The sequence below is a fragment of the Oryctolagus cuniculus genome, chromosome 3 (genome assembly GCF_051225735.1).
Source record: "Oryctolagus cuniculus isolate XC-2025 breed Fujian yellow rabbit chromosome 3, ASM5122573v1, whole genome shotgun sequence".
In the NCBI taxonomy this organism is placed as follows: Eukaryota; Metazoa; Chordata; class Mammalia; order Lagomorpha; family Leporidae; genus Oryctolagus; species Oryctolagus cuniculus.
This window is the reverse complement of record NC_142869.1, coordinates 156,507,187-157,660,619: the sequence shown is the minus strand read 5'-3', so window position 1 is coordinate 157,660,619 and position 1,153,433 is coordinate 156,507,187. Positions and strand designations below refer to the sequence as shown.

General features: G+C 40.1%; 6 protein-coding genes, 4 long non-coding RNA genes, 1 other non-coding gene and 2 pseudogenes across 23 annotated transcripts; 9 read left to right on the top strand and 4 right to left on the bottom strand.

The window, feature by feature from the left end:
* Positions 1–38,686: 38,686 nt before the first annotated feature.
* Positions 38,687–38,793, top strand: LOC149127569 (U6 spliceosomal RNA). Its single transcript, XR_016232032.1, has one exon. It is a non-coding gene; the product is annotated as a U6 spliceosomal RNA (small nuclear RNA).
* Positions 38,794–329,897: 291,104 nt separating this feature from the next.
* On the bottom strand, positions 329,898–917,122 carry CPED1 (cadherin like and PC-esterase domain containing 1). Of its 7 annotated transcripts, XR_016231749.1 has the most exons (23): positions 915,990–917,122; positions 885,344–885,527; positions 842,035–842,141; positions 827,199–827,274; positions 789,476–789,608; positions 787,632–787,800; positions 762,213–762,355; positions 760,702–760,774; positions 759,225–759,392; positions 757,554–757,658; positions 755,828–755,997; positions 750,717–750,787; positions 750,076–750,120; positions 748,693–748,729; positions 745,121–745,307; positions 744,006–744,174; positions 629,487–629,604; positions 614,098–614,234; positions 601,335–601,555; positions 600,978–601,079; positions 600,496–600,583; positions 596,298–596,444; positions 573,336–575,307 (listed from the first exon to the last, which is right to left on the bottom strand). XR_016231749.1 is itself a non-coding variant. In XM_008258284.5 (22 exons), the coding sequence occupies exons 1-22, from the start codon at positions 916,236–916,238 to the stop codon at positions 575,092–575,094; spliced, it is 3,078 nt and encodes a 1,025-aa protein (XP_008256506.4). In that variant the 5' UTR covers positions 916,239–917,122; the 3' UTR covers positions 573,336–575,091. The 7 variants fall into 7 exon arrangements, 6 of the variants coding, with proteins under 6 accessions (XP_089185601.1, XP_008256506.4, XP_089185604.1 ...); XM_008258284.5 differs by lacking the exon at positions 748,693–748,729; XM_089329475.1 differs by lacking the exons at positions 573,336–575,307; positions 596,298–596,444; positions 600,496–600,583; ... (2 more) ...; positions 614,098–614,234; positions 748,693–748,729 and adding an exon at positions 329,898–329,977.
* Positions 394,253–402,811, top strand: LOC149127568 (uncharacterized). Its single transcript, XR_016231285.1, has 2 exons — positions 394,253–394,388; positions 402,603–402,811. It is a non-coding gene; the product is annotated as an uncharacterized LOC149127568 (long non-coding RNA).
* LOC127491544 (transmembrane protein 183 pseudogene) lies at positions 459,080–459,746 on the top strand (annotated as a pseudogene).
* On the top strand, positions 467,158–521,515 carry FAM3C (FAM3 metabolism regulating signaling molecule C). 3 transcript variants are annotated; one of them, XM_051848903.3, is made up of 10 exons: positions 467,158–467,285; positions 479,815–479,869; positions 484,639–484,743; positions 491,936–491,965; positions 492,666–492,789; positions 501,037–501,095; positions 502,612–502,662; positions 504,700–504,784; positions 518,740–518,866; positions 519,560–521,515. In XM_051848903.3, the coding sequence occupies exons 2-10, from the start codon at positions 479,857–479,859 to the stop codon at positions 519,647–519,649; spliced, it is 684 nt and encodes a 227-aa protein (XP_051704863.1). In that variant the 5' UTR covers positions 467,158–467,285; positions 479,815–479,856; the 3' UTR covers positions 519,650–521,515. The 3 variants fall into 3 exon arrangements, with proteins under 3 accessions (XP_051704863.1, XP_051704866.1, XP_051704864.1); XM_051848904.3 differs by lacking the exon at positions 467,158–467,285 and adding an exon at positions 467,608–467,685; XM_051848906.3 differs by lacking the exon at positions 491,936–491,965.
* Positions 530,285–542,096, bottom strand: WNT16 (Wnt family member 16). Its single transcript, XM_002712104.6, has 4 exons — positions 541,659–542,096; positions 541,212–541,462; positions 539,102–539,388; positions 530,285–532,369 (listed from the first exon to the last, which is right to left on the bottom strand). The coding sequence occupies exons 1-4, from the start codon at positions 541,751–541,753 to the stop codon at positions 531,905–531,907; spliced, it is 1,098 nt and encodes a 365-aa protein (XP_002712150.1). The 5' UTR covers positions 541,754–542,096; the 3' UTR covers positions 530,285–531,904.
* LOC108176819 (large ribosomal subunit protein eL39) lies at positions 554,971–555,356 on the bottom strand. The gene has a single exon (XM_089329480.1). It carries the CDS (start codon positions 555,299–555,301, stop codon positions 555,146–555,148), a length of 156 nt encoding a protein of 51 aa, XP_089185606.1. The 5' UTR covers positions 555,302–555,356; the 3' UTR covers positions 554,971–555,145.
* LOC149127567 (uncharacterized) lies at positions 596,421–626,989 on the top strand. The gene is made up of 2 exons (XR_016231752.1): positions 596,421–596,521; positions 625,555–626,989. It is a non-coding gene; the product is annotated as an uncharacterized LOC149127567 (long non-coding RNA).
* On the top strand, positions 912,153–920,302 carry LOC149127566 (uncharacterized). The gene is made up of 2 exons (XR_016231753.1): positions 912,153–912,601; positions 919,564–920,302. It is a non-coding gene; the product is annotated as an uncharacterized LOC149127566 (long non-coding RNA).
* Positions 920,303–928,443: 8,141 nt separating this feature from the next.
* Positions 928,444–955,103, bottom strand: ING3 (inhibitor of growth family member 3). The gene is made up of 12 exons (XM_002712106.6): positions 954,876–955,103; positions 954,555–954,626; positions 952,116–952,216; positions 950,495–950,560; positions 938,844–938,940; positions 936,994–937,065; positions 936,045–936,164; positions 935,601–935,758; positions 934,837–935,030; positions 933,270–933,462; positions 930,304–930,342; positions 928,444–928,759 (listed from the first exon to the last, which is right to left on the bottom strand). The coding sequence occupies exons 1-12, from the start codon at positions 954,901–954,903 to the stop codon at positions 928,643–928,645; spliced, it is 1,257 nt and encodes a 418-aa protein (XP_002712152.1). The 5' UTR covers positions 954,904–955,103; the 3' UTR covers positions 928,444–928,642.
* A 104-nt stretch (positions 955,104–955,207) lies between these two features.
* LOC103348672 (uncharacterized) lies at positions 955,208–965,662 on the top strand. Of its 3 annotated transcripts, none has more exons than XR_011387429.2 (4): positions 955,266–955,394; positions 955,714–955,870; positions 963,674–963,787; positions 965,275–965,662. It is a non-coding gene; the product is annotated as an uncharacterized LOC103348672 (long non-coding RNA). The 3 variants fall into 3 exon arrangements; XR_011387430.2 differs by having other exon boundaries at positions 955,288–955,394; positions 955,767–955,870; XR_016231751.1 differs by lacking the exon at positions 955,714–955,870 and having other exon boundaries at positions 955,208–955,394.
* LOC127491811 (heterogeneous nuclear ribonucleoproteins C1/C2 pseudogene) lies at positions 958,781–961,111 on the top strand (annotated as a pseudogene). Its single transcript, XR_016231750.1, has one exon. The product of XR_016231750.1 is annotated as a heterogeneous nuclear ribonucleoproteins C1/C2 pseudogene (transcript).
* A 78,998-nt stretch (positions 965,663–1,044,660) lies between the features above and the next one.
* On the top strand, positions 1,044,661–1,136,742 carry TSPAN12 (tetraspanin 12). Of its 2 annotated transcripts, XM_008258287.5 has the most exons (9): positions 1,044,661–1,044,788; positions 1,045,045–1,045,228; positions 1,046,104–1,046,239; positions 1,068,187–1,068,269; positions 1,070,724–1,070,859; positions 1,099,729–1,099,803; positions 1,103,833–1,103,940; positions 1,109,117–1,109,260; positions 1,135,173–1,136,742. In XM_008258287.5, the coding sequence occupies exons 3-9, from the start codon at positions 1,046,174–1,046,176 to the stop codon at positions 1,135,476–1,135,478; spliced, it is 918 nt and encodes a 305-aa protein (XP_008256509.1). In that variant the 5' UTR covers positions 1,044,661–1,044,788; positions 1,045,045–1,045,228; positions 1,046,104–1,046,173; the 3' UTR covers positions 1,135,479–1,136,742. The 2 variants fall into 2 exon arrangements, with proteins under 2 accessions (XP_008256509.1, XP_069927355.1); XM_070071254.2 differs by lacking the exons at positions 1,044,661–1,044,788; positions 1,099,729–1,099,803.
* The last annotated feature ends 16,691 nt before the right edge of the window (positions 1,136,743–1,153,433 follow it).

The following is a 1,153,433-nucleotide window of genomic DNA, read 5'->3' as shown; positions in this document are numbered from 1 at the left end:
TGCTTCATCTCAAAAAGAACTAATTTAAATAACCCACTCATTAACTGCAAGTGACATTCTCAACTTCTTTATTTAATTAATTCTATTAGAATTCACATCACTAGTATTATGATTCTGGTCCATTTATCCTCATGCTTTATTCCCATCTGTCAGATGTCAGTTGTCATCTCTTTCTTTCCTATTCTCTTAGTCGTTACCATCTATCATCTTAAGTTTTCCATTGCCAACTCTACAATCCCTTTATCCTTGTTTGGCAAAATTACAAATCATGATGAACCCAATTATCTGCCTTATTTATGACTTTGTGTAACAGAATACTATAGGAGATGTCCAAAGCATGTTAAATGGATTTTCACTATAAAGCTATTATCATCAAATTCAAATACATCTCAGGTAATGCAGCACTGTGTTATTATTTTTCAAATCAATTGTCTTCTACTACACATGACCATTCTATTATTTTCCACACTCCTTAAATCCCACCTGCATATTCTTATCTTTCAGCAGGAAACTTCCAAATAGGATATTGAAGCCACTTTCTGAACTTGCATCAACTGCACTCCACTGTATCACCAAATGTAATTCCAGTTTGTACCTCTTCAGTTGTCTACCTTTCTTATTTTAATGAAGGAAATACACTGCTCTGTTTCCATCAGAGACTAATATCTCCACATTCCTTAAGATTACATTCCTTGTTCTAGATCCAACACCCCATTCATTACCACCTAGTCCTGTTTCTTCCATCTTCCCCTCATTATCATACTTGACCTTTAGCATTACAATGTTTAAAGTCTGGGGTAATATTTTCCCCCAGTTTAAAATGAATCTTTCTTGAATCCTATGTCTTTTACCCATATTTTCCTCCCCGAAATTTTCTCATACATTCGTATCTTATCCATTTCCCTAGTAGTTGGATTTTGTTAAAAGTAACAGGATCTTCCCTTATGCTAACTATAATGAATACCATATTAGTCTTTCTTGATCTCTATCTACTTTTGACCCAGTTAAATATTTCTTCTTTCTTTGAAGGGATTTTCCCCCAATACTACAGTAATATTGCATTCTGTTGCTTTTGCTCTCATCTTTTTGGGAACAATTTATTTCTCCTCTGCCATCTGATTATAAGTCTGGAAGCTCTTGGTGCATTTCTCATCTCTCTATAGTCTATTTTTAAGCACTCTTATACCTTCTTGGCAGAATAAGGTAATGAAAGCTGTTGTGGGGGCCGCCGCCATCGTGCAGTAGGTTAATCCTCCACCTCCAGCGCCGACATCCCATATGGGCGCCGGTTCTAGTCCCAGCTGCTCCTCTTTCAATTCAGTTCTCTGTTATAACCTGGGAAAGTAGTAGAAGATGGCCCGAGTGCTTGGGCCCTGGGACCCACATGGGAGACTGGGAGGAAGCACCTGGCTTCTGGCTTCAGATTGGCTCAGCTCTGGCTGTTGTGGCCATTTGGGGAATGAACCAATGGAAGGAAGACCTTTCTCTCTGTCTCTCCCTCTCACTGTCTGTAACTCTACCTCTCAAATAAATAAATAAAATCTTTAAAAACAACAACAACAACAACAAATGAAAGTTGTTGTGGCACATAAAACCCTAATTTTGATGACTTAATGAAATCAAAGTATCTCTTGAATATTGTTACCCAGTATGGGCATTCCTAGTCTGTAGTTCAACATGTTCATCCAGAGATATGAACTGCTTCTAACTCGTGAATCATCTTCTTGCAGATAACAGACTTTCCCATTCTGTTGGCAAGAAAAAAAAAAAAAAAACTTTTGGGAGACACGGCAATCTCATAATCATTTCAAGAAGCCATAGACAGTTTTACTTGTATTTCTTTGGTGGAATCTAGTCTTCCTCCTCAATGCAAAGAGGGTTGAAAACGTGGCTGCTGGCTTGCTGCTGCTTCCCTGGAACATCTCTACACAATGGTCTATACAAGTGCTGTTTCTGATACAACTGCCTTGGAAAATCATAAGCATATCTGTATACTGAAATTTCTTCTGATTATAAAGGCCTACTTTAATTATATTTCCAGCTATTTTATTTCTAATGTCATATGCATCACAGATCTTATTCCTTATACTGTGTGCACCATCTTTATTACTAATTTTAAGTATATGCATCTACTATCTACCAAGTTTCTCACTCTAAAGACTGAACATCTTCTTTGAGGCTGCTTCCCTGAAACTCCAATTAATCTACTCTAAATCAAATCTTCTAATTCTAGCCAACTCTATTAACATCTCACAGTCCAAGAAACTGTCATTTCTCTCTGACTGCTACAATAGCCTTTTATTTGTTTTCCACATTCATTCTTTTCCTTTCCAAATAATTCTCTGAAAATTAAGATTAAAATACAATTATAGAGACTTCTGCTTTCAATTATAACAGAGTAACTAGAACCAGACTTGCCCTCTTGCCGTAAATATATACTAGTCAAAATACATAAAATGATTATTTGTGACTATTAGGCAACAGCACAAGAATGTGACCTCTGCAAAAAGGGCAACAAACTATGTGAGCAGCATGATTACACCAGTTCTGTGTCTAGAAATACTCTCTGGATCATGGTGTAGTAGAGCAACCATGCAGAACATGCTCATCTTCCCGAGTTGAAGACAGATTGCACTTTTGGGAGGCTGAGATGCCTAGAATTTGGGAGCTAAACTACAACACAGAGAGTAGCCCATCAACAAAGACCTGCAGAAATCAGCATTAAGAATGTATGTGAGGCCGGCGCCGCAGCTCACTAGGCTAATCCTCCGCCTAGCGGCGCCGGCACACCGGGTTCTAGTCCCGGTCGGGGCGCCGGATTCTGTCCCGGTTGCCCCTCTTCCAGGCCAGCTCTCTGCTGTGGCCAGGGAGTGCAGTGGAGGATGGCCCCGGTGCTTGGGCCCTGCACCCCATGGGAGACCAGGAAAAGCACCTGGCTCCTGGCTCCTGCCATCGGATCAGCGCGGTGCGCCGGCCGCAGCGCGCCGGCCGAGGCGGCCATTGGAGGGTGAACCAACGGCAAAAGGAAGACCTTTCTCTCTGTCTCTCTCTCTCACTGTCCACTCTGCCTGTCAAAAAAAAAAAAAAAAAAAAAAAAAAAGAATGTATGTGAATCTTTCAGCAAAAAAAAAAAAAAAAGTCAATTAGCCTAAACAAAGAAAAATGAGAGAGCTGAGAGATATTCAAATTTCATTGATATAGAGCTGACCTTGAATATTTGTAGTAGTCAGTAAAGGTTATAAAAGAATCACATTACTAGCAAAGTTAACCCAACTCAAGAATAAGGTTACTCTAAATTTAGCAAAGCATAAAAACCTCAGATTGGAAAGTGCAATGTACAAAGCTACCTAACTTCATCTGAGGGGTCTAGGATGGTGTCCTATGGGATCAGTTTTAAGCTGTAAATTAAACGTTGAGTAAGTGTTAGCAAGTTGAAGACATGGGAGGAGAACAGGGCATTATAGCCTTGCAAAGACTTGGAGGCAGAGAAAACACAGATGAGTTTAACAACTAAGGGAAGGACAATGTGCTTAGAGTATGGAGAGGGAGAGCAGGTGATTCATGATGATTCAATGGAGATAGACAATAACAATGACATTTAAGGTCTTGGAAACCATATCATAGAGTCGGATTATCATTCCAAATTGTGTCTTGCTTGCTTTTCTTATTCTTTGGATACACGTAACTCTAGAAATTATACATGAGAAAAGGGAAGAAAGGAAGGCAGGACCAAGGAATTATGGAAGAAAGAGGATTAAAAGCGCAAATGGCTATTGGAGCAACTTAGACGTGGAGGGGGCCTAAGGAAGAACAAACATGCTTTCCCTATCTATCTTCCATTATTTTAAAATCACAATAATCATAAAGGAAACAATCCTGAATGACATTAAATAAACAACATAAAATATATTTTTGCACTGAGTTATCCTGTTAACTTGCCTACATGAGCTAAAACTGTAAAATGAAGACAGTCAAAAGTCACTAAGTAGAAAGTTTATGTTGTTAGTATCATTATCAGCTGAGTACAACAAAAGAAGAGTACAAGTTTTATTTATTTTTTTCTAACATACACACTTTGTCAATGGCACAGAAAACCCAGAACTGGGATTTTGGTTTTACAATATGCACAATCAGTCTTAGGTTCAGAGGTTCCAGAATGCTTTTTACTGTTTTATTTTCCACGGCTGAAAAATTGTGTAGACAGGGTAGGCAGTGGTGGCATAGAACTCACCCTTTTCATTTTGCAGATTTAGGTTTGAGGTTCCTGAAAGGGATATGAATAAGTGAAAAGGCAGACAATGTTTGCAATAAATTAAAACAGTATTACAAAAGTGCCTTATTTCCCCAAATTATCATAAATTATTATGATACCAATTCAAATAACAAGACATTTTTCAAGCTACAGTAGTTGAATTCTAACATTTGTATGAAAAATAGATGTTTGTGAATAGCCAAATAACATCTGAAGAAAGAAAAATGAAAAGAAGTTAACCCTGCCAGTTATTGAATGTATTACAAAGATGTAGTAATTAACACATTTCAGAACTGACATAATACTAGATAAATAGATCAAAGGAAAAGAGTTTAAAGTTCAGAAACTGACAAAACACATATGGGAATCCAGAACATTTTGAAGATGACATTCTTTTGTTTGTTTGTTTAAGATTTATTTGAAAGGTAGAGTGACAGATAGATGAGAGACAGAGGGAAAGAGATCTCTCCACTGGTTCACCTGGGGCTGGTTCTGGCTGAAACCAGGATCCAGGAACTCTATCCAGGTCTCCCACATGTGTGGCAGGGGTCTGAGTACTTAAACCATCTTCTGCTGCCCTCCTAGTCACATGAGCAGGGAGCCGGATAGAATTGGAGCAGAAAGAAAGAAAGAAAGAAAGAAAGAAAGAGAGAGAGAGAGAGAGAGAGAGAGAGGAAGGAAGAAAGAAAGGAAGAAAGAAAGAGAATTGGAGCAGCCAGGACTCGAACCGGCACTCTGACATGATATCTAGATTCACAGGTGGTAGCTTAACCTCTGCATCATAACACTCGCCCAAAGATTGCATTCCTAGAGTTCTTTAGTATTGGTAAAATTAGCTAATTACCTGGTATAAGAAAGTTAATATCTGACTGAGTAATGTTAAAAGGCAAAAAAAGTGACATCATGAAAGTATTAGTAACAGTTACAACATAAGCATTTTGTAAACTTGGAAACCAAAATCCAGAAATCAAGAGCTAAATTGTATTTAATATTAATATTGCTGGTTAATTTTTATTATTAAAATTAGGACAAATAAGATAGGAAAAGTATTTGCAACTCATGTAAAACTCCAAGAGCTATTTTTAATAGAGGGATTTCATTAAAATTAATAAGAAAAACATTAGGAATTCAATATAATGTTGGATAAAGGCCAAAAACAGTCTCAACCCAAGCTCCAAAGCCCAGGTGACACAGTGGAGTAGTGAGAGTTGTGAACTAGAAGCTAAGGGAAGAATAGTGTCAATATCATCAAACCTGTCTGAGGTTAAGAGGGAATACTGGGACAAGGCTACTGGAAGTTAATTTGGGATGTCATTGCTGATTTTTCTCGATGAATAGAGTATAGCAGGGCAGAGTGGAGGTAGTGGAGGTCAGTTTCTGGTTGCTGATCCGTGTTGCAGAGTTAGGGGACTAGAGGGAGAAACTTAGATCACTGTTAAGAATTTTAGAGAAAACAGGAGTCATTGGAGAAAAAGCAGCTGAAAATTTCAAAAAAGAGTAGATAATTAATTAAGCAAGAGCTCAGAAGACAGGAAAAGGAAAACCTTGGAGTTCTAAGTAAAGATTAAGATGGTATAATTTTGAAAGTGCCCTTTAAAATTAGAGAAGGTAAAATTTATGATTTAAGTTAAACTGATACCTTTGCCATGTTTCCACGGCACCCTTCGATTTCATCCATCCCCCTCTCTTTACCACTGCAAACTCACTGTTTAAAAGCCTATGATTAGGGCCGGCGCCGTGGCTCACTAGGCTAATCCTCCACCTTGCGGTGCCAGCACACCGGGTTCTAGTCCCGGTCGGGGCACCGGATTCTGTCCCGGTTGCCCCTCTTCCAGGCCAGCTCTCTGCTGTGGCCAGGGAGTGCAGTGCAGGATGGCCCAAGTGCTTGGGCCCTGCACCCCATGGGAGACCAGGAGAAGTACCTGGCTTCTGCCATCAGATCAGCACGGTGCGCCGGCCGCAGCGCGCCAGCTGCGGCGGCCATTGGAGGGTGAGCCAATGGCAAAGGAACACCTTTCTCTGTGTGTCTCTCTCTCACTGTCCACTCTGCCTGTCAAAAAAAAAAAAAAAGCCTATGATTGGGGCTGGCACTGTGGCATAGTGGGTAAAGGCAACATCAGCATTCCGGAAGGGCGCTGTTTGAAGGCCCAGCTGCTCTACTTCCAATCCTTCTCCCTGATATTGCGTTTAGGAAGACAGCCTGAATGCTTGGGCTCCTGCCACCCACATAGCAGACCCAGAGGAAGCTCCTGGTTCTTGGTTTTGATCTGGTCCAACCCTGGCTGTTGCTGCCATTTGGGGAGTGAACTGGCAGATGGAAGATCTCTCTCTCTCTCTCCTCTCTCTCTCTCTCTCTCTCTCTCCTGTGTCTCTCCATCTCTCTCTATAACTCTTTCAAATTAATAAAATAAATGTTTTGTAAGAAAACCTATCCTCCAAGCCTCTTGCATCTTCTTGTTGAGGGAAGGCTCTGAGTGTTGAGAACCCTTAACATGGCTCAAATCCTTAGCATGTATAGTTGCCTGAGCAAGGTATTAACGAGTGACTGAGGGCTGAAGAAGCCCTGGCAGCGGCTGACCAAAATGATGCAGTCTGAGAAAAGGGAACCTACACAATATTTTATGTAAATCCAGAAAACACCCCAACCTCAAACAACGGTGAAATAGATGGGTGTGAGAGGGTAAGAAAACATGGAAGCAAAAATCTGTTAACAATGATTGAAGATAAAAGCTTTAATTTCAGCAGGTCAGTGATTTCCAGTGCCTGGTCTCTAAGGAACTATTTATCAAGTTACTAAAAACATTACTCTCCATTCTGGTATGGGGGTTCATCCCATCTTGTGTGAGAAAACTTATTAAATTGCCTTCTATAACTCTACATGTGATATTTAAAAAAAAAAAACAGACTTCTTAGAGGTTCCATTCATTTTTCAGTATATGACTGGTCTTACTATAGGGAAACAGGTACAGGAAATACATGAAGTGGATATTTAATGACATGCTTTGACTAGAACAGATAGGAAACCCAGGGCTGAACTGGAAAGCCTTTTTTTGGGGGAGAGGGGAGTTCCACTACCTGTGAATGTGTGGACATCACTCTCTGTGAATGAGAGCATGTGCACTTATTGAGGGAGAAGTTTGCTGAGCTCTGGTTACCTATCATTGGATTTCTGCAATGAGATAGTTGGTCAATGTTAAACACAGGGTTAGTAAAAACATAATATTAAGAATCTAGTAAATCTCTTAAAAGTGATTGTGATCATATAAAGCTGAAAATTTTCATATTTGACAAAGGTCACATGATAAAGGAAAATTTGAGAAATATTGAAAGAACTGGAAAAGCACTTAAAATAGCAGGATGTTTGGTGAGTGTTATTGGAAAATAATTGCAATCCAGATAATATCTAATATAAGCTTTGAGGCATCAAATTCCAATATGATTGATATGGTGCTTGCTTGTTATCAATTAAACAGAGAAAAATGATCTATTATAGACAAAAGGAAGATTTAATTGAATTGTAAATACCAATAATGTTTTGTCATTTTTATTGTTAGCTGATTTTGCCTTTTCCCCCATATATTGACATTTTGAATTCTGAAAACTTTGTGACCTGTCAATAAATCTGTAATCAGTCCTGAAAGAGTTATGTAGAAAAAGAAATTCCTCACCATATAGTAAGTGATGAGTCATTGTAGAAGCAATTTCTGTAAAATTTTAAGAACTAAAAAAATACAGAAAAAACTCAGAAGAGGCAATGCACGGGGTAAAAGATGCGCGGGGTAAAAGGCAGTCAGAGCATAGCAATAAATGCTGTTATCAGCATGACTAGACTAGTGGGATGTTAGAAGAAAAAGGCTGGAGTTTTAATCTCACATAAGAGAGAAGGCCTTGGATTAAACTGAGCTGGTACTAAACCCCACAATCTACAAAAATAGTTCCTAGTATTGCTCCCCAGTATCCAGGAGAAGTCTTGCAACTATTAGAACCATTATTCAAGATAAGCCAGTGACTACTATTAATTAGATCTTTTCTCTCTAGAGGACAAGAAATTAGGTGAACTTCATGGTCTCCACAGCAAGGCTACATCCTGATGTGAAGCCGTAACTGTAGCAAGGAAAATTTGGCCAAGTCCTGTACAATTCCCCTTCCTTCCTTCCCTTTGGTTCCTACTTTGATTCCTTTCCTTCTTCCTTTTTCAGAATAACACACATCTCTGGTTGAAGATTGTAATCCAGACTGAATTTCTGAATGGCACAACCTTGAACGTGATTGAAAACAGATGTGTAGATAATAATGCTTTCTATTCACCAACTGAGGGAATAGTAGGAGTAGCTTCACTAGAAGATTAGAAATAAGAGAAAATCAGCAGAAAAACTGGTGTAAGACTTAGGAAAATCCTTGTGTATGGCCATTTCCATGACTCAATTCCATGAGTCAGAGTCTCTCTCTCTCTCTCTCTCTCTCTCTCTCTCTCTCTCTCCACACACACACACACACACACACACACACAGCAACTTAAGTTATGTTCACCAGTAGAAACTGCACAAAAAAAGAGGCAAACTACCACGAGAGTTATCAAACTTGAAGAAAAATGAGAAGTTTTACCATAAGAAAGGTAAGTATTAGAACAGTTTAAAAGACTTTGAAGTTGAAACTTTAGTAGATTTTGGGGGCAGTTCCTACAACTTGACCCACTAGGGAACAGCTATGTCCGTTCAGTGGGACTCACATACGCCTTCAGGAAGGTGCTCACACCACAGCTACGGGGCACAGGGTCGAGAGATTTGGCTGTGAAGTCCATCGCAGCAAACCAGGAAGATTCACAGGACACCTGGCCAGATTTATGGATGGCTTTGTTGTAGTCCGGATAGATGATGCTTGAGTGATGGTCATAGTGATCACAGTGACACAAAATTTTCATGCTCTGCTCAGGCCTTTGGGGCTTGACAACAGACAGCTGCTACAGCAAGTGGAATTCTCACATACTCTCTTAGAAGAGAGGTTGGTTTCCCTGATAAAGAAATGGTTACAATGAATAATAAATGGTCCAATTAAAACATGTCTTTCCAGTTGACTAGTTCTAAAACAGACTTTCTATGCAACTTTTTGCTGTGTTAATGAACCTGATGTTTTAGGAAACAATACAACTCCTGTGTAGCCCTCTTGTTAAGGGATTTTTCTTGGAATGGGCATTGTTGGGGAAATACAATTAGGAATGATTGATGGAGGATGCGTTATATGCATGCAAAAAATGTTTTCTCCTACTTTGAACATGATGGATTCTGAAGCACTAAGAAAGTCAAACTGTTATATGAAAAGTGACTGCAAGAACTGTGTTACTGAATTTCTGCTACAGTATCTAAATGAAAGTAAACAGTCCAAGTCATACAGAAATGAGTAAAAGAAATTGCTGTTACCAAGTAGATAACTTAGGTATCATTTTCTACTTTATGAGAGGTTGTGATATACAGTCATCCAGTGGCTTTAGAAATATTTTTAATTTTAATTTTAAACGTTAACATTTTTAGAAATAGAGCTATTAAGCTATTAACAGACACTGTGGAGTAATGAAAGGAGAAACTGTAGAGCTCACTCCATATGAATATCCCTTCGATATCATTGAGTTTCTAGAAGTATTATTTTGACAGAATATAAGAGATATGATGGTTGCGATATGACTTCATTTCGTATTATTTTGTAAAGCTGACATTGTTCAGACTGTTCATGGACCAGCACTGCATTAAGCAGGAAGAATTCTAGCACTTTGTGTGATCATATTTGATTCATTAGAATTTACTGTGAAGTCTGGTTTTATTGCAATAGCTATAATTGGGGTAAGAGATACAAGCATTATGCTGCAGTATGAGTTTCCTACTTACACAACTAATGAAACTGATGAACTCATTTGTATATATAAAAGGAAGGCTGTACATGGTGCCCTGACATATCACTTTATGTAGTGTTGTTCATAAAGATTTTGCTTTCACCATGAAAGTTACACTTGAGGTTCCTTGAATCAAAACTGTCATTGTCTAAATTAGTGCTATCCAACAAAACCCTTTGTACTGATAAAAATGTTCCATGTCTGCTTTGTCCCATGTGGTAGCCACTTGCTCACATGACTCTTGATCTCATGCACTGTAGATGATAATCTGGGAAACTGAATTTTAAATTTATTTATGTTTAAACCTTAATTTACATAGCCACATGTACCTGAACAGCACAAGTCTACAGCATTGACTTCCTAGAACTGTAGGATGCAGGTGTGCTTCTGCCTTGTGGCAATCAATGTCATTAATTAACGAAACCAATCCTGAGGAGGGTACCACAGGATAGTATGATGTATATGCAGGAATTGTGGGAACTGGAGTATAAAATGGTGACACGGATTTTAAAACAGCTGATACCAATACAGGAGTAGAAGTAATAACACTATCTTAAGTTATCAGGGACAGCAATAAAAATTTGACAGAGGCCACTCAACAAAGTCACGGTGAAGGACGAGCCATAACAGACCATGAACAAGCACTTCCAAAGCCCCAAGCACTCTAAAATAAAGCAGACCAGCTGCAGAAACTGTTTAGATTACAGCTTTCAGAGGGATCAAAGTTGGTTGGACCAGGTAGATTCAGGTGAAAAAAAAAAGCAGCTATTTGTCAATGGAGTGAAGATGAATTTTCCATATTTGCATTAACCTATAATGCCATGCATGAAGCAGTGTCTTCGTTCCTGGGTTCTGTACAGATAATTAGGGTTTGCAATGAGAATGAGAATTGGAAGCAGTTTACATTAATGCGCTACATGACATCAGAGCCTTTGTGGCACCACTACACAGCATTCAGCTGTGTCAATGAAACATTAAATATCCCACTGCCTTACGAGTAGAAAATGGATAAGGAATTCTGGTAAGAGATTTATATTATTACTTTCCTGATGAAAGAGTGAGGCATTATTATAAAGTAATTCAGCTTTATGCTATAACACCTGTCAAAACTTCAAGTGATGGAAGCATTTCTATCTGCAGTAGGAAAGGCAGTTCTTCAACTATTATTGCAATATTCCTTCCCATGAGTTCTTGAAGAATTACCAAATAGAATTCACCTCACTGAAAAAGACAGTCACATTTCACAAAAATATCCTAGTGTTTGATTTATAGTCAATGCATACTAATTTTTGTTTAAAATGAAATAAAGGTATTATAAATGCTACTAGCAAAATATGCAGAGTGAAAGTCCTGACAAGGATAAAAGTGGAGCAGGAGTGTTTGAAATATAACCAACAAATTCTACAAATGAAATATAATAATCATTTAATTTGAAACAAATGCAATGGGTGGTTTAGAGAGCAGTTTAGTCAGCTGAAAAAAGTTAATAAATTGGAAAATAGATCTAAGGAAATTGCTGAGAGAATAACAGAAAGAGGTATAAAATATGAAATATAGGTTAAGATAGGTTAACAAAAATTTTTCAATTGAATAATGCAATTTTGTCTACAATCCAGCAAATTTTTTTGATGCAGGTTGATTAAAATGATCTAGCAATTCAGCATTTTAAAACAAAAAATGAAATATAAAAACTACAAGCAAGATCCAGTAGAAAGAAATTAAAGGATCAGAATGTATCATAAAATAACTTAGTGGGGCCAGTGTTATGATGTAATGAGAAAGGTCACCACCTGTGACACTGGCATCCCATGCGGGCATGGGTTCGAGTCCCAGCTGCTCCACTTCTGAGACAGGTCCCTGCTAATCTCCTTGGGAAGGCAGCAGAGCATGGCCCAAGTGCTTAGGCCCCTGAACCCATGTGGGAAACTCAAAAGAAGCTCCTGGCTCGACTTTGGCCTGGCCCAGCCCTGTCTATTGAAGCCAGATGGAGAGTGAATCAGTGAATGGAAGATTCTCTCTCTCTCTCCCTCTCTCTCTCTCCCTCTCTCTCTCTCCCTCTCTCTCTTTCTCTCTGTGTGTGTGTATTCTCTCTTTCAAATAAATAAAATAAATCTTAAAAAATCTTATGAACTGAAGTTCAAAAACATAAAACCACATCAATAAGCAAGTAACACAATATAAAATAATAGAACAAATCTGAAAAAATCAGAAATAACATTTAAGAAAGACTACAATCACTGAAGCTATCTGATGGATCTAAAGCAATCATTTAGAATTTTTTAAAAAAGACAAAAAAGAAGGAATATAGAACCAAACTGTTGTACCTGAGCGAGTGCAAACAGAGGAGCACCACACATTGATAAATTTGATGGTCCTTTATTGCTGGTGGTGCAGAACAGGCTCATGCCCTAAAGACCTCTCTACCCTGAAGCCCAAAGCAACAGGGTTTATAAAGGTAAAAACCACAAAATCAGGAGAGGAATACATGATTGCTCAGATCAGGGGGGAATATGTGGTCACTGGGGTCAAGCTAACCCAAAGCCTATGTGAAACTAACATCAATTATAACCTTAACAAGACCAGTTACAGTCTTAACAATTTCAATTATAATCTTGACAATAATCCAGGTATTGGCCTAAATCATATGTAGGACACAGACAAATTACAATCACATCATTAACCCAGGTGCAGCCTATCTTTTTTAAGGTTGAGTGATCATGGTAAGGGGTTTCTATGCTTTGCCAACTGTGATGTAGGGGACTGCTATTGTCTGAGTGCTTTAGATCAGTTTCAGACCAGAGTCTCACAGTTAGCGGAGGGGATGCTTTCTCAAGATGGAGTCTCAGATGCTTCAAAATGGAGTCCCTCTTGTCAAGGTGTTACTTCAATACACATTAGGACACGTGAAGACTGTAACAGGAAAGGTAGCATAAATCGAATCAGAATTCTGGAAGGGTAGAAATGCAAAGATGGTAAGAAATAATATTTGGAGAGATAGTGGCTGAGAATTCCCCAGAATTAAGGAGAGACATGCATTCTCAGATTCAGAAAGTATCCCAAATCCCATCAGGATAAATAAAAGCAAATCCAATTACAGACATATTAAGCAAATTGTAAAGAGATAATAGGATAAGATTCTCCAAAGATAATAGGAAGACATTAAATGCAACTTGAAATGAAGGACAGCTTATGTACAATGCAGCACAGGTCTTCAAAAATATTATTAATTCAGAATATAACGCAGTAGTATCTGAAAGAGCAGAGAAAAGAAGCATCAACCCCGAATCATTTACTAAGCAAAATATCTGCTACTATAAAGATATTTTCAAGCAAAGAAAACCAGAGATTATTTCAAGTGAATATTGTTAAGAAGAAATATTGCAAAAGGAAGAAAAAATCAGTTTATCTTGAAATTGTGAGTTTAGTAAACAACTACATAAAACTTGTTACTGGACATTATACAGGAAGTGTGCTGAAGGAGTTAATTCATAAACTATGTGCATGTTAAAAAGAAGACACGCACTGGTAGACCTGGACGTTGTTAAATATGCATGTTATATTTTAGAATGTCTGTTAATAATAAAAACGGAATATGTAACATCAATGTCAGTACAGGAAGAAAAATGCAATTAAGAAAATGACACTGGAAAACATGAAGACTGGAAAGCAATAAAGGTGAAATGTGTCAGCATTCACCTTAAATGTTAAGTGGATTAATCTTCCTTTTACCGGCACACACAGAGCAATATAGAAATTGCTGTGCTGTACACTGCCCACAGAAGATAAAAACACAACACACACACACACACACACACACTATTGAATATACTTAAAGGTGGCTGTGTAGATTCAGGAATTTCCTTTTTCTTCTCCTGGAAACCATTCAAAAGCAATTAGGAGAGTAAAAGCTAAACTACACATACCAGTATTTTTGTTAAGTTAAGCAGCAATGAACTTCCTAAGCTCCCAAAATTGTGAGAGAGCTGGCCAAGTAATAGTTAAAACAGAACTCGGGAACAGAGAGGACCTCAATTCTGCCAATTCCAGAATACCCCTTCTCTGGGGGTTGGTGTCGTGGCACTAATATCCTGTAAGAGTGCTGGTTCTGGGGCTGGCACTGTGCCATAGCGGGTAAAGCCACTCCTGCAATACTGGCATCCCATATGGGCACCAATTCCAGTCCCGGCTGCTCCACTTCTGATCCAGCTTTCTGCTATGGCCTGGGAAAGCAGAAGATGGTCCAAGTTCTTGGGCCCCTGCACCCACATGGGAGACCTGGAAGAAGCTCCTGGCTCTCGGCTTTGGATTAGCTCAGTTCCATCGTGGCCATCTGGGGAGTGAACCAGTGGACACCCCCTCTTCTGTAATCCTGCCTTTAAAATAAATAAATAAATCTAACAAACAAACAAACAAATAAAAAAAAGAGTGCCGGTTCCAGTCTCCGCTACTCCACTTCTGATGCAGCTCCCTGCAAATGCAGCAGAAGATGGCCCGAGTGCTTGGCCGCCTGCCACTCATGTGGTAAACCTGGATAGAGTTTCTAGCTCTTGGTTTTGGTCTGACCTCGCCCTGGCCATTGTGGCCATTTGAGGATTGAATAAGCAGGTAGAAGATCTCTCTCTTTCTATCTCTCCCTCTCTCTAAGACTATTGTATTTCCATCATATTGATAAATGATTTTTAAACTCTTCTATATTTTATCATATTGGAAGTCCTAACTCTGTTATATATATAAAAAAGGCCTAATATAGTAATTTTGAAGATTAAAAATGGATGGGCAAAGAAAATTATTAAGTAGTTTGAGGCCGGCGCCGCGGCTCACTAGTCTAATCCTCCGCCTAGCGGCGCTGGCACACCGGGTCAGGGCGCCGGATTCTGTCCTGGTTGCCCCTCTTCCAGGCCAGCCCTCTGCTGTGGCCAGGGAGTGCAGTGGAGGATGGCCAAGGTGCTTGGGCCCTGCACCCCATGGGAGACCAGGAAAAGCACCTGGCTCCTGGCTCCTGCCATCGGATCAGCGTGGTGCGCCAGCCGCAGCACGCCAGCCGCGGCGGCCATTGGAAGGTGAACCAACGGCAAAAGGAAGACCTTTCTCTCTGTCTCTCTTTCTCACTGTCCACTCTGCCTGTAAAAAAAAAAAAAAAAAAAAAAAAAAGAAAATTATTAAGTAGTTTGAAATGTTCACAATTTACATAACAAGAATTTTAGATACATGTATCCAGAAATACTAGAATACTTGAACAAGTTAAATGCAGTACCATTCTGAACTACAAAGGCCCAATTTGTAAAGATGTCAGTTCTCTCTGAGTTAATCAATAACCAGGCCAACTAAACAAGTTCTAATAGAATATTTTCTGAAACTAGACAAGCTGATTCTAAAATCTCTATGAAAACATAAGCCATAAAGAATATTTTTATATAGAGTAGTAATCAATCATTGAGAGGAGGACTAATCTTAATAGTCACTAAAACAATTCAGAAGCTATAATGATTTAAAAATTAGAGAAATAATGCATGAATTGTCAGAGATCTCAAGAAAAAAATGAAAAATATAAGCAATAAGGCTCAAATAGGAACATAATGTACAATAAATATGGCATCATAGGTGGTAGATTAAAAAGATGAATTATCATTCAAATGATGTTGTAACAACTATTAACCATCTGTGAACAACAAACTTCAATTCATACCTTACAGTAGGGTAAATATCAAGGGGAAGAGATTTTTAAATGTTTAAAAATATGAACCACTACCATACCCTAATAATGATGGGAGAAGTTTTTTATTTTTGGTTTTGTATATTCATTTAATATTAAAGGTTTAAATTACAAAATAGAGGATTTTTTCAAGATTGAAGAGCCTGTGGAACATTTGATGTTTTCTCCTAGTTACAAAATGTTGCTGATTCGAAAAGGTTATATGATGATTTCTTTTTTTAATTTCTTCTTTACTTATTGACTTTTCCCCCCAAAGAAACCTTTTATTTAAGAATATGAACTTCATACATTTCATAAGTACAGCTTCAGGAATACAGTGATTCTTCCCACCATACCCGTCCCCGCACCCACTCTCTCACCTCTTCTCCTCCCTCCCCATTCCCATTTCCATTCTTCACTAAGATCCATTTTCGATTAACTTCACACACAGACTACCAACTCTATACTAAGTAAAGAGTTCAACAATTTACATGGAAAAAAAAAAAAACAAACAAAAACAAAAGAAAACAAAACTGTTCTTCAACTGCCAGGACAAAGGCTGTTCAACATTATTGCACGCTGAAGTTAGTTTTACTTTTTTTTTTTTTTTTTTGAAACTTAATTAACTTTAAAGAAGTACCCAAGAATGATACATATTTTAGGAGCACATAGACATAATTATAATACAACTCTTTGAGAACAGAGGTCCTTCAAGGGAAGTTAGTGCACAATGACTCTTGTTGTTGATTTAAAAATTAACATTCTTATATATGATGTCAGTGATCACTGAGGCTCTTTTCTTTTAACTTTTATTTAATAAAAATAAATTTCCCAATTATAACTTTTGGATTATAGCAGCTTTTTCCATCCATAACCTCCCTCCCACCCACAACCATCCCCTCTCCCACTCCCTCTCCCATCCCATTCTTCATCAAGATTCATTTTCAATTATCTTTATATACAGAAGATCAACTTAGTATATACTAAGTAATGATTTCAACAGTTTGCACCCACACAGAAACACAAAGTATAAAGTAGAGGCTCTTTACATGAGCTACCTGGGCTATGGAAGCCTTTTGAATCTACAAAATCTGTCATTATTTAGACAAAACCATAAGCAAAATAGAAGTTCTCTCCTCCCTTCAGAGAAAAGTACCTCCTTCTTTGATGACCACTTCTTTCCACTGGGTCTCACCCACCGAGGTCCTTCATGTAGGACATTTTTTTGCCACAGTGTCATGACTTTCCATGCCTGAAATGCACTATTGGGCTTTTCAGCCAGACCAGAATGCTTTAAGGGCTGATTCTGAGGCCAGAGTGCTATTTAAAGCAATTGTTATTCTATGAGTCTGCTGTGTGGACTGCTTCACATGTTGGATCATTCACTCCTTTTTAATTCTATCTATTAAGATCCTTAATTCTATCCATATGATCACTTTAACACTAAGATAGTATTTTTACCACCCAGCTTAAGAGGATTTCAGGTCCTATGGCACGTTTTTAAAGTGTAACCAACAAGATGTAATTCTGTAGGAATGTATGCAGAACTATACAGCTTTATAGTCATAAACTTCATATAACAACCTCAACCTGGGACTATTTTTAAATGCAACACCAAGCAAAAAATGAGCAAATGGGGAGCATAACATTTTTCCTTGTAGAAAAGATTATCAACTATGTAAAAAGACAAGTAACAAAACAGAAAACTGTATTTGCAATTCACATAACAGGTAAAAGTCTTCTTCTCAACTCTTCTCTTTGCTGCTACAAAACATTTTCTAATTACTCAAACCAAAGACTTGTTAGCATAATGAACATAGGAAGAGGCAGATTACAGAACTGAAAATATAAATGGCTTTCCAAATTAAGAGATTTATTTCAAAGACTGGGCAACAGAGACAGGCAGTGACAGAGGGAGAGAGAACTATCCACTGGTTCACTCCCCAAATGGCTACAACAGCAATGTCCGCACCAAGTCAAAGCCAGGAGCTGGGAACTCCCTCCTGGTTGCCCATGTGGCTGGCAGGGTACAAGCACTTGGATCATCTTCCAATGCCTTCCCAGGTGCATTAGCAGGAAGCTGGATCAGAAGTGGGGCAGACAAGACTTGAGATTGATTGTGGGATGCTTGCATTGAAAGCAACAACTAATCCACTGAGACATGACTACTCACACAAATAGCTTTTAAATTTTTAAAAAAGCTATCAATTTTACTCACAATAAGGGAAATGCATATTAAAACCACCCAAGTTATCATTGTTTACCTAACTGGCAAAGATCTATCAGGTTGATAGTGTTTCTTTTATGATAGGAATCCTATTTGATAGGAGACTAGAAAGCAGTATTTTATACTTGGCTGATAGAAGAAGACAATAAATAGTTTGCAAACTTAGAAACATACCAACTCTTTTACAAATAATCCCACTTCTGAGTATTTACTATGTAGATATTCTCTTACATGTGATGTTATACACACGAATTACACTTTGCAGAGTGTTTTATAATGCCAATATTTAGAAACAACCTTAAACGAATTATATTATTTTTAAAGGGTACACTTTGAGGAGTGGGGAATTTAGTCTAGCAGTTAAAAAGTCCAAGTCTCATACTGGGGTGCCCAAGTTTGATTTCCAGCTGCAGCTCCTGACCCCAGCTTCCTTCCAGTGCAGATCCTGTAAGTCAACAGTGATGGCAAAAGTAATTGGGTTCGTGCTACCACATGGGAAATCCTAAAGCTTTCTAGGCTCTTAATGCTAGCTCCAAACTAACTCCATCCTCTTGGGAAGCATTTAGGGAGTGAAAAATTAGATAGGAACTCTGTCTCTCTGTCTTTCTCCCTGCTTCCTTGACTCTAAAATAAATTCATTTTTTAAAAGAAAGATTTAGTGGCTGGTGCCATGGCACAGTAGGTTAATCCTCCACCTGTGGCGCCAGCATCCCATATGGGTGCTGGTTCCAGACCTGGCTGTTCCTCTTCCAATCCAGCTCTCTGCTCTGGCCTGGGAAAGCGGTAGAAGATGGCCCAAGTGCTTGGACCCTTAAAAAAAGAGAAAGGTTTATTCATTTATTTGAAAGGTAGAGTTACAGACAGAAAGGGAGAGACAGAGAGATCAGTCTTCTATCCACTAGTGCACTCCCCAAATGGCTGCAACAGCTGAAGCTGAGCAGATTAAAAGCCAGGAGCCAGGAGCTTCTTCTAGGTCTCCCACCTGAGTGTAGGCGCAAGCACTTGGGCCATCTTCTGCTGCTTTCCCAGGCCATAGCAGAGAGCTGGATTGGAAGAGTAGCAGCTGGATACTAACTGGAGCCCATATGAGATTCTGACACAGCAGGCAAAGGATTAGTCCATAACCCCAAAGTTCTGGCCCCTCAAATAAATTCTTTAAAAATGTACAAATGGGTAAGTTTTGGCATTTGTTTACAGAGTGAAACTATAGTCGTAATCAGGATAACAAGTCTGTCACTAAATCTTATTTATATTGTCTCCAGCCCATCTCTCTGCTTCTCTATTCCCAGGCAGAGCAGTTAAATTGTTTTCTTTCACTATGTATTAGTTTGTATTTTCTAGAATTTTATGTAAATAGATCCATACATAAGTACTCTTATTTTATCTGGTTTCTTTCACCCAACATGATAATTTTGAGATTGACCCATGTTATCATTTCAGTTATTGAGAATCACTTGGGCATTTTTCAGATTTTAGTAATTATAACTAAAATTACTAAAAGCATTCATGTACAAGACTCTCTATAAACATATGTTTTCATTTCTCTTAGGTAAACACCAAGAATAGAATGGTTGGGCCATATGATAGATGCATGTTAAACTTAAATTTTAGTCAACTTCTATTTTACCGAATTATTTTCTAAGTAGTATATCAATTGACATTTCCATCCATATTCTATGAGAGTTCCAGTTCCCTCTTATCTTACAAAGACATGATATGGTCAATTTAAAAATTTTTTAATCATTCTAATATATATATGGAAATATCTTACTGTGATTTTCATTTTCATTTCTTTATTAACCAACTAAACAAAAATGTCTTTAGCATTTTGTCATGTATTCTTTCCTGTTCACTTATAAGAGGACCTCAAAAAATGCATGGAAAAGATATATTATGAAAAAATGTTTGTCTATAAATTTTGTTGTACCAAAATAAACTTCTCTTACTTCTATTTTCTATGAACTTTTGTAGCCCATTATATTATTCCTCACCATTTGTCAAAAACACTATCCTTTCATAATTGAATTTCCTTTGAAACTTTGTTTAAAAAGTCATTTGTCCCCATAAGGATGGGTCAATTTTGGTATCCTTTATTTATTATCATGTATCTTCCTTTACACTTATGTCACATTGTCTCACTACTGTAGTTCTCTAAGAAGCTTTTAAGTAAAAAAAAAGCATCCATATTCCAAGTTATTTATTTTTCAAAATTGTTTCAGCTATTCTTAGTTTCTTTGCAATTCCAGATAAATTTTAGAATCAGCTTTTCAATTTCTACAAAAATATTTATAGTGGGACTACATTGAGTCTGCAGCTCAAGATGAGGAAGACTGATTTCAGAATAATATTAAACAATATTGTTATATACTTTTCAGTTTATAGGCTTGCACAATTTTATCAAACTTCTCCCTAAGGACAACATAATTTTTGGCTATTGTGAATATTATTCTTTAACTTAAATTTCTGATTATTGCTAGTATATAGATAAAAGTTCTTCTTAATATTGATGCTTTTGAAAAAATGTATTTGATTTTTTATTTAACACTTTCAAAATAAACATTATACATATTTATGGAATAATATGTGAAGTTTCAATACATGTATACATTGTATAATGTCCAGTCAGGATAAATATATCTATCTCCTCTACATTTAAACTTTCTTTATGGTAAAATCATTGCAAATCCTATCTTGTAGTTTTTTAAAATAGAGAAATATACATTACATCAGTGTTACCTATAGTCATCCCACTGTGCAAAAGAATTTCAGACCTTTTTACGTCTAACTATAACCTAGTACTTGTTAATCACCTATAACTTGCTAAGCTCACTTTTTTTTTATCTGACAGGTATAATTATAGACAGAGAGAGAGACAGAGAGAAAGATCTTCCTTATGTTGGTTCACCCTCCAATTGACCACTATGGCCGGAGCTACGCCGATCCGAAGCCAGGAGCCAGGTGCTTCCTCCTAGTCTCCCATGCAGGGGCCCAAGCACTTGGGCCATCCCCCACTGCCTTCCTGAGCCACAGCAGAAAGCTGGACTGGAAGAGAAGCAACGGGGACTAGAACCTGGCACCCATTTGGGATGCCAGCACCACAGGCAGAGGATTAACCAAGTGAGCCATGGTGCCGGCCCCCAATTTGGTATCTTTCTAAACATAAAATTTAATACTCATACATTTTCTTCTAAATACTTTAGTTGCATTCTAATTTTCTTTCAGTTCAAAATATTTTCTAATTTGCATTGAGATTTATTTTTTGGTAAATGATTAATTTAGAAGTGAATTTCCTACTTTCCAAGTATTGGGAGATTTTCCAGAGATTTTTTTAAAATTTAGTTCAAGCTGAGAAATTGAAAAACAAGAAAATAACTGAGACATTTTGTAAAACATCTATTTAGAGAAGCTGTTTTATGCACTATGTATAAGAGCTTTCCAAGCTCAATAATAAAAAAGCAAGCCAATTTTTTAAAAAATGTGCTAAACATGTGAAATATCTCCATTGAAGAAAATTTTTAAAGAATATCATAATACATAAAAATCCTATTCACCCCCTTAAAATGGTAACAGCAATATAAACAAAATCCAGATGTATCTAAGTGCTGGCAAGAATGTGGAGCAACTGTAACTGTCACACAATGACTAATATACAAAATGATACAGTCATTTAAAAATAGTTGCATTTAAATATAAAGTTAAATATGTGCTTACTATTTTACCCATCATAACTATCTAGATATTTAGGCAAGTGAAATAAAAACCCATGTTCACACAGGAAATTGCATGCAAGTGTTTATATTGGTTTTATTTGTAATCACCAAAAGCTGAAAAATGTCTCTTTTTAAAACAAAAAAAGATTTATTTATTTATTTATTTGAAAGTTAGAGTTACACAGAGAGAGGAGAGGCAGAGAGAGAGAGAGAGAGAGAGAGAGGGAGGGAGAGAGAGAGAAAGATGTCTTACATCTAATGGTTCACTCCCCAATTGGCTGCAATGGCTGGAGCTGCACCAATCTGAAGTCAGGAACCAGGAGCTTCTTCTGGGTCTCCCATGCAGGTGCAGGGGCCCAAGGACTTGGGCCATCTTCTACTGCTTTCCCAGGCCATAGCAGAGAGCTGGATCAGAAGTGGAGCAGCCAGGTCTCTTGGAGTCTCAAGAACAGAGATCCTGGAGTTCTGATGTTCAAAGGCAGGAGGAGAAGGGTAACTTGGCTCCAGCAGAAACTCAGAAAATCCTTTGATTTCCTGTTTTTTTCTTTTTGGGCCCTCAGCCAATTTGATCATGTTCACCTCCATGGAAGATAGATCTCCCTCCCACAGTCTAAGTGCCAGTCTCTGCTGGAAATGCCTTACAGATACCCCACACAGTAATGCTTTACCAGCTCTGTATACATTCCTTTAATCCGTTCAGCTTGACACCTGAAATCATCATAGTAAGTAAAATTATATTACATTAATAGCTTATCTGCCATTTTTTAAAATTTAAATGACAGGTAGAGTTAGAGAGAGAGAGAGAGAGAGAGAGAGAGAGAGGTCTACCTTCCATTGGTTCACTCCCCAAATGGCCATTATGGCCGGCACTTCGTCAATCCGAAGCCAGGAGCCAGGTGCCTCCTCCTGGTCTCCCATGCGGGTGCAGGGGCCCAAGCACTTGGGCCACAGCAAAGAGCTGGACTGGAAGAGGAGCAACCGGAATTATAACATGGTGCCCATGTGGGATGCCGGCACCTCAGGCAGAGGATTAACCAAGTGAGCCACAGCGCCAGCCCCTTACATGCCATTTTATGTATTAGAGTATTTTTTTTTTAACTTTTATTTAATGAATATAAATTTCCAAAGTACAGAATATGGATTACAATGGCTTGCCCCCCATAACGTCCCTCCTACCTGCAACCCTCCCCTTATCCACTCCCTCTCCCCTTCCATTCACATCAAGATTCATTTTCTATTCTCTTTAGATACAGAAGATCAGTTTAGCATACATTAAGTAAAGATTTCAACAGTTTGCTCCCACACAGAAACATAAAGTGAAAAATACTGTTTGAGTACTAGTTATAGCATTAGATCTCAATGTACAGCACACTAAGGACAGAGATCCTACATGAGGAGTAAGTGCACAGTGACTCCTGTTGTTGACTTAACAAATTGACACTCTTGTTTATGGCGTCAGTAATCACCCTAGGCTCTTGTCATGAGCTGCCAAGGCTATGGAAGCCCCCTGAGTTCACTGACTCTGATCATATTTAGACAAGGCCATGGTCAAAGTGGAAGTTCTCTCCTCCATTCAGAGAAAGGTACCGGCTTCTTTGATGACCCATTCTTTCCACTGGGTTCTCACTCGCGGAGATCTTTCATTTAGGTTTTTTTTTTTCCCCCAGAATGTCTTGGCTTTCCATGCCTGAAATACTCTCATGGGCATTTCAGCCGGATCCACATGCCTTAAGGGCTGATTATGAGGCCAGAGTGCTGTTAGGACATTTGCCATTCTATGGGTCTGCTGTGTATCTCACTTCCCATGTTGGATCATTCTCTCCCTTTTTTATTTTTATTTTATTTTATTTTTTTTTTGACAGGCAGAGTGGACAGTGAGAGAGACAGAGAGAAAGGTCTTCCTTTGCTGTTGGTTCACCCTCCAATGGCCGCCGTGGCCGGAGCACCGCGCTGATCCAATGGCAGGAGCCAAGTGCTTATCCTGGTCTCCCATGGGGTGCAGGGCCCAAGCACTTGGGCCATCCTCCACTGCACTCCCTGGCCACAGCAGAGAGCTGGCCTGGAAGAGGGGCAACCGGGACAGAATCCGGTGCCCCGACCGGGACTAGAACCCGGTGTGCCGGCGCCGCAAGGCGGAGGATTAGCCTAGTGAGCCGCGGGGCCGGCCCCCTTTTTTATTCTATCAGCTAGTATTTGCAGACACTATTCTTGTTTATGTGATCCCTTTGGTTCTTAGTCCTATCATTACGATCAAGTATTTAAAATATCTTTTGTGTGAGATCTTAGGAACCAAGAGATTTCACTGTAAAAGGACTGGAGAAAAAATGTTTAAGACTGATTTTAACATTTAATTTCTTTTTTTAGATTATTTTTTTAAAGATTTTATTCATTTGAGAGCCAGAGTCATAGACACAGAGAGGGAGAGACAGAGAGAGAGAGAGGCCTTCCATCCACTGGTTTACCCCCCAAGTGGCTGCAACAGCTGGAACTGGGCTTTATCTGAAGCCAGGAGCCAGGAGCCCCCTCCAGGTCTCCCAAGTGGTTGTAGGGGCCCAAGAACTTAGTTCATCTACCGCTGCTTTCCCAGGCCACAGTCAGAGAGCTGGATTGGAAGAAGGGCAGCTGGGGCATAGATCAGCACCCATTTGGGAGAGGCAGCCTATTATGCCACAGGGCTGGCCCTGAATGTTTAATTTTAACACAATATAGTATATTGTATGCCTTTAGTCAGTTTTCTATAGTACAAAATATATAGCATAACTTAAATTTTAAACTTTTCTCCCCTATGTTGGATTTGCACTGATTTTCCCTATTCTTTGTCATTTGTCTTTTAACACATGCATTTTTTAAATGATTGTTAAGAGTATTCTTATGCATACTCCTATATTCATTATTATATAGACTGTAAAAATAAAAATAAAAGATGGCATGACTTGTATTTAAAAGAAGCACAAATTACAGCAGAGGATAGAATAGATGGAGAATGGAGGCAACATACATGAAAGCAATGAGAACAACTCAGAATCTGGAAGTAACTTATCCTAATTCAATTTAATATTCACACACATTGGAATACATATCAATTTTAATTTTATGACTTTAAAATCACACTTAAGAAATCTTTACAAAGTATGACTTTTTTTCTGACAATAAAAATTTAATTAGTAACTTTGACTGCCTTGTTCCTGTACCTAAAATGCAATCTGTCATGTGGGTGGGACACGTTATTATCTCATTGTGTCATTCACTGACCAGCTGTTAATTTACATTAAGCCAGGGTTATTTGCTTAAAAGAGCAAATGACTCAAGGAATCATCAAAATACTCCCTACTAGTTCCAGTGAAATTCCATCCTAGTGCATTCTGTTCATCAGCCCTGACTTTGCAAACAACAGATGGACTCCATGGCCCAAAGGAAGAACACATGTATTCGAAAGTCAACTACAGTAGAAATTCTCAAAGAAAAAATTAAAAATATGCAGTGGTGTTTGGAGGTAAAATTGTAAGGAATTTGCATGTTTTGTGGGTTAGATATAAATAATTCAGAAGTATATAGACAGAAATACTTTCCAAACCCTTGATAATAGTGGAGAAAGACAAATTTTTTTTTCAATTTTTTATTTATATAAGGTGAAAAAATTTCATGTATTTCATACATATAGATTTAATAGCATAGTGATACTTCCCACCCCAGCCTCCCTCCAGCCCAGTCTCCCATTCTCCCTCCTCCTTCCTTTCTTATTCTTTCTTTTAATTTTTACAATGACATATTTTAGTTTATTTATATTCATAAGCTTATTTTTAAATTGGTAACATCATAGTTTCAAGCTTTTAGACCACATTATATTCTTCTGGTTCATAGATTTGTTATTCCATCAAAAATCATTTTTATTTTAGTTAGATACTTCAGACGGTTCTTGGTCTCGTTTGGAGAGAGGGCTACTTGCAGTGCAAGCTAATATTTTTATGTCAAAGAGTGAGTAATCATATCGTTCTCTTCTTGTTCACACTTTTTACTAGGCAGGTGAAGTGTTTTGCAAATTTAGAACATATGTACCATCTGGCTTTGGTGTACATAATTCATGCACTGAAAGGTGGTGTAGTTATATGATTAAAAATAACTACTTTGGAGTCAGATAGACTTTCCTTTCTCACAGATTGTGTGAATATGGCTGTTTACCTTCTCTGGGGTTCAGTTTTCTCATCTCTAAGACTAAGGGCAACAAAACTTATCCATAGGATGTTCATTTGGATAATGGAGTACAGAAAACTGCTATCAGTTTAAAAACAATATATGTATCTTTTTAGAATGGAACACTAATTAGCAATTGTCTAAGTTTTTAGTTAAATATAAAGAAAATCTCTATGGAAAAAGAATTTTTTCCTCTCTACTCCAATATCTTGTATGAACTGATGCTAGGATCTTACAATGCTGAGAGAAACAAATGAGATGAGACACAGAGAAGGGGACATGCCAATTTGATGCTGGAGTCAATCAAAGACATAATGAGGCACATGGGTGCTCAACCAATAAGGAAAAAATTAATTCACTACATTTTTAGTGGTGTAGGCACCAAACCTATAGAAAGGCCTTATACTGCTACCATTTTAAACTGTAGAAGCCAGAAAGAGACAGTTTTCCATGAGATTAAGAAATTGTATGTTCAATGTTCAGACAATTCTGTGGGTTTGTGTACTGAATTTCAAAGAGAATAATGAACTCTATTTCTGTTTTGTGATGTGCTTTTCGTCCCAGGCCTCCTGTCCTTTTGGGATTCTGCAGAAGTCATTGATTGTATCTATCACATCAGTCATTAAGTATCCTTATTTCCTGGCAGTCATTGTGGTAGTGCTGATGTTAATGGATGTCTCTTGGCTGTCAATCAATTCTGCCAAAAGTGATCCCCATATAGTCTCCCAGGTGACAGATTCTCTGTACAATGCATAAGCCATACAAAATGGGTTGAGCCATGCTTGTGGATTGTTCAGGATTTGCACCTACCTCCTTGACTGCTAGCTATAAAAACCAGCACTGTGGAATAGACTCATAACGTGAGCTACACTTATAAATCCAAATTTTCCATCAGCTATATTTTTTTCAAAGTAAGATCATGCAGGTCAAATTAGTTTTAATAATATGTTCTACTTAATATAGCACAACCAAAATACTATCATTTTGACATGTAAGCATCAGAAAAAACTTTTCAATATTTATTCATATTGCACCCAGAAAATCCAGTATCTGTTTCACATTCACGTCAAAGTGCACTCAGACCAGTCGCATTTCAGGTGCTCTCTAGCCTCATCATGGCCAGTGATCTCCATACTGCACATTGTAGACACAAACAGCTTCAGCTGAATCTAGAAGAAGCAACCAGAAAATGCACTAGAACAACGACTTAAGAGGATATGACTAATCTGATTTAAGGAAAAATGCAATTACACAGCAAAACATATTCCCATTCAAAAATTCATGATGGATGATAACTGTTATTTAAAAATAAAACTCCCAAATAGGCAAACTTGGCAAGGGATGCTTTAATCAAGCACATGCTATTTCACCTCTTTAAAATTAAAACTGTGAGCACCTAGACATCCAAAACATAAGGACCAGATGTCATCAAATATTGATGTGACTTCTGATTGGAGTTGATCAGAAAGGAAAACTCCTATCACAGACCTGATAGTAATCAGGGCACAGCTCTCTCTGAATATTTGAAGGAGTCTCAGCAGAGGCCCAACACAAATCCTCTAGATTCAAAGGGACCTAATATTTTGCATTTATTTTGAAGAATTTCTGTTGAACACTCCTTTGTTTTCATTTACAGCTAACGCAGGGTCTCCTGTCTTCTGAGAACTGGCTTCCTTTATTTCCATGCTGACAAACAGAAGAAGCAAAGTGTTCAGTTTCCTCCTTCTGTAATTGTAATTCTTGTGTCTCAGTCTCCTTCTGGAAACAGTCCCCCATTTAAATGTTAGGAAATCATTAAGAATTCATCTACATTCAATCTTCCCAGTATCTGTCAAGATTGGTCACGGAGTGCCAAACAGCTCCCCCTCATTGGTGGAGCTGAGCTGACCTGAGCAGAGCTGACAGCCTGGCACTGAGCTTTTATTTCCCAAAGCAGATTTTGAGGTATCTGACTTCTATCAGATTTAATTCTGATGACTTCTACTGGATCCATTTGTGAAAGCCATAGGGGAAAATATGAACAACATGGGAAAATGTCTACAGTGTAATCACATTACTAAGATAGATATTTCATTTCTCAGTAGTTGTCCTGGTCACAATTTACAACTTATTGTCAGCTGGTTATTGCAATTTTCAACAGACACGTTTTTCTCTCTTGTGAAGTTTGTTGACTATGTTTTGTACAGCTGTTAAAAGTATAGAAGCATGTAACGGAGTAACTAAAATAATTTTGGTAATTTTGCTTTATTTCCTAATCATTAAGAAGATTGTAATGTTAAGGAGAGATAAATTAGACATAGTTGATGTGTTAGCACAATATAGACAGTTAATTGATACAAAGATATAAAAAGAGATTTTTTTATTATGAGTAATCTTGTGTTTTCTTGTATTGGAGAATTATACCTGTAAACAATGTACTATTCAAAGCACAACACTGAAATGTTCAATTTTGCCTAAAAAACCAAATTGTTACCATCAAACAGTGCATAACTTGTAAATTTATCAAGTCACATATACCTTAATGATAGAAAACCAACAAGCGAGTGACAGTTCACCATATGGAGCTATTTGGAGTGAAAAAGACAGTTTACTAAAAGCAGTTATTTAATTTCCCTTTAATTCTTATAAAGTCTCAGCATAAAAATAACAAATGAATACCAAAAGGGTCAAATGGCATATGCTACAAATTTTTACTTTTACAGAAGCCTGTATTAAAATGATTTGGGGAATGTATTGTATACTAAGAAAATATCTTTGAACACATACACTTCTTTTGCACAGTCCTAATCACATGCTATGTCAAAATACAAGAAATCAAATATACCTTCCCAACATGTCAGATCCTGGAGAGAGGGTGTTACGTGGTCTGAATATACTAGAGTGGAGATTAAGGAAATGAAATAGATAGATTGCAGTTGCAGTTTTTTCTGTGGTTCTTTCAAAAATAGAAGAAATTAAGTTGTGGGTTAAAAAAAGAGGCATTTAAAATACTTAACAAAAATGTAAACAAGACATACATGTGTACATATTAAGACAAGTCTGTGTATACACATTTTATATGTATATAGTATATTGCATTATGTATACATACTTGTGTATATACATATATGTACACACACATACACACATACATACCCACACATAAAACCAGTGCCACCTTAAATGCATAGATGCATCATGGGCTAACTTGAGCACTTCAGGTTTTGTAAGGTCGCTTTTCATGTAGACTACTTGGAAAATTACTGCTGGTCTCTCTTGTGCCACTTCCATGAAATCAGCATTCAGCAAGCCTGGCTTCCTGGCAAACAACGGAACATTCAGCTCATGTGTAAGGAAAGAGATCCCACCAATGAGAAGGGAGGGCACAGGGTGGGAAGAGTGACAGCTCTCCTACAAAAGAGCAAAGAATGGTGATTCCGGAGGAGGGCTGGGAGAGCACCGCCTCTCTCCATGCCTACCACACTATAGATTCCACAACTGGCTCCTTGGCAGAAAACTCACCCAGACCCTGACCTTGGCAGCTTTATAGAGGTAACCTTTATGTGAAGAGGAACTGTTGTTCAACAATGTCTCTGATACGCTTGGTATAAAATTTTTCACATCAAGAAAAGGAAAATACATGGAAAACATATTTTTCTGTCTGCTTTTTTATCCCTAGTGCAGGACCAACATTCATGGTTTACTACAGAAAATTTTCTACATCCCCTGTGTGCTTTACAGTCCTTAAGACATATAAGTAACATTCAATTATTGTACACAACAATGGTTTTTATTGATTGACTACATTTTCCTTTCAATTCGAGACCACAGTAGAACTAGTTCTGCCTAATAAGCTTTGAATGGATAATGCTGTGTGGTGCTCTCATTCCAGTGGGCTTGTTGGTACCTTCTGTGCTTGTTGCCCTTCATCCACAGCCCACTTTATGAAAATAGCTGCAATGGTGAATTTCCTGCTCCTGTTTGTTTGAATGTTAACTGCTTGTAACCTGTCATTCTCAGGACTCATATAGTGACCATCAGAAGGGGCAGGGTATATTGCACCTTGCATCTGAAAGTGTAGGAGCGAATTTTACACTCTTGTACTAGGAAGCATATATTCAGCCGAAGAACACAAAAAATGAGAATCTAACCTTATTTTTGTTGAATATGGAAAGACTTGGAATGTTCTCAATTCTGGAAGGAAAAACTGTATCCGCAGAGGTTACATGCCTGGGCATGTGTCGTTGGCTTTCTGCTGAGATTGGTGGTCAGCTCATTCAGAAATTTCAAGACATAGCTCCTTTGGGAATGATGTGCTATTGTGCTTGCTAGCTCCAAGTCAGAAAGGGTGTTCTCCCTTTCAGCTGGCATCAGGCATAGTGTTGAATCACTTGCCTATTTATGTTTTTGCCCTTCTTATTTTGTTGGAGATTACTGGCTATGATTGATGGCTCTGTGCAACTGGTAAAAGCAAAAAGAAAAAGAAAAAACTGCTCTAGAATGAAAAGGGGGAAAAAGCAATAATCCCAACAGAAATTTGTGACAAAGCTATTCAGTAATGGTTGCTCAGGAGTGAAAATTTACTTTCCTATTTTGTATCTCAGATATTATTGTCTACATGTAATAACCAGATCATACTATAAATGAAGGAAAATGGTTTCTACTAAATGAACTAATATTTTTAGAACACACTGAATACCACTCCATTTGGAAGGTTATTTCAGATAATAAAACAACATTGTCCCAGTGTGCACCTTCTATAACCCACACAGCACTTTATTCTTTCTATTTTTAAAATCCTTCATGAATTTGTTTGCGGTAGATACACACACTCACACACACGCACACACACACACACACACAGAGCGCAAGCTCCCATCCACTGCCTCATCCCCCACTCCTTGGCACTGGGCCAGGGTTGAAGCTAGGGTCAGGGAATACAATCTAGTTTTCCCACATGAGTAGCAGGGACTCAATTATTTGAGCCATCACTGCTATCTTCCATGTCAGCTAAGAAGGAGCCTGGAATTAGGAGCCAGAACCATGCATCAAATTCAGGTACTCCAATGTGGGTGACTGACACCTTAACTGTTAGGCTAAATGATTGCTCCCATAATTTTAGTTAATACAATACTTGTTAGTTGTCTGTTGATCAGTAGTTTTCCTTGAAACATTAAGCCCTAAGAAAGCTAGCATCAGTTAATCATGTTCCTTACTATATTTCCATCACCTAACATATATTATATGCTTAATAAAAATTTTAAATCAGTGAATAAATGGATAAAATAAGGATGCTTAATATAAAGTTTCATTATACTATGCATATTTTGTTATGAAAAATCAACTATGGGGCTAGCATTGTGGCACAGTAAGCTAAGACACGACTTGTGATGCCAGCTTTCCATATTAGAATGCCTGTTTGTGTCCTGGCTGCTCTGTTTCTGATCCAGTTTGCTACTGATGTGTCTGGGAAGGCAGTGGAAGATAGTCTTAAATACTCAGAATGGGAGACCAGGATGGAGTTTCCAGCTTTTGGTTTCAGCCAGTTCTAACTGTTGCCGTTATTTAGGGAGTTAACCAGTGGATGGAAAATTTCTGTCTGTCTCTCCCTCTCTTTGTTACTCTGAAATTTAAATAAATAGATAGATAGATAGACAGATATTTAAAAAGAAAAATCAGCAATTTATATATTCCTATATAATGTAAAGAACTGGTAAGAGTAATATTCACTAACAGGTCACTGCTGGTAAGGTAACCAGAAATATGGCAAACAAAACAATGAACCGATATGGATGATAATGTGATGAATTTAGTCTTAATCATTTTAGGTTCCAGGAATTGATGGGCCATCTGCTTAAGAATTGGAATTTCTGAGTTTAAAATATTGCTAGTAGAGCCTTGTGTAATACACCAGCAGGAGGAGCAGGGACAGACCAGCGGATTGGAGGTGAAAGTCATTGGAGGGAGATGAAAAGGTGAAGAAGTTCCTCAGAAGCGTGTTTGGGTAAAAGATGAGACACAAGAGTAGGGGGACAGAACGGGTATTTGATTTGTTCCCAGATCCTGCCCATTTAAGTTGGAGTGAGAGTGAGATTGTGAATGAAACACAATCAACTGCTACGCAAATATTTACTGAGCCTTATTATCTGCAAAGCATGGTGATAGTCTCTGAGAGGATAGAAGAAGGTCAATTCCTATGTGCCCCTCATGTGGATCTATAATGTAGTCAAGAGGATGCCCTTTCTTTAATCGTTGATCATTCACATAAAGTAAGCATATGTGTTGTAGTAGGTACAACCACTTTCTTGCAGTAATCTCTTCTCCAGGCTACACATTCCAATTCTTTCAGTGGCATCCAACCCTGTTTGCCACTCCGAGTCTCCTTTCAATATATCAACATTGCCTTTAAAGCAGGATATCCAAATTGTGTCAGATGTGAGTGGTGTGGCTGTTATTTCCAGAGGGTAGAATTACTTAGACATTTTATTTCTACTCATTCTACTAAAGCAAGCAAAAATTATTTTTATCATGTTATAACAATATATCAACCTATGTTAGCAATAGAAAAATTAGAAAATAGAGATAAACAAAAATGAAGAAAAAGTATAGAATTCCCTACCCCCACTATCCAGCCTTTGAATACAGTTTGTCAGGTATTTATTAGCCTTCCTATCCAGCAGCTGCACAACTACAGGCCTGATTTTCCTAACTTTTTCTAGCATTTCTATATTCTTGGGGACACCCCACCTTCACCCCTTCTTTGTCCAGCAGATGCCATTTGTGCCTTTCCTGAAACTTAAGTCCCAGATCTTCCATCTTTCTTGGTCTTCCTCTCAGATCAAGGCTTCTGTCACCAGCTCCACCAGCCTATTGCTTGTAGTGTTGGGTGTTGTTTATTCTTGCACTGTGGAAACCATCTGAATCCCTTTCCCCAAGTCGATTGTCAGTTGTTTTGTCTTTGTCAGTGTTGATACCAGTTATCACCTGCATCCAGAGCTTAAAGTAGATTTCCTCTTTACCTTGCACACTACTCACATGGCTGTTGAGGCCTGTGGTTGTGCCCAGACCATAAGAAACTGTTCTTGGAGAAAAACTGGCTGTACTCATTGCTATTAGAGAAGGCACTTCAGTGACGGATACACAGCTCAGTCTGTCAGTTCTAGTTAATGTCAATTGAAAACCAAAGTCCCCTTCTAGGAGACACTGACCTTGTGGTTTTCCTCTGATCACTTTCTTGCCTCAGGATTTTCCCACTGTAGTTTCCTCCAGCTCTCCACTCCTCAATATTGCTAGAGGTATAGGCTGTGAAGACTACCTTGAGGTTATCTGTCTCATCGCTAAATGACGGCCGCTCATCTGGTGTGTGCGGCTGGTTTCAGGGCACGGCAGCATCTTTGACACTGAGTTAAACAGTAAACTCTAGACTTAACTGTCAGCTCACCCCTCCTTATCACTCAGGATTATAAGAACCCAAAAGTCCTATTCAGATAGGCAAAACCAAGCAGGAATTTATTGCCTTAAAAAGCTGAAAGCTTAGGCTGGTGTTCTGGCACAATAGATAAAGCCGCCAACTGCAACATGGGCACTCCCATATGGGTGCTGGTTTGTGTCTAGGATGCTCCACTTCCAGTCCAGCTCTTTGCTAACGGCCTGGGAAAAGCCGTGGAAGATGGCCCAAAGTTTGGGCCTCTGCTACCACATGGGAGACCTGGTTGGCGCTCCTGACTTCTTGCTTGGGCTTGGCCCAGCACTGGCTATTGTGGCCATCTGGGGAAGTAAGCCAGCAGTTAGAAGGTCTCTCTTTGTCTCTCTCTCTCTCTCTTTCTCTCACTCTCTCTCTTACTCTTTCAAAATAGCTAAGTTAATCTTAAAAAAAAAGCTGAAAACTTTGGTTACCTTTTTTCTTAGGTGAAAATATTTAAGATATATTCTTTTAGCAAATTTCAAAAATACAATAGATGATCATTAACTATAGTCACCGTACTGTGCATTGAGTCATTGAAAATTATTCATCTCACAAAAATTTACACCCTTTGGCCAAGATCTCCCTGTTTTTCCAAATTCTCAGTCTAATTTACTCTCTGTTTCTATAAACTCAATTTTTTTTAGATTCCCCATGTAAATGAGATCATGCAGCATTTCTTTTTGCTGTGTTCAGCTTATTTCACTTAGTGTGCTGTCCCTTAGATTCATCCATGTTGTTGCAAGAGGCCAACTTTCCTTCTTCTTTTTTTAGTACTGAATAGTATTCCATTTGTGTAGGCTTATGTATATATTATTTCTTATTTTCTTATCTATTCATCCATTGATAAGCACAAATTACTTCCATATTTCAACCATTGTGCATTATCACAATACAGATATCTCTTTAGCATGTTGATTTACTTTCATTTGCATATATGACCATAAGTGAGATTGCTGGATCAGACAGTAGTTCTATTTTAATTCTTTGAGAATCCTCCATATTACTTTTTTTTTTTTTTTGACAGGCAGAGTGGATATTGAGAAAGAGAGACAGAGAGAAAGGTCTTCCTTTTGCCGTTGGTTCACCCTCCAATGGCCGCCACGGCTGGTGCGCTGTGGCCAGTGCACCGCGCTGATCCGAAGGCAGGAGCCAGGTGCCTCTCTTGGTCTCCCATGGGGTGCAGGGCCCAAGCACTTGGGTCATCCTCCACTGCACTCCTGGGCCACAGCAGAGAGCTGGCCTGGAAGAGGGGCAACCAGGACAGAATACGGCACCCCAACCGGGACAGAATCTGGCGCCCCGACCGGGACTAGAACCCGATGTGCCAGCGCCGCTAGGTGGAGGATTAGCCTAGTGAGCCTGCAGCACCGGACATATTACTTTCATAATGGTTGTACTAATTGACAACCCCATCAATCATGTATCTACCTCCTTACTAACACTTGTTGTCTTATGAATTTTTGATAATTGCCACTCTAACAGAATTTAGCTGATGCCATATTTTGGTTTTGATTTTCATTTAAATGATGATTAGTGATACTGATCACCTTTTTATACATCTTACATATTCAAATTTTGTTTCTCATTCATACCCCAATAAAACTGAAACAACCTGAAAATTTTGGGATTTGCGGTAGGGCTGTATACAGAGACTCAATGACAGAGTCAGAACTGGATTCTCTGTTCACTTCTGAATTCTATTTCCCTGCTGCTGGCTCCACTTTTGGACAGCCTCTGTCATGCCACAGAAAGATGGCCTCTGTATAGCTCGAGCCAACGTTCTTCTAGCCTCAAGTTTGGAGAATAAAAGGGCTCCATCCAAGACTCAGTCAGAAAGTTAATATAAGTGCAGATTTGTCCCTTCTTGAATGAAGACTGAGTAGAATTCTATAAAACAAAAAAGTTCAAATAAGGCTCAAATTAGTCCTGTGACAACTCCTAAAATAATGATTGTGACAGAGGAATAAAAGGTACTAATTGCCTCTGACCAGGGCCAACTCCTAGAGGCAGGAATGGAACTCGTCCCAGATGGAATTGGATCACTTCTACCAAAAGAATAGAAAATGAATGTTGGATTATTCAAACCCAACAAGTATTTACTACAACCTGCCATTGTCCTGTGGTATATTGGTGAAAGCACAAATGAGTCTGGTATTGTCAGTCTATACCTAGAAAGGAATCCCATACACATACATGTGGAAAACCTATTCCATATTCATCTTTATTTTTCAAAAATGAGTGCTTACTAGATGTGTTGTCTGGTAAACCTGCTATTTTTTCCCCAACATGGTATAATGGTCATCTTTCTATTCTAACCTTTGATAAAAATTTTCTGGTTTTTGGTAAATTCATACATTATTCTTTCCTTTTTTAAATCATTTTTCTTTTTACTTTTAAAGGAATTTATTAATATATCAGGGTCACAGAAAATGCATGTTAATTACTACATCATGATTCTCATAAATTCTCATGTTAATGTGATATTAATACAAAGAAAACAGATTGAATGTAGTTCATAGATCCAATTCTGTGAATATAATATTGTAAGAGAAAGTGTAGTTGTGATTTACTTAAGTCTACTTATATACTGATGTCAAATTATTAGAACATCAGTTCCTTTGAATTTTAGAATAGGAGATCAGCTTAGAACTAACAATCCAATGTTTAGCTCTTTCACCCAATTAGGAAACAGATCCAGAAAAAATTGCAAATGTTTACAAAATCACAAAGAATAATACAGATACATATTATTAATAATAATCACCTTTATTTCAAACTCACTTTCTTCCCTACTCTCCAATTGTTTTATACAAAATAATAATGTCATTTGAGAATCCATCATACATTTAACTAAAATATAAAAGTTTATTTCAATGACATTTGCCCATGAATCCATTAGCAGAAATGTAATTAATTTGACACATTTTATTTTTTGCTTATAGTAGCTTCATTTATTAATCCAGTCTACTATTCTATGAGTATAATTAGAGCTCTTCTAGGCACAAAATTATTCTCTTTTATGAATATCACAAAGAAAATTAAAAGGTGTCTTGTTCATTTGTTGAGAAAACAATAAATTGCATCATGGAGAGATAAAATGACTTGCATACTAGTAACGTTGAGTCAGTTGCCTCTTTATTTTGGCATCTGTGAATATTACATCAGCTCTGACACTATTTTCCTTTATACTTTAAGTATATCTTTGCAGTTATTTTTGTTGTCTTTGGTATTTTTGAGTCTCCTCTTGCTCAGTGAGGACTGTAGTCTTCCTGATGCTGTTCATGCAAGTTCCCACTAATCATTTGGCTGGGGACTGGTCACGTGCCCCACATTCCATGGTTTTCCTTAGTCTTTTTTAGGTGTCTTTAATTTCCCTCCATCTTAGATTTTAGAATGTTTTAAAATAATTACTGTGGGCGATCCCAGCAGTTAGCTGAACCCAGGCCCATTCCCTGACCCGCGCCCTCTGCCAATCAGGTAAATTGCTCCCCAGTGTGGCCCAGGCCCATTAGGCCCACCTGGAAAGCTACGTGACTTTCAAGTTGATTGGAGAGGCATATTGGCACCAGTATTTGTTCTGTCCTGTAGCCAGTGTTCCCCTGAGTTAGTTACACCCTTTCTATCTGCTCTTTAAAAGACTGTTAATAAACCCGGACATGTTCAGAGAAGCCTGTCCCCAGTGTCTTCTGGTGGGAAAGTGCACCCCTACCCGGCTCTTCCTCAATAGTGTGGCTTTGCAGGACTAAGCTGCAAATTACTATAACTTTAATGATCTGTCAGTATTTTAAAATGTATTGTATATGAATGAAATGGACATATTTTCATTTGATTATTTTTATAGCCATTGTTCCTATATTCCTGATGAACTATGTGTTTTTTTTTGTTTTATTTTTTTACTTGTTGAACTCTATTTAGTGGAACAGTAAGCCTTTGACTATAATGTAAATTAAAAATATGACTGTCTCAACAATTAAAAAATGAAGGGGCTATTGCTGTGGTGCAGTGGATTAAGCCACTGTCTGCAGTGCTGGCATCTCATATGGGTGCCAGTTGGAGTTCCAGCTGCCCTACTTCCTACCCATATCCCTGCTAATGTGCCTGGGAAGGCAGCAGATGACCCAGGTACTTGAGACCCTGCCACCCACATGGGAGACCTGAGGGAGATTCCTGGTTCCTGGCTTCTGACTGGCCCAACCCTGGTCATTTGCAGGCATTTGGGGAGTGTACCAGTAGGTGGAGGATCTCTCTCTGTGTCTCTCCTCTGTCTGTTTCTCTATCTCTCTGCAACTCTGCCTTTCAAACAAATAAATAAATCTGTAAAAAAATTAAAAAGGAAAAATAATTTTAAGAAACCCAATTTAAAAAGCAAAAAATGACTACTCTGTTAAGATTCCTTTTTCCCCAGCCCAGTTAAAAGTATCCTTATTATTGGAAATTTCATTCCTTTATAACATGTTTCTTCTGTGAATGTTTGAAATATCTTTTTCACAAATTCAGGCAGTAGTTCCTATTTTCATGCCTCATTATTACCAAGTGCTGCACAGCATTGTAGCTGTCACCAATGTTGTTGCCTTGCTACAATGTTAATTTGTTCTCCCGATGATTAAAATTAGGAGGAAATAATTTTTTCTCCGTGAGAACACTCATTAGGAAGAGTTCATTCGTATTTCTGGTGTTTTTCAGCAATTACTGTCATTGGTTTGTAAATCTAACTCAGTAATTCACTGCTGTAAACCAACTTGGATGCTAGCATAAGCTACATGCTGCACAATCAGCTTTATCAAAAATGAAGATGTTCTTCACCCCTCTTTTTTTCTATTTGCATTCTTTCTATCTAGGTCTCTGTTGGTTCAGGGAGGTGAAAAACAGGTTACCTCTTGAGCTTCATTAAATCCCAGGCCAGAGAATGATGTCTGGACACACTGAATACAATTTCACGGCCTTGTGTTAAAAGAATGCTAGGTAGCTGTCCGTCTAGTCCAATGCTGCCCTTCCCCCATGAAGCTCCCTAAAGATGGTTCTGACTGGGGCTGAAGAAGTTCACTGAAAGTGAGGGACTTTGTGTCTATAAATGGAAGAAAAGATCTATGTTTGACGGGGAGAAGATGAAAAGGAGTTATCAAAGGAAGTATAAGGAAGAAATGGCTAGAAATTGAGAAGTGGTGCAGGAAATTAGACATATAGGACTCATAGGATAAGTTTCCCCCAATAGCATCTGTTGTGTTATGGAGTATGCATATGTGGACTTTGATGGTAAAATAAAAGTGATTGAAAATAACAAAAAGGGTGCTCGCTTCGGCAGCACATATACTAAAATTGGAACGATACAGAGAAGATTAGCATGGCCCCTGCACAAGGATGACACGCAAATTCGTGAAGCGTTCCATATTTTTTACACAGTTATTCTTAAGTGTTGAAATTTAACTGAAATGTGATCCCTGTTAAACATAAGAGTAGGAATAAGAGAGGGAAGAGATGTACAATTTGGGACATGCTCAAGCTGACTTGCCCCAAATGGTAGAGTTAGAAACATACCAGGGGACTCCAATTTAATCCCATCAAGGTGGCATGTACCAATGCCATCTCACCAGTCCAAGTGATCAATTTCAGTTCACAATTGATCATAATGAAAGTTCTAAGAGTCAAAGGAAGCACATAAACAAGTCTAGTACCTGCTAATACTAACTGATAGAATAAATAAGGGGGAGAGTGATCCAACATGGGAAGCGAGATACTCAGCAGACTCACAGAATGGTGGATGTCCTAAATAGCACTCTGGCCTCAGAATCAGCCCTAAAGGCATTCCGATCTGGCTGAAAAAGCCCATGAGAGTATTTCAGGCATGGAAAGCCAAGACACTCTGGCAAAAAAAAAAAACAAAAAAACAAAAAAACAAAAAAAACCAACAACAACAAAAACAACAAACCCTAAATGAAAGATCTCTGTGAGTGAGATCCCAGTGGAAAGAACAGGTCTTCAAAGAAGGAGGTACCTTTCTCTGAAGGGAGGAGAGAACCTCCACTTTGACTATGACCTTGTCTAAACAAGATAAGAGTCGGTGAACTCAAAAGGCTTCCATAGCCTTGGAAACTCATGACTGGTGCATAGGGAGATTACTGATGCCATAAACAGGAGTGTCAATTTGTAAAGTCAACAACAGGAGTCACTGTGCACTTACTCCTCATGTAGGATCTCTGTCCTTAATGTGCTGTACATTGAGACTTAATGCTATGATGAGTACTCAAACAGTATATTTCACTTTGTGTTTCTATGGGGGCGCAAACTGTTGAAATCTTTACTTAAAGTATACTAAACTGATCTTCTGTAAAAAAAAAAAAAAAAAAGAGAAGAAATTATCAATTCCCAACTTGACTCTCACTGGGATTAAACATGACAATAGGTCTGATCTGATTTCATCATCATTTAAAAAATCATCTATTATTTTTCACTTTATGTTTGTGTGAGAGCAAACTGTTGAAATCTTTACTTAATGTATGCTAAACTGATCTTCTGTATATAAAGAGAGTCGAAAATGAATCCTCATGTGAATGGAAGGGGAGAGGGAGTGGGAAAGGGGAGGGATGTGGGTGGGAGAGACGATATGGGGGGGAAGCCATTGTAATCCATAAGCCGTACTTTGGAAATTTATATTCATTAAATAAAAGTTAAAAAAAAAGAAAATAACAAAAAGGGCAATATCAAAACTTTATCTTATTTTTAAATAAATGATAAATGATACAGATAGGAGGAAAGGAGTCCATGAAGAAAGAGATTTAAAAAATATTAGAAAGGAGAGAGAAAAGTGTGGAGAGAGAGAGAGAGAGAGTGACCGAAAGACACACACAGAGGGAGAGAGAGAGAGAGAGAGAGAGAGACAGACACACACATAGATATACACACAGACACACCACACACACACACACACACACACACATAGAAAGAGAGAGAGAGAGAGAGTGAGAGAGAGAGAGAGAGAGAGATCTTCTAACTACTGATTCACTTTCCAAATGTCCATGTCAGAATTGGCAAGGGGAGCGGAGCATTTGTGAGGAGGGAGTGATCCAAAGCTGGGAGCTGGGAACTAAATCCAAGTCTCCAACATGGGTAGCATGAGCTAATTGTCTGAGCCATTAGCAGGTGTGCATTAGCAGGAAGCTGGAAAAAGGAGCCAGAATTGGGCATTCAACCCAGGTCCTGCAATGTGTGGGCCTCCGAGTTGGCATCTTAACCATTAGACCAAATGCTCATCTTCTTAGAGCAATTTTAAAATGAGTATTGTGGATTCCTCTGTGGGCTCCCGCATCTGTATTTAAACATTCAGATGATTTGTAGGAACAATAAAGATTAAAAACCATTACTTAAGCAAGTTGGAAAGGGATGGATCTAGTGTCTGCAGGTGAATGGTGAGATTTACGTAAGATGTAAATTTCCTCTGACACTGGTTGGAATGATGAGAAGCTAGACATATGTTTAATACAAGGTTAAGTGAAAAAGATATATCAAGAGCAAGATCGGAAGACGTGCATTGTTTGAGTCGGCACAGTATTTTCACCTTGTTCATTTAGAGACAGGAGTGATGTTCTGGGCACCTCAGTTCCTGTGCTAGTTGTTTACTTCTGTGCTTTAATCCTCAACAGTGACTCCAGAGAGTAGACAGGATTGTCTCCTTTTAGCTTGAAAAAAACCTGAGGCTCATATAAACAGAAGTGTCATCATGACACATCCAAACAGTGGACAGTGGAGAGTCTGGCCCCAAGAAAATCTGTTTCCAAATCTCTGGTTTCTTTAGCATAAGATAGATAGGGATCAGCAATCTTTTATCTTAGGGACCAAAGAAGATGGATTTTAGGCTTTGTGGGCAATTATCTAACTTTTCCCCAGTTGTGCAAAATCAGCCATCGACAATATACAAGTGAATTTGTACACCTACTTCCAGTGGCACTTCATTTATGAATACTGAAGCTTAAATTCCACAGTGTTTCACATGTCATAAAGTATTATTTTGATTGTTTTAACCATTTAAAATTGTGAAACCCGTTCTTACCTCGGGGGGTGGAGAAAAACCAATGGTGGGATGAATTTGACCCATAAATCATGTGCTGAAATGACCAATCAGAGGGCAAACTAAGCCTTACATTATGAACTAAAAGTCTGAAGCAATCATTGCTTTCCAGAGGAACAATGATTGTTAGTTGCACCTAATTTTGCATCCTTTGATCCTGGGTCAGAAAGTAGAAAGTAGACCAGGATAGGGATTATGCTGAATAAACTCTAATTCTCTGTCTAGATTCATGTCCTCTACATCCCAGGAATGAGAAGGTTATCTGTCTTCTCATTTTTTGATTTTTGGTCGGAGTTGGCCAATGGGGAAAACCAATAGGAGTGGAGAAAAGTACAGTTAATTTTTTTCTTTCTGTGAGCCTTCCTGAAAAGTCTGCTCAGTGGATGTTTGTTATAAGAGTGCAGCTCCTTTGCTGGTGTACCCCGGAGTAGGACATCTTTTTGCCCAGGATCTAGGAATGCCTTTTCCTCTCTGTTCCCAGTCTAGGGGAAGCCAGTGTTCCCTGTGCTACTAGCCATGGGTACTACCATATCCCTCATATTTTTCCACACCTTTTTCACATCCTTATGTAGAATCCATTTATCAACCTCCTCTTAAATTATACAGTTTGAATGTGTCCCCTATGTCTATGAGGATCTTATTATACAGAGAGCTGTAATTGCTTTAGAAATTACTGGAAGGTCTTTCAAGAGTATCTCATCCTCTGCAGGAAACAACTTCTTCCTACAATATGTCTATATTGCACCCTTTAACTTATTTTTAACAGCTTTACTGAGACTTAATTCACATCCAATAAATTTCAAATATATGAAGTGCACATTTTAATAATTTTTTGTAAATATCCGTAATACTATCATCACAATCAAGTTAATGAGCATATTTATTATCCCCTAAAGTTTTCTTTTTCTCCTGAGAATTCCCTCTCTGCTCCTCAGACCCACCCACAAGTTATCATTGGTTTACTTTTTGTCATCAAAAGGCAATTTATAATTTCTAGAAATAGAAATTGAATAATGCAGTATGTATTCTTTTTGGTCTTTTTCTTTTCCCTTAGCAAATTATGACTTTTAGTATTTTTAATCATTGTAGCCGTGCTTATTACCTGTGTATGCCCCATATCCATTGGCCTTTGTTTAGAATTTAAGTTCTTCAAGGGACGCTAGGCATGTACTCCCAGACTGTAGCTCAGTATCTCTCATAAAGCTGGAACTCAATGATTATAGAAGGAAAGAAGAGGAAAATGTAAGACGACAAATAACCTCCATCCCCTGAAAGCCATTTGCCTTCATGACAATGAAATGTCTGAAATTCCTGTTTGCTGTTGAAGGCAGTCAAGAGCATTGTCCCCTCAGTTGTGAAATAAAGACTCTGCCACGTCTGTAGATGTCCCATGATGCCGTGTCTTCATCACTTTGTCCTAGTCAGGACTGAATTGGTACTTGTTCTGCACACTTTGGTGTGACCAAGTCTCATAGACAAGGCCAGGCTGATGCCCAGCTTATTCCAAAGGGACCCAGGGCTGAACGACTGTGTAAACAAAAGGTTTTAGATAGAGCTACCTTCAAATCTTTATAATTGCATAGAAACACTGTACTTGTCCTGTAAACCATTGACAGATATACTGTTGCTTAAATAGCCAATTATCCCTTAGAGAGTTTTACTTATTATGAACAAATTTAATCTACTCATTTGTTTATATTTTCTGGTGTTCTTCCTCCCTTTTGGTAGAAAAGGTTTCCCTCTAGCATTATTTTATTCTGCCTGAAGATCTTTCTTTAATATGCTTGTGATGAATTCTTTCATCCTTCTTATATATAAAAAAAGTCCTATTTAGTTTTGTACTTGGTTTTGAAAGATATTTTGTAGGTTAAGTTCTTTTTCCATTCAGTATAATAAAGTTGGTAGTCCATTTTCATTTACATTATTTCTAAAGAGAAATGACTGTTATATTTATCTTTTGCTCTTCTTCCATAATGTGTCATTATTTTCTCAGGCTGTCTATAAATTTTTATTTTTCTCACTAGTTTTGAACTATTTAATTGCAATGTTCCTCGGTGCAATTTTATTATTGAGTAATTTTCATGAAATTTGGCTTTTTTCAGGGATCATTTCTTCAAAATCACTTTGATTCTATCTTCTCTTTCCTTTCTTTCAGTGATTTCCATTACATGTATACTCAGCTGCTTAACATGACCCTTAACTGCTTGTTTTACTCCTTTTTTCTGCATATTTGATTTTTGAGTTTTTGTTGCTATGTCTTCAACTGCACTAATTTTCCCTTTTGCCATTTATTCCTTTCAATGCACTTTATCTCTAAAAAGTTTAGTTATTATATTTCAATCTTTTATATCTTAGTTTTCTCTATATAACTTTTGAGCACATGGAATACAATTATAATTGTTTTAGTATTGCTGTTTAAATATTGTATTATATGTGTCAGTTGTGGCTTGGTTTTCTGCATTGATTTATGCCTTTTTGATACATTCCTGCTTCTCTGACTCTCTTGCAATTTTTGAGTGGATGCAAGACATTGTGAATTTTACTCTGTTGGGTCTTGTACGTATATTTATTTTCATAAATTTTCCTGAGATATTTTCTGAAATGATGAAACATGGTTTAATATTTTTGAGGTACTACTTGTTAGATTTGTTATGAGTCAAAGCAGTGCCCATTCCTCTACCAATATTCCTCTATTCTTGAGGCTTTTAAGTTTGGTTTGTAAAAAATAAGCACTGTTCTCTCTGTCAGCACCAGGGATCATTGTATTTAATAATTTTAGGCAGATTTTCCTCATGTAGTAACCTGAATGATTACGTTAAGCAGTACACAGCCAAATACTTAAGGGGTATACTTTATAGATCTTCCAAATCTGTGGTATTCCCTCTGAACAGAGCTCCTCTTTATGCTACTCTTTCCTGAAAACTCTAGGTGCTTTGTCTTACAGGATCTGCCTCCAATTTTTCATTCTTTCTTTAAAAAAATTCACCTTACTTATTTGAAAGGCACAGTTACAGAGACAGAGGGGGGAGATAGAGCGAGATCTTCCATCTGTTGATTTACTTCCCAAATGGCCTCAGAGGCCAGGGCTGGGCCAGGCTGAAGCCAGGAGCCAGGAGATTCATCTGGGTCTCCCACATGGGTACAGGTGACCAAGAACTTAGGCCTTCTTCCAGTGCTTTCCCAGGCTATTGGGAGGGAGTTGGATTGGAAGTGGAGTAGCCAGGTCTCCAACTGGCACCCATAAAGGATGCTGACATTGCAGGTGGTGGCCTCGATCATTATGCCACAGGGCTGGCCCCCTACAACTCTTTAACTCAGGGAGTCTGCTAGTCCTGCCTGCCCTCTACTGCAGTTTGGAAACTTTCAAGTCAGTCATAGGGGTCACCTCATCTATTTTCCATGTCTTAGGAATCACTGTGCTTGTTTGATGTTAGAGTCTTGTAATTGTTTCTTGTATTTTGCCAGATTTTATTGCTCCAGGTGGGAAGATTAATCTTGTCCTTGTTACTCCATTTTTAAAATTTATTTGACAGGTAGAGTTATAGACAGTGAAATAGAGACAGAAAGAAAGGTCTTCCTTCCATTGGTTCACTCGCCAAATGGCCGCCACGGCTGGCGCTGCACCGATCCAAAGCCAGGAGCCAGGTGCTTCCTCCTGGTCTCCCACGCGGGTGCAGGGGCCCAAGCACTTGAGCCATCCTCCACTGCCCTCCTGGGCCACAGCAGAGAGCTAGACTGGAAGAGGAGCAACTGGGACTAGAAACAACGCCCATATGGGATGCCAGCACCGCAGGCGGAGGATTAACCAAGTGAGTCATGGCGCCGGCCCCAATCCATAACTTTTGGTAAAAGAAAAATATATCCACAATTTGAAACATATGACTTGGAAAAACTTTTGAAATTAAATAGTTCGGGGCGGAGCCAAGATGGCGGAATAGTGAGGGCGCACACCGATAGTCCGGGAAAATTTAGTTTAATAAAAGGGGAGTTACGGTAGCCTCAGAAAAAAGAACCAGGAAAATATTGCAGACAAAACTCTTCTGGATCCAGTGGGCGTGAATCGGAGGACCTACTGGGAGAACAAGGTCGCTCACCGCGCGCGAAAGCCGAGCCGCAGGACCGAGCCGCGGGACTGAGCCGCGGAAGCCGAGCCACGGGACTGAGCTGCGCAAGCTGCAGGGTCTGCGCGCAAGTGCTCGAAGGAGAGTGCAACAGCGGGGAGACTTGGGACGTCCAGGGCTCCGAGTCCACACATCGGCGCTGGAAGGGGAGCAGACCTGCGTGGAGAGCGTGGGAGCCCACAGTTCGGGACACCAGCGGCAGACTCAACACACCAGCGCTGGAACGCGAGGTGAGCCGAACCTCAATAACCCGAGACACCGGCAGGCAAGCGGAGAGAGGAGACTAGAGGGAACGACCCCCGGGGCGGGGGGGACTTCACCAAGCTAACTGGAAGAGAGAGAGAGGGAAAAAAAAAAAAAAGGTGACTGGTACGGACACGGGTTTCTCTCTCTCCGCTCACCTCTCAAGGGCGAGCAAGACAAAGAGCAGGCGCCATCTTGGACATACGTCATAAGCAGAGCGACCTCAGGTCTGCACCGGCCCAGAGCCTAGCAGTAAAACCTGACTCTGGGTGGGGCGAATTAACAGGAGATTAGGACCTAGTAAATTTATGGTGCTACTGAACTGAGACTGTGAAAAAAGAGACGGTGGGGGAGAGAACTCACGGAATTCACGTGAGCACTCTCCAGAGACGCTACAATTCCGTAACTTTGGCAACCCAGTGGGAGACTGAAGGAGAATTTGAGCCCACTCTAAGGGCCGAACAGATTCCCTGTGTGGTCCTTGGGAAAGAGCTTCTGATCTCTGGCTCCTGTGGGTATATCATTTGCCTGCTAACTACCTCCAACTTCGTTCAGCTGTGCAGAATAACTTCCCTTTTGAATCAAAAAAAGAGAGAGAGAGAGAGAGAGAGAGAGAGAGAGAGAGAGAGAGGTTTACCACGCCTAACCTGGGAGTGTCACCTTTGGCACACCAAACAGAGCTCTCAGGCCACACCCGTCTCAAGCCCTAAGGCTCCATCAAAAACAGATAGTCCACTTAATCTAGAGTCATAGTATAACAAGAAAAAGCACCACAGTGAAGAAACCAAATATCTCCAATATGACAAATAACAAACGCAAAAACCAAGGTAATAAAAACAAGGAAGTCACCATGAAGCCCTCAAATGAAAAAGACACCCCAATTCAAGATTATGAGGATGATGACATAGAAGAAATGCAAGAAGCAGATCTCAAAAAATTGATAAGAACATTAAGAAGTTCTCAAAAACAAATTCTTGAACTACAGAAATCCTTAATGGACAAGATAGAAAATCTCTCTCGTGAAAATGAAATATTAAGGAGGAATCAAAATGAAACGAAACAACTAGTACAACAGGAAACTGGGATAGTGACTGAAGTGAAGAATTCAATAGACCAAATGAAAAACACAATAGAGAGCCTTACAAACAGAATGGGAGAAGCAGAAGAGAGAATATCGGACTTAGAAGACAGAGAACAGGAAAGGATACAGTCAGACCAAAGAAAAGACGAGGAAATTAGAAATCTAAAACATATTGTCGGGAATCTTCAGGATACTATTAAAAAACCCAACATTCGGGTTCTAGGAGTTCCTGAAGGCATGGAGAGGGAGAAAGGATTAGAAGGCCTTTTTAGTGAGATATTAGCAGAAAATTTCCCAGGTTTGGAGAAGGACAGAGAAATCCTAGTACAGGAAGCTCACAGAACCCCTAATAAACACGACCAAAAGAGACCCTCACCACGACACGTTGTAATTAAACTCTCCACAGTGAAACATAAAGAAAAGATCCTAAAATGTGCAAGAGAGAAACGTCAGATTACTCTCAGAGGATCTCCAATCAGACTCACAGCTGACTTCTCATCAGAAACTCTACAAGCTAGGAGGGAATGGCGAGATATAGCCCAGGTACTAAGAGAGAACAACTGCCAGCCCAGAATATTATATCCTGCAAAGCTATCATTTGTGAATGAAGGTGAAATAAAGACTTTTCATAACAAACAGAAATTGAAAGAATTTGTTGCCACTCGTCCAGCCCTGCAAAAGATGCTTAAAGATGTGTTACACACAGAAACAAAGAAACACGGTCATCAATATGAAAGAAGGTAAAGGAAGGAAACCAAGGAAGGAAAGCTCACAGCAAAAGATCACAGGGAATTCAAAGCATATATTAGAACTTATCTTTGGCAAATGGCAGGGCAAAGTTACCACTTATCATTAGTCACATTGAACGTGAATGGCCTGAACTGTCCAGTTAAAAGACACCGTTTGGCTGATTGGGTTAAAAAACAAAACCCATCTATTTGCTGCTTACAAGAAACACATCTTTCCAACAAAGATCCATACAGACTGAAAGTGAAAGGCTGGAAAAAGATATACCATGCCAACAGAAATGAAAAAAGAGCAGGCGTAGCCATCTTAATATCAGACACCATAAACTTTACCACAAAAACCGTTAAGAGAGACAAAGAGGGACACTACATAATGATTAAGGGATCAATTCAACAGGAAGATATAACAATTATCAATGTATATGCACCTAACTACAGGGCACCGGTTTATCTAAAAGATTTGTTAACGGACTTAAAGGGAGACTTAGACCCCAATACAATAGTACTGGGGGACTTCAATACTCCACTCTCAGAAATAGACAGATCAATAGGACAGAAGATCAACAAGGATACAGTAGATTTAAACGACACTATAGCCCAAATGGATCTAACAGATATATACAGAACTTTCAATCCTACAGCTAAAGATTATACATTCTTCTCAGCAGTACATGGAACCTTCTCTAGGATTGACCACATACTAGGCCATAAAGCAAGTCTCAGCAAATTCAAAAGAATTAGAACCATACCATGCAGCTTCTCAGACCATAAAGGAATGAAGTTGGAAATGAACAACTCAGGAATCCCTAGAGCATACGCCAACACATGGAGATTGAACAACATGCTCCTGAATGAACAATGGGTCATAGAAGAAATCAAAAGAGAAATCAAAAACTTTCTGGAAGTAAATGAGGATAACAGCACAACATACCAAAACTTATGGGACGCAGCAAAAGCAGTGTTAAGAGGAAAGTTTATATCAATAGGTGCCTACATCAAGAAATTGGAAAGGCACCAAATAGATGAGCTTTCTATTCACCTCAAGGATCTAGAAAACCTACAGCAAACCAGACCCAAATCTAGTAGGAGAAGAGAAATAATTAAAATCAGAGAAGAAATCAACAGGATTGAATCAAGAAAAACATTACAAAAAATCAGCCAAACGAGGAGCTGGTTTTTTGAAAAAATAAACAAAATTGACACCCCATTGGCCCAACTAACTAAAAAAAGAAGAGAAAAGACCCAAATCAATAAAATCAGAGATGAAAAAGGAAATGTAACAACAGACACCACAGAAATAAAAAGAATCATCAGAAATTACTACAAGGACTTGTATGCCAGCAAACAGGGAAACCTATCAGAAATGGATAGATTCCTGGACACATGCAACCTACCTAAATTGAACCAGGAAGACATCGAAAACCTAAACAGACCCATAACTGAGACAGAAATTGAAACAGTAATAAAGGCCCTCCCAACAAAGAAAAGCCCAGGACCAGATGGATTCACTGCTGAATTCTACCAGACATTTAAAGAAGAACTAACTCCAATTCTTCTCAAACTATTCAGAACAATCGAAGAAGAGGGAATCCTCCCAAATTCTTTCTATGAAGCCAGCATCACCTTAATTCCTAAGCCGGAAAAAGATGCAGCACTGAAAGAGAATTACAGACCAATATCCCTGATGAACATAGATGCAAAAATCCTCAATAAAATTCTCGCCAATAGAATGCAACAACACATCAGAAAGATCATCCACCCAGACCAAGTGGGTTTATCCCTGGTATGCAGGGATGGTTTAATGTGCGCAAGACAATCAATGTGATACACCACATTAACAAACTGCAGAAGAAAAACCATATGATTCTCTCAATAGATGCCGAGAAAGCATTTGATAAAATACAACACCCGTTCATGATGAAAACTCTAAGCAAACTGGGTTTGGAAGGAACATTCCTCAATACAATCAAAGCAATCTATGAAAAACCCACAGCCAACATCCTATTGAATGGGGAAAAGTTGGAAGCATTTCCACTGAGATCTGGGACCAGACAGGGATGTCCACTCTCACCACTGCTATTCAATATAGTTCTGGAGGTTCTAGCCAGAGCTATTAGGCAAGAAAAAGAAATTAAAGGGATACAAATTGGGAAGGAAGAACTCAAACTATCCCTCTTTGCAGATGACATGATTCTTTATTTAGGGGACCCAAAGAACTCTACCAAGAGACTATTGGAACTCATAGAAGAGTTTGGCAAAGTAGCAGGGTATAAAATCAATGCACAAAAATCAACAGCCTTTGTATACACAGACAATGCCATGGCTGAGGAAGAACTTCTAAAATCAATCCCATTCACAATAGCTACAAAAACAATCAAATACCTTGGAATAAACTTAACCAAGGACGTTAAAGATCTCTACGATGAAAATTACAAAACCTTAAAGAAAGAAATAGAAGAGGATACCAAGAAATGGAAAAATCTTCCATGCTCATGGATTGGAAGAATCAATATCATCAAAATGTCCATTCTCCCAAAAGCAATTTATAGATTCAATGCAATACCAATCAAGATACCGAAGACCTTCTTCTCAGATCTGGAAAAATTGGTGCTGAAATTTATATGGAGGCACAAGAGACCTCGAATAGCTAAAGCAATCTTGTACAACAAAAACAAAGCCGGAGGCATCACAATACCAGATTTCAGGACATACTACAGGGCAGTTGTAATCAAAACAGCATGGTACTGGTACAGAAACAGATGGATAGACCAATGGAACAGAATTGAAGTACCAGAAATCAACCCAAACATCTACAGCCAACTTATATTTGATCAAGGATCTAAAACTAATTCCTTGAGCAAGGACAGTCTATTCAATAAATGGTGCTGGGAAAATTGGATTTCCACGTGCAGAATCATGAAGCAAGACCCCTACCTTACACCTTACACAAAAATCCACTCAACATGGATTAAAGACCTAAATCTACGACCTGACACCATCAAGTTACTAGAGAACATTGGAGAAACCCTTCAAGATATTGGCACAGGCAAAGAGTTTCTGGAAAAGACCCGGGAGGCACAGGCAGTCAAAGCCAAAATTAACTATTGGGATTGCATCAAATTGAGAAGTTTCTGTACTGCAAAAGAAACAGTCAGGAGAGTGAAGAGACAACCGTCAGAATGGGAAAAAATATTTGCAAACTATGCAACAGATAAAGGGTTAATAACCAGAATCTACAAAGAGATCAAGAAACTCCACAAAAACAAAACCAACAACCCACTTAAGAGATGGGCCAAGGACCTCAATAGACATTTTTCAAAAGAGGAAATCCAAATGGCCAACAGGCACATGAAAAAATGTTCAAGGTCATTAGCAATCAGAGAAATGCAAATCAAAACCACAATGAGGTTCCACCTCACCCCGGTTAGAATGGCTCACATTCAGAAATCTACCAACAATAGATGCTGGAGAGGATGTGGGGAAAAAGGGACACTAACCCACTGTTGGTGGGAATGCAAACTGGTCAAGCCACTCTGGAAGTCAGTCTGGAGATTCCTCAGAAACCTGAAGATAACCCTACCGTTCGACCCAGCCATCCCACTCCTTGGAATTTACCCAAAGGAATTTAAATTGGCAAACAAAAAAGCGGTCTGCACCCTAATGTTTATCTCAGCTCAATTCACAATAGCTAAGACCTGGAACCAACCTAAATGCCCATCAACGGTAGACTGGATAAAGAAATTATGGGATATGTACTCTTTAGAATATTATACCGCAGTAAGAAACAACGAAATCCAGTCCTTTGCAACAAAATGGAGGAATCTGGAACACATCATGCTGAGTGAAATAAGCCAGACCCAAAGGGACAAATAGCATATGTTCTCCCTGATCGGTGACAACTGACTGAACACCAAAAAGGAAACCTGTTGAAGTGGAATGGACACTATGGGAAACGGTGACTTGATCAGCATAGCCCTGACTGTTAATGAACAACTTAATACATTATCCCTCTTAGTAGCTTTTTTTTGGTCTGTTCTACTTAATATGACTGGTTTAATTCTGCAATTTATACACAGTTATTCTTAAGTGTTGAAATGTAACTGAAATGTGATCCCTGTTAAACATAAGAGTAGGAATAAGAGAGGGAAGAGATATATAATTTGGGACATGCTCAAGCTGACTTGCCCCAAATGGTAGAGTTAGAAACATACCAGGGGACTCCAATTTAATCCCATCAAGGTGGCATGTACCAATGCCATCTCACTAGTCCAAGTGATCAATTTCAGTTCACAATTGATCATAATGAAAGGACTAAGAGTCAAAGGGAGCACATAAGCAAGTCTAGTACCTGCTAACACTAACCGATAGAATAAATAAAGGGGAGAGTGATCCAACATGGGAAGTGAGATACTCAGCAGACTCATAGAATGGCAGATGTCCTAAATAGCACTCTGGCCTCAGAATCAGCCCTAAAGGCATTCCGATCTGGCTGAAAAGCCCATGAGAGTATTTCAGGCATGGAAAGCCAAGACACTCTGGCAAAAGATCTCTGTGAGTGAGATCTCAGTGGAAAGAACAGGTCTTCAAAGAAGGAGGTACCTTTCTCTGAAGGGAGGAGAGAACCTCCACTTTGACTATGACCTTGTCTAAACAAGATAAGAGTCGGAGAACTCAGAGGGCTTCCATAGCCTTGGAAACTCATGACTGGAGCATAGGGAGATTACTGATGCCATAGACAGGAGTGTCAATTGGTAAAGTCAACAACAGGAGTCACTGTGCACTTACTCCTCATGTAGGATCTCTGTCCTTAATGTGCTGTGCATTGAGATTTAATGCTATAACGAGTACTCAAATAATATATTTCACTTTGTGTTTCTATGGGGGTGCAAACTGTTGAAATCCTTACTTAATGCATACTAAACTGATCCTCTGTAAAAAAAAAAAAAAAAAAAAAAAAAAAAAAAAAAAAAAAAAGAAACTATCAACTCCCAACTTGACTCTCACTGGGATTAAACATGACAATAGGTCTGATCTGATTTCATCATCATTAAAAAAAAAAATCATCTATTATTTTTCACTTTATGTTTCTGTGTGGGAGCAAACTGTTGAAATCCTTACTTAATGTATACTAAGCTGATCTTCTGTATATTAAGATAATCGAAAATGAATCTTGATGTGAATGGAAGGGGAGAGGGAGTGGGAAAGGGGAGGGTTGTGGGTGGGAGGGACGGTATGGGGGGGAAGCCATAGTAATCCATTATTCGTACTTTGGAAACGTATATTCATTAAATAAAAGTTTTAAAAAAAAAGAAATTAAATAGTTCATAATTCAGACATTGACTGTATTTATAAACACTCTCATCTAGAATTGGAAAAATGACAAAATCAAGACAAATGTATTTTTGTGCCACATTGCACAGTAAGATGTATTGTTTTTATGAGACCTTGAGGTGTTTAAAATAAGCTGAAATATCTTTTAATATATGAAAAACATGCATTCTACACTCATATATAACACTTATATGGTAGGCTTTCACTGAAGGAGACCACTTGTTTCATTTACTCTTCTCTAACAAGTATATTTTCCCTTTTGTCTGTGTGAGTCTTGGGTGTTTTCTTTCTAATTAAAAAAATTTATTTATTTTTGAGAGAGAGAGCTAGAACGAAAATACTTATTCTCTGATTTACTCTTCATATGTCTGCAAAGGGTGAGGATAAAGCTTGTAGCTGAGAACTTAATCCAGGTCTCTTACATGCATGGCAGAAACTAAACTCTCTGGATAATTGTAGCTCTCTCCCAGGGTCTGAAAGAAGAAAGTTAGAAGACAGAGGCAGAAATCCAACCCACTCATTCTGACATGAGATGTGGGCATCCAAACCAGCATCATAATTGCTAGGCTAAACGGTTTACCTCCTGGGTGATTTTTATCAGTTAAAAGTAATGGGGAGTTGGAACGCCAGTGCAGCAGGTAAAGCCATCATCTGCAGTGTTGGCATCCGATATGGGTGCTGGTTTGAGTCCTGGATGCTCTGCTTCCAATCCAGCTCCCTGTTGATGTGCCTGATAGGGCAAAGGAGGACAGCCCAAGTCCTTGAGCCCCTGAACCCATATAGGAGAATAGAGGAGGCTTCTGGCTCCTGACTTTGGTCTGGCCCAGCCCTGGCAGTTGTGGACATTTGGGGAGTGAACCAGTAATTCACTTCTCTGTCTCTGTCTCTCCTCTCTTTCTCTGTGTCTCTGACTTTCAAGTAGGTAAAAAGTAAAATTAAAAAAAAAAATACAACAGTGATGGGTAAAGCAAAGATCAGGGTATTATTTTAGATTTTCAGGGTTTTTTTTTTTTTTGCTCATTTTATTTTAAAGATTCATTTATTTATTCAAAAAGTAGAGTTACAGAGAGGCAGAGTCAGAGAGAGAGAGATAGGGGAGAAAGAGAGAGGTCTTCCATTCATTGGTTCACTCCCCAAATTGCCACAACAGACAGAGCTGTACTGATCCTAAGTCAGGAGCCAGGAGCTTCTTCTGGGTCTCCCACGTGGGTGCAGAGGGCCAAGAACTTGGGCCATCTTCCGCTGTTTACCCAGGCCACAACAGAGAGCTAGCTTAGAAGTGGAGCAGCTGGGACTTGAACTGGCACCCATATGGGATGCTGGCATAGCAGGCAGTGGCCTTACCTGCTATGCTACAGCACTGCCCCAACTCATTCTTTTTCTTTAAAAATGTTTGCTGTAACACATTTTCAAGTACTATTTCCTCCTAAATGTTTTTGTAAAATAATAAACCCTATCCTAAACTACTAAGATAAGTATGTAAAGAGAGATTTTGTGTTTGGAAAATACAAAAGTTTTTTTTTTTTTTTTTGTAGACATGTATATATGTGATTTTTTCCCTCTTCTCTATGAGAAGGGTCACTTTGTTGCTAAGAAACAATGACTGCTTGGCAATAGATACATACAATCCTGGTAGGTGTTAGGTTTTGTCTATTTTAGCTTTGAATGGCAAAATCATGCTTTATTTTATTTTTAAGAATCATTTCATTTATTTGAAAGGCAGAGTTATAGACACACACACACACACACACAGCAAGAGAGAGAGAAAGTTTCCATCCATTGATTCACTCCTCAAATGGTCATAACCACCAGGGCTGGGCCAGTCCAAAGCCAGGAACCAAAATCTTCTAGGTTTCTCACATGGGTACACGGGCCCATACGCTTAGGTCATCCTCTGCTGCTTTCCCAGGGTCATTAGCAGGCAGCTGGATCAGAAGTAGAGCAGCTGGGACTCAAATTGGTGTCCACTTGGGGTGCTTGTGTTGCAGGTGGCAGCTTAACCCACCATGGCAAATGCTGGCTCCAATTAAAAACAAACAAAACCAGGGGCTGGCGCTGTGGTGCAGCAGGTTAATGTCCTGGCCTGAAGGGCAGGCATACCAAATGGGCGCCGGTTCTAGTCCCAGCTGCTCCTCTTCCAATCCAGTTCTCTGCTGTGGCCTGGGAAAGCAGTAGAAGATAGCCCAAGTCCTTGGGCCCCTGCACCCACATGGGAGACCTGGAAGAAGCTCCTGGCTCCTGGCTTCGGATTGGCACAACCTCACCCATTGCGGCCATCTGGGGAGTGAACCATTGGATGGAAGACCTCTCTCTCTCTCTCTGCCTCTCCTGTCTAAATGTAACTCAGACTTTCAAATAAATAAATATTAAAAAAAAACCATACAAAACCAACCAACCAAAAACCCAGCTCATAATAAAACATATGTCCAATAGATGTAGAACAAAAAATGGTAATAGTAACATTAAATTGATCAGGTTTAATGTTCAAAATCTGAGAAAAAATTTAGATGTCTTCCACAGCCACTTTGTGCAAAAGAACAGCCCTTGATTGAGTTTTAAGGTGAATGTTTAGGGACCTGTCTCCCTGGTGCTGCTCCTCAAATATGCCCAAGTACTAATATTTCATCACTAAACAGCAACTATAACTTTCTAATTCAATTCTTTAATTATTTTTGGAAGTGATCTAAATTGCAAAAAACATGTATTGTTATCTGGAATGTTAGAAAGTTGCATTCAGTTTGGGTGAAGAAAGAAATTGATCCTTTGGGGCCTGCTCTGTAGCATAGTGAGTAAAGTAGTAATGCTGGCATCCCATATGGGCACCAGTTCGAGTCCCGGCTTCTTCCATATCTGATCCAGCTCTCTGCTATGGCCTGGGAAAGCAGTAGAAGATGGCCCAAGTCCTTGGGCCCCTGCACCCATATGGAGACCTGGAAGAAGCTCCTAGCTCCTGGCTTCGTATCGGCGCAGCTATGGCCGTTGTGGCCAAAGGGGAGTGAACCAGCAGATGGAAGGCCTCTTTCTCTCTGCTTCTGCCTCTCTGTAACTCTGCTTTTTGAATAAATAAATAAATCTTAAAAAAAAAGAAATTGAACTTTTGAATATTTTTATATTTTATAAATTAGTTTTTATGCAGAAAATGTGTTTACAATTAATATGGGTTATTTTATTTAATATCACAGAAGTAAGCTAATCAATCGTGAATCTAAGCCGGCGCCGTGGCTCAATAGGCTAATCCTCCACCTTGCGGCGCCGGCACACCGGGTTCTAGTCCCGGTTGGGGCGCCGGATTCTGTCCCGGTTGCCCCTCTTCCAGGCCAGCTCTCTGCTATGGCCAGGGAGTGCAGTGGAGGATGGCCCAGGTGCTTGGGCCCTGCACCCCATGGGAGACCAGGAAAAGCACCTGGCTCCTGGCTCCTGCCAGGATCAGCGCGGTGCGCCGGCTGCAGCGGCGGCCATTGGAGGGTGAACCAGCGGCAAAGGAAGACCTTTCTCTCTCTGTCTCTCTCTCTCACTGTCCACTCTGCCTGTCAAAAAAAAAAAAAAAAAAAATCGTGAATCTACTGTGTAAAGCATAATTTCATATTCAAATTCTGCAACTTTTGACCTTGTAAAAAGTGTTAGCAATAGGCAAACCCATTTAGCTGTTTGAAGATTCTTATGGATTTTCATCATATTTTCCTTAAATATTATCTTTGATTTATTCCTACTTATATTTTAAGAACATTTATAAGACATAATATAATTTATGCAAGGCTATTATATACATTATTCCTTATTTTCTCATGAGCTAAGGTGGTCATGCAATACTGTTCACATTTTCAAACAAAGAAAACTGGTGTTTCCCAGTTTATTGAATGGTCATGTTCCTACAGTATTTGTGCAACCAAGGTCTAAATGAAGTAAATGTCAATGAAATGTTCATTATGTTTGTGATCAATTATTAAAATTGCTATCCCTTTATAAAAGATTCACTGTTTATTTTGTTGCAAGAATCAAGGGATTATAAAAATGAACTCAGGCTTCAAACAGGATTTAAGATGAATCAATATATTTAAAAATTAATATGTGAATAGGGACAATTCACTTTTTCTTGACATTTCCTTCATTTACTTTTAATATTTATCACTTGTTTTGCTTGTTGCTTTTTCATACATTAACAGTATATAAAATAGCATTCACATTGTTACACTTAGGACTTTGTTAGGGTCACAACTCACTCATGCTATGATTAATGATAGTGAATTCCTTCAAGTAAAAGATTAGACCTCCAAAAATTATAGTGAACTATAAACAAATTGTATGACCATAAGCCCTTGTTGTAAGCAGAAAGTCTGTACATAATTAGAAATCAGAAAACACATGAAACACAAAATGCTTGAATTCCGTAAACTTTGAGGAAAGACCTCATTTTTCCAAGTTATAAATGATATATGGTTCAAAATGTTTTAAGAACTGAGCCTTGTTCCAAATTTGTTATAAATGGGAGTCAGGTTTTGCAGTTAATTTTAAAATATATCCATCATTCAATGGAACAGGAGTTGAAATATTCCACCTTGAGTTCTGAGTCTAGGGCACAGGGCTCCACACAGCAGTGAATATTTCAGTGCAAGAGAGGAGAGAGAATGGAATGAGGTTGCAGGAAGGCCATGATGGTGAATGCCGCAGAGTGGGTCTGGGACAAAGAATATGCTTATTAGTATTGGTAGGTTTATCAAGTAAGGGAATGAATTCACTGCATAAATGAACATATTTTTTCCATTTTAACTTAGACACTTTTAGCTTAAGTTGACCATGACCCTTATTAGATGTTAGTTCACAAAGATCTTTAGATTTGTGATTACTTTATTGTTCCATTCCATTATAAAGTTACTCTCCAGAGGGCCCCCTCCCCATTTACTCCTTGTATATGATTACATCAGGGCAGTAGTCCACCAGAGAAATGGAACAGTGTGTAGGCTGCAATGGCTTTCCACATGCTACATTTGTCCTTCAATTAAAAGACGACATAGTAAAGTTAGATATCAAAACTAGATTTTCTGAATTACAGAAGGACTCATAGGAGATGAGATCTAAGTAGGAACTGCTCTCTGGCTTAATTTAAGCCTCTAATTTGATTTGATTCTATTCCAAATGTACTACAAAGGGGCACTGTTCTGAATATTCTTAGCAGCACCAAATGAATGTTAGGCCATGAACTCTGTCTTCAAGGAGTTTATCATTTATATGAGCAGAAAAGAGATGCCTGACCTACTACAATTTTTTCAAAATTCAGAGCATGTTACAACTTCTTGACCAGAACTCTGGATAAAGGCATCAGATACAATAATGTTTATGTCATTTTCCTACCCCTTCCACAAACAACACCTACACATCTACCCACACACACAAGCCTTTGATGCTTTATACAAAAAAACAGTGCAAACAGACATCAAACACTTAGACAGCAGTTTCCCTAGGACTATAATGGCATAAGTAGCAGAGGAAGCTGAAAGTCAGTGTGTTTTTTGTATTTTGAAAGGATGAACTTTGTAATATCAAAGAATATAAATTGCAAATATTGCAGGCTTCTGGGGACTGACAGGCTGTCATATACTGGACAGGATGTATGGGAGAGAGACCAGTTCAAATGACAATCTGTGTATTTTCCATGGATTTTGAGAATCATGGAGAGATAAATAATTAGAAAAAAAGTGCACAGGAAAATACATTTGGGGTGGCACTGTGGTGCAGCTCCCTGCTAATGCCTGGTAAAGTAGTGGAAGATGAACCAAGTGTTTGGGCCCCTGCAGCCTATGTAGGAGACCTGAATGAAACTCCAGGCTCCTGGCTTTGGCCTGGCCCTGCACTGGTCATTGGGCCACTTGAGGAGTGAACAATTGGAATGAAGATCTCTCTCTCTGTCTCTGTAATTTTGATTTTCAAAATAAATAAATAAATAATGAATAAAAATAATTATTTTTAAAAAGAGGCAGAGAAAGTTAATACTTTAAAAAATCATGTTGTATACCACAAATATGTACAATTTCTATTTGTTATTATACTTCAATAAAGCTGAGTGGGAGAAAGAAGACATGCTAAAAATAATAAAATCATTAAAATGCTGCAAAGGTGAAAAATATTGAATAAACAAGATGAACATATATCCTATTGGGGTACTAGGAGCATGCTGAGTTTCAAAGCTTGTATATTGCAAGGATGTACATTTATGTAAAGATGATAAAATTCTACAGCTAACTTAAGTAAGCTGCAACTGCAGAGAATCAAATCAACGTATTTCAGACTCCAAGAATCCTGAAGATCTACAGAAGCAAATACAGTTTCTTCTCTGAAATTTTCCACTTGACTGTGTCTGGTCTCAATCTGATAAAATCATTCATAGGTCATTCACCTAAATTCACTTCTGGATACTTTCCCAAAGTCCCAAAGCAATTACAGGGAAATAGTCTGTTTACTCTTAATAACAATTTCCTGTACACCAAAAAAGACACTCACCTTAGATGCTAGTAAAACAGTATGCACTGATACAGAGCTTATGTAATATCTTTCAAGACAGGAATTTACACCATGGGAAAAGTATCCCTGAACATAGATCCTATAACATCAGAGCAGTGTTTGGTAACTCTGACTGGGAGATACTCATTCAAAGGCTTAGCATGCAATGAATAATTGCTGAGTCATTAAAGAGGAAAATACCAAGAGAATTAACACTTTTTCTGGGTCCCAACAGAAGGAGTCTTCTTGGAACCAGGCCTTAGGCACATGCGACAGGTACAGTAAGTCCTGGCTACCTCACCTATACTCTAGAAGAAAAAGAGCAAGAGTACTCTCTTCCCCCAAGTCAAGAGGTCCCAGGATTGGGGCTGGTGAACAAGGACTAGTGTTCACAGAGGTCAGTTCTGTGAAAGCATTTCAAGGCAAGGTATCAGAGATTGTAGTGACACAGAGTCTGCACCTGAACCCAAGCCATGGCCATGGCAGGATGCTATAGCTTAGGGACATGCCCACCTGAAGTCACCAACACATCTTTCTTGCTGCATTTTGCTGTGACTTCCCAGGTGTCCACCAGCCCTCCAATTATACATTTTATATTGATTCCTCAACTGACATTTAACTGCCATCATACTGATGATAAAAAGACAACTTGGGGCCAGCGCTGCAGCCTAGCTGGCTAAGCCTCTACCTGCAGAGCCAGCATTCTATATAGGAGCTGATTCATGTTGATTGCACAAAACAAAGATATATGACTTCAAAATCCAGTATCTTTAAGTCTATGAATAGGGTGCAGTCTAAAGCACTCCTTGCAGGGCCAGCGCTGTGGCATAGTGGGTAAAGCTGCTGCCAGCACCCAGAAAATGCATCTGGGAGAATAACGGAAGATTATCCAAGTACTTGGGCCCCTGCCACCCATGTGGGAGACCAGGGTTGAGTTCCAGATGCCTTTCTTTGGTCTGGATCTGCACTGGCCATTGTGGCCATTTGAGAAGTGAATGAACTAGTGGATGAAAAGTTCTCTCTCTCTCTGCCTTTCAAATAAATAAAAATTAAGTCTATGAACTCTGCTTCTTTCTCAACTGCATCTCTATTAGTATTTCCCCACCACATCATTGTGGCAGACTTAATAATATTTATTTAAATGATTATCCTGCTTGTTCTTGCTATAAACAGGGTCAGAGGAAACATGAAAGTGAAATACCTTGAGTTTCTGTGTCACCTGCCTCAATTATTGAGGTTTATACTGCCATTTACAAAGAGTGATTAGATCCAGTTACCTAATATTTAGCGACACATGTTTTCTAAATCCATTTTTACTTCCCTTGACAGAGAAAAGCATGTGCAAGAGCTGGGCCGAAGACTGGCTGCTTTCCTAAACTGAACTTGTCCAAATGGCACTTCCTGATGAGTCAGAGAGAGTCTATGGGCAGGGTGCTTGTGTGTCATTACCAAGGTTACTGAAGCTCTGTACTCTCAGAGCATATTTTCAGCAGTGTTGATTCTGTATTGAGAGAGATGGGATAATTTGGGGGCCCCCAAAAGGCTAGTCTGAAAACAAATTTTATTCATATTTACTTCATCTGAGATTCATGCCATAAACATCATCAATAGATACACATCTTCTAAACAGATATGGAAAACAAATAAGGATATTTTTTTCCTCGCTTAATGCCAAGGTTACAAATTACCTAGTTGACACAATAGCAGGAGTTAGTTACCTGATCAATAATTCATTGCATGTTTCTTCAACCAAGGGAGGACAGATATCTGACAGGTGAATAGACAGTGTCCTTTTATTATGAAAATTAAGTAATGCATTGTATATAGAGTACCTGGAACTCAGAAGATACTGAATATACTTTGGTTATAATTAGAGAAAAAAACAGCAAAAGTAAATTGTTTTAAGTTTCCAAGAAAGTGTTCTTTATGATCTTTTTCTTTAATTCCCTGTAATTGTGGTGAGAATTGAGGCATTGAGTACACAAAAGCCTTGATAATCCCCGGTACTCTTGAAAGAAAGCCCTTTTTGGCTTTTTCTCTATCATTCTTTTTTTTAAGATATATTTATTTATTTATTTATTTTTGACAGGCAGAGTGGACAGTGAGAGAGAGAGACAGAGAGAAAGGTCTTCCTTTTGCCGTTGGTTCGCCCTCCAATGGCCGCCACAGCTGGCGCGCTGCGGCCAGCGCACTGCGCTGATCCGAAGCCAGGAGCCAGGTGCTTCTCCTGGTCTCCCATGGGGTGCAGGGCCCAAGCACTTGGGCCATCCTCCACTGTACTCCCTGGCCACAGCAGAGAGCTGGCCTGGAAGAGGGGCAACCGGGACAGAATCCGGCGCCCCGACCGGGACTAGAACCTGGTGTGCCGGTGCTGCAAGGCGGAGGATTAGCCTATTGAGCCACGGCGCCGGCCAAGTTTTATTTTTTATTTACTCAAAAGACAGAGTTAGAGAGAGAGGAGGAGAGACAGAGAGCGAAATCTTCCAAATGCTGGGTCAAGTGGAAGCCAGAGCTTTATCCAATTCTCAGGTGTGAGTTCAGGGGCCCAAGCACTTGGGCCATCAGTCACTGCTTTCCCAGGTGCATTAGCAAGGAGCTGGATCAGAAGAAGAGCAGCTGGGACTCGAACTTGTGCCCATTTGGGATGCTAGCATTGCAGGCGGAGGCTTAACCTGCTGTACCACAGCACCAGCTCCTGCTCTATCCTACTAATTCTGAAGTATTCACACTGAGATTTATATGATTGATATTAGATCATTCTTGGATATGGAAAAGAGAATACAAAAATACCAGGTAAAATTTAGTAGAAAATTTTGATTTTTCTATTTGTTCTAATTACCTAAATAATTAGAAAAGGAAAAATAATTTTATGTAGGCCACTAAATGGACTCTCATTTCCTATGAGAAACAAGATCCAGATTCCTTTGGAAAATCGCCAAGTCAAACTCTCTTCATCAAATTTACCATTGCCAAACACTCCTCAGAAGAATTAGGAGGACAGAGTGCTTTCAACTAATGCTCTTGCCCTTGGGAAGCCACTCAACCTCCATTGAGTCTTGATGCTCTGATCTGTAAGAGGAGTGTAAAATTACCACTATCCACTTCACCAGTTGTTATTAAAATCCACTGAGATAATGTGTAACCTCTGGTTCAAGAAATAGTTGTGGAACTAAATGTTACAGGCAATCTACTGGGCATTGAAGGTACAAAAATGAATAAGCCACATCACTCCACCAAAGACAGAGTTTGAGAAATAATGGGTGCTCAGGCTAGTAAGCACTAAAAGAGACATATGACAAAAACCCATTTAGCCATTAAGTCTGCACTCATAGAAGATGGGTTATGAGAAAAGTTTATTCAATAGAATATGTGTGACACATATACAAGTTCACCTTAACTCCTATAATTCTGCATTTGTTGGTCAGTACTTAAGAGTTATTTATCAATTTGAGAGGCAGAGAAACAGAGATATATCCCATTTCTTGGTTTACTCCGGGTGACTGCAACTGTCAAGGTCAGGCTGAAGCCTGGAGCCAGGAGCTAGGAGCCAGGAATTCAATCCAGTTCTCCCACATGAGTGGCAACAACCCAATTACTTGAGTCATCACTACTGCATCCTTGGGCGCACATTAGGAGAAAGCTAGATCTGGGAACCAAACTCAAGTGCCCTGATGTGGGATGTGGGCACCTTAATCACTGGACTACATGCATGACTCTTGGTGAATTTTTGGTAGCCTATGTGTTGCTCAGAGTATAGATCCACAAAGTGGAATTCTGAGTTTCTTTTTTTTTTTCCTAGAAACCACACCGATAAGACTTCCCAGTAAGTAGAATTTTCTTAAAGTAGAATGAGAAATTAATGAAACCTGGAAAAAAGACAAACTTGCCAAAGCCCGTAGAGAATCCTGGAGATTGAGACAGGCACCACATAGAACATGTCACCTGTAGGTGGTCATAATCAAATTCAACAGGTTAAGGGTAGGGGAGTAGCTGTTAAAGGATTGGGAAAGGTAGGAGGACTTTCAAGTCACAGGAAACAGTGTATAGAAATCACAGAAGGATGAATCATGGAAAATATGCTACAGTCACTGCTTCCTAATACCCACTTGAGAAATGTGACCAAAGGATAAGGTACTGAGAAGAATCAAGTGTATAAATATGATCCTAATCACTATGTCCTATTTTTTTTTTTTTTTTTTTTTTTTTTTTTTTTTTTGACAGGCAGAGTGGACAGTGAGAGAGAGAGACAGAGAGAAAGGTCTTCCTTTTGCCGTTGGTTCACCCTCCAATGGCCGCCGCGGCCGGCGCGCTGCGGCCGGCGCACTGCGCTGATCCGATGGCAGGAGCCAGGAGCCAGGTGCTTTTCCTGGTCTCCCATGGGGTGCAGGGCCCAAGCACCTGGGCCATCCTCCACTGCACTCCCGGGCCACAGCAGAGGGCTGGCCTGGAAGAGGGGCAACCGGGACAGAATCCGGCGCCCCGACCGGGACTAGAACCCGGTGTGCCGGCGCCGCTAGGCGGAGGATTAGCCTAGTGAGCCGCGGCGCCGGCCACTATGTCCTATTTTTCAACAACTCCACTCTATTCACACTGGACAACTCAAGCTTTCTGAATATTCAGTTCATCTTTGTAGCTCCTTGTCAACATTTATGAACAGGGGTGCCAGCACTGTGGTGCAGCGGGTTAATGTCCTGACCTGAAGCGCTGGCATCCCATATGGGCACCGGTTCTAGTCCTGGCCATTTCGGCCAATTGGGGAGTGAACCATCAGATGGACGACCTCTCTCTCTCTCTGCCTCTCTTCTGTGTAACTCTGACTTTCAAATAAACAAATAAATCTTTGAAAAAAAATTTATGAACAAGTTCACGTACCAAACCAACTTACACACAAGGGAAGTCAAGAAGGACATCGGTAGGGGCACACTTCTAAGCTGCAGGATTGAGGGTCTTCACCACCTGTGGGCTGGGAGATCCAGGGCCAATTGCCTGGGGCAAGGCACAGTGCACGTGTAAGCTTACACCAGTCACCCTGCTGAGAAATGGATTGCAAAAGGTGTTGCATAGCGCCTTGTAATTTTAGGAGGATGATTCCTTAGGCATCATCCTTTACTCTTTTGTCTACCTGGGCTCAAATACCACCTGTCCACAGCCAGTGTTCCCTGACCTCTATCACACTGTCCATTAGTCTGATAACCATGCTCCCTTTGCATCTTTCCTGAACTTCTGTTAGAACAGTTCTTTCATTATTTTTCGGTTACAGGTCTCTATCCACAAATGGACTGGAAGCTTCCTGGCCATCAGGACTCTCTGTGAGACTCTTTATTTCCCGCCATAGTACCTTCCATGGTGTTCTCAGGAGTTACACAGTAAGCACTAATTTTCTCAACAGAAGAAAGGGAGGTGGTGGTGGTCCAGAAGAGAAACCCCATTGTATTTATGAAATATGCTCTTAAAAATGACAGCATGATTTAGAAGAATAAACAATTTGCAGAAAGTGTAGGGTTCATGTACTGGGTGATAAAGAGCTTTGGAAAATATGAACTTGGAAAAAAGGTCAGAGGAAGTGGGATGTTTTTGTAATGAAATGGGAGGATTTAGGGGAATTAATAAGAAGCTTTAAAGATGTGCATCAAGTGATTAAGCCAAAGAAGATCAACAGTTGCTTTATGACTCTACTAAGAGGAATACCATATAAGTGATCTAATTTTCTTTCACATGTGTCTTAGTATCAGGGTCTTTGTCCACAGTGTTTCTGTGTCACTCCATAGAAACAACAAGAGCAATAATACTTCACAGGCCACAAGGACTATTTATTGGGCTGATATTGTCTTTGAAAATACAGTTTCTAGGCTATTGACAATGTGTATGAGTTTCATTTAAAATTAGCTGATGGTACCTTTCAAAGATAATGATGACAGCACTGGTCTAACTGACAAGAAAAAAAAAAAAAAACAATGAGGCACTGTATACTGAGGGAGGACATGACAATGGAACCCAGAGAACTTTCCCCATCTATCAGAATAAGGTTGGCCAATCCCTTCGAGGTCTAATCTCTGAGACAGCAGGGAAGCAGGTTGGGTCACCTTTCAATCAGACTGCATTTGTACCCAACCAAGTAGGTGTGATTTGAAGAGCCACCTTAGATCCCTGTAATATGAAAGGCACTTTTCACATAAGAATTACTTTTATATAGTTTGCCTAGTGTAACACTGGGTGAACAGGCTCATTGTGTGTGTGTGTGTGTGTGTGTGTGTGTGTGTGGTGTGTATTGCATCTTTATTTGTTGTCAGAAGACAAAGCCTCCCAGAAGCAGAGGAGGTAGTCTGTGGCCAGAGTAAGCTGAGTGCAGGGGAAAACCATTTGCATAAATACTTTTCCCTACCCTGGGGCAGATTTGCAACTCATCACTAAGGAGCTGTAGTGGGAAGGATGGGAAGAGAGGATTATTTCTTTCACTTCCGCAGCCTGTTGACCTCGCTCTTCCTTTGAATAAGTGAGCTTGTGGTGGTGCCAGCATTCATGGTTTTCCACACCCTGAGCTACAGAGAACCGCAACTATTTTCCATAGACTCAGGCCCCAGCTGAGTAGCATTCTGCCTCGCTTGCTTTTTTCCCAGAACTGCAGAAATACAAAGTGACCTGGAACTAGACATTAAGAACAAACACACTTCTTCAATTCTCTTTTTCTTCCTACAGCATATCAAGAATAATAACAACAATAATGTCTTATTTCTCCATTCCAGACACAGTGAAACACAACATTTACTGTCTGGATGCGTGACCCAACATTTTGATTCTTGATGGAAATAAGTTAGCATTCTGATAATTATGCCCTTGGAATGGGAGTAGTGCTATCCTTTCAAATAAGAATTTCAACAATAATGAAAAATGAAGAACACACAATCATTTGAAACCAAGCACCAAAAAAATACTCCAGACTGATTAAATCAAAATAAGGGAAAATTAGCTGGGATTCCTTCTTGATTCAATTTGAGTTTTCAAAATTATTTAGTAAGGTTTTAAGATTCACAGTTACGCATATTTTATCAACTTTGAGTTCATCACAAATCTATCTTTTGATTTCACCTTTTAAAATACTAAAATTGAAAGTCTTGCCCAGATTTAAAACGGTATTAGCTCTCTCCTCACATATTCTGTCTGGACTTGTGAGAGTGGCCCATTGTGCCCAAGTACAACAGTTTCTTTGCAGGGCTGAATCTTAGACACTAAAGACAGCCTCTCTTCAATGGGGTTACTACAGGGGAAAAAAGAAAATTTCAGTGCCTCATAGAAGGGACAGTCTAATCCTCTTTGCTGGTACATCTGCTGTGGCAGTTTTGCTCTGCAAATCAAAAGGCATCCCATTAATTAAAGTTCCCCTTCCTTTCATTTTTATTCAGCTTGTGAGATGTGACCAGTATTCACCAAAAAAAAAAAAAAAATGTTTTTTCGGGACACTTTGCTCACAAATATCCACCCAAAGGGTGTGCACTCTGATTTGTTATGTGATTTCCGATTACTGTTCTTCCTTTTTTTTCTTTCTTTTTTTTTTTTTTTTTTTTTAAGAAAGAGTCCTTCTCCTTTGGCAGAGTGCAATACATTCAGAGGGCTTTACAAAACAAAGCTTTCAGCTCTGAGTCAGCAACAAACTCATCTTTGTTCGTGTGTTTCTATTAAGGAAAGAAGGCCAATTTTATGCAGGTTTCTATGGCCGGCTTCACAAAGGCTTCTCTCTGTGTGCAAGCACCCTGGCAGGGACAGCCTACTCTGAGATCATCATTGTCGGCAATCACCAGCTGCAATGAACATCAGAGAAAGAAAATCATAAACTGGTGTATATAGTGATTTTCCTGAGCAGACTGAAATATAGATGCAGTCACTGGTAGGCAGTTAATAAAGGCAGCCCATTGTTGTGTTCCTGTGTACACCCTTATGCCAGCCCTGCATTTTCCTTTATTCCCAAACACTTTGATAGGATATTCATGTCATTTGCCTGGAGGAGGAAGTGTAGCTCATTTGCATTCCCTGGGTTTCCCTGGAAATTCCCAGGAATTCTAGTCTTTCATTTGATGGTGCTTCACTATGCTCAAGGTTATATTAAACTATATAATCTCACAGTGCATTTCCAGGTATTTCACATTTCTTGAACAGTACAGGCTAGGGCACTAAAAGATTTCCAATTGGCCCTCAGGGAGATGGTTTAACACTTCTAGGACTTATGGCAAATGTTCATAATAAACATTAAAAAACACGACCTATTTGTCATGAGAGTTAAGGATGAAGTTTGGAGAAAGGGAATTCACAGAGCAATCTGTGATAGTGTTTCCTTAAGAGTACTCTTTATAAAATACATTCATGAATAGTTTTATTTAATTAAAAGCATTACCAGATAAGTAAATTTGAATAGGAAAAGTGAGTCTGAATAAAACCAAACCTTTTTTAACTGCAGGACTTCTCAAAACCCTAAATACACTAATGTGCATAGTCATTTTCTAAGACAGATTCCTTCTATTACCCCTAGCCAACAAGAATGTCTTCTTGGACCAGTGCTGACAGGTCACACTTTGGGAAATGCTCACCAAGGCTTATCGATGAATGACCAGAAAAGGTATCAAAAGCTTAGGCTGGGTGGTACATATGGCAGAGTGATTAAGATGCTGCTTGGGATGCTTGCATCCCACATGAGAGTGCCTGGTTTGAATCAAACTCTGCTTGGAATCCTAGCTTCCCCCTAGCGCAGACTCTGAGGAGTAGCAAGTGATGGCCCAGGTATTTTGGTACCACCCACATGGGAGACCCAGACTGAGCTCTGGGCTCCTGGCTTAGGCCTGGCCCAGCCTCAGCTGTTGCAAGCATTCAGGGAATGAATCAATGGATGGAAGATCTCTTTTTCTCTCTCCCCTTTTCTCTCTCTCCTTTTTGCTCTCTTTTCTGCTTTCCAAATAAATAAAAATTTAAAGAAACCTTAAACTATCCTAGACTAAGATGAAATTTTCAAGAGGAACTTCACAGATATTTGTTTAATAAGGGTATATAAAATATTTATAATCAGATGTTATCTGAAAGTAACTATCCAAAAATCAATTATAATGTGAAACAAAAGAACACAGTATCCCTTCACCTCTAAAATGTTAACTCTTTCTACAGGTAGAGGATTAGGCGATTTCCATAGGTTGATTGGTATGCTGGTTTTATGATTCTCATTTCAGATCCATAATATAATTTAAATGTCAAGTCTGTGCTTCTTAAAAACATGGAAACCTAGCAGGTACCATGTTGTCCTTTCTCAAATCACTGCTACAAATTAACAAGGCTAGAAAAAATGTTTGCTGTATTTTCAGTGCCTACTATATACGAGGCAGAGTGTAAACAAGACAGACATGGCCCCTCCTCTCCTGGAATTAATAGGCTAGAGAACATGAAGAAGAAATGCCATGTTGTGTGATTTGTAGTCACATAATGGCTTGTTTATTTTACAAAAAGGACTTCATTGTACAGTTACTGTTGAGTGAATATGGACAAAAATCACTGATATTTTTGAAGATAAATGCATTAGCCCCATCCTGAAACTTGGCTGGTCAAGGAAAGTCATTGTCACAGGCACTAGGTTTTACATTTTGTCGTTGAAAATGTCTTACATGTAAGATGGCTGTACTTTGGGGCTGAAAATCATGATGGGGCATACTCGGTCTTTGTAATTATTTGCTCAGAAATCCTGAGCAACTGTTTCTATTTTTCAGTGACTGACAAGTCACAGTTCATATAAAATACAATCAGTGTGTCAATTGTTGAAAGAAAATAAGGGTGATTCCTACATCGGAATCCTTTGTACAAGTCTAAACTTATCTGGAGTTCAAAATAAACCCTAAAGGCACATACCTTAGTACCTGATCTACAACAGCTTTTAAAGGATCTTTTTGTACTCTTGAGGCAAGTTCAGTCTTGGTTTGGGGTGTTTTTGTTATGAAATAGGGAAAGATAATGGCTGATTCTAGAACGAGGCAGTGATTAGGAAGCTGTGATAAAATGATTTTAAGTTATAATGTTTGCAAAAATTATAACACAATCTAGAAAGAAATACAGGTTTCTTTGGCCTTATTTGGCACCAGGTCCTTAACCTACCAGCTTCTCTTTCCACCTCACTCCATCCTATAATTTCAGAGCTTATACATCCTATATTTTGAGATATTCCAGACCAACACACTGAAGTTCATTCTTATCTCTACTAACAGCTGCCCATGGGTGAACCTCTTGACTCTAGGATGAGCAAATTTGCAGTGAGGCCTGGCCCTAGACAGAGGGATCAAAAGGAAAGAGAAATTACAGCCCTACAATCAGATTTACAGGTAGCTGGGCAGGGGATTCTGGACCCCTAGAGAACTGGGGAATGTTCTGCAAGTGGGCTAAAGGCTCGAGTCGTGCACATTGTCTTGACCTGTAGGCTTCATACTTGGTGGTCAATGAGGTGAGGATGGAAAACTAGTAGTGCAGCTGCATAGAGACCAACCCATGGCTCATTCAGGTATATATTTCATGCATCTTTCCAAGAGTGGTAACAGCTGGCTTTGTAGACCTTGGTGAGGATTTTACTTTTAATGTAAGAGAGATGGGAAGGCACTGTAATATCTCACTTGGTGTTTTCAAAGTCTCCCTCTGGCTTCTGTGCAGAGTGGCCTAAAGGAGAGCAGAGTGAGAGGCCAGAGCCCAGAGAAGAGGGGACTGCAGAATTTTAGACAGGAAATGATCATCTCTATGGATTCCTAGGAACACATTAGTTATACCTTCTAACTCTTAGAAGAAATTTGGGATTCCAGAAAACACAATAATCTGTGAGAGAAAGGCAAAGTGAGGACTGAAAACTCTACTTTCCCAGAGATTTGCCATTTACATTAGCGAAGCATTATATTCTACTATCTTGAGTAACAGTTTTACTATTCCACTATTATTATCAACATGACTTTATTATATGAAGAAACTTTTTTTAAAAGCTTTTATTTATTTGCTTGCATGTCATAGTTACAGAGAGGCAGTGGCAGCAGCAGAGAGAGAAAAAGAGAGAGAGAGAAAGAGAGAGAGTCTCTGCACTGGTTCACTCCCCAAATGGCTGCAATGGCTGGAGCTGAGCCAATCAGAAGCTAGGAGCCAGGAGTCAAGAGCTTCTTCTGGGTCTCCCATGTGGGTGCAGGGCCATCTTCTGCTGCTTTCCCAGGCCACAGCGGAGAGCTGGATCGGAAGTGGAGCGGCTGGGACTTGAACGGGCGCCCATATGGGATACTGGCATTGCAGGCTGCACAGGTTTACCTGCTATGCTACAGCTCTGGCCTCTGAAGAAACTCTTGCCCTGGAAAATAGAAGTCACAAATTATTTTTTGTTCCAGGAACTTCCTGGAGAAAATTAAATATTTAAATTTGCATAAGATCTACTTTATAAGACTCTTCAAAACTCTTACCTAAAAAACATCTTCTTGCTGTGTCCATTAGTTCTAATCTATTATATTGTAATTCTTAAACAACCTCAAGTTGGCACCTGGTGCTAAAAGATCATCTTAATTAACCAATCACAAAATCTCCAAAAGTTCCCCATCTTTGCCCTCCTGCTTAAAAGGCTACTAAGACCTGCCAAGGTAGCATCCTCCTTTACCTCATGAGGAATAAACCCAGCTTTGTCCTTTGTAGGTTATCTAGGTGCCATATTTTATGAGCCAGTCTTGAGCAATTTTGGAGGCTTCCTGAAATGTTACCCAGACCTCCCACTGTGGCAACCAGACGATCAGAATCTGGAAAGAATGAGACCCCTAGATCTTTCAGCTCTTGGTTCTTGCATTGGGACCTCTTTCCTTCTCTTTTCCTTTGATCTGAACTTTCCACTTTACTTTGTTTTCTGTGAATAACAGTCTTCTTTAGACACTTTGGCCATCTAATCAGATGAAAAGCTGCATTATTTTATTATTTGCTTTTTTATTACTACCAATACTAAATTTGTCTTTGTCCTTGTCAATTGGGGAGACATATTATTTGAGATTTATGTCTGTAAATGTAAGGTTTATGGAGAAAATAACAGATGGAAGGCCCCTAAATCAGTTCCCCTGGTAATTCTTCAGACTGAGAAATCCACTGGCTTGTTTTCATGGCTCCCCCACTTTGGATAAAATTGACCCTAAGTGACAGATCACTCATTAAAAGCTCATGGGAGGGGCTGGTGCTGTGGTGTAATGGGTAAAGCTTTGCCTGCAGTGCTGGCATTCCATGTGCACACAGGTTCTAGTCCTGGCTGCTCCACTTCTAATCCAGCTCTCCGCTATAGCCTGGGAAGCAGTAGAAGATGGTCCAAGTGTTTGGGTCCCTGTACCCATGTGGGAGATCCAGAAGAAGTTCTTGGCTCCTGGCTCTGGATGGGCCCAGCTCCAGCCATTGCGGCCATTTGGGGAGTGAACCAGTGGCTGGAAGACCTCTCTCTCTCTCTCTCTTTTCCTCTGCCTCTCTGTAACTCTGCCTTTCAAATAAATAAATAAATAAATCTTCTTTAAAAAAAAAAAAGAAAGAAAGAAAACCTCATGGGAGACTTCCTTAGTCTTGTTTTGCCTGGTCCTGGGAGAGAACTTTTCTAAATAATTCCATCTCCTGGAAACTTTAAATCAGTCAGGTTTAGAACTAGAAATGGTCTGGTGCTCAGGCCCTGACCACTAGGCACAAGCAATATTACAAGCAGCTACTCCCATATTCTCTTGGGTTCATCTCTGAATCTCACAATGCCATATTCCTGCTTCTTATCTGTATTATGCTATCACCTAAATTTAGGTTGTTGTGTTTCTAAATTGCATAATTTCACTAGGAATAATTTAGAATTGCAAAATTCACTTTGAGAGGTTTTTTTTAATGATCAAGGTAATATTTATGGCTGAGATACTAAATGTCAAGAACTGTACTTATAACATACTTGGAATCTTAATAGAAATTTTGTAAATGTGACTTTTAATAAAATGTGACCAAGTACATTTAACATGAAATATACTCTCCTAATGAGTTCTTATGTGTTTAATACAGTGTTGTTCACTGACGTACAGACCAATGAAAAAGAATAGCACCCAGAAACAAATCCATACATATTAGTCGACTGAGCTTTGACAAGGGGTGGCAAAAATACATAATGGATAGTCTTTCCAACAAACAGTGTTGGAAGAAACAGATATGCACATCCAAAAGAATGAATTTGAGCATTTATTTTAACCCACCAATAAAACTAGTCTCAAAATAAATTAAAAGCTTAGATGTAAAAACTGAGACAATAAACTTCTAGAAGAAAACATAGGCTAAAATCTTCCAGACGTTGTTTGTAGCAATGATTTCTTGGACATGGCAATAAAAGTTAATGCAACTAAAGCAAAGTAAACAAGTGTGAACACATCAAACTAAAAAAATCCTTCAGAGCCAATGAAACAATTGAGTGAAATGACCACCTAAACACTGAGAAAAATATTTCCAAACCATATGTCTGTGAACAGAATAATATCCAAAATATATAAGGAACTTCTACAACTCAATAGCAAAAAATCAAATGCTCAAGTAAACTCATTAAAAATAGTTAAAGGACTGGAATAGACATTTCTCTAAAGAAGACATACAAATGGTCAATAGATATACAAAAAGGGAAATTTTCCCTTAACCAAAATTAGTCATTTAGGAAAGCATCTTAGAATAGAAAAGGAACAAAATCCCAAATATATGGTTGTTTGTATTTTTATTGACATAAAAATTCATTCCATAGAAATTCAGATGACAGAATTGCTTCAATAAGAAATCAGTTGGCCAAGGCAAAAGAGAACTATAAAAAATTCTCACTTACTTCATCATAAATCGTAACTCACCCTTCAAAGCCTTTATCCTACTTCTACTACTTTAACTTCTCTCTGATGAGCTCTTCTCTCTTACTCAGACAGAAAGCACTTACCTCCAACTCAATAACTTCTCAAAGTTAACACACTATCAGAACAGGGAAATCACTGGAAGTTGATTTTAAGCCTTGGTCTTTCTTTGAATTGAGAGCCATGTAAAAGACTTCCTAAAGTCTAACAGGATGTAAATATATGCAAAAAAATTATAATTATTTTAGGAGTATATAATTCAGGGATATCAGATCTGCATCAGTTAGTTTGTAAGTTATTGTGAGCTGGATACAAAATGTAGGACAGAAAGATCTGAAGTGTTTTTTTTTTTTTTCAAAGATTTTATTTATTTATTTTGACAGAGTTACAGACAGTGAGAGAGAGAGAGACAGAGAGAAAGGTCTTCCTTCCATTGGCTCACTCTCCAAATGGCTGCAACGGCCAGAGCTGCGCAGATCTGAAGCCAGGAGCCAGGTGCTTCTTCCTGGTCTCCCATGTGGGTGCAGTGGCGCAAGCACTTGGGCCATCCTCTACTGCTATCCCAGGCTACAGCAGAGAGCTGAACTTGAAGAGGAATAACCGGGACTAGAACTGGCGCCCATAAGGAATGCCGGCGCCTCAGGTGGAGGATTAACCCAGTGTGCCATGGTGCCGGCCCCCGATCTGCAGATTTAAAAGATGCCAAATCTCAGAAGAACCCAGGGGATTTATAAATGTTAGGCAAGGTATTTTGGAGGTTGTCCCCCAAACCTTGGTAATAAAGATGAATGGGCTTTCATCCAATCCTCCAAGCAAAAGATGAGTTCAGAGACTTTAGAGTGGCTTTTAGAGACTCTTAGACAACATTCAACAGTGTCTCTGAAAGAGGTGTAACTTTAGCTCTCTCTTCATAATGAATTTGTTAGTTTCCTGGATAACTGTATTCCACTGTTAGCTAACTTTTTAGATTAAAAAGAAAAAAAAGACTACAACAGCCCAGATAGAAGAAATCTAAAACTTTATCTCACGTTGTACTTAGGAAAGGAGATTCCCGTCTCCACTTAAATAACAGGTGGGGAACTTTTGTTGAAGATAGCTTTTGAAGCTGAGCTTCCACGAAAATAGAACTTAGAAGCAGACTAGGATACAGATGGTATATATTTGGAGATTCTCTAACTTTTACAGCTATTCCAAGTAAACATACTTTTCTTTTGCCTTAGTTCTACTTAAGGATCTCCATGTTACTAACTTCATCGCCTGATCTTGGGCTAATTCTTCAATCTTTTTACACTGTTTGACAATTTCTTGGGGCTAGATTGATCAAAACTAGATCATTGGCTGGCTTCCAATGACTGGTATTGAATTTATAAAAGTCTATTGGTAGGGGTACTGTGCTGTGGCACAGCAGGTTAAGCCACCATCTGCAGTGCCAACATCTCTTATGGGCACTGGTTTGAGTCCTGGGTGCTCTACTTCCATTGAGCTGCCTGTGAATGGGCCTGGGAAAGCAGCAGAAGATGGCCCAAGTTCTTGGGCCCCTGAACTCATATAGGAGACTCGGATGCAGCTCCTGGTTCCCAGATTCCATCTGGCTCAGCCCTGGCTGCTGTGGTCATTTGGGGAGTGAACCAAAGGATGGAAGACATCTCTCTTTCTTTGCCTCTGCCTCTCCCTCTCTCTAACTCTGCCTTTCAAATAAATAAATAAATAAATCTTATAAAACCGCTGCTCAATAGGTTAATCCTCCACCTGTGGCACCAGCACTCTGGGTTCTAGTCCCGGTTGGGGCGCTGGATTCTGTCCCGGTTTCCCCTCTTCCAGGCCAGCTCTCTGCTGTGGCCAGGGAGTGCAGTGGAGGATGGCCCACGTGCTTGGGCCCTGCACCCGCATGGGAGACCAGGAGAAGCACCTGGCTCCTGGCTTCGGATCAGCGCGGTGAGCCAGCCATTTGGGGGTGAACCAACGGAAAGGGAAGACCCTTCTCTCTGTCTCTCTCTCTCACTGTCCACTCTGCCTGTCAAAAAAAAAAAAAAAAAAAAAAAAAAAAGCTATTGGTGTGTAACTCTACAACTTGCCAGAGATTTCTTCAAAACTTGAACAACTTGGATACTAGTCTGGAACACACATGCAGACCCTGGGGAACACATGACATGGCCAGCTTGGCTGTCATGTCGACCTCCTCTGCACAATGCAACATAAAAAGGAACAGTGATAGCTTTGTAGAGATATATATCTCTCAGCACCTGGAAACTATGCACTGTTACTATCGGCTCATTTCATAAAGACAATAATTGCATTGTAGGATGCGCCGGAAAGGTCAGAAGCTTAATAGAAGGCCAAGACTAGCATAGAAGAAGCTACCTAAACAGTATTTGTTTATTTATTTAACTACACAAATAAATTTACCATGCAGCTTATGAATGGTTGTTTCAGGGTGACTCACTTGTTGAGTGTGAGTTTCAGGTGCAGGGGACAAGCCAAGGTGCCATTAAGGAAGATTTCTCTTGATATTTCTTGTAGATGGCCCAAAATATCATCAAGAACAGAGAGATATGCATCTACATTCATTTTTGGTGCTTTATTTGCTAAATGAGTATGCACTGTTGAATCTAATTTTAACTTTATATTTCTTATATAAGAAAAATAGGACACTGTGCTGACAGGCAACAGCTGGAGCCCTTCAGACCATTGACACTTGGACTTGTATCTTAAGCCTTTAGGGTGGACTTGGAGTTCACATATAATTGGCTTTGTTTATTGCTGCTTGGAGATCACGTGGCAATGCAGACAAAGGGTATAACGTAAGGGAAATAAGCAGATCTGTAACAAGAAACTATAAAGAAAATATTTCAAAACATATTGGGGTAATTAATTTGTAACAGGATGTATGGAGAAATTGTGGTATTTTTATTTTATTATTATCTTCTAAATTTTTAAAATTTTAATTAGTTTTTGACAGATTCAGTGTGAATTGTAGGTACAATTCTTTTTTTTTTTTTTAAGATTTATTTATTTATCTGAAAGGCAGAGTTACAGAGAGGCAGAGAGAGAGAGGTCTTCCATCCATTGGTTCACTCTCCAGATAACTGAAAAGGTCACAGCTGTGCCCATCTGAAGCCAGGAGCCAGAAAATTCTTCTGTATCTCCCACACAGTTGCAGGGGCCCAAGGAGTTGGGCCATCTTCTACTGCTTTCCCTGACCATAGCAGAGAGCTGGATCAGAAGTGGAGCAGCTGGGACTCGAACTGGCACCCATATGGGATGCCAGCACTGCAGGCTGTACCTTTACCCACTACACCACAGCATTGGCCCCTTGGCCCCTGTAGGTACAATCCTAAGAACATAATGATATTCACTCCCTCCCTCCTTCTCTCCCCCTTACCTTCTTTCCTTTGCCCTTTTTTTTTTTTTTCAGTTTTTGAGATAACACATTTTAAATTTACATTACAATGAAAGGTTTAATACTTCACTGAATAAAAAGTTTAACAAGTGAACAGCAAAAGGCCCTAGTTTAGTGAGAATATAGGCAATGACTATAACCAATAGTCGAATGGAAAAATGACCATTTCCCCCACATACAGTAAATTAGATCATTGAGACTGTAGTAATATAGCATTCTTAACCATTCGTTTGACAAGAGTAGAAAACAAGGTTTTACAAAATTATATTTTCAGCATTTTAAAGAACATTTTTAGTACCCAAAAGTTTTCTTTCAGATATAAATCTGGAATTTTAATGATGCAAGCAGCTAACCTGTAGAAAACAAATACTACATTCCTGGTATGACAAACCCACAGCCAGCATCTTATTGAATGGGGAAAACTTGGAAGTATTTCCTCTTTTACAAAGTTAAGAAAATTGCACTTTGCATTTCCAGAGAACTTTATGATATGGGGTAGAGAGTGGGAAAGATTTTGGTATGCCTTTTAGTATAAATTAGCTGCTATTTAGGCAGTTGGTACTATTATATGAATGGTATTTGGAGTTTTAGGTAAGTACAATATTACTAAAATGCAGAGTAATTTTAAATTTTCCAAAAGCAAGCACCCCATATCCTGATGTGCTGGGTACCATTTTTTAACTGTATAAAATGTGCTGCTTCTGACAGAGGACACAGGAAGTTGAAAACTCCCCCTGTTATGAAATTTATTTTTTCATAACGTTTAGCACCTTGTAGGTACTCAATAAATGTTTGCTAAATTACTTTAGCAACCTATGTATCCCAGATGTCAAGGGTTTATATTTAAATAACTCAATAATAATTGAGCTTCAGAAAGTGATTAGTGCTTGCTTATGGTCCAGGAAATAATTTTCAAGAGGCGCCTTCCAAATGATTGAACACGATTAATTTGAGGAGAGTTTTAAATTTTCCTCTCCCTCTTTTTAACCCCTAGCTGCTAGTATAGTCTGTGGCATGTGGTAGATGTTTGGTGAATTGAAGAATAAATTAAGCATTTTAAGAGTTCATCTATTCCTCTCAAGTTATCCATAGTTCGTTTACATCTAGGTTCACAATTTATTTGATTAATGATATGAGATTTTCAGCCATATTCGAATCATCTTTGATGTCTGCTAAACATGAGACCCCCAAGGAAAATCCAAACATAGACTGGAAGAAATGTAGAAGAATTTTATTGTCTCAAGATAGACACCCTGTAGTCATCTGTGGTCAAAGATAGAAGTAATAGGCATGGCAGGTAATAGGCATGGGCCAGTGGAAAGAACTAGGGGGGAATTTGGGTTTGTGAGAAAAACACATGAAAGGGATGATTAAGATATATGAGGGAGGTGATGGTTTACTCGATTTAGCTAGAGTAAGGTATACTGGAGAGTAATGAGTATTTGGTTAGAGAATATGGGATTGTGGACTCTGCTAATGAAGGGCCAAGATGCCAAACTCAGAAATTTAGCTGAGATGACACAGGCGAGAGATGATTCTGGCAGACTGACATTATATAAGCAGTGTTTGAAAAAGACAATCTTCACAGCTGAATGCTGAACACAATGATAGGTGCAGGGCCTAGAGACACAACATGTAATCTGGCCTGCTTCTGAGAAAGTACAGACGCACGAGGTGGAGAAAGGGAAAACTTTGGGCAGAATCAGGGTGTTGGTGAAGGGCTAGGGACATTTTGTTGTTTAAGATGATTTACATTTCAGATGTTAACAAACTCCAAAGGGATATGCCATCTGGCATAAACGATGCGCAAGTATGAGAAGTTAAGACATATATTGTAAATTTAGGGAATTATCAGCATTCACATGATAGCTGAAATTGTGAGAAAGGATAGATATAGAGAGTTTATAGAAAAGGGAGAATGAAATAAGAAAGGAAGCTTTGGGCTGGTGCCGTGGCTCTCTAGGCTAATCCTCCGCCTGTGGTGCCAGCACACCAGGTTCTAGTCCCGGTCGGGGCGCCAGATTCTGTCCTGTTTGCCCCTCTTCCAGTCCAGCTCTCTGCTATGGCCCGGGAGTGCTGTGGAGGATGGCCCAAGTCCTTGGGTCCTGCACCTGCGTGAGAGACCAGGAGAAGCACCTGGCTCCTGCCATCGGATCAGCGCGGTGCGCCGGCCGCAGCGGCCATTGGAGGGTGAACCAACGGTAAAGGAAGACCTTTCTCTCTGTCTCTCTCACTGTCCACTCTGCCTGTCAAAAATTAAAAAAAAAAAAAAAAACCTTCAAAAAAAAAAAAAGAAAGGAAGCTTTGGTTGGTCTCATAGTATGGGTCAAGGAGTGGGTGGAGAAATAGGATAGAGATAGGATAGTACCTGAAGAAATGGGAATATCACATTTGTTAAAGAAGATTGATTGATTGATTTGAGGGGCCAAGGTACAGATAGAGAGAAGCAGAGAGAAGAGAGAGTTCTTCCATCTGTTGGTTTACTTCCCAGGTGCTGGAGCTAGGCTGATCCTAAGCCAAGAGTCAGGAGCTTCTTCCAGGTCTCCCATGCAAGTGCAGGAGTCCCAAACATCAGGCCATTTTCAGCTGCTTTCCCAAGCCATTAGCAGGGAACTGGATTGGAAGTGGAGCAGCTGGGACTAAGATCCAGGGCCCAGATGGGATGCTGGTGCTGCAGGCCATGGCTTATCTTGCTATCCTGTAGCACTTGCCCTGGAATAACACATTTTAAGAGGAGAAGGATTTCAAGGAAACAGGGATCCACCAGGTCTACTGTCATCAAGGAGACTGAAAAGAAAGTTGGACATGCAAATAATCGGAGAAAATTCACTCATCCAGGTAGGGAATGAAGGAAAAGGAATGATTTTCTTTCTTTTTTTTTTTTAAGTGACATTTCTCCCTGAAAAATGGGAGGGTGGATATTTAACCATTAGTGTTTTCGCAAAGATTAATATAATTTCCAATACAAGAGGATTGCATAATGATATACAGGCTTGATTCTTATAGTATTAGTGATGAAAATTGTGCAATGAGAAAATTTGATAATCATAATCCTCAGATACTCTAAAAGGGAATAATTAGACTTTTACCTGTTCAAGTAGGAGCCATTTTTTCCCTCCCTCCCTCCCTCCCTTCCTTCCTTCCTCCCCTCCTTTCTCTCTCTCTCTCTATCTCTCTCTCTCTTCTCTCTCTTTTAGAGAAAATTCTTTGTTTATTGAACTTCCTTACAAACTTTTTGCTGGGGCTGGTGATTATGTGTCTGTTCTCTTGCTTAGTTTCAAAAGGACTGCATTACATAAACAAATTTAATCACATGGAAAACAGAAAAATGATATTTCTGAAAACACAAAAAAATACATGGTAGGGGGGCCACCGGCGCTGTGGTGCAGCAGCTTAAAGCCCTGGCCTGCAGCACCTGCAACCCATATGAGTGCCAGCTCAAGTCTCAGCTGCTCCAGTTCTGATCCAGCTCCCTGCTAATGTGCCTGGGAAAGCACTGGAGGATGGCCCAAGACCTTGGGCCTCTGCACTCATGTGGGAGACCCAGAAGAAGCTCCTGGCTCCTAGCTTTGGATCGGCTCAACTCCAGCTGTTGCGGCCATTTGGGGTGTGAACCAGTGGTTAGAAGACCTCTCCCTTTTTCTGTCTCTAACTCTTTCAAATGAACAAAATAAAAATCTTTTAAAAATAGATGGGGAGAGATGTGAGAATATGTCAAAAGTTGAATTTAGAAGGAAGTTGAGATTTACAGTCCTGACTCTGTGACTTTGCTATTTAAAGAAGATAAAACCAACATAGACGTCTACATCTAAAAAGCCTATATGTATTTGGTGACAAATAATAAATTATATTCAAACACCTTTTTAACATATAGTAAAGCATGTATTCCTACTGAATTGATGATTTGTAGATGATTTTCTTTCCCAAGCTTATTGGAAATGTAAGGTTAAGACAGCTGGAAGCTGTTTACAGTTAACTCTTGGCAAGTATCATTGTTAAACATGTATTTGGTGATGCTCAATGACTGTATAGGTGGCTGGCTCTTGACAGCAGTTTCAACCTGGCAAGGTATAAGCATGGAAGGGTTTATTTTTTCTCTAACTGCTATTCTCAATTGCTTCACCCACTGTGTCCCTCCCTTTCTAATGTTGTTTCCTTTCTTTTGGGGTTTAACGTCCTCCTGTTACACTGGAGCCAGTGAAGAGAAACATGAGACAGGCCATATGCTGGAACCTGCATTCCAAGGCTGGATTTCTTCCTGAATTTTTAAAGCGTTCTACTCAGATTCCTGTACTAGGCACATCTCAGACTCTCTCATGGTTGTGGTCTTATCATCATATCAATGACATAGTTCATGGATGGATGCCTTCTGGCTACTTCCATTGGGATAAGTGGTGAGAACACAGACTGTTTGAATTGAATTCATTTATTGATTGTCCAGTTAGATTTGCTTTGACCATATAGGCGAGGCAGTCAGATTCCTAAACCTATTGCCCATGGGAAACTTAGATGGAGTCTGTTTTTGCAGGTCATCCCAAATTCAAAAGAATTCCCTTACACTTGGTTTGTGGTGGTGGTTGAATAGGATCCAACCACCCTCTTTTCCTTTTTGCTCTTCAGGCAAGAGACAGCAACAGCTTCCTCCCCATCAGGGCTGGCTTCTTGGATTCATTGCCATCACCAGCTGGCTTCTCCTTACCCTAGGCACATCTTTGTGTATTGTTATTGGAAACTCTTCTCAATTAACCTGCTAGAGTCAGCCATGTGTTTCCTGCAATAACTGACTGAAATGAATGATAAACACAATCACTGATTCTATACTATAAATATTTTAAGGTAAAAATGTTATTTAAGCATAGTGTTTTACAAAGTATGCATATCCAAATGCCACTGGAGAGAGAGAGATGGAAAAAAAAACCTTTGGAACAAGATAGCTTGAATTTAAATATCATTTCTTGCATACATATACTCATTTGTTAAAGTGAGCTTATAATTTGTGCCTACTTCAGGGAGCTGACATGAGATTCAATGTGATAAAAGTATTACCTAATGGCTCATATTCAGCAAATACTTATTCTCTATCTTTCTGACTCGAGGCACTAAGTTTTTTCTCTATTGTTGGATTTTATATAAATGCAAGTTAATTTAATTCTTAATCTGACATATAAGAAATATCTTGCAACCATAAAATTATTCTTCAAGTGAAGCTAGGTATTTCACTGGAGGAAGTATAACTAACACTTTCTAGTCTCCTTCATTTGATTCTCTTGCTGTAACTTTGACATTGCAGATATCCAGTTTACAGCCTCTAAGATTTAAATTTATTGGCACAACACGTTTAAGAAAATGAAAATTGTTGAGAACTCATTTTATAAAAGAAAGCAATACAGGAAAGGAAAATGAGTACCAAAACAATCACATGTAGAATGTTCTTAAAATACTATTGTTAATAACTGAAAATACAGCAATAATATTGAGTCACAAAAGCCTTAAAAACTTAAGGATAAATTAAAATGATAAAGCTTGAATTAATTTTTAATAAGGTTTGCTTCAAAAACATTAAAGATAGACTATTGTGTGAATCATTAGGAGGCTTTGATTTTAGAACTGTTTCTGTCATTAATCAGCTGTTGGCCTTGGACAATAATTTAAATCTTTGGGGGGTCTTCTAGTTCCATGTTTCATTTAAAACATTTTATAACTCAGGACAGATGTTTGGCACAGCTGGTGAGTCACGGGTTGGGACATCTGCATCCCAAATTGAAGTGCCTGAATTCTCAGCCACTCCACTCAGATCCAGCTTCCTGCTACACTCACTCTGGGTGGCAGCAGGGTATGGCTGAAATTTATCCCTGCCACCCACTCCAAATGCAGTTCTGAACTCTTGACTTTGAACTAACATAGCCCTGGCTGTCACAGGTACTTGGGGAATGAACCAGCAGACAGAAGAGTTCTCTCCATCTGGTTCTCTGTCTTTCTCTCTCTTTGACTTTCTGTTCTTCAAATAAAAACTAAAATAAATAAAAATATTTAAAAGAAATAGTATTCCAAACCTAAGACTAATAACATTTCTAATGAAAATGTCTACAGGAACATTTGTTTTCTTTCTTGAGGAATATTAGATGACATTGCAGAATAGATAATGTCTATAAATCAGCCAATTCTAACTAAAAATTTGTCATAAGAAATATTGCATTAAAAATTTTTTCCTCAAATCTATTTTCAGTTCTATGTGTGGAGATAAAAAGAAAATATGAACTTCAACAATACTGAAAATTTTCTATATCTATCATAAATGAAAATATGTTTCTTTGGAAAGATCTTGATCTAATGACAGTCAAAAGTCATTAACACATCCAAATAGTGCTTTAACTGTGACAAAAATAATAATAGGAATGTTAACAGGGGGATGGGGTGAGGGGTATACAGGAACTCTTTGTATTACCACAAACAATTTTTATTTTGCAAATTTAAAATGATTCTGAAATAAATCATTAAAAAAATAATGCGTTAGAGTCAGTGCCAAGGTGAAGACATTGGCTTTAATATTTCCTCAAGGATCCCAGTTCCATATGGCAAATATGGTAGAAAATGCATTTGCTACAAGCTACCAAGGGATCCCTGCCCGATGAGCACAATAACCAAAATATGCCAAGATAATAATAATAATAACAATAATAAAATTAAAAACAAAAATAAATGGGGCCAGCATGATGGTGTAGCAGGTAAAGCTGCCACCAGCAGTGCCAGCATCCCATATGGGCGCCAGTTCGAGTCCTGGTTGCTCCACTTCCGATCTAGCTCTTTGCTATGACCTGGGAAAGCAGTATAAGGTGGCCCAAGTTCTTGGGCTCCTGCACCTGCTTGGGAAACCCAGAAGAAGCTCCTGGCTCCTAGATTCAGATTGACACAGCTCTGGCCGTTTCAGCCAACTGGGGAGTGAATCAGCACAGGGAAGACCTCTCTCTCTCTCTCTCTTTCTCTCTCTCTGCCTCTCCTTCTCTCTCTGTGTAACTCTTTCAAGTAAAATAAACAAACCTTTAAAAAATTAACAATAAATGTATTGATTTCATTTTTAAAATAATTTTGTTATTTTAATTTTGTTATTTGTAATTTTTTAATTTTTGTTTATTTAATTTTGTTATTTGTAATTTCTGTCTGAAAGGCAGAGTGACAGATATAGAGAGAGGGAGAGAGAGAGAAAGAGTCTTCTATCTGTTAGTTCCCTCTTCAAATGGCCATACAGCTATGTCTCTGCCAGGATGAAGCCAGGGATCTGGAACTCCTTCCAGGTCTGCACTTGGGTAGCAGGGACCCAGGCACTTGCTGCCATCCCATGCAAATTAGCAGGGAGCTGGATCGGAAGTGGAGCATCTGGGATTCAAATTGGCACTCTGATATGGGCTGCTGGTATCACAAGTGGTGGTTGAACACACGGTGTTGAACCCACATTATGCTCAGCATAACGCTGAGCCCCAAAATTAAAAATAATTTTAAATAAGGAAATAAAGGTGAGTGAAAGGAATAGAAAACCACAACAAGTGGAATAAAAAACATAAGTTCAAGACTCAACATCATGTGACGCACACTAAATGAAAAGAGGGCTGAATGCTCCGGTTAAGAGAACAATATTGGCCGGCGCCGCAGCTCACTAGGCTAATCCTCCGCCTGCGGCGCCAGCACACCGGGTTCTAGTCCCGGTCGGGGTGCCAGATTCTGTCCTGGTTGCCCCTCTTCCAGGCCAGCTCTCTGCTGTGGCCAGGGAGTGCAGTGGAGGATGGCCCAAGTGCTTGGGCCCTGCACCCCACAGGAGACCAGGATAAGCACCTGGCTCCTGCCTTCAGATCAGCGCAGTGCGCCAGCCACAGCTCGCTGGCTGCGGTGGCCATTGGAGGGTGAACCAACGGCAAAGGAAGACCTTTCTCTCTGTCTCTCTCTCTCACTGTACACTCTGCCTGTCAAAAAAAAACAAAAACAAACAAACAAAAAAAACACACAAAAACAAAAAACAATATTGTCTGATAGTAAAATGACCTAAAAATTAGGTTAGAGTGTATGAAGTTGCTTCTTTATTTATTTATTTTGGCCAAAGGGATTGCAGTGTCACATGTTTCAAGTTAGTAATGTTGTTTGAAAGACACATTTAAAAACAGCGATAGAGAAACAGTAAATAATGTTAAACAGATGGAGCAAAGAGATTGTGCAAACTCTAACCAAAATACAGTTAATTTATCTATATTAACAGTGGAGAAATATGGTGGGATGTCGCTCCCCCTCTTCGTGGAGGAACGACACTAAACCCTGCCTAGGCTTCCTATCCGAGTCACGGCACCATTATGTCGCTCCCCGTCTTCGTGAAGGAAGGACACAGGACCCTGCACTGTTCTTTCGTCTGCTCGGCCCTCCCCGGGTTTGCTGCTGGTTCTTCCCGGGTTGGCTACCGTCCCTTCCACCTCCGTGGAGGGGCGGGCCCCCTGCCACTTTCCCCACTTCCGCAGGGGAGCGGCACACCGCCGGCCGGCTCTCTCGGGGCCTGCACAGGTGTTCCTTCAAATAGATGTTCCTCTTAGATGTTCCTGGTGCATGTTGTCTCTCTCCTCCTTTATAGTCCTCTTCCACCAATCCCAACTCTGCTACCCACACGCCGAGTACGCTGCTCTCCTCCAATCAGGAGCAGATCCTACAGTTTATTGGTTGAACTGGAGGCAGCTGAGCAGAAGCTGTTTCTCCCTTCTCAGCGCCATATTGTGGGAGAGCAGATGCATAGAATAAGTCTTAATTCCAGTAACTTAGTCTAGTCTGAGTTGCTCCCCACAGTGGGAAATATAGAAAGCATTGGCTGATATAAGGTGGGTCAATTAATAATGGTCAAACTTTCCTTTCACCAGCAAGACAGTTTTAACACCATAAATACTTAAATAATGGTAGCCTCAAAATATAGAAGACAAAAAGCAAGAGAAGATTAAAGGAGAAATTGACAACTCCATGATCATATTAGGATATTTTAGTAATAATTTCTCAGTGATTAAAAAGATCAGAACAGGGACCTGTGCTGTGCACAGGTTAAGCTTCTGCCTGTGAGAACAGCATCCATATGAGCGCCAGTTGGTTTGTGTCCCGGCTGCTCCACTTCTAGTCTAGCTCTCTGCTAAAGGCTTGGGAAAGCAGTGAAAGATGGCCCAGGTGCTTGGGCCCCTGTACTCACGTGGAGACCCAGAAGCAGCTCCCGGCTCCTGGCTTCAGATCGGCCCAGATCCAGACATTGCAGCCATTTGGGAGTGAACCAGTGGATTGAACTCTCTCTCTCTCTCTCTCTCTCTCTCTGTAACGCCACTTCTCAAATAAATAAATATTTAAAAAAATAATCAGAACAGCACAATTGCCCAAGGAACAAATACTTCACATCCATTAGTTATTTAACCACCATCTCAGTTACCAGATCTGCTCTCAAGGTAGCTAAGTGCCTGTGTTCACAAAATTTTATTATGCTTAACCATGACTCCAAAACACAAGTGTAAGGTGCTGGAATTTCAGAAATGACAACAAGAGGCTATGAAATGCTTTCTTTAAGTGAAAAAGTAAAAGTTTTCAACTAATAAAAAAATCCCATATGCTGAAATTGCTGGGGTTTACAGTAAATTTTTGTGATTAATCACTTACTGTGCCTAATTTATAAATTAGTTTTATCATAGACATGTTTTAGGCATGGAAACCCAAGACACTGTGGCAAAAAAAAAAAAAAAATGACCTAAGTGAAAGATCTCTGCGAGTGAGATCCCAGTGGAAAGAACAGGTCATCAAAGAAGGAGGTACCTTTCTCTGAAGGGAGGAGAGAACCTCCAGTTTGACTATGACCTTGTCTAAATAAGATCAAAGTTGGCGAACTCAAAAGGCTTCCATAGCCTTGGCAACTCATGACAAGAGCCTAGCGAGATTACTGACTCCATAAACAAGAGTGTCAATTTGTTAAGTCAACAACAGGAGTCACTGTGCACTTACTCCTTATGTAGGATCTCTGTCCTTAATGTGTTGTTCAACGTGAATTAATGCTATAACTAGTACTCAAACAGTATTTTACACTTTATGTTCTGTGTGGGTGCAAACTGTTGAAATCTTTCCTTAATATGTACTAAATTGATCTGTGTATAAAGATAATTGAAAATGAGTCTTGATGTGAATGGAATGGGAGAGGGAGCGGAAGGTGGGTGGGTTGCGGGTGGGAGGGAAGTTATGGGGGGGAAAGGCCATTGTAATCTGTAAGCTGTATTTTGGAAATTTATATTTTCTAAATAAAAGTTTAAAAAAAAGAAAATAAAAAAAGAAAGAAGGAATGAATAAAAATATTTTAAAATTAAAAAAAACCTGGCAGATACAGGGCTTGGTGGTGTACATGGTTTCAGGAATGCATCTCCTTGGATTTTGGGGTCTGCTGAATGAAGGAATCAATATTTTGATCAGTGGATTTGGATGAGGACTCTAACTCCAAGGATGTCTGCTCTCTTCTCAGATTCTGTTGTTTTTTTGTTTGTTTGTTTGTTTTTGTTTTTTTGGTTGTTTTTTTTTTTGCCAGGCAGAGCGGACAGTGAGAGAGACAGAGAGAAACGTCTTCCTTTTTCCGTTTGTTCACCCCCCAATAGCCGCTGCTGATCCGAAGGCAGGAGCCAGGTGCTTCTCCTCGTCTCCCATGCGGGTGCAGGGCCCAAGCACTTGGGTCATCCTCCACTGCACTCCCTGGCCACAGCAGAGAGCTGGCCTGGAAGAGGGGCAACCGGGACAGAATCCGGTGCCCAGACCGGGACTAGAACCCGGTATGCTGGCGCTGCAAGGCGGAGGATTAGCCTAGTGAGCCTCGGTGCCAGTCATCAGATTCTGTTTTGATGCCAGTCATGTTAGTCTTCTGCTATTTGTTTCTCTACCATATTTTCTCTACCTTTGTTTTTCCTGGGGCTGTCCTCATGGACCAGGGATTCACCCCTGTAGTGAAATGCGGCTTTCTTAAATTTCTCTTTCATCCTCATCGGCAAACTTGACAGAGGCTTGTTCTTGAGTATCACTCCCTTTAGAAGATGTGGGAGCATCATTATTTTAAATAATTTGTTTTTTTTAATTTTTTTAATTTTTTTTTAATTTTTTTATTTTATTTTTTTTTTGACAGGCAGAGTGGACAGTGAGAGAGAGAGAGAGAGACAGAGAGAAAGGTCTTCCTTTGCCGTTTCTTCACCCTCCAATGGCCGCCGCGGCCGGCGTGCTGCGGCTGGTGCACCGCACTGATCCGATGGCAGGAGCCAGGTGCTTCTCCTGGTCTCCCATGGGGTGCAGGGCCCAAGCACTTGGGCCATCCTCCACTGCACTCCCTGGCCACAGCAGAGAGCTGGCCTGGAAGAGGGGCAACCGGGACAGAATCCGGCGCCCCGACCGGGACTAGAACCCGGAGTGCCGGCGCCGCAAGGCGGAGGATTAGCCTAGTGAGCCGCGGCGCTGGCCTAAATAATCTTCTTGTTATATTATATGTGTTGTTTAAGTACAGACATTCATATGTTTATCTTCACGTATATATCGTGATATTATTATAAATATATAAAAATGGTATTATAAATACCATACACCATCACATATTGTACATATGTACATATGTACTCACTTGTTCTCATGGGCATGGGGTAAGGTAGATAAATTTAAGAGGACTCTATGTGGGTAAGATAGTGCTTTGAACACCATGACAAAGTCTTCTGATGAAGGACACTAAGACTATGACAACCCATGGGAAGAGCAGAATTTTTTCAAAACAACAATCTTAGAAAAACCTACTGTTTTGTTTCAATTCTCTCTTACCACATCTTACTGTATGGTATTTTGGTAGCTTGTATTCAAGTTGTTTCTGCAAAATAACTGTGAGAAAATGAAACAAACTAATTAGGATTTACTTCCCCACTGAGAGTAGCATCACTAAACAGGAACATTTCACAGATCCACATGGTTGATGAATTAATGAAGGAACAATGCTTGCTACTACAACCAAAATGTGACTGACATCCAGTCTATAGATGCAAATCATGACACTTGTGACTGTCAATCAGTGCTAATTGCAACGGAATGACATTTGAATTAATATTAATATCTCCTGATCAGTATGAGGTACTGTAAATGATTACATCAACAACCATACTCTTCCTTGCAGGCTGTCAGTTCTGAGGAAAGCATGGAGCACTAAGTACAAGCTCATAGAGAGAGGGGGCTACAAAGCATGAAGGAGGCGTAGATGTGAAAGTCAGAAGTTATCAAAACAAACACCTCCACTTCGTTCTCTCTGGAATCAGCTCTAAGAATATGCAAATACCTCTATTGCTCCACAGAATTAGGCCTTCTCAAGATTTCTGCCAAGAGCACATATCCCCAACTCAATTTCCAATGCCTCACTTACTATAGCTGGGTTGGAGAGAGCTGTAGGGCTTTCCCTACATACTGAAGGCTATATTCCTAATTCCAAGGCATTTCTTGCTGGTGTTTCTCTGATGATACCTGTTTTCCCACCACATTGCCCATGAAACAAGTACACTCATCATTTCTTCAAGTATATAACTAGAAAGTGAGTAACTTTAGTGTTGTTAGATTGATCAATGCCATTAATTGCTACTCTCTATCCACATGGGGTCTCAAATGTGCTTCTATTGCATCTGATGGTCAACTGGAATCTTCTGCATCTATCTTCCCAGTCCAACTCATTATGACTTGCTTGTTCTCCATGTCAACCCTTTACCATAGATGGATACTCTTGTCATGGCCCTGCTGCATCCTAGGAACAAGATTTGGACATTCATTCTCTTTTACTCAAGCCAGTGGCCAAAAGAATCCACCAAGGAATATATCTAGAGATTCTCATATGTTCAGAGATCTCTGCTCTGATTACACTGCTAATCTAATGTACAAATCCAATTCCTTTCGATGTTTTCTTTACCCCAGGTATAGTTTCATGGTGAGGATCTGCTAGGCTCAATCTAGTTTCTTTTGTTGATTTATGTATTATTAGTTTTTAAAAAGATTTATCTATTTTATTTTAAAGGCAGAGTTACAGAAAGAAAGGAAAGAGAGAGAGAGAGCGAGAATCTTCCACCTGCTGGTTCAATCCCTAGATAGCAGCAATGGCCAGCGTTGGACCAGGCTGAAGCCAGGAATCAGGAGCTTCAACTGGGTCCCCACATGGGTAGCAGGGGCCCAAACACTTCTGCTACTTTTTCCAGGCAATTAGCAGGGAGCTGGATCAGAAGTGGAAAAGCGGAGACTCTAACAGGAGCCCAAATGGGATGCTGGCAGAGCACATGGCTACCTAACCCACTACATGGTCCCTATTTTCCTTTCTGTTTCAGTTTCCAAAGTTCATTGATCATTCACATCTTTCCTTTACTTGACCTTGGACCTGGAAAAGCAGCTTCATATTGAGTTAGGGAATCTGGTATCTTCTTCTAGGAACTAGATCTCATAATGGTAATGAAACTCACAAGCCTGAAATTGGAGGAAAGATCTATGCAGTAAAGGTCAAAACTTCAGTAGAACCCCACTTCTGTAGCATGTTGCCTATTTAATATTTAATTTTTTTATTTGAGAGACACACACAAGAGGTGGGCAGGAGAAGTAGGAAGATTCCAGCCACTGTTCACTCCTCAAATGCCTGCTGACCTGAAGCTAGGAGCCGGGAACCCAATCACTTGAGTCATTACCATTGCCTCCATGGTCTGCATTATCAGGAAGATGGAGTCAAGAATTGGAGATAGGAATCAAACCTAGGCACTCTGATATGGAACACCATTGTCCCAGCTAGCATCTTAGCAATTGGCCAAATGTCCACTCCTACTCAATGGATTAGAGTTAGCAACTTCTGTGGTTTTCACTTAGGAGCCTGTTTTGCCACTAGATGACCTGATTGAGCTTGGCTGGTAACCTCTTTCCTCCAATTCTTTTCAGGTCTAGCACTCAGGTTACCTCTTGTATTTCTAGTTTCTAGACTACGAACAACACCTTATCTTTGTTTTGAAGAACAAAAACATGGATTTCTAACAGGACAGTCCTGCGGTGTGCAGTCTAGGTTGTCTTACCTTTTTCACTCACCAGCTGTATGACTCACACAGCAATGTCTTCAGCCTCAATTTCTGCATCAATTTAAAGTAAAGTTGCCTTTATTCTCATAAGTTCACTGTAACAATCTTAATATGTGTAAAAGCACTTGATAAACAATAAATTCCCATACGGATATAGGGAGCACCCCAGTGGGTTGTTTCCTTGACCCCTTATTCTCAAAAAGGCTCTGCTACACACAAAAGAAATGTTTCATGTTAGTTGTTGTCATTCTACTTCTAAGGTGTGCATTAAGCACTTAAAGTGAAAGCTATGTAAATACCTTATCACATTTTGGTAGATCTTTAGCTATTTCCCTTGGAGAAAAAAAATTCTACATTCAGTCAAGGAATTTTTTTTAATGGAATCTTGAACAATCATATAAAAGGATGGTACTTATGAAAGAGGAAACCAGAATAAATCAGGATCCAGACAGAGTAATGCTGTGATTTTGTCTGATCTTCTGTTTAACTGAGTCATATCTCTAGAATATGATTAGCTGCCTGGAATTGTACTTGGTGGGTATCAGATATTACAAGCCAGTGTACATAGGTCTATTCCCTTCTCTTCTGTCACAGAGCTTAAATGTTAGATTATACTAAAATCATTGTATTTCAGGACTGGTTAAAATGACCATCTCTTCAATCCCAACTTCCCTGATTGAAAATCTTGTAAACAGGGGATGCTATTGTGGATCAGTGGATTAAGCCACCACCTGCAATGCTGCCAGCCCAAATGGGGTCTGATTTGAATCCTGGATGCTTAACTTATAATGCAATTTCTTGCTAATGTGCCTGGGAAAGCAGTGGAGGATGGCTTAAGTGCTTGGACACCTGCACCCACATGGGAGACCCAGATGAAGCTCCTGGCTCCTGGCTGCAGCCTGGCCCAATCTTCACTGCTGTAGCCATTTGGGGACTGAAGCAGTGAATGGAAGATCTCTCCCCCTCACCCATAACTCTGCCTCTCAAATAAATCAATCAATCTTTAAGTAGTTATTGGATATAGCTTGTATCTCTATATTGCCTGATGGAAGATTTAAAGCTGTCTGGTCCTTTTTGAGAAATATCATCCCCAATATTTTGCTACAGATGTTTGCCTCAAGTCAAAACTACAATTTATGTAGAATCATATTTGGGTTAGTAGTGAGAATCACTTTTAGGAAATAAGAAATAGTTTTAAAAATTCTATTTTCCTTGAAAGCTTTAGATCATTTTATTACAGATATAGCAATTTACCATGAAGGAGAAATGGTACAAATGCAAATAAATGCTCAAGAACATTATGTTTGATCAATAGGAAATTCTCCTAATACCAGAAATTCTTTGCAAATTCAAATATTTTTCCCTAAGCTACCATATTATACTAATTTTGTAAAATTTTCAAAATTATTTTAACTCAGAAATGGGCTATGCTGTCATATTCCCTACACACACATTTAGTGTAGCAGATAATTTGGAAGTTGCTATTTTTAAAAGAACAAGAACTCATTTAGCAAATTGGCAAGAGAAAACAACTAGGTTTCCTACCACAGTGACTGAGTTAATTTGATACATTCAGTGTAAACAATCAATAAAATATGATGTCATTTTTCTATACCAATAAATGTCTCTTCTTTTACCGAGATTGGTGTATTACTACCACTTTAGGATAATGGGAAATTAATTAATTTCTCTTTATTGTAGTTTCCATATCTGCTAACTGGTGTGATTTTGAAAATAAAATAATCTAACAGGAGTTTAAGATACATAGCAAGTACTCCTTAAATATCAGTCATTGTGACTATTGAAGACAAATCACCTTTACATAAAATATCATGACTTCAATATAAAATTTTACCTTTTTTAAATATTCATTTTATTTATTTGAAAGCCTTAGTGACAAAGAGAAGAAGAGGGGGAGACAGAGAGAGTGAAAGAGATCTTCTATCAGCTTGTTCACTCCCCAAAGAGCTACAACATCCAGGGCTAAGCCAAGATAAAGTTAGAAGCCAGAAACCCCATCCTACTGCCATCTTCTGCTGCCCTCCCAGTTGCATTACCAAGGAACTATCCCAGGAGAGGAGTAACTAGGACTTGAACCTGTACTCTATTATAGGACACCAGCATAGCAAGCAGAGGCTTAGCCCATTGAGCTACAATGCAAGGTCTAGCTATTTTGTTGTTCTTGATTTGTTTTTAATACTTACAAAGAAGTGTCATTGCAAAATAATTCTTTTTTTATCATCAGTGTTATAATGTTTAGTTTTTGCCAAAAAAAGTTGTTTTCAAGCGAAAAATTGTATTTTCAATAGTCATATTTTAAATAATTTTGGTAGCAATCAATATTCAATGATTTTTGTAGGTGTGTATTGAGCCAGGTATGTTATAAGACTCATTGTGTAGTTGTTTTTTACACTTCTTTATTTGAGAGGCAAAGGGGCAGAGAGCTTGAGCTATCATCTGCTAGTTCTCTCCCCAACAACTACGATTGCATTGGATCAGTCAGGAGTTGTGAACTCAGTCCAAGTAAACTGTGAACTCATTCCAAGTCTCTCATTTTTTAAAACAGATTCATTTATTTATTTGAATGGAAGAGTTACAGAGAAAGGAGTGGGGTTGGGGGAGAGAGAGAGGGAGAAGAGGGAGAGAGGGAGAGAGAGAGAGAGAGAGATCACCCATCTGCTGGTTGATTCCCCAAATGGCCGCAACAGCAAAAGCTGGGTCAAACCAAAGCCATGAACCAAGAGATTCTTCCAGGTCTCCCAAGTGGCTGCAGAAGCCCTAGAACTTGGAACATCCTCCATCACCCTCACAGATGCATTAGCAGGGAGCTGGGTCAGAAGTAGAGCAGCTGGGGCCGGTGCCACAGCTCACTAGGCTAATCCTCTGCCTACGGTGCCAGCACCCCAGGTTCTAGTCCTGGTTGGGGTGCTGGTTCTTTCCTAGTTGCTCCTCTTCCAGTCCTGCTCTCTGCTGTGGCCCAGAAAGGCAGTGGAGGATGGCCCAGGTGCTTGGGCCCTGCACCCGCATAGGAGACCAGGAGGAAGCACCTGGCTCCTGGCTTCGGATCGGCTCAGCACACCAGCCATGGCGGCCATTTTGGGGGTGAACCAACAGAAGGAAGACCTTTCTCTCCATCTCTCTCTCTCACTGTCTAACTCTGCCTGTCAAAAAAAAAAAAAAAAAAAAGTAGAGCAGCTGGATTCGAACTAGTGCACACATGGGATGAAAGTGCTGCAGGTGGTGGCTGCTGCAGGTGGTGGCCTTACCCCCTGCACCATAGCACCAGTCCCAAGTCTCTCATTTTTGAAAAAAAAATTTAACCTGGAAATCTTTTATTTAAGGTATACAAACCTAATGCACTTCTTACATGCAAATTTAGAAAGAGTGATTCTTCTTACCCCACCCTCCTTCCCACCCATGCTCCCACATGTCTTCCTCCACCCTCTCCTATTCCCATTCTTATTTTTTTTTACAAAGATCTATTTTCAATTAACTTTATACATATGAGATTAAAGCTACACTAAGAAAAGTGTTCAACAAATAGTGTTGAAAAGGGAATTGTTCCTCAACAGTTGAGAGAAGGCCTGTTAAAATCATCGAATCTCAAAGTGCAATTTCACTTCCATGGGTCACCTATTAGGTGCTCTATTAGTTACCACAGATCAGGGAGAACTTATTGTATTTATCCTTTTGGGATTGATTTATTTCACTAAGTATAATGCTTTTGAACATGACAAGATTTCATTTTTTTATACCACTGTATAGTATTCCATGGTGCACATGTACCATAATTTCTTTATCCAGTCTTCAGTTTATGGACATATGGTTTAACTCCATATCTTAGCTATTATGAATTGACTGCAATAAACATGGGGTACATATCACTCTTTATTATGCTGATTTCTTTTCATTTGGATAAATTCCCAAGAGTAAGATGGCTGGGTCAAATGGCCGATTTTTATTCAGATTTCAGAGGAATGTACGTACTGTCTTTCACAGTGTCTGTACTAATTCACATTCTTACCAACAGTGGATTAGGGTACCATTTCCTTTACATCCTCACCAGAATTTGCTGTTTGTTGATTTCTGTATGAAAGACAATCTAACAGGGGTAAGCTGAATTTTAATTTGCATTTCCCTGGTGGCTAGTGATCCTGAGCAAATTTTTAATAAGTGTATTTGCATTTTGGATTTCCTCTTCTGAAAAATGTCTGTTCAGTCCTTTGCCATTTCTTAACTGCACTGTTTGGGATTTTGTTGTTGATGTTGTTGTTGGGTTTCTTGAGCTCTCTATAGATCCTGGATATTACTCTTTTATCAGTTGCATAGTTTGCAAATATTTTCTCCCATTCTGTTGGTTGCCTCTTCACTTTACTGAGTGTTTCTTCTGCAGTGCCAAAGCTTCTCAGTTTGATGTAATCTCATTTGTCAATTTTGGCTTAGATTGCCTGTGCTTCTGGAATCTTTTCTAGGAAGTTTTTGCCTATGCCAATATCTTGCAGGGTTTCCCCAATGTTCTCTAATAATTTGGTGGCATTAAGTTGTAGATTTAGGTCTTTAATGCATTTTGAGTAGATTTTTTATAAGATGTAAGGTAGCAGTCTTGCTTCATACTTCTGCATGTAGAGATTCACTTTTCCTAGCACTGTTTATTGAAGAGACTGTCCTGACTCCAGGGATGGGTTTTAGCTCCTTTGTCAAAGATAAGTTGGCTGCAGATGCATGGATTGATTTGTAGAGTTTCTACTCTGTTCCATTTTTCTACTCATCTGTTTTTGTACCAGTACCAGGCTGTTTTGATTATAACTGCCCCATAATATGTCTTGAAATCTGATATTGTGATGCTTCCAGCTTTGATTTTTGGATAAGATTGTTTTAGCTATTCAGGGTCTCCTGTGTTTTCATATGAATTGAGCATCATTTTTTCTACATCTGAGAATAATGTCATATTTTGATAAGAATCATTTCAAATTTGAATATTGCTTTCATTAGTATGGACATTCTGATGATACTTATTATTCTAATCCATGAACATGGAAAATTTTTTTTCATTTTTTGTGTGTTATTTCTTTCCTTAATGTTTTATAATTGTCATTATAGAAATCTTTGACTTCCTTGATTAAATTTATCCCAAGGTATTTGATTTTTTTTTTTTTGTAGCTATTGTGAATGGGATTGATCTTATAAGTTCTTTTGTAGCCATGGCATTTTCTGTGTACACAGACTATTGATTTTTCTGTTACTTTTAAATCCTGCCACTTTACCAAACTCTTTTATGAGTTTCAGTAGTCTCTTAGTGGAGTCCTTTGGATTCCCTATATGTAGAATCATGTCACTTGCAAGTAGGGAGAATTTGTCTGGTTCCTGGTCTTAGTGGGAATGCTTTCAACTTTTCCCAATTCAATAAGATGTTGGTCATGGGTCTGCATAAATTGCCTTTATTGTCTTGAGGAATGTTCCTTCTATATCCAATTTGCTTAAGGTTTCGTAGTGAAAGGAAGTTGTATTTGATCAAATGCTTTCTCTGCATCTATTGAGATAATAATGTGGGTTTTTTACCTCAGTTTGTTAATGTGATTTATCACATTGATTTGCGAATGTTGAACCATCCTTTCGTACCAGGGATAAAATCCATCTGAGCCAAGTGAATGATCTTTCTGACGTGTTGTTGGATTCATTTGACTGGTATTTTGCTGAAGATTTTTGTGTCTATTATCATCAGGGAAATTTGTCTATAATCCTCTTTCTCTGTTGTATCTTTTTTTTTTTTTTGGTTTAAGAAATAAGGTGATGTTGTCTTCACAGAAGGAGTTTTGAAGAATTCTCTCCCTTTCAATTCTTTTGAATAGCTTAAGAAGAATTGGAATTAGTTCTTTAAATGTCTGGTAGAATTGAGCAGCACATTCATTCAGTCCTGGGCTTTTCTTTGTTGGGAGAGTCTTCATTACTGATTCAAACTCTGTCTTGGTTATTGATCTGCTTAGGTTCTCTGTGTCTTCATGGCTTAATTTTGATAGGTTGTATGTGTCCAGGAATCTATCCATTTCTTTTAGGTTTCCTGATTTTTTGGCATGCAACATTGTGCAGTAATTCCTGATGATTCTTTTTTATTTCTGTGGAATCTGTTGTTACATTTCCTTTCTCATCTCTGATTTTATTGATCTGGGTCTTCTCCCTCTTTTTTGCATTAGTTGAGCCAAAGGTGTATCAATTTTTTTTTTTTTTTTTTTTTTTTAAACCAGTTCTTGGCCGGTGCCGCGGCTCACTAGGCTAATCCTCCACCTTGCGGCGCCGGCACACCGGGTTCTAGTCCCGGTCGAGGCGCCGGATTCTGTCCCAGTTGCCCCTCTTCCAGGCCAGCTCTCTGCTGTGGCCCGGGAGTGCAGTGGAGGATGGCCCAAGTGCTTGGGCCCTGCACCCTATGGGAGACCAGGAGAAGCACCTGGCTCCTGCCATCGGATCAGCGTGGTGCGCCAGCTGCAGCGCGCCAGCCGCGGTGGCCATTGGAGGGTGAACCAACGGCAAAAGAAGAGCTTTCTCCCTGTCTCTCTCTCTCACTGTCCACTCTGCCTGTCAAAAAAAAAAAAAAAAAGTTCTTTGTTTCACTGATCTTTTGTATTTTTTTGTTTAAACTTTATTTCTTCTCTAATTTTAATTATTTATTTCTTCCTACTAATTTGGGGTTTGGTTTATTGTTGTTTTTCTAGGTCCTTGACATGCATTGATAGCTCTTTTATTTGGTGCCTTTCCAATTTCTTGAAGTAGGCACTAGTTGCTATAAACTTCCCTCTTAACACTGTTTTTGCTGTATCCCATAAGTTTTAACATTCTTTGTGGTCATCTTTATTTGTTTTCAGAATTTTTTTTTATTTCTCTTTTGATATCTTCTATGACCAACTCTTCATTCAAGAGCATGTTGTTCAGTCGCCATGTGCTTGCATATGTTCTTGAGATCCTTGAGTTGTTGATTTCCATTTCCATTCCACTGTGGTCAGAGAAGATGCATGGTATGATTTTTATTTTTTTTGAATTTGCTGAGACTTGCTTTACAGCTTAGCATGTCATCAATCCTAGAAAAAGTTCCACATACTAGTAAGAAGAATGTGTGTTCTGCAATTGTAGAATGAAAAGTTCAGTAGATATCAGTTAGGTCCATTTGGCCTATAATGTCAATTAACTATGTTGTTTCTTTGCTGATTTCTGTCTAGTTGATCTGTCCATTGATGAAAGTGGTGTATTAAAGTCCCCCATTACTATTGTATTGGAGTCTATTTTGTATCTAAAGAGAGACATATTGGAGTATTACCATTCATTTTAAATAGCCAGGCACCTGGCTTTGGGTGCATATATGTTTATTATAGTCACATCTTCCGATTGAATTGATCCCTTAATCATTACATAGTGCCTTTCTTTGTCCCTTTTAATAGTTTTTGTGTTAAAGTTTATTTTATTTGCTATTAGGACGGCAACACCTACTCTTTTCATTTGAGTAAGCATGGAATATCTTTTTACAACCTTCCACTTTCAGTCTGCATACATCTTTGTTGGCGAGATGTGTTTCTTGTAGGCAGCAAATATATGGGGTTTTGTTCTTTAATCCACTCAACCATTCTGTATTTTATAATTGGAGAACTGAGGTAATTTACATTCAAAGTTACTATCGATAAATAAAAACTTGCCCTTGCCATTTTTTCTAAAAATATTCCAATTATTTACTTTGGATTTCTTTTTTACTTTTATTGGGAGATTTTTCTGCCTTCACTTGCTTTTCTGGTGATGACCACATTTCTGTTTCTGTGTGTAGCACATCCTTAAGCATCTTTTGTAAGGCAGAAAGCTCCCTCCCTATTCCGCCGTCTTGGAATCCCTCTCCAAGGCTCTCATTTTTAAACCACAGTTCTGAATTTACGTCTCAGTTATTTTTTCTCAAATTAAGACTAGTTTAAATTATTTATTTATTTATTTATTTATTGTTATTTGAGAAGCAGAAAGAGAGAGGGAATGTGCATACCCCCATGCTCTGAATCATTCCCCAAATGCTAGAGCTGAGCCAAATAGAAGCTGGGAATCAGGAACTCAATCCAGGTCTCCCATGTTTGTTGCAGGAACCCTATTATTTAAACCACCACCACTGTCTTTCTAGGTGTGTATTAGCAGGAAGCTGGAGTCAGGAGTCATGGCCAGGGGTCAGATTCAGTGACTCTAATATGGGACAATGGGATTTTAACTGCTAGGCCTATCTATTTGAGAAGTTTATGCATGAAAAATACTATCACTTCCCTAAACTTCCCTAATTATACTGATAAGTGTTAGTCCCTTTTCGTTGTTAACAAAACACACAAGGCAGGTTACTTTATATAGAAAAGAGGTTTATTTGGGATCATATATCCATATATACGAAGTCCAGGGGCCTCATCTGGCTATGGCCCTCTTTTTGGTAAAGTCTCAAGGCAACCAAGAGGATTGCACGGCAAGAGGCAGGAGCACATGGGTCTCTGGCTGTGTGCAGTGTGTCTGTCTCCCCAAACTTATAAATCCACCAGGATTCAATCAAGGGAGCTCCACCCTGGTGACCTTATCTAATCCACATCACTTCCAAAAGGCCCCAGGTCTAAATACCATAGTCAGGTTAAGTCTCTGCCCTCTTAGCAAGTCACAATGAGGATAATTCTATACATTTTAACATATGAAGCCTTGGAAGACACTCAAAGTATATACAAACCATACCAGTATATTAATAAGCAACTTAGAGAACAATGCATTCAGAGACAAAGAGCATAATATTCAAGACAGTGAAGAAAGTATGAATTACATGATTAAGAAAAAAGTTAAGAAAAAGTTCAATATTTGAGACTATTTGTGGAGAAAATTTTAGGCCAAGGGAATGATGCAAGCAAGGAAATTTACATGTGAATACGCAGAGCACATTCACCGAATAAACCCTAAGCATGTGACACTAAAGCATGGAATAGAGAGGAAATCAGTCTGTTAGGTTTTGGAGAAGAACTTGAGATGGATCCAGTCCAGATGCAAAAGGAGGAGGCTAGGAATAGCAAGTTCATAGCAGCAGCAGGCTGCAGAGGTGGGTGCCTTAAGGAAACTCTGTAGAAGAAAAAGCAACAGAACTTCATAACGCATGAGACGTGAGAATGAAAGGAGGAGACGACTCTGCATCATTAGCTTTACCTGCCTGAAATACAAATGATGCCATGACTTGGAAAGAGACAGTGGAGTGTTGCTGTGTGACTGATGCATTCAGCTTTAACCACAGTGGGTTTTAAAAGTACTTGTCAGGGGCCAGGATTTTGTGATTAAAATGGTGGTAGGGGTGCATGCATCTCATATCTGAATGTCTGGGTTCAAGTTCTGACCCTGCTCCCTATTCTAGTTTCCTGCCAATACACACCCTGGAATGCAAGGGTGATGGCTCAAGTAATTGTGTTCCTGCCATTCATGTTGGTCCTGGATTGAATTTCAGGCTACTGGCTTAACCCCTGGCCCAGCCCTAGCCACTGAAAGCATTTAAGAGAGTAAACTAGTGAATTGGTGTATTCTCTCTCTCTCTCTCCCTCCCTCTCTCCCTCCCTCCATATCGCTCTCTCTTAAATTACTTGTGGGACTTTCTGGCGAAAACATTTTTAAGATAGTCAAAGTGTGGGTCTGATGACCAGTGGAGTGCTCAGGCTTCAAGGATTTGGAATCATCTGTATAACGATGATTGTGAAACAAAGATATTAAATGAATAAAAGCCCATCAATAATTCCAATAACCTGAATTGTAGATAAAACCAGTTTCAGAAATCAATTAAAGGGCTGGTGTTGCAGGTAAAGCCGCCTGTTGCAATGCCACCAATATTGGCGCCAATTTGGGTCCCAGCTGTTCTACTTCTGATCCAGTTTCCTGCTAATGACCTGAGAAAAGCATCAAAGGATAGCCCAAGTGTCTGGACCTTCACTATCCATGTGGGAGACCTATATGACGCTTCTGTTCCTGGCTATAGCCTAGCCTTATTGTGGCCATTGTGGTCATCTGGGGAATGAACCAATGGTTAGAAGATTGATTTCTCTCTCTCTCTTGCTCTCTCTATCTGTCTTTTCCTCTCTCTCTCTCTCTCTGTAACTCTGACTTTCAAATAAATGAATCTTAAAAAATCAGTTTCATTTCTAAAATTTCATGTAATTTTTATTTCAGTCCTTATTTAGCGATCATTACTCATTTTCTTGTGTATTTTTTATTTATAGTCTACAATCTTTTAAAAATATTTATTTATTTACTTAAAAGGCAGTGTGTGTATGTTTGTGTGTGTGTGTGTGTGTGTGTGTGAGAGAGAGAGAGAGAGAGAGATTTTGCACCTGCTTGTTCACTCCCCTAAAGGCTGGATGGCCAGGCTGGGCCATGCCAAAACCAAGAAGTCAAGAATTTCATCCTGGTTTCCCACACAAGTGGCAATGACCCAAGAACTTGTGCCATCTTCTGCTGCTTTCCCAAGCCCATGAGTGGGAAGCTGGATTGAAAGTGGAGAAGCCATGACCCGAACTCCTGCCCATGTGGGATGCTAGTGTTGCAGGCAGTGGCTTATCCCACTGCACCACAATGCTGAGCCTTGTATTTTAAGTTCTCTGTCTCTTATCTTTCTCTCTCTCCCTCCATTCCTTCAGACTCATTTTCTTTGTTCTTTCTGATCCTTTGTATCTCACCTTCTAGTATAAAAAGATTCTAATTTTTGTACTGTCTCTCCCCTTTGTGTAATTCATGAAGTTTTGAACATCAGTTACAAAAAATATAAAAATTTACTAATATCTTTTTTATTGAAGCCCTTCCAAACCTATAATCTACAATTTGAGTTGAATTTCGACCAAAGGGACTTAGCTGTTTCTGGATAAGCAAAACCTAGTTTTTCTCTTCAAGCATAACAGATATTCACCAAACATTTATTGTATGCTATGTCCAAAGTGCTTAAGGTTTTAAGCTGAATGGAAGATGTTCTCCTGTAAGCTGCTCACAGGGCTGACTTATAAACTTTTCCTTCCCAGACCCTTTATTCTAAGCATTAAGGTTTGCCAACTCATGGCATGTGAATACCTTCATCCCATAGTTACAATTGTGTGTAGTGATTCATCAGTCATTTTTGACTGGTCTATGCCATATTATTCTTGAAATAGATGAGCATGACTTCTCCATGTTCTAAGTGGCCTGGCAAGTACAGCCTCATGTAACCACATGCTTCAGAAAGATGACCAATACACAGGAAATTATAGTTCTTGGACATTTTCCTGTTTTATCTTTCTATCTTAGTCATGCTATTTCTGGAACTTCTTCTTTGTGCCTGATGTTAAATATTTAGTGACTCTTTGATAATCAAAACTTTCTGTTGAAATCAGTATGCTGGAATTTGAGGTAGAAGAAGCAAATCTCGATTCTCTTATACGTTTGAAGTCTTCACTAGAACTACAGTAGGTGTGCAGAAAAACAGGTCACTGTGAAATCTGCAGACCTGAGATATTTTTCCCTTCATTTGCCCCTCGTGGATCCTGGAGGCAATGCTGCAATGGGGACAGGTGTGGGCAGACTGAAGGCAGATGACTTTCAGAGCAAAGTGTCAGGCCCTCCCCCCTGACACTTGGTCTAGCGGACCCTAATGTTCCTGCCCAGAGTCTCTTTCCCAGAGCTTCCAGCTACTGGGAGAGCTGAGTTAGGCATTTTCCCCCTCACCTCATTTTAAGTGTTAGGATTTTAAAACATTACATTTCATTGAATAACTGTTACAATAAAAATTTTGGTGTATTTGTTTTTCTAAATGTTGTTTTAAGCCCCTTTTCACTATAGAAAGTCAAAAAGAAAATAAGTAGGATGGAACTGTAATAGTTAGCCATATTCATTAAAACACATGAAGCCTGAGAATCACATTCTATGCTATGAAATGATATTTGAGAAGAAAACGGCTTTTCACATTCAGGTGGTAACCTCTGTTGCTAGAAGGTTTTATTATTAGAAGTAAGTGTCAGCAAGGACACTACATTGTACCCAACTTACCCAAAAGAATACAACTGCTTTCTGGCCCCTCCAAAGCAACCTATTCCTCCTGGCTAGTGGCCAGGGAGTGCAGTGGAGGATGGCCCAAGTGCTTGGGCCCTGCACCCCATGGGAGACCAGGAGAAGCACCTGGCTCCTGCCATCGGATCAGCACGGTGCACCGGCAGCAGCGTGCCAGCCGCGGCGGCCATTGGAGGGTGAACCAACGGCAAAGGAAGACCTTTCTCTCTGTTTCTCTCTCTCTCTCACTGTCCACTCTGCCTGTCAAAAAAAAACAAAACAAAACAAAACAAAAAAAACCTTGAGAATGGATCCATGTATGCTGCCCAGATTATAACTGGTTCTGCATTTTTCTCCTGAGCTTGTTTCATACTTGTAGGTAAAGTGTTAGTCTCTGTTCATTTTGAACTTGATTTTGATTGTATACTGATGTGAACTATACTAAGAAGTAATCTTAATTAGAAAGTCAGAGTTGGATAATTGGACTATATTTATTCAGAACTGGAATTTGGGTTGAAGCTAGTATTTATTTAAAATTTACTTATGTATTTATATTTAAAAAGCAGAGTGACAGAGAGTGGTTGGAATGGAGGGAAGGAGAGAGGGAAGGGGAAGAAGCTGGGTGGGGGAGAGAGAGAGAGAGAGAGAGAGAGAGAGAGATCTTCCATATGCGGCTTCACTTCCTCAGTGTCCACAATATTCAGGCAGGGTCAGGCTGAAATCCGGAGCCAAGGGCGTTATCCAGGTCTCCCACATGGGTGGCAAGATCCCACGTGTTTTTTCCATCCAAGATCCCAAGTACTTGTTCCATCCTCTGCTGCCTTCCCAGGTACATCGCAGGAAGCTGAATCAGGAGGGGAGCAGCCAGGACTCGAACTGGCACTCTGATACAGGACGCTGGTATGTGGCTGCTGCTTAACCTGCTGTGCCACATGCTGCCCTTGGAATTAACACCTAATTGTATGTGACCTATGAAGAAAATGGTAAGAAGGAAGGAAATTAATGAATGTAATTGCAAACTATCAGAAGAAAGGTTGACTATAAAAATAATATTCTGAGGACTTTAATTTTTTTAAAGATTTATTTTATTTATTTGAAAAACAGAGTTACAGAGAGTGGTCGAGACAGAATGAGAGAGAGGCCTTCCATCCGCTGGGTCTCTCCCACTCTGGCCACAATGACCAGAGCTGCACCGATATGAAGCCAGGAACCAGGAGCTTCTTCCAGGTCTTCCACATGGGTACAGGGGCCCAAGGACTTGGGCCATCCTCCACTGCTTTCGCAGGCCGTAGGGGAGAGCTGGAGTGCAAGTGAGCAGCCAGGACTCAAAATGGCGCCCTTGTATTATACTGGTGTCGCAGGCCAGTGCTTTAAAATATTACACAATTCAGACCCCTGATTTATACTTTTTGTAACTATAAATTATTTTTAGTTGCCTTACTATGTTAACTATTTGCTTTGATCACACCTGATAATATATCAAGGTGCACATAGATGACAATTTATCATTCATTAAAGATTAGCAAACCTTCTATTTGGCCATATTTCCTTAAGACTCTCCAATGACAGATTTTTCACTTGTCAGAACAGACTTGGTTCTCATTCTATGCGTAAGTGAAAAGCTGTTGTGTCATCAGCTGGGCTTTACCCTTGCTTAATTTTGTTTCCTTCTCCTGCCATCTGCAGGGTTGATCCCGTCCCAAAGGTACTCATTAGTTAACATCCTGCACATCACACTTCCTATCAGAGTATGCCTATGGGAAGCATCCTGTCCTATCCATTGGAGATTTTAGGGTTCCTCTTCAGGGAGGATTTTCGTCCCCACAGGTGGCTTTTTTGTGTGTCTCTCTTTGAAAATGCTCTTTAGCTGCAGAAGCAAGTTCATTCCCATGGGTTCAGAAAGCAAAGCTGTGAGTTAACTTTTGGCTCCTCACCCCTTTGTGGGAGGACTGAAAGACAGGTGCTTCGGAGGGGTCTCTCCAAGAGTTAACTCCAGTTTCTCGGAGTGATAGCCTGTGGCAACAGACACTCTTTCTCCTTTGTTATTCCCCTGACTCCTCCACTGGAGGAGTGCCTTTGTGCCTCACTAGGATGAGTTTATTCCACCCAGTGCTTTTCAGGGTCTGCTCTGGGATCCAAATGGAAATAAGATGTGAGAATTTATAGTCTGCGATTGATTTCCATTTGACTTACACATGTTAACTGCCTCTCTCAGTCCCTCCTTGTTTATTATTGTTGGAAGTTTACATAATTGAAGTTATAAATAATATATGAGCAGCACAAGATTGTGAGTACAGAATATGGGAATAACACTTAAGGGCTGTATGGGGGGGTGTTTTAATACTTCTATTGCATCTGTTCACAGTTCATCCCAAAAGAACACTTTAAGAGTAGCGCTATTTAGAGCCGGCGCCGTGGCTCAATAGGCTAATCCTCCACCTTGCGGCGCCGGCACACCGGGTTCTAGTCCCGGTTGGGGCGCCGGATTCTGTCCCGGTTGCCCCTCTTCCAGGCCAGCTCTCTGCTATGGCCAGGGAGTGCAGTGGAGGATGGCCCAGGTGCTTGGGCCCTGCACCCCATGGGAGACCAGGAAAAGCACCTGGCTCCTGGCTCCTGCCAGGATCAGCGCGGTGCGCCGGCTGCAGCGGCGGCCATTGGAGGGTGAACCAGCGGCAAAGGAAGACCTTTCTCTCTCTGTCTCTCTCTCTCACTGTCCACTCTGCCTGTCAAAAAAAAAAAAAAAAAAAAAAAAAGAGTAGCGCTATTTAAAGTAGAAGTTCCTATTTAAACAAGGCACTGAAAAATCACACATATTCTTTTGTTGTTTACAATGAAATATATTCTTATGGTTAGTATTTTGATAACCCCATCAGAAAGGGAGATAGGATGTATAAAATTTATAAGATTTCCAAGTTTATGTACTGTTAACATTTGCTTTCCTTGAATCATCTTTTTCTGCATTCACTTAAGAAAAGAAAGGAAATAAAAATTTTGGTTTGCTAAGCTAACAAACCTAAATAAATGGAATATATGTGACATAACAAGGAACCTAAAATATTAGACTTTATGTGATCTTAGTTTATGCCTAAAATCCTTATTCATTGCTCATGAGAAACATAATTTGACACAAATCCATTGTGTATAATAATAAAATATGCAACTACGCAATTAGGTTATTTACATTAGTTTCCTTAGTCATGTTATGCGATGTCTCATATGTGGCATAATAACTGAGTTATTAACTCTAGAAGGAGTTCAAGATGAAGGAAATTGCTGGTCTTCTTCCTGATCCTACATACTATATTTGTTTTTTTTTTTTAAATTAGAGTGAAATCCATATACCATAAAATTAACCATTTAAAGTGTGCATTCGATACATTCACACTGTGCAACTGCCACCAATATCAGTTCTAAAACATTGACTCAGCCCAAAGGAAAACGCACACTCATTAAGCAATCCTTTCCCTTTGCCCCCTTCCAGCTTTGTCAACCACCAATGTGCTTTTTGTCTGTGAGAATTTACCTGCTCAGTGGACTAGCTTTTGTCCTAATGGTTAGGACAGCAGTTAAGATGCCCACATCGCATGTCACAGTGCCTGGTTCAAATCCTACTTCCTGCCAACACAGACCTTGGGAGGAAGCAGGTGATGGGTCAAGTAATTGGAACTCTGATACTCATTTGGGATATGGGAGACATGGATTCTGTTCCTGGCTACTGGCTCTGGTCTAGCCCAGGCTCAGTATTGTGAGTGCATGTTGTGGAGTGAACTGACAGATGTGAACTCCCTCTCTCTCTCTCTCTCTCTCTCGTGTGTGTGTCTGTGTGCATGTATCTGTGTGTGTTTCTCTTTCTTTGTCTCTAAAGATATTTCATGTAGATAAAATCAAACAATGTGTGTGATTTTTTTGTACGATTTCTTTGACTTAGGAAATTTTCCAAGATTCATTCAAATTAGAACATAGATCCGTACTTCATTATGTTTTTGGCTGAATATTATTCCATTCCACATATGTACCCATTCCGCTGCTGATGTAAATTTAAGTTATTTCTACCTTATTGTGAATGGTGCATCTATGAATAGCGTGTGTATAAGCGGTTGTTTGAGTATCTGTTTGCAATTCTGGTGGTATACACCTAGAAGTAGAACGTCCAGATGTTGAGGATTCTGAGGAACTGCCAACGTTCCACAGCAGCTGTGACATTTTATATTCCTACCAACAATGTATGATGGTCTCAACTCCTCTGCATTTTCCCAAAACTTGCTTTTTTCTTTTGTTAGTTATAGCCATTCCAGTGGGCATAAAAATGGCATCTCATTTTGGTTTTAATTTGTTTTCACTTAGTGATTGATGATGTTGAACATCTTTTCATGTGATTCTTGGGCATTATGTATTTTTAGAGAAATGTCTCATATCCTTTGCCCATTTTTTTTCCAATATTTTAAAATTTATGTGGCTTACTTGAGAGGCAGAGAGGGAGAATGAAGTACAGAGACAGAGATTGGGGGAAAGAGAGAAAGAAAGAGAGCAAGAAGAAGAGGGAGAAGAAGGGGAGAGGAGAGGAGAGGAAGGGAGGGAAGGGGAGGGAAGAGGTAAGGAGGGGAGGGAAGGGAAGAGGAGAGGAGAGAGAGAAAGACTATCCTATTCATTGGCCCACTCCCCAAATGTCCACAACAGACTAAAGTAGTGCCCAGGAACTGAATCCATGTCTCCAACTAAAGTGTCAGGAACTTGTCTAGTTGAGCCTACTCAGGTTGCCTCCAAGGGTCTGCATTAGTAGGAAAATGGAATCAGGAACAGAGCCAGGACTCAAATTCAGCATCATGGGATATGGGGATGCAAAGAAACATCTTAACCACTAGACCAAATGCTTGCCACTATCCATTTTAAATTGGGTTGTTTTTCTTGTTGATATTTTAGAGTTCTTTATATATTCTGGATTCTAGATCCTTATTAAATGATTTCAAAATATTTTCTTCCATTTGGCACATTGTTTTTATCCTTTTAGATAATGTTCTCTGATGCACAAGCATTTGGTTAAAGCCAAATTTATTGCTTTTTTCTTTAATTGTTCTTTTGGTGTCATATCTAAGAATTCATTGCAAAAATTAAGTGGGAGTGTTTTATTCCTGTGTTTCCTTCTAAGGGTTTTATCTAATTGTCTCAGTAGGATTCACTGAATAGATTACTCATTCCCTTCTTAAATGGTCTTGGTACCATTTTCATTATTTTTATTTATTTATTTATTTGACAGGTAGAGTTACAGACAGTGAGAGAGAGAGAAAGAGAAAAAAGGTTTACCTTCCGTTGGTTCACTCCCCAAATGGCTGCTACGGCCGGCACTGTGCCAATCCAAGGCCAGGAGACAGGTGCCTCTTCCTGGTCTCCCACATGGGTGCAGGGGCCCAAGCACTTGCGCCATCCTCCACTGCCTTCTCGAGCCATAGCAGAGGGCTGGAATGGAAGAGGAGCAGCCGGGACTAGAACCGGCGCCCATATGGGATGCCGGTGCTGCAGGTGGAGGATTAACCAAGTGAGCCATTGCGCCAGCCCCGGTACCATTTTCAATAAACAAAATAAATTTGAGTATCAGCTTTCACATTTCTGCAAAAACAGCTGGGCTGGTGCCGCGGCTCACTAGGCTAATCCTCCGCCTTGCGGCGCCGGCACACCAGGTTCTAGTCCCGGTCGGGGCGCCGGATTCTGTCCCGGTTGCCCCTCTTCCAGGCCAGCTCTCTGCTATGGCCCGGGAGTGCAGTGGAGGATGGCTCAAGTCCTTGAGCCCTGCACCCCATGGGAGACCAGGAGAAGTACCTGGCTCCTGGCTTCGGATCAGCGCGGTGCGCCAGCCGCGGCGGCCATTGGAGGGTGAAGAAACGGCAAAGGAAGACCTTTCTCTCTGTCTCTCTCTCTCACAGTCCACTCTGCCTGTCAAAAAAAAAAAAAAAAGTCACTGAACTTTTGATAGAGTTGCATTGAATCTGTAGATTACTTTAGGTAGCATTGTAATCTTAACAATATATAATCTTCCAATCCATGATCATAAGATGTTTTTCCATGTATTTAGGTTGTTAATTATTTTCAGCAATATTTTATAGTTTTCAGGGTATAAGACTTTCACCTCCTTGGATAAACTTATTCCTAGGTAAATAGAATAATTTTCCCAATTTTCTTTTAGTACAGTTTATCATTGAAATACAACTAATTTATATAGAAACACAAATAACTTTCATGTTTATTAGTTCTATCAGTTTTTATCTTAAAGGGAAAATGTTCAGATTTTCACTATTGAGTATTATTTTAGTTATGAATTTTTCCTATATGTCCCTTTGTCTATGATATTAAGAAAGTTGCATATTATTCCTAGCTTGCTGTGTGCTTTTATCTTGAAATAATATTGGGTTTTGTGAAGTTTTTTTTTTTTCATTAGTTGACAAGATCATGCAGGCTTCCTTTTTATTGTTAGATTAATATGGTGTATTACAGTAATTGATTTTCTTTTGTTAGATCACTCTAGGGTTCATGGGACAAATCCCACTTTGTCATGGTGTATAATCCGTTTAATATGCTATTGGATTCAGCTTTCTAAGATTTTGTTGAGGAATTCTGCATCCGTATTCATAAGGAATATTGGTATGAAGTTTTCTTGTAGCGTATTCACATGGCTTCAGTGTCAGGATAATGGTCTCATGGAATGGTTTAGGAAATGTTCTGTTCTCTTTTATTTTTTAGAAGTGTTTGAGAAGATTGGCATTGTCTTTTCTAAATGTTTGGTACAATTTGCCAATAAAGCCGTCTAGTCCTGAACTTTTCTGTTTGGAAGATATTTTCAAGTTATCTCTTTACTTTTACCATGTTTACTCAGATTTTCTATTGCCTGTTAAGTCATATTTTGTAATTTCTGTTTTTCTAAGAATTTTTCCATTTCATCCTGGTTGTCTATCGTGTCTATTGTGCTCATAAGCAGTTGTTGATAGTATTCTCCTATAACCCCATCTGTAGGACCGTAGTAAAGTCTTCACTGCCATATATGACTTTATTTATGTGGTCTCTCTTTTCTCCAAAGTCAACTCAGCTCATGGCATGACAGTTTATTTACCTTTTCAAAGGATCAGTGTTTGTTTTTTGGTGATTCTACTGTTCTATTCTTTTTCTCATTTATCTGTTCTAATTTTTATTTTTTCTTTCCTTCAATAAGACTTGGATTTAGTTAACACTGGTTTTACTAGTTCCATATAGTGTTGCTCATTTGAGATTTTTTTCCATCTTTCATTTACTTTTTTTTACATTTTTCTTTACATAAAGGAAGCAAATTTCATATATACAGTTTTTTATGCATTCAAATTTTAATAAAAAGATACCATTTTAACATGGTCAGATATACTTGGCTTAGTTCAGATTTTTTTTAAAAAATGTATCTATTCTAACAGTACATTCATACAGGTTTGTACAGAAAATTCCATAGATATACAGTTTTAAGAGCATAATGATACTCCCTACCATACTCCCCCTCTTTCACTTAATCTCAGCCTTTCTCCTCCTTATTTTTCTCTTACTTTTTACAATGACATACTTTCAATTTTCTTTCACAAGCTAAACCCTACACTAAATGAAGAATTCAACAAGTAGTAAGCAGAAAAGCCACTGCTCCTCAAGAGTTTAGTCAAAGCCATAGACCATAATAAAATCTAAAAATGTCAATTTCACTCATATACATTATATTTCTTAAATACTCTGTATATCAGTTACCACATATCAGTGAAAACATATGCTATTTATCTTTCAGAGACTGGCTTTTTTCACTTATTGTCTCCAGCCACATGCATTTTATTGCAAAAGGCAAGATTTCATTTTTTATGGCTGAATAGTATTTCATCATATATACATATTACAATTTCTTTATCCAGTCATCAATTGATGAACATCTGAGGTTATTCCATATTTTAGCTATTGTAAGTTGAGTTACCATAAATATGTGTGTACAGATAACTTTTTCATATGCTGATTTTATTTCCTTTGGGGGAAATTCGCAAGAGTGGGATAACTGGGTAATGTGGTAGATCTGTATTCAGATTTCTGGGGAATCGCCATACTGTCTCCCATGATGGTTGTGCTACTTTATATTTTCATGAATAGTGTATTAAGTACCTTCTTCACATCCTCGCCAGCATTTGATGTTTGTGGATTTCTGTATGAGAGCCATTGGAACCTCATTGTGGTTTTTACTTGCATTTCCCTGATTACTATTGATCTTGAGCATCTTTTCATTGTCTATTGGCCATTGGTATTTCATCCTTTGAAAAATACAGATCTTCCTTCTTTTTAAATTTACAATTATAAATTTCCTTCTGAGCATTGCTTTCAATGCTTCTCATAAATTTTGGTATTTTGTGTTTTCGTTTTCATTTGTGAGGGAAGACCGGAAGTGAGGTATAAATTCATGCTTGAATACGTTGAGTTTGAGGTACCTGTGAGACATTAAACTAGAGGTGCTAGTGGGGGAGATATACTTGTGTATCTAATTCTGGAGTCAGGTATGGACTACAGACGCAGACTAAGACATAATTAGGAAAAAAATTTGAAGTCATATTGGTAGGTGGTATCCAAAACTACACGAGTAAGAGGCAGAAATTTAGACAAAAAGGGAGAAGCCCCCTATGAATGCCAACATTTGAAAACTGAATAAGGAAGGAGAGGCCAGCAAGAGACAAGAAGGCGTTGTCAAAGGACTAGATGTGAGGATGGGTAGCAGAGGAGAGAGACTATCTAAAGTAAGAAGTGGAACACTGTACTAAAAGATGCAAAGATGTTGAGCTGTCAAGAAAAATTAGGAGTGAAGAACACCTGCAATAAAAGGCAATCACAGTGGCAGCACTTTGGTGGAGCAGAGCAGGCTGTGAGTAGATTGGATGATATGGAGGTACTGAGAAAGACGCTGGATTGAAAAGTTTACCATAAAAGGCAGAAGTGTAAGGCAGCAGCCGAATAGTAACGTGGGGTTGAAGGAGTGAATGGGATCATCAATACTATCTTACAATTTTCTGAGAAACAAATTTTTATTGCTTCATCGCATCATTTAATTTTGTGGCATTTTCTCAACTAAATTTGTTCTTTGGTCATTTTCTTGTTTGTGTTTGCAAATTCTCAGCTTCTAAATTCAGCCTGTGGCACACACACACACACACACACACATAAAAACCCTATAGACATACTCAGGTGGGATGGGCACACTTGCACAAGTCACTGTGATGTTTGTGCACAGTCAGGCATCTTGTCCTCGTCTTGGCAGGACTGGGATTTGAACCTCTGTCTGTGTGAGTATTGGCACTTCCTATTGATCACAGCATTTTTCTGAGTGCCTCCTGGAGGTGAATCCTAGTGCTCAGGGAAGTACAGGGTTATAAAAGATACATCTAGAGTTTAAAAATAAAGAATTAAATGTCTACATAGACATTGGCCAAACATGCAATGAATCCAAATATTTAAAGGTTAGAGATCTGGGAAAGATATTTCTCAGGGACCACCAATTGCTTTCTCTTCCGTCTTAGTAGAAAATAATTGAAAAATGTTCACATGATCTCATTATATTCAGCAGCACTGGATGAACACCAAACCATCACTGAATAATTTATTAAGAAGTGTTTTCCCTCTGTTGTAACAAGTACATCACTAGAAAACTCCACGGATTCTATCTATTCTCAGAAACAAGTGTGTTAACTTGATTAACACTTTAAATGCCACATGAGACCCTGAGAAATGCTGCATCAGAGCGTCCACAGGAGTTTTAAATTTTTGTCAATACACCTGCTCCCATTCTCTCTCTACCCCCTTCCCTCCACCCCATCTCCATTTTTGCCCCTGCTATTGAAACCGTACCTGAAGATCCCTGAGATGCTATTGTCGCTCTCTCTGTCCATCTCAAATATGGATGGTTGTGAAGATTGTATTCTTTATTTTTAAACTCTAGATGTATCTTTTATAACCCTGTACTTCCCTGAGCACTAGGATTCACCTCCAGGAGGCACTCAGAAAAGTGCTGTGATCAATAGGAAGTGCCGATACTCACACAGACAGAGGTTCAAATCCCAGTCCTGCCAAGACCAGGACAAGAAGCCTGACTGAGCACCATTTCCTTGTTTTTAAAGTGAGAATGGCTTAGCTACTTAACTATGCCAGGATTAAAAATAAACGGCCTGGCATGCAGTGAGACCTTAATACATAATTACATTTCACTGGAGTAAGAAGCAGATTGCTTTCATCTTGTTCCTTTCTTCATCTTTATCAGGGAAATTCTGTGATTTCGTTCCTTCTCTCCCCTGGGTGTCTCATTTGGGCCAATTTCTGCTCAGACGTGTGATGTGTGACGGAAGGACCCGGGCCATTTTTCTTTTTCCTGCAAATGGAGATGATTGGAGCGCATTATGGAGAACTGACTGTGATTATAGAAACTTTACTCGGCAGCTGAATTTTTCCCTGCTCTTTTCTGTCCTACAAAGTGATGTTTATTAATATTTAACTCTTCTTTGTGTGTCTACTCGGTGGCGTGTTCTGCACAGATAATGCAACATGCCCACTTTCTGGTCTGAAGGAGTTTATTCTTTGCAATGACAGACAGCTCTATTCATGTCCTTGAGGGGTAAAGAGTGGAGAACAGTTGTGTGCTGGCAGGGGGTGTTGCTTTGTGATCCAATGTGCTTTCTGTCCCTGTCCTATATATACTCTCAGTCTGTTTCATGTGCACATTTGAGATCCCCGCAACTCAGCTTGAAAGCATTAGGTCAGCCCACAATGCAATGTGGTGGCCTGCAGGATTTCTTCCAGGCAACAACACAACAGAGGAGGTTGGTGAAGTTTTGTTCCCACCTGTGATTCCTTAAAGCACACAGTTCTACTTTAGGTCAGGGATCTTGCCAGGATCTCAGATGCAGGCAGAGTTTCCACACAGCCACTGAACAGTAGGCAGAGAAGACAGAAAGAGTCAGAGTTGAGGACTCTTGGGGACTCACAAAGGCGTCTCACTCCTAAAAGCCTGGCTGCAGACACAGGCCAAGAGCCGTTGAGAACTTGTCGCCTAGCAACGCGTGACCAGCTAATAAAGGGGAGTTGGAGGCTTTTCATTTTCCCAGACTGCAGGTAATTTTTCTAGGGGACTTCGGAAAGTGTGTTTCTGTTTCTTTTGTTTTCTGGAGTCTAACATTTGCTTTGTGTGCCAATTAGATAACAGATTGAGTGAGTTCTCCACGGTCTCAGAGTGATATTTTTCAAGGGGTTTGTCCCTTCAATGGTGTGAGCATAGATACTATATTTAAAACTGAGAGTTCAGGATTAAGTTGGTAAGCACCACTTAATGCAAAGTAGCAGCCAAGGCTGCATACATTTCTGAGATAACAAGGCGGTTGGAAACTAGCAGCTGTGTTGAGAGAGTGGTAAATAAAACATCGGCTGAACTGCTTAGAGTGATGGCATTGTGCACTTTGGAAACAGTTATAATTCCTAGGTTTCATTATCATTTCACTAAATAGGCTGTTCGGTGACAAGTTAGAACTGCCGAGAAAAATGAAAGCAAATGGGCTGTGCTCCTTAACCTGGAGCTGCTGAATGTTCCCTTTACAGGCTATTGCTCTTCTGCAAAATGTCATCAGGCCAAGACTGCTGTGGGAATTGAGAGTAATCAGGGTGCGTCCGTGGTGTGATCGGTTATGCCTCCACTTGCAATGCCTAAATTCCATGTCAGGGTGATGGCTTGAGTCCCAGTTACTCTGCTTCTGATCCAGGGTTCTGCTAATGTACCTGAAAGCACATGATGGCACAAGTACTTGTGCACCTGTCACCCATGTGGGAGATGGAGTCCCTGGCTTTGGTATGGCCCAGCCCTGGCTGTTACAGCCATCTGTGGAGTAAACCAGTTAATGGAAGATCTCTCTCTTTTTCTCACTCTCTCTCTTCCTATCACTCTGCCCTTCAAATAAAATAAAATAAAAAAAATAAATCTTTTAAAAAATAGATGATAATCAATCACAAACTTCTTAAGCAATTTGATAGAGTAATTTAAGGGCTGTTAAGCCTAGTGATTTTTTTTCACTCTGACTCATGTTTTTATGTCTTTTTGCTTTTTTTTTAAACAACTCATTTTCATTGTATTTACAGGAAATACTGATTCATGATATTTTGAAAATTAGGAACAGAAAAAAAACTGGTCCTTTGACACAGAGCTCAAGAAGCACTGCACAAGACCCAAGGTCAACAAACTTTTTGATGAGATCCACACTCTAAATATTTTATGATTTGTGGGTCATGCTTATCATGCTTGCCATGCTGTCTCTGTTGTAATACTAACTCAGCTACCAAAGGGCAAATGTAGCCACCGACCACCCACAGATGAATGGATGTGGTTATGTTCTTTTGATACTTTATTTGCTAAATAATGCCTGCACTAGGCCAACACTTCTCAAACTTCACTGGGCAATTCAACTTAAGAGGATTTTGACTCAGTGCTTATAGGTTGGGGCGGGGAAGGGACTGAGATGTTGCTTTTCTTTTTCTTTTTTTGACAGAGTTAGATAGTGAGAGAGAGAGAGAGAGAGAGAGAGAGAGAGACAGAGAGAAAGGTTTTCCTTCCATTGGTGCACCCCCCAAATGGCCGCTACGGCCAGAGCTACGCTGATCCGAAACCAGGAGCCAGGCTCCTCCCCTGGTCTCCCACGTGGGTGCAGGTGCCCAAGGACTTGGGCCATCCTCCACTGCCCTCCCGGGACACAGCAGAGAGCAAGACTGGAAGAGAAGCAGCCAGGACTAGAACCCAGTGCCCATATGGGATGCCGGCACTGCAGGCGGAGGATTAGCCTAGTGAGCCAGGGAGCTGGCCCGAGATGTTGCTTTGCTGACAATCTTTCTGATTTCCCTGGAACTTTGGATTCCTGGACTCTCTCTGAGAGCCAAACCTTTATCAAAATATCCTGAGCTGAAATTTGAACAACAGGGTTGGAACTCACTCTACTGTTTTTGAGTGGAGAGTTTTACTAATTGTGGGAAGAGCTATTTATCTTTCAAACGTCAATTTTATTATCAGAAAATAGAGATGGTAATTCCTATCTCAATTTCTGTGAAGTTGAAATAAAGTTATGTATGTAAAATTTTTATAAGAATTTTAAAAAGCAATGTTGAAAGGTGTTATATAGATATAAGACTGTCCATTTCCTCCTGAACAAGAAAAATCAAGCTGGAGGCATCACAATACCTGACTTCAAAGAAAACTACAAAGCTTTAGTAATTAAAATAGAATGGTACTGGCACAAAAACCAATACATAGATCAACTGAACAGAATAAAGAGCCTAGAGATCAATCCATATACATATAACCAACTGATTTTTGACAAAGTGCTCAGACCACACAGTAGAGTGAGGATAGTCTCTGCAACAAATGGTGCTGGCAAAACTGAATTTAACATGTAGAAGGATGAAATTAGATCCATCTCTCTCATTGTATCTAAAAATCAACTGAGACCTAAATTTAAGACCTGAGACTATGAAGTTGCTGGAAGAAAATGTCGGGGAAACACTCCAAGACGTTGGCATAGGAGATGACTTCTTGGACAAGACCCCCAAAGCACAGGCAACAAAAAGAAAACTAAATCTTCCATCCTCTGGTTCACTCCCCACATGGCTTCAATAGACAGGACTGGGCCAGGCCAAAACCAGGGGCCTGGACCTCCATCTGGGTCTCCCACATGGGTGGCAGGGATGCTAGTACTTGAGCTATCATCTGCTGCCTCCCACTGTGTACATTAGCAGGAAGCTGGTTTGCATGTTGGCAAACTTGAACCAGACAGCCATGTATGGGTAGGATATGGGTGTCCCAAGTGGTAAATTAAGCCACTCTGCAAAGCACCCACCTTTGCAAGTTAACTTTTATCTACACATGAGGTCAGTCCACTTTTTTTGAAGTTCTCTAGTTTGCAATACCTCCTCTGCATGTGGTTAGTTAACATCCTAACAGTCTTTATTATGAGTCTACCCCCCAGCAGTGATTCTGGGAAGCAAGCCACAAGGTGCTATGTAAATACACACTGGAGGCTTTGTTAATACTGATGCTAGAAACAGTATTTATCTTAAAATTGAGTGCAGTTCAATAAACAACTAAAAAAGTACAGGTCTTTAATTACAACCTACAAATAATAAACCTACCAGTTCTGCAGTCTAACATCTCAGAGTGGGCTTTATGTAGACAACACCTTCCAATCTTGTTCTTCACCTAACAAGCCACTTGGAATCCAAAAAGAAGTTTAGCTGGTAACACAGTCAAATGATATTGTGTGTGTGTGTAGTTCATTTTTATTGTAGGAATTCTTTCTTTCCAGGTTTTGTCAGAGTCCCTGAAAGGACAAAGAACTGAGATCTCATTAAGCTGATGCCTGCAAATATGTTTTTGTGTAACAGACAAGACACAAGATAAAACTTGCTTCCCACTGCATGGTGGTGAGAATGTAGGGTAGAGATACATAGCTCCGCCCACCTCTAATTTCCCAACCCTCACAATTGCAAATGGCCAAATTAGCTCCAGTTAGTTCTGCAAAAAGTTTACATTTGTTTTCTGTTCCCTTTTGTTTTACTAAAGGGAAATGTGAAGAAGCCATGTTAGATTTACTGAGAGACAGTACATCCACTTGTTTGAACTCAAGAGAGAGGCATCTTGAGTCACCAATGGTTCTTTCATCTACAGCATGGATTTGTAATGAGATCTTGGTTTCTGTCAATTACATAAAGCAGTTTTATCTAAAATAAGAAGAGGGGTGCTTCTCCAGGATTTAAAATGCCTAAAATGGAAAACCTGGAAGATCTACGCAAGAGAGATCTCTTGGGGACATAGAATGAAATTCAGCATTCTGAAAGTGGAAGATTACTGAGCCAGTTCTGACATGGAGTTCTCAGAGCCAGTAGCAGCCTTGAGTATGACTCAAGTGGGAGCACAGGAAACACAGTTGCCCTGTGACCTTCAACCCAGAGGGTAAGGACTCAGTCTCTGTCTTGGCATTCAAAGTTTGGATTCCTAGGCTCCTGTATGACCTACACTCTGCAGGAGAAAGAGAAATCTCCCCCTTTGTCCTTTAAAGTTTTCTGAAATGAATGGACAACAGGAAGATTTTATGGGGAAGAGGCACAGAAATTCATTAAGATGCAAAAGGGGATACATTCCCAGAGTGTGATCACCTACTAGTCCAACAAAACACACAAGTATATACAGTATACATAAGTATGTAAGTATATAGATAGACAGATAGATAGACAGACAGATAGATAGATATCTGTTTTCTATAGGAGCGGGGAAGAACGGAGAATGTGACAATTCTGAGGGTCCTAAATGACTATTAGGAGAATGAAAGTCCATGAGACAGAAATTAGTTTGTAAAATGATTCTTTTTGGAATTTGAATGAGGCCAAGGGACAGGCATCATCTTGTAAGGAAATCTTTGCAGGTGTGGTCACATTCCTCAACCTTTTCTGACATAGATAATGGGATTTCAGGGTGGGGATGGAAGGCATTGTGGGTCTGGTCTTAGTACAAATAAGGGAATACCAGAGAGAGCATTGTGGGGTCTGGTCTTAGTACAAATAAGGGAATACCAGAGAGAGCTGTTCTCTGGAACAAGGGAGGAGAAACAAGACAAGATTAGGAAACTATAATACTGAGGCCGCTCCTAAGGCCTCTCACATCTCAAGTGCCAGTCTTTGGGGTATGTTTTCTGAGCTCTGACAACTCCAAACTCTGCTTTATTTGTAGCAGAACACAGTACAAGCACAGTATTATCAATCTTTTTTTTTTTTTTTTTTGACAGGCAGAGTGGACAGTGAGAGAGAGAGACAGAGAGAAAGTTCTTCCTTCGCCGTTGGTTCACCCTCCAATGGCCGCCGCTGCCAGCGCGCCGCAGCCGGTGCACCGCGCTGATCTGATGGCAGGAGCCAGGTGCTTCTCTTGGTCTCCCATGGGGTGCAGGGCCCAAGCACTTGGGCCATCCTCCACTGCACTTCCCTGGCCACAGCAGAGAGCTGGCCTGGAAGAGGGGCAACTGGGACAGAATCCGGCGCCCCAACCGGGACTAGAACCCGGTGTGCTGGCGCCGCAAGGCGGAGGATTAGCCTAGTGAGCCGCGGCGCCGGCCAGTATTATCAATCTTAACTTTAGAGACAAGGTGACCTGTGAAGATTGAGCAAAACATATTATGTGGTCTAAAAACATGTCTGGGACTTTGAAAACTCTTTGTACAAATCCTAAGAGTAGGAGAGAAGGAAGGAGCTCTGGATGGAGACATTGCTGGTTTCACCAGTCTTCTGCTGATAAGTTGAGGGTAACTGTGCAGAGCCTGAAAATAAGGACTTTGAGCTGCAAACTTGGAAGTTCAGTTGAGGATAGCTCAATCTAAGAGAATGGGATTCACATCTACAAAGATCTATCATATCCAAGGAGGGTTCAGTAGCTCCAAAGTAGGACCAGTTCTCAAGAGTGACACCATGTGGTAGTATGAAGAAATACCATCTAGCCTTTATTCTCCATGTTCTCCCAATGGGGGTGTGAACTTGATTGATACCTTCCTTCAACTACGTCATCTTGACAATTTGTGGGGAAGACATAACCCTGAAAAGGCAAAGTCTGATAATGAGGTGGATGGGATTTTGTGTCGTTGATTAAAAAACAAAAGAGATGTTTAATACTGGCCTTTTTCATTTGTGAAAGAGTTCATAAGTGTTTTGTTTTGCAGAAATCAAGTGAAATACCCTATGTACACATTCCTTGAAAAGAACAAAATGAAAGAATAGAAATAGCAGTAAGTTACAATTATCCTATGCTTATAATTGATGTCCCCAGGTACCTGCTGTCCTTCCTGCCTCACTGTGCACATTTTAAATTTCCATATCTGTTCCCTAAAGTGATATGTTCAAGTTCACACACTCAGTAGTTTTGGATGTGGCTTGATTTGGACACAGGTATTTGGCAGATTCAACCAAATTAAGATGAAGTCATCAGGGTGAGCTCTAATAATCCACTATGACTACGGTCCTTATGAGAAGACGAGAAGAGACACATCAGTGGTTTTTCTACTTACTAATTGCTGAATTCTGTAATTAGTAGAGAGTAAAGCTTGTGATCACAATGAAAATTGAAAGTGTGTAATTGTAAACATTAAAAGAAGCATAAGAAAAAAGGAGGGAGGGTAGGGTGAAAAGTATCATTATGCTCTTAAAACTGCATATTTGAAATATGTGAAGTTTGTTCCCTTTTTATAAATAAAAAAAATAAAAAGAGACACATATAGAGACTGTTAAGTGATGATGGAAGTACAGATTGGCATTGTGCTGCCATAATGCCTGAGTCAGCTAAAAGATGGAAGATGAACGGGAAGACCCACTTTCAGAGGATTTAGAGCAAGCATGGTCCTGCCAGTACCATGACTTCTGACTTCCAGCCTACAGAACTCTGAGATAATGAATGTCTATTGTTTTAGGTGCCCAAGTTTGATAAGGAACTCATTGAAAACAAGTACCAGTTATAATCAATTTTTTAAAATGCAAAATTCCATCACTCAGGGAGAATGTTGCCAAGACAACACGGACAAGGTACTGATCAGTGTAAAAATATAAAGGTTTTCCATGGAGTTTGAAATTGAGAAATGAGCTTCATTGAAGCTGCAGTCTCCTTTCAGATGGTGGATATAGTGCTTCAAGGATAGTTAAAGGAGTGCAATGGAAGGGAGAATTTTGGAGCTTTTGAGTAAGTAAGTGGAGATGAGGTTGTGGTTCAAGCTTTGCCTCTGTTGAGATGTCCTACTCTTCCTCCCATGACCCCTTTTCTCACCATTGCTCTTATCTGTTCACCACAGACACAGGAACCTCTGAAACATTTCTCCTGCTTTCCAATACCTTTAATATACCATTGAAATGAGAAATCTACTTTATTCATCTTGCCAACTGAGAAACAGCCAACAATTTCCTAGAAAGCTGTCCTGGTGCCCTTCTCTTCTTGGGAACTGGCTTTTCCTTGGAAGTGTAAGCAAAAAACAGAAAATCACCCAGACCCACAGGATACCCTATGACTGCAGCTGATAAGGTCTATTCCTTCTTATTTCTCAGTTCTTATTTTTTGGTGACTGTACCACATTATTGGTTTCTTTTCCAGAGGAAGAACCTCAATCCTGGGTATATTTGTAGAAAGAGAATTGATTAACAGGTGAGTCGGCACACAGCTTGTGCCCCCGCAGGAAGAGATTTGAGACGTGTCAATGAAGAGAATGTGGAGCTTCATGGGAATAAAAATGAAACCCTACACACTTCCACGAACAGATCCTGCACAGAGCTGCTGTGGAAGGGAGAGGTGATCTCTGAAGCAAAGGAAAAGTGAGACAGAAATTCTGAGGTCCAAGATGGAAGGAACAACAAGGGATCTTTTGGGTTAATTTCCTAACAATACAAGGCCCATGTGCTTTGCAAATTTTGTTGTCATTCCTTGAAAACAGTGAATCCTGAAAAGAGCTTGAGCAATACATAAAAAGAAAGAAGGAGAAGCCTACTAGTGGCTCATCTTTTATTCAACTCTTTATCCTAACAACAGAAATAGATAATAATAAAGCCTGCATGCTCACTAATCCCTGAGTTTTCAGTGACTGGTTTGGAACAGAATCTGATTCTGAAATTAACATTGCCAAAATGTTAGATGGTTATTTGGGCCCTGGTGTTGTGAACTGACCTAAGACATTTTGTCCATTCACAGCTGTGAGACATGAGAGACAACCTGACTGTAGAAGCTGAGAGCACTGTTGGCCTCCTGCTCTATCCCCTCACAACTGGGAGAGATGTTGGAAATGTTGAGATAAAGCAAATGCCAGAATAAATCTGCCGAATGCAAACACTGACCAGCGAACAGAACCAAACATTAATGATGTAGTTCCATCCACTCCAAGTTCTAGTTGTTTGTCTTTATATGCATTCAAGCATTCTGCATGAAATGTTCATTAGGACAGGTGCAAAAATAGCTTATTAGCAAGATTCACTGGATTGAGATCCTAAGTATTTTTTTTTATAATTTTTTTATTTATTTGTTTATGCCTGAAAAGCAGAGTGACAGAGAGAGGGAGAGAATCATCTATCCCCTGGTTCTCTCCCCAAATTTCCATTATAGCCAGGGCTGGGCCTGGCTGAAATTAGGATCTAAAAACACCATCCAGGTCTCTCATGTGGATTGTGGGGGCCCAAGCTCCTAAGCCATCATCTGCTGCCTTCTAGGACGCATTGGCAGGAGGCTGGATCTAACATGGGGCAGCCAGTATTTGAGGTTGCACTCCAATATGGGTTGTAGAGGTCTCCAGCGGCAACTTAACTCTCTGCACCACAGCTCACACCACGGGTACTGGATCTTTTAGTGAGATCTCTGGTATCCTCAAGTGATGATACCCAGCACCAAAGGGAAACTCGTGATTCCCAGTGATGCAATAGCCTAAGCAAGGGTGGAGGTTCTTATACAGCATTTCTAGGCAATTTACAGGTATTAGACACTATTCATTTTATCAACTAAATAATTTGTAACATTTTTGTGCAATTAAGATGCCCTCTAGAGAGATGTAGATACGGGTTTTTGAACTTTGTAGAAGCTGCCTCTAGAACCTCATTTGTGTTTTCTAGATATTAGCAAACCATCCTTGGAGCATGTTTAGCTAATTAGAGAACTTAACATATTTACTAATTTACTTTCCACCCCCAGGTATACATGAAGTTAACTTATATACATATGTATCACAGCATTTTAAATGTGTTAAGCTAAATTTTGAGAATTTTCTTGTTCTGTCAATATGCTCATTTTCTTCTGAGCTACTAAAACCTGTTCTCAAGTCTATTCACAAAAAAGAAAAAAATAATAATACCTTTGAATATATATGTTGGGAAGGAGACAGAGGTAGAAATCTGTTTTATTTCAACATGTTGTTTTGACTATAGAACTGATAAAGCCAGTGAGTGTGGCATCTCCTACTAGTCACTCAGAATCCTCCCCTGGCACCTCGATCAATTTGTCTGCGACCAAAACCTCCTGTAAGCAAGCTAAGAAGGGGACAATGCATTGCTTTTATACAATGCCATTTCCATTTGGTATATAAAAAGTAAGATAAGCAACAGGACTGAGACATCATAAGCTGGGGCCGCTGCTATGTCTTACCATAACATTTACCCTAAGGGACTCACTGAAACCACAGACTGCTTCACCTAGCCCAAGAGGCTCAGAACTTGAATTGGTTACATTGGAGGCAGTCATGCTAGTGAAGCAACCAAGTGAAAAGAAACTAAAGCACCATGAGAAACACAATGGCCAAGGGAACCAAAGACTAATTAATGTGACCCACGTTTTTCTCCCTATGGGTGAACTACTGAAAACATCAAATGATCAAGCTTCTAGTTGAACAAGGAATTAGGAAAGTGGGGCTTCGTTTTATGAAGTTCATGTTTTATGCCGTTGGACTTTGCTATCAGAAAGACACTCTATGTCAGAGACTATTTCCATTACCTACAGGTAACCTCTTAACCCACCCACATAGGGCTTGGATGGACACTGACATCCATGGTCTCAAGAAATCTCCTGCTTCTATGTATTTATGCCTAAGAAAACTCCCCTCTAAAAATAAATCCTTCTTTGGAGATGAAGGCATCCTCACTCTGTTTAAGATGAAATACGATGGTTCTTGCATCCCAGTGATGTTGACATTTGTTTTGTTTGCTTCATGGTTCAATTTATATGGAAGCGTTTTTTTCTGATAGAATGAATTATTGCAGTCACCTCTAGTGACTCCATATATACTTCTGGCTAGTGATTCTTCTAATCAAGATGAAATATAAGCACATATGTCTTGTGTTAGAATAATGGTTAGAATGGTGACTTGTCTAAGAAGTAATAATATCTGCTAAATTAATAAATGAATGAATGCTGCTCATTATAGTTCTAGAAACAACTTATAAAAAGTGGTGAAAGAAAGGTGGGAGTGTCTTCTGATAACCAGGGTAATCTGTCACTTCCATCCATCCTGACTTGCAGCCCACGCACAGGGTCTACACCTGTGGTTCTGACTCAGTTTCTTCACTGTCAGAGATGAGGGATCACACCCAACTTCCTATGAATCAAATCAGTGAATCATGGGAAAGGATCTAGGAAATCAGAACGTATTAAATGTTTCCAATAGTCTCAGTTCTGTCCTTTAGGAAAGAGTGTGTGGTTTTTCCCTCTTACCCAGTACTCTGGCACGTAGCTTCTCTTGTCCCCTCTCAACAGGAATAGATGGAGAACAATAGTGTCCATGAATCAGAGACAGACAACAGTGAAAAATTTGTTGGAAAGTAGTACTTTAAAGATCAATTAGAAAATAAACATAAGTGGCTTTGTTAAATATCATAGCTGGGATAGGGCATTGTGACACAGTGGTAGACCGCCACTTGAGTTGCCCACATCCCAAATGAGAGAGCCAAGTCAGAGTCCTGGCTACTGCACACTTGCAGTCTATCTTTCTGCTTGTGTGCCTGGGAGGCAGGAGATGATGGTCATTCAACTACTTGGGCCCTGGGCTCCTGGCTTTGGCCTGACCCAACTGGGGGTGAAATGAACCAGGGGATGGGAGTGTGCTCTCTCTCTCGCTCACTCTCTCTTTCTATATATCACTCTGCCTTTCAAATAAATAAACAAATCTTTTTGGAAAAATCCCAGCACTCTAAGTAACCTACTTTTCAAGATTATGCATGCATTTTAGAAGCCTCCATTTAAGCATTTTTATTCCACTTTGCTCTCATTATTTGCTTATCCTTTGAAATAAAGTATGTTCTTTAGATGCTTTATCCTACTTGAAAAATCTTTTTTTTAAAAGTTCATTATGATACTGTGTTCTTACTTGCTTTGTTTGGAGAAAGTATGGTAACATAAAAGGAACAAATGTGTTTTTTTATTGTTTAACTTTTGTTTTTGTATTCTGGTTTGTTTTGATAAGCTCTTTCAACTTCATCAAGATCTTGCTTGCCCGAGTCAACAGCCACTTTTTCACAATCATGAATTCAATTATTTGGAGGCAACCTGGAGTTAACTGGGGTTACATATTAATAAAAATTTAAACTATTACTAAAAATTAACAACAATCAAGATAAAGTAAATGCGATTGCCTTCTCTACAACTTAAATTAAGCCAGTAGGATGTTTTCCAGTATTTTTCTTATCCTTGTTACTCCTGTTTTAAGCTCTCTGATGGCTTCCAGGTGGTTCAAGATCTAGGCCACTCTCAGGCCGGCGCTGCGGCTCACTAGGCTAATCCTCCGCCTTGCGGCGCCAGCACACCGTGTTCTAGTCCTGGTCCGGGCTCCGGATTCTGTCCTGGTTGCCCCTCTTCCAGGCCAGCTCTCTGCTGTGGCCAGGGAGTGCAGTGGAGGATGGCCCAAGTGCTTGGGCCCTGCACCCCATGGGAGACCAGGAGAAGTACCTGGCTCCTGCCATCGGATCAGCGCGGTGCACCGGCCGCAGCGCGCCGGCCGCGGCGGCCATTGGAGGGTGAGCCAAAAGGAAGACCTTTCTCTCTGTCTCTCTCTCTCACTGTCCACTCTGCCTGTCCAAAAAAAAGAAAAAATCTAGGCCTCTCTCTTGCTTATCTTTCCTGCCTCACCTTTTATCATTTCTCATCCCTGCTCCCTTTCTGTGCTGGTCATTCTGAAAACACACAGTTCCACACCCTGGCCTCCTCTGCTCTCCCTGTCTGGTGCAGTCCATGTATCTGCTGTTGCCTTCACCTAGCTCACCTGTTTCCCTTCATCTGTTTGCATGACATTTTTCTTCATTGCTTATAGGAGTCTACTAACCACGCATGATCGCTAATGGCATGGGACTCAAACTTCCTGTGGAGTTCAACCCCCTGGAAACACGAAATGAATGCTTCATTAATCCTTGCTTTGAACCGGTTAGGACTAGGAGTTTTCTATTTACCCTTCAATCTTCACAGAATTCACTGTTGCTGCCCAGGTCTTTGGTACTGGTGAGTTCCTTATAAATTTCTGAAATTTTCCTGCTCTGCAAATACCAGTTAAATACGAATTATAGTCTTAAATTCAGAGATCCTGAATTTGCATTCCTACCTGTAATAGTATTTATATGTGAATTTTGTAAACATAAGTAATAAGCGTTCATTCATTAACTCCTTCAACTGCATAGTGAAGCCGCATAAAGAGCCCAGTGGTTCATGACTGATTTTCAGAACTGTTTTTAGAGACTGTCTTATCATCACAGACTGTATCATTTCTCTCCATTTGTTATTTATTGCAAACTACTCCCTCTCTGAACTTGTCCAATACATGCAAAAGGATGAGAAAACTCATGTGTGTCTATCAGTTTCACTACTAACTCTCTCTGGGAAAACATAGTCTGAGGAGAATCACCTCCTTTTGGGAGAATTGTGGGGATTGTGAGAGAGTAGACAAAGAAAGAAATTATTCATAGCTTGCGAACTCTACCACTAGAAAAATTTAAATCATGGTGATTGAACTCATTATTGCTTGTCATCCCATATTTTGAAATTCAAATCTGAACTATATGTTTAAAAAAACATACTAGATTTTCCTAGTATTTTAAAAAAACAAATAGTTGCATGCTATTTCCTTTTGATTATGACTTAAAATTATGCTTTATGTTTTTTTGTAACCTGTGCCATCTAAAAACTGATTCAAACTAAATTACTGTATTTTTTTATTCTAAGACACCATTTGGATAGAAAAGAAAAACTGCTACTCCATTTTATGAATACATCTCAGTTTTAGAATATTAAATGCATAAAAATGAGCATTTTGAAATCAAAGAAACAGCATGTATTTTTTTCTTTCTGTCGGAAATCAAACTTGATTATGTGGCCCTTGCTACTCAAGTATATTCTGCATTTTTCTATTTCAAACTCTAGAATAGAAACAGAGAATTTCAACTATTTTCTAAACACAACAAAATAAAAGGCTTGATTCTCTACTGTGGAGAAATGGCTCTTGCCAAAGGCATGCAAGTTGGTTTTCCATCTGCACATGTACCTGTTACGCTGCCTCTTGCCTGGGACCTTCTGCACTGCTATTTTGCTGCAGTCAATCATTTAATTTTTTTTGTATTTATTTGACAGGTAGAGTTATAGACAGTGCGAGACAGAGAGAGAGAGACAGAAAGAAAGGTCTTCCTTCTGCTGGTTCACCCCCCCAAAATGGCCGCTACGGCCGGAACTGTGTCGATACAAAGCCAGGAGCCAGGTGCTTCCTCCTGGTCTCCCACACAGGTGCAGGTGCCCAAGCACTTCGGCCATCCTCCACTGCCTTCCTGGGCCACAGCAGAGAGCTGGACTGGAAGAGGAGCAGCCAGGACTAGAACTGGTGCCCATATGGAATGCTGGTGCGGCAGGCGGAGGATTAACCAAGTGAGCCACGGTGCCGGCCCCCATCATTTAACTTTGATTACTTTTTTTTAAATCATTCATTTTGTCCATAGGCATGTCAAAGCACAGGTTTAATTCCAGAATGGAACAAAAGCATATTATTGGCCCAATAGTATTATTTGAGAAACATGTTTGACTTCTCATTCATGTCAATCATTTTATGCAATGATCAGTTAATCAGATTAGTATATTTTCACTATTAGTCCCACTGGGTTAGGTGCCATCCACAGCAGAATTCCTAAAGAGCTGACAGAAATAGTGATTCCTGAACCCCACTGTCAACTGCCTGTGTTCAAATATCAAAGGCTGTGGCCAGTGCCCTGGCACAGCAGGTTACACCCCAGCCTGCATTGCTAGCATACAATCTGGGCACTGGTTCAAAGTCTGGCAGCTCCACTTCCAATCTAGCTCCCTGCTAATGTGCCTATGAAAGTAGCAGAAGTTGACCCAAGTGCTTGGGCCCCTACACACCTGGGAGACCGGGATGAAGCTCCTGGCTCTGGAATATGCATTTTTTACAAGCTCTGCAGGAGACTTCACATCCTCAAGTTGGAAATTGCTGCATAGTGCAGCATGGGCTCAGGAGATAGACTGAGTTTGCATCTCCTTTAAGAGCAGGATGACCTCAGGCAAATTAACTATTTGTGCTTTAGTTTCCTTTGTTGTAAAAATAGGATAATATTCATGTTATTCTATGAGGATGTCTTCAGGATTAAATGAATGCATATTTGTATAACACTTAGAAGAAGGTTTGGCATTCAATGAACACTGTGTGCATGTCTTTCTGAAGTGGTAGTAGAGACTGTGAAATAATAACATACATTCATTAACAAATACTCCTGAACTCCCACTACATTTGTAAGGAAAAGGGTATAGAATAGAGAGGAGACAGAATGTGAGCTTGCAGCCAGACCGAATTTATTCAGAGAAAATAAACTCCCAGAGGTCGGCCAACTGTCAGTGTGCACGCAGACCCAACACGTGGCAGAGGGCCCAGACCCCCGTAGGCTGGGCCGTTTGTTTCTTGGGTGGGCTAGAAGTGGGGTAGGAGGACAGTAGGCAGAGGTGAGCTTCCCCATACAGATTCTTCAGGTTTGGCCCACCGGCTTCCAAACCTGGGGTGGAATGCAGCGGGGTGGGGTGGGAAATAATACAGGATGTGAGACTGAATTAGTCTCTTGAAGAAGGCAGGGGTAGCAAGAACCTAAAATGGCTGAGGCTTATGTCCTTGTCCCATCAACATTTGTATTGGCCCAGCCTACAAATGCTTGCATGTTAGGGGAGGGCTAGCATACAAACACAGTTGTATTCACCATTTGTCTGTAAGGAGGTAGGTAATCATAGCGTCCTTCTCTTACAGATGAGGAAATTGAACTGCCAACGTTTAGGTAAATTATGCACAGCTGGACAGCTGCTAGGTGTTAGAGCTGATAACAAACAGGAATAGCCAGGTTCCACAATGAACTCATTTAGCCTTACTGTCTTGGCACATATATCAATTGACAAGAATACTCAACTGACCAAAGATATGTTGTCTTAGTTAAGTGAGGATCTATTTGAGGTCAGGAAAGAATGAAAGAACATAGGATTCAGCCGGCGCCGGTGCATCAGTAGGCTAATCCTCCACCTTGTGGCGCCAGCACACCAGGTTCTAGTCCAGGTCGGGGCACCAGATTCCATCCCGGTTGCCCCTCTTCCAGGCCAGCTCTCTGTTGTGGCCAGGGAGTGCAGTGGAGGATGGCCCAAGTGCTTAGGCCCTGCACCCCATGGGAGACCAGGAGAAGTACCTGGCTCCTGGCTTCGGATCAGCGTGGTGCGCCGGCCGCAGCGCGCCAGCTGCAGCGGCCATTGGAGGGTGAACCAACGGCAAAGGAAGACCTTTCTCTCTGTCTCTCTCTCTCTCTCACTGTCCACTCTGCCTGTTAAAAAAAGAAAAAAAAAACGGACATAGGATTCAAACTGAGAGTGTAACTTGTGAAGCATTAAAAAGATGTACCACCTTTTCTTTATCCATTCTTTGGTGGATGGACACTAAGACTGTTTCCATTTTTGGCTATTGTGGATAGTGCAGTAATTTCTCATAAATGTGGGAGTAGGGGAGATGATTACCGCCCCCTTGAGGGTCTGGCATAGATACTGTTGTATTCACAGTAAGTGAAAAGGCTCAAAAGTTGCATTTCAATTTGACAAAAATTATTTCTGAGTTAAATCTTGTTTAAACTTCAGTAATCCAAATATTAAACATCCTAGTGCTGCCAAATAGCTATGTAAACTGAGTTCATGATCAGTGTCACCTGATAAGCAGGCTTTTTGGCGTTGAGTTTTTTTTATTTTTTTTTTTCCCTATTGAAAAGAGAAAACAATTCAAGGTGTGGCAACTATGAATAGTACATTGTATTTACATGAAACCTCTCTCTGAGGTGGCCAAGACTTTTATCCATGCCCACTCTCTCTCAGTTTTGGGGTGTGTGGTTAGAGGTGATGACTAAGAATCAAGACCAGGAGTGAATCAAGGCTTAGTCTCATGATGCCATTTGTTCACATGTACAATGGGTGTTGCAATTGCAGGCCAGAAGAGATTATGAGAGGTAATTCACCCCTTGCTCCTAAAGAGAACTGTTTTCCATGGCTGTGTTTGAAATAACTTGTTAAAGAGGGAAGGAGAGGATGTCTTTAGTTAACTTTTTACAGTGTGATGGCTGAACACAAAGATGCCTTGCAATCTAAATTGAGGGATGGAGACAAGAAAACTAGAATTTCTAGCTGCTGTTTGATGTAAGAATTAAATTGTACATTCAGTACTCTTTTTTTCATTGTGAATTGTATTGAGCTTAAGAATTCATAAAATAAGCTTTATATTATTTTTAAAAATATTTAACAGATGTATAAAAACTGTACATATTTATGGGATGCTATGTAATATTTCATTATACACATACATAATATAATATCCACTAATGGTAAATAGATTTATTTTTTCCAACATTTAATATTTTATTATAGTGAAAGTATCCAAAATCTTATTTCTATGGTTTCTTTTTTAATACAGAAATATAAATAATATTATCATGCACATTTTAATTATATTGATTCTTCTAATTCATGAACACAGGATGTCTTTCCATTTCTTATTTTCTCTTCAATTTCTTTCACCAATGATTTATAATTTTCATTGTAGACATCTTCTTTGATAAAATTTATTCCTAGAAATTTTTTGTAGCTATTATAAATAGATTTCTTTCTTTATTTCTTTTTCAAGTGATTCATTATTAGTATATAACAATGCTACTGATTTTTGTACACTGAATTTGCATCCTACAAGTTTGCTGAATTTGTTTATTAGATCTAGCAGCTTTTTGGCGGAGTCTTCGGACCTTTCTATACATAAAATTGTAATATCTGCAAACAGTAGCAATTTGACTTTCTCCTTTGTAATTTAACTTTTATTTCTTTCTCTTGCCTAATTGCCTCTTGCCAAAGCCTGCAGTACTATGTTCAATAAAAGCAGTGGAAGTGAACAGCCTTGTCTTCTTCTAGACCTTAGAAAGTCTTCAGCGTTCCCCCTATTCAATTTGATGTTGGCTTTTAGCTCACGTATTTGGCCTTTATTATGTCAAGTTTTATCATGATGGAATGTTGAATTTCATCAGATTCCTTTCTCTGCATCTATTGAGATGATCATAAAAGTTTTGTCCTTCATTTTGTTGATGTGTCCTATCACACTTACTGATTCGCATATGTTGAACCATCTTTGTGTCCCTGGGATGAATTCCCCTTGATCACGTTGAATGATCTTTTAAATGTGATGTTGGATTTGATTTGCTGGTGTTTTTGTTGAGGACTTTCACATCCACATTTATCAAGGATACTGACCTGTAGATATCTGTTTTGTTGTTTTTGTGTCCATGGCTGGTTTTGGTATCAAGGTAATGCTAACCTCAAAATGAATTTGGAAGAATTCACTCCTCTTCTGTTTTTTCAAAAATAATTTTAAAAGAATTGGTCTTAATTCTCAAACAGTTCAATAGAATTCACCATTAGTTGAAGACTGTCATTTCTCCAGGGAGTGATTTTTACCTCATTTGTCAAGGAATATTTGTGGTAGATGCATATACTAATTTCATGAGTTTCTATTTTGTCCCATTGGTCTACAAGTCTATTTTTGTGCCAGTACCAGGCTGTTTTGATTATAACTGCCTTGTAGTATGTCTTGAAATCGGATATTGTGATGCCTCCAGCTTTGTTTACATTGTTTCAGAATATTTTTGCTATTCAGAGTCTCCCGGATTTCCATATGAATTTTAGGGTCATTCCCCTCCAAATCTGAGAAGAACGTCTATGGATCTCATTGAGTATGTAAATTGTTTTGAGTAGTACAGAAGTTTTGATGATATTAATTCTTCCAATCTATGAACAAGGGAAATTTTTCCTTTTTTTTTTGTGTTGTCTTCTATTTCTTTCCTTAATGTTTTGTTATTTTCATTGTAGGGATCTTTCACATACTCAGTTAAATTTATCCCAAGGTATTTAAAACTTTGTAGCTACTGTGAATAGAATTGATCTTACAAGTTCTTTCTCAGCCATGGCATTGTCTGTATATTCAAAGGCTATTGATTTTAGTGTATTGATTTTATATCCTGTAATTTTGTCAAACTCTCTTATGAGTTCCAATAATCTCTTAGTGGAGTCTTTTGGTACCCCTATGTGTAGGATCATATCATCTGCAAACAAGGATATTTTGATTCCCCCCTTTCCTATTTATATCCTTTTGATATTTTGTTTGCCTAATGACTGGCTTAAACTTCCAGAACAATATTGAGTAGTAATGGTGAGAGTGGGCTTCCTTATCTGGTTTTATATTTTACTGAAAATTCTTCTAGATTTTCCCCATTCAAAATGATGTTGCTGTGGGTTTGTCATATAGTCCCTTGATTGTGTTGAGGTGTGTGCTTTCTATACTGAATTTTTGTAAGGTTTTTTTTTTTTTTTTTTTTTTATTTTTTTTTATTTTTTTTTATTTTTTCTTTTTTTTTTTTTTTTTTTTTTGACAGGCAGAGTGGACAGTGAGAGAGAGAGACAGAGAGAAAGGTCTTCCTTTGCCGTTGGTTCACCCTCCAATGGCCGCTGCTGCAGCCAGCGCACCGCGCTGATCCGATGGCAGGAGCCAGGAGCCAGGTGCTTTTCCTGGTCTCCCATGGGGTGCAGGGCCCAAGCACCTGGGCCATCCTCCACTGCACTCCCTGGCCACAGCAGAGGGCTGGCCTGGAAGAGGGGCAACCGGGACAGAATCCGGCGCCCCGACCGGGACTAGAACCCGGTGTGCCGGCGCCGCTAGGCGGAGGATTAGCCTATTGAGCCACGGCGCCGGCCTGTAAGGTTTTTTTTAAATCATAAAAAGATGTTGTTTTTCAACTGGGTCTCCCACAGGGGTACAGGGAGCCAAACACTTGGGCTGTCCTCCTTGCTTTCCCAGGTGCTTTAGCAGGGATACAGATTGGAAGTGGAGCAGCTGCTAACTGGGCCCATGTGGGATGCTGGTCTTGTTGGTTGTGGCTTTACCTGCTATACCACAGTGCCATCCCACTGTATTTGAAGTTTTAGAACAATTATACCAGAGAATGAAATACATGGTATACATGTGGAAAAATAGCAAATCACATTATCTCCATTTTGCAGATGACATGATTCCATACAAAAACCAAAAGACTCCATCAAGAGACTTTCAAAACTGATTAATTTAGTAATTAATTACTAATTAATCGATACACAAAACTCAGTACATCAGTAATGAACTCCCTGAGAAAGAACCAACATGAGCAATTCCATTGACAATAGCTACTAAATAGATAAATAAATGAAACATCTTGGGATAAAGTTAACCAAGGCTGTGAAATAACTCTACAATGAAAATTACAATTACTAATGAAAGAAATTGAAAATTTCTTAAAAAAAGTGGAAAAGCTGCCCGTACTCATGGATTAAAATAACTAATTTTATTAAAATGCAAACACTACCCAAATTAATTTACCAATGACTTTCTTCACAGAACTAGAAAAAATAATACTAAGATTCATATGGAAACACAAAGGACCCAAAATAGCCAAAGCAATTTTGAACAAAAAAACAAAGCTGTAGCATCACAATACTATATTTGAAGTCATAATATGGAGCTATTGTAACTAAAATAGTATCATAGTGGCATAGAAGTAGAACCCATACAAGTAGAACAGAATATAAATCCCAGAAACGAATCCATGCATCATGCATCTATAGCCAATTTCCAAAAGCACCAAAAAACACACACTCCTTCTTGACCTAGTGATTAGATCCTGCCCATTATTAATGCCAGGTGGAATGTTGCTTATTGTTGGGCCTTTTAAGTGAAAGATATGTGAGGAGGTGGGTACAACTAACCAGAATAGAGAGCACAGGAAGAAAAGCAAAGAAAAAATTATCATCTATTGACTTGGTTTGCCCCACTTGATATTTTAAAAGTAGATTGAATACATAATATGGAGGCCTTCTTGCCTGCCAATTTTGCTAGGCACTAGAATTGTGAAAACTGAAAACAAGATCTCTGTCTTAAGTCTTTCACACATAGAACAGACATACCATCAACAATGTGAGTATAGCAGTGAAACACTTCAATGCAGTTTATTATAAGGTGCCAATGGAGAATAGAAAAAGGAAAGATAGGAAGAGCACCTTCAGGAGAAGACTCATGAGATGAAATGGAAGCTTTTCATGGGCAAGAGGAAGGGAAGGCATTTCAAGTAGAAGGAAGGGAAATTTCAAGCAGAGGATCCACATGTTCAAATATGAAAGCCTGGCATGAGATTGGCATGTTGTTTTCTAGGATTAGAAATTTGTATCAAGGTACCAAGTACTATCGAATTATTGCTATTGCCTGTGCTGTAGTTTATACAGGACTTGACCATGAAATCATTTTCCTGATGCTTCCTGTAATGAGGTAAAAGACCCTTTACTGAAGTTCTTAATGACTCAATTCATTAATAATGCTGATCAAGTCCTTGCACTATTCCCAAATTAAAGGACCAACTCCACCTACCTAAAGTCTTGTGTTAGTACAAGAATGCTTCTTTGCTTACAGGTTATCTCTTGATCACTTCTTTGGTTCAAAATGATGATGATTTCCATACCCAACTACCAGAGTTCTGCCGTCTGAAACTTTAACATTTCCTTCAGAAGTTTTAAATTAACACAATATAAATTTCACTACAGATCATTCATCTGTAGTACTTTTGTGATATTGCTCTTATTTGCAATATTTAAACTTAAAAAAACTATTAAATTAATGATTTTGCCTGGTTACTTTATCTGTAAGAAACTCATTGTAATGTTACATGGTTTGTAATTGGTGTGTGAACTACTTCAAAGAATTAGTAGCACTCTCTATAAATGATGTGGGTTTTATTTTTCAGTATAGAAAAATAAGAACCTCTCTCAGGTTGTATTCAAATAATTGAATGAGAACATGGTTAAGTACAAAAATGTTGACATATAAAATTGCAGACTTGGATTTAATTAAAAAGCGATAACCAGTATAGACTCTCATTGGCTAGAATAGGACACAGGACAAACTTGAAGTTGCTTAGTTCTCAAATGATGAGGTTTCACTGGCAAAGTAAGCCTCATTGGGTCAGAGTGAGTCAGCTCTTGAAGTCATTGAGCCATATTGTCACCATTCATAGCTGTCCCCATTACATTTCCTTTCAGAATTAGGTCAAGCGTAGGCATTGACTGTGTGAGGTACAAAGTGTCCTTGCACAATAGATGGAATAATCATCAGTGACATATTACCACCCCTGCCCTGGCCTCTCTCCTCTGTCCTTCTTTTCATATAGTATTTCTCCTTTCCCCACGCTGGTATTGTAGAGGCTGGCCAGGGAAGCCAGAGACATTAATTCACTCTGATGGGCAACTTGGATGAAATCCCCCTTGCTAGAGTTCTACAAATTCTCTGAAGGAAGGTACCATACCATTTTGCTTTGATTGCTTCAGTGTCTCCTTACTGCTAGCAGAGGGCTTGCATTTGTCAAATGTGAAAGAAAATGGCTTTTATTGAGTGTTTAACATACTCAAAATTCTGGCTGGACTCTGTGCTTTCTCTTCAAATAAATTTTTTAGGGGGTGAGCATTTGGTGCAGCAGTTGAAATGCCATTTGGGATGCCATATCAGAGTGCCGGGTTCATGTCCTGGCACCTCTGCTGGCTGTAAATACACAAAATTTTGTCTCCCTATTTAAAAAGGTAACAACTACAAATAAATTTAGATTTTCTAGTATCAACATTTTTTCTGGTAACCAACATTCTACTTTCAATGCCTATGAGATTATTTTTTTTAGATTCTATATTGGCCAATATGACATAGCCATGGACTTCCACATGAGATTCACTAAAGGAATTTTTGTCTACATGAAAGGTGGAGTGACACAAATATAGAGATGGAGATGGAGATGGAGATGGAGATGGAGATGGAGATGGAGATAGAGATAGAGACAGAGATATTCCATCTGCTGGTTCATTCCCCACATGTCCAAACAAGCCAAGACTGAGCCAAGCCCAAGTCATCTGGATTTACCACCTGGATGGCAGGGACCTAAATGCTAGGGTCATCATTTGCAATCTTCTAAGTGCATTAGAAGGAGCTATATTGGAAGTAGAAGAGCAGGGACTTGAACCAGTGCTCAGAAATGGAATAAGGGCATCCCAAGTTCAGCTTAACCATTTGTCCATCTTAAGCCACAGTTTTTACTCTGATATGACTGTCCCTTTTTGGTTTGCTATGGGTGTAATTTCCTTCCTATCTTGTCTGAACAAGGAATCTAGGTTGAAGTGTTTTCCTATATCCTCCTTAGATCTCTTTTTAAAACTAATCACCACTGTCTCTCACACCCTTTAGGTTTGGATCTTAGTGAGATCTTGGAGAGGGGCGAGTATTCAGGATGGGAATGGAACTTAATTCACCCTCTGATCAGTTTTCTCACTCCCTTTTCCCTTTCTGTCCTCCTCCTAATCTAGTTGCAGAAAAGCTTTTTATTTCTCATTGTTATATGTTAGGACTTACCCAAAGTCACATCCTCTTCTTTCTAGAGGTGGCATGAAGGAAACATGATTTACAGTGAGGAATAAAAGCTCATTGATTTAATATTTTCCAAGTATTATACACATTGTATTTATTGTACCCAAGAGAAAGCTAAAGCTCAAAGAGGTCAAAGTAACTTGCTTGCAAAAGTGGCAGAGTTTACATTCAAAGCACAATGACAGCACCGTAGTTTGGAGTTTCCAAGTGTTTAATTCAAAGTTAGGAGCTCCTTATATCACTTTGCAAGTTCTACCACCTGATATTGCTCCTTATCAAATTAAAAATATAATTTTATAGAATTTCTCCAACCTCATACAATGCTTGGCACATGAGACCAAAAGCAATTGCCCAAATTAATTAACTTAACAAAATACAGCTTATGTGTGAAAATGAATTAATGATCAAGTGCAATTAAAACCTAAATTTGGATGCATGCCTTCCACTGTTCACTTATGGTGAGAAGATTTGTTTCAATGGATTTTATCTCTGATATAAAAACAATTGTATAATTATAATTAACACAATTTCTTCCTTTTGATTCTAAAGAGAAACTTTTTCCATTTGTAACCACTGACTGGGTTATAATGAAAAGGATCCATACTGTTTAAAAAGTAATTGACTTTACACTTTAAAAATAGAAATGTAAGATAGCAAATCATCTTTTAATAATTAAAGACATGATTTTTCACCATATAAAACAAATGGGCAATGAGATTGACTCTTCCTCTAAGTTGCCCCAGACTAGTGTTAAAAATGATATCACAAAAACTGTTACAAAAGAGTGTCTATGGCTTTGTCACCACCAGTTCCAACCCCATGCCAATTTTCTCCTTAAATCAATTCTCATATCCTGATTTCACATGTCCTCCACCAGCCAGTTCCCTGATGATTCTGCTGTACCTGCTGTTACTGGCCTACCTATGCCTGTTCAGGCTCTGCTGACCTGACACTTTCTTTAAGGTCACTCATCTACTGCCAATGCTTGTGGGTGGCTGAGCCAAGACTCACTGGTGCCTAATGTTTCATGGACATGGGCTATGGCTCTTGAAGTATTGTATTTGTCAGTACAGCCTACTCAGCTGTTCCCTATGCTGCTGATTCCCTAATCTCAAAGCACCATGAAGCTTCTCTTAAAGCCATAATTTGTGTCTACACTACACTTTTAATTCAGACTTTTCAATGTAAAACCTGTGAGAGCTAATCCAAGGCATAGGCTGAAAATAGCTTCCAGGAGCATCTCAGGCTCACACAAAGACCTCTGTTGCCATTCTTCCTGAAATTCTAGTAATATTTATAGCTGCCCACTATATACTACTATTAGATATCCCACATATTCTTTGAATTTAGCATTATCTGAGTGAATTAATCATATCCTCTCCTGTTCTATATGGATTTTCAATTTCAATAAATGAAACCACCTCTAAATCAATAACCTGCACAAAAAACTGTGGCATTTATTGTGTCTTCTCCCTCAGTCTTGCCACTGTGCAGACCCACTTCCTCGAAAATCCTATTCTTCTGCTTCTTACATAATTCTTAAATCCTACCTCATGTCTGGGGATCCCTTTATGTATATATTTCTTCCATAACTGCTTCATGGTTTACCCGCACACTTTGTCTTGCCTCTCCCCTCTTATGTGCCTGCTACACTGGATAGCCAAAATAATTTATCAGAAAGTACAATATGATCATCAATTATTTGTTTAAAACACTCAAGTTTCTTCTTGTTGTTTTTAATTCCAACCTTAGTAAATGTCATGTTCTGTCTCACTTTGGATTTTTCCAAATACTGTCTCTCTATGCATGGAATGCTTATTAAATTTCTGTTGTATGAATGAACAGATGAATACCATTTTCCCAGAAAGAAATTCATTAAAAACCTTTCAACAAGCAAATGCCCTGAATCTATTTATCTTCAGTGGAAGTTTCTATTACATTTTAAATTGTATTTAATATTTTACAAAAAAGGCAGCATTTTCAAATGAACACTAGTTTTGATTTTAGTCCTAGCAGAAGTATTCAGCTATTTTTACTGCTTAAATGACAATGTGTTTCTCCTCTATCTGGCAGTATCACTGCCTTTGACTTGAGGGACACCCTAAAGATGCAGCCAATGCCTGTGGCAGGATGACAAACATAAACAGTGAAGGAATCACTGAACACCATTAAGCCAGCCAAGCCCCTCGAATCTAACCTGGCATAAACAGAGTGACAGATGTCACTGTCAGATTGCTCTAACATCCTTGATATGACCTACTGCTAAATGCTCTTATTTCATTTCAAAAAGCCTGAGTAATCTTTACAAGTTTGGACAGTGAAAAAGAGAAAATAATTTTATGACTTGGCAAGGCCAATGGCATGCAATTTATCTAGAAAGAGACCTACCTAGAAACCCCATCATTAGCGGAGCATCTAGCTGCCATCTACAGGATGCTGGGTAGAGGCCAATTTTGATAATTACAATCAGCTTGCCCACTTTCCCTAATCAACTGCCTGACACACAACTCTTTTTTAAAATAATCATGATGGTCAGTATACTCCACAAAGTACCTACCTCATCCCAGAAATGGTAGCATTTTATGGGACAGTGAAGTATAATAATTGCTCCAGGGTGGGCATTTGGCCTGGCAGTTAAGATGTCGATTAAAACGGAGTGAGTCCAAGTTCCTCTCCTGATTTCAGCTTCCAGCTAATTCAGACCCAGGGAGATAGCAGTTGATGATTCAGCTGATTGATTGGGTTCTTACTACTCCTGTAGATTTAACCCACAAAACACTCTCCTCCAGTAGACTTCATCTCCAGTGGATTAGAGGAGCATTCACAGATCAAAACAATCTACCCACTTGAACATTTTGTAAAATAACATGATTTCCACATATAGACATATAACTCATTTGTAGAAAAATAGTTTGAAACTTTTCAACCCAGTCCAAGAAGTACTCTTTTGGTGCCTACCATGAGCAAAGTACCAGGCTAGGCTATAAGGCAAGTGAATCAAGTTTAACTCACTCTTTAAGAGCCTCTTAGCGTCTTTTAAATGTGAGTGACTTCTTCAATGAGTTGTACTGGTTGTTATTTATTCTTTCACTGCAGGGGAAAAATTAGAAACAAATTAGAGACCATCCTCCCTTTCTTAATTAGCTTGCCTCATTAAATGACCAAGAAATTAAAGCTATGAAAAGGCAGAAATGAGATCAATGAAAGTGATCAGTGTCTCATATTAATCCTCCGCATGCATTTATTATTTTTTTTAGAATCCATTACAGTGTGTAAATGATCATGCCACTTCACTGATGAATAAGCAAATAAATGATTAAGTAACCAGAATTTGAACATACTGCTTTTTGAGATAATCAGTGGGCTTATAGTTGTTCCCCTCCAATTGGATAAAATCACTTGTACACTTATAAGAGACTATGAATCTCATGAGACAATTACCTTTCCTTTTCTTGAATAATTCCTGTCCCTAACTAGAAGATGTATGAATTGAGGAAAAGCGAATAGGATAATTCTATCACTGACAAAATTTCTATGAGGATGAGTACCCAACTCTTTCTTACCTCAAGTGTAAGAGACATGTATCTTAAACAAGTAAATACTAAACAAGCTCTTAAATCCAAACTTTAGCGTTCTAACAGTTGATACATTCTATAAGATATAAAAATTAAAGGAAATATTATAGATGTAAACTAAATAATATTCCTCTGAAGAGATGTTTTTGGATACATTGTCAATTGTATAGGAGAGTGGCAGTTTAGAGATGGAAAACCAAGATGAGTGAGTACAGTGACACATATGAAAAGGAGATTGATGTTGTTGGGAAAGGGGTGAAAAATTAGAATTATAGGACAAGGAATCTGATCTAATGGAATTTTACCTATGTTTTGAAAAAGATGAAATAAGGACCAAATCTCTGGAATATAGGAAATTTTAATTTCATTAAGTGAATGTGATTATTCAGAGTAGGCATTCCAAACTGATATATTTCTAGCTCTGCATACGTATTAGGGACTATGTGGATTGAGGGAGATTCTGCAGTTCTCTAAGACTAAAATCTGGGCAGTGTATGTGAATAAATACAGCAAAGTAGCATCTTCTATTTCTCATTCATTGGAATGATTTAGCATCAAAAATAAAAGATGGTGTCATATAAAACAGTTTTGGGTTTGTTTAAACCTTGGGTAGTAATTGTGTTTTGTATTTTATCACAACATGATCAAGTTTCAAAGTTAACAAACTCAATAGAATTAATATGAAAACTCATAAGGTGAAACCACACACTCAATTCTGTATCTTCTGCTTTTGATAAGTGTTATATTGAACTGTTTCACACAGACACAATCCTGTTTTAGGGTCTTTCCTTTTCTTTTCTTTTCTTTTCTTTTCTTTTCTTTTCTTTTCTTTTCTTTTTATAGGCAGAGTGGACAGAGAGAGAAAGACAGAGAGAAAGGTCTTCCTTTTCCGTTGGTTCACCCCCCAATGGCTGTTGCAGCCGGCGCACCACGCTGATCCGAAGCCAGGAGCCAGGTGCTTCTCCTGGTCTCCCATGCGAGTGCAAGGCCCAAGCACTTGGGCCATCCTCCACTGCACTCCCGGGCCATAGCAGAGAGCTGGACTGGAAGAGGGACAACCGGGACAGGATCCAGCGCCCCAACTGGGACTAGAACCCGGGGTGCTGGCGCCGCAGGTGGAGGATTAGCCTATTTGAAATGTTTTCTTTTTCTGGTTCACAGACCAGTATTTAGTGACATCTTGTACATAAAGAAACAGCTTTAAAGATGCCTGTATCCAATAGTTTCCTACGGAAACAACAATTACTTGAATGTGTCTAGCATTGTATCCCAAAGAGCAACACTATTGAGGTTGGGTCAGAAACACAAAGAGGAAAGTACTCCAGATACTACGGATGAACTGGCTCCCACCTTGCTGCAACTCAAACCCAGAGACTATCAACAGAGGTGCCCCAGCTGTTCTGACCTGCCTGAATGAAACAGAAGAACACAAGCCAGTTTCAAAGGGAGCCAAGGATCAGAACCTGCAGAATTTTAAATAATGAGTTATAAAGCTTCATTTATCACAAAAGACCCAATGACTATTACCAGATATTGAGCACAGGTACAGCGTGTTTCTCTTAGTAACGACTGGAAACAACCAAGTCCTTATGAGTGAAGGGATCCAAAGGAAATAATACAGCCAACAAAAGACTTGAGGTTTACTTTGGTGCCTTTGATGCAACTGTAGCAGGAATCATAAAAGTGAAGGGAATGGTTATTATTATTGTTAGCAAGAACAGTGATGGGAAACTTGAAGCAGACTTTTTGTTCACTTTTTGACGCTCTCCTCAAATCTGAAAATAACACTACTTGAAGGTTTCCATAAGTCTCTAATTTCCTTTTTCATCTGGAATAGATATATGCAATGAAGACTTAATAGACAAATATGGCAACATAAATTAATCATTATTTCCTTTCCTCTAAAAATAACTAAGAAAACTGAAGATGAAAGTTCAAATTCCATTCTCAGTGAAATTAGGAGGCAAACTGCAAAATAATTTTAATTGTTTCTAAAGATTTTCAGTAGAATGTCTGAGCCAAACTGAAGGAAGTAGAGAGAAGCTAAGTAGGTAAGATTCCAGAAATTTCCAGAAAATAATGCATTTCCTGAAGGTGAGGGGCATATACTGATACACCAAAAACTGTGCCGTTTAGTAGGACAACAGCTGAGAGAACAGGAGATGCCCGAGGCTAGAAATCTCACATGACTGAGTCATATTCAGAGAAGCAGAGATCTACTACATGAAAATACCACTTGCAGGAAGAGGATTATTTTCATGGTAACTTAGAAGAATGCCTTTAGGTCCTGAAGAATAAATATGCTGAGATTCTACTCAGCCTCATAAGCGAAGAATCACTTGAAAATAAACGTCCAATATGTTTAAAGGACAACAACTAGTAAAAAGCTGACATAACTCATGTCAAGGCAGTATAAAAAATACTTAGCATATATATATAGATGCTATAAAGAAAATGTCAATAAAATTTTAAACAAATCCTTCCTATCTCAGGAAAAATATTGACATGAGAGCAAATGAAAAATAGGGCCAAAATTTTTCTGTGAATTTAAACAAAACAAGCAAATGAGATTTAAAGAAGCTATTGAAACTATGAAAGAAAATGCAAGGACACAACCAAAATGTCAGAATTCAGAAAACGTATGGCCAGAGGGTAGGAAGAGAAGGAATCGTGCTGACTAAATTCGGGTGAAAAAACAGGAAAAATGGAATCAACAAATACATAAAATATGAAAAGGAGTGGAGAAGCAAATAGCCACAGTGGAAAATATAGTAAGAAGGCAAACAACAAAAAATGAAGTAGATAGAAATAAGAAATATAAAAAGGAACTAAAATTAAGTTAAAGAGAAAATACTCAACAAAAAAGAAGACAAAGGTGAAATAAACAGAGAAGTTCTCAAAGAAGTAAACAAAGGTTAGTGTAGAGAATTTTAAAAATTAAAATTTAAAGAATGACAAAGAATATATTATGTATATACATATATATATATATATGTAATAGTACAGGCTTTCAAAAATATCAAGGAAAACACATGAAACAATACTTTGCAAATATTTCAATTTTTTTGCACCAAGACAAATTTCTCTTTTAATTTCAGTTTTTCCTGCAATTTTTTGGAAGTACTTCAATATTTAAAGGCCACACCCTGTGCTCAATCTAAAATAGTCACTCCTGAAAAATAAGGGAGAAATGATGTTAATTTACAAAGAAGGAAGCTTGGTTTGCACAGCCACACAAAGTTACATTAATTTTAAAAGATGACCAAAAAAATGAACTTCCTCTGTTTCCAGAGAAATGTTAAATATCTTGATCATTTTTATGGGCTTAAAATTTAGTGAGCTTCTGGCTATAATGTAGCATTGATCCATGATCAAGATTGGCTTCATTTTTTATTATTTTTTTAAAAAGATTGTCTATCAATCACTGTGAAAGCAACTTTGAAGATGAAATAATTTTTTAGAAAAACATAATATCTAAAATTGTCTTAAAGAGAAAAAAAGAATTATAAGACATTCCCAAAGATTAAGCAGAGAAAGTTATCAAGAAATCCTATGATATTTAAAACAAAATAAAACAAAACTAGTGTGATGGTGAGCGTTGTGGTGGGGTGTGTTAGGATGCCACCTGAAATGCCAGCTTCCCACTGTAGTGCCACTTGGACTCCTGACTGCTCCACTTCCAATACAGCTTCCCTGCTAATGTGCCTGAGACAGCGCTGGAGGGTGGTTCAAGTACTTGGGCCACTGCCGCTCCTGTGTGAGACCAGGATGTAGTTCTAGGCTCCTGGCGTTGGCCTGGCCCAGTCCCAGTCATTGTGGCTTTTGGGGGAGTGAAATGGTGGATGGAAATTCTCTCTCTCTAACTCTGCCTTTCAAATAAATAAATAAATAAAATACAAGGCTTAAATATTTTAAGAAGGAAATTCTACAAAGACTAAAGGAAGAGAATTCCGATGGTATCCACACTTTTTCAAATCAGACCAGAAAGAAAGAAGGAAAACTTCTACTGCCAAAACCTAACCAAAGCCACACAAACAAGGATAGAACTCTGGATTCATGCAAAAATGTAAGGTAAAAAAATTCAGTATAAAATTTCAGTGAAAAGAATCCCACAGCATACTTGTAGCTATCCCTTTTCAAGAGAGGTTAATTCTAAGAGTACAAGAGTATTTTAAGTCTTATATAATATTTCACCATATTGATAAAAAGAAAATCATATGATCATGCCACAGATAATAAGAAACACTATCCGGGCTGGGGCTGTGGCATAGCAGGTAAAGATGTCAGCTTCAGTGCCAGCATCCTATGTGGGCACTGGTTCAAGTCCCAGCTGCTCCACTTCCAATCCAGCTCTCTGCTATGGCCCAGGAATGCAGTGGAAGATGACCCAAGTCCTTGGGCCCCTGCACCTCTATGGGAGATCCAGAAGAAGCTCCTGGCTCCTGGCTTCAGATCAGTGCAGCTTCAGCCATTGTGGCCATCTGGGGAGTGAATTAGCACTTGGAAGGCCTCTCTGTTATTTCTCTAAAAAGGCCTTCTAATCTCTTGTCTCTTTCCGAGCCTTCAGGGACTGCTAAGACCTATATGTTGGGTCATTTGATAGTATCCTGTAGATCTCCAACAGTGCTTTTTAGTTTTCTAATTTCTTCTTGTTTTTGGTCTGACTGTAAAATTTCCGGAGATTTGTCTCCTAGTCCTGATATTCTTTCTTCTGTCTCACCAACTCTGCAGGCTTTCTACTGCATTTTTAATTTGATCTATTGAATTCTTCATTTCTAATATTTAATGTGATTTCTCTAAGATCTCAATTTCTTTTTCTTTTTCTTTTTTTTAAATTTTTTTGACAGGCAGAGTTAGACAGTGAGAGAGAGAGAGACAGAGAGAAAGGTCTTCCTTTTTCCGTTGGTTCACCCCCCAAGTGGCTGATAAGGCTGGCACTGCGCAGCAGTGCTGCACCGAAAGGAAGCCAGGAGCCAGGTGCTTCTCCTGGTCTCCCATGGGGTGCAGGGCCCAAGCACTTGGGCCATCCTCCACTGCACTCCTGCACCACAGCAGAGAGCTGGCCTGGAAGAGGGGCAACCGGGACAGAATCCGGCGCCCCAACTGGGGAAAATCTCAATTTCGTAAGTAACTTTTCATTTTTATCATATATATATTTTATCATATATATATATATATATATATATTGTGAATTTGCTTTTGAGTAATCCAATGAACAATTTTTTGAATTCCATTTCTGGTATTTCCTCAATCTCTTCATCCTTACCTTCTAACATTGAAAAGTTGTAGTGTTCATTTGTCTGCCTTATTCTTATTTCCGGAATTTTTGCCTTTATTTTTTGTCATTTGTAGTTTTTTTTTTTTTTTTTCTTGTCCAAATGCTTTTACCTTTGGTCTGTGTCTTTGTGGCTTAGTGGGATGTCTACACTTAAGCCAATCTGTCTATAAGGAAATTAAGGTATGCCCAGAGCAGCTGTCTGTGTGTGGTCCTCCCAACCAGGTTCGTGTTGGTGGCCAAGGTGGGTTTTTCGCTGTGGTTAGGTCTGTGGTTTGCAGGCGCACAAAGCACATGCCTGCTGCAGCCCCACTCACTTCTTCACAGTGGTGGGCCTGGAAGGAGAGTTCTGCAGGGGTGCTCCCTGTCCCCTCCTGTTGCCAGGCAACTGGCTGGGTGCAGCTGCTGCTAGGAGGAAAGAATTCTTAATTTGCTGACTGGGTGGGGGACAACACAGGAGATGGGGCCGTAGCTACCTGCCTGTGTTGTATGCTCATCCCCTCCTGGCTGCAGGTCTCTGCTGTAGCAAGGAGAGGGGAGAGAGACAAGCCACCTCCCCCCACCGCACCTCTGTGTGCTTTTAGAGGGTCCGCGTGGAACTGTAAAAGCAGTTCACCAAGTACTTTCTCCCACTGTATCAGTAGTGCTGTGGGCCTGTGGGTTTCCCTCTCAGCTGGTTTGCTGGGGTGGGTGTCTTCCTCCCTGGATCCAAGTTTTGTTGTCTTTTGTTGTGTGTTTGCTCTTTCTGCATGGGTCTGCACATTCTGTTTTGAAGAGTGACTTTCTTTCTGCAGTTCTCCTGCAGCTTTATTCTGAGTGTACCTTATCCCCTTTTTAAAATATTAATTTTGCCTGCCGTGAATCAGACCGTCCTGTCGCAATTCTGCTAGCTTGCAACCTCCCAGGAAGACCTCTCTCTCTCTCTCTCTCTCTCTCTCTCTCTCTCTCTCTGCCTCTGCCTATCTGTAACTTTGCCTTTCAAATAAATAAAACACTATCTAACAAAATCAAGATGCATTCATCATTTATAGAAATAAAGAAACTGTCATAACATTACAAAATACGTCTACCTCACCTTAAAAGTAAATATTCCTATTTAGCAAATGTTAAAAATGCTTGGGGACAGTGCTGTGATGTAGTGGGTTAAGCATTCACCTGTGGCGCCAGCATCCCGTATGAGCACCAGTTCAAGTCTCGGATGCTCCACTTCTGATCCAGCTCCCTGCTGATGGCCTGGGAGAGCAGCAGAGCATGGCCCAAGTTCTTGGGTTGCTACACCCACGTGGGAGAACAGAAAGAAGCTTCTGGCTCCTGGCTTCGGATAGGCCCAGCTCCAGCCATTGCAGCCATTTGGGGAGTGAACTAGCAGGTGGAGGACATCTCTCTCTCTCTCTCTCTCTCTCTCTCTCTCTCTCTCTCTCTCCCCCCTCCCTCTCTGTAACTCAACCTCTCATGGGAGCATTAAAAAATGCTCCCATTAAAAGCAGGAACTAAACAAACATACAACTATACCATTCATCAGTGTGTTCCCTCTCACTCCAAATTTACCCCTCAGCTCTGGATCTGTAATAATGGACCAGCCTCATTTTTTTGTAGATATGACTTTTTATTTGTTTAATATATAGTGTACATTGACCCACCTGTATTTGAATAATAGCACAATTATATTCTGCTGTTGCCAGGATTTTGAATACAGCTTCCAGGCTTGTAAAGCATTTCTCCATTATGGGAGACACAAAGTTGAAATTTGTCATTTGAGGGCACCACACAAGCACTGCAGGAGGAAGGGAGCTTTTGTTCTTGCTTCTAGAAAGTTCTTGCTGTGTGGTCTGTCATCAGCATGTTGCGGGGAGGGAATCCTGGAGGGAGGTCTACCTCAGCACTTCCTGCAAGACTCACAGCTGTTGCCTGATGACCTCCTGTCCCTGGCCTTTGTGAAGTGGAAGCAACACCTTGGCCCTGTCCTTGTAGCACACTCTGTGTCTACCACCCACGAGTCTCAATCTCTCTGCAGTTATCCAGCGGCTTAACTCGCTTGGACTCTGAAGGTTGTTTCTTGCTTGCATTCCTGCCACGGTTCACTGCTTGCCCCTTTGAATCTACTTGCACTTTAGAGAAGGGATTCCTACTTCTCCCACAGCTATGAACCACAGATTCTCCACTGAAGTCTGATACCCAGATGTGGGAGACGCCCCTTCTAAATTTTCTCCTCAAACCTTGGTTACCCTTTAGAGTTCTCTTTTTGTCTACATAGTCTTCGGTTGTAGTTTACTTAGTTCTTTAAGTTGAACTGTGTGATTTCTATCACCTGTTGTGATCATTGAAGTTACTAATGTAACCAATGTAGTGGCCAATGTAGTTAGAAAAAATTAAAGACATCAGATACAAAACATGGAAAAAAAAGTAATACTAGAAATAGCTATTGATGGCTTCATTGTATACTTAGAGAATCAAAGCAAAAATGCTATCAAAGACAATACATTAAATCACAGGATATAAAATTATCTATCACTGACTTCCATATGTAAAACTAAATCAGAGAATATTTAATAAAAGAGAAATACATTACAATAAATGCAAAAGGCAAAATTCCTAGGAGTAATTTCAGAGAGATACAAAACTTATATGAAGAAAAATTCTTGTCATATAATAAAAACTTGAACTACTGTAAGATGGTTATATTCTTTATAGTAAAACTTGGCTGCCTAACAATTTTAATGTTATTTTTAATAAGCTTACTGATAAACTAGTAGGTGAATATAACATGATCAATGAGCATTATTAATATTTGTTCACCGCTACATAAGGTGATATAAACTTTCATCAAGAGTAAATAAGACTAGGCAATAAGAGAATAATGAGAAGGTTACATCCAAACAGGCATTAAAGCATACTTCAAAGAGTTGTAAATAAAATAGCATTGTGGCCAGTGCCATGGCTCAGTAGGCTAATCCTCCGCCTTGCAGCTCCGGCACACCGGGTTCTAGTCCCGGTCGGGGCACTGGATTCTGTCCCGGTTGCCCCTCTTCCAGGCCAGCTCTCTGCTGTGGCCCGGGAGTCCACTGGAGGATGGCCCAGGTGCTTGGGCCCTGCACCCGCATGGGAGACCAGGAGAAGCACCTGGCTCCTGGCTGCGGATCCGCGCGGTGCACTGGCCGCAGCGCGCCGGCCACGGCGGCCATTGGAGGGTGAACCAACGGCAAAAGGAAGACCTTTCTCTCTGTCTCTCTCTCTCACTGTCCACTCTGCCCGTCAAAAAAAAAAAAATAGCATTGTATCATATATAACCATACAGAAACACCAATAGCACACAATAGAAATTTCAGTAAATGACAAATGTGTGCATGTGTCTTTAATATAAAACAAAAAGCATTCCAAGTTAGTGTGAAAAACATCCACTATTGAGTTAGTATATTGGCCATTGGTGTAGCAGCTAGAAAAAAATGAAATTGAGTTCATGTCTGATACTACATAACAAGATAATTTGCAAAGGCTAAACAATTTTAACACTGAAACAAAAATGCTAAAAATACTAGTAAATCCCCAAAGAATTATCTTATAACCACAAAATGAAATGACTTCTGAAACTATTACAGAAATTCCAAAATGCACAAGACAATAACCCAGGAAATTCATTTCTGCAAAACTTAAAGCAAAAAAGCAGAAACCGTCTGCATTATGAACACACAATATACAAAGTCAAAATTCATAAGAAACTGGGCAAAAATTCTTTTAATCCATTTCATTGGTGAAAGGCTAAGTTTCTATGTATGTAAAGAACTCTCTTTAATGAGTAAGAAAAATAATAACACCCCAGAAGAAAAACAGATTTTATGGACAGATGCTTTACAGAAAATGAACTATTCCCAACTCTTGAACATGTAAAAATATCTTCTTCACTCATAATAAGATAAATACAATTGAAATTACATAGAGATATACTTTGCCTGGCAGTTTGCAAACTACAATTTCAAAATTAGGTAACACCATTAGGATGTGGAACACAGGTCCTTTCATACATGGGTCATAGGATTGCGAATTGGCACAATATTAAGGAGGGGCCTTTTAGCACTGTATATTATCATTGGTTTGTATCCTTCATTCCAGCCATTGCACTTCTGGGAATTTGCCTGAGAGGCATATAGGCAAATGAAGATGTACAGGAATATGCAGGTAAAACATTAGGACTTGTTTCTGACAGCAAACAACCTAATTTTCATCCATACAGAAGCAGTACAACAAAGTATGACTAATGGAAAAGTATTTAAATATTTTTTATAAAGGAAAGTCTTATTTGGCATTGTTTAATATGCTGCTTGAGATGCCCTGATCTGCCTAGTTCGAGTCCCAGCTGCTTTGCTTCTGATCCAGCTTTATGTTAATGCATACTCTGGAAGACAGTAGTAGGTGATGGCTTGAATATTTGGGTCTCTCTCATTGACCTGGGAAACCCAGATTAAGTTCCATGCTCCAGGCTTCAACCTGGCCCAGCCAGAGCTGAGGCAGGCAAGGGTATTTGGGAAGTGAACTAAAGATGGAAGTTTGTATCTCTGTGTGTATGCTGTATGCGCATGTGTGTCTGCCTTTCAAAAAAAAAAAGGAGGGGTGGAGCAATGGAAACTCTCATTATTCACAGAGAAAGATCTTCAAAATACCTTCAATAGAAGAGAAAAAAGTAACAATTCATGACAATATATTACACTGCCATCATGTAGTAATATGTATGTGTTTTCTTTATTTAAAAAATAATCTCTGAAAAGAAGGAATAAACTGTAGGTGTGCTTACCTACAGGAAGAGGTGATTAAGGGAGGGAAGAAAACTTTTCACTGTGTACCTTCCATACTTTTGATACCTGCTCTATGATTATTAAATACTAGCTGTTTAATAAACAATGCAATTTTAAAAGCTGATATAACTACTCCCAGACTGCCACAATACTGCAAAACTGAATTTCCTGCAAATCCAGCTTGGTTGCGCATTTATAAACCTGAAGTGGCACAGGATACATTGACAACTTTGCGTGTATTCCTTGGCCTCTGCAAGTTGGGTTCCACCGAAACAGCCCTCAAAACTCAGTAACAGCCTCCTAATCCCCACAACTAAGAACCACTTTTCAATCCTCCTCTCATTTGGATTCCCTGCAGCGTTGGATGCTGCTGCCCACCCCCTTCATGACTGAAACACTGCCTCTTTGTTACTGCTTCACTGTCTGCTAGTGTGCTGGCCCTGAGTGCCTGCAAAGCGCAGGCTGTCCTTCCTAGCATTCGCTCTCCCTGCGTCCTAAGAACTACAAAATAAGGATACGACTTTTTAAATTTTCTTTCCTGATTAAATGTCTTATGACCTCTGACACCGGATAGATGTTGTGTTACTCAATGTCTCAAGCTTCACTTGACCAAAGGACTTGCCCAAAACTGAAGATCCTCTTTGGTTGAAGAGGCGTAGAATAACTAGGATTTTATTCCTTCATTCCTTACAGTTTCTATTCTGTTTGCAAGGTGCCATAGAAAATGCTTAGAAGCCCTAGAATTGGGACAGGAACTTGGGAGGCAGTACAGAGGCACAGCATCTGCTGTATCACCGGGGTTCAAACCCTGCCTCACTCCTTTCTACCATGGAGCCTTGAGTGAGTTGTTAAACAACCTGGATGAGATACTACAGCTGTGCATGTCTTGGTCTCTTGGGCAGTATTCGTGAGGTACTAGATGTAACATCACCTTGAACCTTGTGTAGCATCATGTTCTTGAATCTAACAATCCTCCATAGAAGATGCTGGAAGACTAAATCCAGGGTCAGAGACCTTGATTCCAGTCTCATTTCTGCTACAATGTCTCAGCATTTTTTTTTTTTTAATTCATCTTGCCTCTTTATAAAATAGGAGGTTGAAATAACTCCAAAATTCTTTGTTGTCCACATAATTCGAAACACCAATTAGTTTGAGGAGCAATTTCTTAAGCCTGTTTGCCTCAAAACCTGATAGCCAAAGTGCTGCTTTGTGCATAAATTGGAAAGCTTTTCTAAAGGTCAAAAATTAATAGCTTCAGAATATGTGAAACATGAAGCTTTGCTTCATAAAGATGTCTTCCTTATTTTTCATTATAGTGATCACTTCTGTTAGTACAGAAAAAGAATCCTACTATAAAAAGATAATGTGGTCCTATAGTTGAATATTTATCTAATACATATAGGCACTTAGAAATTTCTGATATTGGAAAACAAAACCAAAACTGCCTAGATTAGAAATAGGTCAATCCACACAAAATCATTTATGTTGAAAATAATGATTCTTTTGACATCACTGAATAAAAATTTTAGAGTTAGATATATATTATCTCAACATTTTTTGTAAATAAATAGCTACTTATATTTCATCCTTTAGTCCCCTTGGAAAAAAACTATGAAATTCTATTTTTTCCCCAACTGATCCACTTCCCCAAATGCCTGTGATGGCCAGGGCTGGATCAGGGCCAAAGCCAGGAGCTGATAACTCAATCAGGTCACCCAAGTGGGTGGCAGGGATCCAAGTACTTGAGCCATCATTGCTCCAGTCTCAGGGTGCACACTAACAGGAAGCTGGAGTCCAGGAATAGAGCTGGGGCTCTACCACAGCCACTCCGATATAGGCTGTGGCCATCCCAACCAGCAGCTTAATGACTATGCCACACTAGCACCCCTGGGCTGTACCTTCAATATGAATTCTCACTTAATTTTCATTCCTAACATAGTCCTGAATCCTGGCTTCTTTGACTTCTTTCTGTTCCACTGTTGTCTATATCTTCACGTTTCAACCTGGAAGCAATAAACTGGCCAATCTTGATCTTTTTCCAGTCTTTCACAGTTCACTGCCAAGTACCTCCTCCTCTAAAGCACTTCCTCTTTTTTTTTTTTTTTTTTTTTTTTACAGGCAGAGGGCAGAGTCAGACAGTGAGAGAGAGAGACGGAGACAGAGACAGAGAGACAGAGAGAAAGGTCTTCCTTCCATTGGTTCATCCCCAAATGGCCACTACAGTCGGCGTGCTGCACCTATCTGAAGCCAGGAGCCAGTTGTTTCCTCCTGGTCTCCCATGCGGGTGCAGGGCCCAAGCACTTGGGCCATTCTCCACTGCCTTTCCAGGCCACAGCAGAGAGCTGCCCTGGAAGAGGAGCAACCTGGACAGAATCAGGTACCCAAGCTGGGACTAGAACCCAGAGTGCCAGAGCCACAGGTGGAGGATTAGCCTAGTGAGCTGCTGTGCCGGCCTTAAAGCACTTCCTCTTAATACTTACATCTCTAAAACTTACCATGATTTTGCTATTAGTCTGTTAATAAGTCTAAATTTCCCTGCCTAGCTGACAAAAGCCTTTAGACTTGGGCCTTCCTTAACTGGTTCAGCTTTTTCTCTTACTGCTTTCTTCTACATTATGCTCTCTGCTCCATATAGTTCATTTTCCTTATGGTCTGTGCACAAGCAGGAATTCAGTTCTGCTTCCTAAATACCTCTTTCTTATAGTCTGCATCAAGCCCCCCATGTTACCCACTCTTTGCAACACATAAAACTTTATCTTAGAGTGCAGGTTTATATATTTACTGATATTTTTCTATGCATTTACTATAAATAACTCAGTTTCATGACTCAAATTATTTACTAACTTCAGAGAGCTTGTGACTTGAATTTAAAAATCAGTTCTTCTATTGAACAGTTGTGTTTCTCTTGTCATTTTCCAAGCCTCACAGAGTTATTATAAATATTAAATAAAAAAAAGTGAAAGGCTATTTTGTAAGCTCTAAATGCAAGGCCAGTAGAATAGTTATTAGTTTATTTACATTTATAGAAATCTATCGCTTACAGTGTCACATAAACAGCAAGAAGGTGTGTAATAAGGATATGGGATATGCTTCAAGAAGACATAAAGCAAATATCTAAATTGGAAAATAGAAATACTTGAATTATATGTAAATCTCCTGGGACTAACATAGTTCAATAGTAACTACTGAATTGGGTGGCATTCTTCCAAGAAGAAATTCTCACATAAAAATGATGGGACACTGTTTATTCCAGCGCTCCCCAAAGAAACATTAGTATCAGCTGACTGCACCCATGGCAAGCTACAAGAGACCTGCCCTAATTGCATTGTGTTTTCACTGATGAAAGATCTATTTCGATGAATAGGGAGAACCTAATTAGGGCCTCTTTGCAGAGTAATTCAAATTCTATATATTTTTCTCTGTGACCATGCTGTGTGGTATTCACAGGCAACCACTTTGAAATCAGTGAAGCCTTGACCTATTGGGGAAGTTTAATGGGAAATGCTAATGGCCAGGAAATGTTAATGAGCTGGGAACATATATCCTATTTTAGCTAAGACAAGACATATCATAAGAGAATAACTAACATTAAAACTCACAGTTTGGTTGCAAAACTACTGTACAATAATTTAAGAATGAAAGACTGAAAAGAAGAGCCATAAAGCATTTTCCAAGATTATTTACTTACTGAAGTATGTTTTGTGAGAAACAGATAAACTAAGGATTCTTGAATATTCTCTTTTAAATTTCCTACAGTGATTTTGTACTGTTATGATTAATTCAAGAGTTACAAATGAAGTAGTAAGTGAAGTTTCAGTATATCTATGGAAAGCTGAGGTTTTTACTGTCAGCTACCTATCCATCAGAATTTGGGTTTCCTTTCTGTAGCTTAAGATTATTGTGGAGAAACAACTGCTCAGATAATGGTTACATGTCCAAGTTCCCCTTTATCCAAGTAGGATCACGTGATCACTGCTCCACAGTGAAATTTCGGCAGAAACAATCAGTTTCTGGCCAAGGTACTGAAGAAGCAAACGTGCTTTTTCTTGCCCTCCTACTGAGAAACCCTGAAGGACTGGTGAAGTTACCAGGTGGAAGAATACATGCTCTGAAAAGTCAGGATGAAGGAAAACTCCCATTTGTCAACTAGGAACACTACAAGCCTTTTATGTGAGTGATAAAAATAATTTTTAGGTGTTAAAGCCCTGAAATTTGAGGAAAGTAGATTAAATCTAACATAAACTAACAAATTAAACACAACCATAGACTAAAGAGTGCATTAAAAATAGTATACTAAGAGTTGATCTAGCCAGGTGTTTAAAGTAATTTCAATCATCCATTAAAGAGGCCCATTAATACATTCAAGGATATTTCCTAAATACAAATACTCTGAATTAAAAGTACAGGTGATACTTCTGTGCCATCATTACTAATTGTTCCCATTCTTCAAAAATCACTTACTTTTTTAAAATGTATCTTTTAAAAAATATCTGAAAGAGACAGTGACAGTGACAGGAACAGACAGACATACAAAGAGAACTCTATCTGTAGGTTGATTCCCCAAGTACCAGCAGTGGCTGGGGCTGGGCAAAGGTAGAAACTGAGATCTGGGAATGAAATCCAGATCTTCTATATGGGTAATGGGAATTCAATTAGTCCAGCCATCACTGCTACCCCCCAGAGTCTGCATTAGCAGGAACCTGTATTCAAGAGCCAGAGATAGTAACCAAACCCAGGTCCACCAATATGGAGTGTGTGCATCTTAACTGCACCCCTACTATCAAAGCCAAGCATTTATTATCTTCTTCTCAACCCATTCAACCAAACTCTAAATGTTGTTGTTCTTTAGGTAAACTATTACCTTCTGAATGAAGCCCTGCTAATCTGTTATTCCTATCTTTTGGTGTTTACTGTGTGTCGACATAGTTTCATACTTATTTATTTATTTTATAGTTAACTGTGTTAACTTCGAATATTACCAGAAAGAGCTCTTCCTTTTCTCATCTTTCTTGAAAATTCACAAATAATCTACACCATTTACAATAGTCTCTCAGGGTTTTTTTTGTATGTGTTACTTTTCAAATTTTTGGGTTGCAACACCTGCTTCAGGAGTTGTGTGGGATCCTAGTATCCATCATGGGTTGTGCATATTAGCAGGACCATGTGTGGAAAGCTTTGCTTTGAGAACTAAAGCTAACTGGTCCAGTGCTCTGTTGGTTGATGCCTGCCGAATCAGTTAGTTTTACCCATGACTGAGGGAGAAAGAAATTATTTGGGTTGTGTAATACACAATGGAAAGAAATAAGTTTGGGGAGAAATTTTTCTGCTCATAATACTTTTAAACATTTCAGAAAAATTTAGAATTCTTTGGTTAGAAAAATCACTAGCAGCAGGGGTGGTAATGGTTGTGGGCACTGTGACACAGTAGGATAAGCCATTGCTTGAGATACCCATAACCCATATTGAGTGCCAGTTCGAATCCCAGCTACTCTGTGTTTCTGATCAAGTTTTCTTTTCTTTTCTTCTTTTTTATATTTGAAAGATTTATTTATTTATTTGAGAGGCAGAGTCACACACACACACACACACACATGCGCACACAGGGAAGGGTGTCTTCCATCTGCTGGTTCACTCTCCAAACGGCCTTACTGGCTAGAGCTGGGCTGATCCAAACTCAGGAGCCAAGAGCCAGGAGCTTCTTCTCTGTCTCCCATGTGGGTACAGGGGACCAAGCACTTGTGCCGTCTTCCACTGCTTTCCCAGCCATCAACAGGGAGCTGTACCTGAAGTGGAGCAACAGGGACTCTAACAGTTGCCCATATGGAATGTTGGTGCTGCAGGCGAGGCTTAACCTACTACTGGGCAGCACTGGCACCTCTGGTTGCAGATCCTGGCTTTTGCCTGGCCTAGCCCTAGCTATCGTGGAGATTTGGGGGAGTGAAACAGCAGAGAGATCTCTTACTCTCACTGACTCTCCCTCTCTATCACTCTGTCTTTCAAATAAAAAAAAAAAGAGCTCTTAAAAAATCATTAGAGGGGGATTAGATATTAGATTTAAGACAAATGAAGAAAGCAAAGTATAAAACATTTAGTCAATGCTTAGCCAAGAATTGATTCAAGGTAAACATACAAAAGAAGTGGTTGAAGGAAGAAACTATAAACAATGTGTCTGCTGAGGCAGTGAAGGAAACATTTTCATTTCTTAGGCATTGGATAATCAGATTTGACACAAGCGTTTTCTTTATTTTTCTTTTGATCTAAATAGGAGAGGTCAAGGCTACACGAACTGTTTGGAAGCCACTTAAAAGTGGTTGTATTTCTTACACAGATAATTAGGAGTAGAGAGTAGAAAGTTAATATATTCCATATAATTAGTTTAAACTGAAGTAGGCAGGGTTGATCAATTGAAAGCTGGCTAGAGAACTGTGCAGATTCTAAATCAAACTCGAGAAACATTTGATCAAATGAGCTGAAAAAGTACTGATTCCTGGCCTCACTCCTGTTTCTGTTGCAGAAGGTTTAAGGTGGAAACCTAGAGTTTGAATATTTGATTCAGAGGCAGATGTTCCAGGGAGCACACTTAAAAAACACTCCAAAATGGTTTGATAAATTTATCATTTCCTTTTGAAAAAGTAAAAGGAGCTAAGTTGGAAGAGTGAAATGAGTGAAAATTACCATGAAATGTGAAATGTAAATTTGCCTCATTTGCCAGAATTGCCGAAGTTCTGCAAGCAAAGCAGATGTGCTTTGCATACTTAAAAGCATACATTTGCATATGTTGTAGAGCACACAGACCTCCTTTCTCTAATCGCCATTTTTTTTTTTTTAGTGTAAGAACCATTGACACAATTTTTACTCTGTACATATAGACTTGGACATGCTTGCATGTTGAGTATGGACTTTGGTAACACAGTGCCTGGGTTCACATCATGGCATCACCACATGGGTGTATGGAGCTGGGCAAGTCCTTTAACCATACTATATCTCATATTTTTCATCTGCAGAATAGGAACAATGCCACATCACATACATCATGGACATTACTGAAGACTGCCAATTATCTACTACATGTAAAATGCTTAGAAAATTTCCTGAAATATCATATGCTCTCATAGTCATTGACTTATTTTAAAAGTTGACTGATTAAATAAGTTAAAGATGAAATATGGGAACAATTTGAGGTGGATTGAAGTTTTATTACTTAGCCTACAATGCGAACTCATGTGAAGAGTGAAGTGAATACGATGCAGTTAGATTGAAGGCTGCACTCTGGTCATAAGTAAAAATGATCAATTTCCCATATTGTTTGGTAGCTGTATTTCATCAGTTAGCTTTTAAATTATTTCCTCTGATTTTAATAAAAAATTAGTATAAGTAATTTACAGATATTAGAAAAACTTCTAATTTACCCCCTCTTTTCTTTGGAATTCATTTTTTCCCTAGTCTCTGTTCCTTTCCCTTCTCAGGCCCTGTGAAACCAGAAACATTTTTGTCAGTTTAACCCTTTTCCATGTCCATATCAATTAGAAAAAAATTTTAAATAATTTTGCTTATAGTAAAGAAGAAAAACACAAATTCACAGAACAACATCCTCCCGTTTAGTCCCATGACCAAAAGTTTGTTGATTTGAGAACAAAAGATTCAGGTACTCTGTGTCTCAGGGAAAATTAGCCTGATCATCATTACTGCAATTTTGCGGTGAAGTGTGCAATTAGCAAGCAATGCTGCACTCAAAAGGGAGATGTTCTTTGTTAGAAATTCTGTCCATCAGAGGCAAACTCCAGTTGTGGAAGTGAGTCTCAAACAAAGGGCCTTATCAGGAAGAAAGTCTGAGGCGAAAGAACCTTCAGATGTGGAGCCAAGATTCAGAGGGAGGTAACAGATTAAAGCTCAGGAAAGGAAATTAAATTCTGTTTTAACAACACAAGGCAGCAGTAAGGCCAGGAGCAAATACCTACAGCAACAATATTTGGAGATGGGATTCCAGATCTGGCGATGAGCCCAATTGTAAGTCCTGGCATAGGAGGCATCTATAGCTGTTGATCACTTCCAGGTTGAGTCTGAGTCAGCTCGGAACTAGAACAGGGTAAAGCCTTCCCTGGGCCTTTTCAACACTAGGTGGGCCCAGTGAATTTTGTCAAATGGAGTAGAATTGAAGATTATGTCTGCAGTGCCTCATGGCTGTGTCATAGTGTGATCAGGTGATAACAAAGCGCTCTTGTGGGTAGAACTGCAAATGACCTTTGGAAAGGATATTGCCACAGTTTCCAAAATAATAGATCACAAATGAAGGCGTGCCTTGACAACATGTGTTTTATGTTATATAACTTCAAATGATTGTAAGAACTGCTTTAATTGTCCTGCTTAATAGAATAGCATATGGTCTCTTTGATTATCTAGAAGATTAATAGCTGAGTGATGTTTAAAAAAAGGAAATGCTTTATAAACATTATTAGTTATTAAAATGGAGATAAAATATAAAAGTAAACTTGTTGCCCGAGAGGCTTTCTAAATACTTGCAGTTTGGATGGCCAATGCTGCCTTAATTTTATGTCAATTAAACCGTAAAGTTTATCCTTTTCTTGGGATATAAAGCTTTTCCAAATACAAGGAAAATGTTACTATACTAATAAAAAAAACTCTGAAATGACATTTTAGTACAGAGATATTCTCTTGCTTTCTTAATTTCTTTTACAAGAGTCAATCTTTTCTAAAAACTGTTCTTTTGCACTAGCTCAATACCCAGAAAAACACTCTGCCTTTGACAACTCAAGGAGAGCAGTAAACTTTATGATATATTACTATAGGGTTTGTCTCATGGCAAGAAGCAGGAATGGCTGGTATTAATGTGAGCATGACAGTTCTGAAAGAAAACCAACTCAGGGCATTATGAATCATAGGGCTCTAAAACATTTATAAATGAATGAAAAGGCTTGGGGCTGACATGAATTATGAGCCTCATTAGGGCACTGCAATTTCTCCAGTAATGCGTCAGAGGGGTGTGACATTTCCCAAGAACAGTGGTAAGAGTTCTATTACATAATTTTTCTACTGGTAATTGGTTATTATCAAGGTGGAATACAGTATATGTCCCTGGAGTACATATAAAGAAATACCTCTGCACGTGAATGCTCCATCAGTAAAGACCCCACAACTCTACTTTCTTCTACAGGTCACACATTGCTTTTAAGCTTCAAGAAATAATAACAGGGGGCTGGCGCTGTAGTGTAGCAGGTAAAGCCGCCGCTTGCACTTCCGGCATCCCATATGGGCACTGGTTCGAGTCCCGGCTGCTCCACTTCCCATCCAGCTCTTTGCTATGACCTGGGAAAGCAGTGGAAAACGGCCCAAGTCCTTGGGCCCCTGCACCCATATGGGAGACCTCCGGAGAAAGCTCCTGGATCCTGGCTTTGGATCAGCGCAGCTCTGGCTGTTGCAGCCAGAGTGAACCAGCAGATGGAAGACCTCTCTCTCTGCCTCTCCTTCTCTCTCTGTGTAACTTTGACTTTCAAATAAATAAATAAATCTTAAAAAAAAAAAGTAACAGGCCCTAGCATGAGGCCAGCTTTTCCGAACTTTCCTTTTCTTGTTTTAAGTATTTATTTATTTTATTTTATTTGAAAGGCAGAGTGACAGAAAGAGAGAGAGGGAAAGAGAGAAAAAGAGATCATCCATTGACTGGCACACTCCCCAAATGGCTACAATGGCTAGTGTTGAGCCACACAGGAGCCAGGAGTCTGGAACTCTATGAGGGTCTCCAACTTGGGTCGCAGCGGAATAACCATGTGGTCCATCATCTTTTCCCAAGTGCATTAGCAGGGAGCTGGACTGGAAATGGAGCAGTCGAGACTTGAATTAACACTCAGATATGGGATTCTGGCTGCAAACAATGACTTAACCCATTGTACTACAACATTGATCCTTCCATTTCTTTAAGTTACATTGAGATAGTCTATATTGTGTAATATTCCAATTATTTTCTGTTGACACAAACTCAGAAACATTAACAAAAAAAAATTTCCTAGGGCAAAAAAAGCCTAGCTTATTTACATGAAATGTGGAAAGAAAAACAAGCAGAGTGAATTACTTATTAGTACAAATATATGCACTGTTAACATTAGCACATCCTAGATTTTCACCATCTCAGTACAAGCTGGCTAACATCATCACTTCACTAACTGATTGAAATAGGGTAGAACTCCATCTAAAATAATTTGATCCACACCCAAGAAAAATTTGTATTGTTTTCAAGTAAAAATTCTTATCAAAGCATGAATTTAAGTAAGGACAAATATCTTCAACTTAGTACTTTCCATTACATTTTTGTAGACACATAAATGTTTCTATAATACCTGAGGAAGTTAGATTAGCAGTGTATGTGTCAGGAATCAATTCCCCCCTACACACATATAAATGCATAGTTTGTCTATCAATCTATCCATCTGTCCATATATAATATATATAATCTACATAACTAATTATCTATATCTATTTCTCCATTCATCTAGCATCTCTCACCAATTGTGATGATGACAAATACAGAATTACTCTGATTCCAATGTATGGTAGCGATATTGCTATAGGAATGCTAAATTCTCCCCCCCACCCATAGCATAAGAGTTAGACCTTCTAGGCTCCCTACAGTGAGGTGGGGTCGTGTGACTAAGTTCTGGTTCATGAAGGTGAGCAATGGTGATGTTTGTCATTTGGAGGCCTGGCTCATAAGAACATCCCGGGCAGTCCTCGTTGCTTATGCTTTTGCTTCCCAGATGAAGAAAATCTGACCAAGGATTCTAAGCCTCAGGAAATGGGAAACTACCAGATCCAAGATTCTGGCCCTTGAATAATTGCACAGCTCTTGACAACTAACATTGGATGTAATGTAATCAATAAATAACCATTTCTTAGGTTAAACGATTGAGATTTAGGGATAAGTTCCAATAGTTGTTAGTTTACCCTGGCAAATTAATATTAAATAGAGTATTTCTATTTAAAATGTGTGAAATGTGAAATTAAAATATTCCTGTTTAAGACACAGACCAAAATTGCACATGTATTCTCCTTCTTTCTTGAGCCATGTGTTATAGAAAATTCCTCTCAGAGATTTGTGGATTCAATTTACTAGAAAATAGAGCTATTAGAAGAATAACCAACCTTTTGGACTAAATTAAGAAATTCTTAGAGGAAAGTACATTCAGGAAAGAGGTCCTGGCAGATGTTTAGAGGGACAAGCCAATCACTATTTAGAGCCCGACTTCCCACATTGAATGCTAGTTCTCTACCTCTGTCTCTGCCTCTTTGTCTTTTAATTCCATTATTGTTTTTAAACAGTAATGTTCACTATCTTTCTTTTATTATTATTATTATTTTTTTTTTTTGCTGAATCACAGCAACAATAAGTGTTTGGTGCTTAGCATGTTGATTTGGATTTGCTAAACTGACAAGCCTAATAGTCTACAGATTTTGAAAGGCAATTGTGTTTTTTTTTTTTTTTTTTGGTGATTAAAACCTACACTTCTTTTTTCCTGTGTGACTTATCCATATAATAAGTTTGAGTTCATTGTAGTATCCACTAAAGAAACTAAAGATAAGAGCAAGATTACATTTTGTCCTGAAAAATGCCATAGACTATGTTCTTTTTGGTATACTTAAGCCACAAGATATGAATTTATAAAGCACAAATATATCAGGGAAATGTAAATAAAAACCACAATGAGGTTTCACATCCCCCCAGTTAGAATGGCTATCATCTCAAAAACAAAATACCAGATGCTTGTGAGGATTTGAGGAAAAGGTACTCTAATACACTGTTGGTGGGAATGTTAATTAGTACAACCATTATGGAAGGCAGTATGGAGATTCTTCAGAAATCTGAAAATATATCTGCCATATGATCCAGCCATCATGCGTCTGGGAATTTACCCAAATGAAATGAAATCAGCATAAGAAAGAGTTTTCTGTGCCCCAATGTTTATTGCAGCTCAATTCACAATAGCTGGGATATGGAATCAACCCAAATGTCCATCAGCTGATGACTAGATAAATAAAATGTGGAATATATGGACTATGGAATTCTAGTCAGCCATAAAAAGAATGAAATCCTGTCTTTTGCAACAAAATGGATGCAACTGGAACCATTATACTTAGTGAAATAAACCACTCCCAAAATGATAAAAATTATATGTTTTCCCTGGTTTGTGGTAACTAATATAAAGAGGACAAAAAATGTAATATATATGAGCAAAATTGACATTTTGAGATTTGATTATTGTTTACAGCCTTTGTCTATACTCTTGAGGAACAGTGGTTTTTCTACTTATTACTTGTTGAATACTTTATTTAGTGGTGGGTTAAGCTTATATTCTTTATGATTATAACATAAACTGAAAATATAATTATAGTATTAAAAGAAAATATAATTATAGAATTAAATATTGATTATAGAATTAAAAGAAAAATAAGGAAGGAGAGAGAAGGGAGGGTCAGAGTGTGGGTGGGAGGGATGGTAGGATGGGAAATATCATTAGGTTCTTAAATCTGTGTATATGAAACACATGAAATTTGTTCACCTTATATAAATAAAAAATCTCTAAAAAGAAATAATCTGTAATAGTCCTAATAGTGTCATACACTAGGCTTAATTACTTACATGACAGTTCTCCATATATTCTTCAAAAAGAACTCTACTTGTTTCCCAGGGATATTCATTCCCCATAAAATTCATATGTTAGTGTTAACCCCTATCACTTCAGAATGTGACCTTATCTGTAAATAGGGTCATCACAGTTGTAAATTATTCTGATGAGGTTGGTTAAGAGTAGGATTGGTTCCCAATCCAAAATGACTGGTGTCCATATAAGGAAGGAAAAATTGGAGACCCATATTTATGCATATAGGAAAAGCGCTTGTATAAACATGAAGGCTGATGTAACCAATTGGTGAAAATCCCAAGCAAGAATATTCTGGGCAGAAGAAGGTGGGTACCATGACCCTAGAAAAGAAACACACTGGGTACTCCAGGAGCAAAATTAAGATTCATGGTCAGGCCAGCGCCGCGGCTCACTAGGCTAATCCTCTGCCTTGCGGCACCGGCACACCGGGTTCTAGTCCCGGTCGGGGCGCCGGATTCTGTCCCAGTTGCCCCTCTTCCAGGCCAGCTCTCTGCTGTGGCCAGGGAGTGCAGTGGAGGATGGCCCAAGCAGCGTGGTGCGCCGGCCACGGCGGCCATTGGAGGGTGAACCAATGGCAAAATGGAAGACCTTTCTCTCTGTCTCTCTCTCTCACTGTCCACTCTGCCTGTCAAAATAAATAAATAAATAAATAAATAAATAAATAAGACTCATGGTCAGACCTTAGCAAGGACAGGGGAGCTGGCCTAACCCAAACCCAGAAAGGCAAGTGTCATTTTTGGTGAGTTGTGGTACAGAGCTTGGATTTTAGTCAAAAGGTAATTGGAAGACTTTCAAAGTTTTTAAGTTGGATTGTCATGAGTTGATTCGGTTTTATTAGGTCACAGATATAGGAAATTAAAAATAAAAGAAGGAAAATCTGCTTTTGTAATATAGGTGATAATGTACATGAGTAATGGAGATGAGTGGTGATGGTGAAGCCAACCATGACAGTGTCAGTGGAGGAGGTGGAACCAATAGGATTTGCAAGAAGGAACAGGAGAATGGGAAGGATAAAGGATGATTGTAGGGTACGTCATGACAAACTGCATTGCATTAGTGGTGGTGCTATTATGAAAGAGGGAGGCCTGGCAGGTGAGAGGCATCATGGGAAAACAGTGGAATCAGAGATTTTAAGCTAGAATGTCTATAAAAGGTAATAGAGATACCAACGTGCCACTGTGAGAAGAAACCAGAGATGACAGTGTGCATGTGAATTATCAGTTTTAGAGAAAACATCGTGGGATTGGATAAAGTCATCTAAGAAGAGAATGTGGAGAGGAGAGAGAAGTGGTGTCTGGCCGAATCTCAGAGCAAACATTTAAAAGTTTGTGAGAGGGAGAGCCAACAAAACATACCGAAGGAGAAGCAGCCTGCAGTGGGGAGGAAAACCCAGAGAAAGGAGGTGTCACACAGTCCATGAGATGAAAAGATAGTAAGGTGGAGGTCAAGGACTACTGAGGGTCTGACTAAAATAAGAACTGGGAAGAAGTGATTGGATTTGGCAAATTTTGATGCATCATATGCAAGAAACAGAAAAGGCATTGAGATACTGAGTTAGAATAGAGTTGGTTTTGGTAAACTGATGGTAGTAGGAAGGTCTCTGCAGATAGGGAAAATAGCAAAACATTTCATATAAGGACCTTGTTAAGATTCAATTAAAGAGAAAAAACTGCCACAGAAGAGATTTAAATAGGTTTTTCAAGTGTGTTTATTTGCCTTGTTTTAATAATTATGGTGAGAGATCATTCCCTTTCAAGAAAACTATGAAGAGTTACATCTATTTGAGGATTTTTTTCCAGTTAAGAAATCAGATTGGAGGTACAGAAGGCCTATTATAAAAGATCCTCTAGACCGACTAACAGAGTTGGAATTTTACTCCAAGTGAATGGAGAGAGTCATTAATTTGGGAATTATATCTTTTGATTTATTAAAAATTGTGTTTATTAGAGTTTTCAAATTCAGAAATATTATATTCTACTTGTAATATTAAATTCATTGAAGTTTATTTTATCAACTTAAAAACAGCAAATGGCCTCAGAAATAAATTAAAGGCTCTATCTTATATACTTTGGAAATTAGGATACCAAGAAATAAAAAAAAAATAATTTAGGGATTAGCATGTAGCACAGCAGTTGTGTCATCTCTTGAGACACCCACATCCCATAATGTAGTGCCCAATTCCAATCCTGGCCCCTCTGATTCCAAACAGCTCCCCTACCATTGTGTATACTGGGTGGCAGTAAGTAATGGCCCAAGGGATTGGATCACTGCCACCTACATGGGCACCTAGACTGAATGCTGCATGCCTGACTTCAGCTTGTCCTAGTCGTAGCCATTTTAGGCATTTGGGGAGTAAGCTAACAGTGAAAGGTCCTCATGTGTCTGTCTGTCTGTCTATCTCTCTCACTTTCGAACAAAATGAAAAAAAAATTTTAAAAGAAAGATGTTTTATAATTGGTTATTGTGTTTTATCAAGAAATGGTTCGAGATAATCTGTTTTTCTCATTCTTATTGATAATAAAGTTTCAATGAAAGCAACTGAAGAGAGAAACAATGTTTTCTGGTCATGCAAATTTAGGGCTTTTGGTTTTTGTTTTTTTTGTTTGTTTGTTTTTATTTTTTTGCTTTGTTGCTTAGCAGGTTTAAAATTTTTAAATTCTTGGGATTCCAATACAATCCCATCAAGGTGGCAAGTACCAATGCCATCTCACTAGTCCAAGTGATCAATTTCAGTTCACAATTGATCATAATGATAGGACTAAGATTCAAAGGGATCACACAAACAAAACTAGCGTCTACTAATACTAACTGATAGAATAAATAATAACTGATAGAATAAAAAAAGGGAGAGAATGATCCAACATGGGAAGCGGGGTACACAGCAGACTCATAGAATGGCAGATGTCTTAAACAGCACTCTAGCCTCAGAATCAGCCCTTAAGGCATTCGGATCTGGCTGAAGAGCCCATGAGAGTATTTTAGGCATGGAAAGCCAAGACACTCTGGCAAAAACAGACAAACAAACAAACACCTAAATGAAAGATCTCTGTGAGTGAGATCCCAGTAGAAAGAACGTGCCATCAAAGAAGGAGGTACCTTTTTCCGAAGGGAAGAGAGAACTTCCACTTTGACTATGACCTTGTCGAAATAAAATCGAAGTCGTCAAACTCAAAAGGCTTCCATAGCCTTGGCAACTCATGACTAGAGCCTATGGAGATTACTGATGCCATAAACAAAGTGTCGAATTGTTAAGTCAACAGCAGGAGTCACTGTGTATTTACTCCTCACGTGGGATCTCTGTCCTTAGTGTGTTGTCCAATGTGAATGAATGCTATAACTAGTACTGAAACAGTATTTTACACTTTATGTTCTATGTGGGTACAAGCTGTTGAAATCTTTACTTAATATATACTGAATTGATCTTCTGTATATAAAGGTAATTGAAAATGAATCTTGATGTGAATGGAATGAGAGAGGGAGCGGGAGATGGGAGGGGTGTGAGTGGGAGGGGCGTCATGGGGGGGGGGGGAAGCCATTGTAATCCATAAAGTGTACTTTGGAAATTTATATTTACTAAATAAAAGTTAAAACAAATTTTTGAATTCTGACCGCTCTATCAAATACTATGGTGAAATTTTCATGATTTCAGATAGTCTATGAAAATAGTAGAAGAGTATTGCATAGATTAGTTATAAAGCCGCCTCATCGTCTGTTACACATAAGAACCCAGAAGTAAACTGTTAAGCACTACCTCAGAGTTGCATACCAGTTTGCTGACATTGATAACCATCCTCCTGCTATCATCTTCACTTCCTTCCCCTGGCTCTGCTCCTTGGTGACCCTCACCAGAGAATAAAAGTGAAATATTAGCGGCTGGCACTGTGGAATAGCCAGTTATGCCTCCACCTGATGTTAGCATAACATATGGGCTCTGGTTCAAGTCCTAGCTGCTCCACTTCCAGTCCAGCTCCATGCTAATGGCTGGGAAACCAGCGGAAGATGGCCCAAATGCTTGGGCCCCTGCACTTACGTGGGAGACCTGGAGGAGGCTTCTGGCTCCTGGCTTTGGCCTGGTCCAGTTCTGGCTGATGCAGCCCATTTGGGGACTGAACCAGCAAATGGAAGCTCTCCGTCTCTCTCCCTCCCTCCCTCTAACTCTGCCCTTCAAATACACAAAATAAATTTTTTTAAAAAAGTTAAATAATAGACTTATTTTTCTAATTGTTTGTAAAGAGCATGGTTATTAACTCCTACTTGGGTACAGATCCTGACTGTATCTGGGTCTAATCAGATACTATTTTGATTTATTAGCATAATGATTTCTGTACTCCAATTATGGGTATTATTGCCAAATTATATTTAAATGAGCTGAAATAATGCAGATTTAAATTTTTTCAGATAAAATCGTCCTGGAAAACAATTTTTTCTTAGTTTAAATCCACAGATTAGGTTTAGGCATATTTGGTGTAAGAACATGGAATGTGGAGCTAGAGTCTCTCCATTCAAATCTCATATCCACTGACCCCCGGTTGTGTGATTTCAAGGAAAATTCTTTTTCCCTCTGTACTTCAATTTCCAATTTACAAAAATGAGCATAAAAAGGTACCTGCCTCACAAAGATTATATGCAGGGCTATCAGAGCTATAATATAAAGTGATTACGTGACACCTGGCATATAGGTAACACTATATAAAGATCAGATCAGATATAGAAATAGACATTATATGATACATCATGAAGTATTATTCTTTAATCTTTGTTCAGTTGAAGATTCAACAAGTATTTTGGCTTCATACATCTTTGTTCATCTTCCAGTTTTCAAATTTTCCCTCTCAAATTTTCTAAGACAGATCATGAAGTTTCTCCCAATGTTCAGCTACAAGATATGGCACTGGGGCCAGCACTGTGGCATAGTGGTTAAGCCTCCACCTGCAACACCGGCGTCCCAAAAGAACACCGGTGTGTCCTGGCAGCTCCACTTTTGATCCTGCTAATGTGCCTGGGAAAAGGACAGAGGATGGCTCAAGTGCTTGAGCCCCTAACCCAGGTGAGAGACCAAAAAGAATCTCTTGCCTCCTGGCTTTGATCATGCCCAGTCAGGGTATTGTCACCATTGGGGCAGTGAACCAGTGGACAAAAGATCTCTCTCTCTCTCTCTCTCTCTCTCTCTGTGTGTGTGTGTAACTCTGCCTTTCAAATATGTAAATAAATCTTCCTTTAAAAAAAGAGATGACATCATAGGACTGTTCACTGGTGAGTGTATTATCTTCCTTTTTTGTCTATCAAGTCAGAACACCTATTCCTTGAAAGTTCCCATAATACTTAATTGATAGCCTTAACTGCCAATTTATAAAGTAGCATCACTATTAGGTGAAAAACTGTTAAGAAATTAAAATAAACATTTATTTTAAAATCACATCAAGAAATAGCTTTGAAGTATTGAAATAAAAGCATTCAAATATTTACCAGTAAGCTTTCATTGTCAAGACTATCTTCTCATACTCAATGGCAAAAGAATAAATGTGGGAAAACATATATTTCAGAAGAACAATGTATGCTATATTATAGTTCTTAAATGAACTTCGATACCAAGAAGACTTCCCTTCTCAGATATTGGAGAAACTCCCTCTTGTGTGTGCTCTGAACAGGCCAAACTGAGACCCTTGAAAAAAACAACCAGGTCTCTTTTAGGTGCTTCATAGCAGGGACACTGCAATTGATTCATTTCTTCCTCTTGTTTGTTTCTTTTTTTCCTATTAAATGAGAAACAATAACACAATAAAAATATTTCCTGGGACATTTTTTTAAGTAATAGTTAAGTGAGTCAAGTAAATTCAATCTACTAATAAGTGAGTCTGTTGCTTCCAAGAAAACCATCCAAATGAAATCTTTAAGTACAAGTGGAAGGTCTCTGTAGGAGGGATTACCCATAGCTGCAAAATACGCCTAAAAGTTAGTGAAGCCCACTGTCAGGAAGGAAAAAATGCATTTTTCATAATACACTTTATTTGAATAGATTTAAAAATCATCAGTTGAATTCTAACAAATAAAACTAATTAATTGCAACTCACAGAACTGTAAAGGTAAATTACATTCAAATTATTGGTAACTATTTTAGAAGCAGAAAACACAGTGCTCAATTCAAATGAAATCATTCAGGCTTATATATGAAAGACAAATTCTGAGACAAACATACTTAAAACATTTCAATGGCATGACATGAAAATCATTCATTTTTTTGAAACAAACTCAGCCTATGTCTCAATGATTAGAAACATATAGAAAGAAAGTTTACAAATTCTTTTCTAATAATTTTCTAAAAGCTAATATATAAAATCCAGTATAACAACATGGCAGTCAAGAAAGGGACCACCCCTTTTCTGCTCTCACACTTGTGACTTAGGCCCATTGAAAACTACAGCTTTCCAATCCAGGCAGGCACACGGTCCAGATTTTTCAGGAGTAAACGTTAGGATCCCTTCACCAGGCAAGCAACCATGACTAGGTATGGTGCTTTCTGAAGGGAAGGGAGTACAGATTGGGTAGTGGAAGAAAGTGCTTGTTAATACCATGTGACCAATTACAGAAACAAGAACAGCAACTTTCATGTGTATTTCTTCCTTACTTTGCTAGAATACATTTGGATATATAGTGAATATTTTCTTCCTTTTCATTTTCTCTTATAGAACATGAGATACATTAACTTTATATCATATCGTTTAAGAATTGTAACCTTTACATCACTGCATTTACTTATGAGAAATCAAGGAAAAGAATAAACATCACCCAAGGACCTTATCCCCTGTTTTGCAGGAAGGATCCATGTGTTTTGGATGTACACAGAATAGCTGCCTCATGTCAGGCAGAATTATGACCTTGTTATTGTCTATTTTTGAATTTTAAGTTTGGTTTAAGGAGATATGTATTAGTGCTAAATTGGCAAGCCATGGACTTTTGAAGGTGAATTTAATAGGTCAACTTGTGTATACATGGAGAGTCCATACATTTGATTAAGCTGTTTGCGAATACAAGTTCTCCTGGTTTGCAGGCCCTTGAATTCAGACTGGAGCTATACCATTGGTTCTCCTGGATCTCTAGCTTACTGACTACAAGTCTTGCGTCTTCTCAGTATGGATAATCACTAGAGACAAATCCTAATCGTAAGAAATTTCCCTCCTCCTCCACCCCATCCCTGTGTGTGTGTGTCCATTTGTGTGTATCCTGTTGGTTCTCTTTTCTGGAGAGCTGTTATACAATGGGATTATTTATTACAAACTGAGAAGAGTAATGAAATAAAACTTCAAAATTTACCATACTACCTAACTAAAAACCAATTTGAAATAATTATCTAATGCCCAGGATTCACTAGAATTAGTAGAACAACCATGAGAGGAAAAAAAAAAAAATAGTTAAAAATGGAACTCTTTTGTAAGCTAGTGCTATCATGAATAAGGATGAACCAAACACCAAATATGCAAAACTAAAAAAGAAAGCAGCTGCATGTAATTATTGATTTGTACTGTGAACTACAACCAAGCATATTAAAGTGAATTTGAATTATTTTTAAAACCTCCATAGGTATTATTTTATATCAAACTTCATCTTTATTGTTAGTTCAACTACACTTGGAAAAAAATTAACTTTTTTCAAAAAAAAAATTTATTTATTTGAAAATCAGAGTTAAAGAGAGTGGGGAGACAGAGAGAGTGAGAGAGAGAGAGAGAGAGAATCTTCTATCCACTATTTCACTCCCCAGAAGACAACAATGGCTATGGCTGGGCTAGGCTGAAGCCAGGAGCCAGGAGCTTCATCTGGGTCTCCCACATGGTTGGCAGGGCCCAAACACTTGGGCCATCTTCTGCTGCTTTTCTGAGACCATTAGCATGGAGCTGGATCAGAAGTGGAGCAGCTGGGACACAAACTGGCACTTACATGGGATACCACCTCTGCAGGCAGTGTTTACCTGCTGCGCCTCAACACAGGCTCCACGTTATCAGTTTTAATACAGCAAATGTTTTATATATTCCTTTAAGTTTTAGATTAACAGATAATACTTGTATATTTCCAAGGGAAAATGCAACTTCTCATCATAAATAGTTTCAACCAATCATATCAAGCAATCTACCTTTCTGTAAATATTCTTTAGAAGATTTCTGAACTTTGTTTTAGAAGACAGTAAACAGAGGCCGGCACCGCGGCTTACTAGGCTAATCCTCCGCCTTGCGGCGCCGGCACACCGGGTTCTAGTCCCGGTCGGGGTGCCGGATTCTGTCCCGGTTGCCCCTCTTCCAGGCCAGCTCTCTGCTGTGGCCAGGGAGTGCAGTGGAGGATGGCCCAAGTGCTTGGGCCCTGCACCCCATGGGAGACCAGGAGAAGTACCTGGCTCCTGCCATTGGATCGGCGGCGGCCATTGTGGGGTGACCCAACGGCAAAGGAAGACCTTTCTCTCTGTCTCTCTCTCTCTCTCACTGTCCACTCTGCCTGTCAAAAAATTAAAAACAAAGCCGGCGCCGTGGCTCACTAGGCTAATCCTCCACCTAGCGGCGCCGGCACACCGGGTTCTAGTCCCGGTTGGGGCGCCGGATTCTGTCCCGGTTGCCCCTCTTCCAGGCCAGCTATCTGCTATGGCCAGGGAGTGCAGTGGAGGATGGCCCAGGTGCTTGGGCCCTGCACCCCATGGGAGACCAGGAAAAGCACCTGGATCCTGGCTCCTGCCATCGGATCAGCGCGGTGCGCTGGCTGCAGCGGCGGCCATTGGAGGGTGAACCAACGGCAAAAGGAAGACCTTTCTCTCTGTCTCTCTCTCTCACTGTCCACTCTGCCTGTCAAAAATTAAAAAAAAAAAAAAAGAAGAAGACGACAGTAAACAGAAGTGAGTATCTGCAGTCTTTAATGCCTTCTTTGTTGTAAAAAGTTGTAAAAGCACAGGGTGAGAATCAACGTTTCATGGAAAAGAGAGATAAATGGAATTCCTTATGAGAAATGCAGAGATCATAAGCGCAATGGAAGCAATACCTTGCAGTTTTCAATACAGTTGTAGCAAAGCTCAAAGCTGTTCTGATTCCTACTATTTTAAATGTGTTTCTTTCCTTCCCTTTCTATAAACTCTATCCACGGTGCTAGGAAATTTCATGATGCCTTATGTAGACACAAGTGGAGTCTGTGACATGCAGAACTATTTGTCTACCTATTTTCTCTTCTAAAAGTGTAACATTAAACACTGCCATCCTAACAGTTTGTTCCTCTGTGTGATTTTATGGGCTTCTCTGGGTGGAGCAGGCTGATGCTTTAATTGAACCCAGGTGCCCTTCTCTTTGGCTTCCTTCTTCTTCTGATCATTTTCCTTCACACGTTTCAAGAAGCTATCTCGGCTCTTAGAGTGCTTAATGTGTTCAATACGCACATTTATTCTCTTGGCAAGAATCTTGCCCTTCACTTGTTTGTTTACAACAATGCCAACAGCATGCTGGGTAACATTGTAGACTCTTCAAGTTTTTCCATGGTAACATTTATGGGGCATTCCTTTTTGAACAGTACCCATTCCCTTGATGTCCACAATGTCACCTTTCTTGTAAATGTGCATGTATGTGGCCAAAGGAACAACTCCATGTTTTCTGAAAGGCCTGGAGAACATGTACCGGGTACCTCACCTCTTTCCCTTTGTGTTCGTCATCTTGGCGAATTACTGGAAGATGGCGGCTCCGGCCGAAAGGCGCATACATAGCTTCTAAGAACCTATTGTCTAAGATTATAAACTACAGTAAAATCCTCTAAATCAATAACAAAATATAGCTAATCACAGGAAGAAAAGGCAAAGAATTGAATGGGTGCTCTACAAATTGAAAAAATTTAGGTAGTCAGTAAAAACATCATACATTTTTGCTCACAAATGTCAAAATAACCCAAGAATGTGTATAATAACAATTCACATAAAAACGATCCACAGGTAATGGATGTATCACATTGCAGCAAGAGCAAACAGATGGCTGCTATATATAACACTATGAATGAAGCTCATAAAGATAATAATGAGCAAAAGAAGGAAGTCCATAATCATATATAGAAAATAATCCCACTTATGTGTAAGGGACTTCAAAAAGTTTGTGGAAAATGACATTAAAATATATTTTTTGGTTTAAAAATATTTTGAGCACCATCCATGGGAGATGACCTTAAAAGTCTAATGAAAAATGCATGTTATGAAAAAACCTACTTGATGTCAAAATTATTTTGCACTAAAATATAGGTAGATGATTGTGTTTCATTAATTATGATAAAATACTATTAGGAGATGTCAATAGAGCAAATGTGGTATGGGGTATATAAGAACTCTATGGAAACTACCTCACAATTTTTCTTTTGTTAATTTAAAACTATTATGAAATAAAATGTTAAAAATGTTTTAGCACTAAGGGAAATTTATCTTTTAATTCCATTTTCCATGAACTTTTCTAACTGCGTGCATATATTTCAAAATCCTGCAAAACTAAACTATATTTTTGAAAATATATACCTTGGTGGCAAAATTATAAAGAAAAGATCATTATATCAAAGTTATCTGTTTCAAAATACTCATGCAGGACATGCACTGTTTTAACTGTTCTGCAAATAATAACTCACAATCATCACCATCACCATCTCCTCCTTATCTTCACTTTTATCTCTAGGAGGATGTGGCAATATCATGTAGGGAGGCACATGAGAACTTTCATAGAAGCTAACAATGCAGAATATTTTTTTTTTCATCTGTAAATTTGCTTTGCTATCATTCTTGAATCACACTTAGGTGTTTTATGTATTCATGTAAACCTTTGCTATTTATCACAAGAAAACCACAAAAGAGCTAATATGAGTAGATGAATCTTTCAAAGAATATATATGAGGACAGAAACTTAGAAGGAGGGAAAAAAAGGCAGAGAACAGAGGAAGGAATTGGAGAGCACACATTTAAATAAACGCAACAAATGGTATTCAGGAAACAAGAGTTGACAGAAACAATTTGCAAAGAGGTCAAGGAAAAGGTTGTAATAAGTTAGCAATGAATTTTTGAAAGTGTTGGCTGTCAGAAGTATGCCAGGACTATGAACAGAAAAAAAAAAATCTGAAAATAAAAATGAGGCAGAAAACAAGTTAATGCATTAATCTCAAGAATTCAGAATTGTGAGGTATAGACAGAAAATAGACAGAATATTTCAATGAACAGTTTGTCAACCCAGTATGGTAAACAAGCTGGAATTTTCAGTAATCCTGTAAGTCAGCACAATTCCTAAAATTAACTAAATTCAACAATGACAAGAAAAGCTTTACACTCAGGACCCAAGACTGTGAGGGTCAAGAGCAGGCCACCCTGTAGATGGGAAACTTTTCCCACCAGGAGACAGTTTCATTTCAAATGGAAATTATATTAAACAGAAACTAACCCTCCATTTAAAAAATTCAGCTTATAAAATTCTGTTAGAAAAACAGCAATCTATAAAAGGAATTGTCTTGCATCTAGCAAAGAGTTTACTGGTTAATACATAAAACTCAAGTTCAAAAGGAAAGCAATTGATGTTTTGAAATCTTAATAGTGAGTTGCTATAGGATTTGGGGATTATTCAATATTTTCCCCATTCCCATACTTGCTAATGAATTCTAGCCTAAGCTCAGCCATTGTGTGTTCTATGAGTTGAGTCGGGCAGGGTTTTCTTCAGGATCTTTTCATTTCATGCCATGCCAGGACTGGAGACCAGGATGAGAGTGATGGGTTGAAGTTCTGACCACAAAAGAATTTTAACCTCAGCAGAGGGGTTGTGATGACTGTGTCCTGTATCAGGGTCCCTGATTTGATTCCTGGCTCCACTCTGATCCAGATTCCTCCTTAATGGACAGTTTGGGAGACAGTAGTGATGGCTCAAGTACCTGGGATCATACCACCTATATGGGAGACAAGGGTTGAATTTGGGGCTCTCAATTGGTGGCATTTGGGAGTGAACCAACAGATGAAAGATCTTTCACTACCTCAAATTAAATGAAAAATAAATAAATAAACTTTAAAAAACTATAATCGTCAAGAGTTTCTGAACTGTCAAGAGGAAAATCAAAATCAGCCCCTCTTCCCCTAGCACCACAGTGAGCTAACAGGAAAAGTCACGTGGGATCCCCTTAGGGGAGGACTCCAGCACGCTACTGAAAGTTTATTCTGTCAGTCATTCTCCCAGTCTTCTCCAAATGGTCCTATGATATGTTACTACAGTAATGCATTTGGGAAGAGGAAATGATCAGAACTTTCAGGGACTACTGCTGGACACTATCTCTGAGTTGATATTGATTCCAGGAGCACCAAAATGTACCTGTGATTCTTTAGTCAGAGTACAGGTTTGTGAATCCCAAGCAATCAATTGAGTACTGGCTCAAGTCTATCTCATAGTAGGTCCAGTGTATCCTCTGATTCAACCTCTGGCCGTGTCCACAGTTCTAGTATGTGTAATATGAGTGCATACACTTGCCAGTAGGCAGAGTTCCCTCACATTGGTTCTCTGGCAGAGCTTGACAGAGGCAGTGAGTCTCCATCAGGTCTGCCCTTGGAAGGATATGATCCCATTTAGCATAAGGCCTCCATCTTGTTCCTCAGCAGGGGATTCTTGATATGCACAGTGAGGAAGAGATCCTTTCTCCACTCTGGGGCAGAAACTTATCACCTGAATTTGAGCCAATGACAAGACCAAAAATAAATATCACAGCACATCCAAAGATATTTGCAAGAAGAAGCCAAAAGGAGCAATAAAGAACAAAAAGACAAGACCCTGATGAAATAGAACTTCTGGAGGACATTCACCTATAAGGGCACTTCTAAAAGCTCATGGAGAAATGGAGTTAAAAGACAAGTTCATTTTGGTGTGAAAAATTTTGAAATTCATGCTTAGTTCTTTTTCAGAATATACATTTCCATGAACTGTTCAATTCAAAGAATGTATCTTAAAATTAAAACGCTGATTTCATAGTTGACTTCAACAATGTAATCACTATTAAGACTCAATAAACTAGAAAATCAAGTAGGAGAACTATTTCAAATCACAAATTACAAAAACGTTGAAGTCGTTGGAAAAATCTATATTAACCCAAGAAAGCCAAATTATTACCAATATTCATTCTAGAGAGAGGAAAAATGCAACAGACAGAGAAGAGACAATATACTACCATTCAAAACCAATGGAAGTCTTTTCATGACCTGAATGGAGAGCTAAACCTGCACACAGAAAGTTCTCCTTGAGTGTCAGGTGAGATTCAATAAACCCACATAAAGTATGAAGAGAAAAATCTCACAGATACCAAGGAGAAATACAGGGTGTATATATAGCAAAAAGAACCCAACTTTTAACTAGGCTTTTGCCTTGCAACACTTGACTCCAGAAGATGAAATATTAAATATCTGCTGACCACAGGAGAAAGAAGTTCCAACCTTAGATTCCCATAATGAGTGAAGATGAAAAGAAGAAAAATATGTGATGGGATGCAATGATTCAGAGAATATGTATGATGAAAAAAACACTTGTGAAAGGATGCCAATCACATAACTAATCAGTGAAAGCAGGCATCTATTAGTTTCCTAGGGCAGCCACAATGAGTTATCACCTATTGGGTGACATAAAGCAACAGAAACTTATTAGAACACAATTCTGAGGGCCAGAATTCATAATCCAGGTCACAGTGTGTCTGTAGTCTCTAGGGGAGATAGCCTCCTTGCTTCATCCACCATTGGCCGCTCCTTACATTCTTGGGTCTGTGATAGCAGCACTCCAATCTCTGCCTTCATTACATGGCCATTTTTTGTCTCTGTGCCTCAAATCTCTTCCCACAAGGATGCTATTCATTGACTTAGGTCCCACTCTAAATCCTAGAGTTCTTAAAATTCTTAACTAATTATGTCTACAAAAACTCTATTTCCAAATAAGCTTACATTCGCAAGTACTGGAGTTTAGAATTTAAACCTATAATTTTGGGGATTCTATTCTACCCATGACAGCTTCTGAAAACAGGAGCTCATAAATAGGAGAAAAAATAGTGGTGAACAATAAGCTTTAGTATTTACAGAGTGCTGAAAATATGCAATGTAACTGCTAAACAAGGACTTTCAAAATAGAAGAGAATTTTTGGAATACTGTGAGGGAAACTCTAATAATAGTCTACAACCAAAAATGATAGTTTATTGCAGCAAAACCCAGGAGTAGAAAGAAAGAGAAAGTATTTCAGGAGAGTGAAAATACTTCAACATGCTCATTTGTTGGAGGGAGGATGAAAGTGTTGGAAAAACACAACATTTTGGTGAAGAAAGAGCTAGAGGTTTGTTTTCACATATCAGAGAAGTAAGTAGTAGACAATGAGACATAGCAAAGTGATTGAGATTTTCCGTATTTTAACAAGAGCAAAAAGTGATTGAGTGATAAATTGGCCAATACAACTCTCCTCAAAGAAAAAAAAATATTGTGAAACAAGTAATAACATAATAAGAATGTGCTCTGTCCAGCACAGCAGGTGTCAGGTTACCCTAAGGAAGAACCAAGTTATATAGATTAAGGAAGCAGACTCAGGCTAGAGATTTTAATGTGCGGGAAACAGGGGACACTCTGTCCTTTGTCAAAGGTGGAGATAGAGGCAGAGGCTTAGATGTCTTGTTATTCCAAGTATTTATTATCGATGATGACACGATTGATTAATCACAAAACATGTGCAGTTTTATGAAAACAAGATTTCCTGATGAGGGGATTTAAATACAGTGAAACAGGGAACAATGGGGAGTTTCTGTGTTTACAGGAAAGATGTGTTTGCTTGGAATCTAGGATTAAGAGAATAACCACACTGTGGAGGAACCTTGAAAAGGACTAATTTACTGGGTTGAACATCCCACTATCCCACTTGCTATTTACCGGAACCCAAAGCATTTCTTTAGCTGCTTCAGCATCATGTCAAGTGACCTTTGTCATTAACATAACTTAACTGTTCACCTTTGCAATCCGGCCAGGCATGCCTTTGGCAGAATTTAGACCATGCGGTCATCTCTGAAATCTAGGCCTTTAACAGAATTCAGGCCATGCAGTGATCCCCAACAAAAATGGTATTAATGTTGTCATTGAAATGACAGCTGTACCAAAGTTGTATAAGTCTAATATAATCACAGTTAAATAACCACCAGCAATTTTTTAACTGATAAATTTCAATAATCTTAGAGTTCAAAGGGAAGAATAAATGATACAAAAAGTAGTGAAGACCTTACCTAACCTTCTATCAAAACATTATATAGGCCGGCACCGTGGCTCACTTGGCTAATCCTCCACCTGTGGCACCAGCACCCCGGGTTCTAGTCCAGGTTGGGGTGCCAGATTCTGTCCCAGTTGCTCCTCTTCCAGTCCAGCTCTCTGCTGTGGCCCAGGAGGGCAGTGGAGGATGGCCCAAGTGCTTGGGCCCTGCACCTGCATGGGAGACCGGGAGGAGGCACCTGGCTCCTGGTTCTGATAGGCTTCAGAACAGCTGTGCCAGCTGTAGCGGCCATTTTAGGGGGTGAACCTACAGAAGGAAGACCTTTTTCTCTGTCTCTCTCTCTCACTGTCTTATCTGCCTGTCAAAAAAATTATATAAAACCACTAAAATCAAATAAAGGTAAAGCTACTGTTGGAAAAATATAAATCAGAGGAACAACATTGAAAATCAAAATTTAAACTCTGAATATATGAGAAGTTAATATACAACAACGTTAGTATTTCAGTTTTTAGAACGTGACTTATTGGGCTGACACCACTGCTTACTGGGCTAATCCTCCGGCTGCAGCGCTGGCACCCTGGGTTCTAGTCCAGGTTGGGGTGCCAGATCTGTCCCGGTTGCTCCTCTTCCAGTCCAGCTCCCTGCTGTGGCCCAGGAAGGCAGTGGAGGATGGCCCAAGTGCTTGGGCTCTGCACCTGCATGGGAGACCAGAAAGAAGCGCCTGGCTCCTGGCTTCGGATCGGCACAGTGCCAGTCATAGCAGCCATTTAGGGAGTGAACCAACGGAAGGAAGACCTTTTTCTCTGTCTCTCACTGTCTAACTCTGCCTGTCAAAAAAAAAAATGACTTATTTATTAAATATGATGTACATTTGCCTATTTAGAATAAGATTAGCTCTTGTCATATAGTATGTAAAAAAAATTAACTACCAGATTTAAAAATATAAGATTGGGGGAGACTTTCTTTATCAAGAATATAAAAACCCAAAATATAGTAGATATGTATGGTTGTATAATTTTAATAATATGGCAATACTTCTATAAATAAAGACTATGGATAATGATAAGGAAGAATTATTTCTGGCATAGAGGAAGTACAAAGGATAATGACACAGATGATATAAATAGAACTTTTACACTGACCAGAAAAAGAACTAACTCAACCTCCAAGTGAGTAAAGGACATGAATAACCCATTCCCCAGCAGGCATGAGGATGTAATGAAAAGAACATTCAACAGTGACATCTGTGGATAACACTCAGGTGGCTATTCACATGGCCACCGCACTCTTGGAAGTCTGCCCCATTAAACAAGCGCTCAGTATCTAAATGCTATGGATTGAATTGTGCCTCCCCCCCCCCCCGACAACACACACACACACACACACAGACATGCGCATTTATTTTTTTTTTTTTGACAGCCAGGGTGTTAAACCCACTGCACCACGTCGCCAGCCCCGATTGTCAATCTTAGCTGTTGTGAGCAGTGCTGCTATAAACAGTAGAGTAGATATCCTTTTTTTTTTTTTTTTTTTTTTTTTTGGACAGGCAGAGTGGACAGTGAGAGAGAGAGACAGAGAGAAAGGTCTTCCTTTTGCCATTGGTTCACCCTCCAATGGCCGCCGTGGCCGGCGCACCACACTGATCCAAAGCCAGGAGCCAGGTACTTATCCTGGTCTCCCATGGGGTGCAGGGCCCGAGCACTTGGGCCATCCTCCACTGCACTCCCTGGCCACAGCAGAGAGCTGGCCTGGAAGAGGGGCAACCGGGACAGAATCCGGTGCCCCGACCGGGACTAGAACCCGGTGTGCCGGCGCCACTAGGTGGAGGATTAGCCTAGTGAGCCGAGGCGCCGGCCGACATGCGCATTCTTATGCTGGAGCCCTAATCCCCAAATGTGCTGGTATCTGGATAAGGGGTCTTTGCTATGTAATTAGGTTCAGAGAAGGTACAGAGGGTGGAATAAGTACCCTTATAAGAGGCCACACAGAGAATTCTCATTCACATTCTCTCTCTCTTGTCTCTGTTCCTCTCAGTGTGTGTGTGTGTGTGTGTGTGTGTGTGGCCTTGTATGGTAGTTATCTATAATTCAGGAAGACAGCTCTCCTGAGATCCCAAACATGCTACCACTCTGATCCCAGACATTCAGCCTTCTAAAAGGAAAACTTTGAGAAGAGTTTCTGTTGTTTAATCCCCTTGCCTATGGCATTTTACTATAGCAGCCCAAGCTAATAAGCAGTAAGAACGTAAAAAGAAAGGTGTCTATTGCAGCCTAGTTTCGGTTGGGAAAACTTTTGAAAAAATTGAACACTCGGCAAATCATAACACCCTCACATCACAAAATACTCTGCATCACGAAAATTAATAATAGTACTTCTTGAAAGTGTTTGGTTAAATTGGAGGGATTTATACTGGAAATTCTTAAGAGGAAATAATCTAAAAAGCATGTGATATTTTCCAATTTTCAGGAAATACTTTGCTACATATATTAAAAATATCTGATAACAATTTAAGCAAACAGAATCTGAGTGTTACATTTTAAAATTAATTCTATTTTTTGATTTACCCTTGACTGCATATTTATGAGGTACAATGTGAAGTTTTGATTCATGTATTCACTGAGTAATGATCAACTCAAAGTAATCAGCATATCTGTCACCTTAAACTTTTATCATTTCTTTAAAGTGAGTTCATTCAAAATCTTCTTCTAATTATTTTGAGATGTACAATGCATTATTGTTAACTATATTTACCCTACTGCAATACAGTAGCAAACTCTTCCAATCCCCTCTCCTTAAGTCCCTCTACTCTTCCAAGCCAGTTGTGGTCACCATTCTAGTTTCAACTCCCATGAGATCCGCTTATTCAGATTCTGCATATATGTGAGATCAGGCAGTATTTGCCTTTCTGTGAGTGACTTATCTCACTTAACCCAGTGCCCTCCAGGACCATCCATGTTGTCACAAATGACAAGATTTCACTGGGGCTAGTGCTGTGGCATAGCTGATGGAGCCTGCAGTGCTGGCATCCCATGTGGGCGCCGGTTCAAGTCTTGGCTGTTCTACTTCTGGTCCAGCTCTCTGCTATGGCCTGGGAGGGCAGTGGAGGATGTTCCTGAGTCCTTGGGCCCCTGCATCCGTGTGGGAAACCTGGAGGAAGCTCCTGGCTCCTGGATCCTGGCTTCAGATTGGCACAGCTTCAGCTGTTGTGGCTAAGTGGGGAGTGAACCAGAGGATGGAGAACCTCTCTCTCTCTTTCCCTCTCTCTCTCTGTCCCTCTCCCTCTCCTCTCCCTCTCCCTTTCCCTCTCCTTCTCTCTCTGTGCAATTCTGACTTTCAAAAAATAAATAAATCTTTAAAAAAATATTTCATGCCCTTTAAAAGATGGCTGGATAGTATTCTGTGCATGTGTATGTGTAGGTATAATATTTATCCATTCATGTGTTGATGGACATTTGCAGTTATTCTATATCCTAGCTATTGAGAAGAGCTCTGAATTTAAGAAGAAAAGGGAGCAGATGTTTGCTCTACATGCTGATTTCAATTGCCTTGGGCATATACTCAGTAGTGGATCTGCTATATCTTATGGTGGTTCTATTTTTAGTTTTTGGACAAAACTTTATACTGCTTTTCATAATGACTGCACAAATTTACATTCATGCTAACAGTGTATAAGAATTTCGCTTCTCTACGTCTTAACCAACATTTATTGTCTTTTTGATAATGACCAAATGTGATTTTATTGTTGTCATAGAATGTTAACTGATGTCTTTTTACTTGAGAGAATCTGAAACAAAATAAACTTGGGTTGGGAATACATTAATACATCCTGAAAAGTTTTGGTATTCAGAAAGACAGGAAAGGAGAAACTAAACAACAGACTTATAAATTAGCAAAATCACACTAGTAAACAGCTTAACGTGTCCTGTCAAATTGCAGATAAGCCTGTAATCCAGCAATCCTTTACTGCATGTACATTCTAGATTAAATCAATCCCCTGTGTATCAGGGTACACACACAAAAATATTCACAGCACCATCTTGATAACTAAAAACCGAAATAATTAAAATCTCCATTAAGAGTGAAATGGATGGATCCTTGAAATTTAATGTATTCATTTAGGTGAATTCTACTCTTCATCAGGTATCAGAAGGACCCAAAAGTCTTGTTAAAGCACAACTTGCTGTTCCCAGCCCCAGAATTCCTGTAGATCTCCAGTAGAGATAGCTTTTCTAACAGGTTTCCAGGACGATGCTGATACCGATGGTGAAAGGACACAGTTTGAGCATCACTGATGTAAAGTAATAAAAGTGAACACCTACAGCTCCAAATAATAACAGTCTCAGTCTAAAGTAGAGTGGATAGGAGACATAACACACATCTCCGAACTATGTATTTTGTGAACCAATTCACATAGGCCTCAGGTATGTGTAACTACACTCTATTGTAGGGATATAATCTTTAATCACTGACATTAAAACGAAAGAAAAGTATGAAAATGGTTATCACAAAAGCTATGATAATGAACATGTCTGATGGAGATGAAGTAAGATATGAACATAGAAAAAGTCACAGTGAGGGCATTGAGTTCTGAAATGGCCTTTTTTTTTTTTCTGGTGAGTGTTTAAATAGATATTGCGTTATAATTATTGTTTTTCATTCAAATTCTTCTTGATATGCTTACTCTGATCTTCTGGTTATGTATTTCATTATAAACATACAAAATACAAACTGCTGTTATCTTTACACCTGCTTATAAATACTCTAGGTTGTATATCATTGGTATGAACAAAGGCCACAGTCAATAAAAGCACATATTCCAGATTTTAAACAATGATCTTTTTTTTTTGACAGGCAGAGTGGATAGTGAGAGAGAGAGACAAAGAGAAAGGTCTTCCTTTTGTCGTTGGTTCACCCTCCAATGACCGCCACGGCTGGCGCTCTGCAGCCAGCGCACCACGCTGATCCGAAGCCAGGAGCCAGGTGCTTCTCCTGGTCTCCCATGGGGTGCAAGGCCCAAGCACTTGGGCCATTCTCCACTGCCTTCCCGGGCCACAGCAGAGAGCTGGCCTGGAAGAGGGGCAACCAGGACAGAATGCGGTGCACCGACCGGGACTAGAACCCGGTGTGCCGGTGCCACTAGGTGGAGGATTAGCTTATTGAGCCGCGGCACCGGCCAACAATGATTTTTAAAGTGGTAGGCAGAAGCAGTGGCAGAAGTAATTTATTTTGCTCTTAAACTTTATTTTACTCTTCAACTCATTATAAGAGACATTTACTGCTTTTCTAGTTTGAAACTGTATCAAGTAGAGAAAACAGGAAAATTGGCTGGCTGGTGAGTTAACCAGTCAGGCCCTATATCTGGTGTATGTGAGCCCTGGGAAAAACCAACCCTCTGAGACTAAACCTGAGGGACTAAACGGGCTTGAATTCACAGTGGAGCCCTTTGTAAGTAGAGCTCATTCATGGACTCTGCTCTTTCACAGAATTCCTGGTTAGGCTCCCAAAAATCAGTCACCGCAGGGAAGTCCTATATACACCCAGATCTCAATTTTAAATATCAACCAATCAGGACTGAAGTGTCATGCCCTCAGCTTCGCAGCCCTCATGTCTATTGCAGACCAGAGTGGGAACTGGAACCAGAGTGGGCCGGAACTTTTTTTTTTTTTTAATTTTTTTATTTGACAGGTAGAACTACAGAGAGCGAGAGGGAGAGACAGAGAGAAAGGTCTTCCTTCCATTGCTTCACTCCCCAAATGGCCGATCCAAATACAGGAGCCAGGTGCTTTTTCCTGGTTTCCCATGCGGGTGCAGGCGCCCAAGCACCTGGGCCATCCTCCACTGCCTTTCTGGGCCACAGCAGAGAGCTGGACTGGAAGAGGAGCAGCTGGGACTAGAACCCGGTGCCCACACGGGATGCCAGAGCCACAGGTGGAGGACTAGCCAAGTGAGCCACGGCAAGGCCGGAACTTTCTTTAAATGAGACAGCCCCTCTCTTCATTCCTGCGGAAACATACTTCTTTCATTTGACCTGGGATGGCTACATCTCCAAGCTTGCTGAAATAAATGCCCCCTTTTTATCCAAGATTCCTTTTAGTGAATTTTTTGACATTGACTTTCTTATTTCTCTTTGTTTGTTGCCTCATTATGTAACATATTCTGCTCTTCAATTCCTTCCTTTTCTTGTTATATTTTTGCTAGAGATGTAAGTATGGTCAAAATTTACAAATGAAAAATTTATATTACTAGTATATATTTTATAAAATGGATGACATATATATATATATATATATATATAAGGTCTTTGTATCCACTCTTATTTGACAGTAATAACTTCATACACTCAGTGCAAACCTGGGTAGAATAAGAGCTAATGCTGTGCTGACTTCAGAAATATAGGGGGTAGCTAATAAAGAAGGAGAGGCCTGACCCTCAGAGCAGTAGTAATCTAGTGGGAAGGACAATAATGTTCCAAATAAAAGTAAAATTACAAAATCAGAATCTATGCTGCATTTGGGAGTGAGTATCCCAGAGCCTGGCTAGGTATGGTGGGAAGCATTTTACAAGCAAATTTTCTAAGAATTCCCATAAATCCTGTGGACTCGCAACACAATTATTTCTCTTTGGTTTAGTCTTAGAGGCATTAAAAACTGTACTCCAACCAGTGTAGCTAGTGAGTAGTCATGAAGCATCAGAGGTTAATCTGATGCCCATGCCTTTGCTATCAGCCATGATTTGCATTTACCTTTTACCTTGTACTTGACTCAGTCATATGGTAGGAAATAGAGAACTATGCCTGGAGTGGTTATTTATCCTAGCTGTTATGGTACCCATATACCACATCAAAGTGCCAGGGTTCAGTTCCAGACCATGTTCCTGATTCTAACTTCCCTTTATATCTAAGTACCTGGGAGGCAACAGTGATGACTCAAGTAGTTGGTTTCCTGCCACTCATCTGGGAGACCTAGACTGAGTTTCTGGCTCCCAGCTTCAGCCTGGCCATGTCCCAGCCATTGTGGGCATTTGAGGGGTAGAGGCAGATGGTAGCCCACTGTCTGACTCTCTCTCCTCTCCTCTCCTCTCCTCTCCTCTCCTCTCCTCTCCTCTCCTCTCCTCTCCTCCCCTCCCCTCCCCTCTCCTCCCCTCTTCTCTCCCTGCCTCTCAAATAAAGAAAAAAATTAAAGATACTCTGCAGACATTTCCAAGTTCATGGCTCTCCTCCTGCATTTCTGAATTTTTGTGATTTTTTACAGCCTCTTAGGGTTATCATTATGATAAATTGTTTAAATATCTATCCTCCTGCCTTGCTAGAGAGGAAATATTAGACAGTAAAGACCTTAAACACAGAGCCACGTTTGTGGATTCCTAACTACACACAACTAAATTGGTGTAATTGGTATAACCTTTGATAAAATGCAAACACTTTCAGGGTTGGTTCAACCATTTGCCTAGTAGTTTCTAGGCTGTAACTATAAGTCCATTAGAAAACATTTCCTCTTTCTTTCATTCACCCCATCATATATGTACTTATAAAATGTACATATTTCTATCTGTAGATGTTAACACGAATACATATTTGTCTCCCTCATTAAATGTAGTCCATTGTACATGTAAGTGTTGCTCTTATTGCAATGCAGAGATCTGGACTTTGCACATAGTAGGTACTCTAATTATTTTACATTTTTTTATTCATTCAAGAAATAGCTGAAGATATCTACTCTGCCTGGGCTAGGTGTTTGGAATACAACAACAAAGACAGACACAGTCTCTAGTCAAAGAACTTACGTCATGCAAGTGTTTTGAACTCTTTTTTGTTTTATTCCACCTCTCTCACTATATCCAGTAGACAATCTGTCACCAAGGTGAATATTATTTTTCTGCTCTGAAATATCCTACAGATACAATCTGGAACCTTAAGTTAATTTTTAGCATGTTGATTACTTTTTATCTTCATGAATTCAGCAGCTTATCTTTTTCAAAATGAGTTCTAGGGCTTAAGCTTTGCCCCATCACCCTTTCTGTTATAATGACTTTCAGAAAATCTACCTGAAGCCCTCAATGCTGAATATAACATACTTGGAATGGTTGACTGATTGATGTCAACCACACTATACACAGTTTCTCTCTAATCTCTTACATAACATTTAAATTCCTCAGCCTGAATTTCAAAGACATTGGGTAATCTAGACCGACTTCATTAGTTCCTAGTTACTGATTAGTCCTTCATTGCCTTCCAAACACAGAATCCTCATCCATCCAATTTACCTACTTTATTTATTCAAAAAGAAGAACACTGGAAAGTGAGGGGTAAATGCTGAGAGGGTGATTGGAATCTGTCTTCCCCTGGTTCACCTCTGACCTGGTTGCAACAGCTATATGTGGGCCAGGCAGAGCCAGGAGCAAGGAAGAACACGGATGGCAGGGGCCCAAGTATGTGGGCTGTAATTATTTGCCTTTTCAGGGACATTAACAGGAAGCTGAAATGGAAATGGAGCAGCAGAGACTTGAACCTGCCTTCCCATATGAGATACTAGCATCCCAAGTGGTGACTTAATCCGCTGTACCATCATAATGCCAGTGTCTATGACAGATGTACTTTTCTTTATTCTTTTAATCAACAGATACCATTTGATATACTTATCAAATGCAGCAGATTGTTTTTGAAGTATACAGGCATTGTGGGATGACTAAATATAGCTGATTAACATAAATGCTACTTCACTAGTTATTCTTGTGCTGAAAGCACTTTAAATCCATTCAGCATTTTATGCTAGACATTCTTAATCGATGCTTTTCCACTCTTTATTATTGCATATTCATTAAGAATTACCCACCTGAAGCATCCTTCTTTTTCTTCATGACCTTTCCAAAATGAGCAATCCTTCTGAGTTCTATTCCAACTAGATTACAAATTTTACCTATTCATTCCACAAGCCTATCTAGAGCATATTCCATGGACCAGAGATGGTGCTAAACAGTAAACATATAAATATGTCCAAAATTTAGTTCTTGGGGTTGGTGTTGGGGCACAGCAGGGTAATCTACCATTTGAGACACTAGTATCCCATACTGGAGCTCCACTGCAGATCTAGCTTCCTGCTAATATGCCTAGGAAAACAGCCAAAGATGGCCCAGGTGCTTGGGCCCCTGCAACCATCTGGAGACCAGGATGGAGTTCTGGACTCCTGGTTTCAGCCTGATCCGGCTCCAGACAATGTGGCCATTGTGGTTCATTCATCTGGGGAATGAACTGGTGGATGGAGGATGTCTCTTCATCTCTGCCACTCTGAATTTAAAATAGATAATATGGATCTTAAAAAAAAAGACAAAAGCATTGAATTCCCTGGAAACCCAGAACTCCTTTATAAATGGAGAAAGCTGTCTGCCTAACCACACTGATAAAGTGTATTAACTTTGCCCATGGTGACCCTCATCATGCCCAGCTGAAATGCCAAGGAATATTCATGTACCCATAAATGTCAACCTTTATAAGAATTAAGAAAGGAAATGAGACATGAAATAGTTTGCTTTTATACCTCTACCAATAACTTCTTGATATTTATATCATTGCATTTTGTGTTTGCTTTGGGACTTGGGTGTGTTTGCTTTATTGTCTTGAATTAACCATTTTCTTCATTTCAATCCACATTATCCTCATTGGTCGTTGCAGGAACCATCAGCATTGCTCTCTCAGCTGACCTCCCTCTAGGAGCTCTGGAGAGTTCCCTCTGACTCAGATCTACCCTATCACTTGGTATTATCCCACTTTCTACATTTGTCACATTAAAGAGGAGGGGTGCAATCTAAGAGGATATAAATTGAACAGTGAGTGATTAATTGTGGGGAGCAACTCTGACTAGACTGTTACTGGAATTAAGACTTATTCTATGCATCTGCTCTCCCACAATATGGCGCTGGGAGAGGAGGAAACAGCTCTACACAGCTGCCTCCAGTTCAACCAATAAGCAGCAGGACCTGCTCCTGATTGGAGGAGAGCAGCGTACTCGGCGTGTGGGTAGCAGAGTTGGGATTGGTGGAAGAGGACTATAAAGGAGGAGAGAGACAACATGCACCAGGAACATCTAAAAGGAACACCTGTGCAGCCCCCGAGAGAGCCGGCCGGCGGTGTGCCGCTCCCCCGCGGAAGTGGGGAAAGTGGCAGGGGGAACCGCCCTTCCACGGAGGTGGAAGGGACGGTAGCCAACCCGGGAAGAACCAGCAGCAAACCCGGGGAGAGCCGAGCAGACAAAAGAACAGCGCAGGGTCCTGTGTCGTTCCTCCACGAAGACGGGGAGCGACATAATGGTGCCGTGACTCGGATATGAAGCCTAGGCAGGGTTTAGTGTCGTTCCTCCACGAAGAGGGGAGCGACAATTAATCAATATGAAGAAGTCTGAAAAAAATCGAACCATTTTCATGAAATTGCCTAATACATATGCAGAAAATACATACAAAAATTGAATTTGGACAGTTTCTTGACGAAGTGTACTTATTCTAATCAGTAGTTCATTTAGAAGTTATTCAGCCTAATTTCTTCATAAGTCAATACTTTCCCCCTTTAAATTGCAACAGTTTAAAGCAAAGATAAATTTTATTTAATGGACATGAATCTATTCACGTGATACTTGAAAAAGTCTACTGCCCATCTGAAAATAAATAGAAATAATAAATATAAAATGAAAGAAAACCATGTTAATATAATGAAGATCTTTTTCTTACCTATAGTTATTTTCTATGTAGATTTTGGTCTTGAGAGCATAAGAAGAAGAAGAAGAGTATTCTATTTTAAAAATTAAACATTTAGCAGGAGGTTTTAATTAATTAAGGTTACCAACCTGAAAAAATACTTCAGATGTTAAAACAATTACTGCAAATAATTAGGAAAAATACTTTACAAAGAGTTATAGCTAAAGACAATTACTTAGTAATGCATGGAAATAACTATCTAAAACGACTCACTTAATTGGGTTGACATTTGAGATCAAAACTCTAAAGAAAGAGAATTTTAAATCACTTTCTGATTAAAATAGAATTTAGGTGTCTGAACTAACGTTGTTAAAAAATTATAAGAAGTTTCTTATGGTTGTAACACATAGGGAAGTTGGGTTTTGTGTTTTCATCTATGGCAAGAGAACAAAGGATGGATTTGGTTCCAAGAATGATTTACTATATAACTGCTCTGACTATCCAATGACTTGTTCCAGGAGCCAACATTTATATTCTTTTTCTATTAATTGACCGATGACATTAAGATGCTTTCCTGAACTTATCTTATGGTGCAGTGGGGCAATATCCTTGGATTTCTTTCTCTCAGTAGATTGATTAGGTTCCAAACATTTTCAGGCAGGTCTGACTACGTGTGAAAAGTAGTTTCCAGTATTCTACAAATGCTTCAGGAAATGTTAGAGGGAGACAGGGTAATGCAGCTGCAAGCAAATTCAACTTCAGACTTGGACCTAAGATCTGTGTGTACCAATTCTCCAAAAAGCAAGAATACCACTTTCTAGTCTGTCTTACATAAAATTAACATTGATGAGTTAAAAGCTGTCCAGCCTTAGGAAGTCGCCATTATGAAATTGCCCTGGCTAATCAGGAGATGTCAGCTTGGCTCTCAGTGGTTGCTATCTCAAGTCCTCCTTCTCTGACCCCAGATAGGTAGGGAGCAAAAGCCTGTAATCAAGACCGACCTTTCCCTTCTTACATTAACTAAGATGATAGTGAAGAAAGTCGTCTGAGTACCGTTGGCTATTTGGGCCTCTGTTTGAATTCCACAAGAAGAGCAAACACTCTATTTAAAAATCCTTCCATAGGAAAGAGATCAGACAGACCTGGGAATGAGAGCAGCTGGAGTAGAAAGAATAATCGATGCCAAGAATAAATATTTCTGTAGTTCACAATGGGAAAGGGGGAAATGAGAAAAGTCAGAGAGAGATGAGAAACATCCACCAGCATTCTTAGCATTTACCATGCTATTTGAAAACTAGGATGCAGTACTCATTCTTTTTCTAACAGAAATAGGTTAAATCCAGAGTGACTGGTGTGTCAGCAAGAATGGTTTCGCAGCTTGAAGTGGCTAAGTGTGATCTAATGCAGTGGAAATTTAGAAATAAAGCTACCAAGAAGAGAATAGAACATCATTCAGTGGTTCTCAAGTAGGAGGTATTTTCAGTAGAAACTACTTATATTATCCCCAGTAAATGCCATGGAGAAAGAGTGGTGCATGTTCCCTGGGACAGCATGGGGTTACTGTAGCATGGAAGTTGCAGTACTTTTCCCTCTTCAAGCTGTGAGGAGGGTAGTGAGCTATCAGCATCCAACTCCTTGCGTACGTTGACAGTCTGCCACAGCATGAGGTATGAAGCCATGCTCTCCCCAGGATGGCCCCGGCCAATGATTAAACACATGACCGTTTCTGGCGAATGCAGGACTCAACTAATGGATAAATGAATTCTCTGGAGAGCCTCTTGACTTGTGTGAGACTTTCAAGGAGCTACCATGCAGTCTGAGCTGCTTGTTACAAGACCTTCCTTCCTTCCCACCCTCTTTTCACAAGCGTCAGATGTGTATTGTAGCTACAGACTCTCTCTAGGTACTCCTACTCCCTTGTCCCAGGCGTTTTTGCCCATAAATCTCTGCTGCTTCTATTTTTGCCCCAGTGTCTGCTTCTTGGAGGACTTTAGCAGACACAGGGAGTGATCTGACAGTGCGTATTTTTTCAGTGAGAAAGAGCTGCTAAAGGCTCTAAATGATAGTGTTAAATAGATTCTTAGCATTTTATTGCTGGATCTGAAATTTCCCTGTCTAGCACTGTGACATACTACATATATCAACCACTTTTGTTGCCAGAAGTTATAGTGTTTGGTAAAATATTTTTAAATACGTCCCTAATTTCATCAATGACCTGGCACTTAATGATTAAAAATGTAGACTCCAAAACCTAAGTTCAAGTGGGAATCCAAATGGTTAAATGGGATGCTAAAGCTGATTTTCATCATGAGGACATTTGATATTTGTAAGACTGAACTTGGGTTTTCATGACCATTCAGGGTATAATAGAAGCTACAAACATGTGACCAAGCCTAGGTCCTGAGAAAGTAGAGAAGCAGTGATTCCATTATAAAAGTCATGTTGTAAGAACAAATGAGGGGGCCGGTGCTGTGGCTTAGTGAGTTAAGCCCTGCCTGCAGTGCCAGCATCCCATATGGGCACTGGTTCAAATCCCAGTTGCTCCACTTCTGATCCAGCTCTCTGTTGTGGCCGGTGAAAGCAGTAGAGAATGGCCCATGTGCTTGGGCCCCTGGACCTCTGTGGGAGACCCAAAAGAAGCTCCTGGCTCCTGGCTTTGGATCATGAGCACAGTTCCAGTTGTTGGACCAACTAGGGAGTGAACCAGTGATGGAAGACTCCCCCCACCACCACATCTACCTCTCTGTAACTCTGCCTGTCAAATAAAATAAGTAAATCTTTAAAAAAAAGAAAAAGTGAGAAATAAATATGCCACAACTGCACTGCCAGGCCTTTGAAGAGTCAAGGATTGGTGAAGAAGGAAGGAAGGAAGGAAGGAAGGAAGGAAGGAAGGAAGGAAGGAAGGCTCCTCTCTCAAACACTGGCACTGAATTAAGAAAACGTTTGCTCTAGGAAATAATGGGTCTATGACCATACCACCCTGAACATGCCCAATCTCGTCTGATCTTGGATATAATGAAAATTCAACTTGAATGCAGGTTGGATGAAAAAAATTGATTTTATGGCATTTTTTAACCTGAATTCTCATGGATCTGATGTATGAAGAGTTTTGGGTCATCAATTTGGGTATGAGGTGGCCTCAGGTTGATGCTTCTAAGTGCTCAAAGGAAGAAACACGAAATCTCCAGGAAGAGATAAATCAGACATCAAAAACTCTCACAAATCAGGTTATGAGATACAATACCACAGTAGAAAGTCACAGATATGAAAAAAGTCTCTATACCTGAGAATCTGGAGACACAACATGCCGTAGAATGAGAAGAGCAAACAGTAATGCTATATTGATCAAACAGAAAGGTAGAATAAATCTTTTTTTATAAATTCTCAGAAATAAGATATTGAAAGATGAATATATAGCAAGACTATATGAAGGCTCTTTTAATAAAATTCAACATTCAGCAATGAAAGATAGATTAGCTGAAGAGGAGTGAGTTAAGAGATAAGCCTGAATAGATCCATTGAAATTCAGCATAGAGAGTGTGATATTATAAAATATATGCTTGATCATTTCCCCCATTTCCTGCCATACATCCTAACATCCTTATAATCTCCAACGTGATAAATGTCTTTTTGTGGCCTAATAATTTGATGATTGGCAGCCCTTAGGTAGCTTCAGGATGGAGGCTGGACACAAGAAAGACAGGACAAGATTTAGAAAGTTGGGATGTTCAGCTTCATCCCTCAACCTCCATACAAGCAGAGGGCTGAAGACTGAGGTAAATCGGGACCAGAATTGTGGCAAAACACAATAAGTCTCCACCTGTAATCCTGGCATTCCATATGGGCACCAGTTTGAGTCCAAGCTGCTCCACTACCAATCCAGCTCCATGCTAATGTACCTGAGAAAGAAGTAGAAGATGGCCCTAGTACTAGGTCCCCTGTCACACACAAAGGAGATCCAGTGGAGTTCCAGGCTCCTGGCTTCAGCCTGCCCCTGCCCCAGCCCCAGCTGTTACAATCATTTAGAGAGTAAACCACTGGATGGAAGATCCTCTGTCTCTCTGTCGCTCTCTCTCTATCTCTCTCTCCCTCTCTCTCTCTCTTCTTTCTCTCTTCTTCTCTCCCTCCCTCACCCCCCCTCCCTCCCCCACTCTGTAACTCCATTTAAAAATTTTTCCCCTTTAGCTAGATGTTAGAAGGATGTCCATGTTTGTTATAATTTGTAAGTTAAACGCTTTCTACCATTTGCAGGGAAAAAGGCTAATGGCTTTGACTTGGGTTAAGTAAGCAAATAAGAAAAGAAAGTCAAACAGGGCAAAAGGAAACCTGATCCTGATGTCTCAATTATGTTAGAGTACAGGAACAGGACAAAGAAGAGGCAGATCACAAACTCAACAGCCAGAGCAAGTTTATTAGAAGACAGACCTAAGAGAGCTTCGCTACTGGCAAGGGTAGAGAATACCATTCTTGTGCAAACTGTCTTTATATAGTCGGTGTTACTTCCTCTTATCAGCTGGTTCTGAGTGAGTGGATGCTAGGTGGGGTTAAGCTGGTTTGCCCAGGCTCTGGGGCTTCGGGTGGGATTGTGTCCCTTGCTCACTCATGCTTCCCTTATAGGGGACTGTCCTAAGATGGTGGTGTGGCTGTAAGTTTGGCTGTACTCATGATACTCATGATCATGATCCATCATTCCTGGCTCTAAGGATGGATAGGGAGAAGGGATGCTGTTTTCTTTCTGGCTACTTCCTGCTGGTGAGGGATGGTATATAACTTGTTCCTTTGAGCAGATTAATTGTAGAAGTAGGATCATGTTGATACTTTCTTGGGTAATTGCCCTGGAAATAACCATCATCCATTCCCGCAGAAACCTGTCTGGAACCTGAAATGGTGGTCTGGCTATAAAGAGTGGGGCCTGGCCAGAAAGATTTCCAGTGGTGAAGACTCCTTGCATGGACAGTAGCTTTGGGTTTACTTATAGAGTTTTAATCGGATTTTTGAAGGACTCTAAGATTTTTAATGCCAGATAGTATACTTGTCTTACTTTACTTTGTGCTTTGAATAAAAGGCCTTCAGCTATGGTCCAAGAGCCCAGAGGTGCCAGAAAGGCTAACCAGCTGTGTGAGGAAGATCAGGCACATATCAAGCATGAGGAGAAATTAGGATTGGATTCAAGGAATAGGTAAGAGGAGGTGTTAATGAGTAGTATATATTGGAATTTGAAAGATATTATGTCATGTGGAGGGGAAGCCAGACTAGTAGCAGCAGATACCAAGAAAATATCCAGAAGAGGAGGAAGACAACCAGGAGGAATTTTTTCACCAAGATTCTAGCTAGTGGGAATGATTTCTGTAAACCTTACAGCTAAAGATAGTAACAGGGGTTGACAATGCATTATAGTAAGAGACATAAACAGAGGATAAAAAAGGATATATTAGTAGGAAAGAAGTCACAGAGACCACCCTGGAGCTACAGGTTTGAGATGAGTTAGAAGAGGTTAGACTGATGGGGTTGAATACCACTATCTTTCTTGTAGAATTATTTGATGGAATCTCTACAACTCAGGAATTGTCAGGGGCATGAGAAGGTGGTTCTTCCAGTAGTGCTGAGAGCCATGTCAACCTAAGAGTTGTAGGACCTGGAGTAGATTTATATATCGGTAAGTTACTAATTTTAGTGAAATAAAGTATACCCAGGAAGGACATCCCTTGAGGCTGGCAGAGGTGAGGGTTGTGACTTCTGATAGCATCTGATAGCATCCAGTCAATTTTGACTTCAAGGCAGCTTCATTTTGATTTTTTTTTTCAAATAGACCCAGTCACCAGGCTGAAAGACAGGAGTCTAACTGATGGGTAAATGGCGAGGTTTGGGTAAATATGTGGCAGCTTAGGTCCATAGGTGAGCGCAGGGCTCATTAAAAAGAGGGAACTTGAGAAGGAATGGAATAGCCGTAAAGCGTTGAAGAGAGATAAAGCCTGGATCAAGGAGGGGTCTTCCATAGAGAATTTCAAATGGGGTGAGCACTAGCTTTTTAGGGAGGAAGGATCGGTTCTTTAGTAGTGCCAAAGGAAGAAAATCTATCCAGTCCAGCTGGACTTGGGAGGGAAGCTTGATAAGAGCTTAAGATTTCATTCATGTGTTCTTCCTTTCCTGAAGATGTAGGGTGATAAAGGACATGAAAGTGCCACGAAATGTGAATATGGCTGAAACTGACTGGGTGATCTGGGATACAGATTTCAGGCCCATTGTCAGACTGGATAGGGCACACCTTAATCAGGTGATAATATCCCATAGCAGTATGGCTGAGATGATGGAGGCTCTTTTGTTGAAAGTTGTAAAGGGCTCTACCCAGCCTGAAAAGGTGTGGACCATGACCAGCGGGATATGAATAAACTCAACTGCCAGTGTTCTCCTGGAAGGGGTCTTCAGGCTTGATGGGTCAGAAATGGGGATGGTTGGATATTAGAGCCAGGATTAACAGTCTGATAAATAGTGCATCTCTAGGATATTTTGTGTAAAGTTTCCATACAGCCACGGTAAAGTATACTTGAGATTGAAGGAGAAAATTAGGGTTGGAGTGGTATAGAGAATGAAGGTTGTATAGGAGGGTGGATTGGATAGAGGAGGGAATTTTGAATTTATTGTTCATGAGCCACCAGAAGTCTTGTCTTATAACACCTTGCTATTGGTACTGGGATAATTCTGAAGAAGACCGGCTTTCCAGGAGCTACAATCTTAGCTACAAGCGTTACCTGGTTATGTGCTTCTGATAAGTAATGTTTACCTTTTTTTGTATCCTTTGCATCTTGGGTGGACAATTGGGCAGCATCAATGGCAGCTTTGACTAGTTTTTCGTGTATTAGGGGGGTTCTTCCAGTGGCCACCAAGAAGCCTCATTCTTGCCAGATATGGGCATTGGAGTGAATGATGTTATAACAGGCATATTTTCAGTCAATATAAATATTAGCTATTTTTCCTTTGACAAGTTAATGCTAGGGTTAGAACAATCAGTTTAGCTTATTGGGAAGTTGTGCCTTGAGGCAAAGATTGGACATCGATAATTTTCTGGGTGAGGGAGCCATGGTGAAGTCATCACTGTATCCCTCTATTATTACATGTCTGGCAGAAAAGGGGAGTGTTTTAGAGGCTCTGCCATCAGTAAGCCAGTCCAGAGCTTGGGGAATGTGTGTGTTGGTGAAATAAGGGAATATAGTCAGGGAGAGGTCAAGAATTTCAGGGCAGAAATGCAGTTTAGAAGAATCAAGGGAGTGGGTGGGAAGAAGGGTTATGGGTCTGAGTGAGGAGAAATGGTGGAAAGTGACAGTAGGCTGGAGAAGGGTTGAGTGGGTGAGTTGAGAGCAGGATAATAAGATTGGAGTGCCTACTGATTGAGGAGGTCTTCCAGGCCATGGGAAGACCAAACATGTACTGGTTGGTAGAGAGTGAGTATTTGAGCCTCAAGTGCAGGGAGGGCTGTGGTGGCCAGCACTCTTATGCACAAGGGCCACCCCTGGTATACCATATCTAATTGCTTTGAAAACTATGCCGCTGCAATGACTGAGTCTTCCACCATTTGGGCTGAGAGACAGAGTGGCTGTCTTTTGGAGCTGTGGATTTAGAGATAAAAAAGTTCACGATGGTTTGGCAGACCTGAACCAGGGTCCTGAAGGAGGGCCTGCTTTATGGACTGAAGTAGGGACTTTAAGGAAGAAGTATCTTTTAAATATTTGGTGATATTTCCCTTGATGGTCTCATAAAGGGGTTTGGCAATGGAGGAAAATGTTAGGATCCAAATACAGAAATATGGCACTATTCACTTTGTGAATAGGGAAGGAAGGGAATATATCACCTGTTTCTGGATGGGAGGAATCCCACAGGTGTTTGATAAAAGGAGGAGTCCAAGGTATGTGGCTGTAGGACAGATAAGTTAGATCTTCTTTTTTGATACTCAATAGTTTCTTTCTGGCAGAAAATTGAGAAGGGCCACCATGTGTTGAAGTCATGTCTGTTGGGAGGTGTTGCAGAGAAGGAGGTTGTCTACATACTGGAGTAGGGTGCTGGGGGAGAGGTTAGTGAAAAGGAATATCTTTTAGTGGATGGAAGTATGGTGGGCAGCAACCACAGGTGGGAGGTGTCCCATACAATGGATTGATCAGAGTGTGAATGGAGGGAGAGGAAGGAGTTAGGGTAGAGCTGGGGTGAGGAAGGTCCTGGAGTTGGAGGACAAGTATATAATTTTTGGTCTCCCACTGTAATGACAAGGGAGGCTCCTAATTGATGAAAGAGATTCCTACCAGAAAGGGGGGAGATGGAGTGTAGGTGGGACAGTTAGGGAAACAAGAAAGGAATGTGAAAGGGTGACATTTCCAAAGGTACAATATAAGGGATTTTTTTTAGGAGTTTCAATAAGGTCCTTCATTCCAACAACAGAGACAGAGGAGGGAAGGAGAGGGCCAGAATATTCATTTGAAATAGATAGACTGACTCCAGTATCCACCAAGGAAATCTGCTTCCCAGACACTCTACCCTTGGGTCCATGGACTCACTTTTGGCAAGGACTATCGAACCAAGGCCTCCTCATTTTGTAAGGCTTAGGAGGGAGGATGCATCCTGAGTTGGTCCTGGCTATGGTGATGCCTATCCCAGATGGGATATGTGTCCCCTCTGAGGGCAGTTCATCTTCCAATATCTCTATTGCCCATAACTAGGCCATGGCTTTGTAGAATGTCTCAGAATGGGGCAAGCCTTTGTCCAGTGTCCTGTGTTGCCACAGTGAAAGCAAGAGCCCAGAGGGTTGGGATTTGGTTTCTGGCTAGTTTTTCCTAGAGCCTGGTGGGCTAAGGAAGCCATTATTTAATATTTTATTTTAGTGGGTTTTTCTTTTAGGGTTTTTAACTCCTTGTATCCATTGTTAAAGACATAGAAGGCCACATTAGTGAGATATTTCTGGGGGTGAAATATCTGAGGCAACTAACTTTGTAAAGACAAAAATCTTTATTTCATGCATCATGCATGGTTCTGGAGGTTTACAGTCCAAGACTGAGTATGTCCCACTGGTTTAACCTCTGGAGATGGCATTTTGCTGGTAGAGTCCTGTGGTGGTATACAACATCACAGGGCAAGATACAAGAATACATGCTGTCTGTGTCTATGTAGTCAGTCTTCCTTTTTTTTTTTAAGAGGGAGGGGTGGAGAGAGAGAGAGAGAGAGAGAGAGAGAGAGAGAGAGAGATCCTCCATCTGCTGGTTCACTCCACAGATGACTACAATGGCCTGGGCTGGGCCAGACTGAAGCCAGGAGCTTGCTCTGGATCTCCCACATGTGTGGCAGAGGCCCAATAACTTGTAAAATCCTCTGTTGCATTTTCTAGGCCACTAGCATGGAACTGAATCAGAAATGGAGCAGCTGTGACTCAAACCAGTGCCCATAAGTGTTTCTGGCATTGTAGGCATCAACCACAATGCTAGTCCCTATATGGTCTCTTATAAAACCACTAGAAATAAATCATGGGGGCTCCACCTAATTAACAACCCAACCCATTCCAATAACCTTCCAAAGTTCTCACCTCTAAGAACTATAATTGGATATGTTTCTACACCCTTCGTACCACTAATATAAGACTTTGAGGCCCAAAGCCTGTTACCGGGAACAAATATTCAGATTACAGTGGCTAACAACTCTTCTATTTTCCCTCTTTCTGTATACTCTGTTCAATCAAACACAGTATTATTGTACAATGATACTGATGTTTCTTGGTGGGTAAAGTAATTGAAATAAGGTTCAAAAATGGGGCAACTTCACTTCTGTGTACAAACCTGAGCATGTACAGTTCTTATTAAGTCTTGTGAGACCATTAGCCTCTAATGACTCCTCTTAGGCATTTCACTGTATAAATACACCTGGGGGCTCAGCAGTGACACACCTATAAGGGTGTGTAAGGGCGTCTGTAAGGGTGTCTGCATGTGCGACTCTTTCCTCTTAACCATCTAAGTTATTTTTCCCTCCCCTATCAGCCTCACTAGTGGTTTGATATATAAACTCATGAGAAGTGAAATAGTCCAGTGATCAAGCATTGTAGTGATTAATGCATGTTGGAATACCATTTCACATGAGGCTGAAGAGAAGGTCTACAGAGATTAGAAAACCCCCGCTTCATGAATTCAATGTCCAGAGGTCAGAGTGGGCATCAGATGTAGAGTGAAAAGATCAGAAAATTCTCCAGTCAAGAGACTTACTTAGACATTAGCCAATAGCAGGAAGAATCTAAAATGGGGCAGATGACTGCTCCCAGTGACCAATGAAATCCATCCAAGACCGGTGACTGTGCAAGATAAGACAGAAGTAATTCTGGTATACTGCAGAGAGAAGGGCAGTAGAAGGCCAAGGTCAGCTTGTTGAGAACCCCAAGAGATGTTGAGAATGACCTGAAGACGTCTCTCTCCTAAGACAGAAGACCGTTTGACTAAGACAATTTTTGTTTATTTTATTCAAAACTTTATCTTTATGGAATTGGAAACAGCCCCTTCTCCATTTACCCAGAAGGCTACACTTTCTAGCCAGAGTGAAACACTAGAACACTCTGTTCTGAGAGGCCTGACAGGCTGGTGCAGAGAAGAAGGGATGATTTTCTTTCTGTCCTTAGAAGAGTTTCTTTCTTGGTGAACAATGGCATTCTACCAAGGACCAGGAGCTTGATAATAAGACCTGTGAGTTTTATCTTTACAGATTAAGGACAAGTTTTATAAAACCAGCCTCTACGTGAAACTTGTTCTATTCTCATGATCATTCCATGACTCTCTTCATGAAGCTTATACATCTGCTAAATCTGTCCCACTTCGATGAGCAGATTAACTGAATGAAACTTCATCCTATTCATGGTGCCAAGTAAGCCACTGGCCCCCTGACCTCCATCATATTAATTAGTCTTAATGAAGGGGCCATATTATTAAGTCGTTCAAGCAATTTCAAAGCATGGAGGGAAACTCCAAAACATGGCATTCAAGAGGGAAATGAAGGCAACATAGAACAGATAATGTGATGATTACTGAAGTTTCAATTTTAATTTTGTTTCATTTGTCCCCAAACATGATAGATTATAAGATCAATAAAAACTTTCAAATATACTCTAACATTCTAGAGATGGAAATTAAAACTTTTTGCCAATTTTACTGCAGTCTTTCCGTATTTGAGGTAAAATACAGGATGCTTTTAAAAATGTAGCAATTTGGGGGCCAGCATTCTTTGTACAGCAGGTTAAGTCCCCACTTGCAATACCAGCATCCCATGTCAATATTGGTTCCAGTCCTGGCTGTTCCACTTCCAATCCAGCTCCCTTTTATTGTTTCTGGGAAAGCAGTAAAGAATGGCCCAAGTACTTTGGCCCCTGCCACCCTTGTGGGAGACCTGGATGTAGTTCCAGGTTTTTGGCTTTGGCCTGGCCCATTCCTGACTGCTGCAGCCATTTGGAGAGTGAACCAGTAGATGGAAAATATCTCTCTCTGTGTGTGTGTGTGTGTGTATATCTCCCATTTTTCCCTCTCTTGCTCTCTCTCTCTCAGTAGCTCTGCCACCTAAATAAATATTTAAAACAAATAAATACAAATTATACCAATTTTTAAATTAAAACAAAGAGAAGTGGAAGTGTACTGTCTAAAAAGATAAAATTTCTCATTTAAATAGAACAAATTGATTCAAAGATTTTACAGGACAATTACCTAACAAGAATAAGTGTAAAACAATTTTAATGTCCATTTTAGCCTTCAAAGAAATGACTGGACAGCTCATCACCATCGACACAAAATAATGCTGTGTTTATGGAGATAAATGAACTAAGTTCTACTTTAAGGACCTAATATGATGAGATTAAGTAATGTCAAAAATACTCTGAAGCACAGCATATGTGACAAGAGATAGAAACATAAACTCAAAATAATGAACTGGACTGAATATGGAAAATGTGGAGAACACTGGATTATGATAGTTATAACCTGTGTTTTTGACTGAGCCAATATACCCACCTTTACAGGTTGTTTAGACTGAACCTACTTGAAAGCATTTTTGATTCTAACCCACAAATAAGAAGCCTGCAAGTCACCATTCTGTTCTAATAGTAGGTAAACAGCTGAATAACCATAGAAATCAATAAATTGTAAAGGAAGTGTGGTCACAGGGAAAATTGCCACCTCCTCACAGAGCGGGAGAGATAGCAAATACAGAAAATAGAAACTTACAAGGCAGAATCCCATAAGCAGCAATCCTGATGGGACCTCACGCTGATTTGTAATTGATGAATTGATGGAGGCTCAGGTGTGGACAATACTAAGAGTTAAAAATAACAGGGAGCCTCAATGGAGGTCCCCAACACATTTGTAATTTTACTTACGGGAGTTCAACTTCATTCTCACAACGAAATTCAGAGAACTATCCCCTCATGCTTCTGGCCGGAGAAGGGAAAGCAAACCATTTTGACAAATGCTAGAGCACACTGTTCTTACCAGGGTCTGCTTAAGCAGAGTCTAATATGCTGGGGGGTGGGGTGGTTATATCTGAGCCTAAGTGCCCTGGGGTGAGGGAAATACCTGATTCCAGCTCACCCTAGTCACCCTGTCCCATGTAAACAGAGGAGGGGAGGAACTGATTAGTGACTGGGAAATTTATAGGCCAGGGGTGGGTGCTTAGCCTAGCAGTTAAGACTTCAGTTAGGACTCCTGCACCCACATTGAAATGCCTGGGATGAAGACCCAGCTCCTCTCTCAATTCCAACTTCCTACTCATTCATACCCAAGGAGAAGACTGGCGATAACTCAAGTAGTTGAGTACCTACCTCCTATGTGGGAGACCTGGCTTGAGTTCTCAGCTGTTGTCTTCTTTCTGGCCCATCTCTGGCCATTGAGGGTATTTGGGGAGTGAATAAGCAGATGGCATCTGTGTGTGTGTGCCTGTGTGTGTGTGTGTCCATCCATGTGTGTACATCTGCTTCTCAATTACATAAGTATTTTTTTAAAGAAATGTACAGTGCAGCAGCACAGGCTCACTGAAAGACTGAGATCTAATCATGAATCTGGAACGTTTCCTCTCCTACATCTTACTATCAGATTACTAAAGTCAAATGCATACCAGCTCCTTTATAGAAGTACTTCATATCTGGCTACAAAGAAAAAATTACAAGGTCTACTGGAAGACAAAAAATTACAATTTTATAAGACAAAGCAACCATCAGATAAGACTCATGTATACCACAAATGTTGAAGTAATCAGATTGGGAAGTTAAAGCAACTACGATTTACATGACAAGAGCTATAACAGAAAAAGTATACAATATGCAAGAAAAATGGGCAACAGAGACATTGATTTTTGATAAAATAATAAAAAATGTTAGAAATCAAAAACATAGGCCGGCGCCATGGCTCAATAGGCTAATCCTCCGCCTAGCGGCGCCAGCACACCGGGTTCTAATCCCAGTCGGGGTGCCAGATTCTGTCCCAATTGCCCCTCTTCCAGGCCAGCTCTCTGCTGTGGCCCGGGAGTGCAGTGGAGGATTAGCCCAAGTGCTTGGGCCCTGCACTCCATGGGAGACCAGGAGAAGCACCTGGCTCCTCTCTCTGTCTCTCTCTCTCACTGTCCACTCTGCCTGTAAAAAAAAAAAAAAAAAAAAAAAAAGAAAGAAAGAAAGAAATCAAAACCATAACAGCAGAAATGAAGAATGGAAGAATGCCTACAGCTTACTTATTCATTCACTGGACACACTTTAGGAAAGAATCTTTGTACTTGAGCACATCTCAATAGGATCTCCCAAAACTGAAAATCAAAGACAAAAATACTGAAGAAAAAACAGAGAGCAACAACAAAAATTGTAACATATACAGAACTGAAATGTCAATAGGAGGGAAATGAATAGAAGAAATATTTAAAGCAATAATGACAGTGAATTTCCCCTAACTTAACATTAGATACCAGTATGAATAAACTGGAATTTCAGAGGACACCAAATTAATAAATGGCAAATATTTAAATATCATATTCAAATTACAGAAACATCAATGATAAAGAAAATGAAAGAAGACAGGATTCTTACATATATTGAATTAAGCAACAACTTAGAATTCTGCATTTGGTGACATTTTCCAACAAAAGTGAATGAGAACCCATGTAATGCAATAGCATGAAAAGTCAATTCCTTGACAATATACTAGAAATGAGTAAGTAGATTAAAAACACAAATCATTTCATTAACACTTAACAAAATGCAATCCTCAAGTATAAATCTAACATAATATGTACATGTTATAGATGAATAAACCTAGGGAATTTTGATAGAAAAATAAAAGAACTAAAGAAATGGAGAGATATTTCATGTTTGTGAATGGGAAACCTTAATAACTGTCAACATGTCAGTTTTTCCCAGATTCGTCTGTATATTAAATGCAATTTCAATCAAAATATCAGAAAATTATCTTGCAGATATTTACACAAAGATTCTCCAGTGTTTACAGAGAAGCAAAACCCCAGAATATCCAGCAAAATGTTGAAGGAGAAGAGCAATGTTGAAAAACTAGCATTAATGCTATAAAGCTACATTAAACAACATAGTATAGTATTGGCAAAAGAACAGAAAAAATAAAAGCCTAGTGGTTGAGATACCCATATCCCATACCGGAGTGCCTGGGTTTGACACTAGGCTATGTTCCTGCTAATGTAGATGCTGAGAGGCAGTGGTGATGCCTCAAGTGATTGGTTTTCTGCCACCCACTGGGGTCCTGGATTGAGTTACTGCTCACAGATTCAGATGCAGCCCAGAATGAACCAACACGTTGGAGCTCTCCCTCAACATCCCCAAAAGTAAGTAAAAGATTTTATAAAACCAGAAATAATAGGTCAATATAATAAAATAGGGATACCAGAAATAGTCTCACATTAGTATAGTCAACAGATTGTTGGTGACACAACAAAAGGATACAATGAGAAAATATTTTAACAACATGCTGAAAGAAATGGACATGCACATGCAAAATAATAACTCTAGACACCGACCTTAAAAGATCCACAAAAATTAACACAAAATGGATAAGGGAATTAAATCCAAAATGTAAAATTATAAAAATCCTAGAAGATAATATCAAGAAACTATAAATGACCTAGGATTTGGTAATGACTTCCTATAAAAAATAGAACCAAAGTCATATATATGAAAGAAAGAATTGAGAAAGACCTTGTCAAGAGAATAAAAAGAGAAGCCACATACTGGCAGAAAATATATGCAAAAGATGTTCTTTGGTGCCTATATCAAGAATTGGAAAGGCACCAAATAAATGAGCTATCAATGCATCTCAAGGGCCTAGAAAAACAATAGCAAACCAAATCCAAAACTAGTAGGAGAAAAGAAATAATTAAAATTAGAGAGGAAATAAGCAAAATTGAAACAAAAAAATACAAAAGATCAGCAAAATGAAGGGCTTTGTTTAAAAAAAATAAGCAAAAGTGACACACCATTGGCCCAACTAACCAAAAAAAGTACAGAGAAGAACCCAATTAATAAAATTAGAGCAATTGGTGCCTACATCAAGAAACTGGAAAATCACTAAATAAATAAGCTGTAAATGCATCTCAAAGACCTAAAAAAACAACAGCAAATCAAATCCCAAATTAGTAAGAGGAAAGAAATAATTAAAATTAAGGAAGAAATGAACAAAACTGAAGCCAAAAATAAAATACAAAAGATCAATGAAATGAAGAACTGACTTTTTTTCTTAGTTTTTTGTAATGGGAATTTTGTGACTCCTTCATGCCACAATAACAAAAGTTTTCATATATATCCTCTTTGTTCATGAAACTCATGACCACTCCATATATAATTCATTTGGCTCTTTTGGTCTGGCTTAGAACTTTATTCTAGTTTATAAGTCTAAAGAGACAAAACAATCCATTCCCTATGGTCCTGCTGTAGCAGGCAGTGGCACTTGCTAAAGAATAATAAGATCCAGCCATATTTGTCCTCCTGTTTTGTCTGTAACATTAGCTGAGTATTTTCCTTTGCACAGGAGGATTGTATTTATATAATGAGGATTAAAGGTTATTTATCCATCTCTAACACAGTAATACTGTGATTATTAAGTACTAAATGACTGAAAATGACATTGCCAAATATAAACAGAAACAGTCACTAATTTCTGAAATAGTATTGATAAATCAAGCATGCCCATATCCTCTAGCTCTGCAAAATGTATAATTGAATTTGTCATTTTCTTTTAATAACCATGTAGCACACTGAATTTTTCTTTAATCAAATATATTTAAATTCTGAGACCTCCTACTGAGATGAACTCTAAAAACATAAGAAATAATAAGAGAAATGGTAGATAATGACCAGAAGCTTGGCATATTTAAGAACCCATTGCAAAGTTCTATTTCATTACTGCACCATGAATCACTGTCCTCATAAAAAATATTTATAGATATATTTAATAAATTCTTTGAAATAGGAAGATACTATATTATCATCCATCATCTCCACTGGGTCCCACTAAAGTCCTTGGACTATAACTATAACAAATTGCTTTCCTTTCAAATGATGTAGAATTCTATTATAAAATATGTGTGCCTGTATCTCCTTTATATATCAAAAAAAAAAAAACTTCCTAAAGAATAGGAACCAGTGCTGTCATATCTACTTTCCTAACGCATCTAACACAAGGCCATGCACAACAGAAAGCTTTGAGTATCTTCTCATAGAACTCATGCACAAATTGAAATAAGATACCTTTTTTAATTGGGCATGCAAAGACTTCTGGGCAAGAGGAAAATTAGACAATGTTTCTAACTGGTAATCAGGAGATAATGGCTTGGACTCAGCCTGGGGATGGTCAGTAATAGATTTGGGTACTGGCTCAAGAATATAAGTATGTGAGCATAAGCTGGAGTATTTATTTGAGACAAATTATGGGGGTTGGGAAACAATCAAGGAGAATGAAATCGGAGTTCACACAAGACAAAATAGAGTCCAACATTCAGAGTGCCTCTACAAATGAGATGAGGGTGGGCCAGCAGGAAGCAGCAAAATGTACTTGGACGTGTGGGCAGTAGATGAAATAGGCGATCTGACATGTGCTGGAGGGACAAAGTAACTGAGATCTAGGACCAAGGTGCGGACTCGTCCTGCAAGACCCAAACCGTCGGGAAGAGTGGGGCGATGGTGTTCTTCCACAAGAAGCACCGGCACAGGCTTCAGTGAACATGTCCATCTTTGTTAATTACCACGTACACTTTTAAAGAGCAGGCAGGGGTATAACTAATTCAGGGCTACACTAACTCTATAGGACAGAACCGACACTGGCGCCAATACGCCTCTCCAATCAGCTTGAAGGTCACATAGTTGGGTAGCATTTCAGGTGGGCCTGGACCACACCTGGGAACAGTTTTCCTAGCTGGCAGAAGGCAGGGGTTGGGGGAAATGAGCCTGGGACTCTCCCAACTGCCAGCGGTCAGCTGCGGGGTCCCTCCCAGGAGGCATGGTGTGCCATGCCTTTTCAACCTCCTGGATGGGCAGGGCAGGGCAGGCACCCAACCAAGGAAATCAGCCACTGGGGAAATTGTACTAGGATGATAAGAATTAACCAGGGTACCCATCAATTGTGGAACTTTGGAACAGGAAGAATGAGGCTTACAACAAGAGTAATTAGATGCTGAGTCAAGCATCACAAAAATGCTTTCATAGAAAGTCTCACTGGTGATTTTTTATTGAAGACATCCCAGCTTTGTTATTTTAAAAATAGACTTTATGGCTTAATGCAGTTTTACACTCCCAGAAAAATTCGGATAGAGGTAAAGAGACTGCCTATATTTCCATGTGCTCAGTATGCATAGGCACCCCCATAGTTGATATCCCCCACCAGAGTGGTACATTTATTACAATATATGAAACTTCATTAACTCATCATTATCTGTCAAATGCTATCATGTACCCTATTGTGTTCACTCTTGGTGTTGTACATTCCATGGGCTTGTAGAAACATATATTGCCATGTATATAACATTATACCTTCTCATATAGAGTGTTTTTGCTCTGCTAAAAATTCTCAGGGGCCATAGCAAGACTGAGAAATACTTTGGCCTGGCCCTTCCAAGGCACCCACAGATGGTATACAAAATTCAGTAAACCTAATTCTGGTTACTTTTAAGTTGATAATTTTGGATATCCCACGAATGATGTTATAAATATCCAAGTGGTCCTTGGCAGAAAGAAGGTCCCTTCCCCTGAAGTGACTATCCATTTCCACTGTTTTTTCTTTTCCATAATGTCATATAGTTGGAATCCTATATGTGTAGTCTTTTTATATTGACTTCTTTCACGTATATATACATTTGTGTTTTCTACATGTACAAATGTTTTTGTGGCTTCGTAGCTTATTTCTTTTTAAGATTTTATTTATTTATTTGAGATGTAGATTTATATACAGAGAGGGAGAGACACAGAGAAAGGTCTTCCATTCACTGGTTTGCACCCCAAATGGCTATAATGGCCGGAGATGGGCTGATCCGAAGCCAAGAGTCAGGAGCTTCTTCCTCGTCTCCCACATGGATGCGGGGCCCCAAGCACTTAGACCATCTTCTACTGCTTTCCCAGGCCACACCAGACAGCTGGATTGGAAGAGGAGCAGAGAAACTAGATCAGGCACTCATATGGGATGCTTGTGGTGCAGGCAGAGGCTTAACCCACTACACCACAGCACTGGCCCCCAACATTTCTTTTTAGTACTGAATAGTATTTCATTGTCTGGATGAACCACAGTTCATCTATTGGGAGATGCCTTATAATTTCCCAAGTTTTAACAATTATGAACAAATCTGTTTTAAGCATCTATGTGCAGGTTTTTGTGTAGATGCACATTTTCAATATTTTGAGTTAGTATAATAGAGTGCTAGTCCTCAACTGCATGGAAAGAAAAGGCTTAGTTTAGCAAGGTACCGCCAACTGTCTTCCAAGGCAACTGTACCATTTTGCATTCTAGCCAGCAATGCATGAGAATTCCTTTTACTCCACATCTTCATCAGCACTTGGTGTTGTTAGTGTTCTGGATTGTGGCCATTCTCATGTATTTGTAGTAGTAGATCATTATTGCTTTAATTTGTGTTTCCTTGATGATATATAAAGTGAAACATCTTTTCATGTGTTTAAATACCATCTGTAAATTTTTGATAACATGTCTGTTAAGGTTTTTGGATTTTTTTAAGCTCTTTTTTCTTTATGTTGAGTCTTAAGAGTTCTTTGTGTGTTTTGGATATCAATCCTTTATCAAGAACATCTTTTTTTTTCTTTAGGATAACCAGAAGTTTTTTTTTATTAAAAGCAAAAATTTGAAAATAGGAAGATTGTGTGTCTGCTGAGGAGGTACTGAAAAATTCTGAACAGAGGCCAGCGCTGCGGCACAGTGGGTTAATGCCCTGGCCTGAAGTGCCAGCATCCCATATGGGCGCGGGTTCGAGACCCGGCTGCTCCACTTCCGATCTGGCTTTCTGCTATGGCTTGGGAAAGTAGTAGAAGACAGCCCAAGTCCTTGGGCTCCTGCACCCACGTGGGAGACAGGAAAGAGGCTCCTGGCTCCTGGCTTCGGATCAGTACAGTTCTGGCTGTTGCGGCCAATTGGGGAGTGAACCATCAGATGGAAGACCTCTTTCTCTCTCTCTGCCTCTCCTCTCTCTGTGTAACTCTGACTTTCAAATAAATGAATAAATCTTTAAAAAAAAGAGAAAAATTCTGAAAAAACACTGGGAACACTTAACATGACAGTCCTGTGACAATTTGGTTACAAAAAGGGTAAATATGAAAAGTATAATATTAGAACTTGCTGTGTCTGAACAGGAAGTTATTCAAAAGTGAAGCAAAATGAAAAACCTAGACCTGGTGGTACAAATCAAACCTAAATGAAGTTGTTGCAGCATTCCCAAAACTGCTTTGTACTCCACTGGTGATTTGGTTTTGTGACTTACTATTTTTTTTTTTTTGAGATATAATATCCTCCATTTAATACACTAAAAGAAAATAAGTCTTTGAGAACAAGTTTTATCATTAATTAAGGAAGCACCTAAGAAAACAAACAATGGAGTTGGACACTTAGGCATAACTAAAGCCTATGATATTTACGAATATCCTGCACTTAATACACTAAAATGAAATAAATCGTTGAGAACAAGCTTTACTATTAACTCTCATAATACCACTCCTTGAGAACAGAGGTCCTTCATGAGAAGTTAGTGCACAGTGACTCTAGTTGTTAATTTAACAATTAACACTCTTATGTATAACATCAATGATCACCCAAGGCTCTTGACATGAGCTGCCAAGGGTATGGAAGACTTTTGTGTCCACAAACTCCATCAGTATTTAAACAAGGCCATAAGCAAAGTGGAAGTTCTCTCCGCCCTTCAGAGAAAAGTACATCCTTCCTCGATGACTACTTCTTTCCACTGGATTCTCACCGACAGAGGTCCTTCATGTAGGACACTTTTTGCCACAGTGTCTTGGGTTTCCATGCCTGAGATGCTCTCATTGGCTTTTCAGCCAGACCAGAATGCCTCAAGGGATGATTCTATTCAGAGTGCTACATAAAGTGAATGTCATTCTATGGGTCTGCTGTATGGACTGCTTCCCATGTTGGAGCATTCACTCTTTTTAAATTCTCTCTATTATTATTACCAGACATTCAACCCTATCTATATGATCACTTTAACAATTAATCCTATCCATATGATCAATTTAACATTTAAAATTATATTTTTGCCACCCAGCGTAAGGGGATTTGGGGCCCCATTGCAAGTCTATAATCTGTACCCTTAGAAGTAAGTATGTAGGAATGTATGCAGAACTATATAGCTTTAAAGTTACAAACTTCATACATTTCATAATTACAACTTTAGGAACATAATCATTCTTCCCACCATGCCTGCCCTCCCACCCACACTCCCAACCCCCCATCCTCCTCCCCTTCTTAGTTACACACGTATTTTTTACTAAGGTATATTTTCAATTAACTTTATAAACATGTTTAACTCTAGGTTAAGAGTTCAACAAATAATATATTAAAAAAAAAAAACTTTTCCTCAACAGTCAAGACAAGGGCTGTTCAAAGTCACTGCTTCTCAAAGTGTCAATTTCATTTCTATAGATTGCCTTTTAGGTGCTTTATTAGTTATCATAAGTCAAGGAGAACATATGGCACTTGTTCCTTTGGGACTGGCTTATTTCACTAAGTATGATGCTTTCCAGATTCAACCATGTTTTGCAAATGATCAGATTTCATTTTTTTACCACTATTTAGTATTCCATGGAAAACATACCATAATTTTTTATCCAGTCTTCAGTTGATGGGTGTTTGGGTTGATTCCATGTCTTAGCTGTTGTGAATAAACACGGGGGGGGGGGCGTACAGATAACTCTTTCATATGCTGATTTCATTTCCCTTGGATAAATTACCAAGAGTGTGGTGGCTGGATCATATGGTAAGTCTATATTCATATATCTGAGGTATCTCTTCCACAGTAGCTGTAGCAGTTTACATACCCACCCATAGTGGACTAGGGTATCTTTTCCCCCACATCCACACCAGCATTTGTTGCTTGTTGAAGACAGCCTTTTCAATTTGACAAATAGGTATCTATAAAAAACATAGATCTAACATCATACTTAATGGTTTAAGATTGAAAGTCCCTCCTCCCATATGATTAGGAATATTTCAAGGAAGTCTGATCTTACCTTGTCATCTAACAATATTGTACATGGAATTCTAATCAGTGAAAACAATAGAAGGAAAAAAAATTTAAACTACCTTTATTCACAGATGATATGATTTTTTTAAAAAGATCCTAAGGAGTGCACATGTGAAAATTATTAAAACCAATGAGTGAGTTTAACAAGACCCAAAAAGCCAAGATCAATACCGACAGACATTGATTTTATATATACATGTGCTAATAGCAAATTATTCAAAAATGAAATTAAGAAAATTATTCTATTAATATAGCATGAAAAAAAGGGTACTTGAGAATACACTTAAAATAATCACAGGACCTGTACATGGAAACTACATTATACTGTTGAGAGAATTACAGGAACAACTAAATAAATATAAAGATATACCATATTCATGGATTGGAAGCCTCAATATCAATAAGACTACAGTACTTCTCAAATTGATGGATTCAATGAAACCTGTATTCAACTGCCAGCCTGTTTCTATCTATTTATTTATTTTGGTACACCAATAAACTAGTCATAAAATTTATATATGGGCAATCAAAAAATTTGAAAAAGCAAAATATAAAGAATATACACTACTTTACTTCAAAATTTACTACAAAGCTGCTATAATCACAACAATGTAGTATTGTCATAGGGTAGACATATAGATCATTGTACCCAACTAGAGAAACCATAATAAATGTCACACATTTATAGTCAGTTGAGTTTTGACAGAAAGGCAAAGATTTTTTTTTTTGGACAGGCAGAGTGGACAGTGAGAGAGAGAGAGACAGAGAGAAAGGTCTTCCTTTGCCGTTGGTTCACCCTCCAATGGCCGCTGTGGCCGGCGCACTGCGCTGATCCGATGGCAGGAGCCAGGTGCTTCTCCTGGTCTCTCATGGGGTGCAGGGCCCAAGCACTTGGGCCATCCTCCACTGCACTCCCGGGCCACAGCAGAGAGCTGGCCTGGAAGTGGGGCAACCGGGACAGAATCTGGCGCCCTGACCGGGACTAGAACCCAGTGTGCCGGCGCCACAAGGCGGAGGATTAGCCTAGTGAGCCGCGGCACTGGCCGGCAAAGATGTTTTAATGGAGAAATTACATTTCTAAAAAAAGTCATGAAATAATTAGATATACATTTTGAAAATAAGCTTAGTTTCTTTCCAAACCACACAAAACATTTACTTAAAAAGCATCATATATGTAAAAGTTGAAACTATAACATTCTTTTTATTAACATATTTTCCTGTTTATAATTCTTTTTAGTATTAAGAGAACAGGTTGAGTGCAATTCATAGAATATAATGCAATTCTAAGAATGTAATAATTCCCTCCCTCTCTCTTTCTTCCTTTTTAATTTTTAAAATAACACATTTTTAATTTCTATTATGTTCCTGCTGAAATATGGTCTTCTTACTTTCTACTTGTTGAATTATTTATTTAGTGGAGCCTTAAATGTTTGATTAGAATGTAAATTAAAATGATAACATTCTGGGAGGATACAATGGAGAAAACATCTTCACAGTGGGCTAGTGAAAGGCATTTTTGGATGGGACATCAAAAATATGTTTCATTTAAGATGAAATTGAGGAATTAAACTTTCCCAAAAGTGAAAATATTTACCAAGGGCTGGTGTTGTGGTGCAGTGGGTTGAGCCACCACTTGAGACACTATCACCCCCTATTGGAGTGCTGGTTCTAGTAGCTGAACCTCTGTTTTTGATCTAGCTTCCTACAAATGCACCTAGGAAGAGACTAGAAAATAAACCATGTACTTGGGCCCCTGCCACCTATTTAGGAGACCTGGATGCAATTCCTGGTTCCTGGCTTTTGCTTGTCCTAGACCCATCTAGTGTAGCCATTTTGTGGAATGACTCAGTGGATAGAAGATCTCTCTCTCTCTCTCTCTCTTCTCTCTCTTGATCTCTCCCTCTGTGGTACTGCCATTCAAATAACTAAATCTTTAAAAAATTTTTGCTATTCTGAAGTCTTCATTAAGAAAATTAAAAATAAAGTGAGTGTTTAACCTAGTGGTTAAGTTACCAATTAAAATGCCTGTGTCCCTTATAAGAGTACCTGGGTTTAGTTCATGGCTGTGGCTCCCAACTGTAGGTTCCTGTTAACACAGACCCTGGGAAGCAACGGCTATGGGAGTCCTGGATCAAATTCTGAAGTCCCAGCTTCATTCCTGGCTGATACACCCATAGCAGGCAGTTGGGGAAAAAACCCAATGGATGGTATTTGTCTTTTTCTCAAATATATCAAAAATTAATTATGGCAAAATAAAATTAAATGGAAAGTAAAACTAGTCTATAATAGTTGCAAATTATATATTTGATGAAAGATTTATATCTAAAATATATAAAGGGCACTAATCGTTTAATAATGATGCAAATAAATTTTTTTAAAAAAACTGTGTATGGGCCGGCGCCGCAGCTCACTAGGCTAATCCTCTGCCTTGCAGCGCCGGCACACCGGGTTCTAGTCCCAGTCGGGGCGCCGGATTCTGTCCCGGTTGCTCCTCTTCCAGGCCAGCTCTCTGCTGTGGCCCAAGAGTGCAGTGGAGGATGGCCCAAGTGCTTGGGCCCTGCACCCCATGGGAGACCAGGAGAAGCACCTGGCTCCTGCCATCGAATCAGCGCAGTGCACCAGCCGAAGTGCGCCAGCCATGGCGGCCATTGGAGGGTGAACCAACGGCAAAATGGAAGGCCTTTCTCTCTGTCTCTCTCTCTCACTGTCCACTCTGCCTGTCAATAAATAAATAAATAAAAAACTGTGTATGTTTTCTCTCACTTTTTTTATCAAAAAAATGTGTTTTACCTCACATGGAAAAGGAATTTTGCAGATATGACTAACTTAAACATCGTAAAATAAGAATATACAGATGTTATACAGATGAGCTCAATATAATCACAAAGGTCTCTTGAGAGGGAAACAGGGAGATTAGTTAGAGATGTGGTGATGTGGACCAGAAGTCAACGAATGCTGAAAACTTCTAATAGTGGAAAAGGATTCAGTATGGCAGCAGAGGTTCAAACTCTTGTGCCACAATTCCTGCCCAATGGCAGATATATAAATCATGGAGTAGTAACACTGTAACACTGACACCCTGAGAGGTGATGAATTTGAACAGCCCTTGTCCTGATTGTTGAGGAACAATGTTTTACTTGTTTGTTTGTTTTTGTTCTTTTTTCTTTTGTCTTCATAGTATTCAGTAAACCCTCTACTTAGTGTAAGGTTAACCTTATGAATATACAATTAACTGAAAATAGATCTTTGTAAAAAAGAAGAATGGGAAAAGGATAGAGAGGAGGAAGAAAGGAGGGAGTATGTGTGGGGCTAAGAATCACCATGTTCCCAAATTTGTATATTTTAAATGCATGAATTTTGTATTCCTTAAATTAAAAAAAATAAGATTACCAAAAAAGGTGTATTCAAAGAAATTGAGGCCCTTTTAAAATTAAATATACATGTATGAACTTACTGATTATAAATTTTACATATAGTTGTGATGTTATGTTAACTGATAACACTATAACATCCCTGATCAGTAACCTGTGGAAATCACAGAGAACTTCAAGGAGGTCAGTGATGAAAAGGCAAAGGACAGTCATGAGACTTCTCAGCATCAACCTCAGAAGAAAGAAGGTGCTAAGAGCATGGTTCCAAACAATCTTCCAGGGATGAAGACAAAATAAAATGCTTCAGGAAAGCAGTGTTGGTCCTTTTACATCTTACTTGTTAAATTCTCCATTTAGCCGGCGCCGCGGCTCAATAGGCTAATCCTCTGCCTTGCGGCACCAGCACACCGGGTTCTAGTCCCGGTCGGGGCGCCAGATTCTGTCCCGGTTGCCCCTCTTCCAGGACAGCTCTCTGCTGTGGCCCGGGGAAGGCAGTGGAGGATGGCCCAAGTGCTTGGGCCCTGCACCCCATGGGAGACCAGGAGAAGCACCTGGCTTCTGCCATTGGATCAGCACGCCGGTCGTGGCGGCCATTGGAGGGTGAACCAATGGCAAAAGGAAGACCTTTCTCTCTGTCTCTCTCTCTCACTGTCCACTTTGCCTGTCAAAAAAAAAAAAATTCTCTATTTAGTTGAATATAATGTAAATTAAAACCAGTACCTCAAAAATTAAAATTGAAAGAAGAAAGAGAGGAGAAGAAGGAAGGAAGGAAGGAAGGAAGGAAGGAAGGAAGGAAGGAAGGAAAGAAAGAAAGAAGGAAGGAAAAAGAGGGGAGGGAGGAAAGAAGAGAGAGGAAGCAAGGTCATTATAATTGTAGGACTGTATCTATGAACTATAACATGGAATCTGTTCTCTTTGTTGTAATATCACATTAACATGAGAACTGTCTTATAGTAGTTATCATGCATTTGCTGTGACCCTGGGAGTCTAATGCATTAATAAATATTTTTTTTAATTTTTTATTGCATTAATAAATATTTTTAAAAATAAATAAGAAATAACAAAAAGAAAATACTACAAAAAAAATTACTTCCCAAGCATTCTGCTTTAGGAAGTTACTAGAAGATGTTCTCCACCAAAATGAAAGGACAAACCAAGAATGTGGAAACAAGAAAGGGAAAGAAAAGCCAACACAGGGGTTGCAAGGGTCCGTAATGAGCTCAGAGCCAACCAGTCCCACTGGAGTATGTCCGAAGGTGTCTGAAGAGACTTCTTCAGTAAGATCAACCTGGCAGAACAGCTGGTACATCTAAATGTATACAGAAATGAAGACACAGGCCAAGCAGGCTGGGGTTGAATTAGTGATCAGAATCTATGAAACATATAGAAAACCAGTCAAGCAGCAATAAAATAGTAAGGAACAAACATTGTATAGAAAAGAAGAAATTAGCATAGTTGTCACATTGGTATACCATAAATTATATTTGCATAATTATACCAATATAAACACAAAGTAACCCCCTATACAAAATTAAATGAAATTAAATTAGGGATAGGAGTATAAAAAGGGAGTCACCCAGAGGTAATAGTGAAAAAAATTCTCAAAAAGTTTTTCCCCAAAATAAGAAGTCAATAAGCACAGCTTGGGGCCAGTGTTGTGGTATAGCAGATTAAGCTGTCTCCTGCAATGCTGGCATTCAATATGAGAGCCGTTTAATGTCCCAGCTGTTCCACTTCTGATCCAGCTCCCTGATAATGGGTCTGGGGAGAACAGCAGAAGATGGCACCAATACTTGGGCCACTGCACCCACATGAAAGACCTAGATAAAGCTCATGACTCTTAGCTTTGGCCTAGCCCAGCCTCTGTTATTGCAGTCATATGGGAAGTGAATCAGTGAATGGAAGATTCCCCCCCCCTGTGTGTGTGTGTGTGTCTCCCTCTCTGTCACTCTGCCTTTCAAATAAATAAAATAAATCTTTAAACAACAAATAAGCACAGCCTATAACTGAAATACCACAAAATGACAAATTAAGCCTATTATTTACAAACATTGAGGAAAATACCAAAATTAATGCTTAAGCTGATGAAAGGATTCTGGAAACAGAGAAATATGTGTGTTGGGAGTGATTCTACTTTTCTTTTTCCTTATGAAAGTTGTTTGGCCTTTTTCTATTTATAACTATCATAAAAACAATACTTTGATAAAGGACAAAAAAATTCTGCACTATATGTGCAATTTGTCATTTGCTTGCTTCTTGGCATAGCTTATTCTTTCCCATAATACAAAAACCCTATTAATTTTCCTTCTTCATCATTCTTAGTGACTTCAAACATTATTGAATGTAAGAAACTTGAAGCATGATGCTAGCTACAGCAGGGACTTAAAATTCATTTCCAAATAGTTTTATATAAGTGAGACAATTTTAGGTGACACACATTAATAATGCAATAGGTTGCCTGAGGAAAGAGTAGCAAGTTTTAGTTGCTCCACCTCCCAACAACTGCTGCAGGTCAGAAGCCACCAGAATCTAGCAGTAATGATACATTAATACCCAAATCTCACCTTTTAAAATCTTTTTACTCTATAAGATCTCTTGCTGAGAGGGCAGAATATAGTCAGAGAAGGAATGGGAAAAGAAAAAAGGGTAGCAGAATTTAAAATCCAAAGGGAAGATGATGAAGAACCATTCACTGTTTATTGTCATTGATCTTTCCTATAAAACACTTGTTCTACAAAGCAAAATCAATCTGAAATGGCAGCCACAAGCATATGTCAAAAAACCTACCCCTTTCTAAAGCTCAGGGATAGAGAAAGTTTTAGACAAAAGAAAGTCAATGGTGACTTCCAGAATTCTTAAAATAAACTCACAAAGATTCTATAGCTGTGAAGGGGTCCCAAGTTAAGTGCATTAAGAAAACATTAAGTATAGGTAGGATCCTGACATATTTAAAATAAGTGCATACGTGCATTAAACAAAGAAAAGAAATGGACGTCCTTGGCTCTCACTTGTAATTTGACACAGATCTAATTGAGTACAAAATGCTTAGGAATCTTAACTAAATGTTGAACAATACATTGTTATGGTATCACATATATTGTATGTGATCTGAGACAGCACTAAGGGGTTAGAAGTAAGCATTGAAAACACTGTTAAATCTATCTATATCTATCAATCTATATCTATATCTATATCTATATCTATATCTATATACAACATTTTACCCAAAAAGTTCACTGCTAGGAAATTTCTTTCCAAGTTCCACCTATGTACAAAGATACAGGCACAAGGATATTCAATGCAGCGTCATATATAACAGCAAAAAAAGAAAATGCCTAAAATGCTCACTAATTTTAAACTGCTGAATTATGGAGTATTAAAAATATGCACAAGACACACAAACACATAATGCCTCAAACACGTATGTGGTAATACATTCAAGATGTTTTATTAATGAAAACAAATTTTAAATATTTTACCCATTTATGTTTTTAAAAAAAATATACATATATATATAAATTTTAATGCATAGAATGGGAACAAGAAAAACACAGACCCTTGTTGGTAGTAATTACTTCTGGAAGCTATTATGGAAAGGGTGAGGGCATACAGAATCTCTATGGAGCAGCCGTTAAGGGCTGGACTTTGGTGCCAGATCTCCTTAGTTTCGATTCTGGCTCAGACACTCAAATACATGTCATTTCCCGTTTCCTCTTCTATATTTTATGCATGTGAGCATTACTTAGAAAATATCTGGCATGCAATCAGTATTATATCAATTAACAAGCACTAAACAAACATCTATCAGTATTTAGAAGCGATACTTGTAATTTTCATTCTATAATGTTTTATTGAATGCTTGATCAATGTCAATGTAGCATTATTTTATAATTTAATATAAGGAAAACCAAACCAAGAAAATTTTCTATTGCTATTCTTATGATCATGAAATCGTAAAACAACAAAAAAGCGTTAGAGCATTGAGTTCCAAGGTCTCCTGCCCATTCACTGGTAAATGAACAAGAGTACTCAGAGTAAATAATTACCCCTGTACTACCTCAAGGGCAGGAAATTATTGTTCTTTCCCCTTAATGAATCCCATAGTGCTGTGTACACAGCGGGTATGCACTAAATGTTTGCTGATAATGATAGTATGAGGATGCTGACAGCTGTGCCACACTCTAAAGCTTAATTTAAAAATCATCAGGAAAGTGTAACACAAAATGTGGTCCTTTTGAATTTTGTCTGCATGAGAAACAAATTCTGTCAGATTATTAATAAAGTAATTCAGTGCACATTGTACTACTGATTGCTTTGGTACCATCCTGAGTTTTTGCTCATTAGCATGACCTAATTATTATTACAGATGATTCAGAGGGCATAGCAAGGTCCATTTCTATATTTCAGCTTTAAAAGTTGGTCTCCAGTAAGCACTTCCTAAATTAAATGCACAACATGGTTGTTATTGGCTAAATTATATTTAATCCCCACGGCAAGGTTTGCAGTAGTATTATTGCTTCCTATCTCCTTAAATTGCAATGCTACTTCTTTGCTGAAATGACATACTCATTTTTTATGTGTTTAGGTACTGCATGCATGGAAAAGTTGACTTGAGGCCACCTCTCCACTCCAGCTCCATTCCAGCTTTGTAAGTGAGGGTCCAAGTATTTATTTATGTGTTATATTATCTCTCTCCCATAACTACTAAAGAATCAAGCACTTGTCCCTCCCATCAGAAAAATCTGAAATTAGTTTTGAAAGATGGAGCTCTGTTTCCTTGAGGCTGATGGGATGGTGAGTGCCGTGATAGGAAGAGCCTATATAGCAGGGAATAAGAGCCAAGATCACGGGGTAGAAGTGACTTTCTCCAATGGGAGGTGCTCTTTCCATAATTATACCAGGAAAAGAAGCCACATGGACAGAGAAATTTTAATATTGTCGAGAGCATAGTAATGGCATGGAGGCGGTGTTGGTCCTAATAAGGCTTTTGTATTATGCATTAGGAAAATCACACATTTTAATTTGTATAACACTGGATAAACCAACCACCCAGAGTTCCCAGAGTACCTCCAGTGTGCCCCACAACATGTCTTAGCCACAGAGGGTGGAGTTGTGCAGCATCTGTAGGGGTGTGCCTCTGAGCTGGTAGGCACAGGTCTCCAAGGGCAGTCAGAGTCCCAGCGAATGGCTGGTGGTTTGGCTTCAAAGGGGCAGAGTCTCAACTCAGGGAGAACAGAGGCTCAATGCCCCGTGAGCGCAGGGCTGGCAGGGAGAACTCTCTCGCAGCAAGATCTGAATGTGGTGGGTTAACCTGAAGCTTCTGCTCAGCCGCATTCAATAGAATTTGTTCAGAGATTCCCCACTGGCCTCCTCAGTCTTGTTTATATATATATCTGACCAGTCAGTGCAGGATTGATAAGGTCCTGAGGACACTGTGCTCAGGCCATGGAAAGTTGTTTAATTTTCTTCTCCTTACAAATACACAAATTATGAAAACGTAACAGGACTACTAACTCCTTGGAGGGATGGAGAATTCTAAAGGTGACTGGAAAGCAGATATAGAGAGCATCTAGTCTCTAGGACAAAGGCAGAGCACCAGGAAGGATCCAACTGGAGAGAAGCCTTTCTCATGAACAACATTCAGACCTTGCAGGAGAGACTGTGCGTGTGCCTTCTAGACTGCAGAGAAGTTTGCTGAGGTGCCCCAGTGGTAAGATTCATTAGGGAACTATCCAGTGCGGCATATATAAGACTTACTGCAGAGCCAGTGGTGCTGACAGAGAAGACCCACGTCTGTGGGGCTGGAGAGATTTCCAAAGATGTCTCTCCCTGGAATGCCTGTGAAGCCCACTGCAAAGCCAAACACTGGAGTGTGGCATGTCAAGGCTCACTGGGGAGTGAGTACCACTTACAGCCACACCCACACTGAGTGATTCAGAAGAAGTCAGCACTCCCTATCTAGGACAGGAAGTGCTTTCCTCCTGCAGTGTCACTCCGGTGCCCTCCAGGTACAATTCCAACAGGATATGGATCCAGAGACTAAAGGCAGTAAATTGATGCCTGGTATGCCAGCCAAGTGTAAAATACTGGAATTCAGTTTCACTGAAAGAATTTATAGTTTTGACTTTCTAATTTCTTTATCATTTACTGATTAATGTATCAACTAAACCAATAAATATTTATTGACCACATACTATATGATAGGTACTATATTATGGACAAATATATAGTGATCAATGGAAAGTATAGTTCTTTGAAGAGGTCTCTTATACTCTTATGGCAGTTCTCTCCCTGGTGTTGTGGAGTCTATCTCAATTTGCCCATTATTCCTGTTACTTTCCTGATCACTACTCTCCCACTAGTTCTGGCCCCTTTAGTTTCTATTTCTCTCTTAAGGTATGGTCTCTTGAATACTTTTAGACATTGATGGTCATTCCCTAATGAAACAAATCATACAATGTTAAAAAGTCAATTTGGGGCTGGCTTTTGGCAGAGTTGCTTAATTCACGCATTGCTTGGGAGCTCACATCTAGTATGCAGTGCTAGTTCAAGTTCCAGCTTCTCTACTTCCAATCCAGATTTCTGTTAATGCATCCTAAGAGGCAGCTTATTATGGCTCAAGGACTTGGGTCCCACCTATGTGGGAGACAGAATGGAGTTGTTTCGTTGTGGCACAGCCCTGGCTGTTGCAAGCGTTTGGGAAGAGAACTAGCAAACAGAAGATCTCTCTGTGTATCTCTGTTTTTCTGTTTCTGGTTGTTTCTGTGCCTTCCAAGTAAAGTGGAAATAAAAGTAATTTTTTATAAGTAGAATTATCTACTCAGCTAAATTTGTTTACATAAAAAAATAGAAAGAGAATGGTGTCATAAACTGGACCATTGGCCATTGGAGATTAGATAGCAGTGTAAGTGGGAAGATGCTTTGAAAGTAACATAGGGAAGTTCTGATGAAAGTTTTAAAGGAGACGCTAGGGTCAGGTCTTTGGCCTAGCAATTAAAGACACCTTTGTTCCATATTAGAGTGCCTGGGTTCGATTCCTGGCTCCAGCTTCCGATCTAGTTTCCTGCTTATGCAGACCTTGGTTGGGTTCCTGCCACACATGAGATACGTGGATTGAATTCCTGGCTCCTGGCCTCAGCTTGATGCAGCCCCAGCTATTGCTTAGCCTTGGGCAAGTGGATCAGAGGATGGGAGATCATTTCTCTCTCTTTCTCTCTCAAATAAATAAATATTTTAAGTGGAGGGACTAAGCAGAAACAGCAATAGCCAGTTTTTTTTTTTTTAATTGGAAAACTTCCACCAAGGACATTCAGGAAGAATAGGTAGCTTTGGGTGGTGACTGTATGAGGAGTGATGAGGTCAGCCTACACATCTGGACTCTTGCAGAAGGCCCATTCAAGGAGAAGTGTCCACCAAAGAATTGATCTCCGCTTATAGCCAAGGGGAAAAGTCCAGGAGACTTGATCATAACTAGGTTTTCCCAGCTTTGGAGAGAATGACTGAGTAACTGAAATGAGACCTGGGGCAAAAGGAGAAACAATGTGCATACATAGTATATCCACATTCTCCACCATGGTCTACTCCTAGCCTTTCTTCCAGGGTATTGCAGAAGAGAAAGTTATCCTCACTCTCAGAAGTTTCATTTCCTTAGCCTGTAGTCAAGGGAAGGTGAGAAATGGCACAAGTGAGGTTTTTTCCCCCTACACCATGGTCCTAAGATCATTCGTCTGAGCATGGTCTGTGTATCTGAGCATGGAGCTGTCATTTCTCACGTCAGCAGACTTGATTTAGCTGACATGTCCTTTCTTCTGTCTTGCATGTCAAAGTTCTTGCTCAGTTCAATAGGACCCCCCAATAGCTGAAATAGAATAGTTATTCAACAGCAGATAAAAAGGCAACCATTTTCTCTACCACGCTCTCCAAACAAGCTCCTGGAAACAGAGAACATGCTCAGAGCTGAGAGAAGAGTGCTAAAGAATCAATCCGAGGTGAAATTAAAGTAGCACTATTATTAAGGGATCCCTACTTTCTGCCACTTGTTTCTGGAACCATCTCTTCAGTTTTGTGCTTACACTTCCAAAACCATTTCCAATTTCAGAGCCATATGCCGCAATCCATATTTTAAAAGATATTCCTTAAAAAGCAACAATGCCACATGCAGGTCAAACTTAAAAAATAGCCAAACTGCTGGACTGGAGGTAGGAAGAATAAGAATATCTATACTGGCAAGCGCAGTAACACATTATAATTGCATGTACTAACTTATCTGATTTAAGAAAGATTTTTCTTTGATATTTTGCTTTTCTCTGCACTCATCTGAATTTCTGTCTTCCTGGACAAAGTCTTCTCAGAAAAGCTTCTCAGGAGAGTTTAATTTCCTTTTTCCAGTTAAATCTACCTAGTTTCCTATCCCAGCCTTGAATAGATTGAGCTGTCTCCTTTTATTAAATAAGATGCTTTTGGCTGTATCATGAGAGAATGCAACTAAAATGGATTGTTACACTGAAAATATATCATCTCATAAACAGAAATTGTGTGACAGAGGAGTTTTAGGATAGGCTAACTTGGCAGCTCATCAATCCCTGTTCTTTCCATCTACACATTCTGGCATCTCAAAGCTTGTTCCTGGGAGTAAATTTTTCTTTGGGAGCAAGTACACTTCCAAATATCACATCAGTGTGTGCAAGGTACTCCTCCAAGAGGTGACTGCTATAAGTCAGCCTAACATGCCTACTGCACTGGAAAGAAATAAATAACCAACTACAAATAACCCAAAAGGAAAGAAATTATCTAAGATGACTCAGGGTTGGGAAAGGGGAGAATCTTAGGAAGAAAAAAAACCAAGCCTTCCATATGGAAGCAAAGAAGTGCTTAAGTGTTTGAATGCTTAGCTACTTTTCCCACTATAAACAGGTAGTCTTGGGACTTGTTTCTGATTTCCATCTGAATAGTGAATAATAGAAGAAGAAAAATAAAGACAGAAGAAGCTAAGAGAAGGGCACTCTAATATCCCCCAAGGCTATAGCTCTAAAACTAGGGAATCTCATTAAAAACATACTTGAGGCTGGCACCACAGCTCACTAGGCTAATCCTCCACCTGTGGCACGGGCACCCCGGGTTCTAGTCCTGGTCGGGGCACCAGATTCTGTCCCAGTTGCTCCTCTTCCAGTCCAGCTCTCTGCTGTGGCCCGGGAAGGCAGTGGAGGATGGCCCAGGTGCTTGGGCCCTGCACCCGCATGGGAGACCAGGAGGAAGCACCTGGCTCCTGGCTTCGGATCAGCGCAGTACGCCGGCAGCAGTGGCCATTTTGGGGGTGAACCAACGGAAGGAAGACCTTTCTCTCTGTCTTTGTCTCTCTCACTGTCTAAATCTGCCTGTCCAAAAAAATTTTTTTAAAAAGATAAATATAAAAACATACTTGAGGCGGGTCTGGTGCCTTGGCATAATGGGTAAAGCTGCCACCTGCAGTGCTGGTATACCAGCTGCTCCACTTCTGATGCCGCTCTCTGCTATGGCCTAGGAGGGCAGTGGAAGATGCCCCAAGTCCTTGGGTCCCTGCTCCCATTGGGAGACCCTGGAGAAGCATCTGGCTTCTGGCTTCAGATCAGTGCAGCTCCAGCCTTTGTGGCCATTTGGGGAGTGAACCAGCAGATGGAGGATCTCTCTCTCTCTCTCTCTCTCTCTCTCTCTCTGCCTTTCTGTAGCTCTGCCTCTCAAATAAATGAATAAACGTTTTTAAAAACATACTTGAAGCACTTACCCTGCAATTTCTCTAGCAGGTGTTAATGGTCAAAGGACTCTAAATTAGGTGCCTTTCTCTGAAGGGAGGAGAGAACTTCCACTTTGACTAAGACCCTGTCTGAATAAGATCGAAGTCGGCAAACTCAAAAGGCTTCCATAGCCTTGGCAACTCATGACTAGAGCCTGGGGAGAATGCTGATGCCATAAACAAGAGTGTCAAATTGTTAAGTCAACAACAGGAGTCACTGTGTACTTACTCCTCATGTGGGATCTGTCCTTAATGTGTTGTCCAATGTGAAGTAATGCTATAACTAGTACTGAAACAGTATTTTTCACTTTGTGTTTCTGTGTGGGTGCAAACTGATGAAATCTTTATTTAATATATACTAAATCAATCTTCTGTATATAAAAATAATTGAAAATGAATCTTTTTTTTTTTTTTTTTTTGACAGGCAGAGTGGACAGTGTGAGAGAGAGACAGAGAGAAAGGTCTTCCTTTGCCGTTGGTTCACCCTCCAATGGCCGCCGCTGCAGCCGGCGCACCGCGCTGATCCGATGGCAGGAGCCAGGATCCAGGTGCTTTTCCTGGTCTCCCATGGGGTGCAGGGCCCAAGCACCTGGGCCATCCTCCACTGCACTCCCTGGCCATAGCAGAGAGCTGGCCTGGAAGAGGGGCAACCGGGACAGAATCCGGCGCCCTGACCGGGACTAGAACCCGGTGTGCCGGCGCCGCAAGGCGGAGGATTAGCCTATTGAGCCACGGCGCTGGCTGAAAATGAATCTTGATATGAATGGAATGAGAGAGGGAGCGGGAGATGGGAGGGGTGTGTGTGGGAGGGGCATCATGGGGGGAAAGCCATTGTAATCCATAAACTGTACTTTGGAAATTTATGTTTATTACATAAAAGTTAAAAAAAGGACTCTAAGTTAAGGAACACTGCCCCTAGGGGTTACAATACACTGCTGATACCCGCAGATACTTACTAAGAGGTTAGGGTTGTATAAACTGCGTTGATTTGGGTTTAAAGGAGTAGTAGAACTTAATCTTGAACTTGGAGAGAACAAGTCAGACTATTCTTATTAATAGAGGAAGGAGTATGGCGTGCTGGTCCAACAGACCTTGTTGCCAGCCCAGAAGCCCCTCATACCAAAATGAGATAGTGAAGAAGGTGGACTAATGCAAATGTAATGGGCATAAAAAGGAAGGAATGATTCTAAGATATGCTTTTAAAGAGCAATTTTAGGACTTTTTGAGAAATTTTACTTATGGAGGAAAGAGAATGAAGAATCAAAAAAGATCACAGGAAAGTGATGCTATTACTGATGAAAATAGAGATAAGAAGATCAAGCTAGAGAAAAGAGGGTAGAAAAATAGGTCAGAATCATCACCACGCATGATCTCACAGGCCATGTGAACAATTGCGAGCTTTCATTTAAGTAAAAAAGGTGTACCCTGAAGAACTCCAAGCAAGTGAGTGATGTGATCGAATTTGCACTGCAGGTGACTTAGCTTGCTCCACAAAGAATGGGCTGAAGCTGCCAGCCTGGGAGACAGGCAGGCAGGGAGAGCAGTCCTGAACACTAGGGGAGAAAGGAGTTCTGCAAATCTGTGAAAAGGCATCAGAGAGCTTTAGAAGGTGATTTTAAGTGGGGCTGGGTGACTGAACAGAGAAAGGAAAGAGGAAGGGGTCAATTGATTTTACCTTTTGTTTAGTAGGGAACTCAGTGGAAGAGAGAATTCATGAGTAGGGCATTGGTGGGTAATGACTTCACTCTTGGATGAGTTACATTTGATGTGACAGTGGAGCCTCCAAGTGAGGATGGGTGAATGAGAGAACTTCAAAAGGCCCACAGAGGACCCAGCTTATGGCACAGTGGATTAAGCTGCTATTTGTAGCATTGGCATCCCATAGCAGAGTGCTGGTTTGAGTTCTGGCTGCTTACTTCTGATCCAGCTTCCTGATAATGTGCCTGGCAAGGCAGCAAAAGATGACCCAAATACTTAGGCTCTTCCCACTCACACGTGAGACCAGGATGGAGTTCTGGCTCCTGTCATCAGCTTGATTGAAGATATTTCTCTCTCTCTCTCTCTCTCTCTCTCCCCCTTTGAAAAAAAATTCATAAAAATAGAAATTAAAATATGTTTATTTTGGTGTAGTATTTTTTAAATCCAGGCATAATTTTTTCATAATATATTGTCATGAACATTATAAAAACCCCTCATGTGTGTGCTAATTTCAGCCCAACATGGAAACCCTGGGGAATGTAGGATTTAAAGGAAGCTGGGCTTGCCTTCAGGCCTATAGGAAAGCCCGATGTGGATATATGATAACTCTAGAAGGTCATTCTTAGCTAAAGAGAGTTATACAACTTTGTCTCAAGAATTAATTCAAAAAACGAAGACAGAATTTTGAGCATTGCATAGTTTATGAATCAGATTATTTCATTGTCTATCTTTTAGGAACCTACCTCAGATTCTGGGTTATTAAAAGTCTTCAACAAACAGGCAAACAAAAAAAAAAGAATAAATAAATGCTTTATGTACTTTCTCTCCATATTTTCAGTGAACACTCAGGAAGAAGGCATTAAAGTGGATCACCAAGACATGAACGCCATGGAAAAGCATCAGCCATAAAGGAGGTGATTCCAGGATCATGTGCACCGTATACCAGCGTCTGGGACCCGAGTCCTCAGGAAAATTGATGGTGTTATTAATGGGCATTGGTGCCATTTGATGATTATCACACAAAGGGCCTCAAAAATACACCCCACCAGTTTGTATAAATACAAAAGTAGGTCTTACTGAGAACAAAACTTGCTAATGGCAGTCTACCAGGGCACACATGATCCCCTGAGCCATCAAGGTCCCATATAGAGCTATACCTAGACAAGGCGTAACTGGATGCAAACACAGTGAAAAAGGCTCCTTGAGTGCGCTCCTCCTTGATATTTATTGGACATATCTAGACCGGTGTGGCACAAGAGCTTCCTGACTCCAGACAGGAGGCTGTTAGAAGAGTCTATGGCACTCAGTAGCCAGTTTGTGAGGCCATTAAGAGGGAGGAGAAACTGCACCTCTAGAGCCTCATAGATTTATTTCTTTAATGTTAGTCTGCAGAAGAACCACTACCCACTGCAAATCTTAGCTGAAAAAAAAAAAAAAAAACAATAATGTCACATGCCAACTTATTCTAGGAGCGCTAGAAACATGCCTTGGGAGACCAGAGCTTCAGAAATGTCTATTACATGGCTGCCCTTGTAGCACAGTGAGTTAAGCAGCCATCTGCAATGCAGGAATCTGATATGGGCACTGGTTTGAGTCCTGGCTGCTCCATTTCTGATCCAGCTCACTGCTAATGGACCTGGGAAAGCAGCAAAGATGGCCCAAGCCCTTGAGCCGCCACATGTACATGAGAGACTCATATGAAATTCCAAACTACTGACTTCAAACTCTCCCAGTCAGGGCCATTGTAGCCATTTTGGAAGTGAACCAGCCCATGCAAGAAATCTCTCTCTCTCTCTCTCTCTCTCTCTCTCTCTCTCACACACACACACACACACACACACACACACTTTTATGAGGTGCTTGGACAAAATAGAAATTCCTAAGGGGGAAAAACAAAATTTAAAAACAAACATTAAAAAAAGCAAGCCAGAGGAAAGGAGCTAGAAAATACACCTGTGGAGATCCACTGGGAACAGGAATTCTCAAAGGCAAATATGTTTGGTAGTCTGTGGTTCAAGGTCATTTTTGCTGGCTCTAAGTGAGGCCTCCAGAACAAATTGAATGTGTTCATGTTCAAGATAAAATTATGTTTGGTCAAGAGATGTACTTCTGTGTACGAAGCAAAGAACATCCCAGTGACTCTTGGCAGAAAACCTAACAAAACCAGAGTAATCTGAAGAAAGGTCACTCGTGCCCGTGGAAACAGTGGCATGGTTCCTGCAAAATTCCTAAGCATGCTTCCCGCGAAGGCCATTCTGAGCACAGAATCCGAGTGATGTTTTACTCCTCAAAGATTTAAACTTGTAAAAAGCAAATAGGTAAAAGTGGATCTGTTCTCTAATAAAAAAGAAAAGAAAAAGAACCGTGTGGTCTAGTGATAATGAACTGTCTGTAAAGCATATATAGATTATATACAGAGAGATACTTGCCACAAAATGGTTTAAATACACATATATAAATACATATGAAAAAATTAATTATCATATGGTGACTTTACCAGCATATCAAAATTGAATCTGACACGATTTGATTTAAAATATGTGATATCAAGGCCATCTTGTTTCCAGAGAGAAAATTCTGATACCATGGAAACATTTTTATTGACCCAGTTTTGTTTCTGCATTGAGCTGCAGGGAGGAGGAAATGCAAACACCAGAGATCAAGAAAAAGGGAGACAAAATCATTTCTCTTTCTGTTTTCTGTTTTGTATTTCTGTGTTTCCTACACTACCTCAAAGTCTAATGTCATAATTTTTTACTTTCTTGAGAGTGTCAAATGATGACTAAGGATTAGCAGCTCACACCATTTTATTTACAATCAATATACACAAGCTCCATTCACACACACACACACACACACACACACACACACATATTTATCACATGTGCTTTTTTCCTTAAATTCAAAAGTTTGTACTAATAATATAACAAGCACCATCAACTGGACCTCTACACCATCTTCCCGTCTTTCTTTTATTGATAAATCTTACATACTCCCAGATCCATATGCGGACACTCAGCCAGAGCGCCTTGCTTGCATTTAGCTGTGCCACCGTGACTGAACATCCACTACAGCAATGTGAGTAGCAGTGATTCTTTTTTTTTTTTTTTTTTTTTGACAGGCAGAGTGGACAGTGAGAGAGAGAGAGAAAGGTCTTCCTTTGCCGTTGGTTCACCCTCCAATGGCCACCGCAGCCGGCACACTGCGGCTGGCGCACTGCGCTGGTCCAATGGCAGGAGCCAGGTACTTATCCTGGTCTCCCATGGGGTGCAGGGCCCAAGCACTTGGGCCATCCTCTACTGCCCTCCCAGGCCACAGCAGAGAGCTGGCCTGGAAGAGGGGCAACCGGGACAGAATCTGGCGCCCCAACCGGGACTAGAACCTGGTGTGCCGGAGCTGCAAGGTGGAGGATTAGCCTAGTGAGCCGTGGCGCCGGCCAGCAGTAATTCTTGCTGGGCCTTCAGTTCCTCTTTACTGGTCTACAGGGATGCTGGAGTACATAGCTACATTCTAGCAAAGTTAGTGACATACTGAGCCTTCCAAGAGTGAGCATACAATCTTTCCCTGGGTGACATCAAGAAACAGATACTACATACAAAAAACCATTTAATTTGAGTTCATTTATTTGGGGACCTCTGTAATAGCAACTTAGCTGGTGTTCCTGCTACAAATATCAAGCTATAAAATGCCAACCTGCCATAGTACTTTATTAGGAGGGGTACACAGTTCTGAGGTCTTAAACACATATTTTTAACCTACTTTATCTTACTCTTACATACTTTTTCATTATTACTTGACAGGCAGAGAGACAAAGAGAGATGCAGACAGTGAGATTTTTATTCTGATAGTTGATTTCCAAAATGCCTGCAATAGCCAGGCTAGGATGGGGCTGGAGCCAGGAGCCAGGAATGCAATCCAGGTATCCCACACGGGACGCAAGAACCCACTTACTTGAGCCATCCCTACTGCCTCCCAGGGTCTGCATCTGAAAGAAGCTAGAGTCATAAGCCAGAGCCTGGAATTGAACCCAGTTATTCTGATGTGGTATACAGCATTTTTAAATTTTTTAAAATTTTATTTAAGTTACACAAATTTCATATGTACAGATTCAGGAATATAGCAATAGTTTCCACTTTATTCTTCCAACCAACATTCCCATCCTTCTTCCTCCTCCATCTCACATTGCCATTCTCATTTTTTACAAAGACCAGTCTTAAGTTAACTTTATACTAATGATTAACACTACACCAAGTAAAGAGTTCAACAAATAGCATGAAGAAAAAAAAACTGTTCTTCAACAGCAGAGACAAAGGCTATCAAAAATCATTGCATCCCAGTCGGGGCGCCGGATTCTGTCCCGGTTGCTCCTCTTCCAGCCCAGCTCTCTGCTGTGGCCCAGAGTGCAGTGGAGGATGGCCCAAGTGCTTGGGCTCTGCACCCGCATGGGAGACCAGGAGAAGCACCTTGCTCCTGGCTTCAGATCAGCGCGGTGCACCGACCGCAGCTTGCCGGCTGCAGCGGCCATTGTGGGGGGTGATGAACCAACGGAAAAAGGAAGACCTTTCTCTCTGTATCTTTCTCTCACTGTCCACTCTGCCTGTCAAAAAAAAATCATCACATCTCAAAGTATCAATTCCATTCCTATAGATTACCTTTTGGGTACTCAATTAGTTACCACAGATCAGGGAGAGCATATGGTATTTGTCTATTGGGTACTGGCTAATTTCTCTAAGTATAATGGTTTCCAGTTGCATACATTTTGTTGAAAAAGACAGAATTTCATTTTTTAACCACTTGTGTAATATTCCATAGTGTATATATATTGTAATTTCTTAATCCAGTCTTCAACTGATAGACATTTTGGTTGATTCCATATCTTAGCTCTTGTGAATTGAGCTGCAATTAAACTGTGGGTACGATCACTCTATCATATGCTGCTTTTTTTATTTGGGTTAATTCCCAAGAGTGGAATAGATGGATCATATGGTAGGTTTATGTTCAGATTTCTGAGGTATCTCCATACCATCTTCCGTAGTCGCTGCATCAGTTTACATTTCCACCAATAGCAAATTAGGGTACCTTTTTTCTCCACATCCTCACCAGCATTTGTGGTTTATTGATTTCTGAATGAGAGCCATTATAACTGGTGTGAGGCAAAACCTCATATTTGATTTTGATCAGCACTTCCCTGATGGCTAATAATCCTGAGCATTTTTTCATATGTCCATTGGCCAGTTGAAGTTTCTCTTTTGAAAAACGCCTATTCAAGTCATTTGCCTATTTCTTAACTGAATTGTTTGTTTTGTTGTTGTTGAGTTTCTTGAGCTCTTTATAGATTCTGGATATTAATCTTTTCTCAGTTGCATAGTTTGTGAATATTTTTACCATTCTGGTGGTTACCTCTTCACTTTGTTCAGTGTTTCTTTTGCAGTGCAGAAGCATCTCAGCTTGATGTAATCCCATTTGTCAATTTTGGCTTTGATTGTGCTTCTAGGATCTTTTCCAAGACTTTTTTGCCTATGCCAATGTCTTGGAGAATTTCCCCTATGTTCTCTAGTAAGTTGATGTTATCAGGTTGTAGATTTAGGTCTTTGAGCCGGCGCTGCAGCTCAGTAGGCTAATCCTCTGCCTACGGTGCCAGCACCTGGGGTTCTAGTCCCGGTCGGGGCTCTGGATTCTGTCCCGGTTGCCCCTCTTCCAGTCCAGCTCTCTGCTGTGGCCCGGAAGTGTAGTGGAAGTGCGGGAGTTTGGGCCCTGCACCCACATGGGAGACCAGGAGAAGCACCTGGCTCCTGACTTTGGATCAGTGCGGTGCGCCGGCCGCAGCCCGCCAGCTGCAGCGGCCATTGGAGGGTGAACCAATGGTAAAGGAAGACCTTTATCTGTCTCTCTCTCTCTCACTGTCCACTCTGCCTGTCAAAAAAAAAAAAGATTTAGGTCTTTGATCCATTTTGAGTGGATTTTTGTGTAAGGAGTAAGGTAAGGGTCTTGTCTCATACTTCTGCACATGGAGATCCAGTTTTTCCAGCACAATTTGTTGAAGAAACTGTCCTTTCTCCATGGATTGATTTTAGCTTCTTTGTCAAAATAAGTTGGTTATAGGTGTGTGGATGGATTTCTGGAGTTTCCATTCTGCTCTGTTGGTGTATAAGTCTGTTTTCATGCCAGTTCCAAGCTATTTTGATTATACCTGCCCTGTAGTATGTCTTAAAATCAGGTATTGTGATGCTTCTGGCTTTGTTTTTGTTGTATAAGATTTTTTTTTGCTATTCGGGGTCTCTTGTGTTTCCATATGAACTTTAACAACATTTTTAATAGAGCTGAGAAGAATATCTTTGGTGTTTTGATTGGGGTCAAATTGAATCTGTAAATTGCTTTTGATAGTATGGACATTTTGATGATATTGATTCTTCCAATCCAGGATCATAGAAGATTTTTCCATTATCTTTTTGTCTTCTATTTCTTTCCTTAGTGTTTTGTAATTTTCGTTGTAGAGACCTTTGGTGTTCTTGGTTAAATTTATTCCAAAGTATTTAATTGTTTTGCATCAGTTAAGAATGGGTTGATCTTGCAAGTTCTTTCTCAGCCATGGCATTGTCTGTGTATACAAAACTTCCTGACTTTTTGTGTGAATTTCATATCCTACAACTTCACCAAACTCTTTCATGAGTCTCTTGGATCATTTATGAGTCTTTTGGGTCTCCTATGTATATATAGAATCACATCATCTGCAAATAGGAATAGTTTGACTTTTTCCTTTCCAATTAGTATCCCTTTGATTTTTTTTTTTCTTGCCTAATGGCTCTGGATAGATGTTCCAGGACTATACTGAATAGCAGTGGTTAGAGTGGCATCCCTGTCTAGTTCCGGATCTTAGTGTGAATGTTGCCACGTTTTCTCTTTCAGTAAGATTCTGGCTGTTGCTTTGTCAGAAATTTCCTTGATTCTCCTGAAGAATGCTCCTTTTATAATCAATTTGCTTAATGTTTTCATCATGAAAGAATGTTATATCTTATCAAATGCCTCTTCTGTGTCTATGGAGATATTCATAGAGTTTTTGATCTTCAGTTTGTTAATGTGATATATCACATTTATTGATTTCTGAATGTCAAGCCATCCCTGCATACCAGGGGTAAATCCCACTGAATTTATTGGTTCAGGTGAATTATCTTTCTGGTGTGTTTTTGGATTCAATTAGCTAGTATTTTGTTGAGGACTTTTGCATCAATTCTCATAAGAAATATCAATTGATCCGCAGTTCTCTTTCTCTGTTGTACCTTCTTCTGGTTTAGGAATTAAGGTCATGCTGACTTCATAGAGGAGGTGATGGTGTGACAACACCAACAGAGGTGACCATAACCCACCCTTTTATAAAAAAGAAGAGATCTAACACACCCAACTTGGGTGTCACCCTGGATCCTCACCTTACCCTGGAGCACTGAACAGAGCTCCATGGTCACACCCAACATGCACTTCTGAGTATTCACTGAAGAGCAGACATTCTTGTAAGCCACAGAGGAATAGTTCAAAGATATAAGCTACTAAAGGAATAAACTAAAAATATCTCCACAAATGCCTAAAAATAAATGCAAAAAATTCAAGAAACTAGATTAAGGAAGACAAAATGACCTCCCAAAAGGAATACAACAGTACTTCAAATTAGAATGTGATGATGGGGGCCGACGCTGTGGCACAGTAGGTTAATCCTCCACCTGAGGTGCCAGCATCCCATACGGGTGCTGGTTCTAGTCCTGGCTGCTCCTCTTCCCATCCAGCTCTTAGCTATGGCCTGGGAAAGCAGTAGAATATGGCCCAAGTCCTTGGGCCCCTGCACCAGTGTGGAAGGCCCAGAAGAAGCTTCTGGCTCCTAGCTTCAGATCAGCGCATCTCCAACTGTTGTGGCCATTTGGGGAGTGAATCAACAGATGGAAGAGCTGTCTCTCTGTCTCTCCCTCTCACTGTCTGTAACTCTACCTCTCAAATAAATAAACAAATCTTTAAAAAACTGTGATGATGAAGAGATTGATGAAATGCCTGAAATGGAATTCAAAAGAGTAATAATAGGATTACTCAGAAGCAATGAGAAGAAAATCAGAAATTATAGAAATCCATACAGGACATGAATGAAAACTTTTTCTATGAAATAGACATCTTTAAGAGAAATCAAAATGAAATATTAGAAATGAAGAATTCAATAGATTGAATTAAAAATCAGTGGAAAGGCTTAACAAAAGATTTTTAAGGCAGATGAATAACCAAGAAAGACGACAACTCTGGAAATATTATAGTAAGACAAAAAAAAAGAAGAAGAAATTAGAACAAATCAAAACATCATTGGAGATTTATGGGATACTATTAAATGACCCAATTTACAGGTAATAGGATTCCCTAAAGATGTGGAAACAGAGAATCGACTAGAAGGCCTATTTAGTGAAATAATTACAAACACTCCCCCAATTTGGAGAAAGAAAGGAATGTCCAAGTACAGGAGGCACAAAGAACTCCTAACAGGCATAACCAAAAGATCTTCACCACAATACATTGTAGTCAAACTTTCAACAGTAAAACATAAAGAAAGGATTCTAAAATATGAATGACAGAAAGACCAGATTACTTTCAGAGGATCTCCAAATAGGCTCACAGCTGGCTTATCAGAGACTCTACAGGCTAATAGAGAATGGTGAAACATATTCCAAATATTAAGAGAAAATAAATCTGTCAAGAAAGAATACTCTGCAAAGCTCTCATTTATGAATGAAGGTGAAATAAAGACCTTCCATAAGAAACAGAAATTGAAAGAATTTGTCACAACTTGTTCAGTCTTACAAAGATGCTTAAGGATGTGCCACACACAGAAATACAGATAGTCATCATTATGAAAAAATGTGAAAGCAGAAAATTTCTCAGTAAAAGCACAAAGGAAATTCAAAGTAAAATATAGAAATATTTATGGAAAAATAGCAGGGCCAAGTCATTATTTATTAATGGTAACCTTGAATATAAATGGCCTCAACTCTCCAGTTAAATAATATAGACTGGGGGCTGGTGCTGTGGCTCAATAGGCTAATCTTCCGCCTTGCGGCGCCAGCACACCGGGTTCTAGTCCCAGTCGGGGCACCAGATTCTGTCCCGGTTGCCCCTCTTCCAGGCCAGCTCTCTGCTGTTGCCAGGGAGTGCAGTGGAGGATGGCCCAAGTCCTTGGGCCCTGCACCCCATGGGAGACCAGCATAAGTACCTAGCTCCTGCCATTGGATCAGCGTGGTGCGCCAGCTGCAGCATGCCGGCCGCGGCGGCCATTGGAAGGTAAACCAACGGCAAAGGCAAAGGAAGACCTTTCTCTCTGTCTCTCTCTCTCTCTCACTGTCCACTCTGGCTGTCCAAAAAAAAAAAAAAAAAAAGATAGACTGGATGAATGGATTAAAAACCAATATCATTTATTTGCTGCCTACAAGGAACACACTCCGTCAACAAAGACAGACACAGACTGAAAGTGAAAGGATAGAAAAAGATATTAAACGCTAATGGAAAGCAAAAATGAGCAGGTATAGCCATCTTACTATCAGACAAAGTAAAACTGAATAGCTTCCAAATTTTAGCAATTATGAATAAAGTTGATTTAAACAGCAATATGTAAGCTTTAGTGCTGATGTGTTTTCAACTTTTCTGGGTAAATATCATGGACTACTATCATGGGTCATATGGTAGGAGTAGATTTAGCTTTTTGAAACACTGACAAATTGTCTTCCAAAGTGGCTATACCATTTTCCATTCTACTTGACAATGAATGATAGTTTCTCTTACTCTTGATTAGTATCTAGTCTTGTCAGTTTCCTGGATTGTGGTTAATCTCATAGGTATGTAGTTGTGTCTCCTCATTGTTTTAATTTATGGTTCTCCAATTACACATGCTATGGAGGATCTTTCCAATATGCTTTTCGGACATCTGTACATAATTTTGACACTGTGTCTATTAAGGTAATTGACCCATTAAGTTTTTTTTTAAAATTCATTTAATTTAAAAGGCAGATGTGAAGAGGAAGAGAAAGATTAAGAATGAAGGCAGGAAGAGAGGGCTTTTTCATCTACAGGTTCACTCCTCAAATGTCCACAACACCTGGGCTTAGGCAAGACCAAAGTCAGGAGCTTAGAATTCAACCTGACTCTCCCATGTGTGTGGCAGAGACCCAACCACTTGAATGATCACTTCCTGCCTCTAATATTATGCATTACATTAACAGCAAGATGGACTCAGAAGCTGACCTAGCACTCAAACCGTGGTATGCCAGTATGAGATTCAAGTGTCCCAAGGAAAGCCTTAACCTCTGTGTCAAATACCTGCCCCCTATTTCTTAGGTTTCTTTTTATTTATGTTGAGTTTTTTTTTTTTTTTTTTTTTTTTGACAGGCAGAGTGGACAGTGAGAGAGAGAGACAGAGAGAAAGGTCCTCCTTTGCCGTTGGTTCACCCTCCAATGGCCGCCGCGGCCGGCGCGCTGCGGCCGGCGCACCGCGCTGATCCGATGGCAGGAGCCAGGAGCCGGGTGCTTTTCCTGGTCTCCCATGGGGTGCAGGGCCCAAGCACCTGGGCCATCCTCCACTGCACTCCCTGGCCACAGCAGAGGGCTGGCCTGGAAGAGGGGCAACCGGGACAGAATCCGGCGCCCCGACCGGGACTAGAACCCGGTGTGCCGGCGCCGCTAGGCGGAGGATTAGCCTAGTGAGCCGCGGCGCCGGCTTATGTTGAGTTTTAAGCTTGTGTGTGTGTGTGTGTGTGTGTGTCTGCATGTTTTGGATAATAGTCCTTTATCAGGTATGTCTTTTGCAAATATTTTCTCCCTGTCAGTGGCTTCTCCTTTTATTCTCTTCACAATTTCTTTCTCAGAGTAGAAAATTATAATTTCAAATTAACTTATCAATTCTTTCTTGCACAGTTCTTGCCTTTCATGTTCTATCTTGTAAAAAAAGTCATAGCCAAATCCTAAGTCATTTATATTTTTCTCATCTGCTGTCTTCTAGGGTTTTTATAGTTTTATGCTTCAGACATAATTCTGTGGTCTATTTTGAGTTAATTTCAGTGCAACACGTAAGGTTTGTACCTAGAGTCATTATGTTGTATGTAGGATGTTCTCTTGTTTCAGCACCATTTGTTGAGAAGACTATCTTCGCTCTATTGCAGTTATTGAACTTGATTTGCAAGAGTAAATCCCTGGTAGGTTGTTCCAATGCAAAAAAATATTATCTATAACTCTAGAAAATTCAAATATGACAAATATTCTGTAAAGCAACAGGAAATACTTGTATAAGAATTTTCTAACCATATAGTGGGGGTAGTAAAAGACCCTGTGGTAAAAAAAAATGAAATACAACATACCAATTAACCACAGGTAAGTTGATAAGTAACATTCCTTAGTGTCTTAGTTTTATGAACAAACTGTGTAAGTTTTATTTCTACCAAACCGGCCAACAGTACTGTAATCCTCACACTGAGACATTTCTTTTGATGACAATCAACACAGTCTTGTCAGAATGGGAATCTTTGGATATCTTCTGGAAAGATAGAGATTTAATTTAATGAAATCATTCTATTCTCTATGAGAGATATAGCTTTAATGCAATGAATAAGATTTGATGTCCCCAGAGCTCATTGTTATAATTGAAGTGTCCTGAAAATTACTGGATTTGAAAAAAGCTACAAAATGTGGCAGCCAATTTTAAGTGTTAATGAAAAAAAACCTAGATTAAAAGAAGCTGTTGAAATTTTTCAGTGACTACTGTGTTGTTCTTGTCAAGAGGAGAATAACACTATCAACTATTAACTTTGTTATAAAAATATGCCATTTATTATCAACTTAAGTGTAACAATTTTTGAAAATAACATAAAATTGATAGCCTTCAAATCAGTGGAAGAAAAGATGTGAGATACAGAATGAAGGAAGGGAATGAGGGAGACAAAGGTTTATAAAATAGGTGGTAACATGAAAACAACAAATAAAATTATAAATAAAACTATATTAGTAATCACAGTACATGTGTATCTGCGCATGCACATATTAAAGTCACTCCTTAAAGGATATCAACAAACTAAAAGAAAAATAATTCCCCTATCTCTGTGCAAGAGAGATACTAAAACCACATACAAAGGTTAAAATAAAAATTAAAGAAAACTACATCAATCAAATGCCAATCAAACGAAGTATATCACCCAAAACAGAAATTAAACATGCATTTTAGTAGGGATAATGAGAAACACTTTTTTTAAAAAAAAATCAAAGCTAAATATGAAAGCTACTAAACAAAAACTAGCAGACTCACAAGAATCAATTGCCAGGCCGGTGCCACGGCTCAATAGGCTAATCCTCTGCCTGCGGCGCCAGCACACCGGGTTCTAGTCCCGGTCAGGGTGCCAGATTCTGTTCCGGTCATTCTTCTTCCTGTACAGCTCTCTGCTGTGGCCCGGGAGTGCAGTGGAGGATGGCCCAAGTGCTTGGACCCTGTACCCGCATGGGAGACCAGGAGAAGCACCTGGCTCCTGGCTTCGGATCAGCACGGTGCGCTGGCCACAGCAGCCATTGGGTGGTGAACCAATGGAAAAGGAAGACCTTTATCTCTGTCTCTCTCTCTCTCTCTCACTGTCCACTCTGCCTGTCAAAAAAAAAAAAAAAGAATCAATTGCCAAATACCAAAATGATGGTGAATTTTAACAAGACTATATTGGGAAAAAATAGCAAAGATTGTGAAGATTTGAACACCAGAATTATCATGAACAATCCACACATGTTACACACACACACACACACACACAAAACCCAACATATCAAATCAGGAAACACATTCTCATGTGCGTACAAAAACAGAAGTGTTACAAAAACAGCACATACTAAATCATTGATTCTCAATGATCTTTAAAAATTTTTATTTATTTATTTGAATGGAAGACCAACAGATAGAGATCTTTCATCTGCTGATTCATTCTTCAAGTCATCACCTTATGTCTCCCATGGTGCACATGAGGAGGAAGCTCGATCAGAATTTGGATCTGGCTAAAAAGCCCATGAGAACAGTTCACCCATGGAAAGCCAAAACACGGTGGCAAAAAAAAAATGACCTAAATGAAAGATCTCTATGAGTGAGATCCCGGTGGATAGAAGGGGCCATCAATAAAGGAGGTACCTTTCTCTGAAAGGAGGAGAGAACTTCCACTTTGACTATGGCCTTGTCTAAATAATGTCAGCATTTGTGAGCCCAAGAAGCTTCCTAAGCCTTGGCAGCTTATGACAAGAGCCTCAGGTGATTACTGACGTTATAAATAAGAGTGTCAATTGTTAAATCAACGACAGGAGTCACTGTGCACTTGCTCCCCGTGTTGGACCTCTGTCCTTAATGTGTTGTGCTATGAGAATTAATGGTAAAACTAATCTTTAAACAATACCTTATACTTTGTATGTCTGTGTGGGTGTTAAAATCTTTACTTAGCATAGAGTTGATCTTCTGTATATAAAGATAATTAAAATAAATCCTAATGAAGAATGGGATGGGAGAGGGAGTAGGAAGTGGGATGGTTTGGGGTGGGAGGGTGGGTATGGGGGGAAGAACAGCTATAATCCAAAAGTTGTACTTATGAAATTTATTAAAAAAAAGCTTTCTATAAAAATTTAAAAAATTAAAATGTTAATACAAAAAAAGAAATGGCGATAGGACTTTACTATTGGATGCAAATGTTTCAAACAGCAGCTTGACTTCTCTGCTGAATTCCGGCCCTTATCAATAAAGTAAAAAGGAACAATATTATGTATAAATGCTGTTTATCAAAACTCAAATGAATTAAAGTCCAAAGTAGAAAGATCATTACTCTAATTATATCCTATCATCCTGCATATAGAGAGGACGCCTATAAAAGCTTAAATTGAGCAATAAATGTACCACTCATGGTAACTTTGAAATAAATGTTATGTCATTGAAATATTCAAAGAAACGAGAATTTGGGATTTATTCGGTTAGGTTAAAACAAATATGCCTGGCATTACATAAGTGCATTCCCAAGTAACAGGATACCAATCCCAATGAAAAGTATAAAATATTTCAAAGTGAATGACAGTGAAACAGACATATAAAAATAGAGGAGATTCAACTAATGGTATGTACAGGTAAACTGAGGTGCATAATACTAATAATTTTCTTTTTTCCCAAAGAAACTATTTATTTAATGAGTAAAAATTTCATAAGTACAACTTTGGGAATATAGTGATTGTTTCCATCATATCTACCCTCCCACTCCCACTCCTACCCCACTTCCTCCTCCTTCATCATTCCTAGTCCCATTCTCCATTAAGAAAAACAAAACAGGGGCTGGCGCTGTGGGGCAGCGTTTTAATGCCCTGGCCTGAAGCACTGGCATCCCATATGGGCACCGGTCGAGACCTGGCTGTTCCACTTCCAATCCTCTCTGCTGTGGCCTAGGAAAGCAGTGGAAGATGGTCCAAGTTCATTGGCCCATGCACCAGCATGGGAAGGCCTGGAAGAAGCTCTTGGTTCCTTGCTTTGGATCAGCTCAGCTCCGGCTGTTGCGGCCAATTAGGGAGTGAGCCAGCAGATGGAGGACCTCTCTCTCTCTCTCTCTCTCTGTCTTTCTCTCTCTCTGCCTCTCCTCTCTCTGTGTAACTCTTTCAAATAAATAAACAAATCTTAAAAAAAAAAAAAAGAAAAACAAAACAAAACTGTTCCTCAAAGGTCAAGACAAGGGCTGTTGAAGTCATTGTTTTTAAAACCTAGAATGATTGAAGTAAAATAAATATAAGAAAGCTGAAAAAAGGAAAAAAAGCAGATAAGGTATAAGGAAAGAAGTAATAAAAATACAGAAATCAATGAAATAGAATGAGAGAGAAGAAAGAAACATGAACTTGGGGCTGGTGATTTGGTGCAGCAGGTTAAGTTGCTGCTTGTGGCCCCAGCATCCCATGTCGGAGTGCCAGGTCAAGTCCTGGATGCTCTGCTTCCAACCCAGCATACTGCTGGTGCACCTGGAAAGGCAGCATACGACAGCCCAAGGACGTGGGCCTTTGCCACCCCTGTGGGGATCAAGACAGAGTTCTTGGCTCCTGGCTTTGTCCTGGCCCACACCTGGCTGTTGCAACCATTTGGGAAGTGAACCAGCAGATGGAAACTCTCTCTCCTTCTCTGTCTCTCTCTGTCTCTTTCTCTCTCTCATCGATAAATAAACTTTGAAAAGTAAAATGATAAGAAAAAAAGTTGAAAATTAGCATTTTGTGGAAACTCAAATTTCTTCCAAAAGATACAAAGTTGATGTTACAGCCGAATTTTATGAACTTTTCAAGGCTCAAATAATCCTTTTGTTAAATTTAAAACCTAAAAGACCAGAAAGGATCAGCAACCAGAGTTATTTTATAAATCCAGTTTTTAATACCAAAACCCTTGAAGCAAAAGAAGGTTAAAAATATAAAAAAAGAATCATGACTATATTCAATATATTATTTTTTGCTGTTCTTATTCAGACTATTAGCAAAATTTGAATGGAGTCTGTGGAATATCATAGTCATGTATTTCTGTATACAACTGGGCTGCTTTACTCCTATAGCTATATTGTATATGTATAGGAGAACCGAGAAAATAGACACTAAACTATTTGGGGACAATAGGTTATCAGGTCTCAATCAGGTGACCCCAGGGAAAAGTAAAAAGCTCTTTTTGCCAGACTTGTAAGTATTGTACAAATATGTAATTAGCTCAAAAGATTTTAATAATAAAAAACATTGAAATAAATTATGCTTGAATGTTGATCTCAGCAGTGTCATTTATGTCTTTCCAGGAATAACTTTTGACACCCATTATAAAATACTCTGAAGCATAGTCTGTGGTATACCTCCTTCATAACAGAGAGTAAGAGTGCAGAATCTGCCTGAGGTTGTCTGGGTTTGAAAGCTTTGCCACTTGTCATCTAGGTAAATGACCTAACTAACCTCTGTGTTCTTCAATTTCCTTATTTACAAAAGTCAGGATTAAGTGAGATAATACATGTAAAGTATTAAAGTATTCTGGAGGGCATTTGGCTTAGTGGTTAAGATGCCAGGTGGGGTGCTCGCATTCCAGATCAAAGTGCCCTGAGTTCTTGTTATGGCTCTGCTCCTGCCTGCCGATTCACACCCTGTGAGGCAGCAGGTGATGGCTCAAGTAGTTAGGTCTCCATCATTCACCTGGGAGACTAAGACTGAATTCTTAACGCCTGGCTTGACTTTGCTCAGTTTTAGTTATTATGGGAATGAATCAATGTGTGAGAGATTGCTTCCTCTCTCTTTCCTTTTCAAATAAGTAAAGAAAGAACTTTAAAAAAAATTATGGACTAGTACATATTAATAGAAAAAATATATTAGAGTTGTTAGAATCCATTTTGTTATAGGGAATATTCTGAGTTTTCATTCTAAGTGCTTATGTGAAAATAAATTAAAAGATAATGTGCATTTTCCAAGAACTTTTTTGAAGATTTCTTTTTAATCAAAATATACAATAAATTACAGCAATAACAATTTTAATAATAATATAATACTAATTATATTCTAAGTCCATGACTAACAAAGAATTTTTTTGATTGTACCTATGTTACATTTTTGAATGTCATAGGATTGGCAATTCTATTTCATCTGTAAGGGCTTTGGAAGTGATGTACAACTGATATAGAATCAGCAACATTTCACTTGGAAAGAATTTGAAAATGGTTTGAGACTGCAGAGTTAAGGGCTGTGTGCTTTAGATAACAACACATCCAAGACAGGGCTTCTTAGAGGTTAGATGAGCCAGCTTAGAAATATAAAAGCAATACTAGCAGCTGTCTGGCAACAGCCTATTTTCTGGGAAAGCTGTGCTAATGAAATGCAGTTTTAGTTCTTTGGGCTGGTGATTTTTGGTTCATTATCAAAGAAATATAGAAGGTTTCCTGCCCAGAAGCTTTCTGCTGAGAATTAGATGACCTCCACAAAACAGGCTCAGCAAATTCCCATGACATCAGTCCACTGAGCCGATTTCTGAGGCAGCAGGTCGTGGCTGCGCCTTCTTAGCAATATTCTTATAAAAAGAGGAAAAGGCGACAGTGGGAGACAACTCACCCCCTTTGCTCACCAAATAAACAAATGAATCACACTGAGTCTGTCTAATACTACCTGCAGACTTTTCTCTAATTATAGAATACCCAGTTAAAATGTTTTTCTGTAGAAAGAGGTTTGTTTCTCCACTAAGCTTATACTGAGTTATTTAGATCCCAAAGCAGGTACAAAAAACTGGAAGACAGGAGCTAGGAAATTTGAAACACAAAGAAAAGATAAAGAGATGAAAGATTAGTTGCCTGGTTTGATTGGTTTATGCTGTGTGTGTGTATCTGTATGCGTGTGTTGAAATATTGCACTGTGCTACATAAAAATGTACATGTACTGTATGTTACTCAAAAATATTGGAGCTGGCATTGTGACACAGTGGGTTAAAGCCACCTCCTGCAACGCCAGCATCCCAAATGGGTGCCGGTTTGAGTCCTTGCTGCTCCACTTCCAATCCAGCCACCTGCTAATGCAGCTGAGGATAACCCAAATGCTCGAGTCCTTGCCGCCCACGTGGGATATCTGGATGGAGTTGCAGTCTTCTGAGCCCCAGCAGATGGAAGATCTCTGTCTCTCCTCTCTCTGTAACTCTGCCTTTCAAATAAACACATCTTTTGAAAAATTTTAAGTATAAATAATTTTACAAAACACAAACTCAGAAAATTAAGAAAATAAAAATATTAGATGACAAGACAAAGAGCATCATTTTCTGGTAAGGTGTGCTTCTTTTGGAATATGAATTAATTCAATTGGAAATGACTGGTGGAAAATGGGTGAATTTCAGTGCTGCCAGACTTCACTCTTGAGCGAGACCTGGGTTTATTGCACACACAGTACACAGACTGTTCAACTGGGAAAGTGGCAGAAGATTGCAGAGGAACCCAAAGTTGGTCTCAGTTGGAGACGGGAGAGGATTTGGGACTTAGTGGATCTAAATATAAAGAATGTTCTTCCTGCTCAGAACTATTGCTGTTTCAATTTCACTCTGTACCTCCCTCTGTTGAATGCTTTCTTGAACTAATCTGCCCCTCCTCTTAAACTGAAAGCTCTTTAAGGTGAATGTTCATTTCAGTGTTCTATATCAGGAGCACTTTGCGCCCGTGACTGCCATACCACAGTATTTGATTGCTCACTGAATTCAAATTTTATTTCATTTATTAATTCTAGTAAGTCAGTCAATGGGTCACAAGTGAACTTATTTTTCTTCCCTGCCCTCTGGAGTTACATCACTTTAAAAATTAGTTAACTTATAATTTTGTTTTTTTTTTTTAATTTGGATGAGCATGAAATATGTGTACTTTTCATGAAGTATATTGTGAAATTTCAAAAGATATAACCAACAGAAGCCAATCATATTAGTCTAATAACCCTTCTATTTCCTTTATTACAGACTATAACCACTCTATTGTTCTGAGGAACACCAGATCCCATTTCTTTTAAATGTGTGCATTTTGGTATGATCTTGGCCTCTTTCTGATCTCCCTTGAAGTGTTACCATTGCATTCATCAGAAACTTGCTCTGAACCATATCTGCCCTTGAGGCTTTCTTTCCACCCACCAGAAGCAGAGTCAGAGAGGCGCTGAGCTGAACATGGACAGTGTTTATACAATTATTGCCCAATGGAGGTGGCCAAGGCTAACGGTCTCCAGGCATTCTGATACTACTGACAAGCTAAACTGTACTGTGAAGCTAAATGCATCAGGTTACCTGACTCTGAGCCTGTTGAATATTAAATTCTGTATTTAGTTTCCTTTGCTTTTAATTATCAAATTATTTAATATTTTTATTATTATCCTAATTATTATTCAATATTCCATATAAATAATTATTTCTGCAACAAAAGAATATATTGACCATACGTACTTTAATATTTTGAGAATTTAAAAATTAGTATTTAGTTTTTACATATCAGTTTTGAAGTTTATTATGTCTCTGCCTCTAAGATGTGGACAACAGTACTAATTTTTTAAAGATTTATTTATTTATTTGAAAGGCAGAGTTACAGAGAGAGAGAGAGAGAGAGAAAGTCTTCCTTCCACTGGTTCACTCTCCAGATGGCCACATGGCTTAAGCTGGGCCCATCCAAAGCCAGGAGTCAGGAGTTTCTTGCAGGTCTCCCTTATGGGTGCAGGGGTCCAAGGACTTGGGTCATCTTCTACTGCTTTCCCAGGCCATAGCACGAAGCTGGATTGGAAATGGAGCATTTGGGACTCAAACTGGTGCCCATAAGGGAAGCCAGAACTGCAGGCGTTGGCTTTACCAGCCATGCCACAGCACTGCCCCCAAAAGTACTAATTTTTTTTTTTAGAAAATCAGGTTTCTGAAGGCTGAGAAAACTGAAAGCCTTGTCTAAGACTGAGAAACAGATCTCAATTTCAGAAATGAAAGTGACTATCCAGGAGATCATAGCTGGGAACAGAGCCCGGCAGCCTTTCCCGAGGTGAGCACAGCCCCCTTGGTCCAAGTGCTGTCTGCACACTCAATGCAGGTCACGGCATTTCTGCAAAAGACGTTACTGATGTGTTTTCTACCAGTACGTTTTTTCGTTCTAGGCATACACTAAGTCACTGGCTTGTCAACATTAAACTGTATAACATCCATTAGTCACCACATCTGGCTAGTTAAAAATGGACATTTGAGTAGTCATTTTTACAGTCACCATCCATTCAATCACTTAGCCACACCCATTTTTCATGCGTAACCCTGTGCATTCACTTTGAGATATTGGGAGAACCTTATCAGAATATGATTATTTATGCTCTTACTTCTTCCACTCTGGCTGCTCCCATATGAATGATGAGCAGTACACTACAGACTGACTCATTCATTTTACTCATTTTAACACTCAATGAGAGAGACATCTCCCCCAGAAAAGCACATGAGCTTTTTGAAGTTATCTGAATGCCCTTATGTGGATATCATCATTTACCTTGTTTGCTATTATCTTGTTTTTTTTTTCTCAATCTTAGTTCCAATAACAACCAATCTTACTCTTATTTATGCTTTATAGAACTGCTTGTTTATCCTTATTGTTTATTGGTGACTCAGATTTACAAATATAGTCATTTGATGAAAAAAGAAGCTTAGAAAAGTTAATTATGTTAAGCTACCCAATGAGAAAATGAAATGGAATTTGAAACTTGATCCAACGATGTATGAAAATATGAATCATGTATTAGTTTAAACTTTAGGATAGTGGCTCTTACATTTTAATGTACTTAAAAATAATTTGAGGCTGGTGCCGCGGCTCACTAGGCTAATCCTCCACTTGCGGCGCCTGCACCCTGGGTTCTGGTCCCGGTTGGGGTGCCAGTTCTGTCCCGGTTGCTCCTCTTCCAGTCCAGCTCTCTGCTGTGGCCCAGGAGTGCAGTGGAGGATGGCCCAAGTGCTTGGGCCCTGCACCTGCATGGGAGACCAGGAGGAAGCGCCTGGCTTCTGGCTTCGGATTGGCGCAGCGTGCCAGCTGCAAGGCGCCGGCCGTAGCGGCCACTTGGGAGGTGAGCCAAAGGAAAAAGGAAGACCTTTCTTTCTGTCTCTCTCTCTCTCTCTCACTGTCTAACTCTGCCTATCAAAAAAAAAATCATTTGAGAACCTGATTAGATATTGAACAAGTCCAAGTTTCCAGTTCCTTCTTTCCAAAACAACCATGGTGAAACAACACAGAGAAACAAAACTCAAAAAGTGGGCAACATGATTCTAAAAATCTAACTAAAATCTGTGACAAAATTTTGGAGCAACAAAGGTGAGTTGAGGGTTAGGGTACAGACACAAAAACAGTAAGATTTGTTAAATAAAAGCTTTTAAACTAAGCCAATTCAGTAGAAAATATTTTTTAAAAAATAATACAGTAAAATAAAGTTAGGAAGTAGATAGTAAAAAAGTGGAAATGCCAAAACTGGGATAATAGAAGCAAGAGTGAAAAACATAAGGCAACAAAGAAATGTTCAATGAAATAATGAAGACAAATTTTGCTGAATTAAAGAAGGAAGAAAGACTGTTGAAAGGCCTTGAAGAGACACAGGAACAATAAGTAAAAATTTACACCCAGCCATATTACAAAATCTCAAAATATGCCAGAGGAGGTCCTGTGGTGTGGGAGATTAAATCCCCTGTTTGGGACACCCCCTCCCATATTGGAATGCCCTGGAGCAATCAAGTCCCACCACTGTTTCCAATCCAGATTCCTGCGAATGCTCACCCCTGGAGGCAGCAGCTGATGGCCCAGGTACGAGTCCCTGCCACACATGGTAGACCCTGGTGCGGGTTTTGGCTCCTGGATTTTGCATGGCCCAATCACAGCTGTTGTAGGCATTTTGAGAGTGAGCTACCAAAAGGAAGATCTCTCTCTCTCTCTCTCACTTCCTCCCTCCCTACTCCCCTCCCTCCCTTCCTCTCACTTTAAAATAAAATTTGAAAATTAAATGTTTGAGAAAGCATTTAAACTTTTCTGAAAGGACAGAAGGAAACTTAGGGTGAGATTTCCTGGGCCAAAGACTATGTTTCACAGTGCTAATTGATATTACCATATTATTCTCCAGAATTGCATCAATTCATATATCCACAAATAAAGAATAAGAGATCTTTCCCTACATCTTAGTGTGTTATCAGTTTGAATTTTTGACATTTTGATAAAAGGTATTTCAATGTATTTTTAATTTACAATGATCTTATTATATATGAAATTGAGCATATTTTCATGTATCTATAAATGAATGGGAACTGCTTATTCATATTTTTGGTTCATTTGGTTCTTGGATTTTTTTCTCTATATTTTTCATTTGTCATTGCTTTTGGGCAGAAATCTCTCACTCTTACCTTGAAAAAATCAATAACATCATTTTCCTTTTATTAAGCTTATTGATTTATTTTAGTTGAAAGAGAGAAAGACAGAGTCAAGGAGATACAGAGATTTCCCATCTACTGGTTTACTCCCCACTTGCCTTCATTGGCTGGGCTGGGGTCATTCCAAAGCCAGGAGGACAGAACTCAGTCGTTTCTTCTCAGAACCCTATGTGTGTCAGGGACACAACTACTTGGGCTATCACCTTCTGCCTTCCAGGATTTGCATTAGCAGAAAGCAGGAATTGGGACAAGAGCCAAGACATGAACCCAAGCACTCTAATATGGCATGTAGGTGTCCCAAGCAGCATCTTAACCACTGCACCAAATTCTTGCCCATTAATTTATCCTTTATAGTTTCTGAATTTTTGTTATTGTAATAAGGACTTTGTTATTCCAACATTAGAATTTATGGGTATTTCTGAGGCTTTTTTTTTTAACAAATTCCTAAGTACGTGCCCTGGCATGTCTATTTTTAGGAATTTCATTTCTAATTCTGGTATAGGGCCAAAAGTCTGCTTTAGCAATCTCTGTTCAGCCTAACACAACTTCATGCTGGAAATACAGCAAGTGATTCATTAGTGACAGCAATCCCAATGTCATTTGAAACTTTACCACTCAGTGAAAATAAACTCTGATTCTCAAAGGGAGTAAAATCATTAACCCTCCCAAAAACAGAGTCATGATCATTTGAGGCATTTAAATATTCATGAAAGCATAATGTTACAAATCATGGAACTTAGAAATGGCAGCACATGGACAGTGTCTCTTCCCATGGCCCCATTGCAATGACCTCTCTCACCTCTACTGCAAAGAACTTTTTCTTTTCAAAGATTTGTTTCTTCATTTATTTGAAAGGCAGAATGACAGGGAAGGAGGGAGGAAGAGAGAGAGAGAGAGAAAGAGAGAGAGAGAGAGAATATTCCATTCACTGATTCACTCCCCAAAAGACCACAATGGCTGAGTCTGGGCCATGCTGAAAACAGGAGCCAGAAACTCCATCCTGGACTTGTACATGGTATCAGGGCCCCAAGCATTTGAGCCATCACCCACTGCTTTCCCAGGCATGTTAGCTGGGAGCTGAATCAGAAGAGAGCAGCCAGGACTCAAACCAGCACTCTGATACAGGATGGAAGGGTCAGAAGTGCTGGCTTAACCCACCACACCACAATGCCAGCCTCAGGAGTCTCATTGTTCATTGCGTTCTATCACCTGGTCATTATAGGCAAAATGATCTCCCCTGTATACATTCATTACATCAGTCAGAGATTCACTGATTCATTTGAGCACTCTGTCTGCCCCACCCCCACCCCCACCCCACACACTGAGGTTTAGACACTGTCTCTATCAGTCCCCAGAGAGGTTTATAAACATCCCATGTGCAAGCCTCAGACCAAGCCAAATCAAACGTCACAAATTAGCTCCCTTTTCTCATGTCTCTTGTTACTCCACAATCCCCCATCACCAAATACACATGCATTTTTCTTTCCCACATTTTCTAGACCCGAGTTCTCAGATATTCAACAGACAGAAATTGGGTAGAATGTTTTTTCAATCAATCAAGTGCATTCTTCTAATACTTAAAGACTTTTTGTTTTGATGAAGCAATTCGTCTCTCACTTCCTGCATGTTTAAATGTGAATGAATGGGCTCATGTGTAACTTGTATACCATCCCCACATCCTGGCCACTGATATTTATAGCTAACCTTGTGGACAATGACTGCTGTTCCCCAAACTAACAATCCCCTTTCTGTTTACCACAATCTTTTTCCCATCAGATGCATATGACTTGAAAATAGAATTCCCTTAATTCTAGTCATTTTCTCCATTTTCTGTTTTGCCGTTCAGTCTTCTTTCCTCTGTTCTCCCACATATAGTTTTTTCATATATCTACTCAGTCATACCAAACAAAGAATATCTTTCAAGGTAAAATTTACCTATACAGATTGAAAATATGATCTTCTTAATGTCAGTATTAATTTGGTTATTACAGACAAGGGAAATATCCCCTATATTTTTGGCCAAGTGTACATTAAATATACTACTCTTTTGTTCATATTCTTATTTTGTGTCACGCTAATAGATTCCTTTTAAATGTGCATGAAGCCTGTCTTCAGATTAGAGTCTTGAGCATGATTAGATGTTTATCTAGAGGTGGGTGTTTGACCTGGCAGTTAGGATGCTCACATCCCATATGGGAATGCATGGGTTCAAGTCCTAGCTCTGCTTTGGACTGTAGCTTCTTGCTAATATGCTCCCTGGGAGGCAGCAGGTAATGACTCCAGTAGTTGGCTCTCTGTCACCCGTTAAGAGACCTGGATTGTGTTCCTAGCTTCTGGCCAAAGCCTGGTCCAGCTTCAGGTGTGAACATTTAGGGAGTGAACCAGTGGATGGGAGATTTCTTTCTCCTGCCACACCACCATTCCTTCTCACTTTCTCGTTCTCCCTCACTCACTTACAAATAAATAAAACAAATAATTTCTTTTTAGAAAAAGAAGCTTACCTAAATACCAAACTCTAGTGATACCAAAAAGGCATACAGGGGGCCAGCGTATTAGCATACCAGGTTAAGCCACAGCTTGCAACCTTGGCACTGGTTCAGTTCCAGTTGCTCCATTTGTGATCCAACTTTTTGCTAATGTTCCTGGGAAAGCAGCAGAAGATGGCCCATGTGATTGAGTCCCTGCCACCTGCATGGGAGACTAGAGAGAGTTATAGGCTCCTGGTTCAGACTGCCCAAACCCTGGCCACTGTGGCCATTTGAGGAGTGAACCAGTATGGATGGAAGATTCTCTCTCTCTCTCTCTCTCTCTCTCTCTCTCTCTCTCTCTAGTTCTCACGCTGTTTCTCTCCCTCTCTCTGTAACTCTGTCTTTCAAATAAATAAATCTTTAAAAAAGGCATACCTTTAGGCCGGCGCCACGGCTCACTAGGCTAATCCTCCGCCTTGCGGCGCCGGCACACCGGGTTCTAGTCCCGGTCGGGGCGCCGGATTCTGTCCCAGTTGCCCCTCTTCCAGGCCAGCCCTCTGCTGTGGCCCAGGAGTGCAGTGGAGGATGGCCCAAGTGCTTGGGCCCTGCACCCCATGGGAGACCAGGAGAAGCACCTGGCTCCTGCCTTCAGATCAGCGCGGTGTGCCGGCCACAGCACGCCGGCCGCGGCGGCCATTGGAGGGTGAACCAACGGCAAAGGAAGACCTTTCTCTCTGTCTCTCTCTCTCACTGTCCACTCTGCCTGTAAAAAAATAAATAAATAAAAAAATAAAAATAAAAAAAAGGCATACCTTTAAATAATTATGGGTACAAAATACTTTGATTTTAATAAATAAACTGATAAAAATGTTCATAAGTTTTAAAACATAGACAACTAAGAAAATAGTACTAAAATTAGAGCCCCTTTTTAAAACTGCACTTCATTTATATAAAATGTATTTGTAAACTAGCCCTGATAAAAATCTTTAGCAAGTTGGACTGCTACTAATGAAACAATAAAATATTTCTTTTACCATTAATAATAATTTGAAATTTTAAGGGAATTTTGATTTTTTGATAATTAATGATAAAATAGAATTTCTTCATTAAAAACCAATTAAAGGTGTATAAATTCAAACAGTCAAAGCTTTTTTCATTTTTTAATTTCTTTTGGAGGCTGAGACAGAGAGGTTCTTGCATCTGCTGGTTCACTCCCCAGTTGCTTCCAGAGGCTGAGGTTAGGTTGGGGCTGAAGCCAGGAGATGAAAAGTCAATCCAGGTCTCCCAAGTGGGTGCAGAAGCCCAATTATTTGAACCTTCATCGGACGCTTTTCAGGGTCTTCAATGGCAATAAGCCCTAATCAGGGACCAGAGCCAGAAATTGAACCCAGTTTCTTAGATGTGGGCCAAGGTATGACAACCACTGTGTTAGATGTCCACCCTGAGAGTTTGATTGTGTCCTTAGCATAGAAAGAAATTGCCAATATTTTCCCAAACTTATCAGAATGCTATTCTGTATTTACATAGAGTATTTTTAAATATTTAAAAATAAAAACTTCCTGCTCACCTCAAACATTTGCTTTTTGTAGTAATATGTGACAAAAATGTAAATTAATTATTTTAAATCATATTTTAAAGTTTTTAAAAATTCATCCAAATGTCTTGTCACCTTCTTGTTTTATGTTGTGCTTTCTGTAACACTATTCAAATGAGAAATATCAGCTCTGTTTTAGCTTTAACAGTGTGTGGCTCTCAGATAGAGTTTAGGGTTAATTGGGATTTTCTGCCTAGTAACATTCTGAAAATTAAAGAGAGAGTTTATCAATAAATGAGTATTATCATTTCCATTTCTGCTGTTCCCTCGAATTAATTCTGGGAGTCTGACTTTATCTTTCATAAGAGTTATTGCAAAGTATAAAATTCTTAACTATAGTAATATTCTTGAACATAATTTTCTTTTTAATGAGAAAAGTATGGCATCTTTAGATGTTTTATGGCACTTTTAAAAGTAAATACTATGTGGCTACAAAAATTAAATGGAAAAGTTTTCATAATACAATTAAATTACCAGGCTGCAAATGTGCTTTTCATCCTTGGTTTAATGTGTATGTCAATGGCTATGAAAAAGACAAAGAATGAATTAAACAGAACAGAATCTAACAGAAATGAATGTTACCTCTCTGCATATAGTTTTACAAATATTTAATAAGAACCATACAGTAAAATTTCTGGAGAAAAATGTTTAGATTTAGTGTAAGTGAGTAATAGCTTTGAGAAAATGAATTCAAAGGATACTTTAGAGTTTGTGGAAAATGGTATTAAAAGTTTATTTTTTACAAAAATTGAAATGTATCCATAGTTTTTTCATAACACATTTCCCATGAACTTTTTGAAGATCCCTTGAATGCATGGATTTCAAATTTCTTTACATCAAAATAAATTTATTTCAATTCCATTATTCATAAAATTAAAATGTATTAATTTGAGAACAAGAGAGAGGGAGAGAGAGAGAAAGAGAGAGAGAGAGAGAGAGAAAGCTCCCAATTGCTGGTATTTTCCCAAATTCCTGCAGTGGCAGTGGGTGTAGGAAGCCTGGAGAAGGGGCTGCGCGCTTGGAGCCAACACAGTCACATCAGCCAGCACCACCACTTCTCAAGGTTTGCATTAGAAGGAAACTGGAGACAGAGATGGGTATCAAACCCATGCTCTCTGATGTAGGATGAGGGCATCCTAGTTGGCAGCTTACCTACTAGCCCAAAGGCCCACTCTCCATGAACTTTTAAAAACCTCCTCATATATATATATGGAGGTCTACCATATTCAAGGAAGAGTGTCCTCTATTCCCTTTGCTGATTAGGTTATACCTGAGCTGTTGTGTTTGATCTAATCATCGTGATTTATATTTCTTTTAAAAGTGACACAGACCAGGGTTTCCTATACCCTATTAACTGTTATTGAGGAAAGGAAGTTTCCATGACCATCTAATAAATTAAGCACTTTTTCTTTTCTGCAGTTCTTCTCAATGCTTTTAATATGCTAAGGATTTGGCATCTCTATAAGAGGACACAGTATGCACATTTTTTATTTATTTAATTTAATTTAATTTTATTTTATTTTATTTATCATTTTATTTGTAAGTCAGAGTTACACAGAGAAGGAAAGGCAGAGAGGAGAGAGGTCTTCCATCCGCTGGTTCACTCCCCAACTAGCTGCAACGGCCAGAACTGCTCTGATCCGAAGCCAGGAGCCAGGAGCTTCCTCCGGGTCTCCCACGCAGGCGCAGGGGCCCAAGACTTGGGCCATCCTCCACTGCTTTTCCCAGGCCACAGCAGAGAAGTGGATCGGCACAGCTCTGGCCCTGTATTCACATTCTTTAAAATAATTGACTATAGAAGTCCTTTTCAAAACAATATACCTATTTCCACCTGGAGAAGTAGGTGAGAAATAACTGAATTCTAGAGGATGTTTTCTGCAGAAAATGCTGATCTAGTCAATTGGAGCTCGGTTAAAGGAGAATAGGCAGGAAAGCACTCTGCAGGTCCCTGCCTGATCCCTTCAGCACACAAGTCACTCTCTGGTGTCTCTGTGTGACCTTGACTTTGTCTTCTATTGATACCGAAGGAAAAATATGTTTCTTGCCTTAAGGAATATCTGAGGCAGAACTAAGGACAAATTTGCTTACTACAATGTAAAAGTGTCATAATGAAAGGCCTAAACTGGGGTTGAGGAATGCATGCAAACTTTTGAAGATGACATCTGTTTAAATGTTTTCCATTAATACAGAAAGATTCTGGGGCAATGAGTGCACAGAAATAAAGTTTGTTATTGAATGGTTCATAGCTTCAGATCTCTATGAATGTGAAAGTTTTAATCACATCTACTTTGGGGGTATGTAGCACAATGGAATACCATAATTTATAATGCACAAAATGAGTCCAATAGATGCCAGATGATCTTCCAATCAGAGATTCCCAGAGCTATGGAGTACCCTCAAAAGCCAGCCAGTCCAGCCACTCATCTGACGATTGAATTCCCTGTAAACAGATCCCCGCCCCCCTCTCCCAATGGTTTGGTGGCCAGGAGATCACGATTTCCCCTCCTGTGGTAGTGTCCAAGCAGAGGAGGAAGGGCCATTTCAGAGGTGCAAAAAGACATTGTGTAAGACATTAGACAAAGGGAGCATTGCAGCCCTCTCTTTGCTAACATGTCATATCTCTGATGTGAAGGATGAAGAAGTACCTTTAAACTGCGCATATTTTATGTAGATGATCTTATGGTAATCTGCATAATGCAATTCTAGGCATTGTTGCATCAGTTTTTTTAAAAGATGCTATTTATAGATGGGTTCTGTTCACACTGCCTACACACATCTCAGAGGGGGAATGGTTCAGTGAGGAAATGGAGAGGAGCTCATGCTTGACAAATGTCCTGAAAAATCAATAGTAGGTCTGTTTTATCTTTTATTATTTCCTGATGTCTTATCAATATCTGGTCTGCTGCAGACATCTGTAATGCTGAGAAGTCCCTGCCTGAAGCTGATGCCACTTTTAGCTTAGCCAGCTGACAGATTCTGCATTATTGCTTTCCTCCATCTTTCGTTTCTCAGATACTGTTGATAAGTTTGGAGAGTGCTTGGGATTCCTACTTATACTAGAAAAGCATGAACAAGGGAACTTCGGATAAATTTAGGGAATCTAGAACAAAAAGAGATTGTACCTTAATGCAACGCCATACAAAAATGTCAACTGAGGTACTCTTTCAATAGATACCATACTTCACCATGAAGGACAGGGTTATGATGTAGGAATCGTGAAGGATTTAGATATAGAGAGAAATGTTAATGAGTCTTGAATCTTTTTCTACACTCTGAGTAGGTAAAGTAGGTAAACTTCCATTCAATTAGGAGAGGATTCAGGGGATTTCTCAAAGATGTTCACTGCATTTGCAGGGCACAGTGGTCTGGTGAGGAACCCCACCTGAGAACCATAAAGGGACAAAACTATGGTTGGTTTGTTGCCCTGAAAGCAAAGCAAAGCATGGTTGGGTCGGTTGGGTTGAGAACAACCAGCCTCCCTCCCAGAGTCTATTATAGGAAAAAACAAAAACAAAGGCTGATATTTGCTCTACTCATGCACTGGCTAATTTGAGAGAGGCTCAGGATATTGTTCTCAATGCCTTTGAAAAGGGTGGATCCCCCAGTTAGAGAGAAACTTGAAGAGCCCAAGTCCATTGGATGCCGTGGGCTGAAGAAGACAAAAGAAGTCAACCAAAATAAAGATGGACTGCCCCCTACAGGGAACTGTAGTGAAAAGGTGTGTCCTATGATGGAGGGGGAACTTGGGAGACACTATGACAGTCTACCCCATCCCAATTCCATAACTGAAAAAACAACATCTCAGTTTCAAAGAGAGAGAGAGCTCTTTGTCTACTCATTTTTATTTTCCTTCTTTTACTTCCTCTGACCATGGCGAGATCAAAGTGGTGTGGTAATATGGGCTGGGAACAAAGGCCGGGGTAAGATGGGATGGGTTGGGGCAAAAAAGTACAGACCAGAGCTGGGAAAGTTGGAAGTCTGAACTTCGAATAGGGATTAAATTTTTGTGATGAGGAAGTACACAACTGATGCAGTGATTAAGTTGCTGCTTGGGCATATCACATAGCATATTAAAGTGCCTGAGTTCAAGTCCTGGTTCAGCTCTCTATTTCAGCTCTCTGGTAATGCACACTCTGAAAGGCATCAGGTGATACCTAAAGTACTTGGTCTCTGCCATAGTTAAGAGACCCAGACTGGGGCCAGCGCCGCGACTCACTAGGTTAATCCTCCGTCTGCGGCACCAGCACTCCAGGTTCTAGTCCCGGTTGGGGCTCTGGTTCTGTCCTGGTTGCCCCTCTTCCAGTCCAGCTCTCTGCTGTGGCCTGGGAGGGCAGTGGAGGATGGCCCAAGTGCTTGGGCCCTGCACCCGCATGGGAGACCAGGAGGAAGCACTTGGCTCCTGGCTTCAGACCGGCACAGCGCACCAGCCATGGCGGCCATTTGGGGGGTGAGCCAACGGAAGGAAGACCTTTCTCTCTCTCTCTCTCTCTCTCTCTCTCTCACTGTCTAATTCTGCCTGTCAAAAAAAAAAAAAAAAAAAAAAAAAGAGAGAGAGAGAGACTCAGATTGAGCTCCCTGATCCTCTTGACCTGGCCCCTTCCAGGCTCTTGACGGTATTTAGGGAGTGAACCAACAGATGGAAGATCCGTTCTCTCTCTCTCTCTCCCTCTCTCTCTCTCCTACTCTCTCTCTCTCCCTTTCCCTCTCCCTCTCTTTCTCCCTCCCTCCATTTAAAGCAAATAAAATATATTTTAAAGATTTATTTATTTGAAATACAGAGTTACAGAGAGAGATTGAGAAAGAGAGAGAGCTCCCATCTGCTGGTTCACTCCCCAGATGGTCACAATGGCAAGAACTGCATGGATCTGAAGCCAGAAGCCAGGACCTTCTTCCAGGTCTCCCACGCAGGTGCAGGTCCTTGGGCCATCTTCTACTGTTTTCGCAGGCCATAGCAGAGAGCTGGATTGGAAGCGGAGCAGCCAGGACTAGAACTGGGATGCCTGAGCTTCAGGCCAGGGCTTTAACCTGCTGCGCCACAGCACCAGCTCCTAAAATACATTTTTAACTGTGGTAATTACGATGGCCTAGAAGTATGTACTGACCAGAGTATTTTTCATCATCTGAAAGTGAATTAAAAAAATCATTTATTCATGATTATATTCATGATTAGGAGTCTTTCATTGCTGCTTTTTCAGTATAATGGCTCCATTTTTTTTTTTTTTTCAAAAAGTGAGACCCAGAGTAGCAGCAGGATCCCAGAGGTCTCCAGACAAGGTGTGCACAGTGGTGGTGACATGTTCAGGAGAGAGCTGACAGGACCATCTGAAAGTCTCTACAGGAAAGCCTGGGAAGAACAAAGCAGTAGCAGCAGATACTAGAAGGGTAATTGATAATCAGGAACCAGGTATCCCCACCTAACTTCCCCTGATGCCAGGATTTTAGGTATAATTCAGGAAATCAAGGAGGAGGAGGGAATTCTGACTTGATGGAAAAACTCTTGAGTTGGCAGTTGATAGACTCAGTGGACTCAGAATTCATCTTTGCTATCTTCTTGAAATAGAAATTACTTTGAAGAATAGGAAAACTCAGTTACTTTTCAGGATGTCAGCTTGAAGCCTATGAAAATTCTACCTATGACATTCAACAAACCTCAACTGAATCCACAATCTTCAACACATTCACTTTCTCTCTTGATTTCACATTGGTTGAAAATATTTCGGGCCGGCGCCGCGTCTCACTAGGCTAATCCTCCGCCTTGTGGCGCCGGCACGCGGGGTTCTAGTCCTGGTCGGGGTGCTGGATTCTGTCCCGGTTGCCCCTCTTCCAGGCCGGCTCTCTGCTGTGGCCAGGGAGTGCAGTGGAGGATGGCCCAAGTGCTTGGGCCCTGCACCCCATGGGAGACCAGGAGCAGCACCTGGCTCCTGCCATCGGATCAGCGCGGTGCGCCGGCCGCAGCGTGCCAGCTGCGGCGGCCATTGGAGGGTGAGTCAACGGCAAAGGAAGACCTTTCTCTCTGTCTCTCTCTCTCACTGTCCACTCTGCCTGTCAAAAAATAAAAATAAAAAAATAATATATTTGAAGAACACATTTTCTGGGATGTTCATGTGGCATAGTGGTTAAGATGCCCCTTGGGATGCCCCTTGGACATCACTTCTTGTAGTGCTGGGTTTGAGTTATGGCTCTGTTTCCGACTTCAGCTCCCTTGAAGGCAGCAGTAAAGTACTTGGGTCCCTGTCACCCATGTGGGAGACATGGATTGAGTTCCCAGCTCCTGACTTTGGCTGGACCAGCCCCAGTTGTTGCAAGCATTGGGAGTAAACCAGCAGGTGTGAGTTCCCTATGTTTGTGCTGTGTGTGTGTGTGTGTGTGTGTGTATGGGTGTCTTTTCCCAACCCCCTTCTCTCACTCTCAATCTTTCTGCTTTCAAATAAAAAAGAAAAAAAAATTGGGATATGCTTTAAAACAAAAAAAAAATTCATTTTCTTCTATCACCATGACACTTCAATTCTTAAACACACCAGGATAGAAAACAATTGCTTCTGTGGGAAGAAGAATTGCTTTGCAACTCCCACACAAAATCTTGGCTGACTGATATGTACCAGAGAGATGGGGATGAGCTCCGATAAAGAATTCCATTTTATCTTTATAGCGCAGAGGTCTGAATTCTGGCCACACAGGAGAATTATCTAGAAAGTCATTTCAAAACCCTAATTCTGGAACCCTACAATCAATAAAATCATAATTTTTGAGGTTGAATACTGTAAATCCAGAAATGATATGCAACCAAAATGATTGTTTTTGTTCGGAGTCTACCATCAATTTTGATTGCACAGTGTCCAGGTCTTAACAATTTTTTACTATTTTGCCTATCACTTCTAATTATATCACATGGTACATAGCACATTGAATTTTTTCATTTTAATTTTATTTGAAAAGCAAAGAGAGAGAAAGAGAGAAGGAGAGAGAGAGAAGCAGAGAAATATCTTCTATCCACTGTTTCATTACCAGACAGGATTGGGGTAGGTCAAAGTCAGGAGCCAGGTTGCAAGAACAAAACCCCTAGAGACATCATCTGCTGCCTGCTATGGTGGGCATTAGCAGGAAGCTGGGTCAGAAGTGAAGGAGTCAGGACTTGAATTGGGCTCTCTGATATGGGATGTGGACATCACAAGTGGCAATTTAACCTCTGTGCCAGACACCAGCCCAGATATATTGATTTGAAATATTATTTCACCTTGTTTCTAAAATTACATCAGAAAACTAAAAAAGAACTAGGATGTGTTCAGTAGGGAACAGAATAATTAAGATGAAATGTGAAGTATTCTGCTTAACCTGCATAAATTGTCTAAAACACTGGTAATAGTTGAATTTGTAGACAAAGCTTCAATGTTTATTTATAGCCTCCTGTTTTCATATATTCATTCATAAGAAACATTTGTGATGAATTTGTGCCAGTTTTCTTAAATATATTCTTCACTTCCCTTAAGAAGTTTTGACAGACATAGCTGGTTGTCTTCCAATAATTTTTTTTGTAGCTCTTACTAACACAACTTGAATTTTTAGAGGGTAGCCATGAGCCCAGCTAAACCCTCAATTCTCATGTTTCCTAGTAGTGAGGATAGCCAAGTGACACAATTATGGTCAATGGTAACAGGAAAGATGGCTACCAGGTGGGGGATCCTGAAAAACTACTGTATTTTGATAAACTATTGATCATACTAATCTTGTGAGTATCTTTTTGCCTGTTGCTTTTTTACATTACTCCTGGTCTCAATGCAGATGAGATGAATGGAGGTGTGGCAGACTTTTTGTGACCAGGGATTATATGCTATGGATAAAGGAACAGGAAGCTAAAAGAAGCCTGGTTTCTTGAGTATCACCACTGGACTTCATCTGAATTCCCAGTCTCAATTATTTGGGTAAAATAAAGCCATCTATGCATCTGATGTTCTGTTTTTTGTTTTTGTTTTTGTTTTTGACAGGCAGAGTGGACAGTGAGAGAGAGAGACAGAGAGAAAGGTCTTCCTTTGCCGTTGGTTCACCCTCCAATGGCCGCCACGGCCAGCGCGCTGCGGCCGGCGCACTGCGGCCGGCGCACTGCGCTGATCCGATGGCAGGAACCAGATGCTTCTCCTGGTCTCCCATGGGGTGCAGGGCCCAAGCACTTGGGCCATCCTCCACTGCTCTCCCTGGCCACAGCAGAGAGCTGGCCTGGAAGAGGGGCAACCGGGACAGAATCCGGCGCCCTGACTGGGACTAGAACCCGGTGTGCCGGCGCTGCAAGGCGGAGGATTAGCCTAGTGAGCCGCGGCACCGGCTCTGATGTTCTGTTATGTGGAGCCAAATGCAATCATGGCTGATAGAAGAACTGAAATCCAGGCAATATAGGAGTCCTTAAAAATAAAGTTCTTGAAAATAACTATTATGAAAAAATTATGCATGGATTTTCAAATTTTTGAATCAAAATAAATTTATCTTTTTTCCAATTTTCAAGAAACTTTTTGGAGAATCCTTATCCCTCTTTGTAATCAGGATTGACACATCGCTCTCTGACTGTAATGAATAATTTTCTATTCCACAATATGTCACATCTTCCCATCTCACTTCTCCTTAAGAAGTTACTCCTTCTGCTTGGAATGTTTATTCTTCCCTTATCTCTTACTCTAATCCCTAGTCTTAGTTTAAATGCCCCCAGATTGTCTCTGAAACTAGAGCTAAGTGTTGTTTGCCCCATGTTCTCAAGACATTTGGTGTATAGCATTATTTTGGATTGTGATTATTCATCTCCTCACTATACCATGACCCCAAGGAGGGCACAAATGGTGTCATACCAATATTAATGCTCTATGCACCCTACTTAACACATGCTAAGCTCTCAGTAACTTTACTAAATGAATGCTGACTCAGTTATCTACTTTTCAGGGAAAACAAATTGCAGCTTAAACCTACGCAAACTAGCAACATCGAGTCAAGAAATATTTTTCCTGAAAAATGTATCTATCCACATTTGATGTTTGATGCATGCATTTTAGCCAGAATCTACATACAACTTACAAGTGTGAACACACAGCATATAATTCCTTCTTACAGGAGAGGAAATGCTGTTCCTGATGAATACACACAGTCCTTGAGCTTTTCACATACTACTCTAGGTATCTTAGCTTGGGCATCCCTAGAAGCAGACACTGAGAAAGATGTCAGTGCATGTAGTTTTGTTTAGAGGTATCCCAAGAAAAACCCTGGTAGGAGAACAAGACAGGGAAAGGAAGGAGGCCAATGAAGCAAGGGACCCTCCAGTCTACTCAGGCTCAATCCTTCCTAAGAGCTATGAGAGATGGTGTGAAATCTGGAAAAATATTGCATCCTCAGTGGAGGAAGCCAGAATCTTAGTCCCCAGCTTCCACCATCATCAGGTGAGGACTGCTCCATGAGGCAGTAACATTTCAGCATTTCTGGCCTGATCACACTTTGGCAGAGGGAAAGTCCTTAGGTGAAAGTTGCAGGTGTTTGCACAAGAAAGCCTTAGGCACAAGCTCGAAACACAAGTGCCAAGGAATGTGACTGGGGCAGTGACAACATATGTTTCATCAGGTAAGCTAGCAAATAAATGAAAAAGCATGTTCAACAGTCGTATTCCAAATGTTCCAAATGATGCAACGACAGTTTTCATAGTTTATGATTTAGATTGAAAAGCAATATTTAAGTAAGGATTTTAAGTACTGAAGTAAGAATATTTAAGATAAGATTTTATAGATTATTTACTGGAAAATATGGCCTTGGAGGGAGAATTATGAAAAGTTTAGAGTGAATAAGAGAAGCTAGAGTAGAGCTAACATCTTTATACAGGTAGCTCTTGGTGGACTTGAAATAAACAAGGATGTAATGCAAATGCATCCAGAGTTTCCGTACCTCCAAGCTGGGTGCCTACAGTGCTGCCAAACTTCTCACATCCCACTGTGAAATCATCCTTTGATGTACTCAATCCTTTCATACTCAAGTTGGACAAAGTCCTTTTTACTTCAGAGTATGCTCATCAGAAACAAATTCTAGAACTAAAGGGACTAAAAGGGCCCATGGAAAAAATGGAATTAAAAGATTAGCTAATTCTTAGCAAAAAAAATTAGAAATTTATGTATCTTTTTTATAACACACATTTTCCATGAACTTTTGAATGCTATTTGTATGCTTCCTGAACTTAGAATAATTATTCCCAGGTCCCACCTACCCATCCATAAGCAGGGGCCAACTTGTTCCCTACAGTAATTTTGGGGAGAGGGGATTATTGCTATATTCTCCACCTAAGGCTTGATCAGAGCTGTTTGAATCTACATTCTTTAAAAAAATATATGCTGGCCAGTGCCAGGGCTCACTAGGCTAATCCTCCTGCAGCGCCGGCACCCTGGGTTCTAGTCCCGGTCTGGGCATCGGATTCTGTCCCGGTTGCTACTCTTCCAATCCAGCTCTCTGCTGTGGCCTGGGAGTGCAGTGGAGGATGGCCCAGGTCCTTGGGCCCTGCACCCGCATGGGAGACCAGGAGAAGCACCTGGCTCCTGGCTTCGGATCAGCGCAGCACACTGGCCGCAACATACCAACCATAGCGGCCATTGGGGGGGGTGAACCAATGGAAAAATGGAAGACCTTTCTCTCTGTCTCTCTCTCACTGTCTAAGTCTGTCTGTCAAAAAAAATATGCCGCTTGTCAAAGCTTCTTTTTTATTTCTATAAAGGGAACAAATTTCATGTATCTCACATATACAGTTTTAACAGCATAATGATACTTCCCACCCACTGTACCCTCTCTCCCACCCTCCCTCACTCATTTTTCATCTCAAGAGGAAGCTCTTTTATACCTCAAATGTGCTCCCTTTAAGAAGACACCTAAACTCAATTGGAACTACTCCCTCCTGAGAACATCTGTACCCAGGAGAGAGGAGATTTTTATGACATGGTAGAGGGTGAAAATGGGTGGGGGCAGACTTCCCGTAATGTTCTTTCCCCAGGAACATGGTGTGTAATGGTTGTTTCCATCCTGATTATTTTTGTCTTCAAATACCATTTTAGCAAAAAGAAAGGACTGCTTGAGTTTGCATACCTGGAGGACTTCAGACTAAGAGTAGTTATTACTTGTCAGGAATGTTCTAGAAGTGATTCAGAGATGCTGACCCAAATGACCACTAAACTCTCCCAATTGGGAGACTGTTATCTTTATTTTTTTCCCAAAGAGACTTTTTATTTAATGAGTACAAATTTCATAAGTACAACTTTAGGAATATAGTGATTCTTCCCACCATACCCGTCCTCCCACCCCAACTCCTACCCTATCACCTTCTCCCTCTCCCATTCCCATCCCATTCTCCATTAAGATTCATTTTCAATTAACTTCATACACAGAAGACTAATTCTATCCTAAGTAAAGATTTCAATATTTTGCACACACCCCCCAAAAAAACTGTTTGAGAACAAGTTTTACAGTTAATTCTCAAATACAACTCATTGAGGATATATGTCCTGCATGGGAAGTAAGTGCACAGCAACTCCTGTTGTTAATTTAACAATTAACAGTCTTAAGTATGAAGTCAGTGATCACCTGAGGCTCTTGACATGAGCTTCCAAGACTATGGAAGCCTTTTGAATCCGCAATCTCTGTCAGTATTTAGACAAAGCTATAAGCAAAGTGGAAATTCTCTCATCCCTTCAGAGAAAAGTACATCCTTCTTTGATGGCTGCTTCTTCCCACTGGGGTCTCTCTCACAGAGATCCTTCATTTAGGACATTTTTGCCACAATGTCTTGGCTTTCCATGCCTGAAATGTTGTCATGGGCTATTCGGCTAGACCATAGTGCCTTAAATGCTGATTCTGAGGTCAAAGTGCTACTTACAGCGATTGTCATTCTATGAGTTGGCTATGTGGACTACTTCCCATGTTGGAACAGTCTCTCTTTTTTTAATTCTATCTATTATTGTTATCAACCACTTGATCATAGTTATATGATCCCTTTAACATTTAATCCTATCTATATGATCACTTTAATACTTAATAGGGTCACTTTAACACTTAATATGGCATTTTTACCACTAAGCTTAATGAGATTTGGGGTCCCATGGCAAGTTTTTAAACTGTACCCTTAGAAATAAGTCCACATGAATGTGTGCAGAACCATAGAGATTTACAGTTAAAAACTTTTTCCTCCCTCTGTTATTTCCACTCTTATTTTTTACTAAGATCATTTTTCAATTGACTATACACATATGATTAACTCTATGTTAAGTAAAGAGTTCAACAACTAGTATGGAGAAGAAAACAAAAAAACTGTTCTTCTGCAGTCAATACAAGAGCTGTTCAAATCATTGCTTCTCAAAGTGTTAATTTCACGTCTAAAGATTTCCTTTTAGGTGTTCTATTAGTTAGCACAGATCAGGGAGAACATAAGGTATTTGTCTCTTTGGGACAGGCTTATTTCACTAAGTATAATGTTCTCCATATTCATCCATTTTGCTGCAAATGACTAGATTTCATTTTTTACCACTGTACAGTATTCCATAGAGTATATATCCCATAATTTCTTTATCCAGTTTTCAGTTGATGGGCATTTAGGCTGATTCCATGTCTCAGCTATTGTGAATTGAGCTGCAATAAACATGGGGTTTCAGATAACTCTTACTTGTTGATTTCATTTCCCTTGGGTAATTCCCAGTGTGGGATGACTGGGTCATATGGTAGGTCTATATTCAGATTTCTGAGGTATCTCCAAACTGTCTTCCATAGTGGTTTTACCAGTTTACATTTCAACAGTGGATTAAGGTACCTTTTTCCCCACAACCTTGCCAGAATTTGTTGTTTGTTGATTTTTGTATGAAAGCCATTCTAACTAGGATGAGGTAAAACCTCACTATGGTTTTGATTAGTGTTTCCCTTATGGCTAGTGATCCTGAACATTGTTTCATGTGTCTGTTGGCCATTTGGATTTCCTCTTTTGAGAAATATTTGTTTAAGTCTTTTGTTCATTTCTTAACTGGATTGTTTACTTTGTTGTGGAGTCTCTTGATCTCTTAATATATTCTGGGTTTGACCCTTTATCAGTTGCATACTTTGCAAATAATTTCTCACATTTTATTCACTTTTCTGAGTGTTTCTTTTGAAGTACAGAAACTTCTCAATTTGATGTAATCCCACTTGTTAATTTTGGCTTTGACTGACTGTGCTTCTGGCATCTTTTCAAAAAACTCTTTACCTGTGCCAATGTCTTGCAGAGTTTTCCTAATATTCTCTAATAATTTGATGCTATCAAGTCACAGATTTAGGTCTTTAATGCATTTTAAATGGATTTTTGTGTAAGGTGTAAGGTAGGGATCCTGTTTCATACTTCTACATGTGGGAATTGTTTTCCCAGCACCATTGTTAAAAAGATGATCCCCATCACTGCTCTGCCTTTTGGCTAAGATCAAGTATAGAGACTGTCCCAGCTCGAGGGATTGGATTAAGCTCCTTAGTCAAATATAAGTTGTTTAAAGATGCTTGGATTGATTTCTGGCATTTCTGTTCTGTTCCACTGCTCTACTCATCTGTTTTTGTACAAGTACCAGGCTGTTTTGATTATAACTGCCTTGTAGTATGTTTTGAACTCTGGTATTGTTATGCCTCTAGCTTTGTTTTTTATTGTATGATATTGCTTTAGTTATTCAAAGTTCCTTGTGTTTCCAAAGAATTTTAGCATCATTTTCTCTAGATCTGAAAAGAATGTCTTTGGTATTTTGATTGGTGTGGCATTGAATATATAAATTGCTTTTGGAAGAATCTACATTTTGATATTGATTCTTCCAATCCATGAACATGGAAGATTTTTCCGTTTTTGTATCTTCTTCTACTTCCTTCTATAATGTTTTATAATTTTCATCATAGAGATCTTTGACATCCTTGGTTAAATTTATTCCAAGGTATCTAATTTTTTTTGTAGCTGTTGTGAATGGGATTGATCTTAGGAGTTTTATCTCAGCCATGACATTGTCTGTTTATACAAAGGCTATTGATTTTCGTGTATTCATTTTATATCCCGCTACTTTACCAAACTTTTCTATGAGTTCCAATAGTCTCTTGGTGGAGTCTTTTGTACTCCTATATATAAAATCATGTCATCTTCAAGTAGGGGTAATTTGACTTCATTTTTCCCAATTTGTTTCCCTTTGATTTCTTTTTCTTGCCTAATGGTTCTGGTTAAAACTTCCAGGACTATATTGAACAGCAATGATGAGAATGGGCATCCTTGTCTGCTTCCGGATCTCAGTGGGAATGCTTCCAATTTTTCTCCATTTAATAGGACACTGGCTGTGGGTTTGCCATAAATTGGCTTGATTGTGTTGAGGAAGGTTCCTTCTATACCCAATTTGCTTAGAGTTTTCATAATGAAAGTGTGTTGTATTTTATCAAATTCTTTCTCTGCATCTATTGAGATAATCATATGGTTTTTGTTCTGCAGTTTGTTAATTCAATGAATCACGTTTTGTGAATGTTCAACCATCCCTACTTACCAGCAATAAATTCCACTTGTTCCAGGTGGAGTATATTCTAATGTGATGTTGGATTCAATGGGCCAGTAATTTGTTGAGGACTTTTGCATCTATGTTATTAGGGAAACTGGTCTGCAGTTCTCTTTCTCTGTTGTGTCTTTTCTGAGTTTAGGAATTAAAGTGATGCTTGGCTCCATAGAAAGAATTTGGGAAGGATTCCCTCCCTTTCAATTGTTCTGAATAACTGGAGAAGAACTGAAGTTAGTTCTTCTTTAAATGTCTGGTAAAATTCAGCATTGAAGCCATCTGATCCTGGCTTTTCTTTGTTGGGAGGGTCTTTATTACTGATTCAATTTCCATCTTGGTAATGGGTCTGTTTAAATTTTCTGCGTCTTAATGGCTCAATTTAGGTAGGTTGTATGTGTCTAGGAGTCTATCCATTTCTTCTAAATTTCCCAGTTTGTTGGCATACAGCTCTTTGTAGTAATTTCTGATGGTTCTTTGTGTATCTGTGTTGTCTGTTGTTACATTTTCTTTTTCATCTCTAATTTTTTGACTTGGGTCTTCTCTCTCTCTCTCTCTCTCTCTCTTTTTTAGTTAGGCCAATCGTGTGTCAATTTGTTTTTTTTTTTTTTTTCACAAAACCACCTCTTCATTTTGCTGATCTTTTATATTTTTTGTTTCAATTTTGTTGATTTCTTCTCTAATTTTAATTATTTCTCTTCTCCTACTAGATTTGGATCTGATTTGCTGCAGTATTTCTAGATCTTTGTGATGCACTGATAGCTCATTTATTTGGTGCTTTTCCAATTTCTTGATGTAGGCATCAATTGCTATAAACTTTCCTTAACACTGCTTTTGCTATATTCCATAAGTTTTGATATGTTGTATTGTCATCTTCATTTGTTTCCAGAAATTTTTTCGTTTCTCTTTTGATTTCTTCTATGACCCAGTGTTCATTCAAGGGTATGTTGTTCAGTCTCCATCTGCTTGCATATGTTCCAGAGATTCCTGAGTTGCTGATTTCCACCTTCACTCCATTGTGGTCTGAGAAGATGCATGGTATGATTTTTTTTTCTTTTTTAATTTTCTGAGACTTGCTTTATGGCCTAGCATGTGGTCAATCCTAGAGCAAGTTCCATGCAGTGATGAGATGTGTATTCTGCAACTGTGGGATGAAAAGTTCTGTAGGTATCTGTCAGGTCCTATTGGTCTATAATGTCAATTAACTCTGCTGTTTCCTTGCTGGATTTCTCTCTGGTTTATCTGTCCATTGCTGAAAGTGGGGTATTAAAATCCCAAATTTTTTTGTTCTGGTACTATTGGTTGAACTCTGTAATTAACACACAATTATTCTTAGGTGTTTAAATTTTAACTGAAAAGTGATCCATATTAAATATTAAGAGTGGGAATAAGAGAGGGAGGAGATGTACAATTTGGGACATGCTCAATCGGACTTGCCCCAAATAGTGGAGTTAGAAACCGTCAAGGTTGCATGTACCAATGCCATCTCACTAGTCCAAGAGATCAATTTCAGTTCACAATTGATCACAATGATAGGTCTAAGAATCAAAGGGATCACACAAACAAGACTAGTGTCTGCTAATACTAACTGATAGAATCAAAAAGGGAGAGAACAATCCAACATGGGAAGTGGGATACACAGCAGACTCATAAAGTGTCAGATGTCCTAAATAGCACTCTAGCCTCAGAATCAGCCCTTCCTTAAGGCATTCTGGCTGAAGAGCCCATGAGAGTATTTTAGGCATGGAAAGCCAAGACACCCTGGAAAAAAAAAAAAGAGAAGAAGACCTAAATGAAAGATCTCTGCGAGTGAGATCCCAATGGAAAGAACGGGGCCATCAAAGAAGGAGGTACCTTTCTCTGAAGGGAGGAGAGAACTTCCACTTTGACTATGACCCTGTCTGAATAAGATCAAAGTCGGCAAACTCAAAAGGCTTCCATAGCCTTGGCAACTCATGACTAGAGCCTAGGGAGACTACTGACGTCATAAACAAGAGTGTCAAATTGTTAAGTCAACAACAGGAGTCACTGTGTACTTACTTCTCATGTGGGATCTGTCTTTAATGTGTTGTCAAATGTGAATGAATGCTATAACTAGTACTGAAACAGTATTTTACACTTTGTGTTTCTGTGTGGGTACAAACTGATGAAATCTTTATTTAATATATACTAAATTGATCTTCTGTATATAAAGAGAATTGAAAATGAATCTTGATGTAAATGGAATGGGAGAGGGAGCGGGAGATGGGAGGGGTGCGAGTGGGAAGGGCGTTATGTTGGTGAAAGCCATTGTAATCCACAAAGTGTACTTTAGAAATTTATATTTACTGAATAAAAGTTAAAAAAATAAATAAAATACTTTGGAAAAATGTAGTGTGTTTATTATGCTATTTAGATTCATTCATGTTCTTTAAAATATTTTAATGCAATTTAAATGTTTACTAGTTCTTAATTAGTTTTATAATGTAGCTGATAAAATCCCCCATTACTATTGTATTTGAGTATATGTCTATTTTTAGATCCCTTAACATTTCTTTTAAATAGGCAGGTCTCCTGTAATTAGGTGCATATACACTTTTTTTTTTTTTTTTTTTGACAGGCAGAGTTAGACAGTGAGAGAGAGAGAGACAAAGAGAAAGGTCTTCCTTTTTTCCATTGGTTCACCCCCCCCAATGGCCACTGTGGCTGGCACGCTGCACCGATCCGAAGCCAGGAGCCAGGTGCTTCTCCTGGTCTCCCATGGGGTGCAGGGCCCAAGCACTTGGGCCATCCTCCACTGCACTCCTGGGCCACAGCAGAGAGCTGGCCTGGAAGAGGAGCAACCAGGACAGAATCTGGCACCCTGACGAGGACTAGAACTTGGGGTGCTAGCGCCACAGGAGGAGGATTAGCTTAGTGAGCAGTGGTGCCAGCCAGGTGCATATACATTTAAAATAGTTACATCTTTCTGTTGAAATGATCCTTTAATCATTACATAGTGCCCTTTATCTCTTTAAATAGTTTTTGTGTTAAAGTCTGTTTTGTCTGATACTAGAATGGCTATACCAGTTCTTCTTTGGTTTCTCTTGGCATGGAATTTCTTTTTCTAGCCTTTCACTTTCAGTCTGTAACTACCTTTGTTGGTGAGATGTGTTTCTTGTAGGCAGAAAATAGATGGGTTTTGTTTTTTAATTTGTTCAGCTAGTCTGTATCTCTTAACTGGGGGGTTGAGGCCATTTACATTCAAGATGACTATTGATAATGACTTTGCCTTGCCATTTTCCATAAATATTTCTATTTTTTACTTTGGATTTCCTTTTTACTTGTACTTTACCTTCTTTCATAGAAAGAATGTCTGTCTTTCTGTGTGCAGCACATCCTTTAGCATCTTGTGTGTGGCTGAGTGACTTGTGACAAATTATTTCAACTGGCATTTCCCTTGTGCACATTTTAGAAGCTTTTCTTTATGTTTTACTGCGGTGAGTTTGATTACAATGTGTTGTGGTGAAGATCTTTTTTGGTCATGTCTTTTAGGAGCTCTATATGCTTCCTGTACTTGAAGCCCCTTTCTTTCTCCAAATTAGGGAAGTTTTCTGTTATTATTTCAATAAAAAGGCCTTCTAAACCTTCTCTCTTTCCATGCTTCAAGAACTCCTAGAATCCGTATGTTGATAATATCCTGGAGATTCCCAACAGTGTTTTTTATTTTTCTAATTTCTTCTTCTTGTGTTTGGCCTGACCGTGTAATTTCCTGTGCTTTGTCTTCTAAGTCAGATATTCTTTCTTCTGCCTCACCGATTCTGTTGTTAACACTTTCTGATGCATTTTCATTTGTTCTATTGAATTCTACATTCCCAAGAGTTCATTTTGATTTCACTTTGAGATCTCAATTTCATGAGATAAATTTTCTTTCATGTCATGTATGGATTTCATTAGTATGTACATTTGCTTCTGATTACTTCTATAATCATAATCCTATGATCAATTTTTTGAATTCCATTTCTGGCATTTCTTCAATCTCATCATCTTCACAATTTAATATTGCTGTGTTGTGTTCTTTTGGGAACATCATGTTATCTTCATCTTTTTCTTGAATTGGTGTATTTGTTATTTGACATTTGTGGAGAAACCCTTTGGTTTGTTCTTGAGTGTTATCTTTCTATAGGTACCCTAATAACACTGTTGGTGGGAATGTAAACTAGTACAGCCATTGTGGGAGACAGTATGGAGATTTCTCAGAAATTTGATAATAGATATACTATATGACCCAGCCAGCCCACTCCTGGGAATTTACCCGAAAGAACTGAAATCAGCACATTAAAGAATTATCTGTGCCCCCATGTTTATTGCAGCTCAATTCATGATAGCTAAGATATGGAATCAACCCAGATGTCCATCAGCTGATGACTGGATAAAGAAATCATGGTTTATGTACACCATGGAATACTACTCAGCCATAAAAACGAATGAAATCTTGTCTTCTACAGTAAAATGGATGCAAATGGAAGCCATGGTGTTTATTGAAATAAGCCAGTCTTGAAATATGAATATAAATATGTTTTCCCTAAAACATCACAGTTAATATGGAATACAAAAAATGTATGGGAATGAAATAGAAGTCTTGTGATGTGATTGCCATCTTGTTTATACTCCATTAGAACTATAGTCTTTATACTCTTTATTTGTTGAATATTATGGTTAGTGGTGAATTAAGCCAGTGATTACAGAGTTGATTGAAATTACGTCTTTGCAAAAATTAAAGAAAAAGAAAAGAAAAAAGAAGGAAGGAAAGAGATTAAAGAGGGGAGGAGAGGAAGTCTGGTTATCTTCTTAAAACTGAAATACATGAAATCTGTTCTCTTTAAGGTAATAAAAATTCTAAAAAAATAAATAAAGGTTCATATAAAAAATCAAATCAAAACATAAGTTTCTCTGGGTGACAAACAAAAAAATTAAATTTTTACATTTTTTCCTAATTTTTCCAGTTTTTAATTTTTTAAAAAGTTTTGCTTTCTAAAATAGATTATGGGGAATTTTTCCCATCTTAATCAATATGTCCATTCAGCCAAAATAGTGCCTTTCTTATCACAACATTTTTATAAAATGAAGATATCCAAGAGGACATGGTGCCTCATTATCTGAGCTCATTATTTTAGTCCTGGCTCCAGTGGTGGCCCAGGAAATTCTGTGTGATTTTTCTGGAAGCCGGCAGATGGGCTGATGGACAAATGCCCAGTTGCTTTTGGTAATTCTGACAAAGGCAGCCAGGCCAGCACGTTCAGACAGCCCACTCCTGACAGCAGGGACCACAGAGAAGTGAGGGCAGCATCTGTCTTTTCTAACTGATATAGACTGCAAACGAGAAAGTGGAACTGAGCATTATTCAAAATGCTAATAAAAGAAGAAGGAAATATACCTAATACATTAAATTTATTATAATACAGATCCCTTAAAGTCAGAGAAAAAGAGACAACGTCTCAGAATTTTCCATTCCAAAACTTGGTTGGTTTGGAAGCAATGTATTCAGGTGGTTTTACTGAATTGAATCCATTTTGTTTCAAGTCTTAGTGTGCATAGACTCAGCTTTCACGTTTCCAGCCTATTATTGGATTTTAAGGCATAAATTTGAATCATTCAATACTTATGCATGTTGCTTGAAGTTTTTGGAAAAACTGATTTGTGTCTAAATAATACCAAAGACTCCAGATACTTGCCTCTGTCCGTGGTCTCCAGTTCAATAGAGTTTAGTAATGAGTGGCAATATAGCTTTGTCCAAAATTTTTAAAAACCATGCTGCTGATTTTCAGAGTCCAAAATTAGTTTTCTTTCCTATAGAGCTAATTTAAAATCTACTTAAGCATCTATTCCTCATAATAACTCAATCCCAACACTTAACAGGGGCTAATGTCCATTTCACTAATTAACACAATGTTAAACTTATAGTTAGGAAGATACAACATAATTCTTATACAATTACATTTCTTAAAGCCCAATGTTTCCATAAATTCATCTGCACCTCCATTTTGTTTTTTTGAAAGACATTGGCTAACTTCAAGAACTGCTAAAACCGTTGTCATGTAAAAGAATGATTGAAATTTGTTTCAAAATATTAGGAAATGATTTAACTGAGCTCATGGACATTTAAATGAATTCCTAGGAAACATAATTAAACTAGTAACTATTCAGCAAAATGACAAAATTAGAAAAGCAAAACGATGCAGAAACACTTAACCCCTTAAGTGCTACTGGCTTAAAAGAGAGGAAGAAAAACCATTTTAATGAAGGAAGGCCTGTTTCTCAAATGTCCTTCTTCTGGAGATTCCTACTCTCTGCCGATGAATCTTAATTTTGTGGACTTGGGGCTGGTACTGTGACATAGTGGGTAAAGCCACCACCTGCAGTGCTGGCATCCCAAATGGGTGCCGGTTTGTGTCCTAGTTGCTCCACTTCCAATCCAGCTCTGTGATATGGCCTGGGAAAGTAGTGGAAAAGGGTCTAAGTCCTTGGGCCCCTGCACCCATGTGGGAGACCCGGAAGAAGTTCCTGGCTCCTGACTTTGGATCGGTGCAGCTCTGACTGTTGTGGCAATCTGGTGAGTGAAGCAGCTGATGAAAGACTTCTCTCCCTCCCTCGCCTTGTATGTGTTAACTCTTTCAAATAAATAAATAAATCTTTTTAAAAAATTTTTGTGGACTCAACAGACAAAATGACAATATCATGGAGCTTAGATTCCATGTTCATCGCCCAATAAATAAATAACTGACATGATAAATGGTTAAGGTTTTCTTTACTGGCCTCCTAACCTTGTTTTTAAGATTAAAAAAAAAGGATATAACTGGATATCATTGTACTAAGTGAAATAAGCCAAACCCAAGAAGACAAATATCACACATTTTCTCTTATTTGAGAAAGTTAATATATACAGTGAGTATAAAAATTGTGTGGTTGCACCTCATTTGGCATTTAATATGAATACTGCATTACTGAATCATACTGTGTACATGACAATACACTGTTCTTTCCCCATGTTCTGATCATTGTCATGAATCCTTCACTCTGTGATATTAGTAATTCTGTATTCAAGAAAAATATATAGATACTTAATATCTTTTAAGATATATTTATATATATAATATCTTCTTAAAAAAGATATTTCCAGAAACAGACCCACCCCAAACATCTGAGAGGCCCAAAGTAAGAACACAGGTATTTAATAATTATAATTAAGGTAAGCTGTTAAATACAGTATGTTCTATTCCCCTCTTCTGGTAAATATGACTTCATCATAACAAATAGAATATTTTTTAGCTATAATTTCATTAGAACTAAATCTGGTGAAGTGTCAAAAATAACTATTTTTGCACATCCAAGTGTATGGTAGTTCTTTGAATGGAATAATGATGTTTGTGGAAGTATTAAAATAGAGCCTATATAATTTATGAAAGATACTAATCAATTACCTTTTATTTGGAAAGATAAAGAGATATGGAGAGGTCTTTCATCTGCTGATAGACTCCCCAAATGGCTGTAACAGAGAGGGCTGGGCCAGGCCAAAGCCAGGAGCCAGGAACTCCACCCAGGTCTCCATGGGTAACACGAACCCAAGCACTTGAGCCATCATCTGCTGCTTTCCAAGATGCATTAGCAGAAAGCTGGATTGGAGGCCAGCGCCGTGGCTCACTAGGCTAATCCTCTACCTTGCGGAGCCAGCACACCGGGTTCTAGTCCCTGTCGGGGCGCCAGATTCTGTCCCGGTTGCCCCTCTTCCAGGCCAGCTCTCTGCTGTGGCCAGGGAGTGCAGTGGAGGATGGCCCAAGTGCTTGGGCCCTGCACCCCATGGGAGACCAGGAGAAGCACCTGGCTCCTGGCTTCGAATCAGCGTGGTGCGCTGGCCGCAGCACGCCAGCTGCAGCGGCCATTGGAGGGTGAACCAATGGCAAAGGAAGACATTTCTCTCTGTCTCTCTCTCTCACTGTCCACTCTGCCTGTCAAAAAAAAAAAAAAAAAAGAAGGAAAGAAAGAAAGAAAAGAAAAAGAAAGAAAGAAAGAAACAAAGAAAGCTGGATTGGAGGCAGAGTGTCTGAGATTCTAATCAGCATTCTGACGTGGGATACAGGCATCACAAGTGGTTGCTTAAGCAAGTGGTGGCTTAATTCGGTGTTCCACAACACTCAGCCCCAATTCAATGTCTTAATCAACTGATCATAGGTTTGCTCCACCTCTCCCTTCCTATGTTGAGATCACCCACTTTTTTCTACATTATACCCCTGCACCCTCCTCCATGTTAACTTGTTGCCCTAGCTGCGTGGGCACATTTTGGCTGATTCAAATGGAATCCTTCTTTGATGTTTTGAACATTTGAACAAAAAAAAAAAAAGAAGAAGAAGAAGATTTTTGTTTCCTATGTGAGAAACCTCGGTTGACATGAGTCTTCAAACTGCAAGCATGTCTCCTTTCATGTGTAGAAAAGGCTGTGGAAGAATTGAACACAAAACCCAATGTACAGGACAGAGGGGAGGGGAGGGAAGGAGAGTGAGAGGGAGAGTCAGTTCATGTGATGTTCAGCCCTAAATCACTTTTTTCCCAGAAGTCCTGCTTCTTATGCTGTTTTTTGGCTTCCTGATAAAAATTCTCCCTTTTGGATCAAAGTAGTTTAAGTTATTTTGCTTTTACTTGGAATCAAAAAGTTCTGAGCAATGTTTTCTGTGTGTGATGAGTGACTGATTGATGGCAGCACGTCACAGTTTGGTCAGAGAACATAAATACCCCAAAATAAGTGCTGTGGTCCCCTTTCATGCACCTCGCAGTTCATGATCTGCACAGTTTCCCCTTTAACTTGCTACTGCAATAATGCAATATCTCAGTAACCATCTGCCCATTAATATCCACATTTATTTCGAAGAACATTTGAACCAAACTTACATAGGATGTCCATGTCCTAACTTCTGTTCATGGCCAACAGAACAGTAGAAAACATAGAACAAACTAAACAAAACAAAGCAGAAAAACCTTGTTTTGTATTTATCTCAGCTAATCAGTTCTTAAGTATATCCCAAATAGTGTGATTACTAATATTTCAATACAGGTAATTGTCTGAAAAAGACCCTGACACTCTCCGGGGTTCCCCGGGCAATGAACAGACTTTGGGTTGGTTGTCAGAAGCAAGAGAAGCAGCCAATCTCAAATTTCTATGGGTCTGTTGCCTCCTTGGAGTTTCCATGGACCCCAAGACTTCCAATAGTGGGCAGCTGACTTTCACAGAGAATGCCTAGAGACAGGCAGCATCTCTGCCCTGCCTGCCTGGCAGCCATGTGGACTACAGTCCCCCATATTGGCAAGGGTGTGCTCACAATCACACTTTGATAATAACAAGGCACATAGGATATCAACTTTTTCTTGCAACATACACTCATGACAGCCTGGGCAGAGGTCCGTAGCCTGCACAGCTTCTCTTTGGGGAGAGTTTTTAAAAAATGAGTTGTTGGAGTTGGTGTTTGACATAGTGGTTGAAACACAGCTTCAGACATCAGCACCCAATAATGAGTATCTGGGTTTGAGCCCCAGCTCTGCTTCTGATCCAGCTTCCTGCTAATGCACACAGAGGGAGGCAGAAAATAGTGGTTCAGGTTGGATCCCTGCTGTCCATGGGAGACCTGGATTGGGTTACATGCTCCTGGATGTAGTGGGCATTTGGAGAGTGAACCAGCTGGTAGGAAATCAAACTCTGTATATATTTTTCTTTCCATCTGTATCTCTCTGCCTTTCAAATAGTGTAAATAATTTTTTAAAAATGAGTTTTACCTATCTTTTTATTTATCCATGCTGCACAAGGTTCAAAAATCCATTCCTTCACAAACACTGGGTGACACTGTAGAATTCCCATACAGCCTTTACACACTGCAAGCAGCCCCCAAAAGCAGGCCATTTGGTCTGTTGTACAGTGAACTAACAGAGACCTTGCCAAGAATCAGTGTTGGTTCCTCTTACCTACTTAACCCTCTCTGAATTGCATGCATAAAATGAGTATCAGCCTCATTGCTTTTTATGTCTGTTCTTGAACAGGAAAAAAAATCAAGGAATGTGGAATAGCTGAGCTATGCAAATACGGCCTGAACACATCTGCCATCTCTTGGCAAAACCAAGTACTTGCCCTGATGAATTCAATTCAGCAAATGTGTTTCCACACTTTGCCATGTGAAAAACCATTCTGAGCACTGCATGGAATTTGAAAATGAGCCATGCTGTCTATCTCCAAGTCTGTTCTTTCTGTAAAGACTTTGTGTATTTGGAACCTTACATTCATGCAGGAGTTTCCTTGTTTTATGGCTTGAACATTTTTCACATTTGGAAAACTCATGCTTGACCCTTTGCAAACAGATAAACTGCCCCTGGAGTAAAATACAAACCTACCAGCTCCATAATTGCCCATTATTCTCAGAGTAGGCAGAGAGTGGGCAAAGGAGCAAACCTGGCTCTATTTGGCTGTAACAGCAAGTTTGGATCTTTGAAACTGAAAGCAACAAGGTATTGTGATGACAAGTCTACATACTAGAGGAACCTAAGGTTAAATAGGAGCCAAATCTGCAGGGAGCATGCAAGCCCACAATCCTATAAGTCAGTCTTCAAAACCAGAGGTGAAGTATGGACCATACAGGTGACAAAACCGAAGGATCAGTTGTACTGATGCTCGGAGTGGATGGTAGGTGGGTTACAAAGATGAAGTGAGAGCAAAAGCAGAGACAGTGATCCAGGGCAGCTGTTGTACACAGAACAGCTTTTATTTCCCAGCAGACTTGGGGGATACATGAGTCAGACTGGTTGCAAAGTTCAAGGCCAGGGCAGACAGCAGTAAATGAAAAAAGATATTATTCTCACATTAACTCGTACCCAAATTATTAAATTTTCCTGAGGCTAATTCCAATGCCCTTGAAAACTCAAATAGGCACCTTTTGTTTCATCACCTTGAAGAGTACAGGAGCTACAACAAAATCCATTTTTTAAAACATCTTTCAAGCAGCATAAATGAAAGCTCTAAAGCAAATATCTTTGCTGAATGGCCAGATCAAATAGTTGTTTCTGAAGTGGAACATAGAAGCTAAGGTATCGCATTTCAAATTTCAAAATGATAAAACAATTTTCTGATGAAGGTTTTACAAGGCATTTTTCAGGAAAATGACATCCCATGTCCCCAGCCGACAATCATTTATCCATTTTCTTCCCAATTACAGGAAGTTTTTTTTGAACTAATGTCAGCCTATTAGTTCTCACTTAGGGCAAAATTTTCCAATCTCGATTTTTTTTCACATACAAATATTTTATCTTACATTTATTCTCTGTCAATCTACTAAGCTTCTGTTGACATTAAAACTAAACTTTATAGGCTAATAATTGTAATAGCTAAAATCAGTGGAAATAACAGCTGAAGGAAAAATCCTCAATTATGAAAGAAAAGATCTGTAGCAACACCCATATTGGCAAGTTCCTATTTGCACATGTCACTCAACAGGTATGTATTGGACACCTACTCAGCACCAAACACTGGGGATCAGCAGTAAGCTCACCTCTATCAATAATCAATATTCATTTTGGCTTACCATTATGTTGCTATTAGTGTGTCTCTTTTTGTCCTTTAGTTTGTTGCTTTGTGTTTGCAAAATGTCTGGCACAGCTCTGGACCTTTCATACTCACATGAATGCTTCTAAACAAGAAAGTAATGTGGATATCAGGAAAACAAGCTCTCTTGTATAATGCAGTCTTGCCAGAATCTTCAAAAGATGGGTCCTGTGTCTCACAGGCCAGAACTTTGTCAAGGCTTAAACATGGAAAGAAAAATGATATTGTTTATGCTTGTTTTAGACTAATCATGATTCACCCCTGGAGCTGAGCATATTTTCACTTAATTCTAGCTTATTTTAGAGCTGAAAAACATGGCAATGACCATTGGATAGGTAGCCAATGGCATCTCCCCAAAAGAATTATTTCTGAACAGCAAAATTAAAACTGAATATCACCTTTTGCTTTTTATAATTTCTAAACATTCTACAATGAACATGCATTACTTTTTAATAAAAAGGTGATTTTTTTTCCTTAAAGAAAATACCTACAAACATTTTAAAGCTCTTAAATAATTCTTTCTACCAGGTGACAAATCCATGAATTAACCGGCCCCAGAGACAGTCCCCCAAGGATCACAAAAACACAATACCATAAATTCGCAAAAACCTATTACAGCAACACTGATGTTTATGACCTCAAATCAAAATGTCCTGCTCAATATGATTTAGGTAATAGTTAAGGTATATGTTTGTCTTGCTAAATTTAAGAAATGGTAAAAGAAAAGGATAAATCTGAACCTAAGCCTGCTCAGACAGGACCAGTATTTACTCTGATAAAGGCCCCATTCCTGTCAATCACTTCTCACCCAGCTGCTTAGTCCCTCCTTCTTTGCTGCCTACAAGTTCCACATTTCCTGGCAATGTCACCAATTTTTAAGTCTTATAGATATTTTGAAATAGAGCCTAAGAGAAAAATGGGAATAGAAAAATCTCTGGAAGGAACTTCACAACAGTTTTCAAGAGGGACTCCAAATACTGACCCCTATCATATTTGCTGTCATTGGAATAATAGACGATATTTCTATGAGCAAAGGGAAGCTACAACGGCAACTAGGACCTATTTTGAAAATGTACATTTAGTGTTTCATTGTAGTGAAAAATAAAATGAGAAATATGGGAGTATTTGTGTTTGTAAATCTAGATATCCCAGGGTCAGCACTGTGGTGTAGAAGGTAGAGCCGCTCCCTGCAGTGCCAGCATCCCATAAGGACAGTGGTTCGGGTCCTGACTCTTCCACTTCTTATCTGGCTCCCTGCTGTTGCCTGGGAAAGCAGTAGAAGATGGCTGAAGTCCTTGAGCCCCTGCACCCACATGGGAGACCTGGAGAAGGCTCCTGTCTCCTTGTTTCGTGTTGGCACAGCTCCGGCCATTGTGGCCAATTAGGGAGTAAACCAGCGGATCAAAGACCTCTTTTTCTCTCTCTGCCTCTCCTTTCTCTGTGTAACTCTGATTTTCAAGTAAACAAATAAATCTTTTTTAAAAATCTAGATGTCCTAACATATATAGAAATCAGCATCCATGTTGTAGCAGGATTAATATTTACTTGCCCCTTGAATCCACCTGCCTGTTAGTGCTAAATGTTGGATTTTCTTTGATAAATGTGATAGGATACCAGTAAGTTGTCAGTCCAGATTTTCAGAAAGATACTTTATCACAGGAGACTATTCTTTCAGAAAAAGTAGAAAAGGCAAGTGCTGTGTATTCTCCCTCCCCATGTCTCTCTCTCTAATACTCTTTTTTTTTTTTTTTTTTTTGACAGGCAGAGTTAGACAGTGAGAGAGAGAGACAAAGAGAAGGGTCTTCCTTTTTGCCATTGGTTCACCCTCCAATGGCCACCGCAGTCAGCACATCGCGCTGATCTGAAGCCAGGAGCCAAGTGCTTTTCCTGGTCTCCCATGGGGTGCAGGGCCCAAGCACCTGGGCCATCCTCCACTGCACTCCTGGGCCACAGCAGAGAGCTGGCCTGGAAAAGGGGCAACCGGGACAGAATCCAGCACCCCGACCGGGACTAGAACCCGGTGTGCCGGCGCCACTAGGCGGAGGATTAGCCTAGTGAGCCGCGGCGCTGACCTACTAATACTCTTTCAAATAAATGAAATAAACCTTTTTTGAAAAGTGTTGTGTATTAACAAGTAATGTGGAATATACTGTTTCAGTGGAAAGTAAATGCTAGATATGTACATAATTTATTAAAAAATATACAATGTGGTACCAAATTTACAGTGGGTGTCTATGGGAATAGTAACAGAACAACTAATTATTGCTCTATCTATTATTGTATTATTTCAGTTCTTACCATAAGAAATATCCATTTCTTATGTAATGGGAAGTTACTAATAGTTTTAAGAGTATTGCATGTGGTTTTATTGCTTCATTATCTATGTATTTCATGTTGCTTTTTCCTTTGTTATATTAATTAATTAATTATTCATTATTGGAGAGACAGAGGGACACAGAGATTCAGAGACAGAAAAAGAGAGAGAATCTATCTGTTGGTCTACTCTCCAGATGCTTACAATAGATGGAGCAGGGTCAGGCTGAAGCTAGGATCCTGGAACTCAATCTTGGTCTCCCATTTGAGTGGCAGGGCCTTAAATATTTGAGCCATTATCTGCTGCTTCCCAAGGTGTACATTAGCAGGAATTTGGATAGGAAGTGGAGGAGTTGGGACTCCATCCAGGTACTCCGATATGCCTTGTAGGCTTCCAAAGCTGCATCTTAAGCACTATATCAAATCCCTGCTTCTTATGTCATGTTTTTCATTTTCTGAGAGATGGCAGTATGCCAGAGAGTTCTCCAAGACTACATAAATAAATAGGTGTATTTACTCTTAAAAGTCCTCACTTTTTTTTTTTTTTTTTTTTTTTGACAGGCAGAGTAGACAGTGAGAGAGAGAGAGACAGAGAGAAAGGTCTTCCTTTTGCCATTGGTTCACCCTCCAATGGCCGCCACGGCCGGCACACTGCGCTGATCCGATGGCAGGAGCCAGGTGCTTCTCCTGGTCTCCCATGGGGTGCAGGGCCCAAGCACTTGGGCCATCCTCCACTGCACTCCCGGGCCACAGCAGAGAGCTGGCCTGAAAGAGGGGCAAGTGGGACAGAATCTGGCGTCCTGACCAGGACTAGAACCTGGTGTGCCGGCGCCGCAAGGCGGAGGATTAGCCTAGGGAGCTGCGGCACCGGCCAGTCCTCACTCTTTAAAGCATTATTTTTATGTTAGAGTGAATCTTAAAATGTCCTAAATAGCATGCACAACCACCCTATTTATTAAAGTAAAAGACAAATCCTCAAACCATATGATAATTGCTGCAAGCCTCTGAACTCCAGTTCATGGGAAAAGTTGAGCTGTCCTGAGACTAGCCTCTTTGCTTTAAAGGCTGACAGCAAAGTTCGGAGAAAGTTAATGACTTGTCTGAGTCACAACCACTCAAATTCATTGTTAAAGAAAAATTATTCTGACACGTGTTAAAATGACAAGGAAGACTTCATTCAACACTATTGCAATAGGGGAGAGAGATTAAGAACAAGTCTAAGTACAACAAAGACAGCTAGGGATTGGCAGGATGATGAGGGCAGTAGAGAGAAAATTACTAAGAGGAGATACCAAGAGTAGGGAAATTGTGCTAAATTGGCTTTACTGGATTCTTGGTAACATCAGGCCAATGACTTAGGTGTTGAGGATAAGGAATGAAGAGTTTGATCAGATATTAAGTGTAGGGGGATTGTCACTAAACTGACTTAGTAGGATTCTTGCTAAAAGCAAGCTAAGGTCAAGGACTTTTGCAGAAGAGAGCTAATGATTGGCCAATGAAAGAGTCTTTGTCAACATGGGACTCTGTTTTCTGTTTTGCTTTTCTCTTCTCTTGGGACTATTAATATATGTCCCTAAGACTTTGTTCAGACTGACCAAACCAGTTTGTGGTGGGGAAAGTGAAAATGATAAGGTATAGTAGTGTTTAAAATAATTTCTTGGATGTTGGAAGATTTTCTAACAGTTAAAAAACAAGTAAAGAATGTTCTTTGATTTCTAAAATTCTTATCAGAAAACAAAAGCATTTTCTCCATGCAATAGTTAAGAAGAGGTTTTTAAAATAACTTTTGTCCCTACATATCTGTCAGGAAATAATATCAGTTCTGATTTCAGTCTATCCACTTCCTGCCCAAACAGAAAATTTGAAATGATGCTTCTGCTAAAAAAGGTAGAGCTTTGCTTTAATCCCTCATCTCTGATTTTAAAAATAAATTCCAAAGGGCTAAAGAAAACATATTATTTTGAAAGTGTAGTTGATTTTTCAAAGATGTTATTATTTCCTTCCTCACACAGTATGAAGTTTCATGTGGTAACCCATGCAATTTTTACAGCTAAACATATGGTCTGAGCACAAAATAGCCATGGTCCATAGAAAGTCTGGAGATTTAACATGATGGTATCCACCACTTCACTTAAATGGGCTGATACTAATTTTCTTATATATCTAGGGAAGTGTATGAGTCTCCGTGTTTTAAATATGGTGGGGCATTATTCTTCACAAAGCAAAGTAAAAAGTGAGTTCATATCAACTTTATCATCTTTAAAATATTTAGCATTAAAATTCTGATCGCCAATTTACATCCATATTTATATTTAGTTTTAGAACGGTGCAATTCTCCCTCTATGCACCTTGGCTTATAGCCGTAAGGCGGATACCTTTTTTTTTTCCCCTTGGAAGAGATGTTGGGATTTGAGGTTGGGCCAAGAAAAGCTAAGAAACTAGGAAGCACTTACAGATGGAGATAATTAGCATATTAAAAATAGGCCAGCCAATTTTTTTTTTTCAAATCAGGAAGTAGAGGGGTAAATGCTCTTTCTGGCAGCACTATAGAAGCTGTGTGGACAGAGGAAATGTGATTAAAACTTTGGTATAAGAATGGTATTTTACTTGAACCATGTTTCAAAAGACTGGAGCAGGAGTTCCTTTGACTGAAAACCATAGAGTTGGCGGGCTTTGTAGGGGCCTCCCTTGAAATTCTGCGCCAAGGGTACTGTTTTGAATTTTGTGTGAAAGTCTTCGAATGGGAGATGCTTGGTTTCAGAAGACACAGGATAAACATCGGGAATTTGATTGGTTTCTAACGCATGGTAGAGGAAGTGGCATTTCTGATACCACCTCCCATTGAAAGGGGATTAAAGAAGAAGGGAGTAGATGGGAAAGAAGGCCCTGGAACAAAGCTGCCCAGGCTCTACCAGCTCTTTTGCCAACGCTAAAGCAAAAAGCAGAGTGTGAGCTGGGATTCAGGCTCTATCGGTGGGGTGTGCTTAATTGCCAAATAATTCACTGTGGTTTCCTGAAGTTCTGATTCACAGAGTTAGTCCTTTGGTTCACATGTTCCACCCATTCTTCTGAAGTCTACTCTTATTTAAAACAGACTTAAGAAGTGTCTGTCCTGGAACAGCACTTCTCAAGGGGTGTGCAGACTCTGATTGAATACAGAATCATCACTGGGGGGAGGGCAATAGAGAATTTTTAACACTTACTAAGAATTAACAATTCTTTAATTGTCATGGAAATACAGTTAGTTGTCTACTGCTGACCCTACTAGAATTTTCCTTCACTCCTGCTTTTTCATGTCCATTCTGAATTTGATTAATTACTGAATTCTGCCCCTTTTCCCCTTTATTTCTTGGTTCCTTTCTTCCCCTCTTTTGGTTTTCTTTCCATATTTTCTTCCATTCCCTAGTGGGAAGTTTGACCTCATGCAGAATGTGTGGAAATAAATATTATAAATCTATATAAAAAACTTAAAATTATTTTAATTCAATGTTGTTTAAACATTTTTAAGTATAAATCACAATTGAAATGGGCAATTAAGAGGTCGACTTACAGGTGGTCATATGGCTCAGCCTTGAAGTCATAGCTTAGGACACCCGCATCTCATTTCAGAATGCGTGGCTCAAGACCTGCTATTTCACTTACCATCCAGTTTCCTGCTAATGCACACCCTGGGAGGCAGCAGATAATAGTCCAAGTACTTAGATCTCTACCTATCCACATGGAAGACTTGGACTGAATTCCAGCCTCCTAGCTTTGGCCTGGCCTAGCACTTGAACTAGTGCATAGGAGATCTTGATCTGTCTCTCTTTGCCTTTCCAATAAAATGAAAATAAATGAGTAACTAGACAAATAAATAAAATATTCTAAACAAGACACTGTGTGGGACATTAATAGCTCATATTGGAATTCCTGGGGTCAAGTGCTGGCTCTGCTCCTGATTCCAGCTTTTTTCTAATAGGCTCCCTGGAAGGCAGAAGTGATTGCGCAAGTAACTGGGTCCCCATCACCCATATGGGAGATATTGATTGAGTTCCCAAGTCCTGACTTTAGCTTTGCCCAGTCTGAACTGTTGCAGTCATCTGGGGGCGGGGGGGGGGGGGGGGCAAGGAAAAATAGTGAATGGGAACTCTCCCTCTATTTCTCTGCCTCTCAAATAAATCAATAAGATAATTTTAAACGTATAAATCACAATAATGGTTAATGAGAAAAGTTGACAGGGAAAAATAAAAATTCAAAGTACTGAGCTGATCATGACACTGCAGACAAAATAAAAGAATGTGTCATGTATATACCAGTTACTGTAAAGTTATAAACAACATAAGCATCTCTACTAAGTGAGTCATTAAAATTTATTGAATCTGTGTATCCTGTTGACTTAAAGTGAGTTTCTATCTAGTTTTACTATAGGGAATACAGGGAAAGTCTCGGCCATGCCTCCCTGCAACCTTGTAAATATTCAAGGTGAAAGCTTGATTCATATCTCGCTTGAGTCTGGGCAGAAGACTGTATGGGGCCCCTGCAGTAGCAGAGAGGTCTGTGAGGAGCTGCTATGAGACCTCCTTTCACTGACCTCCCCATACCACTGGAAGACTGTCATGACTGAGTTCTCTTCACCTCCCAGCATGTGAGGAAGTGAGGGGCTCTTTCTCACTTCTAGAATTGGATCCTCAACAATTGGGTGCCCTGAAACTCACACTGTAGTCATACAGCCCCTTTCGTTTGGGTGCCAGTGTGTGCATGTGTGCATGTGTGTGTGTGTGTGTAGAAGGATTACAGAAAACTGGTCCACTCCTCTCCACTGTCTATATAAGCAATAAGTGTCTAAACAAATCTAAAAGAGAACCTTGGTATGTTTACTCATCCAGTGAGGCTGGCCTTGGACTTAGCCTTGCCTTGTTAAGTCTGTGTGACTTTGACAAAAGTAAGAAGTCCTCCTGTGAAATTCCCATGTTAACTACAAAGCCATTTTAGATTTGCTCATGTATTATATACCTCTTAACCTTGAGGCCATGTTAACTTAAAGCTAGTTTATTAAAATTTTTAGATTATAACTCTCTGTAAAAAGAAATTGAATTAGCTCACCAATTTGTGACAATGAACACGTGGGCGCCATCCTTGTATTAATCTCATCACTACACAATTTGTGTAAATGCTACTGATACTGAGAAAATTTTCTCAGATCTCTTTTGGGGATCTGAGCAAATAAGGAAATTTTGTCACAGGCCTAATTTTTAAAATAGCATAGAAATTCTCATTTTTTCCTCATTCCTCCTTGACATGAGTTTTTTAATTGAATGGCAAGAAGAGGCAATTGAAGAGACTTTGAAGAGAATTGAAGAGGCAATTGAATTAATCCAGTCCTTGAGCATTGTTGAGTTTTCTGCTGTGGATAATGAGGTAGATGAGTACTAGTTAAAAGAGGCATGGCAGATTAAGCTGCCACATCAGATTAGCAGTAGGAGTCCCCAGTGTTATGCTTCCAATCTATCTTCCTGCTAATGTGCCTGGGAAGGCAACAGCAATTGACCTAAGCACTTGGGCCCCTGATACCCACAGGAGAGACCAGGATGGAGTTCCTGGCTCCTGTATTCAGCCTAGCCCAGATCTGGATATTGTAACTATATGGGGATGGAGGATCTCTCTCTTCCTCTCTCTCTCTCTCTCTCCCTCCCTCCCTTTCTCTCAGTCTTCCTTTCAAATAAATTTTTAAAAATTAAATAGTTACAAAACTAAACTCCAGTCAAGGCCATTTTCGTCTTGAAAAGCATACTGAGAATGAAGGGTTTTTAAACCTTATCATCATTAATGTAATTAGTATCTCTTAAATTTACTATTTTTCCCCTGGGTAGAATTTGAACTCAAACCAGAGGCTACAACAAGCACAGTATTCTTGAGTTAATGCAGATGAACATCACAGAGATTTTCCCATCAGTCTAAACTGTCTCACATAATTTTCTATCAAAGTGCTGAAATATTTACATCCATTCATCAAGCAAACAACATGACCCTCTACCATCTTGAGATATAATCCACACTAAGAGTTATTACTATTTAAAAGGGTCTACAAATCCCAACAAACCTATTTTTTTGCTTATAAAAGGTCTGTGTGACAGAGTAAAGTATCTGACAAGGCCATTACAGAAATCAACATTCAGGAAAGATGACAAGATGTGCACTTGCTTGCAATTCTGAGATATCTGTTCATGAATCTCCTTAAGAAACACCCCTTGCTATCTATCCACCAGTCATCACATTGAAGGTCCTAGAAATTAACTCTTCTTCCAGATGCTGTTTTTCTCATCCTCAACCAGTTACCAGGGAGTACAGTAATTCACAAATTGGGAATCTGACTCTACGTGAAAGGAAGAAAAATGCTGTCTTCCCAGAGTGAAAGATATTCTGGGTGCCACATGGCTTTGAGATGGGAATATACGGAGGCGACCAGTGTCAATGAAGGCTTAGAAATGATCATCTAAAGCAGTTGGCATGATAAGAAGTAATTTGGTAGCTTCCCCGTGTGCTCCAAAGCACACCAATAGAAAAGCAGGACAAAATGAGGAACATTAATCAAATTTGTGGAATGAGGAATTTGAAGTTTTAAGGCATCCTACTGAGCTAGTATTGTGAAATCTACCCATATTCTTTCCCATTTTATCGCTGTTACATTAAGTTCAATAGGAAGGGAACTGAATCCTATGTGTAGGAGTGTGTAGGAATGGTTTTCTGTATTATTTACAAGCCATTTAAACTATCTGCATAGGGAAGTAAGAGGAAGTCCCTGGGCTAGAAAGACTCTTGCATACCAAAGTACCATTGACAAAAAAGGAGAAGGAGGAGAGAAAAATGGAGTGGAAGGAGAAAGAACAGGGGCAGAGGTGGGAAAAGGGGTGGTAGATGCAAAGCTGAGGGATGAAGGGCAGAAGAGATGAGAGAAGAGGAGGGAAGGGGGGAGGAAGGAAAACTAAGAGCCTGGTAAGAAACAGGTAAATTTGGAATTAAGATGAACCAGGGTTATGATGATAATAATAGTTAATACATAGCAAATTCTTTCTTAACATTAGCATGTTGCTATTAGGTCATTTAAGAGCTGGACTGCTTCATTATCCTCCTTTGCAAAGTAATTGTCTCAAGTCAACAACATTTCAATGCACCTTGCAGTGAAATGCAATTCTCTGGCTCCAGGGCCAATGAGGTGGCGCTTTACAATTCTTTAAGGGTCTGTAATCTGCAGTCTTAAAACCTGTCAAATGGGTGGCTCTATTTAAATCAAAGATCCATAATGATAACTAGGTGCAACCCACTAAGGGGATTCTTTTTTCAATAAATTCAAATAGTTGTGTATGTTGCATGGACCTGTCACCAGCTGTCAGAGGGCAGCAAATCTGCTCTTATGTGCCCATGGAGACCAGAGGTCTGTTTCCCCTAAATGTCTGTGCTTTCTGAGGGGAAGAAAATGTCAGTATAATGGCTTCCACTTTGACTGCCCCAAGACAGTAAGAAAATCAGCATGAGAATAGCAGAACTAAGGGTTAGAGCAGAGCCAAGGATCTTGAAAGAAAACTAGACAGACTAAAGGAAGGAAAGAGGTGATATGGAAGCCGTAGCAGGAACATGTTTGTGTCTTTGCAAGAAAGAAATCCATGACATTGAAGCGAGAATTTAAGAACCTCTATGAGACATGAAGGGAAATGCTGGAGAAGTTAAGGATATCTTGTGTCTCATCTTTCACTCATGTCTATGAATAATTTTATATAGGCACAAATGAAAGTTATGGGATGAGATGTAATAGCTGTGTTCTTTTTTTTTTAACTTTTATTTAATGAATATAAATTTCCAAAGTACAGCTTATGGATTACAATGGCTTCCCCCCCCATACCTTCCCTCCCACCCGCAACCCTCCCCTTTCCCTCTCCCTCCCCCCCTTCCATTCACATCAAGATTCATTTTCAATTTTCTTTATATACAGAAGATCAGTTCAGCATATATTAAGTAAAGATTTCAACAGTTTGCACTCACATAGAAACACAAAGTGAAAAATACTGTTTGAGTACTAGTTATAGCATTAAATCTCAATGTACAGCACATTAAGGACAGAGATCCTACATGAGGAGTAAGTGCACAGTGACTCCTGTTGTTGACAACAAATTGACACTCTTGTTTATGGCATCAGTAATCACCCTAGGCTCTTGTCAATAGCTGTGTTCTTATGTGTTTAATTGCACTAATTCGGCCGGCGCCGCAGCTCACTAGGCTAATCCTCCGCCTAGCGGCGCCGGCACACCGGGTTCTAGTCCCGGTTGCCCCTCTTCCAGGCCAGCTCTCTGCTGTGGCCCGGGAGTGCAGTGGAGGATGGCCCAGGTGCTTGGGCCCTGCACCCCATGGGAGACCAGGAAAAGCACCTGGCTCCTGGCTCCTGCCATCGGATCAGCACGGTGCGCCGGCCGCAGCGCGCCGGCCGCGGCGGCCATTGGAGGGTGAACCAACGGCAAAGGAAGACCTTTCTCTCTGTCTCTCTCTCTCACTGTCCACTCTGCCTGTCAAAATAAATAAATAAATAAAAATAAAAAAATAAAAAAATAAAAAAAATAATTGCACTAATTCAACCCGTTGCCCTGGGGTGGGGGGGGATGAATATGGTCATAGATGTTACTAATGGATGCTAAATAGTCTCATTTCAGTTAAGCTCAGTTCCAGAAGTTGGCTTTGTAGCATAGCGGATTAAGCCACTGCATGCTGCAATGCTAGCATCCAATCAGGGTGCCAGTTCAAGACTAGGGTGCTCCACTTCCCATCCAGCTCCCTGCTAATGCACTTGAGAGAGCAGCCCAAGATGGTTCAAGTACTTGGGCACCTGCATGCATGTGGGAGACCTGGAAAAAGCTCCTGGCTCCTGAAATCAGATCAGCCCAGTTCTGGCTATTGTGGCCATTTGAAGATTGAGCCAGTGGGTGGATCTCTCTCTCTCTCTCTCTCTTTCTGTAGACTCTGCCTTTCAAATAAGTAAATAAATCATTTAAAAAAGATGTTCAGCTGGGGCCGGCACTGTGCTCCAGTAGGTTAATCCTCCGCCTGCAAGCCAGCATGCCATATGGGCACCGGTTCTAGCCCTGGCTGCTCCTCTTCCAATCCAGCTCTCTGCTGTGGCCTGGGAAAGCTGTAGAAGATGGCCCAAGTCCTTGGGCCCCTGCTCCCATATGGGAGACCTGGAAGAAGCTCCTGATTCCTGGCTTCAGATCAGCACAGCTCCTGCCATTGCAGCCATTTGGGGGAATGAACCAAGGAACAAACGGAAGGAAGACCTTTTTCTCTGTCTCTCCCTCTCACTGTCTGTAACTCTGTTTCTCAAAAAAATAAATAAAATCTTTTTAAAAAGATGTTCAGTTCCATGTAGTCATAAAAATTCTGAACTTGAGTGGCAGTTGCAGCCTCTCTGCAGCCATAGAGAATGATCAGCTTCTTCTTTCTACTCACCCAATACTTTTTTTTTACAGGATCTACTTATTTATTTGAAAGCAGAGTTAGAGAGAGCAAGGGAAAGAGAGAGAAATAGAGAGAGAGAGAGAGAGAGAGAGAGAGAGAGAGAGAGAGAAAGAAGGAATTTTCTATCCACTGGTTCACTCCCCAAATGGCTGCAATGGCCAGGGCTGAGCCAAGCCATAGTCTTAAGTTTGGAGCTTCATCCAAGTCTTTCACATGCATGCCCTGTGCCCAAGTAGTTGGGTCATCTTACACTGCCTTCCTAGGCACATTAGCAGAAACTGGATTGGAAGCAGAGCAGCTGGGACACAGACCAGAACCCATATGGAATGCCTGTATCAGGCAGTGGCTTAACCTGCTACACCACAACACTGGCCCCATCCTATGCTTTTATTCCTCCTTGTCCCTTACTCCTTCATCCAAGGTTTCTTTCACGTGTGCAGGTGAGCAGATTGAGAGAGTTAAGGAGAACAGAGGTTCTTTGGACATAGAGTAGCAGTACTTTTTGGGCTTTTGCTTAAAGCTAATTCTAGGGAGGGACACATTAGTAGGGTATTTTGAGAATCTACACAATTTCTTGGAAACCCAATGACATTTTCTGGACCTCAGTGTTACCATGCTACCTGGTCACTTATCTTCTCCTTTGCCCCTGGCAATCTAGCAATACCTACAACATCTTTCTGCATCTCTTTTGAAAAGGATTTCGGATGACTCCATGACCCAGCTCTCTCACCCATGGCCCACATCACATCCTCAAGAAGCTGCCACTAGTTCTTAGCCACAGTGAACTCTGGGAGTGCTGGGGTTGCTGATGGTGGTGCTAACACATCTTCAGCACATTTGTGAAACTGCCTAGACAATCTTTCATGCTATAGGTTTCTCAGAATAGAGTCAGATAGCAGCCTAACCTTGGAGAACACATGCAGGATTCTCTAAGTGGTCCACTTAAATACCTGGCTTAAAGAGAGTGAAAAGCATTCCCCAGAACTTGTAGGGGACATAGACTCCCCATAGAGCTCTCCAAAGAAATCCTCCTGAGAATTTTTTTTTTTAATTTCAATTTCCTCCTCTACCTTTTTGTATTCCTGAAGAGGATGAGGAATTTCAGAATATTCTACTAGTTCTTACCCTCTTACTTTGTAAATCCTGACCCAGGACTCAACGTGTAATAAGTATCTGCTGTTTTGCAACCTAAACTTCCAGTTTGCCATCCTGTTAAAAGGTAGCAAATGTAATCCAATTTTCCCAAGCCTCTCCAAATTGGGACTATAAAATAGAGTTGCTCTATTTTTATGCCTAAATTATGATGACAAGAGTCTCAAGCTGTTTTGATGACTAGTAGTTAGTGCATCCCCAAGTGTCCCCAAGATATTTTTGGGAGTTGCCCAAAGGAGTGCCACACACAAGCCCACAGCCTGGTCTATAACTGCATGGTATCTGCCTGTTACTTCCTTTCCTACTCTGGCTTATAATTTTGCAAATTCTCTGACTATGGATTTGAAGAGTGTAGGATCACTGTCAGGTTCCATAGGGAAGAAACAACCCACTCTCCAACTGGGTGCCACCTTTGGTCATCATGACTCTGCAATGTTCCTTCTTTCCCTGAAATTAACTTTTGGTCATCTTGTACTTCCAATGAAGTCTCCAAATATCTCCTAAAAAATAGTGCCACTTTTCTTGGCTTGGGCAGTCCAACCCAGTCTAAGAGCTAGAACCACTCCCATCTCTGCATCCCACAACCACAGAGTCCACCACCCACATTCCTTCCTTCTCTTCCCTCATGCCTCAGCACGAAAGAGAAACCTCTGCCCATATTAATGGATGGGAGCAAAGAGAGGTAGAAGTGTCACTCACAGCTTCTGGGCCAATACTCTGCAGGTTAACCTTATCCAATATTATCTCTCTTTTATTTCCTAAATTCAAAGGCCATTCAGAAAGGAAAAAGCAAAGTACATGACAATGTATATAGTTTGCTAGTAGCAGAGGAGAGAAAATACATACAAGTGGGGAAGGCAGGGGTGAGCATTTAGCTTAGTGGTTAATCTGGACATCCACATCCCACATCCGAGTACTGGGTTCAATTCCCCAGCTCCAGTTTCTGATTTCAACTCCTTGCTAATGCAGGCCCTCAGGGGGGCAGTGATGACTCAAGTAGTTGGGTTCCTACCCCTCACACCGAGACCCATACTGTGTTTCCTGCCCATTTGGAGAGTGAGCCAGCAGAGGGGCACTCTTTTTCTCTCCATTGTATCTGCCATACACACACACAACACACATGACACACACACACAACACACATATAAGAATGTCTCCTAAAAGACTCCTGATGGCTTCCAGGATGGGAACTTTGTAACGGGGGATCAGAGTTGGAGAAGACTTTTCACCTCATTTCATTTTGTACATTTTGAATACTTTACGTACACATGTACTCCTATTTCAGAAGAATTTTTAAAGATTAAGAGAAATACCTTCAATTTTACAGTTTTTAAAAATTGTTGCTTGTACATTTTTGATCACCCCTCGGAGAAAGAATTAAAAGTGGAAAAACTTGTGATTAAAATCCGTCTCATTTGTGTGTATTATCACATTCTTCCAACAGAAACATTATTTTCTTAAAATATTACTGTAAAGTTTTCCATCTTTTACAATGTGCTCGCAAATATAAACTCTTCCAGTAAGTCTCGCCATCACTGAGGAATTTAGACAGAGACAAACTGCAGTGACTGACTGTTATTATTTATGATATGTATCCAGTATCCACTGCTGTAGCTGCCAATGTCCTTTTAAGTGAAGAAATACCAAAAGTTTCAAAACCAGAAGTACATATTTCAACATCATTATCTTACACATTTTTAATTTAGCCATTTGAAATTTTTGTACAGTACATCTCAAGAGTGTTTCCACAATACTTTCAATTGTTCATATTACTTCAGGCTCTGATTACAAAATTGTACAAAAGATTTTTAAAGTGTTTTACTTATTTGAAAGGCAAAGGGACAGAGACAGATAGATGCACAAAGATCTTCCACCCTCTGGGTTCACCGTTCAAATGCCCACAAAAGCCAAGACTGGAACAGACTAAAGCCAGGAGATAGAAACTCAATCCGGCTCTTCCATGTGGGTGGCAGAGACCCAAGTACTTGAGCCACCACAGCCACTTCCCAGGATATACATTATCAGGAAGCTGGATGAGCGGTAGAGGCAGGACTCAGCCCAGGTATTCCAGTATGGGATGCAGGCACCCGAAGTGGTGTCTTAACTACTGTACCACATACCTGTCCTGCAACACACACACACACACACACACACACACATATATGTGTGTGTATATATATATATATATATAGAGAGAGAGAGAGAGAGATTGGGCTAGCCCTTGGGTAGGGAGGTTGCTAGAGAAAGATAAGGTTAATAATCCAAGGAAGGATATAATTGACATAATTAAAATGTATGGATGAAAACACAGCATGATAACAAAATAATCTTTCTCCCAGTCCAAACAAGCAAAAATCACAGCAAGCTCAGCCCTCACAGTTCCAACCTCCGCCAAAGAGCCTTGGTGTTAGATTTTCCTTGTGCTTCCCACTCTTTCTCTTCAACATTGGTACATGTTCAAGTCCCTTCCACCAAAACAGTACACAAACACACACACACACACACACACACCCCACAACCAGAGAGACACACAGACCAACATAAACTCAGATACATACAGACTCAGCCACACACAGAAATCAACAGGCACAGGCACTCACACAGAGTGCCTTTCATGTCACACCCACCCACCTTCTCTATGGGCTCTTTCCCTCTGAACAGTACCATGTTATTCTCCTTTTTTTCACTGCTAAGCTGTATGAAAAAGAGGTCTACTGTCGCTGCTCCAGTGTCACATTTCTTCCACTCCAGATACCTCTAACCATCTGCTGCGCTGTTCCACCACATCATCAGATCACCGATTGTTTACTCGTGGCCAGACCTGGGTACTCTTTACAGTCCGTAGCTTACCTGATCTCTCACCTAGCATTTGACACTCTTTTAAAATATTTATTTATTTGAAAGAGTTACAGAGAGAGGGGACACAGGGGGGAGAGAGGGAGAGAGAGAGAGAGAGAGTGAGAGAGAGAAAGAGATCTTCCATCTACTAGTTCACTCCCCAGATGACTGAAAGAGCCAGGGTTGGGTCAGAGAGAGGCCAGGAGCCCAGAGCTTCTTCTGAGTCTCCCATGTGGGTGGCAGGGTCCCAAGTGCTTGGGCCATCTTCTGCTGCTTTCTCAGGTACATTAGCAGGAGCTAGATCAGAAGTGTAGCAATCGAGTCTCAAACTGGCACCTATGCAGGATGCCAGAGTCAGAGGCAGACATTTAACTTGTTATGCCACAACGCCGACCCCACAACCAAATTTCTTGAGAACATTTAGCATCATGGAAAACTTCTCATTATGTATTGTATACTCTCAAGCATTTTTCTAAAAATTTCAGATAATTTGCAATTAATTGTCTCAGTTTGAGGGACCACGTATATGCACACAAAAAAGAACAATATATATCAAAATAATATCAATAGCTATTGCAGGAAGATTTTATTATTTATTATTATTGTAATAAGACATTTATATTCATATCTATGTCTTCTCTGTTTCCTCAATATCATCAATAAAAATATATTTTTATATTAATATTTGTACAAAATTTTACCATAGCTTTTATAACAAGGTTACTTTTATTTTTCACAGCTTGGTTGGCAAGTTCTCTGCAATTTATTATAAAAGAGAATGGTGTTAGATGATTCAGAGTCTTATTGCTGAGGAAGAATGTATTATTTGTATTCCAGATATTACCATTTGAGTGAATGCATGAAAATTGATCCATTTCTGTTTAGATAGCAGCGCCTCCTCTGGCAGGCAATGTGTTTAATTGTAGACTGAGCTAAAACCAAGGTATTCCTCTCCGGTTTCTAGATTTTGCAGGGAGAAAAGCAAGAAGAGAATTGATCATAATGTTCTGTCTTCCAACAGAGGCTCTGGTAAGTCTGGCTCAGCTGGAAATAACTTTTAGTGCGTTTCTCAGAATCATACTGAAAAGAATCTCTGTCCTGGAAAATAGGTGCATCTTATGTAGATTTCCTAAACTAAAAGGAAAAGATTGGTGTCATTAACCATCTTGATTCTGACCAATTGAATCTCTCTGACCTTTACACTATCTTTTATTCTTTCTTTTGACCTAATGCTAACCTGATTCAAAAATTTGGGGCTTTTAGTACCATTAGAAGCAATTTTAGCAATATATGATTTTCATACATCAATAGATTAAAACCAATGAGCTCTACAAAACGTCCTGTGAAAACTCAAATTTTAAAAATACATTTAAAGAGGAATGCCTCTTTTTTTTCTGCTTTCTTTTACAATTTAGTTTAACTATAGGATTTTTTTTCCTCTTTCTTGAAAATTATCCTGGCCCCATACCTTAGGAAGTGTCTCCTTTGTATTTCAACTATCAACTGTTTCCACAATTTTAGTTTTTAGTCTTAATCAATTGAATTTGGTAATAAAAAATGACAAGCAAGTACCCTAAATGCACAAATACAAAATGTACTTAATTCACTATCTTTCATTAGCTTCTCACTCCAGCCTCCTGCTAATGCAGACCCTGGGAGGCAGCAGTGATGGCTCAGGTAATAGGGTTCCTGCCTTTCACATGGGGCCCAGATTGGATTCCTGGGCTTTCCGCTTCAGCCTCAGCTCAGTCTTAGCTGTTGTTGCCTTTTGGAGAGTTAACTAATAGATGAGATATTCTCTCTCTCTCTCTCTCTCTCTCTCTCTCTTTGTTTCTCTCTTTCTCCCTTTCTCCCTCTCCCACTCCTTCTCCCTCTCCCATTCCTCCCCTTCTCTCTTTCTCAGCCTCTCAAGTAGTTTTTACTAAATCTAAGTGCATAAATATACAATAAGAACTTAACAAGGAAAAAAGAATCACACAATCTAACAATCACAAAATTTTAGAAGAGATTTAGGATCCACTGTTCCTAAATCTTTTTATTATTTAATAAGAAAACTAGAGCCCATAGGGGTCATGTGATTTGTTCATGGTTGCAGAAATCTTTAGCAGCAGAGAACGAGAGAAATTCAGGACCCCTGGTTCCAAACTGGTTTTCCTTTCATCAGACTTGTTAAACATTGACAGCATCAAAGCAAACTTTTCTTTCAAGGTAGTCAAAGCCCTTTGACCAAGACTGTCATTGGCTCTGCTGAACGTGAAGTCTCCATGGCACTAACAGAAGCCATTTATTAGGGCCACTGACAGCCATGTCATCTCAGACCTCCAAAACAGCCTTCAAAGTAGTACCAAAATTCCCATTTTGTAGGTCAAGCATTTGTTACACACACACACACACACACACACACTCCTTGGGATCCCAGGATCCCATATTGGAATGCCTATGTTCAAGTCCTGGCTCCGCTCCTCATTCCTGCTAATGTGCACTCTGGTAGACAAAAGGTGATGAATTAACTACTTGACTCCCTGCCACCCAAATGGATGATCTGGATTGAGTTCCTGGCTCCTGGATTTTTTTTTTTTTTTAATAAGCAACAAACTTTTATTATCACTGTAATCAGGTTTCATCAATAAGTGAATCTTCTGATTTGAGTTACAATCCACCAGGGTCCTCATCCCCCTTGGAGTGGAGAGTGGCATGATAGAGGTTGTTTCATATTGAGAAAACTCTGCAGTGAAATGACCATCACATTACCTAGAATTGTCCCCATGCGTAGTTGTTTTAATTGTGCTGTAACCACTCCTGTAGTCAAGAAAGTACCGAATTGCTAATTTTCAACATTGTGAATACATTATAGGCAATGTAGAAAACCTCTAAAAACATGATGGGAATTCTTTTTTTTTTTTTTTTTTTGAAGATCTTTTTTTTTTTTTTTAACTTTTATTTAATGCATATAATTTTCCAAAGTACGACTTATGGATTACAATGGCTTCCCCCCCATACCGTCCCTCCCACCCACAACCCTCCCCTTTCCCACTCCCTTTCCCCTTCCATTCACATAAAGATTCATTTTCGATTATCTTAATATACAGAAGATCAGCTTAGTATACATTAAGTAAGGATTTCAACAGTTTGCTCCCACACAGAAACATAAAGTGAAAAATAATAGATGATTTTTTTTAAATGATGATGAAATCAGATCAGACCTATTGTCATGTTTAATCCCAGTGAGAGTCAAGTTGGGAATTGATAATTTCTTTTTTTCTTTTTTTTTTTTTTTAACAGAGGATCAGTTTAGTATGCATTAAGTAAGGATTTCAACAGTTTGCACCCCCATAGAAACACAAAGTGAAATATATTGTTTGAGTACTCGTTATAGCATTAAATCTCAATGTACAGCACATTAAGGATAGAGATCCTACATGAGGAGTAAGTGCACAGTGACTCCTGTTGTTGACTTTACCAATTGACACTCCTGTCTATGGCATCAGTAATCTCCCTATGCTCCAGTCATGAGTTTCCAAGGCTATGGAAGCCCTCTGAGTTCTCCGACTCTTATCTTGTTTAGACAAGGTCATAGTCAAAGTGGAGGTTCTCTCCTCCCTTCAGAGAAAGGTACCTCCTTCTTTGATGACCTGTTCTTTCCACTGGGATCTCACTCGCAGAGATCTTTTGCCAGAGTGTCTTGGCTTTCCATGCCTGAAATACTCTCATGAGCTTTTCAGCCAGCTCCGAATGCCTTTAGGGCTGATTCTGAGGCCAGAGTGCTATTTAGGACATCTGCCATTCTATGAGTCTGCTGAGTATCTCACTTCCCATGTTGGATCACCCTCCCCTTTATTTACTCCATCAGTTAGCTTTAGCAGGTACTAGACTTGTCTATGTGCTCCCTTTGACTCCCAGTCCCTTCACCATGACCAACTGTGAACTGAAAATGATCACCTGGAACAGTGAGATGGCATTGGTACATGCCACCTCGATGGGATTGAATTGGAATCCCCTGGTATGCTTCCAACTCCACCACTTGGGGCAAGTCCGCCTGAGCATGTCCCAAATTATACATCTCTTCCCTCTCCCATTCCCACCACCATGTTCAGCAGGGATCACATTTCAGTTAATTTTCAACACTTAAGAATAACTGTGCATCAATTACAGATCTAAACCAGTCATATTAAGTAGAACAGATAAAAAAAACTACTAAGAGAGATAATGTATTAAGTTGTTCATTAACAGTCAGGGCTATGCTGATCAAGCCACCATTTCCCATAGTGTCCACCTCACTCCAACAGGTTTCCCTCTTGGTGTTCAGTCAGTCGTCACCGATCAGGGAGAACATATGGTATTTGTCCCTTTGGGACTGGCTTATTTCACTCAGCATGATGTGTTCCAGATTCCTCCATTTTGTTGCAAATGACTGGATTTCGTTGTTTCTTACTGCTGTATAGTATTCTAAAGAGTACATATCCCATAATTTCTTTATCCAGTCTATCGTTGATGGGCATTTAGGTTGGTTCCAGGTCTTAGCTATTGTGAACTGAGCTGCAATAAACATTAGGGTGCAGACCTCTTTTTTGTTTGCAATTTAAATTCCTTTGGGTAAATTCCAAGGAGTGGGATGGCTGGGTCGAACGGTAGGGTTATCTTCAGGTTTCTGAGGAATCTCCAGACTGACTTCCATAGTGGCTTGACCAGCTTGCATTCCCACCAACAGTGGGTTAGTGTCCCTTTTTCCCCACATCCTCGCCAGCATCTGTTGTTGGTAGATTTCTGTATGTGAGCCATTCTAACCGGGGTGAGGTGAAACCTCATTGTGGTTTTGATTTGCATTTCCCTGATTGCTAATGACCTTGAACATTTTTTCATGTGCCTGTTGGCCATTTGGATTTCCTCTTTTGAAAAATGTCTATTGAGGTCCTTGGCCCATCTCTTAAGTGGGTTGTTGGTTTTGTTTTTGTGGAGTTTCTTGATCTCTTTGTAGATTCTGGTTATTAACCCTTTATCTGTTGCATAGTTTGCAAATATTTTTTCCCATTCTGTCGGTTGTCTCTTCACTCTCCTGACTGTTTCTTTTGCAGCACAGAAACTTCTCAATTTGATGCAATCCCAATAGTTGATTTTGGCTTTGACTGCCTGTGCCTCCCGGGTCTTTTCCAGAAATTCTTTCCCTGTGCCAATATCTTGAAGGGTTTCTCCAATGTTCTCTAGTAACTTGATGGTGTCAGGTCGTAGATTTAGGTCTTTAATCCATGTTGAGTGGATTTTTGTGTAAGGTGTAAGGTAGGGGTCTTGCTTCATGATTCTGCACGTGGAAATCCAATTCTCCCAGCACCATTTATTGAATATACTGTCCTTGCTCCAGGAATTAGTTTTAGATCCTTGATCAAATATAAGTTGGCTGTAGATGTTTGGGTTGATTTCTGGTGTTTCAATTCTGTTCCATTGGTCTATCCATCTGTTTCTGTACCAGTACCATGCTGTTTTAATTACAACTGCCCTGTAGTATGTCCTAAAATCTGGTATTGGGATGCCTCCGGCTTTGTTTTTGTTGTACAAGATTGCTTTAGCTATTCGAGGTCTCTTGTGCCTCCATATAAATTTCAGCACCATTTTTTCCAGATCTGAGAAGAAGGTCTTCGGTATCTTGATTGGTATTGCATTGAATCTGTAAATTGCTTTTGGGAGAATGGACATTTTGATGATATTGATTCTTCCAATCCATGAGCATGGAAGATTTTTCCATTTCTTGGTATCCTCTTCTATTTCTTTCTTTAAGGTTTTGTAATTTTCATCGTAGAGATCTTTAACGTCTTTGGTTAAGTTTATTCCAAGGTATTTGATTGTTTTTGTAGCTATTGTGAATGGGATTGATCTTAGAAGTTCTTCCTCAGCCATGGCATTGTCTGTGTATACAAAGGCTGTTGATTTTTGTGCATTGATTTTATACCCTGCTACTTTGCCAAACTCTTCTATGAGTTCCAATAGTCTCTTAGTAGAGTTCTTTGGGTCCCCTAAATACAGAATCATGTCATCTGCAAAGAGGGATAGTTTGAGTTCTTCCTTCCCAATTTGTATCCCTTTAATTTCTTTTTCTTGCCTAATAGCTCTGGCTAGAACCTCCAGAACTATATTGAATAGCAGTGGTGAGAGTGGGCATCCCTGTCTGGTTCCAGATCTCAGTGGAAATGCTTCCAACTTTTCCCCATTCAATAGGATGTTGGCTGTGGGTTTTTCATAGATTGCTTTGATTGTATTGAGGAATGTTCCTTCCAAACCCAGTTTGCTTAGAGTTTTCATCATGAACGGGTGTTGTATTTTATCAAATGCTTTCTCGGCATCTATTGAGATAATCATATGGTTTTTCTTCTGCAGTCTGTTAATGTGGTGGATCACATTGATTGTCTTGCGCACATTAAACCATCCCTGCATACCAGGGATAAATCCCACTTGGTCTGGGTGGATGATCTTTCTGATGTGTTGTTGCATTCTATTGGCGAGAATTTTATTGAGGATTTTTGCATCTATGTTCATCAGGGATATTGGTCTGTAATTCTCTTTCAATGCTGCATCTTTCTCTGGCTTAGGAATTAAGGTGATGCTGGCTTCATAGAAATAATTTGGGAGGACTCCCTCTTCTTCGATTGTTCTGAATAGTTTGAGAAGAATTGGAGTTAGTTCTTCTTTAAACGGCTGGTAGAATTCAGCAGTGAATCCATCTGGTCCTGGGCTTTTCTTTGTTGGGAGGGCCTTTATTACTGTTTCAATTTCTGGCTCAGTTATGGGTCTGTTTAGGTTTTCGATGTCTTCCTGGTTCAATTTAGGCAGGTTGCATGTGTCCAGGAATCTATCCATTTCTGATAGGTTTCCCTGTTTGCTGGCATACAAGTCCTTGTAGTAATTTCTGATGATTCTTTTTATTTCTGTGGTGTCTGTTGTTACATTTCCTTTTTCATCTCTGATTTTATTGATTTGGGTCTTTTCTCTTCTTTTTTTAGTTAGTTGGGCCAATGGGGTGTCAATTTTGTTTATTTTTTCAAAAAACCAGCTCTTCGTTTGGCTGATTTTTTGTAATGTTTTTCTTGATTCAATCCTGTTGATTTCTTCTCTGATTTTAATTATTTCTCTTCTCCTACTAGATTTGGGTCTGATTTGCTGTAGGTTTTCTAGATCCTTGAGGTGAATTGAAAGCTCATCTATTTGGTGTCTTTCCGATTTCTTGATGTAGGCACCTATTGATATAAACTTTCCTCTTAACACTGCTTTTGCTGTGTCCCATAAGTTTTGGTATGTTGTGCTGTTATCCTCATTTACTTCCAGAAAGTTTTTGATTTCTCTTTTGATTTCTTCTATGACCCATTGTTCATTCAGGAGCATGTTGTTCAATCTCCATGTGTTTGCGTATGCTCTAGGGATTCCTGAGTTACTAATTTCCAACTTCATTCCTTTATGGTCTGAGAAGCTGCATGGTATGATTCTAATTCTTTTGAATTTGCTGAGATTTGCTTTATGGCCTAGTATGTGGTCAATCCTAGAGAAGGTTCCATGTACTGCTGAGAAGAATGTAAAATCTTTAGCTGTAGGATTGAAAGTTCTGTATATATCTGTTAGATCCATTTGGGCTATAGTGTCATTTAAATCTACTGTATCCTTGTTGATCTTCTGACCGGATGATCTGTCTATTTCTGAGAGTGGAGTATTGAAGTCCCCCAGTACTACTGTATTGGGGTCTAAGTCTCCCTTTAAGTCCGTTAATAAATCTTTTAGATAAACTGGTGCCCTGTAGTTAGGTGCATATACATTGATGATTGTTATATCTTCCTGTTGAATTGATCCCTTAATCATGATATAGTGTCCCTCTTTGTCTCTCTTAACAGTTTTTGTGGTAAAGTTTATGTTGTCCGATATTAAGATGGCTACGCCCGCTCTTTTTTCATTTCTGTTGGCATGGTATATCTTTTTCCAGCCTTTCACTTTCAGTCTGTATGGATCTTTGTTGGAAAGATGTGTTTCTTGTAAGCAGCATATAGATGGGTTTTGTTCCTTAACCCAATCAGCCAAACGGTGTCTTTTAACTGGCCAGTTCAGGCCATTCACGTTCAAAGTGACTAATGATAAGTGGTAACTTTGCCCTGCCATTTGCCAAAGATAAGTTCTAATATATGCTTTGAATTCCCTGTGATCTTTTGCTGTGAGGTTTCCTTCCTTGGTTTCCTTCCTTTACCTTCTTTCATATTGATGACCGTGTTTCTGTGTTTCTGTGTGTAACACATCTTTAAGCATCTTTTGCAGGGCTGGACGAGTGGCAACAAATTCTTTCAATTTCTGTTTGCAATGAAAAGTCTTTATTTCACCTTCATTCACAAATGATAGCTTTGCAGGATATAATATTCTGGGCTGGCAGTTGTTCTCTCTTAGTACCTGGGCTATATCTCGCCATTCCCTCCTAGCTTTTAGAGTTTCTGATGAGAAGTCAGCTGTGAGTCTGATTGGAGATCCTCTGAGAGTAATCTGACGTTTCTCTCTTGCACATTTTAGGATCTTTTCTTTATGTTTCACTGTGGAGAGTTTAATTACAACGTGTCGTGGTGAGGATCTCTTTTGGTCGTGTTTATTAGGGGTTCTGTGAGCTTCCTGTACTAGGATTTCTCTGTCCTTCTCCAAACCTGGGAAATTTTCTGCTAATATCTCACTAAAAAGGCCTTCTAATCCTTTCTCTCTCTCCATGCCTTCAGGAACTCCTAGAACCCGAATGTTGGGTTTTTTAATAGTATCCTGAAGATTCCCGACAATATGTTTCAGATTTCTAATTTCCTCTTCTTTTCTTTGGTCTGACTGTATCCTTTCCTGTTCTCTGTCTTCTAAGTCCGATATTCTCTCTTCTGCTTCACCCATTCTGTTTGTAAGGCTCTCTATTGTGTTTTTCATTTGATCTATTGAATTCTTCACTTCAGTCACTATCACAGTTTCCTGTTGTACTAGTTGTTTCGTTTCATTTTGATTCCTCCTTAATATTTCATTTTCACGAGAGAGATTTTCTATCTTGTCCATTAAGGATTTGTGTAGTTCCAGAATTTGTTTTTGAGAACTTCTTAATGTTCTTATCAATTTTTTGAGATCTGCTTCTTGCATTTCTTCTATGTCATCATCTTCATAATCTTGAATTGGGGTGTCTTTTTCATTTGAGGGCATCATGGTGACTTCCTTGTTTTTATTACCTCGGTTTTTGCGTTTGTTATTTGGCATATTGGAGATATTTGGTTTCTTCACTGTGGTGCTTTTTCTTGTTATACTATGACTCTAGATTAAGTGGACTATCTGTTTTTGATGGAGCCTTAGGGCTTGAGATGGGTGTGGCCTGAGAGCTCTGTTTGCTGTGCCAAAGGTGACACTCCCAGGTTAGGCGTGGTAAATCTCTCTCTCTCTCTTTCTTTTTTTTTTTTTTTTTTTTTTTTTTTTTTTGATTCAAAAGGGAAGTAATTCCACACAGCTGAACGAAGTTGGAGGTAGTTAGCAGGCAAATGATATACCCACAGGAGCCAGAGAAGAGTTCCTGGCTCCTGGATTTGATGCAGCCAAGACCCAGCTGCCATGAGCCAGTCTGTCTCCCTCTCTCTCTCTCTCTCTCCCCCCCCTTCCTCCCTCCTTCTCTCCCCCCCAATAAATAAAATAAGATACAGTTTTATAAAATCCCCATTTTGTTGTAAGTAGACTGAATTATGGGAAACTTAAGCAATTTGCCCAAGATCCTCCAACTGAAAATAACACAGCCAAGATGCATATCCAAGGCTTCAGTGAATGCTTCTTGCAACATACTAGGTTACTTCTCCTTCCAGATGTCAATCAAGTCTTATCTCCAAGGAAAGTGCGATTTATAGAGGGTTTTCAAAAAGTTCATGAAAAATATATGTTATAAAGAAAATACACATGGAGTCAAAATTTTTCACCAAGATAACATCATTTAATTTCATTTTCCCATGAAATTTTAAGTCTCCTCATAGTCATGTGGCATTTTAAAAGGCAAAAAAATTTGAGATTGCAATAAAACATCTACCTGTAGAATACTGCTCTTGCTTTTATTCATTCATTCACTCCCTTATTAGGCATTGGAAACACAGGCATTATTGCAACACTCCAGAAAGAAGCCTAATGTAAACTTGCCAGAGTATTCAGTAAAGCACCCAAATACCCAAAGGTTTTGATAACTTACTTAATATACGAAATATGCTTGCTTAATATGTTCTTCTAGGCTGTATTCTGTAGGAAAAGAAGCTCAGAAAAGAATTTGAAGATAGCAAAATGATTAAATGATTGAAAAGCAAAGAGCTACATAAAGAAGGAAATTATTCTGTCAACTCAAGAAAAACCAACATAATAATAGTTTCCAGTCTATGAAAGATTGTTATCCTGATAATGATGACAGATTATTCTCCATTTCCAAATAAAATGAGACCAACAAAAAAAGTAACAAAACATAGGGTTTTGTCCAAATATATTCGATAGTCTACTGGGCATGAGAGATTTAAAAGTTTGTCTTAATATATGTGGGAAAAGGGATCATGGAGTTTATAGAGCAGTGGAATTTCTAATACTGTAAAACTTTATAAACCAGTGGCTTACACATGGTAAAGATATGATTTTCTCTAAGGTACATGTCGGAGAAAAATAGAGACCAAATTTACTTCAAAATTCTTGATATCTCCAGAGTTTGATGAAGTGAGGCATTTTCATATCACTCTTATTAAATCTTACCACTTCCCACTTAACATTATTCTAATTATTTCAGAAAGATTAGCCAAAATTTTCGTGACCATTACATCCGTGGGTGCCGCAGCCGCAGCCCACTTCTCTCTCCAGCTGCAATGTGATCTGGAGCTGGAGGTATGTCATCTGTCCATGCACACTAGCAAGCCACTCCAACAGCCCACAGCCAATCCCTGAAGAAGGTCATAGGGCCAAACAGTTAGAAGCATAGCACACAGAAGCTGGAGAATGGGCACACAAAACAGGTAAAAGGGCCCTGAGGGGTTCTTGGTGGAGCACCAAAAGTGTTCACTTTGGGAATATTGTGCAATCTCCCCAATAATATGCAGTCAGCTGCTTTTGCCATTTGCTTTATATTCAGATACCCAAGTGTAAGGCCACCACAGAAAACACCAAGCAGCGGAGTAAGGGAAAGTGTTTATTGGTAGGAAAACCTGACAGACTGAAGGGAAGGGGCAAAGAAGGAAAAAGAGAGCATACGTCCGGGAAACAGGTCCAAATATCCCTTTTTTGTTAATCCTTTCCTCCATGCAAAAGAGAACTGACTGAACAAACTGTGTATAGCAAAACCAGTTATTCATATTCCAGATTCCATATCCCTTCCAACTCCCAATCTACCACTCATTTATTTCACTGGCCTCCCTTCTGATGAAACAGTTCTTCTTGATTAGTAATAGTCTGAAGAAAGTTTGGCTCTTCAAAATCATTTCTTAACTCTCCCTTTTTTGGGGGGAGTGTAGGGAAAGAGGAGTAGCGAATCCCATTAGAGTGGGGGTGGAGCTGACACTGGTGATTGGACCATGAGGTTTAGGGCCAAAGCCTACTATGCAATGTGGCGATAAGGGTCAGGGCCTACGATGGCATCCAGGGCATAGATGGCGCCAAGGATAAGATGGCACCATTTTACTAACACCAAGTAGTGACCGTGCAGTAAATATTTACTTGTTGAGGCAGCACTTCGTACTCTAGCTCTGTATTTTGATGCTGGTAAACTGAGGACTTTTTCTACCAACAGCTTTGCTATTCTCATGATAACTGCAGCTTTGAAAGACAATCGCTCCTTTGGACAATCTCAGTTGTTAGAATCCCAGAGTGAGGGGTTGATTAACATTAACTGCTATCTAGTGTGTACAGACGGACAATATACCACCTGCTCCAGGTCGTGGACAGTGCCATGTACATTAGCTCTGGTCTTGTGGAGAGGTACAAACAGGAGTGACATGGGAGGGCGTCTTGAGGGTCACTCTTTCCTCTCACTTATGTGGCTGTTTTCTAACATGAGACGATGTACAAAGGAAGGTCTTAAGGCCTAAGTGTCCAAATATTGAAGCTGTAGAGAGGCACACATCAGAAATGGGGCAACACTGCAGCCAGCTACCTACTGTTAATCCTTTCCTCCATGCAAAAGAGAACTGACTGAACAAACTGTGTATAGCAAAACCAGTTATTCATATTCCAGATTCCATATCCCTTCCAACTCCCAATCTACCACTCATTTATTTCATTGGCCTCCCTTCTGATGAAACAGTTCTTCTTGATTAGTAATAGTCTGAAGAAAGTTTGGCTCTTCAAAATCATTTCTTAACTCTCCCCAGAGCACCTGAAAAATTGCCTATCTGATGAAAAAATTTTTTCATTTTCATTTTCATGCTCCAATAACCCAAAATGGGCCTCGCTGAATTTTATCAAACATTTGAAAAGAAGGAGGAAGAAAAATCAGTTCTGGATTGAAAGTAAAAATAAGAAACTTAGAGCCCACGGGGGATAAGAAACTTAGAATGAAAGTGCTTCCTCAACCAGAGCACTCCTGTTGAGACACGATAATAAAAATGTCCACAGTAATAGAGACAATATTTCTACTTGGCACAATCTGAACAAAAAGGAAAAAAAAAACTATATTTCTGATGGATACGTATTTGTTCAGGCATTTAGGTCTTTCCTTAGATGAACACATGTCACTTTGTATTGCTTATCAAATACTGAATTTGTTGGATTAAATCTTTTAGTTTGGCCTTGTTTTACAAAACATGAGACTATTTTTGTGCAGTTGAATAAGCTTGTGGATAGGTGGCATATGCAATGTGATACTACACTTCTTTTACAATGCAACTGATCTAGCAGACATGCAATATCTAATTCTTTCCCCTTTGGTGTTTAAATTTAAAATAAATAAATACATAACTTGAAAAGATTTAAGACCACCTGCAAATCTAATTACTGTGAACTCTCAAGGACTTTCCCAATTCTATTGTCATACTAGAGTGCTATAATATTAAGCATTGTTTGAAGTAAGTGCGCCATAGCCAAGGCTGAAGAACAATCTTTGGCAAATGGAAATTGTCATTATTCTAGTGAATTTGACTTATGATATAACATAAGATTCTGTGTAAAGTGTGCTGCTTTCCATTTAAAGCAGCAAAAAAATTAACTTATAGTGATAGGTTAATGGAAGGACATTACAATAACAAAATAATCAGAGTATATGCATTTTGTAAAGGAGAAATGTCATTTGTGAATAGTGTGCACTTATTGAAAAGAATCATTCAAAAATGGGGAGAAGAAGCTTAAGGTATAGAGGGAAAAACTAAAACAAAAATATGATGAAGTTGGAAAAATTAAAGTACAAATATGGCAAATGTCAACTGGATGGACAAATACTAAAATAGTTTAAAAGATGAGATCCCTTCAGATACAACTGGGAATGTAGCATTCCCTCTAGAAAATGCTTACTTGAAGTTATATAATTTGTTGTGACTTTAAGATGAATATGCAAAATTGTCAGCACACCCTCAAACTGCGGAACGTGGATGAGATGAGACAAACGCCAGAGAAGTGTAGGTGATCAGGGAGGCCAGAGCACAGTTTCGAGATGGTGTGAAAGGGCTCCCAGAGTCCGCAAGACCAGGCGTGGTGCAGAGAAAACTGTTGGAGATTTCTTGGCTCCCAAGAAGGCTACAAAGACAGTGAATGCAAATCTCATACTCCAAAAAGTCTAAGAATGAAAGGACTGCAGTGATGCACAAGGACATATGGATTGAAGCTACATTGGGACTGCCATCATCTCAGCACATCAGGCCAGTGGCCAAGGATCACAGGATCAATGACACTCAGTGAGATGGCTGAAGATCTAAGGCTCCCTCAGCTGGATGATATGTAAACCTCCGCTGCAAAGATCAACAGAGGGACTACTGGAGACAGAGAAGCAGAAGCCAAGTGATATATTTACACAGTGGGTTGTATGGCTGTAAAATATGTGGGTAATGCATAATTACACAGTGATCCATTCATTCAACAACATTCATTGAGCTAGAATTTTGAAACACTGAGATTACCTATCAGATGGTGGCCACTATAGCAAGTTCTAGAAATACAAAAATTAAAAAAAAAAACCTCTCTCAAGCTAGTTATAAACCAGTACAGTAGGAAAGTATGTTTCTATATAATTATAATATAGAGTAATGTGTGCTTTAATGTTATGTGTAAACAGTGCTGCCAAAACAATGAAGACACAGGGCTGGCGCCGCGGCTCAATAGGCTAATCCTCCGCCTGTGGCGCCGGCATCTAGTCCTAGTCAGGGCGCCTGATTCTGTCCCGGTTGCCCCTCTTCCAGGCCAGCTCTCTGGAGTACAGTGAAGGATGGCACAAGTCTTGGGCCCTGCACCCCATGGGAGACCAGAAGAAGCACCTGGCTCCTGCCTTTGGATCAGCGCGGTGCGCCAGCTGCTGCGCGCTGGCCGCAGCGGCCATTGGAGGGTGAACCAATGGTAAAGGAAGACCTTTCTCTCTGTCTTTCTCTCTCACTCACTGTCCACTCTGCCTGTCAAAAAAAAAAAAAAAAAAGACACACAGCTTCTCAGTGTGCTGTACAAGAACATCCTGTGGTATAGGAGAAGTTGAGTTTTTTTTTTTTTAAGAGGATGCGCAAGCGATTAAAATACTTCTCCAGACACAGGAAACAAAGGGTAAGAGTATACATATTTGTCACAATGGAAAGAGTTATAAAATAATGTAATTGGTTTAGAATGTATAGGGAGCAGACACCAGTTGTGGAAAATAACATTGGGAAGGTAGAAATATTACAAAATTATGGAATTATGGAATTTTTTCATATTTTAAACCAAGGAGTTTATTATTTGTATATGTGTTTTTAGTCCCACATGGGTTTGCTATCTGGCTCTGCACCTGACTCCAGCTTCCTGCTACTGCAGACCCTACAAGGCAGCAGGTGACAGCTTGTGTCCTTGGATCAGTGAAACCCGCATGGGAGACCTGGATTGACTTCCTGACTCCCAGCTATGTCATGGCCCATTCCTAGCCCTTGTGGGTATTTGGGGAGTGAAACACCCAACAACTCAACCCACAAGCTCTCCAAGAAGCAAATTTTAAAGACATCTTGATTTTTCCCTTTTCCTTTCCTTAACAAGCACCACTGCAGACAGCCAGGGCCCAAGTTGTATGCATTTTCACTCTGAGCATCTACCAAATGTCCCCAGTTCCCTGCGCCCCCTGGTAGTGTTTTAGTTCATATCCATTATCTCTTTCACCAGCACAGATTTTCCCCTGCTAAGCATATACCTTTGAATTCATAGATGTACTAGTGACATTAGAAAACAGTTTTGAAAATTTAAATCTGACTCTGTTCTCCTTTCTTCTTCTTTTTTTTTAAAGGCAGAGTGGATAGTTAGAGAGAGAGACAGAGAGAAAGGTCTTCCTTTTTGCCGTTGGTTCACCCTCCAATGGCCGCCACGGCTGGCGCGCTGCAGCCGGCGCACCACGCTGATCTGATGGCAGGAGCCAGGTACTTCTCCTGGACTCCCATGGGGTGCAGGGCCCAAGCACTTGGGCCATCCTCCACTGTGCTCCCTGGCCACAGCAGAGAGCTGGCCTGGAAGAGGGGCAACCGGGACAGAATCCGGCGCCCTGACCGGGACTAGAACCTGGTGTGCCGGCGCCGCTAGGTGGAGGATTAGCCTATTGAGCTGCTGCGCCGGCCACTGTTCTCCTTTCTAAAGACATTTCAGTGACTGCCCTTTGCTCAGAAAACCAATTAGAAGGCCCTCAGTATCCATCTTTCTTCTCTAATCCTTTTTATCAGCTCTCCCATCCCCTAGGCCCCAGTCATGAAGAAGTACCTGGCATTGGGGTAAGGGGTGGGGTGGAATATTCACATACTGTATCAGAGCACTTGGATTCAGTTCTAGGTCTGCTTCTAATTCAGCTTCCTGCTTATACACACTCCGAGAGGCAGCAAGTGGTGGGACAAATATTTGGGTCCCTGCCTCCTCCAGGGGACACCCAGATTGAGATTCTACTTTTTTTTTTTACTTCAGGCAGGCCCAACCCTGTCTGTTATAGGCATTTGGGAAATGAATCAATAGATGGAACATCTGTGTGTGTTTGTGTGCGTGTGTATTTCTGCTTTTCAAATAAAATGAAAATCAATCAATAAATAATTTTTGAAAAAAGAAATTAGATCTAGAGTTTTTAGAATTTCCTCTGCGATTCCAAGGTTTTTCATGTTCCTACTGCTAAGCCTGTACACACCAAGGCAGCATGTGAAATGAGTTTTCATGTTCAGAAAGTGTACAACTGCCACCACTCAAATTCTAGACTTGCTTCTTACTAGTTGTGCATTATTTAACTGCTCTAATACTCATTTTAACTATTTGTAATATGGGATAATAAAAGTACCTACTTCATTGAGCTTTTGTGATTATTAAAATAATACATTTAAAATTGCTTATTACAGGGTCTGGTGCCTATCCATTACTCAAAAATACTGAATAAACTAAAATACTTAGATACGTTTTTCTAAAATTACACTGGTCATGATCTCCCCCTCATTTTCCAGAGTTGGAGTGGTCATGGTTCTCATGAGAACATTTGTTCTATTACAAACACAATCAACCAGTGACCAGGTAAAAAGCACACCTTTCTGGACCTTGGGAAAACACAATTAATGTGTTTTTATATTTAAGGAAGGATTATCAATTCCCAACTTGACTCTCACTGGGATTAAACATGACAATAGGTCTGATCTGATTTCATCATCATTTAAAAAAAATCATCTATTATTTTTCACTTTATGTTTCTGTGTGGGAGCAAACTGTTGAAATACTTACTTAAGGTATACTAAGCTGATCTTCTGTATATTAAGATAATCGAAAATGAATCTTGATGTGAATGGAAGGGGAGAGGGAGTGGGAAAGGGGAGGGTTGTGGGTGGGAGGGACGGTATGGGGGGGAAGCCATTGTAACACATGAGTCGTACTTTGGAAATTTATATTCATTAAATAAAAGATAAAAAAAAAATATTTAAGGAAGGAAAAAGTTGAACAGAAGCAGAGGTGGAGGTAGGAAACAAAGATAATGATGTCACTTGGGTGAACTTGAACCTCAGACCTGTGTGACTGCAAGTTGACTGCTCCAAGCAGTCTCAATATCTTAACACACCTGCCACTCAAGAAATTCCAGCTGCATCTACCACCATCCACTGCCCTCCTTGTCCAAGCACCTTGGCAGCTTTTGCTTTCCTTAATGGCTGAGGTTGAGGAAGGGGATTGCAGGTGAGCAGTGCTGAGGTCACTTACAGCCACTAGAAAGTCTTCCACTTGTCAAGAAAGGTTTTCCCTAAGTTTGAGTTCTGCGTGGTACTGAACCCTTGTTGAGGATGGACAAACCTGATTAAAAAGCATTGTTAGCCGGCGCCGCGGCTCACTAGGCTAATCCTCCGCCTTGCGGCGCCGGCACACCAGGTTCTAGTCCCGGTCGGGGCACCGGATTCTGTCCCGGTTGCCCCTCTTCCAGGCCAGCTCTCTGCTGTGGCCAGGGAGTGCAGTGGAGGATGGCCCAGGTGCTTGGGCCCTGCACCCCATGGGAGACCAGGAAAAGCACCTGGCTCCTGGCTCCTGCCATCGGATCAGCGCGGTGCGCCGGCTGCAGCGGCGGCCATTGGAGGGTGAACCAACAGCAAAGGAAGACCTTTCTCTCTGTCTCTCTCTCACTGTCCACTCTGCCTGTCAAAAAATAAAAAAAAAAATAAAAAAAAACCAGTAAGATGATAATTTATACCTTTCTTGTTGAGACTCCTAGAATCCTCTGTGATGGTTTCCATAGAAAAGGATAGCTATGTGAGACAAGCAATTATCCTAGCACAGAAGTTTTTGATTGAGATGCCTATGTTGCATTTCAGAGTACTTGATTTCGATCTAAGATTTCACTTCTGATTCCAACATTTCTAGTAATGTGCACCCTGGGAGGTAGCAATGATGGCTCAAATTGCTTGAGAGACCTGGGTTGAATTCCAGGTTCTTGGCTTCAGATGGAATAAAATAAGACACTATATTCAGAAGCAAGCATTAGCAGAGTTAAAGATTTAACTGAGAAGAGTAAAGCTGAAAGCACATTAAAGAAAATATAACAGATTTTCTTTATCAGCCTAGGAGTACCTGGGGGCTTCTGAAATACGAATCCTGAAAATAGATAAGATGAAAATAATAAGATGAAAAGTGGCACATTTGATTATATCAAAATTAAGGTTGGACAATATTAGCAAGAAACAGAAAACTGAGAGAATATAGCAAAATCTAAAACAATAAAAATACACATAAACAAATAGAAATTAAAGAAAATCAATAAGGAAAATAAAGGCAAATTAATTAAATCTTAAACCCACTGGTAATCAGATTATTGAAAAATGAAATGACAATGAAACACTATTTTATACCTCTCAGATTGACAAAACATAAAGTACAAAATTACCAAATGTTGCGAACAAGTATCGATATAAATAGGAATCCACTGCACTGCTAGGGGTAATATAATCCGGTATCAATTTCACAAATACCAGGGAACCTCAAGAAGTTCATGGAAAATGTATATTATGAAACAATTATGCATAGATTTCAAAAAATGCAGCAAACTAAATTTCATTAAAAATTTTTATGTATTTGTTTTACTTTTTTTTTAGATTTATTTATTTATTTGAAAGGCAGAGTCACAGAGAGGCAGAGGCAGAAAGAGAGAGGTCTTCAATCCATTGGTTTACTCCCCAGGTAGCTGCAAGGCCAGAGCTGTGCGGATCCAAAGCTACAAGTCAGGAGCTTCCTCCGGGGCACTCATGCAGGTGCAGGGGCCCAAGGACTTGGGCCATCTTCTACTGCTTTCCCAGACCATAGCAGATAGTTGGATCGGAAGTAGAGCAGCCAGGACTCAAACCAGCACCCATATGGGATGCCTGCACTGCAGGCAGTGGCTTTACCAGCTTTGCCACAGCACTGGCCCATGTTTTATTTTTATTTTGAAAGCCTGGGAGACAGAGACAAAGAGAGCGAGGGAACTCTTCCATTTGCTGATTCACTCCCTAAATGCCATAACAACTATGGCTGGACCAGGCTGAATTACTCTCATGTTTATCAGAATTAACACACATGCAAGGAAATATATCAAACGTGTAGAAGAAAAATGGGAGACAGTCTGAAAAGGAGAAAAAGGTAGAAGGAAGAAGCAGGTAATGGAATACTAGTAGTGTTAAATAAACACATGTGTTAAAAAGAGTATGCAGCTGTGAATTCTGCCACAGTACCAGCTTTTGACAAAATCCTCTTAGCATTTTGAAAGCTTTAGTTAATCAGACAATTATACAATGCAATTTCAAGACTTAATCATTGAGCTCTTCAAATTGATACATACAAAGAGAATTAGGACATTGACATGCTTTAATTTTATTTAAATTAAAACATAAATTCTAACTCAAAATTTCATTAATTATTTAGTATTGAATATTAAAATATATAGTTAAATACAAGAAAGAGAGTTACCAGGTAATTCACCACCCAAACTGAAATAATTTTTGTGAATAAAAGGAGAGATATAAATTGTGTAATATTTGAGACTTTTATCTGCTGATTGACACCTTGATGCTATTATATTGGTAGACACAATAAATAATTGTTAACATTTAACTTTGAAGGACTTCTGCTTACAGTGTTGATAAAGTAATGGTGACTATACTTACTCTCCTACCTCAAGCAGTTTAAAAATGGACAAAATTCATGAAGCAAAGGATTTCAGACATTAGAAAACAGGCACACCAGGAGTTGGGATTTCTGGAAGGAGGGAAATACATGAGGTCAGTTTAGGGTTGCCTGAACATCCATCCAAAATGTTTCTAGGGAAGAGAGACTCAAATAAGAGGGGGGCAGGCTTGGTTGAAAAGACAAAGTTTAGAATTTGGGGCAGTCAAGAGAACAGAATTTGCAGAAGTTCAAGAGAAGGGAGAACTACATGGAAAGGAGAAATCTGTGTGATTTCAGAGCCCCAGAGAAGTATTGTACACACTCAGGTCTCATAGGGAGCACCAGTTAGCACGTGCATGTGAGGATGCTACAAGAATATGGGAAAAAATGGTAAGAACCATGAACCACAGCTATCTCCAGAGTTGGCAATAGTTTTTTTTTTTTTCTTTTTTTTTCACCAGTCTGGATGTAAATCTCTCTTAATATATGTAAAAAAAATTAGTCCTAGATTAACAGCTGCTCTGGTTCTGCCTAGCAAACTAAACATAAACTTCTAAAGGATCCTTCTGTTTCTGATTCACTAAACTGAGCCCCAGAACAAAGTTCAATAGCATGAACTAGAATGCATGAGCAGACAACACCCAAAAGTTAAAATTCATATTGTATGTTGTCCAGACAAAAATTACTAACTGTGGCCAGATCTGTGGCGCAATGGGTTAAAGCCCTGGCCTGAAGCGCCGGCATCCTATATGGACATCGGTAATAGTCCTGGCTGCTTCTCTTCCAGTCCAACTCTGCTATGGCCTGGGAGGGCAGTGGAAGATGGCCCAAGTCCTTGGGCCCCTGCACCCACGTGGGAGGCCCCGAGGAAGCTCTTAGCTCCTGGCTTTAGATCAGTGAAGCTCCAGTCATTGCAGCCATCTGGGGAGTGGACCAGCAGATGGAAGACCTCTCTCTCTCTCTCTCTCTCTCTTTCTCTCTTTTTCTCTCTCTCTCTTTCTCTCTCTCTGCCTCTGCTTCTCTGTAACTCTGCCTCTCTGTAACTCTGCCTTTCAAATAAATAAAATAAACCTTTTAAAAAAATCACCAACTAAGAGAAAATATGATCCATAATGAGGAAAAATTGAGGGGCAGGCACTGTGGCCTAGCAGGTTAAGTTGCTGCCTGAAGTGCTGACAACCCATGTGGGTGCCAGTTCAAGACCCGGCTGCTCCACTTCCAATCCAGCTCTATGCTATGGCCTGGGAAGACAGTAGAAGATGGCCCAAGTCCTTGGGCTCCTACACATTGGGAGACGCAGGGAAGAATCTCCTGTCTCCTGGCTTCGGATCAGCTCAGCTCTGGCCATTGGGGCCAACTGGGGAGTGAACCAGCGGATGGAAGACCTCTCTCTCTCTCTATCTGCCTCTCCTTCTCTCTCTGCATTAACTCTGACTTTCAAATGAATAAATAAATCATTTAAAAATTGAGTTGATAGACACAGAAATGACACAAATACAAGATTTGTACACAAGGACCTTGAGAAATTCTTGTAACAGTATTCTATATGTTCAAGAAGGTAGAGGAAATTGAGAAGGCATTAAAGAAAAAATATGGAAGAATTTTTGATATCCAAATTTAACTTGTAGAGATGAAAATGCAGAATCTTAGATGAAAAAATAGATGTACTTGCATGGAATTAAGAAAAGATAATAGCAAATCAAAAATAGGAGCTGCATTCAAAAAGTTATTATAAGTCAAGATATTTCAAAATGAAATCATGGAATTTCAAGATTTGAAGACCATCTGATTTTCATGGATTTTGTTCAGTTTATACCTTGTTTTTCTTTTATAGGATGAAAGTTCAATGTCTTCCAGTTTGCATGGTTTGACTCTCTAATTAAAGTTATCTAAAAATAGCCAGAATTTTTGATACTTTGACATTACACAGTCAAAAGATTGTTGGTGTTCTATTAAATAATTCCATTAAGCAGTTCTAATTCATTTGGAATAAAATGCAAACAATTTAGAGGACTCCTTTTTTAAAATTTTTGGCACTGCTGTAAAATTCTAAAGGAAACTTATAAGGTTTATCATCTAGTGGTGGTATGCAAAGAAGAAAGCATGTATGGCAACATTTTACTCAACATCAGCCTTGAACACTGTTTACACGTCAGTTGCTCCATTACGTGTACAAATATGTGTTACCTTCAGCAGCTATCGGTCTGAATTAGCACAATATGGATGCTCACTTAGATTTAACTTGAACTGAGTGTGCAAAAGAATTCCAAATATATCTGTTATGTACATGACTTGATTGAATTATAGCATTATTTTTACCATGATCCTGTCCCACACAAATACTTCATTCATATTATTACAACAAAATATATAATTTTCTCCCATTTGGAATGTTTAATTTATGCTGTCAATCACAATAGTGTCAGATATTTCCCTTCCAGTTCAATTAAGTTCCATATGCTTCTCACGGGTTCCATGAGTTGAATAAAAAAAAGTTGAACCATTAGAATTAATTCCCCTGACTTTTTATAAGTATGTAATGTCACAGATATAAAACAGGTTTTATTTACCTGTATGTGAAGTCCTAAGAAAGTAACACATTTGTAGGTATTCCTTCACTTCTTATTCATGTAAAAAGAAAGTGAAAATCAGAAATGCATGAAACTGATGCAAAGTAGACTCATTTGATTCAAATGAAAAGCTAGGTACAATCTTCCTAATGTGGTCATCCACTGTCCACTTCTGAAGAATGTTTGTATTTCTGGTGTTCACATTCTTGCATGATATCATTTGAGCTTTTGTGATAGGTAGCTCACAGCTTCAAACTTTGTACATGCTTAGTGTACTCTTCATCACCTTTATTGGGAAATAGAATTCATGTACCTAATTTATCATAAAATATATGCTTTGCTTTGTTTTACTTTTTCACTTATTGATGTCAAAAGATTTATGCCAAAACACACAAAAGACTAACCAAAAATCTGAGGCATAAATAATTAGCAGTATGCCCTATATAACAAAAGATAAAACTATTGTACCAAGAGCATTCGGCACACTTTTTTTTTTTTTTTTATTTAACAGATAGAGTTAGACAGTGAGAGAGAGAGACAGAGAGAAAGGTCTTCCTTCCGTTGGTTCACCCCCCAAATGGCCGCTACGGCCGGAGCTATGCCCCGGAGCTATGCCGATCCGAAGCCAGGAGCCAGGTGCTTTCTCCTGGTCTCCCACACGGGCGAAGGCACCCAAGCACTTGGGTCATCCTCCACTGCCTTCCCGGGCCACAGCAGAGAGCTAGACTGGAAGAGAGGCAACCGGGACTAGAACCGGGGCCCATATGGGATGCCGGCGCCGTAGGCAGAGGATTAGCCAAGTGAGCCATGGCACCGACCTTGGCCCACTTTTATACTCTATAGGAAGACTGCGCAGATTCTATTTTACCCAATTACTTCCTGTCCATCTAACTTAAGTTTCCTGTGTTTCTCAGTGACACAGCTGCATGGTTTTGTATATCTCAAAGACCAAGGCAGAGGAGGGGCACAAGGAGCTCACGTACCAAGTAGTCAACAGTGATAGAAGCGTCGCCTAATTTTCCATACCACTCTACACGAAGGCTAATCTGTCCCTTGTCACTCATATCCTAGGGCCCTTTATTTTGTCAATGGATGTTTCTTATACTGTCCTTAAAAGGGAGGGTATAATTATGCTTCATTTGAAAAGAGACAGCAAAAGATGAATGATCATTTTTGAGCCTAAGGCACAAATGTAAGGAAGAACCCAGTCCACTTGATAAAAGGAAAGTCAAAATGGTTAAAGAGAAAGCAACATTCCCTGTGCAGGCTGTGGATTTGCTGACAGAGTAAGTTTCTATTCAGTCTCTGAGTGTGGAACTGCAAATGAAATGATTCTTTAGGCTTTATCAATACTGCCTGACCACAGCCCTAGCATGAATATTTCAACAGTCTTGCAAAATTTATGACCACCCGATTTACATCAGTATCCAACCACTGGACCCTCTCCACTTTGCTTATCTCCAAGAAATGCTGAATTATACTCTCCCCTTCCCCTTTGCTTACAAAATGCTTAATTCCATTTCACCTGAGTGAAATGCTTATGTGGTTGTAACTTTATGGATCCTGATAAGTAGAACCATTCTGCACCCGAATCAACCTGCCTCTGCTTTTATTTTAACTTTGTGTCAGGTTCTTGGTTCACATACCATATATAGGAAGCTGTAAGTTCAAAGCAAAGTTCTATTGAGTCCACCCCAGTTTATTTTAATCCAAATATTAATGTTGATGCTTCACTTAAAAATAAGTTAAAAAAAACAGGATTTATTCTAAAATAGAAAAGATACCAGGAAAATGAGAATAAATGAGAACTATTCCAGGCGAGCCTGGATTGCTGGTTACCCTAACCAGTATGACACAGCTAATCATTAGTTGTTGATTGTATTATTTATACTCCTATTCCTTTAGGTTTTCATTGCTTACTTTATGTCAACACAATCATTTATCCCTCTTAATACAACAAACCTACTAGAGGTTATGTGATAAATGGCACAGCTCAGTCATCGTACATTTGGGATTGTCACCTAGCCACATCAAAAGCCTGTTCTCTTAATTGTGGAAACCTTTAGCTCAAGTGCTGTATATTCTATAAACCTTGCCTGGACATTTCTTGTTCCATTTATCTATTGCTGACTAACAGACCACCACAAATTTAGTGGAAGAAAACAGCCACAACTTTATTATGATCATGGATTCTGTGAGTCAGAAAGTCCAACACGGCAAAGCCCAGAAGGTTTGCTCTGCACCGTGATGACTGAGGGCTCCACCAAGGGAGACACAAAGGGCTCAGGCCAAAATCATCTAACTGCTCCTTCACTCACATGTCTCCTGATGGGGCTCGATGAGCTCAGTGGGAACTGACAGCTTATGCATGGCCTCTCCTTGTGTAACCATGATAAAGACATCTCCTTCCCTTTTCACATTCTGATTAGTAAAAGCTAACTGCTCGTCTTGGGACTATTTACAGTGTCTGCTTCATTCAACAGAAAGACAATGCTAGCATGAGAATTCCAGAAACTGGCCTTGAGAAAGCTGGCTGAAGTTGCAAAGTAAACCTGTCCGCCCGAGTCACCATGCCCAGGTTTGGATGGATGGCGGCAGAATTAGGGTAAACACTGAACCAGCCCCTGACTGCCTGGTCAGAGGCTCCAGGCAGCTGGCCCTATCCTCTACTCTGCCCATCCTGACTCCATTTACCCCCACTTTCTGCTCTCTTCCAAACTACCCCTGATAATTTACAGGTTGAGAAAAGCACTTTTGAGATGAAAGATGTCAGCTCTGCTCCCAAGATTTCTAGTGTCTGGAATAAATCTGTTTTCTTGCATCAACTCTTGTTTTCCAGAGGATGCACTGTCTGGTGTGCACAGTTGGGTTCTTAGAGGAAGTGTAACCAAAAGGAGTGCGCAGAGGGTGGACATTCCAAAAGAACCAAGGAAGAACTTTGTGGCTTTTTTTTTTTTTTTATCATACAGCCTCAAAATTCACTTAGTCTTTTTTCTGCCACACCTTGTGCTCAAATCAGGCATGAGTTTATCCAGATTGAAGGTCAGAGGATGAACCCCATCTCTCAAGGGGAGTAGTACAAAGAATTAAAGACCGTACTTTAAGTGACCCCATTCTCCCAGTTCTCTCTCTCTCTCTCTCTTTCACACACACACACACACACACACACACACTTGAAAACTCCTTTGTGCTCCCATGATACTTTGCACAGACAGCTGTCTGATCATCTGTGACCTGCTGAAGCACTTGCTTGTCTGGATAAAGCCTTTCTGTACAGGAATGTATGCTTCTTAAGATGCAAGTCTCTGTCTTAACTCCAGGAACTAAGCACAATGCATGGCATGTGGTGATGCTCCATAAATGTGTTGAATGATTGGTTGGTAGGTGGGTTGGTTAAAAAAATTTTTAATAAAACACAATTAAAAAAAAGAAAAACTTCCATCTAGTTCTCAGCTACAATTAGCTTAATTCATTAAATCTTTCCTCCATTCCAAAAACAGATGCCATAAAACTTCTCAGAGTGGAGAGCACATGAACGAATCACCTATCTTCATGTCATAAATTCCTTTGCAGAAGGTAGGAGTCAAGTAGTAGTCGAGGCACAGGCTTCAGGAAGGAGGTGTTGGCCCCTCTTTTCTTCTTTGCAGGTAGAGAAAAGCCAAGACTCTCCCATCATTTTCAAAACACTCGGTTTCATGGTTCTGAGGTACAACTGAGGCTCGGAAAGACGCCCTTCATGTCCAGGTGGCCTTAGTATCTGACCCTGGAAAGTTCGGCCCTGTGCTTAGCTATGCTGGGATCTTGTGGTTCCTTCCTAAGAAAGTACTGACTATACCTCTCCACTTTCTCCTCTACTTTCCCAGCTATTACCACTTACTCAGAGACCTGAACCTTATCCAAAACCCTGATCTCCACTGAAACTCACGAACTGATGGCTTTGTAAACCATATAAGGAGGAAACTGCAATACAGACATCAATGAAATCACAGGTAGTTTTTACTCAGTATTTTCCATCTTGGCATATTTTCTGATCTACAAAATGGATTTATTTTAAGATATTTTGATAGTTCAGATTTTATTGCCCTCATTTTAAAAAAGCAGTGTTGAAAATATAATTGAATGTTTTCCCAGATTAAAATTGTATACTTGCTTGCTGTCATTCAACCACTCAACATGTTAAATTTTCTGGATACAGGGGATATGCCTAAATTGAATTATGGTGTTCAGTGGAGTATTTTGCAATACATTTAAAACACAAAATAAATTGTTCAGAAAAACTAAAATCGCAGTGAAAAAGCTCAGTAGTTCCCCTAGGTAGGTTTGGAGGGGGTCATGATGTATGGGGTCTATACAGTCTTAGATAGGTTTGAAGGAGGGCATGCTGTATGGGGTCTATACTGTCTTGGCTCTGAGTATCCCCACCTAATTCTTTTCTTTCCATGAAGACTATAAAAGGCCTGAGGTGAAGATGTCAGTCTAACAATGTTGTCCCACAATTGTATGCAAAATTTTTGAAAGTAAAATACTTTACCTCTAATTTAACTGTCTCTTTTTACTTGATCGCCCCTCTGCCATGCTCCCTCCTGCTGAAGATATTGAAGCAGCAGTGACTTTTTTTAGGTTTAACCAAGCTGAGATTGGGTTGAGGATATACTAGTTTCACTTTAACTTACAAAGACATTTTGGGGTGTTCCAATAAAACCAGTGAGAAATGGTGTGATCCCTATGTTCTCATATATGAGCAGGTAACTTCTTTTCATTTGTTTATTCATTAAATGGAGAAGAAAAAAATAAAAACTAATGAAATGCAAAGCTAAGTCCAAGAAGATGAAACCACATAATGAAATCAAGATAAATTAATCTGTCATTGAAAGTGAATTATAATCCAAAACTTTCAGATTAAGTGAAAAGAAATAAGTCACTAAGAAAAAGAGATAAAGTTATAACAGAAATTGTTAATGGTATTACAGCCCCAAAATGGAGAAGAGTAAATTATATAAACACATTAGAAAAGTATTCTTCATTTGACATTTTCATGCCATATATATGTAAAACCACCTGAAAGGCTTATCTTGACCCCCAGAAAATTTGAGTGAGTAGACCTGGGGTCAGGTTAGACTTTGAAAATCTAATTGGCGCTCAGATGGTGCTCACACTGCTGACTTAGAGGTCACCCTTAAGAGAATCATAAATTTTCTTAGTCATTTTAAGTGTCTTCTTCATTTCCTCCTTTCACCTTCATTGTAATAAGTTTTGCAGCCTGTGCCATAGTTTAAAAACTATTGTCTTCCTATAAATATTGTCTTTCATTAATAATGGTAAAATTCTGATTGTTTCTATTCATTTCCTCTCTGCTTTATTGAGTAGAAATCCTTATTTTTAGAATACATTTACCATCACATTTTGTCCAGTAGCAATTCATTTCTGACCCTAATGAGTGCATATTTGAATTCTGAGAGATTCAAATGAATGATTACACCCATATTCAAGTCTTCAGGAGTTTGCACAAGAATCATTTAGATTTCTGTTGTTTCAAAAAATAAAACAAAAACCTGAAGCCATTGCATAAGAAAAAAATAACTTGTTATTTTCACTATGGTCAAAAAAAATCATATGACCACATTTGCCTATTATGCTTACCGAGGGAGTAGTTATATTTTATGAAATTGAGGTTTTGGTTAACTATTCCAGAGAACCCACAGAAGTGAATGAATTTAGGGCATTTGAGTCATTTTTACTTAGTTGACAAGGTGATAATTGATTCTAGATTACTTGGCGCATGTAACTGCCCCTGGCAAGTTTCTGGATACTGCCAGATGTTGGGCACTGCTTTTGGAATGTTCAAGGACAGCTTCTCATTAGTGTGGCATGGAAGCCAAACCTTTGTGTTTCATTTCACAGAAATTAGATACCTTAGTCATCCCGGTTTTGTAGGGTGCATTTCTTAATATCTGAGAGGGACAGAAACCAACTCATTGATTTATTAAATGGGATAGAGATCACTGATTTAAACACATATACCCCCATAATTTAAGCAAATTTAAGTGAAAGCTCACCTCCTTCCATTGCAGACTAATTTTCTATTTTTATACTTCAAAATTTGCCAGGGAAGTATGACATACAGGCCTACGTATGTTTGGTAAAGCAAATTAACAAATGCTTAGTGACTGTCATGAACAGATATAGGCAGTCACATCTTCAAGCAAGTACTTTCCTAATAACTGAATTAAAAGTCCAAAAATGACTTCCAAAAGGCTAGTAAGAGATTTACACTTCCAGGAAGATGAAGTAGACATAATCTTACCTATTCCTTCTGTGTAAAATAACTAAAATCCCTGGACGTCATACTACTAAGGCACGTCCAAGTTGGAGTTCCTGAAGTGCTTGGGATATGGAGGTACCCAGTTCATGAACTGCTGAACCCACGAGTTAACTCATTAATATTTTAATGTGCCTCAGTTTAACCTCTCAACAAAGGCAAGACAAAATATTGGCATGAATCAATTTCTTAACTCCTTAGTTCCATCTGGAGCTACCAAAAATCTTTGAGGAATGTTTGGAAGAGCACAACAGTGCTATATGAAGAAAAGTATTTCAAAAGTCAATGGAAAATGAAATCAAGAGATAAGTTTGTTTTGTTGCAAAAAAGTTGGAATCCATGCATATGAGGAATCTTCAAAAAGTTCATGAAAATTCAAATTTTGAAAAAACTACGCATGGATTTCAGAAAAACCTTTGCACCAAATAAACATATTATTTAATTCTATTTTCCATGAACTTTTTAAAAGTCCTCTTATATAAAAGTTACGGAAGCATGTTGATTTTTATTTTGAGGAAATAGTGATTATAAATTGGAAAGTTCTGACATTTCCATTTTAACAACTCCCTATGGATCAGAAACTGAAAGCCTAAAGCAAGAATACAAAAAGGAGCATAAAATGTTACTCCCCTAGGAAGTACTTTAATCAGTAGATGAAAGAGTTGGAAGAGCCCTCAGAGACAAAATGACCTTAGCAGGAAGACAGGGAGTCCTAACAAGATCAAAGGACTCATTCTAGATAACGCTTCGGCCAGCAGAGGTCTTGCTCCAGGTCCTTGGTATCAATGCCACGTTGTTCTCTGGAAGTAGACCCTTGCTGAGTTCAGCAGAGAAACAGCATGAGAAAAATGACTCTAACTGCACTTCAGACCCTAAAAAGATGCCAATTTTCTTCCCTTTTTAAATATTTTCTGGCATATTCTTCAAATAGATCTGTAAAGGGGAACTTTAAAAAGTTATTGGAAAATGGAGTTAAAAGATATGATTACTTTGGTACAACAACTTTGAAAACCATGTATAATTTTTTTTCATAAGTTGTATTTTCCATGAACTTTTCCATGAAGACTCCCTCATATAAGGGAAGCATGCTTTAAAACAATATGGAATATTTAGCAGTAGGTAGAGTAGAATTCATTTCCCAACGTACTTGTATCATAAATTATACAAGTCACAACCCTTTCACTATTTATCCAAACTCACTAAGCACTGATTCCTTTTACTTATCTACCTTTTCCTGGCCCACTATCATCACAAGATATAGAACAGAGCTCCAGTTTCACAGGTCTGAGGTACGAGGTGTTTTTCCTTTGCCCTGCTTGCCCAGTTTAATTTGTTGCTTAGTACCTCGTGAGCCAGCTTCCTGGGCATGCCCCCTTGTAGTCACACAGAGCTCATGTTTAGAAGGGCCCTGCACTTGGTCTAATATTCAAGAGGACAAAAGGTTGTCACCTTGATTCTCTTAATAGGTTTTGAACAGAGACCTTCATTTCAGTTCTGCACCAGGCACATTACAGTGGCAATGTGGGAAAAGACATTTTGATGTTCATCAACATTACTGTCAAGAAACTGAGAGCAAATGTTTAAAAATAAACTTGTGGTATTTCTTGAACTTTTTAAGCTTGCAATGCAAACGGTATCTATACTAGCAGTTCTGACCTTGAAAACACAAATATTACTCTAAGCCCAAAGTTAATAAAAAGGGTCCTTCTTAATTTCTACCTTACAACATGCTTTATGTTTCAATTTATAATTTCAAGATAACTTGAGATGAACTTCTATGACCTTAATTTGTACATGTATGAAAATACATTTGAAGAGAAAATTGTACCAGGAATTGATAAGCATTTCAAGGACAAAGGGTCCATTGAAAATTTCACTGAGATCAATATATGCACTATTCAGATGACCTTAAATTCACATCAAGGTTATCCAATTATGTTTCTTAGTGTCTAGAACAAACTTCACAATGTGTACGGAAGAGGTTCTACCTCCTACGTGTGCAGAGTAAGGTCTCCTGGGCATAGCACACAGATGTTAAGTCAAATACCAATGTTATTGCTAGTATGTCTCACTAGATGGCGTTAGGAGCACCTGAAATAGCTGAGCACCACATGAGAGAGTCCTGAAAAATCCCTGTAGCATTTTCTTAAATTATAGAATAATCCATTTCTGAAAGGAAAAACATTTTAACATAACTTTTGCACATTTCTGTATGCCTACTTATACATAAGTGCTTTTCTTTCAAAGTGAAAAAACTAACAAAATGCCGTGGCAAAGGATGCACTTTGTACCTTAAGCATTATCATATTTTCAGAAGTGGCTTTCCTTTCTTGCTGATGAAACACCTGCAATGACTACTGTGCTCCCATCCATTCTGCCAAACAGAAAAGGCTGTTTTTATAGCCCTTTAAACGTCTTTTCTTCCAAAATGTAGAAAGAGTGCCTGATGGATGGCAGCATGCCTTATGTAGAGTCGGATAAACAAGTTAATGATCACACTGAGCCCAAGTTTTCAGGCTACATAATCAAGAGTCATTAAATTATAGTTTTCTGACTCTAAGACTCATTGCATGTAACAAGCAGTGAAGTGGGTTAGAAAATTATGGCCTCAAACAAATAAAGTGGATTCGTTTATTTTGCTGATGTCGCCAAACAGCTTCTGACATCCAGACTACTGGCCTTTCCTTTAACAGACGCAGTTGACTGGGATGTAATTTCCACCATTATATATAGAACAGATTTCTCCCTATTCATATAGTATTTCAAGTGCAGAGAAACTTAACAATTGCTAGAAGGCAGTGATTAGATCAGAGGGTATCTCACAATTGTCATCAGGATTTTTTTTACTGCTTTAAAGACAAATCTTTTGGACGCAATGTGTTCTTATTTGTCAGTATCCACTGAGGCTTTGCACACAGCTATCAAGTAATTAAAGTGCTACTTTGTTTATCATTGATCTACATTTTGACTGATTTTATTTACTCATTATTTGTTTAATCTGAATGCTGGGTTGGGGAAAGAAAAAAAGGATTGGAGAGAAGAGGAGAGGAGAGGAGAGGGAGAGAAAGAAAGAAAGGAAGAAAGAAAGAAAAAGAGAGAATGAAAGAAAAAAAGAAGGACGGATGAACGGACCGAAGGAAGGAAGGAAGGAAGGAAAAAAAATTTTAATATTTATTTATTTTACTTGAAAGGCAGTTACAGATAAAGAGAGGCAGAGGCAGAGACAAAGATAAAGAAAGAGATCTTCCATCCACTGGTTCACTACCCAAATGGCCATAATAGCTGGAGTTGGGCCAGTCCAAAGCCAGGAACTAGGAGCTTCTTCCGGGTCTCCCACATGGGTGCAGGAGCCCAAGAACTTGGACCATCCTCCACTGCTTTCCCAGGCTTGTTATCAGGGAGCTGGATTGGAAGTGGAGCAGCCAGGACTCAAACTGGTACCCATATGGGCTGCCAGCACTGTAGATGGTGGCTTAACCCAATATGCCACAGTGCTGGGCATGAAAAATTTTTTTAAATCTGTTTTATGCACTAAGCTTGTTTTCTAGAAAATAAATCTGCTAGTTTAGAACTATAGGAAATGTTTTGTGAAATTCAGTGGATTTCAACATTTCTTATTATATGGGCAGAAAGCACAGATATCTTCTGGATTTTTCTTTAGGAGTAAATTCTAAAATTCATAGGATACTTACTGATTTCCAGAGAAATATATTTAAAGGCATCTAAAATGTTGAGAGTGAAGGAAACTCTATCAGTTATTGGGAGTGTAATTCTGTTAAAGCAAAACCGTTGAGATAAAAGGTATCTCAAGGGTTTACTGAGCCATGCCTGATGCTGACCTGTGCAGGACCAGGTCCTGGGACAAATTCATATCTTGTTTACATCTACTAGCAGTTGCAGAGATGCTACACCTAAAGCCAAGAGAATTTTTCTTTTTACAACAAAAGTTGGGGTGGGTAGGGAGTATATGTTGTTTACATGGAACTCACTGGCTATGGAGGAGAAGGGTGGATAACGTGAAGCAGGCAAAGCTCGGGGCAGGAGGCTATCTCCACATCCATACGGAGAGGTACCTGCTGGTCTGGGTTGGCCGGGGTTAGCAGCCTGGCAGGTTTATGGGAAGCAGGAGCAGGTGGCACGTGGCTGTCAGGTGTTCCAGTCAGCACCATAACATGCATCCAGTAGTGTGGAACAGCCGTTTGTTGGCTTGTTCATGGCTGTTGACTGTCTAGCTTCCTTTATCTCTTCTTGCTGCCTTTTGGCTTCATCATTACATTTATGAAATTTCGTAGGATGGACCAAGTGTTCTGGCCACATCCACATGAGAGACTCGGATGAAACTCCTGGCTCCTAGCTTGGCCTTGTTCAACCCTGGCCATTGTGGCCATCAGGGGCGTGAACCAGCAGACCCAAGATCTCTCTCTGAGTGTCTCTTTCTTTCTCTTTGTAACTCTGACTTTCAAATAAATGAATACACATTTTTAAAAAAAGACAAATGAATGTACTTCATTGCTGAACTCAGAAGTAATTATAAATTTCTCATGTGTGGTGAACCAGAGTTCATGAAATGCTCTCATGAGGACTCTTGCTGGCACGGTTTCTGCAAAACCAATTGAATACACTGCCAAAAAAATAAAGTTACAACAAATTGAATTTAAAGATCTAATTAAATTTTATTTTAAGTCTAGAATCAGGCAACTTCTCATTCTATAAAACGGAATGGGTGTTCTGGTGAGCTGAGTAGAGAGTTTGCCTTTAGCAGCGGAAAAGGGCCAAAGCAAGCAGAAACAAAGAATAAAAAGTTGCTTGGTCACTTGAAAATTACTTTCCTCCTAGGGATAAAAAAAAAAAAAAAAAAAAAAAAAAAAAAAAAAAAAAAAAAAAAAAACAAGAGACTTCCTTATTATTCTGACTCAAGTTGACAGAAACCTATTGTTTCCTTTGGAACCCTGGCCCTCTCCTAAGTTCCGTTTGAGTAGGTGGCACTTAGTCCAAGTGACTCCACTCTAATCTGATTTGATCCGCTGGGCTAGTGCAGGAGCTCATCCAATGCAGTGGCCTCCCATAGACTTTGTTTAACAGAAGTATGGAGAGGTAATTGCAAGGGGCATTTGTTTGAGGGTCTACAGCAAAGGTCTCTTCATAGAAGCATGCCTGAGAGGAAGAATAGAAATAAGGATATAAAAGTTCAGATTAAAGAACCAGGGTTGAACCCTGAGAGTGGTCCAGTGCTTTCCAATAGCCAACGCATGAAAACCCTTTGATTATTTGACGAGTTTCTTAAAAGTTAAGAAGTTAATGTTTTGGTGATGTCCATTCTCTGTTGCTTCTCTTAGAAGGACATGCTTGACCTAGGCATCTCAGCGCTTGCTAGTGCCCTGACAGCGACAGCGACCTGTCCATGATCTTTGGTGGTAAGTCCCTTGAGTTTCATATCAAGCTTTCAGGTTACAGCTCTCAGTGCTTCTTAACATCTTGGGTGAAAGGCCAGCAACCAGGAAACCTGGAGACTTGCGGATGGATGGCCATGTAGTCAGATTTTTTTCTCAATGATGCCAAGTCTGGAGGAAGGGAGAAATTTGGGACCTTTAACTTGGTAATTTACAGAAACACAGGGTAGGGAATTGGAAGGAATGAAAACTTAGTAAGGCTTGATAACATTTGCAAGATAACAATATTCCATCAAATTTCAGGTAGATAACAAAGCTGGTTTTTCCACAATGGGGAAGGAAGTCAATTACATCTCAACCAAACAAACCGACCTTTATTCGTCCATCAGTTACCTGCAATTTACAAAGACATACAAATTGTTCAAAGACAATAGAATTACTGTTCTGCATCTGTTAACTCAAAAAGGTCTGCTGTAATTTTCCACTGATATGAAGATTCTCACCACAGTTATACCCCTTGGATCAAAGGGAATCTAAAAGAAACAGTTTATTCTGGACCACAAAAAAAAGTGGTCTCAATTCTACTGAATTTAGTCTGGTTATTTATATAAACACAATAAGAGCGTTGGTTTACTATATATGCCTTATTAAGTTTATTTTACTAAAATTATCTTCATGAATTCTAGATGTGACTCTTCTATGCCTGTTGAGGATAGTCTCCCAAATGAAGAATTCACCAGTACCTATGTATTTGGATTAGTTGCTCTTTTCTTGAGGCACCCCAAATACCATGAAAGCCCTAGAACTGCCAGGAAGTAAACTTTCTTACTCAGCTATCAGACTAAGAAGGACACTGTAGGGGCCAGTGCTGTGGCGTAGTGGGTGAGGCCGCCACCTGCAGTGCCGGGAACCCATATGGGCACTGGTTCGAGTCCCGACTGCTCCACTTCCAATCCAAATCTCTGTTACGGCCTGGAAAAGCAGTAGAAGATGGCCCAAGTCCTTGGGATCCTGAATCCATATGGGAGACCTAGAAGAAGCATGTGGCTCCTGGCTTCAGATGGGTGCAGCTCCAGCCATTGGGGATAATTGGTGAGTGAACCAGAGGATGGAAAACTCCTCTTTCTCTGTCTCTGTCTCTGTCTGTCTCTCTCTCTCTCTCCCCCTCTCTCTCTGTTTTTCTGTCTTTCAAATAAGTAGACTAAAAATTTTATGTAGAATGACAAAGACAAAATGGGTGTGGTTGGTTTATTACAGATAATATTGCAGATAATTTTTCAGAACTCAGACATCTGAAGAGTTTGTTACAAGAATAACAATTGGCAAGAAAATTTGGTTGTTCCTATAACATGGAAAATAAAGTATGTGCGAAAAGTTATGCACAGAATATGTATAAATATAATGATTAACCCCAGTTTCAAAGAGTACCCATGAAAATGAATGAATATAATCTTTATAGAGAAAATGTCTTCAAATATAATAATCATGACACACAATATATCATGACTAACCAATCATACAGTTATAATACACCAAAAATATTCATATATCAATATGAGCAAGTAAAAAGATTCAGTAAGACTGGAGTAGTTACTAAGTGTCTTATATTAATAAAATCCCATATTCAACTGATATGAATTCTCAACTGAAAATCACTCCATAGAATTTACCAGATTCAAATTAAATAATATTACTACCCAACTAATATTTTTAAAAATAGCTAATTATGATGGATAAAACTATAATATTTTTGCCTAATATTAAGCAAAAAATTTGATAAGATTTGAATATATAGCAAACAAAATTTAATCAGTTATTTTATTTATTTATTTATTTTTTTTGAGCACCAAAGGGGAAACTTGTTGAAGTGAAATGGACACTGTGAGAAACAGCGACTTGATCAGCTCTTGTCCTGACGGTTGATGTACAATGTAATACTTTATCCATTTTAGTATTTTTTTGTTGTTCTAGTACCATTGGTTGAACTCTGTAATTAACACACAATTATTCTTAGGCGTTTAAATTTTAACTGAAAAGTGATCCCTGTTAGGAATTTGGAAAACATTATGCTGAGTGAAATAAGCCAATCCCAAAGGGACAAATACCACTTGTTCTCCTTGATAGGTGACAACTAACTGAGCACCAAAAAGGAAACCTGTTAAAGTGAAATGAACACTATGAGAAACGGTGACTTGATCAGCCCTCACCCTGACTGTTGATGAGCAGCTTAATATGTTATCCCTCTTAGTATTTTTTTTGTTTGTTCTACTTAATACTTTTGGTTGAATACTGTAATCAATACACAATTCTTCTTAAGTGCTGAAACTTAACTGAAAAGTGATCGCTGTTAAATATAAGAGTGGGAATAAGAGAGGGAAGAGATGTGCAATTCGGGACATGCTCAAGCTGACTTACCTCAAACAGTAGAGTTAGAAACATACCAGGGGATTCGAATTCAATCCCATCAAGGTGGCATGTACCAATGCCATCTCACTAGTCCCAGTGATCAATTTCTGTTCACAATTGATGATAATGATAGGACTAAGAGTCAAAGGGATCACATAAACAAGAATAGTGTCTGCAAATACTAGCTGATAGAATCAAAAAGGGAGAGAATGGTCCAACATGGGAAGTGAGATACACAGCAGACCCATAGAATGGCAAATGTCCTAACAGCACTCTGGCCTCAGAATCAGCCCTTAAGGCATGCGGATCCGGCTGAAATGCCCATGAGAGTATTTCAGGCATGGAAAGCCAAGACACTCTAGGGGAAAAAAAAAAAAAAAAAAAAAAAAACCTAAATGAAAGATCTCCACGAGTGAGATCCCAGTGGAAAGAATGGGTCATCAAAGAAGGAGGTACCTTTCTCTGAAGGGAGGAGAGAACTTCCACTTTGACCATGGCCTTGTCTAAAAATGATCAGAGTCAGTGAACTCAGGGGGCTTCCATAGCCTTGGCAGCTCATGACAAGAGCCTAGGGTGATAACTGATTCCATAAACAAGAGTGTCAATTTGTTAAGTCAACAACAGGAGTCACTGTGCACTTACTCCTCATGTAGGATCTTTGTCCTTAGTGTGCTGTACATTGAGATTTAATGCTATAACTAGTACTCAAACAGTATTTTTCACTTTGTGTTTCTATCGGGGTGCAAACTGTTGAAATCTTTACTTAATGTATGCTAAACTGATCTTCTGTATATAAAGAGAATCGAAAATGAATCTTGATGTGAATGGAAGGGGAGAGGGAGTGGATAAGGGGAGGGTTGCGGGTTGGAGGGATGTTATGGGGGGGAAGTCATTGTAATCAATATTCTGTACTTTGGAAATTTATATTCATTAAATAAAAGTTAAAAATTATTTTGTTTTTCATTTGTTATTTTTATTTGCAGGACAATGATATTCCATCAAATTTCAGGTAGATAACAAAGCTGGTTTTTCCACAATGGGGAAGGAAGTCAATTACATCTCAACCAAACAAACCAACGTTTATTCGTCCATCAGTTACCTGCAATTTACAAAGACATACAAATTGTTCAAAGACAATAGAATTAGTTGCCTGTTGAGGGTAGTCTCCCAAATGAAGAATTCATCACCAGATTTCTTTTACAGTACCTATGTATTTGGATTAGTTCCTCTTTTCTTGAGGCACCCCAAATACCATGAAAGCCCTAGAACTGCCAGAAAGTAACCTTTCTTACTCAGCTATCAGACTAAGAAGGACACTGTAGGGGCGGTTTGGGTAAGGGGAGAGGCACCCTCTGGTTTGCTTTCCAAACGCCATGGTCCATGCCAAAATCAGGGATCAGGAACTTGATTCAGATCTCCCATATGGGTGGCAGGAAAATCCAACTATTTGATCCATCACTGCTGTTTCCCAGTATCTGCTTTGGCAAGAAGCTGGAGTCAGGAGCTAGAGCTGGGAATTGAACTCTGGTTCTCCAATATGGGACATGGGCATCTTAAATGTTTGAGTTAACTTGTGTCCTTAACAATGTCTTTAAGAAGTTGGTTCATACTATTTCATGTAATGTTATCCTCTGTTAAGCATGCTTTGTGAACCTCTTCTATAGGTGTTATGAAAAGAAAATCTTCAACCTGGAACTAATCGCAATGTGTAAACAAAATTCTGATTTTAAATTCAGTAACTATGTGTATTGCATTAATTGCGTTTCAGCACAACATAATTTCCCGTTAATGTTAATTTATTCGTCACTTTAAATTATTTACCAATCCATACATTATATTTAATTAATTCAAAATGATGTTTTGATACACAAATTCATACATTACTAATGTCAAGCAAATTAACATATCCATCATCTCACATAATTACCTTTGTGTGCGTGTAGTAAAAATATCTAAATTCTACTCTCATAGTAAATTTCCAATTTTGAATATAACAATTAATTATAGACCTCAGCCTGTACATTAGATCCCTATAATTATTTATCCTGTGTAACTGCAACTTTGTGCCCTTTGACATAAGCTCCATTTTTTCTACCTCTCCATGGTAACCATTCTGTTTCTATATATTCAAGCAATAGTCATTTAAAAAATAATTCCTGGGAATAAGAATTTGTCTTAGTGGTTAAGAAGCGCATATCCCACATTGGAGTATCTGATTTGGATAACTGGTTCCTGTTCCTGACTCCAGCTTCCTACGAATGCAAACCCTGGGAGGCAGAGTTGATGGCTCAAGTGACTGAGTTCTGTCACCTACATGAGACCTGGATTGATATTCTGGCTCCTGGCTTCAGTGGGACCCAGTCCCAGCTGGTGTGGACATTTGGGGAGTGACCCAGCAGATAGGAGCATTCTCTCTTCTCTCTCTCTCTCTCTCTTTCTCTGAAATGAATTTTTTAAAAGTTTTCTGACACCTTAAAGTTTCAGTTGGTTCTTTAAAAGTTAAAAATGTTAATGAACAATTTAATACATTATCCCTCTTAGTAGTTTTTATTTGTCTGTTCTACTTAATATGACTGGTTTAATTCTGTAATTAATACACAGTTATTCTTAAGTGTTGAAATTTAACTGAAATGTGATCCCTGTTAAACATAAGAGTGGGAATAAGAGAGGGAAGAGATGTACAATTTGGGACATCCTCAAGCTGACTTGCCCCAAATGGTAGCGTTAGAAACATACCAGGGGACTCCAATTTAATCCCATCAAGGTGGCATGTACCAATGCCATCTCACTAGTCCAAGTGATCAATTTCAGTTCACAATTGATCATAATGAAAGGACTAAGAGTCAAAGGGAGCACATAAACAAGTCTAGTACCTGCTAATACTAACCGATAGAATAAATAAAAGGGAGAGTGATCCAACATGGGAAGCAAGATACTCAGCAGACTCATAGAATGGCGGATGTCCTAAACAGCACTCTGGCCTCAGAATCAGCCCTACAGGCATTCCGATCTGGCTGAAAAGCCCATGAGAGTATTTCAGGCATGGAAAGCCAAGACACTCTGGCAAAAAAAAAAAAAAAAAAAAAAAAAAAAACTAAATGAAAGATCTCTGTGAGTGAGATCCCAGTGGAAAGAACAGGTCTTCAAAGAAGGAGGTACTTTTCTCTGAAGGGAGGAGAGAACCTCCACTTTGACTATGACCTTGTCTAAACAAGATAAGAGTTGGAGAACTCAAGGGGCTTCCATAGCCTTGGAAACTCATGACTGGAGCCTAGGGAGATTACTGATGCCATAAACAGGAGTGTCAATTTGTAAAGTCAACAACAGGAGTCACTGTGCACTTACTCCTCATGTAGGATCTCTGTCCTTAATGTGCTGTACATTGAGGCTTAATGCTATAACGAGTACTCAAACAGTATATTTCACTTTGTGTTTCTATGGGGGTGCAAACTGTTGAAATCTTTACTTAATGTATACTAAACTGATCTTCTATTAAAAAAAAAAAAAGAAGAAACTAGCAATTCCCAACTTGACTCTCACTGGGATTAAACATGACAATAGGTCTGATCTGATTTCATCATCATTTAAAAAATCATCTATTATTTTTCACTTTATGTTTCTGTGTGGGAGCAAACTGTTGAAATCTTTACTTAATGTATGCTAAACTGATCTTCTGTATATAAAGAGAATTGAAAATGAATCCTCATGTGAATGGAAGGGGAGAGGGAATGGGAAAGGGGAGGGTTGCGGGTGGGAGGGACGTTATGGGGGGGAAGCCATTGTAATCCATAGGCCGTACTTTGGAAATTTATATTCATTAAATAAAAGTTAAAAAAAAGTTAAAAATGTAAAAATAAATACTTCCTGATTTCACCATCTGATAATTACTTTCACATTTGTATTACAAATTTCACTTGAAAATGACTTAGGTAATGTCTTTCAGAAGTGTAGTTATGTTAATAGATTCTTGAGAATAAAGAATATATGTTGAGGGGTCAGCACTGTGGCATTAGTTAAGCCTCTGCCTGCAGCGTTGGCATCCTATGGGTGCCGGTTCGTGTCCTAGCTGCTGTTCTTCCAATCCAGCACTCTGCTAATGGCCTGGGAAAGCCCAAGTGCTTGGGTCCCTGCACCCACGTGGCAAATCCGGAAGAAGCTCCTAGCTCCTGTCTTCAGATCAGCCCAGCTCCAACCATTGTGGCCATTTGGGTATTGAATCAGAGGATGGAAGACCTCTGTCTCTGTCTCTCCCTCTCTCTGACTGTAACACTGCCTCTCAGATAAATAATCTTTAAAAATATATAGATAGATAGATAGATAGATAGATAGATAGATAGATAAATATCGAGTAGATAAGAGCATACATGAAACTCTATCAAATAGATATTGAATTTCTAGGTATAGCCCTTTCTTCCATTCTGTGTTTCTCTGGGCTCACACATGTAAAATAGCAGTATCTTTACATTGTAATTGGTCATTTCCATCCAGTGCAAAGCCAATTCTTTCATGCTTGCATGTTCTTTTGTTAGCTTAACCTAATAACCAGTCAAAACTCAGTTTGCATTGAAAATACATATGAGACAGAGGGAGAAAACGTAATTTTTAAAATATGCAGAAAAGGATAATTAATTAGAAATACTGGAGCCAGCATTATGAGCAGCATGTTAATCTGCTTCCTGCAGATTCCCATGTAAGTGCCAGTTTCAGTCCCGGCTGCTCCACTTCTGATCCAGCCCCGCTGTTAATGCACCTGGGGAAGCAGCAGAAGATGACCTCAGTGCTTGGATCCCTGCCACCCATATAAGATAGCCAGACGAAGTTTCTGGCTCCTGGCTTCAACCTGACCCACTCCTGGCCATTGTGGTCATTTGGGGAGTGGACCAGCGGATGGAAAATATCTCTCTCTCTCTCTCTTTCTATCTCTCTCTATATCTCTTTCTATCTCTATCTCTATCTCTATCTCCCTCCCTCTTTCTCTAACTTTACCTTTCAAATATTTAAATAAATAAATGTTTAAAAAAATAAGTAAATAAATAAAATACCAACATACAGTTTTATGATGTAGATATTTTCCAAAAGCATTTGTAAATAAAAATTAAAATTGGTTTTTCCTCTGTTTAATAACAAGCAAGAAAACTCCTTACACATCAACATTGGTTTCCAATGTCTTGCCGATATTATTTAAAACATAATAAAATATAATTCTTAAAAATACAAGTATATCCTGAAGGACAATGTTTGGCAAATACATTCTAAAACTTGGACTTCAATACACATGAGTGTATAGAACAGTAAGACAAGTAAGACAATAATCCCACCAACCTTTTGCTTTGAACTTTTGAAACCATAACAGCAACTTGGCAGTGTCACTAATGATCCACTTAGGTTTTAAAGTCCTCTGTGAGGTACAATAGTGATTGAGTTATTGGGAATTACTTATTAACATTTATGAGACGTATGTAACTTTGTGCTTGCCTACAAATGTCAGAATGAGTTATGCACTAGTATTTCATGGGAACAATCAATACCATTAAGGGAAGTTAAACAAATTTGGTTGATAGCTGTTTAAAAATATGCGTCAAAGGTACTTGAGATTACAAGTGGCAAGGTTTCTGTGAAATAATCATTAGAACATGTTTCATAGTAGTCATTCTTTTTGTGGTATCCTTACTGATTCCACTTTCCAAGGGAAGCATGCTTTCTGTGTTCCTGACTCTAATTTACCACTTTTGTTTACGTGTATTACATACCTAAATGAGCATGCATGGATTTCAAAATGTTTTGCACCAAAATAAACTTATCTTTGAATTCCATTTTTCCATGAGCTTTTGAAAAAGTACCCTCATATGTGGGTATGCAGCCACTCATTTGGATATTTTTTGAGTCTCCTGTGCTGCTGATCGATCCAGTGAAGGGTGCTGGAGACTTGCAGCTAAAGGCAAAGCTATGCGTGAGCCTGAAGCTACTGGTGTGGAGAAGCACACAATTACACCACCCTGCAGTGAAATGTGATAAAATGGGGAAGTCTAGCATGACCTGGGAGCCCCCAGAGGGACAACACACAACCTGAAGAATGGAAAAAAAAAAAAAAGAGAGAGAAGTCAGAAAGAATTCCTGGAGAATGCAGGAAATAAGCTGAAAGTGGAAATAGGAATTAGCCCGGCAGGGGTGAGAAGAGTGGGAAGAGAGGTCACCAGCGGAGATTCCCCTGTGCCATATATACTGCGAGGTTACGACTGAAATCGATCCACACTGGAGTCGGAACCCTTCTGGGACAAAAACACTGCCTTACTTATCATGCATCTTTGCTGCCTACTTCAGGAAGTGACATTTAATATGTGTACCTTACACTATGTCTGGGAAATAGGAACAAAACTGCTAAGGGATGAGGTTTTCTGACCTCTTTGTGCAAGTTATTCTAGCAGGTCTTGAAAGTTGAGTTCATCATGTCAAGGATGACAACAGAATAGGCAAGAGAACTCTTTCAAAGTCATAGCTTCTTTTTGGGCAATTGTCAATCTTAACTCAGTTTAGAGATGTTTCTGGGGCTGACATCCAGAGCAGGAGTACACTAAGATGAGAGTAAGGTACATGACTCAAAGAAAGAATGTGGGAAAAAATGGAGCAGTAAGAGTACCAAAGAGTAAAAAGAACAGTACATTAAAAGTAAGGGACTGGTGTTCAAATATAGTGGGTTAAGCCACTGCTTGGGACACGCACATCCCTGTCAGAGAGCCTGGTTCAAGTCCTGACTGCTCTGCTTCTACTCCAGCTTCCTGCTAACGTGCCTGGGAAGGTAGCAGATGATGGTTCAAGTGCTTAAGCTTCTGCCACACATATGGGATACCCAGATAGAGTTGCTGGCTCCTGGTTTTGGCCTGGGCTAGCGCTGCCTGTTATGACCATTGGAGAGTGAAACAGCAGATGGAAGATCTCTCTCTCTCTCTCTCTTTCTCCAAGTGTGTCTCTCCTTTCTGTCACTCTTCCAATTAAATATTTTTTTCAACTGAAAAGAAAAATATGAAAGTCTTTGGATGAGAAGATGGAGGAAAACTGGAACTATAGGATAAAGACCTAAAAGAAGGACAAAAGAGAAAGCAAAAGTAGGTTTGTGTATCTACTCCAAGTTGAACTCATGAGAAAGATCATGCAAAGAAATGCCTACTAGACCTGTTTGGCATTTGATCAAGAACTTACAGTCTTTTGACTGGAAAAATATATACCTTTCATTATGACAGGAACCAGAACTCTCTCCTACATTGCTGAAGCAAGTGTTTGTCAGACAAATAGATGATCATTTTTGGAAACTATTGCCTTGCTTTTTCCCCTTTTAAGAGAATTTTTTCCAAAGATTTATTTATGCCATTTGTTTAACCACAAGTAAACAGTCAAATTATTTTGTTTATAACCTCAAACCCAAAAGCTTGTTCAGAACAGAAATATGAACCAGAAATAAATTACATGGTAAATCAAACCCTCATTTTGGGGCTGGGACACTATGCAAAGTGGTTTACAATTTGTTCTTTGCAGTGTAAATGAAAACCCCAAGATACTGGCAGGAGAGGAAAGCTTTTTTTCCCCTTCACCCATCAGATGGGCGAAACTCCAAGGTCTGAAAACCCAGTCTACTGGTAAATCTGCAAGGAAAAATGGCCTTTCATTTTAGAGCTGGTGAAAGCCAACATGTCATAACCCTACAGATAGAGGGTTGACAGGATCTCATAAAAGTAAATATGCAGTTGCCTTTGATCCAAGTACTGTATTTCCAGGAAACTACTCCAGAGATATTCTGCAAAATATGGAAATATATGGGCATAAATGATTCATTGCCTTTCATTATAGGAGCTAAATAATAGAAATGACACGGACTGTTTGAATAGGAGCGCTTGAATGAATTAAGGCGCATCCACACTATAGTGTGGTACATGTCCAATAAAGAATAATAAAGAGGCCAGCGTCGTAGCACAACACAATAAGCAGCCACCTGAAATGCCAGAATCCCATGTGAGAGCTGATTTGAGTTCTGGCTGCTCCACTTCCTAACCAGCTCCCTGCTCAGGTGTGTGGGAGAGCAGCAGACAGGGCTTGGGTCTAGCCACTCACATGAAAGATACAGATAGAGTTGCAGGCTCTGGATTCAGCTTGGCCCAACGCTGGCTGATGCAGCCATTTGGGAGTGAACCAGTGGATGGAAGATCAGTCTCTCTCTCACTCTTTCTTTCTTCGTCTCTGTAATTCTGCCTTTCAAATAAGTGCATAAGTCTTTTAAAAAATAGTAAATATGTAAAACTTAGAATTGTCTATATGGTATGTAGTTGTCACTAGGATATATTGGGGTTTTTTTTAGATTTATTTATTTTATTTGAAAGTCAGAGTTACACACAGAGAGAGGGAGAGGCAGAGAGAAAGAGAGAGGTCTTCCATCTGCTGGTTTACTCCCCAGTTGGCTGCAGTGGCCGGAGCTAGGTCGATCCGAAGCCAGGAGCCAGGAGCTTCTTCCAGGTCTCCCATGCAGGTGCAAGGGCCTAAGGACTTGGGCCATCTTCTACTGCTTTCCCAGGCAAGAGCACTGGACTGGAAGCAAAGCAGCTGGGATGAGAACTGGCACCTATACAGGCTGCTGATACTGCAGGCAGTCGCTTTACCTGCTATGCCACAGTCCAGGCCCCTATGATATGTTGTTATTAAAATAGTAAAATAAATGAAAGAATGCACAGTAAGCTACTAGTTCACTTAAAGGGAAGTATGATAATATTTTTATATTTTCATGTTAATTCATATCGTAGAGGGGTAACTTATATATATTTGTTTAATTGTGAAGAAAGGAATTAAGTGGTTGGAATAGAGGGATAGAAACTAGATTTCTCAGTATGTTTTACTTTGAAACCATGCAAATGTTTTACTTAGCTTAAATTATTTTTGAATCCTTAATAATTTAAAGCAAATTGAAATAAATAGAATTGTGAATCAGTTGGTGGCAGCATCATACCAAGTAACTTTAAAATGCAGGATTCTAACTGCGTATCCCCAGTGAGATGTACCCTAAGGATAAATATGATCAGCAGAAAAGCATTAACCTGTGATTTAGTGAAGCATTGTTGCTATGGTAGCAGGTGTGTTATAATTCTGAAACTAGCACAAGGGGACATCAAAAAGTTCATAGAAAATGGAATTAAAAGATAAGGCTATTTTGATGCAAATGAATTTGAGATCCAGTTCATGGGAAATGTGTGTTATGAACTAATAAGGTAGGAGTAGAAATCAATGAAATAGCAAACAATAAAAAGTCAATGGAACCAAAGCCAGTTTTTATGAAAATATCAATAAAATTGATAAACATTTAATCAAGATGAACTGAAAGAGAGGCAGAAAGAGGTAGAAGAGTGATATGGAAGGAAAGAGAAAGCACAAATTAAAAAAGTGTGATATTACAAATATCTTTGTCAACTGATTTTACCATTCAAATGAAAATAATAAACCATTTGAAAGAAATGATTTATCTTAAAGAAATAAATCCACAGTTATAGCCTCCCCCTACAAATACTTCAGGCCCAGACAGCTTTATCAGTGAATTATGGAGATCATTAGGAAGAAGTAATACCAATTTTACACATGCACAAAATAAACTGGGGAGAAAAAATTTGCAATCCATATTATAAAGGAAGAATACTTTGGATACCAACATTACCCACCAAAAAGGAACTTAGACGCCAATATCACTTATAAGCATATACAAAAAAATGATTTTAAAATAAGCTTCTAAGTCAAACTCATTAATTTATAAAAAGAATAATATGTGGAGTATAATATGGTTTAGACCAGTAATGCAATATTGGAATGATATTCAAAAATCAATTAACATATTAAAGAAAAAAATTATATGATCATTTCGATAGACCCTCAAGGAAAGTATGTGACAACAGGAGTCACTGTGTACTTACTTCTCATATGGGATCTGTCCTTAATGTGTTGTCCAATGTGAAGTAATGCTATAACTAGTACTGAAACAGTATTTTACACTTTGTGTTTCTGTGTGGGTGCAAACTGATGAAATCTTTACTTAATATATACTGAATCGGTCTTCTATATATAAAGATAAGTGAAAATGAATCTTGATGTGAATGGAATGGGAGAGGGAGCAGGAGATGGGAGGGGTGTGAGTGGGAGGGAAATTATGGGGGGGGAGCCATTGTAATCCATAAACTGAACTTTGGAAATTTATATTTACTAAATAAAAAAAAATTTAAAAAAAAAGAAAAGTATGTGACAAAATTCCATCCTAATTAATGAATTTTTTAAAAGAAAAACTCCCACCAAACTTAATTTCCTCAGTCTAATCAAAGACATTTATAGGCAGAAAAATCCGTAGACCTGAAAAATTTTTATTCCGTGAAAGAATAAACATTTTCCCTCTACTATTGAAAGAAAGGAAAGGATGGCCACCCTCACAACTGGTAGTGAGTATCATATTTGAGATATTCATCATGGTGCAGTCAGGACTCTCTTTCTCTGGTGTGTACTATTGTTGTGTGCCAGCCTGCTGACTCCTGCCTTCTGAAACTTCAGCCAGTGTGAATTGAGAGCATTCACACCAGCCCAATACTGTCAAATAATGAGACCATGTTGCATCCGTACTGCATCTTGTCTGTGACAGAGGGTCTTGCAACTTTTGCATGGGTTCTAAGTATCTCTTAGAATTTATTCATACACATTTCATTTATACCTGTTATAAATGATGCTTATAAAATGTTATTACATGAATTATTTTAGTAGTAGCAAAATGTTGAAAACGGCATAATTGCTCAAAGACAAAGTACTGGTGAAATAAGCACATTCAGAGAATGGAGCATTGCACCATCAAAAAATAGAGGGAAAAATCCATTATGTACTGACATGTAACAATCTCCAAGATATGATGTTAAGTGAAAGAGCAATGCAAAAAAAGTACAATAAAAGGGGAAAGAATATATAGGTGATAGATACACAAATATATAGATACATAGATAAGAATTTACTTGAATATACATATCACTAGAAGTATACACAAAATCTTTTAGTTAATTTTAGAGAGGGGAATTTGTTGGCAGAATCATAAGAATGGAAGAGAGACTTTTTTTGCTAAGATAATTCTCTTCCTTCTGAATGTTGAACCATCTTAATATATTAACTAACCCCAAACTAAATCAAATTTAAAGTTTTTAAATACAGAAAAAAAAAACTTCTATAGGCAAATATTTACTTTTATCTATGTGGCTCTACACCTAACAAGGGCTATCTCTGGCTGCTATGCACAGAATAGGCTAAAATATAAAAACTCAGATAAGGGAGAAGATATTGCAGAGGAATATCATGCAGTGAATGTTATGCCTCAAATTCTACAACACAGTAAAGATATTCTTCCGCTTGTTCCAACCAAACTTAAAGGTTCTTACACGAAAGGCTGCACCAAGTAGACGTGTCTTATGGACTCACCTCCAACCCGCTCTTTCCCCCTGCATGACAAACCTTTCTTCTACCTCAACACATCGCCATGGAAACACAGCTGTCTCTGCCTCTCATTCATTCCCCCCCTGACCTTATTTTATCTAATGCTTTAAAATCCCACTCTGTGCAAAGCCAGCAAAGAAGATAATGCTGGATTAGAAGAAGGCGGATAATAGAAGAGAGGAGGGAAGCGAGATCCTAGGATCAAATCTGGGAAGCTAACAACCAAATTACAACCTGTAATTTACAAGGGGAAATTCATTTCTATTTCCTACATATAAATAAACACTTTGAAACATAACCTGTTTACAAATTAACGAATTTCTAGATTTATATTCTCATATGCTTACAAGTCTGACATTTAGATTATTTAGGGAGCATGCACTTTTTTCTTCAAAATGAATCTTATTGAACATGTGTGTGTATGTGTGTGCTGTAAATATATGACCAATATTTATGCTGGTAAATTTCTGAAGATTGTGAAAAAAAAAAAAAAAGCTAAAGAAATTAACTCTGTCCTCAAGATACAACAGACAATTCTAAAGAGCCTCAAGTTGGTGGCTTCAAGTACCTTTTCTCCTTTATGTGCAGGTGTCCAGACACAAAAATAGGGGAAACAGATGGTACTCCTTGGCTATTTATAGCTAGTGTTGAAACTTGTGAAAGTAAGGATCATGATTAAGAATCTTACCACCTTCTAACTGAAACATATGACAAAGTTTTTCTTAGAAGGTGTTAGAAATGCAGCAGTCAACATTCCCTCCTTCTGCAGATTAAAAAAAAAAAAAGTCTAAAACTATTAATGGCCTTTGGAATGCAAGCAAATAGACACAGAAAATCAAAATTAATTGGGAGATGTTCAGCTCCAAAGTGTGTTTGCAGCTCAGAAAGTGAAGACGTGTAGAGCTAGGGTCAAGGAGACCATGTGGGGCCCATTTGGGCAGGTTATATCAACAGCGTGCCACTCAAGGCTTTACTGCTCAAAGGAAAAAGATTTCAAGTTAGGTCCCATGGGCAGTGATTGTTTTAAAAATACGCGGAGGGTCTTGTGTTGTGCTATAGCAGGGAAATCCAGTGCTTGCAAATCCAGCATACCATATATGCGGTTAGTTCAAGTCCTAGCTACTCCACTTCCACTCCAGCTTCCTGCTAAGGCACCTGGGAAGGCAGCAGAGGATGGCTCAAGTGCTTGATTCCTTTCAAGCCATATGATACACCAGGGTGGGGTCGCTGGATTCTGGCTTTGGACTGGCTCAGTCCTAGCTGTTTGTCCATTTGAGGGGTGAACCAGCAAATGGAAGATATGTATCTCTCAATCTCTCTCATTCTCTCTCTCTCTCTCTGTTACTTGTTCACTCTGGATTTCAAATAAATCAATAAATCTTTGAAAAATAAGCATAGAAATACCTGGGAACTTTAGAGAACCCCAGGGGATATTTGCAACCTGGCCTCTTGGAGGTTTTGGAACTAGGAGAGTCAGGAACCCTGGTTCTTCAGAAGCTCTGTCTCAATGCATTTCTCTACTTTGTGCAGCTGTTCTGTTTCCCCCTTTATGCTTGCTCCTCCTTTGCTGGTTACTTACACATCCTGAATATAGCTGGATATGACCCAGAGAGGCCTCCGTGTGACCTTTTAGGTCCAGGAACTGCTATCTGACTTCTTCTCTAACAGTCCTTTTGCACAAACTTTCAAGAGTGAGTACCCGATTCATTGTTAGTCAGGCATGGATTGGTCAGTACCTGGGCAGGTGGCTTTTCCCAGTCAAATCAGCTTTGGGGAGGAAGAGAAGGTACAAACTGGATGCCATTTGGTACTTGTCAAGTGATCACTTATTTTAGAAAAAAGGGAGTATTGACAATCATTGCACCAGGAACAGAAGTAAATCAGGACTGCACAGGTCAAGCAGCCCAACAAAGCTGTGAGAGGCATAGATTTCCTAGAAGTAACAGAAAGACTAGTAGAGAAATCTGTCCCATATATTCTGGTACCTGCTACTCTTTTGGCTTCCAAACATACAAATATCTTTTCCCTCAGAGATATATTTCTAATCCTCGAGTGTGACATACAGAACCACAAAAGGCTTATATTACACCTTGCAAAGGGAACCAACCACAGCCAGCTCCTGTGTATCAGGGCCTGCTGTCACCAGAGATTATTCTCCCAGCGGTCTCCTCTCTGGTCTCCACCAGTTTGCAGACCGTAGAAGGAATGAGTTCTTCCCAAAACAGGATCCCCTAGCCAGCATCATCAGCACCAGGGAATTAATGAAAATTCACGTTCTTAGGCCCCACACTAGAACTACTAAGCTGAAAAGTCTGGAGGTGGTAGGACTCAGTAGTCTTTGTTTCACAAGCCCATTCATCAGACAGTTTTGATACATGCAAAATTTGAGACCCACTGGAGTAAATGCCATATTTAGCCACTGCTAACACATTGGAAACAAGTAGCTGAATTTTGCCTAACAGAAGCAATCTTCCCTTCATGTTTCATGTGACCTCCTCAATACCATAGCAGAAGCCACCTATATTTTATACCTGAGAGACACAGAGAGAGAAGCAGCAGTAACACTGAGACTTAAAAAGAACAAAATCAAGTCAATTCCAACTTTGTACCTCCTAGTTCCAATCTCGTGAAATCTACATGTGTCCTGCTCTTGAGTTTTCTTCTGAGAAATCTCATTTTTTCCTAATATATTAAATAAGTCTAGGCTTCTTGTAAACAACCGGTGCTGAAATAAACCAACCTCCAATAATCAATACAGGAAAGGGGATGGCAGTTGAAGAGACCTTGGTGTAGCATATTACATGGATCACTGATATTGAGCAGATATTAACAGTCTTCAGAAAAGGCAATGGCCTTTTCAACTGACACTATAAGGCCGGGAGCTAAGGGTTACAGTAGATCAGTGAATGTATGGGCAATGGTGTGTTATCTCACTCCCTTGAAGTACATTGACTTACTTGAGTAACAAGTTGGGCTATCCTTTCCATTGCCTGTTGGGAAATTTTCAATCTCTTCATTCTTTCTTAGGGCTATGCTGAGACAAACATCAGGGAGAATGTCTCCCTGGATCTGGGTGACCTCTGCAGCAGTGTGTTTTTACTGGTGCCCCTGCTACAATCACACATGGCCAGACTCCTTGCTGAACTGATTGAAATCAGGCACAGTTCCTCATTTTCCAGCCTGGAATTATTTTTTCCTGGCAATAAACAACTTATATAAAACTTTAGTGAGCTGCTGATAAATCTCATTTGGAAATACTCCATACTTTAAAACAAATATCAGGGGTATTGTTGAAATTGTAGCTTAGCAGAAATCCTCCACTCATCTACTTTGTTTTCATAATGGCCCTAGGGTCAGGGCCTTGGTAGGTGGACAAGACTACCTTTATTCTCCAATCTGCTTTTTCACAAAACCTCTGACCTCAGGGTTCAGTTCACCACATGATACTGGGGCCACCTTATAATGAAAAGGTAGTATAGGGAGTATTTTCTGGAGGCGTCACAGGATATCAGCATGCCTTGCTTCAGCTCTATCAAGCATTACTGTCAGACTTGGCAAGATAGTGGCTCCTCAAGGGTCTTTTCATACAGAGGATGAAATTTGGCAGACTCTCCACTTTTTGAGTATTACAAAAAAGTTACTATGACTAGTCTCGAGTACTATCCTTTGATGCTTTTCAGCTGGGGATACAACTTCAGTATATTCTGCAAAATATCAAAATGACTAAGGCAATTTTCTCTTCTCCAAGCAATAAATGAAATTCTCAGTTGTTCCACAGCTTCTCTGGCACTTGAAATTGTCAATTTGTGTGTGTATGTTTTAATATTTGCCATCTGGTGTTTGCTTAGTGGTTCTTCATTGTGAATTTAATTGATTTTTTCATAATAGCTAATGATGTTTAGCAATTTTTCATTTTTTGGACATTTGGATAATCTTTTTTTGTAAAAAACCTGATGAAATTTTTTTCATTTTCTAATTTAGTTCTCTTTAGACCAATTTATCAATAAACCATTTGTCCTTTATCCATTATTGTTTGTGATATTTATGAGTTGTTTGATATAACTTTGTCCTCCTAGAGATACAAAGATACTGCCCTATATATGTCTTAGATGACTTTCGTTTTATCATTCACGTTAACAGTGCAATCCAGGGTCAAGAATCCTTTTTTTTTTTTTTTTTGCATATGCATACTACTGTACTTTTAACCCAGAAATATTTATTAAGAAGATTTTTCTCTTAATTCTACTTTGCTTTGTGAGATTTATGATAAATTGATAGTTATTTAGGTATTAGTATATTTCTAGAGCCTATATTTTGTTCTCTTGATCTATTATTCTCTCCTCATGCCTTTTAACTATGGTATCTTTATATTAATTATTGATCTGTTAATGAAAGCCCTCCAGCTTTCTTCTTCATATATTCTAAGTCTTTGATTTTTCATATAAATTTTAAAGCCAACTCAGCTAGTTCCATACACAACAACCAAACAAAATATGTCTATACTTTTGATTTGGATTATATTATATCTATAGATCAGTTTGGAATTAATTAATAGAAATATATTTATATAATCTAATTTATAATATACTAATCTAATTATTTACACAACTGAGTATCCCAATATATGAAGTGAATATGTGTCTTCATTGAATTAACTATCAGTTTCTAAACTGGGGACCCCAGAATAAGCAAAGGCAAAGGATAGAGCTGGGTGTTCAAGACCCCAGAAACAAGAACCAGAAATTTAAGTCTGCGGGTACATTCTGACTTCCAGGAAGATTGAGCTTTCTTTCCTCCTCTTTCTTCTCTATTCTTCTCATTCCACGTTATTCAGACTCTTCCTATATCATAATTTGTGTCTTTGAGTTGCTAATTTTATCGGTAATCACTATAGTCGCGCAGCTCCTCAACTTTTCATTTCTAGTAGCTATTCCCAACTAACGACTGTTTCTATCTCTCAGTTCAAACGTTCGAAAGAAAAGCCGATTGACTGCTAGGTGGCCAGATTTTTTGTGTTGGTTTAAGTCTTGGGTTGGATGGGTGGTAGAACAGGGTAAGGGAGAAAGGCATGATCGCTGGAAAGAGAGAAACCAGGAAAATACATGAGACAAATCCAGGAGCTATGTCAGCCATTAGGACTGGGTTGGAGAAACAAATTCATATTTGAGAGTTTATTTTCAGACTCACTCTTTGAAACTCTGGATTCTGCAGCCCTTAAGGCATTCGGATCTGGCTGAAAAGCCCATGAGAATATTTCAGGCATGGAAAGCCAAGACACTCTGGCAAAAAACAAAAAACAAAACAAAACAAAAAAACAAACAAACAAACAAAAAGAAACAATGACCTAAATGAAAGATCTCCACGAGTGAGATCCCAATGGAAAGAACAGGTCATCAAAGAAGGAGGTACCTTTCTCTGAAGGGAGGAGAGAACTTCCACTTTGACCATGGCCTTGTCTAAATATGATCAGAGTAGGCGAACTCAAAAGGCTTCCATAGCCTTGGCAACTCATGACAAGAGCCTAGGGTGATTACTGATGCCATAAACAAGAGTGTCAATTTGTTAAGTCAACAACAGGAGTCACTGTGCACTTACTCCTCATGTAGGATCTCTGTCCTTAATGTGCTGTACATTGTGATTTAATGCTATAACTAGTACTCAAACAGTATTTTTCACTTTGTGCTTCAATGTGGGTGCAAACTGTTCAAATCTTTACTTAATATATGCTAAACTGATCTTCTGTATATAAAGAGAATTGAAAATGAATCTTGATGTGAATGGAAGGGGAGAGGGAGCGGGAAATGGGAGGGTTGTGGGTGGGAGGGAAGTTATGGGGGGCAGGGAAGCCATTGTAATCCATAAGCTGTACTTTGGAAATTTATATTCATTAAATAAGTTTAAAAAAATAAAAATTTTAAAAAATTGGACTTTAAAAAAAAAGAAAGAAACTCTGGATTCTGATAAAAATATTTAATTCTTGCTATCCAGCACCTACCTAGCTTGTTTAGCAGGCTAATGTAGCTAATTAAAGTATATATTGGTATAAGGTAGGCTGTGTTGGAAATTGTTCTCTACTTATTACTCTATGTATGTTGTAATTCAGTTTTCAAACATGCAAAATGTGAATAAAATTATTTCAAAGGAATATATGACAGAATATATGTAAATTCCTTAATTCTGTATCTTTCACATAATAGCACTTGAAATACATTACCTGCTTTGCTATTGCCAACTCACATGTTTGGCTCTAGATCATGATCTTTTGACTCTTTAGAAGGTCATCTGGCTTCAGTGTTCTCTCTCATGGTTCCTGTCAGTTCTACTCATTGCTTGCCTTTGGTTAGCATGATAACTCTCTCTCCTTCTCAGCAATTTGAGATAAAGCAAATGCTTTTGGTAGCAAACCAGAACTGTTATTCCATCCTTCGATAAACCGCTGTTTATGTTCTTGTGGAATTTGATTTCTACTTTTGTTTGCAAATTTTGTTGCTGTGTATTTAAAAGAGTGTAATAAAACCAGAAAAGGCAAAGAATGCTCATGTTTGAGGTCAGGGATGGCAAAACAAATGCTGGCTAATGGATCCCCTGGTCTGACTCAGAGAAATTGTTCTTAGGTTGCAGTGGTTCTAATTCGGTTTCCAATTTCCATTCTTCCTGAACATGGGTTTTCCCTTGTCTGAATTTCCTCAGATCTTCTCTATTCCTCTATTTAATTCTATTTCTATCTTCAGTCAAGCTATCATACTACACGCTCTTGTTCTTTGTGGGCACAAGGCTCCTCTGTTTGTTTTTGAGAAGCACAGACCTTCGACTTCAGGCCAACCAGAATTCTGGTCACTCCTAACCAAGTGCAGTCTCTCTCTCTCTTACTTTTCCTTGGGATCTTTCCCTCTTAGTCTGTTGGATTCATAAATTCTTTCCTTTAATATAACCATTTCTCTAGTTGTCATGAATCCCTGAAATTTAAGTAATCTATTTAATGTGTGACTATCTACAGGTTGGAACAAATTAGTTGAGAATCATAGTATGTTATTGCCAAAAGTAATATTAAAAGTAGTAAAATCCAGTTCCTCCAGTATTCAGAAGTAGATACTGAGATTCAAGATGGTTAGCTCATTGGTGTATTAATTACGCTACTGTGTATAAAGAGAATCGAAAATGAATCTTGATGTGAATGGAAGGGGAGAGGGTGTGGGAAAGGGGAGGGTTGTGGGTGGGAGGGACGTTATGGGGGGGAAGCCATTGTAACCCATAAGCTGTACTTTGGAAATTTATATTCATTAAATAAAGTTAAAAAAAATTATGCTACTGTGATACATAAACCACAAATATCAGAAACTAAATACTATTTATTTATTTTTTAAAGATTTATTTATTTATTTTAAAGTCAGAGTTACACTGAGAGAGAAGAACAGTGGCATGGTGCTGGCTCTTTCCAAGCTCCCATGGTGGATGATGCGAGCACATGCAGAGGAAGGGTTCACGTACCAATACAGGAAATCAGAGAGAGAATGAGGATCTGCAAGTTTTTATAATAATTTTCTCCAGGAAACCAGGATTCCCTTCTGAATAGAGTGGCCTCAGAGAACTAAGAGCCTGTTATTTGGCCCCATCTTTTAAATGTCCCAACAGCTCCTACATTGCCACACTGGGGACTAACCCTCCAATACACAGACCCCTTCTGGACAAACCACATCCAACCCATAACAGAGATTATCTGGGGTTGTTTTTCCCATACACTCACATAAGACCAAAATTGATGATGGTTACATCATCCTACAAATACTGATTTCAGGATCAATGTGATGGCTACATCCCAATTATCTTGAGGAAAAAAGGAACCAAGAACAGCACAATGGGTTGGGTTTTGTGGTTGGAATGGCCTGTTGCTTCTTCTCACATTGCTATAGAAAGAGTATAGTCACAGGACACATTTAACAAAGTGTGAGGATGGCCATATGACCACAAAAGAGCAAATTATACTTTGGGGATGTGTTGTCAGCTTTTCCTTATTTTAACTAAAATATCTGAAATAAGTCATTTAGGAAGGAAGATTTATTTTTGCTTACAATTTGGAAGATCCATAGTCAAAGATCCGATTAGGGTGGTGTCTGATGAGGGCAGCAGACAGGTGCAGAGGGAGGATCTAATGGAAGTCAGGATGTAGAGAGAACAGAGAGCATGCTCAGTTTACATTACCAAACCTTTTGCAAGAACTACCTTCCAAGGGACAAAGTTTCAGTGACTTAAATACCTCCACCTCTCAGATATCATAATTAAATCAAGTCCTCACCCTTAATCCAGCACCAATTAATGCTAATTCATTAACCATTAACATAAAACTTTGGGTTTAGCATTAGTCTGGGGGGAAGCAATTCCTGTTCAAATAATAATGGGATAGTTAGTTGGTTTTCACAGTGATCATAGATCAAATATTCAGTGGAAAGATCTTCCCTACAACACTAGTATTTCTATGTAAACTGATATAGATCATTTATAAAATCTATATTTTAAGTGAAAAATAATTATTTTATTGAATATGCACAAGAAAGGTTAAATATGTAAGGGGGAGAGTAGCACTTCAGTGGACTAGGAATCTAAAAACATACAATAGGTAACATCCCCTCAATGTCCACCTCATTATCAGCTGTCTCCACATATATATTTCTCTTTAATCATCACTAGAAACACTAAGAGGTTGCCAGTTTCATCTCTACTATTATACAGCTTAAGCCCTTTACTTAAACAATTGTATAAAATTAATATATTTAATATTTAGAGCAAGAATTTGAATTCAGTGATGCTGATTATAAAGTCTGTGCACATTTCACTAGACTGTGTTGCATTTAGGGGAACAAGAAAACTTCGACCAATAAGCCATGAGAGTCTATGAGCTAAACATAACTACCATATTTTTCTTAATTTGTGTGTTTTATATTGTTATATAGTTGGAATCTTTGAGTGTGCATTTATATTTGTGTTAGATATATATAGTAATCAATCCAAACATGCCCTATCAAAACATGCCATAAGCAAAATTCACTGAAAACAATTTAAGATAGAAAGTTATCTCCTCCAATGTCACAATTTAGATAAAAATTGATAAAAAACACATAAATATTTAAATGCTTATATATAATACAGATGTTATTCATTTTGAAACAAAACCTATAGGCCTTTCATTCACTGCTACTGAAGGGCTTGATTGGAGAACTTAGAGTTGTGCATGGGGAAGGCCTTCCCTTCACCCAGCTGGGCAGCCAGCAGCCTGCCATTCACCTGCAACATGGCGAGGCTGAAATTTCACATCTGTGCTCATTCTGTCAAACCATCAGGTGACCATCACAGAGGGCAACATTGAAGCCCTCAGGAAACAACCCATGGAAGTGCTGAAACTTTCTGGCCTGGCTTATTTTCAAACCTTCCTAACCTCTACTTTTTTTTTTTTTTGACAGGCAGAGTGGACAGTGAAAGAGAGAGACAGAGAGAAAGGTCTTCCTTTGCCATTGGTTCACCCTCCAATGGCCGCCGTGGCCGGCACGCTGCGCCCGGCGCACCGCGCTGATCCGATGGCAGGAGCCAGGTGCTTCTCCTGGTCTCCCATGGGGTGCAGGGCCCAAGCACTTGGGCCATCCTCCACTGCACTCCCTGGCCACAGCAGAGAGCTGGCCTGGAAGAGGGGCAACCGGGACAGAATCCGGTGCCCCAACCGGGACTAGAACCCGGTGTGCTGGCGCCACAAGGCGGAGGATTAACCTATTGAGCCATGGCGCCAGCCTAACCTCTGCTTTCTACCTCTTCCTGACAGAGAGACACATTAGCTTCATTCACTTGTTTTCCCAACATCCGTTCACGTAGTTTCCATTTCCTGTTTTTGTTTTATCCTTTAGTAATTGTGTGAACATCAAATAAAGTATGTGAAACCATGTGAGGAATAAAGTGGAAAAGGAAGAAAGTGAACAAAAAGGAGAGAACGGAAAGGGAAAGAAGACAAAAGGATGGAAGAGTAGGTAGAGAAAAGGGGGAAGGATTGCTCTGTACTAGGGTGGGGTGTATTGTATGTTCTTTCTTGTATGAACTTCCACAAACTTATTAGTAGTTCTTCTCTAGATATATACAACTTACCTCAATCACTCAAACATGTTCAATACTCTACTGAAATCATTTCTGGAGAAACATTTCTCGAAGAGACTTTATTTTTTAATGTTTTAAGTTTATTTATTTATTTAAAAAATTTTTAAGGTTAACAAATTTCAAATATTTCATATATACAGATTTAGGAACATAGTGATACTTCCCAATTACCCTCCCTCCTTCCCATGCCTGCCTCTCTTATTCCCTCTTTTAATTTTTACAATGATCTACTTTCAGTTTTATACTCATAAGATTAACTCCACACTAAATAAAGAGTTCAATAAATAGTACAAGAAAAAAACACCGATCCTCAACAGTAGAGACAAGGGTTGGAAATAATCATCAAATCCCAAAATGTCAATTTCACTCCTATACATAACATTTTTTGGTACTCTGTTAATTACCCCTGATTATGGAAAACATATGATATCTGTCTTTTGAGGACTCACTTTTTTCACTAAATATAATGGTTTCCAGTTGCATCTATTTTGTTGCAAAAGACAGGATCTTTTTTACAGCTGCATAGTATTCCATAGTGTATATATAGTATAATTTCTTTATCCAGTCATCAGTTGATGGACATGTAGTTTGATTCTATATCTTAGCTATTGTGAGTTGAGCTACAATAAACAGGGGCATACAGATAACTCACTCATATGCTGATTTAATTTCATTTGAGTAAATTCCCAGGAGTGGAATGGCTGAGTTATATGGTAGGTCTATTTTCAGATTTCTAAAGTATCTCCATATTGTCTTCCACAATGGCTGTACTTGCTTTCATTTCCACCAACAGTGGATTAGGGTACCCTTTCACCACATTCTTGCCAGCATTTATTGTTTGTTGATTTCAGAATGAGAGCCATTCTAACTGGGGTGAGGTGAAAGCTTACTGTGGCTCTGATTTGCATTTCCCTGATGTATAGAGGTCCTGAGCATTTTTTCATGGGCCATTGAATTTCCTCTTTTGAAAGATGCATGTTCAAGTCCTTCACCCACCCATTTCTTAACTGGATTATTTGTTTTGTTGTTGCTGAGTTTCCTGAGCTCTTTATGGATTCTGGATATTAACCCTTTACCAATTTCATAGTTTGCAAATATTTTCTCCCATCTGTCAGTTGCCTCTTCAGTTTGCGGTTTCCTTTGCAGAACAGAGGTTTCTCAGTCTGAGGTAATCCCATGTGTGCATTTTGGCTTTGATTGCTTGTGCTTCTGGGTTTTTTTCTTCCAAGAAGTCTTTGCCTATGCCAATGTCTTGCACAGTTTCCCCAATGTTCTCCTCTAGTAATTTGATGGTATCAAGTAATAGACTTAGATCCTTAATTCATTTTTAGTAGATTTTTGTAAAAGGTATAAGGTAAGGGTCTTGTTTCATACTTCTGCAGGCAAAGATTCAATTTTCCCAGCACCATTTGTTGAAGAGACTGTAGACTCTCCTTTCTCCAGGGATTGCTTTTAGCTCCTTTGTCAAAGGTTAGTTGTTTGTAGATGTGTGGATTGATAAGTTTCTATCCTGTTGCATTGGTCTACATGTTTATTTTTGCACCAACATCATACTGTTTTGATTATAATTGCCCTGTAGTGTGTCTTGAAATCTGTTTGTTTATGATCATTTTATCTATTTGAGATCTCTTGTGTTGCCATGTAAATTTTAGCATCATTCATCATTTTTCTAGATCTGAGAAGAATGTTTATATTTTGATTGGGATTGCACTGAATCTGTAAATTTTTTTCAGTAGTATGGACATTTTGATATTAATTCTTCCAATCCATGAACATAGAAGATTTTTACATTTTTTGTGTTTTCTTCTATTTATTTCTTTAATATTGTGTAACTTTCATTGCAGAGATTTTTTTTACCTCCCTGGTTAAATTTATTTCAAGGTATTTATTTTTTTGTAGCTATTGTGAAGGGGATTAATCTTACAAGTTCTTTCTCAGTGATGGCTTTGTCTATGTATACAAAGGCCATTGATTTTTGTGTGTAAATTTTATATCCTGCTACTTTACCAAACTGTTTTATAAATTTCAATAGCCCCATAATGTAGTCTTTTGGTTCCCTATATACCGAATCTTGTCAGCTACAAACATGTATAATTTGACTCCCCCTTTCCAGTTTGTATCCCTAAGAGATTTTAAATAACAGATGCTCTGGGGATTCTCTTTACCTTTTGGGATGCATTACTTTTTTCTGTGTCCTCAGGTCTTCCTGTTTCTTGGCTTATTCCCTCATTCTAGTGGAAATCATCCCTTCACATATCTCTGATAAAGGGCCAGAAGGTGTAAAAATTTTTGTAACTCCTCGTATGTGAAAGTGTTTTATTCTATTCTTGCACTTCATTGATCATTTTCTTGAGCACAGAATTATAGATTAGAAATACTTTTCATGTGAAAATTTAAAGATAATTCTCCACTGTTGTCATAGGACAAAATTCACTGTTCTAGTTATTGCCACAGAGAGCTGTGTATAATTTAGAGAAAGATACAAAGGTGATAACCAACACCCCACGCATTACAGGATTCCAATGAGGATCCTTTTTGCAGCTGAAGCTTCCTATAGCAATATCCTAAGCAGGGCAATATTGCCAACAATATCTCCAATGAGATCTGTCAAACTTATAGCAGCCAACAGGTGCCAGTACAGTAATACATATGAAACCATGTTCTGTAATCAGTTACATTAAAATGATTCCATTCCAATGGAATGTCAACACAATGTGTGTCAGCACAAAGGATGGTCAAAGATTTTAAAGGGAAGTGTGTGTTTCCTAAATATATTGTTTCCTGTTTTGCCAGCTGGATGGGGATGATAATGACATTGTAGAGAATAGAAATCCCCAATACAAGAAAGATCCTTGATGCTGGGTTGTGATGCAGTGGGTTAAGCCACTGCTGGTGATGACTGCATCCTGTATTGGAGCACCTGTTTGAATCCTGACTAGCTCATTTATGATCCAGTTCCCTGCAAATACACATATGGGAAGTAGCTGATAATGGATGGCTGGAGCACTGAAGTATCTGACACCCACATGAGCTACTATATATAGTTCCTGGCTCCTGACTTCTGTCTGGCTCAGCCCCAGGTGTTTTGGTCATTTGTACAGTAAACCCATGGATGGAAAATATTTCTTTTTCTCTTTGTGTTCTTTTCCATCATTCTGTTATTCTTTTTTAAGATTTATTTATTTGAGAGGTAGAGTTACAGAGAGAGAGAGAGAGGTCCTTCCATCTGCTGGTTCAATCCCCAAATGGCCTCAATGCCCGAAGCTGGGCTGAACCGAAGCCAGGAGCCAGAAGCTTCTTCAGCATCCTCCACATGGATGCAGAGGCCCAAACACGTGGTCAGCTTCCCTGGATTTCCCAGGTGCTAGATCGGAGGTGGAGCTGCAGGAAGTGAACCAGCTCTCGTATAGGATGCCATTGCCACAGGTGGCAGCTTGGAAACATTGAAAGTGAAGTTACTTTCCCTGGCTCTGTGGAATATATTCTTCCCTAAAGACATCCTTCAATATCCTTGGCAAAGGAGGGAAACTTGAGAGGATTCCATTCTAATTAAGAACTTGAGAACCGCTTCATTATTGTGTCTTCTACTAGGAAAAAGTTAAACTACCATGTTCTTGAGAAAAACTAAAACAGACATACAGATTACAAATATAAATGACAAAATAAAAACTTCCTTCAATATTTTTCAAATCATCTCCTTAAATTCATTTATATATTTATTTGAAAGGCAGAATTATAGAGGGAGAGGGAGAGACAAAAAATAAGATCTTCCAACTACTGGTTCACACCCCAAGTTGCTGCAATGGCCAGGGCCAGCCCAAAGCTAGGAGCCAAGATCCTCCTTCAGGTCTCCCATGTGGGAAGCAGGGGCCCAAGTACTTGGGCCATCTTCTGCTGTTTTGCCAGGCCATTGGCTGGTAGCCTGTACAAGTGGAGCAGCCAGGACATGAACTGGAGTTCATATGGGATGCCATTGTTGCAGGTGGCAGCTCTACCCACTATGCTACAAATGTCAGCCCCCTGAAATTCATTCTAGTGTGGCTCTCTTAAAGGCTGTTGTTTTATTAATTATTTAAGCAATTCTGATAAAAATGTGTGTACTAAGTAAATGTCATTTTATATTACTAAAACTCTTTATGAATTAGATAATAATCTTTCTAATTTTAATAGCTAGAATCTTCCTATTCACTAATTCCATGAAATATTCATACTTATCTTTTCCCAGCGCCTGATTTTCCATTGTACTCAGAGAGCGTCCATTTATATGAACGAGTGTGTGTGCGTGCATAACAAAATGACCCTTTTGGCTCTTTTAAACTGTTGAACAAAAATAATTATGCTTTTATAAGAATATTTCGTATTTCTACTGATCCAATCTGCCTTCCCTTTCTCTGAAACCATTAAGCTGAATATAGAGTTTCAATCTTTTTTCAGAATTCTTGAGTGAACCTGTATGGAGCAAAATGAGTTTCACACCTGTGGGACAAAATGAATTTCTTTCTCTGCCTCTCTGAAGTTCAAATCCTTACACCTAATGAAATAAACTGACAATAGATTAACAGGAGAAAAATCAGACACATTTCTTTACACACACCAGGACATCCTGGGGTGAATGGCCAATAAATAACCAAACAATATTCAGAAATTTCTCAGTAGAGTAAAGTACATGGGGAGTGTACACATTCTGCAGGGGAAGCAGATGATTTTTCTAGGACATAGGTGCACTGGAAGAAGAGACAATGACCAGACACATTATTCCCTCGTCTCTAGGAATGATGTTTGGTTTTCCATCTCCAGCTCTGTGATAACAGTTTATTCTATTGCAGTAATGAAAGTTCAACAGAAGACTAAAGGGAATTGTGTTCCTTGTTGGTGGGTCCCATCTTCGGGTAAATTAGGGAATTTCAGAGAAAAACCTGTCCCTGGCATGAGCTGAGGACCAGACAGGGGAAAGTCAGAAGGACTTGGGCTCTGAAGCAAATTCTTAGCCTTCAATTTCCTTCTGTTCTGGGCCCCAACACAAAATACCGACAGGAAGAAAGACAAAATGCATATGGTGACATCCCCACCTCACTAGTTCTGCTCTGTGAGATGTGTTTTCTCAAGCAACTGGACCCACTGATTCAGTCCAGTAGAGGGAATATAAGGCAATGACAGAAATCCTGGTCCTGGAGCCTCTTTGCCTGAGTTTAAATCCCAGACTGCCAGCTGTTTGCTCTCTAACTGTGATCTTCATCTGCAAAGTTAAGATAACAGGAGTATCTGCTTCATGGATTGTTTAAAGATGTAGCTAGCAAGCACACTTTAAACAATCCCTGGCACATACAAGGGTCCTTTGAAAAAGTTGTGGAAAATACAATTAAAAGGTAAACTTGTTTGATTGCAAAAAAATTTTAAATTTTTTTTCATACAGCACAGTTTTTCATAAACTTTTGTGAAGACCCCTTTTATATAAGACAAAGTGAATATTGCTTTTCTCACCAATTGTTTCTGGAGTTTAACCACTAATATGTGACATCTACATAATCCCTGCATTACCAAGGGTTTAGTCTTTTTCTCTTTAAAACAATGGTCATCTGTCAGAGCAAAAAACTCAAGAGTTCATGCTCTACTTTGAGATATGAACAAGCACAATGTTGGCCTGGTTAAGACCTGTGTATCAATGATATGCTTCAAATATGAATGCACTTGAAGATTTTTTAAAGATAAATGTGAATTGCTAGCCATAGCATGTATGGCATCTGAAAGGTAATGTTAAAGAGCAGAAATTGTACTTTCTCAGCAGAACTACCTGTGCCTAATTATGTACTGGGAAACCAAGAAAGCTGTTAATCAATATATTTTTCAGGAAATGGTAAGGCGGAGAAGGAATTGATGAACGATCAGACAGATATGGAGGCACACATATTTAGAGTTCATCTTGGGTTGAGTACTCAATGTGCCCCTAAACGTAAAAACAGTCCCATAATTGTTGTCTTAGACTTTACCCAGTCCTGGCCCCTGAGTTGTCAAGACAACATTTTGTGGAATCACTAATAATAAGAGAAAATAATAGCATGTTTAGCATTTCCTTGTCTTGGAATTCTCTTTTTCCTCCTATCTCTGTTTCTGTGTTCAGTGTCACCTTAGAGATACGTTCTCAAGGACCCACTATAAGTTAGAACTCCCTGTGTTGAATTCATTCCCATGTTTTAGCTTTACTTTAATTCACAGTTTAAAGGCCATTGATCGATTGATTTAATTAATTGATGAATTAATAAATAGAGGGAGAGGAGAGACAGATCTTCCTTCTGCTGGTTTGCTCCCCAAATGGCCATAGCTACCAGGGATGGGCCAGGCTGAAGGCCAGATCCTGGAACTCCTGCTATGTCTCTCATGTGGATGGCAAAGGCCCAAGCACACGGGCCATTTTCATTGCTTTCCCAGATACATTAGCAGGGAGCTGGATCAGAAGCCAAGCAACCAGGACTTGAACTGGTGCTCCCAAATGGGAAGCCGACATTGCAGGTGGAAACTTGACTCTCTGTGTCACAATGCCAGCCCCTCTTCATTGCTCTTAAAATCATTAAACATATTTTAAATTCTTTTACAAGAATTGAGATACTGTTTAGTTCACTGTATATCCACAGTTCTTGGTAAGTACTTAGTGATAAGTAAATACCAGTTAAATAAATGAATAAATCTTTCTACATATTCAAATTATATATATACACACATATATATGGCAATTTTCAATATTCACATTAGTGAGAAACTATAAAAATGACTGTTCAAGCTGAATTCATGCAAAGCATTCTTAGTAATTGCAGGGAAAAACTATGATTGTTGACTTTTTACATCTTTTGTTAATACATTGAAAGTCTATTATTGTCAACTATAAATGTACAAGTACATAAAATAGTAAAGCTAATATTTATTTAGTACACTGTAACTAAAATCCACAGAATTATTGAAAATTAAAGTGGTTTATTTCTTTGTTAAAAAAGCTATCAAAAATAATTTGAGCAGTGCTTACTTTCTTCTCGTTGTGTAACATATAATAGGAAGCAAACATGTTTCTCTACCTTGGTGAGCTGTCATGTTTCTTTTTAAATTGGGATCATTTTGTCCCTTATACTTTCAACACCATGACACACCTCTGGGAATTCCTTAAATGTCAAGTTTGCTACCACTGTCACGTGTGGAATCGCTTCAACCTTCTCATCACAACCACTTTCCTCACTTCTGCTATTGGGTTAACCTTTTCCAAGTTCCCAGTCTGCTCAGGTAAGGAGCCTGGAACTACTACAAGGTCAACATCCTCGATTATAACTATTTAAACTCCCCTTGTGTTTGATTTATATCCTGCGAAGTTATTTACACAATGCAATAACAGTTTCTGTCATGCTGCATGGATATCATCTGCTTTTACTTCTTATCGTCTTGCTTCCATGTTTTCAATTGCATGTTTTATGGTAAATTTCTCAGATTTTACCCCCAAAAGCCCCAAAAGCCATTATCTCTACTTGTAGCATCAATAGTCTGTCCTAAACTTTACATAAGACAAGAAACTTTAAACTTGAAAACAACTCTTTGGCCTATTGGCCAAATTAATAAAGTTGTATTTGGTGGTAAAGTGCAAATTTTAAATCTTCAAATTCCCAAGAAAGAGAAACAGTTACAGTGTTTTAAAAGTTAAACACCTTTGCCTACAGTATCTCAACTGTTGGGAAACCAGGAAACAACTATGTACTTTGCTTTCTGGGCACAATCTGAGCAACAGATGTCCAGTGGTCAATCAGGGACAGACACTGAAAGAAGTGATGTGAAGGTCACTGACCCTGATTGGCATCTGTTATTTACGTAGTGATCTGTGGACAACAGTTGGCAGCCAAGTTTGTCCTTTATGCAATTATTCAGTAAATATGCTGTGGTTACAGAAATGAGATCTCTATTGTTGAGGGTGTCGTGTCATTTAACTAAGGTAACTGGAAGTCGTGAATATCAGAGCCACGGGAAGTGAGACTTCTGCTATTTGTATCTAAGAGCATCTGTTTTCTGAATTCATTTGGATTATACTGAAATTAACAGAGAGCAAAGCACCTCAATAAGATACAGAAACATAAATGACAACTCTAGACAGATAATAACAGAATAAAAGAGCCAGAAGAAAGAGAAAGAAATGAGAAGCTGGACTTTGCTAGATAGAATTTTTCAGCTAATTCAAGGAATTTATGGAAGAGGTCACCAGGAAATATAGAGTGAGTCACCACACCCCAGCATCAGGAGACTGCCTGGAGGGACCTTTTTTTTTTTTTTTTTTAAGGCCAAATCAGAAAGTTCTGCTTGATTTCCACTTGAGATAACTTTGCCAGAATGTTCAGATAGACATCCCACAGATCTGGAGCAGTGAGGCCAGGAAACTGCAACCTCCAGAGCTCTGACTGCCCGGGGAGTAATCACTACAGTCCATCATATTTTGATGTTACTGTTTGGGGAATATATTTTCCAGTCCTATCTATTCCAGGATCTTCCCTCCGTGTAAAAGAAGTCAAAGCAGGGATGTAAGTAAAGTGCAATAATGGGAGCAGGATTTATTTAAAGTGAGAGAGTCAAAATTAAGACATGGGAGCAGGTAATGCATGTATGGAGAGATGCTTCTCATGAGAGACCAGAGAGAGACAGAGAGAGAGAGAGAGAGCAGGCTGACCATGAGGAGAGAGTGCCAAAGACAGATCATGCCCCAGTCCAGTGATCCATTTTATTTGGGTAGCAGTGGTACCCTGAATGAATATAGAAACAGGGCGGAGTTGGGGCAGAGTTCTGTGTAGGTTATATCCTCTAGTTAAGCTTTCATGACTTATCCACATGGAGCTCTGTGAGCACTGACTGTCATGGCATCTTCTTCATGCTGGTGAAGACTGCCTTGCATCATAGGAAACTGCATGTGTTGGATTGATGTGCAAGGTGGCTGGAGTTAAGGTGTAGGGCTAGAGAAAGAAACTGCAGAAAATCTTCCATCTCATTGCTGCCTATATGATTCCCTGTCTATCCTGGCTTCATATCACTATGAAATGGGAAGTCCATATAGAAACTGAGAACACGGGCAGGGCCCAGAGTAAGCTGGCAAAAATTTTTTATTGACCAAAGAGCAAAATATTTTACCTTGTCTACAAATATGCATGCATGGCCCCTCCACTTCACTCAGCCCAACCCATACCCCATTGCAGATTCCGTGACATGGGTCTTTCCTCATCAGCAATGCTTTAAGCACAGTTTTGCAGCTTCCTACAAGACACTGAGTTTTTCAAACACTTTCTTTCATCCCATTTGCATTCAACAACAAGAATCTGAGGGACCCTCCACCAAGTTATCTAGAAGGCTTGGCTTTCTCCATTTGGAAAGCAAAGTTTCAGCACCATGCACTTTCTAGATCCAGAGACAGACCCAGAAAGACCCGATCAATCATTCATTCCCTTTCCCTGAGAAGAGCAGTGTTCATGATCTACACTGCAGGGAATGGTCTCCCTTCTGTAGCAATTACTTTCCATTTCCAACCTGTTGGTTACACACCCTTGCATCTATCCTCTGCTTTCTTATTTGTAGTATTTAATCACAAACTATAAACTTCATGCAGTTCTTGTTCCAGAGCACTGATTTCAGTTCGTCTCATTTACCTTTCTTCATCTTTATACATTTGTCAGAACCTAGCAGGTATTCAACATAGGTTCCCTGGAGGGGCACAGCCCTTTTGTCTCTTACAATTAACAATACAGTACTGTTCAACACCAGAAACAACAGGCTGCTACCAGTTTTATAGGATTTTATAGTATATAAATCTTATGTCTTTGCACCTGTAATTCCATGGGTTTTTCCCTTGCTTATAAGTTTGGCCACAAGATTACTTTAGCAACCTTGAAATAAGTGTTTTAAGATTTCTCCAAGAAATTCAGTGCCTGATACCTGGATAAGGCACTTGGTTGGGAGTCAATGTCTTATTGTGAGAACAGTTCATAACATTTTTGAATATGAAACAACAGAGCAGTATTCTCTGGAGATTCCAGGGCCATGTTCACGTATCATTATAATTTGCTTGACTACAGAAGAGAAAAATAGCAGCCATTTGGAAATCCGAAGTTAGGGAACTGGTGGGCAGAGATACTCCCTCAGGTATCTAAAGATAAGCTGACTTTTGTTTAGTAAAATGGGATAAATGGCAGAGTTGACTTCAAACAGTTGCTATTGCCTCAAGCTTCCAGACAGGCATATCGAGTTTTCCCCTGAGACTTACACAATGCAAAAGTCAGCCCGTGTAGAATCTCCTTGGAGTAGAGTTGATCTTGGGCCAAGGTTCCCATAAATCAATTTGCATAAGAGACCCCAAAGGTGATATTTAAACATGCAGCCATTCTAAATCCACCCCACAGAGATTCTGAATCAATTGACTTGTGAATATCCAAGAATATGAACTCTGTTTTATTTTAAATTCTACATCAGGAGTTGGTCTCCTGGAAATTGTGAAAATATTTTTAATGCCTATGGAGACACAATTATGCTCCTATTTTAAAATGAATTAGGAAAATTGCCAAGTGACACACTTTTTCATAAGCTATTTATAGAATATATGTGTTTCAGAGCTGTTCTGGCATAATCTATGGCAGTGGTTTTCTGAATTGAATATGCAACACATTTAACTGGAAAGCTTTGAAAATACTGATTGCGGGTCTCCAACTGAAGTTTCTTATTTCACAGTCTAGGATGGGTGCTAGAAACTTATATGGGTACTTTAAGAACCACTAACCTATAAGCCATACCTCTGTTATTTTACCTGTTGACTTTATGGTAAAGACAGTTTAAATCCAAGAAGCCTAAATCTATTAGCAGAGTGCCTAACCTATGCTGGTTCTGCCCTCAGTACTAGTGATGTGATTATGAATCCAACAGTCACAGACTGCATAAGCTTGATATAAATAAGGAATCTCATGACAACCATCCCATGCCTTAGAAACATTCAAAGAGCAAATGACAATCCAAAGATGGTTTTCTATTTCATAAATGGTTATAATGTAGTGGTGGCCTGCCTTCTCTTGAGTGCATTCCTAAGCTTTTTTGTTACTACAATGGCTACTATCTGAGGGAGTTAGCATTTAAGGAGAGAAGGTTTATAAAGCTCACCCTTTTGGAGGTTCATTGTCAAAATGCCCCCATGTGGACTGTTGTGAATGGCTCATGGCTAATAGTGCGAAGAAAGGAAGGGTCACATGCAAGGCAGGAAGCAGAGTGTTGCTGGGCTGAAACCAACCCCTTAGAGAAAACTGGAGGCACCCCATCCCATGACCCATGGTCCTTCCACTAGCTCCTATCTTCGATCACTAAAATTGGCTTGTTTCCCTGATTTTAGTATCATTATCTTAAGACATTGGAGTTTAACGTACTGCTTCAGTTTGGAGGACAAATCACATTGAATCCATAGCATTGGGACACCCCAGCACTTCCAGAGCAATGTGAAAGACCCGAGACCTTTCTAAGATAAAAATAATGTGACTTCATGCCAGCAATTTCTTTAAAGGAGACATGGCTAACAACTTTAATCGAAGCTTGTTACATGTAGTAAATCTACTAAGCATTTTATGCCTACTGTCTCAGGCAAAATGGAATCTGTGTCTGTACACACTGAGACACGGTTACAGAAGCCTGGCATTTGGCTCTTGGGAGGACATTTCAGACAGGCTCAACTTGAGTAGCTTCAAATGCCACTGCACAGGTGTGAAGTCAGCATTGTAGAGTATATTTGACATATTTTAAAGAAGCCGGGGACTTGGAGGACATTAAAATTATATGAGAGTTAACATTTATGGAATATGTACCCTGCCAGGTACTCTACTAAGTGCTTGAAAGGCTGTTCAGAGCTGGAGCTGTGACATAGCAGGTTAAAGCCACGGCCTTCAGTGCCGGCATCGCATATGGGTGCCGGTTCAAGTCCTGGCTGCTCCCCTTCCGATCTAGCTATCCGCTATGACCTGGGAAAGCAGTAGAAGATGGCCCAAGAGCTGGCGCCGCAGCTCACTAGGCTAATCCTCCGCCTAGCGGCGCCGGCACACCGGGTTCTAGTCCCGGTCGGGGCGCCAGATTCTGTCCCGGTTGCCCCTCTTCCAGGCCAGCTCTCTGCTGTGGCCAGGGAGTGCAGTGGAGGATGGCCCAGGTGCTTGGGCCCTGCACCCCATGGGAGACCAGGAGAAGTACCTGGCTCCTGCCATCGGATCAGCGCTGTGGGGAGCAACTGGGAGCAACTCGGACTAGACTAAGTTACTGGAATTAAGACTTATTCTATGCATCTGCTCTCCCACAATATGGCGCTGAGAAGGGAAACAGCTTCTACACAGCTGCCTCCAGTTCAACTAATAAACAGCAGGACCTGCTCCTGATTGGAGGAGGGCAGCGTACTCGGCGTGTGGGTAGCAGAGTTGGGATTGGCGGAGGAGGACTATAAAGGAGGAGCGAGACGGCATGCACCAGGAACATCTAAGGGGAACACCTGTGCAGCCCCCGAGAGAGCCGGCCGGCGGTGTGCCGCTCCCCCGCGGAAGTGGGGAATGTGGCAGGGGGAACCGCCCTTCCACGGAGGTGGAAGGGATGGTAGCCAACTCGGGAAGGACCAGCAGCCAACCCGGGAAGGACCAGCAGCCAACCCGGGGAGGGCCGAGCAGACGAAAGAACAGCGCGGGGTCCTGTGTCGTTCCTCCACGAAGAGGGGGAGCGACATAATGGTGCCGTGACTCGGATAGGAAACTTAGGAGGGAAGAAACGGGAAGAAGTGGAAAATATCGGAGAGAGAGACTAGCAAACAGCCTAGGGAAAGCCGGACAAGAAAGGTGCCGGAAGAAGCTATTGAAAGCCTAGGCATAGATTCGGATACGGACTGTGGGAAAGAAGTTAGGATTTAAAGTGAAAGCAAGAAGAAACTTAGACTCGGATACGGACTGCAGGTTGAAAGTGAAAGTGAAACCTATAAGAAACTTAGACTTGGATACGGACTGTGGGGAGAGGCCAGCAGAAATGAGGGAGGAATATTGTTGGAAGAAAACTTAGGGAAACATACTGGGTAGAGAAAAATGTTAGGGAGGATGAAGCCGCGAGTGCAGGCCGAGGTGGATACGTAAGCCACCTTGGAATTCTTCAAGTCACCCCGGGGAGCAAGAGGCAAAGATCTGGAACCAGAGGCAGAGACGTGGGCCGCCAGGTTGGAATTCGCCAGGTTAGTCCGGGGAACTTGGATTGAATGCTAGTGGCGGAGACGTAAGCTACGCTGTGTGACTCGCGGAGGCTGCCGTGTGCAGAGAGAGCATGCGGGGCACAAGTAGATAGGGAACGCTGGGCTAGTGCGAGGCCGTGGTGCAGAGAAACAGAAGTTTTAGAAGTAAAACGAGAGAAATAGGAATGCTGGTAGATAGAAGTAAAATAGGAGAAATAGGAATGCCCGGAGATAGAGAAATAGAGAAAGGCCTCCCCACAATACCGCAATGAGAGAGCTTGGATTCGGTCTGCCTGATTAGGCGGTAAGCACCAGCAGGCAGCTCGACCAGAGTATGAGCTGCAGGTCACCAAAGATAGGCACGAATCAACACCAATAAGCCTCCCCACCATATGGCAATGAGAAGACTTGGATTCGGTTTGCCTGATAGGGCTTGTAAGCACCTGCAGGCAGAGCAGAGCATGCGCTGCAGGGCACCGAACACAGGCACGCATCAGTGCCTAAAAACCTCCTCACAACATGGCGAAGAGAGGACCCGGATTCGGTTTGCCTGATTGATAGGACTTGTAAGAACCTGTGGGCAACTCTAGCAAGCAGAGCAGAGTGTGTGCCGCGGGGCACCGAAGACAGGCGCGTATCAACGCCAAAAATAAAAAGAAAGGGGGATCTGTGGGGAGCAACTGGGAGCAACTCAGACTAGACTAAGTTACTGGAATTAAGACTTATTCTATGCATCTGCTTTCCCACAATATGGCACTGAGAAGGGAAACAGCTTCTACACAGCTGCCTCCAGTTCAACCAATAAACTGTGGGACCTGCTCCTGATTAGAGGAGAGCAGTGTACTCGGCGTGTGGGTAGCAGAGTTGGGATTGGTGGAAGAGGACTATAAAGGAGGAGCGAGACGGCATGCACAAGGAACATCTAGAGGGAACATCTAAGGGGAACACCTGTGCAGCCCCCGAGAGAGCCGGCCGGCGGTGTGCCGCTCCCCCGCGGAAGTGGGGAATGTGGCAGGGGGAACCGCCCTTCCACGGAGGTGGAAGGGACGGTAGCCAACCCGGGAAGAACCAGCAGCAAACCCAGGGAGGGCCGAGCAGACAAAAGAACAGCGCAGGGTCCTGTGTCGTTCCTCCACGAAGACGGGGAACGACAAGCGTGGTATGCCAGCCGCAGTGGGCTGGCCGCGGTGGCCATTGGAGGGTGAACCAAAGGAAGACCTTTCTCTCTGTCTCTCTCTCTCACTATCCACTCTGCCTGTCAAAAAAAAAAAAAAAAAAAAAAAAGATGGCCCAAGTCCTTGGGCCCCTGCAACCATGTGGAAGACCTGGAAGAAGCTCCTGGCTCCTGGCTTCAGGGAAGAGGACAAAGCTGAAACACGTTGATCAATTCAGGCTCAGAAACTTCAGAAATAAGAAGGACTTTGAGATCTCAGCAATTACAACTCAGGAGACGTAGTAGGATCAGAGAGCTCTATATCAGGGATCTCAGGAAGGCCGGAAAGGTAGCAGCTTAGGTTGAGAAGGAACAGGTGCTGTGAGATTGAGAAAATATGAAGAAAAGCATATGTAAGTCAAATGGAAAAGTCCAGAAAATGTTGAGTGTCTGAGCACAATGTAATTGCCTGGTCATTTCGTGTCATTCCAGAGGCCTGCTGTCAAAAGTTAAATGTGACCAGAGTTCAATTTTCCAGCAGTAGATGGGATCATACATATAAAGCCCTACTTTCTGATAGTCTCTATTCCATTTTGAAAGCTCCTTAAATGTTGCTTTAATTGTATTCTTTATATTTTCACAGGCACAAATGCATGTCATTCTACTTCTAATGTTATTTTTACAATTCTATGGCATTCACCTTGTCAAAATAACCATTCTGTACTTTCAGTATTACTGAAAAATACATAATCAAATGACATATTTTAGAAAAGCACTTTTTCCTCTCTCTCCATAGAAGTAATTTTTCTTTAGTTTGGCTATATATCTTCAGTATTACTTTCCTATTTGTCATTTTAGAATCTAATGACTCACTTTATGCTAGTTTGTATTTTGTTCTTCTGAAGTAAATTAGACTGTTTTCTTAACTATGAAATATCTGCCAAATATTGTCACATCCATTTTAATATTTTCATTGAATTTTTTTTTTAAAGTGTACTGATTTATTTACTTTGTCTACTTGAAAGAGAGAGAGAGAGAAAGAGAAAGAGCAAGCTTCCATCTGCAGGTTCACTCCTCCAAAGCCCACAATAGCCAAGACTGGGCCAGACAGAAGACAGGAGCTAGGAACTTCACCTGGGTCTCCCATGTGGGTGGCAGGGACCCACCATGGGCCATCATCTGCTGCCTCTCAGGACGCACCAGCAGCTAACTGGTTGGAATCAGAGGTGCTGGGACTCCAGCAGACCCGGTGGCATGGAATGAGGCTATCACAAGCAGCTGCTCAATCTGCTGTGCCACAATGTCTGCCCCCATAAGTTTTTTCAAAGCTAGGAATCTCATTTTTAAATTATTTATTTGATGTAAATGAGAAAACTTTAAGTAACAAATTACTATTCTAATTGTATGTGGTACTAATTCCTGGGGACCTTTTGCCACAGACAGAATCTTCATACATGCGAAATGACTTCTTGGAACGTCTCTGTCTCCCCCTGGGACATCTAAACTCCAGTCTATCTGCCAACTTGGTGAATTGGCCCAGTAATTAAAAAGGAAATTAAAAAAGAAGGTTAGCTTTGCTTTGAGCCTGGAGACTTCTAAGATCTCAATTCTCCCTTCTCCTCCTCATTTGGCCCCTACCTCTTCACAGTGATTCACTATAGCTAAATATGCCTCCAAAATAAAGGTCTCTCCAACTCCCAAAGAAACAGACAAAGTGTTTCTTGCTGTGCCAAAAGGAACCCTTCCCTCCTACACCTCAACAAAAATGTATGAATACTTTATCATTTTGAGTAATAATACTATCTGTTCACTTTTGTTGTTAAAATTTATTTATTTATTTGAAAGGCAAAGCAACAGCAAGAGAAGGAGAGACCAAGATATAGAGAGATCTTCCATCCTTTGGTTCACTCCCCAATTAGCTGCAAAATTCAGGCCAGATAGATGGCAGGGACCCAAGTAATTGACCCATCTTCTACTGCCTTCCTAGGCTCATTAGCAGGAAGCAGGATCAGAAGCAGAGCAGCAGGGACTCGAATTAGCACTCTAGTGTGGGATTTGGACATTACATGGCAGCTTAACCCACTGTGCCACAGAATTGGCCCATGGTCTATCTTTAAACCCTGTCTACCCTACTGCAGATGAAGTTTGCACCTGGGCTTCCTAGGTGCAGGGCTGCCTCACTTCTCTCCAGTGTTTCCCTGTTTAATCTTAACCACGGTTCGTTCACCTGAATGCTATTCTTAAGGCAACTTATTAACTCCTTATAGGTCCCAAAAAAACTACAGAAGCTTGAAGTGATTCACTGAACTTTATTTTTAATTTTATTTATTTATTTATTTATTTTGGACAGGCAGAGTTAGACTGAGAGAGAGAGACAGAGAGAAAGGTCTTCCTTTCGTTGATTCCCGCTCCAATGGCCGCTACGGCGGGCATGCTATGCCGATCTGAAGCCAGGAGCCAGGTGCTTCCTCCTGGTCTCCCGTGCGGGTGCAGGGCCCAAGCACTTGGGCCATCCTGCACAGCACTCTTGGGCCACAGCAGAAAGCTGGACTGGAAGAGGAGCAACCAGGACAGAATCTGGCGCCCCAACTGGTACTAGAACCCGGAGTGCCGGCACTGCAGGCGGAGGATTAGCCTAGTGAGCCATGGTGCTGGTCTCACAGAACTTTCTTAAACTCTTCGAATAAATAAGACAGAGTGGGTGCTCCTTATATTTTTAGCATTTCATAAAAACATGTTTTTCTTTTTTAAATATGGCCACTTGATGTGGGTTTTTCTTAAGGTGCATCACCACATACCACTTTATTCAGATAGCCTTAAGAGCTCCCACTGTGTTAGGCTGTGATTTACCTACTTTTGAGTATATGACAGTACTTCAAAAGCTCATGGACAAATGGAATGAAAAATACACTTACTTTAGTACAAAAAAGTTTGAAATCCATGAATAGTTTTTACATAATACACATTTTTCATAAACTTTTCAAAGACTTCTTCAGATACATAGATTTCAATTTTTGCCCTAAAGTTATCTTTTAATTCTATTTTTTTCAAAGTTATGTCCCATATATACCACAAGTACAAAAACATAAACTAGCATAAAGGATGTCATTAGATTCTAAAATGAGAAGATTTTTTAAAAAAAATTTGTTGTTGGGGCCAGCGCCGTGGCTTACTAGGCTAATCCTCAGCCTTGCGGCGCCGGCACACGGGGTTCTAGTCCCGGTCAGGGCGCCGGATTCTGTCCCGGTTGCCCCTCTTCCAGGCCAGCTCTCTGCTGTGGCCCGGGAGTGCAGTGGAGGATGGCCCAAGTGCTTGGGCCCTGCACCCCATGGGAGACCAGGAGAAGTACCGGGCTCCTGCCATCGGATCAGCGCGGTGCGCCGGCTGCAGCGGCCATTGGAGGGTGAACCAACGGCAAAGGAAGACCTTTCTCTTTGTCTCTCTCTCACACTGTCCACTCTGCCTGTCAAAAAAATAAAAAAAAGATTAAAAAAAAATTTGTTTTACTTGAAAGAGTTACAGAGAGAGGGGGAGGGGCAGAGAGAGAGAGAGAGAAAGAGATTGGTCTTCTATCTGCTGCCTCACTTCCCAAACAGTTACAACAGCCAGGGCTGGGGCCAAGACAAAGTCAGGAGCCTGGATCTCCACTGCGTTTCCCACATGGGTGCCAAAGCTATCTTCTGCTGCTTTGCCAGGTGCATTAGCAGGAGCTGGGAAGGAAGCAGAGAAGCTGGGACTTCACTGGCTCTCAAGTGTGAGGGAACTTTCTGAATACCCTTGTATAACTCTTTTCCCTCTGAAAAATTTTTCCCTTCCCTTCTACTCCAGAGTACACCAAAGGGGCCAACACAGTAATGATTCAGTAAGTGATGTAGTCAATAAATGTGCTCTGAAATGACCAACATGTGATTCACACCTCTACATAAATGCAGTATAAAGTTTGGCCAAATGATGACAATGTTTACATTTCCTGCTAAACTTGGAAGTTCAGTGCCATCTCTGGAGCTTTGCAGTTGAACTATATTCTTTCTAAAAATAGTGAATTGGAAAATCTTTTTTCTTAAAGCATCAGCTTACATATGGGTGATATATTTTAGACAGAGAAGTATAGCTATAGGTATGGATCTCTTCTAATAAATTACAGAAACGGAAATGCACTTAGAAAGCATCAATGGCATTAACCAAGATCAATACATGGGGCCCCCACAATGACTTGTTACTGCTCTCTAAGCCCAAGAAACAAAATGGCTTTCAAAAGTCAGAGCTACCACAGTAGGTCCAATTTTTCTTGCACTAACTTCAAGACCTATTTCAAGAGTTTCTGAAATAAGTCACTGATTTGTTTTTGGCAGCAAACTGGGCAAATAAAATCCTACTAGGCACAACTGCCAGAGCATATTTTGATGTTTTATTTTTTTTCTTCCCTTTTGTGCACAGGTGTTTAATACAAGTCCACACCAGCTTTGGGGCAGAAAAAGAACAAGATCCATTTATGACACCTTCGGCTGGCGCCGTGGCTCACTAGGCTAATCCTCCGCCTTGCGGCGCCGGCACACCGGGTTCTAGTCCCGGTCGGGGCGCCGGATTCTGTCCCGGTTGCCCCTCTTCCAGGCCAGCTCTCTGCTGTGGCCAGGGAGTGCAGTGGAGGATGGCCCAGGTGCTTGGGCCCTGCACCCCATGGGAGACCAGGAGAAGCACCTGGCTCCTGGCTTCGGATCAGCACAGTGCGCAGGCCGCAGCGCGCCAGCCGTGACGGCCATTGGAGGGTGAACCAACGGCAAAGGAAGACCTTTCTCTCTGTCTCTCTCTCTCTCTCACTGTCCACTCTGCCTGTTAAAAAAAAAAAAAAGAAAGAAAGAAAAGAAAAAAGAGAAAAGGAATCAAGAAAATTTCTCTGGAGTCAGAAATATAGGTGTAACTTCTATCTACCCTACACAAAAGAGGCTATATAGTGTATACTAAAATTGAAAAAAAAAAAAAAGACACCATTTAGGACACCTTCTTACTCCAAAAGCTAGGAATAATCTCAAGATGAATGGGAGCATGTGAAAAAGACAAAAGGACACTGTAGCAAAATTAAAGGTACAGAAAAACATTTGGTGGTTATTTGGGGGGGTTGACAAGAAGATATCAACAGGGAAAGTTTTACTGTGTTGGAACTGTTTTGTGTTTTATTTTGTTGGTAAGTACACAATGATGTATATTGTCCAAAATTCATGGGACTGTACCCAGAAAGGACAAATTTCACTATATATAAACCATACTACAATTTTAAAAATGGGATACCAGAGCTCCTTCTGCCCAAATTTAGAACAATGGTTAACATTGAAAAGAAGAATGACCACACATTAATCTATACCCAACTATTCAGAGCAAGTTTATTTCTAATAGCCCAGAACCAGAAATAATCAAAGGGTCCCGCATTAGGGGAACAGTTAAACAAAGAATAGTCCATGTACCATGGAATATCACTCAGCAATAAAAAGGAGTGGCTGTTGGCACACACAATAGCCCGGATGTGTCTGAGGAGTGTAATGCTGAATGAACTAAGTCAGTCTCAATTGTCGTATACTGTATGATTCCATTTACATAGTATTCTCAAAAAGACAAAATTACCAAAATAGAACACAGATTAGTGATTGCCAAGAGTTAGAAATGGCAGGGGTCAAATAGGTAGATGTAACTATGGATGAGTAGCAAGCTAAAGGTCTCTAGGATGACAAAATGTACTCTACTGTTGTGTGAACATAAATCTACAGCTCTGGCAGTATGGCCCAGAGACAAACACATACATTATTTGCAGCCTTTCAAACTGTTTTCTTTCGCTTAGCAAAATGCCTTAAGTTTTAAGTATCAGTAATTTGTCCTTTTTTTAACTGAGTAATATTCTGTTACACAGATATACCATAATTTGTTTATCCATTCACCCACTGAAGAGCATCTAGGCTACTTACTGTTTTTTGCAATTAAGAATAAATCTACTAGCCAGCGCCGAGGCTCACTAGGCTAATTCTCTGCCTTACGGCGCCGGCACACAGGGTTCTAGTCCCGGTCGGGGCACCAGATTCTGTCCCGGTTGCCCCTCTTCCAGGCCAGCTCCCTGCTGTGGCCCGGGAGTGCAGTGGAGGATGGCCCAAGTGCTTGGGCCCTGCACCCCATGCGAGACCAGGAGAAGTACCTGGCTCCTGTCATCAGATCAGCGCGGTGCACCAGCCGCGGTGGCCATTGGAGGGTGAACCAACGGCAAAGGAAGACCTTTCTCTCTGTCTCTCTCTCTCACTGTCCACTCTGCCTGTCCAAAAAAAAAAAAAGAATAAATCTACTATAAACATTCACACAGAGGTATGTTAAGAACTTGAGTTTATAGAAGGGAGAAGTAAAAAAGTAATCAGTGAATTAAAAAATTCCACAAAGTTGGTGAATACTGTCACTTTGATATGTCAAAGTCACAATTTTCTTACTAACCAAGTAGAATGTCAAGGTCTTTGTTATGGACTGAACTGTTTTCCTGAAAGAGCCAGTAATCATGTCCTAACCCCAGGACCTCAAAATGTAGCTATATTGGAAGAGAGGGCCTTAAAGAAGTAATGAGTTAAAATGATATTCTTTGGGTGGGCTTCATTCAAACTGAATGGTGCCCTTATAAGAAGAGGGAATTTGACATACAAAGAAGCAGCACAAGGAGCTGCCTGCACAGAGGGACAAGCAGGTGAGGAGGCAGCGAGTGAGAGGAGAGAGGCTTCAGAAGAAACCAAACCTTGCTGACACCTTGATCTGGACTTGCGACCCCAGTGCTGTGGGAAAATGCATTTCAGCTGTGTAAGCCAGCCAGTGTGTGGCACGTTGTCATGGCAGCCCTTGTAAGATACATAAATAGTCACCCACTAGGTTTTATTGAAGAACCATCACCTCTTCCCATTCTCTAAATGGGGAGAGTTGCTGATCCCATCCCAGTCACTTGAGCGCAGCTCCCCTTTCCACACTCCAGTAGGAGATGAGCACTGTAGCAATGTTTAGGCAAATGCTGTCTGGAAGTCATGGTATCTCTACCCTAATATGCTGTGTATGTCAGGGCTCTTAGCTGCAATTAAGATGACGGCTCCAACTGATGAAGCAAAAATGAAGTTTATTCAAAGCATATTTTTAAAAATCTCAAAATTACTAGGGAAGCTGCAGAACCAGACTGCAAGCTAAGTTTTCAGGAATAAAGCCCAAAACCTCACAACAGAATTGGCCTGATGAAAAAAATCTGCTGTTGTTGCCGCTTTCCCACTGAGTACTAAAGGAAACTTGGCAGCCGCCACCCTGTGGATGATGCTTCTGTGCCAGGATCTCCGCCTTGAGCCCGCTGGGAAACAGCCCTGCCTCTGCCAGCCCTGGGAAGTTTCATGCATCCGCTGCCCTGTTCTCCCATCAAAGTTGGAGCTCCCCTCAAGTCTGACACTCTCCCGTGGCCTCTGAGAGACAGAGTGTGGCTCATGGCCTGTGTTTCAGTGGGAGCCTGAACAGTGATGCAATCAAGAGGCAGGACCCACTGTGTGGGAGTTTACCCAACTGAAAGATACTTCCGTAGTTAACATCTAAAATTACAACAACACTGTTACAGGTAAATTTACACGTGGCTGCACGGCTGCTATGACTTATTGACCTCTGTTTTCCTTTCTACACTTAGCTTAGTGCGTTTTCTTTAAATCTGAGCTTTCCTAATGCTAAATCAAATCCTCTTTCCAACACCCAGAAAGATCTTCACTGGCCAGAATAGCCCATCTGCCTTACTCTCCATAACATCAAGATGTAGGACTAAGACAGGAGTTATAACCCTGTGTCCTTCCTGAAAACCAATTTCAGATGACTTATCTATGGTGTCTGCTATTGCATTGGTAAGTTGGAATCCATTACATGCAGCATCAAACAGTGGCTAAAGGAGGCATATGCTGTTAATCTTAGGGGAAATATTGTTTACATTTCATAAAATGAAAATGATTCACCATGGAGGTTGTAATTTCCCCTGCTATATTTTCTATCATTAACAGAATAATTGTATGTGCTTTGACAATAGGACCATAAAATATATAACTTATAAAACATCTTTTCATAACTGAAAAGTAGGCAGGAGCCTGATGGAAAGCACCTTGCTCATAGTTGTCATCCAACACTTTGTCCTAATCCCCAACTTTTGTGCCTTCAAAATACGTTGATGACAATTTTTGGGAACTCGGTGTCAAAATTTTGTTTCAACTTCAGTAAATTTGTATTTGCCTCCCTTTCCACCACAAATTTATTTGGTCATCCCCCACAAGTATTCCATTTCCAAGTTCTCAAGTCCTCAGAAACCCTGCTCTGGCCATATCATTCTTTCTTCTCTCCTTTTTCTCCATTACTTCTGCTGAATCTGTTTTCTCATCTGATGGTGACTTCCAGGCCCTATATAGCTTCCTGTTCTTCTATTACATCTCCTTTTTCTAACTTCATTAGCCATCTAACTGGGACAGAATCCCATACTACATCACAAATACTCACCTCACCTTTCTCCTTCTCATCTGCCAATCATTATTGATGAAAGTCATACTATCCTGCTGATGAGATTATGCACGTGTTCCCTAACTTCGGGTGTCTATCCTGGTCCCCCTAATTTGTGTGTCATTTCCTCTTGATGCCCTAATTTCCAAAAATGTTTCAAAGGCACTTCTCACCTTAAATTGTCTCTACCTAACCTCTTACTTTTTCGCAGAATTTATCTTTGGACAAGCACCATGAGTTGGATGCTGGTGCTTGCTCAATTGAGAAAAAGAAACAGCCCTACTCTATACCTGGAAGAAGGAAAGCTGCACAGAGAGGCAAAGAAGAATCAGAACTCAAGGGCCTTACAGTCTCCCCACTCAGCCTATGGGCCCCAGATCATACCTTTTCTCCAATTATGTTGCCACACAGTTGTGCACATTTCAATCTGGTCTATGCAATGAAGTCGCCATTTAGAGCTTCCAATTAGCTGAAAAATGGAGGTTCCTGGAGGGTGGTGCACCTGGAGAGGGCACAGAAGCTCTGAGCTCCTCCTTTTAACTAGCCCAGGGCATCTCTTCACCTAGATGCTTTATAAGCCGGTAGACATCAGTGTTTTCCTGAGTTCTTGGAGCCACTCAGGCAATCCAAGCAAACCTCAGGAAGGTTCACGCAGCCCCAATTTAGGAGCCTCCAACTCATGGGATCTGACACTATCTCCAGGCGAGCACGATCAGAAGTGAGTTGGATTAGGGTACAACCAGCTGGCTCTGCTGAGGAATCGCGTGCTTGCTGGTGGGAAGAAATCCCCACACCCCGTGGGGCCACAGAGGTCTTCAGAGTTGATTGTTAGGTGAAAGCTTTTTCTAATACAACTATGTTTAATCATACCACAGGAAAAAAAAAAAAAGCACTTCATTTTTCTATTTTCTATAAGGAAATTAGGTGACATGTCATATGAAGAGGCAGTTAATGAGTCTGTAGCTAAAAAAAGTAAGAAAATACAATGTTATGAATGTGGGTCATGTTGTTAATAAAAATAACATATTTTTCTGGATTTTCTATATTCATGGCATTTATTAGCTTTTAAAAATGTACATTCTTAATAAGTTTTACCTTAAATAAATATACAGTTTACTACCAGATTTTGTAGTACTTTTCTTATAGTACCCAAACTGTGGGGCTCCTGTGTACCTGAAAGTACCCCCAGCTACTGCTGTTGGTCTGAACATACAACAGCTTCCTGTGCGAGCTTCCCCTTTTTACTCCCATGCAAACACACACAGCCCACTGCCACCCAGTGATCTTCCCAAGCAAACACGTTAATCACACCATGTTGAAAATCCTTTACTCTCTCCCCATCATAAAAGTTATCCAAATTCTTTCATCTGGCAAATAAAGATCCTATTCTGATTTTTATTTTTATTGTCAACAATTTCCTGTTTGCTTTGTTTTTGTGCCAATGTAACTACTTGTTATTATAAAAGCATCAATTTTAATCTTTTATGTCACTGTTTTCTCTTTTTTCTTTTTTTTTTAATCTTAGAAACAGAAGGACAAAAAGAGAGAGAGAGAGAGAGAGAGAGAGAACCAGTGAGAGACCCCATCCACTGGTCTAATCTTTAAATGTCCACAACAGCCAGGGTTGGGCTATGACAGAAGCTATGAGTCAGGAACTCAACCCGAATCTTCCAAGGAGATGCAAGGAACTTCAGCCATCATCTGCTGCCTCCCATTAGCAGGAATCTAGAATTAGAAGCTGGAGCTAGGAATTGAACCAAGGCGCACTGATGTGAGATGCAAGTGTCTTACATAGAATCTTTTTTCTTGTAAGATCTACTTACTTTGAAAGACAGAGTGACAGAAGAAGAGGCAGAGAGAAAGCTCAATCTTCCATAGGTGAGTCACTTTCCAAATGCCTACAACAGCAGGGACTGGGACCAGGAACTTTATTCAGGTCTCTGAGATGGGTGGCAGGGATCCAAGTACTTGGGCCGTCATCTCCAGCCTTCCCAAGTGTATTAGCAGGGAGCTGAATTGGAAGTGAAGTCACCAGGACTGGAATCAACATCCCAGTGTGGGATGTGGGTGTCCCAAGTGGCAGCTCTGTGCCACAGCACCCACTTCTTTACCAGAATCTTAAGAGGAATCTTATGCCTGTCCTTACTTTCAACTTTATTGCCAAAAATCATCAGTCTATTAAGGTTTATCTCAAGTGTTGCTTCCTTCATAAACTTTTTCCCTGTTCTTGGACCCTAACAGTCTCCTATCTTCTCTATGTCTCCCCTCTACCTAGCACTCTCTCCGCACTCATTGTTCTTATTCTTTACCATTACGCAATGCATTTGTATCATTTTATTATTTTATATTTTCATTCACCTATAATTCCAAGCTCTTTGAAAGCCAGTATTACTTCTCTTTGATTATTGTAGCGTCTTTAGCATCTCTTAAGCTGTACTTAGAGAATAATAAATAGTATTAGTTATGAATGATCAAAAGAATGAATAGTGTAACACTTGACTGAATAATAAGTGAACTCATTCAAATGCCACTTCATTCATTCAAAATAAATATTTAGTGAAACCATATATCGTGCCAAAACTTGTGGCCATTTTTGAGAGTTTAAAAATATAACAAATATCAACAAAAATGAGCACTTTGGGGCAGGCTTTTGGTGCAGAAGTTCTGTTGCCACTTAAGAAGCCTGTAGCCCATATCAGAGTGCCTGGACTCAAGTGCCAGCTCCACTCCCATTTCCAGCTTTCTGGTAATGCATAACCTGCAAGCAACAGGTGATAGCTCAACTAGTTGGGTTACTACCACCCACATCAGAGACTCAGACTGATTTCCCAGGGGAATTTGGGTAGTAAGCCAGTGGATGGGTACACTTTTTCTCTCCTGATTTTCAAACAAATTATAAATAAAATTTCAATGTACTCATTTCCCATAGGAAGTTAACATTCTAGTGTGCAAATGAGCATTAATCCCAGAATCGCCTGAGCAAATATAAAATTTCAACCTTGACAAGGCCAAAATAGCTAAAGTACCTGAAGCATTAACAATGTACAATGTGTATGATTTCAACCAGAGAGGACAATTTCATGTGCACTCCCCATGATGAACCAGATATTCAATTCTATTTTTTTAAAATCTTCTCTGTAAGGAAATAGCTAAATTACATATGATTTTATTTAATCACTTCCATAGAGTCTCTTTCCTTAAATAATGATTCATTTGATCTTGAAAATTTTACAAGATCAATGGTATTTCCCTTGTGTCCAAAAATTGCCACCATTTTGGTGATGCTTTCTGAGGGCACAAGCACACTGGGAAGCCCAAAGCCTGGCCCTGTCTCTGAAGATAATGCTCGCTTTGTTTGGGCTGTGACTGACCATACCCCACCTGGACTGCTCTTTTCTGTCAGACATGGGTCAGTGACTTTGCTCTCAAGAATCATCCTGCCTTGCAGCCTGTATTTCACATTGTCTGCTTGTGGGGTTTCCCCGATTAGAGGATGTTACAGGGTGGATTCTGCTGGAGCCCTAACTTCCCATACCTCAAAATGTAGTTGTATGTGCAGATAGGGTCTTTATAGAAGGAATCAAGTTAAAACCAGGTGATGTGTGCAGTTCCTATTCATGTACGACTTATACTAAAAGGAGGCATTTGGACACAGAGACAGATATTTACGAAGGAAAGATGCTAAAATACAGAAAGAAGACCACGTGTAAGCCAAGAATGCCTGAGGCCACCAGATGCTAAGCAGTGGCACAGCCCTAGGAAGGTGCCAACCCTGTGGACACCTCCATCTCCAACTTTTGTCCTCTGAAGCTGTGAGACCATACATTTCTGTCAAGTAGGTCACTTAGTTTGTGACACATTGTTATTAGCTATAACAAGATAATACACTGTGTATTTCCATAGACATATTTTTACAAAACTAATGTCTCCAAGATTTTTAATCCTATAGGAAATTTCTCTCTCTAGGATTATTTACATTTACACCTAAATGTAAATTTAGAAATAGCACCTGGAGTCCAGATACTATGTGGCCATTAAAAAAGTAACAGAGGGCAACACTGAGGGACAGTAGGTTTAGCTATAGCTTGTGATGCATATAATGAAGGGTTCAAATCTGGGCTGCTCCACTTCCAATCCAGCTCCTTGCTAATGCCTGATAAATCAACAGAAGATGACCCACACAGGAGATCCAGATGGAGTTCATAACTCCTGGCTTTGGTGTGGACCAGCCCAGGCTGTTGCAGTCATTTAGGGAGTGAACCAGCAGAAAGATAACTCTCTCTCTCTCTCTCTCTCTCTGCCTGCCTCTTCCTCTCTGTTACTCTGCCTTAAAAATAAATAAAATACATTTTTTAAAAAATTATAGCAACAACTGAAATGTTCTTGGTAGGAATACTTTCTGTTCTGGGATGGACTTCACCAAGAAGCTTGGCTGAGACTTCCTCTTCCATGTGCTGCTACCTCTGACAGATTGAGAGGGAGGGTAGCAGATACACCCTCAGGGAGAATTAAAGAAGCCAAAAATGCTCTTGTGCTCAGAATGAGAGAGGAATGTGCGAGGCACACAGTGTAGTTCTGTATAAAGATCTCTTAATGCTTGGGTTACTACCATATTTACTTTAGGGATTAAAGAAACCATTGTATGTCCTGGCTCAGAGTGAAAGGCATTTTAAAATCCATCCAAATGGCTGTCCCTGTGAAGGAGTGCCTACAAAATAAATAACTTCTGTTCTTTCACAATAAGACAGCGGTAGGGAGTTTTCCCCATCTGGGCTTGAAAGGGAAGGAGAGGCCTGGAATATATATCCACCATATGGGCAAAGCTGTGCTGATTTAATCTATTTTGGCAGAAATAAATTTTAATAGGTCCAATACTGTCATCTCAAGAAATATTTTTCTGAAAACCTATGGTTATATTAAGTACTGGGAATATGCAATTGAGCAAAAACAGGCACGGCCCCTTCCTGTAGGGAATCACACTGGACTTAAAGAAAAAGATAGTACATTGCAAATCATGACTGCATGTCTAAATGTAAAATTTCAACTGTTACAGATACTATTAAAGCTTTATTTATTTATTTGAGAGGCAGAGTTACAGACAGAGAGGGGAAGAGACACACAGAGATAGACCTTCCATCCACTGGTTCACTCCCCAAATGGCTGCAATGGCCAGAGCTAAGCCAATCTTAAGCCTGGAGCCAGGAGCTTCTTCCAGGTCTCCCACAAGGCAGGGGCCCAAGCACTTGGGCCAGCTTCCACTGCTTCCCCAGACCATAAGCAGAGAGCTGGATTGGAAGGGAGCAGCTGGGACATGAACCAGCACCCATATGGGATGCCAGCACCCAGGTGGAGGCTTAACATTGCCAGTCCCTACTCCCTACAAGTGCTGTTAAGAGAAAGTACACATTGAACAGAATTGAATTTATCAAAGACATCAGAGAAATCATCTGTGGTGGAGGTTTTTACTTTTTTTTTTTTTTTTTTTTGCTACTCAACACATCTTCAAATGTTAGAGCATTTCCTATATTATAAGCCTTGGTGGGAATCAGAAAATGCCTCCTACTATAGACATATGTAGCTGCCTTGTGGCTGTAATGCTATGGACTCTATCCACTCTGTAGCAAGGGAGGGGAATTTTTCTCTGCCAAGAGCCATTGGCTAGGTATAGCTTTATTCACAAGCCATACAAAATTATCAGCTTAAAAATTAGCCTGCTGTACAGATTTATTGGATTTGGATTCCCACCTAGAGTTGCCTTAGCAGGGCCAGACAAAATGATTTTAAGGGCCTTTTTTTGGCCCATGGGCTGGACATTCCTCATCCCTGCTATAGGAACACAGAAGTGGCACCAATGCAAACTCTACCATGTGGTGCTTAGTCACTGTGCAGACCAGTTCCTGAAGTAAGTGAGCACGTCCATCTTGGATATCAGAGCTTAGTTCTGCAGTCTACACATTCATTCCATCTGTGAGTTACAAATATCTTCTCAAATCATTCTTTTATATCCATATCTACATATGGATATAGATACATACATAGATATAGTTGGTCAGGAAAAGCTTCCATTGTTTTTAAACACAAACCTTGAATGACACAAGGTTTCTCCATAAGAAGTGCCACTTCAGCGGACATCTGAAAGGCCAGTAGGAGTTAGCTAGCAAAGAAGAGAGGCAAAGCCATTTCAAACAGAGGGAAAATAACAGTGCAAGTGAGGAGGAACTGACAGTGTGATATGGGTTATACGGGTAGAAAAGCAGACCACGAAGGGGAAACCACTGGGCTACCAAGACTTTAATGGAGATGGAAGCAAATTAAGAGACTTAAGCAATATTTAAAAAGCATTTTTACATCTTCTAGGATAGGCTGACAGCTTTGACATGAAAAGAAAACAAATGAAACAAAGCAAGTTTAAGAGTGGGTAGGCAGAAGGAGAAGTCATAACTTCAGTCAGAGACACAGTAGTTTTAAGGGATGTTAAAGGGATCCAATGGGAGATGTCAAGCATGTGTTAAGTCTATCAGCCTATAGTACAGAGGAGAAGCATAGGCCAGATGTATGTATCTGGAATTCACAGCTGTATGTGTGGCAATCAAAGATGATATGAGCTCCTATCGAGAGAAAATACAGAGTAAGAGAAAGGCCTAGAGCCAAGTCTGCGGTTGTCCACTGGATAGTGGGTCAGGTACAGAAAGATAAACCTGATAGAGATGGAAAAGAAGCAGCTAGAGGTGATGTGGCCATGGATATATAAATTTCCAATCCAGATTCTTGTCTCCTACAGAAGTAAAAACACTAAGTGGGCTGGCAACACAGCTCACTTGGCTAATCCTCCGCCTGCAGCGCCGGCACCCCAGGTTCTAGTGCCCGTTGGGGTCCCGGATTCTGTCCCGGTTGCTCCTCTTCCAGTCCAGCTCTCTGCTGTGGCCTGGGAAGGCAGTGGAGGATGGCCCAGGTGCTTGAGCCCTGCACCTACATGGGAGACCCGGAGAAAGAACCTGGCTCCTGGCTTCAGATTGGCGCAGCGCACCAGCCGTAGTGGCCTTTTGAGGGGTGAACCAACAGAAAAAGGAAGACCTTTCTCTCTCACTGTCTAATTCTGCCTGTCCAAAAAAAAAAAAAAAAACCACTAAGTGGAGATTAGTATCATGCACGAATAGGAACAGAATTTAACAGTGATGGGATAAACACATGGGAGTGTGGACTGTCCCACACTGCAAAATACCCAATATGAGTGGACAAAAGAGGTGCCATGAACAGGAAAGAGGAGCAAATGAAAATGATACCTCTAAGCAAGCATGAGAGAGACCCATCAAAGACCAGTCCACAGTGGAAGAACAGTATTCTCCCAACTCCCACTACTTTTTTAGTAAGGAAGGTAGTGATATCCCAACCAAGTATGCAATGAGGATGGGGTCTGGTATGCACCCTGGTCCCATATTCTACAGGTGCATCCCAGGAAGGTAAGCATATCACACCAACAATTGAAGAGATAGGGTTACATTGCAAAGATACAAGAGAGACCTGTGCTATGGTGTAGTGGGTAAAGCCACCAGCTGCAGTGACAGCATCCCATATGGGCACCAGTTCAAGACCCGACTGCTCCACTTCCAATCCAGCTCTCTGCTATGGCTTGGAAAAGCAGTAGAAGATGGCCCAGTGGGAGACCTGGAAGAAGCTCCTGGCTCCTGGCTTCAGACTGGCCCAGCTTTGGCCATTGCAACCTATTAGGGAGTGAACCAGTAGATAGAAGACTTCTCTCTGTCTCTGCCTCTGCCTCTCTGTAACACTCCCTTTCAAATAAATAAATAAATCTTTAAAAAAAGATTAAAAAAATTCTAGATCATCTAAATTTAACTAACTGCTTAGTTACGCCATATCACAGGGATGTGAAGGAAAAACACGAGACTCTCCAGTTTCTAAAGCCAGAGAAAAGAGGGATGGTAAGGAAGAATGAAGTCTGGTTAACCAGCTCGAGTGTTCCAGAGTTTCTTATGTACAGTAAGGAGGAAGTAATGTCTGATGAACTCAACAGGGCACCCATGGAAGAAACTGGTGATTGTTGGGAACTCTGCATCTCTAGAGTGAGGGGGGATATGCCAGGCTGGAATTGAGGTGAGGAAATGAGATTGCAAGCATAGAGAATTTACAGGCTTAGTTATCAAGGAATGATGTGAGATGAGACTCCAGTTGTATTTAAGGTGTGGCCTTTAGGGAGTTTTATTTGCATGTGTTTGTCTGATGCAAAGAAGGATTTGAACTTATATGTAAGGCATGAGAACGATTGCATTAAAAAAGAGAGGCTGAATGTTCAAAATAAAGATAGATTTTGATAAATTATTGAGAAGAAGTGGGCTAGAATCCACATTTCAGGGGAAAGGGGACTGATCTCAGGTAGCAAGAAGAGGCTAAGGATAATTGGTGTGGGTGCAAGTAATTTTGCAAGGTTGTTAGGGAGAAACTGAGGTGGTTCTAATCTTTTTACTTTTATCTGGAGCATTAGGGGGAGTGATCAGATATGAAGCTTAAAACAAGTAAAGGAGGTTCAGAAAGACTTTAGAAAAAAATTTCAAAGGAACCATCTACCTTTTTGGAGTGGCTTTCTCCAGCAGGCAGGGCTATAGGTATATACTTTGTGCAATCTACATTGCAACCTCATAGATATGCAACCTGTGCACTTTTACAGGTTCCTACTCCTGGAAGAACCCCACACTTGGTTGAATGCTCTGCCATTCCTGTCTAGAAATTCTTAATAATGGTTTGACAAAGAGCTTGCATTTTTATTTTGTACTGAGACCTATAAATTATGCAACCAGTCCTGATAGTAGAACTTTAGAACTTTGCCCATATAGTATTGAGATTTCAAACTTTCATTCACAAAATACCGTATGAACTATGAAAACAATGATTAGGAATAGTTTTTGTCATGTTAGTAGATTTTTTTAATCTCAAGGCATACTACTAAGAAAATCCTATTAAAATATTCCAGCATTCTCCTCATTGCTAAAATATAAAAAGTATCATCAATTTTGCAGATACTAGCAATTTTGTGAGTTGTCACATCTCTAGTAACCTGCAATGTTTTTTTTGCAAATGAACTGTGACAAGAGCTAAAAGAGCTTTTTGCTACATTTCAGTCAATTAAAATGGTATATTAATCATATGATGCTATATTGTCGAGTCTCCTACTAATTGATAACTTGAGAATGTCAAGCCTGATATGCCAAGATTTGCTAATTTTCTCCATACAGATTGCATATATAGTTAACATATTTGCCAAACAATGACATTGGTGTTTTTTTTGTTTTGTTTTGTTTTTTGTTTTTTTTTTTGTCCTGAAAGGCAGAGAAATGGACAGAGAGAGATCTATCATCCACCGATTTACTCCCCTAATGCCTGAAACAGCTGGGGCTGAGTCTCCAACCTGGATGGTAGGGACCCATCATCTGCTGCCTTCCAGGTTATGCATTTACAAAAAGCTGGAATGGAAGTGGAGCCACTCGGCCAGCGCTGCGGCTCACTAAGCTAATCCTCCGCCTTGCAGCGCCGGCACACCGGGTTCTAGTCCCGGTCGGGGCGCCGGATTCTGTCCCGGTTGCCCCTCTTCCAGGCCAGCTCTCTGCTGTGGCCAGGGAGTGCAGTGGAGGATGGCCCAAGTGCTTGGGCCCTGCATCCCATGGGAGACCAGCAGAAGCACCTGGCTCCTGGCTTCGGATCAGCGCGGTGCACCGGCTGCAGCGCGCCAGCCGTGGTGGCCATTGGAGGGTGAACCAACGGCAAAAGGAAGACCTTTCTCTCTGTCTCTCTCTCTCTCTCACTGTCCACTCTGCCTGTCAAGAAAAAAAAAAAAAAAAAAGAAGTGGAGCCAGTGGAGCCATGACTCAAACCCAGGCACTCTGATACAGAATGCAAGCATTGCAAACAGACACTTCACCATTATGTGAAGCATCTGCCCCAAGTCTGGTATTTACACTTAGGTTCCTCAAAATAGAGATTATGTAAGAGACACATTACTGTGTGTGCCTGCCCATTATTTACAAAAATAACATTTTAAAAAGATTTATTTATTTATTGATTTGAAAGGCAGAGTTAGAGAGAGAGAGAGAGAGAGAGATCTACTAGATCACTCCCCAAATAGCCAGAGCAATGCCAGGAGCCAGGAGCTTCATCCAGGTCCCCCATGTGGGTGGCAAGTACCCGAGCATTTGGGCCATCCTCTGCTTCTTTTCCAGGTGCATTAGCAGGAAGCCGGATTGGAAGCGGAGCAGCCAGGGCTTGAACTAAACCCATATGGGATGCCAGCATTGTGGGTGACAGCCTAACCCGCTGTGACACAACACCAGCCCCCAAAAGGAAACATTAAAAGGAGCTCTTGGCAAAATGCCTGGTCACATTCAGAGAGAACAATGTTGTTTGTGTGGGAGTGCTGTGAGAACAGTCCTCTGACAGGTATTGCCGGGAACGGTCCCTAAGAAGTCAAACTTGAAAAAGATCTTCAGGTTATTTAATAAATTGTATAGGGCCGGCGCCGTGGCTCACTTGGTTAATCCTCCTTCTGCGACGCCGGCATTCCATATGAGCACTGGGTTCTAGTCCCAGCTGTTCCTCTTCCAGTCCAGCTCTCTGCTGTGGCCCCGGGAGGGCAGTGGAGGATGGCCCAAGTGCCTGGGCCCCTGCAGTTGCATGGGAGACCAGGAAGAAGCACTTGGCTCCTGGCCATAGTGACCATTTGGGGAGTGAATCAACAGAAGGAAGACATTTCTCTCTGTCCCTCTCTCTCACTGTCTATAACTCTGTCAAATAAAATAAAAACCAAAAAAAAAAATAAATTGTATAAAGGATAATTTCCTGCTTTCAATCATTGTATTACAGTGTGATGTGGCCTCAGGGGCAGCTGTTTCAAGGGCATTGCAATGGTTACTTCTGTGTCCACTGGACTATGGGATGCCCAGGTGGCTGGTAAAATATTTCCATGTATTGGTGAGGGTGTTTCTAGAAGATATTAGCATTTGACAAACTGAGCAGACATCTGCCGTCGTCCGTGGGCAGGCACCATCCAATCTGCTGAGAGCCCAATCGAATAAAAAGGTGGCAGAGGACAAAGTCACTGTTTGAGCTGGAACACGCACCTTCTCCTTCTCTTAGCTGTTCTTTTTGTTTCTCAGAAGCATGGCCCTCTTATTGTTCTCATATAACCTGTCATGGTTTCCTGGCCCTCTGAAGGAGATACCTATTCATCCTCTTAAAGGAAAAGAATGGTGGGCAGCCATACCCTGGGGTGGTGGTGAGTGACAACACACAGAACAACCAAGCCCATGCCTGACAGGCTCCCCACCACAGGCTGTTTTATTATCTGTTTCAAAAATCTGGTGGCTGGTGTTGTGGTGCAGCCTTGTCTTTTATACTCACATTCCATACTGAAGTGCTGGTTTGCAGCCCAGCTGCCTTGCTTCTGATCCAGCTCCCTACTACTGCACCTGGGCAAGCAGCAGAAGATGGCCCATTACCCAGACTCCTTCTACCTTTGTGGGAGATCCTGAGGGAGTTCCAAGCTCCTGGCTTTGGATTGATGCAGCCCTGGCATTGCAGCCATTTGGGGAGTGCACCAACGGAAGGGAAGATCTCATTCTCTCTCTTTTTCTCAGTCTCTCTCTCTCTCACTCTCTCTCTCTCTCTCTCTCTCTGTGTGTGTGTGTGTCACTCTGCCTTTCAAATAAATAAATTGATCTTTAAAAAATAACTTAAAAATCTGGAAAAATATGTCACAAAACAGAAATGTATTTTCAAAGGTCAAGAAGAAAGGTCTTTGATGTTGCCTCAACTGGACAGGTGCCTCCAAAGAAACAAGCTTTCATTTTCAATTTCCTTGGCTGCAGCCAGTAGGATACAAGAGCCCTGCAGGACTCTGGACTCAGACTGAATTACATCTGCTTCTCCTTCTTGCTGACAGCAGATCTTGGGGTAGTCCAGCCTCCAGACTGATATGAGTTCATTCCCATAATACAAACACATTAAGGCAGAGATGCAGACTGGAACTATACTGCCCCACCCAAGAAATGTCAGGACCCACCAGGAGTTGGAAAATACAAGGAAGGATTCTCCCAAAACTCTCCAGTGAGAATGTGGCCCTCCCAGCCACCTTGAGTGTGACTTCTGGCTTCCAAATTGTGAGAGAATACATTCCTGCTGTTTTAAATCATCAAGTTGGTTATCACTTCTTGAGGCAATCGTAGGAAAATAATACATTGTACATCAGGTGACATTCACAGTTTTCAGGGATTTTCCTCAAAGAAATTAGAGGGGGAAAAAGCAATTTTGATTGGAGACATGAGGGAAAGTTAATATAAGAAAAGGAATTTGAAATGGACCTTAACTCTTGCTTAATACAGGAGACAAGAAAATGTCCTGCCATCACTCAGGAAGTTTGAGCTGGCATTTCCCACTCTGAATAGCACAGCCTATCAGAGTCCTTCTACTGACTGTGTTGTTTCCAGTCCTCGAACCCTCATTTTTCTATCAGTCCCCCAGCCACTCTTGTCTTTCCTTTCTGTCTCTTGAATCATTCTCTTACTCTGGCTCTAAACCCACCCGTCTCTCAAAGGTTGCTCTAGCTTGCTTGCCTGCTTGATCTTCTGCCACACCCCTCCTGAAATACCGCAGTCAGGCACCGGCCTACACGGCTCCTTCTCACATCCACACTTTGACAGCAGTAAAATCACAAAGGCGCTCAGACTGAAGTAGTTTCAAATCCCAAGAAGTCTGAGCGTAGGGGTCCTCAGTGCTGCTCTTACTGATTTAATCTTTTTTTTTTTTTTTTTGACAGGCAGAGTGGACAGTGAGAGAGAGAGAGACAGAGAGAAAGGTCTTCCTTTGCCATTGGTTCACCCTCCAATGGCCGCCGCGGCCGGCGCACCGCGCTGATCCGAAGCCAGGAGCCAGGTGCTTATCCTGGTCTCCCATGGGGTGCAGGGGCCAAGGACTTGGGCCATCCTCCACTGCACTCCCTGGCCACAGCAGAGAGCTGGCCTGGAAGAGGGGCAGCCGGGACAGAATCCGGTGTCCTGACCGGGACTAGAACCTGGGGTGCCGGCGCCTCAAGGTGGAGGATTAGCCTAGTGAGCCGCGGCGCCCGCTGATTTAATCTTTAAGGGAACCTCATTGTGCTGCCGAGCACCCCTGCCAGCACTATTACCTCCCTCTTCTTCCCAACTGATTTTATCTCCTACTTCAGAGAGAAAACAGAATGAATTCCTCCCCGATTCCTCTATTTACAAGGCTGTTTTCTCCTGAACATTTCCTTTTCTCCTCCACATCTGTGTCAGTGGGAGATTTGCCCCTGCCCTGTTCATGCATATGTCCACCTGTTCTCATGTACACATACAGTTCACATGTAAGAGAAGAACACTAAGAAGCCGATCTAAAGCTGTGTGTTCCCAGGTTGAGCTTGGTGACTTCACTATCATCTCATGTCACTTTTGTTTCTTCTTCGGTTGGTCAAATTAACCTGAAGAGGGGATCATCTATCTTGTGCCTAAAAGATACTAGCTTGGCTGCTATTGATGTGGAAATCAGTGCAGAGCTGCTGCTATCAAAAAGCAGGAAATAAGCTTTTACTGGATCTCCCTGGGTCCATCACGGTCTCCTTATGCTGGATTCGACCTCTGCACACTGTGGAAGTGAACCTGTGTGGGAAAGATTCATTCCCCTGCTAAGCATGGCTCAGTGGGGGACTGGGGACTTGTGCCTTCTGAATTCCTCTTTCCTCCAACACAACTGTTCTCACTGCCTTGCCTTACTTCCACATGGAGGAGGTCAGGCAGGGGGTCTTCTTAGGCTTGCCTTAGCAGGAGCCGTCAGATCTACTGTCCCTGACCACTGACCATTGCCTGCTTTTAGCTTCCAAAACTGTGTGTCTTGCATCTACACTCACATAAATTATTCGTTTGTGAGGCTTTATGAATTCTTAAAAAATCTTTCTACACTCATTATAATGGGGTTTCAGGACCCTTGGCTTAACATGATCTCTTGACCCCTGATAGTGAGTGAGGGTGCATTCTTGCACAGATTCGTGTCAATGACGCATTTTGTCTTCTACTTTCCTGCTAACCTTTTCATGGCCTTGTATATACATGTATAGCGCATAAACTTTACCATGGAGTGCAGAAAGTTCAAACTACGAACCAATGAGTTATATTACAGAGAGAATTTTTGTCCTAACACAGGATTAGTGTTTTTAACGATTCCTTCCAGACCCTTCCAAGGGCCATTTCAAAATTCCTTTCTCAGGGTTCTTAAAAACTTGGAGTAACTGAGCTCTGCATTTTAACCACCCTGCAACCCCACTGATCACTGACCAGCCCATCTAACTAATGGACACCCTTGGAAACATTTTCGATCAACCATCTTCCTGTGAGGTTGGAAAGCTATTAACACTAGTTTTATTTTGACTTCTGAAGGAAATTCTGTTTTTTTTTTTTTTCCTGTTTTGGGAAAATGTGAAGATTCAAAACAATGGTCTGAAGCCTCAGGTCCCCAGTGCAAGCGTCAGTTAAAGGGTTCTTCTGTCGTGAGAGCAGCAGTTGGGCCTGTCCCTTATGGAGCTGACTATATTTTTGTTTTTACTGTTGTTCACATGTCAGTCTCTTCTTTAGACTTTGAGCTTCCTACAGGCAGGAAGGCAGGGATCCTCTCTTTTTCAAATATGTGTTCCTTCTGTTCCTTCTTCTTGATTTGGTACCTACAAGAAAGATACTTCTTAGTACTTTTATTTTATAGTAAATGTTCAGTAATTGTTTTGAGTGAATGAATGGGGCTATAAATCATAAAAGACATAGAGCCAAATAATGACTCAATTCACATTGTCACCATATAAGTACAAAGAATATATATAAATAAGTTTCTCTGTGAAACATTTATTATTTTTTCTTCTGTAACATCATAAAAAAAACCTTTTTTAATTCCATTTGCTTTTCATTCCTAAATACTCAATATCCTTAAGGGACGTTTTATAAAGTCAATAGTCCATAATATAGAACATAAATCACATTTCCAGTCTGCAAAGCTGTCATTCTATCACTCCTTTAGCTTTTCTGAATTGAAAATCCTGTTTCCTGGAGTTATGTCTTGTGCACTTTTTTCTTTTTTCTTCTTTTTAAATTTTATTCTTCTTGTTGAAAAATCACGAATTTCAGTAATACTTGGAGAAAGGGAGCAGAAAAAGTGAATTTAATGTGACCTTTAATTGTATGAAAATGCCTTTATTCTACATTTGTACTTGATTGATAGTTTGCCTGGGTAAAAAATGTCTGAGTTGGATATTATGCCTCTCAGAATTTTAAAGCATTGCCTCACTGTCATATAGTTTTCAAAGAGTCTAATGCCATTCTAATACCTAATCTTTTGCACAACACCTATTTTTTTCCTTTTTGGAAGTTTTCAATATATATTCTGTGCCCAAATGTGCTGAAATTCAAAATCATTTCCTTTACTGTGATTCTTTTCAAATTTATCCCGCAGGGTTTTCAGTGACACTTTCATTATGAAAACACATGTATTTTATTAAGTTCTGGGAGACCTTCTTACATGTTTTTATCAACAGTTTGCTCATCTCTGTTTTCTCTTTTCTCACTTCCTTCGACTTTTTTAGCCAGATATTTCATGTTCATTATTTCCCTTATTTTCTTTCATTCTTCTATTATTTTCTTCTAATATTTTCTTCTAATTCCTATGTAATTCTCTAAATTTTACCAATTGAAACTTTTGTTATCTTAATTTCTAGTTATTCTTTGAACTAGCTAATGTTTCTTTCTTTTTGTCTCCTCATTCTTGTTCCATGATACTGTATCATGTCTTACATCTCTGAGGCTGTCAGATACTTGTTTATAGAAGTTTTCTTCTATAGTCTGTTCTATCTCCACTTTCTCCATTTCCTTTTCCCCTCTGCCATGTTTTCTGGTTCAGAGTATTTTATACTGGACACTTCTTGTTGTACGACTCTACATAAATCCTAGGTTTCCTTACCCAATGCATAGCAAGCCAATCCCTGAGATAGGGTTAGTGGTAGAAAATGGGTGTTTATTTAGCAATGTGCAGAGTGAGGAGTTAGACAGCTGTTGCTCAGTGCACATGCCCAGAAAGATTAATGGCAGTGAATCTTATAGACTGAAGTCAGGTGTGAGCAGTGCATGATCAGCTCAAGTACAGGACTCTGGTTGTTCCACAGAGCTCATGGCTTCCTTTGGGCAGTGATAGGAGGCTGGCAGATGTTCCTTTGAGAATGCTGAGACGGCAGAGTGGGCTCCCAACCATCTGTTAATGGATAGAAGGTGACTGTGCTGTTGGATCAGGGCCTGGGGTTCCTGTAATGCATCTCAAAATGTAGTGTAATGTTAGGATGTTTGCTGTAGAGGTGACCATTGAATTCTGAGTCTTGGGACGTGGAGTCTTGTGGGGCCAGTCTGGCCCATGCACCACTCCCTTACTTTAGTGAGTTAATCTTTAGTAAGGAGTTGACTTGCAGTTATCAAAGTGGAGACAGAGAAGCTGCAAGCTAGGGGAGGGAGAGGAGACCCTGATAAAGTCTACATCAAAGGCATTAGGAATGGGGCTGTTTCACTCACTTAAATGTCTAATTCTTGGCTATCTATTCTTGTTAAGTTTAAGGCAGTTAAAGAACCCAACTGAGAGTTCTGTGTGCATCGGCAAAGCTTGTGAATTAATGAACTTCTCTGAAGGATAATTAGCCTGAGTTGGGATTGTTCCCCTGAGAGACCCACAATGTTAGCATTCCCATGAATATGTCATTCCTCCCCTTTCCTGCCTGGCTCCTGGGTCCTAAAGAGGAGGTAGAGGGACAGGGGCTTCCAAGTCCATCTGCCAACTCTCATTTTATTCCTGTTTTTAAAGTTCTCTATTTGCCCTGAGTAGCTTTTGAGTTCCAGTGTCTCCAGAGAATAAGCCCATCTCTTTCTACTTCAGGGAGGGAAGACAGAGGTAAAGACACCACCACCCTCGAAGGCAGGCAGGACCCTAACAACTTCCAGCTGTGTTTGCAAACCCCGACCCAACCTCTCACCAATGCCTGGTGTCCCGATCCAGGGATTTCTTGGGAGATGCTCCTTGTTCACCCTCTTCCTGTGTGGCCTGTGAGTGGCAGCTGTTTTTTATCTTCTGTATTTTTAGCTGCTTCTCTCAATTCTCTCTCCCCCAAATGTGTTAAGATCTCCTGCCCACTGTTTTCCTTTCGTCTATTGTCTCCCTCTCTGTTTTCATTGCGGATTTAACCTTTCTTCTCCTTTCATGCCATTTTAGAAAATGTTTAGAGGAAAGAATCAATAAGGAATGTCAGCAGACAGGAAGTTCACTTTAAACTCTTTGACACCGCTCTTTCTTCACTGGTTTGAATTCTACATTATTTAGCAATAGCTGCTTCAGTTAAGATTGTGGCTATGAAATCATTTTCTACTGAGTACTAAAACTACCAATTATGTTTCTTTGATTTTCTGAGCTTCAGAGCTTACTCCTACAAGCAATGATTAACGTGTGATATACTGTCAAGCTCTAGTATGTCAACTCTCCTCATTAAAGGTTTTCATATCTTTACAGGAAAAAAATAAACTAGTACTTGCTAAGCATTGTCTGTGCGTTCATCACTGAATAGCTGCTTTCTGGTTTATTGTCAGAAAAGCCCTTTGAGGTTGGTGTCTGCTGAATTGCCATCACTATTTTCATAGACAAAAAACCGAAACTCATAAGCTAAAGGAAATTTTCTAGTATCCTACACAGTTAGAACATACTGGCTGCTCCAGTCCAGGACTGACCTCAGGGAGTACATAGTCCTGTGACATAAGGCAAGCAACTCACTGTCCCTTCCAAGTATGAGATTCACACATTCTGCCCAAATCAATAGGTTTCATGAGCATAAAATATGTCAAGATTTACAATTATAAATTATGATCAGTTGGTTTCTCTCTGAAAGTCGTGCTATAAATCATGGTTTACACATCATTTTTGACACATCATATCTATCTTTAAAATTACAGGTTTGCACTGAAAAATCAAAACCATGTTTCAGAAAATATACAGTACAGCTTCCCGCTAATGTGCCTGAGAAGGCTGTGGATGATGGGTCAAGAGATTAGACCCCTGCTGCCCCTGTGGGTGACAATGTTCTTTGACCTGGCCCAGCCCTAGTTATTGAGACCATTTGGGGAATGAACCAATGGATGGAAGAGCTCCCTCTCTTTCTCTCTCATAATCTTTCTGCTTTTCAAATGAGTAAATAAATCTTTTTTAAAAAGACTATCTAGATGCACTCTGCTGATGTACAGAATGTGTTGATAATTTGCCAATTTTGAGCAAGGTTTTTTTTTCTCACAAAAAAATGGTTTGTTTTGTACTTTATTTACTATAATGATGCAATATGGTAAAAAAGATTATGACACTGTGAAACCAGGTAATTCTTAGCTAATTTTCACCTCTGCCAGCCCATAGCTGCGTGAATCTGAACAGATTTCTTACACTGTTGTATCTCCATGTTCTAAGTTGGTGCTGATTCTAACTAGCTTGTAGGTTTGATGAGACAAGCCATGAATGGCATTGTGAAATGTATCCTTAGGGCTTGTCTCAAACAGTTTTATTTGTTGCAAAGAAAAAATCTGACTCAAGCTTACTCAAGTAAAAGGAGTTATTGTGAAAGTATGTGTGAATGGAAAGTTCACTGAGAAGTCATCGGGGATGATGGCAACCTGAGAAACATGCTGGGCCTGCTCTCTCTTGTGCAATACCAGACCTCTTTCTCACAAAGCCATCTCTGCTTCTCTCTGGACTCCTGCTTCACTCCCTCCTCTGGAACCATCTGTTTCGTCCGCTTGCTTATAATTTCTGCTGCTTATAACTTCTACTTGCAATTATTTTTGACTTTGGACATTAACAATCATATTTTTCTTTTTTTTAAACTTTTATTTAATGAATATAAATTTCCAAAGTACAGCTTATGGATTACAATGGCTTCCCCCCCCCATAATGTCCCTCCCACCCGCAACCCTCCCCTTTTCCACTCCCTCTCCCCTTCCATTCACATCAAGATTCATTTTCGTTTCCCTTTATATACAGAAGATCAGTTTAGCATACATTAAGTAAAGATTTCAACAGTTTGCACCCACATTGAAACACAAAGTGAAAAATACTGTTTGAGTACTAATTATAGCATTAAATCTCAATGTACAGCACACTAAGGACAAAGATCCTACCTGAGGAGTAAGTGCACAGTGACTCCTGTTGTTGACTTAACAAATAATCTCTGTAGCTCTGATAAATAAAATAAATTCTTAAAAAAAATCATATGACTTTATCAGATAACTCTAATGACTCTAGAACATCAAACTACAAGTTTGAGTCTCTTTTCCCTTTGATTTTCTATGCCCTGGATGACAAGAACATTACACAGATTCATCATTTACCCCTAATCTCACTCTGTTTTTCTTTCTTCTTAGAGGACTGAATGATGTTCTCAGAAACATGAAACAATAATTTACGAATGTCGCCTGCACTCAGTTTACCATTTAAATAGTGCAGGTAGCTAGAAGCAATGAATTTGCAATTTATTGAGTTTTTGCTGAGATTCCTTTTGATCTGTCACTGTGGTAGGCATGGTGGTTCATTCAAGCAAATATAAAAGTTAGACTTATTAAAGAAGTCAATCTTGCTCATTTAGGAACTCTTCCAGAACAATTCATTGGAAACCAGTGAGTGTAGTGGACAGATAACCAAAGCTGAGGCTAGTTTTGTCCTTGCGGTGACTCCACCGCCATTGACCAGTCAGTTTGCTTTCTGGGTCTCAATTAATTTTAGATGAAGGGATCACACCAGGTTATCTCTAAAATTTCTTTCAAATCAATAATCCATGTTGACTTATTTCAAAATGAAAGTTTGATGTGACATCCAGAGTTAACTACAAGAACGTGTCTACCTGTGTCTACATCTGTGAAAACACCCTCACCATGCTGTGTGGCAACAGGGAAAATCCACGGTCTTCCAAGAAAAGAAGAATCCTCTGTGCTCTGACATTCTGCCAAAAGCAACTGTGACTATGAAAAGCCTTGCCTCTAGCTTGCTAGACAGCTCACTAGAGATCAGACATTGGAGTTTCTCGCCATGACCACTGTTGCCCCACCAACTGGCAGCACAGCATGAGCATGACTTGGAGGTTACCCAGACAACTGCTCTCCTGGATGAAGACGCTGACCTGTGAGTATGTGAAGTTGGAGCCTGGTGTCAGAGTCTAGTTTTATAGACAACTGTCCTTGAAGTCAGTGGGGCAGTGTGTGTGCCACCGCAATTATCTAGCTAAGCACAACACGTGCTTCAACTGTGGGATGCTAAAGGCAATGAATGGACTTTAAAGTGAAATGACAGTTTAAAAAATATCTTCATTTGGGGGACCTGCATTTTTAGCTGTGTTGCAGCACAATTTTCTTCTTGTCTCAAATATAAGAATGATAACAGTCACATCACAATATTCAGTCGGGAAATTGTATATGCTATTGTCATTCCCATTTTTTGTTTTTGAGAATCAGAAAAAAGTTGGATTTCAAATATTTTTTAAGAATTGTTTATTTATTTGAGAGGCAGAGAGAAAGTGTGATACACAAAGATAGACACAGTTCCAGTCCTCTGGTTGGTTCACTGTACAAATGCCCCCAAGGGCCAAGGCTAAGTCAGTACAAAACAGGAGCTAGGAAATAAATCCAGGTCTCCCATGTGGGTAGCAGGAGCGTAACCACTTCATCCACCACTGCTGCCCCTAGGATTTTAATATTGATTCTTCCAATCCATGAGCATGGAAAATTTTTCCATTTCTTTGTGTCTTCTTCTATTTCTTTAATCTAATGTTTTGTAATTTCCATTATAGAGTTTTTCACCCTTTGGTTAAATTTATTGCAAGCATTTAATATTTTTGTAGTTATTGTGAATGGTATTGATCTTACAAGTTCTTTCTCAGCCATGGCTTTGTCTATGTATGCAAAGGCCATTGATTTTTGTGTGTTAAATCCTGTCACTTTAACAAACTATTTTATGAGTTCCAATAGTCTTTTAGTGAAGTCTTTTGGTTTCCCTATGTATAGAATCATATAATCTGCAAACAAGGATAATTTGACTCCTTCCTTTCCAATTTGTATTCCTTTGATTTTTTTCCTTGCCTAATGTTTCTGGCTAAAACTTCCAGGGCTATATTGAATAGTAATGGTGAGAGTGGGCATCCTTGTCTAGTTCCTGATCTTAGTGGAAACACTTCCAACTTTTCCTCATTCAAAATGTTACTGTCTGCCAGTTTGTCATAAATTGCCTTGCCTGTTTTGAGGAATGTTCCTTCTATACCTAATTTGCTTAAGGTTTTCATCATGAAAGGAGGTTGCCTTTTATCACATGCTTTCTATGAAACTATTGAGACAATGATATGTTTTTTATTCTTCAGTTTTCTAAGGTGATTTATCACCTTTATTGATTATCATATGTTGAACCATCCCTGCATACAAGGAATAAATCCCACTTGGTCTGGATGAATGATCTTTATAATGTGTTGTTGAATTTGATTATCTAATATTTTGTTAAATATTTTTGCATGTATGTTCATCAGTGGTAATGGTCTATAGTACTTTCTCTGTTATATCATTTTCTGGTTTTGGAATTAAAGTGATGCTGGCCTCATAGAAGGAGTTTGGAAGAATTCCCTCCATTTCAGTTGTTTTGAATAGTTTGATAAGAATTTAGCAATGTTTGTGTTAAAGTCTATTTTGTCGGATATTAGGATGGCTACACCTGCTCATTTTTGCTTTCTGTTAGCATGTAATATCTTTTTATATTCTGTCACTTTCAGTCTGCTTGTGACTTTCTTGGGGAGGTGTGTTTCATGAAGGCAGCAAATAGATGGGATTTGTTTTTTAATCCATTCAGCTGGTCTGTGTATTTTAATTGGAGAATTTAGGCAATTTACATTCAAGGTTGCTATTTTTAAGTAATGACTTGGCCCTGCCATTTTCCCATAAACACTCTTTTGCTTTAGATTTCTTTTGTACTTTTACTGGGACATTTTCTGCTTACACATTCTTTCATAATGATGATTTTCTTTCTGTGTTTCTTTGTGTAGCACATCCTTAAGCATTATCTGTAAGGCTGGATGAGTGGTGATAGATTCTTTCAACTTCTGTTTGTTATAGAAGGCCTTTATTTCATCTTCATTCATACAGGAGAGTTTTGCAGGCTACAGTATTCTGGGTTGACAGTTTCTTTTTTCTTTTAAGACTTGTACTGTATCTCCCCATTCTCTCCTAGCCTGTGGGGTTTCTAATAAGAAATCAACTGTAAATCTAATTGGAGATCCTCTGAAAGTAATTTGTCATTTCTCTTATGCACATTTTAATTTTTTTTCTTTATGTTTTACTGTGGAAAGTTTGACTACAATGTGTCTTGGTGAATATCTTTTCTGTTCATTTCTATTAGGAGTTATGTGCTTTTTGTATTTGTACGTCCCCGTGATTAACCAAAGCAGTGAAGCTTTCCGTTATTATTTCACTGAATAGGCTTTCTAATCCATTTTCTCTTTCCACACCTTCAGTAACTCCAAAGACCCATACACTGGAGAGTTTGATAGCACACCATAAATCTGGAACACTGTTTTGAATTTTTCTAATTTCTTCTTTTTTTGATCTGAAAAATATCCAAATATTTTTCTTCTGGTTCAGATATTCTTTCTTCTGCCTCACCAAGTCTGCTGTTAAAGCTTTCCACTGTATTTTTATTTGATATATTGAATTCTTCATTTCTTATATTTCTGTTTGATTTCTCTTCAAAATCTCTATCTCACAGGAAAATTGTTCCTCCATGACATGCATGGATTTATTTAAATCATTAATTTGCTTCTCATTGCTTCTGAGCAATCCTATGATCATTCTTTTAAATTCCTTTTCATGCATTTCTTTAATCTCTTCTTGTCAACAGAGGAAAGGGTATGATCATGTCTACTGATGTAATCACAATCTCTCCTTCTCTCTTCCAAGGTGATCAATGGCCAGAATTAGCCTACAGTGGGTAGATCCCCATCCATGCTGACACATGAACCACAAATTATCTGTGAAGTGGTCAGTGTGACCATGGAGCCCTTTGCAGTTACCTACCCCAGGCCACCAGGAAGTTCTGAACTTCTACTAGATATAAAAGTTGCCCAGAGACCAACTACACCCTGTGCCCTATCATGTAGTCACAGAATTCCCACAGTCACAGCATGAAGGTTCTCACAGTCAAGGGGTACAGAGGGTCCACTCCACTCAGCCCCTCAAGCCTATCAAGTCCATGTAGAAAGCAGAGATGTTCCCAGAGCTAGTTGTCTGTGGCTGCTCTTCCTTCACAGTTTGAGCCCTGGAATCTGTGATATGTTGAGAGAATGGGACCACCTCAGAGTCCTATCTGGGTGCCCAGCCCCCTCTCATCCATCTCAAACTCAAGGTCTGTGAGGAATTCAGATTTTTCCCTCTGATAAAATCCACTGGTCATTCATGCACATGAGAGCCACCTCCGCCTCTACTGGTATCAAGATGGCGCCTTCTCCCTGTGGGTTGCCAGGTATCCTTGTGGGGGCATAGGAAGAAAGAAATGTGCTTTTCTTTCACTGGATTAGGTAGCTACCCTGCTCTCTGCTAGGGTAATAGACCAGACTCAAAATCAGTGTGGTCCATAAGGTACTCCCTAGGCAATATAACCAGTGGCATGTGCTGCCACAGTCTGTTCTCACCTTGGTCTCTGATGCTTGTGTCTCTTCCAGCCCCTAGCTGCAGGAGTTGTGTGATGACCCCGCTCATGTCCGTGTGTCTGCTCTTTTCACACTGCCCCAAGGCATCCCTCTTCCTTCTGCAGAGTTTACACTGCAAATTTCTCTCCAACTATCCTCTGTAATGCACGTTCTCTGCATTTCTCCTATTTTCCTCTAGTCAAAAGCAGCATGTCTTTTCCCTATTCAGCCATCTTGGAATATTCTCCTTTTGCTATTTTATATTATACCTTCACTTTGATTTTTAAAATCTACGTTTATCTTTTTACCTTATTTATTATATCAATTCTTTTTTATTTTAATTTCAATTTTATTTATTTATTTGAAGGGCACAATAACAAAGAGAGAGGGAGAGAGAGAGAGAGAACTTCTAACCACTGGATCACTTTCCAAATGGCCATAATAGCTAAGGCTATACCAGGCTAAAGCCAGGAGTCCAGAACTCCAACCAGACGCAAGTACCTGGGCCATTTTCTGCTGCTTTCCCAGGCATATTAGCAAGGAGCTAGATCAAAAGCTGAGCAGCCAGCATCAGCCCTGCTCCTGTATCCATGTTTTAAAGCAAACCCATCCATATTCTTTATTGGAAGTCTCTAGAGACACTCTATATGGAAAACCTTTTCCTGCTCATTAACAAAACTTGGGACAAAGTTCTGTCATGCTTAGAATAAATGTACTCTCTAGGAGCATTGAGTGCATATGTTATGCATGAATTTATATTGATGGTTACTCTGTTCATAAACTATCCCTAATTTTATCCAATTGTGAAGTTTTCTCCCTCAGCTTGGGCCAGTGTTGGGCTTTGGGGCTCTATGAGAAGCATCTTGCTTTCTGCTGGCCCTGCCTTTTCTCCAGTTCCCAGCTGGATTGCTAACCCCTTTGTATTATAATCTTGAGTGAGAAGAGATCCAGAGAAAGGGAATCATTTTATAAAATAGTGTTATGAGTATGAGTATGTTGGATGCTCAAAGCTATTTCACTCATCAGAAATTTTCTTTGGAGACCTCTGAACTTTGTCTCAGTTCCTGTGGGGGGTGAGGGAGCAGAGAGGAAAGGAACATACAGACATACTCTTGAGACTGAGAAGCTGAACAGAGCCTCATCATCTCAGTTTGACTTGCATCAATAGTCTACCACCTCATCTTTCTTCTTTTTGTTAAAAAACTAATGCTGTGATTTGAGAGGCAGGGAGACAGAGTTGGAGGGATCTTCCATCTGATGACTTACTTCCTAATTGTTGTAATGCCAAGGACTGAGCTGAAGCCAATTCTAGGAGTTAGAAATCCAATGCAGGCCTCTGGCATGAGTGGTAGGGATCCAATGACTAGAACACCTCACTTTAGAATATGGAAGTGTTTATAAAGTTTTGTTAACCTTTGGAGCCTCAGCTGGAATAGAAATAGACAGAGCCTCCAGCCAAAAACCTACCACAGGAAGAGCTGATAAAAGGGAGATTTAGTTTCTCCAGCTATACCACCTACATCTTAAGAAACACAAAATACACTCATCTAAAGCAATATAATGAGATAGTTGCATGGAGCTTTTCTGCATTTTGCTTAAATATGGACTGGAAATTGAACACTACAGAAGATACATCTCAGATCATTAAGAGATGATTTAATATTTCATGGATGTTGAGTTGCTGACAATTACTTCCTTGGTATCTAATTTACTATCTAAAAACATTTTACTGAAGAATTCAATTTGAAGATTACATTTATATATATCACCATGGCTGATTCTAAATAGTAAAAATAGTGACCAAAATCCAGCTGGTGTGCTGCTGAAGTGATCTTTAGAGTATATTTTGTTCTAGTTTTTCCTGAACAGGTTTGGATTTTAAACCAAATAATAAACAAATAGTCACTTTGATAGTGATTATACCATAACTTGGCTATAACCTGATACACATTTTAAGTTCCTGTTTATAACTTTGGTTTGAGTTGGAATTTATATTTGATTCCCTCTTGACCTCTGTTCCTCTTTTCCCCATCATTCCCTTTAATAGAATTCATTTTCTTGCCTGAATAAACATTCCAGGTCATTTTGATTCTTTATCTCTTGTATTATTATTATGGTCATAAATGTAAGGTGCTGAGAGTCATTTGTCCCCTCTTTCCACTTTCTCTCCATTGTTACCAGTCCTTTCCCATCTATATCCAACTGTGTTTCATTGATGCCTATGCTGCTCTCCACAATGGCTGCCACTGTAACAATTCAGACCATCCTCATATCTTGCTGGACAGCTGCTAGAATCTTCCCCATGTTCTCCCTGTGTTGCACAATGCTGCATCCTCCACACTTCCATGGATTTCTTGCAGAAGCACAGAAATGACCACAGGCTGTCCATGGTCTCAGTTTGTTTTGAGGGCTTTCCACGGCCGATGAAATTCATTATCAGCAACTTGGAAAGTCACAAGACCTTTATGGCATAACTGTACTTTTCCAATTCTATAGCAGTTGTCATCTCCATTCACCTCTGTTGTAGTCACATTACTTGACATTTAATGTGTCCATACTTAGCATCTTCTGTCCTTCCAGCCTCACACATGTTTCTGCATTGCTGACTACAGGAAACTGTGTATGACTCAGCTCAAATACTACCTTCAAGATACTCCTTTCCTTACTAACAAACTTAGCCTCTGTGGTCCCAGAGGTGATTGTGTAATCATCCGTTGGTGTATCTCATATTATGTAGTCCCTTTTGTCTGTAAGCCTTTTTCTCCTACTGCACCAAGGAAAAACAACTTATTCCATTATCTGTGCATCTTTAGCATTTAGTGCACTGCCTGGCAGAGAGCCTACAATCAATTAATGTGTGTTGATGAATAAATTGTTTTATGCTATAGGCCTTTTGGGGATAAAGCTAATTTACTTCCTAATACTTCCAAAGAGACAATTCAACTGCTGCAAATAAAACACTTAGTAATTTTATGGAATTTATCTCAGTCTAATATCTGGCAACATAGCTTTCATTCTTTAATGCTTTATAATACACTTCCTCTTAAAGAAACAACTAGGAATATATACTGAGTCACCCCTTTAAAGCATATGAGATTACTCAAGTGTGAGAACTGTTAAATTTCAATATCTACAGGGCTATTAGTTATAAATGCAACTGTTAGGAATTGACTTGTGTCTCCAGAAGGATATGTTGAGGTCCTAAACCCCAGTACCTGTGAATACGACCTTAATGAGAAATAGCCTTTGCTGATTTAATCAGTTGAAGAGGAAATCATACTGAATTCGATGGTCTTTAATCGAACATGACTTATGTCCTCTCAAGAAGACATACACATGGGAAGAATGCTGTGTGGTGACAGAGGCAGAGATTGGAGTCTTGCAGCTTCAAGGCTTCAAATGCCATGGACCGGCAGCCACCACAAACAGGTAGAAAGAGCAAGGAATGGTGCAAAGTGGAGTGTCAAAGGGAGCACCACCCTGCCGATACCTAGATTTCAGGCTTCTGGCCTCCAGCACTGAGAAATAACTTTCAATTTTTTAGGCCACACAGTTTGTTACTCTGTTGGAGCAGATATAGGAAGCTAATATCGTAATGCAAACCTTGCTTGATGTTTCAGCATGAGAAGCTGTGTTTGAATGATTCCTGAAGTGGGAGATACTTTCCCCAAAGAGAGCAAAGCTAAATTCTATAGCAGTAAAGCCCACAGTGGTGGAAGAGCCCAGGAGGATTTTAAATTCACTTCCTGACCTTTTGCTTACGTTTCTCAAACTGAAGCTCATGAAATCTTTACATCTCACAGTTTTGGAAGTTTTTGTTAATGTTTATTTTCACTCCCTTGAAAGGCAGAGCAAGAAAGAAAGAGAGACCAAGAGAGACAAATTTAATCTGTTGATTCACTTCCTAATTGTCTGCAAAAGCCAGGGCTGGGCCAGACAAAATCGACAGCCTGGAACTGCATCTGGGTCTCCCCAAATGAGGAGCTTCCAGGAAGCAGGATTGGAAACAGCAGAGCAGCCAGGACTCCAGTCTACACTCTGATATGCAATGCAGGCACCCCAGGGGCAACCTAACCTGCTGTGCCATGACACACACCCCTCAGCAGCTTTTAATGACAATTTATAAGAGGATTTCTCTACATATAATGACTGAGAGTTTACAAATATAAACTCCAAGTTTTGAGCACATGGGGCTTGATGACTATTTTCCCTGACTTAAATAAGGACACTGGTATTATTTCAGTGTGATCTTACTCTGGTTGACTGAGGGTTTGTCCATAATCACATCCTTTTGGGAGGGGGAGAATTACATGTCGCCTGCCTCCTCCCAAGGCCTAATTACATGAGAAGATTTGCCAGTTTTCTGTCTCTCTGGCACTCAGTTGGGTGGAATACAGGAATAGGTATCAAGAAGCACTAACACTAGATTAAAGGAATTAAAAGTCAGAACAATTCAGAACCCAAGGAATATTATGGGATTAAGGAAAAGAGAAGGCTGCCTGTAAAATGAGTAAGCCTTCCCAGCCTATGGCCAAAAAACAAGAGAGAAAGACATCACTCAAGTGTAGGATTACCACCCCTCAGAAAAGCACAACAAAAGATTTGTGTGTGTTTACTTTCAAATGGCCCATGAAGTTGATGCAAGTTGTAATTTGGAGATCATTTCTCTTTTTCAGTTACCAGAGTTCGGGAAAATGGAAAACCTTCAGCAGGAAGGTAAACGGATACTTTAGACCTCTGCCACCAGAGGAAAATGAATGATACCTCTACAAGAAGTGAATGTTTCCAAAGGAGAAGAATATAAAAGGGGTTTTCCAAAAGTTCATGGAAACGTGTATCATGAAGAAATTATATGTTCATTTCAAAAATTTTCTTGCACAAAAACAAGTTCGTCTTTTAATTCTGTTTTTTCACGAATTATTGGATGCTCAGAAAACTACTTAGGATGTTAATCAGTAAGAACTCTGGAAATTTGTTAACAAAAAATATGCCATGGTTTTTACTCTCTTCCCTTTCTTGCTTTTCTACCAACTCGAATCACCCCCCACCTCCACCACAATGCAAATTATGTATTTGTAAAGGCTCCAGAGGATGAAAGGAAGCAGAAATATAATTGCCATCTACTATCCTTTACAGAAAATTACCAGTGGAAAGTAGAAGAGCTTATTGACTGTCTTCTAGAGTTTTGACCAAGAACGCTGCTTCACATTATTAAAAATTTGACACACCACCATACACTTGGCCTTCCCAACCCAGACTGGTAGTGAAGCCAGCACATGTACTATCAAGACAACTAAAGATATTTTTGTGGGAAGGCATGGCTATTTTCCTCAAAGCTTCCCAGTGCTGAAGTAGTAGCTTTCATCTTGTCTACTGGGATTTCTGTGTTTAATTCACTTTGAGTTGCCGGAACAAAATTCTCTCTGTATAATTTCCAGTTAATGCAACATAAATCAACTCTGGGAATCTGATGTACAACACAGTGAGGGTAGTTAGCAATACTATATTGTAGATTTGAAATAATACTATATTGTAGACTTACCTAAACACCTGAAAATGAGAACTATAATGGGATATTTGTCCCTATTCACTGTCACCCAGACCCACACATAACTAGGGCCAGGGAAGGGTTTGGGGAACTGACAATAGTCACTGGGCCCTCAATTCTCAATCCTTAAAGTAGGATGCTGGAGGCTGCACTTCTGGGTTTCAATACCAAGTCTGGAAAGATACCCAGCAGGGAACAATGTGAGGCTCACTAAGGCTCCACCATGCCTTTGTTTCTTCCTGGAACTGTGCCCACTAATATCCCTCTGATCCTTCTCTCTTCATTCTCCCCGTCAAATACAGTCTGCTGTTCCTGTAGTCCCCCTATGAGAAACAGGGCATGCTCCTTCACTTGGGTACGATGAGTGTACAAACAAACCAGCTGGCACACCTCCACATAGATCCCTTCCGAAGAGACTTTTCCTCTCGGTTGACGTGAGTGAGGCCAAATGCCCCCAGATCCAGAGATGCATTACCTCTGCTACTTACTGTCATGCTTATTATTCTGTCAGCTGGTGACGGTCTTCCTCCTGGAGGAACTATCCAGAGAATTTGAAGATAATAATAAAAGCAACTGAAATTTTGTTTAGCTTTACATTACTATGATACACCCAGGCATTCTGTAGGCTGAGAATGGTTGAGGTGGCGCGGAGGACTCCGCCTGCAGAGTCCACCTTGATAAGCCCTGTGCTGGGGTCATAACATTGTCTATACATCCCTGAAAGAGGAAACTATTTTCTCTGATAATTCCTAAAAGCCTCTTTCTTGTGTCCAGCCATGGCCACAGCCCTCCTAGCCTTCCGTTGACCAGTTTGGAGATCTCTGTTCATCTGAATCCAGGATGCCTTCCCTCCGTCTACACACACCTCTATCCAGTTATGTCAGCCAAAAGCTGAGCTTCAAACTGGCTCAACCCTTAGGTGAAATAGTTTTCTTTATCTTTGTTCCCAATGAGTTTGAGACTTAGTTTTACCATCAGCCAATGAAGACAAAAGTGACCCTTGTGCGAAAGAAGCCTGCATATGTTCTGTTACCCACCTCCCAGCATAGCAAGTGCACCTCTGTCTCTGTCTGCAATAGTACTCCCTTTCTCTCAGATTTATTGAGATATATTTGACAAATAAGAATGTTACAATTCAAGGTGTAAAATGTGATGTGTTGATAGATGTATACATTGTGAAATTAATAATAATTAATTTAATAATTAAGTAATTATTCAATTAAGAACTATCAAAATCATGATGAGTTTTACCACAAATGTATATACTACCCTTACAAAAACCTTATTTTAAATATACAGCATTAATTATAAACATCTTTTCACTTAGGGAAAGGAAGGCTGTTCCTTTACAATATATCGTTTTGTACCTAAATCATTTTTTCTAGAAGAAAACACTATCATAGAAATGTGTTTTTATTGCTAATATATACTTGCTGTTGGTGTTCACTGATGCCTTTGTGACAACTGACAGTGAAATTAATGCATTATGGCATGTGTTCTAAAATTTGGAAGCTAGGTCAGTAGCTGTTCTAGGCCCAGAGCCCTTCTGATTTCTTTCCCTTTCCTCAACACAAATTTTTTAAGAAACTTAGACCTTGAGGCACCTAATCATCTGATTAAATTACTAACCACCATGATGCCAGTGTTGAGGTGTAGTATGTAATACTACCACCTGCAACTCCAGCATCCCATATAAGAACCAGTTTGAGTCCCAGCTGCTCCACTGCTGATCCAGCTAATGTGCCTGGGAAAGCAGCCGAAGATGGTCCAGGTGCTTGGGCCCTGCACCCACGTGGGGGACACAGAAGAAGCTCCTGACTCCTGGCTTCATTTTGGTCCAGCCCCAGCCATTGCAGCCATTTAGGCAGTGAACCAGAAGATGGAAGATTTCTCTCTGTCTCTCCCTCCCTCTCTCTCTCTCTCTGTAATTTTGCCTTTGAGATAAATAAGAAAAAAAATTTAAAATATTAACCACATTCTCTGCTGGAGTGCCTTAAAAAGCTATTTTCACTTTTCTGATATTCTGGGTAAACTGCCAATGAATCAAAGATAAAGTTAAATAATCTGCAAGTGAATCATCAAGTATCACACAGAGAATGACTACACAGCAATTTCAGCTGGGCTGGGTATCACTTACTAATGAACTTTTCAAAGTGGCTCTCTCCATGAGTTTTCAAAGTTAGAAATAAACTTGTCATTTGTTTCATTCATCTTTTATAAATGCAACCTTTGAGTCATAAGAATGAGCAGGCATGGTGTTAGAACACAGTGTCTTTCAGTAACTATTATAAACAGCAGGGAATGGAGTTCTCCGGCATTCAGTAGCAAGGATCACATACTGCAACACCCCATTCTAGCTATTTTGCTCTTCAGAATCTGAGTAATGTCTTTCAAAGACTCTGGAGAGTTGAGCAACATATGATACAAAATGAATAGATTCCCCAAACTGTGTCCTATCTCATCACTCTTGAGGGAAAGAGTAATACACTCTCTGAGAACTAAAGTCAAAGAAACAACACACAATGCTGCAAAGGTCTTTCCAGCTGCACGCTGAGGTGACACACAGGGCCTCCTGAGTCCCCAGGGGTTTCTCAAGCTCCAGCCTCCCAGATTTGACAAGGCAAAGTCAACGCACTACCATTCTCATTGTTTGATTGTGCTCTTTTTAAAAAAAAAGACAAATTTATTTATTTTGAAAGAGTTACAGAGAGACAGGGAGAGAAAGAGAGAGGGAGGGAGAGAGAGAGAGAGGTAACTTCCACCTGCTGATTTGCTCCCCAGATGGCTGCATCAACCAGGACTGGGCTAGGCCAAAGCAAGGGGTCAGAAACTGCATAGAGGTCTCCAATGTGGGTGCAGGGGCCCAAGCAGCGGGGCCATCCTCTGCTGTGTTTCCCAGGCCATTAACAGAGAACTGGATCTGAAGTGGAGCAGCTGGGAATCAAACCAGTGCCTGTTCGGGTTGCACACTTCACAGGCAGTGGTTTTTACCCGCTACACCACAGCACTGGCTCCCAATTGTGCTCTTATTACCTTAACATTGTCAGAGTTAGATTAAGAATCAGTTATATTTCTTGAGAGTAAAAAAATGATGTTGCTTGGAACTGAGTCCTTATTTAGTTGTAAAAATGTAAGAGATGTTGTGTTTAGTAAGCAAAGCTATCATTTAGCATTATTAAGTTATCGTGGTTAAAAAATAAAATGATGTAAGGGGAAAAAACTGAAATTACAGAATTATGTTATATTTGAATAAATTTAACACAGCAAAATTTTGTAATATTTGATCAAAAACATTCTAAGGAAAGGGCCAGACTTTGTGACATCAGCATCCTATAAAGGTGCTGGTTCAAGTCCTTTCTGCTCCATTACTGATCCACTCCCTGCTAATGGTCTGAGAAAAGCAGCAGAGGATGGCCCAAGTGCTTGGGCGCTTGTACTCACATTTCATACCTGCATGGAGTTTCCGGCTCCTGACTTCCACCTGGCCCAGCCCTAGTAGTTGCAGGCATCTGGGGAGTGAACCAGCTGATAGAAGATCTCTCTCTCTCTCTGTAACTGACTTTTAAAATAAACAGATGATTAAGACATTCTAAGAAATACTGACGTTTTAGCTAGATTGAAAAATATTTGTTCAATTGATATGGTACATTCCAAATTTCAACCCTGATGAAAATTTTAGAATTTTTGGGTGAACTGAATCATAGTTCCAGTAGATCAGGAATAGGAAATGCCATATTGCTAAGGAAACTCTAATTTCTGAGGATTTCCAAGCTGTTATCTAAAGGGTTGGAAGGGTAGAAGTCTGGCTCCAACTCAGCAAGAAGCGTTCTCTGATATAAAGTTGCATCCACATGTCAGGGTTAGAGGTAAAAGTTTACTCTTGACTCATCATATACCAGTTTATAATACTTCTTTTTTAGTATAGATCATATGTGTAATATAAGAGGGGTGAGTGAAGTATTGTTATCTTCTTAAAACTGTGCCTATGAAATACATGAAATCTGTTCTTTTTATATTAATAACCTTTTTAAAAAAGAAAGATATAATAAAATAGGTAGAACATAAATGAAAGCCGAGTAGCTATAAAAATAAGTTAGAATTCTTGGAGATGAAAACAAGAGTTATGAAAATTAAAAGCTGTGAACTGGGAAGAGTCTGGGGTGGGGAGATCCCAGGGAGTGAGAAGAGTTCAGCGAGGAATTCACTCATGACACAAGCGACAAAGGGCACAAATTAAGAGGTTTCCTAGTTTTCCTGATCGATGCTGTGGAAGAAGAGAAGGGAGTAGCCTAGGAGCAGTGTGTGAAGAGATAGCTGACAATGTTCCTCAACTAAAAAAAAGCATGAATCAGGTTAAAAGCATCCTGTGGTTTTCAAAAAATACAAATAAAAGTAAATCTACTCCTAGACATTTTCTTTTCTAATGTTCAATACAGAATAATTGTACATATTTATGTGGTACACTGTGATATTTTGATACATATATACTATGAGAAATGATCAAATCAGAATAATTAACTTGTCCATCACCTCAAACATGGACCATATCTTTGTATTGGGAGCACTCTAAGATCTTTCTTTGAGGAATTCTGAAATAAGTAATAAATTATTGTTAAAAATAATCTTTCTACTATACCACAAAGCAGTAGAACTCATTTTTCCCTTCCAAATGTAATTTTATACCTATGTATTCTTCTCTCCATCCTACTCTTCCCAGCCTCTGGTAACCACTATTCTACTCTCAAAATCTATGAGATCAACTTTTACTCACTAGTCACAGTAGCCAAGATATAGAATCACCCTAACTGTCCACCAACAGCTGAATGAATAAAACAATGTGGTATACATACACAACAGAGTATTGCTCAGCCACCAAAATGAATTCAATCCTCTCTTTTCCAACAGTGTGGATGTCCCTGGAGGACACTGTGTTAAATAAAATAAGCTAGAAACAGAAAGACGAACACCACATGTTCTCATGCGTACTCAGAAACTCATCCTAGACATTTGCTTGTGTAACTGTGGAGCATCAAGAATAAGAAGAAAAACTGTAAAGCTACCAGAGAGAAAAGAAAAATCACTTAAAAAGGAACACTAATTAGGATGACAGAAGACTTTGGAACATGATAACAGATGATAGCAGACAATTATATAACAGTAAAAGAAAAGGCCACCAAACATTTTATAGCAATATTACACTATGTTCCTAAAGCAAAACTTTCAAATATATACAACAAACCAAAATCAAAATTAAACACAGATAGGGAGACATCCACTATCATAGTAGAATATTCATTGCAGTTCTTTGTGGTGTGAAAAACTTAGAAACAAAGAGACTGCATCCTTGCAGTAATGATCCAAATCACTTATTATACCTTAGTTTAGTATCCAGTCATTACAAAGACTGAATTGTTAGCATGCAAGTTTCTGTTATACTCATTTTTCATCCTAAATGAGAAAAAATAAGGTGTAGAAGTAGACATAAATTAATTCCAATGCTTAAAATGATCCCATTGTAAAAACCTATTCACATGTGTGTATAGTTGTATTTGACTGAGACTGAACAAATCTTTGGGAAAACCTACAGTACATTACTTAAGAAGGAAGCAGGGCAGTAATGCTAATAAGAACAGGTGGTAGAGATGTAAAAATGTTTTATTTTCAATAATTACAACAAAAAAAATTAGCTCGATCAAAGATGCTCATCTAAAACTCCTCAGTAAATGCTCTGAGGCAAGAAAGAACACAAACTTGTGGGAGGAACCAGAGTGGGACACAGAGAAGATGACCTCTGGGTTGGCACCGAGAGAGCAGGAAGGCCTAGCTGGTCTCTGTGCAAACAGACAGACAAAATGTGTCCAGCACACTGCATAGCCACATTTGGCCATATCTTTCAGGATAGAATACCTCCATTTTCACCTCTTGTTATACTTTTGTCCTTAATATAGTTCTTGGGGCGAGAAAGGCAACAGTTCAAGTCCAAGTTGCTCCACTTCTGATCCAGCTTCCTGCTAATACGCCTGGGAAAGTAACAGAAGATGGCCCAAGTATTTGGGCCCCTGCCCCACATGAGAAAACTGAATGAAGCTCCTGGCTCCTGGCTTCAGCCTGGCCCAGCCCTGGCTGTTGTGGACATTTGGGGAGTGAACCAGCAGATGCCAGGTCTCTGAGCTCTCTCTTTCTCTCTCTCCTCTCTCTCTGCCTATCAAATAAGTAAAACAAATCTTTAAAAACTAAATAAAATTTTAATAAAATAAATTAAAAATTAAATAAAAATTTTTAAAAACTAAATGAACTTTAAAAACTAAATAATTTTTTTCTTTTTTAAAAAAACAGGTTTATTTTATTTATTTGAAAGTTATAGAGAGAGAGGAAGAAAGAGAGAAATATCTTCCATCTGCTATTCACTCCACCAATGGCCACAATGGCTGGAGTTAGGCCAAGCTAAAGCCAAGAGCCTGTAATTTCAATGGGGCTTCCCACGCAGATGGCAGGGGCACAAGCCTTTGAGCCATCTTCCACTGCTTTCCCAGTGCATTAGCAGGAAGCTGGATCCGAAGTGGAGCAGCCAGGACTTGAACTGGCACTCTAAACTAAGATGTCAAAATTGAAGGTGGCTACTTAACCTGCTGCTGCACAATGTTGGTCCTCTTAATACATTTCTGATTAGAGACATTTATTTCCTTTTATATATAGATCAAGAATCAAGAAGAAAGTCATCAAAGGATTCCATTTTGTATTACTTTGGTTTTTTAAATACAAAAAAGTGAAAAATCATATATTTTTCCCAATGAAAATTCAAATTTTCTCTGATAGAATTTTTAGGATTGAGGCATAATCTCCATAATATCCATTATGGTACATCTGAATGCTCTTCTCTTTTGTAAAAAGGCTTTTAAACATATTACTAAATACTTAACACATCTTCTTTTCAATTTATTTGATATGATAAGCACTTTAAAGGGAAGAAAACTTCCCCTTCACGGACCATTAATGAACCTTGACCTTCTGGTCAGTAAACTGTAGAGAGTGATGCAGAACACTGCTATGAAACAAATGGATTATTGTTAAATCAGTTCAGGGCTGTTGTCTTTGGCACAGTGAAATGGCATATCTAAGCCGACCTTAAATTCTGAAAATTGCTCAATAATGATTGATGGGGATTCCTTCCATTCTATTCATAAATGTGAAGGGAGGACTATGCAGGAAAATAATAACATTCAGGGTTCCAGCTATTAAAAAGAAGTAGCAAGAAAAACAAAACCAAAAATATTTTATGTAGTATTAATCCATTTCTTTTGTGGAAAGCAACTGTCAATTCTCGTGAAAATGAAAAGAAAGGGAAACATGAACAGGATGTCCTTGGATAAGGATATAACACATATAAAGTAAGAGAAAAACAAAACCAGGCAAAATTCATCAAAATGAGAATACATAATCAAGGATTTTAGAAGTTTCTATCCACTTTTTCTAGGTCTAGGATTAAAAAAAAAAACCTGTTTATTTGGAAAAACTTTAAAAATGCTCAAAATATTGCCTTTTACCTAGTAGCTAGTACCTAGCTATAAAGGTCACCACCAACACCGGTCTCGTTGGGTAGATGCCTCTACTCACCTCATGCTTTCCCCCACTGGATTATTTTGAAGCAAATATGAACATCGTTTCATTTTATCTGCAAATATTTCAGTATTTGTTTTCAAACATAAAGCTCTTACCTAAAGACCTGCAATATCTGAATGACTAGGGCAAATTGGCTCAGAAGTCCACGTGGCTTTAGAGCAAGGAAACACTTTGCTGCTCCCTCCATGCTGCGGGGGACACCCAGCATGGTCCTTATTCTTCTCTAGAGTTTTTGTGCACTTCTCTATTTCAAGGTCACACAAGACTTAATCTCCCAACAGTTTTTTCTAGTCTCATCTTTCCTTTCTTTTGTTTCCTCTTGCCCTATTCCTCCACTTCAATAAGCTGCTAGTACTTTAAAAAAAAAAAATAAGGAAAATCATGGACAACATTAATAGCTCCTGGCTCCTGGCTTTGGATCAGCACAGCTCCGGCCGTTGTGGCCAACTGGAGAGTGAACCATTGGATAGAAGACCTCTCTCTTTCTCTCTCTGCCTCTCCTGTCTCTGTGTAACTCTGACTTTCAAATAAATCTTTAAAAAAATTCACATTCTCTACACACTTAGCAAAACATTGCTAAAATTAAAAAAAAAAAAAAAAAAAAAAAGAAGTCCAGAGTTAAACAACAACTATTGGATGTGGCACAAGTGGTAGGCGTTAGTATTGCTCATCAATGTTTCTAGTTTTTCAGCATTTGGACTTAAGGGAGAATTATAATCCATTCCATACTTTTGGAGTTAAAAATAGTTATTTGACTTGCTTTGGCCAATTGTATGTAAAGAGAAGTGCTATATTTTTCAATTATACTTATACTGAAAGAAATGATCATAACTTGGAATAGACAGGTATGAAGAAGCAAAGAAATGTAACAAAAGTTTATAGTTAGGATGTATTTCAAGGGAAGGACTAATGGGATAACCAGATGATGTGAGGCATGAGTAAAAAATGACTAACACTGCTCCTCAGTAACTAGATGGAGGTTTGTACCTCTCATTTAAAGGGTGAATCCTGATGGAGGAACAGGTGGGAGGTTAGAGGAGAGGGATCAGAGGTGAGCCCTGAGTATATGAAATTTCCAAATTGGAAGTTAATACTTTGGGTGGATGTGAAGGTAGTGAGTTCAAGGGTGGGGCTTGAATTATAAATATAAATCTTGGCTTTATTAATATTTATATGATATTAAAGCTATAAGACTGATGAAATCACACATGGAGCCAATGTAGCTTAAGAAGCAGAAAGATTTAAGCCTTTTAGGTATAAATGGAAGGAGGAGGATATGACAAAGGAGCCTAAGAAGAAACGTCAGGTGAAACAAGAGAAGAACCAGAACAGTGCGTTGTCCTAGAACTAGGAAAAAAAAATATTCCCAAAATGATATATCTGATGATGGGATGAAGAGAACATGAAAAACTGAGCTTATCTTTTGCGCTATAAACATCCATGTTAACATTGATGAAAATGGATTTAGTGCAACAAATGGCAGGGACGAAATGCTAATTAAACTGAGTTCAAGACAGAATATGGTATTTGCTGTCTACTACAACGAAATAAGCATGAATTTAGCAGCTTAAACCAAAGCACATTTCATATCTAACTGTTGCTAAGGGTCAGGAATCAGGGTGTGCTTTAAGTGGGTTCTCTGCTCCATGGTCTCACAAATCTATAATCAATGCATTAGGCAGGGCTGAGGTTTCATCGGAAGGACCCACTTTCAAGCTCAAATTTTTTTTAAGATTTATTTATTTATTTGAAAGACAGTTACAGAGAGGCAGAGGCAGAGAGAGAGAGAGAGAGAGAGAGAGACAGTCTTCCATCCACCGGTTCGCTCCCAAAATGGTTGCAATGCTGGAGCTGGACCAATCTGAAGCCAGGAGCCAGGAGCCAGGAGCTTTTTCTGTGTCTCCCATGTGGGTGCAGGGGCCCAAGGACTTGGGCCATTTTCTACTGCTTTCCCAGGCCATAACAGGGAGCTGGATTGGAAGTGGAGCAGCTGAGACTCGAATCGGCACCCATATGGGATACATATGGGATACGAGCTCTGGAGGCTGCGGCTTTACCCACTATGCCACAGCACTGGCCCAGATAATTATTTTTGATAACTATACTGATTTGGAAATTTTTCCATGATTAGGCAAGAAAATACTTTCATGTTAATTAAACACTAAAGTATGTAAGGGTAAAACAATATCATTGAGGTGGACATTTGGCCTTGTGGTTAAGATGCTGGTTAAGACACATGCATACCAATTTAAATTGCTGAGTTCAATTGCTGACTGTCCTGACTCCAGCTTCCTGTTAATGCAGAACCTTTGAGATAACAGCAATGACCCAAATAATTGGGGTTCTCCACCCACATGGAGACCTGGATTGGGTTCCTGACTCCTGGCTTCAGACTCAGCCCAGTCCTGACACTTTCCAAAATATGGGAAGTGAACCCAGTGGATTGGAGCTATCTCACTCTCTATCTGTTCATGTCTTCTTCTCAAATAAATAAGTTTAAAGTAGCATGATAGTGACTGACTGTTAAAGTAAATGTAAAATGTTACTGATTAGAGATGGGTAAACTGTATTATTCCTGGAACTTTTCCATAGTTTGAAATTATTCTCAAATAATAACATATATATCTATACTTTATATATATGTCATCAAATTCATTATAATATCATTTATAACAAGCAATCATTATACAGACACACAAGACAGAGTAGAAAGTGAGGAGGCAGAATCATCGAGTATACTGACCTCTCTTGGGGCATTTGGTAAAGTGAAGCCTAGGTATGAACTAACAGATGCAGATTTTGGAATTTAGAAAGTTTTCTGTGATTGCTGCTTGACTATGAGTGATGGTAAAGCAGATAGATAATGGCGAATGGGCAAAATCCAACAGGGAAAGAACAATGCATGGGTCATGAGAAAGAGGTAACAATTTCAGAAGCAAAACCCTTAAACAGCAAAATAAAGGTGAGTTCTGGTGCCTATGTGAGGGTTTAGCCTTCAGTCCCAGTGCATCCACCACAAAGAGAGGGGAAGCAGAGCACACTGGGTATGAATGCAAGTGGTTTGGTCAATGTGATGATACAGGGAGGGAGTGCTTTCCTAATGACTTCTATTTTCACTGTAAAATGAGAAGCAAGGTCACCACCTAAAATTGCAGAGAGGTGGCAGAGTGTTGACAATTTAAGGGCATTTCAAAAAGAGCCGAACTGTAAAGAAAAGGTCAGAGGAAGAAAGCAATAATAAAGTCAACAAACATATATTTACAAATGAACCATGAAGCCAGCATATTATGAGGAAATGAAACTGCATTTATGTTTTATTATCAATGGCCCATAAAGGGGAAAGGCTTGTAGCAACAAACTCCGCAACTCTACATGTTGGAGAATGCATATCTGAAAGAGTAGAAAAGTGATTCCTCACTCACATCCTTGCTGATCTATAGTCTTATTCTGCTTTTATGAGACTTAAATAACTAGGCTCATCAAAAAAATGCAGTTCAAATATGTGGCAGATGTCGAATTGAACTAGTGAAGTTTCAAATGTATAGCCTTGAATATAGCTTCTTAATGCCAGAAGTGTGCCACATACCAATGAGAGCCTACACTGCCATAGGTGAGCAATACTGGCCTGGGTCTCAGATGGGTGGTTAGATTTCAGCCTCCCTAAGACTTACCTTCTTTGCCCAAACAGGCTTAGGCACTGTCTAGGTATCCCATGGTTTTGTTGTCACACTTGTTTAAATTTACTTGAGGCATATTTATTTGTCTTGGCAAAGAGGTAAGTCCTATTCATCTGTTTCCTAGGAAAAATCCACAAGTTAGTCACATAGTGTAAGTATTCCTGAGGAAAAGTGTTCTTCATCAGGCAATACTGAGATTTGTAAAAAGAAATAGCATGAGAAAACTGTGAGATTCCATTAAGTGGTTTCTCACCCATCAAATTCTTTCTAAAATGTGATCTCCCAAAATGCCTTACACTTCAGTCCCAGAAACCAATGTAGCTTAGACCCAGACATAAGAATGGTACAAAGATGATGCCACTGCCAGTCGCTTCAAGGAACTAATAAAATTTAAATTTAAATCATGTGAAATCCAGTAAAAATTCAGTTTCTCACTTGCACTGGTCACACTTTCAGTATTGAACAGCAGTCTGTGGCTGGTAGATTCAACATAGGATGGTGCAGGTACAGACCATTTCATTATAGAAAGATCTACCTGAGAGTGATGGCTCAGACCATGGAAATCACCAGTCATTTATTCTGTCTTCAAGACTGCTACAGGTCCAAGGGAAGCATAAAGAAATATGAACTTCTGACATAATCACAGAGTCACCTCAGACTTCCCACTGACCCAAAACTGGAGCTCTGAGCTTTAAAAAGCAGAATCTGACTCAGACCCAAATCAACCATCAGAATTAAGGAGGCTGATGAAGCAACACTTACCTCAAATGATGGAACAATTCTTGGGAAAGATCTTTAAAACTGTGACATGCTATGCAAAAATAAGATTCCCTGGAGGCCAGCATTGTCGCACAGTGGGTTAAGTGCTCCACTTGTGACATGGGTATCTTATATCAGAGAAAAAGTGTGAACCTGGCTGCTCTTCTTCCTGTCCAGCTCCCGCTAATGCTCTTAAGAACGAAGCTGAAAATGGCCCAGCTACTTGGACCCCTGCCACCATGTGGAAGACTTGGATGGTGTTTCAAGCTCCTGCTTCAACCTGGCCCAGCTGTGGCTGTTGTGGTCATTTGGGGAGTGAACCAGCAGATGAGAGATTTCTCTCTCTCTCTCTCCCTCTCTCTCTCTCTCTCCCTCTCCCTTTCCCTTTCCATCTCCCTCCCTCTCTCTCTCTCATATGCTCTGCCTTTCAAATAAATAAATAAATAAACAAACCTCCTTAAAGATTTATTTTATTTATATGAAGGGCAGAGTTAGAGAAAGGGAGATAATCTTCCATCAGCTGGTTCACTTCCCAAATTGCCACAATCACTGGGGCTGGCCAGGTTGAAACCAGGAGCCAGGAGCTTCCTCTGGCACTTCCACGTGGTACAGTGGCCCAAGCATTTGGGCCATCATCAGCTACTTTCTAAAGTGTATCAGCTTGGAACTGGATTGGAAGTGGAGTAGTACGGACTCGAACCTGCACCCATATGGCAGCAGCTTAACTCATTACACCACCATGCCAGCCCCTAAATATTTTTTAAAGATTTATTTATTCACTTGAAAGGCAAAGTTACAGAGAGAGAAGAAGAGGCAGAGAGAGAGGTCTTCCATCTGCTGGTTCATTCCCCAATTGGTCACAATGTCTGGAGCTGCGCCTATCCAAAGCCAGGAGCCAGGACGTTCTTCCAGGTCTCCCATGCAGACTGGGACATCTTCTACTGCTTTCCAGGCCATAGCAAAGAGCTGGACCAGAAGTGGAGCAGCCAGGACTTGAACTGACACCCATATGGGATGCAGGCACTGCAGGCAATGGCTTTACCTGCTACGCCACAGCACTGGCCCTGAATAAAATCTTAAAAGCAAGTTTTCCTTCAGCAACTGTCTTCATTTTGTTGTGGGGATTTCCTGAGACTTCTGTTTCCAGTATTAGGCTTTACAGCTGGAAAAAGATCAGAAAATTCAAAGGCAGATCAGAAGAGATACAGAGATGATGAAAAGCTTGGGAAATGAAATACTGTGGCTAAAGTAATGGAAGTCATTCATCCCAGCAGAAGATATTATAATTGTCCTCAGGCATAAATATGCAGAGTATATGGAGAATTATGTACAGCTACTTTGAACGGTACTGTGGACAAAGTAGAGGAATGAAATTAAATTAAAAGTAGTGAAAGCAAATTTCCTGACAGTGGTGGCTGTACTCAAATAGGCTATTAAGAAAATTAAAGAGAGGCTGGTGGTGTGGCATAGCAGGTTCAGCTGCCACATGTGATGCTGGCATCCCTTATGGGTACCAGTCCATGTCCCGACTAGTCTACTTCCCATCTAACTCCCAGCTAATGAGACAGTAGAGGACAACCCAAGTGCTTGGGCCCCAGCCACCCATGTGAGAGACCCAGTTAAAGCTCTTGGCTTGTAACGTCAGCCTGACCCAGTCCTGACTATTGCAGCCATTTGGGGAGTGAATCAACAGATCAAAGATTCTCTCTCTCTCCTTTTCTTTTTCTCTCTCTGTCTCTCTTTCTCTCTCTCTCTCTAAATCTGCCTTTTAATAAATAAATAAATTTTTTAAGAAAAAGAAAGAAACCTTCTATGGATGTATTAGAAAATAGGGAAGTTTTCAATATAAAACAATTTCCAGGCACTAACTCCTTAAGAAACCACTCAGATATAATTCATTGTGCATATATTCTCCAGGCACTAACCCCTTCCAAGGAAAGCAGTCAGATATAATTCACCGTGCATATGTTCTCACATTTTATACCTTGGACAGATCTGCTCCCAGTTCATTTGGCCCAGGGATGGGCTCTGGCTGGATTGGTGGCTACTGTCAGGGCCCCTTCCAACAGGGACAGTTTGGTTTCTTTTCTTTCTTTCTTTGAAGATTCATTCATTTATTTGAAAGTCAGAGTTACAGAGAAGGAGAAACAGAGGCAGAGAAAGATAAGTCTTCTATCCGCTGGTTCACTCCCCAAATAGCTGCAACAGACAGAGCTGGGCTTCTCTGAAGCCAGAGTGAGGAGCTTCTTCCCAGTCTCCCATGTGGGTGCAAAGGGCCAAGCACTTGGTTCTTCTTGCTCTGCTTTCCCAGGAGCATTAGCAGGGAGCTGGATCAGAAGAGGTACAGCAAGGACTCGAACCAGTGCCCATAAGGGATGCCAGTGCTACAGATGGAGGCCCAGCCTGCTATGCAACGGTGCCAGCCTGCAGGGGCACTTTGTATTGGATAAGGTCATTACCTCCTCAGGAACCACTTCTCCTTTTCTTATAATATGTCCCATTATTTTTCTTGTGGAACCATCCTTATCAGACTCCATGCAACCCATTCCCCCAGCCAGAGGGATCAGAAATAACAAGTAATGCAAAAGGAAGAGAATATTATTATATTCTTAGAATTGTATCTATGAACTATATTGAATCTGTCAAATACTAATTAAAATTTTTAAAATAATCAAACAAAGAGACCCAATTCCAGGACTTTTTTTTTTTTTTTTTTCAAAATGTTGGGAGCAGAGAATCTTTCTTTGTGACATGTTTGGGGGAATAAGATTTGATGCCTGGTTGAAGTGATCCAGCGTTAGGTACCTCTGCATGGAGACCATAGCAATGTCTGGCGCCTTACGCACTTGCATTCAGGTTCCCCAGAACAGAAGCATTTGATGACCAACTAGGGAGCCAGCAGTGAGGCTGCTGAGCAGCCCACTAAGCTATGGAACTGAGGAAGGGACAGAAGGAAGAGGCAGCAGTCGGTCTTTGGTTCACCTCCATCTTTACAGCATCATGAGATCCCAGTGTCCATAATCCTCTGCCTCAGTGCAGTTCGCGATAAATGAGGACTCTCCTGAAGGATTTCCTCTCTCCCTTCCATTCAGTGGCCAGCAGTCCATGCTTTCCCTCTGGCAAACCTTTATTGAAATCTTTCAACTGCTGATGTCATTTCTCCCGTCTTCTGAGTATTTATTTCCTTTAATTTTAGCGTGGTCTCAAGAAAGAGATAAATGTGCTTGATCAATACATCATTTTCTTTTCTTTTTTTTTTTTTTTTTGAGAAGCAGAGAGACAGAGAACTTCTGGCTGCTGATTAATTCATCAGATTTACTATAACAAGGGCTGAAACCAGAAGCCACAAACTCAATCCAGATGCAGGAACTCAATGGCTTGAGCCATCATCCATGCCTTCCATGGCTTGCAGGAAAACTGGAGTCAGGAGTGGAGCAGGTATGGAACACAAGTGTGGGACACCAGCATCTTCAATGCTGGGCTAAATGCTCTCACTACCACCACCATCGTTTAACCACATCTATGGTAAGAACAAACCAAAATGCCCAAGAACAAAGAATGAAGAGGAAAGAGTGAGAGTTAAAGTAAAAGGTAATGTTTGCTAACTGCTCTCATGAGCTAAGTGGCAGGAGCTGGGCCACTGCAACTCAGTGCCTCTGGACACTCACTGTGGGCTGGCATGTCCTCAGAGGGACAATGCTGAATTCATGTAGGATAGTGACCAGACCCTGGCAGAGACCCAGGCTGCAGATGCTTCAATCTGTAATTTTCTCCTGGCCCAGTGAGAGTGATTTATAGGTTAATTCACTTGGTTCAGTTTTTTTTTCTACTTTCAGATTGACTTCAGGTCTGTTAGGTAGTGTTTGTCAACAAATATTTAGTATACAATGAATAGGCACAAAATATTAAGTTATATACCAAAGCACAATGAAGAACCAAATCTTGTTTCAAAAGATCTTTCAATCTTTGGAAGAAAAATAATGTGTATGCTAGAAATCACAAGAAGAGAAGTATTTTTGACAGAGAAGGGCAGGGCAGGGCAGGACGATGCAGATGGGATGGGTGAGGAAGTGGCCACATGTAACAAGAAGAAATGTTTGGGAATAATCAGCTCTCTGATGCCAAATTCTAGCATCAGTGTTTACAGATATCTCTCTTTTTAACAATTTTGTATTATTTTATTTTCATTTTTATTTGAATGTCAGAGAGACAGATGGAGAGAGATTTTTCATTTGCTGATTCATACCCCAAATACCCATAATAGCCAGGAGTGAGCCAGGCTGAAGTTAAGAGCCTGGAAGTCCATCCTGGTCGCCCTCGTGGGTGGCAGGTACCTAAGCACTTGAGCAATCACCTGCTGCCTCCCAAGGTGCTGGATCAGAAGTGGAGGACTGGAGACTCAAACCAGGCACTCTGACATGGAATGTAGGTGGCCCAACCAGCAACCTAACTGCTGACCAAATACCTGTCCCTCCAGATATCTCTTTATAATGTCATTTTAGGCGTGGGATTAGTACTGGAGAGAGTTAACCCAGATTAGAGGGCGGGAGAATTGACCTGGTAGAGGTATTATTTAAAAAATACACAATTTTACACTATTCCTAAAATATAATCTATAATTTTTTTCTGGTCTTCAGTTTTCTTATTTAAAATATCTAAGGTTGTTTACAGTTCTGAAGTTTTAGTTTTGAACCAAAGATTCTGGATTCTGGCAATCTCTTCATAGTCTTCCTCTTTATATGATAGTCTGACCCAAAGCCATTTTATTAAAGATAAGGCTAAACATATGTAATTTCATCTTTACATGAATTTAATATTTTTTTAATCAAAGAAAAATAACAAATGAAAATAGAATTTTGCTATTTTACATGAGAATAAGATAGCTGCATTCTGCATTGTGATATTAGAGCTCTGTGAGGGATTGGCAGCAAAATTGTTGACCTTGAGTCTGTATTGTTTGATGATATCAACCATGAGTTCTCAATGAATTATCATTCATGTGAGTTGAGTGACATCTAATTAAAAGCCCACTAAGGCATGAACTCAGAAAATGTATATTATATTATCTGTGAGATTAAGAAAAATTTCTTAAATTTTCTGCTTATGAATTCCTACTGAATTATACTTATAAAAGCTATAAAAATATTTTATATATAAAGATATATTATATTATATATATACTATAAAGATAATTATAATTAGATACTACATTGCACCTGTACACACATTTGCTTTCATTTTATAGAGCAAAAAAGAAGTACAAAGTAAGCATGACGAAGAAGTAGAGTTAGAGTGACAAAAGGTGTATCTTTTTTCCTTTTATAGAAATTAATTTTTCCTGAAAAGAAATAGAAGATCATTAGGAAATCTTAGAAAATAACTTAGTAATAAGTAAAGGAAGGCCTGGTAAATTTCTCAGGTGACTTGCTGATAGACTTTTTTCTTATAAACATGAAGCATAAATTCAAAATTCTAATAAAATGAATTATACCTAGAATGTATTGAATTCTGGGTATCAGACTCTGCACCAGGCATTTTCCAAACTCACCTAAGCCTCAGAACAACCCTATGAGACAAATTTATCTTCATCTAATATGAGAAGGTTGATTCTCCCTGAGCAAAATTAATTGGCCATTCTGAGGACACATATGGAACCAAAAGAAGTAGAGGAAGATTAAGAAGCTGGGCTGTCCAATGCAAGTACCTACAGTGTTAACCATATTGCCTTAGGCCCAACCATGGCAAGAAATAGACCCCACAGAAGTTAGACCAGATCATGTTAGTATTTTAACATGAAGCAAATTCCAGTGCTTCTCAAACACTGCTTCCCATTCGAATCATCTGTGGTGCCTTTAAGATCACTGCTTTCGGCCAGCGCCACGGCTCACTAGGCTAATCCTCCGCCTTGCGGCGCTGGCACACCGGGTTCTAGTCCCAGTTGGGGCGCCAGATTCTGTCCCGGTTGCCCCTCTTCCAGGCCAGCTCTCTGCTGTGGACAGGGAGTGCAGTGGAGGATGGCCCAAGTGCTTGGGCCCTGCACCCCATGGGAGACCAGGATAGGTACCTGGCTCCTGACATCGGATCAGCACGGTGCACCGGCTGCAGGGTGCCAGCTGTGGCGGCCATTGGAGGGTGAACCAATGGCAAAAGGAAGACCTTTCTCTCTGTCTCTCTCTCTCACTGTCCACTCTGCCTGTCAAAAAAAAAAAAATCGCTGCTTTCATCCCAAAGCAATGAAATCATAATATCTTGTGCAGAGAAAGTCAACCATCAGTATTTTTAAAGATCCCTAGTGGATTCTAATTTCACCAAAATTGAGAACCAAAACCAATGACCAATGGTGATTTTAGGCATCTCAAACTAAAACTGGTCTTGGAGTCTTAAACTTCACATAGGAAAAATCACTCTACTGCAGGTTCTAGACCCAGAGGTTCAGTAACATGCAAAGACTATTCCCTATTTTAGGTAAGTCTTCCCTCTTTCCACCTCCTACCCTCCCTACTACCCCCCTTTACCAAAATCCTACACATGTGTACAGTTTAATCATTGAGATATACACAGGTGGATGTAGAGATACATGACAGTGATTTTTTTCTTTAATGTAACAGTGCACTGTTAGCTAAGCATACAGAGAAATGGGAGAGAGATTTGGTAATTAGCAGTTATTTTTGATATTGCTAGACAGCCAAATGAGGAAATTAAGCCAAAAGAAATCCACTTTGGAACCTAATCATCCCATTTGGCTGTCTACCATGATCAAATTATTCATCAAATTGCCTTTTCACTTGTTCTGTGTGTTCCAGCATTGTATAACTGAAAGTACCCATTTCAAACAAAACTCTTCTTTGTGCTATCCTTTGCAAAAAGTACGAATTGAAAAGGAGCTCACAAATCATCTGGACCAACCTCATTTTACAGTTGAGGGAATGAGGCCCTCGGTTGTTGCCTTACTCCAACAAAGCTATCTGTGCCTTCAGGATCCCCTGTACAGCCTTCTGTCTTGGGATAACAACTGAGGTGACACCATGTCAGAGGGAACTGTCAGGAGACTTGGAATTGGCAGCCTTTCCAAGGAGGGGCATGTAATTCTGACACCCACAAAATCTGGCTCTCCTGGAGAGGGGATGCATTCTGCCTAGTGTGAACTGAATAGAGAAAAAGGAGGGAAAAAAGAATGAGAACATTCAGGTTAGGCTGTGCCACAGATAATTGGCTTTTTCCTAGCCTAGGGTTTTCAGGGGCAAACATAAGGAGTAGACACCATCTCCCAGATCTTGAGATGTCAGAAGGGTGGCTTGTTTCTTTCGCCTCAAGTCCTACAGATCTGTAGCTCCTTCCTTCAGACCTGGATGATTCGTGACCTCAGAGTATTTGTGGTCCCTAAACCCTTTGTGGCTGATGCTCACTCTGGCCTGTGGCAATTTCTGAAGTTCCCACCTCCATCCTCTCCAACACAACTAAATTATATTACCTATACTGGTCTCCTAACTTCTAGATACTTCTTTTTTAAAAAGATTTTATTTATTTATGTGAGAGGTAGAATTACAGAGAGAGAAAGACAGAGAGAAAGATCTTCCATCCACTGGTTCACTCCCCAAATGTCCACAATGGCCATAGCTGAGCTGATCCAAAGCCAGGAGCCAAGAGCTTCCTGCAAGTCTCATGTGGATGCAGGGACCCAAGCACTTGAGCCACCTTCCACTGCTTTCCCAGGCCCTTGCAAAGAGTTGGAAGGCAAGAGGAGCAGCCGGGACATGAACCAGCACTCATATGGGATGCAGGCACTGCAAGCAGAGGCTTAGCCTATATGCCGGTCCTCTTTTAACTACTTTTAAAAACTGTGATTAAAAAGCAGCTATGTAGAGTGGAAAAAGGAATATTAACTAACCAAAGTGAAAGTTTCTCCTAGCATTATCGGAGGAAGTGTAAAGATGATTCACTTTATGGAAATAAAAGCTTATGATGTCAGCCTGCGCCGCAGCTCACTAGGCTAATCCTCCGCCTTGCGGCACTGGCACACTGGGTTCTAGTCCTGGTCAGGGCTCCAGATTCTGTCCCGGTTGCCCCTCTTCCAGGCCAGCTCTCTACTGTGGCCCGGGAGTGCAGTGGAGGATGGCCCGAGTGCTTGGGCCCTGCACCCCATGGGAGACCAGGATAAGCACCTGGCTCCTGCCTTCAGATCAGCACGGTGCGCCGGCCACAGCGCGCTGGCCGCGCTGGCCACGGCAGCCATTGAGGGGTGAACCAACGGCAAAGGAAGACCCTTCTCTCTGTCTCTCTCTCTCTCACTGTCCACTCTGCCTGTCAAAAATAAATAAAATAAAATAAAAAAGCTTATGATGTCTTTATATGGTCAAATAAAAATTTATCCAGCAAAGCAGACAGTTCATTAGTGACTGTTACCAAAAGGCATGCTTCACTACCCTGCTAGGAAGGCTTCCTTACTCCCCATGGTAAATATTGTAGAAGACTACACTATTAAGAAGCTTTAATTGCATTAGATTGTAATCGTAGCCTAAGATTCTAGGCAGCACCTTTGGAAGGCAAATCACAGGATTTCATTATATTGAATTGACTGTGAACAAAACTCTTGGCCTCTTTTCCACATGCATTGCCAATCAACACAGCTTTTCCAAAATGTACCTGGATATAATTGGTTTGACTATTCTTTGCATTGACCCTATGATGCGATGTCAGAAACAAGTCAGCCTTTCTGTATCTTTATTTAGGCATGTCTAAATATCTATCAATGTAAACTATCCTCTACTTTTAATTCCTGTCTACCCCTTCCTCCAATCCACTAATAGAAATCTTACCCAACAGCAACTAAAGAGCTCCCTTCTTCCCTTATTCTCTAACCCACTAATCTAAGCCAAATGCCATCACTCTTAAACCTTCTGAAATTTTATATTGATTCTTCCTAAACCCAACAGTTCCCATGCCAAAGAGTTCTCTCTGTTACTCCTTTTGACTGTAATGCATTTGTTTCAGGAAGGAAAATATTATTAAAAAGATGACTTCAACTTCCTGTCAATGCAGACCCTGGGAGGTAATGGTGATGACTCAAGCAATTGGGTTCTTCCCTCAATGTGGAAGACCACATTGTGTTCTTGGGTCCCAGCTTCATCACTGGCCGAGCCTTCCTGACCATTGTTGGCATTTGGGAAGGGAACCAATGAGTGAGAGTACTTTCTCTCTCTCTCTCTCTCTCTCTCTCTTTCTCTCTCCATCTCTCTCTCCCTCCTCCTTCTTCTGTATCTTTGTTTCTTCTTTGCCTCTCAAAAATGAAAACAAGACAAAACAAAAAGATGATTCAACTTTGCTTTGATAATGTAGGTAAGACACATAAAGATTCTCTTTCCCACACTCATTTTATATAAAAGTAGGCTCCAAGGTTTGGTCAAAATTGGAATGGTTGATAATGATAATATTATCAGCCAAATTTAAAAAATTTTTTAAACTTCCCTCAGAGGCTGCATTGTGGTGGAGTGGGTTAAGCTGCTGCCTGAAACACTGGCATCCCATATGTACACTGGGTTAAGTCCTGACTGTTCCTCTTCTGATCAGGATTCCTGCTAATGTGCCTGGAAAAGAAATGAAAGATGGTCCAAGTACTTGAGCCCCTGCCACCTACATTGGAGACTCAGATGAAGGTCCTGGCTTTGGCCTGGCCCAGTCCTGGCCATTGATCATTTACAAAGTGAACAAGCAGATTGACAGAAGATCTCTCTCTCTCTCTCCTTCTCTCTGTAACCCTGCCTTTCAAATAAAATAAATAAATCTTTAAAAAAATTTTCCCTTGGAACCTGAGATGAAGGATTTGTGGGGAGGGGAGTCTTGATATGAAGAAAGAAGAAAGATTTCAATAGGGGGCAAGAAAAACTTACAGGGGGAAGAAAAAGAGAAAAAGAAAAAGAGAACGATTCCTCTGGTAAGGGTGTCTATGGGTCTTTAAGAACAGTACTATATGTGGTCAGGAGGGTTTGGGAAATCATCTTTAGTTGATCAGAAGACAGAGACCCTCCCTTTCTCTGGTGAGAGACTGTCCTTTCCATCACCATTTTCTGATGGGACACATAAAATACAAAGCTATTTGTACTCATTACAACAGAGAAAGGTCACCTTTGTAAATTAGTAAGATAATTAAAGGGAAGGACAGTAACTAAAATATTAATCATGAGTTGAGAATTGAGAGTTCTAGAGAAATGAGCTGTCGCAGTCAGGAGTAAAAAGCATTTATCAATGTTGGAGGCACAGTGCAAATATGTAGGGGAGGCCCCTCATATAGATAAGGCCAAAAGGACCTGCACCTAGGAGGAAAGTTCCTGCTAGTACTGATAACAGGGTGACTTCATAGATTACACAACACTCACTGGAGCAGATTAAAACCCAGAACAAACTGTCCCAAGAAAGAATTCATCCACTGAATCCTTCCAGCGCTGCCTCTTCTTTACTCATGGGTGTGGGAGAACAAGTGAGGTGCTTGGAGTTACCTGTTACCTTTAGGAATCTCCATCATATGACCGGTCACTCCTTTCTTTCTTTCTTTCGTTTTCTTTCTTTCTTTTTTTGTTTTTTTTTTTTGTTCCTTCAAGAAAAATAAGGAAGTGTGGGAAAGAATAAACAATTCTTTAAAGAAACCAAGTTCTAATTTCTTCTAGATCCCTAAATAGCACTGTCATTATGTGTCTCATAAAGGAAGTGAGTGAAAACCTTAATATGGGTTTTAAAATAACTTATTTTCTGTGACCCAAATAAAATGTAAACATGAAGACAAAGATTTCATCCTTATTGATCAATGCATTGTGCCCAGCACCTGGAAAAATGTCTAGAAGATGGGTGCTGAAAACCGATTACTAAATGGAATGAATCAGTGTTTGGATGGTTCTAAAGTTCTCAAACCCTCTGCAGATATCAGCTTCACAAAACAACTGGTGTTGGGAGTACTTTGTTGAGTGTAGGTGAGAAAGCAGTGTTCCTGTGTGATGTGACATGGGCAAGGTGACAACTCAGAAGTCAACACCATAAATAGAGATAAAGCACTAAGAGGGAGCAGAATAATGAGTAATAGGGAACCAGGAAGACATGGAAATATGGCAGTGAGAAAGGAGTACTTTACTTCAAAAGCACATAGAATGGTGGCCCTAGCCAACTATTTGGATTAAAGGAAAGATGGCCCTGAAACCCAGAAGAATTTAAGAGCTATTGAAGGAATAAATTGCAAAACCATTCTTTCCTTGTGAACAAACTCCATTTCAGTCTAAACTGGATCTCAACCTGAGATTTAGAACAAAAGATCTAAACAATCAATCACCATTTATCAGATTCAGATAGGGCCCAAGAACAGATTTCACCCTGTCCCATTATTATTTCTTTTAGTAGACAGTGAGAGAGAGAGACAGAGAGATCTTCCTTTTTCCGTTGGTTCACCCTCCAGTGGCCGCTGTGGCTGGTGCGCTACGGAATGTGGCGCCCCGACCGGCACTAGAACCCGGTGTACCGACGCTGCAGGCGGAGGATTAGCCAAGTGAGCCACGGCACCAGCCCTATTGGTTCTTAAAACTAGATCAGGGGCTGGCGCCGTGGCTCACTTGGTTAATCCTCCGCCTGTGGCACCAGCATCCCATATGGGCACCGGGTTCTAGTCCTGGTTACTTCTCTTCCAGTCCAGCTCTCTGCTGTGGCCCAGGAAGGCAGTGGAGGATGGCCCAAATACTTGGACCCCTGCACCCACATGGGAGACTAGGAGGCAGCACCTGGCATAGCTCTGGCGGTAGTGGCCATTTGGGGGGTGAAATAATGGAAGGAAGACATTTCTGTCTCTCTCGCTCGCTCTCTAACTCTGTCAAAAAATAAATTAAGCAAGTAAAAATAAAATAGAATAAAATGTCTTACAAAGTCTTAAACTAAATATTTAAAAATTAATTAATTAATTAAAACTAGGGCCGATATACCTACATACATGAAGTAGTGAAAATGAGCTGCAGTTTTCACCCACACTGTTTCGATGAAGTGCCTCACTTTGTCATTTTTAATAATAATTGTATGTATTGTATATCTGCAGGGCACAGTGTGATGCTTTGGCTTGTATTTACACTGTGTAACTATTAAGTCATTCTTCTTCACTTTTTCTTTCCTGAATCCTGTTCTCTAGTCTAGGCTTCATTCACCTCTTTGCCCAGGGGTGTTGACTTAATCTTGCATTTGACCTTTTTAATTTGAACTTAGCTTTTGGTCTTCCCAGGATTTAAATTTTGGCTTTATTCAAAGGTCTATACTGGCTCATAACCCTGATTCTAGATGAGAATCCATATAAATTGCAAATCTTTGTGATCCTGACACCAGGTATTATCTGATGGATTGATTCCAACTTCTTTGTAAAATAAGAGTTGGAGAAAATCAGGATTATGTATTTCAAAAGTCTCACAAGATTAAAATAAATACATGTGTGGGGCCAGCACTGTTGGGTAACAGGTAAAGCTGCTGCCTGCAGTGCTGGCATACCAAATGGGCACCAGTTCAAGTCTCAGCTGCTCCAATTGTGATCCAGCTCTCTGCTATGGCCTGAGAAAGCAGTAGAAGATGACCCAAGTTCTTGGGCCCCTGTATCCACCTGGGAGGCACAGAAGAAGCTCCTGGCTTCAGATCAGCTCAGCTCTGGCCATTGCAGTTATTTGGGGAGTGAACCAGTGGGAAGGAAGACCTCTCCCTTTCTCTGGCTCTAACTCTCTCTGTAACTTTCTCAAATAAATAAAATCTTAAAAAAAAAAAAGTAGATGCATGTAAAGTATCAGGGATAAGGTACAAATACTTAACTCTGCAATTGATTAGTATTCAATAAATTTATTGAGTGCTTTGTTTGTTCAGCACTGATAGATACTATTATTATCTTCCTCATTGTCTCTTCCCACTCATCTTTTTATCTTAGTTTTTTGTTGTTATTTTAAAATAATACAGAAAAGTACAAAGAAGAGCTTAATGATCACACACAGATTTAACAATATCTAACCTCTTGCCATTTTAACTTAATATGTAAATATTATATATGTGCATATATAATATTTTTCTTGAAAGCAGGGATGGATATGTGTGCATCACATAAAGTGGGATTCATTACAAAGAATAGAAAGAGAGGAAATGAGGCTGTAGTATTATATAACAGGTATAATTCAGTGAAGACAAGTTTTATAAACATCTATATGCCAATATGGCATACACACATATATGTGTATATATATATTTAAAATTATATATCATATAATATTTATATATATGTATAAACTTCCACATATGAAAGAAACTATGTCATATTTGACTTCACATATCTGGCTTATTTTTGTTTAACATAATGATCTACAGCTGTATTCATTTTTCTACAAATGTCAGGATTTCTTTCTTTTTATGACAGTAATATTTCATTGTTTATATTTACCACATATTCTTTATCCAGTCATCCACTGTTGGGCATGTAGGTTGAGTCCATATTTTTTCTAGTGAATAGGGTTGCAATAAACCTGAGAGTACAAATATTTCTTTCAAATATATTCCCAAAAATCAGGATACCTTGTAGACCTGTTTTTAGTTTTTTGAAGAATGCCGACATTGTTTTCCATAATGCCTGTACTAATTTGCATTCCCACCAATAGTGTATTAAGGTTCCTCTGTTTCCACTTGTTATCATTTGTTATTTTTTCTGTTTTTTTTTATGATAATCATTGAGTCCTTTTAACTCAATGAGTGAAATGATACTTTATTGTGGTTTTTGTGTTTCCCTGATGGCTAGTGATGCTATAGCATTTTTTCATATATTTGTTGGACATTATTCTTTTGAAAAATATACTAGATCTTTTTTATATTTTTTAATGGATTGTTTGTATCCTGGTTGTTGATTTTCTTGAGCTTCTTATATATTCTAAATGTTAATCCTTTATCCTATGCATCATCTGCAAATATTTTCTCCCATGTTGTCAGTTACCTCTTCACTTTTCTAATTGTTTCCTTTGCTATACAGGAGTTTCTTTGTTTATTTTTTGTTTCATTTGTTTATTTTTGTTTTATTGCTTGTGCTTTTGGGGTCTTATCCCAAAAACCATTACCTAAACCAATGTCTTAGGTTGTTTCCACTATGTTTTCCTCCAGTAGTTTCGTAGCTTCAGGTTTAAAGTTAGATCATTGATCCATTTTGTGTTGGGCATCCAATTCTCCCAACATCATTTATTGAAAAGACCGTTCTTTCTCCAGGGAGTATTTTTGGCACCTTTGTCAAAGATAGGTTGGTTAGAGATGCACAGATTTATTTCTGGAGTTTCTATTCTTTTCCATTTGTATATCTATCTATTTTTATGCCAGTACATGCTCTTTTGGTTATAATGGCCTCGTAGTATGTCTTGAACTCTGATATTGTGATGTCTCTGACTTTGTTTTTACTGTTTAAAATTGGGTATTCAGATCTTCTGCATTGTCATGTGAATTTTAGGATTTGGTTTCTTTTGTTTGTAATTCTGTGATGAATGTTGGTATTCTGATGGGCATTGCATTCAATCTGTAAATTGCTTTGTATAACATGGACATTTTCCTAATATTAATTCTTCTAGTTGGAGAATAAGGGAGATCTTTCCACTTCATTGTGTCTCCTTCAATTTTTTCATTCATGTTTTGCAATTTTCACTGTAGAGTTCTTTCATGTTATTGGTTAAATTGACATCAAGATCTTTAATTTTTTGGTAGATATTGTGATTGAGATTGCTCTTATAAGCATAAAAATTACTAATTTTTGTATACAGATTTTGCCATCTGCAACTTTGTTGAAATCACCTTTCAATTATACTTGTCACTGAGTGAAATCTTTTGGTTCCCCTATGGATGGAATTATGTCATCTACAAACAATGATAACTTGACTATTTTCCTTTCCAGTTAGAATATCATTTTTTTTCTTTTGCCTGATAACTCTCAATAAAACTGTCAGAACAATATTGAACAAAACTGGTGAGAGAGGACACGCTTGCCTGGTTTCTGGTCTTAATAGAAGTGCTTCAGCTTTTCCCCATTCAATATAATTTTGGCTGCAGTATTGGTAATTATATCCTCTATTTTGTTGAACTATATTTCTTCTATACCTAATTGGTTCAAGATTTTCATCATGAATGGATGTTGGGTTGTATTAAATGCTTTCTCTAGATCTGTTGAGATGATCATATAATTTTTAGCCTGAATTCTATCCTTTCTTGTTTTTTAATTGCATTTTCCTTTTTTAGTTAGTTTTTAATGGATTCGATACAGTTCATAGATATAATTCTATGACTATAATGACATTTCCTTCCTCCCTCCCTCATCCTCTCTCCTTCCCACACTTGTTCATTTGTTCGTTCTTTCTTTCTTTCTCTCTTCCTTTCTTTCTTCCTTCTTTCTTTCCTTTCTTTCATTTTTGAAATAGCATATTTTTAGTTTACATTACAGTCAAGGGCTTAATGCTTCACCAGATAAGAAGCTTAACCACTAAGAAGCAAAAAGACCCTAGTTTAGTGGGAATATAGGCAAGGGCTATAAACAATAATCAAGTAGAAAGCATTTCACCTACAGACAGTAAATTTTAAAGTAATCACAGATCATTAAAACTATAGTAGTATAACATTTTTAACCATTGCAAAGTATAAAACAAAGGTTGAAAAACTATATTTGCAGCAATATTGTTACACACAGTCATTTTTTTTTTATTTTTGTCCTTTGATTTCTTTGCTTTGTTTTAATTTTCGCTCCCACATATAAGGGAGAGCATGTGCTTTTGTCTTTCTGTGTCTGGCTTATTTCAGTCAGCATCATGTCCTCCAATTGCATCCATTTTGAAATAAATGGTAGAATTTCATTGTTTCTATAGCTGAATAATATTCCATTTTGTATATATACCACATTTTCTTTATCCTCTCATCTGATGGTGGACAGTTTGTTTGGTTACATATTTTGGCTATTGTGAACAGTGCTGCTGTAAACATGGAGGCGCTAGTATCTCTTTGATAAAACATGTTCATTTCTTTTGGGTATATATACTCAGTAGTGGGATTCCTAGATCACATGACAAGTCTACTTCTAGTCTTTTAAGAAATCTCCATACTGTTTTCTACAGTTGCTGCACTAACTTACATTCCCACCAACAGTGTATGAGTGTTCCCATTTATTCCACCTCCCTAGCAATATTTGTAACTCAGATTTCTAGATTTTAGCCATAGTGACAGGGATAAGGTGATAAATCATTGTGATTTTCATTTGCATTCCTTTGACGGCTAGTGTTAGTGAACATTTTCTTATTTTGTTCATAGATTCTTATGTTATTCATATGTATTTATTCTTTTGAGAGCTATCTATTGATGTCTTTGCCCATTTCTTAACATATTGAACTGATATATTATATTTATTGATTTATGTATGTTGAACAATCCTGTATCTCTATGATAAATCCCATTTGGGCAAGCTGAATGATATATTTGATGTGTAGATGGATTTGATTTGCTAGTATTTTGCTGGGAGTTTTTCATCTATGTTCATCAGAGATATTGATCTATAGTTTTCTTGTTTTTGTTGTATTCTCGTCTGATTTTGGAATTAAGGTATATTGTCTCATAGAAGGAGTTTGTCATTCATCTTAATGAAAAATATTTTGTCCTTCTAACAGTAACCTTTTGGTCTATTATGGTGGTCTTAGCATCTCCCATTCTTCCTGATTTGAAGAGATTTTCATTCTTGCTTTCTTGTTTTAATTGGGATTGTTTGTTGACCTTTTTGTTTCTCATTGTACTGTCTGTCTTCTCTTTCTCACTTTCATACCGGTGTACACACACACTGTTATGAGATCTACTTCCACTATCTTCTTCAAATATTCTGATGTACAATTTTCCAGCCCCCATCTCCACATTCATCATAATTATTATATTTTTATCTTATAATCTGCTCCTCTATGAGCAATGACACCAGTTACCTCTGTGTTCTCTTTACTAAACTGCCTTGATGCTACATTTGCTGGGTTTGTTTTCTTAACAATCCTGCATTTCTATTTAACATCGTCTACATGCTAGCAGTATACCTGATCTCATTTTAGTAGTCATTGCTATTCCTCTATGATTCAGTCATGAACGTCTTGGCTGTTCCATGTCTCTCCTGTCCCCTTTTTTACCCACTGCAGCCAACATTCTGACTTTAGAGACATTCACCAAGGTTTTATTACCTCCTAATTCACTTCACCCCAATGGAATCTACTTCACAAAACTGACTTTGGCCTGAGACTAAGCAGCATGGACTATAATGCACCCTCTTCACTAGGCTAAATGTCCCGGAACTGAACATTCTGCAGAACTGGACACCACAGTCTTCTATAAAGGGCTGCTACCATGGCTTTACTTCTCCACTGCTGCTTTCCAGAAACTGAGAATTCTTAGAAGAAGGTGTAGAGTAACTCAGATCCAATTCTTTTTTCCTCATTGACTCTGTAAACCCTCTCCTTATAAAAAATTCCCCATCCCCAAATCACAGAATCAGACATAGAATGTTAGGGGCTTTAGAGATTGAGTCCAGTTCTTTTATATTGCAAGTGAAGATTCCGAAAACTGTAGCCTTGGATGAGGACAAACAGACATTCTTAACCAGCTAAAAGTTTGAACTCAGTCTTCGTGGCTCCTACCTGATCTTTCACAACCAACTTCCTTATTTCCCCACACAAGTAAGTCCTGATCATCTAGTATATAATCTTGACTCTGATGACAAATTTGGGCCATCATCTTCAGTTTATCCCAGCATTGATATGTTCTTCAGGTTTTTTGATGTTTTCCCTAAGTTTCAAAGTAAGAGGTAAACTTCTTTATTCCTAAGGGAGAACCTCTCCACTTTTTCATCTGAACTGCAAAGCCCAATCCTTCTATTTTCCCTCATTTTTAATTGCTCCTTTATTTTATTTTTTTTTTTACATTTCAAGTCACTCTTCTCTGTAGATATCTTTTTAAAAACATGCTGTCAACTCCCTGTCCCAATAAATAGCATCAAAAAAAAAAAAAAAAACCAGGAAGACAAAAAGAAAAAACAGCATTGCATTGGCCTTATTTACCTTATTCTCTTATTTACCAAACTATTTCTCTCACCATCAAACTTAAGAAATGAGTGATTTATACTTGCTAGCTTTCTCTTCCCACTTCTTAATCTGAAACACTCATATGTGCATTATATAACCTACCAAAATTATACTTTCAAATATAATCTCCTTTCCACATTCTTATTAAATCCTAAAAATCCTTTCTATCATCTTATCCAAAATTTCTGTGGAATTTCAAGGCTTGCTATGCTCCTTTCCTTGACTATCTCTCTATATAGCATTTCAAATTTGTTTTGGACTTCCTTCTCTGATCACCTCCCTTCTTCAATTCTTCCAAAACCTAACCACAAAACACCGGGTCCTATCACAAGTCTCATACCTTTCATTTTTCCATGATCCCTTCCAATCTTAAAGTTTCCAGTAACAATCCATTTGGATAACTCCAAATCCAACAACTCTAGCCAATGCATCGTGCCTGTAATCTAGGACCAGATTCCAAACGCTCAAGGATAGCAATATTTGGATGGTTTTACAGCCAAGGGCTTTGATAACATTATTCAAGTAAATCATGCAGGTAGAGAAAAGAAAATTGCTCAGAGTCAAACCCTGAGGCACTTAAGCAATTAAAGATTAAGTAGAGGGGCCGACGCCTTGGCGCAGTAGGTTAATCCTCCACCTGTGGCGCTGGCATCCCATATGGGCGCTGGTTCTAGTCCCGGCTGCTCCTCTTCCAGTCCAGCTCTCTGCTATGGCCTGGGAAAGCAGTAGAAGATGGTCCAAGTCCTTGGGCCCCTGCACCCACGTGGGAGACCTGGAAGAAGCTCCTGGCTCCTGGCTTCAGATCAGTGCAGCTCCGACCACTGCGGCCATTTAGGGGGTGAACCAACAGAAGGAAGATATTTCTCTCTGTCTCTCCCTTTCACTGTCTGTAACTCTACCTCTCAAAAAACAAATTAAAAAAAAAAGATTAAGTAGATAGGAGTCATCAAAGGAGACAGACAACAACCAATCATGAGGAAAGAGTAGAAATGAGAAAAATAATGTATCTTAAATAAAAGAGAGGAGTGAATGGGAAAGAAAGCAGCCAGGCTCACTGCAAGAAACAGTTAGTACAGCAGGATAGAGAGAGGCCACTGAAGCTGTCAACTTCATGAAGTTTACACATCAAGGAGAGTGACAAGTGGAGACAAAAGCCAGACCCAAGTGGAATGAGTGCCCGGTGATAAGGAAAAGGGAACAGAGTAAGGGAATTACTCTTCAGAAAAGTTTTACAAGAAGATCAGACTGCGGTAGGAAATGTAGGGCCAAGGTAGAAGTTTTATTTTGTTTCCTATTTTTTTTTTTAAAGATGTATTTAGTTTTTATTTGACAGGTATAGTGCCCAGCTCCGGCCATTGCAGTCAGTCATTTGGGGAGTGAACCAGCAGATGGAACACCTTTCACTCTGTCTCTTCCTCTCTCTGTCTGTAATTCTACTTCTCAAATAAATAAATAAAATCTTAAAAAAAAAAAAGAAGTGAGGATGATTCCTAGCATTCTACAATAGGGAACACAATAAGTGCAACTTCCTCAGAAGGGAACATGCTTTCCATGGTCAAGGTATATTCAGAAACCCAGTATGGTCGGAACACAGTTTGAGAAAGTGAATGGTGACAGATGAGATGATGTAGAGCAGATCCTCAGAGTTTTATAGAAACAGATAAATGGAAATAATACCACATGTGCAAATTAGAGTGGACCTCAAAGATAGTTTAGCATGACACGTCTTATTTTATACATGAATAGATTCCTAGAAAGCATGAATGAGTTTCCAAAGTTATGAAATGGCTGGCTCAATAGGTTAATCTTCCACCTGCTGTGCCGGCACCCTGGGGTTCTAGTCCCGGTCGGGGTGCCGGATTCTGTCCTGGTTGCTCCTCTTCCAGTCCAGCTCTCTGCTGTGGCCTGGGAGTACAGTGGAAGATGGCCCAAGTCCTTGGGTCCTGCACCCGCATGGGAGACCAGGAGAAGCACCTGGCTCCTGGCTTCAGATCAGCGCTGTGCGCTGGCCGCAGCAGCCATTGAGGGGTGAACCAACGGAAAAGGAAGACCTTTCTCTCTGCCTCTCTCTCTCACTGTCCACTCTGCCTGTCAAAGTAAAAATAAAAATAAAAAAGTCCTGGCTCTGCTCACAATTCCAGCTTCCTGGTAATGCATATCCTGAGATGCAGCTGGTGGTAGCTCCAGTGCTTGGGTCGCTGTCACTTACACAGGAGACCAAGATAGAGTCCCCTGATCCTGGCTTCAACCTGACCTAACTGCAGTTGTTGTGGGCATTTGGGGAGTGAACCAGCAGATGAGAGATCTCTCTTTGTCAGTCTCTGTGAGACTCTGTCTCTATGCCTTTCAAACAAACAAAATAAACAAATGAAAAAAATTTTAAAGAGCGGGAGTTGTGGCACAGCAGGTTAAAATACCACTTGCAAACTCCTACTTCCCATATAGGGGAGTGCCAATTTGAGTCCTAGCTCATCTGCCTCCCTGCCAATGTTCCTGGGAGGCAGCTCAAGTACTTGGGTTCCTACCACCCACATGGGAGATCCAGATGAAGTCTAAACTCCTGACCAGCATTGGCTGTTGAAAGCATTTATCTGCCTATCTGTGTGTGTGTGTGTGTGTGTCTCTCTCTTTCTCTGTGTGTGTGTCTGTGTGTGTGACTCTGCCTTTCAAGTAGATGAATATAAATAACATAAATATTTTTTAAATATAAAAAGCAACCATAGACTGGGTGGCTTGAAAAACAGATTTCCGCCCCACCCCCCCAGGGGTTGTAAAATCCAAGATGAAAGTGTTAGATGATTTAGTTCCCCAGTGTGAACTCTCTTGCTGGTTTGCAGATGGCCAGCTTCTTTCTGTGTCCTCACAGGGTAAATAAAGAGGGAGAGGGACCTGTGCTGTGGAGTAGCAGGTAAAGCCAGCTTCTGCAGGACCAGCATCCCGTAAGAGTGCTGGTTCAAGTCTGGCTGTTCCAATTCCAATCCAGCTCCCTGCTAATGCACCTGGGAAAGCAGCAGAAGATGGCCCAAGTGCTTGGGCCCCTGCTCCTGGCTCCTGGTTTCAAACCAGCCCAGATTTGGCCATTGCAGCCATTCGGGGAATGAAGCAGTGGATGGAAGACCTCTCTCTGTGTGTCTCTCTGCCTCTGCCTCTCCCTCTCCATAACTCAAATAAAATAAATAAATCTTAAAAAATAAAAGAAGGAGAGCTCTGCTCTCACTTCCTCTTCTTGACTTCATCTAGTCCTATTTTTCCTAAAAGCCCTATCTCCAAATTCCATGATATTAGGGGATTAGGGCTTCAACATATGAATTTTGGAAAGACAAAAATAGTCATTTTATAACATTACCTATCACTCCAACAGAAGGTGGTAAAACTTGATAGAGATAAAATTCTGCAGTTTTATAAATGCAGAGTGATTGTTAACAGCTCCTAAGGTACAAAAATAAAAAGAGTGTAGGTTGGGGAAAATATAGGTCTACCCACAGTTTGGCAAGAATTCACTTGCTGCTTCTTCCTGAGTGGGGATAATAATGAGTTCAGAATTAACAAGGTTTAATAGACAAAAGAATTTTGTCTACCAACAACACATTTTCCTATTAGGCGTTTCCTGTTTCACATTTTAATGGCATAATCTTTTGTTTACTTGGGATTTTATAAAACCTGGAGAAGTAGTTAATTATTTGTTCTAATCAATAAACAAAATCTATTTTATTATTAAGCTTATTTTATGATGCCACCAGTATTTCTCATTTTTAAACATCATAAATAGGTAGTAAAGGACAGTGACAATTTACTCCATTTTTAGATTTTTTTTCTTTATTTGAAATGGAGAGAGAGAGAGAGAGTGAGTGAGAGAGAAAGGAAAGATTGGTTTCCCATTCCCTGGTTCACTTCACAAATGCCCACAACAGCCAGGGTCAGGCCAGGCTGAATTCAGGAACTCAATCCAGGTCTCTGACATGGACAGCAGAGACAGACCTATTTGAGCCATTACCTGCTGCCTCCCAGGACGCACATCAGCAGGAAGCTGAACTTGGAGGTGAAACTGGGACCAGAACCTTGGCATTCTGACATGAGATGCAGATGTCTGGAGTGGCATCTTAGCTACTGAGCCAATTCCTGCCCTTAATTTTAGAATTATCTATTTTGCAGTTCTTTTAATTTAAAAAAATTTTTTTTATTTATTTGAGAGGTCGACTTACAGACAGAGAGGGGCTGAGACAATGAGAAAGGTCTTCCATACACTGGGCTCACTCCCTAGATGTACCCAATGGCCAGAGGTGAGTTGATCCGAAGACAGGAGCCTCTTCTAGGTCCCCAACATGGGTGCAGGAACCCAAGCACTTGGCCATCCTACACTGCTTTCCCAGGTCATAAGCAGAGAGCTGCATTGGAAGTGGAGCAGCCAGGACATGAACTGCGCCCATATGATGGGTGCTGGCAATGGAGGCTTAGCCAACTAAACCATGGAGTCTGCCCTGCAGTTCTTTTATTTTAAAGGGAGAAAGACAGAATTCTCCTATATGCTAGTTCACTCTGCAAATGCCCATAGCACCTGGGGCTAGGCCAGGCTGAAGCCAGGAGCTCAGAACTCAATACAGGTCTCCCACATGGGTAGCAGAAACCCAATCACTTAAGCCACCATCTGCCTCCTCCCAGGGCACATATTAGCAGGAAGCTGGAATAGAATGCAGAGCCACGACCTGAATCCAGGCAGTATGATGTAGAATATGGAGTCCTAAGTGGCAGCTTAAAAACTGTACCCAACTCCTGTCCAACAGTTGTAATGAAAGCATAAATTTTGGTAATTGTGGCATATTTATACATTCAAGTTGATGAATTATTTCCTTTTGAAATGATTTCTCCCCAAAGGAAGTCAACCTCTGAGAAAAAGTACCCAGATCTATTCTGAGATTGGAGCCACACTGATAATTAAACTAAGTTACTTGTAGAGTATTTGCTTATTTTAAGAACCTGGAGTCGACTACTCCAATGTCTTCCAGCATCTGCTCCGCCTCCTTCACAACAAGAGGACTTGGTTTGGCTCCACCCAGTGGGAGATGTCAGATCCACTGCAGTGGATAGGACCAAGGGACTGTCTTCTGGATGGGCAGTGGACAGAGGCAATGTGTCCCACCTGTTCAAAGAGAAGTGCTTGCCTTCCACCTGTCTGGCTCCCCTCTCCTTTCATCTGAGTCATGTGGACTGGAGGAAACCTAGAGGCTGGCAGGGCAACCAGCAAGAAGAAATCAAGTCTTTGAGAGAGAGCTGTTACGGAGCACATCTGCCCATCTCTCTAAACCAGCTCCTTCCTCCAGCCTGTCACACAGACACCTCTGAGTCAACACACTCCACTAAGGATAAGTGTCTCATTTTGTGGAGGAGACACTGGCATATGTGATGTGTTCCTTCTCTTACTGAGATAACAGTCAAACAACTGACACAGAAGAGATCACTCAGACACTGAAATACTTAGTACAGTACATTAATACTCTCAGGAAAAGAATCACGTTAGTTAAAGAAGTCTATGGAGATTGGAGAAAGGTATTGAAATACAGGTTAAAACTAGTCTAAAAGTGAAGAATGGGGAGCAAGTGTTTGGTTCAGCATTTAAATCATCAGCTGGGACATGCACCCCCTCCCCATATCAGAGTGCCTAGGTTCAAGTCCTGATTTCATTCCTGATACTAGCTTCCTGCTCATGTGTACCCTAGGAGATAACAGCTGATGGCTCAAGTATTCCAGTCCCTGCCACCCACATGGGAGACCTGGACTGAGCTCCTAGATCCTGGTTTCAGTCTTGTCTAGCTCCGGCTGTTGCAGGTATTTGGGGAATAAACAGGTGAGTAGGGAGGCTTAGCCCACTTAGCCCAGGATCTTGGTTTCAGCCTTGTCTAGCTGTGCACATTAGCAGTTAATTGGAATCAGAACCAGACCCAAGAGACAAACCCAGGTACTCTAATATGGGACAAAGGCATCTCAATGGCTGCGCCAGAACCCCAGCTCTGGAATATTAGTTTACAAAGGTACAAAACTGAATAAAAATCAAAGTTTTTGTGCGCACTTGTCCCATATTTCAGTAATGCTGCAGACTTTGTGCTGTCAGACTGAAGTAATCCTGACTTATTTATTGTGGGCTTAGCTTATTTGTGTCATACATAGGATATCATCTTATATTCCTGGGAGGTTGGTTACAAATACAATGCCTGGTACATATAAAGGGCCCCTATTTTGCTCCGAATTGAATTAAAAACCACAATATTTTATTGCACAATTTTCTCCTCATGGCATACGTGATGATGAGGATAGCCTCTCATAGAGCAGCACTCACAGGCTGCTTACCTTGGCAGTTTCAGACATTGCATTTCTGTGTTCATTTCCATTTGTAATTTCTTGCTGTCCTATTTATTCTCCAAGGGAGGTGTGATACTATCTATGTTAATATTTCCTGTATTCATTCTTTGCACAAATATTTACTGAGTGCTACAAAGAGTGTAAAGTCCACGAGATTAGAACCAGTCTGTCTGGTTGAGAAAAGCAAGGTCAATATGACTGGGTCAGAGTGAACAGGGGAGAGGAGGGAATGCGGTCAGCAAGACTGAAAAGTGCCTGGTTGGACTGTGTAAACCTTGGACAGGAGCTTGGATAGCATAGAAATAATGTGTTATTATGGAAAAATAAATACCATTGTGATTAATGCCAATATGTAGATCAATCTAGAGCAGACGCTCTTAGGCTAGAACATCACACTGAAAGTTTTCAGTCAACTTTGCAGAGGCTCACTCTTCAACAGAAACGTTCAGAACCATGGTTACTGGGCACCCTAGGAAACCTCCTAACAAAAAGTGAGAGATCAAAGATGTAAACAAAGAAGGTAGTACAAGAGCAGAAAAAAATGCTATGTAAAAAAAAAATCTATCATTAGAATCTTTGGGATGGTGAGGAAGCAAAGCCCAACAACAAAAATGTGCAGTGGGCTAGAACAGAAAGATAGAGGACTTGAAGAAGTGAAGATTCCAGTGAAAAACTGAATCAATGAAAGCAAAAGATAATCTTTGCAAAGATCAATAAAATCAATAAACCTCTAGGTAGCAAATTATAAAAATAGGAGAGACAAAAGTTACTAATATCCAAAATGAAACAAGGGGCATCACTACAGATCCATGTAGATTAAAAGAATAATCAAGGGATATTTTGAACAACCTTATAAACACAAATTTGATATACTAGATTGAAATAGATCAGTACCTTGAAAGACGTGATCTGCCAAACTCACAAAAAGGAACTGACAATCTGAGTTGGCCTATATCTGTTAAAGAAATTGGATCAGTAATTAATAACCTTCCCAAACAGAAAGCATCAGCCCTGAATTGATTCACTGATGAATTGTTCCACATATTTAAGGAAGAAAGCACAATAATTTTCTAAAACTCCTATCAGAAGATGGAAGCAGAGGGAATACTTCCTAACTCATTGTGAGTCTAAAACTACTCTAATATCAAAATCCAACAAAGATGCTACAAGAAAATTACATACCAACATCATTGCTGAACGTAGATATAAAAATCCTTACCAAAATATTAGCAAATTTAATCCAACCATGTATTTTAAAAAAGAATTATATACCATCGCTAAGTAGAATTTCCCCAGGTGTGCAAGGCTGATTCAAAATTTGAAAATTAATTAATATAATCCTTCACAACAACAGGCTAACAAAACAAAAAGATATACATCATTACGGATGCAGCAAAAGCATCTGGTAAGATCTAATAAATCCACATGATATAAACTGCTGACATGGAATACATGGTAACTTCCTCAACTTGATAAAGAACATATCTAAAACCCTATAGTTAACACCATATTTAATAGTAAGAAAATTGAAGCTTTCTCTCTAAAATCAGTAACAAAGCAAGGATGTCTCCTCCATCACTCTATTTCAAAAGTGAAGTAGAAGCTCTAGCTAATGCATTAAGATGAAAAAGAAAAAAATGTATACATTGGGAAAGAAGAAATAAAACTGTGCACAGATGACATAATCCTCTGTAGAAAATCTGAGGGGCCGGCACTGTGGCATAGTGGACTGGGCTCCATCTGAGGCACTGGCGTCCCCTGTGGGTACTGGTTCGTGTCACAACTGCTCATCTTCTGCTTGTGGCCTGGGAAGACAGTGTAGAATGACCTGAATGTTTGAGCCCCTGAACCCATGTGGGATGCCCAAAAAAAGGACCTAGCTCCTGGCTTTGGATCAGCCCAACTCTGGCCATTGCAGTCATTTGGGAAGTGAACCAGCAGATGGAAGATCTTTCTGTCTGTCTCTCCCTTTCTCTGTCTGTAACTCTGCCTCAAATAAATAGATAGAATCTTTTTTAAAAACAAAGAAAAAGAAAATATGAAAGACTCAGCAAAATCTTCCTTGAACTAATAAATGCTTATGACACTGTTTCAGGATATAAAGTTATTATAGAAAAGACCATTGCTTTCCTATATAACAGCAAATAACGAGTGAAATTTGAAATTAGAAATGCATTACTATATTTGTTAGCACTGATAAAAATACATAGCTATAAATCTAATGAAATTTTTCCAAAATTTATATAAGGCAAAACTATAAAATCAATTCATTGATAGGAAGAGTTAATATTGTCAGGATGTCAGCTCTTCACAACTTGATATCAATATTAACAAGTTTATGGATATTGACAAACTAATTCTAGTTTAAATGGAGAGGCAAAATCCTCAGAATAGGCAAGTCAGTATTGAATAAGAACAAAATGGAGGTACTGACACTAACCAACTTCAAGACTTCAATAATAGGCCACAATAATAGAGACTGCATGATAATCAAACAATAGATAAATAGAGTAATGTAGTAGAATGTAGTAGAATGAAGAATCCGGAAATAGACTCACAAAAACACAATCAACTAATCTTCAATGAAAGGGCAAGGACAAAATGAAGCAAAAATAACCTTGGCAACAAATGATGCTGGAATAGCCCTATCCACATGCAAAACAAATGAATTTAGACACAGGCTTTATATCCTTCACAAAAATAAATTCAAAATGTACCATAGACCTAAATGTATAACACAAAACAACACAAAACAAATGAATTTAGACACAGGCTTTATATCCTTCACAAAAATAAATTCAAAATGTACCATAGACCTAAATGTATAACACAAACTATTTAACCCCTAAAAGATAACAGAAGAGAAAACATAGATAACCTTGGGTATGTTTCTGACTTTTCAGACACAACATCAAAGGCAAAATAAATGAGGAAAAATTTTGATACCTTGAACTTCATTAAAATTAGAAAATTCTGCTTTGTGAAACACCCTGTGAAAAGAACTAAAAGGCAAGCTACAGGCTATAAGAAAATATTTGCAAAAGATATATCATATCTGAAAAGGGCTGTTCTACAAAATAAACAAAGGACTGAAATGAATAGTAAGAAAACTAACAGCTTGAAAATACATGGGCAAGAGACACTTCACCAAAGAACAAATACAGGTGGAAATAAAGTTTATGAATATTGTTTCAACATCACATATCACTGGGGAATTGCCAATTCAAACAATGAGATATAACTACATACATTTAGAATGGCCAAAATCCAAAACACAGACAATACTAAATGCTGATAAGGGTGTGGAGCAATGTGAAATCTCACTCATTTCTAGTGGAAATGCAGAACAGTATAGTCACTCTGGAAGACAATTTGGAAGTTTCTTTAAAAACTAAATTTATTCTTACCATAAATCTAACATTGTACCTCTACGTTTTTATCCAAATGAAATGAAATCTATGTCCACAGAGAAACCAACAGCAGTGTTATTCCCAAACTTGGAAGTAACCAAGATGTCCTTTAATAGGCAAATGGATAAATAAAGAGAGATACATCAATCCGTGCTAAAAAGAAACGCAATAACAAGCCATGAAGAGACATGGAGGAAACTTAAATGTATGTTGTTAAATGAAAGAAGACAATCTGAAAAGGCCACACTGTATAATCCCAACTATATGACATTCTGGAAAAGGCAAAACTATAGAAACAGAAAGTTTCATTGGTATGAGTATGGGAAGGATGAAAAGGCAGAGCTCAGAGGATTTTTAGGGCAACAGGACCTAGTAGGCAAAATAGTATGACACTACAATGGTGGGCACGTATTATACATTTGTCAGAACTCAAACAATGAATAACACCAAGAGTGAGCCCCAAGATCAACCACGGACCCTAGGTGACGATGCTGTACACTGTGGTGTGGGAGGTAGATAGTAGGGGTGGTTGTGCACATAAGAGGGCAGGGGACATATTGAGCTCTCTGTACTTCCCATTCATTTTTACAATAAGCTTTAATGACTGTAACAAAGTCTATTAAAAGTTGATTTCTAAAAATTAAAATTGACATATCATCAGATGTGTTGGTACACTATTGATCAGAGTTTTTACTTGTCTAGGAAAGCTAAAAAGTGAAGTAATGATAAATATACAGAAAACAAGTCAAATTGAAAAATCAAGATAACTATTATCTAAGAAGAAAATTATAGTGGAAAAAATACAATATCTAGCTCAGATTCAATTATTCCTATATACTCCTAAGCACGAAATATAATTTGTTTTAACATATATTTTGATAAGTATTGCCTTGATAAATCAGGAAAATTGTTACTAAGCAAAAAATACCTAACTGGCATAACTACATAAGAAAGATATGGGGGCCAGTGCCGTGGCTCAATAGGCTAATCCTCCGCCTGTGGCGCCGGCACACCGGGTTCTAGTCCCAGTCGGGGTGCCGGTTCTGTCCCGGTTGCTCCTCTTCCAGTCTAGCTCTCTGCTGTGGCCCGGGGGGTGCAGTGGAGGATGGTCCAAGTCCTTGGACCCTGCACCCGCATGGGAGACCAGGAGAAGCACCTGGCTCCTGGCTTCAGATCAGCGCCGTGCGCTGGCCGCAGCGGCCATTGAGGGGTGAACCAACGGAAAAGGAAGACCTTTCTCTCTGTCTCTCTCTCACTGTCCACTCTGCTTGTCAAAAAGAAAGAAAGAAAGGAAGGAAGGAAGGAAGGAAGGAAGGAAGGAAGGAAGGAAGGAAGGAAGGAAGGAAGGAAGGAAGGAATTGGGGAAGTGAATTCCGTGTGTGTGTGTGAGTATGTTTGAATATGGGTGTGTGTTCTGGATGGGTGCCAGTTGCTAATACCAGAAGAAACAGCTAAAAAGTATTGAAAATGTAATAATTTGTGGTCATGATACTTTCAAGAAATTCTTTCATTTCTTATGTTTGAATTTTACAGTTGGACCTTGTGAGTCAAAAACTTTTCTGAAAAAAAAAAATTAAAACCTAGGATCATGAGCCAAGCAGCCTTAATCAGCCAAAGGTTCACATTTGAACTCTCAACAATGGTTTTTTGTTTTGTTTTGTTTTTTGTTTTGACAGGCAGAATGGACAGTGAAAGAGAGAGAGAGAGAGAAAGGTCTTCCTTTGCCGTTGGTTCACCCTCCAATGGCCACCGCGGACAGCCTGCTGCAGCCGGCACACGGCGCTGATCTGAAGCCAGGAGCCAGGTACTTATCCTGGTCTCCCATGGGGTGCAGGGCCCAAGCACCTGGGCCATCCTCCACTGCACTCCCGGGCCACAGCAGAGAGCTGGCCTGGAAGAGGGGCAACCGGGACAGAACCGGCACCCCGACTGGGACTAGAACCCGGTGTGCCAGCGCCACAAGGCAGAGGATTAGCCTATTGAGCCGCGGTGCTGGCCAACAATGGGTCTTGAAAGGAACAGCAAACAAAGACTTCGATCTGTATCCAAGTAGACAGAAGACTGATTCTATAGAAAAGCCAAAGAGATCCTGCAACAGCTGGACGTGTCCCCACAATTCATGTGTTAAAATCCTAATGCCCTGTGAGCTATATATCAGGGATGAGCCTTTGAGAAGTAACTGAGTCAGGAGACTTAGGCCCTCATAAATGGGATTAGTGACCTTGTAAAGGGACTCTGGTGAGCTCTCTTACTGTACTTCCACTAAATGAGGGTACAATAAAAAGCCTTAAGTTTATAACCCATGGAGGGGGTGGGGGCTTCCCAAGAGCACAGTCCCATGGGCAGCCTGACCTGAGACTTCCAGGCTTCAGAACCATAAGAAATACATTGGTTGTTCACAACCCACCCAGTCTGTGACGCTCTGTTATAACAGCCTGAGTTGAAAAAGGCAGAAAAGCAGCCTGATAATTGAGAAGGCATTGGACTGAGAATGTGAGGTAAGGAGGGCCTTGCTGGTGATAGACTTTTATGAAAAGTAGAATTTAACTGTAGGTTAAAAGAGTTTGTCAAACTTCAATGTTTGATTCTGAGATACTTAATATGGATATTATGATTTATCTGTGAAATAAAAACTTGAATGGATAGTAATGGGTGGTGCGTTGAGTGGCGGCCCTCACAGATGTACATTCACATCCTAACCCTCAGATCCTATGAATGTTATTTGGAAGGCCACTGCAGATATAAGTAAATTAAGGACTTTTCTGAGATCATCGTGGATTATACCAATGGACCCTAAATCCAGTAAGAAGCACACAGAGAAAAAGACAGACACAGAGAAGAGGTTGTGAGGTCAGAGGCAGAGAGTAGAGTAACGCAGCAATAAGAAAAGGCTATAACGTGGCTATAAACTAAGGAAGTTAAGGAATGCCATCAGTTACCAGAAGCTGGAAGAGTTAGGCAGTGGTTCTCTCCCAGAGCCTCCAAAGAGGACACAGCCCTGTTAACACTTGACTTCTGGCCTCTAAGACTGCAAAACGATAGATTTATCTTTTCTTTAGGTTCCAAATTTTTGATTATTTGGTATGACCCATGAATCTAATAAAAAGAGACCACGTATCAAATATGGGTCAAATAAATAAACATTGGGAGTGGGAAGGCACACACACACACACACACAGTTGAGATGGGCAGTGGCGACACAGGCTGTAACTATGCCTGTGTTAATCTTACAAACTCTTTAAGATAGGTATTAGGCCAGTGCCAAGTCTTTCTTTGTGATTTCCACTGTCACTTTTCCTTTCAAGGAACAAGAGACATTATAGAGAAGGTAAGATATAGATATAGGTAGAATGCATTTACACAGGTTGATTCTTAACATTTTTGGAGATTTGTAATATTCCCCACCCCCACCATGATACGGCCACTCTTCACATTTTTCCATGTGGATTTACTTCTTTTTTATGATATGACAAAAACCTGATAACTTTATTCTCCATAGAATTTGAATAGTGCTATTTCTTAGGAGAGATTTGTATTTTATTAAAGGATTACTGAAAACAACAGAAACTTTTTAAAATTGTCTGTTTTATGACAATAGGTCTGATCTGATTTCATCATCATTTAAAAAAAATCATCTATTATTTTTCACTTTATGTTTCTGTGTGGGAGCAAACTGCTGAAATCCTTACTTAAGGTATACTAAGCTGATCTTCTGTATATTAAGATAATCGAAAATGAATCTTGATGTGAATGGAAGGGGAGAGGGAGTGGGAAAGGGGAGGGTTGTGGGTGGGAGGGACGGTATGGGGGGGAAGCCATTGTAATCCATAAATCGTACTTTGGAAATTTATATTCATTAAATAAAAGTTAAAAAAAAATGTCTGTTTTAGGGTTTTATTTTTTCTATTTAAAAGAGCAGAAACTCATTACAGCAGAAGGAGTGACATCATCAGATTTCAGTAAAATGCTACCCACGTAGAAGACCAGGATTGAAATCTGGGCTGGTGGGGGCCCGCACTGTGGCATAGCGGGTTAAAGCCTTGGCCTGAAGTGCCAGCATCCCATATGGGCACCGGTTCTAGTCCCGGCTGCTCCAGTCCCGATCCAGCTGTCTGCTATAGCCTGGGAAAGCAGTAGAAGATGGCCCGAGTCCTTGGGCCCCTACACCCACAAGGGAAACCCTGTGTGGAGCAACTGAGACTAGACTAAATTACTGGAACTGCTAAGACTAATTCTATGCATCTGCTCTCCCACAATATGGCGCTGAGAGGGAGCAAACAACCTCTACACAGCTGCCTCATCAGTTTGACTGATAAGCTGCAGGAGCTGATCCTGCTCCTGATTGGAGGAGAGCTGCGTGCTCGGCATGTGGGCAGCAGAGTTGGGATTGGTGGAAGAGGACTATAAAGGAGGAGAGAAACAACATGCACCAGGACCATCTGAGGGAAACATCTGAGCAGACCCCGAGAGAGCTGGCCGGCAGTGTGCCGCTCCTCCGCGGAAGCGGGGAAGGCAGCAGGGGATGCCGCCCCTCCGCGGAGTGGGGGGGGGCGAGGGGGGAGCGGCAGCTAACCCAGGACGGTGTCGTTCCTCCGCAAGTGAGGGACCAGCAGCAAACCCGGGAAGAGCCGGGCAGAAAGAACAGTGCAGGGTCTAGTGTTGTTCCTCTGCGAATGGGGGAGCGACAAACCCAAAAGAAGCTCCTGGCTCCTGGCTTTGGATTGGCACAGTTCCAGCTGTTGCAGCCATTTGGGGAGTGAACAAGCTGATGGAAGACCTCTTTCTCTGTCTCCACCTCTCTCTGTAACTGTCTTTCAAATAAATAAAATAAATATTAAAAAAAATAAAGAAATCTAGGCTGGTGGCTTTGGCCTGGCCCAACCCTTGCTGGAGTGGCCATTTTGGAAGTGAACCAGTAGGTGAGAGATTTCTTTCTGTCTGTCTGCCTATCTCTCTGTTGCTCTTCCTTTCAAATAAAGTGAAAACAAATAAACAAGTAAAACAGTTTTAAAAAATTACGGGAACAAGATTAAATCAAGGGCTAGCTCCGTAGCTCACTTGGTTAATCCTCCGCCTGCGATGTCGACGTCCCATATGGGTGTCAGGTTCTAGTCCCAGTTGCTCCTCTTCCAGTCCAGCTCTCTGCTGTGGCCCAGGAAGGCAGTGGAGGATGGCCCGAGTGCTTGGGCCCTGCACCCACATGGGAGACCAGGTGGAAGCACCTGGTTCCTGGCTTCAGATCGGCGTAGCTCTGGCTGTGATGGCCATTTTGGGGGGTGAACCAATGGAAGGAAGACATTTCTCCTTCTCTCTCTCACTGTCTAACTCTGTCAAATAAAAAAAATAGAGAGATTAAATCAAATGTGTCTCTTTTCTAACTGCTATTGATAAAGCTGAATTCAGCTGTCTTTCTTTTTCATGAATCATAAGATCAAAAGTCAAACATATCTATTGAAATATTTTGATGGTGAACAAAAGATATTCATTATTAAAATGATAACATAGGTATTACTAATCAATCCGTCTCCTCCTTACTTTTTACTCCTTTCATAAGGAAACAAAAAAGAAAAAACTACAGAAATCATAACTTTAATCAATTCCAAAATATTAGTATAGTTCATGATTACAGTCAGCCTTCTGCTAGAATTTAATTCCATCTTTCTTTATAAACTCACTCAGGCTTTGGGATAATTGTCATTGATTCTGTTTGCTGTTAAAAATAATGTATTACTTTTCTGGGACTGTGTTTAGAGTTAGTCAGTAGGGCCTAGCATTTGACCTAGTGCCATAGGTTTCCCTGCAACACTGCCTCAAACAAAACCAGACTATCCCAACTCCTGGCAACAGAACTGTTTACCTTTATACTAAGAAGGTTGAGAAGGCACCAAAGTCTGCTTGTGTCTGTGCACAGGCAGACTTTGAGGAGTTTGTACTGTGAGACCTAAAGTTCTGATGAAGTTGTCTAAAATGAAAAAAAAAAAAAAAACACACACATTAGCAGGGCCTTTGGTGGTTCCATGTGTGCAAAATGTGACAATGACAGCATGCAGCATGCTTTCCTCCTTGAGAAGCAGAAAATTGTTGGGAAAGTGTTGAAGGGACAAGCACAGAGTCAGAAAGCTAAATCCAAAAAATGAAGCTTTTGGGTAATTAAAAAACACACAGCATGTTCTAATATTACATAATCACTCTCCATTTTGATCCCTAGGGGTTAGAACAATAGATGTGATTACCTTAACCTACAATCTTTCAAAAATATTTAACCGGGGTCAAGCCAGAGTAGAATCGGAGTTCAGAGGCTGACACAAATTTGCATTTATTCTTCATCTGATATACACTTAGATCAATACCAAGTTCACTTTCCTTGGTTACCCAGAAGTCTTCAGTCTCCCTGAGATACCCTTTCTCCTTCATTTTCTGTTAGATTTCCTCTGGGTATTGGCCATGGTTTTTTAAGTTAGTACAATGAATCAACATTTCCTGCCTGGTAACCTGCCATCTAAGTCCCTTGCTATTCCCCAATCTTCCACCATTGTAATATAAACACTTCAAGGACACGGACTTCACATATTTCTTTCCAAATCTCTAATTCCTAGAACTGCTCTTGGAATGCAGTAGGTATTCAACAAACTCATATTCAATAGATAAATTCTCAGAAGCATTAGAGTAAATAAAAGATAGAATTTTTCGTGCTAATGTTGATGGATCTTTGCTTAAAGACTCCAGGGAAGATGAATGAAAAAAAAAAGGTAAAAGAAAATCCCATCCTCCTGGAATGGCAAACCCCTTCTCGGAAGGGAGCCATCAACCAGCACCTGGCAAATTGGACAGGATGTGTTTGGATGTAGGTGCATTGACTGATTACACCTGTACCACAAACTACAATGAAGTTATTTATCTGAAATCTGAAACCAGAACAGTGAAAAATGCATTAGGGTATGGGCAATTGTAGAATTCTTCCAAGACACTTTTATCATGGTCAAAAAACAAGACAGACCTGAAATGAATAGATGTTCAAAACATACAATCATCCTTAGGCTCTGTGGCTACCATAGAGTTTGGGCTAAGTCAACAGTGGAGAAGCCAAATCACAGAAAGGTGAGGTCAACGTAAGGTCCCATGATAGCAGTTCTCCAAAAAATAGACTTTTCTTCTCCCTAAGCTTGAGATAGATTTGCATGGTGGAAAAGTATTTTTGTGGTGAAAGGGAGAATCAAGCAATAAAATAGGTCAAAATATTAAAAGATGATAAATAAACAGGGCAGCCCATTGGTATGTGCTATTAGTACAACATGCTCTGAAACACACTTGGATACCAACCCAGGACCAGGTGACAGACAAGGGCATCAATTCAAAAAGAAACTAGAAATCTGACCCTGGATTTATGAAGATCCTGTTGACCACACATTTCATCTACAGGGACAGCACTAAGATACTGGTGATTGGGTGTCACAGTGGCTTCTTTGCTTGTGTATTTACATGTTCTGAAAATTTTAAGCCAAGTCTATATGTGGGTTCACTTTACTTATTTAAAGACACATAAATATCATGTTCTTAGGATTCTACCTACAAAACCATAATGAATTTGTTAAAACCAATTAAAAATTAAAATATTAATAAAAACAAAGCTATGAACTATTAAAAATTTTTAAAATAACATGGATATTGAATTTGTCCATATTTTTTAAAGTGTACCATTTTGCTCCATGAGGTCTTCTCTTTCTGGGTTTCTCATTACTTTTTATTTATTTCAAATTCTGTTTCCTCTTAGTCTTAATAAGTCTTAATAAATTTTTTGCCAAATTATAACTTGCTAAGAAGCAGCCAATGTGAAAGGATTTTTCTTCTCCTACCTTGATGAGAGGATCCAAATATCCCAGAGGTTGAGTTACGGTGGCAGTGGCAAGGAGTGGAATCCACAGGCTGTGATGAGGAGAACCTGGCGAGGAAGTAGTAGGTGACTGTAATAAAATGCACTCTGGAATTAGATCTTCCAGGAGAACTCAGACTATCACATCTTTCTGTCCATGCTCCTCCATTTTTCCATTTAGGACCTGTGTAAAGCAATAGAAAATCACATATTAAATATAATTCATGCCAGCGCCACAATAGAAAATCACATATTAAATATAATTCATGCCAGCGCCACAGCTCACTAGGCTAATCTTCCGCCTTGCAGTGCCGGCACACCCGATTCTAGTCCCAGTCGGGGCGCCGGATTCTGTCCCGGTTGCTCCTCTTCCAGGTCAGCTCTCTGCTGTGGCCCGGGAAGGCAGTGGAGGATGGCCCAAGTGCTTGGGCCCTGCACCCGCATGGGAGACCAGGAGGAAGCACCTGGCTCCTGCCTTCAGATCGGCGCAGTGCGCTGGCCATAGCGGCCATTTGGTGGGTGACCAACAAAAAGATGCATTGGCAATTGAGTTTGGGCTAAGGAAGGAAAGAAGACCTTTCTCTCTGCCTCTCTCTCTCTCACTGTATAACTCTGTCTGTAAAAAAATATATAATTCATATACACATTTAACATATATAAAACTAAACAGTGAGAAGTGACTATGCAAAAAGTAGGAAGACTTAAGATTTGACCTTTAAAAGACCTAAAGTTTACCCAGATTAAGAAACAAACTCAGCATATCAGGTATGTTTAGCAGCATAATTTTTCCTGCATAGTTGCTCAAATGTGTGCAGATAAACCATCAAGTAGCCTTTGCAGTGTGACCTTTATGAAAGGTATCATAAAGTGCTAATCTTATGAAATTTTGAATACATTTTATCCATTGCAGTATACAAAGCGGAGAAGTATTTCAACAGCATTACGTATGAGAACAGTCTTTCTGCTAGTCCATTGAATTCTTTCTTTCTTAAGAAAGTTGTGCTAACATTGGGAAAAGAAATAATGCTAGAGAAGAGAATAATTTTGCCAGTGAGGTGATTTGCTTAGCAGACCTTTGGCTGGAAGTGGAGTTCAAAAGATTGTAATCTGATGTCCTTGGGTGGGCTTCAAGAGGTTCATGTACCTTCTGAATGAATCTCAAAGAGGAAAATTGCTATTTTGAACCATAATTTCCTTTTAAGAAGGTTGAATATGTCAAAGGAAGCCACGAAGTGTCAGATAATGCTTGATTCTACTTAGACTGCAGATAGCTTTTTGGTTCAGATGAGCACTTTGACACTTCTTTTGTTCACCCTTTTTCTGGGATGAGAATTCCACAGTTTGCATCAAATACTCACCTGCACAAAGATGCAAAGAAATTGAAAAAAAAATGAATTGATAGGAAAAAAAATTTTATTTTTAAAAATCTATTTATTTAGTTGAAAGGCAGAATAAGAGAGAGAGAGAGATAAAGAGAGAGAACAAGAGAATCTTCCATTTGCTATTTCACTCCCCCAAATGGCTACAATGGCCAGAGCTGTGCCAGCCCAAAGCCAGGAGTTTAGAATATCATCCAGGTCTCCCATGTGGGTGGCAGGGGCCCAAACATTTGAACCTTCCTCTGCTGGCTCCCAGGATGCATTAGCAAGAAGCTGGATCAGAGCAGAGAAGCTGGGACTTGAACTGGCACTCTGATATGAGGTATGAGTAGCACAAGCAGCAGCTCCATTGCTGTACTACAAAGCCTACTTCAAAGAAAAAAACTTAAACATCATTTTCTATTGCATATTTCTGGTTTTCCTTTGAATTTTTAGGTCTCCATGTCCTCTTTTTATAATGATACCTCAACATCACCAGGAAGTTACATTTATTTTTTGGAATTTCCTCTTTTTCTTCCTTTTAGATATTTGTACTTTGACATCGTTCTGAAGATGTTTTTCAGAGCCAAGATGACCCATTACTTTCTTAGAATTTCCCCTTCAAATAAAAAAAATGACTCAGTCTTTCATATTTAAAATACACCTCACATAGTTCCATTTGCTCTGGTTGAGCAAGGCGCCCAAGTAGATAACACCTGTCCCTTGAGTGTCTGGAGATGGCTGGACTGTGAGTGTATCAGTCATTTAGACCTGTCCTACCCAATTAGTTCACTGCAACTTTTAGACTATTTATGATAGTGATATTTGCCAGTGGAGGTGGTTGAGAGTTTACTAATCTCTACAGACTTACTAACAGTTTACAATGAGAGTGACTCTCACATCAAAATGTGGTACATAATTATTTTAAAATATAATTAGCAAGAAGGCACAAAGCAGCATGAGCTATGTATATAACCTATTCTATAGTTGACAAAATCCCCGTCCTCTATACCTAAAGAGATTTGAAAACAACTTTCATAAAAGGTTCATTCTGGAGGCAGGAACACTATACAGACGTTACCTATAATGATCATGCTTCAGGCTATAGGCTTACCAGATTCTTATACCCACTTCATGAAGTGAGTTTGCTGGATTCTAAAACCTTTGATCTAGTGCATCTGTCACAAAAACACTAATTTTACCAATAATGCACCATCTCATCTTTGTTATCAAAGTTGTCAGTGTTGATGGAAGATAAAGATGTCTGAAGTACTGTATTATAGCTATTGCTAGGGTGAAACTTTTCTTAAATATGAACAGGCAACTCCCAAAGTGTGAGTTCCTGACTAGGATAACTGATTGCCCTAGAATTTAGCTTACAGCAAAATAATTATCACACTATTAAGATGAAATGCTTTGCAGTTAAGTATATGGATGTCATATAGCCCTTTAAGCCAATTCTTTATTTATTTGAAGTTTCATTTATTTTCATTTTGTCTGAAAGGCAGAGACAGAGACAGGTCTTCCATCCACTGGTTCACTCCCTATCCAGGGTTGAAGCCAGGAACCCAGAACTCAGTCTCCTACAAGGGTGGCAAGGATCAAAATACCTGAGTCATCGAAATTGTCTCTCAGGGTTCACATTTGCGTGGAGATGAAATTGGTAGCAATAACTGGGCTCAAGCCAGGCACTCTGATAAAAGATAGTGCAACCATTGTGCCAAACACTTGTCCTCATTTCTTTGTTCTTGAGGTATTTACACATAACCCCATTTAAGCTAAATTGGCTTCATAGCACCTCATGCAAAGAGTAGCACTTGGGGCACTGGGAAAGAGAACGTTGGCCAGGAGGTGGATTGCCCAGATATAAGGAGGCAGCTCCACAACTTGAAAGTCAGTGATGGGGTCAGCGCTGTGGAGCAGCGGGTTAACGCCCTGGCCCGAAGCGCCGGCATCCCATACGGGTGCTGGTTCAAGACCCGGCTGCTCCACTTCCAATCCAGCTCTTTGCTATGGCCTGGGAAAGCAGTAGAAGATGGCCCAAGTTCTTGGGCCCCTCCACAAGCGTGGGAGACCTGGAAGAAGCTCCTGGCTCCTGGCTCCAGAGCAGCACAGCTCCGTTGGTTGTGGCCATTTGGGGAGTGAACCAGCAGATGGAAGACCTCTCTCTCTCTCTTTATATTTATATATATTTATATATATATATATATATATATATATATATCTGCCTCTCCTCTCTCTGTGTAACTCTGATTTTCAAATAAATAAATCTTTAAAAAAAAAAGAAAGAAAGAAAGTCAATGATGAGGATGCTATCTAAGTCCACTCAGCAAGCAGGGGCCTGAGGCTTATTCCTGGCAGCCCAGTGTACACACTTAATGTGATTTCCCATCTTCCTCAGGGACTAGTTATGCTTCTGACAACTTCTGGAAATAGTGTTTTCTAATTTCTCTGTCATCTAGGGTCATAATATTGATAAAGTTTTATCCTTGCAGTTTTCATAGTTAGTGAATCACAAAGCCTGTCAATTCTTCCTTTATGGCATTTCTCTCCATAGCTTGTGGGGCCCAGAGTTACATGAAAATGCAAAATTTCCATTCAAAACACAGAAAAAATAAAAATATGCCATCAAAGGAACTAGGTGAAATTTTTCATTGTCTTTCTCAATCAGTCATGATTTTTTTTTATTTATTATTTAATGTTTCACTGTCTCAGACATCGGGTCATGGTGGTCCCTTTCCTGTGCCATGTGCCATGGTCCTGTATCATGGTACCACTCCCACCAGCTGCTGGTTCACATTTCAGGCCCCAGCTGGAGTACAGGATGCTCTCTGCTCCAACTCCCAGTGGACAGTGATCTGCATGATTGCCACCTTCCTGCCAGGACACGCTTTGTACCTAGACTGGGGAGAGCAAAAAGCTCACTCCCATGGAGTTGCTTATTGATTGCATTGGAGCTTTGACAGCTGAATCGAAGACAGCTGCCTCCAGATTCCACTGTGAGATGCCAAAGAACATGTATGTCCAACTCTAGTCTCCCCCATGCCTGTGCAAGGTCTGCTATGGGCACGAGCAGTCACTGGGTTGGAGCACAGAGGAAGAAGTCAGGCAGGGCCCAGATACCAGAGAGTGGTGAAGCTGGTGGGGGAGAACCCGTTTTGGGACAATGGGGAAGCTGTGAGTGTTGGGACAAAACATGAGCAATGGCGCTAAGCTCCTTGGTTGTTCCATCAGGTTTTAGACACAAAGCACTTATTCAAAGAGAAAATTATCAAGAATTTTAATATGGAGCCCACAGAGTATTAAATTCCAAGTGTGGTCCTTCTAAGTGTGGGACCCTTCTGAATGCAGGGCCCTATACATCTGATCACCTGCCATGAAGCCTGCCCTGGGTATCTCCCATTATCCTTCAATTTCTTCAATCCCTGCTGTTACCCAGTGAACTCAGACCTTCATCTCTTCTCACCTGCCCAACACCAAAGCCCTCTAACTGATCTCTCCCATTGACCACTTCCTTGTCACAATTCCACAAATATGAGAGTACTTCAAAATTTTCATGGAAGATGCATTTGAAAGATGTTTATTTTGGTGAATTTTTAAAAATTCATACGATCAATTAATGGCATCCTGTGGTAAGAAGACTTTCTTAAGTTTCCTTAATTGCATTTATTACCCTTTTGAAATCCAGCTGCAATATAAACTTTCCAGTCATATACATCAATATTAGCCATTTGCCCTGCAAATTTTATTTCCTGCATACTTGCATATGGACACAATGTCATTTCCACCACAATCCCCTTATGCCTCAAGATTGAAATGCAATATATCTCACCTTCCTAAGACTTTAGGAGAAATTTGTAAAGCCTGTTTACAATGGACCAGCTTTCTCTGGTCTTCTGCACCTGATCACAGTCTTCATGCATTTTCATGCATTCCTTGCATGAACTGTCCTTAAGCTTTGGTTATTTTCTAATGTGCAATTCCATTAAGAATCTTGAGATGATAGCATTCTAAATTATACAGAGATATCCCTAAATACTATGACAAATGTCCTTGTGAGGCATAGAAGAGAACAAACAACAGAAAAAAAGGCTATGTGAAGATGGGTACATCAGTTGATGTGATGTATCTACAAGTCAAGGAACACCCAGAGCCACCAGACTGAGGAAGACGCAAAGAAGAGTTCTTCCCTGGAGTGTTTTCAGGGAACTGAGTTCAACCCAACCTTAATTTCAGATTTTTGTCCTCCAAGATCATGCGATAATGAATGTCTTGTTTAAACCACCTATCTTGAGTCAATTTTTTATGGCAGCCCTAGGAAATGAATACATGTCTCTTCCCCTGGGCTCTATGTAGACATCGGTCTCTATCACTTCTGTGCATCACTTCTGTATGAGTAGGATTTTTTTAATGTAAGAGGTTAAAAGGGACAACTGTCCCAGGCTCCCCTCACAATCTATACTATTTGAATTCTTTAAAATGGTAAGTGCGGGGCCCAACACTGTGGCATAGCAAGTAAAGCCACTGTCTGCAGTGCCGACATCCCATATGGGCACCGGTTCAAGTCCTGGCTGCTCCACTTCCAATCCAGCTCTCTTCTATGGCCTAGGAAAGCAGTAGAAGATGGCCCAAGTCCTTGGGTCCCTGCAACCCTTTGGGAGACCTGGAAGAAGCTCCTGGCTCCTGGCTTCGGATCAGCACAGCTCCGGCCATTGCGGCCATCTGAGGAGTGAACCAGTGAATGGAGGACCTCTCTCTCTCTCTCTGCTTCTGCCTCTCTGTAACTCTGCCTTTCAAATAAATAAATAAATCTTAAAATGGTAACAGAAAACTCCTCAAGCTCTGTCAAAAGACAACATTCCAATGACACAATTCTTCAAGAATTTTGTGCTACCATAATAGTCACACATCTCTCTGACATGCTGTTAATTGAACTTTTTATTTTCAGATCATTGCAGATTCACACATGCGGTTCTTATAAGTAGAATAGGGAAGCTTCCAGAAGATTTTGCTCCCTGCCAAACAAGGATTGGCCAAGGCTTTCTCCATACATCCAGACCAGGTGACTTCCAGATCTATCCTGGCATTTCCTGCTGCAGTCACTCAATCCAAGCAGGAACTACGGGTCTGGAGGTTGAGCTGTTTCCCTCTCTTTGGCATGGCAACTGTGTCAGGGCAAGGCAGGCCAAGCAGGGGAGGACCTGGGTCACGAACCTGGTCAGGGAGGGTACTCTTACCTAGTTTTCTCAAACACTCTGTGAAATGATGACACCATAACACAACCAGGAAATTGACATAAATAAAATTCACTGACTTTGTTTAGATTTTCCCACTTTTAATAGTGCCCATTTGTGTGGAGGTGTTCATCTTGGTAATTTGATCACCTGTTTTGTTCATGTTTCCACAACTACAATCAAGATACAGAATTGCTGTTGCTACAAGGTCCCCTAAAATGGCCTAATGTATCTATACCTACTTCTTATTTTTCCTGCCTTAACACTGAGGATGACAAATTGATGATTCTCAAGAGAATTACAAAGAGTGAAAAAAGTCAATGCTTAAAGATGGTATACTGAAGCTGGCATTGTTTCATAGTGGGTTGAGCTTCCATCTGCAAAGTCAGCAAGCCATATGGGTGCCAGTCCAATTCCTGATTGCTTGACTTCTGATCCTGCTCCCTGCTAATGGCCTGGGAAAGCAACAGAAGATGGCCCAAGCACTTGGATCCCTGTAACCGCATGAAGCTCCTGGCTCCTGGTTTCATGTTCAGCCTGGTACAGCCCTGGCCATTGCAGCTACTTGCGGAGCGAACCAGCAGATGGAAGAACTCTCTATCTCTCTCTATCTCACCTTCTCTGTAACTCTGCCTTTCAAATAAATAAGTCTTTTTAAAAAAAAAAAAAAAAAGATGACATACTGTGTGGTCTCATTTCTGTAACTTCTTTGAAATGACAAAATGTCAGAGATGGATAATAAGTTAATGGCTGCTAAGGGTTCTGTATTCTTTTGAAAGTTAGATTTCTTTGCACATTTTAGGAGGAACAATGACCTTGGTCAAGATGGCCACTCCCACTACACCCTCCCTGACCAGGTTCATGACCCAGGTCCTCCCCTGCTTGGCCTGCCTTGCCCTGACACAGTTGCCATGCCAAAGAGAGGGAAACAGCTCAACCTCCAGGCCCGTAGTTCCTGCCTGGATTGAGTGACTGCAGCAGGAAATGCCAGGATGGATCTGGAAGTCACCTGGTCTGGCTGTATGGAGAAAGCCTTGGCCAATCCTTGTTTGGCAGGGAGCAAAATCTTCTGGAAACTTCCCTATTCTACAGAAGACTCTTTCTGGAGATGCTAAGTCTTGTGACAGCAGCAGCAACAGTGACAATTTTAATGCCCAGGAGGAAAGCATCACCACAGAATTATCTCCAGAAAGCAGGGAAAACACGCACAATGGCATGCACAGGGCTGGAGAAAGAGTCCCTCGTAGACGTTTTGCTATTGCTGGCCTCTGACACTTGTCCTGAAATCATGCTGAACTTCCTCCTGACTTCTAAGACTGCCACTGCCACTGGCTGCCTTTTGGACCCATTTGTACTGAAGGCACTGCACACTGGATGCTCCTGTGCCTTTGCACCTGTGACCAGAGTGGACGGATAAGCAGCTCTGGTGGGTGGGATCTAATCTCTGTACTTTATGCAGGAACAATTTGCTGCTGGAACCGCCAAGATTCCGGGCATTCCAGAAAGCACTCCTAGCACCCTGAAGAATTCCAAATGCTTACTTTTGTGATTCAGAAATATCACTGGGAGCCAAAGTGGGAATTCAAGCTCAAGTTCAAAAACTGTCCTCTAGGTTACTAAAGAGTGAGTGGGAGGACTGTAGTATCCCTTCAGGATGTTCAGGCCAATCCAAATCAGAACTGCTGCCTACTAGAGGTCACCACCCTCAATTTCATCTTTATTCCAGTTGTGGGAATATGTATGCTTTACCATCAATGTAAGCACAGACACCTGACATCATTGAGTAAGGCTGCTGTTTAAGATACTCCTGTCCATGCTGATCAGGAAACTGCACAAGGACTGGGGTGCAGGGGTCATCCTGAACTGAATGCGGGGCATTCAACTCTATCTTGTGACATGCTCAGCATTTGTTCTCCCTAAAAGCTTTGTTACTACTTCCCATCCCTTGTGGTAGTGCTGAGTCTGATCCATTAGTACTTAGATTTCATTTTTGGAGGGCAAGGTTTGTACATCTGGTTAATACCACACATGTTCCTTGTGCTTCTGAATTATGTAAGGGGCAGGAGAAGGGCTGAATGGAAAAGATAGGAAGGCATTTGGCCTAGGGGTTAAGATGCAGGTGCCCCACATTGGAGTGCCTGGATTGAAAACCTGGCTCTCTGGCTCAGACTCCAACTTTCTGCTAATGCAGACATTGGGAGGCAGTAGTGATGGCTCAACAGTTCCATCACCAACATAGGAGACCTGGTGTGCTTTCATGGCACATAAAATCAGCTCTGGCCCAGATACAGACAATATGGGCATTTAGGGGTGTTTTTTTTCTCTCTCTCCTCCTATCTTTCTCTCTTTGCATCTCAAATAAATAAACATAATTAAAAATGAAAAACTGCTGTGATTTATAAACATATTTTCACATAAAATTTGCATTTGAAAGGAGAACATTCCATAATCATATTATGACTCAAAACCATTTTGTATAGCAAACTTCTTAGCAATTCAATAAACTTTTTGGGAAATCTTTTGTGTGTCTGACACCATTTCAGTGCTGGACATTTTCAGTTACTGCTTCAGAAAATGCTCAAAGACACCAAAGCAAGAAGCTCTAAATCACAATTACATATTAAATCTTTGGTAGGGAAAAAAAATCTGTCATGAATGATAAGCTTTGGTTCATATTCCATCTCCCTAAAGGAACTGGGAGAGGTTGTGAGAGAATATGGCTTATGAATTAAGCGTTTGGAAGACAAAGCAGCTTAGACTGTTAAGGTAGATATAATAAATCATGGGGCCCCTGGAATCCTGGAAGAGGGTCAATGGAGCCGGGATAAAACATGCACCCAGTGGTGCATGGGGAGATGGTGATGGGGAGATGACCTTCTGGACTGGACAGAGACAAAGAGAGTGACAGGTTTAAGAGGTCAGCTCCTACTGGATCAGGGTACCGCAAACCATAATCAAACAAAAAATGAAGTCTGAAAAAAATGAATCATGAGAGCTTTATAAGACCATGCGAATGAATTCTGGGATAGCTGGCAGCCTGGATGGATAAGCAGACATCTCACCAAAGTTTTGCATGCAAACCAGAGAAAATGAGTTTTATCTCTTCTACTAAAAGTGATACCAAACATCCTTCAAAACTCACGAAAAATAAAGTGAGCAAACTAAAAAGCTATGGGAGAATTTTCATTGTTCTCATTTATAGGAAGGATACTGGCCTGGACAGACTAAACAACTTGCCTGAAGACACTTAGCAGCCAGTAATAGATGATAGCAAGGATCTAAATTCCTCTGTCCCTGTCTGGCTCCAAAGCCAGCACTCACCTCAAGCCTTTCAATAAATTAAACAACGATAAGGGCAGAGAGGGGGTGACTTGGAGATATAGAAGAGAATGGGAATTGGTGAAGATGAAATCATCCTGATAGATATCAACTGAACCTTAAATTTCCCACTCCCGGTTTTTCAAAGTGAAGTGAGCAATTGCCCTGGCTTTGGCTTCATGAATAGAGATGGAAAGTTTGACTATTGGATAGAACTCTACAAAATACCAGATGCTATATTTGAACAGAGCTGCTCTGGGTAAACAAATTACACTTTGAAAAAAATATGTACCAAGCCTCAGTGAGACCACAGCAATTCTACAGAAAATATTTCAAAATAAAAGTGCAAAACTTGAACAGCTCAGGGATTCATAAATACTCCTTTGTATTTAATCAGGATACAAGTTGAGATTAGCTTAGATGTGTTGCTTTTGTGGTTGGGGAGGTGGGAGAAAAGACACTTCAATGGATATTGACCTGGAACTAGAAATGCAGTTAATGAAACAATTTTCGATGGGTATGTTGATTCTAGCTCCCTATCTAGATCACAGATATATCAAGGAAAGGAATGCTTGCCCATGAAATACTGCCAGGCTGTACAAATGGAAGATTGTTTAAGCTTCTAGTGTTTTCATCCTATTCATTGGTACCAATGATTTTGAAAAAGTCCTATTAGGAAAAGGGTCCAACACATTGAAGAGAGTGTATACCACTACCGGAAAAAAGTACACAAAAAATGGCAATAACACATGTGGCAGGTTTTGATTTATTATATCTGTTTGCTACTTGTATGCTTGTTTTGCTACTTGTATGTATATCCCATCATGAATTGTATTCTGTGGTGTGTTTCTGAACTACTTGTAGTGACCTTGAAATTCACCAGAGAACAGGTCTTATTGTGATAGCAACAATTGGATGATATTTTGTTACCTATATTCCCAACATTTGGCCTTTCAAAGCAAAGGATGCATTTTGTTTAAATGTAACTGGAGATGTTAACATTGAATAAAAATAATGTAGAGACAATGAATCCTCTTGTGTTTTGACTAAAGAGTTACCATATTCAGTTCTAAACAAAAAACTGAGTTATAGACCTAAGCAATTATGCTTCAGGAAAACACAAACTTTGTTCAACGTTTGTTCAGTTGCTTCTTCTCTGAGGGTTTTCTGGTTGGCTTTTTATTTTTCTTTTTTAAAACAGAATGTGGGCAGAAGAGTTTTTAGATGACTTACTGTGAAGTTTATTCACTGTTTGTACTTAGAATTAAATGTGTATCAGGAGTGTCATTACATTTTCCCATTTGCTCTGTGGCCATGAAAAACTTAAAGCAGCTTCTCCCAAGGTCTGATAAAACACACACTTTAACATACCCTATAGACTATGTATATATTATCTATATGAAGTGTGTGTGTGTGCACATACACATATATGTGCATCTGTACATATAGGCTGATTCATAGCTTACCGATGATTTATAAAACTTTTAAAAAGATATTTGTTGGGGCTGGCACTGTGGTGTAGTGGGTAAAGCTGCCACCTGCAATGCCAGCATCCCATTTGTCTGCCAGTTCATATCTCAGCTGCTCCACTTCCAATCCAGCTCCCTGCTATTGGCCTAGGAAAGATAGAGGAGGGCCCAAGTCCTTGGGCCACTGCACCTATATGGGAGACCTGGAAGAAGCTCCTGGCTCCTGGATTTTGATCAGCCCAGTTTATTTGAAGGTCAATCTTACAGGAAAAACAAACAAACAAACAAAGACAAGGAGAGAGAGATCTTCCATGCACTGGTTCACTCCCCAAATGGCCACAACAGACCGGGCTGGGCCAGGCAGAACTCAGGAGCCAGAAGCTTCTTCTGGGTTTCTCATGTGGGTGACAGGGTCCCAAATACTTATGCCATCTTCTGCTGCCTTTTCCAGGCCATTAGCAAGGATCTGGATAAAAAATTGAGCAGCCGGGACACAAACCAGCATCCATATGAGATGCTAGCTTCCCAGGCAGTGGCTTTACCTTATACACCCCAACACCAGCCCCTAAACCATTTACTTTGTCTACTGTCTTGTTCAGTATGCAAATGCTATGCTATAAAATGTGAGAGAGCTTTGGTTTCCACAGCACTATTTTGCCCTTTCAGGCAAGGCGCTGAAGTTTGAGAGGTCTGAATGCACATTGTGATGAGAATCCTGAAGAATTTTTAAAAACCCACTTAATCCAACATAGATGTAAAATTTGACACTTGTACTCTTGCATTTATTATTCCATCTCTTTCTCTTATTTTTTTCTGCTATTTTTGAAGAGATCAGCTAGTTCTTCCCATCTCACCACAGGTTTGAGTTTATTATCCAATAAAACCATGTCTTAATATTTTAAAGTAACCCTACGTGCAGAGCTAGACAGCTTCTCCCTCCCCCCATCCCTGAACCCTATAAACCTTTTCCTCCAGGATTCAGTTATTAACCACTATCTGACATACTGCCATAATACTTAGCAACTTAAAAGAACCAAAAACAAACAAACCAAAACCCCTGTACTTTCTCAAGCTTCTGTGGGTTGGCTGGTCTCAGCTGGGCAGGTCTGCACCACATAGTATTGTCTGGAATCACTCATGTGACCCATTTAGCTGGGAGCTTAGCTGGGGGCTGGACCAGCAATGTGACTTGACTCCTGTTTGGAGCCTTGCCTGAAGTGGCTAGAACAGTTTGCAGATACACAGGCCCCAGTCTCTCTGTACATAGTTCCTTATCATCCAACAGTCTTTGTATGGTGATGATTCTCAAGAGAATGAAAACAGGAGCTTCCAGTCTGTTAAATCTAAGCCTAGAGGTTATAAAGCATCAGTTCCACAGAATTCTATTGGTCAGCATGAGTCTCAGTGCCAATTTAGAATCAAGAGGAGGGGCTGCAGACATCACCTTTTGGTGGTACAATGACATGAGCTTATGGAAATGGGAGGTTTTAGGGGCCGGCACTGTGGCATAGCCGTGCCGCCTGCAGTGCCGGCATCCCATATGGGCACTGGTTCGAGTTCCGGCTTCTCCACTTCCAATCCTGCTCTCTGCTATGGCCTGGGAAAGTAGAAGATGGCCCAATCCCTTGGGCCTCTGCACCCACATGGGAGACCTGGAAGAAGCTCCTGGCTCCTGGCTTCAGATCAGCACATCTCCAGCCATTGCAGTTAATTGGGGGTTGAAACAAGGATGGACGACCTCTCTCTCTCTCTCTCTCTCTCTCTCTCTCTCTCTCTCTCTCTCTCTCCTTCTCTCTGTGTGTAACTCTTTCAAGCAAAATAAATAAATCTTAAAAAAAAAAAAAGAAATAGGAGGAATTGTTGGTGACCATGTCTATATATAATCTAATACTCCACATACACAAAATGCTATCAAATGATCTATTCTACTTTACAGTGGGTCCAATTAAATTTCTGAGGCTTTTCACAAATTTTACATTTAGTAGTATTATGTAATCCTTATGTGGGGGACAATACAGATTATAGTTTTATAAAATTCTGCACCCACTGACAGAAGAATAAATATTCTTTTCAAGTAAACAAAAGAGATAGTCTTTGAAGAGAAGCATGTGGAACTGAATTTTGGCTCTGGTTCTAACAAGACTGTGGACAGTGTTCCTTTCCAGTCCTTCATTTTTCCCCTCTGAATTTATGGGATTGTGAGAGTTAAGTGAGCAAGTATACATAAAATGCTGAGAAAGTGCCTGGCACACAGTACCTGTACAATAGACAGACATTAGCTTTTCTTTATTCTTGTTCTGAAGGATACTTTTTAAACCTGGAAACCTTTTATTTAAGGGATACAAACTTACATTAGCTTTTTTTTTTTTTGACAGGCAGAGTGGACAGTGAGAGAGAGAGACAGAGAGAAAGGTCTTCCTTTGCCGTTGGTTCACCCTCCAATGGCCGCCGCAGTCGGCGCGCTGCGGCCGGTGCACCACGCTGATCCGATGGCAGGAGCCAGGTACTTATCCTGGTCTCCCATGGGGTGCAGGGCCCAAGTATTTGGGCCATTCTCCACTGCACTCCTGGGCCACAGCAGAGCTGGCCTGGAAGAGGGGCAACTGGGACAGAATCCGGTGCCCCAACCGGGACTAGAACCTGGTGTGCCGGCGCCTACATTAGCTTTTAAAATACCAATTATCACTACATAATATCTTGTGACACGGTAGCAACCACTTGCTTTATATGTCCTGGAGCTTTGAATATCTCTGTATTCTTTTGAAACTTAATCTTGATGACTGCTTCTGCCTTCCTAGCCACTGCCATGCACAAGTGGGAAGTATCATTACACTTTCACAGGTGGAACATCTGGCTGATTAAGTCCACAGTGATTTACCATCTTTAAAAAAAAACCCATATTATTAAGAAATACATTTTACAATATAACCCAGACACACACACAAGCACACAGACACTCACCTGTAATGCAGTACAACTACATGAACAGTGCCTATCCTCAAGTGATACTATGAAGTCTTTTTGTTCTATTCCATTTCAGTGAACCAAAAACAACAATATGTTGGTTGTGATCCACTTTTAGTGGTTTCATCACCTATGAGAGGGTCCTGAGCTATATTTTACGGTCGATGGAGACAACGGATTTTCAGCACAGAAGCTGTTTCAGGCACGGGGCTGTAAGAGTATGATGTGTTCTTTCCATACAGGTTAATTCAACCACAGAGCAAAAAGTTCTGTGACAAATGTGGCCTGACCTCTACTCAAAGAGGATCACATAAATTGCTTCAGTTGGACAGAGGGACTTAAGGGGAGGCATGTGTCCAACAAGTATTGTTTTGTTTTTCTTTATTTGGGTACCGTAATAAAGCAAGTGTCATCTTGTTTGTGGTTAGATGTAGATTAGCTTGTAATTCCAGCTTCGTAATTTACTCTCTCCTATTTCTGAGCAAACTGCTTAAACTCCGTTTCAAGTTCTGGTCTTTGGATTTGTTAAAGTAATACAACATGTAACATCTACTTTGGATTGTGAGAACAGATACATAAAGACGCAGCAATGTGTTTGACACACAAAAGGTATTTCTTGTTTCCTCTCCCCTACCATGGATGGCAAATTCCAGATCCCATACCTATCATTACACTGTGTGTCTCAACATTTTTGGAGGTTAGGTAAGATTTGGTCTAATATCTACCAACATCAAACCTACTATTATTTAATGCAACTTAATTTTTCAGCCATAGATGGTTCCAATATCCTATGTAATAGTAGTCAACAGTACTTATTACTTATTCTGGAATATGATCTGAATTATGAAATAATTTTGTGTTCTCAGGTCTTGTAGGGTAATATTTGGATTTCTGTTGTAGTAACACCAGAACAAACGTAGAATAATCTCTTAACCTAGGAGAAAATCATTTTTTGATGTGTGGGTAATCATTTAAACAAAAATGAAGCACAAAATGCAAGCACTCCTTTTCCTCTTGGACCTAGCACTTCAGTGTTGCCGGAATTCTGATGCCCAGATAGGATTTTCAGGGGCAGTCAGGGGCAGTCAACCTCGCTTTCACGAAGCAGTTAAAAGACAGTTGCCTGCGTCCCAGCCTGACAGGACCATGGACCTTGCTATCCATCCAGCTGCTGAGTTGGGACTTTTTTCAAATCTCTGCCTTAAAGGCTGAGCCTGTGTGTGTGTGTGCACAGGGAGGGGGCTGGTCCCCACACATCTTCCCCCTCCTGCGGTGTGACCCCAGCAGGCAGCAGACGGGGCCGGTCCCACGTGGCAGGTACCTAGGGCTCCAGGCGGGGTCCTGGGCGGGGTCCTGGGCAGGGGGCGGTGCCGCAGAGCCCCTCCTCGGCCCCCCCCCCCAGCCCTCCGGCCGGCCCGGCGCCCGCTCGGTCCTCCACCGCCAGGGGGCGGGCGCGGCCTCCCGGCGGCGGGGGCTCATTGGTCGCAGCGGGGAAGCGTAGGAGGAGGCCCAGAGGCGAGCTGGCTTCCTCCTGGCCACTCGCAGGGGTGAGGGGCAGCCGGAGGAAGCCGGGGGAGTCGGCAGCGCGAGCTGGAGGCGGCGGCCGTTCCCGTCGGCCTCCGGCACGACTGACCGCGGACAGGCCCGAAGGCGGGCGGGAGGCTGGTGAGACGGGCGGGGAGGCGGACCGAGCCTCGGCCGCGCTGCGGGGCGGGATGGATGGAGGGAGGCCAGGGCAGGCGGACGCCACCCTCGCCCTCGGCTCCGCTCACCCCGCGGCGGGCGGCCGGCCGGGGGCGGGCCCGGGGCGCGCCGGCGTGGCTGAGGCGCGTCCCGCGGTGGGAGGGCGCAGGCGGGACGGCCGAGCCCGGGCCACCGCCCCGGCGCGGGCAGCGGCTGCCCGGCGCCCCCGGGCCCGGCGGAGGGCGGGGCGGTGTCTGCACCTGGTGCAGGGTCCCGGGGGTCCCAGGTGGGCGCCCCGGTCCCGGCCCGGCCCCCTGGAGCGCGCCGGTGCGAGAGCGGGGCGCGGCGTGGGCTCCGGGCTGCGGCGGGGATGGAGCTGGCGGTTGGTGTGAACTCTTGTTGGGGGGTGTTGGCTGGGCTTGCAGAAGTTGAGTGTGTGCTGAGCGGGAGGCACTTTGTTTTTGCAGACCAGCCCCTCGGCGCTCGGTGTCGTTGGTGCACGTACTCTGTGCTTGCCCTGTGGTTTGCTCCTATGCCCGCAGTTCGGAACCGTTAGCGCCCCTAGATCTAAGCAGTAACGCCTGGCACATCGAAGATTTCAGATCTCCATCTGTGATTGTTTTCGGGTGTTTTCTTCACCCTCCTACTTAAAAAAAAAAAATAGTATTTTTCCAATGATGCGAAACTGCTGGTTAATTCAAAGGACTTTTTTTTTTCTTCCTTTTTGTGTATCAGTTATAGGTGGATAAAATGACTCTGAATAGTCTTAGGTTGTTTCCTGTCTAGTAGGCATCGTGCCAAATTAATCCTCACAGCAACTGAGTGAAAAGCCCTTTAGTCTGTCTTCCCCAGTGTTACAGATGATATGAGCTCCCAGAGAGAGGGAGTAGGATTGAGGCTGAGAGCAGGTTCCCAGACCCCGTGGACCTCTGACCGCATAGCGGTGTATGATTAACGTTTTCCAGGTATTGGGAAATACACTGAGCGCCATACCGTGCCTTGTGGAGTACAAAGGGATCACTTAGGAAATAAAAGTTAATGACTGAACGAATGCCACTCAGCGAGAAGTTGGCAGAATCACCAAACTGCGCATCTGGTTTCGGTCGCGTTGTTCACCTGTCCTCTTCCTAGACACCCAGCACCAGGTGTCAGCCTCTCCTGAGTTTACTGGCTGATTTAGAAGTGGCTATTTTTTCTTTTTTCCAGGCTTATAAAGGTGTTGGAAGCTTTGTTCCATAGATTCATGTAATATTTTCTGAGCTCACTAAAGGCTAGCATTTCGATGTAGGAAAAAATATAAAGAGGTGGATGTAATTTTAAAAAGTGTGGTAGTTCTCAAACTGGGGGACTCTGAAGCACCTGTGGGACTTTATACAAAGGACAGGCCAGGTTCCCCAGCATCCCCATTGTGGTTACTGTGACCTTCAGAATCAACTGCATGGATGATCTATTCCAGTCACAAGTTTTAATAGGGGTTGCTACCATAAGCATTGCTAGCTCTTTAGGACTTCATAACTTATGAAGATACCTTGCAAAGAAAAAGATAATTGGAGAGTCAAAAGGAAAAAGGTGACTAAATGACAGAAAGTAGCATTTGCTGGGAGATCATAAGAGTCATACTTTTCACCATCTAGTTTGTGTTTTAAATTGTCTCATTTTTATTTTTTTAAATAATATTTTTAAAATGTGAGGTTTAAGGTACCTGAAGTGTGCCAGTAATTGTAGACATCATGGATTCTCTGAATAAAATGACATGGGCCCCTAGAAAGCTATTTTATTTCTTCTAGTGCAACGAGTCTTTAATAAGCTTTTTTCCCCCATCTTTTTTTTAACTTGAAAGGTGCAAGACCCAAAAAGAAAAAAAAAAATTGGTGTTAGGACTCACAGAAATCCATCTGGCTCAGAGCTTAGTACAACAGCAAATACCTGTTTTGAGTTTAGTCCAGGGGAAGTCTTGTCCTGGGATCAGATAACTCAGATCTTAGGCAATAGGTCTGTATTTAGTCCTTGTGAATGGCATTGACCAGATTGCTTACTGCCATGCCCTGCTTCACTAGTCTGTTTGAGGAAACTGAACAGGGTGGTTTCCAATATCTTTAAACTTTAAATGGTTTTGTGATTTTTTTTTTAACTATTGAAATAAAATCAGCTGGCTGCATGCATATCTATATCTGTATATATAAATATATGTATGTGTGTCTCAGGAGAAGAAATTAAGTGTTGCAATCAGTGTCCACTGTGTAGCCTGTTAATATTTCATTCTCTTCATTGGCCTGTTACATTTGATTGAAGCAGTTCTTATATTTTTTACATTGCCCTTTTTTCTAATCTCACTTATCTGCTGTTCATGATTTTTCTAGCTTCACTTTAGTGAGTTTTTAATTCCCAATTTTACTTTTTAGATTTAATTCATATAACATAGAATTTACCTCCTTTTATTTATTTATTTTTTGGACAATACTTCCATGGTACAAGGGTATGTTGAATGTGTTTGAGTTGACAGCAGGCATGTAAGACCTGGTCATTTGGGTGCCTTGAGGTGGGTGCATAGTACCACACTAGAAACACCACAGCATTCCCAGGATTTATCCCACAGTTCTTTTTTTAAAAAAAAAAAAAAAATTTATTTTATTTATTTGAAAGAGTTACAGAGAGAGGCAGAGACAGAGAGAGAGGTCTTCCACCTGCTGGCTCACTCCCTAGATGGCTGCAGCGGCCGGAGCTGTGCCGATCCAAAGCCAGGAGTTGAAGTAGTCCAAAGCCAGGAGCCAGGGGCTTCTTCCAGGTCTCCCATGTGGGTTCAGGGGCCCAAGCACTTAGGCCATCCTTTGCTGCTTTCCCAAGCACATTAAAAGGGGGCAGCCAGGACTCAAACGGGTACCCATATGGGATGCTGACACCACACGTGGCAGCTTTACCCATACACCACAGTGCCAGCCCCAACTTGGTTACTTTTTTTCTGGCTAAATAATGTTCCATTGTATATTCCACTGATATATACATTCCATGTGTATTATCTCATTGTCATACCATATTGTGTTTATGCACTTGTCCACTGATGGACCCTGATGCGTTTCTGTGTGCTAGAGAGTGATAGGAGCATCTCCAGCATAATGTCTGTTCTTGAAATGAATTTGATTATAAATGCGGCAGGATTTGTTAAAGTAGTACCGTGGTATCAGGGATACTATCTGACTAAGATACCATTCATTTCCTGTAGTTATGTGGTCATTGAGTTTTGAAAGACTTATGGTCAACAAAAATGAGTTTTTAAATTGATTTAATTAAAACACTTTTGGGGCTGGTATTGTGGCATAGTAAGTTGGGACACCACCTGTAACCCCTATGGGTGCTGATTTAGGGTCCAGGTGCTCTGCTTCTGAACCAGGTCCTTGGTAATGCACCTGGGAAAGCAGTGGAAGATGGGCTTAAGTATTTGGACCCCTGGCATTCTCATGGGAGACTTCGATGAAGCTTCTGGCTCCTGGCTTCAGCCTGGCCCAATGCTAGCCACTGAGGCCATCTGGGGAGTGAACCAGTAGATGGAAGATCTGTCTCTCAATGTCTGTCTGTCTCTCTCTTTGCGTGTACGTGTGTGTGTGTGTGTGTGTGTAACTTGCCTTTCAAATAAGTAAATAAATCTTTAAAAACATTTCATGCTGGAAGCATCTTATTCTACTGTTTGGAAATGACTGATGTTTTGCATCCAGTTCTTAAGCATGGAAATATTCATCCTTGTCCTTTGAGCAGAGGGAGCCACTGTTTTTCTCCCTTTCTTCATGTAGGTTTGACTGAGAATTATGACTACTTGTGCTTTTAGTTACTTCATGAATGGTATGTTCACTATTTGAAGAGCATAAATGGAGTGGAAATGTAGGGGGATTCTTATATATTTATTTAGGAACCAGAGAGAGAGCTCCCATCCACTGACTGACTCCCCAGAGACCTGCAGTGCCCTAGGTTGGGCCCGACTCGAGCAGGATCACAGCCTGGATCTCTATGTGGGTCCCAGAAACCCAGTTATTTGAGCTATCATGTACTGCCTCCCAGGATCTGCACTGGCAGGAAGCTGGAGTCAGGAGATAGAACCAGCCATCAGACCCAAGATGCAGACATCCGAACCGCTAGGTGAACTGCCTGCCCCGTGTAGGGGAATCCCTAAGCATTTATTTGGAATAGGAACATACAGCTTCCGGTATAATTTAAAATAGTCGTGAGATTACGTGAGGTAAGACAGCAGCTACCCTGGATGTGCGCTTGTGCCTTTAATCTTTCCCTTTTCCAGCAATTCATGACCTGAACCCCTCATCCCTCTCTGTCATTCTTCCTGGTAATATCCTCTGTCCATTCATCCTCCCCTGGGTGTTGCCCTGGAGGGTTTAGGTAGTTCAGATTACAGCTTTTCAAATGAGTGGAGAACTCTGAAGGTGCAGAGCACAGTGGGTGGCATTTTGTAGCATTCTGCATTGTCTTCTATTTTGGAAATGTGTGTGCTCTGGGTTACAGCGATCTAATCACCATGTCATTTCTTCAACTGGATTATAACTTGTAAATCAATTCTCTGGGGGCTGAGAAAAACTGCAAGCAAACATCAGGGTAATTTTCAGTCTAGTACTTGGTTTTACCCATTGCCAGCAGGAGTTCCTTCTTTATTCCTTACCTCCTTTTCCTCACTTGCTCTTCACTGCCTGCCTCTCCTTTTTCACGCCCACAGGAGACCTGGCCTGGCTGATTTCCATTCCTTGTTAGGGAAAGAATGAAACTCCTCACCTCATGAACTTGACTTTTGGGCTTTGTTGGCCTAGATCTGCCTTGGCTCCCCACCCCACCCCTTCCCTGGCCTTCTCTGTGTGTTTGGGTTGTCTTGCTTTATTTCTGAAGTTCTAAGATCCCAGCGTGAATGAGAGTCAGCCAGGGAGCTGTGAAAGGTGCCAGAGTTTTAATCCCCACACCTAGGGATTCAGATCCTCCAAGTCTGTGTTGGCTCAGGAATTTGCATGCTAGTAATTCAGCTATCCATGCTGTTGTAATTATAACCTCATAGAATCTTTATTGCCATATTTTGCAGATACACCATTATCTTATATACTATCCGAAACAGAAATGTGGTTGAAAGCCTTACTTAAAATTTAGATAGGTTAAAATGAGGGAAGCAGTATGTATCTTTTTTTTTCTTTTTTAAGGTTTTTTCTTTATTTATTTGAAAGGCAGAGTTACAGAGAGGCAGAGAGAGAGAGAGAGTTTTTCCATCCGCTGGTTCACTCCCCAAGTGGCCGGAGCCAGGAGCTTCCTCTGGAGTCTCCCAAGTGAGTGAAGGAGCCCGGGGACTTGGGCCATCTTCTACTGCTGGATCTGAAGTGGAGCAGCTGGGATTCGAACTGTCACCCACATGGGATGCTGGCAGTGCAGGTGGCAGCTCTACCTGCAATGCCATAGCACTGGCCCCAGCAGTATGCATCTTAATAAGTAGGGCCCAGCGCTTTGGTGCAGTAGGTTAATCCTCCACCTGTGGCGCTGGCATCCCATATGGGCGCCGGTTCTAGTCCCGGCTGCTCCCCTTCTGATCCAGCTCTCTGCTATGGCCTGGGAAAGCAGTGGAAGATGGCCCAAGTCTTTGGGCCGCTGCACCCGTGTGGGAGACCTGGAAGAAGCTCCTGGCTTCGGATCAGTGTAGCTCTGGCCCTCGCGGCCATTTGGTGAGTGAACCAGCAGACAGAAGACCTTTCTCTCTGTCTCTCCCTTTCACTGTCTGTAACTCTACCTCTCAAATAAATAAATAAATAAAAATCAATAAATAGAGGTCTTTAGGTGCCTGAACCAAAGGTCCCTGTTAAGTTAAATTGTTATTATGAGGCATAGGAGATAAGAGATAAAGGAGTGCATGTGACACTGATATCAGATACAGCGTGGTCATTTGATTTCTTTCATTTCTGCGCTTTGTCTGGTAGAGGGCTGGCCCTCAGTCATTAATGCCAGCTCCTGAGTCCTGCACGTGGACCCCAGTCGCACAGCATCCTGGATGGAGCAGTGTTCAGATGCAGTGGCCGCGGTCAGGTAGACGCCAGATCTGTGGCAGTAAGCTTCCACACCAGTTGGCCACACGTGGAGAAATGCTGGGGTGCTGGTTGGGTATCGAGTGAGAGTTTCTGTGGGGTAGAACAGAGCTTTCCCCATTGAGGATTCATAAACCTTCTTTCCCTGGTGGAGAAAGCTGCTTAGCTGTGTTAGGTTTGGGGAGGCAGAGCAAAGCACCTATCTGCTTAGTTTTGAATCCTCCGTGCTCGAGATGAAAGTGTTTCAGACATCTGAAATCTCAAATTTCTGAAGAGGAAAAGACCTCCAGGTCTCTTGAGCACTAATTCACATTGATTGAAGGATTTGTACGTGCAACTCTTTAACGTTGAAGTGAATCATGTTGAAAATGCTCTCAGAATGTAGTGTTTGTGGTTCGTCAGGGTTGGCTGCTCCTCCTTCCTGTTAGTATTTGGGGCAAAGTTGGTCTGGGTGGGGGAAGGGGGGACTGTTAAGACTGAGCCAGGCACCTTCACTAACTTGTTTTTAACAGAAGGGACAAGTGGGTATTTGTCAGTGTTGGTCCTTCAAAGAGTAGAGTTTGTTTAAGCTGCTGTAGATCAGGTAGAATGTTCTCAAGTGTTGCCTGCTCCACTCATTGTCAGGATAGTAGTATGGAAAGCAAGATATAGTAATTTATGGTGGATTGTGAAGGAAAACTGAGTCTCCACAGTATAATCCTAATTTGTTTCATATCTAGAATTGATTAGCATTCTCGGGGGAAGTTAAAGAAACTTTAGCATCATCTGTGCTTTTCCACAGTATACTTCTAATATTTCTGTTTCCTAACTACGCTGAGAGATTGGTCTTCTTCTAAATATAATTTCAATGTGCTGCTACTTAAGACGATTAATAAGAAAAACCATAGGATGTTGATTTAGGTAGCTGTTAAAAACTCAGGCTTGTAGATCATTAGTATCCCTCTCTTCCCGAGGTTTCAAGAGAATGTTAAAAATGTATTCTAAGAGACTTATTGGTACTGTGGATCTATGATTTAAAAGTTTTTGCTCTGTTGTTTGCAGTCTCACCTTTTTAGGGGGGCACTTTGCACAGTCGATATATTTATATCATTTTCCTCAGTGATTATTTGAAAAATTGGCTATCCTTAGCTCTATAGAATTCTTAGTGATCACCTCCCCCTACCCTACCCACACATGTTGGTTTTACATTGGTTGTTTAAAAACTTGGATTATTTTTTTAGTTGTTAGTCCTTATGTCACTCTTAAGAGCTCTGTAACAAGAGTGTGTGTATATTAAGATGGTAGATTCTTTTAAAAAGATGCATTTTCTAGAATTTATTTAATATTAACAATTAAATCAGAAGAAAACACTACAATTTATACTCCATAAATGTAGAGGATTTGTAGGATTTGATATGAGAGTGTATGGTTAGCATTAAATAGTTTCTCAGATTATTAATTGGACTTCTTTATCTTTTAAGCATTCTGTGTTAAAAACACTAACTCTTATGAAATTAACATTTATAGAGATAGTAGCTCAGGTTTCATGCTAGATATTTACATGTTAATATTCTTTCCAGTGAATGCAGCCCTCTCACCCCTTTCCATTTTTTATTTTAAGAATCATCCAGCCTGGCAGGATGTGTGTATGGTGGATGAGATGGGGTGCTTGATAGCACTCTGTGTCTACTGCAGTAGTAACTTGTGATTAAAGAAAGTTTTTTTTTAAGGTTAAATATTTGACATTTTAAAAGTTGATCAGACATCAGATTCACAGGTCCAGCACCCTGTTTTTAAGCCTTTCTCCCATAAACACCTGAATAAAGGAAGTATCAACATAACTTTATAGTTAATGAAATGGAGTGTGGTGAAGATTAATTTTTATCAGTTTCTTTTGTAACTCCAGGGACTGACTAGGAGACCTTTCAGAGTGTAGACTTACCCTGCCTTTCCTATGTAGATGGACAGCTTCAGCCACAGGGAGGAATTTTTTTCCCCTTCCTTTTAAAGAGGATCCATTCTGTGTTTTCTCACAGAATATATACTGTTTTCCCTGGAGAGCAGTTGATTATGCAAATGTCTTATACAGCATAGGATTTAGGATCATTTAACCTGTCCTACTTCTGAAGTAACACTTCTAAGATGACCCATAGAAGCCATATGAAATTTAAGTATCCTGCAAGGAGCCCAGCAAAAAATTTCAGACTCTTCTGTTCTCCCCTCTTTTTAAAATTTTATTTTAAAAAATTGTTACTTCTCTTCATCAGGAGTTGGCAAATTACTTCCCCAAGGCCTGTACGACTGACCACCCAAGATTGGGTTTCACATTTATAAATGTGTCAAAAAAAAAAAAACCTCTAATGAAGAATTAATTTTGTGACACATCAAATTCTATAAAATTCAAATTTCAGTATCCATAAACAAAGTTTTATTGGAATATAGTTGAACATGTTGCCTATGCTTGCTACCCAGCTGGGACTGCTGGTAGCTGCAGGAGAGATTGTGTGGTCCGCAAAGCCTGAAGTATTTGCCGTCTGGGCCTTTGTGGAGTATGTTTGCCAACACTTGTATTATATTTACCTAAATGCAGCCATTTACTGCAAATAGTGTTTTTAAAAATACATTCTTGTTTTGTAATTACAACATCATAGTAATTTACTTTAGGGACTGGTACCATTACTTGGATTTCAGTATTTTCTCATTTTCCTTTTTTACTTTTAATACTCTTGTGATAAACATTTAAATTTTTGCATTCAGATCTTGTCTGTATTCAACCGGGTTCTATCTAGCTATAGATATATATTATTTATAATATATATGTAGCTGGAATTAGGTCTATGTATATGTGGGTCTGTCATTTTATATATAATTATATATGATTATATAAATATATGTGATTATGAATACATATTGATTTATATATATATATATAAAATATACATTTATTATAAGGAGTTGTCTCAACAGTTAGGGAGGCAGAGAAATCCAGGATCTGCAGTTGCCAAGCAAGTGACTCAAAAAAACTGCTGGTATAGGTCCAGTCTGTGTCCGAAGGTGTTCTCCCAGCTTGAAGCCTTTACAGACCGACCCAGAATAATGTTTAACCAAATATATAATTAGTACTCCGTGGCCCAGTCAGGTTAACACGTAGAATTCAGCATTGCATGTTACATCTGACTCTTTGTACTTTGACCTATTTTTCATAGTACTCTTAAAAAGTGCCAGCCCACAGGAATATTATTAGAATAATCTGAATTTACTCCGTTGGTTCTGCTAAAATTGTTAGTGGCCAGTAGTGGATTAAAGTTAGATTGAATTGACTGATCATTCCTCTACCTTTATGGAGTATACATTGTAGTATTTTCTTCTGATTTAACTGTTTGTTAATAGTAAATAAATCAACAAGGTGTATTCCTGTGGTTACTTTGTATCATTTCTGACTGGGTGATTCTAAGGTACAAGCTTAGTCATTTTGACAAACTGTGAAACTCTGGAGCGGTGACTTTGTAGTAGAGATGAGCAGGTCCCACAGTATGAGGATCTGGGGTGCTGGTAGAGGCACTGTTCTGTCCAGGTCTCACACCTAAGTGTGTATGCAGGTTGGGAGTTTATTGCCAGGGACATCATGGTGGCCCTAATCTAAGGACATGCAGATAGATGACTGTGCATGTCACATATTAGCAAACCGTTTGGGGTCAGTCGTGTGTAGATTTACCTAAAACACTGAAACTTGTTTTGGCCTCCATTACACTTTTTGGAGCAAGCTGTTTCATAAATGTACTTGCTCAAGTTTTTTTTCTTTTTTTGTTTTTATTTTCTTCTGTCTTAAACATACCCTCTTGCCACTAATACTGTTGGTAAATGACTTTAATTTCTATCTTGCCACCTTTTGATGAATATATATATATATATAAGAAAAATTATCAACACCTTTACTGCTGCCTCTCGGTTAGGGTTCTGAATTTCTAGCAGAGGCTTTTTATTCCTGGACCTGTTCTATCCCTATTTGGTTGTTGTTGGCTCCCCTGGAGGTGTCATTAACTTCTTGCTTCACCCTCCCCCACTAAGATTATCAATATGTAAAAATTTTCTTTTGTTTTTGAATGTCTTCCTGAGAAGACAAGTAGGGGATGCTTTGGAATTAGCATGTGGTAAGTATGCTCCAGGATTTGTCCTCAGGTACATTCACTACCCATTTATGCTGATTTAGACTCAAAGATGCCTTGTGGCTGAGATTTCACTTGAGTTTTATTTATTTAAAAGTCAGAGCATCAGAGAGAGAGAGAGAGAGAAGGAGAGAAAGAGAGAGAAAGATGGCCACAACTGCCAGGGCTGAGCCAGCCAGACTGAAGCCAGGAGACTGAGTCTCCACCCTGGTCTTCCACGTAGGTAGCAAGCACCCACGCAGTTGGACATCTTCCACTGTTTTCCCAGGCACATTTCACATGAAGCTGAACAGCCAAGACTCAAACCAGTGCTCTGTTAGGGAATGCTGGTGTCACAAGCAGTGGCTTTAACCCACTGTACCACCTTGCTGGTCCATGATGAGATTTTAATTTAGAGATTCTACTAAATGTTAATTCTCTGAGAAATTTTAATAGAACACAGTTTTCTTCAGCTTGACAGAGTTGCTTATATTGTGGTCTTAGTAGTGATGAGTGTAGTTACAAACTTAAGTGACAAACTTAGGGGATAGATGTATGAGACAGTGATTGTAATTACACAGCTTTGGCCACAAAAGGAAATAGTAGATGTCCAGTGCCCAACAGCTTATCACACTTTCAAAGGAATTTTCCTAGATCCCCACTCAGATAAGACTAAAGCTGTTTTAGAATAGTAACCAAGAGGTAATGTGTGTGTTGTGATAGCACAGTTCAGTTTAGCTGAAATCAAAAGAGGATTTACAACCACGTGAGAGTTTCATTTGCAAAACTGAGGAATTTCTTCCTGCAGTCATGAGATGGTTTGTGGGTACTTTAATGTCTCTTGTTCCTTTTAGTATTTTCCAGGCCTTGGCTAAGTAGTTAAATAGTTGCTAACTGTGACATTTCCTGTTATGTGGAAGTATTCAGATAACAAAGAAAAACAAAAGCAGTAATGCAGAGCTCAGGTGAAGGGTTGATGCTTTCTTCAGAGTAGATTGTAATGGAAGATGGGGATCTGGAATAAGAGCCTTGTGCCTTTGGTGATGGCCGGACCCCTCTCCCTGTTGATTCCAGTCAGAAAGAAAACCATGGCTCACTTTGCTTTCTCTTTCTTCAGAAGTGTGCCATTGTTTACATTCGAAGCAGTCTAGGCATTACGTGGACACTGACATCTAAGTAGCAAAATATAACCTAAAGTAGAAATAGATGTTTCTGGTTAATTTGCTTCGTTAAAATTTCCTTTTGAATTCAGTTTCTTTACAATAGCAGTTGACTTTGAAATCTGTCTAGCTAAACTTGAACATAGCTTTCCCATCAAACTCATTTACTTTTTCATTTTATTTTTAAAATTTCACTAATCTTAAACACACATACACATGGAGGGTTTTTTTTCTGTGTCTATTTCTTTGTGATTTTACAATAATATCAAAGAACAGTTTCTTTATTTGTATTACAGAATTACTCTGTTAATAATGATGATGGCTGGGATATTTAGAATTGTACTTCTATGCTTGTGAACATACTGTTTTACAAATTTAAGTTCAAAAATAAAAGTTAAAAAAAGAATGCAAAAAAAAAAACAAAAATATAAAGAGGAAGAGGGGACTCTGGTGTTAAAATAAGATGACTTTTCTCTGAGTGCCCATCATGTACAGGAGTGAGCCTGCTGACCTAAATTCTAGCCCATTTTCTGCAAATAATTTGTTCTATGACTAGATAAGCAGCTTAACCTCTTTTTACCTCATCTGCAAACTGAAGGTTTGGAACTAAATACTGAAAGTGGCTTACAGATGCATAGTCACTGAGAATAATAATTACATGATTGAATGATGGCAGGTTCTTTTTTTAACTAGACAGACAGACTGATCTCCCATCCTCTGGTCCACTCCCAGTAGTGCCTACAACTGCTGGGGCTGGGTCAGGAACCCATGAGCCTGGAACTTAATCTGGGTCTCCCACATAGGTGTCAGGTACCCAGTGATTTCAGCCATCACCTCCCTCCTCTTAGGGTGCATATTAGCAGATGCCGGGGTCAGGAGCCAGAGGCAAGGCCAAGCCCTGCCACTTTGATGGTTGGTTTCTACTCATTTGTTCATTCAGCTTGGGGAGCTGAGATGCAGCAGTGTAAGACGCTGGCCCTTCTTGAAGTTTTACGGTCCAGTGAAGGAAACAGGCTCAGTGAGTTTTTCATTAAATGTCAATATTGGTAGAATGCTTAGAAATGTCATGACATTTATTTAATTAGTTTAATATATGTACTCCAAATCAAACTCAATCTAGGGAGCAGTGTTTGTTCTAGACTTAATGATGTTTGCCTTTTCTTTTGATTTTTAGGAGCTTATTTAATGAAAAGTGCCATACACTGAAAAACCAAACATGAGGGTAGCAGGTAAGACATTTAATTCGGTAGAAATAATTTTGCTTTTTGTGTAACCTGTTTGTTTAGTAATGACAAAGGGAGAGGGTAAATAATTTTTTTCTGCATTGAGTGTAAAGCTGGAATATGACACAAGGTAATAGTTTTTTCTGTATTGAGTGCTAAGCTGAAATACAACACATGAAGCAATTTTTAGCGTTCTGATTTTTTTAGGTTGTCAGCAAATCACAATTGGACATTTAGTGAGCATTAAGTAAGTTTCTTTGGACAAACCTTTTGTTGAAATTATGCCAAATAATTTTTGTATTTATAGTCTTTTAAAAATTTTTATTAGTTAAAAAACTTATTTGAAAGAGAGAAACAGGCACAGAGAGTTCCTGTCCACTGGTTCACTACACAAATGACTGCAGTGGCTGGAGCTGGGCTGGACCGGGCCAAAGCTAGAAGCTGGAAACTTAATCTGGGTCTCTGAGGAACCCAACTGCCACTACCTAGAGTTTTAATTGATAGGCCTAATGTCCATGCCTATATTCCCAAATGTTGATCTCATTTGCCATATATATATATATATATATATATTATTCCATGTACATGTGTGTGTGTTTATATATATATATATATAATTTATATGCTATTCTGTATATGGAATATAGGGAATATGGAATGATTTTTAAAACCTTGGAGGGCTGATTTTTGTTTATGGTAAATGTTGTATCTTGTAGAGATAAATGACTTTAAAGTTTAAATCTCTCTTATGTATTCACTTAAAACTAGTGTATATGAAGGATTCGGTAAAATATCTGTCTTTCTCAGTATTTGTCAATTCAGTCTGCCTAAGTGAGGCTATTTGTTTATTAGATTTTATATTATAGTCAATTTGTTCCTTAAGCAGTGTACTGGAGGAAGAAATTGAAAACTGTCATTGGGTGTTCATAGTACTAAATTAATTATGTCTAAGCATTATAAAAAGATCTGTGTGACTGCAGGGGCTGATGCCTTCTTCCTACCTGTATAATAGAAGTACACTGCGTTTCCCCACTTCTGCAGCCAAAGTCCAAGCATTTCTTTCCATAGAAATTTCTACTGTGTGATCAGTTGTACTTCTTCAAAATCAAGATAATTAGTCTTTCTATAATATAATGTAATATGTAATATATATTAATATATAATTAATACAATATAATATGCTATCATCTTCTCACCAGTAAACCAAATTATTTTCCCACGAGATCCTCTCTGAGAAATGCCTGAAGTCAAGGTGGTATCTTCTTCCTTTGGTCACAGTTGTGTAGAATCAGATGCAGTTGATGAAACATGATTATTAAACTGAGATAACTTTGGGTTGTTAACAATGGTTTTGTTGAAATCTGAAAAACTGGATCTCTTTGCCTTGTTTAAGTAGTTATACAGTTTTTAAAGACAAATATTCCCAGAAACCTGCAGCTTGTCTGTGGTGTGGAAAAAAAAAAAAAAAGCTTTGTTTTTTTCCTTTTTCTTTTACTCTTTTGTTGATCTTTGTGTAGCAGATTGTGGTACCATGTTTCCAATTGATTTTTTAAGTACTTAGTTAAGTATGGTGGTGTGAAATTATCGAAAAGTTTCTCAAATAATTCTAAATTCCTTCTAGTGGAAATTAACTTTCTCATCTAGTGCATTTCTCTGATTCTGACAATTGATGCCCAGGTTAATTGATAGGTAATTATTCACTCATTGGTCATTTTATATTTGGAACTGTTTCTAGCATAGGTCTTAAGGGCTGCCTTTAATAAATGAAAAAGAAAAATTAACTCTCTGTTGCTTTTAACTAATCTCCTCTAATTAAAAAGAATCTTGTTGCTTTGAAATATCCTTGTAGACATAAATTGTTCTCCTGGTGAATCATCTACATCTGAAGTTTATTGTTTTTGTTTGTTGAAAAATAGGGACACACTCAAATCAGTGCAGCCCTGGCTGTAAGAGTGAATCCCTTGGAGAGTTAGAGTGGACATCACGGTGTGGCATGGCTGAGCCCCTCCAGTGCTGGTCCTGGCTTCAGACTCACCCTGGAGGGATTTCAGACCTCACCATTACAGAGGCTCTGCCGAGTGTCTCTACTTCTCACTTCTCTCTCCCTTGGAGTTTTTGCTTGCTCCTAATTCCACTGATTGATCCTCAGTATGAGTGATTAGGTATTAGGTTTAAGACTCACTATTACCATTAAGCAGTTATGACTTTAGGCAGGTGATCTGAAATTTAAGACTTGTTTTCTTTATTTGTATAGTGAAAATAGTATCTTGAAAAGATTTTGAAAATAAGACTATGCTTATAACATTCAGTTTATGAGTATAGTAGGCACATTGTGTTATATGTGAGGATGTATTACATATATTTACTATATATGTGTATATGTATAAAACATGTTTAGTGTAGGCTCAGGGTCAACTTGGTAGTATTTGGTCTAGAACTTTCATGTTACAAACTTGGTATTTTAGTCATTCTGACATCTCAATCTTGAATAGTGAAGGTTTCATATACAAGGAATCTTCAGAAAGTCCTTGGAAAATATATATTATTGGGGCCAGCGCTGTGGCAGAGCAGGTAAAAGCTGCCTCCTGCAATGCCAGCATCCTGTATGGGTGCTGGCTCCAGTCCCGACTGCTACACTTCTTCTTCTTTTTTTTTTTTTTTTTTTTTGACAGGCAGAGTTAGTAAGAGAAACAGATAGAAAGGTCTTCCTTCCGTTGGTTCACCCCACAAATGGCCACCATGGCCGGCATGCTGCGCCGATCCAAAGCCAGGAGCCCCTGCAGGTGCAGGGCCCAAGAACTTGGGCCTTCCTCCACTGCCTTCCCAGGCCACAGCAGAGAGCTGGACTGGAAGAGGAGCAACTGGGACAGAATCCAGTGCCCCAACCGGGACTGGAACCCGGGGTACCAACACCGCAGGCGGAGGATTAGCCTAGTGAGCTGCGGCGCCAGCCTCAACTACTCCACTTCTGATCCAGCTACCTGCTAATGGCCTGGGAAAAGCAGCATAAGATGGCCTAAGTAGTAGGGTCCCTGCCACCCATGTGGGAGACCTGGATGAAGCTCCTTGGTTCAGCCTGGGCCAGCATTGGCTGTTGCAGCCATTTGGGGAGTGAACCAGCAGATGGAAGATATCTCCTTCTCTTCTTCTCTCTCTCTCTTTAACTCTGACTTTCAAATAAATAAATGAATTTTTAAAAAAGAAAATGCATATTATTGAAAAGCCATGCATGGATTTTAAAAATTTTCTTGCACGCAAATAAATATCTTTTAATTCCATTTTTCCACAAATTTTTTGAAGTACCCTCATATCTGCTTTCCATATCAGGTTGTGGGTGATTATTAGAAATAAGGTGATAAGACTGTCATGTCATATATAATCCTTAAGCCTTTGTCTTGGTCTTAAGTGATCTTAAATGATGGAGGAGGATGGCTCTACCACCTGTTGTCCTTCATGTGTCTAGCAAACAGTTGTTGAGAGTGTTAAAGCAGATGAAGCACTCTGCTGCATCCTAGGAGATCTGTTTAAAGCCTCCTGGAATGTTTGTGTTTCTGCACTAAAAATACCTTGTAGTTGCTCTTGAAAACCAGGGAGGATGTAGTAAATAGACGAAGGAGGCAGTTGATGATTAGTTTTCTAGTTAGACTTCCTCATTGCCACATCATTTCTGTAATAATAGAGAGTTTCTTTTCTATACAAAAGACTTTTTAGAGCAATTTCTGATTCACAGCAAAATTTTGAGGAAGCCAACAGATTTTTCCATAAGCCCCCACCCCCTGCAGAGCCGTTGTCAAGAGTGTTTCCAAGTAGAAGTGAGTCAACTCTGAGAAGCTGCTGCCTCTGCACCCTCAGCTTTTCCGAGTGTGGTCAGTGCACAGCCTCCCCTCTGAGTCTGTAGTCTATTCTTATAGGTTTATGAAATTAGAATGAAGGTGTGTGTGTGTGTGTGTGTGTGTGTGTGTTAACTTTCTTACCAAGTAAGTTGAGCTTGGTGATTTTTCAGAGGAGTGTGGTCACTGGTGTTGGGGGGGAAGGGGGGAGGGCCGGGCAGACTGCCAGGTTTGTTAGGACCCTGGCCTCCAATTAATCTGTAATCTTGGGCAGTTTCTGTGTTCCTTAAGGACAGAAAGATGATCGTCTATGCAGATGAAGCCATTGGCAGTAGAGGAGAGTGGAGATTGCAGAGGCAAACACTAATACTGTTCATCTATAAGCTATTGAGATATCCCTGGAATCCTCTGAGTAAGAGGAACTTAATTCTTTCATGTCATTTCCCATTTCCTTTCTTGTACTTTCCCTTTTCCTATCCTAGATTTATTTAGCTCTGGTGAAAAAAACATGAGAGATGATTCATATTAAGCAATAATGCCAGTGCTATTTGTAAGGTACTCGGTTTTGATTAAAGGTATAAAGTCATAAAAAATAAGAGGCTGTCCTTATACCATATAGCTCAGTGCATTAAATATATGTGATAGATGCCAGATTACGCCTTCCTGAGCAGTGAAGGCTTGTCTTAGCAGGTATGAGGAGGAAGACTTGTTGACCACACCAGGAGGAGATGTGTTGCATCTCACTTGAGAACTCCTTGCTTAATGTTCATCCTGACATTAGTATCTCCAGAAAGTCCAGAGTTACTGCAACATCCCTGAACAGTATTTCCCTTTATGTTGGAAAGAAATAGGAACGCAACACCCAAACATGCACTTCTCATAGAATTGCATAGCAAGTTTTGCGGGCTTGTAAACTGATGTTGAATTATTTCTGCCTTTATCCAGGTGCCGCAAAGTTGGTGGTAGCTGTGGCAGTATTTTTACTCACATTTTATGTTATTTCTCAAGTATTTGAAATAAAAATGGATGCGAGTTTAGGAAATCTATTTGGTAAGTTTCATTTTTCTCCTTTTTTACACCTTATTTTTTATGTTATTCTCTAAATTTCTGTCAGTTCTCAGCATTCAGTCAATGGGTGTTAGTTAGTCTTTCTAGAGAAGGAATTTTTGTATCGGTAAAATGGTTCATTAGAATATTTTAAAACATAAAATAAGAAGTTTTAGAATTAAACCTGTGTAAGGCATGAATCTTCTGTCCTTCATTTTGAACATTTTTCAGAGTCTGTTTTACACATGCTTACGGGCATTAATCAGGACTTCTAAGTGCAGCTTCTAGAAGGTGGAATACTCTTTAAGTTGCTTCTCTGTTTCGGTTGACTGCTAGAAAACTTGGGAGCCAATTCTAGCCCTTAGTTGCCAAGTGTTTATGGTCACATCAGCACATTTTAGTTATCAGCCATGGTATTTTCCTTCTGTGATATTTTTCTTTTTACCTGTTTCTGTATTTTAAGTGTATCAGTATGAGAAACATTAGCTCAGTTTTTTAACAAAATCTTTAATATTGTAACATTTGAAATGTTTTTATAGGAATGTTACATTTAATGCTATTTTAAATGGCTATATTTAATATCTAATTGAATCTCAATTACGTGCTAAGTGTATCTCTTCTGTAGATATATCTTTATGGAAGTGAAAAATAGAATTTAATGTTTACATACTAAAATGGAACATATTTATTTATATTAAACCTAAAATTTATACAAGAGTAATTCTGAATGTCTTCTGGAAACCATAGGTCTTCATTGTTTGAAGTTAGTAAAGCTGTCTTCACAGATCTTTCTTATAATGATTTAACTTTGCCTGAAGTATTATTTAAACTATTAAAAAACTCAGGCATGAGAAAATGAGACTGTGAAACCTGGAAACAGTAATTTAAGGTAGCAGGCGAAAGTTAAGTGAGAGAACTTTGAGAGCTCTGGCTTAATGCGTTTTGTGGTTCACAGTTAACGTTTGAAAGGGACCATCAAGACCTAATTCATTTCCTCTCATATCTGTGGCGAGATGCTCTTATGCCAGTGCTTCTCAAACTTCAGTGTCGAACAGATCTCCAGAGAATCTTGGTAAATGCAGATTCTAACTCAGCAGTCTGGGGAGGGGCACGAGATTCTGCATTTCTGGCAGGCTCCCAGATGGTGCCGAGAGTCCCGACCATGGGCCACATGTCAAGACTTTGGACACATCTGATGTGTGGTCCTCGGAATCTCTGTAAACATACTCAGGTGACTTTTCTGAGGATGCCTACTTAAGAGTGCTGCTTTGTGTTGCGCTGGATTCAGCCGTTTGTATCCCACATAGTTTGAATACACTGGTACAGTCTGTCTGATGGTGCTCTCTTCCGTATCAGAGATCTCTCAGAGGTAAATCCTAGTCAAAGTTCTCAGACCCTCTTCTTACAAGTTTTCATCTTTTCAGGTAATAAGGCCCTCCCTCTCAGGCATTCTCTTTATGGATTGGTTATTTTCCTCCTGAATCAAGTGGTCATTGCAGAGTGTGAGTCCAGAATGCTTTTTCAGTCCTGTGTACATCTAGGACTACCTAGTGCCCAGAGCACAGCTATTTTCATTTGGACAGTGTGGCAAAAGCAACACGGAGGCCATTGGGACTTGTTCAGGGTTGCCCTGGAAAGCAACATTTATAGCTGCTGCTTCCAAGAAACGTTGGGGGTGAGGAAATAAGCTGATGGGATGATAGTTTGATACAGACGGATGCTGCACATGTGTTACCTTTGTAAAGTGATGGACAGACTTCTACATGTCTGTAGGCCTTGAGTGAAAATTTGGTCAAACAGAACCAGCAAGAAAAGGAGGGTCCTTAGGAAAGGGGAAGCCGTGAGACTTGGGACAAAGAGAAAAGGTGCTTTGGGAAAGGCCCACTGTTGTGAGAAGTGACTAGGAGGCTGCGGAAGCACAGTGTGGCAGTCGTTACCCACACACGGCTGGCGATCCCCTCCAGACACTGCCGTCCGCCCTCGCGCTCCATCTCCCATCTTTGCCCTGGTTTGCATCTTCACCTTTCGTTTGGTCTGTTTTTGTAAACATCTTTGTGACAGCTGTATGTCTGTTCCCAGTCTTTGCCGTCTGCCTGTCTTACCTCTGCCAGAGCCATTCTCTTGAAACATGTGGACCTTCAGTACTTCCGGTTCCCACAGAGTAAAATCCCAACTCTTTGCTTAGGATAGCACACGAGCTTTTCCTTTCTCTACCCCCTGGGTGACACACTGCTCATGCCCACATGCCCACCATCGACAGGCACAAACCACGGGCTCTCTTTTGATTCCTTGGACTTTGCTCATTTTCATTCCTCACCCCACACAACTTGCTCATCCTGTCACTTGCTAATCCTTCTCAGTTTTCACATCTCTGCACTAATACCCCTTCTGTGGAGGCTCCTGTTTGTCTAACAGACTGCATTGCTCCTTTTCTGAACTGTTCTGATTGTATAGTATTTAAGTCTCTCAGTTTACCACTGATTTTTATAGTTTCTTCTTTTCTTCTTCTTTCTCTTCCATGTGTCTTTTGACCTGAGAGTAAGTCTTGAGGACAAAAATACCTTGATATTTCACCCTGCAGCTAGTGCTGATTCTTCAAATACTGATTGAGTGAACGTAAATGTGGGTAGTTGAGGATTTGGGAATTCCCAGAGTGGGATTCATGTAAAGCCAAATCACTGGAAAGTTAGGCACTGGCAGAGAGCTGTGAACAAATACTGAACTGTACTTGAACTGGAAGAGTTGTCTCCTAATTTTCATTTTGATTTTTCATAATGTCAAGAACCTGCAAGGTTTTATTATATGCATTTTATCTTTTAGATTTAGGCATTCTTAGTGCAAATGGTTTATTTTGACATCGTATTTAAAGTAGTACAGCGTTTCTATGAAACATTATTGGATTTCAGTCCATTGAATTGATAAAAATGTAATTTGTGGGATTTTAATTCTCATTTCATACTCTTTGCAAAGATAGTTATGGTTATCTTTGCCACTTGATTTACCTTCTAACATAATTTAAAAAAGGTAGCACATTTGGCCCAGCATTAGAGTTTGTGTCTATAATCAGAGCCTTAGGGATTCATGCAATTTAACTATAGTTCTCTTAGTGAGTAGTTTTCCCTTTTTTTCAACTTGTTGATCTAATGACTTACTTGGTAGTTTTCTATAAACCATATCTGGTTTGTTACATACTGTTGTTTCAGAAATATAAAGCAGAGTTATTCCTCGAAAGAAAGAATGCAAAATTTGCTTGCAATTAGTATTTCAAAGTATGAGGAGATTGTGATTTTTAAAAAGTTTTTAGATAAAACTTTTTATTTTCAGATAAGTATTGGTTCATCTGCATTTGAAGAAATAATACTCAAGAGATCGTGCATACATGTCATTCTGTTTCTCCATTGATAACATTTAATGAAACTATTTAACTATACAATGTCACAGCCAGGATATTGACATGGATAAAATCTGCCAGTCCTACTCCTGGTTGTGATCTAATATAGTGTTAGTTTTTTAGCATGGATACTGAATTAGTCAATGTACTGAACACAGTCCAGATTATTTTTGTATATATTGCTACAGTAAGTACTTACTGTTCTTTCTACACTTTTAGATTTAAAAAATTGGTAAGTAATGTAAGCAAAAATTAGATTTATTGTTACTCTTCCTTGAAGGGAAATGTTGTAAATCTTGCTAAAAATTAAAGATTAAAATTTTCATGTGGTTGGAGAAGTAGGAATTGGTAGAAGAGGAGGGATGCTTGTCTTTTCAGATTGTGTTAGCACTGTACACTTGAGGAATGCTCTTTTATTTGCTAAGATGAATTTACCTGTTTGACCGCCAGGTATTAATATCCTTAGTATTGAAGGCCTGGTAGAGGAAGTTGAGTTTTGATGTGTACTGGGTAAAAATACAAAGAAAAGTTTTCACGAGAGTCTCTTTACTTTAAAGCCCCTTCTTCCCTTATTTGTACACAAATTAAATGGAGCTCATGGCCTGATGATTAAGAAAGGGTTTTCTCAGAACTGTAGCCTGGTAAATGATATTTAAGTTGAGTAGCAATTGCTGCTTACTCTGTCTTGAATTTTACAAGCAAGCTAATTTGTTTCAGAGACTAATCCCTGTTTTCCTGTCTGTGTCCTTTTCCTCCGCCAGCCAAGGTTCTTAAAGTTCCTTTTGCTCAGGTCATTATGTGTTTATTGACGTCTCGGCCCCATTCTCTCTTCAGCCCTCTCCTTGGATGACTCACCCTTTTGTTAATTTTCCAAGTTACCTTAATCCTTGGATTCCATGGACAGCTGTCCCTTAACCTGTTCCATTTGGATCTTAAATGAACAGGTCCAACACAGAACTCACCATTGATCCCCATCCATCTCCTCTCCACATTATAAGCATCTTGAGTGCAGATACGGTATTTTGTTCACTGGCTCATGCGATTGAAAAACTTAACTCTTCTGAAGCGAAATCCTTGAACAATATCCTTGAATCCTCTCTTTCTGTCATCTCTGCATCTGGTCCATTCCTAAGTCCTGCCAGTGCTGTTTCTGTAGTTGGTGTATCTGTCTACCTTTTTCAAACACACAGTCACTACCTTTTTGTATATGTGTCTGGGGAGGTTTTCCTACCCTTTTATATCTGGATCACTTAAGTGGCGTCCTTTGTCCTTGTTGAATTCCCTGTCTCTAGTCTTGAACCCGAGTCTTCCTGTCCTGGCTTCCTGCTCCTGGCAAGACCGGCAGGTTTTGTGCATGTGATTGCAGGACCTCAGACAGGGCCATTTTCAGAGGTGGTGTAACAGGAGTTTGGGTGCTAGGATGAGGTATGTCATTGAAAACTAGTTCTGCCAATTCCCAGTGATGACCTAGAACAAATCAAATCAGTCAACTGCTCTGTCCTCACTGCATCCTTAAAACAGTGACAATGATGAAATCATTAGTCTGGACTGAAGTGAGTGCCCTGCAGATGTGAATGAGCTGTTAGCTGAACACTGTTAGAGTCTCCTTAACACAGGTCAGGTAGACCAGAGTTCTGATTCGAACAACGTTCCTCCACCAGAGTTGTAACACCTGGGTCTGATGATAACACCTTTGCCTAGGACAGAGTGGAGAATTTCTAGTCCTTGTACTCTTTTTTTTTTTTTTTTTTTTTTTTTTTTTGACAGGCAGAGTGGACAGTGAGAGAGAGAGAGAGAGAGACAGAGAGAAAGGTCTTCCTTTGGCTGTTGGTTCACCCTCCAGTGGCTGCCACGGCCGGTGCACTGCGGCTGGCGCACCGCACTGATCCGAAGGCAGGAGCCAGGTGCTTCTCCTGGTCTTTCATGGGGTGCAGGGCCCAAGCACTTGGGCCATCCTCCACTGCCCTCCCGGGCCACAGCAGAGAGCTGGCCTGGAAGAAGGGCAACCGGGACAGAATCCGGCGCCCCGACCGGGACTAGAACCCCGTGTGCCGGCGCCGCAAGGCGGAGGATTAGCCTATTGAGCCATGGCGCTAGCCAGTCCTTGTACTCTTAATCACACTGTGGATTTTGTGACTTTAGTGATGCATAATGTTCTGAGTATTCTGTTGCATTATTAAGGCTTTGCTTACTTGGTCATTGTCCTCTTCTTTTTTTTTTTTTTTTTTTTTTTTTTTGACAGGCAGAGTGGACAGTGAGAGAGAGAGACAGAGAGAGAAAGGTCTTCCTTTTGCCGTTGGTTCACCCTCCAATGGCCGCCGCTGCAGCCGGCGCACCGCGCTGATCCTGGCAGGAGCCAGGAGCCAGGTGCTTTTCCTGGTCTCCCATGGGGTGCAGGGCCCAAGCACCTGGGCCATCCTCCACTGCACTCCCTGGCCATAGCAGAGAGCTGGCCTGGAAGAGGGGCAACCGGGACAGAATCCGGCGCCCCAACCAGGACTAGAACCCGGTGTGCCGGCGCCGCAAGGTGGAGGATTAGCCTATTGAGCCACGGCGCCGGCAATTGTCCTCTTCTTAATCATTTAGGTACTATCAGCTTCAACTTTCTGTTCCCTAGTTTGACTTACAGGAAATTCACAATGTTACAGAAATAAAAACTGAGGGACTATGTGTAGTCAGGCAGCTGGCTGGTGTTTATCACACTGCATACTCATTAACCAAATCAGGCAGTGGCCATCCACTGCACTTTGATGACCTGAGTTACAGTCTGTTGGGCTAGGGTCAGATGCAAGTGCATTTAAAAAGCTCTTAATAGGCCGGCGCCATGGCTCACTAGGCTAATCCTCCGCCTTGTGGTGCCGGCACACCGGGTTCTAGTCCTGGTCGGGGCACCAGATTCTGTCCCAGTTGCCCCTCTTCCAGGCCAGCTCTCTGCTGTGGCCAGGGAGTGCAGTGGAGGATGGCCCAGGTGCTTGGGCCCTGCACCCCATGGGAGACCAGGAGAAGCACCTGGCTCCTGCCACCGGATCAGCGCAGTGCGCCGGCTGCAGCGCGCCAGCCGCGGTGGCCATTGGAGGGTGAACCAATGGCAAAGGAATACATTTCTCTCTGTCTCTCTCTCTCACTGTCCACTCTGCCTGTCAAAAAAAAAAAAAAAAAAAAAAAAGCTCATAAGTGTTAATTGTGATAAATGCCCAGTTGAGATCTCTTGCATTCAAGTTAAGATTTGACCTTCTGGCTTCCTTGAGTTGATGAATTATAACACTTTAGGAATGACCTTAATTTTTCTATTAGACCCAGCACATTTCTATTTTGGAGAAATTAAAGCTCCCCATCACCCTTTCTCTCCATCCTGCCAATCTCTTAGCCACTAAGCTGGGTTTGAAAGTCCTGTGTGCCCAACACCATGCTCTACACACCCGTGTTCACCAAAGTCTCTGTTCATAGTCACTTAAAGATGAGCTCATAGGCTACCTTTCTCATTGGGATTTAAATGTTTAGTAACCAAAATAGAAACAGTGTGACGGTGAAAATGAAAGTTTCTGGCAGTGGTCAGCTACTGCCTTCTGGGATTCCTCCACAACATTGTTTATAATGAGTCATGTTATTTAAAGTTGCTTTCTCACTTTTTCTCTGAAGTGGTGTTCATGTTTTTTGTTTTTTTTTTTTTTTATCTTATACTGAGCAAACATTCACATACTTTTATATTTAAGGCCTATTAGAAGCACTACATATGCTTATAAAGTACATTCTTCCCAGTATGCTTATTGTTTCTAATGAAGGTAACTTTATTTTTCCCCTTAGCAAGGTCAGCATTGGACATTGCTGCGCGTTGTAAGTGTTTCTTCTTGATATTTTACAAATGATTTGTCTGACTTAGGCAAGTGAGAGCTTCTGTTCAAGCAATCTCAATAGTTCAGTGTGAGCAGAAACTGACACTAGACATTGATCTTTAAAGATAAAAGCATGTTATTTGATTGGGAGACCTGATCTGGTATTTATTCAGGACGGGACTGTTGTTTCATTAGCACTTTGATTTTAGTTTCAGTCTTGAAGTATAGAAAGTTATGGAGGAGTGAAAGGAGAGCTCTTCTTTGGAACCACTACTTGGGCAGATAGTCAGAAGGACATTAAACTTTTGGATGGTCCTGGAGGTAACCCATTATAGAAATGGACTGGAAATATAAAGTAACACTTCCAACCTCCTGCATTCTGCAGGATAAAATTAAGCTCAAGAATAGACAAAAATATTTACACTCAACAAAATCATACTACCGATCCATTTCTGTCCATTAGTAGCTGGTTTCCCAGGAGGTTCTGGTTTTTGTTGTATTTTGTTGTTGAATGTTTGGAGATCTTTGAAACCTTTGGGAAACAAATTTTAGCATGTATTTTAAAATATGTTTGTCCTAATGTTTTACCTGATACCCTTCTTTTGTGGCTTGAGCTATAAAACAAACTAATTGTAGTCTGTTAACTTGTTTTCTAACCAAACCATCCCCCACAAAAAAAAATCATTTTTTCTCCCCTAAAGCTACAAAGCCTCCCAGATATAAATGTGGAATTTCAAAAGCTTGTCCTGAGAAGCATTTTGCTTTTAAAATGGCAAGTGGAGCAGCCAACGTGGTGGGACCCAAAATCTGCCTGGAAGACAACGTGTAAGTATTCGCCGATTGGCAACTATAAAATATGCTGTTAAGTTGTGGTCAGGGATGGGCATTTGGCACACTGGGTGAGCTGCCGTTTGCGATGCTCTCTTCCTGCATTGGAGTGCTCAGGTCCCGGTCTCACCTCTGATACCACCTTCCTGCACTGTGCATCCTGGGAGGCAGCAGGTGCTGGCTCCAGGAGTTGAGTCCTTGCCACCCACCTGGGACACTTGGGTTGAGTTAGACTCCTGGCCTCCACTTGGCCCTGCCTGGGCCATTGTGGGCATCTCAAGAGTGAACCAAAACAAACAAACAAAAAAAGTGAACCAGAGGATGGAGGATCTCTCTGTGTCTGTCTCTGTCTGTTTCTCTCACTCCTTTCAAATCAATTTAATAAAATAAATAGTAGTTGAACCTGAGTTTAGTGGATCTTCTGAAAGTGTGTTGGGCATGCTTTTACTAAGGGAAGTTGATTTTAGTTTTCATTTTACAGTTCATTTCTCATGCACTTAAGGAGTCAAAGTTCTTAAATTGTACACAAGAGAGTGAGAAGATAGCTTTTCCAGCTTCGTGTAAACGTGGAATTTTCTCAGGGTGAATTCTGTACATCTGAACTGTAACCTTTGGTAGCCAGCAGACACTAACTAAGATGAGAAACTCAGTTCCTTTGTCACAGTTGCCACATTTCAGGTGCTCAGTGGCCACACGTGGCTCCTGGTCATGGAACCGAATAACACAGAATATTTATTTCTATCATGGCAAAGTGCTGTTGACAGCATTGCCCTAGGAAATCAACTCTGCCGTACAAGCCATCACCTTTCATTTTAAATGTTCGAGTGCTGCTTGTTGAAGTGTGACATGATCCAGCTAGAACCTCAGCTCCATTGCTGCACTCCCTGCTGTCACTAAGCTGAGTGGTTTCCTAGGTTGAGATCCTCTCCAATGTATGGATTTTAGGTTTTGCAGTATCCTACCTCGGTGTCACCCATCCCTTGTAACTTCAAGTTCCTGTCTCTGGTGTGCAGATTCTGCTTTTGGTTGGTTTCTTTTTAGTCTTCTATCATCTAGAAAACTAGATACGTGGGCATACCTGAGTTTCATGCAAAATAATAAATACGGCATTAGTTGTGTCGAGTTGATAACTTTATAGAGAGGAGATTTAGCCTAAACTAAGCAGTTTCTCCCAGCTCTTTTGGTGTCTCTTCTTTGAAATGTACACAGTCTTAAGTTGTTCTGTTGCCCCTCTTTGCAGCTGGTTATTTAGGGGAAGGTCATTTGGCCACGTGGAACACTTTCCTTGCAGAGTGAACGTTTGAGCAGCTAGGTGATCGACATGCTGTTGGCCATTTCCTTCCTTCACAGGAACGATAATCTTTAGTTATTGCATTATTTTCTGATTTCTCAGTATAGTACTGTTTTGCTGAAAGGTAATAAAGCATTTGCATCGTAGAAGCTTATGGGCTTGTGAAAAACATTCCCTTTTCTGCTTTTCACCTATCTGGCTAAAGAGACCCCCAGTTTCAATCTAAATGATAGAAAGTTCCTTTAAAATAGCTGCCCACAGATGATCTCTGAGTACCTACGCTGCCCCCTTGCAGCATGTAAGTTTAATGAGGAGAAAAAGATTTCACACTCCTTTTTTACTAGCAGGGTTTCTGTTCCCTGATTATGGAAGTTAAAAAGAAAAGAGAGCATGCAAGTGGAGCCTGGTTAAAAAAAATAATAATAAGGTACTGGGCGTGGAGCCAGGGAATTTGCTTCTAGCATGGTAGGCTTGCCATGTAAAATTTGTACAATTTCTTTAACCATTAAATTGAGGCAGACCACCTATCCACCTTCATTTCAACAAGCCTCCTGCCAATCCCATGAGAGATTACATCATTGGTGGGATTTTATAGCTAGGCCTCGGGTCATGAAAATAGTCCCTGCAGAATGGCAGAATAATTGGCCAGGGATCCCCAGTGGAGACACTATGGGGACCAATTCATAGTCCAGTGCTTTTTCCAGTATGTTTCTATGTTGAAGGCCTAAGGGTTGGTTCATTGGTTGGTTGGTTGCTTGCTTGCTTTCTGTCCTCCTCCTCCTCTTTTTCTTCTTTTGTAGCTTTAAAGAAAGAGTCTGACTTTTCTAAGCATGATTGGTACACCTATGTAACAAGGTTTTATTGAGCATAGTCCCCCCTCTTGTGGAACTTGGAGTCTAGTAAGGGTAACAGCTTCCAAAGCAGTAAATGCAAGTAAGTAATACAGTCGTGGCTGTGCATGGTAGCTGGGAGTGATGAGTGTTGGTGGCAGTGACATGGGATGTCCGCTGCAACATGAAGGATTAGGGAGCAGGTTTTAGGGCAGCCTTGTGTTCGAGAGCTGAAGCCACAAGAAGAGAGGCAGCAAGGGGGCAGACTGAAGGCAGAGCATGCTTGAAGGTCCTGAGACAGCAAAGACCTGGAAAAGGAATGGTAGAAGTTTGTAGGACAGGCAGGTAAGGGGTTCAGATTTTTTGGGGGGTATATTGAGAAATTGATGATGATTTTTCTGACTCTGCCAGGTCATGATTTCATTTGTTTTGAGAAAATAAAAAGCTGTAAAAAATAATTCTAGGAAAGAGAATAGAGAACAATTGGAAAACCATTGCTAGCAGCCACCACAGCTCCTTGATGCTGCCTTCCTGTTGGTAAATGATGTGGTTTGTTTTTTTTTTTTTTTTGTATTTTTTGGTAATTCAGTAAAATTTAAATAATAAAAATACTAAATAGAAATCTTAACATTTTCCTGAGTTAACTACTGCTAGAGCAGAAGTTGCAGTAGGGGCTGTCTGTCATTTGGGGTTGTCACAGCTGCAGTGCTGCCACTCAGAGAAGTCAGAGATACTGCTAAGCACACTAGATGCTGCCATCATTAGAGGCAGAAGTTGAAAAACTCTGGTATAGATAAAAGCTGATACTTAAGATTAGGTTGGGGTCCAGAGCTGTGGAGTAGTGGGCTAAGCCTCCCCACTCACCTGTTTATTCCCCAAATACCTGCAACAGCTGGAGCTAGACAAGACTGAAACCAGGATTTAGGAGCTCAATCCAGGTCTCCCATGTGGGTGGCAGGGACTGGAATACTTGAGCCATCAGCTGTTATCTCCTAGGGTACACATGAGCAGGAAGCTAGAATTACAAAAGAAATCAGGACTTGAACCTAGGCATTCTGATATGGGGAGTGGGCGAATGTCCTAACTGGTGACTTTAATGCTACACCAAACACTTGCTCCCCATTCTTCACTTTTAGACTAATTTTAACCTGTATTTCAGTACCTTTATCCAATCTCCATAGACTTCTTTAACTAACGTGATTCTTTTCCTGAGAGTATTAATGAACTGTACTAAGTATTTCAGTGTCTGAGTGATCTCTTCTGTGTCAGTTGTTTGACTATTATCTCAGTAAGAGAAGGAACACATCACATATGCCAGTGTCTCCTCCACAAAATGAGACACTTATCCTTAGTGGAGTGTGTTGACTCAGAGGTGTCTGTGTGACAGGCTGGAGGAAGGAGCTGGTTTAGAGAGATGGGCAGATGTGCTCCATAACAGCTCTCTCTCAAAGACTTGATTTCTTCTTGCTGGTTGCCCTGCCAGCCTCTAGGTTTCCTCCAGTCCACGTGACTCAGATGAAAGGAGAGGGGAGCCAGACAGGTGGAAGGCAAGCACTTCTGTTTGAACAGGTGGGACACGTTGCCTCTGTCCACTGCCCATCCAGAAGACAGTCCCTTGGTCCTACCCACTGCAGTGGATCTGACATCTCCCACTGGGCGGAGCCAGACCAAGTCCTGTTGTGAAGGAGGCGGAGCAGATGCTGGAAGACATTGGAGTAGTCGACTCCAGGTTCTTAAAACAAGCAAATACTCTATAAGTAACTTAGTTTAATTGTCAGTGTGGCTCCAATCTCAGAAAAGATCTGGGTACTTTTTCTCAGAGGTTGATTTCATTGGGGAAAAATCATTTTAAAAGGAGAAAATGAAATAATTCATCAACTTGAATGTGTAAATATGCCAAAATCACCAGGATTAATGCTTTCATTGTAAATGTTGGACAGGGGTTGGGTACGGTTTTTAAGCTGCCACTTGGGACTCCATATTCTACAACATACTGCCTGGATTCAGGTCGTGGCTCTGCATTCTATTCCAGCTTCCTGCTAATATGTACCCTGGGAGGCAGCAGATGGTGGCTTAAGTGATTGGGTCTCTGCTACCCTTGTGGGCGACCTGTATTGAGTTCTGAGCTCCTGGCTTCAGCTTGGCCTAGCCCCAGGTGCTATGGGCATTTTCAGAGTGAACAAGTTTACAGGAGATTTCTCTCTCTCTTCCACTTTAAAATAAAAGAACTCCGGGTCAGACACTGTGGTGTAGTTGGCTAAGCCTCCGTTGCCAGCACCCATCATATGGGTGCAGTTTGTGTCCTGGCTGCTCTTCTCCCAGTCCATTTCTCTGCTCGTGGCATGGGTAAGCAGTGGAGGATGGCTCAAGTTCTTGGGCCCCTGCACTCACATGGGAGACCTGGAAGCAGCTCCTGGCTCCTGGCTGGCTTTGGATGTGCCCAGCTCCAGCCCTTGCAGCCATTTGGAGAGTGAAAGAGAAGACCTTTCTCTCTGTCTCTCCCTTTCTCTCTCTAACTCTGCCTCTCAAATAAATAAATAAAATCTTAAAAAAAAGAGAGAGAGAGGCCGGTGCCGCGGCTCAATAGGCTAATCCTCCGCCTGCGCCGCTGGCACCCCGGGTTCTAGTCCCGGTCGGGGCGCCAGATTCCGTCCTGGTTGCCCCTCTTCCAGTCCAGCTCTCTGCTGTGGCCAGGGAGTGCAGTGGAGGATGGCCCAAGTCCTTGGGCCCTGCACCCCATGGGAGACCAGGAGAAGCACCTGGCTCCTGCCTTGGGATCAGTGCGGTGCACCGGCCGTGGCAGCCATTGGAGGGTGAACCAACGGCAAAGGAAGACCTTTCTCTCTGTCTCTCACTGTCCACTCTGTCTGTCAAAAAAAAAAAAAAAAAAAAAAAAAGAGAGAGAGAGAGATATTAGGGTAGTGGACATGATTTTAATGATAATCAGAAGGAGTCAACATATATTATGAAGATTAAGAGATCTTATGAGGAAATTTTGGGTGTAAACCTCAGGTGTCAGTAAAACAAGAGCTTTCACTTTGCGATAGAGAACTTAGGATGTGCTCACGTTAAAGTCACAGCTGTCATCTGAGGCAAATAATCTCGTTGGATTTCAGTCCGAGGTTGTTACTAGGAATTATTTTACTTTATTATAAATATTTAGTGCAGGAACACATAGGAGACTATTTTGAGTATTTTGGGGTTTCTTTCTATTTTTTTTTAAAACTAAGGACCAGGTTTGGCTGTGAGTGCTCAGAAGTAACATCAAGCATATTATGTAGGTAATTATATAATCCATTAGTTGTAGCCATCTAAAAATGTGAAAACTCAATGAGTATTAAAACAAATGAGCCACATCATGGTGTAGCAGGTAAAGCCACTGTGTGGGAGGCTGACATCCTGTTTGCAAGCTGGTTCATGTCCCAGCCACTCTACTTCCAATCCAGCTTCCTGCTAGTGACCTGGAAAAAAGTGGAAGATGACCCAAGTTCTTGGGCACCTGCACCCATGTGGGAGAACTGGATGAAGCTCCTGGCTTCAGCCTGGCCCAGTGTTGGCCTTTGCGGCTATCTGAGGAATGAACCAGCAGATGGATAATCTGTCTCTCCCTCTCTGACTTTAAAAATAAATAAATATTTAAAACAAATAAAAGAACCACTGAATTGATTTGGCCCATGAGCTATAGCTTGCTAAATAAACCCTGCTTTATACTATTCATTTTAAGTAGTAGTAACTACAACAAAATTTGAAGATTTAGAAACAAAATTTGAAGATTTAGCATAGATCTACAAGTTAGATAATCATTTCCTTTATATCTTTCCATTGAGGTGTATGGTGGGGATGGCACCTTCATATGCATGAAAGATAAAGTGGTTCAACATGGGTTAGCAAGGGGAACTGGCTTTTACACATTTTACATCTTCAGTAGTTTTCCATTTGTTGAGTTTTCCTTGGTGTGAGTTCCAGTTTTTAAAAATTGATATGCTGCTGCCCTCTTGTGGGCAGCCTGTGTCATTGTGCTGCTTCCTTATATCTGTTTCTTTGCTTTATGATAGACTCAAGGATATACAATACAGCAGCTTACTCTGAAAAGATGGCTACTTGGAAACATCACTGTGGCTATTAATCTAAGAAGTTAACCAAAACTGCTACTTTGTGATATTGTATTTTCTAATCTGATAGATATGAAATTCTCTAATATTTAGTTATCTTAAAGGGGCAGAGCAAATGCACTTTGAAATTTCCCTCCTCTTTGGAAGCCGCTTACTACTGCATTGGTCATGTGGTAGAGCATAGACCTCTCTGTGTTCTTTTGTTTAGATAGCTTTGAGACATAACTCGCATGCCATTCTCTTCAGTCAGTGGTTTTTAGTGTGTGCACAGGTGTGCAGAATCTCTGTCACAATCTATTTTAGAATATTTCTGCATCTCAAAAAGGCACACTATACTTTTTGGCTCTCACTCACCACTATCCTGATCCTAAGTTACCGTTAGTTTACTTTCTGTCTCCATGGACGCCTGTGTTGGACATTTCATTTAAGTGGTATCAGGTAATATTTGCTCTCTTAGGATCAGTTTCTTCACTTAGGTTACTGTTTTCAAGTCCGTGTTGCAATGTGTTGTGTTAGTGCTTTATTTTGCGGCTGAATAATAATCCATTCTACAGTTAGTACAATAGCTTGTTTATCCGTTCATCAGTTGATAGACATTTGAGTTGTTTTCACTTTATGGATGTAATAATAATGGTTCTATGAACATTTACACAAGTTTTTATGTGAACACATGTTTTTTTCTTTATACTTAAGGGAGCGGATTTTGGTTCTAGTGGTGGCTGTTTGTAGTATTTGAGGAGCTGTTTTGCATATCATTTTTGACACTTAGGTTATGTGACTTACTGTTTGTAGACACCCTAGTAGAGGTGAAGTGATATTGCATTGTGGTTTTGATTTGCATTTCCACATCGATGAATGATGTCTAGCATCTTTTCTTGTGCTTGTTGACCATTTGTGAGAAAAGTGTATTCCAAGCCTTTGAGCATTTTTGCATCAGGTTGTTTCTTATTCTTACAGATAGCATCTGTCACTTTAGTTTTTAATTCTCTATGGCTGGTTCTTTTTGTTTATTCTTTTTGCTTCGAAGATTTATTTTATTTATTTGAAAGGCCAAGCTGCAGAGATAGAATGAGGGACAGAGGGAGAGAGCACTTCCATTTGCTGGTTCACTCCCCAAATGGTTTTAATTGCTGTATTCTGCTTTCCCAAATTCTCAGGGAGCTGGATCAGCAGCACAGCAGCTAGGATTTACTGGGTGCTATGGGACGCCAGTGTCACAAGCAGCGGCTTAGCCCTCTGCACCCCAGCTCTGGCCCCTCTCGGGTTTTACTGTGTTTTTTTGAGTTATGTGAATGTTTTTTAGAATTTCCTTTTGATTTATAGTGTTTTTGAGTATATCTTTTTGCATAACTTTTCTTAGTGACTGCTCAGACTCTACACAAAACGTTTGTGGGTTCAAGCTCTGGACTTAAAGTGAGGGAGAAAATGTGAATTATGCAGATTCAGCTTTAAAGTGGGTCATGCCTTTCACTGTCATATGATGAATAGCACAAAAAAATTGAAGAAATAATTGTCTCGTATTTGAAAACTTACCTGATTCAGCAGATGTTGACAGGAGGGTGGTTAATGTCTCTTCTGTTTCAGATCACTGTGATGTTGCACAGAGTGGAAAAGATTACCTGTTACAGTGTGATCCCTGGAGATGGAACAGGGCATGTGCATAATGTTCATGTGTTTTAGGGATTTTTCCAAAGTGATATTTTGTAATCTGATACAGAGCAGCAAGCAATAGTGTAGTAGTTCAGTCCCAAAGCTTTTTGATATATATTTCCATTTGTAGAATATTATTTAAGGACATTGCTTTAAAGTTACTCAGTGTTACACTGCCTGCTCTGACTTGGTAGAAACCTTTAAATGCCCCCTGCAGGATCAACTGAAGGATGTGCCGTACGTGTGTGTACGTGCTGTTCCTAACGTGGGTTTTTTTTGGTTTTTTTTTTTGGCATGACTTTATTTTTGTGATCTGTGTGCAGTATCTGATTCTAAATTTGTCTTGACTTTTCCCCTTCAGTTTAATGAGCGGCGTGAAGAACAACGTTGGAAGAGGGATCAACGTTGCCTTGGCAAATGGTAAGAATCATTATTTTAGCTTGTGAATGTAGCGAGGCGTATTCTTGTGCCCCAGTGCATTCCAGCCTCAAGGGAGCAGGCTACCAGCGCCACTCTTGACCCTGAAGTCCTGAGTCCCTCATTCCCTCCTCACCCCTAAAAAACAATTACTAGTGCATACTCAGAGTGTTGAGTATGTTGTTAGCAAGGGTTCTCGAAAGCGTTGCAGCTTCCTGTGCGCTGTGCGGGGACTTGTCCTGGAACTGTCAGCTAACAACCCTTCCACTGCTCACTGGATGAAACTACGCCACAAATACTGCAAATACTTCATTCCATGAAGAAACCTTGACAGGAATGAGGGCGGCACAGAAGGATGGTGGACTTTGGGGTGGGGTAGGAGGTGGAACAAAGAGGAGGGATTTATTGTAAATTTTTAGTGTTGTTCCCATTGAATCCTGGACATTTTGAGTATTCTTGAAAAATTGAATCTGAAAATCTGCACCCCTAAAGTGAGGCCCATTGCCTAGTAATCCTCACCATTCTGATAGGAAAATTACGCTGTCAGGCCATGGAGGGTGGTTAGGAGCCACTGTTACCTTTTCCAGTTCGGGTGTAGGAAGATGTTCTTTGTTCACAATGGAAAATGAACTTCTGCAGTTTTTTACCCTTGTTTTTCTTAGGAAAAAAGGTTCAGTATCTATTCACCTATTTAATTGATAGCAAAAGAATACATTTTATAGGGAAAAGAAATGTGCATTCTTACAACATTATGAGGACTTTAATACAGAAAGTATCTGATTCAAGGATGTAAATTTTTTGTTTGTGGAACTTGTATATATTTTTGAGTAATTCTTACATGAGGGAAGATGGTCACACCTAAAGAAGAAATGTGTCTAAGCTTGAATAGGAGTGCTTTGCAGTTGGTGATAAACTTCTGTTTGTCGTTCTTCGGCTTAAAAGGTTAATGAGAAAGTCTTATCCCAAACTTATTCTTTAAAAATGTATTTCAGGCCGGCGCCGCGGCTCACTAGGCTAATCCTCCGCCTAGCAGCGCCGGCACACCGGGTTCTAGTCCCGGTCGGGGCGCCAGATTCTGTCCCGGTTGCTCCTCTTCCAGGCCAGCTCTCTGCTGTGGCCCAGGAGTGCAGTGGAGGATGGCCCAGGTGCTTGGGCCCTGCACCCCATGGGAGACCAGGATAAGTACCTGGCTCCTGGCTCCTGCCACCGGATCAGCGCGGTGCGCCGGCCGCAGCGCGCTGGCCACGGCGGCCATTGGAGGGTGAACCAACGGCAAAGGAAGACCTTTCTCTCTGTCTCTCTCTCTCACTGTCCACTCTGCCTGTCAAAAAATTAAAAAAATAAAATAAGTAAATAAATAAATAAATAAAAATGTATTTCAGACACACAGAATTTCCATCTTAAGTTGTTCTCCAAATAATTCTATCTCGGGTAATGAAGTCACATGAGTCGTTGGGTTAAGATCATTTGCCCTGTATATGTCAGAAGCATAATCTGATGTGAATTCGTTTTCTTTCAGGAAAAACAGGAGAAGTATTAGACACTAAATATTTTGACATGTGGGGAGGAGGTGAGTGAATACATATAATTCTGAGTATTGTTGCTGGTACTGACTCAGTCACCTCAATATAATGCAATTCATTAACGACAGAGTAACGGTACAACTTGTGTGTTCATTTTGTTTCACTTTATTAAATGTCCTATATTTAAGCCATCAGTCAAATTGGATGTACTGATGTGTAATTGAGTACAATAAAAGCAAACTTGGTATTTTCAAAAAATGACCTGCGTCTTATTTCCTGCAGGACAACAGAGTCACAGCTAGACTTCCTTAGGGTTCGTGCCTGAGAGTCACAAAAAGAACAAGTAATCTGCAGACTGGCACGACCAGTGCAGCTGATGGAATGGATTTCTTTACAACCCATTTTTCTGTCGCAAAAATAAATCAGGACCAGTAGAATTTTTTTAAAGATTTATTCTCATTTATTTGAAAGGCAGAATGACAAAGAGTGATATCTTCCACCCTCTGGTTTGCTCTGCAAACGGCTGCAACGGCTGAGTGAACCGGTGTTCATAGGGGATGCTGGTATAGCAGGCAGCCACTTAACACGCTGCTCCACAGTGCTGGCCCAAAACCAGGAGAATTGGGCATACAGGATAAACTGTCAGGTTTTAGAAAAAGCAATAATCCTATTATTCCAGTTCTGTCTTCTGATCGTGGCCAGATAAATATTTGAGAGAAGGAATAGTCAGATTTTCTGTCCTTCACTGGATTTAGAGTCATGCACGGATTTTTTTCCTTCCCTATTTGGAAGACCTTTAAGGGACGGGAAGGAGCCACCAGCAGACAGAGACAAGAACCTGCCCCACAGAAGGATGCCGCCCGCAGTGCGAGGGAAGGAGGGCGGCTCTGGGCCCTTTCCCCAGGGGAGAGGCTCCCCAGGGAGCCAGAGCTGTCAGTCTTTCTGAAATGTATGTGAAGAGGGTTCCACAATATGGGTTTCCACGTTCTTTTAGCTTGTGATAAGATGCTGTGTACTCTTTTGTTTCTTAAACGAAGCCAGAAAATTTCGTAGCTGTCAGAAGTTGTTTATGCTTAAAATCCTAGCGTCAATTTTAGCTTCTGCAGGCATGACTGGTGCTACTTAAAGAATTTCGTGTAGGAAAACTCTTACAGGCAGACGAGTGGCTGCGGAAAGCACTCAACCAGGCCCGGCAGCGGTTGCGGTGTCCGCTCTGCATTTAGATGGAAATCGTTTGTTCACTGTTCCGTTACACTTTTCTGAGTTGAAAATGGTACTATTAGAGAATCTGATCAATTAGAGAAAATCTGCAGCCTTTGCTGTGGAAAGAAAAATTGGATAAATTTGCAGTAACCTAGTTTTGAAATAGTATTAGATCTGAGGGCTAGAAGGAACCCTGACGTTGTAAAGAGCTCAGGATGTAAAAAAATTCATGATTCTTGAGCTGTCTATCTGGCATCGCCACTTTGTAGTCAGTTTTGAAGTGGTTTATTTTAAGTCTTTGTGGATCTAGCATTTGCCATAATTAGGTTGGGGTTTGGGGATAACCTAACCTAAATTCCTTCCACCACTTGATAACAAGTAGAAGATCCTTTAAATTTGTGTGTGAGTGAATTGATAGGTTAAAAAAAAATGACAGATTTCTTTGAGAATTGGATAAAAGCCGTGTGTCTTCCGAGAAAAATATCAAAGTTTTGCAAACTCAAGGAATCTGAGTTCCTCTCCTGCTTCCTGAAGCTCAAAGATGACAGAATCAGATTTCCCATAGTCGCAATTATATATGTGAGAGATCCCTTCCCTGCGGTTTTCACTTGATGTCATGCTTTCACATGGCTTTACTGTGTGTTTTGTTTTGTTTTGTTTTCTCTTTCCTTTCGCCTTAGGCATATCAGTGCAGAAGTCACAGCGTACATCAGGACTGGGAAATTGCAAGCTGGATGTGGAGTTATATTAAGATTTGGATTACTTGACATTAAAAATTACAAATTTATACAGAAATTATCTTTTATGTTAATTTCAGAGATTATCATGGTGGTTACTTAATAATTGTTTTCAAAAAACAAATCACTATTTTTTTTCTTCAGATGTGGAACCATTTATTGAGTTTCTGAAGGCCATACAAGATGGAACAATAGTTTTAATGGGAACATACGATGATGGAGCAACCAAGTATGTAAGCTTAAAACCTTATACAACTCTCTGGAGGTATAATTTACGATTATAAATGCAATCCATTTTCATTGAAAAAATTTGTAAGATGGAGCAGTGTACTTCTAACTACTAAAAAACACTATTAGCTTGTTTCAGTTTATTTCCTTCCTTTCTAGATAAATATTTATCATGCATGTATTGTTGTAACATTAGAATGACATTGTATATAGAAGGTTTTATACTTTTAAATTTTGTTTTCTGATACCCTTAATTTGTTTTCCCTGGCTTGGATATTATGCAGTAGCAGTTTTTTTTGTTGTTGTTTTTTTTTTCATGGTTGACAGTTCATCATATTGGCTCCCCTTTATTTAATTTTGATTTATTTATTTTATTTATTTGAAATGCAGAGAGACAGAGAGCTATCTTCCATTTACTAGTTCACTTCCCAATGCCTGCAACAATCCTGGCCTGTGCCAGGCCAAAGCCAGGAGCTCTGAACTCAGTTGTGGTCTCCCATGTTGGTGAAAGAGACCCAATGATCTGAGTAATCACTGCTGCCTTCCAGGTGCCCATTAGTAGGAAGCTGGCATTGAGAGTGAGCCAGGACTTGAACCCAGGCACTCTGATAGGGGCTGTGGGTGTCCCACCCTGCCCCTTAACTACTGTGTCAAACGCCTGCCCAGCTCACATTCATTTAAAACTTCCTCTTTTGTCAGTGTTTGCATCATATAAATTACATTAAGATAAACACCTTTTTATATTATTTTTGTTGCACCTTTGATTATGTCCTAAATAGGTCCCTATAAATGGAATTAATTGTCAAAGATGTAGTTGTGATATATATTTTATGATGTTTAATAAATGATAGATAGTTTTGTAACTTTTTTTCATAAAATTATGCTTGTAAAAATTTGGAAAATAAAAGCACAAAGAAAATGATTCGTTGCACTGGCCAGGGATAAGCATTGATAGTATTTAGTTTCCACTCCAGATGAATTAAAATACTTATTTTCTTTGTTTTAAATATTTAGAATAATAGTATCTATTGGTTACCTTTTCACTCCTGGGATGAATATTTTCCCATATTGTTAAATATTCTTTATAATCAAATTGTTCACGTCGGCCTACTCTAGTTTTGAAACGTGTCATGATTTATTTAATATGTCTGTTAGGAACTTGAGCTATTTCCTGTTTTGTGCACTTAGTGAAATGCACTGTCTTAAAAAGTTTTTAACAATCCCTGTCTATTTCTTCAAGACAATTTTTTTGTAGTGGGATTGTTGAGCTAAAGGATGTACAGGTTTTTCAAAAAATGATTTTAAAATTTGCTTTAGTTTTATATTTTTTCAAGAGTTCCATGACACTACTAGTTAGTAATTTGAAATTCCACTTCTGAAAGTTTTGAAAAGATAGCTTGCCTTTCAAAAAAATATGCCTTTCTTTGATTATTGGTGAGATTGAACGAATATTGATTTGTTAGAGCCTTTTTATATTAAGTACACTAATTTCTTATGTTAAAAATGTGTTTTTTGTATATCATTTGCTTTTAATTTTGTGACTTTTTAAAATAGGTTTATTTGTAAGGCAGAGTTAGAGAAAGAGACAGAGAGAAAGATCTTCCATCTGCTGGTTCACTCTCCAAATGGCTGCAAAGGTCAAGTGTGGGCCAGGCCAAAGCCAAGAGCCAGGAACTTCATCCAGGTCTCCCGCAGGGGTAGCAGGGGCCCAAGCACTTGGGCCATCTTCCACTGATTCCATTAGCAGAGAGCTAGATCAGAGGTGGAGCAGCCGCGACTCATAACGGATGCCAACAGGGTTCAACATGCTGCGCCACAACGTGGACCCCTTAATTTTGTTACTTTATAGACTATTTTGACTTCTAAAAGGTTAGACTAATTCCTATGTAGTTAAGTCTTGATTTTCCTTTTTTGTTTCTTCCACTTTTATACTTGAGAAGTATTTTTCCATCTTTAAGTTGGATATTTTAGTAGATTTTCTCTTCCAGTGATGTCACTGTTTTCGTGTCTTTTTAGACATTACATTGAGTTCCCTGTGACTTGGAAGGCCTGTGTGTCCTGGGCTCATATGTAGATTTGGCCTTGCTTCTGGGATTTCTGTTCTCTTCTATTCTGTTGACCTATTTATTTCTGTTCCCAAAATACACTATTTCAATTACAACTATTTTATTAAAAAAAATAATGTACTTCATACCCCTCTGGTGTGGCTAAATGCCTTTTAATATTACTCTTTCTTTCAAAAATCCTTTCAGTGATATTTTTCCAGATGCTTTTTTCAAGAATTAAAAAAAATCACTTGCAGATTGAATTGAAAAGGCTTTAAAAATCACAAGATTCACACATGAGTGTAGTATGACTTTTTTTTTTTTAAGGTTTGTTTATTTGAAAAGCAGAGAGAGGGAAAGAAAAAGATTAAGATCTTCCAACTGTGGGTTCGCTCCCCAAATGACCTCAAAAGCCCTGGCTGGGCCAGGTGAGAGCCAGGAGCCAGAAACTCCACGCGGGTCTCTCTTGTCGGTGGCAAAGGCCCAGGGACTTGAGTGCTCATGTGCTGCTTCCCCAGGCTCATTCCTGTCTCTCATGCCTTTTTATTGGCTGACTTTCATCTTCGTCATTGTATTTGGTGTATAGCTGTATTACTGCACATCTGTACCAAGAATGCCATTTTATGAATTGCTATAAGCTGAAGTAGTTTCATTGACACTGTATATTTCATCTGGTTTTACTGAAGGGGTATTAAGTCCATAAATTGATGTTTGGTTAATCAGTTAATAAAAATTAATCATCAATTAATAAAACCTGGTACACTGAATAATTCCCATGTAACTAAACAAAACAAATTGTAAGTGAGAGTTCCTTATCAACAAACCAGTCCTTTGCAGTTTGCTGTTGCTGAGAGAATTGGATAGCGTATGTCTGTCTGTCTGAGGTTTTCACATTTCTTTGAAAAGCCTTTTTTCTGAAGAGACACGCATGACCTGTCTTTACCAGATTACTTCATTACTATATCTGATGAGAAGCAGACTTTTTCTCCCTAATAATAAATTACAGCCATACCTAAGAATTAAAGTAGGAGTGATGTTTAACTCTTCAGCTACTGTGTGTGTTTGTGCCCATTAAATGCACCAAAAACAGCCTCAAAAGAGGGTTCAACCTGCAAGCGAAAGTAAATCACTAATATCTCTTCCTGCTTGGTCACCATGTGCTTCAATTTTGCGGCATTTCAGTGAATTAGGTTGTCTGCATCTTCAGTTTGGAGCACATATATTTCGGATACTTCCCTCTTCCAAACACTGGTAAATAAATTCTAAGCATGCTTTTTTCCAAACACTGGTAAATAAATTCTAAGCATGCTTTTTTAAGAAAAAGATTTTGTGAAAGGCAGACAGAGCAAGCAAGTACAAACACACAGGAGCAAGCAAATGCTGCCTCCCATTCTGTGGTCCACTCTTTAAATGCCGTTAGGCCCGGAGGTGGGACCAGGCCTGAAGCCAGGGTCTAAGAACCCAATCCAGGTCTCCCAGGTGGGTAACAGGATCCGAAGCACTTGAGCCCCCACCGTTGCTCCCTGGGGTCTGCATTAACAGGAAGATGGAGTGAAAAGCCAGAGCCTGGTATCAAACCTGGTTTGATGCAGGATGTAGGCATCTTAACTGGTGTCCTGACTACGAGGCTAAAACTTGACCCTGACTTGTCATCCCATCATTCTCTTTTTGTAAGATTGATTGGTTTGCTTATTTATTTCAAAGGCAGAAAGAGAGAGAGATCTTCCATTTGCTGCTTCATTCTCCAAATGGTTACAACAATTAAGGCTGGGCCCACTGGAAGCCAGGAGCTCCATCTGGGTCTTCCATGGTTGGTGCTGACCCAGCTACTTTGAGCCATCATCCACCGCTTCCTAGCTGCAACAGCAAAGAGCTGGCCATCCCGTCTTTTACACTGAAATGGACCAGTAGTCCTTAGGAAGTGCCTCCTCCATGTATGTAATACAGCAGTGTGAGCAGGGTATCTGGACAGGGATTTGTGTAACACTTGAAATGCTGCCTGGGTTGTGGTGTACCTATTCATGTGTGGACAGAAGCCCCTCCTGTTGCTACTGGTGTATGGATGCTCTTCCTTATGGAAGGCCACTGGATCCTACCTCGTAAGCAATTGTTTTCCTCCCACTTACCCCAAGAGAGTCTAGAGTGTAAAATGGAAGGGCCAGGGCCGGCATTGTGCTGTAGTGGGTTAAGCCTGTGATGCCATGAACCCATATGAATGCTAGTTTGAGTCCTGAATGTTCCACTTCCGATCCAGCTCCCCGCTAATGCAGCTGGGAAAGCAGCAGAAGATGGCCCAAGTGCTTGGGCCCCTGCATTCTCATAGGAGACCCAGATCAGGCTCCAGGCTCCAGGCTCCTGGCTTTGGCCTGGCCCAGCCCTGGCTGTTGCAGCTATTTGGGCAGTGAACCAGTAGATGAAAGATCAATCAATCTTTCCATCTCTCTGTAACTCTTTCAAATACATAAATACATCTTAAAAAAAAAAAAAAAAAGGAAGGCCTACTCTTTCCAAGAGGTGGGGTTTGTTTGCATGTTGACTAGGGAAAGCAAGGCCTCATTCTGCATTCCTCTCGGATCCTAGTTAGGACTGAACGCGAGGAGCCCCTCAGCAGTACCGGGAACGTGAACAGGCTGACTGGGACTGTGCCATTGCAGTGTGGTCAGTGGGACCGCAGTTCTTTACAAGTACAGCGAGCAAATAAGTTTGAAGATCTCCCTTTGTATTTCTCCCCTTTTAGGATTTTATGCATAAAGACTCTGAAAGTTCTGCCATGAAGAAATCTCTTCCATTTTTTTCTTAATGTTTCTTGATTTTAATCAGGAAACCTATTAAAAAAAGAGAGAAAAAAAAACTATAAGAAAACAAACGTTAGGGAGTGCCAGTCTCTAATGATGCCTCCTTTCTACCCCAACTCCAGCATAAATAGGGTTTTTTTTTGTTTGTTTATTAAGTGAAGAATATGATTGTTTGAATGAGCAAGCTAAGTTTGGATAATGTATTCCTCCTATAAGACAAGTTAACTTCATGTCTAAGAAAGATTTAAATGTTCATGTCTCAGAGTTAAAAGGCATCTTAAGGGGCCGGCGCTGTGGCACAGCAGGTTAAAGCCCTGGCCTGAAGCACCGACATTCCATATGGGTGCCAGTTCTGGTCCCAGCTGCTCCTCTTCCAATCCAAATCTCTGCTATGGCCTAGGATAGCAGTAGAAGATGGCCCAAGTCCTTAGGCCCCTGCACCCACGTGGGAGACTCGGAAGAAACCCCTGGCTCCTGGCTTTGGATCAGTGCAGCTCCAGCTGTTGCAGCCATCTGGGGAGTGAACCAGCGGATGGAAGACCTCTCTCTCTGTCTCTACCTCTCTCTGTAACTCTTTCAAATAAATAAAATAAATCTTAAAAAGGCATCTTAAGGCCAGCGCCGCGGCTCACTAGGCTAATCCTCCGCCTTGCGGCACCGGCACACCAGGTTCTAGTCCCGGTCGGGGCGCCGGATTCTGTCCCGGCCGTGGCGGCCATTGGAGGGTGAACCAACGGCAAAGGAAGACCTTTCTCTCTGTCTCTCTCACTGTCCACTCTGCCTGTCAAAAAAAAAAAAAAAAAAAAAAAGGCATCTTAAGTTGTTTGTTTATTTGAAAGGCAGAGTTACAGAGTGAGGGAGAAATCAATCTGTCTGCTGACTCACTCCCCAAATGGCTGCAACAGCTAGGGCTGGTCCAGGCTCAAGCCAGTGAAGCCAGAAGCCAGGAGATTCATCCAGCTCTCTCACATGAGTGGCAGGGTCCCAAGCACCTGGGCCATCATCTGCTGCTTCCCAAGGCGCATTAGCATGGAGCTGGATCAGAAGTGGAGCAGCTGGGACTCGAACTGGTGCCTGTGTGGGGTGCTCAGTGTCTCAAGTAATGGCTTAACCCTCTGTGCCACAGCACTGGCCCCAAGAAGGGATATTAAAGGTCAGCTGAAATGGCCTCTGTTCCCAGGCAAGGCTCCCTGGCAATGTTTCTGTGACCCCTGAATGCCCCACACATGTAAGATTTCAGTACCCTTTCTTTTTCTCCATTTGAAGCAAAACAAAAAAAGTATTCATGAGGAAATGTTAAGTTCTCAGGGTGGTCTCCCTCTGAGTTCTGTCTGATAGTCCTTAACTTGGGTGAATGGAATAACTAAACAATAAATATGTTCCCCAAGTCACTTGATACTTGCAGTATTTGAAGCTGATTAGCTCCTGCAGTTTTCTCTTTTCCAGACTCAATTACGCATGGCTCCTTTAACCTTTTATCATGTTAAGTTTCTAGTTTGTTTTACCCTCCTGGCTATATTTCTTGGGCATTCTCTGGTTGGTCGTTGTATCTCTTAAAATGAGTACCCTGAATTAAACACAGTGTTCCAGATGTGGTCTGGCCAGTGCAGGGCGCAGCAGAGACGCTAGCTTGCCATGTCTTAGAGATTACATTTCTTTGAATATTCATGCCGACTAGTGTTGTATTAGTTTTCCTTAAAAAAGTCACATCGCATTTTTGGCTCAAGAGTTTTTGGTCAAGTTAAAGTCTCAGCTCTTTTCTTTTGATCTCAGATTTATTTTTAAACACCGCCAAGTAAGGTCTTTATCCTTAGAACTTGATTTTCTTTTATCTAAATGAAGGATTTTTTATTCATATATTCTTGTTTAATTTTTCTGATTCGGGCCTACTTGGTCTTGATTCTGACATTTGTCCTGTAAAGTTTCTCTCCAGATTAATTTTTATGTGTAAATATAAGTCATTGCTACAAATGTTTACCAAAGTTAGAGTTCTCAGGCTGCCAGGGTTCTCCTCTAAGCGATTCAGCTGTTGATCAGCTGCACAAACTACTTCCCACATGGCTGCCAACGTTCCCCAATAGGCACAGCATCCTGCTGCTGTTTCATTATTTTTTTTTTAAGATTTATTTATTTATTTGAAAGGCAGAGGCGGAGGGGGGGTCTTCTATCTGCTGGTTCACTCCCCAGATGGCTGCAACAGCCGGAGCTGTGCTGATCCGAAGCCAGGAGCTACCTCTGGGTCTCCCACATGGGTACAGGGGCCCAAGGACTTAGACCATCTTCTACTGCTTTCCCAGGCCATAGCAGAGAGCTGGATTGGAAGTGTAGCAGCCGGGACTTGAACTGACACCCATATGGGATGCTGGCACTGTAGGCAGCAACTTTACTGCTATGCCACTGCACCAGGCCCTCATTATTTCTTCTTAGAGGCTGTTTTCTGGGACTGTCCGATGTTCACTTGAAATCGATGGACTATGCTAATCCCAATACTGTGATATACTGCTTGAAAAGCTGAGATGAAGGTAACTTGACCTACTTATCCTTTCTCCTTCCCACTAACACCCTGATCCTGCTCCCCACTAATGTGCCAGGGAAAGCAGTGGGAGATGGTTCAAGTACTTGGGCCCCCTGCCACTCATGTGGGAGACCTGGATGGAGTTCCACGTTCCTGGCTTCAGCCTGGCCCAGCCCCAGCCATTGTGGCCACCTGGGAGGTGAACCAATGGATGGAAGCTCTCTCTCTGTTGCTCCCTCTCTGTAGCTCTGCCTTTCAAATAAATAAATAAATCTTAAAAAAAAAAAAAACAAAAACAAAAAAAAAAAACGAACACAGGATGCTTTAATGTAGAAGAAAAAGCTTCTCTCCTCAAGCTGTGCTGCATATAAATGCATGTATATATTATCAAAAATGTATGGAAAATGGGATTGAGAGACATTTGGTTCAGAAAGATAGGGGCTTACTAATTTGATGGTAGGGAATGGGCTACCTTGAAAAATCACTGAGCACCTGTTGCTGGGGTGGGATGAGCAGAGACCCCAGATCATGATACACATTTTCCATGAGACCTTTTTAAAGTAACCTGTATGAGTTACTCTAGCTTTTAAAGAAATGGAGCATTTTGATGCCAACTACATATTTTTATATTGCTGAAAACATTGCCTGTCTTGCATGCTTTTAAATGTCTTTTTGAAATATGTAGTTGTCTTATTTAGTTAAATAGAAGATATCAAAGAATGATAAGATAATCCCCCCAAACTCTGCTTAGGCAGGTAAGAAAACTACAGATGTGTTAAGGAAGTCATCTTGTTATAAAGGTACTGTTAGGTATACAGGGATATGTGTCAGGGTCTCCAGTACCACCCTCGGTGTGTGATGATTCTGTAGGACAGTGGTGTGGAACATCCAGCCCACAGCCATATAAGGCCCACAAAATCACTGGGTCTGGTCCTGCCAAGGCAATCTCAGGAGGGACTCAAAATTCAGTACGTCTATAGTGGGCTGATTTTTAAGCTGATAATTTTGTGAGGCCTGCAACTGATGTTAATATCCAGGTGACCCTTGGCAGAAAAAAGGTCCCCACCCCTTCTCTAGGTAGACTCCTGGCTATGATTTGTTACAAAAAAGAATTCAAGGCAAAGTCAGTAAAGGGAGAAGGTGCATGGGGCAAAGTGTGGGAGGGAACCAAGCCCAGGTGTCCAGGAGTCCTCTCCCAGTCAGACAGGATGTGCTTATTAATTCTTCCCACAGTAAATTATAATAACACACGTGAAGTGTTGTCTGCTAGGGAAGCTTATTGGAGACACAGCACTCAGGGATTTTATCAGACTGTTCATGTAGGCACATTCTGGCTAATCTGTCCCAGAATTCCAGACTCCAGACAGAAAGCAGGTGTTCCACGTAAGCTGTACTGTTTGGACAGAGTTTAGGCACAGTGAATCATTCTTACCAGTTCTGGAAAGGGTGAGAGTGCTCCCCAAGGCCATGTGTACAGCTGCCACCCAAGGCCAGTCCTGGTAGGGAGCCTTTGTAGTTGAAGGACGCTTCGGCCTGCTGTGGTAGTGCGTCTCTGCACGGGACCTCGGGTTAGTCTCACAGGAAAGAAATTAATGGGATCAAAATGGAAAGCTGAACTCTGAAGCTGCTTCCAAATCTGCAACAGTATTTGGCCAGGTTTGTTCAAACAGGATGTGTAAGTACAAAAGTGGGGCAGGCATCTGGTCCTAGTGGTCAAGCCGTCGGCTGAGAGACCCATATCCCACATTGGAGTGCCTGGGTTCAAGTCCCTGCCCCACTCCTGACTCCAGGTAGGCAGCAGTTGATGGCTCAAGTACTTGGCTTTTGCCATCCTTGGGAGAGATCTGGATTGAGTCCCTGGCTCCTGACTTTACCTTTCCTGTTGTTGGCATTTGGGGAATGAACCAGCAGAAGGAGAGTTCTCTTTCTGTATCTCTGTCTCTCTGCCTCAAAAATAAAGTGAAAGTACAGAAGAAAAACTCTCCTTTGATACATTTCTTAGTGCATCTTAGTAGCAAACTGTTAGATTAGAAAGAGTTTTTACTTTTTGTGGGAGCTCAATCTTGCATTTGGATGACCACATATTTTTCTGGCAGTTTCTGTGTACAAAGCAATCCCTTATCATTTGTGATGCAGCATCTATTATTTTTGGTATGTACGAGCTACCCTAAAGGCTTGTGTGGCACCAGTGTGTAATTTTCTGGGATGTTACTGTGAGTGGCGCTGTGGGGTCCCTGCAGAAGGCAGTCGCCTACCTACCCAGTGAACCTACCACTTGCCCTCTGCATCTCAACACCTTTTATTCCTGTGAACTCATCTACTAGTGCTGATAGTACAAGTGAAGACATCTAAAGAAGTCTCCAGAAAACGGGGCACGTGGGTAAAATGTGTGAATGGAATTGGACCACCTTCCTGGTCCGTGGCTTCCTAACACCTTTTGGAAACAAGAAAATAGGGTCAGGCAGTACTCTGAAGCAGCTTCCCCTAGTACAGGGGTTATCGGGTGAGCAAACAGGTGAAAAGTGATAGCTGACTCGTGAGGGTGAGCGTGGCAGCCAAGGCTCCTGGGAACTTTGGGGAGAAAACTGGAAACCTGTGAAGTCATGGCATGTGCAGGGCTCAGGAGCTTCACAGAGACTTTGTGCTGCTTTTGCTGGAGACATTTCACTTTTTTTCTGTTCATTTAGTTATAATGTATTATTTTATACTCTTTGCTAAAATGTTTGCACGGGTGGTAAGAGTAAGGGGGAGAGAGAGAGAGGGAGGGAGAGGGAGGGAGATGAGAGTCTGAAGGACTGCATATTCCAGGGATTATGGCTTTACTTACTGATTCTGCTCCAGGTGGACAGCAGCGTTCAGCTGTGGTCAGAACAGCCCTGCTGTGCTATACATCTGGTTTATATAATCATGGAAGTTATATATATATGTATGTATAAAATTCTTTCCTGTTTTGTAGAGCTTTTTTTTGACAAATTATCTAGTTTATCTTGAAGTTAGGTAAATAGAAACCATTCTGTGTACTGTTTCCTGCATGAATATTAAAGCAGCAAGCTAGTAGTAACATGGGATGTTTAGAACACTGTGGAATGAATAGGTACTGTAGCTTCCTCAGTAGCCTTCCTGCTGTTTCCTTATATAAAACTTGATTTGCCTCAGAACTGAGCAGACCAGACCTCTCTGATTGATATGTAAGAGCTGTCTTTTGGGCAGTAGATACATAGGACTCAATGCCAAATACCTGTGGAGCTGCTTCTGGTTATTGTTTTGTTCTTTTTTAGCTCTACAGCTTCCATTTATCTACCATATTTCTTCTCCACTTATATGTAGAGGGAAGAGTGAGGATCACTCAACAAAAGCATAGTGGCCCACACAGATTGTTACAAAACATTTTATTTATTTATTTATTTATTTATTTATTTATTTGAAAGGTAGAGAGATAGCGAGAGAGATTCTGTCTATTGATTCACTCTCCAAATGTCTGCAACTGCCTAGACTAGACCAGGCTGAAGCCAGGATCCTTGTCTGTAATCCAGGTCCCCCATGTGGTGACCAGGACCCACGCACTTGAGCCATCACTGCTGCCACCCAGAGTGTGCATTATTAGGAAGCTGGGGTCAGAAATACAACCAGGACTTGAACCAGGCACTCCCACAGGGGATATCAACATTTCAAGGAGTATCTTAAGTAGTGTACCAAATACCTACCCCACAATTTTTAAAGAATGTTTATTGTCATTGGAGAGAGTTCCCTTTCATTAATTAACTCTCCAAATACCTGCAGCAGCTAGGGCTGGCCAGACTGAAGCTGGGAGTCAGGAATGCAGTCCAGGTCTCCCACATTCATGATGGTGACCCGACTATTTGAGCCATCACCTGCTGCCTCCATGCCCTGCATTGGTGGGAAACATGAGGAGCTAGAGCCAGAAATCTAACCCAGACACTCCAATATGGGATACAGACGTCTTAACTGGCGTCTCAACCAGTAGGCCAAATGCCCATCCCTTACACAAAAATTTTAATGGCATTTTTCAGTTAACACTTTGCCAAGTAATGTACTTTTGTCACTGTCTCTCGCTCTACCAGTATGCATTTAGCTGCTATATGTTTAATATTTTCATTTTTTATTAACCCCTTAGCAGGTACTACTGAAGTAGAATTTATATCCCTGTTCTCAAAGTAAGTTTTCTTTAAAAACACAGCATTAGAAGCATCCAGATTTCCATCAGCATTTACCTTTATCCTGTTCAAATGTGGTTTACAAAGTATTTACAATGATCACTTGTGTACGGGCTATACCAGACCTTGGAATAGCATAGATAGGCTTCTGACTGTGGTGTGACTTACTTGTTTGATGAATGTATTTAAAGAAGCAGGTGAAGATGAATTATTGTTGTGAAATAAAGACATCTTAACAATTTGACACTCTGGTTTATGGCGTCAGTAATCTCCCTAGGCTCTAGTCATGAGTAGCCAAGGCTATGGAAGCCTTTTGAGTTCGACGACTTCAATCTTATTCCGACAGGGTCATAGTCAAAGTGGAAGTTCTCCCCTCCCTTCAGAGAAAGGTACCTCCTTCTTTGATGACCTGTACTTTCCACTGGGATCTCACTCGCTGAGATCTTCCATTTAGGTTCCCCCCCCCCCCCAGAGTGTCTTGGCTTTCCATGCCTAAAATACTCTCATGGGCTCTTCAGCCAGATCTGAATGCATTAAGGGCTGATTCTGAGGCCAAAGTGCTATTTAGGACATCTGCCATTCTATGAGTCTGCTGTGTATCCCGCTTCCCATGTTGGATTGTTCTCTCCCTTTTTGATTCTATCAGCTAGTATTAGCAGACACTAGTCTTGTTTGTGTGATCCCTTTGACTCTTAGACCTATCAGTGTGATCAATTGTGAACTGAAATTGATCACTTTGACTAGTGAGATGGCATTGGTACATGCCACCTTGATGGGATTGTATTGGAATCCCCTGGCATGATTCTAACTCCACCATTTGGGGGCAAATCTGATTGAGCATGTCCCAAATTGTACATCTCCTCCCTCTCTTATTCCCTCTGTTATATTTAACAGGGATCACTTTTCAGTTAAAATTTAAACACCTAAGAATAATTGTGTGTTAATTACAGAGTTCAACCAATAGTACTAGAACAAAACAAAGAAAAAAGACTAAAATGGATAAAGTATTACATTGTATATCAACAGTCAGCAAAAGAGCTGATCAAGTCACTGTTTCTCATAGTGTCCATTTCACTTCAACAGGTTTCCCCTTTGGTGCTCAGTTAGTTGTCGCCGATCAGGGAGAACATATGATATTTGTCCCTTTGAGACTGGCTTAATTCACTCAGCATATGTTTTCCAGATTCCTCCATCTTGTTGCAAATGACCGGGTTTCATTGTTTTTGACTGCTGTATAGTATTCTATAGAGTACATGCCCCATAATTCCTTTATCCAGTCTGCTGTTGATGGGCATTTGGGTTGGTTTCAGGTCTTAGCTATTGTGAATTGAGTTGCAGTAAACATTAATGTGCAGACAGCTTTTTTGTTTGCCAATTTAGTTTCCTTTGGGTAAATTCCAAGGAGTGGTATGGCTGGGTTGTATGGTAGGCTTATATTCAGGTTTCTGAGGAATCTCCAGACTGACTTCCATAGTGGCTTAACCAGTTTGCATTCCCACCAACAGTGGGTTAGTGTCCCTTTTTCCCCACATCCTCGCCAGCATTTATTGTTGGTAGATTTCTGAATGTGAGCCATTCTAACCGGGGTGAGGTGAAACCTCATGGTGGTTTTGATTTGCATTTCCCTGATTGGTAGTGACCTTGAACATTTTTTCATGTGCCTGTTGGCCATTTGGATTTCCTCTTTTGAAAAATGTCTATTGAGGTCCTTGGCCCATCTCTTAAGTGGGTTGTTTGTTTTGATGTTGTGGAGTTTCTTGATTTCTTTATAGATTCTGGTTATCAACCCTTTATCTGTTGCATAGTTTGCAAATATTTTTTCCCATTCAGTCGGTTGCCTCTTCACTCTTCCTGAAGTCAACAACAGGAGTCACTGTGTGCTTACTTCTCATGTGGGATCTGTCCTTAATGTGTTGTCCAATGTGAAGTAATGCTGTAACTAGTACTGAAACAGTATTTTACACTTTATGTTTCTGTGTGGGTGCAAACTGATGAAATCTTTACTTAATATATACTAAATTGATCTTCTGTATATAAAGATAATTGAAAATGAATCTTGATGTGAATGGAACGGGAGAGGGAGCGGGAGATGGGAGGGGTACGAGAGGGAGGGAAGTTATGGGGGGGAGCCATTGTAATCCATAAACTGTACTTTGGAAATTTACATTTACTAAATTAAAAAAAAGACATCTAAGATACTTCCTAATCGAATGAGCTTAAAATTAATTGCTGGATTTTATAATTTTTTGGCCACTAAAGAATTCAAATAGTGGGAGTGTTACTCTGCAAACACCTCTGTTCACGTTGTATTCCCTCGTTTAAGCTGATACATTCTCATTTCATGTCGCAGTGCCTGTGCATTGGCATCAGCTGGATTACGTATGGTAACCTGTGTATCATTGTGTTCTTTTCTCTCCTCCTTTCAGACTCAATGATGAGGCACGGCGGCTCATTGCAGAATTGGGAAGTACATCTATTACTAATCTTGGTTTTAGAGACAACTGGGTCTTCTGTGGTGGGAAGGGCATTAAGACAAAAAGCCCTTTTGAACAGGTTAGTGTCTTGGGTTCTCATAATTCATGGACAAAAACAAATTGTTTGAAACTACAGTGCATACTCCTATTCCAGTTATTTGACTATTAGATAAAACAGTTAATAACTACAAGAATATCTTTAAAACGCTCATGGAAATGCACATTATGAAAAAACTACATGGATTTCAACATTTTTTACACCAGAATAAGTTACATTTTCCATGAACTTTCTGAAGTGTCTTCATATGCTAATATAATTCTCATAAATTCTTCATAATCAGGTACCTGAAATAATCCTGACACCTTTAAAATTTCAGAACTTAAAAATAAACTTAAAAATTCTGTATGTTAATTGCTTTTATCTCAAGCCTTTTAGGGCAGCTTTAAACCATTAAAGATTTTAGTTGAGTTTTGGCTATTATGATCGGTTAAGTTTGGGAATACTTCGGGACTCGGTAGAATGTATACTACTTTTTGACTAACACGATCCTTTAAAAACAATGTAATGTTTTGTTCCTCCAGCTGTTACTCGAAGGCCTGCCATTTATGAGTTAGGCCTTAATGGTTACTTCTTTAATATCTTGAGCAATTATATATATGAACTCATTAATGACCATGAGTGTTACTGAAATGATAGTGGATCAAGTTTGTTACTGTAAGTCAGCAGTCCCCAAAGGTGTTTTTAAACGTACACTGTTCTTGTGTTCAACAGCACATAAAGAACAATAAGGATACAAACAAATATGAAGGCTGGCCTGAAGTTGTAGAGATGGAAGGATGCATCCCCCAGAAGCAAGACTAAAGGGACCGTGGAGAAAATGGAAGGAAGCACACTTTAACTGTTCACGGGAGAGCTCTAAAGGAAAAACTTCATGTAAATATTTTAAGAGCATGCAGCAATCTCGGTGTATGCATGAGCATTATTTCTTTTGATATCAGGATTATTTATTACTAACGTAAATAGATATCTTTGTAAATAGCCAACCTAACGAGCAGATCACTGAAGCATTTCTAAGCACATCTCCCTGCAAGAACAATGTGTAGACTGCTGTGGTGGTAATGTGTCTTAATTCTAAGTGCATACCAGACAGATAACTGAAAAGATTGTAAAAACTATATTGATATGTATACTGTTGCTGTGAAAATCTGTCATGGAATAATAATGGATTTTAGGGAAGAGACTTGGTTTTGTTTTATATAAATCATATATGTATGTGTGTGTGTGTGTATATATATATACATATATGTGTGTATATATAGAGAGAGCTTTATGATGACCATATCTTTTAAATTAAAAAGAGATTTGGCTCATTGTGTGTGTAATGTTACTTTATAGTCCAGCTCTCCCGAGACACCTTTTTTCTTACTTTTCTCTTCCCTTCCCAGGAAATAGAGAAATTTATGAAGACTTATATCAGACATGTGAAAAGCACAATGAAATTCTTTTAATATATGCAGTAAAAAGTAAACATGCAAATGTAGATGGCATTCAGGACCAGAGTTTCTGAATTTTGTGTTAGCAGTGTGAATAACTTGATTCTGTACAAGAGTCCTTCAGAAAAATTCACAGAAACTGTAATTGAAAGATAAGTTTATTTTGGTGCAAAATACAGGATGCACACATGGAATCTTTAAGAAGTTTGTGTAAAACTATTATGAAAAACCACATGGATTTCAATTTTTGTACATCAAAATAGACATATCTTTTAATTCCTATTCCCCATGAAGCTTTTTGCCACACCCTTGTATAGAAGCTGTTGAGAGTGAGGCTGGAGGTGGCAGCTTCACAGAACTGGGAAACCAAGCCAAGTCTTCCCCCCAGCGTACTTAGGCCATTGAAGACTCTTGCGTCTTTGTATTTAGAGCAGTGCTGGCATGTGTTTTCCTTATTTAATTTGTCAGCATTTACCAAGTGGTTTAGAAGGAGACATGATTTAGTATCACAATAATTTTGATTTGTAACCAAGAAGTTAATTCTCTGTTATCTAATTTCATGATAGCAAGTATTGCCCGAAGCTATAGTGGCATATTTAGAAAAGTCCTAATTACTGGGTAGACTGATAACATTTTAAAAATAACTTGTTGACCTAAAATGACTTCATACCCAATTCTACATAAAAATATAGGCAATCTACCTTTTTTTTAAACTTTAGATATTCAACAAATGACAGTTTTCCTTTTTTTTTTTTTTAATTTTAATGGCATTAGATACCTGTTGTGTATGGAGTCTCTTAAACTGGAACATGAAAAATCTAATGATCCAACTGCCTTTAACAACGTAAGGCAGCACTTAAATTTTGAACCTAACTTTCAGATGACTTATGTAAAAAACCTGAAAGCAGTATTTGTTATTTTGCTATAAGCCAAGTTAGAAGCTATTCACATATTTATCAAATATTCATGAGATGTCTGGTACTGTTCTTTCCCTCAAACTGAATGTAGCTCATGAATAAATGCACCTTATACATTGAAACAATTTTTGTACACTTTCTGGAGTTTCGGTGCTTATATTGTTAAATCACATTCAGCATGTATATTTTGACATTTAAAATACTCCCCACATTTCTGTAAATTAAAAGAGTTGGTATTTTACAGTTCCTTGGATTGTGAAATAAATGTTGCTTTTTTTTTAAATAATGAAAATAAATATTCACTTTTTGCATTGTGATTTTTTTGTATTATCTGACAAAGTAATATACCTATAGGGAATCACATTTAAAATTTAAGTATCTGGGTGGTAGGGCATTCCGTTGATACAAGACTGTAAAAGGATGACTTGTACAGGCGTTTGTAAGAGGTCATAAGAAGTGATAAAGATTTTGATTATGAAATTCCTTGGGAATAGTTTGCTTTTTTTCCTCAGTTCTTTTGTATAAATTGTGCCAACTCAAATTTGGAAGCAGTAATTTACTACATTTCATTTCCAGATCTCTTTAAAATCAACATTGTAAATGCTCATTTGATGTTAAGAATTTTCTTTCTTAAAATCAGAAATTTGACATTTTGATATTTTAAGTGGTGCTTAAGAGCTCATCAGTACATAATTTGTATTTAAAAGTACTTATGCTTTCCAAGAATTAAGTGTATTACAATATGAATGTTAAAACTGACCAAAAGGAAGTAGGAAAATAAGTGATAATTGAGAAATTAAAGAAAAATTCATCCAGTCTTCATATTCCTGACTTCAGTTTGACTACAGTAAAATTTATCATTGTTCTTTGTTTTTTTTCTTCTTAAATGAATCAGGTAATATTTTATAATTTTACAAAATATGAAAGCTCAGCCCGTTAAGCCTATATTATAATTTGTGGTTTAAAAGTTTATAAAAATTATAAGTAGTCTGAGCAGAAAATCACATTATTTCCTTTAATTTCTTTCTTTCTTTCTTTCTTTTTTTTTTTTTTTTTTTTTTTTTTTTTTGACAGGCAGAGTTAGACAGTGAGAGACACGGAGAGAAAGGTCTTCCTTTTTCCGTTGGTTCACTCCCCTTAAGTGGCCGCTATGGCCAGTGCATTGCAGCCGGCGCACTGCGCCAATCCGAAGCCAGGAGCCAGGTGCTTCTCCTGGTCTCCTATGCAGGTGCAGGGCCCAAGGACCTGGGCCACCCTCCACTGCCCTCCCAGGCTACAGCAGAGAGCTGGACTGGAAGAGGGGCAACCGGGACAGAACCGGCGCCCCAACCGGGACTGGAACCCCAGGTGCTGGTGCCACAGGCAGAAGATTAGCCTAGTGAGCTGTGGCGCCGCCCCATTTAGTTTCTTTACAACCCACATTTTAACTCAAAGAATGAGAAATGTGCTATGTAAAGTTAGTAGAATGGTTAAAGTAGAAATGATTTAGAGTGCTTATTCAAATGAACATGAAAAGAAAAAAATTGCTTGTGTTGGTCAGGTAAAAGATTTACTATTTAACGTCTTCAATTATTTCAACCAGTATTTGAAATTTAGAGCTATAGAGTAAGGGAACAGATTTCAGGTTTCCAAAGCATCACTCAGAAGCAGTCTATTCCTGTCGCGTCCTCCCGTGTCCTTGTTTTTAATTGTCATTTGCCAATAGCTAGTTAATTTCCATTCCCTTTAGAGCTCCTTCAATTTTTATTTTTTTTCCAAAATTCTTTAATAGGTAAGACATGCCCAGCAACTTAAATATATTAAAACATAGCAATTCACATTGGCCAAAAAGCATAAAGAAATGGTGCTTGCAAATCTGACAAAATAGGCTGGTGCCGTGGCTCACTAGGCTAATCCTCCACCTGCAGCACTGGCACCCCAGGTTCTAGTCCCGGTCAGGGCGCCAGATTCTGTCCTGGTTGCCCCTCTTCCAGTCCAGCTCTCTGCTGTGACCCAGGAGTGCAGTGGAGGATGGCCCAAGTCCTTGGGCCCTGCACCCACATGGGAGACCAGGAGAAGCACCTGGCTCCTGGCTTCGGATCAGCGCAGTGTGCCGGCAGCAGCACACTGCCGGAACAGCCACTGAGGGGTGAACCAGTAGAAAAGGAAGACCTTGGCCGGCGCCGCGGCTCACTAGGCTAATCCTCCGCCTAGCGGCGCCGGCACACCGGGTTCTAGTCCCGGTCGGGGCGCCGGATTCTGTCCCAGTTGCCCCTCTTCCAGGCCAGCTCTCTGCTGTGGCCAGGGAGTGCAGTGGAGGATGGCCCAGGTGCTTGGGCCCTGCACCCCATGGGAGACCAGGAGAAGCACCTGGCTCCTGCCATCGGATCAGCGCGGTGCGCCTGCCGCAGCGCGCCGGCCCTGGCTGCCATTGGAGGGTGAACCAACGGCAAAAAGGAAGACCTTTCTCTCTGTCTCTCTCTCTCACTGTCCACTCTGCCTGTAAAAAAAAAAAAAAAAAAAAGGAAGACCTTTCTCTCTCTCTCACACTGTCCACTCTGCCGGTCAAAAAAAAAAAAAAAAATAGAAAGGCTATGCCTGTTCTTTCTCTGGAATGATGTATCCTATAATTGCTGAATTTCAGAGTGGTACTTTGGAAATTAAGTGGTATGTTAACAACATGATGTACAGCTAGGAAGGATCAGTGATGGGTAAAGTCCTTACTCTGTGTAATGTTCTGTGGAAGCTCTATTGATTTGAAAGGCAGAGTGACAGAGGAAGAGACAAAGAGCGGTCTTCCATCTCCCCAAATGGCTGCAACAGCTGGGGCTGGGCCAAGCCAAAGCCAGGCGCTCCATCCTAGTATGTCATATGGGTGGCAGGGGGCCAAGTGCTTGAGCCATCACCTACTGTTTTCCCCGGGCATATGAGCAAGGAGTTGGATCAGAAGCAGATACAAACCGGCACTCCAGTGTGGGATGCCAACATTATAAAGCAAAGGCTTAACCGACTGTGCCACAATACCAGACCCAGAGCTCCCTCAGTTTAACCACGCTGATGCCTCTCTTTATTGGTCGCTCCTAACTACAATCTCCTTCCCCGTTATTGAATATTTATTTTGATTTGGACAGTAAGAGAGAGCTTCCATACACTGGTTCATTCTTCAAATGCCTGCAACAGCCAGAGCTGGGCCAGGCCAAAGCCAGAACCCCAGAACTCAACCAGGGTCTCCCATGTCAATGGCAGGGACCCAAGTACTTGAGCCATCACTTGCTGCCTCCCAGGCATAATGCTAATAAGCATTAGCAGAAAGCTGGAAGTAGGACTAGAGCCTGGACCTGAACCCAGGCACTCTGATTGATTCACTGCACCACATGGCCACCCCAGCAATCCTGTTCCAATGTGAGGACCCTGAGAAAGTCAGTTCTCTCACCTTTAAGAGACAGGACTAATGTGTTTGCCATGCCTACCAAAGTGCCAAGGACAAAGTACTCAATTCAGTGCAACTGCTGGTACTGCTGTCTTTATCAGCCCTGCCTCTTGCAGGCTATTAACACATTAGCCTAAGAGAAAAGTGAGCCAGTCAGCTTCTAGCTGTCCACTCCAATCATATCGTGCCAGAGAGAACGCTGAGATGACTTGGGCAGTAAGATGAGGGGAGAGGATGCAATGCAGTTCACCTGTGGTTTTAGACCGCCACACTGCTCCAGGATCGTCTCATCTTTCACTCAGTACACCTTGATAGCAAACTCCCCTGCACATGCATTTGTGTGTCTCCAGGCAACTAGTACTTCAAATGATCACCTGTGAGAGTCCTGTGTGTTTCAGTCAAAGGCGGTGGTGGAGGTGGGAGGAGGGGACGTGGCACTTGAGTGACCCCTTCCTGTGCCAGCAGCCCGTAGAGGAGCCTCACAGCGGAACACAGACCTTGCTCCCTGACTCCTGCAAGCTGGGGGAGATGCAGACCCTTGGCTGCACACTTGGGCTTAGGTGGCCTGTGAAGGTTCTTAGCCACCACAAGGGAATTTTAAAGCAACCTTTTGTTTTCTGAGATCAAAACTGCTTATAGTGGTACATGTATTGAAACATACCTCAGATTTCCAAACGCACTTTGTGATATATGTGTTCAGGCGCAGCCCTGCCTCTGTACGGTGCTGCTGCTCTGCACTGTGGTAGGATGGGAGGGACAAACTCAGTCCTGGGTGCGTCCCACTCCCAGTGTATTCCCTGTCAAGTCAAACCACGGGAACAAAATGACCAGTTTGGAAATGCACCTGCAGCATTGTCCATAAGTGCATCCCTTGAAGCTAAAGGACATGATGGCTCACCTGTGAGAATCGGGTTTTAGCTAAGAGCCCAGTGTGAGCCTGAGAAGTTCTCTTATCCAAAAACTTCATGTGACGTGCACGTTTTATCATTTACAGATAGTTATACTAACATGGAAGTCTTACACTACCTTAAGTTTGGGCTCCCTGAACTGCTTGACTTGTGCATAGTTCTATGTATCGGAAGCCTGATTAGAGAAGTACTGTTTGCCTCCTTTGACGAGAACAGAAAGGAACTCCAAGGAGAGTGTTCTGCAAGTGCAAGCTCTGAGCAAAGGAGAGTTTTGAAAGCAAATAATACTGTGTGGAAATCACACATTGGGAAAAAGCTGCATGACTTGAAATTTTTCCAACACCAGAGTAAATTTATCTTTTAATGGCATTTTCCATGAACTTTTGGAAGTACCCTCGTGTGTTCAATTTGTGGAGAAGGCAGTAGTCCTGGAGAATTGTGGTTCGGTGCTGTGAGAGAGGTCCCAGTTGGACAGTGGTGAGAATTTCCTTAGGTGTGAGGAACACACACTCAGCCTGCACCCTTCCTGCCCCTTACCTGGGAGCACAGCCTGCCCTGCATGGTTTTCAGTTCTCCCTTAGGGAGAGGACTAAAGGTTTAAGAAAATAGGGGCTGCTGTTGTGGTTAAGCCACCACTTGTGATGCCTTCTTGCAAAATAGGCATCCTATATTGGAGTGGGAGTCCTGGCTGAACCTCTTCCGGTCCAGCAGCCTACTAATGCACCCGGGAAAGTAGCCTGATTGCCCAAGTACTTTGGGCCCCTGCCAGCCACATGAGAGACCTGGATGGGGTCTGTTACTCCTGGCTGTGGCCTGATTAGCCCCAGTCATAGCAGCCATTTGGGGAGTGAAATAGCAAGCAGAAGATCTCTTCCTCCACCCTCTTCTGTCAGTCTGCCTATGAAATAAGTACTGCACACACACACACACACACACACACACACACACACCACGTGAACAGTTTGTCCCCAGACTCCTGGAGAAATTGAAGGTTCTGATCTAGAATAAGATTGAAAGCCGATTCTGGAGGAACTATTTTTTTTGTCTACAACTTATTTATCTGAGAGGTAGAGTTACAGAGAGAGGGAGAGAGAGAGAAAAGTCTTCCATCCTCTGGTTCACTCCCCAGATGTCCGCAACAGCCAGAGCTGGGCTGATCCAAAGCCAGAAGCCAGGAGCTTCTTCTTGGTCTCCCACACGGGTGCAGGGGCCCAAGGACTTGGGCCATCTTCTATTGCTTTCCCAGGCCATAGCAGAGAGTTGTATCGGAAGTGGAACAGCCAGGACTTGAACCGGTGCACACAGGGCTTTACCCACTATGCCACAATGCCAGTCCAGAAAGCGTGTATTTAGATACTCCGTTAAATTTGGTGGTGTTTCTCCTCTATCAGAGAGTAAGCCGAGGTAGAAACAAGGCTCCTCCTCCTTTTCTCTGGGCTAACCAGGCCCGGTGGATGTGGGCCAGATGCCAGGTGCTCAGATGTGACCAAGGCAGAAGAGAGAGCTGCTGGGCCACCGTAGAGGTGTCGCCTTCAGGGCTCGGAGTGGCCCTGGCAGAGGAAACCCTGCCTCCAGTGTGTGACTTTCTCACATAAGTCAGATGCTTTCAGGCACATTCTGCAAATTGAAAAGCCACATCTGAGACTTCAGTTTGTGGGTCTTGGCCCAGGTTTACTCCTGCTTTCTCTTCCCCGACACATGGTAGAGGCTGCGTTTCCTAGCAGCAGTTTGTTTCAGAAGGTTTTCATGTGCTGCAAGCCACCTCCAGTGGTTCTGCCCACCCGCACTTGGATGTGAACCTACACCATTACAAGTGGTAACTGTGATTCCTCTATTAAAAATAATACCTTATGTAACAATTGGCTGTAAGCACAGCAATAGGAAGGATGTAGTATTTATTTTATGTCGCACCAAGTTAGTCCGATCTTTGCCCTTAGTCATTTCCTTTTGGAATCATTGTTACATCCTGGCACCCTCCAACTGTTAGCCCCATCGGGACCTAACATAGAAGTCGGCTTAAATCATTTTGAGCTTAGAAATCAATAGCAGTGGATTTTAATTATATTTCATGGTGAGTTCTAAGATCTCAGTTCTCCCGTCACTTCAGTTCCTGCCTCTCAACCGATATAACCAAACCATGAAGGAACATCCTGTCATTTTGGTTTTATTTATAAATCCCCCAAACTCTTTAAATGGCATATTGTAAACACTCTACTGACAATTTGGATAACTGTGAGATGCAGAATGACAGTGTGGTTAAGGGTACCGATGCTGAAGCCACTCCGTCCTGTGTGACCTTCTTGGGCAGTTGTTCCTTCTTGGGTCTGTTTCCTCATCTATACAGTGATGACCACAGTCATGGTGCCTGCTTCATGACATGAGGTTGGTGTAAGGATTAAATCTGTATGTGTGTATAATACACACAAACATGCATACATAGATAAAGTTTCCTAGATCAATGCCCTGGTATATGATAATTGCTACCTAAATGTTTGCTAATATTACTTTCTCTTTCAAAGGAAATGAGACCCTCCCTGGTGTACCACTGTGTCCCCTTTCATGCTGAACCACATGTCATCATCATCATCCCTCTCCAAGAAATGTTACGCACTTGCCTCCTCTGGTCTATAGTAAAACTGAAATAAAAAGAGGAAGAGAGTCAAGCCATCTTAGCCAGCTTTCCTGGAGGAGGGCTTGTCCTGGGAACTAGTCATGGTTTTTGGAGATGGGATTTGAATTTTTCTTCCCTGAAGTCAGCCAAATGGATCATTGTGTTCTATCTAGATAACTAAATGGCTCCAAGTGTTTGGTTTCATTTCTTGGTCTTTGATGACTTTTGGGTGGTCTTGCAAAAGTATCAGCAACTCCCCAAGTTGCCTATAAATAAATATTTTGATGAGAAGCTTTTCTGCTTCCATGTTTTAAACTGAATAAAAGCAAAGATCTTCTCAGTACTGACAGTACTTCAGAAAATTAAAATTGTGTTTCTAAAACATTTACTGTGGCTTCACATGGCACCAAAGCTGTAGATACATAGGTCATTGTATCTAAACAAATAATTCAAATTTTATTGTTATTCTCAGTGTAATCATCATAGTGTCCTAAGATACAAAAGAAAGCAGTTGTCACTCAAATTGTGAATAAGGAATTGTTGCTGTAGTTAATATTCCCAAGAATGTGTTATTGATATCATACAATGTGCTACTAACAGGGAGGTGATTTAGTTTGTCAACTTATTTATCCAGAGGTTAAAGGCTCCATTTAATGTTTATCTTAATTCCATTTCAAGATGCAGCATTGTCTCTTTACCATGCCTTCTACCATACCCAAACAATACTCTAAACTCAACTCTCAATTTTAAAATAATAGATTAGGGCACCTTCCCAGTCCTTTCAACACCATAAAGGGCATTTAACCAAATGAGGGCACTTTTTACCCACATCCATAATCACCATTGCTTTGGGTCTGCTTTGGCTGTGAGCTCAATGTGCTGGCAGAATCTGTCTCCTAAATAATCCGGAGGACTGAGACATCTAATGGCTTTGCTGCCCAGCTTCCAGGTACACTTCACTAGTAACATAATACCCTGGTTTTCCTCTGTGGACTTAACCATGTTTCCATTCTCAAGCTGTGTACTTGCAGTTGGCATGAGCCCCACTGCCCGTTCCCAGCATGGCCTACAGTGACCTCAAGGCAGACCAGCCACCTATGGCCCACCTTCAACTCCCAGTGGTCACTGGGATTGATTCAGAGGTAGACACATTTCACCAGTCAAACTCAATCAGACTCAGATGACCTCTGGTGGGACTTCTGGGAATGAAACGTTTCCCCCCCTCTTCTGTATAAGCAACCATCAAGAACCCTTCTTTTAGAATGTGTATTAGGAAAATGGGCTGCCTGGAAGTGAAAGGCAGCAAGCCTGGCACCACTGGAGGCATGAGTGTTTGGGTGATGCAGCCCCTGTGGAGGCTGAAGACAGCGCTGACAGCCAGCCTGAAAAGAAGGAGGGGCCAGAGTCTCGGTGAGAGCTGTGAATCCAGCTTCCTGGGGGCAGCTCTGGAGCTGTGGGTTACTGAGTCAACATGTTTCCTTTAATGATTAACCCAGTCTAGGCTGGGTTTTCTGTTGTTTCTAGCATAAATAGCCCTAACTACTGTAGGCAGAATAGCTCAGAATGGTGTTCCCAGGAGCACCCTGGTGCTTCCTGTATCATGCCCAGGAGTGAGAAAGGAGTGAGTCAAGGCCAAGCTGTCAGCCACCAAGACAGGCAGAGAGAAACCAACAGAAACCAACAGCTTCCATGGTGGCACCAATGAAAGGAAGGAAAAGCAGAACCCAGCGACACAGCCCGGGCATTGGGAGTCCTTGTCCAGACATTCCAGAGAGCACAGCCTGAGTCAGCATCGCTGTTCCTAAAGCAGGTGCTAAATGGTGACCAGGTATTCATGAATTAGAGGTTACAGGACTCTTACAATCAGTTAATAAGGTGATTATGAAAAGTCTGCTACTTAATAGAAGAAGTTAATTGTTCATAGGAACAACAATCTTCTCTATTTCAATAAAGGAGCTTATTTTCAATGACGATTGCATAGACTTACTTTGCAAAAAAAGGCATCAGTGTATATGTCTTTTTTTTCAGATTATTTTATTCAATGGATGCTAAAGAATGGGAAAAGTCACTCTTTTTAAAAAAAAGCACTATATTTGCTTTGATCTGTGTCTATTTCTGAGTTTCTTATTTGGTAAATAATAACATTAAACTTTAAGAGTCATAGTTAAATGTTTAGTCTTGACTTTAATGTTAGATCTAAGAAGTCTTCCATAATTTTGTTCTTTTTCACAAGTTATTATTCTGTCTCTGTTAATAAAAGAAAATAGAAGGAGACTTGGGGGCCGGGGCAACAATTTTATCTTATTAAGAAAAACACTCTTTGTCCATTCTGAACTTAGAAAATCTATTTTTTCTACATAATATTGAAATATTTAACAGTTTATAAAAAACATAAGCATTTACATTAAATACAGCCCTGTCACCTTCGCTGGGACTCTCATAAAAGTGATGAATATACATGCACGAAAATTTAAAAAGACCATCAAACATTCATATGGAAATGCAGCATTATAAACAATAAATATCTGGGGTATCAAAGTCACAAATTTATCATTATTCTGATTGCCATGTGTTTTTCCAGTTAAAATCTTTACTATATAACTTATTATAATAACTTTATGAGTTAAACATAACTAATGTGAAAGAGAGTTCAATTAATTTGATGGCTAAAATACAATTCTCAATATTTTGCAACATATTTTAGTTTCTAACATATAAAACTGTCATTTTGGCAAGAAATACACATCCGTATAGTAGGTGTTCAGTTACGTTCCTTTACAAAGTTAACAAAAAGAATATAATGAAAGAATTATTTCTGAGATAATCTTACTGCTTTAGCTCTTGGGCTTTGGCAATAAATGTCTGGATTTTTAAATCTATATAACTTAAATATTGTATTTACAAAATATAATTACTTTTAGTCAAAATATTATACAAAATACTGTCATTACACATTTAAAGGGTGCTTTTCTGTACCATGAATGGGAGCCCTTTATATGCTAACCTCTGCTTTTCCCACTGTTTTCAGGATCCTTCCCTTCCCCAGTATCTCAGAGCTGAGTTTTTAACAATGAAAACTGGTCTATGATAAAATATGTGTCTGAAGAGCAAAGAGTGCTGTATAACCTACACAAGTTTTTCTAGACAATTCCTCCCAGTTAAAGGCGCTTAAAATTCAAATGGCACATTTTACATTTTTATTCTTTCAGTTTGCCATTAAACACCTCTAACAGATACTTTTTAGGGATATTGTGTCATTTTGGAAGATGCTTTCAAAATGCATAGCTGAACAAAGAAGCACCCGGCTTACATTAACTCTCCAACATCTTCTGTCTGTCTACACACAAACAAGTATGAGTTATTCAATTAAAATACTGACAGAATAAATGATATTCATGTTTTTGCTCCTGGCTGCTAGAAGAGGTGTCTTTGTAAAATGACGAATGTATAATCATCATTCTTGAGTTCCATAACTGAATTCCACAGTTGAGGATCTTGTCCTGAAAATGGACCAGGTCTCCTTCCTTATCTATCAGGGCTCTTCCTTACATATCAGTGCATATCCCCAGCCCATCAAAAGATGGACACAAATCTTTCCAACTTGAGAATCCCAAGAAAGTCACACAAACGATGTGTGATTGGATGTGGACCAGCCAAGGATAAGGGAATTCCAATGCACAAGCCAACTTCAGCAGCCCTGCCCAGCACAAGGTGCACACTTGGTTGCAATCCATATACGCGGCACATCAGGAGTCCTTGCCCAGGGGTGGACAGAGGGTTACTTACACGTGTGGACATCAGTCATGCTTTCGCATCTTCTGCAGCGGACGTAGCAGCACCAGATAAACTTACACTCACACCTCTCCACGTGCCTGACCACATGGGTGTTGTATCCTCGGCCACAGCATAAGAGGTTGCAGCCGTCAGCCCCTTCCGAAGTGCGGTTGCATTCTCTGCCTTGAGTCCCTGGGATGCCCAGTTTCTTGTCCTCCACACAGTAGTTGGGAGACTTATTGACATAGAGCAGATCTTCCTTGCGAATCGGTAGTTTCCTCTGATCTTTTTCTCTCCGGTGCATTTTCTTCTTTGTTTTCTCTGATATCTGAATACTATTTTCATATTTATCCTTCAACAAATGGCCGATCTTTTCAAAGGAAGACATGGTTTTCCAGCATGTTTTCACAGCACAAGAGCCAGAAACTCCGTGGCAGCGGCAGTCTACTGACATCAACTTGGCGACAGCCTGAAACCAACAGTAACTACGTTCAAATATCACTCATCAAGACGGACACACAGCTAACCTAATCGCTTAAGTTCCTGGGTGTGTTTTCTCCAAGGTAAAAAGGATACGTATGAACATAAAGGACCTTTAAGAGTGTTTAGAGTTCAACTGCTGTCCTTTGGTTTTGTCCCAAATGTTTTCTCCAACTGTCAAGACCCTGCAGAGGAAGTTTTCCCAGGAGGCATTTAAAGTACCGTACCTAGCAAATATTGTTATCAGAGATGATCTGAGTTAACAAGAACGACTTTTATTTCTGACTCCACATTTAATTTTGGGTGTGAGAGGATGCTCATGGATGCCTGTATCTTCCTGAACCCATTCTACCCCTTGCCACTCAATGTATATGATCCATGAACCAGCAACACTAGTGTCACTTGTGAGAAACACAAACACTGAGGTCCCACTACAGACCTACAGAATCAAAAGCTGCATTAAGACCCCCAGGTGACACTTAGGCATATTAAAATTAAAGAAACACTGAAAGAGCAGCTTCCCTCACCACTGTTAGTATGCAGAAACATCCGTAGAACTTTACAGCTAAATGATGTTCTATGCCCTAAGATTCTGACTTGATTGGCTAGGGTGGGGTTTAGCCACTGGTACTTTCACCAAGATGCTCAGATGATTCTAATGGCATCCAGAGAAGACACCTGCTGCTTCAACTAACAGTTCTCAAGTTTGATGATTATTAAAGTGAGTTCTATTCATGGGATTTGGGTAAATGTGCTATCCCCTGGTCTCAGATCAAATGAGAAAACCTGATCAATCAAGAAAAGTTGTTCAAAAGGAGAGGGAGCTGGAGAATATGGTTGCTCTCAGCAAATTCTTACCCTCTTCTGAAAAAATGAATTCAAAACATATGTGCTATCTTTGATGCACCAGTGGCACTGTCCTAACAGAGACAGTAAGTGCTGTGTTCAGTTTTTACAGACTGAGGAATTAAATGAGATTTCGCATGTTTGTAATTGTCAAATGTCTAGCACATGTGAAGGTCTAAATAAACACTCTCTTGCTCTGAAGAAGAAGGTAGTGTATGAACTAGAATAAAAATGTTCCAATGGAGCTAACGGCACAGAAACCACATAGAGATGTGAAAAGTTTCAGCCTCTAATCTCTTACATACCAGGCTAGCCAGCATAGCTTCCTTCAATCCCCAGATGATGGCAGAGCCGATTAATCAATCGTCAGGGCTAGCTGTAGAGCTGACATTCTGTCAACATGCTGGGTAAAATGAAAAATGGATCCATGTATTCAATAACTTGGAAATTATGTATGTAATCTCACCAAAGAAGGGGAAAACCTTCCAGTTTAAATTCCACTTACAGCTCTTATCAAAACTGTAAAATGATGGGGGTCTACACTACTCTGTACCAAAACTGACATTGACATGTGTGCCGAATATTACATTTTTTTTAACAAATTAACAAAATTTCATGAACTTTCTAATGAGACTATCTCAAACAATTGATAATATCTGCAGTCTTAAATGACAGCATATGGTATTGATTCATGCAATGTCTGACGCTTGTTAGCGGTGTTTAAAATAAACAGAATATTGAAACCTTGTCCTCTATAGATTATAGCACGTAGGCTTTTTCTGACTTCACAAAACTGAGAAGCTAACCCATGTGTCTATTTCTCATTAGCTCAAGGCAAAATTATGTGAGAGCAATTTACAAAGCATGGCACAAAGGCTTGTTTGGCTGCATTTATGGCATTTGATAGTCACAAAATCCTCAATTCTTCAAAATGTCTCTAGACAAATAAATGTTCAGATTAATGCAATCTGCTTAGATTGATTCAAATTTTAAGTGTCTGATGGACAGGAGAGAGCTCATTTGGCGTGAGGAAATAACAAGAGATTGTTTAAAAAAAAAAAAAAAAGCCCAAGCCTAGGAATGTCTGTTTATGTGTTTAAACACAATTTTCCCTACTGTCACCGACGGTGATTTAAGGTTGCTTCTTCTTCTGGGTCATGACTGAGGAGCCAGCTTTTTCTTTTATTAACCAGTTCAGACATCACTAAGGTGTTGCCTATTTGCAAAGCTTGGAGGACAGAGTAAATGTTTATCAAATATTTATTCAGTGATTAGTCTAGCTCATTCCGACAGTTTTACCACATCCTCAGTTGGTAACCTGATCGGGTGGAGGTAATAGAAATCACCTTCTTAAAAGTCATTTTCAGAGGGCCAATGGCATTGGGAGAACTTGAGCTGGCCAGGAGCTGTTCTAATTCCTCAGCCTTAGCCCCAGACACAATAGTGTCGCCCACAAAAGTGACACACCGCACCACAGGTTTGAAGGAGAAAAAGACTGACTTTCAAATTCAGTTGCATCACCTGCTGAATTTGTATCAGAATTTTGGGAGGGTATCCCTACTCTAAAAAAACTAGCCCTTCAAAAAAAAATGTCTAGGATTTAGAATTAGCTAGTGATGATAAGTTGAAAGTTTTATTCTATGTTTGTGAATTATAAGTTACCCCAAGCAGTAAACATAAGATAAATAATATTTAATTATTTATACACGTATACATACAGACACACACACACACACACAGTCTAGGCTAGGACAGGAAAAACAAGAACCTCAAGGAAAAGAATCCAAGTCTCTTGACATGCAATTTGAAGGATTAGACCCTAATAATACTCCAAGGAAGAAACTTGGACAATTAGGAAATAAAGCCACGTAATCACCCTTAAGAGAATCCTGTGAAAAACAGAGTTCAAGGGCAGATACATACACACACACACACACACACACACACACACTTTAAATTCTACAAAACTTAGTACTTCTCTGAGCAAATTTTCAGAAGTTGTTTTACTTAATTTAGTTTTTTAGGAAGAAATGTTTTGTACATACTAGATAGTGAACAAGCACTTACTTAAGATTCCAATTTTACAGAAAAATAAACAGTGTGGTTAAGACACTTGTCTTACATAGGAAAGTGGGTGATATATGATATAAGATCTTTACATATAGCAGGGTAATTTTAGATCAGAGGAAAAATGAAAGTGGAAAATGCAAGTATATTTAAGGAAATTGTGTGAACACTAAGAAAAAAGGTGTATTCCCAAGCTTTTCTGATAGGATTCTTAACTAATGTTAAAAAGCCGTCATGAGCCACAATGATACACACTCATTTTCTGCTAACAGGAAAGTAAGAGAATAGCAACCAAGTGAGTTGTGTGTGGTTATGAGAAAATTCCTTTCTCTACTGTAGTTGAGTTGTTAAGGTTTATAACGATATTAACAGAGGAATGTTTTGTTAACTATTGCAAACAGATGTGCACATTTTGTTGGAATATTTTTAAACTATGGGAGAGCAATTAGGAGGGTAGCATTTAATCTGCTGGGCTCCTTGTGTAAGTTTTGGTTTGATAAATTTCTAATGAAGCGAAATAGGAAAGAGGTTTTATTAATGCTTAATGTAAAAATAAAAACTGCTTAAGAAGTGGTTTTAGGACTGATTGCTCTCACAATTTTGACTCAGAAGTATTGCAGCAGGCGGCGATTATTTTCCAGTATATTACTTTATCCAAACTTTGCAGAAATAGCCAGAAAATTGTTGTGGAATATTTTGTGACTAACATTTCATTTTTTCAACCATCAGATGATCTTTTTAAGTTTTTATGAAAACTGTGATATAGGGTTGGACGGGTATATGCAGGATTCCTATGTCTCTGGACTATTTTGTCCTTTTCTGTCCAAAAATATATTTGAACCTGCTGAAAAGCTAAACATGATCATGCTGGACACCTATTTATAAATATTCTTCAAACAGGTCAATGAAAACTTGGGGTCAGCCCTTCCCACTTTGTTGAGTTACTCATCATAAAACAAATTATGGGGTAGGAAAACTTAAAAGTTTATGAGGTGGACCTGGTAAGAATGGAAATATTTTAAGCACACCAAAAGAAATACCCATAAATATTCCAAGTCACATTATTCCCAGAAGTTCTACCCCTGGAAGACATCACATCATTCTGTTAGCCAATCACCAACCGGCAACATTATTCTTGGAGTCATAAGTTTAGGAATGGTGTCAGAACCCAAGTGGGAATCAGAGTATTTAAGGTCAGCGGTTAGAAAATCATCTATCCTGCTCATAGCACTACTAAGCGCCAGTACCCACATTTCTCTGAATGCTTTCCTACATTTTGAGTTTGGGATTTTGAGACCAGGAAAATCAACTCAATTGAATGCAGATCTTGAACTTTACTCAGAAGAATATGGCTATTAAATTAAAGTCCTAATTGTCAATATTGAGAATCGAGTTGACTGCCCTTCCTTGTTAGATAATAACTTGGAAATCTGGGGTTTAGTTTTTGGCCACCAAGGGGGAAAAAAAGCACAAAAATGTTTTGAATTATAATGTTTCATGAAAAAGACCAACAAAAATACCAGTGTAGTGCTGCTCCCAAAATAACCAGGTAAATATTTTGCAATATTTAAAAATTCCATCTAGAACAATGTGGAAAAAATTCGTACAGAAAATGGAAATTTACGGGAAAGATATATATATTTGTGGGTTAATTTATTCTTTTGCCTAGTTAAGATAACAGAAAAAATCAAAGTAATGTGAGGATATTGTTTTTTTTTTTTCCAACGGAAGTGGATTAAAGCTGATGCTGAATAGCTTCATCTTTTTTAATAAAATTAGAATATGAAAATAGTCTAAGATAAAAATTAGCAGTTACAGGCAAATATTGCTACCTAATTTAAATACACACAAGATTAAATAAAACTAAAAAGCTGTCTGATGTTACTTATAAAAACACATTTTAAAATGCTTTATGACTTTTCCTAAGTTTGCAGATGACTTTATTTAAGAATTTAATCCAATGAGCTTTTAAGTTTTGGTTCTGTGGTTAAAATTTTTTAATCTCTACCAAACTTCTTAAACAATGGCTAAAGAAGATATAAGATCTATATTGATAATAAAAATTCATTTAATTATTTTCTTGTTTTTAAATGTATCAATTTTAATATTTTTCTAGTTTATAGTTTTAAAGAACATATATTAGTTAAATTTCACTTCTTATATTAATATATTAAAAATAATAAAAGTTCATTTATTGGATAACGTGTAGTTGAGGCAAGATCTCATTCATTCTTTTTTTATACGTAAAATTTTAAGGGAAAGGCACATATACATAGCTGTTGTGTTATTTTTGTGATATAAAATAAACTTTTGACATTTATAAACAAAAATATGAAAAGCTTACACAGCTATTTATTGATTTTCCTATTTGTTATTTTGTTATTTAGAATCGAACATTCAAACTGAATTAAAAATTCAACTTTGAAGCATTACAGTGATATATTTACTGAGTTTTCTGTTTTTTTATTTTTAAACTAGGGCAGTTAAGTAAAGAAAACTGGCTGGAACTTGCAATTATTCTGAATGAGTTCCATTTATTCACTTTCCACAAATGTAAAATAAATGCAACATACACTTTAAATATCCCTAAGAGATATGGCAACTTGTTTTAATTTACTTCAGGAGAATGTGGCAGATTTCAATTACCATCTTGGGACCTCTATAGGCTATTGGATATTAACAATAATATATAATATGTGCTGATATTCCTGTCCTGAAAGTTTATTACACCATAGGAAATATATATTCATAAAAAAGTTTCTACTCTTTTATGAAAGTCCCCATAAATTGCCAAATAATTCAATTATGTTGTCACTATTCATTGATATAAATAAATAAAACTTAAATTGAGCCCTAAATATACTCTATTTTAAGAAACCAATATAAAAAATTAGAATTCATTAAGGAGGTTAATTAGATTATAGTTCCTCAAATGTCTCCATTCAATCTTTAATATATTTATATTTTAAGATATCCATTTATTTAGTATATACACAGCTTTTTATACTTATCTGTAGTTTATGAGTTTTTAATATTAACATATTGCTTTATAATAAAATGATCACTTCCCTTTAAAAAAAAAACCATTGCTTTACAAAATACTAGTTAAAGATTGTGTATTCTCTAAGAATATTTGCTAGAGAAAGTAAAGACAAAACTGACAGGATCCATTGTCCATTAGAAAGTAGATTTTAAACAATATAGTTGAAACCCAAATTTAGATAAATAAAATTTAATTATTAAGTCTCATTAGAAACTCAACTACTGTAGATCGCATTATGGTTTTGCCACTAACTAGCTAATAGAGAAGAGCCAAGAAATTCAACAGGCACTTGTATAACTACTGTTTTATAATTAATATTTTAGATATATAAGATACACAACCATACACATTTTATAACACAAAGCAACCTACACCAGACGCAGAATCTAAACTAAACCAATGTGCTTTGCATATACTCTTTAAGAAATAGATATACATTCATATACGGTGGGATTTCAACAATTTCTTGGAAAATAGAAGTAAAAGGTATTTATTTAAGTGCAAAAAATTGAAGTCCATGTGTAGTATGCATGGATTTCAACTTTTTGATATAAGATAAACATCTTTTAATTCAGTACCCTTCCGTGTGTGTGTGTGTGTGTGTGTGTGTGAGAGAGAGAGAGAGAGAGAGAGAGAGAGAAGGGGGGGCAGAGGGAGGAGATAGAGTGTGTGTTAGGCTGCCAGTGCTTGACTTTTAAACGATCTTGATAGGTTCATGCAGAACTGTAATCCTACTGATACTTGATTCCATTTTCTAATACATACCTGCCTCCCAGCTTCATTGTTATGTAGATTCATTGCTAGCAGTACTTTGCTGTCCTTCCCTGTGGTGTTTCTGATGGGAAAGTCTAGGAACTTCCTGCTGAACCACATGCCATACTGGACATCATCGGAGCAGCCCCCCCAGTGCCAGCCTTCGCTTGCCGACCCACCGTTCTGCAAGGTGGTGTCACAGGAGCATTCTGTCATGTTGCCTGCACTACAGGACCTGGTCACAGCATGCACCAGGCCTGCAGCCATTACAGCATAAATAAATGCTGTCTCCTTGGTGCCTAGAATAAAACATAGGTTGCTAAATTAGAGAGCTATGTCACTCTCCATTTATGATCAAAACAAAGCTTCCTATTCATCCTCTTACCAGGCAAGCAATTTTTCTGTTTCTTACAGTAGATGCTTTAATGAGCACATATTTAGAAAGAAAGCTTTCCTATTGCTCCAATCTTTTAAAAACCAGCATTAGTTTTCAGTAATCCACTTGAGGAGATTGTCATACATTGCATGTTATACATTGTCTTCGTGCCTTAAAATTATCTGTGTATTTTTAAAGTGTGAAATGTCAGCACCTAAGGCAGCACTTAATAGGCAGGACTAGCTGGATAAAACCTATTGATTTTAAAATCTTTTGCATGGGTAAATAATGAACGTAGTACAACATCCAAATGAAACAGGAATGCCATTCTTTTTAAATTTAAAATGTACCTTCCCATAACAGTTGAAAATTTTGTGATTTTTTGCATGCATAAATAATACAAGTCAGAAGGCAAATTAAAATTAAACAATGACCAAAGCAATTAGTAGATAAATGTTACAGTTTACTTTCACATTAACGGCTAGATTTTTTTTAGGATACCGTGAATAACAATCACTGGTATTATATGAGACAGTTAAACACTTTATACAGTACTAGCTAATCCTCTCACAACTTTAAAGGCCATGAAAGGTAAGATAATGGAAATATCATTAGGAAAAAAAGAAGTGTCTGTTATTGAAAAAGATGAATTTATCACACTTGCAGTAGAATTTGCGCTAAAATCTTTGAAAATTAAAGTTCCACCAAAACATTAACAACATGGACTAAAAGGGACTCAGCAGGCGAGTTTTTTTTCTTTCCAGATGTTTAGATTGGAGTAGCAACAGTTTCACACCCGTTGTCCAATAAACCTTTCAACAGCTGATGTCTCAGCAACTGTGAAGAGCGCATCTTCTTTTTTCCCTCCTGTATTTGTCTTTTTCGCTCTGGGGCCAGGGTTCCTGGAGGAGCCCGCGCGGCCAGTCCCAGGGTCCGCGATGCTAGGGCGGCAGCACGGGGTAGGGACTGCACCCGGCAGGGTCAGAGCCAGGGAAGAGTGGCTCTGCAGCGTGAGTGCCACGCCTGTTCGATTCTCTGAGCCTGCTGATGTGCCTGGAGCAACTCTGGTCCCTGTACCTTTGTCCTGACCAGGCCACCACGCACGTGGAGGTAGCACTTGGTTTGACTTCAGTTCGCGCGCCTCGGCGTGCCCCTGTGGGGACTAGGGGGGAAGGGGCGGGAAACAGCGCCGGGGCTTCAGGAGCCGCGCTCGCCTTAGCCGCACGTTAGGTTCTCTGGGACAGCGCCTTCCAAGCCTCCCGCGTTCCGCGAACCCGGTGCTCAGAGCAGCCAACACACCCGGGGCTCGGCTGCGGGGAGCCCCTGGTCCAGGGCTCGGCGAGCAGCGGAGCCGGCTAAATCAAAGCAGATGCCGTTGCAGCATTCCCCGCGGCCCGTTTTATGTTTCTCCAGCTGGTCACCTACATAGGGGGGCGCTACGGGGTCCGAGGCGGGTCGCTGGGCCAGCAAAGTCGGAGTTTTTCTCCAACTGGGACAAGGCGCCGCAGGAAAGAGGAAGAACCACAGCCTCCCGTGCGCCCGGTTCTGGACCTGCGGAGTCCCCACCCGGCCTCCAGGCCGCACCTGCACCCCTGATTTAGCCAACGTCCCTCCTGATTCCTGGGCGCCGAGAGGCCTCTTTGGGGATTTCAGCGCGGGGCCACACCAGCGCTAACTCTTTGGAGGACTTGGCGGAGAAGTGCTAGCCTTCCCACCCTGCCAACCCCGAGGGTCCCAGGAACTCACCGCTGCTCAGCTCGTAGCCGAAGAGGGGCCCAGTGCCGAGCGGCGCGGCGGCGGCCGGGGCGGCGACCCTGCAGTTCCAGCGCTCGTGCCGGAACTGACTCCTGCACTCCTGGATGCCCAGGCGCGCGCCCTCGCGGATGCTCGGCAGCAGGTACGGTTTCCTCTTGCACAGCTCCTTCTGGCGGCCGCTCAGCGGCAAGTTGGCGCAGCCCAGCTTCTCCGGGACGCCAAAGGAGGCGATGCCCAACCACCTGTGAGACACGGCCGCCCCCAGCGTTAAGCCGCTCCCTGCTCTTCTCCCCAGTACCAGATGCTGACTCGAAAATCAAAGTCACCGCCCTAAGGGTCCCCGCCGCGCCTCTCCCCGGCCTCAGCTGAAAGCTGTCTGAGGCTGGGCACCCTTTATACCGCGTCCACCCCGTGTACCCCTGGCTTCCCGATACTCACATCCAGTTTCCTTGGGCTCCGCAGGGAAACAGCGCGAGCAGGGCTGCCCACAGCGCGCACAGGCGTGGCAGTCCCAGGAGCGCCGCTCGGTCCATGGCCCCCGCATGGAGTCCCCCAGCCCCAGCCACTCCTGCGCTACCTCCCTAGAGGCTCGGCGGACCCGGCTGCAGGTCAGTCCCCGAGCACCAAGTTGTCCCTCGCCCTGGTTCTCCTTGCATGCAACATAAAAAGTAGGTCAATCTGAGAGGGGCTCCCAGAAGCTCCCCCTGGTTGGCAGGGAGCAGTAGAGGAGTGGGGGAGGACAGCCTGGGCCCTCCTGCTGCGCGGAGCCGGGGTGTGCGGGAGATGCGCCAGCGAGCCTAGCACTCCAAGGTGGGAAACTTCTGTTGATGTATCGCGGTCTCCATCGCCCCCGGCCTCTCCTCCCATCTCCTCCCCCTGGCCGCGCCCGGCGTCTGATTGGCCCAGCAGAGGTCCTGCATCTTATCGTGCCGGGACCTCAGGTTCCCATTGGCTGAGAACGAGCTCCTCGCAGGGCGTCGCGGGCCCGCGCCTCCCCAACAGTGGGTCCCTAGCTGGGGTGTGTCCTGACCTTTCCTCCCGTTACTGTCTGCAGACAGCGGGTAGCTGTGGGGCTTATTCAACGCCCAGCCTGAGAGGCAGGCTTCTGTTGTCGCATCCTGGGGGAAAGCGTGGTTTTGATGGAAGTTTGAGTCCCAGCCTCCCCAGACGCATCTGGGTGGAATGGCTACACAATGTCATGCTGCTCTTCCCTTCTGTCCTTGACCTCCCAGGAGAGTCGTGGTTTTGAGGGACATTTGGTCCCAGACAAATTGACCTTCCAATCCCCTGCTTGAAGTTTTAGTGTACGGAGACATTAAAAGATGGGTGAGGTGCTGTCAGGATTACGTTCCTTGTCATTTCTGAATACGTGTATTTTTAGTCTTACATTGAATCTACTGTATTTTAATTGTCTGTGATTTCCTTTTCCCCGCTTGTCGGATTTCCTACAGTCCTCAGGAGCACGGTGAGTCCTAAGCAAAAGATGGAGGGCAGATCAAGCGAGAGCTCTCTGCCAGTACTAGAAAGCCTTGTGGTGATTTAATTTCCCTTTTGTCCCACATTATAACTTTTGTGAATACCTTGGACAGGTCTTCACCATGAAGAAAGCTTTTTAAAAAGTGTTTTCAGCACCTCTTCTTTCCCCAATCCTGTGGAACTTGACCCTTCAAAAGCAGGAGTTGTTTCGGTGGCTGGTTGGTCAAGAAGGCTAGTTAACCAGTGTTTTGTATTATAGACAGTCTCCGGGAGAATTCGGGAGGCCCCTCTCCTCAGAGCATGCCTAGCTGTGTTTTCAGAAAATTCCATGTCTCTGTTTCCTGGTTAGGCACAAGACATGTTTGTGAGACCCATTACCCGCACCCCAAAGAACTTCTGGAAAGTTAATATATTCTTAAGGTAGGCATATCAGTTCAGCAGGTGCTCCCAAGGAGACAGACTGAAATAAAGGTTTTGATGATATTTGTTGCCCATTTCCTTGTCAGCCTAAAGCAATAAAAACTCACCGAAATTCTCATCCTGCCCATTCACTTCTTTATCCAACAAATATTTATTGAGTGTACACAATGTACCAGGTCCCAAAACCACATTATAATTTTTTGAGTCAAGCTGATGATAGGGTATAGTTACTCATCCAGAAATGTTTTTGGCTAACGGCTAGTGGCCTCTCTGAAAATCAGCGCCTTCATCCAAGGTTTGGTCTGTAAACTTCTCCAAGAAGGACCATGACATATCCATTACTGTATTCCTGCCACTGGGCCCAGCACATAAGATCCTGATTTTGAACACAATCGTCAGAGTGGAATAAGATTATGAAGAACATCCTGGGAAGACACCTGGTGGCCTAAATGCTGGTACTGAAGTTACTTCCTTTTTAAGGGGAATTGGTGTTGGAGGGATGGGGAGGGGGTGACAATCTTGGAATTAAGGAGAGAGTTGGAGAACATCAATATTTGAGGTTGATTTTAAAGCCAACAGTGCTAGTTGTTTTACTGTTTTTGTTTTCATTCAAAAATGTATATTTAACCCTCTGTTACATATCAGTGTAGGGATAGCACTGAGTCAAATGGTTGTGGAATCCACAGTCTACTTGGCATGATAGACACGTGACTTGGCAATTCCAGTGCACTGTAGTAAGTGTATAAAGTAGAATGTGCCATGAAAACATACACACACACACACACACACACACACACTCAGGAGTTACTTGATGCACACTTGAGGGCTGGGGGGAGGGGTCACTGCATGGTACTTGCATGATTTCTCCAGGGACCTATCACTGTTCAGGCATTCAGAACAAACCTGTGGAGGAGCACTCAGAGTATGGCATTCTTGGAGTTTAAGAATACCAGGTCAAATGTTTTCAAATCCAAGACAGGATTTCAGTGCCCGAGTGGTCTTGTGCCTCATTTGTGCAGTCTAGGACCTTAGAGGTCCTTCTGTCCATACTTCTAAAGTAAAGGAAATGTATTCCCAAGAGTTGACCCAGCTGAAAAAGTGTGATTTTCTTTCAACTAACAGAGTTGATTGCCAATTTTATGCTAGGCATTGTGATCTTTCGTGTACTGAGAGTCTGCTGTATGCACTTAACATCCTCTCTCTCTCTCTCGCTCTCACTCTCTCTCCCCCGCCCCGTGTGTGTGTGTGTGTGTGTGTGTGTGTGTGTAGTGCCACTCCCTCCCTCTCTCCTTCTACATGCACAAAACTTCAGCACCCCAACAATTGATACTGATTTTATAGTTGAGGAAATTCATCTTGGGTGATTAACAAATTTGCTCAAACCTCACTCAGCCGGCAAGGAGTAGAGTCGGAAATCAGCCTTGTTTTAAAACCCTCTTCTTTCCACCACCACTTCCTGTTGCATAACGTAGTTCAGAACCATTATTTAATTTTTCCTGACCAAACACCAGATCGCTGCATCTTAGGGTCTACATGTCTCACTTCTGTGCTATGGTTCCTTACATCACAGTTCCCAGTAAGGCCAATGTAAAAGCTGCTCTGTTCTCGGAAGATAAAAGCTACACTAGGTAGGTCTCCTGAGGAGGACCCTGTGAAGCAGGTCTCCCTGGGGCAAGGGGCAGTGGGCAGGGATGCATTTCTATGTGTCCTTTATTTGCTGTCTTCAGTTTTGTGGGCTGGGAAGAGCAGCAGGCGGAACAGTGATGCAGCTGAGCAACTGGGGCTCTAGTCAATGGTTGAAATGAGCAGCAACTCATTTCAACCTGGAGCCCGTGTTTTCTCATCTACAGAGTTATGGAAAGCTCTCTTTTAGGTTTGAATCACTTGCTGGATGTTTCCTAGGAGTGGGTGGTGTGTGTGTATGTGTGTGTGTGTGTGTGTGTGAGAGAGAGAGAGAGAGAGAGCAAGCGAGGTAGGGGAGAACTGAATTTTCTAGCAGATTGCAGGAGAAGGCATCCTTAACCAATGTGCTTGTCTACTGAGAGATGGGTCCATCTGTCCTCAAGGAGGTCACACACTGGGGTTTTTGGTCATAATCTATCTTTTGCTCCAAATTCACCTCTGGATTTCAATGAGCATGAATCATTTCCATTGTGGGAATCTTTTATTTTCAAAGTTTTATTTATTTGAAAAGCAGAGATACAGAGATAGAGGGAGAAACAGAGAGAGATACCTTCCACCTGCTGGTTTACTCCCCAGATGCTGGCCACAGCCAAGACTGGTCAAAGCCAAGAGCCAGGAACTGCATCCCAGTCTCCTACTTAATTGGGTCATCATCTGCTGCCTCCCAGGTGCATTAGGAGGAAGCTGGATCAGAAGCAGAGGTGGGACTGGATCCCAGGCACTTTGATATAGATTACAAGTAGGAGCATAATCCTCTGTACCACAATATGCACCCCGTGGAAATCTTTAAAATAGTTACATTTTAAGATATGCAATAATTTTATCAGCACATGAAATTTTATTTGGAGAATAAAAGTAGAAGTCACAGGTATTTTATTTATTCTGGACTAAAAAAAGTGAGTGTTTTCACAAACTATTTTGTAACTATTAATATAGTGTAGCTCAGCTCCGCTATCATTAGTGGGCATTAAGCACTCTATTTAGACTTGAGGCCTGGAGCAAAAAACGGATCAAATTGAAACACACACACAACCACATATTTCAAATTATTTATTTCTTTAGCAACAAGCAGGCACATCATTTTCTTTTTATGATTTTTTGGTTTTATATTTTGGAGGAGAGGACAAAATATTAACTAACCAATAGAATATGTCTAGTGCTTACTGTTCTGTGCAAGGTTTCTGAGCTTCTGGTAACCATATTTACAAAATGTTGTAAAGATCAAAGAACTATTTGTTCAGTAAATTGGAGATAGTATTATGATCTGAGCCCAGTTGCCTAAAATTTGATTAGTGGTGTTAAGAATAACCCCTTGTGGGGCCAGCATTTTGGTATAGCAGATAGAGCTACCACCTGTGATGTCAGCATCCTATTGGGCTCTGGTTCATGTCCCAGCTGCTCCATTTCCAGCCACTTCCCTGATAATGGGTTGGGAAAGCAAAGGAAGATGGCTCAAGTGTTTGGACCCCTGCAACCCATGTAGGAGACCCAGAAGAAACTCCTGGTTTCCTCCTGGTCCAGCTCTGGCTATCGCAGTTATCTGCAGAGTGAACCAGCAGATGAAAGATCTCTCTGTCTCTGTCTCTGCCTCTCCTTCTCTCTCCTCTGTAACTCTGACTTTCAAATAAATAGATCTTTAAAAAATAGAAAAAAAAAGGATAGCACCTTGTGACTCCAAGTTTGCCTTGATTACTGAAACATCTGTAGTTACTTGATCCCACAAGGAGGGTGTGCACTTGAATTTGTTTTCCTAGCAGGGAGTGAGATGTTTTGAGCTCTATTCTGGGAAGGGGACTTAGGAAGGGAAGAACCAGATTTCCAGCAGATTCATTAAACTCAAAACAGCTCTCTGGAGGGGATGAATCTGTGACTATGGTCATTTCTGACCAGCTGAGCCAACTGGACCAGATAAATTGGCTGGCAAAAAAAAAAAAAAAAATCCCAGCTCCACCTAAGATTGTTGTAGTTTGACCATTGTAGAACCCAGGGGAGCCTGTTCCCTTTGGTAGTTTTCTCTCAGTCCCTGGGAAACTCAGCAAAAGTCTGCCTGCACAGATATGCCTTGGACTCTGCCTCTGGCAGCCCATCAGAGGACGAGACTTCTAAGGGCCCTGTTGTAAGAATTTCTGCTGCAGATCACAGAGACTTATGTACTGGAAACTGATACCAGAAGCACCCCAGCTGGTCTTAACTCCTATGATGGAACAGAAGAGCAGAGGTGACTTTTTGCATAACTGGGTCCCCATCCATTCTATTTTAAATTCCACCTGGATGCTACAAGTGTGGAACAGGGCACAGGCTTGTGACCACTGGCTCTCAGGAGGGGGTGGAGAATGGCATCCTGGATGCCCTGCTGTCCTTTGGTGGCCTGAAACGCCTGCAGGAATGACAGACATGGGGGAGCAGGGGAGACACCAGTGCTCGTCCCAGGAGGGAGGGCGAGACTTGGAAAGGCATGGTGATGTCTTGCTGTTTAAGTGGCCACAACTATAGAAGTTAGATGTTTTGTTGTGGTTGCTTACTAATCCTAGAAATTAAGGCTGAAGAAACCTCATAAAGGGTTTGGAAAGAGTGGCTTGTCTCTGGGACAAGATCTCCCTAATCCCTGCACCCCAACACCCTTAAAAAAAAAGGAAAAAAATGTAAAAAAACCTCACAGAGTCAGAAATAAATGAAGTGGCTTATCTCTAGCAGTATTTAAGGCATTATACAATCTTTTCAGAATGAGAATGAAATTAAAAACAGTCTGAACAAAAAAGAGTGATTACTTTTGCCCAGAGAGTACAGGTAAGCAAAACATAAAACATAGAAATACACTGAGAAGGATGAGTTTTTGAATAGATCTTTTCAAAGAAACTTTGCTGAATTTTTCAAAATAAAGCAACTTCATAAATTAACAAATTATTATCACTTTTAATAAGCTGTCAAGGAAACTACTTTAAAAATCTACCACTTACATTTTTTTAGAGTAACATTTATGGAGTGATTGCTAGACTGCTTATAATGGAAAAAAGAAATTTTCTTCTTTTGGAAGTTTTTGCCAAAATTGGACAATAAAAATTTTAAAAGAAATGTCATTTTGAATTGATCGTGGCCATCTTTTCCAACTGTTGCTGTGCTTAGCCACACTTACATTATGGTGCCATAAATGTTCTTCTGCCAACAAAGGTCCGTCAAAAGTCAGCAAATGCCGATACTACTCTTGTAGCCAAGGTTGTTGTGCATATGTGTAACCTCTGGTCACTGTCTTCATTAGCAGTGAGCAGCAAGTTAATGTGGAGTTTATTAAGCCCGGTCAAGCAACAAATGCCATTTGGCATTGATTCATGTCTCAATCTTTACATGGAAGTCAATTACATTTTAACTTGACTTTAATAGTTTGAGTTTCCTGAACAAAAGCTTTAATAACTTTATTTTTTTCCTACATCAGTTTTTTTTTTAAAGATTTTATCCATTTTTTTGAAAGGTAGATTTAGAGAGAGAGAAACACTCCATCCACTGGTTCACTTCCTCAAAACACCGCAACAAATGGAGCTGGGCTGGTCCAAAGCCAGCAGCTTCTTCTGGACCTCTCATGTGGCTGCAAGGGCCCAAGCACTTGGGCCATCTTCTGCTGCTTTCCCAGGTGCATTAGCAGGGAGCGGGATCAGAAGTGGAGCAGCCTGATGTTGAACCGGTGCCCTTATGGGATTCTAGCACTGTAGGTAGTGGCTTTACCCACTATACCACAGTGCCGGCCTCATCTACATCAGTTTTTTTTTAATTCATATATATTCCTTTAAAAATGTTTATTTAATTTAATTTGAAGACATAAATAGATAAAAGAAAAGGAGAGAGAGAGAGAGAGAGATTGATTTTAGATGCATTGGTTCACGCCCCCAAATTCCCAAAATAGCCAGGGTTAGGCCAGGTCAAAGCCAGGAGCCATCATCTGCTGTCTCTAAGTGTGAGCATCAGCAGGAATCTTGAATGTGAAGTGGAGCCAGGACTCAAACCCAGGCACTCTGATATGGGATGCAGGTGCCCCAACCAGCATCTTAATCATGGGCCAAATGCCCACCTCCTGACATCAGTTTTAAGCCCTTTGGTTTGACTTCCAAAATCCTTAATTCAGTATTTTTTTTTAAGAAGTATCTCATTGGGACCAGCGCTGTGGTGCAGCAGGTAAAGCTGCCGCCTGCAGTGCCGGCATCCCATATGGGCGCCGGTTCGAGTCCCAACTGCTCCACTTCTGACCCAGCTCTCTGCTATGGCCTGGGAAAGTGTTAGAAGATGGCCCAAGTCCTTGGGCCCCTACACCTGCGTGCGAGACCTAGAAGAAGCTCCAGGTTCCTGGTTTCGGATCAGTGCAGCTCTGACTGTTGTGGCCAATTAGAGAATGAACTAGCGGATGGAAGACCTCTCTCTCTCTGCCTCTCCTCTCTGTGTGTAATTCTGATTTCCAAATAAAATAAATGAATCTTTTTTTTTTTTTAAAAAAAAAGATGTATATTATTTATTTGAAAGACAGAATGACAAAGATTTTCAAGATCTTCCATCTGCTGGTTCATTCCTAAATGGCCAAAATGGGACACCAGGAGCCTATATCTCTATCTGGGTCTCCCAAGTGGGTTCAGGGGCCCAAGTACTTGGGCCATTTTCTGCTGCTTTTCCAGATGCATTAGCAAGGACATGGTTTGGAAGCAGAGTAGCCAGGACTTGAACCAGTACTCATATGGAGGGTCAGCGTTAACTCAACCTACTGCACCCCAGTGTCAACCCCTTTCATTCCATGTGTATCCATAGCATTCATTTTAAAAAAATTCATTTACTCTATTTCCTTAAACTCATTCTTTCTAGTCAGCCTGATTCTTGTTTCTATTTTCTGTTAAGCAGAGCCCGAATATTTATATACCAAGTTCTTTACTCATCCAAACCTATCTCCTCATCCTCTAGGTCATAACTCTTCAGGAGTTAGCATATTAACATTTCTCTCCATGCAATTCCTGTAACATCTGGGTCCCTACTACAAAATGTATCACTTTGTTTGCTTTTTCTTTACCTAATGTACCTTAATTGTCAGTCATCAGTTAGAATGGATAATTCTTTTGGGATGTCCATTGTCTACCAAAGGGCTGAGTGCATAGTAGGCATTCAGTAATGATTGTATGGTTGTGATTGTAACAGACAAGGAATCTCTCACAGGAACAGTGGAATCAATGAAGCATTAAGTTGAGAGCTGTCAACATTGACATAATCTACTAACTTGCCAGTTTTCAGTTGGAAGTTCGCCATGTCTGATACCTACTACATTACATTAGTATGTGCCACATGATTTGCACACCCTCCAAGGGGACCACCAGATGGCTGTGTCTGGAGTATTCACAGCTTCGGTTTCTGCTGGTGCTAAAATCAGTAAATAAACGGATACTCCTAAATCTTTCTGACAAATCTGTAGCCATGCCATGTGCTCCTTCCAGGTAAGTTTGTTGAGCTAGGCTAATAACTCAAACTCCTACTGGAGTTTTCTCCAGAGAGTACATTTATTTGAGTAGGCAAGTGCTCAGAGCCCAGGAGATTTATGAGGGTCCAGAGACATAAACACAAACTGCATAATAGGTGTGAGGTGTGTTCCAACTGCAGCCCTCTCACCTTCTGTTAATGATTACGGGAAGGGAGGCATCAATACAAAAACAGTCAACTTGAGGGCTCTCAAGTTTGCAATCTGATGAAGTCTTCTGGTGCCAGACCAACTTTTGGGGTTGTCACATGGCTTAGTGAGGCTGCTTCCAAAATGGGCTGAAAACCACAATTTTGATATACTGGGCCAAATGCCAGAACAGAGTCTTGAGTCTAGCCGGCTGAGTAAAAGATTCCAGTTGCTACTTTAGTACCAGCGTATTGTCTGAAATCCCCAAGGCACACTCATGAAACCAGCACCAGACAAATGCAGCGGAGCCGTTTGCAATGCTGTTTTGGGGAGAGAACTAATATTTGTCTTATAGGTTAACAGAGTTATGGCAGACTTTGGCTGGAAGGAGTTTTCCTTCAGGAACTGATTTGGCCCTCAGCATATCTTAATCTTACAGTAATTGTTGGCAGTCCAGGGTGGGGATCAGCACTGGAATCTTACCCTTCTTGCTCCACCCCTGTCTGCCCCAGGGGTGGTGATGAATAAAGCTCGCACAGAGAGAACTGAACCAGTTTGGGCAAACTATCAGCTTTATTAAGTTTTAAGCTTCCTGGTCTTGCTAGACTATGCAAAGTGCAGTTTCATGTTCCTTCTCCTGGAACTGAAGACAACAATGCTGACCACCTAGTCTTAGACTGAAAAGCAGGAGGTTAATGAATAAGCATAACAATTATTGATCAAACAGCACCTTTTGTAATCACCTTGGGATTAATTCTGAGAAAAGAAACTAGTTAGAAGCAACAGAAAGTGGAGAGGAAAGCTCTCTCAGTGAGGACATAGAGGTCTGTGAAGGCTCAGGGTAGCATTATCTTAATTTTGAAGCCCCCACTGGTGATGGAAACCAATTGACTGGCTACTCTTTTTCTCCAAAAGGAGGTGCAATCAATGAGGAATAAAACAGGGTGCAGAGTCCTCACCATAGCAGGAAGAAATGACAGTTCAGATATGTCAAAGGAGTCCTCACTTCCTGCTGTAAAGTGTAGTGTCACAAGCCCTCAGAATAGAGAGGCAGGAAGCAGTATACAACCTTTGTGGAAGCTCTGGGCAGGATAACTATGATGTAAATGTTCTGCACTGTATTCTGAGAACAAAGAAGTTGTGCAATGATTACGGCACTGTAGCGAGTGGTTTCTGTAGGGTCCATCAGTGCCAGCTGGTGCACTGGCCTCTCTACTTGAAGTCGTGGTGAGACAGGGTAGTGATCTTATTACCAACTACCTCTGCCTCTACAGGTTAACTCAGGAACAGAGGGAGATTTCACCAAATACCATGGCATCCTTAAATAATGTCCTCCTCCACTTTTTAAAGCTCAGAACACTTTAGTTTGTTTTTCTGCTTGCAGTTTCCTTTGATTATGCTAAATTAAACCATTATCCTCTCCCAATGTCATCTCAGGCAAGGGGCACAGAAACTTATCAGGTATGGCGTAATCAATCTGAGACTGGAATGTTAAATGAGGTGAAATCACAAAATAGATAGTCAACAGGTAGTTTAAAATCAGAAGATTAAATTTGAGAAATTGATGTATGTGGATATTCATGAAAACACTGAAGAAATAGTTTCATTCACTTAATAATCACAGTTATTTGCTTGTAGATTGCATACATTTTTAGTCTAGACAAAACATGTTAAAACTGCTTGTGATTGCATATAAAGAAATCTACATTTTTCAAGATAGTTTAAGTCATGTGATAACATGATGGAGAGTTGTTTGTAGTACTTGGCTTGCTTTAAAGGTGTGTCTTGCTTAGAATTCATAAATGAGCAAATTAATGGAATTGAAAGTCTTAAATGTATTTCACAGCTGGAGAAAACAACCACGTAGAAGGATTAAGCTCATCCAAGACTGTTTATCTTTCTGGCTCAGTTTTATGCAGTAACCCTCTGCAAGTGTTGGATTCTTCCTGTGGTTCTTGTCTTCATATTTAAACTGTGGTATTCCATAGTCCAATCAAAGGTGTACAACAGAGAATCGAGGGAACTTTGCAAAACAACCTAAATAAAATAATACTTTTGGTAAAATTCTAACAATAGATTCTAAGAAATCACCTATATGATGTAAATAATTCTATTTTTAAAAAACATTTTTATTTATTTGAAAGGGAGACAGGGAGAGAGAGAGAGAGAGAGAGAGAGAGATCTCCCATCCACTGGTTCATTCCCCAAATGCTTTCAATAGCTGAGGCTGGGCCAGGCTGAAGTCAGAAGCCTGGAAATCCATCCAGGTCTCCCAGGTGGGCAGTGAGGACCCAAGTGCTTGAGTCATGACCTCCTGTCTTCCAGAGTGTACATTACGCAGATCCTGATTTTGAACTCTGGTGTGGGATGCAGGCATCCCAAGTGGAGTCTGAACCACGCCCACCCTAATTATATAGTTCTTGTAACGAAAAATAATAGTTTCCCACTTCCCCACTTCCCAGTTACCCCCTCACTCAGAAGTAACAACTTTCAGCTCTTTTCAGTGATTCTATTAGCATTTTCCCTCAGTTTATTAAATATAATGTTTATACCATTATTTCATAATTTTAAAACTTCTAGGCATTATCTGTGTTTTTCATCACCCTCAGGGTTTTTTGTTGGTTTGTTTGTTTGTTTGTTTGTTTTGTTTGTTTTTACTTATTTGACAGGCAGAGTTAGACAGTGAGAGAGAGAGACAAAGAGAAAGGTCTTCCTTCCAATGATTCACCCCCTAAATAGCCGCTATGGCCGGAGCTGCACCTATCCGAAGCCAGGAGCCAGGTGCTTCCTTCTGGTCTCCCATGCAGGTGCAGGCACCCAATCACTTGAGCCATCCTCCACTGCCTTCCCGGGCCACAGCAGAGAGCTGGACTGGAAGAGGAGCAACCGGGACTAGAACCCGGCGCCCATATGGGATTCTGGCACCGCAGGTGGAAGATTAGCCAAGTGAGCCACAGCGCCGGCTCCAATCACCCTCAGTTGTTAACATGTACACATTCTCATCTTTTCTCTTCCCATATGGATGCTTCAAATATGTGGTTATATATATATATATAATAACATATGTTATGACACAATGCTACTCATGCTAAGTGATATCAGATACTATGATTATTTTTCCTTTCCTCACTTGCCTTATCCCCTACTTGCTTCTTTTACTTTGCTATAAATTAGTGACATAATTATAGATCTTGGTGGTGTTCAAGTGATGTAATTATATGTAAAGTAATCTATCTATGTATATACACATACAATGTAGAATGGTTAAATAAGATTGGTGAGCATATTCATTCATCACCTCAAATACTTCTCATTTTTGGGGTGAGAACATTTGAGATTTACTCTCAGCAATTTTGAAATATATATTGTTATTAACTATCATCACCACACAAGGCAATAAATCCCAAAACATGCTGTTCTCCAGTGTAACTGAAACACTGTACCCTTTGATTAACATTCTTCCCATTCCTCAGCCCTGCTGCTTCTGGGGTCTCCCATTCTCTTCCCCTCTTACCTGTGTCCCCATCGGCTTTGTTCTCCAAGTGCTGGTCACGAATCCAACCCCAATTCTCACCAGTTTTCTGAATCTCCTCAGAGGAATCCACAGTGTTATCAATTGTGCCTTTTTGATTCAGGGTCTCAAAGGGTCGTTGGGTCTGTTTGGTGCCCAACTGTTCGGGGATCTTCTTCACCTTCATCTCAGGAATATCATCTTCCTTGTTTCTGGTTTTCATCTTTGGTTTACTCTCTTGTGATGGTGGAGCTTTCTGAGAGAGTGATGTGAAATCAGTTGTATGGGAATTCATATATCTTAAAAAATAGGTTTATCAGGGGCCGGCACTGTGGTGCAGTGGGTTAACGCCCTGGTCTGGAAGCACTGGCATCCCATATGGGCACTGGTTTTAGTCCCGGCTGCTCCTCTTCCAGTCCAGCTCTCTGCTATGGCCTGGGAAAGCAGTGGAGGGTGAACCAAGTCCTTGGGCCCCTGCACCCGTGTGGGAGACCAGGAAGAAGCTCCTGGATCCTGGCTTCAGATCGGCGCAGCTCCGGCCGTTGTGGCCATCTGGGGAGTGAACCAACAGATGGAAGACCTCTCTCTCCCTCTCTCTCTCTCTGCCTCTCCTTTCTCTGTGTAGCTCTGACTTTCAAATAAATAAAATAAATCTTTAAAAAAATAGGTTTATCTAGGGTGGGGGTTTGGCATAGCTATTAAGATGCTGCTTGGGTGCCTGTACCCTGTATTATGCACTTGGGTTTGAGTCCAGGTACTGCTCTCTATTCCAGCTTACTGTTAATGTGCACACTAGGTGGTGGCTCAAGTGTTTGGGTTTGTGCCACCCATGTGGGAGACCTGAATTGAATTCCCCGTTCTCAGCTTTGACCTGGCCCATCCATGGCAGTTAAAAGCATTTGGAGAGAAAACCAGCTGAATAGACCTCTCTGTTTCTCTCTCTGCTTTGCATGTAAATAATTTATAAATAAAAATATTATAACTAGTTTTCACCTACTGTTTGCCTGGATATTGGATTTTTTTCCCCAATATTTTTTTTTTTTCAAAAGGGATCACATATTTATTACTGAACCAGCCCACTGGTCACAGCCCTAATCAAACATGTCCAGCTGTCCAGATGATGGTGACATCTTCAGCTTGATGTGGTGATAGTGACGTTGTGACATTGAGACAGAAGAAATGAGCACGCCATTCAAGTGCAATTCCTTATAGACCCAGCTTGGTTCTTCTCCAATGTCTCCTCTTGGAGTTATACCTGATTTTATTACCAGTTTTCATCCGAATCCATTGCGGAATGGGGCGGTTTTGTTTTTGTTTTTTGGCCAGGAACCTCTTGATTCTGAAGGTCTTGTGAGAAGACATGGCGAGGAAGAATCAGGGACACCCACCACGATGGCGGAGGAAAGGAGAAAGGTTTCCCCCAATATTTTAAAATGACTTTTTTTTGGTTGTTATTTTCAAGCTTCCTGGTTACTACTCTAATTCCAGGCCTTTTGTGTATGGTATCTTTTGGAATCTTCTCTTTCTCTATAATGTTTGGAAATTTCATGATGATGTGGCAGGATGTGAGTATATTACATTGGTTTTTCATACTAGTAAGCCATTTATTGAACTGATTTCCTTCCTTCAGTTTTCCTTCTTCTTTATAGATCTTCTACTTCTTTAATGTTAAATTAGCTTTCTGATTCCATAAGCTTTATTACTGTTTTCCACTTTGCTTTCTATGTTTTCCTTAATTTCTGTGCACTTTTCTCATTTGGATTTTTATTTGTTGCTTTTTTTGAAAGTCACAGTTACAGAGAGAGAGAGAGAAAGAGTTCCATTTGCTGGTTCACTCCCCAAATGGCCACAACAGTTGGAACTGGAACTTGCTGAAGCTAAGAGCCAGGAGCTACCTCCAGGCCTCCCACGTAGGTGCAAGGGCCTAAGGACTTGGGTTATCTTCCACTGCCAGGAGCATTAGCAGAGAACTGGATGGGAAGTGGAGCAGCCGGTACTTGAACTGGCACTCATATGGGATGCCAGTGCTGTAGGCAGCGGCTTTAGCCACTATACCACAACATTGGCCCCTCCTTATTTGTCTCTACTGAGCTTTTTATTTTGGCTAATATACATGTGTGTGTGAATAAGCATATGGTTGTACATAGGCATATATATATATATATATACACACACACACACACATTTGACTTGTAAGAGCTCTTCTGTTTTCTGTTCCTTTTTAAAATGAAATAATATTTTTGCTCTAATTGTAAAGGCATGCTATCTTTTCTTATATCTGTATTAACTATCTATTGTTTCTACAAAAAATTCCCATAATTTTAACAGCTCCAAATAGCACACATTTACCATCTTATAGTGTAGATGTCAGAAGTCTACAATCAGTAAGACTGGGCTCCTGGGGTGGGGGAGAATCTGTTTCCTTGCCTTCTCCAGTGGGGAGAGGCACCTGTATTCCTTGGCGTGTGGTTCCTTCCTCACATTACTGGCATGTCTGCTTCTTTTGTCCCAGGAGGACCCTTGTGATTATATAAGGACCATAGGGATAATCAAGAAGATCTTCTCTTCTCAAGATCATTAACTTAATCACATGTATAGAGTCCCTTTTCCCATGTATGAGGTGACACATCAAACATTTTGGGGATTAGTACATTGTGGTGAGTTGAGTGGTAACTTTCTGAAAGATTGATCCACATCCCATTACTCAGGACCTATTGATGTGATCTTATTTGGAAACAAATAAGGATGTGATCTTATTTGGAAACAGGATCTTTGTAGAGGGAAATAACTTAAAAACCTTTCAACAAGATCATCCTGGATTATCTGGATGGGCCCTCAATCCAAGTATCTTCATGGAGGGCATAGAGGATTAAGACACCCAGAAGGAGGACAAGGCCTGTGCAGATTGAGGCTGGGACTGAAGGGACCCCACTTTCATGCCTGGGACCCTCAGAAGCAGGAAGAGGCCAGGAAGTAGCCTCCCTTAGGACCTCTAGAGCAAGGTAGCTCTGCTGGCAACTTGATTTCAGATTGCTGGCCTCCAGCATGGTGGGGCAGTGCATCCCTGTTGTTTCTGGCCATCTTGTTCCTGGTGTTTTTTTATGGCAGTCCTAAGAGACCAATACAGTTGGGGGTCTACTGAGGGGAGGAGGGGCATTATTCTAGTACACTATGTTAATGATATTTTTTGAAATTTTCTTCCCCTTGCTTCTTTCTTTCAAGGTTTTTTTTTTTTTTTTTTTTTTTTTTTTTTTTTTTTTTTTTTTCTGTTTGCTTTCCCTCTACTCTTTTAGAAGCTTGCCTGGGAGTGTCTGGCTATCCTTGGTTATTGGTCTTGATTGTGAGTAAAATGCTTAAAAGCCAGTTAGACACTCTGAGCATGTGGGTGGGGCTTGTTGACTTTGGCTTTTATTTTAGGGTTATCTTGATGGTCATTTTATTGGCAAGTCTTCAATGTCATCATATTTGTGTCTTGTCTCTTAGTCTGGTTGGTTTCTGCAGAGAATATTCTGGTCTCCAATTTTGATGATGTTGGCTAATGTTCTTCAGTCTAGTAGGCAAACAGGGCTCCAGAGGTCTTAGCATTCACCAGCTAAAAGTTTTCTTTAATATGCTAAGTACATCCTCACTTTTCTCTGTCTATTCTCTAACACATTGCATCTTATATTCTTCAAAAAGTAGGCCTGTTGCCTTTGCTAGGGTCTACTGGGACACTTGTTACCTTCTATACAGTGGGGAAAGTACCCTGAGGGCTAACTGCTTCCTAATCTTTCAGCTGATTCTTTTGTTTCCAGTCTTACTTTAAATATCTGACTTTCAGGGTTTGTGAGACCTCCAATTCCTGAGACTTTTAGAAATTTTATGGTGTCAGACAGATTGCCTCTTGGCTTTCCCTGAAGACCTAAGATCTCATGAATTCAGGTCTGATAATACAGGCATCATTCAGTTATCTACTGGGAAGTCCTCAAAATATATTACTTCCTTTCCTTTATTGTTCCTTGTTGTGTGTGTATATCCTGTTTAAAAATCAATTTATTATAGTTATAGTGGAATTTTGGAAAAGATCAAAATTAAATATTCATGGCCAATCTCCCACATCTAATCAGAAATTTCATAATAAAAACGTATTTATTGGGGCTGGCACTGTGGTGCAGCAGGTTAAAGCCCTGGCCTGAAGCGCCAGCATCCCATATAGGCGCCGGTTCTAGTCCCAACTATTCTTCTGATCCAGCTCTCTGCTGTGGCCTGGGAAAGCAGTAGAAGATGGCCCAAGTCCTTGGGGCCCTGCACCCACGTGGGAGACCCAGGAGAAGCTCCTGGCTCCTGGCTTCGGATCGGCTCAGCTCCAGCCGTTGCAGCCATCTGGGGAGTGAACCAGCAGATGCAAGACCTCTCTCTCTGTCTCTACCTCTCTCTGTAACTCTGTCTTTCAAATAAATAAAATAAATCTTAAAAAAATATTGATTTGACTTATCATAGTTACTGACTAGGTTCATTCATTTTCAGGAAATCTTAGGTTATGTGTTAGTTTTTATAAACACTTATATTTATTTCTGACGGGTTTTAATAGTCAAAAGTATATTGATCATTCTTAAAACTTTAGCCATTAATATTACTACACATTTATTATAGAAAGATTATATTCAAGTAGGCAAATAGAAAAATTACACTTAATCTCCTGACCAAAATAGATTTTGTTGACATTTTAGTGTGTGTTCTTTTGATTTTTATTTTTGCATGTATTTAATTTATATACATTTTTTAAAAGATTTATTTTTTACTTGAAAGTCAGAGTTATACACACACAGAAGGAAAGGCAGAGAGAGAGAGAGAGAGGTCTTCCATATTCTGGTTCACTCCCCAATTGGCCATAATGGCCAGAGCTGAGCTGATCCAAAGCCAGGAGCCAGGAGCTTCTTCCAGGTCTCCCAGGTGGATGCAGGGGCCCAAGGACTTGGGCCATCTTCTACTGCTTTCCCAGGTCATAGCAGAGAGCTGGATCAGAAGTGGAGCAGCCAGGACTCGAATCAATGCCCATTAGGGATGCCAGCACTGAAAGCAGCGGCTTTACCTGCTACATTCCAGCACTGACTCTTAAATTTTTTTAAAAAAAGATTATTTATTTTGAAAGTCAGAATAGAGAGAGAGGGAGGGAGATACAGAGAGAGAGTGAAAGAAATATCTTCACTGCTGGTTCATTCTCCAGATGGCCAAGGCCAGAACCCAGGAGCTTCATCTAGGTCTTCCATGTGGGTGATAGGAGTCCAAACACTTGGACCATCTTCTGCTGCTTTCCCAGGTGCATTAGCAGGGAGCTGGATTGGAAGTGCAGTAGCCAGGACACAAACTGGCAACCATATGGAACATATGGAATACCCGTGTCACAGTTGGTGGCTTTACCCATTTGCCACAATGCTGGCCCTACAAACATTTCAAGTTATATATATTGCTTTGATAATTTACATTTTTTCATTTAAAATATCAAAATATATTTTTTCTGTTGATGATTTTATTCAATTTTATGAGTAGAAAGTTCTTGATCTAAACACTTTGAAGTGAACTAATCTTGTAAGCCTCCTATCATCTCTTCATGAGAGGTAATAAGTGTTCAGCAAGAAACCAACTAATAAAATTCTTTTTTTGTCTGATCATGCGCATTTCTTTGGCAAATTTATGTAGTCATGTGTTAAGTAATGATGGAAATGATGAACTTCATGTACAATGGTATGAGGGAATTTCAGAATTCAATTTCATGGCATATGAAATTGAAAATACATTATTTTGGTGCAAAAAGATTAAATCCATATATATGGGGGCCTTCAGGCAGTTCATAAATAATGTTATGAGAAAAGTGTATGGATTTTAACATTGTCTTCTTAAAAATAAAATTGCCTTTTAATCCTATTTTCCATGAACTTGTTGGATTATTCTCAGATATTCCATATAGCTTACGTATGTAGTAAACCATCCCATCCAGTTTTGTGTCAATACACAGACATGTTGTCACCTAACAACACATATCCTTGCTGTAAAGTAATATATTCCTGACTGCGTCTTTTTTTCTTTTTTATCTTTTTAAAAATTTTTATTATTTCTTTGAGAGGCAGAGTCACAGACAGAGAGAAGGAGAGGCGGAGAGAAAGGTCTATCCGTTGGTTCACTCCTCAAATGGCTGAAATGGCTGGAGCTGGGCTGATCTGAAGCTGAGGAGCCAGGAGCTTCTTCTGGATCTCCCACATGGGTGTAGGGGCCCACGTACTTGGGCCGTCTTCTGCTTTCTCAGGCCAGAGCAGAGAGCTAGAGTGGAAGAGGAGCAGCCAGGACTTGAACCAGCACCCATATGGAATGCTGGCATCGCAGGTGAAGGCTAAGTCTACTAAGTCACAGCGCCAGACCCAACTGCATCTTATTTCCCTTATTTAAAGTCCTCAGAACACCACCTGATCTGCCTGGGGAGTGTCTGTCTGCAGTGTGCAGTTTTGTACCTTCCTGCAGCTGCATTTTAATCATCTGCCCTGACACCATCTGGGCAAGTTGGCTGTGCAGTAACTTCAGACATCTTCATCTCACCAGCACAGGCTGCTCACATCACATGATGGTTTGACACAAGGAATACAAGGAAACAGGGACAATGGAAAAGCAACCCAAGGTAGAAGTAGCTGTGTGGAAAATGCTGGGAAAATTTGGATTTTTGCCCAGATTCGTGCATGAGGGCCATAGCCAGGTAAGATTTGGAAAGTATCTTGATGTCAGATATTGAAATTCTTCATTAGAGAGAAGTGAGCTGTCGCCCTTTAGGGCGGATGTTCAGTCACAATAATTCCATTAATTGCATGCACTATCTGATGCCTTGTGAAACCAGTCTGGTCATTCCAATATTCAGTCATGGCTATTGAATACAAATGCTCTTTGAAACAACTGTTAGCCACTGATAAAGCTAAAACTTTGTTTTCAGAGGTAAATTTAGGTTTTCCAGACTAATAACCTTTAGTGCAAAGCAATTTGGGCAGCATCTTCAGGAGTAAGTTACCATGAACAATTTTGTACTGAAAATAAAATACTTGCTGAAATAGCCTCATAGCATAAAGTATTATATTTATTTGCTGGGAACACTTGAATCAGTGAAAGACAACTTTATTACTGAGAGACTTAAGAAACACAATAAGCAAATGTGCTACAGTGGTTTATTTCTGAAGCCAAAAAAAAAGTGATTATGAAGACTAAGCTAAGAAAAAAGGTCAGTCCTTCGCACAAGACAATTTCAAATGTGACACTGTAAGAAGATGAGTTTGTGTCAAACAAGACATATATTTTCCTTTTGTAACTTCTGTTGCTTAAGGACATCTTTGTATTCTTTCAGCAATGCAATTATATTAAGGCTGTAAAAGCAAATACACATTGGGACAATTGTCAGATTCAATTTTCAACTGGAGGTTGCGGAGCCTTTGCTGCCTGTTTGGGGCACAGTCTTTAAGATCTACTTGCTAGATCTGTGGTTAAATTCTACAGCACTCTGGTTGATGTGTGAAAAGGACAGCAAGTGTATTAGTCTGCTTTTCATTACTATAACAAAATACTGAAGACAAGCTACCTATGAAGGAAGAGGATTTATTTTGGCTCATGGATTGGGAGGTTCACCCCCTAAGATTGTACAGTCCCCATTTGTTAGGCATTTGGTAGAGGACATAGATGGCAGTAGTAGGGCATGTGTGGAAGAAGGATCACATTGCAAGCCAGAAAGCAGAGAGAGAGAGCAAGAGAGCGCGCGAGAGAGAGTGGCTGGCCCCACTTCAAACACTCTTTCATGAGAACCACCTTCTGAGGACATGCCCTCAATGATCTAAGGATGCTCTACCAGACCCACCTCTTTTTTTTTTTTTTTTTTTTTGACAGGCAGAGTTAGATAGTGAGAGAGAGAGAGAGAGAGAGAGAGAGAAAGGTCTTCCTTCCGTTGGTTCACCCCCTAAATGGCCACTATGGCCGGTGCACTGCGCTGATCCGAAGCCAGGAGCCAGGTGCTCTTCTGGTAGACCCACCTCTTAAACAGCAGAGTTGGGTTACATTTCCAGCTTCACAACACCATTAACTTCTGACTTTGCCATTCATGCATAGTTCAGAAGCCACTTTCAAACCACAGCAACAAGTGACATTTCTTTACGGTCCCAAAATCCCCTCCTTTTTTTTTTTCTTTAAAAAATATCTATTTATTTATTTGAAAGAGTTACAGGGAGAGAGGGGAAGAGGGAGAGAATCTTCCATTTCCTGGTTCACTCCCCAGATGGCCGCAACAGCCAGCACTGGGCCATTCCAAAGCCAGGAGCCAGGAGTTCACCTGGGTCTCCCAAGTAGATGACAGGGGCCAAGCACTTGGACCATATTCTGTGTTTTTCCCAGGCCATTAGCAGGGAGCTATATTGGAAGTTGTGTAGCCGGGAAAAGAACCAGCTCCCATATGGGCTGCTGGCACTGCAGATGTCACAGGCAGTAGCTTTACCTGCTGTGCCACAACGCCAGACCCCCAAATCCCTTTCTTTCTCTCTTTAATTCTTCTCGCCCTCATCTTGTTCCTTTCCTTGCTCTTCTTATATTCTGCTTCCTTTGCATTTCTCATTTTACTTCTTGGGTCTACTGGACAATACTAGCTTACCTTCTCATCTGGTTCCCTAAACCAAGAAAAAAAGAAAGTCGATCCTTCTGCAGTCGTAGGAGTTGGTGCATTCAGTGTTTGAATCCTATTCCCCAAGAAAAGTTTTGGCAGCAATTTTCTTTTAGTATGATGTAGAAATAGACATGATAAAGTGGGGGCAGACTGTCCACAATAATTATTATTTTTCTTTTATTTATTTGAAAGGCAGAATGGGGGGGAGAGAAAGAGAGAGATATCTTCCATCTGCTGGTTCACGACTCAAATGTCCACCATGGCCAGGGGTGGGCCAGGCTGAAGCCAGGAGCCAGGGACTCCATCCAGGTCTCCCACATGGGCTATCTTCTGCTGCTTTCCAAGGTGCATTGGCAGGGAGCTGGATCACAAGTGGAGGAGCTGAGACTTGAACCAGCATCATAAGTGATGCCGGCATCACAGGCAGTGGCTTAACCCATTGCACCTTTATACTAGCCCCCAGTCATGTTTTTTGTTTGCATGAGAGGTACAGAAAGTTAAGATGTTACGTAGTTTACCTTAGGTCACTGAACTACCTCCTTGCTTTGGAAGCTTAAGACAATGGGTATGTCTAGTCTAACTTTAAAAATCCTTTAGAAGCTAGAACATCATCACTCATCCTTTAACACTCCTAGTTTTTCAGTAAATTTATCAGAAAACTGTTGTTATTACTCTGAGCCATTCATGTCCTACAAGTTTTAGTAACAGATGTCTCATAGAAATGACCCACAATAGTTTGCTTTAGAGGTTCTGGGAGGTGAAGACAGCTGTTATACACTTGATTGAGTAACTTGTTTTCTATTTGAAAAAAGGCACTTGCAGTGGGCCCAGAAAAAAGGTGGAAAACCTGGAAGCTTTAGTTCCCTGGAGCAGTCACAGAGGTCCTGGCAATCACTGAAGTAGCTGGCAACTCAGCCAGATCACACTGATAGTCCAATTCTCTAAGCAATCAAGGGTGAACACACACATGTATTCCCGTTGTAGTCTCTGTGTTAACGATGCTCCACATCCTGGGCAGAGCACTCAGTGGTTTGCTTGTAGATGCAGTGGACTTGAAAGTGCAGTGTAATAAAGGGGAAGGCAGTGATGGAGACCAGCAAATGGAGAGAGCGGGGGAGCGAGAAATGTGGTGTTGTTCATTAGGTGTCTGTCTTTGCTAAAGTGGCCAAATGCACAGCACCACTGGGGACCAGCTCCATCAGCTCATCTCTGAACCCTTTGTTTCTCTATTTAAATGATTCAGCTTCTTTTAGCAATTCCCCAGAGAATGCAGGCCCATTGCTCAGCAGTTAGTGATTTTAAAGCCCAGCTTTCAGGGGTGAATTTGGCATAGTATGGCACTGGGCACTATGGCTCATTGACTGCCAATGGCTTCTCTTTTCCCCTATGCCCCAGCGGAGTCTTCTCTCCATCAGGGTTCCCTCAAAAATTCAGCCCAATCCCTTGTTTTCTCAGTGCATTGAATTTAGTCAGCAGTTGGGATAAAAGCAGTGTGATTCAATTGACTCACACTGCAAATGTCTAATTGTTTCAACCTTCCCAAAGATATTAGCATCTTAAGAGACACTGGAGGTTAATTTAAGTGATTTCACTAATTGAAAGGATTTCAAAGAGTAGAATCTAGTAAAATAAAGACTTGTGGGCACAGTGTGGGGAGCCACTGGTAGCAAAGCAAGGAAGCTATCTTTTGCTCTTACTGGCACATAGAGCTTTGTTGCAAAGTGTGACTATCATCCTCATATTTTGCAGTGCTCTGTGCTTTCCATATTTATATATAATAGGCATCTATAATGCAACTTGATAAATCAAATTTTCGAAAAATGTATCTGTCATCTTGATCTGGGAAAAACATGCAGAGTTATCTTTTTGCTAATCCACTGTTGCAAAAAACTGTAGGACTGGTAAGTATAAAAGATGCAAGTACCTATTTGAAACTCACCAGAAACAGATGTCTCCCTACCTATGCTTTACAGTGAAAATGTGATCTCTCTACCCAAAGCGCTTTCAGTTCCATAATTAAATTCAGTTGCATTGTTAATGTACTGTTGACATTAACTTGTATCTCATATACACAAGACTGGGAATACACATATGTTAACTTGAAACAGCTGTTTGCAAAATTACTACAATATGGGCAATGCTTCTTTTAACCATTATGCTCTTATATTTAAACATGATTTGCATCTGTAAGCACTTATTATATGTAGAATTAAAAGGAGATTTATGACATAAAAATGAACTTTAATGCTACATTAATATTGCATTTGACAATAGTATGGTAGGAAAAGAAAGCTAGTAGGAGTATTTCTGCACATCAGAGGCCATGCCCTATTGGTATGCATGCCAGAAGGGCAGGGCCTGCTCAGGCATCTTTCCACTGGTCAAAGTGGTCTTTAGGCTCCACCACCAACAGGTCTGAACGGGGCTATCACAATAGCTTCTCCCATCTCCTCTACTCTTGGTGTGGGAAGGGCAGAATCATTGGGATAAGCTTTCTCCAACAGCCTCATTTCTGGCTAGCTGATACCTGAAATTCTACAACTAAAAATATCGTGATTTGCCCTGTCTTAATACTTCAGTGCTTTTGTGTGATCTTGAGTTAAGAACTTGAAATGTGAGTTTCAGATATGAGCATGAAGTGTAAATATTCACTGGGACCTGAGCGTCACTTCATCAAACCCTTTCCAGTTTTGATAGGGGCAGGTTGGAAACGGTATCCACACCTGCTGAGATACAGAGGTGTGAAGCCCCCGATTCCTGAAGGAACTGCAAGCCTCAGGACCCAACACCTGATGTTAACAGCTGAGTGGGCAGCTGAGCCTGTCCACTGAGCCCCAGTCGCCTCTTCATAGCTGCACTTCAGTCCTCAGGGCACAGCAGGAACTGCACCCTAATGAGGTTTTAGGACATAATGGTACGGTTTCTGACATAATACTTTGTCAAGGCTTTTTAGACAAGTTCTATTTTGAGCACAATTTCTTTTTTTTTAAAGATTTTATTTATTTATTCAAAAGTCAAAGTTACACAGAGAGACGAGAGGCAGAGAGAGGTCTTCCATCTGCTGGTTCACTCCCCAATTGGCCGCAACGGCCAGAGATGTGCCGATCGGAAACCAGGAGCCAGGAGCTTCCTCCAGGTCTCCCACGTGGGTGCAGGGGCCCAAGACCTTGGGCCATCTTCTACTGCTTTCCCAGGCCATAGCAGAGAGCTGGATCGGAAGAGGAGCAGCCGGCAGAAGAGGAGAACCGGCGCCCAGATGGGATGCCAGCGCTTCAGGCCAGGGCGTTAACCCGCTGAGCCGTAGCGCCGGCCCCTGAGCACAATTTCGAACTACAGGAAACACCAGAAGTTGTTAATGCATTTACATTTTCATTTTATGAGAATACATTGGTGTTTTTTCTGTGCTAGAGAATTAAATCTGAACACAGTAATGCTAAGTGAATGCTAAGTGAAACAAGCCAGCCACAAAAGACCACATAATGAATGATTCTATTTATACAGCACATCCAGGATAAGTAAATTGCTAAAGACAAAGGCAGATCAGTGTATGAAGGGCTGGAGCATGGGTCGAGTAGAGAGTGACTGCTGTATTTCTTTTTTGGGTGATAAAATTGTTCTAAAATTAGATTATCATGCTGACTGCAAAACTTTATTAACACAGTAAAATCCACTGAATCGTACACTTGAAATGAATGAACTTTATGACATGTACATCATATCTCAATAAACCAGTTTCAAAATAAATAATAAATAAGCCCAATAGCAAACAACTGAGAACCTTCCTCATGGGGCTTACGTTCTAGGGAGAACAGGCAGACAAGGGAGGTACAGACTTGCCTAGGGGCAAGCAGAATGACCAAAAGGGCACAAAGAAAGACCACTTTGACCAGTGTTGGGCAAATCACAGACTGATACTTAGAGGTCATGGCTTCTAAGCTGAGAAATAGCAGACAGAGAGAATAATATGAGAGAATATTTGCTGAGCCCCAATTCTCTGGAAAACACTGCACAGTAGAAAGATGACTGCGTCAATCCCAGGCCTTAAGAAGCTCACTTTTGGGGCTGGCACTGCAGAGCAGAGAGTTAAAACCCCGACCTGCAGCACCAGCAGGCCCTATAGATGCTGGTCCCACATCCGATCCAGCTCCCTGCTAATGTGTCTGGGAAAGCAGTGGAGGATGGCCCAAGTCTTTCTGCTCCTGCGCCCACATGAGAGACCCAGAGGAAGCTCCTGGCTCCCAGTTTCAGATCAGCCCAGCTGAGGCCAGGGAGTGCAGTGGAGGATGGCCCAAGTGCTTGGGCCCTGCACCCCATGGGAGACCAGGAGAAGCACCTGGCTCCTGTCTTCGGATCAGCGCATCACCGCGGCCGCGGTGGCCATTGGAGGGTGAACCAACGGCAAAGGAAGACCTTTCTCTCTGTCTCTCTCTCTCTCTCACTGTCCACTCTGCCTGTCAAAAAAAAAAAAAGTGGAATAAATAGGGGATTACAGACATTTATAACACAGTGATAATACAATGACAGAGATAGGTAGAGGGACCACTGAAGTCACAGAAAAAGGAAATAAATCTGGCCAAGGAGGGTGGAGGCCAAATAGAAATGAAATTTGGGGGTGGAAGTTACATTTCTTTCTTTTTTTTTAAGATTTATTTATTTATTTGAAAGTCAGAGTTACACAGAGAGAGGAGAGGCAGATATATATATAAGAGAGAGAGAGAGAGAGAGAGAGAGAGAGAGAGAGAGAGAGAGAGGTCTTCCATCTGCTGGTTCACTCCCCAGATGTCTGCAATGGCCAGAGCTGCGCCGATCTGAAGCCAGGAGCCAGGAGCCAGGAGCCAGGAGCCAGGAGCTTACCCCTGGTCTCCCACATGGGTGCAGGGGCCCAAGCACTTGGGCCATTCTCCACTGCCCTCCCAGGCCACAGCAGAGAGCTGGATTGGAAGAGGAGCAGCCGGGACTAGAACCAGCACCCATATGGGATGCCGGCGCTTCAGGCCAAGGTGTTAACCCACTGTGCCATAGCGCCGGCCCCGGAAGTTACATTTCATTATACGGAGCCAAGCGCCTTCTGCCCAGTGACGTCCTCTGCACACATCTCAGCAATAGCCAAAGGGAAAGCACTGCGAGGTCGGAGGCATCGGGAAAGCTGAGTGGAGAGGAAGGCAAAGAGGCAGAAGACCTGGCAGGCATCCCCCCTAAGACTGATTCTCATGAGACAGCTCCAGCCATCCATTTCTATTCAGAGAGCACAGCACTGTCCTGCTCTCTTGCTTGCACTAAGTTCTCTGCTGTTTGAAAAAGTGGAGCCCTCATGAATCTGTGGGCCAACATTTTCTAGCATCTTCCAGTTCTGGTGATTTCTGGCAGTTAGGTCACTTGTCACCTCTCATGACAAACATCTGGCAGACACCTCCCCAGGCATATCCCTTGTGGCTGTGCTGCTGCTTGGCAGGGGCCTTGAACCACATTCCCGACATGTCCAGACGGAGACACAGAACCGGTTATTCTCAAGGTTGCACATACTGCCATAAATCAAAAAGAACAGCAGTATTCCAAAGGGACAAGTTCAATGGATTATTTGTTATTTCTCTATTATCTATTTCATTGTGTATGTGTGTGTGCACATGCAGGTGCAGATTTTTTGTATAAATACATTTGTGTGTGTTGATAAAGTAAAGATGCATTTTTTAAAAAAAGAATTATTTATTTCTTTGAAAGAGTTATAAAGAGAGAGGGAGAGATCTTCCATCCTCTGGTTCACTCTCCAAATGGCTGCAACCCGAAGCCTGGAACTCTATCCTGTCTTCCACGTGGGTGGTAGGGGCACAAGTATATGGGTCATATTCCACAGCTTTCCTAGCACATCAGCAGGGAGCCGGATAGGAAGCAGTGCAGCCAAGACTCAAACTGGTGCCCATATGGGATGCCAGAGTCAGAGCAGCTTAACCTGCTGTGCCACAATGCAGGGCCCTGTTATTGTTATTGTTGAAAGTAATCTAGAATTCCTATTTTTGAGTCCCTTATTTGACATAAACATTCTGTCCCTTCACAAACCAGGAAGGAATCAGTTTTGGCCAGTTTTGATTTTCTTGTCTACAGAGGTGGCACAACAAGTCCATGACCAGTAGCACAGAGAAGACATTTATTTTCACTGTATTTGATGACAGTTTGCTGAGGGTGACTGCCCAGGGATGCTCCTGTTGGAGGAGAAATTGACTTCTAGAAGCTCAGTATTTCAAAGACTTGTGATGACCCCAGGAAACAGAAAAACATCACTTCGGTCAATCACCCACTTGTGATTGCCTATTCTTCTTGGAAATAGGAACCTGAGATGTGATGTCTGTCTCACGCTCATTTCAGAATCCATAAATAATTCATGGAAGGTATCAACTTATTTATAGGGTAGGTAGGTGGCCAAGAAAGAGTTCTGGGTGTTTACCAGTAACACGGCCCTGGAAACTGCATCCTATTGAAATCATTCCTGTTCTTGGCAGGGATCATTTGTGCTGAGGGTTGTATCCACACCCTTTTAAAAACATGCCAGGGATTTAGCATAACTAATGTGAACAAATCGACATGGGTATTCTTTGGAGGCAAGTGTGAGCAGAGACCAGGTTTTCCCCGGTGGGTATGCACGGGTGGTGGAAATCAAGGGACCCAAATCCATGCCACTAGATGACTAAACTCCTTTTAGGCTACAAAGATATTGTTTAGTTTCCCCCACACTATGCTGAATTCAGACCACATTTTATCTTACAAGTAGAAGAAGTAGCTGCAAATATTTTCATGCCCTGCCAATGACATATGCACATATGCACTGACTTTTAACAAAGAGCTCATAAACTCATTGTATGATACTGCAAAGCTGGAGAACTCCTGCTCATTAAAACACAAGCTTCATGTTACATGTAATTAAGGTAAGGAGGAAAATGTCAGTTGTGACTGTAAATGCATCTTATGTTACATATTCAATGCATACAGAAAAATAATGTGTAAATTTCATTTCAAACTCAAAAGTAAAGACTTGTCAAAGTAGATAAATGATCCTCAGGATGAAAAAGATAATTTAACGGTATTTGGGCTCTAGTTTATTCTGTTCCATTAATCTATTTTTCATTTTTTAAAAAAGATTTATTTATTTGCTTGAAAGCAGACTTAGAGAGGGAGGGGAAGAGGGAAAGGAAGAAGATGAAGGAGGAAGGGAAAAAATGAGGGAGGGAGTAGGGGAGAGAGAGAAAGAAATGTCTTCCATTGGCTGGATCACTCCCTGCAAATGGCCACAATGGCCAGAGGTGGGCCAATCCACTGCTTTCCCTGGGCACAACAGCAGAGAACTGGACACGAACCAGTGCTCATACAGGGTGCTGGTGCCCACTGAGCAGCAACACCGGCCCCATTTGTCCATTTTCACAAATAAGTTGCTATTCTAAATTCTCCGGAGGACATACTGCATTGTTGATTAGAGTACATATTCTATTTTTCCTGATTAGAAATAAAAATATATCACTAGAGGCACATTCATCTACTATTTGATAAATCTGTTATCATTTTTGGTCCAATAAAGTCTTAAAATTATTGATTACTTTTCTGAGGGGCATTAGAGCTGCAAAATGATTTAAACATTGAGAGGCTTGAGAAGATCTGCACAGCAGGGAAGTCTTCATAATTTGCATCCATCCTAGAACCCAGTGGTGGAGTCATCTTTCCCTTGAAATGAAAGCCTGTGCTTAGACTCCCTTCCAGCACTGTTCTGGTTGGGATGAACTTCATGGGCTAACTTCAGGTACATTTAATTCAGTGTTGGCATTTTGTATCATCCTCTCATAGTCCATGTATTTACTGAAAAGGGACAGAAGGATTCTGAACCCCAGATCTTCAGCTATTAAGAATATCTGCTGGAGACCAAAATGACCGTTCATATCTAAATGAAGAAGAGTGGATATCATTTACAAGTTACAACATATGCCTGTTTTACTTTAATGTTCTTGAGATACTTTCTAATATTCAAATTCAGAATTTAATTTTTAAAATATGCAATGTTTAGATCAAGTTAAAAATAATACATTGTAAAGACAATGAAAATGCTGTCATTCATATGTTATAATGAGATTTGAATCTACAGATTTGTAAAAGATTTCATTATAAAAAAGAAAGTGGAAATACAACCAAACAAAATACATAAACTACATACTATCACCATTGAATTTTTTATGCTAGCACTAAGATTCATGAAACTGATGCTTTTCACCAGCCAATCATAAAATTCAGAAAAGTCACCATATAGCCGAGAAGTAACTGAATACATTTTATATTTATGAAATGATGTTACTTCTGAATACTGATACCAATACTGGTACCAATAATTACTTATAATTATTTGCTTTTAAATGTTTCTATAGAAACATTTTTGTAGATTTCATAGGAATTACTTTTCCATGCAATAACAAGTATAATTTTCTATTTCCTGTATTAAAAATAATAATATGATGCTACATATAAATCAGCAGAGGGACTATCTTCTTAAGAGAGATTAGCTGCCTACTTATAACCTAATCTGAAATGCAGTGTTATTCTCAGGTATGTTACACAAATGATTGAAGAAAGACCTTATCTACCTAAATATTGCTGCCCTGTATGAATCTACAGGTTCTCTAAATGTGCTGTTTTTATTTTGTTCCATTAGTTGGAGTTAAGTAATTATGTTTGCTTATATTGCAAGTAGACATACAAATCATACCCTCGATAAGTTTTAAGAATCAATATTTCCATTGGTACTGAATATGTTACAGCAAGGGGGTCTGACATTTCATAGAGCTATAAAACACATTATTTATATCAGTGAACATAAAGAAAGCAAGAAACAGGCAGAGCACCATCTGAGGAGGACTGCATGGTCTGTATCAGGGGAAAAAATCAGTTCTACAGCCCCCTACACCAAGTGAATGAATCATAAAAGAAATATGGAAGTTGATAATAGCAGTTACTGCAGCAATAAAAACATGATAAAAGGCTCTTTGACAGTACGAAACCTTGGAAAGCCTGCCAAATACAAAATCTAGTTTGTAGGCACTGGCAGTATCCTGTTGTCTTTAGTAGGTCTTTGGGGGTTTCTGACAACTCTGGCTCATCCCTTTTAAGCTGAAAGGATCTATCAAAATGCCTTTGCTTCAAGAGCAATCAAAATCATTTGAACTTTAAATATTAAAAAAACACAGTAGCATTTGCTGGGTAGCTATTCCTGTATCCACTCAAAATGGTGGAGCTTTATGTGCTATAATTTTTAAAGCTATCAGCCTATGTGAGCTTAGTTAGTTCTGCTTATTTCAAATACAGCATTCTCTGCCACTGATTTTGATGACAAAAATTTCTCACAAGATGAAAATGCAGAGAAAACTTTTGGATCCTGTTTTCAACCCTTGCTCAAATGAAGGTGCCGTTAAACTAACATTTAATAAGATCCTAACCCTGATTATTGATCTAGGCTCTTAACCTTTTTACTATATTGACACCCCCTGCCTCTATGCCCAAGCGTTGCAGCTTTGAGATAATTCTTATTGGGTTAGGTAATTTTTTTTTACCCATTTCTGTATTTCTTCTTGGAATCCTTCAGTAAAGTGAAACTACAAAAATAAATTTCAGATACAGAGTAGCTTATTTTTCCTTCTGTAAACATCACTAGAACTATTTCTATCTCAAAAATCAGCAGTTTCTTCCAACACTTTAAAAATGGGAATCACTGCTCTCTAAAGACTGCTAGGCACACAGGCAACTAACACAGGAAGCTAGAATGATCCACATGTAATCCCAACCTGCAGCCAATGGTGAGCCCTTCTTTTTCGTATGTCCCCATAGAATCTTAGTTGCCTACTTGGATGGCTGCCAAATGGTGCACTGCCCCTTTAAAGACACACATACACACCCCCCCACACACAGACGAACACATGCCCACACACAATGTCAACAGTGATGCTTGGAAGGGCTTATGCAGTTATTCTTGACTTTCAATATCATAAATATTTTCTTTAGTTTAGTTTAGTTTGGATTGGATACTCATCAATTCTGACCAAAAATTATACACTTCCTGTAACTTTTACACCTAAAAATATGTGAAAATGCCTACTCCTATTTTTCCTCCACTCAAATTAGGAACTTACTAAACACACAAACACATGTACATACATATATGTATATATATACACACACATACACATCCACTCATCTATTTACCCAAGAGAAAATATAATTTCTTCTAAGGAACTAATTAAAATTAAAGAGTAATTAAAATGATTCTTAACATTTCAGTGCATTTTCTTAAAAAAAAAAGCATCACTACACTTTTTTTTTTTTTTTTTTTGACAGGCAGAGTGGACAGTGAGAGAGAGACAGAGAGAAAGGTCTTCCTTTGCCGTTGGTTCACCCTCCAATGGCCACCGCGGCCGCGGTGATGTGCTGATCCGAAGACAGAACCCGGTGTGCTGGCGCCGCAAGGCAGAGGATTAGCCTATTGAGCTGCAGCGCCGGCCTACCACTACACTTTTCAAAAACTTTGGTGTTTGCATAGCAGGGAGTTCATTTTATCACAACTTAGAGGAGATGGTGTGAAGGAGCTATATGGTTATTCCTGTGTAATCCCACTCTTAAACTTGAATGCACGCAATAATGTCCTTGCCAAGTGGTTCTTGTTTGTATGGTCATATGATCCAGGAAAGTAAAAGATACTCTCTGAACACAGACTAATACTAGTACAACGTTTATTCATAATGTTATTACACTTGTTTCTAAAATCCATTCTTATTTCAATGGTGAAGAGGTAAATGCCTGAGGAACCTCAATCAGAGGTTCTTACAGACTGACAGTAAACACAAGAAACATAAGATGTCTGTAATACTGTTACAGAATATTCAATACCTTCCAACAGCATGGAGATGCTGCATACATTGCTAACACTTTTTATCATTTAAAATTATTACTGAAAACTTAAAAAATGATGCTTGCATGTAGGTGCAGACACTAAAAATCCTTCATTTTAAAAGTTAATTCTGTACCATTTCTAAAAAAAAAAAAAAGAAACTATAATCTGTAAACCTGTAATCTGCATAGGTGTATTGTTTATGAGAGATATTTGCATTTAAATATAATTTAAGGCAGTTAAATATAAATTCTTATTGATCTTCATATAAAAATATGTATAAAAATAGAGTATTTAAAAGCAGTGGATATTAATACCAGAGCAATGATCAATCAAAATGGGGTGGTTTTTTTTTTGGCATAGTAATGAAATAGAGGTATTTGCACATTTAATTATTTCAGCCATGTGTTAAGTCGTCTCAGTTTCTTTTTCCAAAAGGGAAAATAATCCTTTAAGAGCCACTGTGACTAAGAGTTGTTATCTTACAACAAAGTACTTGTATAAAAAATAAATTTACCATTTTAACCTGTAAATTTAGAAGAGAATGCCGCCAATACTAGAATTGGGTCTGTTTTATATGTATGCCACCATTTCAATAAAAAATTATCTTATGACTACACTAAGTCTGAATTAGATACAGTTTCTCAGGAAATCAAAATACAGTAGCATAGTACTATTTGTGGACATAAACAAATGCTTTATGACTGCATTTGAAAATACATAATATTTGGAAAATATTTACATAAAATGTCATTGTAATTTAAATTACTTGGTCTATCATGGCAAACAAATATTTTCTTAAGTTCCTTATCAATGAAACATAATAAAGTAATAAGTGAGGAACTATATTTTGTTCCTCTCTTTTAAAAAAGTGTGTTTTTATCAGTTTAGACTGCAGTTAACCATCCAAGTTCACGGACAAGACAGAAGGGAATGTTTATAAAAAACACAAAGAGTGCAAAGGGAAATATATTGGTGTTTAAACTGTAAAATATTTCACCTCCTATCCCTCTTACAGAATCTTTTCCAGCTCCCTTGTGGAGAATTCCTGTTCCTTTCCTTCTACTCATAAAATTTTCAAAGAAGACACATTTTTCACAAGCATTAGATTCACAAAGCCTAAGGCATCATAGAGAAGACAAGTGCAACCCTACTTTGCAGGTGGAATGTAAGTGCTGCCTTTTCAATACTAATATACCTTTTCAGAAGATAACACGGTACAGAAGAATGTTATCCCCTTTTCCACATAATTCAAATGTCCGTATTTCTCTTTATGGTCACCACGCGATCCCTGATCCATAGTGATCTTAGTCTATGATTATATTTCAAGTAACCCTTTTCTAGCTCTATCATTCACTCTGAAAGCAACTCATGTTCAAGTTTGCATCTTGACTGTAAAACAACTGGTGGAGAATGTTATCATTACTTCCTTTTAGCTAAGTGGTGTGCATGTATGTGCCAGTGTGCACAGGTAGATGTATGTGGTCAACCCAAAATACTCGTGATGCATAATGTGGGTCCTTAGATCATCATCCAGGTGCGTGGCTTATCTCCAACTCCAAATGCAGTTCTGCAGGAGGATTCTTACTCTGTCCTTGTACGCGCACACATCCTGCTGATAAGGATTTCAGAACAAACCTGGTTTATCGGACCTCGGACATGATATGGTGACTGAAAATTTGTTACAGACTCTTGTTGTTGCAGTTTGCTTTGATTGCTGAAATATTTTCCCACAATATGATTCCTTGATCTTTTCATTTTAATAAAGTGATATTCTTGGGATAATTTTGATTTCACTACCTGCAAATAAAGAGTAAAAAAAAAATAGTGAGACAAAAATCAAGGACATCCACGCTCTGCATACAGCAATATAACTAACTTTCAAACTCAAACAGCTTCTCTGCCACACAGATGTTGCCCACAGGGCATGAATATGATTTACATAACTGAGAGCCAGGGTAAGTGATGTTTCAGAAAACACTGAGATTGAAATTCAAATTCCTTTCACTTTTCTTACCTCAGGGCAGCTCTCCCCAATGCAACAAAGAAACAGTCTCAGGTGATGTCTCCATCACAGTGCTGTATGCATGTGTGTGTGTATGCATGTGTATATGCATATATCCTTGGGTCAGCCACACTAACAAGTAGCTCAACATAGCACTGCCACAGAGAAGATACTGATAGCCTTTGCTAAGTCACAGATTCAAACTCAGTACTCTGAACTTGCCGTGGAACCATTCTACACAACGGCAACCGCACAGCACTTTCAGAGAAAAAAAATGTTTTTCCGCTGCAGACCAATAAGCAGACACCGTGACAGATGGTGGTTGCCTTGTCCTGGGTGCTTAGTGAAAGCTACAGAAGCTTAGACGCAGCCTATGCTCTACAAAGCTAACTTTGTGTATCTGTAGATACATACATAGACCTAATTCTATCTTAACACTTTATGAGTAAGTGGTATTATAAAACACTCAGAAAGCATAAAAGGGAATGTAATAAAAAGTTTTCCTTCAGTTCTCTACATCTCCCCCCAGCCACTCAATGACCTCCCCAGAAGTAACATTTCTTACTAGTTCTTTATGAATCCATTCATGGTTACTTTATGAACACATACACAGACATACACACACATGTGTACATGCGTGCTCACACACACACAAAAAGAGACTACAGTTATAGTCTATTTGTAGATTTTAACAAACCATAATGATGGCATGTTATAAATGCCAGTTTTAATATTGGGCTAATGAAACTCAGGTTGTTAGCACCAATGGTTCAGAGGAATGAGGTAGGGAATAAGAGAGACTCTGGGCTGGCAGAGAAGACAAAGAGAGGAAGAAAGAGGGGAAAATGCTGGGTAAAGATGTTTTGTGCATCTTCAATTCACAATAGCCAAGACCTGGAACCAACCTAAATGCCCATCAACGGTAGACTGGATAAAGAAATTATGGGATATGTATTCTTTAGAATACTATACCGCAGTAAGAAACAACGAAATCCAGCCATTTGCAACAAAATGGAGGAATCTGAAACACATCATGCTGAGTGAAGTAAGCCAGTCCCAAAGGGGCAAATACCATATGTTCTCCCTGATCGGTGACAACTGACTGAACACCAAAAAGGAAACCTCCTGAAGTGAAATGGACACTATGAGAAACAGTGACTTGATCAGCATAGCCCTGACTGTTAATGAACAACTTAATACATTATCCCTCTTAGTATTTTTTTTGTCTGTTCTACTTAATATGACTGGTTTAATTCTGTAATTATCACATAGTTATTCTTAAGTGTTGAAAATTAACTGAAATGTGATCCCTGTTAAACATAAGAGTGGGAATAAGAGAGGGAAGAGATGTATAATTTGGGACATGCTCAAGCTGACCTGCCCCAAATGGTAGCGTTAGAAACATACCAGGGGATTCCAATTCAATCCCATCAAGGTGGCATGTACCAATGCCATCTCACTATTCCAAGTGATCAATTTCAGTTCACAATTGATCATAATGAAAGGACTAAGAGTCAAAGGGAGCACATAAGCAAGTCTAGTACCTGCTAACACTAACCGATAGAATAAATAAAGGGGAGAGTGATCCAGCATGGGAAGCGAGATACTCAGCAGACTCATAGAATGGCAGATGTCCTAAACAGCACTCTGGCCTCAGAATCAGCCCTAAAGGCATTCGGATCTGGCTGAAAAGCCCATGAGAGTATTTCAGGCATGGAAAGCCAAGACACTCTGGCAAAAAGATCTCTGTGAGTGAGATCCCAGTGGAAAGAACAGGTCTTCAAAGAAGGAGGTACCTTTCTCTGAAGGGAGGAGAGAACCTCCACTTTGACTATGACCTTGTCTAAACAAGATAAGAGTCGGAGAACTGAAGGGGCTTCCATAGCCTTGGAAACTCATGACTGGAGCATAGGGAGATTACTGATGCCATAGACAGGAGTGTCAATTTGTAAAGTCAACAACAGGAGTCACTGTACACTTACTCCTCATGTAGGATCTCTGTCCTTAATGTGCTGTACATTGAGATTTAATGCTATAACGAGTACTCAAACAGTATATTTCACTTTGTGTTTCTATGGGGGTGCAAACTGTTGAAATCTTTACTTAATGCATACTAAACTGATCTGTAAAAAAAAAAGAAAAGAAAAAAAGAAATTATCAATTCCCAACTTGACTCTCACTGGGATTAAACATGACAATAGGTCTGATCTGATTTCATCATCATTTAAAAAAATCATCTATTATTTTTCACTTTATGTTTCTGTGTGGGAGCAAACTGTTGAAATCCTTACTTAATGTATACTAAGCTGACCTTCTGTATATTAAGATAATCAAAAATGAATCTTGATGTGAATGGAAGGGGAGAGGGAGTGGGAAAGGGGAGGGTTGCGGGTGGGAGGAATGGTATGGGGGGGAAGCCATTGTAATCCATAAATCGTACTTTGGAAATTTATATTCATTAAATAAAAGTTAAAAAAAAGATGTTTTGTGCATCTTTATAAGTGAATAACAAATCGTGAACTACTTCATTTTAATGTAGAAGTATTAGTGATAACTAATGAAAGCAATAGTAGCTCACTAATTTTAAAAAATATTTGAGAGTTACATAATGACTCATATATGTGTTTTCGTACATATAAAAGAATGCAGGGGCCAGTGCTGTGGCCAAGTAGGCTGAGCTTCTGCCTGTAGTGCTGGTATCTCATATGGACACCAATTGGTGTCCTGGCTGCTCCACCTCCAGTCAAGCTCTCTACTATGGCCTGGAAGAGCAGTGGAAGATGGCCCTAGTGTTTGGGTCCCTCAACCCATGTGGGAGACTTGCAAGAAGCTCCTGGCTCCTTGGCTTCAGATCAGCCATCCCAGCCAGTGCGACCATTTGGGGAGCGAACCAATGGATGGAAGACCTTTCTCTCTGTCACCCCCTCTCTCTGTCTGTAACTCTACCTCTCAAATAAATAAATAAAATATTAAAAAAGAATGCAGTGAAAACAGTTAGAATAGACTTTTCAAAAAAATTACATAGTCTATCTTTTCAATTGTATTGTAGGTGAGGGTGAACCATTTTAGAAGAGTTAACAGAAGATTTGTAAGCATCTACATCACAATGCTAACAGTGGTAACCTTCTGGTAGAAGGATAATAGATTTAGATTAACTCTTGAGTATTCTTGGTCTTTACTTTTTTCTGATAGCACCATGAATGCGCATTACTTTATAATCATGCAAATTTGAAGCTGTTAGCATTTTTAAGGAAAAGATGTAATACTAGTGTGTTTTAAAACCAATGACAACCTGCTAGTTCCATAGAAATTAATTTTTCCTATCTGGGGGAGGTTTGACTTTTCCTGCTCAGGCCCTTGGATCAAGGGACTCTTTTTTCTTTTTTTTTGACAGGCAGAGTGGACAGTGAGAGAGAGAGACAGAGAGAAAGGTCTTCCTTTTGCCTGGTTCACCCTCCAATGGCCGCCGCAGCTGGAGCGCTGCAGCCGGAGCACCACGCTGATCCGATGGCAGGAGCCAGGTGCTTCTCCTGTCTCCCATGGGGTGCAGGGCCCAAGCACTTGGGCCATCCTCCACTGCACTCCCTGGCCACAGCAGAGAGCTGGCCTGGAAGAGGGGCAACCGGGACAGAATCCGGCACCCCAACCAGGACTAGTGCCGGCGCCGCAAGGCAGAGGATTATCCTAGTGAGCAGAGGCGCCGGCCCATCAAGGGACCCTCAACAAGTCTAGTGAAACCAGCAGATTGTGGTAATGAATCCATATGGATTGTTCTTTAGAGCTCAGTTTTCAGTTAACCACTCATTAACTTTCCAGGTCGCAGCACGTTTCTATTATGTGCTGCTCTTTCTACCCCTATCTGGTGAGACTGTGACTCTGAATGTGACAGACTGCAGAGGTGCCCCAATGTTTTCCTGAAAGTTTTGTCCATTTTGGAGGTTTGTACGCACAGCAAGATTAGCGAACATTCTTCAGGAAGTTTATTTAGGGAAACACTTATGCGTAAATATAACACTCAACCTTGAAATAATATTATCCCAGTGTTCTGAAGCCAAAATAAGTTCAGTTGTGTTTATATAATTGTATCTTAAATTGTGGTATTTGCAATTGCCTGATGATCTGCATTCTAATTATATGCAAAATAGAAAAAGAGGTCCACCCAATGTAAAAGGTTATAGTTATTGTTAAATATATAGTTAAATGTTATTTTAGTATTTTGCATGATTTCAGGACTGAATCTAATGTTGCATTACAGATGTTGCAATAATGCTAATGTAATTGCTTACAGCAATCTTAAATGTGATTCATAAACAAAAACACATAGCTCCAGTGTGTTTGCTGGAGTGCAAATACACTCAGGAGTACTGTCAATATTTTGCCAGATCTCAATGGGAAGGTTGATAATTGATTTCCATTTTAAGAGATCGCTAAGTTACTCTGTGAAAAAGGAAGCCTGGATGACAGTGTCTTCTCAAGCTACCAAGGGCTAAGCCAACATTTCCTACAGTACCAATGCTCCCATCATGCTGTTCAGGACACACTCCTATACAGGCAATGTCTGCTGGCCCAACAACACTTCACTTAGTTTCCTTTGAAAACTATTTTGCAGGAAGTCATCAACAATGATGCTTTAAATTATTTTGTTAAGTTACTAACACCTAGACACTGAATGCTGGGAAGCTGACAACTCTGTAGAGAGAGTTATTTCAATTTAATTTATCAAAATATAGATGTAAAAAATCTGTCCAAATGCTATTGTGAATTGAATCCAAGAGAATCCTTAAAATTTGATGTATAATGTTCTTGTACCACTAACATACAAAATTTATTTCTGGAATGCAAAAAACTCTGATATCATGAAATATTTTATTATAAGAAATTACCAAATAATTATGGTAGTTACGTGATTGCTTACCCTGAAAAAAATGGACATCTACTGAAAAATAAGTAAATATTATCAAGTTAATATTTGAAAGTAATATAGCATTTCTGTATTCTATCAATAATTGATAAGAAATATATTATAGAAAAGATTCCATTACAAAACTAACCCAGTTTGCTAATAGAAAGCATACAAATAGGTGGAAAGGCATATCATATTAGAGCATCCCAAGTTGGGTAGAATGCTATTCCAATGGTAACCAGCAAGACAAGGCATTTGAGGAAGAAGACTAAGAATTTCCAAACTCACATTTAAAGAATAAATGTAGGAAAGGAAAAAAAAACTGGCTGGAGAGGGGGACTTTCAATATCAGATGCTCATTTATAAATATGAGGTGAGTCTGCCATCAACCTGCTACACCAGTGTGAGCTGTCACAAACTGTGGGCTTCCTCCCTGGCTCCTGACACCTCCTCCGGCTCTTACACTTCTCAGTCGTCCCCTTGGGAATCTCTTTTCCATGCTAAACAAAGTCTTAGTCACCATCATCAGTGAAGTTTTCCTTAGCTACCTTGCCAAAATGGAAACTCTGCTTTGCCAGGAAGTCTTTGCCTCTTTCCACACCAGTACATGTGTGTGTGTTTGTGTGGTGTGTGGTGTGTGTCAGGGCAGGGAGGTTGAGGGGAATAAAAGGGCAGCTGATGGCGTTGATACTCTTTCTACCATGGTCTATGATATTTCAATTTCGGGTGTGGTTGGTTTTGTCTGAATACCCTAGTACCATTTCAGAAACATGGCTCCTTCCATCCTCCATCTTTGGGAACTCAGGCATTGCAGGGCAGCGACAGTTTCTTCTAACATCTCTCCAGGACTGCCATCCACCACATTCTTGGGCACAGTTTCCAGATTTTATCATCTTAGATATTAAAAGGATTTCTGAAAGTCAGATTTGATCAGTCTCTAGTCTAGAAACCATTCACAGCCTCCCACGGAGAGAAAGTATGCCTGTAGAAGGATAGAGAACCTCCCAGGGGGAGGATCCCGGGGTGGGCCTGAGTAAAGCAGGAATGGGCACGCATTCCTGCCAAGCTTGTTCAGTTAGGAGGGCTACAGAGCCTCTTGGGGGAGAACCCAAGCTGTGTCCTCTACTCAGTTTCAGACACAATTTGGAAAGCCTCAGTTCTAAAAATGTGAGGGCCGTGGTAATCTGAGCTATGACAAGCAATGCTGAAAAAAGCATTTGAGAGTACCAGAGTTCCATGCGCACCTGGTTCCTTAACGCAGCTTCCTGCTAGTGCAGACCCTAGGAAGAAATAGGTGATGGCTCAGGTAATTGGATTCCTACCACCCACATGGAGGACGTGGATTGAGTTCCTGGCTCCTTGATGCAACTTTGGTCCAGTCATAACTGGATTGAACCAGCAAATAGGAGCTCTCTCTTCCTGTCTTTCTCTCTGCCTCTCAAATAAATAAAATAAACTGAAATCTTAAAAACAGGATAGCTCTTTGGAGCCCAAGTTTTGAAAATACTCTGACTACACAAAGGGAGGTCTCTGGGACTTGTTCTGCCTGGCAGAACAGTGGGAGAGAATCACCTTGGTTAGAGTTTGGGGCCCAGCAGTGTTTGTGCTCTGAGACGCATCAAGAAAGCAGATGGGGCCGGCGCCATGGCTCACTTGGCTAATCCTCCTCCTGCGACGCTGGCACCCCAGGTTCTAGTCCCCGTTGGGGCGCCGGGTACTAGTCCCGGTTGAGGGCAATGGAGGATGGCCCAAGTGCTTGAGTCCCTGCACCCGCATGGGAGACCAGGAGGAAGCACCCGGCTCCTGGCTTCGGATTGGTGCAGCGCATTGGGGGGTGAACCAACGGAAGGAAGACCTTTCTCTCTGTCTCTCTCTCACTGTCTATAACTCTACTTGTCAAATAATAATAATAATAATAAAAAAAGCAGATGGGACAGCCTGTGCTGCAACAGCTCTGAGCCCACTGGAGCAGGCTTTTCCTGGGGTGTATGTGACACCCCTGTTGGAGAGAACCTGAAATGTTTACCCAGAGGAGAGTTCTAATGTGAACAGATGAAGGCCAGAGTCAGGGTTAATGAAGTAATCTAAATTATACTGAAAGATCCTGTGCATCTCTCTTTCCTAGTACCAGATGCAGAAATATGAACATGTAGAGTTTGAGGCAGGAGCTAGCATACATCACATACTCAATAAACTTTTGTTAAGTTAGCAAGTACATTTTAACCTTGTATTATTATCAAGTTCTTGTCTAGGTTAAACCTGAAAATTTCTTTAAGCAGCAATTTAAATTTCTTAAGCAGCAACTTAAATATTATGCTTTCCAGATTTTGATGGCAAAATAGGAGTTGAAGGTTGAGGATAAGCAGAATTTTGTATGGATGTCAAAAGAATAGGAATGTTCAATCTGCAGATTAAAATGCATTTTTTGAGCCACTACTGTTCCCTATAATGGTTATAGAGAAATATGATAGTTCTAAATAGAGCCCAGTGTTAGAGCCAGTGACTGTTGACTGTCTAATACATCAAATTTCACAGGATTAAAATCAAACGTGTAGGTTAAAAATGGAGCCATGTACAAAATACTACAGGGTCTATGCTAATAGTCTCCAGAGATGAAGGGAGTAGGTTTTGTTTTTACTGTACGAATATTTTAAAATTTTTATAGCAAGCAAAAATCCAAGTAAAAGAGAAACAAAAGGATGTTGTATCTTACACCTAAAATTGAACAGTTGTTTTTCTACATAGTATCTGTCTTTTAATCTTCAGAGTTCTCTGCGTTGGGAAGCACATGGAGTAATTCAGATATGGTCCCTACTCTCAAGAGAACTATATAAAGACACATGTCTAAGATACTTGAAGTAAGAACAAGAATGAAGTGACTTCAAAGGCATTGTCTGAGACCAGCTCCCCAAGGTCAGGCACCATGTTGTTTCCATGTAATGAATAGTTCCTTAGTACATTCGGGAGACTTGGTGCTAATTTATGGTGAGATGATAATCTGTTTGCACGACTATTATTTCTTTGAACTTATTTGTAAAAAATCACTGTTTGGCATTGCTGCCAAAATGCTACCTCTGAGTTTCAAAATATTATCTTATTTTACCTTCTCACAGGCTCTGTAGAGGAAAAGGAGTCAGCTACATTTTTAAGGCTGGGAAGTGTTGTGCCAGTGAAAGATGTTTGGTACCTGTACAGTAACAAGCAAAGTCGCTTCTCTCCTTTGATCTCAGGTGTGGAAATGTGCCCATTTTGGGTCCTTCCCAAAATCAGGATCATTTAGGGTTAGTACAATCCAACTAAAGTGTCAACTGGAATGTGGCTGTGAGAGAGAGCTGCTAATAATAAAAATGTTGGGTTCCTTCTGGGATAGCATAACAATAATAATAGTAAAAAAGGCAAAGATCAGTGAAAGACTTAGGCCTTGGAGCAGAGACAAATGACTATAGATGTTTGTGTAAGTGGTCTCCTCAATCAGACACAAATTCCAATGGTTGGATCCATCCAAATGTTTTTCTAATTTGTGTGCAGATAACTTGACCTTTGAAAAAGAGGCACATCTACCTTATAGGGAAAGGAACTACTACATTGGCTAATAATACATATACAAGGGTACTTCAAAATGTTTGTGCAAAATGACATTACAAGGTAGGTTTAGGGGCCGCTGTTGTGGCATAACAGTTTAAGTCACTTCCTGCAATGCTGGCATACCATATGGGTGCTGGTTTCTGTTCCAGCTGCTTCACTTCTAATTCACTTCTAATCTAGCTCCTCGGGCCCCTGAACCTACATGGGAGAACCAGAAAAAGCTCTTGGCTCCTAACTTCGGCCTGGCCCAACCCCAGACACTGCAGCCATTTGGGGAGTGAACCAATGGATGGAAGATCTCTCTTTCCCTCTCTCTCTGTCTTTGTGACTCTGCTTTTCAAATAAAATAAATTATTTTAGAAAAATCTAAGTTTATTTTGGTGCAAAAAATTTGAAATCCATGATTTTTCCATAATACTTATTTTCCCAAACTTTCTGAAGACCTTTCATATGTATGATTTGCTGAATGTTTATATTATTTTTATAATTTTAAATATGACAATCTTTTTTATAAATTTAATCTGAATTAATTTCTTCTCTACTTTCCTTGTTTACTTTTTGTGAATTTGTTATGGCAAATTGTACTTCAAATTAGGAAAATACAGTGAAAGACAACTGGTCTCCATGAAGTATGCTCACTTGTTATATCAGCATTGTTCTATAATTATGAGCCTTATTATTAGGATTTCTTTTTCACAACAATAATAAAATTTAGATGAAGTTATATGTAGGAAAAGACTATAAAGTACAGATTACAATGTTTCAAAGCAATTATATATATATATTTTAACATATTAATTATAGAAATTTAGAAAGGCATAATTTTTGAGAGGTATAAATATAAGATGTTATAGACTATGTAGATGACCACATTTTTCTGTGAATCAGTCCTTGCAATGTAAAAGTAACTTGGACTTTTTCATAGGTTTCTTATAGGCGAAACGATCTCATAGTTTATGACTATAGATCTTTTCACATCTCAACACACAGACATTTTGGAAGGAATACAAATGGCCACAGTTCAACTTGACTGATTTTGGCCAATGGCTACTGTAAGACTTCCTAAACAGATGAAAAGCTGTTGTAAATTACCCAGCAAAACTATGATTCCAACTTCTACTATTAAATATGTATAACTTGAACACTGCAACACTCAACATTGATTTCACATAAATATTCATCAAAGCAAGTGTATTATAATATCAGTTGACAGCTGCATCTGAAACAACTTTGAATTTTCAAAAAGCCAGTTACAAAAAGGGCAGTCTTGATGAATTGGACAACTATCAGGCAGATTATCAGCAAATACCTTTCCTAAAACCCATCTTGACCTGAATAACCTCTACGGAACTTCTGATGTGGTTCCAGCTCCACAGAACAAAATAGAAAACAATTTTTGGTGGTTCAAGTATTCCAAAATCGTCTTAGACTGGATTAGAGGGATGTTCTGAATCCAATATGTTTCACGAGTATGGCTGGGGTCTGAAGAAGAAAATGTTGGAAAACATGATATTGACCAGGCCAAATGTGCTAGTTTATCCTAAAATGTCTTTTAGTGCAGACGTATGCTACTGAAGTACTTCTTATTTAATATGTAGTGATTTTACAGACAGGGTATTGAACCCCAAATCCAGTTACAAAATTGTGACCAGCTGAAAGAGTAGCCTAAGAATCCAGACATGGGAATCAAAACGAAGTAACAAATACTAGCTAACATCAGTCCATAGAATTCATGCTTCCAATTCAGAACATCATGTAATTCTGACAGATAATAGGAAATTCCTTCATTTGGCCACTCACTTTCCAAATATTTAATTATGGCTACATAAGATAACCCATGTGAAGAGATTCCAACATCTACATTTGTCAAAGTTGCTGAGGATTGCCGGGAAGACTAGCATTTTCTTCAGGAATGAGTTTTGTTTTGTTTGGGAGTTTACAGATTTGCAATCAGCACATTGTCTCTGTCTCCCTCTCTACCTTTTTTTTTTATTTGAATAATCAGAGTTACAGAGAGTGAGGGAGAGAGAGATTTTCCATCTGCTGGTTCACTCCCCAGTGGCTGCAACAGCCGGGGCTGTGCTATGTCGAAGCCAGGAGCCTAAAGCTGTTTCTGGATCTCCGACGTGGGTGCAGGAACCCAGGCATTTGGGTCATCCTCCTCCGCTATTCCAGGCCCTTAGCAAGGAGCTGGATTGGAAGTGGAGCAGACAGCACTTGAACCAGTGGCCATATTGATGCTGGGTCTCAGGCAGCAGCTTAACCTGCTATGCCACAGCACCCTATGTGCCTCCCCACCCTATGTGTGATCCTCAATCCTTACTTTGACAGTTGAGTTTCTTTAACTTCTGCTCCTAGACAGAGGTCAGTGTTGGTTCTGGGAATAATTTCTGCTCTGAGGTAGGGAAGTTGATTATAAAGAGCCACAGACCAGAAGTTTGCCAATTTAATATTAAACTGCTGGTTCTATCCTGCTCTTCCTTATAGTACCCTAGAGACTAACTTCTTTGTCTTAAACCCAGTTTTCCAAGCGGCTAAGTATTTATGTCACTGAATTTTTAATACTATTTAATAATGTTCATTAATGTGATTGATTTTAGGCGAAGTACCTACCCTGCTTTATTCAGATATATATCTTTGGTCTTAGAATGATCTAATCTTAACTAGCAGATATTTATTTCCAACAAACTCTCTTGAATTTAGAGTTTTATTGAAGAGTACACTACAATAATGTCATCTAGAAATATTATGTGTGGACCAACATTTCCAACTGCTGGCTCCACTGCAGGGACTTGCTCAATCCTATTGTAGACTTTTCAATGGAATTTGTTTACTAAGTCATTTTGTCTCTCATCAGACTTGTTCAGCCTCCTGTCCCACTGTTGCATTCTGGTTGGTCCAGGGAGAAGTTTAGGGGCTCCACCCTTCTGATGCCAACTTACCTTCATCATTCTGTTTCCAGCCCTATCCTTTACTATGCCTGTATTTCCAAATCCAGACTTTGAAGTTCAATATTAAAAGACACAATATGTGTGGATATAGGGTTCTGACTGCAAAGGATGGGGTAAGGGACCTAGAGGTCTACCAATTTTGCACATAACTTTTTAAAAATCTTTATTTATTTGGTTTTATTTGATAGAGAGAGGGAGAGAAAGAGAGAGATTCCATCAGTTCCAATTCACAAAGTCTGGCAATGGACAGGGCTGAGGCTGGTACTGGGTAAAGCTCAGAGCCAGTAACTGAATCCAGGTTTCCCATATGGGTGTCAGAGATCCAAGTACTTCAACCATCTTTTCTGCTTCTCGAGGTATGCATTAGCAAGAAGCTAGAACCAGGAGTGGAGCTGGGATTCAATTCCAGGCACACAGTATGAGATGTGGGAGTCTCAACTGGCGTTTTCACCACTTGGCTATATGCTTACCCCATACATGGTTTTTAGCTGATTGTTTCCTGACCTGTACCTCAGCCCAGCCTTCTTTAGCACTTGAGTCTTCACACCGTGAGCCACTCACAGGATCTGTGGGGCAAGTGTGCTTCACCGCCAATTGGTGTTTGTCCTCTGTAGGCTCTTCCTTTGCCTGCTAAGTCACATTTCAAATGGATTCATATTATTACCTGTTATGAGTTATTTCTTAGTCTGTCTTTTCTAAGGGGCATGAATAATAGCTTTATATATTTAGTCATTTTCACAGGGGTTCAAGTGAAAGAGAAGATAAATACTTGTGGTCAGTTTGTCAGATTTAGACTACACACCTCATAGGATTATCTTCTGCATGAGTTTCCCTGAAGTATCTTTAGTGAGGTGATAATAGAGATTTTTAAAAAAAAAAAGCTGTGCAGTCAAAAATGTTGGAGAAAAGTTAGGTCAAATAAAACTGTACATTTGCTTCACTATAGGACTTGGGGACAGTTTAATGTACTGCTAATATTTGAGAATCTGTAGTGTGGAGGAAATACTGTATACACTGGTGTTACCACCATTCAATACAGGGTGGAACTTTGTTTGGAACAAGATTTTGCACCAAACCATCTCAGAGAAAGCTGGACTTTCTCATGACCCACAAAGTCCTGCTCACCAGCCAGTGACCTCTAATCTAATCTAAGAGGCTGGGGCTCAGCTGCAGATGATGGATTGAAAATCTATCATTTTATACAGAAGGAGCTGCACGTCTCTAAACAAGGCAGGAGCAACTCTCTTCAGTACAAAGCCACTGAAGGATTTTAAATGACTACACGGGACTTATAGTGTGGGGACATTCTCCTGGCGGGGAGAAACATTTATTCAAGTAGTGGAGACTGGACACTCAGCGATGGAGACAGGCTATCTCCTAGGACAAATACAGGCCAGGGATGGAGAGACCTTCTCCTCCACCTTGTTCATTTACCAGAGTCCTCACTCACGTGACTGGAGACTTTCCTCCAACAGTCCCACTCTCTGCTGTATTTTTAATGTATCCTCTTCTACTGATTCTTGCTTTTCTGTTCACAAAAATGCCAAAGCCTGCCCTCTTTTAAATAGAATATTTTTCTCCTTATTTTTGCTTGGTGAAAGCCTTTGCCAGCCTTTCCTCATTCCTATTCCTCTTCAAACTGTTCTTCAACTTTTGCTCTTCATGTTGGAAACTACTTTTAAGATGGTCATAAAGTACCTTGTTACTGTCAAAAACAAAATGTATTTTTAAATCCTTGTTATATTGGAACAATTATCTTTGGTAATGTTCCCCCTGTATCCATCTCTTCTTTCTACGAATGTTTACTCCATGAGTGTGTCCACAACACCACACTCTACTAGAGTCTACCTCAACTGTTCAGGCTACAAATCCAAGTGCTTCTATTTATTCAAGTACTGATGCTTCCAGGAGTTTCTGTATCACTCTTCTCATTCTACTCAATTTCTCTGGATGATTTATATTCAGTTTGACCTATGACCTATTTACTAATGACTCCCAACTCTACCTCCAGTCCCAACCTGTCCCTCATGGTTCAAACTTATACATGGAACTGCCCATCACAAATCCCCACCTGGATGTCCTACAGGCATGTCAAACACAACATGTTCAAAACTGAACTTACCATCTTCTCCCTATGCCAGTGCCTTATCAATTATACTCCATCTCCATTGCCAGTTTAGCTCTCTTATCAGTCACCCATTAGTCACCCAAGTTAGGAATAACTTCTGATTTCTCCTACTCCCTCAGGCCAGAAATTAGACAGACTATTTTTGGTATTTGTCCACCCATCTTTTAGGCTTGTTGTCTCTGTCCTGGTTTGGGTGGTCCTTAAACAGTTCTTAGCTGACTTCTGGAAAAACCTCCTTTTTTTGACTAAGTCCTCTTCAAATATCAGACTTAACTACATGAAACAAAAATGAATCCCTTCATTCCTCTCTTTCAAATCTTTCCATGGGTTTCCTTCACCTAAAAGATAAAGTCTGAGCTCCTACCATGATATGCCGGTATGTGCTTTTACTCAATTCCATTTCCTAACAGGTTCCACAACAAGTTCTACAATGTAAACAATCACTTGTGATTCCCTGATAGCATCAGGTGATTTCAGAGCTAATTTGATTCACATTGTTCCATGGGGTTACAGTGAAACATCCTTCTGTCATCACACTGTTACCTTGATCCAGAGCCTATTTGTCTTTCAACAATCAAATTTAATTATTTTTAAGAAGAAGTTCATTTAATTCCTTGGTTGGGTTAACTGCCCCTTCTTGGTGTGATGAAAATATCCTATTTTAGGGGTGGGCGTTGTGACATAGCAGATAGGGCTACCACCTGCAACGCTGCCATCCCGTATGGGTGCCAGTTTGGGTCTCAGCTGCTCCATTTCTGATTCAGCTCCCTGCTGGTGCTCCTGGAAAAAGCAGTGGTGGATGAATCAAGTGCTTGGGTCCTTGCCACCCACATGGGAAACCAGGAAGAGGCTCCTGGTTCCTGGCCCAGGTCACTGTGGCTGTTTGGGGAGTGAACCAGCAGATGGAAGATTTCTCTCTCTCTCTCTCTCTCTCTCTGACTTTCAAATAAAGAAATCTTACAGAAAAAAAATCCTTTTTATATCTCTAACATCTCTAACATGCCACTTAACATATTGTTTCCAAGAAGGAGGTACCTTTCTCTGAAGGGAGGAGAGAACTTCCACTTTGACTATGACCTTGTCTAAATAAGGTAAGAGTCGGAGAACTCAAAAGGCTTCCATAGTCTTGGGAACTCATGACTGGAGCATAGGGAGATTACTGATGCCATAAACAGGAGTGTCAATTTGTAAAGTCAACAACAGGAGTCACTGTGCACTTACTCCTCATGTAAGATCTCTGTCCTTAAAGTGCTGTACATTGAGATTTAATGCTATAACGAGTACTCAAACAGTATTGTTCACTTTGTGTTTCTATGTGGGTGCAAACTGTTGAAATCTTACTTAATGTATACTAAACTGATCTTCTGTATATATAGAAAATTGAAAATGAATCGTGATATGAATGGAAGAGGAGAGAGAGCGGGAAAGGGGAGGGTTGCGGGTGGGAGGGAAATCATCGGGGCAGGGGGGAAGCCAATGTAATCCATAAGCTGTACTTTGGAAATCTATATTCATTAAATAAAAGTTAAAAAAAACATATTGTTTCCTAATACAGGTTTTCATGACTTACTCTTTGGTTGCAATGTCTCAAGAACAGAGAGCGTATCTTAACTTATTTTTGCATCATCATTGTTTTGTTCAAGAAATGAACTCACCAAATGTTAGATGACTAAATTTAAATAAAAGGTTGAGGTGACTGTAATGGAGGAGAAGACTTGGGAGGGTATTTAGTTTGTGGATAGGACTTGGTAACTTGCTGGTTGTAGGATGGTAGGGAGTGGGAGAAAGATAATCAGAAGTCAGGGATAGCTCTGGTTTGTAAAGTGACAGTGCAATATAGTAAATCAGGGAATACCAGAGGAGAAGAAAGCTTAAAGGGGATATCAGTTCTCCCTCTGGGGGACACGTAATTTTTGAAATGCTTAGGGGAGTCCTATACACTCCTAGCCCACTTTGCAGCAGTAGTATAATGCCTAAATAGCGTAGGTACTAAAATCATCTTTTGAATACATTGATACATTGTACTTATTAACTATCAAAAATAGCTGAGGGGTGGGCCTTGTGGCATAGTGGGTTAAGCTGTTGCCACTTTGTGTCCTGGCTACTCAGCTTCTGACACAGCTTCCTGCTAATGTGCACCTGGGAGGCAGAAGTTGGTTCAAGTTCTTGGGTCCCTGAATCATGGAATCAGATAGAATTCTGGGCTCCTGACTTCAGTCTGGTTCAGCCTTGAGCGTTTTGGGAATTTGGGGAGTGAACCACTGGATGGAAGATTCTCTCTCTGCCTTTCAAGTAGATAAAAAATGAAAGTAAAAATAGCTATGCTGATAGTTCAATTTTAAGATTTTTTTTAATCAGATAACTATGCTTGTATCATTTGTCTTTCCCTCAGATCAGTTTCCTAGATAGACAGATTTAAATGTTTATTTTTATTCACTCTTTTTAGATAATAAATTTTTAAGGTTTCAAGTAAACTTTTATTTATGAGAAAAAATTTATTTCTAGATTAGATAATCTTTTGCTTACTTAAAAATTATAACCAGAATAAGTTTAAACAATAATGGAAAATTATCTCTAAAAAAAGAACTGAAAGTGCCTTCTTTTCTTCTTCCTGCCATAGCAGAATCAAAGGAAACCTGCTGCTATTAGGGCTGGGCAGTGTTGCCAAATGATTTTGGTTGGCCGAGTCAAAGGCTGTAGCTACATTTGCCAGAAAATGAAGATATTATATGAGGTTTGTAAAACTTATTACACTAATTAATAATCACCTAACTATTCGTTGTGGACTTTCATCTTCTGCAAGTAGCTTTGGGATGATAATATTACTGAACCCCATCCAGGTTTTAGCTTGTTCACAATAGCTGTTTGTCACATAACTAAAGGCATCGTCCAAAACCTCTCTTGGGCAAGAGCTACCTGGATTCTGTTTGTTGTCTTGTGTAAACACTGGGAAAACAAAATTCCATTTCCACTCATGAAGAGAAACACCTGCTTTTCTAATCAGCAGGAACCTTTAGTCAAAACTGATGCACACCAGTTGGGAAATTGTTTATAGATTTGTGGTGACAACACATTCTCCTTCGGTTCCTTGGCAGATAAAGAAGATGATGCTCCAAGACCTTTAATCTCACCTGTGGCAACAAGATTTTGCTCAGGTAGGTTTGTTATATTGGTGATAGAACTCCAACTACAAACCAATGAAGAAACCTCAAGATTTTACTGTAATGATTGTACAAATTCTTCTCAGGTATCCTTCAATCTCTTATGGGAATAGCTTAACTGAAAAGCAGAAGATTCAAGGCCCCAAGCCAAAGTTCTTATGGTCTGTTTCCAATTCTTGCTGTTATTTTATGGTAAACTTTCTTTGCCAGTCTCATGAGATGAGCACAGAAGAAGAGATAGTTATCAATAGAATTTTACCTTTTAATGTTTTGCACGAGATCAGTAATTGACTTTTTCCTGGCTTACTACATTCATCATCAAACCTTCCTTTACAAGGAGTGTTAGACTTTCTTGACTGTTTGCAATAAGCTGACATTGATTTAAGATGTTAGGAGATGGTTTAGAAAGATTATAAAACATCAGTGTCAGCACTAGAGACTTCCTGAAGTACAAGGGGTACAAATTGTTCAAGAGTTAAGCAACAATTATGCCTCAGCAATGAATGGGTTTAGAGATTTTATAAAGAGAGTCAGTTGAGAAAGATGATCTTATCTTCTCTCTGTTTCTGGAAAGGCAAATGCTCTCTGAAGCATTGTTTCAGCTTAATCATGAAAACTCAAAGCTGGATAGCATGACACTGGAACCAACTGGGATAATTTAGGGAAGTCCAATGTGGCATGCCTTCAGTGTAGCATACCTTATAAACAGAGCTTAAAAAGCAATTTCTGCAGGATAATTATAAGAAATTATAAAATCAAATAGGTTAAGTAACTTTGCCTGATGTGTTTATATCATTATTTTTGCAAATTAAGGATAGTTTTTATTAGTAATAATTATAAACCAATATTCTAGTGCTGATAGTTCAAAAAGTCTTTTTTTTTTTTTTGGTGGTTTTAAAATTCCATGACTATTGTTATAAACAGCTTGACATTGTGGCAGGAGATACGTGTAATACAATCATGTGGGAAGGGCATCTTCTGTTTTTAATTGGAGCCATGCTGGAAATCATTGAGGACATTTCCTTTTTAGACTTTCAGAACACTAAAGCTGAAAGAGAAAAGCAGACACTCTTCCTCCACCCCAAATACTAATTGAAGACACATTATATAAACATAAATAAATAACTTTTCTAAAAGAGGCAAAAAAAAAAAAAACAATCTGCATGTTGTCTTTCAAAGTTCCCATTTTCTGTGGTTTTGGCAACCACTGGCTTGTTTTTATGGCCAAGTGGGATCCTGGGCTGGCTCAGATGAAAGTTCATTGTTTCTTTTTCTTTTAGGTTATCTGTTCTTGTGTTCCCAAATTTTGACTTTCTGCAATAGTATAAGAACTCTGAGAGTGGTATATTTTCTTATTAAAGAAATTAGTAGACACATAGTATCTCTTGCAGCTTAAAATATATTCTGCAGCACCATGGCCAAGTTTCAAACTGCTGTATCAAATGCAAAATGCCACGTTCTCTACTGTGGCTGCTGGCTCTCACATGTCTCATATGAAATTCCCTTGGTCATATAAAAGGATTATGTGAATCCATTAGGAAATCACAGAGAAAAGCCAGTGCAGTATCAATAACTTCTTGAGTATTTGTATGAATCTGGGACTGAGATGGATTCTGACAGTCAGATAACAGTTGCAAAACAGGATCAGAAGAAAGCTGTAGTTGTCAACTCACTAGCCAACCCACTAATGAATGTGTTCTGATTTACCAAGGGAGCGAAGAAAGAATGAGCGAATCAATGTTAGATAGGAAGATTAAAGTAGGCACGCTCCATCTCAGTTTCAACTGAAGTTCCTGAGACCTGTAACCAAACAATAGTCCCAAGCATCGTCTGCAAAACCTATGCAAGACTTGCAAAAGTGTGTACAGAATCCAGTTTTGCAAGCCCTTGTCTCATCAAGAATTGTGAGATGAGGAAGACCAAAGAGAGAACATCCATGTGAATTTTCCAAATGCTTTGTGAAGCTTCTTTGGGGATCTGTTTCGTCCTTGCTTTAAACCATATGAAAGGGGCCTTCAAGAGACCAGCTTGGAGATTTAAGGTCTGGAGAGTAGTAAAACTAGTAGCAGACACTGTGACTACTGCAACTAGAGAGTGGCTTTAATGTGACATGGACTAAGAAAGCAAGAGAAAGAGCAAGACAAAGAAGGTTTCATTGGCAACTAGTAATATTTCTAATAACAAGCAGTAGAGCAAGGTTGCATGAGTGTTTCTGTTGACCAAATGCAAGCAACTAAGTATACATTGCAAGCCTAATGCCAATTTGAATACTTTCCAAGAGGATGCCTGGAGTGACAATGTGACTTCCAACAGAGTGATGGACACTTGGATGTCAAGGGGCCAAAGATGGAATCCAGCTGCACAGGAGTTTGCCTTTATCGAGGAAGTTGTAGCCAGAAGGCCCCAGTGGGGGTCTCTTCCAGGAACTTCACAAAAGCACTCTCAAAGTAGAAAGTAGCACTCTATACACAGAAAGTGTATCACTGGCTCATGCATATACAGTCACGAAAGATATTTCTTGTCCTTAATATCCCTGCTCTACTCTGATTCAATGCAGAAAAGATGAGATAGTGGCAAAGCAAGATGGGGACAAATCAAAGAAGCCTCTCACATTCTGTTTCTTGCTTCAAGCTTTGAGGGCTGGAAAATTTTATTTATTTATTTTTAAAGATTTCTTTATTTGTGTGGCAGGGAGACACAGATAGAGAAGAGACAGAGAGGATTTTCCATCTACTGTGTGACTCCACAAATACTCCCAATAGCCAGGGCACAGTCAACCTGAAGCCAGGAGGCAGGAATTCCATCCAGATCTCCAACACGGGTGGTGGAGGCCCAAGTACTTGGCTCATCATCTATTGCCTCCTATCCACATTAATAGGAAGCTGGATTAGAAGCAGAGGCAGAACTCCATCCTACACACTGAATACAGGATTATGTATCCTGAGCAGCCACGTACTCCTCTTTGCCACAATGCCCACCTTAGGACTAGACAAATTTAGTACTGATGGAATACTCTCATGCCTGAAAGTGATTGAAGAAGTTTTACTGTCTGAAAATGACTGTAAACTTAAGGAATCCACACAAGACTTTATTCAAGTGATAGGGAGGAAATAAACTACAGAGAAATTTGATAGAAAAAGAATAACATTGTTTTCTCCTATCACCTTTTCAACAATGCCTATTTAATTACTGGTTAGAAATAAAGTCAGTATTACTCTTAGGGGAAAACACACACACACACACAAAAACAAAACAACAACAAAAAACCTAGTCAAAGCACATGTCTTCTTGTTATGCCATGGATAAACCAATGAAGCAAAATCATTTGTGGGGCCGGCGCTATGGCACAGTAGGTTAATTCTCCTCCTGCGGTGCCGGCATCCCATATGGGCACCAGTTCTAGTTCCAGCTGCTCCCAGGACTAGATCCAGCTCTCTGCTATAGCCTGGGAAAGCAGTAGAAAATGACTCATGTCCTTGGGCCCCTGTACCAGTGTGGAAGCTCCTGGCTCCTGGCTTTGGATCAGTGTAGCTCTGGCTGTTACGGCCATCTGGGGAGTGAACCAGTGGATGGAAGATCTTTCTATCTGTCTCTCGCTCTCACTGTCTGCAACTCTACCTCTCAAATAAATAAATTTAAAAAAATCTAACAAAAGAAATCATGTGTTTTTTTGACACATTAAATAGATGAGATTTTCAAGCTGCCTACACTGAAGGATTTTGCCACCTTCTTTGGATGAAATTTCTGATAAGAAGATCAGAAGAAGTCTATTAGAGAAGGTCCCCTGTCTTCAGGTTCCTGCCTTACTGGCTGCATTGACCAATGCCTCTAGTTTTGAACCATACACATAAATACTAATTATTTTTATCACTTCATTTTTGTAGAGCTTAAGTTATAATTACTACCTGCTTTGGCTGAGTGAGGATGAACACATCCTTTAATTTCCTCTTGCCATCATTTTTTTCCCTTGCAAAATGAGACTGTACATGCAATTAAAACTACAACAAAATTTTTTAAAAAAATCAAAAGCCATAAACATTGTAGTCAGCATAAATACCTCATGGAAATGACATCCACAGTTCCCCTGCAGAAACTCTTTGTATCGCCCCATTGTTATAGTGAATGTGTCAACTACTTCATAGCCATATTTTTTTGCAGCATCCAGAATAATCAAATTTTCTTTCCACAGGTTCTGTACTTCACCCTGTATGGCAAAGCAGAAGAGTGAGGATTTTATTAACAAAGGATTATTTTATGATTGAATGACCAGGCAGAAATCAGGTAAAGGACATCTTTTTTTTCTAAACACAGATTGATCATATTTTGAGATATAGAATTTCATGTACATTTCTTAAATAAAAATGTATTCTGATTTTTTCACAAAAAACATAAATGTAACTATTTATTATACACAACATATCAATATCTACAGTGACACACAATTTTTAACTTTTCCTTCCTTAAAAAGTGGTTAAACTTGTTGCCCCCCAAAATTTAAAATTTTCAGTTTAAAAAAAATTTGTAAATAACAAGTACAAATCTCCTCTAAGAATTTGTATTTTTGTTCACTTAGTCACTTGACTATTAATTAGTGTCTGCTTTGTGCTTATCTTTTGCTGAGGGACAGGAATACAAGGATACATATGTCATTGCTTCTCTGCTGTTAAGACACCACATTCTAATGGGAGAGACTGATATATAAACAATAAGTCTCTTATTGGAGAAAAACCTACCACTCAACAGGACTAGTAGAAGCAAGGGAGTAGCTCTCTCAAGGGCAGGGGGTAGCAAGACAGGGAGGCTTCATGAGTGAGTTCCTATCAGTGTTGGGTGAGATTTTACTTGGAGATGGGTGGGGAAAGCGAAAAGAGGGGTGTGCTCTGGGGAGCAGTAGCATTGAGTGAAGGCTCCAGCTGCTGCTTCTTTGGATCACATTACTCCCTCCCTCCCCTACCATGTTCCAGGCAACGATCCCGCATGGCTGGAGTTCTAGTTCAGGTCCACTCTGTCAAGGGGGCAGGGAGGGAGAAAGGACAATTCCACCAACAACCCTAGGTCCAGGACTTCTCTATGGCATGGCCAAGAGTTCTCAGAACTGAGCTGAAATCTGAGACTCTTCCTACCCAGCCTATCTTTCTTTCTCACCTTTCCTATTAGATACATTATAGCCAAACACAGTTACCAACACATAGCTGGCCTGAAAAGTATATGAGGTTCAAGACTGAGTGATGCACTGGTCTGGAACTTGTTCTTTATCCTTTCCAGGCATTCCCCTAATGAATCCCTACTCAGTTGCTCTTGCTTTGCTGTGGGTTTCATGGAAACTCCAGACTCACATGAGGGGGTGGAGAGGATCTCATTCCCTTTTCTAAGGCAAAAATGATTTTTAATTTTTATTTTATTTGAGGATTTATTTAATTGAAAAGCAGAGAGAGAGAGAGAGAGAGAGAGAGAGGATTCTTCCATCTGCTGGTTCACTCCCCAAATGGCCGCAATGACTGGGGCTGGGCCAGGCCGAAGGCAGGAGGCAGGAGCTTCCTCCAGGCCTCTGACATAGGTGCTGGGGTCCAAGCACTTGGGTCATCTTCTACTGCATTCCCAGGCCCAGTAGCAGGGAGCTGGATGGGAAGTGGAATAGCCAGGACTCCAACCAGAGCCCACATGGGATGCCAGCTCTACAGGCAGTGCCTTTATCCACTATGCCACAATGCCAGCCCTGTGATTTTTGATTGTACAGGTGAAAAAGCAAACAATGAGTTGCATTTGTAAATCCAACTACTACCATGTAAAATAAGCAGTGCAAAGACATCTAATTTCCTCTCTTTTGCATGTGCTTGCATGCCTATTTTTAGGTGACATTCAAGGAAGAATGTTTCCCTCAAAATAAAGGCACTGAATAGAAAAGGCTCATAAAGGATCTGGAGGGAGAGAGAGACAGATGATGATTCGTTCATTCTGTGCCTCAAAGAGTAAACAAGAGTATTGTGTGGTCTGCTCCCTATTGTTTGTGGCCTTTTGCTTGTCCAGTTACAAGTACTTTCTCAACTTTTCCATGTCTAATGACAGGCGGTTCATGGAACTTTAAAGTAAGCACTTTCTAGAACAAGATCAGTTACGTGGGAAACAGACTCGTAAGCAGAGATTTGCATTCACGAGGCGTATAGGGCAGTGTTCTTGAGGTCAACACCCATGAAAGAGCATGGGAAGAACCAGGCAGGGAGAGAAGTTGAGTTGCACTGCAGAGTGGTGGAGGCTTAAACCCATCTCACTGGGAGTTCTAGAGCTCGGATGGCCCTTCTGGATGGCCCACACCAGGAAAGGGGCTGAAGCTTACTATTTCTGCACAAGCAAGTGGGTCTGTGCGGCAAAAGACGATTCCTGCTGGGACACTGATGTGAATCATCATTAAGATGGGGGCGGGGCATGATTTGGGGCATCCAAATCATAAAAAAGTTCACTCCTTTATTGCTGCACCAGGTATTTTTGAATGAGTGCTATGTGCCAAGAATTGTGTTTGGCATTTGGGGTATGGAGTGAGCCATGGGAGCTCTTCCCCATCTGCATGTCCTTGTTCTCACCAAGATCGCAGTCCACAGGGTGGGATTAGGGACAGATAATCAAAGATTGCACAGACTCTGTGACAGGAGCAAGGCCACGGACACTAATACAGGAACTCAAGGAAAGAATAGCCCATCTAGTCCAATGTGTCAAGAAAGTCTCCCAAGGGCAGCAACATTTAAAGTAGCAGTTAGGGGGTGCTGGGAGAGTGATATCCGGGAAGAGGAAGCAGTGGTTTGAAAGCCTAGAGGTGACAGAACAGGTGTTCCTGAGAAGCTGAGCTTTGTGTGGAGTGTGGGTGGGTGTGTTCATGCTCACATGGATGCACATGTGTGCACTGGCAGCAAGAGCAAGGCTATGGAGGAGAGCAGATAAGGAGTTCAGATTTATGTTCTGCCTTTCCTTGCAATTATCCACGACTCTTTCTCTTGTTTGTCTTAGGTCTGTCTCCCTCCTTTTGGTTTGAAAAGATTGCTGAACACCAGCAAAGCTCTGGTGGCAGGCCTCATGTTAAATAGAGTCTGGCCCATAGGAAGTGCCGAGATGTACTGATTCTGGGTTAGTGATCTGCATGTAAGCAGGGGCCACAAGTACCCCAGGTGCTGTGAGAAGTTGCAATCAGAGTTACCAGAGCTACCAGAATCCTGAAGAAGGAACTGACATTGTTACCTGTCGCCTTTAAACCATGTTAAAGGGGACTCAATTCATAATTCATTGGTAAAAATTATTAAAGGTCTTTTGTCCTGATGCCCAGTGGCCTTAAATCTTCCAGTTACCTCAGTAGTTAAATGCCTCAACTCAATTGCCCCCTGCACCCCAGAATGCTAAATTCAAGGCTTTACATAACCACTTTTTACCAGTTGTCCTGTTCTGTATCACAGAAGATTTGGCATCCAAGTAGGTAAAGTCTGAGAAAGGAGGAGGGCCATGTGTATGTTGCTGGGGAAAACGAAGAGCATCCGACACAGACACAAAAATTGACCTGCACATCTTCACATTTTAAGTGGCCCATATTCTGTCCCCCTGAGCCACAGCTGCCCATGAACTCTCCTCACTTGAACAAGAACTGCAAGAGAGCTGGTTCTCTTGCCTGCAGATGTTGCCTTTCTTTCCTGTTCAGACTTCCATTCATTGCTGAGACTAATCTACTATCTTCTAGGAGAAGTGGTCAGAGGCCTCTAACCCCTTTCGTTTATGAATATCCTACCAGAGGAAAAACCAATGATACTACTTCAAAGGTTCTTTTTTAAAAAAGCAATCGGTCAGAAATCGTCTTCAAAAAGACCACTTTTCCCAAAGGACTCATTGATATTGACAATTTCGTCTGTGGTTCCAGAGGGAACCTAAAAGAAAGGAAGACCATTTTTATGTAGCTTTTTTTCATTTTTAAAGCTGTATGAAACATTAGCATTGTAAGATATACTTAAGGCATAATCTCTGTCAGATACGCCCTGTTCATTATTTCTGTGTAGTCTGGCACATCCTTTCTTCTTTTATGAATCTAATGCATTATTTACAACACATCCATGGGGTATGGGCCCCTTGTCTCCAGGAATAATTATAATTTATTTCAAAGAATAGTCCTTAAGAATATTATCTCCTTTTCTTCTTATGAAGGTGAATGAGTTTTATATGGTACCATTTGGGTCCTTTTCTAGTAGAAATTCTTATAGGGAGCATAGAGGAAATGGGCTTACCTGTGTTAAGAAATGCACCCCATCCACTGGCAGATGAAATCCAATTCCCAGAGTTTTGATGATCACTAGGATGTTGAGTAAATTTTCCCTGAATGAAATGATCAGAATGCTAAAGTTACACACTTGAATTACAGTTCTAGATGTTTGCTGTTTACATAAACCAATAGAGCAGAGTTCTTTTTGAATGTTAAGATTGGCAGATAGGACTAAATTCTTGTTTTTATCAATTTGAGGAATATTAGGTCTTCTCTATGGGTAGACTCTTATATGTCAGGGAACATGTTTCCATCTATGGTAAATGCAAATTTAGACACTGGAGGGCTGAGTGGTGATTTGGATACAAAGGTATTTTGGAGTATTTTAAATTAGACTTCAAGCACTCAATTTTTAAATTACAAGTTGTTCTTCAAATAAAATCTGGACAAAATTCAATCACTTTTAAATTTAGAATACTAGTAACAGCTATTGTTGCAGAAATTTACCTCTTCAAAACCTCGTGAATAATTTGCAGGTGATTGGAATTAAGCCACTGAACACCACCAACAACCAATACAGTCTGGCCAGTATTCTCCAGGGGACGTGATCTGAAATCCAGAAAGAAAAACAACACATGTTGCCTTAAAACAGATGGTAAACATTTTAACTGCATTGCTTCACATTTCACTGAACCATATCTGGCTTCCTGATCACAGGATCTCCCTGTCATTTCCAACTCATTTTCAGCCACATTACTTGGAATCTAAACTTTTCAGCACATTTGATATACTGTGAGCAATTATGACTACTAGTCAAACATCAGTGCAGTGTGGCATTGTGCCTTCATAATGCGTCCATTATACCTTTGCAAGAGATGTTCAAGTGCTTTTTCAAATGTTGGTCTCAATGAAGGGCTTATCCAGAACTGAGGGTAGTAGGAATAACTGATCAAAGTCTTCCCACTGTTGACGTTGTGATACAATTTAGTGCCATGCACTTTCTGCCATTCCTGCAATGTTTCATTCACTCTTTCAATCAGATAGTACATGATACCTCTGTTGGTTGAATCTCCAATGAAAAGGATCTGTAAATTAAGGAAAATAAATTTGCTTTCAAATCTCATGTTTACATGGTTCAGGAGGTAGTCTAAAAGAAATACATTTTTAAACACCCATAAAGCTAGGTGTCTAATTGTTTGAAGGACAGCTCCTCACTCTGTTAGATAACATTCATCCTGTTCTTCAACACTGTACCTTTTTTTGCTTTCATTATTCCTGGTAATAACACCATCATTAATTCTAGTTTAAACCTTTTTGCTTTTTGTTATCTTCAATGCGTCTATCTTCCTTACATCTTCCATTTCTCATCCAATCAGCTTAGCAAATTTGATTGATTCAAATAGGTTTGGAGTATTTCAGTGCTCTTGGGACACTAAGAGATTTCCCAGTCTCTTTATTTTATAGCTGTGAAAGTTGAGACTCTACACAAGTATCATCAGAGATCATGCCACTATCTGCAAAAAGAGCCACAGGACTGGAATTTAATCTGAGCAGCAGTTTAGGTCTCAGAGTGCGTATTCCAGTGCTACTGGCTCTCAAGAGAAACCCCTTACCCCCATGACCTCCTGCCCATCCCCACCTGCACAGCCCTGTTTCAGGACCTCACCGCCTCACAGCTGCACTATGGTGATGCTCTCTCAGTGGCTCCTCCTACTGGCACAGTAGCTGCCCATCAATTCATTCTACACACAGTAATGATGGAACACATTTCCCACTGGCTAGTACTGGTTGTCTTAATTGCATATTCAACAATTTTATTGGCTCTTCATTTCCCACAGAATCAGGTATAAACTACTTTGTTTCAGATAACATTTACTAAATTTTTATTGCATAGCGGGCTTTGCTGGCTGAAAGATTTCACTTTGAGTCTGCACAGTTGTGAGGTTTGAATCATTATCTCCCTTTCACAGATGAGAAATTTGAGCTCAGGAGGATTAAAGCCATAAATCCAGTAAATGGCAAACACAGAACTCAAACCCATGTCCCTTGACTCAAGTGCAAGGTCAATGGCCCCATCTTCTTAATGTTTCCCCTCATATAAGTGTATTGGACTCTTACTTCTTCACTAAAAGCCATTTGCACTGAATGTTTTCCCTTGTGTTCATCTCTCTGTTTTGGAAGTTCCTCCATCCCAAATTCCCATCTGCCTACCTCCAAAGCTTACAAAAAGGCCACTTATCAACAGGTCTTGTCCAGTTAGAATTACCTTCTCTGTTCTCTGTGGATTTACTGCATTTTACTTCCATGACAGATTTGATCAAAGTCTACACACAATTATGGCTATTTGTGTCTGTGACATTTGTCTTATATGCTATCAAGAAGTATCTGACATCACAGTCAGTTCCTAATTCTAGTATCCCCCCTAGCACCATGCATTCACTTTACAAATATTTATTGGATCAAATGCCAAAGGGACTTTTGTCACAGACAATCCCTGTCAATGTCTTTGGACAAGATTTAGTTCATTCTTCAGTGTTTTCTATTTTCTTTTGAGACTTCTCTTTCCATTACTCATGCCCATATTTTCTTCTGATTTTAATAGCAGGCATTGCCACTGTTTCTCAGGCACTTCTGCATTTATCTATCCATGAATTTGGTGAGACTCTACAAAGGTTTACTGTTCCCATGGAAAGTATGTCCAAGTAACTGAGGAGAAATCCAGAAAGCCTGTTCAATTTGCCTTCAGACCAAATACTGTAACCTTAAGCATGATAAGCTATACTGAATGGCATGAAAGGTCAGGGTTCCAGCCACTGAATCTCTCAAATTCCATTTGAGGCAATAAAATAATTCATGAACTTGGATTTCCTGCTATGAGATTTGCCTAAATTTCTAATATTTAAGGAGGAACTTTTAATGATCAGGAAAGCTCTTACTATCAGATATTAGCAATTATTCAACTCCACTTGTATTAGTGTGCTAAGACTGCAATAGCAAATTCCACAGACTGGATGCCTGCAACAACAGAAATTCACTTCCTCACAGCTTTGGAGGCTAGAAGTCCAAGATCAAGGGGCCAGCAGGATGGGCTCCTTTCGGGTCCTCTATGACTTACAGGAGGCTGTCTTCTCTCTCTGTGTTCACATAGTCTTTTCTCTGTTTGTGTCTCTGTCCTGATATCCTCTTTTTCAAAGTTTGTTTATTTATTTTTATTTGAAAAGGAGAGGGAGAGAGAGAGAGAGAGAGAGAGAGAGAGAGAGAATATCTTCCATCTGGTTAACTCCTTCAATGCCTCCAACAACCAGGGCTGAGTCAGGCAAAAGCCAGGCACCCAAAACTCTATCCAGGTCTCCATGTGGGTGCCAGGGACCCTAACTGGGTTATCATCTGCTGCCTCCCAGGGTGCACAGTAACAGGAAGTGGAATGCTAATATGGGATGCAGGTGTCCCAAGTGGCAACTTAACTATTACACTGAAGTCCCATCCCTTTAAAAATTTTATTTTGAAAATTTTATCCATTTGTAAGGGAGAGAGAGTGAGAACAAGAGTGAGAGTGAGACAGAGGTTAATTGCATTTTTCAGTGCTTCCAGTGTGCTCACCGTGCCTTGCTGGGAACTTCAAATTCATTTGCTCATTTAGAGAAAATGCTAAAGATAGAAGTGTTTAAATCTCAGTGGTCTCTCTCTCCCCTGCCCTTCCAGCCCTGCAACCAACTCCCCCAGCAGTACTTGAAGGGCTGCTGGAGATGGAAGGGTTTAAGAGAGATGGCCACTATGAGTGAACCAGCTCTCTCTGAACAGGTCCCCGTGTCCCCGCAGATGAGTAGTGGCTGGCAGGAGCTAAGTGGACTTGAGAAGGACCCATCACCACCATCATTTGCAAAGCAAATTTTTTCTCAGTTGCAAGTATCTGGATAGCATTTTTGAATCGAATAAGCATAGTTTTGGGCAGACTCTTCTAGAGTGCTCTTTTATCTTCAGTGCCTTTCCATGCGTGGCAGATGGAAATGAGAAAGTGTGAAGAGGGAAATACAGTTGATATTGTAAGAATGGTTATTCTGTTAGTGAAACAGTTTTTGTGAGAGGTTAATTGGTATTCCAAACTGAAAGATTTCTAACTTAAAAGGTCAGCTCTTTTAGATGCACAGCACACAATTTAAAAATAATATCATGAATTAAAGACTATTCCTTCTAGCCACGTGATTTGTATTCAGTATTTAGATCATTCAAATACAGTGAATTTTAAAATATGAAATGTGTAGATGATTTGTTTTAAAGGACAACCACTACTTAAAAGGCCTACATTATCATAAATATGACCAGTCATACATTTTATAACTCTCTCCTTTAGAAATTATTGCCTTATGAGAGCATGCACACATTGGCATAAGCAAAGGGAAAATGTATAATTAAATACAAATACCAGCTAAACATTTATAAAAATAATCACCTCTAGTCATATGTATGACACTAAAATAGTTACCTCTGCCATCACAGTCAGATTTTAAAAGTTCAGTGATATTAGGAGTTAAGAGGTAAAGACACTCTTACACATCCTGATGTACAGGCACCATGAATGTACGGTGTTTATTGTTTGTTTGTTTGTTTCTCTTTTCCTTTTTTGTTTTGTTACCTGCTGAATCCTCAGTGACAAAAATGCTTTTTGCCTGGAACAAAAGTACCTTCTCGGCCGGCGCCGCGGCTCACTAGGCTAATCCTCCGCCTTGCGGCGCTGGCACACCGGGTTCTAGTCCCGGTCGGGGCGCCGGATTCTGTCCCAGTTGCCCCTCTTCCAGGCCAGCTCTCTGCTGTGGCCAGGGAGTGCAGTGGAGGATGGCCCAAGTGCTTGGGCCCTGCACCCCATGGGAGACCAGGAGAAGCACCTGGCTCCTGCCATTGGATTGGCGTGGTGCGCCGGCCGCAGCGGCCATTGGAGGGTGAACCAACGGCAAAGGAAGACCTTTCTCTCTGTCTCTCTCTCTCACTGTCCACTCTGCCTGTCAAAAAAAAAAAAAAAAAGTAGCTTCTCATTTGTTTCATAAATTAATTAAAACTTTGCTATTGTGTGTTTAAATTGGCAATGATTTAAGGAATTCCATTGCTAGGAAATATTTAAGGATGTCTATCAAAAAGTATTTTTAGAAACAAAATAAATTGGAAGAAACATAAATATATCAGAATAAATGACTGGTTTTTGTAAGTTATAATATACTTCTTCAATTTTCTTAGCTTTTAATAATGGTATTACATTAAGAATATACTATGGGGGAAGATTTCATGTTAACTTTTATAAAAAGCTGAGTGCAATCAGAATATTGATTATGATGGCATTTTTGCAAATGTAAAATATGTGGGTGTGTAGAAACATCCTAGAAAGTTAATTCTGATCCTTCTGATGTAATATCATGACAGTTTGTTCTTTTTGCTTATTTTATTTTCTAAAATCAATATATACTGATTTTTTATAATAATGAAAAATCCTAAAAGCAGTGACAGCAGTAATAATAAGTCCATTTTGCTTAAGAACATTTTGAAAATTCATATGAGAGTTAGTATAAATCAGTTTAAATAAATCTTATTTCTACTTATGGAGAAATGTGCTTTAAGAGTCAGATTAAGCACTAGTTCAATAAGGTCACCACAGGAATAATGCTACTTGTAATTTGTTTGCTTATAGCAACTTTATTCCAAAGACTGAATGACATTTTCCTGTGCAGCATCTCCTTTCTGGTCCTTTGACACCATAAGCTGAGCCTGCTCCTGCATAGGTAGACTCTGGAGAGGAGCAGAAATGTCACTACCCTGGATGTGTCCTGAGGCTGCACCCCTGCTCGTCAGCTGAAGTAAGGATGTGTTTCCAAAAGTATTGCCACTGTTCTATTCCCAACTCTACACGAAGTGTGAGCAAAGTGTTCATAGAGGGCCTGGAATTTTTCCGGCTCTTTTTCATATCATCATGGACCATGGAACCTGAACATATATCTTGTTCCTAGGTTGTACTAATGTCTGAGGTTGCTTTAAAATAAGCTTACTAAAAAACAAAAAAAGTTTATCATTATTTTCATTTCCAATTTCTCAATACTACAGTTCCTATATTAGATGGGATAGGTTAACTGCTATAACAAATTGTGTTAAGAAAAGGTAAAGTGGCTCAAACAAAACTGAAGCTTATTTATGTAAGAAAAATGGTCCTGAGGTTCCAGTCAAGTGTATATATAGTTGGGGGGGGGGGGGGAGAAAGCTTATTCAGGAATATCAGGGTGGTTGGACTGTGACTTCCTTTTTCTTTGAATTTACTTGTTTATTATTTATTTGAAATGAAGAGAGAGAGAGACAGAGAGACAGAGAGAGACAGAGAGAGAGAGAGAATTTCCCATCTTTTGGTTCACTCCTCAAATGTCCTCAATAGAAGGAGCTGAGTCAGGCCAAAGCCAAGATCAGGGAACTCAGTCTGGGTCTACAATGGAGGTGGCAACAATCCAGCTAATAGAGCCATCTCCTGCTGCCTCCCAAGGTGTGCATTAGCAGCAGGAAGTTGGGTCAGAAGTGGAACCTGGACTCAAACTCAGGGGCTCAAACATGGTAGGTGAGCATCCCAAGCAGCATCTTAATTGCTATTCCAAACACTCGCCTCAGGACTGAGACTTCTTGAGTTATGACTTCCAAGAACTCCCTGGTAATTGATATTTAGTTTGGGAAAGGAGGAAAAATGTAGGGTTTCTAGGAGCCAGCTCTGGAAGCTAGGCACTTCATGGCTGAACCTATTCCATAGGTTAGAACTTAGTCCAGTGCTCACACTGAGCAATATAGTCAAGTTCTAGACCAAGAAGAAGAGGGACTGAGTTTCATGACCCGAGTTTGTGGTCATCCCTACCCAATTCTCCTCCATACTAAGTCTTCCTAGGGAAACACTAAACCTTTACATTCTGTTTTTCCACCTATGAAATAGCAAAAGAGGAAAGTATTTGAAAAACTAAATTTATAATCCATATAATGCACAAAAGGACTTCTTACAGAAGCTGGCTCTCTGGAACAAATAATAGCAAGAAATACAATTTACTAGAAAAAAACTCAATCAAAACTGGGAATTTTTGATTTAAATATATAGAGATTTTCATTCAATTTTATTTCATCATGAATGGATGAAACTAATAACAGTAGAACTTAGATGTGTAAATATTTTACTCCATAACCTTCTTCTCCAGAGTCACCAAAGTAGCAAAAACACAGTTATAAAATTAAATTACAAACAAATGAAAAGAGAAGCCTGGGTGGCCACCAGGGTTGTGCAGTATGAGGGTAGTAAAATGCCTGCTGCTCATTACTGTCTCAGATTTTTCTGCTCTGATGAGGCTGAGGAAGAATTGGCTACATGTAGTATCAACAAACAGAAAGAAAACCATTTTCAAAATCATTTCCTTCCTTCTTCTCTTTCTTTCTGCATAGGGCTCTATGATCACTGTCTATAGAAATAGAAGCTCTTTATGAAAGTGCATGTATATGCCAATTTAGGACTCAGCCCAGCTAACAGAAACCAACTGGGATCTTCCAAGAGGAAAAGTTATATAAATGTGCAGCTGATGCTACCTGCCCTTTGTCCTGAGAGTTTTCCTGTATACTGGAAAGCTTGCACCTTGGTATAAATTATAAGTAATGACGATGAGGTGAGGAGTCTTATTCATCATATCTAGTTCAGGGCCAACCATAGCCTGTGATTCTAGAAAACCATAAGATTGAGAATGACTACTTTCATAAGATAAAGGAACCATTTCTAGTTGAGCAAGTGGTGGTGGTGGTGGTGGTGGTGTAGCGTAATGGGTTAAATCACTTCCTGTGATACTGGTATCCCACATGGGTGAAGTTGGAGTCCTGGCTATTCCACCTCTGATCCACTCCCTAGTAGTGTGTCTGGGAAAGCTGCAGATGATGGCTCAAGTACTTGGGCCCCTGCCACTCACATGGCAGACTCAGCTCGAGATCCAGTTTCCTGGCTTTGATCTGTCTGGTATCTGGTTGTTGTGGCCCTTTGGGGACTGAACCAGCAGATGAAAGAGCTCTCTCTCCCTCTCTCTCTCTCTCTCTCTCTCTCTCTGTGTCTCTGTCTCTCCCTCTTCTCACTCCCCTCCCTGACACTCTTTCAATTATATATATATATATGTGTGTGTGTGTGTGTGTGTGTGTGTATAAAGCCCGGGCTAATTGAAGCAAGGAGTGGTTCAGTAACATGGAGCTGAGACTGATCAGATAGTTCATTTTATGGAAGTCACGATGAAAATCCAGTTCAACAAAGCATCTCTCTGCAAAACGTGATGTGGTTTCAATGAATGTTTTTCAATCATGCATGTTAATTAAATTTGCTATTGATGAATAGCCAAAATGTTGTTTGGGGTCAAAAACAAATTTAAAATTGAGATTAGGAAAATCACTCTCAAACCCATGAAATTTTGCTAAAAACAAAAGCAAGTAACTACATAACATCACCTACAAATAGATATTCTAGTTGCATGGAAAACAATTATATGTCTATACAGTGGATTGCCATTTTCCCTTAACTGTTGGCTGACTTACTGAGTGCTGAAGGGGGGTATCGTGTTTAAGTCCTCCTCTCCTAGAGTGAGGTGCACTCTGCCCACTCCCATTTATTGAAACTTACAGGCAACAGCTATCATAAAGGAATTCACATGTAAGTCAGAACATATTATTATAAATTATCTGCACTTCAAAAATTTAAACACCTTTAAGCCCATTATTTAATTTGAGTACATTACTTAAAATCTTGTTACATTTTCTGTTTGCATAAACACTGCCTTTTGATACTTGCTTTTATTAACTGCATTCTTCTCTCAGATATCTTAATACTCATACTCATCTAAATTCTGAATAATTTTCAAAAAATAGAAAGAGAGGAGAGGAGAGACAGGGAGAGCTCCCATCTACTGGGTTACTCCCCGAATGCCTGTGATGGCCAGGGCTGAGCCAAGCTGAAGCTGGGAGTCAGAAGCTCAATCCAGGTATCCTGTGCCACATGAGTGGCAGGGTCCCAACTACTTGAGCCAACACTATTACCTCCCAGAGAACACATCAGCAGGAATCAGGAGTCAGGAGCTAGAGCCAGGAATCAAACTCAGGTATTCTGATATGGGCATAGTCCAAACTGATAGATCTTAATAAGTAGCCCAAATGCTCACCTCTGAACTATTTCTTATGTATTTCAGAGTGTGATTACAGGTTATATCTTGATAAAATTTACAAATGCTCCATTCAGAGTTTATTAAGTAAGAGGTGGGTATCTAGACAAAAGTGTGAAAGCAAAATTGCAAATATTGTTTCTTTTTCAATTGATTTTGCCTTGATTCAACACAAGTATACAGCAGAAAATCTACACATAAAAACAAAAATCTATAAATGAAATAAATTATAATTGGATAAATTTAGCATTTGAAAGAGGTCTCACATTCATCTGCCTTCCATACACACAGATTTGCTATAGAAATGGACCACACAAATGCTCCAAGGACAAAGCTGGCTCCGTCTTGCCATCTGGGAGCATGCTCCATTTTTCCTCTGTTGATGTAATTATAGGAATGAGGGTAAATGAGGTATGGAAGATGTGCTCCTGTTCATAGGCCATTAAGTACAGTGAGGTTCCTGGTCAAAGCTACCAGAAACTTAGACTCCTTTTCAACTCTCAGCTGATGTGTGTCTTGTTCCTTCCCTATAGGTGGGCTTGCATTCCCAAGGATAGTCTTGGCATTCATCAACAGAAAGCAGTAGGAGAAAGATGGAGAAGGTCAGAACAACATAAGGAAATTAAGCTGAAAGAAATGACTACTTGGAGTTTCTAAAGCAAGCTGAACACTATTTGAAGGCCTAACTTTCCAATAATTCTCAGTAGCCTGATCAAAATCTGTTGCCTTTTAATTTGATTCTTTGGAGAAAGATAACTCAGTTTGACATGTCCCCAGAAGTTAAAACTTGCTGCAACTGGGATTTAAAAGAAAGTTCTGCTTTTATTGTAGCAAATATGTTTGAACTATTTATTTCTAACAACAGCTAAACTTTTGGATTTCCAGTTAAAAACCTGTGTTTTCAATATTGATTGAAAGTCTTCAGGCTACTACACCATTAGAAACTGCATGTTTATGTTGGTCTTCATTTTTATAAAGGACAAAGTAGGTAAACTGGAGCACATCAAAAAGCAAGAGCCTCATAATCCCCCCTTGAGCCTCCCTATCTTCTTGGTTCTGCCCTCATCAGCACTCCAGGCCTGTTTCCTCAGGAAGAGGGAAGTCAAAGAAAGCAGTCGGTTTGAGCAGTGGTGTTCTCAGGGCAGTTGCTTTCAGGAACAGTTTTTCTACTTCAATTACATTATTTCAAAGTAATGCAGTTTGTAGGTTGCCACCAACAATGAACACCACACTTTCCAGCCACTTGCTCTCTGAAGACTTTTCCAGTTAGTTCACAGTCTGAGTCCAGGGCCTGACTCTGGGCTCCTCTCTGCCACCCATTCCTATGCTAGAGCCATGACCAGCCCTCTCGCTTGTCAACACCTCCAAGGATCATTTTGTAAACTCCTGGGTAAAGATTCTTTATAAAATGAATAAATGAATTCATTCATTCACTTTGAATGGCAGAGACATAGAGAACTCCTGTTTACTGGTTCACTCCCCAAATGCCAGCAAAAACTGGAACTAGACTGGAGCCAAAACCAGGAGTCAGGGTTGGGTGATAGGGGACACTTGGCACAGCAGTTAAGTCACTGCTTGGTGCACCCACATACAGTATCAAGTGCCTGGTTTGAGTCCCAGCTTCTCTGCTTTCATCCGGCTTCCTGCTAAGGCACACCCTGAGAGGCAGCTGATGATCATTTCGTTCATGGGTCCCTTCTACCAGATGGGAGACCTGGATTGAGTTCTCAGTTCCTGGCTTCTGCTTGGTCCTGCTCTGACTGTTGAAGGCGTTTGGCAAGTGAACCAGCAGATGGAAGATCTCTCTCTCTCTATCCATCTCTCTCCTTTTCAAATCAAATGAAAAAGAACAAAAAAAGCTGAAGCTACACCTCAATCCAGATGTCCCACACGGTGAATGAGACCCAGAATCTGTATTGGCAGGAAGTTGGAGCTGGGAGATGAACTGGGTATCAAACTCAGGTACTCAGATATGGGATGCAAGAATCTTAACCACTAAGCTAACTACCTGCCGTCTGGAACATATTCTTTGTTGAACAAATTTTAAATGAATGAACAAAGTTACATCACAAAAGCTATAAAAAGTATTCAGAACTTAATTTTGTTAGGGGTTTAGCTGGACTCTGCTCTGTGGTAACATATTGGGGATAACTGATACTGCAGGATCTCTGATACGGAGCAGCAGAATTAATCAGATGGGTTTCATGAATGACAATAAAGATCTCTTTATCTGTTGGAATCAGGAACCCCCAGAATGGGATTAGTGTTTCTTCCCCCCCAATCATGTGAGGACACAGCCAAAAGGAAGCCAAGAGAAGCCAGGAGAAAGAGAACTCTTACCAGAACCTGGCCATACCATCACCCTGATCTCAAACTCCCAGCCACCAGAACTGTGGGAGGTCCATGCCTGTTGTTTAAGCTAATTACTCTGTGGTACTTTTGTATAGTAGCTCAAGCTAAGATGCAAGGCAAAAGGCCTTGAGCTTCCTAAAAAGTTGATTAAGCTTCACAGAAGGTTAGATCTTAGTTTCCCCATGATTGAAAGATGTAGAAAATGAGCCTGAGAGACAATATGTGGCATGCCCAAAGCCAGGGGATTTCATGACGAACTTAAACTAACATCTACTGCTTTTCAAGTGAATAGACTGTGATATCTTCTTGGAATTTTCCTAAGCACCAAGAATTTTGAGCTCAGAATGGCCTCCTGGGTATAGAGAAGCCTGAGTGTTGTGGTAGTACTATCTTTAGGATGCCCTGGTGCTGTGTCTCCAGGATGTGGGGGCTGGACTTTCCATGTTGGTGGTAAAAGATGCCTGAGTAGTAGCGACCACACAGATTCAACCTCAAAGAGCAGTGATTAGGACTAAATAAGATTTCTCATTTATTTGTTTTCTTAACACATATTTGTCATTACTACTATGCATTAAAAGTTGTTATAGCAGTGAGAGTATTGCAGTGAATCAAACACACGTCCTGGTGTCAGGAATCTTATAGTCTGGTAGCTTTAGGTGCAAGAAAGTGCTCAGTTAATAATACCAACAGTAATTGTGTTTCTAAGTGATTGTCTCCCTTTTCCCTTAAAAATAACCAATGCTATTGTCCTGTCTTTAGAAATTCACAACCATGGGCCGGCGCCGCGGCTCACTAGGCTAATCCTCCGCCTAGCGGCGCCGGCACACCGGGTTCTAGTCCCGGTCGGGGCGCCGGATTCTGTCCCGGTTGCCCCTCTTCCAGGCCAGCTCTCTGCTGTGGCCAGGGAGTGCAGTGGAGGATGGCCCAGGTGCTTGGGCCCTGCACCCCATGGGCGACCAGGAAAAGCACCTGGCTCCTGGCTCCTGCCATCGGATCAGCGCGGTGCGCCGGCCGCAGCGCGCCAGCCGCGGCGGCCATTGGAGGGTGAACCAACGGCAAAGGAAGACCTTTCTCTCTGTCTCTCTCTCTCTCACTGTCCACTCTGCCTGTCAAAAAAAAAAAAAAAAAAAAAAAAAAGAAAGAAATTCACAACCATGAAAATGGGAGCATTTACACTGACATCACTGGGGATATGTCATCTTCCTGCCCCATTCCTCACTTCCTGTCATTCCCCCTACACTACCTGCTGATGGAAAACTCAGCATACATCCTACCCAATGCTTTTCCCTTTATGCATTAACAGAGCGTTGTAAAAACCCATTTTTGAGATCAGCTTTGACAATGTGTGAGCATTTACAAACAAGTGTATAGGAAAATATCCACCTGATAAAAGTTCTTTGAAAATCTGGTTAAAAATTACTTACTTGATGTTACCCAAGCACCTCAGTCTATGTGCCCATTTCACACATCCGAGAGTTCTGCCGGACTCTACCTAGACAGAGCATGCCTAGCAAGGAGACACTGCATGTCCAAGAAATCAGCTTAGAATCCTCACTAAAGAAAGACCAGCCTAGTGAGGTCCACGTGAGACCTGCCCAGGGACGTGAAAGAAGAGCAGCAATGTTAGTGTGTGGAAACATCATGCACATGGTAAGCTTAGAAGCGAATCTTGCATGCAGGAACATTTGATTTCTTGCACTGAGCTGCAGGTGTCTTTTATAACAGCAGTGCTTACTGGAGCTGTAGTCAACCAGGCCAGCTGCTCAGACCTGCCAACCATCAGCTGACATGGTAGGCTCCTACCAATTTATGCTGAGAACACACTTGGAAATGGGTCAGCACAGGGCATGACTTTAAAATCCTCCATCTGTCAAATAGACTTATTTGGAAAAAAAATGAGCATTTTGAGCAAGAATTAAGGGTATTCTATGACAGCATCTACACAGTATTCAACCAGGCAAATTATATTTGGTTAGTTATGCCCTGGGAGCTAGACAGCAGAAATTGGTCTAGGATGCAGCTGTATGGCCTTGAGTGCTGCAGGTGGCATAAGTGGAAAGCTGCCCCCAGCTGGATCCAGAACCTACCTTCCTTCCTTGTAGGCACTGCTGGAGTTGGGGCTTCATGAGGATACCATGTTGGCAGTTGTGAGGCTGCCAAGTTATTTCTCTCCAGTCACAGGTCCTGTTGTCAGAACAACTAAGGCAAGGCACAATCCACTGGCCTGGAATAGATGGCAAAACTTCCTGGTTCAGTTTCTATTGGTGAAATTTATAGTTTGCAGCTTAGACGCCAGCTCTGCAACACCATTCCACACATAGTAAGGAGACTATTCTTACCATACACATCCAATGGAGCAATGACACATGGCCTCCTGCAACCCACATAGAATAGCAACAGGTAGCAATATTCTGAAATAACACAGTTCCATGGAAATAAAATCTGAGCTTTGTTTCATGAAACAATATGCTAATAAAAAATCCTAAGTGGTCAGAGCAGGCATTAAAATACTGGCATCCCATATGGGTGCCTGTTAGAATCCCAGCTGCTCCATTCCAATCCAGCTCCCTGCTAATACACCTGGGGAAGCACCAGAAAATGGTCCCTGTACCCACAAAAGAGATTCAGATGGAGATCCAAGCTCCTGGCTTTGGTCTGATCTAGCCCTGGCCATTACATCCATTTGGGAGTAACTCAAAGGATGGAAGATTCTCTCTCTCTCTCCCTCCCTCCCTCCCTCCCTCCTTCCTTCCCTCCCTCTTTCTCTCTCCCTCTACCTGTAACTTTGCCTTTGCCTTTCAAATAAATTTTTTTTTAAGATTTTATTTATTTATTTGACAGGTAGAGTCACAGAAAGTGAGAGGGAGAGACAGAGAGAAAGGTCTTCCTTCCTTTGGTTCACTCTCCAAATGGCCACAACGACCAGAGCTGAACCGATCTGAAGCCAGGAGCCAGGTGCTTCTTCCCAGTTTCTCACATGGGTGCAGGGTCCCAAGGACTTGGGCCATCCTCCACTGCCCTCCTGGGCCACAGCAGAGAGCTGGGTTGGAAAAGTAGCAGCGGGGACCAGAACCGGCACCCATATGGGATTCCGGCGCTGCAGGCAGAGGATTAACCTACTGCGCCACGGCACTGGCCCCTCAAATAAATTTTAAACATCTTTAAAAAAAACCAAGTGATGAGACACTATTCACTCATTACTGATTTCCAACTAGTACAACAGGCACTTTGATAAGACCAAAGTAGACTGGAACCCTCCAAACTGGCAGCTGGCCTCAACTGTTTATTAGCTGAACCTTTGCCTAGGTTACCAAGCCAAAACCAGATATGTGTATTCCCTGCTCTTTAGATATTTAAGATACAAGAGAAGCATTTCAGTATTTTTGTCATATATTGCTGAAAACTAGTTAGTTTTCCTTAATTTGATTGAAGACTTTTGGAGTCTGAATCTCTTCATGGCTTAATTTAATCTTTGGTTAGATGAGATGTGTGGTAGGATCCTCACATGACTGGTGTGAGTAGGCAATGGAATAACATACTTAAAGGACATAGCATAGTTGCAGTGTCATATTCACCTTTAGTTACTAGGAGAGATAAAGCACTAAGTAGATGAGATCAGTGAATATTATCTATGCATTTAATAAGATATTTTTTAAAATTTTATTTAGTAAATATAAATTTCCAAAGTACAGTTTATGGATTACAATGGCTTTCCCCCCATAACTTCCCTCCCACTTGCACCCCTCCCATCTCCCGCTCCCTCTCCCATTCCATTCACATCAAGATTCATTTTCAATTATATTTATATACAGAAGATCAATTCAGTATATATTAAGTAAAGATTTCATCAGTTTGCACCCACACAGAAACACAAAGTGTAAAATACTGTTTCAGTACTAGTTATAGCATTACTTCACATTGGACAACACATTAAGGACAGATCCCACATGAGGAGTAAGTACACAGTGACTCCTGTTGTTGACTTAACAATTTCACACTCTTGTTGTCAGTAATCTCCCTAGGCTCTAGTCATGAGTAGCCAAGGCTATGGAAGCATTTTGAGTTCGACAACTTCGATCTTATTCCGACAGGGTCTTAGTCAAAGTGGAAGTTCCCTCCTCCCTTCAGAGAAAGGTACCTCCTTCTTTGATGACCCGTTCTTTCCACTGGGATCTCACTTGCAGAGATCTTTCATTTAGGTCTTCTTTTTTTTTTTTTTTTTTTTTTTTCAGAGTGTCTTGGCTTTCCATGCCTAAAATACTCTCATGGGCTCTTCAGCCAGATCCGAATGCCTTAATGGCTGATTCTGAGGCCAGAGTGCTGTTTAGGACATCTGCCATTCTATGAGTCTGCTGTGTATCCTGCTTCCCATGTTGGATTGTTCTCTCCCTTTTTGATTCTGTCAGTTAGTATTAACAGACACTAGTCTTGTTTGTGTGATCCCTTTGACTCTTAGACCTATCAGTGTGATCAATTGTGACCTGAAATTGATCACTTGGACTAGTGAGATGGCATTGGTACATGCCACCTTGATGGGATTGTATTGGAATCCCCTAGCATGTTTCTAACTCCACCATTTGGGGCAAGTCCGATTGAGCATGTCCCAAATTGTACATCTCCTCCCTCTCTTATTCCCACTCATATTTTAAAAAAATTTTTATTTAGTAAATATAAATTTTCAAAGTACAGTTAATGGATTACAATGGCTTCCCCCCCCATAATTTCCCTCCCACTCACACCCCTCCCATCTCCCGCTCCCTCTCCCATTCCATTCACATCAAGATTCATTTTCAATTATATTTATATACAGAAGATCAATTCAGTATATATTAAGTAAAGATTTCATCAGTTTGCACCCACACAGAAACACAAAGTGTAAAATACTGTTTCAGTACTAGTTATAGCATTACTTTACATTGGACAGAACACTAAGGACAGATCCCACATGAGAAGTAAGTACACAGTGACTCTTATTCCCACTCTTATATTTAACAGGGATAACTTTTCAGTTCAAATTTAAACACCTAAGAATAATTGTGTGTTAATTACAGAGTTCAACCAATAGTACTAGAACAAAAAAAATACTAAAATGGATAAAGTATTACATTGTACATCAACAGTCAGCACAAGAGCTGATCAAGTCACTGTTTCTCCTAGTGTCCATTTCACTTCAACAGGTTTCCTCTTTGGTGCTCAGTTAATTGTCACCGATCAGGGAGAACATATGATATTTGTCCCTTTGGGACTGGCTTAATTCATTCAGCATACTATTTTCCAGATTCCTCCATCTTGTTGTAAATGACCGGGTTTCATAGTTTTTGACTGCTGTATAGTATTCTATAGAGTACATGTCCCATCATTTCTTTTTTTTTTAACTTTTATTTAATGAATATAAATTTCCAAAGTACAGCTTATGGATTACAATGGCTTCCCCCCCCATAACGTCCCTCCCACCCGCAACCCTCCCCTTTCCCACTCCCTCTCCCCTTCCATTCACATCAAAATTCATTTTTGATTCTCTTTATATACAGAAGATCAGTTTAGCATACATTAAGTAAAGATTTCAACAGTTTGCTCCCACACAGAAACATAAAGTGTAAAATACTGTTTGAGTACTCGTTATAGCATTAAATCTCAATGTACAGCACACTAAGGACAGAGATCCTACATGAGGAGTAAGTTCACAGTGACTCCTGTTGTTGACTTAACAAATTGACACTCTTGTTTATGGCATCAGTAATCACCCTAGGCTCTTGTCATGAGCTGCCAAGGCTATGGAAGCCCCCTGAATTCACCAACTCTGATCATATTTAGACAAGGCCATGGTCAAAGTGGAAGTTCTCTCCTCCCTTCAGAGAAAGGTACCTCCTTCTTTGATGACCCGTTCTTTCCACTGGGATCTCACTTGCAGAGATATTTCATTTAGGGTTCCCCCCCCCCCCACCCAGAGTGTCTTGGCTTTCCATGCCTGAAATACTCTCATGGGCTTTTCAGCCGGATCCGCATGCCTTAAGGGCTGATTCTGAGGCCAGAGTGCTGTTTAGGACATCTGCCATTCTATGGGTCTGCTGTGTATCTCACTTCCCATGTTGGATCGTTCTCTCCCTTTTTTATTCTATCAGCTAGTATTTGCAGACACTAGTCTTGTTTATGTGATCCCTTTGGTTCTTAGTCCTATCATTATGATCAATTGTGAACAGAAATTGATCACTGGGACTAGTGAGATGGCATTGGTACATGCCACCTTGATGGGATTGAATTTGAATCCCCTGGTATGTTTCTAACTCTACTGTTTGAGGTAAGTCAGCTTGAGCATGTCCCGAATTGCACATCTCTTCCCTCTCTTATTCCCACTCTTATATTTAACAGCGATCACTTATCAGTTAAGTTTGAACACTTGAGAATAACTGTGTATTGATTACAGTATTCAACCAAAAGTATTAAGTAGAACAAGCAAAAAAAAAGACTAAGAGGGATAACGTATTAAGTTGTTCATCAACAATCAGGGCGAGGGCTGATCAAGTCACCGTTCCTCATAGTGTTCATTTCACTTTAACAGGTTTCCTTTTTGGTGCTCAGTTAGTTGTCACGTATCAGGGAGAACATGTGGTATTTGTCCCTTTGGGATTGGCTTATTTCATTCAGCATAACGTTTTACAAATTCCTAACAGGGATCACTTTTCAGTTAAAATTTAGACACTTAAGAATAATTGTATGTCCCATCATTTCTTTATCCAGTCTACTGTTGATGGGCATTTGGGTTGGTTCCAGGTCTTAGCTATTGTGAATTGAGCTGCAATAAACATTAATGTGCAGACAGCTTGTTTGTTTGCCAATTTAGTTTTCTTTGGGTAAATTCCAAGGAGTGGTATAGCTGGGTTGTATGGTAGGGTTATCTTCAGGTTTCTGAGGAATCTCCAGACTGACTTCCACAGTGGCTTAACCAGTTTGCATTCCCACCAACAGTGGGTTAGTGTCCCTTTTTCCCCACATCCTCGCCAGCATTTATTGTTGGTAGATTTCTGAATGTGAGCCATTCTAACTGGGGTGAGGTGAAACCTCATGGTGGTTTTGATTTGCATTTCCCTGATTGCTAGTGATCTTGAACATTTTTTCATGTGCCGGTTGGCCATTTGGATTTCCTCTTTTGAAAAATGTCTATTGAGGTCCTTGGCCCATCTCTTAAGTGGGTGGTTTGTTTTGATGTTGTGGAGTTTCTTGATTTCTTTGTAGATTCTGGTTATCAACCCTTTATCCGTTGCGTAGTTTGCAAATATTTTTTCCCATTCTGTCAGTTGTCTCTTCACTCTCCTGACTGTTTCTTTTGCAGTACAGAAACTTCTCAATTTGATGCAATCCCAAATGTTAATTTTGGCTTTGACTGCCTGTGCTTCTGGGGTCTTTTCCAAGAAATCTTTGCTGGTACCTATATCTTGCAGGGTTTCTCCAATGTTCTCTAATAATTTGATGGTGTCGGGTCTTTAATCCACGTTGAGTGAATTTTTGTGTAAGTTGAAAGATAGGGGTCTTGCTTCATGATTCTGCATGTGGAAATCCATTTTCCCAGCACCATTTATTGAATAGACTGTCCTTACTCCAGGGATTGGTTTTGGATCCTTGATCAAATATAAGTTGACTGTAGATATTTGGATTGATTTCTGGTGTTTCTATTCTGTTCCATTGGTCTATCCATCTGTTTCTGTACCAGTACCATGCTGTTTTGATAACAACTGCCCTGTAGTATGTCCTGAAATCTGGTATTGTGACGCCTCCAGCTTTGTTTTTGTTGTACAAGATTGCTTTAGCTATTCAAGGTCTCCTGTGCCTCCATATGAATTTCAGCATCATTTCTTCCAGCTCTGAGAAGAAGGTCTTCAGTATCTTGATTGGTATTGCATTGAATATGTAAACTGCTTTTGGGAGAATGGACATTTTGATGATATTGATTCTTCCAATCCATGAGCATGGAAGATTTTTCTATTTTTTGGTATCCTCTTCTATTTCTTTCTTTAAGGTTTTGTAATTTTCATCGTAGAGATTTAATGTCCTAGGTTAAGTTTATTCCAAGGTATTTGATTTTTTTGTAGTTATTGTGAATGGGATTGATCTTAGAAGTTCTTCCTCAGCCGTGGCATTGCCTGTGTATACAAAGGCTGTTGATTTTTGTGCATTGATTTTATACCCTGCTACTTTGCCAAAATCTTCTATGAGTTCCAATAGTCTCTTAGTAGAGTTCTTTGGGTCCCTTAAATAAAGAATCATGTCATCTGCAAAGAGGGATAGTTTGAGTTCTTCCTTCCCAATTTGTATCCCTTTAATTTCCTTTTCTTGCCTAATAGCTCTGACCAAAATTTCCAGAACTATATTGAATAGCAGTGGTGAGAGTGGACATCCCTGTCTGGTACCAGATCTCAGTGGAAATGCTTCCAACTTTTCCCATTTCAATAGGATGTTGGCCGTGGGTTTTTCATAAATTGCTTTGATTGTATTGAGGAATGTTCCTTCCATACCCAATTTGCTTAGAGTTTTCATCATGAAAGGGTGTTGTATTTTATCAAATGCTTTCTCTGCGTCTGTTGAGATAATCATATGGTTTTTTTTCTGCAGTCTGTTAATGTGGTGTATCACATTGATTGATTTGCGAATGTTGAACCATCCCTGCATACCAGGGATAAATCCCACTTGGTCTGGGTGGATGATCTTTCTGATGTGTTGTTACATTCTATTGGCCAGAATTTTATGGAGGATTTTTGCATCTATGTTCATCAGGGATACTGGTCTGTAATTCTCTTTCAAGGCTGCATCTTTTTCTGGCTTAGGAATTAAGGTGATGCTGGCTTTATAGAAAGAATTTGGGAGGATTCCCTCTTTTTCGATTGTTCTGAATAGTTTGAGAAGAATTGGAGTTAGTTCTTCTTTAAATGTCTGGTAGAATTAAGCAGTGAATTCATCTGGTTCTGGGCTTTTCTGTTTTGGGAGGGCCTTTATTACTGTTTCAATTTCTGTCTCAGTTATGGGTCTGTTTAGGTTTTCTATGTCTTCCTGGTTCAATTTAGGTAGGTTGCATGTGTCCAGGAATCTATCCATTTCTGATAGATTTCCCTGCTTGCTGGCATACACGTCCTTATAGTAATTTCTGATGATTCTTTTTATTTCTGTGGTGTCTGTTGTTATGTTTCCTTTTTCATCTCTGATTTGATTGATTTGGGTCTTTTCTCTTCTTTTTTTAGTTAGTTGGGCCAATGGGGTGTCAATTTTGTTTATTTTTTTCAAAAAACCAGCTCCTCGTTTGGCTGATTTTTTGTAATGTTTTTCTTGATTCAATCCTGTTGATTTCTTCTCTGATTTTAATTATTTCTCTTCTCCTACTAGATTTGGGTCTGCCTTGCTGTAGGTTTTCTAGATCCTTGAGATGAATTGAAAGCTCATCTATTTGGTGCCTTTCCAATTTCTTGAGGTAGGCACCTATTGATATAAACTTTCCTCTTAACACTGCTTTTGCTGTATCCCATAAGTTTTGGTATGTTGTGCTGTTATCCTCATTTACTTCCAGAAAATGTTTGATTTCTCTTTTAATTTCTTCTATAACCCATTGTTCATTCAGGAGCATGTTGTTCAATCTCCATGTGTTTGCATATGCTCTAGGGATTCCTGAGTTGCTAACTTCCAACTTCATTCCTTTATGGTCCGAGAAGCTGCATGGTATGATTCTAATTCTTTTGAATTTGCTGAGACTTGCTTTATGGCCTAGTATGTGGTCAATCCTATAGAAGGTTCCATGTACTGCTGAGAAGAATGTAAATGCTTTATGTGTAGGATGAAAAGTTCTGTAGATATATGTTAGATCCATTTGGGCTATAGTGTTGTTTAAATCTACTGTCTCCTTGTTGATCTTCTGTCCTGGTGATCTGTCTATTTCTGAGAGTGGAGTGTTGAAGTCCCCCAGTACTATTGTATTGGGGTCTAAGTCTCCCTTTAAGTCCCTTAACAAATCTTTTAAATAAAACAGTGCCCTGTAATTAGGTGCATATACATTGATAATCGTTATATCTTCCTGTTGAATTGATCCCTTAATCATTATATAGTGCCCCTCTTTGCCTTTCCTAACAGTTTTTGTCGTAAAGCTTATGTTGTCTGATATTAAGATGGCTACGCCCGCTCTTTTTTCATTTCTGTTGGCATGGTATATCTTTTTCCAGCCTTTCACTTTCAGTCTGTATGCATCTTTGTTGGAAAGATGTGTTTCTTGTAAGCAGCAAATAGATGGGTTTTGTTCCATAAGCCAATCAGCCAATCTGTGTCTTTTAACTGGACAGTTCAGGCCATTCAAGTTCAATGTGACTATTGATAAGTAGTAACTTTGCCCTGCCATTTGCCAAAGATATTTTCTAATATATGCTTTGAATTCCCTGTGATCTTTTGCTGTGAGGTTTCCCTCCTTTACCTTCTTTCATATTGATGACCGTGTTTCTGTGTTTCTGTGTGTAACACATCTTTAAGAATCTTTTGCAGGGCTGGATGAGTGGTGACAAATTCTTTCAATTTCTGTTTGCTGTGAAAGGTCTTTATTTCACCTTCTTTAACAAATGAGAGCTTTGCAGAATATAATATTCTGTGCTGGCGGTTTTTCTCTCTTAGTACCTGGGCTTGCCTTTCCCTCCTAGCTTGTAGGATTTCTTATGAGAAGTCTGCTGTGAGTCTAATTGGAGATCCTCTGAGAGTAATCTGACGTTTCTCTCTTGCACATTTTAGGATCTTTTCTTTATGTTTCACTGTGGTGAGTTTAATTACAACGTGTCGTGGTGAGGATCTCTTTTGGTCATGTTTATTAGGGGTTCTATGAGCTTCCTGTACTAGGATGTCTCTGTCCTTCTCCAGACCCGGAAAGTTCTCTGCTAGTATCTCACTAAAAAGGCCTTCTAATCCTTTCTCTCTCTTCATGCCTTCAGGAACTCCTAGAACTCGAATGTTGGGTTTTTTAATAGTATCCTGTAGATTCCCGACAATATTTTTTAGATTTTTAATTTCCTCTTCTTTTCTTTGGTTTGACTGTATCCTTTCCTGTTCTCTGTCTTCTAAGTCCGATATTCTCTCTTCTGCTTCACCCATTCTGTTTTTAAGGCTCTCTAATGTGTTTGTCATTTGATCTATTGAATTCTTCACTTCATTATGATTTCTCATCACTATCACAGTTTCATGTTCTACTAGTTGTTTCATTTCATTTTGATTCCTCCTTAATATTTCATTTTCACGCGCGAGATTTTCTATCTTGTCCATTAAGGATTTCTGTAGTTCAAGAATTTGTTTTTGAGAACTTCTTAATGTTCTTATCAATTTTTTGAGATCTGCTTCTTGCATTTCTTCTATCTCATCATCTTCATAATCTTGAATTGGGGTGTCTTTTTCATTTGGGGGCGTCATAGTGTCTTCCTTGTTCTTGTTACCTCAGTTTTTGCATTTGTTGTTTGGCATATTGGAGATATTCTTTGGATTCTTCGCTGTGGTGTTTTTTCTTGTTATACTATGACTCTAGATTAAGTGGACTGTCTGCTTTTGATGGATCTTTAGAGGCTGTGATGGGTGTGGCCAGAGAGCTCTGGTTCTTTAGGGTTAAGGGTGTGTCAAAGGTGACTCACCCAGGTTGTCCTCTCTCTCTCCCTCTCTCTCTCTCTCGCTCTCTCTCTCTCTCTTTTTTTTTTTTTTTGACTCAGAAGGGAAGTAATTCCGCACAGCTCCCCTTCCAGCACTGGTGCACAGACTCCGTGGCTGTCCTCCGTGCCGTGGGCATCCTTGCTCTCCCTGTAGGTCCTCTGTGTCACATCCGCTAGATCCGGGAGAGTTTCCTCTGCAATTTTTTCCCGAGCCTTTTCCTGAGACTACAGTAACTCCACTTTTATTAAACTATCTTTTCCCGGACTATCAGTGCGCGCCCTCACTATTGTGCCATCTTGGCTCCCGACCGATCTTTTCTTTTTATTCATAAAATTAAAATAACATGTATTTGAATCATTTCTGCTTTTAATAGGAGCACATGCTTTAATAATTTATTGGGAAAATAAATAATTTATTTTTGGTTTTTCCTTACTCATCTTTTCAGAAATGGAAAGTGAACATAGTACATTATTTAAACATACACACAGAGGTTAATTCTCTCTGGGATGGAGAATACAATGGTGTCTCTGGCAATCATCTCTTCCCTAGGGGTCTTGCTTATGTTACTGGAGCATGATTTTCCTTCAAAATATTGAGGAGATGGTCTCACCCCATTTTTGAATTAGAAAGGAAAAAATTAATTTAAAACTATTTATTCTGGCTCTGACTTTTGGTACTGTTAAAAAAAGGAATTGGTGTGATACATATTTTTGTGGGAAGAATTTTTGCTTTTAGGAGATAAACGTCCATTTCACATTCATTACTTCAGGGATGTCAGAATTATGTATATGACTGAGTATGGAAATAGCAATAAGGAATTATTAGAGAGTGTATAGCTTATGGCATTTACTGATTGACTACAGAAAGGAAAAGAAGTATGAGTATATGGTGAGACAAAAAAAGAAAATAAAAGGAAAAGGAGCTGCTAAAAGTATGAATTCCACGGAAGAGAAGAAAATGAACTACAGTATCACTTTAGGGTGTGCATGGTGAACCAGAGCAGACATACAGAATAATTCAACAGTGGTGTGGATATATTTGCTCCTCTTTAAAATTTTGTTTTTGCCTGCTCTTTCAGTGTAGTAATTCCTGGAAACTCTCTTATTGAATGTCTACTCAATACTTTCTACACAATCTAAGGAATGGTAAATGATGCTTCCTCCTGCCATATATTTCACTCTAGGAAGATTTTCATTGAATACATTAAGCGTCGACCCTGTCGAGGTGTTAGGTGCTGTTGGCATTAAACACAATAGCAAACATCTCTATAGCACCTCCAAAATGGCAGGGATACTCTAAGTGCTTCAGTGCACTAACTTAAATCTGCTAACATCCCTAATATCCTCAAAGAGAAGTGACTTGTCCAAGATCCTCCAGCCAGCAGGTGGTAGATCCAGGATTCAAATTGAGCAGTCTGTTTCAAAGTCCATGCTCCTAACTACAATGCTAAACCTTACAAATGTTTAATCCAGTTAGAGAGTACAATCTGTTCATATAAAAGAACTACAGCATAATAATAGGTCACTCATGATTGAATATCTGTGGTAGTGAAACCCTGGGCTCGGGAGACATGCATACCTGGGCTCTGCCTCTAATTAGCCCCAGGAACCTCATATTAGAGTTGCCTAGAAAGCTTTTTAAAGTCCCCATACCCAGGTTGTACTACAAATGTATTATGTCAGAATCCCCAGGTGTGGGGCTCAGGCATCTACAATGTTTAATGTTTTCCAGGTGATTCCAATATGCAGCCAAGGTTGCAATCTGCTGTTTAAACTGAACAAATTACTTGCATCTTTTCATGATTACATTTCCTTCTCCATAAGGAAAGTATGTATAGCACCTGCTATGGTGCCTGACACTCAGCAGTTAATGAATCTATTTTACTTTCTCAGCTTCATCCCAAGTAACCAGGGTGCTAAGAATGAAGAAACATGGATTGGGGATCAGAGTTTTTTGGAAGGTTCCATGGAGCTGATAAAATGTGAACACATCTTTATGAACAGATAAGATTTGGAGAATGGAAGGCTTGGCACTTTAAAGACAGTGAAGAGCTGAGCCCCAGGAGAGACTGAAGAACTGACTGATACGTAGTCTGCATCTATTGGAGAAGAAGAGAGCCTGCTAGCAGAAAAGGTGTTTCCAAACTTTCTGCATGTTAAGAATGGACTGTTCCTCAGAGACACACACAGGACACGTAGAAGAGGTGATGGGTTTTGAATGGCAAATGCATATTCTCTTCAGAAGTATCCAGGTTTCTCCAGCCAGTTCTCTTTTGTAAATCCTCTTTCTGATTCATAGTAAGTCTCACTTTCTAATCTCATTTTCACCTTAGCATTCATGGTTTTTAATCAACTTTCTTCACATCTTTGACTCATTCTAATATTTGATTTAGACACCAACTAAAATTTACACTTTGTGGCTGACAAATTTCTCAAGAAAATCTCCTTCAAGAAAAGATGAACTCTTCTTGATAGAGATTCATGTATGTTCTGTGGGCGGACAGATAAGTTATTAGGTTTATCACTGTAGCCCTGCATTTAATGCAAGTTAGATTTCAAATAAAACAGATTGGGTGATAGAATGTTGAAAAAAATTTCAACCCTATGATTTAGGCTTGACTGAGATTTAAAACTATGTAAAAAGTTCATGGGTCTATATTGTTACAAAAATGGTTTTGTTTAAGAAGAAAAATACATCTACATTTTCAATATTAGACATGTTGGTGTTAAATGTCATATTTCCTTGCTAAAAGCAGGTATGATGAAATCTTATGTTTACACGTCATAAAATGCAATCTGAGCTATTTTCCTTAAAGTTGATTCTTATTCTTTAATAACTGTATACATTTCTTATTTATTTATGTATTTTTTGACAGGCAGAGTTGGACAGTGAGAGAGACACAGAAAAAGGTCTTCCTTCCGTTGGTTCACCCCCCAAATGGCGGCTACGGCCAGCGCGCTGCGCTGATCTGAAGCCAAGAGCCAGACACTCCTTCTGGTCTTCCACGTGGGTGCAGGGGCTCAAGCACTCGGGCCATCCTCCACTGCCTTCCCGGGCCACAGCAGAGAGCTGGACTGGAAGAGGAGCAACCGGGACAGAATCTGGCGCCCCGACCGGGACTAGAACCTGGGGTGCCGGCACCACAGGTGGAGGATTAGCCTAGTGAGCTGCGGTGCCGGCCTATACATTTCTTCTTTGTATAAATTAGAAGAATCAGGTTTTCTTTCTTAAGGGATAAATTTAATCCTTAAATTGTGTCTTAGAGTTGAATTATTCCCTAAAGGACACACATTAATTTTAAGAATAAACAACAATAGTCATTCAAAAGTATATTAGCTGCTGTTACTGAAAAAGACATTCTGACATAACTGCATTGGCAAGGAGAAAAAAAGTGGATCCACATTATGAATTGCAATTTGGAAATTAAACTTCTGAGTTGGGCTGTGTCTGACCACAGATGCTAACCTAGAGCTCTTGGATAAACTTCCTCCCCAGGTTGTCACCATGACAATTTCTGATTTCAACAGCAAGATGTCCTGCTAGTAAGAAAGGAAATCATCTCTGACAGCAAACAAGATATTCCTGCAAAGCGCTGTCCTGGCCTCCCTCATTGACGTCGAGTTTTTGGGCCTGTAGGAGCTCCAGATGGCAACAGTCGGTCCTGGTAACTGCTCTGGCTGCTCACAGGCTTGTGTGAGAGCACAATTCTGATCTTGGTTGTAGTCCAGCCACCATTTTTATTCCCATATTATAAATTGGAAAATGAAGATATTCTCACCTCTGAGAATACACAATCCAGGGAAGTTATCAGTAAGCACATTTGCCCTTACTCCTTGTCATATTAATACACATAACACTGCAATACATGCGTAGATACTCCTATTCATATAGTATGTCCATTAGAAAATATGGAAATGAAAATGAGTAGGTAAGAATCAATGCCCATCTATTTTCATCTTTGTTGGACTCTCCTACAGAGTGCCCTGTGCTACTCCTTCCCCTTTCTGACTCACATGGTTCTACTTGAAGACCACTGGTCATGCCAAGAGAGAAAGGTATAAATGGATAAACACAGTATGGCGAGAGTTGCTGCAGAGGTGAGCCCAGGGTGTTCTGGGAATGCGGATGAGACACTCAATCGGGAATGTGGTGGAGACAGGCTTCCTGGAGAGAAAGGCACAGCATCAGGAGAACTCAGGTGAAGATGGCTGAAGGCACAGGGAACCATGTGGACAAAAACCTGGGCATCCTGAATGGTCCCACCAGGATAAAGTAAAGCAAGGAGGATGGGAGGAGGAAGGAAAGATAGGAAGAGGGCAGATGATGAAGGCTTTGGATCATCAGCCTCTGGCCATGGGCCTAATTTAGGAGCTGCTTTGGGGGACTTCTCTATATTGGTCCAGCTCCTCAAGTACCAAAAGGCTTTCCTTTTCCAAGGCAGCCTCTCTGGTAAGCCTCAGGCACAGAGGCACTTTCAAAACATGATCTGACAGAAGTTACCACACATTTCATGCACAGAATAATCTGTCACTTGTTACGGAATTCCAGTAATGTATCTTGAACCTTCTGTTGAAGAACTTTTGACTTGGTGCAGTGGGAGCAATAGAATTAACTAGTTTTACGATTCTCATAAATTGTCATCTGATTAAAACAAAATTAACTGGCCACAACGGTGTCGCCTCTGTAGGGAAGAGTGTGTGTCTCATTTAGCAGAGAATCACAAATCACACCACCTGACACACCATCACGGGTAACTGCCCCCCTGTGCACTGACTGTAATTTATTATTTGGAACACATGTTCAAGAACGTGGACGTGCCCACGTCTGTTAACTGTGCATGCCAAATTGCAATTTGTCCTGCCCATTTGGGAAACTCATTTCCCATTCAAGCTGTGGTGTGAAGTTCATGGCAAGGGTAGAAAAGCTCCTGAGTGTTTTCTCAGACTTTTTCGATGAAGGGAGCCCTGGGGTCAGGAGGACAGAGTGGTAAGCAGAAAGCTTGGAGAACACACTCCCTGGACCACTGATCCCTTTCCAGGCATTTTCAGCCCCTGCTTTGATTTGACCCTGCTGTCTGCACTGAAAGAAGACTGCTAGGGAGGGAAAGACGCAGCGACTGATGAGAGTGACACCAGAGTCTCACTCCAGGTCTACTCAAGGCTTAAGAAGGATTTAACACCGTGATTTGAATTTGACATCACGATTTTCCTGCCTCTGTTAATGTTCAACATGTGGAGGACATGGGTGATCCTTCCCCCAAAATTTCTTACGTGAAAGGGAATTATTTAAAACTGAGTTTATATTCATTTTTCCTTGGTAGATAGATATCTATTTTCTATCTATATGTGTGAATTTTAGTATCAAGAGAATTGACATAATGTGAACAAATCACACTCTGTTGGTTATCCTGGGAAGACTGACATTAAACAATTCACAATGTATTAATTATTTAAATACTTGTAGCAACTTCTGTGGAAGGAAAGCACAGAATGCTGTGAATATATATAAGAACATATATATATATATATATAATATATATATATAAGAATATATACAAGAAGGTTGTCAGGCAAAAGTGACTTTTGAGCTGAGGTCTGAAAATGAATATGGATTAATTAGGCAAAGAGGGGAAAATAAAAGACTTTCATCAAAATATCTCAACTGCTAAAACCAGGCATTTATACTAATTTCATGTGTTATGGTTCATATTAATGAAAAGAGTAACCTCCCTGCTTTACACAAGGGTCATTTAAATGAGCACCTGTGAGTACTTATCTATATGAAATAAGTTTTATAGAGAGATGACATCTGATGTGCTATTCACCTTTTGTGTCCCCAGATGGACAACTCTTTAGTTCAGGCTGTGAAATGGCTTCAATGTAGTCAGAAGAAATGGGCTGTAACCCACAGGTTTCCTCCGGATGAATCAGCAAACCACAGTCCTGAAATAAAATGATAGAAATTAGTCATCATAGTAATTAACCTGACCCATAGTCTAAACGTAAAAAGTAAGATGCTTTGTACCAGATAAGCTTTATGGATAAAAGAGGGCAACAACTGTTTACTCTTTTCAGAGTATCTACTTGTCAATAGTTGTTTGTATTAAAAGTAGCTATCTGCCTTAGGAGTTTAATATGAGTTCTATGACAATTTAATCTTCAACACTGATATTTATCTGATTGCTCTGCAAACACACACACACAAACACAAACACACAAGTTTTCCTTTAAAAAATATGTCTAAGGGTCAACTCTTTAAAAATAAATTGTGGTACAATAGAAGACAATTTATCACGTGAAAAATACACTGTGAGAAGAGACCTGGGAAGTATTTGGGAGAATTTAACAGATGACTTTCATTTCAACAAATGGTTACTAAGGATTCATGATATGTTAGAAATGGAATCAACTGAATACATTCCATCAAAATATGGTCATGTTTTTATAAAAGAAGGTACCCAACTAAACATCAATATAGAGATAGGTTCTGTCCTAAGAGATGCTTTTCAGTCTGACAGGTGTAGTAGACACAAACAGATTTTGGGTTTGAAACTTCCCACCTTTCCTCTGCCCCATCCACTGAGCTGAGCCTGTTTTGCAAAGCACCTGTCCTGCGTCACTTGGATCCTTGCCATCCTTCTCACTGGGTCCCCTCAGTCTCACAATTTACAACAAGTAAAAATTCTATTTTCTCTGCCAGGTTGACTTTCCCCATAATTTTGCAAGGAGAGCATCTGTTTGTGATTAAGAGTTCAGCAAGGTCTTCCAGAAACTCTAGCACAATTATGTATCTTTTGCCATGTCAAACATCCAGTTTGTTTCCTTCATGCTCTTCACCACTTGGTGATTGTTTATTTATTTGTCTGTGTCTATTCTACCACACTGAAGCTCCAAGGGTACACATAATTATCTCACTCATACATCTACCCAAAGCCTGCCATGCGGTAGACCATCATTATTTGTTGAATGCAACAAAGTTTGGACTCAAGTGCCTCCATCTTTATATCAGAAATTCTCAACAATTGGGAGAAATAATTGGTTGGATCTCTTCTTTGCTTTGTAATTCTCACCTCTAATCAATCAGTTCTAGTTCCCTTTCCTCCTGTTCACAAACAGCCTAATCACCAACTCATATTCCCAGATGGCACCCGAAAAGGCACAGTGTATTAAAGAACAAAAGGAATGGTGGTGTGTGTAGACTTTTGGAAACCTTAATTCTGTGTACATATTTTCATTTTAAAATTCATAACTGGCCGGCGCCGCGGCTCACTAAGCTAATCCTCCACCTAGCGGCGCCGGCACACCGGGTTCTAGTCCCTGTCGGGGCGCCGGATTCTGTCCCGGTTGCCCCTCTTCCAGGCCAGCCCTCTGCTGTGGCCAGGGAGTGCAGTGGAGGATGGCCCAGGTGCTTGGGCCCTGCACACCATGGGAGACCAGGAGAAGCACCTGGCTCCTGGCTCCTGCCATCGGATCAGCGCGGTGCGCCGGCCGCAGCGCGCCGGCCGCGGCGGCCATTGGAGGGTGAACCAACGGCAAAGGAAGACCTTTCTCTCTCTCTCTCTCTCACTGTCCACTCTGCCTGTCAAAAAAAAAAATTAAAAAAAAAAATTCATAACTGACACCAGAGGTTGGAATACCGATTAAGTATTAGGAATGTGATTTGCACTGAGATGTTCATTAAAACAAAATGATTAAAATAACTGTGTTTCTAATAATCTGAGGAGATTCAGTCTGAATAAAAATTTATGAATCATATTTGTTAGTATATATGTGTGTATGTTTGTGATATCTATCCATTTATGTTTGGTGAAGACTGGGCCATAATTTGAAGACTACAAAAAATGTTATACATCAATGAGATTGCCAAAAAAAAGGCTTATGTCAGATGTTAGGGATTTAAATTATTATTATTTGTGGATACTGCAAAAAAGTTTGTGGAAAATGGAATTAAAAGAAAGTTTATCTTGGTGCAAAAAATAGAAAACCATGTATACAAGGTATTTTCAAAAGGTTTTTGAAAAAATGTAGATTATGTAAAAAATATGCACAGATTTCAACTTTTTTGCATCCAAATTAACCATCTTTTAATTTCATGTCCCATAAACTTTTTGAAGTACATATGCTGTCATGAGAGTGCAAGTTAGTTTAGTTGTTTTGGTTTATAGTAAAATTAAAAATTAAATGCCTGTGTTGTGGAGCAGCAGGTTAAGCCACTGTTTGGGGCATGCTTATTCCAAACAAGAGTGCCTGAAAGTGAGCACTGCTTCCATTTCTGATCCAGCTGCATCAGCTAATCCACACCCTGAAAGGCAACAGATGATGACTCAAGTATTTTGGTCCCCGCCACCCACATGGGAGACAGATGGAGTTCCTGGCTCCTGGCTTAGACCTGGCCCAGCCTTGGCTTTTGTGGACATTTGGGGAGTTGGGGAGTAAACAAGCAGATTCATTCTCTCTCTCTCTCTCCTCTCTCTCTTCCCACATATATGCACACCTATCAAATAAATAAAAATAAAAATAAAGATAAACCTAAAGGAAAAATTCACAGGCTCCATCACCCTTAAGGCAGACTTCTCAAGATCTACTCTAGAAAAAACCCTCATGCAATGCATAAGGACCATGCATAAGTAAAGATCTAAATGGAGTAACTAACATGGAGACACTTTTAAGATTAAGAAAAAAAAAACTGAAGGATACAGAGCAATTCACGCCACCTGTAACACATACACATGCATGTGTGCTCACTGAACCATGAACATACTGAATAATGATTTTGTGGCAACAGCTAGGTTTGTGTAAAGAGTAAGAGGAAATCTGAGTCATGGTAGCTGTATCTAAAATGTGTTCCTGGACTAACAATGGGTGTCAAGTAGGTTTTAACTCCACGTAGAACACTTTTCTTTTGTTTATGGAGAGTGTTATTTCTGCATTACATGTGAGACTAAATTTCCATTTGAACTGATATGATGAGCAATTTTTACCACTCAGCTGAAGATTTGCAGTTGTGTTTGGGCAGGCTGTGCTGTCATTCCAGGAGGTGCCATTAGAATGCTACTTTTTTTGGTAAAAATTTATTTATTTATTTGAAAGGCAGAGCTGTAGAGAGGCAGAGGCAGAGGGAAAGAGAGAGAGAGGTCAAGAGGTTGAGAGAGAGAGGGCTTCCATCTGCTCCTTCAACCTAAAGTGGCTGCAATGACCAGAGCTGAGTCGATCCAAAGCCATGAGCCAGGAGCTTCTTCTGGGTCTCCCATGTGGGTAGGGACCCAAGGACTTGGGCCATCTTCCACTGCTTTCCCAGGCCATAGCAGAAAGCTGGATTGGAAGTGGAGCAGCCGGGACTCGAACTGGTGTCCATATGAGATGTTGGCACTGCAGGCGGCGGCTTTACCTGCTACACCACAGTGGCAACCCCTGGAATGCTACTCTTATTTTTTTAAAGATTTATATATTTATTTGAAAGCTAGAGTTACACACAGAAAGAAGGAGAGGCAGAGAGGGGCGGGGGAGAGAGATCCTCCATCTTTTGGTTCACTCCCCAGATGGCAGCACCGATCTGAAACCAGGAGCAAGGAGCTTCCTCTGGATCTTCCCACACAGGTACAGGGGTCCAAGGACTTGGGCCATCTTCTACTGCTTTCCCAGGCTATAGCAGAGAGTTGGATCGGAAGTGGAGCAGCCAGAACTTGAGCCGGCGTGCATATTGGATGTTGGCACCACAGGTGGCGGCTTTGCCCACTGCATCACAGCGCTGGCCCCAGTGCTATTTTTAAATGTCAAGAACTCATCTGCCCATAGTTCTGAATGCCACAGAACCACCTAAATTCATGCACTTGAGATTGAGAGGCTGAGTTCAATTTATTTATAAAACAGTATATTTCATGAAGGAATGCTGGGCCTAGCAGTTAAGATTCTGGTTAGGACACCCACATCCCACATCAGAGTACCTGGATTCAGAGCCAGAGCTTTGGCTCTGGATTCCAGCTTCCTGCTAATGCAGGAAAGAAAAAAAAAAGTATCGTTCAGGACATATATACCCATGCAAATAATGATGAAATATTTTAAAAGTCTAGATTTAGAAAAAACTTTGCCTGAAAATTATTGCTTGTTTTTTGGTTTCTATGGTGTTGCAAATTTGATATGCCCTGATATTAAGGTAGAGGGCATAAGAAACAGAGTCCAATCCTTGCTTGCACAGCTCAGCATGTGATCGGCACACATCAATCACTCAGAACTTGTACTGCTGTGTGTGTGTGGATGGCTTGTCCTGAGTGAACCTGAGGAACTCAATCACTGATGAGCTGTGCCAGGTAGGTTTCACAAGGTGGCTTGGAGGGTGTGGAAAATTGGAGGATAAGGTGTCCAAGAAGAAGGAAAAACATGTCCAAGGCCATGAGGTAGGATGTTGATTTACCTGACCTCTTAATTAAGAAAGAAAGTACTTTTTAAAGAACTGATTTGCTGAAAGTCTGTATTTTAATAATCAAACCATAGTATCATTACTGAGATGTTACCTCCAAGGTTATCTACTTCAAGCTCCTACTCAGAGGAAGAATGATTCAAAAGGTAGTCCTTGGCATTGTATGGCAACTCTTTAGGATGGAAAGATATTGGTTTAATTTCTAGAACTCCCAATGTGCCACATGAAGACTGCTAATCTGTGACCCCAAGAGAGTTACAATCTAGCATAACATCAGAAAATGTGTTATTCTGTTTTTTAATTTTTTATTTATTATTTTGTTTATTGAAAATGGAGAGAGAGAGAGAGAGAGAGAGAGAGAGAGAGAGAGAGTCTCCCATATGCTGGTTCACTTCCCAAAATGCTACACAACAGCCAGGGTTGGGCCAAGCCAAAGTCAGGCGCCAAGAACTCAGTCTGGGTCTCCCACATAAACGGCAGGAATACAAGTACCTAAGCCATATCCTGCTGCCTCCTGGGGTGCACATTAGCAGGAAGCTGAAATTAGAAGCAGAACTAGGACTTGAACCCAAGCACACAATATGCATATGATCATCCCAAGTGTCATCTTAACCACTGTGCCAAATGCCCACCACTCTTCTCCTAATTTTGAACTGAAAAGTATGTACTTGTCTTAATTCTCTTAAGTGAAGTTTCAAATAAATTTATTATATAATAAAAAAGGATTTTGCACTGTGATTTCAAGGCTATGGTAACAAATGAACAGTACAGCATAATACTTTAATACTTGCAAATGTTCTTTTTTTTTTTTTTTTTTTTTTTTTTTTTTTTGTATTTTCAGAATACCTCAGGTCCCTACATTGGAGCCCATCATTGTAATAAACCCAGAACACAAAGAAGCATAGTGTAATTGGTAGGCAGGCTAAATGACCAGTCCTGCTACTCAGAGCCTTAGGGATGGGCTCTGTTGGAATTATTACCTAGTATGTGCTGTTTCTGCCTTCACATGAGGTTTCTGTTGGGTAGCTCTTATGTGACTGTTGGTCGGCCAGTTCTTCTGGTTCTAACTAAGTAATGACTTCAGTAAGCTCCAGACAAGAATCAAAATGATATTTCAAAGAATAGACAGAAGCAGAGAGTAGATTTTGAGATCAATGACATTTGAAGTCATATCCTCTTCTCTGTAGGTTGGGCCAAGGAATATGCTATTTCATCCGTGTGTGCTTTTTTGTGAAATTCTTCTTACCCATTAATATTTGTTTGTAGTTCATGTGCCTCAAGCTTTTATACTAAAATCTTCCCTATTTTCAAAAGCCAAAGAAACCCTCCGGAATGGATAACTGTCATTTTCTGGGTTATGGTATCCCCCAAAATACTACCCTTAAAATTGAATGAAACAGAGTATGTGGTCAAATAAGAGCTTCATCCAAAGAGACAGAGTTGAGGCGTAAGAGAAGGAAAGGTGGCAAGTATGATTGGTTACACTTTGTGTACATTTTTTGGAACAAGTGAGCAGTGGAATACACTGACAAGAGCATCCTTGCGCTGGGAGCTGCATTTGTGAATTTCAGGTCCAGCTGTGTTGTGAATTGCCAGAGTGATGCGGAACAAATTATCTGATTCAGTTTTTCTCACTGTAAGATGGAGAGAAGGGTGCATATGTGCATTAAATGGCCAACAGCATAGTGGGAGACTGCATTACATGCCTACATGAGATCCATTCTCATTTCTTCCTCCCCAGCAGGAAGACCCTGATTTTGTTGGAGGTAATAATATTCCCCACATTAAAAATATACATTTCCAAGTTTCCCTTGCTGCTAAAGTAGTGAGGGACATAGTTCTAGCCAGAAAAAATGTACATTAACACCATATATGGTTTTTGGAAAAGTTTCACTTTCCTAATGCCACTTTTTTTTCCCTCATTCTGCTTGGAATGCAAATGTGATTGTAAAGGATGAGCAGCCATTCTGTGACCATGAGGCAGAGAAATAGAAAGAGCCTATGAAATGGATGATGCTGTGGAGCTGCAGTGCCCATTTTGGACTCCCTGACTGCACTTTCTGCTCTGGAAGAAAAATAAACTCCTTCCTGATCAAATCACCGCAGAACTGGAGGATACAGCCAAATCTCCTTCTTCCTTTAAGAATCTATGAAAGCTTTGCAGGTCATATAATCTTCCAGACTGCCCTTTTGATCTTACAAGTGATTAATCCCACTAATAAAAACATTTTAAACCATCATGAAAAGAAAAAAAGCTCATTAACATGTCTCATTTCTTCCTTCTGGTTCAGGCATATTCGAGGAAATGAACAGCAGTTTTCTGCTTTGTTTTGTTTTTGGTGGGATCATAAAGGTTAGCTCTTGGGGCCTCAGAGTCTTTCTACTAAGAACAGGTAGTATTTAGCAGAATTGTAGGAAACAAATTTGCCCCAGAAATCTGCTCATTTAGAGTGTTTTGTTTTGATAGACATTTCACAAAGAAGCTACAAATTCCCAAGAAATCTGCAAAGCTCTCCATAGAGTATAAGAAAAATAATCAACAGGGATGTTTTCCCTTAAAGTTGTGCAGAGTATATATGCATAGTTCATACTTTAAAATTTTTGCTTTGTGAGAAGTGCCACAGCATTACAGTACCCTTGGTTTAGTCCTCTGACCCATGAATACATGCCCACTGGGTTTTGTTATCAGTTCTTCAGAATGTTCATGGATGTTATCAGTTCTTCTAGATGAAATGTTTGGCCACAAAGGAATGAGTAGTATTTATCTTTTTAAATATGATACTGCTATATTTTTAGAGTAATAACTAATTGAACTATTTGAGCTGGTAAGATATCTTTATGTATTTGAGATACAAAAAGATACAAAGAGACAGAGAAAGAGAAAGTCCAAACTTGTGGGTTCACTACCCAAATGCCTGGGAGCCAGGAGCTCTCCAGGCCTCCTATGTGAGTGGCTGGGACTTAAGTAGTTGAACCATCACCTGCTGCCCTCCAGGGTTCACATTAGCAGGAAGCTGGGATCAGAAGTGAAGCTAGTTTTAACTAGAATTCAGCCATTGCAAACCATTACAGAGATAGTAAGAAGACTATTCATCATAAAAATCCAATGGGACAGCAAATTTATGACCTTATGCCAACCACACAGAACAATAAAAAATAACAATATCCCAAAATAGCACAGTTACTGTGAAAATCAAATATGAGCTCTCTTCCATGAAACCATGTACAATTTTTTTAAACTTTTATTTAATGAATATAAATTTCCAAAGTACAGCTCATGGATTACAATGGCTTCCCCCCCCCCATAACTTCCCTCCCACCTGCAACCCTCCCCTTTCCCACTCCCTCTCCCCTTCCATTCACATCAAGATTAATTTTCAATTCTCTTTATATACAGAAGATCAGTTTAGCATATATTAAGTAAAGATTTCAACAGTTTGCACCCACATAGAAACACAGAGTGAAAAATACTTTTTGAGTACTAGTTATAGCATTAAATCACAATTTACAGCACACTAAGGACAGAGATCCTACATGAGGAGTAAGTGCACAGTAAATTTTAAAAACTCTGTGATCAGATGCCATTCACTCATTATGTATTTCCAAATAATACAGGGGGTACTTCAGTAAGACCAAAGTAGAATGGAATCCCCCAAACTGGCAGTTGGCCTCAACTGTTTATTAGTCTGTTATTTACTTTGATTACCAAGCATACAACAGATATGTATATTCCCTGCTCTCCAGAGATTTCAGATATGAGAAGTATGTCAGTATTTTTTCATGTGTTTCTTTGAAGACTAGTTATTATTACTTAATTTGATTGATGACCTTTTGAGTCTAAATCTCTTCACCTCTTTCTACTTATGACCTTAATTTAATCACCAGTTAGATGAGATGTGTAGTATGGTGCTCACATGACTGGTGTGAGGATGTAATGGAATAATGTGCTTAAAGGACCTAGCACAGTTGCAATATCATATTCACCTTTAGATACTAAGAGGAATGAGGCACAAGATGGGCTATGAGCTTTTGTAAATGTTTGTAAGTGAACATTCTCCATGCAGTTAAGGTCTCTCTTAACTTATTCAGCAGTTAATGGCTCGACTATTTGGATCCCTGCCACCCAAGTGGGAGACACGGATTGAGTTCTGGGCTCCTGGCTTTGACCCGACCCAGGCCTGGCTGTTGCAGGCATTAGGGGAGTGAACCAGTAGATGGGAAGTCTCTTCTCTCTTGAGTGTCTGTCTATCATCCAAATAAAAAAATAAATTTTAATTAAAAAGAAAATAGAACTTGTCAGAAAGTGATTTCCCCAATTTCTTGTCACCTATCAATAAAGTAAGTGTGAGCAAGATGTTTTTAAAAGTAGAGTAAACTTTATTCTACCTTGTGCTTTCTCTTGTGTTTTTTAGCTCATTCCCTTCTGCTTCTGGATTCACCCTCTTTGTCTCCAAACATCAATTTCTTTGAAGATTTTATTTTTCTGTAACCCAGTCTTCAAGATTAGGCCTTCTCTCAATTATACCCTTCATTCTCTTCCTTTGCACCCTGGCAGATGTCAGATGTCATGCACATTTAAGGAATAACCACTGCTTGAATGACAATGACTGCCAAACTGTATTCCTGCCTGGGCTGCTCTCATGAGTTCCAAACACATGTTCACCTGCTTCTTGGACTCTCACTTGGATGTCACACAAGCATCTCAATTTTAATGTAACTATGACAGATGATGATTAGATTTTTCTTCTAATGAGAACACTAACAAGAGATCTCCCCTGGTATCTTATAACCCAAAGTGGCCTTTGACATAATTTTGGCCAGTGAGACGTAAGTAGAAGCTTTCTGGGATTTGCACAGAAAGTCTGCAATTTTCTGGTATAGAATTGTTCTTTTCTCTTCTCTCTTCTTCCTTGCTTCCTGCAACAGCAACATGATAGCTAGAACAACTATATACTTTTTTTGTTAAAAATATTTTTTATTTATTTGAAATATGACGCATACACACAGGTCTCCCTCTTATCTGCTGGCTCACTTCTCCAAATGCCTCCAACGACCAGGGCTGGACCAGTTCAAAGCTGGGGCCTGGAACTCGATCTGGGTTTCCAATGTGGTTGGCAGGGACCCAAGCTACACATTAGCAAGAGACTGGAATTGAAAACAGAACTGGGATTCTGAAACCAGGCACTCCAATGTGGACGCCTGCATCCAAGCAGCTTCCCACCTGAGGAGACATTAGTGCTGGCATCCTCCATCTGCTAGAATGGACTATTTCTGAACATTTCTGGTATGAGAGCAAAATAACTTCTTATTTCTTTAACTTGCTATTAGTTAGAGTTTCTGTTACTCACAAAACAGCCAAATTTAAACTTAGAATCATCATTCCCAACCTGTCTTGTGCTCCATCTTCTCAATACTGGCAAATTCATTTTCCAAGCCAGACATTAGGTTCTCTAGGCCACCCTTCTCTCCATTGCCCCTAGCTTCCAATCAATCACCAGGTACTCACGCTGACTTCCGTCTCTTGATTCCATTTTTTTTTCTCTCTTGATTTCTGTTCATACCCTTATTATCTGTTTCTTTGTGCCTTTTTCACTGTGGGAATTGCTTTGCCTTGTTGTGATAGAGCTGTCACCAGTTCTATTGCCTCCCCATAACACATTTTCCACACTGTTGCTAAAGCCATCTTTCTAAAATGTAGATTTTATTAACTCCTTGTGATAGCTGAAATAATTTGAGAGACTGCATCATATTCAGAATAAAGTTTGGCTTCTCCTTCCTTTATGGCTCATGTCCATCCAATCATTTGGTAACAAGGTGTGATATGGTGCAGGTGACTAAACAGGATGTTATGGGTACAGGCAGCTAAGAGCACAACAGATCCTACTGATTATAGACTTCAGGGTGAGTGGGCCTCATTAGGATTAATGAAACACTAGAATCTTTTAACACAATCATGTCCCTTTTTCAGATCCCAGCCAAGTCATGTGTCATAACTTCTCACCTATGCACAACATCTTATTATGTTTCACCCATATAAAGATCAAGACATCAATTCTCCTTTAGCATATTCTCAAGAAACTCCACTAATGTTTGGGATTTATAAAATATTCTGTTATTGAACTTACAACAGGTTTGGTGTTTGGCTATTTACTCCCAAGTCCATGTCTCTAATTCTTGATCTGCAATTAGTCATGTCTTCCCAAGAACAGCTTCCCCTTCTGAACTCCTTAAGAACTTTGAACTGGGGGATGGCATTGTGTTGAACTGGGGGATACCTGTATAACAGGTAAAGCTGCTGCCTGTAATGCCAGTACCCCATATAGGCTCTGGTTTATGTCCCAGCTGCTCCACTTCTAATCCAGCTCCCAGATAATGGCCTGGGAAAAGCAGCAGAAGGTAGCCCTTGCATCCTTGTGGGAGACCTGGATGAAGCTCCAGGCTCCTGCTTTTGGCCTGGCTCAGCCCTGGCCATTGAGGCCACTGGGCATGAAGGGAGGGGAGGAGGAATCTGAGGATAGAAGATCTCTGTCTCTCTCTCTGTAACACTGACATTCAAATTAAAAAAAAATCTCAAAAAAAATTCGAACCTTGAACTAACTTCATTCAAGAAGATGGTAATTCCTTTAGACCTCAACCTGCTACTTCCTCATCTATTGATAGAGTGAACTTGTATTTCGTTTTCCTCAAACCTTCTCCTCATGACTCTGATTTGGTACTGTTGACAAGAAACAGATTTTTGGTAACAAATTCGACAAGCAGTAGGGAGTTCTTGTACTCAGTGGTGCATACCTGATGCTGACTACCAACAGGTAGAGCAATCGGCCATGGCAATATACCAGTGCTAAATTAAGTGCTGTCAGAGCGGTGTGAGGCCACTGGGTGGTGGTTAAGCCCCTGCCAGTGGAGGCTCCACCTCCTAGGGAGGAGAGCAGGGACAATCCCAGCAGCTGCTGGAGCCACCTTGGTTCTGGGGAACTCTTTTCTCTCCTTGGGAGAGCGTGGTCAACACAGCCTGAACCCCTTGAGGAGAGGGAAGCAGTTTTCATAAAGAGCACAATGGCTGACCATTTGGTTAAGTCCCCCAGTGTGCACACTGAGATCCTTAACTCCACACTGTTGATAGGGCTGCGAACTTTCCAGTCTGATGGAGGTCATTCATGATGCCACTAGTGTGGTAATTATAGTTGAGGGGAGCCAGGGATTCTGTTTCCTTTTGCTTTTGGAAATATGTTCTTTTGAACTCCCATCTGTAAAATCTGGCCTTGGTTTAGGGAAATGCATTTTGTGTTCTTTGGGCTTTTTTGTTGTTGCCATTGTTGTTGTTGTTGTAGTCTGTCTTTAAATATGGGAGTTGTTGGGCCCCCACACCTGCACGGGAGACCCAGCAGAAGCTCCTGGCTTTGGGCTCCTGGCTCCTGGCTTTGGATTGGCCCAATTCTGGCTGTTGCGGCCATTTGGGGAGTGAACCAGCAGATGGAGGACCTTTCTTTCTGTCTCTCCCTCTCACTGTCAGTAACTCTACCTCTCAAACAATAAAAAAATCTTTGAAATGAATAAATAATTAGATATGGGAAGCACCATTTCAATCCTAACTGAAGGTCCCCAGGCAAGAATTTTGGCCAACTGGTCAACTTGTAGCTGCAAGCCTGTGACTTAAAAAGTTGGTAGTACTGCATGGCCTATGTATGTGGTATAATTCAAAGAATGAGGAGTCCCAGCAGCTCTCCCTACTCTTAAAGTCAATTATAATTCCCTTTAGAAGCCCTTGAGGCCGGTGCCGTGGCTCACTTGGCTAATCCTCTGCCTGTGGTGCCAGCACCCTGGGTTCTAGTCCCTGTCGGGGTGCCGGATTCTGTCCTGGTTGTTCCTCTTCCAGTCCAGCTCTCTGCTGTGGCCTGGAAGTGCAGTGGAGGATGGCCCAAGTTCTTGGGCCCTGCACCCGCATGGGAGACCAGGAGGAAGTGCCTGGCTCCTGGCTCTGGATTCGCGCCGCGTGCCGGCCATAGTGGCCATTTGGTGGGTGAATCAAGGGAAGGAAGACTTTTCTCTCTGTCTCTCTCTCACTAACTTTGCCTGTCGAAAAAAAAAAAGCCCTTGATACAATTCAGAGTAGAGAACAGGAGTCCCAACAATAATACAACAAACTATTACAGAAACCTCTTTGATTTTCTGTCTCATGATATATGTTATAAATGTTCCATTTGTGTGTACATGTGATATGTACATGGTAAAAAAAACCCTTAAGAGCTGTTTTAATTAAGTTATAGATAAGTGAGCACTCACATAAAGTTTTTAAATTATCCTAATGCTTTTTAGCTTATATGGCTTATGTGAATATTTTATAAATAAGCTATTTTTAATTTGTTGATAAAATAAAGGTATCTTCAAATTTGTTAACATGTTTGTGTCTGGGTTTGCTAGACAGGCAGGATTATATCTCATAGATGTGTAAAATCATAAAGATGTAAACTTAACCTAAAAGCAGGTAAGCATGTTCTATGTATCTAGTATAACAGTTCAGCTATAAATGAAGGCCATGCTTGTCTAATATCTTAGTTTTCATAAGTAATCTAAGTAAACTGGATAAATATAAATGAGACCAAATGTTTTTAGAGCTTTTGATATCTTTGACAGGCTTTCTCAGAATCAAAGTTTCTAATTAGCCCATTGACCCTGAGATTTCCAGGGTCCCCAGAAATCCTCGAAGGATGTTATCTGTCATCTTGAAGAGATAATAGCTAATTAGGATCACTTGGATTGAATGAAAGCTACTCTCAAGTTGTAGAATCATAAATTTGTTATATTTATAAAAGAATGTTATTGAAATAAGTATTTGAGGGGCCGGCACCGTGGCTCACTTGGTTAATCCTCCATCTGTGGCACCGGCATCCCATATGGGTGCTGGGTTCTAGTCCCAGTTGTTCCTCTTCCAGTCTAGCTCTCTACTGTGGCCTGGGAGGGCAGTGGAGGATGACCCAAGTGCTTGGGCCCCTGCACCTGCATGGGAGATCAGGAAGAAGCACCTGGCTCCTGGCTTCGGATCGGCGCAGCATTAGCCATAGCGGACATTTGGGGAGTGAACCAATGGAAGGAAGACCTTTCTCTCTGTCTCTCTCTCACTGTCCATAACTCTACCTGTCAAATAAATTAAAAAAAAAATGCTTTAAAAAAAGAAATAAGTATTTGAGAGATTATATATTCATATAACAGACTGGTTCCTGGTTTTAATGTCATCAGTCATGATTTATCTTAAGAATAAAAAGCAAATATAGGAATAAAAGCAAAAATAGACACATGAGATTACATCAAGCTAAGAAATTTCTGCACTGCAAAGAAAGCTCTCAGCAAAGTGAAGAGGCAACCAACAGAGCTGGAGAAAATATTTGCAAACTATGCAACTGGTAAAGGATTAATAACCCGATTCTATAAAGAGCTCAAGAGACTCAACAACAACAAAACAAGCAATCTGCTTAAGAAATGAGCGAAGGACTGGAACAGGCATTTTTCAAGAGAGGAAATTCAGTTGGCCAATAGACACTTGAAAATATGCTCAGGATCACTAACCATCAAGGAAATGCCAATAAAAACCACAATGAGTTTTCACCTTATCCCCTTTAGTATGGCTTTCATACAGAAATCAACAAACAACAAATGCTGGTAAGGATGTGGGGGAAAAGGTACCCTAATCCACTGGGTAGTGAGAATGTAAACTAGTACAGCCATTGTGGAAGACAGTATAGGGATTCCTCAGAAAGCTAAAAATAGATTCACCATATGACCCAGCCATGAACTCCTGGGAATTTATCAAAATGAACTGAAATAAGAATATGAAGGAGTTTTCTGTACCCCATGTTTATTGCAGCTCAATTCACAATAGCTAAGATATAGAATCAATCCACATGTCCATCAACTGATCACTGGATGAAGAAAATGTGGCATATGTACACGAGTAGATACTACTCAGCTGTGAAAAAGAATGAAATCCCGTCTTTCACAACAAAATGGATGCAACTGGAAACCATTACACTTAGTGAAATATGCTAGTCCCAAAAAGACAAGTGTGTTTTCCCTGATCTGCGGTAACTAATAGAGTACAAAAAATGTATAGCAGTGAAATTGTCATTTTGAGATTTGATTATTGTTGACTCTACTGTAGAGGAACAATTTTTTTCCTTCTGTTTGTTGAATTATTTACTTAGTGGAGGGTTAACATTATGACTATAAAATAAACTGAAAATATATCAATGTAAAAATTAAAAGAAAAGGTAAAAAAGAAGGAGGATGGAGGGTTGGATTGTGGATGAGAGGGAGGGTGGGGTAGAAAGTATCACTCTGCTCCTAAATCTGTATATATGAAATACATGAAATTTGTTCACCTTATATAAATCAAAAAAACTAAAGAAGATACCTCAGACTAGTAACATAAGATACTGTGTACTAATTTAAATCTGATTTAAATTATATTTAATTATGGACATAAATTTTCCCCCACATAATAAGAATGTATACTTTATGTTAAATCTGTCATTCCTTTTGATAAAGGGATTTGGTCATTTAATGGATGGCTTAGTCAAATAACGTTGAGTTTAAAATATAAAAAAATAAAAGGGACCTGGAGATCTATATAATGTACCCACCCATTACAGGCCCTGAAGGATAAAACAGTTCATAAAACTCGGCTGTGCTTTTTAAAATGCCTGTGCAATGAAAAATAACTAAATCTCCTTGTCAACTGCTGAACTGTCATCCAAATTTTAAAAGCAGCAATTTTAAGTCTTTTGTTATCCAAAGAAGGGGCTATATAAATGTTTCTGACAAGAGATCAATGGGCTAACTAAAATTTTGAGAACTTTTTCTAGATTCAAAAGTTTTCCTGAGAGTTGTATGGTTTGCAATACTTGGATAGAATATGTTTTGTAAACAATGATAAAATATTTACCTTTCCTTCTTACTAGATTCCTCCAAAATTCAAAAACTACTTAAGAGTATTTTTATTCATGGCAAATATACTATTTGCAGAAACTCATTGTTGATCTGTTCTCTTCATAACAATATATAATTTAAAACATTGGCATGTCCAAAATGTACAGCGAATGCTGACTTCAAGGGCTCTCAGCCTTTCAATGAGTAAATAAGATTTCCACTTCAACAAAACAAAACAAAAAATAAATAAATGCCCATGTCTATCAGTTCTGGTCCAAATGTAGTGTTTTGTCAAACTTTGTTTTGAAGCTTTGTGGGGAAAATTGTTAGGAGTTGTATACTACTATAGTTTTGATGATCTGTGATTTTCTTGAAGTTTCCTGTATATTGGTGAAGTTCACATCTTTTCATTTGATTGTTGTTTATTACCCTTGCCTGCCTGTGTTCCTGCTGAACTATGTTTTTGTTTTTTATTTGCTTGTTTTTGTTGTGGTTGAATTCGTTTTTTAGTAGAGCATTAAGCCTTGAATTATGAAATAAAATGAAAATGTTATCTCAAAAATTAAAAAAAAACTTTAAAAGATTGGATACTGTAGTAAAAAAAAAAAACCTTAATTTTGCCTTGGGTAGGTTTACTATCCTGGAGAGACTTTCAAATCTGAGATTGGTATATGGTAAATCAACTTTTCTTGTTGTACTTATGGAAATAGCCAACTGTAACATACCTGTTATTCGACTTTAACTCTATTCATTATTTCTAAGATACAAACATGATTTGTTGTACTCACACTGGTTTTGAGTTTTATACCTTTTGATTGTCACAATCCTGCAGAAGTACAATTCCCAACATGATAACGGCTGCCTGGCACATTGAGATGATGGCTCTCATCCACATAATAAATAAGGTTAATTTGAACAACAGACTCCAGGTTAAAGTTAATCCTAGGACCCCTTCTTCTTAAACTTCTTGGTTGCTTAATATGTAGCTAACAGGGCTTTTGACTCTGAATCTTGGCTGTCAATCACCTATCTCTACTCCCCTGCCCAAAATAGATGCTAACAAGTTGTAAAATCTGTATATAACATCTACAGTGAGGTGCCAAGAAAACCCTCCATCTTATTTGTACAAGAGGCTCTGACAAACTTTCAGTCATCAAAACTACCTCTTCTCAGGAGTTTGGAGATTGGTTTTCAAATTTATTCTCCAGGTGCCACAAGGAATTAGGCCAATTTACAAAGAAATTTTGAGATAAGGTTTAACACTCTTGGAAGGCTTTGACAAGGTAAACTATATCTGTGTTCTCTCCATTAAAGGAGTGTAAAGCAGGTAAAAGGCACTTGTTTACCTGTTATTTTAGATGCTTGTTTGCAAACGTTTCATATATAGAAACTAATAGGTAAACAAATGCCTGAACTGAAGCAGATATAGTTTACCTTGTCAAAGCCTTCTATTCCCAAACCCCACACACCTTCCCATCTCAGCCAGACATAGCTGGATGACGCCATTGCCCTTACTGCCATAGAAATGGAAGGTTAAAATGAACAGACAGTGGGGAACATACAACAGGGTGTAACGGGATTCCGTAACAAACAGGTGTAATGGAGTGTGAGTGACAAGGGCACAATAAACCTTACTAATCACAGACTTTAGGGAAAGTGGGCTTCTTGGCGGTTAATGAAACACTAGAATCTCTGAACACAATGCTTTGCCTCTTTCAGATTCTAGCCAAACAGGGTTCTGTAGCTACTCACCCATGTAAAACATCCTGTTATGTCCCACTTGTGTTAAAAAATGAAGTCATCGAGTGAAGAGACAACCGACAGAATGGGAAAAAATATTTGCAAACTATGCAACAGATAAAGGGTTAATAACCAGAACCTACAAAGAGATCAAGAAACTCCACAAAAACAAAACCAACAACCCAATTAAGAGATGGGCCAAGGACCTCAATAGACATTTTTCAAAAGAGGAAATCCAAATGGCCAACAGGCAAATGAAAAAATGTTCAAGGTCATTAGTAATCAGGGAAATGCAAATCAAAAGCACAATGAGGTTTCACCTCACCCCGGTTAGAATGGCTCACATTCAGAAATCTACCAACAACAGATGCTGGCGAGGATGTGGGGAAAAAGGGACACTAACCCACTGTTGGTGGGAATGCAAACTGGTCAAGCCACTATGGAAGTCAGTCTGGAGATTCCTCAGAAACCTGAAGATAACCCTACCGTTCGACCCAGCCATCCCACTCCTTGGAATTTACCCAAAGGAATTTAAATTGGCAAACAAACAAGCGGTCTGCAGCCTAATGTTTATTGCAGCTCAATTCACAATAGCTAAGACCTGGAACCGACCTAAATGCCCATCAACGGTAGACTGGATAAAGAAATTATGGGATATGTACTCTTTAGAATACTATACCGCAGTAAGAAACAACGAAATCCAGCCATTTGAAACAAAATGGAGGAATCTGGAACACATCATGCTGAGTGAAATAAGCCAGTCCCAAAGGGACAAATACCATATGTTCTCCCTGATCGGTGACAACTGACTGAACACCAAAAAGGAAACCTCCTGAAGTGAAACGGACACTATGGGAAACGGTGACTTGATCAGCATAGCCCTGACTGTTAATGAACAACTTAATACATTCTCCCTCTTAGTAGTTTTTTTGTCTGTTCTACTTAATACGACTGGTTTAATTCTGTAATTAATACACAGTTATTCTTAAGTGTTAAAAATTAACTGAAATGTGATCCCTGTTAAACATAAGAGTGGGAATAAGAGAGGGAAGAGATGTATAATTTGGGACATGCTCAAGCTGACTTGCCCCAAATGGTAGAGTTAAAAACATACCAGGGGACTCCAATTCAATCCCATCAAGGTGGCATGTACCAATGCCATCTCACTATTCCAAGTTATCAATTTCAGTTCACAATTGATCATAATGAAAGGACTAAGAGTCAAAGGGAGCACATAAACAAGTCTAGTACCTGCTAACACTAACCGATGGAATAAATAAAGGGGAGAGTGATCCAACATGGGAAGTGAGATACTCAGCAGACTCATAGAATGGCAGATGTCCTAAATAGCACTCTGGCCTCAGAATCAGCCCTAAAGGCATTCGGATCTGGCTGAAAAGCCCATGAGAGTATTTCAGGCATGGAAAGCCAAGACACTCTGGCAAAAGATCTCTGCGAGTGAGATCCCAGTGGAAAGAACAGGTCATCAAAGAAGGAGGTACCTTTCTCTGAAGGGAGGAGAGAACCTCCACTTTGACTATGACCTTGTCTAAACAAGATAAGAATCGGAGAACTCAGAGGGCTTCCATAGCCTTGGAAACTCATGACTGGAGCATAGGGAGACTACTGATGCCATAGACAGGAGTGTCAATTGGTAAAGTCAACAACAGGAGTCACTGTGCACTTACTCCTCATGTAGGATCTCTGTCCTTAATGTGCTGTGTATTGAGATTTAATGCTATAACGAGTACTCAAACAATATATTTCACTTTGTGTTTCTATGGGGGTGCAAACTGTTGAAATCTTTACTTAATGTATACTAAACTGATCCTCTGTAAAAAAAAAAAAAAAAGAAAAAAGAAATTATCAACTCCCAACTTGACTCTCACTGGGATTAAACATGACAATAGGTCTGATCTGATTTCATCATCATTTAAAAAAAATCATCTATTATTTTTCACTTTATGTTTCTGTGTGAGAGCAAACTGTTGAAATCCTTACTTAATGTATACTAAGCTGATCTTCTGTATATTAAGATAATTGAAAATGAATCTTGATGTGAATGGAGGGGAGAGGGAGTGGGAAAGGGGAGGGTAGTGGGTGGGAGGGACGGTATGTGGGGGAAGCCATTGTAATCCATAAATCGTACTTTGGAAATTTATATTCATTAAATAAAAGTTAAAAAACAAATGAAGTCATCAATTCTCCTTCAGCATGTTTCTCAATAAACTGCACTGAGATTTATAAAATATACTCTGCTTTGGATCCACAACTAGTTTCAGCATTTTTCTGTTCACTCCTGAGCCCCTACCTGTAGTTCTTGGCATGTCATTAGTCACATCCTCTCAAGCCAAGCATTCCCTTCCAAATTCCTTAAAAATCATGAACTGCCCTTTCTGGTAGGATGGCAGCTCCTTGAGATGTCAGTAATGTCAGTATGCCACCTCCTCATCTATCAATGGTTTAAACTTTGTCTTTCTCCTGCCCTCAGAACTTTTCATTATTCTGACTCAGCACTGTTGACAACATCCAGACATTTGGAAGCATTAGCATCTTCCACCCTGCTCTCCACTTGACCTGGATGACTTCTAGTTTGTCCAGTACTACATTCTTTGATGTCTCTATATATTTATACAAATAGCTCTCTGCTCCAATCATCTCATGCTGAATTCTTATGAATCCTCCAAAACCCAGCTTCTGTAGTCTTTCTCCTCCAAGAAACCAACCACAACCTATTAGGGGTTGCATTCATATAATATTATTCTGCTATGATAGCTTTATTGACATTGTTAATTTTTCAGCCACTCTCCGGCTGGAAGAACAGGGAACCTGACTTTTAAGTCTACAGTTTCAGTCTTATATAATATAGAACTGAGAACACAATAGACTTGCAATACATAGCGTTAACACATGCATTCCTAAAAGGTCCAACACGAAGAGATGCATCATGGGACTTGCTGAAAACCTATAAATCTTAGGTTGGTGCCGTGGCTCACTTGGCTAATCTGCCTGTGGTGCCAGCATCCTGGGTTCTAGTCCCGGTTGGGGCACCGCATTCTGTCCCAGTTGCTCCTCTTCCAGTCCAGCTCTCTGCTGTGGCCCGGGAAGGCAGCGGAGGATGGCCCAAATCCTTGGGCCCTGCACCAGCATGGGAGACAAGGAGGAAGCACCTGGCTCCTGGCTTTGGATCGGCGCAGTGCGCCAGCCATAGCGGCCATTTGGAGGGTGAACCAACGGAAGGAAGACCTTTCTCTCTGTCTCTCTCTCTCCCTCTCACTGTCTAACTCTGCCTGTGGGGGGGGGGGGGGAAGAAAAGGAAAGGAAAGGAAAGGAAAGGAAAGGAAAGGAAAGGAAAGGAAAGGAAAGGAAAGGAAAGGAAAGGAAAGGAAAGGAAAGAAAACCTATAAATCTTTTATGTGGCTTTTTAGAGAAACGAATCCTGATCATTACTTCTCACTCCTGAGGAGAAAAGCTATAAAGTAAGTTTAACTGAAAGCATTTTATTCTCAGGATCTCTCTTGAGTAATTCATGTTTTCCTTTTAAGGATAATTGCTACAATAAAAATTAAGTTGTGCTGAAAGGTCAATTTAGTATAAGATGCACTAACTTTTTATTGGGGAATACTTGATTCTCTGATTTGAAAATGTTTAATTAGCTTCTGACATACATGAAGAGAATTTTGATTTTTCTTATAGATGAATCCTGGTCCATTTCTGATAAATTTTCTGCATCCTATGTAAGATTCAATTTTTTGATATGCTGTTAAGTAAAATCTTAATTTTGAAATTTCTACTGATTTTTATTTCATTTAGTTTCTCTTGTGAAAATCACTGTGTAAGCCTCATAATTTTGAAACTTATTTCTCCTTTTGGCAAAAGATTGATTTCTTGAACAAATGCTGAGAAGCAAGATCACACTTTCTGGGTTGCATGTGACTTACATAGAAAATGCTCATTATGGAAAAGTCCATTATAAGCAGAGCATAGCTTCTTTAGGGGATATTTGCTTTATGAAGTTTTTTCTACACTTATTAACTTTTATAGTATTTAATATATATATATATACACACACACACATGAATCAGAGAGGAAACATTAACAAATCTTAATTAATTTGCCAAATATGAATAGAGTACCTATTCAGCTATAAGTATAGTTCAAGATTATTTTGCGATTCTTGAGATGAACAGCACTTGCTAGTTGGAGTTTTAACCTGCCTTCTAGTGCCACAGGGTCCTAGGACAGACTTATCACACTCCTGAAGTACAGAAATGGAGCATAATGGTGATGCCAATGATAACTGAAGCTATGTTTTTTAGCATTGGCTACATGTGAGATATAATATTATCTAATTTACATACATTATTTTCATTTTTTTTCTCACAACAAATCCTCCATTCACTTTGGAAATAAGAAATCTGTCTATAACAGGAGTCACTGTGCACTTGCTCCCCATGTAGAACCTCTGTCCTTAATGTGCTGTACTATGAGAATCAATGGTAAAACTAGTCTTCAAACAGTACTTTATACTTTGTGTGTCTCTGTGGGTGCAAAATGTTGAAATCTTTACTTAGTATAGAGTTGATCTTCTGTATATAAAGATAATTAAAAAATGAATCTTAATGAAGAATGGGGTGGGAGAGGGAGTAGGAGGTGGGATGCTTTGGGGGTGGGAGGGTAGGTATGGAGGGAAGAACCACTATAATCCAAAAGCTGTACTTATGAAATTTATATTTATTATATAAAAACTTTCTTTAAAAAATAAAATGCAGAATTATCTTCCAAAAAATTAAATCTGTCTCACTTCAGATTTCTGCCACTTCACTTAATACAATGCTGACTATTTCAAAGGCAAAGAAAATACTTGCTTTAGCCAGGCTTTCTGGGAAAGATCCACCACCTCCTTTATCTCCTATTCTACCTCCAATCCCAATGCCAATTCCAACTGAAAGCTGGTTGCTTAACGACAACCTGAACTGTGTTTTGGCTTTTCAGATACAACCATAGACTGGATTAGGTACAAATTAGTCTGTGATGAGAGCCAGATCAGAAAGTTGGTGATCATCTTTGCGTTTCAAACACTTAACTGGGCATGTGAGTTCCCAGGTGAAGATAGTATCAGACCATGTATTAAAGGAAGGAGAGAAAAGAGTCACATGTGGGTGTGGGGCCCAGCTACAAGGGAGAAGTTGTTTAAGCAGAGAACATGAAGGTAAACATGACCTATAGTGCTGGATCCCTTAGAACATGGACATTTGGGCACTGGAATGGCCTCAGATATAATCTTGGCTTTAACATTTAGGGTCTCTACGAAATAAGTATTGTCTAGATAGCTCCTACATGATCTACTTAGCCCTAGGATTTTTGTTAGTGTCTTTCGTTTCTGAGAAATTTCTGAACAGTTCCACATACAGACATGTATCTTCTCCTGGAACAATGCATTCTTTCCTGAATTCTCATTGTCTCTGCGTTTAACATCTGCTTTCCTTGGATTGCAGTTCGTCAGACATAAAGTAGAGTAGTTATTGTGTGACTCACAGTACTAGACATCTAATGGACATTTATAGAATAATTAGCTGAAGTATACATTAGCAAGGAATGCTCTATCTGGAATAACCCTTTGTTTTCCTTAGTGATCCTATAACAATGTTTTCCAAGAACAATAGGGAGATATACATACCAATTTATGTGAGGAGAGATTTATATCATTTATGAAGGGCAGTTTGAAATAACTCAAATTAGCTGCATATTTTAGAACAACAATCATAGTGCTAAGACTTCATGTTACAGATGTACTTTATGAAGTATGCAAAAATACATGGATGAGGGTACTTCAAAAAGTTTGTGGAAAAATGGAATGGAAGGATAAGTTTATTTGAGTGCACACATTTTTTTAAAAAATTCATTTGTGGTTTTTTTCATGACATGCATTTCCACGAACTCTTTGAAGACCTCAAACATGCACAGATTTCAAATAAGTTTTTTAAATATTTATTTATTTTAAAGGCAGGATGATACAGGAGAGGCGAGAGAGAAAGAGATCTTTTCATCCACTAGTTCAATCCCTAAATGGCTGAAATGGCCTGGTTCAGGTCAGGCTGAAGCGAGGAGTCCAGAACTCGATCCAGTTCACCCCCATGGTAACAGGGACCCAAGCACTTGGGGGATTTTCCTCTACTTTCCCAGGAAGCTGAATCAGAAGTGGAGCAGCCAGGACTTGAACTGGCACTCCCATACGGAATGCTGGCATCATACAGAGCAGCTTAACTTAATGCACCACACACTAGCCTCAGATTTCCAAATTTTTTTATACTAAAGTAAAATGCCTTCTAGTTCCATGCCCCATGAACTTTTTGAAGTCTCTTTCACAATAAAATTTACTGAAGCACTTTATACCATGACAGAAAATTTGACATGGGGCCAGCATTGCAGTATAGTTGGTTAAGCTGCTGACTGTGCACTGGCATGCCATATGGGCGCTGGTTCTAGTCCTGACTGTTCCAGTTCTGATCAAACTCCCTACTAAAGTCACTAGGAGGGCAGCAGATGATGTCCTAAGTACATGGGCCCCTGCCACTCACGTGGGAGATTTGGATGAAGTTCCTGGCTCCTGGCTTTGGCCAGACCCAGCCCCTGCTGTTATGGCCATTGGAGAGTGAGCCAGCAGATGGATGATATCTCTCCCTCTCTGTAACTCTTCATTTCAAATAAATAAATAAATCTTTTTTTAAAAGAAGACACAATTCACGTGTTCATCAATAAGAAACTGGTAAAATAACTTATGGCACATCCATACAATGGAATATTTTTTAATTCTTAGCAAAGGAACCTACAGAGTGAAGCTATAGAGTAATATGTAAGATATATTATTTAAGCAATGAGACAAATTATAAAATATGAAGTATATGATTGTCTTGTTTAAGTAAAATAAATTGCAACATTATGTGCATGACTACATGTACGTAAGTTTTGCAATGATGTAAAAGAAACTATGAGTAGATTTATTCATAGTTTATAGATTTCTAAAATCTCTTCTTAGAAGATTAAAAATAGTAGGCCAGAGGTAGGGAGGCAAAATTCACTGAATTTGAATGTAAATATAAAAATTATCTATTTTTTACCTTATATATTTTAATATTTCCATTAGTATGAATTTTCCTTGATCTATAGTAGCCAATAGAGTACCAAAAATGTAATGTATAGGAGCGAAATTCACATTTTGAATTCGATGATTATTTACAGCTCTTGTCTCTACTGTTGAGGAATGGTCTTTTTTTCCTGCTTACTAGTTGTTGAACTGTTTACTTAGTAGGGTTCATCTTGTGAGTATAAAGTTAACTGGAAGTAGATCATTGTAAAAATTAACAGAGGGAAAAAGAGAGGAAGGAGGAGGAAGAGTGGGAGCCTGGGCAGGTGGGAAGGTAGAGTGAGAACTATCACTATGTTCCTAAATCTGTATTTTTTAATTACATGAAATTGGTTTACCTTAAATAAAAAATTACGAAAAGCTCTCTGTCTCCTCTCTGATGTTCTGTCTTTCAAATAAGCAAATAAATAATATTTTAAAAAGTGCTTTCAATGTTTACAGTGCTTACAGTCTGTCGGAGGAAATATGTTAGAGGGAGGTAGCAACTCTCACAGGCAGAATGTTTCACATCTGAAGGATCCTGGAGCTGAGTGAAAACATCATTCAAGTTCAGGATGAATGGGGTTCAGAGACCAAGATAGGAAGTGGGTAGACATCAGTCAAATTCACCCAGAATCATGACTTTCAATTTTGGCTCATTCTAATGACACAAGGGTCAGGATTATGGTTCTCCTATTTTGTTTTGTTTTGAAATTCTTATAAGGCAAGACTTTAAGCTCTATTCTCTTTAATAATTTTTTATACTTACTAGCTGTCCTTGTAAAGTACAGTACAAAATTAAAAATCGTTTCTGGGGAGTAGGATACATTTTGACTTACCATGATTTATTCTAATGAAATATTTGCAGTCAACCAAGCTTATCTATATATTTGGTTGTCCTCCTTTGACTATAGACAAAGAAAATATTTGGCTAGCTTAATCTATTACTATACAGAAGAAATCTCTAAAAACATTGTTCTAAAAATTGATAAGCCACCATAACTATATTATTCTGTTTTGGTAAGATATTCCAAATGAGTTTTTAATTTTAGTTGTTTTTAAAAACAGTGGAACTTAAGGTTGGATAGCAAAATAGTGTATATGGCTTCACTTCTTACTTATGTTTGGAGCTCATTGTTATACTTCCAGCACATTAGATTCCATTTGGTAATGAGTCATGATGTGATATAATACAGTGGTGTGTGTTTCTTCCTTAAGTAAATGAACATCAGCTGAAAAGCGGCTATACATTATACTATGAAAAAAATATGTTAATCCACAATGAAGTCAGGAAGAAAGTGAAACAAATAATAGGTAGATGAATTAATTCTGCTTGACTAAATTTATTCATCTATCAGTATTTGCAATATCTCCTTTAAATCTCTGAACTAGCAAGAAACTTTCTCCTTTTCAACCTAGATGGTGTTCAAATCAGCTAGGTTGGAGCCAGTGTGGTCCCACTTCCCGACGTCCTCTCTGAAAGTCACTCTCCAATCTCAGCTTAGAAATACATAGGAATCTTTGGGTTTTGAAGAAAGTGAGCTGGAAAATGTAATGAGATGGGGCCTGTGAAGTGACTAATGCTTCCCATTTGCAGCCAGTCAGAAACCCCAGGGAAGGCAGCCTTTGTTGTGGTCTCTCAGCACTTTTGGTTTTGGTTCCAGATGGAATCCAGAAGGGTAGATGTGAATGCAAGTGAAAAGAAAGAATGAATTTATATGTTTAGATATCTGAAAACGGTTAGTTTTTTTTTTTTTTTTCATTTGTGAACAGAGATGTGTGGAGCTGGAACTGAATGTACTGCTTTGGAGAATCTGGATCAGTTTGGGAAATGACAAAACAATAGCAACATCACAACAAGAATAAAAAAGGAGAGAACCTATTATCTGTAGACTGAGGCAGAAACAGTGGCGATTAGAAACAAGCAGTAGGCTACAGAGATCTTTCAAAAGGCAGCTTTTAATTGATGGGTACTTACAAATAATGGTGACAACAAACATAGCAATAACTTGGTCATATATTAAGTAGTAGGTGGGTTTCCCAAGAGGTATCAGTAAACTCATACTAGAAGTAATTGCTATGATAAATATTTCAACATGGACATTCTTACTTACAAATAATCTGCTAATAAAACATATGAGGCTGTGATCCTTAAGGATGTAGCTTTGGTAGGGAAAATTCTATCGGAGTGGCACTAATAGAGTTGAACACATTTTTATCTTATTTTTATTTTTAAAATGTTAGCATCAGTGAGAACAGTTGTCTCTGATGGTCACTTGTCCTTTAAGCTTCTCCTTTCCCACCAGTGTATGGTGATATGAACATTTTTTTAAAAGACTGATTTTTTTTTTTTATTTGACAGCCAGTGTGACAGATAGAGAAGACACACACACACACACACACACACAACACACAGATCCTTCATGTGCTTATTCACTCCATGAATGGCTACAGCATCCAGGCTGGGCCAGGTCAAAGCAATACAGCATCCAGACTGGGTCAGGACAAAGCAGTGAGCCAGGAATTTTCTCCAGGTCTCTCACCAGGCTGTCTTATCTACTGCTTTTCCAGATGCGTTAGTGGGAAGTGGAGCTGCCAGGACTCAAACTGGTAGTCTGATTTGGAATGTCAGGGTCACAGGTGGCATCTTACAATGTGCCACAATTCTGGCCTTGGAAAAATTTTATATTATTCATATTTTGTTTTACTTTGACAGGCAGGAAAAAAGACAGAAAGGGAGACACGGAGAGTGTTGCCATCTACTAGTTCATTCCCCCAGTGACCACAACTTCTGAGAATGGGTATGGGCAGAAGTCAGGCACCAGGAACTCCATTTAGGTCTCCCATTTTGGTGCAAGAATCCAATTTCCTGAGCCATTAACAGATGCCCTCAGAACGCCCACACCAGCAGGAAGATGGAGTCAGGAGCCAGAGCCAAGATTGAACACAGGTACTCTGCAGTGGGATGCAGGCATCTTAACTGCTAGCCTAAACACTTGCTTTAGAATTGAATGTTTAATAAAACATGCAGTTAGACTAGTCTGGGGCACGATGCCAACATTTCTTGTCTAATTCATCTTGATAACTCAGTGGAGTCTTGATTTCTTCAATACACACTTTCAGGTGCTACGAGCTACTGAGGGCACCCAGTGAAGAATGTGGGCAGAGCAGTCAGAACATTTGGGGATCACTGTGTTAACTGCTAAGGAAACTAGCCAGCCATCACATCCTACTGATCTGTCACAGAGCGCATATTGAGAGTTGTATAGCAAACCTTAGAAAGCAGTTAAGGAGCACCTGAAAAAATACCAAGCCTCAAAACAGTCTAACAGGTGAACTGACGCATATTCCAGAACCCTGTAATCCTTTCATATGATGAAATGGCCAACAAATATCCTTTGGGAAATAGTAATAGAAGCTACCGTGAGAATTTTAAAAACAGTATCTTCCATAGGCTTATCTTGGTTCAGACAAAGGCAGAACTAATTAACAAAGATGAGCATATTTACATGGGGCTGACTAGAAACAGGAAGAACAGGAGCCCACTCAAATTTGTAGGAAATTATATTTGCATTGGAACTAGAAGCCTGGCTTGCAAAAGCAATCAAAACTGCTTGACCCTGAAATCAAACCTGGATCCTAATCTTTTCCTGGTAGATAGTAGGTAGCATGCAAAAATGAGGCAATGTCCAATCAGAACATATTCTCAAAGAACCAACCCAGGTAATAAATAAGAAAGAACCTATCACAAAAAAAGGAGTTACTCCAAAGAGTACAACCATTAGTATAACCAGGGGAATAACTTCAGGTTATGGTAGAAAGTCTTTGTAAAACCTGCTGACCAAATTCCATAATTGCTGTGGGCAACTGACCACTCTGTTGTTACCATTCTTTCATTCTCTGAATGGGAGTTTCTTTGAGGTTATTCTGTGCATGGATTATGGAATGGATATGGCACACAACTTGGTTTTTTGTCCATAGGTCCTTGAACCATGAGGAAAACATTCTGGAGCCAGTGCATCTCTCAGGATTCTTGGACATGAACTGGATGCTGTCTTTTGGGAAGAGTGAAGGCCCTACTTAGAGTTGAAGGGTCCTCCTGGCTAGGTGGAGGGCCAAAGACAGAGGGGCAGGCTCTGGCACAACTTGTGAGTCCCTCTACTAACATCCTTTCTTCCCTCTTTTCTTTGGATAATAGAACTCTTAGAAGTTGATTAGAATACATTTTCCTAACTCCTTGAAAATGACATGGCCTTGTGACCAAACACTGGACAACAGGATGTGAGAAGTGAAACATCTGGACACATCTTTAGGGAGTAAGTTACTTGCCCTTCACTTCCTTCACGTCTTCCTGGCGGCTGGCACATGGTGACAAGTATGCAGACATCTCGGGCCAGATGTGGCAGCCATGTTAGAACTGCCCAGCCAACTGTGAACCATTCATTCCCATACTATTTTGTGTAAAGAAGAAATGTATTTCTATTTCATTTGAATTATTCTAATTTAGGACTGTTTTATCATAGCTTATCCTACAACCTATCTAACAAATCATTGTGGGTACGAGTTCAAGAGTATGGACTCTGACGCTAGGTGGCCCAAGTCTGAGGCAAGGGTATACGTACTGGCTGTGCCGTCTTGGAGGAGTTACTTAGCCTCTCCGCATTTCATTTCCTCATCTGTAAAACTGGGGTAACAAGAGTGCCTTACATAGCTGCTGTGAGGACTAAACAGGATGATATATATAAATTCCTTAAACAGTGCCTGGACCACAGAAATTTCCAACTTTTATTAATGTTACCACTGTATTATTGTCTTTGTTTTCATTTTTAACCCTTACTTGAGGTGTCCCTCAAATAAGAGGAGAGAGGGGGAGAGAGAGAGAGAGAGAGCAAGAGAGAGTGAGAGCCGGCGCCGTGGCTCACTAGGCTAATCCTCCACCTAGCGGCGCCGGCACACCGGGTTCTAGTCTTGGTTGGGGTGCCGGATTCTGTCCCAGTTGCCCCTCTTCCAGGCCAGCCCTCTGCTGTGGCCCGGGAGTGCAGTGTAGGATGGCCCAAGTTCTTGGGTCCTGCACCCCATGGGAGACCAGGCGAAGCACCTGGCTCCTGCCTTCAGATCAGCGCGGTGCGCTGGCCGCGGCGGCCATTGGAGGGTGAACCAACGGCAAAGGAAGACCTTTCTCTCTGTCTCTCTCTCTCTCACTGTCCACTCTGCCTGTAAAAAAAAAAAAAAAAGAGAGAGAGAGAGAGAGAGAGAGTGAGAGAGAGCTCCTGGCTCATTCACCAAGTGCTCACAACAATTGGGACTGGATATGGGACTGCAGTCAGGAGCTAGGGACACAATCCATATCATCCACATGGATAGCAGTGGCCCAACCACTGAGGCATCACCTGCTATGCCCCAGGTACACACTGATAGGAAGCTGGAGTCAGGAACTGTAACTGTTCCCTCTGATGTGGGAAGTCATAGCCTAACAAGCAGATTCAATGTGCATTCCCTTATTGTTATTTTTTCCATCAGACTTGAAAATCTTCTTAACACTTACATGACTAAAGGCTTATAAATTTAAAAGCATATAAGATGTATTCTTCCTAGAATCTTATTGGTGAGTAAATTAAAATAATTTTGAACTTCTCAATAATCTTTGCATTTTAATTTGATGTTAAATTTCACTGAAAAGATTATTGTCAAGTAGCATTCTCCCATGCAACACCGTTTAGTCAGGGATTGGGATTTCAAACTAAATGTCACACCATATTAATAATGATATGAAGATAAATTAGATCTCAGTTGCTGCATTTATTAAACATTCTACTCTACCTACTTGCTAGATCAACGAAGTTTATCTTTGCTAAAATATATAATCCCAAGTCACAGCTATGGTGTGATCCACATATCTGAGATGATACTCTAAGATAAAGTATATTGTTCCCTTGGTCTGTCTGTTTTTCCTCTTCTTTTTTTTTTTGAGATTTACTTATTTGAAAGGCAGATTGATAGAGAAGAAAAGAGAGAGGGAGGGAAGGAGGGAGGAAGAAGATGGAGAGAGAGAGAGAGAGAAAGATCTTCCATCACTGACTCACTTCCCATATGGCCACAAGAGCCAAAATTGGGCAAGGCCAAAGCCAGAAGCCAGGAGCTCCATTCACATCTTCCATATGTGTAGCAGGAACTCAAATACCTGAGCCATCACATGCTGCTTCCCAGGTACATTAGCAGGGAACCAGACAGAAAGCAGAATAGCTGGACTAGAACTGAAATTCCAACACGGGATGCAGGCATCCTAAGGAGTCACTTAACCCATTACACTACAATGCCAGCCCTGCCCCGACCTTGATCTTGGAATATAATTTTCTTTACATTTAAATATGTTGGCTCTCAAGATTATGAAAATAATTATATACTCATAGACTTTGTGTTTATTTTTCAAGATGCAGTAATAAATATTTGCTAAATTTAATAATCTCTTATCTAATCCAACTATATCCAATGATAGCATAGGGCTTGACATACTGAAGGTGTTCATTACACGTTTATTGCCTTAACAGACATGCAGAAATGTAGGGTACAAATAACACATGGAACAAAGCCAAAAGAATGAAGCTGAGAAGCCAGTTAGCAATTTGCTCTTACCAGCTGAGCTCACCTGTCATTATCATAAATGCATGGTATCTGAACATGATTGAAAACTAGACATAGATGGTCAGTTTATATGCACATATAGAGCGCAGGAGTAAGAACTCAAATTCTGGGGCAGGCGCTGTGGCGCAGTGGGTTAATGCCCTGGCCCGAAGCGCCAGCATCCCATGTGGGTGCTGGTTCGAGACCTGGCTGCTCCACTTCCAATCCAACTCTCTGCTATGGCCTGGGAAAGCAGTGTAAGATGGCCCAAGTCCCTGGGCCCCTGCACCCGTGTGGGAGACCAGGAAGAAGCTCCTGGCTCCTGGCTTTGGATCGGTGCAGCTCCAGCTGTTGCAGCCAACTGGGGAGTGAACCATCGGATAGAAGACCTCTCTCTCTCTACCTCTCCTCTCTCTATGTTAAAAAAAAAAAAAGAACTCATAATCTGCCATTAATTTCAGTTAGAGACATAAGAACAGATATATGGAATATGTTATGCCACAAAAGAATGATTTTGTTACATGTCTTATGATTATCTCTTTTTAAAGCTTTTTTTTAAAAAAGGTTTATTTATTTATTCATTCATTCATTCATTCATTCATTTATAAGGCAGAGAGAGAGTCTCCCATATGATGATTCACTTCTCAAATGGCTGCAACAGCCAGGTCTGTGCCAGGACAAAGCTAGGAGACAGGGGGTCCAAGTACCTGGTCTGTCTTCTGCCTTCCCAGGCAAATTAGTCAGGAGCTGGATCAGAAGCAGAGCAGCTGGGCCTCGAACTGGCACTCTGATATGGGATGTTGGTGTCACAAGAAGTGGCTCAACCTGCTGTGCCACAATACCAGCCCCATTATTAAAGCTTTAATAGTAATTGTTTAGTGCTAAATAATTGCTCAAAAATTACTCACTGATCAGCATGTTGTACATCTACGGAAAAATTCAAAGCCTGCTGGGAACCACTAAATTCTGTTTAGAAGGAAATGCTGATGCTTTCAAGAGCGAACATCCAAACCACTATGGCATTGTAAGATCGAAAGTTCATATTCATATTTGGTTTAAACATATTCTGACATTTTAAAAAATAGACAGTTAGAAATCATATCTGTATCTGTGACAGTATAGTCTGTTTTATGTATAGACTTAAGATTTATATATATATATATATATGTTAATCAGACATTTAAAAATACTCTAGGAGCTGTCCAAAGTTAATCCCCTAAGATATTTGCTAATTAACTTTACAGTGGAGAAAGCCAGCAGACACTACAGTCATAAGTAAGCGAGGGAAACACAAGATCATTTGTGCAGCAATCTTGCCAAGTGTGTAACTTCATTTAATAGGTAGAGAACACCATATAATTCCAAACTGAGAGATATTCTCAAAACAACTACCCTTCCCTCTTCAAAACATTCAGATCATGAAAGACAAGGAAAAACAGCAAAATGGTCATAGTTTAAAGAACAAGAGACATGATAACTGAAAGCAATGTGGAATCTTGGGACAGAAAAAGTGTTATTGGGAGAACTAGCAAAACCCAAACAAGGTGTTTGGTTAGGAAAACACATACATTAATTTAAAAAAGAGAGAGTTATTCATTTATTTGAAGATCAGAGTTAGAAAAGGGAAGAGAGAGAAAGAGAGGGAGAGAAATAGATCTTCCATTTGCTGGTTCATCCCCCAAATGGCTGCAACAGCCAGGCCTGGGGCAGACCAAAGCCAGGAACCAGGAGCTTTATACAGTTCTCCTCTATGGATTGGGTATAGGGGCCCAAGTACTCAGGCCATCCTCTGCTGCTTTCCCAGGTCATTATCAGGGTGCTGTATAGAAGTGGAGCAGCCTGGACAAGAGCTGGTGCCCAAATGGGATGCCAGCATCTTAGGTGGCAGCTTTACCCACTATGCCACAATGCCAACCTCAAATTTCTTTTTTTTTTTTTTTTTGACAGGCAGAGTGGACAGTGAGAGACAGAGAGAAAGGTCTTCCTTTTGCCGTTGGTTCACCCTCCAATGGCCGTCACGGCCAGCGTGCTGCAGCCGGCACACCACGCTGATCCGAAGCCAGGAGCCAGGTGCTTCTCCTGGTCTCCCATGCGGGTGCAGGGCCCAAGCACTTGGGCCATCCTCCACTGCACTCCCGGGCATAGCAGAGAGCTGGCCTGGAAGAGGGGCAACCGGGACAGAATCCGGCGCCCCGACCGGGACTAGAACCCGCTGTGCCAGCGCCAAATTTCTTGATAAAAGTACCATGGTTATTTAAGGCATCAACATTAGGAGTGAGGTGAAGAGTATTTGGGAACTTTCTGACTCTCAAGTTAATTTTAAGGGTCATATGATTAGTCTACTACAGTCTGGTAGTCATGTTTTAGAGCATTCTTGAAGGTAAAAATGCATTAACAATAGAAGAAGGTTCTAATCTGCCAGATTCTTTTAAAGACAGTGCTGTTGAAGTTTCATAGAGCAGAGCAATGGCTCTGTGTCATCACATCATATTGACTTTCATGGGTATCCCAGGGCATAAACTGTGATCTACAAGCCCCTGTTCTTAAGAATAAGGGGGTTGGGCCGGCGCCGCGGCTCACTAGGCTAATCCTCCACCTAGCGGCGCCGGCACACCGGGTTCTAGTCCTGGTCGGGGCGCCAGATTCTGTCCCGGTTGCCCCTCTTCCAGGCCAGCTCTCTGCTGTGGCCAGGGAGTGCAGTGGAGGATGGCCCAGGTGCTTCGGCCCTGCACCCCATGGGAGACCAGGAAAAGCACCTGGCTCCTGGCTCTTGCCATCGGATCAGCACGGTGCGCCGGCTGCAGCACGCTGGCCGTGGCGGCCATTGGAGGGTGAACCAATGGTAAAGGAAGACCTTTCTCTCTGTCTCTCTCTCTCTCACTGTCCACTCTGCCTGTCAAAAAAAAAAAAAAAAAGAATAAGGGGGTTTATAGGAGGACAGTCCTCATGCTGGAGAAGAGCTTAGGCTAAGGCATGCTTACTGTCTTGTGGGCTGGCTCTTCAGGAGACACCATGTCCTGGTGGCTGAGTAAGGAGAAAGGAAAGCACGATTTACGGAGACCCTGGGGTATGCCACACACCAGCAGAGGCACTTCCCATGCACCACTGCACTGAAGCCTCCCAAGTGCTTCCGCTGGACACTATGCGTGGCCTTCCACAGAAAGGAGCGTTTGGGGGAAGCATTCCTGAAGTCACACAGCTTAAGAAGTAGAACAATTAGAGTCTGAATCATGGATTTATGTGACTTCAAACCCATGCTTCATAGACTGAAAAACAAAACAAAACACGCTGTACCAAGAAATAAAGGTTGTGTTTGAGAAACATCTACAGAACCATTAAATCTTCATCAGGAAGACCCTTTTTCCATGGCTACAGATGGCATCGGTAAACACAACCAGCTGCACTACAAAATGCTTACAGTTGGTGAAAAGTGAGCCTGGGCAAGAATATGAATAATTCACGCCAAATGCAACCCCCGAAGTGGGGCAGAAAAAACCCGTAAAGCACCTTCCCAGCTCAAGTCGGGCCACTCATAGTTTCCACTTTTGAGTAATTGCACATTAGGAAATCAGTTATTAACTAAAGACCAGCAACGAATCCACATGGTAGACAATGAACAAATATTTACACATTATTGCCTATCATCAAGGCAAATATTTGTTTTAATATGATTTTCAACATCATCAGTACTCATTTGTCATGTGTTTTCAGTTTTCCAAAGAAGTTTATAGTTTATGACATTCATTCATTTGGTTTTTTTCAGTTGATTCCTTTAACAGACGTTTGTTTAACATCCACATAGGACAGCACAGACCCTACCCTCATGGAGTTCTCGCAGAGAAAACAGATCTGTAAACACACAACTGCTGTAGAAAGTGTTTAATGCAGTAACAAAGATTGTTCCAGACACATTATTGGCACAAAAGAAAGCAATCAACTTGGTTTTATAAAAATGCTTCAGGGGTGGGCATTTGCCTAGTGGTTAAGACGCCAGTTACAATGGCCATGTTCCACAGGAGAATAGCAGCTCTGGCTCCTGACACCAGTTTCTAATGCAGAACCTGCCTGGGAGGCAGCAGGTGATGGGTCAAGTAAGTGGATTCCTGCTACCCACATGGGAGACCTGGATTGAGTTCCCGGCTCCCGGTTTTGGCCCAGGCCTCACTCTGACCATTGTAGGCATCTGGGGGAGTGAATCAGTGAACTAAGATCTTACCTCTCTCTCTTTCAAATAAATAAACACATATATTTTTAAATGACCCTTAAAAAAGTAGATGTATCAGTTTGAACTTGAAGTACATTGGCATTCACCACAGGTAGGAACAAGGAGGACTCAAGTTCATTCTCTTCTGTACAAATGCCTGTAAAGCAATGGGTCTCCTTTACGTGAGACTAACTGAACCACAATTTATAAACTGCTAATTTTTCTTCCTGTTACTGTTAGCTTGTGATTAAGTCTTTAGCCATAAAATACACAAGACAATATGGAACACATTGGAAATGGATTTTGTATAGTTGTGTTTAGGGACTGTGTGAGGTATTTGCTGTCAGTTGCAAAACCCTGAAGTCGTTTCTTCAAAACCCAACTCTGCCATATCGGTTCCGACTTTGATTTTTGTCAGTTATCATCAAGCATGCCCAGTGAAGAGCTGGCATTTTCCTGTGGAAAATGTGCTATCTTCCCTGGCCTGCGATAACAGATGAAGGATGGCCTGTTTTAATGGAAGAACTTCAGACTCCATGACCCCAGTTATAAAAGGAGAAATTTCAAGATCTAAGATTGTCATGTCAACTTGTCCTGAATTCCCCACCGGTTTTGCATTAGCTCATTATTTCCTGAACTTGAATGCCGTTGCTGTGATTTGATCATTACTGTTAAGCGGTTGTCACATCTCACTGTGTGGGATGAAATGACTCTTTCATTCAAAGCCAAGTCTGGCAAGTGTGTCCTTATAGATCACATATCTGTAAGTCTCCACAGCTTTAGCCTCAAAAGACAGATACTCTTGAGTCTGCTCCAGGTTCTTTCTCTGCACCCAGCTGAAGTCACTGGGTCTTACCCTCTCTGCCACATGCTCAGCAGATCTGCCTTCCACCCCTGCATCTCAATAACCCACAATCACGTGGCACTTCAAGCCAATCTCCAGAATATGTCGCTTGTCTGCATTAGGCAACAGCTGTTCCGGGATCCTGCTGTCACCCATCAGATATGCTTGCCTGGGCTAGCAGAACTGAGCTAACATTGCTTTCAAGTCAGAGGCCTGGCTTTGTTCTAGAACTCTGCAGTTGTTACCCTGCCCAGATATAGTACTTTGTTGCTCCTCAGTGCTTTATCTTTAAAAGGCCAACTGTGTCTTAAGTCTCCACTGTATTGGCTAGCTTTAACAGGTCAAAAATCAAAGTGGACATGGCATCACACGCTACTCATTCCAACTCAGTCCCTCTCCCTTTACCCTAAATACTCCTTTTAATTGGAGCCGTGTATCTGATTGAATGTTTTGATAGCTAAGGCTGATAATTAGGGAGAAAATACTACCTAAGGAGATAAACTTTGCAATAGAGTGGCCATTTTTTTAACCATTCTCTATAGTATTTCATAAAGTTTCAAAGCTTTATTTTAATTGTAGTCTTAAAACTTTATTGAAATAAAAATAATATAATAATTCATAGGAAAGCCATGTGTTCTTCAAAGTGTGTTATAAGAAATATGAGTTTTGGGTCAGTAGGTAGGCATGGAGTCGAAAAAGAACGATATGGATCAACTAAAGTAACTTTTGGCAAAAATGAATTTATTAAATTTTATTTAGTTTCTCTGTCAGTAATATAGTGTTCCACAATGCTTTTTTATAATTTCATAAAGCTGATTCTAGAAATTTTTTAACCCATTGCCATTGCTTGTACTGAGGATAATTCAGCTATCTCAGAGAGTTTGATCCTCCTGAGGGGTTAGTAATTTTTTATGGAATTTCTTCACTATCTATAAAGAACCTTTAGCCAGGGCAATCTACGTAAACTTCAGTGAGCTGTATTGATGATGAGTTATGTAAAAACACTAGTCTAAGAAATCCCATGGCATCACTTGTTCTAGGATTGGTCATGAGTGAAAACCTCATCTGTGGCAGCCAGGACCCAAAAAAGAAAATACCACAAAGCTATATGGAAACAATTGTCTGGCATTTACCATGTTTTTAAAATGAAAAACAAAAGAAATATTTTGTGATGACAGACATCTACTTGGCACAACTAAGAAATACCTCCTGAGAATGAGTAAGTTCTTGAATTAGCTGCACAGTTTTTCTTTTCCAGTAAGTCACACATCACAAACATGATATAATCATGCATTCTATGAATATACCTATATCTTCATTCACTTATGGAAGTTTCTCTGTGTATCAATAACAAAGTCATTATTCAGACTGTAAATGATGCTGCTGCATTTAGTTTTCAAAATACGGTTTGCCTTCTGAAAAATCATGGTCAATTTTCATATGCTGTCTCTGATACCATGCTCCCTAATTGCTCATATTCTTTGGAGCCCTCCTGTGAAATTTACTCGAGTGCAGAGCACAGGAAAGCAGTCATTGAGGCCAGAGTGGCAAGAGGACAAAAGAAGAGAAGGATTTGGATCTAACATTAGTAGCACAGTGGCTAAGGGTGGGGCTGTTGAGTCAGACTGAAGAATTCAAGCTTCTTCAAGCTTCCTCAAGGCCTGATGCATTTGAGGGGTCTTCCAAGACTACCAGGGAAAAACTATGTGCTGATGTTGAAGCATTTTTGCACGCAAAGAAACCTGTAATTCCATTTTCCATGAACTTTTTGGAGTATTGTTATATGTGTATCTCTCTCTCTTCTTCTTCTTTTATTTTTATTTATTTATTTTTTTTGACAGGCAGAGTTAGACAGTGAGAGAGAGAGAGACAGAGAGAAAGGTCTTCCTTTTCCATTGGTTCACCCCCCAATGGCCGCTGCAGCCGGCGCACTGTGCTGATCCAAAGCCAGGAGCCAGGTGCTTCCTCCTGGTCTCCCATGTGGATGCAGGGCCCAAGGACTTGGGCCATCCTCCACTGCACTCCCGGGCCACAGCAGAGAGCCAGACTGGAAGAAGAGCAACCGGGACAGAATCCGGCACCCCGACCAAGACTAGAACCCGGTGTGCTGGCGCCGCAGGCAGAGGATTAGCCTATTGAGCCGCGGCGGCGGCCTATATGTGTATATCTTTAAATATGTATGTTTGGATTTTCCCCAAGACCTAAACAACCTAGAGAGTACACAGCCAGCAAGATCAGAAGAAATGGGTTTTAAGTCACTTTCACTTTTGTTAACTACATTACACATTATTTATATGTATTTAATCAACAGTAAACATCAATTCAATTTTCTTCAAACTTTTTTGCATATAAAGATATCCTCTTTGGAAACAAAAACACCTGAAATTAATGCTATCAGTGAGAGGAATCACCATCTCTTAGTAACATATACAAATTAAGGGAGCACTTCCTGTGTGTATGAGAGAGAGAGATAGGGAGAGAGAGAGCGAGATATTCCATCTGCTGGTTCAGTACCTACATGCCCACAACAGCCAGATCTGCGCCAGACTGAAGCCAGGAGTCAGGAACTCCATCCGGGTCTCACCTGTGAGTGGCAGGGCCTTCACCTGCTGCCTTCTAGTCATATTAGAAGTAAGCTGGATCAGAAGCATGGAGTAGCTGAAACTGAATCAGGCACGTTGATGTGGAATGCAGGTATTACAAGCAGAAGGTTAACCTGATGTGCACAATGTTCTTTGATTTATATTTTATATCACATACAGTGTGGGGAAACAGGCACATTTATATATTATTCATGGAAAGTAATTTGGCGGAGCATATGAAAGTTTAGAATTCTCATTCTTTTTCATCTATTTATTCCACTTCTAGGAATCTTCATTATAGAAATAAGATATGGGGCTGGCACCATGGCATAGCAGGTAAAGCAGCTGCCTGCATTGTCAACATCCCATGTGGGCACTGGTTCCAGACCTGGCAGCTCCACTTCTGATCCAGCTCTCTGCTATGGCCTGAGAAAGCAGTAGAAGATGACTCAAGTCCTTGGGCCCCTGAGCCCATGTGGGAGACCCAGAAGAAGCTCCTGGCTCCTGGCTTCGGATCGGCACAGCTCCAGTTGTTGCGGCCATCTGGGGAGTGAACCAGCAGATGGAAGACCTCTCTCTCTATCTCTCTTTCTCTCTCTCTGTTTCTGCCTTTCTATAACTCTGCCTTTCAAATAAATAAATAAATCTTTTTTAAAAAATATACACAGAGGTACACAGAGAGAGGGGAGGCGGGGATGGGGGGTCTTCCTTCCATTGGTTCACTCCCCAATTGGCCACAACGGCTGGAACTGCGCCAATCCAAAGCCAGGAGCCAGGAGCTTCTTCCGGGTCTCCCACGTGGGTGTAGGGCCCCAAGGACTTGGGCCATCTTCTATTGCTATCCCAGGCCATAGCAGAGACCTGGATCAGAAGAGGAGCAGCCAGGTCTCGAATCGGCACCCATATGGGATGCTGGTGCTTCAGGCCAGGGCATTAACCTACTGTGCCACAGTGCTGGCCCCAATAAATCTTTAAAAAAAGAGTAAAGGTATATAAATATTTATATGTAAAACAGGGATTAGTGTAATATTTGTAACAGCAAAGCTTGTAAAAGACTAAATACAGCATATTCAGAGAATGAAATATTGTGCAACTACTAAAAATATGAGATAATTTTACATCTCTGGCCCTGAAAAGATGTGCACAATATAGTAAATTGAGGAAAATTAAAGGTTGCAAGCTAGAAATTACAGCGTTGTTTCATTTTTGTTTACAAATATTCATATTATTCATATATATACAGATATCTATATAAAGATATTTCAGTATTAATTTGGGTAAAATCAGGAAAGAAATACTCTCAACTATAAGTATTCTGCCTTAAAGCATAGTGCAACTGCATAAAAGGAGATGGATGGAGAACAGCTATCTTACATAAGTATTTAAGGAGGTGGATGGAGAACAGCTATCTACATAAGTATTTAAGGAAGTGGATGGAGAAGAGCTATCTTACATAAGTATTTTAGTGATCGGATTATGAATATATTTTTCCTTTCTCAGTGATCCTCAGTATTTTTCAACCATTAAAAAGAGAAATTAAAAAAGATAATAGAAATAGTAATGTAAAATGTCATGTATTGGTCTAGAAAGATACTTGTAATATTGTTAGGTAAAAAAATGAAGGTTACCAATAAAAGTATTGTTTGTATTAAACTGTGTCATTTTGAGGCAAACACCTATAATAGTTAAAAGCCTAGATGGGTAGGGCCGGTGCCGCAACTCACTAGGCTAATCCTCTGCCTGCCACACTGGTACTCGGGGTTCTAGTCCCGGCCAGGGTGCCGGATTCTGTCCCGGTTGCTCCTCTTCCAGTCCAGCTCTCTGCTGTGACCCGGGAGTGCAGTGGAGGATGGCCCATGTGTTTGGGCCCTGCACCCGCACAGGAGACCAGGAGGAAGCACCTGGCTCCTGGCTTCAGATCGGCGCACTGTGTTGGCTGTAGTGGCCATTTGGGGGGTGAACCAATGGAAAAGGAAGACCTTCCTCTCTGTCTCTCTCTCTCATTGTCTAACTCTGCCTGTCCAAAAAAAAAAAAAAAAAGCCTAGATGGGTAGATGTCAAACTACAATGTCTGGGGCAAGATTAGGAAGCACATTCATTGATTAATACGTATCTTGCACTATTTGGAATGAAAACAATAAAATATTAAAATAACAATTAGTATAAGATTATTATGGTAATTTTATACCTGAGATATGTTCTTTATTTTTTTAATATTTTATTTATTTATTTGAAAGGTAGAGTTAGACAGTGAGAAGGAGACACAGAGAGAGGTCTTCCATCCATTGGTTCACTCCTCAATTGACTGCAATGGCCAGAGCTGTTCTGATCCGAAGCCAGGAGCCAGGAGCTTCATCCAGGTCTCCCATGTGGATGCAGTGGCCGACCTGGGCCATCTTCCACTGGTTTCCCAGGCCATAGCAGAGAGCTACATTGGAAGAGGAGTAGCCAGGACTTGAATTGGTGCCCATAAGGGATGTTGGCACTGCAGGCAGAGGATTAACCTACTGTGCCACAGTGCCAGCTCTGAGATATGTTCTTTAAAAGTTTATACATTTCGGTGCCGTGGCTCACTAGGCTAATCCTCCGCCTTGCGGCGCTGGCACACGGGGTTCTAGTCCTGGTCGGGGCGCCGGATTCTGTCCCGGTTGCCCCTCTTCCAGGCCAGCTCTCTGCTATGCCCGGGAGTGCAGTGGAGGATGGCCCAAGTCCTTGGGTGACTTTGGTCCTGCACCCGCATGGGAGACCAGGAGAAGCACCTGGCTCCTGGCTTCAGATCAGCGCGATGCGCTGGCCGTAGCGCGCTGGCCGTGACGGCCATTGGAGGGTGAACCAACGGCAAAAAGGAAGAACTTTCTCTCTGTCTCTCTCTCTCTCACTGTCCACTCTGCCTGTCAAAAAAAAAAAAAAGTTTATACATTTCAGGAAGGAATATTACCTTTTAATTACATCAGGAGAGTCTTACATTAGTTGTAATATCCTTCTGGAAAGAGGATCACTGGCTGCCCATTTTGGTCTATTTAATGGAGGTCAGTGGTTCTTAATTATCTATTCAGAGAGAAGTCCTCCTCTTGTTCTGGTTAGTATCTCAGGTAGAGACCTGGGCTCACCTCCATGCCTTCAGTCCCTCTTTTCCTTTTTGTGTCAAGGAATCTGTCTTTGGCAGCTGAAGCCTTCTACACAGGATACAGGTTAGATTTTGAGATGGAAGAAGGAAGGCTATTGTTGTGAACTTACACCCAAGGAGCAGATTGCGCAATTTCTCTGGAGTACAGAAATCCTTCGGGAGCAGTTGTCCAGAGGGTCTGTCCTGCCAGCAGAATGAAGCTTCATTCTCATGGAAACTGGGTGCGAAAGTCAGCTGGTATCAGCCTGTTAAACTAACAAAGGACTTGGCTGGGTAACCTTCAGCTTTCTCCTTGCTTCCAATCTCTGTTTTAAAGAGGCTTTTCATGTCTGTGTATCTAAAAGACATTGAACTTAACAGACTCATACAGCACTTTATGCCTTCTAGCTTCTCAAAGTGAGCATGAGCTCAGCAATCACTATAGCTGAGCACCTCTGAGCAAGCACGGTTCAAGAAACATAAGCCAAGTAAATGGCATGGAAGTTACTTCTTTATTTAAAACCATATATAATTCTATTCTCCATTTCAGGACTTCTTAAAGAGCAAATTATCTCAGTCTCAGTCAAAGAATCAATCAGAACAATACCAGAAACCTCTGAAAGGGTAAAGAAAAACTAATATCCTCCAAAACCTTAAAAATAGAATTTCCTAAATATCAACTGAAGAGTGACCATAAAAACATTGCCATAGTGTGAAAAGTGAACAAAGAATTCAGAAATACTTATAGGACCGCAAATAAAAGAGGAATGAAGTAATTGATTTTCTAAAAATGGAAGTACTGCTTTATTGACAGATATCTGGGACTCATAAAATACCAAGCTGTAAAAAAACTGCATAACTCCTCTATTTCTGATTAATAAAGAACGATGCGTCTAATGGTCTTGTAAAGACATGGAAGGCTTTCCATGCTTGATCACAGATACATTTAAGAACATATTCTTCATAAACAGGAACAATTATAGTTATTATTATGCCTATTAACAGATTCAATCATGCAGGTTTTGCAGTATTTAAAATTCAACTGAAATCTTCCTCAGCAAACTAAGCCTTGTTTTCCAGACTGCTAAGTCTTTTCTTGAACTAGTCGTGGAAAAGAACCGGTCGCAGAAAAGAAAAGGAGTGTTTTATGGAGGTGGCCTGCAGCCCCTATTTGAATCATCAAGATTAGGCGATGATCCTCTTTTGGTTATATTTATCTGACCACTTTGTGCAGGAATTGAACATTAACAGCTATATAGAGCTCAGCACATGTGGCACAGAGAGAACTCTATAATCCTCCATTATTTCTGCCTGTAAATGACTACATGTCTAGCACTAGCCTGGGGCGCAATTGGCTGCCAGGAAACTTGACCTGCATCTCGGGCTTAATGAAGCTGTAACTTTCTGTTTATAATTCTTTCCACTATTAACTGGTACTGTATGCAGGGGAAATTGGAGGATGTTCTCCTTTCTGGATCACTTGGACTACGAACCACTTCTGTGTGGAGGCACAGCGGTTCTGTCAGGATGCTGATCAGGTTCTGTGACTTGCTCCGCCCATCCCTACGGAGAAGCAATTCAGATGAGAGTCGGAGGGGAACCTGGGGATTTTCACCCCTGACGACAAGTCTAAGATACAGTGCTCCCTAGGTGTGTGCCATGTGACAGAACGGAGATAAGTTAATAGCTGTACACAGTTTCCATCTGCTTTTCCCAGATGATAAGAAACAAAGATTGACCTTCCAACATGTTCAATGCAACAAATTTTTCTTTCGGTATCCCCACTCTTAACTAACTCTTTTTCTCATTCCAAAGCTTCTACTCAGCTTTTTTTTTGAGAAAAAAGAGAAGCTTCTACTCAGCTTCTCATCTGCTGAGTCTCCTCCAGTCAGCATTATAAGAAAGGACAGAATGTTATGACTTGTGTTACCTAAACTGCAACTGCACCTTAGCTATGGTTTACTCCTCTTCACCCTGAATTTGGAATAAAGGTTTTGGAATTGAGGCATCAGTAAGTGGGTGAAAGAGTCTTAAAGTAGGGACTGGCGCCGTAGCTCACTTGGCTAATCCTCTGCCTGTGGCACTGGCATCTCATATGGGCGCTGGTTTCTAGTCCAGGTTGCTCCTCATCCAGTCCAGCTCAGGTGGCCCAGGAGGGCAGTGGAGGATGGCCCAAGTGCTTGGGCCCCTGCACCCACATGGGAGACCAGGAAGAAGCACCTGGCTTCGGATCGGAGCAGCACCGGCTGTAGCGACCATTTGGAGAGTGAACCAATGGAAGGAAGACCTTTCTCTTTCTCTCTCTCTCTCTAACTCTACCTGTCAAATAAATTTAAAAGAGAGAGAGAGAGAGAGAGAGAGAGTCTTACAGTAGAGATTTCTTCCCCTGGAGTGTTCTAGAAAGTCTATGGTATGAGGAAATCCAGACTGGGCTGTCTCTCCTTCCTGAGCCCATCCCTGCCTAACTTCCAGTGAGTGGGGAATGGCCTCAGGACAGGAGCGACTGCAGCTGCCTGAGGTCTAGCAGGTGATGGGCGACTTGGCCTTTTTGACTGTTTAAGTCAGCCCTGCCACATATCCACAACTGGAAACAGTTTCCCATATTCCTCCCCCCCCTTTTTTTTTCCTCTTCTCCTTTTCCTTCTTCTGTTCTTCTCCCCTTGGACACACAAATAAAACGTGGCCTCTTGACGGTCACCCGGTCCCTCCATCGTGCTTACTCACATTTCCCATCATGAACAAGTTAACATTTCACTGGCCTTGTTTCCCTCAGACACAAAATTCAGTTTCCCCAGCACCATGAGGTCAGAAGCAGTTCAGGTGGTGGACAGAGAGTTATGAACTTGCTGCTCAAGGACACTGAGGGTAGCTGGTGTTTTAATTGACTTAAGGCAAAAGACAGCAGAGGCAACTGGGGAGATTTGATTTGGTCTAGAGTGGAAGCCAGGTTCCCTGGGAGCTTAGTTATTGACAGAGGACAGGAAAAGATGGTATGATGGCCCAGGAGTCACAGGGATAGAGAAAGAATTGTTTTTAAATATGAGGATGATATGCCTATTTGCTGGCATAAAAGAAGGAAGCAGTATAAAAAATGTGTTGGAAGAATAATTAATTGATGGAGCAGGGTTTCCAGGAGCTGAGAGAGGTGGAGGGATTAGCGTCACTCTCAGAGGGAGATGGGACCTGTGAAGACACAGAAGGATTTGGAGATGTTGCAGGTTCATACCAGCTGACTTTGATCTTGTTAATGATCTGTTGAGACATAGGGTATAGGGATGAAAACTTCAGAAGAGTGGAAGAGATCTGGAATGGATGGATCATGGCCTCTGGTGGTGGGCCAGGTGTGTCATCTTTATTTATGATGGGCCAAAAGCCAGTAGCTCTTAAAATAGTAGCAACTGGTTTCAGAAATTAACAAAAGCCCCAGTCGGAAGGAGGGAATCATTCTCAGAAAATGTAATTAGAGAATGTATCAACGAGCATGTTTTGAAAACTTTTGAAGGGTACTCAAAACTTCCTAGACATTCTTTAGAAAATGATTTAGAAGAACTGTGTTTTAGCACTGATTCAGCAATTTAATAGTTTAGCTGTCTTTTTTGTGATCAGTAATCATTTTCAAATCAGTTTCTTCATTTGCAAAATGGGTATTCATTAATTAACTCAACAAATATTTATTGAACGCCTGCTACTGGCAAGTGCTGGGTTAGGGATTATAAGTAAAATAGAAAACAGATATTCTCTGTCCACAAGTTTCCTTCCATCCGCCTAGTGGCTCCCTCTCCTATTTCCTTTATCGGGAGTGTTGATGAGGTAACGAATCAGAATGTTACTTTGCATCCTTTGATCTACATTTCACCAATTCCTCATTACCACTCTGATACTGGTAACTACTGTTTTATTCCTATCTAAAGGTACTTGAAAAAGTACATGGAAAAATGGAGTTATTAGATAAGTTAATTTTGGTGCAAAAAAAATTAAGTCCATGAATAGTTTTTCATAATATGTAATCTCCACGAACGTTTTGAAGACTCCTTATACGCATGGTTTTCAAAATTTTTGTACCAAAATAAACTTACCTTTTAATTCTATTTCCATGAACTTTTGAAGTAACCTTGTATTTTACCATTCTCTCTCTCTCTCTCTCTCTCCTTTCTGTAAAGATTCCACAATGAGATCAGACAATATTTTTCTCTCAAAAAATGAGTAACTATGTGAATGACATTAATTTGTTCTCGTATAAAAACCATTTTACTATACATGTGTATTATAATGTCATGTTTTATATCTTAAATGTACATGCAAAAATTTATTTTTAAAAATCACTACGTGCTTTGAAAATTCTGAAGCCCAATTATGGAAAAATCCAGGAAAAAATTATTATTTATTATTGAAACAATTGTCCTATTGTGATGATGACCACAACAATAATTATAACTTCTGGATGGAAGACTCTACCTCCATATGGTGCCATGGCTCACTCAGGTACTGCATAGCTTCCCAGACAAGCATGGCAACTGCTGTCTCCACTGGGAAGCAGAGTAGCACTTTACACTGTGCTCATTGCTATCCTTACCATCCTCTTGTCTTCAGGAGCCAGCGTCCCTGTTCCTGTGGCTGCTCCTCTGATGTAGACATCAGTGCTAATTCCAGCAAAGGCACAACATAGAGCTGGAATAGCCGCCAAGTGCAAACCAGCAGAGTTCTTTGATCTTTAGCCTGGTGCTTTCTTCGGGTGGCCAAAACTTTGAAAGGACAAGCTAAGAGAGTATATCAGTGATTGCAAGTCAGCTCAAAGGTAATGTTCTGGAGAGGATATCTGGAAATAGAATCAATGAAATTGCCTTGATGTTTTGATATGTAAGTCTAGAATAGGAAAAAAAAAAAACATTCCCTCTACAGCTGCAGTGTTAATTCCCCTATACTACCTCCAACTTTCTATAACATTCCCAATCTTGTTCTACGTTTCTGTTTTATTGGACATTAAGGAATTATCTTCAGTGGTGGCAGATGGGGACAAGGGTGGGGGGATTTTTTCCCCTTTTTTTTGTGTTCAGACCAAGGAGGAAGTCCATTTCTAACAGAAGGGATTTTCAGACAAGAGAAAATAAAAGCAGCAGAAAATTAGGTGAGGAGCAGAGATACAGAGGAAGAGAGATACAGAGGAAGATGAAATAGATTGCTTTATTTATTTATTTATTTATTTTGACAGGCAGAGTTAGACAGTGAGAGAGAGAGAGAGACAGAGAGAAAGGTCTTCATTCCATTGGTTCACTCCCCAAATGGCCACTACGGCTGATGCAATGTGCCCATCTGAAGTCAGGAGCCAGGTGCTTCCTCCTGGTCTCCCATGTGGATGCAGGGTCCAAGCACTTGGGGACCATCTTCCACTGCCTTCCCGGGCCACAGAAGCGAACTGGACTAGAAGAGGAGCAACAGGGACAGAACCGGCACCCAACCGGGACCAGAACCTGGAGTACCAGTGCCGCAGGCAGAGGATTAGCCAAGTGAGCCACGACGCCGGCCTTTACTTTCTTCTTAATGCCATCCTCCGTGAAAGGCTGTGCTTGTGACCAGATTCAGAAATTAAATTCCGGGGCTCCGGATTCTGTCCCGGTTGCCCCTCTTCCAGGCCAGCTCTCTGCTGTGGCCAGGGAGTGCAGTGGAGGATGGCCCAAATCCTTGGGCCCTGCACCCCATGGGAGACCAGGAAAAGCACCTGGCTCCTGGCTCTTGCCATCGGATCAGTGCGGTGCGCCAGCTGTGGCGGCCACTGGAGGGTGAACCAACGGCAAAAAGGAAGACCTTTCTCTCTGTCTCTCTCTCTCACTGTCCACTCTGCCTGTCAAAAAATAAAAATAAAAAAAAATAAAAAGAAATTAAATTCCTAGTTTACCAGGTAAGGGCATGGACTCATCATGCAGTGTCTAGATGTAAGAAAAGCAGCAAAAAACTGTAAAGAAGGTCATTTCTTGAGCACTTATCTCTAAATACTTCTTTTATAGATTTTGTGTTTCTTACTTTATCTGGGCAAAAAGTTCACTTTCTAGGGTTTTTTCACCTTTGGATCTGACACACACCTCTTCCTACCTTGTATTTCAAATCTCATTTTTTTCATAGATTTACCCACTAGAGGAATAACTTACACATGTTACAATGAAGGCAGGGTTTTGTTATACTTCTTGAAATTTCTTTCTTTATTTGAGAGGCAGAGAAAGTGAGAGTGGGAGCAAGAGAAAGAGTGAGTGTCCATCTACTGTCTCAGTCCCCAAACTTCTAGGAGCAGGGAACTCAGTCTAGATCTCCTAGGTGGGTGGCAGGAAAGCAACTACTTGAGCCATCACCTGCTGCCTTCCATTAGCAGGAACCGTGAGTCAGGAACAGAGCTGCGCATGCCAATATAGGATGCAGGTGGGCAAAGAAGCATCTTAATGGCTGTGCCAAATGTTTGCTCCTATTAGATTTTGACATGTGATTCCCTGCATTGCTTGTCTACCTTCTCTTCACTGCTCTTCTTAGCAATCTGATCTTAGCAATCTTCTTTGCAATCTGATCTGCATTTACTGTGGCTATTCTGTGAATGACCCTGACGTTGAAAGCCTAAAAGGAGCTGCTCTGTCCTGACCTGACTCTGGTACTTACCGTCCTCTCCCTCCTAACATCAACTTGTTGGTGTGATTGTTCCTTTTGGGGGGCTTAAGGTGTTCATTTCTTATTAAGTGGTTAACTTTGCATTGATCTGTATCTGACTTTCTCCTTTAATCAATTCAATAAATATTTATGGATAGTTGAGCTTGACTCAGTGTGGGATAAAGATGTGAATAAGACTCTATCTCTTTTTTTAAAGGAACTTAGACATGTTTGAGGCAGTAAGCCAAGTACAGAATATGCCAAACGCTACACCAGATTGTTGGACACACTGAAGAATTAGCCGAAGGGACATCCACATCCTTACGCAGGCTTCCCAACACCTCTCTATTTTGACTTTTTTCTGATTTCCCAATTCCTACATCACTGAGTTGGGGCTTAAATCAGCATTCTCCACAGTGTGTTCCTTGTAACACTAGTCTCAAGAGGCACTCTGTGAAAAAACAATTTCATGTTCAATTAAGAATAGGAAATCACACATTCTCTTCTTGGAAATCTCCAATCTACACCTGCACACCCAAGGTTTTCACCAGCAGAGAAGTAGAAGAGACTATTTGTCCCATAGTTTTCTGATCCTATTTACTCACACAACACTTTATAAGAAAAATAGTATTTCTCAGGCCACACTCTTGGAAACATTATTCTTATTAATTCATCAAATGATGGATATGATCATTTTATTAAAGTCCTAATTGTTTGCAAGGTTTCAATTTTATCATTGTTGAAGAAGAAACATCCATACCAGCTGGATTTTTTAAATACCTTGAATTTTGCTGTGCAGTATGGTATGTCCTGGCCACATGTGGCCATTGAGCATTTGAAGTGTAACGAGTCTCATTTGAGATGTGTTGAAAATATAAAATGTCAGATTTGGAAGAGTGTAAAATAGCTCACCAATGATTGTTATATTGATTGTATATTGAAAAATAATATTTTGGGGCCGGTGCTGTGGCACAGCAGGTTAACGCCCTGGCTTGAAGCACAAACATCACATATGGGAGCCAGTTCTAGTCCCGGCTGCTCCTCTTCCGAACCAGTTCTCTGCTATGGCCTGGGATAGTGGTGGAGGATGGCCCAAGTCCTTGGGCCCCTGCACCCACGTGGGAGACCCAGAAGAAGCTCCTGGCTCCTGGCTTCAGATCAGCAGAGCTCCAGCCATTGTGGCCATCTGGGGAGTGAACCAGCAGATGGAAGACCTCTCTCTCTCTACCTCTCTCTGTAACTCTGTCTTTCAAATAAACAAAAAATAAATCTTTTTAAAAAAGAAAAATAATATTTTAGGTATATTTGGTTAAATAACATTAAAATTAACTTCACTACGTTACATTTTTTAAAAATGTAGCTATTGGAAAATTAAAAGTTACATATGGTGGCTCACATTATCTTTCTACTGGACAGCATTGCCTTAGAAGACAAGAATTATATTTTTTATACTTAGTATTTTCCTATAGCACACAGGAAACCTTGTACCCAATGAAATAGTTAAAGTATACTTGTTAATCAAATTAATTTGGTTGGAAAAATTGGGGTTTCATTGGGACAGCCAGTGCCATTGATCTCACACTCTTACTATCGCACTATCTCAGTATCACAGGGCATCTTTCCTGCCCTTTTTCCCTCTTTTTGCCTATAATCCATATGGAACAACATCCAGCAAAGCTATACTGATATCAGATCTATTAAGAACACTTGCCAGGTTCTCCTGAGCTCCCCAATCAGAAAGCCTAATCAGAGTGTGCACTTGTAATTTCCATTTGAAATCAGTCATTCTGATGGTATTTGTACAAGCATCAATCCTTCTTAGGCATTCATAGATTGTAGAGTTTTTCCTTGGCATTGACTCTACATTTGCTAAATGCATGATCATTGTTTCTTGTGATCCCAAATACCACTCCTTGGTACGATAGGGGAAAAAAAAAAAAAAGAAATTAAAATCCCTACTACTAGCACATTTTCTCCAGAGGGAACTATTTTCCCAGATGTGTGCTGAACTCTGAAGGACTGGGTAATATAGCTAGGAAATAACTAATACAGGCTGCATTCTCAGCTATGAAATCAGACTTTCATAAGTCATGCCACATCTGTAAAATAATTGTGCCAGGGTATGGTGTCTTGGAACCACCTACATCTATAGCCAGGCAAAGGGACTTGAGGTAGCTAGGCTTGTGCTTCACGTGAGCGTGGAGAAGCATCTAAGCCAGCAAATTCCAGCAGGCAGTGAGAAGGCAGCCCTGGAGGCAGCTGATGCAAAGTTGCATGGAGAAGAAAATAAGCAGGATAGGGCAACCGTCTCTAAAGCATGAGTCAGAGAAGAAAGAAAAAAAAAGGAACAACACCATGGAAAATCAACTACAGATGCTTTCAATCAGACACAAGTGTGTTCGCTCCATGCACACTCGCCATCCATGGAGAATTACAATGAAAATGGATCTGATATACTCATCTTTCACACAGACGCATAGCACAGATACAAGAAACTATATTGAATGTAATGCTCAAAGATAAGTTCTCATTTAAGAAGCTACAGAAAAGTGTCAAGAGAGATATATGCCCATGACATTTGAATAATAAGCCTCTGAATAACAAGCCTCCCCATTTTGTCAGGCTGGGCCAACAGAATCTTTGGAAACTTTCTAGTTTATAGGGTATTAAAGTTTTTTTTTTTTTAATTTAAGTTAGAAAACACTCTACTGAAACCACCTTGTATGTTGCACAGTGAATACTACTCATAAACATTGTTTTCTGACTTTTTTATTATTATAATTTTTCCTAAATACATTATGTCCATCTTTATCATGATTTAACCATATTCCGTTATTAGACTTAAACTTTGAAATGCATTTCTGAACAGATCTCCTCAATATTAAAAAAGAAAAAAAAAAAAGCCAGTGGCTTCCCTTTGGCATTAAACAAAAGCCACACTTCCTAGCCTGACCATTTTTTCATTTCTTTATTTTTAAAAATATTTATGTATTTATTTGGAAGTCAGAGTGACACATGGAGAGAGACAGATAGAGTAGAGGGGGGGCAGCAGAGGGAGAGGAAGCTTTTGTCTGCTGGTTCACTTCCTAAAAGGCCACAACAGCCAGTCTGGGCCAGGCTGAAACCAGAAGCCAGCAACTCCATCTGGGTCTCTCTTAAGGGTAGTGGGAGTCCAAGTGCTTGGGTCATCTTCTGCTGCTTCCCAGTTACATTGGCAGGGAGCTGTATGGGAAGCAGGGCAGCTGGGACTTGAACTGATACTCTGAAATGTGATGCCAGTGTTGCGAGTGGCAGTTTAACTCACTGTGCCACCAATGCTGGTCCTCCCTAGCTTGACCTTTAGAGTATTTACAATTTGGCCCAATCTTTTAGTCTGGCCTCAGCACCTCTAATCAGCTTTGTACACTACATAGACAAGGCAATTTAGGCAGCTTGCTTCCCACTCCTGCAGCTTCTGGTGTTCCATCCCCATTTCTGCACATCCAAACCCCACTCAATGATCAAAATTAGCCTCCTTTGTGTCCTCCCAGTAGCTGTGGCTTCCCATTCTCTAGGTACTTCATCATTTTTCCAAGCATTCTTCTACCTCTATTTCTTTTATTTATTTATTTTTTATTTAGTAAATATAAATTTTCAAAGTGCAGTTTCTACAACTCTCTCTTCTTTTTCTTCTGTTCTTCCCCATCTCAGTCTCTCCCTGGCCCTCCCTTTTCTCCTTGTGCCCATTAAATCCTGACTCTGCCAACTGCTAGCTCTGTGACTTTATTATTTAATGCATCTGTGCCTTAATTTTGTCAGCTGTAAAAGTGAGCATAGTAATAGCACCTACTCCACATGGTTGTTGTGAAGACTAACTGACTTTCTGTGAAGTTTTAGAACAGTGTCTGGTAAGTAGTATACCCTTTGTAAGTTATTTGCTATTTTATTTATTTATTTATTTTTTTGACAGGCAGAATGGACAGTGAGAAAGAGAGAGACAGAGAGAAATGGCCGCTGCGGCCGGCGCGCTGCATCCGGTACACTGCGCTGATCCGAAGCCAGGAGCCAGGTACTTTTCCTGGTCTCCCATGTGGGTGCAGGGCCCAAGGACCTGGGCCATCCTCCACTGCACTCCCGGGCCACAGCAGAGAGCTAGACTGGAAGAGGAGCAACCGGGACAGAACCCAGTGCCCCGACGGGGACTAGAACCCGGGGTGCCAGTGCCGCAGGCAGAGGATTAGCCTAGTGAGCCGTGGTGCTGGCCTAGTAATTTGCTATTATTTATAACAGTTGTCATAGTAAAAGTATCAGTGGTGCTGTTACTATTTTTGCATTCCCAGCACTATTTCATGTGATCTCTTACATTCTTTATGATCAATCAACATTCATAGAATAAAAACATAAAGGAACAAAAAGCAAGAAATTTTAAAATGAGAATCAATGCACTAGTGTTTTTTTTATTACTTTAAAAAATTGCTTTAGGAATTCTTGTTGAACAGTGCCAGGACTTACTAGGCATTCTTAGTGGGAAAAATACAACTTTGTAAAAGGGAGATCTAAAATAAAAACAAAATCCTATCAACTGGCAGCCTCCTGAAAATAAATTATTCTAGTGTGCAATTCTGGAGAAGCAAACATTTAACCTAATATGTATTTGATACCCGTAAACTGTAATAGACTTACACAAAATGTAAAGTGAGTTCAATCAAGGCTCAAACTAATGCCAACCAAATGGAATTTTTGACTTTCCAGATTGCCTTTATATCCCCTTTCTCATTAAACCACTCTTGCTCTAATGAGCTAGACTTAAAGAAAAACTTAAAAAATAGAACTGAAGAAAAAAAGAAAATTAAACGTGATGGAAATTCGGCCACATCTATGCTTCTCCATCGGGCTCCAGTAGCATGCGGAGCTGAAGAGGCACTCGCAAGCCTTTGAAAATCAATGTGCATTTGGAGGAGTGGAGAGGCTGCCTTTCAGTCTCTGTATTTTTTCCCTGCTGTCCTTTAACTGTGCCCTGCACTAAATTTAACATGTCCCCAGACTCTTATTTAATTCTCACAGCTGGGAGACAAGACTAGCCCAGCCAAATCTGTTTTCCTACATTTCCTGAAAATCTGCCCTTTAATAATTTATTTTCTCCACTAAAATGGTCTCTACCTAAGCTCTAATAGATTTTGCGGCACGGTTGCTGCTTTAATCAGAGAGGAGAATTTTATGGATTTATTAATCGTGCTCTTTTTCAAAAGCTACTGATTAAGCATGTGCCTGAGGGTTGGGGACAGCCAGAAGGTACAATGGAGGCTGCTGGCTTACTGAGAACAGTCTGCAGATAGCTTTCACACAGGGCCCGCACAGACTGCATACAGCTGGTGCCAACTGAGTAGACTGAAGCTTGAATTCTTCCCAGCTCCTAGCAACAGACTGCTCCACCGAAATCTTCTCCCCACCAACTTATTCACCGGGACTATCCCAGCAGCCAATAGCAAAATTCCTCTCTGCTCCCCACATCCCAGAGCAGCTACATTATTTCTGAAAACTGAATGACATGCTTGGCAGAAGAACATATTCTACGGCGAGGAGCTGCTTACAACAAGGTTTACTTTGGCCTACCCAACCAGCAGACCCACTAAACACCATCAACCCTGCCTTCTAGGAAAGTGGCAACTGAAGCCACACAGTCTCTTTCTGTGCTATATTCAAGGCACCAAAGTCACTGCCAAACAACACAACCAAACTTCCTGGACGCAAGAAAACCCTACTTCTAGGCCAAGTTACAGTGTGCTCAAGAGCACACACATTCAGAACAAACTCCAACTCAGCTGGAGATTTTGTTAGAAATCAAGACACCAGGAGTAAGAAGCGAAGGGTGTTTTTGAAAGAAAAATAAACTTATGTTTATTTGTTTTTTTTTATGCTGAAGATAAGTATTTTCTGCAAAATTCATGGCTGTCTGGAAGTCATTCGAATTTCATAGATATGTGTGCAAATCTCCTGATGCCCCTAATGGTCATTATCAGGTGGAGATGAATGGAAATGGCCTTGAGACAAATTCAGTAATGATTAGTCCATGAGTTGCCATTTGGCTCTACAGCAAACACTTAAAGCACTGCCTCATATCCATAGCCAAGCATAAGTGTGTTAGATGTACTTCTCCTTTGACCTAAAATGATCAGACTTTTAAAGAATGAAATCTTGCACTACCAGCATTCACTATATTGACGAACCTTCAATCATTAAAAATTGAGCACTTCTTTGTTTCTTATGTGCTATTGAGAAATAAAAGGTGCTCCCTCATCTCCAAAGAAAAAGAGATTAATTAAACCACAGATATTTTTAAGTTACCTTATGTGTTTCCACAATCAAATTGTCAACTCTGCCCAAGGATTTCCTGGGTTAATATTGCAGATACCCATGGTATTTTATTATGTCTATTAAATTAATCTGGGGCCTCATATGTTTATTTTTGTAGCTTCCACTTTGAAAGAGTTAATAGACTAATCAATATAAGTGAGAGGTATTAGTATGGCAGTTTGTACATTGTGGTGAATTAAGGAAGAAAAGCATGATATGTGTAGAAAAATGAATAAAAGGGATATAACATAGTATTTTAGTTCCTTCGTAATGAATTTACAAACTTCTTTTCCTTTATGAGACATTAGAAAGTCTCAAAACACAAATTCAAATGCATGCATGTTCTCACATTGTATTACATTTATAAATAAGCAATGACATCCTAAGTTGAAAGCTTGACAGACTGAACAGAAAAACAAAACCCAAAGCAATGTTCATCTGGTAATTAGAATGATCATCAGTTACAGTTTTGCTGTGTGGAGAAAACATATGCTCTGCTTCAATGGCCTGGAAAACTGGTAAAATAAATTTATAGTTTGGGTTGTAGCAATTAAATCGTTTTAAATCAGTATTTTTCAGGAAGTGTCATGTACACTTTTTTACTGCTTTTTTATCTAAAATTTTACTGTAGTCAGTGCTTGCTCACCCATGTTAAAATAGGCCAAGTCTATACAGATGAATGAAATCTACAGAGGCTAATTTCTAACTCTTATTTTATTGTACATAAATAAGAAAATATATCTAATTTATTATTGCATTTTTATATCAGACATGTACTCCAGTTTTACAGGAAATATGAAAGAGTAGAAATTTGGCAGAAATCAGAGTAATGTTTAAATCTTAACCACTAACTTTGGGCAAGTTATTGAACATCTAACTCTTAAGTTCCTCATTTATTCAGTAGAGTTAGTAACAATTACTTACATAGTAGAGTTAGAGTGAGGGAATGTATGTTAAGTACCTGATCAAACCTAACACACAGTAGGTACCCAGGGTAGTCATATTTTCCCTACCTTTCCCTTGCCTTGATCTCCTCCCCTTCATTTGCTTGTGGACCCCTCTTTACAATCAAGGAACACACGATGTCATAGCTAAAACTTTCAGCTGACCCATGAGAAGAAGAAGTTAAATAATCAATTGAATTAATGTGGTTTTGATTTCATTAGTTGGAATGACCCAACAGGAACTCTGACATACAAAAAAGAAAAACTTTTACATATACCAAACAAGTCTTAAAGGTATTAGGGTAGTATCAATGGTTTATTTTTTCAACTAAAGTAACCCAGATTGTTCACATTTTCCATCGTTAAGTTTGGTATCTTTAATAAATGTTGGCCAGTCAAACAGCTCTCACATTTCATTTTTGGTTCTTTCTCTTTTAAATTTTTTTTATCAAACATTTGTTCATATGCATTGTAAAAACAAATAGAAATTAACCATAGCAATGGCTAAAATATAAACCACAAATTTGAGTCAGTGGAGGCCTTTTTGGGTAACCCAAAATTCCATGTCTCTACGTATTTCAGTCCCTTTGTCAACTTATTAAATGATAAATGAACGAGATCAGAAGAACAGAATAAAAATTAATCCCTCTTAAGAGTTATATAGGCTCTTGGTCAGGACCCAGACCCAAAAAGGAAACTTGATCTAGGTTTTGAAAGCACTTTGGTGTCTCAGAATGATTTTACTTGATCAACTTCCCAGAAAATACATGGTTCGGGCTGGCAACAAGTTGTGAAAGTTAGGGGGGAAACGCTCTGTTTCTCTCTACTGAAAACATAAAAATCTTATCTACTTTGTTAATTTAGATATGTGTATACTCTTTGTCACCAGGTTGAACAGATGAACATTTTTTTTAATTTATCTTAAACTATATGTTTTGTATTTAGTTACCAACATGAAGAAAAGGCTTCTCCTCAAATCTCTTTAGTTTCATTCTTCTACTCCTTGATTCCTAAGTAAATACTACTTTGCTTTAACCTCTCACCAAAGTCTGGCTGTAGTCACTCAAATTTGAGCATAATATATCAAGCATTTTATGCATAATATTAAGCTCTGTAAAGAATACAAAGAATAAGAAAATACTGGGCCTGTACTCAAGGAATTTGAGAGTATCTACACAAAGCAGCAGGTCCACCCCAGGGACATCATCTCTCACATACACACCACGTATGCACACTTTGTAAGAAGGGATGAGGGAAAATGGTGAAAGAATGAGATCACACAGGAAAGGGTCAATCTTATCCAGGAAATCTATAATGTTGAAGCTTAAAAATTTCCCTCCTCCAATTTCATTCTGCTCTACTTCTGGCTCTATGATTTACTCAAATAATGTTAGAAATGGGATCATTGTACAAAATATTTTCAATGCATTTATAAAGGTCTACTTATCATACAAGAGATCTTCATAGTTCATGGAAAATGTATATTTTGAAAAACATGCCAATTTTTTTGTGTGCCACAGTAAACTTTTCTTTTTATTCTATTTTTCTTCTAATGCTTTGAAGTCCCCTCATGCTTGAGGGGTTGAGAAAGCATTTTTGGGGGGACCAGTGCTGTGGTATAGTAGGTTAAGCTGCCACCTGCAATGCTAGCATCTCATATGAATGCTGATTTGAGTCTGAGCTGCTCCACTTCTTATCCACCTATGCTGGAGACCTGGATGTCTGCTGCAGACACTTGGGAGTGAACCAGAAGTTGGAAGATCTCTTTCTCCTCCCACCCACCTTGATCTCTTCTAATCGCTGTTCAAGTAAATAAATGAACCTTTAAAAATATTTTTCTTGCTGCCATATAGACAAGAATTAAACATTTGACTAAAGTGTTGAATCTAAATGTAATCTCATTTTGTTGTTAAGCAGGGGAAGTGATGCTGAAGACAAGTGTATCAATTGAATTTTTAAAATAGCAGGAATAGTGTTTTTTCCTTCCTTTATACCATCTTTCTAGACTTCTGTGATGAGCTTGCCAATTAAAAATACATTTTGATTGAAGTCTGAAACTGAAATACCTCCCAGAGGTTTGGACCCAAAACTCAATGAAAAAGAACCACAGAGGCATGAAACCAATAACCCTCCAAATTTGAGTGAATTAGAACTATTCTGTTTTGCCACACTAGTCAGAAAGCCACAGGCATTCCACCACCCCCAAAACGGTCTGGAGAATGATGGAAAGTATAAAACATGATTGGGCATAGTTGTGCTGCTGCATTCAACAGTTATAGAAAGAGCCCTGAGTTTCCATCCAAAGGTCTCCCTTGCAAAAAACTAGCCTTTCAAATAACAACTCTAATTAAGGTTTTCACCCAACAAATGTTTTCAAATATGCCTTCAAAAATATATCAAAAATACAATTCACATGTCTGATCAAAAGGGAGGCAGAGTTACAAGAATTTATTGTGAGTTTTCCTTCATATTTTTATACTTGAAAAATAGAGACGTGTGAATGGTTTTTAGAAAGAGAACACATTCAGCTGGTGCCGCGGCTCACTAGGCTAATCCTCCGCCTGTGGTGCTGGTGCTCCCGGTTCTAGTTCCAGTTGGGGTACCGCATTCTGTCCCGGTTGCTCCTCTTCTAGTCCAGCTCTCTACTGTGGCCCAGGAAGGCAGTGGAGGATGGCCCAAGTGCTTGGGCCCTGCACCCCATGGGAGACCAGGAGAAGCACCTGGCTCCTGGCTTTGGATCGGTGCAGCTCCGTCCATAGTGGCCATTTTGGGGGTGAACCAATGGAAGGAAGACCTTTCTCTCTGTCTCTCTCTCTCACTAACTCTGCCTGTTCAAAAAAAAAAAAAAAAAAAAAAAAGAACACATTCATTCATTTTGTTTCACAAACATCTACTGAGAAATTCAACCACATCAAATCACTAGGTGCCCAATATTCAGAAATGAAAGGCTCTCAACCATTAAGAAGGTCTCAGTTGGTGAGAGAATGCCTTACAATTAAGAGTATGCGTTCTCCACAGTGGTGCCAGGATTTGAATGCTTTTGTCCTAATAAAATTCATGTTGAAACTTGTCCTCATTGTGTTGGCATTTGGAAGTGGAGCCTTCGGAAAGTGTTTAACCATGAGGGCTACACCCTTGCGAATGAGACTCTAGACCTTATAAAAGGTTTGAGAAAGCTGCCTGGCCCTTCCATCTCTTCTGGATGTCAGGACACAGTGCACCTGCCTCCCCTCTTTACTACCATGTGAGGAGGCTGTGAAGAAACACCGGCTCAGGAACAGATCTTCACCAGACGCCAAATTTGCTGGCACCATCCATGATCTTGGCCTTCCCAAAACTGTGAGAGATTTATTTCTATGGTTCGTCAATCACCAGTGCAAGGTATTTTGTTACAGCAGAGCAGGAATGGACTAAAATGGACAGGTAAGGAAAGGTAATCCCAGGAGGCCTTGACAGATTCTCAATGGAATGTTAGGAACAAACTCTAAGAGAGATGAACTCTAAATGAAGGTATTTGCCATGAAAAAGAGAAAAGAGTATTTTAAACAAAGGAGTTGCTCACAATAATTTTGAAGGCTGACAGAAATGAAAGTTTGCCCAGCCTGTCTGATACCCTTTTTTAAGTAAACCACTTATTTTCCACATTGTTTGGTTATGGAAAACTAAGTTATAGCTTTTGCTGACAATAGTTAATAATGTTTTTCTCTGTCAACACAGTGAATGAGACTCAGCACAAACTTTCTACCACATAGAGGGACCAAGGTGGTTATTGTTGGGTTGGGTGTACCTGCAGCATTGAACTACTTGTTCTTCTTGTCTCTCTGTCACACTGCATTGCTTTGCATCTTTATTTATGATGTGTGCTAGGCTAAGAATGCTTCCCCTCAGATTTCTCTCTTGTTAGTCCTTCAAAATCATCTCAGTTGTCACCCCAACAAGAAGTCTTCCTTCACATGACTAAATCAATGTCTTATATTGTAGACTGAAGAATAGTGTTTGACAGTATACTTTGCTTACTACAGTGTGAATTTCCCTATAGATCTGAGACTCTGAAACTTTAAAAATATCATCTTTTCCCTGTGCCCAATGTATTTAGAAGATTTTGGATTTTGACTTATATTCCCAAGTGTTGAAAAAAGCATGACTCAAATGGTTCTTTTATATTTTCCCCCAAGTACCTCTCCTCTGAGATGTGGGAATATTTTCCTCATTGCTTTATTTTGTTCATTCTCTGTAACCACATGGCCCTTACCTCCAACTGACCTTGATATTTATAGGCTACAGGAACAATACTATAATAGTCAAGGCTGGCTAGACAGGCATTAAAACTCAGAAATGACTTGAAGATGGGGAAAATCTGAGTTGTAGGAGTGTGACTTTTGTAAACTAATTCATAATTTAACTCACATGACTTCACCAAAACTTAATAAAATCCTGTCATCACATTCATATTTCAGATTTGTAGATGTTTGTAAATGTTGTAGAGCAATTCAGATCTGGTTTCATTTTTGAGTTTGAGAGACTATATTATTGGAGAAAGAAAGTTTTCATGGCCAGAAAAGGCTATATATTTCCGTTTTATTAGGAAGTAAATGTGGGTAAATTTAAAGTATTTTCTTTTTCTGTTCTAAAAAAATTTCTTAAATATCACCTGGTTATTGACCTATTTTCTAGTTTTCTTGGGTCTAACAAAATATTATCTCTCTAGCTTTTCTGAAATTATTATTAAAATTAGTCACTGAAAACAATATTTGGGATTGGAGGCAGTTTAGCAACTGGAAAACACAAGTCTTAAAAGTGAGAAAATCTTGGCCTTTTTCCTGTTTGAAATCCTTAGACATATCTTTTTTTTATTTTGAGGCAGAGAGAAACAGAGAGAGAGAGGGAGAGAGAGAGATAGAGAGAGAGAGATATTCTCATCTACTAATTCACTCCCCAAATACTAAGAATAAGTGGATGACTGTGGATGGGTCAGGTAGAAACCTGGAGCTGGGATCTCAATCAGGTGGCAGAGACACAAATACTTGAGCCATCATTTGCTACATCTTAAAGTCTATATTAGTAGGAAGACAGGATCAGAAACAGAGCAAGGATGCAAACCCAGGCCTCCAAACATGGGATGCTGGAATCTTAACCACTAGGCTAAAAGTCCACCCCGAACAGATGTTTTGAAAACTGAGTTAGAGCATGCCATACTTGTTCTCAAAAACAACTCAATGCTCTGTCCACCCCACCACCAATAAAACATGGCATTTAGCATGGTCTACAAGGTTTTTCATGATCTGTCTCCTTTTCCCAACCTCTCTGCACCTATATCATTGTCTTTCTCTCTCTACTTTCCATCCCATTCTCTCTGTGGAGCCACATTACCTCCTCTACCCACTGTTCTCCAATCAACAGCATGTGCCGACCTCAGGCTGTTTGCACTTGCTCTTCTTCTGCTGGGAATGCACAACTTGCATACATCTGCAAGGCTCCCTCTCTCACTTCATTCAGTTCTCTGCACAAGTTCTCTCGCTGAAGAGGCTTCTCTGATCAGCTGTTAGAATCACATCCCTCATCATTCTCTACCCTTTCATCTAGCTTCATTTTTATTCATAGCACTTACCATTCACTCCTGTATATATACATGTCCACATTTTTAGGACTGTCTCTTCAACCCAAATACCAATTTCATAAAAGCAGAGCTTCTATTATTACCACCTGGTTTTTGTTCACTGTTATTTCTTAGTGTCTATACTAGGACCTGATTCTTAGAAGTCACTCAATACATGCTTGCTGGTTGAACAAGTGTTTATATCTATAGAATTAATAAATCCATATTTACACATATTTATTAAATGAATGCATATTTAATATGATAAAAAAGACAATAAATACAACACACTTGGAAAAAATCTCAAACAAATAGAATAAGAGTATGGCTAGGACTTCTTATTCTCCAAAAATTATAGAGGTATCAAAAGTCATCTATTTATAAGTTCTTTATTTTTTTTAATGAGGTGAAAGTCATCATGGCTAAATTCTGTTGTCTAACAATGCATCATTGATTTTTCTAGACATTTTCATTCTGACTTCAAAATATCCAGTATAAAAGAAAAAAAGATCTTCCTATTTTTTCCCTTGCCACACTCTCCTGATTTTCTCTTTGTCTTTGGTCCTACTTTTCATGCCACTTTTTTGCTCCCTCTCTTTCTCTACTTCTAAAAGTTAGGGTCAATGCTTAATTTCAAAAGACCTATTTTTAAATGTTATATATTTATTTTTTCATGAACATGAAAGACTGTGGGGTTAGGGAAGAGAGATATCTTTCATCTGCTGGTCATTCCACAAATGCCCACAAGAGCTGTGCTGGGCCAGGCCAAAGCCATGATCCCAGAACTTCATTCGCATCTTCCAAATGGGATGCAGACATTGAATTGGAAGTGGAGTAGCCAGGACATGAACCATCACTTCAATATGGATGTGATCATTCCAAGCAGCCGCTTAACCTGCCGTACCACAGTGCCTGGCTTAGGTTCTCCTATCTTTTGTCCTCAACAAGCTCTTTCTAGGAAGTAGCATTCAGTCCCACAAATTTATCTAATTTTAATATTTTTCTTGTAGAAAAGTTCAAACAAAACAAACATAGTTTAACTGTATGTTGAACGTCCAACCCAACAATGATCAACACACTGCCAATCTAATTTTATCTTTACTCCTGCCCCCTGAATTAATCTCACTGGATTATTGGAAAGCTATTTCCATATGTCATGTTATTTAATCTATAACTACTCCAACAAGTATTTCTAAAAGACAAACATTTCAAATTTTTTTTGACAGGCAGAGTAGACAGTGAGAGAGAGAGAGAGAGAAAGAGAGAGAGAGAAAGGTCTTCCTTTACCATTGGTTCACCCTCCAATGGCCACTGCGGCTGGTGCACTGCAGCTGGTGCACCGCGCCAATCCGAAGCCAGGAGCCAGGTGCTTCTCCTGGTCTCCCATGGGGTGCAGGGCCCAAGGACTTGGGCCATCCTCCTCTGCACTCCCGGGCCACAGCAGAGAGCTGGACTGGAAGAGGGGCAACCGGGACAGAATCTGGTGCCCCGACCAGGACTAGAACCCGGTGTGCCAGCGCTGCAAGGCAGAGGATTAGCCTATTGAGCCGTGGCGCTGGCCACATTTCAAATTTTTAAACATGAATTTTTTTTAACTTTTATTTAATGAATATAAATTTCCAAAATACAGAATATGGATTACACTGGCTTCCCCCCCATAACGTCTCTCCAACTCGCAACCCTCCCCTTATCCACTCCTTCTCCCCTTCCATTCACATCAAGATTCATTTTCGATTCTCTTTATATACAGAAGATCAGTTTAGCATACATTAAGTAAAGATTTCAACAGTTTGTTCCCACTCAGAAACATAAAGTGTAAAATACTGTTTGAGTACTAGTTATAGCATTAAATCTCAATGCACAGCACACTAAGGACAGAGATCCTACATGAGGAGTAAGTGCACAGTGACTCCTGTTGTTGACTTAACAAATTGACACTCTTGTTTATGGCCTCAGTAATCACCCTAGGCTCTTGTCATGAGCTGCCAAGGCTATGGAAGCCCCCTGAGTTCACTGACTCTGATTATTTTTAGACAAGGCCATGGTCAAAGTGGAAGTTCTCTCCTTCCTTCAGAGAAAGGTACCTCCTTCTTTGATGACCCATTCTTTCCACTGGGATCTCACTCGTGGAGATCTTTCATTTAGGTTTTTTTTTCCCCCAGAGTGTCTTGGCTTTCCATGCCTGAAATACTCTCATGGGCATTTCAGCCAGATCCGAATGCCTTAAGGGCTGATTATGAGGCCAGAGTGCTGTTAGGACATTTGCCATTCTATGGGTCTGCTGTGTATCTCACTTCCCATGTTGGATCATTCTCTCCCTTTTTGATTCTATCAGCTAGTATTTGCAGACACTATTCTTGTTTATGTGATCCCTTTGGTTCTTAGTCCTATCATTATGATCAATTGTGAACAGAAATTGATCACTGGGACTAGTGAGATGGCATTGGTACATGCCACCTCGATGGGATTGAATTCGAATCCCCTGGTATGTTTCTAACTCTACTGTTTGAGGTAAGTTAGCTTGAGCATGTCCCGAATTGCACATCTCTTCCCTCTCTTATTCCCACTCTTATATTTAACAGCAATCACTTTTCAGTTAAGTTTCAGCACTTAAGAAGAATTGTGTATTGATTACAGTATTCAAGCAAAAGTATTAAGTAGAACAAACAAAAAAAATACTAAGAGGGATAACATATTAAGCTGCTCATCAACAGTCAGGGTGAGGGCTGATCAAGTCACCGTTTTTCATAGTGTTCATTTCACTTTAACAGGTTTCCTTTTTGGTGCTCAGTTAGTTGTCACCTATCAAGGAGAACATGTGGTATTTGTCCCTTTGGGATTGGCTTCTTTCACTCAACATAATGTTTTCCAAATTCCTAACAGAGATCACTTTAACATGAATTTATTTTATGTACTTTAAATGCAGAGGGATAGAGAGAGAGAGAGAGAGAGAGAGAGAGAGAGAGAAACCTCCAATCTTCTAGTTAACTTCCCAAATACCTACAACAGCCGAACTGGACAAGGCCAGAAATGCAATCCAGGTCTCTGAAATGGGTGTCAGGGACCCAGCCATTTGAGCAGTCACTGCTGCCTACAAGGGTCTACATTAGCAGCAACCTGGAATTAGGAGTCACGTTTAGTTTCCAACTCATGCAATCCTAATGTGGAATGCAGACATTGTAAGGAGCATCTTAACTGGTACAGCAAAATCCACCCCCATACAAGATATGCTTTTAATATAATGAAAATACTATCATCCAATTTAGAAAAACTAATAATTCCTTAACCTCAGTAAATATCAAATGTTAAAATCCCTCTTATTGTTTATACATGTTATTTAATCATTTGTTTGTTTGAATTACAATCCAACCAATATCTAAGCATTGCATTTAGTTGAATGGCACTCTGTACTTCCTCATTGTATCCTATCAAGAAGTACATAGAATCAGGTTATTCAATATGTCAAATACAATAATAAAGTCTTTGTTTTTAGACTTTAGGTTAACATTATAAATAGGGTAAGAAGACATCAGAGCCTAAGCCAGCTTGCTGCTTTGTCCCTCCAGGGCGGTAGAGACTTTGTAATGGTAGATTGCCTCGCTATTGTGTTTTATGCGTCAGCTCCTCTCTCACCTGTGTAAGCAAGTGTCTCCACTAAATTAACTCTCATGAAAAGACTCAGAGTGCTTCACGCTCTTGACTGACTTGATGGATACAGACAAGATCACAGGTTTAATTTTGGATATGATGAGGCTGAAAGATCTTCGGGTGCAATGATCATAAAGTATCATCTTCCTGCCGTGGTCTGTGATGTGTGCATGATAGGACCCCTCCCTACCTGTTCATTCTTTTCATGCATCACCTTCCTTGTTTGATCTTGCTCCCCATACTGATGTTTCAGTTCTTCTTAAAGAGCGTTAAGCTCTTTCTTGCCATCGACCTTGGAACAGTTTCCTATGGCTAGAATTTCCTTGCCCTAGCCTTTCTTTCTTTCTTTTTTCCTCTATGTAGTTTTTACTTAATTCTTTTTCCCCCAGAAACCTTTTATTTAAGGTAGACAAACTTCACGCATTTAACAAATACAACTTCAGGAACACAGTGATAGTGATTCTTTTCCACCATACCCACTCTCCCACCCCCACTCCCACCCTTTTTCCTCCTCCCTCTCCAATTCCCATTTTATTTTTACTAAGATATATTTTTAATTAATTTATACACAGAAGATTAACTCTATAATAAGTATGGAAAAAAAAACCTGTCACTCAACAATTTCTTGGTTTCTCTTCTGGCTTCTGCTGTGATGCACGGTTCATTCAGGAGCACGCTGTTCTGTCTCCATGTGTGTACATATGATCTAGAGATTCTTGAGTTCTTGGTCTCCAGCTTCATCCCATTGTGATCAGAGAAGATGTACAGTACGAATTCAATTCCTTTGAATATCCTGAGACTTGCTTTATGGCCTGGCCTGTGGTCTATCCTAGAGAAAGTTCCATGCACTGGTGAGAAGAATGTATATTCTGCAACTGTAGGATGAGAACTTCTGTAGATACTCATTAGGTCCATTTTGTCTATTGAGTTGATTATCTGTTGTTTCCTTGCTGATTCTGTCTGGTCGATCTTTCCATTGCTGAAAGTAGGGTACTGAAGTTCCCCACTACTATTCATGGGAGTCTATGTCTCCCTTTAGATTCATCAACATTTCTTTTAAAGAACTGAGTGCCCTGTAATTAGGTGTGTATACATTTATTATAGTCACATATTCTTGTTGAATCAATCCCTTAGTCATTGCACAGTGTCCCTTTGTCTCTTTTAACAGTTTTTGTGTTAAAGTCTATTTTGTCTGATATTAGGATGGCTACACCAGCTTTCTTTTGGTTTCTATTAGCATGGAATATCTTTTTCCATCCTTTCACTTTCAGTCTACATGTATCTTTGTTGGTGAGATGTGTTTCTTGTAGGCAGCAAATAAATGGGTTTTGTTTTCCCCTTTCTATTCAGCCAGTCTGTATCTTTAAACTGGGGAGTTGAGGCCATTTATATTCAAGGTGACTATTGATAAGTAATGACTTGGCTTTGCCATTTTTCCATCAATATTCCTATTGTTTCCTTTGGACTTCCTCTGTACCTTTTCTGGGAGATTGTCGGTCTTCATCTTCTTTCACAGTGATGACCATATTTCTGTGTTTCTGTGTGTAGCACATCCTTAAGCATCTTTTATAAGGCTGGACAAGTGGTGACAAATTCTTTCAATTTCTGTTTGTTGTGGAAGATATTTATTTCACCTTCATTCATAAATGAGAGCTTTGCAGGATACAGTATTCTGGGTTGACAGCTTTTTCTCTTAAGGCTTGAAATATATCTCTCCATTCTCTTCTAGCCTGTAGGGTTTCTGATGAGAAGTCTGCTGTGAGTCTAATCGCAGATCCTCTGAAAGAAATCTGGTATTCCTCTCATGCCCATTTTAAAATCTTTTCTTTATGTTTTACCGTGGAGAGTTTGACTAACATGTGTCATGGTGAAGATCTTCCCTGGTCATGTCTATTAGGAGTTCTGTGTGCTTCTTGTACTTGAACTTCCCTTTCTTTCTCCAAATTTGGGAAGTTTTCTGTAATTGTTTCACTAAAAAGGCCTTTTTTTTGTATTTTCCATAACATTTATTTCCTAGGGGCAAATTGAGACACTGACTTAATACCCAAGTTCAAGAAATCCCATGACTTCCTCCACAACTTAACCTCATCAGTGTGTCTCATTCTAGGTATGTGGTCATCAAGGATATTTCTTAAATATTGATTTGCATGTGTTACTGTTCTGTGTCATCCTAATGTCAGATGGAATAAAACAATGTATATTAGTGCTAAGACTACTCATACAGGACAGAGACATTCATAGATATTCATAGTCATGTTACTGAGCTATATTTCTAGATGTCAGTTGTCATAATATTGTTTGCAAACAAATGGTTCAATATTTAATCTGCCTTCTCTGATGTCATCTAAATCTTTTTTTTTTAACTTTTATTTAATGAATATAAATTTCCAAAGTACGGCTTATGGATTACAATGGCTTCCCCCCCATAACGTCCCTCCCACCGGCAACCCTCCCCTTTCCCATTCCCTCTCCCCTTCCATTCACATCAAGATTCATTTTCGATTCTCTTTATATACAGAAGATCAGTTTAGCATACATTAAGTAAAGATTTCAACAGTTTGCTCCCACACAGAAACATAAAGTTAAAAATAATAGATGATTTTTTAAATGATGATGAAATTAGATCAGACCTATTGTCATGTTTAATCCCAGCGAGAGTCAAGTTGGGAATTGCTAATTTCTTCTTTTTTTTTTTTTAACAGAAGATCAGTTTAGTATACATTAAGTAAAGATTTCAACAGTTTGCACCCCCATAGAAACACAAAGTGAAATATACTGTTTGAGTACTCGTTATAGCATTAAGCCTCAATGTACAGCACATTAAGGACAGAGATCCTACATGAGGAGTAAGTGCACAGTGACTCCTGTTGTTGACTTTACCAATTGACACACCTGTCTATGGCATCAGTAATCTCCCTATGCTCCAGTCATGAGTTTCCAAGGCTATGGAAGCCCCTTGAGTTCTCCGACTCTTATCTTGTTTAGACAAGGTCATAGTCAAAGTGGAGGTTCTCTCCTCCCTTCAGAGAAAGGTACCTCCTTCTTTGAAGACCTGTTCTTTCCACTGGGATCTCACTCACAGAGATCTTTCATTTAGTTTTTTTTTTTTTTTTTTTTTTTCCAGAGTGTCTTGGCTTTCCATGCCTGAAATACTCTCATGGGCTTTTCAGCCAGATTGGAATGCCTTTAGGGCTGATTCTGAGGCCAGAGTGCTGTTTAGGACATCCGCCATTCTATGAGTCTGCTGAGTATCTCGCTTCCCATGTTGGATCACTCTCCCCTAAAAAGGCCTTCTAATCCATTCTCTCTTTCCACACCTTCAGGAATTCCTAAGACCCATATGCTGAGTGGTTTGATAGTATCCCTTAGAACTCCAACACTTTTTTTTATTTTTCTCATTTCTTCTTCTTCTTCTTTTTTTTTTTTTTTTTTTTTTTTGGTCTGACTATAAAATTTCCTGAGATTTGTCTTCTAACTCAAATATTGTTTCTTCTGTCTTATTAATTCTATTTTTAAAGTTTTCCATCACATTTTTATTTGTTCTACTGAATTCTTAATTTCCAATATTTAGTTTTGATTTCTCTTTAAAATGTCAAATTTATGAAAAAAAATTTCTTTCATGTCATGTATGGATTTCTTTAGTTTGTGGATTTGCTTCTAATTACTTCTAAGTAATCCTACAATCAATTTTTTGAATTCCATTTCTGGCATTTCTTCAATATTTTCATTTTCACATTCCAGTATTGTGGTGTTGTGTCCTTTTGGGGGCATGATGTTATCTTCCTTATGCTTGTTTCTTGAATTGCTATATTTTAAGGCATTTGTGGATATACCTGCTGGTTTATTTTTTTTTCCTTGTGATGGCTTTCATCTTTGGACTGTTCCTCTGTGGATTAGTGGAGTGTCTGCTCTTTCAGTGAATACCTGGAGGTATGTCCTGGGTGTGGCCAGAAAGCTCTGTTCAGTGCTCCAGGGTGAAATGACTGTTCAAGATGACTCCCAAATTGGGCATGGTAATTTTTTTTTTTTTATCAGAGAAGAAGTTTGTTCTGCTCTGTTGATATATTCCCATACTCATCCCCTCTCCTCCAAGGAGACTAATGCCTGGGCACTAGCCTCAGAGGGTACAATAGTCACCTGCACTGTCACAAGGATCACATAAAGGATCCAGGCAGTCCTCCGAGTGATCAAATATCCTGCAGCAATGACCCTCGCCAGGGAATTAGGGAGCCCAAAACATGTGGAGCCACCCACAGTGACTGCCCAAAGATCCAGCCACACCCTGTGCCCTCATACACAGCCAGTGTTTTCATAGCCCCAGCACACAAGTCTTCCACAGTCATAAGCACTCACCCCAACCCCCCTGTCAATTCTCCCAGCCAGACTCTGGTGTCTCCCCATGACTGGTTGCTGGGAGCATGGAAACAGCCATCACAGCTGTTATGTATGTACAAAATGGCACCCGCCCTCACTCAGCTAGTTACAGGAAACCAGTATCAGGTGGTCAGAGAGAAAGAAACGTGCTCCCTTTTTCTCCTCTAGGTTGGCAGGTATACTGTCCCCTACAAGGCTCCAAGCCAGACTCACACCAGGTTTTTGCCGCAGCTTTATCACCAGTGGCTTGGGCTGCTGCAGTCTGGTACCATCTCATTCTCCAAAGCTGGTGCTGAGGCTCTTGGCTGCTGGGGTCCTGAATTGTGTGTGTTCACACTCTCCACATATCCATAGTGTCCGATTTGCGTGGAATTTCCTCTGCCATTTTCTCCCTAACTCTTCCCTGATACTGCAGTCTCTCCATATTTTTTAAACTATCTTCCCCTGGACTAAAGCAATAAGCTCCCTCCTTATTTTGCCATCTTGGTGCCTCTGCCCTAGCTCTTCTCAAAATGAATTACTTCTTATTTGAACTATGCCTTTGACCATGAGATGTTCTCCCACAATCCTGCCTACCTATAGTGCTCCCTCTCATTGTCCATCTTAGCAGCCTGTTTGTGTCCCTTAAAACATTTAGCATAATCTGCAATTACTGCATTATTTATTTGGACGTTTGCTTAATGTCTAAATTGCCATGTTATTGTAAGCTCCACAAGAACAGGAGAAATATACATGTTCTGCTGATCACTGTTTCCAAGTGCCTGGGAAGTTGTACCTAGAATACAGAGAATGATTTAATGTGTTCCGGAGCTGGCTAGGTGTGCTTGGGGGCAGGCCTAGGCTGGATCAGATTACAGCTGAGGCTACAGTGAGCCAAGAACCAACAGAGACCACTCTCATAGGTAGAATACTTTGAAACAAAATAACCCAGAACACCAGTATATAAGTTAGACAAATATTCTTGATTTTGACCAGAGGACTGGTCAATTATTTCTTTCTTCATTTAGAAAAAAAAAACAAGACAAATTTAACCATCTTGATGCATTTGGTCAGAAATCCAGCAATTGATGGCTTGAATGACCCAATGTCACCAGACTTTTAAAACTTAAAATGATTTTCAGATAAAAATATTTTAGAATTTTTTTCATGATACATATTTCTTCCATTGCTTAGGGCCTCCCTAACAATTTTGTTTCTTCAATAAATTTCAAAGCACTTAAACATTTGATCTCTGATTTTGTTAACTTTTATGGAAGTATCCATAATGTCCTATGTTTTGAAAATTTGCTAAGAATTCTGTTATACTGGTATTAACCAGGCACCAGGGAATCAAGACATCATATCACCCAGGGACAGCATTTTGGTGGGGGCATACAATATCAAGAATTCCAAATAAAGCCATAGGACTCTTTTATAATAACCAAACAAAAGATTAGTGCCAGTGTCTCACTCACAACATTCAAATATCATTTTAAGAACTTTTAAATTTATGAAAAATAAACTTACTATGAATTCTCATGCATAGTATGTTTAGGTAATTTGAGGTATTGAGGAAAATATTTGAAGTGCATTTTATCAAGAAAAGAGAAGGAACAGGGGCTGGCATTGTGGCATCTCATATGATTCTGGTTCAAGTACTGGCTGCTTCACTTCCTATCCAGCTCCCTGCTAATGTGCCTGGGAAAGCAGTGGAAGATGAAGCAAGTTCTTGGGCCCCTGTACCCACACGGGAGATCTGGAAAGAAGCTCTTGGCTCCTGGCTTCAGAGTGGCCCAGCTCTGGCCGTTGCAGCAATTTGGGGAGTAAACCATTAAATAGAATCAGCCTCTCTCTCTCTCTTTCTCTCTCTCTCTGGCTCTCCACCTTCCTCCCTCCCTCCCTTCCTACATTCCCCCTTCTCTTTCTATACCTCTGACTTTCAAATAAATAATTAAATCTTTAAAAAAGAAAGAAAAAGAAGGAACAAAAATTTGAATACTTAACAAATTTGTTTCCCTGTCCATCCAAAAACACACTAGGTAAGATTTTGAATATGGAATAATGTTTTAACCAGAGAACTAAATTTAAATTAAATGTCTTTCTTCTTGGTTTGTTTTCTTAATGATTCTGTGGAAGATTGACCAATGGTAAAATATTTATTCCATAACTTTTAGTGCTGTATCCAGTTTGTTGTATTTGAATCTCAACACTTTAATGCATCAGCCAGCGTGACCCGTTAGTTGTTTGAGAAGCACCTGAAATGCCCTATGTCATATTACTACTGCCCACTGCTATTTTAGTGGAGTATTTCTTCCTTTCTTCTCACTAGAATGGGATTTCTGGATTGTTCAAGCACAGAATCTCAGCTATCAGCAGCATGCTGTGGACCAAACAATTCATTTGAAGGCTGTGATAACTGGACACATGTCACCAGCGGCAATTCATTCAAAAGAACCCTTAGTAGGTGCACAGTTTGCTCACATTCACCAAATGCAGTTGCTTTATGAGTTTTGTACCACAAATGTAAAGATGGGGAATGAAAAGAAGGAAGAAGTCATGTTGTATGTAATCCTCTACCCAAGTACCACCCAAACCTCCACTACCTCTTGGAAATTGATTCCATACCTTAAAACTGTATTCTTAATTTTTGTTTATAACAAAATTTGTTTGATTCTGGGTCATTACAGGTATCAAGCTTTGCATGTTGTCCATTTATTTAATCTCCTGTTACTTAACAAGGATTTAGATTTAAAACCTAAGCTTGTTAGAAGTAAAAATTAGTATTTTAAAATAATCCTGTAGTGAACATTTTCCTATGCTATTTCACCATCATTTATGAAATGTGTATATCTACTCACTAAAGAATAAAGGAATAGAATGTTTTTGTACCTTATGCCATCCCTCTGGAGATACACATCACTGGCTGATGTTTGAGTCATGCAAACATTAAAGATCTTGGTCTAGCAAAGACTTAAAAACTTCTAGAGACATGTACTATTCTACATGTGGCTGTTGATACAGAGAATTTTTATCCTGCTTTGCATCTCAAGGGTGGTGATCCATTGTGCCTGTTGTAATCACACAGCTCCCACTGGCCATCATTTATGATGGGCAGCATATGTTTCTGAAAGGTTCTGCTGCAAGAGAGTGTGCGCTTTAATCACAGAATAGAGTGACATCCATTCATCAAAGAATCCTTGCACATCTTTCCCTCCACATTGAATGACAGGCATTAAGCAATTCCAGGGAGAACAATAATGAGTTTTTTATGCTCTCCACTGTATATTTCATTAAACATTCAATATTGTTCCCTCTCTAGATTTAACAAGATTCGCTTTGCAATTAAAGAAACTAAATTGGCCGGCGCCGCGGCTCACTAGGCTAATCCTCCGCCTTGTGGCGCCAGCACACAAGGTTCTAGTCCCGGTTGGGGCGCCGGATTCTGTCCCGGTTGCCCCTCTTCCACACCAGCTCTCTGCTGTGGCCAGGGAGTGCAGTGGAGGATGGCCCAAGTACTTGGGCCCTGCACCCCATGGGAGACCAGGAGAAGCACCTGGCTCCTGCCATCGGATCAGCGCGGTGCGCCGGCTGCAGCGCGCCGGCCGTGGTGGCCATTGGAGGGTGAACCAACGGCAAAGGAAGACCTTTTTCTCTCTCTCTCTCTCACTGTCCACTCTGCCTGTCAAAAAAAAAATTAATTAAAAAATTTTAAAAAAAGAAACTAAACTGTTTCATAGGGCAAATGTAACCAATTTATTCTATGATTCCCTTAATTGACCACTAATGTAAACTGAATGCACTTCTGTATCTATTTTGCAATGATTTTCTGTTCACCCCCTAAAAGTACTCCTCTCATTTCTTTGCCAGGTTTTTGATTAAGAGGATTATTATGCGTACTAAGTATAATGTAGAAAATAGTTGCGATTATCTTTAATATTGTTAAAGTTGGAAGAAATGGAAAACCCACCCACTGGTTTTATGTCTGAAATAGAATGTAACACTTATTAAGAGGAAATATGACTCTGCTTAAAAGTTAAACAATAGAGGTTAAGCACTGTATGACTTTCAGTGGGTCACCATTGAAATGAACACCAGCTTTAGGATTAAATGAAAATAATAATATTACTTCTTTCTCTTTTTTTGACAGGCAGAGTTAGACAGTGAGAGAGACAGAAAGGTCTTCCTTCCATTGGTTCACCCCCCAGATGGCTGCTACAGCTGGCGCGCTGCGCCGATCCGAAGCCAGGAGCCAGGTGCTTCCTCCTGGTCTCCCATGCGGGTGCAGGGCCCAAACACATGGGCCATCCTCCACTGCCTTCCCGGGCCACAGCAGAGAGCTGGACTGGAAGAGGAGCAACCAGGACAGAACCCAGTGCCCCAACCAGGACTAGAACCAGGAGTACCAGTGCCGCAGGTATAGGATTAGCTTAGTGAGCCGCGGCGCCAGCCCAATATTACTTATTTCACATTTATCCGACACTGGACCAGAATCTCCACTACATTTACATTTTAACTGTTCACAGGAATGTAGGCCTGCTCTGTTTTTTCAGTAGGCTGAAAACATTCTTCTTACCATAAAAATAAATAATAGAAATATTATTCCTTGGATATTCACTTAAATACTAGAAAAAATGACTAAATCCAAACTTTCATATCCAACAAATGATGTAACTATGGTTCTACTTCCTTCCTCTTGGAAGAAAAGAGTTACACAAAACAAATCTTTTTAAGGAAGCATGGAAGGCAATTGGTCTTTCCCCCAAGTGAGTTGCATGAAGCTTTAATCAACAGATAAGGGCTTCCTCAGTTGCCCAAATTTCGTCATTTTTGTGCCTTTTTCTAAATATATGTTGTTAACCAGCTTGAAAGCAAAATTGAAATTCTGAAAACTGGAATATCTGGAAAACTAATATCAATTATGTTCTGTTTACATTTAACCCCTACAAATAGCCAGGGTATTGATATCATTTAAAAACTTGCTCAGGCAGTTTCCTGAGCTCTTATTCACCAACACTGCTGCTTTCTGTGTTGCTTTATCTGTCAGGTCTATGATGGAACATGGAGAAAGAAATCCCTGGTTTCCCTCAGAAAGACTTTAAAGGCAAGTTCTTTCATAAATTAATTATTTGAGAAGCAGACAGAGATATCTTCCATCCACTGGTTCACTCCTCGGATGCCGTCAACAACTGAAGCTGGACCAGGGTGAAGCTAGGATACAGGAACTTCAACCAGGTCTGCCATGTGGGGGCAGGGAGCCAAGTACCTGAGCTCACCTGCTGCCTCCCAGGGTGTGCATTAGCAGGTAAGAGCCTACTGTGCTCTCAAATCTGTGTCCAACTTAATATTAAATAAATACCTCTGAGTTGACAACTGTCACAACTCTAGCTTTTAAAAGTTTTAAAGATGTTCAAGCAACTATTATTAAATCTAAAATTTTTCATAACCATGTGCCACTTTACTTCTTGCTGACAACTGATAAAAGAGGAAGACGTTCTAAGCTGAATGGAAACAGGAAATGCTAGAAATCTTAAGAGAAAGAATTGACTGGTTCACTATTAAGCCAAACAATTTCTAGGCCCAGAGAGTCTAAATAAGCACTTGGCAAGCGGGGAGAAGCTTGTGGGTTCCATGGCACATAATTACTATGGATTATCCAGCTATTTATAATTACAATTTCTTGGCAGATTATTGCATTTTTGTAAGGCTTTGTAGAAAGCTAAATGAATTTTTTTTCTTTGAAAGGACAAAAGGTGGACCTTAGGATAATAAAAAGGAATAATTCTCTGAAGGAAAAAAATGCTAGTATAAAAGGGAATAAGAATAAAGGAGGAAACTAGTATATGGCACCACCTTCCTTGGACCAGGGCACAAAGGCCCTCAGGCTACATACACTGTGTGATCAATGCTCCAATACTCGCAGTAATACAGTGACATAGGTGCTGCTATCCTTGTCTTGGAGATGAGGCAAAATAACTTACCCAGGGTAATACCAACAGCATGGAGGGAGCTGGACTTCACACCCAAGGCTGGCAGCCTCACCCTGGAATTTACAATCCCACCCCTGGGTGGTCCTCTGTGGTGAGTTCTTTCCAGTTATACTGAACTTCAGTTGAAACAGAAGCCAACAAGTCTCAAGGAATGTTATTATGGCACAGCAGATGAAGCTGCCACCTGCAATGCTGCCACCTCATAGCGGTGCTGGTTCGAGTCCCAGCTGCTCCACCTCTGATCAAACTCCCTGCTAACGCTCCCAGAAAGTAGGCAGAAGATGACCCAAGAACTTGAGCCACTGCTACAAAGGTGGGAAATGTGAATGGAGTTCCAGGTTCCTGGCAGCCCTAGCCATTGTGGTTATTTGGGGAGTGAACCAGTGGATGAAATATTCTCTCTCTCTCTCTCTATGCCTTGCAAATAAATAAATCTTTTTTTTTTTTTTAAAAAGGTGGGGAGGGATCTCAGCCTTAGAGATATAATGACAGTAGCCACAAAAAAAATCACCAAAGGAGTAAAGTAAAGGAGATAGGAGGGAGAAGATAAAGAGAAAGGCAGGCAGGAGAATGGGGGAGGCAGGGAAGGAAAGAAGATTGGTCACCAAACTGCCACTTCACTCTTATTATTCACTGGGTTCTTTTAAATTTCCTAAGAGCTGGTATGATTTTAATGAAGTAAGCCATACTTTAACATAGTCAACCTAAACTTTTTGGCATTATAAGCGGGCTTCAAATGTTCATGGAAAATGCTCATTATCTTTTAATTCCATTTTCCCATGAACTTTTTGAATTCCCCTCCTATTCTTATGAATTTTTGTTTCAGGAAATATAACATCACTAAAACAAACAAACCAAAAAAAAAAAAACACCTCTCCCATTTGAGTGTTTAATGGAGGTCGGTCGACATACTCTAATTTTATTGTATCTTCTGTAGTGATTTTGTTGATACTTATTGTTTAAAATAATAGAAAGATTTAATTCTTTGCATCAGTCCATGGCACAAGAGTCTGCAAGGGAAAGTAAGCATGTGTGACGCAGCTGATTGAGACATAAACAGCATCCCAAATAGCTCTCATGTTTATGTTGGAATATATGCGGTTTTTGAATCTCCATATAGCAGCTTTTCCAGGAATATCTGGTTCAAAATCATATGAAGAGTTGTGAGACTTTAGCCGGCGCCGCGGCTCACTAGGCTAATCCTCCACCTTGCGGCGCCGGCACACCTGTTCTAGTCCCGGTGGGGGCGCCGGATTCTGTCCCGGTTGCCCCTCTTCCAGGCCAGCTCTCTGCTGTGGCCCATGAGTGCAGTGGAGGATGGCCCAAGTGCTTGGGCCCTGCACCCCATGGGAGACCAGGAGAAGTACCTGGCTCCTGCCTTTGGGATCAGCGCGGTGCGCCGGCCGCAGCGGCCATTGGAGGGTGAACCAACGGCAAAAGGAAGACCTTTCTGTCTCTCTCTCTCACTATCCACTCTGCCTGTCAAAAAAAAAAAAAAAAAAGTTGTGAGACTTGAATATGTTCAATGTGTATCTAATATTATTTTATTTAGAGTTTACTGACAATAATATTCAGCCTTGCCTTAAGCTAGATGTGTGACCTCTGGACAGAGATTCAACAGTTGTGTGTTTTACTTTCCTCATGGACCTAGTAATATAGCCTTTCTCCTGTTTATGGAGGATATAGGGCTTAGCAATTTTACTGAGATTTATTAAAATAGTACAAATCTATTTGGGCTAACAACAGTACTTGCCAACTTTAATATTACCCAAGCTGGAATTTTGGGTAAGAACTAACATCCCTTACAGGTGAAATTGGAGAGCAGTTTTCATGGTGGTGTCTTTCTCAGATAGGACAAATTTTTACTATGTTTACCCTAAAATGAATCATGTATTTGTATACAGGTCATATAATATTTTGTGAAAAGTAGACTTCAAACAAATATCTTGAATTCCATCCAAGGAAACAGATTCCAATATAATTTGGTTTTGCAGGGGACAGTGGTACTTTATTAGCCAATGTATAAAGATTTCAAAATTTCAGCAACTGGAAACTTCGTACATTGTTCCCTCTGCATGGAATAACTTTTCCCTCTTAGATGATAAGCAAACTGCTGCTAAATCTTCAGGTTTACTTGAAGAACACAGCACTACATTGAGCAAGCTGAGGAAGCCACTCACTCTTAAACAATATATAAAACAGGCACCTGCTGAACACGTGTGTTTCTCCCGGAGTATGATGATCTCTCCTAAGAAAGCACAGTGAATCAGTTTAAAAATCATCACACACCTTTATGCAATTTGCCCAAGTGCAGATTCCTTACAGCTGGGTATTTCTTGAAAGTGATTTTAAATAATCACAGCATATAATCTTTTTCTGTGAAAACAAATCAAGTTAGTTTAGAGATAATTAAATGTTAGGAAAGGTCCTTGTTTGAAGAGTCACTAAGAGATGAGTTATTCATTTTATTTTTAAAAGTTCATTCATTGAGAGAAAGGAGGAGAGACATAATTACTTTAATAATTAATGCCTTAAAGGTACAAACACACTTAAAAAAAAAAACACAAAAAAACTACTCTGGTGTTGTTTGGAAGAAGGTACCAGAAACATTCCACTCTGGACAGCATTATGATAGTATCTTCAGACAATAATCCTGCCCATCCTCAAAATTTATTATACATACACATTAGAACATGTAGGTCAACAGTAAGTTGGATGCTTCCTGACGACCTTGGCTTCATCTTACTCCAACCATCATTCTCTACTTCATTCACTGCCAAACTTCTTAGAAAGAGCACACATGGGTATATCTACAGCTATTAACACCCACAGCCTCACTCCCTTCTTCACCTTGCAATCTGGCTTCTGCCCTCAGGTTCCCAGGAAATGGTTCATCCCTCAGTCTCTACTCCTGTCAGACTGGGCCAGTGGGTCAGCTCTTCCCCACCATCTTCCCCAACCACTGCTTCTCTTCAGTGCTTGACTCCACTCCTTTCTGAAACACCGTGCACACTGGGCTTCCAAGGCACAGTCCTGCTTGGTTTTCTTCTCCTGTCTCTTTGTTTTCTGTTACATGCTCATTCTCACCTCAAAACTACAGGGCTCTCCCAGCATCCTCTCCTTGGAAGCATTTTCTCTACTCCCTCCTTGGATAGTTCATCTATCTTCACTAACTGGGTTATTACTTTTGTACCAATGCCACCCACATCCACATCCCAGTCTCAGCCGTTCCCTTCAGATTTCAATTAGTTGCATGATAGCTTTTCTATACATAGCACACACCTGTCCCTCAAAAACTAAATTTGTCCAGTGAATATATTCACCTTATCCACAAAGCCAGCCCTTCTTGTTTCTCTGAATGTTTATTGAGGGCACCATTCACCCTTCGTCACTGAAGCTCAAATCCTCTGTCATGTTTCCTTTGCAAAGTGCTCCTGTCCATTGCTTATGTGCAGGCTTCAGCATCTTGACAGCCCTGTCCACCTGTCTGAATACCTATCTTTTCACCACATTTAAGACTCATATTCAAATGTTCTTGAAGCACAACTTTCTGATCATGCAGTCTTTCAATCTCCCTCTACTCCCACATTACAGCGTGAAGTTACTGCCCATACAATAACAACGAGAACAAAACTTGTGTAATATGGTAGGGTGCAGGTTTCACAAACCACAAACTTGATATATGTAAAAATATAACATTCTCTGAAAAGAAATTTAATTTCTAGTTAAACCCAGATTCCTTCAGGAAGTCAGAGGACAGGGAACTTCTAGATGCGTTCACATTTAGTGATGGGGCCATAGGACACTTGATGGGGTTGCCTGGGATGCTAATTCTCTGGTATTCCATGGTGTCATTTCTCCTGCTTTCACCAGTTGCTGGCTCAACTTGCCTACCTACAGAGCTGCATTCAGAAGAGTGAAGGCGAGGGCTTCTCTGGGCTCCCAAACTCTTGTGCCTCTGCTGACAGAGGCTCTGGGTTTCAAGGGTGCTTCTCAGGGACATGTCCCAGCACACTCAGCTCTCTTTCTCTCTTGCTTTCTCCTTCTGTTCAGCAATCCAGAAAACTGCAATATCTTAGTGCTCATTGTAACAGATTAGTTTCTAGAAACTTGAGAGAGAGGGAGAGAAGAGGGAGAATGATCCCAACCACAGGTTCACTTCCCAAATGCCTACAACAGTCAGAGCAGAGGCAGGCTAAGGCAGGAGCTGGGAACTCCATCAGGATTTCCCCATATGGGTGGAAGGGACCCCAGTAATAAAGCCATTTGAGCCATCATCTGTGCCTCTCAGGGTGCACATAGCAGGAGGCTTGAACCTGGAGCAGAGCTGAGACTCAACCCCAGGTACCTACATATGGGCATCCCAAGCCACTACACGCCCACCCTAGATTTTATTTTCTTACTTGCATTGTATGACAACTTCACGTGCTGTGACAGAACAGAAAATACTAGATGCTCCCTATGTGCAAGGCAAACAGCGGTGGCAGGAAAAAGGAGGAAAGAAGCACAGGTTAATAGTACAAAAACATCTTGTCATCGCATCACAGTAGCTGGAGCACTGGCCAGCTGCCCCTTAGAGAGGACAACTGCCACGAAGCAGTGCAGCCCTTCCTCATCACTACTCTTTGGAAGGAGCTGCCCAACTGCACTGTTCTTTGTTTGTTTGTCTTTAAACATTGAGACATTGTATTCAGTGTCTGTACTTTCTTTCTGAGTTTTCCAAAACTCTTGATGGAAAGAATCATTTAAGATAACTTTGAGGAGTCTTCAAAAAGGTCATGGATAATCCATTTTATGAAAATAAAAAAACAACCTGGGCATCAATTTTAAAAATTTTTTGAAAGAAAATAAATTTATTTTTCATTCCATTTTCTACTAACTTTATGAAGTTTCCATGTGTATGGTCTATATATGTGTTTTGTTTGGCTTATACAAAATTTAAAATCTTTTAAAATGTTTTTGCTATGGTTTTTTTTTTTTTTTTTTTTTTTGCTTCTCTAGGTAAGTATAATAACTTCGCACCACCAGGGACTTGTATAGAATTGAATGGAATGGACAGAGGATAGGGGTGGGGAACCGGTGAGAGTTAATATGAACTAAACAGCTGCTATGTGCTGGTAAATTTGACACACATGCAACATTTAATCCTCATAGAGAAGGAACTGAGTTGTTATTATTCCCATTCTAAGAGGCAACTGACAGATCCAAGAAAGGAACTTGCACCCTTCTCACTAGAAAGCCATACTAAGAAAGGGATCATTGCTAGAAAATAATTTAATCTCGATGTATTTAAGCCTCCGTGGTATGTTTCCTGCCAAAGAATGGATAGAAGCCAACAAGGAAACCAAAATACAAAAATATAAGCAGCTGCCATTCTTTGCTTCTAAATAATCATCCTTTTGCCACAGTACTCTTACTTCTGGGGTAGCAAAATGAAGTAGATATAAGTCAAACATGGCAGGTTTACTGTAAAGCTATCAATCCTTCTATTCTTTGCAAAGCTTCTAGTCACCATTGTCATAGATGCTCCCTTTCCTAGGGTTGAAGAAATCTCTGTGATAGAAATAATATAAATAATCAACATTTTACTTCAAATTTCTCTAGTCCTTTCAAACTGAACCAAAGAAGTGTCCAATAAGGTTCATTACATTGGTTCTTTCCATTGTCTCCATAAACACATCAAGTAGTGACATTCTTTCTAAAACAAATCACTGTGACAAGATATACTTGATGTTATAAAGATTAAAAAAAAAAGAGTTTGCACCTTTCAGATGTTTGTGAGCTGTTGTCATGATCTTCTCTCCTTTTGGACATATCTCATTCCTTTCATCCTCACTAATAAATCAGTCCTTTCATTCTGTTAATGTTTTTCCTTGCTTTTCTCTGAACTCCATCCAATTTATACATGTTTAGTAATGAGTAAACCAAAATTAAATGTAATATTCCAACTGTAATTTTTAATATCCCAAATGTAATACTGTAAAAGCTATTGATTTTCTGTAAAACACTTTTTAAAAATTAGAAAACAAAACCAAAGGAAACAGTGAGAAAGAGATAATGATGGCTTTTATGATTGTAGTGGTTCCAAGACATATTTAGAGAAGTTCCCCTCTTTTTCCATGCTATTTAGGAAGCCTGATTTTTATTTTATTTATGTAAGTGGTATTATTTATAACTAACTGTGAAGTTCCCGTTTTTTCCAGGGCTAGTGGCTTTTTGTTTTTGTTGTTTTTTTTTTCATGTGAAACTCTCCTATTATTTCTCTAGTCCTATTCTAGGGTCAGGTCCTGCTAGAACTGGACTAATTCTTTAAGTAATTCTCACCTGCCTGTTCCACCAAATCAGCAAATGTCATTCATTCCAGACTGTCCAATGTAGGAGGCAACTCACCTCAAGTCAATTTGCTGCTTCTTGGACCCCTGCTGCCACGTTTCACTGAAAGAATATGAACCACATCTCTTGGGGTAGTAGCTGTCTGGCCTATGGATCTATTTGCTATGGGGAGCTGCCCTGAGCTTCTCTTGTCTTTGTCGGCTCACTCTGTTGTCAGCTTCACCCTTCCTCTACTGCACTTTAAAAAATTATCTATGTATTATAAAGGCGGACAGACACAGAAGGACAGACTGAGAGCACACATCCACTGGTTTACTCCCCACATATCCACAACAGCTGGGACTGTGGCCAGGCCAGTCAATCCAAATCTCTTACAAGGGCAATAAGGACCCAAATACAAGAGGCATCACTTCTGCCTCTCAAGGTCTGACTGCATCAGAAGCTGAAGTCAGGGGCCGGAGCTGGGCAGTAAAACCCAGGCAAGCTGATGCTAGAGTCTTAACCATCTTAATTCCTAGTCCAAGCATCCACCACTACCATGCTTTCATAGAGTGGGTCAACAGAAGTTTCAAGATATGACAGCCATTAATTCAAGGTTTACTTAATTTAAATGTTGGCCTTTGTTTTAAAGATAATCTGGTTAGCCTAGTGGTTAAGCTGCTGCTTGGGACATTGGCATTCCATATCAGAGGGCTTGGGTTTCAGTCCCAGCTCTGCTCCCAATTCCTGTGAATGCACACCCTGAGAAGCAGTAATAGATGATGGTTGAGGTAGTTCTGTCTCTGCCACTCATAGAGAAGACCTTGTGTGAATTCCTGGCTCCTGACTGTGGCCTGGCCCATCCCCTGCTGTGAGGTATTTGGAGAATGAACAACAAGATAGGATTCTCTCTCTCTCTCTCTGTTACTATTTTTTTTAAAAAAAGATAATTTGCCTTCAATTTTGGAATTTATTTGAAATAATATTGAAACCTGAGAAAGAAAAATTTTTTCAATAATAACCTGAATGCTTTTTAGTTAAGGTAGAAGACTGACAGAATATAAAACTGGAACCAAGCCACCTGCATTCGAATCCTAGTTCCACTATCTGTGTAATGAGATACTTAGTTACTCTGTGCCTCAGTGTCCAGATCTATAAAATGGGAGTAGATAAGTGAGATTAAATGAAAATCGAAATGTGAAACACTATGACTTTGTTAATGAGAAGTTAGAAGCACCTCTGCAGAACTGGAAGTCATTGAGCTGAAAGATAAGGGAGGACACCAAACCCGTACAACTCCCAATACAATGGGTCTCTGCCTTCAAGGAGTCGATTTCTCATTGGAGACTCAAAACATGTACACACCAAAGGAAAAGAACAACATTAAGCAATAGCTATGTGTTTTTTAGATGCATGTTCAATCTGTATAAACACTGAACCTCCTTTCTCTCTCTCTCACTGTCTAACTCTGGCTGTCAAAAAAAAAAATGAACCTATTCATCACTAGAACTTGCAAGCCATGAAATATCAAATTTAGATTATTCTTCTTACCCTGACAGTCAGTGATGGCTACATCTGTCCTTAAATTGAGTAATTAATTATATGTATTTACTCCAGGTTTTCATAGGTTCTATGGCATTTGGGAGCTGATTCTTAGCAGAATGAGACATGTAATATTAAAATTAATATTAAAATTCTAAAAATAACCAAGGGTTTAGACTGAGCTATTTATCATCTATCTATCTATGTATCTATTCATTATGTCAGGTATTCCTTATGTTTTAAAAGGAGAATCATATGAATCAAAATTCTGAAAGACTATACATCATGGTTGTTAAAATATTTTGTTTACCAGCACTCTGACCACAGAATCAGCCCTTAAAAGGCATTCAGATCTGGTTAAAAAGCCCATGAGAGCATTTCAGGCATGGAAGACCAAAGCACTGTGGCAAAAAATGGTCTGCATGAAAGATCTCTGTGAGTGAGATCCCAGTGGAAAAAAGGGGCCATCAGAGAAGGAGGTACCTTGCTCTGAAGGGAGGAGATAACTTCCACTTTGATTATGGCCCTGTTTAAATAGTGTCAGAGTTTGTAGACTCAAAAGGCTTCCATAGCCTTGACAGCTCATGACAAGAGCCTCGGGTGATCACTGACGTCATAAACAAGAGTGTCAATTGTTAAATCAATGACAGGAGTCACTGTGCACTTGCTTCCCATGTGGGATCTCTGTCCTTAATGAGTTGTACTATGCAAATTAATGGTAAAACTTGTCTTCAAACAGTACTTTATACTTTGTGTGTCTGCGTGGGTGCAAATTGTTGAAATCTTCACTAAGTATAGAGTTGATCTTCTGTATATAAAGATAATTAAAATGAATCTTTTTTAAAATGAATCTTAATGAAGAATGGGATGGGAGTGGGGGTGGAAGGGCAGGTATGGGGGGAAGAACCGCTATATTCCAAAAGCTATACCTATAAAATTTATATTTATTAAATAAAAGATTTCTTAAAAAATAATTTGTTTACATTGCTACATCTCTCTATAAGAAAGTAGCTTTCTACAATCACCGCTTCCCATGAGATTCATTAGATATTTTAAAGTAAAGGAATAGGAGTCTCCAGTATTGTTCCAATTGGAAATAGAGAAAAAAACAAATCAGCAAAAACATTAAGAGTATTTCAGTCTGGCCAGGGCTTATGAAGCTATGAGATCAAAGCAAAACATAGTTGGCTTTCAATGTCTGCTGAGTATTGTGAGTTAAGCCACAATTTTACAGGAAGGCACCCATGATCTGTAAGACTGTAAATACATGTCTGCAAATGATCTGTGAGATGCTGACTTCTGCCTTTGCAGGCAATCTTTTCTGAGTCCAACCTCATTACCTCCCTCAGAGTGCAGAGAGGACAGGGCATCACCTGGGGATATCTGTCAGAGACTGTGAGGAGCAGTTTGACCTTGACCAATTGTTTTACCTTTCCTGCCCTCCAGCTCTGTTTTGTCAATCTCTTTTATCCAGCTTTCACTCTATGCCAGCTCAAAGCCTTTCTTTACAGAGCAGGGTATAAATAAACACTTTAAAAGGAGAAAGTGACTCAACCCAAAACTTTCTGATTCCAAATCTCAAGGTCATGAAAATGTTTTAATAGCTCAAATTTTATAATGGATGCGTTTTAACTTAAGAATGGTTAAATGGAGACATTCTAATTCTTATGCATTGACAGATTTAAAAACAGTAAGAAACACCATTTTATCCATTTTTTCATACACAGGATATATTCATAGGATATTAGGACAAGCTTGAAAAAGGAAATGTTTGGGGTTTTTCAGACACTTTCACATGAGTGTTTTACTGTATTTCAAGAGATTTACAAAGTAAGTCCAAATAGGTTGTATTTTATTTTGATAACATTTCCAAGTTGCAGGAAAACTACTGGGAGGCAGAGTCAGGAGACATTGAAGTTGCCCATGAATATGTCAGCTCTATGTATTTTAAAATTCTTGTCTTTAATGAAGCCTGTGTTCATATGAATAATAGCAGAATTTGGAAAACTGTATGTTACCAATAAAGATATGACAACTTTTAATCAGGGAAAAATTAATAGCTAACTGGATACATAAGTGGTCATAAACTAAGTTTACAGTTTCTTTTAACTTTAGACATTACATTTTTCATTTGATAATCTGAAGTATTATTTCTGTTATCAGTTAAAATAAACTCAGTCCACTGAGTAGGGGGATATATATATATGTATATACACACATATATATGTATACACACACACACACACACATATGAAAAACATCCATTTGAGTTATTCTGATGCTTTGGTACAGAGGTTTACCTAAACTTACCTGGTAAAGGAGGGTTAACACCTATTGAGTAAATTGGGAATTATTTAATCAACACCATAAAAACAATTTAACAATGACACAAAAGCTTCCTTGGTAGGCAACATCAGTAAATACAGAGGCATAAAGATCCCTTTGTTTAAATTTTAATAAAAAAAAACCTTGTATGCAGGGATTTCAATTTTTTGTGTGTCAAAATAAACTTATATTTTAATTCCATTTTCCCATGAAATGTTTGACGTACCCTCACATGCATATTCATTCATATATGCAGTTTGAATTTTTATCAATTATATTCATATTTCAAAAAACATTTATTACTCTTGCTTCAGTAGAATATCTTATAAGTACATACACAAATTTTTGTTGTATTTTTATATAGTTTTAATTTTAATTATGAGCCATTATGAATTTATAAAATTAAATCCAAGTTAAGGTTTTTAATCTAAGCTTGACTTTCTCTTTTCCTGTAAATGTGAGACATTTGCAGAATTTGCCACATCAATGTGTCTATAAGTCTTATTTCTAAAACATCATATAGGAACATGTTTTAGCTAATAAAAGCACATATTAAGTAAAATATTTAAGAAAATACAGCATTTTGATCTGTTAGAAGGGGAAGACAACTTTTGCAATACAAAGATGTCACTAATTTTTTAAGAATAACAAATGTAAAAAAGTCATTTTGGATTTTCTTTAAGTGGAAGAGAAAGTTTAAATATTCAACGGGTAAAGAGGTGAGCTGGAAAGTAGAGTTTATTTGAGCAGCTTCCTCAGCATTTTGAAACTCTGGCCATAAGAAATTACCCCTGCTGCTGTGGTGTCTGGAATGCACGCCAGGAATGAGGGCTCCACATACATGGAGAAGCTGAGCCAGGTAAGGCCTCCAGAGCCGAGTTTGGCTCTTGCAAATATAAAATCAATAGACTTTTGAAGGGTAACTGAAACTGATGGGTTCTAGTAAGTACTTTTGTACATTAAAACAACACAAAGCTATTTGAATTTCACAGCAGATCCCACACAGATTAAGGCATCTACTTCAAATTGTTAAAGGATGCAGACAATACAGCTATTATTTTCAGTAAGTTTGGCAAACAGATCTTATGCTGTGATCCTTTCAACAATTCCAGGACTCCCCATCTTTCTAGAACATGATACTTAAAAATTAGACAAAACATGCTGAAAAAATGGAGGGTGAACTATTCTGTCTTGGTTGTATTCCAAAGAAATCCTTTTTCCATAAAGATGTGAATTCTGTGGCCAGCCTATGATTCTCAGGGCTCTTCCTCTTCCTTGTAGAGGGGCAGGGGTTTCCTCCGCTCTTTTGCCATCCTCTTGGCTGTGCTTTGGTTTCATGACCTCCGAGTTAATCCTTCTTTTTTTCCTATTAGCAAGTGTAAGCAGCCTGACTTCAAACAGACTGCAATAGGTCACAAGGTTTAATGGGCACAGAGATAATCATCTAAATTACATTTCTAGGCCTGATGGGCTGGACAGACTTACAGGGTGACTTTACCAGCCTTCGAGGTTGGTGGGTCTCGGAGGGTAGCTGCCTTTGCCTTCCTCCCGGAGGGGCTGGGTCACATTGACTGATTAGTGAAGGCAGCTGCATTAACTTTCTTCTCCCACAAAGCGCGTCGTGTCCCGAAAGGACATGAAAGTCAAATGCGGCCACAGCTCAAACATTAGACGGACCCTTTTCATCTCTGTGGAATTATCTGCCCTCTGCTTGTAGATCATGATCCTCAGCACAACAGTTGTTGCTGGTTTTCACGATCTGTTAACACTTAGGAATTTTTACACTAAAGAACTTTCTCCTACATTTATTTTTTATAGCATCTAGGAAAACACCATCCCTTATTGTATATTTTTTATGGCTACATGATTATTAACTTTAAAAGAAATGATAAACATGGAATGGCTCTAAAGATAAAAAAGCCAAAATAATGTTACCTCTTAAAATTCAAAGATAAACATCCTTTTGGAACTGGCAGCAGGAATATCATCATGAGTTGTTTTCACAATTCAGGCTCATGCAATTTGTTACATATTTCCATTTATTATCAAAGAAAACAGCAGCTCTCCTCCACAGAGAGGGATGTTAGAATGCATATTTAATCAAAATCCCCAAAAAGAATAAACTGAAATCATTTAAAATTAATCAATATATCTGACATATAAATCAAAGTAATATAATGCCTCTTCTCTGTATGATACTTAATTTATAAAAGGCTTTTATATTCACTATCATTTTATTTTTTTAAATATTTATTATTTATTTGAATGATAGAGTTACAGAGAAAGAGAAGGAAAAACATAGAGCTAGAGAGACCAATCTTCTCTCTGCTGGTTCATTCCCCAAATGGCTGCAACAACCAGGTTGGGCTAGGCAGAAGCTAAGAGCCAAGAGCTTCTTCTGGGTCTCCCACTCGGGTAGCAGGGGTCCAAGTACATGGACCAGTCTTCCACTGCTTTTCCAGGACATTAGCAGGGAGCTGGATAGGAAGTGGTGTAGCAGGGACATATGGGATACCAGCATCGCACACTGAGGCTTAACCCACTAGGCTGCAGCACTGGCCCCTCATTTTATCCTGAACAACAACTCAGTGAAATAGGTTTAGACCAACATCATGTCTTCATTTTATACATCTTAGCAATGTCCTGATAAGTGGCTTGCTCAGAGTCACTGACTTCATGAGAGTCAGCACCCAAACCCCATTCTAACGCTACACCCAAACCATATGTATAACTGAATAACATTTCCAAAATGTCCACGTCCAGTGTCATGCACTGGTAGATTTTAATTTTCTTTAAACCATTTGCTCAAGAATGCCCTAAATTGCAGACTGGTAGGTAAATTGCATTTATTCAATTAGCATTTTAAAGTGAACAGGATCAGTTATACTGAACTGATTCAATAAGAAGAATGTTGATTGTCAAAATAGCCACATACATTATAATGTTTCTAAAACTTTGGATGGCTCTCAAAGTATGGAGTTATAAAAACCACAAATAAACGAAATCATATTTTGGTTTGATGCTGAAGAGACCATGTAGAAATCTAACAAATAGAATATAAATTATTTAAATCAAAGCCAGAATCAAATGAGACACTTGATACTTAAAAAATTTTAATCTTAGAATACTTTAAGACTTTTGTTTCAAAGTGTAAAAATTTAATCTTCCCCACACCAGGAAAGAAGAAAAAATGAATTTGGAAAACTTTAGACTTAGCTGTGGTTTACCATCGAAAATCCTAATGTAGGATGTGGATGGACTGTGAGTTCTGTGGTGAGAAGTTCAAGACTGACCAAGAGGACAGAATGAAAGAGGAGGAAGTTAAAGTATAGAGGAGATTAACTCCAAGAAATGGACTTTTAAATAACAGATTGGTCAAATGATTAGTTACATTTGATTGATTAGTGCGAATGAATAGCAGGCTGAATGGGGTAAAGGCAATTTGAAAAAAGTCATGCAAAATTATGTCTTCAAATATGAATCTGTCCAATTAATGAACACAGTCTATTTTAACTACTGGACAACTTAAGATTTTTAAATTCTTAAAGTTTTGCAAGAAGTAAACTTTTAGAAGAGAAGTTACTTTTACAAAAACAGATGCAAGTAACAATAAAAAAAAACAACATAAAACTCTTACTGGATGCTTAAATTAAGTTTATATCCAACATATATTACTTTGTCTGGCAGGTCTTTTACCTGATACGTGGTGAACCTTTCCTTTTTGTTTGGTTCCTTTTATTTTCATATATTTGAACTGTGTTTAAGAAGGACAAACAAAACTAAAAATAATTGTAATTTATGTTATCAAAATAATCATTGAGGTCCTCAATTTGATAAAACATTACATAAGCAAATCATGGATGCCTTTAATATTTTTAGACAATTCAAGAAGAAACTTAGAAGTCTTTGTTGTTTGGAATCATTTGTAAGAAGATTTAGAAAATGTTGAGAAGTTGAAATAAAAACACATTTGTGTTATAAAGAACACGGAGTGGTCAATACACGATTGGAAGTCAAGTTATAGGAGGTAACATTAAAAAGCTGTTTCTTTTGTTCCCTGGAAAAACTATCTCTTTGGTGACATTACCTAAAAATTGATCATTTCACAAACAAAGAAAAAGTTTTCTGAGAGGTACAGAAATAGCTTTTCCTATTTTTCAAAGAAATGGGGTACAGAAGAACTGTATTGAAAAGAGAAGACATCAGAGCTGCATAATCCTAAAAGCAGATGCTTACTAAACAACAACAACAAAAAAGGGTGGGGGACAGACACAATCTTAGGGATAGTGAAAGGTATCGATGCTCAAAAAGCAGTCCCTGGACCAAAGCCATGAAATTAGCATCACCTGGAAGCTTGCTAGGTATGTAAATACTTGGGCCCTGCCCCCAGGCCTACAGAGTTAGAGCCTGAAGCTCAGATTTCAAAGCATGTTCAAGTTTAGGACCTTAAGAAGTGAAGTAAAGAGGTGTACTAGACTAGAGAGGAATTGAGTGGCAAATTGTGGATATAATCCTCAAATCTAGAGAGGCACTTAGCCCTTCTAAACCTTGGGCCACAATCCTAGCCATTGCAGCCATTGGGGAATGAAACAGTGGATGGAAGACCTCTCTCTCTCTCTTTCTGCACCCCCATAACTCTTCCTTTCAAATAAATAAAATAAAAAATAAAAACCACCAAACTAGGCCAAGTGTTCTGAGTTTTTCTTCCTTGCCATTTACAAACACACAAACATGACAGAAACAGACCAGCAACCATCATCTACCAGTAAATTGAGGCTTCTAATTTGACACATATTTAATGGCAAGGTTTAAGAAAAGTCATTTTGTCCACTCAACCTGGTGATGGCTAAATTCTTTCTTTAAGATTGCTCTCATGTGGACGGCTAGTCTATGTTTTTGGTTACTCTGCAGAAAAACGTGAAGTCTCTTGTGGGGGCCTATATCCTTGGAGAGTCACAGGTATGAGAGTCAACTTACTTTTCTTGAACTGGTAGCTGTGTTCTTGCTATGAGGCTCAGAAACTATTAGACTTAGGAGCCATGTCTTATTTTTTGCTGGCCATTGTTTAGATCCTTCTTACACAGGCGGAATTCTTGACTACAAAAGCCAACTACTCCTTTCCTGTTCCTTCTGCGTTAAGCTGAGACAAAGCTTGTGACCTAAATTTGGTCAACAAGATGCTCCAACCCCAAGGCTTTGCATCTGGAGTAAATAATCCAAGTAAGAAAGGACTCTTTAGAATTCCAATCACAGCCCTAATGTCCAGTAGTCATGCGAGGCTACAGGATATGGAACAGTGGACATATCCAGTGACAGCAATGGTCAGGATGATTTCCCCAGTGTGACATGGTATAACAAGCTATTTCTCAGTTCCTGGCTATTTTCTGGATCTTTATCCTTCTTTAAATAGCTCAATTCTATAAGCCACCATATATATTTTGAATAAGTTCCTTTTCTGCTTAGATTAACCACACTTCATTTCTATTTCCTGTACTCAGGAACCTTGACTAATAAAGTAGATATAATGGAAGTTGTGAGAAGTGAGGCAGAAATAATGACTTTGATATTATAGATGTTGAGAGTGATTGGGGGTGAGTTGCCTTAATAAAAGTGATTCATATGCCATTGGAGAAATGGATGGAGTCCATGAGGGGAGTTGAGAGTGGAAGTAAGTATTTCATAGCCACATTTAGATTCAAAGCCTTAGGACTGAAAGAAATATTCACATAAGAAGATGAACTTTATGTAGAATCTGCTTGTTTCTCAGCATCCATTTTTCTTGAAAGACTAATGTTAATTTCTTTTGTAATTGATGATTTCCCAGACTTTGCTGCCAGGTTTGTAGGTAATGACCTCTTACCAGTTTTAGAATTGGACATCATTTTCTTAAATCAACCAAGAATAAAAAATTGGATGTAAAATCCAGAGATGATGAGGTATGTACGGATTTTGCAAGAACTTCTAAGAATGTGACGTGAGGCTATAAAGTCCAGAATAGACATATCATTTATGGGTCTATACATGTACCCATAGATTTCCAAAGGCTTTCACAAGGGATCTGAGGGAGAAACACCAATAAGAATGCACAGCAATGAGATGGAAAGCAGGTGACAGAATCTAAGCACTGGATCAAGATTCACATGAAGCTAGAAATCTCTTTAAAGATTTTCAGTTACATTGTCTAACAAATCTTCTTCATTTTTTTAAAGATTTATTTATTTATTCAAAAGAGTTACACAGAGAGAGGAGAGGCAGAGAGAAAGAGGTCTTCCATCTGCTGGTTCACTCCCCAGATGGCCACAACAGCTGGAGCTGTGCCAATCCGAAGCCAGGAGCTAGGAGCTTCTTCCGGGTCTCCCACTTGGGTGCAGGGGCCCACGGACTTGAGCCATCTTACAGTGATTTCCCAGGCCATAGCAGAGAGCTGGATAGGAAGTGGAGCAGCCAGGTCTCGAACTGGTGCCCATATGGGATGCAAGCGCTTCAGGCCAGGGTGTTAACCTGCTGCGCCACAGCGCCGGCCCCAATCCTCTTCATTTTAAAAGTCATCTCAAAGTGAATTTTTAAAATGATTTATTTATTTTATTTGAAGGGCAAGTTACAGAGAGTGGGGAAGAGACACAGAGAGCTGGTTTACCCTACAAATGGTTGCAACACCCGAAGCTATGCTGATCCAAAGCCAGGAGCCAGAAGCTTCATCTGGATCTCCCATGTAGGTTCAGGAGTCCACGCACTTGGGCCATCCTCCACTGCTTTAATCAGGTACTTTAGCTGGATAGGAAGTGGAACAACTGAAACTTGAACCAGCACCCATATGGGATGCCAATGCCAAAGGCAGCAGTTTAATCCACTGTGCCACAGTGCTGACCCCCTGAAGTGGATTTTTAACATTAACAATACAAAGTGTTCTAACAGCTGTATCCCCTCTTCTCTACTTCCATCCTTTCTTGCCCACATACACAGCAAGTTTATCATTCCTAACAGATGCTAATCAAGTGATATAAAAAAATGCAAACTGATAGCCCATGAATTGAATCTGATCAAACAATTTGAGTTGGTGGTCTTACAAAGAGTTTCCTTTTAAAAATTACTTATCAACACATAAAATTTGGGAGCTATTCCATTAAAATTCAAAAGTAGGGTGGGGATTTGGAGCAGTGGTTAAGATATTGCTTTCATATCCCATATTGAAGTGCCTAGGTTCAAGTACTGATTCAACTCCCGAATTTAGTTGCCTGCTAATTTGCACCCGGGGAGGCATCAATGATGGCTCAAGTAGTTAAGTCCCTACCACTCATCTGGGAGACCCACATGGAGTTCCTATCTCCCAACTCCAGCACGGCCTAGCCTCAGCCATTATGGGCACTGGGGGGAGGGAACCAGAAGATACAGGCTCTCTATTTCTCTGTTCCACTGTCCCACTCTCTTTGTCTTCTTCCCCACTCCTTCTCTGTCTCTCTCTCTGCCTGTCAAATTAATAAATAAATTTTTTAAAAATTATAAAACCAGATGTTTCATTTATTTTGAAAAATCAGGGGGTCTGATAAAATGGGGCCAACATTCCAAGATGCAACAATCATCTGGAAATGAGTGACCTTTAACAGGGCTTATGCCTTCCCTTTTGCCACAGTCCTTACCAATATCTACTACATCACACTTGACATAATTCTGTCACTTATATTCTGTATCTCTGAAAGGATTTATGATTGCAATAATTTATGGTTAGAAAAAAGTCTGTCAAAGTCTATCATGGGTCTCTTAAATTCTCTTCAAGTGAAAAGGAAAGAAATGCAAACAAAATGCAGGAAAACTGTTAATCTTGGTAGAAAAACTAATATTTGCTTGGAAGTCTTATTATATTCTGTATTTCAGACTACTGGCATTTATTGGGGGGGGAAGAATGTGATTTTATTATGAAAATATCCAAAGCTCTGATAACAAGCATTTTACTTCATGGCTGAGCAGGCTTCCTCATTACTCATCTGGGGATAAATGCCGTAGTAGTCTAATAAAAGCAACTGTATGATAATTAGTATCATGTGCTTTTAAACCCAACAGACCTATACCTAAGACCCAGGTCTGCTCCTCGCTCGCTGGGACGATAGTGATCATCAGATATGACAGTCATGTACGTTAAAGTACAAAATGTGGCAGGAAAGTATGTGGCACACAGGCATTTGTTGTGACAGACTAGTCTACTTTGTGAGGGTCTTACAATCATGTAATACAGTTCTGACTGAGGTATCTCCATTTGCAAATGAATAAAATAAATAATAATTGTATTTCCCCAATAATTGCTACTATCATCCTCCATTGACCAAACTTCCCCTTTCTTAACTAGTCTTGGCCCCTTAATCACATTAAAGACCTGTATCATCACACTTCAGTCACAAGCACTTACTACAACTCACATTTTCACCACAACTGTAATCTCACATTGGGTCCAAGTGCTCCCCAGGATAGCTTAGATTCATAGCTCCTACAAGCTATGGTGTCTGAGGGGGATGATGAGATCTGAAGGGGATGATAAGACAGGGGAGAGAGAGATCCAAGGTGTGAGGGTTTCCATTTCTGGCTCAGGAGATGAAGGGGACCTGTGGCAAGGAAGAGACCTCGATTCTACAGCTGCAGAACCTGAATTCTGCCAACAGCCTGAAGGAGCTTGAAGGTGGATTCTTCCCCAGAGCCTCCAGAATGAATCCAGCCAGGCCAACACTTCAGCTTCAGCTTCTGAGCCCGGGGCAGAGCACTCTGCCAAGGCGTCACTGGATTTTCAAACTACCAAATTGGGACTAGTCAATGAATGCCGTTTTAAGGTGCTAAGTTTGTGGTGAGTTGCTGTCTGGCCATAGCAATCTAACACTGAAGGGTGGGAAGTGACGGACAGGGTCTGTTCCATCAGATCTCTCCTTACCTTCCTGTTGGCTTGGGACATGGGTCCTCATTGTTGATCCAGGCCATTGTTTATACTTGAGGTGGATGGGGCTCTACTTGGCCCTGAAGATGAGGTGCTGGCCTGGAGCCCTGAGAGGCAACAATGTTTTCCAACGTATCCTGACTCAGAGATGTAGGTGCCTTTTTGTCCCCTGTTGGGTCCCTAATAAGTCTGTATGCAGAACCTCCTTTCTTCCCCATCAACAAACTCTGGGGGCAGATATAACCGCAGGTCCTGAGAACTCAAGGGACTAGTCATTGCCCCTTCCCAGCCCAGTGCATCTCAGCGGCTGCAGTGCCTCAGAGTTCTTTCTCCCTCTCCTGTAGCACAAAGCCATTACTCAAACCCTGTCATTAACACCCAGCAAGGCAAATTTTCTCTCCCCCTTGAAGGCATCTCCAAATTTATAGGTGATAACCTTAGAGAGGAGAAACTGTGGCCACTCTCCCTCCCTGTGGGAGCCAAGTCTCCCTTCATGAGCAACACAATCTTCAAAGTCAACTCTTCTCTCAGTTCCCTGGAATCACTCTGGCTGCTGAGTATATGCAAATCTGAGGCAAACAATGAAGGCTGCTTTTCATGGAAATGTGGAGAACTTGGAAGCTAGGCTATGTGTTAACCTGTGCAGACAGGAGCAAGGCTGCCACTATGTTGCCTCAAAAGTAAAGATGGCTTTCATCAATTTTAAGGGGTGTCTTCTTCATACGACCTAGACCATAACTTCTAAAAGGAAAACATTCATTTGGGTTCAACAGTTAGTTTGAATGCTATTTGTTTGGAACTTTTAAATTAAGCATTTTAAGATTTAAACATGAGGGGCTGGAATTGCAGCCCAGCTGCTTATAGGCAGCCGATTGTGATGCCAGCATCCCATACTGGAGTGCAGGTGCCAATCCCAGCTGCTCCACTTCCAATCCTGCTCCCTGCTAATGCATTGGGAAGGCAGAGGAAGATAGCCTAGTGCCTGGGCTCCTGTCACCTACATGTGATACCTGGATGGAGTTCTTGGATCCTGGCTTCAGCCTGAACCAGTGCTGGCTGTTGTGGCCATTTGGGGAGTGAACCAGCAGATGGAAGATTCTCTCTCTCTCTCTCTCTCCTCTCTTTCTCTGCCTTTCAAATCAATAAAAATAGATCTTTTAAAAAAGATTTAAACATGTATGTTTGCTCAAATTCTTTTTTTACATAATGAATCCATCTGCTTCTATTCTACTTTTTGAGGAAGCACACAAACAAAACCAACACAAACTTGGTCAAGTCTGTAACAGGCGCTGTTTGATCTTCTGTAAAGTAGGATCTCACTGAAAATCGACTACTGATTCTCCACTCAAAGATACCCACGGAGGTTTTAGAAAATCTGAGTTTTACAACCAGAAAGGTAAGATGCATGGATGTCTTTTTATCATTTTGAATGTCAAATTTACAATTTATACCATTTTTATTATACCGAGTAAAAAGCAAAATCTTCATCCTGTGGGTCTGCAAAAACAACTTTTGAAGTCAGATGTATTTATCAACATGCTCATTAGAGGTATTTTTCCCTACAGTTTTGGAAAGAGCTTGAAAACCAATATGAATATGGTTTAGATATTCATAATTGTTTACACATGTTTCAGTAACAAAATATATTTGGGGGGTGGCACTTTACTTTTAGGATTTAAGACAGCTGGAAATTATTACCATTATGGCTAAAAGTTTTCTAACTGGATAATGGTGTTAAAAAGAATATAACATTCTAGAATACTTCCTCCTAACATGGAACACATATTATTTTATTAAACTGAGTTATCTAAATTTGGGTTGACTGTTGACTGGTCAGTTACATATGAAGGTGTCTAAAGAAATACTTATTGGAAGAAGCATCAAATAGAAAGTGGTGGTAGTTTATTATTAGAAATACTATTACATTATAGCCAGAAACCTCAGTATTCCTTTTAAGGACTACTAGAGAGTTAATATTTCACATACAGCAGTGACAGATTCTAATTAAATATTTAAGAAATGGGACATCTTTTCTAATCATGATACAGTATATTGAATGCCTCGAAGAAATGTAAGAATTATTTTCATATTTGCTTATCCCAAAAAGAGATTAATAAGGGATTCTGTGGTCCCAGAGCCTGAAGTGTTTTTTCCAAGGAGTTAGGCTGTGCGAAGAGCCAAGAGGAAGCAAGGTTCAAAGGAAATTCATCTAATATTTGTGCTCTGGTCAGGAAGGGGTTGCCAGGCTGTTTGTGGGCGGCATGCGGCCAGTTGGCAGCAAGGGCTGTGTGCCAGACCAAGGGGTTACTGTGATCACAGATGGGCTTACGATGGAAAAGAGGATGCCAGAGAGTCCCAGGCAGTACAGGCTATTTCGGGGGCTTTACACGAATCATTATTTTTTCATTCAGTGCCAGTAACGACATAAACAAAATGTATTTAATGTATTTTCTTAGTTTCTAACAAAAATGCAAGCCCATAAACAGCCGCAGGGCTTGAAATAACAATTACCGTGTAAATGTTGAGACTTTGACCTAATATCTCTTTATTTGTTGACTGAATATTTGAGACTTGAAGGTTACCTTGGTGGGTCTTATCCTTGGAAACATCTCTCAAGGAGGATTTTCAAAGCAATGATTAAAAACAGTCTCTAAAAATAATGCATTCCTTTCATCAAAACTGTTTTTAATATTTTTATATTTTTTGATCCCAAGACAATGCCACGGAGAACTGAACAAGGAAAGATAAAGCACACCTAGGTACGTGTTCCAAGGAAGAGATAGGAACCTTTTTCTAGTCAAGGAGAGAAGTCTCAGCAAATGAGCAAATTATCATTACTTTAGAAATAGAGATTCTGCATTAGGGATTTGCTTAAGGATAGGAATCTGGTTCAAAGCACTTAGGAAACACGTCAACATCTGGATCCCAGCTGCCTCTCTACATAAGGCACAATTGCACACTGCCAGGAGACACCATACCTGGTCCTTTGGTTTACATCCTTACTTTGCCATTGACTGACAATGAAATATGGCAAATTATGGAAGTTGGCTCACACGCAGAGTGAGGGGTTATACCATGAAGACTCCCCTGACTCAAAAGCATAGTGTGACATTGGAACACAACACCCACGAATGGCCTAAGCAGGAACACAAATGATGGCCACGGAGCTGCTGGTCAATCCAACAGTCAGAGACACATACCATGACTCACAGCCTTCTCCACTGGCTTCTTCCACATTGGCAGCTCTGGCCACTCAAGCCCATCCCATACACACAAGTGTCACAGAGCTGGCTGGCATACCTCTGCCCTTCCTCATGGCCTCCTCATGATATAAATGATATCCATTCAGAGAGCTTTTGAACTCTCCCTATAACCTAATCTCATTTGTAAATTTTCTTCAATAGAAAAAAAATCCTAAGAGTTCCAAATAATAAAACAATAACCTACAAATTACTCATACGGTCAAAGTATTTTTGGAAAGCATAAACCTATTTCAGCAATTTTGCTTTGGAGTGTCATTGAGTGGCTAGGAGTACAGTTTGTAGGAGGCAGAGCTCTAGACCAGGCTGCCTGGGTTCACAAATGGACTCTGCCACTTACAAGCTGTACAACCTTAGCAAGCTCTGTGTCTCCAATTCTCCATCGTAAAATGGAAATCATTAAAGGGTCTACCTTGTGTTCTGCTTTATTTTGACAATGTTTATGTTCTCTATATAACTTGTTATCCCAAACTCATGCAAGGGCTTATTTGCCTTTTTTTTTTTTTTTTTTAATTTTTTTGACAGGCAGAGTGGACAGTGAGAGAGACAGAGAGGAAGGTCTTCCTTTTGCCGTTGGTTCACCCTCCAATGGCCGCCGTGGCCTGTGCGCTGCGGCCGGCACATCATGCTGATCCGAGGACAGGAGCCAGGTGCTTCTCCTGGTCTCCCATGCGGGTGCAGGGCCCAAGCACTTGGGCCATCCTCCACTGCACTCCCAGGCCATAGCAGAGAGCTGGCCTGGAAGAGGGGTAACCGGGACAGAATCTGGTGCCCCGACCGGGACTAGAACCCGGGGTGCCAGCACCACAGGCGGAGGATTAGCCTATTGAGCCGCGGCGTCGGCCGCAAGGGCTTATTTTCAAAGTATTATGTTTACAGTGTTAAGAAGACAGAAATTTAATCAAACTATGGTGTTTAAAGATAGCTTCTTTGGGCCAGTGTTGTGGAACAGTGAGCTGTGCTGTCACCTGTGATGCTGGTGTCCCATATCAGAGCACCAGTTAGAGTCCTGCTGTTCCACTTCTGATCTAGTTCCCTTCTAATGTTCCTGGGAAGCCAGTGAAAGACAGCCCAAGTGCCTGGGTCTCTGCCAGCCATGTGGAAGATCCAGATGGAGTACCAAGCTCCTGGTTTCAACCAACACCAGCCCTGGCCATTGGAGCCATTTGGGAAGTAAACCAGCAGATAAAAGATTCTCTCTCTCTCTCTCTCTCTTTCTCTCTCTTTGTCTTTCAAATAAATAAATAGATATTTTAAATACTGTACCTTTGCAAAGTGATTAGATGAGATGCAGTCACTAGCAGAGAGTCCCCATGATTGAATCCTGGTGACTACATAAAGAGAGGGGAGAGACCACACAGACATGTACAGACATACGTGTTCCCTGTCTCCTGCCATGAGATGATCTGTGATGACTTGGGACTGACTCTGCCACCAAGAAGGCCAGCAGATGTGGCTCCTGGATCTTGCACCTTCAGAATCATGAGCCAAAGGAACCCCTTTTCTTCATAAAGTTAGCCTGTCTCAGCTTATCTCATTATAGCAATGAAAAGCTGACTAATACAAAAATTGATTTTCTACTGTTGAGGAACAGTGTTTATTCTTCTTCCTATTTGTTGAATTCTTTACTTAGTGGAGGGTTTAAACTTATGAGTATAAAATAAACTGAAAGTATGTCACTGTAAAAAGCAAAAGAAAAGTAAGAAAGGAAGGAGGAGGGAGGGTGGGAGTCTGGGTGGGAGGGTAGAGTGAGAAGTACCACTATGTTCATAAATCTGTATATATGAAATACATGAAATTTGTTCCCCTTATATAAACAGAAAATTTTAAAAAATTAAATTTAGGGGCTGGCGCTGTGGCGTAGCAGGTAAAGCCACTGCCTACAGTGCTGGCATCCCATATGGGCACTGGTACGAGACCCAGCTGCTCCATTTCTGATCCATCTTTCTGCTATGGTCTGGGAAAGCAGTAGAAGATGGCCAAAGCCCTTGGGCCCCTGCACCCATGTAGGAGACCCAGAAGAAGCTCCTGGGTCCTGGGCTTCAGATCAGCGCAGCTCCAGTCGTTGTGGCCAATTGGATGGATTCCAGTGGATGGAAGACCTCTCTGTCTCTGTGTCTCTCCTTCTCTCTGTGTAACTCTGACTTTCAAATAAATAAATAAATCTTTAAAAAAATTAAATTTAAAGCAATCAGAATGGGACCTGACACATAGTAGGTACTAAGTAAATATTAAATCCTATGCATTTTAAAGCCTTCTCAAAAGGGACAAATCTCTAATCTGTGATGATATATTAGCATTTGGGAAACAGCTAAAAGTATTTAGAAAAAAATCCAATTTTTAGATAAGTAGAGGATAATTTGGCAGGCTGAAATTATGTTGTGTATATATAGAATGAGACTAGTGTTCTTATTTAGCTTATTATTAGATTGAACAAGTTACGGGCTTTTAAGCGACAATTTTCAAAGTGATAGCATGTTTTAGAGATTATACATACAAAAAATTTAGTAACATGATTATCTCTTGTGCCTGTCAACATACAAGTAATATCTTTATTCTTTGCTGCTTATTTTAGAGAATGACACAGAGAAGATTGATCTCTTCAGCATTAATAGAACCCATGGGTTAATATCTGTGAAGAAGGATGTTCCTGGTTTGGGCAAATGAATACCTCCCCTCTTTTTGTTAACTAGCTCCTGAATTATTAGTCTCTCAGCTGAGATTGCTAATTAGATGACATATGCAATTAATCATGCAACTGTCAAAATGAAAAATATTGAAGGAAAAGTTTGCACTCAGTTCTGGAAATTTTCTTTTATTACATTTAGTATAAAATTTATTATATAATTTAATGGTTTATATATAATTATATAATTTAATTTTTTTCTGCAAAGCCCTTTATATTTTAATATCTTACTAAATCTACACTTAAATATCTACACTTCAGATCTAAACTTGAAAATCTCCAATACAGTTTTCTAAGAAATAAAAAAATAACCCTGTTTTAAACTCTCCTCTATGCCATCCTGAAGACACATTTTCCTTATTTATCTTTTTAAAAATTTGTATCTTGCACTCATATATTCAAATTCTTCCTGTGTTCAGGACACCATTCTAAGAGTTTCATAATATTAACTCAATTTTCCCTTAAACCTTCCTGTAGGGCCAGTACTATTACTATCCCTGTGTGACTCATAAGAAACTCGCCCAAGGTCTCCGGCAAGTAGGCGGTAATCTGTGATTCAAATCCAGACAGCACAAATAGCATTTCCATCAAAATACATGAGAGAATGTTTCACGTAAAGAAAAATTTTCCCTCCTTGCTATTTCTTAAAACTTTGAAATCCAGGTCTCCTAATTTTGTCAGGAATTTAATTTTAAAATAACTTGTCAGGTGAAGAATTCCACATGCAATATTTATTTTCCAAATCATTAGGTATGGAAAGTTCATACCCAAGCATGTGGTGGGGGCAGGGGGGCATGCAGGAGGTAAGAGCCCAGAAAATACAGTGAAAGTCTGCACCGCATTGCTAGAGGATGAGGTACTGAAGTGCTGGGGGCCACTGGGACGGAGAGGCCTGTTCTGCTTTGAAGAGTGAGTCATGCTCAATGCTTTAAACTCATCAGTCCTGCCTAAAAAAGGGATGTGGGTGGGAAAAAAAAGACAAATTAGCAGTGTTTTCAAAAGAAGTTAAATATGTCAAGCAGTAAAATGTCCTAATTTTGTCTTCAGGGAACATATGTCAAACCAGCTTGTGGTTCTGCAATTGGTGAAAACATCTGCGAGGAATACTCCATCCCTCATTCTTGTTCCTACAACACATGCCTATTGAAGGAAATGTCACAGCCAAAGGCATGTGGAGATTCTCTCAGCATTACCTAATTGCACATTGGGCCAACCTCTCTTTGAACAAAAACCAATGTGTTATAACCTGCTGAAAGAAAGGACATCAATGGCTTTGGCCAATGAAGACAATATAAATAGTCCGAATGATGGATTGTTCAATGTCCCTGTGTTTTCAAGAGAATCATTACGTACATCTCATAAGCACTTCCTGAGACTATGGGAAGAAAGCAATGGATAAGGTAGATCCTTACAGATGTGCATTTCAAAGGTACAAATTAGATTTGCTGGCACTTTGCTTTGAGACATACAGATATAATGACTGCTGATTCTCTGTGTTAACAGAGATCATCGAAAGACCACACATAGGAGCCAGCGCTACAGTGCTGGCATCCCAAGGTGGGGCCTGCTCAAGTCCCAGCTGCTCCACTTCTAATCCAGATCTCTGCTATGGCCTGGGAAACCAGCAGAAGGTGGCTCACATCCTTAGGTCCCTGCTTCCACAAGGGAGACCAAAAAAAGCTTCTGGATTCTGGCTTCGGAATGGCCCAGCTCCAGCTGTTGGGCCATTTGGGGAGTGAACCAGTGGATGGAAGACTTCTCTCTCTCTTTCTCTCTGTCTCTCTGACTCTCTGTAATTCTGCCTTTCAAATAAATGATTTTTAAAAAAGTACCACACATAAATCCAAAATATGATACTGTTTTATAGACACTAATTTCTTTATCATTACAACATAAATGAAACAATGTACGACATCTAGTACAGTTGCTGGAACAATGTGGGTGCTCAATAGATTGGATTATAATAATATATGTTCATGACAGAAATGAAGCTACCCTTATCATATTTGTCATTGCTAGTGATATTCTGGTTCTGACTGTAAGTCAGAGGATAAGGATAAGATTTTTTTTACCTACTTTTTTTTACTTTTGGAATTAAATGCAGCATTTGACATGCATATTCATTCTTTTTTGAGGCAAAGGTCAAGGCTCACCAGATATTCAAGGGGATACACTGCTTCCTCCAAAACATTAAGACTCATTGGCCCAGAGAAAGTGTTGGCTTTAACTTGCCCTTTATATGGCCAATCTTTGTTATTTGAAAAAGCCAAAAATTCATTTATTGAAAAAAAAATAAATCATGTTCTGGACTTTGTGGGGGAGGAAGCATAAGCATGCCTAATCTAGTAGCCAGGGTCTCTTTCCTCTCCCATCACCATCCTCACTATCCTGTTTTTTGGCCTGTGCTAGAGTTACTTTGGACTTGAGAAGTGGGGAAGAAAATGGAGAATGGGAGAGAAAAGATCAAGGTGGCCTTTGGAGCACGAGAGCCCACAAAGACGTGGGTATTAAGAACTGGAGTTATAGGCCGGTGCCGCGGCTCAACAGGCTAATCTGGCACACCGGGTTCTAGTCTCAGTCGGGGCTCCGGATTCTGTCCCGGTTGCCCCTCTTCCAGGCCAGCTCTCTGCTGTGGCCAGGGAGTGCAGTAGAGGATGGCCCAAGTGCTTGGGCCCTGCACCCCATGGGAGACCAGGAGAAGCACCCTGGCTCCTGGCTTCGGATCAGCGCGGTGTGCCAGCAGCGGCAGCCATTGGAGGGTGAACCAATGGCAAAAGGAAGACCTTTCTCTCTGTCTCTCTCTCTCACTGTCCACTCTGCCTGCCAAAAAAAAAAAAAAAAAAAAAAAGGAACTGAAGTTATTATATTGACTCCCCTTGATTTTCATTTAGCAACAACTGCCTTCAAACCTGCAAACATCACATTTGAAATTTACTCTAAAAAAATATTTTCTTTAAAAAGCTCATTGAGTTCCTTTCTACTTTCCTGTCCAGTTCAGAAATCAGAGGACTAATTCCTAGAATGCAGAAACTTGGACTTCAAGCAAGGATGAATGGATACTGAAGATTCTCTGGATGCTGTCAGAAGGCAGAAAGACCCAGTTCTCTTCCCCATTGTACTCATGTTGGCTCTGCTGTGCTAATGGTAGTAAGAGTTTGTTTTTTCTAGGAAAGGAAGCAGATGTGTCTTGGAGAAACATGCAGAACAGATGTGCTGAGCAAAAGTTTTCATTTCAATGGTAACTTATCTGATCATAAGTTATAATAACTCATGAAGTGAGTGTTTAACATCACCCTTTTTCACCAACACGGTAAGATAATTTATCTAAGTGCTAAAGTAGACCATGAATTAAAGAACATGCCCTTTCACCTTTGCCTGCTTTTAAAGAAAACTGAATGCTAAATAAAAATTTTCTGTAAATGCTTACTGGTCACCAAGGAGGCCTCTGCATTCTGAATGGCTAGATGGGCATGCTGAATACTCACGGAAATCACCTGCCAGTTCCCTAGGTGCTGTGTGAGCTTTTGAAGAAGGTAATGACGAACCACTTAGCCCATGAACACAGAACATGAAATATCGGCAAAGCATAAGTGTTTGAGTAGAGGGCTCATAATAAGACTTGAAAGAATGTCGGCCGGCGCTGCGGCTTAATAGGCTAATCCTCCACCTAGCGGCGCTGGCACACTGGGTTCTAGTCCCGGTTGGAGTGCCGGATTCTTTCCTGGTTGCCCCTTTTCGAGGCCAGCTCTCTTCTGTGGCCCGGGAAGGCAGTGGAGGATGGCCCAAGTGCTTGGGCCTTGCACCCCATAGGAGACCAGGAGAAGCACCTGGCTCCTGGCTTTGGATCAGCGAGGTGCGCCGGCCACAGCGCAACGGCCGTGGCGGCCACTGGAGGGTGAACCAACGGCAAAAGGAAGACCTTTCTCTCTGTCTCTCTCTCTCTCACTATCCACTCTGCCTGTCAAAAAGAAAGAAAGAAAGAAAGCAAGAAAGCCTACAGCCTGGCTCATTTATAATGAATAGCATTGTCAAGCGCCCTTCAGAGTGAGGGAGAAGAATAGGACCAATTTCTCTAGCAGGCATCATAGCAAACAATACTTTTAGGTGCCCATAAAGATGTTTATGAATTGCCTGTTAAATTAAGAGAAAGACACCTAACATTTTAGTCAAGTAAAATAGTCTATATATGTAATATTTACAGATTCATCTGTAAATAAACAGATGTTGTTCAGTATAATTTTAACTATCTTTTCATGGAAGAAGTGGCCTGCAAAGGCTAAAGTGACCGGGACCTGTGACTGTCAGGAACGACCTTTCCAAGTCCAGCATCCTCAGTATTAGTGGCTTCTACTTCTGTAGCTGTTTTCTGCTTTTATTCCCCCTTTTCCTCCTCCTTTAAATTCTAGAGGTGCATCCAGACAAAAATAGTTTCACAATGATCATGATGGTGATGTCAATTTGACAGTGACCAAGCACCTAATCATGCACTAAGCTTGTGCTAAAATTTTGCAGTTATTACCTAACTGAATCTTCAGAATAGTTCTAGAAGTTAGGTACTGATTTTTTTTTAAGGATAAGAAAACTGAGGCTTAAGGGGCTTAAATGATCAAACCAGGGCACATAATCAATTAGGCCAATTAGACGCAGAGTGGGGACCTCAACTCGGGCTTTCCTGACAGCAGTTAAGGGAAAGAACTTTATAGTCCACAGCTTTTAACCACTAGGTTAGGAAAATGGCTTAGAGGTACTTTGCTAGGGTACAAAATTGGTGCTGATAGAACAATTTGCACAGAGAAATCTGACCCCCATCATCTTTATAGAGCAAGAACAAAATCTGAATTTTACAATGGGAACATTCTCTTCCACATATAAAGAAAATGAAATGCACTATTCAATCATGGGATTCAGATACCTACTTTCCTTAACTCCTTAAAGGTAGAGAGATATCTGCCATCTCCCATCCTACATCCCCAGGAGGCAGAAAGACCGAGAAAGCTGTCATCTCCTGGTTCACTCCCCATTGTCCACAGTGGCTGGGACTGGGCCAGGGCCAAAGCCAGGAGCCAGGCACTCAATCCAGGTCTCCCATGTGTTGGCAGGGACCCAACTACTTGAAGCATCATTGTTGCCTCCCAGGGTCTACATTAGCAGTAAGCTGGGATCAGGATCCAGAGCTGGGAATCAAACCCAGGTCCTCTTATATGGGACACCAGCATCTTAACCAGCATCTCAACTACTAGGCCCAATGCCTGCCTTGAAATCTATCTAAATAAGTCTTTTAAGAAATCTGTTCATCATATGTAAATACTTACTATAAGATATAAATAAATAAGTCCATCTAGAAATAACTGTAAACACTTAAGCCTAAGACTTGGCTGGGGCAATAAAAATCCACTTACACTACCTTCTCTGCTTGTTGTAAGGATTATGTAAGAGTGTAAAGTGAGAGGCTCTCCTGTGATTGAATGTATCTTCGAAGCATTTGTCAAAGGATCAACCCCCCAATACCTTCTTCTGATTATCCTACAGAGAACATAAACAAAGTTTTTAAAATTAAATTTTAAATAAATTTAGTGTGGATGTTTTGGGTAGCTGCAATAAAATGGTGAACTGTTTTACTTAATGAAAATAATTGACTAGGAATTGAGTTGCTCTAATGTATAAACAAATATAAAATTAAAAAGCAAAACCTATACACCAGAAAATATTTTAATGGTTAGTAGAATGATAGTATTCTGTCCAAGTAGAATTCTAATATGTAATTTCTGGTTGAAATATTGGGCACCAATAAAGATAGTCAGAGGTTAGGAAACTTAATATCATAATGAAAATATATTTGGGATTTGTCTCTGGTTCCTGACACAGAGCTCCTAAATTCTGTGTAATTTCCTGAGTGAAACGGGAGTACTTTTTCTTCTAAAGACATGAGTCTTGATAGACTCCTGGATGGCCAAACCTTGACTAGAAGCTTGAAACTTTTAGCCCTAAACTGTATCCTCCAGGGAGAGAAGAAAGGCTGGTGGCTAGTAGTCTATTACGGCCACATGATGAAGCCTTCATCAAACTCTGTGCACTAAGAGTTCAGGCAGTTTCCTGGTTGGTGCACACAGAAAGGCCAGCAGGTGGCAAGTCCAGAGAGGCACGGACGCCCCACTCCCCCCTCTCTATGCCTCACCCTTTGTAACTCATACATTACTTGTTCCTGAGTTGTATTCTTGATCATAAACTAGGAAACATAAATAAATGTTTCCCTGAGTTTTGTGAGCTAGTTAAGCGAATTACGAACCCAAGGAGGGGATGGTGGGAACCACAGATTTATAGACAGCTTGTCAGAAGCATAGGTCACAACTTGGTATATGTGCCTGGCGTCTGAAGTAGGGAGTCTTATGGGACTGACCTTTGAACCTATGGGGTCTGCTCCAACTCCAGGACACTAGTGTTGGAACTGAATTGTGGGATGCCCAACAGGTGCCTGGAGAAGTGGGAAATTGCTTAATATGAGAGAAAAGACTACACATTCAGTGCCAGAAGTGTCAGGAGTTTAGAATCACCTGTGTAGGAGAGAAGGAGTTCTTCCTTTAGATATGTGTGGTGCCTGGTACAATATTAGACTAAGCTACCTCTAGAAGATTCCAATAGACACACTATGGAATACTCTGTTGTCAGTACAATCCCTACCAAAACAAAAGTTACGTAAACCTCGGAATTTTCAGTGATTGCAGAACGGCATAAAAATCAATGTATGAGTTCATGTAAAATAATCTAAGTAAGTTTAATAGGTTGTATTCTGATTGAATGGGAGTTTCCCAAATAGATCAACTAGAATTTGAATACAGGGGCCAGTGTTGCTTAGTGGGTAAAGCTGCCACCTACAACTTCGACATCCCCTGTGGGTGTTGGTTCCTGTCCTAGCTACTCCACTTCTGACCCAGCTCCATATGAGAGCCCCCGACATCCATATGAGAGTCCCAGATGAAGCTCCTGGCTCCTGGCTTTGACCTGGCCCTGCCCCAGCAGTTTTTAGGAATATAGTTATACTTCCCACCCTACCTTTCATTCCACCCCCACTCCCACTCTTCCTCTTCTTTCCTCTCCTAATATCTTTCTTAATTTTTACAAGATCTGCTATCAGTTTACTTTGTACTCATAAAATTAACCCTACACTAAGTAATGAAAAAAAAAGAATTTAAGTACATTGAGGATTTAAGATTCCACTATGCACAATAATAATTAAGGGACTTGATTTGAAATCAGCAAGATCTGTGTTTGGTTTGGCCAAAGTTTCTAACCTTTCCAAAGCCTAATCTCTCCATGTTAGAGAGAGAGAGAGAGAGAGAGAGAGAGAGAGAAAGTGGGGCAGGGTGGGGAGCTTAAAAACCCAACCTATGTTCAGGGTTATGGTGACTATTAAATCAGACATGAAGGTATATAATAGAACAGGAAGGCATAGAATAGAACTCTATAAATGTTGCATTACTACAGCACCCCTTATGCTGCTTTTGCTGCTATTATATTTTCCTATGGCACAAAATGGTGTTTCTAAAAACAAAGTACATAGCAGGTATGTAAGAATCAGGTATGCCTGGAGAGCATTTCCTGTAGCACAGAGCCTATTGTTAGAAAATTAAGTTATTCTTCTGCTAAAGTAAACCAAAAACAATTCAACTGATATTCTAATGCAATTATAAATTTGGAAACAATAGGTTTTCATCCAACAATTATTAATAAATGCACTTCCGTTCTCTTATTATGCATATTTTCTGAAAAATTAGGCAGCTATCATTAGAGATGTTTTATAATCATCTTATAATAGACCTCTGTAGTGTTGAAAAGGTACAAAAAAATAAATGAGGGGCCAGCGCTGTGGTGTAGTGGGTAAAGCTGCCCCTTGCAGTGTCGGCATCTCATATGGACCCCAGTTCAAGTTCAGGCTGCTCCACTTCCCATCCAGCTCTCTGTTATGGCCTGGGAAAGCAGTGAAGATAGGCCAAGTCCTTGGGCCCCTGCACCCACGTGGAAGACCCAGAGGAAGCTCCTGGCTCCTGGCTTCAGATTGAAGCAGCTCCAATGGATAGAAGACCTCTCTCTCTCTTTGCCTCTGCCTTTCAAATAAATAAACAAATCTTTAAAAAATAAATAAATGAGAGAAATATAAAGCATGTCCAAATGCTATAACTGGAGTCATTCACACATCATATAATAACTGTGCATCTAGATGGCTAATTAACTGTTAAATAAAGCAGAAAATGCCATTTAAATGGATAGCTAAATAATAGAACAATCTTTTAAAAAGTACTTTCCTTGACATTTTCTCTTTGTGAATTATAATCCATTTTAAAGTGAAATCTGTGTCTAGCACACAGATCCACAAAATGTAGTCTCCTAGACTTCTGCTATATGACCTTTCTGTAACTTTTATTTATGGCTCAATTCTGGCACAACACTTTGGGGGCAAAATGTATATGAAAACATAGATCACCTATAAAATCAACTTCTGTGGATGTTCTCTGTTATCTATGTCAAAAGTTCTGATTTGGAAAGGGGTATTAAGAGAAATAGTTCCCCATATGTATTTTAATTTCTTTAGAACATAAATATATTTTATTAATTCCTAAACATGACATGCTCCAGCCACAATAACAGTTTATTGCTTTCTAAATCTTTCTTCCTAGCAGCAAAACATTATACTATTTCTGGATAAATCAAAATGTAATAACAGTGTAAGTATATTATATGATGCTTTTATGCTTTCAGAAGAATCATGTTTTTATAATTCAATGCATATTTCTGATCATAATAATTACATTAGATAGAAAAAGTGGCAAGTTAATGAGTGAAGTTTTGTGAGAACAGCACCACTGACTACAAAAATGGCTAAAAGTACATGGACAAAACAGATAACAATGATGCTCCAACATACAATATTGAAGAAATCTTACACATTTCTACTAAATACACAGATCAGCAGAAAAGCAGGAACTCTTCTTGGTCTATGTCAGAAGTTCTCAATTGGGGTTGACATTGCTGTAGACATCGGGCAATGTCTAGAGTCATTTTTGCTTGTCACAACCTGAAGAAGGAATCTGCCACTGGAATCTAGGAGACAGTAATAGTTACAGGCCAGGGATGTTGCTCCTCATGCCACAGTGCACAGTGCAGGACAACTTCCCTCAGCAGAGGATTATCCAGCTCCCAATGGCAAGAGCATGAGGTTAAGACACCCTGGTCCCAATCTAGTTGCTTTATGTTAGTCCTATAAATGAGTTCTTTCTCCCTCACTAGTGCCACCTTTGTGGCAACAATATGCAAATTTCAACTGGCATAGTATTAATAATTGGAAAGTAGACATTAAGTAAACTCAAATAATTCATTATGGCTAAGTAGGTACTTAACAGCGTTTGATACTATAAGTGAAACAAAAGATCTATTAATAAACTAATTATCTTATAATTCACCAAAATGTCATAGTAATTGCTTTTTTAATTGACTGGTATTCTTTATATTTGCTTTCTTTTCCCTGTTCATCTTCTGGTGAAATGATGAAATGAATAAAGGATCCCCAGAAGGCAAGGAAATGGAGGAAGCAGAAGTTGAGAGGTTTGATTAATCATAAATGGAATTCTGCTTTTGGCTATCTGAAGGCTCACTGCCTTTCATATTTGCTATGGTCTGCATGTCCCCAAAACTCTTGTGTTGAGCCTTAATCCCCATTGTGGCCGCATTAACAGACGGAACCTCTGGAGATCTAAGTCCTTATGGCTCCACCCTCATGAATGAATTAGTGCCTTATAAAAGGGCAGGAGGAGGATTAACCAAGTAAGCCACGGCGCTGGCATCCAATATGGGTGCCGGGTTCTAGTCCTAGTTGCTCCTCTTCCAGTCCAGCTCTCTGCTGTGGCCCGGGAGTGCAGTGGAGAATGGCCCAAGTACTTGGGCCCTGCACCCGCATGGGAGACCAGGAGGAAGCACCCGGCTCCTGGCTTTGGATCAGTGCAGCGCCGGCTGTAGTGGCCATTTGGGGGGTGAACCAACGGAAGGAAGACCTTTCTCTCTCTCTCTCTCTCTCTCTCTCTCTCTGTCTCTCACTGTCTGTAACCCTACTTGTCAAATTAAAAAAAAAAAAAAAAAGGCAGGAGGAAAGCAGTGACAGATCTTTTTCCTGAACTCTGGCTCCTCTCACTTCATGAGAACAAAGCGTCGGCCCTTTTTGCCCTTTTTTCTCTTCAGCAAGAAGGCCCTCACCAGACCCCAAGTGCCAGTGCCTTGATCTGCACTCTCAGCTCCTGGAACCATGAGAAATTAATCTGTTCTTTATAAATTACCTCATCTCACATATATTTGTTACAGTAGCACAAATTTACTAAGACCATGTTTATTTAAAACTTAATTGTGGGAGCAGGTGCTGTGGCACGGTGAGTTAAAACCCTGGCCTGTGGCACTGGCATCCCATATGGACGCTGGTTCTAGTCCCGGCTGCTCCATTTCCAATCCAGCTCCCTCCTGGTGTGTCTGAGAAAGCAGCAGAGGATAGCTGAAGTCCTTGGGCCCCTGCACCCACACGGGAGTCCCAGGAGAAGCTCTTGGCTCCTGGTTTTGGATAGGCTCAGCTCTGGCCATTGCGGCCATTTGGGGAGTGAACCAGCAGACGGAAGACCTCTCTCTCTCTCTCTGCCTCTGCCTCTCTTTCAGTAATTCTGTCTTTCAAATAAATAAATTAAACCTTTAAAAATATTAATTATGAACCGCATGAGGTTAAAATATAACTTGAAATGTAAATAAAACTGCAATTGCCCTCCCCAACCAATAAACAAAATAGAATTAAAGTTTAATAAGTTTCCTTTTAGGTTCACTTATATAGACTTTGGAGATTCAACTAGAACAGCCTATCATTTAATCTGCAGTGCCTGGACTCTGGATAGCAGCCTAAGCACTATGAGGGTACTATTATTGTTGATGGAAAAGAAAAGGAACAGTTTGGAAAACCAAAAGTTTGTCAAGTCTCATGATGTTTGTCTGTTTAGCTATTAACTTTGAGGTTAGAAATGTTATCTTTTGGGCTTTCTTTGTGTTGTACCTTTCCTCATGGCATCAGCTTGCAATGAAACATCAAGACCCTAATGAGATGAAACGTGAAAGAGAAGGGATTCTCTGGATTAGGATTCCAACAGGAGTCCATGGTGAGAAAATGCTACTTTTGCTGTTCACTGTTCCCAGCTCCTGAGGCCACTGATGCTTAGGTGAGTGTCTAAAGCAATCTACATGATTCATGCCACACTTATCTGTTCACTTACCTGAGTTTCTAAAAGAAAGGTTAAAATTCACTCATGCTTATTAGACACTTTTCCATGTTATAAAATACAATGTTTATTGTGGGACCACACATAAACTTTAAATTAAGACCTCCTGGAAAGGATTTTTATAAATGACTGAAATACTTTTCTGCAATCATCTATAGAGTTCATTCCACAAGAATTTTTTAATATTTTCTGCATATTTCAATAATAGATTCCTAATATATTCTGATGTCTAAAGTAATTGCATGGTGATTAACTAGTTTCTGATCAATACAATATTTGAGAAGAGAAGCATATCTCTGAAGGTAATAATAATAATACTTTCCCATCAATGCTTTTTCCTTACTTTAATGAGATATAATTTATATGTAGTATGTACAATTTCTATACATACAAACATACATGCATATTTTATGTATTACATAATTTTATATAGTAAATCACATACATCTTTAGCGCATCATTAGTTAAGTTTTTATATATCTATAAAGCACCTGGTTATTGATGTAACTAGTATCCAGATTAATGTATAGGACATTTACCCAAAAACTTTGCTAGTATGTAGAGATACCCATACCATCACCATTCAGATTTCTACCATTATCAATTGGTTTTTGCCTGTTCTTGAATCCATATGAAATACAGTATGTTTTTATGTGTCTGGCTTCCTTTTACCAACATCATACTTTGGATATTCTTCCAAAATATTTTTGTGTGTATCAGTAGTTCATTTATTTTGAAATATTTCAATAGTATTTTGTTGAATTTATCTCCTCTCTTATCTAGTTAAGCTATTATGAATAGAACTGATGGGGCGATTTTTTGTGTGTGAGTCTTCTGGTAGACATATAGCCTCACTCATCCTGGGTAGACTAGGAGGACTGCTGAATCAAGAATACGCATCTTTATATGCATGTGTATTTCTGTTTAGCTCTACTATGTACCACCAAAGTTTTCCTGTGATCAACAATTTTACATTCCTATTAGCAGCATATGAAATAAAGCTTGCTCCAAAAAAAAAAAAAAATAGAGAGAGAGAGAGAGAGGATATTTAGCTTGGAATTAATTATATACATACAAACCTATATAGAAGTGTAGACAAAAACACATCTCTGTCTCTAGATTTTTGTCTATTTTTCCTTATCTATTTTGGTGTGGTTCTATCATTTGTTTCTGAGTTCTAAAGAAGGCAAAGACACAGCAACTCAAAGCAAATTGAAAATTGAAAAATGATAGTAATATATTTTGAAATCTCCACAGTACAACTTCATGCTTCCTATATTGTTTCCATGGAAGAAATATTAATAGCTATTCCACTAAAACAATATCAAATAAGTGTGCAAATGCAGCAAACTATAAACTCTCCTTTTGAAGGACACTCTTTAAGTTAATATATTAATGGTTCAAGAAGTCCAACTGTAACGAAATTTACTTACCTTTGTTTAATCTATTGCTTCACAAACCTATTTGGCCACAGAAATCATCTCTATTCTATCTTTTTTTAAGTATGTCTATTGGGGCTGGCACTGTGGGGTAGCAGGTAAGGCTGATGCCTGAAGCCAGTTCAAGTCCCAGCTGCCCCACTTCTGATCCAGCTCCCTGCTAATGTGCCTAGGAAAGCAGTGGAAGATGGCACAAGTCCTTGGGACCATGCCCCTATGTAGGGACACTTGGAAGAAGCTCCAGGCTTCTGGCTTCAGATCAACCCAGCTCTAGCTGTTGCGGCCATCTGGGGACTGAACCAGTGGATAGAAGACACCTCCCTCCCTCCCTCCATCTCTCTCTCTCTCTCTCTCTCTCTCTCTCTGCTTCTCGGTAACTCTGCCTTTCAAATAAATAAATGAATATGTTTTTTAAAAAGTACATCTATTATTATTGCTCAGAACAATCATTTTATCTTGCATTAGGCCAATCTTTAGACCAACGTGAAATTCTCTTTGATTTAGTGATAATTTATATATTAGAGATACATGTGCCCTTGAAAAATAAAAATCTCAGGAATGGGGCAGGTAGAGAGTTACTATATCTGGCTATTCTTTTATTTTAAAGTGGTATCCATACTACCCACTAAGCCCCTGTAAGCCAAATCTCCCCTTACTAACCTGATGTACTCCAAAGCTATGCAGAGCATAAAGAACCTTTTGACATCGCATATTTGCAATTACACTTCCCAAGTAGACTGGTAGATCTGTGTTGAGTTCCAATTACTACTTCCCTAGAATCATGAGGTTATGTGTTGTGAGAAAAAGTAGTAGGATGCATGTAGAATCAAAGAAAAAAATGCAAAAGCAGATGAGAGAACCACCAAAGAAGACAAATCCTCAATCCCCTTCCTCTAAAATCAACGCCATAACAGGACATGTGATGCTCACGAGAGAAACTGCAGCCTCATGAAACGATCAAAATAAGAGAAATGAAAGAGAAATTTATCCATCCTGAAAAAAGTTAATTTATTATTTAAGATTTATTTATTTATTTAAAAGTCAGAGTTACAGAGACAGAGACAGAGAAAAAAATTTTAATTTCATCTGTCCAGTGTCCCATCTGTTAAACAGTTTCATAAAATTTTCTCTCATTTTTAAAAATAAATTCCACTGAATCTAGCTTAAAGTTTCAAAAGTAGACCCAGGGACAAATCCAAGAAAAACAGCACAATTTAAAGGGGGAAATGTGAAACCAATTTCATAATGAAGTGTGAGTACTCAGACATTTTTTGAATATTAACCACAATAAATCCAATGAACACAATGAGTACAGGAAGTAGTCACCACACAAAACGAAAACCACTCACAATGAGGTGCCTTACATACCTGCCTGGGACTCCTGCTTTTCAGAATGAGACCAGGATTTAGATTTTAAAGCATATGATTTCTTAAGACAATCTTCTTGTGGCATTTTTCACTGGGTTAACAGATCATTCCCAAGTCAACCCGAGTGGGAATATGAAATTCACTCACCTGTACAAAACCACATGCTGTGAAGTCCTCAAACAAGGGCAGACTTGGGCGGTCTTCTCTATAGATGGTGAGTTTGTATGTGATCAGGGTCGCACCCTGTGCTGGAGTTTCATCTACCACAAGCATGGAGATTTTGTTCATTCCTAAGCCCAGAGGGTACTTGGCAAAGCTGGGAAGGGGGGAGAAATTGGTTTATTCAGCCAAAACTTATAAATCAATATTTATTAAATGCCAACCATTGACATAAAAACCAAGTAAGCTCCATATGATCTCATAAGAAACCTAAAATATGAAAAAATGCAACCTCCAGTACATCATTCTTTGTTATACCAAGATAAATCTTGAAGAACAAGTCATATCCTCCATTAACTATAGAATGAAAACTAACAGGTATAAGCTGTCAAACTGTACATGATCTCACTTAATATTCATAATAATTCTATGCAAATACTATGATCTGGTAAACAAATTGCCCAGAGTTGCATGGTACAGTCAGGGTTGTGACCAAGGTTGATACAACTTCACTCCATGGTATGCCAAGTGCATTTCTTCTCCTACAGCATTGACCCATGGGTATTTTCTTTGCTGTGCACACAATGTATAAGGATGTATCTTCTTTTCAGAATTACCAACAAAAGAGTTGATGACTTTCAAAAGAATCAGAAAAAAGTCTCAATGAGACCAGGAAATTGAGTGGTATGGTGTAAGGTGTCCACAAAATGTCATCAACATGCATAAGCAAGCAACCCTGAATATTCAGACTTGAGGAGTAAGGTTAGGATGGAAGGAGGTTAGTGTTCAGAAAGATCAACTCCAGCAATCTGAAAACATAAAGATGATAATAAGCAAAATTTCTTCTCAGTGAGTCCTCTTAATATTTTTGTAACACAATCCTAAACTATTACATAGAGTAGAAACAAAGATTGTTCATAGATTAGTAGAATATCAGTGTGTTCTTTCAAGCACGTAAGACTTGGTAGGAGACAGATTTCACACTCTGGCAATCTCTCCAAGTGATATTGTGGCTAAACTTTTTTCAACCACTTTCCAAATTTGGATCATATGTCTGCTTTCAAGAGTGATGTCTCAACTCATCCCACTCAGCATCCCCGTACCTTGGCCCTGCCCGCTCATGCAGGTGCACCTTGCACTGACACTTAGAAGTCTCTGCTCCAATTGTCACTGTTACCACATCAAATGGGACTTCTGAGTAATAATCTTTGATCTCTGGATTAAATTCAGGATTTAGTTCCAAATGTGGAAGTGTGAAGATCTGCTTGATGTAACATAGAGTCTCTTTATCTGTTAAAATAACAATGACAAAGAAAAAACAACTGTAAATTGGATTAATATTTTAAAATCATGTATGATAAAGGTGATTTTTCTCCAAGTTCTTTGACCAATTGCAGTGATCACTGCTGACTCTTCATCCAACACCTTGCTTACAGCTGATTATCAACTTGTCAAAAGTTGCAAAATTCACCTACCATAACAGCTGTTGACTTTAGTTGGTCTTAGGCAGATTGCAGGTTTAGCTCAGCCCTCAAAAGTTTAAAGGCACAGAAGGTAGGGAAAGTGTCTCTTCTGTGACCTGAGAGCATTTTCATGATTTTTATGACAAATAACAAGCTTCATAGCCATAGCTCGACGGCTCGTGGGGTGGTGACAAAGCGGAACCAGCCGAGAATGAGGAAAATTTCCTGGGAAGTGTCATTAGCTGTCATGAGATTGATATAATAGTGTACAGGCAGTAGGATGTGAATATATCAAATATTCAGATACAAAAACATCAGCAAGGGCATCCTAAGACCCCTCACTTCCCAAACCATCTTAACCTGCAGAAGTACCATAAAGTAGAAAGGACATCCTCTATTCTGCCTAATACTGCTTTAGAACCTAGGATTACAACTTTACATTGCTGATTCTAAGGCATTAAAAACAACCAATCTTTCAGAGCGAAATCCCATCATTAGTGGTAACATGGATAGACTAGGAGGACATTATTTCAATTGCAGAAGGAAAGAGTTGATCTCACAGAAGTCAAGAGTTGAGTAACAGTTACCAGTTTCAGGGAAGGGTGAAGGAGAGGTGTGATTATAGCAAGGATGGTTAATGGGTACAGGGCTGTAGCTGGATACTGCATTCTATAAGTAGGATGATTAGAACTTTGGTTGAAAACAATGAATTGGATCTTTCAAAATAACTATTAGAGAGTATTTTGAATGCTCTTAACACAAAGAAATGATAAATGTTTTTAGGTGATGGATATGCCAATTACCTTGATTGGAACACCATACCCTGTATCCATGCATTGGTGTTACACTGTACCTAGTACATATGTGATCATTACGTGTCAATTAAAAATTTTAAAAACTTAAAAAAAATTTGTCTTTGGGAGCCCAACTTTGATAGCAGTATCTTGGTGAGAAAAAAAAAAGAAAAATAGCTATATAAACACACACACCAGCTACTCTATGTTTAAAAAAAGAATCCGATAGTCCAAAGGTTTAACAAAATAAGTCAATTTGTATTTTGTTCCGTTAGTACTTTGCAACAGTCAATAAAATCCCAGCAAACATAAATATAGAAGTTTAAATGGAAATCAGTAAACTAGAAACTATTCTTGCATTGCCTTTACATAAAACATTCAGTGACTTTTAACAACATAGTCACAAAAAGAGATAACACAGAATTTGCTGCAGGAAGCTATAAAACTGAAGATACAGAAAGAAGATTATTTATTAACTGCTGTGTCTTCCTCTACGTTTATACAACTGTCACAATGATTTTTCAAATCTGATGAGTTGTCTTCAATTCTTCAGTAGTTTCTCATCATTTCCAAAATCCAGGCTTCTAAAAAGGCAAACAGGGCATTGCACAAGCCCTCCTTATCTTTCTCTCCAGTTAGATTTCCCATCATGTCCATACTTTATGCTTCAATAAGAACCAAATTTTGTATTTCTTTGTTGAACATACAGATATACCACGAAGTTCATGGTACAAGTTAACAAAAATACAGTAAGGACTGGCATTGAACCACAGTGTATTAAGCTGCCACTTGTGACACGGGCATTCCATACCGAAGTGCTGGTTCAAGAATTGTCTCCTCTGTGTCTCATCCAGCTCCCTGCTAATGCCTGACAAAGTAGCTGATGATGATGCAACTACTTGGGTTCCAGCCATCCACGAGGGAGGCCAGGATGGAGTTCCTGGCTCCTGGTTTTGACCTGACTTGGACATGGTTGTTGCATCCATTTGGAGAGTGACTCAGTGTGTGGAAGATAAATTTCTCTCTCCCCCCTTCACATTGCTCTGCCTTTCAAATAAATACATATTTTTTAAAAAAGAATAATACTGGGGCCAGCACTGTAGAATAGCGGGTAAAGTCGCCACCTGCAGTGCCAGCAGCCCGTATGGACACTGGTTCCAAAAATCTGGCTGTTCTACTTCCAATCCAGCTCTCTCTATGGCCTGGGAAAGCAGTAGAAGATGGTTTAACTGTTTGGGTCTCTGTACCCGCAGGGGAGACCGGAAAAAGCTCCTAGCTCCTGGCTTCAGATCGTCCTAACTCTGGCCATTTGGGGAGTGAACCAGCAGATGGAAGATCTCTCTCTCTCTGCCTCTGCCTCTCTGTAACTCTGCCTTTCATATAAATAAATCTTTTTAAAAAAGAACAATACTACAATAAATATATGATAATTTCATTTTAGGGAAAAAGCTGTATAAAAAAATAAGTAAGTAGTGAATTTTCTTGAATAACTCAGTGAATTGGGTACCACCTGCTTGGTTAATTTTGCTGCTTGAAAGTGAAGCCTGCAGTATACATAGTAAAAAGGATTAAAAAATTAAATAAACAAATAATCCATTTACTCACCATTCAAATAAATAAATAATAAACAAGTAAATAAACAGACTGAAATTCAGGGGCAGGCATTTAGTAAAGCAGCTACAATGCCAGTTGGATGAAACAATAGTGCCTGAGTTTCAGATCTGGCTTTGCTTCTGATCCCAGCTTCTCCCTAACGTGCACCCTGGGATGCAGCAGGTGATGACTCAAGTACCTATGTCTCTGCCACCCACACAGGAAACCTGAGTTGAGTGCCCGGTTCAAGGCTCCAGCCTGACCCAGCCTCAGTAGCTGCAGACATCTGGGGAGTGAATCAGCAGAGGTAAGATTTCTGTCTCTGTCTCTCTGCCTTTCAAGTAACTAAAAATCAAATAAACTTAGAAGCCGAAACTCAGTTCTCTGTGAGATGGAATACATTTGCAATCATTTTCTTAATCAAAACTTTAGCATGTGCTTCTTTCTGTTTCATCAGAAACTCTCCACCTCCAGCCTGGGCGCTGCAGCCCAGACCCCTGCCTGAGAACTGACTGAGTTCTGACAGCATCTTCCACTGAGTCATCAGTGTTGCATCTATAAACACCCGGTAATTCTTTGGCATGTGTCCCACCCTAGCCCCAACTTGTCTCAGGCCAGTTTACCTTGGATCTACGGAGAACACAGCTTGAGGTATGTTGATAGCAGGCAGCTTAACCTATTTGGCAAGTGTATTTGGGAAAGCTGTTTGAAGTTTTGGTGCCTTTTAATGGATTTCTTTTAACTGCAGAATTTTATTGCCCTCTTGAGGGATAATCATAACTCATATGACACACAAGAACAGCCTAGACTTAAAGATAATCCCACCTGTTCTGAGACATCATGGAGTTATTTTTTGAATCTTCTATCACGCCATAAAAGTAGGATGATTAACAGTGGAGACCCAGGTAGGAATAGTTTCAATCCATGTAAAGACAAACAGAATTTGGAAGAGTTATCTAAGTGTTCACGTTGTCTACACCTTGTTACCTGGGATCTTAAAAGCACAATCTTTTCATTCTATAAATAAGAAAATAGAAGCCCAAAGTGGTGAGGTGACTTTGCTCACGCTGCATCTAGCCCAGAGCCTAGCACTGAGTAGACTCCACAAATGTTCATTTTTACTTTGCTGCTAGCTTTTCAATAGTCTTTTCCCCACACATTTTAGGTAGCCATCTCCCAGCAGGGTAGAATAGTGCTTAGGGGGAGAGACTGACCATGAGTACAGGGCGGGAGGGCATACAAAATACTTCTTATCTTTTTCCTACTGGCAATACTTAATTTAAAGCACCATTTACTTTAATTGGGTGTATTTGTTGACTCTATTTAACTCTATTAAAGAGTTCCATGATTTTAATCAAAGTGTTAAAACATCACAAACTAAATTGCACGATTTTTTATTTGTGAAAGACTAAATTTTCTAAGTGCATGTTTTAACACCAAATATAGACAGAGATAGAGATTTTAAAAGGTACACACTGTCAAAAACAAGCCTACTATACAGAACTCTTATTTTCCCATGATATATTATAGAATATTAAGAAAATTCTGGAGTTTTGTTCCAGTTCAGGCACTTAATAGTCCTGTGTCCTTGGAAAGTCAGACTCTCTAGAAAGATACATTTGCAAGACCACTGTAATAATACTGATCAAAGTGAATAAATTATTTTAAAATATAAAGTTTATAAAAACTTAAAATGCAAGTATTTTATTGATTATGCCTTTAATGAAAAATGATGAATTTTAAGAAAAATTGAAAATTGGCTTTAAGATACTCAACTGTTATAAGGAAAATTGTACTCAAGTACTAACCACTATAATAAACATATGGCAAGAAAGAAATCATTGCAAGATGATAAGACCCCACCTAAAGATCAATGTACAAAGCTGACTAGCCAAATTTCTACTGCAGGGGTATTCATGGCAATGCTGTAAAACTGCTCAGGCCTCAGAAGGATCTGGAAGTCAGTGTGCTTCAACACACACACACACACACACACACACACACATTTCACATTCAAAAACAGAAAATTAAAAATCTTCTCATGTAAAAGTGATACATTATTCAGAAATCTAATGACTTCTCAAATATTATTTAAAAGAAATTAGCAGCCTACAGATAGTCAAAAATGCTAAAAAAGGTTATTTTTTTCAAAGTTGGAGTGTACCTAAATGCAGATAACACTACTGTACCTCTTTATTCTCAACTCACCATTATTGCAATGGATTTCTTTATCTTCATTAATAATTTGTAGCACTGCAGGTAAAAAGGAAATGTAAATTTAAAATGAAAAGTATAACCAAAAATGTAAAAAAAAAACATTGAACTGTCTCAAACATAAGGTAATGTAGTACAACACACATTTTATTATTTACCTCTAAGTAAGACTGAATACTACATTAAATAAAAATATGTTACTTTATTCAAACCTCAGCAGAATGATTATTTCAAATATGAAAATATTAAGGGAGAAAATGAGCTGTTTACTTATCACTCTCCCCAATGTGATCTACTGAAATTTCTTGTAGTTCTATGATTTATGACTACAATTTCCAAAGCTTCTTCAAAATAAAAATGCCATCCATTAGTTCTACTCTTCTTTATTCTAAATTTTTGAATTTAATCAGACAGCTATAGAAATTCTCCTAATAAATATGTATGGAACAAATGAATGAACAGAAACATGCAGAGTGCTGAAATCATTATTTGAGAGAAAAGAACATGTCCTTGTTTAATTTTCATTTTTGACTGCTAACAAAACCAAACATTTTTTAAAATGTTTTTGGGCCAGGCAATACTTATTTTTATGCTAAAATTTTAAAATTTATTTTTATGAGACTATATCCTTTTACCTTTTTTATTTTCAATTGTATCCAACAGCACTTGTGGTTTTTCAATGTTCTCATTCTCTGCAAAAGTATTCCTGCAAATACAATGCCAAACAATCCTGAATCAATGAAATGAGTAAAATCCATAGAAATTACATTTAGCACACTTTCTTTTTGTCTATGTGGGCAAAGTTATTTTGACAAAGGCAAACACTTTCTGGGTTTCATTCCTCAAAATTGGCAAACTAGCCCCAAATGAGAAGGGTGGAGATCTCATCATTTCTAATCAGTAGAAACACATTTGAAGAAAACCAGGGCAAAAAGTCATTCCTCAGTCCAAGGCAGAGCAATCTCAGATAGCCTGGGTCCAACAAAAGTGATTCAAGAATGTACATTCTTATTGGAATCTGTTTGGCTAAAGTTACACAGTTTTGAAGCAAGAAGCTTGGAAACTCTGAGACACAGCTTGAGAAGAACACACAAGGGCATTTCAAAAAAGTTAATAGAAAATAGAGTTAAAAATAAGTATTTCAGTGCAAAAAGTGAATATTATATAAGGGATATTCAATAGTTCTTGGAAAATGTGTACCATGAAAACTGCGTGGATTGAAAATTTTTGCACTAAAATAAACATCTTTTGTATAATTTATTTTTTATTTATATAAAGAGACTTCATGTATTTCATATGCAGAATTTTAAGCATGTAATGATTCTTTTCACCTTGCATCCCTCCCTCATCCTTCCCTTCTTTCTTTTTGCCTTTTAATTTTTGTGATAACACTAAAATAAGCCAGACTAAAAGGGACAAATTTCTTGTTTTCTCTGATTTGGTAGCTAACATATACAGCACAATAAATTTATCCTTTAAATCTATTTCCACAATTTTGAAGTACCCTCACACATATAATCTGAGAAATATAGGTGAACAATGCAAAAAATGACTTATGTTACCACGACTTTTATCCTTAAACTCTGATCAACAGTAGTAAGCTGTAAGGGGTAGATATGTTCTGGTGTGTTCTCCTCATTTTCTTTGTTACATAACTAACTAAATGCTTGCCCAGATTGCCATTCAAATCCTCAGATTTGGGACCAGAATAATCTAAATTGCAGACAGAAAAACTGCTGGTCCTGGTGATGGCAGACACGGCCCTCGGGCCCCACACAGCTCTACTCTCTGTGCTGTTGTGTCTCCATTTCCATTCAGCAAATGGAGATTACAGCACTTGCCTCACTTCACAGAGATCCTGTGAGAATTAAGTAAAAGGATCTGTGTGAAATAGCATTTTATAATATTTAATATCTCCAATACCATGCTAGGCATTGGAGAAGAGAAGAGATGAATAAGGCATATTCAATTCCTGCAAAACGTGAACATCACACAAGAAAGTATGCAGAATCAAGGAATTAAAATATTGCTAAAAGTTTTATAGCTATTTTATTTTTTAAAGTCTTCATTTTGTTTTGAACACAAGGAAGGAATCAGAGATGGGAGGTAATATTGCCTAGCACTCACTTTAGAATCCTTGCCACCCGCCAAGAAACGGAGAAATAAAGCAAATGTGAGATATGTTTAGTTGAAGTCCCACTGAATGCCAGGCCAAATTAAAATAAAATCCTAATTTACAGGAAGGGAAAACTAAACATGAATCTTGCAAAAGATACAACCCTCAAAAAGTACATAAACTGAATCTTGGAAACATAATTGTTTAAAAGGCATGACACTTTGTATGTTAAAGTATCCTGCAGTGATTTCTTTTATAATTTTTTGAATAAATTAGTTGTTTCACACCCATGTGAATTTTCATGAAAGCACTTCCTTACAGCAAGCTATATGCATTTTTATTTCCATTGAAGTGAAAATTGGCAGAGAGAAGATAAACACTGATTTTTGAATATTCATTCTGTTTAGATTTACACTAATTCCATACAGACCCAAGATAACTACTAGTAGTTACTTAACTACTCTTGCTTTTGTAACTTTCTCTCTCCTCATCTTGCTGCCAGAACTTTATTTAAAATGAAGGATGAAGTCATTTACCCTGTGGGGAGTGTAGATAAGCAACATCCACTTTTTTTCTGCAGAAAAAAAACTATAGATGGCCCTTGTGAATATAAAGCCAGTGATGGGGCCAGCGCCATGGCTCACTAGGCTAATCCTCTGCCTGCGGCGCCAGCACTCTGGGGTTCTAGTCACGGTTGGGGCACAGGATTCTGTCCCTGTTGCTCCTCTTCCAGTCCAGCTCTCTTCTGTGACCAGGGAAGGCAGTGGAGGATGGCCCAAGTGCTTGGGCCCTGTACCCGCATGGGAGACCAGGAGGAAGCACCTGGCTCCTGGCTTCAGATTGGCGCAGCGTGCTGGCCACAGCGCTCCAGCCATAGCGGCCATTTGGGGGATGAACCAACGGAAGGAAGTCCTTTCTCTCTGTCTCTCTCTAACTCTGCTTGTCCAGAAAAAAAAAAAATATATATATATATATATGTATATATAAAGGCAGTGATGGTCTCTCTGCAAACTATACTGGAAAAAGCACTCCGGACCCTGGAAAAGAAGGCCAGAGTCCTAGTCTCAACTCCCTTTCCATTAACTGTGCAGCTCCAACAAATGACTGATCTTCCTAGCTCTCAATTTCTCCTCTGGGAAACTGATATAATTCGTATCCTCCTTGCAATAGGTATGAATGATTATTAAATATGCAAATACATTTATTCACTGGTAAACCTAAAGATAATTATAACTGAGTATTTTTCCTTGAAATGTTGTAGGACCAATATTCTAATTGCTTCCTTATAGATCTCCAAAGTCACTTATCTCTGTGCTAACCTAGATAAAGTTTTTGAACTTGTCTTGTTTTTCCTAAAAAAGAAATTGAAATGTTACCCCCTACTGTAGAAGTTAAAGTGATTTTTGGATGGTACAGACCTGTGAAAAGGAAAGTGTACTGGTGTTCACTACGCACCTGTGTCACAGTGTGTACAAGGGACACCACATGGCACTCTGATGTTATCTTATGCAACCCTACCTCAATAACACAGAGCGAGGAGTTTAATCCACATTTTACATAGAAGAAAAATGAGTCTCAGAGGGGTCTAAACCTAGTCTCTTGTAATTAATGAACTCTGAAGTTGAGATTTTTCAATCTAAGTCTATGACTCAAAATAGTCCTGATGCTTTCTAACCATACTCAACACAATTAGTAAATTTCCAGATGGGAAGAGAATCCCATCTTCTGCGTTTAAGATTAATGGATTATTTAACCTCATAACATACGTGGAGGGTGAGAAATCTTGCTGGGGAACAGCTTTCCAAAACCTGTATCCCAAGGGAATTTAGTCAAAGTGAAAAACAATCCTTTAATAGCCTCCTTGGGAAATCAAGTGTGTTCTTCACCTGCCTATAATGATGAATGAGGCAGGCTTGGATTATCTGGGTAGGTACAAAATACAAAGTGGCTTTGAGCTGTATTAGCTAAAACTCAATTTTCAAACAACCAAAATCTTCCCCCAGGCCTTCTACTTCTTATTAAGGAATTCAGGCCAACATGATAAAGTTGTAGCTATTAAAGTGAATTCTGATCCTGGGAGATATTGTAAGAATTCTTCAAATATATGATGATTTGTATTTTTTTCTTTTTTTTAACTTTTATTTAATGAATATAAATTTCCAAAGTACAGTTTATGGATTACAATGGCTCCCCCCCTCCATAACTTCCCTCCCACCCGCAACCCTCCCCTTTCCTGCTCTCTCTCCCCTTCCATTCACATCAAGATTCATTTTCAATTCTCTTTATATACAGAATATCAGTTTAGTATATATTAAGTACAGATTTCAACAGTTTGCACCCACAGAGAAACACAAAGTGAAAAATACTGTTTGAGTACTAGTTATAGCATTAGATGATTTGTATTTTTGATTTATATAGAGTAGTGTCTCCCAGTACTGTTTTCAGGATCTCCTGAGGTGGAAGGAACTGAAGCCATTACAGAGGCAGACTGCAAGAGATGCAAATGATAATAGCAGGGCCATTTAGTCTTTGATCTCCCTGGGAGTTAAGGTTTACTTCTGTTTTCCTGGCAGTAGAAAAGTCAAATACGCCCTTGATTCTATCTGTATAGGAGAGAATGGGCCAAACCTCAGGTGCTGCCTTCACCTCTTTCACTAACTTGAGGTGTTAATAGGTTTCACCTGTCCACACCCTCCTTCCCACCTCTTAATGGAAGTGAATATAGATGGCAAACTGTCATCCCCGCCACACATTTCCTTCTGAGATTCTACTTTCTAAAACAAAAATTCCTGGGGCCGGGCATTGTGACGCAGCAGTTAAAGCCACTGCCGGTGATACTGGCATCCCCTATGGGCTCCAGTTGGAGTCCTGGCTGCTCCACTTCCTATCTAGCTCCCTGCTAATGGCCTGAGAAAAGCAGAGGAAGATGGATGGCCCAAGTGCTTGGGCCCTTGCCACCCATATAGGAGACCTGGAAGAAGTTCCTGGCTCCTGGCTTCAGCCTGGCCCAGACCAGGCCTTTGCAACTTTCTGACAAGTGAACCAGTGGGTGGAGTATCTCTCTCTCTCTCTCTCTCTCTCTCTCTCTCTCTCAACTCTGACTTTCAAATAGATAAATAAACCTTTAAAAAAAATCCTACCCTCTAAAACAACAAAACAAGTTTTGACAAAGACAGCAAACATATATTGATAAATTTGACTAGATCTTGCCAGAATAAAGTCACACTTCAAAAACCTGCTGAGTAAATATTCTTACTGTCTGGAACCCCTTTCTGACTTGGTTCATAAAAAAAAAATCTCATCTAATTCTTTCTGTCTGATGCTTCCTCAATTCAAGGATATAGATCATAGAATGAAAATAATTTGAAGCTTTTAATTTTCAGCATCACTTTATAGTGGAGTCAAGTCCTGTTGGTTTGAAAAACTCTTGGGTGTATTTTTGTTACAGTGTTTGAAGACCACTGGAATCATTATGGTTTCAATGTTTTAAAGACGTTTATTTTCCAGAGCATGAATTTTTGGACACACTTCTTTTTGTTGCTTTCTTTAATGTAGGCAAAACCTTTTTGAAATCAATCTTTAGACTTCAAATTTTTTGGACTGCACAATTCAAATTTGTGGCCGTCTTACCATTCCAGTGGAAGTAGCTGCGTCTTTTTATTCATGAGCCGAAACTGTTCAAGTGCATTTAAGAGGGACCAGTATTGAGTCAAAACCGAGCCAGGTTTCCCCATAGGACTCTCCATAGCATAAAATTCATGCATCACAGATTGAATCCCAGGAGTAGTAGATGGGAAGAGCTGACAAGGAATATTCAAACACAAAATATCAGCGAAAGTTATTCAAGATAAATTACAGCACAGTATTGCTAGAGAAGCCTTCATACTCATAGTCAGATATTTTAGAATATCTGAAATTATTAAAATGCACTAGCCAGTGTCATAATTTAATATTCTCTGCAGTTGTCAAGGTCAGTGCCACTTTTTATAAGGAACTTTGTTGATATCCTATTTCTAAATGAGGTGAGTTTACTTTTCATTGAATAGAAATAGATTTCTCCTTGCTGCAATAAATAACCCAAACAGCTAAATAGCAGAGTGAGTCAGACAGTGGGAAGAATGAAGAGAAATCCACTTGGGCTACAAGTGAATTATGCCAGGGTGAGAAATATTAATCTCATCAAAGAAAATAAACAGCCCATATCTATGCCTATCCTGTTTTCTACTTGGAGTCAGGAAGTTGGGATTTGCTCTTTCTCTTGCAAAATAATTCTTAAGTTTTTCCTCACATTGTGTCAGCAGATGTCCTCTACATTCACAACATCTTAAATTATGAATTCCAAAACAGCAAGGCCAGGTAGCTTTGTATCTCTTTCTATAGTATTGAGTAAAACTACTGGGCATGTGATAATAATAAACTATATCCAAACTAATTAAAATGATGATGTGTTAGTTGAATTATCTTTGGGAAAATAAACTCCTTTAAGCCATCCAAAATATGGGGCTAAATTATAACAACAACTATTAAACACTACTTACTTTAGTAAATTTGTTGCAACTCACTCAACTCACACAGATTTTTTAAAGCAAAAAAAGGGGGGCTTGTCCCAAATATCAGGTTAATAATGAATTGCTATTGGCTTTATTAAAATGCTATTTTAAAAAGATGTTTGTATGAACAAATCTCACGTGAAAACAGACAAATTCATTACAGTCCACATAAATGGCAGAACTGGAAATGAAGCATACACTGTGCATATGTACCTGCTTATGCAATAAATTACCCTTTGGTATTGACTATTACATTAACAGAACCAAGAAAAGTACATAGAAGAGAAAGTGAGCATCCTTCTTAAGGCTAAAACCAGTAAAGGTTGTTAGAATTATTTATATTTTTTCTTTGAATTTTCCAATAGAATTGTAAACATTTATGATTTAGGTAGTTTCCTACAATATTCTTGCTATATTGATTTATATTTGATTTTGCACAAACAAAAGGATATAGTAAGCAGGAATAAATTTTGATTACATGTAAATGTCCCAAAACCAGAAAAAGTATAACTTGGTTGGAAAAATTCTGACATTTTCCCCTTGAGAGCTGTCAAATCCTGGCAGCTGTACTAATCCCATATTCTTTTACCCCAACACAAGTTCTCTATTGTCTGCAAACTCTTAAAGTAAAGCATATAAATCTTATTCATCTTACTATTCAGATCTCTGAGAAGAAAAAAGATTATTAAGATTTCTATTTCTGAAAGAAATATCTTCCTCTTGTTTGAAGTGAAAACTTGGTAGCTTAGATTTGATTTACTACAATCTCCATAATCAAGAGGAATCAAATGTCACTTTTGTTTTACCAGTTGGAATTGTCCCAGACCTCCAAGCTCTTCTATGAAAGTCATAATTGAATTAATTTCCTCTATAGGCAGGCATTGATTTAGTTCCTTTTGATAGTTTTCACCCTGTAATCGGGAGAGGAAAAAAAAAAAAAAAAAACTTAAGCAATTGCCAAAATGTCAAACAATGTTAGCCCAATTCCCTCTCACTTCATAAACTGAATTTTGAACTGAATAAATACACAGCTGGGCTCATTAATACTACACAACACATAGCAACTTTGACTTGTCACAAGGATGTTTGTGCATAAGGACATTTCCTACTTCACAAGGAGGACCTGCATCAGACAGTTCAAGAATGCTTTGGCCGCGAGGGTGGTGAGCTCAGCACAGAAGGGCAGGACGGCCTGTGACAGCCACTGGGGAATGCAGGCAGAGCATCCCTTGGGCTCTGGGCACTCGAGGTAAGAGCCTCAAATGGATCTTTACACATGAGCCCCACACCTGGGAGATTAACATCTTGGAGTTTCATGGACTCTGGAGAACAGACATCCCCCATATTTCCCCACCCTCATTATTTCTAAAGCACCCTAAAGAGTAGAAGGTGCACAGATTACCACTGTTTCTGGATTGAGTACTTTTAATGACATCCATGCATCAGAGATGGAAAAAAGGAAATAGAAGGAAAATCATACGAAAATAGTCCAAAAGGTCAGGTTACAGCTCTCAGAGACGTCGTCCCTAGAGCACCAACGGTTGTGAGGCCTTACATTCTACACTGCCAAGTTCTCGGAATGTAACTTTTAGACAGAAAAATACCCAGGACACAATACTTTATATAACAATCTGCACAGATTTTTTAATACATCAAGAAAACGTGTGCTAACACATGATAAAAACTAACCACTGTCACCCTGAATCACGGCACCTAATCATCAGCCTCTAATGAAATATGTTAGCTGTTGTGACTGCTCCAAAAAATTAGGGTTGCAACTCCAGTCTCCTGATATTGAACTGCAGCGTTCATCACTATTCTAGACTACCTCCCAAAAGTTTTAACCTTCTCATATTAAAGTATCCCTCTAGGGGCCAGTGCTGTGGCATAGGGGGTAAAGACACCACCTGCAGTGCTGGCATCGCATATGGGCACCGGTTCAAGTCCCTGCTGCTCCACTTCTGATCCAGCTCTCTACTATGGCCTAGGAGAGCAGTGGAAGATGACACAAATCCTAGGGCCCCTGCACCCACGTGGGAGACCCAGAAGAAGCTCCTGGCTCCTGGCTTCGGATTGGTGCAGCTTTGGCCACTGCGGCCAATTAGGGAGTGAACCAGCAGATGGAAGACCCCCCCCCCCGCCGCCTCTCCTTCTCTCTATGTAACTCTGACTTTCAAATAAATAAATAAATTCTTTAAAAAATCCCTTTAGATAAAACATGTATAATGTGTAATATATACAGACATTCCTTAGGAATTATGAACTGCTTTACTTCTTGAAAGTACTTCATGTTTTAACCTAAAATGTTATCATAAATAGACAGTCATGTCCTTGGTTGACATAAAAAATAATAATAGTCTTTAGGTAAGAAAAAATAATTTCAAATGAATTATCAAACTGCTTCATTGCACAATAAAGAAAATGACACCTTCAATGGAGTGACTAAAAAATTTATCAGTGAACAAATATGTACTTACCTTAAATATACCTGATCTATAAAGTTTCTGAAATATCTCAGAAAATGCAGAAAGCGAAGATTCATTGGGGAAGAGAAAATTGAAAGTATCCTTTAGAAGGAATTCTTCTGTGTTTTGGTCCTCAAGTTCCACACTATCATCATCTTGAAAATTTAAATGTTCATGCACCTTTAGAAGATTAAAAGCACAAGTAGTGTTCACTGGTTTACTTAGAATACAGCAGACTTACTTCTAAGACATGATTTATTTCCTGTAGGACTGTAGATCAGAACTGACATCTAGTGGTCCTTTTGGAGGTAAACAGTTTTATGAATGTGAGTAATGTTCTTTTGAAGACACAATTCTTTCAAGTGTAATAATGTACTATACAGTTGCATTAGTTTATCTTGAAACTCTTTATAGTTGCAGGATTTGTGTTCATGGATGATAATTCAAGAACATGACAATTTTTCTGGAGTATAAATCTAAAAGTATATAATATAAACTATTATACACATATTCAAAATAATAAACAAATGATCATTAAAAAAGTCAGTTCATAAATTCTCAAAATTTTATGGATAAATCTTACTACTAGTGAATAAAATGCCTGGACCATATATTATATTGTCGATTTCCATGTATAATAGTTTGAAAAAAGAGTAAATGTTATATAAAGTTGAATACCAATTACACATAAATTTATTTTGTTCGTCTTCCTTTCTTCCTACTCCATATCCCAAGATAAGCTTTTTAAAGACCAGTTCAGTCAATTGTTTTTTATCTTCTTGCCATGAAGGGCTCTTTTACAAGAAAAGTAGTTTGGAGAGATGGTGTGAGAGTTTATTTAATTTAGGAGAAAGGAAAATAATTGGTGTACAAAAAACACTCCTTAATTTACACATTTATGCTAGAAAAAAATTCAAAAATTGTCATGGCTTTTAAGTGAAGATACAGATCAATTTTAAGCTAAATGCTTGCACATAAAGAATTAAAAAGCTACCTTTTTTATAATACCATATGATTACACTGGTCATCTGCTATCTTCTATTATTGCATGCCTGCTTTTCTCCATTGACACATACTTGATTTTATACAACATTTATTTCATAGACAGTGGTGAACCATAGAAAATTCATCTTTGCTCTCCAGAGACACATAATGTGATTGGAAATCATAGGTTTCCATATATTACTTAATTCTCTGAACTTTGGGAAATATATGGAGTCTTTTAACCTTTTTAAGGTTCATGGAAAAGGCATACTAAGAAAATGTATGCAGTATTTCAAATCTTTTACATGAAAATGAACTTACTTTTAAATTGTTTTCCATAAACTTTTTGAAAGTGCTTCATGTAAGTTTGTAGTAACTTTGATGCAAACTCTTATTTCTTGATTGGTCATTATGAATGAAAACAGCACACACACACACACACACACACAGATCCTTGACCAAAAGGCAGATGCTGGCAGTAATCATGAAGCCTTTGCCAACTCACCTGGAGTACCAGAGGGTGCCTGAAACTGTCATACCCGATGTCAACAGTTAAGAGTTGAAAGCATAATCTGCATCTGAAATAAAAGCACAAGCTAAGAGTAAAATGCAGTATGCTCTGCCTTTCAAATAAATATATAAATCTTAAAAAAAACTTAAATATGGAGAATGAAACTTTCCTACTCCTATATGTAGACTATTATCCACATAAGTATGATAAAATTCTTTAATTATTTTTTTTTATTTGAGAGACAGAAAAGGGGTAGAGGTGGAGTGACAGAGAGTTACCACCTGGTTCACCGCCCAAATGTCTGCAGCCACTGGAGCTAGGCCAAGCCTAAGCTGGGAACTGGGAACTCAATCCAGGTTTTCCAAGTACTTGAGGGATCACTACTTGAGGGCAGGGATCCAACTACCTGAGCCATCACTTTCTGCCCACCCCCCAAGGCGGGGCACTATTAGGAAACTGGAATTGGGAGCAAAGCTGAGACTAGACACCCGGCATCCAGGCATCCAACATGAGAAGCAGTGTCCCAAACAAGAGTTTTAACCATTCTGTCAAACACCTGCCTTTTCCTCTCCTTCTTTCTCTCTTCCCTTCCTTTCCTTTCCCTTCTATGCCCTTCACCTCTCCTCCCATCCTCTCCTCTCCCCTCCCCTTCCCTTCCCTTTCTATGCCTCATTCCCTCTCTCCCTCTCTCCCCCTCCCCTTTCTTTCTTCTTTTTGACATGCTAGATACAACATTTCCTTAGAACAAAGGCAATACATTATATTCAAGTAGGTTGCGATCTGGAGATACCAATGATTGAATTTTGTTAGTAAAAGACTTTGTTTCCTTCTGTGTATTTGCAACTCAGTGGGAAATCCTACAATAAACTCTATAACGTGTAAGTGAAATTACACCTGGTTAACATTGCGATAGAAGTAGCTGTGGTTGAAATGCCACTGCAATTTAAAAATTAATTTAGGGGCCAGCATTGTGGTGTAGTTTGTAAGTCACCATCTGTGACGCTGGTCTACTATATGAGCACCAGTGCAAGTTCCCGCTGCTCTGCTTCTGATCCAGCTCCCTGCAAATGCATCTGGGGAAACAGCAGAAGATGGCCCAATGCTTGCGCCCCTGCCACCCTCATTGGAGACCAGGCTGGAGTTCCTCGCTCCTGGCTTTGGAATGGCACTGGCAGTTGTGGACATCTGAGGGGTGAACCAGTGGATGGAAGACCTCTCTGTCTTTTCTCTGTCACTCTGCCTTTTAAATAAACAAATTAACCTTTAAAAAGTTTAATTTAAAAATGTGCATTATGTCTTGTCACTACTATTTAGATACTAACAAATCTGTAACATGCTCTGAAGTTTTAGGACCTGTAAGTGAGGCCACACATATGTAGAAGATTATACTTGTATGTTACAAAATTTTCCAGGTACCACCTACTTATAACAATCAAGAAATGTTTTCATTAACAATTTCTAGCACATCGGTTTTTTTTTTCATTTATAATTTAAAATGTGTTTACCTATTGAAGGTCTTTGGTCCCAGAGTAGATGCTTCACTGAACACTTCAGCTGCCAGCAACAGTTTGGTAATTACTTCCTTCATGTTATCAAAAGCCTGCAGAGGGGAACTGGCCCTCAGGAATGTCTCAAAAAATGTTTGCAGCTGTGAACAAAATAAAAGATGTAGATGTTCAAACAATAGGCTCAGTTTGTCTTTCTAGCCCTTTTGAGATAATCAGTTAGAAGGATTCCTTTAGTTTATCTCTCCTGGGTACATTAAAAAAATAGAAATGCTTGATAAGCTAAGGCTTATATATCTTATAACTTAAATTACTTAAGAGGTGCTTTCTTCAGCTTGTTTGCCTCATTTCACAGCATCTCATCTTGGAAAGTGCACTGGAACTTACATAACAAGGCTGTGATCAAGGTTCCCCACTTTAATTTGTGACCCCACTAAAGTAGTGAGCTTGCACTAGCCACTCACCTCTTTACATTGGGGTGAACACTGAAAGAGAGTTGTGAAGCCAAATTAGTAGAAAATGTGTTTGAAACCGAGAGACATTTAAATCTCACTTTTTATTAACACTTTTCAGCAAATATTGTAATAAAAATGACTGTGTCAATGGTGCTTTTTCAACCTGTTTTTCTGCAGAAGCTCTACCCAACTAGAGAAGAATCTGAGAACCAGTGTCCTGCTAACATTTTAAAGACTTCTTGTGGGTAGAGAACATGGGCAATATAACAAAGGAAAGGTTAAGCTAAGATTCATCTATGCTTCTTAGGATCATTATAGTTAGCTTCACAAATAACTATTTTTATTTGCTTATATATTTAAACAATCATAAAACCAAAGTACCTCTTGAAGAGGCTTAGCACCAAAGTTCAAGTCAACATTTCAAAGAAGGATAAAAGAGATCTCACATTGATTCATGAACTTCATTCTTTCAAAGATGAAGAACAAAAAATATTTGTTGAAGAAACATGCATCAGGTATTCTATTAATGTTTTTGGAAGAACAGACTAAGTCTATCTGAGCTGTGTATGATTTCAAAGAGAAAAACTTTTGTTGCTGCGATCATGAAGGACAAATATTGGCACAGATCACCTGAGGAAAATAGTAAATGTATCCTTAACACGCACAGGCAAAATTCCCAAGGCAAACAAATACTGAATTCATCAACGTTTACCAGCAGGAAAACAAAAATCTAATGCGATGACATAGGAAGACCCCAAAAACACATTCAGAGCATCTGGCAGTGTGGATGTTTTTCCATTTTACTAAGGAAAATGAATGGAATAATTATATAATGAAAAGAAAACAAATTAATGCCAACACTAAAAATGTTAATATGCCCCTGAGTCAAAATAGAATAACATGCTTTTTATAAGGAAAATAAACATCATATTTCACTTAGTTCACCATATTATGTAGAAAAGGTTAGTTGTGATATGACCGTGTTTTCCTAGTGTTTCCTGAATATCACAGAGGTTGAGGCTAACAATACTTGAAGTTGGAAAAGGTCTGTGTAGTACATAAGACATGTAGGATTGCTTGTGAGATGATATCTTCCAGGGGAAGAACACTTAGTGATTTAATGTCTTGGGGTTGTATTTATTCTCCTAATGTAGAAATGATTATTTCTTAATTTTTGATGCTAATAGTGAGCATGGAATATGGCATGCCATTCAGTACAACTTTTAATGAAACTCAGAACACACTGCATGACCCAGTGGTTACACGGTACACTCTGTGGACTGAAGATCCCAGGTTCAACAAGAGAACTTGTGGCACCACTAACAATGCTTCCCTTAAGGAGGATTATTGGGATTAAATGAGACAATGAACTTGAAGTCCCCACCTAGCACAACACTATTCGGTCATGTTCACTGCCTTTATTTTTTTATCAACTAAAACAAGACAAGTTCAGGGAACCTAAATTGACCTAATAAAATAAAACCTTAAACCAAAGCAAAAAAAAACAAGAATAAAACAAGACAACTCCATGGCCATGCCCAGAGTTCAGTTAAAGGGGTTGTTGAACCCAAATTCCCATAATAAAATGCATATTGGTGAGAATAACTAATAAAGAATATTTTTAAAATATATTACTTAAATACATAAAAAGAATGTAAGTTATGAAGAAAATCATTGCCTTGACAAGATAAAATGAGTAAAGAACATTTTAAATTGTTAACATAACATGAAACTATTTTAGGAACTATAAATTTTCTCTCTTCAGTGTAAAAATGAAATAAAATCTTAGTACATTTAAAGCATTACCTTATAAAATTACAGTTGCAAACCAGGCAAGGAAGGCATCACCATTTTTTTGTGGTGGTGTAAAACTCAAGAAATAATAAGTAAGGTATTTATATTTTTACTTTGATCCATTCAACCAGTTTATTAAGATACAAATAGGTAGCCCAAAATTATCAATTAAAACTGGAAGGAGAACTGAAGATGTATATAAAAGTATAGACAACTTGAATTATGCCTTTGATCTCTGAAAATACCCTCAATGTGTTATTATTCACCTCATTGCCCGCCTTGAGTTTCACAAGTCCTCCCATGCGGCATTCTGGGTTCTCCTTCCTTATTTCTCTCTATCTTCCTATAAGACCTTGAGCAAATTACTCCCAGTGTCAGCACAGGTTATTTGTCCTGGGTTAACTTGCTGGCTTTCTTGTTTGCTCTCACTACTCGATTGTAGGAGTTTCCAGGTCAAAAACGGTCCCATTTTATCTTTGGGTTTCCAGTGCCTAAAGTAGAATTAACTTCAGTAAATACAGTTGAATAACTAATCTTAACTATGACACAACAGAAACCACAAAGAGCTTGATGACAAGAGAACCAGCTTCCCACAGCTTCTGGGTAACACAGTTTTCCTCATTAGGACCAACAGCCTGTTTATCTCTCACTTTCATCTCCAGGGAGAGAGAAGAGATTTTTTTTTTTTTCCTGGTGACTTGTAATGAAACCCTTGAAAAATAGAAGCTTACAATTAATCTAAGAATTATGGCAAGGGAATAAATGTTCATCAATATTAGTGTGTTTTTTGTGTGTAAAGTAATGTTTTTGACTAACTGGGAAACTGTAGCAGAACACTAATATTTCAATATTTTAAACTTTGGGTAGTGTGTAATAATAGCATTGCACCTTACTAAAGTTTACCAGGATTTCTCTCAATGTTATTGTGTAAAAGGGAAATTTTCATCTTCAATATTGGTACTTAAAAATCATTGTGCACTAATAGTCCTATAAGTAACACTGAGTATTAGGAAAATGCAAATTAAAACCAGTGAGATATTACTTCATACTGATTAGGATAGCTATCATAATATTTAAAGAAAAAAAAAGAACAGAAAACAACATGTATTGGCAAGAATATAAAGAAAGTAGAACCCTCTGCTGGTAGAAATGTAAAATGGTGCAGCTCCTTAGAAAACAGTTTGATGATTCCTCAAAAATTTGAAAATAGAATCACCATAAGATCCAGCAATTCCACTTCTGGGTAGACAGCTGAAAGAATGCAAAGCAGGCTCTCAGAGAGAGATATCTGCACACTCATGTTCATAGTAGCAAATTCAGAATAACCAAAAGATGGAGCAACCCAAGTATACATCAAGGACCAAGAGATAAACAAACTGGGGTCTGCATGTGCAATGAATATTATTCAGCATTAAAAAGGACAGATAGTCTGATATATGTTACACCATGGATGAACATAGAAGACACTATGCTAAGTAAAATAACTTAGTCACAAAAGATATTGATGATTCCACTTACATGAGATATCTGGAGTAATCAAATGCATAGAAACAGAAAGAAGATGGTCAGGGGCTAGAGGGCAAATGAGGAGTGGTTCTTTAATGAATATATAATTTCAGCTGTGCAAAAAGTTCTGGAGATTTGTTGTGCAGCATTGTGAATATACTTAACACTACTAGGATATCCATTTAAAATAGTTAAGATGGCATGCTTTATGCTATGTTTATATTGCCACAATTAGAATTTTAAAAATAATTTTATTTATCTATTGTGTTTATCTGAAAAGCACAAGGAGAGAGAGAGAGAGAGAGAGAGATCTCACAGCCACTGGTTCACTCCCCAAATGGCTGCAACAGCTAGGGCGGGGCCAGGCTGAGCTCGGAGCTGGGGTGCCAATCTAGGTCTCTCACATGTGTGGCAGGGACTCTACCACTTGAGCTGTCACCTGCTGCCTCTCAGGTGCATGTTAGCAGGAAGCTGGAGTCAGAAGAGGAGCTTGGAATAGAACGTGGGTGTCCCAGGCAGTAGCATAACCACTACACCAAACACCTGTCCAATTCATGTTGCCGTTTTCACAGTTGCACTGTCTCTAACTATAATAGTAGTCTAACCATGGGCTAATTTTGGATCATCAAATTCGAAAGGATCATTTCTTTAATAGAAAATTCGCAAAACAAAGCAGAACAACAACAGAACGATCCGCCCCTTGCTCTGTTTCTTAGTTCCTGCACATAGTGGAAAATTTCTCTATCCCCATGCCATCGCCTCCTAGGCTCTGATTTGTCCTTAATCATTCTTATATCCTTAAACTTATTATCTCTTTGTGTAGGATATGAAATAACACAGAAGAAGCTTGAATGCAAGCACGAATGATCCAGAAGAGAGGGCAAGTTAATGATGGACACAAGTCTTGAAAGCTTCAGGTTACAGTCAGTATTTAAAGAAATACATGGTGGGGTGGGAGAGTACTTCAAAATGTTCACGGAAAACAGAATTAAAGTTTATTTTTGTGCAAAAAATGAAATCGATGCATAAGTTTTTCAAAATATGTGTTTTCCAAGTACTTTTTCAAGACCACCCCTCTCATATAACTAATAAGAGCTCAGACTCAAGTTTATTTATCAGTAGAGCCGAGGGCATTCAATTAAATATACAAAATCCAAGATTCTGTTTTCTTTGGTCAAATTAAAGGAAGAAATGGGACCACTGAAATCCACCCATATTGAATGCAGCTGGAATGTAAGCCTGCTATTTGGGATGGATATTACACTGCCTCGCTCAGACTCCGCAGAGCACTGTCAGACTTGACCTAACCAATATATCTCCCAGTTTCTTGCAGAACTCTTAAAATGCATCTGAAGTCATCCAACTATCTCAGAATTTCATTCCAATATAATGCATTTTATATATGAAACCTTTTTTGATTGCCCTATAATTCTCAATAAGAAAAATGTGTTCATAAATTTTTCAAAGTTTTAGTGACTCCATGTCTCTAAGTTTTAGTAAGAAAATGTTCTAAAGAGTTATGACACAACTTTGGTCATCACCATTTGTCAAAGATAATAAAAATATACATTTTATTAAATAATTTCTAAAATAAAAAAGTAAAATTACTTTAGAAGTACACCTCTCAAATGAATATGATTTCTTTTTATTTAACTAGTCCATATATCCACTGAAAAAATATTAATTTCTTGCTAGAATGAGACAGACCCAGCAACAGTATTAATATTATTCTTAACATAAGCACAGATAAAATGTGTCCACATTAATACATAGATGTGTATGGAAGAATTTATTTAGAGCAACACGGCTTAATTCTTTGAACTCCTTCCAAGATAGATGAAAAAACATCACAATGATTTATCACGAAATGTTCAATTGTGTTAAAAACGAACTGAAAATGACCTCAGTTGTGAAGGATTTGTAACCTTCAATTTGTCTAATGGACACCATAACGTATTTAAACTTATCTCTCTATATGCATCTTTTTATCCCTGGAGCAATTATCATCAGGGGCAAATGAATGCTAGGTCTTTCTTTTGAAGAGCACAGGGTGTTTGTCTGAGGGATGGGAAAGGAGAACTTGCTTCAGAGGTGTCTTTGAGAAATCTTTTGGAAATAACACAAAAGGTCATGTTCTGGGCATTGAGTCTCTTGAAAGCGGCTGTGCCCCCGTGAACCCCCTGCAGGGTCCCCATGAGTGCTCCAAGGGCACATGACACCACAATGGGGGATCATAGCCTTCGGTGTGGCAGAAGACAACCTGTAAGTGGGCATTCTGGACTCTGGAAGGAGTCGCCTTCACGTTTTAAATGGATCCGATTCAGGAAGAAAATCAGATATTTAAAAATGGAGGAAAAAGGATATGAGAAAGGGTAAAATTACTAAATTACACCCTAAGTAGTGATGGAATTTTTCATTTTTGGTGTATGGTGTGGTATTTGAACGTCATTCTCTGTTGTATTTAATAATCACTACCCTTAGCCAAGCTGACACTACGTGACGGGCAGTACATTTAGCATGGACGCTCTTTGTGTTCATAGCGATGCTATGAAGATGATTACTCGTTATCCCCACTCTACAGATACAGAAACTGGGAGCTGAGAAGGCAGGTTTGTGCCTATGGTTACAGGGCCAGGAGGTCACGAATGTGAGGGCTGAAGTCGGTACTGCTGCCCATGCCTTTGACTGTACAAGACCAGGAATACAGATGGATCCTGAAACACAGTCGAATGAATCATCTGTGTTTTTACTTTCTGGAAAATGTGTTTGAAACTCTCAGGCACATGCCTTTATAACCACACATCTAAAATATCAATTCAACCACTTGAGTATTTATGTAGCCTAATTACATTTTGGAAAAACTACGAACTTTTTTGTAACTTAATTCAAATTGCCTGGATTAAGAAAAAAAATTGTTTTCAATCAAATGATTAAAAAATATAAATATTCAGATAATTTGTTATAGCTCATCGAAAATTGTCCTGCTTAAGGGTAACCACGGAAAAACTGAACTGGCCTAACCTAAGTTTGGATACATTTTACTCATTTCTTGGTATTAGATCAAAAACTTTAATATTTAAATACGTTTTATGCTTCCAAGGACAGGAATTTTTTATTCATGTGTAGTTCTTAACAATCCTAAGCTTTAAAGCATACATTAAACTTGGAAGTTCAGAATGCAGATTCGGTGAGATTTAAGCAGTTTCATCACTGAAAATTACAAATTCTCCCACAAGTGTATGACAGAATTGATCAGAAGCACAGTGCAGAAATACAAAGGGCTGCGAATAGAATAAAAATTTAATTATTTGCTTTGAGTGGAAGAACTTTGATTGCCTTATATTCAGCCTTCTCAGAGGCCTCGAAGATTTTCTTCATTAGCCCTGCTGGAATTTCTCAGTGGGATATAAAGCAGCAGAAGATTGAACAGTAAAGAGCCAAAGCTGAAGTTGTAAAGACTTTATCATTGAAGTCTCTATGTGTACGTCTGCGCATTTCCTTTATATGAATGCCATCGTTCACAACTATTTCCACTGAAGTTAAAACACAAGGTTTCCTTACATTTCCAATAAGAGCTGACAGCCTATTTGAAAACTTCATCTTTTATTAATTGTCACAATGAGAAAATAACACTGAAAACTGGTAATCTTTGTGACAGGTAAGAGGAGCATTTTTAACAGGCAGTACTAAAAAAATGTGCAAACAGGGATGTATTCACCAGAAACACACGTAATTCATATACCTGCTTTTAAATCAGTAAGATAGAGGGAAAATATTTTCAATTTATATTCTGGATATTTTATGCAGGGCATCTATTTTAGGTCTAATTAAGCATCATCATTAATCACAAGAGAAAAGAAAACATTTTTGCTATACAAAATAGAGTCTGTTTGTACACTAAAGGAAACAATAGGACAACTTGTCCTTACTTATGTGTGGCTGTGGTGTTAAAATCCATTGAATCTGTAGTAGATTTATTATCACTCCCAGCTATTTTTTTACACCTCCCTCCTATCAGCTACTTTATACCTGTCTCACATTAAACAAAAATCCATCTTTTTACATGGGGTATTTTAAATGGGCACTTAATTATTATGCTTAATTTAAAAGCTCATGCTTAGTATCTAGTCAAACATGACACTATCTAGCACAAGTCAATTTTTTTTAATTTTTTTTTTGACAGGTAGAGTGGACAGTGAGAGACAGAGAGAGAGAGAGAAAGGTCTTCCTTTTCTGTTGGTTCACCCCGCAATGGCCGCTGCGGCCGGCACACCGCGCTGATCCGAAGCCAGGAGCCAGGTGCTTCTCCTGGTCTCCCATGGGGTGCAGGGCCCAAGCACTTGGGCCATCCTCCACTGCACTCCTGGGCCACGGCAGAGAGCTGGCCTGGAAGAGGAGCAACCGGGACAGAATCCAGTGCCCGGACCGGGACTAGAACCTGGTGTGCTGGCGCCGCAGGTGGAGGATTAGCCTATTGAGCCGCGGCGCCGGCAGAAGTCAATGTTTTGTACCGCGTGCTGAGCACTGACTTTCACTACTTCCAATCACTTTCTTTTCCTTTGCTGCTGAGCCATCGTTATAAAGCCAATTTCCAATCAAGGCATTTCCCTGCTCAGATAGGGAGAAGTCCCTGATAACCACAGAGGCAGGTAGCATCATAAACAGTAGAATTTTGAGCCTTTTTGTTACAAACTGCATTATTTTTATGAGAACTCAAAAACTGATACATGCAATCCTTAAATGTTTTTAAATTAAAAAAAAAAAATTCTGGGCCAGTTTTGTGGTGTAACAGGTAAAGCTACCTGCAGTGCTGGCATCCCACATGGAGGTTAGTTTGAGTCCCAGTGGCTCCACTTCTGATCCAGCTCTCTGTTATGGCCTAGGAAAGCAAAAGAAGATGGCCCAAGTGCTTGGGCCCCTGCTCCCATGTGGGAGACCTGGAAGAAGCTCCTGGCTCCTGGCTTTGGATTGGCCAAGCTCCAGCTGGTGGCAGCCATTTGGAGAATAAATCAGGAATGGAGGGTCTCTCTCTCTCTCTCTCTCTCTCTGCCTCTACTTTTGTAACTCTGCCTTTCAAATAAATAAATAAAATTTTAAAAAGTAAATACATTTTCAAAATTCCTTCATCAATCTTCTGATGTACAGCCAAAACCCTTTATTTGCATATAGGTGAACTAATTGGAAGTGCAAGTAATCTAATTTACAGAAACCTCACCCACAAAGCAATGGTTGAAATGCCATTAGAGGAGGAACTTGCAAAAAAAAAAAAAAAAAAATCTCAGGGCAGACTCTTTCTAAGCTTTACAATTTTCGCCCAAACAATGGGGATGTTTCAAAGCAAGTTTCCTGTATTGATGCTTTTATAAATATTCAGCTTTGCTTTTGTAGAAGCAAGTCCATTTGTTTAGGGGCTTACAGTTCATTAGTGCATGTGTTAGCACGCTACTCAATAGTATAGGGAACAAACTTGCACTTCGCCTGCTTGCCCCAGCACTGGGCTCTCTGTTCAGCAGTCAGCATGCTGTATGGAGGGAGGGCAGAGCATTGTTGAGCACAACAAGTTGTCAAGTGACAACTGAAGTAGATTTTGCTCCCTGGAGGTCTGAGTCCTAATTCCAGCTGACATTTATTGGCTCTGTCATTCCTACTAAACCATGAAGGCTCATTTCCTAATCCATCGAATAGGTATAAACATATCACCCTATCTCCCCGGGGCTCTTAAAAGTTTCCAATGAGGCCATACATGAGAATACACCAGAGGAATAAAATGACCCTCAGTTTACAGTTTATAGCCATTGCCCCATGGGGCTCGAGTCTAATATGTCTTACCTTGCTTCACCCACTCCACAAAGCCTGTGCTTTCTTCTCTTCCATTCCCTATTCCTCCCCTTCAGGACATCCTAGGAGTCCCCTTCTCCCACAGACATACAAACTCCAGCCAAATAACGCAGCTCATGCTTCTGAGTTCATACCTATGATTCCACCTGTGTGTCCCCTGAGGTCTTTACAAAACAAATGTACACATTTTTCCCCATTTCCAAAGACACCCTACTTATTCTTCTAAGCTCAGCTAAAACACAATCCATTTTGTGGAACTCCCTCACTTTTCCCAGACTGAATAATTCTCTCCTGTCTCAGCAACCATGAGGCATTGCTGCATTCTGCAGTATTAGAGTTACTTCTAAATAGGTATTTCTTCCCCATTGCAGAGATCTTTGAAAATCAACCAATATTTCTCTGTTGACACCTTCACATTGCCCAGGGCATACCTGGTGTCTATGAAACATTTTGCAATACAATTAAGCTGAATGAATTAAGAATGATTAATATTCAATACTGCTTTTACTTGAACTGATTTTGGTCCCATAGTCAAACAAAGTCTTAAACATGCAAGAAGATATAATTCCCTAATATCCCCTAATACTTTACTGTGAAATCTTATTGTTTCTTTTCTTGTTTTTTTTTTTGTTTTTTTTTTTTTGTTTTGTTTTTTGTTTTGTTTTGTTTTAATCTTATTGTTTCTGCACTATTGAGGTGGGAAACATCTGGCCGAGAGGCCATGTAGGACTTGAGATCCTTGAGATCATTTGGCCTGGCCCTGCCAAGGCAACCACAGGTGGGGCTCAAAATTCAATAAATCTACAGCAGGTAAATTTTGAAGTTGATAATTTCATATGGCTCACAAAAGATGTTATAAATATCCAAATGGTCCTTGGCAGAAAAAAGATTCCCCACCCACATAATGAACCTTTAGAAAGCTCATTCTGCTCTAGCAGAGAGGCTACCAGACAAAATAACCTTCCCACCTTTGCTCATTGCCCATAATTTAGGCACTTCCCTCTTCTCACATTTACATTCCATCCTGGCCAAGCTGCTGATAATCTGCCCTGATGTGAAAATCTTTCGTTTCATTAGAGTGTCAGTCTGAAAAAAAAAAAAAAAAAAAAAAAAAGCCCAAAATTTTCCGCACCAGCCCAGTATCCTGACCCTGTGCAGTGTAATCTTTGCAGCTCCTCCCATCTACGGGGGGGTGGGGGTGGGGTGGGGTGTCTATTTCATCACCGCTTGAATCTTGCCTTATGCATGTGATGCTCTTGTGATCAATGGGATTAGCAAATCTGATGCAAACTGCTTTTGCTTCCTGGGACTGCTGTAACAAATTACTGCAAGCTCTGGAGGCTGAAAATCTAAAATCAAGGAGTCATTAAGAGGCTTGTGTTTTCTCTTAAGGCTCCCGGGGACAGTCCTTGCCTCTTTCAGTTCCTGGTGGCTGATGGCATTTCATAGCTTTGTGGTGTAACATTGTAACCTCTGTCTCCATCCTAAAAAAAAATGACCTTCTCATCTGTGTGTCTCCTCTTTTGTGTGTGTCAAATCTCCCTCTGACTTCCTCATCCTTGGTGTTAGTTCTCACCATGGTAATCCAGGATGATCTCATGTTGAGATTCTCAACTCCATTTGTCAAAACCCTCTGTCCAAATTCACAGGTTCTGAGGGGTTAGGACATGAACAAGTATCTTTTAGAGGATAAGCATTCAATCCATAACTCAAAGGCTAGAGAAGAACTTGGCCTTGGGGGCTTGCTCTCTCTCCATCCTTGGACATGCTGACACTACCACTGTGTGAGAAACACTGGCCTCCCTAGGTAGTTGCACGTGGCCAGATCATCCCCATAGCCCTAGCCAACACCCAGCCAACAACTAGGGATGTGATTGAAGTCAGATGAAACCATCCAGCCCCACCTGAATGACCAGCAGATCCTTCCCGGCCAACAGAAATACAAGAAATAACAAATGTTTGTTCCAAGTCACTAGGTTTGAGGATGGCTTGCTATGCAAAAGCTAACTGATTCAATTTACTTTTAAGATAATTTTGTCTTCTCTTTTTGAACCTCTCATATGGAGAAGGTGATCTAGAAACCCCATGGGTTTCCCCCCCCCTTTTTTTTTGGTTTCCAGTGTTTATAAAACAGTCCAGTGCTTGCTGCTTCTGTTAGAGTTCCTGCCATGCAACGTCACTCTGGCTTCTACCTCAGTCGCTAAATATATTTAACCCATTTGAGGGTGGGCATTTTTCTAAGCATCTTCTTCTCAATAGATCACACATGATCACAACCCACCGACTTCCAAGGAATCAGATTTGTGGTTTGAGGCGCCATCTATTCAAAATTACCCTGGAACTTCTCTGATGGCTGGGACAAGGCCCCTCTGCCTGCACCAGGGGTCCTTAGACATGGGCATGTGGGGATACCCTGGTCACACAAGGATGGGCAAACAACTGCAGTCATTCTCCTGGTTTAGAAGTGATATGGATACGTGGGTGGAGTGCAGGATTGAGAAGGGAAAGAATATGGCAAACAAAATGCCAAGCTCCCAGGTGACAATTTTTCTGTGTGGGGCCCTCATTCAGGGCATTGGGCCTAAGAAGAGACTCAACCTTAATAGGTGGCATCAGGCACCTACCTGCATCTCCAAGTGCTCAATTCCCATTGCTCTTTCTCACTCCTTCTCTTGACTTCTTACTCCCCGATCTGATCTATCTCAGTAAATGGCATCACTGACCATAAAATGGCTAAACAGTCACCTTGGAGCCATCTTTGTTTATCCTCTCTCTCATGCCAACACCTGTTCTTGTTTCTACCTCCAAAACCTATCTATACCCCTCCTTCTTTACCCTATCATCTCACTGGCTGTCCAATTCTCCTCTGGTCTCACTAACAGCCTTGTAGTAGGTTTTTCTTCCCCTATTCACAATTGTCTTCAATCCGTTCCCTACACTGCAGCAGAGTAGGCTTGAAAAAGTTTATCACATTATGATTCAGCTCGATTGTTACTTAAGGAGCTCTCCCTTCTGCCCATAAAGTGAGCAATTCAGTTACTTTTGTGCATCCTGTTTGTGTCATTCTTAGCTAGATTCAGAAGAGGTAATCATCTGTATTTGTTGACGTGCATATAATTAATCATTTATTTGTTTCTATCATTCCAGGTAAGAACAAGCTCCAAGGATGGACATTGGAGTGAAAGGGGTTAAGCCACTGCTTGAGACACCTGAATCTGTACTGCAGTGTTAGTTCCAGTCCCAGTTCTTGCACTTCCCATCCAGCTTCCTGCCAATGCACCCTAGAAGGCAGCAGATGATGCCTCCAAAACCTGGGGCCTTGCCATCTCCGTGTGAGACTCAGCTGGAGTTCTAGGCTCCTGGCTTCGCCTGGCCCAGCCCTGGCTGTTGCAGATATTTGGGGAGTGAACCAATGGATGCAAGATCTCTCTCTCTCTCTCTCTCTCTCTCTCTGCCTTTCAAGTAAAATAAATAAACATAAAAAAGAATGAGGCCCACAAAGGCAGGGATTTTGTCTTACTTCTTACCATGAAGATGTCTCAGTCTTTGTTTCGTTGCTAACACTGAATACCACAGACTGGGTAAGGATATAAAGAAGGGAAGTGCATTTGTATTTGGCGCATGGCTCTCTGGAGGCTGGGAAGTCCAAGCACATGGAGAGGACATCTTCTCAGCCCCCAGGAAGGGAGGACCTCTGCTGCACCACAGCATGGCAGAGCCAGGGCAAGTGCACCAGCTCAGGTCTGTCTTCCTCTTCTTACAAAGCCACTGATGCCTTCATGGCCTCATTTAATCCTAATTACCTCCCAAAGGCCTCCAAATCCCATTAACATATGAATCTGGGGATTAAGGGTCCAACCAGGAGCTTTTGCAGGACAGATTCAAACTATAGCAGGAGCTTAACACAAAGCCTTGTATATCTGAGGTAGGGACCCAGTAAATATTTGCACAATGAATGCAAAACTCATTTAACCCATGAGACAGCTATTTTACAGAAAGGGAAAATGAAGCAGGGAGGTTAAAAGACAACCCAATGTTGCACCATTGGTACAAATACTTTCCTACTTCACACCCATTCCCAGGTCCCCAGAGGCCAGGCCTTGGGATTTTTCTTTTCTATCTTGTACATGCAGTACAATAGCTCTGATGCTACTGATTTATGAATCTCTCCTTTCCAGTAAAAAAGCAATCAGATATTTGATTGCTACTCAACCTGAAAGAGTGTCATCATTGTCCCATTCATATTTTAAAATTACATTTCTTTTTACTTTAAAAGTAACTCCTTGAAAGCAAGAAAATGAAATAAATTTCCTTAGTATAATATTTTTCTTCTGTGACTTCTGAATTTAGGGTAATGATTACACTTTCTGTGACTGGAATACGGATTTTCATGTACACGAGCTGGGTAATCAAGAACATGGGAAAATTCACACACTTTCAAATAAATTTGGGAAGATTTTCTAGTAGAAGTTGTCCTACTAGAATTTCAACCAAAGCATCACTTTGGATCTGCGCTTTTAAAAAATACATGGAAGAGAGCAGTATTGGACTCCGCAAGGCTGGGCAGCAGGCATGGGGAAGTTGACAGAGAGGGGAACCACACTGCAGGTGGCATTGCACATGGCTTCATAAATGCAGGGACATCTGGACTTTCCTCTCTTGTTCAAAGTCCCTAGCTCCAGATACTATGGAACTTCTAGGAACAGGTTACATGGGCTGAGCGGAGGAAGTGAGAGGACAAGCTGAGACCAAGAGGATAGAGTGGTGGGCATAGCAGTGCTCTGTATCAGTCAATGAGGAAGTGAGCTATTGCTAGCAAAAGCAGTGCAATCTGTCATTGCGTTGCAGTAGGTGCAGAACATAGAACCGTGTGTGTGTGTGTGTGTGTGTGTGCGCGCGCACATGCGTGCAGATTCCTCACTCAATGTATGTTCCTTGGCGGTGCTCAAGAGCCATGAGGGGCCATCTTTCCTTTCCTACACAGCATTAGGTCATGTACACAATGCAAAGGAATTTGGGCTGGAAGTGGGTTTGAGGTGGGTGCAGACTGAAATCAAATAACAATCACACAAAAGACACATGATATAAGGGATGCAGTTTTAGATGCTGACTCTGAAATGCCAGCCTAAATTTATGGCCATCACGAAACCTATAAACTGCAAAACCTTCCTAAATGGAAAAACAATATTCATTGTCAGTGTCTGACAAATGCTGAGATCACTCCAAATAATTTTGTGGCCTCAGCTAATTAAATCACACCAAGGAAGTATCATCATTTATAAACTCTACTTAGCAAAATAGCTTCCCTACTATAAGTGGGAGGTATCAAATAACTTATCAAGATGAATATATATAGTCCAGTGAAAGAAGAAGGTCAAAGCTTTGCTGTTTAAGCTTTTTGTTTTGCCTTTTTTCTTTCTGGATTGGACAGCTCAGGCTATTGGTGTAATACCAAACAGTACCACTTGGGGGCAATATAGTAATTTTTTTTGCTTCATCTGTTAGCTAGGTCGGTTTCCTTGGTGACAAAAGATTGCTGTTTCTTCCGAATTTAAAATCACATTTTAATATATGGGAGGAAGAGGCTGTATTTTTTTGTAAACTTACAATCCATAAATCACATAAGACAAATGCAAGTCAGACTTTCTCCTGAAGGGAGAAAAGTCTGTCTTTTAGCAGACAAATCAGTTTTACCTAGTTGGCACATTTGGGAATATTTTATTTTTAGAGTTTGTCACAGCCTTTGAGGCAGATATCAAAGAATAAAGGGGAATTTTAATAGAAATTTTTAAAATGACAAACATGTAATAAGTTTCAAAATATACTGGTGGAAAATTATTTTGTTTCTATACCCAAAGTAAAATACCAAAATGACTTCCACCACTGGATAGATATTTTGCAATGCACTTAAGTGTGAATGTAATTAATTTCTGGAGACTCTTACAGCTGTGTTTTCATTGTTATTGCTTTGCATTCACCTACCACTTTGCAAAGGGGTTATTCTCATTAATAATTCCAGCCATTTGGTGAGTGGAGTCTGCACTCCAAACCATTCCTCTCCCTCTGTGTCTGCAGGGCCCGAGACCTGAGTCAGGCACTAAAAGTCTGGGTCTTTGCATCCAGCACAAACATCACTTCTTCCAAGGGCAGCGCATATATTCAGGCAAGCAACGTTCCCCTCCTCATTTCGATTCTCTTGACTCTTTGCTGACTTCACCTGCTTTTTTTTCTCCTCCCAATACATTTTCCTGTCATCAGAAGATATTTAACATTACCATAGCAATGGAAACCTCAGGTGAGCTTCGTGTCAAAGTCCAGAGATCAAGATTTATAAAATTAAGCTCAGCAACTCTGTAGGTGCCTGCACAGAACTGGAAAAAATCCAGGAAGATCAGACGATTCTGGCTTAATTTGTGGGTGCATTATGGTGAGGAGGATAGTGAAGAAAGGGATGGTGGCTGCTCAGTCTTGAATATCTTTATGTTTTAGCTGACTCAGTTATTAAAGACACGAGGAGAAACTCAAACAGTAGGCTGGTGTTTTTCTAATGTATGCCAGAAGTGCTTTGAAACACTGCTTACGCAGTCCCCTATCCCCATGCTGCTTGTATTCTAAATACTTGGTGATGGTATGAGCTTGCAATCAGTGAGGGATAACAGAAATCACAGCCACATTCCTGTGCTGGCGATGGCAGAGCGAGGAAAAGCCTGCCTCCATTAACCAAGAAGTCCACAGGCTGCGTACGCCCAGGCTCCAGTTTGAAGAAACAACACTTGGACTTTCCAGTGATCTGGGTCCCTCCCTCAGCCTTACACACACTTCCCAGAGCAGACTCCAAGCAGAAGCAGACTTTGAACTGGAAAGAAGAAGGCTCTTGGGCACCAACACATGGTTTGCCTTTGAAACTGAGGAACATGGGCTTACATGATAGTTTTGGACCAAATAGAATTCACTGGGATAAATGTATACACCTGCTAACATTCAAAATACCACAGAGGAATCCCTTTTCCAGTTTTTGGTGTTTATTCCTTATTCTTATTCTTCATCTTATTATTTGAAAGGCAGAGTGACAGAAAGAGGGAGAAACAGAGAGATCTTCCATTCACTGGTTCACTCCCCCAGATGCTGCAGTAGCCCCGACTGGCCCAGTCTGAAGACAGCAGAGAGGAAATCCACCTAGGTCTCCACATAGGCGGCAGGAATTTCGGTACTTGGGTCTTCACCTGCTGCTTCCCAGGAGCACGAACAGGATCAGAAGTGGTAGGAGAAACAGGGGCAGGACCCAATCCTATGTACACTGATAGTGGTGCAGGTGGGATATGCACGTCCCAAGTGGCAGTTTAAGTTGCTCTGCCATAACGCCAACCCTTCTGCCTTTCAAACTGATCCCCCCAATTCCACACAGAAATCCCTGAACATAAGCTCACCTCTATTTTTCTTGTAAATATTATAGATGCTTTCCATTGATTTTCTAGCATTGAAGGAAATAATTAACAATGTACTCATCGGGGTGAGATTTCACTTTTATGTTGTTACTACAATACATTAAATATAAATATATATCTATCTGTATCAATGTAGAATATATTTATCAGTTCATTATTTGATAGAGCTATCAGTTCATGACATTAGCTCAAGAGATAATATGTTTGACTTAAGAAAGGTAGCATATGTAAATTCATAATTCTGTCTTCTGTTGCACAACCTGCTTGTCCCAAAATGATAGTTAATAAATGACTAGTAACGAAGTGCCTTTAACAAATAAGATGATGACTAACAAGCACTCCTTGACAGACAGGTGCTGAGTGGGTGCTGTGTGCCAGGTACTCGGTGAAGCTCTGGGGATACAGTCTCACAGTTTGCCTTTGAAGCTGAGGGTCATGGACTTCTCACATGATCTTTTAGACCAAATAGACTTAACCATGATTAATATATGGTTTTATGGGGCCAGCGCCATGGCTCACTTGGTTAATCCTCCACCTGCGGCACCAGCATCCCATGTGGGCACCGGGTTCTAGTCCAGGTTGCTCCTCTTCTAGTCCAGCTCTCTGCTGTGGCCCGGGAAGGCAGTAGAAGATGGCCCAAGTGCTTGGGCCCTGCACCCACATGGGAGACCAGGAAGAAGCACCTGGCTCCTGGCTTCAGATCTGCGCAGTGCTGGCTGTAGCGGACATTTGGGGGTGAACCAACAGAAGGAAGACCGTTCTGTCTCTCTCTCTCTCTCTCATTGTCTATAACTCTACCTGTCAAATGATTTAAAATATATATATATTTATTTCTGTTTTATTTCTGTTTGGGACAATGACCCAAATTCAGTCTTAAAGATGGATTAATTTACCAAATTACCTAACACACCTTTTATGTAACAAAATTGAGAATGGGTGAATGAAAGAAATGAATGAGTGAGTCTTTTTTAAATAGAAAGAAAACCATCAGCAACACCATCAAGGCAAAATAAAATTACGCTAGGTTGATGCACTGTAAACTCATGTGCATTAGCAAAGCAATCACTCCTTTTCTAGAGCAAACTTTATGTGAATTAATACTTAGCACCCACATGGGCTGATTAGGTAAATGGTATTTTGCAGTTATTATTTAAATTATTATTTTGAGCATCACTCACAAGTCCACTTAATTATATGCTGGCTATCGATAGTTTATAAAATCAAACTTCCAGATGAACACCTCCATGCAATTTTTAAATTTAATCCGAGCAAGAGTAGCGTAAGCAATAGATCAACTCTTTTAACAAACTCTCAGGAGCAGCCCTTTATTCACATTCTTAGAGCTGACATAAATCTCCTGGGCCTACCAAGAGCCAGATGCTGAGGGAAAAAGTCTTTTACAAGGTCTGTTCCAGAGCCTGCAATTTTAGACAGAAAATGAAGATCGGAAGAACACTTGGTAAGGCTGAAAGCCCATCCTGTGACTTCATACCTACTTCTAAAGACATCACTCATGTTTATCCTGGGACTATCTGAGCTATCTTGCCTGACATTATCAGAGGCACTGCATAAATATTGGCGACAAATGAGGCTAACTTCCTCCCTGTGTCTGTGTCGTGTCTCCAAGCTGAGTAAGAGCGAGGTGCATCTCTAAAAAGGGCCTTTTGCAAATAAAAATGCTTCCCCCTTTGCCAGTATTGTGATCTCTCCTCTGTCCACACTTGTTGATTACAGTGATGTAGACGGAGCTGCAGGCTCTGGGGCTGGAAGAATGGCCCCCAAAAGGCCAGAGCAGTGCTGGTGTGGTGAAGAGCTGGGCATTTACAGCCACAGTGGGCAGGAGGCTGCTTTACCTTTAGTTTCTATTGAAGATGACTCTCACAGACGCTCACTTGAGAAAAGGCCACGAAGTTCCAGGCTTCTGCCTTTCCATCAGAGTGGCCTCATCCAGAAATTCAGAGTATAACATCCATCTGTTACATTTATTAGACAGCAAATTGTCATTTACCTATCATTTATCTATACTACTTATCCATCCTTGCAAAGTAGAGTGGCTGTCTTTGAGCAGTTAGGAATTAAGTATGCTCAAGCATTTCTTCACACTGAATTTTTAAAATGACCTTTGATTCAATTCAACCCAACAGTCATTTATGGAGAGCTGAGAATATGCAAAGAAACATCTCCATAGAACTTTATATCTAATATCAAATGGTAGCAACAAGCGCAGCATCTTCAAATATGTGATGGTTGACAGAACAATGAATCAATTTAAGCTATGTCTCAAATGGATAAAATAAGGATTTTGACAAAATTTCCTGTCCGAAGTCACAAATCACTTCAGCAATACATTTTTATAAAGACAGGCAGCTATGGTTACAGGTATAAAGAATCTTCAGATCTCATAAAAATGTTACAAGTATTAGTTTCCTCTCTGTTGAGTAACTTCTGACTTTGTGATTTATGATGGATGAAGGGGTGACTTGTGACTTTTTACTCTAAGAACCAAATTTAAATTTATGACATTTCTTGTAGTTAATCTATATGAGCTGTGTATAAAGACAGCCCAGGGCACATCTGACCAAAAGTTGTAGTTGCAGTGGTTGTGGAGAAGTTCAACTCCTGAATTCATAAGTGTAACTGGAATGTTTTACAATTAAATTGAGAGTTCTTTTAGTGGAAGATGTTTTGAATACAATATTGCTTAAATCTGGATTTATTGACCCACCAAATGTGGTTGTTTCAAAATTAAATCATATAATAAATAAAGATTACATTTGATAAACGTTTTCTTCCCCTTTTTTGTATTGCCCCCCTTACTAAGTTTGAACATCCTTGAGAAATATCTAACACTTAAATGTTTACATTTTCATTCCATAGACAGGAACTTCTTAAAAAAAAACTTAGTTTACAAAGCTTCTATTTTTCATTATTTATCAAATTTGCATTTCGTGATATTCTGCACTTCTCTCCAAAGCTCAGCAACAAAAATCTCAGCAGCAACCTAATTGGAAATAAATGAGCTCTCGGTTGTATCTGTTATTACTTTCATACCTCCTTTAGCTGCCAGAACGTTCTATAAATGGCCGCTGATAACCAGTTTAGTGGGCTTGCCTCACCGCACAGTGCATAAATCACTATGGATTTAACTAGGTAATTTAGCCTTTGAATTCAGGACTGTATATACACACACACACACACACACACACACGTGTGCCTGCATGCATGCACACACACACACATGCGCATTGTATGTTGTGGAATTTAAGCATAATGTATGATAAAATACTGATGTAATAATATAGTTGGTCTTTACAGTGGGTTTTGGACTTGCACTCCACATTAGGTTTGAGAAGTTTCTGTGCATTTTTTCACATCTAAAAATAACAGGAGGAAGCTGTATTTGGGGGGATGGTTAAGTGATTTAACAGATGCATATGATCTATTTGTTTTAAATGAAATCCAAAGAATTTCAGCTGAAGTGTAAATAAACAGCCCCTTGTTTTCTGAAGGCTGTATTATCTAGCATGAATTTGACCTTGTAAGGAAATGATTGCTTCCTTGCACATTAATCCTGGAAGCTGCTCCAGTCTCCGAGAGCGGGGAACAGCTCTGTCCAGAACAATCAGGCAAGATCTAGAAAAATACATCACAAGGAGAGGATAGAAATGACAAGAGCTTCATGTTTCCCTGTGCTGCAACCACAGCTCAAAACTGCCCCACAGACACAGCAAAAAAGGAAGAATTCTTACAAAATAGTGAGTAAAGCAGAAAAAAAAATCTAAACAAGATCAAATCACAGAGTTGTGTTTTTTTACGATTTACCTTCCAGAAATAAAACTATCACCATCAACAACTCATCATTTCCATTGGTCATTTCTACTGGCTTAGAGGGGAATGGTAGTTAAATAAACAAATAGAAAAATACTTTAAAAAAGTTACTCGGAGTACCCAAGAGCTGCAGTGTCCTGTCAGGATGGTGAACTAGCACAGGTGAAATGAGATGGAAGCATGAATTTGATTACAAAAATTTGAGTGCCAGGATTCTGAAAGCCACTGTGCACTGGCTGAACCGGGGTGGCCGTGGACAGGGATGACTGGAGCATGGAGAGGGGACATGAGGTGTGAGGAGGGAGCAGTGTTTAACTTTCCTCCTGGCTCTGAGCTCTCTAGGCCGCAGCTGCCTGCTCCTCCCTTGGGGAAGGATGTTATGCCCAGTTCCGGAGGTCCAGTTGCTGAATTTTCTTGGGGATAATGACTGGCTCATGAAAGAAGTTGATCAGGAGTATGGGGTTACTAGTTGCTTTTGGCATTCACATCTCTGCCCTCTTCTCTTTCAAATCCCATGCTTGATGGATTGCAATGGAAGGAAGTACTAGGTCTTTTCTTCCTAAGCATTTAAGGGGGTGAAATTCTGACCAGAGAAGCAACCTGGCACAGTGGCAGCAAAGGGAGTGGCAGAAAGTGGTCCTGCATTGCCTGGAGCTCATTCTCTCTCCTGTCCTGGATTCACCTGCAAGGACTGGCCTTACTCAGATGCTGCCCCGGCTGAATGAAATAATACCTGCAGGAGAACTTAAGCTCAAAGACAAATGAAAATACATCTATTTCAAAAGAAAGGCCACAAAGTGACCAAAAATTTAAAATAACTGTGATTAACACATTCAAGGAGGTAATGGAAGAGAGTAGTAGAATGAAATATGAAAAAGAAGTCATTAAAAAGAGCCAAGAAGTATATTCAGAAATCAGATATAAATTAAGATGTGTGTAGTTCTTCTTAAGGGGACATCAGCCTGAACTAAGTAACTGAAACACAGAAAACAAGACAAGATGGCTAGCAGGAAAGATACACTGTAAGGACTTTAAGATTTAAAAGACAACATCAAAGAACTGACCCAGAACAAAGAATACTTCCAGAAACCAAAGAGAAAATTTATAAGAAAAGCCAAATGATAAGGAAATAGAAATGGAAAAATTAAAATATGGACAATAGAGGAAGAAACCAAAGAAACACAAGGAAAAAGAATATTTCAAGAAATAATAAAAACAAATTTCCCAGAATTAATGATTAAAAAGCTTACGCACAAATTTAAAACACTGAAATAAGAAAAGAAACAAACCAATAGGGTACTGTAATGCCAGTATCCTGTATGAACAGCGGTTAGAGTCCAAGCTGCTCTGTTTCCCATCCAGCTCCCTGCTAATGCGCCTGAGGAAGCAGCAGAAGACAGCCAAGTGCTTGGGCTCCTGCCTCCCATGTGGTAGACCCAGATGGAATTCTAAGCTCCTGACTTCAGCCTGGTACAGTCCTGGGCATTACAGCTATCTGGAGCATGAACCAGGGGGTGGAAGATTCTATCTCTGTCTCTCTTCCCTCTCTCTTTCTCCCTGTCCTGTAACTCTGCCTTTCAAATAAATAAAATGGGTTTAAAAAAATAAACAAAAATAAGATAAAACGGCAGAAGTAAGTCTTAATAGCTTTCTCACTCCTTCTTCTGGAATTGGGATGAACACTTCCTCCCACCCCTGGAAATCCAAGCTCCAGATTCTGAGGTCTTGGCCTTCGACTGGAAGTTACACATCCATCGGCCTTTGGGCTCAGACTCAGTGCACCCCCCCACCAGCTTCCCTGATCTTCTGACTTACAGAGAGCATACTATGGGACTTTTTGGCCTCCACGAATGAATAAATAAATTCCTATAATAAATCTTCTCATATATTTATATGTTTTCTGTTTGTCCTAATTTTCTGGGAAATCTTGAGCAATACAATACTTCCAAATGTTTACAAAGGGAGTAACTGTATATAATACATTCAACCTAATCTTGAAAATTAACAATAGAAAAGGGGAATCTCCCTGGTAGGTATTAGGACATATTTGGTACTACCCAGATAATACACACAGGTGCGCCAAGTAGAACAGTAGACAATGAGGAAGCGTATCTTTTCCATCTCAATATAGGAAAGATTTCTGAAACCAAATCCCCAAAGCAAAAACCCTGAAGAAAAATTAATTTGATTAATTAATAATTTGATTAATCAGTTGAAGATGTTTTTATCAATAAAGGAAATGATAAAGTTGACAGATGACAAATTGAGCTATTTGAAAGAATGAGGTAGCATTTCACACATGTTAGACTGATAAAATAGGAAGCAAGAAAAGATCAAATGTTGGCCATGTTTTGGGATGTGGAGGCCCTACAACAGAGATAGAGACTGACACAGACATTCTAAAAGGCAACCTGGCATTATTTAATTCTATCATATGAACTTATATGACCCAACAATTATACTGCTGGCTAAATATTCTCCAGAAAATTGTACCAGGTTCATAAAGGGTCACACACAAGGATTTTTACATTTGAAGAATTGTTTGATTCAGCGAAGAGTTGGAACAATCAGTATGTCGGTTACTGGAGGAATTGGCAGGTGAACGCCAATGAAATAAACACCATGAAATTCTGCAAATCAGCAATAAAATAACACAAAAGATGTAAAAATAACATCATGATGGCTCCTTCCTAAAGTTATGTAGTGGTGAATATAAAAAATGTTAGAGAAAAAAAAGTCTCCGATGGAGTAGTTAACATGAATTAAAAACACAAAATGAAAACGCATTTTTACAAGAATATTTTTTAAATTTACATGAAACCATTGTAACAGCAGTCAATGGAAGGAGAGAGGAATTGAGCAAGGTGAATGAATTAAATAAACAGACAAAAAAGAGAAAAATTTGCATTGACTGATGTAAATTCTACAAGAGCAAGAATCTGGGCCTGTACTCAACAAATGTGTGTTGATGGTACGAGTTATGTGACATGATTTAGGAAAAATAATTCTTGTCTCTGTACCTTAGTTACAACTATTAGGTTGAACCACATGAAATCACAATTTTTGGAGGTCAAAATAGCCAATTACTTATCATTTAATATAATTTAACTTAATAAGAAGGAAAAATAGGAATAATAAATGACAATTTGGGAAACATGCATTGACACTGTCAAGACCTGTGGGAGATACCTGAAGGAAGCCAAATCAGATTCCAGTTCTTTCTAGCTAACTGAAAAGCACAGGTGTTGATGTAATTGAAGTGGGAGGATTGTGTTTAGCAATCCTGAAGGACTTAAGTTACCAATACCATTTCCTTAAAATGTACACTCTCTATTTTAGTGGAGCATATAACACCTGCATCTCTTATCATGTTGATGTTTTTTTTTTTTTTTTTTTGACAGGCAGAGTGGACAGTGAGAGAGAGAGACAGAGAGAAAGGTCTTCCTTTGCCGTTGGTTCACCCTCCAATGGCCGCCGCGGCTGGCGCGCTGCGGCCGGCGCACCGCGCTGATCCGATGGCAGGAGCCAGGAGCCAGGTGCTTTTCCTGGTCTCCCATGGGGTGCAGGGCCCAAGCACCTGGGCCATCCTCCACTGCACTCCCTGGCCACAGCAGAGGGCTGGCCTGGAAGAGGGGCAACCGGGACAGAATCCGGCGCCCCGACCGGGACTAGAACCCGGTGTGCCGGCGCCGCTAGGCGGAGGATTAGCCTATTGAGCCGCGGCGCCGGCCATGTTGATGTATTTTTTATTGATATTATTTAAACAGGCCATTTAAAAAATTTTCACTGTGAGAGAATTTTTCAAGAATTCAAAATGCAATTTAGGTAATGTAAATCCTGAAAAAGAGATCAAGTTCTTTCACTTCAGAATCTCTTAAAACTGTAAGAGGCACCTGTACATCCTTTCAATTTCTTTCTATCTGTACTCCAAACAATTATCTCTGTAAAACTGAAATTTTATCAAATATGCTGTCACTAGAAATTATTTTCAACTAAGTTAACCTGAGTCACCTTATATAACTAAACTTTTTTAGGTTATTATTAAGTTTTTCTCGGAAAACTTCATCATCCTTTGTATCATGGCTTGCTATATTAGGCACATTTGAGAGCTCTATTTATCATTCAGGAAATATTCCATATTGACTGGTGTCATAAAAGAAGTGTTATGCTCTTTAAGATGAAGCAAAATGCATAAGGACAGAATTATATTTTCGTTTGTGAGATTGGCTCTATTTTTCTTGAATAAGTGGAAAGTCAAGAAAAATAGTGTACATCTGAGAATTTGCTCTATAACAGGTCAAAGAATTGAACTAAAATGATGAGTTGAGAAAAAAAAAGATGTCGCCTTTGTGATCCCTGGTGAATTAAGCTGTTTCCAGTTCACTTTTGAACCTGTACCTATTAAATGAAAATCTCTTCTTGCAGCAATAAAAAGATGCAATCTTTGTTCAGAGGGATTTGATAACCATAAAGGTCGGAGAATGGCAGCCCAACTCACTTTACTTATCTGCAGTGTACTGTGTGTGAAATAACAGTTTCAATGGAGCCTTTACCTTGACAGTGAAGCGCTTTCTCTTTGGTGGATTCCAAACTGTGCCAGTTGAATGAATGAATGCACGCAAAGGGGTTAAGGATGTCACTAACACATACGCTTTAAGAATCATGGAGAGATCTTCAGCTTGAAAGGTTGTTTCGTGTGGAGCAAGGACTCTTGTTTGATTCCTAAAAAATAAAATACACAGTTAGTGCTCCACAATTTAGGGTTAGATACCAAATTTTCTTTTTTTTAAAGATTTTTATTTATTTATTTGAGAGGCAGAGTAACAGACAGTGAGAGGGAGAGACAGAGAGAAAGGTCTTCCTTCCATTGGTTCACTCCCCAGATGGCTGCTATGGCCAGAGCTGTGCTGATCCAAAGCCAGGAGCCAGGAGCTTCTTCCCAGTCTCCCACATGGGTGCAGGGGTCCAAGCATTTGGGCCATCTTACACTGCTTTCCCAGGCCATAGCAGAGAGCTGGAATGGAAGAGGGGCAGCCAGGACTAGAACTGGTGCCCATAGGGGATGCCAGCGCTGCAGGTGGAGGATTAACCTAGTGCACCACAGGGCCGTCCCCGATACTGAATCTTCAAATTACCTTCCAGCCCTTTTTGGAGCCCTACTTTCAGTATGCGGGTTTTTTTTTTTTTTTTTTTTTTTAAAAAACCAATTTCAACTGCTTATTAGAATCACCACCAGGGGAACAGGGGTACGAGGAAAGAAATCAAATTGGTAAAAGTTCTCCTTTCTGGTAGACTTAATCAAAAGATTTTTTAAAAGAAAAAAAGTAGGAAAATAGTACGTAAGCATAAATATCTTTTATAAATTAAATTGGTCACATTATCCATGTACTCAGACTCATGATACTGACCCAAAAAAAGGGATACAGATTACAGTTTGGAAGCAATGAAATACTTTCTGAGGTTTCCTTTTCTGCCCCTGGCTACCTTTGCCTGAACTTCTCCTTTTCAAGAAAACATGTTCCATTTTTCAGTAGCAGACAGGTAACCAAGAACATGCCCAAATGCTTTCCCCCTAGTTCAATTCTACCTAATATCCCTTACCCCAGGTAACTAGGGATATTAAGAAAACAGATCATTCTACAGGGAAAACCAAATTCGCTTCACGTTTTATAATGAAGCAAATATGCTTTCATCATAAGTGATACCATAATGTATAACTATTTGCTTTTCTACACCATGGTTCTATATACTACACATCTAAGTTTGATTAATGAAAAGCTGGCAATATTTTAACTTCTGAAGTCTCGGCAGGTGCAGGATGCCTATAATTCTTCAACAAATCTGATTAATTTCCGAAATATTGCCTTATATATGAGGCAAATTCCATTGTATCAGTGATAAGATAATTGAAATACCTGAGTTTTTCACTCTGATTTATCTACTGCCTAAAATCCTTTCCCTGCAGGTATGTTGGACAACATCATATTCTACAGACGCTTTCTTAGATCTTGGGAGGATTAAAAACAAACAAATAAATAAAACTGAATTAACAGCTAGGAAAATATGCATTTAACCATACTTACAGACTAAGGCAATGTCATTTAAGTATAAAATGAAAATTAAAGCTTTATAGTTTTCCACTGTCAGGATTTTCAACTTTCATTAATAGAACTCACCAGATAAAAGTTCAATTTACTCAAATGTTTATTCTATAACAGGAGGTGTCCGAATCAGGCTAGAAGAAAATCCATGATGATGTTATGAAGAAGGTATAGCCTACAATTTATGTAACAGAACTTAATAATTCAAACCCCTTCGATCTGTTCTGTGCTTTTCTCTTGTTCAGCTGTCTCCTAAAATGCATGCTGGATGTTACAATTCAAAATGTTTAACTCACAGTAGTTCTTGCCTCCAGTCCCATAGTTTCCACATATGTGGCTTCACTGGTTTTAAAAGGTGACTTGAAGTATTTGGTTGTAATTGTATTTCCTGAGCCAGACACACAGAGGGACTCACTGGAAGTTGCAATTCTGAAAAGATTCAAAAGAGTAGACAAGAGTAGTCATTTGATTGTTTCCTTCTGCAATTGCTTCCAAAATAGAGTATGCCCCATTGAAGTACGGGGTCCACAGGAAATATGCAACAAATTTTCTCTCCATTGTGAATCAAAGTGGGAACCACTGAGTAGGAACGCATGCTCAGAGAAGCCTTTGCCTTATGTGTATCCTCCTAGTACAGACTCAGAACACAACTGGGACCACTGAGTTCAAAGGTTCTCGCTCAGCAGGAGAGGCAGGAATGGTGTCTCCAACTATCCATCCCATCGATCCTTGCTCCACACAGCTAAGGGACACACTCCAAAGAGGATGCTGGAGCAGACTTCTGTTTGAGATGAAAGCTCTTCGTAAAAAACGTGTATTGCTTTCCTGATACACAATGCTTCACACTTAAAGTCTGTCATGCTTCATGACCTTGGAATTCTCAACAGCAATGCTTTATTATTTTGTAAAACATTATTAGTTTTTAAGTATATAAAAATAAAGAATAACCATGGTGACTTACTTAAGAACATACACATGTATATGTTAAACAAAAGTACTGCATATACTTGATTAGAAAAAACAAATTTCCAATTAGCCCTTCTGTCTATGAAAAGATTAATGCTAACATCAATCTAGAAATCTAGATAAGCACATGGATCAGATGTATACATTTCTTAAATATATACATTTTGGCAATATCAATATATCTACTTAAACCTATATATGTATGTCGTTCTGTTTTTTACAGGATCTACAGGAGACATCATAATGGTCTATGCCTGGTTTATTTACCTGCTAATCCAACCTGGAGCCTTTTCTATATCAGGTTAGAATTACCCCCTGTATCACTTTAATGTCTAAGATGTTTTATTAAATGAATTTACATTTAACTTGGTCATTCCTCTATTGTTGTTTATTTAGAGTATTTTTGCAACTTTTTTTCTTTTGTTATTTTAACAACACTGCAATGAACACTCTTCTACATTTGCTTTTATCAGTGAATGCAGGGTCAGATTCTTATCGCTATGTCTAATTGCAGGTCAATGAGTAAAGGCATTACAAATGTTTTGGCTATTACCACGTTGCTATCCAAAAGGATTGCCCCAATCTGCACTCTTTCCAACAGTATGTGAGAATTGTTGTTGCCTTACTCCTAGGTCACAGTGCTTTATTTTTATATCAAATAATTTATCTAGCTCTCAAACTGGATCAAAGCCTTTCAATTACTTTCCCCCTTGTGCCCATTTCATCAATACTCACATAGTCTAATTTAAAACACTTCACACGCTTAAGTAAAAGTCAGCAGAAGTCAAGCTGTTCAATGTATTCCCAAATCTCATTATTTAACACAGTGAGATCTTGCTCAGAAAACGACATCATATTTGTAAGGCTTTCCTATTAATGAAGTTCTAATGCATCATAATAAAAGAAATACTGAAACTGCTTTGTTTTTGGAAATGACAAATGAAGAGCCATGAAGTTGATTTCTTTCCTTGAGACTCACAGCTTTAAAAAAGTTGAGCTGTTTACATGATCCTTTGAATTTGCAGTAAGAAAAAAAAGTGTTCTTAATTAAAATTTCACTAAATAGACTCTGCCTTCTACAGTTTATTACTAGGAAAACTTCCTGTGTCTTCAGGAGAATTAATTTGTAATCTTTTTTGTACAATATGATAATAACATAATTTTCTCTGATTTCCCTTTTACTTTGCTGCCATGAGGCCCTGTACTAATTTGTCCAGGCTTGGAGGTTATTCTTTATGATTATAAAAAAGAATAAAGAAAGAAAAGAAAAATTGCTGTAACTAGCTGCTGCTTTACATCCAAAACCATTTTCTTTCTTTCTTTTTTTTTCATTTGACAGGTAGAGTTATAGACAGAGAGACAGAGAGAAAGGTCTTCCTTCCATTGGTTCACCTCCCAAATGGCCGCTACGGCCGGTGCACTGCGCCGATCCCAAGCCAGGAGCCAGGAGCCAGGAACTTCCCCCAGTCTCCCACACGGGTGCAGGGGCCCAAGGACTTGGGCCATCTTCTACTGCTTCCTCAGGCCACAGCAGAGAGCTAGATTGGAAGAGGAGCAGCCGGGACTAGAACCGGCGCCCATATGGGATGCTGGTACAGCAAGTGGGGGATTAACCTACTGCGCCAAGGCACCGGCCCCTAAAGCCATTTTCTTTCTTTTTTAAAAGATTTATTTATTTATTTGAAAGTCAGAGTTACACAGAGAGAGGAGAGGCAGAGATAGAAAGAGAGAAGTCTTCCATCCGATGGTTCACTCCCCAATTGGCCACAACAGCAGGAGCTGTGCCAATCCGAAGCCAAGAGCCAGGAGCCTCCTCCAGGTCTCCCACGCGGGTGCAAGGGCCCAAGCACTTGGGCCATCCTCTACTGCTTTCCCAGGCCATAGCAGAGAGCTGGATTGGAAGAGGAGCAGCCGGGACTAGAACCAGCACCCATATGGGATGCCGGCACTTCAGGACAGGGCATTAACCCGCTGCGCCACAGTGCTGGCCCCATAAAACCATTTTCATTTCACTTGATTATAGCCAGAATTTAGAATTAATATATTTATTAAATAAAAGTTAAAAAAAAGTGGAAAAAAAGAGCTGTAACTTCATTTTAGAAAACTTTCAAAAATAATTGTAGAAATTTAAATGTCCTAGGTTGTTAGTCAAAAAGAATTTTTGTCTGCAGTTACTCTTTCTTTTATCTTTTTTTTTTTTTTTTTTTTGACAGGCAGAGTGGACAGTGAGAGAGAGAGACAGAGAGAAAGGTCTTCCTTTTGCTGTTGGTTCACCCTCCAATGGCCGCTGTGGCCGGCGCACTGCGGCCGGCGCACCGCGCTGATCCGAAGGCAGGAGCCAGGTGCTTTTCCTGGTCTCCCATGGGGTGCAGGGCCCAAGCACTTGGGCCATCCTCCACTGCCTTCCCTGGCCACAGCAGAGAGCTGGCCTGGAAGAGGGGCAACCGGGACAGAATCCGGCGCCCCGACTGGGACTAGAACCCAGTGTGCTGGCGCCGCAAGGCAGAGGATTAGCCTAGTGAGCCGCGGCGCCGGCTTTCTTTCTTTTTAAAGATTTATTTATTTATTTGAGAGGTAGAGTTACAGACAGATTTGGCCTATACACCAAGGACTCTCTGTCAGGCCAATCTAATCTACTGGTTTACTACCCTACTCCCCTTTTCTCTTCACCCTCCCTCACACTCAAAGAGCCTGGAAATCTCCTACAAACCACGTTAAAGCTACTGTTTCTTCTTGGAAGACATTTTGGAGATGAGGCTTTCTGACAGTTTTCCCAATAGACTTCTCATTCATTCACACACACTTTCTAAAAATTTTAGAAAGTAATAAGTATGAAAGGCCCAATATGCACATTTCAGGCCTTCCTGCACCACAATATGAAGACTGAACAGATAGACTTAGATATGAGACACTGTATGACCACTCTAATCTTATTTTACAGAGCTCTTAAGCCAGGATTCTGCTGACCTTCCAGAATAAAAATTAACTATTTGTTAGGGATATCAGATGGTGCTTTTCTCTTGCCTTTTGATATCCACTGGGCTAGGTACTGAATGCCTGCTGACTGGGGTGCAGTTATATGAAAAGGAAGATTAAACCAGCACCAAAATACATGAATTTTTATTTTGGTTCTTGTCAATAAACATTTTATGGGCTTAAGTCATTGTCAAGAATCTTTTAGAATTCAAAATGTGATTCTAATCAATCTTCCGAGCTTTCCAAATTTCCTGAAGATAACGTTGACCATTGACAATTCTTCAAGCAACATTAGTTCTAGTAATGAACTAGTTTTGGGGACTAAGCCAACTTCCAGGTGGCAACAAAATGGTGTCCCAATGAATTAAATACATTTAATTTGATGATTTATTTTTTGCCCTTCTATATGGTACCTAGTTATACCCACCACAGGCAATGCTAAATTCATATTGTATTTGATTTAATGATTTTCCCTATTGCTAATTAATTAATAGGAAAGTAAACAGTGAAAGTATACTTTTATTTTACAAATATTTGAATGGTATCTCACATTTCATATTAGGAAACTAAGATTAGCCAATATTATTATAAAATTTCCAATGATATTAGAACACTTAATAATTAACATGTGGTTTTTACATTAGATGTATAAATAAGTATTGTTAATGGTTATATTCATTGTTCTTCCTGCTTGAGACCATTTACTTAGCCTTCAGGTGTGAAAGCTACAGAAATATCACCCCATCACTTACATGCATAGCAAATATAAATTAATATATGCATAAACTGAAGTCATAGCCAGGAAATGACTATGAGTCAGGCATCATCAAAAAGAGTTGGATGGCAGAGTCATGAAGGTGACTAAAGAGACTGTTTACTAAGAGACTATTAAAGAGACTGTTACCACACCAGAGAGGGTCAGAGGGAAGCAACTAGGGTACTGAAGCTCCCCAGGGCTGACACAACGGCAAGTTCTCACCACCTTTAGACCAGGAAGCAGTTTGCAGCAGCAGCCAAAAGCATAGCTGTGTGAGAAGCCAACAAAGCAAGAGTGCTGGTCACAGGTAGGGGAACACAGCCACACTCAGCCACAGCTACAGCATTCACATCCCGAAGTTTTCCCTCCTGAGTGTTATATCTTTCCAGAAGCCAGAGGACAAGGAAGTTATCCAAACACTACTCTCGGAAAACATGAGCTTAGGCCACAGTCTCTTCCTTCCTAGTCTCATGTCCTGGAGAAAGAAACAATCGTGAGTATGGAGTGTGTGTGTGCATACATAGGAAAAAGAGTGAAGATAAACAAAATTTGCTTTGATCACAAGTAGAAGCCAACAGAATGGCTTAGGCTGAACCATACAAAATTGTCTTTTGTATGGTAAAAATTGGTTGAATATTCACCAATTATCAGCAATCACACATTGTTCACTGTAGTATTTATTTGCTACACCATGATGGCTCTGGGTGGGTGAGGGAGTGAAAAGGCATAAACATATCTCTTGTGAAAAAAAGTTTCAGGGGCTGGTGCTGTGGCGTAGCGGGTAAGACTGCCACCTGCCGTGCCGGCATCCAATATGTGCCCCAGTTCAAGTCCCGGCTGCTCCACTTCTGATCCAGCTCTCTGTTATGGCCTGGGAGAGCAGTGGAAGATGGCACAAATCCTTGGGCCCCTGCACCCACGTGGGAGACCCAGAAGAAGCTCCTGGCTCCTGGCTTTGGATAGGCTCAGCTCTAGTCATTGCAGCCATCTAGGGAGTGAACCAGCAGATGGAAGTCCTCTCTCTCTCTCTCTCTCTCTCTCTCTTTCTCTGCCTCTGTCTCTCTGTAACTCTGCCTTTCAAATAAATAAATATTAAAAAAGAAAGAAGGTTCCAGTGGCTAGAATGTCTGTTGATGGAAATGGCCTTGGAATCACTGGATGAGTGTTTGGCATGTGCTTTGAAATAAATAGAGGCATAATCCAAATTCTGCCAATCCCTAGTAGAAAATAAGTATAGTAACAAGTAAAGTGGGCGCTAGACATATATTTGTTGAATCAATAGGTGATGTATACAGTCCTTCACAATTCTAAGTGTCTGTGATCCTGGGTACAAAGTTATAATTTTTAATAGAGGCTGCATATGACCTATTGGAGAAGTTAAGAGGCTAGAGTCCAATGGCCAAAACTGAAATGCAGTTCCTCTGTCAATTCAGGATATTCTAACAATGCTCTGTGCTCCACAGGGTCAACCAGCTGCCCTTTCATTCGTGTGAGATTCAATAATCTTCTAGGAGAAAGACGGCAGCTGTACCTTCTGTAAGCTCTCACCTAGCTCAATAAAGTGTTTAAGAAATATCAGCTATCCTTTCACATCTTGAGCAAAATGGTACAGTCAAAATAGACTCCCAAGGTAGAGTCAAGTTCACCAACTTGATAATTCATTGGCAAGTGGGGGGGGTGGACAAGATGGGGATTATTTTAATTGCATCAGGAGGATATTCTCAGTGCACTGGAGTGTAAACTCTGTAAGGGCAAGCATTCTTTGTTTGGGTTGTTGCTGTTTTCTCCATTCAACAGCTAGTGTGAAGCCTGAGCTGGCACTAAACATAGGTTCTCAAACACATCTACACTAATAAGTGAGCTCCAATTTCTTCTTTCTCAACCAGAGATCTGTGCACTGGCCAGAGAATAAGAGGGCTGAAATGAAAGGGAGGAGCAGGCCAAGTGCTGAGCAGTTTTGATAGGGTTGTACAGTGTGAACTTACTTTTTAGATCTAGGAAATGTGAACACATGAGCAGTATGGTTTTCTCTCTTTACTGCAAGGTGATATTTGTTAGCTCACATCAGGTCACTGCAGCAACGGCACTGAAGCAAGCCCAGGGAGGAGGCAGAGAGTGGCTTCCCAGAGATGAACTATCTAAGGCCAAGGGGCTGTCTATCAGCAAAGACCCTGGGAGTCCAGGAAACCACAGAAGAAAGGAAAGGCCACCAGTACACAGCCAAGAGAAAGACTGGGTCTTACAGAAACATCTGAAGGGCCCAGTCTTCATCTGTTTTACCAAATAGACTGAATATGGGCTAATAAAGACATGGGTGAGACCAATAAAACACATTGTCATGTCTATTCATGGATCTATATTCATCGGTATGAATACAACTTAATTCCTTAGTTTTTCTAAGTTCAGTGTCTTTATCTGGAAAACAATAATAATTATAATAATAGTAATTAAAAGGAGGAGCCTATCTCATATGGATGCTGACAGAATTAAATTTGAAATTGCCTTTATAATGCTTTGCACAGCACTTGACATATATTAAATACTAAACAAACATTAAAAAGCTACTACTACTACTAGGAGTTTAATATTATTGTTTTCTCTAACCTACAAATGTCTTTTTAGCTTTAGAAACTTAAAAGTGTAGCTAAAATGTTATGCCTTTAACACTAAGAGGCCCCCACAACTACTGACTATCAGATAAAGGCTAATGTATTAAATTTTCTTTTACATGATCCTTAAATATCTGGTATTTGACATTAGTGTGTTAAGAAGAAAACATGGGGGCCAGCCCTGTAGCTCAGCGGGTTAACCCCCTGGCCTGAAGCACAAGCATCCCATATGGGTGCCAGTTTGAGACTTGGCTGCTCCACTTCCCATCCAGCTCTCTGCTATGGCCTGGGAAAGCAATAGAGAATGGCCCAGGTCCTTGGGCCCCTACACCTGTGTGGGAGACCTGGAGGAAGCTCCTGGCTCCTGGATTTGGATCAGTGCAGCTCCGGGCCGTTGCGGCCAATTGGGGAGTAAACCATCGGATGGAAGACCTCTCTCTCTCTGTCTCTGCCTCTCCTCTCTCTGTGTAACTCTGACTTTCAAATAAACAAATAAATCTTTAAAAAAAAAAAAGAATAAAACAGGAAGTACGTATGACAACTACGAAAGCGTAGACTAGAATAAAACACAGTATCTACTTCTACAGGTGAAGTTAGTCTTGTTTTCAGTGACTTTCATTAGTTTCTCATTGCACCATCCCAGGAAATCAAATCACTTCCTTTCTGTCTCACTTACTTAAAGGAATCATGTATTGGGTTTCTATGAATGGACTAAGCCAAGGACTCACTCGGTTACTGCAGTGTTTAATTCTGTCCTTCTGTATCTTGCTCAAAGACAGACTTTTTTTTTTTTTTTTTTTTTTTTTTTTTTTTTTTTTTTTTGCAAACAATCAACAGAAATTATAGCACTGCCAGCTCCTGGCAGATTTATGATACACAGACCAAACCCCCTGGACAACTTCAGATCTTGAGTTTAAATGACAAAATTTGGGGATCTGTATATTCCAAATCATCAGCTTCTTAATAAATGTTTACTTTCATGTTATGCAAATAGCATTGGCCAAAGTATTGAGAAAATTTAAGCACCAAACACATAGTTATTAGTAGTACATAGCACTAGCCTTAAGCCAGGCAACTCATAATTCATTTCTCAAGACTAATATTATTGTACCTATGTATCTTTGATACCAATACTTTACTTTTCATGGCTTTAGAAGTCTTTCATATGCTGTAACTATAACTGCATAAATCAAACCACAAATGCAAATAGCACAGTATTCTTTGTGGAAAATGAATAACTTTCACTCGGTTATAGGACATGAAATGCAGCCCATGTCTCGATGTAAGTGGGGACACAGTCTGACCCATAAAAATGACCAGATCAATGACACAGAAATGTACTTTAAAGAAACTGTCACTGTATAAAATATCCAGCAACTAATCAATCAATCAAATGCTTACTGAGCACTAAGTAAATGCATGTCATAAATGTTCCCCTTTCTGTTTTTTCAGTGTAAGTGTCAAAGTCACATAACTCTACAAAAACAATTTTCCCCATGGACTACTCTATGTTTTGACCATGACAACATAAGAACCTTGAATTCTACTCATTATCCTTGGTAATAAAAGCTGTGTCTAGACTACTACTTCAATTTCCTTGCCCTATGATTTCACTGCAATGACCAAATAGCATGAAAGATTGTTTTATTACTTTATGGCAGCTTAATTTTCCTTTGATGTTTTTCTACATGGGATTTTTCAGAGGAAAAGAAATAAAAATGGAAAAATGCTTGACTACTTCAGCAAGACCAAAGATGAATAATTTGGTATAAATTAATGAGCATCATTAATAACAATTTGCAACACATCCTCCAACAAATATTACTACAAATCTTAGTGTAGAGTGCAACAAATATGATAATAGAATGGCTGCCCAAACCCACTCATGGTGAAAATAAGTTAATCACTTTATTAATATTAAACTTTTTTTTCCCCAGGAATGGTTTCTGGAGTAAACCATAAAATATTATTGATAGAATTTACATCACAGTAATTAATGACTTTCTAGAACTCTGCAACAGTGATTCCAAATTCTTTTAAGCATATTCAAGTCAATCCTAATTTAAATGTAAAACTCAGACTCTGGAGGATATCTCCCCTGTTTAAATGATTCCATGCATTAACATCTCTCCCCTTTAATAGGAACTTCTAGGGCCAACTCAACCTCTCATTTTTATCCTGTATCTTTGGTAGAATAAATTATAAATAGTATTACTGTCAATTTCATTCTCTGTTTTGTATTACTTACAAGTAAATGCATTATATGTAAATCAAATACATAATTAAGGTATCAGGAATTTCCTAATATCTGACTCCCAGAATGAGACAGAAAGGCAATAGTCAGCTGCAAAATAAAATCTAATGAGAGCTAGAAATGCCAGAACCATGCCTCGAAAATGAAAATATTTTGGAAAAGAATTTTAGTTAGGAGACTGACCAACATATTCTTTCTGAACAATGTGTGTTCAGGTTGTTTCCTTCCAATTGACCAGAGATGTGACTAGAAGCCATAGGGTCAGGTTTGGAATAGATGGGGATTGCTAGGGCATGAGTCATATGCCAGGCTGAACCTGACAAGAGTTTCTGAAACGGTGTCTCAGTTTTCAACCTTAGCTAATTAAGTTGATCCCCAGCCAAGTCCATCTGACCTATTTAATATACATCTTTTAAATGACTACAGAAATAACTAATGAATTGGTCCAAAGGGGGAAGGGTGTTCACATTGGAAGTGATAAATAATTCCTGGTCATTACAAATGTTAATTAGGAGATTAAATTTTTGACTGATTTTTTCCTATTCCTGTCTGGATTTTAACCTGTGAAGTTAACCTGCTTCTTTTCCAGATAGAATTTAGGCCAGGACATTTCATTCAAAAGACTATTTTCCAAAAGGATATACTTCAAATTTTATTGAGCTATCTCTTCTCTTTTGTACTGCCAATCTGTTTTTAGTATCTAGATGAACACACATACATATTAATTATTTTCTAAAAGCTGAATTCGCCTTAAGTCAGGCTTTAGGGTTTTGTCATTAGTACTTTGTCTCAGTAGACAGCATTTTTGGCTTGGTTTTGTTCAACAGTCCTATACCTTTTATTTAAAAAAAAAAAAAGATTTTATTTCTTTGAGAAGTAGAGTTACAGTGAGAGGGAGAGACAGAGAGAAAGGCCATCTATCCACTGGTTCACTCCCCAAATGGCTATAACGGCCAGAGCTGCACCGATCCGAAGCCAGGAGTCGGGAGCTTCTTCCGGGTCTCCTACACAGTGCAGGGGTCCAAGCACTGGAACCATCTTCCGCTGCTTTCCCAAGCCATAGCAGAGAGCTGGATCGGAAGTAGAGCAGCCGGTCACAAACCAGCACCCATATGATATGCCAGCACTGCAGATGGCGGTTTTACCCACCATACCAGTGCCAGCCCCCATCCTACCTTTGAACTTCCTGTTTTAAACTGTTTCCAATGCCTTAGAATAGGTGGATGATGGATAAGAACTTGTTTATATCTTTCTATTTCTTATCAAATGTGTTGGCTATTTTGAGGAAGATAATTTTCTGGTACCCTGAATTATAAGGATGTGTAGTCATTGTTTTAAAAATCTTGTGAGAGGCTGGCATTGTGGCCGCCACCTGCAACTCCAGAATCCCAGATGGGCACCACGTGAGTCTTGGCTGTTCTATTTCTGATCCACCTTGTTGCTAATGTACCTGGGAACGCAGAGAAAGACGGATGGCCCAAGTGCTTGGGTTCCTGAACCCATGTGGGAGACCCTGATGAGGTTCTTGGTTTCTAGCTTTCTAGCTTCATCCTGGCCAAACCTGGCTGTTGAGGACATCTGAAGAGTGAATCAGTGGATGGAGGATCTGTATCTCTCTCTCTCTCTCTCTCTCTCTCTCTCACTTTTTCTCTCTCTTCCTTTTCTGTCTCTCTGGAACTCTTTCAAATAAATAAAACAAATCTTAAAAAAAAAAAAAATCTTATCTGGCGCCGCGGCTCACTAGGCTAATCCTCCACCTTGAGGCGCCGGCACACCGGGTTCTAGTCCCGATCGGGGCACCGGATTCTGTCCCGGTTGCCCCTCTTCCAGGTCAGCTCTCTGCTGTGGCCAGGGAGTGCAGTGGAGGATGGCCCAAGTGCTTGGGCCCTGCACCCCATGGGAGACCAGGAGAAGTACCTGGCTGCTGCCATCGGATCAGCGCGGTGCGCTGGCCGCGGCAGCCATTGGAGGGTGAACCAGCAGCAAAGGAAGACCTTTCTCTCTGTCTCTCTCTCACTGTCCACTCTGCCTGTCAAAAAAAAAAAAAAAAATCTTGTGGGCTCTAGCATCACTCAGACTCAGAGTTATGACATAATCATTTGAACTCATTGTTATATTTTAGCTGTGTAGACCCAGCCAATGAAAGCTGAATTTAAAAGTCTTGAATTGTAAGTAGCAGAAATAATTCCACCTAGTTTTAAATTAAAAGAGGAAATTATTGGATAACTGAAAAAAATGTCAAAATACAGACTTTCTCTTCTTTTTTTTTTTAATTTATTTACTTGAAAGGCAGAGTTACAGATGGATGGAGAGACAAATAGAGAGATCGTCCATCTGCTGGGTCACTCCCTAAATGGCCACAGTGATTTGGACTAGTTTGGGCCAAGACAGGAACTGGAACCCTATCTGGGTGCAGGAGCCCAAGCACTTGGGCCTTCTTCTGCTGCTTTCCCAGGTGCATTAGCAGGGACCTGGATCAGAAGTGAGACTTCAGTTCCCACATGGGATGCCAGTGCTGCATCTTAAACCACTGCCAGCCATTCTACTCTTCTTTCCCTCCTTCAGGAAGAAGGTTACTTGCTTATTTGAAAACCAAGTCTTAGTTACATTGTTTGGAGTAATGGGGTAAACAAATTGATTTGTTAATCTATATGAAAGAAATGCAAGAGAGCCTGGACAGAACAGTGTTTTGGTGAGCTGGAGTGAAAGCACTGAAGAGAGAAGGTTGTAAGAACAGACTTTGGCAGAAATTTAATTTTGTGCTGGGTAAGATTAATCCCCTCTTTGTTTGCCATTTTGTCCAACCCCACCCCCAAATAAAACCAATTATTAAAATATTTACACTATTCTTCAGGGTTTCTGAGTCAGCTGTGTTATTGTTGGAGAAAGGTGTTTTAGTTTGTTTGCATAACACAATACAGTGCTCAGCTGCTTCTCAAAGCATCATTTTTGCCTGAGTCTCTACCAAGCCTGGCTCAGTCCTCTGTGGTTGGGGTCATGTTCTATTGCCTGATCGGCTGTTGGGGTAACTCCTCTATGAGGGAACGAGATGTCATTGGTGTTTGAACAAAAGCAGATTTAGAAAAATGCACGTGAAGTTTCTTTTCAGCGAAAGGTTGAACTCAAGAGTGTTCATTTAATTTCGTGGATCTAGTATCAAAAGTGACAAGAGTTCATGGCCATCATTATCCATCAAATGATTTGCAATTCAGGATTTCAGCATGGTGCTTCAAAACCAATCACTTCATCTGTCTCCAACTTGCAACTACCACTGATTCTCAGAGAAGGTTGTTCTTTATTATGAATTTTCTTCTACTCCCCTAAATCTAACCTCTATTTCCCAAATCACTTAAAAAATGTACCGTATTCATTAGTTCCAAGAGCTTGAACTGACATTAGGGTACCCGTTTCTTTTTTTTTTTTTTATGCATTTGTTTTGAAAGGGAGATGGAGAGAGGGAGAGGGAGAAGGAGAGAGAGAGAGAGAGAGAGAGAGAGAGAGAGAGAGAGAGAAACAACAGAGATCCATCTGTGGGTTTGTTTCCCCAACGCTGGCAACAGCCAGTACTAAACCAAGCGGAAGCTAGAACCAGGTCTCCCACGCTGGTGGCAGGCTCTGAACTACTTGAGTCATAAGCTGATGCCTCCCAGGGAGCACATTAGCAGGAAACTAGAATTAGAAGCAGAGCCAGGACTTGAACATATAAACTTAAATAGGAGACGTGGGTATCCCAAGTGGCATCCTAACTGCAGTGCCAAACACCCAACCGAGATACCTGTTTCTGATAAGAAATGTTAAAAATTAACACAACTCTACATTTTTTGTTTATCTTTTCAATTTTCTTTTCTTCCATGAGCCATAATTGGAATAATTAAAGGTTTTTCACTCACCATTGGCTTAAAATACTTCAATATTTCATAAACAACAAAATGTCTATTGCAATCTGCCCAGTACGTAAGATTCCCTTAACTAAAAATTCAGAGTACACCTGGCACATTTCTCACTTCTCTCTTAGCGCAACATATGTAAATTTATCAATAAATCATGTAATTGAAAAACTTTAAATACACATCACTTTGTGGGTGGTATCTTTGCTTTTTTATGGCCTGCTATGAATATAGCTTAAGTTATTTCCCTTAAATGACCCAGGGCTGTTCTAAGATTGGCTGTTTTACCCACACATGACAGAGGGAAGGGATCTGGAAACAGAAGCATTACAAAATACTGCACTGAAGAAGACAAATAAGGCATAACCAGTTTACTTAAACACGTCATCACTCTGTTTTTCTTCCGAAGTCTGTATTTAGAGTCAAAGTAACCTTTCCTGCTTCTGCAATATTTGGATCCCTAGGATATAAATAGTTATGACTTTCTGCTCAAAGGATAAATACAGCCCTTGATCCAAAGTCTGCTCAAGAGAAATATTTTAGGTGCAGCTGTGACATTGTTGGATTTTGGTATGCAGTGGCATTAAACACACCATCACAGCCCCTGCTAATAGGAAAAGAAGGGACGCATACCTATTTTTGTTGATATTGGTATCTTAAACCCTAGGGTCAATAAGAAATTGCAAGACACTCTCTGGTTACTGTTCAACAATGCATTGGATTCGTAGTGTGAAACTGATCTATGGTCATCTAGGAGTCCAGTAACTCCAACCTTGACTTGAAGAACTGTGAGTGAGGCCTCACAGTGAGGCTCCTGTCATTAATCAGAGAAATAAGCAGCACAAGAGGAGTCCAAGAATAACAGGACGCCATGAAAGAGGAGGGCATTTGAGTGCATTGTTCTTACATTCCACAGGCTCTACTACTCCAGGTTTTAAGTCAAAAGCTGAAACAATATTAAAAAAATGTATTTCCAGTTCTCCATGATACATTGAGAATATAACATTACAGATAATAGAAAAAAGTATAAAGAAGGATTTTGCCTACTGAAGTGATAAAATTCATTTTGTTTTGACTTAGGCAAGCTTTAGAGAAACACAAAGGGACTTCCAGGGCATGTGAAGGGCAGTGACTGGCACGATGAGATGAGGCATCAACAGCTACAGCAGCAGCAGGAGAAGCAGCAGGAACAGCACAAATCCCTGAGCTGATCACGACACCCCAGCCTGGCTGTGGACAGTGCAGCCAGAGCAGCCTCCAATACACAGGGCTCTGGTGTTGGCAGAGTCTTGGGTGGGTGGGCATGACCTGAAGAGTGCGGTGGAAGCAGATGGCCACAGGGTACCAGGGCAAAATGGGCAAGTGGTGAATGGTAGCACTGAGGAAGGGAAGATTGTGCTCATGAGCTCATAGCACACACCCTTTAAGACCTAGGGGGGACCCTGGGAACATCACAATGATCAGGAATGACGTGCACTGAATGAAGGCCATAGTGTGAGGTTGATGCCTTGTGTTGTACAAGTCTGGGATTTATTTGGTATGGACTGACTGGTAAGGCAAAACTTCGAGCATGTGTTAAATAGCTAGGTGCCCATCCCCTTCAGCCAGTGCATGCATGCCAGCAGCTGCTACTCAGCTGAATCACCTTGCACTACAGAGTATTGTCCTCTGTCCACATCACTTCTTAATGTCTCTCTGGATCTTGAGGCAGAGGAAAAGCCTGGTGTGAACCTGCAGCTTAACCCTATTTTATTTGTAAAACCCATGCATTTTACTCATTGAAGTTTTTAGGAGTGCAATTCCAAGTCAAGTAAGGAATACTAAGCTTTCTTTAATTTGTGACTTTTCTCCAAGGTTGTTCAGCATTTTGGAAAGGCACACCACCAACAGCAATGGGGAGCGTGGAATCTTAATTTCCCCTATAATTTAACTGCTACAATCTCAATATGTAGCTGCCACATTTCTGGTGGTTCTAAATATGCATGGAGTATTTGACTACTTCATGACACCCTATTACCTATGGAGTTATACAATGGGTATTCAAAAAATTCATGAGAAATGCATTTATTATAAAAAACTGAATGGATATAAAAAATTTTGGCAATAAAATAAATTTTTTAAATTCCATTTCCATGAACTTTTTGAAGCCCTCTCACATTATAAATTATTTTCCTTTTATTTGTCCTTAATAGTATAGTTGGATGCCATAAACAGGAGTGTCAATGTGTAAAGTCAACAACAGGAGTCACTGTGCACTTATTCCTCATGTGGGATCTCTGTCCTTAATGTGCTGTACATTGAGATTTAATGCTATAACGAGTACTCAAACAGTATATTTCACTTTGTGTTTCTATGGGGGTGCAAACTGTTGAAATCTTTACTTAATGTATACTAAACTGACCTTCTGTTAAAAAAAAAAAAAAAGAAATTATCAATTCCCAACTTGACTCTCACTGGGATTAAACATGACAATAGGTCTGATCTGATTTCATCATCATTTAAAAAATCATCTATTATTTTTCACTTTATGTTTCTGTGTGGGAGCAAACTGTTAAAATCTTTACTTAATGTATGCTAAACTGATCTTCTGTAGATAAAGATAATTGAAAATGAATCTTGATGTGAATGGAAGGGGAGAGGGAGTGGGAAAAGGGAGGGTTGCGGGTGGGAGGGACGTTATGGGGGGGAAGCCATTGTAATCCATAAGCCGTACTTTGGAAATTTATATTCATTAAATAAAAGTTAAAAAAAATAGTATAGTTGGGATAATATAGAAATTTGTTGAAATTATGCATATAAGTGAGTTATGGACATTTCATTCCAGATTAACCTTGTGTCAATAATCTATGATCAAAACAGAACATGGAATCTGATCAGAATGGAAGACTGTGTTAAGATGATCTAGAAGTAGTTGGTTAAGGACTTTAAGGGGAAGGGGCCTGAAGATAGCTAGAGTAACTAACTAAAGGCAAAGAAAATATTTCTAAGACCATCTAAGCATGCAAGTTCTATCCCCAAGTTGTTGAGTCCTGCAACACAGATTTCACCAAACAGATTAAAGGAGTAGCTAATAATTATCAACTAATAATTACAGAGATACTTACTAAGAGAACAATTCATGATACATAACATTTATTGTGGGTTCCCTCTGTGCACTGTTCCAACTACTACTTTAGATGTATTTAATCATTCTATCCTCTTAATAACCCAAGGAGGCACAGTCATGATCACCCCACATTACCCACAGAAAATTGGAGCACAAAGAAGCTAAGAAAAGTTGCTCAAGGATACTGGGTAATTAAGTGGCCAGGATGGGATTTGCCCATATGCAGCCTGGCTCAGTCGCTCCTACCTACTCACTGCCCTGTAGCACATTTACCATCTGGTCAAAGCATTATTACTTCTGAAAATTATTTTCCAGAGCCAAAATTCCCTCCCCCCCCAAAAAAAATCCATAATTTGGCTCCACTTACATTTGTTAATCCCCGTTCCCAGATCTGTGCTTTACAAACTGGCTTGGTAGCACAGCCATCGAATTCTAAAGAATACTATGTCATATGACCTCCCAGGAAGGCCAGAAAAAGTAGCTTCAAAAAGCCAAGACAACTCATTTTTGGCCACCCTAAGTGGCCCAGGCCGGGGTCACTCTTGTTCCAGAGTCTCAGACCTGAAGGCTGGTGGCTACACTCCACATCCCACTCCCTCTAACCCCAGGCCTGTGGCTACAGAATGAGGTTTGTCATTTAAAATTCCTATGTTGTCCAGAAAGGTTGCAGATGGTGCGGGGAGCTGAGTCTGGAGTAGGCACCTCAGGAGAAAAGATAACAGAGAACAGAAGAAAGGATAAGGATGCCCCTCAAGGGGTCGCTGCCCGTGAGTGCCCAGGACTGGAGTTTCTAACTCTCCCATGGCTGGCAACTCCCGCCTGCTGAGGTCCCTAACAGAACATCGAAACAAAGCAAAAGGAAACTGAAGGCAAACACCTTGTCTGCCTGGAGTAAATTCAAGTAGCTGGATTCCTGTCACCCATGTGGGAGATCTGCACTGAGCTTCCAGCTCCTGGCTCTGGCCCTGGGCACTGTATATATTAAGGGAGTGAACAAGTGGTTGGGTGTTTCTCTCTCTCTCTCTCTCTCTCTCTCTCTCTCTCCCTCTCTCTGTCTCTGTCTCTACTTCTCATATAAAAAAAATTAAACATGATAAAAGAATAAACAATTTCAATTTCTCATTAAACCCAGGTGTAACAGTTTTCTTTCAATGGCTTCTTTCTAACTTTCTTGCATTATGAGACAGGCTTACAATACAGTGCCCTGGTTCAAGTCTATTGTAACAGTTACAGGATTGTACTTCAGGTATAGATCTGCTGCTTTATGACTGTGGAATCCAAAGATTCTTAGAGCCTCCATTTATTCATCTAAAACAGACATGAAAATATCTGTTCCCTATATGGTTAAAGAGGGTTAAAAGAACGAAATGTATAAAGTGTTTGACAGTGTCTGACATTTAAGTAAAAAAAAAGCTATGTTGTTTTTTGTTATTTTTAGTGCAATTTATGTATAAAACAATCACATAACATAAATCATAGGGCCTCACTGTAATTAGCTATAAAAGAAGTAAAAATGTGTACTGATTTTCCTTGGTGACTGAACTCAACCCCTGACTGTCTACTTACTTGATTCTTTCTAAATCAGAATGTCACTGGAAAGAACAATACATATTGCTGTGACAGTTTTATGTCCATGTGAAACAATGAAAACCTCATTCAGTTTTCTCTGCAAATCAATTTGTAGATATGCTGAGTAAGAACTTCTTATGTATGACTTTTATACATTTAATAATACATGTTCTTTTAAAAAACATTTTTACAACAACTCTATGAGGAAAGAAAGGTCAGTGTAATTATTTCATTTTATGAAGTTCAGAAAGAGGCACAAATGAACTTTTCCAATCACACAACTCCACCTACCAACTTAGTGGCACTAGAGCAAGGCTCCCACATACCCTGGCCATAGGATTCCTGGCTTCTGCCTTCACTGTAATTGGCCACATCTGGGTTAGAGTTGTTATCAGTACATACATGCTCACAGATCTTCAGTAACAGGTGAGACAAAATGGGAGTGAAAAGGTGCTTATGGGTGAATAACTGCTTTTGTCCTTTCCGGGCTAAATTGACCATTTGAAACACTACCCATTTATGAAACGACTATCAACACTGCATTGTACTGCTCCTCTGCCTATATGATGCATTAATTTAAGTGACTCAGAAGCAAGAGGTAGTTCTGTGTTTTGCCATTAGATGGTGCTAGGGGAAGTTTAAAGAAAATAGTCTGAAAAGTTATTGATGCAGTGCATCACAGGATTTGAATGGAGATAACTGTGTCATAGTCGATACCTCTCTCCCAGAAATGAGCACACCCTGTCATCACAGAGGAAAGAACCTTCCAAAACTATGTCATTCATTCTAAAATTATACTTCTGCCGAGATACAAAACCTTTCCAATCACTACTTCACCATCTGCAATGAAAGCATCTAAGATTGTACTGGGGAGGAGGTTATGTCAGCGCTGTGGCATAGTGGGTAAAGCAGCCACCTGCAGCATATGGGTGCTGGTTTGAGTCCCAGCTGCTCCTCTTCTGATCCAGCTCTCTGCTATGGCCTGGGAAAGCAGCAGAAGCTGGCCCAAGTCTTTAGGCCCCTGCACCTGCGCAGGAAATGCAGCAGAAGCTCTGGGCTCCTGGCTTCGGATCCTCACAGCTTCGGCCAGTGTGGCCATGTGGGAAGTGAACCAATGGATGAAGACCTCTCTCTCTCTCTCCCTCTGTCTCTGTCTCTCTCTCTCTCTGCTTCTACCTTCTCTGTAACTCTGCCTTTAAATAAAGACATCTTTTTTAAAAAAAGAGATTATATTTAGGAAAATGAGTATATTTCACCTGTCTGATAGCTTGCTGCTCTCATTTTAAGTTTGTATCAATATGTAGGGACACTGCATAAAGTCTGTGAGAAAAATAGAATTAAAGAAAAATTTGTTTTGGTGCAAAAGTAATTCGAAATCCATACACACTTTTTTCATAATAGCCATTCCCCTGTGAGCTTTTTGATATACTTTCATATTTTCCAACAAGATACATCAGATTGGCAGAAACTAAGTATTTGTGGGTCCTAAGAAACTATTATTAATTACTACAGTCACAATAGAAGTTCAAGAGCTGAGGCATAATAAGCATAATCTTTATGTGAATAGTGTCATTCAACATAAATGTATGAGGTTGTGTGCATGTCAGCTATGAATGCCTCCTGTTAATGGGCTTTTTTTTCTCTAATATTTATGATACGTTGCAAATCAAAAATCAGTGCATGTCCCTGGACTTCCTTGAAATTGAATGAAAAAAGCTTTCAGTCCTAAAAATTTTCCAAAACACTGCTTTTCATTCATTACAATTCTAATTTCATGGCTGGCATCGTGGCTCACTAGGCTAATCCTCTGCCTGCGGTGCCAGCAGCCCGGGTTCTAGTCCCGGTTGGGGCGCCGGATTCTGTCCCGGTTGCTCCTCTTCCAGTCCAGCTCTCTGCTGTGGCCCGGGAATGCAGTGGAGGATGGCCCAAGTGCTTGGGCCCTGTACCCACATGGGAGACCAGGAGGAAGCACCTGGCTCCTGGCTTCGGATGGGCGCAGCACACCAGCCTCAGCGTGCTGGCCGTAGCGGGCATTTGGGGGGTGAACCAATGGAAGGAAGACCTTTCTTTCTGTCTCTCTCTCTCTCACTGTCTAACTCTGCCTGTCAAAAAAAAAAAAAAATTCTAATTTAATTGTTGTTGTTCAATGTCTGCCTTTACCACCAGAAGGAGACTGGGAGAGTGGTTGTCATAAAGTTCAACACACTTCAACCTTCAATCTCTTTTTCTCTATGTAAATAAAAATATTTATTTATTTGAAAGATAGGCAGAGGCAGACAGAGAGCTCCTACCCATTGAGCCATTCCTCAAATGCCTGCACCAGCCAGGGCTGGATCATGTGAAAGCCAGATCCTGGAACTCAGTCTAAGTTGGTGATGCAGGTAGCAGGAACCCAACCACCGAAGCCATCATCACCTGCTGCTTCTGAAGATCTGTATTGGCAGGAAGCTGTGACTGAGATCAGAGCCAGGACTCAAACCCAGGCACTGTGAATTGCAACATGGGCATCTTGAGAGGTGTCTTAACTTGTTGCAGCTAATGACCGCCCCTCATGGATTTGGAAAACGTATAATGAATGAATCAAAATCTTAGTCCAGGGGCAGGCATTCAGCCTATTGGTAAAGGTGTTTGCTAGTCTATCTGCATCCCATCTCACAGGACCTAGGTTTGAGTCCCAGCTCTCCCCCCAATTCTAGCTTCCTGCTACTGTACACCCTGAGAGACAGCATGTGATGACTCAAGTACTTAGGACTCTGCCACCCTAAGGGAAACCCAGATTCAGTCTCGGGACTTCTGTCTTTGGCCTGGCCCACCCACAGCTTTTGTGGGCACCTGAGGATAGAGCCACTAGATGGAAGATTGCTACTTCTCTAACTTCCTCAATTTCTCTTTCTCTCTATGTAAAACAAATAAAATTTTAAAAATCACAGTACAGTATAGTTCTTCCTCACTTACTGGCTTGCTCACAAAATAGGTATGTGAGTTTCAGAATCAATTTTTTAACATCTCAGCAGCTAAATCTTAGAACCTGATTAGCTTCTACATCCTTCTTAACCCTGCTCTTGTCATTCCCCAGTAGAGGTCCTGATGGCTTAAAAACAATAGTGCCCGGCCAGCGCCACGGCTCACTAGGCTAATCCTCCACCTTGCGGCGCCTGCACACCGGGTTCTAGTCCTGGTCGGGGCGCCGGATTCTGTCCCAGTTGCCCCTCTTCCAGGCCAGCTCTCTGCTGTGGCCAGGGAGTGCAGTGGAGGATGGCCCAAGTGCTTGGGCCCTGCACCCCATGGGAGACCAGGATAAGTACCTGGCTCCTGCCATTGGATCAGCGCGGTGCCATTGGAGGGTGAACCAACGGCAAAGGAAGACCTTTCTCTCTGTCTCTCTCTCTCACTGTCCACTCAGCCTGTCAAAAAATAAAAAATAAATAAAAAAAGTGCCCACTCCTATACTAGTTTCTAGTCTACTTTGAAGCAAGCAATGTATTTCAAGCATCTTGTCAAGACTTCAGATTAATTTCTAATATTTCTTTTGTAAACAAAATGACTCAGAAAGAATTTATAGAGGGAAAACAACACAATCACTGTTTGGGTGATGCATCTGTTAAGAAGGTGCAAACAAATACAGTGTATTTCATTTTAGCAGACTTCATACTGAGTCACTGTGTCTATACATAGCTAAGAATAAACTATTGATTAATAGACTCAGGCTGGATGAAGAAGACAACCAAGTCTACAAAGTACAAATATAGTTCATTGAGATTTTATTATATACTGCACAGAAACTCATTTCTTTTTTTTTAACTTTTATTTAGTGAATATAAATTTCCAAAGTACAGCTTATGGATTACAATGGCTTCCCCCCATAACGTCCCTCCCACCCGAACACTCCCCTTTCCCACTCCCTCTCCCCTTCCATTCACATCAAGATTCATTTCCGATTCTCTTTATATACAGAAGATCAGTTTAGCATACATTAAGTAAAGATTTCAACAGTTTGCTCCCACACAGAAACATAAAGTGAAAAATACTGTTTGAGTACTAGTTATAGCATTAAATCTCAATGTACAGCACACTAAGGACAAAGATCCTACATGAGGAGTAAGTGCACAGTGACTCCTGTTGTTCACTTAACAAATTGACACTCTTGTTTATGGCCTCAGTAATCACCCTAGGCTCTTGTCATGAGCTGCCAAGGCTATGGAAGCCCCCTGAGTTCACCGACTCTGATCATATTTAGACAAGGCCATGGTCAAAGTGGAAGTTCTCTCCTCCCTTCAGAGAAAGGTACCTCCTTCTTTGATGACCCGTGTTTTTTTTTTTTTTTTCCCAGAGTGTCTTGGCTTTCCATGCCTGAAATACTCTCATTTCAATTGCTTGAAGTTCTTGATGTTTTATCAAGTTGTTCTGCGCTGGCACCGCGGCTCACTAGGCTAATCCTCCGCCTGCGGTGCCAGCAGCCCGGGTTCTAGTCCCGGTTGGGGCGCCGGATTCTGTCCCGGTTGCTCCTCTTCCAGTCCAGCTCTCTGCTGTGGCCTGGAAGTGCAGTGGAGGATGGCCCAAGTTCTTGGTCCCTGCACCCGCATGGGAGACCAGGAGGAAGCACCTGGCTCCTGCCATCAGATCAGCGCAGTGCGCCAGCTGCAGAGGCCATTGTGGGGTGAACCAACGGAAAAAGGAAGACCTTTCTCTCTGTCTCTCTCTCTCACTGTCTAACTCTGCCTGTCCAAAAAAAAAAAAAAAAAAAAAAAGTTGTTCTGGCATTATGTGTACACAATGCTACTCACCAACGTCTATCATTTAAGTAAATAGGGACCTGCTGGAGAGATGTGAACCACAAAAATGAATATCACTTTTTTCCCTTCTTTTACTGTTGCCCAAAAAAATCAGAATTACTGATTAGAATTATGCAAATTGTAAGCATTCTATTATATAATGTTGCCCTTGTGGTCTAGCAGTGTTTGGCACAAGATAAGAAACTCTCTTGGTGAAATAAACATTCCTGCAGAGCAGCATGAGGTATAGAGATGGCAAACCAGAAGTGTGAGACTTCAACAAATCAGTGCAAGAGCAGGGCCTCTCAAACGTATCCTACCAAAAAGCAGGGGGATTATTCAGTTTCCGCAGACAGTCAGTCTTTAGTACAACTTCAGAGATGAAAACAAGCTGACAAATATTTTCTGAAGGACAGATATGCTGTTCCCTTCAAACTGCCCTGACTTCCAATGCGCAAAGCACAAAACCATGAGCAACAGAAGAGAAGAGCCACTCCCAGCTCAGTGAGCTTGCTCTGGCTTCTCCAAGAACAGCAGAAAAAAAAAATGGTTCTCCCAGGCATCACCTTAACCCACATCCACCAGTACTTCCAGCCACCATCCCTCTTCCTCTCATCTTGCCAGCTGCCAGGCATGCAGCACCACATTGTATGTATCCCAGGTACATGACAAGCTTGTGTCTTAAGCTTTTCAGAAATGTCAAGTGGAAGGAAGAATTCTGCTCTTTCCAAATAACAGGCTTTAGTAAGAAGCATTATTTTTTTTCTCATTTTTAAGGAAATGGAGCAAGACGATGCTATCGTTTTCCCAAAAATCTTTATTTAATTTTGGCTGTGATTAATTAATGTAGGAATTTATGGTTCACAGGTAGAGTTGTGAATTTTATGAATAGGTCAAGCTATGTAGGTGGTCATGGCATTTGCATAATTCAATAGTTTCCGTGAGACTCTGCAGGATCTGCAATTCTAAAATATTCACCAATATATTATTCACTTGGGTTAAAGTATTTCCTGGGGGAGAAGGAGGAAATGTATATTTGAGATAGGAAAGTATAGAGTCATTAATAAATTTAGCCTGCTCTTTGGAGGGGAGGTCAGGTCTGGGAGTATGTGAGGACTGAGGTCTAAGATAGGAAATGAGAACTAAGCATGGCACACAAACGCCAACCTGTAGATTCAAAGACCAGCAGAAAGGTCATTCGATAGCTCGAAGGCAGCATCCAAGCTCTTGGTGCTGAAGAGAAGGAATGATTAACATTCCCTCACTTCAAAATTACTTGGGGGCAAGGGGGTGGTTCTAGCTCTGCCTCAAGCATCTATTGTATTTTAACAAGACCAATCAATTAAAATGATTCAACCACTTGTAAAAATAGATGTCTGTTGTTTTGTCTGTATATTGTCCATTGTTCCTTGGGGAATATGTTCTGTCCTGTCTTTAGAGTTGATGGAACTATCCATCAACATTCCCTGACTCCTCTGCTCATCACTGGCTGTTATGGGTTAGTCATATCTACCCAAGAGTCACATGTTGAAGTCCTAACCCCCAGGATCTAAGCATATGACTATATATTTGGAGACACAACCTTTAAAGAGGTTACTAGGGTAAGCTGAAATCACTAAGGTAGGCCCTAATCCAAATGGCTGGTATCTTTCTTATCAGAAGAGATGAGGACCCAGACATACACATGTATAAAGGAAAAACCCTGCGAGAAGGCAGTCGCATGCAAGTCAAGAACAAAGTCCTCAGAAGAAGCCAAATCTGCTGACACCACAAGCCTGGACTTCCAGACTCCAAAACCCTGAGAAATAAAGTTCTGTTGTTTAGGTTGCCTAGTCTTCGGTCCTTTGTTTATGGCAACTCTAGAAGACTAATACACTGGCCACAGGACTTGCTCCAGCCATGCACTCATGGTCAACAGTGCTGACTGGGGTGGCTGGTGACCTGTGTGGTCTCAGAAGAGAAGTAGCTTAATATGACTGGTTTAATTCTGTAATTAATACACAGTTATTCTTAAGTGTTAAAAATTAACTGAAATGTGATCCCTGTTAAACATAAGAGTGGGAATAAGAGAGGGAAGAGATGTATAATTTGGAACATGCTCAAGCTGACTTGCCCCAAATGGTAGAGTTAAAAACATACCAGGGGATTCCAATTCAATCCCATCAAGGTGGCATGTACCAATGCCATCTCACTAGTCCAAGTGATCAATTTCAGTTCACAATTGATCATAATGAAAGGACTAAGAGTCAAAGGGAGCACATAAACAAGTCTAGTACCTGCTAACACTAACTGATGGAATAAATAAAGGGGAGATTGATCCAACATGGGAAGTGAGATACTCAGCAGACTCATAGAATGGCAGATGTCCTAAATAGCACTCTGGCCTCAGAATCAGCCCTAAAGGCATTCAGATCTGGCTGAAAAGCCCATGAGAGTATTTCAGGCATGGAAAGCCAAGACACTCTGGCAAAAGACCTCTGCGAGTGAGATCCCAGTGGAAAGAACAGGTCTTCAAAGAAGGAGGTACCTTTCTCTGAAGGGAGGAGAGAACCTCCACTTTGACTATGACCTTGTCTAAACAAGATAAGAATCGGAGAACTCAGAGGGCTTCCATAGCCTTGGAAACTCATGACCGGAGCATAGGGAGACTACTGATGCCATAGACAGGAGTGTCAATTGGTAAAGTCAACAACAGGAGTCACTGTGCACTTACTCCTCATGTAGGATCTGTCCTTAATGTGCTGTGTATTGAGATTTAATGCTATAACGAGTACTCAAACAGTATATTTCACTTTGTGTTTTTATGGGGGTGCAAACTGTTGAAATCTTTACTTAATGCATACTAAACTGATCCTCTGTAAAAAAAAAAAAAAAAAGAAATTATCAACTCCCAACTTGACTCTCACTGGGATTAAACATGACAATAGGTCTGATCTGATTTCATCATCATTTAAAAAAAAATCATCTATTATTTTTCACTTTATGTTTCTGTGTGAGAGCAAACTGTTGAAATCCTTACTTAATGTATACTAAGCTGATCTTCTGTATATTAAGATAATCGAAAATGAATCTTGATGTGAATGGAAGGGGAGAGGGAGTGGGAAAGGGGAGGGTAGTGGGTGGGAGGGACGGTATGTGGAGGAAGCCATTGTAATCCATAAATCGTACTTTGGAAATTTATATTCATTAAATAAAAGTTAAAAAAAAAAAGAAGAGAAGTAGCTGTGTTTCTGAACTGGGAATGCCTGGCAGTCACTTTCCTGTCATGTGGAACATGTCTAACCACTGAAAGAATGAGACAACATACAGAAAGAAGGCAGGCTTTACCAGTTGAGAATGAGAGGGAGAGACAGAGAGGTATCTAGTGACCTTGTCCCTGGAGCCTGTTAAACATGAAGGCAGATTCACTTTCAATTTACCAATTCAACAAATTCCTTTGTCCTTGTGTTAGTCTGTTGTGTTTAGCAAATAAAAGAGTTCTCATTGATACATCTATGTTACTTATGCTCTATTTCAGTTGAGGCAGAGATATGGAGAAAGGATTTAGCCATCAGGGGATATATAATCTAGAGGAAATAAGAAACCTTTGCATGAATTAGTAAAAGACAAAGACAACATTATAAAGTACAAATCCTAAGTGAGTGCTAGTTGGAAGTGTAGAGAAAGGAGAAATCACATTTAGTTGGCCTGATCCAGAAACAATGGACACACAATACAACAACGAGTATTCAAAGGCAGGGCGAGGAAGGAGAAAGCAGTAAAGCATGGGCTCTGTGTGAATGCTTGTATCTTCTTCACAGAATTCACATGTTGAATTCCTGATCTGCAAAGTATTAGTATTGGGAAACATCTTTTGGGATGATTAGGTCAGGAAGGTGCAGCCCTCAGGACTGGGATCAGTGCCCTTGTTAAAAGAGTTCGCTCCTGGCACCAGCATTGTAGTGTAGTGGGATAAGCTTCTGAATGGGGTGCTGGAATCCCATATGGGCACCAGTTCTAGTCCAGGCCAGCTCTCTGCTATGGCCTGGGAAAGCAGTGGAGCATGGCCCAAGTGCTTGGGCCCCTGCACCAATGTGGGAGACCAGGAAGAAGCTCCTGGCTCTGGCTTTGTATCAACTCAGCTGTAGTGGCCATCTGGGGAGTGAACCAGCAGATGGAAGACCTTTCTCTCTGCTTCTCTCTCTCACTGTCCACTCTGCCTGTCAAAAAAAATAAATACATAAAATCTTTAAAAAAAAAAAAAAAGTTTGCTCCTCCTTTACTCTGCAAGAAGGCACCAACTCTGAACCAGTAAATAGGTCCTTACCAGACACAAAATCTGCAGACAGTTGACCGGTTTGGACCTTCCAGCTTCTAGAGCAATGAGAAGTAAATTCTGTTGCTTGTAAGCTACCTGGTCTTCTGTTACAACAGTCCCATCCAGCATGCTTGCTGGAGTGAGAGAAAAGGGAGTATCTTGGCTTGAGCTGAGAGTCAGGATGGGTTAATAATAGGAGAACAGTGAGACATGTAGATTGCCTCCCTAAGTAGGGGCCTTGTAGCCCACCCTGAGGAGTGTGGCAGGAACAAAATAGAAGCAGTTAAACACCAAAGTCATACTGCCTAGGAGCACCCACCACTAGCTAGGATGTGGGCCTAGAAAATGTGCCTACCTTCTCTGTGCTGGAGTAAAATGTGGCTAACAATAAAAGCTTCCTCAAGGAGACACCGTAAGGACTAAATGAATTAATAGAAGAGTGATTAATACACAGAAACCATATAACAAATATTACCTACTTTATTCTGACTGAGTCACTAAAAACTCTTGGAAGAGAGTGGCACATGCTGACTTATGTTATAGGAAGGTTGAACTGGAAGTTACGTGGCAAAATGAATATGGGATAAAGGTTAGTGGGAGAGAAAGAGACAGAAAGGAAACATGAGAATAGCTAGGACATTTGCAATTCAATCATAAACTGACCAGGGTTTCAACTAGATTGTCAACAATAGAAGTGTTCTTTATTTTTATTATCTTGATTTCAATATTTAGAAATAGCTTACAAACACATAATGCTCAGCTAAGAAGTACAAACAACTCATGAAGCAACTAAATGAAATAGTAGAAAGAAAAGCAATAAGCAGCCAGGGTAAATTTAATTACTTCTAAGGTATTCCAAAGCATGAAGTTGAGGTTTAAAATCCACTTAAAAGTGGCAATTTGCTTACATAAAACTTTCAGACTTTTGTGAGCCTAGAAATGAAATAAACAAAATTAAAAGACAAGTAAGCATTTAGGGAAGGCAGAGACCACTAAATGTACACTTTTTGCTTCTTTGAGCTTATCTGTATTTTTCTATAATCTTTATGATTAATATATGTTAGTGGTACAATAAAGACATAAGAAAAGGGAAAGGTAAAAGGAATGAAAAAGTGAATGTTTGATTCATTTTAAAAATTTGATTTCTATTTTGATTAATTTCTTTCTCATGGTTGGCCAAAATCCTAAAGAGGATACAGCATGGAAAGAGAACATTTCGACTAATTTTCATTCCTAGTAAATAGAGGGAAAGACAAAAAAGTAGAGATGGAATATATTTTCTGCCCTCATTTACTGGTCAACATGTTTCTTTAAGACTTATTTATGGCCGGCGCCGTGGCTCAAGGGGCTAATCCTCCGCCTTGCGGCGCCGGCACACCGGGTTCTAGTCCTGGTCGGGGCGCCGGATTCTGTCCCGGTTGCCCCTCTTCCAGGCCAGCTCTCTGCTGTGGCCCGGGAGGGCAGTGGAGGATGGCCCAAGTTCTTGGTCCCTGCACATGCATGGGAGACCAGGATAAGTACCTGGCTCCTGCCATCGGATCAGCGCTGTGCGCTGGCCGCGGCGGCCATTGGAGGGAGAACCAATGGCAAAAAGGAAGACCTTTCTCTCTGTCTCTCTCACTGTCCACTCGGCCTGTCAAAAAAAAAAAAAAAAAAAAAAAAAAAAAGACTTATTTATGTATTTGAAAGTCAGAGTTACAGAGAAGGAGAGAGAGATCTTCCATCCGCTGGTTCACTCCCCAAATGACTACAATGGCTGGAGCTGGGAGCTGGTCCAGGCCGAAGCCAAAAGCTAGGAGCTTCTTCTGAGTCTCGCACTTCGGTGCAGGGGCTCAAGCTCTTGCGCCATCTTCCACTGCCTTCCCAGGTGCATTAGCAGAGAGCTGGACCAGAACCAGTGCTCATATGGAATGTCGGCACTGCAGACAGTGGCTTAACCCGCTGCGCCACAGCGCCAGCCCCTGTCACCACCCCCCCCCCTTTTTTTTTTTTTTTTTTTTGGGACAGGCAGAGTGGACAGTGAGAGAGAGAGCCAGAGAGAAAAGTCTTCCTTTTGCCGTTGGTTCACCCTCCAATGGCCGCCACGGCCGACGCACAGCACTGATCCGATAGCAGGAGCCAGGTACTTTATCCTGGTCTCCCATGCAGGTGCAGGGCCCAAGCACTTGGGCCATCCTCCACTGCACTGCCAGGCCACAGCAGAGAGCTGGCCTGGAAGAGGGGCAACTGGGACAGAATCCGGTGCCCCGACTGGGACTAGAACCCGGTGTGCCGGCGCCGCAAGGCGGAGGATTAGCCTATTGAGCCACGGCGCCGGCCCCTGTCACCCTTTTCTAAGACTTACTTTCTTATTGCAAGTTATATGTGCCAGACTGAATTCTCCCAAGTTTCTTGGGGGGTAAGGGAAGTATCAGGAAGGTGTATTCTGGGGTTGACCAGGAATAAGGAAAAAAGAAGAAAGGACAGGATGACTGGGGGAAGAGTCTAACCTTTATCAACAAAAATAGCTCCACTTCTTTCTGTGTTATATGGGACTCCAGGGTATGTTTTTAATGTTTAGAGCTTTTAAAAGAGAAAAAAAAATCCACCCAACATTCACCACATACCAGATCGATGTACTTTCTTTCTGGTGCAGGTTTTCTGGCCATATTTCACACACCCTCACTTTCTTTCAAAAGATCCATAGAAGAAATAAGTTAAAGCACAATAGTCAGCAAGAAGTAATAGATTTACTTCCCCGTCCTGAATGCAGAACCATTAAGATGAAGAAACTGCCCAGAAAGCTAATCTATAAGAAGCACTAAAACATCACTGGAAAAGTATAGGGAGAACGCTCTCCATTGTCTTCCTGTTCCTGGCAGTCTGAGCTTCTCCTCAAAAGAAATGGTGAGCAAATATTTAGACTCTTGGGTCGAATCAGAGCAAAAGTATGAGCCTGCCTGAGAAAATTACTTGTTTTTCCCTAGGCCAAAAAAGTGAGAAAGAATTAAACCTATCCTTTAAAAAATTTATATATTATGTTTTATATACCTTAAATATATATATAAATATATATACATATATATATGTTTAAAAGGCAGAGTGACACATAGAGAAAGAAAGAGACAGACAGACAGAGGGAGAGAGATTATCTTCCATCTGCCAATTCACTACTTAAATGGCTCCAAAAGCCAGGGCTGGGCCAGGCCAATTCTAGGAGTCTGGTCTATCATGGTCTCTGACATGGGAGGCAGGAGCTCATGTACCTGGGTCAACTTCTACTCCTTTCCCAGGTGCATTAGCAGGGAGCTGTATCAGAAGCAGAGCAAGTAGGGCTGGAGCCAGGACTCAAACCAGTACTCCAATATGGAAGTCCCACACTGCAAATGACAAATGGCAGTTTAATCTGTTGCACCACAATGTCAGACCTTAAACCTGTGTTTTCAGAGATTAATAAGGAGATTAATTTCTTGGCTACAATGGTAACCATCCAGAAGTTATATAATGAATTTTATTGACATCTTTCTACTTTACTTATGGGTAAGCAAATAACAGTCAACTAGTTATTTCTTAGATCATAATATCTTATTATTCAAAAAGGGTTATTGTGTCTTGGAGGCAAGACAGTATTTTCTACTTCTCATGCCTGTGTTTGTTGCTCTATAATGCAAGTTCAGTGCTGAGCTCCTAATGGATAAGCGGATGAATCTGTCCAAGCATTGCCAAGGGGTTCCTTTCCACAACCCTAATACTCTCTGTTAAAATTACCTCTAGTCCTTCATTCAAAAATTATAGTGACTATAATACTAAGGATAATGACCATGCACTGAACTTGAGAAGTGAAAAAATATGGTCCCACCTTCAGCGAGTTTCAGTCCTTGAGGTGAGACAAACACAAGCAAGTATTTCCACAACTGGTATACACTGTAACATGCTAACAGAGGTTTTCACAAGGTCCAGTAGGATCACAGGAAAAAATATGAATCTACCTTGGAAAATCAGGTGGACATCATTCTAAAGATACTCTTGATCAAGAAAACAATAGGTTAGTTTTCAAGTATGAAAAACACATAACAAAATTTTCCAAGTAATTATCTCTGGTTCAGTGGATACAAGATACTTATTTTCTTCATTTTAAAAAGCAATATGTTCAGTTTGGAAGGGATGGATCTTTGGCCTGACACTTGGCTTCTCTCAAATCTATGGTCAAATGGCAGAATAGTGCTCAGTTTCCTGGTGTCTACATTGCCTAGCACAACTGATGGCGGGACAACATTCTAGGGAGACATTCATTTACAAACTCCATCTAAACCACCAACACGTTACTTTGATATCTCTTTTGAGATACATCCTGACCACTGGAGGAGTGAGTCATCTCTATCCTGAAATGAATGCAACATTAAAAGCCACAATTTAGTTCCACGACCTTGGAACGCATGGGAATTCCTCCTAGAGAGTTTTGAGAACAGTGCTTGAATTTTTGTTTTTGTAATAGTTTTCCATTAGTATTGTAGAGGGTAACTGAGACAGGCTCCTTCAGGGGTTACTCAACAATTCTCTTGGTGGAGGAGGTGATGAGGCTGACAATAGCAAAAGTAGCATTCTGTCTTTTCTATCTCAGCAAGCAAGACATCTAGAAAGTGGAAACAGCACTCTTGTGTTTGTTGTGTAGTTGCAGAGAAGTCAGACTTTGGGTATTTCTGTGGTTGATGGCTTAAAGTTTGGTTTGGGAGGAAAATACAAACGTTGCAGGTGCTTGTGGGGAAGTACCTCAGGTATAAGACTAAGTGATGTAGGCTTGATGGAAAACAACTGCGATTTAAAAAATGGCTGGAAGACTTGGAGAAAATGGCAGAATTAAGAGTATCAAAAGTGTCAGCTTAGTTTTCAGACTTAGTGGCATTGAAGGAATGAAGCAGTCCAGTGATTATGAACAGGTCAATTAGTGTGCGTTTCAGCAAGAATTCTGGATGCTGCAAGTTAGTGAGCTATGCAAGTGGGAAGCTGAAGGTGAAGACAGATGAATCATACATTTGATTAGATCAAAGATCTATGAAGCAAAGATGAAAGAAAAGTTGGTGTGGGAATCAAAATTGACAAGAATGATGGCAGATTTGAAGCAGAGAAAGAAGAAGTTAACCCAGGTGGTTACTTCCTTAGTGAGCATGATGAATGATCTGAACACTGGTAGATGACCTTAAGATGCAGTAGCGGAAAGATGTGGACACCTCCTCCAGACTCCAGAGTTGAGGTTGTGGTAGAAAATCCAGGTTCACTATCCTCAGGAGTTAAAGTTTCAGTTTTGTGAGAAACTGGAAGCTGTTTTTTTACCCAAGATTTAGGGAAACAAATAGATGTTCTGAGAGAAAGCTATACAGAGAAGTATGATGATAAGGCAAAGGAAGAATGACTAAGCCTTTAGGTGAAGGGGAATCCTAATGGTAAACGTACATCGCGGGGAAAAGAGACGGCACGGACCTTTCTTTAGGTTTCTGCCGTTGCCTAAATGCTGAGAGATATACCTGGGTGAGGTCACCTGGCTCTGCCTTGTGCTTTTCTGTCTTCAACTTTTTTCTCTTCTTAGAGCCAAGTGACTTTTGATAAATTATCAACATTTGATAACAGGTCAGATACTGATAAGCTGCAGGTTATCTGGCCTTTCAAATTTCTGGATTTGTTATGAAATTTGCTGTGTGACAAATCAGGCCCCTGTAGGCATGTGGGTGTAGGCCTCCTGTTCTAGGTAAAACATATGCCTGGTCCAAAGTGTAGCATCAGAGATCTGGTGACATGAACCTTACTGTTTCAGACTTCTGTCAGCAGATGTAATAAACTTGTTCTATTTACTTAGGAAAGACAAGTGGTAAGATTACCTTGGCTACAGTCTAAATCATGGGCTGGGTTATTCAGGTGCAAGAAAATATGCGAAAAGAATTTGAAAGATGGTTGACTTGGATGAGGCAGGACATGTTGGCGCTGGAGAAAAGTAAATGGATTAGGTGAGCTTCAGGAAGAGGTGGCTTGTTGAGTAACTGAATGTGTGTTTGAGGGCACTTCCATAAATTCTGCCAATTAGAAATTCATTGGGTTTGTGAGCTTCTTTTATAAAAATGCAAATGCATCTAAGAGGTTTATGATTGGGACGAGGGTATAATTTAGTCTGAATTAGTTCCATCAGCTTACTTTCTCCTATCACCTCTTTGAAGTCAGTCTTACTAAAGAGTTGAGAGTTTTACTTGAGGAAAGGATGTTTTGCGTAAGGAATATAATAGCATTGGGCATAGAAAGGAAACTTTTGGGACGGGAGAAGTATCAAGGAGTCCATAGAAATAACAAATAAAGAGCACCAGGATCAGAGAATACAGAGACCAAGCACACCTTGGTCTTCTCTGAAAGTTTGCTTGAAATATTAAAACCAGATTATTAAAAACAATAATCAGCGTCCCCTAAGATAAGCCATTACATTAGTCAATGTTTAAAGTATTTGTTATATTTTAATGATATATTTTATATTACTCAGCAAATATCATCTATAATTCTTTAAAACCCTATCTTGTTTAGGTACAGAAAAAGTTATTTGACTTGTCTACTATTTTCCTTTTTGTATGCATATATTTCTTTAAAAATGAGGATACAGATCTAAAATGCTACAAATGGAGTATATTCCAAGCTGCATATGAAAGCCAGTGCTCAGAGCCAAGATAAAACTACCAAAAAAATGTTATGGCCAAAGTTTGGCACACTCCTAACCAGAACATCTTGGCTGGTGATACTGCACTAAAAAAGAACAAAAACAACAACTCACAAACCCAAGCGAAACTTCTCATATGTTTATTTTGTTCTACTTCAGATATGGGAAACACTTTTTATATTTAAAAAAATAAAGAGCAACCAAAAGTATTAGCAATAAATTCAGGCAAATAAAAATAATGAAGCTTTTTTTTTTTTCAAAAGGCAAAGCACTAACTGGCAAGATAAAAATAAATCTTGTGCTAGCCAGTAAAAATTCCACGGATGTGTGCCCTTAAATGTGAGTCACAAGTCTAATGTCAGGTACACTCTGGCTGTGGAACAGAACAGCCTGTGTTAGCCGTACATGCTGTGCATCTGGCCAAAACTCGGTCCTGCCTCACTCGTGTGGGTCCCAGTTGCAATCACCAGTTTATCATCTCTCCTTTCTCAGCATCTTTGTCTCTGTCTACTGCTGAGGACAGAGCCTGGGGTAGCAAGGATATTGGGAAAAAGCACAAGACAGTCATGGAATCCCAGCATTCTTCACCGCTGCCAAATATGGCACTTTTATGTATAAGAAAACTGAAGCACAAGTACATTTTAGCTCTTGCTCAGAATTATACACTGTGTTTCCAAGCTACAACTCATGAAGGATTCTTCCCTGAAATGGCTGTTTCTCTGTTCATCTTTCATGTGTCTGCACATTTTGCGAACAGAGGCACTAACAATTTGTTCTGAATTACCTTTTCAAAGATATTTACATAGTACATAGCCTTGAAAACAAGAGATGGTATCTTACTCTACAGAAGAGGGAAGGTTGTTTATTTTAATTTTTTTCCAACATGACAAAAATAATGTCTCCCTCTGGGGCAAAGGAAAAGCATGCACATCGCCCATCATATGAGATTTAAACTCTCTAAGCTCAGGCTTCCTCTCTGAAAAGCAAATCACTAAGTATAGAAGACTCACCTGGTGGCCAGGGCTAGGTGAACCAGGGTTCAGTGAACTGGTACACATGCTGGTAGTTTGTCTACTCTTACTGCTATAAATAAAAAAGTCATTGTCTCTGACCCATGCAACTCATGTCAACACTCCTGAAACTGTGGCAGACTGACTTGTGACTGTGGAAGTAGGATAAAAATGTCAGATCCTTGGCAGTGTCTGACAAAATCATAACATTTTAGTGATAATCAATCATGTAAAGAGGGAAAGTATTAAGTATCTGGAGTTTAGTGTTTGATGTTTCAAATCTAGGATTACCTAATGACCATTTTTTAGAGCATTGTGTTGGGGTATAAAATATGTGCTTCATTTTGCAAATCAAATTATACACACACATAAACACATATATAAAATCTACTTACTTTTAAAAAAAATTAAGCTCATGTAAAGAGTATTTTTATCCCTACTTTTTCGATGAAACAATTACAATCCCCAGAATTTAAGTTGCACAGCTAATTAGTGGCAGAACTAAAATCTCAACATGTTTTTTGTCAACATCCAAATGAAACATGCCTGAAAATGGCATAGAACATTTTGACTCTAAATAAAATGTCTAGATTACGTAGCATTGTGCTTAGTTTTACTATATTACCCTTTTAATAATACCATAAATTTAGGTTGCTACCTAATCTGTATCTAATATTAACTATTAAGTATTCACAATAAGGAAAATATTTCTAATTTTTGGAATACTGAATTTATATTATATATTCATAGTAGTAATAAGCAAAAGCGACTGTTGAGAAAATTTAGATCAGACAATAATGCTGCAGACATACTCCTTTAAAGCCATACATCTAGATAAAGGATCATCAAGCAGAAAGATAACGTGATAGCAGAAATGATTCCACTTAAAATGCTGCTGTAGAACTATCTTGCTGTCACTGAGATAAACAGAAAACTAAGGCACCAGACAGAGCGGTGAAATGACTACATATGTCCAGAACTTGGATGTTTTTGAGAACAAAAAGCATTTAAGATGAAAGAAGATTGAAAATATTTCTTACTTTTATTATTACTTGTATGGTAGCATAATGTCGAATATAACCTTGTATAAGAATTGTTTGGGGAAGGCCAGCGCCGCGGCTCACTAGGCTAATCCTCCACCTTGCGGCGCCGGCACACTGGGTTCTAGTCGGGGTGCCGGATTCTGTCCCAGTTGCCCCTCTTCCAGGCCAGCTCTCTGCTGTGGCCAGGGAGTGCAGTGGAGGATGGCCCAAGTGCTTGGGCCCTGCACCCCATGGGAGACCAGGATAAGTACCTGGCTCCTGCCATTGGATCAGCGCTGTGCGCTGGCCGCAGCGCGCCGGTCGCGGCGGCCATTGGAGGGTGAATCAACGGCAAAGGAGGCAAAGAAAGACCTTTCTCTCTGTCTTTCTCTCTCACTGTCCACTCTGCCTGTCAAAAAAAAAAAAAAAAAAAAAAAAAAAGGAATTGTTTGGGGAATATTAAAATCTGGCAATCCATTTCTGACCAGAAATAGTTCTTTCACTACTAAGACTCCATTCTGCTAACTAGGATACAATGCTAAAGAAACTTAATGTTTTGGATCATTTATTCTGAAATGTAAATAACAACACAAAAAATCTTACTTTAAAAGTCTAGGTTGGGGCCTGCAGGTTAAAGCTGCAGCCTGCAGTGCCAGCATCCCATATGGGCATCAGTTCAAGTACCGGCTGCTCCACTTCTGATACAGCTCTCTGTTATGGCCCGGGAAAGCAGTAGAAGATGACCCAAAATGACCCAAGTCCTTGGGCCCCTGCGCCTGTATGGGAGACCTAGAAGAAGCTCCTGGCTCCTGGCTTCAGATCAGCTCAGTTCTGGCCGTTGCAGTTATTTGGGGAGTGAACCAGCAGATAGAAGACCTCTCTTTCGCTCTCTCTCTCTCTCTCTCTCTCTCTCTCTGGCTCTACCTCTCTCTGTAACTCTTTTAAATAAATAAAATAAATCTTTTAAAAAAAAAGTCTAGGTTGTGTTTAAAGTGTAAATAATATTTCTTAGATTGCCTTCACTAAAGAATTTCTGAATAGTTACCAATATTCTATTAATGAAAATAATTATTTTTACTCACTTGTCACAAAAATTATTTTTTAAAAAAGCTTTCAGCTAGAGTTAATTAAAAAACATAAAAGATTAGGGACTCAACTTCACTGACATACAAAACAATACACATTCATACAGACATTTATTATCATGCAAAACAGAACAAAATTTATCCAGATATTGATTTTAAGTGGAAGGTTGAATTCCTGATTCATCTTTATTTCAATTCCTGGTGGGTAACAATAGAAAACTACAGTCTCTCCAGTGGCCCACGCCAACATGGTTCATGTTTGGTGTAGAAGCAGAAACCTCCTGGGTTACGACGTATTATTTATTTTCTGATTACATCAGGACACAAAATTAATCAAAAAAGAAATAAAGCTACTTAGATCCAAAATCTAAATATGTAGTGAAACCCTTTCTAGGGGCATAAACTACTAACCATTAATGGAGTTTTAAACAAGGAATTTGGAGAACCTTTTACTGATGGGTTTCAAAGTAGGCTATCATTTCACCTACGATGGCTCTGTTCACCCACAAGGGTTCATACACTTGCTGATTTTTTTTTCTACTCTTGGAATCTGTGAAGAATCTGGACATGGTAATTTTTGTCCCAAATTCCTAATATAATCAAGACACAGAACTTTTCCATTCAGTATCCTGTCTTAAATACCCAGGATTCTAAAAAGGAGAATGCTTTTAGAATCAAAATAAATTAATTATGAAGAAATATATTTTTAAAAAACTTCAAGATTGAAGTTAGAATCACTAGATTAATTACTTTTGAATAAAGCAGCTATCATTTTAAATACAAACAGAAAGGACTAAAAGAAATACTCATCTAGCAAATCAGAAGACAAAACTAAATGAAAATATCAGTGTTACACTTGCATTCCTTATTACCCACGTCTTACCGCTGGCAGGCTTTGTGGACTATGGAAGATGAATAATAGCAGAATTGATAGACCAAGGAACAGAAGACATTGAGCTAAGGTTTAGTCAGCTAGTGTCTGCTAGGGAAGCCTGCGTATCTCACATGTTTATGCATAAGGGAGCAAATTAAAGATTACCTGGAAATCTTCTAATTATTTGACATAATCCTTCCTTCCTGCAAAGCTGATGCTGTATTTCTGGTATTATGTTTACCTGAAAGAAATGAAGAAGATTCTAGTCAGTCAACCATTCATAAATGCTAAGGCGAAGAAAATAACACATACAAAATAACAGAGCATACTGATGGGAAGCTTTGTCCATACTTTCCACACACTGCCTCAAACCTCTGCAAGTCAAGGTTCATAGCCAGAGTATTAAAGAGGCTTATTTGGCAGCATAAAATAAAAACTCACCCTTAGACTTCTTTAAATATTTAAGAATACTTTCAAAAATCTTTTTATATTTCACAGCTGTGATATTTGCTAGTTATAAAGGGATATTTGACAAATATGATAATACAAGTAACTTGATAGTTGCAAGTTTGCTTAGCAAAAATTGCACCAAACACTCCTCAAAGTTCAATAAACCCCAAAACTCCAAGAGCTGTCAGTGCTTTGTATCACATAGATATTTAATGATAATTCAGTGTTAAATATGTTTTAAAATTTCATACATAAGGGCTGGCGCTGTGGCGCAATGAGTTAAATCCCCAGCCTGCAGCATTGGCATCCCATATGGGTGCTGGTTTGAGTCCCAAGTGCTCTTCTTTCAATCCAGCTCTCTGCTGTGGCCTGGAAAAGCAGTGGAAGATGGCCCAAGTCCTTGGGCACCTGCACCCACGTGGGAGACCTGGAGAAAGCTCTTGGATCCTGGCTTCGGATCAGCTCAGCTCTGGCCTTTGCGGTCATTTGGAGAGTGAGCCAGCAGAATGGAAGATCTCTCTCTCTGGCTCTACCTCTCTCTGTAACTCTCTTTCAAATAAAAAAAAATTATTATTTAAAAAAAAAAAACTTCATACATAGTCTTCACTTCATACTAAATGGCATTAATGTTTCCAAATACAAAACCCAGTGAAGAGGGACATCTGTTTTAACAAAAATTCATTTTTTGAATGATCTATAAATGTTATTTTAAGTTCAAGCATATTTTAGCTTATAAGAAAATGGCACAAATAACTTTAATTTTTATCTTCTCTTAATAACAACATTCCTAAATGTTCATGATTAATGTCCCCAATATATCCAAGTCTAAGTCACTTAACATTCTTTTTAAAAAAAAAAAAAAAGACGTATGTATTTATTTGAGAGGCAGAGTTACAGACATCCACTGGTTCACTCTTTAAATGGTTGCAATGGCCAGAGCTGGGCAGATCCAAAGCCAGGAGCCAGGAGCAAGGAGCTTCTTCTAGGTTCCCCAGGTGGATGCAAGGGTCCAAGCACTTGGGCCATCTTCCACTGCTCTCCCAGGCCTTAGCTGAGAACTGGATTGGAAGAGAAGCAGCCCAGACATGAACCAGAGCCCATATGGAATGCCAGTGCCACAAACGGAGGCTTAGCCCACAGTGGTGGCCCGTCACTTAACGTTCTTTTGCACTGGGAACTGAGAAAGGGCTATAAGAGTAGTATAATTTTGATCTTAGGGTTGTCTACATTTTTTCAAATTCAAAATTCAGGCACTAAATTTAGGAAAAGAAGGGAATCTGAATGTGAACCAAAGTCGATATGTTGAAATTAAATCTCCAGTGTGACAGTAGCAAGAGTCGGGCCTTTAGGAGGTGATTAGCTAAAAATTTTCTGAGGCGGGGCCTTGCTCTAGCAGCTAAGACATCAGTTGGGTTCCCACACCAGAATAACCTGGGTGCAGTGCTTAGCCCTGCCTCCTGCTTCCTGCTGCTGTGGACACTGAGAGAGACTGGCGAGAGCTAAAGTGATGGCGTTCCTGTCCTCCACACAGCAGACCTAGGTTGAGTTCTCACACTCAGCTTTGGCCCTGGTCCTGCTTTGGCTGTGGTAGGCATTTGGGGAATGGACCAAGAGATGGAAGCTCTTTCTATCTGTCTCTCAAATAAATCTAAATATGTATATGTTAAAATAATCACAATCGAGGCTGATGTTGTGACATAGCAGATAAGGCTGCCACCTGTGACTCCAGCATCCCATGTGGGCACCGGTTTGAAACTCTCCTGCTCCACTTCCAATCCAAAGCAGCAGAGGTAGCCCAAGGGGTTGGAGCCCTGCACCCACATGGAAGACCCAGAAGAAGCTCCAGGATCCTGGCTTCCACGTGGCACAGCCCCAAACATTGCATTTATTTAGAGAGTGAACCAGCAGATAGAAGATATCCCTCTCTCTGTCTCTCTGTCTCTCTCTGTACCTCCCTCTCTCTCTGTTAACTCTGCCTTTCAAATAAGTAATGTTTAAAAAACTTAATCGATTATAATTATAATCATAATCATAACAAAGAGAGGATTCAGAGAGCTGCCTGGCCCTCCAGCCTTTCTCCTTTCCACCATGCATCCTCTGGGAAGCAGAGAGCACCCTTCAGCTGGCAGCAAATTTGGTGGCACCTTAACCTTTGAATTCCCTATGAGGAATACATTTCTGCAGTTTATAAATCACCCAGCCTCAGGTATTTTGTTATAGTCATTCAAATGGACTAAGACAAAGGGATATCTTAAAGCCCCCAACTCTTCAATTCAGAATTTTTAGGAAGGATTAGAACAAAAGGCACAGAGCACTGCAAAATCATACAAAATTCGTAATGAAGACTTGTTTATTTTTTCAAGTTAACACACAAAGTACCTTCTTAAATTAGATTGCGAATAGCTTCAAAAGTCAATATAATTGAGCTATTTTCACCACATTCAGCAAATTACTCACTTGTTAGTGACTTAATAGTATCTTTAATAGATTCTGGGAACGAGAAGCAGCCCTGGGCAAGTAGCACTAAAAGCTGAGAACTGGCTCAGGTCCATTTCTAACCTTAAGAGTGTTCAGAGCAGACGTGTTGCCACTGTGACTGCTTGGTGAGCCTGGGCTATGGGGTTCAATCCTAATCTAACTGGAGGCAAGAAGAGTCCTGGAAAAGTGGTCAATAAGAACTGAACGAGTGAGCCAGAAGAATTTATGTGGATGTTACAAAAACAGAGTGTAGTGTGCACAGACTTCACAGAGCAAAGTAGGTTGCTGTGTCATATCACAGAGATGACTTTTCATGCAAAACATTGGGTCAGAAAGATGAACTGACTCAGGATTAACAAAACACTTGATTCAGTCACTCAGAGCCAGGGTGGGCATTATGGTATTGTGGGTTAAGTCACCACTTGGGAAACCCACATCCCATATCCAAATGCCAGTTCCAGTTCCTGCTATTCCATTTCTGATCCAGCATCCTTGATCATGCACTTGGGAAGCAGCAGATGATGGACCAAGTCCTTGAGTTCCTGCCACCCACTTGGAAGACCCAGATGGAGTTCTTAGATCCTAGCTGTTGAAGCCATTTGAGGACTGAAACAGTGAAGATACCTCTCTCTCTCTCTCTCTCTCTCTTCCACCCTGCAGTTCCCCCTCACTCTCTCCCCAACCTTCTCTCCTTCTCTCTGACTTTTAAATAAATAAATTAGTCTTAAAAAATAAACTTAGAGGGGCCAGCACTGTGGTGCCTTAGGTTAATCCTCTGCCTGTAGCGCTGGCATTCCATATGGGCACTGATTCGAGTCCCAGCCGCTCCTCTTCAGATCCAGCCCTCTGCTATGGCCCAGGAAAGCAGTAGAAGATGGCCCAAGTGCTTGGGTCCCTGCACCCGCTTGGGTGCCAGAAGAAGCTCCTGGCTCCTGGCTTTGGATGGGCTCAGCTCTGGCTGTTGCAGCCATTTAGGGAGTGAACCCATGAATGGAAGACATTTCTCTCTGTCTCTCCCTCTCCCTTTCTATAACTCTACCTCTCAAATAAATAAATAAAATCTTAAAACACACACACACACACACACACACACAAACTCAGCGCCAAATGCATGGAAGCCGCTGTTCTAACTCATTCACCTTCCGCTTTCCTATCCCTCACCTTCTGACCTCTCCCCTTGCTGCTTCTTCCCATGTGTCTCTTCAGCATTCATAGTTAGAGATAACGTAACCATGGTGACACATAATACAAAAACATCTCTCTGTTATACTCTAGAACTGAGCACCACACTAAGCAGTTAAACTGAGTAACTCAGCACAAAGTAAAAGTATTTAGGGTCACGGGTCATGCAGTTGTTGTACATCAACTACATTACACAGATTTTAACTTTCTAATTGTTAAACCTAATAGCACTTTCCTATATCCTAGAGCTTTTCATTTTATGTGTACCATAAAACATATAAAATTTGCATCACTGTCAAGTAGAACACCATCAAAAGAATTTTAAGTAGGATTAGCTGACTTACATGGTGAACTTACATGGTAAAATTTTCTAGCTTAGGATTGTTAATTATTTTTAACATACTTTATTTTCACAACAGTTTTAGACTCATTGTAAAACTAAGCATAAGGTAGAGAGACTTCCCATGTCCCCCCGTTCTCACATTACCAACTCCATCAGACTGGTACATTTGTTATATACTTGATGAACCCACACTGACATATAATTATTAACCAAAAAAGTTAATATATATTTGAATCTTGTCTTAGGTTTGAATGCTTTATTCATATATATATATGTGTGTGTGTGTGTGTGTGTGTGTGTGTGTGTATTTATATATAGACTGTAGTTTCCTTAGCACAAAATCATTTTGAAAGAAATGGAATGCATATATAAAATGAAAGTTATATTCAAATCCTGGGATATTTCTAAGAGATCAAATTGGGTGGAAAGGAATACACATTTAAAAATATTTCAGTCCCAACACATCTTCTACAATCTTAATTTGTGATACTCTGTATCTAAATTGTTTCTATTACCTATAAGAAAAAGTAAAATTATTCTTCTTTTGAGGAATAATTCATTAATAGTAAAATATAATACTACTAGTAGATATTTTTAAAAATAAAAAGTAAATGTACAGAAATATCATTAATTCATTAAGGAGAGTAGACATTTGAATTTGAGCTATTTATAAAGCATGAGAATGTATCTGGGTGCATGAAAAATTTGTTGTGATCACTCAAGATCATTGAGACAGAACACACACAACTCTGTATCTTACCTGCTCTTTTTCTCATTTTGTCTGTATAGATAGTCATACCTTCCTCCCAAAGCTGTTCAGCATCCACAACAAAAAGAATTATCTAGAAATTCAGAGAACAAGCTAACCAGAGAAAGTTGTCTTTCTCCCATGTTTCTTACACACAATCACCCATCAAATGCTCCTGAAAATGCCTTCACCTCTTTGAAATAAGCATCACCTCAGTTAGTTCTCAGGGATCCAAATACCAAAGCCGGAATCCCAGTTTTAGGGACTGCTAATGCTACAAGCATTTAATGCTAGAAATGATCCCTTCTGCTTTGGAAACGCTAGTACCTGTCTGTGTGAGCTGAAATACAGCCCAGTTATAAACTTAGCATTATCTCTCTCTGCATCATGTAGACCAATACGGTTATGAATTCATGCTATTATCCTACAGATTAGAGAGACTCTTAGCCATTCACTTCCCATTACAAACCTTATGATGATTTTCATTATGCAGTATAATTACTAAGCTGTAATGTGATTAGTAATCCTAACTTGAGCAGTGTCCTTTCTTTGTTCATCCCAGTGTCATTAACAGTCCTACAACACCCCACAACAAATTGGAATCAACTCCTGTGTTGAATATCTATGTTGTTTACATAAGTAAGTCATGGTTCATGAAGCTTCAAATTTTTCACTCTCTGAAGTGATAGCTATATACCTGCATCACGGGGAATTTGTGTATTCTTTAAGAATGCTCACTAGGTAAGGTTTTATGCAGAATGCCTAAACATGTATTTTTATCAGGTTCTATTGATATGATTGAAAAAGTAGACTTTTGAGATCAGAGTGTCATATTGCATATATTGCTTATTTTATTTATTAGCTTAGAGTCTTTATATTTATTAGCTTGGAAGAATACAAAGTTACAGAGAGAGGTGGAGAGACAGAAACAGAGAGATCCTCCATCTGCTGTTTCACTCCCCACAAATGGCCACAACAGCAGAGGCTGAGCAAGGTTGAAGCCTGGAGCCAGGAACACTATCCTGGTCTCCCACGCAGGTGGCAGAAGCCCAAGCACTTGGGCCATCTTTTGCTGTTTTTCCAGGTGTATTAACAGACAGCTGGATTGGCAGTGGAGCAGATGAGACTGGAACTTGTATGGGATGGTACATTGCAGGCGGCAGCTCAATCCACTGCACCACAATGCCAATTGCTACTTTCTATCAGACTTCAGCAAGAGGAGCTCCCTGTCTTCCAGACTTTGCTCAGACGCCATCTTCTTGGTGGAACGCCATCTCCATTAATCTCATATAAAACCCAATCCTCTAAAATTTTCTCTACTTGCTCTATTTGCTCCTTAGTACTTTTTTCCATCTATTAGTCTATATTTGCACTTTTATCTCCCCAGAAGTGTCTAAGCTCTAGTCTAAGAGAACAAATTTTTGCCTGTATTGTCAATTGCTATATTCTCAGGGCCTCAACCAGAGCTTCACACAGATGTTTACTAAGTAATTGTAGAAAGAATGATGAGGTAAATGAATAAATAAAATGAATGAAAGGGTTGATACAGCTAAAAATAAATTAGTGAGACATAGTGCTAAGAAAGCCTCCTATGTCTTCAGTGGCCTCCATCAAGATGAATAGTTTTGGTGCAAATTTAGTGTAAAATTAACCCTAAAAGAAGTGAGACTTCTATTTGCTAAAGAAAAGAAACTCAGACTTGCCGCATTTATTGAAATAACTCTTCCAGAATTCCAATTAATAATTATAGAATGACTCAGAGAAATAGAAAATCACTCTTTGCACACCAGAATAGCAATTCTTGTGGGCAGGACACATCCCTGGATATTAAAATTAATGGCATAAGTGTGAGTGTGAGTAGGATATTTGGTTAGTGTCAAAGTATCACCTCTCAAGGTATTTATTAACTACAATAGAGAAAAGACTGACTCTACAGAGGAGAAACCCAGCAATATCACTTTACCCTGGTGAGAGGTGAATCTCACCAGAAATAAGACAGGCAGACATCATGGACCCCTGATACTGCACAAGAAGGGCATTCCACTTCTGTGGTGTTCTTTCTGAAAATCCACAACTTTATAAGATAGCATCAGAGGGTGGAGCCAAGATGGCGGAATAGTGAGGGCGCGCACCAATAGTCCGGGAAAATTTAGTTTAATAAAAGCGGAGTTACGGTAGCCTCAGAAAAAGGATCAGGAAAAAATTGCAGAGGAAACTCTTCTGGAGCTATTCGCTGTGACCCAAAGGACCTACTGGGAGAGCAGGGTCGCCCACCACGCGGAAGCCGAACCGCAGGAGCTGCAGAGTCTGAGCGCCAGTGCGGGAAGGGGAGTCTATGTGACAAAGACACCAGCGGGGAGAGGAGGGACGCCAAGGGCTCCGAGTCCACACATCGGCGCTGGAAGCGGAGGTGAGCTCAGTAACTGGAGACATTGGCGGGGAAATGGCGGACAGAATTTTAGAGGGACGCAGGTTTTGAAGCGGGAAAGTCCAACAGACTACAGGAGAGAAGGAAAAATAAATAAATAAATAAATAGGTGGGGGCATACTGGTACAGACAAGTCCCACTCTCCACCAACCTTGCAAAGGCGAGCAAGAGACAAAGAGCTGGGATATACATAATAAAAGTAATAAAAGGGGAGAGTTAAGGCTACAATTCAGTAGCCTAGGCAACCCAGTGGGAGTCCGCAGGAGAAACTGAGCCTGCACAGACTCTTTGGGTAGAAGCCAGCGGAAGCTAAATACCATCCATTCTGCTCAGCCTTGCAGTATTACTTACCTCCTGAACAAAAAATAAAACAAAATAAAATAAAATAAATGAATAAATAAATAAAGAGAGATTTACCAAGCATAACCTGAGGGTGTCACCTTTGCACACCTGTAACCCTGAAGAACCAAGCAGAGCTCTCAGGCCACACCCATCTCAAGCCTCCAAGGCTCCTCCAACAGCAGGCAGTCCACTTAACACGGACATAGTATAATAAAAAAAAAAAAAAACTCACAGTGAGGGAAACAGAATTAACCATGCCAAGCAATAAACACAGAAATCGAGGGAACAAGATCAACGATGACATTATGATGCCTCCAAATAAACAAAACACCCCAAGTCAAGATGATGAAGATGATGAGATAGAAGAAATGCAAGATACGGATTTCAAAAAATTTATGATAAGATCATTTAGAAGTTTTCAAAAGCAAATCCTTGAACTACAGAAATCCTTATTGGACAGGATTGAAAATCTCTCTCGTGAAAATGAAATTTTAAGGAAGAATCAAAATGAAACACAGAAACTAGTAGAGCAGGAAAGTGTGATAGTGAAGAGAAATCAAAATGAAGTGAAGAGCTCAATAGATCAAATGACAAACACATTAGAGAGCCTTACAAACAGAATGGGTGAAGCAGAAGAGAGAATATCGGACTTAGAAGACAGAGAACAGGAAAGGATACAGTCAAACGAAAGAAAAGAAGAGGAAATTAGAAATCTAAAAAATATTGTTGGGAATCTACAGGATACTATTAAAAAAACCAACATTCGGGTTCTAGGAGTTCCTGAAGGCATGGAGAGAGAAAGGATTAGAAGGCCTTTTTAGTGAGATACTAGCAGAAAATTTCCCAGGTTTGGAGAAGGACAGAGACATCCTAGTACAGGAAGCTCATAGAACCCCTAATAAACATGACCAAAAGAGATCCTCACCACGACACATTGTAATTAAGCTCACCACAGTGAAACATAAAGAAAAGATCCTAAAATGTGCAAGAGAGAAACGTCAGATTACTCTCAGAGGATCTCCAATCAGACTCACAGCAGACTTCTCATCAGAAACACTACAGGCTAGGAGGGAATGGCGAGACATAGCACAGGTGCTAAGAGAGAAAAACTGCCAGCCCAGAATATTATATCCTGCTAAACTCTCATTTGTGAATGAAGGTGAAATAAAGACCTTTCATAGCAAACAGAAATTGAAAGACTTTGTGGCCACTCGTCTGGCCCTGCAAAAGATACTTAAAGATGTGCTACACTCAGAAACACAGAAACACGGCCATCAATATGAAAGAAGGGAAAGGAAGAACACCTACCAGTAAAAGAGCATGGGAAGCTCAAAGCATATACTAACAAATATCTTCGGGAAAATGGCAGGGCAAAGTCACTATTTATCAATAGTCACATTAAACGTGAATGGCCTGAACTGTCCAGTTAAAAGACACAGACTGGCTGACTGGCTTAAGGAACAACACCCAACTATTTGTTGCCTACAAGAAACACATCTCTCTAACAAAGATGCATGCAGACTGAAAGTGAAAGGTTGGAAGAAGATATTCATTCCATGCCAACAAAAACCAAAAAAAAAGCAGGTGTAGCCATATTAATATCAGACAAAATAAACTTTAATACAAAAACTGTTAAGAGAGACAAAGAGGGGCACTATATAATGATTAAGGGTTCAATTCAACAGGAAGATGTAACTATTATAAATGTATATGCACCTAATTACAGGGCACCGGTCTATTTAAAAGATTTGTTAAGGGACTTAAAGGGAGACTTACATTCCAATACAATAGTACTGGGGGACTTCAATACTCCACTCTCAGAAATAGATAGATCATCCAGACAGAAGATCAACAAGGAAACAGCAGATTTAATCGACACTATTGCCCAAATGGATCTAACAGATATCTACAGAACTTTCAATCCTACATCTACAGACTTCACATTCTTCTCAGCAGTGCATGGAACCTTCTCTAGGATTGATCACATACTAGGTCATAAAGCAAGTCTCAGCAAATTTAAAAGAATTAGAATCATACCATGCAGCTTCTCAGATCACAGTGGAATGAAGCTGGAAATTAGCAACTCAGGAAACCCCAGAAAGTATGCAAACACATGGAGACTGAACAACATGCTCCTGAATGAACACTGGGTCATTCAAGAAATCAAAAGAGAAATCAGAAACTTTCTGAAAGTAAATGAGGATAACAACACAACATATCAAAACTTATGGGATACGGCGAAAGCAGTATTGAGAGGCAAGTTTATAGCAATAGGTGCCTATATCAAGAAATTGGAAAGGCACCAAATAAATGAGCTTTCAATTCAACTCAAGGATCTAGAAAATCTGCAGCAAACTAGACCCAAATCTAGTAGGAGAAGAGAAATAATTAAAAGCAGAGAAGAAATTAACAGGATTGAATCCAAAAAAACATTACAAAAAATCAGCCAAACGAGAAGCTGGTTTTTTGAAAAAATAAACAAAATTGACACCCCATTGGCCCAACTAACTAAAAAAAGAAAAGACCCAAATCAATAAAATCAGAGATGAAAAAGGAAACATAACAACAGATACCACAGAAATAAAAAGAATCATCAGAAATTACTACAAGGACTTGTATGCCAGCAAACAAGAAAATCTATCAGAAATGGATAGATTCCTGGACACATGCAATCTACCTAAATTGAACCAGGAAGACATAGAAAACCTAAATAGACCCATAACTGAAACAGAAATTGAAACAGTAATAAAGGCCCTCCCAACAAAGAAAAGCCCAGGACCAGATGGATTCACTGCTGAATTCTACCAGACATTTAAAGAAGAACTGATTTCATTTTTTCTCAAACTATTCAGAACAATTGAAAAAGAGGGAATCCTCCCAAATTCTTTCTATGAAGCCAGCATCACCTTAATCCCTAAGCCAGAGAAAGATGCAGCACTGAAAGAAAATTATAGACCAATATCCCTGATGAACATAGATGCAAAAATCCTCAATAAAATTCTCGCCAATAGAATACAACAACACATCAGGAAAATCATCCACCCAGACCAAGTGGTATTTATCCCTGGTATGCAGGGATGGTTCAACATTCGCAAATCAATCAATGTGATTCACCACATTAACAGACTGCAGAAGAAAAACCATATGATTATCTCAATAGATGCAGAGAAAGCATTTGATAAGATTCAACACCCTTTCATGATGAAAACTCTAAGCAAATTGGGTATAGAAGGAACATTCCTCAATATAATCAAAGCAATTTATGAAAAGCCCACAGCCAGCATCCTATTGAATGGGGAAAAGTTGGAAGCATTTCCACTGAGATCTGGCACCAGACAGGGATGCCCACTCTCACCACTTCTATTTAACATAGTTCTGGAAGTTTTAGCCAGAGCCATAAGACAAGAAAAAGAAATTAAAGGAATACAAATTGAGAAGGAAGAAGTCAAACTATCCCTCTTTGCAGACAATATAATTCTTTACTTAGGGGATCCAAAGAACTCTACTAAGAGACTATTGGAACTCATAGAGGAGTTTGGCAAAGTGGCAGGATATAAAATCAATGCACAAAAATCAACAGCCTTTGTATACACAGACAATGCCACAGCTGAGAAAGAACTGCTAAGATCAATCCCATTCACAATAGCTACAAAAACAATCAAATACCTTGGAATAAACTTAACCAAGGACGTTAAAGATCTCTACGATGAAAATTACAAAATCTTAAAGAAAGAAATAGAAGAGGATACCAAAAAATGGAAAAATCTTCCATGCTCATGTATTGGAAGAATCAACATCATCAAAATGTCCTTTCTCCCAAAAGCAATTTATAGATTCAATGCAATCCCAATCAAGATACCAAAGACATTCTTTTCAGATCTAGAAAAAACGATGCTGAAATTCATATGGAGGCACAAGAGACCTCGAATAGCTAAAGCAATCTTGTACAAAGCCGGAGGCATCACAATACCATATTTCAGGACATACTACAGGGCAGTTGTAATCAAAACAGCATGGTAGGCCGGCGCCGCGGCTCACTAGGCTAATCCTCCGCCTAGCGGCGCCGGCACACCGGGTTCTAGTCCCGGTCGGGGCGCCGGATTCTGTCCCGGTTGCCCCTCTTCCAGGCCAGCCCTCTGCTGTGGCCAGGGAGTGCAGTGGAGGATGGCCCAGGTGCTTGGGCCCTGCACCCCATGGGAGACCAGGAAAAGCACCTGGCTCCTGGCTCCTGCCATCGGATCAGCGCGGTGCGCCGGCCGCAGCGCGCCGGCCGCGGCGGCCATTGGAGGGTGAACCAACGGCAAAAGGAAGACCTTTCTCTCTGTCTCTCTCTCTCACTGTCCACTCTGCCTGTCAAAAAAAAAAAAAAAAAACAGCATGGTACTGGTACAGAAACAGATGGACAGACCAATGGAACAGAATTGAAACACCAGAAATCAACCCAAACATCTACAGCCAACTTATATTTTTTTAACTTTTATTTAATGAATATAAATTTCCAAAGTATGACTCATGGATTACAATGGCTTCCCCCCCACACCGTCCCTCCCACCCACAACCCTCCCTTCTCCCATTCCCTCTCCCCTTCCATTCACATCAAGATTCATTTTCGATTATCTTAATATACAGAAGATCAGCTTAGTATACATTAAGTAAGGATTTCAACAGTTTGCTCCCACACAGAAACATAAAGTGAAAAATAATAGATGATTTTTTTAAATGATGATGAAATCAGATCAGACCTATTGTCATGTTTAATCCCAGTGAGAGTCAAGTTGGGAATTGATAATTTCTTTTTTTTTTTTTTTACAGAAGATCAGTTTAGTATGCATTAAGTAAAGATTTCAACAGTTTGCACCCCCATAGAAACACAAAGTGAAATATATTGTTTGAGTACTCGTTATAGCATTAAATCTCAATGTACAGCACATTAAGGACAGAGATCCTACATGAGGAGTAAGTGCACAGTGACTCCTGTTGTTGACTTTACAAATTGACACTCCTGTCTATGGCACCAGTAATCTCCCTATGCTCCAGTCATGAGTTTCCAAGGCTATGGAAGCCCTCTGAGTTCTCCGACTCTTATCTTGTTTAGACGAGGTCATAGTCAAAGTGGAGGTTCTCTCCTCCCTTCAGAGAAAGGTACCTCCTTCTTTGAAGACCTGTTCTTTCCACTGGGATCTCACTCACAGAGATCTTTTTGCCAGAGTGTCTTGGCTTTCCATGCCTGAAATACTCTCATGGGCTTTTCAGCCAGATCTGAATGCCTTTAGGGCTGATTCTGAGGCCAGAGTGCTATTTAGGACATCTGCCATTCTATGAGTCTGCTGAGTATCTCACTTCCCATGTTGGATCACTCTCCCCTTTATTTATTCTATCGGTTAGTGTTAGCAGGTACTAGACTTGTTTATGTGCTCCCTTTGACTCTTAGTCCTTTCATTACGATCAATTGTGAACTGAAATTGATCACTTGGACTAGTGAGATGGCATTGGTACATGCCACCTTGATGGGATTGAATTGGAGTCCCCTGGTATGTTTCTAACTCTACCATTTGGGGCAAGTCAGCCTGAGCATGTCCCAAATTATACATCTCTTCCCTCTCTTATTCCTACTCTTATGTTTAACAGGGATCACATTTCAGTTAAATTTCAACACTTAAGAATAACTGTGTGATAATTACAGAATTAAACCAGTCATATTAAGTAGAACAGACAAAAAAAAATACTAAGAAGGATAATGTATTAAGTTGTTCATTAACAGTCAGGGCTATGCTGATCAAGTCACCGTTTCTCATAGTGTCCATTTCACTTCAGCAGGTTTCCTTTTTGGTGTTCAGTCAGTTGTCACCAATCAGGGAGGACATATGGTATTTGTCCCTTTGGGACTGGCTTACTTCACTCAGCATGATGTGTTCCAGATTCCTCCATTTTGTTGCAAATGACCGGATTTCGTTGTTTCTTACTGCGGTATAGTATTCTAAAGAATACATATCCCATAATTTCTTTATCCAGTCTACCGTTGATGGGCATTTAGGTTGGTTCCAGGTCTTGGCTGTTGTGAATTGAGCTGCAATAAACATTAGGCTGCAGACCGCTTTTTTGTTTGCCAATTTAAATTCCTTTGGGTAAATTCCAAGGAGTGGGATGGCTGGGTTGAATGGTAGGGTTATCTTCAGGTTTCTGAGGAATCTCCAGACTGACTTCCATAGTGGCTTGACCAGTTTGCATTTCCACCAACAGTGGGTTAGTGTCCCTTTTTCCCCACATCCTCGCCAGCATCTGTTGTTGGTAGATTTCTGTATGTGAGCCATTCTAACCGGGGTGAGGTGAAACCTCATTGTGGTTTTGATTTGCATTTCCCTGATTGCTAGTGACCTTGAACATTTTTTCATGTGCCTGTTGGCCATTTGGATTTCCTCTTTTGAAAAATGTCTATTGAGGTCCTTGGCCCATCTCTTAATTGGGTTGTTGGTTTTGTTTTTGTGGAGTTTCTTGATCTCTTTGTAGATTCTGCCCACTAATGTGCACTCGGAGAAGCAGCAGGTGATGGCTCAAGCAGTTGGCTCCCTGCCACCCACGTGGGTGACCTGCAATGAGTTCCAGATTCCTGGCTGTGGTTGAGCCTGGCCCTAGTATTTGCAGACACCCGGGGAGTGAATCAGTATTTAGTTTTACTATACCAGTGATGACAGCATTGTCTGTCCATCTGTTTCTCTCCTTCTCACTCTGTCTCCATTACTTTAGCATCTATCTACCTTTTAAAATGATAGATAGATAGATAGATAGATAGATAGATATTGTATCCTACCTAGTAAAACACCAAAGTAGGCAGCACCTGAAGTTGAAGGAGATGCTATCAAATAAAAAAATGATTACAGCTTTAAGATAAAGTATATAATACACGGCCAGTTGGAAATTTCTCTTAAGATATAGGGGTTCTATTTTTTCAAGACGTTTTTAGAAAGCATGATAAATCAAGAGATACCAGTGCTAATATCCACAGAGTTGATCAAATCCATGCACACTTTACCTTTTGATGAGTACCTAGCCGGCACATGTCCTCCTTGGATATGCAAGGGTTTTCTCCTGCTTTCCTAGAAGACAGGCAAATGAGCAGATCCCAAGGGCCCAAATCACCTAATAGCAAAAGAACATTGAAAACAGTGTTTTATTTTATGTATAAAGGCACTACTGATTACCTCAGATTAAAGAAAGCAATTATTTAAATTCTAAAGCATACATAATGTGATCCTCAGTGTATTTAAAAGAAAAATTCAATATTCAAAGGAACTGAAATTCAACTTTTCAGTAATCTAGCAGAACTAACACACTCATAGTATTATTATTAGGATAAATATGATTGTCTGAAGAGATCACAAAATTATTTTAAAACACTGAAAGCAGAGTCCTTTAAGTAATTAATCTTATAAATTTATAGTCTTATTTGGAGATTGGAAGGAAAAACAATCATAAAGTCTCTAACATAGGAGAAAGCTGTGAAACCAAATAATGATAAGAACTCAAAACATTGAATATTTTGATCTGGGCTTGGGTGTTAACATTAGTTTTCTCAGGTCTATAAGACCTTTTATAAGATTCATTACAAGGAAAAATTTGTGCTAGGTAGAGAATAAAATTCAGTGAAAATAAAGACTATAGGTTTGTATGAAAGTAATTGGTGATCTAGTTATAGACAGGAGAGTTGAGTATAAAATATCGAGTCCAACATGGACCAATGCAGATGATATTTCAGCTATTTCACCAAGGACAAAGCTCTCTGACAATAAATCACAGTAACTTGCCAAAATAAGCCCAGAAGAGTACATTCTTGCGCAACACTTGAATATTTTAAAGTTTACCTTTGTATGTATCTGTGGGTTCATTTCCCCTTATTTGAACATATATATCCACATGTCTTGCATATAATTGATGCCTTAAAAATATTCATGAAATGACTGAATGAATAACCCCTGATAAGGTGAAAAAAACATAACCGGATAGAGAAAGAAGCAAACAGAAGAAATATCTTTCCTGTTTAATGTTACTAACAGAAGACATAGAAACAAGTCTCTCAAAAATAAAACACAAAATAAAACACTGTAAGTAATAAATAAAAGAATTGATATTACTTGGGGAACTTTCTCTATTTTGAATGCAAACCTTTTCAAAAAGAACAATTTTGGTACACGTGCCTCTTTTAATCAATCTTGAGATAAATGTTCCTTCAAGCAACTATGTACACCAGACCTCATCAATCATCTTTTATATTAGGTTAAAGTGGCTTTTACAAGGCTAGGAAATAATCTCCAAATCCCTCTGTTCAAACTTCTCAGAATTTCTCACTTGAGAGGCATAACACTTCCAAAGCAGAGCTTTAGAAAAGAAAGGAATTTGAGGAAGAGAGCTCTATAACAAGTAGGAAAGAAATTTCACCCTTCATTAATGATATCCTTCTCAATTGTGTAAAAATATTTATTCATTTATTTATTTATTTATTTGGAAAGCAGAGTTAGAAGGAGGGAGGGAGGGAGGAAGGGAGAGAGAGAGTGAATGACAGAGTGAGAGAGAGAGAAAGAGAGAGTGAGCGCAATCTTTCCACTGGTTCACTCCCCAAACAGCTGCATGGCTGGGGCTGGAGCTGGAGCAGGCCTAAGCCAGCAATTGGGCCATCTTCTGCCACTTTGCCAGGTGGAAACGAGCTAGATCAGAAGTGGGATAGCCGGGTCTCAAACCAGCACTCATATAGGATGCTGGCATTTGTAGGCAGTGACTTAACCCACTCGATCATTTTCAATTTGACAAGACTTGTGGAGTCTAGGCTATTGGTTCCTCTATTTTCCTAACTATTTTATTATAAAAAGTTATTGATTGGCACACTTGCAATATTTCAACACACACACCCAGCATAAAGCGATATCAGCAGACGATTCATTTTCCCATTTCCTTATCGTTTCTTTGTGTTTGGAGCATATGAGCTCCTCTCTTCCTGTTCTTTATACAGAATAGAATACAACAATGTGAACTGTAATCACTTCCCTATGCTATGGAATACTAGAACTTATTATCTTCATATGGTTTGGGTACACACTATCTAATCTCCCTCTAATCCCACACAACCACACTCCCCAATCTCTAATAATCACTATTAAAAATTCAGAGCTGCAATTCTTTCTTAACTTCCACATCTTAGAAAGCATATACAGTATTTATCTTATAAAAAATATTTATCTTATTTGAGAGGTAGAAAAACAGAGAGAGAATGAAAGAGAGAGAGATCTCCCATCTGCTAGTTCACTCCCCAAATGGCTGCAGTGGCTAGAGGTAGGCCAGGGCAAAGCCAGGAGCCAGGAGCCGGGAGCTTCTTCTGTGTCTCCCACATGGGTGCAGGGGCCCAAGCACCTGAGCCATCTTCCACTGCTTTCTTAGGTGCATTAGTAGGGAGATGGATCCAAAGTGGAACAGCTGAGACTTGAACAGGCACCTATATGGGATGCTGGCACTACAGGCAGAGGCTTAACCTTCTACCCCATAGCTGGCCCCTGGCATATGTCTTTTTGTGCTAGGCTTATTTCAGCTAATATACTGATATCAATTCCATTCATCTTGCTGCCAGTGACAGGATTTCATTCTTTTTTTATGGCTGAATAATATCCCTTCCTGTATAGTTCTCATATTTTCTTTACCCATTCATCCATCCATCAGCAGACATGTAAGTTGATACTATGCCATGCTTTTGTGAATTGTGCTGCAATGAACATGGAAGTGCAAATATCTCATGCTGATTTCATTTCCTTATGATATGCACTCAGAAGTGGTGTAGCTAGATCACATGGTACAAGTATTTTTAGTGTTGTTGGACCCTCCCATACTGTTCACCATAATGGTGGTACTAACTTTCAAAATATCTGAATATTTTAAATTAACTTTTCGATTTATAGATGGGTTTATTTTCCCTTATCCACTTACATATACATATACATGAATATATATATGTATATTGTATGTTGCATATGCCTTAAATATAATTGCACAAGCATTTCCCTTTTTCCAAATCCTCACCAGCATTTGTGACAGTTTGTCTTCTTCATTGCCACTCTAACTGGAGTAAGATAATATCTCATTGCAGTTATGATTTTCATTGCCCTGATGGCTAATGATATTGAGAATTTCTTCACATATTTGCTGGCCATTTTTATTTCTTCTTCTGCGAAATGTCTACTTCGACCCTTTTCTCATTTCTTCAACAATGCTTTGTTTTTCATTTATTATTAATTTGTGAGGTGGTGGGGGGTGAGTGGAGAGAGAGAGAACCCTCATCTTCTGGTTCACACCCTAAATGCCTGCAATAGCTAAGAGGTCAGTCAGGAACCAGGAATTCCATCCAGTGTCTCCCACGTGGGTGGCAGAAACAACAACTTGAGCCATTCTACTGCCTCTCAGGGTCGGTATTAGTAGGAAGCCAGAATCAGGAGCCAGCACCAGGGATTGAAACCAGGTACTCTGATGTGAGACATAGGCATACTAACAAGTGCCTTAACTACTAGACTAAATGTATACTCTCTTTGCTCATTCCATAACTGGATTATTGCTTTTTGTGTTGCAGATTTTTGAGGTTATTATATATTCTGTATATTAACTCTTTGTCAGATGCATAGTTTATAATTTGTTTCTCCCATTCTGTTGGTTGTCTTTTCACTCTGCTTTTTCTCTTTTACTGTGCAAAATCTTCTGAGTTTGATACAGTTCCATTTGTCTAATTTTGCTTTGGGGTTCTTATCCAAAATATTGTCACCTGTGTCAATGTCTTGAATTGTTGCCTGTACATTTTCTTGTAGTAGTTTCACAGTTTCAGATCTTACATTTAGATCTTTGATCCATTCTGAATTAATATTTGTATATGGTGAGAGATGTACACAGTTTTCCCATCACCATTTATTGAAGAGGTTGTCCTTTCTCCTGTGTTTGTTTTTGGCACCACTATCAATGATGGGTTGACTGTAGATGTGTGGATTAATTTCTGGGATCTCTAAATTGTTCTAGTAGTCTATGTATCTGTTTATATACTGGTATCGTGCCATTTTTGTTACAATAGCTCTGTTGTATATGTTGAAATTTGGTGTTGTGATGCCTTCAGCTTTGTTGTTTTTGTACAACATTGCTTTGACTAGGCATGATCTTTTGTGCTTCCATGTGAATTTTAGTATGTTTTACCCAGCAATGAAGAATATCATGGGTATTTTGATGGGTATTGCACCCAATATGCAAATTGCTTTGGGTAATATGAACATTTTAACAATATTAGTTCTTCTAATTCCTAAACACGGGCGATTCTTCAATTACTTTCATTGATGTCTCGTAATTTTCATTGTTTTTTTTTTTTTGTACACACTTGTTTAAATTTATTTCAATGTCTTTTTTTTTTTTTGTAGCTATTGTGAATGGGATTGACCTTGTAATTTCTTTCTCAGGTGTAGATTTTTAGCCCAACATTTGAGAAGCCAGTTAAGATGCCCACATCCCACATCACAGTACTTGGGTTTGATAACTGGCTCAGACTACTGACTCCAGCTTCACACTAATGTAGAGCTATCAGGTAGTCATGATGTTTCAAGTAATTGACACGCACATGGGAGACCTGGAAATAAATGCCCAGCACTTCAGTCCAGCACAGGCCAGCTGCAGCCATTGCAGGTATTTGAGAAGTGAACCAGCAGATAGGCCTTCCAATTCCTCCCCTCCCCCACCTAACAAATAAATACTTTAAAAAATATTAATTTCTTTCTCGATGAGTCCATTATTGGTGAATAAACCACTACTGATTTGGGAGTATTGATTTTGCATTATGCAACTTAACCGAATTCATTTATTAGCTCTAATAGTCCCTTGGTGGAGTCTAGGTTTCTCTCTATATAGAATCATGTCCTTTGGAAACAAGGATAATTTGACTTTCTCTTTTACTGATGTATGCATTCTATTTCTTTCTCTTGCCAAATGGCTCTAACAAAAGCTTCCAGTACTATCTTAAATAACAGCAGTGAGAGTAAACATCCTTGTACAATTCCAGATCTTACAGGAAATGCTTTCAGCTTTTCCCTATTCAGGACAGGATGGTTTGTAGTTTTGTCATATAGGTTTTATTATATTGAGGTACATTCCTTCTACATCTAATTTTGTCAAGGCTTTTATAATGAATGGTATTGAATTTTATTGAATGAATTTTCTGCATCTATTGGTATGATCATATGATCTTCATCATTAATTCTGTTAATGTGACATATTACATTTATTGATCTATGTATCTTGACCATCCCTGCAGCCCTGGGATAAATCCAACTTGATTATGATGAGAGATATTTTGATGTGTTATTAGATTTAATTGGTTACTATTTTCTTGGGAATCTATATCCATTTGGAAGATTGGTCTACAGTTTTATTCTTGTTGTTGTTGTATCCCTGTCTGGTATGGGGATCAAGGAATGCTGGTCTCATGAATGAAATTTGAAGGGTTCCTTCCATTTCATTGTTTGGGTTTTTTTTTTTTATTTATTTATTTTTTTGACAGGCAGAGTGGACAGTGAGAGAGAGAGAGACAGAGAGAAAGGTCTTCCTTTGCCGTTGGTTCACCCTCCAATGGCCACCGCGGCCGGCGCGCTGCCGCCGGCACACCGCGCTGATCCGATGGCAGGAGCCAGGAGCCAGGTGCTTTTCCTGGTCTCCCATGGGGTGCAGGGCCCAAGCACCTGGGCCATCCTCCACTGCACTCCCTGGCCACAGCAGAGGGCTGGCCTGGAAGAGGGGCAACCGGGACAGAATCCGGTGCCCCGACCGGGACTAGAACCTGGTGTGCCGGCGCCGCTAGGCGGAGGATTAGCCTAGTGAGCCGCGGCGCCGGCCCCATTTCATTGTTTTGTAATAACTTGAAAAGAACAGGCATTACTTCTTCCATAAAGGTTTGATGAACTAAGCAGTGAAATTATCTGGCTGTAGGCATTGCTTTGCTAGGAGACTTTTGATTACCAATTCAATCTCAACCCTTGTTACTGTCCTGTTTAGTATTTCTATGTCTTTATAGCTCGACATCAGTGTATTATCTATATCCAGAAATTTATTCGTTTATTCCTGGCATATCATTACTCATAATAGTCCTTAATGATCCTTTGTATTTCATCAGTTGTAATGTCTCCGTTTTCATTTCCAGTTTTATTTATTGGAGTCCTCTCTCTTAACTAAAGGCTTATCAATTCTATTTTTTCACAAATCAACTTTCCACTTCATTGATCATATACATATTTTTTCATCTCATTTCTTTCTGCTTCACTCTTTATTGTTTTCTAAAGAGGTATGACTTATTCTTGTTTTTCTAGTCCTTGAGGTGCATTGCTAGGTTGATTATACAATATCTCTCTAATTTTTTAATGTAGGCACTTATTGCAGTTCATCTACTTTTAATTGTCCTATTGCTAGAAGGGAAATCTTTCTGACAAACAAAGGGATACAGACAATTGAACTCAAGCTCATGTCCTAGAGTTTCTCTGTTTGCTTGAAGTATCTAAAGATGCTGGAAGGCAGCTCAATAGTTCTGGGGGACAATAAGAAATGGAGCAGGTGATTTGGGAGTGAGCTAAATCTCAACCATGTGACAGCCATCAGGCCTTGGGCTTGGTAGATCTGTTCTACTCCATATACCCTCACCCTGAAGAAAATCTAAATCTAATTTCTATAGCTAAAACCAAAAACAATATGATGATTCAAATATTTTATTTTAAATGTGCACCTGGCTTTTTTCTGCAGAACCTTTTGATTTGTTTTCAAAAGGAAATACAAAGACTGTTTTTTATCCTGTTTTATTTCTAGGCCAGGAAATACTAAACCCCTAAGAAACCTCCTGTCATAGGATTCCCAACTAAACATTTAAGAAGATAAGGATATGCAAAGAGAGAGGAATTTCAAGCCACAGATTGTAGTGTTTATGTCTTAAAAACAGAGCACATTTCATATTCCTCTACATCTGAGGCATACCCCCCTTATAACACAAGGCACACACACAATTTCCAGAGTTGAGAAAGAGAAATACATATTTAAGCCACAAATGTTTGAAACTGGGAGGCACACTGGGAAACACACAATCACTGTCCCCAGTAATCTATTTGAGGGGTCTAAACATTTAAAAGAATCTAATATAATTTACAAAACACCACATACTTTCTTGGTATTCATAAGGGTGACTTCTCAAAAATATTTCAATATTTTTAATATTTAATTTCTTATTTAACATTATTAATTTTATTTAATATCTAATTTATTAAAATTAAAATAATTAAATTATATAAAACAAAGTACTACTTAATATTTTAATTTATTGAATATTTTATTTAATTTTAACATTTAATAAATAATTAAATATTTTAAATTAAAATTAAGCATTCAAAAATATTTTATAGTCCATAAATTTCACATTAGGATGAAGTAAACTATAAGTGAAATTGAACTAGTCTCTTAATATACTTCTTCCCTAATCCTTGCTACTATTGTTTGAAAATGCTGATTGTTTCCATTGAAAACTCCTGTTGTTACTGAATTCTATCTCAAGCCACCAAACCTCTATTTCCTACTTAAATATTTAATGACCTTTAAACTTTCTCCTCATTCCTCTCTTCAATGTCAGACATCAACTCCCTCCCTTCGCACTTTTTATTAAAGCTTTTCTTTAAGAAAAGCTGTATTTGTTTTCTGAGAGGTTCTGTGTGTTCAAATCTGGTTAAAGAAACCCTACAGCCACAGTGAATTTTAGGAACTGGGCTGAGAACAAAGCGCATCACTAGTTAAGCAAATCACATTCAGAAGTTAGCCTTGGAGCATTTGGGATACAAATTTGTACCTCAGCAAAATGGTAAATTCATGAATGTTCTAGGACTTTGGGGCCCTGTCCCACAAGCTGAAAGCATGGGCATTCAACAAGCAAGTGCCCAGGGTCTACAGCAGAGATCACAAACTGAAGATACACAGCCAAGTTGAGAGCTCAGATGGGCTGTATTAGGCCTGCACATCATTTGAGCATTTGCCATGTTTTTGTTTTAAATTTAAACACTGGCTAAATAAAAATGTCTGCACAATTCCCAGAAAATCCATATTTTAGCCTTTAGTTGAAAACCTGGAAGATGTGGTTAACACTGGGGCCATGCCCCACGGAAGAGCAACTGGCTAGGGCTAGCTTCCCACACGTTCTCCCATTTCCACAGTCACCCACCCCACACCTGATCCTAGCTCTGCCCTCAGCTTTGCTTGGAGAGCGGAGAACCATCCTAGAGCTCAAGCACATACTACTTTGTCAGTTTTTCCTGCATTGGTCATTCGCCAAGTGAATATTTTAGCTGTTAATGAATTGGACTTGTTCGTTAGACAGTGTTCGTTGAGATGTCTTCAGGCATTGGTGTTTGGTCAGTTGGTCACAGAGGGATGTCTGAAGACACGCTTTGATCTCTAGATTTGGTAGCATGCTCTTCCACAAGGTTCAAGAAGCTCACTTTACCTCCAAGGGCCTTTTCTTGGATATGTTCAGATTGGTAAGGACTGCAGGATGGCCTCTTAGGGTTTGTCTTCCATGCAGAAGCCTGGGTAACTCGAGTGGTCTGTAACCATTTTTCCCCTATGTCTCTTCTCTCTGGTTGAACTGCTGGAGTGCCAAGACCTGATCTTAGGTGGGCTGACCTCATCTCTTCTCAGATCATGTTCTCTGTTTCCACGTCCCCACATGGAACCCATGGAACCTGTCTCAAGGCTGCTGTCATGATTACAAATGGCTAAGGACAGACTCTTCTTTGTGTGTTTTGTTCCCACCCACCCCCATTATCCCCACCTCCTGGGGAAGGTTGACATTTGAGTGATAGGAGCCAAATTTGGTTTTGAAAAAAATAGGCAAAGTAGACCTTGGCCAATTTCAATGAAGGCTTCTTAGGTTTTACTGGTATGGGGAAAAGAAGAATGCTATGTGACTTAGCCTTGCTCTTTAGAATACTGCATTAAGGGTTGGACATCAGGGGCTGGCACTGTGGAGTAGCCGGTAAAGCAGCTGCCTGTGGTGCCAGCATGCCATGTGGGTGCCGGTCCCAGTCCTTCTGCACCAGTTCCCATCCAGCTCTCTGCTATGGCCTGGCAAAGCAGTGGAACGTGGCCCAAGAACTTGGGCCCCTGCACCCACATGGAGACCAAGAAGCAGCTCCTGGCTCCTGGCTTCAGATTGGCCCAGCTCCTGTTGTTGAGGCTATTTGGGGAGTGAACTAGTGGATGCAAGATGGATCTTTCTTCCTCTCTCTGTACCTCTGCCTTTAAACTATATAAATACATCTTCTTTTAAAAAATTAAACTTTTTTGTAATCCATAAGCTGTACTTTGGAAATTTATATTCATTAAATAAAAGTTAAAAAAATTAAACTTTTTTAAAATTAAAAAAATAGACACCAAACCATAAGTAATAAATATGTAGTAGTAATAGTAACAGCAGTACTAACATCACTAGATATGATTGTTCTATTTGTAAGAGACACAGAAAGGTGCAGTTCATGGGGGAAGATAATCTGAATTTAGAAGTGCTGCTCTAAAGCCAAATTCTTGATACTGAAATCGGACATGACCCCCTAAAATTCATACAAAAATGTGGCCCCCTAAAGTTCCCCAGAAATGCTATCTAGGGTGCCACATGTGCTACCGGAATTTGGGGTGCCATACGATTTAATCATATGCTTATTAATAAATCCCCAATATTAATAAGCCCGAGAGGGTTCTGGCCTAATATTTAGAGAGGAATTCTAACTACTGGCACAGATGAACGAGGCAGCATGATACATTTTAAGCTTTTATTTAGTGAGAAAGATGTATAGGAGAGAGCTTTATTTAAGAGAGAGAGATAAATCTGGGTTCATATTGAGCACCAGGAACCAGCCACATGGAGGAGCATCTAGGCCTGGAAGCCTAGGGCTACAGCAAGCCCCCTCCTGGCAAGAGGCCAGGGCAGAAGAGAAGGCAGGACACACTATGTCCCAGGCTTTTAACCCACTTCAAAGGGGAGTGGTTAATTAACCCGATTGGCTGGTGGGCACCCAGGTGTGGCCAAGTAGGGGGATGAGGTCACACAGGGGCGTGGTGAAGGTGTGCTCTTCCAGCTCACAAACCTAATTGATTTTAACCTGTATGCCTGCCTACTTCATTACCATTATCCCCTAAAAATAACAGATAAGAGAGGTGGCAGAGAGACATAGCTTTTGATGCCTTCCTCACATGTATTGATGCAGTGCTTCCAACAACACTATGAGGTAGAAACAATTATTACCCATACTTTACAGGTGGGAAACTGAGACACAGATTGGATTATCTAATTCTGGTCCTTTCCAATCACCTTCCAGGCATCCTTTTTCCTCTGGGACTCTGAAGGTAGGAATGACTAAGCAGTTGTGACTCAGGCACTTCTAAACCCTTGCTCATCAATAATAATAATGCCTCATTACATTATTAGCAATCTCACTTGGAATTCAAGTAAGAGAAATCTTCATATGTCAATAACCCTTGGACTCAGGAATTATAAATATTAACTTGGCCTCCACCTAGTTTTGAAGATAAATTCCTTAAATCTTCATAGATTTTTAGATGGTTAAAATTATTTATTTTCCTGTCACAAAGAAACCAGAACTCCTTAATTATGCTAGCCAAGTTCTTAAATTCAGAGGTCAAAGGGCATCGTTCTAGGGAAAACAGGATGTGGACATTCTGTTACCAATCTCCAAATTACAAAAACATGAACACTCTGCAGACACCTCCCTCAAAACCATGAAACAAAACTGCTAAAAACCCCAGTCACCGTCAGGCCGCCACAGTGTTTGCTCTAGAAAAGAGAGACTCCACAGACAATTTTAGAAGGCAATGCCAGGGTCTAGATTTATTAATTCGGATAGGAAACAGAACTAACTGCAGTTCTTATCCAACTTTTCGTGGTCTCAGAAACCAGCTAACATCCCAGTGTTAAAAGTGAGAACTATGTTTAAAAATTTCTGTTATGCTTTTAAAAATCAAGCATCTGCCCTAAGGAGAGGCTGCCCTTAGAATGTTCCAATCTCTCACAGGCAGGCAGCCAGATGAAGTAAACAATCCTTTCCTGGATCACAGATGACCTCCCTCATTGATCTGGTGTGCAAGATCCGGAATTTAACCCAGAGCACATAAGAGAACCCCGAGATAGCATCGTTCATTAAGATTGTTTGTCTAAGTGCTGTATATTCTCAAAGACGGAGAACTTCAATTTTCTGGCACACTAGATAAAAACCTAAGCAAATTAAGTCTATTCCTGCTTTATTCCCTTCCATTGCTTTTACCATGGCCTGACAGATGATCTACTTCTTGTCTATTTGTTAATTATCTGTCTCTTCCAATTTGAATGTGAGCTCCATGAGGGCAGGGCAAGAGCCTCTTGTTCAATTTTCTGTTCTCAGTCAACAGTGGCTAGAATGGAGGAAGTATTTGCTAATCTTGTTAAATTCATACATGAATAAATAACTGGATGTCACCAGCAGATGAATCAAAAGTCGTTACACTGAAAATCTTACTGTACAAATTTTAAATTGGGGCAGCCATTGTGGTATAGTGGGTAAAGCCCCTGCCTGTGATGTTGACGTCCTATATGGGGTCCAGTTCTTGTCCTAGCTGCTCCACTTCTGATCCATCTCCCTGCTAATGGCCTGGGTAAAGCACTACAGTATGGGCCAAGTGCTTGGGCCCCTGCCACCCACTTGGGAGACCTGGCGGAAGCTCCTGGTTCCTGGATTCAACCTAGCTTAGCCCTGGCCATTGCGGCCACTTGGGCAGCAATCCATCAGATGAAAGATCTCTCTCTGTCTCTCCCCACCCCCAACTCTGACTAATGATAAATAAATATAAATTTTTAAAAAAAGAAATTGAAAGTGGAAGAACAGTGAAAAAATATTAGGGTTTTTACATGAAAAGATATATTTTGGTTCTTAGCTGGTAAGGAAAAAAAGAAAGTAAATCGAATAAAAAAAAAAGTTAACCATTCATTGCACTGAAAGAAATTAGTAACCCCCAAGTACTTCACAATTGGAAATCACTTCTACATTAGACTTAAGCAGAACAAATTTATAACGTATGATTCAGAAAATAAGCATGTCCAAGACTTTCTAATATATACAGCTACCAAAGCCAAAACTCATTTACTTATTCACAATATTAGACATCACTTCCCACAAGGATATAACCAGAATAATTTTCTAAAATTCATTTTCCTTTAGGGAGAAGTACTGAAGATGCTTTATTTTTAAATAATTCATAATATTCCTTTGTAATATAATACATGAATATATTTCATTTGTTCATTGTTCATTGTTCCATTTGTATTACTCTCCTTTTGCCACCAGATCATAAAATTCCTACTGAATAATATTCTTACTCTCTGTATTCATCCTTAATCCTGATGAGTAGATATTATTATGGTTAAGAGTACATTTTAAGCTTATTGATGATAAATTAGGCTGTATGCTTGATCCTAGTACAGGGTTGCCTGGCTAAAAAGGGACCATTAAAAATGTCTATCTCTTTCAATAAATTTCTCAGGTTGTATTAACCAGTCCTCTACCCAGTAATCTCTGCTGTGGCCCAGGAGTGCAGTGGAGGATGGCCCAGATCCTTGGGCCCTGCACCCGCATGGGAGACCAGGAGAAGCACCTGGCTCTTGGCTTCGGATCAATGTGGTACACTGGCCACAGCAGCCATTGAGGGGTGAACCAACGGAAAAAAGGAAGACCTTTCTCTCTGTCTCTCTCTCTCTCTCTCAGCTTGGGTCACCCTCACCCCATATTGGAATGCCTGGATTTGAGCTCTGGCTCCGCTCCCAACTCCAACTTCCAGCTAACGTACACCCTGGGATATAGTAGGTGATGGCTCAAGTAGTTGGGTCTCTGCCACCCATGTGTAGACTAGGATTGAATTTTGGTCCCCTGGCTTTCACGTGACCCAGCCTCAGCTGTTGTGGGCATTTGAAAACTGAACCAGTACACGAAGATCCCCTTCTCTCTCTCTCTTTCAAAATACATACATTTAAAAAGAAATGAAAGTAAAATTTGGGCCCCTGCACCCATGTGGGGAACCCGGATGAAGACCTGGATGGCTCCTGGCTTTGGCCTGGTCCTGACCTGGCCATTGCAGCCATCTGCAGATTGAACCAGTGGATGGGAAATCTCTCTTCCCCTCTCTCTCTCTGTAATAACTTTCAAATAAACAAAATTTAAAAAAAAGCGTGAAGAAACAAATCCTCCACAAGACGTAAGATGATGAATTTGCGGCTATAGCAAGACATAAACCCTCACATTCTAATTATGCATCTCGCCGTGTATTTTATATTAAGAATGCCACATTACAAAACAAACCAGCACTACAATGCGGAAAATGAAAGTAATTACTTTTCATGCAAGATGCATTCCTCCGCAAATGAATCTTCCAATGGCATTTAAAATATAGAAGACTGAAAAATAGATCACACTCGGAATTTAGTCCCTTCTTAATGAATACAGTCCCACAAATCTCCTTGCTTGCATTACATTTATTAATATTTCTACTAAATTCAACTCCTTTGATAGTTTCATTTACATCCATTGCTTTAGCTATTGCTTCTCTGCCATTGAATCTGAAATTCACATTTCTTCATCTCTCCATGTTGCAGGGGACGTGTCCAGTTACATTCTAGAACAGACCCTCTGCTGAACAAGTACAAATCTGAGCCCATCATCTCCTGTCAAAAATTCTGCCCCTCTTTCCATGTTCCCTATCATCACAGGTATAGCCACTCTCTCCCTAAAAGCATAAAGTCATCTTCAACTTGTATTCCCCTCTCATTCCTACTTCCCATTGATTTTAAAGACACCCATTCGAAATTTAAACTTCTGAACAGTTTCCTCACTCTTCTGAATCTTTTCCCATTATCTGAATCTCAGATCTCATCATCTCTGCCAACTCTCCTAACTAGCCTCCAGTCTTCTAAGTAGTTTCCTTCTCTAAGCTCTTCTCCTCTCTAAACCAGAGTTATTATACTAAAAAACAGATCTTATCATTGACCAAACCATACAGATCAAATTGCTTAGCAAAACAACCATTGCCTTACCCAGCTGACCCAACCTAATCTCTTCCCTGTTCGCTCCAAGCAGTCCCCTCCCTTCCACAGTCACACCTGCCCTTTGTTGGGCCCTGAAACTCCAAGAAGTTTCAGTCTAACATTCAGCTCCTGCTGCCCAATGCGCTTCTCTTCAACATTGCTTACGAAATTCCTCTTAACACCAAATACTCTCCTTGTGACACTTTGGAGTTCTCCTCATTCAGAATTGGCCACTTCTTTTATGTTCCTTCAAAGCATTTATTTCTGCTCCTCAGGGTGCTTATATTGCATCTGATATTACAGCTAAATATATCCAGTCTTGCTGCTAAAAAAAAAATGATCTCTGGTCCCACATTGCCCTCACCTGAAAATGGTAGAAATGAAGAGTTTCAAGCCCCAACTTAGAATGTACCAAATCAGAATTTGTAGATAAGATCCCCCAGTGGTTGTAAGCAAATATAAGTTCGAATGATACATTACTATACAGCTCTACCCAGCAGTTCTTTGAAAGGGTTCACTCACCTTCAAAATGTTCTCTCCCCTAAGCACACCAGTTTTAGTGTCCTACATAGAATTCTTAGTTAATAATCACGTGTTGAGTAAAATTGAAGGTTTACTGCTGATGAGAACATGTCCTGATGCCTGGCAATAGTGGTATACTCATAATACTTGTTATGAAGTTGATGCTTTAAATGGGGTGACGCTCCAGACACAGAATGGCAAAGGAAGTTTTAGTATATAATCAGCATTGTGACACTTCATTTAATCAAATATTATTCCTTCTTCCTATTGTATTAAATGTTATCTTGCATGATTGTTTTAAAATGCAATGAACAAAATCTAGTCACATCTGGCTTAACATTGTATAATAATGCACTAGAGACTGGGAGTAATCGGAAAGGGAGGAGGAGGAAATCACTGATTTCTAAATTATTCAAGAATAATTCCATATGAACTCAGCACAGATGAGAATTAAAGCTTGAGAAAATACAATTCACTAGTATGAAAAAAAGAATCAACTGTATCTTGATGTCTTGTTACTTAATGCCACAAATATTTTAGGATTACGTATCTTTTATTCATAAGCATTATTTTCAACGGTCTTTGGAGATTCACTTAACCCAATTATAACATTCTTGTGAGATATTTATGAGCCAAGTCTTATCTTCCATTTTGGAAAAAAAAAGCATAGATAATATAATGAGCTTGTTCAAGGACATTCTAAAAAGCAGATGTGAGGCATAAAACTCAAACCTCCCAGTACTAATAATAATACCAGCATTTGGAGGATGTTATAAAGATTAAATGAGTTCTTGTTTGTAAAGAGCTTAGAACAATGCCTAGTACTTAATAAGCTTTACATAAACATGTGCTAATGACTAGATGGGTGGTTGATATACACAGGCAGAAAAAAATTCCAGATCTAAGTAATGAACTTTCAATATATAAAATGTGACATCTTCCATATGTCTTGCCAGCCTGTTATTTAAGGTTTCTGAGTGTTGTTCAGTGTAATTTAGAAGACACAGGAAATAATATTCCCATGTAACAGCTCCACCTGCTCACGTTTCTTCAGTAGGCAAAAGATAGATTAACTCAACACTCAGTGGTGGCTTCTATCTGAGGGAAGGAGAAGACCTCATGCCCAGGAGATCTCAGTTAAATTGAACACACATGACCTAGACATGCTCAGCAGTTTTCTCTGTTGGCACCACAAGTACATTTGCTGGACTATATGGCATTTGGAGTCCTGAACTGTGGTGGAAGAAGGTGTGTCTTCCTGAGTGAGTAGCAACAAGCCCCAAGTGGTAGGTGCAGCCTGGCCAGCACCCGTTATCGCCCAAGATAAGCTTCATCCACTTCACAATTTTTCTAAAACTGGCCCTGTTCCCAGAAGCCAAGGGTGTGCCCCAAGTACTCCAAATGCTAATAAGTCTTGTCATCTTAGAGACAAAAATATTTAGATCAATCTGAAACTAAGCCAAGCAGTATTAAAATTTACTGTCCCTATGTATCAAGCATATCTTATCCCATACATTTTAACAGAATTCTGCTAAGTCATGGTTTCATCTACTCTCATAACATTAATTTTATACCTTTCCAAGGATGCTGAGAACATAATTTGCTGCTTTTCTAGTTATTTACTATAAAAATTTGTGAATAATCCCATTTCCCTTATTGCTTGTCCTTTTTAAAAAATCATCATTAACAATACCATTTCTAATTTTAAGGTTTATGCATACATTTCATCATGTTTTGATGCTTTAACTTCTATCAGATTAGTTCCCAAGAATAGGATTGTTGGATTTATAACTAAAAGTATTTTAAGTCTTAAAGATATTCCAGATTGCTTTCTTTAAAAAGGATGTTATATTTTGCATATCTATAAGCAGTGTGTATGAATTCCCTTTCTCAGAATCCTACTAGCAATATGTGATGTCACCAATTTGGAGTTTTACCAGTCTCGTGAATGTGAAGTGCTGATATACTTTAAATTGCCTTTCCCAGGTACAGTTTAAAAATTTGCCATGGGACCCCAAATCCCATTAAACTGGGTGGTACAAATGCCATCTTACATGTTAAAGTGACTATATTAAGTGTTAAAGTGATCATATAGACAGGATTATTTATATTAAAGGGAACATATATTTAAGATCAAATGTCTGGTAATAAAAATAGAATTTAAAAAGAGAGACTGTTCCAACATGGGAAGCAGTCCACACAGCAGACTCATAGAATAGCAATTGCTTTAAACAGCACTCTGAGCTCAGAATCAGCCCCTAAAAGCATTCTGGTATGGCTGAAAAGAACATGAGAGCATTTCAGGCATGGAAAGCCAAGACATTGTGGCAAAAAAAAATGGCCTACATGAAGGATCTCTGAGAAATTCTAGTGAAAAGAAGTGGCCATCATAGAAGCATGTACTTTTCTCTGAAGGGAGGCGAAAACTTCCACATTGCTTATGGACCTGTCTAAATACTGACAGAAACTGTGGATTCAAAAGGCTTCCGTAGCCTTGGCAGCTCATGTCAAGAGCCTCAGGTGATCACTGACATCATACATAAGAGCATTAATTGTTAAATTAACAACAGGAGTCACTGTGCACCTACTTCCCATGCAGGACTTCTATCCTTAATGAGTTATATTATTATGAGAGCTAACTGTAAAACTTGTTCTCAAACAGTTTGTGTGTGTGTGTATGTGTGCAAATTGTTGAAATCTTTACTTATTACAGAGTTGTTCTTCTGTGTATAAAGTTAATTGAACATGAATCTTAATGGAGAATGGAAGTAGGAATGGGAGAGGGAAGGAGGAGGAGGAGGGAGAGTGGAGGGTGGATATGGTGGGAAGAATCACCATATTCCTAAAGTTGAACTTAGGAAATTTGTACTCATTAAATAAAAGGTTTATTTGGGAAAAAAATTAAATTGCCTTTCCCAAACTTTTTGTGTTTTAGCATATCTTATTCTTTATTTCATTATTTTGTTTTTCTATGAACTTGTTGTTTATATATTTAGTATAAAAATATTTTACAAATAAAATTTGTTTTAAAAAAATAGCATTAGGTGTAAGAAAATATTCAGATCAATAAGCGAGTAATTTTTTTCTTGAAAAATAGAAATTGTTTGTCATTTTTAAGATTACCAGATTTTTAAAAATATGGTGACATCTAATACTGAAGATAATTGGGACACCATTTGTTGATAGAGGTAAACATGGGAAACAAGTTCTAGTAGTAAAATTTAGCAGAGAGCATTATAGCTTTAATATTGTTACCCATTGACTCAATAATCCTATATTAGTAGTCAAAACTCCAAGCAGTGTCCCATATTGAGTTCCAGCTGCTTTGCGTCCAATCCAGCTTCTTTGTAGTGAGCCTGGAGAGGCAGTAAGAAAGCCTACAAGCCTGGGCTTCCATCACTCATCTAAGACAACAGAATGGATTTCCTGGCTCCTGGACTTGACCTTACTTACAACTGGCTATTGCAACATTTTGGGGAGTGAACCAGCAGATGGACCATCTCTCCATCCCCCATCTAACTCTGCCTTGCAAATAAATCATTATTAAAATAAAAAAGTAAAATACTGAGAGGGATTACACCTCAGTCTCTTGTCTGTGAAATAGAAACAGCAACCAGAAGTGTGAATTAGAGTTAATACAATGAAGCGCCTAGCACAATTTTTATTTTTTAAATTTTAACTAGTTTTTAACAAATCAATGTGGTTTGTAAATACAATTCTAAGAAAATAATTATAATCCTTTCTTCCTCCCTCTCTCTCTCTCTTTCCTACTGTCTCTCCATTTTTTTTTTTTTTTGGTTTTTGAGATAACATATTTTAGAATTACATTACAGTAAACAGGCTTAATATTTCACCAAGTAGGAAGTATAACAAGTAAGAAATAAAAAAGATCATAGTTTAGTAGGTAAAGAGACAACAGCTACAAACAATAATTGAATGGGAAATGACCATTTTAGCCATATACAGTAAATTGTACAGTAATCACAGATCATTAAAACTATAGTAGTGTAACATTCTGAACCATTGGTTTGACAGTTATAAAACAAAGTTTTACAATACTGTATTTGCACCAATACTGATACACACAGACCTTTCTTTTTCAATTTCTTTGTTGTTTGTTTTTTAAATTTTAGCTCCCACATATAAGGGAGAACATGTAGTATTTGTCTTTCTTGGTCTGTCTGGCTTATTTCACTCCAGTTGCATCCATTTTGCAGGAACTGGTAGAATTTCATTCTTTTTTTTTTATAGCAGAATAACATTGCATTGTGTATATATACCATGTTTTCTTTATGCATTCATCTGATGAGAGGCACCTTGGTTGGTTCCAAATTTTGGCTACTGTGAACAGTGCGACTATAAACATGATGGTGCTGGTATTTCTTTGATTTATTGTGTTCAAGTCTTTTGGGTATATATCCAGTGGTGGGATTGCTGGATCATATAGCAAGTCTATTTCTAGTTTTAGGAAATCTTCACACTGTTCTCTATTGTGGCTGCACTAATTTACATTCCCACCATGTAAGTGTTACATGTGTGTAAGTGTTTTGGATTTCAGCCATTCTGACAGAGGTGACGGGATATCTCATTGTGATTTAGATTTGCATCTACCCTGATGGCTAGTGATGCTAACATTTTTTCATGTATTTGTTGGCCATTTGTATTTCTTATTTTGAGAACTATTAAAGTATTTTGTCCATTTATCAACTGGATTGGTTGTCTTTTTGTTATTGAGTTTTTCAATTTGTTGATATATTTGGGATATTAATCCTTTGTCAGATAGGTAGTTTGCAAATATTTTTCCATTCTGTTAGATGTCTTTTCATTTGATTGATCCTTTCCTTTGCTGAGCAAAAGCTTCTGAGTTTGATATAGCCAATTTGTTTAGTTTTGCTTTTATTGCCTGTGCTTTGAGGGTCTTGTCCAAGAAGTAATCCCCTACATCAGGGTCTTGGAATGTTTCCCCTATGCTTTCTTTCAGTGACTTTATAGTCTCAGGTCTTAAATTTAGGTATAATTTAGATCTTTGATCTATCTTGAATTGACTTTTATATATGATGAGAAATATGAATCTAAGTTCATTTTTCTACATATTTACATCCAGTTTTACCAGCACTATTTTTGAAGACATTATCCTTACTCCATTTTATAGTCTGAACATTTTTGTCAGAAATCAGTTGATTGTATGTACACAATTAATTTCTGGGCTTTCTATTCTCTTTCACTGATCTGTGTATCAGTTTTTATGCCAATAACAAGCTGTTTTAGTACTATAGTTTTGTGGTATGCTTTGAAATCACGTATTGTGACGCCTCCAGCTTGTTTATTTTAGGATTTTTTTCTAACTCTGTAAAGAATGCCATTGGTATTTTTATAGGGGTTGTATTGAATCTGTGAATTGCTTCAGGTAGTATAGACATTTTGATTATACTGATGCTTCCAATCCATGAGCAAGGAGTAGCTTCCCATTTTTTGTGTCCTTGCTGGTTCCTTTCATCAATGTTTTGTAATTTTAATTGTAGAGATCTTTCACTTCTTTGGTTAAATTTATTCCTAAATATCTGACTATTGAGAATGGGATTTCTTTCTTGATTTCTCTTTCAATGAGAAAAAGAAAACATACAAAAAAGCTACTGATTTTTGTATGTTTATTTTGTAACCTGCAACTTTACAGAAATGGCTTAGCAATCCTAAGAGCTTTTTGGTTGAGTGGTTATGTTTTTCCATGTACAGCATCATGTCCTCTGCAAACAAGGATAATTTGACTTCCTCTTCTCCAATCTGATGCCCCTTATTTCTTTCCCTTCCCTAATCACTCTCATTAAAACTGCTAGTACAGTATTGAATATAAGACTTCTAGTACAATATTAAAAAAAAAAAAAAAAGAGTGGTGGAAGTGAATATCCTTGTCTTGTTCTAGATCCGAGGGGAAATGCTTTCAGTTTTTCCCCACTCAGTATGATACTGGCTGTTGGTTTATGATTTTTAAACTTTATAATTTTAAGAAATGTTCCTTCTATACCTAATTTGTACAGGGTTTTTATCATGAAGGGGTACTGAATCTTATCAAATGCTCTCTCTGTATCTATTGAGATGACCATATGGTTTTTGTTCTTCATTTTATTTATGTGATTTATGATGTTTATTGATTTGCGAATGTTGAGCCATCTTCACATTTCTGGGATAATTCCCACTTGATTGTGATGTATGATCTTTTTAATGTGGTTTTGGATTCAATTTGCTAATACTTTCTTTTTTTAATATAGGTTTTTTTTTTATTATTATTTATTTGACAGGTAGAGTTATAGATAGTGAGAGAGAGAGACAGAGAGAAAGGTCTTCCTTCCGTTGGTTCATTCCCCAAATGGAGGCTACGGCCGGCGCTGCGCTGATCTGAAGCCAGAAGCCAGGTGCTTCTTCCTGGTCTCCCATGTCGGTGCAGGGGCCCAGGCACTTGGGCCATCCTCCACTGCCCTCCTGGGCCACAGCAGAGAGCTGGACTGGAAAAGGAGCAACCGGGACTAGAACCGGCGCCCAAATGGGATACCAGCGCCACAGGCGGAGGATTAGCCAAATGAGCCATGGCACTGGCCCCGCTAATATTTTCTTGAGAATTTTTGCATCTGTGTTCACTAAGGATACATGTCTGTAGTTTTCTTTTTGTGTTACATCTTCGTTTAGTTTTGGTATCAAAATAATGCTGGCTTCATAAAAAAAGTTTGGCAGAATTCTATACTGTTCAATATTTTGGAGTAGTTTGAAAAGTATTGGAGTTACTTCCTCCTTGAATGTTTTATAAAATTCAGCAGTAATGCCATCAGGTCCTAGCCCTTTCCTTGATGGAAGACTTTTGATTTTTGCTTCAATTTCATTGCTTAGTATGGGTCTTTTTAGATAGTCTATATCTTCTTGATTTAATCTTGGTAGGTTATATGAATCCAGTAATTTATCCATTTCTTTGAGGTTTTCCAGGTTATTGGCCTACAGCTCTTCAGAGCAGTTTCTTATGGTCCTTTATATTTCAGTGATGTCAGTTGTAATGTCTCCTTTTTCATCTCTACGTTTATTTATTTATTTGGGTTTTTTCTCATTTTTCTTTGTTTGGCTAGAGGTTTATGTAGTTATCTTCTCAAAAAACCGACTTTCTGTTTTATTGATCTTTTGTGTTGCTTTGTTAGTTTCAATTTGATTTATTTGTGTTCCAATCCTTATTATTTCTTGTCTACTGCTGATTCTGGCTTTGGTTTGTTCTTGTTTTTCTAAGTCTTCAAAATTTATCATTCAGTCTTTAATTTGAGAAATTTACCTTTTTTAATGTAAGCACTTAATGCTATAAATTTCTCTCTTAATACTGTTTTTGCTGTATCCCAGATTTTGGTATGTTGTATTTTCATTTGCATTTATTCCATGAAAGTTTTTATTTTCTTTTTAATTTCTTCCATGACCCATTGATTATTCAGCATTATGTTGTTTAATTTCCAAGTATTTATGACTGTTCTATTCTTCTGTTGTTGATTTCAAGTTTTATTCCTTTATGGTATGAGAAGATACATGGTATGGTTTCAATCTTTTTAAATTTACTAAGTCTTGATTTGTGGCCTAATACATGGTCTATCCTGAAAATGTTCCAAGTGTTAATGAGAAGAATATATTTGCTGTAGCTTTTGGGTTAAATCCCCCATAAATGTCTATTAGGTCTATTTGCTTGATAGTACGTCTCAACTCTGATGTAGCTTTATTGACTTTTTGTGTGGATGATCTGTCCATTGATGAGACTGGGGTGTACAGTCTACCTCTTGTTAGGTCTTATTATACTATTGTGTTTTCTGTATATATCTGGGTGGTCTTATGTTGGGTACATATATGATTGTTATGTCTTCTTGCTGAATTAAACCTTTTATCACAATATAATGTCTTTCTTTATCTCTTTTTACAGTTTTTGATTTAAAGTCTCTTTTATCTGATATGAGGATGGCTATGTCTGCTTGCCTTTGGTTTCCATTTGCCTGGTATATCTTTTTCCAACCCTTCACTTTCAGTCTGTGTGTATCTTTGCTTGTGAACTGAGTTTCTTGTAGGCAGCATATAATGGGTTCATGGTTTCTTATCCATTCAGCCAACCTAAGTCTTTTGCTTAGTGCATTTCTTCCATTTACATTCAAGATTAGTATCGATAGAACCTTTATTTTATTGATTCTACGTGCTCTGTTGGTGAATTTTGTGGTATCATGAGTTTCCATGATGTTTACTTCTACAGCAAGTATCCCCTCAGAATTTCTTGTAAGGCTGGCCTGGAAGTGGTGAATTCTTTCAACTTTTGCTTATCTGGAAAATATTTCTCCTTCACTTTTAAAGGATAGCTTCAATGGATATAATATTCTTAGTTGGAAGTTTTTTTTTTCTTTTAAGACTCTAAATATATCATCTCACCTTATTCTGGCCTGTAGGGTTTCTGCTGAGAAGTCTGATGTTAATCTAATTGGCTTTCCTTTATATGTAACTTCGCACTTTTCTTCTGTCTTTAGGATTCTCTCCTTGTTTTTAACTTTTGACAGTTTGATAACAATATGCCTTGGAGAACACCTTTTTTGGTTAAGTCTTCTTGGAGTTCTTTGAGCTTCTTATATCTGGAAAACCATGTCTCTTTCAAGACCTGGGAAATTTTATACTATTATTTAATTTTATATAATATAAATATAAATTTAATATAAATTTATATAATATAAACATAATATAAATTTTATATAAATATAATTTTTATAATATAAATTTAATACAAATATCTGGTCAATTAATGAATCTCACATTTTGCATAGATTTTCTTCAGTCTTTTAAATTATTTTCTTTTTATTTTTGTCTGATTAGACTATTTTAAAATTCTTGTCCTCGAGGTCATAAATTCTTTCTTTCACTTGGTATATTCTGCTATTAAAGCTCTCAATCATATTTTTTATTTCACTGATTAAAGATTTCATCTCCAAAATTTCTATTTGGTTCTTCTTTTTTTAAATTTTTTAAAACTTTTTATTTATTTATTTGACAGAGTTAGACAGTGAAAGAGACAGAAAGAAAGGTCTTCCTTCCGTTAGTTTACCCCCATAATGGCCCCTACAGCCGGAGCAACACTGATCCGAAGCCTAGGAGCCAGGTGCTTCCTCCTGGTCTCCCATGCGGGTGCAGGGCCCAAGCACCTGGGCTATCCTCCACTGCCTTCCCAGGCCACAGCAGTGAGTTGGACTGGAAGAGGAGCAACCAGGACTAGAACCCAGTGCCCATATGGGATGCCAGCACCGCAGGCGGAGGATTAACCAAGTGAGCCATGGCACCGGCCCCTCTATTTGGTTCTTAATGAATTCTATGTCCTTACCATATTTTGATTAATGTCAGTCATTGATTTCCTCTTTTATTTAATCTGACTATCTGTATTCTCTTGCATCTCATTGAGTTTCCTTACAATCATTATTTTGAATTCTATATCTGTCATTTCATAGACTTCCTGCAGTTCAGGATCTAATTCTGGAGGAGTGTTATGTTCTTTTAGAGGTGTCATGCTACCTTGCTTCTTCATGACTCTTGTGTCTCTACATTGATGTGTGCCATCTGGTTTCTTTCTCCCTTCTTCTTTATGGGGTAAGTTTTATTGTAAAGAATTTATGACTTAGCTGGAATACAATGTGTCACTTGGCTTGTTGCTTTGGCTTTGGTTCTAGGTGAGCCCAGGAGTGCAGTCTCCGAGTGATTTATTTTATCTTAATATCAGCTGTGTCTATAAATGGCACAGTGGCATAGTCTGTTCCAGTTCCTAGGGATAGAAGAAGTATGGTTTTGTGCTGAATAAGGGTTTCTTTCGGTGTGTATCTGTGGTCCACAGGGAGATCATTGTCAGTCTTTCTGGTGAATGTGATAGCCAGGGCCATGTTCTTGGTACTGAGGGGATCAAGGATGGCTACCCCCATGTCTACCAGCAAGCCTGAGTGATTCCAGGACTTGTGGCACCAATTGCTCTGGCTCTAGTACTGTTAATGGATCCTTCCTCAGGTCTCATTAGGAAAGTCCAACTGGTGTTGTGACTTATAATACCAACAGCTCTGGTCCTAAAACTAGGGAATGTGAACTAGACCCTATTCCATTCCTACAAGGTAACTACAAAGTGTACAGGAGATTTTACTCTGGAGGATATGAGTGTAGAGAGGTTGAATGCAAGTAGGTTCTTCCCTCTGTCCACAGGTGGATTCCAGTGGTACTGAGAAATTTAGAATGAATTGGTATAGTCCTGATGTTTCAGGGTATAGTGGGGTCATTACCCAGATCTCCCAGGGAGGGAGCAGATATTTTATGGGCTGCTTCTAGTTTTAACCCCTAGAAGCTAAGGTGAATCCCCCCTGCTGATGTAGAGTGTGTAAGCGTAGCTCTGGGGATAATGCCTCCAAACTCCCATAGCTGCAGGATGCAAGGAATCTGTCCTTTTCCCCAAACATTGCCCTGACTCTGAGTATAATGGTGGTAGGAGAACAGAGGTCCACAGCCCAATTATGCACAGCGGAGTACGGAACTCTGCAGGGGTGGGGAGGGGAAGGGAGCAAGTCGGTTCCCTGCTCCAAGCCCAGCAGTTGCTCAGACCCCAGTCAGCTCTCCACGCTGACGTTTAAGTCAATGAGTGACTGTGGAATTCCCTCTGAGCTAAAACGGCAAGTGGTGGGGCATGATGCAATTTATTCCTACCTTGGCATGTTAAGATGGCAGCCCACAGCCTGCAACTGGCTGTGCCACATGGCTGCCTTGCAGCTGTCTCTGCCTTCTCTCCTCTTGTCTCATAGGGTCTTCATTGTTTTTGCTTTGTTTTTTACTTCACTTATTCACTCAAAATTTCCATCATCAGACCCCTGGAAATTCAGAGCTTCCTTTGTTCTTTCCACATCCCAGAGCAGCTTAAGTTAGTGTGGCTATACCCTATTCAGCCCTGTTGGATCTTGATGGAGTTGCTACTCCATAAAAGCTGTCTGAAATCTGTTGATTTGGAAATGTATTAAAATGTTTAACCACTATGTACAGATGGCAAGACTTTTATTATATTGTGGTTGTAAACAGGTAGGAGGCCAAAGAGCAGGAAAAAAAGGTATGTGTGTGTGTATATGTATGTGTGAGTATGTGTGCACATGTACATGTAAATGTGTAAGTATGTGTGGGTGTGTAGGTGGGTGGGTGGGTGTGCTGCCCAGAAACATACACAAAACTGTTAACCATGTTGCTCTGGTGGTAGAATCTGGAGTAATTTTACTTTCATCTTTATATTTCTCAACATTTGTTTGAGTGTTCCACCAATAAATATGTAACATCTTTAGAAACAAGAGAACCATTTTCTAAAAATGAAGTTAGAATATGCATCCTGGTAAGAAAATAGTCTCTATGGAAAAGCAGACATTGTCTTTTTATACACTGTAAATCTTTCAAAGCCCTGCAAAACTCCAATAAAATGTTATGAAGAAATGAAAATGTATACAAAAGTAACCTGGATCTCAATCCTCTTAAAATTCAAAATGTCTTTGAGGTAAGATAGAGTGCCTTAAAAGTACTCAATGTGACAAGCTAAAAGGATTTCTTTCCATAAAACAAGAAACAAGACTGTCTCATCATGCTATAATCATGCTGTGCACAGTTATGAATTAAAGACTTCAAGCACCCCACAAAATCAGATCTTGCTGATACAATTTAATATGCTATTTCTCCTGAAGATAGACAAATAATGGACATAAATATTTCAGTAAACAAACCAATAAAAGCGCAAGCACTCATTTTTCCTGATACGTTAGCTCTCTGAATGAGCCCTCAGATTACTGTTCTGGCAGTCCCAGCATCCCTACTAGGATGCAAGCATCAGTTTTCCAGAAGAACCTTTGTCGATTTGATACTACAACTGTGAATTTAGGTTTTTCAATTGTATTTCCATAGACTAATAGGTCAAATTCTCAATCTTCAAACAGCCTCATTTATTAAAAATGAGAGTTTTGGAGTAGGTAAAATTTAATGAGATGGAAAATTTCTTGTGTGGCTGATGCCAATTGTTTTAGTCTTTTCAGGTAAAATTTTTACAACATGAAAGAAGAGATTTTAAAATTATTCTTACTCTGCATTCCAGCAATTTTAATTAGAGAGATGGATGCAAAACTTAATTAGGGGCCGGCGCCGCGGCTCACTAGGCTAATCCTCCGCCTAGCGGCGCCGGCACACCGGGTTCTAGTCCCGGTCGGGGCGCCGGATTCTGTCCCGGTTGCCCCTCTTCCAGTCCAGCTTTCTGCTGTGGCCCAGGAGTGCAGTGGAGGATGGCCCAGGTGCTTGGGCCCTGCACCCCATGGGAGACCAGGAGAAGCACCTGGCTCCTGGCTCCTGCCATCGGATCAGCGCGGTGCGCCGGTCGCAGCGCGCCGGCCGCGGCGGCCATTGGAGGGTGAACCAACGGCAAAGGAAGACCTTTCTCTCTGTCTCTCTCTCTCACTGTCCACTCTGCCTGTCAAAAAAAAAAAAAAAAAAAAAAAAAACTTAATTAGGAACGTGGACAAAGACTTACCCACACTAATGTTGCTATTGCATTATTTACAATAGTGAAACACTGGAAACGCAAGTATCTTAGTCATGAGAAATTAAGTACCTTAGTCATGGCCTCACATGGACAATGCACCCTAGGCTGATGTTCTTCTTTTGCTGGTCTTGAGGACCATGATTTTTTTCTTTTTAAGACTATTTATTTATTTATTTATATGAAAGCGTTACAGAGATGTGTGTGTATATATATATAAAGAGAGAGAGAGAGGGAGAGGCAGAGGCAGAGGCAGAGGCAGAGAGATCTGTCTGCTGGTTCACTCCCACAAGTGGCCACAAGAGCAAGGATTGAGCCAGGCAGAAGCCAGGAGCTTCTCCCACGTGGGTGGTAGTGGCCTAAGCACTTTTGCCGTTTTCCACGTTTCTCCCAGGCCATTAGCAGGGAGCTGGATTGGAAGTGGGGCAGCCAGAACACGAATCAGCACCCATATGGGCTTTACCTTCTATGCCGCAGGGCCAGCCTGGGGAACCCATGATTATAATTTGAGATTAATAATGGGTCCATATTTTTGCCTTTATCCTACTACCTTCCAGCAAGTCCAATATATTCAAAAAGAGTTGAAATTTAACTGCCTGTTGCTATCATTTTCAAATGAGACATGTTTTGGCTTTGACTGTAAGAATGAAGCTAACATACACCAAAGCTTTACAAGTCATCTGATAATATTAAAGGATTTAGCATCTATATAAATGTAGTACTACAGCCTTTCACCAGTGTGACAGGCTGAGTCGGGATCCTGTTGAGGCAAAGGGGCAGTTGTTTTTCCACTAACTACTTAAATAGCACATGGGCGGAACTTCTTTGTGCTTTTAGAAGACAAGTTGAAGAGCCACAACAACACAGTGCCCACCAGCACAGTGATTCTCAGCAGATGGTCCCGGGGCCAGCACATTAGAATCTCCAGGAAACTTGCCAGAAATCCAAATTCTTGAGACTGGCATTGTGGCATAGAGGATTAAGCAGCAGAAGACAGCCCATGTCCTTGGGTCCCTGCACCCACATGGGAGACCTGCATGAAGTTCCTGACTCCTGGCTTAGCCCTAGTCCAGCTCTGGCCACTGCAGTCATTTGAGGAGTGAACCAGTGGATGGAAGATCTCTCTCTCTCTCTCTCTCTGCCTCTACTTGTCTCTAACTCTGTCTTTTAAAAAAATAAATCTTTAAATAAAGAGAAAAGAAATACAAATTCTTAACCCGTCTCCCCGTTCTTACTGAATCAGATTAACTGTGAGTGCAGCCCAACAATTTGTGACTTAGCAAGCCTTACAGACATTTCAGTGTATGCCAGGTTCCAGAAACACCATCCTAGTAAACCAGCAGATGCTGTGGTGGAGCGTCACCAAAGTAAGTTCATTAGCAAGAATTCATACCAGAGTCTCCCTTTGCCTTATTTTGATTACAGAATATAGAGCTAGTCATGAGATATGCAGCCCCCTCCCAGGCTTCAGAGACCTCTCTGCTTTCCATATCCCTTAATCATTTGCTTGGTCACTCAGATAAGGAGGTGGAATGCTAAACAAGATTTTTTAAATTCCAAGAGTTCTCCACTTTACATGGAACATTTTGTTGTATAAATGATGAGGTTCACACATGACTTTCACATTTTTCTTTCTACAAAGAGCTGAAACAAGTTGTTACTATTAAAATGTTATTTTTAATTTGTTGGTGGAATTACTCTCTCTAAGTCACAAAGCAACAGGGATCTTCTACCTACTGATTCACTTCCCAAATGCCCACAACACCCAGGGCTAGGCTAGGGCTGAAGCCAAGATTCAGGAACTCAATCCAGGCCTCCCACATTAGTAGCAGGGAACTAGCACTTGAACCATCACCTTTCAGGGTGTGCATTAGCAGGAAGCTGGATTCAGAATCTCACAATTGAACCCACACACTCAAACAAGGGAGATTGGCATCTTAACTGGTATCCCACCCACTAGTTCAAATTCCATCATTCTTCTTTCTTTGAAAATGCAGACATCACTCCCTGGGCAGATCGGAGGAAGGTTACAGAGAACCTCCTCAAGTGGCAGGGGCATGTAAACTCCATTCTTCAGTTGATTGTGCTCAGACCCAAGCTCCCTTTTGTTCTGCTATACAACTGTTTCCTCTTATGATCATTAATTTTCCACAAACACCAAAGAAGACAAATGTGCTTGAACATCTGAAAGAAACTTCAGCTATTTTATTAGTGTATTTGTAAGTATATTTTTTCAATTGTTCATGTATTTCATTGGCATATGCAAGGCACATTCTGTGAGCATGTGAATAGATAAAGGAAACATTCCTTGATTTTCAGTTTGTAATACAGAAGCCATGAGAAGAACACACAAAAATTACAAAACACACATACAAACACACACACACACACACACACACACACTCTAGGCATCCAAAATCCATGAATAAAGTGTGACGGGATTTCACAGAATTTGCAAACCATTTCTAGTTTGAGGGGGCATACACAGGGGAATTGATATATTCACTTGGACTTTAAGAAATGGCAGGAAGGAGGGTACTCTAGGGAAAAAAATCCTCAATGCAATGCAAGGTGGAAAGCTCTGAAACACAGCTAGAGAAGGTGAGGAGCCCAGTGACTGCAGTCCTCCCCCAGGGGCACCAGCTACTACTACCTGGGAAGGTATTTTTAACAATGATCATGCTCATATCTACCTTCAGCCTCAAATAAATAAATAAATATTTTTAAAATTCTGGTTTCACTTTCTGCAGTGGGGCCTATGCATTGGAATTGAAATTTTTTTCAGTTCCTTAAGTAATTGAAGTGCATGAGCAGGCCTGAGAACCATGGTGCCAGCAGGGACATGGAAGGATCTGACACCACAGTATGGGCAATGCTGAATGCTGGGCCAAGAAATACAAGGGGCCTTCAGAATATTTTCAGGGAAAAAATGGAATTATGAACTGATGTGCATTTCCACAAAGTTTTGGAAGCCCCTTCTCCTGTGTTCTATTTCTCAAGAATGATAGAGGATTATTTAGCAGCTACTGAGATGGCACAGGAGAAAGGAAAAGGAACTGCAAGGAAGCTGGAGACCTGGCAGGGCAGAGGCACATGCTATGGGCATGTGGACAGATGTGTGTCATGATGGATGGGCACAGAGGATCTGTCAGGGAGCCTGAGAGCCATGAGGTCGAGGGAGTGTAAGCAAGCAACAGAGGCACATCAAGCAAGGTCAGCATTGCTGGAGTGGGGGGATCAGCAACATGTCATGCATACTGAGGCAATGGGACACACACATGACAATATCTCTCAGGTCACCAGAAACCTTGATTTTCAAAATTCTGCCTATGGGAGACTGACTGGAGTTTGACACTATTTAGGAGTTATATATATATATATATATATATATATATATATAGTTATATAGTTATATAGTTATATAGTTGTTATATAGTTATATATACACATATAGTTATATATAGTTATTTATATATGGTTCATATATTAGGAGTTACTGAATTTTTAGTGGAGGAAGATGTCTTGATAGAAGATCAAGAGAGGAGGAGGAGGCTGGCGCCGCGGCTCAATAGGCTAATCCTCCGCCTTGCGGCACCGGCACACAAGGTTCTAGTCCTGGTCGGGGTGCCGGATTCTGTCCCAGTTGCCCCTCTTCTGTCCAGCTCTCTGCTGTGGCCAGGGAGTGCAGTGGAGAATGGCCCAGGTCCTTGGGCCCTGCACCCGCATGGGAGACCAGGAGAAGCACCTGGCTCCTGGCTTCGGATCAGTGCAGTGCGCCGGCCGCAGTGGCCATTAGGGGGTGAACCAACGACCAATGGCAAAGGAAGACCTTTCTGTCTCTCTCTCTCACTGTCCACTCTGCCTGTCAAAAAAAAAAAAAAAAAAAAAGAGAGAGAGAGAGAGAGGAGGGGGGAAAAGAGATTACTGGGACAAAGAACACAACAAAAGAGGAGTTGGAAAACTAGAAGCAGCAGGGTAAGGCAGAATTAAGGAAGAGAGGAAAGGGAAGGGTTTGTAAGCCAAGCCCTACTCAGTGCAGCGACAAATGTTCATGCTGCTGGCCATGCATCCACCACATTTGCAAAACACGGCTACAGTAAGACAGGGGAGTTGAGAAATCACCTCTGCGAATTCACATCACTGCCCAATTGATAAGTTTGTAAAAATTACGTAACTCTTAGGAAAGATTAACATTCTACTCATGCTCAAATCTACTCTTTTTTTTTTCTTTTTCTTTTTTTTTTTTTTTTTGACAGGCAGAGTGGACAGTGAGAGAGAGAGACAGAGAGAAAGGTCTTCCTTTGCCGTTGGTTCACCCTCCAATGGCTGCCGCGGCCGGCGCGCTGCGGCCGGCGCACCGCGCTGATCCGGTGGCAGGAGCCAGGAGCCAGGTGCTTTTCCTGGTCTCCCATGGGGTGCAGGGCCCAAGCACCTGGGCCATCCTCCACTGCACTCCCTGGCCACAGCAGAGGGCTGGCCTGGAAGAGGGGCAACCGGGACAGAATCCGGCACCCCGACCGGGACTAGAACCCGGTGTGCCGGCGCCACTGGCGGAGGATTAGCCTAGTGAGCCGCGGCGCCGGCCTGCTCAAATCTACTCTTACACCAAGAATAACGCAACTGTAAACACCATGACGGGATTTTCTAACAAAAAGTAGTTTCTTGGTAAATTTTGAAAGGGCAGTTTTAGGAGGTGGGTGGGGAGGTGAAAGTCAGACATGAGAGAGCTCAAGAGAGAGAGATTCTTAAGGAAAAAATGTCCATTTTTTCTTAAGTCTTTGTTTCTCAAACTGTAGCTTGAACATCCACAAAGACATGCTGTTAGGGGAAAGTGATTTGAGCAAAATAGATGATGAAAGATCATAGAGAATATCCAAGAAAAATCAGTAATTAGCTTGGGAAAAGTCACATCTAAAAATGGAATGATTTGGAAGTCTCAACAACTTTTATAATATTGACAGTAGAAGTAAAAGTGACACAAAGACTAAACTAAATAAAAGGTCATCTTGGAAATATGGTTAAATGTTCCCCAACTCCTCCTGAGCTGAGAAAAATGTCAAAAATATTTCAAGCAGCTAAATCTGATAATGCACCAGCATAGTAAACACTACATCTGGAGTCCATACACCTCTTTTTGCTTAATCCACAAACACTGTCCCTTGAAAGGTCTCGTATGAAGGAGTTTACTTTTCTCTCCCCCACCTAAATATAATATGGATATTACTTATTTTTACAGAGCAAATCTGCTCTTCAAAGCACAGTTCAGTCGGTGGCAAAAACCAAACAAAATTATCTTATTTTTTTAAATAAAGAAACAGTCTTTTCCCTGCTAAAGATATATGAAAAAACAATGACTTGAAATAAATAACTCATTAAAATTTAAATGTTGTATGCTTTTTTAAAAACACAAGTAGAAGAAAATACATTTAACAAAATAGTTCAAAAACGTATCTTCAAAGTTATATTGAACATTTCCCAGCTTTGTAAAATTCAAGTACAGAATCTGGTTTCTATGAAACTTAAAAAGATCAAACAATTAGAAAGAAGCTAGGCTTCAAGGAGGAATGCAAGGGATTTCAGTAAACATCTGGTTGCCATTTTCGATTTTAAGAAGTAACCCACTTAAGGAAGCAGTTTAGCTTCTTTGGAGTTAAACACAAGACACTGGCTTTTTGTTCTCTTTGCACAGTGGAGGGTAAAGGAAACATCAGAATGCTCCAAGCTCAACTTTTATAAATAAGAAACTTTTTTTAAAAAAAATTAAATTGAACTCATAGTATAAACAACTCAACTGAGTTAAGGTTAAATAAACATTCTGTGAGCTGCAGTGCCAATTACAGAATAAATTCTGTTTGGTTGTAAATATATCAGTAATTCCATAAGCACTGAGGAAAATAACAATAAACCTGAGCACACAATTACTGTGTGTCATAATACAATAAAATAGAATGGTGCAAACTCATAAGTTTCTTTGATTCAATTTTGTTTTTTCCTCCAGTTTGATTAACTAAAGCTCAGAAGCCCTTCTGATACTGTCCAAGAGCCTATTACTTGCATAATAAAAACCGTATGTCAGACGTGTTCTAGGCAAAACACCAATAAGGCAAAACACGCCGTGGCTTTTAAATGTGACCTTTACTCTTCTGTCTTCCTGCTAAATAGTCACAAAGCAAATTAAACTCAGGAAAGCAGCAGGGTGCTGGTGGGGGCTAGCAGTGAAAAGACATGAGAAGAGAAGGAGTTTATTAGGCTCCAAGTTATGAGTAGAGTTCTAAGTTATCAGAAGCGGCATCTGCAGTAAACCCGCATCACTTGCCAAAGGGGATGGCCTCCAAATGTGGTCCAGGCTGACGCCTTTCCACTCTTGCCTCCCGTTCTTCCTTCTGCCCGTACAACATCAGAGCATGAGGAGGGGCAAAAAAGACTAAAGAAAAGACATCCTATAATGTTGCAGATTACATTGTGTGTGTCCTGCTTTCTCTGGTTGCCTACAAACGATATATTACATCTTAGAACTGTGAACTTGACTGTGGAGCTGAAGATGGCTTTGGTAGTAATTGTCCTCACTCTTCTGTATAACGTAAACACTCTTAGCAGTATTCTGGGTTTCCTGTTTTCTTGCAAAACTATTTCTGAGATGGACTATTCCAGGCCTGGACAACTTTGATTGACAAAATATCCATCCTTACTTACATTGGTCCTACCTATGCCTTCTAGAGTTACTACAAATCAACCTGTTATTCAATTAATTCATTGAGCAATGGGAGTATGAAGATACTGGCCCCACTACTTGCACAGCCTCCCTGAAATATTCATTTTCTTGGGAGCCATTGAGTTACTCCTTCCTGCTTTGGTTCTGGCTTTGGCTGCAACTGTAGAAACACTCCCCCTTCGAAGATACATGCATAATTCTGAGTCAATGATAAAAATAGAGACTGTGTGTCAGTCTTTTGAGCTACATATTACTTAGACACAACCTGAGAGAAGGTAAAAAAAACTTTTAGGCTACTATATCATTGTAGGAACTAAAACAATGATTTACTAAACAGTTCCTGGATGATATAAAAGGGAATAATTTCATGGTACATCTATCATTTTCTTCAACAAACTACGTATGATAAAAATCCTGGGTTTGGGCTAGCACTGTGGCATAAAATGTTAAGCCATTTCCTGCAACACTGGCATTCCATATGGGTGCTGGTTCATATCCCAGCTGCTCGACTTCTGATCCAGCTCCCTGCTAAGGGCCTCGGAAAAACAGCGGGATACAGCTTAAATGTTTAAGCCCCTGCCACCCATGTGGGCAATCGGATGAAGCTCTTGGCTCCTGGCTTTAGCCAGTCTCACCTATCGCAGCTATCTGGGGAGCCCAACAAAATTATCTTATTTTTTTGATTGAACCAGTGGATGGAAGATCTTTCTCTCTGTTTCTCCCTCTATGACGGTAACTCTGCCTCTCAAATAAATGAATGAACTTTTAAAAATCCTGTCATAAGACATACTTTTCCAAGCAAAGGACTGGAAGAGCATAGCTATGAGTACTTTCTTTATTCTGAGAAAAGAATTAGAGGATAGCGGGCCGGTGCCGCGGCTCACTAGGCTAATCCTCTGCCTTGCGGCACCGGCACACTGGGTTCTAGTCCCGGTCGGGGCTCCGGATTCTGTCCCGGTTGCCCCTCTTCCAGGCCAGCTCTCTGCTGTGGACAGGGAGTGCAGTGGAGGATGGCCCAAGTCCTTGGGCCCTGCACCCCATGGGAGACCAGGAAAAGCACCTGGCTCCTGCCATCAGATCAGCGCAGTGTGCTGGCTGCAGCGCGCCAGCCGCGGTGGCCATTGGAGGGTGAACCAACGGCAAAGGAAGACCTTTCTCTCTGTCTCTGTCTCTCTCACTGACCACTCTGCTTGTCAAAAAAAAAAAAAAAAAAAAAAAAAAAAAGAATTAGAGGATAGCATGTAGAGGACCGAGTCGGGACCTCTGTGATGTGGTGGAGCTTTTGACTATTTCCCCTTACTGCTTTCTATGTTCACAAACTTCAAAAGAGACACACTTTATGTGTTTGTTACTGGAGATCATCTTTGGGAAACACTATGTGTTGCATCGCTTTATTGAATATTAAACTTTCAGTGAATCAATTATCACCTCCAAGCACAGACCACAAATCTATCTCCTGTTCTGTTCTATCGGCTCAGACTTTCTAAGTATGCCCCACAGGTTGACAACACTGGTAACTGTGATGGGGGACTTGAAAGTAAGGAAAGAGGGGCCAGCACTGTGGTATAGCTGGTAAAGCCACTGCCTGCATTGCCAGAATCCCATATGGGCGCCAGTTCGAGTCCCAGCTGCTCCACTTCCCATCCAGCTCTCTGCTATGGCCTGGGAGGGCAGTGGAAGATGGCCCAAGTCCTTGGGCCCCTGCGTCCATGTGGGAGACCTGGAAGAAGCTCCTGGCTCCTGGCTTCAGAATGGCACAGCTCTGACAGTTGCAGCCATCTGGGGAGTGAACCAGTGGATAGTTCACTCTCTCTCTCTCTCTGCCTCTCCTTCTCTCTCTGTGTGACTCTGACTTTCAAGTAAATAAATACATTTTTAAAAAGAAAGTAAGGAAAGAGTCAAAATATGAAAATGGACATAAGCAATGAAAAACTCCAGCAGTCCAGAATCATAGTCATCCAATACTAGGGCTCTATTATCTTTGTTATAAAAACAGATGTGAGTATAATATCAGTGCTCTTCTGAAGCTTTATAGAAATAAAAAGTTTACAAACCAAGTTTTAATGTGAATTTCCTGAGGTCTTCACTATATAAAGCATCTAAATGTTGGAGCACTAATTTATCTTCATTTATTCACGCATTCAATAAATATTTATTGCATGTCCCTATGTGGAAGGCATGGAGTTAAGTGAAAAGCAGAAATGACATGGTCCTGAAATGCAGAAATGACATGGTACTGACCCTAAGGTACTTAAGAATTTTTTTATTTAAGATTTTTTTTAAGGAAATGGTTCAAGACAGTATATGTCAGAATTTCAGGAGGGTTTATCATACAGATCTATAACATACAAATTGAGGGAATCTGACTCAAAAGATACCTACCAAGTACTTTTTAACCCACAATAACATCCAGCAGCAACACCGTTACACTACTTCATATTTTAAATATACCTCCCTGCAGAGGAAAATCGTATTGACAGCTCTAGCATATTATCTCCCATTTATGTGATGCGTACTATGTATGCCATTCTCAAAACAATCAACTGGGACCAGTGCTGTGGCATAGTAGGTTAAGCCTCTGCCTGTGGTGCTGGCATCCCATATGGGCACCAGTTCAAGTCCCGGCTGCTCCACTTCTGATTCAGCTCCCTGCTAATGGACTGGGAAAAAGCAGAAGATGGACCAAGTGGCTGGGCCCCTGCACTCATGTGGGAGACCTGGAAGAAGCTCTTGGCTCCTGGCTTCTGTCTGACCCAGCTCCGGCCATTGTGGCCATTTGGGGAATGAACCAGCGGATGAAAGATCTCTATCTCTCCCTCTCTCTGTCTGTAATTCTGCCTCTTAAATAAATAAACAAATCTTTAAAAAAGAAAAAAAAACACAATCAATTTGCTGATAAGAAAATTGAGGCTTTGAGAGGTTAAGTAACTTAACCAAGGTTATGTAACCATTAGAATCTAACACCAGGGACTTCAACCAAGCTTCTGTCCTACTCCAAAGATTATACTATTTAATTACCACTACCTAATCCTTCTCCAAGAAATCAATATTTGTAGTCAAGCTCTTCCTACTTATGAGCAATTTAAATCTGAACTTCCTTGGAGCGGGCATTTAGCTCAGCAGTTAAGATGACCTGTGTCCCACATGGAGACACCTGGGTTCAATTCTCAGCATCAGCTCCTGACTCCAGCTTCTGCTCTATGCAGACCCTGGGAGGCAGTGGAGATGGACTTCTCCCACCCACCTGGGAGACCTGAATTGAGTTTCTTGCTTCTGGCTTCACTACCAATGCAGTCCTAGCTGCTGCAGGCATTTGAGAAGTGAATCAGCAAATGAGAGCTCTCTCTCTCTGCACATCTGTCTTTGTCTTTCTGCCTCTCAAATTAATATTTTTTTCTAATTTGAACTTCCTTAAAGCTTATTTTTAATACAAAAAATTGAAATATGTTTTCCATTACAAAAGTTATGACTAAATTGTAGTAGATGTTTCTTTTCCATACAAACTTCAGAAACAGCTTTTGGCAAGTTGCCATTATAAATAAGCCTTCAAAGTTAAGACTAAATTTCAACTGATACACCACTATATTGAAGATTTTAAAAAGTGTAATGCAGTGCAAATAAAAATATAGGGGGGTAGAATCCATTAAATGATAAGTGGAAGGAAATAGGTTTTTGTTTTTCAATATATTTTCCACAACATCAAGTAGTGATCTGTATCTCTATATTAATTATTTTTAATTAATTAATAATATATCACAAGAATACATTACGGTAAATTAGAGTGTCCTTTTTATGGGGGAAAAAAACCTATGAAGCAGCATTACTTAAAAGATCATTCTCCAGAACACAATATGTCAAATTTAATATCAATGAAAATACCGCTAAGTAGTATCTGTCTTGGTATTAGCTCTAACCTTTCATGGAAATGTCTTCACTCTATTGTGCTGCAATGATGTACTCTCTGTCCTTATTCGAAGACTGCTGTATGAACTAAGACAAGGCCTCCACTGCATTTGCAATACAAAATGCAACTCTAGTCCATGATCCATTACTAACTCACTGCTGCTTAATTAATACTCTCTCTGAGTATTAATTTGGATGTGTGGGAAGTTAGGGAGAGGAACTGTGTTGTCTTACTAGTTTAGTGACACTCAGAGGCTCAAAACTAAAACTAAGTGAAAATTATGGTAAAACTAAGTTAAAATTAAAGTAGTTAAGAGGAATATCCAACTTGGATAGTCCTATTTTATTTTATCATTTTAGAGTGCTTTTAGCATTTCTTTTTGGGCATTTACTTTAGCAATTTCATTTTATTACAAACCATCAAGTAATTTTTGAATGTGTTTTACTGTAAATTTTAAACTTAATTATTTCAATCCTGGACTTCAATCATCGCCTTCATCTAGGATTCAGGTTACACAGAATAGTCCCTATACAAGCATCAGCAAAGTTTTTGTGTAAAGGGACCAATAACAAATATTTGGGACTTTGCCATACAGTCTCTATTGCAACTAACAGCCATGCCACTGGATCCAAAGGCAGAACAAAAGAAATGAGTTGTGGCTGTGTCCCAATAAAACTTTATTTACAAAAAGCATGAAGTGGATGTGAGAGCTATCTGGCTGTGCCATCGGGCACCCCATTGGTCACCAGGTTGGTTCGGCTGATCTGGCTGGCTAGGCAGGTGTCCCCTTCCTCCCTCTCTACTCCATGTAGGTCCCTCCCAAAGCTGCGTGCTCAGTGGAGGAGGACAACCTTCCCCACTTAGAGGACGACAGGTCTACAGTCAAGTTATATGAGGAGCTGCGCTCTCCCGCTAGAACCTCCAAACAAACTCTCAAAAGCATGAAGTGGGTCTGATTTGGTCTTTGGGGCAGTTTTCCAACTCCTGGTAAGAAAACCAACTTGATCTTAAACATTTTTTTGTTTCTCAAAAAAACACTTGTATGTAAAACCACCAAGTTCTTAAAAAAAAAAAAAAAGAGCCACTTGAAACTGTAAGAATGACTCCAATTTTGTAGCTTGATAGCAGATTTTCATTTGCATTTTGCATTTCACATGGATTATAATACACAGAGTTGGTAAGTGTAAGAGGTACTCAGAAGTTGACAGAAAATCATAAATATACACTACTCCTCAGGAGTATATCATAATTTTCACTTAATGATAAAATCTACTCTGAGAGTTCCTTGGACAACATACTACTTGGATTTCACCATGGGCATAAGTTCAAAACTTCTGTAAAATATCTATTCTGCTTTAGGCTACTATATACTGATGCATTGATTTACTAAATAGCACCTACATGACAGAAGGGAGAATAATTGAATGGGGCTTCTGTCTTTTACTTTAGATAATTATATGCTCTCACAAATTCAGGTACTTAAGATATATTTTTCCAAACCAAAAGATTGTATGACTCTAAAATTATGCTTTAATTCCACCACATTTTATAGGTCTAAATCTGTAAAGACAATTGTCCTCATACTGGTCTCAAAATTAGTTTAAAGATGAAATGCTCATTGTAAACACCTATATAGTTAAATGATAAATATTTGCAGAATTTACTTTAAAGATTTCTACCACCTAAACCAGTAAACTATTTGATACATAAGCATTGCCCATGTCTGTGTTTTTGGACCTCATTCCTAGATACCAAATGAGATAAAGTATTTGCCTGACATATTTCTCTCTCTCTCTCTCTCTCTCTCCCTCCCTCCCTCCCTCCCTCCCTTTCTCCGCCCCCCCCCCCCGAACGCTGACAGAGTTGGACAAAGTCATTAAATCCTCACCACCTAACACTCTGAAGCCAATATCATTACTACCTTTAACAGATAAAAGAGCTGGGACTCAGAGAACTTAATTTGTTTAAGATTATACTCATAAATTCATAGCCTTATAGTCTGTCCCAATACAGCCATCATCTTCTGTTATGTCACCAGCATGGAATTAACCAGGAGAAAAAAGGCCCATTTTCTAATTTAGGACCCAAGAGTTTCTGCCTTTCTTTTCAGTAAGTGTTTGCTAAATATGTAGTAGGAATTAAACGACTAAATTAAACAAAACCCAAATGTTACTCTACTAGCACAGATTATACTTAATAGTGGAGTGTTGCCAGCCTGACTTACCATCTTTTCATATTTTTATGATTTTCTCTCCTCAAAAACTTTTTAGAGGTCAGTAGAAGTGAGTGGGGTTGAGAGAAGAAAAGAGAGACTCACGTGGAATGGGCAGGTAGATTAAGAGAAATACATTTATCAAGGTGTCAAAAATGTACCTGGGTCACCAGTGACCTTTGTGGGAGTATCTATTTTGTTTTTCAGGTAACATTTTCAAATTACAGGTTAGTAAATGGTAGAAAAACTGCCATACTAGAATGAGCTGTATGTGGAATAAGGCTCCAGATCATTCTGATGGAGTGCCCTTCCCCCAGGCTGATCAACTAAGGAAGGTTAAGTTCAAATGTGCCAACACAGCTCCACATTCTCTTAATACACATACGGTAACATAACCAGGAAATAAAACTGTGACACAGAAGCAAAATAAATAACACAGCTTCATATTCTCTCAATACACATACAGTAACATAACCAGGAAATGAACATGTGACACAGAAGCAAAATAAATTCTGTAAAATCCACAATTCTGGAAAATATTTATTGCATTAAGCACCTCAATTCAAACATAATATGTGGATTAAAGGTGTAGCCATGGAAATGAAGTGGCATTTTTAAAAATGGATATTTTTCTCTTTGACAAATAATCAAGGAAATGTTAGATTACAATCACAAAGCTTTTTATTTCCAGTATTTGATACATACTGCTCTTAGAGTGAAAACTATAAAATCAAATGAAAAACCAAAAATCAATTTTCCACACTCATGAATTTGTGAAATTGTTACCCTTTCTTGAGGTCTCTCCAGGAATAATATCTTACGATAGAGAGTAAAAGAATGCCAAGAAGGAGGTAGGGAGTCGATGTATTAAAAGCTGTGGGAATGTGGGAAAAGGAACCAAATCAGCATCTACACTGACAACTCCTGGTGACACCACATCGTTATCTCCTGCCAGTGGGCCCAGCAGCTCATTTGGCTGCCAGAGACTTTTGGCTTCAGGCTGCCTCTGCACTTCCTTGCTGTTTGGAAGCTGCAAAGCAGTCCTCCTTTCTCTTGTAAAACAAACCCAGGGACATCAAGGGAGAGGGGAGATATTATCCATCTGTTTTGCAGCTGAAGAAAACTAAAAATTGAAATTGAACCGAAGTTGAATGCTCAGATAATCTACGTGGTGCCCATAGAAAGCTGGCAGCAGCATGAAGAAGGTAAAGGAAATTTAGACCACAGTAGCGTGTCATCAGGGTCACTTAGCATGACTCCAGGAGCACAGCTCAAATGGCAGCATGCAGTGGTTACACAATCAGTGATGGGATGAGAAACTAAACACTTTATCTTCCCATTATATCAATAGCTATTCTGATAAACAGATTCTAACAACATTATTTACAAATGTTACAGAACTTTAGATAGGTCCATCTTCATAGAGCCAATCCCAGCAAAACTATGAGGTTGGAAAACTTTGTTTTCAGCTCTATGTGATATTCCAGAACCTTCCTAGTCCTTTTTGGTTTTTCTCATTTGCTCCTGGAAGCTCAGTGCTTTAGCTTTCAATACTACTCCTAAAGGGCAGGGACCAGTAAATTCACAAAGGTCGTGAGCTCAAGGTCCATACTGTGCACTTTGCAAGATCTCTTCTTCTCATCAAAGCAGATCTTCCTGGCTGTATTCCATTACAGCTATGCCTGCTATGTAATTTCACTACAATATGGTAAAGGGTGAGCATCCCCAAATCTTCAGAGAAACGACTTCCTGGCCTTCTGTCATTCCCCAGCACTAATTAGCAAGGGGGCATCCAACTGATAAAGAAATGCTATGATGATGGAAGATTGTTACGGAACGTATTGTGTCAGCAGTCCCCCAAAGACCAGCAGTTAATTCAAATGGCTTCTCCCCCTGTACCTTTGAATAAATAGGAAATAGATGTAGTGTATTATCAGAAAGACAGAAACATCTGATCTGCTTATGCTCAGTGAGTGTTCTACATTAACATGAATCTAATGATCAACTAGTGCAGAATAATGCACCACAAGAGACACTGAGGCAACAAATGGACAGAGGGGAAGACAGCAGCGGTGTGCAGTTTGTCACAGCAGTTGACACTACTTGAGATGCCTACATGTCACACTGGAGTTCCTGAGTTTGAGTTCTGGTACTGATCCAGATTCCAGACCCGGCTAATAAACATCTGGGAAGGAACTGGTGCTGGACCAAGTCACTGGGTCCCTGAAATCCATTTGGGAGACCTGGATTGAATTCCTCCTCTCAGCCTTGGCCAGCCTCGCCTAGCATGGCCCTGGTTGTTGTGGGCATTTGAAGAGTCAATGGGAAACATCTCTTTCTCAGATTCTCTCTCTCTCTCTCTTTCTCTCTCTCTCTCTCTCTTGCTCTCCCGCTCTCTCTCTCACTTCATCCCACCCTCCCTATCTCCCCCCCCCCGCTTCCAAATAATCAAAATAAATAAAGAATTTTTAAAGAGAGGTAAGAAAGCAGAGCATGAGAGCTGGGACATAGGTTTTTCTATCCATCCGTCCCTCTCATGGGGTATGAAATACATAGTGAGCTACTTCACCTGTGGAATCTTGGGAGGAAATTAATATTTCTTATTCTTAGGGCACTCAGGGGGGCTACAGAGAGGGCGAGCTGAGGTCACAGATGCCGGGCAAAGCATGGAACTCCTTGCAGCGTCAGCTGCTTGAGAAATGGTAGCTATTACTGCTATTGCCTTTTGATCCTCATTAGTTACTCAACTTTCTTTCCAAACAAAAAACTTGTCTCCTACTTTCCTATTCAAAAGATGGAAATAAAAGTACTTGAATAGGAACAGTGTAAATGATAAATACCTATACTTCTTTGCTATTCAGAGCCAATATCAAATCACATTTAAACTGGCTTCTCCAAACCATTTCCACACTTTTTAGGTGCAGTCAGATGAAGTGGTAATTTTCTTAAAATATGGAGTAGTTTGTTTCTGGGCAGAACATGTATATTCAGGCTCATAAACATAAACATGCTTTATGCAGCATTTAAGCATGAACCATGCAACTCCAAAGTGCTACAAAAATAAAAACAAAATCATTCCAAGAACAAAGAGATACAGCTAAAGAAAAATGAGGAGGAAGTTTTTAAAAAGAAGCTTTCTATGATGCAAGAGAGGTGAAGAAAAATAAAAATCTGGCTTTGTGAAATGTTTTAGAGGAAGACAGTACCACATTGAAGAAATGGTTGAACACACAGCAAATGACTTTGGTGGCTACTTGTTATTCTAACCTTGGTGTAGCAGCCCCTGCCCCGGGCCAGCAGCGAGCCTTCCTTCAGCAATGACAGCTGTGTAGTGATGCTGAGTGAGGATGCGTTGGTAAACCTGCAGCTCGGCTTGGCTGTAGGAAGGAGGCTGGTAGAGCACGGCCCTTCTGCCATGACTGCCAAAGTGTGCTTCAATAGCCTCTTGGATCTGAGAAAAAAAAAGAAGGCACAAAAATTCAAGATAAAGAAGAAGTACGTTTTCCTTGCAGAACATCATTAATGCAAATCAAGGGCCATTCAGAAAATGATTCTTTATGTTTTCCTTAAGAAATGAAAGACAGATTCTCTCAAAGGCTGAGAAGGACAAAGACTATCTCATACGCAAGAACTGAAGGTGAACTGCATTGTTCTTGCTGTTCCAGAGAGATGAACATTTTAGGCTGTTAAATAGCTGCTTAAGGGAATACTGCTGCGTAGAAAATGCACCTCGATTCTAGCTGGAAATATAAATTAACAGCAGTGTCTTTCATCTGCATTGTGCTTTTATTGTGCATTTGTTCCAGCTGCATTATCTTTTAATAGCTCTTTTAGGTCAACACGGTGGAGGAGACAGAGTCAGAAAGGGTGAGTTTTGTGTCAGGAGGACATGGTCAGAAAGGGAGGAGTTGTAAAAAAAATGAGGAAACTCTCTGGAGATCTTCAATGCTGCTGTTCCTCTCAATGAACACACAGCAAAATGGATGGCTCTTCCAGTGTGAGAAGATGACAGGCACTGAAGTAGGTTCTTCCTTCACTAGTTTATTGTTCCCCCAAATAAATATTTCTCTTTCTCACAATGGCACCTGGAATTCTATTAGCAGAGGAAATTTCTGAATTGACAAATAGAAAGAAGGCTGGAATTTACATTTACTATAACGCTTAATTGAAGATCCTCTATGTGTTTTGAAAACTTTAGTTTTTTAAGATTTAGTTATTTATCTGAAAGAGTGATACAGAGAGAGGGAGAGACATCTGCTACCATCTGGCCTCAATGGCTGAGGCTGGGCCAGGCCAAAACCAGGATTTTGGGACTTCATTTGGGTCTCCCACATGGGTGGCAGGGACACAAGCACTTGGGTCATCTTCCCCTGCTTTCCAAGACACATTAACAGGGAGGTGGATCAGAAGTGGAGCAGCTGGAATTCTAGCCCTCTGATACGGAATTATGGGGTTGCAAGCAGAGGCTTAACCTGCTGTACCACAATGTAGGCCCCAAACTTGAGGTTAAACCTTGAGAAATTCAAGATTTTTTTTTTATTATTCCTGAAAGGAGTAATAAGGCAAAATGGGGAGAGGCTGCAGAAGACGAGGTAAAGGAGATGAGGCAAGAAGCGAAGAGGGATCTTGGAAACACAAAATTGGGAACCCACATTGCTTCTACTAGCAGCTTCAGAACAAACTCTCCCTTGTCCAGGTGTACAGCACAGCATGTACCATGTGTGGTCAGTGCTTTGATTTCTTCATTATTTCCCGATTCTACGTCTTCATCAAAGAACACGGGCCATTCAGACTCAGACCCTGTCTTTCTCCTCTGGCCACATCACATCGTCATCACTTCCATCTCAGATGCCCAATCTGCCCCTTCTTCTATCCCTGTACCATCCACCCGCATTCCGTTCCTCTCTGCACTTGTTCAGCTTTCAAACTCTGAATCACTCCCTCAATATTAAAACATTATCTCTTTTGGGAAGTTTTAATTGAAATGCATACTTCATGAGCATTGATTTACGAAAGGAAATTATGTCTTTCCTTCAAGTCAGCTCCCTAACAGCCAGGTCTACATCCCCAAGTGTATCCCCAGTGTCTATCACTATACATAGCTAGACTTCATAAATGAAGACATTGAGTGAATTAATGAACTTTAAAGTACTATCAAAGTCTTTGAAGATATATGGAGAGAAAAAAGAAATTTAATGTCTCCCACATGGATGCAGGGACCCAAGAACCTGGGCCAACTTCCAGTGCTTTCCCAGGCCACAGCAGAGAACTGGATTAGAAATGGAGCAGCTAGGACTCGAACCAGCATCCCTGCAGTTGGCAGCCTCACCTGCCAGGCCACAGTGCCGGCTCCAAGTTTTTAAATAATAATATCTCATAAAGAACAATGAGTCAGGAAAATTGTTTCTGAGTTTGAGTTCGGCCTGGTACCTGCTAACACTGGTGCTTACTGCATGTGTAATGATTGTCACAGGAAGTTACGGCACACCAGCTAAACACACCTTTTGTACAAGCTATATGGGAAGACATAATTGACTAGAAAATTGCTCTTGTTAATGTATATTATACTTTACTGATGAGAAAACTGTTAAATTCCAGGAATCAACCTCCAAGTTTGGGACACAATTTCTGAGCAAATGCTGTAGTTATTTGCAATGCTAAGCTTATAAGAAGTGTTTGACACCAAACACAGGTTGTGTCTTAGACACAAAGGTTTGAGAGAGCTGAGTAGCCCATGCAAGGCCAAAGTAAACAAACAGGAGTCTAGGTGAAAGGGAAAGACAGATGTTTCCAAATATATCAGTGTCACGCAAGCAAAACACACAGTATCCAGAATTCTCTTCTCATGTTATTTTCTTTCATAATCACAGGATGTTCCTCTCTCTTCCAGCTGGCTTAGGCATAGCAGGGATTTGCATCAGAAGGGTATATTTGAAATCTTTAAGATATTTTTATTTTGAAAGATAATACCCTTCCTTGTCCCCCAACCAGGATCATCTTAAGCAAGAGCAATGTAACTTTTACTAGTATAACTTAGATAGAACATATTCTAAATACACTATAATTTCTGGCCATGTTTTGTAAAAATCTTTATAAATAGGCTGAAATTTAACCCACATCTTAGACTACATGGAATAAATAGGAAATGAGCTTGTTAATAAAATTATGTTGTATTATCCTGTAACACAAACTGCCCCGTCCTTGTAATATTTATAACACACTGTATCAGCAGAATGGCTCAATACCAAAGGGCAAGAACAGTTTTAGCCAGTCCAACAACAGGTGCACACCTTGCATAAGCGAAATGAAAACTGCATGAACAATTATGTCAACCGCACCAGCAAATGCATGCAGGATTACTAAATGCCAATAACAGTGCTTTTGGAAATATTTTCTGACTGCTCTTACAATTTTGAAGATATATTTTTGGTGTAAGAATGTCCTTAACCTAGTCACTACTACAACTTGAGATCTTCAACCCTGCTGATCAGAATTTAGAAGAAAAGAATAAGAGTTCCTGTAACCACTATGAACTCTCAAGTCACTTGTCTCACTCCCTTCTTTAGAGAGACTTGCAAAATATTTCCTGAGAAATCATTTTGCTAGACTATATGAAAGTTGTTTTATTTTAAACTGACACATTAAAAATTGTACATTTTACAGAGTAAAATGTGATGTTTATATACACTGTGCAATGTGCAATCTGGATAAACACATCTATCCTTCAAACATTTGGTTTTTATGATGAAAACATGCAATATCATTTCTTCTAGTTTTCACTTCTCAGAGAAATGTAAAGTACATTATCAGTATCTACAGCCCCCCACTATGCAGTAAAACACCAAAACTTACTACTCCCTGACTATGACTTAGTGCCCATTTATCAACCTTTCCCCATTCCTCCCTCCCCATTACACTCCACAACCTCAAGTAACCACCATGATGCCTGTACCTTCTATGAGATTAAGACTTACATATGAGTGGGATCATGCAGTACTTGTCTTTCTGAGCTTGGCGTCTTTCACTTCCAGTTCCAACATGTTGTGAGCAAGATTCCATCCTTTTTTATGGATGAAGAGTATTCTGTAGTTTATACATACCACATTTTCTTTCTCATTCAGCAAGTGATGACCACTTAGATTGTTTCCAGTCCTTGGCTATTGTGAATAGTGTTGCAATAAACACGGGACAAACTGATTTAATTTCCCTTGGACATATGCATCTACTGTTCACTACCCTAACAGAGGGGTTGCTGGATCACAAGGTAGTTCTATTTTTAATTATTTGATAATCTTCCATATTGCTTTCTACCATGACTGTACTAATTTATATTCCCACCAATAGTATGCAAGCAATCCATTTTCTGAACTTCCTCTCCACCATTTGTTTTCTCTTTCTGATAATAGCCAATGTATCTGGAGTGAGGTGATATCTCACTGTGATTTTGATTTGCACTGCTCTGATGACTAGTGATGCGGAGCAGCATTTCACATATCCATTGATCATTTGTATGCATTCCTTTGAGAAACATCCGTTTTCTTGTCCACTTTTAACAAGATTCTTTTTTTTTTTTTTGCTGTTGAGTTGCTTCATTCCTTAAATGAAAGTTACTTTTATAACTGAACACATTATTTTTATTTCAAAGCATTCAAAACAGATGTTTTTGTACCACCTAAGACAAAACAAAGGATAGACTGTTGAAATAAACTACTACAAGTGTTCGATGCAACAATGTAGACCAAAATAAGAGAAGGATGGGGAATCAAACACCTGGATTTGATAACTGGTTCCCACTTGCTTGCTTCATCCACTGGAGTAAGTTACACAATCCATCCACATCAGAGTTTGTTCATATGTACAGTTGAAATAGCAAATTCTCCCTCATCAGTGCAAAATAAAAATTAAGTCAGTTTCTGATATGAAAGTATCCAGCATAGAGTCCCTCCACTAAGTTAGGTAAAATATGAATGAAGCTAAATAATAATATTATATTGTAATTCTACTTTTACATTAGGAATTCCACAAGCTTTTCAATTAATATGGTTTGGTGTTTGCCATAAAAAGCAATAAATTATATGCTTCCATATATCTGATAGATGGTTCCCTCTATTAGGGGTCATTATCTTATAATGCACAATTTATATGTTTATTATGTTTATTATTTGCCTTCCCACACCAGAATGTAAGCTAAGTAAAAGCACATATTTTTGTCTGTTTTTCTTTCCTTGGCTAAGGATTGCATTTGGTATATAAGAGGCAAACACTAAATATTTTTAGAATGGATGAACATAAGTATTTTTTCTTTTAATATGTAAGTCTTTGTTATAAATACTACTATGGAAGATTGAGAATGAATTGTGGTTACATTTTGATTAGGAAATTTATTTCAGGGGTAAGCATTTGGCCTAGCAGTTATACCAGTAAGACACCTGCATTACATATCAGAGTGCCTGGGTTTGACTCCCAGTTCTGGCACCTGATTTCAGCCTCCTACTAATGCAAATCCTGGAAGGTATCAGTGATAACACAGGTGTCTGAGTTCTTGTCACCCATGTGGGAGACTTGTATTGAGTTTCTAGTTCTGGCTTGGCGTGGCCCAGTCCTGACTTTGATTTGAAGAGTGAATCAGTGGATGAGAATGCCTCTCCCCCCACCAATAAATAAACAATTTTCAAAATAAATTCATTTCAATAGTATTACAAATAGTAAGAATGACAAAATAAAATTAAATATTTGAGCAAAATAATGAATTTACAGTAAAAAATTGAATAAAGAGCTATATTATAAAAGTACTACATTTTTGATACTCTGTTAGAAAGTCTTTGCCAAGACTTACCATGAAACCAAGAAATATAGCAGGGATGAAAAATAAAAGTCGGTTTTTTCCACATGACAGAAAGATTTTTCCTGGATTTATTAAGGCAGCTGTGTATTTATGACAACTTTTGATGCTCAAATACAAATCATAGAGTAGACTTTTGGAGGTGTGTCATATATGACTAAAAGTTAAATTGCCTTCCTGGTCCAGATTTTTGACACTTTAGAAATATTACTGAGTCTATCATAGTGAATTATGCTTTAATTTTCCCAGTGTAAGGATAAAATACAGGTCTTTTTCCCCATTGTGAAATGTACACTTATTTTGGAAAATGTTAAAAAGAAAATGGAAGGTATTTCCTAGGATGAATACCATACACATTTCCTACTTAAAAATTATCTCATAATAGCAGCACAGTTTAGGGACCCCAGGTTCCTGGATATGCAAGGAGAGGCCCATAAGAATGTGACTACTTGAATGAAGCTTTAGTGAATCTCGGACTGCGTCTTGCAGCTGAATGAACTAAATCTCAATCCCATAATAGAATGGCCACACAGTTCTGAAAATTACCCCATGTCACTGGGCACTTTCCAACTGTCTTCCCAGTCTGTACCTTTGGGCTACTCAAACTCTTAACCTCCAAGGACAGGGAAGTTGGCTCACCTGTGGCTCTATGTCAGTTCTAAAGAAATAACAGAGAAATAAAAACAATAAACTTCCTATATCAAAAGTTTATCTCATGGAGTAGGCATTGTGGCACAGTCAGTTTAGCTCCTGTTTGGGACACCTGTGTCCCACACTGGAGTGCCTGGCTCAAGTCTCTGTTAGTCCATGCTTCTGATCCAGCTTCCTTCTAATGTGTCTGGGAGACAGTGGATGATGGCCTAAGTACTTGAGTTTCTACCACCCACTTTGGAGACCTGAAGTTCCTGGATCCTGGCTTCAGCCTGGTCCACCGTTGGCTATTGCAGGCATTTGGGAAGCGAATTAGCAGATGGAAGTTTTCTTCTCCCTCTGACTCTCCCTCCTTCTGTGTCACTCTGCCTTTCAAACAAATAAACACATCTTTTAAAGAAAATCCCAATAGAGCTTTGATGAAATAGCATTTACTTAGACAGCCATTGCCAAAACTCACAATCATCTACCTTCTGCCTAATTATTACATAGGCACTCTTCACAATGTGTAATTACACATTATTTGTTTAACGTCTGCCTAAACTACTGCTCTGTTCCACAGCATCCTGGACTTGTCTGCTTTGATCATGGTTGAATATGCCATTTGTGGCTGGACTCTAAACAAGAAAGAATGGATAAATGAGTGAGTGAATTAATGGATGCATGAATGCCAAGTAGTCATTCATTATTTGTAAACATATGACTTTGGGGAGTGCAAGAGTGAAGAAAGATGGCTAAGGTCTAGTCCTCAAAAAGTGAACTGTTAAGCAAGAGTAGAAATAAACCATTAATGAAATCATGCAATGTAATTTCCCATGGATATAAGAGTTCTGGTCTGTTAGATAATGACTTATCTCTATTGTGAATTTTGTGTATGAAAGAGAATGACAGAATAAGGGTAATTCTCCAAGGCAGAGAGGAGATGGGAAGAAAATTAAATCAGGAGGCCCTTGAAGGTCAGCACCGTGGGTAATTATATTGTAAGTGGCAAATACGGTCAGGTGGGCAACAAGAAATAACTGGCAATAAGGATACAAATGGAAGAATGCAACATTACTCAGTATCTTGTTAAATAGTCCATAGGAAATATAGGCCTAGTTTTCCTCATCTGCCTCCTCCCCGCTACGGTTTTTAGTAAAAGGAATCAAAGTTCATCAAAGTTGGACCTATCTCTAATGACCAGTGTAAAGTTATCAACTTTTAATGTCTTGACTTCTCAGCAGGTTTATATAGAGGAAGGATATTTTTCTTGCTTTGTAGATAGAGTTCTGTAAGGCAAGGCCTGAATCACAAGATTTCCTAAGAACTATAAGCCACCCAACCCAGAATGCAGAGGTAAAAAAAAAAAAAAAAAAAAAAAAAAAGAGAAGAAAAGAATAGTAATAGTGAGTGGTCAAACCATAAGAAGGAAGTCCCAGACCTGCCCCAAGAAGGTCTGATCACACAGGGAGAAGCCAGGGAAGCGAGAGCCTGTGAGGGTCTGAGCTGTACGTTCTGTGTTGGGAGCCTACTTTGGTTGAGAACAAGCAAGGAGAAACAGTAACTGGACAGTCAAGACACAGTGTGTGCGACTGAGGGAGGTAAGGACAGAGGATGAAGATGTCCCAGAAGGCCTAAAGAGGAAAAAGGAGAAGGGATTTGCTGTGGAGACCTTACACAATCAGGAGTATACCAGATGGACAGGTATGAGAAGAAGAAAAGAGAGCATAAGAGTGGAAAACAGAAGGGAACGGAAGACACTGACTTGACTATCAGAGCTTGAAAATACTTAATGATGGGGGCCGGTGCCATGGCTCACTTGGTTAATCCTCCGCCTGTGACACCGGCATCCCATATGGGCACCGGTTCTAGTCCCAGTTGCTCCTCTTCCAGTCCAGCTCTCTGCTGTGCCCCGGGAGGGCAGTGGAGGATGGCCCAGGTGCTTGGGCTCCTGCACCCGCATGGGAGATCAGGAAGAAGCACCTGGCTCCTGGCTTCAGATCGGCATAGTGCCGGCTGTAGTGGCCATTTGGGGAGTGAACCAACAGAAGGAAGATCTTTCTCTCTGTTTCTCTCTCTCTGACTATATCTCTACCTGTCAAATGAAAAAAAGAAAATATTTAATGATGAATGGAGTCAAGTTGCCTGATCCCACAGGGAATCAGAAATCCCGATGCACTGGGGATATGGCACGATTTTGGCTTATCCCCTCACATCCATGAAACATCGAGCAGATAATCTAAGGCGAATGCTGAGCTTTCCCAAGTCGCTACAATGTTGAGGGACCCTCTTGTCACTGAAAGCTTTGGGACACATGATGCCTTTCTGAAAGCAGAGCCCAATATAGAGCCTGTGTGACCGAAAACAGAACAGAGGAGGTGAGAACAGAACATTGCAAGACAGCACCTAAGCTCTCTTAATTCTGTAGTGAATTAACAGAGCTGAAGTTCTGTGTACCCCTCACCTCTTCTCAGGCCAGCCACACACATAGCCTGACTCAGGGAGGTTGGCACACATTGACAAGACAACCAAGAACACAAGGAAGGTGATTCTCTCCTTGAGGCCATATCCTGGGTCTCCAGCCTCTTGCCCAGCCGTGGCTTGCATAGTTGTTGGCTGCCCATCTCTGCTCCCACTGAAATGATCATCCACTTCAACCAACGGGAAGGATCATATTGTAGTTCCCTTCTCTGATTCCCCAATTCCTCCTTTTTCCCTAGTCTCCTCTGGAGACTTTCCTCCAGCTAATTTAAGACTCCTTTCCCTGAGAGGCCACCCACCGTGCACAGCTGTGGGTCATCAGTTTACTATTTACTGGAACTTTACAGACATGACAAAGACCCAGCTGAGATTGTAAAAACACAGGAATAGCTGGGATATGGTGGTTTTGATGGCTTCCTTCAAGATAGCTTTAAAAAAATAAGATAAACATAAAAAGAAAAGATCAAGACTGTCCTTTGCTTTTACTTTTGGCACATCTGAAGTTGCTCCCTACTTTCAAGCATATAAAAACTACTCCCAAGAGTCCCTCTCCCCTCTCTGCTCTGTCCCCTGACTTCCTCTATCTACCCTCATCCCTCTCCCCTCTGTTTCAGACCCATAGAGCTTAACAAGAAGAGTCTATTTTCTTTCCATCCTCAAGCCCTGATCACTGTTGCTGATTTCAGAGTAAATGCCTCCAGCTGACTCTTTGAGGATCCTTATTGCCTTCACAGTCTTATCACAGTGGCAGCAGTAAAGGACATCCGCGATGAAGAAAATACAGAATTGACAATCCACAATCATGAAATAACAAGTAGAGGACAAGGAGAGACCTTGTTCTTTTGAAACATGTTAAAATAATAGCAAGTCTCTGTCTCCTGATGCCTAAACAATGAGTTAATTCAGCAATTCAGCCTTAAAATAGTAAGTCTATACAAAGGCAATATAACAGAGAGGAAAGAGAACTGGGGCCATCACAACAATATCAATACCTAAGTGGCGTACAGTCTACCAAACACTTTCTTAGATGCCCGAGACTTTGAATCAGAGTTCAAGGCTTTTTCAGCCACACCCCCAGGGTATTCTGAATCCTGTCTCCCACCCCTCACTCATTATTCACTTGTACTACTTAGGTTTCACTTGAACTTCACTTTTGTCATCTGCAAACAACCACCAGCACTGTATGGATCAAACAAGACTTGGCTCTCCGAAGTCTTATGACATCAACAGTAATGGACTAAGGGTGGAGACTTGATCTAGCTATAGCTTCTTCGAAGTGGGCCTGGTGGAAGGTCTTTAGGTCATCAGGGCTTGCTCTTGAAGGTGGTTCTCCAAAGATGGTTGATTACATAGGTGGAGCCTGCTCACAGAGTCTGTCTCTGCCTCCTACCTTGCCTTGTGATCACTCCTCCATATGCTCACCATTGCCAGCTTCCACCAGATGCCAGACCCATGGGGCTGCCCAATACTGAACTAGGAACCTCCAAACTGAAAGCCAAAATAAACCTTTTCCCTCCCAAGAAACTCCTCTCAGATATTTTAGTTAAAGCAATGAAAAGCTGACTAACACACACAACATCCCTCTTATTTTTCATGGAACTTCAAGAGTGACAGGAGAATCAGTTACACAAAAGCATTCCAAAATATATGGTTCCTCTCAAATATCGGGTGCTGTAAATATGTATCTCCTAAAGCAATTGTTGGATAGAAAAGCCTCTCAAAAATGGAAAATTTGCTCAAGAAAGCCTTAAAAATGTTGATCAGATGATTCTGTGGGGCTTCTGTCAAGTTAAAAGTAGAGTATGAAAAGATAGTATTGGCCGGTGCCACAGCTCACTAGGCTAATCCTCCGCCTTGCGGCGCCGGCACACCGGGTTCTAGTCCCAGTCGGGGCGCCGGATTCTGTCCCGGTTGCCCCTCTTCCAGTCCAGCTCTCTGCTGTGGACAGGGAGTGCAGTGGAGGATGGCCCAAGTCCTTGGGCCCTGCACCCCATGGGAGACCAGGAGAAGCACCTGGCTCCTGCTTTCGTATCAGCGTGGTGCTCTGGCCACAGCACGCCAGCCGTGGTGGCCATTGGAGGGTGAACCAACAGCAAAGGAAGACCTTTCTCTCTGTCTCTCTCTCTCTCACTGTCCACTCTGCCTGTAAGAAAGAAAGAAAGAAAGAAAGAAAGAAAGAAAGAAAGAAAGAAAGAAAGAAAGAAAGAAAGAAAGAAAGAAAGAAAAGATAGTATTTATGTATTAGGGATATTAAAGCACTTAAAAACAATCAATGAATTACCATCTCCACTATGCTTCTCTGAGAAGAGTGTAGAACTAGGGAGTGTACTTTTAGCCTAGTGGTTAAGACATCTACATCCCAGGTTTTGATTCCCAGTTCCAACTCCTCACTTCAGCTTCCTGCCAATGCAGAACTTAATACAGAAACATTGATGGATCGAGGGATTGCGTCTTTGCCACCCTCATGAAAGACCTGGATGGAATTCTCAGCTCTGAGCTCTGTCCCTGTCCTAACACCAGGCCATATAGGCATTTAGGGAGTAAGCAAGCAGATGGGAGTGCTCTCTCTCTCTCTCTCTCTCTGCCTCTTAAATAAAAAAACAGTGATGCCATATATACAATAAGCATAATTATTAGATTTGAAAGCCCGACAAGAAAATAGGTAATGTGTTAATTGCATAACTAAGTACAGTTCAATTTTATTTTTAATTTTCTATAAATTCACACATCAAGATATATAAAACATTATATCGGACATTGTATTCTTTGTTTACATCTTACAAAATATCATTAATATTGTCTGGACTTTACCTATTCAATCCCTGAATTCCCAACTTTTATTTTTTATTTTAATCCTCATCCCCTTCCCTCCACTCCCCAAACCACAAAGCTTGATGCTCATCCTCCCAGGGTCCATCCTGCCCAGCTTATGACCTCAAGTGCCCTCTGAGCTCGGCTGTCCTCTCTGCACTTCCCTTCTGCACACACAGACCCCAGGGTTTTGCAGTGGATCACCACTGAAGAACTCGTGGCAGCCAGCCCACAATCTCTGGCACCAGAGCAAACATGTTCTCCTCTGGTCAGAGCTCAGCCTAATGAAACACCTGCCGGATGTAAGGGTAGAATTCAGGCACTGAGCTGAGGATTAAGAGATACTCCATCCACTGCTTATCCCGTCATAACACTGATATCCTCCCTGAGAGAGCAGGATAGAATCCTAAACCACTTCAAGTGTTTAATCTTTTCAATCCCATAGATGTAGCATCTCTGACTCCTGGCTTCTCCCCCTCAGCACTCACACCTATGCAGCAATCAATTTATCTGGGTTCTCCCCAGAAATCCAGGACCCCAAAGAACTACACAGGTATTTGAAGGCAAGTATCCAACAGACTCTATGCAGGTGGTCCTACATCTCCAGGACAGCTGAGGTCGGCTTTAGTTCTTGCAGAATGAAGGGTTGAAAGGATAGAGAAACTCTGCTTATACTACCCATGCAGGAACCAAAGCATTAAGAAAAATAGGAAGAGGCTTAAATAGTCAGACATCATCTTCCACATGAAAGAAGACCAAGGTTGTTGTTTTTGTTGTTTGGACAGGTAGAGTTATAGGCAGTGAGAGAGAGAGACAGAGAGAAAGGTCTTCCTTCCATTGGTTCACCCCCCAAATGGCCACTACGGCTGGTGCTGTGTCGATCCGAAGCCTGGAACCAGGAGCTTCTTCCTGGTCTCCCATGCTAGTGGAGGGGCTCAAGCACTTGGGCCATCCTCCACTGTCTTCCCGGGACACAGCAGAGAGCTGGACTGGAAAAGGAGCAACCGGGACTAGAACCCGCACCCATATGGGATGCCAGTGCCGCAGGCGGAGGATTAATCAAGTGAGCTATGGCACCGGCAACCCAAGGTTTCTTAAAACACATTTATGCCTTAGCACGCATTCTGTTTTCTTGTTTGCTCTGTGCATTGCATCCTCATGGCTTTTTACTCTCCACAGCTTCTTCATATTATTCAGTCAGATTGGTGGCCACTACTAACTAATAAAAGGGCACTTCAAAGAGTTTATGGAAAATTGTAATTAAATGATAAATTTATTTTGTTGTAAAAATATTTCAAAATCCATGTGTACATTTTTTACAATATGCATTATCCATGAACTTTTTGATGATGCCTGATATAAAACATGGACTATTCTTGGACACCATCTTGGGGAGCACTTTTCCTAGCCTTACTGAGCCTAGGAACACTTTTCCATGCTTCCTCACATTGCCAGATGCTGCACTACCACAAAAACACATCATAACAACCTCATGTATTGCTTTCAAAATCAGTCATAGACCTCCCCGATTACATACTGATTCTAGAACACTTAAATATCAGACAGCCAACTTCTTGCTTCCCAAAACAAAACTTGGCAGGCAATGGTAATATCTAAAAATACCAGAGCCTAAGTACTATTTCTCAGAGAAAAGAATAAGACATTATCTAATATTGATACCAAGTTGTCAAGTCCCTTAACTCCCTAGCCCTTCCTTAATGGGACAGACTGTTTTACAATAGAGTCTGACTTCCTTCCATGGCTGGCTAGAAAAGCAAGATCCCTTCCTAGAAGCCCAGTTTATTCTTCGAAGGTCCAGGAGAAACCATCCTTTTTGGTTTTGACAGATGGCTGAAATCTTCCCAGGAAAGCAGAAGGTGAGGTCACCTTTTAAATGGAGGAAGACTTGGGTGGCCAGGTTGTGTGGGGTGACCAGAATTTCACAATCCAATGGAAAGCTCAAAAGAATTCAAGGACTGTTGACCACTACTATTGGAGATACACAATGAACTTGCTTTAGATCCTGTTTATGCATTCATTTCACATCTATATGACAGGGATTGTATAAATTGATATCTGCCCTGACTCAAATGTTTTTTGTTTTGCTTTGTTTTTAAACTTCACAAGAGTATGGGTACATGATTTAAAATGCTTGGTGACATTGTTTAGAGTTTTGCTAAGAACTGTGCTTAGGATCACATGCAGATCATTGGATAATGAGTCACATTCCCATTTATATCACAGAAAAAGAGCTTCCTTTGAAGACATCATTATTTTATATTTTATATTAAAATATAAAATAAACTCTTTTAGATTCCACAGATAAGTGACATGGTTTCATATTTGTCTTTCTGTGTCTGTTTTATTTCATTAACATAGTGCCCCCTCCCCCCAGTGTCATCCGTGTTGCAAATGGCAAGAGAGTTCATTCTTTTTTTTTTTTTTTTTTTTTTGGCTGTACATATCCCATTGTGTTTGCTAAAAAGCTTAATGGTAAAATAGAATTAAAAGATAGAAATTGGGGCCAGCATTCTGGCATAATGGGTTAAGTCACCGCCTATATGAGAGCTGGTTCCAGTCCCAGCTTCTTTACTTCCAACCCAGCTCCCTATGCACTTCAGAAAGCAGCAGCAGATGGCCCAAGTGCCTGGGCCCCTGCATCCACGTGGAAAAACCAGATGAAGTTCCTGGCTCCTGGTTTCAGCCTGGCCCAGCCCCAGCTGTTGCAGCCATTTGAGTAGAGAAACGAGCAGATGGACAATCTCTCTCTCTCTCTCTCTCTCTTTCCCTGTAACTCCACCTTTCAAATAAATAAACTAAATCTTTTTTTAAAAAGATAAAAATTATAAATGTTATTTTCAACATAAGATCCATTAAGCTTGTGACACTTTGTAAGTAATGATGGCAACCATTTAGGCCATCTCTAAAGAACTGAAGGACCAATGTTGTAGTACAGTGGGTTAAGCCACTGCTCTTGACACTGCCATTCCACATCAGAGTGCTGGTTCATGGCCCGACTGCTCCACTCCCAATCCAGCTCTCTGTTAATGTGCCTGGGATAGCAGCATAGGATGGCTCAAATAGCTGAATCCCTTCCACCCTTGTGGGAGATCTGGATGGAGTTCCAGGCTCCTGGCTTCAGCCTGACCCAACCCAGGCTAATGCAACCATTTGAGAAAGTGAAACAACAGATGGGGCTAGCGCAGTGGCACAGCGGGTTAACGCCCTGGCCTGAAGCACGGCATCCCACATGGGTGCTGGTTCAAGACCCGGCTGCTCCACTTCTGATCCAGCTCTCTGCCATGACCTGGGAAAGCAGTAGAAGATGGCCCAAGTCCTTGGGCCCTTGCACCCGCGTGGGAGACCCAAGGAAGCTCCTGGCTCCTGGCTTTGGATCGGTGCAGCTCCGGTTGTAGCAGCCAATTGGGGAGTGAACCAGTGGATGGAAGACTTCTCTCTCTCTCTCTCTCTCTCTCTCTCTCTGCCTCTCATCTCTCTGTGTGTAACTCTGACTTTCAAATAAATAAATAAATCTTTGAAAAAGAAAGAAAGTGAAACAGCAGAAAGAAGATGCCTCCTTCTCTCTCTCCCTCCCTCTATGTGTGTGTGTGTGTGTGTACCTGTTTGTCTTTTGAAAAATCTTTTTTTAAAAAAGAACTTAGGATTCTGAGAATTTAATAAAATCATTTTGCATTATTATTAAGAAAAAGTGCCCTTGAAAGACTTTGGTTTTAACAACAGGAAACAAAAAGAAACCAGAAAGAGCCAAATTAGGACTGCAAACTGGATGCCTTATAGCTTATAGTCTTGCTAAATCGACAGGAACCTTGTCATGGTGGAGAATGACTCTCTATTAAAGCTTTCCTGGTGTTTTCTTCTAAAGCGTTAGCTAACTTTCTCAAAACACTCTTCTAATAAGCATGTTACCTTTCTTTGGCCTTCCAGAAACTCAACAAGCAAAATGCCTTGAGAATACCCCCCAAGAAACTGCTCCCATGATCCTCACTTGCTTTGTGTATTTTTCTCATCTCTTGGTAGCCATTGCTTTGGTTGTGTTTCTGATTATCTTTAGGATTGCACTAGTAAAGCCATGTTTTATCTCCTATTACAACATTCCCAAGAAATACACTGGGATCTTGATCCCATTTGTTTAAAATTTCCATGGACAGCACTGTTATTATCTACAACTGATCTGGACACAAAGTTTTGGCACTCATGAAGCAGAACCTTTGTTCCACTTTGATTTTTCAGTCAGGATTGTCTAAGCTGAACCAAATGACTACAGCACTGTTTCTGCTGTTAATCATTTGTACTCTTCAATAAAGGCATGAACAAGATTAGTTTTCCTAGGAAATTAATATGGATGGTCTGCTAAAGTGGGATTCATCCTCAAAATCATCCTGCCCCTTCTTAAAATGAGTTACGCATTTGTAAACTGTAGATTTCTGTGAGACACTGATGCAATAAACTTTTCGCAGTGCATCGGTGATTTCAACATTCTTCCACCCAAGCTTCACCATAAATTTCACGTTTGCTCTTGGTTCAGTTTCAGCAGAATTCATGTCGTTTTTACAGGAACTCTTTATAAACCATGGTCTTATTCTTAGTAGTGCCTCAAACTAGATCCTGCTAACAGGTTATAACAAACTTACTTTGATACAAAACAATTGTTAAATCCATGAATAGTTTTTTCATCATGTTAATTTTCCACAAACTTTTGGAAGACCTCTCATATATAACAAATTTTCTTGACCCATTCAGCCACTGGTGAATACCTAGGTTGTGTGCATCTTGAAAATGTAGAATGGATACTATGTACTTTCAAAAAAAAAATGATAACTATGAATATAAATAATTTGTTAATTAGCTAGATTTAATCATTCCACAAAGAAGATGTATTTCAATATACAATGAAAACATACAATGTTGTTTGTCTAAAAAAGGATAATTCTAGCTTCTTGAGGTTCATGTGTTGAAAATAATATATTTCTACAAGTACGATTTATCTTCTCTCTAGCAAAGCAAATTTGGTTAAAGACAGTATGACTTTAAGTATCTCTTTTTAAAAAAAAAATATAGTAAGCATACTTCCTTTTCCTCTGCCCTCATCTCCTTGCCCACAGAAAAATTAGATTTGTACCTCAAATTTAACTGCTTTTAAAAAGCTTATGTAGCTCCGGCTGGCGCCGCGGCTCACTAGGCTAATCCTCCACCTGCGGCATCGGCACCACGGGTTCTAGTCCCAGTTGGGGCTCCGGATTCTGTCCCGGTTGCCCCTCTTCCAGTCCAGCTCTCTGCTGTGGTCCAGGAAGGCAGTGGAGGATGGCCCAAGTCCTTGGGCCCTGCACCCCATGGGATACCAGGAGAAACACCTGGCTCCTGGCTTCGGATAGGTGCAGCACGCTGTCCACAGTGGCCATTTGGGGAGTGAACCAATGGAAGGAAGACCTTTCTCTCTATCTCTCTCTCTCTCACTGTCTAACTCTGCCTGTCAAAATAAATAAATAAATAATACAAATTTTTTAAAAAAAAGCTTATGTAGCTCAAAAATACTCGAATAAATAGGTGTAGTTTGTTTGGTGGGAAGTTACAGATGTAATGTCACTCAGAAGTAAAAAAAATATAGTTCTTGAAGATAATAAAGGGAGAAATGAGAGGAAACTCATTTGAAATCACTGCCCTCTGGTTGCGTCCAGTAAGGGAAGGTTTCTGCTCAATAAGAAATCCAACTTTCCGGTTGATGCTTTGCTAAGGTCAGGTAGTTCCTACACTGTTACAGAAAAGTTAATTTCCTGTCCCATTTTTTCATGAAGCATTTGTGCACTTTGGCTGAATTAATGGTAGATTTTCCACTAGGGAAGGACCAGGCTTAGGGCTGAAGCTGTTGGAATGCTATTATACTTTTATTTCTTGTTAAAGAAACACTGAAGCATACTGAAGCAACAAGAGGGAACTCAATTGTGACAGCACAATTTTGGACTCCTACTGGCATTTTGAAACATAATTTTGTAACTTGACACCTATATAGCATACCATACAATAACTTTTTAATGGAAATAAAGAGAATTTCTGTATTTACATTTATGTTGCATATATATGTATTCTTTTCCCAAAAAAACACCAAATGTAATGAGAATATTTTCACAATATTGTCCTTTGAGATATGATAACATTTATTCCCCTGCCCTTTATAATCTCAGTGGTTTTGAAAGTACTCTCAACTGCAGTGTCTAATGTGATCCATGGCAGCTCCACGGCAGGCATTTCCATCACTAGGTTATAGACCAGGAAAACCAAACCCAAGGAAATCATTTGTCCATCATCACACAACTGTTCATCATTGACTCTCCATTTCAATCCCAGATAACTTCTCGTTCTCCTGGAGAGAGTGAACAGGTCACAGAGAGGTCTGGTTCAACATGTGAACTTTTAACAGGTTGTTCTGGTGGGTTCATACATATGCACCAGCACCCCAAACCACACATTTTGTCAAAATAAGAAACACCAGGACCCTGGACCAACATTACTATTTAAGTAAGTTCTTATTGCAGATTATTCACTATAAGATGTATTCCTTCATCTAAGTTTCTCATCTTGAGTTGGCTACTTTATACCATATCCCTCTTTCAAGCATACTCTAAATATAATCAGGGCAGCAGATACCAATTCCAATTTCCCAATATAGGCTGTATGATACAAGCATTTGGCTATGAAAATAGCAAAAGTAATAAATAATTTACAAGTATGTCAAACACCATGTTTTTATAAATCACGGAAAGATTTGTTGCATTCTCACTATTTGTGGTCAAACACACTTTCTCAAGCATAGGAGGAAGGAAGCCATATGCACAACCATGCAAAGTCAGTGGAATATGCATACATTCAACTGTATCTATAGGCCTCACAGTGGAACAGTGACACATGTTAGCACAAAACAAGCAGTTTTATAGGTTTGCTTGAACAAAGTTCAAGGAAAAAAAATCACCCAGGTTGAGAACCAAAATTATAGAATATAGGGGCCGGCACTGTGGCATACTGGGTAAAGCCATCACCTGCAGCACCTGTATCCCGTATGGGTGCTGGTTCAAGTCCCAGCTGACCCACTTCCCATCCAGCTTTCTGATAATGGCCTAGGAAAGCAGCAAAGGATGGCCCAAGTCCTTGGGCCCTTGTACCCACGTGGGAGACCTGGAAGATGCTCCTGGCTCCTGGCTCCTGGCTTTGGACTAGTCCAGCCCTGGCCATTGCAGCCATTTGGGAGTGAACCAATGGATGGAAGATCTCTCTCTCTCTCTCTCTCTCTCTCTCTGTTTAACTCTGCCTTTCAAATAAATACATACTTTTTTTAAAAAAATACTTATTTATACAGGCATGTGTGTTTGTATATAAACATATATATATATACACATTCTTGAAACATCTATAATATTCTCCACATTAACTGCTTTTTTGAAGTCAAAGTTTAAACTCAGATAAATTCTTAGGGATGAAAAAAAACATAGCATCATCTATTGAATGCCATCTCCAGCCAACCACTATATTTGATGTTTTCAATCACATAATTGCATCCTGTTCTCACAAGTAGGACTTGGTTGGTTCTGCCTTCCAAATGAGAAGAAATAGTTTAAAACCTCAAGTGAAACGTTCCTTGGTCCTATACCTAGTAAATGATTCAGCTGCAATTTGCACCAACTAGTTCTGTGACATATCCATAATCTGTTGCACTTATTCAGTAAGCCTAACCGGGTTCAGATAAAAAAAAAAAAAAACTTTGCAGAAGATATGTGGTTCTATTCTCAACAACAATATACAGAGTTACAGAGATTCCCCATTACCAAGTCACTCTGACTGGGCTGTACCAAGAGTGAATTGGTGGGATTTCTATTGAAAGCCCCCACCCAGATAAGGGTTAGATACCAAAGGTTGTCATATTTTAGGGCACATGATCAAGCCTATCCTGTACTTCCAAATTCATTTGCTCTTCTTAATAATTATCCTGGTTCAACTATTATTTTGCATCATTAGTACCCTTAGCGTCTATTAGTGAATTTAACGGAAAGTTGAATTAATTTTTTATTAAGATCCTCATTGGGCCAGCACTGTGGTGTAGGGGTTAAACCACTGCCTGTGACACCAGCAGCCCACGTGAGTAAGAATTCGAGTCTTGGCTGCTCCACTTCCAATCAAGCTCCCTGCTAATGTGCCTGGGAAAGCAACAGACGATGGCCCAAGTGCTTAGGTTCCTGTACCCAAGTGGGAGACCCAGAAGAAGCTCCTCATTCCAGGCTTTGACCTGGTCCAGGCCCAGCTTTGCAGCCACTTGGGGATGGAAAATTATCTTTCTTTCTCTCTCTCTCTCTCTCTCTCTCTTTCTCTCTCTCTCTCTCTCTTTCTCTCTCTCTCTCTGTAACTCTTGCCTTTCAAACAAATAAATAAATCTTCATATTAAAGAAAGTCCCTCATATATAGCATATTTAATTTTTGTTATACATCTTAGATTTATATTTTGAACAGGTATCCAAAAAGTACAAAAGTTGACAAAGTACTGTTTACCTTGTAAAATGCCAACTTTTTTTTACAGTTGCCGTCAGAGAACATAAATCTTATTTTAGAAAGTGAGCTCATCCTTTCAGTGAGAACGACTTCCTAGGAAAACTATCCAAAGGAAGCCAACGAGAAAAGTAAAACCCAAAACATTCCTTTCACTCCAAAAAGGCCACAGAATCAAATTTCTGATAGCAAAAAGCACTTTTTATATGTCAGTGTATCCAACGGTTTCCACTTCAGTTTATCTTTTATGAGTTTTCAATTACGTTAGCATAAATAACAGGCATTTATCCTCGTGGTTAAGACACATCCCACAGAGGTGTGCCTGGGTTCCACTCCCAGCTCTGGCTTCTGACTCCAGTTTCCTAAAATACAGAGTCAGGGGAGAAGCAGCAGTTATGGATCAAGTGATGAGGTTCCTGCCACCCACATAGGAGACCTGAATAGAATTCCCAGCATCTGTCAGGTTTTGGAGAGTGAACCAGTGGATGGGCGCTCTGTCACTCTGCTTTGCTCTCTCTCTCTCTCTTTCTCTCTCTCTCTCCCTCTTTCTCTCTCTCACTCCTTGCCTCACAAATACATTTTTAATTTTTAAAGCGCAGGAAAAAAAAACAGAATTCTTCAGAGAAAGAAAGAAGCAGAAGCTACTGACACTATGTGATAACACAAGAAGGAATGCTACCTAAAATACTATTAGCACTAGCCGGCACCATGGCTCACTAGGCTAATCCTCCGCCTTGCGGCGCTGGCACACCGGGTTCTAGTCCCGGTCAGGGCTCCGGATTCTCTCCCGGTTGCCCCTCTTCCAGGCCAGCTCTCTGCTGTGGCCAGGGAGTGCAGTGGAGGATGGCCCAAGTACTTGGGCCCTGCACCTCATGGGAGACCAGGAGAAGTACCTGGCTCCTGCCATCGGATCAACGCGGTGCACCGACTGCTGTGCGCCGGCTGTGGCGGCCATTGGAGGGTGAACCAACGGCAAAGGAAGACCTTTCTCTCTGTCTCTCTCTCTCACTGTCCACTCTGCCTGTCAGAAAATAAAAAAAAAAAAAAATACCATTAGCACTTTGACACATGGGAAATTTAACATATTTTGTTTAAATGTGAGTTTCAGCAAGAATTCATTAAAATTTTTCTAATGTAAGCAAGTTGGAAATTGTTTCAAATTCTCTCAGAATTACCATGTTTTTACCCATATACATATTTCATTATAAAAAGTTAACAGAGATCTAATCAGCTATCAGAGAAATCCACAGGCAGTAAGTGCTCATCTGGCAGCTCCACTAAGCCCATGAGAAGTTGTAAAGCTTTCAGTATGCCGACGATAGCTTCCAAGGGTCTCTTATACACAGACCTCTATGTTTAGAGTCCATCAGCATAATTTTTAAATCCATACTTTCAAATCTGGTTAAAATATAAAAATGTATAAAAGAAAAAGTTCAGTTTTCAATAGAATGAACTAATTAAAAAATGAAAATTCCTACAAAGGTGAGATGATGATAGCAAGGAGATAAGGAAGATGTAATAATTAGAATGGCACATCGACTGGGAAAGGATTCTTGTATTTGTTTTACTATGATTGATAACTTGGGGATGTTTATGGGATAAGGATCTCAACAAGACAAAGGAGCAGAAGATAGTAGAAGAGATCAGTGAGTTAACGAGGCAAATTCAGTCTAACAAAATAGTACGATGATTATCATTAGCCAGAGTCCATGAGATCATATCAGAAAGAAGGAACTCAGAAAATTCTCATGCAAGAATTAGGAAACTAGCGTTCTGCAAAGAGGAACAAAGAGGTAGAAGGAGTTCCTCTCATTTCCTGGCCCCTGCTACAAAGTTGGCCTTCTCTGACCCTGAAATTTTCATTCATTGACTATATACTTACTTAGTGCTCACTGTCAGATGCTATGTTAGCACTGGGATGGAGCAGTAAATAAATCAAATAATAACTTTGGTCATAAGAGGCTTTATTCCATATAGAGAGATAATGCACAACTCAACACATGTAAGTATTCCAAAAAAAGTTCATGGAACTGGAATTAATTACAAGTTTACTTTGATGCAGAAAAATCTTGAAACTTAAGCATACAAGAGGTTCTAACAGTTCATGTAAATGTGTGTGATATTTCACTATACATGAATTTCAAAATTTTAATTGTTAAAAAAATTGTTCATCTCAACACCTTACACTTAAAAAAAAGAAGACACAAAATTTAGTGAAACAGAGGGTCTTTCCTACGGATAAGAAGATCTGATTTTGAGTGACACATCAGTCTCCCTAAATTTTGTCTTGATCCCAGAGGTTCATCTTACTGAATAGGTAACTGCTTCTAGGCTGGAAGACAAGAAGAGGAACTTAAGGTTTTCATCTTGGTCATTCCTTACTAAAGAACTGACTTACATTCATTGCAGCTATTTATCACTCACCTACTTTGTGAAGGTCAAATGTCAGGGTCTATAAGGACTACAGGAAGTTAAGCAGTAATTATTCTGACTTTAATATGTACCGAATTCTTTCTATCTTCCAAACACCTTAAACACTTTGCATAATTCCTCTCATTTAAGCCTTATGTTAGCCTTGGGAGGTAGGTAATAATATATCCATTTGGAGGCAAGGAAGTTAAATCCTAGAGGGGTCAGGAAATGTGTTCAAGGTAGTAAATTAACAAGTGACATTAATTTAATTCCAAAACTAATGTGCTTAACTATTCTGCGCCCCCCCCCCATTTATATTAGTTCCCTAGAGCTTCCAAAATAAGTACCACAAACTGGGTAGCTTAAAACAACAGAAATGTGTTGTCTCACAATTCCAGAGCCTAAAACATGAAATCTAGGTGCCAGCGGCAGCATGCTGTCTTTGAAATCTGTACAGGAATCCTTTCTTGCCTTTTCTGAGTTCCTTGTGGTCTGACAGCAGTCCTTGGCATCTTGAGTGTATCGCTGCATAACTCCAATTTACCTGGCATTCTCCCTGAGTGTCTCTGTCTCCTTATAAGTACAGTAGTCATATAGGATCAGGGGCCTATCCCCCTCCAATGTGACTTCATTTTAACTAATTACATCTGGGACAGCTGTCAATCTATATATAGCTACATTCAGAAGCAGTGGTGATGAGGATTTCAGCATTTTTTTTTGGGGGGAGGACACAATTCAATCCATGACATCACTGAATGGGGGTAGCCGACAGGGATAGGATAGAGATGGTTAGAAAGAACAGGAGTCTCAGTTCAATTCTGTCCTCCCTATCAACTTGATAAGTTACTTTGAGGCACTTTCTGTGAGCTTCATGTTTCTCATTTATAAAGGAAAGATGCTGAACTAATAATCTTTAAGTTATTTCCAGTTCTTATATTCTACTATCCCTTTTTTTCTAAATAATGATAAATAAACATTAGTTATATTTGGGATGTTTAAGCAAACATCTGCTTATGGAGATAAGGGCAGCCATAATAGAGGAGGTGAAATTTAATGAGTTTCAGAATGCTTTAAGAATGACCATGGGGGTGGGCGTTTGGTCCAGTGGTTAATATGGTGGTAAACATGACTGTGTCCCATGCCAGAGTACTTCAGGTTTGATCCCCAGCCCTGGCTCCTGACTCCAGCTTCCTCCTAATGCAGACCCTGGAAGACTGTAGTGATGGCTCAGGTAATCAAGTTTCTACCACATGTGTGGCAAGTTGGATTGAGCTTTTGGCTCATGGCTTCTGTCTGGCCTAGTCCCTGTCATGTTGGGCATCCAGGGGTGAAGCAGCAATAGGAGATCTCTTCTCTCTCCCTCTCCTCTCTCTTTCCCTCCCAACTCCCTCACTCTTTCTCAAATAAATAAACTTTTTTAAAAAAATTCCACTACAGGAGAAAATACAAATAATGTAACAACAACAACAACAAAGAATAGTCATGAAGATTTTATCTAGAGGTGTTGACAGGGCAGAGTCCCTGGAAAGAGGACTCCAGAGACAGGCAGTGATGCTGGCATTGGGAGAATATGGTGCTGGCTCTATGACAGATTCAATCAGGGGCAGAGAGGCGGTAAGGCTGGAGAAGTATGTTGGGGCATGCTGGAGTGGAGGGTGGCTTCTACTCAGTTTACTGGGCTTGACATAGCTACTGAAGATGGTTCAGCACAGTTATTTTGGGAGTTGTGCATAGATAGTTTAGAATGTGTGGGCAGTTGGGTAGCAACTAGTTAGACTACTGAAATAGCGGCAATGGGGACTCAGAACCAAGGGTGTGAAGGTAGAATCTAAGGTTTTGGAATTTGGTTGGCTATTATCTGGATTCATTTTGAGGTCTAGGAATAATTCCATTTTACATAAGCCATAAAGGCTTGTGTTACAGTGATATTTACTAAAATTACTCAGTTTAATGAAGTACTAATGTACATGATGTTCTCAAAGAGAAGTCATAAGTTATAGCTAAAAAAGGACTACCATGTCTAAAAGCAGCATATCAACCCTGAAGAGGAAATCTAGGTATAGGGCAGAAGCCAAGGAGGTGGAGAACAGACTGGAAAGCAACAAGCAAATTGGGCTGAGACAAATGGTTCCAAATAAGGAATATGAATAAGGCAAGAGCATTGTAGACTTTACAAAAAATGTATATATATGGTTAGCATCACCAAAGTGTACACTTAAAAATAATTAAGAGACTAAATTTTGTAGTTTGTGTGTTTTTTTACTACACTTAAATTTTTTGAGGTTAATTTCTTTTTTAAGAAAGAAGGAAACCTGCAGAATGTTGTGGGCTTTCTAATTTGGAGCTGGTCATGTGGTTCAGTGGCATGCCTCAGATCTGATAGGGAGCCAAACCAGATGGCTTTGGTGAAGAGTAAAATATAGAGAAGAAAAAAGGAATATCAAAGAAAAATATAAGATTTAAAACCTATGCATCCTGAGGGCTGGCACTGTGGCACAGCAGGTTAAACTGCTACTTGTGTTGCTAGCATCTCTGCCTCCAGTCTAATTTCCTGATAACGTACCTGGGAAGGCAATGGAAGACGGCTCAGATACTTGCACCCTTGCCACCCAAGCAGGAGACCAGGATGGAGTTCCTTGCTCCTGGTTTTGGCCTGGTCTGGCCTGGACCTGGTTGTTGTGAGCATCTGGGGAGTGAAACAACAGATGGAACCTCTCTCTCTCTCTCTCTCTCCATCTACCCCTGCCCAGTGTGTGTGCACACGCGCACATGGGTCTCCCTCACTCTTTGTCACTTTTTCAAATAAACAAATGTTAAAAATAGAAACATATATTCTGGAAAATGGAGAAGGAGAGGCTGAATTCTAATTCGTGAAAATAGGTCAAGAGGAATCACTGATTTGGGTATGAAAAATTCAAGAGAAAGCTATTTGAGTTTTTGTAACTTTTGTGCTATTCTTGAAAATATAGCAAGAAATTAGAGATGCAAGTGATGAATGATCTTTTCAAGGGTAATAATTAACAATATGCAATATCAAAGTATAAAACAAGGCCGTTAAGGCCCAAGGAACTAAGCCTGGGAATATCTACTAATATGGGGTGGCCAAGAAAGACATGTGAGGAGAGCGAGTGTCTCCAACAGGAAGTAGAGGGTATGGAGTCCATTAGGCTAGGGAGATTGCCAGGCACAAAGAGAACTTTTTACTGTTTTTTTTAGTTCTAAGTATGTTTGCTGGTAGAAGGAATGGTCCAATGGAAGTTTTGAAATTGGCAATATTGTAAGTAATAGAGGGTGGTTGTGGAGCCAATTCTGGATAAGGTTGAAAAGAGGGTATTAAAAAAAAAAAAAAAAAACACTGCAGAAAAGAAAGATTTGGCAAAGAAGAGACATTTTGAAACAGCTTCTCAACTGCTCTCCCTGCCTTCAACTCTACTGCAGTCTGGTCCGTTCTGCAATGAATGCTCTGGAATATTCTCTCTAAGACATAAATCTATTCACGTTGATCTTTGCTTCATAGAGACTTTTTGGCCTTCAGAATCCAGACTTCCTATCATATGGAACTTTCTATCATCTAGACCCTGTTGAACTTCCTACAACCTCTGTTTCCCTTCCTGCATCCTTCAGTGCCAAACACACACACACACACACACACACACACACACACTCACTGCATAACAAATCCTTGTAATTCTCCAAATCTATCAGTCTATTTAATTTCTTCTTTGCAGAGGTGGGTTTTGCTGTCTGTAATCCTGTTTTTCTTTCTCTATCCTCTCTAGTTTCTTCTCAGCTTTCAAAAAGGAGTCTTATAATTATGGTTCCTGGCATGGTATTTATTTGTCTGTCTCTCAGTGGCTTTCATTTCTTATCACTTCACTAGTGTCTCCTAAAGACCCTGGCATATACAAATTGACCAATAAATAAGTTTTAATTGAGTGAAGAGAATGTAATAAAAAATGAAAGAAAGAAATCAGCTGCAAAGGTAAAGATGAAGCAAGGTTTGGTTTTGTCTCAGTTGAAGAGGAGAGTTCCCAGTGAGATAATAATGAAACTTTTCTGTAAAGAAAGGGAGGCCAGTTCCCAAGAGTAGACATTTTGGTGGTTTCCCAAAGGAAAAAGGAGCACAACCACAGTCCCAGTCGATGCTAGACCCCTGTGTCTCATCCACCCCTCTAGTGGGCACTCTTCGTGCCACTGCTGGAATCACAAAGGAACGGACACTGCATTCACCTGCTCGCTGCCACAGACGTAGGAGTACTTGCTCACAGCATTCACTGAAAAGAAGGTCCATCTCACTCTGCACCGGCAAGACCACACCCATCAAGAGCCTGGCTTCCCAGTGGCTACCCTGAGAATGCACATAGCACTAGATAGTGTTGCAGTGTGGGATGCACTCCAACCAACAAAAGGCAGGAGAAGAGGAAATGGGGGAGTAAACTGCTTGCTCTTTATGCCCCTTTCCCTGCAGTCCTGGTCTGAGATGCAGTAGTTGAAAACAGACTCTCTGGATGGGACTCCCAATGACGTGGGTTTGTTCTCCCTCCTTCTAGAAAACCTGGGCTCTTTTTTTTTACAGAAATTTTTCAAACATTAAATATATTATTTACTATCAGAAACGCAAACAAAATGCATTAGAATATTTGCCGTGGGCTGTGGTTGGATCTTGGGGAGAGCAGAAGTCAAATAGGACAGTCATGGAAAGAGAAGGTGGAGTCAAGATGTGGAAAATGAATAGTCAAGGAAAAAGCCCTTCTCATTGTGCAGCACCAACAAGAGATAATCAGAAACACATGGCTCTGGTGAGTATAAATATATACCCCAAATAGCAAAGTTTCCACGAAAGGAGCAGATGTGAGTACTAAGGAGGTTTTCTTCCATTGAGTCTGTTTACAATTTAACATGCTTCCTGTGTTATGCAATGTTAACGTGTTAGATCCCATGAAAACAGATAAATCTATTCAGTGACCTACCACAGGGAAGAAAATACAGCTCTGTTTATATTTTAAATTGAAATAACTCTGAGACTCAGAAGATTGTGAGATAATACTTAAATAGCCAACATTAAGAGAAAATCCAGAAGAAATGACAACAGTACATCTGCTTTGCAAGGCCCTTTGGAACATTCGAATGGAAAAATGAATTAAAATTTGGCCAGAACAAGGGAGAGCACTTCCTCACTATGGAAAGTTGGCATATACTATACCATGATCTCAATTCACACTGAAACCAGATTCAGACATTGAACCAGATCCCAACTGTAAAGGCATATAGGACAAAGTCGCCCACCTCCAAATATTTGCTACTGTAGAGTCCTCTGGTACTAGAATAATAAAGCACAAAAGGTCTTTTCTTAAAAATAACGGCACCATAAAGACTGGGAAATACTTTTGGTTTATTCATCATTGAATGAAAACTCTGATTTGAGAGCTCCTCTGTGAGCAGCCTTTGGTTTCTGAATGTTTATCCCCCCAAACACTACATATTCACTGACACACTTTCTTCAAAAAATATCCTCAGTTGGAGTTTTTAACTAAGATTTTTTTTTTAATTTCAGCTTTACAAATTCAGACCTGGTTTACATGCCCTGAAGGGGCAGTTTTAAGTGTTGTTAGTGGTTCTTAGCATGCTCTTAATTCTAAAAAAAAAAAAAAAAAAAAAAAAAAAACTGACAAAAATCAATGCTTTTTCCCAGATGTCTGATGTCTTGATATATACATGCATATAATATTTTGCAGAAAAAAATCTTGGATTTACTGACATTTATACATCCAAATACACTCTGGAGTCCATGAATCATAGATTAAAAAATAGTTGTTTTAAGTAACTTTAAAAAAGAACAGTTGAAGCAAAAATGAATGAATTCAACTAAAGGAAAGCCCTAATAACAGGAGTATTTTGGTTTGCTAATATAGGTAATAATTGGTTTGCTAATATAGGTAATAACAAAATCCAAAATTCATAGGTAGAAACAATGTTAGTTCCATAAAATGCCTAAAAGCTAATTCAAGCTCCTCAGAAACCTGTAAACATCTCATCATTTAATTTTTAAATCAATTTTTAACTAGTTGGTTTTGAGAGTGATCCCAAAGATATTTACCCTTATGCTAGCTATCAGAATAAATATCTGATCACTTAAAACTAGATTATTATTTGATTCCTTTTGGAACAAAAATTAGAAATACATTTAATTTGTGTTTTAACTAACGCCTGCATGATATCTTCTTTCTAGCTTTCTTCCTATGTTAAATAAAAATTGCCTCAAAACCAGTGGCTGGCATGAGTTAAAAATGGAGATAAATAGCAAATGTTTGGAAATTCAGTTTGCATATCCACTGCACTTCTAAACTATAATTATGAATTTAGAATCTTGCTTATGTTTGAAATATTTAAGACTGTGAATCATTTGGAAACCAAAATCATCATGTGTTTGATATTTTTGGTGAGAAAATTCTAGAGTGAGTGTTTTACACCAGCAGCTGGTAAGGTTCAGATGGTTTATAAGAAGAAGGAGATCCAAAGTAGAAATGGGATTTTCTGTGACAGTCTACAACTAACAATTGACATAGGTGTAAATTATAAGCAAAGCAAGCATCACATGAAGTCAAGTAAAGGCATGAGAAAGGCCATCACTTAATGAATAAAATCTTTTTATCCAATGTGCTCAGCAAAAATTTTAGGTATTTAAAAACCAAACTATCTCTACTACAGAAATCATATTCATCAATATTAGAAACTTAACAAGTGACTTTAAAAGTCACAGTAGCATCTGTCATAAATTTGTTGTATTTAAGAAAAGCAAAATGCCAATACAATTTAATGCCAACATGAATGAACAAAACATATAAAATCTTCAGTGATTTTATAGCATCTGAACACTGATCCACACATTCCTCTTTAGTGACATCTAAAAGTGCTTCTCACTCTATTATCTGCTGTTCTCTGCCATAAGATTATTTCTTGGTCAACATGCTCCCTGACATTATTGATAATCAATAAAATCACTCACTTGAAGGTTTCCAAATTTTCTTCCTTTTAATCCTATATAATTTTGTATTTCAACCAGGCCTTGCAGTTTTGATTTTGCAAGCTGCTGTGAGCACTTTGAATCGACTTTTAGTTTCAGCATCAATCCTGTGGTCGGAACCCCCCACTCGATGATGTTCCTCAAGAACCAGGTCATAATGCTAGACATGTGGACTGCCTACACGTGTCAGTGTCAGTCATCTTATCTGTAAATGAGGACAATTGTATCTTCTATATCTACCTCATACTGTTATAGTGTGGCAGGGGAGATGGTGGTACCCCAGAGGAACTCCTGCTTCCAACAAAACCCAGCGTCTGAAAGAGCTGCCTATGTCTACTGCACACGGAAGATACTCCTCCCAGATTCCTACTTTTCTTGTAATGCTACTACTTGATGTGCCATAGAATTCAATGACTTTGTCACCATAATTTTGTGTGCATAATTTTTCTCTTTTCTTTGCCCCCACTCTGGACTGTTTGAAAGGCCATCATTCTACCGCCAGGCATGAACAGAGTAGTTTATGACACAAATTCTGTATGTTTTCTTGAATTGTGTTCTTTTCTACACTTGACGAGTAAGCTTAGTAGAGTTAACGTGAACAGTGTAAGTGTAGAAAAATCTCTCCCTAGTTTTACGAACAACAAAACAGTGTGTCCCTTAATTTCACCTATTACTATATGCTTCAGCTATAAATATGTTATTGAGAAACACGTGTACCAATTAAGAATTGATTCAGCCAATTACGAACTGTAACTCTGGAGTCTCTTTGCATGTGGAATGGTCGTTGAGGGACAAGACAGGCAATGTTAAAGTTTTGAAACTTTTCTTTATGCTTTTGAACTGTAAATCCGCAGATCTCCTGGGTTCTTAATCATTTAGGGGGAATCTCTATCGCCTCCTCCCTCCCCAAAATGTCTGTTTCATTCCATGGAAATGAAGTGAAATTCTGCGAAGATAAAATCTAGGCCAGAACTTTCTGGAAGTAAATACAAAAAGTTGAAGCTTATGTAACGTGTTTCCCTGTCATCGGCTCACTCCCTGGGCTGTTTAAACTCTGGATCCCTTTCAGACCTCATGGAAGTTAATTTTAGTTTTACAGGGCAGAGAGGGGCAGACCGCTGTCTCTGCAGGAATGGTCTTGGGGAAGCGCAGGAGAATCTCACCTTTCTGATTTCCTGTGCGCTGCCCGACGGAAGGAAGCACTGCTGGTCCGGGGGGTGTCCCTTCCTGCACCGGCCGGCCTGGGTTTCTGCGGGCGCTTGCGGGGCGGCCGCGGGGACGGCAGCCGTGAGCCGCCCGGTGCCTCGGAGCGGCAGGGTCTGGAAGAAGAGGCAGATCGCCACCACCAAGCCCACCAGGAAGGGCCGGGGGCAGAATCGCCGACGACACAGGAACACTGGGCGACAGACCATGTCCAGTTCAGCTTCACTTGGCCCCTGTCCACGTTGCCGGAAAAGTCATAGCAGCTACTCTCTGTCAGCATGAAAAGTCCCAATCTGTCTTCTTTTTTCCACAACTGCGCTCAAGTGCGCTCCATTCCCGCTTAGCAACTTTCCGACGGGTCATGCCAAGGAGCAATCGCAGGGCCCACAAGGCTGAGATGGGTCATGAGAGCCCTGCCACGGGTGACAGTCAAAAAGCGGCTGCCCTGAGCTGTAAAAAGATGCCAAAGCCAGGAGAGTCGTCACTAACCAGCCGAGGGCATCCCAGCTGCCAAAGTCTTGCTTCCGGGAATGCCTTCTTTTCACGACATCCTTAAACTCGCAGCGAGAGAGTCCGCCTCTGCCTCAGCTCTGCGGGAACGGGGCAGCCGACGCCAAAGTCAATGTGGAGTCTGCACTGAACGACTCAGTCGGTTAAAGCCCCAAGCGCCCGTCGCACAGCTGGAGACAGGCCAGGTCGCCCCAGCAGTTCCTCCTTTTCCCTCCGGTTTTCAAGCAGTCCCGGCTTTCCAGCCCTTTGCGTTTCGTCACCGCTTCCCTTCATTCAGTTTTAAATGACCACTTGGCCATCAGCATTCACGGCTTTTACCACAAAAAGGGAGTCAGCCCTTGGAATGGACGTGGTTCGTGTCTGGGTGTTGCTTGTATTGGTTTCCAGTTCAAAGTTCTATGTACTTACTCAGTTTGCATCCTTTCAGCCAGGAAAAAAAAAAAAAGTTTCCAAGCCCCGCTTCTTGGCTTGCTGGTCAGAACCACTCGGAAGGGAAGTCCCCGAGCGTCAGGCGGCGGCTCCTCTCCCACGCACCGCCCCGCACGCGCGGCTGCTGCGCGCCCGGCCGCCAGCCAGACGCCGCGGGCAGCGCAGGGACCCCAGCCGGGCGGCGCGGGGCGGAGCCAGGGCCCGGGGCGCCTCGGCTGTCCCAGGGCTTGCGCGAGCCGGGCTTCCAGCTCGGGATCCCAAACGGTGGGTTTCCACAGGTCACTTCTCCCTGAAACGCGGCCCCCACCCAGAGCTGCAAGATGGGGACGCACACCGGGTGCCTGGTGCGCTCCGTGGTTGCCCATCCCCAAAACTGCAACGGAGAAACAACCAGCTCTCACTCAAGGCATGGCAAAGGACGGGGGTGAGGCTGGGGCGGACTCCACGAGTGAGTTCGGAGGTTCTTCAACCCGAGGGAATTGTGGTTACTCTGATAGGGTTGAGAAGGTCACAAGTTCTGTCTGGACCGCGGGACAGGAAGTCGTGCTGTTCGCCCCCAGAAGAACTCATAGGCGTCCCTGCACTTTGTCACCAAATCTTCTAACAGTCTTATCGCCCCCTTGCCTGGATGAGTGGCTGGAGCTTTCAAAGGCTAATTGACATCTTGCTCTCCAACTGAGTTGAGAGTCTCAGAGGCTGGGGCAACTTTTCACCAGTAGAAAGCGTTTGGTCCAGAATTCAACCCAGTCGGATTCTATACAGGGCACTGCTAGCCAGACCACTCTTCGAAATCCACTTTGGCAGGGGCAGCTGAGAGAGCAAGTACCTTGAAGGGGAAGGAAATCTCTCCAGCGCATGGTGCTCCCTCTCCGCTTCCCACGCTGTGAGCTCTGTGAACCAGGGCTGGCCTTGGCTCAAGGCAATCTAACCTGTTTTAAACTCAAACTGCTTGTGGGCTGAGGGTCTCCCGAGAGGCCACAGCTCTAGAGAGCTCAGGTCCCTTCAGTACACAGCCCACTGTAACTCATATTGTGTGAGAGGGAGTGCCCCCTAGAGGTGCCCAGCTGTTATAGATCCAAGAGAGATGGGCATCTCCAGTTCCTTGTACCAAAGTAGTTGTTTTGACACCTTATAAAACATATCGATTAATGCACTACAGAAAAAGTATTCATAGTAAAGAAAGACTTATTCAAAGATTTATCCTTGCATGCATTCCACTCCAGTTGGCTCAATATTATTTTATTTATAAATGTAGAGTCCTCAATTCCATGACCAAGAAGTAGAAAGAAGTGGTGCCTGCCATTCAAAAGGCAAACGAGTTTTAAGAGGAAATGACTACAGGATAATGTTGTAGGATATAGTTTGGGTGAATGAGATTTGAGAGACGATGGGAATTCTGAGATCTCTACATTAGAATGGATCCAGTGTTGATGAAATCCAGGCCATTACAAAGCTGGTAAAGAATGGGCAGACAACTCTACAAAGGCATGAAAGTCTGTGAAACCAAGAGTTTGAGGAAATCGGTGGGTCACTTCTTTGCATCATTAACCTGTCGAGTACAAGGTGCAGAAGGAAGAGTGAATCCCATGCCAAAATAAAATTGCCTTTTGGTTGGGAGGAGTGAAAGACCAATAGCATTGAAAAATTTAAGAAGATGCTATAGCTATAATAGTGGGAATCTAGATAACAATAAATACTAGGAACCAGAAAAAGATGGAAAATCAGTATTCTGTAAATGATTCTGGTGGATTGTAGAACCCAGTTCCTTTTCTTAACCGCCGAGTGCCAGGGAGAGACACACAAGGATGTCAGCAGGAAACAGACAAGGGGTAGTTAGACTGAGAAGGTACAAAGAAGTGGGAAAGAGGATATTGTAGGAATTATCACCAATAAACCAAGAGCTTGCACAGACAACATCTGAGTTTCAGAGTAAACCCATGTATGGGAATCATGGCATTGCTTCTTATCAGCTGTTCTTAGACAAGTTCCTTGATTTATTTAAATCTCAGATTTCCTCATTTGTGAAATAAGAACACTTCCTTTGAAATGCTGTTGGCCCACCAGATGACATAATGCGTGGAGCACCTAATTGGATACATTTGTCAGACAAATGTGTGCTCAGTGTGTGTCTGCTGGGTTTTTGCTCCTGCGCCTGTGCTCAGGCCTCACTGAACTCTTGGCGTGATGAAGCATCAGACACATGAACTGATGAGCATCAGATAATGGGCCTTGCGGAACATATAAACACCAAAATCAATCACAGGCATTCAGTATTGGTTCTCTTTACTCTGAGAAGGACATGAGCCACAGTAGAAGCAAAAGGACATACAGTTTCCTAAAGTACCTTTTCCACTAATAATTTTGTTTCTAAGGACCAGGGACAACAGAGTGGCAAACTTGACAAAACCCTAAAATTTCAAGATTAGACAAAGCCGTACAACTTTTCTCCCCAAACCTCCAACACAAAATCCACTGCCATCACACGTGTGCTTCACTGAGGTTTTTGGTACAAAGTAGGGGTAGCAGGACAGCATGATACTCAAATAATCCTTGTTTGAAGAAAGTATTTAATCATTTTTTTTTTTTTAACTTCAGGAATGAAGGTGTAACAGAGAGGATGCCGGTGTTGGACCAGGAGCTTTGGGAAAGTAATACTCGTCTCCGAGTCTCAGCTTTCTCATAAGAAAGAGGCTTTGATGATGGATAGTTGATCTCAAGATCATCAGAGGCTCCAAAAAGGAAAATTTCTTGGGACACATTTGCACATGGGTTATCCTATTGTATGCTTCAGTGTGGACCCTCATCTCCTGCAGGGGACTGCCTGTAAGCAAGCTCCTGATCGTAATGACGGAAAACCCGGCTGTCACTACCAGTGGTGATGCTGAGAATTAAGTCCTGAAAATGCTTTCAACAATGCATGGTCCCTCGTCTTCCAGAACCTCTTTCCTAGAAAGTCGACTGTCCTCCTATCAAGTCCTACCACCTTTCATCTAACATTGACTCTAGAACTTTCCCCAGAAGCTCTTAACCTAACACAGTGATTGTAAAATATTGAATGTCTACTATTCAAAAACTCCATCCTTGGCACTGTAGAAAACAGGAGACATATCAACTACTATAAATCCTGGAAATAGAACAGACAACAGAGAAAGCAATCAGATAATAGAAACTACTGCAACAATACCACCACCACCAAAAAACAAAACAAAACAAAACAAAAAAACCCAAAACAAAACAAAACAAAAACAAAACAAAACAAAACAAAACAAAACAAAAAAAAAACACCTTAAAATCTTAACACCTTGACACAGTAAAAGCTTGCTTTCTCACTTATTTCATTTTCCAGTGTTTCGACATTTGCTTCCCAGGGTCCTTCCATCTGGTGACTTTCCATAGTATAGAGTCTTGGATCCCCTTGGGTTTCTCTGAGTCCCACTAGCAGACAAGTAATGAGGAAGGGCATGGTGGAGTAACAGCTCTTTGAGGGATCAAGCTTCCAAATGGCACCTATTCCTTGTCTTATCTTCCATTGGCCAGAGCTTAGTCTCAGGAACCCATACAAATAGAATGAAGTCTAGCTCCATGTCCAGGAAAAAAAGAAACAAAGCTGAAAAATTAAAAGCAGCTTGGAGATAAGCTGAGTCCAATGGAGAATCAAAAAAGGAGCTGGCATCCTTTGAGGGTTTCAGAAAAGTGTCTACTTCCAACAAGACTCTGAAAAATCATGGTATCACCTGTTGTCAAAGGGAAAACAATGGCTTTATGTCTTAGTGGGCAGCCATTAAGACAAAGCTAGAAAAATCAGTGAGTACAATCAGTGATGTCTATAATTTTCCAAATTTGAGCTTATTTATAGCCTTTATCTGTTGATAGTAGGAATCCAAAAGAAGATTTATTAATGAAGAACTCAAGATAGCGGACAGGATGCAATGCCATTACCCAAAATTGTATGAGAATACGTTTGCATTATCATTAACTTTAATTGTAGATTTCCTTTTTTTAAAAAGGTGGAATAAAAATAAAAATATGGATCAAGTTCTTATGGTTATTCTCAGTAGTGCAAATATGAAGCTTAATAGGGAAAACTGTATAAAATGTCAGATTCTTGCCTTGCAGCCATCACTGTCTGTTATACTCAGTTAAGGTATCTCCCAATGCACTTGATTATGTATTATCCCACAGAGTTACGTAAACAGAGAATGCTGATTTGTATCAGGTTAAGATCATGCAACCTTGTATTTAACACCCTTCATCTGCTATGTTTTACAATGCACATGAAAAGCTCAGCCTATAATCAGACTCATGGACAGTTCTTGATGTGCTGGAGATTAGTCAACAGAAATAGTAAAACACTTAATGCAGGAATGTATATTTTTGCAATCTCCAATGCAATCAACATTTGAACTTGCTTAATTTTCATTAAATTCAGCTGGTTCCTCTCAGAATCACTTCATTTAAGCAAAGTAATTTTTTTTTTTTTTTTGCAGAAACTAAGGATTTCCACTTAAGATCCATGAACATTTTGTGGACATATCTATGGATTTTTTTTTAAAAAAAAGTTTTCCTATTAATTTCTAGGGATTCTAAACCTGCAGTGGTAACAGCCAGATATGGCAAAGATCTGGGAATCACGTCAAAGGGTAAAAAAACAGTGTGCAGGCTGCCTTTCATTCACCAGATTTGTCCGGTTTGCATACATGGAAAGTCATTTTCCGTTTAAACAGATATCTCACAATCTCTTTAAGTTTCTAAATGAACAGTCAGTCTAAATAAGTCAAAGTCTCCAAACCAAATCAATACTTTTAATATTAGATGGCCCATTAGACTAGCATTTGTGAAAATACACATCACCTGGGGAAACCCATATACCAACATGTGGTGGTGCCTCTTATACTGGGACATAGGTGCTTTAGTTCTGGTTTTCAACTGAGCATTTTACTTACTTTCCACAAGTGCCTCTCTTTATAGGCATCTTGAATTTGCTCGTACCAGTATCAAAATCACTTTTACACTACTTGTGTGGTAATTTAGTCACTAGTGTACTTATCTCTCTCACTTTATAAATTGCTTTACGATGGAAACTAGTTTACTCATCTCTATGCCACTGCAGCATCAAGCAATGTTTTCTTGTGATTGTTTCAAAAATTCATATTGCAGAAATCTACACCTCATAAATTCAAATACTTCCCATTATTATTTCAGTTTTATTCCACAAGACTTCATATCTTGGTAACCTTTAACCCAGTGGAGGCCTTTTTATCATGTAAGAAGCTCTGGCAATTTCCAGAGATATTTTTGCCATCACAACTGGCTGGGGAGTGGGGACAGTGATGCTACTAACTTGGGGTGCACACAGGCAAGGGCTGCTGCTAAACATACACTCTGATACAGCACAGTCCCCACAACCAAGTACCATTGGGCACAAAATATCGCAAGTACTGGGAAACTCAAATTTAGCCTAGCCAAAGGAATAGTCATTGCACAATTTTACCATGTGTCTACTAAGATTTGTTTGTTATTTAAGTGAGAATAGCGGGTACCTCAGTAACTTGTGACGATGACATAATTAGCTTCCTGAGAATTTTAATCACTTCTTCAATGTGTGATTACGTTGCTCCTCAGAACAAATGCCACTTTGGTATATAATTTCTTTTAGCTTCTCAAACACGTATTTCAGACTGCACCCTTTAACTGACCACGTATAGATACAGAGACATATCTACAGTTGCATACACACAATATACACATACACACAGGTAGGAACAGACATTGTGGTGCAGCACATTAAATCACCACTTTTTAAAGATGCCTGAATACCATTTCAGAGTGCCCATTTGAGTCCAGGCTCCTCTGCTTCCAATCTAGCTTCCTGTTAATGCACCTGGGGAAGTAGCAGATGATGGCCAAGTATTAAGACCCCTGACAATCACTTGGGAGAACTGGACAGAGTTTTGGGGCACAGACATTGGCTGTTGTGGGCATCTGGGGAGTGAACCACTGGATGGAAGATTTCTCTATTTCTGTCTCTCCTTCTGTCACTCTGCCTTTCAAATAAGTAAATAAATCTTTAAAGAAAAGACAAAACCACTCCAATCAGTGGACACATAGGGAAAATGCTAAATATTTAATCCAATTGATTACATTTTTACTTTTTTTATGCAACAAATTTGCACTTAGTATGGAGACAGAATTCCTAAGTTTTTATCAAATAATATATAAAACATGAGCAAATTTATCTTTAATTTACGATATTATCAAATCATGTTCTCAATTATAGATCTCATTTGTCTTTGTAGCCCTCCAATGTAAGATTCCTTGGAAACTATGTTTTTTATAAAATGTATTATGTTTTTAGTCATAGAATTTAGCTAGCTAGCTTTCTTCCTTTTCTTTTTTTCATCCTCCCTACTTCCCATCTTTCTTTTAAGTAATTGCAATTTAAGAATTCATTTCTATTTTCAGAAAATAAAAGGTATTTTTAATGTTTTGAAGTATCAAATCTGTTAATAACTGATGTATGTGTTGGGGATGGGAGGAGGCAGGCTTTGTCTTATCACCCTTGTGAATGCTGGCATCTATTGAGCTAACCTGGGTTGGTAAGAAGACACATTCCTAGATTGTATCACATGCCCACCATATGAAGTCAAAAGGTCACCCCCTTATTTAATCTAGACCATATGGTCCACATATAAGCTTAATTGTTTTCTTGTTTTCAGCCGTCCTAAATGACAACCATCGGCAAAGTAAAACATCTTTTTGGCACGCTTGGGAAACTCCTGGAAATTTTTCTTTAAAATCTGTTCTTCAGATTATTCAAGAAAACAATTGGTCATATGAAAGATAAATATGAAATACTTCAAGGCCATGAATATAAACTTTGACAGACTCTAACGGAACATACTGGGGGAGGACATAGTAAAATATACTAATTCGTTATTTTATTAGTCTCATGACCTATTTATACTCAGGGATGTATCTAAGTATTACAGGTTAGCCCCTCGCATTACATTTGACAGAAATAACTTTCCAAGGTAACTTGGTACTCACTACAATCGTCCTTATTTTAGCCTATCAGCATAGAAGGTCCCTCTGCCACAGCAGATTTAACAATGCAGAGAAGATGAAAATATCAACTCTACTTTTTCCCTACCACTGTTATTACATTTCTGAGTGATCTAAATTTATTCATCTTAAAGACTAACAATCATACATCTTCCTACATAGAACTATTCTTATTGGTTCACATAGGCTGGCAGAGAGGGTAAGGGGAGGAAGCCACACACAAGCTACCATACACTCACATCCCACACTGGCAGCGAGTTCCATCAAAACTGCTTAAAGTTTTCATAAGCCGCATACGAAGAAATAATTACAATGCTCTCTTTCATGACTTCTTCTGTTAGCAGTGAAGAAAGTAAAAGGTGATACAGGCTTACCTCAAGACAATTACATGGCTCTGAGGAATTTATTGAGGAATGACTAAGCTTTTCCAAAAGAGAATCTTAAACGTAAAATGTGTTAGTTAAAATACTGTCTTAATAAGATATAATAAAGCCTAGGCTTCTAACAATATGTACGTTAAAAGATCAACTTATTACTTTAAAATGGGAATAGTCAGGAAGGGGGAACAGTTCCTATATCAAACTTCAATTAAAAACAAACAAAAATCTGAAGTTGGTTCATTTTTATGTCACTTTCTCTGTAGCAGAAGCAAATAAACAGTATTAAGATGCTGGATCAGAAATTACAAACTGTTCCTGTAATTGTAGTTTCATCACCAAAATGGGAAATCTAAAAATCTTGACCAACTAGCAAATCTGATTTGTCATTTCAAAAGTTGAGAGAAAACATTCATCTTAAAAATTTAACATTTAGCAATTTCCAAGTCATAGACTAATTCATTTAAAATCATCCCTACTTCATAATGTCACATGCTATGATTTCAATGAATCTTTAAAATGACCAGAATATAACTAGAGTTAACCAAAAATATGCAATCATCGCCTCAACTCCTATTAACAAGCAATTCTACAGCACAGTGCAAAATGCTTGTCCACAGATTCTTGCCCAGTCTTTGGCTTCTCCTGCACTCTGTCTGCAGTGTGCTCGCATTTCACACTGTCTTACCCTCCCAGGATGCCAGCGGCTTTGAACTGTCTGAAAAGCCTTCCCTACTCATCTTTCTTTAGGACTCATTTCAAGACACACTTCCTTTGTTCGGTATTCTTGACTATTGCAATCATCAATTTCCCCATCTCTAGGTGTTCCCGGAGTGCTCTGTACATCCATGATAGCATTTATGAAACTATCACAATAACTTGTTAACACACCCACTTCCCCCACCCACACACACATACAAAAACCTTCATCTGTGAACTGTCAGCACTAGATGCTTCATATTTATATAATTATAAAAAATTTGAGGGTATTCTTAGAATTCATCTGCTGAAAAAGAGTTTAATGTGAGAACTGAGGGAAACCATTGTAGTGTCTAAATTCAAAGACTATCTTCTCTCTCATTATCTAACCATTTACTGGACATTTAACCACTTTTTAACCTTTACAAATTTATTTTCATGTTATTTGAGAGGCAGACAGAGATTGACATTGAGAGATTCTCCATCTACTGTTTACTCCTCCAATGTCCAGCCAGGTCCATGCCAGGCTGAAGCCAGAAGTCAGATATTCAATCCGGGTATCCCAAGTGGGTGGCAGAAAACCAATCATCCGAGCCATCATCACTGCCTTCCAGGTTGTGCATTAGCAGGAAGCTGGAATCAAGAGAGCCAGGATTGGAATCCAGGCACTTTGACATAGGATGTAAAAGCGATGTCTTAACCACTGTGCCAAATACTTGCCCCCAACATCATTTCTAAGATCTAAAGACAAAAGGCACTAACATTGCATAAAACTAAAAAATTTAAAAACTAAAGTATGTGGAATTTTCAAGGAAAAAAAAAAAAAACATGTCCTTAAAAAGAATGATTCTGTATGTATCAAACACTCCATTTAGGCATTTAATTAAGCCATTTGTTGCATCAAATGTGTTACCATGAACATTTTAATATACACTCCACAGCACCTGTAAATTTTACCTATAAATTGTGAACCCACATTTAGATATTTTTCTGCCACCAATTATTACATGAATTTTTGACAAAATGATTTTTGAATGTGTATTTTATAATTATCAGAAATATTCATTATACCCTTTGTTGTAAATGTCACAAAAGGTATCAATAGTTGGCCACTTTTTTTCTTTTGATGAGGTAGTTCCAGGTTTGGCCCATTTTTTATATATGTCAGATATTAGCAGGTTCCATTCATTACTAAACACTTGCACACCATTCTGGCTTACTTCTTTACACAATGTTTGTGTTTAAAACTCGTCCAAGTGTTTACCAAGCAATTTGGTAGAAAGTCGAATTCACAACCTGACAGGGGCTGCAGCAACTGGGAACAGATGTTCCTGATTCAGACAAGGACTCTTCATATAAAGTTGTCTGCAGAAGGCGTTTTCCTTTGACCAATTATTATACAATAGATGAGTTTGGCAAAGTCATAATATGTAATTAAAGGATGTAAGTCTCCGGGCCACTGACCGATAAGCTAAATGAATACCATGTGATTTATTACTTCTTACAGGTTTATTAAATTCTCCATGAAAATACTGCATTATACTCAATGACACTGTGAACTTGTGAGTATACACAGATGAACCTAACTTACTTTGGGGGAGCTGTCAGTTATAAAATCAGACTGTAGCAGCTCAGAACATGGAATACAATGCTGAAAGCAGCCTCTGAAGTCTCCTATCTAATCTATATGTTTTAGATAGCACTGCAGAGATTCTACAACATTTTCTGGATAAGTTTTCCAAGCGGCTCACAGTGGCTTTAATTAAAGTGAAAATCTGATGGACCCAATAAATCTTAATATAACAGAAATGTGATGTAATATGAATCTCAAAAAAGTCTGAAGGGGCCAGCACCGTGGCACAGTGGGTAAAGCTGCTGCCTTCAGTGACAGTCCCAGCTGTTCCACTTCTGACCCAGTTCTCTGCTCTCTGCTGTCACCTGAGAAAGCAGCAGAAGACAGCCCAAGTCTTTGGGCCCCTGCATGTGTGTGGGAGACCCTGAAAAAGCTGGCTCCTGGCTTCAGATCAGCCCAGCTATGGCCATTGTGGCCACTGTGGCCACTTGGAGAATGAACCAACAGATGTAAGACTTCTTTCTCCCTCTCTCTTGGTCTCTCTGTAACTATGCCTTTCAAATAAATAAATAAATCTTTAAAAAAGAAAGGTTTGAAAGATTTCCCTATCGACCAGACTCAATATTATACTTTAAAACATTCACTATGTGAAATTTATAATTTTAATACCACCTATAGAACAAAACACTAGCAGTGCTTTAAAGTGATCTGGGCGCCAGAATCACTCTGGTTTAATAAAGCCCAAAGTGATTAAAAATCTGAATTAACTTTCCTACCAGCATGTGGCAGAATCAAAAAAACTGCTGAATTTTCGGCTGCAATCCAGGGTACTTTTTTTACTCAAGCTGGCCACACTCCTTCCAGGCTAAACATCTGTAACTATGACTTTCAATCTGGTTGCTGTAATCACACTTCTTTCTTTCTTTCCTTAGACTGAAGGAAAAACCAAAAAATGTTCCAGAAAAATACACTGGCATTTAAAATTTACACTAAAAATGTCTTTTCCTTATTGACTTTTCACAAATTCCCAACATTATTAAAGCAATCAAACTACACAGCATTTGGTGTCCTAGGCCTCTGTCCTTTTCTGATGATGAAAATTGGAAATTAATTGGAGTTAAGAAATATTTTTATTGTGTAAAGTATAAATACAAGTAATTTTTTAAAAACTTTATTTTAACACCTAATACAATTCGAATTTAAGGATTACTTGCACAAAAAAATAAACACATTTGGTATAAAAATGTATCACTTTAACACCCTTTCCCCTCCCACCCCCACCCCCTCCCTCATGAACTGCACTCTATCTGGATGCAGAAACATATAAAGACTAATGGCACAAATTTGTTTTTATCTACAGGAGTTTCTGTTTATGTACCCAGGTACTCTAGAGGACACCAGCCCACTTTATCACATGAACCACTTCCTTCAGCCCGCTGAATTAGTTTCACAAAGAAACAAAGCTTATTATAAAGGCATTTTAAAAACCATTATCTTAAATTCTTTTTAGAAGGACTGACTTTTTTTTTTTGCAACCATTTATATACAATGTTACATAACAGCTCTGGAGTACAGTACATGCAGCAGAATATACCTGTTGAATATAAAATACTTTTCTTAAAATCTTCATTGCTGGAATTCTCTGAAGTCTAAATTATAGAATGCCCATTACTTTGAGAAAATGGTTGAGGAGTACAAATGTCTGCATATGTTGGCCACTGAAATAATCCAAGGCTAACTGGAATAATATTCATAGCACACCAGGAGTGCATAAATAATTTACTTACATTATTAAAATACAACCCATAAAATTCAAGTTCAAGATCTTACAGGATTGTCTATATAAATCCTTTAAGTGGTTGCCTGGAAATGTGTTGTTTCTTCTTTCTCTTTTCTTCTGTTTAGAGTCCAATATAAAATGTTTACTTGCAGTTTTTTTCTTCCTCAAACAAAACGACCACCTTTATTTGTGCCTGCTGCCTCTTCTCTTCATTGCAGCAGTGCACTGTGGACAGTACCACTTCCCTTTTGGTGCTTCCGTCAGTCCAACACATCCATAATGGAACCATTCTATGGGACACTGGAAAGCAAAATCGCAAACAAAATAGTTTTTAGTACTTCCAAAGAATGGAAAGTACATTAAAATAAGCCCAGGAGACTAAGTACTCTATTTAGTAAGAATTAGATATGAAATGAGAATTTTTTTGATCTAGGAGATGATTTAGAGCTCATTTAGTCCAACTTTTGATAAGCTTCACAGATCAGGAAAGGGAGACAGAAAAATTATGTGTCAATGACAACTCAGAAATTCTTACGATCCATTTCTACAATTCCAAATAACTTTAATTTTAAAGAAAAAAAGATGTGAGATCAGTCTTTCAGCAGAAGATACATATACTTTAAAGATGCTATTTAATATTCAGCCTATTTGCCCCTGCATAGAGTGGACTAAGTGAGTTCTAACTGAAGACATAAAAGGGTTTCCTTTCTGGGTGTCCCTATTCCCAGAGATGTGCAGGAAATGCATTCCTTCTGAAACATATTAAACAGTTCTACCCTCTTCCATGGAAGGACTTGGCACTCAGAAGAGCACACCAGGAAATGAGCAGAATCAGAGAGAGGATGCTGCTGCTATTGACAGAAATCTCATTCATCATTCTCACTATCCACCCCAGCAGGGAGCTGACAGCAACGTTCCTGAAATGGCCAGATGACACTGTTTTGCGATACCACAAACAGCGCACAAGTGATTCTGGCCAGGGTGGTGGAAGGAGGGTCTGTCCCCATCTACGTGAACATGCTGCTGAGACCGTCAGGTCAGGGGAATCACAACTGTTATCGCACCAAGCCAACCTCCATCCATCTGCAGACTGCTTTCTTTATAAAAGTGAAACTCCTGTTAATCTTAGGATTCTGGAATTACTGATTAGCAGTTCTACAGAACTCAGGGTCCCCTTACCCATCTGGACCAGGGACTAAAAGAGGGATTAAAATGAGGCTGAGCTGTATGAAAACAGGGAGCGAGTCAAAATTACTAGACAAAAATATTCTCACCATTTAATTAAAAAATATATCTAACTATAACTAAGCTTCCAAAATAAGTAAATGAAAAGTCCTTCCTTTCAGCACTTGTCTGTTTTTCATATCAGAGGAGACTCAGATCAGCTGACACCTACAGAGGACAGCAGAACACACTACACGAACGGGAAGCAAACAATCTCCACCAGGAGACCCTCCCTTCTCCCACCCTGTCTCGGCATCAAGCTTCCTAGATGCACACACTGTTTCCAAGTTCCATTTCCACAACGTGATAAATGAACTGATTCTGGTAAACACAGTACTCCTCAGCAAAGGAGGAGGGTGCCTGTCATTCCCCTGCAACCTAACACTTTTCAGAAATGTAATCTGCACCTAACACTACAAAATGAGCTTTAAAACTCAACACAGGGAACACACTACAGGACACTACCCTGTTCTGGATAGGAGTACTCTAGCATTATAATTAACCAACTGCAAACCTCTTTTCTTTGACCAAAGGCACAGTAAACAAGAAAAACACTCATGTAATAGCAACCTGTGATTTTTTTCATTCCCCCCCACCACCAAAAAAAATTTAATACTTACATCTTGGTTATCACATCCCACCATCTCACCGTAAGAGACCTAGTTAAAAGAAAATTAAAGAGTTTATTATGACCTTGTAACAAGCATCTAAATCCAAATTAATTGCCTATGATTTTGTTAGAAAATAGAGGGAACTATATCAAACACACAATTACATCCAGAATCAGGGTATACAGTTCTTTTCTAAAAGATGTTTTTGTGTTGGAAGGGGTGGCAGGCAACAGCTCTTTGAATGTCAGAAAGAACTTACTACGTAAAACACCTGGACATAGTCACCTCTGTAGATGGTTCTTATTGTAAAAATGTAAGTTCTTTTCCGGGTTATGCACCTACAGAAGGTTTTTACTTCGTCTGGGGTCCTACCAGCACATTTGCATTTATGCAGTCCACAGTCCACTTGACTGAAATTTGTAGACCTGTTCTCTACTAACTGTCCTTCTCATTTTCCTTTCTGCTGTTCATCCCCAGCATTTTTAGCACCACTTCCTAAATCTTGAATTCATGTTAGTTCTCCATGGACTGCATAATTTTCAGACAGGGTTCAGCAGATGGCACACTTTCTGACTCGCAGCACGAGTGAGAATATCTTTACCCGTCCTACGCATGGGAACAACTTCTCTGCATACCAAGTTTTGGGTGCTCTCAATTTTTCCCTAAAAGTCCTAGACATACTCTATCACCTTTTAGCTTTCTACTGGTACAAAAGACAAACCAGGAGTCATTTTGATTTTGTTCTTTTGTAGGTAACGTACTTTTATTGCTAGGGTATTTACAAGATACTCTTTCCTTAATTATAGATACTAACAAAAAGGTTTGTCAGGTAATAGTGGAAGAGCTAGAAAACTTAATTTTTTTTTTTTTTTTTTTTAGTGGCTGGTGCTGTGGTGTAGTAGTTTTAGCCTCTCTAGTCGTTACAGCCATTTGGAGAGTGAATCAGTGGATGAAAGACCATTTTTTTTTAGCTACATCATAAAACATAATAAATTGTCATTAGATTTAAAGTTTAAATGTGAATAAACTGAGCCTATCAAGAACTAGACAAAACTATACAAACAAAAGAAAATGAAAAAAATGTATCAGAGGACAAGGTAACAGGAGAGGAAGGCTTTCTAAACATCTCATTAATGGGTGACTTCTAAAGAAAAAGAATGATAGCCATAATTAAATAAAACTGAAATATTAAAATTAAAAAAACAAAACAAAAGCAAAATATTAATAAATTATCTAATAAAAACAATAGAAAAATAAGTCAACACCATTAGCAATCAACTCATTAAAAATGTCAACAGAAGTATAATCTTAATACTTCGGCTGGCGCCGCGGCTCAATAGGCTAACCCTCTGCCTTGCGGCGCCGGCACACCGGGTTCTAGTCCCGGTCGGGGCGCCGGATTCTGTCCCGGTTGCCCCTCTTCCAGGCCAGCCCTCTGCTATGGCCCGGGAGTGCAGTGGAGGATGGCCCAAGTGCTTGGGCCCTGCACCCCATGGGAGACCAGAATAAGCACCTGGCTCCTGCCTTCAGATCAGCACGGTGTGCCGGCTGCAGCGGCCATTGGAGAGTGAAACAACGACAAAAAGGAAGACCTTTCTCTCTGTCTCTCTCACTGTCCACTCTGCCTGTCAAAAATTTTTAAAAAATAAATAAATAAAAAATACTAACATAAATTATGTGACATAAATGTATGAGACAAATAAGTTTTTAACAGAATATCTAAATAGTGTTGCAAAGAGTTTAGAAAATAGGCATGCTGATTAGTTTCCAGTAATAAATTACTAGAATATATTTTGTCTGTATTAGATATTTATAACTCAATTTTATTTCTAATGGATTATCCTTGAATTCAATTGTATAAAATGAATTACATTTAAAAATAAAAATGTCTATCATAATGTTATTTACAAATTCAAAAACAAATCAAAATCACTAAAATGATCTATAGCTAGATATTGCTTCAATAAATTACAGTACATGATATAAGCGATAATCATGAGATTTCAAAAATGACCTTAAAGAAAAATTTTGTTTGATTACCTGATTTAGTTAAAAAAGCCAGGTACTAAAAAAGTCATTGTGGTTCCTACTGTTAAACTCACTATACGACATGTGTGTATATGTACATATGTGTTATAGAAGCAATGTTTGTGTCCCCCCAAAATTCATTTGAAGCCCTAAATCCCAATATGTATTTGCAGACAATACCTGTGAAGAGGTGGTGAAGGTCATAAGGTGGGGTTCTAATCTGATAGGGAAGGTGCCGTATCAAAAGACATTAGAGCTCACTCCCTCTTTCTGCAATGAGTCCACAGTGGAAGGCCACTGTCTGCAGACTAGGACGGGAGTCCTCACCAGGAACCAAATGAGCTGGCACCTTTGACCTTGGACTTTCCAGTCACCAGCTAATACATATAACTGGTGTCTGGTAGTGGTACACCGAAATATTTAATTTCAGGTTATATCTAAGGACTATCCTCTTATTTTTAGCAAACTTCTGACTTTTATAAGGGGGATAAAAATATATCAATTAAAGCAAGGGTAACTTTTAACTAGAGTAAAAAGAGTGCTTAAAAAATGAAACACTTCCAGGGCTGGTGCTGTGGCACAGTGGGTAAAGCCATCTGCTATGCCAGCGCCCCATACTGGCCCCAGTTTGTGTCCTGGCAGCTTCACTTCTGACCCAGCTCCCTGCTAATGGCCTGAGAAAAGCATGGAAGATGGCCCAAGTGTTTGGGCCCCTGTCACCCATTTGAGAGACTTAGATGAAGCTTCTGGATCCTGGCTCAGTCTTGCCCAGCTCTGGCCATTACAACCATCTGGGGAGTGAACCAGCAGATGAAAGTTTGACCTCTCTCTCTCCCCCTCTCTGTTACTCCATCAAATAAGGAAATAAATCTTAAAAAATAAAAAAAGAGACACATCTTTCTAATTCATTTAGATTATGCTTCCATAGACACGGATCAGACTCTTACCTGATTACAAATGCAGTATCGAGGTTCATTTGGGTCATAAGTCCAATCAACCTGACTGTTTGAATCAGACTCTGGCACTACCGTTGTTTGTTGAGAGATTTCTTGTACAACAGTTGATGACGAAGAACACGATGACAAGGAAGAAGAGGAGGAAGACGAGGAGGACTGCTGGCTTGAAGACTTGTTGTTGTTCCTGAAAAAGTATTACCAGTCTTATTTGCCCATCATCATTATCATCATCATCATCATCATCATCATCAATTACCTGAGAATAACTCCTAAATAAGTGGTATCAAAAGAAATGGCATCAATGTACGAATGTATGTCTAACATTAAGCTAAAGTCATCTGATTTAAAAGCACACTTACTTAGAGCAACAAAAAATAACACTTTTGTAAACTATATTTATTTATTTATTTTTGACAGGCAGAGTGCACAGTGAGAGAGAGAGAGAGAGAGAAAGGTCTTCCTTTTCTTTTGGTTCACCCCCCACAATGGCTGCTGCAGTCGGTGCGCTGCGGCCGGCACACAGCGCTGATCCGAAGCCAGGAGCCTGGTGCCTCTCCTGGTCTCCCATGCGGGTGCAGGGTCCAAGGACTTGGGTCATCCTCCACTGCAGAGAGCTGGACTGGAAGAGGAGCAACCGGGACAGAATCCGGCGCCCCAACCAGGAATAGAACTCGGGGTGCTGGCGCTGCAGGTGGAAAATTAGCCTAGTGAGCCAGGGCACCGGCCACTTTTTTTTTTTTTTTTTTTTTTTTTTGACAGGCAGAGTTAGACAGTGAGAGAGAGAGACAGAGAGAAAGGCTTTCCTTTTCCATTGGTTCACCCACCAAATGGCCTCTGCGCCAATCTGAAGCCAGGAGCCAGGTGCTTCCTCCTGGTCTCCCATGTGGATGCAGGGCCCAAGCACATGGGCCATCCTCCACTGCCTTCCCAGGCCAAAGCAGAGAGCTGGACTAGAAGAGGAGCAACCGGGACAGAATATGGCACCCCAACTGGGTCTAGAACTCGGGGTGCTGGCGCCGCAGGCAGAGGATTAGCCAAGCGAGCTGTGGCACCGGCCCCAAAAAATAACTTTTATAATGGTTTAGTTTTACTCAGAATTTTTTGGTTTTTTTTTTGGGAAAAAAAAGTACTCCAAAAAATCCTTTTAAAAAGAAATCAAAGATTTTAAAATAATTAAAATCAAAGTTACCACTTACTGTTGACTTATATTATAGGCAGTACTTTTAAGAATTAATATTAGTTATGGCTACCTTACAGATATTCTCTGTATTTTTAAGCAGACTGAATATGATTCATCAAAACATAAAGAATACAAATACACAAAAGTAGTAAATGAAAACTATGACTATCAAGCAACATGTGAATACTTACTGTGGATAGGACAGGGAACCAAGAGTGTTAAATTCCAAAACTGTTTGGCATCAAAATAAACACATCTTTTAATACCATTTTTCCATGAAGTCTGTGAAGTACCCTCATATGAGGAAGCCCAGCAGGGATGCCAAGTGGCCTGAGCACCCAGCAAAGGTACAGCAGGTGCAGTCACGTGCACACTTACTTGCTCTTCCGACCACTGCGCGAGTCGGCGGCTGATGAGCTGGCATTCTGTGTTAATGTTGTCATGAGTGCTGACGACGATGAATAGCCAGCTGTCTCCCTGGGCATTGAAAATTCTTTTCCCAGCTGAAAGTCATTATTCTTAAAAGCTTCATAACTGGCCTTTAAACTTGACGTTCTTCGTCCCTCTTTCATCTTCAATAGACATGCATTGATAGCATTAATATTATGTAAATGCATGGACTTTCAAGCTTTATAAGGTTCACTATCATTTTGGTTAATTCAGTATTTATTTTGCTTAAATTATTTTTTTTCGGTATTGGAATTTAAGCTATTTTATGGCAAGATTAAAATTAGTTTTTACACAGGTAGTAATTACCACATGGGTAACTTCTTAATTTGGAATTGAGATAAACTGTTCTGAGTAAACAGGACAACCTGTACCACTGCTAAAGAGAAAGCCTTGAACTGACAGAAAGAGCAAAGAATGACCCCCGCACGTACTGTGACTACAGTCAAGACATGGGCAACAGGAGTGATTACCAGATGAAGGGTCTGCATGATACATCTGTTCTGTACCATTCATTATCAACCAGGGGACTCCTACCTACTAGTCATTAAATAAAATGTCAGGTATCAATACAACGTTAAAATGAAATTATACAATGTCAGAAAACTACTGCTCATATCTAGTTCTTTCTACAAGGATCTGCCAATGATTGAAACAAACATAACATTTTATCTCTAAAACCTTTTATTTCTTACCTGAGCTGTAGCTTGCACTGCTTGTGCAGCTGCCATAGTAATTGCCCCCGCACCAGTTCCTGAGGATAATGAGCCGATGTTATAGGATGCCAGAGGCTGGGAGGAATTCACATTGAAAGCATTGTTGGAAGAGGCTGTGGAATTATTATTTCGACAACCTATGTAGAAATATAGAAAAAATGGTTGCAGACCATAACACATTAGTGAGTTTAAAATACATTATTTCCTAGCATAGATACAGTCATTAAACTTAAATTTTTGATGTACTATGAATTGAGTCAAATGAATAATGTATTATATTTTTCCTTCTTCTTTTTCCCAGGTAGACAATACACAGGTAAACAAACTGTGGTTTTTGAAGCCTAAACGTTTTCATTTCCCTTCAGTCTAACACACAAAAAAGCTCAATTAATCAAATAATCATCATTAAGGAAATAAACTTACCTAATGTGTTCTCCTTAGAGGCATCTGATGTAAGGGTGGATAGAAGAGCTTCAGATTTAAACTTCTTTTCAGGAATATGATCTGCTGTTGTATGGTGAGATGTTGGATTATATTTCCTTTCTGAACAAAAAATAAAAAATTCACATGTATAAATTTTAGAGAACTATGGACAAGGCATAATATTTCCAACCAGTTACAAACCAGTGAAGTTATAACCTGAGTTCTTCATGAAATTCAGACCATCACGTTTTCTCAGAAGAGAGGACAAGCAGAACTCTGTGTCACACGTAAGCACAGACATCTCAGACACTTTAAACACTTGCAGCAAAGGACTGAAGACAATCAATCCATGATGCCCCATGGCTTCACATAAAACACGAGGGGAATTCTGTTTTCAAAACATTATCTACTTTTGGAATAGTCTTCAATACCCTTTTTTCTATCAAACTGATTTGTCAAAAAAAAAAAGTATCATTACAGTCAGTCAACTGTCTAATCAGCCACCTGACAATTCCTTTAATCACTAACTCAGAGAGCACTTGAGATGTATTATATACCACACCTTCGGCTAAGCACCGAGAAGTCCAGGATGAAAAAGACACAAACTCCCACAAAATAGTTTACGGTCTGGCTCTGCTGTATCACTCCCTAGAGAGACTCAGACAGCTGGAGGCAGGCAGGGAGTATATGCTGCTGTTACTACCATACATTCTCCCTGCTATGAATTTCAGCATAAACAGTCGACCTGTTGCCAAACCAAACATGCTTTTCCCAAATGAAAAAGATACATCTGCCTGCAATTGAAAAGAAAAAAAATTCTTTCACAAAAATAAAAGGGAAAGGTATTTATTTCTCATTGAGTTATGCAGAGCTAATAACAGAGAATATCCAGGTGGTATAATGATTTTTTAATGGCACTTAAAACTTAACCGCACTCAACCAAACTTACTTTCCACTGGGGTATGTGAATGAGCGTGGTGATTGTTCACTGGCTGTGAAGGAGTATCTAATTCCAAAGATCCTAGAAAAAGAGGCACAGAGATACGCCAACATTAAATGTCACCACAGAAATCAACAAACTACAGGAAGTACACTCCCTGAGGCAGAAGACTGGCAAGCTCTGATGTCCATGCCCAGACCGAGTTAGTTAGACATGTCAGAGGGTCAGCTTTGCCAGTTCTACTCAGAGCTCTCCTCTCTAAACAATGAGAAATACATTTCTCCATATTCACCTTAAGCACAATATAGCTCATGGCATGCTAATATCTAATGTCGAATTAGGGAATTCAACAAAGTGAGTGCAAGAGAAATGGATGAATGGACATTATAAGCCCAGAACTGGCAAGATCTAAAAGACTCAGCCTACTTTAATTGTGTTGAAGAACTTTTAATGGGAGATCCTAAGTTCTAGGTGATAAGGTCATTGCTATATGGAAAAAAAAAAAAAACCTTGATCATTAAAATGACATATGATAGTAAAGACTTCCTAAAATAATTTAGGGATTTTGCTTGCAAAAAGTGAGAAATAGAATCTCTAACACCAGGCTTAAAATACTTGCAAAGACATTTTCTGGGTTTATTATTGATCCCTTGAGATGAAATTATGGCAGGGCACAGGGTGGAATGGTTTTTGTAACTTGGTCCAATTTAGTTTCATGTGTCTGTGTCCTTAGGATGCTTTATTAACCTTCCTGCAGTACTGAATAGGCATGAATCATCATATTCACAGCTATCATCAGTATTAAAAAAAAAATGAAAGCAGCTACAGAACACTTCATTTTGTCCCCAAATACTTATTAACCTCAGACAGGATTCCTCCAAGATAAAAGCACCACAAATAAATCAGATAATTATCTAAAGTGTTGGATCTACTTTTGCATTAAAAAATGTAACTAGCAAGAGGGATTTGTAACTGGCTTCTCTAGCTGACTAGTGAGTATATGAAGAGACACGTAGCCTAGCACTATAAAAAAACAAGATACATAATCTTGCTATTGAAAATCATCAAGGAAAAAAACCTTATAAATGCTTTAATATAAATTCTAGAAGAAATTATTCATAATATTTATTTGGTTCAATTAGTACTTAATGGGTTCCTACCCTAGGCCTAGCATCATACTGTCTGCTTTTATGTACATTATCTATTTAGGTTGGAAGAAATGCTAAATCTGTTAAAGAAACAGAGCTCATACCTCCAAATTTGGCAAGTCTCCTGGTTTCCTGAGTTAAACCCAAGAAGTGACAGGGGAAAGTTTTTGCAGGAGATCAAGTTGAGCTTGCATAGAAATATTAAAATGGCTTCTTGTGAATAAGGGAATGTTTAGGGAAGACTTCTTTAAGAAAAAGAGGAAGTGTTGTAGAACTAAATCAAATCTTAGTACACCCAATTAAGGAAAAGCCTTAAGGCAGTTCTTAAGAAAAACTAACAACCTTCCTCAAAGCTTCAATGCATAAATAGGCAGAGGAAAGTCAATGCATTTAATAAGAGATGATTAATTTGTTTCTCAATGGTTACATTTTTTTTTAAATCTTTGTTATTACCACTTATCTTATTAGTATATGTGAACATTTAAGGATGAAATGAATTCTTTTCATAAAAAGTGAGCAGATGATATCCTGTATTATCTCTCAGTATCCATGACCCAAACCGTTGCCACTGCGAGGGGTCGAAGCTATCTGACCCAGACAACACCAACCACCGAAGGGCAGGATCTGAAAAGCCTCTGTGGGACAAGCGCTTTCGCAGTGATTTGTACATGTACTGTCCAATATTGATGGAAAACTGTAAATTTTACTTACGCCTCTCTAATATTTCTGTAATTCCAGCATTATCAGCTTCCAGCTCCATTTTAAACTTAGCCAGTTCCTGATCCAGCTTTCTCAAGTGTCGATCTACCTGTTTCAAAGAAGATCAAAGATAACCACCAAAATTTGGGACACTGTTAAAGTGTCAGCTTAATGAGGAAACCTAAATCTTTGTTTCTTTTAGTAAATCGGCTTAGTATTCTTGAGTGCGAGTCAATTATTCTATGCCTCAGAGATTTTTTTATCATAAAATAAGGGTGGTAGGCTAAATGATCTCTCTTCTCCATTCATAAATGATAAATTTTTAGAAACCCAAATTTCAATTTGTTAGAAAATGTTCTATACTTTCTTTTAAGAAGAGTAGGGATATGAAAAGTAAAGCAATGCTGAGATTGGGAATTTGAGGGTGGGAGGAGGGGCCAGGGGGTTGCTAGCTGTTTCCAAATACGCCCTATGACTACATTCAGCCTAATCTCCTACTTATAAGGCCATCCATGCTGCCACAGAGTAACAACTGCGATTTAGGATGATGGGAGATCCTTCATCAACAAAGAGTTTACTATACTCTACACATACATTTCTCTAAGGCAGGAAAGTGGACCGTTATGCTTATAAATATTTATGTAAAGGACTGAAACAAAAGGCATTTTTAGCCAGAAAATGCAATCCCCAAAGAACCTAGTCAAAATGATTTTTTTACTTGCAATCTTTCTGCCCTAGTTAAGGTGGCAAAATTTTATCTCCTCATTAACTTAGATATCTTTTGACTAATTTCAGAAATTTTATGACACCTCAAACTAGCAAAAATGTCTTAATGTACTTTTTTACTTAATATTAAATATTTTCAATATTTTTCTAAACTTACTACTTTGAAGTGAAATAAAAAATCTGAAAAATATTCATGTACAATTTTGACTTCTCTTTTTAAAGTCTAGTGTACAACTGGGTTATTGTTAAGTAGGAATAGTTTCCTTACAAACATCAGAATAATACAGCAGTAAGAGCACAAATTTAAGTAAGACTTCCAATGAAATGATGCATATCTAACATGAGTGAGAAAGGAACAAAAGCAGTAAAAGACAAGGTCCACATGTTAGATGTCTAAATAGAGGCCAGGAAATGTGTTTGGTGCAATAGACGTCCATCATTTTCACCCTCACTTGAATCTTTTGAGATAGGTTGCTACTGTCTCCGTTGTATAAGTTAACATGCCCAAAGTCTTACAGTTAAAAGACTACAGAAATATGAGCTACCATTGATCTATTTCTAATAAGTTAGGCTTTGCCATTTATACCTATCACTCACTGCTCGCTAAACCACTGCATGGGGGAACCAACTACTTTTTAACTCAGGATAATATTAATTCAAGTTGAAAAACTAGGAATATTGTCCTATTATTTGCATTTTATCTTCTAACAGCAGCCACAGGAGTGCTGGTTTGTAATCTGTCAAAAATTTTAAGCCTAGTCTTCCCTCCATCTTCACACATGTTACTTTTCAGAACTTCACAGAAGTTGTAAATTAAATATTAAAAACCTCATAGGGTCATGTACTATGGATACTTGCTCCTATTCAAAGAACCTGCAGGCAACTGAGCATCCTTTATTGGAAGCTTCCTTCTGATGATAAAGTGTGAACACAGACCTTGGTTATTCAAGAATAACTCCTTCATTGTCAAAATTTAATCTCAAGGGAAATCAGAAAAAAAGGCTCAAAAGTTTCAAGACCACTTAATGCAATGAAACCACTCCATCACATGCCTTACCTACATTATATTACTAATAATAAATATTGTACTCCTATCATGTGTTTGCAGGTGGCTTAACTGGAAGAAAAACAAAAATGTGAGAGAATCCCTGCCTTCACAGGAATTAGAATTTAGCTGACAATTCAAGACCTATATAAACTTTTCAATATTTATTAAAGTTTTTATGGAATATTTTTCACATTTTAAATGTTTAAAATAGATATAGGCTTAATGCAACAAATAGGCAACAGTTCAAAACACATGGGAAATAGCATGTAAAGGAAAAATATACCGTAATACTATGATAGACACAAAGGAGATAGAATAAGCTAGGTGGTAAAGAATGGATTGTATTCAAATAGTTGGAAAGAAAGAGCAACAATAATCAATTTTAAAAAGTACAGTGATAGCAAGTCAAACAGCATATTCAGGAAAAAAAAATAGTGTGGCCTCTAGGATACACTAGTATCACACAGAGAGGAGGGAAGTAGAGGCAGTAGAGTGAGATGACCTTTTTCCCCACACCATACACATTGTCCTAACTCACTCTACCCCTGCATGTAAAAATTGCATCATTTTATTAAATATATTACTCATGAAGTTTATTACAAAAGAAAGTGTGGGAAATAATGATGACATGTTTAATCCAGGTGGCTCAGAAAATGCAATAGAACTCTATGAATTAGTAACTCTGAAAACAAATTCATAAACAAAACAGAAAAGCCTTAACGAATCTATGGTAGTGAGCTTTGTAAGATAAGCTTCCAATCACTCTCACTTCCTGATATGTAGAAAAGATTATGCATAAATTAATACTATAAACAATTATCCAACATTAAGGATATCTTCCTTAGATTTACCTTAGCTGCTGTACTAAATCACTAAATCAAATTAGAGGTCAGAAAGTAAGTTGACTGATAGATTTAACTTAAGCTATTAAGTACCAACATACTCAAACAGTATTAAACAGCCATAATAAGAGCTGAATTTCACTGAAACCTATTCTGCGCATTCCCTCTACCTGCATGAGCATGGGCAGGTAAAGCACCTATTCTAGCTGATCACCATATTGGGTCTTGGGCACACCTGACCCTATAAAACTGATCTATAGTAGTAAAAGGAGTCCTGATCCATTTGAAAGAGATTTTTACGTTAGCCACAGTTTTCTATCACAGGGCAAAGAGTCTAATTACTGATTTGTCCCTCATTTAATTTCAAAAAGTGCTATTCACAAAAAATTCCTTGTCCTATTAATACCAAATCATGGGGCCGGTGCTGTGGCGTAGCAGGTAAAGCCTCCACCTGAAGTGCCGACATTCCATATGGACGCCGGTTTGAGTCCTGGATGCTCCACTTCCCATCCGGCTCTCTGCTATGGCCTGGGAAAGCATTAGAAGATAGCCCAAGTCCTTGGGCCCCTGCACCCATGTGGGAGACCCAAAAGATGCTCCTGGCTCCTGGCTTCGGATCTGAGCAGCTCCAGCCATCGCAGCCAATTGGGGAGTGAACCAGTGGATAGAAGACCTCTCTCTCTCTCTCTGCCTCTCCTTCTCTCTGTAACTCCAATTTTCAAATAAATACCTAAATCTTTAAAAAAAAAATACCAAATCATATTCTATAACCACAAATCATAACTGCTTTAGGTATAAACCACAACTGACCACTTTAGAGACAAACTTATTTAACATATTCATACACTATAAAGTTATTTCAGTCACATTTAGCCCCTCTGCACAAAACAAATAACAAAAAAGCTCCTCTTCCTTTAACATTTTTGCATAGAGCTGTGTAACACTTTATTCTTTCTTTTTTACTCAGGTTCCCAATATTCAAATTTTAAAATGCACCCAATAGACCCAAATAAAACTAAACATAGTTCTTAAAAAGTTTCTATGTGATCTACTATTTCCAGTGCAAATTCTTCCAATGTCCAGCTTGCCCTTTCAGAATTACAATCAATCTATTAGTTGTAAGTTGAAATCCATGACAATAAGAGATAAATTTCCATCAATGAAAAAAAATTTGGTTCCAGTGAATAAAGAGGGCATATTCGGAGAGAAAAAGGAACCAAGATGACAAAGTATTTTTATGATGATAAGTCACAGAAATGATTCTTTACATCTCTAAAATTACATTTAAACTAGATGAAAATTTGACCTGTCCTTATGATGTTTCAAATATTTGAGGGTTTAGCACATAACCTACATCTAATCACTTTTGTAAAAGGCAATAAGGACAGGAGACAAATTCAAAGGTCAAACCCACATTATATACAAATATATACTAATTAGAGTATTAGCTAAAGAATTCCCAATTTATGGTAAAATATGGGTGAGATATAATCATCTCAGGAAGAGGTCAGCACATTAAAAAAACAGCAAGTTCAAGGGCACTGAGCACTGCAGGAGGCTGCTAAAATCATTTAAGCATTAACTAAAAGCTCAAATTTTATCAGAGTGTATATAATTCAACTGTATTAGGTACTGCAACCTGACAGTCCTTATGACAGTGACATCTGGATGAGGGAATACACATTAGTGTTCAAACACTGAGTATCAGGAATCGAGAAGGAAATTATTTTAACATGACAGTTTTTTGTTGTTCTTAGTCAAATTTCACTAAAACAACTATTGAAATAAACTGTGAGTTCATTAACTGGACCCCTCAACCCACAAATTTCCCAATTAGTTAATGTTAACCAGTATGGTTTCTTTCCTGGATAAATGAAGTAATCAGGACAATGTTGATTATAGGAATAAATCAAATTTAAAAGTGAATAAAATTTTAAATAAAAAATGCAATGACATACCATGTTACAAAGCACATTGAGGGATGAACTCAAACTCAATTACATGCAGTTTGAGCATCCCTTATCTGAAATGTGTAGGACCAAAAATGCTTCAGCTCTAAAATTTTTTCAGATTTTGGAATATTTGCATAGACATAGACTTTGGGATGGGATCTAAGTCTAAACATGAAATTCATCTTATTCATATAGCCTGAAGGTCATTTTACACAGTATTTTTAGTACACGTGTGTTTAGACTACAACCTACCACATGAAGCCAGGTGAAGATTTTTCCACTTGTGAAAATCATGTCAGTCTCCCAAATGTTTCAGATTTTGGGGCATTCTGGATTTCAGATTAGAGATGCCCAGCTGGTAAGGTATATGCAAATATTTTAAAATCCAAAAAACTCCTAAGTCAGAAACACTTCTGATCCCACGTACTTTAGATAACAGATATATACTCTGTATTTATAGACTTTTACTTTGATATTTACACGTTGATATTTCAGGGAAAATAACAATGTGATAGGGCAACTCCATTTAGCTAATAAAGCAAGATTTCTCAACCTCAAAAAATAAAGTGTTCAAATACCACAATATACTAGCTATGGCAGTTTGCACTGCACAGCATTCCAAAGAAGGCATTTTTTTAACCAGTTTAATAATTATTTATTGGTGGTAAGTGATGCATGTTTTCTTTTTCATTTATGTTTGTAGTGCCAACTTGGTAAGATTTCCTGTTACATAAATTTTACTCAAAAATTTAATTCTCAGTATAGGTGGTATGCAGGTGTTACAAAAAATATAAAGGTAGGAAGCAAATGAGTAAGGCTTGGAAAACACTATCTTACATCACCACAAAAGTCTTTTTCCTTCCACTCATCATTTGATCAGTCCACTGTGTTAGACTCAGAAGGCATCAAATGATCAATAACCTTAACGACCTCAGGGGCCTGGCTGAAAGATCTCATATTTTTGATTTTATAAAAATAATAAGACTTTAACAGGAATGAGTTGAGTATCCAATATTGTCAATATTATTTTCATATTAATGTTCATTTTGCTGTTCAAAAATCTGTTATTTAAAGGGAGCTCTTTAAAAGCAAAGGAATTAAAATTAGAAGAAAAAATACATATTAACATAAAGCAAAAGACTTCTCAGTTAAGATACCCAAAACACACACGTCACTATCAGCTTTAGTATTTTAAAAATATCCTTTGGCGAATGCACACTCGAAAATCCTGTCTTAAAAGAACTGTCAAAATGAGCTTACATATCAGAGAAGGAAATCAATCCAAACTGAAGAAACTAAGAAAATCATGCAAGCAATTTAAAAAGAGGGATACTAAAAAGATTTGTGCAGAGTTGAGGATCATTAAGATATCTGGTCTCCTTCAAAGATGCTAGAGAGGAAACTAAACTCACCTGAATTGTATTACTTTCATCTCCTTGAAGTCAAATATAGAAAAGAGGTAGCTATTGGTACTGTCATTTATCCTTGTTTGTCCATCAAACTGAACAAAGCTCAGCACATTCCATTTCTGAAAAATCACTTCCCAACTAACATATATCTGACATCAACAATGACACCATGAAACTCTCTGTCCTCACATTCAGGACTTGGGAGTCGTGTTAGTAGTGCTTTGCTTTTTCCATTAACATATTCAAGTGATATTGTTCAATAAATATTTATCGAGAAATAACTGGTAGCTTCTGGAAAACACTGAAATAAAAAGATACAGTTCTTGACATTCATAGCAAGGAAGACAAATACACAGAGAAGGCAAATAAATCATAATATGATTCAAAGGCTGGTATGATTATGCTAAGGAGAAGAGTAGGGCATAAACTGCTAATCACATACATGGTTACCTCCTCTCTTTCTTAGTGACAGAACCCCATATATCTGGGGTGGCAATATGCCATTAAATAACATTTCTTAGCCTCCCTTGCAACCATGAGGAGTCATTAAGAAATAAACACAAGTCAGTGGGTAAGATTTATAGGACTCCTTAAAGGAGTCAACTACACTGAAAAATGCACCCTTTTCAACAATCTTGTAGTGCAGTTCTGTCTGCCTAGAATAGTTGGAGTTACAGATTAGAAACAGCTTCAAACATTAATGATGGTGAAGTTGCTATCCAAACCCAGGTATGGAAAGTAATCCTTTGTTTAAACCACTCATACATAATTTTTCAGTTCTAAGGTGTCAAACCTCTTCTCCTAAATATAAATGATACAAATATCCAGATTAAGAGAATTTTAATAAAGAAGCAGGTTTATGAAGGACAGAGACATGCTTAACAAGCCAACAGGAAAAGGAGAGTCAACTGGTCAGGGAGAGACGTACGCACACAGCAGCTGGTAAGGTGAGGGAGACAAGAAAAGAGATGTAGTTAGCAGTTAGAGTCCCGCAGGAACCAGATCAAAAAGGACCTGGAATGACATGATAAAATGAATCAAGAACTTGAGGACAAAACACTGAAGAATTCAAACAAGGAGACAGCATGCTTAACTATGTATTTTAGAACGAGGGTGATAAATCAACAGCAACAGCGCTTACAAAAGCTACTACAGCCATTCAGGTGAGACGAAAGGTACCTATGGGAGTAGATCCTAGAAAATGACATGATGGAATTTTCTAGAGTGAATGGCAATGCCCTTTATCTTGACTGGGGTATGGGTTACTACTAGGGAATAAACATCTGTCAATATGTAAACTGTATACTCAATGTGTACATTTAATTGTTTCTAACCATATATCATATTTCATTTTATTTTAAAAAGGACTTGAAATACAGTAGGCAGAAGCAACGGGGAGGAAGGGACAATTAGAGGCCCTTAGGAAGACAGGATTAATTAAATCTGCCGAAGTCAGGGACAAGGAGTAGGCTAAGATGATGTTCAGTATCCAAGTTTGAATGACTAATGTTAAGGTGCCTGGGGTGGGGCCAAGGTGGGTGTTCGGGGTGCTAAGAAAAGGAAAAACAGAGGCTAAGAGTTTTAAGTTGTTATACACTGATTTCTGTAGCCTGGGAATTCTCAGGTAAGATGAAAAGTTTGGGCTTAAGGAATAGTTACCATACACTGTTAAGTCTCAGAGAGCATACACAAAAGTCACAGAAGAATGTCTGTCAACTTGGCAGGTGTGTGGGGGTGTGAGATAAAATTGGCATTTGACAGAACAATTCTTCATTGCGTGGCAACAGATCTTCCCTGCTTTCTGGATTTGGGGTAGAAAAGGGAATAGAATTAGCTTTACTTGAGAACCACTTGAGGACTAAAAAAACAATGTAAGGCACACACAGAACCCTGAGGAACACCACCATTAGAAGCCAGGTTCATGAAGGAGAGTGAGAAAGGCTACAAAAGTGAGAGCAATGCAGGGACAGCAGTCAGACCACAATCATGAGAAGGAATGTGAATGAAAAGCTAATAGTAAATGCCATGACGTTTCCCAACAGAGTTGGCTAAAAAGGGCTGAGGAGTGCCTGGTGGACTTAGCAATGAAAAAGTTACCAACCTGAGAGTAGACGGCTGATAAATAAATTACAGACTGCTCTGGACTTAGGAATAAATCGAAACGGAAGGAGTATCAAAGAGGCTGAAAGATAAACTAATGACAGGCAACACTAACTACTGTGGAGTCAGAAAATCACAACAGGATTTGTGTGTTGTCTGGATTCTTTACAGAGATGAGGGAGACCTAAGTATGTTTAAATGCCATGGTATGCAAGTAGTGGAAAGAAAAGAGGTGGAAGATATACAGGAAGGTTTAAGTGAGGCAGCCAAATCACAGAGGGCCTGGGAAGGGATGAGAACAAGAATGAAAAACGAAGACTAAAAGGGAGGATCAACATCATATCCTTTCAGGTAAGAGGTGAGAGGCTAAGCCTATAGAAACACATGAGTTTTTACAAAATTGATAAGCAGGAGGTATTTCATGAAGTCCCCACCAGATGGACAGGATTTTTAAATGGTAAGTGTGGCATAGGGAGGAATAAGAAGAGAATAGCCACAGGGAGGAGTAAGAAGAGAAACTGACCAAATTCAGATACAAGAACTAACAAATAGCAGCCAATGTAAAGGGCCCAACTGATAATGACAACAACGAATTTGTAATGGAACCAACTACACAGCTGCATAATTTTCTCCAGTTGTGCAACTACCTGTGACTGGAGTTCTTACAGCAAGTAAAGATACTCAAAAAAAAAAAAAAAGTGCAACACACTGGTAAGAAAAGAACTCAAGGGGCTGGCGCTATGGCACAGTGGGTTGAGGCCCTGGCCTGAAGGCCGGCATCCCATATGGGCGACGGTTCTAGTCCCTTCTGCTCCTCTTCCGATCCAGCTCTCTGCTATGGCCTGGGAAAGCAGTAGAAGATGGCCCAAGTCCTTGGGCCCCTGCACCTGTGTGGGAGACCCAGAAGCTCCTGGCTCCTAGCTTCAGATCAGCACAGCTCTGGCCGTTGCAGCCATCTGGGGAGTGAACCAGCGGATGGAAGACCTCTCTCCCTGTCTCCCTGTCTCTACCTTTCTCTGTAACTCTGTCTTTCAAATAAATAAAACAAATTTTTTTTGAAAAAAAAAAAAAAAAAGGAAAGAACTCAGGAGCTCAACCAGAATCTGACAAAGTAGAAGAAAATGAAAATGTAGTTAGAGAAAATGTTTCAGAGGTACAGCAATTCCACATGATGGTCAGGTTCAGTCCTTAGCAAATGAAGTAATTTACAAAAGTCAAAAAAGTAGAGATGAGGAAGTAAGATAATTTCAACAACTGTGAATCGGGTGACAATTTCTCAATAAATGAAGGTCCTGGCCTACAAGCCATTATGTTATACTGACAGTAAAAAGTAGAGAATAATAAAGATGATTAAGTATCAAAGAAGAGGGATCTGTATATTAAGGTTACAATGCCCCCTGAAATAATGAAGCATTTAAAAAGGAAGGAAGGGAAAGGAAAAAGAAAAATAAGAAAAAGCAAGAGAGCAGAGGACAGACAGAAGAGAGAGAGAAAAAAAAAAAAAGTGATCCTGGAGATACTAACGGAAGTGACAGAAAAAAGCTTCAACTTGGCAGGCGTGAAAGGGAAGCAGTGGCTTCAGGAAAGCAAAGATTCCAGTTGGAAATGTGAGATGGACTGAGCCTCCAAAAGGAGTGAATACCTACTATCTGCCAACCCAAGAGCATTACATTTATATATAAAAATATATAAAATACACATATGCAAATCCTCCTGTGAGGCATGAATTAATAGCATGGTTTTACAGATAAGTAAACTGAGGTATGGATTAAATATTTTTTTCCAAGTTATGCTGTCAGCAAACTCATGTCTGTCCAGAATCACTGTGGACACTCCCTTTTTTATTGCATCATGCTTTGCTCAATTTCTTACATCATCTTTTATAGTTTCACTTTCTAGCCTCAGTACTCTATCCTCCTCAAATAATTTATTTTCACTTAACTGAGGAAAACACATTCCCCTAAATACAACACCTAATCCAGGCTCCTGACTCTCTGAATAAAATTCCGTTCAAAACTTATCTCATACCCTTAAAAATATTAACAAATAACTCTACATGAATTAATTTTTACGAGATACCCTCAGTACTCAAAAGAATCTTTTCTTGTTACATCTTTATACATGAGTTTTCCACTTGACTCTGTGGGTATGTCTGCGTAACTAGTTTACAGACTCCATTAGGACAAGGACTCTTCCTGGTATTTACTTTCCATTCCTCCACTATATAAAAGTAAAACTCCATTATATTAGGCACAGAGTGGATGGAGAGTGGGGTTCATAAATATCAGATTCACACACACACATAATTTTTCAAAGTTTGTATGTATGTTATAAATATTTTTGTAATTATATGAAGTATCTGTAGTAAAGGTATAAAAAGTAGTAAAATAAAATATTAACACATAGAACCAAAGCACTATATGAAGAAGTGTCTAAAAGATAAATAAACACAGTCTTTAACTATAGGGAAGAATGTTACTAAACAAATTAGCCTTGAAATCACATGCAAATGACTATAAACATAATTCAAGATAAACAATGAAGATTTTTGTGGGTTTTTTTGCCACAATAAGTCAAGTTATAGGCTATTCTTCCTTTCTTTAGACAATCTCTTACATGAAATTTTTCAGAATAATCATATAAGCAAAAGACCCTACATTGTTATAGTAATATATTTTCATTAAACAAAAGCATTGCTTAAGACTTCACAAGATAAATGCTTTCTAGTTAATTGTACGCATTTATAATGCATACCACACAAGGTAAATGTCTTTCACCTGTGTCTTGCTCATCAATGACAAATTATATACATACACGTATTTAGTCATAAAACTGTACCAGAAAAGAACACAAAAATAAGATGAAATTCAAACATTAAAACTAACCAGAAGTGAGCACTGTTTATTGCTTTAAGTTAAAATGAGTATCTTTTTAAGTACGTATTTTAAGAGATGCTTCATATGAAAAAAACAGAAAAGAAAACCATAATTACATCAATTTGAGAAATACTACAGATTATATGTCTTTTTTGTGATTTCTATTGCTAAGAAGTACTACTGCTTATGAAATCTAGTGTTTTCCAAACATTTTTGCCAGCTGACCTTTTTGTTGGGTACTATCTGCAAGCATCACTTGGGTAAATATTCATATTCACTCAAATGATTCTCTTCCTTATTTAAAGCTAAGAACGTTTGTCAACACAGTCTTCAAATGTGTATTTTATCACAAAAACATCTAAAATGATATATCAGTCAAGTAAAGCACAACCTGAAGAAGATAAGGATTAATAAACATCAATTCTTAAAAAAAAAACAAACTCATATCAGATACACTCTTGTGGCAATGCAGACTTGGCTAAAATGTAAGGTTGTCAGTCTATTAACAATGTGTACTACCTATGACTAATTCACAAAGAAATTCAAAAAAACATTATTAACCTTCAAAGCAATACTTAAGTTTTAGTCTGCTCTTCCAATTACATTTAAGCCAATACAATTTAAAATATAATCCATAATATAAGTACTGATAGCATTGTATGCATAAGTAATTAATAATTAATTATATATGAAGTAATAATTTTACTTACCAAGTCATATATCTGGTTTGCCAACTGTACCTTCTCATCTGCATCTTCCAAAGCCTTATAGTAGTCCTGAATAAAAAATTTCAAACAATTAATCATTTTAAGATATATATATATGTAGGACATAAAACTGCATCTTCATTATTATACCTTGTTATCATTATCAGTCATCCTACCTTAGCAATAAAAACCCAATTACAGATGGGGTGGGGTGGGTAAGATTAGAAATTATGGAAAATGGCCAAGAATTAAAGTAAGATGTTCAGAATTCTTAGAAATACTACTCCATTTCTATCCTCTGTACTAGCAAAAGCTATGTGAGTTAATGAATAGTATTTAGAAGAAAAAAAGTTATTTATCGTATTTATAAAGAACAGTCACACTTCATTTTAAAAACTTTCTGGAAAAAGTATAATTATTGAATGGATCCTGATCTGCATGCCACTATTTTCCAATTGTCCTGTAACTACCATTTTAAATTCAGTATAACTTTTTACAGCTCAACCTATACTTTTAGATTTCTCAACATAAAGCAAAATTTCCTTTAAAAAAAAAAAAAAAGGAAAACTAGACCTCTTTCCATGGGGTACCAGGCTTTCCAGGGTATTTATAAATTCCACTACACCAAAAACATGGTAGGTTAAAGGAACAATCACTGACTTTGGGATATATAGATGTGATGTCTATACTCACACACACCTGGGCCTCCAGGTAGCTTCCAAGACAGGACCATTTCTGTTATAGATTCTGAGGGTTTTTTTTTGTTTGTTTGTGTTTTTCTCCTAACAGAAATAATCTTTCCTCCATGTGGTAAAATTAATAACACAACTATTCAATGTGTAGTTTCCAAATTTCTTTCTTAGTTGATCCTTGAACAATTTTATGAAAGTTGAGTGTAGGGAGGTATTTATTACTCAGCAATTACAAGACCTGTCCAATGTCATACAGCTAAATGGCGAGTCATGACCAAACCCAACTCTTTAAGTTGTTCTTCTGATCCCTAAATAAACTGTGTCGTACCTTTAAAGCAAACCTCTAAGTGAGAGCTGATGCCCATTGAATCTGGCAGAGAACTATAAGTACTATCAACTAATAAAAATCCAAAGAATTCTGCCTATCTAAATCCAATTACAAATTCAGTGCTTTAAACCCAAAGCCTTCTTTAGGATCCTTCCAACTATTAAGATTCTGCTCATCTGTGAGTCTATCAACTTTCAAGGTCTGCTGATTTCCACAGCAGGGTATAGCCAAAATTGGGATATAGTATTATATATCAAAAGACAGGGCAACTGTAATTATGTGTAACTAGGATAAAACAAGCAAAAAAGAACTTTTTAAGTGATTCTCTAACTAATAGTATAGAGAATGCTAACTAATAGAGAACTATTCTCTAATAGTCATTGATTATTGAAATCATTTTGTAAATTAACAAAATGTTACTTTATTGATTAAAAATCCCTATACCTGAAACTCTAAAGTACATAAATAATTTATTTAAATTCTAAAGAGCCACTGATAACTAACTATTCCTCATTCTGATATCAGGAAAACTCTTCAGTTTTGAGGTACCTTTTTCAGAGGGTCCTGGTATTTGTTAATGAATAATTTGAAGTGTTACACATACCTTTTTGATGGATGCCATTTGTTCTTCTCTCCACTCCGGCTTATTTTTCTTTGCATTCATAAAGAATTCACTGACTCTTTGTTCTAGTTGATCCATTGCATCTACAACATAATAAAAACATTCCCTATTTAGAAAACCACCATCATACATCAAATAGGCATGCTTTGTTTAGAGGAAAGAAAACAAATCTGACAATAAACACTGTTCCACTTGACCAATAACTTGAGTATGTTATGCTTCAGTTACATAAATACATAATGCTCACTTAACTTAATCTTTAAAAGTTACACATTTCCCTACTACTTATTTATGTTGTTTTTTAATTTTTTCCAATAATTAAACTAGGATTAACAAAGTGGATCAGAGCTAAACCACAGTTTTTGAAGAGTACAGCCTCAGGGGGTTGGGACACAGTCAATGGCTAGCGGTATTTAATCAACTGAATGTGCCCAACCACAGTTACTCACAGAGACCACCACTAAAATATCCTCACATGGCTTTTCATAAGAAAATCAGTAAAAAGTTTTTAACAACTGGCTCAATGGCACTAAGCATTCCATCATTTCATATCAAAGCTGAAAGCAGTAAGTACAACCATTTAGCACTTCATACACGATATTATTTATTCTAAGTAAGTTTTTCCTGAAGTATATGCCTAGAATAATGAATAGTTTTTCCCAAAAAGAGGAAAAATAAAAAGATTTCCATTGCTAATTAGGTTGAGGAAAATCTCTGTACTATACTCATCTTTTGGAGATTGCCAGTGCATAATCAGCTTTTTAAAGATTGAGAAGTCCCATGGTTAATTTATAAAAAAGTATTTTCCTTTGGGGTGCTGTGACATAGTAGAGTAAGCCTCTCCCTGCAGCACTGGCATCCCATATGGGCACCGGTTCCTGTTCTGGCTGCTCCTCTTCTGGTCCAGTTCCCTGCTAATGATCTGCGTGGGAGACCTGGAAGAAGTTCCCAGCTCCTGGCTTCAGATCTGCTCAGCTCCGGCCGTTGAGGCCATTTGGCGAGTGAACAAATGGACGGAAGACTTCTTTGTGTTTCTCCCTCTCTGTCTGTAACTCTTTTAAATAAATAAATAAATAAAATTTTTAAAAAAGTATTTTCCTTTAAGCATTCCCTAACTTACGTGACATATGGTCATTTTTGTTAATTCATAATACCTATTAACTTTAAAGAATTCTACTTATTGTTAAAAAAATGCTAGTTTAAAAAAACTTGTAGTTTGTACAAGCTAAGTTCAAATTAAGAGAATTTAAAATGTGTAACTGCAATGAAAATGTTTATAACAGAGCCACCCTTTCTTTAACACCTACTTTGTATCAGATATCATACATTCTAACTTATCTGTATTATTTTTAATTCTCATTGGATTCTCTTATTACAGTCAATGGAAACTTCTCAAAAGTGGTAATGCAGTCGATCGAGGTCAATGAGTCTACTGATAAAGCTATAAAATAAACGCAGATCTGCCCGACATCGAAGTCCACACTCCGTCCTACACAGAACTCTACTCAGCGTGTCACTGGCCTTTCACTACACTGCAGTTCAAACGCATGTTGTCAGCCAGCTGCAGAATCGTGCTTCTCACTTCCTGCCACGCTACAATCTAACCAACAGAAAAAAAGGTGGCTTTTGTGCCACATTCCCACTTGTTACGTGCTACATAAAACTGTGCAGAAGCTGAGAAAAGCAGAATCATGAACCTTTGGGTAGAGAATCCTAGGTGGTCACCAAGTAGACACACGGAGTGGATTGCGAAAGAAAGGTTCTTCAGCCACCTCGGGTAGTCTCTGGGCCACCTACTTAAGAGTCCTTGTCTGAGAAAAAGTCACCAGACTCGCAAGCCGTCACTGGAGGACAGGGAAGCCCGCTGCCAATTATTACCACTGACCAGCCTGGCAGCAACATCTTATCTCCCGCTCATTCTGCCTGGAAAAGAGGATCGAGCCCACAACTCCAAGCTTATCCTATAACGTGTGATGACACTCCAGGTTTGCCGGGATCTCTGAGGATCTACTCCTAAGCCGGGCTCTTGGACGTTTCGGAATGAACTCGAACAGAAGTACAAACAGATGCTGAAATCCAAGTTCGATCCATAAAGGCGCTGGTCAAAATCTCAGCATTTACGGGATCATCGCTAACCCACACCCGGTATTACCCTCATGAGGATATAAAACATTTTTTTTTTTTTGCACAGTCCCATTTCGAGGAAGCAATACATATACTCTAATGCCTTCTTATTTCGTCACAGGAAAAAAAATAATAATAAATGGAGCGTGGGAAGAAAAAAAAAAAAAACCAGGCGCGATTTGGCCCTGCCAGCTCTTCTCCACAACTTAGGTGCCCGCGGAGCGCCGCGCAGGAGCGGCGGCAAGCAAGCCCGGCTCGGAACGCGCGCGGCGGACGCGGGCAAACGTGCCGACTTACTCTGCACCTGCAGATCCATCTCGCGCATCTCCGTGAAGCGGTCCCGCAGGTCCATTGGAAGCTGCTCAATCACTGTCAAACAAGAGTCCGTCAGAAGGGCGGGGCCCACAGCGAGCGTACGCGCCTGCGTCACTGCGTGCGTGCGTGCGTGCGTCGGGGGGGGTCGAGGGAGCGGGCAGCCCACAACGAGGCTGCCAGTTACCGTGAGAGAGAAACATCCCCCGCCTCCCCCTCCCTCCCGCCATCCCGCCTGCCCGTCCACTCGCGCTCTCGCCCGACCGCAGGTCCCACGGGCGGCCCCCGCCGGCGCCGCGCACTCACTTTCCAGATAGTCCTCTAGGTACAACATCGCGGCCCTTAGAGCTGGGGGAGCGAAGGGGTCCAGGGGTTTATTTGTGTCACTCGCTGTCGCCGGAGTTTTGTCCCTTCCAATATGGCGCCTCCGCTAGCAGCACCCGCTCGACTCCGGCGAAAAAAAAAAAAAAACAAAAAAAAAAAAACCACTTTGGGCGCCTGACGGCGCTTGCCTCATTGCCGCCCGGCGCTGTCATTGGCTGGCTGCCGCAGTGACGTAGGCCGGCCAGGGCCTGCCCGAGCGCCTTTGTGGGAAGTGTAGTTTCTGTTCCTTCTGAGGCAGGGCGGCCGTGCCGCCCGTTCTGTGAGGGAAAACTACGGACACCAGGCGCCATTGCGAGCGGTGCGCGGAGGGCTCCGAAATGCGGTGCCTCTGTTTATTTGTTGATTTTGGCACAGGGGATGACGGGACTTGTATGCGCCGGCATCAGACAACTAGGAACAACTTTTCACCTGTTCTTTGCTGCGGTTCCATGCCCGGCGTTTGTGAGTCATGGGTTTCGCCTGGTGCTGGGCACACAAGCAGAGGTTCTAAACGCTAGCGTGATCAGCGAAGTTCGGGCGATTCCCATTGTTGCAGACAGAATTCGGTGCTTCAGTGTTGACCGCCGAAAATATAAGGGGGGAGGGAGGGACGTCTGCTTGACTCCATGTAGCCTTCAAATAGTTTATCAAACTGTGGCGTGTATGTGCACTCCCCGGATGAAAGGTGCTGGAATAGTCATCAGCGCCAGTTTAGACGAGAGTGGTTTGTTTCTTGTTTTTTTTTTTTTTGTTGTTGTTTTTTTTTGTTTTTTCGGTCCAGCTCATCGTCATTGTCATCCTCATGTAATCTGTACATACAACCTATACCTGCAGCAACAACCAAAAAAAAAAAAAAAAAAAAAAACCCTGAGCAGTCATAAGTAGCGGGTGGAGCCTTGATGTCTAATGAGCTGAACCAGCAATTTAGATTATGTTGAGTAAGTAGCATGTGTTAGAAGTCCTGGGCGTTGTCTTCCCCTACTTTTGGATTTCTCCCTGCCAATATTGACCGGTGATATATGTTAAGTGTGCATTGCTGAATTTATTTTAAAATGTTTTTCCTCAGGAGACTCTTACTCTAAGTGTTAGGTGGTGGTGTTTCCCATCTTTCTTAACTCTCTCCGTTTTTCAGGGAACAGTGTCGTCAGTGTGAGTGTTCTCCGTAGCCGCTCCTCTGCTCAGGGCTTTTCCACTGGTCTTAAGCAGGATGCTTGACTGTCCTGTTGATACGTCTCAATGGAAACTTACCTGGTCCTATTAAGAATTAACGTAGTTAATTTTACACACTTGAAGCTAAAATCTAGCACCTTCACTCTTCCTCCTTTCCACTTTCCCTCCCTTCCCTGCCCCTCTTTTCCATTTTCCCTCCTTCTGACTACTTTGAAAGATCTGCTTGATATTTTTGCAGATTCACTGGAATCTTCCTCTTCTCCCCCCTCCCACCCTACCTCTCTTCTTTCTTTCTACTTCCTCTCTTTCTTCAGCTTTAAAAAGCATGCTTTAGGATTTAAGGGAATTCCTGAAAGTCAGGATTGGTGTCCTGTAACAGTTCCAGGGAATTCTGAACGATTAGCTCTTCAGTGTTGCTTATTTCCCATTTTCTCCATTATCACTTAGAACATCTCTGAGACTTTTTCACTTTGTCCTTTGCCTTTCTTTAAATATTCTACCTCAAACATTTCAGATACTTGACAATTTTAAAAGTTCCATCGGATTCTCTTTTCAAGCCATTTTCTAGTTGTTGATAAAAATTAAACACGTATCTGCTCTATATTCTGTTTCTGTTAAATCCAGAATTGAAAATTTTATGGCTGTTTTGGGGCAATTGCTTCTTCAAAAACAGGCATGCTGCTCGTGGTGCCTGTTTCCTTGTGGGTTATGAATTTATGATTCTGGGGTTATAAATTTGAGGATTCTTTGAAACTGGAGTTAAAATTGAATTTCCTAGAGAATATTAGAATTCACTTCTGCAAGTTATTTGGAGACACCATCAACTCTAGGACCAGATTAAATTCTCCACTTGAGGCTTATTGTATTACACAGATTGGATTTAGTTTCTAACCCAAAGGGGAGAGTTTTTCTTTCTTTACTGGGCTCCAAGAACGAGACAAGCATATATTCTTTCTGGCCTCTCCTATGCATGAGCTTTATTTCTCATTCATCTTTCCATGAGAAATACCATCCTTTGAGACTCCAGATTTTATCTCCCATAGGTTACTCTTTTTAGCAGATCCTTTTCTTTAATCATCTGATTCTGGCATGCTACACAGCTTTAAAAAAAAAAAATAGGAGCTCCAGGTGTGTAGAATTTGACAGATAATCTCTGAACAAAAGTCTACCTTGGCCCTCATTTATTTCTCAGGATATGCCCAATTTCCTTCTTTCTTTTCTTTTCTCCCCAATTATCCTACCAATTCGATAATGTACTGCTTAGCTGTTTTCAGTGGGTGGCTCACTCAGAAGCTAAAATGGCAAGCTGACAGAAATAGAAGTCCCTCATGTCACTGTAAACAGCTTCTTGAGAAGTTTTCATAGTAAGGAAAATGAGATCATAGATGGTTCCCAATACAGTCAGTATACATGCACTTTCCAGAGAAATCAAACAAAAACTCACATATAAAATGTGTATTCTAGTTCATAAACATAATTCCTTGTTGGAACATGTATCTGCTGCAGAAAATCACATTTATTTACATACATGTGGGAGCTTCTTTTGTTATTGGATATCAAATACAGATACCACTTGGAGTGACCATCTACTCAAAAGCCTCTCTGGGCTTCTAAGCAGTACCTCTTAGAAGGTATTGTAGGGGTGATCACACATGAATTTCATTTCTATCTTCCTGGTCATAGGTCATTAATTTATCAAGAATAGACCAAAGCTGAGGCTCTCAGATGCATCTTCTGGATTTGAAATTGGGAATGAAGGCACACAAAGACTAATGACGTTGTGGCATAATTGCATTAATTACACACAATAAATACATAATCTACCAGCTTCTGCTGCTGAGATTCCCTAGAAGAGCACTAGCATTTTCCTTGTCTTTCCCCCCCTTCTGTCACTTTCCTAGCACAAGTTGTAAACCTTGAGAAAGTAATTTTAACACTGTGTGTGTGTGTTTCCTGATCTGTAAATGGGAAATAGTTAAGTAGCTAAGTCATAGGAATCTTGGATTGAAATGCTATCTATGCAGAGCACTTAGATTAATGCAGGGGAATGTTACGATTCAGCTGCCGTCATAGTCCCCCCACTAAGTACCCATATTGCAGATACTCCTTTGTACTATTCTTAGTTCTGTGTTGTGTTCTTTTGAGGCTGGACACCATCAGAACTATAGGATCATCTCGCCTCCAGGTGTGATAACTGCTACTGTCATACGAAATTCAAGGAGAAATGATTCAGGGAAGGCTACGAAAGTGTATTGCTCCGCAGAAGGAATTAGAATTTAGGAGGAGTGAGCATTGCCACTCAGCCACCATCTCAGGGTTTCAGAATCCTGGTTACTCCACTTCCCATCTGATCCTTGCTAATGCACCTGGGAAAGCTGCTGAAGATGGCCCAAGTGCTGGGGCCCCTGCCACCTATGTGAGGGACCCAAATGGAGTTTCAGATTGCTGGTTTTAGCCTTGCCCAGACCTGACTGTTATAGTCATTTGGAGCAAATCAGCAGATGGAAGTGTCTCTCTCTCCCTCTCGCTTACTCACTCTCTCTCCTCAGCCTTACAAATAAATACATACATCTTTAAAAAGAAATTAGGGCCATTTTGTGTGGAGACGAAGGCGGTACAGTTGTGGCCTTGTTACCTACCTCAAGCAGCGGTCGGCCTTTCCACATAGAACTCAGGAGTGGGAGGTTCAGAATCGAATCTCTTCTCCCTCCTCCTCCTGGTTACAAATCACTTGAAATTTATAAGTTAGTGGAACTTTGCTTGAGTGAGATTTTTTTGATCTTCAGCTACATTTTTTGGCTTTGTGAAGAACCTAGCATCAAACACAATGGCAAGCAATGTTACCAACAAGACAGATCCTCGCTCCATGAACTCCCGTGTATTCATTGGGAATCTCAACACTCCTGTGGTCAAGAAGTCTGTTGTAGAGGCAATCTTCTCGAAGTATGGCAAAATTGTGGCTGCTCTGTTCACAAGGGCTTTGCCTTTGTTCAGTACGTTAATGAGAGAAATGCCCGAGCTGCAGTAGCAGGAGAGGATGGCAGAATGCTTGCTGGCCAGGTTTTAGATAATCTGGCTGCAGAGCCAAAAGTGAACCGAGGAAAAGCAGGTGTGAAACGATCTTCAGCGGAGATGTACGGCTCCTCTTTTGACTTGGACTATGACTTTCAATGGGATTATTATGACAGGATGTACAGCTACCCAGCACGTGTTCCTCCTCCTCCTCCTGTTGCTCGGGCTGTAGTGCCCTCCAAACGCCAGCGTGTATCAGGAAACACCTCAAGAAGGGGAAAAAGTGGTTTCAATTCTAAGAGTGGACAGCGAGGATCTTCTTTCAAAGTCTGGAAAGTTGAAAGGAGATGACCTCCAGGCTATTAAGAAGTTGTTGACCCAGATAAAACAAAAAGTGGATTCTCTGCTGGAAAGCCTGGAAAAAATTGAAAAGGAGCAGAGCAAACAAGGAGTAGAGATGAAGAATGATAAGTCAGAAGAGGAGCAGAGCTGCAGCTCCCTGGAGAAAGATGAGACTAATGTGAAGATGGAGTCTGAGGGGTGTGCAGATGACTCTGCTGAGGAGGGGACCTACTGGATGATGATGATAATGAAGATGGGGGATGACCAGCTGGAGTTGACCAAGGATGATGAAAAAGAGGCTGAGGAAGGAGAGGATGACTCTTAAGCACATAGTGGGGTTTAGGAATCTTATCCCATTATTTCTTTACCTAGGCTAAGACAAAGGCTTACCTTTGTCTAAGATCAAAATTTTCACCAGATCCTCTCCCCTAGTATCTTCAGCACATGCTCACTGTTCGCCCCATCCTTGTCCTTCCCGTGTTCATTAATTCCTATTGCCCTGCGCCTAGTCCCATTTTCACTTTCTTTGATGCTCCTAGTAGTATTGTTAAGTCTTGCCCTGTAATTTTTGCTTTTAATTTTGATACCTCTTTATGACTTAACAATAAAAAGGATGTATGGTTTTTATCAGCTGTAAATAATCTCTTGTTAATGCAGGGAGTACAGTTCTTCCCATTCATGAGCTCAGTAGTTGCTTCCCTAACTGCAAAAGCCATCTCATTTAGTTGAGTAGCACCTGGGAGCAGCTTTGAGTTAGAAGTGTGTGCTATCCCACATACTAGTGCTGTGTGGGGCTGTTCAGCACAACTGTAACAATGTATTTTTGTGAATGAGAGTTGGCATGTCAAATGCATCCTCTAGAAAAAAAGTAGTGTAATAGTCTTAATATTGTTTTCTAAAGTTAATGCTGTGGGTTATTTTTGTGAACAGCCTGATGTTGGGACCTTTTTCTCAAAATAAGTCCTTATTAAACCAGAAAAAAAAATTAGGGGGAAATTTGAAAGTGAATATGAAATATGATTGTTTATGAGAGTTCAAGACAAAGAAAAATATAACTCCTTTGTCTAGAATGTCCTCAAAAGAACTCTTGATTGGTGCTTTAAATTTCTGTCACCTCATTGTCTTACAAAGTAAATGACCATCTTGAAATCTTTGGCAAAACTTTGAAGTAGAAATTTTGGTTTTGGTTTTTATTTTTTAACTTTGCACCTGGCAGTGTGTCCTGCCTGACATACCTTTGTAATATAAAAGGAAAGCATAATAAAATGCTGGATTTACATTAACCCTTCTAATTTTACATCTTAAAATCCATGGAGTCATTCACTGGATCAGTTATAAGGTGCATCAATAGGGTGATAGTCTTCCCTTTACACCAGTGTAGATGTTTTTGGCCTTTTCTCTGGCCCAGTACTCACTAGTGAGACCCCTCTAAGGAAAGTTCTATTTTCCTGGCTCCTGGGCTGGGGGGTAGGGTGGAGATCAGTGCAGGGAGAGAGAAGAGAAGCCAATGATTTTGCAAAGGGGATTGCTCTGTATGTGTTCTGAAGATCGGAAAGAAGATACTGAGATAGATGATGGATTACTGGATATGAAGCTGTCACAAAACCTCTCCCCAAAAAACAAATAGAAATTCTGAATAAAATTGCTTAAAACACTTTGACTATGACCTTGTCTAAACAAGATAAGAGTCGGAGAACTCAAGGGGCTTCCATAGCCTTGGAAACTCATGACCGGTGCATAGGGAGATTACTGATGCCATAGACAGGAGTGTCAATTGGTAAAGTCAACAACAGGAGTCACTGTGCACTTACTCCTCATATAGGATCTCTGTCCTTAATGTGCTGTGCATTGAGATTTAATGCTATAACGAGTACTCAAACAATATATTTCACTTTGTGTTTCTATGGGGGTGCAAACTGTTGAAATCTTTACTTAATGCATACTAAACTGATCTTCTGTAAAAAAAAAAAAAAAAAGAAATTATCAACTCCCAACTTGACTCTCACTGGGATTAAACATGACAATAGGTCTGATCTGATTTCATCATCATTTAAAAAAAATCATCTATTATTTTTCACTTTATGTTTCTGTGTGGGAGCAAACTGTTGAAATCCTTACTGAATGTATACTAAGCTGATCTTCTGTATATTAAGATAATCGAAAATGAATCTTGATGTGAATGGAAGGGGAGAGGGAGTGGGAAAGGGGAGGGTTGTGGGTGGGAGGGACAGTATGGGGGGGAAGCCATTGTAATCCATAAGTCATACTTTGGAAATTTATATTCATTAAATAAAAGTTTAAAAAAAAAAGGAAAAAAAATTGCTTAAAACTGGGGCCAGCACTGTGGCGCAGTGGGTAGAGTCAGTGCTATGTGCCAGCATCCTAAGTGGGTGCCGGTTTAAGTCCCGGCTGCTCCACTTCTGATCCAGCTCTCTGCTATGGTCTAGGAAAGCAGTAAAAGATGGTCCAGGTCCTTGGGCCCCTGCACCTGTGTGGGGGACCCGGAGGAAGCTCTTGGCTCCTGGCTCCTGGCTCCTGGCTTTGGATCAGTGCATCTCCAGACATTGTGGCCATTTGGGGAGTGAGCCAGCAGATGGAAGACCTCTCTCTCTCTGTCTCTGCCTCTCTCTAACTCAGCCTTTCAAATAAATAAGTAAATCTTTTTTTAAAATTTGATTTAAACTAAGGTAACCAAATCCCCAAGTGCCAGAGATGAAGAATAAGCTCAGTTTTGGAGTAGTGAACAAAAGCTGAAGCTGAAAAAACAGACATTTATAGGCCTTCATTGTTGGAGCTTGGGTTTCTGACAGTGTAGAGTGAAAAATCTTGCAAGCCTTACATCCTGTGCTCCCTTATTTAGAGCTGAAGCTAACCATCTTGCAGATAGCCTGTATTCATAAAGAGCTGCTGCTTCTTATAAACTTTCTGGGGAAACAACCAAGAGCTGGCCATCCCTCCATCCGAGGTCATGGGTGAAAAACCAACCCAGAGGAAGTTAGGCTTCCAGACCTGAGCCACCCATAGAGGTGGAACCCTAATTCAACCTCACAAGGTAGAAAGACTCTTGACCAAGGTAGTGAAAACCCACCTGGTCTGGTATACCATGTGGGAGCCCACACAAAGAAAAATACAATAATACCTCATGCTCGGACATCAAGAAGAATAACTTCTGTTGACAAGCTCACATGCAAATGTTACGAATCACTGAAAGAAATGAACGCTCCTAGAGACTGTTAGAAGATAGAATAAACAAGAAATTTTAAGTATTAGAAGTACTGATTGGTAAAATCAAACCATAAAGAACAAACAAGAAAAAATAGAAAAGATGTGAAAATTGGATATTCTTTTTGGATGTTCCAATACCTGATTAATAGCAGTTCCTAGGAGAGCAAACAATAAAATTGAGATGCAAAAGAGTACTTATTCCATAATGACATTTAGATGAACTTTCTGTAAAGGTAAATCTATGATAATAGAAATAGGAGAGTAACTATCTGGGGAAGATGGAGTGATTGGCTAATCTTGGAACCCTTTGCTCTCAGGTATTATTTTCTTAGACACTGCTTGTTACTGGCCTGAAGTTCATATGTGCTACATGAATAAATGAAAATGGTAGTAGGTGGTTATGGGCTTCTGAATCTGACAGACCTGAGTTTTAATCCTGTTATTTATTCATATAATGGGAGCCAAGTCAGGTCCTAAAGATTTTTTTTTTCCATCTGAAATGAAGGTGAGGAAGGGCACTTATGCTGTAGAGTTGGTGTTGGAACTCAAAAGAGATAATGTTTCAGAGTACATAACAGTATCTGGCATGTAAACATAATTGCAAAAAATATTATTTGTAAAATTAACGGTAAGTTCCATATCAAGAGTATTTCAGTAGAAGCAGTCATCAGAGAAGGCAAATAAAGGGATGTGTTCTCCACAGAGTACTTGAAAACAATAATAAAAGTAGCATTTAGAGTATCTTTTTTTTTTAGCACTGCATGCCAGCAGTTTTGAACAATGACAGTGATCACATAATTCTGAAAAAAACACTTCCTTAGTCTGAGTTCTACACAATCACTGCAATTTTGGTTGAATGTTAGTAACTGTGACAATATATATTCCTGTTAAATAGTGACTAGAAATAAAATTGAAAACAGAACTTGAGCTTTTTATTATATCATTCTATATGATCACTTTAAGTTTTTATTTGTATTTTAAATTTACTATAGTGGAAAGTGTGGCGAACATCTGGCCTGATGGTCAAGACACTCGTTAGGATTCCATCTTCCATCTGGGAGCCAGCAATGAATGATAGCTGAAGTTGTTGGATTCCTACTACCCAGGTAGGAGAACTAGATTGAGTTTCAACTCACCAGCCATTACATTATCAGCATTTGGGAGGTAGAATAGTGGATGAGATCTTGCTCTCTATCTCAAATAAAAATTTTAAAAATATTTTAATAAAGTAAAATGTTGAAACTATGAACTATTGTATGTAATATTTTTGCTTATTATACATGAGATCTATTACTGATTAATATCTTGACAATTGAAATGTATTGTTTTGAAATTCTTAGCAATTGTAACCTAATTGGTATAGAATTTTAATATTGTATTTATCTTTTCACTCATATGTAGAAGCTGAAACAACGTGATCTCACAGTAGCAGAGACTAGAATAGTGGTCCCCAGAGGCCAGGAAAGGTAGGGACAGAGAGGTAGATAGAGGTTGAATAATGAGTATCAAAATGCCATTAGAGAAAAATATTTTGGTGCTCTGTAATACAGTAGGGTGACTATAGTTTTTAACTACTTGTGTAAGTCTCAAAAAATCTAGGAGAGAAGTTCAAAGGTTTGTTTTTTTTTAATTTTTTTTTTTGACAGGCAGAGTTAGACTGTGAGAGAGAGACAGAGAGACAGAGAGAAAGGTCTTCCTTCTGATGGTTCACCCCCAAATGGCCGCTAAGGCCAGCACTGCGCCAATCCGAAGCCAGGAGCCAGGTGCTTCCTCCTGGTCTCCCATGCGGGTGCAGGGCCCAAGCACTTGGGCCATCCTCCACTGCCTTTCTGGGCCACAGCAGAGAGCTGGACTGGAAGAGGAGCAACCGGGACAGAATCCGGTGCCCCAACCGGGACTAGAATCCAGGGTGCCAGTGCCGCAGGTGGAGGATTAGCCTAGTGAACCGTGGCACTGGCAATTTGAAGGTTTTTAACAACAAAGAATTGTTAATTACCTTGATTTGATTATTACTTATTGTATATGTGTCTCAGATTTATCACATTGTACCCCAAACATGTGTGCTTGTCAGTTTCCAAAAAATGCCTAAATGTAATTGAAAAGATTAACACATACTCTTCTCCCTTTTCTTCACTGCTAGTTAATTATTCATCACAAACATGGTGATATCATGATTTAAAAGGAAAAATGTATACTGTCTGAATTTCTATTCTGTGCATAATCATTATATATTTAATTTCACCATTATTTTTGAAAATAATTTCCGGTGTAGAGAAGGGACATATTAAAATTATCTGTTCTGGGTGTCAAAAAATGCTAAGTACATATATGTAAATACTTCTGACAAGAAGCAAGTGAGATTTACTTATATACAATGGCATAATTTTAACTTTTTCTCTGGGTTTAATTTTTCAAGTTTTAGGTTTTCTCTAGCATTCATTTTAGAGAAACTGGTAATGTAAAGATATATTACCAAGCATTCTATCTTTGAGAAGAAATATGAAAATATTTCAGTGTCTCTGAAGATGTTTAACACTGCTGTAAACCTTCCAAATATTCTACTTTTCCTTATGTTCTCTACTTTATCACACAGGTGCTGTGTGTTATTGACAAGAAGTGGTGTTTGGAAGATTCAAGATTTTTTCTAATCTTTATTTTTACCTTGTTTTAATATGAATCCAGTTGATTTAGAAGCTTGGGGAACTTTATTTTGGTACTAAGGAAAAAATTTTTTTGTAAAGTTGGTTAGTGTAGTCTTATTATTGAGGAAGTACCATGTGGAAGGATGACAATATAGTGCTTTTTTATACTCTGGCCATAAATTTCTTATGAGGCTTACAACATTGTGGTGTAGAGCCAGCCACACTCACTAATTTGGAATTCCTCAAGGGCAGAGGCCATGTTTTATTCATTTGTTGATCCACAGATCTGGCAGGTAATATGAGTTCAATAAAGATGTGATGAATTATTGAATGACCAAATGCATGAGCCTTAAGCACAGGTTCGTAAGTTTCTAAGTTCAGACTAGAGAGGGCAACATGAAGTTGTCATGATTGTTAACTACCAAGCTCTGTGAAGAAAATAGGATTCCAGTGACCATCCAAGTAACTGGACTGGAATGGTGAAGAATTTTCTAAATAGAAGGCTTTGAAGAATTCTCCAGTACAGGAGTAGGTCCATCTTCATAATGGTTTCTAATTAAAAGTTTTACAGAGGAACAACGAACATAATATGGTAACACACGATGCTCTATATTTTTAAAAAAATCCTTTGAAGTTCTAAATATTAACCTAGAATGATAAATAAGACTTTTAGGGAACACAAGAAAGAATATTGCTACAATTTATTTCAGAGGTTATGGAACGACAAATACCACTGACAGTTCCTGTGCTTGCAGAATGTGCAGTTTGATAAGAGAAGCAGAATTTTAAGGAAACGTAATGTGATCGGTGTGATAATGTGGTTAAATTTTGATTATTCATTAAGAGGAATTCACAAAAATTCTATTGAGATATGGTGGTTTCCCTGATAAATAATGAACACACCATTTCAACAACAGGATTAAGTGCAAGAGACCAGTATAAAGATACAGTTAGGAACGGAATCAAATACTTTGCTGTTATTCTTGTTTTTCTATTAACATCTACAGCTTTATATCACTTAAAGTCAGGATACATTGTGAGAAATGTGTCATTAGGCATTTTCATCTAACATCATGAAGTAAGAAAAAAGCATAAAGGAAAGACTTATTTGCAAAGTCAAATCCTGGACCATAGGGCAACATTAAAATGCTAAGTTAAGATCAGCTAAGGTAACAACAAAACATAGTTCAGGTTTGGGAACTAACTAAAAGTAGAGAGAGGAGACCATTCCAGATGCCAAGCCAAGTCCTGCTTCTGTGCATACCCTGCAACAATTGCACAATGACGACATTAAGAGGAATAGATCCCTCCTGTGTCCTGTTACCACCTGAGTTACTTCATCATGCTAGCCAACCCGGCAGAGTGTGTTTTTAGGACTAAACTGATTCGAAGTGGATCCATAGGAACAAGTAACACGGCTGAAAGGCTAGGGCCTTGATTCACAATGAAACCACATCATGTCTGTGATTGCTTACCTGTAGCCCAGTGATTCTCAGCCAGAAGTGATTTTGTCCCTAGGTAGACATGTGCAGTATCTGGAGATTTTTCACTGTCATGTTTGCAGAAGTACCACATGTCTATCAGGTAGGGGCCAGGGATGCTGCTAAATGTCCTACAGTATACTGTATAGCTACCTACAGCAAACAGTTATCAGGTCCACAATGTCTATAATGGCAAGTCTGAGAAACCCTGCTGGAAACAGCTGTTGTAGCTGGCGAGTACCCAACACTCTTGGGACTATGTTCCATGCCTTTTAGTACCATAGTCATTTCCTTAACCAAATAATGTAGGTTGGAGAAAATCGTACAGTAGAGGGCAGTGATAAACAAAATTTTCTGTTATATTATCATTTGTCCTCTGTGGGGAGCAACCCGGACTAGACTGTTACTCGAATTAAGACTTATTCTATGCATCTGCTCTCCCACAATATGGCGCTGGGAGAGGAGAGAACAGCTTCTGCCCAGCTGCCTCCAGTTCAACCAATAAACAGCAGGACCTGCCCCTGATTGGAGGAGAGCAGCGTACTTGGCGTGTGGGCAGCCGAGTTGGGATTGGCAGAGGAGGACTATAAAGGAGGAGAGAGACGGCATGCACCAGGAACATCTAAGGGGAACATCTAAGGGGAACACCTGTGCAGCCCCCCAGAGAACCGGCCGGCGGTGTGCCGCTCCCCTGCGGAAGTGGGGAATGTGGCAGGGGGAACCGCCCTTCCACGGAGGTGGAAGGGACGGCAGCCAACCCGGGAAGAACCAGCAGCAAACCCGGGGAGGGCCGAGCAGATGAAAGAACAGCGCAGGGTTCAGTGTTGCTCCTCCACGAAGAGGGGGAGCGACATAATGGTGCCGTGACTCGGATATGAAGCCTAGGCAGGGTTTAGTGTCGTTCCTCCATGAAGAGGGGGAGCGACATAATGGTGCCGTGACTCGGATATGAAGCCTAGGCAGGGTTTAGTGTCGTTCCTCCACGAAGACGGGGAGTGACATAATGGTGCCGTGACTCGGATATGAAGCCTGGGCAGGGTTTGGTGTCGTTCCTCCACGAAGAGGGGGAGCGACATAATGGTGCCGTGACTCGGATAGGAAGCTTAGGAGGGAAGAAATGGGAAAATACCGGAGAGAGAGACTAGCAAAGAGCCTAGGTGCTGGAAGAAGCTATTGAAAGCCTAGGCATAGACTCGGATATGGACTGTGGGAAAGAAGTTAGGATTGAAAGCGAAAGTGAAAGCTTTCATAGACTCGGATGCGGACTATGGCGGGGAAGCTAGGAGATTGAAAGCGAAAGTGAAACCTGGAGGAGGCTTGGACTCGGATATGGACTGTGGGAAAGAAGTTAGGATTTAAAGTGAAAGCAAGAAGAAACTTAGACTCAGATACGGACTGCAGGTTGAAAGTGAAAGTGAAACCTATAAGAAACTTAGACTTGGATACAGACTGTGGGGAGAGGCCAGGAGAAATGAGGGAGGAATATTGTTGGAAGAAAACTTAGGGAAACATACCGGGTAGAGAAAAATGTTAGGGAGGATGAAGCCGCGAGTGCAGGCCAAGCCATCTTGGAATTCTTCAAGTCAGCCCGGGGAGCAAGAGGCGAAGATCTGGAACCAGAAGCAGAGACGTGGGCCGCCAGGTTGGAATTCGCCAGGTTAGTCCGGGGAACTTGGACTGAATGCCGGTGGTGGCGGAAACATTCGCGGAAGCCGCCGCGTGCAGAGAGAGCACGGGGCGTGAATAGATAGGGAACGTGGGGCTGGCGCGAGGCCGTGGTGCGGGCGCGAAGTGCGTGGAGACCGCGGAGCGTGCATGCAGAGCCGGGAACCCGCCGGCGGGGCGAGGCGCCGGGAAGCCGTGCAGAGCCGTGAAGCTGCCGCGGGGCAAGGTGCCGAGAAGCAGCCTCGGGGCGGGCGCCGCCGGGAAGCCGCAGGGATAAGAGAAACAGAAGTTTAGAAGTAAAATGAGAGAAATAGGAATGCTGGAAGATAGAAGTAAAATGGGAGAAATAGGAATGCCCGGAGATAGAGAAGTAGAGAAATAGAAAGGCCTCCCCACAACACTGCAATGAGAAGGCTTGGATTCGGTCTGCCTGATTAGTGAGGCGATGAGCACCTGCGGGCGGCTAGCAGCTTATGCGCCGCAGATCACCGAAAACAGGCACGTTATCAACACCAATAAGTCACCCCACAACATGGCAATGAGAGAGCTTGGATTCGGTCTGCCTGATTAGGGCGATAAGCACCAGCAGGCAGCTCGACCAGAGTATGAGCTGCAGGTCACCGAAGATAGGCACGAACCAACACTAATAAGTCTCCCCCACAATACGGCAATGAGAAGGCTTGGATTCGGTTTGCCTGATTGTTAGGGCTTGTAAGCCCCTGCAGGCAGAGCAGAGCATGCGCTGCAGGGCACCGAACACAGGCACGCATCAGCGCCTAAAAACCTCCTCACAACATGGCGAAGAGAGGACCCGGATTCGGTTTGCCTGATTGATAGGACTTGTAAGAACCTGTGGCAACTCTAGCAAGCAGAGCAGAGTGTGTGCCACGGGGCACCGAAGACAGGCGCGTATCAACGCCAAAAAATAAAAAGAAAGGGGGATCTGTGGGGAGCAACCCGGACTAGACTGTTACTCGAATTAAGACTTATTCTATGCATCTGCTCTCCCACAATATGGCACTGGGAGAGGAGAGAACAGCTTCTGCCCAGCTGCCTCCAGTTCAACCAATAAACAGCAGGACCTGCTCCTGATTGGAGGAGAGCAGCGTACTTGGCGTGTGGGCAGCCGAGTTGGGATTGGCAGAGGAGGACTATAAAGGAGGAGAGAGACGGCATGCACCAGGAACATCTAAGGGGAACATCTAAGGGGAACACCTGTGCAGCCCCCCAGAGAACCGGCCGGCGGTGTGCCGCTCCCCTGCGGAAGTGGGGAATGTGGCCAGGGGGAACTGCCCTTCCACGGAGGTGGAAGGGATAGTAGCCAACCCGGGAAGAACCAGCAACAAACCCGGGGAGGGCCGAGCAGACGAAAGAACAGCGCAGGGTCCTGTGTTGCTCCTCCATGAAGAGGGGGAGCGACAGTCCTCCATAATTTTCTTCCTTTTTCTACTTCTCTGATCCTAAAACAAAAATAATGAGAGAACCAAAACAATAAAATCAGAGGTAACAATTTTGTAATTTTTTGAAGAAAAACTACAATTTTATGCAAGGGTGCACTGAAGATTTTAGAAGAGACATTCTACATATGAAGGAACCCTGGTTTGTTTTATCTTCATAGTGCTTACCTCACACACTGACATTTGCAACTTTTTACTCAGAAAACACTATTGGTATCTAAATACCAAGAAAAGGAAATATATCACATAATACTAATATATAATGGATGATACTTTTATTGGTAGCCTATTCTAGTTTTTAATAAGTCTTATTTTGGAGAACTGTGGAATTAGTCACTCTACTATAAGCATATGTTATTTTTTAGTTCATGTAATACAGAAATATCCTTCTTGAGAAGTTAAAACAGTAAATTTATACATTTCTTAAATTGTTAACTTTGGATAAGATGTATTACTTCTGCAGTACAGAAAATGAGAATATAGAATATTTATACTTCCTCTTTGCTTTCATGGTTTCACACATAATTGTTATTTCATTGGTTAACTTTTTAACATTAATAGTACACTGAAGCATATGACTTTAACTCTAACAATAACCTTAACACCATCATCTTGAAACAGCATCCCTCAACTCCTTCCTTGGAGGTGAAATTACTAGAATGGTTAACTTTCTATCTTACGACTTCCCCTGCAATTTCTTACTTCCTGCAGCTGTACTTTCACATTGTCATTTTGCTAATAATATGTCCTGCCCTGTAACCATGGTCTTACCTTTCTTTTATGATCTGTAAGAAAACTCTTAAAGGTTATATAAATGAAAACTATTTACATCATTATGATTATATTAAATTTTTTAAAATACTTAGGCAAAGAATCTTTTCTTCTGGGAGTCCAGTGTTACAGTGGTGGGGGCAATTGAAGGAAAGTGTTTTAAATGTCATTTTGTAATACTATATCAAGTGCACAAAATTATTATTTTGCTTTATATTCAGAACATTAATTCTCTCTGTCTCTCTCTAGAATTTATAATTTATTTTTTGTTTTTCACATGCTACATCCTCAATCATCTTGTAGTTCTCAATCATGCCATCTACAATATCAACTGCATTTCTTTCTCCTATTTTGATAGCTTTATATATTCTTCATATCTCACTTTAATCAATACTGATTGCTGTCTTTGCTTGTTGCAAATTGTTATTGGAGAACATTTTTGCTGGTATATTACATACAGTGAATTTTAAAATACTATATTCTCAGTTTCTTCACTAGATTCACTTAATTTTAGTAGGGAGCTATGGGAGTTTTTGTGTATTTTTGGTTTGTAAATTTCTGAGGATTTTCTACAAATATTATTATATCATCTATGAACAAGATAATGTTATGCACTGAGTTATATCTTCTGAAAATTTGTATGTTAAAGTCCTAATCCCCAATACCTCAGAATGTGACTGCATTTGGAGATAGGGTCTCTACCGAGGTAATTGAGCTAAAATGAGGCCATCAGCATGGGTCATAATCCAATATGACTAGTGTGCTCATAAGAAAAGGAGATGGGGGTAAGCATTTGGCCTAGAAATTAAGACACTGCTTGGGATGCCCACATTCCATATCAGGGTGCTTGGCTCTGCTCCATAGTTAAGCTTCCTGTAAAATGCACACCCTGATACACAGCAGGTGAAGGTAGTTGATTTTCTCCTATCTCCTGAGAGACCCACGTGGCGTTTGTGATTTGAGGCTTCAGGCTGTCCCAACCCTGGCAGTCAAGGGCATTTGGGAAATGAATCAGCAGATGGAAGCCCTCAAATTCTCTCCCTCTCCCTCTCTCTCTGCTTCACAAGTAAATTTAAAAAAAAAATTAAAAATCTTTGTAATAAAAGGAAGAGGAAAATAGGTCATAGGTATGAATAGAGGGAGGCAATGTAAAGACAAAGGGAGAAGATCACCTTTGGAAGGAACCAACTCTGTCACACCTGATCTCAGACTTCTGGCTTCCAGAACCGTGGAGAGAAATTTCTACTGGTAGGCAATCTAATCTAAGGGGCTTTGTGACAACAGCTCTAATGGACTAGAACAGACAGTATCAATTCTGCTTTGTCCCAAATATCACTCAGTAGAACCTTAAAAATAAAATTGTAGAATAATAGTAAGGAACATGCTACATTGTACTTTAGCCCTAGTCTTAGGGGGAAAATCTTCAATATTTTATCATTACCTAAGATGTAGGTTTTTTTAATATGTTATTTATCTAATTAAGAAATATACTATTACTGGTTTGTTGAAATTTGTTATTCAAAATAATAAGTTGGTGATGAATTTTTAATGCTTTATGTAAATCTCATGCTATTGAATGTGATTTCCTTCCTTTAACCTGATAAAATAGTGAATTTCAATAATTTTTGATGATTAAGGTGATTTTGTCTTTCTGAGATAAACCCCACATAGTTATACTATAGTATACTTTTTATATACCAATGGATTTGATTTTCTAATATTTTGAGAACTTTTTGAGGTTATATTCATGATGACTTTTGGTTTCTAGTTTTCTATGTCAGATTTTGGTATCAGGTTATATTGGACTCACATGTGAAGGCCATTAGCTATTCAGCATCAGGTGTTTGCTTTTAGCCTCGTGCTGGAGAAGTTAAGACAAAAACAGGAAAACTCCTACATTATTTACCCAAGATGTTTCAGACAATTTTGTGTGACTCTAAAAAAGATATTTTATGTTATAGCAACCAGTGAACTCCAGATTAGATTCTACAAGTGTGAGATTGAAACATCAAAAATATGAACAGCCCTGTCATGTCCCTTGTGTGATTATGTTTCTTTTTTTCTCTCAAAAGGATGGCAAGACATGAGAAATAGGAGTAGGGTTATATGGTAAGTTTCAGCTGGCCCAAACTTTCAAATTCCAAGTATTTCTGAGCTTCCACTGCTACAAAACACAACTGCCACTGACCCCGTGTGTGTTTGTGTGTGTGTGTGTTAAATGAAGCTGTTCATGCCTTGCTTGAAAATCTTTAATGACCTTGCCTGAAGCACTAACCTCTCAAGGGAAGCTAGTTCTATTCCTCTCTCACTAACAATTTCACTGATTGCCTTCAAAACTGCAACTCTAGTCAGATTCCAGCATCACTCAGAGAAGGTCAGATTCGACAAGGAAGTTGGGGTGGGCTTGAACAGAGGTACTCTAAAATGAGACATAGGCATCCCAAGCCCAGGCTGCACTCCTGATTCCACCTTCCTGCTAATGAATACCCTGAGAGGCACCAGGTGATGAATCATCCAGTTAAGTCCCAACCCCTATATGGGAGACCAGACTAAGCTCCTGGCTCCTGGCTTTGGCCTGGACCAGGTCCAGGTGTTGTAGGCGAATAGAAGTGAGCCAGTAGACAGCAGCTCACTCACTCTCTTTCAAATAAACAATTTAAAACAAGAATAATAATGTTAATGCATCAACATTTGCAAGATTTTTGGTAACTTACATCAGCAAAAATGAGGCAAAAAGAATTGGAAATTGAAAGTACTAAACTAAGGAGACCCAATTTCAGTCAGGCTGAATTTATTAATGTGTAATCATAAACTAGTACATCTGACTTCATGTAGGCTCAAGCAGTTGGGCATAGTTCTGTTTGATTGATTAAGTACATAAAAGTGGCCTACAATTATGAGGTGCCTATATTCCCTTGATGAGAAGGATCTAAGACTTCAGTAGATAGAAGAGATTCTCTCACCTTCCTCCTAATCATGTCTATTAAGTAATCTGAAGACATTCCCTTTACCAAGATATGCAGAAATATATTTTGAGGGGAACACCAGCAACTCTGAAAAAATTCTATAGGGTTTCTATAGGCTAGAGATTCTGGTGGGATATGCTGTAGCTGATATGAACTGTTTGATTGTGGTGGGAATTATAGTGTTTAACATAGCCTGGTAAAAATAGCTATATTTAACTACCAGGGGCATGTTTCCAGCTTTGATTTAGCTCTCCTTTAGGATAAGGAGCATGGTACATTGAGAAGGGATTTTGAATCATTACAAGGGTATGCATCCATTTTTCTTCTTAGTCTTTTCCAAAAAGATCTGCATTTAAGTGAATACATCTTTTTTTCTGAGACTGTTGGATATCACTCTCAAATAATTGTTTATCTCTGGGATCAGATAATTTGTGGCCCATGAATTAAAGTAGATGCCTATAAGATTGATGTGATTAGTTTTCAACAGATACTGAGTCATAGTGCACTCAGGTGCTACTCTGAACTGAAATCTGTGAAAATTTTCCCGGCTCCATAATGTTGAAATATATGGGTATATATTGAGCACCTGGGAGAATCTCTACAATGGTAGGAAAGGACAAGTAGAAATGACTTGTTCCCCCAAAAGTAGCTCAATCTTTAGCTCCATGCCATAATTTAATCCACTGGGACATTGATCATTTCAGCATCAACTGGATATTATGCAGGCTCACTAAATGGTGAAATAATGTTGCCAGGATTGAATATCAAGAAGCTACAGATACTTTAAAGTCTTTGTGTAACATGCACTGTGAACTGTGTCAGAGCCATTGGCATCACCTGTTTCTTGATCCAAATTGCTTGGACTTTGACTGACAGATGATAGCCTTGCATCTTTCTCTCATGATGTGCTACTTCCTTTGTGCCTACATTTTGTAATTCTTGTCTCCAGTCTGTGCTAGCTCTTTCCTCCTGCTTCTACTCCATGCCCACAACTGTGCAAGTACACCCTGGTGTTACTGAAAAGTCAACACACTGTAGGGGACATCTTTGGTCATAGAATATGCAACCAAGGAATTTCTTGACTTCTCAACTGACTCATCCTCCTTTTAGCTCTTCCTCCTCTTCCCAGACCTTCTTTTCTCTTACCTCTGATTCTTTGAATCTTATTACCTAAATTCTGTAATTCCAAATAAGCCAAAAGCTGTTTTCTGGGAAGCCCAAGGTAAGGTATTTGGTACTACAAATAATTCTAAAGAGAATTCCCTTAAGACAGAATTTTGAAACTGGCTATTAACTGACAGAGGGTGCTAAGGGTGGGGGCAGGGTGTCATAGTAACTCATGTCTTAGAGTATCATGATGATTACTGAGACATTCTACTGTGATAAAGTCAGATGAAAGGTGAACAGTCAAATAGATTGTGGCTATGGAAACTGAATTGGTGCGGGCAAAATTAATTATTAGAAATGTGCAATGGTATAATTTGTGATAAGGAATTAGTACCAATTCATGGATATGGTTAATGATATGGCCAAATGATCTAAGACAGGAAAAGCAACATTGGAAGATTGGTAGCAAGAGTTTTAGGGGAAAATCATATGTAATATACCCAATATGTGAGAATATTTATGTTTTATATGAATGTTCATAAAATGACCTACACAGCAAAATATGCTTTCCATTACCAAGTGAGCAATATGCCCAACTCTATGGATGTCAGTGTTTCTTTTCCTGTTCAACCCCAGGTCTTGGTCAATGGGCATGTAACAGGGATTTTGCTTGAGTACAACAAGAAGGCTTTTCATTATGCAGATAGACTTGGTAATACCACTACTATATGCCACATTTGACAGCAGCAACAACCAGATCTTAGCTTAGGGCCCAGCTAGCTTGTGAATATGTTGGAAACCTTCCAAATCAGAGTGAGCAATGATAAGTTCTTCAGTGAAATAAAACCAGTGTTGATTCACTCTCCCTGCCACTATGCTCTGCCAACACCACCATCTATGGACTGACTAAATATCTAATTATAGTCATTACATATGCTTCAATGATTCATTTCACAGTGAATTAAGTCAAGCAATGAGGTAATGTTCATAGGATTTGCAAATCTTATTTTATAGCAATCCCAAAAGATTCTGTCCCATGGAATGGTAGAATGGATAATTGAAGACTTAATTCACTTGGGTTACACCTTACAAGTTTGGTACTGTCTTTTAGGATGCACTGTATATTTTAATCTAGGGACCAATATGTAGTTTCTCCAGTACCCAGACTATATGAGTCCTAGATTGTGTGGATCAAATGGGAATGAATTACTTCTCTAATATTTGATTTTCAGCCCTGCAAGTTTACTGGTTTAGAGGTGCTAATTTATAAGATTGTAAATTATCTTCCTTTTAGATACAAGGTGAAACTGCTTTTATAATATGAAGAATCTTAGCACTGTGTTGCTTTATCTTAAAATTACTTGGTTTTCAGAAGATTAGGCTTAGAACAAGTGTATGTTAATGCTGAGCAACTAATACAGTAGACTTTAGTTGGAGATTTGTCATATTTTTGAGTTATCACTGAATATATTGTCCAGAGGATAATTTTTATATTATGATAATATGAGTCAGATAAATAATTGCTGTCTCAGATCTCCTTGTAGCATGCTTTAGTCCACTGAGGCTTTGTAGCATAAGGCCTTATACTGGGTAATTCATAAGCAAAAGAAATTTATTACAATTCTGGAGACTGGGGAATTCACATTCACGGTACCTGCAGATTTGATTCTGATGAGGGCTTGTTGTCTACTACATAAATGATGACTTCTTGCTGCATCCTTACATGTCAAGAAGGTCAGTCAAGCTCCTTTGGTCCTATTTTATAAAGCCAGTAAGCCCATTTATGTGGGCACAGCCCTCATGACCCATTTACCTCCTATGGGCTCCACATCTTAACACTATTGCTTTTGGCATTAGGTTTCAACATATGAATGTATCTACAACATTCAGACCATTGCACAGCATGTGCCAATCAGATGTATGCACAGCAGACAGAACCAGAAATTCATGAAGCTGGCACCATAAGGAATTCATTCTAAGAGTGGTGGTGCCCATATCCAATACAGAGCTGATGGTACAAGGTACAAGTGTGAGTGCATGTTCAATCCAGTGCCATGATGTTTGATGTTGTTCTTGGCTGTGAATTTTGGTTTGTGAATCCAGGTGAGCTTCCCGATGTCCTCAGATACATTTATTAAATCCCTCAATTTAAGTCACATGGAATCCATTTTTTCAATAAAAAAGCTTTACTTAATTCTTCTTGTTGCTTGTTCTTTTTCAAATTTCTGAGTTCAATATGATTTCATTCCCTCTACTCATTTTTGTGCAATTGTCTGTGTTACAATCTAAAAATTTCTTTAAGCATTGTTAATGCTTTAATCATACTCATCACTATGATTCAAGTATTCTCAAATTTTGATTTTGATATTCTTTCACCCAAAGATTGCTTAAGTGGAGATTTAAATTTCTAGGTAGTTGCGAAGCTTTTTAAAAAATTGTTGACTGCTAATTTTATTGCCTTGTGATTAATAATGTGTTCTATGTTGTTTCAATATTTTAGAGTTTATAAAACTATTTGGCTTACTATATGGCAAATTTTTGTAAACGCTTAAAGAAATTTTGAAAAGTTGTTGTATTTTGAAGACACTGAACTCATTGTCTACCCAGATGTTCTACCTCACTGTTAATAAAATGTTAAATCCTTATTTTTCTATCTAATGCATCATGTGCTAAGTTAGGAACTGTTTTCATATTACTGTGTCTACCTGAATTGGCCTTTTGAATTTTTAAGCTGTTATTTGATCCATAAAGACCCTTGAGAACTTTACTGTGGATTACATTCTTTGTCATTCTAACATATCCATTTTTTCTTTACATGCTTTTTCTTTGACTTCATAATGAACATTATTTACAAAAGTATCACAAACTCTACTTTTTCATATGATCAGTATTTGTCCTTTTACTTTCAGTCTCTCTTGAGTCATTCTATTTTGAATATGAATATGTCTCTTATTTTTGGTTAGTTATTTTTATGACATTCTAATGGATGAATATATTCCATTTCACTATGGTATGAAAATTATGTTGAGATTTAGTTATGACTCCTATTGTTTTCTGTTTTAGTGCTTCCTTTGTTTTTTATGATTTTCCAACAAAAATATTCAGAACACAATTTAAGGAAGCATAAAATATTTTAAAACTTTTTTCCTCCCTAGTCACCATTTGCAACAATTTTGCAATTATTATTCAACCTAACTTTGGCTTTCTCTTCAAATTAAAGAAATCATTCACCATGAGAATTTTTTAATGTCAAATTCCAACAATCATGTATAATTTACCTAGATTCCTAGCTCTACCTTTAAGTTTGCATTTTGGAAAATTTTCTGTTAATTGTGGTGTATCAAGTATAAGATTTTATTTTCTCCTGTGAGGGCACTCAATTAATTTTTGTGCATGAGTAAAGCTGCTTTCTTTCTCCAATTTACAACTCTTTGTATTCTAAAACTAGGCAGTAAAATCTGGTAGAAAAAGAATTCATGGTGACCTGTGTGTGTCTACAACTTTTAGAGCTATCTTTTCCCAGTTTTCTTTTTTTAAGTTCTTTGTCCAAAGGATCCTCCCTCTCATTCCTTTAAAACTCAGAGCTTTAAAGTCAAGGTTCATTGAACGATGTAAGAAAATCTTTCAACTCCCTTACTACTTGCATAAACTCATCTTTGATAGAACCATGTTTCTTTTTACTCCTCCCAGCTATATTAAAAATACACGTGTATATATAACTTGGCTTTTAGGTTTATGCCATCACACATTCCTTTCTCAAAAGTAAACAACATTTCAAACTCTTAGAAGTACCGATGTTAACAAATTTGATTGTGATAATTATTGAACAAATGGTTATTAACTATAAGCATGTTGGCTCTAGCTGCAGCTCACTAGGCTAATCCTCCGCCTGTGGTGCCAGCACCCCGGGTTCTAGTCCTGGTTGGGGCGCCGGATTCTGTCCCGGTTGCTCTTCTTCCAGTCCAGCTCTCTGCTGTGGCCCGGAAAGGCAGTGGAGGATGGTCCAAGTGCTTGGGCCCTGCACCTGCATGGGAGACCAGGAGGAAGCACCTGGCTCCTGGTTTCGGATTGGCACAGCGCGCCGGCCATAGCGGCCATTTTGGGGGTGAACCAACGGAAGGAAGACCTTTCTCTGTCTCTCTCTCTCTCTCTCTCTCTCACTGTCTAACTCTGCCTGTCAAAAAAAAAAAAAAAAAAACTATAAGAATGTCATTCTTATGGAAAATTTTACTTTATATATTTTTAACTGAAAACATTAATTATGGATATCAACATACATTCAAGATCAAGTCATTGATTTACTTGAATCATAAACAGGAAAATGAAATTTCCGTGTATCTTCAGACTTGACTTTTGGCCCAGATTTCGACAAGCACACACCTTCTCTTTTAGTTAATTTCATTTTCAGCTGAATTAGTCATAATTTCCTTTTAGTTTCCATACAGTCTGCAAACATACCACCAGTTATTAAGTGTTTACTTTCTATTTTCCCTCAAAATTTGTTTCAATTGATTTACATTTTTATTATCTACTAAGGTTAGCACAAAGATATTACATTTTAAAAAGTGATTAACCCTTAAACAAGTTTAAAAGATCAGTTTTAGCTTAACAGTTTATTACTGTGTGAAGTAAACAAGAAAGTACAAAATTTACAGACTTATCTGCAAACTAAAACAACAAAATTTTGAAAGGCTACTTATGGGCCATTAAAATGTTGAAATGTCTTTCCTTAGTAATATTTTTTTTAATTAAATATGGTTTATTACTTTTAATGCTATGGAAATGCTAAAGATAATGCTTTATCTGAAAACTTCTGCATTGCCATTTCTCCAAAATATATTATGCTTTAGTTTGGTCACTTTTGTTGGTGCAATGGTTAGTAGCATGTGGTTGAGAGATGGACAGGATGATATTAAGTACTTTCTCTAGACCTTACTGACTTTTAATTGACTTGTACTTGTTTCAGTTTCCTTATTTGTAAGTAGAGATGCTAAGAGTGTCTACCTTGTAGGGTTGTTGAAAATATGCATAGAGTAGATAAACGTAAAATTCTTTGTAGAGGGCCTGATTTTGAGGCGCATTATAAAAATGTAAAATCAAGGGCAGTGGAGCTGGCCAGACCCAGGATGGTCAGTTAGGCATTGGCAAGTGCTTTTTTGAGTCTTTCTACTGAGCTTCTCTCTTCCCTGTCAGGTGAATGAGAGTAATAATGCATACTCACTGCATTGTGTGTAGTACAACACTTAAAATGAAAGGCTTAGTATAGTGGCTGCCGTCCAATAAGCACTTAATGAATGGGAACCCAGAAATATATTTTAGAAATCCTTTTAAGTATTTTGGACAGAAACCAAAGAATTACGTTTAATGTCAAGGTGAATAGAGGTAAGAAAATAGCAAAATAGCAAAACTCACAGTAGTCTATAGCCAATGATGCTTTTAGATGTGTTAATGAATATCACTTCCTAGTCCAGTGTTATCATTGCAGTGGTTTAAGCCACTGTCTGTTATAGCGGCATCCCATATGAGTGCTGGCTCAGGAGAAGATGACCCAAGTGCTTGGGCCCTTGTCACCCACATAGGAGACTGGGAGAGTTCCTGGCTCTTGGTTTTGGCCTGGGTCAACCCTGGCCATTGCATCCATTTGGGGAGTGAACCAGTGGATGAAAGATCTTTCTATCTCTGTCTCTCCCCTTCTCTATGTAACTTAGCCTTGATCTTAAAAATATCATTTCTGTAAGTGCCAGTCTGTAGGGTAGACAGGAATAAAAATCACTCTGACTTAAATGAATACAGCTTTGTTTATTCATTTTTAGTCTGAGGTCTACTTGATTCTCACTTATGCATGTAATAGTCCCATGGTGATCCTCATACCAAAGGCTAGATTCTTACATGGTGGGCAAATGTCTGTGGGAATGCCCTGCTTCCAAAGTAGTTTCTTCACACATGACCCATCACTGGGGTCTGTCTTGATGGTTGTCAAAAATAGTGTAATTGTGAATTGATTTATTCATTCTTTCTTAACAAAATGAGAGGTAGAGCACAGCAGAATAAAGTTTTAATGAGGAGCAGAATGGAGGGTATTTGAAAGTTCAATTGATTTTTTAGGCCCCGAGAAGCTCAGAAATAATTTTACAGAGTGTTAGAATTTTTTTTAATATAAAACAGAAATATTATTCCTATAAATTATTTTGAAAACAGCAGGAATAAAAATAACCATACACTTTGACAATAATTGTAAATTTTTATTAAAAAGTTATAGATCAAGAAATTATAACTTTAAAACCATTCCTGTTTCACAATGGCTAAAAATAAGCTTCTGGAGAAAAAGCCAAAATGCATGACTAGAGGTCAGTACAAATAGGAACATGACTCGTAGAAATCACATTCAATTAAAGACCTCAAAAAATCCAAAAAGAAAAATTTTTATTCAAATTGATAGCGTACACTGATTAGGAAGGTTCTTACGGTTATGACTAATTCAGAGCTTTAGATTGTTTTGCTCTCTGTAACCTGGATCACTGGTCTTTCCACTGTATTCTCTAGCACACTGGCAGAGCACAACATTCTCTGAAGGCTGTATTTGGGCATTTCTTTCTCAAACTTCTTGCTGCTAGTGTACCTCTGACCCTGTGCCATGGATCCGAGTCACTGTCAAAGCAATACTTAGGCTTTGACTATTGGATTTTTCTGATTTACTAATATTGTTCTACCTGCCTCTTCACTACCTTAATAATAATAATAGCATGCATTATTCATCTATTGTTCCAAGCATAATAGCGCTATACTAGTCAACGTAATCCTTTTCCTAGTCAGTTGGAGTTTCATAGTTTCCTTCTCTTGCATAAGCTATGTATGGAAATAGGAGAAAGAATATTAACTGCATTGAAATGTGTGCTGCCTGGTTAACCATAATGATGAAAAATTTTGGTTTCTCCAAGTTACAGTTCTGTACTGGTTTTCTTCAAAAAGGTCATTTATTTGGGTTCCAGATTGTGGATCTCCAACCCAGATTTGCTGTACATAGCAAATCTTATGTGGAGGAGAGTAGTGTTTGCTTTTATTAAAAGTAAGTTTTTTGGTACTTAATGATTCAAGAATGAGTTTTTCTCAATAAGGAACAATTTTACCTAACAGTGTAGTGATTGATGCATGGCATGTGGCTCTGTAAGCTAAGATATTTACACAAGAATGTGGCAAAATACAAATTCTATAACCAATTTGATCAAAGGGTACCATGATTAATGGAATTCTCTAGGTGGAGGTACTTATGTAAAGAAACTCACACACTACCTTTAGAACAAGGTAATGTATTTTAATCCTCTAAGACAAAAAAAAATAAAGGGTAAGTTATGTAAATCAGCTATGTTGCTTTTGGATTTGTAATGCTGAGTAGATATTAAATTTTAAAATCTGACTAAATAGTAATTAATGACCTAAAGTTGTTCTAAGTATGTGTTTTAGAATAAATGTATAATTGTATAAATTGATTCTTCTAATTATTTCTTTTGTTACATTTCCAATTAAGATATTTGAATACATAGTAAAATACAGCAAAAAAGTTTTTCAAGAAATAAATTCTAGCTTTAAAGTTGGAACCCTTAGGAGATGTTATTAAACTATATATCAGTGACTCAGTTAAATTCACAAGAGATAGCATTTCCCATTAAAAATTCCTGAAACAGCTCTTGGAAAAGTTATATAAGTTCAATTCTGGCACCATCTAGTAGACAATTCTGGAAGCTATAGGACTAAAAATCAAAAATGTAGAGGAAATGGAACTAAAATGTGTTCCCCTTCCCTTTCATTAATCTCTGGGCAAAGCTTTGCCCAGAGATTACCCATCTGCCTTTTAGAGTTAGGAAAGGATGGACAAGGAAAAGAGCATCTGAAAAAGTGGAAGATAAGAGAAAGTGAAGCATAAAAAGGCAGGAGTTCACTTGTAGCAATTATAATCTGTTTAGAATTTGGAGAGTTGGGCTGCAGGAGATTAAGCAGGCATTTGCAACACTGGCATCTCATATTGGATGCCATTTCAATGTCCTGGGTCCTCTGCTTCTGACCCAGCTCCCTGCAAATGCACCTAGGAAAACAGCAGAATATGGCCAAAGTCCTTGGGTCCCTGAAACCCACATGGGAGATCTGGATGGAGTTTATGGCTCCTGGTTCCTAAGCCTGGCTCACTCCTAAGTGTTGTAGCCATTTGGGGAGTGAACCAGTGAATGGAAAATATCTCTCTGTCACCCAGTCTTATAAATAAATATGTAGGAGTTGGAATGTAAAATTCTACTGATAAGATCTTCTATATTTTCCTCGTCCATCTCTCTGAATTCAAGTTTGGCATGATGCATGTAAATCTTTTTGGACAGTAGAATGACTACAAGGATGGAACTTTAAAGTATGTGCAGCAAGTAAGGCAATCCTGAAAACTATACTCACAAGACATATATCACTTTTCAGGTCTCATGGAACCAGAATGATATCATCTCTGTCTGCTATTCATTCATTCATTCAGCTGAAATTTTGTGACTCCACATTCATGCTATGCATTGTTTTAGGTATTGGATATGAACAAAGCAAAATTCTTACCCTTGTGTAGCTTACCTTATAGCAGGGGAGAAAAACAGTAAAAATTTAAAAAATACAATAATGCAATCATGCTACACTGGGTTAGGAAGGGTTACAATTGCAGAGATTACTGCTTTAATCTGGGTAGTCAGAGAAGGCTCACTATGAATGTGACAGTATGAATGTAAAGATCTGAACAAGTTGAACATATGCATCAGGTAGGTGCTCGGGGAATGATGCTCCAGGTGGTGGGAACAGATAGAAAACAGTACTGAGGGAGTCCTTGTGAGTCAAAAGAACATGTAACTGGTATGCATGGAATAGTGTGCGGAAAAAGGAAACAAACAGTAACCAGTAAAATACAGTTAAATGTGATAATGACAGCAGCATTGTTTAATCTTCTGCTAACTGAATAGGTTTGTTATAAACCATAACCAAGCAAGAATATGGCTATCGGTCTGGGAGCATGATATTTTGGGTATTATTAAGGAAATGTTCCACACCATTATAGGCCACATTTCCTAGAGGACATTGTGTTCTAATTACAGCCACAATAATTGTACCCTAAAAAGGAGCCTTTTTTTTTTTAAGTGTTTACTTATTTTAATAACAATATGTAGATCATGCTACCACCATGGAATGTAAGTTCAGGTTAGACAAGAGATTTCACAACTACAATAATGTATCCTGTAGTATATCAAAGTTTGTGTATAATGTCTGACCAACCAGCTTGCTCATCAACTGTTGATCACTTCCACTAAAGGTAATTTAACGTTTATGAGTCTTAAACAGAAAATTAAAAAAACATATTGCACACATTTTAAAAGTGTTAATTTGCCTTTGTATTAACAGTTAAAATACATGTTTCTATTTCAAGATGGCATTTATAAATTATTCTAGTATAACAGCAGCAAAAATATAATTCTGCAGTTTTTACAAAAGAACTAACCTGGAATCCATAATTAAATTAGTCTCACGTTTACAAGTATGATTTTGAAATAAATACTACCATGTAGCTGTCTTAAAAGCTTGCTACCTTTGTGTACACACACACACAGTCAGGTGTGGGAGGCTTTACAAATTATATTCCATGAATTTTTTGAAAAAGAGTTCTTTAAGAGATAACCAATCCCAAAAACTGAAATATTCAACCAGTCTATGAGGCAGACAGAAAAAAGTGAATTAACTGGGTAAACAGAACTCCTTTGCAACACACAAAGCATGTGACACTCTGCAGCAAACTGGGAGTAACTTCAGCATTGGCCTGCTGTGCTCTTTAGGACTAATTTCATCACAAGGGTTGGGGGTGGGGGGAGAACATTTTAACACCAGGTGTAAAATGTGACATTGTGTTAACCTGACTCCCGGAGGGACCTATTAGTGAACTAGTCACTGATACTTTGGTCACGAGGAGGTCCGTATTTAAAATACCATGTGTTATTGTCTAAACCCACTCAAATTATTTATTTTTGATATAATACATAACCTCAATATGAGATGTCTAACTAAAGGAAACATCTCCAACAAGGCCAAGCCGGCATCTCTTCTAAGGTTTAGGTTTTGCCCAGAATTCCCGATACATGGAATAGCCCATGCCAAAAGTCATTGCCCCTACAACAAAGCCTTGAGCTGCCACATGCATGTGGATGAGGTGAAGGGATATTTTCGTATTTCCCCTGCTCTTCAGTTTGTACAGTCCATATGCAACAATCGCCACAAAACCCACCATTCCAATGGGGACAAATGGTGCCTCTTTAGCTTTTCGGGTAAGTCTGGATCCCTGATCTTCATCATATGAAGAAAGATGAGGAGAGAGCGAGCAGGAGAGAGGTATATTCCATTTGCTGGTTCACTCTCTAAATGCCTGCAACAGCCAGGAGCCTGGAACTCCATCTAAGTCCTCCATGTGTGCAGGGGCCCAAGCACTTAGGTCATCATCCACTGCCTTCCCAAGTGCATTAGTAGGGAGCTAGATCAGAAGTGGAGGAAATAGCATTCAAATTAGCACTTTGATACGGGATGCAGATGTTGCAAGTGACACTTTAACATATTGTACCACAATGTCTGCCCCACAAATCAGTTTTAATCTCCTAAGTTTCATAAGTATAAGATAGACATATGAGAAAATATTTTTTTCTGTAGAAATACATGCTGATGTGTTTGGGGCAGAGGGACTCATGTCTGTAACCACTTTATATGTATTTTTTGAACAATTAAAATTTTTTTCTCAGTAATTTTCTACTCTAAGAAATATACATGTATTTCAAAATGTCAGCAAATATTAACATTAGGAGATCTGAGTGAAAAAATAAATTTGAAATTATTTCAAAACGTAAAGTTACAGAAGAAAAGCTTGACTGTTCTGTTTTGAAGGAAATCAAGCTAGCCGGACCTCTTATAATTCTCTGAGAAGGACTTAAGTGACGTGATGGTGTAGTAATTTCCTAGGGCTGTCATAACAAATAACCCAAAACTCGACAACTTAAAGCAACAGAAATGTCTTCCTTTAGACTCCTGGAAGCCAAAAATCTGAAATCAAGGAGTCACAGGGCTGAACTCCCTCCAGAGGATCTCAGGAAGAACACATCCTTGCTTGGCCAGCTTCTGCTCGCTGTAGATACACTTTGAGGCTAAAACAATCTATCTCCATTTGGCCTTTTTGGGGTCTATGTCTTGTCTTCTCTTAGAAGGATGCTTGTCAATGGACTCAAGGTCAATCCAGGATGACCAAGGATATTCTCATCTCAAGATCTTTTACTTAATTACATCTGCAAAGGTGCTTTGCCCAAAGAAATTTATGTTCATAGGTCCAGCATATTTTTTGAGAGCTACCATCTAATCCACTATAAATGGTCATTTGTACAGTTTGCAAAAAAAAAAAATGTTTTCAATACACCTAGTTAAGACTTACTTCTATTTCCTCTTCAGCGTTTTCTCTCCCACACTCTTTTTATGCTGATTGCCTTCGGAGTTGTGATGAATATGTTGAAGATTTTATGCAAACTTGAGTTACAAATACATCCAGTGTGAATCTCGAAGGATATATTTATGTGATTTTCCCCACGTGTAAGTGTTGTTGAGTTATTGTCAAACATATAATTTCAGAGATGGCTTTCAGGAATACTTTTGGGTTCCCTGTACTGCTTCATACTCTGCCCTGATACAAAGGTGTAGAGTCATACCCACATCATTCTATGAATGTGCCCTAGAGCATAGAGCACTACAAGTATATATGTGAAAGAAAGAGGGGCGAGAGGAGGCTTTAAATATTTAGAACATGAAATATTTGGAAACTTCTAGTTATTTGATATATTACATGGTGAATAAGTGATTAAGTTATTAATGTCATCAATAAAAGTTTCATTTATTAATATCCTTTATAATACAACATGTAGAAATGATAAATGTACAATGTATGTTTTTAATATGGAAATTTGGCAAAATATATTTATCAAAATTCCTATACTTGAAGGGTATCAAATTTCTATAGCAATATAAGAAATTAATGTAACTGTGTATGAAGTTACAGATTTCACTCTTTCAAACATATTAGACTGTATCTTAACAAATTTGGTATCTCATGAACTGTAGAATCTGCCTGTTCAATCTAAAAATGCCAATTTCTACTGACACAGTGAAATGACAGGAAGAAATATTACTTCTGGTGACAGAACTCCCCCATGTCCATCAATACATCATTGTGTATAATATTAACATAAGTTGATTGTATAATCATAACCACAAGAAAATGTGGTAGAAGTTTAAAAGTAGCATTTGTCTTAATTTCAGATTAATTGCATTTCTTTTATTCAGAACTACTTAATCCTCCAAAATTCAAATATGATTGTCAAAAAGTATCCTAGGTGGAACAAAAACAAAACAAAAAAAGTATAACGGAAAGAATGAAGAAGCTTTAAAATGTCAGAACTCTTGACCATTGTACAGTAAAAATTTTGATTGCCTAAATCATGGAGACAAGAAAAAGAATCAAGATAGCCAGGAGAATATGGAAGATGAAAATGCAACAACATTGGCCAGCGCTGCGGCTCACTTGGCTAATCCTCCACCTGCGGCGCCGGCTCCCCAGGTTCTAGTCCTGGTTGGGGCGCCGGATTCAGTCCCGGTTGCTTCTCTTCCAGTCCAGCTCTCTGCTGTGGCCCGGGAAGGCAGTGGGGGATGGCCCAAGTGCTTGGGCTCCTGCACCTGCATGGGAGACCAGGAGGAAGCATCTGCCTCCTGGCTTCAGATCGGCGCAGCGCACCGGCTGCAGCGCGCCAGCCGTGACAGCCATTTAAGGGGTGAACCAACGGAAGGAAGATCTTTCTCTCTGTCTCTCTCTCTCACTGTCTAACTCTGTCTGTCAAAAATATATAAAAAAATGCAACAATATTAAAATGGAAAATTGGGAGAATCAGCAAATTTCTAAAAATGAACTGAAAAAATCAATTTGAGGAATAGAGAAGCACAATTTATATGAACATCAGTGAAAAACTAGTTAATGAGTATTCTCAACATGAAGAGCATTTAAGGTTAGAGTTGCATAAGAAAATATGACCTGCCTTGAAATCACACAGTTCACATGAAACCAGAAGTTTGATAGAGATTGTCTAAGATTTTTGCAAAATCCTAAACATGTATATGACATTAACAATGAAGAATTGGTGGTGAGAGGCTATAATTATGACCTTAAAACTATATATAAAATACATGGTATTTGTTCCTTTTTTATAAACAAATTTTTTAAAGATAAAAACAAAATAATGAATCATGAAGCTGCAAGACATTTTTTTCTATATCCTATTAGGAACACAAATAAAAAATACACATTTTGATCAATAATTTGAGGAAAAGACTGAATCGTCTTTCTGTTCATTCTATTTAAAAGAATGTTACAAAATCATAATCATATGAGTCAAAAGTGAATATAGCCAAAAATATAGTAATTCAGAAATAGGTCAAACTAATAAAAAATTAGCCCATGTTCTGGATTTTGAAATATTTGTGAAATTTGTCATTTTCAAAAAATACACTTATGTTTTATTTTTCATTCAGAATAAATTTCTTGTGATTATATATTTCTGCTTTTTTATTTTAAAAAACTTTTGAAATTAAAAAATTATTGAAAGGCACAGAGACAGAGAGACAGACTCTCCAAATGCCCACAACAGCAAGGGTTGGGGCCGGGGTAAAGCCAGGAACTAGGAACTCAATCTGTGTCATCACCTGTGTGCTAGAGCCCTAACTACTTGAGACATCAGTTGTTGGCCACGAGACTACACATTAGCAGGAACCTGGAACCAGTAGCAAAGCAGGTCTCGAACCCAGCTACTCCAACATGGGCTACAGGATATGGATATCCTAAGTGGTGTCTTAACCATTGGGCAAAATGCCTGCTCTTGCATTGTTTTTCTTGGAAGAGTTCTCAAGACTGTACATGCTTCTGTGAACACCCTTCCATCCTAAGAGGGACTGAATAGGCACTGGCTTTTAATATGAGTAAGCGTTACCAATTTTTTAACACATGAAGTCATCTTTATTTCACAGGTGTGAGATTTATTCTCTCAAAAGAGCCCCTTAGCACTGTGATTAATAAAAATACAGCTCTTAAAACAAAAATAGTGCTCATAATCAGAAATGCACTTTCCAATTAAAGAATTTAAAAGTATTTCATTTTAAAAATTGAAACACCTTCTAGTAAAAAAACCAATTTCAGTTTAATTTTTTTTCCTGAATGAATGTTTAACAGAAAAAAAAGAATGACTTTATATCTGTATTTGTATATAGTTAAAATATATATACATGTCTAACTGTTTTGAACAAAAACAACTATTTTTTCCAGAAAAACCTTAGGCTCAAAAAGAAAAGAATACTTTTGAGAAGAATAGGCCACAGGCCAAGTCATAAATATATGGCTTAATTACCACAAATATTTTCTTAGGGTGGCAGTTTCAAATCTTGTCCAATAGCAAAAATCCTGGCTGTAAAGCAACAAAAGTTACGGGGAAGAGGTTATTCAAACCAACCTTGCCCCTCTCAATCCTGCCATTCTTCAGTTTGCACAACACTGTGCATGTGCTTCATGCCACTGAATTATGCACTTACAAATGGCCAGCATGGCCAGCATGGTAAGTTTTAGGTTATGTCTCTTTTGACCACTAAAGATTTATGAATATCATGGAAACCTTTCATTTTAAAAAAGCTTGCTAGAGACTTCCTCAACTCTTCTCAACTTTCTCACTTCATACATCAACATCATAGATGTGAAATGATCAATGTGCTTCGTGACTTAAAATCCGTCATGTTTTTGGTGGATTTAAATGGCATTCCCTAGAAAAGCTGGTCAAGGAACCTCAGTTTGTGGCTGTCTCATTATCCTTCCTGTTTGTGAGAGAGGCTTTATTTGAATTTTGACTTCGTGGTTCTATTTCTCCCAATGTTTCATCTTTACTTCTGTTACTTCATTACTTCTATTACACTAATGCCTTCTTGAATTAAGTTTTGTTTTTAAGACTTTTTTTTTTTTTTTTATGTGACAGACAGACTGAGAAACAGATGGAGAATGATCTTCCATCTGCTGATTCATTCCCCTAAAATGTCTGCAACAACCGTGGCAGGACCAAGCTCAAGCCAAGAGCCCGGAACTCAATCTGGTTTTCCCAAATAGGTGGCAGAGACCCAAGTACTGCTGCCACCCAGAGTGAGTATTAACAAGAAACTTGATCAGAAGCAGAATAGCCAGGTCTTGAACCAGGCACTCTGCTATGGGATGTGAATGCCTCAAGCAGTGCCTTAGCCAGAGTCCAAATTGTCACCCAAGTTTTGCTTTTTAACTGCAGCCTCTTTGTGCATTTATAGTCTAAAAAACATAGTCATATAGCCACAGTCCATACTCAAAGTACAGCTTCTCTGATCTATAGAATTATTCTAATAATAATGATGGCCAAGTCTTTTTAGGGTTGGACAATAATCTATGCATGATCCAATGTTTGGCCAGGTTTTCAGTCGCAAGCGACCTAAAACATTTCAACAATCAGGCAAAAACGGGTTCCGACTATTTAGCATTAAATGAGCACTTTGAAAGCTTAACATACCATTTGTCAACATTATGCTATGGATATATTGCATGCATTGAACATTTATAACCGCCATCTAGAATTAAAAGTAACACTGCACGTATACCAAGACAGCATGCATTGTGAAATAATGTGCTAAATAAATCGGTAAATCAAAATAAGTTAGGCTAGAAGACAGAGTAGTCTATGATATCGGTTTCAGATTCCTAACAAAACCAAAGGTTTAAAGCATAATGGCAGATTATGGCTTGTTGCATATTTCTGAGATCTCATCTGTTGTAATTACTGTATCTTATTCATAATATACTTCATCACCATCAGCTGAAGCCATTCTTTATCTAAAATGACCAGATAATATCACTACCACCAAAATCCTGGACTTCAGCCAGTCTTCTGGTATTTCAGTGATCCCTGATGCAACCCAACACCACTGTGAACAGGATGTTGAAGCAGCTGTTGCAGTAAGCTGAAAGGGGCATTTGCAACCACTGGGAAGGAGAAACACATAGCAAATTGCAGAAACCAATATGAAGTCAGGCAATAATGCCTTAAACAAAACACAGTCTTCCTGATAAAGACTTCCCTTGTATAAGCTAAGGGAGACTTGGAGATATGATAGGCATTTCCTAATAAAAAAAAAAAAGTTCTCTTTGGGTAAAATTAGACTTTGTCAATTTATTTATGAACACACTTGTGTCAGTTGTCCTATCTGGAGTTCTAGTGTATGTGATTTTTCAAATCATTGCTGGTATTGAAAGTAGGAAGATCTAGTGTTAGGAATAGAAGTAAACAGCTAGTGGAAAGAGTATAGTCTCCTGGGCACTTAAAACTGCAGTGCAGACAGTTAAACCACAGCCTAAGACACCAGCATCCCAAATCAGAGTTCCAGTTTGAGTCCTGGCTCCTCTGCTTCTGATCCAGTTTCCTGCTAAAGCACTGGGAGAAAGCAAATGATGGTCCAAGTACTTGGTTTCCTGCCACACACACGGGAGACCCAGATGGAGTTTCTAATCCTGGCTTTGGCCTGGTGTAGTCCTAGTTGTTGCGGGCATTGAGGCATGAACCTGCAGATGGAAGATTTTTTCCTCTCTCTCTCTCTCTCTCTCACTCTCTCTGTCTCTCTTACTCTGCTTTCAAATAAAATAAATCTTTTATTTAAAAAACTGGAAAGAGATAAGGCATACTGCAAGGTAGAACACTTAGTCCTTAGAGTAGGTACGTATGAACTGCTTCATGTAGCAAACGAGCTGCCGGAAATGGACTAGGAACTCGGGGACATGGAAGTGGGGAGGAAGGGATCGGCATGTAGTTGTCAGTGTTTCTACATCATCAAGTCTGAAAGGCAGAGAAACAGTAAAAAAAAAAAAATTCTTAATGTGAGATAGAAATTTTATTACAAAATGTATAATACTGATTTTCCTCTGTATTTGCTAAATTCTGGCTTTATATAGTCCTTTTATTTTTCCTTCTGTTGATCTACATCAAAAAAGGTTTTATCTCATCTCACTGGTCTTTGGGTTTTCACCAGACACTGTTAGAAGAAGGAATGTGAGCAGAAAGAGAACAATTTGCGTGGTAGACAAGTTTAAGGACAAAGCTTGCATGGAAGTTTTTGAGAGGAGTTCTGGAGGGACGCACAGAAGTTACCACAAAAGCACGAAGCTGATGACGGAGGGAAGGAGGTTTCTAAGTGTGACAGATTGTGTGCCTTCTTCATGTACCTGAAAAAAATAGATATGAAGAGTTTAAATTATTTTAAAATGATTCATTTGGTTGCTGTGTTCTGGCTGTACTGCCATTCTGACCCTGGTTCTCAAGGACTCACCCTGTAAACATCACATTAACTTGTCCACAGTCCTCAACTCTGTCCAACAGCTGTGCATGCTGGGGCCTGCTGGGAGCCCAATAGTGACTTAGGTGTTACACATAAAATAATAATACAGAACAAATTATTACTTGCTTTCACTTACAATCATGGAGCTTGTTCTTAGGGATGATAATTTCTTTTCTGCTTTGTGTTGAGAACATGAAATTCTAACAGCTTTAATTGGTGAATTTCTGATTTCAATTACTCTTTTCTATTTTCCCAATTGTAAATTCTCTAACATATAAATTTTCAAATCTATGACCCCTATATAGTTAGGTGGCAATTATTATAGTTTCAAAAATTTTATTTTTCATTAATTTATATTTCTCATCTCAATGATACTGTTTATTTTTTCCACCATGCATGGATTTCAGAGGCATAGAGATATAAAATAGACAGCATGCAAGTGTAGATACACATACACAGCCCTCTCTCATCCCAAACATTTCCTCCACCTCCTCTGTGTGTGTGTGTATGTGTCTGTCTCTGTCTCACACACACACAAACACACATATACACTTTATTTATTGGTACAGTTAAAATGGTGACCACAGATAGATAAATAATGTATTTCCCTTGAAGAAAAGCCACAGAATTGATGGCAACTATCCTTCAAGCCTCAGTTTTAGGTATTCTGAGGTGGATCCTGTGACTTCGAATTTAGTTAGTGAAAGTCAAAGTGGCCAGAAAAAAAGGCAATTTCAGTGTTTCCACAGCCTGAGCTGAGTGAGTGAAAAAAAGACCTGGCTATAGCTAAAGAGCTTGGCTTCCAATGACTATATTTTTGACTACTTGGATCTCAAGTATATAAAGACTAGCCACTCCATAAAATACCACAGAGAAACCGTAGCATTGAATTCGTTTTTGTAGAGTCCTGTTAGAGAAGTAACTATGGGAGAGTGCCTGACCCTGGCCAGCACAGAGTTATTTCAAAGTTATTTCTCCAATAGCAATGTCTGGTAGAACTGCGTTCTTAGCTGAATGTGCAAAGGTGGTGCAAACTGGATGCGTTATCAGAATCTTCCCCATGTTCTATGACACAATTACATACTTCAAAAGGGTAAAAATAAAGGACAGCTCTATAGCTTCCATTAGTCTCAAACCTGAAGTGAACCTCTATCAAGTTTCCTTTGGGTTTTAGATAATGTATATAAAAGTTCACCCAATTCTGTCTCTCATGTATCTTTTGAACACATAACTTGTTATGAGAAATTTATTTTGTCTGCAATTATCTTATGTGATAGAACCTTCCTGAATATGGTGAGACCAATTGCTCTACACAATGAGAAATAATAAAGAAATCTGTTCACTCAAGTTTCAACTCTTCCAAGAACATTGAAGGCAGAGTTAGAGAGAGAGAGAGAGAGAGAGAGAGAGAGAGATCTTCCATCCACTGGTTCATTCCCCAAATGGCTGCAATGGCCAGCGCTGGGCCTACCCAAAGCCAGGAGCTTCTTCTGGGTCTCCCACGTGATTAAAGATGCCCAAGGACTTGGGCCATCTTCTGCTTTCTGAGGCCATAGCAGAGAGCGGGATCAGAAGTGGAGCAGCCAGGTGCCCATATGGGATGCTGGTACTGCAGGCAGTGGCTTTACCCACTACACCACAGTGCCAGCCTCCCAAGGTAAACTCTTAACACAGTCTCCCTCTCTGTTTTTAATTTATCTGAAAGGCAGAGATGGAGTCAGCGAATGAGTGCTCTATCATCTGCTGGTTCACTTCTCAATGCCCACAGTAGTTGGTGCTGGTCAGACCAAAGCCAGAAGTGAGGAACTCAATCAAGGTATCTCCCGTGGGTAGGGTCCCAGATACTTGAGCCAACATTTCTACCTCCCAGGGTCCACATAAGTAGGAAGCTAGATCCAGGAGCTAGAACTGGGAATCCAATTTAGGCACTCCAATTTGGGATGAGGGTGTCCTAACCAGCATCTTTTCTTTCACAAGACACTTTCCCTACAAAAAACCTTAATTCTTCTGGGAAATCCCATCACAGCCCCTATCAGAAAGTCTCTGAGTAGCTGGTATTGTGGTCCAGCAGGTTAAGCCATAGCTTGCAGCATAAGCATCCCATATTACACTGCCCATTCTAGTCCTGGCTACTGTGCTGATGATCCAGCTTCCAGCTGATGTGCCTGGGAAGGCAGAGAAAGATGACACAAATGCTTGGATTCCTGCCACTTACATAGAAGACCAGGATGGGGTTTCTGGCTCCTGTCTTTGGCCTGGCCTTGCCCTGGATGTTGTAGCCATTTGAGATTGAGTTAGGTGGAAGATTCTCTCTTTCTCTCCTCTCTTTCTCTCTTTCTCTCCCTCTTCCATTCTCCTTCCCTCTCCCCAGCCTTCACCTTTCAAATAAATAAATAAACCTTAAAAAGAGTGCTTCTCTGAGACATGCTCCACAAATTGTTCAATTTCACTTATCAACATACCCCCCAAAGTACAACCTGTTGCCTCAGCCTTAATTGTAATTAAAAATCTCTTTGGGGAAGATGATTTTCATTTTCAAGGTTAAGAGTGAGTGGAGTAGTTTCAGCTAGAACCTCTATCTCACCTTTGGGCAGAGATGGGGAGACCCCTTCTCCCCTGTGTTACACTGAGTGTCAGTAGAGAGCCTTGGCACTTGGGAGTCTATAGTGTTTGGGTTACACTTTGTTTTACTGGCCTCCATCAGTACTTTCCACAACATCCTGCTCCTGTTGAGTGGGGCTTGGGTGGAAGAGAGTCTTTCTCTCTCTCTGTAACTCTGACTTTCAAGTAAATAAATAAATCTTTAAAAATCTGAAGGACAGAGTTTGCAGTATGGCCATCACCCTTTCAGTTCCTTTGCTGAGGAGAAGGCTTCAGACTTTCGCTACTGTATCAGGACTTGTGTAGCTCTGAGAGACAGGCTTATTCAAGAGAGCCATGAGTCACCCAAGTCTACACTGGATAAGACACAAACCTTCTCTGCGATTAGCAGTGGTGTTGGAGAGTCACTGATTTGTTCACTTCCATATATGCTATTCCATTATGTTGAACTTAACAGTTATTTGGTACAGAATACCCCATCAGACAACATTCCCAGCTGTTTCCTGGAGAGTTATTCCCTAATATTTTATGTAGCATGTTCTCCTTTCTCAAAAGATTGATGCCAAAGATAACAAAATGTGGCATTAAAAAGTCATAAACTAAGTACAAACAGAATAAAGAAACTTCAAGCTTTCAATCATAAAGCAATGGCAAAGAATAAATGGTGATTACTCTGTTTTTATCAGTATACATTGTATACAAATATGTTACACTGTAGTCCGTACATACGTACAATTACTGTTAATAAAAATCACATACTTTATAAATTTATTTTAAGAGAGATAGAAACCGTATAAATTAGCTCAATTTATAGATATAAGAAAATGCATTTACCATATATCTTGTATGGAATCAATTTGCTAATGGAAAAAGAGATTCATGATAATTTAACCTGATTGTGTTCATTTGTAATAAACCATGAAATTTTAAAACTACACCATTGGAAATAAATTATAGTGAAATCTATATGCTAATATTTTCTTTAACTCAATTAATTCTTTAATACATTTATAAAGAATATGCTCAGAAAAGTAGTAGTTTAAATTATGCCTATGTATTATTTCTATGAGGTGTCATTAAGTATTTTAAAGGGTGCTTTAGTAAAAAGAAATATAATATAGCATAGAATTTGATATTATCTCTTCTGTATTTTTATGGATTGAGGCTTTGGATGTCGTGGATCACACACAGTTTAGGAAGGAAAGAAAGGGGTGAAAAATTCGAGATAGCTAATGAATGTCAACACATGGCTACTCCTTTCCATGTTATGTCTCCTTTATAAATTGATACTTGTATTTCCAAATATATTTTAAAATGATTGCCTTTTTATATAAACTTTATAGATCTTATAGAAATTATTGTGTTTATATTTGTTTCTCCTGAAAGATTAAATTTTTTTCTCATGTTGAGGATACTTTTTAATTAATTCCTTTATTTAAACACCATGATATAACTGCTTGGCCTTTTGAGTTTGAAAAATATTACTTACAGTAATTATTTAGTAAAACTGGAACCTTTTTGTAACTTCTGGCAAAAGAAAAGATTTATTTCCCATGTTCATCAAATAATGAAAAGTGAACAAATGCCAACAGCTGCCAAGCCATCCATTCAGCTTTCTGCTTGCATGACACAAAGCACCTATTTTTAAGAAGCAGACATATGGGCCTTACATCATGTCTATGTATGCATTTGTGAATTAAATGCCAAAACGTGTTCTTACCCAAGCTACTCATGTCTTATTTGTTAGGGAATCCTTAAAAAAAATCAATGCATGAAGTTTTGACAGAGTTAATGTATTTCCTTTAATGTTTTTCATAGATACTAGAAAACATTTTCCTTTTTTGTTGTTGGTGGTGTTTGCTTTTTATTGAGGTATAACTTAAATATAATCCAAGTTGAAAAATGCACCACTATCAAGATACAAAACAGGTCTATCATTCTCTGACATTCACATAAGCCCCTTTAATAATTATCTGCTCTCCCCTTACCCAGCTCCTGGCATACAAGTCCATGACTGATTTATTTTCTTTCCTTGTAATTAGTCTGTCATTATCAAAATGTCGTATTAATGGAATCAGACACTGTGTAACTTTTTGAGTTGTACTGTTTTTACTTATTATGATGCATTTAAGATTCATCAATTTTGTTGTGATTAAGAGTATATTCCTTTTAATAGACGAGAAGTATTGCATTGATAGATGTTCTGCAGTTTATTAATCCATTCATCAGCTGAAGGTCATGTGGGTTGTTTGCAGTTTTTGGCAATTATATATAAAACTTCTACAAACATTTGCTATGTCTTTTTCTGCGAAATTTCCATTTTGCTGGTGGGGAGTGGGTTAGAATTCCTAGGAATTGGAGTATTGGGTTGTAAAACTATACATTTAGCTTTATAAAAATCATCATTATGCTTTCTGAAGTGGCTGTATGAGTTTGTATTCTCCCCATCAATACATGCGAGTTCCAGGTGCTCTACATTTTGCCAGACATCTGGTGGTATTATTTTAATTTTTTTATCCATTCTTATAAGTGTTCAGTGTATCTCTTTGTGGATTTAATTATCAAGCTGTTGATCATCATTTCATGAGTTTGTCATCCTCATACCTTCTTTGATAGTGAACGTCAAATATTTGCCCATTTAAAAGATAGGCTATTTTCTTGTTATTGATTCTTACTAAGTTCTCAACATGTTTTTGGTAGAAGTTCTTTTTGAGATATATATATGTTGCAAATATTTGTTCCTACTCCATGAGTTTTCTTTTTCATTCTTTTAAGAGTGTGTCTCATACAACAGACGTTTTAAAATTTCACAAATTTAAACTGAACATTTTTTTCTCTGGTGAGAGGGCATTCATGTCATCTCTAGGAAATCTACCTTTTCCAAGATCACAAAGATCCTACATGTTTTGTTTGAAAATATGTAATGTTTTGTGATGCTGTTATAAAGGAAAATTAAAACATAATTTCCTGCTCATTGTTGCTTACAAGTATCCAGTTGATTTTTGTGTCCTACAACCTTGCTAAAGTCACTTGGTTGTAAGAAAACTATTTTTCTTTTTGTGGTAGATTTCCTTCTATTTTCTTTATTGACAATCAAATCATGACACGAGACAGTTTTATTTATTCATTTTCTTTTTTTTTTTCTTTTTTTTTCTTTTTTTTTTTCTTTTTTGACAGGCAGAGTGGACAGTGAGAGAGAGAGACAGAGAGAGAAAGGTCTTCCTTTGCCGTTGGTTCACTCTCCAATGGCCGCCACTGCAGCCGGCGCACCGCACTGATCCTATGGCAGGAGCCAGGAGCCAGGTGCTTTTCCTGGTCTCCCATGGGGTGCAGGGCCCAAGCACCTGGGCCATCCTCCACTGCACTCCCTGGCCATAGCAGAGAGCTGGCCTGGAAGAGGGGCAACCGGGATAGAATCCGGCGCCCGGACCGGGACTAGAACCCGGTGTGCCGGCGCCGCAAGGCGGAGGATTAGCCTATTGAGCCATGGCGCCGGCCAATTTATTCATTTTCTAACAGTTTGATTTTTTTTCTTATTTCATGAATTGAATAAGATCTCCATTATAACAATGAATAAGAAGAGCATCCTTGCTTTCTTGCAGATAATAGAGAACATGTAGTCTTTTGTCATTAAGAGTGATATTAAAGTTTTTATGTAGATTCTTTCGGTAAGATTAAAGTAGTTCTATTTATCCCTAGTTTGTTGAGGATTCTTATGAAAGATCTGGAATTTTTGTCAAATGCCCTTTCTGTATTGAATAAATTTTAACATATGTGTTTTCTTCTTTAGTCTGTTTATTAATAGTACGTTGTTTGACTTTGAAACTTTGAGGCAGCCTTGGCTTCTTAGGATAAACCCAATTTAGTGATGGTGCGTTATAACTTATCTATAATGTTGAATGCAAATTGTGAATTTTTAATCTAAATTCATGCAATATATTGGCTTATTGTTGTATTTTTCATGATGATTTCTTCTGGATTTAGTGTTATGATAATGTTAACCACTTAAAATGAGCTGGAAAGTTGCTCGTCTGTTTTATGAAACTGCTTGCCTAGAACTGGTGTTGATTTTTTTTCTCTTACATATTTTGCAAAATTCACCATTGACTTTGTCTGTACCTAGTTTTCTGTCCTGGAAGGTTTTTTTTTTTTTTTCTAACAACAAATTGTATTTCTCTAATATGTATAACATTAGTCAGGTTGTCTATTTCATCATGTATGAACTTTGAAAGTTCAAAGAACTTGTCTACTTCATCCAAGTTATTGTATTTTTAAGAATTAAATTATTTCCACTATTTATAAGGTTTGGTGTCTGCAAAATTTGTATTGACTCTTGTTTAGTTTTTTATATTTCAAGTAATGCCTTTCTCTGTTTTTGGTCAATCATACTACAAATGATCAATTATACTGATCATTGTAAAAAACTTTTTGATTTACTTTGATTTTTATTTTCTATTTTTGACTTTCCTATTACTGCTTTATTTTTATATTCTTTTACCACTTACTTTGTGAATTTGTTCTATTTTAAATAGTTTCTGTTAAAAAATCCTTGATCCAGACTTGAGACCTTTCTTCTTTCAAAATATTTGCATTAGTAATGTAAACTCCCCTTTATGCACAGTTGTAGCTGCATCCCACAAATTTTGATAGGCTGTGTTTTCATATTCAATTAGTTCAAAATATTTTCAGATCTTCCTGTGAGGTCTTTGATGTCTTGATTATTTTAAAATGTGTTGTATAACTCCCAGTTGTTTGTTTCTCAGAAATCTTTTTATTGTTGATTTCTAGTTCAACTGTTACATTAATAATTAAATGATTTTACTCCTTTTAAATGTATTTTTGCACCTGAATATGGACTCCTTTGGAAAATTCTCTGTGTGTTCAGTGACTCTATTGTTGGGTAGAGTCTTATATAAATGCTGGTTAGGTCATGTTGTTTGATAAAGTTGTTCAGATCTCAAATTATGTTTCTTCATCCTCTCTCTACATTCTCTCTCTGTGTTTCTGCCTCTTGTAAACTCAAGATCTGTTACATACATTTATGCCTTTAACACCTATCAGTATATGTGTATGGTCCCTTTATCAGCATCTACTGTTTCTCTTAGTCCCTGGTAATATTCCTCTCAGACATCTACTCTGTGTGAAATTAATATAACTTCTTCAGTTTTATTCAATTTAGTGTTATCTGGTGTCTCTTTTACATTGATCCTATCCATATTTTTATACTTGAAGTGGGTTTTATAAAGAGCATATACATGTTAAATTTTGTGCTTAATTCACAGTCCCTCCCTGCCTTTAATTTGTGAGTATATAACACTCTGCTTAATGGAGTAGGTGTTATAATTGAAATCTATCATTATGGTATTCTCTTTGTCCCTTCTTTGTTACAGCACCTGTTCTATTTTTGCTGCCTTTTCTTGGATTATTTTGATATTGTTTGCTATTTAATTTCAATTTATTCATTAGAGTTTTGCTTATATCAATTTATGTTTTTAGTGATTGCATTAGTCATTATCTGCTCTCCCCATATACAGCCCCTAGCAAACCCAGTCCTTGACTGATAGGTTTTCTGGCCCCATAGTCTGCCATTCTTGGAATGTCATACTAATAGAACCAGACATTGTATAACTTTTGAGTCATATTGTTTTCACTTATAATGCATTTGAGATGGTGTTGTGATTAGAGTTGTACACAAGTGGAAAGGGAGAGAGAGAGAGAGAAATCAAGCGAGCAAGAGTGCGAGAGAGAGCACACTTCCATCCACTGCTGACTCCACAAACCCTTGGGTCAGGCCAAAGCCAGGGGATGGGAACCCAATCAAGGCCTCCCAGATGAGTGGCTGGAACCCAATTACTTGAGTCATTGTTAACTGCCTTCCTGGATCTGCATTAGAAGGTAACAGGAATCAGGAGCCCAAGACAGGAATTAAACCTAGGCACCCTGATTTGGAGAACAAGTACCTTAGCTGGCAACTTAACTGCTAGGCCTGCCCCAATTTGGGGCTTATTTATTACACAAAATAGATGTGAGACTGAAATCATTTCAAATAATTTATTATATAGAAATAAATATAAAATAAATCAGTTTGTAAATATTTCATGAAAGAATATTTATTGAACTTTTTAATGGTGAAAAACTATCAAAATTTTGATCATCATTAATAGGGAAACAGCTAAATAAACTTCAAAACGCCTACACAGTGCAACTATTCATGTATGAATTCTATTTATGTCTGCTGATCCAGAGGAATGAATATTATGTAATACTAAAACAAATAACAGATTATATATTAATAATATTATCGCACATTTGTTAAACAATAAACCAACAAAATGTGTGTGTGTGTGTGTGTGTGTGTGTGAGAGAGAGAGGGAGAGAGAGAGAGAGACAGGCAGACACAGAGAGAGATAGAGACAGAAAGGATGTGAGTTGGGGAGGAAGAGAGAGAGTGTATATATGTGTGTGCATGCATGTTTACATGACTATATAGAAATGTAGGCTACCTCTGTAGGGTGAGGAAAAGGTGCTTAAAACATGAAGTAGCATAATTTCCTTTATCTTTGTATTATTTTTGCTTGGTACAATTGATAGTGGTTCAATTGATAGTACTAGCACACGTTGTGAATAATTTCCAAAACTTTAACAAAATTAAATTTTAAAATAGTTGTCTGATGAAATGTCAGCTTACTTATCATTCCATCTCAAGCTGTTCTTCCTACAGCAAATTCATGGTCGATCAAACAAAACTTCCTGGGTAACTATGCTGCCTTTGATAATTTCTGGACTCTTCTACCTAGAGGCATTGTATGCACTCGGTGCTCTTCAGTTCTTTTAATCACATGTACTTACACTCATGAAAATTTATTCATCCATATTAAATCACATGAATCTGTGTGGCACATTTTTATCCCAGACATTTTTCTACCATATAACACTGTCTATGTAGAATCTAGAATATTTTAGAATGAAAACTTTAGATGACAAAGTTTCAAGATATTTTGATGTACAAAATTCCTGTGAATATATGTATGCACAAATTGTGAATTGTCCATATCTAGAGATAGAGATATAGACATATCAGAAACATGGATGTGCAAACTGAAGTGGAAATAAAGAATGTGGAGAGAAAATAATGAAAGTAGTTGCAATTTTAAAGCAATATTCTTTGCTATTCTGGAAAACTCTGTAATGATTTGCTTCTTGAGCCTATTTCCCCACACTCTCAAGTTCATCACACATAATGTTTCCTTTTTAACTCAGAAATTTTTTTAAAGATTTATTTTATTTATTTGACAGGCAGTTACAGAGAGAGGTAGAGACAGAGAGAGAGAGGTCTTTCATCCGCTGGTTCACTCCCCAGATGGCCGTAATGGCCGAAGCTGCGCTGATCCAAAGCCAGGAGCCAGGAGCCAGGAACTTCCCCCAGTCTCCCACACGGGTGCAGGGGCCCAAGGACTTGGGCCATCTTCTACTGCTTTCCCAGGCCAGAGCAGAGAGCTGGATTGGAAGAGGAGCAGCTGGGACTAGAACCGGTGCCCATTTGGATGCTAGAGCTTCAGGCCAGTGGGTTAACCTGCTGAGCCACAGCGCCGGCCCCATTAACTCAGAATTTCTGACATATGCTACATGACCTCCTGATGTAAAAAATAAGGTTAAGAAAACTAATAGGTAAAGTAATGAAAGTCTTTTCTTTTCCCCTTCTCTTCAGAAAGAAATGAGAACAGGAGGCACCAGAGATAATTTTTCATAGCAGTTTTAATTACCTTGAATGTGGAATGGAATTGAACTACTCTACAAAGAAAACTTGACCTGTATTATTCCCTTCCTCAGCATTCCAGGTGATCAGAGCTACATAGCAGCAATAACACAAAAACAAAAATCTGGGTTGCATTTCAACCATTTTCCTTTCTGAAGCTTGCTATTGGGAGGCAGGGATCAAATCTCTGTGTTTTGTAAATATTTCCAGGATAATGTCATTTATACAATCCTATGTAATAATTTAATAAACTTAGCTTACACTCTCTCCTTGGGGAAAGGTGTTTGGCCTAACCATTACGGTACTGGTTAGGATGCAAGCATCCAATTTCATTATCCAGGTCTCATTCCTGACTCCAGCTTTCTGCTAATGCAGACCGTGCAAGGCAGCAGTGATGACTCAAGTAGTTGGGTTCCTACCACCCAGGTGGGAGACCTGGTCTGTGTTCCTGGATCCTGGCTCTGGGTGTGACCTAGCCCTTACCCAGTCCTGCTCTTGTAGGTATATAGGAAGTATACCAGCAACCAGAGGCTCTCTTTCTCAGTCTCTCTCTCTCTCCCTATAATAATGATAATAATAATCATATAAATATTATCTGTAAATAACTCATGTGTGATAAACAATTGCTAATTGAGCCTTGGATAACAAAGAAAAACAAAACTATCTTCATTTTTATTCCTTTCATTTTGCAGGAAAACGCTCTGATTTCCTGCAAATTTTCAGTGACAGATATTCTCTTTCCTGTATATAGATGTAAGCATTCCACTTATTGTAGAGGAATATGGGTTGTGGCTACCTCCACCAGTAGGGATTGAAAAATGTACTGTGGTATGTAAGAAACCAATATAGAATGAGCTGCTTATATAACTCTGCAACCATATGACTTGATAACTTACATGATGGTTCTATGAGAGACTATACTTGAGCAGTAGAGGTGCTTTGAACCGGTTAAGTAAGTGGGCTTTGCAGTCAAAGTGCTTGGACACTCATCTTTCTTCTAGTCATTGCTAGCTGAGCAGGTTGATGAGATGGTTTTTCTAAACCTAGCTTCATTATTCTTAAATGCAGTGCCTACTTCATCAGACTGTGAAGGAAATTACATAAAGAGTTGTTTGCAATGAGTTTAGCACAGTGCTTGGCATGTAGCCAGTGATCTATATGTGTTAGCCACTAAGGATATTAAGTATGTTCAGAGTTATTTCTTGAACTCACTGCACTGAAAAGTGGTTTTGTATTATTTCCATATGCTTCCATTTTCTAAGTAGCACAAGTAAATTTAAGAAAACTCATTGAAGACTAAGGTATGTTTAACAGACATATATCCAATTCTCAGCCCAATTAGACTGAAGAAAACTGTGACCTTGAAGTAAAAATAATGGCAAATACAGTTTGTAATTGCTATGATTTGGGGGACATAGTCGAAGGTCACAAAATCAAGCGAAGATAATTCAGAGAAGATTACCCTTGTAGCTTCTGGGAGACAAAATAACAGTTCCAGATGTTTTTATCCAGTCTTCAATTCTTGATACAGCTGCTATGAGGAATGAGAGAAATGGTCTGAGATACATTTTTACCTTTGGCTATAATAGCTGGTTGGTATCAGCCAGAGTGGATAAGGTAGGAAAAGTACAAAAATAGTAGGAAAGGATTGAAGGGGTGATGGGAAACTATTAACTTTATATTACTTTAGGTTCATAACAGCAGACATATTTTTTCTTTTAATGCACCCAATCTTAGAGAAAAACAGAAAAAAAGAACTAGCATTTATGAATCAATGAATGCTAAATGATCAACTAGTTTATTTATATTATTTCATTTTGTCTTTGCATTGATTCCACAAGGATGTTCAATCAGGTTATTCTGTGGCAATAAATCTCCTGTGGCTCAACACAGAAGTTTTGCAGCTCCTGATGATTCTCACAGGCACCTATCTGCGCCCTGTGGCATAGCCTGGCAGCTCCACATCACACCAACATAGGCTTCCATGATTGGCCCAGAAAAGAATGGCATTTCTTTAAAGCTTCACAAGGCCAATAAATGTTTCTTCCTAGAAATGACAGTGTATTGCCATTCAGAACTCATTGGCCAAAACAAGCTGCATCATCATGAACAAACTCAATGAGGAAGAGAATGCATTTCCTCTGTGTGTCCCAAAGCATGAGAGCCAGAGGAGCTGGTGATCAGCATTGATGTCCCTAGCCAGAGGTGACATCCTGTTTGAATGTTAGGAATCTGAGATTCAGAGAGACGGTAACAAACCAACATGAAATCACTTTGCTCTGTTATGGTATCTTGGAATGAGAAGTTCTCAAATCAGTATTCTTTCCATGGCATTTTGTTGCCTCACATATATTCACTTTCACATTTACTTTAATGTAACACACAAGAATAGAACAAATATACTTCCCACTTAAATAACTGTAGAAGTAAGCAGTGGAACTTGTTTCATAGCCAAACAAACACAGATCAGTGTGTCAATTATTGTCAGTAACACAGATATCATTACGTGCACTTTGGAATGAGTTATTCTTACCTGTTACTGATAGTGGGATAACATCTTCAATTTTATAGCATTGATTCTGTTTTTTGTTAATTTTCAAAGGATGGTAACACTCCCGCATCCCGTAGTGTCTGCTGTTGTGCACTTACAGCGTAGTAAAATGCATGGCAGGCAGTTCAAAGAAAGTGCACCAATTAGGCTAAGAACATTTTCCAGATTCAAGGAGGCTTCCACATTTCGAGCATGGTCTACGGATCAGTGAAGATGCTAGTTCAAAGGGACTAGTCACGTTCGTAAAATAAGTACCTTGGTTATCCATTAAATTTGCCTTTGTAAATAAAGTACAGTGAGTTTCCCTTTGATCTAAGGAAGATAGTTGAGCATGCTATACATAGCTCAGACATGAAAGTGGATGAGGCTACTTTCAGTGAAACGTGCCAGCGAGTGATAGAAAGCCTTCCAACTCTTCCGAGCAGAAGCAGAAATAATCTTGTAAGTAATGCCCATGTTTAGTAATATTTTCATAGGGCATTTGGCATTAATTTCAGGTTATTTTTTATTAATATAAGTAAACAATGGGCACTGAAAGGAAAATGTTATAAAATATGAGGCCTAAGTATGATTGATGATTTATGATAGGCTGCATCTATCTGTTTTCATTTCTTTAAAATTACATCTAGCTTTCATATTATTTCATCAAGAAGCCCTTGCCAATCTCATCTCCGGCAAGGACATTAGATATTTAAATGTAATAAAAATGCCTCTAAATTCACATATTTTCTCTTTCCCTGGCTGGGTAGCATGACTTGTCTTATTGGTAGAGTGTGGTGCATGAAAACACTGATAATAAGGGAAAGTTAGTTTTCTATTTGAATGACTTGCTCCCAGCATCTGATAGCTTTCTGGTATACTTCCTTCCCAAATGTCGAATTTTATCCTAATCTTTCATAAATCAAGGTTAATGTTTCTGCTAATACTTGGCTTATATTCTGGGGACTGACATTTTAATAGGGGATTTGAATCCAAAGGAATGAGTCCCTATTGGAGGCATTTTCAACACAGTAATAGACTAGGTGCAGAATAGGCTGAGGGATTACAGCAACTGGCTTCCACTGGCATTCAATTCACCTGTTTAGAAAGCTGAACCTGGTTTAGGGCTACATACAGTATCTTCAATAGCTTCTGCTTTGTGGCAACCTTATTTTTTAAATTATGTATTTATGTAAGTATGTATTTGAAAATAAGTGTTACACAGAGAAAGGAAGAGAGAGAGAGAGAGAGAGAGAGAGAGAGAAATCTTCCATCTGCTGGCTCACTCCCCAGATGGATGCAACAGCTAGAGCTGGGCAGATCTGAAGCCAGGAGCCAGGAGATTCTTCCAGGTCTCCCACGTGGGTGGAGAGGCCTAAGCACTTTCTCAGGCACATTAGTGGGGAGCTGGATCAAAAGTAAGACCAGCCAGGTCTCTAACTGGCACCAATATGGGATGCCAGCATCACAGATGGTGGTTTTACTCACTTTGCCACAATTCTAGCCCGATGGCAGCCTTATCATATAGTCTTTTTTTTTGACAGGCAGAGTGGACAGTGACAGAAACAGAGAGAAAGGTCTTCCTTTGCCATTGGTTCACCCTCCAATGGCCACCGCGGACGGCACGCTGCGGCCGGCGCACCACGCTGATCCAATGACAGGAGCCAGGTACTTCTCCTGGTCTCCCATGGGGTGCAGGGCCCAAGTACTCGGCCATCCTCCACTGCACTCCCGGGCCACAGCAGAGAGCTGGCCTGGAAGAGAGGCAACCGGGACAGAATCCGGCGCCCCGACTGGGACTAGAACCCGGTGTGCCGGCGCCGCAAGGCGGAGGATTAGCCTAGTGAGCCACGGCGCCGGCTTATCATATAGTCTTTTAAAAAGTTTATTGGGGGGCTGGTGCTGTGGCATAGCAGATAAAGCTGCCTCCTGCAGTGCCGGCATCCCATATGGGCACCAGTTCAAGTCCCAGCTGCTCCACTTCCGACCCAGCTCTCTGCTATGGCCTGGGAGAGCAGTGAAAATGGCCCAAGTCCTTGGGCCCCTGCACCTGCTTGAGAGACCCAGAAGAGGCTCGTGGCTCCTGGCTCCAGATTGGCACAGCTGCAGCCATTGTGGCCACTTGGGGAGTGAACCAGTGGATGGAAGACCTCTCTCTCTCTCTCTCTCTCTCTCTGCCTCTCCTTCTCTCTCTGTGTAACTCTGACTTTCAAGTAAATAAATAAATCTTAAAAAAAAAGTTTATTGGGCCCAGGGTTGTGGAGAAACAGGATAAGCTGCTGCTTGTGATGCCTGCATCCTGTCTCTGAGTGCTGGTTTGAGTTCTGTCTGTTCTGCTTCCCATCCAACTCCCCACTCATCCCACTCATGTGTCTAGGAAGGCAATGGAAGAAAGCCCAAGTATTTGGGCCCCTTCCACCTACATGGCAGACCAACATGGAGTTCCTGGCTTCTGGCTTTGGCCTGATAAACCAGTAGATGGAAGACCTCTTTCTCTCTCATTCTCTGTCTCTCCCTCTCTTTCTCTGTAGCTCTGCCTTTCAAATAAATAAAAATTTTTAAAATTTTTATTGAAAACTATTAAAACTTATTGAAAACTATTAAAAACTAAATTATTTGTGAAGTCTAGGCGTTTGGTATTTGTATAACTGGATTTTTCCTTGACAATTTAAAAATGTACCTGTTTTTCAACTGGGTCAGTATCAGAAAAATGTTTCCCATTTTTTTGTTTGGGACTTATATTAAATTCTGTTCCTTGTTGAAAGTATGCTTCCTAAAGTTTTAAATAAATTTCTATATTTTCCAAAAAATAGAGGACAATTATATCTTCATCTCTATACACCAGAATGCAGAATTGTATCTTCATCTCTATGAACCAGGCCCTGCTGGAATCCATAATTTGTTACTTTACATGGAAAAAGAGGCTCTGAATTTGTGATTAACCTTAAGGACCTTGAAATGGGGAGATGGTCCTGTATTAACCGGGTAGGTCCAATCTAATCACACAAATCCTTCTAAGAACCTTTCTGGGTGAGTAAAAAATCAGAGGGAAGGATGGTCTAAGAGGTGAAAGAAGGGGCCCATGAACCAACAGGCACAGCTGGCCTCTACAAGCTGCAAGACACAATGAAATGGATCATTTCTTAGGGCCTCCAGAAAGGAATGCGACCATGCTAATGTCTTGATTTCAAACCAGTGAGACTTACATTGGACTTCTGACTTCCAGAATTATAAGACAACACAGATATGTTGTTTTAAGCTACTTGATTTATTGCATAGCACACCAAATCTTGATAGTAATTGTCTCTAAGTTTGAGATGATGGGTGATTAATTACTGATTTAATTTTCTATGCTTTCCAAGTTTTCTATCATTTTTCTATATATTGATGGCAGCACATGTGAGAAAGACTTTTATGAATTCTAAAACACTCTACTAACATTTCTCAGAGTGTCTTCTGAGAAACAGGAAGGCTGCATGCAAAAGAATTCAATGGTTAAATATATTTGGGATGTGCCTTATATTCTAGGGGACAAGGACTTTGTTTTGCTCATGTATGTGCTTTCTATCACCCAGAATAATGCCTAGTGAAGAGCAGGTACTTAATACATATCTTAGATGATCAGTTGAAACATACATGTTTTCCTATGTTCTAACACCATTCAGTTATTATCAATAGCATCTTTTCATGTTGCTGGGCAGCAGTTAGGTTATACTTTGCATTACCTATACACACTTGAATTGTTTCTTATTCCTACTATTAGTGAACACTAAAGTCCATAGAGGTGTTCATCAACATGTAGGGTCATTTGCAGGAAAGAATATGAATCCTGATTGCTGTCTAAAGATATTTAGATATTTTTGATATATTGATATATTTTGATATATTTTGTTAAGATCAAGAATGTGCCATCATCAAAACTTGGGTAAAACATGTCAGTGGCTTGGAAGGAAATCTTGAATCACTCCTTAAAAATACCATGGATTTTTTAAAAAGATTTATATATTTTACTTGAAAGGCAGAGTTACACACACACACACACACACAGAGAGAGAGAGAGAGAGAGAGAGAGAGAGGGAAAAATAGAGAGAAAGAGAGAGATCTTCCAACCATTGGTTCACTCCCCAAATGGTTGCAAATTCTGGAGCTGGACCTATCTGAAACCAGAAGCCAGGATCTTTCGGGCCTGCCATGTGGGTGCTGGAGCCCAAGTGCTTGGGACATTCTCCACGGCTTTTTCAGGTACATTAGCAGGGAGCTGGATTGGAAGTGGAGCAGCCAATACTTGAAACTGTGCCCTCAGAATGATCCAACATGGGAAGTGAGATACACAGCAGACCCATAGAATGGCAAATGTCCTAAACAGCACTCTGGCCTCAGAATCAGCCCTTAAGGCATGCGGATCTGGCTGAAATGCCAATGAGAGTATTTCAGGCATGGAAAGCCAAGACACTCTGGTGGGAAAAAAAAAAAAAAACTAAATGAAAGAAGTGAGATTCCAGTGGAAAGAATGGGTCATCAAAGAAGGAGGTACCTTTCTCTGAAGGGAAGAGAGAACTTCCACTTTGACCATGGCCTTGTCTAAAAATGATCAGAGTCAGTGAACTCAGGGGGCTTCCATAGCCTTGGCAGCTCATGACAAGAGCCTAGGGTGATTACTGATGCCATAAACAAGAGTGTCAATTTGTTAAGTCAACAACAGGAGTCACTGTGCACTTACTCCTCAGGTAGGATCTTTGTCCTTAGTGTGCTGTACATTGAGATTTAATGCTATAACGAGTACTCAAACAGTATATTTCACTTTGTGTTTCTATGGGGGTGCAAACTGTTGAAATCTTTACTTAATGTATACTAAACTGATCTTCTGTAAAAAAAAAAAAAAAAAGAAAGAAAGAAAGAAATTATCAATTCCCAACTTGACTCTCACTGGGATTAAACATGACAATAGGTCTGATCTGATTTCATCATCATTTAAAAAATCATCTATTATTTTTCACTTTATGTTTCTGTGTGGGAGCAAACTGTTGAAATCTTTACTTAATGTATACGAAACTGATCTTCTGTATATTAAGAGAATCGAAAATGAATCTTGATGTGAATGGAAGGGGAGAGGGAGTGGGAAAGGGGAGGGTTGTGGGTGGGAGGGACGGTATGGGGGGGAAGCCATTGTAATCCATAAGCTGTACTTTGGAAATTTATATTCATTAAATAAAAGTTAAAAAAAAAAGCTGTGCCCTCAAGGGATGTCAGTGCTGTAGGCAGCAGCTTTACCAGCTATGCCCCAAAACTCTGAATTTGATGCTGTTGATGGTACAGTAGACTTTATTCATAGAACAATATGAAAATCAATGGCTCTGTGTCAAAAAATGACTCAGTATACTTAAATTATGTATCTAAAACAGCATTAGGAATATGGTTTATTTTCCTTTAACTAAGGACAAGAAAGTTATATGATAACATATATACATATATATCATATAAATATATGATAAAATCTTTGTCTAAACCAATATAAGGAAGACTTAGTAAGTATAAGATAAAAATACTAGGACCTAAGGAAAACTCATTTTTAAGAATGTCACCACATAAAGTCGTATTTTAATTGGCAGCACTCTCTTAATAGGATATACATTAATGCATTGTCTTACAGAGATAACAACTTAGATGGAATGCAATATTTTAATAGTACATGAAAGGTACTTAATGGTATGTTTTAAATCCTGTAAAAAGTACAATAATTTGTGTATTTAATTATGACTTCTCCAAACTTATTTGATCATGAAATTGTTCTAATATAACATATTTCAGTCCTTAAAACTAGTGTTTAGTGTGACTCTATTAGGGAGGTACAATGCCATGCAGAGGACTTGTTTTATTATTATAACATTAGGATCTTATTATAGGTTCAAATGCCATGCAGGGATTTTTGTTGGATGGGAATTAGAATACAGAGCTCTTCTCTCCACATTGCCCATTTGTCTAGCCAATTAGCTTGCTTGCTTTATCCAGAAATTGCTGGTGGAGCAGGGAGTAGAAGCTTTCAAGAATGAGATATATGCTGAGTGCACTTAGTAGTTCAATTAACACCACATTTGAGTTTCTGTTGTTAACACAAGATGAAAAAATTATATGAATTATATGAATGGTACTTTTCAAAAGTAATTTTAGTAATACACATGTGAAATTGTTTCTGTGGGGGCCGGAGCTGTGGCACACTAGGTTAATCCTCTGCCTGTGCTGCCAGCATCCCATATGGGCACCAGATTCTAGTCCTGGTTGCTCCTCTTCCAGTCCAGCTCTCTGCTGTGGACCGGGAAAGCAGTAGAGGATGGCCCAAGTGCTTGGGCCCATGCACCTGCATGGGAGACCAGGAAGAGGTACCTGGCTCCTGGCTTCGGATTGGTGCAGCTCTGGCCATTGTGGCCATTTGGGGGGTGAACCATCGGATAGAAGACCTTTCTCTCTGTCTCTCTCTCTCACTGTCTGTAACTCTACCTAATAAATAAATAAAAAAACTTAAAAAAATTGTTTCTGTGTCCAATAGCCTTTCATGGTAGAAGCACAATCTAAAATAACTGATGAAAATCATCCGGAAGGCGGTGGGCATTCAGTCTAGCTGTTAAGACACCTGTTAGGCATCTGTTCTCCATACTGAAGTTACTGCATTTGATTCACTACTCCCCTCCTGATTCCAGCTTCCTGATAATGTGTTTCATGAGAAATAGTTGCTAATGGCTCAAGTAGTTAGGTCCCTGACACTCACGAGGAAGATGTGGATTGGGTTTTTGGCTCTTGAATTTAACTTGGCCTTGTCCTGGTTATTGCAGGCATTTAAGGAGTAAACCAGCAGATGAAAACATTCTGTCTGTCTGTGGGTCTCTCTCTCTCTTCCTCACAAATAAATAAATTAATTAAAATTATAAAAAATTGTATAGAAGAAGTTAGGAAAGAAGTAAGACACAGGGAGCTGGTGCCATGGCTCACTTGGTTAATCCTCTGCCTGCGGCACCGGCATCCAATATGGGCGCCGGGTTCTAGTCCCGGTTGCTCCTCTTCCAGTCCAGCTCTCTGCTGTGGCCTGGGAGGGCAGTGGAGGATGGCCCAAGTGCTTGGGCCCTGCACCCGCATGGGAGACCAGGAGAAGCCCCTGGCTCCTGGCTTCTGATCGGAGTAGTTCCGGTCCTTGTAGCCATTTGGGGAGTGAACCAACGGAAGGAAGAGTTTTCTTTCTGTCTCTCTCTCACTGTCTCTATCTGTCAAATAAACAATAATAATAAAAAACATTAACTCCTGATGTGAAAATCAACTTTAAAAATAGAAAAAAAAAAAGAAGTAAGACACATCGTCCTTAGACTACAAGTTAATTAATTAGCTCTAGGATGATTACTAGCAAACTATATTTTCACTCTCCTCTCTTATATTATTTTCTATATTAAAACTTTTAGTACTTCTATTTTGAGTTTTTGAGGGACTTAAGGAATCATTCTTCATGAATTTGGAATTGAAGGAATTTAGATTGAGACATAAATAATAGATAAGAAGCACAGACGTGCAAAGAGTGTTTAGAGAGGCAGAATAGCTTCCAGGCCCACAAAACTTGCCATCAATCTGGTTGATGCATTAACAGAACTTAAAAATAAACATCTACAATTGAGAAAAGGGATTGGTCTGTAACAGAAGCATGGAAAGATAAGAATCACAGAATACTGGCAGTGTCCATCCTGACTCCATGGTGGACAGAAACAGGCCCGATCCAAGGGAACACCCCATGCCTGGTGCCTCATCAAGTAAATCCTTTATATGGAGATGGATGTTGCTAGGGCTTCGGGGCACTTATTCTCCATTTCTTATGTGGAATATTGCCTAAGAGAAACATCTCTAACTCCCCTTTCCCCTATTTCCTGCCCCCACAGGAGGAGAAACATCTTATTTAACAAGTGAAATTTGTGAGAAAGATGGCATTCTTTGACCTCCATACTCCCTCCTCTCTCTTCCCAGAGGATGGATGTACACATTTCAATCTTCTCTACCGCCCTGTGTGCAGGGGCCTGGTTGTGGGGTAACTGGGATTGCACAGTTATACCCGTGACAAGGAGACGACCTAGTTCATTGGAGAAATAAAGTTCACATATCCAGTTTACTTTGTTGCATGGCTATGGCTGTGTTTTTAAGCAGTTTCCTTCAGTAATAAAGCAGACATTCTGATCTCTCTCTGCCTGACTTCATACTTGCCTCTTAGCTTCTACCGAACTTGGCAGAGAAGAATGCAATGTTGTTTGTTAGGCCCCTCTTTAAAAACAAACAAAAGATTTATTTTTTTATTTATGTGAAAGGCAGAGTTGCAGAGAGAGAAGGAGGGACCAAGAGAAAGAGAGATCGTCCATCTCCTGGTTCACTCTTCAAATGGCCCCAATGGTGTGATTCTGCCAGGCTGAAGCCAGGAGCCAGGAGCGTCTTCAAGTATCCCACGTGGATGCAGGGTACCAAGAACCTGGGCCATCCTCTTCTGCTTTCGCAGGCTACCAGCAGGAAGCTGGACATGTACTCTATATAATACTATACAGCAGTCAAAAACAATGAAACCCGGTCATTTGCAACAAGATGGAGGAATTTGGAAAACATCATGCTGAGTGAATTAAGCCAGTCCCAAAGGGACAAATATCATATGATCTCCCTGATCAGCGACAACTAACTGAACACCAAAGGGGAAACTTATGGAAATAAAATGGACACTATGAGAAACAGTGACTTGATCAGCTCTTGTCCTGACGGTTGATGTACAATGTAATACTTTATCCATTTTAGTATTTTTTTTTGTTCTAGTACCATTGGTTGAATTCTGTAATTAACACACAATTATTCTTAGGTGTTTAAATTTTAACTGAAAAGTGATCCCCGTTAGGAATTTGGAAAACATTATGCTGAGTGAAATAAGCCAATCCCAAAGGGACAAATACCACTTGTTCTCCTTGATAGGTGACAACTAACTGAGCACCAAAAAGGAAACCTGTTAAAGTGAAATGAACACTCTGAGAAACGGTGACTTGATCAGCCCTCACCCTGACTGTTGATGAGCAACTTGATATGTTATCCCTCTTAGAATTTTTTTGTTTGTTCTACTTAATACTTTTGGTTGAATACTGTAATCAATACACAATTCTTCTTAAGTGCTGAAACTTAACTGAAAAGTGATCGCTGTTAAATATAAGAGTGGGAATAAGAGAGGGAAGAGATGTGCAATTCGGGACATGCTCAAGCTGACTTACCTCAAACGGTAGAGTTAGAAACACACCAGGGGATTCGAATTCAATCTCATCGAGGTGGCATGTACCAATGCCATCTCAGTAGTCCCAGTGATCAATTTCTGTTCACAATTGATCATAATGATAGGACTAAGAACCAAAGGGATCACATAAACAAGAATAGTGTCTGCAAATACTAACTGATAGAATCAAAAAGGGAGAGAATGGTCCAACATGGGAAGTGAGATACACAGCAGACCCATAGAATGGCAAATTCCTAAACAGCACTCTGGCCTCAGAATCAGCCCTTAAGGCATGCGGATCTGGCTGAAATGCCAATGAGAGTATTTCAGGCATGGAAAGCCAAGACACTCTGGTGGGAAAAAAAAAAAAAAAAAAACCTAAATGAAAGATCTCCGTGAGTGAGATCCTAGTGGAAAGAACGGGTCATCAAAGAAGGAGGTACCTTTCTCTGAAGGGAGGAGAGAACTTCCACTTTGACCATGGCCTTGTCTAAAAATGATCAGAGTCAGTGAACTCAGGGGGCTTCCATAGCCTTGGCAGCTCATGACAAGAGCCTAGGGTGATTACTGATGCCATAAACAAGAGTGTCAATTTGTTAAGTCAACAACAGGAGTCACTGTGCACTTACTCCTCAGGTAGGATCTTTGTCCTTAGTGTGCTGTGCATTGAGATTTAATGCTATAACGAGTACTCAAACAGTATTTTTCACTCTGTGTTTCTGTGTGGGAGCAAACTGTTGAAAGCTTTACTTAATGTATGCTAAACTGATCTTCTGTATATAAAGAGAAACGAAAATGAATCTTGATGTGAATGGAAGGGGAGAGGGAGTGGGAAAGGGGAGGGTTGCGGGTGGGAGGGACATTATGGGGGGGGGAAGCCATTGTAATCCATAAGCTGTACTTTGGAAACTTATATTCATTAAATAAAAGTTTAAAAAAAAAGAAAGAGCAACTGAGTCTGAAACACCACTCATATGGGATGCAGGCAGTGCAGGTGGCAGCTTAACCCACTAAGCCACAAAACCAGCCCCCTTGTTAGGCTCCTCTAAACTTGGGCAGACACATCAGATTATCTCATTCTAAATTATGTACCTAACTCCTCTTTTTCTGATTCCATGCTCACTACACAGCTTTTGGACAATTTGTTTAGTTTTTATTATTATTAATAATAATTTATTTGACAGGCAGAATGACAGAGGGAGAGGCAGGTAATTTTTAACATCTGATTCATTCTCCAAATGCCAACATCTGGGGCTAGGCCAGGAGGAAGCCCAGGAGCCCAGAACTCTATCCTGATCTCATAAGGGTAGCAAGAATCCTGGTATGTGGGCCATAGTTTGCTGTTTTTTCAGGTGCATTAGCAGGATGCTGGATCAGAAAGGGAGTATCCAGGACTTGAAGCATCACTCCAATATGAGATGTGGGTAGTGCAAGTATCAGTTTAACCCATTGTGCCAAAAGTTCTCTTCAATATCTTGCCTGTTTTTGAGGCTTGCTATAGGAAATCATATGCGTACCAGAATATTTGAAGAACCTGACCTCTTAGGTACCTGACCACAGGTATATTTTGCCTTGTAAATTAATTAATTGGCATTTGATCCTTTACTTTTGTGAGCCTGGTTAATGTGTTCCTGCCCTTGAAAGATAGGTCTATCAAGAATAATCTTAAAATTTGTGAGCAAAATAGACAAATATCCAAGAGATTTCAGAATTTAATCCAATATCCTTTTTTTATAAAGATTTATTTTATTTATTTGAAAGAGTTATAGAGAGAGGTAGAGACAGAGAGGCCTTCCATCCACTTGTTCACTCCCCAGATGGCCGCTACGGCCAGAGCTGGGAGCCAGGAGCTTCTTCCAGGTCTCCCACGTGGGTGCAGAGGCCCAACGACCTGGGCCATCTTCTACTGCTTTCCCAGGCCATAGCAGAGGGCTGGATTGGAAGAGGAGCAGTTGAGATTAGAACTGGCGCCCATATGGGATGCTGGTGCTTCAGGCCAGGGCTTTAACCTGCTGCGCCACAGTGCCAGCCCCCTCCAATATCCTTTTAAAATCAGCAGAGTTCTGTAGTTTGATTAATGTTAGAATACAGGGTTGTCTGATATTCAAGTACCTTTACCCTTAGGTTTAAATGCATTTACTTGAATTAAGAATTAAGATTAACAAAATTCAATTAAGAGATGTGACCACCAGGTGGGAGTTATAAACTCTAGACTGACTTGAAAATCAGGTAATGATGTGATTCGCTTCTCATGGACAGGAGGCACATGACATTTTCCTTACAGGGGCTTTACATGTCCCTTCCATATCACAGACAGGATCCAGGCTCGTCCCAGCACTGTCCTTAGCTCATTGAGAAGGTCAGAGGGCAATCACAAAATTCACAAAAGCATATAACCCCTAAATTCTGTGAAATGGTAGGCTTGCTTTGTGGAGAAGCACTTTTCATATCTGGGAAGGTTTAGAAGAAGTCATAGAAATGTGTAAGGGTACCACAATGTAATAATAGTATTTTACATTAGTTAATATGTGTGTGTTTGTTATATTCAGTGCCTGTATGTATAAGAGTTTATTTAATCTGTAAGGATAACAAGTCAAACTTGTGACACCACTTTAAAATGTTTAATAGATAACTGACTTGGAATTATGTGTTTGAACTGAATATGATTAAGTGTATAGATGATAGTTGAACATTTAAGAAAACTTATATTTAATCATTTTTAAAGTTCATTTATTTTATTTTATAAGTATTACTTAACAATTGAGAAAGTGTGGTAGATAATTTATTTACATATAGAAAGAATAAGGGTCTTAATGCAGCTCAAAATGTTAAAAGGAGTTTAATTAACAGGGTTTCTAACTAGTTCCAGATAGTCATAAAGGGCTTCCTATGAAGTAGCTGAAAATTTGGTAGCTTTACAATTGGAATAATAAGATTTATAAAACAAACTGAGCATTGTAAGGCAAAATGAATCCTTTTTCATTTATAACCTTAAAAAGTATATTTTAAAAGTTAATCTATTAATTATTTTTTCCCATATAAAAGCCAGTTTGAAGGAACCAAAACATGTTTTATTATATAGATGGATCAATTTTCTGAGATCAAGTCCCTTGTCTAGATTTGGCCATGGGAAATTTACTAAGATAATGCCAACTCAGGGTGATTCATGAGAGATAGCCAAAAATCTTTCACATACTACATTCGGACAATATTATTAGCGATGTCCTTCCTTTGGGGAATTTCGATAACTTTTTCAGTGCTTTACTAAAATAAATGATTTCCTTAAAGAGCTGAGTATTTTAAAATACAGCACATCACTGAAATGAAAGCACACACTTTAAGTGTAATCATAGGCTCTTATGTTTCTCAGTAAGGAAGACAGGCTTGAAACATTAATAACTGACTTAATAAACATTGTAACCTAACTTCCTAATTGTTTTTCATTAGTTTGCACCTCAAAGAGCTTTTGCTCATTATGTAGGTATCCTGTTGTGAGGCCTGAATACATTACTGCTAGTTATCAATGGCTGGAGTTGGGAGGGTGTTTGGGAACCAGACAAACTGGTTTGAATCCCAGTTCAGTCTTGTACTAGTCTTGAAAGGTGGTGCATGATATTTAGCTTCTTATTTTCCAGTTGGGGATGATAATAGTTAATTTATAAGGGTGTTGTAAAATTTGAAGTGTTGTATGAAAAGAGTTATTTCGCAGCAAGCCTTCGATGGAATGCAATGTGATTCTTACATGTTCTAAGGAAAGCAGGGATGCAGGTATTATTAAATGAGAAAGGGTCAATTTCTGCAGAGAGCTAGGAGGGAGCACTTCAGTGGTAAAGAACCAGTTGCTCTGACAACATGCTGACACAGTGACTCATGACTGACTGCCCAATCGGGGCTCCAGAGACACTTCTGCAAAGTTGGGCAAGGATCTGCATAGTCCAGGTGATATCCTGACATCCCTGATTTCACACTTCATGGAAATAAAGCTATGGTCTCGTACAGCCTCTCAGAGATCACACACCCTATTCTCCACTGGAGTGAGAAACACGTCTAAACCCAGTAATGGGACAGATAGACTTTGGGGCTGCCTACTTAATTCCTTAGGGTCTAGCAATCACCAATCACATGACCAGATGCTAGTGTTGTACACTTACTGTATGTCCCCTCTACTCTCCAAGATTATTCGAGGCAAAGTATCAGACTTTGAATCTCTTTTGTAGAAACTGAAAAAAATTATCTCCCACAGAAGGTTGTGATTAATGAAATTGAGAAGGAGGCATGATCAGGCTCCAACTCTAAACACCATTCTAAGAATGAAACGGGATGATCTAGAAGTTGGGGAGTAGAAGAGAGAGGTGGGGGAAGATCAAAGGTGCAGACAAGATTTAGGTACAAAAGAATGAGGTTCTTTCAGAGAACTATATAAAAAGAATAGATATCGCCTGCACTGACAGCCTTATTGAAATTCACTGTTTCAATGAGATCTTTGTACATCTAAAGATACCTTTTAAAGAGAATAATTGAGATGGGATCCAATGAATAACAGAAGAAAACTGACACCAGTTCCACAAAGTAAGGAACACTAAAATCAAATATTTGACCATCATCTCAAATACCTTTTGTTGATGTTTTCTTTTGGTATGCCAAAAGTCAGAATTTTCTGGTTGATAAGCTGTCTCATTGAACTTTTCCCTATCTGGTCTGGAGGCAACTGAACTTTTTAGGCATAAACTATGTTGACTAACTGTAAATTGCCTTCAAAGATTAATTATACTTTTTATCATGATAAAGATTTTTATTGGGTAAATATTATTTTTGTTATATTTTTGAGAAAATTATTTTAAGATTTATTTTTACTTATTTGAAAGGCAGATTTACAAGGAGCAAAAGAGAGATCTTCCATCTGCTGGTTCACTCCCCAAATGGCTGCAATGGCCAGAGTTGGGCTGATTCAAATCTAGGAGCCAGGAGCATCCTCCGGGTCTCCAATGTGGGTGCAGGGACCCAAGCACTTAAGCCATCTTCTGCTGCTTTCCCAGGAACATTAGCAGGGAGCCAAATCAGAAGTGGAGCAGCCAAGACTTGAACCTGTGCTCATATGGGATGCTGGCACTGCAAATGGTGGCTTAACCTGCTATGCCACAGCAACAGCCCGAAGAAGTTAAATTTTTAATGTGATAAATAAACTTACAGAATTCATGTGGGATATGGTAAACATGGAGGAGATGAACAATAGAGACTACCTGTAAGGGAGTTACAGTCTAGTGAGGATATAGACAAATAATTATGATGCATGAGATACATGTTAAAGGAGGTTTATTTAGGGTGTTATGGGAGCACCAGGGAAGGACACTCAATTCAGGGCTGTCAAATCTGTTCAATAGTTCTCTTTTAGGCTTACTGTGCTGAGAATGTCAGCAAGTTGACAGGAGGAAGCTGGACTTTCGGTTCTTCAGAGTAGGGAAAGCCTATAGCTGTAACCCTAGGGACCATTCCCCATTACGGAAAATCAAATGCCTCTGAGAAGCATTTGTCACTCACATGTAAACGCTGTGTTATTACTTATGATTAATTTGAGAATGCACTCAAACACAGCTTAAATATAAATATTATTTAGGGGGACTTTGGAATTAATAAAAATGCTTTTTTATGATGGATTTGGCCAGGGAAATTTACTGGGAAAGTATAATTTCTAATCTCAGGTATATAGAGCTTTATGGCCAATTTCTATAATACAATCCATCCATGAAATTATTGAAAACATCAAAAAATTATGAAAGTAGTTTAATTAGTCACAAATCACTATAAACAGGTGAAACATTTCAGTTTAGCAGTTTATTTAATTATTTTAGTTATTCAGGCCTATTTAATTTTTGTGGTTTTTCTGACTATGACAGGCATATATACTTTAGTAGTAAACTTAAAAATGTAAAAAACTATGGAGAAGAAAATAAAATTACTCATAATTTCATCTCTTTCCTTCTCTGACTCCCCAGTAATCTTTTTATCTTTTGTTATTTTAGGCAATATGTGATTCTATAAAGACAGGGTTGTATTTTCTGGTCCATTTTATTTTGAGGGACATGAAAAGTATCCTTTGGCCACTATTCCTTTATTTTAATTTATTTATTTTTTTGACAGGCAGAGTGGACAGTGAGAGAGACAGAGACAGAGAGAAAGGTCTTCCTTTGCCTTTGGTTCACCCTCCAATGGCCGCCGCGGCCAGCACGCTGTGGCCGGCGCACCGTGCTGATTCGATGGCAGAAGCCAGGTACTTATCCTGGTCTCCCATGGGGTGCAGGACCCAAGTACTTGGGCCATCCTCCACTGCACTCCCGGGCCACAGCAGAGAGCTGACCTGGAAGAGGGGCAACCGGGACAGAATCCGGCGCCCCGACTGGGACTAGAACCCGGTGTGCTGGCGCCGCAAGGCGGAGGATTAGCTTAGTGAGCCTCGGTGCCGGCTCCACTATTCCTTTAGATACAGATTAGTAAAAAGAAGCAAAAATGAGAACTACCCAGGTCCATTATTTAGATGTATGAAATGGAATAACTTCATTAACTTCTGGGCTGGTTCACATGGTTTAAATTTCCAGCTCTATCCTTTAAATACATGCAACTTTGGGCTAGTCAGTTTACAATCAGGAGCCTCAATTTCCTCATCTATAAAATGGGTACAATAATACCTATCGTACATAATATTTAGGAGGATTAAATGGGATAGCATATATAAAATAATTAAAGACTGATTCCTAGGAAAGACTAAATAAGAGCTGAGATAAAGAATAACTATGGGAGTTGGTTGAGATAGAACCTACTGTAGGTAGGGCCAGCATGCATGATATCACGGAGGAAGCCTCACTAATTAGAAGGACTTTCATGAGAAGGTCAGGAGCTAAAGTGTTTCAGACAAACAGCATGGCATCTGCGAGGGCTCTGGACAGGAAAGAGGTTGATATGTCTGAGAAACCAAGTATAGACCTGAGAGGCTCTAATGCAGAGGTTGGAGATATATGTAGGGGCTATTTCATGCAGGGCCCAATACCAAGAGAAGAGTTTGCATTTTACTCTAAATGCAGTGGAAATGTATTTCAGTATTTAAGTACAAGAGTATCTGCATTTATACTTTGTGGATATCATTCTACTTTTTAGGAAAAATGGGTTGCAGAAAGGCAAAGGCTATGGAAGAAGTCAAGTAGAGGCCAGTGCCGCGGCTCAATAGGCTAATCCTCCGCCTGCGGCACCGGCACACTGGGTTCTAGTCCCAGTCGGGGTGCCAGATTCTGTCCCGGCTGCCGCTTTCCAGGCCAGCTCTCTGCTATGGCCCAGGAGTGCAGTGGAGGATGGCCCAAGTCCTTGGGCCCTGCACCCACTTGGGAGACCAGGAGAAGCACCTGGCTCCTGCCTTCGGATCAGCGTGATGCGCCGGCCACAGCAGCCATTGGAGGGTGAACCAATGGCAAAGGAAGACCTTTCTCTCTCTCTCTCTCTCTCTCACTGTCCACTCTGCCTGTCAAAAAAAAAAAAAAAAAAAAAAAAAAAAGTAGAAAGGTGACAATGACGATTAAAAAAAAAAACTAGACTGGTGGCAATGGAGGCAGAGAATGAGATGGATTTGAGGCCTATTTTGCAGTAGAATCAATAGAATATGCCATTAGAGTGAACCCAGAGTGGAGATAATAGAAAAGGAGGAATCGCCCATAAAAACTAAGTTTCTGGTTGAATGAACGGTGATGCTATTCACTGTTAGTGAGAATTGGCAAGATGTTCCATCCATGAGATTCCATTCTGAACACATCAAGCCTGAGATATCCTATATCTGCTTGGATACTAGAGTCTGGAGTTGCTGGTAGAGGAAGTCTGGGCTAGAGATGTATGTTTAGGAATCATTGTGATATAAATGTAATTTAAAGCTTGACAACTAATTGAGATTGTATAAGGGAGAGATTTTAAACAGAAAAAAAAGGAAGAAAAATAACTGGAAAGGACAAAATGGCTCAGAACATGCAGCTGCTCGCCATTCCATCATCTCCTGGTGCCCTGCAGGGAGAAAGCTCTTGAAATTAATCCCGGGTTAATTTGGTGGGGATGGGAGGGGACAGTGGAGACATATATGAAAGTATTAAATAGAAGCAGCTGCTGACTCTTCTGGGTAGTAATTTAAATTTGATCTTTTTTTTTTTTTTTTTTTTTTTTGACAGGCAGAGTGGACAGTGAGAGAGAGACAGAGAGAAAGGTCTTCCTTTGCCGTTGGTTCACCCTCCAATGGCCGCCGCTGCAGCCGGCGCACCGCACTGATCCGATGGCAGGAGCCAGGATCCAGGTGCTTTTCCTGGTCTCCCATGGGGTGCAGGGCCCAAGCACCTGGGCCATCCTCCACTGCACTCCCTGGCCATAGCAGAGAGCTGGCCTGGAAGAGGGGCAACCGGGACAGAATCCGGCGCCCCGACCGGGACTAGAACCCGGTGTGCCGGCGCCGCAAGGTGGAGGATTAGCCTATTGAGCCACGGCGCCGGCTATGGGTAGTAATTTGATGACTATTTAGCATCAGTGGAATAATTTTGTTGAGCAGATAAAACAGTTTCAAAATACTCATATGCTAAATTGTGTATACCTTTATATCTTATCAATTTTTTTGCATGAGTAGATTCACAGATGGATATCTTCCAGTAGAATAAAAATATTTTAGAGTATTAAAAACACCTAAATTTGCCAGGTACTTCAGCTTGAGTTAGCACTACTATTAAATTCATAAACACTATATATAAGCTAATGATGAATGATCATTTCTATTTGTATCTGACACATTGTTATTAAGTATAGCAAAATTATATTGACAGTTTTCATATAGTATGTCTATGATAGTGGCTTTTTTGGCCGGTGTTTACTGAAAAGCAATAAAGCAATAAGCCAAGGGTAGGTTTTAAATTATTATTTTATGAACTAAGAAACTTTTCTTCATTATCCTTACTTAGTCCATAGCCTTAGAGACTATTTTTTCCCTTTCTTTTTTATACCTAAGGTATGAAAGAGATGAAAATCTAAAGCATCCCTCTTATGGTTGTACTGAAGTTAAGAAGTTAAAAAACAAGTTCAGCAAGTTTTAAAGAAAAGACCTGTTAGTTAAGTAGAAGGCAAATATTTTCCTTGGTGCTGAGTGGAAAAGGGAAAGTCTCATGTGACACATCAGTGTTGGATCACTTCTACCTGAAGCCCTTTTAACTCAAAGAGGAGACAACAAAATAATGAATTGGAAATGAGGCAAAATACTCCTTTCCTTACAGGAAGGAGGTGTGCTGTGGTGGTATTTAATTTCACACCTCTACACTTTTTCATGTAAACTACAAGCTTGTTCAATTATTTTGGCTAGGTTTTCGACTGGGATGGGACAATTAAGGATAATAACTAAGTAGAATATGCTAAATGCTGAAAGGAAGGTTAGGAAAGGGAGTGCATTGTTAGAGTCAGCCCCATTGTGTATATGGGGGCAGAGATGGAATCTGCTTCTCATTCCCAGCTGGCGCCCCCAAAGGCTTTGCTAACCTCTCAGTTGACAGGTGAGGTCTGCACCCTTGGGGAATGAAATACGGCTTTGGGGATGAGCCTCTAGAGTGTAGAGGGATTTCTCACAACAGTACTCCTAGTTCCAGGGACAGTAAGTTGTTGGATTTTTGAGCTATGAAAGTAACTGTTACTGAGGAGGGTTGATTTCTGTTAATTGTGGCCCCTTCAATGCAGCTCTAAAGGAAGATCATCCTAGGAAGGTAAATGAAGAATTCACTTCCAAAATTTATATAGAAAATATTGAGATCCCAAGCTTCGTTGATCATGAACCTATCAAAAGAATTGCTATCCAGGCTGGAGGATGACTAGCTTACCCCTATACATGCATACCCTTCTTCTTCTACCACTGAGGGAGCAGTGAGAAAGACCTTGGGAAGAAAGGAGGTGCAGTGCCTATATCTCTAACAGCAACAGGGAACTGAAATAGGGATCGGTGGAGGCAATGGAAGGAGGCTCGTTATTTTGGCACCTCTGTAGAACAAAGCTTTAATGGTGCCCAGAGACTAGGTGAGTTGCACTAGACCTTGTCAGAAGAAAAAGAGTACGAAAATATGCAGCTTCAAAGGAAATAAAAACCTATAGTTATATCACCCTATCACTGCTGCAAACATATGAACATTCTCTCATGTTGGTGAAACTGGCAGTACATACCCCATTCAGGGATTATACTAAAAATATTTGATATCATTATGATCCAGGCATCAACAAATAGAATGAGTGTCCAAAGGCCTGTGAACAGATCCCGGAGGACATGTGTTGTCTCAATACTAATGCTTTATTTTCCAGACAGTGCAAAGATTTGAGACTGGACAGAAGGACTAGGGATTCAAGGGGCTCAAAGCAGCAGCAATTTCTCAAGTATTAAGAATTCAATATTTTAGTGAATACTATGGTCATGTCAATGCTTGACAGATGAGTACAAGCTCTAAAAAAATTAATTAGAAGTTCTCAAATGTCCTTCCCTATAAAATTCTACTCAGTCATATACAACATATACTCAATGGTATGGAAGGAGTTCAACTGATGTATCCTAGTTGTTTATTTTACTAAGCATTAGTTTTGTTGGTAGAAAAGATTTTATGTCCACTTACTTTGACATTTTCTTTATATCTCAGCTCTATAATCAAAACTGAATTATTATCAAATAGATTTTATAGGCCCAAATAAAGATTCCATTTATGTACTGAAATAACATTTTGATCTATTAAAAAATATGATAGGACCATAATGATAAAGATTTGGGGGTAATTCATCTAGCACAGCCTTTCCAAGCATGGTTTTTCACAAGTTGATTATCTTTTAATAAATAAATAAAAAATAAAATAAGACAAATAAATAAAATAATAAAAATAGCCAATAAACTTTGTGATCATAGATTATGAAAGGTCCTAATAGGTAGGATTTTTAAAAACATGTTGGGAGGATGCAAGTGGGATTCATAGGTTCCTAATTTGTCCTAATTTATGATTGTATCCACCATGTCTAACTAGGGTAGATGTGCTAGCAACCCCAAGTAGAGCATACACATGAAGTTGCTTTCTAGTGCCAAGGTGGAGTTTCTCCTACTCTTTTACAACCCCTGGATGATCAAAGACCAATTTTCTGGAAGCCAGCAAAGGCTTGTGATCATGGCAAACAAGCCTGACTCAGTCCTGTTGGATAGCTCACCACTTCCTTGGTTACGAAAGGAGGGGAAAAAATGATCAAGAAAGTTGGAAAATTTTCTCTTTGGGAGAATGATAGGCAGAATGTAATCCTCTCTTGTGATTCTTTAAAAAAGATTTATTTATATTTGAAAGGCAGAATTACACAGAGAGAAGGAGACATAGACAAACTTAAGACATAGAGAGGAAGAGAAAGGGGGAGAAAGACAGAAAGAGAGAGAGAGAAAGAGAGATATTCCAACCATTAGTTCACCCACCAAATGGCTGAGATATCCAGAGTTGGGCCAGGCTGAAGGTAGGAGCCAGGTCTCCCATGTGGTTGGCAGGAGGCCCAAGTACTTGGACCATTTTCCGCTGTCTTCCAGGAGCATTAGCAGGGAGCTGGATCAGAAGTGGGACACCTGGAGCTCAAACTGCTGATCCTATGTGATGCCTCCATTGCAGGTGGCAGCTTAACCCACTGTGCCACAATGCCAGCCCTTCATGATTTTTTTTGTAGATAAATAAAAACTATGCATGATAGTTAGATAGCTTTTAAAAATTAGGCCAGATCATCAATAAGTGATAAGAGCACAAAACAATCTTTGTATTCATGCGTCTCCCCCTTCCAACCATCTCATTAACTTTTCCTTTTCTGATTCTTTCTTACTTTTTTGTTTCAATCCCCTCTCCTCTCCTGTTTTGTACTCCCTTCCTGTTTCAAAATGTCTTTCTCTCCCTATTCCCTCTTTCCTTCTTTTCTTTTTCCTTCCCTCTGTTCCTCCCTTTCTTACACTAACCACACAATGCTGTCCTAATCCTCCTTTTGTACACCCAAAATTGTGGCCTCCTTTCTTGTATGCTCAAGAAATGCACCAGAAGGAGATTTCATGCAAAGTGATTTATTTGCAGCAAATAAGGTGATCATAGGGAATCATTCCCAAGGCTGTGACACTCTGAGCGGGGGAAATGGGCCTTTTATTTTATAGGTAAATGAATATACAAGAGGAGGGATTCTTGTCTCACTTGTAGGGGCAGGTACAAGTTGACTCAGTTTCAGTTTAGAAACGTGCCAATCTGGCAGTCATTGTGGCTCCGTGGATTGAGCCACTGCTTGGAACACATCCTATATCAGAGTGCCTGATCCCGGCTGCTTCTGACTCAACTTCTTGCTAACACAACTGGGAGACATGATGGCTAAAGTATTTGGATTCCTGCCACCCACATGTTCAATCTGGAAGGAGTTCCTAGCTTCAGCCTAACCTAACGCTGACTTCTGTGGTTATTTGGGGAGTGAATCAGCAGATGGAAGATTCTCATTCTCTCTCTGTCTTTCAAATAAATAAACCTTTAAAATTTAATTAAACATAAACATGCACCAACACAGGGCATGCTTTACAAAACAAGCCTTAAGCTCTTCCTTCGATGGAGATTTTAGAATTAAAATGAAGCAAACTTGGGTGGATGTTTGATGAGGCAGTTAAGTTGCAGTTTGGGATGTCCACATCCCATAGCAGAGTGGCTGGGTTCCTGTTCCAGCTCCTCCACTTCCAATCCAGTTTCTTGCTAATGTAGATGCTGGGAGGTAGAAGGTACTGGCTAAAATATTTGACTCCCTGCAATCCACATGGGAAACCCAGACTGAGTTCCAGGCTCCTGGCTTGACCCAGCTCAGCCCTGGTTGTGTTGGCATTGGGTATTGAACCAGAGGATTGAAGATCTCTCTCTCTCTCTCTCTCCATTTTGAATAAATTGAAAATAAATAAGCAAAATAATGATGATGATGATGATGATGATAATAATAATAATAAAGCAAAGAATGGCCTCTGGATATTTTTTGACTCATCTTACCAGGTGTTGTTCTGGGAGTAGAGTCAGGACAGTTCAGAATAGCTGGCAATTGCCTCTCTCCTTGGAATATGATTGAAAAGATGAAAAGACAACTTTGGAAAATATCAGATGCTTTTAGGGTCTTGAACACTCTTTTAAATGAAGAGGTGGAAAAAGCTGATATCTCTTTTTAAAAAGATTTATTTATTTAAAAGGCAGAACTATAGTAGGGGGAGAGGAAGGAGAAGGAGGAGGAGGAAGAGAGAGAGAGAGAGAGAGGGAGAGAGGAAGAGAGAGAGAGAGTGCTTCCTTCTGATGGTTCATTCCCCAAATGGCTGCAATGGTCAGGGCTGGGCCAAACCAGAGCCAGGAGCCCGGAACTCCATTTATGGATTCAAACACTTGAGCTATCTTCTAATACTTTCCCAGACACATTAGCAGGAAGCCGGATTGGAAGTGAAACAGCTGGAACTTGAACTGGTGTTCATATGGGCTTAACCCACTGTACCACAAATTTGACCCCATTAAACACTTAGAGTTGCTCTAGGAATTAGCTGGTGATACTTTCTCCTCTCTTTTAACGCTTTAGCACATATCACCAAAAGTGATGCCAGAAATACATCTGGGAGAGTTTTGTGGGGAAAAGAGATAAGGAGGAAGATTTTATGATGTAGTTATTGTAAAAGATTTAAAATATAAAAATATTCAACTTTTCAATAGTTAAGATCATTAGAAAAAATATATTAAAAGAGTACAGCTGAAACTAAAAGTGCCTTAGTGCTACTAACTAATTAAAGTGAGTACTTGTAATTTGTTTCATCATTTTTACATTAAGAAAGTTTCTCAAATGGAAGATAATTACAGCAGAAGCCTAATTAGATACTCACAGACCATACTCTTCTGTTCTGGTGCATTAATGATTTCTTTTGTGTTATAATTGTTTTATTCATCAGTGTGTGTAAAGTGTTATTTTTTGCAATATTCATGTGGAGAATGCATAGCACAAAGTTGGGAATGCAACTCTTCAGAAGGGGCCAGCTATTTGAAATAAGTTTTATATTTCTAGTCAAATACATTATAGTTTTATTATCTGCATTACAAAAATTTCTGAAACATTTGGCAGTACTGTTAGTTTTAGCGAAAAACATGTCTTTTGAAAAATCACACCTTTCTCTGAATCTGTTTAATTGACAATCATAAGAGTTCTTGTACTGAGCTACTATTGATTACTGATGCACTCATTTTTTGGTGATGACTGCCAAGTCATAACAATCCTGAAATATTGTCATTTTTTCTCATAAATGAAAGAATAATAGGTTAAATGCATCATGATTTATGGGTATGAATCTTAATTAACAGAGGAAATTAGTAGCTAGCAATTAATGCAGATTTATAAAGTACAATTGTGCCTGAAATGAATGTTCAATGTGCAAAAAATTTGCTGGACTTAGCATGAATGTGGAAGCATAATGCAGTTGTATGTTTTAATCACACCCATCTCCAGTCCTGAAACACCAAAAAAGACTATGGAAGAATATAATTTTAGCACTTACAATGGCCAAATCCACCTGGAGGGAACAAGGTATTTACTCTGTACCAGACAGACCATTTCTAAAGCTCTCCTACAAATAAGATGCTGGCTCTGGGGCACCAACCCAGGGGAAAAATGCAACATTTGAAGAGGACACCCATGTCATTTTTGAGAAGATGCTTAACTATGTCGGAGAGAATCATGCTGGTCCACAGACCCCATGTCTCTGACTATTTCAGGCTACACAAAGACCTTTTGTACTACACGAGTGAAATATTCCTGCAACTGGCTGGCAATGTCTCTGGGGGTAAGCTAGTGTCACTGGGGACCTGCTTCAGAAAGTTCACCAAGATCCACATGTTGCCATTGCCCGTCACAGCTCTAGACGACCTGGCACCCCATGCCAAGTGCAAAGTGTGGCTAAAACATGGTGCAGAGCAGTCTTTCCTATATGGGAACCGTGTTTTCAAACCTGATCTAGGAGGGGCCATTGCTGTGGCGTAGCAAGTAAAGGTGCCACCTGCAGTGCCGGCATCCCATATGGGTGCTGGTTCAAGTCCTGGCTGCTCCATTTCTGATCCAGCTCTCTACTATGGCCTGGAAAATCATTAGAAGATGGCCCAAGTCCCTGGGCGCCTGCACCTCTGTGGGAGACCCAGAAGTTCCTGGCTCCTGGTTTCAGATCAGCATAACTTCAGCCATTGTGGCCATCTGGGAAGTGAACCAGCGGATGGAAGACCTCTCTCTCTCTTTCTGCCTCTGCCTCTCTATAATTCTACCTTTCAAATAAAAAAAATCTTTTTTTAAAAAAGTCTAATACTGATTGAACCACTGAAAATATTTCCAATACCTGTGAGTGGTGGTATATTCCATGGCAGACACCACTTTGGGATTTGGGGTGGTGGCAAGCCTACAGGACCCACTGCAGAATCTATGTGATGGTGGTGCTTCATCAAGCACACATGGGAGAATATGTATGGCGTGAAGAATCAGTGACTTAAAAAAAAAAACATTAAATCATTGCAAGGACCTATGCCCATGTAAAAGGGCCTAGCTTTGTTTCCTTTGTGTGTGGACTCTACCATTGTGTTGAATTTTGCCAACACTGTGGCCTCATCAGAGATTTCTTAGTTTAATATTCTATCAGTGACAAAAGAAAGCTGGATTCTTATTGTACACCATGGCTCAAAAATAGGCTCTCACATCTTTGCATCTGTGACTAAGTAGAATACCTTTCTACATATTTGAATAAGAGAGCGTCTTGTTCTGAGTTAGAGGTTCTCAGTTGTTGGAACTGAGGACAAGAACAGCTTACCTGGTACCTGTTACCTGTGATAACACATTGTCTTCCAAACTCATAATAAGAGTATAGTGGGTTTTTTTCCTATTTTTTTTTACTATCATGAAAGATAAATACTGCCATATCGGAGTAGTAGGTCACATTTGAGATTTTTACAAATGGAATTTGACTATATTAATAAGAGCAACTTATTCAGCTCTTTGTCTATACAGTAAGCACCATGTTGTATAGAAGAAAAACTTGGATTAAAATTAGATCTGTCACCTACCAACTAAATGGATGGCCTTGGATGAGTCATTCAATTTTAATGTGTTTCATTTTCTTCTGCTGTTTTTTTTTTAATTTTATTTAAGGAATATAAATTTCATGTATTTCCTATATACCGATTCATAGTGATACTTCCTACCCTATCCTTCCTCCTGCCCAGGCTCCCACCTTTCTTCCTCCTCCCTCTCCTAAACCCATTCTTAAATTTTACAATTTTTCAGTTAACTTTATACTCATAATATTAACCCTACACCAAGTAAAGTAAGGAGTTTAACAAATAGCATGAAGAAAAAAACACTATTTCTCAACAGTAAAGACAAGGGCTGTAAACAATCATCAAATCTCAAAATGTCCATTTCACTCCTATAGGTTACCTTTTAAGTACTCTATTAGTTATTACAGATCAGGGAAAACATATGGTATTTGTCTTTTGGGGACTGGCTTATTTCACTAAGAATAATAGAATGGGTCTCTGCGTTGTTAAGTGACATAAGACTATATATTTATAGTTTTATGTTTAGGCCCAACAATACTCTGTGAATGTGTCTATATTATTTTATATAATTGTTTTTAAAATCAGTTCAGAAAATAAAGGAATGTATGTATTTATAATGTTATTAATAATTACATAGGCTTATTGTTGTTGGTGTTCCTCATATTGTGGATTTGAATTACTATCTGGAATCAGCTACTTTTGGCTGAAGAACTTCCATTAGTATTTCTCTTAAGGAAAGACTGACAACAACAGCAAATTCTCCTAGCTTCTATTATCTGAGAAATTCTTCACCTTCATTTTTTAACAATAGCTCTACTGGAAATATCCTTGATTGGTAAATTTTAATTGATATGTAAAATATGGTATTCCACTGCCCCCATCTCCATTGCTTCTTTTGAGAAGTCAGATGTTAATCTTACTGAAGTTTCATTGTAAATAATATGTCCTTTTTCTCTTGGTGTTTTCAAGACTTTTCCCTGTCTTTGACTTTTGGAATTTTTACTATGACATATCTGTGAGTGTCTATTTATCCTATCTGAAATCTGTTGAATTTTCTGGATATGTATGCTCATCAAGGAAGCACAGTTTTTATTGGGTTCCAGTAAGACTGTCTTCTACTCTTTCCCTGATTATAGTAAACTGTCAAACTCTACCACCTATCTGCTGATGGTTGTATTGTTTTCAGCAATGACCTGGACATCCATTCCTCAACATACTAATCCAATCAAAATATGACTTCTTGAAAGAAATCCTTTCTGAGGTCAGAAACTACTGTTTGTTCTGAACCCAGAATGACTCCTCTGAACTTCCTGAAACCTGCAAAATTATCACTTAAAGTCAGATTATAGCTTCATTAGAACTACAAATTACCTTGATCACAACCTCCACCATTCTTGAGAGCACTCCTAGGTTTAAGCTTCTCCATGCTCTGTTCTAATGAATTTAGATCCTTTGGGAAGAGATTAGGTGCTATCTATTTTTATGTCTTGCTTACACCCTGAGGCAAAGTCTCTGCAACAGATCTCTGGAGCTAGAGGTGGAGATAATGAAAAACTTCTCTGAGTGGCATCCCCACTCTAGGAACTGAGTGATTGTTGGAGGGGGTGGCAGCAGCCTGAAGTCCTCTGGGCTTATCTTTCTTTAGTAAAAGGCAAAAGATTTATATGATTTGAAGAGAAACCAGAGTATTAGACTTATCTTTCTAAACTGAGAACCACAACCTTGTGACTGAGAGCAGGGTTGATTATGACCTCAGTGTTTACAGTATGTCATATTCAAGGACCGGATGAGTCTACAGGAAGAAGAGAAGGGTGATAAACTGTCATCAGTGTGATGTAAGAGAAGGTGGTCCTGAGAAGAAAGAAAAATCTTGTGTTCTGTTTTGTTTTTTTAATTTTATTTTCTGTTAGGCATCCAAGCCATTGGTAAAGAAGGTTGCTTGTCTTATTTATTTGTGACATTCAGAGAAAAAGAGAGAGAGAGAGAGCACTTCTATCTGCCGGTTTATTCCTGAAATGCCAGCAACAACCAGGGCTGGGCTAGATGGAAGCTGGAACCAGAAGCTCCATTCAGGTATCCTATGTGGGTGGCAGGGACACAAGTACTTGAACCATCATCTGCTACCTTCCCAGCATGCATGATAGCAGGGAGTTGGAATCAACAGCAGAGTCAGAACTCAAACTCAGGCACTCTGGTTTGAGATTCAGGCATTCCAAGTGGCATCTTAACCAGTAGACCAAATGTCAATTTCTTCTCTTTCTCCTCCTCCTCCTTTTTTAAAAAGAGGTGGTAATTGCTGACAGATGGGCCCCTGGATCTTGCAGCCCTGCCTAATCCCTTCTTTGTAGTCTCCAACCTTTATGAAACCACTTTAATCCAGTGAATCCCAGTGAAGATGGGACTTTTTATGAGATCTTTAGCTTGTCAAAGTAGATATAATGTTTGCCATGTATATTGGGTGTGCACTCTTGCTGGGTTTGTGTCACATGAGTTCCTGGGGTGCATCTGGAAGGATGGTTCCATGGGCTAGTGCTGAGAACTGCTAAGTTGGGAGGACCCTCATGATGGCCCAAACTGGAAAAGATGGTCACTTATGCTGACTGGAAGGGGTCAATAAACACAATGAACGAGGAGAGGGATAGAAGTTGTTGGTAGGGAGCTAGCCTACTATTGTGAGGAGGTGGTAAGAGGAATAAAAGGCAAAGATATAGGAAACATAGTGGGTCCTGAGACTGAGAACAGTCTTGTGCCCAAAAATTACTACAAGGACCTAGGCTCTGGCATTAGATCAGACCACATACATTTCTTAACTGGTCAGCAACATGTTTCAACTGTAAGAATTCTCAGGTGGTGAATAAGATAACATTCCTGGCTCTGAGGCTGGACTTGATCACAACAGTAAGATAATGTTTCAACTGACCAGAGACCATGACCACTTCCCAAAATGTAAGATACGCATTTCTTACTGATCAGAGACCTTGATCACTTCTCAAAAAGTATGCAAACCAGACCAGATGTAAATGTATTAAAAAAAAAAAAAAAACTAAGACAAAAAACCAGACCCCTGATATTTAGAAACTGTGTGAGAAGTTGAGCAATCAGTAGGCACTACATAAGCTTCCATACCAAGACATAGCTGGAACCCTCTCTTGGGTCCCCTCTGGTTAACAAGAATCTCTGTTTCTCAATAAAAACCTTTCACTCATCCATTTTCTTTGTTTTGTGATGTCATTTTTCATCTGTGAGACAAGAACTGACTTGAAACTCCTATAAAAGTGTCAAGTGCAGAGATCAAATGAAGATGGAAAAGTCAGACAGATAACAAAGACAGAAGCAGAAAAACTGGAATTTAAACAACATCAGAAATGAAGAACTGATTGCAAAAGCATTTCCAAACAATGTTAGTTTGTTGTCATTGAGTGCTTGTTTAGAAATTTCGTAATGAAATGGAGAAATTAAGATAGTGTTTTGTAGAAATTTGGGTGATGATCATTGAATTCTCCAATGAATGACATGGACCTCTGGAGTATGACACCATAGACATGAGGAAGATACTTTAATACTTGGGATTAAATTCAAGTTCATTGTATTTCCCCTGTATTTCCATATTGTTGTGCTTCAAATCTACTTAAACTGCTAAGTTCTGTGAACTGTCTCAGTGTTTATAGAAACTGGTATTTCCCAAAGTATGTCCAATTGAGTGCTAGCCCTATGCTTTATCAATAGGAATGTGTGTCTCTGTATCTCTGTCAATCTCTGTCTCTCTTTGTGACACACACACACACACGAGAAAGAGAGAGAGAGAGAAAGAGCGAAAGAGAGAAAGAGATGTTACTTGACCAAATATATTTAGGAAGTTCTGGCATATATAACATAAAAATTTTTTATTTCTTATAGGAGTTGTAAGAAACTTTAATATGCTGAAGAGTTGTGAATGTCTGAAGAGGAAAATGTAACAATATTTGTTCAGAAATGCTTAAAACATTAACACTCCACACAATATCCAGTTAAATATTGCCAAATAATTATTTCTTTAGTGATCTTCTTGTGTGTGGTGTATCCTACACTCTGCTAGCAGGACAATCCTAATAATTTATCCATTTCTGGGCATTTTGTTGGGTTCTGTCTACTGTTACAAAACTCTGGAGCCACAGGTAGAGGTTTGGCTTTGACTTTTACTAACCACATGACTTGTCTTAGTTTCTTCCCAGATAAAATGGTGTTTTTTAGGATTATGCTACTAATATTTTATAGCATTTAGAATATTTTCTGGGATATAGGATACACTATAAAGGAGTTTTGTTATATTTTTAAAAGTTTTTTTAATTTATTTGAAAATCAGTATTACTGAGAGAGAGGGACAGAGAGAGAGAGAGAGAGAGAGAGAGAATCAGAGTTACTGAGAGAGAGAGAAAGAAGGATTGCAAGCACTTCCATCTGTTGGTTCACTCCCCAGATGGCTGCAATGAATGGGGCTGGTTCAGACCAAAGCCAGGGCCAGGAGCTTCTTCCAGGTCTCCCGTGTGGAAGGAGCTCAAACACTTCAACCATTTTCAGCTGCTTTTCCCATTCTGTTAGCAGGGAGCTGGATCAGAAGTAGAGCATCTGGAATGCCAACGAGCACCCATATGTGATGCTGGCATTGCAGGTGGTGGCTTAACCCACTATGCCACAATGCTGCCCTTGCTTTCTTCTTTTTTTAAACATGAATTTCTCTTAGGGAAAAAATTGTATGAAAGCTGAGATTTGTAGGGATACATAGCATGGAAGAAGATGGAAACATAACAAATAATCATGTTGTCTGCATGGGAGTTACTGGGATTTGCAGCTGCGGTGCAAGTGGTGAGAAAGATTAGTGAAGAGAGGGACAGTCAACATGGAAAGTGCAGGGAATAGTAGCTGTAAAGACACAGTAGAACTAGAGTAACCAGAGGATTTGTAATATTTCTTTTGGGTTGTCTGTGATGCTGCTGCAAAAATACTCTTGTCTTTGATGGACACAGGCTTGTGTAAACCATATGTTGAGAAGGGAAGAGTCTTTCTGAAAGCTGTCATCCCTCAGAGAAAAGAAGATGCATGGGTTGGCCAGACGATCCAAGGTCTGAATCAGACTCTGGGAGGATTTCCTTCTTCTTTCCCCATCCCAGGAATACCCGAGGGATTGCAATGGGAAAGCAATTTTACCCACTGCTTAAGGGAAAGAGGCTCAGCGGATCCTATTTAAACCTCAAAGGAGAATGTAACACCCCCTCCCCCCAAGCTAAATTTAGACAATTCCCGTATCACATAATACCCACTTTAGGAGGCAAGGATACAGATAAGGAAACTGAGGCTCTTAAAAGGAGATGAGGCCATGCCAGCTTCAAACCCAAGTGACCTTCAAACTTCGTCTGTTGTTTTGTTATTCTGCTCACATCAGAAAGCTTCAGTGCCAGGAGGATGTTTGGCCCCGTGGTAGATTTGTCTATGTCATGGCTTCAGCTCTGGATTCTAGTTTCCTTCTAATGCAGACTCTGGGAGACAGCAGGTGATGGCTCAAATAATTAGGCTCCTGTCCACGTGAGAAACCAGCTCCAGGCTCTGGCCTAGCCCAGCCCTGGCCATGGTGGGCATTTGAGGAGTGACCCATTGGATGGGAGCTCTCTGTCTGTCTGTCTGCCTGTCCCTGTCTCTCAAACATTAATAATCATAATATTAAAAACCACCCCGTAGCTCTTATTGTCTCTAACTCCTCAGTCCAGCTCTTAAATCTTCCTTAATCTGGAAACCGCAAACTTTCCTAACCTTAACAATGTGACTTGCAAACTAGGGGCTAGTGGAATTCCCGTGGGACTGTGTTTCTTGTTTCTGAGTCTTATGTCTCCAGTGACCCGAGTTCATCTCTCTGGATCAGCCTCCCTCTCAGCCTTAGCAAAGAGAGGCTAAATCACCTTGACATACTGGGGTGGGCGTGGGAGGGCGGTGTGTCTTTCCTTCCTTGCATGAAACTTCTCCAACCCCTGGACCACTGAATTCTGTCTGTCTGCCAGGGCACCTGCCTGTTACCATTTGCTGGGCCTCTTGGACACTGCCATCTGTCTTCCTGCCGAGATTTCCACCTAGTGCTTGCCAACACATTCCCCTCATACTTGGTTCCGTTCCGCTTGACTGCCTGGATTTACATTGCCTTTTGATGAGTCTTCACTCAAGTTCCAGTCACACCCTAATTGATTGGTCTAGTTTTTAGATTCTGGCCCTCTATATGCCCTCTCCCATAACTGAGTGAGGCGCATTTGTGAAACCCTGAATGTGTAGCGAATGTGATCGCTTCGTGGGATAGTTTGGAACACTGGCTGAAATAGAGGGAAGGCTGTGGCAGGAGGAAAAGGAAGCTGATTTGTGATGTTTGTACGTGTGAAAATTGGTGACAGTAAAAGGAAGATTGAGGAAGAGAGGACATTTAAGAAACTTAAGTTGTGGGCTGCTATATTCTCAGTTTTCCCATTTGATCTGAGGGCCAGCTCTTGCGATGTAGTTACTGAAGTCAACGTGTGGTCAGCCCAAGCTGGTTGCTATCACTTTTTAACCACTTTCTCCCAAGCGAGAATCAGTTCATCTTCACATTGGTGGGTGTGGAAAGATCCGCACTGTAACTCAAGGCTACAGTGACAATGACTCATAAAACATCAACAGTAAAAAACTCATACCAAAAATTATGTAATTTCATTCCCACTCCTCATTAGAAGATATGTGTAAGTTTCCTAAATCAAACATGCTGCATCCTAAGTCTTTTCTCTGGTCAATATTGCTGACGAAGCTGATAACAGAAATGCTTATAATATTAAAACTAACCCTATGAGTTATCGGTGGACATCTTTTATTCCTGACATGCTATCTCCTCCTTCATTTCTGTGAGTGGTAATCAATCAGCAAATACTGCTTTCTAAGAAAGAAAATCGACCATCCAAAGATAGTAGGACACACTGGAAATTGTTAGAAATGCCAGTCTTTCTTTGGAAAGAATACAAATCCCCCCAAAACAGGAAGGACACTACTTTTCTTTTTCTTATTCATCCATCAATCATTTATGCATTAAAACTACAAAATATGAGATGAAAATTTACTACATATTGAATTTGCCAAACACAGTTGTGGATGATAATGACATGCTCACAAAAAGTAACATGAGAACATTAAGTTTCAATGAGAAACCTCTTTTCAAGGCTGAATTCTAATCAGAAAATCACAATTGGTATTTTTACATAAAATGGCTGGTTCATACATGGTAGCATGAAGACCTTTGAGTTTATATTAGCTAACTGAAAATAATTTTCAAAATTAAACACTTTAGTGTAAATAAATAATTTCTTAATTATTGTTGTGTTGGAGTAGCCCGAAAGTTCTAAAGCATAACATGGAGATTGAAGGGGCAACAATAAAACACATGTGTTTAATATTCATGGTAACTGTTTGGTTTTCCCTGGTTGTTATATTGTGGACACAGCAAGAAGCTGGTGTAGTGGTATAATTGATTAACTTCTGACAAAAGTCGGCCTTGGCGGCTGTTGGAACTGACCTGTACTCCCTCTTTTCCTTTACAGTTGATTTCAAAGAACTGTAAATTAGGACTTTGCACAAAGGGAAAGAATTCTTAAGTCCTATAAGGTTTGCTCTCTGGAGAGGAAGAATGCTAATGAACAGGAATTTTTGAGGGTCAAAATATGTGAGAACTTTTGGCATCTAAATTGACTGTTCTAAATTTATAGTAACTTCAATAAATATTTATTGAATAGGATTGCATTATTTGTAATAATGTCTACTGACGAACTGAGTCCAACTCTCTGAACTCTGCGTGAAGGCTGGGCTTGGATAAACTCTAAGAGGAAAGCATTCTAGGGGTTTATATGAGGGTGCTGATGTGGGTCATCCTTTACTAAAAAGTGCTGTATATAAATGCAAATGAGAGTACAGGAAATTGTGGCATAGGATACAAGTGATGTGATCTGGATTTTCTTAGGTTCTTTCACTGTTGCCAGCAAATCCCTGCTTCAGTGGTTCTCTTGGTAACTAAGGGCCTTTGTGAAGTGGTGGCCCAGAAACAGTTGCCCAAGAGCTAGGCTGTTTCAGCAGGGAATGGGAGAAAGGATGACAGCATGATAGCATCCATTCCTTTCCCCATTCCCTACATCCAACCCCCAGTGCAAACAATAATCTGTGCTCAGTGACCTCCCATCCTCTGGCCATTTGCTGTAGAGAAGAGTTGTCCCAAACCCAGAGAATGCATCCTGCTTGCCTTAAAACCAGGGACAGAATAGCTGTACTTCTTGCCAATACTTGCTTCATACCTGAGTATGTGACTGGGTTCTATCCAATGAATCGAGGAGTGAGCTGCTTCAAGACTCCTAGGAGAGGCTTCCTTGATCTGAAGATAGACCATCAGAGGAAACCATTTCTTCTTCCTCTGGAGGTAGTAACTGGGTGTGCTGCCTAGATTTGCACATATGTTTTGTGACCATGAGTGGGGACAGCTGAGGGCAACATGGAGATACATTGTGTAGATCAGAGGAACAAGGAAGGATAAGAATGGAGTCCATGGTATGATATTACTGCATGGATGAACTGCTATTTCAGAACTTCCTCTATTACCTATTGTGACATTTTGAGTTGAATTTTCGGGTTTGCATTCAGTGCTGGACAGAGTTAACATATAAAATGTAGGAAACGCAGTTATATTTGAATTTCAGATAGACTTAGTACAATTTGTTTTCAGGATACGTATGTCCAATGTGATGAAACAACTGGGTCATGCTTGCATCAAAAATACTTTTGTTGTTTACCTGAAATTAAAATCTGATTAAGCATTTGTGTTTTATCTGTCAACCCTAAGTTGTAGTCGACAACAGTCTACTTAAATCAGTAAAGGAAAGATTTTCTCAGGTCCTATTGGGTTTACTGTTGTTGTTTTTTTTTTTTTTTTTAAAGATTGACTTACTTATTTGAGAGGTAGAGTTACAGGCAAAGAGAGAGGGAGAGGCAAAAAAAAAAAGGTCTTCCATCTGCTAGTTCGCTCCCCAGATGGCCACAATGGCCAGAGATGGGCTGATTCGAAGCCAGGAGCCAGGAGCTTCTTCTAGGTCTCCCATGCTGGTATAGGGGCCCAAGCACCTGGGCCATCTTCTGCTGCTTTCTCAGGCCATAGCAGAGAGCTGGATAAGAAGTGGAGCAGCTGGGACATGAACCAGCACCCATGTGGGATGATGGCACTGCAGGCAGACTTACCCCACTATGCCACAGTGCCGGCCCCAGGTATACTGTTTCAGAAATGAAAGTTCAAGGTAGATTTACCAATTATAGTTTGAGTAAACATATTTGAAATTCAGTTTAAGTTTCAAATGACTAATGAAGAATGTCGAGGAGCTGGAGTCTGGCCTAGCAGTTAAGATGCCTGTGTTGCAACCTGGACTGAGTGGATTTGATCCCCAGCTCCCATCCTGGCTGCAGTTTCCTGCTACTGCAGAGCATGGGAGTCAATGGTGAAGGACCAAGTGATTGGGTGCCTGCCACCCATGTGAATTCTCTATCTTCCTCTTATGCGCCCACATGAAGTTAACCCAGGGAGACTTGGATTAAGTTCCTGGCTCCTGGCCTTAGCTTGGCCCTGCCTTGACAATTGTAGGCATTTGGAGAGTGACCCAGTAGTTGGGCATCCCCTTTTTAATATATCTCATTTTCTCTGTTTCTCAAATAAATGTAAAATACCTTGGATATTTTTCTTCTGAAGGCTTTTGTCAATGAATTCTCACCAAGATTTGAAATTTTATTGGAATACAGATTAGCAGTGGCAAAGTCAGACCAATCTTGGACTCTCAGCTTCTTTTCTCACTACCGTGTGGCCCTTGAGAAGTCGCCTATCTGCGTCTCAGCATCGCATTTGTGGTGATGAAGAATTAGTAGACATCTTTAGAGAGGCATTTATTGTGTAAGGTACACATAACAGTTCAAAGCATATTAGATCTCTTTCCCGCAGTGACTGTGAAGATTTGTCCCATGTATACTTGTAAGGGTCTTAAGAAGAATAGAAATTCACTCATGTGGCCCAACACCTGTGCTGCTCTGTTCTCCATAACTGAGTGGAATGAGTGGAATAAGACCCAGACAAACAAGGTTATTGTGGAGCCAGGAACTTGTATTACTTTACCTTGTAGCTGAGTTTTCTCCCTGACTTTGTAACTTACACAGAAGGGACTGCTTGAAAATGCTTATTGATATTATTCTTATATGATTAGAAAACAACTATTTTGCCTTTTTTGGGAAGGTAGGAACTAAATATCTTCAGTGTGAAGCTCAGTAGGTCCCACACACTCAAATAATACTTTATGAAGCACATATAAGAATAGAATTGAGTTTCTGTCCTATAGCCATACAATTTCTCTAATGTATTGTTCTACATTCAAATCCTTGTAGTCATATTGTGAATTCTTCATCCTCCTTTTGTGCACACACACACACACACACACACAAAACAGTTCTTACAGAGAAAAATATAGAGTTTGCCCAATGACAGCTGTGATATCAAATCTTACTGTGCTTCTATAATCCTGCAGAAGAGGAGCTTGGGGAGGGAGGAAACAGCAGCTGCTCCCAAGTCATTGCAGGGCTGTCATTTTAGAGACAGTGTTGCTCACACTCAGGATTCCAAAAGACAGAAACAGGGTAGGGCTAGAGGTAGGTTAACAGGAGAAGGAGTTACAGGAAAGTGTACACAATCAAATTGCCCAGTATCCCAATGACTCAATTGTGGTAAGATCTCCTCTACTGAAATGTTGATTCCCAAAATCTGATGACCATTTATGAGGATTATTAGAGCAATAATTACAGCTCTTAACTTGTAAAATGGGGTTATTAATCCTAATGTATTAACATGGGAGATATGAACCTGAGTAGATTCTTCTACTAGTTTTAAGGTAGCTGTAAAACCTTTGTTGCATCAGTTTTCAAAGTTTGCTGGAGACTACAATTACCTAGGGAGCTTTGAAAAATCTGTGTGTAGGCCACAACTGCTGAGATTCTGATTTAAGTGGTGTGGGATACATTAGAACATCAGGATTTTTTCAAATTTCCCCAAGTGATTTAAAAGTACAATAATTTTAAGAACCGCCAAACTAGGGATAGAGTTATGATTCTAGAAGTCAGTTGGAATCTGAGTAAAGATGAAATGTTAAGCAACTCCTTTAACTTCTTTTTGTTCTATAATCCTTTTGATGGGAGTTCAAATAGTTTGTGGGAAAACGGAATTAAAAGATAAATTTATGCATCTGGTGTTGTGGCGCAGTGGGTTAAGCTTTCGGCTTCAACACTGGCCTCCCATATGTGTGCTGTCTTGAGTCCTGTCTGCTCCACTTCCAAATCAGTTGCCTGCTGATTGGCCAGGAAAAGCAGAAGACGGTCCACATACTTGGGTCACTGCCATCCATGTGGGAGACCCAGATGGAGTTCCAGATTCTGGCTTCAGCCTGGCCCAGCACAGGTCTTTTTGCCTATCTGAGGAGTGAACCAGGGGATGGAAGAACGCTCTCTGTGTGTCTCTTCTTATCTCTCTCACTCTTCTTGCTCATTAACTCTGCCTTTCCAATAAATCTTCTAAAAAAGAGGTCAGTTTATTTTGGTGCAAAAAATTTTGAAAAGTAGTTTTTTTTTTGTAATGTATGTACTTTCATGGAATCTTTGAGGATCTTCATTTTTCATAAATTTCAAATGGGGGGCAAAATAGGCATATTTTAATTCCATTGTTCATGAACTTTTTGAAGGCCCCTTATGTACTAGGAAAAGGGGTACATATGTATTTCTAAAGCCCCTTTTAAAGTTTTATTATTCCTGGGTGTTGATCCTTAAAATTTATAAATTAAGGCCTGCGTTGCGGCTCAATAGGCTAATCCTCCCCCTGCGGTGCCGGCACACCGGGTTCTAGTCCTGGTCAGGGCGCCGGATTCTGTCCTGGTTGCCCCTCTTCCAGGCCAGCTCTCTGCTGTGGCCTGGGAGTGCAGTGAAGGATGGCCCAAGTGCTTGGGCCCTGCACCCCATGGGAGACCAGGATAAGTACCTGGCTCCTGCCTTCGGATCAGCGTGGTGCACCGGCTGCAGTGGCCATTGGGGGGGTGAACCAATGGCAAAAGGAAGACCTTTCTCCCTCTCTCTCTCTCACTGTCCACTCTGCCTGTCAAAAAAAAAATTTAAAAAATATAAATTAAGTTGAAAGTACTTAACTCTCTTCTAGAAATAGAAGAGGAATGTACTTCTGCGACAGAAATCAGTGCTCTCTTCTCAGTTTTTTTTTTTTTTTTAAGATTTTATTTATTTATTTGAAAGGTAGAGTTACAGACAGTGAGAGGGAGAGACAGAGGACAGAGAGAAAGGTTTTCCACCCACTGGTTCACTCCACAAATAGCCACAATGGCCAGAGCTGGGCTGATCCAAAGCCAGGAGCCAGGACCTTCTTCTAGGTCTCCCACACAGGGGCAGGGGCTCAAGGGCTTGGGCCATCTTCCACTGCTTTCCCAGGCCACAGCAGAGAGCTGGATTGGAAGTGGAGCAGCCAGGACTCGAACCGGGGCCCATACTGGATGCTGGCACTGCAAAGGGAGGATTAACCTGCTGCACCACTGTGCTGGCCCCTCTCTTCTCAGTTTTAATGATTCAGACTCCCCTCAGTGCTGGGGGTGTTTACTCTCAGGAATGTGTGGCACCTACAGCATTCAGATGGCTCTGCTTATAACACCCACATGTCCTGATCTGAACAGAAACTGAAGATAAAAATGGATTTCTTTGCTTTCCTCTGTGAATCCAGAAGCAGCTTTTGTGCCAGACTCAGAGTCATTGGATGGGTGACGGGACATTTTGCTTAGTGCTTTGTGTGGATGGCTAAAATCATTACACCTTTGCAAGCTTTCTGTCTGATATACTGCTTAGCTGACTTATTGGGGATTTTCCAACTAACCCAGGACCTTGGTGTTTCATCTTTTGGTCTTGATGTTAGTTCTCTCTGAATGAGAAGGTGTGCCATCGTGCCGGTGTTGTTCCTGAAAGCAACTGACCCCACACAGGCAGGCAAGGGTAGGCAGGCCTTCAATACTCTTTTCTTTTCCTGCCAGGAAATTGAAGGACTCCAGTTATTAGCTTTTCTCAAAGACATTGCTTGTATTCCTGGTAATTCATATTTGCTGGTGAAGGTTTATCTGCCACGCCATGAGCACAAAAATAATCACACAAACGTGTTGTATTTTGAGGCATAAAACACCCAAATTGAGGCCGGCGCCATGGCTCACTTGGCTAATCCTCCACCTGCGGCTCTGGCACTGCGGGTTCTAGTCCTGGTCGGGGCACCGGATTCTGTCCTGGTTGCTCCTCTTCCAGTCCAGCTCTCTGCTGTGGCCTGGGAGGGCAGTGGAGGATGGCCCAAGTGCTTGGGCCCTGCACCCGCATGGGAGACCAGGAGGAAGCACCTGGCTTCTGCCTTCGGATCAGCGTGGCGCACTGGCTGCAATGCACCAGCCATAGCGGCTACTTGGGGGGTGAACCAACAGAAAAAGGAAGACCTTTCTCTCTCTCTCTAACTCTGCCTGTCAAAAAAAAAAAAAAAAAAAAAAAATCCAAATTGAAAGTGGAGAATATGACCCAGTGATTTTTCTGGAGTGTGAAACTTATTTCTAAAAGGTAAGATACCTTTGGAAGGATCGTCGCCTAGTCTTACTTGAAACTGTTAGTTTCTCAGTAAAAACATGCAAAGAGGCACTTTTCCGAACTCCCACTGCCAACTACATATTTCAAGATCAATCACTCATTGAAAACTCCAAACAAGTTTGCTGGGAGACATTCTGGCAACTTTCATCTTGCCTTACTTGTGAAGCCCTTAAAGCGCGTTCCCTCCCTCTTCTGGGTGTCAGAGTGGCCCCGGTGGCCCCGAGTGCCGTTAGTGGTGCATGAAGGGGGAAAGAACTGTTTTTCACAACCGGGGAGGGCAGCCGAGCCATCAGGAGGTTCATAGGGCACCACGCTAGTGACAAATCACAGGAGGTGGTTCCATTAAGGTTGTGAAAACGAGTTTCTCATTGCAGGAACTGGGCTGAGCCACCCATTACCCCCCTTCTCAAACACAAATATTTTCATATAATAAAAGCCTGCTTCGCTATGGTCGTAACCCAGCCTCCATTTCTCCGACCCCACCATTTTAAAGGGGTTTGCTGAGCAAAGTTTCCAGGCTCTATCTTTTTCCTGCACCGTGTCTTGCAGAGGTGAGGAGCCCTTTGGGGTCTCTCGCCGGGTGAGGGGGACAAGAAACACCCACTAGGACCCAACCCCGGCAGCCAGCGGCCCGAGCATGCGCTGAGAGTTTGTGCAGCTGGCCCTGGCTGCCGCCGCTGCCTCGTCCGGACTTGGCAAGGACTTGGGAGGGAAGGGACAGCGGCGCTGGGAGGTGGCTTAGCAGAGACTTTCCAGCAACTGCTGCCCAGGACTTTTTTTTTTTTTTTTTTTCCCCTTTTTTCCCAGGAGGCGGCCGCTGTGGCGGCGGCGGCGGCGGCGGCGAGGGGAGAGGAAGAGAAGGAAGCGTCTGCAGTTTGAGCCCATGCAGTTCTTTGGCTGTGCGGGAGGAGGGTCCCTGCCTCGATGAGTCCCCAGTGTGTGTCCCCGACTGTTCCCCGGCGGGAGTGGGGCGCGGAGCCCTGCGCCAACGGTGAGTGACCGCGCGTCTCGGGTCCTCCCTGCCCGCGGTGCCACCAGCCCGGCGGCTGGGTGCCCAGCCACTTCGAGGCTGGCTTCCGAGCTGACCCCCGCGCCCTGCCGGGGGCGCGCGCACGCGGTGGCGGGGCTGCTGGCCGCGCCGGCTTTGTGCTCCGCAGGCGGCCGGGAGCGCTCCGTCTTGTCTCTCTGAGTGGCCGGGGCCGGGGGAGGGCGACCCAGTGACTAACCCGGCGTCTGCACAGCTGCACCGGCGCCCCCTCCCCATCCCCGCCCCCACTCGGGCTAATCCATCATTCTGGGACCGAAAACCTCATTTCTCACATTGTCCCAAGGAAACCCTAGTCGCCGGGCGGAATCCCTGCTACGCGCTGCGCCCCCTCCGGTCCCCCGTGTTCATGCCCGAGCTGCGGGACCGGGAGGTGCGGACGTGCGAGTTTGGTGGGCTCGGGAGCCGTCCTAAGGAGGAGGGCGCGAGTGCCTTCCGGCTCGCCAGTGGCGCCTGTGACGTCTCCCGGGGACAGCTCCAAGCAGAACTGTCCCCCAGGAGGGGCGCGGGTCGAGGGAGGTTTTAAGGAGTCCCGTGGGAAAGCAGAGGTACCCGCCGAGTGTCCCCTGAGAACGGGAGTTTACTGTGCGCCTTCATTCATCCCCAGAGCCTGTCTTTCCTTTGCCCGGCAGGTGTTATCTGAAGCTGGGTGGGAACTTCTGGGAGCTCAGTGCTGCAGCTTTAACAGGGGCGTTTTGATGAAGGGTGTCTCCGAGGAACCAGGCTTTGGGACCCTCCGGACCCAGCCGGGGACGGAGGGTGGGGCTGGCCCTGGAGGGCTGCCTGCTGACAAGTCCCCTGTTCTCCCCCGCGCCCGGCAGATCGCTCCTTTTTGGCCGGCGAGGATAGGATGTGGTGAAAGGATGGGGCTTCTCCCTCGCGGGGCTCACAATGGCCAGAGAAGACTCCGTGAAGTGCCTGCGCTGCCTGCTCTATGCCCTCAATCTGCTTTTCTGGGTAAGTCAAACAGTTCCACGGCGCCAACAGGTGGGGACGGCTGGACCGGGCTTCCTGAAGCCACCAGATAATGCGCCAGAGGGCATGGCCAAGCATTATTTAATTACATGGGCTCACACCCTCTATTTTTACAGAAGCAAAATTTGACCTTCTTGAAATGCCTTTGATCTAACTCGAGCTACATTTGTAATTAGAAAAAAGAAATCCACCCCTGGATACTAGCGGCAGTAAAATTAGACTTGAAGTTAATCTAGGGATATAAATAAATACACGTGCTTGTACCCGTCGATAAGAAAATTATGACATACTACTTAGGGAACCGCTTGTTTGCAGGACTTTCAGATAACTGTGCAAGCCATACATTGTTTCTCCATGTCACCCTAGCCTATGAAGTTTGGTTGGGACTGGCGCTCTTAATATTTTTTCTTGGTAAAGATTCATACCTAGGTATCCTATCAAAGAAGTAGGTAGGGTTTTCTAGGGGATCCCATAAGTTCTGAAAGGTGGTTTTCGTGTAGCTGTTTCTAAGTTGGTGAAGTGTAAGGAATTTTGTGTATACTTTTGGAAAATCCCATGACTATTTAAGGGAATAAAATACATAAAATTTAAGAAACTCATGGAAATCTTTATGCCCTATGGGTTACCGACTTTTTAATGCCTTATGCTCAGGCATATATTTTCATAAAGTGTTATTAATAATCATTAGTATTTATGTAACATAGGAAAATATAAAAATTAAAACTTACTGCTTCAGTAGGCTGTCATACTTAAGTAGGTACTTTTTTTTATTTTTGCTATTTCTGGGATTCTAGAATTTTCTTTTAAAAATGTTAATATGGAACTTTGTTGGGGGGAGGAGTGCTGCCTGACTGGCATTGACCAGTGTTTTCTTCATGGGATCTTGCATGTGGCCTCCAGAGGATGACCTTTTGGTTGATAGACTGTTTGAGGATGATACCATTTTAAGGTGACAAACCTTTGTTAAGCAAATAATCTGGAATATATCTAACATGACAGTACTTTTCTCTCAACGTGAAAATTAAAACATTGAGTAAATTCACCATTTAGAAATGTAAAATCGCTAACTGATCTTATTGTAGTTTTTAATTCTTAAAAGGTACATTTTAAACTGGATCACTACATTACTTATCTATAAGGTATTAAGATTTCGAACTTTTTTCTTAAAGTGTATTTATCACTCGTATTTAATAGCCTCTTACGTTTCTACCTTAGGCCTTTTAATTCAAAAATCATCACATTCTGTTACTAAAAAGAACTTTAGAAATGGCCTTGCTGAACTTCCTTCCCTTGTGAATGAGGAAATAAGTGAGGGTTAGATGACTTGCCAAAGGTCAGATAGTCCAATGGTGGCAATTCTTGGAGCACCGCTTACCTTTCCTTCTCCTAGACAGTGCCTTTAACGTGTAGCCTTAATTTTTAACTTTGGAATTACTAAGTTTTGTTGTTGTTGTTCAGTAAAGAATAAAGCTCTGGAAACCTTTTTTTGGGTTTGTTTTTTGAAAGATTTCTTTATCTACTTGCATGGCAGAGTGAGAAGGGGGGAGATCTTTCATACAGTACTTCACTTCCCGGATGCCTGCAGTAGCCAGACCAGTGCCAGGATCCAGAAACCCCATCCTGGTCTTGCACAAGGGGCAGGAACCCTAGTACCTGGGTCGTCACCTGCAGCGTGCAGGTGCATTAGGAAGAAGCTGGGTGAGAAGCAGAGGCAGCAGTTGGTCCCAGACCCTTGGCTATGGGATGCAGCATCCCTGGTGGTGGCTTCACCTCTGCCTCCTAAGGCCTGCCCCTGAAAACTTCCTTAACAATGATTATCATGTGAGGGGGAAAACTCCAAATCATTTAACAGGACTATTGCTTTTCTGAAAAATGTAATTTGCTTAAAAGCTCCTAAACCTTAAACTCTTCCAGGAGTTTCATTCCACAGAGAATGAAACCTGTTATGTCTCTGCCGTTCTCCTATACTACAGTTTTCTAACTTTGTGTGTTTTGATTTTATCTGGCTTGCTTTCCTTTTCCTCCGACCCTCCTCTTCTCCCAGTATCACCTCCTCTCCAGCATGGTCATCCAGGTTAACCACCTAGTATGCATCCCTATGTATTTTAAGTTGTTTCACGCAAATATGTATTTGCTCGTATCTGCCCACATGTACCCATTCGTATCATGGACATTCATGATTTTTTATCTTTGTTAAATTGTTTTTCTGCTGAATTTGAGCCATTGGAGTGTCTTTGTTATGTTGAAACACAATTTCATCAACAAAACAAAGTAATTTGGTATCATATAAAGCTAACATACAAAATAGCTAATGGAGTACTTCTGTGTTTGCAAGGCACTTTCAGTATCTCCTATTCTGTACAATGGGAATAATCGTTTCTGTTTTTAGAGTTGCGAGGATTAGAGCTAATATCCATAAAGCACGTAGGACAGTGGCACAAAAATGCTGTCTGTGTGGAGCAGTATTTGTGGTTGTCGTTGCTCCAGTGACTACTAATTGAAAATGGAGTGGAGGAGGTGGATGGCTCCTATCTTTGTGGTGGTGACGGTGGTAATTGTTATTGATAGGATTAGTGCTGCTACTACTGCTACAATTACAATGATTTATTTGACTGGACCTTGTCCTGGGGATTTGTCCCCTAGAAATAAAACTACCATTATACTCCATTGCTTGTCTGTTTGCTGCCATCTGCTTGGCATTATGGCACTTTTTAATTTTTGCCAATCTGAAAAACTTAAGGTGTTATCTTACTGTTACTTTATTCTATACTCTTCCCAAAGCAGTGAATAGGATAGGAGCATCATTTTATATTTTTGTTCCACATGTTTCAACTGATATTTCATATTGGTTAATTACTTCATGGTTTTCATGTAGGTTTATTCTGTTGTTTATTGATTTAATTTATGTTATCTGTTGCTACGCAATAGTTAAAACAAATATTCACAAATCTTTTTATTTTTTAAAGATATATTTTATTTATATGAAAGGCAGAGTTACAGACAAGGTAGAGACAGAGAGAGGGAGGTCTTCCATCCACTGCTTCACTCCCAAAATGGCCGCAATGACCAGGGATGGACCAGGTCAGAGCTAGGAGCTTATTCTGGGTCTCCCATGTGGGTGCAGGGGCCCAAGCACTTCAACCATTCTCTGATGCTTTCCCAGCTGTGTAGCAGGGAGCTGGATCAGAAATAGCGCACCTGGTACTGGAACTGGTGACCATATTAGATGCCAATGCTGCAGGCCAGGGCTTTAACCTGCTGCACCACAGTGCCGGCTTCTCATATATCCTTTTTAAAAACTTTTATTTGCTGGAGCCAGCATCGTGGCATAGCAAGTTAAGCTTCTACCTATGATGCCAGCATCCCATGTGGGCACTGGTTCAAGTCCTGGCTGCTCCACTCTGATCCAGCTTCCTGCTAATGTGCCTGGGAACGCAGTGGAGGATGGCCCAAGTGCTTGGGCCCCTGCCACCCAAGCTGGAGATCTGGATGAAGCTCCTGGCCCCTAGCTATAGCTTGGCCTAACCCTGGCCATTACTGCCATTTGGGAAGTAAACCAGTGCATAGAAGACATCTCTCTCTCTTTCCTCCTTCCCCCATAACTCTGCCTTTTAAATAAATAAATTAAAAAAATTATTTGAAAGAAGAGAGAGAGAGAGATAAACAGACATAGAGAGATCTTCTGTCTACTCCCCAAATGCCTGCAAAACCCACTGGGCCAGTCTGTAACCAGACTTTGGGGATTGAATCCAGGTCTCCACTTGGGTGGCAGGAATCTAACTATTTGAACCATGACCACTGCCTCCCAAGATGCCTGTTAGTGGGAAGCTGGTAGCAGAAGTGGAATTGGGACTTAAACCCAGGCACTCTGTTACGGGATGAAGAACTTCCAAGTGGTGACTGAACCACTGAGCCAGTGCCAGCCCCATCTATCCTTTTTTTTGACAGGCAGAGTGGACAGTGAGAGAGAGAGAGACAGAGAGAAAGGTCTTCCTTTTACCGTTGGTTCATCCTTCAGTGGCCACCGCGGCTGGCGTACCTCGCTGATCCGAAGGCAGGAGCCAGGTGCTTCTCCTGGTCTCCCATGCGGGTGCAGGGCCCAAGCACTTGGGCCATCCTCCACTGCACTCCCTGGCCATAGCAGAGAGCTGGCCTGGAAGAGGGGCAACCAGGACAGAATCCGGCGCCCCGACCGGGACTAGAACCCGGTGTGCCGGCACCGCAAGGTGGAGGATTAGCCTAGTAAGCTGCAGCGCCGGTCCCATCTATCCTTTTTAATGTAATTTTTCTATAGATAATTATATATTCTTTTGTATGTTCTTTTATTGTCTTATTTTCTTGTAAAACACTTGTGTTTCTTATCTTGGTTAAAGTTTTTATTTCCATATGGACTTTCAGATTATTTTATCTAATTAAAAATATCTATTAGGACTTTTGTTAAAATCCCATGAAATGTATATGCTAACTTTTATAATTTTTTTTTTTTGACAGGCAGAGTGGATAGTGAGAGAGAGAGAGAGACAGAGAGAAAGGTCTTTCTATTTCCGTTGGTTCATCGCCCAATGGCCACTGTGGCCGGTGCACTGCGCTGAGCCAGGAGCCAGGTGCTTCTCCTGGTCTCCCATGCGGGTGCAGGGCCCAAGCACTTGGGCCATCCTCCACTGCACTCCCTGGCCACAGCAGAGAGCTGGCCTGGAAGAGGGGCAGCCAGGACAGAATCCGGCGCCCCAACCGGGACTAGAACCCAGTGTGCCGGCGCCGCAGGCGGAGGATTAGCCTATTGAGCCCCTGCGCCAGCCAGTATATGCTAACTTTTAGAGAACTGGCATTATTCTTTCAATATTAGAGCAGGATTTATTGATTGCCTATTTCATTATCAGTTCAAATTTTCTTTCCTATTTATTTATTTGTTTATTTTTAGGGAAAGAAACTGGTACTCAGCTAAGTTGAGAAACTCAGTCGTCAGTAGCAGAACGGGAATTCAGAGTCCAGCTTTGTTTCTTATCCAAGTGCAGCAGAAGTTACCTACTGGAACAGTGGAGGATTTATTTGCAGTGAAGAAGCCAAGTAAACATCCTTAGTAGGAAGGGATTAGCTGTCCACCTGCTCATTCCAAGTCCACCAGAGCAGGGTGCTCAAACCTCAGTGTGATGGCGAATTACCTGGGCATCTTAGCATGGCAGGAGCCAGGCCCAGGAGCCTGCATCTCTAGCAGGCATCTCTGGGATGCTGCTGCTGCCGGCCAGGGACCAGGGACCACCCCCCGAGGAGCAAGGTTTTAGTCAGGGCTTTTAGTTCTCGTGGAAGTTGCAAGTAGAGCAAACAGTGGTGAGCTCTGGAGAGGGGGCTTGCCCCCTCACAGTAGTTTGCAAGATTTAGAAATCTGTCTTCATTCCTGCTGGGTCCACAGCTGTGGCCTTGTACTCTTCAGTCAGCATTTTCAATAGACTTATTTCTGTCTACTTCTAGTACGTTGCTACCTTCTCTAACTCCTTAGGAGTTTAGGGAATATCTCAACTGTGGAAACACTGGATAGCCTATACAATTTTGTTTTGCACTATTAGGAGTCAAAAATCAAATTCATGTAAGGATAAAAGAATGCATCTTGAGCATTTTTTAAGGGTGAGACATGGGTAATATCTAAGAGGAAACAATCCATAGCACCTTCATGGTCACAAGCATTCTGCATTCTCTTCCATGCTATGGATTCAGTCAACTGATTTGCCATCTTTTAAATGTCTCTTCCATGTTCTGAGGAAGTGTGGTCATGGAACAGTGGTACTGGGGCTGGCAGACAGCTATTGGGCCTTTTAGTTTGTCGTGGGTGTTGTGGGTTTGTAAAGCGAGGGGCACATGGAACACAGTGCAGGTGGGTAAACTTTCCCACAAGCTGTCTTTTCAATTAATTAATTATTTATTTGAGAGGAAGTCAGAGAACGAGTAAGAGACCATGTTCTCATCTGCTGGTTCATTCCGCAAATTTCCACAATGACTATGGCTAGGCCAGGATTGGAGCCAGGAACTTAATCCAAGTCTCCCATGTGGTTGGCAGGAACCCAATTACTTTTACCATCACCACTCACTGCCAGGGTCTGCATTAGGAGGAAACTGTAATCCAAAGCTGGAGCCAGGATTCAAACCCAGGAACTCTGAGATGGGATGCAGGTACCTTAACCAACAGCTTAAATCAAGGTTAAATGCTTACCCTTACAAAGAGAAAGGACATGGGTTTCCTTTACTTACAATTTATCACACTTTTACTGGATTTTTCTAAGATTTATTTGTTTGAAAGGCAAAGATACAGAGAGAGAGAAGGAGGGAGGGAAGGCAGGGAGAGAAGGGGGAGAGGGAGGGCAGGGGAGAGGAAGTCTTCTATCCACTGGTTCATTTCCCAAATGGCTGCAATAGCTGGGGCTGGGCCAGGCTGAAGCCAGGAGCTTCTTCCAGGTCTCCCATGTGGGTGCAGGGCCCGGGGGTTTGGGCCATCCTCTGCTGCTTTCCTAGCTACATTAGTAGGGAGATGGATTGGAAATGGAACGGCTGGGGTTTGAACTGATGCCTACATGGGATGCCAGCACTGCAGGTGGAGGCTTAACCTGCTACCCCACAGCACTGATCTCCTTTCTACCACTTTAAAGATGACTTCTGTAGCCTTATGCAATGAATATTTGCTGTTCATTTAGATGGCAGTTTTATGCTATTACAAATATGGATAATTATGATTCTCTTTGAAAACTCCCAAAGATTGTGAACACTTAACATTTATCAAATGTGTTTATAAATTTCCAAAAATATAATATCCTATTTTTGTCTTTTTAAAAACTAGTAATAAGTAGTAGAATTTGTAAAAGATATGTTTATTTATTTTCATTTCACTTGAGAGGCAGACACACGTACCTAGAGACAGGGAGACAGAGAGAGATCTTCCATTCACGAATTGACTCCCCCAATGCCTGTTACCACCAGTGCTGGGCAGGTCCAAACTGGGAGCCTGAAATTCAATTTCCATCTCCCTTATGGGTGTCAGGGACCCAAGGAGTGAAATCATCACCGGCTACCTTGCACAGTGTGCGTTAGTAGGAACCTGGCATCAGAAGTGAAGCTAAGTTTTGAAACCAAGCTCTCCAGTATGGGATGTGGGCATCCCAAGTGATATCTTAACCACTATGCCAAACACCCATCCCCATCTGTAGTTTTAAACTCCATTTCTTACCATTAGAGAAGAACTGCTGTTTTTTACCTACCATTACTAAAGATAGCAGCAGTGAGGATAATCTATCTTGATGAAATATGGAGAGAAACTTATGAAAGAAAGCCCAAGAAAGTGCACAAGAAATCTAGTTCATGTTTTTGGGATATACTTGTATGTGAGGTAGAGGGAACAAAAGGGTCTCAATTTTCTGTTTCTTGGCTTTCCGCTGTAGGGAACCTTACTTAGGTATTTGTCTCATGCAGACCCTGAAGTTATTCTTGGCAGGTGGAAGATTGCATTCACAGGACATTTATATAGTTCCATTAAAATACCACTTTTTAAATGGGTGCCTCCAACTTTGTACTATGAATGGCATTCATGTTTTCTTTAACTCTTCCTAGAGAGCAGTGCAGAGCCCTCCAACGCGTATTTATGCTCTTTTAACATAAACTTTCTCCATGAAAAATGCCTTTCTTCTCAGGGCAAAGCTGATTCTTTTATACATTTATGGCTCAGTTGGGCAGACTTGAGCCATTGCATGCTTCTTAAGGAAGGCTTTTGCAGACATACATGGCAAATTCGTCTGAGCTCATCCTTCTACAGACTGGAGCATCTGACTCCACTCAGGGAGTAATCCAGGCTGGGAGACTGTGGAAGTGAAGTTTGCTGCAGTTGGACTGCCCAGAATTTCATGCAGAGCAAGTCATTTTACTGTTCTTTTACCTGCCGTGCCTTTAGGGTGACCACATATTTTGCTATGGAAACCGGGATGATTTTGAAAATGAAATGAGGAGATGTCTCCACTAGTTATAACAGAACAACAGAGCCTTCAAATGGTTCCGTCCTGCCTAGAGCAGAATGTATAATCACCGTGTGTACAGGGAGACATGGTTATCTGTAAAAACTACCAGACTAGCTTCAGGGTGCTGCTGATGGATTTAACTTTAATTAATAGATGTTCATGCTGAAATGATAGCCTACTGTGATCTCTGGCCTTCATTTCAGCCAACTTTTACTGGGTCTGTTCTTTCCCAGCACTTGCAAACAGTGCTATCTGATTGCTCTCTTCTGCACAGTACATGGGAAGCTGGAAAGGCATGAACCAATAAAAAAGCAGAGGGGGTCAGGCATGGGGAACAGGAAACAGACCTGTTACCAGGTAGTATTTAAGTTGTGCCGCTAGTCTCCTAATCATAAACAATTGGTCTACATTTACCTTTCAATCAATAAACATTTTTATCTTATTTTTTTTAAAGGAAAGCTCCTAATCCAATTTCTCTGCTTGCAAAATAATCAAGCAGAGGTTCTGAAAGCTTGAGTTACTTGTTCAAGTTTCCTTTGTAGAGACAGAGCTAAAACCTTGGTCCAGATTGCTCTCTGGCATTCTACTCTTTGCTAACAGGTTTGACATACAATGAAAAGTTGAGGTAGGTGGATGTTAGACATCTGTCATCCTTGCACAGAAATCCTATCACTGTCATCTCATGTGAGACAATATATTACATATGGCAAACAGTCAGAGGATTTGAAAGACTGTGTTTTTGGCTGTGAACTTACTATTTTGTGGAAACTATAGGTATGCAGCTCATAATAAATTTAGGGAATGTGCATGCACATACAGTTCTGATTGAGAGAACAACTCAATTCAAGACTTATTTTTCTGTAATTAGATTTAAATGAAATTGAACCATGTCTCCAAGACAACAAGTTTCATATTCTCAGTATTTATTGAGAGCTAGAATTTTCTAAGCATTGGCAAAACAGAATGTGGTAAATGTCCTGCTAAGTAATATATTAAATGTATTTCTATAAGGTAATATTTATGTGCATTATAAATATTTGAGCTACAAATAGTATTACAATATTAGAGAGAATACACTCTGAATGCGCATGATCTTGTCTGATCTCAGAAGCTAAGCAAGGTTGGACCTGGTTAGTACTTGGATGGGAGAAAATATAAGGGACCATAAGCCTAGTTATATGTAAGAATTATGCTGTTCCCCAAAACCTATCTATTTGCTGCTTACAAGAAACACATCTTTCCAACAAAGATGCATACAGACTGAAAGTGAAAGGCTGGAAAAAGATATACCATGCCAAGAGAAATGAAAAAAGAGTGGGTGTAGCCACCTTAATATTGGACAACATAAACTTTACCACAAAAACTGTTAAGAGACACAAAGAGGGGCACTATATAATGATTAAGGGATCAATTCAACAGGAAGATATAACGATTATAAATGTATATGCACCTAATTACAGGGCACCGGTTTATTTAAAAGATTTGTTAAGGGACTTAAAGGGAGACTTATACCCCAATACAGTAATACTGGGGGACTTCAATACCCCACTCTCAGAAATAGATCAACAGGACAGAAGATCAACAAGGAGACAGTAGATTTAAATGACACTGTAGCCCAAATGGATCTAACAGATATCTACAGAACTTTTCATCCTACACATAAAGCATTTATATTCTTCTCAGCAGTACATGGAACCTTCTCTAGGATTGACCACATACTAGGCCATAAAGCAAGTCTCAGCAAATTCAAAAGAATTAGAATCATACCATGCAGCTTCTCAGACCATAAAGGAATGAAGTTGGAAATTAGCAACTCAGGAATCCCTAGAGTATATACAAACACAGGGAGATTGAACAACATGCTCCTGAATGAACAATGGGTCATAAAAGAAATTAAAAGAGAAATCAAAAATTTTCTGGAAGTAAATGAGGATAACAGCACAACATACCAAAACTTATGGGATACAGCAAAAGCAGTGTTAAGAGGAAAGTTTATATCAATAGGTGCCTACATCAAGAAATTGGAAAGGCACCAAATAGATGAGCTTTCAATTCAACTCAAGGATCTAGAAAATCTGCAGCAAACCAGACCCAAATCTAGTAGGAGAAGAGAAATAATTAAAATCAGAGAAGAAATCAACAGGATTGAATCCAAAAAAAAATTACAAAAAATCAGCCAAACGAGGAGCTGGTTTTTTGAAAAAAATAAACAAAATTGACACCCCACTGGCCCAACTAACTAAAAAAAGAAAAGACCCAAATCAATAAAATCAGAGATGAAAAAGGAAACATAACAACAGACACCACAGAAATAAAAAGAATCATCAGAAATTACTACAAGGACTTGTATGCCAGCAAGCAGGGAAATCTATCAGAAATGGATAGATTCCTGGACACATGCAACCTACCTAAATTGAACCAGGAAGACATAGAAAACCTAAACAGACCCATAACTGAGACATAAATTGAAACAGCAATAAAGGCCCTCCCAACAAAGAAAAGCCCAGGACCAGATGGCTTCACTGCTGAATTCTACCAGACATTTAAAGAAGAACTAACTCCAATTCTTCTCAAACTATTCAGAACAATTGAAAAAGAGGGAATCCTCCCAAATTCTTTCTATGAAGCCAGCATCACCTTAATTCCTAAGCTGGAAAAAGATGCAGCATTGAAAGAGAATTACAGACCAATATCCCTGATGAACATAGATGCAAAAATCCTCAATAAAATTCTGGCCAATAGAATGTAACAACACATCACAAAGATCATCCACCCAGACCAAGTGGGATTTAACCCTGGTATGCAGGGGTGGTTCAATGTGCGCAAAACAATCAATGTGATAAACCACATTAACAGACTGCAGAAGAAAAACCATATGATTGTCTCAATAGAAGCCGAGAAAGCATTTGATAAAATACAACACCCTTTCATGATGAAAACTCTAAGCAAATTGAGTATGGAAGGAACATTCCTCAATACAATCAAAACAATTTATGAAAAACCCATGGCCAACATCCTATTGAGTGGGGAAAAGTTGGAAGCATTTCCACTGAGATCTGGTACCAGACAGGGATGCCCACTCTCACCACTGCTGTTCAATATAGTTCTGGAAGTTTTAGCCAGAGCTATTAGGCAAGAAAAAGAAATTAAAGGGATACAAATTGGGAAGGAAGAACTCAAACTATCCCTCTTTGCAGATGATATGATTCTTTATTTAGGAGACCCAAAGAACTCTACTAAGAGACTATTGGAACTCATAGAAGAGTTTGGCAAAGTAGCAGGGTATAAAATCAATGCACAAAAATCAACAGCCTTTGTATACACAGGCAATGCCACAGCTGAGGAAGAACTTCTAAGATCAATCCCATTCACAATAGCTACAAAAACAATCAAATACCTTGGAATAAACTTAACCAAGGACGTTAAGGATCTCTACAATGAAAATTACAAAACCTTAAAGAAAGAAATAGAAGAGGATACCAAAAAATGGAAAAATCTTCCATGCTCATGGATTGGAAGAATCAATATCATCAAAATGTCCATTCTCCCAAAAGCAATTTATAAAATCAATGCAATACCAATCAAGATACTGAAGACCTTCTTCTCAGATCTGGAAAAAATGATGCTGAAATTCATATGGAGACACAGGAGACCTCGAATAGCTAAAGCAATCTTGTACAACAAAAACAAAGCCGGAGGTATCACAATACCAGATTTCAGGATATACTACAGGGCAGTTGTTATCAAAACAGCATGGTAATGGTACAGAAACAGATGGATAGACCAATGGAACAGAATGGAAACACCAGAAATCAATCCAAACATCTACAGCCAACTTATATTTGATCAAGGATCCAAAACCAATCCCTGGCGTAAGGACAGTCTATTCAATAAATGGTGCTGGGAAAATTGGATTTCCACGTGCAGAATCATGAAGCAAGACCCCTACCTTTCACCTTACACAAAAATTCACTCAACATGGATTAAAGACTTAAATCTATGATCCAACACCATCAAATTATTAGAGAGCATTGGAGAAACCCTGCAAGAAATAGGTACCGGCAAAGACTTCTTAGAAAAGACCCCAGAAGCACAGGCAATCAAAGCCAAAATTAACATTTGGAATTGCATCAAATTGAGAAGTTTCTGTACTTCAAAAGAAACAGTCAGGAAAGTGAAGAGGCAACTGACAGAATGGGAAAAAATATTTGCAAACTATGCAACAGATAAAGGGTTGATAACCAGAATCTACAAAGAAATCAAGAAACTCCACAAAAACAAAACAAACAACCCACTTAAGAGATGGGCCAAGGACCTCAATAGACATTTTTCAAAAGAGGAAATCCAAATGGCCAACAGACACATTCAAAAATGTTCAAGGTCACTAGCAATCAGGGAAATGCAAATCAAAACCACAATGAGGTTTCACCTCACCCCGGTTAGAATGGCTCACATTCAGAAATCTACCAACAATAAATGCTGGAGAGGATGTGGGGAAAAAGGGACGCTAACCCGCTGTTGGTGGGAATGCAAACTGGTTAAGCCACTATGGAAGTCAGTCTGGAGATCCTCAGAAACCTGAATATAACCCTAGCGTTCGACCCAGCCATCCCACTCCTTGGAATTTACCCAAAGGAAATTAAATTGGCAAACAAAAAAGCTGTCTGCACATTAATGTTTATTGCAGCTCAATTCACAATAGCTAAGACCTGGAACCAACCCAAATGCCCATCAATGGTAGACTGGATAAAGAAATTATGGGACATGCACTCTATAGAATACTATACAGCAGTCAAAAACAATGAAACCTGGTCATTTGCAACAAGATGGAGGAATTTGAAAAACATCATGCTGAGTGAAATAAGCCAGTCCCAAAGGGACAAATATCATATGTTCTCCCTGATCGGTGACAACTAAATGAGCACCAAAGAGGAAACCAGTTGAAGTGAAATGGACACTAGGAGAAACAGTGACTTGATCAGCTCTTTTGTTGACTGTTGATGTACAATGTAATACTTTATCCATTTTAGTATTTTCTCTTTGTTTTGTTCTAGTACCATTGGTTGAACTCTGTAATTAACACATAATTATTCTTAGGTGTTTAAATTTTAACTGAAAAGTGATCCCTGTTAAATACAAGAGTGGGAATAAGAGAGGGAGGAGATGTACAATTTGAGACATGCTCAATCGGACTTGTCCCAAATGGTGGAGTTAGAATTGTGTCAGGGGATTCCAATACAATCCCATCAAGGTGGCATGTACCAATGCCATCTCACTAGTCCAAGTGATCAATTTCAGTTCACAATTGATCACACTGATAGGTTTAAGAGTCAAAGGGATCACACAAAAAAGACTAGTGTCTGCTAATACTAACTGATAGAATCAAAAAGGGAGAAAATGATCCAACATATGAAGTGGGATACACAGCAGACTCATAGAATGGCAGATGTCCTAAACAGCACTCTGGCATCAGAATCAGCCCTTAAGGCATTCGGATCTGGCTGAAGAGCCCATGCGAGTATTTTAGGCATGGAAAGCCAAGACACTCTGGGAAAAAAAACACACACACCTAAATGAAAGATCTCTGCAAGTGAGATCCCAGTGGAAAGAATGGGGCCATCAAAGAAGGAGGTACCTTTCTCTGAAGGGAAGAGGGAACTTCCACTTTAACTAAGACCCTGTCTGAATAAGATCGAAATCAGCGAACTTGGAAGACTTCCATAGCCTTGGCAGCTCATGACTAGAGCCTGGGGAGATTACTGACGCCATAAATAAGAGTGTCAAATTGTTAAGTCAACAACAGGAGTCACTGTGTACTTACTCCTCATGTGGGATCTGTCCTTAATGTGTTGTCCAATGTGAAGTGATGCTATAACTAGTACTCAAACAGTATTTTACACTCTGTGTTTCTGTGTGGGTGCAAACTGATGGAATCTTTACTTAATATATACTAAATCGATCTTCTGTATATAAAGATAATTGAAAATGAATCTTGATGTGAGTGGAATGGGAGAGGGAGCGGGAGATGGGAGGGGTGCGAGTAGGAGGGAAGTTATGGAGTGGGGAAGCCATTGTAGTCCATAAACTGTGCTTTGGAAATTTATATTTACTAAATAAAAGTTAAAAAAAGGAATTATGCTGTTCCCAACAGTTTAGTTATCATAAGTAATAATTGAAAAATTATTTACATAAATTACTTGGAAAATTAACCAAAATAGCATTATTAGTAAGGAGTCTTGAGTTGCTCATATAAATCATGCTCTTAGATTTAATAACCTCAGAAATAGCATTGAGGTGCTCTAATCTCAATTTAGTGTCTTGCTGTAGGCATGCACTGTATTTACTATTATTGCTATTGTTTTCTTTACTCCAGTGAGTAAAATCACTCCTTGAGGGTAAAATTGTTCTCAGACATATGACATGGCTGGAATTAATGCCTTAGTAAAAGATGTTTATTCTCAGAGTTTCCTGCTTACTGTGGGATGAGAATTTAGGGGAAGGCATTGTGGTACAGCAGGTTAATAAGCTGCTGCTTAGGATGCCTGCATCCCAGATCAAAGTGCCCGAGATGAATCCTGCCTCCACTTCCAATCCAGTTTCCTGCTACTGCATCTGGGAAGCATCTGATGATAGCCTGACTACTTGGGTTCCGACCACCCAAGTGGGTGACCCAGCTTCAGCCTGGCCTAGCCCTGGTTATCATAGACATTTGGGAAGTGAACCATTGGATGGAAAATCTCTCTCTCTCTCACTTTTTCTGTCTCCGTTGTTCTTCCAGAAAATAAATCAATAAATCTTTTTTAAAAATAGGATTAGGATTTGTGTTGGTATTATTTTTTGACTAATGTTATCTGTACAGTTGCAGTACTTGGGTATACTCTCATAGGGGAAAACAAAAATGGTGGCATAGGGTAGAATGCAACATTTGTAGTTTAAGGAACCTTGAGGGTATCTAAGAAGGTTCTAATGTATATAAACCTTTGACATTGTCGTTCAGCAAGAATCTGTCTACTGGGCAACTTCCAGTGACAGAAAATTCAGTTCTTATTAAAACATGTCATAATTATTTTAAAGATCTGTGGTAGTTAGCTTATCCTGCAAGATGAAAACTATCTCCCTTTAATTTAATGATTTTCTCATTTATTCACTTAACATATATTGCACCCCAGTGCTAAGCCCGCTGTCCTGCTGTATGTTGGGGAGCCACGCCATGGTCTGTTCCTTCTGCTGGAGTGACAAGGGTGGGTCAAAAATAGGAAATGAGAAAGTGACTGCTCTATGAGGTCTGTACAAAGAACCCTGAGAGGAGAAGATGTGCTGGCAAGAGGGAGCCAGGAAAACATCTTTTCTCTCAGTTTGAACTGACCTTGAAGGAGAAAGAGAGATTGTTCTGTTCATGTGCATAGGCAATCAGGGGTAGGATGGCATCCCCAGCACAGGCAACTGCATGAGCAAAGACAGAGGCCTTGGGAGGTCTGCCTGCTGTGTTTCTGAGAATTGCAGTTTTGTTGTTGTCTGAACTTAGTAGGGAGCCAGCAGGAATGGCATTGAAGAGCTAGGTTAAAGGGTGATTGCAGAGGGCTCTATGAGTCCTGCTCAAGAGTTTAAACTGTTCTTCAGGAAGGAGTTGGGAAAGAGCCATAAAGAACAGCTGTAAGCTGAAGTCCTTGATCTGTGTTCTACACTGGTAGCTGGAGGCTGGATTGGAAGTGGGAATTTTGTTGTAAGATGATTGTAATCGCCTGGCAAGAGAGGATGAAGGCCTGAGCTAGCTAGAACCAGGGCCTGAACGAGGCAGGAAAGGGGGAGGAATTCAGCAGACGCCTTGCAGGAACAATCTGAAGGACTTGGAACTAATTAGCTGTGGGGCTGAGGAAGAGGGAGAGGTTTGGGCTCTCTGCCCAGTTGCCAGCTTACGTGATTGAAGGGTTGATTATACCATTTGCTAACAGTGGGAGGGACCCAGGGGCTTAAAGAGCAACAGGACTAGTTCAGTTTTAGACATGCCAAAATAGAGGATGGCCACGGGCATCCAGGCAGTAGCTGTGTCCTACAGCTTCCTCTCTTCTGCATTTGGTAAACCTCCAAGTATCTGAAGATTCCATTTCGGAACTGACTTAGGAGGAGTCTGCTCCCTTGAACTGACCGAAGGAGATTAAGAGAAAGCCCTTTGATCTGAAGTGACTTACAAAAATAATAGGAAATATGTTTAGGAGGGTCCCACAGTTTTTTTTTTTTTTTTTTCATATAAATCCTCTATGTCTTAAGAGTTGTTTTTCTAACATTTTATCAGTGAGAAAACTGAGACTTAAGAATGAGTAAATGGCCTGCCCAAAGTCTTACAGTAAAAAAGAAGTCAGGATGGAATTCCTAAGTGGAACTCCAAATCCAGCAGCTTCCCATTGTTAGGAAGGACAAGACCACATATGTCGCTCCTTTGCGGGCAAGGGAGCGACACACATACCTTAAGATGGCTGCTAAGATGCTGTGTGCCTGACCCCTGCTGCTGGCCCCTTCTCACCACCTGTCCTTGAGCACATGCTATCTCCCGCTCTGAGGCCTTTGCTGTTCTTTCTGACCAGGATATTCTCAACACCTCTTTTCCTAATTAACTTCATAATTATCTTTCAGGTCTGAACTATCCTGAAGATGTTCCTCTGACCTTGTAAAATAGATTAGGCACCCCAAAAGGAATTCTCGTACCAATTTGCAATATTTCTTTTTGGTGCTTGTTACAGTTTGCAGTTTACATACTTGCATTTTGGATGAGTTGATTGATGTGTGTCTTTTTCAAGTTAAATGCATCACTAGGGTTAGTGTCTGTTACTGATCACCAGCGTATTTCCAGCACATAGCAGAGTACCTGGCAAACAGCAGGTGATCAATACATATTTTTGAATGGAAGAATGACTGTAGAGCCCAGGCTTCTGTCATCCTATCATGCAGCAAATATCTTAAGTTATAGCATTTAAAAGAAATACAGACTTTTTTTTTTGGTTTGTTTTGTATGGAAGAACTGAATATAATGTCAACCATTGATAATAAATTACATGCAATGAAAAAAGTCAGATAATTTATTGACACTTGACTCAGAGCTATGATATTGCAAACTGGCTAGACAGTCTGGAAGAAATTTGAGGTTGGAAAAACCAACAGCAGTCATTAGTTTGAAGAATGATAAGGAGAGAAGAGAGTTGTTTATAATTGCAAAGGAATTCACGATAAGGAAATCGCATAGAATGTTAATCGACTTTTCTGCTCCTGTGACACTTGCAAGGTATTTAAAGGCCCACATATAGCTAAGTAGAGGAAGAACACATGACCTCAGATTCGATCAAGGAGCCCGTGGTCCTAGTCCTGCGACTTTTAATAGATTCTCCTATTAATTAGGTATGCTAAAGCCAATGGATCAGGAGATAACTCCTGTTGTAAAGAGGGTTTAGTGTAGTTGCAGACTGCAAGAGAGAGAGGGTGCATGTGATGCTGGGGCGGGGGTGGGGAGCTTGCCAAGAAAGCAAGCACTGGGGTCCATCACAAGGCGGAGCCAGAGCCCATTTATTACGATTTCTGTGGGAAGGGATGAGTGGGGCAGGGTAAACAGGTTTAAAATTCATCAGTTTGAATAATTGGCCCTGGGTAATTAAGGCAGATGAATGGTAACCTGCATGTGAGAACCCCTTAAGAGACGTGCTTGGGTATGTGGGCCCTGGATTGCTTGGCTTGTGTTGGAAAGCTACACCCTGGGGAGTAGCTCCTCTTGAGAATGGCCCGGTCAATGAGGAAAGTAGAGGCCCCGGCAGGATCCTCAGATGTGTTATCAGATTCTCCAGGACAAGGTGTCCAGTGTGTGCACACAGAGCAGGTGTTAAAGTATCGGGTTTACTGAAGCTAGGAATGTGGCTTAGATGTGGTGGCTGAACCACCCTTTGGTAGCTTTTGCAAGTCTGCAATCTATTCTTCATTCCCAACAGGAATGAGGATAATGGTAACTGGCCTGATTCTCCTAGGAACTGTGGTCCCAGTGTTCTTAACCCATCTTGGGCCTTTGACTCCCTAGGCTACAGATCCATTCTCAGAGTAAGTGTGTTTTTGTAAGCAAAATAAAATGTGTTGGTTACAAAGGAATTTAGTTATGTTGAAATACAGTTCTAGTTACAGGTTAGGAATCCTTGAGTGCCACTTGCCGAAGACTATGGTTCACACGTTGAGCGCAAGCCTGCTTGCCACGTCACCCGTCACCCGCTACAAGCTGTGCAGGCTCCTCAGTGTCCTCAGACTCTGAAACCTGTGCTGCTCGTTTCCGAACTTAGGAGGTGGGCAGTGGCAAAGCCACGAGCTCTGAAGCCCCGTGGCCTGCATTTGGATCCCAGTGCTGCCTCACAGGATCTGTGAGATCAGCAAACAGTTACCTTCTCTGTGCTTCTTGGCACATTTTACAGCCTGAGACTAATTTGTGTGTATAGCCATTTCCTGTACTCCACAAGAGGCTCCAGACTCGCTGGGCTTTTGGAAACGGGTGTTGTGGCGTAGCAGATTAAGTTGCTGCTTGGGACGCCCTATCCTTTATTGAAGTGCCTGGGATCAAGTCTCGCCTTTGCTCCTGATCCAGCTTCCTGCATATGCATACCCTGGGAGGCAGCAAATGATGGCTCAAGTACTTGGGTCCCTGACACACACTGGGTGCTGGCTTCAACCTGTTGTGGGCACTTGGGGAATGAAACAGTGGAAGGAAAATTTCAATCTCTCTCACTTTTTAAATATTTATTGATTTACTTGAAAGGCAAAGTTGTACAGAGAGGGAAACACACACACACACACACACACATGCACATACACATTCACAGAGTTGGGGGGAGAGAGAGAGGGAAAGTGAGAGAGAGAAAGAGAGAGAGAGAGAGAGGTCTTCCATCCTATGGTTCACTCTTCATTCCCTCAAACGGCTGCAATGGCCAGGGCTAGGCTGGCCTGGGCTGGAGCCAGGAGCCAGGAGCCAGGAGCTTCATCCAGGTCTCCCAAGTGGATACAGGGGCCCAAGCACTTGGCCCATGCTCTGCTGCTTTCCCAAGCACAGTAGCAGGGAGCTGGCTCAGAAGTGGAGCAGCCAGGACGCGAAGCAGCCCCTGTCTTGGGTGGTAGCATCACAGGAGGAAGCTTTACCTGCTTCCCCACATTGCCGACCTCTCTCTCTCTCTCTCTTTCAGTTAAGTAAAAGTAAATAAATAAACTTAGTAAAGGGTTAGGATCTTGTTTCTTTTGTTCATTGTGAGTATCTGAATCTAGTGCAGTGATAAGGCACACAGCAGTAGCTGTGTAAATATCCCTAGGTGAAGGATGGCACCATGAATCCACTCACTGGTTTTCCCAGCAGCCCACCTTTCTTTCGTTACTGATCAGGAGACCATAGAGCTCTGCCGGATCCGCTGACTTTAGAACCCTTATCCAGAAAGCATGATTTATGGCTACTGCTTGAGTCAGCACAGATTCATTCCTATCATAAATTCATTGTAAAGGAGAGCATTTATGTAGATATTTACATATATGGTTTTGAAGCATTTAAAGCTAAATCTGCAGCACATAATGCTAATTGTTCATTCAGATGCCGGATATTGTAAAAGTCAGATTAAGGGGTAGGCACTTGGTATAGCAGTTCAGATGCTGGTTGGGACCCTTGCACCCCATATTGGAATGCCGGGGTTTGAGTTGTGACTTGCTCCAGATTCCACCTTCCTATTAACACACACCCTGGGAGGCAGTGGTGACGGCTTAAGTGGATGGGTTCCTGCCACACATGTAGGAGACACACTTTGAGTTCTCTGCTTCCAGCTTCGGCTTGCCCAGCCCTGGCTGTTGTGGGCAGCAGATGGGACTTGCTGTCTGTTTGTCTCTGTCTCTCTGCCTATCAGATAAATAAATATATTAAAAATCACATCAACTTCAATTTCTCTATACTATGCTTAAGGACCTAAGTATGAGGATACTTTGAAAGGTTCATGAAAAAAATGAATTAAAAAGTGTTTATTTTGGTGCAAAAATTTCTTGGAATCCATGTGTAGGCGTCCCTTAATAGCCATTTTTCATGAACTTCTTGAAGACCTTGGGTATGCATGGATCTCAACAGTTTATGAACTAAAATAAACTCATTTTTTCAATTCCATTTCCACACACTTTTTGAAGTACCCTTATATAAGGCACATTTTGGAAAGACCCTCATAATTTAGGGATTAACATGTAGCTTTTCAAAGAACTCTCAGGAAGCTTTGATTTAAAACAAATTTTTGAATTCTGAAAAAAATAACACATATCAAAGTAGGAAGTACACTATGATTAATCTCTGATTATCCATTACTCAGTCTCCACATGATCAACATATCCACCCTCAGTCTCTTCTTGTGAAACTCTTATCACTCAGGATTATTTATTAAACTATATCCAATTTATCATTATATTTCATTTGTGATTACTTCACAATATATCTCGGAAGATAAGGGTAAAAGTAAATAATTCATTTTCATTCCTAAAATAATAATAAAATAATTTCTTAATATTTTCAGATCAATGTTAAAATCTCCCCAGTTGTCACATAAATATTTTTTGTGGTTGATTTGTTTGAATCCAGATCCAAACTAGGTCAACTTCTTGCACTGAGCAATCTCTTAAATCTCCTTTAATTAGTAACAGTTTTTCCTTCTCTCTTTCTTTTTGTCACTTCTCTCTCTTTTTTTTTAATTGAAGAAACCAGATTATTAGTTGCACCAAATTTCTCGTATTCTTGATTTTACTGATTGCTTTCCCAAGGTGACCTTTTGCACGATTAACTCTATCCCGTGTATTTCCCCAACACTGAGAGATACAGTTGGAGGCTTCACTGGATTCCAGTTTGACTTTTTAGTAAAACTACTTTGTAAGGATTTCTGTGCACTTCAGATAGCATCCCATTGGGAGACCTGTCACGTCTGGTGGGGTCTCTGTGAATGAAGATTGACCTGTGGGGGGGCTGGTATTGTGGATCCTATCCTAAAAATCCCGTACAAAAAAAATCCCATCCGCCTTCCCTGTGATGCAATGCTCTCAGCCCTGCCTGCAAGTTAGAACATCTATGGAGCAGATACAAAGTTCTGTGCCCAGACCCCACTCCCAAGACTTGGTCCACAGTGGATCTTGGCTCAGCAATTTGTTGAATCTTAGGAGATTCTAATGTACAGACAGGGTTGAGAACCTCTGACCTGGTAAATTTGGCTGCCATTGAGGAGCTTGCCCCAGAGACCCGTTATTTCAGATGGGGCTGTCGAAAGGGCGTGTTCCAACGTGCTTTCTGCATGCATCAGCAGAAAGTCTTCTGTGAAAGCTCTCAGTAAGCCTTTGGTTCTTTCCTGTCAAGCTTATTTATTTGTTTTTATTTGAAAGGCAGACAGAGAGAGAGAGAGAGAGAGTGAGCAAGCGAGCAGGATAATAGGAATGGTGGATTTCAAACCTTTGAATCGATTACAATTATTACTACTATTTTAATGTACACATTTTTTGAATTTTAGCCCACAGAAGCCCTTTCAAGGGTGCTCTTTTGGCTTTTTGCATACTCTTTAGTTGCTTAGTAGTAGTATTTACGTGCTTCCTAGCTCTTAAATATGACTGTGTTTTAGGTTTATCTTATGCATTTGACAGTTTGGTTGTTCTGTAGTCTCCACATCTTGCGTAATTTCTATCCAGAACCTGAAATCAACCATTTAGAAGTTTTCTGCACTGTATCCTAGTGGCTAGGATAAGATTTCAAAATGGAATGGCAGATACTTATAGTAATAGTAAATTGCAATGGATATCAAATGGAAACTAGGAGAAATAGGAAGATTACTTAACATAAATCCTCCACCTAAGATCATGAATCCTGTGGTGAATGTTGTGTAAACCCATGGTAATCAGTGTGTATTTGTTTCTTCCAAGTTGATGTCCATCAGTGTGCTGGCCGTTTCTGCTTGGATGAGAGACTACCTGAATAATGTTCTGACTTTAACTGCAGAAACAAGGTAGGCTTTGTAGTGATTCATCAAATCCCTTTGTCAGGTTTCCTCAAATGCTGGCTTTTAAGTAATTTTGCCCTCTGCTGTGTGTATGGTGGTGCTGTTCCACAGTCTGCTGGGAGAACTTTCCCTGTGCATGGCAACCTTTGTTGCAGACACGTGCATGCTCCAGCCCCTCACTGAGGTGTGCTCTTGGTCCTGTCAGGGATCCAGGGTTCATAGGAACATTTTTGGATACAGTAATAGCAATCACCTGGGCTCCTGAATGTTTGTCAGCTACGTCATATTTATGTATAAAGAAACAGTACAGCTACTTCTCCCTGAGAAAATTACTGTTAGGGGTAGGCATTTGGTGCAGTGGTGAAGGCCCTGCTTGGGTTTTTGACCCTCATGTTGGAGAGCCGGTTCGAATCCTGGCTCTGACTCCCGTTCCAGCTTCTTGCTGATGCACACCCTGGGAGGCGGCAGTGGTGGCTCAGGGATTTGCTGTCTGCCACTCACATGGGAGACCTGAGTGACTTCCAGGCTGCTGACTTTGGCCTGGCTCAGCACCAGCCATCATGGGCCTTTGCAGAGCGAGCTGGTGAATGGAAAGCCTTCTTCTTTGTCTTGCTGTCTCTGACTCTCCTCTCTGTCTTTCAAATAAGTAAAAATAAATAAAAGTCATTTTTAAAAACCTTACTGTTAGGCCAGTGCCGTGGCTCAATAGGCTAATCCTCCGCCTTGCGGCGCTGGCACACCGGGTTCTAGTCCCGGTCGGGGCGCCAGATTCTGTCCTGGTTGCCCCTCTTCCAGGCCAGCTCTCTGCTGTGGCCTGGGAGTGCAGTGGAGGATGGCCCAAGTGCTTGGGCCCTGCACCCCATGGGAGACCAGGATAAGTACCTGGCTCCTGCCTTCGGATCAGCACGATGCGCCATTGGAGGGTGAACCAACAGCAAAAGGAAGACCTTTCTCTCTGTCTCTCTCTCTCTCACTGTCTAACTCTGCCTGTCAAAAAAAAAAAAAAAAAAAAACAAAAAAAAAAACACCTTACTGTTAGCCTCTTCTGTCGTATTCTTGGGCTAATGAAAATTAAATCTCACATTGCCATTTTCTTCTCAAATATCAAGGGTTTAGTCCCTAATATCACAAGGGGCAAAGTAATCAGTTTCTTCATCTCTGGATGTGGGTTGTAATATCCACATGTAATAATGCTCAGACTGTGTTAAGGATTAAATAAGATACACTTTTGTCCTTGACACATGGAATTTAGTAAATACTTAATAATGGTTAAGTTTTTTTTTAAAGATTTATTTATTTATTTGAAAGTCAGTTACACAGAGAGAGAAGGAGAGGCAGAGAAAGACAGGTCTTCCATCTGTTGGTTCACTCCCCAATTGGCCACAATGGCTGGAGCTGCACCGATCCAAAGCAGGGGCCAGGAGCTTCTTCTGGGTCTCCCACACGGGTGCAGGGGCCCATTCTTGAGCCATCTTCCATTGCTTTCCCAGGCCATAGCAGAGAGCTGGATCTGAAGTGGAGCAGCTGAGTCTCAAACTGGCACGCATATGGGATGCCGGTGCTTCAGGCCAGGGCGTTAACCCACTGCACCATAACGCTGGCCCCAGTAGTGGTTAAGTTTTGATACCATTATTATTAATGGTCCTGGTTAATAAGTTTTGTATAATGTCCTAGAAAAAATCATCTTTCTGCCTTCGTTTTTCTTTGAATGTGGATCAGTTTCCCATTGCGTCTTTCACATCTTAAGGGACAGTCAGTTGTCAGGAAGAAGAACCATGCTGCATGTGAGGTCAAAGATCAGAGACGAGGGGCCTGTGTTGTGGCACAGCAGGTAAAGCCGCTGCCTGAGATGCCACCATTCCACATGGGTGCTACTGAGAGTCCTGGCTGCTCCACTTCCAATTCAGCTCCCTGCTAATGGTCTGGGAAAAGCAGTGGAAGATGGTCCAAGTGTTTGGACCCCTGCCACCCACAGAGGAGACCTGAATTAAACTCCTGGCTTTGTCCTGGCTCAACCCTGACCATTGTGGCCATTTGGAGAGTGAGCAAGTGGATGGAAGAACTCTGTAACTCTGACTTTCAAATAAATAAATAAATAAATCTTAAAAAAAAGTCAGAGAAGCGGAAGAGGATTCCATGTGATTGACTTAGACAAAGGCCTCAGGGCTCATGGTAGATCCACTTCTTATTGAGGGTGTCTATATTGTATTCTAAATAAGTTGGGTCAGGGTTGCTACCACTTGAATAAAGAACTAAACAAATAAAAAACAATAAAAAAGCAAGGAAGCAAATAACCACACAAACAATAGCACAGTGAATTTGAAAATATCACTGCAGTTACTATCCTGGAGGCATGACAAGCTAAATAATCTTTAATGTGAATCACTGTTGTACCTGTTGCAGGATTCAGGTGCAGTTTCATGATGTTTTATTAATAATGTGATTTTTTTCTTCCTTCAGGGTGGAGGAGGCAGTCATCTTGACTTACTTCCCTGTGGTTCATCCGGTCATGATTGCTGTTTGCTGTTTCCTTATCATCGTGGGCATGTTAGGGTATTGTGGAACGGTGAAAAGGAATCTGTTGCTTCTTGCATGGGTACGTGTTTATGTTTTATCTTTATTAAGTTAAAAAGACCAACCATTAGCATGTTGTGTTTTCATCAGTCTGCAAGAGTAGGAAACTGTGATGGCAGTAATTGTGATCTGTGGTAATTGTTCAACAGCCTGTGAGAAAGGAAGCTTTCTTTCCAATGGAGATGATTTCAGTACAAGTATTTTCTGGATGCACAAATGCTAAGATATAGCAATATACACCCCTTTAAGTTATCTTATTCTGGCTTGGTGGCAACATTTTTATTTAAACATATGTGTTCTTTCCAGTGAGATTGACTTATTACCACTCAAAAAGTTCCCTCAGGACTCAAACTGAGAAGTCTTAGTGAAACTCTTATTTCTTTGTTTTCATTTTTAATTGAAAACATTTTTTTGAGTGACATAGAAAGAGAGAGACACACACCCAGACAGAGAGTATTCATTTGCTGGTGCACTCCCCAAATGCCCGGACTGGGCTGGGCTGGGCTGGGCTGAGAGCCCAGAACTCAGTTCAGTCGCCAGTGCTGCCTGCAAGAGACTGCATTAGCAGGAAGCTGGAATCGGAGCAGAGCTGGCAGTTCACCCCAGGCATCCTGATGTGTGATGCAGCCATATTAACCAGGGTCCTAATCGCTAGGCAAAATGTACAGCTCAAAAACACAATTTGTTTATGGTTTTGTGGAAGAGCATTGAGAGTATAAAATATTCCATACTCATGACAGCAAGTGGTAAGGATGCTGACATGTAAATGTAGACATAGAAGACTACTGAAAAATTAATTCATTGAGTGTATTCCTTTTTTTGCAGTAGGTCTTAACACTGCATTAATTTTATGTGGACAGGTTAAAAACCTTGAGTGGTATGGTGTTAGGCTGGAAAATAAAAGCCCTGGTTTGTAGCACTTGAGGATTACCATGGGGTAGGTACTTCTCATATGGCCGATTTCTCGTTACAAATATGGCATCATTGAGTGTGGATTTGGGGTGAGATGAGCACAAATTGGCTCTCAGCAGTCAGCTCCTGCCTACTTGTGCTCGACTAGTTCCCATGTAAGCCAATTAGAAGAAAACCGTAGTGTGAAACTGTACTGCAGCTTTGAAGTTCACAGGAACAACCTATGGGAATGTATTCTTGGCTTCTTGGAGAGTAAGTCTTCAGGTCAGTAAGTGGAGAACTGAAAATACTGTAGAGGATAAACCACACTCAATGAGGGGGAGATATGCCTCCTGCCCTACTGCTCTCCACAGTGAGGAAGAGAATATGAAACAGTAGGATGATCACTTAAAAATAAATCTGTTGTATAATTTGAGGATGTATGATGTATATGAAACTTTGAAAATAATTTCAGTTGGTGCAGGTGTTTGGCCCAGGGGTTAAGATGCTGCTTGGGATACCTACATCCCGTAATGACTTGCCAAGGTTGAGTCCCAGCTCAGTTCCCGATTCCAGCCTTTTGCTGATCCCCAACCTGGGAGGCAGCAGATGAAGGCTCAGGTGCTTGGGTCTCTACCACCCCCAAGCACTAGACTGAGTTCCCAGCTCCTGGCTTCAGCCTGGCTCAGTCCTGGCTGTTGTGGGCATTTGCGGGGTGAAGCACTGGATAAGGGATTGCTGTGTCTTCTCTTTCTACCTCCCAAGTAATAATAAAAAATCATAATCCATTTTAAAATGTTTTTTATTTTCACCTACTTGAATGACAGAGTGAGAACAAGAGTGAGAGTGAGAGAGAGAGAGAGAGAGAGATCTTTTATCTGCTGACTCATTTCCCAAATGCCTGAAACAGCCAAGGCTGGGCCAGGCCGAAGTCAGGAACCAATACGCCATCCAGGTCCCCCAGGTTGGTGGCAGGAACCCAGGCACTGGTGCCATCATCCACTACTTCCCAGGATGTACAGGCAGGAAGCTGGATTGGAAGCAGAGAAGCTGGGAACTCCAACCAGTATTCCAATATGGGATGCAGCCATCACAGACATTGGTTTAACCCCCTGTGCCACCACGCCCACCCCTTAGAATCCCTTTTACTTCCACTGTCCAGCAATGTAGTCTCACTTATGTACAGGTTAAGTATGACTGACGTTTTCCTTCTTCCTCCCAGCTGTTACTCTGGATGATTTCTTGGCAGTGGGATGTGGTGGGGGTGGGGTTAAGTATTTCATGGACCACAAAGGTAACACATTTCAAAAACCATTATGCATGCATTAATCTACTTAATGCTTGTAAAGCAAGTTGACAAATAACAGAGCCATCAGGCCTGCTACTTGAGGTAGGAAAGATCACAGACCTGTGAATGAGAATATACTTTGTGATCCCGGCAAGAGCTTCATGATGCAAACTTTATGTGGAGGACTATGGGCCATGGGCCACTAGCTTGTTCATTCATTCATTCTTCAAGCTCTTACAGAGCACACATATGCCACCTGTTTTTGCCATCCAACTACTGTGTATGATAGAGTTGCACTACTCTGGTAAGACCTCTGCTAATAAGATGTGCACCAGATGATTGAGACCAGAGAGGAAGAGCTCCAAGCTCAGCCCTAAGTGGCCAGTGGTGGCCCCTGCGAGAAGAATGAGCATGGATTGTTCCTGCTTTGCTTCCACTCCCACTCTCCCTCCCCCTTTGCTTGTAGGATGCACTCTTTTTCATTAAACAACTTTTTTTTTTAAAGATTTACTTACTTGTTTATTTGAAGGGCAGAGTGACAGAGAGAGATGCAGAGACAGAAAGGGAAAGAGGTCTTCCATGCACTGGTTCCTTCCCCCCGTAACTACCATATCTGTCTCTCACAGCAAACTGCTCTGGCCTACTTCTCAGGCCCTTTTCTTTTCTTTTCTTTTCTTTCTTTTATTTATTTATTTATTTTGACAGGCAGAGTTAGACAGTGAGAGAGAGAGAGAGAAAGAAAGGTCTTCCTTCCGTTGGTTCACCCCGCCAAATGGCCTCCAAGGCCGGTTAGCTGCAGCTGGTGCGCTGCGCCGATCCGAAGGCAGGAGCCAGGTACTTATCCTGGTCTCCCATGGGGTGCAGGGCCCAAGCACTTGGGCCATCCTCCACTGCACTCCCTGGCCACAGCAGAGAGCTGGCCTGGAAGAGCAACAGCCAGGACAGAACCAGCGCCCCGACCGGGACTAGGACCCGGTGTGCAGGCACCACAGGCGGAGGATTAGCCTAGTGAGCCGCGCTGGCCAGGCCCTTTCTTTTCTAGCTTCCTCTCCACAGCCTCCTCTTCTGAACATTGGCTACACCCCATTGGTTCTGGTTCTACAGTCTTGGGAACGCCTCCCATCTTTTCTATTCTGGTTTGGAATGTCCAAGCTCAGGCTCTCCTGACTTTTTACTCAGTCGGTCCCTCACTACCCTTCCTGCCTCTATTGTCACTGGGTAATCTCATTTCTCCTCTGTTTGGAGATCTTGGGAGACTGCCTCTTGGGTAATAAAGTGTTACTGACACCTCAGATTTGCATCAAGTCCTCCTGAAATCAAGGCTGCATCTGCCACTTTCAGCTTTCTTGCCCACTTTGTTATTCTCTGGCCAAATGATAGTTTCTCATCCCTGAACAAATGTTTCTTGCTCTCTTTGTCTCAATCATCTTCTTAATCTTGCTGTCCCTTTAGCTGGGACTTTCTGCTTTTGCCTAAATATGATCTGAAATGCTATCTCCTAAAATATCAATAGTGACAATGATACGGATGATAATTGAAGTATTTAGCATTTCTCACTTGCTGACAGTACCAAACGTTGTAGAATTTTACAATGATTTAAATGATTTTTTTTAAAAATTGGGAATAAGTGACCTTAGCAGCTTTTATTTATTTTTTTAAAGATTTATTTATTTATTTGAAAGTGAAAGTTACACAGAGAGAGGAGAGGCAGAGAGAGAGAGACAGAGAGTTCATCCATCCACTGGTTCACTCTCCAATTGGCCGCAATGGCCAGAGCTGCACTGATCCGAAGCCAGGAACAAGGAACTTCTTCTGGGTCTCCCATGTAGGTGCAGGGGCCCAAAGACTTGGGTCGTCTTCTACTGCTTTCCCAGGCCATAGCAGAGAGCTGGATAGGAAGTGGAGCAGCTGGGTCTCGAACTGGCGCCCATATGGGGTACCAGCACTTTAGGCCAGGGCGTTAACCTGCTGCACCATAGTGCCGGCCCCTCTCAGCGGCTTTTAAAAGAACTTTTATTTGTTTACTTATTTTTTTCCCAAAGAAACCTTTCATTTAAGGAGTATAAATGTTGTTAAGTACAACTTGAGGAATATAGTTATTCTTCCCACCATACTCGCGCTCCCACTCCCACTCCCACACCACTTCCTCCTCCCTCTCCCCTTGCCAATCCCATTCTCCATTAAGATTCATTTTCAGTTAACTTTATACACAGACCAACTCTATACTAAATAAAGATTTCAACAATTTTCACACACACAAAAGATGTTTGAGAACAAGTTTTGCAGTTAATTCTCATCATACAACTCTTTGAGGACAGAGGTCGGTCAACAGGCAGAGGGAAAGAGAGAGGGAAGAGAGAGAGAGAGTTATCTTCCATCTGCTGGTTAACTCCCCAAATGCCCACCGCAACCAAGGCTGGGCCAGATGGAAGCCAGGTGCTGGGAATTCCATCCAGGTCTCTAACCTGAGTGGCCGGGGCCCAACCACTGATGCCTCCCCAGGGTGCATTAACAGGAAGCCAGATTAGAAGCAGAGCAGCTGGGATTCAAAGTGGCACTCTGATAGGGGATGTGGGCATCACAGGCAGCATCTTAAGGGCTGTGCCTCAATGCCAGCCCCTACATGATTTTTTCCATGAAAACTTTTACATGAATTAATTGTTATCCTCTCTGCAATTCTAATAAGGTAAATATTATTGTGGTTTGCTAATATAGACAAGGAGACGAGGTATGAGGTGGCTAAGTTTGCACAGCTGGTAAACCACAGATCCACTATTCACATCAAAACAGTCCAGTTCCAACAACATGTTTGTAACAATTTTGCTATTTTACTGCATAAATGCTGGCTTTTCCTAAGTGCGTAGGAGTTTGTCCTGCAACGTCTAAAGCATTTTACATGTGGTTGCACATGTGGTTGCACATTTTCAACCTGACAACAATCACCTGAGATAGTAGTTATTAAATACGGCTCAGAGAGTTCAGTAATATTACCTGGCCGCTCAGCGATAAGTGGTGGAGTCCCGGTTAGTCCTCAGGGATTCTGCTTCCCAAGCCCATGCTCGCTGGGCCTTTACCATTGTCTCAGATGGACTTCGCAGCCTTGAAAGCCTGGCGTGTTGCCCTTCCTATACATTTCCATTTTCTGTAATTAACCCAAAATGCCAGACTGCCAACAACTTGGTAATATGGAACATTCACTTGGCCTGTTGCTTTAATAAATGCCTGTTCATTTGAATCATGGACAGGAAACTGCCACAGTGAAAGCTGGTGTCACAAGCATATGAGAGTGAAGATGGGGTCCGGTGGGCAGTGAGAGTGAGGTTTTAGAAGGGGATACTGGCTGTAGAAATGTTCAGACGACAAGGGTATTGCTTGTTCAAGGGGTAAATGACGGCAGAATGGGACATGATGGTGGGGCTTTGGCCAGTATTTACCAGACAGCTCTCACAATTTTTTGTTTTGTTCCCTTTTGCATTTTGTCTTAATTAAAACAAATTTGCTTAGAAAGTTTCTTACCTTTTTATGTATGTATGTATGTATATGTACATATCACATATTTACATAAACAAGCAGTCTATATTTATGCTACTCATCCAGTTCCTGTATTCAGTCTCCTTTCACCTTTAAGACTTGTAAATCAGATTAGTGTGAGAAAGCTAGCTTTTTTTTTTTTTTTTAAACAAGGCAATTGGTATCTCTGAGAGCTGACCTATCTCTTCAATGATTATGATAAAGAAGCTGGCAGCTGGACTGTGGTGCTGTTCATACTAATGTAAAGAATATCACTATTCATCAGACTGGTCAAGACACAGTGTTAGAGGCTCTTTCAAAACCAACTTATCCTTACCGCAGTCCCCAAAAGGCCAGCAGCAATAACACCACCACCAACAACAAAACTCAACAAGCTGAGAAACCACCTGTTGGAAAACATTTCTGATGGACTTAGGTCATGGACTTGCCCCTTCTGTTGAATGATAGATTTACATATGTAAGTTGTTCCAACATCCCGTTTTAAGGTTCCCAGATAAGAGTCAACATGCCCAGTTGAATTGAATTTCAGGCAAACAAGGTATACTGTTTTAGTGTGAGTGTGCCCCATATGAAATTTAGAATAGACATACAGAAAGCATTATTCTTTATTTATTTGAAAACCAGATGTACCTGGGCCTTTTGTGTTTTTATTTGCTGCATCTGGCTACCCTTCTCTACTTAGATTTGTTCTTAATATGTGTGAAGCTCTCAAAGACTAGAAACTCTTCTGTGTTTATATGAGGAGATGAAGAATAATTAAATTCTGATTATAATGGGAAATAAGTCAAAAGTGATGCTGAAGAGAAACTTGGAAATGCTATAACTTCCAAAATAATTGCAGTAGCAGAAATTCCTTACCTCTTTGAAGGAGAAACAAAGTTAAATAGCAATCAGTTTGAAGCCTTAGATGGGTGCTTCCCCGGGTTTCACTGGAGACTAAATGAATAAATTTGCTATTGCGGTCTACCACGCTGTTCACACAGGCATTAGCAAGGCAGTGCCCGCTCATGGGGACTATAAACAGACTGAACGGACACGTTTACAGTGTCGACATCAGCGGAATGTCGCCATCCAGCATCATTTGTCAGAATGCGATGCTCAGAGATGCTCGAATGCCAGCAAACCACAGCGGTCAAGGACTGGTCAGAGGTGAAGTGGTGTGTGCCTTTGATGTTTAACACCAGTGCATTGCGTTCAAAGGGGAAGAAGTTTTTTTTTTTCATCAGTTTTTATTATTTCAGGGAGTTAGTGTGTGGTTATTGATTATGTGGAAGAACTTTTAAAAGTTTTATTTATTTATTAATTATTTAAAAGGCAGAGCTCCAGGGAGAAAAGGAGAGACAGAGAAAAAAGTATCTTCTGTCTGCTGGTTCATTCCCTAAATGCCCACAAAAGCCAGTTCTGGGCCAGCAGCTCTATCCTGGCCTTCTATATGTGTGGCAGGGACCTAAGTACTTCTGCTGCCTTCCCAGGCACACTAGCAGGAAGGTGGATTGGGAACAGAATAGCCGGAACCGGAACTGGGACTGACACTGTGGTGAGGGATAGCTGGTGTGCCAGCTGGTGTCATAAGCAGTGGCTTAACTCGCTGTGACACAGTGCCGTCCCTTGTGTGGAAGAATTTTTAAAGCTTTCTGAAAATAAAGAGTGAATGAACCACATAGGGACAGTTTCCTTGATGGAAATCAAGAAAACTTCTAAAGGTCATGGAAATATGACTCCTTGTCAAGTTTTTATTGTTTAAAATCATAGTGAAAAACCGAAATATCTTTATTATTTTCATGAGTCTTATTTATTTGAGAGGCAGAGGAAGAGATAGAGAATCTCCTATCCTCTGGTTCACTCCATAAATACCTGAAATAGCTGGGGATGTGCCAGATGGAAGCTGAGAGCCAAGAACTGGATCCTGGTTTGCCACTGGGTTGTCAGGGACCCAGTCACTGTCCCCCAGGGTGCACATCAGCAGGAAGCTGGAATCAGGAGCAGATGCCACGACTGGGAGCTAGGCAGCTGCAGGCATGCCAGGAAGATGCAGGAAGCCAGGGAATGCAGATGTGCCACCTGCGGTTTTAACCTCTGCACCAAATGCCCATCCTGGAATACCTTTAAGTAGGCATCAGTTGCCTACAGACTCTCTGTTTAAACCTTCTCTCATGTTGTTACAAATTTTATTATCATATATCTAGTGATAGATTATCAAGTTAAACTATTGAGTCAAATATCCATTATCTTGCTTATGTTTTTGATTGATAGTAATTTTATTGCCAAGTGAGGGTCCACCCTATGACTTACCCTATATCTGCGTCTACCTGATATTTCATCTTTGTTTTCTCAGAAAACACTCATACCAACTATGTGCAGTTAGACCTATTTTATAAGCAAGAAGTAGCCTGCCCAATGATACACAGCTGGGGGTTGCTGACACCAGCATTCAAGTGCAGACCACGCATGATTTACTATACCATACTACAATTATAATGCACTTAATTAGTTACCAGTGTTATTTCTGTCAGACTAAATCTGCTTCATTTATTATTCCAAGGCATTCAGTAGTCATTTAATTTTAAAACATAGGATCTTTTAGTATCATTAGGATAAAAAACAACTGGAAAATTCAGCCACTGTTACCATTCTCCTTCATCTTGTCCGAGAACCCAGGGGTTTCTTCTTGCCTTTCACTTTTCCTCCCTGCTCAGTCTCCTTTCTTTTCCCCCTCCTTGAATGTATATTGAGACCCCATTCATGGTAGACACTTGAGAGACAAAAATGAAAGAGGAAAATAAAAAATATATATACAAATAAATTTATAATAAATTACCATGGGGACCCCAGAGTAGGAGCTGCTGGAAGCATCCAGAAGGGTTCACAGCAGGCTTTGTTTGAACTGGTGTTGCGAATGCAAACATTTTCTGTTGGGGAGAGGGAGGAAGGGGATCTGAACGACAAGAACAGTGTGTGCAAACGCAGGAAAGTGAAGCGAAACTAGAATTTGGGGTGGCTGGGGTGGCAGGGCACACGGGGAACAGGAAGTAGTTCCAAGCATGAAGGTTTTAGTAGGAGAGGCTGATGCCATCCCAAAGGCTACAGAGAACCAATTCCAGCTCAGGCTGGAAATCATTCACAGTTAGGGCAGGAGGCTAACAGGAAGCCCTGTTAATGGTTACACGGTAGGTTTTTGTTTGCATAAGAACTCACAGTGGAGTTTTGTGACTGCCTGTGTTTCTTCTTTGCTGAAGTGGAATTGACTGTCTCTGTTCATACCTCAGGAACGCATGTAAGCTGATGTCTTCAAAAGCAAATGTTGTGTCAGAAACCGGGCCCACGACACCTGCATGATGTTCATGACTCTGGCATTGGGCCTTTGCGGCAGGATTTTGGGTGCTCATTGGAAGTTTTGCTTAACTTCAGGGTTTGAAGTATAAATGGCCCCAGGTTTTATATTTTTGACCTTTGCACAGTTTAGATGTACTCTGTTATAGTAAGTCTTTTAAGCCTTGTTCTGTATTGTTTCTTAATGTATACATTTGAAGTACTTTTAGTTAAATATAAGTCAAGTAAGTCTACATCCATCCTTAGCAATGGGAAGTTCAGAGCCAGGTGCACTCTGGCAGCTGTTATAATGCTTGCACCAGTACCAGCTCAGCAAGGACTGCCTCGAGGTGCCAAGTTTTTGATTTCCCACCTACTTGTACTTAGTCTCTCTTCTGACTTCCTTGGGCAAACATAAGATGGTAGACATTCATTTAAAGATTTATTTATTTATTTGAAAGGCAGAGTTACAGAGAGGCAGAGGCAGAGAGAGAGAGAGAGAGAGAGAGGTCTTCTATCCGCTGGTTCACTCCCCAGATGGCCACAATGGCTGGAGCTGAGCTGATCTGAAGCCAGGAGCCAGGAGCTTCCTCCGTGTCTCCCACGTAGGTCCAGGGCCCCAAGGACTTGGGCCATCATCCACTGCTTTCTGTTGCTTTGCCAGGACTCAAACCCGTGGCTGTATAGGATGCAGGCACTGCACTGGCCCCTAGACATTCATTTAAAATTCTATAGCTAAGTAGATGATCCGGGAAATAGTGTCCTTAAATGTGCAGAGAGTAAAACAGAGAGTGCAGATCCCATGTGTGTGAGGTGAGAGAGTCTGAGTCAGTAAGGAGAGTCATTTTCAGGTAAGATGTTTAGAAACTTAATATGTAATATTCACTTTATACGTGCTATCACATGCAATTGGTGACTAAATAACAGTACTGTGAATTAAAGAAGCCTTTTTCTTCTTGAAGTTATATGATTTTGAAAACTTACTTTTTCAAAATTGTGATCTTTACGTCTTTCCCCCTTTTCAGATAAAGAGCAGTAACAGATCCTGGTTACATACCCAGGCTAAGATGAATCTTTTCCACTAAGATGACAATAATAGTAAATTTTATTTAAAACATACCTACACTGTAGTTTTATCATAGCATGTTCCTATAGAGGAATACCTTTGATTTATTCTAAAATAAATGGTCATTCCTGAATTTTCTTTATTGCTACTATATATTATTGCCACTATATATTAGCTTTCAAACTTTAAAATTTGAAAACTATAAATTACTTCAAGGTGATTACAACCGTGACGATATTTTAAAACAATGTGTTGAAGAAAATGTGAATTTTGTTAGATAATACTTGCCAATTTAAGAAATATTTCTAATTAAGCATGGAAGAGTTATTTTAGTGTCTCTTCTAGGAAGGAAATGAGCATTTGAAATGTTTTACAGTTTCAGGTTCTGTGCAGGTTTCCATAAAACTAAGCTGAAGTCATGAATTGGTGTGAAAATTAGAGGCTTGCTTTTAATAATCAAGATATTTATTTTTCTTTCCAAAAGCTCTTTCTTTGTCTAATTAAATGTATTTTAAAAGAACTTTGAGAAACAATATGAAGAAACTTCTAAAACCTCATGGAAAATTGAATTAAAAAATAAGTTTATTTTGATGCAAAAAGTTTGAAATCCTTGTATAGGAGGGGTCTTCGAAAACATTCATGGAACATGCACGTTATTATAGGACTGCATGGTTTCAACCTTTTTTTTTTTTTTTTTTGGTATCAAAGTAATCTTATCTTTGGATTCTGTTTTTCTGTGAATGTTTGGAAGCACCCCAGCAGGCTCGTCCTGTTGAGAACATACAGTAAAGGGACATGAGGAAATGTCTGAGCTGAGCTCTGACAGAGGAGAGCAAAGGGTGATGGAGGGCAGGTGAATAGTGGGTGGGGGCAGGACCGTGGCCCTCAGAGGACCGTTTCTGGGGGCAGGAACAGAAAGGCTGGAGGGAGCCGTTGTGCTGACACGAGATACTCTTGGTGGGTTTGGGGAAGGGCACATATGTGCTGCGGGGTGGATGTGTGCTAGCTACGCTTGAGAGCTGGCTGTGTTACAGACTGTTTTGAATGTATGTGTCCTCTGAAGTCTGAAGTTCTGTGAAGATTCTTCTAGAAGATTGATGTGAGCTGATCTATTTTCTTGCTACACATCCCTGCTAGCAGTGTCAGTTCTTAGCAATTTCTAGGCCTTGTGTTCAGTTGCCTGGAAGAAAATGGCTAAGGGAGCTGCATGTTTAGGGAACCTTCAAAGACAGAAAGAGAGAAAGGAAGGGGTGTTCTCATCGCGGTGGTGTGTCTGTACAGGGGAATGAATAAGGGTGTTCACAAGAGGGAGGCCATCTAATGCTTTACGTGTTCTTCTCGATGTCCATAATGAAAAACTTCTGTGCATCTGGGTGTGTAGTTTAGACATGATGTCAAAAAAAATATTGCCATCAAGCTAAACTAAGCATCTAGAGAGTAGGTGCTGGGCTAAGGTGCCCTTAGGGAGATGTAGCAGCACTCAGGATCCTTGTTGACGGGTTATACCCAGAGCTCCTTGAATGAGTTTCCAGCCCAGGCTGGTGCAGGGGCGGGGCGAGAAGTTGTATAAACAATTAGCTAGGATCAGAGGGTTGTGGTAGCTCTGCTTTTCTTGTTTGAGAACAAACTCTTCCAGCACGTTAGAAGCATTTGCTTATAGGTAACAGTTATGCTCTTTTCAAACCATGGGTGTGTTTATAAAAGCAGGTCTTCTCAACGCTGTTATATTCAAATATTTGTGTAAGAAAAGTGCATTCTTTGAAACTGTTCTGTCATTTATGCTGTTTAATTCAAACTGTGCCCTCCATCTGCTGGACTGAATTGCCGAAGCTTTGGCAACTTTGTGATTTGATGATTTTATCATTATTCACACATGTTTTTCCTTTTCTGAACATCGAGCATGGCAGAGAATCAGGCTGTAACATTCACAAAGGATAGTGTGCCTTTATTTTTCCTTTAAGGGGAAAATGTTTTGGTTTGGGAAGAAAGTGTAGTTGCTTGAATATATTCCTCAAACAAAACAAGCCTGTTGATTTGTAAATCTCTTTGTATCCATGGATTTGTGTAATTTAAAAGAAACCATTTCTTTATTACTCATGCTGGTAAATCGGAGTTTTGATTATTCTGAAGAACATACAAAAATAAGTTAAAGTACTTTATGAAAATAAGAAAACAATGATGACATTTTTCTAGAGAGTCTGTAAGTTCAAAAGTTATTGGCAGATGTTAAAGTATGAGTTTTCTTCCTGCCTAATCAAACATGATCTTTTAAAATTTCTGACTTGTTGTCTGCTAAAAAGTGCTGTCATAAAGATGCTTGCTGGAATGAACTCCTGCTCCTCTCCTGTTCAGGAAAGATCAGAACACAGGTGGGTTGGGTTTGAGTGGGCAGCATACTCTGGGTCAGAGTTGAAATGATTATTTTGGCTGTGTGTCTTAGCCTATTTCAAAGGTCTTTTCTATTTGCATTTTTATGTACAGGTTTCAGTAATGGGGCCCCTGACTCTCATTCTGAGGGGTTGCCCATAATCCAAAGGAGAGACTCCTTTTCAAAACCCAGTAACACCCTGTAAATCTTGAGAGATAGAGCAGAGCTTGCAGGCCTTGGCTGACCTAGCTTAGAAGGCATACATGATGACCTCTCCAGCATGTCCAGCGGTTTTATTGCCTCTCACTTTAATGCCTTACCTCTCATGATCTGGGTTGTTGACCCTGGGATCTGAGCCCTCAACTAGACCTGAACACACTGGCGTTACACATTTCCCAGGCTAGCTGTTTGAACAGCACAGGGAGCAAACACTTACTAATTTGAACTTCATTGATATCTTTGGTAAAGAAATTAGCTCAGTAGTGACCAGTGTGAATAAAATTGAAATGAAAATAAATTAGTACACATTTTTAGAAATAGGTTTGTTTATATATGTGTATGAATGAACAAAGGACCACAACCTACTATTAATTCCTTTCCTGAGTGTGAATCTCTGTATGTACTGAGTAGTTATAAGCCTCTTCAATAACTGGTTTATAATTCTAGCTTTTCCCTAAATTAGACTGATCCCATTCTACTTCTGATAAAAGAAGGATACATAGTGTTGCCTTTCTTTGACATATTTGCAGAGAAACAATGAATAGGAATAATAAACGTTGGCCTTCAAAAAGTACCAAGCTTAAAAAAAAAATAGTAGCAAGCCTGTGTCTGCCTTGACATTGCTTTGAGTAGTGGCTAAAACAGAAGTGATGTGTGTGTATGTTTTAAGCAGAAAGTCCTCTTGGGCTGTTAATATTTCAGTCCTTGTGAGTTTTTCACAGAAGGGTGGCTGTTCCATTATCTTGTACAAATATTTGGTGCTGGAATTCCCTTATTTACTAACTATAAGTAATATAATATTTTTAAACCTCCAATCACTGGGAAAGGAAAAATAAACAACTGACACAAAGATACTTAGCGCTGAAAGCTTGCAGAGTTTAATATTTGACAGGGTACAGACTGGAGTTTATCATTTATCATTTAGTGAATACAGGCCTTTAATCAAACTTTCTGTTTATGAAAAGTGTTGGTTATGTAGCATGCAGATAGGAGTCAAAGTGTCTGTGTTTCTCAAATATTAAAATGTCTGTTCAAGTCTGTTTTATTTTGAAACTCTTTTTGTTTGGGGGGAATAAATTTCTAGTTGCATTAATTTTTGAAGATAAACAAATCTGGCTTTTGTGGTTTTAAATTATGTTGAATGTTGCTTGTGAAAAAAACTGAATTTTTAGTTATAAATTTAGAGAGTAGCAGGTTAAAATAACTTTTGTAGTTTTTATGATTTCACTTTTGTCTCAGTTTGGTATTTTTTTTTTTTTTTTGACAGGCAGAGTGGACAGTGAGAGAGAGACAGAGAGAAAGGTCTTCCTTTTGCCGTTGGTTCACCCTCCAATGGCCGCCGCACTGATCCGATGGCAGGAGCCAGGTACTTCTCCTGGTCTCCCATGGGGTGAAGGGCCCAAGCACTTGGGCCATCCTCCACTGCACTCCCTGGCCACAGCAGAGAGCTGGCCTGGAAGAGGGGCAACCGGGACAGCATCTGGCGCCCCGACTGGGACTAGAACCCGGTGTGCCCGCGCCGCAAGGCAGAGGATTAGCCTAGTGAGCCACGGTGCCGGCCTCAGTTTGGTATTCTTACTGAGGGGTTTCTGTGACACTTGCTTGATTAACTGCTTACTTGGAAAGAAATGTATGTACAAGCAGGAAAATTGCAATTTTAATTGTACAAATTTATTCCCATTGACACTTGGGCAGAGAAACAGTTTGGAAAACCAGTGCCTTGTCTATTTGTGACAAATTGGACATTAAATATTTTTCCTTTTAAAATTTATTTCCATCTACTTGAAATGTAGAGTAACAGAGAGAGAGAGAGAGAATGAGAGAAAGAGAGAGAGAATGAGAGAAAGAGAGAGAAAATGAGAGAGAGAGAGAGAGAGAGAGAGAGAGAGATCATTCATTTGCATGTCCACTCCTTAGATGCCTGCAACAACCAAAGCTGGGCCAGGCCAAAGCCAGGAGCTTGGAACTCCATCTTACTTGGAACTCCATCTTATTCTACCATGTGGGTGGCAGCTGTCCAAGCACCTGGTCATCATCTGCTGCCCACCCTGGGTAATGAGCAGGAGGCGGGATAGGAAGCAGAGCAGCAGGGACTCTAGGCAGCACTCTGATACTGGAGGCAGGCGTTGTAAGCAGCAGTTTAACCCACCTTGCCACAACACCTACCCCAAGACATTAAGTTTCTTTTTTTTTTTTTTTTAACAGGCAGAGTGGACAGTGAGAGAGAGAGACAGAGAGAAAGGTCTTCCTTTGCCGTTGGTTCACCCTCCAATGGCCACCGCGGCCAGCACGCTGCGGCCAGCGCACCGCGCTGATCCGATGGCAGGAGCCAGGAGCCAGGTGCTTTTCCTGGTCTCCCATGGGGTTCAGGGCCCAAGCACTTGGGCCATCCTCCACTGCACTCCCGGGCCACAGCAGAGAGCTGGCCTGGAAGAGGGGCAACCAGGACAGAATCCGGCGCCCCAACCCGGACTAGAACCCGGTGTGCCGGTGCCGCAAGGCGGAGGATTAGCCTAGTGAGCCGCGGCGCCGGCCAAGACATTAAGTTTCTAAAAATTTTCTTTTGAGGGGCCGGCGCTGTGGCGTAGCAGGTAAAGCCACCGCCTGCCATGCCGGCATCCCATATGGGTGCCAGTTCGGGACCTGGCTGCTCCACTTCCAATCCAGCTCTTTGCAATGGCCTGGGAAAGTGGTGGAAGATGGCCCAAGTCCTTGGGTCCCTGCACCCATGTGGGAGACCTGGAAGAAGCTCCTGGCTCCTGACTTCAGATCGGCACAACTCCGGCCATTGCAGCCATTTGGGGAGTGCACCAGTGGATGGAAGACCTCTCTCTCTCTCTCTCTCTCTCTCTACCTCTCTCTGTAACTTTGTCTTTCAAATAAATAAAAACAAATATTTAAGAAAATGTTTTTGGGTAGTATAAATCACAGAGTTCTCTCTTAAAAATGTTGGATGGAAGGAGCGTGTTAAATTTCACATTGTTAGGATATATTTTTTCTTTCTTTCTTTTTTTTTTTTTGACAGGCAGAGTGGACAGTGAGAGAGAGAGACAGAAAGGTCTTCCTTTGCCGTTGGTTCACACTCCAATGGCCACTGCGGCCAGCACACTGCGCTGATCCATAGCCAGGAGCCAGGTGCTTCCTCCTGGTCTCCCATGCAGGTGCAGGACCCAAGCACTTGGGCCATCCTCCACTGCACTCCCTGGCCACAGCAGAGAGCTGGCCTGGAAGAGGGGCAACTGGGACAGAACCGGTGCCCCGACCGGGACTAGAACCCGGTGTGCCGGCGCCGCAGGCGGAGGATTAGCCTATTGAGCTGCGGCGCCAGCCTAGGATATATTTTTTTCTAAAACTGCTCTTAGTGATTGAAAACATTGTTTTTTATGTTTCTCAACTGCATAGCGAGTTTAACACTCTCCAAAACAGAGGCACTCAATGAATTGGTTGCCTTTGGCAAGGTTTCTTTTTAGTTTTCATTAGATTGATAAGTAGGCATGAAAATTGAAAATTACTAATTTCCACAAAAGTGAAGATTATTTGAAATATTTGATACAAAAACAAACACTACTTTCTTAAAAAGTATATTATTATCAATTATTAAGAATAAAGAAATGAAGATGTATAAATAAAAAAATTAAAAAGATTTATTTGAAAGGCAGAAATACAGAGAAGCAGAGGCAGAAATATATATATGTGTTTGTATATATATATATATATATATACACACACACATAGTGAGAGTGGGAAGGGGAGTGAGAATGAGAGGAAGGGAGAAAGAGAGAGAGTCGCCCATATGCTGCTTCACTGTCCCAAATGCCTGCAACAGCTAGAATTGGAGCAGGTTGAAGCCAGGAGCCTGGAACTCAATCTAGGTCACCCATATGGGTGGCGAGGACCCAAGTACTGGAGCCATCACCTGCTGTCTCCCACATGTGCATTATCAGGAAGGTGGGATAGGGACAGAGCCGGGGCTAGACCCCAGGCACTCTGACGTGGGATGAGGTACCCCAAGTGGCGTCTTAACCACTGCTTTGAATGTCAGTCTCCTCACTCACTCCTTTAACTCCAATAACCCTGAAGTGTATTTGGGCTACTTAGAATTTCAGACTTTAAGAATTTTCCTATGCAACTCACATTAAATTCTTCGCTTCCAAGCATTTTCTCTTCATGTTGAGACTTTAGGAGAACTATTGCTTGCTATGATTTTGTTTTTGTTTTCATCAGAGTGCTTCATGCACATAATTTAAGAGTTAATTCAGTGCTAAAAGGCTTGTTATGAAATATAGCAGTCCTTCACCCCTGCCATTCTCCACACCCAAGAGGCAGCTGCTTTCACTTATGTCATACAGATGCCTTTGGAATTTACTTTCATATCTCTAAATCACATATCTGTGCACCTTGTCTCATTCTTTCAGTCTTTAGCTTTAAGCGTAACTGGCCTCTTTCCTGCTCTCCTATCTTCCCCTTTCCCTTTCCACCTCACCTCATCCTGGGCATATTGTAATTCTGGCGACGTAATTATGACTATATAAAATCTAGTCATAGCCTTGCCAGGTAAAATGTTGGATTTCCATCTTCTTTCTGAACTCAAACATTGTTTTTCTTGAAGTTAGTAGCTTTCTTTGGTAATTTAGTTTCCTGTGTTATTTTTATTTCTGTTTAATCCCGCACTCTGAGTCTCCTAGTGTAATTTTCTTCATTCTATAGTCAAATGCATTGGAGACTTCAGGGATAATATTAAAAAGAAAAATCTCCCACAGAATGTTCTAGTCCTGCTCCAGCCTGGGCCTGCTGAAGCGTGGCCATCCAGGGACATCCGTTTGCCACCATCCTGGCATTTCCTTTCCCTCCCTTTGCTTTAGATCCTCTGTTGTCTGGATTCCAAGTCATTGTCCTTCTGTTTATTCTCTTATTTTAGGGATCGCATCTTCTAATGTTTTCCTGGAAAAGCAGGAGACTTTTAAAGGCCCATGTTGCTGAACGTGGCTTTCTGAATTCTTTGCTTTTAATGTTGATGGTTATAGAATTATAGGCTGGACGTTGGTTTTGTCCTCAGAATTTTAAAGACACTCTGCTTCTGACTTCTAGCTTCAGATATTCTGTTGAGACATCCACTGCTATTTTGGTCTGATGTGAGTTTTGAACCTTTGACTTTCAGTCCTCCCGGTCCAGTCCTGCGCTTCATTCTCTTCTGTCTGTCTGCCTGTCCACAGCCCTGTGCCTCCTTGTCTTGGTGTCTCCACTTCTTCAAATTTACGGATTCATGGTAGTCATTGTATTTCACAGGGTAGGGGTCAGCACTTCTTCCAGACCGATTTCCAACAAATCCTCCTCCGTTTGGCTCCACCTTCAGCCTCGTTCCTAAGCAGCCAGAGCTGACACTATCTGAGCATCTGAGGGTGGTGTGATGAGTACGCTGTTCCCAGCTCCCCAGCATTCAGCGTTTGGGGGACAGCTGAGAACTTTTCCATCCTTCTCTCTGCTTTGCATTCTCCAAAGTAGACTTGCGGTTGTCCCCTTTTCATTTTCTCTGGGTTATGCCTTTTAATATCTCCCTCTGTGATTTCAGAAAAGTATCCGATAGGGGACAAAGGCATGTTTTTAATCTGCTTCCTTAGGGGGAAATCGTGGAGATGGTGGTAGTGAGAAACGAGACCATTTCAACAAATAAATGTGTCTTTAAGAAGAGGACTTCCTTGATATTGGATTATTTTTTCTGTGCACCTGTAATGAGTGAAGTAACCTTTTCAAGGGAGGAATGAATCCCCTTTGCTTCTGTTGCCTGATGACTTACCAGGAGCTCACCGAAAGCTTGCATAGGAAAGTAGGATGTCATACCCTTCCCTTCTTCCACACGTGCTCCAACAGGACAAGTAGAAACCTGTGCCAGTCATGTCATTCTGTGGCCGACCCAGTTATTTTTAAGATAGCTTTTTAGTTCTTTTAAAAAAGAAGTGTGTTCCCCACCCTTTACATGCATCCTGTTTTAATTTTCCAATAGAGATGTTTTCAAATTTTACTAACGGTTTTTTACCAGACAGCCTTTGGAATCGTAAAGGGTGCAGAAGAGTGACACTGTTGGTGTTAGATAAAGTTTTCCACACTAGTCATGATTACATCTATTTGACAAGTCTGAACTGTGCACTTGCTATGTACTAGGCACTAGGTTAGGCTTTTTAAAGTGCAGTGATTCTTCTTGTTCTTATGAAGTTTATATTCTAGTAGATTCTGCTTAATAGCAATGGCTACCATTTAAGTAATACTTAAAGTGCGTTTTACCTTACTGCAGGGCACTGCAAGGTGATTTTAACTTTCTCTTGTACAAATAAGGAAACTGAAACTTAGTGGTCTAGCCATGTCTCTGGCTGGTATGTATACCAGCTGGGACGTGAAGCCAGGTCTATTTTAACTTAAAGCCCATATTCTTCTATATTTACAGTTTTAAGAAAAAGTCAGGAAAGAAATTGTACCTGTATTATTTTCTCTAAATTTCTATTACTTAACCTAATGATGCAACCATTTATGAACTTCAAGGTATTTATTTTCACTTTGAGACATTTGGTGGGAAAAAAAACCCTAGAACTACTAATGAATTGTGTCATTTTAGGAGTGTGCCCTATCATTAGAGGGCCTTACTAGATACGGATTTTTTTCCCTTGAACATATGTTTATGAATAAAACTTATTTGTAATACACAAATTTTAGTTTAATCATAGTAGAGCTTAGCTATTCAAGGAACTCTGTATTAAGTGATTTTTTTAAAGCAAACAAAATAGTTTGTAATGTAAGTGATTACAATCTAATTTATTTGTGCATGCACTCATTTTCTTATTTTTCATTTGTTTAAAATCTTTAGTTGATTGTAGCTCAGGACAGACAGGGAGTCTGCATATTGCTGTCTTTCTGTAGCTTTATAAATTGTATTAAGTATTTGAAGGTGCACTGGATTATTAGTGTAGTACACAAAAAAAGTACATGTTGGGGCTGGCGCTGTGGCATAGCATGTAGAGCTGCTGCCTGCACTACCAGCATCCCATATGGGCACTGGTTCGAGTCCTGGCTGCTCCACTTCTGTTCCAGCTCTCTGCTATGGCCTGAGAGAGCAGTAGAAGATGACCTGGAAGAAGCTCCTGACTGCTGGCTTCAGATCGGCCCAGCTCCATCTGTGGCGGTGATCTGGGGAGTGAACCAGCAGATGGAATACCTCTCTTTCTCTCTGCCTCTGCCTCTTTGTAACTCTGCCTTTCAGAAAAATAAATAAATCTTTTTAAAAAAGTACATGTGAAACAGAGAGGTAATATTTTCAAATAGAAATGTATAGGTACAAGTCAAGGGGCACTAACAAGAAACTCAGTTTAAATTAGAGAAACCCAAAGAAATACTGAAAATGGTCTTTTTAGTTGGTAAACTGGTCTTTATTTCCACTTACATTTATTGAATAGCTTTCCTGCTGATATGCCTGGTATGCAGCGGATGGTGACTCAAGTGCTTTGGTTCCTGCCACCCTAGTAAGAGACCCAGATGGAGATGCTAATTCTTATCCTCAGCCTGGTTCAACCTTGGCTGTTGCAGGCATTTAGGGGAGTGAACCAGCAGAAGGAAGATCTCTGTCTATCTCTCCCTTTCTCTCTGTTGCTCTGCCTTTCAAATAAATAAGTATATTTGTTTTTTAAAAAGGAGCAAGTTCCTTCGCAGCTAGAACAACAAGCATGGTCAGGCCATTGAGTCAGCATTGTGACCTGTGGGCAAGGCAGCTGAGCAGTTTAAAACCAAAGCCCATGAGGCCTGAAATACAGCAGACACCTGCTATACCGAGAGGAGGAAAGCAAACGATCAGACTGGAAAACAGTGGTGAGGAGGAAACCCTGGCCCATCGCAAGCGATGCACAGGAGCAGAGGCCAAGTGGACATGGGACTGTTTTGCAAATTAGCACAGAATAGGGTTTACATAGTGTTTTATGGGTTTTTCCAAAGCACTTCCATGTACATCAAATGAACCTTGACAATTACAACAAAAGCTGTATTTGTGTCATCATTAAATAGATGAGCAGCATGAAGTCAGGGCAGTGAAATGATTTGCCAACCATCACACAGTGTGTTTCAGACCTGAGTTCGAACTTAAGTTTTCTGACTGCAAACTCAAAGCTTTCCCTACCATTCTAGAAGGAAAGCATAGATAGAGGAGAGAGAGTGACAGCAAAGGTTGGTACAGGACACCTCATAGCACCACAGACATTGGGAAAGTAAGAAGTGGGACACACACATGCTGATAACAAGAGGGGAGACATGGGTGTACATGTTATGTTCTCAGTAGTGTTTAGGATAGCAAATGATTGGATATGGAAACGTGATATGACTGTACCCTTCATACCATAATGGATCTTGGCACATGCTTAATTCTTTGCTAGCTTCATTCTATTGAAACTGTGGATAAACACTATGCTGTACAGATGCTTCAAACTCAGCCATTAAATAGAGTAGCGACAGTGATTTTCTGTGCAATAATTAATGAGGATGACATTATCAAGGACACAGATCTCACAGAAAAAGGAAATTTAGGGGTAAATGCAGTTGGTGTACGTACATTGTGTTAAGCATGGATTTGACTTTTAACATTTGCTTGAAGTTAGAAGACTGGATGTTTCACACTATTGCAATAACAACAATGGAGACAGCTGACCATGAAACTGCACAATCACATGTAAAATATTTGAATTATGTTTTAGATTGAATTTATTCTAACAAGGTTTTATAATGTTGATGAGACTTACATTCAACCTGAAGGTCAAGTGAATCACTGTTTCGGAGTGTTAATGGGATAAAGACAAATTTTACATGGGAGAACGTTTATCGAATGGAACCACTGGGAATGTGAAAGATTACACCATTTGTGGGTTTTCCCAGAGTTCAAAGAGTGTGTGAGTTGTCCAATGGTTAGTATTCTCAGTTTTGAGTTTGAAACGAGAGATTGTTTAAAATATTTATTTATTTATTTTATTTGGAAGGTGGAAAGACAGACATACACACACACAGAGAGAGAGAGAGAGAGAGAGAGAGAGAGAGATCTTCCATATGTTGGTTCACTCCCTGAATGCCCACAACAGCTGGGGTTGGGCCAGACAGAAGTCAGGAGCGCAAAGCTCACTCACGGTCTCCTGTGTGGGTGTTGGCAGCTTAAGTGCTTGATTCATTGTCTGTTGCTTTCTGGAATGCACATTAGCAGGAAGCTGAAATTCAAAGTGGGGTTGAGACTCATACCCAAGCCTCTGATATGGAGTGGAACTGTTCTAAGCAGCAACCTAATTGCTGTGCCAAATGCCCAGCCCAAGAAATTTTTTTTTTTAAGATTTTTATTTTCTTTATTTGAAAGGCAGAGTTACAGAGATAGAGGGAGGAACAGAGACAGTGAGAGACATATATATAGAGAGAGAGCACTTCCATTCCCACTGGTTCACTCCCCAAATGGCTACAAAGGCCGGGGCTGGGCCAGGCTGAAGCCAGGATTCCAAGGCTTCATCTCCCACATGGGTGTTGGGGCCCAAGCTCTTGGGCCATCTTCTTCTGCTTTCCTAGGCAGATTAGCAGGGAGCTGGATTGGAAGTGGAGCAGCTGGGACTTGAACTGGTGTTCATATAGGATGCTGGCATTGCAGGATGTGGGGAGCAATCCGGACTAGACTAAGTTACTCGAATTAAGACTTATTCTATGCATCTGCTCTCCCACAATATGGCGCTGGGAGAGAAGTAAACAGCTTCCGCACAGCTGCCTCCAGTTCAACCAATTAACTGTAGGACTTGCTCCTGATTGGAGAGCAGCGTACTCAGCCGAGTTGGGATTGGCGGAGGAGGACTATAAAGGAGGAGAGAGACGGCATGCACCGGGAACATCTATGGGGAACATCTAGCTGAAGGAACACCTGTGCAGCCCCCGAGAAAAGCCGGCTGGCGGTGTGCCGCTCCCCTGCGGAAGTGGGGAATGTGGCCAGGGGGAACTGCCCTTCCACGGAGGTGGAAGGGATAGTAGCCAACCCGGGAAGAACCAGCAGCAAACCCGGGGAGGGCCGAGCAGACGAAAGAACAGCGCAGGGTCCTGTGTCGTTCCTCCACGAAGAGGGGGAGCGACATAATGGTGCCGTGACTCGGATAGGAAACCTGACTCGGATAGGAAACCTGACTCGGATAGGAAACTTAGGACGGATAGCAAACTTAGGAGGGAAGAAACGGGAAGAAGCAGGAAAATATCGGAGAGAGAGACTAGCAAACAGCCTAGGGAAAAGCCGGACGAAAGAGGTGCCGGAGGAAGCTATTGAAAGCCTAGGCATAGACTCGGATACGGACTACGGGGGGAAGCTGGGAGAAATCTCTAAGGGCGAAAGCGAAAGTGAAAGCTAGAACAAACAGACTCGGACGCGGACTGTGGGGAGAGGCCAGGAGAAATGAGGGAGGAATATCGTTGGAGGAAAGCTTGGGGAAACATACCGGGTAGAGAAAAATGTTAGGGAAATTGAAGCCGCGGGGGGCAGGCCGAGGCGGAAACGAAAGCCACTTTGGGGTTCTCAAGTTAGCCCGGGAATAGGGGGCGAAAAGTTGAAACCAGAAGCTGAGACGTAAGCCAGATTGGGATCCGTCTGATTAGCCCGGGGAGCAAAGGACGGGAAGCCAAATCGTGGGGCGGAGACGTACGCTGGGTTGAATTCGCCAGGCTAGCCCGGGGAACTTAGATTGAATCCTAGTGGCGGAGACGCAAGCTACGCTGTGTTACTCGCGGAAGCCGCCGCGTGCAGAGAGAGCACGGGGCGTGAATAGATAGGGAACGCTGGCGTAGGCCGTGGTTCAGACGCGAAAGGGTTAAGCGTGGAGACCGCGGAGCGCGCAAAGCCGGGAAGCTGCGCAGATGAGAGAGGCGCGCGGGCTGAAGCGGCGCAGAGCCGGGAACCCGCCGGCGGGGCGAGGTGCCGGGAAGCTGCGGGGATAAGAGAAACAGAAGTTTGGAAGTGAAGTAAAAGAGAAATGGGAATGCTGGAAGATAGAAGTAAAATGGGAGAAATAGGAATGCCCGGAGATAGAGAAATAGAGAAAATAAGGCCTCCCCTCAACATGCCAATTAGAAGGCTTGGATTCGGTCTGCCCGATTAGTGAGGCTATGAGCACCTGGGCGGCTAGCCGCAGGTCACCGAAGACAGGCACGAATTAACATCAGTAAAGCTTCCCCACAATGCAACAATTAGGAGGCTTGGATTCGGTCTGCCTGATTTAAGGCGGTAAGCGCCAGCAAAGCTCGACCAGAGTATGAGCTGCAGGTCACCGAAGATAGGCACGAACCAACACTAATAAGTCTCCCCCACAATAAGGCAATGAGAAGGCTTGGATTCGGTTTGCCTGATAGGTTTTGTAAGCCCCTGCAGGCAGAGCAGAGCATGCGCTGCAGGGCACCGAACACAGGCACGCATCAGCGCCTAAAAACCTCCTCACAACATGGCGAAGAGAGGACCCGGATTCGGTTTTCCTGATTGATAGGACTTGTAAGAGCCTGTGGCAACTCTAGCAAGGAGAGCAGAGTGTGTGCCGCGGGACACCGAAGACAGGCGCGTATCAACGCTAAAAAATAAAAAGAAAGGGGGATCTGTGGGGAGCAATCCGGACTAGACTAAGTTACTCGAATTAAGACTTATTCTATGCATCTGCTCTCCCACAATATGGCGCTGGGAGAGAAGTAAACAGCTTCCGCACAGCTGCCTCCAGTTCAACCAATTAACTGTAGGACTTGCTCCTGATTGGAGAGCAGCGTACTCAGCCGAGTTGGGATTGGCGGAGGAGGACTATAAAGGAGGAGAGAGACGGCATGCACCGGGAACATCTATGGGGAACATCTAGCTGAAGGAACACCTGTGCAGCCCCCGAGAAAAGCCGGCTGGCGGTGTGCCGCTCCCCTGCGGAAGTGGGGAATGTGGCCAGGGGGAACTGCCCTTCCACGGAGGTGGAAGGGATAGTAGCCAACCCGGGAAGAACCAGCAGCAAACCCGGGGAGGGCCGAGCAGACGAAAGAACAGCGCAGGGTCCTGTGTCGTTCCTCCACGAAGAGGGGGAGCGACAGCAGGAAGCAGCTTAACCCACTGTGTCACAATGCCAGCCCCAAGAGATTGGTTTTAATATATATGCTTTATGTATGCGTTCCTGTGAATGCCTAAGTAATGGTATTGCTAGTTCATTTGAATGTTTATCTCAAGAACTCCAAGGTGGTGTCATGCTTGTTGTTATTATATTCCTGTTTGAATCCATAGGCCTTACTCAGGTACTGCATATATTGGGTACGTCTGGGCACTTTTCCATCTCACTGTGCTGGGAGCTGGTGCAGCTCAGGCATTTGCAAACTGATTAGTGTCTCCAGGAGGCAGGAAAGGAGAGCGATGACTCAAGTGGGATTTGAAAGGATATAAAATCACTCCAAAAATCTTCATGGTTATACCCAAGGGAAAATCAGGGTATCTCTTATTCAGCACACATCATCATTATCTCTGTCCATGTTTTATCTGTGGAGATACCGTGCCTTTTCAGGGTGCTTTGGCTTTCAGTGTAACCAGACATCAATTTTGAAAAGAATTTAGGTTAAGAATCTGAGAGAGCAAAGGTATCTCATGGTGTACTTTTTCTCTGGAGTTTTACTGTCTCCTAGGGTCTTTTCTAATCAAAGATAAGAAAATTGATCAAGCATATCATTACTGAACAGTTGGTCTCTTTGGAATGTAAGTGCAAATATAATATTTCCATGTATAAAAGTCTCTTAAGTAAAGCATTAAAGAGTTTGGAGAAAAACTCACTTGGAGCACTGGGTTTGCAAAATTTCTTTTAATGATCATTTCAAGTCTGCAGTGTTTAAGGCCTGGAAATAATGGTGCTGGGAAATGAGATGTGAGTAGTTTGAAGCAAACCAAGAGTGCTACATATGCTGAAAATAGAAGTACCTGTGATATGGGATTCTCTTAACAAAACACTACTTTATCTTTTAAATCAATTATTCTTTTCAAGCTGGGTTATTGTGAAAAAGATAATGCAGTTGTACATTTCTTATTTTTTATGAAAGAAGTATGAAAGAACCAAATTGAAACTAAGAGCAATGATTTCAATTTTTAAATCTTAAGGATGTATCATAGGAAGTAGTAGAAAATCAGCCCAATTTTCTCTATTTTCTATACCTCCTTTTTTGAACAGAAGTTATGAGCAGGGGCTGGCACTGTGACGCAGCAGGTTAATGCCCCAGCCTGGAGCACCAGCATCCCATATGGGCACTGGTTCGAGACCTGGCTGCTCTACTTCCAATCCAGCTCTCTGCTATGGCCTAGGAAAGCAGTAGAAGAAGGCCCAACTTCTTGTGTCCCTGTGCCCATGTGGGAGACCTGGAAGAAGCTCCTTGGCTCCTGGCTTCGGATCAGCACAGCTCCGGCTGTTGCGGCCAATTGGGGAGTGAACCATTGGATGGAAGACCTTTTTCTCTCTCTCTACTTCTCCTCTCTCTGTGTAATTCTGACTTTCAAATAAATAAATAAATAAGTCTTTTTTAAAAGATGAAGTTATGAGCAAAGAAACTCAAGGTTTGATTTCTCTTGGTTCACAACTAAGTCAGCCAGCCAACCTATTATTCCTTTTCTGCTGCTACCCTAGTTCCACAATTTTTTGTTTAGTTACCCTAATTAACACCTTTGCTTTTCTGCAGGAAATTTTTTTAAAAGAATGTTTGGTTATTTCTATTTTTATCTACTTATAAGCCAGAGTGAGAGATTAGGATGGAGGGGAGGAAAAGAGAGGGAGAAAGAGAGGAAAGAGAGAGAGAGACTCTTCCATCCACTGGTTCACTCCCCAAATGCCCACCTCAGATAGGCCTGGGCCAGGCTGAAGCCAGGAGCCCAGAACTCCGTCTGGGTCTCTTTGAGTGGCAGGAGCCCAGGCACTTGGGATGGCATGTGCTACCTCCCAGGATGCAGTAGCAGGGAGGCATATTGGAAGCAGAACAGCTGTGACTGTTCCAGCACTCTAAAAAGGGATTTGGGCATCTCAAGAAGCGGCACAATGCCTTGGCTTGTAGATCATTTTCATCAAATAGAACATTTTTTTTTTTATAATGTCCTTCACATCATGTCACTTACTAGTGGAGTTCCATCACACTTAGAATAAAATGCAAGATCCTGTCCATGGTGATGTGTCTCTTTGTATTTGTCCAGGACATGCACTCGCACTCCCTGTCCCCATGCCAACCCCTTCTGTGTTCTGCTTACCCTTGAGTTTTGAATCTAACTGGCTTACCCTATAAGGTGGCACTTGAGACTTCCTCTTCCTGGGTTGCTTCCTCTCAAATCCTAACAGCACAGCCACCTCCTCCTCATGGCAGATTCACCTTAAAGATCCCCCTCATGAAGCGCCCTTTTCTGTTCACTCCCTGTCACAACTACCATTCTGCTTTGCTTTCGTCTGTCCTTATACATTCCAAGTTCTTAGTGAGCACCTACTATGTGAGGAGAAGCGCAATAAAGTGCTTGCCCTGCAAGGAATGTTCATTTCAGTGAAGGGCGTTGATCCGTGATCATCGCTGTCCATTATCCTCACCCCAACCCTGCACTGGCAGTGACGGGGAAGATTCAGGAGCACGATGATGTCCTACTCCTGCTGGGATAACGGGAGAGAACTTCCCGAGAGTCCGTTCTTGCCACACTTGTTCTGGGTGCCTCTGGAAAGTCATCTCTACAACTGGGGAGGTGTTGAGTAGGGACACGGGAACGCTACTACGATGGCTTAGCCCTCCAGAACAAACGTGGCACAGTCTTGAGCAAGTCACGTCTGCTTTCACATTAGTTTTCATTTGTGATATGGGATGCTCTCATTCGGAGCACAAAGTTCTTCAGTGAGTTAATTATGAAAGCGCTTGATAACTGGAACATTATCTAAAACTTGCTACTTTTGGTGTCTAATCATAATAGTTTTCCCTTTAATAATTTCCATGCTTGGGTACCAGATCTCTGAATTTACATCTCCTTGTAGCTGGATATGGATCTCTATGTTGTTCAAACAAAGGGAATTTTTTTCATTTTCTTACAGAACTAGTTATCCCTGCCAGGTTCTCTACTTTGGTGAAAGAAGTCTCCCCATCAGTTTCTAAATCCATCCAGTCCTATGTGTTGTCAGGTTTTTCTATCGCTGTATCACTGTGGCTGGTCTTTCCCTGTACTTTGCAAGGCCGCTAAGTTCAGCTCCTCGTCTCACACCCCTTCTTTGCTGCCTTCTAAGGGATCGTTACCACCTCCTCAGCCTTTCCTGCCCAAACCTGTTAGAACTCTGCCATTATTTCTGCTGTGTATTATGTCTTTCTGTTTGAAAGATGCCACCCTCTTACCTTTGTGATGGATTTTTAAATCCACCAGTGTATTATTTCAAGTCTACCATAATGTGCCCCAGTCTGCCTCTCACATCTCTCCTATCATTGCTGTTTCGTACCACCTCACTATATTTCCTATTTCCTGACCTCTGCAGGTGCCTCTGCATACTTGTTCCTCTCTTTTTAAATTTGCCTAGAATTTTCTTCTTTGCTTTGTTCTAATCCTCCTCACCTTTTGGGAACCTGCACCATTCTCTATTGCATACAGATCCTGAATTTTTATCTTCACTTATACTTTTATCATTGTATTCAACTTCATGTTATTGATTTGCCTATGCAGTTCTTATCTTTTCATGTTCAAGTGCCTTCCTTGTATAAGAAGTGACTATTTATTTTAAAGTGTCATTGGTAATTGAGATTTTGTTCCATGTTGTGCTTTTCTAAGAATGCAGAGGAGGTCCCCATGACTAGAAGAATCAGTTAAAATCTGCTTATAGGTAGGGCATTGGATTTGTTGACTTTACTTTATGAGCTTTAATAGAAGTTAGGTCCAGTTTCCAGGAGAACTTGTTAAACTACAGCATGTAAATTCTTATTTGACACAAGGAAACTACTTGCATTTATAAAAGATTGTCCTGTGAGATGACTGATAAACCATGGCCCACTTAGGTGAGTATTGAATGCTCTCTGGAGGTGTTTCTAAATTCCCTGAGATTTTCTCCATTTGCTCCCTGAAAACTTGCCTGTATTTTCTTATCCTGAGAAAAGCAGACCGCGGAATAATATTTAATTTCTCTGTGATGACAACACTTTCCTTGATCCTTGACTAATGGCATACTTTGCTGTTTCCTTGCAGTACTTCGGAAGTTTGCTTGTCATTTTCTGTGTAGAGCTTGCTTGTGGCGTTTGGACATATGAGCAGGAACTTATGGTGAGTTCAGAATGAGTTATACCACAATCTCAAACAGTATCCAATTCAGCCTTTTAAATCAGACATTTTAGCAGACCTTGGCATGTGATTATTGATTTTAGTGTTTATGTGATATGATGACAATTTGAATAGTCCCCATAATTCTGAAAAATAACATTTTCTTTTATGTTTCAAAAGCACAGTTTAAAACCATAATTTGAAATATTTTCTTTAGTGTATGCCTTTAATTCCATGGAAGTAATAGACTAAAAATCGTTTATGTTCTAAAATAATTAGACCAACTTGAGTTAATAATTGCAAGGATTTGCATTTGCAGCACAAATTTGTTTGATAAATAATTTGACAAATAAATTTATTTGATAATGTCTGACCGCCTCGATAAAGTCTTGTAAAATGCCCTCTAAAGCAGTCTACACATACCTAGAAGGCCCCGTGTGTCTCCTGTTTGCAACAGGCTGAACCATCTTCCACTTTACGAAGAAGTGTGTTTGAAGAGTCGCTGTGTGTTTACTGCACTTTAGAAACACTCTCCTAGTTTGAGACTTGGCTCCTTGGAAATAGCTTTTCAGCATTTTTCTTTCATTTCAAGCAAATGAAACCACGGACCAATTTTTATAGCTCTGTTTGAATGAATGAGGATGAGAATTTCTCCATCGTAAGATCTGACCAGTCATGGGTGGTTTTCAGCTTGCACTTCTCCCTTGTTCCAGTTGGGTCCCATTCCTTATTTAAAGGTGGCTCACTTCGTGGGTGTCCATTTTTGCATTTCTAACCAGTGAAGTTGAGCACTCTTGCCTGTCTGTGAATGCAGCCTGTTTCTGTGGAGGCAGCTCAGGGTTTTCCATCATCAGTCCCGTAGAGTAATTCCGTTTTAGGAATACAGTCTCTGGACCCATATCCAGCAGGGCTCATCCAGGGCGATTCTTTAAAATATGCACGAGGGGCTGGAGGCCAGAGGTGCTCAGTGAGAATCGGGGGGAAAGGCAGGGCAGGAGAGGGCTGCCCTGGGCATTTGTGTTTGTCACAGAGAGTCTTTCACATTTTCAGATATAAGGACTCTTAAGAAGATAGGACGACGTGTATTTTGTATGTTTCAGGGAGCAGAGAGGCGTTTGGCCGTTGTGTAGTAAAATGAAGTCCTGTCTGGTACTGATGCAGCCCCAAATATTCTGTGTTGATCTGTTGCCCTGCAAGGCTGCTTTGAACACTAAGTGGTATGCAAATAACGCCCTGGCTCTGTGCTACTCCCAGCCTATGAAGACCATCAAGAAGGAGGGAGAGTTTATCAGAGACTGAAAAGACAGGTTCTCACTAGTTTTCTATGAAGTCATGAACTTTCTCCCCAACAAAACCTCCCATACACGCAGGGATTCTCTTGCTGTCCTTGATAATCATATTTTCCTGTTGCCCCTAGAAACTTTGTATATTGAGGGGAGAGAAAAAGGAGCTTGGTTCCAGGGACTGGTTTTCTGTGCTTCATGGGTAAGGAGACAGTGAAATTTTTTCCTGTTTTCAAATAGCAAATTCATCTCCTTGCCATGGAAGCTGCAAAGACTAAATCTTATATAATTACTTCTTGATCCCCTTCTTTCAGCTTTTGGTTTTGTTCTTTTTGGTAATTTCAGGGTTTTTTAGAAATGAGTTTATGCTCCATGGATTTTAAAGTGGATTGTGTACTCTATGTTTCATAGTAATATTTGATCAATCTCCTAATTATAACAAGTTCAAAATGAATTAAAGTGTTTGAAAGGGACTGTTTTGATCCTAATATAATTCTAAGAAAGATGAGGAAACTGAAAGGAATTTATCCTTGTTTAGATACGTACGTCCTTCTGCTCTGTGGAGGGACTGTTTACACTCAGCCTCTGAGTCTCGCGGCCCTGTGCGGGTGCAGAGCACCGCTTCAGTGGAGGGCACACAGCGCTGTTTTACTTGCGTAAATCTCACCCATTACATCACCAAGATAGAGCAAGGACTGTTTAAAAGTGTAATGTGGTGAGATTTTTTTTTTTTACATTTGTCACATTTTTTATTGCTTCTGCACTCGTAACAGTGTGAATGAAAAGTGCCATTAAAGTTTATTATCTGCCAAATTTTGCAGAACTCTGCCTTTACATAGAATGGGCTTTGTGCTTTGAGCTGCTCCTTGCAAGGAACCAATCAATGTGTATGTTAGGTTATGGCCGGGTTCCAGGACTCTCTGCCAGAGCCTCAAAGGTCTCCTCTGTTTCCTTGCCACATTTGGTTTCAGATTGATTGTGGTTGCCATGAAGACACACTCTATATTTATTTTAGAACGTAAAATTTAAACAACCAATTGTTACATTGACTAAATCGGGAGACCTGACATGGGCTGCTACCCCATAATTTCTGTTTTACATGGACAGATGCTAACTTCCTCTTCAATATTCCTTCTGTAGAAGAATCTGTCAATAACGTGCTTTCAGCTGATGCATGTCTTGTGAGTTTTTTTCGCTTCCATTTACTTTGTGCTCAAAAGGGTAGAAGATAATAATAATCCATAGTGAGTACCTTGAATTTTGGTTAGTTTTGAGCTGGTTGAAGCCATATGAACTCATAGTGTCCCCAGTTAGCCCATCATTTGGGGAACAGAATTGTGTGTCCATATATTTGGGTGTTTTCCTTTGTGATGGATAGAAAAGAAAACCCAACAAATTAACAAACAAAAGTTGAGGAATTATTTCCTGCAGTCAAGAAGTTTTAAATTACTTCTATTGATATTACTGTTTTAAAAATAAGATTTCGGAGCTGCCTGCATGTGGGTGCAGGTTTGAGATCCGGCTGCTCCACTTCTGATCCAGCTGCCTGCTAATGGCCTAGGAATGCAGCAGAAAATGGTCCAAGTGCTTTTGATCCTGCACCCACCTGGGAGACCTGGAAAAGGTCTGGGCTCCTAGCTTCAGCTTGGCCCAGCTCCAGGCCATTGAAGCCATTTAGGGAGCAAACCAGTGAGTGGAAGCTTGCTCGCTGTCTCTCTTTCTCTCTCTCTTTCTTGCTGGAACTCTGCCTTTCAAGTAAATAAAAAATACATCTCTAGGGGCCAGCGCTGTGCACAGGGGTAAAGCCCTGGCCTGAAGCACTGGCATCCCATATGAGTGCTGGTTCTAGTCCCAGCTTCACCTCTTCCCATCCAGCTCTCTGCTATGGCCTGGGAAAGCAGTAGAAGATGGCCCAAGTCCTTGGGCCCCTGCACCCTCATGGGAGACCCGGAAGAAGCTCCTAGCTCCCTGGCTTCAGATTGGTGCAGCTCCAGCTGTTGCAGCCATCTGGGGAGTGAAGCAGCGGATGGAAGACCTTTCTCTCTGTCTCTACCTCTCTCTGTAACTCTGTCTTTCAAATAAATAAAATAGATCTTTAAAAAAAATACATCTCTAAAAAAATAGGACTTCAAATTTGTCCCCATATTTTTACTCATCTCTCACGTTTCTCTGTTTTTTCTTGATCCTTTATGCCATCTATTGTATATCAGGCCTCCTGCTCACCCAAGCTGAATTTAGGCCATAAACAAAGATAAATTAAAAATAGTATTTATTATAATATACCCCCGGCTGGCGCTGCGGCTCACTAGGCTAATCCTCTGCCTTGCAGCGCCGGCACTCCGGGTTCTTGTCCCGGTCGGGGTGCCGGATTCTGTCCCGGTTGCCCTTCTTCCAGTCCAGCTCTCTGCTGTGGCCAGGGAGTGCAGTGGAGGATGGCCCAAGTGCTTGGGCCCTGCACCCCATGGGAGACCAGGAGAAGCACCTGGCTCCTGCCATCGGATCAGCGCGGTGCGCCGGCCGCAGCGCGCTGGCTACGGCGGCCATTGGAGGGTGAACCAACCGCAAAGGAAGACCTTTCTCTCTGTCTCTCTCTCACTGTCCACTCTGCCTGTCAAAAAATAAAAAATAAATAAATAAATAAAAATATAATATACCCCCAAGTGTCTGTGGGTGATTGTGTTTATGAATCTATGAGTAGGTGGTGTCTGAGTGTGGTTTTGTTTATTGCTGTCTTACTTTTTATCTACAGGTTCCTGTACAGTGGTCAGACATGGTTACTCTGAAAGCCAGAATGACGAATTATGGCTTGCCTAGATACCGGTGGCTTACTCATGCTTGGAATTTTTTTCAGAGAGAGGTGAGTTCTACAGTTCCTAGGGTAGATAGTAGGGAATAAATGATATACTTTAAAAACAGATGTTCCAAGCTTTGGTTTTAGTAATTTTTGTGCTGAAAAAGTGATCCTATGATTGAGTTACCATTGGTGTGATTTTTTGTTGTTATTGAGAAATACATGAAGCAACCCCATGCCTGCTTTTCTTCCTGTGTATGCCACTTCTTAGTTGGTTCTTAAAAGTCATTTTGCCGAGACCGGCATTGAGGCACAACAGGTTAAGTTGCTGCTTGTAATGCCAGAATCCCATATCATATTGCTGATTCAAGTCCCAGCTCCTCTACTTCTCATCCAACTTCCTGTCAATGCATCCTGGGAGGCAGCAGATGATGGTTCAAGTATTTGGGCCTCTGCCACTCATGTGGGAGACCCAGATAGAGGTCTAGGCTCCTGGCTTTGGTCCAGCCCAAACTTAGTCATTGTTGGCAGTTTATGGAAGATGTCTCTCACTCTGTGCTTTACCTTTCAGATAAGTAAATAAATATTGAAAAAAAGACATTTTGCTAGCCTACTATGAAGTTTCCTCTTTATGAGAATTCCTTGATGAATATTCAAGTTCTATTTGAATAGATCATTATTCCCAGCTTTCTCAGCTATCCATTTTTTAAACAATTTTAAGTTTTTGTTTGTTTGTTTGTTTGTTTTTGACAGGCAGAGTGGACAGTGAGAGAGAGAGACAGAGAGAAAGGTCTTCCTTTTGCCATTGGTTCACCCTCCAATGGCTGCCACGGCCGGCGCACCGCGGCCGGTGCACTGCGCTGATCTGATGGCAGGAGCCAGGTACTTCTGGTCTCCCATGGGGTGCAAGGCCCAAGGACTTGGGCCATCCTCCACTGCACTCCCTGGCCATAGCAGAGAGCTGGCCTGGAAGAGGGGCAACTGGGACAGAATCCGGCGCCCTGACCAGGACTAGAACCCGGTGTGCCGGCGCCGCAAGGCGGAGGATTAGCCTAGTGAGCCGCGGCGCCGGCCAATTTTAAGTTTTAAAAGATTATTCTCTTTTGGGAATCAGTGCATATATCATTAAAGGCATGAGCTTTCCAGGCAAAAAGGCCTTGGTTCAAATTCTAGCTCTAATGTGTACTATTAATTGACCTTCTGTAATTTACTTCTTTGTCTCACTTTCCTCTCCTATAAATTGGGATCATAGGAGTACCTGCTTGGGTTGTTGAAGAGATTAAATAAAAATGTGGATTGGCAGTACCATCATGAAGTATAGGTGCTTTTAGTCTTCTTACTAAACTGCCATGTAGCACTGTACCCAACCATCTTCTTCAACAAGGACTATATTTAATGTTAAATAAAACATTATAAGGCCGATGCCACAGCTCAATAGGCTGATCCTCCACCTGCGGCGCCAGCAAACCAGGTTCTGGTCCCGGTCGTGGCGCCGGTTCTGTCCCAGTTGCCCCTCTTCCAGTCCAGCTCTCTGCTGTGGCCCGGGAAGGCAGTGGAAGATGGCCCAGGTCCTTGGGCCCTGCACCCGCATGGGAGACCAGGAGAAGCACCTGGCTCCTGGCTTCGGATCGGTGCGGTGCGCCGGCCGCAGCTGCCATTGTGGGGTGAACCAACGGAAGGAAGACCTTTCTCTCTGTCTCTCTCTCTCTCACTGTCTACTCTGCCTGTCAAAAAAAAAAAAAAAAAGTAAACATTATATTTAAATTTTTTAAATCTGGTGACTTGAAGTTAGCCATTCATCTTGCTTCCAGCCAACATCTTGTCTCGAGCAGTTTCCTTGTGATTGAAGGGACATTCTCAGGTGATCAAGATTCTGTTTCCTTTCATGTATCTGGACGAAACCAGAGCAGGGCCATGGAGCGTTTGAGAAATGGTGCCCTCTGTGATAGGTCACCAGCTCTCTGCTCAGTCATCGTATCCTAGTCATGGGCAGGAATTCAAGTCCAGGCCAATCTCCAGGACCTTTGTTTCACAGTGGTTGAGATGGTAAAAATGATCATTGTAACCCAGGTTTCCTGTTGGTGTCAGTGCTTCCTGACTTTGTTTACTGTGCATGTGTACTAAAAAAAAAATCACGAAGAGAAAATAAGGGAAGCCTTAGGGAATTCACGGTGAGCTGTGTTCGGCCACTGTCCTGGGAGGAGCTCTCCAGGGCACTTTGTTTTTCTGGAACTTGTAGTGACTGTGATCATACAAACAAGTTTGTTTTTTCCTGATGGTAGCGTGTAAGCACTGCTGGTGACACACCCTTGTTCCTAGAGCTGTCACATGGTCAGATCTGCCCTGTCTCGTACTCCGTTTCACATAAAGGGAGGTGGTTCGTACCTCTGAGGACCCTGAACCAGCTTGTTAGTGCCTCTTACACTCGTTTGCAATGAATGCTATAGCCAGACACCATAGACCGGGACTTCAATAATACAGGTTTCTTTCTCCCAGTTTTAGGGCTTGGCAGCAGTCAGGGATCAAGGTGTTGGTGGGGTTGGTCTCCGCTGAGGCCGCTCTCCTTGGCTTGTGGATGGCCGTCTCCTCTCTGTGACTTCACGTTGTCTTCCCGCTGTCCATGACTCCGTTTAGATTTCCTCTCCTGGAAAGGACCTCAGTCCTGTTGGATTAGAGCCCCTCTCCCGTCCCCTGCTCCAGTGTCCTTATTTTAACTCTGCGAAGACCCTATTCCCACATTCGGTCACACTCTGAGGCCCCAGGGGCTTGAATTTCAATGTAAGAATTTGGGTTAGGGGAGGACACATGTCAGCCCATAAAACCCCTCTTCCGAAATACCTCATGGAGCTGGGAATGACCTTGCCAAGCCCAGTTTTCTGACTCATCAGTCAGTGAAGCTTGATGACTCATCAATCACCTTGTAATGGACTCTTCCTTAAGATTTTTTAGGCAGTCTAACTTTGGTTGGCTGGGGGGAAGGGGAGAGTGTTTGACTTCTTGGAACACCCACACACCCACACCCTATACAGCAGTGCCTGGATTCAAATCCCAGCCCTGCTCTTGTTTCCAGCTTCCTGCTAATGCACTCCCTGGGAAACAGCAGGTATTGGCTCAAGCACTTGGGTCCCTGTCACCCACGTGGGAGAACTGGGTTGAGTTCCCAGCTCCCTGTTTTAGTGTGGCCCAACTTCTGCTGTTCCAGGCATTTGGGGAGCTCTTTGTTTCTGTCTGTCTCAAATAAATAAACAAATTAATGAATTAAAAATCTAGATTTAAAAATATATTTATTTATTTTACAATAGTGTTTGGAGCATAAACTTTGGAATAAATAGGTTCTGCTACATACTAGCCTGTGACTATGGTGAGTTGTTTGGCCATTCAAGGGCTTTGTTTATTCATAAGTGGAATGGTGATTTCACTTTCTAGAACTTGACACAGGGTAAGTAAGAGTGGTGCTAACCCACAATGTGGAATTAAAGCAGGTAGGGAAATGACAATGTGATGTCACCACAGTAATGTGTTGGCATGGTATGGGACTTACCAGGGAGTTTTCAGGAAAAGTTTCAGTACAAACTCTATCTTCTCTTGGAGAAGAATGACAACTATTTAAAAAGACAAAAAATAAATTATTTAAAAGAAACTTCAACACAGAACATGATGTGCTTAACCTGTTCAGAAAAGGCAGCTATGTGGAAGGAACACCTCACTTCCTGACACGGCCAGATGAATGGGCTTGTTCCACTGTGCGAGGAGAAGGAATCCTCCAAGAGCTGCCCTTGTGTCATCAACAGAGAGAGGGCTTGTGTCCTTAGCCAGTTAGAGAAATGAGTCTTCTCTAAGAGTAAGGATTTAAAAAGACTAAGTTGGAAATACAGTAGTTTTTTTTTTTTTTAAAACCAAGTGACGTCTTTTTACTTTATATTTTAAAGGATACTCAGTAAGTTATGTAAACTACGTAATGTCAAATTATGTTTGATATACTTGCTGATGGTTGTAGTATACTCATGGCTTTTAGAATTTGACTTAATTTGTGATGCTTATGGTCTATACATAGCTTTTAAAGCAAGTGTACAAAAGATAATACTAAAAAATGTAAAAAAGGGTTTCAAAATTTTAATATTAAATCTTTTAGCAATTCATCATTAATCATCCTTTAAGATGATTTGATTTCTTTTTAAAAATTAGATATTTAGGCATGTGTAGAAAATGCAAAACAAATGCTAGTGGTTTTGCTTGTCTCCTTTTGCACAAGAAGTTCAGAGTTTTTCAAAATTGATTTAAGTTAAGTTTTGAAGGGATGATGGATTGTAATATTTTAAGATGCAGGGCTCATTTTGGGCATACATTGATCTGTGGGGCATAGCTGATTGCCCTTGGCTAAGTTCTCAGTGACTGCCCTGTTCCGTGAAAGAGATAAGAGGAATCGTCCCCTATCCAAGGGCAGAAAATTATTCATCATGGCTAATTGTTTTGAATCTAATCTATAGGTGTCCTGAAGCAGTGCTTCTACACCTTGACCAGAGAAAGCTTTTGCGAATCTTAGGAGAGATGAGACAAGAGAAAGTATATTTTTCTTATTGTAAGAAGTGCAATATAGCTTTTCCTAAGTTTTACTTTATTCGTGTTATAGGTGCATCATTTCTGCAGATATAGTGATGGAATATGGTGGTTTAGTTCAAGAACCTCATTCAGTTGAGGGAAAATTAGTTGGCCAAAATTTTGTTCATTTTCTAAAGTTTTTGGAAATTTTGCTCATTAGAGAATCCAAGGCAGGTAACCTTTGCGATGTGGGCTTTGATCAGTCAGTTGTTCTATGGAGATTAATTGTGGAAACTCATGATTCAATATGTTGAGGAATTAAATAGTGACTAGGCAATATACAAATTTGACTAATTACTCTTTGTCATTAGAGGTTTAATAATAAGATAGAGGATTTCCACTATTTGGTTTACCGGTGTGTCTATTAAATCTGTTAGGGCAAGATGCCCTGTGCAGGTAGGGGATGAGCCTTAGTCGTGCCTGATTGGTTTTATGTGCTGTGGACATGATGGTTCAGACTTGTTCCATTAGAAGGCAGTTCACCGTTGGTTCCTTTACTACACTGCTCTCATCAACGCAGATGATATCACATGTCCTTAATGTGGTGGCAGGAGTGAGTTTAACTCTGAGAAATCTAAGGTTTAATCTGTAAGCCATAATACATTTCCATAGTTTCTGAGCCTGGGCGTTGACTCCCTTGCAGTTTAAGTGCTGTGGAGTGGTGTATTTCACCGACTGGTTGGAGATGACAGAGATGGACTGGCCGCCAGACTCCTGCTGCGTGAGAGAATTCCCAGGGTGCTCCAAACAGGCCCACCAGGAAGATCTCAGTGACCTTTATCAAGAGGTAAGACCCTACGTGGTTAGCTCACCATGGATAAAAGTGTTCTTATAGTAACTGAAGAATCAGCAGCATGCTGGTGAAATTTCCTTTTCTGTCTAAATATAAAAGGCTTTAGAATTTGTCTCTAATCTGTTTGGAGGATCACAATAAATGTTAAAAAAATCAATATAAGAATCTGCATGCCCCTCACATTTTAACACAGATGAGTAGCAAGGACTAGTTGGAATTTGAACTGTTTTGCTTAGAGTCAAGTTCTGTGGCTATCTTCTGGGGATCCCTTGGAAACAGACACATGCAGACAGGAGGCTCAGAATTTGGAGTTCCTGGGTAAAATGTGTATTTTAGGGCTTCCACAACAAAGCACAAATGGGAGGAAAGCCCTCACTAGCCTTAGAAAATACTAGGTATTGCTCTTTAGTGCCCCCTGCTGGCTTAAGATGGCTGTTGCCAATTTTAATTTTCTGGTTAAGTTTTATAAATTAGGATTGAAATCCTAATGTCAAAAACAACTGCATATTTTTGTCTTCTGGAAGACTTTATCACAACCATTATTTAGTACTTTTTTTTAGCAGAAGTTCCCCTGTTTCTTCATTTTTTAGTGGTGATTTTCACATTTTGTAAGCAGTGGAATCCTTTTCCCAAATTAAAATTTAGACCTACACTGTCCAGTATCATTACTGATACCTACAAGCGGCTATTTCAGTTAATTAAATTACACTAAAGTGTCAGTTCCTTAGCTCCACTAGCCACATTTGAAGTGCTCGACAGACACTTGTGAGGCTGGAGGCTCCCATACCGGGCAGTGCAGATGTAGGACATTTCCATTACTGCAGAAAAGTTCTACTGGGTGAGTCTTCATTCAGAATGGAAAGCTAAACATCTAGGGGCCAGCACAGTGGTGCAGCGGGTTAAGCTGCCACCTGCAACACCAGCATCCTACATCGGAGTGTCGATTTGAGTCAAGGCTGCTTTGCTTCCCATCCAGCTTCTTCTGCTTCTTCTTCTTCTTTTTTTTAAGATTTTATTTATTTATTTGAAAGGTAGAGTTACAAACAGTGAGAGGGAAAGACAGAGGAAGGTCTTCCGTCCATTCCCAGTCTCCCATGTAGGTGCAGGGCCCAAGGACTTGGGCCATCCTCTACTGCCCTCCCAGGCCATAGCAGAGAGCTGGATTGGAAGTGGAACAGCTGGGACTTGAACTGGTGCCCATATGGGATGCCAGTGCCACAGGCGGTGGATTAACCTACTGTGCCACAGCGCCAGCCCCCTCTCCCCTCATCCAGCTTCTTGCTAGTGCACCTGAGAAGGCATTGGAAGGTGACCCAAGTGTTTGGGCTCCTCCCATGCACGTGAGAGATCAACATGGAGCTCCTATATCCAGGCTTCAGCCTAGCCCAGTCCCGGTCATTACAGGCATTTGAGTAGTGAACCGAACCAGTGGGTGGAAAATCTCTTTCTCTGTCTCACTTTCTCTCCCTGTCACTCTTCCTTTCAAGTAAATAAAATAAAATCTCATATTAAAAAAATCTAAATCAGATATATGAAAAGCTACTCAGGATGGGGATAGGAAGGGACAGGATCATTCCCTAGATCTACATTTCCCTGAGTTCCTTGGCTTCACAAAGCACTATTGAAGACCTCTGGCTTAACATAGACTAAGTACTCTCCCATATGTGATATAATGACTATAAAGAGTAACACTCTGAAGTGAAATGCGTCAGAATTTATAAAGTATGCATTCTTGTATGTTTCAAGATAATTACCTTAGGAAGTTCTTTATTTTTCCCCAGAAATACTATTGTTCAAAATATCTTTTACATTGACTAATAAAGTCAGTTTGTAGCTTTGTACAGTTATTTCATGCTATAAGTTAATTAACTTGAATGCTGTAGTTAATGAACTAGAAGAATGCTATATCATCTACCGAAATGATCCATTGTACTCATGTTTTAGATATGAGTAATATTCGGCTGTTAAAAACATTCATCTTGGAGGACAAGGTTATAACCACTTTTAAGGGCTACAAAACAAAAGTGCCTTGGGCTAGGAAGACATGCCCCGAAGAGTGTCAAATGTTTTTGTTAGTTTTGAATATTTCCTTTTTTTTTTTTTTTTTTTTTTTTTTTTTACTTGAAAGAGAGAGAAAGACAACCTTCTGCTGATTAATTTCCCAAATAAATGCCTGGGAACTGGAAACTCAATATTGGTCTCCCACAGAGATGGCCATTACCTCCCAAGAGGCATATTAACAGGAAGCTAGAAAATAAGTGGAGTTGAGGCTCAAACCCAGGGACTCTGAAGTGAGATAGAGGTGGCTCAACTGTTGTCTTAACTCCTGTACCAAATGCCTGCCCCTTATTATTTTTTTTAAGAGTTTTGGGATTGCATTAGTTTGCTGGAGCGTCTGTAACAGTCTTACAAACTGCATTCCTGAGATGGATGGAATTTGTTGTCTGCCAGTTCTTGTGGCTGGAATCCACCATCAGTGTGCTGGCAGAGTTGGTTCCTTGGGAGGGCTGTGAGGAAGAATGTGTTTGCTGCCTCTTCCCAGCTTCTGCTGCTTTGGGGTCATCTTTCCTGTTCTGTGTCCTGTAGAAGCTTCCCCCTGACCTACACCCTGCATCATCCTGTGTGTCCTCCTTGTGTGTGTCCATCTCCCAGTTGTATTGGAAGCAGCCCACCTTTCTCCAGCATGAGCTCATCTTGAGTTAATTACATCCATGGCAGCCCTGTTTCCCAATCAGATCATTCTGTGCCCCTGGGTTAGACCTTCAACATATGAATTTCAGGAGGGCACAAGCCAGTCTGTGACAAAAAATACTGAAGCAACTGAATAACCCTGATTGTTTATTTAAAAGGTAATCAAAATACTTTTTTTCTCCTACTTCACACAACTACAAAGAGTTTGGATGTTATCGTTTTGAACATACTGTGTTTAGCAACATTTGGCTTTCAATGAAAAGAAATATGCTAGGTGTAGTTTACTGAACAAAAATTGTTGGACCAGTATATCTAGGTTCCTCAGTGATTATGCCACATTTTTTTAATTGTAGGTGAAAGCTAGAATTAAGGCACATATGGTCTACAGAGCAAGTTGGAATTAATTCTGATTTTAAATTATGGATTTAGTTGATACTAGAGAGGATCGACCTAAAACTGCAACAAAATCCTGCTTATCTCATAAAACAGAAGCCAGTACTTAATATTCTGTGATAATATGAAATGTAAACATAATTATAGATACTTAAATACAATATAATTCACTATTATGTGTTAAAGGAACAGATGATTACAGTTTAGATATATGTATAGACAAGTGCATTACAATCAAGTTTCTTAATGTGAATTTAATCCATGTGTTAGACTTTATCAGTTGCAAGTCAATATGGGAAATAATTAGACTTCAACACCATAATGTAATAATTTCTACCTGTTTCAATAATTAACAATGATGATGTGATTATAACCAATATCACTTTATGAGATTGGCAAGACCTAAGCCAATTTGCCATATCTTCCAACAGAGTCTGAATATGCATACTTTCTCTTCAATTTTACATTCTTTAGCTGAAAAGTGATCAATTAACATTTAATATAATTTTCTTGTAAAAATGGAACTCATTTCTATTAGTTTGCTACAGTTTTGACTAATAGTACTTTTATCATGGGATGTTTTACTTTCAGGATGTCTGTAATTGCTTATTCCATGATTTTTTTGGGGGGAGGAGTAAAAACCAGCTTTTCATTTTATCTTTTTTTTCTTAAAGATTTATTTGTTTATTTGAAAGGCAGACTTAGAGAGAGAGAGAGAGAGAGAGAGAGAGAAAGAGACAGAGAGAATCTTCCATCCATTAGTTCACTGCCCAAATGACCAGAACAGCCAGGGATGGGCTGGGCTAAAGCTAGGAGCCTGGAACTCCATCCTGGTCTCTCACATGGGTGGCATGGGTCCAAGCACTTGGGCCATCTTCCACTGCTTTCCCAGGTGTATTATCAAGGAGCTGGATGGAGCATCTGGGCTTTGAACTGGAACCCATATGGATTGCTGGCATAACAGGTGGTGGCACAACTCGTTGTGCCACAGTGCTGGCCCAGTTCCATGAATTTTAAAGTTAACGAAGCCACACTGTTGTACTTGTGCATAGTGCTAGCACAGATCACTTTGAAAGTTTTCTCATGTTTTCACGGAAAGACATGATGGCAAGCTGGCAGTGTAAGGTCTGAGGTATTCTTTTTTTTTTTTTTTTTTTTTTTGACAGGCAGAGTGGACAGTGAGAGAGAGAAAGGTCTTCCTTTGCCGTTGGTTCTTTAGACACAGATTTTCAGCTGAAATCAGTTTCATTGCATCAGAGTACTCTGCTTTTGCATTTTATAATTAATGATAGATGCTGATATTGGTAATGATTTAGTGTGTAATTTCATGCATAGTTGACTTATAAAAGTGGATCATTTAGTGGTTTCATGGCACAAGTACAACTAAATACATATTTTAGAAGAAGACTTAATTCCTCTCTGCTCTAGAGAGCACGTTTTTCCTAATTGCAACATATCTAGAAATTTTTCTGTAGGAAGGTGAGGAATCTCGAAGGAGAAATGAATAAATAGTAGCTGGAGGTATTCGGGATGTTTATTCTGAAGTCGAGAGCACTGCAGGAAGATATTTTAGATGTCTTTCAGTATTTCAAAGTTCATAACTCAGAACAGGAACTAGACTTACTCATTGTTGCTCCAAGGGCCAAAAGTTACAGGAAGGAAATCTTGAATCAATAGAAGGAAGACCTTGCTCATCAGAATCTGTCCAATTGTGAGACCAGTTATCTTGTAAAATATAGAGTGCCTCATCACTAAAAATATTAAAGTCAAGGTCAGATAACCATGTCATTGGTGATGTAGAGTGGGTTTTTAAATTAAGAAAGAATCTGGACTAGATGAACTCCAAGGTCCCTTTTATCTTTCATATTCTGTAAGCTCAGAGATAAGAACTGACATTCTTCCTGCAGTCTTTCTTCAGTAGTTTGAAATCAAGGAAATAAATCATTCTCAACCATCTGGTGGCCTGCCTGGTCCCTGACCCAATAATATTTTATGACACATTTTGGAACCTGTGAAAAATGATGGAGCAGAAATATGGCAAAATTGCACATTTTAGAAACATTCCCATCAGAGGTATAGTTAAATTTGGCACATAGCTCCTCAGATATCCATAATAAGCTATATACTTTTATAAAATTATAGGCTTAAAAGTCCCAAATGAAAATACCTCTCACCCTCGGTTTGGTTCCATACGTTCATTCATCCAAATTGTAACTGCCTAGTTCTAGTGCTATTCTGAATTCTGGGGACACAGTGGTGAATGTGGCTGACAACAGTCTCCCCTCTTCTTGCACTTGTATTGTAGTTAGGGATATGGAATCTTAATAAGAACACAATCCAGTAATTGAAAAAGATTCAAGTGGTGAGAAGCATTTGAAGACTCTTGACAAGGATGGAGTCTTGTTGGGGAGGAAGCTACATGGAATAGTCAGGAACGTGCTCTCTTAGGGGGTAATATTGGAACTGAGACCAATTATGAGGAAGAAGTGGCCATGCAAAGATCTGGGGACAAATCTTTTTGCCCTAGGGAATGGCTTGTGCCATGGTTCACCCTCAGGTGGCATTGACATGTGATTACTGATTGCCTGTTGTACCATTCTTTGGAACTGTCCAGGTAAACACAATCTCTAAATGCTGGATGTTGGCTTGGCCTCAGAAATTAAGTTGGCAAAATGCAGATCTGGGATGCGTTTCTTCCTTCTTTCACCTGCTGAGTTTTTCAATCAATCTATCACTGAATGCTGTGTCTAATCATGATCTGGAGAAGAAAAGCACAGAGAAAGAAAGAAAACAAACAAACAGGGGTGTAGAGAAAAATAAGTAGTTTCAGAGCAAGGACTTGTAACCTCTGGCCCATCAACCTGGGCTCATCTTGGATGGGCTCCAAGGGAAAAATAATTGTACCAATATTTTCCCCAGGATTGTATGTGCATTTTTTTCAGGAACTACAACCTTCATCAGCTCTTCTTGGGGTTCTATACCTCAAAGCATGAGGAACTGCAATCCTATAGCCTCGTTGTAGTGCTTGTCTCAGATGGAAAATGAGGCATGTTAATGCCATCTGCCCCTCTGTGTGCCTCCTCAAACAAAAGGGCTGAGAAATAGAACAGGCTCTCAACAGGCTCCACTTCAATGGGCTGATTGGAAATATAAAACAAGAAGGGACAGTAAATTAAAATTTTCCTCCAGAAACACTTTTTTTAAAATAATAAGAAATATCACTGTTAACATATATTAGCCATTTCTTCATAAAAAACAGTGTCCACAGAGTTTAGTGTAAGGTTAGACAGATAGACTCCCTCCATGCAGTTATGGGTCCTGGGGGCACTTTTCCTTTAGATCCTAAGATGTCCTATGTTCCGTATGTTGTTTGAATTTCAAATACTTTTTATAATTTCCTTATTGACAAATAATGTTTCCCCAAACCATTTATGCCTCTTTGGGTGGTTAATTCTTCCTCCCATATCTAAAATAGTGAACAAATGAAAGAGAAGGGAAAGAATGAGTATGTGGATATGAAGGGATTTTACTTTTTCTCTGAGTTTTGGCTTGAAGGACAAAGAAAATGGATGATGACAGGTTATTTGTAGGTCACCAGTGCTCACAGATGGCAAATGGACTGGTAGGGCCACTGCTCCAAGTTAAACATGGTAGCAGCTCATGGTGATGAAGAAGGAATTATTCTGTGACATTTGGTTTTTTGTTGTTGTTGTTTTTGTTTGTTTGTTTGTTTGTTTGACAGGCAGAGTGGACAGTGAGAGAGAGAGAGACAGAGAGAACCGTTGGTTCACCCTTCAATGGCTGCCGCAGCTGGCGCGCTGCGGCCGGCGCACCGCGCTGATCCAATGACAGGATCCAGGTACTTCTCCTGGTCTCCCATGGGGTGCAGGGCCCAAGCACTTGGGCCATCCTCCACTGCACTCCCTGGCCACAGCAGAGAGCTGGCCTGGAAGAGGGGCAACCGGGACAGAATCCGGTGTGCCGGCGCCGCAAGGTGGAGGATTAGCCTAGTGAGCCGCGGCGCCGGCTATTCTGTGACATTTGTTAGCCGTGGCGAGGATGACTTTATTCCAAGGATTACTACTGGGATAGAGGTAGGACCACTTTAACAGGGTCCTTCAGGGAGAGAGAGAGATTGGGCATGATTCTGAGTATAGTGTGGGCAAATGGGAGTTTATACCAAGAATAAGGGTGGAAATCAGAGGGTAAAAGTTCACTAAGAGGAAACATCAGGGGTAAGAGGGATTCTGGCTAAGCTGATCTAATAGGATTCTTGCTGAAGACACTGGAATGATCAGACATCACTATCAGACATCACTTGGGGAATAGCAGTGGATAAGGAAGCTGATTAGGTACCAAGGATGGTCAGACATGAAAAATGGCAAATACTAACTAAACTGATTTATCAATATTCTTCCAAAATTGGACAGTGCAGAGATGAGCACTGATGTCCCAAATTCACAGTGTAGCTGAAGAAGACCTCAGGGGAGCCCAAATAGAGCTTGGTTACAGCTAAACTTTGTCAGAGGTAAACCATGTGTGATGGGCTGTGTGAAGTTTCTGCTCTCTCAGTGGGGTGTTATATATAACCTGTGAACTGAGAGTCATGAATTCACATTCTCAGACCCCGCCCAGATTGAATCCTGGCCAAGCCTGTCTCCTTTGTACTCTACTGTGCTTGGCAAATGGCATTCGTTTTATAACCGGTATGTTTTGGTGTCTGGGAAGCACTGTAGGCACAGAACAGGGGTGATCCCTTTCTTTCCTATCACAGAGGGTGACAGCCAAGGTCCTATTACAATAGGCAAGTTAACAAGAGAAAAATTACCAAAATGATACATTTTTGGAAATTTATCTATTTGAGAGAGAAAGAGAGACAGAGACAGATTCCATCCATTAGTTCACTTCTCAAATACCCAAAGCCAGGATCCTGGAACTCATCCCAGGTCGCTCACATGGCTGTCAGGAACCCCATTCCCCGAGTCATCACTACTGCCTCCCAGGCGCTGCTATAGCAGGAAGCTGGAGTCAGGAGCCAGAGCTGGGAGTCAGGCTTATGTACTCTGATGTGGAATGTGGCGTTGTTACCTGCTAGGCTAAATGTATGTCCCCTTAATCATCTTTTTATATGACCTCATAGTCTTCAAAGGAAGTCCCCAAAACCCTGAGAGGATTGTTGGTTTCTGTACTTAAGTTTGATGAAGAATGGACAGTGGTGTAGAAATGTGACTGACAAAAAGGGTGTGACCTGGTGGGGTGGACTGAGTGGGGAGCTGAGCAGGGCCTGTGTGTGGCCTCTGAGCAGCATTGTTCCTCTCAAGTAAGGGGCAGGCCCCTTTCAGGAATGGGGTTTTATGACCAAACAAGCAGGTCAGAGGATTCCAATTCTTGTTTTCTTAAAAAGAGGGAAAGAATAGGAAAAAAGAGGAGAATTTTTAAGGGAGTATTTGTTTGGTGTTATGAGTCGTGTTGTGATAAAGGATTCTGATGTCACCGACCAGACTTGGGGAGGAGGAATTTTGGTTTCTTTGACTTGGTTTGGGACAGAATGAGGGGCGAGACAGGAATACAGAGAAGGTCGGAGGAAAGCTTTGCCTCTGAGGCCACACGTTGGGGCGTCATTCTTCGGAGTCCCAGCAGTGTCTCAGCCTGCAATACTTTTTTATTAACACTCATCTCCCATTGATCCCTGGCCAGTTGGAAAGGTGAGCTAATCCTGAATGTTTGTTTGTCTGACTAAGAAAAGCGACCTTGAGTACAGACAGCACTGGGGCCCAGTGGATTTAGCTGCCACCTGCAATGCCTGCATCCTGTATCAGAGTACATGTTTGAAACCTGGCTACTCTGCTTCCAGTCCAGCTCCCTACTAATGTACCTTGAAAGGTAGAGGAAGATCCTCCTACTGCTTGGACCTCTGCCTCTCACATGGGAGACTAAGGTGGAATTCCCGGCTCCTGGCATTGGCCTGGCACAGCCCCAGCCATTCAGGGAGTGCATAGGAGCCATTAGGGAGTGACCAGCATCTAGAAGATCTCTCTGTCTTTCCCTGTCTCTCCCTTCAAGTACATACATACATACATACATACATAAACAAGAAAATAAGTTTTTTTCCTTAATAAGAGAAGCAACCTTTATAATTTCTTTTATTAAAAATTTTTTAAAAATTATTTATTTATTTATTTACTTATTTTAGATTTTATTTATTTATTTGAGAGGCAGAGTTATAAACAGTGAGAGAGAGAGAGACAGAGAGAAAGGTCTTCTGTCCACTGGTTCACTCCCCAAATGGCCGCTACAGCTGGAGCTGTACCGATCCAAAGTCAGGAGCCAGGAGCTTCTTCCAGGTCTCCCACGTCCAAAGGACTTGGGCCATCTTCTACTGCTTTCCCAGGTCATAGCAGAGAGCTGGATGGGAAGTGGAGCAGCCGGGACTAGAATCGGCGCCCATATGGAATGCCGGCGCTGCAGGCAGAGGATTAACCTACTGGGCCACAGCGTCAGCCCTCCTTTATAATTTCACATATAGCTTCTATATTTATATATTTACTCAGCACTTCTAAGCCAGAGATGGACACATGACAAAGTAATATTTGCAAACTATATTTCTAAGAAAAGGATTAATATCCAGAATATATAAGGTGCTCAAGAAACTCACAACAACAAAACATCCCAGTTAAGAAATGTGCTAAGGGGCTGGAGTTGTGTAGCAGATAAAGCCACACCTGCAAAACTGGCATTCCATGTGTGTACCAAGTCATGTCTTGGCTGTTCCACTTCTGATCCAGCTCCCTGCTAATGGCCTGGGAAAAGCAATGGAAGATGGTCCAAGTGCTTGGGCCCCTGCTACTCACATGGGAGAACTGGAATAAGCTCCTGGCTCTGGGCCTGGCTTATGACCATCTAGGGAATAAACCAGTAGATGGAAGATTGTATATGTGTGTGTGTGTGTGTGTGTGTGTATCTCCTCTCTCTCTCTCTCTCTCACTGTCAAATGAATAAATCTTAAAAAACAAATGGGCTAATGATATGAATAGGCATTTTTCAGAGGATGAAATGCAAATGGCCAACAGACTCATGAAAAGATGTTCAGGATCACCAGCCATCAGGGAAATGCAAATAAAAACCACAGTGAGGTTTCACCTCACCCCAGTTAGAATGGCTATCATCCAAAAATTTAAAAATAATGAATACTGGCAAGGATGTAGGGAAAAAGTATGCTAATCCACCATTGGTAGAATGTAAACTAGTGCAATGATTATAGAAGAAAGTATGAAGATTTCTCAGAAATCTGAAAATAGATTTATCATATGACCCCGAGATTCTACTCTTGGGAATTTACCCAAATAAAATGAAGTCAGCATATGAAAAAGTTATCTGTACCCCCATGTTTATTGCAACTCATTCACAATAGCTAAGATATAGAATCAACCCAGATGTCCATCAACTGATGCCTGGATAAAGAAGTTGTATCTATACACAGTGGAATACTACTCAGCCATAAAAATAATGAAATCCTGTCCTTTGCAACAATATGGATGTAGCTGGAAAAAATTATGTTTAGTGAAATAAGCCAGTCCCCAAAAGACAAATACCATGTGTATTCCTGATGTGTATTAGCTAATATACAGAGTACAAAAAATATATATGAGTGAAGGTAACATTTTGAGATTTCATTATTGTTTATACCCCTTGTGTATACTCCTTAGGAACAGTGTTTTTCTACTTGTTGAGTTTTTTATTTAGTGGAGGGTTAAGCTTGTGATTATTAGGTAAATTGAAAGTATGTCATTGTAAAAATTTTAAGAAAAATAAGAAAGGACGGAGAAGGGAGAGTGAGTTTGAGGGAGGGAGGATGAGGTGAGAAATATCATTATGTTCTTAAAACTGTATATATGAAATACATGAAATTCATTCCATTTATATAAATAACATTTTAAAAAATATGAGCACAAAAGGCTGTGGTGAGGAGTAGAATGTGGCCTTCTGACAGCTCTACTGGCTATAGGGTTGATTATATTACTCAGGTAACCTGCTTATAGGCTGTTAGTGGGATTCTTCTTTGGATCCAGTAAATGCTGTACCTAAAACCAAACAAAAATAGGGGCAAGAAGCACAAAACAAGAGCTTAGACCTCCAGTTAGATACAGACTAGTTACAGCAACATGAAGTTGCTCCAAACTGCGTGGAATGGATTCATAACCAGAGGCCAGAATAAGAGGTAAGAATTAGTCAATTTGGAAGTGGCTCCCACAAAGGATCTTGCATGGAGTAGGCAATCCTTAATTGCCATTGTTCTTGTTTAAGATGTGCAGTGGGTGCCCATAGTGGTGGTGGTAAGCCATTGACCCTTCAATTTTAAAAGATGAATAGGTGTTTTAACCACACACAGAAAATACTTGAATGGAATGACATTGAAAAGGGTCTTCCAGGTCAGGAAGGAATGGTGCCAAGTTCAAGCTGGAAGCAAGCAGGCACAGCAGGAGTGCAAGGCAAGAGTAGGGCATGTGACAGTGATGCTAAGGCAGGGGCTGGGTTATGGAGAGCTTTGTGTGTCCTACCAAGGCAAAGAGTTTGTACCAAAGTCTCTGTGTAGTTGCCAAATAAAATGGCTAAGCTGTTCAAAAATTTGAAGCTCTGTTGTGAAAAGAAGGCTTGGGACAGAGTAGTCATGGGATTTGGACTTATGTGTAATGAAACTCCAGTCTCTGCTGGCCACATACAGTGCCCCTTGTCCAGAGACGAAACCATAGCAGCTTTCAGGTGCAGTGGCTACGTAGATAGCATATTCTCTGTAGTTCCATTCTCAAGGTTCTTTTCTATGAAGTTAAAAATGCTTCCTCTTGTCTTTGTTGACTTCATTATCTTCTCTGTGTAGCTGCTGGCACAATCGGATTGACACTAGCTTGGGGTGGCTTCTGTTTCATCATTCAAAACCCTGCAGCATCAATTTTGGGGTTTGATGGGGGTATAGATGGCAGGCGATCACTCCGCTCTTCCAGCTCCACTTGATATAATCAGGTCTGGAACTATTGTGCCGGTTTTGCTCCAGGTATAAAATGCATTATTTTCTTTCACTCTCTTTCTTGACATAGTTCAATTTTAAGTGTCCTGTTCCCTATTCAATACACAACTAAATAGCATTTCCTCTTACTCTTTCCTGGCAGAGATATGCAAATTTTGCCCTTAGAATGCACTGGTATGAAATATTTAGGGGCTGGCACTGTGGCATAGTGGGTAAAGCTGTCGCTCCCCGTCTTCGTGGAGGAACGACACAGGACCCTGCGCTGTTCTTTTGTCTGCTCAGCCCTTCCCGGGTTTGCTGCTGGTTCTTCCCGGGTTGGCTACTGACCCTTCCACCTGCCACATTCCCCACTTCCGCAGGGGTGCGGCACACCGCCGGCCAGCTCTCTCGGGGGCTGCACAGGTGTTCCTCTTAGATATTCCCCTTAGATGTTCCTCATAGATGTTCCCCTTAGATGTTCCTGGTGCATGTTGTCTCTCTCCTCCTTTATAGTCCTCTTCCACCAATCCCAACTCTGCTGCCCACACGCCGAGTACGCTGCTCTCCTCCAATCAGGAGCAGCTCCTGCAGCTTGTCAAGTTGGTGAGAGGCAGCTGGGTAGAAGCTGTTGCCTCCTCTCCCAGCGCCATATTGTGGGAGAGCAGATGCATAGAATAAGTCTTAATTCCAGTAACTTAGTCTAGTCCGAGTTGCTCCCCACATAAAGCCACCACCTGCAGTGCCGGCATCTCATATGGGCGTCGGTTCAAGTCCTGGCTGCTCCATTGCTGATCCAGCTCTCCACCTGGGATAGCAGTAGAAGATAGCCCAAGTTCGCTCTTGGGACCCTGCACCCATGTGGGAGACCCAGAGGAAGCTCCTGGCTCCTGGCTTTGGATCAGCGCAGCTCCGGCCATTGCAGCCATCTGGGGAATGAAACAGTGGATGGAAGACATTCTCTCTCTCTCTCTCTCTCTCTCTCTGTCTGTCTCTGCCTTTCAAATAAATAAATAAATCTTAAAAAAAAAGAAACCTAATATACTACTTGGACCTAAAACAATTTCTCACAAAGTGGTGATTTCAGATTGTGCTTAAAAACATGATGTTGCTGTTCATTGTGGAGAATGAGATAAGGTAGGGGATTGAGGTAAGGATTGGCCCTTGAGGCTGGGAAATTAGGTTGGAAACTGTGGTGGTGCCTGTGATCTGAGGGCTGGGATTCAGGTGGTGGCCCTGAGAATGAAGAGGAGGGAATGAAGGTAAGCGATATTTAAGAGGTGGCATGAACAGGACTAGGAGAAGAATTGGTTGTGAGGAATGAGTGACAGGGAAGCTGTGAACATGCTTGTCTTCCGCTTACACCTGAGTTGATAAGAAGTCATTTATTGAAGGGATAGGCTGGGTTTGATTAGTTCCTCTTTGGAAATGCTGAGTTCAAGGTTCTTACCGGATACTCCAATGTCAGAAGCACCGTAGGCTGTGAGGAACTCAGGAGACAGAACTCAACTAGAGACATGAATGTTCAGTTTAACAGTTAGGAGAAGAGCTACTCAAAATACAATGGCTTATGGCCTGCATTTAGGGTAACAGTGAAGATTTTGCTTGGGATGTCCGCATCCCATATTGGAGTGTCTGGGTTCATGTCCCAGCTCCACTCCTGATTTTAGTTCAACTTCCTGCTAATGCTCACCTTGGAAGGCAACACACAATGGCTCGAGTACTTCAGTCCCTGCAACCCATCTGGGAGACCTGTGCTGAGTTCCTGGCTCCTGGCTTTGGCCCTGCTATTGAGTACATTTGAGAAGTGAGCCAGCCGTTGGGAGATCTCTATCTTGTATGTCTTTCTGGCTGTCTGTCTCTGTCTCCTTGCCTTTCAAAAGCAGAAATAGATTCCTTTAAGAACATGAAATGGCTTGACAGCTGGGAATTTATTTCTCTTTCACAAACTAGTCATCTGGTCCTGGCTGCCAAGCAGCTTTGTACAAGTTCATCCAGGGGCCAGAATTGTGAGCAACTTTGCCTTTTAAAATACTTGTCCTTCAAAGTTGCATTTTTTTTTTTTCCTGTTCCAGTCATGGTCAGAAGAGGGAGTGGGAAAGAACCCATCCAGTGCATGAAGACCTGTACTCATTTCCTCTGCTGATGTTCCATCAGCAAGGTCTCATGTAACTTACCTGTAAGGGAGGCTCGGAAATGTGATCTGGCTACGTTATTATGCTCCCATTATACAACATGAATTACTATGGAAGAAGTAGGGAACAGATTGGGAGAGATGGGGTGTGGACCATTAGCTTAGGCAGGTGATCTCAGTTTATATGATGCAATGACATCATAGGAGAAGGTAAGACCATGTAATGAGATGACATCATATGTGCAGTCAAGGCCAAAACTCTGGGAATACCCAAATCTAAAGTCATAGGAGGAGATGGCTATTACAGGCAAGACCTGTTTGTTCAGAATCTTTCCCATCATTCTGTATGAATCCTCTCCCACCTGTGGGGAGGACACCTGTCACGTGAGGATCTTCAGGAGTGATGAGGGTGGGCAGAGAGTTTACCTTCCCAGGATTCATTGTTTGATTTGGGGAAGAGGAATTCTGATTTCTACAACCCATTTTTGGGGAATGATAGGGTTGGAAGAAAGGAGGACAAGAGAGAGTTACAGAGACCCTGTCAGTCTTCTTCAGTTCAGAATTACTCAGCATGCCCAGGGTGCCACACTTTGGGAGATTGTGTTCTGAGCCACAGGCATGTACATTCAATTGTTCAAATAGGATACTCATTGTATTCCTCAATGAGCAAGTATTTTATGTATATTATCTCATTTAATTCCTAAAACAGTTTACAGATCAGAGAAGTGAGGCATAAAGAGGCAAAGTGAGGTCAGCATTGTGGCACCGTGGGTTAAGCCACCGTTTTTGATGTCCGCATCCCATATCAAAGTTCAAGTTCTATTCCTGGCTGCTCTGTTTCCTATCCAGCTTCCTGCTGATGTGCTTGGGAAGGCAGCAGATAATGGTCCAAATATTTGGGCCTCTTCCAGCCATGTGGGAGACCAAAATGAAGAGTTCCTGCCTGCTGGCTTTGACCTGGTCTAGCCCTGGCTGTAGTGGGCATTTGGGGAGTGAGCTAGCATATGGAGAATCTCTCTCTGTCTCTCTGTCTCTCTCTTTCTGTCACTCTTCCTTTCAAATAAATACATAAATGAATCTTTTTGAAAAGATGTTAAGGCCGTGGCTCAATAGGCTAATCCTCTGCCTGCGGCGCCAGCACACTGGATTCTAGTCCTGGTCGGGGCGCCGGATTCTGTCCTGGTTGCCCCTCTTCCAGGCCAGCTCTCTGCTGTGGCCCGGGAGTGCAGTGGAGGATGGCCCAGATGTTTGGGCCATGCACCTGCATGGGAGACCAGGAGAAGCACCTGGCTCCTGGCTTCAGATCAGCATGGTGCGCTGGTCGCATCGTGCCGGCCGCAGTGGCCATTGGAGGGTGAACCAACGGCAAAGGAAGACCTTTCTCTCTGTCTCTCTCTCTCACTGTCCATTCTGCCTGTCAAAAAAAAAAAAAAAAAGATGTTAAATGACAGCCTGTGTCATAAAGCAGGCAATCGCTTCTCAGCCTTTGGCTAAGATAAAGCAGGCCAGTAGTTGAGCTTGAATTTATTTCATTCAAAAACCCATACTAGTAAATAAGTAAAAATTTCAGAAAGTGGAATACATGCTCAGGAGAAAGCTAAGTGTTTGCAGAATTTTTCACTTCTAAACATTATATCCCTTATCTATTAAATGAAATATTAGTAGTACCTATCTCACAGTAATACCACAAAGATCAGTTGAGGTACTGCATGAGGACTGCTTGGTATCCCACTTGCACTTAATAAACACAAATCTTCAATGCACTGTGGTGCCTGGTGACAATACTCACAGTATTCTATTATGATATTTATTGAAAAATTAGTGATCTATGATCAGGTTATTAACTTGCTAAATTGCTCCTAGTTTTGTTTGTATACATGTATACATGTATACAATGTTCTGGTTTATATGTTTGTATACATGTATACATTTGTATACATGTTCTGGAATGTATACATGTTCTGGTTTATATGTTTGTGCTGGCTGAAGGTCAATTTTAGGTCAAGTTTTTTGGAACTTGGTCTAGTTTCCCACTTTCCCTCTAACTTATTAGAACATTAACATGGAGCAAAGGGCTCCAGTGAGACAAAATATTTGCTCAATCAAGGGGATTATGTAGGAACTGGTTTCTCAATGATAGCGTTGGGCGGTGGGTATTCAGTGCAGTGGTTAAGATTCCACTTGTTATGTCTGCATACCATTTTGGAGTGCCTGGCTTTGAATCCAAGCTCTGCTTCCATTTCCAGCATTCTGGGAGGCAATAGGTGATGGCTCAAATTATTGAGTTCCTGCTACCCATGTGGGAAACCTGGATTGAGTTCCGGACTTCTAGTAGTAGCCTGGTCCAGCATCAGCTATTGTGGGTGTTTGGGGAGTGAACTGCAGAGAGCTCTCTCTGTCTCTTTGCCTTTCAACTAACTTAAATCAAAAATAAAACAGAAAATGTTGCCTTCTGGCTTTTCTGACTCAAGTCTCTTTATAACCACATTTTTTTTTTAAAAAAAGAAGAATATTCAGTGAATGCAGTCTTTTAAATGTGATGATTCTGCCTGGAGATACAAGGAGCTGTCATAGATTAAGAAGTAATAAGATATTTTTTCGACTTCATTTCCTGTGCATGGTTTAGTTAACTTTACTCTTAAGCAACAGTGTCCTACAGTGATTTTATTGCTTGCTGTTTGATTTTTTTGCTATTAATTAAGGAAGCATTTGTTTCCCTACAGAGTTTAAGATTATCAGGGGAGAACTTTTAGTCCAGCCTGTTTAATGCTCTTGAACTTGTCATCAACTTGTGAACGGTTATCATTCACTTCTTCCCTTCTAGAAGAAATAGGTGAAGACTATATTTGTATCAGATAATTAACACAGTCATTTCAATTTTTAGAGTCATGCTTATTTTAAAAAAATCAGTTATAGAAATGGCAGGACTAGCATGAATTGGCACCTAGCTTTTATTTACACTTTATCTTCCTAAGCACATTAAAAGGTCACCTGACTTTTTGATGTGGCCTGAGAATATTGAGGACTGCAAAGCCATGGGTGTTCTCCAATTTTAGAAACTCATCTTGGAGATAGATCAGGGAATAATTTCAAGTGTATAATTCCCTCGAGTGAAATGAAGCATCCTGACATGCCTTCAAATAGATTCCAGGAAATGCAGGCATTAGTGTTTTTCCTCTGATAAAGATGGTGTTATTATTTACAGTTAGTAGTTGAGCAGAATTTTAATGTTGCAGCAAGTAAAGTAAGTTGGCCAACATGTCTTATTCATAGCTTTGTATTATCTGAGGATATTAACATAGGGCTAACGTGGCTTTATTGAGGAAGAAAATATATTCAAGTAAAATCAACTTAAAGTATTTATTTTGAGAAAGGTGGATAAGTATAATTCAGTCCTTTCCTATGTGAATAAAGCACCCTTTGTGGAATGGAGTGCAATTTTCTTTTGACTCACTCAACAGAAATGTTTGTTTATGCAACTAAATACCTATGAATGGTACAATAGATTATATAGAAATCTATATTTTTTCTGTACACATAGTGTCTTTCTTTTCAGCAAAACTGTCCAAGTTTACACTGAAATATGTAAATCCTATGCATATTTGACTCAAAACAGCTCAGGGTTGTATTCAGATTGAATTCCTTGAGCAGGGATGCTGCAGAGTTAACAGTAAGCCCTGGGGCTGTTTCTGTGAAGAATTTAGAGTGACTGAGGGAAACAACCACCTGAAACCGAGAAACCTGGAAAATTACTGAATGTCTTCTCACGAAGAGGAATATTATTTTAGAAAGCTGATCCTTTAAGTGTTTGTATAAAAGATTTAGTGATACTCAGCATGATATCTGATATGCCCCCAAGTATCTACAATGCCTGGGAGCCATCAGGAAGTATTAAATTGTGTGCACTCTAGTGAATTTGTGTTTTTATTTATATTCACACCTTGTATCTTTTTATTAAGTGGAAGATTTAATGCAGCAGACACCACAAAGATACAATGAATTAGTAATAAAATATAAATAGAATTGTAAAGGCAGGGTCAAAGGAAAGAGTCAGCAGGCATGCATAACATGAAGGTAAACAGAGTTGCTGTACTTGAGTTTCCTACTTGCCTCTGAGCTCTCTGACCGCCCAGGAAAACAGGATTCACAATTATCTTCATAATTCTAATGTCAGGATGGCAACTATTTGAAAAGGGAGCACAATTCTGAAGTGTTTTTTTAATTGTTAAAAATCTTTATTTATATTCACTTTTTTGAAAGGCAGAGATGAACAAATATTCTATTTGCTCATTCACTATCCAGTTGGCAACAGTAACTGGATCTGGGCCAGGATGAACCAGGAGGTCAGAACTTGGTCCAGTTCTTCCATGAGGATGGCAGAGATGCAAATACTTCCGATTTCATTTGGAAGCTGGAATTGGAAGCAAAGTCAGAACTTGAACCCAGGCATTCTGATAACTGATATTCCAAGCGGTGTCAGCTTCTATGATGAACACCTGCCCCTAAAGTATTTTTTTTTCAAGAGACCTTATATCCACTGCTTTTAAGTTATCTAGGAAGAATGTCTTTGATATTATTTCTCATACATTTTATAAAGCAATTTCTTACAGTGCTCTTCAATACATGTCATTGAACTACACCTCTGGGGAGAATATGCAGGGGCATTGGTTAATATATTCTAAATTGGCACATTATGGTGGTCTAGTTTGCTGTCTAGAAATAAATTACTTAGGGGCCAGGGCTGTGGCTCAGCAGGTTAACGCCCTGGCCTGAAGCGCCGGCATCCCATAGGGACGCCAGTTCAAGACCTGGCTGCTCCACTTCCGATCCAGCTCTCTGCTATGGCCTGGGAAAGCAGTAGAAGATGGCCCAAGTCCTTGGGCCCCTGCACCCACGTGGGAGACCCGGAAGAAGCTTCTTGGCTCCTGGCTTCAGATCGACACAGCTCTGGCTGTTGCAGCCATCTGGGGAGTGAACCAGTGGATGGAAGACCTCTCTCTCTCTGCCTCTCCTCTCTCTGTGTAACTCTGACTTTTAAATAAATAAATAAATCTTTAAAAAAAGAAATAAATTAAATTGATTTATTTTAAATAATCTGTGGATAAAACCTAAGTATAAAATATAATTTAATGAATTTGGAAGACAAAAATAAAAACTGAAATTCTGCTGTGATTGAGAGGTTGTGTGTTTCATAAACAAAAGGAGGGAGTGATAAGATTAATATGTCATTGTAAAAATTCAGGAGTCTAGTAGGACCTTTACTTTGACTAAACCATGCTTGCCTACCTCCACATGGAGATAATCTTCAGGGACCAGTGATCAGGGAGGAGGCCAAGTCCCAGCCAATGACCAGTGACACACCCATGCCATCCATATCTATCTACTCTTCTGCAGGACCTGAAACCAACCCCCCCACCACACCCTGCCCCACAACAGACTTGAGGGTCTTAATATTTTATTGCACTGTCTGATTTTTCTAGGATAGAAATCGATGTCATTTTTAAAAATGCTTTGACAAAATTAGCACCATCCAGATAAGTTGGTGATGAAGAAGTGTATGTATTTAGAAATCTTGAAGGAACTAGGAATATTTAGTCTGAAGAAGAGACTAAGGAGTGGTGAACCCTTCAGATAGGATTCTGTCTAATGGAAAAGGGATGGGTTAAGAGCAGAACCAGATTAAACGAATGCTTGGTAAGAAGGCAGGTTCCCATGAGGAAATGTTTCCAAAGAGTGCTGGGACTGGCGCTGTGGCACAGTGGGTTAAGCTGCTGCCTGCAGTACTGGCATCCCATACAGGTGCCAGTTCCAGTCCCAGCTGCTCCACTTCTGATCCAGCTCCTTGTTAATGCGCCTGGGAAGGCAGAGGGAGGTGGCCCAAGTGCTTAAGCCCCTGCACCTATGTTTGAGACCCAGAAGAAGCTCCTAGTTTCGGCTTGGCCCAGCCCTGGCCATTGTGGCCATCTGGGGAGTGAATCAGCAGATAGAACATTCTCATTCTCTCTCTCTCTCTCTCTCCTTTTCTCTCTCTAACTCTGCCTTTCAAATAAATAAAAAGATCTTAGAAACAACAACAAAAGAATTAGCGTTATATCCATGTGGGCAGGGCCGTCTAGTGAAGCAGGGAGCACCGCTCTTTAGAAGTGCAATTTCATTGGTCGCTTTTTAGTTTTTTTAAAGATTATTTATTTATTTATTAGAGAGTAGAGTTACTGGGGGTGGGGGTGGGGGGAGAGAGAGAGAGAGATCTTTCAACTGCTGGTTCACTCCCCAGATGGCTATAACAGCCAGAGCTGGGCTGATCTGAAGCCAGGAACCAGGGGCTTCTTTCGGGTCTCCCACATGGATGCAGAGGCCTAAGCACTTGGACAATCTTCTACTGCTTTTTCAGGCCATAAGCAGAGAGCTGGATTGGAAAAGGAGCAGCTGGGACATGAACCGGTGCCCACATGGGATACTGGCGCTGCAGGCAGAGGCTTAGCCTACTGCATCGCAGCACTGGCCCCCCGTTGATTTCTTTTTTCCTGTGTATTAGCCATGTTGATTGCCTCTTCACATGTCTTGTGAATGTGTGTTGTAGACAGTTGGGCATTTAAAATAATGCAATATGATAAGTCTGGAAATCAAATTATCCTCCTCTCCAAAGTTGTTAATGTTGTTGCTTATTTTTTAGTTTAATGACATTTATAAACTAATTCTGTAAAGTCTGTATTGTTTGTTGTGTGTAGCTGCTGAAATCTCTCTTGGTTATCTCAGTGGGCAGTTCATGAGTGAGCTGAGATTTCCTTAGATACCTGGGACCAGTAGGTCTCCCAGCTTTCTCCGAAGCACGGAGCCTCAAGCTTACCAGAGGTGAGATCTTGGGGCCTTCTAGGGCTTTGCTGAGCACGTGCACGTGTCTGGGCACGTGTATAACATTCTAGATCCCCACAGTGTATCAGAGCTTTGCCAAGCCTGCCATGAACTTCTCATTCCCCAGGTTTTCCTTTTAAGCTTTCCAGTTAGCCCGTGTGTGCAGCTATTACCCACTGCAGCAAGGATCTGTGGTGTCTAACAGCCTCTGATTGCCTTTGGTAATCATCCCCAGAAAAAAAGGTTGTTTTGAAGCTGAGCACCAAGTAAAGGCAAAGAAAGCCAAGCCCGTGAGTGGGGTATTCCAGGGAATTGCCAGACCTGGCGGATGAGGGCAGTTCTCTGGGAGCTGGGCTTTCAAGGAACTCCAACCCCATTGTGCACCTGTGGTGGCTGCCAGGCTGCCCATTGTCCCCATGATTGTGGAGTGTTTGTTTGCACACCAGCGGACACAGCTGGGGAGGTCTGGGAGAATAGAGCAAATTAAAATCCACAAAGCTTGCTGCTTTTTGAGAGCCCAGTGCTTTTCTTGACTAAATGCTCCTCATGTTGCTACAAGTCTTTGAGTAATTTCCAGAGTTCTAAATAAGGTGATTTTGAGGGTTTTTGTTAGCACTTTTATTGGTCCTCTGGAGGAGAGACTGTTCAGAGGCCTTTACTGCGTCAGTTTTGCTGACATCACTGGCCCTGTGGAGGACCTTTTTAGCGAGGCTTTTAAGAGATGACAGTTGAACTCACTGACTTCCTTGGGCCCTTATCATTCTTGAACATTCAATATAATCTCATTTCAAACCATCCTAGATGATGCAATTTCTTGTACTTAAAAAAATATGATTGTTTAAAATAAATTTGAAACAGATTTTGCACGATGCCAAAATAGGAGGCATGGTGGACTCTACTTAGTTATCCATTTCTGCTTTGTTGCAGTCACAGATTTTGAAAAGAAATAATATCATTTTTGCAGTTTCTCAATTTAAAATGAATTAATCTAAAGGAGTGTGAGATCTTATGCCAACTAAAAAAAAGAAATGTGCAGGTAAAATTTAAGCCCCAGAAACTGTTGAAGAGGTAAGAGTGAAATGATCATTGACTGATAGTGTCTCACAGGATGCATAATCAAATGTGTATTTCTTGATAGCTTTGTCTTTCTGTAACGCATTGTTTTTAACTATAGTACCATCTGTAAATCAAATCTCCAAGGGCTGATTCTTTCTGTCTAATTGGAATTTTCTATTCTTGAGTAGTTTACTCCTAGTTCTGAAATGTATTGTAATTGTTATTACCAAAATATTTGTATGTCTGTGCTCATTCTTTCTTTATTCATTAAAGATACTCCTCTGTAGTAGTAAGTACTGAGAACATAGGTGAGGAATCAGCTAAACATAATGCAAGATGGTTGTCAATCAGTTTCTTGAAAGGTATGAGGATATGGTGCCACTTTACCTAACAATGGTGTTAAAAAAAGAGTCCGGGTAAATTAATATTCCAGATGTCTAAAGTCAAGCCTTCTCAACTATTTTTGGGGTAACTATTTCCAAACTATGTCAAATACTTCTCTGCTTAGCAAGGAGGCTAGTAATCTAATGCCTCAGTACCACATAATCATTCTGGATAGTTAGTCATTATCCTGACAAACAGGGATGCCCACATGGTTCTGGTAGTCAAGGGGCGTTGCTTTAGTACCCACTGGGGACACAATGCTTTGCTTTTAGTGTTTTCACACTCTTACAAAGCCATAGTTTTCCACTAATATATGTTGGCCACAGATTTCTCTCTACATTAAAAAAAAAAGATTTACTTGTTTATTTGAAAGGAAGAGAGAGAGAGAAAGAGAGAATGAATTCCATTGCTTTCCCAGGCATAATAGCAGGGAGCTGAATCAGAAGTGGAGCAGCGCAGACTTGAACTGGCACTCATATGGGATGTTGACATTACAGGTGGCAGCTTAACTCACTGCACCACAATGCCAGCTCCTCTCCATACATTTTTTTTTTTTATTTTGACAGGCAGAGTGGACAGTGAGAGAGAGAGAGAGAGAGAGAGACAGAGAGAAAGGCCTTCCTTTTCCGTTGGTTCACCCCGCAATGGCCACTGCGGCCAGCGCGCTGCGGCCAGTGCACTGCGCTGATCCGAAGCCAGGAGCCAGGTGCTTCTCCTGGTCTCTCCTGCAGGTGCAGGGCCCAAGGACTTGGGCCATCCTCCACTGCACTCCCAGGCCACAGCAGAGAGCTGGACTGGAAGAGGAGCAACCAGGACAGAAGGGACTAGAACCTGGGGTGCTGGCGCCGCAGGCGGAGGATTAGCCTATTGAGCCGTGGCGCCGGCTCTATACATTTTTTAATGAGAGTATTTAAACCTGTGGACTGACACACAAGTTAAGAGCTAGCACCTACTGGGCTCTTACCATGCACTAGACATCATTCTAAGTGTTGAAATGTGTTTATTCATTTAATTCTCCTAATATCCCAAGTATAACATTATTAACTGTGTTTTCAGATGAGAAAACTGATGGACAGAGAGATTAAATAATTTTCTCAAAATCACATGGTTTGTAAGCAGCAGAGCTAGGGTTTGAATCCAGATTGTTGGTCCTGTTCATGACAACAGTGATATTTTACCGTGTCATATAAAGATGCTTGTTAGAGTTACATGTAAACAGACATGAGGGGGTTTTCTAGGATATCTGAGTGAATGTTTTTTCTTTGAAAAATACCTGAACTTTAGTGAACATTCTATTTTGGTTTCCTGCAGAATGTATTGTATATTTCTTTTCAAAAAGATAAGGTGGCCAGAGAAGCGACCTTATTAAACCAATGTTCTGTATTATTAAATCACAAATATTTTAATTTTACTTTAGATGAAAGTGAAAGCTTTAAAATCAAGTTCTTGTTTGGAGATCATTTTCCATGGATGTATTGCTTTTCTGCATGTCTTGTGAACAGAGGCACTGGCTGTGTGTTTGTTCTGGACTATCTTTGCAAGCATGCATGGATAGAACATAGCCTTGCCGATAGAGTGTCCATCTTCATAGAAAAGAGGTTTACGGGGCGGGAGCTGTGGTGCACTAGGTTAATCCTCTGCCGCCGGCATCCCATATGGGCGCCGGTTCTACCCGCTGGCGGTTGCACCTCTTCCAGTCCAGCTCTCTGCTGTGACCCAGGAAGGCAGTGGAGGATGGCCCAAGTGCTTGGGCCCTTGCATCCACATGGGAGACCAGGAAGAAGTACCTGGCTCCTGGCTCCTGGCTTCAGATCTGCGCAGCTCCGGCCGTTGCGGCCATTTGGAGAGTGAACCAACAGAAGGAAGACTTTTCTCTCTGTCTCTCTCTCTCTCACTGTCTGTAACTCTACCTCTCAAATAAATAATAAAAATAAAAATCTAAAAAAAAAAAAAGAGAAGGTTTATATCTTGTCCTATGTAGTCTCCACAGTCAAGGACAGTTATGCTTACTACCCATTATGAAAGATTAGGATTCCCTAAGCTTGGGTTCCTCTTCCATAATACTCCCCACTGTACATGCAGGCATCATCTAACCTTCTTCACATATTATGGCAATGGCCATGGCTTTGATTAATAATGAACTTCTTTGTCTCTGTCTTCTGTCAGTATCCATGAAACAGTAGCAGGATAATTTGTTAAGTTACAAGTAGAATAAAATCTCAAATCTTCAAAGTTATAGATAATGCTCATAACCATAAAATATGGCCCTAGATTTTCACTTTAACTTAGAATCCTATTCCCTTTAGAAGAGTGAGTTATCATTTATTGGGGGTTCACCAGAATAAAGGCAGGTAGCATATCCTGTAGTTACCTGAGAAGGTAACTAAAACAGTTGTGAGCCCCATCTACCCCTTTTTCTGTGTTCCTCTTCCCCCCATTTTTCCATGTCATAATTTCTCTTTCTCCTACTTTTCCCTTCCTCTCCTCTTTAGTCAGAGGTCTCTTTTGCATCTGCCTTAGGCCATCCTTAGACTTTGTCCTTAACATTAAATGCAAACAAAAAACTTGACAAACTTTTATAAGGCTGGTATCTCTAGCCTATAGGGAAGCTGAAGTTACGTTTCAGACTTTTTCCTGGTACAGCTAGAAGTTGGGTCATGGAAATAATTGTCCCACATGTATTTCTCCTTTAGGCAATGGGCAGCAGCCTCTCTCTCTCTCTCTGTCTCTCTCTCTTTCTCCCCCACCCTTGTGTGTGTGTGTGTGTGTGTGTGTGTAGGGGTATATGTTGATTTCCACCTAGCAGCAGACTTGGGAAACTCCAATGAGCTGTCATCCAATGGTGAACACACATAATAAAACATTGCTTAAAAAAATTTGGTCAGTCTAGATCACAAGTCAGCAATCTATGGCCTGTAGGCCAAATCTGGTATAGTGCCTTTTTTTGTGTGTAAAGTTTCACTGGAACACAGCCACACCCATTCATTTTCGTATCATCTATGGCTGCTCTTCTGTTACAATACAGAGCTGTGTAGTTGCAATGGAGAGTGCATGGCCTGCAAAGCCTTAAAGATTCATTATCTGGCTCTTACTAAAAAGCTTTGCCAACCCCTGTTCTAGATGTTGGGTTTTATACCAGTTGGTTACAATTTCAGATCTCAGGAAAAACAAATGGAGTGAGTTCTTTAGAATCAGCTAGCCAACCTTCATAAGAGATATACACTTCCCTCTTTCTTCCATCTTCACATGGGCTTTCTCTTTTGAGGGTCACTGTCTTAAACTTTCTTATTCAAATTGTTTGATCCTATTAGCATATATAGATGATTTGTTTCTACTTAATATTTTTGACCCTAAGTAACATATCCGAAATAATACTGATTGTGTTATTTTTCTTACAGGGCTGTGGGAAGAAAATGTATTCCTTTTTGAGAGGAACCAAACAACTGCAGGTGCTCAGGTTTCTGGGAATCTCAATTGGAGTGACACAAATCCTGGCCATGATTCTCACCATTACTCTGCTCTGGGCTCTGTATTATGATAGGAGGGAGCCTGGGACAGACCAAATGATGTCCCTGAAGAATGATACCTCCCAGCACCTGTCATGCCACTCAGTGGAACTGTTGAAACCAAGCCTGTCCAGAATTTTTGAACATACATCCATGGCAAACAGCTTTAATACACACTTTGAGATGGAGGAGTTATGAAGACTATCAAAGGAGGAAACCACAGATGTGTTTTATTGGATCTGAGAATTTTTAAGCACATCGTTATATGCTTCAGAAATTTGTAGAAGTAAAGATGTTGTCATAAAAGAATGCCTAGGCATATAATGTTCTACACTTTGCTAAGAAGAGGGGACAGTTTCATACTGGAGGTGACCACTAGTTCATGATGGATGCCCGTTATAATGCTGAAGACAGATCAGATACCCTGATAACACTCTGTAGCACATGTAAGATTATTACTGAACATAGTTGTTTTGAGGTGATGTGATTTGTTCAGCATTTCTGCATCCATGTAAGTGGCCACATAGCTGGGATTGGAGCTACAAAGTGGATTTACTTCTGCAAGCTAGTATGTAAAGTACCAATTCCCTGCTAACATAGGAAGCTAGTACTAATGACTTTTATTACTTGGTGGTGTATTCCTTTGAGGGTGAATAGGTTATCCATAGACTTTCAAAATTGATGACTACCTGAATGTGACTTTTGCTGGTTACTAAAATATTCTTACCACTTACATTAGCAAGCTAACACGTTGTCTTAAACTGATCAGGGATCTATGTGTATATAAGGCTGTGCTGTCTGTATAATTCAGTAGCTTTCAGTTCTTCTAATGTTAAGAATAACAATTGTGAAAAGGATAAATTTGTCCTGTATAGCAACATTATTTTTAGCTTTTCCTGTTAATAGAGCTTTAAAATTCTGTCTTGGGTTTATATTACATACATAACTATTAATTTAAATGCTTAACCACTAATTTTAAAAATTACCAGTGTGATAAATAGGAATCATTATAATTCAGAGTACAGTCTGGTCTCTGGGAAGTATTAAAAAATTTACACGTAACTTGGTTGGTTTAGCAAAGACTTGGATGCTATTTTTCTCTAAGATTAAGGCTCTTTTTAATACTAAACACTTCTGAAAAGAGCTTATTTTTGTCTTCTCCAAACAAGAAGCAAAAGTCTCCAAGTCTTTATAATTCTACAGAAAATAATGTTGTTCTACAGAAAAATACTTGTGAGAATCATAAAAATAAGTGACGATTTACCTAGATATTATGTTTGCTTTATTTCACTGATTAATATACTGTGCTGAATTACACAGATTTTTAAATTTTTACAAGAGTAAAATATATTTATTTGAATGGGAAATGTGCATTTTACTGTATTTTTTGTATAATGTTTATTTCTCAGAGTATGGGAAAGAAAATTAAAACAAGTACCAATAAATATTTTCTAGAGAGTAATAATCTGTGTCTATTTTTAAACACTACAAGCACTTTTACCACTGGAGAGCATTAGCAAGAAGAGAAAACTGTGAGAAGGAGTGAATGAAAACAACATCAACAATTTCCAAATCAGGACTTAATCAGTAAGAATATATGTCTGCACTGAGGAGAGACACAAAGTGCCCTTTGACTTTTCAAGTTTGCTTTTGACCTAAATGATAAATAATCTGGTTTAATGTAACAGAAATATGCTTCTTGTGTTCATTTATTTTCTCAAAGTTTTATATCCCAGTTTTTATAGCTATTAATTTTTAAAAGAAAACTAATCTGTGGAATACAATTCACTGCCGAAATTAACTGCGGGACTTAGAATCTTTCATACATTTAAATGAAAACTGAGTAAATTAGTTGCTGAATCAGAACCTTAACCATTCCTTTTCACAGTTCCCTCACCGCCCCAATACCCCATAATTTCACCTAAAATACCCAAGTAACGGAGACAGCTGTGAATTTAATTAGAATAATTACTTGGATAATGGTCTGATTTGACTGTTTCTGTTTTGATGAATCTCAGAGTCACAGGAAGAAGAAATATATTTTATATTGAGCTCAGTAAAAAAGTCCTCAAATTATAAAATAAAAGTTTATTTCTACGTTTTTAGGCTTTAGATATTTTGATATATTACCTGATTTACTGCCTTCTGTAAGAGTCAACATAAATTTAGACAATCATCTTATATATAATAGATGTGCTTCATGGGAGCAAGCGACATTTACAGCAGTGGGGTCCACAAAGGCCTCTTATGGCACCAGCGCACCTGGAATAATAAAACTGCAAGGAACTTCAAGAAGTGTAGTTAATGCTGTCGAGCTGAGGGAGTTCACTGTTTGGGTACATTGCAAACAAAATTGTTAACTGTTTCTCTGGGAACTTTTAAAAGCTTTCTTTGGTAAAAATCACCATTTTTTTAGGGAAAATTTTAAGATTATTTTTGGACTGGTTAGCAGTCAATTCGGAGTGCCCTGGAGACTCAGAGATGGCAGTATGAGATAATGTCTGTCCTTAAGCACTGTAAAATCTGCATTAGAGACACTAATGCTAACCACACAAAAAAGAAATACAGGAACATGCAGTGGGTAGAGGGCCAGGCTTAGGAATGAGAGACAGGGAAGCCTGGAATCAAGGCAGCAACACCAAGGCGATGGCCTGCGAGCTGGATCAGGAGGACTCATTCTTGAACATTGTACAAATCACAGCTCTGAAGTTCAACAAGTGCACCTTATTTGGGTGGCCTGGCCTGTGGCTTAGTCTGGGTAGAAAGCACATAGCTTGTGTGCAGAATCAACATGGGATAGCACATGAGTGAAGTTTAGGTTTGGCGACTTCATTCTTTCAGGGTTAGTGGAGAGCGGCTGAAGTGTTTGCAGCAGGTGAAGTAGTGTGCGTTTCAGAAGTTTACTAGCTTAGCTGGATGAGAAAGTGCAGACAAGGAGACAGGCACGGTTACACAGTTCCCCAAGGTGGGCCATCATTTGCCGTCGTCTAGGTAAATGGTGAATCTGGAGTTGTACAACACCAAGACTGGACGGATTGCTACTGCTGTGGTCCTGCAGAGAAAGATCCTCACCAGGGGTGAGTTTTGTGGTAAGCTGCTGAATCGGATGCCTGCATCTCCGAGTGACTGGGATTGAGTCCCACCTCTAATTCCAGTCCAATTTCCTGCTAATGCATACCCTAGGAGGCAGCAGAAGATGGCCTAGTGCTTGGGCCCTTGCCACCCCCGTGGGAGACCTCGAGGGAGTTCCTGGCTCCTTTCTTCAGCCTTGCCCAGCCTGTGCTGTTGCTAGCTTTTATGGAGTGAAACAGCAGATGGAAGATCTCTCACTCTCTGGCTCTCCCTCTCTCTTTGTTGCTCTTCCTTTCAAATAAATTAATAAAACTTAAGGGGTGGGGGTGGGGGGGGAAGATCCTCATCAGGACAACAGAAGCCAAACAAAAACCAAAAAAACAAGCTGCAACAACAACAAAAGCCCAGGATGCTTGAAACACATTACAGGCCGGCGCCGCGGCTCACTAGGCTAATCCTCTGCCTTGCGGCGCCGGCACACCGGGTTCTAGTCCCGATCGGGGCGCCGGATTCTGTCCTGGTTGCCCCTCTTCCAGGCCAGCTCTCTGCTGTGGCCAGGGAGTGCAGTGGAGGATGGCCCAAGCGCTTGGGCCCTGCACCCCATGGGAGACCAGGAGAAGCACCTGGCTCCTGCCATCGGATCAGCGCGGTGCGCCGGCCGCAGAGCGCCAGCCGCGGCGGCCATTGGAGGGTGAACCAACAGCGAAGGAAGACCTTTCTCTCTGTCTCTCTCTCTCTCACTGTCCACTCTGCCTGTCAAAAACAAAACAAAAAAAAAACCACATTACAACAGGGGGACTCCACCAAAATGGGCAGCACATTGACCTTGGAGAGTGCAGAAAAAAAGCAAAAGAATTGAAACTTCTAAATGTGTAGCTGGTGAACTGACAGTGGTAGGAACCTCAGTGGAAGACCGGAGGGGAACGAGTGTGTGGGAGGTTGATTAATCTGGTGTGGACACAGGGGTCGGAGATGCCTGCAGGACACGCAGATGGAGATGTCTACAGGCAGCTGTAAATTCCAGTCCGGAGCTCAGGAGAATTCGTGTGGAGCCTGAAAATCATTATGCATTGCTTTCCCATCTCAGGAAGCCTGACAGAAAATGGGCTGAGAATCAAGTCTGATCGGAGGAGACTCTTCAGCCGGATGTTGGAAGGGCTTCTCTTTGTCTGAACTCCCACTCCCAGGGGTGAGTCATGGGAGCTAAAGAGATGAGAGGTGATACACCACTGAGTCTCCTGTAGCAAAAGGGGACGCCTCCTGTCTGAAGGTGCTGCCCACTGCCGCTGCACCCAGTGCCCCTGCTTACGATCATCTTGTGACTTACGGGTGGATTCACCTGTCCTGTGAACTGAGTTCTTCACTTCCTCACATCCAAGCACATCCCGGACACACGTATGTGAGAATCTTGGGTAGCCTCTTGAAAGCTCATTTCTGTTCTATTTTAATAGCCATTATTCTTTTTTTTTTTTTTTTTTGGCCAGGCAGTTAGACAGTGAGAGAGACAGAGAGAGAGTTATAGACAGTGAGAGAGAGAGAGAGAGACAGAGAGAAAGGTCTTATTTCTGTTGGTTCACCCCCGAAATGGTCGCCACAGCCAGCGTGCTGTGCCGATCTGAAGCCAGGAGCCAGGTGCTTCTCCTGGTCTCCCATGCGGGTGCAGGGCCCAAACACCTGGGCCATCCTCCACTGCCTTCCTGGGCCACAGTGGAGAGCTGGACTGGAAGAGGAGCAACCGGGACAGAATCTGGCGCCCCAACTGGGACTAGAACCTGGGGTGCCGGCGCTGCAGGCAGAGGATTAGCCAAGTGAGCCATGGCGCTGGCCTCGCCATCATTCTTCATCTCCCTTTCGTGGGTGCCCACCAGGTACCAGGCACGTGGTGCGAGGTGCTTCATGCAAGGTTTCTCTGCTCTTTACGGTTCTTTGGCAATTTGCAGAGATCATTAGCCCCATTTTACAAATGCAGGGAACAGGAGAGGGAGGAGGAAGAAGGGTTAAAGCATGGGTGAGTGGGAGGTTAGGTGTGTTCCTAAATCTGTGTATATAAAATACATGAAACTTGTATACCTCAAATAAAATTAAAAACAAATGCAGGGATTCTCAGGGATTGAGTAAATTCATTTTCTGTTTCCTCCCTCTCCACTTTGGGATACAGCAGCTTCCTCAGCCTGAGGTGAGATTCCATAGACAAGCCAGATTCTCCTACATGTGAGTCAATATCTCCAGGCCTGATTGGTCTCCAAATTCTATTACTTCTATAATTTCATCGCCTCCCACTGTTCTCCCCAGAACAAATCCAAATTATCTAAAGCTTTGATGGAAGGCATAAATTATTCTTTTCTCCTTACCTCTTGCCTCCTGTTGATCTATCGTGTGCACACACACACAGAACCAAATTAATTTCCTTCATCAAACTTTATTGAGGTGTAAAATGTAATGTATGTTTGCATATAATAAATACACCTATTCTAAGTATTCAGTTAATCAGTTTTGATATATATTTGTACTCATGTAACCACAACCACAATCAAAACATAGAACATTTCTTTTTTTTTTTAAACTTTTATTTAATGCATATAAATTTCCAAAGTACGACTCATGGGTTACAATGGCTTCCCCCCCATACCGTCCCTCCCACCCACAACCCTCCCCTTTCCCACTCCCTCTCCCCTTCCATTCACATCAAGATTCATTTTCGATTATCTTAATATACAGAAGATCAGCTTAGTATACATTAAGTATGGATTTCAACAGTTTGCTCCCACACAGAAACATAAAGTGAAAAATAATAGATGATTTTTTTAAATGATGATGAAATCAGATCAGACCTATTGTCATGTTTAATCCCAGTGAGAGTCAAGTTGGGAATTGATAATTTCTTTTTTTTTTTTTTTTTTTTTTTTTACAGAGGATCAGTTTAGTATGCATTAAGTAAGGATTTCAACAGTTTGCACCCCCATAGAAACACAAAGTGAAATATATTGTTTGAGTACTCGTTATAGCATTAAATCTCAATGTACAGCACATTAAGGATAGAGATCCTACATGAGGAGTAAGTGCACAGTGACTCCTGTTGTTGACTTTACCAATTGACACTCCTGTCTATGGCATCAGTAATCTCCCTATGCTCCAGTCATGAGTTTCCAAGGCTATGGAAGCCCTCTGAGTTCTCCGACTCTTATCTTGTTTAGACAAGGTCATAGTCAAAGTGGAGGTTCTCTCCTCCCTTCAGAGAAAGGTACCTCCTTCTTTGATGACCTGTTCTTTCCACTGGCATCTCACTCGCAGAGATCTTTTGCCAGAGTGTCTTGGCTTTCCATGCCTGAAATACTCTCATGAGCTTTTCAGCCAGCTCCGAATGCCTTTAGAGCTGATTCTGAGGCCAGAGTGCTATTTAGGACATCTGCCATTCTATGAGTCTGCTGAGTATCTCACTTCCCATGTTGGATCACTCTCCCCTTTATTTACTCCATCAGTTAGCGTTAGCAGGTACTAGACTTGTCTATGTGCTCCCTTTGACTCCCAGTCCCTTCACCATGACCAACTGTGAACTGAAACTGATCACCTGGAACAATGAGATGGCATTGGTACATGCCACCTCGATGGGATTGAATTGGAATCCCCTGGTATGCTTCCAACTCCACCACTTGGGGCAAGTCAGCCTGAGCATGTCCCAAATTATACATCTCTTCCCTCTCCCATTCCCACCACCATGTTCAACAGGGATCACATTTCAGTTAATTTTCAACACTTAAGAATAACTGTGCATCAATTACAGATCTAAACCAGTCATATTAAGTAGAACAGATAAAAAAACTACTAAGAGGGATAATGTATTTAGTTGTTCATTAACAGTCAGGGCTATGCTGATCAAGCCACCATTTCCCATAGTGTCCACCTCACTCCAACAGGTTTTCCTCTTGGTGTTCAGTCAGTCGTCACCGATCAGGGAGAACATATGGTATTTGTCCCTTTGGGACTGGCTTATTTCACTCAGCATGATGTGTTCCAGATTCCTCCATTTTGTTGCAAATGACTGGATTTCGTTGTTTCTTACTGCGGTATAGTATTCTAAAGAGTACATATCCCATAATTTCTTTATCCAGTCTATCGTTGATGGGCATTTAGGTTGGTTCCAGGTCTTAGCTATTGTGAATTGAGCTGCAATAAACATTAGGGTGCAGACCTCTTTTTTGTTTGCCAATTTAAATTCCTTTGGGTAAATTCCAAGGAGTGGGATGGCTGGGTCGAACGGTAGGGTTATCTTCAGGTTTCTGAGGAATCTCCAGACTGACTTCCATAGTGGCTTGACCAGTTTGCATTCCCACCAACAGTGGGTTAGTGTCCCTTTTTCCCCACATCCTCGCCAGCATCTGTTGTTGGTAGATTTCTGCATGTGAGCCATTCTAACATTTCAATGCCTCCAAATTCTTTTTATCCCTTTATTGTAAATCCTGCAAAAATCCATTCCTAACCTCAGGCAAAGCCGATTTGCTAAATGTTGCTCAAATTAATTTTTGCAAAACACAATTCTTGTCCTATCATATCCTTACTTAAACACTTTCAGGGGTTCTCTGTTTTATGTATGACAGGATGGCCAATGCATTGGTGCATATGTTGTTTATGTTGCACACTGGGAAAAATGAAGGTCAGAGGAACTGGCTGTCCCAGGCCTTGCCCAGCTGCCAGGGCTACTACAAGGAAGTAACAAACAGCTCAATACACATGTTTGGCTGCTGTGTTAGAGATCTTAAAATGTGTTGGCTTAAGTAAAGCAGAGATGCATTTACATTCCATAAACACACATGTGTGAGTAGCCCAGGGTATTACAGCCTAAAGGTTCTGGTAGTGTCTCCTTCTCTCCTGCTGCTCTGCTGGACTGAGGGGGGTCCCTCACTCACATGGTCCCCAAAGCCTAATCTACTTCTGCCTTTCAGGTGTCAGGGTAGACACTGGGGAATGTTAAAGAGAAGGAGGCATGGCTATTCCTTTTGAGGACATATCCGGAAGCACACATCACTTCTGATCACTTCTCACAGCTATAAGGAAGCGTTGCAATAGTCTTTGTTCAGGGACCCCACACTGTCAGTTAAACCAGGGAATTCTTGGCTCATGAAAAGGGGGAATGATGAGTGCTGATGTCAACTATCAATTCTCTACCACACTCCTTAGTGCCTGCAGAATAAAATCTTTCTCTTGAACCTATGCTTCTAGACCTTTACCCTCATACGGGCCAATTTTAATCCACTCATTTTCTCAAACACTCCACATACCCTTTGCCTCCTTGATTTTTTTTTTCCCCCCTCAGGAGCCAGGTACTTATCCTGGTCTCCCTTGGGGTGCAGGGCCCAAGCACTTGGGCCATCCTCCACTGCACTCCCTGGCCACAGCAAAGAGCTGGCCTGGAAGAGGGGCAACCGGGACAGAATCCAGTGCCCCAACCGGGACTAGAATCCGGTGTGCCAGCGCCGCAAGGCGGAGGATTAGCCTAGTGAGCCGTGGCGCCGGCCTGCCTCCTTGATTTTATTCACACCATGAACTTCCCTGACAGTCTCATATCCACAGGTCCAACTGTGCTCAGCTCTGAATTCCCAGCACAGCAGCCACTTCCGACCTAGAACTTCCCCGACTACTCCAGCCCCCAGCAACCCTCCTCTTATCACAACCTCATTTGTTTCCATGGTACCTAGTTTGGTTCTTGTATCTTCTGTTTTATAATATTCCATTTATTTTGCTTTTATGTTTTATTTGCTTGCATGTTTGGTCCCCCTTGAGAACAAATATCATGCTATTTTTTTCACTCAACATTTGGCATAGGCCTAGGCAGAACGTCTTATGTATTGGTTGCATGTCTACTCACTGTGGGTATAAATTAATATGTGCATGAATTATGAGTGAGTTAAATGAATCAAAAGTCATTTTTGGAAATGATTCCAACAAGGAGAAGCCACTGTAAGGAGGCCATCTGTTCTTCCTGACTGGGACAGAGGACCCAGGGTTATCATGGGCTAAGTACTCATTTAGCAATAAATGGATGTAGATTGGATCTGCAGAATGCGTTTAGAGCTCAGCCAAGTCTTATAAATGTCTGAGTGAACTATCAAATTATACTTGTGGTCTAATAATGTAATAGTGCCTGAGATTTATAAAATGCTTTTACTCCTAACCCCAAATCCTTTAACTTTCAGTCCACATTTGTTTGACTGGTGTGTACAGAGTAAAAGCTGAGTGCACAGCTCTGACTAAATCCCTGGAGAATAAGAGATCAGGGGAGACCAACGCTAATTTTGCAATTTATGTGTGACTATAGGAAGTAACTTAAAAAATGTGACATCCAAAACAAATCTGCAAGTGCATCCAACAGTGTTTCATTTACACTTTTCATAGTCCCAGCGGGGTCAGTTTTGTAACAAAGATAAAGTACCTATGGACAGAGATGTCAAAGAACATGCCCCAAATTACATGGCAAGTAATTACTGGAATTTAAACCAGGGTTGTCTCTGTTCAAAGTCCATGGTCTTAACTACTTTATCAGAGAGCTACTCTATTAATGGATTTCTAAAATTATTCTTAATTTTGTGGCCACAGCACATTGATATTTTAATATATTAGTGTATTTTGCTAGCTGGGATTTCTTTAAGAGTTTTACACATGTATTTAAAATTATTTTCATTTATTTTGTGCATACGAACATCTTCATCTTTGATAGATATTGTATTAAGGACAAAGTAGAATCTTTTAAATATATTTATTTTTAATTTAATTTAATTCTTAAAATTTGGGAGATATACTTTTCATCTTTAATTTTGTAAGATAAATAGGTTCTTTATCTGTGTTTCTCTATCACCATTTATTTCTGTTTTTATTTATAAAGCAAGACCTGAGATCAGTATGCTGCTTCCAAGAATAAGTGCATCCAGAGTGAAGCTTAAAGGTATTTCTATAAATATTTTCAACACCCAAAAAGTTCAACCTGTTTGACATCCAATCAAACATTGTGAGGCACACTTAAAATTAGGGTAATCTGATCCACAATGAGAAGGCAAAGATCTACTGAAAGAGTAGTTATAGAAATTCAGTAGAGAAAGGGATGATGTTTTTAAAAAACTGATTTTCATTTCATTTCAAAGGCAGAGAGGGGAGGAGAAGAGAGGGGAGCCTGGAACTCAGTCCAGGCCTCCCACATGGGTGGCAGGGACCCAAGCACTTGAGTCTTCATCTGAAGTCTCTCAAAGTGCACATCAGCATGAAGCTGGATTGGAAGCAGAGGAGCTGGGTCACACACAAGACTCTAATAAGGGACGTGGCCATCGCAAATGATGACTTAACTATTGTGCCAAAGACCTACCCCAGCAAAATGCTTCTAAAAAGACTCAAATAAAATTTTTAGAAATAAAACTATAATATATGACAAGAAAAATATGCTAGAGTTTATAGCAGATTAGTCATTGCAGAAGGAATGTTAATAAACTTCAAGATACTGGCCGGCGCCGCGGCTCACTAGGCTAATCCTCCGCCTTGCGGCACCGGCACACCGGGTTCTAGTCCCGGTCGGGGTGCCGGATTCTGTCCCAGTTGCCCCTCTTCCAGGCCAGCCCTCTGCTGTGGCCCGGGAGTGCAGTGGAGGATGGCCCAAGTGCTTGGGCCCTGCACCCCATGGGAGACCAGGAGAAGCACCTGGCTCTTGGCTTCGGATCAGCGCGGTGCGCTGGCTGCAGTGCGCTAGCCGCGGCGGCCATTGGAGGGTGAACCAACAGCCAAAGGAAGACCTTTCTCTCTGTCTCTCTCTCTCTCTCACTGTCCACTCTGCCTGTCAATAAATAAATAAATAAATAAATAAACTTCAAGATACATACAGCAATATGAACTCTACAAAAAAGAGAAACATAGTCAACAGTGGAAAGAGTACATGTAACTGGGGTCCTCCAGGGAGAGGGGCATTAGAAAAAATTGAATAAATAATAGAAAAATTTCCAAATTTGATTAAAAAATCCAATATTATCAAAGAACTTCAATCTCAAGAAACAAAACTATACAAAGCCAAAATATAATCCATTTGCTTAAAATAAGTGAGACATAGAAATTGCTGCAAGCCAAAGAAAAGTAATATTAAATAGGGAGGAAAATCATAAATATTGTAGTTAATTGCTTAACAAAAACACTGTATTCATTATGATCTATCGATATATCATGTCAAAATGAAAAAGTGAGAGCAGACTTTCAGCCTAGCAGTTAAGATGCCAGTTGCGACACACATGTCCCAGGTCAGACTGCCTGGATTTGAGGCCTGGCTCACACCTCACTCTAGCTTTCTGCTAATGCAGACCCTAGGAGGCAGCAGGTGATGCCTCACGTTCTTGGGTTTGCACCACACATATGGGAGACCTGGATTGACCCCAGTTTTTTCCTGGCCAAGTCTCAGCCACTGAAGTCATTTGGGCAGTGGCCCAGTGGATGGCAGCTCTCTCTCTTTGTCTGTCTGTATCTCTTTTTCTCTCTTTGTCTCTCTTTCACTGCCTCTCAAATAGATAAGATAAATAAATAAAACTTTAAAAAGCCCCCAAAATGAAATTGTACACATTAAATATGTTCATTTTGTTTGTCAATTAAGCCTATCTTTTAATAAAAATGGGAGGAACAGTTACAGTTTTCTCAATAAAAAAATGAAGAAATCATCATGCTTTCCAATATTTCTCATCTAACTTCTTAGATTAAGCTGATATTATTGCTTATACTCCATTTATTATTAAATATTTTATATGACATTAGTAATTGATACAGGTAAGCATGATAATGTCTGCATTTTATTTTTAACTGTATTAAGAATACTTTTTCAGACTTAACTTGCTACTTCATTGGTTTGATTTCTCATTGTCATTCCTTGTAGGTAGAGCTTTGCTTCTCCCAGAAACTTTAAGCAATCAGAAAGCATATAAGAATGGTACAGGTTTTTCCATGTCACTCATTGATGAGTACTTTTTAGTTACCTCATCATGGCAACGTTCTTGAGTCCCATAATCATTTTTTCTCTAGACATTGTGTTGATTTTGAGCACCAATGTCCCATGAATTTGAGGCTGCATATCTTTTACAATTTAGGCTTGAGAGTCACACAGCGTCCTTTCTGCTGCATCCTCTTGCTTGTCACGAGTGAGCAGAAGGGGAAGTAGACTGTGAGCCCTGAAGGTGGGAGTACACCGTTCTAGAAGAGTCCTGTCTAATCTGCCGCAAGTGCCTAATGTGGGGATCAATTCAGCAGAGATTTTTAGAGCAGGTTATCATTATCTAGATCTATTTTATAATTTTCCTCAAATGCCAACCCAAACTCTGATAGTGTTTGACCCCTGTTTCCCCATGGGCTTACTCCCAATTTGCCTGTTTGGACTTTGGTTCACATCCTGTCTTGTTCCCACTTCAACCGGATGTACTGGCCTGTGCTTCGCTGGCATCCCTTCTTCAGTATTCATTATTTCAACTGACTAATCTCCATGGCCAGTGGTTAACACTTTCCTAAGACCTGACTTAATTCCTTCTGTTTTCGTTGAAAGCAATTTCACCTGCCTAGAGCTGAACAAACCAAACGCTGACCTTGCTTTTCAGTCTGATCTGTTAGGGACCTGCCTTAGTGATTCAGCCAGCCAGGCAGTCGGGTGCAGCACCACTTCCATTGCTAAGGATTGTAAGCCATCTCTTCTGTGCTTCCAGGAAAGACTCCTTGTTATTCTTAAGGGAAGATTTAACTAATAGGCCTATAAATAATAGTCTTCAGTTGATCTTCCAGGAAAGACAGAAAGCAGCTTTTGGTCATGGGACAGGGTAAAGGTCTCTCTGTTTTATAATTCACTGTTCACAAGCTCATATGTGAAACAGTTAAAAGGAAAAGAAAAAAGCCATTTTATAGAATTCAAAATTAAGCCTTGGTCTATTACCTTTTGTATATTATGGACTAAGGATGTAAAAGTTTAACTGCCTTTGTGTTAAGTTTTCCACACATGCATAACTTAAAAAAATCTCTCTCTCTGGAAAGCCGAGCTCTGGCAAAATTTGAAAAATAAAATTCCCATAGTAAAGGTTGCTCTGTTATCCTGCATGAGATTCATTCAGAGTCAATCTAATAATTAGATGCCTTAGGATGATTCCTCATCGTTTCATATTCTCCTCTAGTTTTTCTTGGAATTCATCTTATTTTCTCTTGCCAAGTTTGTGTTCCATTTGATTCAGTTCAGCAAGATGTACTGAACATCTATTATGTAGGACAAGTTGGACTGGATACTGTGAAGATCAGATGGAGATGTGCAGTGTCATCTCTGCCCCAGGAGACTCAGAGTGGAGGCAGGGAGAGCAGGCGAATGGACGTGAACAGTCACCTAGTGCCCGGTACAGTTTCTGACCCAGTGAAGGTGCTCTGTAATGTGTGAGCTGAACTAAACGAGGCCTAACAATGGTACAAGGCCAAATGTAAAAGTATCTGATGCAAATACAGGTTTTGAGAAAGTAAGACCAAGGCAGGCTCAGATTCTTTGCAGGTCATGAGATGGGGTGGATTTTGATGAAAAAAAACAATGAGGACGATATTCCTGGTTAGGGAAACTACAATAAGTAAGAGATGAGCATCATGAAGTGCAGAAAGCTCAGACCTCACTCACTGCTTTGGCAGCTACCGTCTGATTTCATCTCTGTGAACGTTCACTCTTCAATGGTTGGCCATCTTTTGGACTTTGGCTTCCTCTAGCCCTACAAGTGTTCATCCTTGTAATTCCCTGAGTAATTCCCTTTCTACTCAAAATTCCTAGAGGGGAGTTCCCTTTCTTCACGAATCCTGAGAGGAAAACACATTTAGATAAAGAGGGTGTGAGCCATGACTGAGATGGAGCTGCACGCTTGCACGGGTGTTGGAGAAGAAGTGGAATCAATAAAAGACGTGGAGAAGGAATGACCAGAAAAATTAAGGAAAAAATGAGTACATCCTCTAATAGGAGTCAAATGAGGGAAAAACTGTGAGGTAAGAACTGATTGGGGTTTTTTTCAGCTAGAGGAACAAAATAGAGAAAAGGAGATGGTTCATTGATATTTGCAAAGGTGAAGGACACCTTGTGGGCATTTGGTTCTGTTGTGATGGCGTTCCTGCAACTTAATTTCAAATGCAGTTAGAATGATGTTATTAAAATAGTGGATCATCATGACATTTGGTGGAATGGTCCAAGGATCCAGATCCCTGGAACTTGGGTTTGACAAAATGCAAGAGAGATGTGGAAGCCCCACAGTTAATACAGGGAAACCACAATACTGTCCTTGCCACATGAAGCAAATTACTGTGTGGTGTTAAGTATTTGGTCTAGAGAAAAACATTGACTAGATTACTAGGGACATACATAGCTTACATATGAAATTACTTTATTAAAAATGTATTGATTTGAGAGGCAGAGAGAGAGAGAAAGAGAGCTTCTGTTTGCTAGTTCACTCAGTCCCCTCAGTGGTCCAGGGTTGGGCCCAACCAAATCTGGGAGTTGGGAACACAGTCCAGGTCTCCCACGTGAGTGACAGAGACCCAACTACGTGAGCCATTGCCTGATACTCACCAGGGTCTGCTTTGCAGGAAACTGGAATCAGGATCCAGAGCCGGATATTGGACACAGGTGCTCTGAAACGGCACAAGTGTCTTAACTTGTGTATTAACTGCTAAATACATGCCTATCCAGGGATCACATCTTGAGTAGCTGTGTCATTGGTAACAAATATCACCTGATTACAATTATGATAATCCATCTATCTTTGGCATAGACCATATGGGTAAATTAAATGGAGAATTGACATAAATCTCTACATGATAGTCTGTCAAGTTTGATAATAGCAATCTCTGGAATAGTATTTGTTACTTAGTATTTCTGAAGGGAGGAGCTATTACAACCACATTCATTAGATCCTTCCTACCTACCAGCCCTTACTCCACAGACAAATGAGCTGCAATGGATAGACTCTGTATTGAATACACAGTTTGCACTCAGAAAATGCATAGGTAAGCACAGATGCATTGTGTCCACTGTGAGATGGATTCTGACTTTTACATTCCCTCCTCTACATTATAGCAATCAGTTTCTACCTTCTCAACTCCAAAAGTCCCCAGTCTGACTGCTGGTTCATATTGACAACACAATTATTTATAGGAATTGGTGTTAGCTCTGAAACAGTCAAATAATTTCTGAAGAATCTGAATGTCTTTCTTCTGTTGAGGAGATGAACTTGAGAAAGTGCCTTATCAAGTTCTCATGCCTTTTGTCCTTGTCCCACTATCTCTGTGCCTCTATGGTAACTGGTGTCATAATAACTGACAGGACCACCTGCTTGGATAGATGCTCTCAAGTCTGTCATGTAATGGTTTGGCTCTGGGCTACTTTTGCCTGTAAACCAATATAAGCAATTGGCGGGGGGGGGGGGGTAATGGCTAGGGACTGTTTATATTTGGATGTGGACACCTGTGTGGTTGCCTGTGGATGGGTGTGGACATCTACGTGGTTGCCTGTGAATGAATGAATGACTGTATGTGGATGTCTCTCTGTGTGTGTCTGACTGCCACCTTGGATACAAAGGCCCCATTGCCACCTGGGGAAGAGTGGCTGTTCCTCTTTCATCTCTCACCACCACTGTGAGAAAAGGAGATACAAACCCACAAATGATTGAGGTGTTCTCTGACCTGGCCGAATTCGAATCTGCTTGTCCTTGTGCCTAAGCCCTGGGCATACATTCCAGTGCACAGCCACACAGTAAGGGACTACAGGTGCCTTTGGGGGAACTCAAGGAGCAAGATTGATACAACCTTGCGGCAGTGTGGCAACGAATTTTCTTGAGGGTGCCTGGTTTTCCTTCCATTGAAAGGGTTTGTTCTGTGAACTGGCTCAAATCTGGAAAGTGAGTGAGAAGTTGTGATCAGCCTTTGTGCTGATACAAGACTCTGTCTCCACTCCCCCGAAAAAAAAGTTTAAACATTTTTTATACTCGGTCAAGATGGTAATATTTGTTCTAGGAACACCACAATCTGTCACAATCATGTCACATCATGACATTTGGTGGAATGGTCCAAGGATCCAGATCCCTGGAACTTGGGTTTGACAAAATGCAAGAGAGATGTGGAAGCCCCACAGTTAATACAGGGAAACCACAATACTGTCCTTGCCACATGAAGCAAATTACTGTGTGGTGTTAAGTATTTGGTCTAGAGAAAAACATTGACTAGATTACTAGGGACATACATAGCTTACATATGAAATTACTTTATTAAAAATGTATTGATTTGAGAGGCAGAGAGAGAGAGAAAGAGAGCTTCTGTTTGCTAGTTCACTCAGTCCCCTCAGTGGTCCAGGGTTGGGCCCAACCAAATCTGGGAGTTGGGAACACAGTCCAGGTCTCCCACGTGAGTGACAGAGACCCAACTACGTGAGCCATTGCCTGATACTCACCAGGGTCTGCTTTGCAGGAAACTGGAATCAGGATCCAGAGCCGGATATTGGACACAGGTGCTCTGAAACGGCACAAGTGTCTTAACTTGTGTATTAACTGCTAAATACATGCCTATCCAGGGATCACATCTTGAGTAGCTGTGTCATTGGTAACAAATATCACCTGATTACAATTATGATAATCCATCTATCTTTGGCATAGACCATATGGGTAAATTAAATGGAGAATTGACATAAATCTCTACATGATAGTCTGTCAAGTTTGATAATAGCAATCTCTGGAATAGTATTTGTTACTTAGTATTTCTGAAGGGAGGAGCTATTACAACCACATTCATTAGATCCTTCCTACCTACCAGCCCTTACTCCACAGACAAATGAGCTGCAATGGATAGACTCTGTATTGAATACACAGTTTGCACTCAGAAAATGCATAGGTAAGCACAGATGCATTGTGTCCACTGTGAGATGGATTCTGACTTTTACATTCCCTCCTCTACATTATAGCAATCAGTTTCTACCTTCTCAACTCCAAAAGTCCCCAGTCTGACTGCTGGTTCATATTGACAACACAATTATTTATAGGAATTGGTGTTAGCTCTGAAACAGTCAAATAATTTCTGAAGAATCTGAATGTCTTTCTTCTGTTGAGGAGATGAACTTGAGAAAGTGCCTTATCAAGTTCTCATGCCTTTTGTCCTTGTCCCACTATCTCTGTGCCTCTATGGTAACTGGTGTCATAATAACTGACAGGACCACCTGCTTGGATAGATGCTCTCAAGTCTGTCATGTAATGGTTTGGCTCTGGGCTACTTTTGCCTGTAAACCAATATAAGCAATTGGCGGGGGGGGGGGGGGGGGTAATGGCTAGGGACTGTTGTTTATATTTGGATGTGGACACCTGTGTGGTTGCCTGTGGATGGGTGTGGACATCTACGTGGTTGCCTGTGAATGAATGAATGACTGTATGTGGATGTCTCTCTGTGTGTGTCTGACTGCCACCTTGGATACAAAGGCCCCACTGCCACCTGGGGAAGAGTGGCTGTTCCTCTTTCATCTCTCACCACCACTGTGAGAAAAGGAGATACAAACCCACAAATGATTGAGGTGTTCTCTGACCTGGCCGAATTCGAATCTGCTTGTCCTTGTGCCTAAGCCCTGGGCATACATTCCAGTGCACAGCCACACAGTAAGGGACTACAGGTGCCTTTGGGGGAACTCAAGGAGCAAGATTGATACAACCTTGCGGCAGTGTGGCAACGAATTTTCTTGAGGGTGCCTGGTTTTCCTCCCATTGAAAGGGTTTGTTCTGTGAACTGGCTCAAATCTGGAAAGTGAGTGAGAAGTTGTGATCAGCCTTTGTGCTGATACAAGACTCTGTCTCCACTCCCCCGAAAAAAAAGTTTAAACATTTTTTATACTCGGTCAAGATGGTAATATTTGTTCTAGGAACACCACAATCTGTCACAATCATGTCTGTGAGTAAAGTTGTTTTGATTACGGCTCTCCCCTTGTGGCCCATTTTGGTAATCACCTCCAGCTGCCCTGCAAAATTGAGACTAAAAAACCCAGCTAGCTCAGTCGGTAGAACTTGAGACTTAAAATTTGGAATCAGTGAACCCGTT

What these genes read in the sequence shown, in the direction of transcription:
- FAM3C (XM_051848903.3), top strand. An exon ending in ATCTGCCTGGAAGACAACGT is followed by an intron (nt 492,790 to 501,036) that starts GTAAGTATTCGC and finishes TTTCCCCTTCAG; the next exon opens with TTTAATGAGCGGCGTGAAGA. An exon ending in CAAAAAGCCCTTTTGAACAG is followed by an intron (nt 518,867 to 519,559) that starts GTTAGTGTCTTG and finishes TGTGTTCAACAG; the next exon opens with CACATAAAGAACAATAAGGA.
- WNT16 (XM_002712104.6), bottom strand. Translation starts at nt 541,753, where the DNA reads ATGGACCGAGCGGCGCTCCTGGGACTGCCACGCCTGTGCGCGCTGTGG. An exon ending in CGGCTACGAGCTGAGCAGCG is followed by an intron (nt 539,389 to 541,211) that starts GTGAGTTCCTGG and finishes GTTTTATTCTAG; the next exon opens with GCACCAAGGAGACAGCATTT. An exon ending in ACAATGAAGCTGGGAGGCAG is followed by an intron (nt 532,370 to 539,101) that starts GTATGTATTAGA and finishes TGTTGGTTTCAG; the next exon opens with GCTGTCGCCAAGTTGATGTC.
- LOC108176819 (XM_089329480.1), bottom strand. Translation starts at nt 555,301, where the DNA reads ATGTCTTCTCACAAGACCTTCAGAATCAAGAGGTTCCTGGCCAAAAAA.
- CPED1 (XM_008258284.5), bottom strand. Translation starts at nt 916,238, where the DNA reads ATGGTCTGTCGCCCAGTGTTCCTGTGTCGTCGGCGATTCTGCCCCCGG. An exon ending in CATGAGCGGGCAGGGCCAAG is followed by an intron (nt 744,175 to 745,120) that starts GTACGGGGATGC and finishes CCCCCTTCCCAG; the next exon opens with CTTTGCCAAGTACCCTCTGG. An exon ending in GTGGATGTCATTTCCATGAG is followed by an intron (nt 575,308 to 596,297) that starts GTATTTATGCTG and finishes CTTTATTTGCAG; the next exon opens with GTAGTGAAATCAAAATTATC.
- ING3 (XM_002712106.6), bottom strand. Translation starts at nt 954,903, where the DNA reads ATGTTGTACCTAGAGGACTATCTGGAAA. An exon ending in CAGTGCAAGCTACAGCTCAG is followed by an intron (nt 935,031 to 935,600) that starts GTAAGAAATAAA and finishes TGTCTATTGAAG; the next exon opens with ATGAAAGAGGGACGAAGAAC. An exon ending in CGCAGTGGTCGGAAGAGCAA is followed by an intron (nt 933,463 to 934,836) that starts GTAAGTGTGCAC and finishes ATACTTTTTCAG; the next exon opens with GAACAACAACAAGTCTTCAA.
- TSPAN12 (XM_008258287.5), top strand. Translation starts at nt 1,046,174, where the DNA reads ATGGCCAGAGAAGACTCCGTGAAGTGCCTGCGCTGCCTGCTCTATGCC. An exon ending in ACTTTAACTGCAGAAACAAG is followed by an intron (nt 1,068,270 to 1,070,723) that starts GTAGGCTTTGTA and finishes TTCTTCCTTCAG; the next exon opens with GGTGGAGGAGGCAGTCATCT. An exon ending in CATATGAGCAGGAACTTATG is followed by an intron (nt 1,099,804 to 1,103,832) that starts GTGAGTTCAGAA and finishes TTTTATCTACAG; the next exon opens with GTTCCTGTACAGTGGTCAGA.